General features: G+C 44.3%; 2 protein-coding genes and 3 non-coding genes across 5 annotated transcripts; all 5 read right to left on the bottom strand.

The window, feature by feature from the left end:
* Positions 1 to 355,764: 355,764 nt before the first annotated feature.
* Positions 355,765 to 362,093, bottom strand: LOC126109568 (ATP synthase subunit beta, mitochondrial). The gene is made up of 11 exons (XM_049914590.1): positions 361,936 to 362,093; positions 360,831 to 361,016; positions 360,459 to 360,593; positions 359,642 to 359,803; positions 359,237 to 359,421; positions 358,993 to 359,151; positions 358,070 to 358,192; positions 357,685 to 357,897; positions 356,944 to 357,123; positions 356,725 to 356,848; positions 355,765 to 356,091 (listed from the first exon to the last, which is right to left on the bottom strand). Exons 1-10 carry the CDS (start codon positions 362,048 to 362,050, stop codon positions 356,732 to 356,734), a joined length of 1,575 nt encoding a protein of 524 aa, XP_049770547.1. The 5' UTR covers positions 362,051 to 362,093; the 3' UTR covers positions 355,765 to 356,091; positions 356,725 to 356,731.
* A 47,816-nt stretch (positions 362,094 to 409,909) lies between these two features.
* Positions 409,910 to 915,170, bottom strand: LOC126109472 (protein timeless homolog). The gene is made up of 28 exons (XM_049914500.1): positions 914,925 to 915,170; positions 908,327 to 908,480; positions 903,375 to 903,555; positions 901,113 to 901,247; positions 897,553 to 897,648; positions 894,567 to 894,730; positions 889,418 to 889,535; positions 887,246 to 887,392; positions 887,039 to 887,151; positions 877,032 to 877,164; positions 872,075 to 872,229; positions 867,028 to 867,149; positions 862,925 to 863,087; positions 850,007 to 850,087; positions 848,830 to 848,927; positions 470,649 to 470,714; positions 457,802 to 457,892; positions 453,297 to 453,495; positions 448,490 to 448,635; positions 444,638 to 444,735; positions 442,733 to 442,833; positions 439,241 to 439,343; positions 436,042 to 436,188; positions 434,499 to 434,780; positions 425,317 to 425,621; positions 421,203 to 421,314; positions 414,888 to 415,113; positions 409,910 to 411,673 (listed from the first exon to the last, which is right to left on the bottom strand). Exons 1-28 carry the CDS (start codon positions 915,016 to 915,018, stop codon positions 411,034 to 411,036), a joined length of 4,470 nt encoding a protein of 1,489 aa, XP_049770457.1. The 5' UTR covers positions 915,019 to 915,170; the 3' UTR covers positions 409,910 to 411,033.
* Trnal-caa (transfer RNA leucine (anticodon CAA)) lies at positions 679,966 to 680,040 on the bottom strand. The gene has a single exon. It is a non-coding gene; the product is annotated as a tRNA-Leu (tRNA).
* Trnal-caa (transfer RNA leucine (anticodon CAA)) lies at positions 680,481 to 680,555 on the bottom strand. The gene has a single exon. It is a non-coding gene; the product is annotated as a tRNA-Leu (tRNA).
* A 56,721-nt stretch (positions 915,171 to 971,891) lies between the features above and the next one.
* Trnas-cga (transfer RNA serine (anticodon CGA)) lies at positions 971,892 to 971,966 on the bottom strand. Its single transcript has one exon. It is a non-coding gene; the product is annotated as a tRNA-Ser (tRNA).
* Between the last annotated feature and the right edge of the window lie 181,467 nt (positions 971,967 to 1,153,433).

The following is a 1,153,433-nucleotide window of genomic DNA, read 5'->3' as shown; positions in this document are numbered from 1 at the left end:
CCAAAAAAAAAGACTCTCCGAAACTTTACTCCCGTCAATACAAATCGGCATTGCTAATTTTGTATTGGAACAGAATGCAATCTCTGTGTTTCATCGTCAATGGGATGGTCGAAATGTAACAGTAAACCTGCTGTGGTGCATCGGAGTCTCACACTGAGCCCCCAGGAAGGAGCCAAAAAACAGACTCCCCGAAACGTTACTCTCGTCAATATTAATCGGCATTGCGAATTTTGTATTGAAACCGGATGCAATTTCTGTGTTTCATAGCCAATGTGATGGTCGAAGGGTAACGGTAAACGTGCTGCGGTGCATCGGAGTCTAACACTGGGCCCCCAGGGAAGAGCCAACTTACATACTCTCCGAAACGGTACTCCTGTGGACAGAAATCGGCAGTGCGAATTTTGTATTGAAACCGGACGCAATTTTTGTGTTTCTTCGTCAATGTGATGGTCGAAGGGTAACAGTGAACCTGGTGTGGTGCATCGGAGTCTCACACTGAGCCCCCAGGGAACAGCATAGAACAGACACCCCGAAACGTTACTCTCGTCAATATAAATTGGCATTGCGAATTTTGTATTGAAACCGGATGCAATTTCTGTGTTTCATCGTAAATGTGATGGCCGAAGGGTAATAGTAAACCTGCTGTGGTGCATCGGAATCTAACGCTGGGCCCCCAGGGGACAACCAAACTACATACTCCTCGAAACGGTACTCCTGTGGACAGAAATCGGCATTGCGAATATTGTATTGAAACCGGATGCAATTTCTGTGTTTCATCGTCAATGAGATGGTCGAAGGGTAACAGTAAACCTGCTGTGGTGGATCGGAGTCTCACACTGAGCCCCCAGGGAAGAGCAAAATACAGACTTCCCGAAACGTTACACTCGTCAATATAAATCGGCATTCCAAATTTTGTATTCAAACCGGACGCAATTTCTGTGTTTCATCGTCAATGTGATGGTCGAAGGGTAACAGTAAACCTGCTGTGGTGCATCGGAGTCTCACACTGAGCCCCCAGGGAAGAGCCAAAGAACAGGCTCCCCTGGACGTTACTCTCGTCAATATAAAACGGCATTGCGAATTTTGTATTGAAACCGGATGCAATTTCTGTGTTCCATCGTCAATGTGATGGTCAAAGGGTAACAGTAAACCTGCTGTGGTGCATCGGTGTCTCACACTGAGCCCCCAGGAAAGACCCAAAATAAGAGACTCCCCCGAAACGTTACTCTCGTCAATATAAATCGGCATTCCAAATTTTGTATTCAAACCGGACGCAATTTCTGTGTTTCATCGTCAATGTGATGGACGACGGGTAACAGTAAACCTGCTGTGGTGCATCGGAGTCTCACACTGAGCCCCCAGGGAAGAGCCAAAGAACAGGCTCCCCTGGACGTTACTCTCGTCAATATAAAACGGCATTGCGAATTTTGTATTGAAACCGGCTGCAATTTCTCTGTTCCATCGTCAATGTGATGGTCAAAGGGTAACAGTAAACCTGCTGTGGAGCATCGGAGTCTCACACTGAGCCCCCGGGGAAGAGCCAAAAAACAGACTCCCCGAATCTTTTCTCTCGTCGATATAAATCGGCATTGCGAATTTTGTATTGAAACCGGATGCAATTTCTCTGTTTCATCGTCAATGTGATGGTCGAAGGGCAACAGTAAACCTGCTTTGGTGCATCAGAGTCTAACACTGGGCCTCCAGGGAAGGGACAAACTAAATACTCTCCGAAACGGTACTCCTGTGGACAGAAATCGGCATTGCGAATATTGAATTGATACCGGATGCAATTTCGGTGTTTCATCGTCAATTTTATGGTCGAAGGGTAACAGTAAACCTGCTGTTGTGCCTCGGGGTCTCACACTGAGCCCCCAGGGAAGAGCTAACATACAGACTCCCCGAAACGTTACTCTCTTCAATATAAATCGGCATTGCGAATTTTGTATTGGAACAGAATGCAATCTCTGTGTTTCATCGTCTATGTGATGGTAGAAGGGTAACAATAAACCTGAGGTGGTGCATCGGAGTCTCACACTGAGCCCCCAGGGAACAGCCAAAAAAAAGACTCTCCGAAACTTTACTCCCGTCAATACAAATCGGCATTGCTAATTTTGTATTGGAACAGAATGCAATCTCTGTGTTTCATCGTCAATGGGATGGTCGAAATGTAACAGTAAACCTGCTGTGGTGCATCGGAGTCTCACACTGAGCCCCCAGGAAGGAGCCAAAAAACAGACTCCCCGAAACGTTACTCTCGTCAATATTAATTGGCATTGCGAATTTTGTATTGAATGCGGATGCAATTTCTGTGTTTCATAGCCAATGTGATGGTCGAAGGGTAACGGTAAACGTGCTGCGGTGCATCGGAGTCTAACACTGGGCCCCCAGGGAAGAGCCAAACTACATACTCTCCGAAACGGTACTCCTGTGGACAGAAATCGGCAGTGCGAATTTTGTATTGAAACCGGACGCAATTTTTGTGTTTCTTCGTCAATGTGATGGTAGAAGGGTAACAGTGAACCTGGTGTGGTGCATCGGAGTCTCACACTGAGCCCCCAGGGAACAGCATAGAACAGACACCCCGAAACGTTACTCTCGTCAATATAAATTGGCATTGCGGATTTTGTATTGAAACCGGATGCAATTTCTGTGTTCCATCGTCAATGTGATGGTCAAAGGGTAACAGTAAACCTGCTGTGGTGCATCGGTGTCTCACACTGAGCCCCCAGGGAAGACCCAAAATAAGAGACTCCCCCGAAACGTTCCTCTCGTCAATATAAATCGGCATTCCAAATTTTGTATTCAAACCGGACGCAATTTCTGTGTTTCATCGTCAATGTGATGGTCGACGGGTAACAGTAAACCTGCTGTGGTGCATCGGAGTCTCACACTGAGCCCCCAGGGAAGAGCCAAAGAACAGGCTCCCCTGGACGTTACTCTCGTCAATATAAAACGGCATTGCGAATTTTGTATTGAAACCGGCTGCAATTTCTGTGTTCCATCGTCAATGTGATGGTCAAAGGGTAACAGTAAACCTGCTGTGGAGCATCGGAGTCTCACACTGAGCCCCCGGGGAAGAGCCAAAATACAGACTCCCCGAATCTTTTCTCTCGTCGATATAAATCGGCATTGCGAATTTTGTATTGAAACCGAATGCAATTTTTGTGTTTCATCGTCAATGTGATGGTCGAAGGGTAACAGTAAACCTGCTGTGGTGCATCGGAGTCTCACACTGAGCCCCCAGGAAAGAGCCAAAAAACCGTCTCCCCGAAACGTTACTCTCGTCAATATAAATCTGCATTGCGAATTTTGTATTAAAAACGGATGCAATTTCTGTGTTTCATCGTCAATCAGATGATAGATGGGTAACAGAAAACCTGCTGTGGTGCATCGGAGTATAACACTGAGCCCCCAGGAAAGAGACAAACTACATACTCTCCAAAACGGTATTCCTGTGGACAGAAATCTGCATTGCGAATTTTGTATTGAAATCGGATGCAATTTCTGTGTTTCTTCGTCAATGTGATGGTCGAAGGGCAACAGTAAATCTGCTTAGGTGTATCGGAGTCTAACACTAGGCCCCCAGGGAAGAGACTAACTACATACTCTTCGAAACGGTACTCCTGTAGACAAAAATCGGCATTGCGAACTTTGTATTGAAACCGGACGCAATTTCTGTGTTTCATCGTCTATGTGATGGTCGAAGGGTAACAGTAAACCGGCTGTGGTGCATCGGAGTCTCACACTGAGCCCCCAGGGAAGAGCCAAAAAACAGACTCCCCGAAACGTTACTCTCGTCAATATAAATCGGCATTGCAAAATTTTTATTTAAACCGGATGCAATTTCTGTCTTTCATCGTCAATGTGATGGTCGAAGGCTACAGTAAACCTGCTGTGGTGCATCGGAGTCTCACACTGAGCCCCCAGGGAAGAGCCAAAAAACCGACTCCCCGAAACGTTACTCTCGTCAATATAAATCGGCATTGCGAACTTTGTATTGAAACCCGATGCAATTCTGTGTTTCATCGTCAATGAGATGATCGAAGGGTAACAGTAAACCTGCTGTGGTGCATCGGAGTCTCACAATGAGCCCACAGGGAAGAGCCAAACTACATACTCTTCGAATCGGTACTCCTGTGGACAGAAATCGGCATTGCGGATTTTGTATTGAAACCGGATGCAATTTCTGTGTTTCATCGTCAATGTGATATTCGAAGGGTAACAGTAAACCTGCTGTGGTGCATCGGAGTCTCACACTGATCCCCCAGGGAATAGCCAAAAAAAAGACTCTCCGAAACTTTACTCCCGTCAATATATTCGGCATTGCGAATTTTGTATTGGAACAGAATGCAATCTCTGTGTTTCATCGTCAATGGGATGGTCGAAATGTAACAGTAAACCTGCTGTGGTGCATCGGAGTCTCACACTGAGCCCCCAGGAAGGAGCCAAAAAACAGACTCCCCGAAACGTTACTCTCGTCAATATTAATCGGTATTGCGAATTTTGTATTGAGACCGGATGCAATTTCTGTGTTTCATAGCCAATGTGATGGTCGAAGGGTAACAGTAAACCTGCTGCGGTGCATCGGAGTCTAACACTGGGCCCCCAGGGAAGAGCCAAACTACATACACTCCGAAACGGTACTCCTGTGGAGAGAAATCGGCAGTGCGAATTTTGTATTGAAACCGGACGCAATTTTTGTGTTTCTTCGTCAATGTGATGGTCGGAGGGTAACAGTGAACCTGGTGTGGTGCATCGGAGTCTCACACTGAGCCCCCAGGGAACAGCATAGAACAGACACCCCGAAACGTTACTCTCGTCAATATAAATACGCATTGCGAATTTTGTATTGAAACCGGATGCAATTTCTGTGTTTCATCGTAAATGTGATGGCCGAAGGGTAATAGTAAACCTGCTGTGGTGCATCGGAATCTACCGCTGGGCCCCCAGGGGAGAACCATACTACATACTCTTCGAAACGGTACTCCTGTGGACAGAAATCGGTATTGCGAATATTGTATTGAAACCGGATGCAATTTCTGTGTTTCATCGTCATTGAGATGGTCGAAGGGTAACAGTAAACCTGCTGTGGTGGATCGGAGTCTCACACTGAGTCCCCAGGGAAGAGCAAAATACAGACTCCCCGAAACGTTACACTCGTCAATATAAATCGGCATTCCAAATTTTGTATTCAAACCGGACGCAATTTCTGTGTTTCATCGTCAATGTGATTGTCGAAGGGTAACAGTAAACCTGCTGTGGTGCATCGGAGTCTCACACTGAGCCCCCAGGGAAGAGCCAATAAACAGGCTCCCCTGGACGTTACTCTCGTCAATATGAAACGGCATTGCGAATTTTTTATTGAAACCGGATGCAATTTCTGTGTTCCATCGTCAATGTGATGGTCAAAGGGTAACAGTAAACCTGCTGTGGTGCATCGGTGTCTCACACTGAGCCCCCAGGGGAGACCCAAAATAAGAGACTCCCCCGAAACGTTACTCTCGTCAATATAAATCGGCATTCCAAATTTTGTATTCAAACCGGACGCAATTTCTGTGTTTCATCGTCAATGTGATGGTCGAAGGGTAACAGTAAACCTGCTGTGGTGCATCGGAGTCTCACACTGAGCCCCCAGGGAAGAGCCAAAGAACAGGCTCCCCTGGACGTTACTCACGTCAATATAAAACGGCATTGCGAATTTTGTATTGAAACCGGCTGCAATTTCTGTGTTCCATCGTCAATGTGATGGTCAAAGGGTAACAGTAAACCTGCTGTGGAGCATCGGAGTCTCACACTGAGCCCCCGGGGAAGAGCCAAAGAACAGACTCCCCGAATCTTTTCTCTCGTCGATATAAATCGGCATTGCGAATTTTGTATTGAAACCGGATGCAATTTCTCTGTTTCATCGTCAATGTGATGGTCGAAGGGCAACAGAAAACCTGCTTTGGTGCATCAGAGTCTAACACTGGGCCTCCAGGGAAGGGACAAACTAAACACTCTCCGAAACGGTACTCCTGTGGACAGAAATCGGCATTGCGAATATTGAATTGATACCGGATGCAATTTCGGTGTTTCATCGTCAATTTGATGGTCGAAGGGTAACAGTAAACCTGCTGTGGTGCCTCGGGGTCTCACACTGAGCCCCCAGGGAAGAGCTAAAATACAGACTCCCTGAAACGCTACTCTCCTCAATATAAATCGGCTTTGCGAATTTTGTATTGAAACCGGATGGAATTTCTGTGTTTCATCGTCAATATGATGGTCGGAGGGTAACAGTAAACCTGCTGTGGTGCATCGGAGCCTCACACTTCGCCCCCAGGGAAGAGCCAAAGAATAGACTCAGCGAGACGTTACTCTCGTCAATATAAATCGGCATTGCGAATTTTGTATTGGAACCGCATGCAATTTCTGTGTTTCATCGTCAATGTGATGGTCGAAGGGTAACAGTAAACCTGCTCTGGTGCATCGGGGTCTTACACTGACCCCCAGGGAAGAGCCAAAAAAAAGACTCCCCGAAACGTTACTTTCGTCAATATAAACCGGCATTGCGAATTTTGTATTGAAACCGGATGCAAGTTCTGTGTTTCATCGTCAATGTGATGGTCGAAGGGAAACAGTAAACCTGCTGTGGTGCATCGTAGTCTCACACTGAGCCCCCAGGGAAGAGCCAAAAAACCGACTCCCCGAAACGTTACTCTCGTCAATATAAATCGGCATTGCGAACTTTGTATTGAAACCCGATGCAATTCTGTGTTTCATCGTCAATGAGATGATCGAAGGGTAACAGTAAACCTGCTGTGGTGCATCGGAGTCTCACAATGAGCCCACAGGGAAGAGCCAAACTACATACTCTTCGAATCGGTACTCCTGTGGACAGAAATCGGCATTGCGGATTTTGTATTGAAACCGGATGCAATTTCTGTGTTTCATCGTCAATGTGATATTCGAAGGGTAACAGTAAACCTGCTGTGGTGCATCGGAGTCTCACACTGAGCCCCCAGGGAATAGCCAAAAAAAAAGACTCTCCGAAACTTTACTCCCGTCAATACAAATCGGCATTGCTAATTTTGTATTGGAACAGAATGCAATCTCTGTGTTTCATCGCCAATGGGATGGTCGAAATGTAACAGTAAACCTGCTGTGGTGCATCGGAGTCTCACACTGAGCCCCCAGGAAGGAGCCTAAAAACAGACTCCCCGAAACGTTACTCTCGTCAATATTAATCGGCATTGCGAATTTTGTATTGAAACCGGATGCAATTTCTGTGTTTCATAGCCAATGTGATGGTCGAAGGGTAACAGTGAACCTGGTGTGGTGCATCGGAGTCTCACACTGAGCACCCAGGGAACAGCATAGAACAGACACCCCGAAACGTTACTCTCGTCAATATAAAACGGCATAGCGAATTTTGTATTGAAACCGCATGCAATTTCTGTGTTTCATCGTAAATGTGATGGCCGAAGGGTAATAGTAAACCTGCTGTGGTGCATCGGAATCTAACGCTGGGCCCCCAGGGGAGAACCAAACTACATACTCTCCGAAACTGTACTCCTGTGGACAGAAATCGGCATTGCGAATATTGTATTGAAACCGGATGCAATTTCTGTGTTTCATCGTCAATGAGATGGTCGAAGGGTAACAGTAAACCTGCTGTGGTGGATCGGAGTCTCACACTGAGCCCCCAGGGAAGAGCAAAATACAGACTCCCCGAAACGTTACACTCGTCAATATAAATCGGCATTCCAAATTTTTTATTCAAACCGGACACAATTTCTGTGTTTCATCGTCAATGTGATGGTCGAAGGGTAACAGTAAACCTGCTGTGGTGCATCGGAGTCTCACACTGAGCCCCCAGGGAAGAGCCAAAGAACAGGCTCCCCTGGACGTTACTCTCGTCAATATAAAACGGCATTGCGAATTTTGTATTGAAACCGGATGCAATTTCTGTGTTCCATCGTCAATGTGATGGTCAAAGGGTAACAGTAAACCTGCTGTGGTGCATCGGTGTCTCACACTGAGCCCCCAGGGAAGACCCAAAATAAGAGACTCCCCCGGAACGTTACTCTCGTCAATATAAATCGGCATTCCAAATTTTGTATTCAAACCGGACGCAATTTCTGTGTTTCATCGTCAATGTGATGGTCGAAGGGTAACAGTGAACCTGGTGTGGTGCATCGGAGTCTCACACTGAGCACCCAGGGAACAGCATAGAACAGACACCCCGAAACGTTACTCTCGTCAATATAAATTGGCATTGCGAATTTTGTATTGAAACCGCATGCAATTTCTGTGTTTCATCGTAAATGTGATGGCCGAAGGGTAATAGTAAACCTGCTGTGGTGCATCGGAATCTAACGCTGGGCCCCCAGGGGAGAACCAAACTACATACTCTTCGAAACGGTACTCCTGTGGACAGAAATCGGCATTGCGAATATTTTATTGAAACCGCATGCAATTTCTGTGTTTCATCGTAAATGTGATGGCCGAAGGGTAATAGTAAACCTGCTGTGGTGCATCGGAATCTAACGCTGGGCCCCCAGGGGAGAACCAAACTACATACTCTTCGAAACGGTACTCCTGTGGACAGTAATCGGCATTGCGAATATTGTATTGAAACCGGATGCAATTCCTGTGTTTCATCGTCAGTGTGATGGTCGAAGGGTAACAGTAAAGCAGCTGTGGTGCATTGGAGTCTAAAACTGGGCCCCCAAGGAAGAGCCAAACTACATACTCTTCGAAACCGAACTCCTGTAGACAGAAATCGGCATTGCGAATTTTGTATTGACACCGGATGCTATTTCTGTGTTTCATCGTCAATGTGATGGTCGAAAGGTAACAGTAAACCTGCTGTGGTGCGTCAGAGTCTCACACTAAGCCCCCAGGGAAGACCCAAAAAACAGACTCCCTAAAACGTTACTCTCGTCAATATAAATCGGCATTGCGAATTTTGTATTGAAACCGGATGCAATTTCTGTGTTTCATTGTCAATGTGATGGTCGAAGGGTAACAGTAAACCTGCTGTGGTGCATCGGGGTCTCACACTGAGCCCCCAGTTAAGAGCCAAAAAATAGACTCAGCGAGACGTTACAATCGTCAAAATAAATCTGCATTGCTTATTTTGTATTGACACCGGATGCAATTTCTGTGTTTCTTCGTCAATGTGATGGTCTGAGGGTAACAGTAAACCTGCTGTGGTGCATCGGAGTCTCACACTGAGCCCCCAGGGAAGAGCCAAAGAACAGGCTCCCCTGGACGTTACTCTCGTCAATATAAAACGGCATTGCGAATTTTGTATTGAAACCGGCTGCAATTTCTGTGTTCCATCGTCAATGTGATGGTCAAAGGGTAACAGTAAACCTGCTGTGGAGCATCGGAGTGTCACACTGAGCCCCCGGGGAAGAGCCAAAAAACAGACTCCCCGAATCTTTTCTCTCGTCGATATAAATCGGCATTGCGAATTTTGTATTGAAACCGGATGCAATTTTTGTGTTTCATCGTCAATGTGATGGTCGAAGGGTAACAGTAAACCTGCTGTGGTGCATCGGAGTCTCACACTGAGCCCCCAGGGAAAAGACAAACTGCATACTCTCCGAAACGGTACTCCTGTGGACAGAAATCGGCATTGCGAATTTTGTATTGAAACCGGATGCAATTTCTCTGTTTCATCGTCAATGTGATTGCCGAAGGGCAACAGTAAACCTGCTTTGGCGCATCAGAGTCTAACACTGGGCCTCCAGGGAAGAGACAAACTACATACTCTCCGAAACGGTACTCCTGTGGACAGAAATCGGCATTGCGAATTTAAAATTGATACCGGATGCAATTTCGGTGTTTCATCGTCAATTTGATGGTCGAAGGGTAACAGTAAACCTTCTGTGGTGCCTCGGGGTCTCACACTGAGCCCCCAGGTAAGAGCCAAAATACAGACTCCCCGAAACGTTACTCTCGTCAATATAAATCGGCATAGCGTATTTTGTATTGGAACCGCATGCAATTTCTGTGTTTCATCGTCAATGTGATGGTCGAAGGGTAACAGTAATCCTGCTGTGGTGCATCGGAGTCTCACACTGAGCCCCCAGGGAAGAGCCAAAGATAAGATTCCCCGAAAAGAACTCTCGTCAATGTAAATCAGCATTGCGAATTTTGTAGTGAGACCGGATGCAATTTTTGTGTTTCTTCGTCAATGTGATGGTCGAAGGGTAACAGTAAACCTGGTGTGGTGCATCGGAGTCTCACACTGAGCCCCCAGGGAACAGCATTGAACAGACACCCCGAAACGTTACTCTCGTCAATATAAATCGGCATTGCGAATTTTGTATTGAAACCGGATGCAATTTCTGTGTTTCAACATCAATGCGATGGTCGAAGGGTAACAGTAAACCTGCTGTGGTGCATCGGAGTCTCACACTGAGCCCCCAGGAAAAAGCCTAAAATCCGACTCCCCGAAACGTTACTCTCGTCAATATAAATCTGCAGTTGCGAATTTTGTATTAAAAACGGATGTAATTTCTGTGTTTCATCGTCAATAAGATGATAAATGCAGTGGTGCATATGAGTATAACACTGATCCCCCAGGGAAGAGACAAACTACATATTCTCCGAAACGGTATTCCTGTGGACAGAAATCGGCATTGCGAATTTTGTATTGAAACCGGATGCAATTTCTGTGTTTCATCGTCAATGTGATGGTCGAAGGGCAACAGTAAATCTGCTTAGGTGTATCGGAGTCTAACACTAGGCCCCCAGGGAAGAGACAAACTACATACTCTTCGAAACGGACTCCTGTAGACAAAAATCGGCATTGCGAATTTTGTATTGAAACCGGATGCAATTTCTGTGTTTCATCGTCTATGTGATGGTCGAAGGGTAACAGTAAACCTGCTGTGGTGCATCGGAGTCTCACACTGAGCCCCCAGGGAAGAGCCAAAGAACAGACTCCCTGAAACGTTACTCTCGTCAATATAAATCGATATTGCGAATTTTGTATTGAAACCGGATGCAATTTCTGTGTTTCATCGTCAATGTGATGGTCGAAGGGTAACAGTAAACCTGCTGTGGTGCATCGGAGTCTCACACTGAGCCCCCAGGGAAGAGCCAAATAACAGACTCCCCGAAACGTTACTCTCGTCAATATAAATCGGCATTGCGAAGTTTGTATTGAAACCGGATGCAATTTCTGTGTTTCATAGCCAATGTGATGGTCGAAGGGTAACAGTAAACCAGCTGCAGTGCATCTGAGTCTAACACTGGGCCCCCAGGGAAGAGCGAAACTACATACTCTTCGAAACGGTACTCCTGTGGACAGAAATCGTCATTGCGAATTTTTTATTGACACCGGATGCTATTTCTGTGTTTCATCATCAATGTGGAGGTCGGAGGGTAAAAGTAAACCAGCTGTGGTGCATCGGAGTCTCACACTGAGCCCCCAGGGAATACCCAATAAACAGACTCCCTGAAACGCTACTCTCGTCAATATAAATCGGCATTGCGAATGTTGTATTAAAACCGGATGCAATTTCTCTGTTCATCGTCTATGTGATGGCCGAAGGGTAACAGTAAACCTGCTGTGGTGCATCGGAGTCTCACACTGAGCCTCCAGGGAAGAGCCAAAAAACAGACTCCCCGAAACGTTACTCTCGTCAATATAAATCGGCATTGCGAATTTTGTATTGTAACCGGATGCAATTTCTGTGTTTCATCGTCAATGTGATGGTCGAAGGGTAACAGTAAACCTGCTGTGGTGCATCGGAGTCTAAGACTAGACCCCCAGGAAAGAGCCAAACTACATACTCTTCGAAACGGTACTCCTATGGACAGAAATCGGCATTGCGAATTTTATATTGAAACCGGATGCAGTTTCCGTGTTTCATCGCCAATGTGATGGTCGAAGGGTAACAGTAAACCTGTTGTGGTGCCTCGGGGTCTCACACTGAGCCCCCAGGGAAGAGCCAAAATACAGACTCCCCGAAACGTTACTCTCGTCAATATAAATCGGCATTGCGAATTTTGTATTAAGAACCGGATGCAATTTCTGTCTTTCATCGTCAATGTCATGGTCGAAGGCTACAGTAAACCTGCTGTGGTGCATCGGAGTCTCACACTGAGCCCCCAGGGAAGAGCCAAAAAACAGACTCCTTCAAACGTTACTCTCGTCAATATAAATCGGCAATTCGAATTTTGTATTGAAACCGGATGCAATTTCTGTGTTTCATCGTCAATGTGATGGTCGAAGGGTAACAGTAAACCTGCTGTGGTTCATCGGAGTCTGACACTGAGCTCAGAAGGAAGAGCCAAACAACAGACTCCCCATAACATTACTCTCGTCAATATAAATCGGCATTGCGAATTTTGTATTGAAACCGGATTCAATTTCTGTGTTTCATCGTCAATGTGATGGTCGAAAAGTAACAGTAAACCTGCTGTGGTGCATCGGAGGCTCACACTGAGCCCCCAGGGAAGAGCCAAAAAACAGACTCCCCGAAACGTTACTCTCGTCAATATAAACGGCATTGCGAATTTTGTATTGAACCGGATGCAATTTCTGTGTTTCATCGTCAATGTGATGGTCTAAGGGTAACAGTAAACCTGCTGTGGTGCATCGGAGTCTCACACTGAGCCCCCAGGGAAGAGCAAAATACAGACTCCCCGAAACGTTACACTCGTCAATATAAATCGGCATTGCGAAATTTGTATTGAAACCGGATGCAATTCCTGTGTTTCATCGTCAATGTGATGGTCGAAGGGTAACAGTAAAGCAGCTGTGGTGCATTGGAGTCTAAAACTGGGCCCCCAAGGAAGAGCCAAACTACATACTCTTCGAAACCGAACTCCTGTGGACAGAAATCGGCATTGCGAATTTTCTATTGACACCGGATGCTATTTCTGTGTTTCATCGTCAATGTGATGGTCGAAAGGTAACAGTAAACCTGCTGTGGTGCGTCAGAGTCTCACACTAAGCCCCCAGGGAAGACCCAAAAAACAGACTCCATAAACGTTACTCTCGTCAATATAAATCGGCATTGCGAATTTTGTATTAAAACCGGATGCAATTTCTGTGTTCATCGTCAATGTGATGGCCAAAGTGTAACAGTAAACCTGCTGTGGTGCATCGGAGTCTAAGACTGGACCCCCAGGGAAGGGCCAAACTACATACTCTTCGAAACGGTACTCCTATGGACAGAAATCGGCATTGCGAATTTTATATTGAAACCGGTTGCAGTTTCCGTGTTTAATCGTCAATGTGATGGACGAAGGGTAACAGTAAACCTGCTGTGGTGCCTCGAGGTCTCACACTAAGCCCCCAGGGAATACCCAATAAACAGACTCCCCGAAACATTCCTCTCATCAATACAAATCGGCATTGCGAATTTTGTATTGGAACCGGATGCAATTTCTGAGTTTTATCGTCAATGTGATGGTCGAAGGGTAACAGTAAACCTGCTGTGGTGCATCGGAGTCTCACACTGAGCCCCCAGGGAAGAGCCAAAAGACAGATTCCCCGAAACGTTACTCTCGACAATATAAATCGGCTTTGCGAATTTTGTATTGAAACCGGATGCTATTTCTGTGTTTCATCGTTAATGTGTTGGTCGAAGGGTAACAGTAAACCTGCTGTGGTGCATCGGAGTCTCACACTGAGCCCCCAGGGAAGAGACAAACTGCATACTCTCCGAACGGTACTCCTGTGGACAGAAATCGGCATTGCGAATTTTGTATTGAAACCGGATGCAATTTCTCTGTTTCATCGTCAATGTGATTGCCGAAGGGCAACAGTAAACATGCTTTGGCGCATCAGAGTCTAACACTGGGCCTCCAGGGAAGAGACAAACTACATACTCTCCGAAACGGTACTCCTGTGGACAGAAATCGGCATTGCGAATTTAAAATTGATACCGGATGCAATTTCGGTGTTTCATCGTCAATTTGATGGTCGAAGGGTAACAGTAATCCTGCTGTGGTGCATCGGAGTCTCACACTGAGCCCCCAGGAAAAAGCCTAAAATCCGACTCCCCGAAACGTTACTCTCGTCAATATAAATCTGCAGTTGCGAATTTTGTATTAAAAACGGATGTAATTTCTGTGTTTCATCGTCAATAAGATGATAAATGCAGTGGTGCATATGAGTATAACACTGATCCCCCAGGGAAGAGACAAACTACATACTCTCCGAAACGGTATTCCTGTGGACAGAAATCGGCATTGCGAATTTTGTATTGAAACCGGATGCAATTTCTGTGTTTCATCGTCAATGTGATGGTCGAAGGGCAACAGTAAATCTGCTTAGGTGTATCGGAGTCTAACACTAGGCCCCCAGGGAAGAGACAAACTACATACTCTTCGAAACGGACTCCTGTAGACAAAAATCGGAATTGCGAATTTTGTATTGAAACCGGATGCAATTTCTGTGTTTCATCGTCTATGTGATGGTCGAAGGGTAACAGTAAACCTGCTGTGGTGCATCGGAGTCTCTCACTGAGCCCCCAGGGAAGAGCCAAAGAACAGACTCCCTGAAACGTTACTCTCGTCAATATAAATCGATATTGCGAATTTTGTATTGAAACCGGATGCAATTTCTGTGTTTCATCGTCAATGTGATGGTCGAAGGGTAACAGTAAACCTGCTGTGGTGCATCGGAGTCTCACACTGATCCCCCAAGGAAGAGCCAAAGAACAGACTCCCTGAAACGTTACTCTCGTCAATATAAATCGATATTGCGAATTTTGTATTGAAACCGGATGCAATTTCTGTGTTTCATCGTCAATGTGATGGTCGAAGGGTAACAGTAAACCTGCTGTGGTGCATCGGAGTCTCACACTGAGCCCCCAGGGAAGAGCCAAATAACAGACTCCCCGAAACGTTACTCTCGTCAATATAAATCGGCATTGCGAAGTTTGTATTGAAACCGGATGCAATTTCTGTGTTTCATAGCCAATGTGATGGTCGAAGGGTAACAGTAAACCAGCTGCAGTGCATCTGAGTCTAACACTGGGCCCCCAGGGAAGAGCGAAACTACATACTCTTCGAAACGATACTCCTGTGGACAGAAATCGTCATTGCGAATTTTGTATTGACACCGGATGCTATTTCTGTGTTTCATCATCAATGTGGAGGTCGAAGGGTAAAAGTAAACCAGCTGTGGTGCATCGGAGTCTCACACTGAGCCCCCAGGGAATACCCAATAAACAGACTCCCTGAAACGTTACTCTCGTCAATATAAATCGGCATTGCGAATTTTGTATTGAAACCGGATGCAATTTCTGTGTTTCATCGTCAATGTGATGGTCAAAGGGTAACAGTAAACCTGCTGTGGTGCATCGGGGTCTCACACTGAGCCCCCAGTTAAGAGCCAAAAAATAGACTCAGCGAGACGTTACAGTCGTCAAAATAAATCTGCTTTGCGAATTTTGTATTGAGACCGGATGCAATTTCTGTGTTTCTTCGTCAATGTGATGGTCTAAGGGTAACAGTAAACCTGCTGTGGTGCATCGGAATCTCACACTGATCCCCCAGGGAAGAGCCAAAGAACAGACTCCCCGAAACGTTACTCTCGTCAATATAAATCGGCATTGCGAATGTTGTATTAAAACCGGATGCAATTTCTCTGTTCATCGTCTATGTGATGGCCGAAGGGTAAGAGTAAACCTGCTGTGGTGCATCGGAGTCTCACACTGAGCCTCCAGGGAAGAGCCAAAAAACAGACTCCCCGAAACGTTACTCTCGTCAATATAAATCGGCATTGCGAATTTTGTATTGTAACCGGATGCAATTTCTGTGTTTCATCGTCAATGTGATGGTCGAAGGGTAACAGTAAACCTGCTGTGGTGCATCGGAGTCTAAGACTAGACCCCCAGGGAAGAGCCAAACTACATACTCTTCGAAACGGTACTCCTATGGACAGAAATCGGCATTGCGAATTTAATATTGAAACCGGATGCAGTTTCCGTGTTTCATCGCCAATGTGATGGTCGAAGGGTAACAGTAAACCTGCTGTGGTGCCTGGGGGTCTCACACTGAGCCCCCAGGGAAGAGCCAAAATACAGACTCCACGAAACGTTACTCTCGTCAATATAAATCGGCATTGCGAATTTTGTATTGAGACCGGATGCAATTTCTGTGTTTCTTCGTCAATGTGATGGTCTAAGGGTAACAGTAAACCTGCTGTGGTGCATCGGAATCTCACACTGAGCCCCCAGGGAAGAGCAAAAGGCAGACTCCCCGAAACGTTACACTCGTCAATATAAATCGGCATTTCGAATTTTGTATTGAAACCGGATGCAATTTCTCTGTTTCATCGTCAATGTGATGGTCGAAGGGCAACAGTAAACCTGCTTTGGTGCATCAGAGTCTAACACTGGGCCTCCAGGGAAAAGACAAACTACATACTCTCCGAAACGGTACTCCTGAGGACAGAAATCGGCATTGCGAATTTTGAATTGATACCGGATGATATTTCGGTGTTTCATCGTCAATTTGATAGTCGAAGGGTAACAGTAAACCTGCTGTGGTGCCTCGGGGTTTCACACTGAACCCCCAGGGAAGAGCCAAATAACAGACTCCCCGAAACGTTACTCTCGTCAATATAAATCGGCATTGCGAATTTTGTATTGTAACCGGATGCAATTTCTGTGTTTCATCGTCAATGTGATGGTCGAAGGGTAACAGTAAACCTGCTGTGGTGCATCGGAGTCTAAGACTAGACCCCCAGGGAAGAGCCAAACTACATACTCTTCGAAACGGTACTCCTATGGACAGAAATCGGCATTGCGAATTTTATATTGAAACCGGATGCAGTTTCCGTGTTTCATCGCCAATGTGATGGTCGAAGGGTAACAGTAAACCTGCTGTGGTGCCTGGGGGTCTCACACTGAGCCCCCAGGGAAGAGCCAAAATACAGACTCCACGAAACGTTACTCTCGTCAATATAAATCGGCATTGCGAATTTTGTATTGAGACCGGATGCAATTTCTGTGTTTCTTCGTCAATGTGATGGTCTAAGGGTAACAGTAAACCTGCTGTGGTGCATCGGAATCTCACACTGAGCCCCCAGGGAAGAGCAAAAGGCAGACTCCCCGAAACGTTACTCTCGTCAATATAAATCGGCATTGCGAATTTTGTATTGAAACCGGATGCCATTTCTCTGTTTCATCGTCAATGTGATGGTCGAAGGGCAACAGTAAACCTGCTGTGGTGCATCGGAGTCTCACACTGAGCGCCTATGGAAGAGCCAAAGAACAGACTCCACGAAACGTTACTCTCGTCAATATAAATCGGCATTGCGAATTTTGTATTGAGACCGGATGCAATTTCTGTGTTTCATCGTCAATGTGACGGTCGAAGGGTTACAGTAAACCTGCTGTGGTGCTCGGAATCTCACACTGGGCCCCCAGGGAGGAGACAAACTACATACTCTTCGAAACGGTACTCCTGTGGACAGAAATCGGCATTGCGAATTTTGTATTGAGACCGGATGCAATTTCTGTGTTTCATCGTCAATGTGACGGTCGAAGGGTTACAGTAAACCTGCTGTGGTGCTCGGAATCTCACACTGGGCCCCCAGGGAGGAGACAAACTACATACTCTTCGAAACGGTACTCCTGTGGACGGAAATCGGCTTTGCGAATTTTGTATTGAGACCGGATGCAATTTCTGTGTTTCATCGTCAATGTGATGGTAGAAGGGTAACAGTAAACCTGCTGTGGTGCATCGGTGTGTCACACTGAGCTCCCAGGGAAGAGCCAAAATAAGAGACTCCCCGAGACGTTACTCTCGTCAATATAAAACGGCATTGCGAATCTTGTATTGAAACCGGATGCAATTTCTGTGTTCCATCGTCAATGTGATGGTCGAAGGGTAACAGTAAACCTGCTGTGGTGCATCGGTGTGTCACACTGAGCCCCCAGGGAAGAGCCAAAATAAGAGACTCAACGAGACGTTACTCTCGTCAATATAAAACGGCATTGCGAATTTTGTATTGAAACCGGATGCAATTCCTGTGTTTCATCGTCAATGTGATGGTCGAAGGGTAACAGTAAAGCAGCTGTGGTGCATTGGAGTCTAACACTGGGCCCCCAGGGAAGAGCCAAACTACATACTCTTCAAAACCGAACTCCTGTGGACAGAATTCGGCATTGCGAATTTTGTATTGTCACCGGATGCTATTTCTGTGTTTCATCGTCAATGCGATGGTAGAAGGGTAACAGTAAACCTGCTGTGGTGCGTCAGAGTCTCACACTAAGCCCCCAGGGAAGACCCAAAAAACAGACTTCCTGAAACGTTACTCTCGTCAATATAAATCGGCATTGCGAATTTTGTATTGAAACCGGATGCAATTTCTGTGTTTCATCGTCAATGTGTTGATCGAAGGGTAACAGTTAACCTGCTGTGGTTCATCGGAGTCTCACACTGAGCCCCCAGTTAAGACCCTAAAAATAGACTCAGCGAGACGTTACACTCGTCAAAATAAATCTGCATTGCGAATTTTGTATTGAGACCGGATGCAATTTCTGTGTTCCTTCGTCAATGTGATTGTCGAAGGGTAACAGTAAACCTGCTGTGGTGCATCGGAATCTCACACTGATCCCCCAGGGAAGAGCCAAAGGACAGACTCCCCGAAACGTTACTCTCGTCAATATAAATCGGCATTGCGAATTTTGTATTAAAGCCGGATGCAATTGCTCTGTTCATCGTCAATGTGATGGCCGAAGTGTAACAGTAAACCTGCTGTGGTGCATCGGAGTCTCACACTGAGCCCCAGGGAAATGCCAAAAAACAGACTCCCCAAAACGTTACTCTCGTCAATATAAATCGGCATTGCGAATTTTGTATTGATACCGGATGCAATTTCTGTGTTTCATCGTCAATGTGATGGTCGAAGGGTAAGAGTAAACCTGCTGTGGTGCATCGGAGTCTTACACTGAGCCCCCAGGGAAGAGCCAAAAAAAAAAAATTCCCGAAGAGTTAGTCTCATCAATATAAATCGGCATTGCGAATTTTGTATTAAACCGGATGCAATTTCTGTGTTACATCGTCAATGTGATGGTCGAAGGGTAAGAGTAAACCTGCTGTGGTACATCGGAGTCTCACACTGAGCCCCCAGTGAAGAGCCAAAGAACAGACTCCCCCAAAACGTTACTCTCGTCAATATAAATCGGCATTGCGAATTTTGTATTGAAACCGGATGCAATTTCTGTGTTTCATCGTCAATGTGATGGTCGAAGGGTAACAGTAATCCTGCTGTGGTGCATCGGAGTCTCACACTGAGCTCCTAGGGAAGAGCCAGAAAACAGACTCCTGAAACGTTACTCTCGTCAATATAAGTCGGCATTGCGAATTTTGTATTGAAACCGGATGCAATTTCTGTCTTGCATCGTCAATGTGATGGTCTAAGGAAAACAGTAAACCTGCTGTGGTGCATCGGAGTCTCACACTGAGCCCCCAGGGAGGAGCAAAAGACAGAATCCCCGAAACGTTACATTCGTCAATATAAATCGGCATTGCGAATTTTGTATTGAAACCGGATGCAATTCCTGTGTTTCATCGTCTTTCTGATGGTCGAAGGGTAACAGTAAACCTGCTGTGGTGCATCGGAGTCTCACACTGAGCCCCCAGGGAAGACCCAATAAAGAGACTCCCTTAAACGTTACTCTCGTTAATATAAATCGGCATTGCGAATTTTGTATTAAAAACGGATGCAATTTCTGTGTTTCATCGTCAATGTGATTGTCGAAGGGTAACGGTAAACCGGCTGTGGTGCGTCAGAGTCTCACACTGAGCCCAAAGGAAGACCCAAAATACAGACTCCCTGAAACGCTACTCTCCTCAATATAAATCGGCTTTGCGAATTTTGTATTGAAACCGGATGGAATTTCTGTGTTTCATCGTCAATGTGATGGTCGGAGGGTGAAAGTAAACCTGCTGTGGTGCATCGCAGTCTCACACTTCGCCCCCAGGGAAGAGCCAAAGAATAGACTCAGCGAGACTTTACACTCGTCAAAATAAATCGGCATTGCGAATTTTGTATTGAGACCGGATGCAATTTCTGTGTTTCTTCGTCAATGTGATGGTCGAAGGGTAACAGTAAACTTGCTGTGGTGCATCGGAATCTCACACTGATCCCCCAGAGAAGAGCCAAAAAACAGACTCCCCGAAACGTTACTCTCGTCAATATAAATCGGCATTGCGATTTTGTATTGAAACCGGATGCAATGTCTCTGTTCATCGTCTATGTGATGGCCGAAGGGTAACAGTAAACCTGCTGTGGTGCATCGGAGTCTCACACTGAGCCCCCACGGAAGAGACAAATAACAGACTGCCCGATACGTTACTCTCGTCAGTATAAATCGGCATTGCGAATTTTGTATTGAAACCGGATGCAATTTCTGTGTTTCATCGTCAGTTTGATGGTCGAATGGTAACAGTAAACCTGCTGTGGTGCCTCGATGTCTCACACTGAGCCCCCAGGGAAGAGCCAAAAAACAAACTCCCTGTAACATTACTCTCATCAATATAAATCGGCATTGCGAATATTGTATTGGAACCGGATGCAATTTCTGTGTTTCATCGTCAATCTGATGGTCGAAGGGTAAGAGTAAACCTGCTGTGGTGCATCGGAGTTTCACACTGAGCCCCAAGGGAAGAGCCAAAAAACAGATTCCCCGAAACATTACTCTCGTCAATATATATCGGCATTGCGAATTTTGTATTGAAACCGGATGCAATTTCTGTGTTTCATCGTCAATGTAATGGTCGAAGGGTAACAGTTAACCTGCTGTGGTGCATCGGAGTCTCACACTGAGCTCCCAGGGAAGAGCCAGAAAACAGACTCCTGAAACGTTACTCTCGTCAATATAAATCGGCATTGCGAATTTTGTATTGAAACCGGATGCAATTCCTGTGTTTCAACGTCAATGTGATGGTAGAAGGGTAACAGTAAACCAGCTGTGGTGCATTGGAGTCTAACACTGGGCCCCCAGGGAAGAGCCAAACTACATACTCTTCGAAACGGAACTCCTGTGGACAGAAATCGGCATTGCGATTTTTTTATTGACACCGGATGCTATTTCTGTGTTTCATCGTCAATGTGATGGTAGAAGGGTAACAGTAAACCTGCTGTGCTGCATCGGAGTCTCACACTGAGCCCCCAGGAAAGAGCCAAAATTCCGACTCCCCGAAACGTTACTCTCGTCAATATAAATCTGCATTGCGAATTTCGTATTAAAAACGGATGCAATTTCTGTGTTTCATCGTCAGTGAGATGATGGAGGGGTAACAGTAAACCTGCTGTGGTGCATCGGAGTCTCACACTGAGCCCCCAGGGATGACCCTATAAACAGACTCCCTTAAACGTTACTCTCGTTAATATAAATCGGCATTGCGAATTTTTTATTAAAGACGGATGCAATTTCTGTGTTTCATCGTCAATGTGATGGTCGAAGGGTAACAGTAAACCGGCTATGGTGCGTCAGAGTCTCAGACTGAGCCCAAAGGAAGACCCAAAAAACAGACTCCCTGAAACGCTACTCTCCTCAATATAAATCGGCTTTGCGAATTTTGTATTGAAACCGGATGCAATTTCTGTGTTTCATCGTCAATGTGATGGTCGGAGGGTAACAGTAAACCTGCTGTGGTGCATCGGAGTCTCACACTTCGCCCCAGGGAAGAGCCAAAGAATAGACTCAGCGAGACGTTACACTCGTTAAAATAAATCGGCATTGCGTATTTTGTATTGAGACCGGATGCAATTTCTGTGTTTCTTCGTCAATGTGATGGTCGAAAGGTAACAGAAAACCTGCTGTAGTGGATCGGAATCTCACACTGATCCCCCAGGGAAGAGCCAAAAAACAGACTCCCCGAAACGTTACTCTCGTCAATATAAATCGGCATTGCGATTTTGTATTGAAACCGGATGCAATGTCTCTGTTCATCGTCAATGTGATGGCCGAAGGGTAACAGTAAACCTGCTGTGGTGCATCGGAGTCTTACACTGAGCCCCCACGGAAGTGACAAAAAACAGACTGCCCGATGCGTTACTCTCGTCAGTATAAATCGGCATTGCGAATTTTGTATTGAAACCGGATGAATTATCTGTGTTTCATCGTCAATGTGACGGTCGAAGGGTTACAGTAAACCTGCTGTGGTGCATCGGAGTCTAACAGTGTGACCCCAGGGATGAGCCAAAGTACATACTCTTCGAAACGGTACTCCTGTGGACAGAAATCGGCATTGTGAATTTTGTATTGAATCGGATGTAATATCTGTGTTTCATCGTCAATGTGATGGTCGAAGGGTTCCAGTAAACCTGCTGTGGTGCATCGGAGTCTGACACTGAGCCCCAAGGGAAGAGCCAAAGTACAGACTCCCCGAAACGTTACTCTCGTCAATATAAATCGGCATTGCGAATTTTGTATTGAATGCGGATCCAATATCTGTGTTTCATCGACAATGTGACGGTCGAAGGGTTACAGTAAACCTGCTGTAGTGCATCGGAGTCTAACACTTAACCCCCAGGGAAGAGCAACAAACGGACTCCACGAAACCTTCCTCTCGTCAATATAAATCGCATTGCGAATTTTGTATTGAATCCGGATGCAATTTTTGTGTTTCATCGTCATTATGATGAACGACGGGTATCAGTAAACCTCCTGTGGTGCATCGGATTCTAACACTGGGCCTCCTGGGAAGACCCAAAGTACATATCTTCGAAACGGTACTCCTGCGGTAAGAAATCGGCATTGTGAATTTTGTATTGATTCCCGATGCTATTTCTGTGTTTCATCGTCAATGTGATTTTCGAAGGGTTCCAGTAAACCTGCGGTGGTGCATCGGAGATTAACACTGAGCCCCCAGGGAAGAGCCAAAAAACAGACTCCCCGAAACGTTACTCTCGTCAAAATAAATCGGCATTTCGAATTTTGTATTAAATCCGGATGCAATTTCTGTCTTTCATCGTCAATGTGATGGTCGAAGGGTTACAGTAAACCTGCTGTGGTGCATCGGAGTCTAACACTGAGCCCCCAGGGAAGAGCCAAAAAACAGACTCCCCGAAACGTTACTCTCGTCAATATAAATCGCATTGCGAATTTTGTATTGAATCCGGATGCAATATCAGTGTTTCATCGTCAATGTGACGGTCGAAGGGTAACAGTAAACCTGCTGTGGTGCATCGGAGTCTAACATTGGGCCACCAGGGAAGAGCTAAAGTACATACTCTTCGAAACGGTACTCCTGTGGACAGAAATCGGCATTAGGAATTTTGTATTGATTCCCAATGCAATTTCATTGTTTCATCGACAATGTGATGTCTAGCAGTGAGACACCAGGGAAGAGCCAAAGTACATACTCTTCGAAACGGTACTCCTGTGGACAGAAATCGGCATTGTGAATTTTGTATTGAATCGGATGCAATATCTGTGTTTCATCGCCAATGTGATGGTCGAACGGTTCTAGTAACCCTGCTGTGGAGCATCGGAGTCTAACACTGAGCCCCCAGGGAAGAGCCAAAAAACAGACTCCCCGAAACGTTACTCTCGTCAATAAAAATCGGCATTGCGAATTTTGTATTAAATCCGGATGCAATTTCTGTGTTTCATCGTCAATGTGATGGTCGAACGAATACAGGAAGCCTGCTGTGGTGCATTGGAGTCTGAAACTGAGCCCCCAGTGAAGAGCCAAAAAACAGACTCCCCGAAACGTTACTCTCGTCAATATAAATCGGCATTGCGAATTTTGTATTGAATCCGGACGCAATTTCTGTGTTTCATCGTCAATGTGATGGTTTAAGGGTAACAGTAATCCTGCTGTGGTGCATCAGAGTCTAACATTGGGCCCCCAGGAAAGAGCCAAAGTACATACTCTTCGAAACGGTACTCCTGCGGACAGAAATCGGCATTGTGAATTTTGTATTGATGCCCAATGCAATTTCTGTGTTTCATGGTCAAAGGGTAACAGTAAACCTGCTGTGATGCATCGGAGTCTACCATTGGGCCCCCACGGAAGAGCCAAAGTACATACTCTTCGAAACGGTACTCCTGTGGACAGAAATCGGCATTGTGAATTTTGTATTGATTCCCAATGCAATTTCTGTGTTTCATCGTCAATGTGATTGTCGAAGGGTTACAGTAAACCTGCTGTGGTGCATCGGAGTCTAACAGTGAGCCCCGAGGGAAGAGCCAAAGAACATACTCTTCGAAGCGGTACTCCAGTGGACAGAAATCGGCATTGCGAATTTTGTATAGAATCCGGATGCAATTTCTGTGTTTCATCGACAATGTGATGGTCGAAGAGTAACAGTAAACCTGCTGTGGTGCATCAGATTCTAATCCTGGGCCCCCACGAAAGACCCAAAGTACATACTCTTCGAAACGGTACTCCTGTGCACAGAAATCTGGATTGCAAATTTTGTATTGATTCAAGATGCAATTTCTGTGTTTCGTCGTCAATGTGATGGTCGCAGGGTTCTAGTAAACCTGCTTTGGTGCATCAGAGTCTAACACTGAGCCCCAAGGGAAGAGCCAAAAAACAGACTCCACGAATTGATACTCCCGTCAATATAAATCGGCATTGCGATTTTTGTATTAAATCCGGATGCAATATCTGTGTTTCATCGTCAATGTGACGGTCGAGGGGTAACAGTAAACCTGCTATGGTGCATCGGAGTCAAACACTGGGCCCCCAGGGAAAAGCCAAAGTACATACTCTTCGAAACGGTATTCCTGTGGACAGAAATCGGCATTGTGAATTTTGTATTGATTCCCGATGCAATTTCTGCGTTTTCATCGTCAATGTGATGGTCGAAGTGTTGTAGTAAACCTGCTGTGGTGCATCAGAGTCTAACACTGAACCCCCGGGCGATGATCCAAGAAACAGACTCCTTGAAACGTTACTCTCGTCAATATAAATCGGTATTGCGAATTTCGTATTGAATTCGAATGCAATTTCTGTGTTTCATCGTCAATGTGACGGTCGAATGTTAACAGTAAACCTGCTGTGGTGCATCGGAGTCTAACATTGGGCCCCCAGGGAAGAGCTAAAGTACATACTCTTCGAAACGGTACTCCTGTGGACAGAAATGGGCATTGTGAATTTTGTATTGAATCGGATGCAATTTCTGTGTTTCATCGCCATGTGATTGTCGAAGGGTTCTAGTAAACGTGCTGTGTTGCATCGGAGTCTAACATTGAGCCCCCACGGAAGAGCCAAAAAACAGACTCCTCTCGTCAATACAAATCGGCATTGCGAGTTTTGTATTAAATCTGGATGCAATTTCTGTGTTTCATCGTCAATGTGATGGTCGAAGGGTTACAGTAAAACTGCTGTGGTGCATCGGATTCTAACCCTCGGCCCCCAGGGAAGAGCCAAAGTACATACTCTTCGAAACGGTACTCCTGTGGACAGATATCTGGATTGTGAATTTTGTATTGATTCAAAATGCAATTTCTGTGTTTCGTCTTCAATGTGATGGTCGAAGGGTTCTAGTAAACCTGCTGTGATGCATCGGAGTCTAACACTGAGCCCCCAGGGAAAAGCCACAAACAGACTCCACGAAACGTTACTCCCGTCAATATCAATCGGCATTGCGAATCTTGTATTGAATCCGGATGAAAATTCTGTGTTTCATCGTCAATATGATGATCGAAGATTATCAGTAAACCTGCTGTGGTGCATCAGATTCTAACACTGGGCCACCAGGGAAGAGCCAAATTACATACTCTTCGAAACGGTACTCCTGCGGACAGAAATCGGCATTGTGAATTTTGTATTGATTCCCGATGCAATTTCCGTGTTTCGTCGTCAATGTGATGGTCGAAGGGTTCCAGTAAACCTGCTGTGGTGCATCGGTTTCTAACTCTGGGCCCCCAGGGAAGAGCCAAAGAACAAATTCCCCGAAACGTTACTCTCGTCAACATAAATCGGCATTGCGAATTTCTATTAAATCCGGATGCAATTTCTGTGTTTCATCTTTAATGTGATGGTTTAGGGGTAACAGTAAACCTGCTGTTGTGCATCGGAGTCTAACATTGGGCCCCCAGGGAACAGCAAAAGTACATACTCTTCCAAACGGTACTCCTGTGGCCAGAAATCGGCATTGTGAATTTTGTCTTGATTCCCGATACAATTTCTGCGTTTTCATCGTCAATGTGATGGTCGAAGTGTTCTAGTAAACCTGCTGTGGTGCATCGGAGTCTAACACTGAACCCCTCGGGGAAGATCCAAAAAACAGACTCCCCGAAACGTTACTCTCGTCAATATAAAATGGGCATTGCGAATTCTGTATTGAATCCTGATGCAATTTCCGTGTTTTATCGTCAATGTGATGGTCGAAAGGTAACAGTAAACCTGCTGTGGTGCATCGGAGTCTAACACTGAGCCCCCCGGGGAAGATCCAAAAAACAGACTCCCCGAAACGTTACTCTCGTCAATATAAATCGGCATTGCGAATTTTGTATAGAATCAGATGTAATTTCTGTGTTTCTTCGGCAATGTGATGGTCGAAGGGTTCTAGGAAACCTGCCGTGGCGCATCGGATTCTAACACTGAGCCCCCAGGGAAGAGCCAAAGTACATACTCTTCGAAACGGTACTCCTGTGGACAGATATCGGCATTGTGAATTTTGGCTTGAATCGGATGCAATTTCTGTGTTTCATCGTCAATGTGATGGTCGAAGGGTTCTAGGAAACCTGCCGTGGCGCATCGGATTCTAACACTGAGCCCCCAGGGAAGGGCCACAAACAGACTCCCCGAAACGTTACTCTCGTCAATATAAATCGGCATTGCGAATATTGTATTGAATCCGGAAGCAATTTCTGTGTTTCATCGTCAATGTGATGGCCGAAGGGTAACAGGAAACCTGCTGTGGTGGATCGGAGTCTAACACTGGGCCCCCAGGGAAGAGCCAAAGTACATACTCTTCGAAACGGTACTCCTGTGGACAAATATCGGCATTGTGAATTTTGTATTGATCCCGGTGCAATTTCTGCGTTTTCATCGTCAATGTGATGGTCGAAGGGTATCAGTAAACCTGCTGTGGTGCATCGGATTCTATCCCTAGGCCCCCAGGGAAGAGCCAAAGTACATACTCTTTGAAACGGTACTCCTGTGGACAGAAATCGGCATTGTGAATTTTGTATTCATTCAAGATGCAATATCTGTTTTTCATCGTCAATGTGGTGGTCGAACAGTTCTAGTAAACCTGTTGTGGTGCATCAGAGTATAACACTGAGCCCCCAGGGAAGAGCCAAAAAACAGACTCCCCGAAACTTTACTCTCGTCAATATTAAACGGCATGCAAATTTTGTATTGAATCCGGATGCAATTTCTGTGTTTCATCGTCAATGTGATGGTCGAAGGGTAACAGTGAACCTGCTGTGGTGCATCGGATTCTAACCCTGGGCCCCCAGGGAAGAGCCAAAGTACATACTCTTCGAAACGGTACTCCTGTGGACAGAAATCGGTATTGTGAATTCTGTATTGATTCCCGATGCAATCTGTGTTTCATCGTCAATGTGATGGTCGAAGGTTTCCAGTAAACCTGCTGTGGTGCATCTACATCTACATCTACATTTATACCACGCAAGCCACCCAACGGTGTGTGGCGGAGGGCACTTTACGTGCCACTGTCATTATCTCTCTTTCCTGTTCCAGTCGCGTATGGTTCTCGGGAAGAACGTCTGTCTGAAAGCCTCTGTGCGCGCTCTAATCTCTCTAATTTTACATTCGTGATCTCCTCGGGAGGTATAAGTAGGGGGAAGCAATATATTCGATACATCATCCAGAAACGCACCCTCTCGAAACCTGGCGAGCAAGCTACACCGCGATGCAGAGCGCCTCTCTTGCAGAGTCTGCCACTTGAGTTTGTTAAACATCTCCGTAACGCTATCACGGTTACCAAATAATCCTGTGACGAAACGCGCCGCTCTTCTTTGGATCTTCTCTATCTCCTCCGTCAACCCGATCTGGTACAGATCCCACACTGACGAGCAATACTCAAGTATAGGTCGAACGAGTGTTTTGTAAGCCACCTCCTTTGTTGATGGATTACATTTTCTAAGGACTCTCCCAATGAATCTCAACCTGGTACCCGCCTTACCAACAATTAATTTTATATGATCATTCCACTTCAAATCGTTCCGCACGCATACTCCCAGATATTTTACAGAAGTACCTGCTACCAGTGTTTGTTCCGCTATCATATAATCATACAATAAATGATCCTTCTTTCTATGTATTCGCAATACATTACATTTGTCTATGTTAAGGGTCAGTTGCCACTCCCTGCACCAAGTGCCTATCCGCTGCAGATCTTCCTGCATTTCGCTACAATTTTCTAATGCTGCAACTTCTCTGTACACTACAGCATCATCCGCGAAAAGCCGCATGGAACATCCGACACTATCCACTAGGTCATTTATATATATTGTGAAAAGCAATGGTCCCATAACACTCCCCTGTGGCACGCCAGAGGTTACTTTAATGTCTGTAGACGTCTCTCCGTTGATAACAACATGCTGTGTTCTGTTTGCTAAAAACTCTTCAATCCAGCCACACAGCTAGTCTGATATTCCGTAGGCTCTTACTTTGTTTACCAGGCGACAGTGCGGAACTGTATCGATCGCCTTCCGGAAGTCAAGAAAAATACACTCCTGGAAACTGAAATAAGAACACCGTGAATTCATTGTCCCAGGAAAGGGAAACTTTATTAACACATTCCTGGGGTCAGATACATCACATGATCACACTGACAGAACCACAGGCACATAGACACAGGCAACAGTGCATGCACAATGTCGGCACTAGTACAGTGTATATCCACCTTTCGCAGCAATGCAGGCTGCTATTCTCCCATGGAGACGATCGTAGAGATGCTGGATGTAGTCCTGTGGAACGGCTTGCCATGCCATTTCCACCTGCCGCCTCAGTTGGACCAGCGTTCGTGCTGGACGTGCAGACCGCGTGAGACGACGCTTCATCCAGTCCCAAAAATGCTCAATTGGGGACAGATCCGGAGATCTTGCTGGCCAGGGTGGTTGACTTACACCTTCTAGAGCACGTTGGGTGGCACGGGATACATGCGGACGTGCATTGTCCTGTTGGAACAGCAAGTTCCCTTGCCGGTCTAGGAATGGTAGAACGATGGGTTCGATGACGGTTTGGATGTACCGTGCACTATTCAGTGTCCCCTCGACGATCACCAGTGGTGTACGGCCAGTGTAGGAGATCGCTCTCCACACCATGATGCCGGGTGTTGGCCCTGTGTGCCTCGGTCGTATGTAATCCTGATTGTGGCGCTCACCTGCACGGCGCCAAACACGCATACGACCATCATTGGCACCAAGGCAGAAGCGACTCTCATCGCTGAAGACAACACGTCTCCATTCGTCCCTCCATTCACGCCTGTCGCGACACCACTGGAGGCGGGCTGCACGATGTTGGGGCGTGAGCGGAAGACGGCCTAACGGTGTGCGGGACCGTAGCCCAGCTTCATGGAGACGGTTGCGAATGGTCCTCGCCGATACCCCAGGAGCAACAGTGTCCCTAATTTGCTGGGAAGTGGCGGTGCGGTCCCCTACGGCACTGCGTAGGATCCTACGGTCTTGGCGTGCATCCGTGCGTCGCTGCGGTCCGGTCCCAGGTCGACGGGCACGTGCACCTTCCGCCGACCACTGGCGACAACATCGATCTACTGTGGAGACCTCACGCCCCACGTGTTGAGCAATTCGGCGGTACGTCCACCCGGCCTCCCGCATGCCCACTATACGCCCTCGCTCAAAGTCCGTCAACTGCACATACGGTTCACTTCCACGCTGTCGCGGCATGCTACCAGTGTTAAAGACTGCGATGGAGCTCCGTATGCCACGGCAAACTGGCTGACACTGACGGCGGCGGTGCACAAATGCTGCGCAGCTAGCGCCATTCGACGGCCAACACCGCGGTTCCTGGTGTGTCCGCTGTGCCGTGCGTGTGATCATTGCTTGTACAGCCCTCTCGCAGTGTCCGGAGCAAGTATGGTGGGTCTGACACACCGGTGTCAATGTGTTCTTTTTTCCATTTCCAGGAGTGTAGAATCTACCTGGGAGCCTGTATCTAATATTTTCTGGGTCTCATGAACAAATAAAGCGAGTTGGGTTTCACACGATCGCTGTTTCCGGAATCCATGTTGATTCCTACATAGTAGATTCTGAGTTTCCAAAAACGACATGATACTCGAGCAAAACACATGTTCTAAAATTCTACAACAGATCGACGTCAGAGATATAGGTCTATAGCTTTGCGCATCTGCTCGACGACCCTTCTTGAAGACTGGGACTACCTGTGCTCTTTTCCAATCATTTGGAACCTTCTGTTCCTCTAGAGACATCGGAGTCTAACACTGAGCACCCAGGGTAGAGCCAAAAAACAGACTCCCAGAAACGTTACTCTCGTCAATATAAATCGGCATTGCGAATTTTGTATTGAATCCGGACGCAATTTCTGTGTTTCATCGTTAATGTGATGGTTTAAGGGTAACAGTAAACCTGCTGTGGTGCATCGGAGTCTAACACTGGGCACCCAAGGAAGTGCCAAAGTACATACTCTTCGAAAAGGTACTCCTGTGGACAGAAATCGGCATTGTGAATTTTGTATTGATTCCCAATGCAATTTCTGTGTTTTATCGTCAATGTGATGGTCGAAGGGTAACAGTAAACCTGCTGTGGTGCATCGGAGTCTAACACTGGGCCCCCAGGGAAGAGCCAAAGTACATACTCTTCGAAACGGTACTCCTGTGGACAGAAATCGGTATTGTGAATTTTGTATTGATTCCCGATGCAATCTGTGTTTCATCGTCAATGTGATGGTCGAATGTTTCCAGTAAACCTGCTGTGGTGCATCGGAGTCTAACACTGAGGTCTCAGGGTAGAGCCAAAAAACAGGCTCCCCGAAACGTTACTCTCGTCAATATAACTCGGCATTGCGAATTTTTAATTGAATCCGGATGCAATTTTTGTGTTTCATCGTCACTGAGATGGTCGAAGGGTAACATGAAATCTGCTCTGGTACATCGGAGTCTAACACTGAGTCCCCAGGGAAGAGCCAAGAAACAGACTCCCGAATCGTTACTCTCGTCAATATAAAGCGGCATTGCGAATTTTGTATTGAATCCGGATGCAATTTCTGTGTTTCATCGTCAATGTGATGCTCGAAGGGTTACAGTAAAACTGTTGTGGTGCATCGGAGTCTAAATCTGAGCCCCCAGGGAAGAGCCAAGAAACCGTCTCCCCGAAACGTTACTCTCGTCAATATAAATCGGCATTGCGAATTTTGTATTGAATCCGGATACAATTTCTGTGTTTCATCGTCAATGTGATGGTCGAAGGGTTCTAGTAAACCTGCTGTGTTGCATCGGAGTCTAACACTGAGCCCCCAGGGAAGAGCCAAAAAACAGACTCCCTGAAACGTTACTCTCGTCAATATAAATCGGCATTGCGAATTTTGTATTGAAACCGGATGCAATTTCTGTGTTTCATCGTCAATGTGATGGTCGAAGGGTAACAGTAAACCTGCTGTGGTGCATCGGATTCTATCCCTAGGCCCCCAGGGAAGAGCCAAAGTACATACTCTTTGAAACGGTACTCCTGTGGACAGAAATCGGCATTGTGAATTTTGTATTCATTCAAGATGCAATATCTGTTTTTCATCGTCAATGTGATGGTCGAAGAGTTCTAGTAAACCTGTTGTGGTGTATCAGAGTATAACACTGAGCCCCCAGGGAAGAGCCGAAAAACAGACTCCCCGAAACTTTACTCTCGTCAATATTAAACGGCACGCAAATTTTGTATTGAATCCGGATGCAATTTTTGTGTTCATCGTCAATGTAATGATCGAAGGGTAACAGTGAACCTGCTGTGGTGCATCGGATTCTAACCCTGGGCCCCCAGGGAAGAGCCAAAGTACATACTCTTCGAAACGGTACTCCTGTGGACAGAAATCGGTATTGTGAATTTTGTATTGATTCCCGATGCAATCTGTGTTTCATCGTCAATGTGATGGTCGAATGTTTCCAGTAAACCTGCTGTGGTGCATCGGAGTCTAACACTGAGGTCCCAGGGTAGAGCCAAAAAACAGGCTCCCCGAAACGTTACTCTCGTCAATATAAATCGGCATTGCGAATTTTGTATTGAATCCGGATACAATTTCTGTGTCTCATCGGCAATGTGATGGTCGAAGGGTTACAGTAAACCTGCTGTGGTGCATCGAAGTCTAACGCTGAGCCCCCAGGGAAGAGCCAAGAAACAGAATCCCCGAAACGTTACTCTCGTCAATATAAATCGGCATTGCGAATTTTGTAATGAATCCGGATGCAATATCTGTGCCCCCCTGCGGGTTCGGGGGTCACAATAGGCCCGCGGTATTCCTGCCTGTCGTAAGAGGCGACTAAAATGAGTCTCTAACGTTTCGGCCTTATGTGATGGTCCCCTGTCGGGTTTGACCTCCATATCTCAAAATTTTTCCGAAGAGCGAGCTGATTGGGGAAGGGCGCCTTACTTGGTGCATTGTGTCCATGTTGTGTTGAGAACTTTCGCCATCTTATTCGTCATTTCATTGCAGTCCTGCCCGCTCTCCATCGCTTGGGCATGGATACGCTCCTGCGTGCACTTTCTGCCAAGCACTGTGCAGGGCCATTTTCTGCACTGACGACGCCCATGGACCACATGTCACCTAACATCCAGCACGGTAGCCAGTCCGTTGTGGTGGGGCCGCCATGTACCCTCTTGGTTGTAGCCCCCTGACAACACAGGGATCGCTCTACTGATGCCTGCGCCGTTAACTCCCCACGTATGCCAAGGAGTAGGTGCCCATCTCCCTGGGGCATCGGGACTCCCGGCAATGGCCATCCTGCCAGGTGGCCTTTGCTGTGGCTGGGTAGCGCCCGTGGGGAGGGCCCTTGGTCGGAGTAGGTGGCATCAGGGTGGATGACCCGCAATGAAGCGTGGTACATCATCTCTCGCTGGCGGCCAGCCGTCAGCAGTCTCTAAGCGTTCCAAAGCTCACTTGAAGGCTAATGTGTATGACCCCAAATCGTTCCCCTCCCTCGCCACACCATGGGAGGAACGAAAGGCTGTGAATGAGAGCGAAAGATACTCGCCCCGGTATCTCGTCTGTACCAGAGCTGACGGGGACTCGTTTGTGTCTGTGAAGCCTCAGTTTGTCGAACATTTAGAGGACAAGTTCGGGGAGGTGGAGGGCTTGTCCAAGATGCGGTCTGGATCGGTGTTGATAAAAACGGCATCCTCTGCCCAGTCACGAGCCTTGCTGGCTTGTACGAAGTTGGGGGATGTCTGTTACTATCACCCCACATAACAGCTTAAATATGGTCCAGGGAATTATTTTTCACCGCGATCTCCTTTTACAGTCCGATGACGAGCTGCGCGCCAACCTGGAGCGCCGAGGTGTCCATTTCGTCCGGCGCGTCCATCAGGGTCCGAGGGATCGTCAAGTTGCCACCAGTGCCTTCATCTTGGCCTTCGAGGGTGACACGTTACCTGAGAGGGTCAAGGTGATGGTGTACCGTTGTGATGTCAAGCCGTATATCCCTCCCCCGATGCGGTGCTTCAAGTGTTGGAAGTTCGGCCACATGTCTTCACGCTGTGCTTCCGAGCTCGTCTGTCGCGATTGCGGTCGACCTTCCCATCCTGATCATCCCTGTGCGCCGCCTCCAATCTGTGTGAACTGTGGTGCGCACCATCCGCCTTGCTCGCCAGACTGTCCAATTCTGCAGAAGGAGCGGAAGATCATGGAAATGAAGACTCTCGACCGCCTGACGTACACTGAGGCGAAGTGGAAATATGATCGGCTTCATCCAGTGCGCATGACAGCTTCTTATGCCACAACTGTCACTCCTTCTACAATTCCATCCACTCCAGTCAGCTCTCAGAGTCGAAGTCCCACACCTGCCCCCTTGATGGCGGGGGGCACTAAACCTCCTGTTGCTCCTGCTCCATCTACTTCAGGAGCAACACCCCCCCAACCATCGGGGACATCAGTCCCCCCTTCCCAGCCGGAGAAGCGTAAGACTTCTTCGGCTACTCTCGTAAGGAAGGGGTCCCTTGGGGACCTCCCTTCACACGTTCCGACCGGTTCCAAAGCCGACAGCCACAAGTGGCTCAAACAACCGCCAGTCCCTGGTCGTCGGGACACACGGTCATCGTCTGTCCCTGAGACTGACCCAGTGACGCCCTCCCAGCCTGAACCACCCAAGGCGCAGTGCGAGAAGCAGAAGAAGAAGAAACTCCCCAAGGCTACCGACATTGCGGTGGCACCCATTCCACCGCTTCCTACAAGCTCTACGTCTGAGGATGAGGTGGAGATTCTGGCGTCCACTGAGGACATGGATCTCGCCAGTCCCTCGGATGCAATAGAGAGCTGTTGTCCAGGTGGTGACTCAGTAGCAGCAGGGGCCCCGGAGGCGTAATCTGCCTCCCCAGTCCCTTCACGCCTTTCCCATCCATGGCTAATACCATCCTCCAGTGGAACTGCAGCGGTTTCTTCCACCATCTAGCTGAGCTCCACCAACTTATCAGCCGTCATCCTTTCCTTTGCATTGCTCTGCAGGAAACTTGGTTTCCAGCAATGCGAACCCCCGCCCTCCGTGGGTATCGGGGTTATTTTAAGAACCGGTCAGCTTATGAAAGGGTGTCTGGTGGCGTCTGCATATATGTCCTTAACTCTCTTCACAGCGAGTTTGTACCTCTACAAACAGCTTTAGAGGCTGTCGCTGTTCGGGTGTGGACGCCACAGGCTATTACCGTCTGCAGTATTTACCTTCCACCTGATGGTGCTGTCGCACAGCATGTCCTGGCTGCTCTGATAGCCCAACTGCCGCCACCTTTTTTGCTGCTGGGCGATTTCAATGCCCACAACCCTCTATGGGGTGGGACTGTCTCCGATGACCGCGGTCGGGCCGTGGAGCATGTGTTGGCTCAGCTCGACCTTAGCCTCTTGAACACCGGTGCTCCCACGCATTTCAGTGTGGCCCATGGCTCGTTCTCGGCCATCGATCTCTCTATTTGCAGCCCTGGACTTGTCCCATCCCTCCACTGGAGAGTGCATCCTGACCTGTGTGGTAGTGACCATTTTCCCATCTATTTGTCACTGCCCCAGTGTCATTCTTCTGGGCGCCTGCCCCACTGGGCTCTCCACAGGGCTGACTGGCCGGCTTTTACTTCCGCTGCAACCATTGAGTCTCCCCCACAGGGTGACATTGACGAGGTGGTCCGTGTTTTAACCACGTCCATCATTTCAGCGGCCGAGGCTTCGATCCCCCGTTCTTCTGGCCTCCCTCGGAGGAAGGCTGTCCTCTGGTGGTCGCCGGAGGTTGCTGAGGCTATTCGCGACCGTCGGCGGGCTCTCCAGCGTCATAGGCGGCACCCGTCTCTTGAGACACTCATCACCTTTAAGAGGCTCCGTGCCTTCGCCCGTCGTCTTATTGCACGGCGTAAGCAGGAGTGCTGGGAGAGGTATGTCTCATCCTTGGGCTCCCATGTCTCCCCCTCGCTCGTGTGGTCCCGGATCCGGCGGATTTACGGATACCAGACCCCTATGGGTGTCCCTGGGCTCTCCCTGGACGGCGCTGTCTGCACGGACGCTGCCGCCATTGCTGAACGGCTTGCCGCGCACTTTGCTCAGAGCTCTGCGACTGCATCCTATCCCCCCGCCTTTCGCTCTCTAAAGGAGCGAGCTGAGCGGACGCCGTTCTCATTCCACACGCGTCGTTCTGAAACATACAATGCTCCTTTCAGCGAGAGGGAATTCCTCGCTGCCCTCGCCGATTGCCCTGATACAGCACCAGGCCCAGACTGCATCCATGCGCAGATGCTGAAGCATCTCTCCAGGGACTGCCAGAGACACATTCTCGCGATATTTAATCGCATTTGGAGCGAAGGCGTGTTCCCGTCGCAATGGCGAGAGGGTGTTATTGTCCCCATCTTGAAGCCCAGTGCGGACCCACTGGCGGTGGACAGCTATCGTCCCATTATCCTCACCAACGTTTTGTGCAAATTGCTCGAACGTATGGTGGGGCGGCGTTTGTGTTGGGTCCTTGAGTCGCGCGGTCTCCTCGCTCCATCCCAGGGTGGCTTCCGTCGGGGCCGGTCTGCCACGGACAATTTGGTGCGGCTGGAATCTGCAGTCCGTACGGCCTTTGCCCGACGTCGGCATCTCGTTGCTGTATTTTTCGATCTGCGGAAGGCGTATGACACCACATGGCGGCATCACATCCTCGCCACGTTGCATGAGTGGGGTCTTCGTGGTCGGCTCCCGGCTTTTCTTCAAACCTTTTTATTGCGCCGCTCTTTCCGGGTGCAAGTCGGTGCCACCTCTAGTTCATCTTATATACAGGAAAATGGGGTCCCCCAGGGCTCGGTGTTGAGCGTCTCCTTATTTCTAGTGGCCATTAATGGTCTGGCTGCAGCAGTGGGGTCCTCGGTGTCTCCTTCTTTGGATGCCGACGACTTCTGCATCTCATTTAGCTCCACGACTACGGTAGTCGCCGACCGCAGGCTGCAAGTCGCCGTTCGTAAGGCAGCATCATGGGCTCTGACTCATGGTTTTCAGTTCTCTGCAGCCAAGACTCGAGTTATGCACTTCTGCAGGCGTCGGATGGTCCACCCTCATCCTGAACTTTACCTCGGCGGCCACCTGCTTGAAGTGGTGGACACTTGCCGCTTCTTGGGACTCGTGTTTGATGCCCGGCTCACATGGGTTCCTCATGTTACTCAGCTGAAGCAAAAATGCTGGCGGCACCTCAACGCCCTCCGCTGCCTTAGCCATACGTCTTGGGGTGCAGATCGCTGCACGCTGCTGCGATTGTACAGAGCCCTTGTGCAGTCCCGGCTTGATTATGGGAGCCCGGCCTATGGGTCTGCATCACCCTCAGTGTTGAAGTTGTTAGACCCCATACACCACTGTGGGGTTCAGCTTGCAACTGGCGCTTTTCATACCAGCCCCGTGGATAGTCTACTGGTGGAGGCCGGGGTTCCCCCGCTGCGGATTCACCGCCATCGACTGCTCGCCGACTATGCTGTCCACGTGCATTGCTCGCCAGGCCATCCCAATCGTCGCCTGCTTTTCCCTGTCATGGTCCTCCATCTGCCCGAACGGCGACCTAGGTCTGGGCTTTCCGTAGCTGTCCGTGTCCAGTCCCTCCTGTCAGAACTGGGGTCGTTCCCTCTTCTGCCTCCCTTCCAGGTCCGTACACCTACGCCTCCCTGGTGTTTGTCCCGGCCGTCCGTCCGTCTGGATTTGGCACAGGGACCTAAGGACTCGGTTCCGCCTGTGGCCCTCCGTCGCCGTTTTCTTGGGCTCCTCGAACCATTTCCAGGCTGTAAGCCTGTCTACACTGATGGTTCCCTGGTTGATGGTCGCACTGCCTACGCTTTTGCTCACGCTGCCCATGTTGAGCAACCCTCCCTGCCGGCTGGCTGCAGTATTTTTACTGCAGAGCTGGTGGCCATCTTGCGCGCTCTTGAGCATATGCGTTTCTGCTCAGGTAGGTCCGTCGTCATCTGCAGTGACTCCCTGAGCAGCCTTCAGGCCATCGACCGCTGCTATCCCTCTTCTCCTCTGGTGTCCTCTATTCAGGAGTCTGTTTCCGCCATTGCCCGCTCTGGTCGTTCGGTGGTCTTGGTTTGGACGCGAGGTCATGTTGGCATCCCGGGGAACGAACGTGTTGACAGGCTGGCCAAAGGGGCGCTCGACGCCCCAGCTTTGGAGATCGGCCTCACGGCTCCCGATCAGCAGCTGGTGTTGCGCCGTAAGGTGCTTGGGATGTGGTCTGCTGAGTGGCGAGGCTTGACAATGCCTAATAAACTGTGGGCTGTCAAGGAGACGACCGATGTGTGGCGCTCCTCCCTGCGGTCTTCTCGCAGGGACTCTGTTATCCTGTGTTGGCTCCGCATCGGCCATACATACCTGACGCACGGCCATCTTTTGCGTCAGGAGGATCCCCCCCGTGTCGGTGTGGGTCCCGGCAGACGGTCGCCCACATTTTATTGGAGTGTCCCCGACTGCGCACCCTTCGGCAGTCTTTTAATCTTCCGGGCACCTTGCCTTTGATTTTATGCGACGATGCCTCCATGGCTGACAATGTTTTACATTTTATCCGTGCTAGTCCTTTTTATGGATCCATTTAGGGGGGTCCTGCACTTTTCCGTTTCTGTGTCTTTTGTCCTCGCGTCTCTCCATATTTGTTGCTGTTTTGGTGTCTCATCAGATGGTTGACTCTTTCCCTTTTTTGTTGTCGTGATCAGTCAACCAGTCTCCGGCCATCTTCTTTTCTTCTATTTCTTTCTGCCTGGTGTTCGTCTGTACTCTTCTTTTCTGTAGTGTTCGTTGCCTAATTTGTGTTCTTTAGCACCTGGAGGGGGGGCAGTCTCCTTCCCCTTGGGGTTTTATCTGCTCTGCGACTTTGTCTCGCTTGTTTTTGTAATGGGGGACTGATGACCTTAGCTGTTTAGTCCCCCTTAAACATCCCAACAACCACCACCACCACCAATATCTGTGTCTCATCGTCAATGTGATGGTCGAAGGGTTACAGTAATCCTGCTGTGGTGCATCGGAGTCTAACTCTGAGCCCCCAGGGAAGAGCCACGAAACAGACTACCCGAAATGTTACTCTCGTCAGTATAAATCGGCATTGCGAATATTGTATTGAATCCGGAAGCAATTTCTGTGTTTCATCGTCAATGTGATGGCCGAAGGGTAACAGGAAACCTACTGTGGTGGATCGGAGTCTAACACTGGGCCCCCAGGGAAGAGCCAAAGTACATACTCTTCGAAACGGTACTCCTGTTGACAAATATCGGCATTGTGAATTTTGTATTGATCTCGATGCAATTTCTGCGTTTTCATCGTCAATGTGATGGTCGAAGGGTTGTAGTAAACCTGCTGTGTTGCATCGGAGTCTAACACTGAGGTCCCAGGGTAGAGCCAAAAAACAGGCTCCCCGAAACGTTACTCACGTCAATATAACTTGGCATTGCGAATTTTTAATTGATTCCGGATGCAATTTTTGTGTTTCATCGTCATTGAGATGGTCGAAGGGTAACATGAAATCTGCTGTGGTGCATCGGAGTCTAACACTGAGCCCCCAGGGAAGAGCCAAAAAACAGACTCCCCGAAACGTTACTCTCGTCAATATAAATCGGCATTGCGAATTTTGTATTGAATCCGGATGCAATTTCTGTGTCTCATCGTCAATGTGATTGTCGAAGGGTTACAGTGAACCTGCTGTGGTGCATCGAAGTCTAACTCTGAGCCCCCAGGGAAGAGCCAAGTAACAGAATCACCGAAACGTTACTCTCGTCAATATAAATCGGCATTGCGAATTTTGTATTGAATCCGGATGCAATATCTGTGTCTCATCGTCAATGTGATGGTCGAAGGGTTACAGTAATCCTGCTGTGGTGCATCGGAGTCTAACTATGAGCCCCCAGGGGAGAGCAAGAAACAGACTCCCCGAAACGTTACACTCGTCAATATAAATCGGCATAGCGAATTTTGTATTGAATCCGGACGCACTTTCTGTGTTTCATCGTCAATGTGATGGTTTAAGGGTAACAGTAAACCTGCTGTGGTGCATCGGAGTCTAACATTGGGCCCCCAGGGAAGAGCCGAAGTACATACTCTTCGAAACGGTACTCCTGTGGACAGAAGTCTGCATTGTGAATTTTGTATTGATTTCCAATGCAATTTCTGTGTTTCATCGTCAATGTGATGGTCGAAGGTTTACAGTAAACCTGCTGTGGTGCATCGGAGTCTAACAGTGAGCCCCCAGGGAAGAGCCAAAGTACATACTCTTCGAAGCGGTACTCCGGTGGACAGAAATCGGCATTGTGAATTTTGTATTGAATCGGATGCAATTTCTGTGTTTCATCGTCAATGTGATGGTCGAAGGGTTCTAGGAAACCTGCCGTGGTGCATCGGAGTCTAACACTGAGCCCCCAGGGAAGAGCCACGAAATAGACTCCCCGAAACGTTACTCACGTCAATATAAATCGGCATTGCGAATTTTGTATTGAATCCGGATGCAATTTCTGTGTTTCATCGTCAATATTATGGTTCTAGGGTAACAGTAAACCTGCTTTGGTGCATCGACTCTAACACTGAGCCCCCAGTGAAGAGCCAGGGAACTGACTCCCCGAAACGTTACTCTCGTCAATATAAATCGGCATTGTGAATTTTGTATTGAATCCGGATGCATTTCCTGTGTTTCATCTTCAATGTGATGGTCGAAGGGTTACAGTAAACCTGCTGTGGTGCATCGGAGTCTAACTATGAGCCCCCAGGGAAGAGCCAGGGAACTGACTCCCCGAAACGTTACTCTCGTCAATATAAATCGGCATTGTGAATGTTGTATTGAATCCGGATGCAATTTATGTGTTTCATCGTCAATGTGATGGTCGAAAGGTTACAGTAAACCTGCTGTGGTGCGTCGGAGTATAACACTGAGCCCCCAGGGAAGAGCCAAAGAACAGACTCTTCGAAACGTTATTCTCGTCAATATAAATCGGCATTGCGTATTTTGTCTTGAATCCGGATGCAATTTCTGTGTTTCATCGTCAATGTGATGGTCGAAGGGTAACAGTAAACCTGCTGTGGTGCATCAGAGTCGAACACTGAGCCCCCAGGGAAAAGCCAAAAGACAGACTCCCCAAAACGTTACTCCCGTCAATGTAAATCGGCATTGCGAATTTTGTATTGAATCCGGATGCATTTCCTGTGTTTCATCTTCAATGTGATGGTCGAAGGGTTACAGTAAACCTGCTGTGGTGCGTCGGAGTATAACACTGAGCCCCCAGGGAAGAGCCAAAGAACAGACTCTTCGAAACGTTATTCTCGTCAATATAAATCGGAATTGCGAATTTTGTATTGAATCCGGATGCTACTTCTGTGTTTCATCGTCAATGTTATGGTCGAAGGGTAACAGTAAATTTGCTTTGGTGCATCGGAGCCCAACACTGAGCCCCCAGGGAAGAGCCAAAAAACAGACTCCCCGAAACGTTACTCTCGTCAATATAAATCGGCATTGTGAATGTTGTATTGAATCCGGATGCAATTTCTGTGTTTCGTCGTCAATGTGACGGTCGAAAGGTTACAGTAAACCTGCTGTGGTGCGTCGGAGTATAACACTGAGCCCTAGGGAAGATACAAAGAACAGATTCTTCGAAACGTTATTTTCGTCAATATAAATCGACATTGCGTATTTTGTATTGAATCCGGATGCAATTTCTGTGTTTCATCGTCAATATGATGGTCGAAGGGATACAGTAAACCTGCTGTGGTGCATCAAAGTAACACTGAGCCCCCAGGAAGGAGCTAAAAAACACACTCCCCGAAACGTTACTCTCGTCAATATAAATCGGCATTGCGAATTTTTTATTGAATCTGGATGCAATTTCTGTATTTCATCGTCAATGTGACGGTCGCAGGGTTACAGTAAACCTGCTAAGGTGCATCGGAGTCTAACACTGAGCCCCCCAGGGAAGAGCGAAATACCAGACTCCCCGAAACGTTACTCTAGTCAATATAAATCGGCATTGCGAATTTTGTATTGAATCCGGATGCAATTTCTGTGTTTCATCGTCAATGTGATGGTCGAAGGGTAACACTAATCCTGTTGTGGTACATCTGAGTCTAACACTGTGCCCCAAGGGAAGAGCCAAACTACATACTCTTCGAAACGGTACTCCTGTGGACAGAAATCGGCATTGTGAATTTTGTAATGATTCCCGATGCAATTTCTTTGTTTCATCGTAAATGTGATGGTTGACGGTTTCCAAAAAATCTGTTGTGGTGCATCGGAGTCTAACACTGGGCCCCCAGGCAAGAGCCAGACGACATACTCTTCGAAACGGTACTCCTGTTGACAGATATCTGCATTGCGAATTTTGTATTGAATCCGGATGCAATTTCTGTGTCTCATCGTCAATGTGATGGTCCAAGGGTTACAGTAAATCTGCTGTGGTGCATCGGAGTCTAACTATGAGCCCCCAGGGAAGAGCCAAGGAACTGACTCCCCGAAACTTTACTCTCGTCAATATAAATCGGTATTGCGAATTTTGTATTGAATCTGGATTCCACTTCTGTGTTTCATCGTCAATGTTACGGTCGAAAAGTTACAGTAAACATGCTGTAGTGCATCGGAATGTAACACTGGGTCCCCAGGGAAGAGCAAAAAAACAGACTCCCCGAAATGTTACTCTCGTCAATATAAATCGGCACTGTGATTGTTGTATTGAATCCGGATGCAATTCCTGTGTTTCATCGTCAATGTGATGGTCGAAAGGTTACAGTAAAGCTGCTGTGGTGCGTCGGAGTAAAACACTGAGCCCCCAGGGAAGCGCCAAAAAGCAGACTCTTCGAAACGTTACTCCTGTGGACAGAAATCCGCATTGTTAGTTTTGTATTGGAACCCGATGAAATTTCTATGTATCATCGTAAATGTGATGGTCGAAGAGTTGCAGTAACCCTGCTGTGGTGCATCGGAGTCTAACTCTGAGCCCCCAGGCAAGGACCACGAAACAGACTCCCCGAAACGTTACTCTCGTCAATATAAATCGGCATTGCGAATTTTGTATTGAATCTGGATGCAATTTCTGTATTTCATCGTCAATGTGACGGTCGCAGGGTTACAGTAAACCTGCTAAGGTGCATCGGAGTCTAACACTGGGGCCCTGGGAAGAGCCAAAGTACATACTCTTCGAAACTGTACCTCTGTGGACAGAAATCGGCATTGTGAATTTTGTTTTGATTCCCGATGCAATTTCTGTGTTTCATCATCAATGTGATGGTCGAAGGGATACACTAAACCTGCTGTAGTGCATAGAAGTCTAACACTCGTCCCCCAGGGAAGAGCCAAGTACATACTCTTCGAGACTGTAATTCTGTGGAAAGATATCGGCATTGTAAATTTTGTATTGATGCCCGATGAAATTTCTGTGTTTCATCGTCAATGTGATGGTCGAATGGTAACAGGTAACCTGCCGTGGTGCATCGGAGTCGAACACTGAGCCCCCAGGGAACAGCCAAAGTACAGACCCCCCAAAACGTTACCCACATCAATTTAAATACGGCATTGCGAATTTTGTATTGAATCGGGATACAATTTCTTTGTTTCATCGCCAATGTGATGGTCGAAGGGTAACAGAAAAAACCTGCCGAGGTGCAACGGAGTCTAAGACTGAGCCCACAGGGAAGAGCCAAAAAACAGTCTCCACGAAACGTTACTCTCGTCAATATAAATCGGCATTGCGATTTTGGTATTGAATCCGGATGCATTTTCTGTGTTTCTCGTCAATGTGATAGTCGAAGGGATACGTTAAACCTCTAGTGGTGCATCGGAGTCTAACACTGGGCCCCCAGGGAAGAGCCAAATAACAGACTCCCCGAAACGTTACTCTCGTCAATATAAATCGGCATTGCGAATTTTGTATTGATTCCGGATGCAATTTCTGTGTTTCATCGTCAATGTCATGCTCGAAGGGTAACAGTAAACCTGCTGAGGAGCATCGGAGACAGATACTGGGCCCCCAGGGAAGAGCCAAAGTACATACTCTTCGAAACGGGACTCCTGTGGACAGAAATCGGCATTGTGAATTTTGTAATGATTCCCGATGCAATTTCTGAGTTTCATAGTCAATGTGATGGTCGAAGGGTAAACGTGCTGTGGTGCATCAGAGCCTAACACTGAGCCCCCAGGGAAGAGCCAAAAAACAGACTCCCCGAAAGGTTAGTCTCGTCAATATCAATCAGCATTGCAAATTTTGTATTGAATCCGGATGCAATTTCTGTGTTTCATCGTAAATGTCAAGGACGAAGGGTAACAGTAAGCCCGCTGCGGTGCGTCGGAGTCTAACATTATGCCCCCAGTGAAGAGACAAAGTACATACTCTTCGAAACGGTACTCCTGTGTACAGAAAACGGCATGGTGATATTTGTATTGATTCCCGATGCAATTTCTGTGTTTTATCGTCAGTGTGATGGACGAAGGGTTACTGTAAACCTGCTGTGGTTCATTGGAGTCTAACACTGAACCCCCAAGGAAGAGCTAAAGTACATACTCTTCGAAACGGTACTCCTGTGGACAGAAATCTGCATTGTGTATTTTGTATTGAATCCGGATGCAATTTCTGTGTTTCATCGACAATGTGATGGTCGAAGGGTTACAGTAAACTTGCTGTGGTACATCAGTGTCTACCACTGAGCCCCCAGGGAAGAGCAAAGAAACAGACTCCCCGAAACCATACTCTCGTCAATATAATTCGGCATTGCGAATTTTGTATTGAATCCGGATGCAATTTCTGTGTTTCATCGTCAATGTAATGGTCGCAGGGTAACAGTAAACCTGCTGTGGTGCATCGGAGTCTAACACTGGGCCCCCAGGGAAGAGCCAAAGTACATACTCTTCGAAGCGGTACTACTGTGGACAGAATATGGCATTGTGAATTTTGTATTGATTCCCGATGCTATTTCTGTGTTTCATCGTCAATGTGATGGTCGAAGGGTTACAGTAAACTTGCTGTGGTACATCAGAGTCTAACACTGGGCCCCAGGGAAGAGGCAAAGTACATTCTTTTCGAAACGGTACTCCTGTGGACAGAAATCGGCATTGTGGAATTTGTATTGAATCCGGATGCAATTTCTGTCTTTCATCGTCAATGTGATGGTCGAAGGGTTACAGTAAACTTGCTGTGGTACATCAGAGTCTAACACTGAGGCCCCAGTGAAGATCAAAAACACAGACTCCCCGAAACGTTACTCTCGTCAATGTAAATCACCATTGCGAATTTTGTATTGATCCGGATGCAATTTCTGTGTTTCATCGTCAATGTCATGGTCGAAGGGTAACAGTAAAGCTGCTGAGGTGCATCGGAGACAGATACTGGGCCCCCAGGGAAGAGCCAATGTACATACTCTTCGAAACACGACTCCTGTGGACAGAAATCGGCATTGTGAATTTTGTATTGATTCCCGATGCAATTTCTGAGTTTCATACTCAATGTGATGGTCAAAGCGTTACAGTAAACGTGCTGTGGTGCATCGGAGTCTAACACTGAGGCCCCAGGGAGGAGCCAAATAACAGACTCCCCAAAACGTTACTCTCGTCAATATAATTCAGCATTGCGAAATTTGTATTGATCCGGATGCAATTACTGTGTTTCGTCGTCAATGTAATGGTCGAAGGGTAACAGTAAAACTGCTGTGGTGCATCGGAGTCTAACACTGACCCCCAGGGAAGAGCCAAAAAACAGACTCCCCGAAACGTTAGTCTCATCAAATCAATCAGCATTGCGAATTCTGTATTGAATCCGCATGCAATTTCTGTGTTTCATCGTCTATGTGATGGTCGAAGGGATACAGTAAACCTGCTGTGGTGCATCGGAGTCTACCACTGAGCCCCCAGGGAAGAGCCAAGAAACAGACTCCCCGAAACGTTACTCTCGTCAATATAAATCGGCATTGCGAATTATGCATTGAATCCGGGTACAATATCCCTGTCTCATCTTCAATGTGATGGTCGAAGGGTAACAGTAAACCTGCTGTGGTGCATCGGAGTCTAACACTGACCCCCAGGGAAGAACCAAAAAACAGACTCCCCGAAACGTTACTCTCGTCAGTATAAATCGGCATTGCGAATTTTGTATTGAATCCGGATGCAGTTTCTGTGTTTCATCGTCAATGTGATGGTCGAAGGGATACGTTAAAACTGCTGTGGTGCATCGGAGTCTAACACTTGGCCCCCAGGGAAGAGCCAAAAAACTGACTCCCCGAAACGTTACTCTCGTCAATATAAATCGGCATTGCGAATTTTGTATTGAATCCAGATGTAATTTCTGTGTTTCATCGTCAATGTGATGGTCGAAGGGTTACTGTAAACCTGCTGTGGTTCATCGGAGTCCAACACTGAACCCCCAGGGAAGAGCCAAAGTAAATACTCTTCGAAACGGGACTCCTGTGGACAGAAATCGGCATTGTGAATTTTGCATTGAATCCAGATGCAATTTCTGTGTTTCATCGAGAATGTGAAGGTCGAAGGTTAACAGTAAACCTGCTGTGGTGCATCGGAGTCTAACATTATGCCCCCAGGGAAGAGCCAAAGTACATACTCTTCAAAACGGTACTCCTGTTTACAGAAATCGGCATTGTAAATTTTGTATTGATTCCCGATGCAATTTCTGTGTTTCATCGTCAATGTGATGGTCGGAGGGTAACAGTAAACCTCCAGTCGTGCATCCGAGTCTAACACTAAAGCCCCAGGGAAGAGCCAAAAAACAGACTCCCCGAAACGTTAAACTCGTCAATAAATATCGGCATTGCGAATTTTGTATTTAACCCGGATGCAATTTCTGTGTTTCATCGTCAATGTGATGGTCGAAGGGTAACAGTAAAACTGCTGTGGTGCATCGGAGTCTAACACTGACCCCCAGGGAGGAGCCAAAAGACAGACTCCGCGAAACGTTAATCTCGTCAATATAAATCGGCATTCCGAATTTTGTATTGAATCCGGATACAATTTCTGTGTTTCATCGTCAATGTGATGATCGAAGGGATACAGTAAACCTGCTGTGGTGCATCGGAGTCTAATATTGGGCCCGCAGGAAAGAGACAAAATATATACTTTTCGAAGCGGTACTCCTGTGGACAGAAATCGGCATTGTGAATTTTGTATTGAATCCGGATGCAATTTCTGTGTTTCATCGTCAATGAGATGGTTGAAGTTTAACAGTAAACCTGCTGTGGTGCATCGGAGTCTAGCACTGAGCCCTCATGGAAGAGCCAAAAAACAGACTCCATGAAAAGTTACTCTCCTCGATATAAATCGGCATTGCGAATTTTGTATTCAATCCGGATGCAGTTTCTGTGTTTCATCGTCATTGTGTTGGTTGAAGGGTAACATTAAACCTGTTGTGGTGCATCGGAGTCTAGCACAGGCCCCGCAAGGGAAGAGCCACAATACAGACTCCCCGAAACGTTGCCCTCGTCAATATAAATCGGCATTGCGCGTTTTGTATTGAATCCGGATGCAATATCTGTGTTTCTTCGTCAATGTGATGGTCGAAGGGTAACTGTAAACCTGCAGTTGTGCATCGGAGACTTGCACTGAGCCCCCCAAGAAAGAGCCAAAAAAAGACTACCCGAAACTTTACTCTCGTCAATATAAATAGGCATTGCGAATTTTGTATTTAATCCGAATGCAATTTCTGTGTTTCATCGTCAATGTGATGGTTGAAGGGTAACAGTAAACCTCCTGTGGTGCATCCGAGTCTAGCACTGAGCCCCCAGGAAAGAGCCAAAAAACAGCCTCCCCGAAACGTTACCCTAGTCAATATAAACCAGCATTGCGAATTTTGTATTCAATCCGGATGCAATTTCCGTGTTTTGTCGTCAATGTGATGGTCGAAGCGTTACAGTAAACCTGCTGTGGTGCATCGGAGTCAACACTGACCCCCCAGGGAAGTGCCAAAAAACAGAATCCCCGAAACGTTACTCTCGTCAATATAAATCGGCATTGCGAATTTTGCATTCAATCCAGATGCAATTTCTGTGTTTCATCGTCAATGTGATGGTCGAAGGGTAACAGTACACCAGCTGTGGTGCATCGGGGTCTAACACTGGACCTCCAGGGAAGAGGTAAAGTTCATACTCTTCGAAACGGTACTCCTGTGGACAGAAGTCGGCATTGTGAATTTTGTATTGATTCCCAATCCAATTTCTGTGTTTCATCGTCAATTTGATGGTGGAAGGGTTACAGTAAATCTGCTGTGGTGCATCGGAGTCTAACACTAGGCCCCCAGGGAAGAGCCAAAGTACATACTCTTCGAAACGGTATTCCTGTGGACAGAAACCGGCATTGTGAATTTTGTATTGAATCCGGATTCTATATCTGTGTTTCATCGTGAATGTGATGGTCGAAGGGTAACAGTAAAACTGCTGTGGTGCATCGGAGTATAACACTGACCCCCAGGGAAGAGCCAAAAAGCAGACTCCCCGAAACGTTACTCTCGTCAATATAAATCGGCATTGCGAATTTTGCATTGAATCCGGATACAATATCTCTGTCTAATCGTCAATGTGATGTTCTAAGGGTAACAGTATACCTGCTGTGGTGCATCGGAGTCTAACACTGACCCCCAGGGAAGAGCCAAAAAACAGACTCCCCGAAACTTTACGATCGTCAATATAAATCGGCATTGCGAATTTTGTATTGAATTCGGATGCAATTTCTGTGTTTCATCGTCAATGTGATGGTCGAAGGGTAACAGTTAAACTGCTGTGGTGCATCGGAGTATAACACTGACCCCCAGGGAATAGCCAAAGTACATACTCTTCGAAACGGTATTCCTGTGGACAGAAACCGGCATTGTGAATTTTGTATTGAATCCGGATGCTATATCTGTGTTTCATCGCCAATGTGATGGTCGAAGGGTAACAGTAAAACTGCTGTGGTGCATCGGAGTCTAACACTGACCCCCTGGGAAGAGCCAAAAAACAGACTCCACGAAACGTTACGCTCGTCAATATAAATCGGCATTGCGAATTTTGTATTGAATTCGGATGCAATTTCTGTGTTTCATCGTCAATGTGATGGTCGAAGGGTAACAGTTAAACTGCTGTGGTGCATCGGAGTATAACACTGACCCCCAGGGAAGAGCCAAAGAACAGACTCCCCGAAACGTTACTGTCGGCAATATAAATCGGCATTGCGAATTTTGCATTGAATCCGGATACAATATCTCTGTCTAATCGTCAATGTGATGGTCGAAGGGTAACAGTAAACCTGCTGTGGTGCAACGGAGTCTAACACTGACCCCCAGGGAGGAGCCAAAAGACAGAATTTCCGAAACGTTAATCTCGTCAATATAAATCAGCATTGCGAATTTTGTATTGAATCCGGATGCAATTTCTGTGTTTCATCGTCAATGTGATTGTCGAAGGGATACAGTTAACCCACTGTGGTGCATCGGAGTCTAACATTGGGCCCCAAGGAAAGAGGCAAAATATATACCTTTCGAAGCGGTACTCCTGTGGACAGAAATCGGCATTGTGAATTTTGTATTGAATCCGGATGCAATTTCTGTGTTTCATCGTCAATGTGATGGTTGAAGGGTAACATTAAACCTGTTGTGGTGCATCGGAGTCTAGCACAGGCCCCGCAGGGAAGAGCCACAACACAGACTCCCCGAAACGTTGCCCTCGTCAATATACACTCCTGGAAATTGAAATAAGAACACCGTGAATTCATTGTCCCAGGAAGGGGAAACTTTATTGACACATTCCTGGGGTCAGATACATCACATGATCACACTGACAGAACCACAGGCACATAGACACAGGCAACAGAGCATGCACAATGTCGGCACTAGTACAGTGTATATCCACCTTTCGCAGCAATGCAGGCTGCTATTCTCCCATGGAGACGATCGTAGAGATGCTGGATGTAGTCCTGTGGAACGGCTTGCCATGCCATTTCCACCTGGCGCCTCAGTTGGACCAGCGTTCGTGCTGGACGTGCAGACCGCGTGAGACGACGCTTCATCCAGTCCCAAACATGCTCAATGGGGGACAGATCCGGAGATCTTGCTGGCCAGGGTAGTTGACTTACACCTTCTAGAGCACGTTGGGTGGCACGGGATACATGCGGACGTGCATTGTCCTGTTGGAACAGCAAGTTCCCTTGCCGGTCTAGGAATGGTAGAACGATGGGTTCGATGACGGTTTGTATGTACCGTGCACTATTCAGTGTCCCCTCGACGGTCACCAGTGGTGTACGGCCAGTGTAGGAGATCGCTCCCCACACCATGATGCCGGGTGTTGGCCCTGTGTGCCTCGGTCGTATGCAGTCCTGATTGTGGCGCTCATCTGCACGGCGCCAAACACGCATACGACCATCATTGGCACCAAGTCAGAAGCGACTCTCATCGCTGAAGGCGACACGTCTCCATTCGTCCCTCCATTCACGCCTGTCGCGACACCACTGGAGGCGGGCTGCACGATGTTGGGGCGTGAGCGGAAGACGGCCTAACGGTGTGCGGGACCGTAGCCCAGCTTCATGGAGACGGTTGCGAATGGTCCTCGCCGATACCCCAGGAGCAACAGTGTCCCTAATTTGCTGGGAAGTGGCGGTGCGGTCCCCTACGGCACTGCGTAGGATCCTACGGTCTTGGCGTGCATCCGTGCGTCGCTGCGGTCCGGTCCCAGGTCGACGGGCACGTGCACCTTCCGCCGACCACTGGCGACAACATCGATGTACTGTGGAGACCTCACGCCCCACGTGGTGAGCAATTCGGCGGTACGTCCACCCGGGCTCCCGCATGCCCACTATACGCCCTCGCTCAAAGTCCGTCAACTGCACATACAGTTCACGTCCACGCTGTCGCGGCATGCTACCAGTGTTAAAGACTGCGATGGAGCTCCGTATGCCACGGCAAACTAGCTGACACTGACGGCGGCGGTGCACAAATGCTGCGCAGCTAGCGCCATTCGACGGCCAACACCGCGGTTCCTGGTGTGTCCGCTGTGCCGTGCGTGTGATCATTGCTTGTACAGCCCTCTCGCAGTGTCCGGAGCAAGTATGGTGGGTCTGACACACCGGTGTCAATGTGTTCTTTTTTCCATTTCCAGGAGTGTAAATCGGCATTGCGCGTTTTGAATTGAATCCGGATGCAATATCTGTGTTTCATCGTCAATGTGATGGTCGAAGGGTAACTGTAAACCTGCAGTTGTGCATCGGATTCTAGCACTGAGCCCCCCAAGAAAGAGACAAAGAAAGACTCCCCGAAACTTTACCCTCGTCAATATAAACCGGCATTGCGAATTTTGTATTCAATCCGGATGCAATTTCCGTCTTTTTGTCGTCAATGTGATGGTCGAAGGGTAACAGTAAACCAGCTGTGGTGCATCGGGGTCTAACACTGGACCTCCAGGGAAGAGGTAAAGTACATACTCTTCGAAACGGTACTCCTGTGGACAGAAATCGGCATGTGAATTGTGTATTGAATCCGGATGCAATTTCTGTGTTTCATCGTCAATGTGATGGTCGATGGGTAACAGTAAACCTAGTCTGGTGCATCGGAGTCTAACACTGGGCCCCCAGGGAAGAGCCAAAGTACATACTCTTCGAAACGGTATTCCTGTGGACAGAAACCGGCATTGTGAATTTTGTATTGAATCCGGATGCTATATCTGTGTTTCATCGTCAATGTGATGGTTGAAGGGTAACAGTAAAACTGCTGTGGTGCATCGGAGTATAACACTGACCCCAGGGAAGAGCCAAAAAACAGACTCCCCGAAACGTGACTCTCGTCAATATAAATCGGCATTGCGAATTTTGCATTGAATCCGGATACAATATCTCTGTCTAATCGTCAATGTGATGGTCTAAGGGTAACAGTAAACCTGCTGTGGTGCATGGGAGTCTAACACTGACCCCCAGGGAAGAGCCAAAAAAAAGACTCCCCGAAACGTTACGCTCGTCAATATAAATCGGCATTGCGAATTTTGAATTGAATTCGGATGCAATTTCTGTGTTTCATCGTCAATGTGATGGTCGAAGGGTAACAGTTAAACTGCTGTGGTGCATCGGAGTATAACACTGACCCCCAGGGAAGAGCCAAAAAACAGACTCCCCGAAACGTTACTCTCGGCAATATAAATCGGCATTGCGAATTTTGCACTGAATCCGGATACAATATCTCTGTCTAATCGTCTATGTGATGGTCGAAGGGTAACAGTAAACCTGCTCTGGTGCATCGGAGTCTAACACTGGGCCCCCAGGGAAGAGGCAAAGTACATACTCTTCGAAACGGTACTCCTGTTTACAGAAATCGGCATTGTGAATTTTGTATTGATTCCCGATGCAATTTCTGTGTTTCGTCGTCAATGTGATGGTCGAAGGGTAACAGTAAACCTCCGGTCGTGCATCCGAGTCTAACACTAAAGCCCTAGGGAAGAGCCAAAAAACAGACTCCCCAAAACGTTACTATCGTCAATATAAATCGGCATTGCGAATTTTGTATTGTTCCGGATGCAATTCCTGTGTTTCATCGTCTACGTCATGGCCGAAGGGTAACAGTAAACCTGCGGTTGTGGATCGGAGTCTAACACTGAGCCCCCAGGGAAGAGCCAAAGACAGACTCCCCGAAACGTTAATCTCGTCAATATAAATCGGCATTCCGAATTTTGTATTGAATCCGGATACAATATATGTATTTCATAGTCAATTTGATGGTCGAAGGGTAACAGTAAACCTGCTGTGGTGCATCGGAGTCTAACACTAGACCTCCAGGGAAGAGCCAAAGTTCATACTCTTTCCTTTTGACAGAAGTCGGCATCGTGATATTTGTATTGATTCCCGGTCCAATTTCTGTGTTTCATTGTCATTGTGATGGTAGAAGGGTTACAGTTAACCTGCTGTGGTGCATCGGGGTCTAACACTGAGCCCCCAGGAAGGAGCCCGAAACGTTACTCTCGTCAATATAAATCTGCATTGCAAATTTTGTATTGAATCCGGACGCAATTTCTGTGTTTCATCGTCAATGTGATGGTCGAAGGGTAACAGTAAACCTGCAGTTGTGCATCGTAGTCTAGCACTGAGCCCCCCAGGAAAGAGCCAAAAAAAGACTCCCCGAAACTTTACTCTCGTCAATATAAATCGGCATTGCGAATTTTGTATTTAATCCGAATGCAACTTCTGTGTTTCATCGTCAATGTGATGGTTGAAGGGTAACAGTAAACCTCCTGTGGTGCATCGGAGTCTAGCACTGAGCGCCCAGGAAAGAGCCAAAAAACAGCCTCCCCGAAACGTTACTCTCGTCAATATAAACAGGCATTGCGAATTTTGCATTCAATCCGGATGCAATTTCTGTGTTTCATCGCCAATGTGATGTGTCGAAGGGTTACAGTGAACTTGCTGTGGAGCATCGGAGTCTAACACTGGGCCCCAGAGAAGAGCCAATGTTCATACTCTTCGAAACGGTACTCCTGTGGACAGATATCAGCATTGAGATTTTGTATTGAATCCGGATGCAATTTCTGTGTTTCATCGTCAATGTGATGGTCGAAGGGATACAGTAAACCTGCTGTGGTGTATCGGAGACAACAATGACCCCCCCAGGGAAGAGCCAAAAAACAGAATCCACGAAACGTTACTCTCGTCAATATAAATCGGCATTGCGAATTTTGTATTGAATCCGGATGCAATTTCTGTGTTTCATCGTAAATGTAATGGTCGAAGCTTTACAGTAACCCTGCTGTGGTGCATCGGAGTCTAACAATGAGCCTTCAGGGAAGAGCCAAAAAACAGTCTCCCCGAAACGTTACTCTCGTCTATATAAATCGGCATTACGAATTTCGTATTCTATCCGGATGCAATTTCTGTGTTTCATCGTCAATGTGATGGTCGAAGGGTAACAGTAAACCTGCTGTGGTGCATCGGGGTCTAACACTGGACCTCCAGGGAAGAGCCAAAGTTCATACTCTTCGAAACGGTACTCCTGTGGACATAAGTCGGCATTGTGAATTTTGTATTGAATCCGGATGCAATTTCTGTGTTTCATCGTCAATGTGATGGTCGAAGGGTAACAGTAAACCTGGTGTGGTGCATCGGAGTCTAACACTGGGCCCCCAGGGAAAAGCCAAAGTACATACTCTTCGAAACGGTACTCCTGTGGACAGAAATCGGCATTGTGAATTTTGTATTGAATCCGGATGCAATTTCTGTGTTTCATCGTCAATGTGATAGTCGAACGGATACAGTTAACCTGCTGAGGTGCATCGGAGTCTAACACTCAGCCCCCAGGAAAGAGACAAAAAACAGAATCCCCGAAACGTTACTCTCGTCAATATAAATCGGCATTGCGATTTTTGTATTGAATCCGGATGCAATTTCTGTGTTTGATCGTCAATGTAATGGTCGAAGCTTAACAGTAAACCTGCTGTGGTGCATCGGAGTCAACACTGAGCCCTCAGGGAAGAGCCAAAAGACAGACTCCCCGAAACGTTACTCTCGTCAATATAAACCGGCATTGCGAATTTGGTATTGAATCCGGATGCAATTTCTGTGTTTCATCGTCAATGTGATGGTCGAAGGGTTACAGTAAACCTGGTGTGGTGCATCGGAATCAACACTGAGCCCCCAGGGAAAAGCCAAAAAACAGACTCCCCAAAACGTTACTCTACTCTATATAAATCGGCATTGCGAATTTTGTTTTCAATCCGGATGCAATTTCTGTGTTTCATCCTCAATGTGATGGTAGAAGGGTAATAGTAAACCTGCTGTGGTGCATCGGAGTCTAACACTAGACCTCCAGCGAAGAGCCAAAGTTCATACTCTTCGAAACGGTACGCCTGTGGACATAAGTCGGCATTGTGAATTTTGTATTGAATCCGGATGCAATTTCTGTTATTCATCGTCAATGTGATGGTCGAAGGGTAACAGTAAACCTGGTGTGGTGCATCGGAGTCTAACACTGGGCCCCCAGGGAAAAGCCAAAGTACATACTCTTCGAAACGGTACTCCTGTGGACAGAAATCGGCATTGTGATTTTTGTATTGAATCCGGGTGCTATTTCTGTGTTTCATCGTCAATGTGATTGTCGAAGGGATGCAGTTAAACTGCTGTGGTTCATCGGAGTTAACACTGAGCCCCCAGGAAAGAGCCAAAAGAAAGTCTCCCCAAAACGTTACACTCGTCAATATAAACCGGCATTGTGAATTTTGTATTGAGTCCGATTGATATTTCTGTGTTTCATCCTAAATGTGATGGTCGAAGGATAACAGCGAAACCTGCTGTGGTGCATCGGACTCTAGCACTGAGCCCCCAGGAAAGAGCCAAAAAAATAAATTCCCCGAAACGTTACTCTCGTCAATATAAATTGGCATTGCGAATTTTGTATTGAATCCGAAAAGCAATTTCTGTGTTTCATCGTCAATGTGATGGTCGAAGGGTTACAGTAAACCAGCTGTGGTGCATCGGAGTAACCACTGAGCCTCCAGGGAAGAGCCAAAAATCAGACTCCCCGAAACATTACTCTCGTCAATATAAATCGGCATTGTGAATTTTGTATTCAATCTGGATGCAATTTATGTGTTTCATCGTCAATGTAATGGTCGAAGGGTAACAGTAAACCTGCTGTGGTGCATCGGAGTCTAACACTGGACCTCCAGGGAAGAGCCAAAGTACATACTCTACGAAACAGGACAACTGTGGTCAGAAATCGTCATTGTGAATTTTGTATTGAATCCGGATGCAATTCCTGTGTTTCATCGTCATTGTGATGGTCGAAGGGATACAGTAAACCTGCTGTTGTGCATCGGAGTCTGACACTGACCCCCTGGTAAGAGCCAAAAAACAGAGTCCCCGAAACGTTACTCTCGTCAATATAAACCGGCATTGCGAATTTTGTATTGAATCCGGATGCAATTTCTGTGTTTCATCGTCAATGTGATGGTCGAAGGGTTACAGTAAACCTGCTGTGATGCATCGGAATCAACACTAAGCCACCAGGAAAAAGCCAAAAGCAGACTCCCCGAAACGTTACTCTACTTTATATAAATCGGCATTGCGAAATTTGTATTCAATCCGGATGCAATTTCTGTGTTTCATCGTCAATGTGATGGTCGAAGGGTAATAGTAAACCTGCTGTGGTGCATCGGAGTCTAACACTGGACCTCCAGGGAAGAGCCAAAGTTCATTCTCTTCCAAACGGTACTCCTGTGGACATAAGTCGGCATTGTGAATTTTGTGTTGATTCCCGATGCAATTTCTGTGTTAAATCGTCAATGTGATGGTCGAAGGGTAACAGTAAACCTGCTGTGGTGCATCGGAGTCTAACACTGGGCCCCCAGGGAAGAGCCAAAGTACATACTCTTCGAAACGGTATTCCTGTGGACAGAAATCGGCTTGTGTATTTTGTATTGAATCCGGATGCAATTTCTGTGTTTCATCGTCAATGTGATTGTCGAAGGGATGCAGTTAACCTTCTGTGGTGCATCGGAGTTACCACTGAGCCCCCAGGAAAGAGCAAAAAAAAGACTCCCCGAAACGTTACTCTCGTCAATATAAAGCGGCATTGTGAATTTTGTATTGAATCCGGATGCTATTTCTGTGTTTCATCCTCAATGTGATGGTCGAAGGGTAACACCGAAACCTGCTGTGGTGCATCGGACTCTAGCACTTAGCCCCCAGGAAGGAGCCAAAAAAAAGACTCCCCGAAACGTTACTCTCGTCAATATAAATCGGCATTGCGAATTTTGTATTGAATCCGGATGCAATTTCTGTGTTTCATCGTCAATTTGATGGTCGAAGGGATACAGTAAACCTGCTGTGGTGCATCGCAGTCTTACACTGAGCCCCCAGGGATGAGCCAAATTTCAGACTCCCCGAAACGTTACTCTCGTCAATATAAACCGGTATTGCGAATTTTGTATTTAATCCGTATGCAAATTCTGTGTTTCATCGTCAATGTGATGGTCGAAGGGTAACAGTAATCCTGCTGTGGTGCGTCGGAGTCTAACACCGAGCCCCCAGGGAATAGCCAAAAAACAGGTTCCCCGAAACGTTACTCTCGTCAATATAAATTGACATTGCGAATTTTGTATTGAATCCGGACGAAATTTCTGTGTTTCATCGTCAATGAGATGATCGAAGTGTTACAGTAAACCAGCTGAGGTGCATCGGAGTAAACATTGAGCCCCCAGGGAAAAGCCAAAAAACAGACTCCCCGATACATTACTCTCGTCAATATAAATCGGCATTGTGAATTTTGTATTCAATCCGGATGCAATTTTTGTGTTTCATCGTCAATGTGATGGTCTGAGGGTAACAGTAAACCTGCTGTGGTGCATCGGAGTCTAACACTGGGCCCACAGGGAAGAACCAAAGTACATACTCTTCGAAACAGTACAACTGTGGACAGAAATCGACATTCTGAATTTTGTATTGAATCCGGATGCAATTTCTGTAATTCATCGTCAATGTGATGGTTGAAGGGATACAGTAAACCTGCGGTGGTGCATTGGAGTCTAGCAGTGAGCCCCCAGGGAAGAGCCAAAATACAGACTCCCCGAAATGTTACTCTCGTCAAAATAAACCGGCATTGCGAATTTTGTATTTAATCCGGATGCAATTTCTGTTTTTCACCGTCAATGTGATGGTCGAAGGGTAACAGTGAACTTGCTGTGGTGCATCGGAGTCTAACACTGGCCCCAGGGAAGAGCCAAAGTACATACTCTTCGAAACGATACTCCTGTGGACAGAAATCGGCATTGAGAATTTTGTATTGAATCCGGATGCAATATCTGTGTTTCATTGTCAATGTGATGGTCGAAGGGATACAGTAAACCTGCTGTGGTGCATCGGAGTCTAACACTGGGCCCCCAGGTAAGAGCAAAAAAACAGACTCCACGAAACGTTACTCTCGTCAATATAAATCGGCATTGCGAATTTTGTATTGAATCCGGATGCTATTTCTGTGTTTCATCCTCGATGTGATGGTCGAAGGGTAACACCGAAACCTGCTGTGGTGCAACGGACTCTAGCACTGAGCCCCCAGGAATGAGCCAAAAAAAAGACTCCCCGAAACATTACTCTCGTCAATATAAATCGGCATTGCGAATTTTGTATTGAATCCGGATGCAATTTCTGTGTTTCATCGTCAATGTGATGGTCGAAGGGATACAGTAAACCTGCTGTGGTGCATCGCAGTCTTACACTGAGCCCCCAGGGAAGAGCCAAATTTCAGACTCCCCGAAACGTTACTCTCGTCAATATAAACCGGTATTGCGAGTTTTGTATTTAATCCGGATGCAATTTCTGTGTTTCATCGTCAATGTGATGGTCGAAGGGTAACAGTAAACCTGCTGTGGTGCATCGGAGTCTAACACTGGGCCTCCAGGGAAGAGCCAAAGTTCATACTCTTCGAAACGGTACTCCTGTGTACAGAAGTCGGCATTGTGTATTTTGTATTGATTCCTGATGCAATTTCTGTGTTTCATCGTCAATGTGATGGTCGAAGGGTAACAGTAGTCCTGCTGTGGTGCGTCGGAGTCTAACACCGAGCCCCCAGGGAATAGCCAAAAAACAGATTCCCCGAAACGTTACTCTCGTCAATATAAATTGGCATTGCGAATTTTGTATTGAATCCGGACGCAATTTCAGTGTTTCATCGTCAGTGTGATGATCGAAGTGTTACAGTAAACCAGCTGTGGTGCACCGGAGTAAACACTGAGCCCCCAGGGAAGAGCCAAAAAACAGACTCCCCGAAACATTACACTCGTCAATATAAATCGGCATTGTGAATTTTGTATTCAATCCGGATGCAATTTCTGTGTTTCATCGTCAATGTGATGGTCGAAGGATGACAGTAAACCTGCTGTGGTGCATCGGAGCCTAACACTGGACCTCCAGGGTACAGCCAAAGTTCATACTCTTCGAAACGGTACTCCTGTGGACAGAAGTCGGCATTGTGAATTTTTTATTGAGTCCCGATGCTTTTTCTGTGTTTCATCGTCAATGTGATGGTCTGAGGGTAACAGTAAACCTGCTGTGGTGCATCGGAGTCTAACACTGGGCCCACAGGGAGGAGCCAAAGTACATACTCTTTGAAACGATACTCCAGTGGACAGAAATCGGCATTGAGAATTTTGTATTGAATCCAGATGCAATATCTGTATTTCATTGTCAATGTGATGGTCGAAGGGTAACAGTAATCCTGCTGTGGTGCGTCGGAGTCTAACACCGAGCCCCCAGGGAATAGCCAAAAAACAGGTTCCCCGAAACGTTACTCTCGTCAATATAAATTGACATTGCGAATTTTGTATTGAATCCGGACGAAATTTCTGTGTTTCATCGTCAATGTGATGATCGAAGTGTTACAGTAAACCAGCTGAGGTGCATCGGAGTAAACATTGAGCCCCCAGGGAAGAGCCAAAAAACAGACTCCCCGAAACATTACTCTCGTCAATATAAATCGGCATTGTGAATTTTGTATTCAATCCGGATGCAATTTCTGTGTTTCATCGTCAATGTGATGGTCGAAGGATGACAGTAAACCTGCTGTGGTGCATCGGAGCCTAACACTGGACCTCCAGGGTACAGCCAAAGTTCATACTCTTCGAAACGGTACTCCTGTGGACAGAAGTCGGCATTGTGAATTTTTTATTGAGTCCCGATGCTTTTTCTGTGTTTCATCGTCAATGTGATGGTCTGAGGGTAACAGTAAACCTGCTGTGGTGCATCGGAGTCTAACACTGGGCCCACAGGGAGGAGCCGAAGTACATACTCTTCGAAACAGTACACCTGTGGACAGAAATCTGCATTCAGAATTTTGTATTGAATCCGGATGCAATTTCTGTAATTCATCGTCAATGTGATGGTCGAAGGGATACAGTAAACCTGCTGTGGTGCATTGGAATCTAACACTGAGCCCCCAGGGAAGAGCCAAAATACAGACTCCCCGAAATGTTACTCTCGTCAATATAAACCGGCATTGCGAATTTTGTATTTAATCCGGATGCAATTTCTGTGTTTCACCGTCAATGTCATGGTCGAAGGGTAACAGTGATCTTGCTGTGGTGCATCGGAGTCTAACACTGGCCCCAGGGAAGAGCCAAAGTACATACTCTTTGAAACGATACTCCAGTGGACAGAAATCGGCATTGAGAATTTTGTATTGAATCCAGATGCAATATCTGTGTTTCATTGTCAATGTGATGGTCGAAGGGTAACAGTAAACCTGCTGTGGTGCATCGGAGTCTAACACTGGGCCCCCAGGGAAGAGTCATAGTGCATTCTCTTCGATACAGTACTCCTGTGGACAGAAATCGGCATTGTGAATTTTGTATTGAATCCCGATGCAATTTCTGTGTTTCATCGTCAATGTGATGGTCGAAGTGATACAGTTAACCTGCTGTGGTGCATCGGAGTCTAACACTGAGCCCCCAGGAAAAAGCCAAAGAACAGTCTCCCCGAAAAGTTACTCTCGTCAATATAAATCGGCATTGCGAATTTATACTGAATCTGGATGCAATTTTTGTGTTTCATCCTCAATGTGATGGTCGAAGCTTAACAGTAAACCTGCTGTGGTGCATCGGAGTCTAACACTGAGCCATCAGGGAAGAGCCAAAGAACAGTCTCCCCGAAACGTTACTCTCGTCAATATAAATCGGCATTGCGAATTTTGTATTGAATCCGGATGCAATATCTGTGTTTCATCGTCAATGTGATGGTCGAAGTGTTACAGTAAACCAGCTGTGGTGCATCGGAGTAAACACTGAGCCCCCAGGGAACAGCCAAAAAACAGACTCCCCGAAACATTACTCTCGTCAACATAAATCGGCATTGTGAATTTTGTATTCAATCCGGATGCAATTTCTGTGTTTCATCGTCAATGTGATGGTCGAAGGGTGACAGTAAACCTGCTGTGGTGCATCGGAGCCTAACACTGGACCTCCAGGGTAGAGCCAAAATTCATACTCTTCGAAACGGTACTCCTGTGGACAGAAGTCGGCATTGTGAATTTTTTATTGATTCCCGATGCTTTTTCTGTGTTTCATCGTCAATGTGATGGTCTGAGGGTAACAGTGAACCTGCTGTGGTGCATCGGAGTCTAACACTGGGCCCCCAGGTAAGAGCAAAAAAACAGTCTATAAAGGCACATTTGCATGCCGAGCGTGAGTTTCCGCGGAAACGCGAAATATTAATTAAATAAATAATCAGTGACAAATAAATAAAGCCTATGGCACACAACTGCAGCGCTGTGTCGCTGATAAAACAAAAGCACAATTACGTTACTCTTATGTTTAATTAAGAAAGGGGGAGAGCTCTGGTTGAAGTGGTGCGAGAAGCATGTATTTTATTTTATTGTCTGGCACACCGCCATATTTCATGTTAGAGAAGAATACTGCGAGTTGCAACCAGACTAGGCACTCGATTCTGTAAAGAATTTATATTTATAAAAGTAAGTAGGATTATGAACTGTAGGCTTATTCATTGAATATATCTGATTTAACTAACTGTGTAACTTTTTTATGTTTAGTAGACAGACACCTCTGTACGACGTATTGACATGGCTGGCAAATTATTCTAATATTGAGATTTAGATTTGAGTCCGCACCTACCGCAGCAGTCTTTGGAAACGATTTATTTACGAAGTCCGATTATTTCAGTTTTATTTCACGGTCAACTACGAGTAACATTGCCTTTACGAAAAAGCCATTGTCAAGCGTCTGATACCGAATAATTAAACGTCCACGTTCCAGATAAGCAAATATCAATTACAATTACAAACACCATCATACAGATAGAATAATTAATATATTATTATTTTTAATTTATTTTATATTGGCGACCGTGACAGGACTTGTTATTTTGTCATTTGTTACATTGTTCTCTTTGTTTCATGTAAAAAATCAACTTTCTGGACCTGGACGTCAATGTATGAGAGATAACAAAATTGGAAGATATTTTCAAATTCTGAAATTTTGCCGGAAGACGCAAAGAAGCTTCCAGCAAAATAAGGTAAGACGCAGCATCTTTGCATTAGCAGGCTTGACCAGACGTATAATTCAGTGTATTAGCTTTTCAGTAAATTCTGTAGTGTTTCTTTTCCGCATAACAGTTTCAGTGATAAATTTCGTTCTCAGTACTTTTCCCTAAACAATAACGTATGCAACAATACCAATACACGAGTGTACAATATGGCCGACTTCTGTACGATATCATGTAACATGGCCAGCAGCCATTACCAATAATCTCAAATTCAGTTTATATTTTTAAATTAACAGACAGCCATTGTTGCTACGAGCGATTCATGCTCAACTACATTTTATTTTAAAATCAGTGTCAAAAATTTTCTTGAAACATATATCACGTGTGGCATGGTAATAACTAGAAAACAATACGCAAAAATGGAACAGCAAGGACGTACTATTCAGACGCAATCCGACTCGGACGTGAGACAAGTGTTAGAAAATGACTTTACGACAGCAACCGGTAGTGACGATTCATCAAACATTGACGCAAGTGTTGACGAAAATTTTGACAATAGGCCGTCCACCACAAAAATTTCAAAGTCTCAATCAGAGCCCATGTTAATGCATGACGTCACGTCTAATGACGCGGCGGGGGCAGAGACCTTGCAAACGGTAAACATTGCCGACATGTTACAAATGCTAATGAAACAAAACGCAGAAAATATGGCAACCTTAAAGACACAAAATGAACAGTTAAAGACACAAAATGACGCAATTAAATCTGACCTCATAGCACTCAAGACAGGTAATGACACTTTATGTAAACGTGTGGAACTTATAGACGCCACACTGACCAAACAGATGACTGAACTCAGTACTAAATTTTCCCAGCTTAATACGAGACAAGAAAAGACTACAACTGACGTAGCACTTTTACAGACACAAGTAAAAAACCTTAATGTCACGTGTGATGTTCTTACTGAACAAATTCAAACATATCCTTCAGTACATGACAACCTTGAAAAACGAATTACTGACGTACAGAATAAATTTGACAATGTTGAACAACACCTGACTGACATCTTACAATCTGATGCCACAGCTCATTTTCAAAATATTAATAAGGAATTTAATGATTGGGTAGTGAACAAAGACAAACATTTTGATACATGCTTACGTGAAAATTTACCAACAATTGTGCACGACTCCGTAGCGCAATACATTACTAATAACAAACAGCTGATCAGTGACGCTGTACAATCCGTCACTGCACCCATGAGACAATTCACCGATCGACCACAGTCTGAATGTAACGAAAATATCAGTCAAAATGCACAGTTCAGGAACCAATATACATTCGAGTATGACACACACATACCGCACACGACAAACACACAAGAACATAACACACCACGACTACAACACATACCACGATGTGCAAACACAAACACAAGCTATTATCATGGTAAACCACAGCAACATTATCGTAATTACTCGCCAGCTGAACATACCAGTAATTACAGTGGAATAAATCCATATCACAATACGAAGGAAGAAGAAAGCTTAATGAAACACAGGCAATTTCAGATTTTTATCCCAGAAAAACGAACCATTCATCCGGTGATTTTTCTTAAATCCTTTAGTAACGCATTTCCACGCACTTGGAGTGACCGGAAAAAGATTTCATATATTGTCGGCTACATCCAAGGCGATGCAGCTGTCTGGGCATACAGTCAAGCTGACGTATGTACCACGTACAGTGAGTTTGAGCGTGCTTTTCTGAACAAATTCTGGTCGCAATCCGTCCAGGAGCGACTCAGAAGACAAATTTTAGAACCTGAAACTTTTAACAGTAAAAATGGTAACTTACGCAGATATTTTGAAAAATACTTGAACATGGGACACTTTTTAGACGAACCAGTCGCAACGCGTGATATACTCCGTGCGTTGAAGGCCAAATTGCCTTTCAACATTAAAGAAAAACTTCTACATATCCCGGATGACGATTCAGATTATTTTTTAACAGCTTTAGATTCGGTTGACATGTTACTTGAAGACCAGCGCTTCGCGCGGCAAAACAGCAGCCACAATGTTTACACTAGTGGTATGCAAAACATGCAGGCTTGCCAACACAATTCTGGCGCGTCCACAGTTGGATACGCGGTACAACAAAAACAGCAAACTCACATGCCGTCTCAGTACGGAAATCAAAATCAACACGCGTATTCCAATACAAACAATAGTTACAACAGTAATAACACTTCATGCGGCAATCCATACAAAAGGCACCGCGGTAATAACTACAACGGTAACAACGGATACAAAGGCAACAACAAAAACACAAACAGAAATAGAAATAATAACAACTACGAGCCAAGACAGCATCAAGGTTGGACTCGTAACGATCAGTACTTTCATTCAAACTCTGCTTTACCACAGCAGACACCAGGACAAAATTGGAGCATACCTTACGACCGACAGGTAAGTTATAATGCGCAACAGCAACAACAACCGCAAAAGTTTGGAGATCATAATAGGCAATATCCGAATGTGAATATAATAGAAATGACACCTGATGCACAACCTCAATCTGTGTCAGTACCTAGTACAAATGCTAATCCAACAAACTAGAAACAGTCACTACTATGCCCCAGGTCGTGGCTGAAGAATTGTTGGGGGGCGACTTCAATGTTAATCAGTTATTTGACACCACACTTGAACAACAGAATAATGATATGCCGAATAATTCTAAACAAAAATTACCTGTTTTATTTATAAGATACAACCACAATGAGAATATATCAGATGAACTTTTGCAAGACAGTACACAATGTTGTTCAAACACAAATGAAATTGTTTTAGCATCTACTACTGGAGTAGTAGGTGGGATTCCAACTACTATTATCCTAGATACAGGTGCAGCTGTGAGCGTTTTGTCTTTTAATTTCTATAAAAAGATGTGTGAATTGGAACCTGTGCCTGAGTTTCCTGCCCAAAACTGTAAAATAACTACTGCACTAGGTAATAAGTCATGTAGGGTTACGAAGCAAGTTTTTGTAAACGTTAAAATAGGTAATGGAACCGTACAATGGCCATTCCTGGTTGTACAAAACCTTGTGACAAATTGCATATTAGGAATAGATATTATGAGCGAGAAGGACTGCATTATAGACTTCTCCAAAGGTAAATGTATTTTAAATGATAAAAGCAGGGTAATTATTATTGATTTGGACAGGAGAACTCTAAAGCATGACAAACACTGTACAGGGTACAAGGTTCAGTTAGTACTTGACAAAGACATTCAAGACATGCAAACACACTCATCTGACACAGAGCTAATAGACTTGAAAACATTGCTTGATCATAAGATAAGTGAAGCTACAGCTCTCAGTGTACATGAACGTATAAAACTACAGGAAGTGTTATCCAAATATTTACAAGTTTTTACCAAACGATTGGGTGTTATCAACACATATGTGTACAAGATTGAAGTTAAGCCTCACAAGATCTTCTACCATAAGACATATAACGTACCGTTATCTCAACGACCTGCTGTGTGGCAAGAATTAAAACAAATGTTAGAATGGAAGGTCATTGAACCATCCACCTCACCTTATTGTAGTCCTCTACTTGTTGTCAAAAAATCGAATGGAAGCATTAGGTTAGTGTTAGACGCACGAGCAATTAATGAAATAATTTTACCGGTTCACACAAAACCCGAAAATTTAGAAGAGCAATTACAGAAATTTCTAGATGCAAAATATTTTTCCACAATAGATCTCGCTAATTCGTTTTGGCAGGTGGGTATCACTCCTGATTCACGGAAATATATTGCATTTATGTTCGGGGGGCGAACCTATCAGTTTTGTGTTCTACCCTTCGGACTGAATGTCAGCTCTGGGGTATTCATTACAGCCCTGGATACCGTGCTTGGCGACGATTTAGTTGAGACAGTCACACACTATGTAGATGATATACTGATAGCTACACAGTCTTGGAATGAACACGTTGACACACTTCAAAGAATTTTAGAAAAATTTGCACAAGCTGGAGTCACAGCCAACCTAAGAAAATCAAAATTTGGTTGCAGTGAGATGAAATATTTAGGACATATCATTAATTCACAGGGCATACGTCCTGATCCCAGTAAATTAGATGCTATCAGAAACTTTCTTAGCCCTCGAACTAAAAAGCAGTTAAAATCATTCCTTGGGCTATGTTCATTTTTTAGACGTTTTTTGCCACAACCACTTTTGAACAGTAAACATCTGCTAAATCTACTCAGAAAGAATCAAGTTTGGATCTGGTCGGAACGGTGCCAGAATGACTTTAATACAATTAAACATGCTTTAGTGGGTGCAAACTTATTGAGCCATCCAGATTTAAATTTAGATTTTTGTATGACTTGTGACGCTTCACGAACTGGCTTGGGATGTTGCTTATTTCAAGTTGTAAGGAATAAAGAAAAGGAACAGATAAGAATTATTGGGTTTGCAAGTCGTACTTTAACTGAATGTGAGCGTACATACTCCACTACTGAGTTAGAAACACTTTCCATAGTATGGGCATTCAAGAAATTCAATTATTATTTATTTGGAAAACATACAGTAATTTACACCGATCACCAGGCCCTGACATTTTTGTTAACTTGTAAACTTGTACATCCTAGACTATCACGATGGGCAGTTACACTTCAGAACTACTCGTTTGAAATTAAGTACATAAGAGGTAAGGACAACACCATTGCAGACACTTTGTCTAGACTTCCACAAGGTATGAATGATACCAACAGTGACTTAGAAAATATAAATGACTACAGGATTCTCTTAATGCAAGACAAGCAGTATCACCAATATTATATTGATATGTGCAGAAACATGGCTGAATTACAAAAATCTGATCCTCACTGGTATAAGATAATAACATTACTGGTAGAAAAACACAATCATCCTTTGACTAAGTATTACAAGTTACACAATGATGTGCTATTTTATCGACGACATCCTAATGCTACTAACTGGTGTGTATGCATTCCCAAAGAGTCTGAACGTAATTTAATTTGGCACACACACTTAGTTTGGGGTCATTATGGGACAAAAAAGTGTTTAGCAAAGCTCAGCACATACTGTTATTTTAGCAATATGAGAAGAAAAATTTACAGGGAACTGAAAACATGTGTCATATGTCAAAAATCAAAACCTCAGAATTTATCCACAAAAACAGATTTACATTCTATTTTACCCAGTAAACCCCTGGAAATTCTGTGTACTGACATCAGTGGACCGCATCCAGCAAGCTCTGGAGGCGTCAAATATATCTTAGCTTTTTACGATATATTTTCTAAACATGTAAAACTTTATGCTTTAAAATCAGCCACTGCAAGTGCTATAATACGAAGATTCTCAAGTGATTACCTGACGCACGTGGGAAAACCTAAAGCAATTCTGTCAGATAATGCAGCATACTACTCTGGGTACAAATGGAGAAATTTCTTGAAGGACAATAACATCAAAAGTATATTTATTTCGAGGTTTAGCCCACAATGTAACGCGACTGAGAGACTTTTCCGAGAATTAAATCGATTCATGAGGACCTATATTTCATCAAAACATACTAATTGGGTGTCCTACCTAAGTCTTTTCGAAGACGTACACAATAACTTAAATATTTACGATACAAATTACACACCTAACGAGATCATGTTCAATTGCAAACAGAACGATCAGTGAATAGAACCATTACCTAAGTTGTCAGACAAGGAAATCACACCTGAACAGAAAATAAAAGAAGTATTGACTACATTGACACATCACGCACAAATACGAAACAAACATCACAGAAACATAATAAAAAGAAAACAAAAATTCGAGGTAGGAATGCTTGTACTACTTCGTACTCATCATAAATCTGTAGCACTCAAACGACGCAACGCTAAGTGGCGCCTGCTATATGAAGGACCTTATATAATTGTTAACATACCGCATCCTGGTGCGTATCTGTTACAACATCCTAGAACTAACAAAATTATTGGGCTATACGCACACCGAGATCTTAGAGCATTTCATGCTGAATAATGTCAAGGTCATACTCATCAAAATATTGCTAAGCAACTCGAAAAACTCTGTTGTTACAGCACAGATAATAAGTAGTATAGAAATTTTCATTTCAGCGGTTCCAGTGACGCAGTTGAAGACAGAAGAACTCTTCTTTCAACGCACGGCACCACCTGAAGGACGGAATATTAAAGTAAAATTTATGATTACGTAGCAGTGGATGACATAGTAATTTTTCACTGAACATTTGTTACTGAAGGTACCACTGACTTGGTGTGACACCTGACGAACTGACAGACGTCACCTGTGAAGCGATCTTTTACTTTGAGAAATAGATTAGACGCACATCTCTCAACACGAAAAGCATCTATCAGTAGTCAAGGCCACACAGACACTCTACACACGCGCACAAAACGCGAGGAATCGAACATTTTCTCTCTCTTACTATTTTGAATATTATTGAGTAGTGAAAAGGCCTGGTCTTGTCTACTGATGTAATGAATGTTGTGTCTAACCAATCTTAATTTCAGATGACATCACAAAAAACATCGATAATATCCCAGAAAAACCGCTAAAGAGGATGTAAATATCGACAATTCATGTAATCAAACGTGACACAATGTAATAACCTATAGCTATGTAATGATGATGCAAACATGTTTATGTGCAACTGTATTATGTTTATGCTAAGAAAATATGTGACGTGTGTATGTATAATTACTTATTTTTTTAACTGATGTATCATGTAACTGTACTATGTAAAAAATTTGAACAAAACGAGTGCCAAAAAGACATTGCATAGTGAACCTCTGTTCACGGACATTAACGAACATTACTAACTCTGCAACTACGCAGAAACCTATGTGAAAGAAACGGTTAATGCCATTCATTATGCAGCGTATCTATGTAAACGCGATGAATGATTTCTTTGATTAATAACTACGAACATTTAGGTGAACTATATTCAGCGAAAAACTGAAAATGTGAAGTGCATAATTCATGCATCGTCTAGTGACATTACTACAGTACCTAATTTCAAGATGTTAACTGGATTAAATGGACACATAGTGCCTGTCCAGAAAACAACACGACGGGTGGAAGAATTTTGGTTGGAACTTCAGGGAATGAAATGTTCTCGAAATGTGACGGACACTCTTACCTGGACTGTCCAAGGATCGACGCCAGCTATGTGCCGTCTGAGGTTCTGCAACCAAGCTTCCACGGAATGTAAAAAAAAAAAAAAAAAAAAACGAACTGCACGTGGACCAATTACTCGACGGGTCACGTCTGATGTGTAATAAGCAATGCTTTTAGTCACAACGAACTGCATCACAACGACTATAATGGAGATGAGAAATGGACACGCTTATGTATTAATCACGTTGTTATACAACGATGTTTCTGTGATCAAAAAACTTTACCACGACGATACTAACCTGTAAAAAATTATTGTGCAGCGGATGAATATGAACTGTAATAACGACACGATGTGTATAGGTCAACGCACCTGAAACATACGGACATTTTTCTTTGGAGTATTTCAAAACAATACTATGTAACTAAGAACATTCAACAATCTAAGTTGTATTGTGTTATAACAAATATTGTAAATTTAAAACTAAGTTACCTGTCATAGAATGTAGTCTTCATATGTAATCCTGGTTGAATATTTTCTTTGTGCAACGACTGAGAAACGCGCGCACACGAACAATATGAACTCCAATACTGTGCCGCGTGATCTAACTGTACGACATAACGGCAGTCACACAGACGCTTCTGCGCATGCGCGCACTCTATCTGCCAACATAAGAACTTTTACGGCGCACCCGCGTCATTCAAATTTTGTATATAATGTGTATAATGTGTATAATGTAGGTCATGTAAATAGTTGTAGATAACTTAGATTTTCTTGTGCCTTTAGGTGAATTGCTCGCCTGCAGGTGTGTCCTTTCGCCTCGCAATTCAGGGGGCAATATAAAGGCACATTTGCATGCCGAGCGTGAGTTTCCACAGAAACGCGAAATATTAATTAAATAAATAATCAGTGACAAATAAATAAAGCCTATGGCACACAACTGCAGCGCTGTGTCGCTGATAAAACAAAAGCACAATTACGTTACTCTTATGTTTAATTAAGAAAGGGGGAGAGCTCTGGCTGAAGTGGTGCGAGAAGCACGTATTTTATTTTATTGTCTGGTACACTGCCATATTTCATGTTAGAGAAGAATACTGCGAGTTGCAACCAGACTAGGCACTCGATTCTGTAAAGAATTTATATTTATAAAAGTAAGTAGGATTATGAACTGTAGGCTTATTCATTGAATATATCTGATTTAACTAACTGTGTAACTTTTTTATGTTTAGTAGACAGACACCTCTGTACGACGTATTGACATGGCTGGCAAATTATTCTAATATTGAGATTTAGATTTGAGTCCGCACCTACCGCAGCAGTCTTTGGAAACGATTTATTTACGAAGGCCGATTATTTCAGTTTTATTTCACGGTCAACTACGAATAACATTGCCTTTACGAAAAAGCCATTGTCAAGCGTCTGATACCGAATAATTAAACGTCCACGTTCCAGATAAGCAAATATCAATTACAATTACAAACACCATCATACAGATAGAATAATTAATATATTATTATTTCTAATTAATTTTATAAGTCTCCCCGAAATGTTACTATCGTCAATATAAATCGGCATTGAGAATTTTGTATTGAATCCGGATGCAATTTCTGTGTTTCATCGTCAATGTGATGGTCGAAGTGTAACAGTAAACCTGCTGTGGTTCATCGGTGTCTAACACTGGGTCTCCAGAGAAGAGCCAAAGTCCACCCTTCGACACGGTACTCCTGTGGACAGAAATCGGCATTGTGAATTTTGTATTGAATCCGGAAGCAATATCTGTATTTCATCGCCAATGTCATGGTCGAAGGGCAACAGTAAACGAGCTGTGGTGCATCGGAGACTAACACTGGGCCCCCAGGGAAGAGCCAAAAAACAGACACCCCGAGACATTATTCTCGTCAATATAAATCGCCATTGCGAATTTTGTATTGCATCCGATAGCAATTTCTGTGTTTCATCGTCAATGTGATGGTCGAAGAGTAATAGTAAACCTGCTGTGGTGCATCGCAGTCTAACACTCGGCCCCCAGGGAAGAGCCAAAAAACAGACTCGCCGAAACGTTGCTCTCGTCAATATAAATTGGCATTGTGAATTTTGTATTGAATCCGGATGCAATTTCTGTGTCTCATCGTAAATTTGATGGTCGAAGGGTAACAGTAAACCTGCAGCGGTGCATCGGAGTCTAACACTGGGCCCCCTGGGAAGAGCCAAAGAACATACTCTTCGAACGGTACTCCTGTGGACAGAAATCGGCATTGTGAATTTTGTATTGATTCCCGATGCAATTTCTCTGTTTCATCGTCAATGTGATTGTCGAGGGGTTACAGTAACCTGCTGTGGTGCATCGGAGTCAACACTGAGCACCCAGGAAAGAGCCAAAAAGCAGACTCCCCGAAACCTTACTCTCGTCAATAAAAATCGGCATTGCGAATTTTGTATTGAATCCGGATGCAATTTCTGTGTTCCATCGTCAATCGTCATCGTCGAAGGGTAACAGTAAACCTGCTGTGGTGCATCGGAATCTATCACTGGGACCCCAGGGAAGAGCCACAGTACATACTCTTCGAAACGGTACTACTGTGGACAGAAATCGGCATTGTGAATTTTGTATTGAATCCGGATGCATTTTCTTTCTTTCATCGTCAATGTGATGGTCGAAGGGAGACAGTAAACCTGCTGTGGTGCATCGGAGTGTAACACTGGGCCTCCAGGGAAGATCCGAAGTTCGTACTCTTCGAAACGGTGTTCCTGTGGACAGAAGTCGGCATTGTGAATTTTGTATTGATTCAGGATGCAATTTCATTGTTTCATCGTCAATGTGATGGTCGAAGGGTAACAGAAAACCTGCTGTGGTTAATCGGAGACTAACACTGAGCCCCCAGGGAATAGCCAAAAAACAGACTCCCCGAAACTTTACTCTCGTCAATATAAATCTGCATTTCGAATTTTGTATTCTCTCCAGACGTAATTTCTGTGTTTCATCGTAAATGTAATGGTCGAAGTGTAACAGTAAAGCTGTTGTGGTGCATCGGAGTCTAACAATGGGCCCCCAGGAAAGAGTCAAAGTACATACTCTTCGAAACGGTACTCCTGTGGACAGAAATCGGAATTGTAAATTTTGTATTGAATCCAGATGCAATTTCTGTAATTCATCGTCAATGTGATGGTCGATGGGATACAGTAAACCTGCTATTGTGCATCGGAGTCTAACACTGAGCCACCAGTTAAGGGCCAAAAAACTGACTCCCCGAAATGATACTCTCGTCAATATAAATCGCCATAGCGAATTTTGTATTGAATCCGGATGTAATTTCTGTGTTTCATCGTCAATGTGATGGTCGAAGGGAAACAGTAAACATGCTGTGGTGCATCGGAGTCTAACACTGGGTCTCCAGGGAAGAGCCAAAGAACATACTCTTCGAAACGGTACTCCTATGGACAGAAATCGGCATTGTGAATTTTGTATTGAATCCGGATGCTATTACTGTGTTTCATCGTCAATGTCATGGTCAAAAGGTAACAGTAAACCTGCTGTGGTGCATCGGTGTCTAACACTGGGCCCCCAGGGTAGAGCCAAAGTACTTACTCTTCGAAACGGTACTCCTGTGGACAGATATCGTCATTGTGAATTTTGTATTGAATCCGGATGCAATTTCTGTGTTTCATCTTCAATGTGATGGTCGAAAGGGTAACAGTAAGTCTGCTGTGGTGAATCGGAGTCTAACTCTGGGCCACCAGGGAAGAGCAAAAACGGACTCCCCGAAACGTTACTCTCTTCAATATAAATCGCCATTGCGAATGTTGTATTGAATCCGGATGCAATTTCTGTGTTTCATCGTCAATGTGATGGTCGAAAGGTAACAGTAAACCTGCTGTGGTGCAATAAACACTGAGCCCTCTGGGAAAAGCCAGAAGCAGACTCCCAGAAACGCTACTCTCGTCAATATAAATCGGCATTGCGAATTTTGTATTCAATCCGGATGCAATTTCTGTTTTTCATCGTCAATGTGATGTTCGAAAGGTAACAGTAAACCTGTTGTGGTGCATCGGAGTCTAACACTGGTCCCCCAGGGAAGAGCCAATGTACACACTCTTCTAAACTGTACTCCTGTAAACAGAAATCGGCATAGTGAATTTTGTATTGAATCCGGATGAATTTCTGTGTTTCATCGTCAATATGATGGTCGAAGGGTTATAGTAAACCAGCTGTGATGCATCGAACACTCAGCCCCCAGGTAACATACAAAAAACAGGCTCCCTGAAACGTTACTCCGGTCAATAGAAATAGGTATTGCGAATTTTGTATTGAAACCGGATGCAAATTCTATGTTTCATCGTCAGTGTGATGGTCGAAGGGTAACAGTAAACCTGCTGTGGTACATTGGAGTGTAAAACTGGGCCCCCAGGGAAGAGCAATAGTACATACTCTTGGAAACGGTACTCCTGTGGACAGAAAATCTGCTGTGGTGCATTGGAGTCTAACAAAGGGCCCCCAAGGAAGAGCCAAAGTACACACTCTTCGAAACGGTACTCCTGTGGACAAAAATCGGCAAGGGGAATTTTTGTATTGATCCGGATGCAATTTCTGTGTTTCATCGTCAATGTGATGGTCGAAGGGTAACAGTAAACCTGCCGTAGTGCATCGGAGTCTAACACTGGGCCCCCAGGGAATAGCCAAATTAGATACTCTTCGAAACGGTACTCCTGTGGACAGATATCGGCATTGTGAATTTTATATTGATCCAGATACAAATCTGTGTTTCATCGTCAATGTAATGGTCGAAGGGTAACAGTAAACCTGCTGTGGTGCATCGGAGTCTCACACTGGGCCCCCAGGGAAGAGCCAAAGTACATACTCTTCGAAACGGTACTCCTGTGGACAGAAATTGGCATTGTGAATTTTGTATTGATCCGGATACAAATCTGTGTTTCATCGTCAATGTGATGGTCGAAGGGTAACAGCAAACCTGCTATGGAGCATCAGAGTCTCACACTGAGCCCCCAGGGAAGACCCAAAAAACAGACTCCCCGTAACGTTACTCTCGTCAATATAAATCGGCATTGCGAATTTTCTATTGAAACCGGATGCAATTTCTGTGTTTCATCGTCAATGTAATGGTCGAAGGGTAACGGTAAACCTGCTGTGGTGCATCGGAGTCTAACACTGGGCCCCCAGGGATGTGCCAAAGTAGATACTCTTCGAAAAGGTACTCCTGTGGACAGAAATCGGCATTGTGAATCTTGTATTGATCCGCATGCAATTTCTGTGTTTCATCGTCAATGTTATGGTCGAAGGGTAACAGTAAACCTGCTGTGGTGCATTGGAGTCTCAAGCTGAGCCCCCAGGGTAGAGCCAAAGAACAGACCCCCCGAAACGTTACTCTCGTCAATATAAATCGGCATTGCGAAATTTGTATTGAAACCGGATGCAATTTCTGTGTTTCATCGTCAATGTGTTGGTCGAAGGGTAACAGTAAACCTGCTGTGGTGCATCGGTGTCTCACACAGAGCCCCTAGGGAAGAGCCAAAAACAGACTCCCGAAACGTTACTCTCGTCAATATAAATCGGCATTGCGAATTTTGTATTGAAACCGGATGCAATTTCTATGTTTCATCGTCAATGTGATGGTCGAAGGGTAACAGTAAACCTGCTGTGGTGCATCGGAGTCTAACACTGGGCTCCCAGGGAAGAGCCAAAGTACATACTCTTCGAATCGGAACTCCTGTGGACAGAAATCGGCATTGTGAATCTTGTATTGATCCGCATGCAATTTCTGTGTTTCATTGGCAATGTGATGGTTGAAGGGTAACAGTAAACTTGCTGTGGTGCATCGGAGTCTAACACTGGGCCCCCAGGGAAGAGCGAAAGTACATACTCTTCGAAACGGTTCTCCTGTGGACAGAAATCGGCATTGTGAATTTTGTATTGAAACCGGATGCAATTTCTGTGTTTCATCGTCAAAGTGATGGTCGAAGGGTAACAGTAAACCTGCTGTGGTGCATCGGCGTCTAACACTGGGACCCCAGGGCAGAGGCAAAAAATAGACTCCTCGAAACGTTACTCTCGTCAATATAAATCGGCATTGCGAATTTTGTATTGGAACCGGATGCAATTTCTGTGTTTCATCGTCAATGTGATGGTCGAATGGTAACAGTAAACCTGCTGTGGTGCATCGGAGTCTAACACTGGGCTCCCAGGGAAAAGCCCAAGTACATACTCTTCGAAACGGTACTCCTGTGGACAGAAATCGGCATTGTGAATCTTGTATTGATCCGCATGCAATTTCTGTGTTTCATTGGCAATGTGATGGTTGAAGGGTAACAGTAGACTTGCTGTGGTGCATCGGAGTCTAACACTGGGCCCCTCAGGGAAGAGCCAAAGTACATACTCTTCGAAACGGTTCTCCTGTGGACAGAAATCGGCATTGCGAATTTTATATTGAAACCGGATGCAATTTCTGTGTTTCATCGTCAATGTGATGGTCAAAAGGTAACAGTAAACCTGCGGTGGTGCATCGGACTCTCACACAGAGCCCCCAGGGCAGAGGCAAAAAATAGACTCCTCGAAACGTTACTCTCGTCAATATAAATCGGCATTGCGAATTTTGTATTGGAACCGGATGCAATTTCTGTGTTTCATCGTCAATGTGATGGTCGAAGGGTAACAGTAAACCTGCTGTGGTGCATCGGAGTCTTACACTGAGCGCCCAGGGAAGAGCCCAAGTACATACTCTTCGAAACGGTACTCCTGTGGACAGAAATCGGCATTGTGAATCTTGTATTGATCCGCATGCAATTTCTGTGTTTCATTGGCAATGTGATGGTTGAAGGGTAACAGTAGACTTGCTGTGGTGCATCGGAGTCTCACACTGAGCCCCCAGGGAAGAGCCAAAATACAGACTCCCCGAAACGTTACTCTCGTCAATATAAAACGGCATTGCGTTTTGTATTGAAACCGGATGCAATTTCTGTATTTCATCGTCAATGTGATGGTCGAAGGGTAACAGTAAACCTGCCGTGTTGCAACTGAGTCTAACACTGAGCCCCCAGGGAAGATCCAAAAAACAGACTCCTCGAAACCTTATTCTCGTCAACATATATCGGCTTTGGGAATTTTGTATTGAAACCGGATGCAATTTCTGTGTTTCGTCGTCAATGTGATGGTCGAAGGGTAACAGTAAACCTGCTGTGGTGCATTGGAGTCTCACACTGAGCCCCCAGGGAAGAGCCAAATAAAAGACTCCCCGAAACGCTACTCACGTCAATATAAATATGCATTGGGAATTTTGTACTGAAACCGGGTGCAATTTCTGTGTTTCATCGTCGATGTGATGGTTGAAGGAGTACAGTAAACCTGCTGTCGTGCATCGGAGTCTCACACTGAGCCCCCAGGGAAGAGCCTAAAAACAGGTTCCCTGAAACGTGACTCTCGTCAATATAAATCGGCATTGCGAATTTTGTATTGAAACCAGATGCAATTTCTGTGTTTCATCGTCAATGTGATGGTCGAAAGGTAACAGTAAACCTGCAGTGGTGTATCGGAGTCTCACACAGAGCCCCCAGGTGACAGCCAAAAAACAGACTCCCCGAAACGTTACTCTCGTCAATATAAATCGGCATTGCGAATTTTGTATTGAAACCGGATCCAATTTCTGTGTTTCATCGTCAATGTGATGGTCGAAGTGTAACAGAAACATGCTGTGGTGCATCGGAGTCTAACACTGGGCCCCAGGGAAGAGCCAAAGTACATTCTCTTCGAAACGTTACTCCTGTGGACAGAAATCGGCATTGTGAATTCTGTATTCATCCGGATGCAATTCCTGTGTTTCATCGTCAATGTGATGGTCGAAGGGTAACAGTAAACCTGCTGTGGTGCATCGGAGTCTCACACTGAGCCCTCAGGAAAGAGCTCAAAAACAACCTCCCGAAACGTTACTCTCGTCAATATAAATCGCATTGCGAATTTTGTATTGAGACCGGATGCAATTTCTGTGTTTCATCGTCAATGTCATGATCGAGGGTAACAGTAAACCTGCTGTGGTGCATCGGAGTCTACCACTGAGGCCCCAGGGAAGAGCCAAAGCACAGACACACCGAAACGTTACTCTCGTCAATATAAATCGCATTGCGAATTTTGTATTGAAACCGGATGCAATTTCTGTGTTTCATCGTCAATGTGATGGTCGAGGGTAACAGTAAAGCTGCTGTGGTGCATCGGAGTCTAACACTGAGGCCCCAGGGAAGAGCCAAAGAACAGACTCCCCGAAACGTTACTCTCGTCAATATAAATCGGCATTGCGAATTTTGTATTGAAACCGGATGCAATTTCTGTGTTTCATCGTCAATGTGATGGTCGAAGTGTAACAGAAACACGCTGTGGTGCATCGGAGTCGAATACTGGGCCCCAGGGAAGAGCCAAAGTACATACTCTTCGAAATGGTACTCCGGTGGACAGAAATCGGCATTGTGAATTTTGTATTGATCCGGATTCAATTTCTGTGTTTTATCGTCAATGTGATGTTCGAAGGGTAACACTAAACCTGCCGTGGTGCATCGCAGTCTCACACTGAGCCCCCAGGTAAGAGCCAAAACCAGACTCCCCGAAACGTTACTCTCGTCAATATAAATCGGTATTGCGAATTTTGTATTGATGATGATGATGATGTTTGGTTTGTGGGGCGCTCAACGGCGTGCTTATCAGCGCCCGTACAATTACCCAATCTTTGCTCAGTCCAATTTCGCCACTTTCCTGAATGATGATGAAATGATGAGGACAACACAAACACCCATTTTGTATTGAAACCGGATGCAATTTCTGTGATTCATCGTCAATGTGATGGTCGAAGGGTAACAGTAAACCTGCTGTGGTGCATCGGAGTCTAACACTGGGCCCCCAGGGAAGAGCCAAAATACATTCTCTTCGAAACGGTACTCCTGTGGACAGAAATCGGCATCGTGAATTTTGAATTGATCCGGATACAAATCTGTGTTTCATCGTCAATGTGATGGTCGAAGGGTAACAGTAAGCCTGCCGTGGTGCATCGCAGTCTCACACTGAGCCCCCAGGGAAGAGCCAAAAAACAGACTCCCCGAAACGTTACTCTTATCAATATAAATCGGCATTGCGAATTTTTTATTGAAACCGGATGCAACTTCTGTGTTTCATCGTCAGTGTGATGGTCGAAGGGTAACAGTAAACCTGCTGTGGTGCATCGGAGTCTCACAATCAGCCCCCAGAGGAAAGCCAAAAAACAGACTGCCCGAAACGTTACTCTTCAGAATATAAATCGGCATTGCGAATTTTGTATCGAAACCGGATGCAATATCAGTGTTTCATCGTCAATGTGATGGTCGAAGGGTAACAGTAAACCCGCTGTGGTGCATCGGAGTCTAACACTGGGCCCCCAGGGAAGAGCCAAAATACATACTCTTCGAAACGGTACTCCTGTGGACAGAAATCGGCATCGTGAATTTTGGATTGATCCGGATACAAATCTGTGTTTCATCGTCAATGTGATGGTCGAAGGGTAACAGTAAACCTGCTGTGGTGCATCGCAGTCTCACACTGAGCCCCCAGGGAAGAGCCAAAAAAAAGACTCCCCGAAACGTTACTCTCGTCTTTATAAATCGGCATTCCGAATTTTGTATTGAAACCGGATGCAATTTCTGTGTTTCATCGTTAATGTGATGGTCGAAGGGTAACAGTAAACCTGCTGTGGTGCATCGGAGTCTCAAACTGAGCCCCCAGGGATGAGTCAAAGAAGACTCCCCGAAACGATACTCTCGTCGACATAAATCGGCATTGAGAATTTTGTATTGAAACCGGATGCAAATTTCTGTGTTTCATCGTCATTGTGATGGACGAAGAGTAACAGTAAACCTGCTGTGGTGCATCACAGTCTAACACTGGACCCCCAGATAAGGGCCAAAGTACATTCTCTTCGAAACTTTACTCCTGTGGACAGAAATCTGCATAACGAATTTTGTATTGATCCTGATGCAATTTCTGTGTTTCATCGTCAATGTGATGGTCGAAGGTATCAGTAAACCTGCTATGGAGCATCCGAGTCTCACACTGAGCCCTCAATGAAGAGCCAAAAATCAGACTCCTTGAAATGTAATTCTCGTCAATATAAATCGGCATTGCGAATTTTGTAATGAAACTGGATGCAATTTCTGTGTTTCATCGTCAATGTGATGGTCGATGAGTAATAGTAAACCTGCTGTGGTGCATCGGAGTCTAACAGCGGGCCCCCAGGCAGAAACCAAAGTACATACTCTTCGAAACGGTACTCCTGTGGACAGAATTAGGCATTGTGAATTTTGTAATGATACGGAAACAAATCTGTGTTTCTTCGGTATAGTGACGGTCGAAGGGTAACAGTAAATCTGCCGTGGTGCATCGGAGTCTAACACTGTGCCCCCAACGAAGAGCCAAAAGACAGACTCCCCGAAACGTTACTCTCGTCAATATAAATCTGCATTGCGAGTTTTGTATTGAAACCAGATGCAATTTCTGTGTTTCATCGTCAATGTGATGGTCGAAGGGTAACAGTAAACCTGCAGTGGTGGATCGGAGTCTAACACTGGGCCCCTTGGGAAGAGCCAAAGTACATCCTCTTCGAAACGGTACTCCCGTGAACAGAAATCGGCAATGTGAATTATGTATTGATACGGATACAAATCTGTGTTTCATTGTCAATGCGATGGTCGAAGGGTAAGAGTAAACCTGATGTGGTGCATCGGAGTCTCACACTGAGCCCCCAGGGAAGAGATAAAAAACAGACTCCCCAAAACGTTACTCTCGTCAATATAAATCGGCATTGTGAATTTTGTATTGAAGCCGGATGCAATATCTGTGTTTCATCGTCAATGTGATGGTCGAAGGGTAACAGTAAACCTAATGTGGTGCATCGGACTCTCACACTGAGCCCCCAGGGAAGAGCCAAAGAACAGACTCCCCAAAAAGTTACCTTCGTTAATATAATCGGCATTGCGAATTTTCTATTGAAACCGGATTTAGTTTCTGTGTTTCATCGTCTATGAGATGGTCGAAGGGTAACAGTTAACCTGCTGTGGTGCATCGGAGTCTCACAATCAGCCCCCAGAGAAGAGCCAAAAAACAGACTGCCCGAAACGTCACTCTTCTCAATATAAATCGGCATTGCGAAAGTTGTATTGAAACCGGATGCAATATCAGTGTTTCATCGTCAATGTGATGGTCGAAGGGTAACAGTAAACCCGCTGTGGTGCATCGGAGTCTAACACTGGGCCCCCAGGAAAGAGCCAAAAAAAAGACTCCCCGAAACGTTACTTTCGTCTCTATAAATCGGCATAGCGAATTTTGTATTGATCCTGATGCAATTTCTGTGTTTCATCGTCAATGTGATGGTCGAAGGTAACAGTAAACCTGCTATGGAGCATCCGAGTCTCACCCTGAGCCCTCAGGGAAGAGCCAAAAATCAGACTCCTTGAAATGTTATTCTCGTCAATATGAATCGGCATTGCGAATTTTGTAATGAAACTGGATGCAATTTCTGTGTTTCATCGTCAATGTGATGGTCGAAGAGTAACAGTAAACCTGCTGTGGTGCATCGGAGTCTAACAGCGGGCCCCCAGGCAAAAACCAAAGTACATACTCTTCGAAACGGTACTCCTGTGGACAGAATTCGGCATTGTGAATTTTGTAATGATCCGGAAACAAATCTGTGTTTCTTCGGTATAGTGACGGTCGAAGGGTAACAGTAAATCTGCCGTGGTGCATCGGAGTCTAACACTGTGCCCCCAGTGAAGAGCCAAAAAACAGACTCCCCGAAACGTTACTCTCGTCAATATAAATCTGCATTACGAATTTTGTATTGAAGCCGGATGCAATATCTGTGTTTCATCGTCAATGTGATGGTCGAAGGGTAACAGTAAACCTGCTGTGGTGCATCGGACTCTCACACTGAGCCCCCAGGGAAGAACCAAAGAACAGACTCCCCAAAAAGTTACCTTCGTTAATATAATCGGCATTGCGAATTTTCTATTGAAACCGGATTTAGTTTCTGTGTTTCATCGTCAATGAGATGGTCGAAGGGTAACAGTAAACCTGCTGTGGTGCATCGGAGTCTAACACTGGGCCCCCAGGGAAGAGCCAAAATACATTCTTTTCGAAACGTTACTAATGTGGACAGAAAACGGCATTGTGAATTTTGTATTGATCCGGATGCAATTTCTGTGTTTTATCGTCAGTGTGATGGTCGAAGGGTAGCAGTAAACCTGCTGTGGTGCATCACAGTCTAACACTGAACCCCCAGATAAGGGCCAAAGTACATTCTCTTCGAAACTTTACTCCTGTGGACAGAAATCTGCATAGCGAATTTTGTATTGATCCTGATGCAATTTCTGTGCTTCATCGTCAATGTGATGGTCGAAGGTAACAGTAAACCTGCTATGGAGCATCCGGTCTCACCCTGAGCCCTCTGGGAAGAGCCAAGAATCAGACCCCTTGAAATGTTATTCTCGTCAATATAAATCGGCATTGCGAATTTTGTAATGAAACTGGATGCAATTTCTGTGTTTCATCGTCAATGTGATGGTCGAAGAGTAACAGTAAACCTGCTGTGGTGCATCGGAGTCTAACAGCGGGCCCCCAGGCAAAAACCAAAGTACATACTCTTCGAAACGGTACTCCTGTGGACAGAATTCGGCATTGTGAATTTTGTAATGATCCGGAAACAAATCTGTGTTTCTTCGGTATAGTGACGGTCGAAGGGTAACAGTAAATCTGCCGTGGTGCATCGGAGTCTAACACTGGGCCCCTAGGGAAGAGCCAAAGTACATCCTCTTCGAAACGGTACTCCCGTGAACAGAAATCGGCAATGTGAATTATGTATTGATACGGATACAAATCTGTGTTTCATCGTCAATGTAATGGTCGAAGGGTAACAGTAAACCTGCTGTGGTGCATCGGACTCTCACACTGAGCCCCCAGGGAAAAGCCAAGGAACAGACTCCTCAAAAAGTTACCTTCGTTAATATAATCGGCATTGCGAATTTTCTATTGAAACCGGATTTAGTTTCTGTAATTCATCGTCAATGAGATGGTCGAAGGGTAACAGTAATCCTGCTGTGGTGCATCGGAGTCTAACACTGGGCCCACAGGGAAGGGCCAAATTACATACTCTTTGAAACGGTTCTCCGGTGGACAGGAATCGGCAGTGTGAATTTTGAATTGATCCGGATGCAATTTCTGTGTTTTATCGTAAATGTGATGGTCGAAGCGTAACAGTAATCCTGCTGTGGTGCATCGGAGTCTAACACTGAGCCCCCAGGGAAGAGCCAAAAAACAGACTCCCTGAAACGTTACTCTCGTCAATATCAATCGGCAAGGCGAATTTTGTGTTGAAACCGGATGCAATTTCTGTGTTTCATCGTCAATGTGATGGTCGAAGTGTTACAGTGAACCTGCTGTGGTGCATCGGAGTCTAACTCTGGGCCCCCGGGGAAGAGCCAAAATATATTCTTTTCGAAACGTTACTAATGTGGACAGAAAACGGCATTGTGAATTTTGTATTGATCCGGATGCAATTTCTCTGTTTCATCGTCAATGTGATGGTCGAAGGGTAACAGTAAACCGGCTGTGATGCATCGGAGTCTCACCCTGAGCCCTCAGGGAAGAGTCAAAAATCACATTCCCCGAAACGTTACTCTCGTCAATATAAATCGGCATTGCCAATTTTGTATTGAAACCGGATGCAATTTCTGTGTTTCATCTTCAATCAGATGGTCGAAGGTTAACAGTAAACCTGCCGTGGTGCATCAGATTGTCTAACACTGAGCCCTCAGGGAAGAGCCAAAGAAAACGACTCCCTGAAACGTTACTCTCGTCAATATAGATCGGCACTGGGAATTTTGTATTGAAACCGGATGCAATTTCTGTGTTTCATCGTCAATGTGATGGTCGAAGGGTAACAGTAAACCTGCTGTGGTGCATCGGAGTCTCACACAGAGCCCCCAGGGAAGAGCCAAAGAAAAAGACTCCCTGAAAAGTTACTCTCGTCAATAAAGATCGGCATTGGGAATTTTGTATTGAAACCGGATGCAATTTCTGTGTTTCATCTTCAATCAGATGGTCGAAGGTTAACAGTAAACCTGCCGTGGTGCATCGGAGTCTAACACTGAGCCCTCAGGGAAGAGCCAAAGAAAAAGACTCCCTGAAAAGTTACTCTCGTCAATAAAGATCGGCATTGGGAATTTTGTATTGAAACCGGATGCAATTTCTGTGTTTCATCGTCGATGTGATGGTCGAAGGGTAACAGTAAACCTGCCGTGGTGCATCGGAGTCTAACCCTGAGCCCCCAGGGAAGAGCCAAAAAACAGACTCCCCGAAACGTTAATCTCTTCAATATAAATCGGCATTGCGAATTTTTTATTGAAACCGGATGCAACTTCTGTGTTTCATCGTCAGTGTGATGGTCGAAAGGTAACAGTAAACCTGCTGTGGTGCATCGGAGTCTCACAATCAGCCCCCAGAGGAGAGCCAAAAAACAGACTGCCCGAAACGTTACTCTTCTCAATATAAATCGGCATTGCGAATTTTGTATTGATCCTGATGCAATTTATGTGTTTCATCGTCAATGTGATGGTCGAAGGTAACAGTAAACCTGCTATGGAGCATCCGAGTCTCACCCTGAGCCCTCAGGGAAGAGCCAAAAATCAGACTCCTTGAAACGTTATTCTCGTCAATATAAATCGGCATTGCGAATTTTGTAATGAAACTGGATGCAATTTCTGTGTTTCATCGTCAATGTGATGGTCGAAGAGTAACAGTAAACCTGCTGTGGTGCATCGGAGTCTAACAGCGGGCCCCCAGGCAAAAACCAAAGTACATACTCTTCGAAACGGTACTCCTGTGGACAGAATTCGGCATTGTGAATTTTGTAATGATCCGGAAACAAATCTGTGTTTCTTCGGTATAGTGACGGTCGAAGGGTAACAGTAAACCTGATGTGGGGCATCGGAGTCTCACACTGAGCCCCCAGGGAAGAGCCAAATAACAGACTCCCCGAAACGTTACTCTCGTCAATATAAATCGGTATTGCGAATTTTGTATTGGTACCGGCTGCAATTTCTGTGTTTAATCGTCAATGTGATGGTCGAAGGGTAACAGTAAACCTGCTGTGGTGCATCGGACTCTCACACTGAGCCCCCAGGGAAGAGCCAAAGAACAGACTGCCCGAAACGTTACTCTCGTCAATATAAATCGGCATTGCGAATTTTGTATTGAAACTGGATGTAATTTCTGTGTTTCATGGTCAATGTGATGGTCGAAGGGTAACTGTAAACCTGTTGTGGTGCATCGGAGTATAACACTGGGCCCCCTGGGAGAGCCAAAGTACATAGTCTTCGAAACGGTACTCTGGTGGCCAGAAATCGGCTTTTTGAATTTTGTATTGTTCCGGATGCAATTTATGTGTTTTATCGTCAATGTGATGGTCGAACGGTAACAGTAAACCTGCTGTGTTGCATCGGAGTTTAACACTGAGCCCCCAGGGAAGAGCCAAAAAACAGACACCCCGAAACGTTACTCTCGTCAATATAAATCGGCATTGCGAATTTTGTATTAAAACCGGATGAAATTTCTGTGTTTCATCGTCAATGCGATGGTCGAAGGGTAACAGTAAACCTGCTGTGGTGCATCGGAATCTAACACTGTGCCCCCAGTGAAGAGCCTAAAGACAGACACCCCGAAACGTTACTCTCGTCAATATAAATCGGCATTGCGAATTTTGTATTAAAACCGGATGTAATTTCTGTGTTTCATCGTCAATGTGATGGTCGAAGGGTAACAGTAAACCTGCAGTGGTGCATCGGAGTCTAACACTGGACCCCTAGGGAAGAGCCACAAAACAGACACCCCCCGAAACGTTACTCTCGTCAATATAAATCGGCATTGCGAATTTTGTATTGAAACCGGATGCAATCTGTGTTTCATCGTCAATGTGATGGTCGAAGGGTAACAGCAAACCTGCTGTGGTGCATCGGAGTCTAACACTGGGCCCCTAGGGAAGAGACTAAGTACATCCTCTTCGAAACGGTACTCCCGTGAACAGAAATCGGCAATGTGAATTATGTATTGATACGGATACAAATCTGTGTTTCATCGTCAATGTGATGGTCGATGGGTAACAGTAAACCTGATGTGGTGCATCGGAGTCTCACACTGAGCCCCCAGGGTAGAGATAAAAAACAGACTCCCCAAAACGTTACTCTCGTCAATATAAATCGGCATTGTGAATTTTGTATTGAAGCCGGATGCAATATCTGTGTTTCATCGTCAATGTGATGGTCGAAGTGTTACAGTGAACCTGCTGTGGTGCATCGAAGTCTAACTCTGGGCCCCCAGGGAAGAGACAAAATACATTCTTTTCGAAACGTTACTAATGTGGACAGAAAACGGCATTGTGAATTTTGTATTGATCCGGATGCAATTTCTCTGTTTCATCGTCAATGTGATGGTCGAAGGGTAACAGTTAACCTGCCGTGGTGCATCGGAGTCTAACCCTGAGCCCCCAGGGAAGAGCCAAAAAACAGACTCCCCGAAACGTTACTCTCATCAATATAAATCGGCATTGCGAATTTTGTATTGAAACCGGATGCAATTTCTGTGTTTCATCGTCAATGTGATGGTCGAAGGGTAACTATAAACCTGCTGTGGTGCATCGGAGTCTAACACTGGGCCGCCAGGGAGAGCCAAAGAACATACTCTTCGAAACGGTACTCCAGTGGACAGAAATCGGCAATGTGAATTATGTATTGATCCGTATACAAATCTGTGTTTCATCGTCAATGTGATGGTCGAAGGGTAACAGTAAACCTGCTGTGGTGCATCGGAGTCTCACACTGAGCCCCCAAGGACGAGCCTAAACCCAGACTCCCCGAAACTTTACTTTCGTCAATATAAATCGTCATTGCGAATTTTGTATTGAAACCAGATGTAATTTCGGTGTTTCATCGTCAATGTGATGATCGAAGGGTAACAATAAACCTGCTGTGGTGCATCGGAGTCTCACACAGACCCCCCAGGGAAGAGCCAAAAACAGACTCCCCGAAACGTTACTCTCGTCAATATAAATCGGCATTGCGAATTTTGTATTGAAACCGGATGCAAATTTCTGTGTTTCATTGTCAATGTGATGGTCGAAGAGTAACAGTAAACCTGCTGTGGTGCATCAAGAGTCTCACACAGAGCCCCCAGGGAAGAGCCAAGAAAAGACTCCACGAAACGTTACTATCGTCAATATAAATCGACATTGCGATTTTGTATTGAAACCGGATGCAAACTGTGTTTCATCGTCAATGTGATGGTCGAAGGGATAACAGTAAACCTGCTGTGGTACATCGGAGTCTAACACTGGGCCCCCAGTGAAGAACCAAAGTACATACCCTTCGAAACGGTTCTCCGGTGGACAGAAATCTGCATTGTGAATTTTGTATTGATCCTGATGCAATTTCTGTGTTTCATCGTCAATGTGATGGTCGAAGGGTAACAGTAAACCTGCTATGGAGCATCCAAGTCTCACACTGAGCCCTCAGGGAGGAGCCAAATATCAGACTCCCCGAAACGTTACTCTCGTCAATATAAATCGGCATTGCGAATTTTGTATTGACACCGGATGCAATTTCTGTGTTGCATCGTCCATGTGATGGTCGAAGGGTTACAGTAAACCTGCTGTGGTGCATCGGAGTCAAACACTGTGCCCCCAGGGAAGAGCCAAAGACAGACTCCCCGAAACGTTACTCTCGTCAATATAAATCGGCATTCCGAATTTTGTATTGACACCGGATGCAATTTCTGTGTTTCATCGTCAATGTGATGTTCGAAGGGTAAGAACCAAAAAACAGGCTCCCCGAAACGTTACTCTCGTCAATATAAATCGGCATTGCGAATTTTGTATTAAAACCGGATGCAATTTCTGTGTTTCGTCGTCAATGTGATGGTCGAATGGTAACAGTAAACCTGCTGTGGTGCATCGGAGTCTCACACTGAGCCCCATGCCAAGAGCCAAAAACGAAATCCCTGAAACGTTACTCTCGTCAATATAAATCGGCATTGCGAATTTTGTATTTCAAACCGGATGCAATTTCTGTGTTTCATCGTCAATGTGATGGTCGAAGGGTAACAGTAACAAAGCTGTAGTGCATCGGAGTCTGTCACTGGGCCCCCAGGGATTGGCGAAAATACATACTCTTCCAAACGGTACTCCTGTGGACAGAAATCGGCATTGCGAATTTTGTATTGAAACCGGATGCCATTTCTGTGTTTCATCGTCAATGTGATCGTCGAAGAATAACTGTAAACCTGCCGTGTTGCATCGGAGTCTAACACTGAGCCCCAGTGAAGAGCCAAAAAACAGACTCCCCGAAACGTTACTCTCGTTAATATAAATCGGCATTGCGAATATTGTGTTGAAACCGTATGCAATTTTTGTGTTTCATGGTAAATGTGATGGTCGAAGGGTAACGGTAAACATGCCGTGGTGCATCGGAGTCTAACACTGTGCCCCCAGGGAAGAGCCAAAGTACATACTCTTCGAAACGGTACTCATGGTGGTACGAAATCTTTATTGTGAATTTTGTATTGATCCGGATGCAATTTCTGTGTTTCATCGTAAATGTGATGGTCGAAGGGTATTTGTAAACCTGCTGTGGCGCATCGGAGTCACACACTGAGCCCCCAGGGAAGAGCCAAAAAACAGACTCCCCGAAACGTCACTCTCGTCAATATAACTCGGCATTGCGAATTTTGTATTGAAACCGCATGCAATTTCTGTGTGTCATCGTCAATGTGATGGTCGAAGGGTAACGGTAAACATGCCGTGGTGCATCGGAGTCTATTACTGTGCCCCCAGGGAAGAGCCAAAGAACATACTCCAAGAAACGTTACTCTCGTCAATATAAATCGGCATTGCGAAATTTGTATTGAAACCGGATGCAATTTCTATGTTTCATCGTCAATGTGATGGTCGAAGGGTAACAGTTAACATGCTGTGGTGCATCGGAGTCTCACACTGAGCCCCCAGGGAAGAGCCAAATACGGACTACCCGAAACGTTACTCTCGTCAATATAAATCGACATTGCGAATTTTGTATTGGAAGCTGATGCAATTTCTGTATTTCATCGTCAATGTGATGGCCGAGGGGTAACTGTAAACCTGCAGTGGTGCATCGGAGTCTCACACTGAGCCCCCAGGGCAGAGCCAAAGAACAGACTCCCCGAAACGTTACTCTCGTCAATATAAATGGGCATTGCGAATTTTGTATTGAAACCGGATGCAATTTCTGTGTTTCAACGTCAATGTGATGGTCGAAGGGTAACAGTTACAATGCTGTGCTGCACCGGAGTCTAACACTGGGCCCCCAGGGAAGGGCGAAGGTACATACTCCTCCAAACGGTACTCCTGTGGACAGAAATCGGCATTGCGAATTTTGTATTGAAACCGGATGCAATTTCTTTGTCTCATCCTCAATGTGATGGTCGAAGGGTAACAGTAAACCTGCTGCAGTGCATCGGAGTCTCACACTGAGCCCCCAGGTAGGAGCCAAAAACAGACTCCCCGAAACGTTACTCTCGTCAATATAAATCGGCATTGCGAATTTTGTATTGAAACCGGATGCAATTTCTTTGTCTCATCCTCAATGTGATGGTCGAAGGGTAACAGTAAACCTGCTGTGTTGCATCGCAGTCTCACACTGAGTCCTGAGGGAAGAGCCCAAATGCAGACTCCCCGAAACGTTACTCTCGTCAATATAAATCTGCATTGCGAATTTTGTATTGAAACCGGATGCAATTTCTGTGCTTCATCGTCAATCAGATGGTCGAAGGGTAACAGTAAACCTGCCGTGGTGCATCGGAGTCTAACATTCAGCCCCCAGGGATGAGCTAATGAACAGACTCCCTGAAACGTTACTCTCGTCAATATAGATCGGCACTGCGAATTTGTTTTGAAACCGGATGCAATTTCTGTGTTTCATCGTCATGTGTTGGTCGAAGGGTAACAGTAAACCTGCAGTGGTGCATCGGTGTCTCACACTGAGCCCCCAGGGAAGAGCCAAAGCAGACCCATCGGAACGTTTCTCTCGTCAATATAAATCGGCATTGCGAATTTTGTATTGAAACTGGATGCAATTTCTGTGTTTCATCGTCAATGTGATGGTCGAAGGGTAACAGTAAACCTGCTGTGGTACATCGGAGTCTCATACTGAGCCCTCAGGCAAGAGCCAAAAACAGACTCCCCGAAACGTTACTCTCGTCAATGTAAATCTGCATTGCGAATTTTGTATTGAAACCGGATGCAATTTCTGTGCTTCATCATCAATCAGATGATGGAAGGGTAACAGTAAACCTGCCGTGGTGCATCGGAGTCTACCTCTGAGCCCCCAGGGAAGAGCCAAAGAACAGACTCCCTGAAACGTTACTCTCGTCAATATAGATCGGCATTGCGAATTTTGTATTGAAACCGGATGCAATTTCTGTGTTTCATCGTCAATGTGATGGTCGAAGAATAACAGTAAACCTGCTGTCGTGCATCGGAGTCCAACACTGGGCCCCCAGGGAAGAGCCAAAGTACATACTCTTCGAAACGGTACTCCGGTGGACAGAAATCGGCATTGTGAATTTTGTATTGATCCGGATGTAATTTCTGTGTTTTATCGTCAGTGTGATGGTCGAAGGGTAACAGTAAACATGCTGTGGTGCATCGGAGCCTCACACTGAGACCCCAGGGAAGAGCCAAAAAACAGACTCCCTGAAACGTTACTCTCGTCAATATAAATCGACATTGCGAATTTTGTATTGGAACCGGATGCAATTTCTGTGTTTCATCGTCAATGTGATGGTCGAAGGGTAACAGTAAACATGCTGTGGTGCATCGGAGTCTCACACTGAGCCCCCAGGTAAGAGCCAAAGAACAGACTCCTCGAAACGTTACTCTCGTCAATATAAATCGACATTGCGAATTTTGTATTGGAACCGGATGCAATTTCTGTGTTTCATCGTCAATGTGATGGTCGAAGGGTAACAGTAGACTTGCTGTGGTGCATCGTAGTCTCACACTGAGCCCCCAGGTAAGAGCCAAAAAACAGACTCCTCGAAACGTTACTCTCTACAATATAAATCGGTATTGCGAAATTTGTATTCAAAACCGGAAGCAATTTCTGTGTTTCATCGTCAATGTGATGCTCGAAGGGTAACAGTAAACCTGCTGTGGTGCATCAGAGTCTAACACTGGGCCCCCAGGGAAGGGCGAAGGTACATACTCTTCCATACGGTACTCCTGTGGACAGAATTCGGCATTGCGAATTTTGTTCTGAAACCGGATGCTATTTCTATTTTTCATCCTCAATGTGATGGTCGAAGGGTAACAGTAAACCTGCTGCGGTGCATCGAAGTGTCACACTGAGTCTTCAGGGAAGAGCCCAAAAGCAGACTCCCCGAAACGTTACTCTCGTCAATACAAATCGGCATTGCGCATTTTGTATTGAAACCGGATGCAATTTCTGTGTTTCATCGTCATTGTGATGGTCGAAGGTCACAGTAAACCTGCTGTGGTGCATCGGAGTCTCACACTGAGCCCAAAGGGCAGAGCCAAAAAACAGACTCCGCGAAACGTTACTCTCGTTAATATAATCAGCATTGCGAATTTTGTATTGAAACCGGATGCAATTTCTGTGTTTCATCGTCAATGTGACAGTCGAAGGGTAACAGTAAACCTGCCGTGGTGCATCGGAGTCTCACACTGAGCCGCTAGTGAAGAGCCAAAAAACAAGCTCCCCGAAACGTAACTCTCGTCAATATAAATCGGCATTGCGAATTTTGTATTGAAACCGGAACCAATTTCTGTATTTCATCGTCAATGTGATGGTCGAAGGGTAACGGTAAACCTGCTGTTGTGCATCGGAGTCTCACACTGAGCCCCCAGGGAAGAGCCAAAAAACAGGATCCCCGAAACTTTACTCTCGTCAATATAAATCAGCATTGCGAATTTTGTATTCAAACCGGATGCAATTTCTGTTTCTGTAACAGTAAACCTGCCGTGGTGCATCGGAGTCTAACACTGGGCCCCCAGGGAAGAGCCAGAATACATACTCTTCGAAACGGTACTCCTGTGGACAGAAATCGGCATTGTGAATTTTGTATTGATCCGGATGTAATTTCTGTGTTTTATCGTCAATGTGATTGTCGAAGGGTAACAGTAAACCTGCTGTGGTGCATCGGAGTCTCACCCTGACACCCAGGGAAGAGCCAAAAAACAGACTTCTCGAAACGTTACCCTTGTCAATATAAATCGTCATTGCGAATTTTGTATTGAAACCGGATGCAATTTCTGTGTTTCAACGTCAATGTGAAGGTCGAAGGGTAACAGTTACAATGCTGTGGTGCATCGGAGTCTAACACTGGACCCCCAGGGAAGGGCGAAAGTACATACTCTTCGAAACGGTACTCCGGTGGACAGAAATCGTCATTGTGAATTTTGTATTGATCCGGATGTAATTTCTGTGTTTTATCGTCAATGTGATGGTCGAAGGGTAACAGTAAACATGCTGTGGTGCATCGGAGTCTCACACTGAGCCCCCAGGGAAGAGCCAAAAAACAGACTACCCGAAACGTTACTCTCGTCAATATTAATCGACATTGCGAATTTTATATTGGAACCGGATGCAATTTCTGTGTTTCATCGTCAATGTGATGGTCGAAGGGTAACAGTAGACTTGCTGTGGTGCATCGGAGTCTCACACTGAGCCCCCAGGTAAGAGCCAAAAGCAGACACCCCGAAACGTTACTCTCGTCAATTAAAATCGACATTGCGAATTTTTTATTCGAAGCGGATGCAATTTCTGTGTTTCATCGTCAATGTGATGGTCGAAAGGTAACAGTAAACTTGCTGTGGTGCATCGGAGTCTCACACTGAGCCCCCAGGGAAGAGCCAAAGAACAGACTCTCTGAAACGTTACTCTCGTCAATATAGATCGGCATTGCGAATTTTGTATTGGAAGCGGATGGAATTTCTGTGTTTCATCGTCAATGTGATGGTCGAAGGGTAGCAGTAAACATGCTGTGGTGCATCGGAGTCTCACACTGAGTCTTCAGGGAAGAGCCCCAAAGCAGACTCCCCGAAACGTTACTCTCGTCAATACAAATCGGCATTGCGAATTTTGTATTGAAACCAGATGCAATTTCTGTGTTTCATCGTCAATGTGTTGGTCGAAGGGTAACAGTAAACCTGCAGTGGTGCATCGGAGTCTCACACTGAGCCCCCAGGGAAGAGCCAAAAAACAGGCTCCTCGAAACGTTACTCTCGTCAATATATATCGGTATTGCGAAATTTGTATTCAAAACCGGAAGCAATTTCTGTGTTTCATCGTCAATGTGATGGTCGAAGGGTAACAGTAAACCTGCTGTGGTGCATCAGAGTCTAACACTGGGCTCCCAGGGAAGGGCGAAGGTACATACTCTTCCAAACAGTACTCCTGTGGACAGAATTCGGCATTGCGAATTTTCTTTTGAAACCGGATGCTATTTCTATTTTTCATCCTCAATGTGATGGTCGAAGGGTAACAGTAAACCTGCTGTGGTGCATCGGAGTCTCACACTGAGCCCCCAGGCAAGAGCCATAAACAGACTCCCCGAAACGTTACTCTCGTCAATATAAATCGGCATTGCGAATTTTGTATTGAAACCAGATGCAATATCTGTCTTTCATCGTCAATGTGATGGTCGAAGGGTAACATTAAACCTGCTGTGGTGCATCGGAGTCTAACACTGAGCCCCCAGGGAAGACCCAAAGAACAGACTCCCCGAAACGTTACTCTCGTCAATATAAATCGGCATTGCGAATTTTGTATTGAAACCGGATGCAATTTCTGTGTTTCATCGTCATGTGTTAGTCGAAGGGTAACAGTAACCTGCTGTGGTGCATCGGTGTCTCACACAAAGCCCCAGGGAAGAGCCAAAAAAAGACCCCTCGGAACGTTACTCTCGTCAATATAAATCGGCATTGCGAAATTTGTATTGAAACAAGATGCAATTTCTGTGTTTCATCGTCAATGTGATGGTCGAAGGGTAACAGTAAACCTGCTGTGGTACATCGGAGTCTCATACTGAGCCCTCAGGCAAGAGACAAAAACAGACTCCCCGAAACGTTACTCTCGTCAATATAAATCGGCATTGCGAACTTTGTATTGAAACCCGATGCAATTTCTGTGTTTTATCTTCAATGTGATGGTCGAAGGGTAACAGTAAACCTGCTGTGGTGCATCGCAGTCTCACCCTGACACCCAGGGAAGAGCCAAAAAACAGACATCCCGAAACGTTACTCTTGTCAATATAAATCGGCATTGCGAAATTTGTATTGAAACCGGATGCAATTTCTATGTTTCATCGTCAATGTGATGGTCAAAGGGTAACAGTTAACATCCTGTGGTGCATCGGAGTCTCACACTGAGCCCCCAGGGAAGAGCCAAAGACAGACTCCACGAAACGTTACTCTCGTCAATATAAATCGGCATGCGAATCTTGTATTGAAACAGAATGCAATTTCTGTGTTTCATCGTCAATCACATGGTCGAAGGGTAACAGTAAACCTGCCGTGGTGCATCGGAGTCTAACACTGGGCCCCGAGGCAAGAGCCAAAAAACAGACTCCCCGAAACGTTACTCTCTCAATATAGATCGGCATTGCGAATTTTGTATTTAAATCGGATGCAATTTCTGTGATTCATCGACAATGTTATGGTCGAAGGGAAACAGTAAATGTGCTGTGGTGCATCAGAGTCTAACTCTGGGCCCCCAGGCAAGAGCCAAAGTACATACTCTTCGAAACGGTACTCCTGTGGACAGAAATCGGCATTGTGAAATTTGTATTGATTCCCGATGCAATTTCTGTGTTTCATCGTCAATGTGATGGTCGAAGGGTAACATTAAACCTGCTGTGGTGCATCGGAGTCTAACACTGAGCCCCCAGGGAAGACCCAAGGAACAGACTCCCCGAAACGTTACTCTCGTCAATAAAAATTGGCATTGCGAATTTTGTATTGAAACCGGATGCAATTTCTGTGTGTCATCGTCAATGTGATGGTCGAAATGTAACAGTAAACTTGCTGTGGTGCATCGGAGACTCACACTGAGCCCCCAGGGAAGAGCCAAAGAACAGACTCCCTGAAACGTTACTCTCGTCAATATAGATCGGGATTGCGAATTTTGTATTGGAAGCGGATGCAATTTCTGTGTTTCATCGTCAATGTGATGGTCGAAGGGTTACAGTAGACCTGCTGTGGTGCATCGGAGTCTCACGCTGAGCCCCCAGGTAAGAGCCAAAAAACAGACTCCCCGAAACGTTACTCTCGTCAATGTAAATCTACATTGCGACTTTTGTATTGAAACCGGATGCAATTTCTGTGCTTTATCGTCAATCAGATGGTGGAAGTTAACAGTAAACCTGCCGTGGTGCATCGGAGTCTTACACTGAGCCCCCAGGGAAGAGCCAAAGAACAGACTCCCTGAAACGTTAACCTCGTCAATATAGATCGGCATTGCGAATTTTGTATTGAAACCGGATGCAATTTCTGTGTTTCATCGTCAATGTGATGGTCGAAGAGTAACAGTAAACCTGCTGTGGTGCATCGGAGTCTAACACTGGGCGCCCAGGGAAGAGCCAAAGTACATACTCTTCGAAACGGTACTCCGGTGGACAGAAATCGTCATTGTGAATTTTGTATTTATCCGGATGTAATTTCTGTGTTTTATCGTCAATGTGATGGTCGAAGGGTAACAGTAAACATGCTGTGGTGCATTGGAGTCTCACACTGAGCCCCCAGGGAAGAGCCAAAAAACAGACTCCCCGAAACGTTACTCTCGTCAATATAAATCGACATTGCGAATTTTATATTGGAACCGGATGCAATTTCTGTGTTTCATCGTCAATGTGATGGTCGAAGGGTAACAGTAGTCTTGCTGTGGTGCATCGGAGTCTCACACTGAGCCCCCAGGTAAGAGCCAAAAGCAGACTCCCCGAAACGTTACTCTCGTCAATATAAATCGGCATTGCGAATTTTGTATTGAAACCGGATGCAATTTCTGTGTTTCATCGTCAATGTGATGGTCGAAGGGTTACAGTAGACCTGCTGTGGTGCATCGGAGTCTCACGCTGAGCCTCCAGGTAAGAGCCAAAAAACAGACACCCCGAAACGTTACTCTCGTCAATATAAATCGGCAATGCGAATTTTGTATTGAAACCGGATGCATTTCCTGTGTTTCATCGTCAATGTGTTGGTCGAAGAGAAACAGTAAACCTGCAGTGGTGCATCGCAGTCTCACACTGAGCCCCCAGGGATGAGCCAAAAAACAGACTCCCCGAAACGTTACTCTCGTCAATATAAATCGACATTGCGAATTTTGTATTGGAACCGGATGCAACTTCTGTGTTTCATCGTCAATGTAATGGTCGTAGGGCAACAGTAGACTTGCTGTGGTGCATCGGAGTCTCACACTGAACCCCCACGTAAGAGCCAAAAAACAGACTCCCCGAAACGTTACTCTCGTCAATATAAATCGGCATTGCGAATTTTGTATTGAAACCGGATGGAATTTCTGTGTTTCATCGTCAATGTGATGGTCGAAGGGTAACAGTTAACCTGCTGTGGTATATCGGAGTCTCACACTGAGCCCTCAGGCAAGAGCCAAAAACAGACTCCCCGAAACATTACTCTCGTCAAAATAAATCGGCATTGCGAATTTTGTATTGAAACCGGATGCAATTTCTGTGTTTCATCGTCAATGTGATGGTCGAAGGGTAACAGTAAACCTGCTGTGGTTCATCGGAGTCTCACCCTGACACCCAGGGAAGAGCCAAAAAACAGACTTCCCGAAACGTTACCCTTGTCAATATAAATCGTCATTGCGAATTTTGTATTGAAACCGGATGCAATTTCTGTGTTTCATCGTCATTGTGATGGTCGAAGGTAACAGTAAACCTGCTGTGGTGCATCGGAGTCTCACACTGAGCCCAAAGGGAAGAGCCAAAAAACAGACTCCGCGAAACGTTACTCTCGTTAATATAATCAGCATTGCAAATTTTGTATTGAAACCGGATGCAATTTCTGTGTTTCATCGTCAATGTGATGGTCGAAGGGTAACAGTAAACCTGCCGTGGTGCATCGGAGTCTCACACTGAGCCCAAAGGGAAGAGCCAAAAAACAGGCTCCGCGAAACATTACTCTCGTTAATATAATCAGCATTGCGAATTTTGTATTGAAACCGGATGCAATTCTGTGTTTCATCGTCAATGTGATGGTCGAAGGGTAACAGTAAACCTGCTGTGGTGCATCTGAGTCTAACACTGGGCCCCCAGGGTAGAGCTAAAGTACATACTCTTCGAAACGGTACTCCGGTGGACAGAAATCGGCATTGTGAATTTTGTATTGATCCAGATGTAATTTCTGTGTTTTATCGTCAATGTGATGGTCGAAGGGTAACAGTAAACCTGCTGTGGTGCATCGGAGTCTCACACTCTGCCCCCAGGGAAGAGCCAAAAAACAGACTCCCCGAAACGTTACTCTCGTCAATATAAATCGACATTGCGAATTTTGTATTGGAACCGGATGCAACTTCTGTGTTTCATCGTCAATGTAATGGTCGAAGGGTAACAGTAGACTTGCTGTGGTGCATCGGAGTCTCACACTGAGCCCCCAGGTATGAGCCAAAAAACAGACTCCCCGAAATGTTACTCTCGTCAATATAAATCGGCATTGCGAATTTTGTATTGAAACCGGATGCAATTTCTGTGTTTCATCGTCAATGTGATGGTCGAAGGGTAACAGTTAACCTGCTGTGGTACATCGGAGTCTCACACTGAGCCCTCAGGCAAGAGCCAAAAACAGACTCCCCGAAACGTTACTCTCGTCAATATATATCGGCATTGCGAATTTTGTATTGAAACCGGATGCAATTTCTGTGTTTCATCGTCAATGTGATGGTCGAAGGGTAACAGTAAACCTGCTGTGGTTCATCGGAGTCTCACCCTGACACCCAGGGAAGAGCCAAAAAACAGACTTCCCGAAACGTTACCCTTGTCAATATAAATCGTCATTGCGAATTTTGTATTGAAACCGGATGCAATTTCTGTGTTTCATCGACATTGTGATGGTCGAAGGTAACAGTAAACCTGCTGTGGTGCATCGGAGTCTCACACTGAGACCAAAGGGAAGAGCCAAAAATCAGGCTCCGCGAAACGTTACTCTCGTTAATATAATCAGCATTGCGAATTTTGTATTGAAACCGGATGCAATTTCTGTGTTTCATCGTCAATTTGATGGTCGAAGGGTAACAGTAAACCTGCCATGGTGCATCGGAGTCTCACACTGAGCCCCCAGTGAAGAGCCAAAAAACAAGCTCCCCGAAACGTAACTCTCGTCACTATAAATCGGCATTGCGAATTTTGTATTGAAACCGGATGCAATTTCTGTGTTTCATCGTCAATGTGATGGTCGAAGGGTAACAGTAAACCTGCAGTGGTACATCGGAGTCTCACACTGAGCTCTCAGGCAAGAGCCAAAAACAGACTCCCCGAAACGTTACTCTCGTCAATATAAATCGGCATTGCGAATTTTGTATTGAAACCGGATGCAATTTCTGTGTTTCATCGTCAATGTGATGGTCGAAGGGTAACAGTAAACCTGCTGTGGTTCATCGGAGTCTCACCCTGACACCCAGGGAAGAGCCAAAAAACAGACTTCCCGAAACGTTACCCTTGTCAATATAAATCGTCATTGCGAATTTTGTATTGAAACCGGATGCAATTTCTGTGTTTCATCGACATTGTGATGGTCGAAGGTAACAGTAAACCTGCTGTGGTGCATCGGAGTCTCACACTGAGCCCAAAGGGAAGAGCCAAAAAACAGGCTCCGCGAAACATTACTCTCGTTAATATAATCAGCATTGCGAATTTTGTATTGAAACCGGATGCAATTTCTGTGTTTCATCGTCAATGTGATGGTCGAAGGGTAACAGTAAACCTGCCGTGGTGCATCGGAGTCTCACACTGAGCCCCCAGTGAAGAGCCAAAAAACAAGCTCCCCGAAACGTAACTCTCGTCACTATAAATCGGCATTGCGAATTTTGTATTGAAACCGGATGCAATTTCTGTGTTTCATCGTCAATGTGATGGTCGAAGGGTAACAGTAAACCTGCTGTGGTGCATCTGAGTCTAACACTGGGCCCCCAGGGTAGAGCTAAAGTACATACTCTTCGAAACGGTACTCCGGTGCACAGAAATCGGCATTGTGAATTTTGTATTGATCCGGATGTAATTTCTGTGTTTTATCGTCAATGTGATGGTCGAAGGGTAACAGTGAACCTGCTGTGGTGCATCGGAGTCTCACACTGAGCCCTCAGGGAAAAGCCAAAAAACAGACTCACCGAAACGTTACTCTCGTGAATATCAATCGACATTGCGAATTTTGTATTGGAGCCGGATGCAATTTCTGTGTTTCATTGTCAATGTGATGGTCGAAGAGTAACAGTAAACCTGCAGTGGTGCATCGGTGTCTCACACCGAGCCCCCAGGGGCGAGGCAAAAACTGACTCCCCGAAACGTTACTCACGTCAATATAAATCGGCATTGCGAAATTTGTATTGAAACCAGATGCAATTTCTGTGTTTCATCGTCAATGTGATGGTCGAAGGGTAACAGTAAACCTGCTGTGGTGCATTGGAGTCTCACACTTAGCACTCAGGCAAGAGCCAAAAACAGACTCCCCGAAACGTTACTCTCGCCAATATAAATCGGCATTGCGAATTTTGTATTGAAACCGGATGCCATTTCTGTGTTTCATCGTCAATGTGATGGTCGAAGGGTAACAGTAAACCTGCTGTGGTGCATCGGAGTCTCACACTGAGCCCCCAGGGAAGAGCCAATAAACAGACTCCCCGAAACGTTACTCTCGTCAATATGAATCGGCATTGCGAATTTTGTATTAAAACCGGATGCAATTTCTGTGTTTCGTCGTCAATGTGATGGTCGAAGTGTAACAGTAAACCTGCTGTGGTGCATCGGAGTCTAACACTGGGCCCCTAGGGACGTGCCAAAGTACATACTCTTCGAAACGGTACTCCTGTGGACAGAAATCGGCAATGTGTATTTTGTATTGTTCCGGATACAAATCTGTGTTTCATCGTCAATGTGATGGTCGAAGGGTAACAGTAAACCTGCTGTGGTGCAACGGAGTCTAACACTGAGCCCCCAGGGAAGAGCCACAAAGCAGACTCCCCGAAACGTTACTCTCGTCAATATAAATCGGCATTGCGAATTTTGTATTGAAACCGGATGCAATTTCTGTGTTTCATCGTAATGTGATGGTCGAAGGGTAACAGTAAACCTGCTGTGGTGCATCGGAGTCTCACACTGAGCCCAGAGGGAAGAGCAAAAAAACAGACTCCTCGAAACGTTACCCTCGTCAATATAAATCGGCATTGCGAAATTTGTATTTAAACCGGATGCAATTTTTGTGCTTCATCGTCAATGTGATGGTCGAAGGGTAACAGTAAACCTGCTGTGGTGCATCGGAGTCTCACACTGAGCCCCCAGGGAAGAGATAAAAAACAGACTCCCCGAAACGTTACTCTCGTCAATATAATTGTATTGAAACCAGATGCAATTTCTGTGTTTCATCGTCAATGTGATGGTCGAATAGTAACAGTAAACCTGCTGTGGTGCATCGGAGCCTAACACTGAGCCCCCAGGGAAGAGCCAAAAAAGAGTCTCCCCGAAACGTTACTCTCGTCAATATAAATCGGCATTGCGAATTTTGTATTGAAACCGGATGCAATTTCTGTGTTTCATCGTCAATCTGATGGTCGAAGGGTAACAGTAAACCTGCTGTGGTGCATCGGAGTCTAACCCTGGGCGATCAGGGAAGAGCCAAAGTACAGGTTCCGGCATAAAAAACTCCCCGATTACAAAGTAACGTGCAGCGGACAGTAGAAGGAGCAGAGTGGGGGGGGGCGCGTCGTTACGTAGCTGCCTACGTGCCGTTTTCGGTGTACGCCATGGCGTGGTCTGGTGAACATCGTGCCTTCGTAGTGGAAGATTTTATTCAAAATGGCGAATCGCCTATTAGTACTCAACGTGCTTTTCGCGTTCGCTTTGCGCTCGGACGACGGAACCCTGTTCCCGATAAGAAAACAATTTATTCTTGGGTTGCTAACTTTCGTGAGACAGGTTCCGCATTAAAAAGGAAACCACCCGGACGACGGACTGCATCAGGCCCCGGAAATGTTGATGCAGTTAGAGCTTCAGTTCAACAATCTCCTCGACGATCCGCTAAAAAGCATGCGGCAGCATTACGGATATCTGATCGAAGTGTGAGAAGAATTTTGCATCGAGATCTTAAAATGCATCCTTACAACCTTGTAACTACGCAGGAACTGAGTGAACGAGACTGTGGTGTCCGTGTAAGTTTGTGCCAAGACCTTCTTCGGAACATTTGTCCCAACGATATTGTGATTTTTTCTGATGAAGCACACTTTCACCTTGCCGGAACAGTGAACAGCCAAAATTGTAGGTACTGGTGTGAACACAATCCCCAAGAACTTCATCAACGACCACTTCATAGCCCTAAAGTAACAGTATGGTGTGCTGTTTACAATTCCGGAGTGATCGGTCCTTACTTTTTCGAAGAAAATGACAGGAATTTAACCGTCAACAGTGAACGCTATTGTGCCATGCTCCGCGACTTTCTCCAACCGCAACTAAGGGAGCTTTTTGGTGAAATAGAGAACGTGTGGTTCCAGCAAGATGGTGCTACAGCCCACACAGCGCGGCAGTCACTGGCATTGGTGAAGGAAATGTTTCCTGGACATGTGATCTTGTTGCGTGGAGACATTGGCTGGCCCCCACGATCGCCGGACTTAACGCCCTGTGATTTCTTTCTTTGGGGCTATTTAAAAGCATAAGTTTATGAACAACGTCCACAATCTTTACGAGCCCTGAAAGAAGCAATTACACAAGAGGTTGAAGCTATTCCACCTGAAATGACTCAAAGAGTAATGAATAACTTCAGGGAAAGACTCAATCAGTGTGTCGACAGTGCAGGAAGCCATTTAAGGGATGTTTTATTTAAAAAGTAAGACCATAAGAGTATTTTCTAAAATGGCATAATATGTACTTTTATTTAGTATAAATAAAATTGTTCTACCTTATTTGGTTCTGTTTTTAATAGCTTTCCATAAAGGGGAGGTTTTTCTGCCGGACCTTGTATATACTCTTCGAAACGATACTTCTGTGGACAGAAATCGGCATTGTGAATTTTACATTGATCCGGATACAAATCTGTGTTTCGTCGTCAATGTGATGGTCGAAGGGTAACAGTAAACCTGCTGTGGTGCAACGGAGTCTAACACTGAGCCCCCAGGGAGGAGCCACAAAGCAGACTCCCCGAAAACTTACTCTCGTCTATATAAATCGGCATTGCGAATTTTGTATTGAAACCGGATGCAATTTCTGTGTTTCATCGTCAATGTGATGGTCGAACGGCAACAGCAAACCTGCCAAGTGCATCGGAGTCTCACACTGAGCCCAGAGGGAAGAGCAAAAAAACAGACTCCTCGAAACGTTACTCTCGTCAATATAAATCGGCATTGCGAAATTTGTATTGAAACCGGATGCAATTTTTGTGTTTCATCGTCAATGTGATGGCCGAAGGGTAACAGTAAACCTGCTGTGGTGCATCGGAGTCTCACACTGAGCCCCCAGGGAAGAGCCAAAAACAGACTTCCCGAAAAGTTACTCTCGTCCAAATCAATCGGCATTGCGAATTTGGTATTGAAACCGGATGCAATTTCTGTGTTTCATCGTCAATGTGATGGTCGAAGGGTAACAGTAAACCTGCCAAGTGCATCGGAGTCTAACACTGAGCCCCCAGGGAAGAGTCAAAAGACAGACTCCCCAAAATGTTACTCTCGTCAATATAAATCGGCATTGCGAATTTTGTATTGAAACCGTATGCAATATCTGTGTTTCGTCGTCAATGTGATGGTCAAAGGGTAACAGTAAACCTGCTGTGGTGCATCGGAGTCTTACACTGGCCCCCAGGGAAGAGCCAATGTACTTTCTCTTCGAAACGGTACTCCTGTGGACAGAAATCGGCATTGTGAATTTTGTATTGATCCGGATGCAATTTCTGTGTTTCGTCGTCAATGTGATAGTCGAAGGGTAACAGTAAACCTGCCGTGGTGCATCGGAGTCTAACACTAAGCCCCCAGGGAAGAGCCAAAAAACAGACACCCCGAAACGTTACTCTCGTCAATATAAATCGGTATTGCGAGTTTTGTATTGAAACCGGATGCAATTTCTGTGTTTCATCGTCAACGTGATCGTCGAAGGGTAACAGTAAACCTGCTGTGGTGCATCAGAGTCTCACACTGAGCCCCCAGGGAAGAACCAAAAGACAGTCTCCCCGAAACGTTACTTCCGTCAATATACATCGCCATTGCGAATTTTGTATTGAAACCGGGTGCAATTTGAGTGTTTCAACGTCAATGTGATGGTCGAAGGGGAACAGTAAACCTGCTGTGGTGCATCGGAGTCTCACACTGAGCCCCCAGGGAAGAGCCAAAAAACAGACTCCCCGTTACGTTACTCTCGTCAATATAAATCGGCATTGCGAATTTTGTATTGAAACCGGATGCAATTTCTGTTTTTCATCGTCAATGTTATGTTAAGAGGGTAACAGTATACCTGCCGTGTTGCATCGGAGTCTAACATGGAGCCCCCACAAAAGAGCCAAAAACCAGATTCCCCGAAACGTTACTCTCGTCAATATAAATGGGCATTGCGAATTTTGTATTGAAACCGGAAGCAATTTCTGTGTATCATCGTCAATGTGATGGTCGAAGGGTAACAGTAAACCTGCTGTGGTGCATCAGAGTCTAACATTGGGCCCCCAGGGAAGAGCCAAAGTACAAACTCTTCGAAACGGTACTCCTGAGGACAGAAATCGGCATTGTGAATTATGTATTGATCCGGATGCAAATTCTGTGTTTCATCGTCAATGTGATGGTCGAAGGGTAACAGTAAACCTGCTGTGGTGCATCGGAGTCTTACACTGAGCCCCCAGGGAAGAGCCAAAAGACAGACTCCCCGAAACTTTACTCTCGTGCATAAAAATCGGCATTGCGAATTTTGTATTGAAACCGGATGCAATATCTGTGTTCCATCGTCAATGTGATGGTCTAAGGGTAACTGTAAACCTGCTGTGGTGCATCGGAGTCTCACTCTGAGCCCCCAAGGAAGAGCCAAAAGACAGGCTCCCCGAAACGTTACTCTCGTCAATATAAATCGCCATTGCGAATTTTGTATTGAAACCGGGTGCAGTTTGAGTGTTTCATCGTCAATGTGATGGTCGAAGGGAAACAGAAAACCTGCATTGGTGCATCGGGGTCTCACACTGAGCCCCCAGGGAAAAGCCGAAAAACAGACTCCCCGAAAAGTTCCTCTCGTCAACATAAACCGGCATTGCGAATTTTTTGAAAACGGATAAAACTTCTGTGTTTCATCGTCAATGTGATGGTCGAAGGGTAACAGTAAACCTGCTGTGGTGCAGCGGAGTCTAACACTGGGCCCCCAGGGAAGAGCCAAAGCACATAATCTTCGAAAATGTACTCCTGTGGAAAAAATCGGCATTGTGAATTTTGTATTGATCCGGATGCAATTTCTGTGTTTCATCGTCAATGTGATGGTCGAAGGGTAACAGTAAACCTGCCGTGTTGCATCGGAGTCTAACGCTGAGCCCCCAGGGAAGAGCCAAAGAACAGACTCCCCGAAACGTTACTCTCGTCAATGTAAATCGGCATTGCGAATTTTGTATTGAAACGGGATGCAATTTCTGTGTTTCATCGTCAATGTGATGGTCGAAGGGTAACAGTAAACCTGCTGTGGTGCATCGGAATCTCACACTGAGACCCCAGGGAAGAGCCAAAGAACAACTCCCCGAAACGTTACTCTCGTCAATATAAATCGGCTTCGCGAATTTTGTATTGAAACCGATTGCAATATCTGTGTTTAATCGTCAATGTGATGCTCGAAGGGTAACAGTAAACCTCATGTGGTGCATCGGAGTCTAACACTGGGCCCCCAGGGAAGCCCAAAATACATACTCTACGTATCGGTACGGCTGTGGACATAAATCGGCATTTTGAATTTGGTATTTATCCGGATGCAATATCTGTGTTTCATCGTCAATGTGATGGTCGTAGGGTAACAGTAAACCTGCCGTGGTGCATCGGAGTCTAACACTGAGCCCCCAGGGAAGAGCCAAAGAACAGACTCCTTGAAACGTTACTCTCGTCAATATAAATCGACATTGCGAATTTTGTATTGAAACCGGAAGCAATTTCTGTGTATCATCGTCAATGTGATGGTCGAAGGATAACAGTAAACCTGCTGTGGTGCATCGGAGTCTAACACTGGGCCCCCAGGGAAGAGCCAAAGAACAAACTCTTCGAAACGGTACTCCTGAGGACAGAAATCGGCATTGGGAATTATGTATTGATCCGGATGCAAATTCTGTGTTTCATCGTCAATGTGATGGTCGAAGGGTAACAGTAAACCTGCTGTGGTGCATCGGAGTCTCACTCTGAGCCCCCAAGGAAGAGCCAAAGGAAAGGGCTCCCCGAAACGTTACTCTCGTCAATATAAATCGCCCTTGCGAATTTTGTATTGAAACCGGGTGCAATTTCTGTGTTTCATCGTCAATGTGATGGTCGAAGGGGAACAGTAAACCTGCTGTGGTGCATCGGAGTCTAACACTGGGCCCCCAGGGAAAAGCCAAATCACATACTCCTCGAATCGGTACTCCTGTGGACAGAAATCGGCGTTGTGAATTTTGTATTGATCCGAATGCAATTTCTGTGTTTCATCGTCAATGTGATGGTCGAAGGGTAACAGTAAACCTGCCGTGGTGCATCGGAGTCTAACACTGAGCACCCAGGGAAGAGCCAAAAAACAGACTCCCCGAAACGTTACTCTCGTCAATATAAATCGGCATTGCGAATTTTGTATTGAAACCGATTGCAATATCTGTGTTTAATCGTCAATGTGATGGTCGAAGGTTAACAGTAAACCTCATGTGGTGCATCGGAGTCTAAAACTGGGCCCCCAGGGAAGAGCCAAAGCACATAATCATCGAAAATGTACTTTTGTGGACGAAAATAGGCACTGTGAATTTTGTATTGATCCGGATGCAATTTCTGTGTTTCATCGTCAATGTGATGGTCGAAGGGTAACAGTAAACCTGCCGTGTTGCATCGGAGTCTCACGCTGAGCCCCCAGGGAAGAGCCAAAGACAGACTCCACGAAAAGTTACTCTCGTCAACATAAATCGGCATAGCGAATTTTGTATTGAAAACGGATAAAATTTCTGTGTTTCATCGTCAATGTGATGGTCTAAGGGTAACTGTAAACCTGCTGTGGTGCATCCGAGTCTCACTCTGAGCCCCTAAGGAAGAGCCAAAACACAGGCTCCCCGAAACATTACTCTCGTCAATATAAATCGCCATTGCGAATTTTGTATTGAAACCGGGTGCAGTTTGAGTGTTTCATCGTCAATGTGATGGTCGAAGGGAAACAGAAAACCTGCTGTGGTGCATCGGGGTCTAACACTGAGCCCCCAGGGAAGAGCCGAAAAACAGACTCCCCGAAAAGTTACTCTCGTCAACATAAACCGGCATTGAGAATTTTTTGAAAACGGATAAAACTTCTGTGTTTCATCGTCAATGTGATGGTCGAAGGGTAACAGTAAACCTGCTGTGGTGCACCGGAGTCTAACACTGGGCCCCCAGGGAAGAGCCAAAGCACATAATCTTCGAAAATGTACTCCTGTGGAAAAAATCGGCATTGTTAATTTTGTATTGATCCGGATGCAATTTCTGTGTTTCATCGTCAATGTGATGGTCGAAGGGTAACAGTAAACCTGCCGTGTTGCATCGGAGTCTAACGCTGAGCCCCCAGGGAAAAGCCAAAGAACAGACTCCCCGAAACGTTACTCTCGTCAATGTAAATCGGCATTGCGAATTTTGTATTGAAACCGGGTGCAATTTCTGTGTTTCATCGTCAAAGTGATGGCCGAAGGGTAACAGTAAAGCTGCCGTGGTGCATCGGAGTCTAACACTGAGCCCCCAGGGAAGAGCCAAATTACATACCCTTCGAATCGGTACTCCTGAGGACAGATATCGGCATTGCGAATTTTGTATTGAAACCGGATGCAATTCCTGTGTTTCATCGTCAATGTAATGGTCGAAGGGTAACAGAAAATCTGCTGTGGTGGATCGGAGACTCACACTGAGACCCCAGGGAAGAGCCAAAGAACAGACTCCCCGAAACGTTACTCTCGACAATATAAAACGGCATTGCGAATTTTGTATTGAAACCGGATGCAATATCTCTGTTTCTTTGTCAATGTGATGGTCGAAGGGTAACAGTAAACCTCATGTGGTGCATCGGAGTCTAACACTGGGCCACCAGGGAAGTGCGAAAGCACATAATCTTCGAAACGGTACTCCTGTGGACAAAAATCGGCATTGTAAATTTTGTAGTGATCCGGATGCAATTTCTGTGTTTCATCGTCAATGTGATGGTCGAAGGGTAACAGTAAACCTGCCGTGTTGCATCGGAGTCTAACCCTGAGCCCCCGGGGAACAGCCAAAGAAAAGACTCCCCGAAACGTTACTCTCGTCAACATTAATCGGCATTGCGATATTTGTATTGAAACCGGATGCAATTTCTGTGTTTCATCGTCAATGTGATGGTCGAAGGGTAACTGAAAACCTGCTGTGGTGCATCGGAGTCTAACACTGGACCCCCAGGGAAGAGCCAAATTACATACCCTTCGAATCGGTACGCCTGTGGGCAGAAATCGGCATTGTGAATTTGGTATTGATCCGGATGCAATATCTGTGTTTCATGGTCAATGTGATGGTCGAAGGGTAACAGTAAACCTGCTGTGGTGCATCGGAGTCTCACACTGAGCCCCCACGGAAGATCCAAATACAGACACCCCGACACGTTACTCTCGTCAACATAAATTGGCATTGCGAATTTTGTACTGAAACCGGATGCAATTTCTGTGTCTCATCGTCAATGTGATGGTCGAAGAGTAACAGTAAACCTGCTGTGGTACATCGGAGTCTCACACTGAGCCCCCAGGGAAGAGCCAAAAAACAGTCTCCCCAGAACTTTACGCTAGTCCATATAAATCGGCATTGCGAATTTTGTATTGACACCGGATGCAATTTCATTTTTTCATCGTCAATGTAATGGTAGAAGGGTAACAGTGTACCTGCCGTGTTGCATCGGAGTCTATCACGGAGCCCCCAGGGAAGAGCCAAAAAACAGATTCTCCGAAACGTTACTCTCGTCAATATAAATGGGCATTGCGAATTTTGTATTGAAACCGGAAGCAATTTCTGTGTATCATCGTCAATGTGATGGTCGAAGGGTAACAGTAAACCTGCTGTGGTGCATCGGAGTCTAACACTGAGCCCCCAGGGAAGAGCCGAAAGACAGACTCCCCGAAACTTTACTCTCGTGCATATAAATCGGCATTGCGAATTTTATATTGAAACCGGATGCAATATCTGTGTTTCATCGTCAATGTGATGGTCTGAGGGTAACTGTAAACCTGCTGTGGTGCATCGGAGTCTCACTCTGAGCCCCCAAGGAAGAGCCAAAAGAAAGGGCTCCCCGAAACGTTACTCTCGTCAATATAAATCGCCCTTGCGAATTTTGTATTGAAACCGGGTGCAATTTCTGTGTTTCATCGTCAATGTGATGGTCGAAGGGGAACAGTAAACCTGCTGTGGTGCATCGGAGTCTAACACTGGGCCCCCAGGGAAAAGCCAAATCACATACTCCTCGAATCGGTACTCCTGTGGACAGAAATCGGCGTTGTGAATTTTGTATTGATCCGAATGCAATTTCTGTGTTTCATCGTCAATGTGATGGTCGAAGGGTAACAGTAAACCTGCCGTGGTGCATCGGAGTCTAACACTGAGCACCCAGGGAAGAGCCAAAAAACAGACTCCCCGAAACGTTACTCTCGTCAATATAAATCGGCATTGCGAATTTTGTATTGAAACCGATTGCAATATCTGTGTTTAATCGTCAATGTGATGGTCGAAGGTTAACAGTAAACCTCATGTGGTGCATCGGAGTCTAAAACTGGGCCCCCAGGGAAGAGCCAAAGCACATAATCATCGAAAATGTACTTTTGTGGACGAAAATCGGCACTGTGAATTTTGTATTGATCCGGATGCAATTTCTGTGTTTCATCGTCAATGTGATGGTCGAAGGGTAACAGTAAACCTGCCGTGTTGCATCGGAGTCTCACGCTGAGCCCCCAGGGAAGAGCCAAAGACAGACTCCACGAAAAGTTACTCTCGTCAACATAAATCGGCATAGCGAATTTTGTATTGAAAACGGATAAAATTTCTGTGTTTCATCGTCAATGTGATGGTCTAAGGGTAACTGTAAACCTGCTGTGGTGCATCCGAGTCTCACTCTGAGCCCCTAAGGAAGAGCCAAAACACAGGCTCCCCGAAACATTACTCTCGTCAATATAAATCGCCATTGCGAATTTTGTATTGAAACCGGGTGCAGTTTGAGTGTTTCATCGTCAATGTGATGGTCGAAGGGAAACAGAAAACCTGCTGTGGTGCATCGGGGTCTAACACTGAGCCCCCAGGGAAGAGCCGAAAAACAGACTCCCCGAAAAGTTACTCTCGTCAACATAAACCGGCATTGAGAATTTTTTGAAAACGGATAAAACTTCTGTGTTTCATCGTCAATGTGATGGTCGAAGGGTAACAGTAAACCTGCTGTGGTGCACCGGAGTCTAACACTGGGCCCCCAGGGAAGAGCCAAAGCACATAATCTTCGAAAATGTACTCCTGTGGAAAAAATCGGCATTGTTAATTTTGTATTGATCCGGATGCAATTTCTGTGTTTCATCGTCAATGTGATGGTCGAAGGGTAACAGTAAACCTGCCGTGTTGCATCGGAGTCTAACGCTGAGCCCCCAGGGAAAAGCCAAAGAACAGACTCCCCGAAACGTTACTCTCGTCAATGTAAATCGGCATTGCGAATTTTGTATTGAAACCGGGTGCAATTTCTGTGTTTCATCGTCAAAGTGATGGCCGAAGGGTAACAGTAAAGCTGCCGTGGTGCATCGGAGTCTAACACTGAGCCCCCAGGGAAGAGCCAAATTACATACCCTTCGAATCGGTACTCCTGAGGACAGATATCGGCATTGCGAATTTTGTATTGAAACCGGATGCAATTCCTGTGTTTCATCGTCAATGTAATGGTCGAAGGGTAACAGAAAATCTGCTGTGGTGGATCGGAGACTCACACTGAGACCCCAGGGAAGAGCCAAAGAACAGACTCCCCGAAACGTTACTCTCGACAATATAAAACGGCATTGCGAATTTTGTATTGAAACCGGATGCAATATCTCTGTTTCTTTGTCAATGTGATGGTCGAAGGGTAACAGTAAACCTCATGTGGTGCATCGGAGTCTAACCCTGAGCCCCCGGGGAACAGCCAAAGAAAAGACTCCCCGAAACGTTACTCTCGTCAACATTAATCGGCATTGCGATATTTGTATTGAAACCGGATGCAATTTCTGTGTTTCATCGTCAATGTGATGGTCGAAGTGTAACTGAAAACCTGCTGTGGTGCATCGGAGTCTAACACTGGATCCCCAGGGAAGAGCCAAATTACATACCCTTCGAATCGGTACGCCTGTGGGCAGAAATCGGCATTGTGAATTTGGTATTGATCCGGATGCAATATCTGTGTTTCATGGTCAATGTGATGGTCGAAGGGTAACAGTAAACCTGCTGTGGTGCATCGGAGTCTCACACTGAGCCCCCAGGGAAGAGCCAAAAAACAGTCTCCCCAGAACTTTACGCTAGTCCATATAAATCGGCATTGCGAATTTTGTATTGACACCGGATGCAATTTCATTTTTTCATCGTCAATGTAATGGTAGAAGGGTAACAGTGTACCTGCCGTGTTGCATCGGAGTCTATCACGGAGCCCCCAGGGAAGAGCCAAAAAACAGATTCTCCGAAACGTTACTCTCGTCAATATAAATGGGCATTGCGAATTTTGTATTGAAACCGGAAGCAATTTCTGTGTATCATCGTCAATGTGATGGTCGAAGGGTAACAGTAAACCTGCTGTGGTGCATCGGAGTCTCACACTGAGACCCCAGGGAAGAGCCAAATTACATACCCTTCGAATCGGTACGCCTGTGGGCAGAAATCGGCATTGTGAATTTGGTATTGATCCGGATGCAATATCTGTGTTTCATGGTCAATGTGATGGTCGAAGGGTAACAGTAAACCTGCTGTGGTGCATCGGAGTCTCACACTGAGCCCCCACGGAAGATCCAAATACAGAAACCCCGACACGTTACTCTCGTCAACATAAATTGGCATTGCGAATTTTGTACTGAAACCGGATGCAATTTCTGTGTCTCATCGTCAATGTGATGGTCGAAGAGTAACAGTAAACCTGCTGTGGTACATCGGAGTCTCACACTGAGCCCCCAGGGAAGAGCCAAAAAACAGTCTCCCCAGAACTTTACGCTAGTCCATATAAATCGGCATTGCGAATTTTGTATTGACACCGGATGCAATTTCATTTTTTCATCGTCAATGTAATGGTAGAAGGGTAACAGTGTACCTGCCGTGTTGCATCGGAGTCTATCACGGAGCCCCCAGGGAAGAGCCAAAAAACAGATTCTCCGAAACGTTACTCTCGTCAATATAAATGGGCATTGCGAATTTTGTATTGAAACCGGAAGCAATTTCTGTGTATCATCGTCAATGTGATGGTCGAAGGGTAACAGTAAACCTGCTGTGGTGCATCGGAGTCTAACACTGAGCCCCCAGGGAAGAGCCGAAAGACAGACTCCCCGAAACTTTACTCTCGTGCATATAAATCGGCATTGCGAATTTTATATTGAAACCGGATGCAATATCTGTGTTTCATCGTCAATGTGATGGTCTAAGGGTAACTGTAAACCTGCTGTGGTGCATCGGAGTCTCACTCTGAGCCCCCAAGGAAGAGCCAAAAGAAAGGGCTCCCCAAAACGTTACTCTCGTCAATATAAATCGCCCTTGCGAATTTTGTATTGAAACCGGGTGCAATTTCTGTGTTTCATCGTCAATGTGATGGTCGAAGGGGAACAGTAAACCTGCTGTGGTGCATCGGAGTCTAACACTGGGCCCCCAGGGAAAAGCCAAATCACATACTCCTCGAATCGGTACTCCTGTGGACAGAAATCGGCGTTGTGAATTTTGTATTGATCCGAATGCAATTTCTGTGTTTCATCGTCAATGTGATGGTCGAAGGGTAACAGTAAACCTGCCGTGGTGCATCGGAGTCTAACACTGAGCACCCAGGGAAGAGCCAAAAAACAGACTCCCCGAAACGTTACTCTCGTCAATATAAATCGGCATTGCGAATTTTGTATTGAAACCGATTGCAATATCTGTGTTTAATCGTCAATGTGATGGTCGAAGGTTAACAGTAAACCTCATGTGGTGCATCGGAGTCTAAAACTGGGCCCCCAGGGAAGAGCCAAAGCACATAATCATCGAAAATGTACTTTTGTGGACGAAAATCGGCACTGTGAATTTTGTATTGATCCGGATGCAATTTCTGTGTTTCATCGTCAATGTGATGGTCGAAGGGTAACAGTAAACCTGCCGTGTTGCATCGGAGTCTCACGCTGAGCCCCCAGGGAAGAGCCAAAGACAGACTCCACGAAAAGTTACTCTCGTCAACATAAACCGGCATTGAGAATTTTTTGAAAACGGATAAAACTTCTGTGTTTCATCGTCAATGTGATGGTCGAAGGGTAACAGTAAACCTGCTGTGGTGCACCGGAGTCTAACACTGGGCCCCCAGGGAAGAGCCAAAGCACATAATCTTCGAAAATGTACTCCTGTGGAAAAAATCGGCATTGTTAATTTTGTATTGATCCGGATGCAATTTCTGTGTTTCATGGTCAATGTGATGGTCGAAGGGTAACAGTAAACCTGCCGTGTTGCATCGGAGTCTAACGCTGAGCCCCCAGGGAAAAGCCAAAGAACAGACTCCCCGAAACGTTACTCTCGTCAATGTAAATCGGCATTGCGAATTTTGTATTGAAACCGGGTGCAATTTCTGTGTTTCATCGTCAAAGTGATGGCCGAAGGGTAACAGTAAAGCTGCCGTGGTGCATCGGAGTCTAACACTGAGCCCCCAGGGAAGAGCCAAATTACATACCCTTCGAATCGGTACTCCTGAGGACAGATATCGGCATTGCGAATTTTGTATTGAAACCGGATGCAATTCCTGTGTTTCATCGTCAATGTAATGGTCGAAGGGTAACAGAAAATCTGCTGTGGTGGATCGGAGACTCACACTGAGACCCCAGGGAAGAGCCAAAGAACAGACTCCCCGAAACGTTACTCTCGACAATATAAAACGGCATTGCGAATTTTGTATTGAAACCGGATGCAATATCTCTGTTTCTTTGTCAATGTGATGGTCGAAGGGTAACAGTAAACCTCATGTGGTGCATCGGAGTCTAACACTGGGCCACCAGGGAAGTGCGAAAGCACATAATCTTCGAAACGGTACTCCTGTGGACAAAAATCGGCATTGTAAATTTTGTAGTGATCCGGATGCAATTTCTGTGTTTCATCGTCAATGTGATGGTCGAAGGGTAACAGTAAACCTGCCGTGTTGCATCGGAGTCTAACCCTGAGCCCCCGGGGAACAGCCAAAGAAAAGACTCCCCGAAACGTTACTCTCGTCAACATTAATCGGCATTGCGATATTTGTATTGAAACCGGATGCAATTTCTGTGTTTCATCGTCAATGTGATGGTCGAAGGGTAACTGAAAACCTGCTGTGGTGCATCGGAGTCTAACACTGGACCCCCAGGGAAGAGCCAAATTACATACCCTTCGAATCGGTACGCCTGTGGGCAGAAATCGGCATTGTGAATTTGGTATTGATCCGGATGCAATATCTGTGTTTCATGGTCAATGTGATGGTCGAAGGGTAACAGTAAACCTGCTGTGGTGCATCGGAGTCTCACACTGAGCCCCCACGGAAGATCCAAATACAGACACCCCGACACGTTACTCTCGTCAACATAAATTGGCATTGCGAATTTTGTACTGAAACCGGATGCAATTTCTGTGTCTCATCGTCAATGTGATGGTCGAAGAGTAACAGTAAACCTGCTGTGGTACATCGGAGTCTCACACTGAGCCCCCAGGGAAGAGCCAAAAAACAGTCTCCCCAGAACTTTACGCTAGTCCATATAAATCGGCATTGCGAATTTTGTATTGACACCGGATGCAATTTCATTTTTTCATCGTCAATGTAATGGTAGAAGGGTAACAGTGTACCTGCCGTGTTGCATCGGAGTCTATCACGGAGCCCCCAGGGAAGAGCCAAAAAACAGATTCTCCGAAACGTTACTCTCGTCAATATAAATCGGCATTGCGAATTTTGTATTGAAACCGGAAGCAATTTCTGTGTATCATCGTCAATGTGATGGTCGAAGGGTAACAGTAAACCTGCTGTGGTGCATCGGAGTCTCACACTGAGACCCCAGGGAAGAGCCAAAAAACAGACTCCCCGAAACGTTACTCTCCTCAATATAAATCGGCATTGCGAATTTTGTATTGAAACCGGATGCAATTTCTGTGTTTCATCGTCAATGTGATGGTCGAAGGGTAACAGTAAACCGGCCGTGTTGCATCTGAGTCTAACACTGAGCCCCCAGGGAAGAGCCAAAAACAGACTCCCCGAAACGTTACTCTCGTCAATATAAATCGGCACTGCGAGATTTGTATTGAAACCGGATGCAATTTCAGTGTTTCATCGTCAATGTGATTGTCAAAGGGTAACAGTAAACGTGCTGTGGTGCATCGGAGTTTAACACTGGGCCCCCAGAGAAGAGCAAAAGTACATAACCTTCAAATCGGTACTCCTGTGGACAGAAATCGGCATTGTGAATTTTGTATTGATCCGGATGCAATTTCTGTTTTTCATCGTCAATGTGATGGTCGAATGGTAACAGTAAACCAGCTGTGGTACATCGGAGTCTAACACTGAGTACCCAGGGAAGAGCAATAAAAAAGACTCCCCGAAACGTTACTCTCGTCCATATAAATCGGCATTGCGAATTTTGAATTGAACCGGAAGCAATTTCTGTGTGTTATCGTCAATGTAATGGTCGAAGGGTAACAGTATACCTGCTGTGGTGCATCGGAGTCTAACACGGAGCCCCCAGGGAAAGTCCGAAAGAACAGACTCCCCGAAACGTTACTCTCGTCAATATAAATCGGCATTGCGAATTATATATTGAAACCGGATGCAATTTCTGTGTTTCATCCTCAATGTGATGGTCGAAGGGTAACAGTAAACCTGCCGTGTTGCATCGGAGGCTAACACTGAGCCCCCAGGATAGAGCCCAAGAACCGACTCGCCGAAACGTTACTCTCGTAGATATGAATCGGCATTGCGAATTTTGCTATTGAAACCGGATGCAATTTCTGTGTTTCATCGTCAATGTGATGGTCGAAGGGTAACAGTAAACCTGCTGTGGTGCATCGGAGTCTAACACTGGGCCCCCAGGGAAGAGCCAAAGTACACGCTCTTCGAAACAGTACTCCTGTGGACAGAAATCGGCATTGTGAATTTTGTATTGAACCGGATGCTATTTCTGTGTTTCATCGTCAATGTGATGGTCGAAGTGTAACAGTAAACCTGCTATGGTGCATCGGAGTCTAACACTGGGCCGCCAGTGATGAGCCAAAGTACATACTCTTTGAAACAGTACTCCTGTTTACAGAAATCGGCATTGTGAATTTTGTATTGATCCGGATGCAATTTCTGTGTTTCATCGTCAATGTGATGGTCGAAGGGTAACAGTAAACCAGCTGTGGTGCATCGGAGTCTCACACTGAGATCCCAGGGAAGAGCCAAAGAACAGACTCCCCGAATGGTTATTATCGTCAATATAAATCGGCATTGCGAACTTTGTATTGAAACCGGATGCAATTTCTGTGATTCATCGTCAATGTGATTGTCGAAGGGTGCAGTAAACCAGCTGTGGTGCATCGGAGTCTCACACTGAGCCCCCAGGGAAGAGCCAAAAAACAGACTCCCCAAAACGTTACTCTCGTCAATATAAATCGGCATTGGGAATTTTGCTATTGAAACCGGATGCAATTTCTGTGTTTCATCGTCAATGTGATGGTCGAAGCGTAACAGTAAACCTGCTGTGGTGCATCGGAGTCACACACTGAGCCCCTAGGGAAGAGCCAAAAAACAGACTCCCCGAAACGTTACTCTCGTCAATATAAATCGGCATTGCGAATTTTGTATTGAAACCGGAAGCAATTTCTGTGTTTCATCGTCAATGTGATGGTCGAAGAGTAACAGTAAACCTGCTGTGGTGCATCGGAGTCTCACACTGAGCCCCCAGGGAGGAGCCAAAGTACATACTCTTCGAAACGGTACTCCTGTGGACAGAAATCGGCATTGTGAATTTTGTATTGATCCGGATGCAATTTCTGTGTTTCATCGTCAATGTGATGGTCGAAGAGTAACAGGAAACCTGCTGTGGTGCAACGGAGTCTCACACTGAGCCCCCAGGGAAGAACCGAAGAAATGACTCCCCGAAAAGTTACTCGCGTCAATATAAATCGGCATTGCGAATTTTGTATTGAAACAGGATGCAATATCTGTGTTTCATCGTCATTGTGATGGTCGGAGGGTAACAGTAAACTGCTGTGGTGCATAGGAGTCTAACACTGGCCCCCAGGGAAGAGCCAAAGTACAAACTCTTCGAATCGGTACTCCTGTGGACAGAAATCGGTATTGTGAATTTTGTATTGATCCGGATGCAATTTCTGTGTTTCATCGTCAATGTGATGGTCTAAAGGTAAGTAAACCTGCTATGGTGCATCGGATTCTCACACTGAGCCCCCAAGGAAGAGCCAAATAACAGACTCCCCGAAACGTTACTCTCGTCAATATAAATCGGCATTGCGAATTTTGTACTGAAACCGGATTCAATTTCTGTGTTTCATCGTCAATGTGTTGGTCGAAGGGTAACAGTAAACCTGCTGTGGTGCATCGGAGTTTCACACTGAGCCACCAGGGAGGAGCTAAAAAATAGACACACCGAAACGTTACTCTCGTCAATATAAACCGGCATTGCGAAATTTGTATTGAAACCGGATGCAATTTCTGTGTTTCATCGTCAATCTGATTGTCGAAGGGTTACAGGAAACCTGCTGTGGTGCAACGGAGTCTCACACTGAGCCCCCAGGGAAGAGCCGAAGAAATGACTTCCCGAAAAGTTACTCTCGTCAATATAAATCGGCATTGCGAATTTTGTATTGAAACCGGACGCAATTTCTGTGTTTCCTTGTCAATGTGATGCTCTAAGGGTAACAGAAAACCTGCTGTGGTGCATTGGAGGCTCACACTGAGCCCCCAGGGAAGAGCCAAAAAACAGACTCCCCGAAACGTTACTCTCATCAATATAAATCGGCATTGCGTATTTTGTATTGAAACCGGATGCAATTTCTGTTTTTCATCGTCAATGTGATGGTCGAAGGGTAACACTAAACCTGCTGTGGTGCATCGGAGTCTAACACTGAGCCCCCAGGGAAGAGCTAATTAACAGACTTCCCGAAAAGTTACTCTCGTCAATATAAATCGGCATTGCGAATTTTGTATTGAAACCGGATGCTATTTCTGTGTTTCATCGTCAATGTGATGTTCTAAGGGTAACAGTAAACCTGCTGTGGTGCATCGGAGTCTCACACTGGGCACCCAGGAAAGAGCCAAAGTACATACTCTTCGAAACGGTAATCCTGTGGACAAAAATCGGCATTGTGAATTTTGTATTGATCCGGATGCAATTTCTGTGTTACATCGTCAATGTGATGGTCGAAAGGTAACAGTAAACTTGCCGTGTTGCATCGTAGTCTAACACTGAGCCCCCAGGGTAGACAGAAAAACAGACGCCCCGAAACGTTACTCTCGTCAATATAAACCGGCATTGCGAAACTTGTATTGAAACCGGATGCAGTTTCTTTATTTCATCGTCAATGTGATGGTCGAAGGGTAACAGTAAACCTGCTGTGGTGCATCGGAGTTTCACACTGAGCCACCAGGGAGGAGCTAAAAAAGACACCCCGAAACGTTACTCTCGTCAATATAAATCGGCATTGCGCATTTTGTATTGAAACCGGATGCAATTTCTGTATTTCATCGTCAATGTGATGGTCGAAGGGTAACAGTAAACCTGCCGTGATGCATCGGAGTCTATCACTGAGCCCCCAGGGAAGAGCCAAAAAACAGAATCCCCGAAACGTTATTCTCGTCAATATAAATCGGCATTGCGAATTTTGTAATGAAAGCTGATGCAATTTCTGTGTTTCATCGTCAATGTGATGGTCGAAGGGTAACAGTAAACCTGTTGTGGTGCATCGGAGTCTCACACTGAACCCCCAGGGAGGAGCCAAAGAATAGACTCCCCGAAAGGTTACTTCCGTCAATAAAAATCGGCATTGCGAAATTTGTATTGAAACCGGATGCAATTTCTGTGTTTCATCGTCAATGTGATGGTAGAAAGGTAACAGTAAACCTGCTATGCTGCATCGGAGCCTAACACTGGGCCCCCAGGGAAGAGCGAAAGTACATACTCTTCGAAACGGTACCCCTATGGACAGAAATAGGCTTTGTGAATTTTGTTCAAATGGCGCTGAGCACTATGGGACTTAACATCTATGGTCATCAGTCCCCTAGAACTTAGAACTACTTAAACCTAACTAACCTAAGTACAGCACAAAACACCCAGCCATCACGAGACAGAGAAAATCCCTGACCCCACCGGGAATCGAACACGGGTACCCGGGCGTGGGAAGCGAGAACGCTACGGCACGAGTGAATTTTGTATTGAACCGGATGCAATGTCTGTGTTTCATCGTCAATGTCATGGTCGGAGGGTAACAGTAAACCTGCTGTGGTGCATCGGTGTCTAACATTGGGCCCGCAGGGAAGAGCCAAAGTACATACTCTTCGAAACGGTACTCCTGTGGACAGAAATCGGCATTGTGAATTTTGTATTGATCCGGATGCAATTTCTGTGTTTCATCGTCAATGTGATGGTCGAAGGGTAACAGTAAACCTGCCGTGGTGCATCGGAGTCTAACACTAAGCCCCCAGGGAAGAGCCAAAAAACAGACACCCCGAAACGTTACTCTCGTCAATATAAATCGGCATTGCGAGTTTTGTATTGAAACCGGATGCAATTTCTGTGTTTCATCGTCAATGTGATGGTCGAAGGGTAACAGTAAACCTGCTGTGGTGCATCGGAGTCAAACACTGGGCCCCTAGGGATGTGCCAAAGTACATACTCTTCGAAACGGTACTGCTGCGGACAGAAATCGGCAATGTGAAATTTGTATTGATCCGGATACAAATCTGTGTTTCATCGTCAATTTGATGGTCGAAGGGTAACAGTAAACCTGCTGTGGGGCATCGGCGTCTCACACTGAGCCCCCAGGGAAGAGCCAAACAACAGACTCACCCAAACGTTATTCTCGTCAATATAAATCGGCATTGAGAATTTTGTATTGAAACCGGATGCAATTTCTTGTGTTTCATCGTCAATGTGATGGTCAAAGGGTAACAGTAAACCTGCTGTGGGGCATCGGCGTCTCACACTGAGCCCCCAGGGAAGAGCCAAACAACAGACTCCCCTAAACGTTATTCTCGTCAATATAAATCGGCATTGCGAATTTTGTAATGAAAGCTGATGCAATTTCTGTCTTTCATCGTCAATGTGATGGTCGAAGGGTAACAGTAAACCTGTTGTGGTGCATCGGAGTCTCACACTGAACCCCCAGGGAGGAGCCAAAGAATAGACTCCCCGAAACGTTACTTCCGTCAATAAAAATCGGCATTGCGAAATTAGTATTGTAACCGGATGCAATTTCTGTGTTTCATCGTCAATGTGATGGTAGAAGGGTAACAGTAAACCTGCTGTGGTGCATCGGAGGCTCACACTGAGCCCCCAGGGAAGAGCCGAAAAACTGACTAGCCGAAAACTTACTCTCGTCTATAAAAATCGGCATTGCGATTTTTGTATTGAAACCGGATGCAATTTCTGTATTTCATCGTCTATGTGATGGTCGAAGGGTAACAGTAAACCTGCTGTGGTGCATCGGAGTCTAACACTGGGCCCCCAGGGAAGAGCCAAAGTACATTCTCTTCGAAACGGTACTCCTGTGGACAGAAATCGGCATTGTGAATTTTGTAATGATCCGGATGCAATGTCTGTGTTTCATCGTCAATGTCATGGTCGGAGGGTAATAGTAAACCTGTTGTGGTGCATCGGAGTCTCACACTGAACCCCCAGGGAAGAGCCGAAAAACTGACTAGCCGAAAACTTACTCTCGTCAATATAAATCGGAATTGCGAAATTTGTATTGCAACCGGATGCAATTTCTGTGTTTCATCGTCATTGTGATGGTCGAAGGGTAACAGTAAACATGCTGTGGTGCATCGTAGTCTAACACTGGGCCCCCAGGGAAGAGCCAAAGTACTTACTTTCGAACCGGTAATCCTATGGACAGAAATCGGCATTGTGAATTTTGTATTGATCCGGTCGCAATTCGTGTGTTTCATCGTCAATGTGATGGTCGAACGGTAACAGTAAACCTGCTGTGGTGCATCGGCGTCTCACACTGAGCCCCCAGGGAAGAGCCAAACAACAGACTCCCCCAAACGTTACTCTCGTCAATATAATTCGGCATTACGAATTTTGTATTGAAACCGGACGCAATTTCTGTGTTTCATCGTCAATGTGATGGTCGAAGGGTAACAGTAAAACTGCTGTGGTGCATCGGACGCTCACACTGATCCCCAAGGGAAGAGCCAAAAAACAGACTCCCCGAAACGATAATCTCGTCAATGTAAATCGGCATTGCGAATTTTTATTGAAACCGGATCCAATATCTCTGTTTCATCGTCAATGTGATGGTCGAAGGGTAACAGTAAAGGTGCCGTGTTGCATTGGAGTCTAAAACTGAGCCCCCAGGGAAGAGCCAAACAACAGACTCCCCTAAACGTTATTCTCGTCAATATAAATCGGCATTGCGAATTTTGTAATGAAAGCTGATGCAATTTCTGTCTTTCATCGTCAATGTGATGGCCGAAGGGTAACAGTAAGCCTGCTGTGGTGCATCGGAGTCTAACACTGGGCCCCCAGGGAAGAGCCAAAAAACAGAATCCCCGAAACGTTATTCTCGTCAATATAAATCGGCATTGCGAATTTTGTATTGAAACCGGATGCAATTTTTGAGTTTCATCGTCAATGTGATTGTAGAAGGGTAACAGTAAACCTGCTGTGGGGCATCGGAGGCTCACACTGAGCCCCCAGGGAAGAGCCGAGAAACTGAATAGCCGAAACCTTACTCTCGTCAATATAAATCGGCATTGCGAATTTTGTATTGAAACCGGATGCAATTTTTGAGTTTCATCGTCAATGTGATGGTAGAAGGGTAACAGTAAACCTGCTGTGGGGCATCGGAGGCTCACACTGAGCCCCCAGGGAAGAGCCGAGAAACTGAATAGCCGAAACCTTACTCTCGTCAATATAAATCGGCATTGTGAATTTTGTATTGAAACCGGATGCAATTTCTGTATTTCATCGTCTATGTGATGGTCGAAGGGTAACAGTAAACCTGCTGTGGTGCATCGGAGTCTAACACTGGGCCCCCAGGGAAGAGCCAAAGTACATTCTCTTCGAAACGGTACTCCTGTGGACAGAAATCGGCATTGTGAATTTTGTAATGATCCGGATGCAATGTCTGTGTTTCATCGTCAATGTCATCGTCGGAGGGTAACAGTAAACCTGCTGTGGTGCATCGGATTCTCACATTGTGCCCCCAGGGAAGAGCCCAAGAACAGTCTCCCCGAAACGTTACTCTCGTCAATATAAATCGGAATTGCGAAATTTGTATTGCAACCGGATGCAATTTCTGTGTTTCATCGTCAATGTGATGGTCGAAGGGTAACAGTAAACCTACTGTGGTGCATCGTAGTCTAACACTGGGCCCCCAGGGAAGAGCCAAAGTACTTACTTTCGAACCGGTAATCCTATGGACAGAAATCGGCATTGTGAATTTTGTATTGATCCGGTCGCAATTCGTGTGTTTCATCGTCAATGTGATGGTCGAACGGTAACAGTAAACCTGCTGTGGTGCATCGGCGTCTCACACAGAGCCCCCAGGGAAGAGCCAAACAACAGACTCTGCCAAACGTTACTCTCGTCAATATAATTCGGCAATACGAATTTTGTATTGAAACCGGACGCAATTTCTGTGTTTAATCGTCAATGTGATGGTCGAAGGTTAACAGTAAACCTCATGTGGTGCATCGGAGTCTAAAACTGGGCCCCCAGGGAAGAGCCAAAGCACATAATCATCGAAAATGTACTTTTGTGGACGAAAATCGGCGCTGTGAATTTTGTATTGATCCGGATGCAATTTCTGTGTTTCATCGTCAATGTGATGGTCGAAGGGTAACAGTAAAACTGCTGTGGTGCATCGGAGTCTCACACTGATCCCCAAGGGAAGAGCCAAAAAACAGACTCCCCGAAACGATACTCTCGTCAATGTAAATCGGCATTGCGAATTTTTATTGAAACCGGATGCAATTTCTGTGTTTCATCGTCAATGTGATGGTCGAAGGGTAACAGTAAAGGTGCCGTGTTGCATTGGAGTCTAAAACTGAGCCCCCAGGGAAGAGCCAAAAAACAGACTCACCGAAACGTTTCCCTCGTCAATATAAATCGGCATTGCGAATTTTTTTATTGAAACCGGGTGCAATTTCTGTGTTTCATCGTCAATGTGATGGTAGAAGGGTAACAGTAAACCTGCTGTGGTGCATCGGAGTCTCACACTGAGCCCCCAGGGAAGAGCCGAAAAACAGCTCCCCGAAACGTTATTCTCGTCAATATAAATCGGCATTGCGAATTTTGTATTGAAACCGGATGCAATTTCTGTGTTTCATCGTCAATGTGATGGTCGAAGGGTAACATTAAACCTGCTGTGGTGCATCGGAGTCTAACACTGGGCCCCCAGAGAAGAGTTAAAGTACATACTTTCGAACCGGTAATCCTATAGACAGAAATCGGCATTGTGAATTTTGTATTGATCCGGACGCAATTCGTGTGTTTCATCGTCAATGTGATGGTCGAAGTGTTACAGTAAACCTGCTGTGGTGCATCGGCGTTTCACACTGAGCCCCCAGGGAAGAGCCAAACAACAGACTCCCCCAAACGTTACTCTCGTCAATATAATTCGGCATTACGACTTTTGTATTGAAACCGGATGCAATTTCTGTGTTTCATTGTCAATGTGATGGTCGAAGGGTAACAGTAAACCTGCTGTGGCGCATCGGAGTCTAACACTGGGCCCCCAGGGAAGAGCCAAAGTACATACTCTTCGAAACGGTACTCCTGTGGACAGAAATCGGCATTGTGAATTTTGTAATGATCCGGATGCAATGTCTGTGTTTCATCGTCAATGTCATCGTCGGAGGGTAACAGTAAACCTGCTGTGGTGCATCGGATTCTCACATTGTGCCCCCAGGGAAGAGCCCAAGAACAGTCTCCCCGAAACGTTACTCTCGTCAATATAAATCGGAATTGCGAAATTTGTATTGCAACCGGATGCAATTTCTGTGTTTCATCGTCAATGTGATGGTCGAAGGGTAACAGTAAACCTACTGTGGTGCATCGTAGTCTAACACTGGGCCCCCAGGGAAGAGCCAAAGTACTTACTTTCGAACCGGTAATCCTATGGACAAAAATCGGCATTGTGAATTTTGTATTGATCCGGTCGCAATTCGTGTGTTTCATCGTCAATGTGATGGTCGAACGGTAACAGTAAACCTGCTGTGGTGCATCGGCGTCTCACACAGAGCCCCCAGGGAAGAGCCAAACAACAGACTCTGCCAAACGTTACTCTCGTCAATATAATTCGGCAATACGAATTTTGTATTGAAACCGGACGCAATTTCTGTGTTTAATCGTCAATGTGATGGTCGAAGGTTAACCGTAAACCTCATGTGGTGTATCGGAGTCTAAAACTGGGCCCCCAGGGAAGAGCCAAAGCACATAATCATCGAAAATGTACTTTTGTGGACGAAAATCGGCACTGTGAATTTTGTATTGATCCGGATGCAATTTCTGTGTTTCATCGTCAATGTGATGGTCGAAGGGTTACAGGAAACCAGCTGTGGTGCAACGGAGTCTTACACTGAGTCCCCAGGGAAGAGCAAAAAAACAGACTCCCCGAAACGATACTCTCGTCAATATAAGTCGTCATTGCGAATTTTGTATTGAAACCGGATGCAATTTCTGTGTTTCATCGTCAATGTGATGGTCGAAGGGTAACAGTAAAGGTGCCGTGTTGCATTGGAGTCTAAAACTGAGCCCCCAGGGAAGAGCCAAAAAACAGACTCACCGAAACGTTTCCCTCGTCAATATAAATCGGCATTGCGAATTTTTTTATTGAAACCGGGTGCAATTTCTGTGTTTCATCGTCAATGTGATGGTAGAAGGGTAACAGTAAACCTGCTGTGGTGCATCGGAGTCTCACACTGAGCCCCCAGGGAAGAGCCGAGAAACAGCTCCCCGAAACGTTATTCTCGTCAATGTAAATCGGCATTGTGAATTTTGTATTGAAACCGGATGCAATTTCTGTGTTTCATCGTCAATGTGATGGTCAAAGGGTAACAGTAAACCTGCTGTGGGGCATCGGCGTCTCACACTGAGCCCCCAGGGAAGAGCCAAACAACAGACTCCCCTAAACGTTATTCTCGTCAATATAAATCGGCATTGTGAATTTTGTATTGATCCCGATGCAATTTCTGTGATTCATCGTCAACGTAATGGTCGAAAGGTAACAGTAAACCCGCCATGTTGCATCGTAGTCTCACACTGAGCCCCCAGGGAACAGCGAAAAAACAGACTCCCCGAAACGTTACTCTCGTCAATATAAACCAACATTGCGAAATTTGTATTTAAACCAGATGCAGTTTCTGTATTTCATCGTCAATGTGATGGTCGAAGGGTAACAGTAAACCTGCTATGGTGCATCGGAGTCTAACACTGGGCCCCCAGGGAAGAGCCAAATTACATACTCTTTGAAACTGTAACCCTATGGACAGAAATCGGCATTGTGAATTTAGTATTGATACGGATGCAATTTCTGTGTTTCATCGTCTAAGTGATGGTCGAAGGGTAACAGTAAACCTGCACGTGATGCATCGGAGTCTATCACTGAGCCCCCAGGGAAGAGCCAAAAAACAGAATCCCCGAAACGTTACTCTCGTCAATATAATTCGGCATTACGAATTTTGTATTGAAACCGGATGCAATTTCTGTGTTTCATCGTCAATGTGATGGTCGAATGGTAACAGTAAACCTGCTGTGGTGCATCGGAGTCTCACACTGAGCCCCCAGGGAAGAGCCGAAAAACAGCTCCCCGAAACGTTATTCTCGTCAATATAAATCGGCATTGTGAATTTTGTACTGAAACCGGATGCAATTTCTGTGTTTCATCGTCAATGTGATGGTCGAAGGGTAACAGTAAACCTGCCGTGTTGCATCGGAGTCTAACACTGGGCCCCCAGGGAAGAGCCAAAGTACATATTTTCGAACCGGTAATCCTATGGACAGAATTCGACATTGTGAATTTTGTAATGATCCGGATGCAATTTCTGTGTTTCATCGTCAATGTCATCGTCGGAGGGTAACAGTAAACCTGCTGTGGTGCATCGGATTCTCACATTGTGCCCCCAGGGAAGAGCCCAAGAACAGTCTCTCCGAAACGTTACTCTCGTCAATATAAATCGGAATTGCGAAATTTGTATTGCAACCGGATGCAATTTCTGTGTTTCATCGTCAATGTGATGGTCGAAGGGTAACAGTAAACCTACTGTGGTGCATCGTAGTCTAACACTGGGCCCCCAGGGAAGAGCCAAAGTACTTACTTTCGAACCGGTAATCCTATGGACAGAAATCGGCATTGTGAATTTTGTATTGATCCGGTCGCAATTCGTGTGTTTCATCGTCAATGTGATGGTCGAACGGTAACAGTAAACCTGCTGTGGTGCATCGGCGTCTCACACAGAGCCCCCAGGGAAGAGCCAAACAACAGACTCTGCCAAACGTTACTCTCGTCAATATAATTCGGCAATACGAATTTTGTATTGAAACCGGACGCAATTTCTGTGTTTAATCGTCAATGTGATGGTCGAAGGTTAACAGTAAACCTCGTGTGGTGCATCGGAGTCTAAAACTGGGCCCTCAGGGAAGAGCCAAAGCACATAATCATCGAAAATGTACTTTTGTGGACGAAAATCGGCGCTGTGAATTTTGTATTGATCCGGATGCAATTTCTGTGTTTCATCGTCAATGTGATGGTCGAAGGGTAACAGTAAAACTGCTGTGGTGCATCGGAGTCTCACACTGATCCCCAAGGGAAGAGCCAAAAAACAGACTCCCCGAAACGATACTCTCGTCAATGTAAATCGGCATTGCGAATTTTTATTGAAACCGGATGCAATTTCTGTGTTTCATCGTCAATGTGATGGTCGAAGGGTAACAGTAAAGGTGCCGTGTTGCATTGGAGTCTAAAACTGAGCCCCCAGGGAAGAGCCAAAAAACAGACTCCCCTAAACGTTATTCTCTTCAATATAAATCGGCATTGTGAATTTTGTATTGATCCCGATGCAATTTCTGTGATTCATCGTCAATGTAATGGTCGAAAGGTAACAGTAAACCCGCCATGTTGCATCGTAGTCTCACACTGAGCCCCCAGGGAACAGCGAAAAAACAGACTCCCCGAAACGTTACTCTCGTCAATATAAACCAACATTGCGAAATTTGTATTTAAACCAGATGCAGTTTCTGTATTTCATCGTCAATGTGATGGTCGAAGGGTAACAGTAAACCTGCTATGGTGCATCGGAGTCTAACACTGGGCCCCCAGGGAAGAGCCAAATTACATACTCTTTGAAACGGTAACCCTATGGACAGAAATCGGCATTGTGAATTTTGTATTGATACGGATGCAATTTCTGTGTTTCATCGTCTATGTGATGGTCGAAGGGTAACAGTAAACCTGCACGTGATGCATCGGAGTCTATCACTGAGCCCCCAGGGAAGAGCCAAAAAACAGAATCCCCGAAACGTTACTCTCGTCAATATAATTCGGCATTACGAATTTTGTATTGAAACCGGATGCAATTTCTGTGTTTCATCGTCAATGTGATGGTCGAATGGTAACAGTAAACCTGCTGTGGTGCATCGGAGTCTCACACTGAGCCCCCAGGGAAGAGCCGAAAAACAGCTCCCCGAAACGTTATTCTCGTCAATATAAATCGGCATTGTGAATTTTGTACTGAAACCGGATGCAATTTCTGTGTTTCATCGTCAATGTGATGGTCGAAGGGTAACAGTAAACCTGCTGTGGTGCATCGGAGTCTCACACTGAGCCCCCAGGGAAGAGCCGAAAAACAGGTCCCCGAAACGTTATTCTCGTCAATATAAATCGGCATTGTGAATTTTGTACTGAAACCGGATGCAATTTCTGTGTTTCATCGTCAATGTGATGGTCGAAGGGTAACAGTAAACCTGCTGTGGTGCATCGGAGTCTCACACTGAGCCCCCAGGGAAGAGCCGAAAAACAGGTCCCCGAAACGTTATTCTCGTCAATATAAATCGGCATTGTGAATTTTGTACTGAAACCGGATGCAATTTCTGTGTTTCATCGTCAATGTGATGGTCGAAGGGTAACAGTAAACCTGCCGTGTTGCATCGGAGTCTAAAACTGAGCCCCCAGGGAAGAGCCAAAAAACAGACTCCCCGAAACGTTTCTCTCGTCAATATAAATCGGCATTACGAATTTTTTGTATTGAAACCGGATTCAATTTCTGTGTTTCATCGTCAATGTGATGGTAGAAGGGTAACAGTAAACCTGCAGTGCTGCATCGGAGGCTCACACTGAGCCCCCAGGGAAGAGCCGACAAACTGACTAGCCGAAAGCTTACTCTCGTCTATATAAATCGGCATTGCGAATTTTGTATTGAAACCGGATGCAATTTCTGTGTTTCATCGTCAATGTGATGGTCGAAGGGTAACAGTAAACCTGCTGTGGTGCATCGGAGTCTCACACTGAGCCCCCAGGGAAGAGCCGAAAAACAGGTCCCCGAAACGTTATTCTCGTCAATATAAATCGGCATTGTGAATTTTGTACTGAAACCGGATGCAATTTCTGTGTTTCATCGTCAATGTGATGGTCGAAGGGTAACAGTAAACCTGCCGTGTTGCATCGGAGTCTAACACTGAGCCCCCAGGGAAGAGCCAAATAACAGGCTCCCCGAAACGTTACTCTGGTCGATATACACTCCTGGAAATTGAAATAAGAACACCGTGAATTCATTGTCCCAGGAAGGGGAAACTTTATTGACACATTCCTTTGGTCAGATACATCACATGATCACACTGACAGAACCACAGGCACATAGACACAGGCAACAGAGCATGCACAATGTCGGCACTAGGACAGTGTATATCCACCTTTCGCAGCAATGCAGGCTGCTATTCTCCCATGGAGACGATCGTAGAGATGCTGGATGTAGTCCTGTGGAACGGCTTGCCATGCCATTTCCACCTGGCGCCTCAGTTGGACCAGCGTTCGTGCTGGACTTGCAGACCGCGTGAGACGACGCTTCATCCAGTCCCAAACATGCTCAATGGGGGACAGATCCGGAGATCTTGCTGGCCAGGGTAGTTGACTTACACATTCTAGAGCACGTTGGGTGGCACGGGATACATGCCGACGTGCATTATCCTGTTGGAACAGCAAGTTCCCTTGCCGGTCTAGGAATGGTAGAACGATGGGTTCGATGACGGTTTGGATGTACCGTGCACTATTCAGTGTCCCCTCGACGATCACCAGTGGTGTATGGCCAGTGTTGGAGATCGCTCCCCACACCATGATGCCGGTTGTTGGCCCTGTGTGCCTCGGTCGTATGCAGTCCTGATTGTGGCGCTTACCTGCACGGCGCCAAACACGCATACGACCATCATTGGCACCAAGGCAGAAGCGACTCACATCGCTGAAGACGACACGTCTCCATTCGTCCCTCCATTCACGCCTGTCGCGACACCACTGGAGGCGGGCTGCACGATGTTGGGGCGTGAGCGGAAGACGGCCTAACGGTGTGCGGGACCGTAGCCCAGCTTCATGGAGACGGTTGCGAATGGTCCTCGCCGATACTCCAGGAGCAACAGTGTCCCTAATTTGCTGGGAAGTGTCGGTGCGGTCCCCTACGGCACTGCGTAAGATCCTACGGTCTTGGCGTGCATCCGTGCGTCGCTGCGGTCCGGTCCCAGGTCGACGGGAACGTGCACCTTCCGCCGACCACTGGCGACAACATCGATGTACTGTGGAGACCTCACGCCCCACGTGTTGAGCAATTCGGCGGTACGTCCACCCGGCCTCCCGCATGCCCACTTTACGCCCTCGCTCAAAGTCCGTCAACTGCACATACGGTTCACGTCAACGCTGTCGCGGCATGCTACCAGTGTTAAAGACTGCGATGGAGCTCCGTATGCCACGGCAAACTGGCTGACACTGACAGCGGCGGTGCACAAATGCTGCGCAGCTAGCGCCATATGACAGCCAACACCGCGGTTCCTGGTGTGTCCGCTGAGCCATGCGTGTGATCATTGCTTGTACAGCCCTCTCGCAGTGTCCGGAGCAAGTATGGTGGGTCTGACACATCTGTGTCAATGTGTTCTTTTTTCCATTTCCAGGAGGGTAAATCGGCATTGCGAATTTTGTATTGAAACCGGAACCAATTTCTGTATTTCATCGTCAATGTGATGGTCGAAGGGTAACAGTAAACCTGAAGTGTTGCATCGGAGTATAACACTGGGCCCCCAGGGAAGAGCCAAAGTACATACTCTTCGAAACGGTACTCCTGAGGACAGGAATCGGCATTCTGAAATTTTGTATTGATCCGGATGCAATTTCTGTTTTTCATCGTCAATGTCATGGTTGGAGGGTAACAGTAAACCTTCTGTGGTGCATCGGAGTCTCACACTGAGCCCCAAGGCAAGAGCCAAAAAACAAACTCCCCGAAAAGTTACTCTCGTCAATATAAATCGGGATTGCGAATTTTGTATTGAAACCGGATGCAATTTCTGTATTTCATCGTCAATGTGATGGTCGAAGGGTAACAGTAAACCTGCCGTGTTGCATCGGAGTCTAACACTGAGCCCCAAGGGAAGAGCCAAAAAACAGACTCCCCGAAAAGTTACTCTCGTCAATATAAACCGGCATTGGGAATTTTGTATTGAAACCGGATGCAATTTCTGTGTTTCATCGTCAATGTGATGGTCGAAGTGTAACAGGAAACCTGCTGTGGTGCATCGGGGGCTCACACTGAGCCCCCAGGGGAGAGGCGAAAAACAGACTAGCCGAAATGTTACTCTCATCAATATAAATCGGCATTGCGAATTTTGTATTGAAACCGGATACAATTTCCTTGTATCATCGTCAATGTGATGGTCGAAGGGTAACAGAAAACCTGCTGTGGTGCATCGGGGTCTCACACTGAGCCCCCAGGGAAGAGCCAAAGAACAGATTCCCCAAAACGTTACTCTCGTCAGTATAAATCGGCATTGCGAATTTTGTATTGAAACCGGATGCAATTTCTGTGTATCATCGTCAATGTGATGGTCGAAGTGTGACAGTAAACCTGCTGTGGTGCATCGGAGGCTCACACTGAGCCCCCAGGTAAAAGCCGAAAAACAGACTAGCCGAAAACTTACTCTCGTCTATATACATCGGCATTGCGAATTTTGTATTGAAACCGGATGCTATTACTGAGTTGCATCGTCAATGTGATGGTCGAAGGGTAACAGTAAACCTGCCGTGTTGCATCGGAGTCTAACACTGAGCCCCTCAGGGAAGAGCCAAAAAGCAGACTCCCCGAAACGTTACTCTCGTCAATATAAATCGGCATTGCGAATTTTGTATTGAAACCGGATGCAATTTCTGTGTTTCATCGTCAATGTGATGGTCGAAGGGTAACAGTAAACCTGCTGTGGTGCATCGGAGTCTCACACTGAGCACCCAGGGAAGATCAAAAGAAGAGACTCCCCGAGACGTTACTCTCGTCAATATAAATTGGCATTGCGAATTTTGTATTGAAACCGGATGCAATTACTGTGTTTCATCGTCAATGTGATGGTAAAAGGGTAACAGTAAACCTGCTGTGGTGCATAGGAACCTCACACTGAGCCTCCAGGGAAGAGCCGAAAAACAGACTTAGCGAAACGTTACTTTCGTCAATATAAATCGGCATTGCGAATTTTGTATTGAAACTGGATGCAATCTCTGTGCTTCATCGTCAATGTGATGGTCGAAGGGCAACAGCAAACCTGCTGTGGTGCATCGGAGTCTTACACTGAGCCCCCAGGGAAGAGCCGAGAAACACTCCCCGAAACGTTAATCTCGTCAATATAAATCGGCATTGCGAATTTTGTACTGAAACCGGATGCAATTTCTTTGTTTCATCGTCAATTGACGGTCGAAGGGTAACAGTAAACCTGCTGTGGTGCATCGGAGTCTCACACTGAGCCACCAGGGTAGAGCCAAATGACAGACTCCCCGAAACGTTACTCTCGTCAATATAAATTGGCATTGCGAATTTTGTATTGAAACTGGATGCAATTTCTGTGCTTCATCGTCAATGTGATGGTCGAAGGGTAACAGTAAACCTGCTGTGGTGCATCGGAATCTCACACAGAGCCCCCAGGGAAGAGACGAAAAACAGACTCCCCGAAACGTTACTCTAGTCAATATATATCGGCATTGCGAATTATGTATTAAAACCGGATGCAATTTCTGTGTTCCATCGTCAGTGTGATGGTCGAAGGGTAACAGTAAACCTGCTGTGGTGCATCGGAGTCTCACACTGAGCCCCCAGGGAAGAGCCAAAGAACAGCTCCCTGTAACGTTACTCTCGTCAATACAAATCAGCATTGTGAATTTTGTACTGAAACTGGATGAAATTTCTGTGTTTCATCGTCAATGTGATGGTCGAAGAGTAACAGTAAACCTGCTGTGGCGCATCGGAGTCTAACACTGGGCCCCCAGGTAAGAGCCAAAGTACATACTCTTCAAAACGGTACTCCTGTGGACAGAAATGGGCAATCTGAATTTTGTATTGATTCGGATGCAATTTCTGTGTTTCATCGTCAATGTCATGGTCGGAGGGTAAACGTAAACCTGCTGTGGTTCATCGGAGTCTCACACTCATCCCCCAGGGAAGAGCCAAAAAACAGACTCCCCGAAACGTTACTCTAGTCAATATAAATTGGCATTGCTAATTTTGTATTGAAACTGGATGCAATTTCTGTGTTTCATCGTCAATGTGATGGTCGAAGGGTAACAGTAAAAGTGCTAAGGTACATCGGATTCTCACACTTAGCCCTCTGGGAAGAGCCAAAAAACAGAGTCCCCGAAACGTTACTCTCGTCAATATAAATCGGCATTGCGAAATTTGCATTGAAACCGGATGCAATTTCTTTGTTTCATCGTCAATTGATGGTCGAAGGGTAACAGTAAACCTGCCGTGGTGCATCGCAGTCTATCACTGAGCCCCCAGGGAAGAGCCAAAGGACAGACTCCCCGAACCTTACTCTCGTTAATATAAATCGGCATTGCGGATTTTGTATTGAACCCGGATGCTATATCTGTATGTCATCGTCATATGTGATGGTCGAAGGGTAACAGTAAACTTGCTGAGGTGCATCAGAGTCTCACACTGAGCCCCCAGGGAAGAGTCGAATAACAGACTCCCCGAAACGTTACTCTCGTCAATATAAATCAGCATTGCGAATTTTGTATTGATACCGGATGCAAATTCTGTGTTTAATCGTCAATTTGATGGTCGAGAGTAACAGGAAACCCTCCGTGGTGCATCGGAGTCTAAGATTGAGCCCCCAGGGAAGCGCCAAAAACAGACTCTCCGAAATGTTACTCTCGTCAATATAAATCGGCATTGCGAATTTTGTATTGAAACCGGATACAATTTCTGTATTTCATCGTCAATGTGATGGTCGAAGGGTAACAGTAAACCCGCTGTGGCGCATCGGAGTCTAACACTGGGCCCCCAGTGAAGAGCCAAATATACATACTCTTAGAAACGGTACTCCTGTGGACAGGAATCGGCATTGTGAATTTTGTATTGATTCATATGCAATTTCTGTGTTTCATCGTCAATGTCATGGTCGGAGGGTAACAGTAAACCAGCTATGGTGCATTGTAGTCTCACACTGAGCCCCCAGGGAAGGGCCGAGAAACAGACTCCCCGAAACGTTACCCTCGTCAACATAAATCGGCATTGCGAATTTCGTATCGTAACCGGATGCAATTTCTGTGTTTCATCGCCAATGTGATTGTCGAAGGGTAACAGTAAACCTGCTGTGGTACATCGGAGTCCCACACTGGGCCCCCAGGGAAGAGCCAAAGTACATACTCTTCGAAACGGTACTCCTGTGGACAGAAATCGGCATTGCGAATTTTGTATTGAAACCGGATGCAATTTTTGTGTTTCATCGTCAATGTGATGGTCGAAGTGTAACAGTAAACCTGCTGTGGTCCATCGGAGTCTCACACTGATCACCCAGGGAAGAGCCAAAAAACAGACTCCCCGAAACGTTATTCTCGTCAATATAAATCGGCATTGCGAAATTTGTATTGAAACCGGATGCAATTTCTGTGTTTCATCGTCAATGTGATGGTCGAAGGGTAACAGTAAAACTGCTGTGGTGCATCGGAGGCTAACACTGGGCCCCCAGGGAAAAGCCAAACTACATACTTTTCGAAACGGTACTCCTGTGGACAGAAATCGGCATTGCGAATTTTGTATTGAAACCGGATGCAATTTTTGTGTTTCATCGTCAATGTGATGGTCGAAGGGTAACAGTAAACCTGCTGTGGTGCATCGGAGTCTCACACTGAGCCCCCAGGGAAGAGCCAAATGACAGACTCCTCGAAACGTTACCCTCGTCAATATAAATCGGTATTGCGAATTTTGTATTGAAACCGGATGCATTTTCTGTGTTTCATCGTCAATGTGATGGTCGAAGGGTAACAGTAAACCTGCTGTGGTGCATCGGAGTCTCACACTGAGCACTCAGGGAAGAGCCAAAGAACAGACTCCCAGATACGTTATTCTCGTCAATATAGATCGGCATTGCGAATTTTGTATTGAAACCGGAAGCAATTTCTGTGTTTCATCGTCAATGTGATGCTGGAAGGGTAACAGTAAACCTGCTGTGGTGCATCGGAGTCTAACACTGGGCCCCCAGGGATGGGCCAAACTACTTACTCTTCGAAACGGTACTCCTGTCGACAGAAATTGGCATTGTGAATTTTGTATTGAAACCGGATAAAATTTCTGTGTTGGGTCGTCATTGTGATGGTCGAAGGGTAACAGTCAACCTGCTGTGGTGCATCGGAGTCTCACACTGAGCACCCAGGGAAGAGCCAAAAAACAGACTCCAAGAAAAGTTATTCTCGTCAATATAAATCGGCATTGCGAATTTTGTATTGAAACCGGAAGCAATTTCTGTGTTTCATCGTCAATGTGATGCTCGAAGGGTAACAGTAAACCTGCTGTGGTGCATCGGAGTCTAACACTGGGCCCCCAGGGAAGGGCCAAACTACTTACTCTTCGAAACGGTACTCCTGTCGACAGAAATTGGCATTGTGAATTTTGTATTGATCCGGATGCAATTTCTGTGTTTCATTGTCAATGTCATGGTCGAAGGGTAACACTAGACCTGCTGTGGTGCATAGGAGTCTCACACTGAGCCCCCAGGGAATTGCCAAATAACAGACTAACTGAATCGTTACTATCATCAATATAAATCGGCATTGCGAATTTTGTATTGAAACCGGATGCAATTTCGGTGTTTCATCGTCAATGTGATGGTCGAAGGGTAACAGTAAACCTGCTGTGGTGCATCGGAGTCTCACACTGAGCCCCAGGGAAGAGCCAAAAAACAGACTCCCCGAAACGTTACTCTTGTCAATATAAATCGGCATTCCGTATTTTGTATTGAAACCGGATGCAATATCTGTGTTTCATCGTCAATGTGATGGTCGAAGGGTAACAGTAAACCTGCTGTGTTGCATCGGAGTCTCACACTGAGCCCCCAGGGAAGAGACAAAGAAAAGACTCCCCGAAATGTTACTCTCGTCAATATAAGTCGTCATTGCGAATTTTGTATTGAAACCGGGTGCAATTTCTGTGATTCATCGTCAATGTGATGGTCGAAGTGTAACAGTCAACCTGCTCTGGTGAATCGGAGTCTAACACTGGGCCCCCAGGGAACAGACAAACTACATACTCTTCGAAACGGTACGCCCGTGGACGGAAATAGGCATTGCGAATTTTGCATTGAAACCGGGTGCAATTTCTGTGTTTCATCGTCAATGTGATGGTCGAAGGGTAACAGTAAACCTGCTGTGGTGCATCGGAGTCTCACACTGAGCCCCCAGGGAAGAGCCAAAGAACAGATACAACGAAACGTTACTCTCGTCAATATAAATCGGCATTGCGAATTTTGTATTGAAACCGGATGCAATTTCTGTGTTTCATCGTCAATGTGATGGTCAAAGGGTAACAGTAAACCTGCTGTGGTGCATCGGAGTCTCACACTGAGATCCCAGGGAAGAGCCAAAAAAAAGACTCCCCGAAACGTTACTCTCGTCAATATAAATCGGCATTGAGAATATTGTGTTGAAACCGGATGCAATTTCTGTGTTTCATCGTCAATGTGATGGTCGAAGCGTAACAGTATACCTGCTGTGGTGCATCGGGGTCTAACACTGGGCCCCCAGGGAAGAGCCAAACTACATACTCTTCGAAACGCTAGTCCTGTGGACAGAAATCGGCATTGAGAATTTTGTATTGAAACCGGATGAAATTTCGGTGTTTCATCGTCAATGTGATGGTCGAAGGGTAACAGTAAACCTGCTGTGGTGCATCGGAGTCTAACACTGGGCCCCCAAGGAAGAGACGAACTACGTACTCTTCGAAATGGTACTCCTGTGGACGAAAATCGGCATTGCGAATTTTGTATTGAAACCGGATGCAATTTCTGTGTTCATCGTCAATGTGATGGTCGAAGGGTAACAGTAAACCTGCTGTATTGCATCGGAGACTCACACTGAGCCCCCAGGGTAGAGCCAATAAAAAGACTACCCGAAACGTTACTCTCGTCAATATAAATCGGCATTGCGAATATTGTGTTGAAACCGGAAGCAATTTCTGTGTTTCATCGTCAATGCGATGGTCGATGCTTAACAGTAAACCTGCTGTGGTGCATCGGAGTCTAACACTGGGCCCCCATGGAAGAGCCAAACTACATACTCTACGAAACGCTAGTCCTGTGGACAGAAATCGGGATTGAGAATTTTGTATTGAAACCGGATGCAATTTCTGTGTTTCATCGTCAATGCGATGGTCCAAGGGTAACAGTAAACCTGCTGTGGTGCATCGGAGTCTCTTATTGAGCCCCCAGGGTAGAGCCAAAGAACAGTCTCCCCGAAACGTTACTCTCGTCAATATAAATCGGCATTGCCAATTTTGTATTGAAACCGGATGCAATTTTTGTGTTTCATCGTCAATGTGATGGTCGAAGGGTAACAGTAAACCTGCTGTGGTGCATCGGAATCTCACATTGAGCCTCCAGGGAATTGCCAAGTGACAGACTCCCTGAATCGTTACTATCGTCAATATAAATCGGCATTGCAAATTTTGTATTGAAACCGGATGCAATTTCTGTGTTTCATCGTCAATGTGATGGTCGAAGGGTAACAGTAAACCTGCTGTGGTGCATCGGAGTCTCACACTGAGCACCCAGGGAAGAGCCAAAGAACAGACTCCCAGAAACGTTATTCTCGTCAATATAAATCGGCATTGCGAATTTTGTATTGAAACCGGAAGCAATTTCTGTGTTTCATCGTCAATGTGATGCTCGAAGGGTAACAGTAAACCTGCTGTGGTGCATCGGAGTCTAACACTGGGCCCCCAGGGAAAGGGCCAAACTACTTACTCTTCGAAACGGTACTCCTGTCGACAGAAATTGGCATTGTGAATTTTGTATTGATCCGGATGCAATTTCTGTGTTTCATCGTCAATGTGATGGTCGAAGGGTAACAGTAAACCTGCTGTGGTGCATCGGAGACTCACACTGAGCCCCCAGGGAAGAGCCAAATAACAGACTCCCCGAAACGTTACTCTCGTCAATATAAATCGGCATTGCGAATTTTGTATTGAAACCGGATGCAATTTCTGTGTTTCATCGTCAATGTGGTGGTCGAAGGGTAACAGTCAACCTGCTGTGGTGCATCGGAGTCTAACACTGGGCCCCCAAGGAAGAGACGAACTACGTACTCTTCGAAATGGTACTCCTGTGGACGAAAATCGGCATTGCGAATTTTGTATTGAAACCGGATGCAATTTCTGTGTTCATCGTCAATGTGATGGTCGAAGGGTAACAGTAAACCTGCTGTATTGCATCGGAGACTCACACTGAGCCCCCAGGGTAGAGCCAATAAAAAGACTACCCGAAACGTTACTCTCGTCAATATAAATCGGCATTGCGAATATTGTGTTGAAACCGGAAGCAATTTCTGTGTTTCATCGTCAATGCGATGGTCGATGCTTAACAGTAAACCTGCTGTGGTGCATCGGAGTCTAACACTGGGCCCCCATGGAAGAGCCAAACTACATACTCTACGAAACGCTAGTCCTGTGGACAGAAATCGGGATTGAGAATTTTGTATTGAAACCGGATGCAATTTCTGTGTTTCATCGTCAATGCGATGGTCCAAGGGTAACAGTAAACCTGCTGTGGTGCATCGGAGTCTCTTATTGAGCCCCCAGGGTAGAGCCAAAGAACAGTCTCCCCGAAACGTTACTCTCGTCAATATAAATCGGCATTGCCAATTTTGTATTGAAACCGGATGCAATTTTTGTGTTTCATCGTCAATGTGATGGTCGAAGGGTAACAGTAAACCTGCTGTGGTGCATCGGAATCTCACATTGAGCCTCCAGGGAATTGCCAAGTGACAGACTCCCTGAATCGTTACTATCGTCAATATAAATCGGCATTGCAAATTTTGTATTGAAACCGGATGCAATTTCTGTGTTTCATCGTCAATGTGATGGTCGAAGGGTAACAGTAAACCTGCTGTGGTGCATCGGAGTCTCACACTGAGCACCCAGGGAAGAGCCAAAGAACAGACTCCCAGAAACGTTATTCTCGTCAATATAAATCGGCATTGCGAATTTTGTATTGAAACCGGAAGCAATTTCTGTGTTTCATCGTCAATGTGATGCTCGAAGGGTAACAGTAAACCTGCTGTGGTGCATCGGAGTCTAACATTGGGCCCCCAGGGATGGGCCAAACTACTTACTCTTCGAAACGGTACTCCTGTCGACAGAAATTGGCATTGTGAATTTTGTATTGATCCGGATGCAATTTCTGTGTTTCATCGTCAATGTGTTGGTCGAAGGGTAACAGTAAACCTGCTGTGGTGCATCGGAGACTCACACTGAGCCCCCAGGGAAGAGCCAAATAACAGACTCCCCGAAACGTTACTCTCGTCAATATAAATCGGCATTGCGAATTTTGTATTGAAACCGGATGCAATTTCTGTGTTTCATCGTCAATGTGGTGGTCGAAGGGTAACAGTCAACCTGCTGTGGTGCATCGGAGTCTAACACTGGGCCCCCAAGGAAGAGACGAACTACGTACTCTTCGAAATGGTACTCCTGTGGACGTAAATCGGCATTGCGAATTTTGTATTGAAACCGGATGCAATTTCTGTGTTCATCGTCAATGTGATGGTCGAAGGGTAACAGTAAACCTGCTGTATTGCATCGGAGACTCACACTGAGCCCCCAGGGTAGAGCCAATAAAAAGACTACCCGAAACGTTACTCTCGTCAATATAAATCGGCATTGCGAATATTGTGTTGAAACCGGAAGCAATTTCTGTGTTTCATCGTCAATGCGATGGTCGATGCTTAACAGTAAACCTGCTGTGGTGCATCGGAGTCTAACACTGGGCCCCCATGGAAGAGCCAAACTACATACTCTACGAAACGCTAGTCCTGTGGACAGAAATCGGGATTGAGAATTTTGTATTGAAACCGGATGCAATTTCTGTGTTTCATCGTCAATGCGATGGTCCAAGGGTAACAGTAAACCTGCTGTGGTGCATCGGAGTCTCTTATTGAGCCCCCAGGGTAGAGCCAAAGAACAGTCTCCCCGAAACGTTACTCTCGTCAATATAAATCGGCATTGCCAATTTTGTATTGAAACCGGATGCAATTTTTGTGTTTCATCGTCAATGTGATGGTCGAAGGGTAACAGTAAACCTGCTGTGGTGCATCGGAATCTCACATTGAGCCTCCAAGGAATTGCCAAGTGACAGACTCCCTGAATCGTTACTATCGTCAATATAAATCGGCATTGCAAATTTTGTATTGAAACCGGATGCACTTTCTGTGTTTCATCGTCAATGTGATGGTCGAAGGGTAACAGTAAACCTGCTGTGGTGCATCGGAGTCTCACACTGAGCACCCAGGGAAGAGCCAAAGAACAGACTCCCAGAAACGTTATTCTCGTCAATATAAATCGGCATTGCGAATTTTGTATTGAAACCGGAAGCAATTTCTGTGTTTCATCGTCAATGTGATGCTCGAAGGGTAACAGTAAACCTGCTGTGGTGCATCGGAGTCTAACACTGGGCCCCCAGGGAAAGGCCAAACTACTTACTCTTCGAAACGGTACTCCTGTCGACAGAAATTGGCATTGTGAATTTTGTATTGATCCGGATGCAATTTCTGTGTTTCATCGTCAATGTGATGGTCGAAGGGTAACAGTAAACCTGCTGTGGTGCATCGGAGTCTCACACTGAGCCCCCAGGGAAGAGCCAATAAAAAGACTCCCCGAAACGTTACTCTCGTCAATATAAATCGGCATTGCGAATTTTGTATTGAAACCGGAAGCAATTTCTGTGTTTCATCGTCAATGTGATGCTCGAAGGGTAACAGTAAACCTGCTGTGGTGCATCGGAGTCTAACACTGGGCCCCCAGGGAAGGGCCAAACTACTTACTCTTCGAAACGGTACTCCTGTCGACAGAAATTGGCATTGTGAATTTTGTATTGATCCGGATGCAATTTCTGTGTTTCATCGTCAATGTGATGGTCGAAGGGTAACAGTAAACCTGCTGTGGTGCATCGGAGTCTCACACTGAGCCCCCAGGGAAGAGCCAATAAAAAGACTCCCCGAAACGTTCCTCTCGTCAATATAATTCGGCATTGCGAATTTTGTATTGAGACCGGATGCAGTTTCTGTGTTTCATCGTCAATGTCATGGTCGAAGGCTAACAGTAAACCTGCTGTGGTGCATCGGAGTCTAACGCTGGGCCCCCATGTAAGAGCCAAACTACATACTCTTCGAAACGGTACTCCTGTGGACAGAAATCGGCATTGCGAATTTTGTATTGAAACCGGATGCAATTTCTGTGTTTCATCGTCAATGTGATGGTCCAAGGGTAACAGTAAACCTGCTGTGGTGCATCGGAGTCTAACACTGGGCCCCCAAGGAAGAGACACACTACATACTCTTCGAAACGGTACTCCTGTGGACAGAAATCGACATTGCGAATTTTGTATTGAAACCGGATACAATTTCTGTGTTTCATCGTCAATGTGATGGTCGAAGCGTAACAGTAAACCTGCTGTGGTGCATCGGAGTCTCACACTGAGCCCCCAGGGAAGAGCCAAAGAACAGATACAACGAAACGTTACTCTCGTCAATTTAATCGGCATTGCGAATATTGTGTTAAAACCGGAAGCAATTTCTGTGTTTCATCGTCAATGCGATGGTCCAAGGGTAACAGTAAACCTGCTGTAGTGCATCGGAGTCTCACACTGAGCCCCCAGGTAATTGCCAAATAACAGACTCCCCGAAACGTTACTCTCGTCAATATAAATCGGCATTGCGAATATTGTGTTGAAACCGGAAGCAATTTCTGTGTTTCATCGTCAATGTGATGGTCGAAGCGTAACAGTAAACCTGCTGTGGTGCATCGGAGTCTAACACTGGGCCCCCAGGGAAGAGCCAAACTACATACTCTTCGAAACGCTAGTCCTGTGGACAGAAATCGGCATTGAGAATTTTGTATTGAAACCGGATGCAATTTCTGTGTTTCATCTTCAATGCGATGGTCCAAGGGTAACAGTAAACCTGCTGTGGTGCATCGGAGTCTCACATTGAGCCCCCAGGGTAGAGCCAAAGAACAGTCTCCCCGAAACGTTACTCTCGTCAATATAAATCGGCATTGCCAATTTTGTATTGAAACCGGATGCAATTTTTGTGTTTCATCGTCAATGTGATGGTCGAAGGGTAACAGTAAACCTGCTGTGGTGCATCGGAGTCTCACACTGAGCCCCCAGGGAAGAGCCAAATGACAGACTCCTCGAAACGCTACCCTCGTCAATATAAATCGGTATTGCGAATTTTGTATTGAAACCGGATGCATTTTCTGTGTTTCATCGTCAACGTGATGGTCGAAGGGTAACAGTAAACCTGCTGTGGTGCATCGGAGTCTCACACTGAGCACCCAGGAAAGAGCCAAAGGACAGACTCCCAGAAACGTTATTCTCGTCAATATAAATCGGCATTGCGAATTTTGTATTGAAACCGGAAGCAATTTCTGTGTTTCATCGTCAATGTGATGCTCGAAGGGTAACAGTAAACCTGCTGTGGTGCATCGGAGTCTCACACTGAGCCCCCAGGGAAGAGCCAATAAAAAGACTCCCCGAAACGTTACTCTCGCTTTATAAATCGGCATTGCGAATATTGTGTTGAAACCGGAAGCAATTTCTGTGTTTCATCGTCAATGCGATGGTCGAAGCGTAACAGTAAACCTGCTGTGGTGCATCTGAGTCTAACACTGGGCCCCCATGGAAGAGCCAAACCACATACTCTACGAAACGTTAGTCCTGTGGACAAAAATCGGGATTGAGAATTTTGTATTGAAACCGGATGCAATTTCTGTGTTTCATCGTCAATGCGATGGTCCAAGGGTAACAGTAAGCCTGCTGTGGTGCATCGGAGTCTCACATTGAGCCTCCAGGGAATTGCCAAGTAACAGACTCCCTGAATCGTTACTATCGTCAATATAAATCGGCATTGCGAATTTTGTATTGAAACCGGATGCAATTTCTGTAATTCATCGTCAATGTGATGGTCGAAGGGTAACAGTAAACCTGCTGTGGTGCATCGGAGTCTCACACTGCGCCCCAGGGAAGAGCCAAAAAACAGACTCCCCGAAACGTTACTCTTGTCAATATAAATCGGCATTGCGTATTTTGTATTGAAACCAGAAGCAATTTCTGTGTTTCATCTTCAATGTGATGCTCGAAGGGTAACAGTAAACCTGCTGTGTTGCATCGGAGTCCAACACTGGGCCCCCAGGGAAGGGCCAAACTACTTACTCTTCGAAACGGTACTCCTGTCGACAGAAATTGGCATTGTGAATTTTGTATTGATCCGGATGCAATTTGTGTGTTTCATCGTCAATGTCATGGTCGAAGGGTAACACTAAACCTGCTGTGGTGCATCGGAGTCTCACACTGAGCACCCAGGGAAGAGCGAAAAACAGACTCCCAGAAACGTTATTCTCGTCAATATAAATCGGCATTGCGAATTTTGTATTGAAACCGGAAGCAATTTCTGTGTTTTATCGTCAATGTGATGCTCGAAGGGTAACAGTAAACCTGCTGTGGTGCATCGGAGTCTAACACTGGGCCCCCAGGGAAGGGCCAAACTACTTACTCTTCGAAACGGTACTCCTGTCGACAGAAATTGGCATTGTGAATTTTGTATTGATCTGGATGCAATTTCTGTGTTTCATCGTCAATGTCATGGTCGAAGGGTAACACTAAACCTGCTGTGGTGCATCGGAGTCTCACACTGAGCCCCCAGGGAATTGCCAAATAACAGACTCCCCGAAACGTTCCTCTCGTCAATATAATTCGGCATTGCGAATTTTGTATTGAGACCGGATGCAGTTTCTGTGTTTCATCGTCAATGTGATGGTCGAAGCGTAACAGTAAACCTGCTGTGGTGCATCGGAGTCTAACACTGGGCCCCCAGGGAAGAGCCAAACTACATACTCTTCGAAACGCTAGTCCTGTGGACAGAAATCGGCATTGAGAATTTTGTATTGAAACCGGATGCAATTTCTGTGTTTCATCGTCAATGCGATGGTCCAAGGGTAACAGTAAACCTGCTGTGGTGCATCGGAGTCTCACATTGAGCCCCCAGGGTAGAGCCAAAGAACAGTCTCCCCGAAACGTTACTCTCGTCAATATAAATCGGCATTGCCAATTTTGTATTGAAACCGGATGCAATTTTTGTGTTTCATCGTCAATGTGATGGTCGAAGGGTAACAGTAAACCTGCTGTGGTGCATCGGAGTCTCACACTGAGCCCCCAGGGAAGAGCCAAATGACAGACTCCTCGAAACGCTACCCTCGTCAATATAAATCGGTATTGAGAATTTTGTATTGAAACCGGATGCATTTTCTGTGTTTCATCGTCAACGTGATGGTAGAAGGGTAACAGTAAACCTGCTGTGGTGCATCGGAGTCTCACACTGAGCACCCAGGAAAGAGCCAAAGGACAGACTCCCAGAAACGTTATTCTCGTCAATATAAATCGGCATTGCGAATTTTGTATTGAAACCGGAAGCAATTTCTGTGTTTCATCGTCAATGTGATGCTCGAAGGGTAACAGTAAACCTGCTGTGGTGCATCGGAGTCTCACACTGAGCCCCCAGGGAAGAGCCAATAAAAAGACTCCCCGAAACGTTACTCTCGCTTTATAAATCGGCATTGCGAATATTGTGTTGAAACCGGAAGCAATTTCTGTGTTTCATCGTCAATGCGATGGCCGAAGCGTAACAGTAAACCTGCTGTGGTGCATCTGAGTCTAACACTGGGCCCCCATGGAAGAGCCAAACCACATACTCTACGAAACGCTAGTCCTGTGGACAAAAATCGGGATTGAGAATTTTGTATTGAAACCGGATGCAATTTCTGTGTTTCATCGTCAATGCGATGGTCCAAGGGTAACAGTAAGCCTGCTGTGGTGCATCGGAGTCTCACATTGAGCCTCCAGGGAATTGCCAAGTAACAGACTCCCTGAATCGTTACTATCGTCAATATAAATCGGCATTGCGAATTTTGTATTGAAACCGGATGCAATTTCTGTAATTCATCGTCAATGTGATGGTCGAAGGGTAACAGTAAACCTGCTGTGGTGCATCGGAGTCTCACACTGCGCCCCAGGGAAGAGCCAAAAAACAGACTCCCCGAAACGTTACTCTTGTCAATATAAATCGGCATTGCGTATTTTGTATTGAAACCAGAAGCAATTTCTGTGTTTCATCTTCAATGTGATGCTCGAAGGGTAACAGTAAACCTGCTGTGTTGCATCGGAGTCCAACACTGGGCCCCCAGGGAAGGGCCAAACTACTTACTCTTCGAAACGGTACTCCTGTCGACAGAAATTGGCATTGTGAATTTTGTATTGATCCGGATGCAATTTGTGTGTTTCATCGTCAATGTCATGGTCGAAGGGTAACACTAAACCTGCTGTGGTGCATCGGAGTCTCACACTGAGCACCCAGGGAAGAGCGAAAGACAGACTCCCAGAAACGTTATTCTCGTCAATATAAATCGGCATTGCGAATTTTGTATTGAAACCGGAAGCAATTTCTGTGTTTTATCGTCAATGTGATGCTCGAAGGGTAACAGTAAACCTGCTGTGGTGCATCGGAGTCTAACACTGGGCCCCCAGGGAAGGGCCAAACTACTTACTCTTCGAAACGGTACTCCTGTCGACAGAAATTGGCATTGTGAATTTTGTATTGATCTGGATGCAATTTCTGTGTTTCATCGTCAATGTCATGGTCGAAGGGTAACACTAAACCTGCTGTGGTGCATCGGAGTCTCACACTGAGCCCCCAGGGAATTGCCAAATAACAGACTCCCCGAAACGTTCCTCTCGTCAATATAATTCGGCATTGCGAATTTTGTATTGAGACCGGATGCAGTTTCTGTGTTTCATCGTCAATGTCATGGTCGAAGGCTAACAGTAAACCTGCTGTGGTGCATCGGAGTCTAACGCTGGGCCCCCATGTAAGAGCCAAACTACATACTCTTCGAAACGGTACTCCTGTGGACAGAAATCGGCATTGCGAATTTTGTATTGAAACCGGATGCAATTTCTGTGTTTCATCGTCAATGTGATGGTCCAAGGGTAACAGTAAACCTGCTGTGGTGCATCGGAGTCTAACACTGGGCCCCCAAGGAAGAGACACACTACATACTCTTCGAAACGGTACTCCTGTGGACAGAAATCGACATTGCGAATTTTGTATTGAAACCGGATACAATTTCTGTGTTTCATCGTCAATGTGATGGTCGAAGGGTAACAGTAAACCTGCTGTGGTGCATCGGAGTCTCACACTGAGCCCCCAGGGAAGAACCAAAGAAAGACTCCCCGAAACGTTACTCTCGTCAATATAAATCGGCATTGCGAATATTGTGTTGAAACCGGAAGCAATTTCTGTGTTTCATCGTCAATGCGATGGTCGAAGCGTAACAGTAAACCTGCTGTGGTGCATCGGAGTCTCACACTGAGCCCCCCGGGAAGAGCCAAAGAACAGATACAACGAAACGTTACTCTCGTCAATTTAATCGGCATTGCGAATATTGTGTTGAAACCGGAAGCAATTTCTGTGTTTCATCGTCAATGCGATGGTCGAAGCGTAACAGTAAACCTGCTGTGGTGCATCGGAGTCTCACACTGAGCCCCCAGGGAAGAGCCAAAGAACAGATACAACGAAACGTTACTCTCGTCAATATAAATCGGCATTGCGAATTTTGTATTGAAACCGGAAGCAATTTCTGTGTTTCATCGTCAATGCGATGGTCCAAGGGTAACAGTAAACCTGCTGTAGTGCATCGGAGTCTCACACTGAGCCCCCAGGTAATTGCCAAATAACAGACTCCCCGAAACGTTACTCTCGTCAATATAAATCGGCATTGCGAATATTGTGTTGAAACCGGAAGCAATTTCTGTGTTTCATCGTCAATGTGATGGTCGAAGCGTAACAGTAAACCTGCTGTGGTGCATCGGAGTCTAACACTGGGCCCCCAGGGAAGAGCCAAACTACATACTCTTCGAAACGCTAGTCCTGTGGACAGAAATCGGCATTGAGAATTTTGTATTGAAACCGGATGCAATTTCTGTGTTTCATCGTCAATGCGATGGTCCAAGGGTAACAGTAAACCTGCTGTGGTGCATCGGAGTCTCACATTGAGCCCCCAGGGTAGAGCCAAAGAACAGTCTCCCCGAAACGTTACTCTCGTCAATATAAATCGGCATTGCCAATTTTGTATTGAAACCGGATGCAATTTTTGTGTTTCATCGTCAATGTGATGGTCGAAGGGTAACAGTAAACCTGCTGTGGTGCATCGGAGTCTCACACTGAGCCCCCAGGGAAGAGCCAAATGACAGACTCCTCGAAACGCTACCCTCGTCAATATAAATCGGTATAGCGAATTTTGTATTGAAACCGGATGCATTTTCTGTGTTTCATCGTCAACGTGATGGTCGAAGGGTAACAGTAAACCTGCTGTGGTGCATCGGAGTCTCACACTGAGCACCCAGGAAAGAGCCAAAGGACAGACTCCCAGAAACGTTATTCTCGTCAATATAAATCGGCATTGCGAATTTTGTATTGAAACCGGAAGCAATTTCTGTGTTTCATCGTCAATGTGATGCTCGAAGGGTAACAGTAAACCTGCTGTGGTGCATCGGAGTCTCACACTGAGCCCCCAGGGAAGAGCCAATAAAAAGACTCCCCGAAACGTTACTCTCGCTTTATAAATCGGCATTGCGAATATTGTGTTGAAACCGGAAGCAATTTCTGTGTTTCATCGTCAATGCGATGGCCGAAGCGTAACAGTAAACCTGCTGTGGTGCATCTGAGTCTAACACTGGGCCCCCATGGAAGAGCCAAACCACATACTCTACGAAACGCTAGTCCTGTGGACAAAAATCGGGATTGAGAATTTTGTATTGAAACCGGATGCAATTTCTGTGTTTCATCGTCAATGCGATGGTCCAAGGGTAACAGTAAGCCTGCTGTGGTGCATCGGAGTCTCACATTGAGCCTCCAGGGAATTGCCAAGTAACAGACTCCCTGAATCGTTACTATCGTCAATATAAATCGGCATTGCGAATTTTGTATTGAAACCGGATGCAATTTCTGTAATTCATCGTCAATGTGATGGTCGAAGGGTAACAGTAAACCTGCTGTGGTGCATCGGAGTCTCACACTGCGCCCCAGGGAAGAGCCAAAAAACAGACTCCCCGAAACGTTACTCTTGTCAATATAAATCGGCATTGCGTATTTTGTATTGAAACCAGAAGCAATTTCTGTGTTTCATCTTCAATGTGATGCTCGAAGGGTAACAGTAAACCTGCTGTGTTGCATCGGAGTCCAACACTGGGCCCCCAGGGAAGGGCCAAACTACTTACTCTTCGAAACGGTACTCCTGTCGACAGAAATTGGCATTGTGAATTTTGTATTGATCCGGATGCAATTTGTGTGTTTCATCGTCAATGTCATGGTCGAAGGGTAACACTAAACCTGCTGTGGTGCATCGGAGTCTCACACTGAGCACCCAGGGAAGAGCGAAAGACAGACTCCCAGAAACGTTATTCTCGTCAATATAAATCGGCATTGCGAATTTTGTATTGAAACCGGAAGCAATTTCTGTGTTTTATCGTCAATGTGATGCTCGAAGGGTAACAGTAAACCTGCTGTGGTGCATCGGAGTCTAACACTGGGCCCCCAGGGAAGGGCCAAACTACTTACTCTTCGAAACGGTACTCCTGTCGACAGAAATTGGCATTGTGAATTTTGTATTGATCTGGATGCAATTTCTGTGTTTCATCGTCAATGTCATGGTCGAAGGGTAACACTAAACCTGCTGTGGTGCATCGGAGTCTCACACTGAGCCCCCAGGGAATTGCCAAATAACAGACTCCCCGAAACGTTCCTCTCGTCAATATAATTCGGCATTGCGAATTTTGTATTGAGACCGGATGCAGTTTCTGTGTTTCATCGTCAATGTCATGGTCGAAGGCTAACAGTAAACCTGCTGTGGTGCATCGGAGTCTAACGCTGGGCCCCCTTGTAAGAGCCAAACTACATACTCTTCGAAACGGTACTCCTGTGGACAGAAATCGGCATTGCGAATTTTGTATTGAAACCGGATGCAATTTCTGTGTTTCATCGTCAATGTGATGGTCCAAGGGTAACAGTAAACCTGCTGTGGTGCATCGGAGTCTAACACTGGGCCCCCAAGGAAGAGACACACTACATACTCTTCGAAACGGTACTCCTGTGGACAGAAATCGACATTGCGAATTTTGTATTGAAACCGGATACAATTTCTGTGTTTCATCGTCAATGTGATGGTCGAAGGGTAACAGTAAACCTGCTGTGGTGCATCGGAGTCTCACACTGAGCCCCCAGGGAAGAACCAAAGAAAGACTCCCCGAAACGTTACTCTCGTCAATATAAATCGGCATTGCGAATATTGTGTTGAAACCGGAAGCAATTTCTGTGTTTCATCGTCAATGCGATGGTCGAAGCGTAACAGTAAACCTGCTGTGGTGCATCGGAGTCTCACACTGAGCCCCCCGGGAAGAGCCAAAGAACAGATACAACGAAACGTTACTCTCGTCAATTTAATCGGCATTGCGAATATTGTGTTGAAACCGGAAGCAATTTCTGTGTTTCATCGTCAATGCGATGGTCGAAGCGTAACAGTAAACCTGCTGTGGTGCATCGGAGTCTCACACTGAGCCCCCAGGGAAGAGCCAAAGAACAGATACAACGAAACGTTACTCTCGTCAATATAAATCGGCATTGCGAATTTTGTATTGAAACCGGAAGCAATTTCTGTGTTTCATCGTCAATGCGATGGTCCAAGGGTAACAGTAAACCTGCTGTAGTGCATCGGAGTCTCACACTGAGCCCCCAGGTAATTGCCAAATAACAGACTCCCCGAAACGTTACTCTCGTCAATATAAATCGGCATTGCGAATATTGTGTTGAAACCGGAAGCAATTTCTGTGTTTCATCGTCAATGTGATGGTCGAAGCGTAACAGTAAACCTGCTGTGGTGCATCGGAGTCTAACACTGGGCCCCCAGGGAAGAGCCAAACTACATACTCTTCGAAACGCTAGTCCTGTGGACAGAAATCGGCATTGAGAATTTTGTATTGAAACCGGATGCAATTTCTGTGTTTCATCGTCAATGCGATGGTCCAAGGGTAACAGTAAACCTGCTGTGGTGCATCGGAGTCTCACATTGAGCCCCCAGGGTAGAGCCAAAGAACAGTCTCCCCGAAACGTTACTCTCGTCAATATAAATCGGCATTGCCAATTTTGTATTGAAACCGGATGCAATTTTTGTGTTTCATCGTCAATGTGATGGTCGAAGGGTAACAGTAAACCTGCTGTGGTGCATCGGAGTCTCACACTGAGCCCCCAGGGAAGAGCCAAATGACAGACTCCTCGAAACGCTACCCTCGTCAATATAAATCGGTATAGCGAATTTTGTATTGAAACCGGATGCATTTTCTGTGTTTCATCGTCAACGTGATGGTCGAAGGGTAACAGTAAACCTGCTGTGGTGCATCGGAGTCTCACACTGAGCACCCAGGAAAGAGCCAAAGGACAGACTCCCAGAAACGTTATTCTCGTCAATATAAATCGGCATTGCGAATTTTGTATTGAAACCGGAAGCAATTTCTGTGTTTCATCGTCAATGTGATGCTCGAAGGGTAACAGTAAACCTGCTGTGGTGCATCGGAGTCTCACACTGAGCCCCCAGGGAAGAGCCAATAAAAAGACTCCCCGAAACGTTACTCTCGCTTTATAAATCGGCATTGCGAATATTGTGTTGAAACCGGAAGCAATTTCTGTGTTTCATCGTCAATGCGATGGTCGAAGCGTAACAGTAAACCTGCTGTGGTGCATCTGAGTCTAACACTGGGCCCCCATGGAAGAGCCAAACCACATACTCTACGAAACGCTAGTCCTGTGGACAAAAATCGGGATTGAGAATTTTGTATTGAAACCGGATGCAATTTCTGTGTTTCATCGTCAATGCGATGGTCCAAGGGTAACAGTAAGCCTGCTGTGGTGCATCGGAGTCTCACATTGAGCCTCCAGGGAATTGCCAAGTAACAGACTCCCTGAATCGTTACTATCGTCAATATAAATCGGCATTGCGAATTTTGTATTGAAACCGGATGCAATTTCTGTAATTCATCGTCAATGTGATGGTCGAAGGGTAACAGTAAACCTGCTGTGGTGCATCGGAGTCTCACACTGCGCCCCAGGGAAGAGCCAAAAAACAGACTCCCCGAAACGTTACTCTTGTCAATATAAATCGGCATTGCGTATTTTGTATTGAAACCAGAAGCAATTTCTGTGTTTCATCTTCAATGTGATGCTCGAAGGGTAACAGTAAACCTGCTGTGTTGCATCGGAGTCCAACACTGGGCCCCCAGGGAAGGGCCAAACTACTTACTCTTCGAAACGGTACTCCTGTCGACAGAAATTGGCATTGTGAATTTTGTATTGATCCGGATGCAATTTGTGTGTTTCATCGTCAATGTCATGGTCGAAGGGTAACACTAAACCTGCTGTGGTGCATCGGAGTCTCACACTGAGCCCCCAGGGAATTGCCAAATAACAGACTCCCCGATACGTTACTCTCGTCAATATAAATCGGCATTGCGAATATTATGTTGAAACCGGAAGCAATTTCTGTGTTTCATCGTCAATGTGATGGTCGAAGCGTAACAGTAAACCTGCTGTGGTGCATCGGAGTCTCACACTGAGCCCCCAGGAAAGAGCCAAATGACAGACTCCTCGAAACGTTACCCTCGTCAATATAAATCGGTATTGCGAATTTTGTATTGAAACCGGATGCATTTTCTGTGTTTCATCGTCAATGTGATGGTCGAAGGGTAACAGTAAACCTGCTGTGGTGCATCGGAGTCTCACACTGAGCCCCCAGGGAAGACCCAAAGAACAGATACAACGAAACGTTACTCTCGTCAATATAAATCGGCATTGCGAATTTTGTATTGAAACCAGATGCAATTTCTGTGTTTCATCGTCAATGTGATGGTCGAAGGGTAACAGTAAACCTGCTGTGGTGCATCGGAGTCTAACACTGGGCCCCCAGGTAAGAGCCAAACTACATACTCTTCGAAACGGTACTCCTGTTGACAGAAATCGGCATTGCGAATTTTGTATTGAAACCGGATGCAATTTCTGTGTTTCATCGTCAATGCGATGGTCGAAGGGTAACAGTAAACCTGCTGTGTTGCATCGGAGTCTCACACTGAGCCCCCAGAGAAAAGCCAAAAAACAGACTCCCCGAAACGTTACTCTCGTCAATATAAATCGGCATTGCGAATTTTGTGTTGAAACCGGATGCAATTTCTGTGTTTCATCGTCAATGTGGTGGTCGAAGCGTAACAGTCAACCTGCTGTGGTGCATCGGAGTCTAACACTGGGCCCCCAAGGAAGAGACAAACTACATACTCTACGATACGGTACTCCTGTGGACGGAAATCAGCATTGTGAATTTTGTATTGAAACCGGATGCAATTTTTGTGTTTCATCGTCAATGTGATGGTCGAAGGGTAACAGTAAACCTGCTGTCGTGCATCGGAGTCTCACACTGAGACCCAGGGAAGAGCCAAAGAACAGATACAACTAAATGTTACTCTCGTCAATATAAATCGGCATTGCAAATTTTGTATTGAAACCAGATGCAATTTCTGTGTTTCATCGTCAATGTGATGGTCGAAGGGTAACAGTAAACCTGCTGTGGTGAATCGGAGTCTAACACTGGTCCCCCAGGGAAGAGCCAAACTACATACTCTTCGAAACGGTACTCCTGTGGACAGAAATCGGCATTGCGAATTTTGTATTGCAACCGGATGCAATTTCTGTGTTTCATCGTCAATGCGATGGTCGAAGGGAAACGGTAAACCTGCTGTGGTGCATCGGAGTCTCACACTGAGCCCCCAGAGAAAAGCCAAAAAACAGACTCCCCGAAACGTTACTCTCGTCACTATAAATCGGCATTTCGAATTTTGTGTTGAAACCGGATGCAATTTCTGTGTTTCATCGTCAATGTGATGGTCGAAGGGTAACAGTAAACCTGCTGTGTTGAATCGGAGTCTCACACTGAGCCCCCAGGGAAGAGCCAAAAAAAGACTCCCTGAAAAGTTACTCTCGTCAATATAAGTCATCATTGCGAATTTTGTATTGAAACCGGATGCAATTTCTGTGTTTCATCGTCAATGTGGTGGTCGAAGGGTAGCAGCCAACCTGCTGTGGTGCATCGGAGTCTAACACTGGGTCCCCAAGGAAGAGACAAACTACATACTCTTCGATACGGTACTCCTGTGGACGGAAATCGGCATTGCGAATTTTGTATTGAAACCGGATGCAATTTCTGTGTTTCATCGTCAATGTGATGGTCGAAGGGTAACAGTAAACCTGCTGTGTTGCATCGGAGTCTCACACTGAGCCCCCAGGGAAGAGCCAAAGAACAGATACAACGAAACGTGACTCTCGTCAATATAAATCGGCATTGCGAGTTTTGTATTGAAACCAGATGCAATTTCTGTGTTTCATCGTCAATGTGATGGTTGAAGGGTAACAGTAAACCTGCTTTGGTGCATCGGAGTCTAACACTGGGCCCCCATGGAACAGCCAAACTACATACTCTTCGAAACGGTACTCCTGTGGGCAGAAATCGGCATTGCGAACTTTGTATTGACACCGGATGCAATTTCTGTGTTTCATCGTCAATGTGATGGTCCAAGGGTAACAGTAAACCTGCTGTGGTGCATCGGAGTCTCACACTGAGCCCCAGGGAAGAGCCAAAAGACAGACTCCCCGAAACGTTACTCTTGTCAATATAAATTTGCATTCCGTATTTTGTATTGAAACCGGATGCAATTTCTGTGTTTCATCGTCAATGTGATGGTCGAGGCGTAACAGTAAACCTGCTGTGGTGCATCGGAGTCTAACACTGGGCCCCCAGGGAAAAGCCAAACTACATACTCTTCGAAACGGTACTCCTGTGGACAGAAATCGGCTTTGCGAATTTTGTATTGAAACCGGATGCAATTTTTGTGTTTCATCGTCAATGTCATGGTCGAAGGGTAACAGTAAACCTGCTGCGGTGCATCGGAGTCTCACACTGAGCCCCCAGGGAAGAGCCAAATAACAGACTCCTCGAAACGTTACCCTCGTCAATATAAATCGGTATTGCGAATTTTGTATTGAAACCGGATGTATTTTCTGTGTTTCATCGTCAATGTGATGGTCGAAGTTTAACAGTAAACCTGCTGTGGTGCATCGGAGTCTCACACTGAGCCCCCAGGGAAAAGCCAAATAACAGGCTCCCTGAATCGTTACTCTCGTCAATATAAATCGGCATTGCGAATTTTGTATTGAAACCGGAAGCAATTTCTGTGTTTCATTGTCAATGTAATGGTCGAAGGGTAACAGTAAACCTGCTGTGGTGCATCGGAGTCTAACACTGGGCCCCCAGGGAAGGGCCAAACTACTTACTCTTCGAATTGGTACTCCTGTCAAAAGAAATTGGCATTGTGAATTTTGTATTGATCCGGATGCAATTTCTGTGTTTCATCGTCAATGTCATGGTCGAAGGGTAACACTAAACCTACTGTGGTGCATCGGAGTCTCACACTGAGCCTCCATGGAATTGCCAAATAACAGACTCCCTGAATCGTTACTATCGTCAATATAAATCGGCATTGCGAATTTTGTATTGAAACCGGATGCAATTTCTGTGTTTCATCGTCAATGTGATGGTCGAGGGGTAACAGTAAACCTGCTGTGGTGCATCGGATTCTATCACTGGGCCCCCAGGGAAGAGCCAAACTACATATTCTTCGAAACGGTATTCCTGTGGACAGAAATCGGCATTGCGAATTTTGTATTGAAACCGGATGCAATTTCTGTGTTTTTTCGTCAACGCGATGGTCGAAGGGTAACAGTAAACCTGCTGTGGTGCATCGGAGTCTCACACTGAGCCCCCAGAGAAAAGCCAAAAAACAGACTCCCCGAAACGTTACTCTCGTCAATATAAATCGGCATTGCGAATGTAGTGTTGAAACCGGTTGCAATTTCTGTGTTTCATCGTCAATGTGATGGTCGAAGCGTAACAGTAAACCTGCTGTGGTGCATCGGAGTCTAACACTGGGCCCCCAGGGAGGAGCCAAACTACATACTCTTCGAAACGTTACTCCTGTGGACAGAAATTGGCATTGCGAATTTTGTATTGAAACCGGATGCAATTTCAGTGTTTCATCGTCAATGTGATGGTCCAAGGGTAACAGTAAACCTGCTGTGGTGCATCGGAGTCTCACCTTGAGCCCCCAGGGTAGAGCCAAACAACAGACTCCCCGAAACGTTCCTCTCGTCAATATAATTCGGCATTGCGACTTTTGTATTGAAACCGGATGCAATTTCTGTGTTTCTTCGTCAATGTGATGGTCGAAGGCTAACAGTAAACCTGCTGTGGTGCATCGGAGTCTAACACTGGGCCCCCAGGGAAAAGCCAAACTACATACTCTTCGAAACGGTACTCCTGTGGACAGAAATCGGCATTGCGAATTTTGTATTGAAACCGGATGCAATTTCTGTGTTTCATCGTCAATGTGGTGGTCGAAGGGTAACAGTCACCCTGCTGTGGTGCATCGGAGTCTAACACTGGGAACCCAAGCAAGAGACAATCTACATACTCATCGAAACGGTACTCCTGTGGACGGAAATCGGCATTGCGAATTTTGTATTGAAACCGGATGCAATTTCTGTGTTTCATCGTCAATGCGATGGTCGAAGGGTAACAGTAAACCTGCTGTGGTGCATCGGAGTCTCACACTGAGACCCCAGAGAAAAGCCAAAAATCAGACTCCCCGAAACGTTACTCTCGTCAATATAAATCGGCATTGCGAATTTTGTGTTGAAACCGGATGGAATTTCAGTGTTTCATCGTCAATGTGATGGTCGAAGGGTAACAGTATACCTGCTGTGGTGCATCGGAGTCTCACACTGAGCCCCCAGGGAAGAACCAAAAAACAGACACCCCGAAACGTTACTCTCGTCAATATAAATCGGCATTGCGAATTTTATATTGAAACTGGATGCAATTCCTGTGTTTCATCATAATGTGATGGTCGAAGGGTAACAGTAAACCTGCTGTGGTGCATCGGAGTCTAACACTGGGCCCCCAAGGAAGAGACAAACTACATTCTCTTCGAAACGGTACTCCTGTGGACAGAAATCGGCATTGCGAATTTTGTATTGAAACCGAATGCAATTTCTCTGCTACATCGTCAATGTGATGGTCGAAGGGTAACAGTAAACCTGCTGTGGTGCATCGGAGTCTCACACTGAGCCCCCAGGGAAGAGCCAATAAAAAGACTCCCCGAAACGTTACTCTCGTCAATATAAATCGGCATTGCGAATATTGTGTTGAAACCGGAAGCAATTTCTGTGTTTCATCGTCAAAGCGATGGTCGAAGCGTAACAGTAAACCTGCTGTGGTGCATCGGAGTCTAACACTGGGCCCCCATGGAAGAGCCAAACTACATACTCTACGAAACGCTAGTCCTGTGGACAGAAATCAGGATTGAGAATTTTGTATTGAAACCGGATGCAATTTCTGTGTTTCATCGTCAATGCGATGGTCCAAGGGTAACAGTAAACCTGCTGTGGTGCAACGGAGTCTCACATTGAGCCCCCAGGGTAGAGCCAAAGAACAGTCTCCCCGAATCGTTACTCTCGTCAATATAAATCGGCATTGCGAATTTTGTATTGAAACCGGATGCAATTTTTGTGTTTCATCGTCAATGTGATGGTCGAAGGGTAACAGTAAACCTGCTGTGATGCATCGGAATCTCACATTGAGCCTCCAGGGAATTGCCAAGTAACAGACTCCCTGAATCGTTACTATCGTCAATATAAATCGGCATTGCGAATTTTGTATTGAAACCGGATGCAATTTCTGTGTTTCATCGTCAATGTGATGGTCGAAGGGTAACAGTAAACCTGCTGTGGTGCATCGGAGTCTCACACTGAGCACCCAGGGAAGAGCCAAAGAACAGACTCCCAGAAACGTTATTCTCGTCAATATAAATCGGCATTGCGAATTTTGTATAAAAACCGGAAGCAATCTCTGTGTTTCATCGTCAATGTGATGCTCGAAGGGTAACAGTAAACCTGCTGTGGTGCATCGGAGTCTAACACTGGGCCCCCAGGGAAAAGCCAAACTACATACTCTTCGAAACGGTACTCCTGTGGACAGAAATCGGCTTTGCGAATTTTGTATTGAAACCGGATGCAATTTTTGTGTTTCATCGTCAATGTCATGGTCGAAGGGTAACAGTAAACCTGCTGCGGTGCATCGGAGTCTCACACTGAGCCCCCAGGGAAGAGCCAAATAACAGACTCCTCGAAACGTTACCCTCGTCAATATAAATCGGTATTGCGAATTTTGTATTGAAACCGGATGTATTTTCTGTGTTTCATCGTCAATGTGATGGTCGAAGTTTAACAGTAAACCTGCTGTGGTGCATCGGAGTCTCACACTGAGCCCCCAGGGAAAAGCCAAATAACAGGCTCCCTGAATCGTTACTCTCGTCAATATAAATCGGCATTGTGAATTTTGTATTGAAACCGGAAGCAATTTCTGTGTTTCATTGTCAATGTGATGGTCGAAGGGTATCAGTAAACCTGCTGTGGTGCATCGGAGTCTAACACTGGGCCCCCAGGGAAGGGCCAAACTACTTACTCTTCGAAACGGTACTCCTGTCGACAGAAATTGGCATTGTGAATTTTGTATTGATCCGGATGCAATTTCTGTGTTTCATCGTCAATGTCATGGTCGAAGGGTAACACTAAACCTGCTGTGGTGCATCGGAATCTCACATTGAGCCTCCAGGGAATTGCCAAGTAACAGACTCCCTGAATCGTTACTATCGTCAATATAAATCGGCATTGCGAATTTTGTATTGAAACCGGATGCAATTTCTGTGTTTCATCGTCAATGTGATGGTCGAAGGGTAACAGTAATCCTGCAGTGGTGCATCGCAGTCTCACACTGAGCCCCAGGGAAGAGCCAAAAAACAGACTCCCCGAAACGTTACTCTTGTCAATATAAATCGGCATTGCGTATTTTGTATTGAAACCGGAAGCAATTTCTGTGTTTCATTGTCAATGTGATGGACGAAGGGTAATAGTAAACCTGCTGTGGTGCATCGGAGTCTCACATTGAGCCCCCAGGGTAGAGCCAAAGAACAGTCTCCCCGAAACGTTACTCTCGTCAATATAAATCGGCATTGCGAATTTTGTATTGAAACCGGATGCAATTTTTGTGTTTCATCGTCAATGTGATGGTCGAAGGGTAACAGTAAACCTGCTGTGTTGCATCGGAGTCTCACACTGAGCACCCAGGGAAGAGCCAAACAACAGACTCCCAGAAACGTTATTCTCGTCAATATAAATCGGCATTGCGAATTTTGTATTGAAACCGGAAGCAATTTCTGTGTTTCATCGTCAATGTGATGGTCGAAGGGTAACAGTAAACCTGCTGTGTTGCATCAGAGTCTCACATTGAGCCCCCAGGGAAGAGCCAAAGAAAAGACTCCCCGAAAAGTTACTCTCGTCAATATAAGTCGTCATTGCGAATTTTGTATTGAAACCGGATGCAATTTCTGTGTTTCATCGTCAATGTGATGGTCGAAGGGTAACAGTAAACCTGCTGTGGTGCATCGGAGTCTCACACTGAGCCCCCAGGGAAGAGCCAAAGAACAGATACAACGAAACGTTACTCTCGTCAATATAAATCGGCATTGCGAATTTTGTATTGAAACCAAATGCAATTTCTGTGTTTCATCGTCAATGTGATGGTCGAAGGGTAACAGTAAACCTGCTGTGGTGCATCGGAGTCTAACACTGGGCCCCCATGGAACAGCCAAACTACATACTCTTCGAAACGGTACTCCTGTGGACAGAAATCGGCATTGCGAATTTTGTATTGAAACCGGATGCAATTTCTGTGTTTCATCGTCAATGCGATGGTCGAAGGGTAACAGTAAACCTGCTGTGGTGCATCGGAGTCTCACACTGAGCCCCCAGAGAAAAGCAAAAAAACAGACTCCCCGAAACGTTACTCTCGTCAATATAAATCGGCATCGCGAATTTTGTGTTGAAACCGGATGCAATTTCTGTGTTTCATCGTCAATGTGATGGTCGAAGCGTAACAGTAAACTGCTGTGGTGCATCGGAGTCTAACACTGGGCCCCCATGGAACAGACATACTACATACTCTTCGAAACGGTACTCCTGTGGACATAAATCGGCATTGCGAATTTTGTATTGAAACCGGATGCAATTTCTGTGTTTCATCGTCAATGCGATGGCCGAAGGGTAACAGTAAACCTGCTGTGTTGCAACGGAGTCTCACACTGAGCCCCCAGAGAAAAGCCAAAAAACAGACTCCCCGAAACGTTACTCTCGTCAATATAAATCTGCATTGCGAATTTTGTGTTGAAACCGGATGCAATTTCTGTGTTTCATCGTCATGTGATGGTCGAAGCGTAACAGTAAACCTGCTGTGGTGCATCGGAGTCTAACACTGGGCCCCCATGGAACAGCCATACTACATTCTCTTCGAAACGGTACTCCTGTGGACAGAAATCGGCATTGCGAATTTTGTATTGAAACCGGATGCAATTTCTGTGTTTCATCGTCAATGTGATGGTCGAAGTTTAACAGTAAACTTGCTGTGGTGCATCGAAGTCTCACACTAAGCCCCCAGGGAAAAGCCAAATAACAGACTCCCTGAATCGTTACTATCGTCAATATAAATCGGCATTGCGAATTTTGTATTGAAACCGGATGCAATTTCTATGTTTCATCGTCAATGTGATGGTCGAAGGGTAACAGTAAACCTGCTGTGGTGCATCGGAGTCTCACACTGAGCACCCAGGGAAGAGCCAAAAAAAAGACACCCAGAAACCTTATTCTCGTCAATATAAATCGGCAATGCGAATTTTGTATTGAAACCGGAAGCAATTTCTGTGTTTCATCGTCAATGTGATGGTCGAAGGGTAACAGTAAACCTGCTGTGGTGCATCGGAGTCTCACACTGAGCCCCCAGGGAAGAGCCAAAGAACAGATACAACGAAACGTTACTCTCGTCAATATAAATCGGTATTGCGAATTTTGTATTGAAACCAGATGCAATTTCTGTGTTTCATCGTCAATGTGATGGTCGAAGGGTAACAGTAAACCAGATGTGGTGCATCGGAGTCTAACACTGGGCCCCCATGGAACAGCCAAACTACATACACTTAGAAACGGTACTCCTGTGGACAGAAATCGGCATTGCGAATTTTGTATTGAAACCGGATGCAATTTCTGTGTTTCATCGTCAATGCGATGGCCGAAGGGTAACAGTAAACCTGCTTTGGTGCATCGGAGTCTCACACTGAGACCTCAGAGAAAAGCCAAAAAATCAGACTCCCCGAAACGTTACTCTCGTCAATATAAATCAGCATTGCGAATTTTGTGTTGAAACCGGATACAATTTCTGTGTTTCATCGTCAATTTGTTGGTCGAAGCGTAACAGTAAACCTGCTGTGGTGCATCGGAGTCTCACACTGAGCCCCAGGGAAGAGCCAAAAGACAGACTCCCCGAAACGTTACTCCTGTCAATATAAATATGCATTGCGTATTTTGTATTGAAACCGGATGCAATTTCTGTGTTTCATCGTCAATGTGATGGTCGAAGGGTAACAGTAAACCTGCTGTGGTGCATCGGAGACTCACACTGAGCCCCCAGGGAAAAGCCAAAAGACAGACTCCCCGAAACGTTACTCTTGTCAATATAAATCGGCATTGCGTATTTTGTATTGAAACCAGAAGCAATTTCTGTGTTTCATCTTCAATGTGATGCTCGAAGGGTAACAGTAAACCTGCTGTGTTGCATCGGAGTCCAACACTGGGCCCCCAGGGAAGGGCCAAACTACTTACTCTTCGAAACGGTACTCCTGTCGACAGAAATTGGCATTGTGAATTTTGTATTGATCTGGATGCAATTTCTGTGTTTCATCGTCAATGTCATGGTCGAAGGGTAACACTAAACCTGCTGTGGTGCATCGGAGTCTCACACTGAGCCCCCAGGGAATTGCCAAATAACAGACTCCCCGAAACTTTCCTCTCGTCAATATAATTCGGCATTGCGAATTTTGTATTGAGACCGGATGCAGTTTCTGTGTTTCATCGTCAATGTGATGGTCGAAGCGTAACAGTAAACCTGCTGTGGTGCATCGGAGTCTAACACTGGGCCCCCAGGGAAGAGCCAAACTGCATACTCTTCGAAACGCTAGTCCTGTGGACAGAAATCGGCATTGAGAATTTTGTATTGAAACCGGATGCAATTTCTGTGTTTCATCGTCAATGCGATGGTCCAAGGGTAACAGTAAACCTGCTGTGGTGCATCGGAGTCTCACATTGAGCCCCCAGGGTAGAGCCAAAGAACAGTCTCCCCGAAACGTTACTCTCGTCAATATAAATCGGCATTGCCAATTTTGTATTGAAACCGGATGCAATTTTTGTGTTTCATCGTCAATGTGATGGTCGAAGGGTAACAGTAAACCTGCTGTGGTGCATCGGAGTCTCACACTGAGCCCCCAGGGAAGAGCCAAATGACAGACTCCTCGAAACGCTACCCTCGTCAATATAAATCGGTATTGCGAATTTTGTATTGAAACCGGATGCATTTTCTGTGTTTCATCGTCAACGTGATGGTCGAAGGGTAACAGTAAACCTGCTGTGGTGCATCGGAGTCTCACACTGAGCACCCAGGAAAGAGCCAAAGGACAGACTCCCAGAAACGTTATTCTCGTCAATATAAATCGGCATTGCGAATTTTGTATTGAAACCGGAAGCAATTTCTGTGTTTCATCGTCAATGTGATGCTCGAAGGGTAACAGTAAACCTGCTGTGGTGCATCGGAGTCTCACACTGAGCCCCCAGGGAAGAGCCAATAAAAAGACTCCCCGAAACGTTACTCTCGCTTTATAAATCGGCATTGCGAATATTGTGTTGAAACCGGAAGCAATTTCTGTGTTTCATCGTCAATGCGATGGTCGAAGCGTAACAGTAAACCTGCTGTGGTGCATCTGAGTCTAACACTGGGCCCCCATGGAAGAGCCAAACCACATACTCTACGAAACGCTAGTCCTGTGGACAAAAATCGGGATTGAGAATTTTGTATTGAAACCGGATGCAATTTCTGTGTTTCATCGTCAATGCGATGGTCCAAGGGTAACAGTAAGCCTGCTGTGGTGCATCGGAGTCTCACATTGAGCCTCCAGGGAATTGCCAAGTAACAGACTCCCTGAATCGTTACTATCGTCAATATAAATCGGCATTGCGAATTTTGTATTGAAACCGGATGCAATTTCTGTAATTCATCGTCAATGTGATGGTCGAAGGGTAACAGTAAACCTGCTGTGGTGCATCGGAGTCTCACACTGCGCCCCAGGGAAGAGCCAAAAAACAGACTCCCCGAAACGTTACTCTTGTCAATATAAATCGGCATTGCGTATTTTGTATTGAAACCAGAAGCAATTTCTGTGTTTCATCTTCAATGTGATGCTCGAAGGGTAACAGTAAACCTGCTGTGTTGCATCGGAGTCCAACACTGGGCCCCCAGGGAAGGGCCAAACTACTTACTCTTCGAAACGGTACTCCTGTCGACAGAAATTGGCATTGTGAATTTTGTATTGATCCGGATGCAATTTGTGTGTTTCATCGTCAATGTCATGGTCGAAGGGTAACACTAAACCTGCTGTGGTGCATCGGAGTCTCACACTGAGCACCCAGGGAAGAGCGAAAAACAGACGCCCAGAAACGTTATTCTCGTCAATATAAATCGGCATTGCGAATTTTGTATTGGAACCGGAAGCAATTTCTGTGTTTTATCGTCAATGTGATGCTCGAAGGGTAACAGTAAACCTGCTGTGGTGCATCGGAGTCTAACACTGGGCCCCCAGGGAAGGGCCAAACTACTTACTCTTCGAAACGGTACTCCTGTCGACAGAAATTGGCATTGTGAATTTTGTATTGATCTGGATGCAATTTCTGTGTTTCATCGTCAATGTCATGGTCGAAGGGTAACACTAAACCTGCTGTGGTGCATCGGAGTCTCACACTGAGCCCCCAGGGAATTGCCAAATAACAGACTCCCCGAAACGTTCCTCTCGTCAATATAATTCGGCATTGCGAATTTTGTATTGAGACCGGATGCAGTTTCTGTGTTTCATCGTCAATGTCATGGTCGAAGGCTAACAGTAAACCTGCTGTGGTGCATCGGAGTCTAACGCTGGGCCCCCATGTAAGAGCCAAACTACATACTCTTCGAAACGGTACTCCTGTGGACAGAAATCGGCATTGCGAATATTGTATTGAAACCGGATGCAATTTCTGTGTTTCATCGTCAATGTGATGGTCCAAGGGTAACAGTAAACCTGCTGTGGTGCATCGGAGTCTAACACTGGGCCCCCAAGGAAGAGACACACTACATACTCTTCGAAACGGTACTCCTGTGGACAGAAATCGACATTGCGAATTTTGTATTGAAACCGGATACAATTTCTGTGTTTCATCGTCAATGTGATGGTCGAAGGGTAACAGTAAACCTGCTGTGGTGCATCGGAGTCTCACACTGAGCCCCCAGGGAAGAACCAAAGAAAGACTCCCCGAAACGTTACTCTCGTCAATATAAATCGGCATTGCGAATATTGTGTTGAAACCGGAAGCAATTTCTGTGTTTCATCGTCAATGCGATGGTCGAAGCGTAACAGTAAACCTGCTGTGGTGCATCGGAGTCTCACACTGAGCCCCCCGGGAAGAGCCAAAGAACAGATACAACGAAACGTTACTCTCGTCAATTTATTCGGCATTGCGAATATTGTGTTGAAACCGGAAGCAATTTCTGTGTTTCATCGTCAATGCGATGGTCGAAGCGTAACAGTAAACCTGCTGTGGTGCATCGGAGTCTCACACTGAGCCCCCAGGGAAGAGCCAAAGAACAGATACAACGAAACGTTACTCTCGTCAATATAAATCGGCATTGCGAATTTTGTATTGAAACCGGAAGCAATTTCTGTGTTTCATCGTCAATGCGATGGTCCAAGGGTAACAGTAAACCTGCTGTAGTGCATCGGAGTCTCACACTGAGCCCCCAGGGTAGAGCCAAATAACAGACTCCCCGAAACGTTACTCTCGTCAATATAAATCGGCATTGCGAATATTGTGTTGAAACCGGAAGCAATTTCTGTGTTTCATCGTCAATGTGATGGTCGAAGCGTAACAGTAAACCTGCTGTGGTGCATCGGAGTCTAACACTGGGCCCCCAGGGAAGAGCCAAACTACATACTCTTCGAAACGCTAGTCCTGTGGACAGAAATCGGCATTGAGAATTTTGTATTGAAACCGGATGCAATTTCTGTGTTTCATCGTCAATGCGATGGTCCAAGGGTAACAGTAAACCTGCTGTGGTGCATCGGAGTCTCACATTGAGCCCCCAGGGTAGAGCCAAAGAACAGTCTCCCCGAAACGTTCCTCTCGTCAATATAAATCGGCATTGCCAATTTTGTATTGAAACCGGATGCAATTTTTGTGTTTCATCGTCAATGTGATGGTCGAAGGGTAACAGTAAACCTGCTGTGGTGCATCGGAGTCTCACACTGAGCCCCCAGGGAAGAGCCAAATGACAGACTCCTCGAAACGCTACCCTCGTCAATATAAATCGGTATTGCGAATTTTGTATTGAAACCGGATGCATTTTCTGTGTTTCATCGTCAACGTGATGGTCGAAGGGTAACAGTAAACCTGCTGTGGTGCATCGGAGTCTCACACTGAGCACCCAGGAAAGAGCCAAAGGACAGACTCCCAGAAACGTTATTCTCGTCAATATAAATCGGCATTGCGAATTTTGTATTGAAACCGGAAGCAATTTCTGTGTTTCATCGTCAATGTGATGCTCGAAGGGTAACAGTAAACCTGCTGTGGTGCATCGGAGTCTCACACTGAGCCCCCAGGGAAGAGCCAATAAAAAGACTCCCCGAAACGTTACTCTCGCTTTATAAATCGGCATTGCGAATATTGTGTTGAAACCGGAAGCAATTTCTGTGTTTCATCGTCAATGCGATGGTCGAAGCGTAACAGTAAACCTGCTGTGGTGCATCTGAGTCTAACACTGGGCCCCCATGGAAGAGCCAAACCACATACTCTACGAAACGCTAGTCCTGTGGACAAAAATCGGGATTGAGAATTTTGTATTGAAACCGGATGCAATTTCTGTGTTTCATCGTCAATGCGATGGTCCAAGGGTAACAGTAAGCCTGCTGTGGTGCATCGGAGTCTCACATTGAGCCTCCAGGGAATTGCCAAGTAACAGACTCCCTGAATCGTTACTATCGTCAATATAAATCGGCATTGCGAATTTTGTATTGAAACCGGATGCAATTTCTGTAATTCATCGTCAATGTGATGGTCGAAGGGTAACAGTAAACCTGCTGTGGTGCATCGGAGTCTCACACTGCGCCGCAGGGAAGAGCCAAAAAACAGACTCCCCGAAACGTTACTCTTGTCAATATAAATCGGCATTGCGTATTTTGTATTGAAACCAGAAGCAATTTCTGTGTTTCATCTTCAATGTGATGCTCGAAGGGTAACAGTAAACCTGCTGTGTTGCATCGGAGTCCAACACTGGGCCCCCAGGGAAGGGCCAAACTACTTACTCTTCGAAACGGTACTCCTGTCGACAGAAATTGGCATTGTGAATTTTGTATTGATCCGGATGCAATTTGTGTGTTTCATCGTCAATGTCATGGTCGAAGGGTAACACTAAACCTGCTGTGGTGCATCGGAGTCTCACACTGAGCCCCCAGGGAATTGCCAAATAACAGACTCCCCGATACGTTACTCTCGTCAATATAAATCGGCATTGCGAATATTATGTTGAAACCGGAAGCAATTTCTGTGTTTCATCGTCAATGTGATGGTCGAAGCGTAACAGTAAACCTGCTGTGGTGCATCGGAGTCTCACACTGAGCCCCCAGGAAAGAGCCAAATGACAGACTCCTCGAAACGTTACCCTCGTCAATATAAATCGGTATTGCGAATTTTGTATTGAAACCGGATGCATTTTCTGTGTTTCATCGTCAATGTGATGGTCGAAGGGTAACAGTAAACCTGCTGTGTTGCATCGGAGTCTCACACTGAGCACCCAGGGAAGAGCCAAATAACAGACTCCCAGAAACGTATTTCTCGTCAATATAAATCGGCATTGCGAATTTTGTATTGAAACCGGAAGCAATTTCTGTGTTTCATCGTCAATGTGATGGTCGAAGGGTAACAGTAAACCTGCTGTGTTGCATCGGAGTCTAACAATGGGCCCCCAGGGAAGGGCCAAACTACTTACTCTTCGAAACGGTACTCCTGTCGACAGAAATTGGCATTGTGAATTTTATATTGATCCGGATGCAATTTCTGTCTTTCATCGTCAATGTCATGGTCGAAGGGTAACACTAAACTTGCTGTGGTGCATCGGAGTCTCACACTGAGCCCCCAGGGAAGAGCCAAAAAACAGATACAACGAAACGTTACTCTCGTCAATATAAATCGGCATTGCGAATTTTGTTTTGAAACCGGATGCAATTTCTGTGTTTCATCGTCAATGTGATGGTCGAAGGGTAACAGTAAACCTGCTGTGGTGCATCGGAGTCTCACACTGAGCCCCCAGGGAAGACCCAAAGAACAGATACAACGAAACGTTACTCTCGTCAATATAAATCGGCATTGCGAATTTTGTATTGAAACCAGATGCAATTTCTGTGTTTCATCGTCAATGTGATGGTCGAAGGGTAACAGTAAACCTGCTGTGGTGCATCGGAGTCTAACACTGGGCCCCCAGGTAAGAGCCAAACTACATACTCTTCGAAACGGTACTCCTGTGGACAGAAATCGGCATTGCGAATTTTGTATTGAAACCGGATGCAATTTCTGTGTTTCATCGTCAATGCGATGGTCGAAGGGTAACAGTAAACCTGCTGTGGTGCATCGGAGTCTCACACTGAGCCCCAGGGAAGAGCCAAAAAACAGACTCCCCGAAACGTTACTCTTGTCAATATAAATTTGCATTCCGTATTTTGTATTGAAACCGGATGCGATTTCTGTGTTTCATCGTCAATGTGATGGTCGAAGGGTAACAGTAAACCTGCTGTGTTGAATCGGAGTCTCACACTGAGCCCCCAGGGAAGAGCCAAAAAAAGACTCCCTGAAAAGTTACTCTCGTCAATATAAGTCATCATTGCGAATTTTGTATTGAAACCGGATGCAATTTCTGTGTTTCATCGTCAATGTGGTGGTCGAAGGGTAACAGCCAACCTGCTGTGGTGCATCGGAGTCTAACACTGGGTCCCCAAGGAAGAGACAAACTACATACTCTTCGATACGGTACTCCTGTGGACGGAAATCGGCATTGCGAATTTTGTATTGAAACCGGATGCAATTTCTGTGTTTCATCGTCAATGTGATGGTCGAAGGGTAACAGTAAACCTGCTGTGTTGCATCGGAGTCTCACACTGAGCCCCCAGGGAAGAGCCAAAGAACAGATACAACGAAACGTGACTCTCGTCAATATAAATCGGCATTGCGAGTTTTGTATTGAAACCAGATGCAACTTCTGTGTTTCATCGTCAATGTGATGGTTGAAGGGTAACAGTAAACCTGCTTTGGTGCATCGGAGTCTAACACTGGGCCCCCATGGAACAGCCAAACTACATACTCTTCGAAACGGTACTCCTGTGGGCAGAAATCGGCATTGCGAACTTTGTATTGACACCGGATGCAATTTCTGTGTTTCATCGTCAATGTGATGGTCCAAGGGTAACAGTAAACCTGCTGTGGTGCATCGGAGTCTCACACTGAGCCCCAGGGAAGAGCCAAAAGACAGACTCCCCGAAACGTTACTCTTGTCAATATAAATTTGCATTCCGTATTTTGTATTGAAACCGGATGCAATTTCTGTGTTTCATCGTCAATGTGATGGTCGAGGCGTAACAGTAAACCTGCTGTGGTGCATCGGAGTCTCACACTGAGCCCCCAGGGAAGAGCCAAATAACAGACTCCTCGAAACGTTACCCTCGTCAATATAAATCGGTATTGCGAATTTTGTATTGAAACCGGATGTATTTTCTGTGTTTCATCGTCAATGTGATGGTCGAAGTTTAACAGTAAACCTGCTGTGGTGCATCGGAGTCTCACACTGAGCCCCCAGGGAAAAGCCAAATAACAGGCTCCCTGAATCGTTACTCTCGTCAATATAAATCGGCATTGCGAATTTTGTATTGAAACCGGAAGCAATTTCTGTGTTTCATTGTCAATGTAATGGTCGAAGGGTAACAGTAAACCTGCTGTGGTGCATCCGAGTCTAACACTGGGCCCCCAGGGAAGGGCCAAACTACTTACTCTTCGAATTGGTACTCCTGTCAAAAGAAATTGGCATTGTGAATTTTGTATTGATCCGGATGCAATTTCTGTGTTTCATCGTCAATGTCATGGTCGAAGGGTAACACTAAACCTACTGTGGTGCATCGGAGTCTCACACTGAGCCTCCATGGAATTGCCAAATAACAGACTCCCTGAATCGTTACTATCGTCAATATAAATCGGCATTGCGAATTTTGTATTGAAACCGGATGCAATTTCTGTGTTTCATCGTCAATGTGATGGTCGAGGGGTAACAGTAAACCTGCTGTGGTGCATCGGATTCTATCACTGGGCCCCCAGGGAAGAGCCAAACTACATATTCTTCGAAACGGTATTCCTGTGGACAGAAATCGGCATTGCGAATTTTGTATTGAAACCGGATGCAATTTCTGTGTTTTTTCGTCAACGCGATGGTCGAAGGGTAACAGTAAACCTGCTGTGGTGCATCGGAGTCTCACACTGAGCCCCCAGAGAAAAGCCAAAAAACAGACTCCCCGAAACGTTACTCTCGTCAATATAAATCGGCATTGCGAATGTAGTGTTGAAACCGGTTGCAATTTCTGTGTTTCATCGTCAATGTGATGGTCGAAGCGTAACAGTAAACCTGCTGTGGTGCATCGGAGTCTAACACTGGGCCCCCAGGGAGGAGCCAAACTACATACTCTTCGAAACGTTACTCCTGTGGACAGAAATTGGCATTGCGAATTTTGTATTGAAACCGGATGCAATTTCAGTGTTTCATCGTCAATGTGATGGTCCAAGGGTAACAGTAAACCTGCTGTGGTGCATCGGAGTCTCACCTTGAGCCCCCAGGGTAGAGCCAAACAACAGACTCCCCGAAACGTTCCTCTCGTCAATATAATTCGGCATTGCGACTTTTGTATTGAAACCGGATGCAATTTCTGTGTTTCTTCGTCAATGTGATGGTCGAAGGCTAACAGTAAACCTGCTGTGGTGCATCGGAGTCTAACACTGGGCCCCCAGGGAAAAGCCAAACTACATACTCTTCGAAACGGTACTCCTGTGGACAGAAATCGGCATTGCGAATTTTGTATTGAAACCGGATGCAATTTCTGTGTTTCATCGTCAATGTGGTGGTCGAAGGGTAACAGTCACCCTGCTGTGGTGCATCGGAGTCTAACACTGGGAACCCAAGCAAGAGACAATCTACATACTCATCGAAACGGTACTCCTGTGGACGGAAATCGGCATTGCGAATTTTGTATTGAAACCGGATGCAATTTCTGTGTTTCATCGTCAATGCGATGGTCGAAGGGTAACAGTAAACCTGCTGTGGTGCATCGGAGTCTCACACTGAGACCCCAGAGAAAAGCCAAAAATCAGACTCCCCGAAACGTTACTCTCGTCAATATAAATCGGCATTGCGAATTTTGTGTTGAAACCGGATGGAATTTCAGTGTTTCATCGTCAATGTGATGGTCGAAGGGTAACAGTATACCTGCTGTGGTGCATCGGAGTCTCACACTGAGCCCCCAGGGAAGAACCAAAAAACAGACACCCCGAAACGTTACTCTCGTCAATATAAATCGGCATTGCGAATTTTATATTGAAACTGGATGCAATTCCTGTGTTTCATCATAATGTGATGGTCGAAGGGTAACAGTAAACCTGCTGTGGTGCATCGGAGTCTAACACTGGGCCTCCAGGGAAGACACAAACTACATACTCTTCGAAATAGTACTCCTGTGGACGAAAATCGGCATTGCGAATTGTGTATTGAAACCGGATGCAATTTCTGTGTTCATCGTCAATGTGATGGTCGAAGGGTAACAGTAAACCTGCTGTATTGCATCGGAGACTCACACTGAGCCCCCAGGGAATAGCCAAAGAACAGACTCCCCGAAACGTTACTCTCGTCAATATAAATCGGCATTGCGAATTTTGTATTGCAGCCGGATGCAATTTCTGTGTTTCATCGTCAATGTGATGGTCGAAGGGTAACAGTAAACTTGCTGTGGTGCATCGGAGTCTCACACTGAGCCCCCAGGGAAGAGCCAATAAAAAGACTCCCCGAAACGTTACTCTCGTCAATATAAATCGGCATTGCGAATTTTGTATTGAAACCGGATGCAATTTCTGTGTTTCATCGTCAATGTGATGGTCGAAGGGTAACAGTAAACCTGCTGTGGTGCATCGGAGTCTAACACTGGGCCCCCAAGGAAGAAACAAACTACATTCTCTTCGAAACGGTACTCCTGTGGACAGAAATCGGCATTGCGAATTTTGTATTGAAACCGGATGCAATTTCTGTGCTTCATCGTCAATGTGATGGTCGAAGGGTAACAGTAAACCTGCTGTGGTGCATCGGAGTCTCACACTGAGCCCCCAGGGAAGAGCCAATAAAAAGACTCCCCGAAACGTTACTCTCGTCAATATAAATCGGCATTGCGAATATTGTGTTGAAACCGGAAGCAATTTCTGTGTTTCATCGTCAAAGCGATGGTCGAAGCGTAACAGTAAACCTGCTGTGGTGCATCGGAGTCTAACACTGGGCCCCCATGGAAGAGCCAAACTACATACTCTACGAAACGCTAGTCCTGTGGACAGAAATCAGGATTGAGAATTTTGTATTGAAACCGGATGCAATTTCTGTGTTTCATCGTCAATGCGATGGTCCAAGGGTAACAGTAAACCTGCTGTGGTGCAACGGAGTCTCACATTGAGCCCCCAGGGTAGAGCCAAAGAACAGTCTCCCCGAATCGTTACTCTCGTCAATATAAATCGGCATTGCGAATTTTGTATTGAAACCGGATGCAATTTTTGTGTTTCATCGTCAATGTGATGGTCGAAGGGTAACAGTAAACCTGCTGTGATGCATCGGAATCTCACATTGAGCCTCCAGGGAATTGCCAAGTAACAGACTCCCTGAATCGTTACTATCGTCAATATAAATCGGCATTGCGAATTTTGTATTGAAACCGGATGCAATTTCTGTGTTTCATCGTCAATGTGATGGTCGAAGGGTAACAGTAAACCTGCTGTGGTGCATCGGAGTCTCACACTGAGCACCCAGGGAAGAGCCAAAGAACAGACTCCCAGAAACGTTATTCTCGTCAATATAAATCGGCATTGCGAATTTTGTATAAAAACCGGAAGCAATCTCTGTGTTTCATCGTCAATGTGATGCTCGAAGGGTAACAGTAAACCTGCTGTGGTGCATCGGAGTCTAACACTGGGCCCCCAGGGAAAAGCCAAACTACATACTCTTCGAAACGGTACTCCTGTGGACAGAAATCGGCTTTGCGAATTTTGTATTGAAACCGGATGCAATTTTTGTGTTTCATCGTCAATGTCATGGTCGAAGGGTAACAGTAAACCTGCTGCGGTGCATCGGAGTCTCACACTGAGCCCCCAGGGAAGAGCCAAATAACAGACTCCTCGAAACGTTACCCTCGTCAATATAAATCGGTATTGCGAATTTTGTATTGAAACCGGATGTATTTTCTGTGTTTCATCGTCAATGTGATGGTCGAAGTTTAACAGTAAACCTGCTGTGGTGCATCGGAGTCTCACACTGAGCCCCCAGGGAAAAGCCAAATAACAGGCTCCCTGAATCGTTACTCTCGTCAATATAAATCGGCATTGTGAATTTTGTATTGAAACCGGAAGCAATTTCTGTGTCTCATTGTCAATGTGATGGTCGAAGGGTATCAGTAAACCTGCTGTGGTGCATCGGAGTCTAACACTGGGCCCCCAGGGAAGGGCCAAACTACTTACTCTTCGAAACGGTACTCCTGTCGACAGAAATTGGCATTGTGAATTTTGTATTGATCCGGATGCAATTTCTGTGTTTCATCGTCAATGTCATGGTCGAAGGGTAACACTAAACCTGCTGTGGTGCATCGGAATCTCACATTGAGCCTCCAGGGAATTGCCAAGTAACAGACTCCCTGAATCGTTACTATCGTCAATATAAATCGGCATTGCGAATTTTGTATTGAAACCGGATGCAATTTCTGTGTTTCATCGTCAATGTGATGGTCGAAGGGTAACAGTAATCCTGCAGTGGTGCATCGCAGTCTCACACTGAGCCCCAGGGAAGAGCCAAAAAACAGACTCCCCGAAACGTTACTCTTGTCAATATAAATCGGCATTGCGTATTTTGTATTGAAACCGGAAGCAATTTCTGTGTTTCATTGTCAATGTGATGGACGAAGGGTAATAGTAAACCTGCTGTGGTGCATCGGAGTCTAACACTGGGCCCCCAGGGAAGGGCCAAACTACTTACTCTTCGAAACGGTACTCCTGTCGACAGAAATTGGCATTGTGAATTTTGTATTCAAACCGGATGCAATTTCTGTGTTTCATCGTCAATGCGATGGTCCAAGGGTAAAAGTAAACCTGCTGTGGTGCATCGGAGTCTCACATTGAGCCCCCAGGGTAGAGCCAAAGAACAGTCTCCCCGAAACGTTACTCTCGTCAATGTAAATCGGCATTGCGAATTTTGTATTGAAACCGGATGCAATTTTTGTGTTTCATCGTCAATGTGATGGTCGAAGGGTAACAGTAAACCTGCTGTGTTGCATCGGAGTCTCACACTGAGCACCCAGGGAAGAGCCAAACAACAGACTCCCAGAAACGTTATTCTCGTCAATATAAATCGGCATTGCGAATTTTGTATTGAAACCGGAAGCAATTTCTGTGTTTCATCGTCAATGTGATGGTCGAAGGGTAACAGTAAACCTGCTGTGTTGCATCAGAGTCTCACATTGAGCCCCCAGGGAAGAGCCAAAGAAAAGACTCCCCGAAAAGTTACTCTCGTCAACATAAGTCGTCATTGCGAATTTTGTATTGAAACCGGATGCAATTTCTGTGTTTCATCGTCAATGTGATGGTCGAAGGGTAACAGTAAACCTGCTGTGGTGCATCGGAGTCTCACACTGAGCCCCCAGGGAAGAGCCAAAGAACAGATACAACGAAACGTTACTCTCGTCAATATAAATCGGCATTGCGAATTTTGTATTGAAACCAAATGCAATTTCTGTGTTTCATCGTCAATGTGATGGTCGAAGGGTAACAGTAAACCTGCTGTGGTGCATCGGAGTCTAACACTGGGCCCCCATGGAACAGCCAAACTACATACTCTTCGAAACGGTACTCCTGTGGACAGAAATCGGCATTGCGAATTTTGTATTGAAACCGGATGCAATTTCTGTGTTTCATCGTCAATGCGATGGTCGAAGGGTAACAGTAAACCTGCTGTGGTGCATCGGAGTCTCACACTGAGCCCCCAGAGAAAAGCAAAAAAACAGACTCCCCGAAACGTTACTCTCGTCAATATAAATCGGCATCGCGAATTTTGTGTTGAAACCGGATGCAATTTCTGTGTTTCATCGTCAATGTGATGGTCGAAGCGTAACAGTAAACCTGCTGTGGTGCATCGGAGTCTAACACTGGGCCCCCATGGAACAGCCATACTACATTCTCCTGTGGACAGAAATCGGCATTGCGAATTTTGTATTGAAACCGGATGCAATTTCTGTGTTTCATCGTCAATGTGATGGTCGAAGTTTAACAGTAAACTTGCTGTGGTGCATCGAAGTCTCACACTAAGCCCCCAGGGAAAAGCCAAATAACAGACTCCCTGAATCGTTACTATCGTCAATATAAATCGGCATTGCGAATTTTGTATTGAAACCGGATGCAATTTCTATGTTTCATCGTCAATGTGATGGTCGAAGGGTAACAGTAAACCTGCTGTGGTGCATCGGAGTCTCACACTGAGCACCCAGGGAAGAGCCAAAAAAAAGACACCCAGAAACCTTATTCTCGTCAATATAAATCGGCAATGCGAATTTTGTATTGAAACCGGAAGCAATTTCTGTGTTTCATCGTCAATGTGATGGTCGAAGGGTAACAGTAAACCTGCTGTGGTGCATCGGAGTCTCACACTGAGCCCCCAGGGAAGAGCCAAAGAACAGATACAACGAAACGTTACTCTCGTCAATATAAATCGGTATTGCGAATTTTGTATTGAAACCAGATGCAATTTCTGTGTTTCATCGTCAATGTGATGGTCGAAGGGTAACAGTAAACCAGATGTGGTGCATCGGAGTCTAACACTGGGCCCCCATGGAACAGCCAAACTACATACACTTAGAAACGGTACTCCTGTGGACAGAAATCGGCATTGCGAATTTTGTATTGAAACCGGATGCAATTTCTGTGTTTCATCGTCAATGCGATGGCCGAAGGGTAACAGTAAACCTGCTGTGGTGCATCGGAGTCTCACACTGAGACCTCAGAGAAAAGCCAAAAAATCAGACTCCCCGAAACGTTACTCTCGTCAATATAAATCGGCATTGCGAATTTTGTGTTGAAACCGGATACAATTTCTGTGTTTCATCGTCAATTTGTTGGTCGAAGCGTAACAGTAAACCTGCTGTGGTGCATCGGAGTCTCACACTGAGCCCCAGGGAAGAGCCAAAAGACAGACTCCCCGAAACGTTACTCCTGTCAATATAAATATGCATTGCGTATTTTGTATTGAAACCGGATGCAATTTCTGTGTTTCATCGTCAATGTGATGGTCGAAGGGTAACAGTAAACCTGCTGTGTTGCATCGGAGTCTCACACTGAGCCCCCAGGGAAGAGCCAAAGAAAAGACTCAACGAAAAGTTACTCTCCTCAATATAAGTCGTCATTGCGAATTTTGAATTGAAACCGGATGCAATTTCTGTGTTTCATCGTCAATGTGATGGTCCAAGGGTAACAGTAAACCTGCTGTGGTGCATCGGAGTCTCACACTGAGCCCCCAGGGAAGAGCCAAAGAACAGATACAACGAAACGTTACTCTCGTCAATATAAATCGGCATTGCGAATTTTGTATTGAAACCGGATGCAATTTCTGTGTTTCATCGTCAATGTGGTGGTCGAAGGGTAACAGTCAACCTGCTGTGGTGCATCGGAGTCTAACACTGGGAACCCAAGCAAGAGACAAACTACATACTCTTCGATACGGTACTCCTGTGGACGGAAATCGGCATTGCGAATTTTGTATTGAAACCGGATGCAATTTCTGGTTTCATCTTCAATGTGATGGTCGAAGGGTAACAGTAAACCTGCTGTGGTGCATCGGAGTCTCACACTGAGCCCCCAGGGAAGAGCCAAAGAACAGATACAACGAAACGTTACTCTCGTCAATATAAATCGGCATTGCGAATTTTGTATTGAAACCAGATGCAATTTCTGTGTTTCATCGTCAATGTGATGGTCGAAGGGTAACAGTAAACCAGATGTGGTGCATCGGAGTCTAACACTGGGCCCCCATGGAACAGCCAAACTACATACTCTTCGAAACGGTACTCCTGTGGACAGAAATCGGCATTGCGAATTTTGTATTCAAACCGGATGCAATTTCTGTGTTTCATCGTCAATGCGATGGCCGAAGGGTAACAGTAAACCTGCTGTGGTGCATCGGAGTCTCACACTGAGCCCCCAGGGAAGAGCCAAAGAACAGATACAACGAAACGTTACTCTCGTCAATATAAATCGGCATTGCGAATTTTGTATTGAAACCGGATGCAATTTCTGTGTTTCATCGTCAATGTGGTGGTCGAAGGGTAACAGTCAACCTGCTGTGGTGCATCGGAGTCTAACACTGGGAACCCAAGCAAGAGACAAACTACATACTCTCCGATACGGTACTCCTGTGGACGGAAATCGGCATTGCGAATTTTGTATTGAAACCGGATGCAATTTCTGGTTTCATCTTCAATGTGATGGTCGAAGGGTAACAGTAAACCTGCTGTGGTGCATCGGAGTCTCACACTGAGCCCCCAGGGAAGAGCCAAAGAACAGATACATCGAAACGTTACTCTCGTCAATATAAATCGGCATTGCGAATTTTGTATTGAAACCAGATGCAATTTCTGTGTTTCATCGTCAATGTGATGGTCGAAGGGTAACAGTAAACCAGATGTGGTGCATCGGAGTCTAACACTGGGCCCCCATGGAACAGCCAAACTACATACTCTTCGAAACGGTACTCCTGTGGACAGAAATCGGCATTGCGAATTTTGTATTGAAACCTGATGCAATTTCTGTGTTTCATCGTCAATGCGATGGCCGAAGTTTAACAGTAAACCTGCTGTGGTGCATCGGAGTCTCACACTGAGACCTCAGAGAAAAGCCAAAAAATCAGACTCCCCGAAACGTTACTCTCGTCAATATAAATCGGCATTGCGAATTTTGTGTTGAAACCGGATACAATTTCTGTGTTTCATCGTCAATTTGTTGGTCGAAGCGTAACAGTAAACCTGCTGTGGTGCATCGGAGTCTCACACTGAACCCCAGGGAAGAGCCAAAAAACAGACTCCCCGAAACGTTCCTCTTGTCAGTATAAATCGGCATTGCGTATTTTGTATTGAAACCGGATGCAATTTCTGTGTTTCATCGTCAATGTGATGGTCGAAGGGTAACAGTAAACCTGCTGTGGTGCATCGGAGTCTCACACTGAGCCCCCAGGGAAAAGCCAAATAACAGACTCCCTGAATCGTTACTCTCGTCAATATAAATCGGCATTGCGAATTTTGTATTGAAACCGGAAGCAATTTCTGTGTTTCATTGTCAATGTGATGGTCGAAGGGTAACAGTAAACCTGCTGTGGTGCATCGGAGTCTCACACTGAGCCCCTGGGAAGAGCCAAATAACAGACTCCTCGAAACGTTATCCCTCGTCAGTATAAATCGGTATTGCGAATTTTGTATTGAAACCGGATGCATTTTCTGTGTTTCATCGTCAATGTGATGGTCGAAGTTTAACAGTAAACCTGCTGTGTTGCATCGGAGTCTCACACTGGGCCCCCAGGGAAGGGCCAAACTACTTACTCTTCGAAACGGTACTCCTGTCGACAGAAATTGGCATTGTGAATTTTGTATTGATCCGGATGCAATTTCTGTGTTCCATCGTCAATGTCATGGTCGAAGGGTAGCACTAAACCTGCTGTGGTGCATCGGAGTCTCACACTGAGCCCCCAGGGAATTGCCAAATAACAGACTCCCTGAATCGTTACTATCGTCAATATAAATCGGCATTGCGAATTTTGTATTGACACCGGATGCAATTTCTGTGTTTCATCGTCAACGTGATGGTCGAAGGGTAACACTATACCTGCTTTGGTGCATCGGAGTCTCACACTGAGCCCCAGGGAAGAGCCAAAAACAGACTCCCCGAAACGTTACTCTAGTCAATATAAATCGGCATTGCGACTTTTGTATTGATACTGGATGCAATATCTGTGTTTCATCGTCAATGTGATGGTCGAAGGGTAACAGTAAACCTGCTGTGTTGCATCGGAGTCTCACACTGAGCCCCCAGGGAAGAGCCAAAGAAAAGACTCCCCGAAAAGTTACTCTCGTCAATATAAGTCGTCATTGCGAATTTTGTATTGAAACCGGGTGCAATTTCTGTAATTCATCGTCAATGTGATGGTCGAAGGGTAACAGTAAACCTGCTGTTGTGCATCGGAGTCTCACACTGAGCGCCCAGGGAAAAGCCAAAGAACAGATACAACGAAACGTTACTCTCGTCAATATAAATCGGCATTGCGAATTTTGTATTGAAACCAGATGCAATTGCTGTGTTTCATCGTTAATGTGATGGTCGAAAGGTAACAGTAAACCTGCTGTGGTGCATCGGAGTCTAACACTGGGCCCCCATGGAAGAGCCAAACTACATACTCTTCGAAACGGTACTCCTGTGGACAGAAATCGGCATTGCGAATTTTGCATTGAAACCGGTTGCAATTTCTGTGTTTCATCGTCAATGTGATGGTCGAAGGGTAACAGTAAACCTGCTGTGGTGCATCGGAGTCTCACACTGAGCACCCAGGGAAGAGCCATAAAACAGACTCCCCGAAACGTTACTCTCGTCAATATAAATCGGCTTTGCGAATATTGTATTGTAACCGGATGCAATTTCGGTGTTTCATCGTCATTGTCATGGTCGAAGGGTAACAGTAAACCTGCTGTGGTGCATCGGAGTCTCACTCTGAGCCCCCAGGGAACATCCAAATAACAAACTCCCCGAAACGTTACCCTCCTCAATATAAATCGGCATTGCGAATTTTGTATTGAAAAGGGATGCATTTTCTATGTTTCATCGTCAATGTGATGGTCGAAGATACACAGTAAACCTGCTGTGGTGCATCGGAATCTCACACTGAGCCCCCAGGGAAGAGCCAAATAACAGACTCCCTGAATCGTTAATCTCGTCAATATAAATCGGCTTTGCGAATTTTGTATTGTAACCGGATGCAATTTCGGTGTTTCATTGTCAATGTGATGGTTGAAGGGTAACAGTAAACCTGCGGTGTAGCATCGGAGTCCTACACTGGGCCCCAGGGAACAGCCAAACTACATACTCTTCGAAACGGTACTCCTGTGGACAAAAAACGGCATTGCGTATTTTGTATGGAAACCGGATGCAATTTCTGAGTTTCATCGTCAATGTGATGGTCGAAGGGTAACAGTAAAGCTGCTGTGGTGCATCGGAGTCTCACACTGAGCCCCCAGAGAAAAGCAAAAAAACAGACTCCCCGAAACGTTACTCTCGTCAATATAAATCGGCATTGCGAATTTTGTGTTGAAACCGGATGCAATTTCTGTGTTTCATCGTCAATGTGATGGTCGAAGCGTAACAGTAAACTGCTGTGGTGCATCGGAGTCTAACACTGGGCCCCCAGGTAAGAGCCAAACTACATACTCTTCGAAACGGTACTCCTGTGGACAGAAATCGGCATTGCGAATTTTGTATTGAAACCGGATGCAATTTCTGTGTTTCATCGTCAATGCGATGGCCGAAGGGTAACAGTAAACCTGCTGTGTTGCAACGGAGTCTCACACTGAGCCCCCAGAGAAAAGCCAAAAAACAGACTCCCCGAAACGTTACTCTCGTCAATATAAATCGGCATTGCGAATTTTGTGTTGAAACCGGATGCAATTTCTGTGTTTCATCGTCATGTGATGGTCGAAGCGTAACAGTAAACCTGCTGTGGTATATCTGAGTCTAACACTGGGCCCCCATGGAACAGCCAAACTACATTCTCTTCGAAACGGTACTCCTGTGGACAGAAACCGGCATTGCGAATTTTGTATTGAAACCGGATGCAATTTCTGGCTTCATCTTCAATGTGATGGTCGAAGGGTAACAGTAAACCTGCTGTGGTGCATCGGAGTCTCACACTGAGCCCCCAGGGAAGAGCCAAAGAACAGATACAACGAAACGTTACTCTCGTCAATATAAATCGGCATTGCGAATTTTGTATTGAAACCAGATGCAATTTCTGTGTTTCATCGTCAATGTGATGGTCGAAGGGTAACAGTAAACCAGATGTGGTGCATCGGAGTCTAACACTGGGCCCCCATGGAGCAGCCAAACTACATACTCTTCGAAACGGTACTCCTGTGGACAGAAATCCGCATTGCGAATTTTTTATTGAAACCGGATGCAATTTCTGTGTTTCATCGTCAATGCGATGGCCGAAGGGTAACAGTAAACCTGCTGTGGTGCATCGGAGTCTCACACTGAGACCTCAGAGAAAAGCCAAAAAATCAGACTCCCCGAAACGTTACTCTCGTCAATATAAATCGGCATTGCGAATTTTGTGTTGAAACCGGATACAATTTCTGTGTTTCATCGTCAATTTGTTGGTCGAAGCGTAACAGTAAACCTGCTGTGGTGCATCGGTGTCTAACACTGGGCCCCCAGGGAGGAGCCAAACTACATACTCTTCGAAACGGTACTCCTGTGGACAGAAATCGGCATTGCGAAATTTGTATTGAAACCGGATGCAATTTCTGTGTTTCATCGTCAATGTGATGGTCGAAGGGTAACAGTATACCTGCTGTGGTGCATCGGAGTCTCACACTGAGCCCCAGGGAAGAGCCAAAAAACAGACTCCCCGAAACGTTCCTCTTGTCAGTATAAATCGGCATTGCGTATTTTGTATTGAAACCGGATGCAATTTCTGTGTTTCATCGTCAATGTGATGGTCGAAGGGTAACAGTAAACCTGCTGTGGTGCATCGGAGTCTCACACTGAGCCCCCAGGGAAAAGCCAAATAACAGACTCCCTGAATCGTTACTCTCGTCAATATAAATCGGCATTGCGAATTTTGTATTGAAACCGGAAGCAATTTCTGTGTTTCATTGTCAATGTGATGGTCGAAGGGTAACAGTAAACCTGCTGTGGTGCATCGGAGTCTCACACTGAGCCCCCTGGGAAGAGCCAAATAACAGACTCCTCGAAACGTTATCCCTCGTCAGTATAAATCGGTATTGCGAATTTTGTATTGAAACCGGATGCATTTTCTGTGTTTCATCGTCAATGTGATGGTCGAAGTTTAACAGTAAACCTGCTGTGTAGCATCGGAGTCTCACACTGGGCCCCCAGGGAAGGGCCAAACTACTTACTCTTCGAAACGGTACTCCTGTCGACAGAAATTGGCATTGTGAATTTTGTATTGATCCGGATGCAATTTCTGTGTTCCATCGTCAATGTCATGGTCGAAGGGTAGCACTAAACCTGCTGTGGTGCATCGGAGTCTCACACTGAGCCCCCAGGGAATTGCCAAATAACAGACTCCCTGAATCTTTACTATCGTCAATATAAATCGGCATTGCGAATTTTGTATTGACACCGGATGCAGCTTCTGTGTTTCATCGTCAACGTGATGGTCGAAGGGTAACAGTATACCTGCTTTGGTGCATCGGAGTCTCACACTGAGCCCCAGGGAAGAGCCAAAAGCAGACTCAACGAAACGTTACTCTTGTCAATATAAATCGGCATTGCGTATTTTGTATTGAAACCGGATGCAATTTCTGTGTTTCATCGTCAACGTGATGGTCGAAGTGTAACAGTAAACCTGCTGTGGTGCATCGGAGTCTCACACTGAGCCCCCAAGGAAGAGCCAAAAAACAGACTCCCCGAAACGTTACTCTCGTCAATATAAATCGGCATTGCGAATTTTGTATTGAAACCGGATGCAATTTCTGTGTTTCATCGTCAATGCGATGGTCGAAGGGTAACAGTAAACCTGCTGTGGTGCATCGGAGTCTCACACTGAGACCCCAGAGAAAAGCCAAAAATCAGACTCCCCGAAACGTTACTCTCGTCAATATAAATCGGCATTGCGAATTTTGTGTTGAAACCGGATGCAATTTCAGTGTTTCATCGTCAATGTCATGGTCGAAGCGTAACAGTATACCTGCTGTGGTGCATCGGAGTCTCACACTGAGCCCCCAGTGAAGAGCCAAAAAAAAGACTCCCCGAAACGTTACTCTCGTCAATATAAATCGTCATTGCGAATATTGTGGTGAAACCGGATGCAATTTCTGTGTTTCATCGTCAATGTGATGGTCGAAGCGTAACAGTATACCTGCTGTGGTGCATCGGAATTTCACACTGAGCCCCCAAGGAAGAGCCAAAAAACAGACTCCCCGAAACATTATTCTCGTCAATATATATCGGCATTGCGAAATTTGTATTGAAATCGGATGCAATTTCTGTGTTTCATCGTCAATGTGATGGTCGAAGGGTAACAGTAAAACTGCTGTGGTGCATCGGAGTCTAACACTGGGCCCCCAGGGAAAAGCCAAACTACATACTTTTCGAAACGGTACTCCTGTGGAGAGAAATCGGCATTGCGAATTTTGTATTGAAACCGGATGCAATTTTTGTGTTTCATCGTCAATGTGATGGTCGAAGATACACAGTAAACCTGCTGTGGTGCATCGGAATCTCACACTGAGCCCCCAGGGAAGAGCCAAATAACAGACTCCCTGAATCGTTAATCTCGTCAATATAAATCGGCATTGCGAATTTTGTATTGTAACCGGATGCAATTTCGGTGTTTCATTGTCAATGTGATGGTCGAAGGGTAACAGTAAACCTGCTGTGGTGCATCGGAGTCCTACACTGGGCCCCAGGGAACAGCCAAACTACATACTTTTCGAAACGGTACTCCTGTGGACAGAAAACGGCATTGCGTATTTTGTATGGAAACCGGATGCAATTTCTGTGTTTCATCGCCAATGTGATGGTCGAAGGGTAACAGTAATCCTGCTGTGGTACATCGGAGTCTCACACTGAGGCCCCAGGGAAAAGCCAAAGAACAGACTCCCCGAAAAGTTACTCTCGTCAATATAAATCGTCTTTGCGAAGTTTGTATTGACACCGGATGCAAAATCTGTGATTCATCGTCAATGTGATGGTCGAAGGGTAACAGTTTACCTGCTGTGGTGCATCGGAGTCTAACACTGGGCCCCCAGGGAAGAGCCAAACTACATACTCTCCGAAACGTTACTCCTGTGGACAGAAATCGGCATTGCGAATTTTGTATTGAAACCGGATGCAATTTCTGTGTTTCATCGTCAATGTGATGGTCGAAGGGTAGCAGTAAACCTGCTGTGGTGCATCGGAGTCTCACACTGAGCCCCCAGGGAAGAGTCAAAAAAACAGACTCCCCAAAACGTTACTCTCATCAATATAAATCGGCATTGCGAATTTTGTATTGAAACCGGATGCAATTTCTGTGTTTCATCGTCAATGTGATAGTCGAAGGGTAACAGTAAACCTGCTGTGGTGCATCGGAATTTCACACTGAGCCCCCAAGGAAGAGCCAAAAAACAGACTCCCCGAAACGCTACTCTCGTCAATATAAATCGGCATTGCGAATTTTGTATTGAAACCGGATGCAATTTCTGTGTTTCATCGTCAATGTGATGGCCAAAGAGTAACAGTAAACCTGCTGTGGTGCATCGGAGTCTCACACTGAGCCCCCAAGGAAGAGCCAAAAATAGAGCTCCCAGAAACGTTACTCTCGTCAATATAAATCGGCATTGCGAATTTTGTATTGTAACCGGATGCAATTTCTGTGTTTCATCGTCAATGTGATGGTCGAAGGGTAACAGTAAACCTGCTGTGGTACATCGGGGTCTCACACTGAGCCCCCAGGGAAAAGTCAAAAAAAAAGGCTTCCCGAAAAGTTACTCTCGTCAATATATATCGGCATTGCGAATTTTGTATTGAAACCGGATGCAATTTCCGTGTTTCATCGTCTATGTGATGGTCGAAGGGTAACAGTAAACCTGCTGTGGTGCATCGGAGTCTCACACTGAGCCCCCAGGGAAGAGCCAGAAAACAGACTCCCCGAAATGTTACTCTCGTCAATATAAATCGGCATTGCGAATTTTGTATTGACCCCGGATGCAATTTCTGTATTTCACCGTCAATTTATTGGTCGAAAGGAAACAATAAACCTGCTGTGATGCATCGGAGCCTAACACTGGGCACCCAGGGAAGAGCCAAACTACTTACTCTTCGAAACGGTACTCCTGTGGACTGAAATCGGCATTGTGAATTTTGTACTGATCCGGATGCAATTTCTGTGTTTCATCGTCATTGTCATGGTCGAAGGGTAACAGTAAACCTGCTGTGGTGCATCGGTGTCTCACACTGAGCCCCCAGGGAACAGCCATATAACAAACTCACCGAAACGTTACCCTCGTCAATATAAATCAGCATTGCGATTTTGTATTGAAGAGGGATGCATTTTCTGTTTTTCATCGTCAATGTGATGGTCGAAGTTACACAGTAAACCTGCTGTGGTGCATCGGAATCTCACACTGAGCCCCCAGGGAAGAGCCAAATAACAGATTCCCTGAATCGTTAATCTCGTCAATATAAATCGGCATTGAGAATTTTGTATTGTAACCGGATGCAATTTCGGTGTTTCATCGTCAATGTGATGGTCGAAGGGTAACAGTAAACCTGCTGTGGTGCATAGGGGTCTCACACTGAGCCCCCAGGGAAGAGCCAAAAAACAGACTCCCCGAAAAGTTACTCTCGTCAATATAAATCGGCATTTCGAATTTTATATTGAACGCGGATGCAATTTCTGTGTTTCATCGTCAATGTGATGGCCGAAGGGTAACAGTAAACCTGCTGTGGTGCATCGGAGTCTCACACTGAGCCCCCAGGGAAGAGCCAGAAAACAGACTCCACGAAACTTTATTCTCGTCAATATAAATCGGCATTACGAATTTTGTAATGAAACCGGATGCAATTTCTGTGTTTCATCGTCAATGTCATGGTCGAAGGGTAACAGTAAGCCTGCTGTGGTGCATCGGAATCTCACACTGAGCCCCCAGGGAAGAGCCAAATAACAGACTCCCCGAAATGTTACTCTCGTCAATATAAATCGGCATTCCGAATTTTGTATTGACCCCGGATGCAATTTCTGTATTTCACCGTCAATTTATTGGTCGAAAGGAAACAATAAACCTGCTGTGATGCATCGGAGCCTAACACTGGGCACCCAGGGAAGAGCCAAACTACTTACTCTTCGAAACGGTACTCCTGTGGACTGAAATCGGCATTGTGAATTTTGTACTGATCCAGATGCAATTTCTGTGTTTCATCGTCATTGTCATGGTCGAAGGGTAACAGTAAACCTGCTGTGGTGCATCGGTGTCTCACACTGAGCCCCCAGGGAACAGCCATATAACAAACTCACCGAAACGTTACCCTCGTCAATATAAATCAGCATTGCGATTTTGTATTGAAGAGGGATGCATTTTCTGTTTTTCATCGTCAATGTGATGGTCGAAGTTACACAGTAAACCTGCTGTGGTGCATCGGAATCTCACACTGAGCCCCCAGGGAGGAGCCAAATAACAGATTCCCTGAATCGTTAATCTCGTCAATATAAATCGGCATTGAGAATTTTGTATTGTAACCGGATGCAATTTCGGTGTTTCATCGTCAATGTGATGGTCGAAGGGTAACAGTAAACCTGCTGTGGTGCATCGGAGTCTCACACTGAGCCCCCAAGGAAGAGCCAAAAATAGACTCCCCGAAACGTTACTCTCGTCAATATAAATCGGCATTGCGAAATTTGTATTGAAACCGGATGCAATTTTTGTGTTTCATCGTCAATGTGATGGTCGATGAGTAACAGTAAACCTGCTGTGGTATATCTGAGTCTAAGACTGGGCCCCCAGGGAAGAGCCAAACTACATACTCTTCGAAACGGTACTCCTGTGGACAGAAATTGGCATTGCGAATTTTGTATTGAAACCGGATGCAATTTCTGTGTTTCATCGTCAATGTGATGGTCGAAGGGTAACAGTAAACCTGCTGTGGTGCATCGGGGTCTCACACTGAGCCCCCAGGGAAAAGCCAAAAAACAGACTTCCCGAAAAGTTACGCTCGTCAATATAAATCGCCATTGCGAATTTTGTATTGAAACCGGATGCAATTTCCGTGTTTCATCGTCTATGTGATGGTCGAAGTGTAACAGTAAACCTGCTGTGGTGCTTCGGGGTCTCACACTGAGCCCCCAGGGAAGAGCCAAAGAACAGACTCTACGAAATGTTACTCTCGTCAATATAAATCGGCATTGCGAATTTTGTATTGAACCCAGATACAATTTCAGTGTTTCATCGTCAATGTGATGGTCGAAGGGTAACAGTAAACCTGCTGTGATGCATTGGGGTCTCACACTGAGCCCCCAGGCGAAAGCCAAAAAACAGACTTCCCGAAAAGTTACTCTCGTCAATATAAATAGGCATTGCGAATTTTGTATTGATACCGGATGCAATTTCTGTGTTTCATCGTCTATGTGATGGTCAAAGTGTAACAGTAAACCTGCTGTGGCGCATCGGGGTCTCACACTGAGCCCCCTGGGAAGAGCCAAAATACAGAGTCCCCGAAACGTTACTCTCGTCAATATAAATTGGCATTGCGAATTTTGTATTGAAACCGGATGCAATTTCTGTGTTTCATCGTCAATGTGATGGTCGAAGGGTAACAGTAAACCTGCTGTGGTGCATCGGAGTCTAACACTGGGCACCCAGGGATGAGCCAAACTACTTACTCTACGAAACGGTACTCCTGTGGACAGAAATCGGCATTGCGAAATCTGTATTGATCCGGATGTAATTTCTGTGTTTCATCGTCATTGTCATGGTCGAAGGGTAACAGTAAACCTGCGGTGCTGCATCGGGGTCTCACACTGAGCCCCAAGGGAACAGCCAAATAACAATCTCCCAGACACGTTACTCTCGTCAATATAAATCGGCATTGCGAATTTTGTATTGAAACGGTATGCATTTTCTGTGTTTCATCGTCAATGTGATGGTCGAAGGGTAACAGTAAACCTGCTGTGGTGCATCGGAGTCCTACACTGGGCCCCCAGGGAAGAGCCAAACTATATACTCTTCGAAACGGTACTCCTGTGGACTGAAAACGGCATTGCGAATTTTGTATGGAAACCGGATGCAATTTCTGTGTTTCATCGTCAATGTGATGGTCGGAGGGTAACAGTAAACCTGCGGTGGTGCATCTGAGTCTCACACTGAGCCCCAAGGGAACAGCCAAATAACAAACTCCCCGAAACGTTACGCTCGTCAATATAAATCGGCATTGCGAATTTTGTATTGAAACGGTATGCATTTTCTGTGTTTCATCGTCAATGTGATGGTCGAAGTTTAACAGTAAACCTGCTGTGGTGCATCGGAGTCAAACACTGGGCCCCCAGGCAAGAGCCAAATAACAGACTCCCCGAAACGTTACTCTCGTCAATATAAATCGGCATTGCGAATTTTGTATTGAAACCAGATGCAATTTCTGTGTTTCATCGCCAATGTGATGGTCGAAGTGTAACAGTAAACCTGTTGTGGTGCATTCGAGTCTAACACTGGGCCCCCAAGGAAGAGCCAAACTACATACTCATCGAAACGGTACTCCTATGGACAGAAATCGGCATTGCGAATTTTGTATTGAAACAGGATACAACTTCTGTGGCTCATCGTCAATGTGATGGTCGAAGGGTAACAGTAAACCTGCTGTGGTGCATCGGAGTCTAACACTGGGCCCTCAGCGAACAGCCAAACTACATACTCTTCGAAACGATACTCCTGTGGACAAAAATCGGCATTGCGAATTTTGTATTGAAACCGGATGCAATTTCTGTGTTTCATCGTCAATGTGACGATCGAAGGGTAACAGTAAACCTGCTGTGGTGCATCGGAGTCGAACACTGAGCCCAGAGAGGAGCCAAAAAACAGACTACCCGAAACGTTACTCTCGTCAATATAAATCGGCATTGCGAATTTTGTATTGAAACCGGATGCAATTTCTGTGTTTCATTGTCAATGTGATGGTCGAAGGGTAACAGTAAAAATGCTGTGGTGCATCGGAGTCTCACATTGAACCCCCAGGGAAGAGCCAAAAAACAGGATCCCCGAAAAGTTACTCTTGTCAATATAAGTCGTCATTGCGAAATTTGTATTGAAACCGGATGCAATTTCTGTGTTTCATCGTCAATGTGATGATCTAAAGGTAACAGTAAACCTGCTGTGGTGCATCGGAGTCTTACACTGAGCCCCCAGGGAAGAGCCGTAAGACAGACTCCCCGAAACGTTACTCTCGTCAATATAAATCGGCATTTCGAATTTTGTATTGAAACCGGATGCAATTCCTGTGTTTCATCGTCAATGTCATGGTCGAAGGGTAACAGTAAACCTGTTGTGGTGCATTGGAGTCTAATACTGGGCCCCCAGGGAAGAGCCAAACTACATACTCTTCGAAACGGTACTCCTGTGGACAGAAATCGGCATTGCGAATTTTGTATTGAAACTGGATGCAATTTCTGTGTTTCATGGTCAATGTGATGGTCGAAGGGTAACAGTAAACCTGCTGTGGTGCATCGGGCTCTCACACTTAGCCCCCAGGGAAGAGCCAAAAAAGAGACTCCACGAAACGTTACTCTCGTCAATATAAATCGCCATTGCGAATTATGTACTGAAATCGGATGCAATTTATGTGTTTCATCGTTAATGTGATGGTCGAAGGGTAATAGTAAAGTAGCTCTTGTGCATCGGAGTCTCACACTTAGCCCCCAGGGAAGAGCCAAAAAACAGACTCCCCGAAACGTTACTCTCGTCAATATAAATAGGCATTGCGAATTTTCTATTGAAACCGGATGCAATACCGGTGTTTCATCGTCAATGTGATGGTCGAAGGGTAACAGTAAACCTGCTGTGGTGCATCGGAGTCTAACACTGGGCCCCCAGGGAAGAGCCAATTTAAATGCTCTTCGAAACGGTACTCCTGTGGACAGAAATCGGCATTGCGAATTTTGTATTGGAACCGGATGCAATCTCTGTGTTTCATCGTCAATGTGATGATCGAGGGGTATTAGTAAACCTGCTGTGGTGCATCGGCGTCTAACACGGAGCCCCCAGGGAAGAGCCAAAGAACAGGCTCACCGAAACGTTACTCACGTCAATATAAATCGGCATTGCGAATTTTGTGTTGAAACCGGATGTAATATCTGTGTTTCATCGTCAATGTGATGGTCGAAGGGTAACAGTAAAGCTGCTGTGGTGCATCGGAGTCTCACACTGAGTCCCCAGTGAAGAGCCACGGACAGACTCCCAGAAACGTTAATCTCGTCAATATAAATCGGCGTTGCGAATTTTGTGTTGAAACCGGATGCAATTTCTGTGTTTCATCGTCAATGTGATGATCGAAGGGTAACAGTAAACCTGCTGTGGTGCATCGGATGCTAACACTGAGCCCCAGGGAAGAGCCAAAAATCAGACTCCCCGAAACGTTACTCTCGTCAATATAAATCGGCATTGCGAAATTTGTATTAAAACCGGATGCAATTTCTGTGTTTCATCGTCTATGTGATGGTCGAAGGGTAACAGTAAACCTGCTGTGGTGCATCGGAGTCTGACACTGAGCCCCCAGGCAAGAGCCAAAGAACAGACTCCTTGTAACGTTACTCTCGTCAATATAAATCGGCATTGCGAATTTTGTATTGAAACCGGATGCAATTTCTATGTTTCATCGTCAATGTGATGGTCAAAGAGTAACAGTAAACCTACTGTGGTGCCTCGGAGTCTCACACTGAGCCCCCAGGGAAGAGCCAAAAAACAGACTCCCCGAAACGTTACTCTCGTCAATATAAATCGGCATTGCGAATTCTGTATTGAAACCGGATGCAATTTCTGTGTTTCATCGTCAATGTGATGGTCTAAGGGTAACAGTAAACCTGCTGTGGTGCACCGGAATCTAACACTGGGCACCCAGGGAAGAGCCAAACTACTTACTCTTCGAAACGGAACTCCTGTGGACAGAAATCGGCATTGTGAATTCTGTATTGATCCGGATGCAATTTCTGTGTTTCATCGTCATTGTCATGGTCGAAGGGTAACAGTAAACCTGCTGTGGTGCATAGGAGTCTCACACAGAGCCCCCAGGGAACAGCCAAATAATAAACTCCCCGAAACGTAACACTCGTCAATATAAATCGGCATTGCGAATTTTGTATTGAAACGGTATGCATTTTCTGTGTTTCATCGTCAATGTGATGGTCGAAGTTTAACAGTAAACCTGCTGTGGTGCATCGGAATCTCACACTGAGCCCCCACGGAAGAGCCAAATAACAGACTCCCTGAATCGTTAATCTCGTCAATATAAATCGACATTGCGATTTTTGTATTGAAACCGGATGCAATTTCGGTGTTTCATCGTCAATGTGATGGTCGAAGGGTAACAGTATACCTGCTGTGGTGCATCGGAGTCCCACACTGGGCCCCCAGGGAAGAGCCAAACTACATACTCTTCGAAACGGTACTCCTGTAGACAGAAATCGGCATTGCGAATATTTGTATTGAAACCGGATGCAATTTCTGTGTTTCATCGTCAATGTGATGGTCGAAGGGTAACAGTAAACCTGCTGTGGTTCATCGGGGTCTCACACTGAGCCCCCAGGGAAAAGCCAAAAAACAGACTTCCCGAAAAGTTACTCTCGTCAATATAAATCGGCATTGCGAATTTTGTATTGAAACCGGATGCAATTTCCGTGTTTCATCGTCTTTGTGATGGTCGAAGTGTAACAGTAAACCTGCTGTGGTGCTTTGGGGTCTCACACTGAGCCCCCAGGGAAGAACCAAAATCAGACTCCCCGAAACGTAACTCTCGTCAATATAAATCGGCATTGCGAATTTTGTATTGAAACCGGATGCAATTTCTGTGTTTCATCGTCAATGTGATGGTCGAAGGGTAACGGTAAACCTGCTGTGGTGCATCGGAATCTCATACTGAGCCCCCAGGGAAGAGCCAAAGAACAGACTCACCGAAATGTTACTCTCGTCAATATAAATCGGCATTGCGAATTTTGTATTGAAACCGGATGCAATTTCAGTGTTTCATCGTCAATGTGATGGTCGACGGGTAATAGTAAACCTGCTGTGATGCATCGGAGTCTAACGCTGGGCCCCCAGGGAAGGCCCAAACTGCATACCCTTCGAAACGGTACTCCTATGGACAGGAATCGGCATTGCGAATTCTGTATTGAAACCGGATGCAACTTCTGTGTATCATCGTCAATGTGATGGTCGAAGGGTAACAGTAAACCTGATGTGGTGCATCGGAGTCCTACACTGGGCCCCCAGGGAAGAGCCAAACTACAGACTCCCCGAAACGTTACTCTCGTCAATATAAATCGGCATTGCGAATTTTGTATTGAAACCGGATGCAATTTCTGTGTTCCATCGTCCATGTGATGGCCGAAGGGTAACAGTGAACCTGCTGTGGTGCATCGGAGTCTCACACTGAGCACCCAGGGAGGAGCCAGAAAACAGACTCCTCGAATCTTTACTCTCGTCAATATAAATCGGCATTACGAATTTTGTAATGAAACCGGATGCAATTTCTGTGTCTCATCGTCAATGTGATGGTCGTCGGGTAATAGTAAACCTGCTGTGATGCATCGGAGTCTAACGCTGGGCCCCCAGGGAAGGCCCAAACTGCATACCCTTCGAAACGGTACTCCTATGGACAGGAATCGGCATTGCGAATTTTGTATTGAAACCGGATGCAACTTCTGTGTATCATCGTCAATGTGATGGTCGAAGGGTAACAGTAAACCTGATGTGGTGCATCGGAGTCCTACACTGGGCCCCCAGGGAAGAGCCAAACTACATTCTCTTCGAAAGGTACTCCTGTGGACAGAAAACGGCATTGCGAATTTTGTATGGAAACCGGATGCAATTTCTGTGTTTCATCGTCAATGTGATGGTCGGAGGGTAACAGTAAACCTGCGGTGGTGCATCGGAGTCTCACACTGAGCCCCAAGGGAACAGCCAAATAACAAACTCCCCGAAACGTTACCCTTGTCAATATAAATCGGCATTGCGAAATTTGTATTGAAACGGTATGCAATTTCTGGTTTCATCGTCAATGTGATGGTCGAAGTATAACAGTAAACCTGTTGTCGTGCATTCGAGTCTAACACTGGGCCCCCAGGGAAGAGCCAAACTACATACTCTTCGAAACGGTACTCCTATGGACAGAAATCGGCATTGCGAATTTTGTATTGAAACCGGATGCAATTTCTGTGTTTCATCGTCAATGTGATGGTCGAAGTGTAACAGTAAACCTGCTGTGGTGCTCGGAGTCTAACACTGGGCCCAGACGGAAGAGCCAAACTACATACTCTTCGAAACGGTACTCCTGTGGACAGAAATCGGCATTGCGAATTTTGTATTGAAACCGGATGCAATATCTGTGTTTCATCGTCAATGTGATGGCCGAAGGGTAACAGTAAACCTGCTGTGGTGCATCGGAGTCTCACACTGAGCCCCCAAGGATGAGTCAAAAAAGCAGACTCCTCGAAAGATTACTCTGGTCAATATAAATCGGATTTGCGAAATTTGAATTGAAACCGTATGCAATTTCTGTGTTTCATCGTCAATGTGATGGTCGAAGGGTAACAGTAGAGTAGCTGTTGTGCATCGGAGTCTCACACTGAGCCCCCAGGGAAGAGCCAAACAACAGACTCACCGAAAAGTTACCCACCTCAATATAATTCGGCATTGCGAATTTTTAATTGAAACCGGATGCAATTTCTGTGTTTTATCGTCAATGTGATGGTCGAAGGGTAACAGTAAACCTGTTGCGGTGCATTGGAGTCTAACACTGGGCCCCCAGGGGAGAGCCAAACTACATACTCTTCGAAACGGTACTCCTGTGGACAGAAATCGGCATTGCGAGTTTTGTATTGAAACCGGATGCAATATCTGTGTTTCATCGTCAATGTGATGGCCGAAGGGTAAAAGTAAACCTGCTGTGGTGCATTGGGCTCTCACACTGAGCCCCCAGGGAAGAGCCAAAAAACAGACTCCCCGAAACGTTACTCTCGTCAATATAAATCGGCATTGCGCATTTTGTATTGAAACCGGATGCACTTTCTGTGTTTCATCGTCAATGTGATGGTCGAAGGGTAACAGTAAACCTGCTGTGGTGCATCGGAGTCTCACACTGAGCCCCGAAGGATGAGTCAAAAAAGCAGACTCCTCGAAACGTTACTCTGGTCAATATAAATCGGATTTGCGAAATTTGAATTGAAACCGTATGCAATTTCTGTGTTTCATCGTCAATGTGATGGTCGAAGGGTAACAGTAAACCTGCTGTGGTGCATCGGAGTCTAGCACTGGGCCCTCAGGGAGCAGCCAAACTACATACTCTTCGAAACGGTACTCCTGTGGACAGAAATCGGCATTGCGAATTTTGTATTGAAACCGGATGCAATTTCTGTGTTTCATCGTCTATGTGATGTTCGAAGGGTAACAGTAAACCTGCTGTGGTGCATCGGAGTCTAGCACTGGGATCTCAGGGAGCAGCCAAACTACATACTCTTCGAAACGGTACTCCTGTGGACAGAAATCGGCATTGCGAATTTTGTTTTGAAACCGGATGCAATTTCTGTGTTTCATCGTCAATGTGACGATCGAAGTGTAACAGTAAACCTGATGTAGTGCATCAGAGTCTAACACTGAGCCTTAGGGGAAGAGCCAAAAAACAGACTCCCCGAAACGTTACACCCGTCAATATAAATCGGCATTGAGAATTTTGTATTGAAACCGGATGCAATTTCCGTGTTTCATCGTAAATGTGATGGTCGAAGGGTAACGGTAAACCTGCTGTGGTGCATCGGAATCTTATACTGAGCCCCCAGGGAAGAGCCAAAGAACAGACTCCCCGAAATGTTACTCTCGTCAATATAAATCGGCATTGCGAATTTTGTATTGAACCCGGATACAATTTCTGTGCTTCATCGTCAATGTGATGGCCGAAGGGTAACAGTAAACCTGCTGTGGTGCATCGGAGTCTAACACAGGGTCCCCAGGGAAGAGCCAAACTACATACTCTTCGAAACGGTACTCCTGTGAACAGAAATCAGCATTGCGAATTTTGTATTGAAACCGGATGCAATTTCAGTGTTTCATCGTCAATGTGATGGTCGAAGGGTAACAGTAAACCTGCTGTGGTGCATCGGGGTCTCACACTGAGCCCCCAGGGAAGAGCCAAAATACAGACTCCCCGAAACGTTACTCTCGTCAATATAAATCGGCATTGCGAATTTTGTATTGTCACCGGATGCAATTTCTGTGTTTCATCGTCTATGTGATGGTCGAAGTGTAACAGTAAACCTGCTGTGGTGCATCGGGGTCTCACACTGAGCCCCCAGGGAAGACCCAAAATACAGACTCCCCGAAACGTTACTCTCGTCAATATAAATCGGCATTGCGAATTTTGTATTGAAACCGGATGCAATTTCTGTGTTCCATCGTCCATGTGATGGCCGAAGGGTAACAGTAAACCTGCTGTGGTGCATCGGAGTCTCACATTGAGCCCCCAGGGCGGAGCCAGAAAACAGACTCCCCGAATCTTTACTCTCGTCAATATAAATCGGCATTACGAATTTTGTAATGAAACCGGATGCAATTTCTGTGTCTCATCGTCAATGTGATGGTCGACGGGTAATAGTAAACCTGCTGTGATGCATCGGAGTCTAACGCTGGGCCCCCAGGGAAGGCCCAAACTGCATACCCTTCGAAACGGTACTCCTATGGACAGGAATCGGCATTGCGAATTTTGTATTGAAACCGGATGCAACTTCTGTGTATCATCGTCAATGTGATGGTCGAAGGGTAACAGTAAACCTGATGTGGTGCATCGGAGTCCTACACTGGGCCCCCAGGGAAGAGCCAAACGACATTCTCTTCGAAAGGTACTCCTGTGGACAGAAAACGGCATTGCGAATTTTGTATGGAAACCGGATGCAATTTCTGTGTTTCATCGTCAATGTGATGGTCGGAGGGTAACAGTAAACCTGCGGTGGTGCATCGGAGTCTCACACTGAGCCCCAAGGGAACAGCCAAATAACAAACTCCCCGAAACGTTACCCTTGTCAATATAAATCGGCATTGCGAAATTTGTATTGAAACGGTATGCAATTTCTGGTTTCATCGTCAATGTGATGGTCGAAGTATAACAGTAAACCTGTTGTCGTGCATTCGAGTCTAACACTGGGCCCCCAGGGAAGAGCCAAACTACATACTCTTCGAAACGGTACTCCTATGGACAGAAATCGGCATTGCGAATTTTGTATTGAAACCGGATGCAATTTCTGTGTTTCATCGTCAATGTGATGGTCGGAGGGTAACAGTAAACCTGCGGTGGTGCATCGGAGTCCCACACTGAGCCCCAAGGGAACAGCCAAATAACAAACTCCCCGAAACGTTACCCTCGTCAATATAAATCGGCATTGCGAATTTTGTATTGAAACGGTATGCAATTTCTGTGTTTCATCGTCAATGTGATGGTCGAAGTATAACAGTAAACCTGTTGTCGTGCATTCGAGTCTAACACTGGGCCCCCAGGGAAGAGCCAAACTACATACTCTTCGAAACGGTACTCCTATGGACAGAAATCGGCATTGCGAATTTTGTATTGAAACCGGATGCAATTTCTGTGTTTCATCGTCAATGTGATGGTCGAAGTGTAATAGTAAACCTGCTGTGGTGCTCGGAGTCTAACACTGGGCCCCCACGGAAGCGCCAAACTACATACTCTTCGAAACGGTACTCCTGTGGACAGAAATCGGCATTGCGAATTTTGTATTGAAACCGGATGCAATATCTGTGTTTCATCGTCAATGTGATGGCCGATGGGTAACAGTAAACCTGCTGCGGTGCATCGGAGTCTCACACTGAGCCCCCAAGGATGAGTCAAAAAAGCAGACTCCTCGAAACGTTACTCTGGTCAATATAAATCGGATTTGCGAAATTTGAATTGAAACCTTATGCAATTTCTGTGTCTCATCGTCAATGTGATGGTCGAAGGGTAACAGTAGAGTAGCTGTTGTGCATCGGAGTCTCACACTGAGCCCCCAGGGAAGAGCCAAACAACAGACTCACCGAAAAGTTACCCACCTCAATATAATTCGGCATTGCGAATTTTTAATTGAAACCGGATGCAATTTCTGTGTTTTATCGTCAATGTGATGGTCGAAGGGTAACAGTAAACCTGTTGCGGTGCATTGGAGTCTAACACTGGGCCCCCAGGGGAGAGCCAAACTACATACTCTTCAAAACGGTACTCCTGTGGACAGAAATCGGCATTGCGAATTTTGTATTGAAACCGGATGCAATATCTGTGTTTCATCGTCAATGTGATGGCCGAAGGGTAAAAGTAAACTTGCTGTGGTGCATTGGGCTCTCACACTGAGCCCCCAGGGAAGAGTCAAAAGACAGACTTCCTGAAACGTTACTCTCGTCAATATAAATCGGTATTGAGAATTATGAATTGAAACCGGATGCAATTTCTGTGTTTCATCGTCAATGTGATGGTCGAAGGGTAACAGTGAACCTGTTGCGGTGCATTGGAGTCTAACACTGGGCCCCCAGGGGAGAGCCAAACTACATAATCTTCGAAACGGTACTCCTATGGACAGAAATCGGCATTGCGAATTTTGTATTGAAACCGGATGCAATTTCTGTGTTTCATCGTCTATGTGATGTTCGAAGGGTAACAGTAAACCTGCTGTGGTGCATCGGAGTCTAGCACTGGGCCCTCAGGGAGCAGCCAAACTACATATTCTTCGAAACGGTACTCCTGTGGACAGAAATCGGCATTGCGAATTTTGTATTGAAACCGTATGCAATTTCTGTGTTTCATCGTCAATGTGACGATCGAAGTGTAACAGTAAACCTGATGTAGTGCATCAGAGTCTAACACTGAGCCTTAGGGGAAGAGCCAAAAAACAGACTCCCCGAAACGTTACACCCGTCAATATAAATCGGCATTGCGAATTTTGTATTGAAACCGGATGCAACTTCCGTGTTTCATCGTAAATGTGATGGTCGAAGGGTAACGGTAAACCTGCTGTGGTGCATCGGAATCTTATACTGAGCCCCCAGGGAAGAGCCAAAGAACAGACTCCCCGAAATGTTACTCTCGTCAATATAAATCGGCATTGCGAATTTTGTATTGAACCCGGATACAATTTCTGTGCTTCATCGTCAATGTGATGGCCGAAGGGTAACAGTAAACCTGCTGTGGTGCATCGGAGTCTAACACAGGGTCCCCAGGTAAGAGCCAAACTACATACTCTTCGAAACGGTACTCCTGTGAACAGAAATCAGCATTGCGAATTTTGTATTGAACCCGGATACAATTTCTGTGTTCCATCGTCCATGTGATGGCCGAAGGGTAACAGTAAACCTGCTGTGGTGCATCGGAGTCTCACATTGAGCCCCCAGGGCGGAGCCAGAAAACAGACTCCCCGAATCTTTACTCTCGTCAATATAAATCGGCATTACGAATTTTGTAATGAAACCGGATGCAATTTCTGTGTCTCATCGTCAATGTGATGGTCGACGGGTAATAGTAAACCTGCTGTGATGCATCGGAGTCTAACGCTGGGCCTCCAGGGAAGGCCCAAACTGCATACCCTTCGAAACGGTACTCCTATGGACAGGAATCGGCATTGCGAATTTTGTATTGAAACCGGATGCAACTTCTGTGTTTCATCGTCAATGTGATGGTCGAAGGGTAACAGTAAACCTGATGTGGTGCATCGGAGTCCTACACTGGGCCCCCAGGGAAGAGCCAAACTACATACTCTTCGAAAGGTACTCCTGTGGACAGAAAACGGCATTGCGAATTTTGTATGGAAACCGGATGCAATTTCTGTGTTTCATCGTCAATGTGATGGTCGGAGGGTAACAGTAAACCTGCGGTGGTGCATCGGAGTCCCACACTGAGCCCCAAGGGAACAGCCAAATAACAAACTCCCCGAAACGTTACCCTCGTCAATATAAATCGGCATTGCGAATTTTGTATTGAAACGGTATGCAATTTCTGTGTTTCATCGTCAATGTGATGGTCGAAGTATAACAGTAAACCTGTTGTCGTGCATTCGAGTCTAACACTGGGCCCCCAGGGAAGAGCCAAACTACATACTCTTCGAAACGGTACTCCTATGGACAGAAATCGGCATTGCGAATTTTGTATTGAAACCGGATGCAATATCTGTGTTTCATCGTCAATGTGATGGCCGAAGGGTAACAGTAAACCTGCTGCGGTGCATCGGAGTCTCACACTGAGCCCCCAAGGATGAGTCAAAAAAGCAGACTCCTCGAAACGTTACTCTGGTCAATATAAATCGGATTTGCGAAATTTGAATTGAAACCGTATGCAATTTCTGTGTCTCATCGTCAATGTGATGGTCGAAGGGTAACAGTAGAGTAGCTGTTGTGCATCGGAGTCTCACACTGAGCCCCCAGGGAAGAGCCAAACAACAGACTCACCGAAAAGTTACCCACCTCAATATAATTCGGCATTGCGAATTTTTAATTGAAACCGGATGCAATTTCTGTGTTTTATCGTCAATGTGATGGTCGAAGGGTAACAGTAAACCTGTTGCGGTGCATTGGAGTCTAACACTGGGCCCCCAGGGGAGAGCCAAACTACATACTCTTCGAAACGGTACTCCTGTGGACAGAAATCGGCATTACGAATTTTGTATTGAAACCGGATGCAATTTCTGTGTTTCATCGTCAATGTGACGATCGAAGTGTAACAGTAAACCTGATGTGGTGCATCAGAGTCTAACACTGAGCCTTAGGGGAAGAGCCAAAAAACAGTCTACGCGAAACGTTACTCTCGTCAATACAAATCGGCATTGCGAATTTTGTATCGAAACCGGATGCAATTTCTGTGTTTCATCGTCAATGTGATGGTCGAAGGGTAACAGTAAACCTGCTGTGGTGCATCGGAGTCTCACACTGAGCCCCCAAGGATGAGTCAAAAAAGCAGACTCCTCGAAACGTTACTCTGGTCAATATAAATCGGATTTGCGAAATTTGAATTGAAACCGTATGCAATTTCTGTCTTTCATCGTCAATGTGATGGTCGAAGGGTAACAGTAGAGTAGCTGTTGTGCATCGGAGTCTCATACTGAGCCCCCAGGGAAGAGCCAAAGAACAGACTCACCGAAAAGTTACCCACCTCAATATAATTCGGCATTGCGAATTTTTAATTGAAACCGAATGCAATTTCTGTGTTTTATCGTCAATGTGATGGTCGAAGGGTAACAGTAAACCTGCTGTGGTGCATCGGAGTCTAGCACTGGGCCCTCACGGAGCAGCCAAACTACATACTCTTCGAAACGGTACTCCTGTGGACAGAAATCGGCATTACGAATTTTGTATTGAAACCGGATGCAATTTCTGTGTTTCATCGTCAATGTGACGATCGAAGTGTAACAGTAAACCTGATGTGGTGCATCAGAGTCTAACACTGAGCCTTAGGGGAAGAGCCAAAAAACAGTCTACGCGAAACGTTACTCTCGTCAATACAAATCGGCATTGCGAATTTTGTATCGAAACCGGATGCAATTTCTGTGTTTCATCGTCAATGTGATGGTCGAAGGGTAACAGTAAACCTGCTGTGGTGCATCGGAGCCCCCAGGGAAGAGCCAAAAAACAGACTCCCCGAAACGTTACTCTCGTCAATATAAATCGGCATTGCGAATTTTGTATTGATACCGGATGTAATTTCTGTGTTTCATCGTCAATGTGATGGTCGAAGGGTAACAGTAAAGTTGCTGTTGTCATCAGAGTCTTACACTGTGCCCCCAGGAAGAGCCAAACTACAAACTCTTCGAAACGGTACTCCTATGGACAGAAATCGGCAGTGCGAATTTTGTATTGAAACCGGATGCAATTTCTGTGTTTCATCGTCAATGTGATGGTCGAAGGGTAACAGTAAACCTGCTGTGGTGCATCGGAGTCTAGCACTGTGCCCCCAGGGAAGAGCCAAACTACAAACTCTTCGAAACGGTACTCCTATGGACAGAAATCGGCATTGCGAATTTTGTATTGAAACCGGATGCAATATCTGTGTTTCATCGTCAATGTGATGGCCGAAGGGTAACAGTAAACCTGCTGTGGTGCATTGGGCTCTCACACTGAGCCCCCAGGGAAGAGCCAAAAAACAGACTCCCCGAAACGTTACACTCGTCAATATAAATCGGCATTGCGAATTTTGTATTGAAACCGGATGCAATTTCTGTGTTTCATCGTCAATGTGATGGTCGAAGTATAACAGTAAACCTGTTGTCGTGCATTCGAGTCTAACACTGGGCCCCCAGGGAAGAGCCAAACTACATACTCTTCGAAACGGTACTCCTGTGGACAGAAATCGGCATTGCGAATTTTGTATTGAAACCGGATGCAATATCTGTGTTTCATCGTCAATGTGATGGCCGAAGGGTAACAGTAAACCTGCTGTGGTGCTTTGGGGTCTCACACTGAGCCCCCAGGGAAGAACCAAAATCAGACTCCCCGAAACGTAACTCTCGTCAATATAAATCGGCATTGCGAATTTTGAATTGAAACCGGATGCAATTTCCGTGTTTCATCGTCTTTGTGATGGTCGAAGTGTAACAGTAAACCTGCTGTGGTGCTTTGGGGTCTCACACTGAGCCCCCAGGGAAGAACCAAAATCAGACTCCCCGAAACGTAACTCTCGTCAATATAAATCGGCATTGCGAATTTTGTATTGAAACCGGATGCAATTTCTGTGTTTCATCGTCAATGTGATGGTCGAAGGGTAACGGTAAACCTGCTGTGGTACATCGGGGTCTCACACTGAGCCCCCAGGGAAAAGCCAAAAAACAGACTTCCCGAAAAGTTACTCTCGACAATATGAATCGGCATTGCGAATTTTGTATTGAAACCGGATGCAATTTCCGTGTTTCATCGTCTTTGTGATGGTCGAAGTGTAACAGTAAAGCTGCTGTGGTGCTTTGGGGTCTCACACTGAGCCCCCAGGGAAGAACCAAAATCAGACTCCCCGAAACGTAACTCTCGTCAATATAAATCGGCATTGCGAATTTTGTATTGAAACCGGATGCAATTTCTGTGTTTCATCGTCAATGTGATGGTCGAAGGGTAACGGTAAACCTGCTCTGGTGCATCGGAATCTCATACTGAGCCCCCAGGGAAGAGCCAAAGAACAGACTCCCCGAAATGTTACTCTCGTCAATATAAATCGGCATTGCGAATTTTGTATTGAACCCGGATACAATTTCTGTGTTTCATCGTCAATGTGATGGCCGAAGAGGTAACAGTAAACCTGCTGTGGTGCATCGGAGTCTAACACAGGGTTCCCAGGGAAGAGCTAAACTACATACTCTTCGAAACGGTACTCCTGTGAACAGAAATCGGCATTGCGAATTTTGTATTGAAACCGGATGCAATTTCAGTGTTTGATCGTCAATGTGATGGTCGACGGGTAATAGTAAACCTGCTGTGATGCATCGGAGTCTAACGCTGGGCCCCCAGGGAAGGCCCAAACTGCATACCCTTCGAAACGGTACTCCTATGGACAGGAATCGGCATTGCGAATTTTGTATTGAAACCGGATGCAACTTCTGTGTATCATCGTCAATGTGATGGTCGAAGGGTAACAGTAAACCTGATGTGGTGCATCGGAGTCCTACACTGGGCCCCCAGGGAAGAGCCAAACTACATACTCTTCGAAAGGTACTCCTGAGGACAGAAAACGGCATTGCGAATTTTGTATGGAAACCGGATGCAATTTCTGTGTTTCATCGTCAATGTGATGGTCGGAGGGTAACAGTAAACCTGCGGTGGTGCATCGGAGTCTCACACTGAGCCTCAAGGGAACAGCCAAATAACAAACTCCCCGAAACGTTACCCTTGTCAATATAAATCGGCATTGCGAAATTTGTATTGAAACGGTATGCAATTTCTGGTTTCATCGTCAATGTGATGGTCGAAGTATAACAGTAAACCTGTTGTCGTGCATTCGAGTCTAACACTGGGCCCCCAGGGAAGAGCCAAACTACATACTCTTCGAAACGGTACTCCTATGGACAGAAATCGGCATTGCGAATTTTGTATTGAAACCGGATGCAATTTCTGTGTTTCATCGTCAATGTGATGGTCGAAGTGTAACAGTAAACCTGCTGTGGTGCTCGGAGTCTAACACTGGGCCCAGACGGAAGAGCCAAACTACATACTCTTCGAAAGGTACTCCTGTGGACAGAAAACGGCATTGCGAATTTTGTATGGAAACCGGATGCAATTTCTGTGTTTCATCGTCAATGTGATGGTCGGAGGGTAACAGTAAACCTGCGGTGGTGCATCGGAGTCTCACACTGAGCCTCAAGGGAACAGCCAAATAACAAACTCCCCGAAACGTTACCCTTGTCAATATAAATCGGCATTGCGAAATTTGTATTGAAACGGTATGCAATTTCTGGTTTCATCGTCAATGTGATGGTCGAAGTATAACAGTAAACCTGTTGTCGTGCATTCGAGTCTAACACTGGGCCCCCAGGGAAGAGCCAAACTACATACTCTTCGAAACGGTACTCCTGTGGACAGAAATCGGCATTGCGAATTTTGTATTGAAACCGGATGCAATATCTGTGTTTCATCGTCAATGTGATGGCCGAAGGGTAACAGTAAACCTGCTGTGGTGCATCGGAGTTTCACACTGAGCCCCCAAGGATGAGTCAAAAAAGCAGACTCCTCGAAACGTTACTCTGGTCAATATAAATCGGATTTGCGAAATTTGAATTGAAACCGTATGCAATTTCTGTGTTTCATCGTCAATGTGATGGTCGAAGGGTAACAGTAGAGTAGCTGTTGTGCATCGGAGTCTCACACTGAGCCCCCAGGGAAGAGCCAAACAACAGTCTCACCGAAAAGTTACCCACCTCAATATAATTCGGCATTGCGAATTTTTAATTGAAACCGGATGCAATTTCTGTGTTTTATCGTCAATGTGATGGTCGAAGGGTAACAGTAAACCTGTTGCGGTGCATTGGAGTCTAACACTGGGCCCCCATGGGAGAGCCAAACTACATACTCTTCGAAACGGTACTCCTGTGGACAGAAATCGGCATTGCGAGTTTTGTATTGAAACCGGATGCAATATCTGTGTTTCATCGTCAATGTGATGGCCGAAGGGTAAAAGTAAACCTGCTGTGGTGCATTGGGCTCTCTCACTGAGCCCCCAGGGAAGAGCCAAAAAACAGACTCCCCGAAACGTTACTCTCGTCAATATAAATCGGCATTGCGAATTTTGTATTGAAACCGGATGCACTTTCTGTGTTTCATCGTCAATGTGATGGTCGAAGGGTAACAGTAAAGTTGCTGTTGTCATCGGAGTCTTACACTGAGCCCCCAGGGAAGAGTCAAAAGACAGACTTCCTGAAACGTTACTCTCGTCAATATAAATCGGTATTGAGAATTTTGAATTGAAACCGGATGCAATTTCTGTGTTTCATCGTCAATGAGATGGTCGAAGGGTAACAGTAAACCTGCTGTGGTGCATCGGAGTCTCACACTGAGCCCCCAAGGATGAGTCAAAAAAGCAGACTCCTCGAAACGTTACTCTGGTCAATATAAATCGGATTTGCGAAATTTGAATTGAAACCGTATGCAATTTCTGTGTTTCATCGTCAATGTGATGGTCGAAGGGTAACAGTAGAGTAGCTGTATGCATCGGAGTCTCACACTGAGCCCCCAGGGAAGAGCCAAAGAACAGACTCACCGAAAAGTTACCCACCTCAATATAATTCGGCATTGCGAATTTTTAATTGAAACCGGATGCAATTTCTGTGTTTCATCGTCAATGTGACGATCGAAGTGTAACAGTAAACCTGAGGTAGTGCATCAGAGTCTAACACTGAGCCTTAGGGGAAGAGCCAAAAAACAGACTCCCCGAAACGTTACACCCGTCAATATAAATCGGCATTGCGAATTTTGTATTGAAACCGGATGCAATTTCCGTGTTTCATCGTAAATGTGATGGTCGAAGGGTAACGGTAAACCTGCTGTGGTGCATCGGAATCTCATACTGAGCCCCCAGGGAAGAGCCAAAGAACAGACTCCCCGAAATGTTACTCTCGTCAATATAAATCGGCATTGCGAATTTTGTATTGAACCCGGATACAATTTCTGTGCTTCATCGTCAATGTGATGGCCGAAGGGTAACAGTAAACCTGCTGTGGTGCATCGGAGTCTAACACAGGGTCCCCAGGGAAGAGCCAAACTACATACTCTTCGAAACGGTACTCCTGTGAACAGAAATCGGCATTGCGAATTTTGTATTGAAATAGGATGCAATTTCAGTGTTTCATCGTCAATGTGATGGTCGAAGGGTAACAGTAAACCTGCTGTGGTGCATCGGGGTCTCACACTGAGCCCCCAGGGAAGAGCCAAAATACAGACTCCCCGAAACGTTACTCTCGTCAATATAAATCGGCATTGCGAATTTTGTATTGATACCGGATGCAATTTCTGTGTTTCATCGTCTATGTGATGGTCGAAGTGTAACAGTAAACCTGCTGTGGTGCATCGGGGTCTCACACTGAGCCCCCAGGGAAGAGCCAAAATACAGACTCCCCGAAACGTTACTCTCGTCAATATAAATCGGCACTGCGAATTTTGTAATGAAACCGGATGCAATTTCTGTGTTTCATCGTCAATGTGATGGTCGAAGTGTAACAGTAAACCTGCTGTGGTGCTCGGAGTCTAACACTGGGCCCCCACGGAAGAGCCAAACTACATACTCTTCGAAACGGTACTCCTGTGGACAGAAATCGGCATTGAGAATTTTGTATTGAAACCGGATGCAATATCTGTGTTTCATCGTCAATGTGATGGCCGAAGGGTAACAGTAAACCTGCTGCGGTGCATCGGAGTCTCACACTGAGCCCCCAAGGATGAGTCAAAAAAGCAGACTCCTCGAAACGTTACTCTGGTCAATATAAATCGGATTTGCGAAATTTGAATTGAAACCGTATGCAATTTCTGTGTCTCATCGTCAATGTGATGGTCGAAGGGTAACAGTAGAGTAGCTGTTGTGCATCGGAGTCTCACACTGAGCCCCCAGGGAAGAGCCAAACAACAGACTCACCGAAAAGTCACCCACCTCAATATAATTCGGCATTGCGAATTTTTAATTGAAACCGGATGCAATTTCTGTGTTTTATCGTCAATGTGATGGTCGAAGGGTAACAGTAAACCTGTTGCGGTGCATTGGAGTCTAACACTGGGCCCCCAGGGGAGAGCCAAACTACATACTCTTCGAAACGGTACTCCTGTGGACAGAAATCGGCATTGCGAATTTTGTATTGAAACCGGATGCAATATCTGTGTTTCATCGTCAATGTGATGGCCGAAGGGTAAAAGTAAACTTGCTGTGGTGCATTGGGCTCTCACACTGAGCCCCCAGGGAAGAGTCAAAAGACAGACTTCCTGAAACGTTACTCTCGTCAATATAAATCGGTATTGAGAATTATGAATTGAAACCGGATGCAATTTCTGTGTTTCATCGTCAATGTGATGGTCGAACGGTAACAGTAAACCTGCTGTGGTGCATCGGAGTCTCACACTGAGCCCCGAAGGATGAGTCAAAAAAGCAGACTCCTCGAAACGTTACTCTTGTCAATATAAATCGGATTTGCGAAATTTGAATTGAAACCGTATGCAATTTCTGTGTTTCATCGTCAATGTGATGGTCGAAGGGTAACAGTAGAGTAGCTGTTGTGCATCGGAGTCTCATACTGAGCCCCCAGGGAAGAGCCAAAGAACAGACTCACCGAAAAGTTACCCACCTCAATATAATTCGGCATTGCGAATTTTTAATTGAAACCGAATGCAATTTCTGTGTTTCATCGTCAATGTGATGGTCGAAGGGTAACAGTAAACCTGTTGCGGTGCATTGGAGTCTAACACTGGGCCCCCAGGGGAGAGCCAAACTACATAATCTTCGAAACGGTACTCCTGTGGACAGAAATCGGCATTACGAATTTTGTATTGAAACCGGATGCAATTTCTGTGTTTCATCGTCAATGTGACGATCGAAGTGTAACAGTAAACCTGATGTGGTGCATCAGAGTCTAACACTGAGCCTTAGGGGAAGAGCCAAAAAACAGTCTACCCGAAACGTTACTCTCGTCAATACAAATCGGCATTGCGAATTTTGTATCGAAACCGGATGCAATTTCTGTGTTTCATCGTCAATGTGATGGTCGAAGGGTAACAGTAAACCTGCTGTGGTGCATCGGAGCCCCCAGGGAAGAGCCAAAAAACAGACTCCCCGAAACGTTACTCTCGTCAATATAAATCGGCATTGCGAATTTTGTATTGATACCGGATGTAATTTCTTTGTTTCATCGTCAATGTGATGGTCGAAGGGTAACAGTAAAGTTGCTGTTGTCATCAGAGTCTTACACTGTGCCCCCAGGAAGAGCCAAACTACAAACTCTTCGAAACGGTACTCCTGTGGACAGAAATCGGCATTGCGAATTTTGTATTGAAACCGGATGCAATATCTGTGTTTCATCGTCAATGTGATGGCCGAAGGGTAACAGTAAACCTGCTGTGGTGCATTGGGCTCTCACACTGAGCCCCCAGGGAAGAGCCAAAAAACAGACTCTCCGAAACGTTACTCTCGTCAATATAAATCGGCATTGCGGATTTTGTATTGAAACCGGCTGTAATTTCTGTGTTTCATCGTCAATGTGATGGTCGAAGGGTAACAGTAAACCTGCTGTGGTGCTCGGAGTCTAACACTGGGCCCCCAGGGAAGAGCCAAACTACATACTCTTCGAAACGGTACTCCTATGGACAGAAATCGGCAGTGCGAATTTTGTATTGAAACCGGATGCAATTTCTGTGTTTCATCGTCAATGTGATGGTCGAAGGGTAACAGTAAACCTGCTGTGGTGCATCGGAGTCTAGCACTGTGCCCCCAGGGAAAAGCCAAACTACAAACTCTTCGAAACGGTACTCCTATGGACAGAAATCGGCATTGCGAATTTTGTATTGAAACCGGATGCAATATCTGTGTTTCATCGTCAATGTGATGGCCGAAGGGTAACAGTAAACCTGCTGTGGTGCATCGGAGTCTAAGACTGAGCCCCCAGGGAGGAGCCAATAAACAGACTCCCCGAAACGTTACTTTCGTCATTATAAATCGGCATTGCGAATTATGTATTGAAACCGCATGCAATTTCTGTGTTTCATCGTCAATGTGACGGTCGAAGGGTAACAGTAAACCTGTTGCGGTGCATTGGAGTCTAACACTGGGCCCCCAGGGGAGAGCCAAACTACATAATCTTCGAAACGGTACTCCTGTGGACAGAAATCGGCATTACGAATTTTGTATTGAAACCGGATGCAATTTCTGTGTTTCATCGTCAATGTGACGATCGAAGTGTAACAGTAAACCTGATGTGGTGCATCAGAGTCTAACACTGAGCCTTAGGGGAAGAGCCAAAAAACAGTCTACCCGAAACGTTACTCTCGTCAATACAAATCGGCATTGCGAATTTTGTATCGAAACCGGATGCAATTTCTGTGTTTCATCGTCAATGTGATGGTCGAAGGGTAACAGTAAACCTGCTGTGGTGCATCGGAGCCCCCAGGGAAGAGCCAAAAAACAGACTCCCCGAAACGTTACTCTCGTCAATATAAATCGGCATTGCGAATTTTCTATTGATACCGGATGTAATTTCTTTGTTTCATCGTCAATGTGATGGTCGAAGGGTAACAGTAAAGTTGCTGTTGTCATCAGAGTCTTACACTGTGCCCCCAGGAAGAGCCAAACTACAAACTCTTCGAAACGGTACTCCTGTGGACAGAAATCGGCATTGCGAATTTTGTATTGAAACCGGATGCAATATCTGTGTTTCATCGTCAATGTGATGGCCGAAGGGTAACAGTAAACCTGCTGTGGTGCATTGGGCTCTCACACTGAGCCCCCAGGGAAGAGCCAAAAAACAGACTCTCCGAAACGTTACTCTCGTCAATATAAATCGGCATTGCGGATTTTGTATTGAAACCGGCTGTAATTTCTGTGTTTCATCGTCAATGTGATGGTCGAAGGGTAACAGTAAACCTGCTGTGGTGCTCGGAGTCTAACACTGGGCCCCCAGGGAAGAGCCAAACTACATACTCTTCGAAACGGTACTCCTATGGACAGAAATCGGCAGTGCGAATTTTGTATTGAAACCGGATGCAATTTCTGTGTTTCATCGTCAATGTGATGGTCGAAGGGTAACAGTAAACCTGCTGTGGTGCATCGGAGTCTAGCACTGTGCCCCCAGGGAAAAGCCAAACTACAAACTCTTCGAAACGGTACTCCTATGGACAGAAATCGGCATTGCGAATTTTGTATTGAAACCGGATGCAATATCTGTGTTTCATCGTCAATGTGATGGCCGAAGGGTAACAGTAAACCTGCTGTGGTGCATCGGAGTCTAAGACTGAGCCCCCAGGGAGGAGCCAATAAACAGACTCCCCGAAACGTTACTTTCGTCATTATAAATCGGCATTGCGAATTATGTATTGAAACCGCATGCAATTTCTGTGTTTCATCGTCAATGTGATGGTCGAAGGGTAACAGTAAACGTGCTGTGGTGCATCGGAGTCTCACACTGAGCCCCCAAGTATGAGCCAAAAAAACAGACTCCTCGAAACGTTACTCTGGTCAATATAAATCGGATTTGCGAAATTTGAATTGAAACCGTATGCAATTTCTGTGTTTCATCGTCAATGTGATGGTCGAAGGGTAACAGTAGAGTAGCTGTTGTGCATCGGTGTCTCACACTGAGCCCCCAGGGAAGAGCCAAAGAACAGACTCACCGAAAAATTACCCACCTCAATATAATTCGGCATTGCGAATTTTTAATTGAAACCGGATGCAATTTCAGTGTTTTATCGTCAATGTGATGGTTGAAGGGTAACAGTAAACCTGTTACGGTGCATTGGAGTCTAACACTGGGCCCCCAGGGGAGAGCCAAACTACATACTCTTCGAAACGGTACTCCTATGGACAGAAAATGGCATTGCGAATTTTGTATTGAAACCGGATGCAATTTCTGTGTTTCATCGTCTATGTGATGTTCGAAGGGTAACAGTAAACCTGCTGTGGTGCATCGGAGTCTAGCACTGGGTCCTCAGATAACAGCCAAACTACATACTCTTCGAATCGGTACTCCTGTGGACAGAAATCGGCATTGCGAATTTTGTATTGAAACCGGATGCAATTTCTGTGTTTCATCGTCAATGTGATGGTCGAAGGGTAACGGTAAACCTGCTGTGGTGCATCGGAATCTCATACTGAGCCCCCAGGGAAGAGCCAAAGAACAGACTCCCCGAAATGTTACTCTCGTCAATATAAATCGGCATTGCGAATTTTGTATTGAACCCGGATACAATTTCTGTGCTTCATCGTCAATGTGATGGCCGAAGGGTAACAGTAAACCTGCTGTGGTGCATCGGAGTCTAACACAGGGTCCCCAGGGAAGAGCCAAACTACATACTCTTCGAAACGGTACTCCTGTGACAAGAAATCGGCATTGCGAATTTTGTATTGAAACCGGATGCAATTTCAGTGTTTCATCGTCAATGTGATGGTCGAAGGGTAACAGTAAACCTGCTGTGATGCATAGGGGTCTCACACTGAGCCCCCAGGTGAAAGCCAAAAAACAGACTTCCCGGAAAGTTACTCTCGTCAATATAAATCGGCATTGCGAATTTTGTATTGATACCGGATGCAATTTCCGTGTTTCATCGTCTATGTGATGGTCGAAGTGTAACAGTAAACCTGCTGTGGTGCATCGGGGTCTCACACTGAGCCCCCAGGGAAGAGCCAAAATACAGACTCCCCGAAACGTTACTCTCGTCAATATAAATCGGCATTGCGAATTTTGTATTGAAACCGGATGCAATTTCTGTGTTCCATCGTCCATGTGATGGCCGAAGGGTAACAGTAAACCTGCTGTGGTGCATCGGAGTCTCACACTGAGCCCCCAGGGAGGAGCCAGAAAACAGACTCCCCGAATCTTTACTCTCGTCAATATAAATCGGCATTACGAATTTTGTAATGAAACCGGATGCAATTTCTGTGTCTCATCGTCAATGTGATGGTCGACGGGTAATAGTAAACCTGCTGTGATGCATCGGAGTCTAACGCTGGGCCCCCAGGGAAGGCCCAAACTACATACCCTTCGAAACGGTACTCCTATGGACAGGAATCGGCATTGCGAATTTTGTATTGAAACCGGATGCAACTTCTGTGTTTCATCGTCAATGTGATGGTCGAAGGGTAACAGTAAACCTGATGTGGTGCATCGGAGTCCTACACTGGGCCCCCAGGGAAGAGCCAAACTACATACTCTTCGAAAGGTACTCCTGTGGACAGAAAACGGCATTGCGAATTTTGTATGGAAACCGGATGCAATTTCTGTGTTTCATCGTCAATGTGATGGTCGGAGGGTAACAGTAAACCTGTGGTGGTGCATCGGAGTCTCACACTGAGCCCCAAGGGATCAGCCAAATAACAAACTCCCCGAAACGTTACCCTCGTCAATATAAATCGGCATTGTGAATTTTGTATTGAAACGGTATGCAATTTCTGTGTTTCATCGTCAATGTGATGGTCGAAGTATAACAGTAAACCTGTTGTCGTGCATTCGAGTCTAACACTGGGCCCCCAGGGAAGAGCCAAACTACATACTCTTCGAAACGGTACTCCTATGGACAGAAATCGGCATTGCGAATTTTGTATTGAAACCGGATGCAATATCTGTGTTTCATCGTCAATGTGATGGCCGAAGGGTAACAGTAAACCTGCTGTGGTGCATTGGGCTCTCACACTGAGCCCCCAGGGAAGAGCCAAAAAACAGACTCCCCGAAACGTTACTCTCGTCAATATAAATCGGCATTGCGAATTTTGTATTGAAACCGGATGCAATTTCTGTGTTTCATCGTCAATGTGATGGTCGAAGTATAACAGTAAACCTGTTGTCGTACATTCGAGTCTAACACTGGGCCCCCAGGGAAGAGCCAAACTACATACTCTTCGAAACGGTACTCCTATGGACAGAAATCGGCATTGCGAATTTTGTATTGAAACCGGATGCAATTTCTGTGTTTCATCGTCAATGTGATGGTCGAAGTGTAACAGTGAACCTGCTGTGGTGCTCGGAGTCTAACACTGGGCCCCCAGGGAAGAGCCAAACTACATACTCTTCGAAACGGTACTCCTGTGGACAGAAATCGGCATTGCGAATTTTGTATTGAAACCGGATGCAATATCTGTGTTTCATCGTCAATGTGATGGCCGAAGGGTAACAGTAAACCTGCTGTGGTGCATCGGAGTCTCACACTGAGCCCCCAAGGCTGAGCCAAAAAAGCAGACTCCTCGAAACGTTACTCTGGTCAATATAAATCGGATTTGCGAAATTTGAATTGAAACCGTATGCAATTTCTGTGTTTCATCGTCAATTTGATGGTCGAAGGGTAACAGTAGAGTAGCTGTTGTGCATCGGAGTCTCACACTGAGCCCCCAAGGAAGAGCCAAAGAGCAGACTCACCGAAAAGTTACCCACCTCAATATAATTCGGCATTGCGAATTTTTAATTGAAACCGGATGCAATTTCTGTGTTTTATCGTCAATGTGATGATCGAAGTGTAACAGTAAACCTGATGTGGTGCATCGGAGTCTAACACTGAGCCTTCAGGGAAGAGCCAAAAAACAGACTCCCCGAAACGTTACACCCGTCAATATAAATCGGCATTGTGAATTTTGTATTGAAACCGGATGCAATTTCTGTGTTTCATCGTCTATGTGATGGTCGAAGGGTAACAGTAAACCTGCTGTGGTGCATCGGAGTCTAAGACTGAGCCCCCAGGGAGGAGCCAAACTACATTCTTTTTGAAACGGTACTCCTGTAGACAGAAATCGGCATTGCGAATTTTGTATTGAAACCGGATGCAATTTCTGTGTTTCATCGTCAATGTGATGATCCAAGGGTAACAGTAAACCTGCTGTGGTGCATCGGAGCCTAACACTGAGCCCCAGGCAAGAGCCAAAAAACAGACTCCCCGAAACGTTACTCTCGTCAATACAAATCGGCATTGCGAATTTTGTATCGAAACCGAATGCAATTTCTGTGTTTCATCGTCAATGTGATGGTCGAAGGATAACAGTAAACCTACTGTGGTGCATCGGAGCCCCCAGGGAAGAGCCAAAAAACAGACTCCCCGAAACGTTACTCTCGTCAATATAAATCGGCATTGCGAATTTTGTATTGAAACCGGATGCAATTTCTGTGTTTCATCGTCAATGTGATGGTCGAAGGGTAACAGTTAAGTTGCTGTTGTCATCAGAGTCTTACACTGTGCCCCCAGGAAGAGCCAAACTACAAACTCTTCGAAACGGTACTTCTGTGGACAGAATTCGGCATTGCGAATTTTGTATTAAAACCGGATGCAATATCTGTGTTTCATCGACAATGTGATGGCCGAAGGGTAACAGTAAACCTGCTGTGGTGCATTGGGCTCTCACACTGAGCCCCCAGGGAAGAGCCAAAAAACAGACTCCCCGAAACGTTACTCTCGTCAGTATAAATCGGCATTGCGAATTTTGTATTGAAACCGGATGCAATTTCTGTGTTTCTTCGTCAATGTGATGGTCGAAGTGTAACAGTAAACCTGTTGTGGTGCATTCGAGTCTAACACTGGGCCCCCAGGGAAGAGTCAAACTACATACTCTTCGAAACGGTACTCCTGTGGACAGAAATCGGCAGTGCGAATTTTGTATTGAATCCGGATGCAATTTCTGTATTTCATCGTCAATGTGATGGTCGAAGGGTAACAGTAAACCTGCTGTGGTGCATCGGAGTCTAACACTGTGCCCCCAGAAAAGAGCCAAACTACAAACTCTTCGAAACTGTACTCCTGTGGACAGAAATCGGCATTGCGAATTTTGTATTGTAACCGGACGCAATTTCTGTGTTTCATCGTCAATGTGATGGCCGAATGGTAACAGTAAACCTGCTGTGGTGCATCGGGGTCTCACACTGAGCCCCCAGGGAGGAGCCAAAAAACAGACTCCCCGAAACGTTACTCTCGTCAGTATAAATCGGCATTGCGAATTTTGTATTGAAACCGGATGCAACTTCTGTGTTTCATCGTCAATGTGATGGTCGAAGTGTAACAGTAAACCTGCTGTGGAGCATCGGAGTCTAACACTGTGCCCCCAGGTAAGAGCCCAACTACAAACTCTTCGAAACGGTACTCCTATGGACAGAAATCGGCATTGCGAATTTTGTATTGAAACCGGATGCAATATCTGTGTTTCATCGTCAATGTGATGGCCGAAGGGTAACAGTAAACCTGCTGTGGTGCATTGGGCTCTCACACTGAGCCCCCAGAGAAGAGCCAAAAAAAGACTCCCCGAAACGTTACTCTCGTCAATATAAATCGGCATTGCGAATTTTGTATTGAAACCGGATGCAATTTCTGTGTTTCATCGTCAATGTGATGGTCGAAGTATAACAGTAAACCTGTTGTCGTGCATTCGAGTCTAACACTGGGCCCCCAGGGAAGAGCCAAACTACATACACTTCGAAACGGTACTCCTATGGACAGAAATCGGCATTGCGAGTTTTGTATTGAAACCGGATGCAATATCTGTGTTTCATCGTCAATGTGATGGCCGAAGGGTAACAGTAAACCTGCTGTGGTGCATTGGGGTCTCACACTGAGCCCCCAGGGAGGAGCCAAAAAACCGACTCCCCGAAACGTTACTTTCGTCATTATAAATCGGCATTGCGAATTATGTATCGAACCCGGATGAAATTTCGGTGTTTCATCGTCAATGTGGAGGTCGAAGGGTAACAGTAAACCTGCTGTGGTGCATCGGAGCCCCCAGGGAAGAGCCAAAAAACAGACTCCCCGAAACGTTACTCTCGTCAATATAAATCGGCATTGCGAATTTTGTATTGAAACCGGATGCAATTTCTGTGTTTCATCGTCAATGTGATGATCCAAGGGTAACAGTAAACCTGCTGTGGTGCATCGGAGCCTAACACTGAGCCCCAGGCAAGAGCCAAAAAACAGACTCCCCGAAACGTTACTCTCGTCAATACAAATCGGCATTGCGAATTTTGTATCGAAACCGAATGCAATTTCTGTGTTTCATCGTCAATGTGATGGTCGAAGGATAACAGTAAACCTACTGTGGTGCATCGGAGCCCCCAGGGAAGAGCCAAAAAACAGACTCCCCGAAACGTTACTCTCGTCAATATAAATCGGCATTGCGAATTTTGTATTGAAACCGGATGCGATTTCTGTGTTTCATCGTCAATGTGATGGTCGAAGGGTAACAGTTAAGTTGCTGTTGTCATCAGAGTCTTACACTGTGCCCCCAGGAAGAGCCAAACTACAAACTCTTCGAAACGGTACTTCTGTGGACAGAATTCGGCATTGCGAATTTTGTATTAAAACCGGATGCAATATCTGTGTTTCATCGACAATGTGATGGCCGAAGGGTAACAGTAAACCTGCTGTGGTGCATTGGGCTCTCACACTGAGCCCCCAGGGAAGAGCCAAAAAACAGACTCCCCGAAACGTTACTCTCGTCAGTATAAATCGGCATTGCGAATTTTGTATTGAAACCGGATGCAATTTCTGTGTTTCATCGTCAATGTGATGGTCGAAGTGTAACAGTAAACCTGTTGTGGTGCATTCGAGTCTAACACTGGGCCCCCAGGGAAGAGTCAAACTACATACTCTTCGAAACGGTACTCCTGTGGACAGAAATCGGCAGTGCGAATTTTGTATTGAATCCGGATGCAATTTCTGTATTTCATCGTCAATGTGATGGTCGAAGGGTAACAGTAAACCTGCTGTGGTGCATCGGAGTCTAACACTGTGCCCCCAGAAAAGAGCCAAACTACAAACTCTTCGAAACTGTACTCCTGTGGACAGAAATCGGCATTGCGAATTTTGTATTGTAACCGGACGCAATTTCTGTGTTTCATCGTCAATGTGATGGCCGAATGGTAACAGTAAACCTGCTGTGGTGCATCGGGGTCTCACACTGAGCCCCCAGGGAGGAGCCAAAATACAGACTCCCCGAAACGTTACTCTCGTCAGTATAAATCGGCATTGCGAATTTTGTATTGAATCCGGATGCAACTTCTGTGTTTCATCGTCAATGTGATGGTCGAAGTGTAACAGTAAACCTGCTGTGGAGCATCGGAGTCTAACACTGTGCCCCCAGGTAAGAGCCCAACTACAAACTCTTCGAAACGGTACTCCTATGGACAGAAATCGGCATTGCGAATTTTGTATTGAAACCGGATGCAATATCTGTGTTTCATCGTCAATGTGATGGCCGAAGGGTAACAGTAAACCTGCTGTGGTGCATTGGGCTCTCACACTGAGCCCCCAGAGAAGAGCCAAAAAAAGACTCCCCGAAACGTTACTCTCGTCAATATAAATCGGCATTGCGAATTTTGTATTGAAACCGGATGCAATTTCTGTGTTTCATCGTCAATGTGATGGTCGAAGTATAACAGTAAACCTGTTGTCGTGCATTCGAGTCTAACACTGGGCCCCCAGGGAAGAGCCAAACTACATACACTTCGAAACGGTACTCCTATGGACAGAAATCGGCATTGCGAGTTTTGTATTGAAACCGGATGCAATATCTGTGTTTCATCGTCAATGTGATGGCCGAAGGGTAACAGTAAACCTGCTGTGGTGCATTGGGGTCTCACACTGAGCCCCCAGGGAGGAGCCAAAAAACCGACTCCCCGAAACGTTACTTTCGTCATTATAAATCGGCATTGCGAATTATGTATCGAACCCGGATGAAATTTCGGTGTTTCATCGTCAATGTGGAGGTCGAAGGGTAACAGTAAACCTGCTGTGGTGCATCGGAGCCCCCAGGGAAGAGCCAAAAAACAGACTCCCCGAAACGTTACTCTCGTCAATATAAATCGGCATTGCGAATTTTGTATTGAAACCGGATGCAATTTCTGTGTTTCATCGTCAATGTGATGGTCGGAGGGTAACAGTAAAGTTGCTGTTGTCATCGGAGTCTTACACTGAGCCCCCAGGGAAGAGTCAAAAGACAGACTTCCTGAAACGTTACTCTCGTGAATATAAATCGGTATTGAGAATTTTGAATTGAAACCGTATGCAATTTCTGTGTTTCATCGTCAATGTGATGGTCGAAGGGTAACAGTAGAGTAGCTGTTGTGCATCGGAGTCTCACACTGAGCCCCCAGGGAAGAGCCAAAGAACAGACTCACCGAAAAGTTACCCACCACAATATAATTCGGCATTGCGAATTTTTAATTGAAACCGGATGCAATTTCTGTGTTTCATCGTCAATGTGATGGTCGAAATGTAACAGTAAACCTGTTGTGGTGCATTCGAGTCTAACACTGGGCCCCCAGGGAAGAGTCAAACTACATACTCTTCGAAACGGTACTCCTGTGGACAGAAATCGGCAGTGCGAATTTTGTATTGAATCCGGATGCAATTTCTGTGTTTCATCGTCAATGTGATGGTCGAAGGGTAACAGTAAACCTGCTGTGGTGCATCGGAGTCTAACACTGTGCCCCCAGAAAAGAGCCAAACTACAAACTCTTCGAAACTGTACTCCTGTGGACAGAAATCGGCATTGCGAATTTTGTATTGTAACCGGACGCAATTTCTGTGTTTCATCGTCAATGTGATGGCCGAATGGTAACAGTAAACCTGCTGTGGTGCATCGGGGTCTCACACTGAGCCCCCAGGGAGGAGCCAAAAAACAGACTCCCCGAAACGTTACTCTCGTCAGTATAAATCGGCATTGCGAATTTTGTATTGAAACCGGATGCAACTTCTGTGTTTCATCGTCAATGTGATGGTCGAAGGGTAACAGTAAACCTGCTGTGGAGCATCGGAGTCTAACACTGTGCCCCCAGGTAAGAGCTCAACTACAAACTCTTCGAAATGGTACTCCTATGGACAGAAATCGGCATTGCGAATTTTGTATTGAAACCGGATGCAATATCTGTGTTTCATCGTCAATGTGATGGCCGAAGGGTAACAGTAAACCTGCTGTGGTGCATTGGGCTCTCACACTGAGCCCCCAGAGAAGAGCCAAAAAACAGACTCCCCGAAACGTTACTCTCGTCAATATAAATCGGCATTGCGAATTTTGTATTGAAACCGGATGCAATTTCTGTGTTTCATCGTCAATGTGATGGTCGAAGTATAACAGTAAACCTGTTGTCGTGCATTCGAGTCTAACACTGGGCCCCCAGGGAAGAGCCAAACTACATACTCTTCGAAACGGTACTCCTATGGACAGAAATCGGCATTGCGAGTTTTGTATTGAAACCGGATGCAATTTCTGTGTTTCATCGTCAATGTGATGGTCGAAGTGTAACAGTAAACCTGCTGTGGTGCTCGGAGTTTAACACTGGGCCCCCAGGGAAGAGCCAAACTACATATTCTTCGAAACGGTACTCCTGTGGACAGAAATCGGCATTGCGAATTTTGTATTGAAACCGGATGCAATATCTGTGTTTCATCGTCAATGCGATGGCCGAAGGGTAACAGTAAACCTGCTGTGGTGCATTGGGGTCTCACACTGAGCCCCCAGGGAGGAGCCAAAAAACAGACTCCCCGAAACGTTACTTTCGTCATTATAAATCGGCATTGCGAATTATGTATCGAACCCGGATGCAATTTCGGTGTTTCATCGTCAATGTGGAGGTCGAAGGGTAACAGTAAACCTGCTGTGGTGCATCGGAGCCCCCAGGGAAGAGCCAAAAAACAGACTCCCCGAAACGTTACTCTCGTCAATATAAATCGGCATTGCGAATTTTGTATTGAAACCGGATGCAATTTCTGTGTTTCATCGTCAATGTGATGGTCGGAGGGTAACAGTAAAGTTGCTGTTGTCATCGGAGTCTTACACTGAGCCCCCAGGGAAGAGTCAAAAGACAGACTTCCTGAAACGTTACTCTCGTGAATATAAATCGGTATTGAGAATTTTGAATTGAAACCGTATGCAATTTCTGTGTTTCATCGTCAATGTGATGGTCGAAGGGTAACAGTAGAGTAGCTGTTGTGCATCGGAGTCTCACACTGAGCTCCCAGGGAAGAGCCAAAGAACAGACTCACCGAAAAGTTACCCACCACAATATAATTCGGCATTGCGAATTTTTAATTGAAACCGGATGCAATTTCTGTGTTTTATCGTCAATGTTATGGTCGAAGGGTAACAGTAAACCTGTGGCGGTGCATTGGAGTCTAACACTGGGCCCCCAGGGGAGAGCCAAACTACATACTCTTCGAAACGGTACTCCTATGGACAGAAATCGGCATTGCGAATTTTGTATTGAAACCGGATGCAATTTCTGTGTTTCATCGTCTATGTGATGTTCGAAGGATAACAGTAAACCTGCTGTGGTGCATCGGAGTCTAGCACTGGGCCCTCAGGGAACAGCCAAACCACATACTCTTCGAAACGGTACTCCTGTGGACAGAAATCGGCATTGCGAATTTTGTATTGAAACCGGATGCAATTTCTGTGTTTCATCGTCAATGTGATGATCGAAGTGTAACAGTAAACCTGCTGGGGTGCATCGGAGTCTAACACTGAGCCTTCAGGGAAGAGCCAAAAGACAGACTCCCCGAAACGTTACACCCGTCAATATAAATCGGCATTGTGAATATTGTATTGAAACCGGATGCAGTTTCTGTGTTTCATCGTCTATGTGATGGTCGAAGGGTAACAGTAAACCTGCTATGGTGCATCGGGGCCCCCAGGGAAGAGCCAAAAAACAGACTCCCCGAAACGTTACTCTCGTCAATATAAATCAGCATTCCGAATTTTGTATTGAAACCGGATGCAATTTCTGTGTTTCATCGTCTATGTGATGGTCGAAGGGTAACAGTAAACCTGCTGTGGTGCATCGGAGTCTCACACTGAGCCCCCAAGGATGAGCCAAAAAAGCAGACTCCGCGAAACGTTACTCTGGTCAATATAAATCGGATTTGCGAAATTTGAATTGAAACCGTATGCAATTTCTGTGTTTCGTGGTCAATGTGATGGTCGAACGGTAACAGTAGAGTAGCTGTTGTGCATCGGAGTCTCACACTGAGCCCTCAGGGAAGAGCCAAAGAACAGACTCACCGAAAAGTTACCCAAATCAATATAACTCGGCATTGCGAATTTTTAATTGAAACCGGATGCAATTTCTGTGTTTTATCGTCAATGTGATGGTCGAAGAGCAACAGTAAACCTGTTGCGGTGCATTGGAGTCTAACACAGGGCCCCCAGGGGAGAGCCAAACTACATACTCTTCGAAACGTTACTCCTATGGACAGAAATCGGCATTGCGAATTTTGTATTGAAACCGGATGCAATTTCTGTGTTTCACCGTCTATGTGATGGTCGAAGGGTAACAGTAAACCTGCTGTGGTGCATCGGAGTCTAAGACTGAGCCCCCAGGGAGGAGCCAAACTACATTCTTTTTGAAACGGTACTCCTGTGGACAGAAATCGGCATTGCGAATTTTGTATTGAAACCGGATGCAATTTCTGTGTTTCATCGTCAATGTGATGATCGAAGGGTAACAGTAAACCTGCTGTGGTGCATCGGAGCCTAACACTGAGCCCCAAGGAAGAGCCAAAAAACAGACTCCCCGAAACGTTACTCTCGTCAATATAAATCGGCATTGCGAATTTTGTATTGAAACCGGATGCAATTTCTGTGTTTCATCGTCTATGTGATGGTCGAAGGGTAACAGTAAACCTGCTGTGGTGCATCGGAGTCTCACACTGAGCCCCCAGGCAAGGGCCAAAAAACAGACTTCCTGTAACGTTACTCTCGTCAATATAAATCGGCATTGCGAATTTTGTACTGAAACCGGATGCAATTTCTGTGTTTCATCGTCAATGTGATGGTCGAAGGGTAACAGTAAACTTGCTGTGGTGCATCGGAGTCTCACACTGAACCCCCAGGGAAGAGCCAAAGAACAGAATCCCTGAAAAGTTACTCTCTTCAATATAAGTCGTCATTGCGAATTTTGTATTTAAACCGGATGCAATTTCTGTGTTTCATCGTCAATGTGATGATCAAAAGGTAACAGAAAACCTGCTGTGGTGCATCGGAGTCTCACACTGAGCCCCTAGGGAAGAGCCACAAAACAGACTCCCCGAAACGTTACTCTCGTCAATATAAATCGGAATTGCGAATTTTGTATTGATACCGGATGCAATTCCTGTGTTTCATCGTCAATGTCATGGTTGAAGGGTTACAGTAATCCTGTTGTGATGCATTGTAGACTAACACTGGGCCCCCAGTGAAGAGCCAAACTACATACTCTTCGAAACGGTACTCCTATGGACAGAAATCGGCATTGCGAATTTTGTATTGAAACCGGATGCAATTTCTGTGTTTTATCGTCAATGTGATGGTCAAAGGGTAACAGTAAACCTGCTATGGTGCATCGGGGTCTAACACTGGGCCCCCAGGGAAGAGCCAAACTACATACTCTTCGAAACGGTACTCCTGCGGACAGAAATCGGCATTGCGAATTTTGTATTGAAACCGGATGCAATTTCTGTGTTTCATCGTCAATGTGATGATCGAAGGGTAACAGTACTCCTGCTGTGGTGCATCGGAGTCTAACACTGAGCCCCCAGGGAAGAGCCAAAAACAGACTCACCGTAACGTTACCCTCGTCAATATAAATCGGCATTGCGAATTTTGCCCTGAATCCGGATGCAATTTCTGTGTTTCATCGTCAATGTGATGGTCGAACGGTAACAGTAAACCTGCTGTGGTGCATCGGAGTCTCACACTGAGCCCCCAAGGATGAGCCAAAAAACAGACTCCTCGAAACGTTACTCTGGTCAATATAAATCGGATTTGCGAAATTTGAATTGAAACCGTATGCAATTCCTGTGTTACATCGTCAATTTGAAGGTAAAATGGTAACAGTAAACTTGCTGTGGTGCAACGGAGTCTCACACTGAGCCCCCAGGGAAGAGCCAAAATACAAACTCCACGAAACGTTACTCTCGTCAATATAAATCGGCATTGCGAATTTTGTATTGAAACCGGATGCAATTTCTGTGTTTCATCGTCTATGTGATGGTCGAAGGGTAACAGTAAACCTGCTGTGGTGCATCGGAGTCTCACACTGAGCCCCCAGGCAAGAGCCAAAAAAAGACTCCCCGTAACGTTACCCTCGTCAATATAAATCGGCATTGCCCATTTTGCCCTGAATCCGGATGCAATTTCTGTGTTTCATCGTCAATGTGATGGTCGAAGGGTAACAGTAAACCTGCTGTGGTGCATCGAAGTCTCACACTGAGTCCCCAGGGAAGAGCCAAAGAACAGACTCCCCGAAACCTTACTCTTGTCAATATAAATCGGCGGTGCGAATTTTGTATTGAAACCGGATGCAATTCCTGTGTTTCATCGTCAATGTGATGGTTGAAGGGTAACAGTAAACCTGTTGTGATGCATTGGAGTCAAACACTGGGCCCCCAGGGAAGAGCCAAACTACATACTCTTCGAAACGGTTCTCCTATGGACAGAAATCGGCATTGCGAATTTTGTATTGAAACCGGATGCAATTTCTGTGTTTCATCGTCAATGAGATGGTCGAAGGGTAACAGTAAACTTGCTGTGGTGCATCGGAGTCTCACACAGAGCCCACAGGGAAGAGCTAAAGAACAGACTCCCCAAAAGTGACTCTCGTCAATATAAATCGGCATTGTGAATTTTGTATTGAAACCGGATGCAATTCCTGTGTTTCATCGTCAATGTGATGATCGAAGGGTGACAGTACTCCTGCTGTGGTGCATCGGAGTCTAACACTGAGACCCGTGGGAAGAGCCAAAAAACAGACTCACCGTAACGTTACTCTCGTCAATATAAATAAGCATTGCGAATTATGTATTGAAACCGGATGCAATTTCTGTGTTTCATCGTCAATGTGATGGTCGAAGGGTAACAGTAAACCTGCTGTGGTGCATCGGAGTCTAACACTGTGCCCCCAGAAAAGAGCCAAACTACAAACTCTTCGAAACTGTACTCCTGTGGACAGAAATCGGCATTGCGAATTTTGTATTGTAACCGGACGCAATTTCTGTGTTTCATCGTCAATGTGATGGCCGAATGGTAACAGTAAACCTGCTGTGGTGCATCGGGGTCTCACACTGAGCCCCCAGGGAGGAGCCAAAAAACAGACTCCCCCAAACGTTACTCTCGTCAGTATAAATCGGCATTGCGAATTTTGTATTGAAACCGGATGCAACTTCTGTGTTTCATCGTCAATGTGATGGTCGAAGGGTAACAGTAAACCTGCTGTGGAGCATCGGAGTCTAACACTGTGCCCCCAGGTAAGAGCTCAACTACAAACTCTTCGAAATGGTACTCCTATGGACAGAAATCGGCATTGCGAATTTTGTATTGAAACCGGATGCAATATCTGTGTTTCATCGTCAATGTGATGGCCGAAGGGTAACAGTAAACCTGCTGTGGTGCATTGGGCTCTCACACTGAGCCCCCAGAGAAGAGCCAAAAAACAGACTCCCCGAAACGTTACTCTCGTCAATATAAATCGGCATTGCGAATTTTGTATTGAAACCGGATGCAATTTCTGTGTTTCATCGTCAATGTGATGGTCGAAGTATAACAGTAAACCTGTTGTCGTGCATTCGAGTCTAACACTGGGCCCCCAGGGAAGAGCCAAACTACATACTCTTCGAAACGGTACTCCTATGGACAGAAATCGGCATTGCGAGTTTTGTATTGAAACCGGATGCAATTACTGTGTTTCATCGTCAATGTGATGGTCGAAGTGTAACAGTAAACCTGCTGTGGTGCTCGGAGTTTAACACTGGGCCCCCAGGGAAGAGCCAAACTACATATTCTTCGAAACGGTACTCCTGTGGACAGAAATCGGCATTGCGAATTTTGTATTGAAACCGGATGCAATATCTGTGTTTCATCGTCAATGCGATGGCCGAAGGGTAACAGTAAACCTGCTGTGGTGCATTGGGGTCTCACACTGAGCCCCCAGGGAGGAGCCAAAAAACAGACTCCCCGAAACGTTACTTTCGTCATTATAAATCGGCATTGCGAATTATGTATCGAACCCGGATGCAATTTCGGTGTTTCATCGTCAATGTGGAGGTCGAAGGGTAACAGTAAACCTGCTGTGGTGCATCGGAGCCCCCAGGGAAGAGCCAAAAAACAGACTCCCCGAAACGTTACTCTCGTCAATATAAATCGGCATTGCGAATTTTGTATTGAAACCGGATGCAATTTCTGTGTTTCATCGTCAATGTGATGGTCGGAGGGTAACAGTAAAGTTGCTGTTGTCATCGGAGTCTTACACTGAGCCCCCAGGGAAGAGTCAAAAGACAGACTTCCTGAAACGTTACTCTCGTGAATATAAATCGGTATTGAGAATTTTGAATTGAAACCGTATGCAATTTCTGTGTTTCATCGTCAATGTTATGGTCGAAGGGTAACAGTAAACCTGCTATGGTGCATCGGGGTCTAACACTGGGCCCCCAGGGAAGAGCCAAACTACATACTCTTCGAAACGGTACTCCTGCGGACAGAAATCGGCATTGCGAATTTTGTATTGAAACCGGATGCAATTTCTGTGTTTCATCGTCAATGTGATGATCGAAGGGTAACAGTACTCCTGCTGTGGTGCATCGGAGTCTAACACTGAGCCCCCAGGGAAGAGCCAAAAACAGACTCACCGTAACGTTACCCTCGTCAATATAAATCGGCATTGCGAATTTTGCCCTGAATCCGGATGCAATTTCTGTGTTTCATCGTCAATGTGATGGTCGAAGGGTAACAGTAAACCTGCTGTGGTGCATCGGAGTCTCACACTGAGCCCCCAAGGATGAGCCAAAAAACAGACTCCTCGAAACGTTACTCTGGTCAATATAAATCGGATTTGCGAAATTTGAATTGAAACCGTATGCAATTCCTGTGTTACATCGTCAATTTGAAGGTAAAATGGTAACAGTAAACTTGCTGTGGTGCAACGGAGTCTCACACTGAGCCCCCAGGGAAGAGCCAAAATACAAACTCCACGAAACGTTACTCTCGTCAATATAAATCGGCATTGCGAATTTTGTATTGAAACCGGATGCAATTTCTGTGTTTCATCGTCTATGTGATGGTCGAAGGGTAACAGTAAACCTGCTGTGGTGCATCGGAGTCTCACACTGAGCCCCCAGGCAAGAGCCAAAAAAAGACTCCCCGTAACGTTACCCTCGTCAATATAAATCGGCATTGCCCATTTTGCCCTGAATCCGGATGCAATTTCTGTGTTTCATCGTCAATGTGATGGTTGAAGGGTAACAGTAAACCTGTTGTGATGCATTGGAGTCAAACACTGGGCCCCCAGGGAAGAGCCAAACTACATACTCTTCGAAACGGTTCTCCTATGGACAGAAATCGGCATTGCGAATTTTGTATTGAAACCGGATGCAATTTCTGTGTTTCATCGTCAATGAGATGGTCGAAGGGTAACAGTAAACTTGCTGTGGTGCATCGGAGTCTCACACAGAGCCCACAGGGAAGAGCTAAAGAACAGACTCCCCAAAAGTGACTCTCGTCAATATAAATCGGCATTGTGAATTTTGTATTGAAACCGGATGCAATTCCTGTGTTTCATCGTCAATGTGATGATCGAAGGGTGACAGTACTCCTGCTGTGGTGCATCGGAGTCTAACACTGAGACCCGTGGGAAGAGCCAAAAAACAGACTCACCGTAACGTTACTCTCGTCAATATAAATAAGCATTGCGAATTATGTATTGAAACCGGATGCAATTTCTGTGTTTCATCGTCAATGTGATGGTCGAAGGGTAACAGTAAACCTGCTGTGGTGCATCGGAGTCTAACACTGTGCCCCCAGAAAAGAGCCAAACTACAAACTCTTCGAAACTGTACTCCTGTGGACAGAAATCGGCATTGCGAATTTTGTATTGTAACCGGACGCAATTTCTGTGTTTCATCGTCAATGCGATGGCCGAATGGTAACAGTAAACCTGCTGTGGTGCATCGGGGTCTCACACTGAGCCCCCAGGGAGGAGCCAAAAAACAGACTCCCCCAAACGTTACTCTCGTCAGTATAAATCGGCATTGCGAATTTTGTATTGAAACCGGATGCAACTTCTGTGTTTCATCGTCAATGTGATGGTCGAAGTGTAACAGTAAACCTGCTGTGGTGCTCGGAGTTTAACACTGGGCCCCCAGGGAAGAGCCAAACTACATATTCTTCGAAACGGTACTCCTATGGACAAAAATCGGCATTGCGAATTTTGTATTGAAACCGGATGCAATTTCTGTGTTTCATCGTCTATGTGATGTTCGAAGGATAACAGTAAACCTGCTGTGGTGCATCGGAGTCTAGCACTGGGCCCTCAGGGAACAGCCAAACCACATACTCTTCGAAACGGTACTCCTGTGGACAGAAATCGGCATTGCGAATTTTGTATTGAAACCGGATGCAATTTCTGTGTTTCATCGTCAATGTGATGATCGAAGTGTAACAGTAAACCTGCTGGGGTGCATCGGAGTCTAACACTGAGCCTTCAGGGAAGAGCCAAAAGACAGACTCCCCGAAACGTTACACCCGTCAATATAAATCGGCATTGTGAATATTGTATTGAAACCGGATGCAGTTTCTGTGTTTCATCGTCTATGTGATGGTCGAAGGGTAACAGTAAACCTGCTATGGTGCATCGGAGCCCCCAGGGAAGAGCCAAAAAACAGACTCCCCGAAACGTTACTCTCGTCAATATAAATCAGCATTCCGAATTTTGTATTGAAACCGGATGCAATTTCTGTGTTTCATCGTCTATGTGATGGTCGAAGGGTAACAGTAAACCTGCTGTGGTGCATCGGAGTCTCACACTGAGCCCCCAAGGATGAGCCAAAAAAGCAGACTCCGCGAAACGTTACTCTGGTCAATATAAATCGGATTTGCGAAATTTGAATTGAAACCGTATGCAATTTCTGTGTTTCGTGGTCAATGTGATGGTCGAACGGTAACAGTAGAGTAGCTGTTGTGCATCGGAGTCTCACACTGAGCCCTCAGGGAAGAGCCAAAGAACAGACTCACCGAAAAGTTACCCAAATCAATATAACTCGGCATTGCGAATTTTTAATTGAAACCGGATGCAATTTCTGTGTTTTATCGTCAATGTGATGGTCGAAGAGCAACAGTAAACCTGTTGCGGTGCATTGGAGTCTAACACAGGGCCCCCAGGGGAGAGCCAAACTACATACTCTTCGAAACGGTACTCCTATGGACAGAAATCGGCATTGCGAATTTTGTATTGAAACCGGATGCAATTTCTGTGTTTCACCGTCTATGTGATGGTCGAAGGGTAACAGTAAACCTGCTGTGGTGCATCGGAGTCTAAGACTGAGCCCCCAGGGAGGAGCCAAACTACATTCTTTTTGAAACGGTACTCCTGTGGACAGAAATCGGCATTGCGAATTTTGTATTGAAACCGGATGCAATTTCTGTGTTTCATCGTCAATGTGATGATCGAAGGGTAACAGTAAACCTGCTGTGGTGCATCGGAGCCTAACACTGAGCCCCAAGGAAGAGCCAAAAAACAGACTCCCCGAAACGTTACTCTCGTCAATATAAATCGGCATTGCGAATTTTGTATTGAAACCGGATGCAATTTCTGTGTTTCATCGTCTATGTGATGGTCGAAGGGTAACAGTAAACCTGCTGTGGTGCATCGGAGTCTCACACTGAGCCCCCAGGCAAGGGCCAAAAAACAGACTTCCTGTAACGTTACTCTCGTCAATATAAATCGGCATTGCGAATTTTGTACTGAAACCGGATGCAATTTCTGTGTTTCATCGTCAATGTGATGGTCGAAGGGTAACAGTAAACTTGCTGTGGTGCATCGGAGTCTCACACTGAACCCCCAGGGAAGAGCCAAAGAACAGAATCCCTGAAAAGTTACTCTCTTCAATATAAGTCGTCATTGCGAATTTTGTATTTAAACCGGATGCAATTTCTGTGTTTCATCGTCAATGTAATGATCAAAAGGTAACAGAAAACCTGCTGTGGTGCATCGGAGTCTCACACTGAGCCCCTAGGGAAGAGCCACAAAACAGACTCCCCGAAACGTTACTCTCGTCAATATAAATCGGAATTGCGAATTTTGTATTGATACCGGATGCAATTCCTGTGTTTCATCGTCAATGTGATGGTTGAAGGGTTACAGTAAACCTGCTATGGTGCATCGGGGTCTAACACTGGGCCCCCAGGGAAGAGCCAAACTACATACTCTTCGAAACGGTACTCCTGCGGACAGAAATCGGCATTGCGAATTTTGTATTGAAACCGGATGCAATTTCTGTGTTTCATCGTCAATGTGATGATCGAAGGGTAACAGTACTCCTGCTGTGGTGCATCGGAGTCTAACACTGAGCCCCCAGGGAAGAGCCAAAAACAGACTCACCGTAACGTTACCCTCGTCAATATAAATCGGCATTGCGAATTTTGCCCTGAATCCGGATGCAATTTCTGTGTTTCATCGTCAATGTGATGGTCGAAGGGTAACAGTAAACCTGCTGTGGTGCATCGGAGTCTCACACTGAGCCCCCAAGGATGAGCCAAAAAACAGACTCCTCGAAACGTTACTCTGGTCAATATAAATCGGATTTGCGAAATTTGAATTGAACCGTATGCAATTCCTGTGTTACATCGTCAATTTGATGGTAAAATGGTAACAGTAAACTTGCTGTGGTGCAACGGAGTCTCACACTGAGCCCCCAGGCAAGAGCCAAAAAAAGACTCCCCGTAACGTTACCCTCGTCAATATAAATCGGCATTGCCCATTTTGCCCTGAATCCGGATGCAATTTCTGTGTTTCATCGTCAATGTGATGGTCGAAGGGTAACAGTAAACCTGCTGTGGTGCATCGAAGTCTCACACTGAGTCCCCAGGGAAGAGCCAAAGAACAGACTCCCCGAAACCTTACTCTTGTCAATATAAATCGGCGGTGCGAATTTTGTATTGAAACCGGATGCAATTCCTGTGTTTCATCGTCAATGTGATGGTTGAAGGGTAACAGTAAACCTGTTGTGATGCATTGGAGTCAAACACTGGGCCCCCAGGGAAGAGCCAAACTACATACTCTTCGAAACGGTTCTCCTATGGACAGAAATCGGCATTGCGAATTTTGTATTGAAACCGGATGCAATTTCTGTGTTTCATCGTCAATGAGATGGTCGAAGGGTAACAGTAAACTTGCTGTGGTGCATCGGAGTCTCACACAGAGCCCACAGGGAAGAGCTAAAGAACAGACTCCCCAAAAGTGACTCTCGTCAATATAAATCGGCATTGTGAATTTTGTATTGAAACCGGATGCAATTCCTGTGTTTCATCGTCAATGTGATGATCGAAGGGTGACAGTACTCCTGCTGTGGTGCATCGGAGTCTAACACTGAGACCCGTGGGAAGAGCCAAAAAACAGACTCACCGTAACGTTACTCTCGTCAATATAAATAAGCATTGCGAATTATGTATTGAAACCGGATGCAATTTCTGTGTTTCATCGTCTATGTGATGGTCGAAGTGTAACAGTAAACCTTCTGTGGTGAATCGGAGTCTCACTCTGAGCCCCCAGGGAAGAGCCAAAAAACAGTCTCCCCGAAACGTTACTCTCAACAATATAAATCGGCATTGCGAATTATGTATTGAAATCTAATGCAATTTCTGTGTTCCATCGTCAATGTGATGGTCGAAGGGTAACAGTAAACCTGCTGTGATGCATTGAAGTCTCACACTAAGCCCCCAGGGAAGAGCCAAAAAGCAGACTCCTCGAAACGTTACTCTCGTCAATATAAATCGGCATTGCGAATTTTGTGTTGAAACCGGATGCAATTTCTGTGTTTCATCGTCAATGTGATGGTCGAAGGATAACAGTAAACTTGCTGTGGTGCATCGGAGTCTCACGCTGAGCCCACAGGGAAGAGCCAAAAAACAGACTCCCCGAAACGTTACTTTCGTCAATATAAATCGGCATTGCGAATTTTGTATTGAAACCGGATGCAATTCCTATGTTTCATCGTCAATGCGATGGTCGAAGGGTAACAGTAAACCTGCTGTGGTGCATCTGAGTCTAACACTGGGTCCCCATGGAAGAGAAAAACTACATACCCTTCGAAACGGTACTCCTGTTTGCAGATATCGGCATTGCGAATTTTGTATTGAAACCGGATGCAATTTCTGTATTTCATCGTCAATATGATGATCGAAGGGTAACAGTAAACCTGCTGTGGTGCATCGGAGTCTCACACTGAGCCCCCAGGGAAGAGCCAAAGAACAGACTCCCTGAAACGTAACTCTCGTCAATATAAATCGGCATTGCGCATTTTGTGTTGAATCCGGATGCAATATCTGTGTTTCATCATCAATGTGATGCTCGAAGGGTAACAGTATACCTGCTGTGATGCATTGGAGTCTCACACTAAGCCCCCAGGGAAGAGCCAAAAAACAGACTCCTCGAAACGTTACTCTCGTCAATATAAATCGGCATTGCGAATTTTGATTTGAAACCGGATGCAATTTCTGTGTTTCATCGTCAATGTGATGGTCGAAGGGTAACAGTAAAGTAGCTGTTGTGCATCGGAGTCTCACACTGAGCCCCCAGGGAAGAGCCAAAAAACAGACTCCCCGAAACGTTACTCTCGTCAATATAAATCGGCATTGCGAATTTAGTATTGAAACCGGATGCAATTCCTGTGTTTCATCGTCAATGTGATGGTCGAAGGGTAACAGTAAACTTGCTGTGGTGCATCGGAGTCTAACTTTGGGCCCCCAGGGAAGAGATAAACTACATACTCTTCGAAACGGTACTCCTGTGGACAGATATCGGCATTGCGAATTTTGTATTGAAACCGGATGCAATTTCTGTGTTTCATCGTCTATGTGATGGTCGAAGGGTAACAGTAAACCTGCTGTGGTGCATCGGAGTTTCACATTGAACCCCCAGGGAAGAGCCAAAAAACAGAACCCCCGAAAAGTTACTCTCGTCAATATAAGTCGTCATTGCGAATTTTGTATTGAAACCGGATGCAATTCCTGTGTTTCATCGTCAATGTGATGGTCGAAGGGTAACAGTAAACCTGCTGTGGTGCATCGGAGTTTCACACTGAGCCCCGAGGGAAGAGCCAAAGACAGATTCCCCGAAACGTTACTCTCGTCAATATAAATCGGCATTGCGAATTATGTACTGAAATCGGATGCAATTTATGTGTTTCATCCTTGATGTGATGGTGAAGGGTACCAGTAAACCTGCTGTGGTGCATCGGAGTCCAACACTGAGCCCCCAGGGATGAGCCAAATGACAGACTACCCGAAACGTTATTCTCGTCAATATAAATCGGCATTGCGAATTTTGTATTGAAACCGGATGCAATTCCTGTGTTTCATCGTCAATGTGATGGTCGAAGGGTAACAGTAAACCTGCTGTGTTGCATCGGAGTCTAACACTGGGCCCCCAGATAAGAGCCAAACTACATACTCTTCGAAACGGTACTCCTGTGGCAGAAATTGGCATTGCGAATTTTGTATTGAAACCGGATGCAATTTCTGTGTTTCATCGTCAATGTGATGGTCGAAGGGTAACAGTAAAGCTGCTGTGGTGCATCGGGCTCTCACACTGAGCCCCCAGGGAAGAGACAAAGAACAGACTCCCCGAAACGTTACTCTCGTCAATATATATCGGAATTGCGAATTTCGTATCGAAACCGGATGCAACTTCTGTGTTTCGTCGTCAATGTGATGGTCGAAGGGTAACAGTAAACTTGCTGTGGTGCATCGGAGTCTCACAGTGAGCCCCCAGGGAAGAGCCAAAAAACAGACTCCCCGAAACGTTACTCTCGTCAATATAAATCGGCATTGCGAATTTAGTATTGAAACCGGATGCAATTCCTGTGTTTCATCGTCAATGTGATGGTCGAAGGGTAACAGTAAACTTGCTGTGGTGCATCGGAGTCTAACTTTGGGCCCCCAGGGAAGAGATAAACTACATACTCTTCGAAACGGTACTCCTGTGGACAGATATCGGCATTGCGAATTTTGTATTGAAACCGGATGCAATTTCTGGATTTCATCGTCAATGTGATGGTCGAAGGGTAACAGTAAAACTGCTGTGGTGCATGGGAGCCTAACAGTGGGCCCCCAGGGAAAGGCCAAACTACATACCCTTCGAAACGGTACTCCTATGGACAGAAATCGGCATTGCGAATTTTGTATTGAAACCGGATGCAATTTCTGTGTTTCATCGTCAATGTGATGGTCGAAAGGTAATAGTAAACCTGCTGTGGTGCATCGGAGTCTCACTTTAACCCCCAGGGAAGAGCCAAAAAACAGAACCCCCGAAACGTTACTCTCGTCTATATAAATCGGCACTGCTAATTTTGTATTGAAACCGGATGCAATTCCTGTGTTTCATGGTCAATTTAATGGTCGAAGGGTAACAGTAAACCTGCTGTGGTGCATCGGGGGCTCACACTGAGCCCCCAGGGAAGAGCCTAAAAACAGACTCCCTGAAACGTTAATCTCGTCAATATAAATCGGCATTGCGAATTATGTACTGAAATCGGATGCAATTTATGTGTTTCATCGTCAATGTGATGGTGAACGGTAACAGTAAACCTGCTGTGGTGCTTCGGTGTCTCACACTGAACCCCCATGGAAGAGCCAAAAAACAGACTCCCCGAAACGTTACTCTCGTCAATATAAATCGTCATTGCGAATTATGTATTGAAACCGGATGCAATTTCTGTGTTTCATCGTCAATGCGATGGTCGAAGGGTAACAGTAAACCTGCTGTGGTGCATCGGGGGCTCACACTGAGCCCCCAGGGAAGAGCCAAAGAAACAGACTCCCCGAAACGTCACTCTCGTCAATATAAATCGGCATTGCGAATTTTGTATTGAAACCGGATGCAATTTCTGTGTTTCATCGTCAGTGTGATGGTCGAAGGGTAACAGTAAACCTGCTGTGGTGCTTCGGTGTCTCACACTGAGCCCCCATGGAAGAGCCAAAGAACAGACTCCCTGAAACGTAACTCTCGTCAATATAAATCGGCATTGCGAATTTTGTGTTGAAACCGGATGCAATTTCTGTGTTTCATCGTCAATGTGATGGTCGAAGGGTAACAGTAAACCTGCTGTGGTGCATCAGAGTCTCACATTGAACCCCCAGGGAAGAGCCAAGAAACAGAACCCCCGAAAAGTTACTCTCGTCAATATAAGTCGTCATTGCGAATTTTGTATTGAAACCGGATGCAATTCCTGTGTTTCATCGTCAATGTGATGGTCGAAGGGTAACAGTAAACTTGCTGTGGTTCATTGGAGTCTCACACTGAGCCCCCAGGGAAGAGCCAAAAAACAGACTCCCCGAAACGTTACTCTCGTCAATATAAATCGGCATTGCGAATTTTGTATTGAAACCGGATGCAATTTCTGTGTTTCATCGTCTATGCGATGGTCGAAGGGTAACAGTAAACCTGCTGTGGTGCATCGGAGTCTCACACTGGGCCCCCAGGGAAGAGCCAAACTACATACTCCTCGAAACGGTATTCCTATGGACAGAAATCGACATTGCGAATTTTGTATTGAAACCGGATGCAATTTCTGTGTTTCATCGTCAATGTGATGATCGAAGGGTAAAAGTAAAGCTGCTGTGGTGCATCGGAGTCTCACACTGAGCCCCCAAGGACGAGCCAAAAAACAGACTCCCCGAAACGTTACTCTCGTCTATATAAATCGGCACTGCTAATTTTGTATTGAAACCGGATGCAATTCCTGTGTTTCATGGTCAATTTAATGGTCGAAAGGTAACAGTAAACCTGCTGTGGTGCATCGGAGTCCAACACTGAGCCCCGAGCGAAGAGCCAAAAAACAAACTCCCCGAAACGATACTCTCGTCAATATAAATCGGCATTGCGAATTTTGTATTGAAACCGGATGCAATTTCTGTGTTTCATCGTCTATGTGATGGTCGAAGGGTAACAGTGAACCTGCTGTGGTGCATCGGAGTCTCACACTGAGCCCCCAGGGAAGAGCCATAAAACAGGCTCCCGGAAACGTTACTCTCGTCAATGTAAATCGGAATTGCGAATTTTGTATTGAAACCGGATGCAATTTCTGTGTTTCATCGTCAATGTGATGGTCGAAGGGTAACAGTAAACTTGCTGTTGGGCATCAGAGTCTAACACTGGGCCCCAGGGAAGAGCCAAACTACATACTCTTCGAAACGGTACTCCTGTGGACAGAAATCGGCATTGCGAATTTAGTATTGAAACCGGATGCAATTTCTGTGTTTCATCGTCAATGTGATGATCGAAGGTTAACAGTAAACCTGCTGCGGTGCATCGGGCTCTCACACAGCCCCAGGGATGAGCCAAAAAACAGAATCTCCGAAAAGTTACTCTCGTCAATATAAGTCGTCATTGCGAATTTTGTATTGAAACCGGATGCAATTTCTGTGTTTCATCGTCAATGTGATGATCGAAGGGTAACAGTAATCCTGCTGTGGTGCATCGGAGTCTCACACTGAGCCCCCAGGTAAGAGCCATAAGACAGACTCCCCGAAACGTTACTCTCGTCAATATAAATCGGCATTGCGAATTTTGTATTGAAAGCGTATGCAATTCCTGTGTTTCATCGTCAATGTGATGGTCGAAGTGTAACAGTAAACCTGTTCTGGTGCATTGGAGTCTAACACTAGGCCCCCAGGGAAGAGCCAAAAAAGAGACTCCCTGAAACGTTATTTTCGTCAATATAAATCGGCATTGCGAATTTTGTATTGAAACCAGATGCAATTCCTGTGTTTCATCGTCAATGTGATGGTCGAAGGGTAACAGTAAACCTGCTGTGGTGCATCGGAGTCTAACACTGGGCCCCCAGGGAAGAGCCAAACTAATTGCTCTTCGAAACGGTACTCCTGTAGACAGAAATCGGCATTGCGAATTTTGTATTGAAACCGGATGCATTCTCTGTGTTTCATCGTCAATGTGATGATCGAAGGGTAACAATAAACCTGCTGTGGTGCATCGGAGTCCAACACTGAGCCCCCAGGGAAGAGCCAAAAAAGAGACTCACCGAAACGTTACTCTCGTCAATATAAATCGGCATTGCGAATTTTGTATTGAAACCGGATGCAATATCTGTGTTTCATCGTCAATGTGATGGTCGAAGGGTAACAGTAAAACTGCTGTGGTGCTCGGAGTCTAACTGTGGGCCCCCAGGGAAGAGCCAAACTACATAATCTTCGAAACGGTACTCCTATGGACAGAAATCGGCATTGCCAATTTTGTATTGAAACCGGATGCAATTTCTGTATTTCATCGTCTATGTGATGGTCGAAGGGTAACAGTAAACCTGCTGTGGTGCATCGGAGTCTCACTTTAACCCCCAGGGAAGAGCCAAAAAACAGACTCCCCGAAACGTTACTCTCGTCAATATAAATCGGCATTGCGAATTTCGTATCGAAACCGGATGCAACTTCTGTGTTTCATCGTCAATGTGATGGTCGAAGGGTAAGAGTAAACTTGCTGTGGTGCATCGGAGTCTCACACTGAGCCCCCAGGGAAGAGCCAAAAAACAGACTCCCCGAAACGTTACTCTCATCAATATAAATCGGCATTGCGAATTTAGTATTGAAACCGGATGCAATTCCTGTGTTTCATCGTGAATGTGATGGTCGAAGGGTAACAGTAAACCTGCTGTGTTGCATCGGAGTCTAACACTGGGCCCCCAGGGAAGAGATAAACTACATACTCTTCGAAACGGTACTCCTGTGGACAGATATCGGCATTGCGAATTTTGTATTGAAACCGGATGGAATTTCTGGATTTCATCGTCAATGTGATGGTCGAAGGGTAACAGTAAAACTGCTGTGGTGCATCGGAGCCTAACAGTGGGCCCCCAGGGAAGAGCCAAACTACATTCTCTTCGAAACGGTACTCCTGTGGACAGAAATCGGCATTGCGAATTTTGTATTGAAACCGGATGCAAATTCTGTGTTTCATCGTCAATGTGATGGTCGAAGGGTAACAGTAAAGCTGCTGTGTTGCATTGGAGTCCTACACTGGGCCCCCAGGGAAGAGATAAACTACATACTCTTCGATACGGTACTCCTATGGTCAGAAATCGGCATAGCGAATTTTGTATTGAAACCGGATGCAATTTCTGTGTTTCATCGTCAATGTGATGGTCGAAGGGTAACAGTAAACTTGCTGTTGTGCATCGGAGTCTAACACTGGGCCCCTGGGAAGAGCCAAACTACATACTCCTCGAAACGGTCCTCCTGTGGACAGAAATCGGCATTGCGAATTTTGTATTGAAACCGGATGCAATTTCTATGTTTCATCGTCAATGTGATGATCGATGGGTAACAGTAAACCTGCTGTGGTGCTTCGGAGTCTCACACTGAGCCCCCAGGGAAGAGCCAAAAAAGAGACTCCCTGAAACGTTACTCTCGTCAATATTAATCGGCATTGCGAATTATGTATTGAAACCGGATGCAATTTCTATGTTTCATCGTCAATGTGATGATCGATGGGTAACAGTAAACCTGCTGTGGTGCATCGGGCTCTCACACTGAGCCCCCAGGGAAGAGCCAAAAAAGAGACTCCCTGAAACGTTACTCTCGTCAATATTAATCGGCATTGCGAATTATGTATTGAAACCGGATGCAATTTCTATGTTTCATCGTCAATGTGATGATCGATGGGTAACAGTAAACTTGCTGTGGTGCATCGGGCTCTCACACTGAGCCCTCAGGGAAGAGCCAAAAAACAGACTACCCGAAACGTTACTCTCATCAATATAAATCGGCATTGCGAATTTAGTATTGAAACCGGATGCAATTCCTGTGTTTCATCGTCAATGTGATGGTCGAAGGGTAACAGTAAACCTGCTGTGTTGCATTGGAGTCCTACACTGGGCCCCCAGGGAAGAGATAAACTACATACTCTTCGATACGGTACTCCTATGGTCAGAAATCGGCATAGCGAATTTTGTATTGAAACCGGATGCAATTTCTGTGTTTCATCGTCAATGTGATGGTCGAAGGGTAACAGTAAACTTGCTGTTGTGCATCGGAGTCTAACACTGGGCCCCTGGGAAGAGCCAAACTACATACTCCTCGAAACGGTCCTCCTGTGGACAGAAATCGGCATTGCGAATTTTGTATTGAAACCGGATGCAATTTCTATGTTTCATCGTCAATGTGATGATCGATGGGTAACAGTAAACCTGCTGTGGTGCTTCGGAGTCTCACACTGAGCCCCCAGGGAAGAGCCAAAAAAGAGACTCCCTGAAACGTTACTCTCGTCAATATTAATCGGCATTGCGAATTATGTATTGAAACCGGATGCAATTTCTATGTTTCATCGTCAATGTGATGATCGATGGGTAACAGTAAACCTGCTGTGGTGCTTCGGAGTCTCACACTGAGCCCCCAGGGAAGAGCCAAAAAAGAGACTCCCTGAAACGTTACTCTCGTCAATATTAATCGGCATTGCGAATTATGTATTGAAACCGGATGCAATTTCTATGTTTCATCGTCAATGTGATGATCGATGGGTAACAGTAAACCTGCTGTGGTGCATCGGGCTCTCACACTGAGCCCCCAGGGAAGAGCCAAAAAACAGACTCCCTGAAACGTTACTCTCGTCAATATTAATCGGCATTGCGAATTATGTATTGAAACCGGATGCAATTTCTATGTTTCATCGCCAATGTGATGATCGATGGGTAACAGTAAACTTGCTGTGGTGCATCGGGCTCTCACACTGAGCCCCCAGGGAAGAGCCAAAAAACAGACTCCCTGAAACGTTACTCTCGTCAATATTAATCGGCATTGCGAATTATGTATTGAAACCGGATGCAATTTCTATGTTTCATCGTCAATGTGATGATCGATGGGTAACAGTAAACCTGCTGTGGTGCATCGGGCTCTCACACTGAGCCCCCAGGGAAGAGCCAAAAAAGAGACTCCCTGAAACGTTACTCTCGTCAATATTAATCGGCATTGCGAATTATGTATTGAAACCGGATGCAATTTCTATGTTTCATCGTCAATGTGATGATCGATGGGTAACAGTAAACTTGCTGTGGTGCATCGGGCTCTCACACTGAGCCCTCAGGGAAGAGCCAAAAAACAGACTACCCGAAACGTTACTCTCATCAATATAAATCGGCATTGCGAATTTAGTATTGAAACCGGATGCAATTCCTGTGTTTCATCGTCAATGTGATGGTCGAAGGGTAACAGTAAACCTGCTGTGTTGCATTGGAGTCCTACACTGGGCCCCCAGGGAAGAGATAAACTACATACTCTTCGATACGGTACTCCTATGGTCAGAAATCGGCATAGCGAATTTTGTATTGAAACCGGATGCAATTTCTGTGTTTCATCGTCAATGTGATGGTCGAAGGGTAACAGTAAACTTGCTGTTGTGCATCGGAGTCTAACACTGGGCCCCTGGGAAGAGCCAAACTACATACTCCTCGAAACGGTCCTCCTGTGGACAGAAATCGGCATTGCGAATTTTGTATTGAAACCGGATGCAATTTCTATGTTTCATCGTCTATGTGATGATCGATGGGTAACAGTAAACCTGCTGTGGTGCTTCGGAGTCTCACACTGAGCCCCCAGGGAAGAGCCAAAAAAGAGACTCCCTGAAACGTTACTCTCGTCAATATTAATCGGCATTGCGAATTATGTATTGAAACCGGATGCAATTTCTATGTTTCATCGTCAATGTGATGATCGATGGGTAACAGTAAACCTGCTGTGGTGCTTCGGAGTCTCACACTGAGCCCCCAGGGAAGAGCCAAAAAAGAGACTCCCTGAAACGTTACTCTCGTCAATATTAATCGGCATTGCGAATTATGTATTGAAACCGGATGCAATTTCTATGTTTCATCGTCAATGTGATGATCGATGGGTAACAGTAAACCTGCTGTGGTGCATCGGGCTCTCACACTGAGCCCCCAGGGAAGAGCCAAAAAACAGACTCCCTGAAACGTTACTCTCGTCAATATTAATCGGCATTGCGAATTATGTATTGAAACCGGATGCAATTTCTATGTTTCATCGCCAATGTGATGATCGATGGGTAACAGTAAACTTGCTGTGGTGCATCGGGCTCTCACACTGAGCCCCCAGGGAAGAGCCAAAAAACAGACTCCCTGAAACGTTACTCTCGTCAATATTAATCGGCATTGCGAATTATGTATTGAAACCGGATGCAATTTCTATGTTTCATCGTCAATGTGATGATCGATGGGTAACAGTAAACCTGCTGTGGTGCATCGGGCTCTCACACTGAGCCCCCAGGGAAGAGCCAAAAAACAGACTCCCTGAAACGTTACTCTCGTCAATATTAATCGGCATTGCGAATTATGTATTGAAACCGGATGCAATTTCTATGTTTCATCGTCAATGTGATGATCGATGGGTAACAGTAAACCTGCTGTGGTGCATCGGGCTCTCACACTGAGCCCCCAGGGAAGAGCCAAAAAACAGACTCCCTGAAACGTTACTCTCGTCAATATTAATCGGCATTGCGAATTATGTATTGAAACCGGATGCAATTTCTATGTTTCATCGTCAATGTGATGATCGATGGGTAACAGTAAACCTGCTGTGGTGCATCGGGCTCTCACACTGAGCCCTCAGGGAAGAGCCAAAAAACAGACTCCCCGAAACGTTACTCTCATCAATATAAATCGGCATTGCGAATTTAGTATTGAAACCGGATGCAATTCCTGTGTTTCATCGTCAATGTGACGGTCGAAGGGTAACAGTAAACCTGCTGTGTTGCATTGGAGTCCTACACTGGGCCTCCAGGGAAGAGATAAACTACATACTCTTCGATACGGTACTCCTATGGTCAGAAATCGGCATAGCGAATTTTGTATTGAAACCGGATGCAATTTCTGTGTTTCATCGTCAATGTGATGGTCGAAGGGTAACAGTAAACATGCTGTGGTGCTTCGGAGTCTCACACTGAGCCCCCAGGGAAGAGCCAAAAAAGAGATTCCCTGAAACGTTACTCTCGTCAATATTAATCGGCATTGCGAATTATGTATTGAAACCGGATGCAATTTCTATGTTTCATCGTCAATGTGATGATCGATGGGTAACAGTAAACCTGCTGTGGTGCATCGCGATCTCACACTGAGCCCCCAGGGAAGAGCCAAACTACTTACTCTTCGAAACGGTACTCCTATGGAGAGAAATCAGCATTGCGAATTTTGTACTGAAACCGGATGCAATTTCTGTGTTTCATCGTCAATGTGATGATCGAAGAGTAACAGTAAACCTGCTGTGGTGCATCGGGGTCTCACATTAAACCCCCAGGGAGGAGCCAAAAAACAGAATCCACGAAAAGTTACTCTCGTCAATATAAGTCGTCATTGCGATTTTGTATTGAAACCGTATGCAATTCCTGTGTCTCATCGTCAATGTGAAGGTCGAAGGGTAACAGTAAACCTGCTGTGGTGCATCAGAGTCTAAGACTGAGCCCCAAGAGAATAGCCAAACTACATACTCTTCGAAACGGTACTCCTGTGGACAGAAATCGGCATTGCAAATTTTATATTGAAACCGGATGCAATTTCTGTGTTTCATCGTCAATGTGATGGTCGAAGGGTAACAGTAACCCTGCTGTGGTGCATCAGACTCTAAGACTGAGCCCCAAGGGAATAGCCAAACTAAATACTCTTCGAAACGGTACTCCTGTGGACAGAAATCGGCATTGCGAATTTTGTTACGATACCGGATGCAATTTCTGTGCTTCATCGTCAATGTGATTGTCGAAGGCTAACAGTAACCCTTCTGAGGTGCATCGGGGTCTCACACTGAAACCCCATGGAAGAGCCAAAAAACAGGCTCCCCGAAACGTTACTCTCGTCAATATAAATCGGCATTGCGGATTTTGTGTTGACACCGGGTGCAATTTCTGTCCTTCATCGTCAATGTGATGGTCGAAGGGTAACAGTAAACCTGCTGTGGTGCATCGGAGTCTCACACTGAGCCCCCAGGGAAGAGCCAAAAAACAGACTCCCCGAAACGTTACTTTCGTCAATAAAAAGCGGCATTGCGAGTTTTGTATCGAAACCGGATGCAATTTCTGTGTTTCATCGTCAATGTGATGGTCGAAGGGTAACAGTAAACCTGCTGTGGTGCATCGGAGTCTCACACTGAGCCCCCAGGGAAGAGCCAAAAAACAGACTCCCCGAAACGTTACTCTCGTCAATATAAATCGGCATTGCGAATTTTGTATTGAAACCGGATGCAATTCCTGTGTTTCATCGTCAATGTGATGGTCGAAGGGTAACAGTAAACCTGCTGTGGTGCTCGGAGTCTAACTGTGGGCCCCCAGGGAAGAGCCAAACTACATACCTTCGAAACGGTACTACTATGGACAGAAATCGGCATTGCGAATTTTGTATTGAAACCGGATGCATTTTCTATGTTTCATCGTCAATGTGATGATCGAAGGGTAACAGTAAACCTGCTGTGGTGCATCGGAGTCTAACACTGGGCCCCCAGATAAGAGCCAAACTACATACTCTTCGAAACGGTACTCCTGTGTACAGAAATCGGCTTTGCGAATTTTGTATTGAAACCGGATGCAATTTCTGTGTTTCATCGTCAATGTGATGATCGAAGGGTAACAGTAAACCTGCTGTGGTGCATCGGAGTCTCACACTGAGCCCCCGGGGAAGAGCCATAAGACAGACTCCCCGAAACGTTACTCTCGTCAATATAAATCGGCATTGCGAATTTTGTATTGAAACCGGATGCAATTCCTGTGTTTCATCGTCAATGTGATGGTCGAAGGGTAACAGTAAAACTGTTGTGGTGGATCTTAGTCTAACACTGGGCCCCCAGGGAAGAGCCAAACTACATACTCTTCGAAACGGTACTCCTGTGGACAGAAATCGGCATTGCGAATTTTATAATGAAACCGAATGCAATTTCTGTGCTTCATCGTCAATTTGATGGTCGAAGGGTAACAGTAACCCTGCTGAGGTGCATCGGGGTCCCACACTGAACCCCCATGAAAGAGCCAAATAACAGACTCCCTGAAACGTTACTCTCGTCAATATAAATCGGCATTGCGGATTTTGTGTTGACACCGGATGCAATTTTTGTTTTTCATCGTCAATGTGATGGTCGAAGGGTAACACTAAACCTGCTGTGGTGCATCGGAGTCTCACACTGAGCCCCCAGGGAAGAGCCAAAAAACAGACTCCCCGAAACGTTACTCTCGTCAATATAAATCGGCATTGCGAACTTTGTATCGAAACCAGATGCAATTCCTGTGTTTCATCGTCAATGTGATGGTCGAAGGGTAATAGTAAAGCTGCTGTGGTGCATCGAAGTCTCACACTGGGCCCCCAGGGAAGAGATAAACTACATCCTCTTCGAAACGGTACTCCTGTGGACATATATCGGCATTGCGAATTTTGTATTGAAACCGGATGCAATTTCTGGGTTTCATCGTCAATGTGATGGTCGAAGGGTAACAGTAAAACTACTGTGGTGCATCGGAGTCTAACAGTGGGCCCCCAGGGAAGAGCCAAACTACATGCTCTTCGAAACGGTATTCCTGTGGAAAGAAATCAGCATTGCGAATTTTGTATTGAAACCGGAGGCAATTCCTGTGTTTCATCGTCAATGTGATGGTCGAAGGGTAACATTAAAGCTGCTGTGGTGCATCGGAGTCTCACACTGAGCCCCCAAGGAAGATCCAAAAGACAGACTCCCCGAAACGTTACTCCCGTCTATATAAATCGGCACTGCGAATTTTGTATTGAAACCGGATGCAATTTCTGTGTTTCAACGTCAATGTGATGGTCGAAGGGTAACAGTAAACCTGCTGTGGTGCTTCGGAGTCTCACACTGAGCCCCCAGGGAAGAGCCAAAAAAGAGACTCCCTGAAACGTTACTCTCGTCAATATAAATCGGCAATGCGGATTTTGTGTTCACACCGGATGCAATTTCTGTCTTCCATCGTCAATGTGATGGTCGAAGGGTAACAGTAAACCTGCTGTGGTGCATCGGAGTTTAATACTGGGCTCTTCTCTGGGGGCCCAGTGTTAGACTCCGAAGCACCACAGCACGTTTACTGTTACCCTTCGACCATCACATTAACGATGAAACACAGGAATTGCATCCGGATTCAATACAGCCACCAGGAATAGCCAAACTACATACTCTTCGAAACGGTACTCCTGTGGACAGAAATCGGCATTGCGAATTTTGTATTGAAACCGGATGCAAATTCTGTGTTTCATCGTCAATGTGATGGTCGAAGGGTAACAGTAAACCTGCTGTGGTGCATCGGGCTCACACACTGAGCCCCCAGGGAAGAGCCAAAAAACAGACTCCCCGAAACGTTACTCTCGTCAATATAAATCGGCATTGCGAATTTTGATTTGAAACCGGATGCAGTTTCTGTGTTTCATCGTCAATGTGATGGTCGAAGGGTTACAGTAAAATAGCTGTTGTGCATCGGAGTCTCACACTGAGCCCCCAGGGAAGAGCCAAAGGACACACTCACTGAAACGTTACTCTAAAATCGGCACTGCGTATTTTGTATTCAAACCGGATGCAATTCCTGTGTATCATCGTCAATGTGATGGTCGAAGGGTAACAGTAAACCTGCTGTGGTGCATCGGAGTCTAAGACTCGGCCCCCAGGTAAGAGAAAAGCTACATACCCTTCGAAACGGTACTCCTGTGGACAGAAATCGGCATTGCGAATTTTGTATTGAAACCGGATGCTATTTCTGTGTTTCGTCGTCAATGTGATGGTCGAAGGGTAACAGTTAACCTGCTGTGGTGCATCGGGCTATCACACTGAGCCCCCAGGGAAGAGCCAAAAAGCAGACTCCCCGAAACGTTACTCTCGTCAATATAAATCGGCATTGCGAGTTTTGTATTGAACCAGATGCAATTTCTGTGTTTCATCGTCAATGTGATGGTCGGAGGGTAACAGTAAACCTACAGTGGTGTATCGGAGTCTCACACTAAGCCCTCAGGGAAGAGCCAAAAAACAGGCTCCCCGAAACGTTACTCTCGTCAATATAAATCGTCATTCCGAATTTTATATTGAAACCAGATGCAATTTCTGTGTTTCATCGTCAATGTGATATTCGAAGTGTAACTGTAAACCTGCTGTGATGCATCGGAGTCTAACACTGGACCCCCGGTCAAGAGCCAAACTACTTACTCTTCGAAACGGTACTCCTATTGACAGAAATCGGCATTGCGAATTTTGTATTGAAACCGGATGCCATTTCTGAGTTTCATCGTCAATGTGATGGTCGAAGGGTAACAGTAAACCTGCTGTGGTGCATGGAGTCTAACACTGGGTCCCCAGGCCAGAGCCAAACTACATACTCTTAAAAACGGTACTCCTGTGGACAGAAATCGGCATTGCGAATTTTGTATTGAAACCGGATGCCATTTCTGAGTTTCATCGTCAATGTGATGGTCGAAGGGTAACAGTAAACCTGCTGTGGTGCATGGGAGTCTAACACTGGGTCCCCAGGCCAGAGCCAAACTACATACTCTTAAAAACGGTACTCCTGTGGACAGAAATCGGCATTGCGAATTTTGTATTGAAACCGGATGCCATTTCTGAGTTTCATCGTCAATGTGATGGTCGAAGGGTAACAGTAAACCTGCTGTGTTGCATTGGGAGTCTCACTCTGAGCCCCCAGGGAAGAGCCAAATAACAGACTCCCCGAAACGTTACTCTCGTCAATATAAATCGGCATTGCGAATTTTGTATTCAAACCGTATGCAATTTAGGTGTTTCATCGTCAATGTGATGGTCGAAGGGTAACAGTAAACTTGCTGTAGTGCATCGGAGTCTCACACTGTGCCCCCACGGAAGAGCCAAAAAACAGACTCCCCGAAACGTTACTCTCGTCAATTAAAATCGGCATTGCGAATTTTGCATTGAAACCGGATGCAATTTCTTTGTTTCATCGTCAATAAGATGATCGAAGGGTAACAGTAAACTTGCTGAGGTGCAACTGAGTCTCACACTGCGCCCCCAGGGAAGAGCCAAACTAAATACTCTTCGAAACGGTACTTCTGTGGAAAGAAATCAGCATTGCGAATTTTGTATTGAAACCGGAGGCAATTCCTGTGTTTCATCGTTAATGTGATGGTCGAAGGGTAACAGTAAACCTGCTGTGGTGCTCGGAGTCTCACACTGAGCCCCCAGCGAAGAGCCAAAGAACAGACTCCCTGAATCGTTACTATCGTCAATATAAATCGGCATTGCGAATTTTGTATTGAAACCGGCTGCAATTTCTGTGTTTGATCGTTAATGTGATGGTCGAAGGTTAACAGTAAACTTTCTGTGGTGCATCGGAGTCTAACTCTGGGCCCCCAAGGAAGAAAAAAACTACATACTCTTCGAAACGGTACTCCTGTGGCCAGATATCGGCATTTCGAATTTTGTATTGAAACCGGATGCAATTTCTGTGTTTCATCGTCAATGTGATGATCGAAGGGTAACAGTAAACCTGCTCTGGTGCATCGGAGTCTAACACTGAGCCCCAGGGAAGAGCCAAAAAACAGACTCATCGAAACGTTACTCTCGTCAATATAAATCGGCATTGCGAATTTTGTATTGAAACCGGATGCAATTTCTGTGTTTCATCGTCTATGTGATGGTCGAAGGGTAACAGTAAACCTGCTGTGGTTCATCCGAGTCTCACACTGAGCCCCCAGGGAAAAGCCAATAAACAGACTACCCGAAACGTTACTCTCGTCAATATAAATCGGCATTGCGAATTTTGTATTGAAACCGGATGCAATTCCTGTGTTTCATCATCAATGTGATGGTCGAAAGGTAACAGAAAACGTGCTGTGGTGCATCGGAGTCTCACACTGAGCCCCCAGATAAGAGCCATAAAACAGGCTCCCCAAATCGTTACTCTCGTCAATATAAATCGGAATTGCGAATTTTGTATTGAAACCGGATGCAATGCTTGTGTTTCATCGTCAATGTGATGGTCGAAGGGTAACAGTAAACTTGCTGTTGTGCATCGGAGTCTAACACTGGGCCCCAGGGAAAAGCCAAACTACATACTCTTCGAAACGGTACTCCTGTGGACAGAAATCGGCATTGTGAATTTTGTATTGAAACCGGATGTAATTTCTGTGTTTCATCGTCAATGTGATGATCGAAGGTTAACAGTAAACCTGTTGTGGTGCATCGGGCTCTCACACTGAACCCCCAGGGATGATCCAAAAATCAGAATCCCCGAAAAGTTACTCTCGTCAATATAAGTCCTCATTGCGAATTTTGTATTGAAACCGGATGCAATTTCTGTGTTTCATTGTCTATGTGATGTTCGAAGGGTAACAGTAAACCTGCTATGGTGCATCGGAGTCTCACACTGAGCCCCCAGGGAAGAGGCATAAAACAGGCTCCCCGAAACTTTACTCTCGTCAATATAAATCGGGATTCCGAATTTTGTATTGAAACCGGATGCAATTCTTGTGTTTCATCGTCAATGTGATGGTCGAAGGGTAACAGTAAACATGCTGTGGTGCTCGGAGTCTAACAGTAGGCCCCCAGGGAAGAGCCAAGCTACATACTCTTCGAAACGGTACTCCAATGGACAGAAATCAGCATTGCGAATTTTGTATTGAAACGGGATGCAATTCCTGTGTTTCATCGTCAATGTGATGGTCGAAGGGTAACAGTAAACTTGCTGTTGTGCATCGGAGTCTAACACTGGGCCCCAAGGAACAGCCAAACTACATACTCTTCGAAACGGTACTATTGTGGACAGAAATCGGCATTGCGAATTTTGTATTGAAACCGGATGCAATTTCTGTGTTTCATCGTCAATGTGATAATCGAAGGGTAACAGTAAACCTGCTTTGGTGCATCGGAGTCTCACACTGAGCCCCCAGGGAAGAGCCATAAGACAGACACCCCGAAACGTTACTCTCGTCAATATAAATCGGCATTGCGAATTTTGTATTGAAACCGGATGCAATTCCTGTGTTTCATCGTCAATGTGATGGTCGAAGGGTAACAGTAAACCTGCTGTAGTGCATCGGAGCCTAACACAGGGCCCCCAGGGAAGAGAAAAACTACATACTCTTCGAAATGGTACTCCTGTGGACAGATATCGGCATTGCGAATTTTGTATTGAAACCAGATACAATATCTGTGTTTCATCGTTAATGTGATGGTCGAAGGGTAACAGTAAACCTGCAGTGGTGTATCGGAGTCTCACACTAAGCCCTCAGGGAAGAGCCAAAAAACAGACTCCCCGAAACGTTACTCTCGTCAATATAAATCGTCATTGCGAATCTTATATTGAAACCGGATGCAATTACTGTGTTTCATCGTCAATGTGATGATCGAAGGGTAACAGTAAATCTGCTGTGGTGCATCGGAGTTTAATACTGGGCTCTTCCCTGGGTGCCCAGTGTTAGACTCCGAAGCACCACAGCACGTTTACTGTTACCCTTCGACCATCACATTGACGATGAAACACAGGAATTGAATCCGGATTCAATACAGCCACCAGGGAAGGGCCAAACTACATACTCTTCGAAACGGTACTCCTGTGGACAGAAATCGGCATTGCGAATTTTGTATTGAAACGGGATGCAATTTCTGTGTTTCATCGTCAATGTGATGGTCGAAGGGTAACAGTAAACCTGCTGTGGTGCATCGGGCTCACACACTGAGCCCCCAGGGAAGTGCCAAAAACAGCCTCCCCGAAACGTTACTCTCGCCAATATTAATCGGCATTGCGAATTATGTACTGAAATCGGATGCAATTTATGTGGTTCATCGTCGATGTGATGGTGAAGGGTAACAGTAAACCTGCTGTGGTGCATCGGAGTTTCACACTGACCCCCAGGGAAGCGCCAAAAAACAGACTCCCCGAAACGTTACTCTCGTCAATATAAATCGGCATTGCGAATTTTTTTTTGAAACCGGATGCAATTTCTGTGTTTCATCGTCAATGTGATGGTCGAAGGGTTACAGTAAAATAGCTGTTGTGCATCGGAGTCTCACACTGAGACCCCAAAGAAGAGCCAAAGAACAGACTCACTGAAATGTTACTCTAAAATCGGCATTGCGAATTTTGTGTTGAAACCGCATGCAATATCTGTGTTTCATCGTCAATGTGATGGTCGAAGGGTAACAGTAAAGCTGCTGTGGTGCATCGGAGTCTCACACTGAGCCCCCAGGGAAGAGACAAAAAACAGACTCCCCTAAACGTTACTCTCGTCAATATAAATCAGCATTGCGAATTTTGTATTGAAACCGGATGCAATTCCTGTGTATCATCGTCAATGTGATGGTCGAAGGGTAACAGTAAACCTGCTGTGGTGTATCGGAGCCTAACACTCGGCCCCCAGGGAAGAGAAAAGCTACATACTCTTCGAAACGGTACTCCTGTGGACAGATATCGGCATTGCGAGTTTTGTATTGAAACCGGTGCCAATTCCTGTGTTTCATCGTCAATGTGATGGTCGAAGGGTAACAGTAAACCTGCTGTGGTGCTCGGAGTCTAACACGGGGAACCCAGGGAAGAGCCAAACTACATACTCTTCGAAACGGTACTCCTATGGACAGAAATCGGCATTGCGAATTTTGTATTGAAACCGGATGCAATTTCTGTGTTTCGTCGTCAATGTGATAGTCGAAGGGTAACAGTAAACCTGCTGTGGTGCATCGGGGTCTAACACTGGGCCCCCAGGGAAGAACCAAATTACATACTCTTCGAAATGGTACTCCTGTGGGCAAAAATCGGCATTGCGAATTTTGTATTGAATCCGGATGCTATTTCTGTGTTTCGTCGACAATGTGATCGTCGAAGGGTAACAGTAAACCTGCTGTGGTGCATCGGGCTCTCACACTGAGCCCCCAGGGAAGAGCCAAAAAACAGACTCCCCGAAACGTTACTCTCTACAAAATAAATCGGCATTGCGAATTTTGTATTGAAACCGGATGCAATTTCTGTGTTTCATCGTCAATGTGATGGTCGGAGGGTAACAGTAAACCTGCTGTGGTGCATCGGAGTCTCACACTGAAGCCCCAGGAGGAGCCATGAAACAGACTCAGACTCCCCGAAACGTTACTCTCGTCAATATAAATCGGAATTGCGAATTTTGTATTGAATCCGGATGCAAATTCCTGTGTTTCATCGTCAATGTGATGGTCGAAGGGTAACAGTGAACCTGCTGTGGTGCATCGGAGTCTAACACTGGGCCCCCAGGGAAGAGCCAAACTACATACTCTTCGAACCGCTACTCCTGTGGACAAAATCGGCATTGCGAATTTTGTATTGAAACCGGATACAATATCTTTGTTTCATCGTTAATGTGATGGTCGAAGGGTAACAGTAAACCTGCAGTGGTGTATCGGAGTCTCACACTAAGCCCTCAGGGAAGAGCCAAAATTAGACTCCCCGAAACGTTACTCTCGTCAATATAAATCGTCATTGCGAATTTTATATTGAACCCGGATGCAATTTCTGTGTTTCATCGTCAATGTGATATTCGAAGGGTATCTGTAAACCTGCTGTGATGCATCGGAGTCTAACACTGGGTCCCCAGGCAAGAGCCAAACTACATACTCTTCCAAACGGTACTCCTGTGGACAGAAATCGACATTGCGAATTTTGTATTGAAACCGGAGGCAATTTCTGTGTTTCATCGTCAACGTGATGGTCGGTGGGTAACAGTAAACCTGCTGTGGTGCATCGGAGTCTCACACTGAGCCCCCTGGGAGGAGCCAAAAAACAGACTCCCCGAAACGTTACTCTCGTCAATATAAATCAGCATTGCGAATTTTGTATTGATACCGGATCCAATATCTGTGTTTCATCGTCAATGTAATGGTCGAAGGGTAACAGTGAACCTGCTGTGGTGCATTGGGAGTCTCACTCTGAGCCCCCAGGGAAGAGCCAAATAACAGACTCCCCGAAACGTTACTCTCGTCAATATAAATCGGCATTGCGAATTTTGTATTCAAACTGGATGGCAATTTCTGTGTTTCATCGTCAATGTGACGGTCGAAGGGTAACAGTAAACCTGCTGCGGTGATCGGAGTCTCACACTGGACCCCCAGGGAAGAGACAAACTACATACTCTTCGAAACATTACTGCTGTGGACGGAAATCGGCATTGCGAATTTTGTATTGAAACCGGATGCAATTTGTGTGTTTCATCGTCAATGTGATGGTCGAAGGGTAACAGTAAACCTGCTGTGGTGCATCGGAGTCTCACACTGAGCCCCCAGGGAAGAGCCTAAACAGGCTCCCCGAAACGTTACTCTCGTCAATATAAATCGGCATTGCGAATTTTGTATTCAAACCGTATGCAATTTAGGTGTTTCATCGTCAATGTGATGGTCGGTAGGTAACAGTAAACCTGCTGTGGTGCATCGGAGTGTAACACTGGGCCTCCAGGCAAGAGCCAAACTACATACTCTTCGAAACGGTACTCCTGTGGACAGAAATCGGCATTGCTAATTTTGTATTGAAACCGCATGCAATTTCTGTGTTTCATCGTCAATGTGATGGTCGAAGGGTAACAGTAAACCTGCTGTGGTGCATCGGGATCTCACACTGAGCCCCCAGGGAAGAGCCAAACTACATACTCTTCGAAACGCTACTCCTGTGGACAAAATCGGCATTGCGAATTTTGTATTGAAACCGGATACAATATCTGTGTTTCATCGTTAATGTGATGGTCGAAGGGTAACAGTAAACCTGCAGTGGTGTATCGGAGTCTCACACTAAGCCCTCAGGGAAGAGTCAAAAAACAGACTCCCCGAAACGTTACTCTCGTCAATATAAATCGTCATTGCGAATTTTATATTGAACCCGGATGCAATTTCTGTGTTTCATCGTCAATGTGATATTCGAAGGGTAACTGTAAACCTGCTGTGATGCATCGGAGTCTAACACTGGACCCCCGGTCAAGAGCCAAACTACTTACTCTTCGAAACGGGACTCCTGTGGACAGAAATCGGCATTGCGAATTTTGTATTGAAACCGGATGCAATTTCTGGGTTTCATCGTCAATGTGATGGTCGAAGGGTAACAGTAAACCTGTTGTGGTGCATCGGGCTCTCACACTGAGCATCCAGGGAAAAGCCAAAGAACAGACCCCCCGAAACGTTACTCTCGTCAATATAAACCGGCATTGCGAATTTTGTATTGAAACCGGATGCAAATACTGTGTTTCATCGTCAATGTGATGGTCGAAGGGTAACAGTAAACCTGCTGTGGTGCATCGGAGTTTAATACTGGGCTCTTCCCTGGGTGTTTCATCGTCAGTGTGATGGTCGAAGGGTAACAGTAAACCTGCTGTGGTGCATCGGAGTCTCACACTGAGCCCCCAGGGAAGAGCCTAAACAGGCTCCCCGAAACGTTACTCTCGTCAATATAAATCGGCATTGCGAATTTTGTATTCAAACCATATGCAATTTAGGTGTTTCATCGTCAATGTGATGGTCGGTAGGTAACAGTAAACCTGCTGTGGTGCATCGGAGTGTAACACTGGGCCTCCAGGCAAGAGCCAAACTACATACTCTTCGAAACGGGACTCCTGTGGACAGAAATCGGCATTGCGAATTTTGTATTGAAACGGGATGCAATTTCTGTGTTTCATCGTCAATGTGATGGTCGAAGGGTAACAGTAAACCTGCTGTGGTGCATCGGGCTCACACACTGAGCCCCCAGGGAAGAGCCAAAAAACAGACTCCCCGAAACGTTACTCTCGTCAATATAAATCGGCATTGCGAATTATGTACTGAAATCGGATGCAATTTATGTGTTTCATCGTCGATGTGATGGTGAAGGGTAACAGTAAACCTGCTGTGGTGCATCGGAGTTTCACACTGACCCCCAGGGAAGCGCCAAAAAGCAGACTACCCGAAACGTTACTCTCGTCAATATAAATCGGCATTGCGAATTTTGATTTGAAACCGGATGCAATTTCTGTGTTTCATCGTCAATGTGATGGTCGAAGGGTTACAGTAAAATAGCTGTTGTGCATCGGAGTCTCACACTGAGCCCCCAAAGAAGAGCCAAAGAACAGACTCACTGAAATGTTACTCTAAAATCGGCATTGCGAATATTGTGTTGAAACCGCATGCAATATCTGTGTTTCATCGTCAATGTGATGGTCGAAGGGTAACAGTAAACCTGCTGTGGTGCATCGGAGTCTCACACTGAGCCCCCAGGGAAGAGCCTAAACAGGCTCCCCGAAACGTTACTCTCGTCAATATAAATCGGCATTGCGAATTTTGTATTCAAACCGTATGCAATTTAGGTGTTTCATCGTCAATGTGATGGTCGGTAGGTAACAGTAAACCTAATGTGGTGCATCGGAGTGTAACACTGGGCCTCCAGGCAAGAGCCAAACTACATACTCTTCGAAACGGTACTCATGTGGACAGAAATCGGCATTGCGAATTTTGTATTGAAACCGCATGCAATTTCTGTGTTTCATCGTCAATGTGATGGTCGAAGGGTAACAGTAAACCTGCTGTGGTGCATCGGGATCTCACACTGAGCCCCCAGGGAAGAGCCAAAAAACAAACTCCCCGAAACATTACTCTCTACAATATAAAGCGGCATTGCGAATTTTGTATTGAAACCGGTTGCAATTTCTGTGTTTCATCGTCAATGTGATGGTCGGAGGGTAACAGTAAACCTGCTGTGGTGCATCGGAGTCTAACACTGGGCCCCCAGGGAAGAGCCAAACTACATTCTCTTCGAAACGCTACTCCTGTGGACAAAATCGGCATTGCGAATTTTGTATTGAAACCGGATACAATATCTGTGTTTCATCGTTAATGTGATGGTCGAAGGGTAACAGTAAACCTGCAGTGGTGTATCGGAGTCTCACACTAAGCCCTCAGGGAAGAGTCAAAAAACAGACTCCCCGAAACGTTACTCTCGTCAATATAAATCGTCATTGCGAATTTCATATTGAACCCGGATGCAATTTCTGTGTTTCATCGTCAATGTGATATTCGAAGGGTAACTGTAAACCTGCTGTGATGCATCGGAGTCTAACACTGGACCCCCGGTCAAGAGCCAAACTACTTACTCTTCGAAACGGGACTCCTGTGGACAGAAATCGGCATTGCGAATTTTGTATTGAAACCGGATGCAATTTCTGGGTTTCATCGTCAATGTGATGGTCGAAGGGTAACAGTAAACCTGTTGTGGTGCATCGGGCTCTCACACTGAGCATCCAGGGAAGAGCCAAAGAACAGACCCCCCGAAACGTTACTCTCGTCAATATAAACCGGCATTGCGAATTTTGTATTGAAACCGGATGCAAATACTGTGTTTCATCGTCAATGTGATGGTCGAAGGGTAACAGTAAACCTGCTGTGGTGCATCGGAGTTTAATACTGGGCTCTTCCCTGGGTGTTTCATCGTCAATGTGATGGTCGAAGGGTAACAGTAAACCTGCTGTGGTGCATCGGAGTCTCACACTGAGCCCCCAGGGAAGAGCCTAAACAGGCTCCCCGAAACGTTACTCTCGTCAATATAAATCGGCATTGCGAATTTTGTATTCAAACCGTATGCAATTTAGGTGTTTCATCGTCAATGTGATGGTCGGTAGGTAACAGTAAACCTGCTGTGGTGCATCGGAGTGTAACACTGGGCCTCCAGGCAAGAGCCAAACTACATACTCTTCGAAACGGGACTCCTGTGGACAGAAATCGGCATTGCGAATTTTGTATTGAAACGGGATGCAATTTCTGTGTTTCATCGTTAATGTGATGGTCGAAGGGTAACAGTAAACCTGCTGTGGTGCATCGGGCTCACACACTGAGCCCCCAGGGAAGAGCCAAAAAACAGACTCCCCGAAACGTTACTCTCGTCAATATAAATCGGCATTGCGAATTATGTACTGAAATCGGATGCAATTTATGTGTTTCATCGTCGATGTGATGGTGAAGGGTAACAGTAAACCTGCTGTGGTGCATCGGAGTTTCACACTGACCCCCAGGGAAGCGCCAAAAAGCAGACTCCCCGAAACGTTACTCTCGTCAATATAAATCGGCATTGCGAATTTTGATTTGAAACCGGATGCAATTTCTGTGTTTCATCGTCAATGTGATGGTCGAAGGGTTACAGTAAAATAGCTGTTGTGCATCGGAGTCTCACACTGAGCCCCCAGGGAAGAGCCAAAAAACAGACTCCCCTAAACGTTACTCACGTCAATATAAATCAGCATTGCGAATTTTGTATTGAAACCGGATGCAATTCCTGTGTATCATCGTCAATGTGATGGTCGAAGGGTAACAGTAAAGCTGCTGTGGTGCATCGGAGCCTAACACTCGGCCCCCAGGGAAGAGAAAAGCTACATACTCTTCGAAACGGTACTCCTGTGGACAGATATTGGCATTGCGAATTTTGTATTGAAACCGGGTGCAATTCCTGTGTTTCATCGTCAATGTGATGGTCGAAGGGTAACAGTAAATCTGCTGTGGTGCTCGGAGTCTAACACTGGGAACCCAGGGAAGAGCCAAACTACATACTCTTCGAAACGGTACTCCTATGGACAGAAATCGGCATTGCGAATTTTGTATTGAAACCGGATGCAATTTCTGTGTTTCGTCGTCAATGTGATGGTCGAAGGGTAACAGTAAACCTGCTGTGGTGCATCGGGGTCTAACACTGGGCCCCCAGGGAAGAACCAAATTACATACTCTTCGAAATGGTACTCCTGTGGGCAGAAATCGGCATTGCGAATTTTGTATTGAATCCGGATGCTATTTCTGTGTTTCGTCGTCAATGTGATCGTCGAAGGGTAACAGTAAACCTGCTGTGGTGCATCGGGCTCTCACACTGAGCCCCCAGGGAAGAGCCAAAAAACAGACTCCCCGAAACGTTACTCTCGTCAATATAAATCGGAATTGCGAATTTTGTATTGAATCCGGATGCAATTCCTGTGTTTCATCGTCAATGTGATGGTCGAAGGGTAACAGTACGCCTGCTGTGGTGCATCGGGATCTCACACTGTGCCCCCAGGGAAGAGCCAAAAAACAGACTTCCCGAAACGTTATTCTCTACAATATAAATCGGCATTGCGAATTTTGTATTGAAACCGGATGCAATTTCTGTGTTTCATCGTCAATGTGATGGTCGGTGGGTAACAGTAAACCTGCTGTGGTGCATCGGAGTCTCACACTGAGCCCCCTGGGAAGAGCCAAAAAACAGACTCCCCGAAACGTTACTCTCGTCAATATAAATCAGCATTGCGAATTTTGTATTGATACCGGATCCAATATCTGTGTTTCATCGTCAATGTAATGGTCGAAGGGTAACAGTGAACCTGCTGTGGTGCACTGGGAGTCTCACTCTGAGCCCCCAGGGAAGAGCCAAATAACAGACTCCCCGAAACGTTACTCTCGTCAATATAAATCGGCATTGCGAATTTTGTATTCAAACTGGATGGCAATTTCTGTGTTTCATCGTCAATGTGACGGTCGAAGGGTAACAGTAAACCTGCTGTGGTGCATCGGAGTCTCACACTGAGCCCCCAGGGAAGAGCCTAAACAGGCTCCCCGAAACGTTACTCTCGTCAATATAAATCAGCATTGCGAATTTTGTATTGATACCGGATCCAATATCTGTGTTTCATCGTCAATGTAATGGTCGAAGGGTAACAGTGAACCTGCTGTGGTGCATTGGGAGTCTCACTCTGAGCCCCCAGGGAAGAGCCAAATAACAGACTCCCCGAAACGTTACTCTCGTCAATATAAATCGGCATTGCGAATTTTGTATTCAAACTGGATGGCAATTTCTGTGTTTCATCGTCAATGTGACGGTCGAAGGGAACAGTAAACCTGCTGCGGTGATCGGAGTCTCACACTGGACCCCCAGGGAAGAGACAAACTACATACTCTTCGAAACATTACTGCTGTGGACGGAAATCGGCATTGCGAATTTTGTATTGAAACCGGATGCAATTTGTGTGTTTCATCGTCAATGTGATGGTCGAAGGGTAACAGTAAACCTGCTGTGGTGCATCGGAGTCTCACACTGAGCCCCCAGGGAAGAGCCTAAACAGGCTCCCCGAAACGTTACTCTCGTCAATATAAATCGGCATTGCGAATTTTGTATTCAAACCGTATGCAATTTAGGTGTTTCATCGTCAATGTGATGGTCGGTAGGTAACAGTAAACCTGCTGTGGTGCATCGGAGTGTAACACTGGGCCTCCAGGCAAGAGCCAAACTACATACTCTTCGAAACGGTACTCCTGTGGACAGAAATCGGCATTGCGAATTTTGTATTGAAACCGCATGCAATTTCTGTGTTTCATCGTCAATGTGATGGTCGAAGGGTAACAGTAAACCTGCTGTGGTGCATCGGGATCTCACACTGAGCCCCCAGGGAAGAGCCAAACTACATACTCTTCGAAACGCTACTCCTGTGGACAAAATCGGCATTGCGAATTTTGTATTGAAACCGGATACAATATCTGTGTTTCATCGTTAATGTGATGGTCGAAGGGTAACAGTAAACCTGCAGTGGTGTATCGGAGTCTCACACTAAGCCCTCAGGGAAGAGTCAAAAAACAGACTCCCCGAAACGTTACTCTCGTCAATATAAATCGTCATTGCGAATTTTATATTGAACCCGGATGCAATTTCTGTGTTTCATCGTCAATGTGATATTCGAAGGGTAACTGTAAACCTGCTGTGATGCATCGGAGTCTAACACTGGACCCCCGGTCAAGAGCCAAACTACTTACTCTTCGAAACGGGACTCCTGTGGACAGAAATCGGCATTGCGAATTTTGTATTGAAACCGGATGCAATTTCTGGGTTTCATCGTCAATGTGATGGTCGAAGGGTAACAGTAAACCTGTTGTGGTGCATCGGGCTCTCACACTGAGCATCCAGGGAAAAGCCAAAGAACAGACCCCCCGAAACGTTACTCTCGTCAATATAAACCGGCATTGCGAATTTTGTATTGAAACCGGATGCAAATACTGTGTTTCATCGTCAATGTGATGGTCGAAGGGTAACAGTAAACCTGCTGTGGTGCATCGGAGTTTAATACTGGGCTCTTCCCTGGGTGTTTCATCGTCAGTGTGATGGTCGAAGGGTAACAGTAAACCTGCTGTGGTGCATCGGAGTCTCACACTGAGCCCCCAGGGAAGAGCCTAAACAGGCTCCCCGAAACGTTACTCTCGTCAATATAAATCGGCATTGCGAATTTTGTATTCAAACCGTATGCAATTTAGGTGTTTCATTGTCAATGTGATGGTCGGTAGGTAACAGTAAACCTGCTGTGGTGCATCGGAGTGTAACACTGGGCCTCCAGGCAAGAGCCAAACTACATACTCTTCGAAACGGGACTCCTGTGGACAGAAATCGGCATTGCGAATTTTGTATTGAAACGGGATGCAATTTCTGTGTTTCATCGTCAATGTGATGGTCGAAGGGTAACAGTAAACCTGCTGTGGTGCATCGGGCTCACACACTGAGCCCCCAGGGAAGAGCCAAAAAACAGACTCCCCGAAACGTTACTCTCGTCAATATAAATCGGCATTGCGAATTATGTACTGAAATCGGATGCAATTTATGTGTTTCATCGTCGATGTGATGGTGAAGGGTAACAGTAAACCTGCTGTGGTGCATCGGAGTTTCACACTGACCCTCAGGGAAGCGCCAAAAAGCAGACTCCCCGAAACGTTACTCTCGTCAATATAAATCGGCATTGCGAATTTTGATTTGAAACCGGATGCAATTTCTGTGTTTCATCGTCAATGTGATGGTCGAAGGGTTACAGTAAAATAGCTGTTGTGCATCGGAGTCTCACACTGAGCCCCCAAAGAAGAGCCAAAGAACAGACTCACTGAAATGTTACTCTAAAATCGGCATTGCGAATATTGTGTTGAAACCGCATGCAATATCTGTGTTTCATCGTCAATGTGATGGTCGAAGGGTAACAGTAAACCTGCTGTGGTGCATCGGAGTCTCACACTGAGCCCCCAGGGAAGAGCCTAAACAGGCTCCCCGAAACGTTACTCTCGTCAATATAAATCGGCATTGCGAATTTTGTATTCAAACCGTATGCAATTTAGGTGTTTCATCGTCAATGTGATGGTCGGTAGGTAACAGTAAACCTGCTGTGGTGCATCGGAGTGTAACACTGGGCCTCCAGGCAAGAGCCAAACTACATACTCTTCGAAACGGTACTCATGTGGACAGAAATCGGCATTGCGAATTTTGTATTGAAACCGCATGCAATTTCTGTGTTTCATCGTCAATGTGATGGTCGAAGGGTAACAGTAAACCTGCTGTGGTGCATCGGGATCTCACACTGAGCCCCCAGGGAAGAGCCAAAAAACAAACTCCCCGAAACATTACTCTCTACAATATAAAGCGGCATTGCGAATTTTGTATTGAAACCGGTTGCAATTTCTGTGTTTCATCGTCAATGTGATGGTCGGAGGGTAACAGTAAACCTGCTGTGGTGCATCGGAGTCTAACACTGGGCCCCCAGGGAAGAGCCAAACTACATTCTCTTCGAATTGCTACTCCTGTGGACAAAATCGGCATTGCGAATTTTGTATTGAAACCGGATACAATATCTGTGTTTCATCGTTAATGTGATGGTCGAAGGGTAACAGTAAACCTGCAGTGGTGTATCGGAGTCTCACACTAAGCCCTCAGGGAAGAGTCAAAAAACAGACTCCCCGAAACGTTACTCTCGTCAATATAAATCGTCATTGCGAATTTCATATTGAACCCGGATGCAATTTCTGTGTTTCATCGTCAATGTGATATTCGAAGGGTAACTGTAAACCTGCTGTGATGCATCGGAGTCTAACACTGGACCCCCGGTCAAGAGCCAAACTACTTACTCTTCGAAACGGGACTCCTGTGGACAGAAATCGGCATTGCGAATTTTGTATTGAAACCGAATGCAATTTCTGGGTTTCATCGTCAATGTGATGGTCGAAGGGTAACAGTAAACCTGTTGTGGTGCATCGGGCTCTCACACTGAGCATCCAGGGAAGAGCCAAAGAACAGACCCCCCGAAACGTTACTCTCGTCAATATAAACCGGCATTGCGAATTTTGTATTGAAACCGGATGCAAATACTGTGTTTCATCGTCAATGTGATGGTCGAAGGGTAACAGTAAACCTGCTGTGGTGCATCGGAGTTTAATACTGGGCTCTTCCCTGGGTGTTTCATCGTCAATGTGATGGTCGAAGGGTAACAGTAAACCTGCTGTGGTGCATCGGAGTCTCACACTGAGCCCCCAGGGAAGAGCCTAAACAGGCTCCCCGAAACGTTACTCTCGTCAATATAAATCGGCATTGCGAATTTTGTATTCAAACCGTATGCAATTTAGGTGTTTCATCGTCAATGTGATGGTCGGTAGGTAACAGTAAACCTGCTGTGGTGCATCGGAGTGTAACACTGGGCCTCCAGGCAAGAGCCAAACTACATACTCTTCGAAACGGGACTCCTGTGGACAGAAATCGGCATTGCGAATTTTGTATTGAAACGGGATGCAATTTCTGTGTTTCATCGTTAATGTGATGGTCGAAGGGTAACAGTAAACCTGCTGTGGTGCATCGGGCTCACACACTGAGCCCCCAGGGAAGAGCCAAAAAACAGACTCCCCGAAACGTTACTCTCGTCAATATAAATCGGCATTGCGAATTATGTACTGAAATCGGATGCAATTTATGTGTTTCATCGTCGATGTGATGGTGAAGGGTAACAGTAAACCTGCTGTGGTGCATCGGAGTTTCACACTGACCCCCAGGGAAGCGCCAAAAAGCAGACTCCCCGAAACGTTACTCTCGTCAATATAAATCGGCATTGCGAATTTTGATTTGAAACCGGATGCAATTTCTGTGTTTCATCGTCAATGTGATGGTCGAAGGGTTACAGTAAAATAGCTGTTGTGCATCGGAGTCTCACACTGAGCCCCCAGGGAAGAGCCAAAAAACAGACTCCCCTAAACGTTACTCACGTCAATATAAATCAGCATTGCGAATTTTGTATTGAAACCGGATGCAATTCCTGTGTATCATCGTCAATGTGATGGTCGAAGGGTAACAGTAAAGCTGCTGTGGTGCATCGGAGCCTAACACTCGGCCCCCAGGGAAGAGAAAAGCTACATACTCTTCGAAACGGTACTCCTGTGGACAGATATTGGCATTGCGAATTTTGTATTGAAACCGGGTGCAATTCCTGTGTTTCATCGTCAATGTGATGGTCGAAGGGTAACAGTAAACCTGCTGTGGTGCATCGGGGTCTAACACGGGGCCCCCAGGGAAGAACCAAATTACATACTCTTCGAAATGGTACTCCTGTGGGCAGAAATCGGCATTGCGAATTTTGTATTGAATCCGGATGCTATTTCTGTGTTTCGTCGTCAATGTGATCGTCGAAGGGTAACAGTAAACCTGCTGTGGTGCATCGGGCTCTCACACTGAGCCCCCAGGGAAGAGCCAAAAAACAGACTCCCCGAAACGTTACTCTCTACAATATAAATCGGCATTGCGAATTTTGTATTGAAACCGGATGCAATTTCTGTGTTTCATCGTCAATGTGATGGTCGGAGGGTAACAGTAAACCTGCTGTGGTGCATCGGAGTCTCACACTGAACCCCGAGGAGGAGCCATAAAACAGACTCCCCGAAACGTTACTCTCGTCAATATAAATCGGAATTGCGAATTTTGTATTGAATCCGGATGCAATTCCTGTGTTTCATCGTCAATGTGATGGTCGAAGGGTAACAGTACGCCTGCTGTGGTGCATCGGGATCTCACACTGTGCCCCCAGGGAAGAGCCAAAAAACAGACTTCCCGAAACGTTATTCTCTACAATATAAATCGGCATTGCGAATTTTGTATTGAAACCGGATGCAATTTCTGTGTTTCATCGTCAATGTGATGGTCGGTGGGTAACAGTAAACCTGCTGTGGTGCATCGGAGTCTCACACTGAGCCCCCAGGGAAGAGCCTAAACAGGCTCCCCGAAACGTTACTCTCGTCAATATAAATCAGCATTGCGAATTTTGTATTGATACCGGATCCAATATCTGTGTTTCATCGTCAAGTAATGGTCGAAGGGTAACAGTGAACCTGCTGTGGTGCATTGGGAGTCTCACTCTGAACCCCCATGGAAGAGCCAAATAACAGACTCCCCGAAACGTTACTCTCGTCAGTATAAATCGGCATTGCGAATTTTGTATTCAAACTGGATGGCAATTTCTGTGTTTCATCGTAAATGTGACGGTCGAAGGGTAACAGTAAACCTGCTGCGGTGATCGGAGTCTCACACTGGGCCCCCAGGGAAGAGCCAAACTACATACTCTTCGAAACGGTACTCCTGTGGATAGAAATCGGCATTGCGAATTTTGTATTGAAACCGGATGCAATTTCTGTGTTTCAACGTCAATGTGATGGTCGAAGGGTAACAGTAAACCTGCTGTGGTGCATCGGGATCTCACACTGAGCCCCCAGGGAAGAGCCAAAAAACAAAGTCCCCGAAACGTTACTCTCTACAATATAAAGCGGCATTGCGAATTTTGTATTGAAACCGGACGCAATTTCTGTGTTTCATCGTCAATGTGATGGTCGGAGGGTAACAGTAAACCTGCTGTGGTGCATCGGAATCTCACACTGAGCCCCTAGGGAGGAGCCATAAAACAGACTCACCGAAACACTAATCTCGTCAATATAAATCGGAATTGCGAATTTTGTATTGAATCCGGATGCAATTCCTGTGTTTCATCGTCAATGTGATGGTCGAAGGGTAACAGTAAACCTGCTGTGGTGCATCGGAGTCTAACACTGGACCCCCGGTCAAGAGCCAAACTACTTACTCTTCGAAACGGTACTCCTATTGACAGAAATCGGCATTGCGAATTTTGTATTGAAACCTGATGCCATTTCTGAGTTTCATCGTCAATGTGATGGTCGAAGGGTAACAGTAAACCTGCTGTGGTGCATCGGAGTCTAACACTGGGTCCCCAGGCAAGAGCCAAACTACACTCCTGGAAATGGAAAAAAGAACACATTGACACCGGTGTGTCAGACCCACCATACTTGCTCCGGACACTGCGAGAGGGCTGTACAAGCAATGATCACACGCACAGCACAGCGGACACACCAGGAACCGCGGTGTTGGCCGTCGAATGGCGCTAGCTGCGCAGCATTTGTGCACCGCCGCCGTCAGTGTCAGCCAGTTTGCCGTGGCAAACGGAGCTCCATCGCAGTCTTTAACACTGGTAGCATGCCGCGACAGAGTGGACGTGAACCGCATGTGCAGTTGACGGACTTTGAGCGAGGGCGTATAGTGGGCATGCGGGAGGCCGGGTGGACGTACTGCCGAATTGCTCAACACGTGGGACGTGAGGTCTCCACAGTACATCGATGTTGTCGCCAGTGGTCGGCGGAAGGTGCACGTGCCCGTCGACCTGGGACCGGACCGCAGCGACGCACGGATGCACGCCAAGACTGTAGGATCCTACGCAGTGCCGTAGGGGACCGCACCGCCACTTCCAAGCAAATTAGGGACACTGTTGCTCCTGGGGTATCGGCGAGGACCATTCGCAACCGTCTCCATGAAGCTGGGCTACGGTCCCGCACACCATTAGGCCGTCTTCCGCTCACGCCCCAACATCGTGCAGCCCGCCTCCAGTGGTGTCGCGACAGGCGTGAATGGAGGGGACGAATGGAGACGTGTCGTCTTCAGCGATGAGAGTCGCTTCTGCCTTGGTGCCAATGATGGTCGTATGCGTGTTTGGCGCCGTGCAGGTGAGCGCCACAATCAGGACTGCATACGACCGAGGCACACAGGGCCAACACCCGGCATCATGGTGTGGGGAGCGATCTCCTACACTGGCCGTACACCACTGGTGATCGTCGAGGGGACACTGAATAGTGCACGGCACATCCAAACCGTCGTCGAACCCATCGTTCTACCATTCCTAGACTGGCAAGGGAACTTGCTGTTCCAACAGGACAATGCACGTCCGCATGTATCCCGTGCCACCCAACGTGCTCTAGAAGGTGTAAGTCAACTACCCTGGCCAGCAAGATCTCCGGATCTGTCCCCCATTGAGCATGTTTCGGACTGGATGAAGCGTCGTCTCACGCGGTCTGCACGTCCAGCAAGAACGCTGGTCCAACTGAGGCGCCAGGTGGAAATGGCATGGCAAGCCGTTCCACAGGACTACATCCAGCATCTCTACGATCGTCTCCATGGGAGAATAGCAGCCTGCATTGCTGCGAAAGGTGCATATACACTGTACTAGTGCCGACATTGTGCAACCTGTTGCCTGTGTCTGTGTGCCTGTGGTTCTGTCAGTGTGATCATGTGATGTATTTGACCCCAGGAATGTGTCAATAAAGTTTCCCCTTCCTGGGACAATGAATTCACGGTGTTCTTATTTCAATTTTCAGGAGTGTACATACTCTTCCAAACGGTACTCCTGTGGACAGAAATCGGCATTGCGAATTTTGTATTGAAACCGGATGCAATTTCTGTGTTTCATCGTCAATGTGATGGTCGAAGGGTAACAGTAAGCCTGCTGTGGTGCATCGGGATCTCACACTGTGCCCCCAGGGAAGAGCCAAAAAACAGACTTCCCGAAACGTTACTCTCTACAATATAAATCAGCATTGCGAATTTTGTTTTGAAACTGGATGCAATTTCTGTGTTTCATCGTCAATGTGATGGTCGGTGGGTAACAGTAAACCTGCTGTGGTGCATCGGAGTCTCACACTGAGCCCCCAGGGAAGAGCCAATAAACAGACTCCCCGAGACGTTACTCTCGTCAATATAAATCAGCATTGCGAATTTTGTATTGAAACCGGATCCAATATCTGTGTTTCATCGTCAATGTAATGGTCGAAGGGTAACAGTGAACCTGCTGTGATGCATTGGGAGTCTCACTCTGAGCCCCCAGGGAAGAGCCAAATAACAGACTCCCCGAAACGTTACTCTCGTCAATATAAATCGGCATTGCGAATTTTGTATTCAAACTGGATGGCAATTTCTGTGTTTCATCGTCAATGTGACGGTCGAAGGGTAACAGTAAACCTGCTGCGGTGATCGGAGTCTCACACTGGACCCCCAGGGAAGAGACAAACTACATACTCTTCGAAACATTACTGCTGTGGACGGAAATCGGCATTGCGAATTTTGTATTGAAACCGGATGCAATTTGTGTGTTTCATCGTCAATGTGATGGTCGAAGGGTAACAGTAAACCTGCTGTGGTGCATCGGAGTCTCACACTGAGCCCCCAGGGAAGAGCCTAAACAGGCTCCCCGAAACGTTACTCTCGTCAATATAAATCGGATTTACGAATTTTGTATTCAAACCGTATGCAATTTAGGTGTTTCATCGTCAATGTGATGGTCGAAGGGTAACAGTAAACTTGCTGTAGTGTATCGGAGTCTCACACTGTGCCCCCACGGAAGAGCCAAAAAACAGACTCCCCGAAACGTTAATCTCGTCAATTGAAATCGGAATTGAGAATTTTGTATTGAAACCGGATGCAATTTCTGTGTTTCATCGTCAATGTGATGATCGAAGGGTAACAGTAAACCTGCTGTGGTGCAACTGAGTCTCACACTGAGCCCCCAGGGAAGAGCCAAACTACATACTCTTCGAAACGGTACTCCTGTGGACAGAAATCGGCATTGCGAATTTTGTTTTGAAACCGGATGCAATTTCTGAGTTTCATCGTCAATGTGATGGTCGAAGGGTAACAGTAAACCTGCTGTGGTGCATCGGAGTGTAACACTGGGCCTCCAGGCAAGAGCCAAACTACATACTCTTCGAAACGGTACTCCTGTGGACAGAAATCGGCATTGCGAATTTTGTATTGAAACCGGATGCAATTTTTGTGTTTCATCGTCAATGTGATGGTCGAAGGGTGACAGTAAACCTGCTGTGGTGCATCGGAGTCTAACACTGGGCCCCAAGGGAAGAGCCAAACTACATACTCTTCGAAACGGTACTCCTGTGGACAGAAATCGGCATTGCGAATTTTTGTATTGAAACCGGATGCAATTTCTGTGTTTCATCGTCAATGTGATGGTCGAAGGGTAACAGTAAACCTGCTGTGGTGCATCGGGATCTCACACTGAGCCCCCAGGGAAGAGCCAAAAAACAAACTCCCCGAAACGTTACTCTCTACAATATAAAGCGGCATTGCGAATTTTGTATTGAAACCGGATGCAAATTCTGGGTTTCATCGTCAATGTGATGGTCGGAGGGTAACAGTAAACCTGCTGTGGTGCATCGGCGTCTCACACTGAGGCCCCAGAGAAGAGCCAAAAAACAGACTCCCTGAAACGTTACTCTCGTCAATATAGATCGGCATTGCGAATTTTGTGTTGAAACCGGAAGCAATTTCTGTGTTTCATCGTCAATGTGATGGTCAAAGGGTAACAGTAAACCTGCTGTGGTGCAACGAAGTCTAACACTGAGCCCCCAGGGAAGAGCAAAAAAACAGGCTCCCCAAAACGTTACTCTCGTCAATATAAATCGGCATTGCGAATTTTGTATTCAAACCGGATGCAATTTCTGTGTTTCATCGTCAATGTGATGGTCGAAGGGTAACAGTAAAGTTGCTGTTGTCATCGTAGTCTCAAACTGAGCCCCCAGGGAAGAGCCAAAAAACAGACTCCCTGAAACGTTACTCTCGTCAATATAAATCGGCATTGCGAATTTTGTGTTGAAACCGGAAGCAATTTCTGTGTTTCATCGTCAATGTGATGGTCAAAGGGTAACAGTAAACCTGCTGTGGTGCAACGAAGTCTAACACTGAGCCCCCAGGGAAGAGCAAAAAAACAGGCTCCCCAAAACGTTACTCTCGTCAATATAAATCGGCATTGCGAATTTTGTATTCAAACCGGATGCAATTTCTGTGTTTCATCCTCAATGTGATAGTCGAAGGGTAACAGTAAACCTGCTGTGGTGCATCGGAGTCTCACACTGAGCCCCCAGGGAAGAGCCAAAAAACAGACCCCCTGAAACATTACACTCGTCAATATAGAACCGTATTGCGGATTTTGTATTGAAACCGGATGCAATTTCTGCGTTTCATTGTCAAAGTGATGGTCGAAGGGTAACAGTAAATCTGCTGTGGTGCATCGGAGTCTAACACTGGTCCGCCAGGTAAGAGCCAAACTACATACTCTTCGAAACGGTACTCCTGTGGACAGAAATTAGCATTGCGAATTTTGTATTGAAACCGGATGCAATATCTGTGTTTCATCGTCAATGTGATGATCGAAGGGTAACAGTAAACGTGCTGTGGTGATCGGAGTCTCACACTGGACCCCCAGGGAAGAGACGAACTACATACTCTTCGAAACGGTACTGCTGTGGACGGAAATCGGCACTCCGAATTTTGTATTGATACCGGATGCAATTTGTGTGTTTCATCGTCAATGTGATGGTCGAAGGGTAACAGTAAACCTCCTGTGGTGCATCGGAGTCTCACACTGAGTCCCCAGGGAAGAGCCAAAAAACAGACTCCCCAAAACGTTACTCTCGTCAATATAAATCGGCATTGCGAATTTTGTATTCAAACCGGATGCAATTTCTGTGTTTCATCGTCAATGTGATGATCGAAGGGTAACAGTAAACTTGCAGTAGTGCATCGGAGTCTCACACTGAGCCCCCAGGGAAGAGCCAATAAACAGACTCCCCGAAACGTTACTCTCGTCAATATAAATCGGCATTGCGAATTTTGTATTGAAACCGGATGCAATTCCTGTGTTTCATCGTCAATTTGATGGTCGAAGGGTTACAGTTAACCGGCTGTGGTGCATCAGAGTCTCACACTGAGCCCCCAGGGAAGAGCCAAAAACAGACTCCTTGAAACGTAACACTCGTCAATATAAATCGGTATTGCGAATTTTGTATTGAAACCGGATGCAATTTCTGTGTTTCATCGTCAATGTGATGGTCGAAGGGTAACAGCAAACCTGCTGTGGTGCATCGGAGTCTAACACTGGGCGGCCAGGTAGAAGCCAAACTACATACTCTTCGAAACGGTACTCCTGTGGACAGAAATTGGCATTGCGAATTTTGTATTGAAACCGGATGCAATATCTGTGTTTCATCGTCAATGTGATGGTCGAAGGGTAACACTAAACCTGCTGTGGTGATCGGAGTCTCACACTGGACCCCCATGGAAGAGACAAACTACATACTCATCGAAACGGTACTGCAGTGGACGGATATCGGCATTGCGAATTTTGTATTGATACCGGATGATATTTCTGTGTTTCATCGTCAATGTGATGGTCGAAGTGTAACAGTAAACCAGCTGTGGTGCATCGGAGTCTCACACTGAGCCCCCAGGGAAGAGCCAAATAACAGACTCCCCGAAACGTTACTCTCGTCAATATAAATCGGCATTGCGAATTTTGTATTCAAACCAGATGCAATTTCTAAGTTTCATCGTCAATGTGATGGTCGAAGGGTAACATTAAACTTGCAATAGTGCATCGGAGTCTCACACTGAGCCCCCAGGGAAGAGCCAATTAACAGACTCATCGAAACGTTACTCTCGTCAATATAAATCGGCATTGCGAATTTTGTATTGAAACCGGATGAAATTCCTGTGTTTCATCGTCAATTTAATGGTCGAAGGGTAACAGTAAACCTGCTGTGGTGCATTGGAGTCTCACACTGAGCCCCCAGGGAAGAGCCAAAAACAGACTCCCTGAAACGATACACTCGTCAATATAAATCGGCATTGCGAATTTTGTATTGAAACCGGATGCAATTCGTGTGTTTCATCCTCAATGTGATAGTCAAAGGGTAACAGCAAACCTGCTGTGGTGCATCGGAGTCTAAAACTGGGCCGCCAGGTAGAAGCCAAACTACATACTCTTCGCAACGGTACTCCTGTGGACAGAAATTGGCATTGCGAATTTTGTATTGAAACCGGATGCAATTCCTGTGTTTCATCCACAATGTGATGGTCGAAGGGTACCAGTAAACCTGCTGTGGTGCACCGGAGTCTCACACTGAGCCCCCAGGGAAGAGCCAAAAAACAGACTCCATGAAACGTTACACACGTCAATAAAAATCGGCATTGCGAATTTTGTATTCAACGTTACTCTCGTCAATATAAATCGGCATTGCGAATTTTGTATTGAAACCGGATGCAATATCTGTGTTTCATCGTCAATGTGGTGGTCGAAGGGTAACAGTAACCCTGCTGTGGTGCATCGGGGTCTCACACTGAGCCCCTAGGGAAGAGCCAAAAAACAGTCTCCCCGAAACGTTACTCTCGTCAATATAAATCGGCATTGCGAATTTTCTATTGAAACCGGATGCATTTTCTGTGTTTCATCGTCAATGTGATGGTCAAAGGGTAACAGGAAACCTGCTGTGGTGCATCGGAGTCTCACATTGAACCACCAGGGAAGAGCCAAAAAACAGTCTCCCTGAAACGTTACTCTCGTCAATATAAATCGGCATTGCGAATTTTGTATTGAAACCGGATGCAATTTGTTTGTTTCATCGTCAATGTGATGGTCGTAGGGTAACAGTAAACCTGCTGTGGTGCATCGGAGTCTAACACTGGGCCCCCAGGGAATAGAAAAACTATATACTCTTCGAAACGGTACTCCTGTGGACAGATATCGGCATTGCGAATTTTGTATTGAAACCGGATGCAATTTCTGAGTTTCATCGTCAATGTGATGGTCGAAGGGTAACAGTAAACTTGCTGTGGTGCATCGGAGTCTCGCACTGAGGCCCCTGGGAAGAGCCAAAAACAGACTCCTTGAAACGCTACTCTCGTCAATATAAATCGGCATTGCGAATTTTGTACTGAAACCGGATGCAATATCTGTGCTTCATCGTCAATGTGATGGTCGAAGGGTAACAGTAAACTTGCTGTGGTGCATCGTAGTCTCACACTGAGCCCCGAGGGAATTGCCAAAGAACGACTCCCCGAAACGTTACTCTCGTCAATATAAATCGGCATTGCGAATTTTGTATTGAAACCGGATGCAATTTCTGTGTTTCATCGTCAATGTGATGGTCCAAGGGTAACAGTAAACCAATTGTGGTGCATCGGAGACTTACACTGAACCCCCAGGGAAGAGCCTAAAAACAGACTCCCCGAAAAGTTACTCTCGTCAATATAAGTAGTCATTGCGAATTTTGTATCGAAACCGGATGCAATTTCTGTGTTTCGTCGTCAATGTGATGATCGAAGGGTAACAGTAAACCTGCTGTGGTGCATCGGAGTCTCACACTGAGCCTCCAGGGAAGCGTCAAAAAACAGAAACCCCGAAACGTTACTCTAGTAAATATAAATCTGCACTGCGAATTTTGTATTGAAACCGGATGCAATATCTGTGTTTCATCGTCAATATGATGGTCGAAGGGTAACAGTAACCCTGCTGTGGTGCATCGGGGTCTCACACTGAGCCCCTAGGGAAGAGCCAAAAGACAGTCTCCCCGAAACGTTACTCTCGTCAATATAAATCGGCATTGCGAATTTTGTATAGAAACCGGATGCAATTCCTGTGTTTCATCGTCAATGTGATGGTCGACGGGTAACAGTAAACCTGCTGTGGTGCATCGGAATCTCACACTGAGCCCCCAGGGAAGAGCCAAAAAACAGTCTCCCCGAAACGTTACTCTCGTCAATATAAATCGGCATTGCGAATTTTGTATTGAAACCGGATGCAATTTCTGTGTTTCATCGTCAATGTGATGGTCCAAGGGTAACAGTTAACCTGTTGTGGTGCATCGGAGACTTACACTGAACCCCCAGGGAAGAGCCAAAAAACAGGCTCCCCGAAAAGTTACTCTCGTCAATATAAGTAGTCATTGCGAATTTTGTATTGAAACCGGATGCAATTTCTGTGTTTCATCGTCAATGTGATGATCGAAGGGTAACAGTAAACTTGCTGTGGTGCATCGGAGTTTCACACTGAGCCTCCAGGGAAGTGTCAAAGAACAGACACCCCGAAACGTTACTCTCGTCAATATAAATCGGAATTGCGAATTTTGTATTGAAACCGGTTGCAATTCCAGTGTTTCATCGTCAATGTGATGGTCGAAGGGTAACCTAATGTGGTGCATCAGAGTCTAACACTGGGCCGCCAGGTAAGAGCCAAACTACATACTCTTCGAAACGGTACTCCTGTGGACAGAAATTGGCATTGCGAATTTTGTATTGAAACTGGATGCAATTTCTGTGTTTCATCGTCAATGTGATGGTCGAAGGGTAACAGCATACCTGCTGTGGTGCATCGGGGTCTCACACTGAGCCCCCAGGGAAGAGCCAAAAAACAGACTCCCCGAAACGTTACTCTCGTCAATATAAATCAGCATTGCGAATTCTGTACTGAAACCGGATGCAATTTCTGTGCTTCATCGTCAATGTGATGGTCGAAGGGTAACAGCAAACTTGCTGTGGTGCATCGGAAACTCACACTGAGCCCCCAGGGAATTGCCAAAAAACGACTCCCCGAAACGTGTCTCACTTTCAATATATATATCGGCATTGCGAATTTTGTATTGAAACCGGATGCAATTTCTGTGTTTCATCGTCAATGTGATGGTCGAAGGGTAACAGTAAACCTGCTGTGCTGCATCGCAGTCTAACACTGAGCGCTCAGGGAAGAGCCAAAGTACATACTCTTCGAAACGCTACTCCTGTGGACAGAAGCCGGCATTGTGAATTCTGTATTGAATCCGGATGCAATTTCTGTGTATCATCGTCAATGTGATGGTTGACGGGATAGAGTAACCCTACTGTGGTGCATCGGAGTTTAACACTGGACCCCCAGGGAAAAGCCAAAGTACGTATTCTTCTAAACGGTACTCCTGTGGACAAAAATCGGCATTGTGAATTTTGTATTGAATCCGGATGCAATTTCTGTGTTTCATCGTCAATGTGATGGTGTAAGGGATACAGGAAACCTGCTGTGGCGCATTGGAGTCTAACATTGGGCCCCCAGGGAAGAGCCAAAGTACATACTCTTCTAAACGGTACTCCTGTGGACAGAAATCAGCATTGTGAATTTTGTATTGATTCCCGATGCAATTTCTGTGTTTCATCGTCAATGTGATGGTCGAAGGGTTCTAGTAAACCTGCTGTGGTTCATCGGAGTCTACCACTGGGCCCCCAGGGAAGAACCAAAGTACAGACCCTTCGAAACGTTACTCCTGTGAACATAAACCGCCATTTTGAATTTTGTATTGTTTCTCGAAGCAATTTCTGTGTTACATCGTCAATGTGATGGTCGAAGGGCAACAGTAAAACTGCTGTGGTTCATCGGAGTCTACCACTGAGCCCCCAGGGATGAGCCAAAAAACAGACTCCCCGAAACGTTAGTCTCGTCAATATAAATCGGTATTGCGAATTTTGTATTGAATCCGGATTTCAATATCTGTGTTTCGTCGTCAATGTGATAGTCGAAGGGTAACAGTAAACCTGCTATGGTGTATCGGCGACAAACACTGGGCCCCCAGGGAAGAGATAATGTAAAATCTCTTCGAAACGGGACTCCTGTGGTCAGAAATCGGCATTGTGAATTTTGTATTGATTCCCGATGCAATTTCTGTGTTTCATCGTCAATGTGATGGTCGAAGGGTTACAGTAAACTTGCTTTGGTGCATCGGGGTCTAACACTGAGCCCCGAAGGAAGAGCCACAAAACAGACTCCCCGAAACGATACTCTCGTCAATATAAATCGGCATTGCGAATTTTGTATTGAATCCGGATGCAATTTCTGTGTTTCATCGTCAGTGTGATGGTCGAAGGGTTCTAGTAAACCTGCTGTGTTGCATCGGAGTCTAACACTGAGCCCCCAGGGAAGAGCGAAAAGACAGACTCCCCGAAACGATACTCTCGTCAATATAAATCGGCATTGCGAATTTTATATTAAATCCGGATGCATTTTCTGTGTTTCATCGTCAATTTGATGGTGTAAAAATTGCAGTAAAACTGCTCTCGTGCATCGCAGTCTAACACTGGGCCCCCAGGGAAGAGCCAAAATACATACTCTTCGAAACGGTACTCCTGTGGATAGAAATCGGCATTGTGAATTTTGTATTGAATCCGGATGCAATTTGTGTATTTCAACCTCAATGTGATGGTCGAAGGGTTTCAGTAAACCTGCTGTGGTGTATCAGAGATTAACACTGAGCCACACATCCTCTAGTGGCCATTCCTCTGACCCCAAACCACCACCATTTGTGACTTCATTGATATCAGGCGAGAGCAGGGAGGGCAGTGTGGAAGCCTGTTGGGTTTTCCAATGACAGCCGGTTCTGCCTCAGTGCAGTGGTAACTGTGTTTTGGTTAAGAGGGGATCAGTTGAGGATCTCCAACCAACCTGTCTTTATGCTAGACACACTGGACCTACACCTTTAATTATACTCTGGGTGCAATTTCATATGACAGCTGGAGCACTCTCTTGGTTATCTCATGCACGCTGACTCCAAATTTGTACATCAATCTGGTGATTTGACCTGCTGTGCTGCCTTTCATGAACAGATTTCCAGGGGATGTTTTCCAACAGGATAATGCTTGCCCACATGCTCCTGTTGTAACCCAATATGCTCTACAGTGTGTCAACATGTTGCCTTGCCCTGCTCAATCACCGGATCTGTCTCCAATTGATCACATACAGGACACCATCGGACGACAACTCCAGCACCATCCACAAACAGCATTAACCGTTCCTGTACTGACCGACCAAGTGCAACAGACATGAAACTCCACCCCACTAATTGACCTCCAGTAACTGTACGACATAATGCATGCACATTTGGATGCTTGCATTCAACATTCTGGTGGTTACACTGGTTAATAATGTATGAGCGTTTCACATTTGCAATGGCTTAACTTGCTCTTACATTACCTTAATCTTGCAATGTTAATTACTTAAATTTGTTACCTAAATAAATGAAGACCTGAAATTTAATTACTTTACATTAATTATTTTTTGGTATTTTTAACTGTCAGTTTTATATATTTGTTACATTAACAGTGAATTTTTGACACCACTATTTCTTAATTATAAACTGTCAGCACAAATTACACAAACATATAAACTTCAGAGGTGCAATCCAACAACTGAAGTCTACTCACAAGCAGAATGTCTAAGAACTTAATGACTAATGAGACTACAAACAATTATATTAATGGGTTGTGCTGGTATGACCAATAATTTGTCAAGTCTGTTATCTCTGATTGGACTACTGAATAAGAAAATCAGCACTTTTAGCAACTGAGATGACTGTAACGACCAAGTACACAGCTCAGAAGGTGACAGAAAACTAAGGTGGCTGCCCTTTTTGGATCAGAGGGTGGACTTGCTCAGCGCTGAGAATGAGATGCTCTTTCTTTCTTTCTTTCTTTCTTTATTTCAGATGCCATGTTATTTTGAGTTAGTTATAATAATAAGCATGGAAAATGCAACCTAAAAAAATAAGACATGTCTCAAAGTACTACCTCAAAACACTCACAAACTCAGCAACATGTGCATATAATTACACACTAAGTGCAGAGAATGCAAATGTGGCCTTTCTCACACAGCAAGATCCATCTAAAATCTTACTGATGATGATGATGAATTTTACAACAATTTCTGTCCAGTAAATCAGCAGAACACAGAATTTAGTTCACAAATGGCATCTGATAACAAGGCATTATGAACAAAGTGGGCCTGATTGCAAGATGTCTATACATGTCCCCTAGTTATATAGCCAATGATTTCTTATAAAACATGGAAAAAATTATTGATTTTTGTATATAAATAAAGAATATAGGGATTATTTTAGCTGCTATTTTAAATAAAAAATCCTTACAGTACAGACTGAAGAGAAGGGGCAACTACTGTACAGATGATAGCTGTTTAGATAACTGTAGAGTTAACACGATAAATCTCTCTGATCACCTCTGCCACACAATGGAATATGGTACTAAATTTGTACGATTCATCTAGTATGTGTGAGATGAAGGAAATCAGATTAAATGAAAAATCATCAGTCTGAGTTTTGGAATTACATGTATGTTACAGAAAAATTAATAGACATGGAGAATAACTTCTGTAATACATTCTTTATGTACATTATTGTAAAAGAAATTAGTATACTCTTTTAAAGGTTTTCACTTCTCAAGATTTGTTGCTGCAACAATAAACAGGGTGATTCAAAAAGAATACCACAACTTTAAAAATGTGTATTTAATGAAAGAAACATAATATAACCTTCTGTTACACATCATTACAAAGAGTATTTAAAAAAGTTTTTTTTCACTCGAAAACAAGTTCAGAGATGTTCAATATGCCTCCCCCCCCCCCCCCCCCCCCCCCAGACACTCGAGCAATATCAACCCGATACTCCAACTCGTTCCACACTCTCTGTAGCATATCAGGCGTAACAGTTTGGATAGCTGCTGTTATTTCTCGTTTCAAATCATCAATGGTGGCTGGGAGAGGTGGCCGAAAATACCATATCCTTAACATACCGCCATAAGAAAAAATCGCAGTGGGTAAGATCAGGGCTTCTTGGAGGCCAGTGATGAAGTGCTCTGTCACGGGCTGCCTGGCGGCCGATCCATCGCCACGCGTAGTTGACGTTCAGGTAGTTACGGACAGATAAGTGCCAATGTGGTGGCACTCCATCCTGCTGAAATATGAACTGTTGTGCTTCTTGTTCGAGCTGAGGGAACAGCCAATTCTCTAACATCTCCAGATACTGTAGTCCAGTTACAGTAGCACCTTCGAAGAAAAAGGGACCAAAAACTTTATTGGCTGAAATGGCACAGAAAACGTTCACCTTAGGCGAGTCACGTTCATACTGAGTTGTTTCCCGCGGGTTCTCGTCGATTCACTTCTGCCGTACTCAATAACACAAAAAGCTTTCTGTTGAGCGGTCGCCATCTTAGCATCAACTGACGCTGACGCCTAGTCAACAGCACCTCAAGCGAACAAATGTACAACTAAATGAAACTTTATAGCTCCCTTAATTCGCCTACAGATAGTGCTTAGCTCTGCCTTTTGTCGTTGCAGAGTTTTAAATTCCTAAAGTTGTGGTATTCTTTTTGAATCACCCTGTATATTGAGTACATAAAATGATTACACTTATAGATCAATAGACAACCAGTTTTGAGATGCCAGACATTGACCTATGCTGAAATACCCATATTAGTAGGGCAGCAATGAAGATGCTGGTTCTGGCATCCAATCAATATACAGATGATGAATACTGTCCTGGGATACATTATGCCATACGTGCTTGGCCCTGTTCACATAACTCTGTAAGAACACGATTAATAAAATGTTATGGGCTATTATTCTGTGGTTGAATGGATTTCCCATGAAAACCCAACATTTCATCCCCATCTGTGGAGGACATTTTCAAGTGTGATCATAGCTTCTTTGAAAGTCTGATTTACACTCTGGCTCACTACTGACTGCAGCAAAATTCCACTCCCGTATGATTCTGTAGAGTGGTGTGACGTAACATGTTTTGAATATCCAAGTGCAATTGACCGTTGCTGACTGCCATCATTCACTGTTGCTGTCACCCCATGGTGGAAGATTGGTTCACATCTATTTCAGCACCAGAGTCCAGAGGTCATTCAATTTCACATCCTCCTCCTTCCTTTTGAAATTCCTGGGGTGTTTTACAATCTCTATGGCCTCTCTGTACAGAATTTCATGATACTCGAGTTCTATCAAAATGAATGTCATAGTCTCCTGGCGCCCGAGCATATTCGACAACTGATGTGTCAGTCTCCCTCTTCTCCAATGTCCTTACGCTCTTCTAGTCATTTTTTGACTGTTCTTTTTGTGGTACCCATGTATACCTTCCCACAACTACATAGAATCCTATAAATTCCTGCTTCTCCCAGCGGTTTTGAGAACCCTTGGTCAATTTAATGTGATTTTGTATCTTCCAGGTGAATTTCTAGACTACTGCAATGTTCCACTTTTTCAAGATTTTTCCTAAGCAGTCAGTAATGTCCTTATTGAAAGGCAGGAAAAATTTCAGTTTCATTTTACCTCACCAAACAAATAATCATTCTTGAGCAATGCTTTGGTGAGGGGTTTTAATTTCTTGTCAAGCAGCTCTGGTTCGCAGATGTTCCATTCTCTGTCTTCCAATGTTTTTATGATGCCTCGCTTTTGTTGTGGGTAGTGGTTCAAATCCTGATGTAGGTAGTGGACTGTGTTCTTGAGATGTAGCACATTAAGAAAACAATCTTCCTCCCGCCTCTTCCTCCATGGTAAACTGAATTTTTGGACTGATCCTGTTGAGAAGCTTGTGAAGATGACTCACTTCCTACCTGCAATGTTGCCAAAAAATGAGTTCTATAAGAGTTGTTGGTTGATGAGTCACTTCTCGTCCCATCGTATCCCACATGTGCTCAACTGGAGACAAATCTGGAGATCATGCCGGCCAGGGAAGTTGCTGCACATCTTGCAAAGCGTGTCGAGTTTCACAGGCAGTGTGCGGGTGAGCATTATCGTGTTGGCCTTCCTGTTGCAAGAACAGAGAAAGAACGGGTCTAACAACATTCTCCATGTACCAAGCACTGACTGGCACACAACTAGAATGGTGCAAGATGGCGGAGATGTTGTGTGTACAAGTGAGTAGTGTTCCTGCGAAAAACGAAAATAATATCGGTAAAAGTACAGTGTGTGTGAATTGTAAGGACGAAATTATTAAGTTAAATGAGTGTATTTCTAGCCTTCAGCAAATCGTCAGTGTATTGAGTAGTGAGATGTCAGAACTTCGAAAAGAAATAAGTGAGTTATTAGTCAAACAAACGGCCAGTTCTCTTCCGCAAAAAAACTCTAACGAGTGGACAAATATACCATATAAAAACAGAGGTGTGAATACGAAAGCATCACCAGGGAGTAAAAACACGAAGCAGTGGGCTGTTAAAAACAAATTTCAAGTTCTTTCCGTGAGTGAAGAGGCGGATTTAGGCCTAACATCGGTAAGGGAACATGAACTTTTGAACAAACTTTGTAATCAGAATGGTGATACAGGCTCTGAGTTCAGCATTAACGCAAACAATAAAGGTGCGATATTGAGCATGCCCTCTATTGTACATAATAATGGGGCATCTATTGCACGAAGTAATGAGAAAGACACTATCAATCAAAACGTACAACAGTGCAAAGACGAAAGTAATGTATTATTTTTAACGGACAGTCACGGCAGAAAAATGACGAGACTATTCAAAGAAAAGACGAAATACGACGCAACAGGTTTTGTGAAGCCAGGAGCAACAGCAAAAAACATTATTGGTGTTGATTTACAAGACAAAATGTCGGGAAAAAATGACTATGTCGTGTGTATAGCGGGTGCAAATGATGTTGCGAAAAACGAAGCAAATAACTGTCTCACTGAACTAAAGAAATTCCTGGAACGCAGTAAACAAAAAAATACGATAGTTGCAACATTACCACACAGATATGATCTAATGTATCACTCGTGTGTAAATAAAGAAATTCGTAAAACTAACATTAAAATAAAACAGATGTGTTCTTTGTTTGGAAAATGTAGCGTCCTTGATATAGGCAAATTGGACAGATGCCAGCATACCAAACACGGAATGCATCTAAATTATGAAGGAAAAAACGTTGTATGTAAAATGATAAAAGAAATCATTGCGAACAGAGAGAGAGCGAACAGAAAAATTCCATGTACCGGTATGGGACCAGTCTCAGCAAAAGAAGAAGAAGCATCCTCAAAAGCAGCAGAATCGTCAGTGGCAGAACCAACAGCTAAAACAACATATTCAGCGGTAACTATTGCCCGTCCTACACGCAACAGAAAACAAACTCAGCGTTTTTTATGGTGAGTAACACGAGAGATGAGAATTCAAAGTTGCGTGAAACATCTCACTCGTGTGTTCAATATGAGTTTTCCACACCCCAAGCAATACTATCAACTAATGTACTGAAAAAAGCCATTCCTAGCAAACATCACGCAGATGCAGAGGTGAGAAAAAATCAAACTTTGTCTTTATTCCACCAAAATATATGTAGCCTCAAGAATAAAATAGACCAGTTGCTAATAAATTTAAAAGACGAGTGTGAAAGTGAGCCTGATATACTGTGTTTCTCAGAACATCACGTTAAGAATGGGATCCACATGATACAGATTGAGAACTTTAGTTTAGCTACTCATTACTGTAGATCTGTTATGGAAAAAGGTGGTGTTGCAACATTTATAAAAAATAATATAGTGTATAAATCCCTAGATTTAAGCAAATACTGTTATGAACAACATTTTGAGGTGTGTGGCATTGAGTTAACAGCAGATAGTGCAACTGTTATTGTTCTGGCTGTTTACAGGGCACCTGCTGGAAATCTAAATGTATTTCTAAGACAAACTGAATCCCTTCTGGTCCACCTGTGTAGGAAAACTAAATCTATCATTGTTATGGGTGACTTCAATGTGGACCTTTTAACAGAAAATAGAAACAAGACAGATTTTGAACATTTAATGTACTGTTACAATTTAGTACCACTTGTGAACACTCCAACTAGAGTAACTGCCAGCTCTAGCACTTTAATAGATAATGTATTTGTAGATAAGGATATTTGCAATAATTTAACCATGAAAAATATTATAAATAGTCTCTCTGATCATGAAGGGCAATTCCTCACTCTAAACCAAATGAATGTACAAAGAAAAGAAAATTTCATTTGGAAAACATTTAGGATTATAAACAGACACACCACTGAAACCTTTAATCAGCAATTACGGCTTGTGGACTGGTCTCCTGTATGTGCTACAGTTGATGTTAATTCAAAATTTAATATATTTATCAATGAAGTTACAAGCCTTTTTGAAGAAGCATTTCCTAAAAAATCAGTGAGAGAAAACCTGTGCAAATCTGGAAACAAGCCTTGGATTACTAAAGGCATCAAAATCTCTTGTAAAACAAGAAGAGAACTATATGCTGCAGCCAGGAGTTCAAATGATAACAGTAGGATTACACACTATAAAATCTACAGTAAAGTTCTGAATAAAACAATTCAGGCAGCAAAGAACATGTGCTTGAAGGCAGAAATTGACAACTCGAGCAATAAAGTAAAAACTATCTGGAAAGTTGTAAAGAAGGAAACCGGGAAAAATGCAGTTTGTAGTGAAAATATCCAAATCAAAAGTGAGGGTAATCTTGTTAGCGATCCAAAAACAGTTGCAGACACATTCAACTACAATTTTTTAACAGTAACAGAAAAAATAGGTTTACAAGGGTCCATGAAGCAAGCCATCAATCTTTTGAAAGCTAGAGTACCTGCTTTAGTGCAACACATGAAGGTAAAAACAGTCACTGTTCAAGAAATTGAAAGACTTATTAAATCCCTAAAAAGTAAAAACTCTGCTGGAATTGACAACATTTCTAACAAATTATTAAAATACTGCTCCAGCCATGTAAGTAAAGTCCTTTGCCACATTTTTGATGCATCACTTAAGCAAGGAATAGTTCCTGAGAGGCTTAAGTATGCAGTTGTAAAACCGCTGTATAAGAAGGGGGATAAGACGGATACTGCTAACTATAGGCCAATATCACTACTGACAAGCTTTTCAAAAGTTTTAGAGAAACTAATGCATGCCAGGATAGTTAAGCATCTCAGTGAACACAATAGCTTCAGCAAAAGTCAATTTGGATTTCAGAAAGGTTTGTCAACAGAAGATGCAATATTTGCATTTACTGGCAAACTCTTGGAATCTATCAACAAAAAACTGAAAGTGATTGGCATATTTTGTGACCTAACAAAAGCATTTGACTGTGTAAATCACCAAATTCTTTTACAAAAAGCTGCACATCTCGGTATAAGTGGTGCAGCAGGGAAATGGCTCGACTCATATCTGTCAAACAGAAAACAAAAAGTTGTAGTAGATAGTCAAGATGGTGTCCCTATATCTTCAGAATGGGGTACCATCTCATGTGGAGTGCCGCAGGGCTCAGTTCTGGGCCCCCTACTTTTTATTATATTTATAAATGATCTTCCTCTCTCTACGGAATATTGTAGATTCACCATTTTCGCGGATGACACTACACTACTTATTGATAATTCGGAAGATAAGCTTGAGGTAACGGCAAATAAGATTTTAAATGAAACGGTGACTGGTTCAACATTAATGGTCTTATTTTAAATTACTGTAAAACAAACTACATTCAGTTCCACAAAACATCCAAAGATGAGGAAATATTTGTAAAGGTAGGTGAGCAGACAATAAACAGGGTAGATTCCTCAAAATACCTAGGCTTGCATATTGATAGCAAACTGAATTGGTCCAGCCACATCGTGGATCTGTGCAAAAGACTAAGTTCAGCAACATATGCATTGCGCATTGTTTCTTCTTATAGAAATATGGAAACCATGAAGTCAGCATATTATGGTTACTTTCATGCAATTATGGCATTTGGAATTATATTTTGGGGAAATCAGCCACTGGCTAAAAAAGTACTGTGTGCACAAAAAAGAGCCATAAGGATCATGTGTGGAGTCAATCCTAGAGCCACATGCAGGAATCTTTTTAAGAAGCTTGAAATACTTACATCCACTGCGCAATATATATTCTCATTGATGTGCTTCATAAGGAAAGAAAAATCCATCTTTAAGCTGAATAGTGCATATCACAGTCACAATACTAGAAGGAAACATGATATCCACTATGAACAGCCAAATCTAAGTATGGTGCAGAAAGGAGTCCATTTCAGTGGCTGTAAGATTTTTAATGCCCTCCCTTCAAGAATTAAGTGTTTGATAAATGATGATCTCCTGTTCAAAAAAACCTTAAGGCAGTTCCTATTGCAAGGATCATTTTATACATTAGAAGAGTTCCTCAACTACAGTGTTTAACATCTCTTGTATTGTAAAATGCAAATGTATGCCCAAATTTGTAATACCGAATATTTTTATTGTGAACATATATTTTGCAATATTTATTTCTTTGTAACACTTATTATTTTGTAATCTTTATCTCTGTCTAAAATGTATTTTTGTAGTGGGACCTAAGTTACTGTTCACTGTTTTTTGTTTTGTAATCTCTATCTACACTCCTGGAAATGGAAAAAAGAACACATTGACACCGGTGTGTCAGACCCACCATACTTGCTCCGGACATTGCGAGAGGGCTGTACAAGCAATGATCACACGCACGGCACAGCGGACACACCAGGAACCGCGGTGTTGGCCGTCGAATGGCGCTAGCTGTGCAGCATTTGTGCACCGCCGCCGTCAGTGTCAGCCAGTTTGCCGTGGCATACGGAGCTCCATCGCAGTCTTTAACACTGGTAGCATGACGCGACAGCGTGGACGTGAACCGTATGTGCAGTTGACAGACTTTGAGCGAGGGCGTATAGTGGGCATGCGGGAGGCCGGGTGGACGTACCGCCAAATTGCTCAACACGTGGGGCGTGAGGTCTCCACAGTACATCGATGTTGTCGCCAGTGGTCGGCGGAAGGTGCACGTGCCCGTCGACCTGGGACCGGACCGCAGCGACGCACGGATGCACGCCAAGACCGTAGGATCCTACGCAGTGCCGTAGGGGACCGCACCGCCACTTCCCAGCAAATTAGGGACACTGTTGCTCCTGGGGTATCGGCGAGGACCATTCGCAACCGTCTCCATGAAGCTGGGCTACGGTCCCGCACACCGTTAGGCCGTCTTCCGCTCACGCCCCAACATCGTGCAGCCCACCTCCAGTGGTGTCGCGACAGGCGTGAATGGAGGGACGAATGGAGACGTGTCGTCTTCAGCGATGAGAGTCGCTTCTGCCTTGGTGCCAATGATGGCTGTATGCGTGTTTGGTGCCGTGCAGGTGAGCGCCACAATCAGGACTGCATACGACCGAGGCACACAGGGCCAACACCCAGCATCATGGTGTGGGGAGCGATCTCCTACACTGGCCGTACACCACTGGTGATCGTCGAGGGGACACTGAATAGTGCACGGTACATCCAAACCGTCATCGAACCCATCGTTCTACCATTCCTAGACCGGCAAGGGAACTTGCTGTTCCAACAGGACAGTGCACGTCCGCATGTATCCCGTGCCACCCAACGTGCTCTAGAAGGTGTAAGTCAACTACCCTGACCAGCAAGATCTCTGGATCTGTCCCCCATTGAGCATGTTTGGGACTGGATGAAGCGTCGTCACGCGGTCTGCACGTGCAGCACGAACGCTGGTCCAACTGAGGCGCCAGGTGGAAATGGCATGGCAAGCCGTTCCACAGGACTACATCCAGCATCTCTACGATCGTCTCCATGGGAGAATAGCAGCTTGCATTGCTGCGAAAGGTGGATATACACTGTACTAGTGCCGACATTGTGCATGCTCTGTTGCCTGTGTCTATGTGCCTGTGGTTCTGTCAGTGTGATCATGTGATGTATCTGACCCCAGGAATGTGTCAATAAAGTTTCCCCTTCCTGGGACAATGAATTCACGGTGCTCTTATTTCAATTTCCAGGAGTGTATATCTAAAATGTATTTTTTTGTAGTGGGACCTAAGTTACTGTTTACTGTTTTTGTTTTGTTTTATGTATTACCATAAATTCTGGCCAAAAGCTTGTAAAATTGACACGTTCCATATCCTGTGATACTGTCACAACATGGATCACCGGAACAAGAGATAAATAAATAAAATAAAATAAATAATCAGCAAAGATGAACAAGAGTTGCAGCTTATTGCACCCAGATCATAACGCCAAGAGTGTGACCAGTGTCTCTTGGGTGGATGCACTTTGCAAGACAGCATACACCAGGTCTATGTTGTACATGCAAATGACCATCACTTACATGCAGGCAGAATCTGCTTTCACCACTGAAGACCTCAGCACACAAGTCCATCTCCCAGGTGATGCTCTGATGGCACCAGTTAAGCCATGCACATCAATGCTGTGGCATGAGTGGAAAACAGGCCAGATGTGTGCATGGCCTTAGTCCCACTGCTAGTAACTGGTTCGCAACAGTTTGTGTCAACACATCTGTGCTCACAAGCCCTCTTATCTGTCCTGTGGCAGCTGTACGATCTGTCACTACTGCCCTTACAATATGATGGTCCTGGTGGACGTCTGTGCTACACGGATGACCAGAACCTCATCCATAGGTGTGACAATGTTTACATGACCACTGATAACAGCATCATTGCACAACTGATGCAGCACATCCAACCCGTGTGGTAGATCTTTAAAAGAACCATCCCGGCACTCAGAAAGCCAAAATTTGACCCCTTTCAAACTCACACAGTTAGCTGCAGTGAGCACAAGTGCGTCTCTATAGCATGGTTGCCTGCTTGGTTCACACATTTGCACCACACTGAGCCTTCTGGCTATGAGTATTCCCTATTAAAGGGTGGACACATACGGAATGCTGGTAACTGTACCACTACATTCTCTGTTGGTGGATGACGATGAAACCGTTATCAATATATCTACTGTCCCCCAGGTGGCATATGCTGTCAGATCAAAATCGATGTCATCTTTCCAGGTGTACTAACTCTTTTCTAGAAATGTATTTCAGTGTAACACATCCAATTAATTAAAAAAATTCAAAACTTAAATAAAACAAATTATAGAGAATTACATCTTGTAAAACATTTATGGAGTTCTCAGATAATTAGCTAAACATAACTATCAAGCTCATTGAGCAGACCAAAGACATTTACAGCACCATAATTCAAAGAACATTATGAAAACACTATAGCACTGTGAAAATGAGCGGCTTAATAGAAAACCAAAGCCTTGCATGAGCAACGTCTTATTGAGAAGTTACCTTTTTTACCCTTGTATGGTAAGGAACCATTAATAACAATCTCATTAGCTAGCTTATGTATGAACTGTAGGAGTTTCATAATCATGAGAACTCATCAGGTCAGAAATTACATATATGCATGAAATAGATACAAATGGAATTGCGAAAATTATAAATAAAATGAAGAACAAAGTCTCAGCTGCATGTGATTAAATTCCTTCAGTTACTTTATAAAGGTGCAAACATTCCCTCATTCCTGATCTAGTTCACCAGTTTAAAGAAATTTTAAATAAAGTAGTATCCCCACCTTAATTAAAACTCATAATACTCAAGTCACTGCACAAAAATGATAGCAGTGACAAATCAGTTTCACTCTAATCTTAAGTAAAGTGTCAGAATAGAGTTATTGCACTGAGACTATAAACTTTCTGTTAAAGAAAAATGATTGCAATAAATGCAACATCGTGTTACAAAACATTACTCAATTTAATCTTCCACGTGATATAGAACATACAGTATTTATGAAACTGGACAATAAAGAGAAGATGACATGTACATTCCTAGATCTGCCACATGTATTTGATACAGGTTTGTTGCATACATGCATGATTAAGTTTACTTTCACAAACAACAGTCAAAATGAACTTATTATGCAACACTCATCATGCACGTGTTAAAATGCATTCCAAGCTCCCTGTTTATGTGTTTATACTTCACAATTAGTCTATCACATTCTGAAAAAATGAATCACTGAAAACATGATTCTTCAATAATTTATTTTAAGTGTTAAAATACATTTCGTTTGACTTTTATGTTCAAATTCCTGAATGCTGTACATGTGTGATACACATGGGATTTTAACATAATAGACTTGTGCCACAGCAGTGAATCATTCATATATTTATAACAGTGAAATTTTGGGAAAAAAACTGTATCGACTATATTAAAAGCATACACTAATGGGAAATGGAGTGCTGTATTTGTTGCAACAGACAAGAATCTCAAATCCACTGAGATAGAAATTGAAGCTGCATGTTAGATTGTTTGGGCAAGACTCAATATCATGGTTGGTTATAATTTTTTTGTTTTTGTTTTAGGACTGAAAAACAACTAGGGTCCTACATGCCAACATCAAAACTATAAAACACAAAGACAGAGAGGAGTTAAAAATAACTACAAGTCAATCACAATCGATGGACGATAAGATAGTTAAAAACAGGGATGTGGAGAAAGGTCTACAAAATCTGCCATAGAGAAATGGAGGTTCAGAAATAAAAATTAAGTGGCATTCGTCATATGGCTAAAGTAAAATGTGGTCAACAACCCATGTGTCATTTGCTAAAATGGTAGGTAACTCAGTTGGCAAACACAAACAGGAATGTAAGTGGTTAAAAAAAGGGCATTCCATCAGGAAATGGCAGACAGTTAAAAGCTGGGTGCAATGTGCACAGAGTGGTGAGAGAGCATCACTTAACAAATGACGATGGCTAAAAATGCAGTGCCCAATACATAACATAGTTAAAATGACGTCCTCAAGGCGAGAGAGCCAAGAGGAGGTCATCCAAGCCACTGGGAGACACTTAATAACCCAGAGCTTGTTCCCATGAAGGGAGGACCAGTGGCGATGCCAAAGCAACACCACCTGCTGACAGATGGCAACACAGAGATCATCAGAGGGAATGTAAGAAATAGCGGGCTGAGCTACGAGGATTGCAGCCTTGGCAGCAGTGTCAGCAGCCTTGTTTCCTGTCAGACCGATGTGACGAGAAACCCACATAAACATCCCAGTAGCTCCACCAGACGTGAGCAAGTGACAGCTTTCCTGGACTTGTTGCTCTAAGGGATGGACAGTGTACAGCACACAGAGGTTCTGAAGGGCGCTGACACAACTGGAAAGCATGTGTCGCCGGATGTACTGCATGACCTGATGCAGGGCAAAGAGCCCTGCTGTAAATACGGAGCAGTGTACCAGAAGCCGATACCGAAAAACATCGACGCCAATGATGAAGGCACACCCAACACCACGGTCAGTCCGAGAGCCATCACTGTACATAAAGGTACTATCACAAAGTTCCATGCAAAGGTTGTCAAACTGAAGGCGATAGAGTGAGGCTCAAGTGGTGTCATTAGGAAGTGAACAAAGGTCAAGGTGAACACAGACCGTCACGTGAAGCCAAGGTGGTGAAAGGTTCACATCCACCAAGAAAGTTGCGAGCAGCATGAAGTTAAGCTACTAGAGCAAGAGCCGAAAGCAAACTCCAGAAAGTAACAGAGAAGAGGGACGTGCCCCATACTAGCGATCAAAGGAGTCATCGAAGAAGGAGGCATAGGATGGGTGGCCATGCATGGCAGACAAACGGCATACATATCTGCTGAGGAGAAAGTCATGGCGGTAGGACAGTGGTAGTTTGGCAACCTCTGCATACAGACTCTCAACTGGGGTAGTGTAAAAGGCACCTGTGGTCAATAGGATGTAGATGGCATAAGAGGGATGGACATGAAGATGCACAAACAAAACACTTAGTCTAGTTTTGAATGCACAAGGGACCGGTACAAATGGAGGAGGGTGGTTTGATCTGCACCCCCAGGAAGTACCATTGAGGACACTTAGGACATTAAGAGACCACATACAGCAGGCTGCCAGGTAAGACACATAAGATGACCAAGGAAGTTTCCTATCAAGTATGAGCCCGAGGAATCTCGAAGTGTTAATGAATGGAAGAGCAACAGGCCCAAGATGTAAGGACAGTGGAAGAAACCAATTTTGCTGTCAGGAATTCATGCAAATGGTTTTCTCAGTGGAAAAACAAAAGCCACTGTCAATGCTCCATAAGTAAAGATGACTGAGACACCATTGAAGACGCCACTCAATGAGACAAGTCTATGGAGAACTGCAACATTGTCAATGAAAAGGGAGCCGGAGATGCCCAGTGGGAAACAGGCCATTATAGGGTTAACAGTGATAGCAAAGAGGACGACGCTCAGGACGGAACCCTGAAGTACACTGTTATCCTGAATAGAGGTGTCTGACAAGGCAGAATCCACATGTACCTGGAAAACTCGAAGAATTCCTGAAGGAAACCAGGAAGGTGGCTAATGGAAGCCCCACATATAGAGTGTATGGAGGATACCATCCTCTAACAGATGTCATAGGCTTTCTCCAAATTGAAAAACATGGCCACAGTCTCTTATTTCCACAAAAAACCATTCATGACATCGATGGACAAAGTGAAGAGATGGTGAACTGCAGAATGGTGCACTTGAAATCCACACTGTGCAGTGGTTAGTAAATTGTGAGACTGAGCCACCATAGCAGCTGGGCAAGAATCATTTGTTCCATTAGCTTGCAAACACAGGTGGTGAGAGAAATGGGGCGGTAGTTAGAAGGAAGTTATTTGTCCTTACTGGACTTAGGTATGGGTATGACAGTGGGTTCACACCAGAATCTTGGAAATGTGCCCTCTGCCCAGATGCTGTTGTACATATGAAGCAGAAAGTGCTTGCCCGCTACAGAAAAGTGCTGCAACATCTGAATGTGTACAGCATCTGCCCAGGGGCGGATGATCGGAATGAAGACAGATCATGATCTAGCTTCCTCATAGTAAAGGCAGCCTTGTAGTACTCATGATTCTCAGAAGAGAAAGGTATTGCCTGAGACACCTCCTCCCATTTCCGATGGAGGAAGGCAGGGTGATAGTGGGAGGAGCTTGAAATCGCTGCAGAATGGTGACCCAAGGTGTTGGAGATAGCAATAGTGTTCATTATGACATTGTCTGCTATTGTCAGACCAGAAATTGGGGAATGGATCTTGGTCCCAGAGGGCCATCGGAGGTTAGCCCACATGACAGGAGAGGCAGTAGAATTGTTAAAACAACTAGTGAATGAAATCCAGCTAGCTTCATTGCTATTCCAAAGAACACGACAACACTGTGCAAGCATCTGTTTATAGTGAATGCAGTTTGCCATTGTAGGATGATGGTTAAAAATGCAGAGAGCACATCTCCATGTGCAGAATGCATCACGGCTCACCTCAGTCCACCAAGGGACCAGGACACAGCTTGGTAAATAGGAAGTGCGAGGAATGGAATTTTCTGTGGAGGTAAGGATAATGTTTGTAAGATATTCCATCCAGTAATCACAATTGGGGAAACGTTGGTCGTCGAAGGTCACCAGACAGGAGTAAAGTCTCTGGTTGGCCTGAGTAAGCTGCCATTCGGGTGTGCATGTAGGTGAGGTAGGAGACACACAGAAAATGATCGCTCAAGTATGTGTCAGAGAGAATGGACCACTGGAGATGATGTGCAAGCTGGACAGTGCAGAAGGATATGTCCAAATGGGAATAGGTGTGATTGAAGTCTGAAAGGAATGTGGGTGCTCCTGTGTTAAGGATGAAAAGGTTAAGTTGATTGAGAAGGTCAGCCAAGAGGGCGTCTCTCAGACAGGTTCTGGGAGAACCCCAAAGGGGATGGTACACATTAAAATCACCAAGCAGCAGACAGGGGTGAGGTAGTTGCCGAATAAGCTGGAGGAAGTCTGCCCTGGTGACATCAAATGACGGAGGTATGTAAACAGTACTAAGGGAAAAGGCAAACTACAACAGCCTGAAGGTGGGTAACCAGGCAAATCAGTCGACTATGAACGTCATCCCATAAGAGCAGCACGAAGCCCCCATGAGACGGAATGCTGACCTTGGGAGGAAGATCAAAATGGAATGGGGAGAAATGCAAGAGCTCAACGCGGTCATCAGGATGCAACTTCATTTCTTGAAGGCAGAGAACAAGTGAACGCTGTGATTCTAAGAGCAGCCATAAATCCTCTTTGTTGGATTGCAGGCTGTGGACATTGCATTGGAGGAGTGTCATGACAAGGAAAAAATGAAGGGGTGTCACCACAGCGGCTGCCAAGTGCCAGCCTTCAAAGACTTGCAGCTACTGGGCACAGAGGCAGGAGGATCCTGCTCCATGAGGACTACAGGAGTGTCGGCATTCATCTGCTGTCTGCACGTGGAATCCACTGCAGAAAAACAGTTGGTGGTGCGCACCGGTGACATGGAGGTCGGCCGGGCGAGGGTATCATGTGGCGACACCTACAAACAGGATCTTCAAGTTGGCAAAGGACAAGATAGTTTGCCTTTGTTGGACTTCTTTGAGCCTTTCCGGTTAGATTAGGAAGACTCAGGTGCTGACTGGCTGGAGGGACTCCTTCTACCCTTTACGGCCAGCCACTTGTGTAGGTAGTGACTTCACCCGGTGAGGTGAAAGTTCAGTGGCATGTTGCACAGCTGGAGGAGATGGGGATGCTACCATGATGCTAGGCAATTTCAAAATCGGGGTGCTAAATTTGAGGTTACATGTCTGCATGGCCAAGTCCTTCATGTAGTGAGGGGTAGCAAGAACAGATGTAAGAACACAGGGTTTCCGACTAGCCAAGGTTCTACACTGAATTTGTGGCTGAGTTAGCCCGTCTGTTAACTATAATCTATCATAGATCCCTCAAACGAAAAACTGTGTCCATAAGTTGGAAGAAAGTCAGGTAACACCCATCAACAAGATGAGTAGTAGAAGTGATCCACAAAACTACTGTCCAATATCCTTGACATCGATTTGTTATACAATCTTAGAACATATTCTGAACTCAAGCATAATAAGACATCTCAAACAGAAAACATCAGTCATGCAAAACCTAAGTCAGACTTCTCTCAGATGACATATTGAAACCTTTGGATCAAGGCAGAAAGGTATATGCAGTACTTATTTATTTACAATAACCATTTGACTCAGTACCACACCTATGTCATAAGTATTATCATACAGAACACCAATCAAAATTTGTGACATGAATGAGGATCATTTGGTAGGGAGGACACAGCATGTTACCTTGGGTGGAGAGTCATCATCAAATGTATAGGTAAGTAACATCTAGTTTGTCCCAGAGATGTGTGTTGGGATCCTTGCTGTTCATGTTGCACTCATATTAATGACATTGTCGACAATATTAATAGTTACCTCAGACTTTTCACAGATGATGCAGTTATCTATAAGGCTGTAATAGCTGAAAGAAGTTGCATAAACATTTAGTCAGATCTTTATAAGGTTTCAAAGCAGTGTAAAGACTGACAACTTGCTTTAAATATTCAGAAATGTAAAACTGCACACATCACAAAACAAAAAAATGAAGTATCACGTGACTATAATATCCATGAGTCACATTTGGAGTCAACCAAACTGTACAAATACCTGGGTGTAGCAGTTTATAGGAATATGAAATGGAATGATCAAACAGGCTCACTCGTGAATAAATGGTTTATTGGTAGAATACTGGGGAAATACAATTAGTCTACAAGGCAAACTGCTACAGATCAATCATGTAATGATTCTAGAACATTGTTGAAGTGTGTGCATCTGTTATCAAACAGGACTAACAGAGGAAGCACAAATGGTCACAAGTTTGTTTGACCTGTGGGAGAGTATAACAGAGATGCTGAAGAAACTAAACTGGCAGATTCTTAAAGATAGTTTTTTTTCTATCCCAAGAAATCCCACTTACAAAATTTCCAGAACTGTCTTTAAATGGTGATTCTAGGAATATACTACAACCACCTACATAGAGCTCACACTGGGATCATGAGGAGACGATCAAATTACAGCATCCCCAGAGGCATTTAAACAATCATCCTTCCTGTGCACCATACGTGAATGGAATTGTAAGAAACTCTAATAATTGGTACAATGGAATGTACGCTCTGCCATGCTTTCACAGTGGTTTCCAGATCATAGATGTAGATGTAGATATCCGATGTGCTGATGCAACATTGCAAAGTCCCCATTTCAAGTTCGTTCTGTGACAAGTCATGACATGTGCAGTCAATGATAAGTTAGTTAGACAAATCTGATAACTTTTCCAAGACTCTTTTTCAGTAAAATAAATAAATGATAAATACAATTTGGTGTATTTTCCTATAAGACACTGACTGATGAAGATATGCAATATTTTGGGTGTCATCCTACTAAGATGTTCATATGAGGGAAAACAGTAATATTTAGATTCAAACTTTGTTGGACAGCCTCAGACAGAGGCTACTGACCTCTATGGTGGAGCTTCACAGTAGACTGATGAAAATGTTGGTTTACGTGAAAGTGTTATACCGAACTTATTGAAAGTTGTTTATGACCACAAAATTCATAACATATTTTTTGATAACATCTCATAAGCCATTACCTTCTTAGTATCTTCTCAGAAATGATATTCTTTGCAGCTAATACAGTGAGAGAGAATTAAGTGGCTTTCTGTCCACTTCTAACAAGAAAAGCCTTAGTGAAAGAGCCAAAAGGGAATGTTGATTATAGATATTATGGTAACAACAAAGCACTGACCTTCAGGTGGCATGCCAGTTCTGTTGTAACAGTTGGTATCAACTTTGATATCCTTGAACTGATAATGAATGTAGAGAGACAACAAGGAAGAAAAGGAGCACAAAGTAGTTCCTCCACCAGTACAAACAAGACTGGTGAGATGTGGAATTACATGACAGTGCCATTGCAAACTATACAGTGAAGTGACAAAAGTCATGCGATACCTTCTAATATTGTGTTGTATTTTCCTTTATCTGGTGTAGTGCAGTAACTTTATGTGACATGAACAAGTCATTGCAAGTCCCCTGCAGAAATATTGAGCCATGCTGCCTCTACAGCATCCACAATTGCGAAAGTGTTACCAGTGTACCATTTTGTGCATGAACTGACCTCTCAAGTATGTCCCACAAATGTCTGATGGGATACATGTCAGGAAATTTTGGTAGCCGAACAATTCACTCAAATTGTCAAGAATGCTCTTCAAACCAATCGTGAACAACTGTCGTCCGGTGACATGTGCATTGTCACCCATAACAACTACATTGTTGTTTGGGAACATGACATTCATGAATGATGGCAAATGGACTCCAGGTAGCTGAATGAGCAGAGGAACCAGTCCATTTCATGTAAAGACAGCCCACACTGTTATGGACACACCACCAGCTTTCACAGTGCCGTGTTGACAACTCGGGTCCATGGCTTCATAGGGTCTGTGTCACACTTGAGCCCTACCATCAGCTCTTCCAACTGATTGGGACTTATCTGACCAGGCCACAGTTTTCCAGACATTTAGGGTCCCACTGATATGGTCATGAGTGCAGGAGAGGGACTGCAGGCAATATCATGCTGTTAGCAAAGATACTCATGTTGGTCATCTGCTGGCTTAGCCAATAATGCCACATTTCACCACACTATCCTAACAGATGTGTTTGTCTGTATGTTCCACATTTGTTTCTATGGTTGTTTCACACAGTGTTGCTTATATCTGTTAACACTGACATCTCTATGCAAACATCGTTGTTCTCAGTCATTCAAGTGAAGGCTGTCAGCCACTGCATTCTCTGCGGCGAGAGGTAATTCCTGAAATGTTGGATGATCGGGATGCTCTTGACACTGTAGATGGCAGAATATTGAATTCCCTAATGATTTCTGAAATGGAATGTCCCACACATTTAGCTCCAACTACCATTCCATGTTCAAAGTCTGTTGATTCCTAACATGTGGCCATGATCAAATCAGAAACCTTTCCATATGAATCACCTGAGTACATATTACAGCTCTGCCAATGCACTGTCCTTTTATACCTTGTTTACATGATACTGTGCATTTCACTATCCAACAATTTATCACCCCAGTGTAAAATCAGAATTAGAGGCAATTTTTCTTCGGTGGCACTAACAGTGCTATTGTCAATGCTTCGAAAATGTATCAACTGGAAACAGAATTTACTATCAGTCAAATTTACTCCAGATTCCAGGTTGTATTATCTTTACTGAAAACTGAAGAATAACCTGAAGTGGAGGTAAACCACCAACTTCATGAAAAAAACATCAACATTGGCTGCCCCAGCAGAAACAGATTGCCGGAAGCAGTGAGCAAGGACAGAACTGATCATACTATACTCTGCGATGAATAAAATGCAAGGAGCAGATGCAAGATTTGTAAAATCCAGATGATCCGAATATGGAAGAAACATCAGGTTCATCTCCAGATAGAGGTTTTTTCCAAAATTTCATAAGTGATGCCATCAGCTATGGTCAATTTTTTCATATAATTAACAACGTTGTACATTCTGAGAAAATAAAAGCATGTGATTGAATTTTCTTTCTTAACTTTTTTTTGCCAGGAAGCACCTGACGTTGCACAAGTGCAACATTACGTGTCATGCAAATGACAACACATACTTGAATTATTTTAAAATGAAATTGATGACAAAATGCCATATTTTTTTCATATTTTAGTTTTGAGGAGAAAAGGGTTACGTCTCCTACAACTATACTAACAAGACATGTATCGGGGTACTCTAACTTAACACAGGGAGGAGACTAGCACTGTTAAGAAGTTCAGCTGCAATCCGGCTGTGGTAAAGTGCAGTGTACCCCAAGGGTCAGCTCTGGGACCCTTATTGTTAACACATGTTAAGATGCACCCACAGTGCACAATAAAAATGCACTTTAACTATGCAGACAAAACAGTTGTTAGCTGACACAGTGAGAATGATTTGGCACCAATTGTTCTAGTGCTTAAATGGCACAAGGAATCATTCCAAAAGTAAATGCTGAAGCGTAAACCACAGAAAAACAAGTATAAAGTTACTACAACTAAACCACCAACCTCATGGAATGCAACGGAATGTTGTGTCTGATGATATTAAAGAAATAATATTGGATGACAAAACAGCCTCCCTTGGTGTAACATCAGATAGCATCTGTCTTATGCACATCTTGCCTATATCTTATGCTGAAAATCAAGAAAACCCAATTTATGCAATTAAAACAATGTCTGAAGTTCTGAATTATGATCAAATGTGAACGGTGTATGTTATACTAGTGTATCCATCATACATCACATATGGCACTGAATTGTGGGGATTTGCTGGATGTGTGTGTATGCGAGTGTATACCTGTCCCTTTTTCCCCCCAAGGTAAGTCTTTCCGCTCCCGGAATTGGAATGACTCCTTACCCTCTCCCTTAAAACCCACATCCTTTCGTCTTTCCCTCTCCTTCCCTCTTTCCTGATGAAGCAACCATGGGTTGCGAAAGCTTGAGATTTGTGTGTGTTTGTGATTGTCTCTATCAATGTACCTACGCTTTCGTTTGGTAAGTTACAGAATCTTTGTTTATATATGTATATCCTACAAAAAGAAAAGGCAATTATGATTGTGTGCAATCTCTTATATAATGAGACATGCAAAGTGATGCTCAAGAGTAAGAAATCACTTACAATGTCATCAATAAACATTTCTAAAACTTAGAACTAATTTTAAGATACATGCAGTACAACAATTTGAACAAAAAATTTTGAGAATATTTCTTGTTGAGAACAACAGCAGTCTGGCTAAAATACTTTAAAAATGGAGTAAAAATAGCCTTCACCACAATAAAGTATTTATTTGCAATGGCTACTGGTTTTGGTCACAATGTGACCACCTTCGGACTACGTATACGAAGGTGGTAGGTGGTTGTGGTGAATGGAGCAGGTGTTGTGCCTCCAGGAATGTGAACTTCTCATGAGCTGTTGATGTTCATGCAGTCACAACACCTGCTCTGTTCACCGCCACTGCTTACCATCATGGCACAAATGGTCTGAAATTGATCACATTCAGAAAAAGAAACAGTAACCATTGCAAATAAACATTTTACTGTGGTTAAGACTGTGCATGTATGATTTCTCCACTTGGCACTGCATTTTCTAATGTCCACAGCTCCACTCACTACCTCCAAATGACAAAACGACAATTGTGAACTCAAGCAGCAACAGTGAACTTCAAATAAAAAATGAAAATCAAAAAACAAACTCATAGCAACCGCAATACCAACTTTCAAGACAAAAATGTTACCAACTTATGCACCAACCTAAAAGATTGCAATCATGACTAATTTTTTTTGTTACAACTGAATATGAGTTTCAAAATTTACACTAATGAGCCAAAACATTATGACCAACCACTTAATGGTATATTGGCCCACCTTTGTAATCCAATACAGCAGCAGTTCTGCATGGTGTGTATTTGAGAAGTCCCTGGTAGGTGTCCGGAGTTATGTGGCCCCGGACATCAACACATAAATCATGCAGTTCCTGAAAATCACAGGCCAGTGGCTTGGGTCCGGAGTGCTGGTACCAGAAGTGTATCTTTGGGTCCAAATCAGAGAAATTTGCTAGCCAAGACATCAATGTGAGTTCGTTATCATGCTTCTGAAATCACTGTAGAACAATTCTAGCCTTTTGACTCCCATAGTTATCCTAGTAGAAAATGCCATCTCTATCACGGAAGGTATCACATGTGAAGAGTTGCAGGCAGTCCACAACAATGTCTGTGTTCTCCACAGCTGTCACAGTGTCTTTTGTTACTATCAGGTGAATTCCAGGTGAGTCTCCCTATAGTGTAATACTGCTCCCATCAGCCTGCATCCATGCTGCGGTGCATGTTTAGAGCTCATATTCATCTGGATGACAGTATCCAGATGCCACCATCGATCTGGCGTAACAAGAAATGTGACTCGTACCACCAGGCAACGTGATTCCATTAACAGACAGTTCTTGTTTGTAATCTTCTGCCCATTGTAATAGTAACTGTCGGGTCAACATGGGAGCATGTCGGATGCGTGTGCTATGTAGTCCCACATTCAACTATGTGTGCAGAATGGGGCTCTCCAAAACACTTGCGCCTGCACCAGCACTGTACTCTGTCATCAGATCTGCTGCAGATTGGTACCTATCCTGCATCACAGTATGGGCAAGCATTCTATCTCCATGTTATAGTTGATTGGTTGGTTGGTTAAAGGATTAAAGGGACCAAACTGCAGAGGTCATCGGTCTCTTTTTCCAAAATACTAAAAATACCCACAGAGAATAAAAAAATGTTCAACAGAATAGGAGACAGACGACACAGAACAAAAGAAACATAGACAAGGACCAGACAAAATGAAATAAAATCACATGGAGTGTGACGGTGGTTGGCCGACCATAGGAACAAAAAAAGGAAAAACCAACCACCGAAAACACATTAAAAACTTAGTTTAAAACCGTGGGCCAAGGGCCAGAATCGACACAAAACAATAAAATAAAACAGAAACACTCAGATTAAAGAATAAAAAACCCCTGCCCTAATAAAATGTAAAACTAAGTCAGCCATAACAGGGTCATCAGATAAAAGGGCAGGGAGCGTATCAGGCAGCGCAAATGTCTGCCTGACCACAGCTAAAAGGGGGCAGGCCAACAAAATGTGGGCCACTCTCAAAGCCGCCCCACAGCGACATACAGGAGGGTCCTCCCGGCGCAGTAAATAACTGTGTGTCAGCCGGGAGTGGCCAATGGGGAGCCGACAAAGGACGACTGAGTCCCTGCGGTTGGCTCGCATGGATGACCGCCACACAGTTGTCGTCTCCTTAATGGCACGGAGTTTATTGGGCATGATCCGATCGCGCCATTCAGCGTCCCAAAGCGCAAAAACTTTTCGGTGGAGAACTGCCTGCAAATCAGTCTCTGGGAGGCCAACATCCAGAGACGGTTGTTTCGTGGCCTCTTTCGCCAGGCAGTCAACATGTTCATTGCCCGGGATACCGACATGACTGGGGGTCCACACAAAGACCACAGAGCGGCCGCAACGCGCAAGAGTATGCAGGGACTCATGGATAGCCATCACCAGACGAGAACGAGGAAAACACTGGTCGAGAGCTTGTAAACTGCTCAGGGAATCGCTACAGATAACGAAGGACTCACCTGAGCAGGAGCGGATATACTCTAGGGCTCGAAAGATGGCGACCAGCTCAGCAGTGTAAACGCTGCAGCCAGCCGCCAAGGACCATTGTTCGGAATGGTCCCCTAGCGTTTCCGCATACCCGACACGACCAGCAACCATCGAACTGTCGGTGTAAACAATTCCAGAGCCCTGATACGTGGCCAGGATGGAATAAAAGTGGCGGCAGAAGGCCTCCGGAAGGACTGAGTCCTTCGAGCCCTGTGCCAAGTCGAGCCGAAGGCAAGGGCAAGGAACACACCACGGGGGTGTACGCAGAGGTGCCCGGAAAGGAGGTGGAACAGGGAAAAACCCAAGCCCGCAGAGAAGCTCCTTGACGCGTACGGCGATTGGACAACCCGACCGGGGCCAACGGTCTGGCAGATGGACGATTGACTGCGGGAAAAGGACACGGTAATTTGGATGCCCGGGCAAGCTAAAAACATGGGCAGCATAAGCAGCCAGTAATTGTTGGCGTCGTAACCGCAGTGGAGGGACACCTGCCTCAACAAGGATGCTGTCCACAGAGCTGGTGCGGAAGGCACCAGTGGCAAGTTGGATCCCGCTGTGTAGTATTGGGTCCAGCACCCGCAACGCAGAGGGGGATGCTGAGCCATAAGCCAGGCTCCCATAATCCAGACAGGACTGGATTAACGCCTGGTAGAGCCGCAACAGGGTAGATCGGTCGGCGCCCCAGCGGGTGTGGCTCGAGCATCTCAGAGCGTTTAGATGCCACCAACATGCCTGTTTAAGCTGCCGGATATGAGGCAGCCAAGTCAACTGGGCATCGAAAACCACACCCAAAAGCCTGTGTAATTCCACTACTGAAAGAAGTTCGCTGGCAAGATCAAGCCGCGGCTCCGGGTGGACAGTGCGTCGCCGGCAGAAATGCATAACGCAGGTCTTGGCTGCCGAAAACTTTAACCCATGAGCTACAGCCCAAGACTACGCCTTGCGGATAGCCTCCTGTAGCTGACGTTCAACAGCTGCAATGCCAGTAGAGCTGTAAGAAAAGCAGAAGTCGTCAGCATACAGGGAAGCAGAGACAGAATTTCCCACGGCCGCAGCGAGCCCGTTAATGGCTATTAAAAACAGACAGACACTTAAAACAGAACCCTGTGGCACACCGTTCTCCTGGATGTGGTTGGAACTATATGAGGCTGCGACTTGCACGCGGAAGGTACGATACGACAGAAAATTGCGGATGAAGATCAGCAGAGGGCCCCGAAGACCCCATCCATGAAGCATAGAAAGGATGTGATGACACCATGTTGTATCGTACGCCTTCCGCATATCGAAAAAGACAGCGACCAGGTGCTGACGGCGGGCAAAGGCAGTACGGATAGCCGACTCCAGGCTCACCAGATTGTCGGCGGCGGAGCGGTCTTTCCGGAACCCACCCTGAGACGGAGCCAGAAGGCCCCAAGACTCCAGTACCCAATTCAAGCGCCGGCTCACCATCTGTTCCAGAAGCTTACAAAGAACGTTGGTGAGGCTAATGGGGCGGTAGCTGTCCACCTCCGAAGGGCTCTTGCCCGGTTTCAAAACGGGGATGACAATGCTTTCCCGCCATTGCGACGGAAACTCACCCTCGACCCAGAGACGGTTGTAAAGGTCGAGGAGGTGTCACTTGCAGTCCACTGAAAGGTGTTTCAGCATCTGACAGTGGATGGGATTGGGCCCGGGAGCAGTATCAGGGCAAGCGGCAAGGGCACTGTGAAATTCCCACTCACTGAATGGAGAATTGTAGGATTCAGAAGTGTGGGTGCGAAAAGAAAGACTCCGACGTTCCATCCACTCTTTAATGGAGCGGAAGGCCTGGGGGTAATTCGCAGAAGCGGAACTCATAGCAAAATGCTCTGCTAAGCGGTTTGCAATGACGTCGGAGTCAGTACAAACTGCTCCATTCAGTGAGAGCACAGGGACGTTGGCAGGGGTCCGATAGCCGTAGACGCATCGAATCTTGGCCCAGACCTGCGATGGAGTGACATGGAGGCCAATGGTGGACACATACCGCTCCCAGCACTCCTTCTTGCCTTGGCGGATAAGGAGGCGGGCCCGTGCACGCAGCCGTTTGAAGGTGATGAGGTGTTCAATGCAGGGATGTCGCTTGTGACGCTGTAGCGCCCGCCGGCGATCTTTAATCGCTGCAGCGATCTCAGGCGACCACCAAGGCACAGTCCGCCGCCGAGGGGACCCAGAGGAACGGGGAATGGCAGATTCGGCGGCAGTAACGATGCCCGTGGTGACCGATGTAACCACCACATCAATGTCATCATTTGAGAAAGGCTCAATAGCGGCAGTGGAGGAGAACAAGTCCCAGTCAGCCTTATTCATAGCCCATCTGCTAGGGCGCCCAGAAGAGTGATGCTGTGGTAGTGACAGAAAGATCGGAAAGTGATCACTACCACACAGGTCGTCATGCACACTCCACTGGACAGACGGTAAGAGGCTAGGGCTACAGATTGAAAGGTCAATGGCGGAGTATGTGCCATGCGCCACACTGAAGTGTGTGAAGGCACCATCATTCAAAATCGAGAGATCGAGCTGCGACAATCAATGCTCAACGGTGGCGCCTCGACCTGTTGCCACTGACCCACCCCACAGAGGGTTATGGGCGTTAAAGTCGCCCAGTAACAAGAAAGGTGGCGGCAATTGGGCTATCAGCGCAGCCAGGACATGCTGCGCAACATCACCCTCCAGTGGAAGGTAAAGACTGCAGACGGTAAGAGCCTGCGGCGTCCACACCCTAACAGCGACAGCCTCTAAAGCTGTTTGTAGAGGGACAGACTCGCTGTGAAGAGAGTTAAGGACATAGATGCAGACGCCACCAGACACCCTTTCATAAGCTGCTCGGTTCTTATAACAACCCCGATAGCAACGGAGGGCGGGGGTGCGCATTGCTGGAAACCAAGTTTCCTGCAGAGCAATGCAGAGGAAAGGGTGAAGGCTGATAAGTTGGTGGAGCTCAGCTAGATGGAGGAAGAAACCGCTGCAGTGCCACTGGAGGATGGTTTTGTCCATGGCTGAGAAAGGCGTGACGGGACTGGGAAGGCAGATTACACTGCTGGGTCACCTGCTGCCTCCGATTGAGCACCTGTGCTAGTGCTTTTCATGGCGTCTGAGGGACCGGCGAGATCGAGGTCCTCAGCGGACGCCAGAATCTCCGCCTCGTCCTCAGACGCAGAGCTGGAAGGTTGCGGTGGGGTGGCTGCCACCGCGAGTTCCTTGGGCTTAGAGCTCTTCTTCTTTGATTTCTCACGCTGCTCCTTGGGTTTAACTGGCTGGGAGGGCTTCACCGATTCAGTCTCCGGGACTGAGGAGGATCGTGAAGCCCTTCGACCAGCTGATTGTGGGCACCTACGCCACTGTCGGTCGTCAGCCTTCCCGCTGGTGAAAACCTGGGAAGGGAGGGACCCAAGGGACCCCTTGCGAGCGTGAGAAGCCGAAGAAGTTGGACGCTTCTCCGGCTTAGAAGCGGGGACCGACGTCCCCGATGAGGGGGATGGTGTTGCTCCTGAGGTAGGTGGCACAGGAGCAACCCGGTGGGTAGAGCCCCCCACTGGCAAGGGGGCAGGAGGAGTTGTACCACTCGTCGATCCGGCCGGAAGTCGCGAAACTGATGGGGCGAGCACAGGTGTTGTAGCAGCGGCGTAGGAAGATGTCATTCTCACTCGATGTAATCGGTCGTATTTCCTTTTGGCCTCAGTATAAGTCAGTCGGTCCAGGGTCTTATGTTCCATGATTTTGCGCTCTTCCTGGAATATTCTGCAGTCTGGCGAGCAAGGTGAATGGTGCTCCCCGCAGTTGATGCAGATGGGAGGCGGGGCACATGGAGTATCGGGATGAGATGGGCGTCCGCAACCTCGACATGTGAGGCTGGAAGTGCAGCGGGAAGACATATGGCCGAACTTCCAGCACTTGAAGCACCGCATCGGGGGAGGGATATAGTTCTTGACGTCACATCGGTAGACCAACACCTTGACCTTTTCCGGTAACGTATCACCCTCGAAGGCCAAGATGAAGGAACCGGTAGCAACCTGATTGTCCCTCGGACCTCGATGAACGCGCCGGACGAAATGAACACCTCTACGTTCTAAGTTGGCGCGCAGCTTGTCATCAGACTGCAAAAGGAGGTCCCTATGGAAAATAACACCCTGGAACATATTTAAACTCTTGTGTGGTGTAATAGTAACATTAACATCCCCCAACTTGTCACAAGCAAGTAACCTGCGTGACTGGGCAGAGGATGCCGTTTGTATCAGTACTGACCCAGAGCGCATTTTAGACAAGCCCTCCACCTCCCCAAACTTGTCCTCTAAATGCTCGGCGAAGAACTGAGGCTTTGTGGAGAGAAAGGACTCCCCATCAGCTCTCGTGCAAACTAAGAATCGGGGCGAATAACTGTTACCTCCATCCTGAGGCATACGCTCTTCCCACGGCGTGGCCAGGGAGGGGAACATTTTCGGATCATACTTCTGAGCATTAAATTGAGCCTGAGAACGCTTAGAGACTGCTGGCGGCTGGCCGCCAGCGAGAGATGATGTACCATGCTTCATTGCGAGGCATCCGCCCTGATGCCACCTACTCCGACCAAGGGCCCTCCCCACGGGCGCCAATCAGCTACAGCAAAGGCCACCTAGCAGGATGGCCTTTGCCGGGAGTCCCGATACCCCAGGAGGATAGGCATCTACTCCCTGGCATACGTGGGGAGTTAATGGTGCAGGCATCAGTAGAGCGATCCCTGTGTTGTCAGGGGGCTACAACCAACAGGGTACATGGCGGCCCCACCACAACGGACTGGCTACCGTGCTGGATGTTAGGTGCAAAAAATGTCCAAGGTCGTCGTCACAGTTAAAAGAAACACTGCAGAGTGCAGCGTGGTAATCGCACCCAGGGACGTATCCTCGCCCAAGAGATCGAAAACGAGCAGGACACCATTGCAATGATCAGAAAGCCGGCTAAAGGTCTAATTGCACGATGGATACAGTGCACCATGTAAGGCGCCCTTCCCCAATTGGCTCGCTCTTCAGAATAATTTAGAAAGATGGAGGTCAAACCCGAGAGGGGACCATCACATAAGGCCGAAACATGTGAGACTCCTTTTAGTCGCCTCTTACGACAGGCAGGAATACCGCGGGCCTATTCTAACCCCTGAACCCGCAGGGGGGTATCTCCATGTTATGTCACGAGGCACAAACGTCCAACTCCTTGTTGCCTACTCATCACTTCACCACCCATCAACCACTTTCCGCAGATGCTCACGAGAGTACACCACCTATACTCTATAGGCTTCATCGTTTCTGTGAAGTCTGTAAACAGGTGTCAGGTCATAACCAGTTGCCCATCAAAGTCACTTACGTCAGTGAATTCAGGGATAGAGTTGAAGGTGAGTGCTTTGGGCAGGACTGAAACTCCTGTAGGATTGAGGTTTGACAGATAGGTTGACAACAATGTTTTGGGTTTGTTTCAGTTCTACATTTTTTGGGATGTTGAGTGGGAAATTTGAAAGATGCGGTGGATTGGGTGGTACACGGGATTTACAAGGAAACTATCACTTGATAGCATATATCCTTAAGTATTAAGAAGCAGTCAGTTCAGTAACGAACGAAAATGTAGGGACTAAGAATTGTAGACGGGAGTCTAAGCATGCATATAGTGAGCAGGTTCAAACATATGTAGGTTGTGATAATTATGCAGATATAGAGACCACAGGACAAACTACTGAGGAAAGCTGTTTTAACCTGTCAAACTGAAGTTATGGGAGCAGCAGTAGCAGCAGCAGCAGCAGAAATTGTACAGACTATGACCATCTTAGACTACTAATTCATTCAAAATAGTAGTGCCTGAGTTATGTGACTATGGCTCAAATTATTTGAAGAAATGCTCAACCCAGGCACTTTTTATACAACTTTACTTACGCCAAAATTCTGTGTCACTACCATAAAGGTTAATAATAATAAAATAAACTGTCCCTACTGTTTATGGCTCAGCAATGTCTAGACAGTTTATTGAATTCACTCCTTTCAGTTCACTTAATAAATCAACTGAACCCAATTACCAGTAAGTCTACTAACAGATAAATAGTGAAGCAGCAAGTTGCTATAAATTACTGATAAAACTGAAAGTCTGTTTAAGCAATTTAACTGACATTAATAACAAAATTCTACAACAAGTGTGCTTAAAATAAATTATTTAAGTCTGAAAAGTGACTTGTGAATCATGTCCTGAGTGCTGATGCCTAAAATACTGTTCTGCAAACAAAGAAAAATACATATCCTGACTATTCATTGCTTCATAAAATTAAATATAAATCTAAACTATGACTGACTACCAAAAATTCAAATAGTCAATCAGCATTTGCAACTGGAAATGTTAAAAGTTGCACTAAAAAAATCAGCAAAGTCTGGAAAACAACTAAATAAAGTTAGCAAACTGTGACTCAACAGTTAAAATATTTCAAGTCGGACTGCACCCACACGAATAATTCTAAGTCGCAATGTAGGTCTCGCTTCTGGCCTGTTCAAAAACTGAGTCCCTTCTTCAGCATCTGGTTGGCCCTTTATACTCTTAGGATTGACATTTCAAAAGCTACCTGTCATTAGGCTAATTTTGGAACAGTGCGAAATTTTAAATTACACATCCTTATTGCTAGCTAAAATCTAATTAACCAGGATAATGCAAACTTTCATTCTCATTAATTCAACATTTTGCAGTAAGTTGTGCAGTTGATAGTATGCCCACAATTAATAAAAATATATTTCACAGGACTGCACAATTTTTGTGCCTAAAATTTCTTACTTGCAAACAAAGTGGTGCATCATTCATAAGGGAAATTAACCCACCCCCATTTCTGTTAGTGCAATTAGTTTCCTCCTAACTTTAATATAATTTACATTTTCGATAATTTTTATTACAAAAACATTAACTGTAATTGGATAGATAAGAAATCTACCCACCAAGTGGTGGCAGAACACACACATAAAAGAAGGTTGTAATTACGCAAGCTTTCAGAGACAGTGGCTTCTCCTTCCGGCAGAAGGATTGAAGGGGGAGGAAGAGTAGTGAAGGAAAAGGACTGGAGAGGTCTAGGAAGAGGGTAGATTTCAGAAAAGTCACCCAGGACCGCAGGTCAGGGGAGACTTACCAGATGTGATGAGAAGGAAAGATTGATTGTTGGGGACTGCACGGATAAGATTTGAAAACCTGAGATCTTGAAGGTGTAAGAGAGTATAATATGCAAGACAGATATTACTGCTAAAATATGGTGTACAAGTTAATAAGAGTGAGAAGCTAAGTGCATTGTACGTAACAAAGGTGGGGTGGGGACTGCGGAAAATAGACATGTGAGAAAATGAAAGATGTAGAAAACTAAAATGGAGTGAATAAAGCAGTAGTTACTGTGAAGAAATGCTGAGATGGAAGTAGTTAACGTAAATTAAGGCCAAGTGGGTGGTGAGGGTTGTGTTGGGTTGTTTGGGGGAAGAGACCAGACAGCGAGGTCATCGGTCTCATTGGATTAGGGAAGGATGGGGATGGAAGTCGGCTGTGCCCTTTCAAAGGAGCCATCCTGGCATTTGCCTGGAGTGATTGAGGGAAATCATGGAAAACCTAAATCAGGATGGCCGGACATGAGATTGAACTGTCATCCTCCTGAATGCGAATCCAGTGTGCTAGCCGCTGCACCACCTCGCTCAGTCAAGTGGGTGGTGAGAACCGGGAACATGTTGTAGAGTTAGTCCCCTCCTGCAGAGTTCTGATAAACTGGTTCTGGAAGAAGGGCCCAGGTGGCGTGTGTGGTGAAACAAGCACCAAGGTATGACTGTTATGTTGCAGAGCATGCTCTGCAATAGGATATTGTGTGTTGCCGGTATACTCCCTCTACTATATCCATTTATCCTAACTGATAATGGGCTTGTTCCATAAAAGCCGATAGTGCCATCATCATCCTCCCAGCAGACAAAAAGATCTACCACTGTGGTACTTGACCAAAAAGAGATGTAAGATCCACAAACCCAATCATCATGCTGGCTTCAAAGCATCAACTGAATGTATATATGCCTTAGTTGATCAGCAACTGCAATGCATAGTACAGAGACTTCCCTCCTATATCAAAGGTACCAACCATTTCCTTGATCATCTGAAATCTGGGCCCATCTAACTTCCACCACACACCTTGCTTGTCACCACTGATGCCACATCTCTCTATACCAACATCCCCCATGTACATGGTCTGTCTACTGCTGTACATTTACTTAGTGAGTGCCCACCTGATACCAAACCTATGGCATTCTTACTACTCACCTTAATCAACTTTATACTTACCAACAACTACTTCACCTTTGAGGGACAGACATACAAACAGATCAAGGGTATGGCCATGGGAACCAGGATGGCTCCTTCCCCTGCCAGCCTTTTCATGTGTCACATGGAGGGAGCTTTCCTGGGGTCCATATGTCTTCAGCCACTGGTGTGGTTTAGATACATTGATGACATCTTTACTGTATTGTCTCATGAGATGTATTAAAATTCCTGGCATCACTAAATACCTTCTCCCAGTTGTATTTCCCATGGTCCTATTCTGAATCTCGTGCCACTTTCCTTGATATTGATCTCGTACTCACCAAAGGCCAGCTACACACTTCTGTCCACATGAAATGTACTGACGAACAACAGTACTTATATTTTGACAGATGTCATCCTTTCCATGTTAAATATTCCCTCACATGCAGCCTTGGCATTTGAAGCAAATGTACTTGTTCAGATGCAGACTCTTTACAGTAATACACCACCATTCTCACCTCAGTCTTCACTGGACATATTTACCCCATCAGCCTAGTTCAAAAGCAGATTCCCTGGCCATCACATCCAACCCTGGTACTGCTGATCCATCCAAAAAAACAACTTTGGAGCACACCACTGGTCATTCAGTATTATCTTTGTCCGGAATGTATTAATCAGCTACTTTGAAAAGACTGTTACTTTCTAAAATCATTCCCTGGAACGAGATCCATTCTATCTGAGATTTTGTGCATCACACCTAGATTAGCTTTTCGTCACCCTCCCAATCTCCACAATATTCTTGTCAGACCCTATGCACCTTCTGCACCCATGTCCATAGGGTAACCTATGGCTCCTACTCCAGACTTGCCCTATGCACCTTCCTACCACCACCTATACCAGCCCAGTAAGTGGCAAAACATACTTTCAAAGGGAGAACCACCTGTGAAATGACATGTCATATAGCAGCTGTTATGTAAACACCATTCAGCCTTTTACATCTGCAAGACATATTGCTGTTATGTGTAGCTGTCTTGCTCAATTATTCAAATAGGCTTTCAATCAAATTCATGTAAAAATTTAATTTATCGGTGAAATGTGACAATGTCAATCAACAATAGTGGATACAACTGTAGATGTGTGACTGCAAGCCCTTTAATCTGACACCCTGGTAATTACTGTATCACCAGTGGTTAAGTAATTATTAATTTTACAAGATTTGTCTGTTACAACTTTTTTCACCATAATTAATTTCAATTAATTTACATGGTAGCATCTGTAAGAGAATGCACCATTCTCCCTCCTCCATATCCCTCATGATTGCCACAATACAAAAGGAAAAGTGAAATGCCATGAAACTGCAGCAGCCTTCTATTCTGTATCTTGTAGCTCTTTTTAAGGAATCATAGTCACAAGGTGCAGGATATAAACACATACAAACTTAAGAAAAATTGTCAGTTATAGGACAAAACCTGTAATTTATGATGAATTATTAATAACAGGGAAGTTTGCAACTGAACAGCTTGGACATAGCACCAACTACCTTACTCCCTGCTCTGACCATGTTCGAAGCATCAGATTCATCTCCTCCTGCAGGTATGATTCGACCCTTTCCTCACAATCATAGAGGAGTAGATCAGGTGTGATGACAGAAAAGGACGGAAGGGGTTACATGGGTCTCCTAGTCCTGCACAGACTAAGTTGAACAGAAATATTTTGATAATGACCCACAAATACATTAATTATGAAGCTCACATGAATAACAAGATAAAAAGGCAAAAGTTCCTGGATACATATTAGTTACATGTGGATCAGGAGACAACATTCAGTCAGACACTACAATAATAAGAGGATATGTGCAAAATGGAAAAATAAGAGACAGAATCTCTCTTGCTTACTCCCAATTATTTCTAACAATGGGACACAACACCAGAATGTAACAGATTACCTTAATAGCTGCATAGACGTGTCAGTCATCCAGGTATGCTCGTGATAGGAGCTACTATTGTAATTCCAGTTGATCTGATCACAGTAACTACAAAACATCAAAATAATTAACTGTTTCTGCAACTATCTGGCAAACTTTTATTGACCTTCTGTGGCCTGCAGCACTCAGTTAAATTGTCTCAACACGGCAATTGAATTGTTGAACAGTATAGTCTGGAGACTGGATCTACCAGCTGCATGAAAGCATCTGAATATCAGAGGAACTTGGGTCCCAATGAGGCAGAGCTTCTGTTCAGTGGGTTATTAAGCACCTTGGTGAAAACAACCAACTGCACAGATGGCTCTACTTTTAATTTTTGAGTCATCAGTCTTCTGATTGGTTTGAAGTAGCCCACCACAAATTCATCTCCTGTGACAATCTTTTTGTCTCGGAGCAGCATATGCAAACCATATCCTCAATTATTTGCTGGCTGTATTCACATCTCTGTCTTCCTCTACAGTTTTTACCCTCTACAGCTCCCTCCTAGTACCAAAGAAGTTATTCCCTTCTGTCTTAACAAATGTCCTAGCATCCTGTCCCTTCTTCTTGTCACTGCTTTCCTTAAATTCCTTTCCTCACCAATTCTGCAGAGAATCTCCTCATTCATTATCTTATCAATTCATCTAATTTTCAACATTCACCTTTAATACCACAACTCCTATTCTTCAATTCTTTTCTGTTCCAGTTTTCCCAACATCCATGTTTCACTACCATATAATGCTATGTTCTGTATTCCAAATATACATTCTTAGAAATTTCCTCCTCAAACAAAGGCCTATATTTGATAGTAGTGCACTCCTCTTGTCAGGAATACCGTTTTTGCCAGTGCAAGTCTGCTTTTTATGTACTCCTTGCTCCATCCATCATGGGTCATTTTGATGCCTAGGTAGCACAATTCCCTAACTTCAACTCCTCTGTGATACCCAATTCTTGTGGTAAGTTTCTTGCTGTTCTCATTTCTGCTACATCTCATTACTTTTTTCAATTTATTCTCAATTCATATTCTGTACTCATTACACTGTCCAGTCCATTGAATACACCCTGTAATTTTTCTTCACTTTCACTGAGGATAACACTGTCATCAGCAAATCTTATCATTGATACCATTTCATCTTGAATTTTAATCCCACTCTTAAACCTTTCTTTTGTTGTCAGAAGGAAGAGTTTGGGTGAATGACTTCATCCCTGTCTTACACCATTTTTAATCCTTCAGCCTTATTGATATTCATGTGTATATTGCATATTACCGATCTTCCCTTATGGCTTACCCCCATTTCTCTCAGAATTTTGAACATTTTCCACCATTTTACATTGTCTAACTTTTTTTCTAGGCCAACAAATACTATGAACACATTCTGGTTTTTCTTCAGTCTTTTTTCCACTATCAACCCCAAAGTCAGAACTGCTTCTCTGGTGCCCTTATTTTTCCTAAAGCAAAGTGATTGTCATCTAATAGATCTTCAATTTTGTTTTCCATTGTTCTGTATGTTATTCTTGTCAGCAACTTGGATGCATGAGCTGTTAAGCTGACATTGCGATAATTCTCACACTTGACAGCCATTATCATCTTCAGAATTGTGTGGATGATGTTTCTCCAAACGTCTGATAGTGTATCGCCAATCTCATATACATTCTACAAACCAAAGAATATTGGTTTTATTGCCATTTCCCACAACAATTTTAGAAATTCAGATGGAATTTTATCTATCCCTTCTGCCTTTTTGATCCTTAGTCATCCAAAGCTCCCTTAAATTCTGATTCAAATAGATTATAATACTGGATCCTCTATCTCTTTCTAGCTGACACCTATTTCTTCTTACATCGTGTCATCAGACAAGTCCTCCCCTCATAAAGACCTTCAGTGTACTCCTTCCACCTGCCACTCGATCTTCCACATTTAACAGTGGAATTTCCATTATATTCTCAAAGTTAACATCCTTGTTTTTAATTCTACTGAAAGTTTTGACTTTTCTATATGCTGAGTCAGTCCTTCTGACAATCCTTTCTTGTTTGTTTTCTTCACACTTTTTGTGCAGTCGTGTTGCCATAGCTTCCTTGCACTTCCTGTTCCTTTCATTCCCAAGTGATCTGTATTTCCATATTCCAGAGTTTCCCTGGAATTTTTTTCACTTCCTTTGTCTTCATCCTTTTTTCTGTTACCTAAAGTTTCTTTGCAGTTACCTTCCTTGTACCTATGTTTGTTTGTTTGTTTGTTTGTTTAGGGCACAAAAACAACTAAGGTCATTTTTGCCCACGTCAGAACTTTAGAACACATTGATGAGAAAGGAGTTACAGGAAACTATACATTAAGCCCAACTGACAGAAGGAAACACAGCTAAAAACACAGATTTTCTACTGAACAAAGGTCCATAAAATATTTGATGGAGACAACGGAGGTATTGAACTAAAGATTCAATGTTCCTCGTCATATTGCTGCGATGGATAAAAAGTAAAACTGGGCCGACAGCCAGTGTGTCATTCACTAAAATGACTGGTAACTCAGACAGCAAATATAAATTAGAATGTAAGTGGCTAAAAAAAGGGCATTCTGTCAGGAAATGGCAAACCATCAAAGGTGGGGGATCATCACTTAACAAATAGCAATGGCTAAAACGACAGTGCACAATTCGCAATCTAGCTAAAATGATCTCCTTGTGGTGAGATGGCTGGGAGGAGGTCGTCCAAGAGACTGGAAGAGGTTTAATTCCCTGGAGCTTGTTCCCATGAAGCGAAGACCAGTGGTGATGCCAAAGTGATACCACCCACTGACAGACGGCAATGCAGAAATCATCAGAGGGAATGGAAGAACTAGCGGGCTGTGGTACAAGGGCTACAGCTAGGCAGCAGCTTTTCCGTCAGACCGATCTGGCAAGGAACCAACAAACATCACAGTGGCTCCATCAAGAGTGAGCAAGTGAAAGCTTTCCTGGAACCATTGCATTAAGGTATGAAGGTGTACAGCACACAGAGGTTCTGAAGGGTACTGAGAGAGTCAGAGTAAATGACACACTTGAAAAGTTTGTGTTGCTGGATGTACTGCATGGCCTGATACAAGGTGAAGAGCTCCGCTGTAAATACTGAGCAGTGTTCCAGAAACCAATACCAAAAACTATCAGTGCCACTGACAAAGACACAGCCGACATCACGGTCAGTCTGAGAGCCATCAGTGCACACAAAGGTACTATCGTGAAGTTCTATGCAAAGGTCGAGAAACTTATAGTGATAGAGCGAGGTTGGAGTACTGTTGTTAGAAATCGAATGAAGTCCAATGTTAACAAGGGCCGCCACACAAAGCCGAGGTTGTGGTGGGTTTACACTCATCAGGAAAGTGGCAGGTAATGTGAAGTTAAACTGCCAGAGCAACAGCTAAAAGTGAACTCCAGGAGGTAACAGAGAAGAGGGACATTCGCCATACTGGCAGTCTAAGGAGTCATCAAAGAAGGAGACATATGATGCATGGCCAGTAATGGCAGACAAACAGCAGACGTATTCACTGAGGAGAACACCACATCGGAATGACAGCGGTAGTTCAGTAGCTTCTGCATCCAGACTCTCAACCAGGCTAGTGTAAAAGGCAGGAGGGCATGAAGGTGAATTGTATTGAGATAACGTAAGATGGATGGACATGGAGGTGCATAAACGAAACACCCATAGTGTAGTTTCGGACCGACAAGGGGTCGGCACAAAGAAGGGAGAGTGGTCCAATCCACTCACCAGGAAGTAACACTAGGTTATGTACCACATTGAGAGAACAGGTACAGTGGGCAACCAGGTAAGACAAGTGGGAAGTTTCCTATTGAGTATGAACCCCAGGAATTTTGTAGTTTCAATAAATGGAAGAGCAACAGGCCTATGATGTAAGGACGATGGAAGAAACCGAGTGCACCACCAGAAATTCATAAGAAGGTTTTGTTGGTGGAAAAGTGAAAGCCACTGTTGACACTCCACAAGTAACGACAATTAAGACAACACTGAAGACACAACCCAAGAAAACAAGTCCACAGAGAACTCCAATAGATGGCAAAATGATCAATGAAAAGGGCACCAGGGATTCCCAGTTGGAGACAGACTATAATATGATTAATGGTAATAGCAAAGAGGACAACACAAAGGACAGAGCCCTGAGGCACTCTCTTATCCTGGATAAAGGCGTCCAACATTGCAGAGAACTCACATATCTTGAAAATTCTGTCTTAAAAATTTCTGAAGGAAATGGACAGGTGGCCTAGGAATCCCCACATGTAGAGAGCATGGAAGATACCAGACCTCCAGCAGGTGTTGGTGGCTTTCTCCAAATCAGAAAACACAGCTACTGTCTGGTATTTCTGCAGAAAACCATTCACAGTATAGGTTGACAAAGTGACGAGATGGTCAATTGCAGAACGGCATGCTCGAAATTCACATTGTAAATTATGTGACTTGAGCCACCATACCAGCTGGGCATGAATCAAATGCTCCATCACCTTGCAAACACAGCTAGTGATAGAAATGGGATGGTAGCTAGCAGGGAGGTGTTTGTTCTTACCGGGCTTAGGCACGGGTATGACAGTGGCGTCATGCCAGCATCTGAAAAACATGCCCTCTGCCCAGATGCAATTGTATGTGTTAAGCAGAAAGCGCTTGCCCACAAGAGAAAGGTGCTGCAACACCTGAATGTTAACATCGTCTGGCACTGGGGTGAAGGACTGGGAAGAAGTGAGAGCATGATCTAGCTCCCTCATAGTAAACGTGGCATAGTAGGACTCACGTTTCTGAGAAGGGAAGAGTATCATCTGAGCCTCCATCACTAGTTTTATATGGAGGAAGGCATGGTGATAGTGGGTGGAGTTCAAAATCTCGGCAATATAGTGGCCCAGTGTGTTGGAGACAGCAATAGGGTCCACTATGGCATCATTTGCTACAGTCAAGCCAAAGATTGGGGAATGGACCTTGGTCCCCAAGGGCTGTCAGAGGTTGAGCCACATGACAGGAGAGAGAGTGGAACTGTTTAAAGAACTAGTAAATAAAATCCAGCTAGCTTTTTTGCTATTCCGAAGAATGCGATGACACTGCACATGTAACTGTTTATAATGAATACAGTTCAACATTGTAGGATAACAGTTAAAAATTCAGAGAGCATGTCTCCATGCATAAATTGCAATCATGGCACACCTCAGTCCACTAAGGGACTGGGACACAGTGTGGTAAAGATAAACTGCATGGAATGGAACATTCTGCTATAGTAAAGATAACATTTGTAAGGTATTCTGTGTGGTCATCACAACTGGGGAAAAGTTTTTCATCAAAGGCCACCAAGAAGGAGTAAAGCCTCCAGTAGGCCTTAGAAAGCTGCCAATTGGGTTTGCACATTGGTGGGGTAGGAGTCAGCAAACAAATAGCACAAGGGAAAAGGTCGCTCGAGTACATATCAGAGAGAACCGACCAATCGAGGCAAGCTTGGCAGTGCAGAACAAGAGGTCATATGTGAAAGAGGTGTGCACAGAGTCTGACAGGAATGTGGGTGCTCCAGTGCTAAAGTAGATGAGGTTGAGTTGAGTGAAGAGGTCAGCCAAGAGAGCACCTCTCAGACAGGTTCTGGAAGAGCCCCACCAAGGAGATGATGTGCATTAAGATCACCAGCAGCAAAAAGTGTGAAGGAGTTGACCAATAAGCTGGAAGGAGTCTGTCCTGGTGACACCGAAGAACAAAGGATGTGAAGGTACAAAGGGGAAAGAAGAAGCAAGGAATGAAAATGCAGATTGGTTGGTTTAAAAGAGGGGGGAGGGACCAAACTGCTAAATCATCAGCCCCTCATTCCGATTACAATAATTCCACAAGAGTGGGAGTAAAATGATCAAGACATACAAAACACAATTGGAAGATAGGGCAAACCACAAGGGTGACAGAAGGGGAACAAACACTAAAATGGACAAAATCAGACAAGAAAACCACAAAGAGATGCAAGAAACATGTAGAAAAGATCAACACAAGAGAGCAGATTACCATGGTTGGCTGATCATGAGAACAGAAAGGAGAAGCCAGCCACTCTGCAACTCATTAAAACCTCCACCCTAAAAGCACCAGGGTGGAGGACACAGAGGGATGAAGGTCATGCGCTAAAACTTAGATCAAATTATAGAACTCACCCTCACGAATAAAATGTAAAACTAAAGCTGCTGTTGAGGCATTGTCACCCAACACTGAAGGTAGGGTGCTGGGACAGTTAGAAGTCCACCACAGAGCAGCTAAAAGTGGGCAGTACAGCAAGAGGTGGACGACTGTCATTTGTGAGCCACAGCGACACCGAGATGGGTCCTCGCGATGGAGGAGGTACCCATGCATTAGCCATGTATGGCCAATGCAGAGCCAGCAGAGGACAACTGATTGCCTGCAAGAGGACTGTATGGAAGTCCTCCACACATTCGTAGTCTCTTTAATGACATGTAGTTTGTTGTGTGTATTGTAACACCATTCTGTCTACCAAATCCAAAAAACCATGCGGCATAAGACTGAATGCAGGTCAGTTTCCGAGATACCCATCTCCAGAAGCGGTTTTCGCATAGCCTGTTTGGCCAGCCTGTTGGCAAGTTCATTGCCTGGGATTCCGACGTGTCCTGGGGTCCACACAAACACCACTGAATGACGGGACTGTTGTAGGGCATAGTAGTAGTTGTTGTGGTCTTTAGTGCAGAGATTGGTTTGATGCAGCTCTCCATGCTACTCTATCCTGTGCAAGCTTCTTCATCTCCCAGTACCTACTGAAACCTACATCCTTCTTAATCTGTTTAGAGTATTCATCTCTTGGCCTCCCTCTATAATTTTTACCCTCCACGCTGCCCTCCAATAGTAAATTGGTGATCCCTTGATGCCTCAGAACATGTCCTACCAACCAATCCATTCTTCTAGTCAAGTTGTGCCACAAATTTCTCTTGTCTCCAATTCTATTCAGTACCTCCTCATTAGTTATGTGATCTACCCATCCAATATTCAACATATTTCTGTAGCACCACATTTCAAAAGCTTCTATTCTCTTCTTGTCCAAACTATTTATCGTCCATGTTTCACTTCCATACATAGCTACACTCCATACAAATACTTTCAGTAACGACTTCCTGACACTTAAATCTATAATCAATGTTAAGAAATTTCTCTTCTTCAAAAATGCTTTCCTTGCCATTGCCAGTCTGCATTTTATATCCTCTCTACTTTGACCATCATCAGTTATTTTGCTCCCCAAATAGCAATACTCGTTTATTACTTTAAGTGTCTCATTTCCTAATCTAATTCCCACAGCATCACTTGATTTAATTCGACAACATTCCATTATTCTCGTTTTGCTTTTGTTGATGTTCATCTTATATCCTCCTTTCAAGACACTGTCCATTCCGTTCAGCTGCTCTTCCAGGTCCTTTGCTGTCTGACAGAATTACAATGTCATCGGCGAACCTCAAAGTTTTTATTTATTCTCCATTGATTTTAATTCCTACTCCAAATTTTTCTTTTGTTTCCTTTACTGCTTGCTCAATATACAGATTGAATAACATCGGGGAGAGGCTACAACCCTGTATCACTCCCTTCCCAACCATTGCTTCCCTTTGATGTCCCTCAACTCTTATAACTGCCATCTGGTTTCTGTACAAACTGTAAATAGCTTTTCGCTCCCTGTATTTTACCCCTGCCACCTTCAGAATTTGAAAGAGAGTATTCCAGTCAACATTGTCAAAAGCTTTCTCTAAGTCTACAAATGCTAGAAATGTAGATTTGCCTTTCCTTAATCTAGCTTCTAAGATAAGTCGTAGGGTCAGTATTGCCTCACGTGTTCCGATATTTCTACAGAATCCAAACTGATCTTCCCCGAGGTCGGCTTCTACTAATTTTTCCATTCGTCTGTAAGGAATTTGCATTAGTATTTTGCAACCATGGCTTATTAAACTGATAGTTCGGTAATTTTTACATCTGTCAACACCTGCTTTCTTTGGGATTTGAATTATTATATTCTTCTTGAAGTCTGAGGGTATTTCACCTGTGTCATACATCTTGCTCACCAGATGGTAGAGTTTTGTCAGGACTGCCTCTCCCAAGGCTGTCAGTACTTCTAATGGAATGTTGTCTGCTCCCGGGGCCTTGTTTCGACTCAGGTCTTTCAGTGCTCTGTCAAACTCTTCACACAGTATCATAGCTCCCTTTTCATCTTCATCTACATTCTCTTCCATTTCTATAATATTGTCCTTAAGAACATCACCTTTGTATAGACCCTCTATATACTTCCACCTTTCTGCTTTCCCTTCTTTGCTTAGAACTGGGTTTCCATCTGAGCTCTTGATATTCATGCAAGTGGTTCTCTTTTCTCCAAACGTCTCTTTAATTTTCCTGTAGGCAGTATCTATCTTACCCCTAGTGAGATAAGCCTCTACAGCCTTACATTTGTCCTATAGCCATCCCTGCTTAGCCATTTTGACTTCCTGCCAATCTCATGTATGGCATAGATGGACTCCTAAGTGGACGCTACTAAAGGATGGCTAGGGGAGCACTGGTCAATAGATTGTAGGCTGTTAAGAAGTCAGTACACAGGAGAAATGACTCGCCAGGGCATGAGCGGGTGTGCTCAAGAGCACGACACGAGATATAGCCACCAGCTCTGCAGCCATCTGGTAAGGAGTGCCATTCAATATGTAATTCATGAACATACACAAAGCCTACATGACCATTAGCCATTGAGCTGTCAGTGTAAACCACTTCATGGCCCCGGTACATGTCGAGAATCGAGAGGATGTTATAGCGGGGAGCCACAGGGTTAATGCAGTCCTTAGGAACATGCGAAAGGCCCAGAAGAATCCGCGGAGGTGTACATGAATAGACCTCAAGCAGTGGTGGTAATGGGAAGGTCTGCAGTTCAGACAGAAGGGACAGGACGCAAACCACAATTGTAAGCGCTGACCTGTGCCGCTGATGCGGGAGATGAACCACCGCAGTTGGGAAAAGGAGACAGTAATTCAGATGTGCAAGAGAACTACGAACTTGTGCAATGTAACTGCTGAGCAGGCGTGCATGCCTAACATCAAATTGAAGGACTCCAGCCTCCTCCAGGACACTGGTCACTGGGCTCGTTCTAAAAGCTCCGTTACTAAGCAAATGCCACAGTGGTGCACTAGGTCAAGTAAACACAATTCTGAGGGTGCCACCGAACCATAAACCAGACTTCCATAGTCAAGGCAGCATTGAACAAGGGCTCTGTAGAGCTGCTGCAGCATAGAGCAATCTGCACCCCAGTTGGTGTTGCTCAGGCAGCAAAGGGCATTGAGGTACTGCCAGCACTTCCACTCAAGCTGACAAAGGTGAGGTAGCTAAGTCATTGGACATTGAAAACCAGTCCTAAGAATCGATATGTCTCCACTACAGTAAATTGATTGTCATTAAGGTAAAGTTCTGCTTCTGAATGAATGGTGCGACACCGACAGAAATGCATGCCACACAACTTTCTGGCTAAAAACTGAAAGCTGTGGGCTACAGCTCATGACTGCACCTTGTGAATGGCCATATATCCATATATTGACGGAAGAAATATTGACATAACTGCCTATAAAAATGACCAGCTGCACATTGTAAATACATTGCCACTTTTAGAGCTGTATATTTAAGTCTTGATTTATTATTAGGTATTATTATTAGTGGGAGTTGACAGGTGTGAAAATTACTGAACTATCAGTTTAATACATCATGGTTGCAAAATACTAACATGAATTCTTTACAGACGAATGGAAAAACTGGTAGAAGCTGACCTCAAGGGAGATCAGTTTGGACTCCTTAGAAATATCGGAACATGCAAGCCAACAGTGACCCTGTGTCTTATCTTAGAAGATAGGTTAAGGAAAAGCAAACCTATGTTTATAGCAGTAGTAGACTTAGAGAAAGCTTTTGACAATGATTACTGGAATACTCTCTTTGAAATTCTAAAGGTGGCAGGGGTACAGGGAGTGAAAGGCTATTTACAATTTCTACAGAAACCAGATGGCAGTTTTAAGAGTCAAGAGGTACAAAAGAGAATCAGTGGTTGAGTAGGAAGTGAGACAAGGTTGTAGCCTATCCCTGATGTTATTTGATCAGTATGTTGAGCAAGCAGTAAAGGAAACAAAAGAAAAATTTGTAGTAGGAATTAAAATACATGGAGAAGAAATAAAAACTTTGAGGTTTGCCGACATCATTGTAATTCTGTCAGAGAGAGCAAAGGGCCTGGAAGAGCAGCTGAATGGAAGGGACAGTGACTTGAAAGGAGGACATAAGATGAGCATCAACAAAAGCAAAGCTGGGATAATGGAATGTAGTTGAATTAAATCAGGTGATGCTGAGGAAATTAGATTAAGAAATGAGACACTTAAAGTAGTAAATGAGTTTTGCTATTTGGGCAGCAATATAACAAACGATGGTCAAAGTACAGAGAAACTTTGATTGGCTGGATTACATTTTGTAGCTCCACATTGATACCACTGAATAGCTTAAAATTTTTGTTTCTTCTCATACTGAGGATACACAATGATTGGTTTGTCATATGACAGAAATCAGCATTAAAGTGTTAATCTAGTCTACATAAATACTTTGCTAATCACTGTGAAGTACATGGCAGAGGGTACTCCCATTGTAAATGCCTCTGTATCAACTGTAATTAATCTAATCTTGTCCTCGCGGTCCCTATTGTAGTAATATATAGGGAGTTGTATATTTCTATATTCATCTCTACAAGCTGCTGCTTTAAACTTTGTACCTAGGTTTTCTTGGGATAGTTTGTGTCCCTTTATAAAAGGGTCTGCCAGTTAAGTTTCTTCAACATCTCTGTGACACACTTCTCTGGGTCAAACAAACATCTGACCATTCTTGCTGCTCTTCTCTGTATGCATTCAATACCCCTTCTTCACCTGCATCTATACTCTGAAAACCATCGTGAGATGTGTGGCAGAGGCTATCTCCCATTGTTCTTATGGTTTCTTCCTGTTCCGTTCACATATGAAGCACAGGAAGACTGGTTGTTTGAATGCCTCTGTGCATGCAGTAAATATTTTGATCTTATCCTCATGATCCCCATGTGAGTGATATGTAGGGGGTTGTGCTATATTCCTACAGTAATCATTTACAGCCAGTTCTTGAAACTTTATTAATAGACATTCTTGGGATGGTTTACATCTATCTTCAAGAGTCTTCCTGTTCAGTTGCTTCAGTATCTGTGTCACATTCTCCCACAGATTAAACAAACCTGTGACCATTTGTGTTGCCCTTCTCTGTACACATTCAATATTCCCTGTTAGTCCTATCTCATACAGGTCCCACACGCTTGAGCAATATTCTAGAACTTGTCACATAAGTGATTTATAAGCAATGTCCTTTGTAGACTGATTGCACTCTGCCAGTATACTACAAATAAACTGAAATCTACCACCTGCTTTACTCATAACTGAACCTATGTAATCATTCCATTTCATATCCCTACAAAGGGTTACACTCAGACGTTTGTACGAGTTGGCCGATTCCAACAGTGACTCATTGATGTTATAGGCATAGGACACTACATTGTTTTTCATTTTGTGAAATGCACAGTTCTACATTTCTGAATATTTCAAGCAAGTTGCCAGTCTTTGCACCAGTTTCAAATTTTATCAAGATCTGACTGAATATTCAGGCAAATTCTTTGAGATAGTACTCCATTATAGGAGAGAGGAGGAGGAGGAGGAGGATATTAGTGTTTAACGTCCCGTCGACAACGAGGTCATTAGAGACGGAGCGCAAGCTCGGGTGAGGAAAGGATGGGGAAGGAAATCGGCCGTGCCCTTTCAAAGGAGCCATCCCGGCATTTGCCTGAAGCGATTTAGGGAAATCACGGAAAACCTAAATCAGGATGGCCGGAGACGGGATTGAACAGTCGTCCTCCCGAATGCGTCCATTATAGGACGTGCATCATCTGCAAAAAGCCTGATTTACTGTTAACATTGTCTGCTAGGTCATTAATAAACAACATGAACAGTAAGGGTCCCAACACACTTCCCTAGGGCACACCCAAAGTTACTTCTACACCTGACTATGACTCTCCATCTGAGATAACAAGCTGAATCCTCCCTACCAAAAAACCCTCAATCCAGTCACAAATTTTCCTTGATGCCCCACATGATCACACTTTTGGTAACAAGTGTAGGTGTGGTTCCAAATCAAATGCTTTTCAGAATATGACTAATAATGAATCTACCTGTCTGCCTTGATCAGTTGCACAGTATGCAATGTGAGCAAAGTGCAAGCCGAGTTTCACACAATTGAGGTTTTTGGAACACAGGAGGTCATCTGTTCATGAAACATCAATGTACTTAAGCTCAGAATATGTTCTAAGATTCTACAACAAATGGATGTCACACCGATATGACAGGGTGTTTGTGTTGTCCTCATCATTTCATCATCATTCATGAAAGTGGTGAGATTGCACTGAGCAAAGGTTGGGAATTTGTACGGGTGCTGATGAACATGCAGTTGACTGCCCCACAAAACAAACATCATCATCATCATCTGGATGTCACACATATTGGACAGCACTTTTGTCAACTCCTTCAGCTGCCATTCCTGTAGATGTGTGTGACCTGCACTTTCTTCCAACTACTGAGGATGTTTTCTTGTTTTAGAGAGAGGTCTACTCAGCAGCAAATTCAAAATAGAATCTGATGGGGGTTCAATTGGGTCCTTGAGGTTTGCTCAATTTTAACAATTCAGCTGTTTCTCAACCTCACCAACACTAGTACCTATTTCACTAAACTTTTCAGGAGAACGAGAATCAAATTGTCGCAGTACTCCTTGGTTTCCCTTTGTAAAGAGAAATTTGAAGACCAAGTGAAACATTTCTGTTTTTGCTTTGCTACTCTCATTTATGGTTCCCGTCTTATTCATAAACTCTGGTGCCGTGCCACTTACATATGACCAGAAGTTTTTTGGGTTTTGTCAAATGTCTTCTGACAACATACTGCTATGGTAGTCATTGAAGATTTCATGCACCACTCTCTTGATACCCAAACATGTTTAATTCCTCATTTCCCTGTCTCTAACCCTTCACTTTGTTTTATACCTACTAAGCAGTACTCTATGTTTCTTTATAGTGATCATATACGACGGGAGGTCCCTGAGGTCATGAACTGTTCAACTAGACACATATCTATCAATGGCATGGTCAACTGTTCTTCTAAACCTGAGCCATAGTTCTCCTAGAAGCTCCTCCTGAGAGTTAAATGTTTCCACTTCCTTATCAAGATATGACACAATTACCTCTTTATCTACTTTGCTGCAAATAGAATTCCTCCTAATTGTTTTTATGCCTTTCGTAGTTTGGTAATCATTGCAGTCCTGATGCTGCAGCTGATAATGGAAGCAAGACTAAAGAAAAAGAAAAATATATTCATAGGATTTTCCAACTTTGAAAAAGAATTCAACAATGTAAACTGATGCAAGGTGTTCGAAATTCCAACAGGCAAATAGGAGTAAGCTTTATGGAGATGGGGGTAATGTACAACATGGACAAGAACAAATACGTAACAATAAGAGAGTAAAAGAAAGAACAAAAAGCTCAGATTAAGAAGAAAGGTATGTAGTTTTTCGCCCTTACTGTTCAATCTATAGATCAAAGGTACAATGGAAATAAAAGAAAGGTTCAAGAGTGAAATTAAAATTCAACTCGAAAGAATATCAGTGACAGGATTCGCTGATTACACTGCTATCTATACTTAGTGAAAGTGAAGAAGTATAACAGGAACTGCTGAATGAAATGAACAGTTTAATGGACTGAGTAAACTGGAGGAAGATGAAAGTAATGAAAAGTAGCAGATAAGAGAAAAGTGAGAAACTTAACATCAGGACTGATGGTCATGAAGTAGATGAAGTTAAGGAATTCTGCTATCTGGGCAGCAAAATAACCATTGATGGATGAACCGAGGACAGAAGTAGAACACTAGCATTGACAAAAAGGGCACTCCTGGCCAAGAGAAGTCAACCAGTATCAAACATACACCTTAATTTGAGGAAGAAATTTCTAAATTTCTCAGACTCGTTTGGAGCACATTATTGTATGGTAATGAAACATGGACTGTGGGAAAACTGGAACAGAACAGAGTTGAAGCATTTGAGATGTGGTGCTACAGATATGAATGTTGAAAATTAGGTGGGCTGATAAGGTATGCAATGAGGTGGTTCTCTGCACAGGTGATGAGGAAAGGAATACATGGAAAACACTGACAAGAAGAAGGGACAAGATAGTAGAATGTCCCTAAGATATCTTTGAATAACTTCCATGCTACTAGAAGGAGCTACACGGGGTAAAAACCGGAGAGGAAGATAGAGACTGGAGTACATCCAGGGAGTAATTGAGTACATAGGTTGCAAGTGCTACTCTGAGACGAAGAGGTAGCACAATAGAGGAATTTGTTGTGGGTTGCTTCAAACCAGTCAGGAGTCTGATGACTCAAAATAGAATCATCATCACAACTGGCTCATCGTCACAGACGCCAGTTTCTACGTGTACGTCCTCAAAGAGGTTGGATCTATTTGTTGCTATTAGATTGAATATATTTCTGCCATTTATAAACAATGTGTTCCAGGCCACTATCAAAAGACACATTCAGTAATCTAGTATGCAGTTACAATTTCTATCTTTGTGGATCTGAGTTTCTTGTCTACTGCATCAAATACACCAACTTCATTTACTACTAGTCTATTTTTTCACTTAACCGTAAATTATCCCAATTACTTCACTGCTGTCAATTTCAGACTTTAATCAGCTTGCTGTACCTAATATAATGTAAGTCTGCAGCTTTTTAGGAATGCTTAAAACTCAGACACTTTGTTATGAATGCTTTGGCAGTTAATCACTAGGAGTTGAAAACTATCATCTGTAAGGGAATTTCTTTGGATCTTATACGAACACTTCTGGGTCCCATATCGCTGTCATTTATTTGGTCTGGATGGGAGAGCTGAATAACCTAAAAGACCTTCGGTTGCAACCCACACACAACTACCTAGACCATTTACATGGACACTGCAGTTCTGAACCCTATGGTGTAAGCCCAGTAAATCACAGCCTAGCTTGTCACAGAACATTTATAGTCTTTGGCCAGTCCTTCCACTTGACAGACACTGGGGATGAAAATCAGTTCTGGGGACAATATTGCAAACTGTGAGCTTTGTTGACTTCTCTGGCAATGGCTGTAATGATCACAGCATGACCTCTGAACACAAACAACAGGCATTATTTGTTACATGTGCCACAATCTGCATTTGTTTGCAACCTGTTCTTTCCATGGTTGTTGGAACAGCCTCTCCACTACTGAATGAAGTCCCCAGGCATAGACACTGAGTGCACCTGGTGTCCCATCGCATCAGTCACTGGCAGTTAATTAAGGGGTACCATTGTTGACTGTACATTTGAACTGCCAACAATCAATAGACCCGCCCCCCTTTTGCGTTTGCCTCCTCTTGAACTGGACAAAATGTGTGCCTAGAACTTGTCAGTTACAGGGATCGGTATAACACCCTGAGATATTCCTGGTACCTATCATCCCTGTACAGGGTGTCTAACTCTACCAGTGACATGGCATTCACAGTGAAGTAGATGAGTAATGATAGATCCTGTACTTCCTGTAGAAGAGAGAGGATCCACTGAAAAGAATAGTACTTGAGATATCTTCTGATACACAAGATAATTGAGAGCTTTCCAGGGGGACCCATTCACAGTAACTTCCAATCAATTAACAGTAGTTAGAGCTCAAAAACTTACAGTAATTCAGCCAAGTGACATTTTTGACAACCGCCGGTATTTCGACAGGTGCCCACTTTGACAGTTTCGAGGCACAAATGCAACGAGAAAGCACAGCATGTCAGTGGTTGTCAAAGACATAACCCCACTACATGCCATTAGTTATTTGAACACTTTATGTGCCAGATGAAACTCAAGTTTCACAGTGATTAGGACAACTTCCAGCTGATTACAAATGTCAACCAACTCGTCAAGTATTTGACAACAGCACTCACAGTGGGGTTGCATTGAGGCTAATGCAATGTTTTACAGACCAGTAAACAAATAACTTTAAAATAAGCCTTATGATTCTATTTTAATGTTTGGATCTGTTAGGCTAAAAGTACTACTAATTCCCTTTAAGAATGGATGCAATTAGTATGCAAATGAGATTTCTATTAAGGCAATGAAAAAACTGGGATGAAAGTTAGTAACTTCTGGAAACTTTCTTGGGATTATAGTCCCCACCAAACTTGAAAATAGTGTTAATTTATGATAAATGCAGGCAATATACATTCCTGTTGAGAGAGAAAACTAAATATAACAAAATGCATTAGCTATTATGTCTGCTATTGTAACTAAGTCACAAACAGTGATTTACTCCAACCACTCAACATTTTTACCTTCCAAAAATTCTCATAAATGTACATCTATTCTTGTTAATCACATTTTGTCTGTCCTCATCCTTAATTAAATCTCCTATAGTCTAGAAATAAACTGCTAACAGAACTGAAGCAGTATCATTTTAAAATTGAAACAGAAGAATAAACTGCAGTATCAGCAACTTCTTTTTCTTTTTGTAAACTTTTTCTTTTAAGTTTTCTCAGGAAAATATAACTAATCCCACAGTAGAACATTAAACAAATAGCCGCAGACAGACACATCATCTCTTTTAAAAGACATAGGTTGCTTTAACAAAATATTTAATACAGTATCAGAATTCAACTGTTACACCACTTTGGTCTTCATTTAGATCATGAAATGTACCATTGATTCAGAATCAAAAAGTAACTTCAATGAAAACCAAATAAACTAAAAAATATTTATTGTTGCACAACAAAATAAATACCATTGTGTGTAATGTGCAATTTCAAATACAACTACTTTTTAACAGTTTAGAACACAAAAACAGGAGTCGCTGGCGTCCAGTACTTGTATTGTACATTAATAATTGAGTTGTGGGACAATCTGCCATCGCTCTGAAATAAAATGAAACAGTGCCTGCAAAACTTAATTACTTTCTAAATTATTTACATATATTTTGTAATATACAACACAAACTCAGTGAAAACCAAGCACTCCAGAACTCTTAAACATGACAGCACTCCCAGGAAGAAAAGAGAAACATCTACTCACAAGAGATTCTGCCCACAACACACATCTTCACCTACCACACTTTCCTAACTGTGCAACTTACAACTGAATTATGTTGTGGAGTACATATCACAGTTGTTGAAAAAATATATATCTCTCTCTCTAAGAAGTCATCAAAATTACAATAAACTGTCAATTGAAAGATTACAATATACCAATTCCTCCTGATACACTAAACACATATACATATATCAGAAACCAGCCTCTGTGTTGACGTGAGCAAGGCATAAGCACTACTGTCACCATTATCCAATAAAGCATCCAAGTGTTTTGAATGCAATACTGTAACTTGCTAGCATGTCGATAAAGCAATATAAACTCTGTAATTCCTGCATAAAAGATCACTATCGTTTTTCAAACAATAATGTCCTCAACAAAAGTAATAAAAAAATAGTAATAGAAGGAGTGTACCCAGAATGCCTAAAAATATTCATAATATCCATAATCAAGCCAGTCCATAATAAAGTGCAGCACATCATCACCTGACTATTACCGATACATTTCACTACTTCTAAAATAACAGTGTCCTATACACACCAAGCATATGAACCAGCATTTTGAATATAATAACCTCATCTGTCATAGTCTGTCTACTGTGGAAGCAGTCGATACGATCATAAGAAAAGTATATAACTGCTTTGAAAGTAACTCAGTAAGTAGTTTGATGATACCGGATTTAAGGAAAGCCTTTGATGTGCACTATCCCTATGAGAAAACTACAGTGCTGTGGAATACATGAGAAAGCCCTTCTCTCTCTGCAGTCATATCTAAGCAATAGAAAACAGTTATGTGTGTGAAAAAACAAACATCAGATCCTTCATCTATTAAAAAAAGGAGTGTTGCAGGGCTCTGTTCTTTGGCTCTTTCTGTTCATTACATATACAAACAATCTGCCTTCCATATTGGCCTGTGACACTCTACAAAATGTAGGCGACACCACATTAATTGCTCAGAATACCAACAACTGAATGTTGCAACAGCAATAGATAGGCTTACCTCCTGGTTTGAGGCTAATCCATTACGCATAAACAGTAGCAAAACGGAAAACATTGTATTTAATCTAAGTGCCCCAGGAGTGAAAATCAATTAGTGAAATATCTTGGATTCTATATTTATCAAAGTCTAGGCTGGTATACACATATGAGTAAGTTGTGTCCCAAGATCACGCATGTGACTTATCTGCTGTATAAGCTGAGAGTCTGTGTAATCTGACATGTGTAATTTTGCTAGGGGAAACTCATCTGAATTTAAAATTGTATTTAAATGAAAAAAAAACACACACACACACAAACTTCAGGTGCATTGTGGGACTCGCACACTATGAGAATCTTGTAGACACTATTTCAAGGAAATGAATATTATGACTGTACCTAGTTTATATATTTATAGTTGCCTACTATACACCAAAGAACACTTGAATAATTTTGACCTTTGGATGTCAATATACCATCATAGCACTAGATTCAGACCTGAACCTGACAAGCCACATGTCAGACTAGTAAAGGTCCACAACAGCTCTAAATATCTTGGTATCACATATTTTAACAAACTACCTAAAATGCCCACTCAGTGTCCCTGAGTATATTTGAAAGTGTACTAACTAAGTGGGTAAGAAGTAAAGCTTTGTATACAGTGAACAAAATTAGAAGAATCTACAATAGACAACGTACGAGTTTTGAGATTGGAGTACAAAAATTTATAAATTGTAATATTTTATGAAGCTACCAGTGTGTTACATTGATTTACTGTGCCATATTGTATAAGGCAATACCAAGATGAAATTTATGATTATTATAATTATTTGCAGATATGCTGATTCATTGTGGCATTCTGTCTTAATTGCAAAAAGTGATCAGTTTATGCAACAATTTACTTTCCTGAACTAGCTACTGATGTAAAAGCCTACTTGTAACATAATTAGCTAAGGATCAACGTAAAATCACTATAATGTTATAACTATAAGTGTATATAAATGTTATACAACTACACTGATCGCATCTAATCAGAGGCGAATACATTTTTTTTTTCCTATAGCCAGAGTCAAGTGGTTAGAACCATCCTTACAAGAGTAACTGTTGCTCTATGTTATGTAATTAACCAAAACAGCTCACAAGGAAAATGTCTGTATTTATCAGTGACATTTCTCTTATGCGTAGTGGGTAGTCGTGAGAAGCTGGTACTAGACTTTGGAAAAATATAGGCTTTTTTTCTTCAGAGTTCTTAACATGCTATAATTCTAGAGTTCTTTGTACCGAATTTTAATAGTTTTGCACAATTTTGCGAAAAACAATAATACTCGTGAAAATTTTGATCTTATAAAAAAACTTAAATGCCAAATTTGCTCCCCAAGGTTTCTACAGAAAACCCTAAAGGCATTTTTTTCTGCACGTAGTATTTTATGTGGTAACTGCAATAATGAGAGTTCCATTCTCACTAATTGTGAAGCTGGCTCCCGATTTTCGAGAAATACACATTTTCTTCAGAAGTCTTGGTTGATATGCTACAGCTCTAGAGTCCTGTGTACAAAATTCGAATAATTCTGCAGAATTACGCGAAAAAATTATGACCATAACTCTGAATAGCCGTTATTGGTGATGGGCAAACTCGTTGGTCTTTGGGAACTACTTCACTAATGATTGTTCCTTTTTGGGAACCTATCATTTTCACCCGTTCACCGCTCATTTCTTATGCAATTGTGTCCAATATAGACTTCAGATAAATTTCCAGAAATATTACATCTGTGTGATAAATCATTATTACCTACTGTTGACAGGTTGTTTACTTCCTTAGCTGTCTGTGCTCTCTAGGAAGCATCACATTAGCTGCATGAAGTGACAGGCTAGGGTCCACAAGCCCAGCAATGAGTCGCCAAGTCATGTTGGACGGAGGTGTGGATTACGGAACCTGTTTACGACCCAGCGTGGACAACCAGAGTGGCCATTCACTTTCGAGGGAAGCTCATAGTCGAATGTTTTAGTTTTCAATTCATTTACTGAAAATTATATACCGTACGTTTCAGTGGGCGTTACTAACATGAAATAACTGGAAGTACTCGAACATTAGTAGTTTCCTTTTACGGTTTGCGGTTGTGTAAATTTACTATGCATCAAAGTGTCGCACTTCGTGGGACGTGAAAATTTATGTGGAAAATTAACAACTTCTGCTACACGTGCAGCATACTAAAATTAGAACATTTGCATCAGCAACAGCGGCAAGTATATATCAATCAATATAAATATGCTAGATCGTCGAAACTGAGCAAGTGAAAAAAAACTTCATTTTTCAAAACTTTGGCGAATTAGCACACGTCATAGCTTCGTAGACGTTTACAATTGAAAAGGATAATCAGGTTTTGATCATTACGGAGCTGAAAAGGTACATGCATAGGAAGACTCATGAGTTATATGAGAAAGAGAACTTCTGAGTGAGAACAGGCAGATATTAACAGACAAGAGTGAAACGAATATGAAAATCGATAACTCAGTGACTTACCTATTAATGCACTTAAAAGGTGTTAGAAAATAAAAGAAATGAAAAATCCACTACAATTTTAAGCTTATTTTGCTCGTTGGTAATTTCCAAAAGTCCGCAGCTCGTGGTCTTGCGCTAGCATTCTCGCTTCCCGCGCACGGGGTCCCGTTTTCGATTCCCGGCGGTATGAGGGATTTTTACTGCCTCGAGATGAGTGGGTGGTGTTGTGTCGTCTTCATTATCATTCATCCCCATAATTGTCGGAGGAAGGACCTTGCCTAGTACAGCGGTATGGATCTCCCGCATCGTCCCCTACGCTCCTCGGAGTATGGGACATCATCATCATCATCATCATCATCATCAATTTTTAACAATTGCAAGAGATGTATATTGAACGCACGACTGTCGTGAAGCAAGATATCGATTTCGTTAACAGCGATCGTAACTGGTACTACAGATTACAGAAGACGAACGTCGTAGATTTCGGTTATAGCGTTGGCAACGACAGAGGCAATACATGAAGATAGTCCAATAACGACATTAAATATAATTTCGCTTACCTTACTCGGCATCGATGTATTGATCCTGGAAGAGTTCGAGTGATTTTTATCTGCCGGTAGGAAGCCTTTTTTTCCGTAGCCAGAGTGCACTCTAGCAATATCTCTTAAGAAAACTGACAAAAGACACGAACCAGAATTTTTATTATCCCATAACATACAAAGTCAAATCACAGAATTCGGCAGAAAAGTTTACAAACTCATGGTGAAATCCCTCTCCCTTCAAAATGGTGTACAGGGAAGTTTTGTACTAAGTAAGCGCAAATCGTGGAATTAGAAGTTCATCTTGATCTCCCGGTCGTCCTCTTTTGATGAATAATTTCAGGGATTTCCATAATCATTCGATGCTCTGTATGCCCACAGACGGATCAGACCACCAGAAGACACGAATCAGAACTTTTATTATCCCATAACATACAAAGTCAAATCACAGAATTCGGCAGAAAAGTTTACAAACTCATGGTGAAATCCCTCTCCCTTCAAAATGGTGTACGATGTTTCACAATTAAACCTTTTTTTTTTTTTTTTTCCTCCGACTACCCAGATCTATTCAGTTTCGTTCTTGACAAGTTGTTATTTTCTGTATTTTTGAATTGTTATGTACGATTCATCCGTTTTTGACCATTTTGATGATAACACCTATTGGACCACAGTTATTATTCACAACTACGTTACAAACTTCTTGACAGAAACCGTAGTCGTCACAAGCGGTATTAATCGACAATCCAATACCAGATGCTATGTTTTTCAGTATGTAATCTGTAATCTAGCAGAAAACCAGCTGATGCTCTGATGTATTTTCACTTTATAATTATCAAACCATGTGCTTTCCTTATACTATTTCCTTTCCAGGATGCTACAACACGACTCTAATAGGCATCACAGTCGCTACCTTTTTGAACCACGTTTGGCGCAGTTCGCTCCATAACAATCCACGCAGTTTCTAGTATCGGGATTCGGCTGCAAGTGGTACTCCCAACAGGAGTCTAAACAATTTTTAGCGGTACTCAACCTAGGAATCAAATCACTCGACATGAGAATAACTCTACTGGAAACTCTAGAGGCTTCGGTCATCTCTACGAGCCCACTGAAAATAAACGTTCTTTACCACTTACAGATTCTTCACAGTGGCTGCAAATGAAGCTGTCAGTTCTCTACTCCAAGTTACTAGCACATGTTAGACTGTGGTGGCCTAACATCTCTGACTCGGTAGAAGGAGTATCGCTGCGCCGTGAGGCAATGGGAGTCAGGATGATCTATACGCTCGTAAACACTACACGAGTTGTGTATATTGTGCGTACCAATAAATAGTGTGGAAATCGTATCTCTATGCTGTGTCGCTATTTTGCTGTCACACTGCCGGTACCTCATTTCCCACACTGGTAGCCCCGAACTTCCGTGCCGCGATTTTGCTATTAAGCCGAAAATTGCCACGTCGGTTACGCCATCGAGAATGCTGCCGTTACAAATGACACAACCTCACTGTTTCTTCGGTAATGTCGACAACATCTCTCAAGAAGGGAGATCGTGAATTCCACGAATGTTCCATGCGCAAAATCGCTAAATATCCGCCAAGACTTGGACAACACTACAGTGCCAAACAACACATCGACAATGCCTTCATTATTCGCCACATCTTTGGGCCAACCTTGCATTGGCACCAATGCCAAGTAGCAAACTGCCGAATTTACCAAGTGACTTAATGATAAACATTCCACATTTCACACCGAATGAATATATTTCTGGTACTCTGGACAAAAGTGCAGCAGAGAATCACAATAAAAAATGGCCACCTGCCTCCGTAACAAACGTTAATCTAAGTGCCTTCAACTTTCACACAGGACAAAACATCGCGTTTTCCTGTCGTAGTGATTATGAGTATTATGACACATTAACGACCCAAACCATACAGATGCCTTACACAGTGTTATTACGGTTGAACAACAATGGCCCGCACCATACCAGCCCATCGTTCTGTTTCGCCATCCTTCCACCAACGGACCGTGCACTCCGATTTTCCAAATCCATTTCCGACAATTGCAACTAAACGCAAGTTCCACAAGACAAACTATGACATCACTCATATCTCACCTGTGCTGGGCATCACAAATGACTTGATTCCAGTCCAGCACCGTGCTTTGCATTTGCATCCTGCACCAAATCAACCATGGACTCGAGAACACATTTTTCACTACCTCGCCACAGCAATGTCAGATACCACTTCTCCCAGTTACAAGTGACATCACGACTGCGCCACCCACGTCACCAACAGCTGCACGAAGTCTGTTCCACTGATAATAAATTGTATGTATGTTTTTGGATAGGGTCCACCTGAAGCAAAACACGGTTTTGTTTTTTAACCAAAACAAGTTTCACTGCAGTTGCAGTATCTTCAGTGGCTTTTATTTTTCATCTGTTAAAGATAAAAAACGTTCTTTACTGTTTGTGTACATGTAACTGTTAGTTTTTAAATCGTAATTACAGATATTTGGAAAAACACATAAATTATGAATTCATACCTTTTTACCACATGGTGTGGTTTTTCTGGTGTGTTGTGTTTCTACAGTGACTGTTTTGTCCCACAGTTTGTCATCTGCAACCACTTACACCTTAAAGTAGATAAATTGTCTAAGTCAAAAATACGATTTGAAAATTGCTATTTCTATGCCCGAAATTATTTAATTCTCTCTCTCTCTCTCTCTCTCTCTCTCTCTATATATATATATATATATATATATATATATATATATATATATATATATATATATATAAAACAAAGATGATGTGACTTACCAAATGAAAGTGCTGGCAGGTCGACAGACACACAAACGAACACAAATGTTTCCTTCTATTATAACTATATATATATATATATATATATATATATATATATATATATATAATAGAGGGAAACATTCCATGTGGGAAAAATATATCTAAAAAGAAAGATGATGAGACTTACCAAACAAAAGCGCTGGCAGGTCGATAGACACACAAACAAACACAAACATACACACAAAATTCTAGCTTTCGCAACCAACGGTTGCCTCGTCAGGAAAGAGGGAAGGAGAAGGAAAGACAAAAGGAGTGTGTGTGCGAGTGTATACCTGTCCTTTTTTCCCCCTAAGGTAAGTCTTTCCGCTCCCGGGATTGGAATGACTCCTTACCCTCTCCCTTAAAACCCATATCCTTTTGTCTTTCCTTCTCCTTCCCTCTTTCCTGACGAGGCAACCGTTGGTTGCGAAAGCTAGAATTTTGTGTGTATGTTTGTGTTTGTTTGTGTGTCTATCGACCTGCCAGCGCTTTTGTTTGGTAAGTCTCATCATCTTTCTATATATATATATATATATATATATATATATATATATATGTGTGTGTGTGTGTGTGTGTGTGTGTGTGTGTGTGTGTGTGTGTGTGTGTGTGTGTGTGTGTGTGTGTAATTACATATTGTTTCACATTTTCTTTTTCTTCATAATCACCACTGTCAAGCACTATATACTGAGTTGCCACTGTCACTGTTTGCCAGCTGTAAAAACAAACATGGTGGGCAGTGGAACAGTTGAGGGTGTAAAAACAAGATGGCTGACAGTGGAACAGTTGAAGGTGTTCCTGGTGGTGGTTCTGAATCTTTCAGAGGTGTCTGTGATATTTTCTTTTGTGTGTGTGTGTGTGTGTGTGTGTGTGTGTGAAAAGGGAGGGAGGGGGGGGGGGAGAGAGAGAGAGAGAGAGAGAGAGAGAGAGAGAGAGAGAGAGAGAGAGAGAGAGAGAGAGAAGTTTTAGAATTTTTATTTGTGTGTGTGAAAGCAAACACGGAAAGAAAGAGCTTCAACCCCAAGAGGAAATTAAATTGAGTATGTTTTCCTTCTTTACAGTGTCAGGACCTCATATGCACTTCCACATTCATTTTCCACCATCTCAGACTTATGACATTTGGATAGTCATATCTACTGCATCGGTCCCAGAACTTTGCTCGCACGCCAGGTCATTCTTTGAACAGCCACCTGAGTTCTATGCACATCGCTGCGTGACACCAACACCACCTGCACCATGACTTTACTCATCTCATCATATTCCTCCTTATGTCGAGCTGCATTTCCTGCTCGTCTCGTACACTGACACTCCCGCACCGTGTGACGCCCACCTCATGATGGTGCCTTGCAATCAAATCATTGACAGTCATCATACCATCCACCACTGTCCGAGACTACTGTTGTTCACACGGATTGGCCCACAATGTGGTTTGCTCTCAGCGAGTGTCTGATGTCAGCCAGTGGCATCACTGGGAATGAAGAGAACTTCGCCACCCTTCTTAACCACCACATAGATAGTTCAGATCTTACTAGTGACTTGCTTTAGGACATTCTGGCCTCTCACAAATACTAAACTGTCAAGACACTATTGCTACAATGACTAACATACAAACATACACATGTGAGCAACAGTTACATCTAATCAGCGAGAATGTTTTGGACAACACACGCCGTCTTCACTCTGGCGCCACCAGGAGTTCTAATTGACCTGTCATGCAGACACACAGTCGGAGGCACCTTACCATGGTTCGTGTGGCACCCCCCCCCCCCCCCCCCATCAGTTCGAGTCCTCCCTTGGGCATGCGAGAAGTTAATTTAAATTAGATTAAATAGTGTTTAAACCTTGGGACTGATGACCTCAGCAGTTTGGTCCCATAGGAACACAACCAGAAATTTGCAAAATTTCTAATCGACTCAACACTCCTGCCTGATTGTCCACTACAGACACTTTGGTTCCCAAAACTGCCAGAGAAAAGCGAGACAGCAATAGTGCATGAGGAGGCACCAATAGAATTTAAACTTCGACTTGCTGGTAGAATGCAGGCATTATCACAAAATCACATTCTAATCAACAGCCCTGTGCTGCATTCAGTGCCCAGTACATTTGCACTGAAATCGATTTCCCACAATCCCAGCTAAGCTGCCCCAACATTCCACACAGCTGCGAACCGCCAGACGACAGCCAGACCAACCTGAACTGGGCCATGCCCGCTGCATCTACCTCCCCAAGCACCATTCATGGCTGCAGCGGACAACAGTCGCCTACTGCAACAGCCAAGGTTGTCGGCCCCAGCTGGCCAATGTCCTGCCTCTGTGTATAAAAAAGAAAAGCCACTCCAACCAAGTGCCTCATCTGCTTCCATGCCCAACACACAGCAATGCTCCTGCTGGTTTCACACCAGATTTGGGTGGGACACACAGCGGGGCAGACCACCCTGCACCTACCCAAACTTGAACAGCAACCTGATGTAGGTGCACCAGACCACTCTTCACTAACAAGACACTTCTGTGACGCACAAAAAAACAGCATTTCAATGAGCAGACGGTTCCCAACAACTCATCCACGAAAGGTGCCTGCACCTATTTCCTCATTGATACCGGGGCCGATGTGAGCACTGCACCGCCTGCTGCACTGTTGCTGTCACTGCTTCAACTGTAACTGCACACATCAGACTTGACTGTGGCACAGATATGAAAATATCTTGGATGTTCCTAGTGGCAGAGACAGTTGAACCAGTCCTGGGAGCCAACTTCCTCTGGCACTACCAACTACTGCCTGATTAAACCGTGCCCCCCTATTATGACAAGATGGCCAGCAGCTGATCTGTGGTGTAGTCAGCGATACACAAACAGTCGGCACTGTAATGACCTCAGTCATGCTGCTGCTACTCGACACATCACTCAAACTGAAGCTACAAAGCATTCTTCAACCAGCTACAGTTAAAGGCAGATGAGTACTCATCATTACATCATGACAACAAGTTCATGAAACTCAACAACAAACAACTACGGAGACAAATCGTGGATGCCACAACATCAGTAGATGCAGCTCGACACCATATTTATGACCTTCATCATCTCGACACTGATCATCTTCCACCCCGCTACTATGGACACTTCTCAGGTTAGTGAAGCATCAGAACCCCCAAGCAACTGTGGTCCTGAGACAATGCTATGTGACGTTAACACCAACGGTGAATCACGTCACATCTCCTGGTCTCAATCCATGCTCCCCCATTAGACCACATACAATCTGTGCTGTGCGGGATGATACAGCCCACAACATTACAACCACACCAGGTCCCCTCTTCCCATCTCCGCCTCAGTCATCAAGCTCCCCACAAACTTAAAAGCGGTTAAAGCTGCAGTGGACGAACTTTTGTCAATTGATGTAGTCAAGGCATCAGGCAGTGGCCGGACCTCCCAAACTAACTAATTCCTAAAAAAGAATGGTACTTGGCACACATTTAGCAACTACCGCTACCTCAGTGTCTGTACAATCATTGACAGCTACCACATTCTGAACTCACACGATTTTCCCCAAGTCTAAGCTGGGGCAAAATTTTCAGTCATCAATTGCAAAACAGCATACCTACTAATTCCAATAGCAGCCCAAAACGTTTGGTCTCTTTGAGTTCCTCTGTATGCCATACAGACTAAAAAACTTGGCGCAGACATAACAAAGATTTATTGATAGCACACTGCTCAATTTGCTATTTTGTTACGTCTATCTAGATGACGTAATAATCCTTTCACAAAACGAGCAAGACCATGATGACCAACTGTGTATCCTCCTTGATAAGATGGCCTCTCACAGTGTCATGATGAATGATAATAAGTGCCAACTTCAGCAACCCCATGTGACCTTTGTCAGACACCTGGTCAAAGCATCTGGGGTGCGTCCCACTCTAAAACTAACCACATACGCCTCCTCTCACCTCCCAACAACTATCAAGAGCTGCATAAGTCTTTGGGGCTCATAAATTTCCACAGGAACCAATTGCCACACATTGCTGAGACTTTGCTACCACTCACCCAAACACTGCACAGCAATATTACATCTGGTAAACAATGCCTCAATTGTACACAGCAAATGTAGGTGGCCTTTGACAACAGAAAGGATTACTGTCATATGCCATGACACTCGCCCACCCATCACCCCGATGTACATCTAATTATCATGTCTGATGCTAGTGATCACTCAATCAGGGCTGTTTTACAGCAAAATTTGGTGGAATCTGTCAGCCGATCAAGTTTTTCTTGCGCAAACTTAGCAACACCCAGAAAAAATGGTCCACATCTGACCATGAACTACCATCCATATATGAACCAATTCATCACTTTCAAGATGATGATGAGGGGAGACCCCTTATCATATATACAGACCATCACCCACCTGCATTTGCATTCCGCAACCCATTGGTGGATTCTGCACCCAGGTACTCCCTGTTCTGCGCTCATACACAGCACACCGCGCCTGGTACACGCAGCACTCAGGGACCACAGCACAGCTTCGACACCTGAGGATGGGCTTATAACAGTCCGAAACCGGTCATGTGAAAATAAAGTAATTTACTACTGAAGCAGTATTTTCAACCTCTCCCATAATGCTCAGTTGCAGATGTTCTTCCAACAGGATTGTTTCCAGGAGATTCCACTAAGTTGATTTCAAAGCACAGTTCACTACCAATGTGTGATATGTTTAGGCGCCAGTAATATTATGGTGGACTATCTTTCCCATATTGCAGCAGCCTCTGTCCAATTTGACTTTAGTACCATCACAGATGCACAAGTGACAGATGCCGATCTCCACAGCTTGCTCAACAAACCAGACACCAACTTCAGTTGAAAAAATTGACACTTCCCAAAGTGACCAAATAAGATTGGTGTGTCATTTCAAATGGACATGTCTGAACATGGTAATATATAATATACCATTATATAATGGTAAGACAGAGATTTAGGAACCAGGTGTTAATCTGTAGGACATTTCCAGGGGCAGATGTGGACTCTGACCACAATCTATTGGTTATGAACTGTACATTAAAACTGAAGAAATTGCAAAAAGGTGGGAATTTAAGGAGATGGGACCTGGATAAACTGAATAAACCAGAGGTTGTACAGAGTTTCAGCGAGAGCACAAGGGAACAATTGACAGGAATGGGGGAAAGAAACACAGTAAAAGACAAATGGGTAGCTCTGAGGGATGAAGTAGTGAAGGCAGCAGAGGATCAAGTAGGTAAAAAGACGAGGGCTAGTAGAAATCCTTTGGTAACAGAAGAAATATTGAATTTAATTGTTGAAAGCAGAAAACATAAAAATGCAGTAAATGAAGCAGGCAAAAAGGAATACAAGCGTCTCAAAAATAATATCGACAGGAAGTGGAAAATGGCTAAGCAGGCATGGCTAGAGGACAAATGTAAGGACGTGGAGGCTTATCTCACTAGGGGTACAGCCTACAGGAAAATTAAAGAGACCTTTGGAGAAAAGAGAGCCACTTGTATGAATATCAAGAGCTCAGATGGAAACCCAGTTCTAAGCAAAGAGGGGAAAGCAGAAAGGTGGAAGGAGTATATAGAGGGTCTATAGAAGGGCAATGTACTTAAGGACAATATTATGGAAATGAAAGAGGATGTAGATGAAGATGAAATGGGAGATACGATACTGCGTGAAGAGTTTGACAGAGCACTGAAAGACCTGAGTCGAAACAAGGCCCCGGGAGTAGACAACATTCCATTAGAACTACTGACAGCCTTGGGAGAGCCAGTCCTGACAAAACTCTACCGTCTGGTGAGCAAGATGTACGAGACAGGTGAAATACCCTCAGACTTCAAGAAGAATATAACAATTCAAATTCCAAAGAAAGCAGGTATTGACAGATGTGAAAATTACCGAACTATCAGTTTAATAAGTCACAGCTGCAAAATACTAACGCGAATTATTTACAGACGAATGGAAAAACTGGTAGAAGCCGACCTCGGGGAAGATCAGTTTGGATTCCGTAGAAATGTTGGAACACGTGAGGCAATATTGACCTTACGAATTATCTTAGAATAAAGATTAAGGAAAGGCAAACCTACATTTCTAGCATTTGTAGACTTAGAGAAAGCTTTTGACAATGTTGACTGGAATACTCTCTTTCAAATTCTAAAGGTGGCAGGGGTAAAAAACAGGGAGCGAAAGGCTATTTACAATTTGTACAGCAACCAAATGGCAGTTATAGAGTTGAGGGACATGAAAGGGAAGCAGTGGTTGGGAAGGGAGTGAGACACGGTTGTAGCCTCTCCCCGATGTTATTCAATCTGTATATTGAGCAAGCAGTAAAGGAAACAAACGAAAAATTTGGAGTAGGTATTAAAATCCAGGGAGAAGAAATAAAAACTTTCAGGTTCGCCAATGACATTATAATTCTGTCAGACAGCAAAGGACCTGGAAGAACAGCTGAACGGAATGGACAGTGTCTTGAAAGGAGGATATAAGATGAACATCAACAAAAGCAAAACAAGGATAATGGAATGTAGTCGAATTAAGTCGGGTGATGCTGTGGGAATTAGATTAGGAAATGAGACACTTAAAGTAGTAAAGGAGTTTTGCTATTTGGGGAGCAAAATAACTGATGATGATCGAAGTAGAGAGGATATAAAATGTACACTGGCAATGGCAAGGAAAGCGTTTCTGAAGAAGAGAAATTTCTTAACAGCGAGTATAGATTTAAGTGTCAGGAAGTCGTTTCTGAAAGTATTTGTATGTAGTGTAGCCATGTATGGAAGTGAAACATGGACAATAAGTAGTTTGGACAAGAAGAGAATAGAAGCTTTTGAAATGTGGTGCTACAGAAGAATGTTGAAGATTAGGTGGGTAGATCACGTAACTAATGAGGAGGTATTGAATAGGATTGGGGAGAAGAGAAGTTTGTGGCACAACTTGAGTAGAAGAATGGATTGGTTGGTAGGACATGTCCTGAGGCATCAAGGGATCACAAATTTAGCATTGGAGGGCAGCGTGGAGGGTAAAAATCGTAGAGGGAGACCAAGAGATGAATACACTAAGCAGATTCAGAAGGATGTAGGTTGCAGTAGGTACTGGGAGATGAAGGAGCTTGCACAGGATAGATTAGCATGGAGAGCTGCATCAAACCAGTCTCAGGACTGAAGACCACAACAACAAACAACATGTCTGAACAGTCGCTCCAAAGCTGTATCACAGGACAATTTTGACCTTCTCCGCAATCTTTCACATCTGGGTGTGCACCGTACTGTGCCCCCCATCATGGTAAGGTTTGTCTGGCCTAACATTAAAAAAGAATTGTGCTACGTGGGCCAATGCTTGTATTCCGCACCAACAGGCAAAAACTGGCCGCACACACAGCTCCCGTTTAGTAAATTCCCAATTCTAGAGTGGCAGTTAGAGCATGTCCACATTGACTTCACAGAGCTACTCCTAAATCGCATAGTTACCATTATATTCTGTCAATGAGAGATCAAGTGACATGACAAATGGAGGCCGCACCCATTTCCGACATATCAACAGAGGCAATAGCAAAATTTTTCATCAACAACTGGACTGCCCAATTCTGCTCATCAGTGTTCTTAACATCGGATCGGACGACTGGACAGTTCAAATCCCAACTGCTCAATGACTTATGCCGCCTATGTGGGTACTACCAGTTCCACACAACCACCTACCACCCCAAATCCAATAGCTTCATGCAACAGTGGCTCTCATGTGCCACCTAGAATTGTGGGTGAAGGCCCTTCCATGGGTTCTCCTGGGAATTTGCATGGTACGTGAAGATGACCTTAACACATCACTCATCGAAATACTATATGGCGAGCCCCTCTCTCTAACCCGAGTTCGATGGGCATGAAATGGTCCCTACAGACCATGACTTACCAGACTTAGTCATGCATGTACGCACATATATAGAAAATATCTGAGAGCCACCCCCTTCCATCACATGACACAATGAATTTTTATTCATAAAGATCGGGCCACATGCTCTCATGTGATGCTACATACAGATGCAGTTAAACCTGCCCTACAACTACCATTTACAGGACCATACCAAGTGTTGAAATGTGATACAAACACTTTTGAAATAAAAATTGCTGGAACACATACAACAGCGTTGGTGGACTAGGTTAAAACAGTGTGGACTTTAGCAGACCTGCAACAATAGAGACTTCCCATTCCGCCATCTCCTTTGCACCCATTAGTCAATTTCCAAGAGCATGTGAATCTCCACAATTTTTTGCCTGATGACATATCTGTCGAGTTATGCAATACCAACCTTGTGATTACCGCTACCTACATGGACAGGCAGTCAGGTAAAGCACTGTCACACACAGTTTCGTGCACACCACTCCTGTCCCAACAGAAGTAGACATGCGGGACTCACCTCCTGTTTTTCAGCAGATGGTACACTCACCATCACTGCCCCAGCTTATACTGGCACAGGCCCCACTGCACCTCCTATAGCCACAACAATGCAATGCAATGCTGCCAGCATGCCTCCCTCTTCAAATACTCTCACCGAGCCAGCAACAATTGACGACACCACTGAGATATGTCCTTATCTGCAAATGCTGCCAGCAGCACACTTTGGGCATGCCCTGTGTCCCCCAGCACACCTTGCTGACTATGACATGTCTTCCATCACATCCACCATCATACAGCTGCCTACATCACTTCTGATAGACGATGCACCACCACAGCCTCTTCTCGTGTGCCACGTGCTCTGCACTAGGATGGGGAGAGTCACTCTATGGCAGCGTAACATCTCTGGCTCAGTAAAAAGAGGTTCTCTGAACCATGAGTTATGTATATTGCGCTTACCGATAATTAGTATGGAAATCCCATCTCTAGGCTGTATCATTATTCTGCTATCACACTGCCAGTGCCCCATTTCCCACAAAACTTTGTAAATTATCCGACACATGGGGTCAATTTCATGTAACACTACAATAAATAATTTACACAAGAAAATGAAGAACCTTCCAGTATCTCCAGGCCTCTTCCATGTATACAAACTTCTTTCATGATTCTTGAACCAAGTGTCAGCTATGATTAAGTTATGCTCTGTGCAAAATTCTACCAGGCAGCTTCCTCTTTCATTCCTTACCCCCATTCTATATTCACCTACTATGTTTCCTTCTCTTCCTTTTCCTACTATCGAATTCCAGTCACCCATGACTATTAAATTTTCGTCTCTGTTCACTATCTGAATAATTTCTTTTATCTCATCATACATTTCATCAATCCCTTTGTCATCTGCGGAGCTAGTTGGCATATAAACTTGTACTACTGTGGTAGGTGTGGGCTCCGTATTATCTTGGCCACAATAATGCGTTTCTTATGCTGGACAGATAGTGGGAATTAGTAAAGTTCAGTGGCAGGAGGAACAAGACTTCTGACCAAGTGAATATAGTGTTAGAAATACAAAATCAAATAGAGGTAATGCAGGAGTAGGTTTAATATCAATAACTATCAGATACATAGAACGCCAGTTTTCTTTCTCCTGATAACGACATCCTCCTGAGTAGTCCCCACCCAGAGATCCAAATGGGGGGACTACTTTATCTCCAGAATATTTTACCCAAGAGAACGTCAGCACAGCAAGGCCATTTTGGTTAATGTTACAAGGCCAGATCAGTCAATCATCCAGAATGTTGCCCCTGCAACTACTGAAAAGGCTGCTGCCCCTCTTCAGGAACCACATGTTTGTCTGGCCTCTAAACAGATACTCTTCTTACCAGCATTCCTACTTTTTCATTCATTATTAAACCTACTCCTGAAACGTGACGGCTAACGGGGCTCTGGTGAAGCTGCGATAGTAGTGGATAAATCAACTGCTTTTAAAAAGGGAACATGCCTCGGATCACGGAACGGATTTAAAGGAAACCGACCAAGCAATGGAAAAGGATTACGAGATGGTTTACGACTGGGCACCTTAAACGTAAGGACTCTAACTGGGAAGTTAGAAGAAATTGTAGAAATGATGGAAAGGAGGAAATTGGACATCTTGGGACTTGCTGAGACTAGGTGGAGAGGAGTTGGTGAAAAACCACTAAGTAAAGGATGCAAACTGTACTGGATAGGGAATGAGAGGGGAAGAAATGGAGTGGCAATAGTGGTCAGAGAGGGTCTGCAGGAGGAGGTGGAAGGTATCAATGATCGAATGATAAAAGCCAGAGTACGAGTGAAAGGAAAAAGCATTGAAATCATCCAAGCATATGCCCCACAGGTGGGGTGTACAAAAAAGGAGAAGGAGGAATTTGAAGATGACATGCAAAAGCAGCTAAATGGAGGTAATCAGATTATAATAGGGGACCTCAATGCACATGTTGGCACAGACAGGAAAGGATTCGAGGAGATAATGGGACCAGAGGGCTGGGGGAACCGAAATAGAGAAGGAAAATTGTTGCTGGAATTCTGCAAGAGGAATGGGCTGACGATCGCAAATTCCTGGTACAAGAAGAGAAGTAGTCACAAAATAACTTGGTACAGTGGGGACTGGTCACAAACTTCAGTAGTAGACTATGTACTAGTGGATAGGCAGATGATGAGCAGCCTCACAGATGTTAAGGTCGTTCCATCTGAGGCCTTAGACAGTGACCATCGGCTGTTGGTAGCCACCCTGAGAGAGAAAAAAGATAGGAGGGCAACAGATATACAGGAGAAAAGGTTGAAGACATGGATGCTGAAAGAGGATGAACGGAGGACCCAGTACCAGACACTGATCAGGAAGAAGCTGCCAAAGGAAGATCAGAGAACAGTGGAAGAAGAATGGGGAGATTTTAAGAGGGCCCTAGTTGAGGCAGCTGAGATTGTGTGCGGAAGAACTAGCACAAAGAGGAGAAGTAAGGAAACCCCATGGTGGAACAACATATGTAAAGAGGCAGTACTTCGAAAGAACAAAGCCTTCAGAGAATGGTTCCAGACCCGAACAGAGGAAGCTAGGGTAAAATATAAGGAAAGCAAGAAAGCGGCACAGACCATAGTAAGGGCGGAGAAGAAGAAGTGGATGGAAAAATGGACAAGAATGTTAGAAGAGGACAGTGAAGGGAACAAAAAAGTACTTTACACCATGGTAAGAAATAAGAGGAAGGACAGAAGCGAGTGCCTGAGGATCATGGATAATAATGGAAGAGTTGTGGAGGAAATGCATGAGCTCAAAAAGATTTGGAAGGAGTACTTTGAAGATCTGTTGAATGCCGCCAAGCGGGTAACTAACAGCGATGGAGAGCCTAAGGCAGCAGACGATGATAATAGTGGGGAAATTGATGATCTAACTTGGAATGAAGTGGAAGAAGCCATAAAGAGGATGAAAGGGGGCAAGGCACCAGGTTGGGACGAAGTAACAGTGGATATGATACGAGCAGCAGGAGAAGTAGGAACCCAGTGGCTATACAGAGTGCTGAGGGTGGTGTGGAAGGAGAACAGAATTCCTGAGGATTGGAAGAAAGGAATTATAGTCCCGATCTTCAAGAAAGGGGATAAAAGGAGATGTGAGAACTACAGAGGAATCACCCTGCTATGCCACTGTGGAAAAATCTATGAAAAGATCCTGGAGAAGAGAATAAGAAGCAGTATTGAAAGTAGACTGCAAGAGGAGCAGTATGGTTTCAGACCGGGAAGATCAACAATGGACCTCATATTTGCGGTAAGGCAACTGCAGGAAAGGCACTATGAGTACGGGAAGGACTTAATCATGGCCTTTTTAGATATTGAGAAGGCGTATGACAGTATCTGTAGGGACAAGCTCTGGGATGTGCTGAACGCAAAAGGGATAGATGAAGAGATAACACGAAAAGTCAGAAAAATGTATGAGGGAAGTGAGAGTTGTGTGAAAGTGGGGAGGGAATGTACTGCATGGTTCAAGCTGAAAAATGGGCTGCGACAGGGAAGTGCACTTTCGCCTTTATTGTTTATTACTGTTATGGATGAAATCCTACAGCAAGTGTCAGATGCAATTGGAGATCATAAAATGAAAGCAGTGCTTTTTGCCGATGACCTGATGTTATGGGGAAATTGCGAGGAGGTGGTGCAAGAGCAGTTAGATGCATGGGAGGCAACGGCAGCACAATATGGAATGCATTTCTCTGCAAAGAAAAGTGAAATAATTGTCACAACAAGGAAGACGAATAGGCCAAATGTGGATATAACTTGTGGAGGGGAAAAACTACAAGTGGTAGAGAACTTCAAGTACCTGGGAAGCGTGATTGAAAGTAAGGGGGGAAACGCAATGGAAATAAATGAAAGGTGCAGAAAAGCAGGGCAGTTCTACAAATGCATTAGGGGGCTTATTTGGAGCAAGGAGGTGCCACAGAAATCCAAGGGAATTATATACCGAACCTACTTTGTCCCCATATTGGCATACGGAAGTGAGACATAGGTAATGCACAAAAGCGACAAAAGTAGAATACAGGCTAGCGAAATGAAGTTCCAGAGGAGCAGGTTGGGTGTAACAAGACGAGACAGATTGCGAAATGTGTATGTGAGGGAAAGACTAAAGGAGGAACCAGTACAGGACAGGATAGAAAAATCAAGACTGCAGTGGTATGGACACATGAAGAGAATGGATAAGGGAAGAATTCCAAAGAGGATGTTTGATCTGCAACTGGAGGGGAAGAGGCCCAGAGGAAGACCAAGAGATAGATGGGTGAAGGGAGTGAAGGAATGTGTGACGAGAAGAGGAGAGAACTGGACGAAGGTGGAAGAGGGGGAATGGTGGAAAGACAGAACACGATGGAGAGGCTTGTGTTCCCGACAGACCCAGCCAGTGGCTGGAAACTGTCCAAGATGATGTATGTATTAAACCTACTCCTGCATTACCTCTATTTGATTTTGTATTTCTAACCCTATATTCACTTGGTCAGAAGTCTTGTTCCTCCTGCCACCGAACTTCACTAATTCCCACTATATCTAACTGTAACCTATCCATTTCCCTTTTTAAATTTTCTAACCTACCTGCCCGATTAAGGGAGCTGACATTCCACACTCCGATCCATAGAACGCCAGTTTTCTTTCTCCTGATAACGACATCCTCCTGAGTAGTCCCCACCCAGAGATCCAAATGGGGGACTACTTTATCTCCAGAATATTTTACCCAAGAGAACGTCATCATCATTTAACCATACAGTACAGCTGCATGCCATCGGGAAAAATTACGGCTCTAGTTTCCCCTTGCTTTCAGCCGTTCACAGTACCAGCACAGCAAGGCAATTTTGGTTAATGTCACAAGGCCAGATCAGTCAATCATCCAGAATGTTGCCCCTGCAACTACTGAAAAGGCTGCTGCCCCTCTTCAGGAACCACATGTTTGTCTGGCCTCTAAACAGATACTCCTCTGTTGTGATTGCACCTATGGTAAAGCTATCTGTATCACTGAGGCACACAAGCCTCCCCACCAATGGCAAGGTCCATGGTTCATTGCGGCTGGGGCGTTTCTTTCTGGCATTGATGATGTTCTCACCATCATAATACTTATTCCTGATGTCTTGACCAATACAGTGATCTGAGATCTTTCCAGTAAGCCCTATTAAAACATAATCGACTTGGACAGCTGCTCTTTTGTTTTCTTCTTTGCTCTCGTTTTGACCTTTAACATCTCTGTCACCAGAGCAATCTAAAGGCTCACACTTTTTGTCTTTCAGCATTCCACACATCAGATTCTTAGGAAAAAAGATTTCTTATTTTGCTTTTCATTTTCTTTTCCTGTTATCACCATCCACTGTCCTGAATGATCTTCAAACACCTTTTTAAATGAGCTAATCTGCTGTAATGCAACTCATTCTCCTCTTTCTATTTTTTTGGTTGCTCATCTTTTCATGAGCTTTAGGGAAGCCTCAAAAAATGTGAGGTCAACCAAATCTTGGCATGGTGAATCTTCCCCAGTTGGTGCATTATTACATAGAAGGGTCTTATTGTGAATCACTTTGAACCTCATCACTGCCAGCAGTTGCTAGAACAGTGGTTCCACTGTTCACATCACTGTAACAGTGGTACACTGTGCCCCACAGGGTGGCTCTACATAATTTTGTAAGTTTCAAAAAAAGTGCAAAACATTACAATTTTTTTTTCAGTACAGCAGATACACTAGTATATGACTATGGCCATAATACTCAAAATTACAGCAATTTTTAGTGAGCATAAATAACAGAAAGAATGTTATATTATGATAAAAATATACTCCACATACCTCAAAACACATTTTTTTCGCTAGACGCCAAAGATGAATTTCAATCACTTCCAAAATGAGTTTGCCAAAAACGGTAACAAATGATACTTACAAAAATGTTAAACATAAGGCTACCAACATGATAACTTGCACAAAAATAGAAATGATATATTGTGCCCCATTTTGCACTGTACCCCACCTTCACCTACCATCTGAGGTGTATCAGCTGGTGGTGGCTAATACTAAAGAGACAATATCAGAACAACAAGAATACACATGTAATTGGAATGTAATTACATTCATAACTTCTGTACAACACCATAAAATAACAAAGTCAAAGACATAGATAACACAACAGTCATGAAATGTACAAGGAGATTTTCACAATTATTCCTATTTACGCACCAATAAAATTGGAGAAATAAAAAACAAGAAATTAAAGGCAGACCAGCTGTAACTTTATGATTGAGTCATTAAACTGTTCAAACTGGAAACATCATTGGAAATGGCCACTTAAGGACTATGGATAAAAAGAGCAGTGATCATCAGCATTTTCACTATACACGCAAAACCTGTGTACCCAATATATTTATCCTGTTATGGCAATCAATGTCTGTTGCTAATCTGTTTCTTGTCTTTTGACAAGCAAAGCACAAAACTACAGTCAACAGCTATATAAAAATTTGTAATTTTGCTACATACACGATACATCCTTCTTACTTATCGTGTTCTTCACAGTCTGATTGGTATGTACATATAAATAAGCTTTAAAGCCATGTCATCCAAATTTTCATATTTTGTTTTAATAGAATTCTATGATATTCTATTGTTTAGCAAATATCTTGGAGCGGATGTGATATCATGATTGTTTTCGAAACCTGAAAATGAGTTTCCGCTGCCTCCAGTAAATAAAAGAACCACAAATTTTAGCACTGCATCAACAAAGTAAACTTACTTCAGATTCTAGAACTCTTTGCACTGCAAATTGAATGTACATTACCACAGTCATTAAAAATGGCCCAAAATCTACCTCTGTGTCAATTTTACTTTAAATTGCTGACAAACCAGACAGCAGCAAACTACATAATCTTGTGCAACTGGCTATCACTTGAAGGTTTGAACATGGTGTTACCTAAGAACAAAGTTTTCTGAGTTAGGCTTGGGTTTAACTGGCCATTTTTGATAGAACTCTTAATTTGTTTTTTTCATTTAGTGGAAATGTGTCCCTCGTTATTGCAATTATCTCACTGCACTAAAATGTCATTTGGATTTTCTGTGTCTTTTTCTAAAATTCTGCAGAACTATTCAAATTTTGTGCAAGCACATCTACCATGAACTCTGAAAAAAATACGTATATTTCTCGAAAGGTGCTTGCCAGCTTCACAAGTAGTGAAAATGGGCCCCTCATCATTGCAGTTATCTCACAGACTATTCTGTGCCTAAAAAATTTGATTATGGTTTTCTGCAGAACTCCTGGGGAGCTATACAGAATTGTGGTCATTATTTTTTTTCACAAATTTGGAATTTAATTTTTTTTACAAGATCAAGTTTCTCAAGTACTATTGTTCTTTTCACAAAATTCTACAGAACCCTTCAAATTTTGCACAGAGAACTCTACAACTGTAGCATATCTATCAAGAACTCTGAAAAATGTATATGTCTCAACAGTCGGGTGCCAACTTCATCAGATTGTAGTGCTTGGCGTACATTCTACAAGGTCCAGCAGAAACAGTTGCCATATTTGAAGAGACTATCATCAGATTCTGAAATGCGGCACCAAGCAAGGAGTAACAACTATTTTAATAACAAAAAATTATATTTGACACATTTTTCTTCAGCTATTATTTACGCAAACTTTAAGCCATTTACAGGAATTGGTCATGTCTTTTCAAGTCACCATACTACAAAGGCAATCTGACCAGTCCTCATTCCCTATAATTATTCGTTGTCTGTGATGACTTGCTCCATTTAACATTCAGTTAATCACTTTGGCCACTCAGCACAAACTACTCTATTCTGTCAAAAATAAGCCATAGGAAGCAATGCGCCAAAGATACTTTTGCAAATCATCACTCTGCAGTACACATATGAAAGTGAGGCAAATTGGTAACAGAATAAGAGGGTGATGGAAACAACTGGAAGCAGAGTGAGACAGCAAAGAGCAAAATTTTGCATGTCAGATAACTGAATGGACAATATTGGAAGATGGAATTACATTTTTACTATTGATCTTTACCTCCCACTACATCAAAGATTGACCACTGTTAGACCAGATTCTCAGTGACCAATATGCACCCAAACCCAACTACTTGTTCTCTTCTTGATCAAAAAACTAGGAATGCTCTGTTTCACGCATTTCCATGGGTTGTACTGGGAACTGTGCCTGTTGGAGGTAAGTAAGGTAAACAGAAAAAGAGAGAGAATTTTTCTTGTTGGGATCATTATGAAGAGAAAAGTGCATAACAAGTCAAGTGATTGTGGGCAACCCAGTGGTCGAATTCATCTTCTGGGGATTGAAACCAAGCCAAATCCAACACCACTGAACATATTTATATGTCCAAATCACATAGTGGTTATAAGAAAACAAAAAATTGACAAAATACATAAAGAGAGGTGGAAAATTTGATAGCCTAAGAGATTATGCAAATACAGGGTAAGGAGTGGTAGTTGCAGAGACAGAAGAATGTGGGGTGGGGAAGGAGTGAGAGCAGTGGCTATTAGAGTTCTGCTAAAAGTCTAAACTGGTTGTAGCAAGTACACTCCCAAAATCATAAAAGATATATTTGGAAGATACTAGGAGATACTAAATACAGATATCAGAACCCTCCAGGGTAGCCGAGAGCGTTAATGGGCTGCTTCCTGGACTCGGGTAGGTGGGCTGGCCCCGGATCGAATCCACCCAGCGGGTTAACGACAAGGGCCGGTATGCCGGCCAGCCTGGATGTGGTTTTTAGGCAGTTTTCCACATCCCACTAGGTGAATACTGGGCTGGTCCCCAAAGTTCCACCTCAGTTACACAACTCACAGACATTTGAAAACATTCGCACTATTTCATGACTTACACTAGACGCAGACAGCTGGGGTACACTACTTCCCTCCCGGGGGATTCAGGGTGGTGGCAGGAAGGGCATCCGGCCACCCTCTGCCATTAACACTGCCAAATCCATCATAACAAAGCTGACCCCGCATTGGAGCAGGACACAGGCCCGAGAAAGAAAGAAAGAAACTAAATACAGATATCAATCAAAGGCTGGACTGCAAAACATACCAAGATACAGACATCTTCAAACCATAACCAAAAAGTGATGAACAGGAAGTTGAAATTGAAGACAATAAATATAACATGAGTACACAATGAAATGAAATCCTCAAAATTTAAGACAGAGTGATAAAAAGTAGAAGTCTCTGAGACAGTGACCCATGATCCAAGTAATAAGCTCAAGATTAGTCAAGTAGAAAAGGAGTAGAAGACAATGAAGGAAATAATTAAGGCAAGATAAGACACAAGATATAGTGAAAGTATGGGCAAAGAAGTCAAATGAATAAATATTCAATCTTATATAGGAAAGAAGAAAATATATTATCCTTATTTAAAAGGTACAAATGTGGCAATACAGATTTTGACAAATGAATTTAAGATTGCAAGAATACATTGAAGGCTTGTACAATGGAGAAGAAATGTCCCAAAGTGTGATGGAAAATGGGATAGATGATATGGAAGAAACGGGTAATCCTCAACGGAGACTTTGACAGAGCACTGAATAACCTGAACTTAAATAAGTTAGCACAAACCTACAATGCAACTTTTATGTTACTGAAATCTGTGGGAGGCGTAAAAATTAGATTATTCGAGATGGTGTAAAAAACCATAGAATGAGTGTGTTATAGTTGATGAGATGTAGCATAAGCTATGACACCAGGACGAACAGTAGCCAAGCACTGGTTTTGTGTGGTGGGGGAGAGGAGGTAGCCCAGACCTGTAGGGACTAAATGTGTGTACACATAACTTGTTTGAGTACAGTCGAGTGAATTGTGTATACAAGTTTATGCTGTACAAGCCAAATGTAAACCACCCTATATAATTGAAATATTATCACATGCTGCCGCTGTTTTGTGTGTGTGTGTGGGGGGGGGGGGGGGGGGGGGGGGGGGTCACAGCTGAGGACAAAGAAAGGAGGCATTCAAAAAGATTAGCTGTAATATGTCAGAGTTGACAAGATAGCTTGATCACTTACAAAAACAAAACATTTGAATATGCCGTAACAGGAACTGATGATTCTAATACATGTTTCATTTGTTGGACAATACATTAATTCCACAATGTTTGGTGAGCACTATATTTTCAGGACAAAATTTCCATTTTTAATAAGTTTTGGTGAAGGCAGAGGTTCCACAAAATACTAATAATGAATAAGACAAAGTAAAACAGTAAAAAGCGGTAATTATTAATGAAAAAGACATTCAAGAGACCACCTGCCATATTTCTGAGCCACTGAAAAGTAAACTGATAATTCTGTTACATATGTGTTAATGGGACTTTTATGTGCTTGTTATACATTACTAGTCATTTTTGGCATCGTAGTAAGAACAAAGGCTTCTTGACTAGTTTCTGAGGGGACAGGCAATATTATTGTGAATGTTGGTGGTGAAAATTGCTTTATACCAAATGTATTAATACTAATGAAGTCCGGTATAGAATGTGATTATCGTAACATTGAAGTTAATCTGTCACCTGTCCAACATGGAATGTTGAAATAATTAAACAACTTTCATGAAACTATTTTTTTCTGCAAAGGAATGTAAAAAGCAAACCTGTACCTTCTTATTAAGATCAAAAAGGAAAAATTTGAAACATTTAAATTTGATGTTAACCATATCATAAATTAACAATAATAATTATAATTTAGGTTATGTAAACCTTATTTAAATGCAGTATATCTAATTCAGGTTGCAATGTAACAATATTTAAAAAAGTAAAATGCTACATTTACGTTTGATGATAACCTTTAAATTTATAGGAACAGTTTTATATTATAAGCTCAAGTACACCTCTCATTACAGTCATGTCCACAAATTTGGAGAGGAATAACATTTGACATGTTGAGAGAACTATTCATTTCAAAAAGGACTTTACAATTTTAAAAATTCATTTAAATTTATTGAAAGAATATATAGAGCTGGGTTTAGTGTTATTTTGTAGGAAATCACATCAAGTTTCTTTTTACCTTAAACTAAAGATGTTGTATGTGGCTTCTGTTGGTTAACTGGCACACATCCAATCAGAAGTGAATTTCTTCCCAAATTCACTGTAGTATTGTATGTGTAATTTGCTCAGTAGTGATGTAAATTCCTGCTCTAAGTTCAGGTAGAGAACCCGGTTCAGGAGATACAAACACAATATCCTTGATGAATCCCCATTAAATAAATAAATTTTGAGTGGTGTCAGGTCTGGAGAATGCAGGGGCCATGCAATTCGCCCATCATGGCCAGTCCATTGACCTGGAGACCTGTCACTGAGAAAACCCTGGATGTCAGCCGGGTAGTGGGGTAGTTACCATCCTGCATGAAGTAAACATTTCGTTCTCGGTCATCCTCATTGATCTGTGGTACAAAAATTGTTGTAACATATCCAGGTACACTATCCCGTTGACGGTTCTCACAGAGAAAAAAAGGGGCCGTACGCTTTGTTCTTGATCAATAAACAAAAAAACCTTTAGTTTAAGACTATCATGAACATGTTGCATCTTTGATTTGGATTTTCACTGCCCCAAATCCTACAGTTGAGTGTGTTAACCATTCCACTTAAGTGAAAAGTCAAGTTGTCAGAAAAGGTGATGTTGTCCTAAGACATGTTCATCGTCATGTAATCAATTTAACATATCTACACAGAAGTTCTTGCGAGCAATTTTATCAGTGTCTTTTTTTTGCTTGTACGATCTTCAATCTGTATGGTTTCAAATGCAAACGGTTTCTCAACACACGTCAAACAGTCGTATGTGGGATTTGCAGTTCAAGAGATGCACGCTGGGTCAATTTCGTAGGGCTGTTGACGGAATATCGTCTCCCTTACTCACCGATATAGTCAAACATGCTTGGATGACCTGACGATTTCCCATGTCTTACCAAGCACCCTGTTTCTACAAAATATTTATGCCACTCATAAATTGTAGGCCTACTAAGAGGATCTTTAATGTACTTCGTACAGAAATTACGCTGAACTGTTGCCACAGACTACAATTCTTCAAACCAAAATACACAGCTAGCATCCTCGTGTCCAGTGAAGGTAGCCATCTTTAATGCAATTGCCACTAGTGCTCCTTACTATGTGATTTGTCACTAGCGAACTATGCGAGACAAAACTTGATGTATTTCCCTACAATTAACATTACAATCACCTCTGTAGGTACTATGAATTAATTTATACAAATTTTCAAAGTTGTAAGGTCCTTTTTGAAACACCCTGTACAGGCCAACAGCACTACCAGCAGTGAGAGTAATAATGTAAACAGCCATCAACAGCAACATCATTGCACGAGTGGGCTCGGGATCGTGTTACATGCAGTACCATTTGACACACTAACAATATTCTGGAAAGGACGAATTACTACTCGTCATGTAGAGGACACGTTGAATCACTACAGGCACAACGAAAAAGACTACTCTACATTTAAGCTTTTGGCCAAAATGGCCTTCTTTTGAAACAGAAATTAACACTCTGTGCTTTTCATAATACCATTGTTTGATGCTTTGATATTTTTAAGATGGAAATAGTAGGGGCACATGTGTAATCACCCTCCTCCTTGTAGTAACCCATGTGCAGCAACTTTCTTCTCCTTACACGTATCTCAGAGCTCTCACTATACTCCATTAGCTACAACCTTAGCAGCAAGGCACGCATAGGTCTGGTCATACCTGTAACTATACATAAGGCTTTCTTCTTCCTTTGTTTCCTTCTTTTTAACTGATGATTTACAGGAGAAAGTTTGGTTTCAAGAAGTAAAAAGATACCAGAGAACCATTTTTACTTCTGTGTTATGTAATGGTGAGAGAGAGGGAGAGCCTTTGACAATGTAAAGTGAAATAAGACACACACACTCCTTAATCTTATTGAGGCCAAACTACAGGAACAGGCGAGTGATGATCTACAAATCCAAATGGAAAATCAATACGAGACATTTCTGTTAAGAATAAAGGAAGTGAAAAATTTTCTGAAAAGGAATAGAAGTTCAACAGTAAAATATTTTGTTAATGTTTCACAAACATTACAGTCCATCTGGTCATATGTACGCAGGAGCAAATCATGTTGAAAGCAATGAACAACATGCCTAACACAGAATGGCTTAAAAATAAACAGAACAAGACAAAGATCAGTTGTAGAAAGGAGAATTACTTATCAAGTAATGTCAAAACTGCAAACACCAGTATAATTTATGAAAGAATTACATCTACAAAGCATAAGGATGATCAAATCAAGGAAGATATAACTTTTTCTTTCACTTGCAACCTTCGTTCTCAAATTATTTGCTGGATGTATTCCAACTCTGCCTTCCTCTACAGTTTTTACTCTCTAGTACCATGGAAGCTGTTCCCTTCTGTCTTGACATATGTCTTTATCATCCTGTCCCTTACAATCAGGGCTTTTCATGTATTCCTGCCTTGCCAGTTCTTCAGAGAAATTCCTCATTCCTTACCTTATCAGTCCACCTAATTTTCAACATTCGCCTGTAGTACCACATCTCACATGCTTCAATTCTCTTCTGTTTTGGTTTTCCCACCATCCACATTTCACTACCATACCATGCTCTGCTCCAAATGTACATTCTCAGAAATTTCATCCACAAACTAAGGCCTATGTTTAATGCTAGTACACTTTTCTTGGCCAGCAATGTCCTTTTTACGTCGTCCTTGCTCCATCCATCATGGGTTATTTTGTTGCCTCGGTAGCAGAATTTCTGAACTCCACAATTCCAAATTCTGCTGTTAAGTTTCTTGCTGCTCTCAATTCTGCCACTTCTCATTACTCCCTTTGATTTCCTCTCAATTCATATTCTGTACTCATTAACACTGGAATTCTCACTGTACTCTTGCTTTTAATTTCACCCAAGATTATTTTGACTTTCCTATATGCTGAGTTAATCCTTCTGACAAGCATTTTTTTGATTTCTTCACATTTTTCATGCAGTCATTTCACCTTAGCTTACCTTTCATTTCCTATTTATTTCATTCCTGACTGACTTCTATTTTTGTATTCCTGAATTTTGCTGAACATTTTTGTATCTTTTCTCATTGATCAACTGAAGTATTTCCTGTTGCCCATGGCTTCTTCAGTTACCTTCTTTGTACATGTTTTTGTTTCCAGCTTCCGTGACTGCCCTTCTCAGAAATGTCCATTCTTCTTCAATTGAACTGTCTACTAAGCTATCCTTTATCGCAGTATCTATAGTCTTACAGAACTTCAATCACCTCCTTTCCTTAGCACTTCGGTATCCACTTCTTTGCATACCGATTCTTACTGACTAGTCTCAAACTCTTCATCACTACTGCTTTACGATCTGAGCCTATTTCTGTCCTACAATTGAATATTTGATTTTGGAATCTGTCTGACCATTATGTAATCTAGGTGAAATCTTCCCATATCTCACAACCTTTTTCAAGTATACCACCTCTTCTTCAGAGTCTTCCCCTTTTCAGATTTTCTAGCTTCACTACCTCGTTCAGACTTCTAGCATTCCACGCTGACTCTTAGAATGTCATCCTTCCTTTAGTTATTCAATCTTTATCTCATGGTAACCTCCCTCTTCGCTGTTCCCTCCCAGGGATCCAAATGGAGACTACTCTGGAATCTTTTGCCAAAGGACAGAGCATTATGACACTTTCAACTACAGGACACATGTCCTGTGGACACAACAGTATATGTCTTAATGTAGTTGTTTTCATTGTCTTTTGTATCCTCATGCTGTTTATGATTGCTGATTCTTTTGCCTTTAGGTGGAGTTCTCCACCCCAAAGGCAAGAGAATGCTTTGAACCTCTGTCCGCTCCTCCGCCCTCTATGACAAGCCGTTGGCAGAATGAGGTCTACTTCTTATGCCCGAAGTCTTCAGCCACCATTGGTAAAGGTGAAGAAAGCTTTCTTCTACAAAAAGACTTTACTGGTATCAGATACTGATATGGGTCTGAGGAAGTTTCTGAAAACTTACACCTCATTATGCCCCTTCCTGAAACCTGGATGCAGATACCCTTTTACCCATTACAGAATTCTCCAAAATCCCTAGCAGTCATTGCCTGCAACTCCACTAAACTACAATTTTAACCATCACTGTATGTCTGTTTTTCTTAGCTATCACAATGTTCACAGGAAACTATGCTGATTCCTTGGTGCAACTGCAGTTTCAACACTTCTCTGCAGTCAAGGTGTATGCAAACTTTCAAAGAACAGTGCTAAAATACCTTCAATCTTTTTCTGTTGCTTCTAAGTTCAGTCCTTACTGAGCTGCTGAAAGGACACTTAACATCCTAATGCACAGATTACCACTGATTCCCAACACATCAAAAGCAGGACAGCGGTGTATGTACCCATCATCCTCCAAATTACCGTAAGGGCGACCCCCTCCCCCCTTGATGCATTCAAGAAAATCCTTTATGGCTAGCCAGTTTTATATTAAACTGTACAAAACAGGTGTAATAAGACACTCAAGACCATAGCCATGCTACACTGGAACTGTGTACACCATTACTTAACTAAGAAATGGTCAGCTTTGTTCAGGCCTATGCTGCTCAAATTTTGTTGTCCTGTTTAATGTGAAGATGGTTCAGGGAGGTTTCTCCACATTCTTCATCTTTTATGTGGGTCCTGAACTAAACTTGACCTAACCACCCCACAACAATATAAGCTTCAATATACTTGTTTAATTACATATTGGTACTGAAAAGTTTGAATCTTAAGAGTAATGTAATAAATTCATTAATGTGAACAAATTTGTTTTATAATCTTAGTGTTATAGACATCAAATCAGCCTTTTTTTAAAAAAGTTTATTCAGTGTTTCTTCACCTTGAAGGGTGTTGTGGCATCTTCATTGATATTCGGCACCATTTTTCCACCTTTGACTCATTTCTTATTTCAGATTTTTAATTTTCAGTTTTTATATAACATTATGGAAGAATGAATACATTTTATAGCTTTAACATGGTAACTGCTGGCAGGCAGCAGAAGTTCATGCACAACACCACATGCCCTCCAGCAGCCACACTCTCCATCCTGTCCTGTGTATCTTTCAAAGGTGTGTAAAGTTGCAAGAAACAAAATTCACAAACCTGCACAAGATTGTACCTGATTATCTGTACACTGGCGTAAAGTCACAAATTACAACTTAATGCACAGTTATAGACTGTATACTGTACTACAAACAGTGGAAAGTGTGGCTGCTGATGGGCACATGGCATAACTGGTTCATCTGTTGCTCACAAAGCTGTCTGTGTTAAACTTCCTGGCAGATTAAAACTGTGTGCCCGACCGAGACTCGAACTCGGGACCTTTGCCTTTCGCGGGCAAGCGCTCTACCATGCTTGCCCGCGAAAGGCAAAGGTCCCAAGTTCGAGTCTCGGTCGGGCACACAGTTTTAATCTGCCAGGAAGTTTCATATCAGCGCACACTCCGCTGCAGAGTGAAAATCTCATTCTGGAAACCTCCCCCAGGCTGTGGCTAAGCCATGTCTCCGCAATATCCTTTCTTTCAGGAGTGCTAGTTCTGCAAGTTGAGCAGGACAGCTTCTGTAAAGTTTGGAAGGTAGGAGACGAGATACTGGCAGAAGTAAAGCTGTGAGTACCGGGCGCGAGTCGTGCTTCGGTAGCTCAGATGGTAGAGCGCTTGCCCGCGAAAGGCAAAGGTCCCAAGTTCGAGTCTCGGTCGGGCACACAGTTTTAATCTGCCAGGAAGTTTCATATCGGCACACACTCCGCTGCACAGTCAAAATCTCATTCTGTCTGTGTTGTAGAATGCCCTGGATTTAATATGAGGATGTAATTACAGATTACTGATTAAATGAGACCACTATATTTCTATAACATAAAAATATGTACTTCACAAATATAAATGAAACGTGGTTTCCATTTAGACGTCAAAGTAATCTACTTGAAAAAATACAAAGTGGGTAACTGTCAATCTTCAAACTTAGGGCACAACCCGTTTCAAAACTTATTGTATCATTTGTATAAAAAATGGCTGCTTTTCATCTTACCACCTGCTGGAAAAAAAAAAAAATTATGTGGATGGCCATGACTCAGGTACAGTTGATCTGTGACTAAGTAGCAGTGAAAGGGAAAAACAGGTAGAAAAAGAGTAAGCAAAACATTGTGGATGTTGGTTGTAAGTTACACCAGACTGCTACAAGTTAGGAAAACAAAGTGTATGGTATAAAACCAGTCAAGACCCATCAATTGCAGCAATGGCAACCTCTTTCACTGCTCAGTTATAAAGAATCTAACATCCACCTGTGTTAGGTAGCAGCCTATTCCCGTTGTCAAATTATTCCTAACATATGCCCTATTTTACACATGCTCATACCATTTTAACGAGTTAACTGCCACACAGTTATTGATGTTTCATCACCAGACCAGTCAGTGTGCTAAGAGTGTTCAGCAAATGTCACCACATACTTACCACTATTTGTCTTTTTCTTGTTGATATTTAGGAAGATATTTCCCTACAACACACCTTTGACCATGGGGAACTTTTTTGTACTTTGCTTCCTTGGTTTTGAGTCACTAACATTTACACACATACTCTAAGTGCAACACTGGATTACAAATATTTTTATATACAGAATACCCCCTTTCAAAAACATGTGGGCCAAGATTGCCAAAATTCGTAGCAACGCCTGAAGAAATGCTTCATCCTGTCCAAAAGTATACCATGGATCATTTTGTAGCTCCCTTCACTTTTCCTTCAGTGACAATTACCATGAGAGCCATACTGGGAACTGATTGTACTAACTTTATATGAAAAGTACATGCTACTTTAGCCTAAGATTGCTATATCTTGTTTTTGCTGAAGAGCACATGGAACAGATACAATATTACACAACCACAGCAACAAATTTAAGTGTTGCTGTCTGTCGCATTAACAAATCTGGAACCTGAGAACAGTTTCTGAACCTGTCTAGAAACTCTACAACTACTGAATGTCAAGAGACTACAAGGACATTCACATTACACTGCTGAAGAAAGGAAACTGATGCAGTCCACAAACCAGAATTCCATGTAATAGCAAATCAGAAGTCATGGAAACTGTTACTATCAGTCCTAGGAGTACAACAAGATAAATTTTAAGTGGGGGTGAGTTTATGGACAGATATTAGTTTTAGTTTTTTTCTGTTTGTGACAGCTCCTGCCCCATAATAAAATACGTTAACATCAAAATGGAAATACTGGACCTAAAGAATAGTTGTATGGAAGTCTATCAAAAAGTTTGAACTCTAGAATGAACATTTAAGGCATCATTTGCTTGAATTCTTACTAACCAGTATGCACCGACATTTCCCACATAATACTACAATTGTCTTTGAGCACAACTGCAGCTCACCAACTGTTTCACTCTCACAAATTGAGCACTTCATCTTTACTTCAGAAGATGAATTCAAAACCCTTTACGAAGTCCAGAAGTGTACAAATGTCAGATGAATTTCATTTAGTGCATTGGATAAAATTGTAAAACACCTTCAGAGTATATTGTAATTAAGTATCTGTAGATAAAGGCTATCAATTCTCGAAAGCCAGTGTCATTTTGTTAACATGCTCTATCTAAATGTTATACTAACTGGATGGACTTAATATACGAAGCTTGACCATTATGCTAGGCTGAGTCTGGAATGGTTGTAATGAGCAACATCTAAACTGCAAGAAAAATCATTTGCAGACAGATTTCACACAATCCACACATTCAGTTTCATTTTTTTTTGTTCTTTTTCCTTTTCTGCAACTCCTATTTCCCTCAATCTTAGTATTTCTTCCTTCCAGAACTTTGAAACTAACTGAACCGTGCATTACCTAGCATATTAAGTTTTAATACGCAGCAGTGTAATTTTTTTTTGTTAAAATAAGTCTAGATTACTATATTTTATTAATGACCAGTTTTGACTTCATGTCTAAGTCATCTTCAGAATGATCATTTGGCTGCTGCTGGAAGTTACTCTGATGCTCATGCAGCAATGCAGTCATAAGCTGCTGAAGCAGTTTACAACTGTGTTGACATATGAGCTTCAGAGGAGCCACCAACAGAAAAAAGTAGTGCTGATTCTGAAGCTTACTTCTACATGAAGTCAAAATCCATCATTAATAAAATTTCACTGCAACCTAGCCTGCTGTCTTAACCCACCTGTAACACTACTTTGGATCATGTTGTTCTACTTTAAATATTTATCACTCATCCAATTTCAAGAGAACAGATGCTACCAAAATCTAATTTTGTATGCATTAGTAATTCTACTATTTATAAGAATGGAGCAAACTGCTTAATTTTATAACATAGCCAAGTGCACTACAAACTAATCTTTCTGGCTGAACAATATTACAAACCAGATTTTAAGCAAGTTATTTATTAACTGATACAGTTATTCTATGAAAACAGCTGTAATGTTCAACAAGTACAAATACTGAACCATACCATTTTATAGTCTTTTTCATCAATGTTTACAACATAAATATATACATACACAGACTACAAAATGGGCAAACCGGAATTTTTCTTCTTCAGCTGACTAGCCAAAATGCACTGATAAATTACTTCTAACAGCAGCATGGAGTGATGCATCACAACAGGGTAATGGACACATTACATAAAAAAATCAGATAGTCACAAACTGGACAATCCACAGTTGTTCGATTCTTCTTACACATCACGAATCACCTGGCAACACAAATTACAGAGAATATGTAAGGCAATTTAGAAGTATCCTTAAATCCTAACAGACATAAATTTAACAGAACTGCAGGTCAAAGACTGCATTTTCATGGATTACATTTTTGTAACCAATCCTCCGGCATTTATAATTTTTATAGCTAAAAAAGTAGGTTTAGCATGCAGCCAACACTCGACAATACTCTTCTTTGTATCTGCCAAATGCAACTCAGGCAATGGTACTGAAAACTCTTGTCACTTGACTATGGAAAAATCAATCACCAAGTCATTTTAATCAACGTATCTAATCAATATTTGTTAATACCTCACTACCAATGCTTTGAAAACCATGTAAAAATATGTAACAAAAATGCACAGTGATTACTATCACCTAAATTTATGAAGAAACTTTCACTTAATATGAAAGCTTAAATTACCTGCCTTTCTGAAAACAATTAGATCTGGAAACACCAGTTAACACTGATGAAATATTAATAACATAAAACACTTCAACCATGTGAAAACAGGGAAGTTTGCAGGGTTGTGTGTTTTGGGCAGCTATTTCCATGAATCCAAATGGGAGCCATAAATGTTGAACCTTTATTGATAACGAAATGCATACAATAATTTAGTGACACGTACTATTTAACTACGACGATTCTGCAAGCTTCTCAGCCTTCTGAACAACCTCTTCGATGGGCCCCACCATATAGAATGCTACCTCAGGTAAGTGGTCATATTCACCATTCAAGATCTGCTTGAAACCCTGCAAACACATGAAATACAAAGAGTAAGTTTATGATAACTTCGAATTTTTATCACCAAATCTTCAGGTCACATGTTTCTAAAAGTCTGAATTACCTTGATGGTTTCCTCAAGAGGGACGAGTTTTCCTGCATGGCCAGTGAAGACCTCAGCCACCTGGAAAGGTTGCGACAGGAACCTCTGTATTTTCCTGGCTCGAGCCACAGTCAGTTTGTCCTCCTCAGACAACTCATCCATACCCAGGATAGCAATAATATCTTGCAGAGATTTGTAGTCCTAAGAAATTAAAACCATTCGTTACTTGCGCACTAAACAAGAAAAAAAGCTGGTTTTAGTCTACAAAATGGCAAATTATGCAGACTTACTACAAGCTCTGCAGATTTTCATCTGCGAGCTTCCACTAAAGTACTTTGCAGGCCAGCTAGGCAAAAATCAATGAACCTGTATATTTTGTTAACATTTCACAAATGTAAAAGAAGTATTACAAAACTGCTTTGTTTGACAACTTTTGTTGTTGTTCACAGCAATGAGGACCGCCACTTAAAACCTGTAAAAGTAACACTAGCCGATTTTATTGAAGTGTGTTATATGGATAATTTTACTACACATTCCAGAACTTTTAAGGGCCTATGGGACGATGTGTCTTAACAGACTCACAATACTGAATCAAAATTCCTCCAAATGATCAAGTATATTTTAAATTTCAAATGACATCACATTCTAACGACTCAAGATTTGAAATAAAACAGAAGGGTAATATAACAGAAGGGTAATATACATTAACTACTTTATACTGTTTGCACTAGTAAACTGGAATACTATTTCTAAAATATTTACCTGCAATATCTTTTGTACTCCTCGAGCAACATTGTAGTGTTCCTGACCAATGATGTTAGGGTCCATAATTCGGGAGGTGGAGTCCAAGGGATCCACAGCAGGATAGATGCCCAGCTCAGCAATAGCACGCGACAATACAGTCGTGGCGTCCAAGTGAGCAAATGTGGTGGCAGGAGCGGGGTCAGTCAAGTCATCAGCTGGCACATAGATGGCCTGAAAATCGAAGTGACAGATGAAATTTTTGAACAAGCCTTTATTTTGAAATTGAGCTATGGGTTATGTATCAACTCAAAGAATGTTTTCATCACTTCTATATTATGTTACAAATTATAACAAAGCAAATATCAAAAATATTTACGAAGAATGAGCCTTTAGGTAGGCATACCTGTACTGATGTAATTGACCCCTTCTTTGTGGTGGTGATTCTTTCCTGCATGGTACCCATGTCAGTGGCCAGTGTGGGCTGGTAACCTACAGCAGAGGGGATACGACCCAACAGGGCAGATACCTGGAGAGAGACACATTGTTTAAGATACAGTATATTATTACAAGTAGCTAATAATTCACATCAATTTCTAGGAGATCCAACTGAATCAGATGGGCACATCTTAGATGCTTCTATTTCAACAGCAGCAGCATCAAACTCAAACAGAATTAAACACTGAACTAGTTTGGAATACAAGTATCCCACAAACCAAGTTTACATGGTAGCTATCAACTAGAGGATGTGGTTTACAATGTCAAGAGTACACAAAATTTTCAAATTTCATTCCAGATAGCAATGAATTATTTGATACATACTCCAGATAATTTCTGCTTCCAAAGCATTCCGCACCTCATGTGTCCTAAATACAACGAGCTAATTTGGGTTTCATTAATGCACCCAAACAGCAATTTTAAGGAAATTATTCAAACAAATGGGATTATGTGGTCAGTGTGAAATGTCATCAATTTCTATCACTGAATGTTTCAAAGTGGCAGAAAATATTCCCTCACTACTCACTGCACATTAATGTTCAGCCTATATTGCTTTCCTACTATTTCTTTGACTACTGATAAGGGATGATTTAAGGTAAGTTACAGACACTGTTTTTCAAATTTCTGTCAGCACGCCTGCCTCAATGTAGTTAAGATTGATGAAGCAATATGTCTATACCTAATTTTTATCACCCCTATAATTTTTACTTCATGAATCAAAGTCTGGCATAACATAAGAAAATTCATGGTCTTTAGAACTATTATGGCACAAATACCGTTTATGTTTCTACAGAACATTTTACCACAGAAGGTGACATTTAAGATTCTTACCTCTGATCCAGCCTGGGTGAATCTGAAGATGTTGTCAATGAAAAGCAGCACATCCTGTCCCTCCTGGTCTCTGAAGTATTCTGCCACAGTCAGTCCAGTCAGCGCAACTCTAGCACGGGCACCAGGTGGTTCATTCATTTGCCCATACACCAGCGCTACCTGCCAGAGAAACAAAAATTGAATGACTTCCGCAGCATCCAAAAAAGGTGTTTCAGGTGGTTAGAACTGTACAGGTGTATTTTACCTTTGAGGTCTTGTCCTTCAGTGAGATGACACCAGACTCAATCATTTCATGATACAAGTCGTTACCCTCACGCGTTCGTTCACCAACACCGGCAAACACTGAGTAACCACCATGGGCCTTGGCAACATTATTGATCAGCTCCATAATCAACACAGTTTTGCCTACACCAGCACCACCAAAAAGACCTAAACACAGTATATGAACTCAATTAAGTCCATTTCATCCAGGAAAACCCTTCCAACTGCTACAATCAGTTTCTTTAGTCCAAGCTGTAAAATTATTTAACAACACTTTGCAAATGAAATAAGGATTGAAGTATAAACCACAATTCGTAACACTAACTGTTTGGTCCTACCTTTCTTGAACAAGACAGCAATATTATGGCTATTATTATGTCTTACTTACCAATCTTTCCACCCTTTGCATATGGAGCAAGTAGGTCCACCACTTTGATGCCAGTAACCAGAATCTCTTGCTCCACACTCATGTCCACAAATTCAGGAGCATCAGCATGGATGGCAGCATACTTGTCAGTGCTTATGGGCCCCCTTTCATCAATGGGTTCTCCTACAATTCCACAAGTATTTAGTAGAATTTCACATTTCTTACTTCTTAGGAATATCCTTGATCACTTTTTCTATTATCAATGTTAACACAAAATATAAGTAATTATCATTAAAAAATTAACTGTACTCAGAATTAAGTCATCATCAAACCTATTGTTTTCAATATTTAAGCATTGCCTCATACAGATTTTCAAACTCATACAGAATCAAAAATTAAAATTTAACTAATAACTTCATCTGTCACAAAAATTACAGATATTTAGCAGTAAATGTTTCCAAAGTTTCTTTAAAAAATACCATTGAAGGATATTTAAGTTTTTGCCATCTTCTGCACCACAAGTTATGATTACTAAGTCATCTTGACAGGGCATAACATGTATGTGCTTAAAACAAAATTACCACTTGCAGTCATACTAATAACTGCAGTAAGTTTGTTACATGCTACATGAACATCTTAGTTCACTGGGAAGTATTTTTAAAATGGCACAAATCACTGCCAAGGCATAATTGAACTTTGCACTATTCCCTTTACTCTCGTGCATATGCTACAATGGCATCAATTTTAGTCTTCTACAATGACATGCCAAGTATGACTTAGGAAGGGGTCAGGTGAATTTACCACATGAAATATCCATTTCAATATTTAGAAAACTTACCAATGACATTGATAATTCGGCCCAAGGTTTCTGCACCTACAGGAATACGAATGGGTGAACCTGAGTCCAGCACAGCCTGGCCTCTCACAAGACCCTCAGTACCATCCATGGCAATTGTTCGTACTGTGTTCTCACCTATTTCAGATGAAAACATTTGTAACATTACATTACAACAGCACATGTCAAAGCTACATCTACATAAAACATGCCTTACAATTCATTAAATAAAAGCTAGCACAAAGAAATAGCATATGTATCAACTGATACCTACAGACAAAGTTGACAGAAGTAAAGTAGTCAGCCTGTGGCATTACAATAACAAAACAAATTTTACTCTTGAAGTGATGTTAAACACTGTTTCTAATAACATACCAAGATGCTGGGCCACCTCCAACACCAGCCTTGGTGTTCTGTTCTGCACTTCCAGAGCATTGAGGATGGGTGGCAGACTGTCTTCAAACTGTACATCCACAACGGCTCCGATTACCGCCACTACCTTCCCTTGAGCACCTGCAGATTTTGCTTTGGGCTGAGTTGCTGCCCATCGGCGCTGCTGGCCTGTTGGAAAATTCCCTTATATTTATCAAGAAAGGCAGAATGGGAAAATAATGGCAAGGTACGATGAATTAAATTTACAGCATGTAATAAATTAAGAGTGATTATCTTTATGAACAGGTTTCTACATGTTTTCGTAAATACTGAACCCCCCCCTGAAATGGGGCATATACAACTTCTTGGGCCAGCTTAAATACAGGTCTAAACTAGTCAGTTTTATCCATAAAAAATTATAACAAAGGTTGGAAAATCAGTCAAAGATCTAGAGGTGATCCATAAACATGTTCAGAATGGCTGCGGTCCTTTAAACTGCCCTTTCAGTTCGAATACTTTCTCGTAAGATTATTACTCCAAAAAAAAAAAAAAAAAAAAAAAAAAAAAAAAAAAAAAAAAAAAAAAAAAATTGCCTTTAGCGTGTTTCAGCGCCGAAAGTACTGTCGTAAACCTGTTTTTCTTTCGTTAAAACTCAAACAAAAATCTTTTCCGTCGATGGAGACGAATTCCTTCCGCGGAAGGTGTGTACGAAATTGCTTATGAACGTGATAGAATCCGAGACAAAACAAAAAACGTCACTGCAGTTTAATTTTCAGCTCTCTTACGACCACTGTCTGTACAGGTCAACGAAGAAAAAAAAAACTGGCTTTCACGTACTAAAGCTACAAGAAGACCCGGTACATATTGACTCACTGCAAATATGATAAGTGATTTGCTACCAAAATTACAAATCGACATTAACGCAACGTAAAAAACCTACAAATACAGACTCTGAATCGTCAAAATAATATAAGGAAAGAACCACATATTTCGACACACACTTAGATCTGGCCGTTACCCGCAAGGTACTCCCATTACCGCACAGCCTATAATTATACTCATTCAGTAACAAACTTCAAGCACGATTAAAGACTAAAACTTTACTTACTATTCGTAGATAAAGCTGATAATGCATTAACGGAATCATTTTGAAGTTTATTTGCAATGAAAGAGGGTTTAAAACCCTTGAGTAAGCCAGCAGTCGCTCTCACTACGCTCGCCATCTTGAGACAGAGCCCATCCGAGAGGAAGGGACAAGTGGATTGATCGCGGAAGCAAGGGCGTAGGGTCAAACGTGATGGGCAACAGTCTTTCGTATTTGAGAACGGTTCAACCTGCTTCTTTTAAACAAAGATTTGTAAACTATAAACAAAAATATCATTTCATATCATCTATCGATTATGAATAAATACAGTTTATGATATTAACAAATATGCGCTTGAACCTCATTGTATTACGTAACGAATAAAGTATCGATTTTTCAGTACGATCAAATCTTTGTAATCCAAAATTGGAATTTCTGCGATGAAATGAGTATAGATTCACACGACTTATATTCTTTCAATATTTACATTCACTATGATGTGACATATACTCATATTAAAGAACTTTTGCAACCACCTTTTTGGGCCTTCGATATATTTCGATATATATAAAAGTAGTCAGCAAGACAGGAAGGGGTAGGTTAAAACCCAAACTAAGATCTATTTCAGCCTCAAATAACTTGAAAACAAAGAGTAATTATGTCTGCACAAGACAGTTTCCTTTTTATACATCGACAATAATGTAATTACTTAGTGCAGAGGTGATGATTACTAGGCTTTTTATCATTGAAACGATCGACAATGCAGAATATTTGCATCCCTTATGAGTAAAACACCTTGTACGTCCAACTCATCTATTGCTTGAAAAATAAGGAGCCATTGACCCAATTTCCTTCTTTAACTGAATTACAGTTTCCACTGACGAACTACTAGATCTTCCCCTTTTCCTCTGTACATCCTTATTATTTTCCTGAAGACAAGCAGCAACATTAGCTTTTAAGTCCCATTGGCTGAGCTGATATGACTTTCTCACCTTGCAACCTGTACAGTCCTTCTGTATAGCATCCAAACATTGATTACAGTGAGATCAAGTAAGTGAAATGCGAGTTCTAAATACCACTTCTTTGATCAGATCTTGATGCGATACAAAGCAATCAGCGAGTCCAATTGATCGCCCCCCCCCCCCCCCACAAGGTTCTGACTGTAATAGCGAACAATACTGGGGCATTCAACAATTATTTTTCTTTCTTTGTACGGTCACTTCTTTCTACTGCCCATGTTGAATGAGCATAAGCAAAAGTACTGAGAAAATGAACAGTTTTGTAATCGTGACTTTTTAATGCACTAAAACTACTGCCATCTATTTCAGATAATGTTCATCATAACTCCCTGGACCCTTCTTTTTCATCTCTTTGTCAGAAGTGAACGTACAACCTTTAAGTTGATGAAGTATCACTGTTCATAAAGACTTAATACCCGCTTTTCTAGTTCAACAACTAACCAAACTCCTGTGAACCAATTATCAAAATACAGTTTCTATGTACCACAGAAGCCAAGCAAAGAACATTTTCATTCACACCTATATCAGGTAAAGATGGGTTATGCTCTGCTTTCCCTGAATATATCTCTAAACTACATGCAATTCTATTTGAATCACAGGAGACAAATCCTTTGTAACCTCTTTTCAGGTTTATTCTTCACGTTATTCTTCAAGCTATGTTTTCCCTTGAAAGGCATCGTCTGTTCGTCCAGAGACAACGTTTCAGTCATAGGGATATTTTGAAAATTTTCAAACAGCGGCTTCAGAATGCGACTAATCTTATACAAATTGTCAACTGGATCTATATTATCACTGAAAAAAGACTCCTAATTTTAGCTGCTCCCACCTTCCATGGCTCATTATGTCATCAACAGCTTAAACCCGACTAGTGGTTCTCCAATATGTATTAGGCGATGAAAATCCATAAATGGGCATATACAGACATATTTATTAATATTTTTGGTTTCGAAACGTCTTTCCCTATTGCTTATAAGTTGGTCTGATACACAGCATTTTCCACAATTTTATTGTCTGTCAACTGCCTGAAATAGGTCATGAGTAGACAAGCTTATTCTGGTGCACAAAGGAAAGAAAGAACTCTCCCATGGCTGAATAGTACGAATAACACGATTGGTAGCACTTATCCAGTCGAAACTGACTTGAACTTCATTACTAAAGTTCTAATTATCTCTTTCATTATTCACAAATACACCATTATCAGCATCCTCTGTACTATCATCACCACTCTCCGCTATAATTATTTTTCTTTAGCGATTTTTTACTATTCCAGTATTGTACCCACGATTTGAAGCTAAGACAGAGTCTTCTGATTCATACTTGAGATAGGCCTAACTTCTTATTTTTAACCTTTCTTCCTACAGGGAAATGTAATGATAAAATCTGATGTGACTTTGGAGGCACAGTGAGAAGTAGAGGAAATATAAGAAGAATTTGTATACTTCATTTTTAATAGCTTCATCATAGGTGATAGACACAGATAAAGATTATATTGCACCACATGCATCTAACTTCGTTTGAAACTGTATTTAGCTAAAAATCAATAGGGTCACTCTTCGAGTAAAAAAGTTTCACTCTAAATTTGGTTATGGCGCCCATAGGCCACTTGACTTAATAAATCCTTTGAGATGTTCCTTTATGGCTTTAATTCGTTTGTTAGGAAATTTACATTCGATGGCCCAACTTCATCAAGCACTTTGTCCATTGTTTCTTTGATGCTAGCTATTTTTGGCAATACCATTGATACAAGTTCAGATGCAGCTGTAACGCTCATGCTATTTAAAGGCTTTGGCTGTAATGTTAATTTATCTTGTGCATTCTACTGGATTGCTAAAATGGCAACAAAGCAACAGGATTCATTTTTCTTTTTCTGATCTGTTGTTAGTCTTCATACAATCAAGCCCAATGCATTCTGTTTCACTACTTTAGCTTTATGTTGGAGATACAGAACAACAGCACAAGGGCCAGTTGTACAATCTCGGGATAAATACAGACCTGACTAACTGAGGAACAGGCTAACCACTGGTCAACTTTGAGTTCACGTTGTACATCGCCATTTCATTCCTCAGTTAGTTATTCCCTGATTGCATTCATGGCAATAGCTGAAGAGCACTCTGGATATTTTTGCGTGTGTCATTTCATATTTAGGTAGTCGCTGTCTGCAGAAATAGCATGTCAAACATGAGTGATAAACGTTCCAGATAGCAAAAGTTTTCGCTCGAGGATGCCTTGAGGCTGGTAGATTGGTTGGTTGGTTGGTTGGTTGGTTTGGGGAAGGAGACCAGACAGCGTGGTCATCGGTCTCATCGGATTAGGGAAGGATGGGGAAGGAAGTCGGCCGTGCCCTTTCATAGGAACCATCCCGGCATTTGCCTGGAGTGATTTAGGGAAATCACGGAAAACCTAAATCAGGATGGCCGGACGCGGGATTGAACCGTCGTCCTTCCGAATGCGAGTCCAGTGTCGTACCACTGCGCCACCTCGCTCGGTGAGGCTGGTAGATACTGTGAATGAGTTCAAGAGTATAGAAGAAAACGCGAAAACTGTTTTGGTCTCATTCGTTGAAAATATTAGTGCAAAACATTTAATTAAACTAGTAGGGTACATACTTGTATGTATAACTTCCTATCTTGAATTTAGTTAAATGACCAGGTACTTGCAATTTCACTAGTACGAAATCTTTCTAGATTTTTCGCATAAAGTGTACGAAAAATTATGCAATAGTTTCCATTCACGAACAACTTCACACACATTGACAAAGCAGCTACAACAGACATACGATGATTTATTATTATTCTAATTATTTAAAGAAAGAAACACGTAAATATTAGGCACAGAAAATGTAGCAGAGGCAGTAGATTGATGACGCCCCATATGTGGAAGGTAAGTTCCAAACTCTGTACAATAAAATACCAGTTTTGATAAAGATGTCAACAGAAGGACGCCACAATCATTTCGATTCAGATGCAACATTTTTACATGATAGTAATCCTTCGAACATAACTGTAGGGTAGATGGTGAATTGTAAGTAGGCACATAAATAGAAGCCACTGTGAAATGCGGTCTGCTTTGTAAATTAATTGGTCTTTACAGTCTCTCCAACGAACTGTGACAGCATAGACATCATGGAGATTGATTTGACTGAAAATTTTGAAAGGTTTTACTGGCTAGCTTGCTGTTGTATTTACGTCTTAGAATGATTCATTCATTACGGCAGCAATGGCTGTTATACAGAAAATACCCTTGCTAAATTATTGAACACTATTTGCGCAACCACTTTTGCAGTTCTTGGGCATATATAAATCATGTTTCTGTGATGTGACGATTATTAATTATATTGAGGGTATATACAAAGAATAAGATGCCAAAACTTACAGTAAGCATTCATTATCTTTTTTTTATAATCTTGGGGTGGAAATGTACCTATGGCACATACCAAACTGGAGGCTGCTGTTACTGATCTCACCATGAATGGTTGAGAAACTGTTTCATGCATAATTTTGAGTTGTGGATTCATCTCTAGTATCTGTAAGTAATCTGGGAGGCGAAGGGGTAGTAACCAGAGACCTGGCACCTTCACTGCATTCTTCCTTATTTTCTTGTCATCTCCGCTTAGAATGGTCAGTTTTGTTTTCAGAATAAAAACTACCTGTTCTTCAATGTGAAAGAATTAGCAGATTTGCAGATTGTGTAGCTTCAAAAGTCCCTGGACTATAACAAGAGAAGGGAAAAAGAACTCTATTGGTTGGAAATGGATCATGAAGCTCAAAATTAGGATCATAAAATAAAAATTGATACAAGTGATTTCAGAATTGAAATATATTAACCCACATACATTTGTGTATTTTATTTCTTTTAATTGCATCAGAGAAATGAAATAATAAAAAACTGCCTCTTGTGCATGTTGTCCAGTGTAATACACATCCTTTTAACAATCATGCTGGCTGTCCCTTTGCCAATAGCAATAAAGTGTCTTATGGACAGAAACAAATCACCAGAGGCAAAATACCTGAGTGTGTGTAGTAGCTGGTTTATTGGTAGAACAGAGTCAATTCTGAAACAAAGAAAAGAATGACATGAGACAATTCAAGAGAAATTTAAAGACATAATTTGCAGCCACTCCTTCCACTGTTATGATTACGTAGATCCATAACTAAAGATTGCTGTTAAGATTAGATTAGATTAGATTAGATTAGATTTACTTTCATTCCAATTGATCCGTAGTGAGGAGGTCCTCCAGGATGTGGAACATGTCAGAAAAACAACAATACATGACAAATATTTACAACTAAAACAAATAAGCTAATGTACCATTCCACAGGTCCCAAGTGGAATGATCATCATTTTTTAATGAACACTAAGAGTCATTTTACAAATACTAATGCACTGAATTTAAAATAAAAAAGTTTTTTATTTATTTATAAGGTAATAAACATGTAATACAACTACTGTAATACTTATTTACAATGAACACATTACTGCACTGAAATGGTGCAGAAGTTAGATTATACTTACACACACACACACACACACACACACACACACACACACACACACACACACACACACACACACATTTTCAATGAACACATTACTGCACTGAAATAGTGCAGAAGTTACGTTGTACTTATATACAAATCAGTTGGTTTTACTAAGAAATTCATCAATGGTGTAGAAGGAGTTGGCCACCAATAAATGCTTTAGGCTTCTCTTAAACTGAATTTCATTGGTTGTTAAGCTTTTTATGGTTGCTGGCAAGTTATTGAAAATGTGTGTTCCTGAATAATGCACACCATTTTGTACAAGACTAAGTGACTTTAAATCCTTGTGAAGATTATTCTTATTTCTAGTATTGATTCCATGAATTGAGCTGTTGGTTTGAAAAAGTGATATATTTTAATGACAAATTTCATTAAGGAATAAATATATCGGGAAGCAGTAGTTAGTATCCCTAGTTCCCTAAACAGGCTTCTGCAGGATGTATTTGAGTTCACACCACATATAATTCTTACTGCACGTTTTTGTGCCCGGAAAACTTTAGCTTGGCTTGATGAATTACCCCAAAAAATAATCCCATATGACATTATGGAATGAAAGTAAGCATAGTATGCCAACTTTTTCATTTTTATATCCCCTATGTCTGACAAAATTCGCATTGCAAACAGAGATTTGTTAAGACGCTTCAGCAGTTCGGTGGTGTGCTCCTCCCAGTTGAATTTATTATCAAGCTGTAATCCCAAGAATTTAACACTGTCCACTTCTTCTATCTTCTTGTCATCGTATGTTAGCCATTAACTGAATGAAAAGTACCCATGTTCTAAGGGCACAGAGATTACATATACAGGGTGAGTCACCTAACGTTACCGCTGGATATATTTCGTAAACCACTTCAAATACTGACGAACCGATTCCACAGACCGAACGTGAGGAGAGGTGCTAGTGTAATTGTTTAATACAAACCATATAGAAATGCACGTAAGTACGTTTTTTAACAAAAATCTACGTTTTTTAAATAGAACCACGTTAGTTTTGTTAGCACATCTGAACATATAAATAAATACGTAGTCATTGCCGTTTGTTGCATTGTAAAATGTTAATTACATCCGGAGATATTGTAACCTAAAGTTGACGCTTGAAACCTCCGATGTTCAGTTGCGTCTTGTAACAAACACGGGCCACGGTCGGTGAGCAGCATCTGCAGGGACATGTTTACGATGGTGACCGTGTTTACGAGTGTGGCTGTAGTGCACTGTTGTGGTTTGGTCTAGCTGCCGCAGTGTCCGCATGTAGCGCTTGCTGGTATTGTTACTCTGCATTCGTCTTCGCACGCAGACCAACTGTAGTACACGGTGTTACCAGACGTCTGTGATAGTGTAGTGTTGTAGGAACTGTGACCATGGCTGTAACGGACCGTGCAGCTACGTCTCGATCCCTGAGTTAACAGATGTGGACGTTTGCAAGACAACAACCATCTGCACGAACAGTTCGACGACGTTTGCAGCAGCATGGACTATCAGCTCGGAGACCATGGCTGCGGTTACCCTTGACGCTGCATCACAGACAGGAGCGCCTACGATGGTGTGCTCAACATGCAACTGGCTCGTCACAATACACCAGTCACTACTCTTGATGAACTGTGGTATCGTGTTGTAGCTGCATGGGCAGCTGTACCTGTACATGACATCCAAGCTCTGTTTCAGTTAATGCCCAGGAGTATCAAGGCCGTTATTACGGCCAGAGGTGGTTGTTCTGGGTACTGATTTCTAAGGATCTATGCACCCAAATTGCATGAAAATGTAATCACATGTCAGTTCTAGTATAATATATTTGTCCAATGAATACCCGTTTATCATCTGCATTTATTCTTGGTGATTTTAATGGGCAGTAGTGTATAAACCCCTCGTATGGCTATTACTGTCAAGCGAGTGTGTCGCCGAGGAGGCGGTGGCGCCATGTGACCGCGTGACCGCAGGCTGCCACAATACGTTGTTTCATATCCTCCGGGGTTGTAGGCACATCACGGTACACATTTTCCTTTAACGTACCCCACAGAAAGAAGTCCAGAGGTGTAAGATCAGGAGAACGGGCTGGCCAATTTATGCGTCCTCCACGTCCTATGAAACGCCCGTCGAACATCCTGTCAAGGGTCAGCCTAGTGTTAATTGCGGAATGTGCAGGTGCACCATCATGCTGATACCACGTACGTCGACGCGTTTCCAGTGGGACATTTTCGAACAACGTTGGCAGATCATTCTGTAGAAACGCGATGTATGTTGCAGCTGTTTGGGCCCCTGCAATGAAGTGAGGACCAATGAGGTGGTCGCCAATGATTCAGCACCATACGTTTACAGTTCACAGTCGCTGTCGCTCTACCTGTCTGAGCCAGCGAGGATTGCCCACGGACCAGTAATGCACGTTCTGTAGATTCACTGCCCCGTGGTTTGTGAAACCCGCTTTATCGGTAAACAGGTAGAACTGCAACGCATTCTCTGTTAATGCCCATTGACAGAATTGCACTCGATTATTAAAGTCATCACCATCTAATTGCTGATGTAGCGACACATGAAACGGGTGAAAGCGGTGACGATGCAGTATGCGCATGACACTACTTTGACTCAGTCCACCGGCTCTCGCAATGTCCCGTGTACTCATGTGTGGGTTCATGGCAACAGCAGCTAACACACCAACTGCACCCGCTTCTCCTGTAACGGGCCTGTTACGGACCCGTTTGCATGCTATGGCCATACCTATTGCATACAGTTTGCGGTAGATGTTTTGCAATGTGCGGCACGTTGGATGCTCTCTGTCCGGGTACCGTTCTGCATACACCCTGCAGGCTTCAGCTGCATTTCGTCGACACTCGCCATAGATGAGTATCATCTCCGCCTTTTCAGAATTCGAATACACCATGATCACAGTTCCTACAACACTACACTATCACAGACGTCTGGTAACACCGTGTACTACAGTTGGTCTGCGTGCGAAGACGAATGCAGAGTAACAATACCAGCAAGCGCTACATGCGGACACTGCGGCAGCTAGACCAAACCACAACAGTGCACTACAGCCACACTCGTAAACACGGTCACCATCGTAAACATGTCCCTGCAGATGCTGCTCACCGACCGTGGCCCGTGTTTGTTACAACACGCAACTGAACATCGGACGTTTCAAGCGTCAACTTCAGGTTACAATATCTCCGGATATAATTAACATTTTACAATGCAACAAACGGCACTGATTACGTATTTGTTTATATGTTCAGATGTGCTAACAAAACTAACGTGGTTCCATTTAAAAAAACGTAGGTTTGTGTTAAAAAACATACTTCCGTGCATTTTTGTATGGTTTGTATTAAACAATTACACTAGCCCCTCTCCTCACGTTCGGTCTGTGGAATCGGTTCGTCAGTATTTGAAGTGGTTTACGAAATACATCCAGCGGTAACGTTAGGTGACTCACCCTACATATATACATATGTGTTTGTGTGTGTGTGTGTGTGTGTGTGTGTGTGTGTGTGGTTATGTGGATAATACTAATAACTAAGAAATACAACAGCTATCTGCTAGAGCTTTCTTTTTTTTTTTAAGGAAAAATACTTTTCTATTAATTTTACCGTGTTAAACATCTTGAGTACACACAAACAATTTACATGTTCATGGGAATAATGCTAGGTTGTGAACTATTTTGTTGCTCTGAAGCATTCACTAAAAGATGGAATGTTAGTGTCCCAGTGGGATATAAGAGTGAACAGTATTTTCTGCTATACATTTGGTTGAGTGAAATAGGGACATTAGTGTGCTATCAAACTCTTTGTTACATTAAAAAATCACAAAAGCCATCAATTTCAGAAAAACGGTACTTCACACAAGTACAATATAAGATATTTCAGTTTAAGTTACCTTCAACTAACTACAGTTTGACATAAAGTACATTGACAATAACTTGATATTCAAGGAAATTTCAAGACATAGCATTTCAGTCACTCATTTCACATGCTATTATACACCTAAGCAGATAACTAGATTCCTGTTCTGTTCTCATAGCATATGGATACAGTTATTATTTTATGATAAATACTGGTGGGCTTATGTGGATAATACCAATAACAGAGAAACAACAGCTAAATTCTATAACTGGGGTTGCTTCACCTTTTTTAAAAAGAGAAGCTTACTTTTCTCTTAATTTTACAGTGTTAAACTTAGTCCGAGTAAGAACAAATAGTTTACTGGCTTCAGTGAATAATAGTAGGTGGAAGACAATCTTCTTGTTCTGAAGCATTAATGGACCTGTAATCCTACTATTTTCAATAAAAGGTGGAAAGTTGTTTCGGCACTGCTATGGTGTTTACACCAAGGGGCATTCCCAATAGAAAATAGAGTAAAACAATCTTTTGTGCTTTTCATGACATTGGGACACCACTGTTTTGTCAAAACGTTCTGTGTCATGAAAATCGATGTTTCGGCAAAAACAGAAAAAGCTGTTATGCAAATTGTACACATAAGTGGCGTGGTTTTTCGATTTGGTTAAGTCTATTATGGCACTGTCTGCTACATAAAACTAAATAGTCCTTTTCTCTACTGCAGCAATTTTAACAAACGTCAGATAAACAAGACTGTTTTTTGTACGAATCGTCATTTTAATGTGCCTGATTTACATAAATAACATGATTGAATTCACAAGGTACTGAAATTGAATGCATATTACTACAAATAAAGAGTTGTAGCATTACATGGGTAATCGTCCGTATAGCCTTCAAAAACTTTAAGAAATAATCGTGTGGGGATGTCGATTACAGTCGGATATACCTTGTGTCACGTGAGGCTAAGAGAGTCAAAACAGGTAGTGACCCATTACGTCATCTCTAGCGGAGATTTTTTTGTTGTGAAATCTTTGCTGAGTGATTGACACAGTATAATATAAATCATTTCTAATTTATTAGTTATTTATGGAGTAAAGAATTTAGTTAAGTACAATAGGTTTTAGGATCAATAGGTAATAAGTCTTTATGAGATGGATATAAATGTGTTGACATAGCAGATCGCAATGCTGCGTTATGCCTGATATTTTTTGTCTTTGAGAAGGATGATACCTTCTGAGTTGCTCGAGTGCATGGACAAGTCATAATCGAGTGTGGGTCCTCTGTAATTTTTATGAATGGACATAAAACTGATAATTCACAACCCGGAGTTGATTTAGAAAATATTATAGGGAACCACAGCCAAACTTTGTTACAAACAGATTGAGAGTGGACTTTGAAATACCAGCATGAAGTCTGAGATATGTGGTAGGCTATCGCATATTATAGTCGCATGAGGGATTAAGTGACACTGACCACGATTTATTAACATTAACTTAATAATAATTATCAAAGAATTATCAGAATGGGTAGTAAGTGTTCTTGATGCGTAAAGCAAGTGTGAGCTGATTTACTGTTTAAATACAACAGATATTAATCATGGAATAGTCAGCTAGTTGATACATTGCTTTGCAACACATAAACAGATTGTGATAGAATTACCAGGACGATCATTTCAATCATTAGAAAGCTAACTACTCTCATTGTGAATGACATCTGGAATGGATGAATTTTGTTTCAGTACCTTGGGATCAATAAACATCCAAAGTTGCAACTTTTCAAACTGTGTCATGTTCCTTCAGTTTGGTAGAATGATAGACATTATAGTCTACACTACTATTTACCTTTTTTTTCAAAAAGAGAGCACTTACTTATTTTTTTAGAGGAATGTTTCTGCTTCAGTCACCAATCTTCACAAAACGGAGATAAGGGTGACACTCACACATAGCACTTTGCCATCGTGATCAACGACACATATGTGACCCCTTTTTCCCTCCCTTTTTGTGTTGAAAACCCTGAGATATAGCCACGGCACGACAAAGGAAGAAGGGAGAGAGGAGAAGAGAGAGAAGAAAAGGAAGAGAGGGCCAAAAAGGGGAGGTCACAGAGTATAATTTAAGAAACCAGAGAAATAGTCTTAACTGCCCATCATATGCTCCAGTTTCTCACGTATAAGACTGATAAGACGAAGTACAGCTTCCTCTGATAAACAAAATCTGGATATAAATTCGGAATTGGCATCGTCACTCTTTCTTTTCCTTCCTCATTCTCATAAACGGTTCAGCCAAAATCTCGTCATTGCTGGCCGCATCTGTCACTATACTTGCCATCTTGAAAATGTATTCCCTGTTTAAGCTTGCTAATCTGCCAGAAATCAGCGGTTAAGTTATCTCGAGTTTATTCTACAGTTAGGCACTATACCAGGCTTGTACAACGCGATTTTCGCGCTATTCCGAGAATAGAGCTTAACCGGCTGCTAACCAGAGATTTTACAACTGGCCCTAAATCCTACAACCAGTAGCACAATGTAACCACGAAATTTGTAGCTGTTCTCAGGATTAAATGACAATATATTAGTTATTGCACTTTATTGTATTTTATTGATCCAAAGAATCAATACTTGTTGTAAAATTTGAAATTTTCCCGGCGAATCAACTGGTCAAAAAGATTTCGAGTTTGCAGCCGGTCGTCGTAAACTTCATTGCACGATATTTCGGCTGGACAACTGCCAGCCATCTTCAGGTGAGCCGATCAAGGACTGACGAAGACGCTCTCCGCTCCAGCTTATATAGTGCGCTGATAGTACTACTTTGCAATTGCGGAGACAGAAGGGCCACACCGACCAGCGGCAGCGCCCTCGCTGGTGGAACTGCAGTAATCAGCTGCCGTCGGTATTCTCGCTGGCCGCAGCTATCGAAGTCTTCTGGCGTCTTCGTCTCGAGCAAATTTCTGAGATGACGGAATTCCATGCGTTATTCAATTGGTAACCACTGTCACGGTTCATTAGATTTCCCGCAATGCGTATTTCAACGGATTCGTTGATAATGGAGTCCCAAAAATTTTTTGCAGTGGCCAAAATCGAAGTTTTGTCGTACTCCATTGAGTGTCCGTTAGAGATACAACGTTCCGCAACTGCAGACTTACTGGGTTGCAGTAGGCGAGTGCAACGTTGATGTTCTGTACAACGCTCTTCCACTGTACGCGTTGTCTGTCCTATATAGGCCATACCACACTGACACGGTATTTTGTAGATTCCCGCTTTCCGCAGTAACAAATCATCCTTTACCGATCCCAGCAAATCCGAAATCTTAGAAGGCGGACGAAAAACCACTTTCACATTAAAACGATTAAGAATCCTTGCTATCTTGAAGGAGATATTTCCGACAAAGGGAAGAAAAGCTAGGGACCTGGCTGGCGCGTCCTTCTCTTTATCCACTTCCTGGTGGATAAAAGACGACCACTGCACGGAAAATGATGGATAAGGCGAGCCACGCTATTGTGAAGGAGAGAATTTGTTATACGAGACGAAGGTTGGATGCCATCTCAGAAGAATTGTTCCATCTACACCTGAAAATTGCAGCACTTCTTTCTCCTATGTCATGGGAGTGGGTGGATCGTGTGACCGCAGCCAAATTCGACTGGGTATACAAGGCTGCTAGTTCCCGGCAGATGTCGAAATATGATCGCTTGGCGCCACAACAGCCGACGCCACAGGAAATAACTGCACGACGTTCCGTGGTTAATTTCACGGAGAAGATTTTAGACGATGCGACGCTGTCGGTTTTGGGCAAAGGTGTTAACTTTGCACCTACACCAAGTGCAGTACCTCTTGTAAGTTTCGTAAGTGGTGTTGAACAAGCTGTACGTCGCCTTCCTACGGACGCTGCTGAAGAAATAAGAAGGGAAACTGTTCGGGTCCTTCTGAAAGCTCCTCCTCAACGCAGTAATATAACCGCTGAAGAAAGGGCTGCACTACGGAACCTTCGAGAAGATCCGGAAATAGTGGTGCTGAAGGCTGATAAAGGTAACTCTACCGTTTTGTTACCTCGTGGGTTGTATTTGGAGAAGATGTATAGCCTACTTAGTGATACTATGTAACAGAGAATTGATCAAGATCCCACAGCACATGTGCAACGGAAGACGCGTGCACTTTTGAACTCTTCCTCGCTAGCTCCAGAGACTATCAAGCGATTAAGACCACATGGCAGCGTACCACCGAGAATGTATGGTCTTCCTAAAGTGCATAAAGAAGGTCTGCCTTTACGGCCTATAGTGAGTAATATTGACGCACCGACATATGATTTAGCCAAACATCTAGCTTCTTTGTTGAGACCATTTGTTGGCAAATGTTCACACCATATACGGAACTCTGATGATTTTATTAACAGATTGCGGGCTCTCCACTTAAGTAGTTCGGATCTTCTGGACAGTTTTGATGTAGTTTCCCTTTTCACAAAAGTACTTCTTCCGGATTCCTTGGTTCTAATTGGTCAACAGTTTGAATCGGACATTACTGCTTTGTTCCGACATACTTTTTCCTCAACTTATTTTATGTTTAACTAGGAATATTTTGAACAGTCTGGCGGTGTCGCCATGGGCAGCCCTCTGTCCCCTCTGGTGGCTAACCTCTTTATGGAGGATTTTGAGGAGAGAGCACTTGAATTAGCGGTCTGTAAACCAACTGTTTTCTGGAGATACGTCGATGACACTTTCATAGTGTGGCCCCACGGAGAAGAAAAGTTAATGGAGTTTTTTCATCATCTTAACTCCATCCATGAGAATATTCAATTTACTATGGAACTAGAGAAAGATGGCTCCCTTCCATTCCTGAATGTTTTGGGGCGCCACCAATGTCGCTTGCCAGGTGAGAGATTTGCTTCTAGGAACCTACAGAAACGCCTTCATTATTTCTATCAATTTCGAGACCAGTGGCTTTCCAGATCCCCTGACATAAATCCATATGACTTCTGGTTGTGGGGATATCTGAACTATTGTGTCTATCAACAATGTATTCAGACTCTTACTGATCTGAAATATAGCATACGAAGAAAAATTGCTCTGATTACATCAGATATGCTGCAACCAACCGTCGCCCATGCTGTGTTATGGATGCAGAATGTTGCTGAGTCAGGAGACCATACTGAACGAATATATATCCTAATAAACGTGCAGGAACCACCGTTATCATGTATTTGATCATTCCTCGCTTTTCCTGCGCCCATATCACATTCTGACTGCTTAAAGAGACATATTTTCACCTGGTTGCAGGAAACGGAGCTATTATTTTTTTCAGCATACTTCATGAGCATTGAGATGAATGAAAATACCAGTAATACTTCTGCATCCTGGGATCTACACAGGGTGCACTGCAGCCCTCAAAACACCAGCAGTTTAATTATAACCACCTGGTACAATGAGTTGCAAAAGATAATTCTTAGGGTACAGTAATACACATAACACCTAACTGAAACTACTTTTACAACACTTATTTGCACTAAGTACATTACTGCACTCAAGATGCACAGTAAGATTTTATGTAACAGTCATGCAATTCGTTATTATTAATCATGTACATATCAAAAGATAGTATAAAAATGTTATCTGTGGAGTAGAAGAAGATGGCCACTAGTAAATCCAATAGGTTCTTATTAAACTGAATTATATTAGTAGTTAAACTATTTGTGTTTGTTGGCAAGCTATTAAAAACTTGTGTTCCTGAGACCAAAGTAAGAGGTTATAAATCTTCATGTAGATTATTCTAATGTCAGATACTGATTCCATGAATTGAGCTGTTTGTTTGAGAAAGAAATGTATTATTTATGACAAAGTTTATTAAGGTACCTATAAAACAAACTTTGTCATACATTTACTACCTGATATTGTGGAAGAAAGGCCAATCTACACAGGCCATCACATCACACTACTATCACTGTCTCTCATGTCACATCACATCAGTTCAGTTACCCAGTACTGAATGGTGGATGTGAGATCATTAGTTACAGGAAGTCAGATTATAGTACTGGAATTGAAGAACTAACAACGATAAAGTTTATTAATGGCCAAAGCAAACTTAAGAACCTATGTCCTTGATCAATGTTGTGTGGGGAAGTGCTCAGTACTGAAATGGTATACCAAAACATTGGCATTTATTTGCTGGAGAAAACATATACATAAAAATAAACCAAACAGTATTTATAAGGGAACAGAGTCTGTTTATCTTACCTATTATGTTGTTGTATCTTTTGTAAACCATAACTTCGCAAATCACTGTATTTTCTCCTGTATTACAAATGTCTTTTTCGTTTAAGATGTTACTTAACGAAAATTACTTCATCAGCTAATGTTCTTATGAATAAACAGTCTGAGTGTCAAGCGAACATAAATAATTTTTCGCTTTCAGATATCCGACGTCGTTTCTTGAAGAACACTCAATGAAACAAAATAGACAAGTCGTCTAGGAACACTTGTTGTATGCGACGAAAACAAATCATAACAGTGAAATAAAGATAAAAAAAATCACAGAAGCACCAAATCCGCTAGTAGAACATGTGTGAAGGTGCCGAAAGTAGGTTAACTTCAAATGTTAACAGATGACGACACCATCAAAACTTCCTTCCTGAGAAATCTTAACGTGATGTGATGTGACCATCCACTGATGACCTCTGCGAATACCACCATTTGAAATACATTGTGGACTGGTTTGGGGTGACATGATCAAGTTACACATATATTACGCTTAAGTGCTCCCAGAAGCCTCTTGCCAAAACATCTGAAAAAAGTATACAACTACACTAAAAAAATCGGTATCATAATGTAGCAGCATTAATGTTGAAAGTAATACTTGTGCACATCATAAAAGTCGCCTTTTGTCTGCTGTGACTTAGTGCAAACCACTCCTCGATATACTCCCACATGCTGGCTATGTTTGAGATGGCCTGTTCTAGCTGCCTCTCGTGAATAACAGAAAATAACTGTGTACTCTGTGTGTCTTGAATCATTTCATATGTGGCTTAGGGTTAAAGGGAAAATTGCATTTGCTAATGGTGGTAAGGTCTCTTTCCAAACCTTTAAACAAATTGTATCTTAAGGTTTCTTTTGGTAATATTTCATAAACTGCTCTCCGTCTTTTACATCGTTCATAGGTACAGCATGAATTCACATACTTATATGTTTGAATCTGAGTGATCTTACCATGTATCACTCGAAATATCAGACGAATGAAACTCCTTGGCAGTGACATTAGTTAGCCCTTCCGCAGATGCATCTCCTCCTATGTGTGACTTGAGCCACTCTCAGGTCACTAAAGACAACTGCATTTTAGACGAATCTATTCGTAGTCCAATGCAGCGACTAGCTGGCTCAGCCATGTGAGAAGACTCTTGGTTTTCTGCCCATGCTGCAGACGGTCCATAGGATTCGTTTCACCATCGACCTCAGATTGAACATTCACACATATCCCATCAGAAATAAACTACCGTCCTTCCAACATGAACATCTGACAACATGTTTCATGATCTTTGAATGCATACTATACAGCTATGCAAAAGTCAAAGATACTTCCAAACTCATCGCTTACTAAGCAACATAGGGGATCATGCCCACATTATTAGTGTCGTCATACAAGTGCCTCCGACTGAAAGCAAATTTGAAAGTACGAAGGCAGCATTGCTCTGCAAAGCCTCCAGAACAACACCTATAACAAATAATTTATGAGGAAAGGCTGCGCTGTCATGCCAGACAGTATGCTCTAGACGCTCTGGTTAAATTACCATCTAAGGCACAGTTGGCGGTAATTTCGCATGAATACAATATACAGGAAAACAAATTATTGCTGGCTAACAGACTTATCGCAGTCCTACACCGAAGACAATACTCAGATACAATTACAACAATGAATACTGGCAACAAATTCGTGGCACAACACGCTGGCCACTGCCACAAGGAGACACTGTTATCTAGGTGATTAAGTACACTCACGAGACAAACATCACAAGAGAGTGACCTGGGAGCAGTGACTTTTGGCTGGTTGCAATACCACACCCATGTCTGACAATAACAAGCTAGTCAGCTAGGAGCAGATAGGGAGGGGGAGGGGGGGGCAGGGGCTGCTGCCGCAGCTGTGTTGGTTTCTCTCACGCCTTGGCGAGCAGGTACGCTACTACTGCATGCTGTGCAATTGCAAGAGTCAGTCTGCAACAGACACTCCAGATAGCAGCGTGCAACAAATCTGTCTATAGCTCAAGCATGTGGGTCTGACTAGTTTTGTCCCATCTACAAGTGACAATGGTAGACTGTATGACTTAGACAATGCGACAAATGAATACTTCCTTATAGACATTGGCTCTGGTCCACGTCCAGGCAACCACCAAAAATGGAATACATGATGTGTGTCAATCAACAAATGACACACATATCTGGCTATTTGATACTGTCACATGCACTGTGGACCTTGGTTTGCACAAGAAATTTACATGGTAGTTTGTGGTCACAGACGATCACGAAATCATATTGGGTGCAGATTTTCTGCTTTGATTTCGCCTCTCCTCTGAACTAAGGCCGCAGCAACTCGAGGATGCAGAGAACATCGTGATGGATTATCCATCTTGAGTCAATACACTGCTAGTTAACATCAGCTAAAAAGATCTCACCACAGCTCAACAACAGGATCTGGAAATCGGAAAACTTCTATATTTCTTGACCGGATTGAAACTGGAACAGTGCACCAACACAGTTCCTCCATGCAAGTCTGGTGAGATTTATCAGAACATTGGTTCCACCCACTAGTTCCGCTAACTATGATGAAGCCTGTCTTCGATAGCTTTCACTGACTGTTGCATCCAGAAGTACACCCTACCACCAAGTTTGTTACAGGCTGTTTTGTGTGGCCTGATGTGAAGCGAAACCACAAAGTATAGACTCAAATCTGCACGGTTCGTGAGCACTGGAAAACTAGTCGAGAAACACATCCTAACCATGGGCAATACGAAATACTGAAAGGCCAGTTACAACATGTCAACCTCGAGCTGGTCAGCCCATCACTGGATTCAAAAGGTTGCTTGTACTGTATATTCCTCCCACAAACGATCACTGGGTGGAAGTGACACGCCCACTGGACATAAAGGCGGAAACAATGGAGACGATAGTCCAATAATTGCCAAGCGTCCGTCACTACCGATCGGGACCGCCAATTCGAGTCTGAATTGTTCTGTGAGCTATACAACTTTTGCAGCAACTAGTGCAGACGCACCTCAGCCCATCATCAGCAGCAACAACAGGTCTATGCAATGCTGGCATCAAACACTCCAGGCAGCATGTTTTGCCATGCAGGCCAGTGGACAAATCCTACTGGGTGTTCATTCTGCATTCAAAGAAGGCATCCAAGTTTCATTAGCAGAGATTTTATATGGTGAGCCACTCAACATACGAGCAGATTTCATCACTCCAGTACAACCACTGGCCACTACAGAGTTCCCACGTCAAGTCAGAGGGTGAAACAACATGTTACCTGAATAAGAATAGCCCACGATTACCAGAAAAGCTCGATTAGACTGTGGGTATGTTATGTTACAAGACAATTCATCTACATCTACATACGGTACTCCTCAAGCCACGTGGCGAAAGGGACTTTATACCATTATTAGTCATTTCCGTTCCTGTTACACTCACAAATAGAGTGACGGCAAACGACGTTCTATATGCCTCGATAAGATCCCTAATTTCTCTTATCTACTTGTTCTTTAAGCGAAATGTACGTTGACGGCATTAGAATCGTTCTGCAGTCTGCTTCAAATGCCGATTATCTAAATTTCGGAATAGTGTTCCTCAGAAAGAACGTCCTTAGGCGAAATGTAAGTTTGTCGCAGAAGTATTGTTTTGTAGTCAGCTTCAAATGCCGCTTCTCTAAATTTTCTCAGATTTGTTTCTCGAAAAGAACGTCACCTTTCCTCCAGGGATTCCCATTTGAGTTCTCAAAGCATCTCCACAATACTTCTGTGTTGATCAAACCTACCTGTAACCTATCTAGCAGTCTGTCTCTGAATTCTTTCGACGTTATTCATTAATCACACTCGGTGAGGACCTCAGACACTCGAGCAGTATTCAAGAATGGATCATGCTAGTGTTCTACATACAGCCTCCTATATGCAGAACAAGACTTTCCTAAAATACTCTCAATAAACTGAAGTCGACCATTCTCCTTCACTACTACAATCCTTACTTGTTCCTTCCATTTCACATTGCATTGCATATTTAATCTACCTTACTGTGTCAAGCAGATCATTTAGTTTTTCCATGTTCGAGCATTACGAATTTGTTATTCCTACTAATCTGCATTAATTTACATTTTTCTACATTTAGAGCTGGCTGCCATTCATCACACCAGTAGAATTTTTTTACTAAATATTGTATCCTTCTACCATCATTCAACGATGACACCCTCCCATGCACTCAATCATCATCAGCAAACAGCCACAGATTGCTGCTCACCCTGGCTGTCAGGTCATTTATGTATATAGAGAATAGTGGCGGTCCTATCACAGTTCCCTGGAGCACTCCCGATGATATCCTTATTTCTGATGACGATCAGACTGGCACTGCAGCCACCACATTCTGGACTGCACCATGTATTGATCTGGGGAGACAATATATTGGACATACCACTGCATGTGAAGTCGACCATGTATCCATGGTTTTTGTGATGTATACCCAACACAGTCACAATAAGCATTGCTCAAACAGAAGATAACACACAAGAAGAGAGAGAGATGACAATATGCCACCTCATTAGTCACTGCCTCAAGCGACCCTTCTGCTGTTGCAACTCGAGAGCTTTAAGACTGACCACCAATCTCACTATAGCTGTACCATACAGCCTTTCCCGTACCTCAACCAGCATCACATGGACTAAAGGAGAGGGGGGCCCCATCACTGATCTTCTTCGACCACCCATTGCAGCCCTGGTCACATGTAGTTGCGGCTAGGACCTTCATAGGCCTCTTGCTGCAAGTGCTCCATACTGCAGGAGGGGACAGAGGTGGTTTCTGTAGGGATTTCACTATTGATGATGCAAAGTATCACACAAATAAGTTTTTGGCAGCATTATTAGCTAGTCCTAGCATTTGGAGGAATATCTTTGTGACTCAAGCCATCCATAGTTCACTGTGTATGACTGTATTGTATGCACACAATCTTTCCCTAAGATCCATTGTTAGTAATGATTTTATGTTAATCTCACTTTCTAGTATCCAGCTTCATTCTGCAAGCATTCTGCACTGGAATTTCTACAGATCTTCAGGGAAAATATATCCAGTCTCAGTCGCTAATTGCTAAATACACTTACAGATCCTACAGTGCACATTTCAGGTAACAATCAGCATACATGACATGTAAATGCAACTAGTCCAGCGCTGGTTTGAGGTCCACGCAAGACAAGCTGCCGCTGGAGGAGCCGAACTGAGAGGGGCTCCAGAAATGCCATCTTTGCAGATTTCTTACAGCACATATAACAATTAGTAGTTGCTTGGGGGCGCTAACCTGAGAGTGGCACCAGATTGCAATATTTATGTACAGTGCATATCAAATTAATAGCGAGAATTATCACAGATAAAAGTGTATAAGGGAAGAGCGAAAAATTGGCAAATGGGGGGGGAGGGGGCACTGGCTGCCATATGATAAGTAGCTTGTGTGGAAATATATTCTCTAATAGGCCCTGGTTAAGTTCAAGTACCTGATAGACTGAAGGACTGATTTACTTAAGACATAATAACTATAATAACAAGGTGTTCCTAGATCTTTTGGAATTCTGCAGTGGGCGCCAGTTTCAGCTGTACATGATCATCCTGGTTCACGAACTCAAGTAAGATACTCAAATGAATCTATACAGTCCCGGAGACCTTTTCAAGTACTGAACATCCATATAGGCACACACACACACACAGACTGAAGTGACAAATGAAAATTTGTACCATTGCTGGGATTTGAACCCAAGTCTCCTGCTCACTAGGCAGATGCGCTAACCACTATGCCACCCTGGCACAGTGGCTTTGCACCACTGCACTGACTACATTAACATGCCTCCTTCCTCAATCCATATTCCCATCTGTGCCTTAGCCTGCTTGGCATTCTCTCTAAACTAGAACTGAAACAGCAACTCAGCAACAAACGAAAAGTGATTAGTGCATGTGCCTAGTGGGCAAGAGACCTAGCTTCGAATCCCAGCGTTGGTATAAATGCATATATACATCAAGGAAAATAATTTGGTGCAGATATGCATTTAATCAGCAAAGGACTTGGAAGAGCAGTTGAACGGAATGGATGGTGTCTTGAAGAGAGGATATAAGATGAACATCAACAAAAGCAAAACGAGGATAATGGAATGTAGTCGAATTAAGTCGGGTGATGTTGAGGGTATTAGATTAGGAAATGAGACACTTAAAGTAGTAAAGGTGTTTTGCTATTTGGGGAGCAAAATAACTGATGATGGTTGAAGTAGAGAGGATATAAAATGTAGACTGGCAATGGCAAGGAAAGCGTTTCTGAAGAAGAGAAATTTGTTAACATCGAGTATAGATTTAAGTGTCAGGAAGTCTTTTCTGAAAGTATTCGTATGGAGTGTAGCCATGTGTGGAAGTGAAACATGGACGATAAATAGTTTGGACAAGAAGAGAACAGATGCTTTCGAAATGTGGTGCTACAGAAGAATGCTGAAGATTAGATGGGTAGATCACATAACTAATGAGGAAGTATTGAATAGGATTGGGGAGAAGAGAAGTTTGTGGCACAACTTGACTAGAAGAAGGGATCGCTTGGTAGGACATGTTCTGAGGCATCAAGGGATCACCAATTTAGTATTGGAGGGCAGCGTGGAGGGTAAAAATCGTATGGGGAGACCAAGAGATGAATACACTAAGCAGATTCAGAAGGATGTAGGTTGCAGTAGGTACTGGGAGATGAAGAAGCTTGCACAGGATAGAGTAGCATGGAGAGCTGCATCAAACCAGTCTCAGGACTGAAGACCACAACAACAACAACAACATGCATTTAATGAAAACGATATTGATAACATTGTAAAGTGACTACCAGTATACTGTAACAAGTGATGATAATCATTTTCACTTATCAGGTGCTACAAAGAAACAGTTACCTTTCCTGTTCGGCAAATATTACTGGTTCATAATGGATTTTTTACAGAAACCAAAGTAGATGATTTCTATAGCTTCCGACATGCTGAACATGAATATCACAATTAAAATTGTCTTCTAGCTCAGGGTTCACATATATTTCTCCTGTAATCAGTAGGTTATACACAGTAATTGAGCTTACCTAGTTTATTCACGCCGTTTTTTCTTTTCTTTTTTGCCTTCCTTTTGAGGGGGATGTCTGGAGCGTCTCTCTGTAGCATCCAGCAGAAATCATTCCACACAGCAATAGTCCTGGTGGAACTGCTCGCCTGGGTCATCACTGAAGGCACCACAGTTCCTAGGGAACACATACGGGTGGGATAACGGAAGTGCTCCTCCAGGGGCATGTTGCAGCCAGTGACCTCATAAGCATGAATAAGTTCGTTCACAAGGTTCCTGCAATATTCAGTTGTCTTGTGTGGCAAGAACAATGTTATCACATTACGAAAACAATGCCACACATGCAGTTGATCAGGGGTTATAGTGGACTCAATGTGTCTCTCAACAGCCGCTATGTCTATGGACTAATGAATATCCCCTTTGTGATCTTCTCTGTGGTGTGCCGCGGAAACTCCTTACACAAATTCTGAAATGATTTTTTTCCTGTGCATAGCCTTAACTAAACTCGTCATTAGTACTATCTTGATGTGTATTGGTTGGAGAACAATTTTGTTCGATTTCACTAGAGGTTCTTCTGCAATATTTTTGACCCAGACACCAGAGTCATTCACTGTATGCAGTGTTTTTCTCTTGCGCAAATTACGCACTCACACAGGTAGCAACAAAATACTTCATGCAATCTACCTTTAAATGCCAACAGCATTGCAAGAACTTTAAAACATCCACATATGACCACTTCATGCTTATTGTAATTAACACAGTTTACAAAGTATTTCAACATGGTATAACATTCTTCAACTGAGGCAACATATGCGACAGGGATGGATGGCCTTTCATTACTATTGTGTAACAGTACTGCCCTCAGGCTTCTTTTTCAGCTGTCTGTGAAGATACGCTACTCGCCTGGCTTGTATGTAATGCTCAGGTCTTCCAACAAACTGTCAATGTCATTGCAGAATTTAATGTCGTCTTCATTACCGAACTGACACTCAAGTTTTATCTGACACTCCCAAAACACGGACACACGTGATGTGTCAACAAGGAGATTCCACTGCTGCAGTCATGAGACTAAGATTTCAACTATTTACTTTGGAATATAAAAATTCCCAATCATATCACTGAATTCACACTGTGCAAACTTGTATGGTTCTCCAAATGACAATGTTGGTGTAGATGTAGGGTCAGTGTCACTGTTGGAAGATTGCACTCGCCAGTTCAGCATCATTGCTGTCACTGCTCAATAGTGGTACATGTGGGTAGGAGAAACCAATTGAACAATTGTTGTTAAATCTGAGCCACGAATGGCAAGAATCTTCAACACATTCACGTTTAAAGCAAAAGTAATTACATTTACAAAAATATTCGTGTATTAGAAAGTCAAGCGAAGTGCAAGAAAGGGCAAAACATAAGACTCTATTAAATAAAGTGTCATGGAAACTGCCTACGATATTGATAATAACGACAGAAATGTATGTTTCTCATGTATGTATTTACATTCTCGTGCTTTCTGGGGAGTAAGCTTCAAATACACATATTCGAAAGAATTTCTTCTAAAATAACTTGTAACTTATTTCATTGAATCAGAATGACTCCACTGTTTTCGCGTGTATTTAATGGTACTTCATGTGTCTTGACAGGTGGAAGGCAAAAATATAACGGTCATTTAGTTATTTGAGTAGGAAATAACTAAAAACAAACATTATCCTCACGACGCATGTGAATGTTGTCTTTCTCACCACTTGGACCGCTGGTCTCTCTCCAGTTGTCAAACGGTAACAACTTTTGCTACAGAGAGTGTCATGATTGTGTGAAGACACGATGCACCTTGAAATGAGTTCTCTGAAAAAGGCATAGATTCTTTTGGTTTATGGCAGGTATCGCCATCATGTCGAGACCAAAGCTGTCAAAGAGAAGTTCGAAATCTTCTCAGTTTAAGCATTAAATATGCTCACAACGCAGTCCATTGTTTGGTATAAAGTGAGGAGAGAGATGAAGATTAATGTTTAACGTCCCATTGACAATGAGGTCATTAGAGACAGAGCACAAGCTTGGATTAGGGAAGCAAGGGGAAGGGAATTGGCCGTGTCCTTTCAAAGGAACTTTCCCGGCATTTACTTGAACCAATTTAGGGAGATCACGGAATATCAAAATCTGGAGAGGCCAGATTCAGATTTAAACCATGGCTTTGTGCTCTTCTACAGTGTTAGTTCACTTGTCACTGGAACGAATGTCATGGCTATTGGCAGTGACTGTATGTGAGGTGAAGTGTTGAAATTGAGGAACTATGTTATTATGGGTGTGTACACCTTTTGGTGTGAACACACAAATCATGCATCATATTGCTATTTTTTTATGGCATCTCCCTTGAGGGGGTCAATACCAAGAGGAAGAGGAACATTCAAACCCTGACATCCTATCTGTCATTTGCCCTGTGACGATTTATTATTGCAACTCTGTGGTTTTCCCTTAAGCTACAGGTGTGGTGGCTTATTTGTTACATTAAGTAATGTAGCTATTACATTCACTGATATGGCTGGACGTATAGCGAATAAAACTGCACATAATCGGGTAGATATATGAGTATTTCTGCAACAGGGTACGTCTTCTAGATATTACTAGTACTTTCTTGTCATAAACGAAAACGACATTATTCAGTAAATATCTATACATTACAAGAGAATCGTAAATAAACTGCCCTGTAAAGTACCATTTCATAACTCCCAGTGTGCTCAGAAAATTAAATGAAGACAAATGTGGAGTCAGTTTTAGTTATTGTCAATTTTAACGCACTACGTACACCCCACATTGTAGAAAATATGTTTCAAATCGATATAAACGTTAGTATTCGCACTCACCAAATATCGTATTCAGAATTGTCGCTTGCTGACCGCTTGGGGCACTGCTATAGTTGTGGGTAACGAAAACGAGACGGTGTGTCGTGACTGTTATGTTAGACTGCAATGTCAGTGTGTAGTGACGTGAAATTCGTTCGAATAAAGATGTCATGACCGATTACAGCTGTCTCTACTGCATATGAGCATCATCACGATATGTCTGCGTTATTTGAATTCGTATTCTGTGCAGTTTGTTGTTTGATAGCCTGCAGCGCTACTTGAAACCGCAAAACTTCATTCAAGATCATTTTTGATTTCATCATTTCAAACCTAAAGTGCCACATTTGGTAGTTAATGTATTAAAGTTTGCATACTAAGAGAATACCACGCTTTGTGGCAGTGACAAGTCGAAACAAAAACGAATTTTCCCTAAATGTGTTCTTCTTTTTGATTCTACTAATCATTTGCCAAAAAGATATGCACATCTTCATGTGCACAATAGGTGTATTAACATATGACAGAAGTCATGAAAAATGGCAGTGACTTGGTATGATGATAAATTTGTATGAGCATGTACACGTAGCAAAAAAGATTTGACATAATCATATGAAAGACAAGAATTCCTTTTGTATCTTCAAATTCTCTCTCTCTCTCTCTCTCTCTCTCTCTCTCTCTCTCTCTCTCTCTCTCTCTCTCTCTCCCCTTCCTCACATAAACACAAGCAGCAAATAAAATATTGACATAGTTAGAGACTATACTTTAAAAAATTAGCCAGGCGCCACCTAGGAATGGAGAATCTTTACGATTTTTGCCAGTTATCAACATTGATTCTGGCAAGTTATCAGTCATGGGAATTTAAATTCAAAAAGGTTTTAAATTTAAGTTTGAGGTTGCACACCAAAAGAGAAAAACAAATATTTTTTGTATGAGATAATTACAAATTAACAATTTTCTGACTTCCTTCGTTTACTTGTACTATCTTTCTTCTTCCCAAATATCATGAGTCTAGGCCAACAGGGAATACACTTTAAGTTTTTATGTATGAGTTTGCGAATATAAAACTATGTGACATAAATGACTGTATCTTTTGACTGCATTGTCTTAAAAGCTTCCATTTTTTTACACCATCAAGGGTCTGTAGGCCATAGTGTGCAACACAAATTTGAATGTGATAAGTCTACCCATTCCTGAGAAAAATGGAACTTAACAGATGGAGAGACAGACAGCCAGACAACAAACTATCATATAATTTTTTCATGCTATAATTATAATGATCACTTTTAGGATTTTTTGCTTCTGAAGATACTGTTTATTACATCGCCAAGGGACTATAGACCTTAGTATATCACATAAATTTCAACCTGATACATCAACCCATCCTGAAAAAGAGCAGTCTTAACATACAGATTGACAGTTAGGGAGTTGGACAACAAGTGACACAACAGAACTTTTTCCTTGTGATATAATTGTAAATTAACATTTTCCCATTTTTTCCCTTTAATTCTACAGTGAAACCTTGCTTCTTGTCAAAGTCAATGATACTAGGGCAACGGGGAGTACTTTATAGATTTTGACATGTGAGTTTGCGAGTACCAAAGTATGTGAAGTAAGTGGCTGTATCTTTCGACTGGTCTGGGGTGCCATTTCTTTTCATAGCAGGACTCTTTCGGTTGTCATCTCCAGCACCCTTACAGCACAGCAGTACGTCAACAATATTCTATGGCCCATTTTGTCGCCCTTCATACCATTCCGCACTCGGCCTACATTTCAGCAACATAATGTCTGCCTCCACATGGCGAGAGTTTCTACTGCCTGTCTTCATGCTTGCCAAACCCCATGTTGGGCAGCAGGGTCTCCAGGTCTCCAGATCTTTCCCCAACAGAGAACGTTTGGAGCATTATGGGCAGGGCCCTCCAACCACCCTGGAATTGTGACGATCTAACACGTCCATCGGACATAATCTATCATGATATCCCTCAGGGGGAAATCCAACAGCTCTATCAATCAATGTCAAACCGAATAACTGCTTGCATGAGGGACAGAGATGAACCAATGCATTATTGACTTGCTCAGTTTTTGAAGCTGTTTCTCCTGAATAAATCATCCAATTTTTCTGAAACTGTGAGCATTTGATGGTATACACAATAAATCACATCTATCCATTTCCATTCTATTTGGATAATGCCTTCTTCTTCTTCTTAGAGAATGTATTATAACGAAGATGGGGGGGGGGGGGGGATGAAAATTATAATTGGAACTTTGGTTATGAATACAGAAAGGTTGAGAAACGCTGTGTTCATGCCATACAAATGAGGAAGAGATAAGTGGCATTAACGTGGAATGAAACATTTTGTCTCAAAATCAGGGGGAGAGAGTAGGCTATTTTAGTTGATCGGTGAACGCAGGCATGGGAGAAAATCAGACATGTAAAGCCATAATTTACTCAAAAATAACTTCAACGTCCTGGGAAACGATTTATGCTTGCTTTGCTAATCAAATCAGAGAATTAATATGTGTCACTATAAAAAATAATATTACTATAACGTGCAATGAATACGTTCAATTGCTGCATAAGTTGCTAGCGTTTTTCCACACATTTAATAAACACATCAGGTACACGTAACAGAGACTGTAGTAAATAATAATACATTCTCCTTCACTATTTACAACAATCTGCCAATTCTGGCGAAACGGTTCGATTCCACGACTGTATAACTCGAACAGAATAGTATGTCGGAAGTGTTCCAATTTCTCCACTTGGCAGTCTATTTTCTAGCATTCTCAGCACTCACTATCTGAAAATGACAATATGTGAACTCAAATAGCAACAGTGAACCACAAATAAAAAATGCCAATCGGAAAATAAACCCATAGCAACAGAAATACCAACATGCAAAACAAAAACGCTACGAATTTATGCACCAACGTAATATTTAAATTTGCTCTACAGCTTCCAGTCACACAAATTTGATTTGTTTACATTTGATGGAAGAGCTGGACATTGGACGTTTAGGAAATGTAAAAGTCCCTCCCCACGATGTTGAGTTACACACCCACGATTTGCAGGGTGCTGAAACTCTTCTGAACGTATGGAGGTTGGGCAATCAACGAAATTTACGGCAAAATGTATGCTGGAACAGAGCGAAGAACTAAAGGAGACAGTAGCAATTGCCGCTCAGCGACAACAAACGTTAGACAGAGATATGTCTGAAACTTATTCCGTAAATATTAAATAGTGCCATGTCCCCTTTCCCTCACGGAAAGTAAGTGCCGTCATCTACTGTTATTTCAGTTAGCAAAGAACATCTGCAACACACACAAACCGTACAGGGGAAATAAATGTGAATATAATCTACTCTGACCTGTCACATAAATGTGACCACCCGCCAAAAGCCAGAATAATCACCTTTTGGTGTGCAGGCTGCTTTCTGACATGCAGGAAGAGAGCCAGTGAGAGTCTGGAAGGTGCAGTTAGGGATGTGGAGTCTTGCCGACTCATCCTGGTGTTCTTCACACCACGTACAATGCAAGTTGTGCAACACTTAGCACCATGCTACTAATAGATGCCATCATGCTGACGAAAAACAAACCCTATATTGGGGTGGGCATGAGCATCAAGAATAAATGCACATTTGTGTTGATCCACTAAGCCTCCCAGAACAACGAGATCACTCAGGGAATACCATGAAAACATTCCCCCAGACTATAACGCTCCCTCCTCTGGCCTCGATCCTCCTGATGACTACTGCAGGTTGTTCACTTTCAGTCCAATACAATATAAACCGTGATTCATCTGAAAAGGCAGCCTAAAGCCATTCAGTGGACATCCAGGTGTACTATTGGCTGCATGAACCAGACACTTGCTGTGGAGGCCCATATGCAGAGTAGGAATGTTTCCTAACCTACCTATAAGTTGACTGTCAAATAGTAGAACAAGATGCACAAAGAACAATGTTCAAACATGGTCAGAGAACACATTTAATTACCAACTACAAACAATGAAATAGTCTCAAAATTCTTAAGTTCTGGTTGGCGCTGGAAAAAGGTGCAGCACAGTAGAAAAGGCGGACACTGAGCAAGGTGGCAGTCTCATCTCCAAGTTTCACCAGCACAACAATATTCCAACACGAGGTGCAGAATTAATAGTCCTCAGCAGAAGACACGGTACGAAACACCACTTACATTCTCAACTGCGTAGCAGGTTTAGAGACGGCATGTTGCGAGTGTCACACCACGTGGTGTGTCCATAGCACTGTGGGTGCAGAGCAGGAACTGATGTTGACGCTGCAAGGAGATGATGGAGACTGGTCAAGGCTAGGTTGGCGGAAGTCTTGTTAGAGGGTTGGGTTGTGTTGTTTCGGGAAAGAGACCAAACTGCGAGGTCATCGGCCGTGCCCTTTCAAAGGAACCATCCCGGCATTTGCCTGGAGCGATTTAAGGAAATCACGGGAAACCTAAATCAGGATGGACGGACGCGGGATCTTGCTCGGTAAGTCTTGCTAGAGACCAAGCCTTTGTTCTCTACTAGTAGACAGCAACTGTATTGTGCAGCTATCTGGTCACATTGCAGGATCGACAGCAGAAGTGACACACAAAGGAAAAAACCCACAGCTTTAGCAGATGGTTGTAAGCTACGGGTGTAGGAAATTGCTAAGACAACTGTGCAGCGAAAGGCATGGTTAGTTGCCCCTTGGTTCAGTTGCTCAAGTTTCATGTCTATTCTCCCATACACATATCTCCAGCTGTTGTTAAACCCTATAATCTATGCCCCTGCACTACAGTTGCATTGGTGCCAGTTTTGGATAGCGTCATTTTGCCCTATACAGTGTACTTTAACCGCAGTGGCGTGTGAACAGTTTATGAACTTAGCTGTTTCGGAAAAGCTTCCACACTATGCCTGAGCGCCAATGATCATTCCCCCTTGGACACCTGATAAATCAATTCGTTATTGCATTATGACAATAATTACACTTTTTTCCACATCCTCTAACACACTTTATGTACCCTCCATTGCTGATACTGACACCTGCCATCTGTGAGTGGTTATTGCACATTGACATCGATTGAATAGAACATAGGTGGTGCTCACACCAATGTGACTGGACTACATATGGTCAGAATAAAGCCAATAATTACCAGATTGATGCAGTTGGCCCTTTTTGTGTGTTTGTCAACGGATTTAATGGCAACTTTGGCAAATATCGTCCCATGGCTTGAGTGAAATTAATGGTCACCTCAGACTCCAGATATAAACATAAAACCACGAATCTCAAGGTTGTTGGAAAGAGTAGCATCCGAACTGATATTTTGATAAGAGATGATGGCAATAAAATTTTGCAAGACAATCCTCTAAGTCACAAACAGATGCTGAATATAGTCCAAACCACAGGACTCACCATGAAGGAGTTACAAGGGATGTGACGCTGATGTCAGAAGAAGAAATGAAGGAAGATATTCAGTCTACAATTCCTGTTACAAATGTATGCAGAATGATCAAACAAATAAATTACTCAGATTCAAAGAACAACATGGCATTTATTTGCAACTGCGAATATGGACAACCATCAACCGGGTAATGGAATGATGACAATGAAAATTTGTGCTGGACTGGAACTTAAACCCAGATTTACCTCTTATTGCAAGAGGCACCTTACCATTAGACTATCCAAGCATGACTCACGGCCACACTCATACCATTATACAGCTGACAATTGTCCATATGTGCAAATGCAAGTACATTTCGTGTATCTCATAATGGCTGCAGTCACTGCAGTGCCTGTTCCTTTGGAAACTCATGCATGTCCAAAGGAACTTTGCATTGTACTTCTGAATAACAAAGGCGCTGTGGTATTGTATCATAACATAAATATCGTCTACAAAGAGAAAGTCCCTCAACAAATGCATGTCGTCATCTTTTCACTACCATTCCTGCCAGATGATGTTGCAATATGTAGTAGGTGATGTTCAGTTGAGCTGTGCATTCCGCCAGTCCAGAAGTGGTTCCATTGTCTATGTTACGGTCACTTCAGTAGTCAGTGACAGACAGAGGTTTGTGGTAATATGTGGTACCTGAAATTGCAAAAATCCTCAACATCTCATTCAAGGAAACTGCAGAATATTTAAACTGCAGAATATATGCTGCAGTGGCAGGAAACCATAGTAAGGGTAAATTTGGCTGGGAGAAGGGATTTCCTCTTCCAAAAAACAAACATCACTGATTCACAACAGTCTTATGTTGTAATAGACGAAAATCTACAAAGCTTATGCTCTGTGTCAATATAAGTTTCTCATCACCTCATCACCTCCAGTTACAGAGAATCTTTACGCACCATGTTGTCGTGCTGCTGTTCCCCCACATTCTGGCACATTTGCTCAACTTCTTGGAGGAGCAGACAAGAACACAGCACTCACTGAAAAACTGGTGTCAGGAATATTATATTTAATAATAAGCTTAGCCCACTTCAAACAAAGAAAATATGGAACATGTGGACATCTACAGTATGGTAGCCACAATTTTATCTAAGAAATAAAAATGGATCAATAACTCAATATTGCACCAGAAAAGAGGGTTTCATTTATTCTACAAAACCACTTATTTTGTGGTGGGACTACGACTGCAGCAAATCTGTGGCTAAATGAAGGTTAGTATTAACTCAATACTGTAGGGAACAGACGTTGAAACAGTTCCTGGGAGACAGATGAATAGATGTGAACACTAGGAGATTTCTGAGCAAAAGAAGAGGCAGCATGGATCAATTACTGTAATAGCTCAAATAACGTCTCCAACATTTCAGAGGTCTGCAAGGCAGTTTCATTTCTAAAACAACCAACAGTAGTTGTTTCTCCAATAATGAATCCCATGTGGTTATAAGAATTCGTGACAAGAGTATCTTTCCCTGAAGCTCCTGTAGCACACAGACCAAATTTGGTCAGAAACGGGCAAAGTTGCTGGTGACACAAGCAGCTGTGTCATGAACCTCTGCCCGGCCAATGCTGAAGTCTGTCAGCACTGTGGGGTGACAGCACACAGGAGGTTGCTGGATACCTCAGCAACACTGCTGCTTCCTATCAAGCAATGTTGGGGAGCTGTAACAAAGCCATTCAGAATTCTGTGCTGTTTGATTGGTTCTTTGCGGCATCTCCCTGCATCCCAAACCCACTAGCTATTACACTCCCGCAGCTATTCCACGTGAAAACACATTACAATCGTCATCTGCTAGCTCTGTTCACCAGGCATGAGTTGGAAGTAATTATGACAAATTTTATGAATGCCTTTCCAGGAACTGACTATTTTCATTATACGGTATAATAAGAAACATTCCACTACATACTTTGGATCTACTTCATGGATACTCAATAAGAGATGGAGAAGAGGGGAAGTTATAGAGACAAGGATGTAGCCAAAGGTGGGATATAGGGAGGGGGAGGAGGGTTCGGACCCCACTGTCACCTAAATGAAATTACACATAACCTAGTTGTCGTATAGTAAAATTGAAAGAGATTTTGATTTTGAATCATACTACGTAGAAGGGATACGCGCTATTGATACTCAACAAGGCCACCAACAGATTTAAACTATCAATAGTGCTAGCAGCTATTGCCCATCCTTACTTTGGCAAAAATCAACTACTGTACATTGCTGGCCTTAATTCCGCTCATTTGTTGTTTTTGTGCTGTGTGCTGTTGTGATAATTTCTAATTATTGTTAAGTTTGTCACACAGGCAGTAATCAGTTATGAAAACCAGTTCCAATACGGAACAATGGGGAAGTGTTTATGGAGCAGAAGGGGTATGTGATGACAGCACATTCTGTAGTTCATTTTGAACAGATTTTTTCAGTGGGCTGTCCACAATCTATTTATGCTCTTGTAAAAACATAGTAACTGAAATTCTTGAGCACTTGAAGACATTGGAGAATGTCAATGACATGAAAGATATTTTAATATAATTTGAAACTGAACTGGGGAACTTGGGGTGCTTAGATGTGCTGAAGGACTTCTGACATAGATAAATTAATAAACTGCTACCTCAATACCAGTTGCCTTTATTAAAGGTCGAGGAATAATGGACAACATAAAAATTCTCTGTAGTGACATTCTCTCAGTGTTGCAGAGAAAGAAGTTCTCAGTATCATTATTCTTAGACATCATATCAGCTTATGATAAAGTCCAGGTCTCCATCATTCTCAAAAAGCTGAGGTCAACTGGACTTCAAACCAGTTGGATATAAGACATTAGTACTTGATTCGTGATGACAACAGTATATGCAAAATATCAGAACTAATTTATAATACTTGTGGTTACATCCAGATGCTTACAAGAGGGAGCAATTATTAGCTCCTTGTTAAACACATTTTACTCTATGGATTTCGAAGAAATTATTCCTCCAAATGTTTATATACTGCAGTACGCCGATGATATACTCTAACTGTAGACACAGCAACATCAGTATACACTTAATTTTAGCCGTTTTGTGCTTGCCAGTATCACTTTTGAAATAAAGTTTTGGCAGTTGCACGAGTGGCAGTGGAGCTAACACTCATCTGCATGAAATTGCTCCATAGGAAAAGAAATAAAAAGACGTGTTTGGAACTGTGTCTGGATAAAGAAAGAACTTTTGTTCAGTTGCTCAGCCACCTTGCTGGCAGAAATTATTGTGGAAGGCCAGAGAAATCAATTCAGTTATATGACATGCAACCAGAATACTCTCTCTTTCCATATTCGTTCCACAATCAACAATTGCCAAATCTGTTCCAATTGCTTGTTACACCACCTACATGGAACTCTAGTGATTACTTGAATGTAAATCATAACATAATTTAATTATTTATTTATTATTATTAAACAGCAGAAAATACAAATACAAGTAAATGCAATATGGAATACCATTACAACTTAACGGCATAATAGATGGTGATCACAGCAGATTGTGACAGTCCTTCCCTTCCCATTATTTCTTCAGCAGTGAAAAGATGTCACAAGTGGTAATGTTCGTTCTTTTGGCTTCCAGCCAAGAAACGCTTCTGCGTTGCGGTATTTAGTGACTGAATTTATTTCTCAAGTCCAGTGTTCTACTCGTCTTCCAGCTTTCGCACATTTGTGTTACAGTACTCTTGCCAAAGTTGGAAATTTCATCATGCTCCTCAGACTGTTGCATGGTTGCTCTTAGAGTGTCATGAATATTTTCAAGATGCTGAGAAGGACTTCGCTACTTTTTTTTCCCTTCGTACTCTGTTTCAACACTGACTGCAAGCTGCTGCTGCAAGAACTGAACACTTGTCACTGATTCAGCTCGGTGTGGGTGACTGTGGTTCACTTACTGCATCCCCTGCTACTCGTAGATTTTATTCTTCTCTGTGTGCTTCAACATCATCAACATGAAAGGGAGAGAAAGACACCATTGCGGCTTGAATTGAAGCATGCTTGGTCATACGTAACTTGGTATCATTCTAATGGATAAGCAATCCTGATTAACTTTTACGGGGACCTTAGACTGAAGATTAATGGAAGAGTATAATAAAGAACTTTGAGATTCATTGGATTTTTGCATGCTTTGGTCCAGTAGACTGAAAACATATTATGATAAAATGTCCATCAAAAACTGTTTCATAATTCCAAATTTCAAGGGCACATTTTGCATTTTTCCCTTCACAGCTGCACACAGTAATTACTGTTCACTTATGTTTGTACAGTTGAAGCGGGAAGGGCATCTGATGGTGATATTTTTGCAAGCAGTTTTCTAATATTGGTAACAGAGTCCAGAACTCTCAACCTGACTGAAGAGGCAGTGTCAGTTGGTGACAAATTTATGCTTAAACCATGAAGCCTTTGTGAAAGCGTTGTCCACTGAGTTTCAAAGAAAGAATTTTCAATTACAAACTGTCCAGAGCTCGCTACGTTGTGGAAAATGTGTTTAGAATTCTGGTTTCGAAATTTCTCTTGCATGAACATCCTGTAAATCAGTAATGCAGAATAAGGTAGGACTGACATACAACATGACAATACTTATTCGTATCATGTCATGTTGTATGTCACTTATTTATTTGCATAAACAGTCATAATTACATGGTGCTTCTGTACATTTTGGAACAACACAGTACACTAAAGCACACTCAGTCAACACCAAGACTGCCCATTGTGAGACACAATCAATAGTCAGCGGGGTTACCTAATGTGATGTTCCCATAGAGCACCCTGCACCTCCCACCGTATTGCAAACAACTAGGGAAATTATTACTGTGGTTCAATGGTGGTTTGAGCATTGATCAAAATTGTATCTGTGACAGATGAATTGGCCGTACATGGGGTTGACTCTCGTTGCACTGCATAGAGGAGGCAGTCTTGCAGGTCTAAGAGTGGGCACCGAGTTTGGACATACCGGGATTGGTCAGGAGTATCAGCTGTCGGAGGTGGCCCAGCAGGGTTGGAGTTTCAAAGTCCTCGGTTGCGATGGTGAGCAGGTGTGATGTTCTGGGGGCAGTGGTAGTAAGGTAACTGTTGAGACAGCCGGGATGTGATGGCAGCTGTGTCCATGTTGTTTGGTAGTTCATAGGAATATGTAAAACGCCGGCTGAAAAAGCCATTCTCAGTGTTCCATTCAGGGTGTCATCCCTCTGTTGTTGTTGTTGTCGTGGTCTTCAGTCCTGAGACTGGTTTGATGCAGCTCTCCATGCTACTCTATCCTCTGCAAGCTTCATCTCCCAGTACTTACTGCAACCTACATCCTTCTGAATCTGCTTAGTGTATTCATCTCTTGGTCTCCCTCTACGATTTTTACCCTCCATGCTGCCCTCCAATGCTAAATTAGTGATCCCTTGATACCTCAGAACATCTCCTACCAACCGGTCCCTTCTTCTTGTCAAGTTGTGCCACAAACTCCTCTTCTCCCCAATTCTATTCAATACCTCCTCATTAGTTATGTGATCTACCCATCTAATCTTCAGCATTCTCTTGTAGCACCACATTTCGAAAGCTTCTGTTCTCTTCTTGTCTAAACTATTTATTGTCTATGTTTCACTTCCAGACATGGCTACACTCCATACAAATACTTTCAGAAACGACTTCCTGACATTTAAATCTATACTCGATGTCAACAAATTTTTCTTCTTCAGAAACGCTTTCCTTGCCATTGCCAGTCTATGACAAGGAAATTATCAGGCAAGTTAACGATAAGGTTGTCGGATAGGAAGTCTTTGACACTGAGCTGTTAGCAGCCCCTATTTGTATGGTCAAGTCACCAGTGAGTTGGCAGTGGATGAGTCCATATAGGTTTTATTGTATTGTATTCAGTCTTCCATACAGTATGTAAAATGTATGTGTGCCTAGTTTTAGGATTCTGAATGGGCCCATGTAGGGCGCTGCAAAGCGGGCTGACTCGTATCATCATAGTGCATAATGTGGTCGCTGGCTACCAGTGCATTACGGACAAACACTTTTGGGATGCTGTGGAAGTGGGATCTTGAGCCATGCGATATGTTGTGTGATGAGGGTGGGGGTTTCGAGAGTTTCCACTGGTGGCGCTTGTAAAACAAAGTCTGCAGAGAAGTTGGTGGCTTACCATAGAGGACTTCTCTGAGGCCGTGCGATATGTTGTTTGACTTGTGTGATGAGGGCGGAGGTTTCAAGAGTTTCCGCCAGTGGCGCTTGTAACATGAAGTCTGCAGGGAAGTTGGTGGCTTATCATAGAGGACTTCTCTGAGGAAGGCATGGAGGTCGTCTTTGTGTGCTGTGCGTATGCCTAATAGCACCCGTGCTAAAGCTTCCAGCCTGTGACTACTGTGGCACAAGAGGGTGGCTTTTATTGTGTGATGCCATCATTCCAGGTGATAAGCAGTTCTCCGATATCAATGAGTGCCTCAGACGTTGCATAGTTCACTGAACAGGGCAGATTCAATTTGCCGACCTTGGTCGGTGGTTATGAACACTGGGCACCCGTACTGAGAAATCCAAGTGCCTATGAAAACCCTAGCTGTGGAATCTGCTGACATGTCTCAGAAGAGAACGGACTCTATGCGTCACCTTACACAGTTGATGGTTCAAACAATATATTGAAAGCCTCAGACTCAGGTAGAGGCCTCACCAGATCAAGATGCACATGTTGGAACTGTCCTCTGAGTATTGTGAACTTCCAAGAGGTGGTTGTGCATGGCACCCCACTATGCTTTGTTGGTACGGTATGCACATGCGTGTCCATTCTTTTGTAGTCTCTCTTGGCATTCAACTGTAATAAGCCATCTGTAATGAGGCGTGTCATTAGTGAGTGCTGGGATGCAGAAAACTAAGCAAGTGATCAAAGGTAATGTTCCAAAATGATTGGAGTACTGATACTGTGGAGGAAGTACTGAAGTTAGTGGTTTTCCAAATGCATTTCCACAAATTAATCATGGTCGATTTGTGTGGAGATGGCATTGATCTGTGAGAGGTAATCTCCAACGACATTCTTCGCACCTTTCAGGTGAAGTATGATAGCTGTAAACTGTCCGATGGAATCCAGGTGGCAGAATTGTCTGGGGCACGGGTCTTCCAATGGATTTCAGATGGAGTCCATTAGTGGTCAGTGATATCTATAAATGGCTAATGGTCAGCCCTCCACATCATCCTTGAACTGATGGATTGCTTTGTAGACTGCTAGAAGTTCATGTTCATAGGTGGATCATTTGCTTTGTGTAGGAGTCAGTGAAAAAAATCTACATGGTTTGCTGTACAGTTGCCACCTCCCTCGGATGGTTGCCACAACCACAAAATCAGTGCCAAACTCATTGCTTGAATGAAGCATTCTTTGAGATGGTCAAAAGCTTGCAGCATGTGTGTAGACTACATCAGCTTCTGTTCAGTGGTGGTGTTCTTTCCTTTGAGAACCTCTGTGAATAGGGCCTGAATAGTGGCTGCATGCATGAGCCGGCAATGGTATCAGCTGATCATCCCTAAAAATCAATGTGGCTCTTGGAAGTCCTCTGGCAGTGCCAGTTGACAAATGAATTCCATTCATTGTGGCATAGGACAAATGTCCACATCATTGACAACACAACCAAGAAAAATAACCTCAGGTTGTCGAAAACTTGTTTGACTATGAATTACGTGTCCTTAGCCTGGGAAAAGAGGAAGATAACGTCAAACTATTGCCATGTTTGGGCTGAGTTTTTGAGACGATACAACATGAAGAGGAACTCAAATGGGCTGAAAGGTGATGAACAGTCTTGTGCACATGTTCTGCACTCACTGGTATCTGCAGGTATGCTTGCCTGCAGTGCAGGATGTTGAAGATGGAAGTTCCTGCAAGGTACCAGGTGAATTCCTGGATACTTGGTATTGGATAACCGTCAGTAATGGTATGGACATTAAGAGCTCCGTAACCGCCATATACTCATAACTGTAATGTTCCATCTTTATTTGCTGCTGGCTTAATGGGTGAGGCCACAGGCTGTCTGAGGGTTTGACTGTTCCAGTTTTCAAGAGTTCATTGACCACTGCTTTGGACGCATGAAGCTTGTCTGGTGGAGACCGGCATGGTCAGTGTTAGACCAGAGGGCCCAATGTGGCGAGAATCTTATGTACTGTGCTGTTTGTCATAACGTACTTGTTAACAACATCAGAGGGAGGGGTAGGGTCAGGGTGGAAAAGTGTGTGGAGTGACAGCATGAAACACATGAGCATGGGGTATATTACTCGCCTTGTTCATCAGTGCAGGCTGTCCATGGCGGAAGCACTTCTTCGAGGCTGGTGCAGACACATTGTAATTGAATTTTGCTGGCATGATGAAGTTGTCTTGGATGGGTAAAGGTGGTTGAGAGTTTTGTGGTGGTAGTTTGCTATGGTGAGCTCGATGGACATATTTTGAGTTGCCAATTGTCTAGTTCCATTTTCCTGTTGTAGGCATAGAGACTCCAGTCAGATCTTGAAATAACGAAGCTGGTTTTGTTGGATTTTAATGACAGAGATGGTGCAGTCAAATAGATAACAATAACGATCATCTGTCGAAGTGCTTTGCTGTTTGTTGACAAAGGAAGATGTGTTGAAGGATGTGCTGTGTTGTCAGGAGGGCATGGCCAATGCCACTGTAGACTTCATATAATGTTGGAGCAGTGTGCTGGTGGGCAAGTCCAATAGATGCCAAAGTGCCAGAGGAAATTGGCACATAGTATTGGCTCCATACACAATGAGAAAGTTCCATGTGATTGTCACTGCAAAAACTAGGCCCAGTGTGTGAGGCCCTTAGCCAAAATCAGTGATTTCTGAGTCACTGAGTAATTCACAGCATAGTGGCGTTACCATATGCTGTAGTGGGCAGCATCAGAGATGCAGTACACACACTGGAGCCTGAATTGACTACTAGATCGAGGATGTAGTCCTTCTCAACATGAGACAACACGAGTTGAATAACGATCACAGTCCGGTGTGTCTATCGAGGGCCGCATGATTCTTTTGTGTACTCGCAAGGTGGGCAGCTGTTAAGTGTAATGGCACCAAACTGTGTGTGGAACCAGCAACTGTGCAGGGTGATGGTATGAGGGACATTGTTGCAAATTGTTGCTGTTGTTTACATGACTGTGTGAAGGTCACTGACCCGGACAGAGGCTGTGACATCACAGTCGGTGGAGGTCGGTCGCTATCAGTTGGGCTCGGCTGTCACACGGGGCAGAGCACGATAAGGCAGGTGCTGCGGTCCGTGTGTGGTGGAATTATTGCCAACTAAACTGATGTACTGTCAGTGTTGGAGTACAGTGAAGATTTTATCCACTAGTTTAAGTTACCCAATGTTCGTACCTGATGACAACTGCCCTTGTGGCAGCAGTTTGTCCATCCACAATGTATAAAGTGTGTGGCCTGGCATCAATTGGAAGTCAACTAGTGTTTGTAACTGATGCCACAACTGTGTTGGGTTCTGATTACCAGGTGTTCATTACAGATTACTTTTTGTAACTGTTCTTGTGGCATCTGGGAAAGGCCCTGGAGAAGAGCCAATGTTGCTGCACAGTACTTTCTGTCTGCTGGGGGTGCGAGGCTAATGTTACTTGTTATGCCTGCTTGTTCACTTAAATGACTGAGCAGTGTAACAAATTTCACACAATCACTAGTGATGTCATACGTGACGAGGATGCTTTCAGCTATTGCAAACCAAACGGATTGCTGGTGGGGGCCATGGTGGCAGTGGCAGTCTAGGATGTACACTAAATAGGATGGAGGTGATGTCTGTGTGTGGTTATGCCAGTTGCTACGGAAGTACTGGTAGTGGTAATGTAGACAAATGACCCGTTTCGCTACGCGGCGCTGTCGGTAGCTCATTAGCTCATCCAGCATGTCTGACTATGTAGCCATCTCTTCCAACACTGGATCAAAAGGTGTAACATGTGGCGTGCATGACATTATTTTATTATGTGCTCATAGGAGGAATAAAAAGCTGCCTTAGCAGGGCGGCCTTCTTGGAATCTAAACCGTGGTTGTTTTTAAGTATCTCATAACAACCCTTTAGCACATAACCTTCTCAAAAATTTTGGAAGATAAAGTAAGAGTTGAAATTGACTGGTAGTCACTAACAAATGTGAGGCCAATTGGTAGCAAGTTACACTTCTGTTGGTCTCCACATGAGATCAACTGATTATAAATGACACAGACTACACCCTTATAGCTACCTGAAATAACTGTATAAAATAAAGTCACCAGAATAAGGGGATTTTGTGGTCTGTAAAAAATTATTTTTTCATAAAAACTTTATTAACAAACAAAAGTACATACCTTAAACAGTTTGTAAATAATTTTTGGTCAGCAAATTGATGAGCCTATGCAGGACAAAAAGGCGACCAAAATAGTTCTCTGCAACTGTGCAACGAGAAGGTTCACACAATTGAGGCTGGAGTATAGGTCTGCAATCAAAATTAAACATATGTACATTATCAGAATTAAATTCTTTATGGCGTGAATCTTGAAAATCAAACTTCCTGAAGCGTATTTCAAAATGGCAGCCACTTGAAAGAACATGTAGGTACTGAAAATCCAGCTTTTTTGCCTTTCAATGTAAATAAAAAACATTGAAAAATTTATTGTTTTTTGAAATTCACAGCAAAACAACAAGTAACTTTTTTATTAACTCCAAAACAGCATACAATTTCTCCTGAGTAGCTCATTTCTTTTTAATCATACAAACCAATTTAACAAACACTGTATCCAGAAATAAGCACTTAAAGCTCTGTTTACATAATTTTAATTTTTTTCAACTTACTATTACTCTTCTATTCCTGGGCCATAAAGTAAACCTTCTTCTTCTTCTTCTTCTTCTTCTTCTTCGAAAATATCACTTTCTTCAGAACAAGCGTCTCTAACCACAATTCTTGACTGGATACTGCCTGGAATGAGTGCCAGTCTGAATGCTTGAGGCATATCTTGTCCCTTTTCGTGGCGAAGGAGCATAGCATGGTGCCGATAATGCCTCCCATGACTTTCATTTTATGCAGGACACCGTTAATTCTCCTGTTAAAAATGATGTCTTCTGGATTGTTAGCAATTTGGTTGACTCTTACACTGGAATTCTCATTTTGGAGCAATACGCCCACATTATTGAATTCAGTGCTCCACTGTTGTTCTGCATGCTGTCTGTAAGGCATCTCTCCATCAAAGTGTCCTAAGTCAGATGTTTGTACCCCCAAGGAATAGTTTCGTCTGCTGCTCGTGGTCTCGCTGTAGCGTTCTCGCTTCCCGAGCACGGGGTCCCGGGTTCGATTCCCGGCGGGATCAGGGATTTTTCCTGCCTCGAGATGACTGGGTGTTGTTGTGTCATCTTCATCATCATTCATCCCAATTACAGTCGGAGGAAGGCAATGGCAAACCACCTCCACTAGGACCTTGCCTAGTACGGCGGTGCGGGTCTCCCGCATCGTTCCCCTACGCTCCGTTTCGGAGTATGGGACTTCATCATCATCATCATCAGGAATAGTTTCAATAACTTCACATTTTAGTGGTGGCTTATGATAAGCATTGTAGGGATGGGGGACAGTAAAGTGCTGCTTGTGGGAGCATTGAGGGATGAGATGGGGAGAGGGTAAGGCAACAAGGTGCAGTCAGGAGGTTAGATGGAGGGTGGGGGAGGTCCACTATCCTTCCCACCCCTCCCAAAATGGTATTCCGCCATCCACCAAACCTACACAACATCTTCATCCATTCCTACTCAGTCCCCGCTTGCAACACCTTGCCTCATGCTCATATCCCTGCAATAGGCCTACATGCAAGACTCGTCCCATACATTCCACCACCACCTACTCCAATCCGGTCACAGGCATCTATTATCCCATCAAAGGCAGGGCTACCTGTGAAACCAGTCATGTGGTCGACAAGCTAAGCTGCAAACACAGTGCTGCACTGTACATGGGCATGACGACCAACAAGCTGACTGACCACCGACAAACTGTGGCCGAGAAACAGGTAGACCACCTAGCACTGGCACATACCGAACACAACTTTCTTCATTTCAATGACTGCTTCACAGCCTGTGCCATCTGATGCTTCCTACAAACACCAGCATTTCTGAACTGTGTAGGTGGGAATTCTCCCTGCAATATATCCTACCTTGCCATAATACCCTTGGCCTCAACCTTCATTAGTCACTGCCCTTCACCCATCAATCCCCTTCCCTGTCCACATCCCAGCACTACACTGCCTTCTGTTCCACCAACGGACCCACAGTCTTTTTATTTCTCTGCTTTTCCGCTCACCTCCCAACTGCAACCTACCTGCTCTACCCTCTCCCCAGCTCATCCTTGTATGCTGCCACAAACAGCACTTTACCGTCCCCCACCACTAACCTGCTCTCCCTCCTCCTCCATGTCCCAGACCCCTCCTTACCACCACTACCCAGATTGCTTCTACCATCATATACAAGTGGTTCCCAACAGCTGGTCCGCGGACCCCCAGGGGTCCGCGTGCTATGCCAGAGGGGTCCGCAAGATGCTATTAGAATATAAATATATTTTGTATGATAACAGATTTTTTGTTTTGGCCGCTTCCTGCGTGAGCAGAGCCAACTGACACTAGCACACTGTAGCGCAAAACTAGAATTAGATAGAGGCAAATAGTTCTCCTGTATGCTGTTAGACTGTGCACGCTGCCTCTTTGCAGCTGACAACTGACAATCACATTACACAGAAACGTGCATTTCAGGCGACAATCGGCCATTGTTAATTTATTGCCAGTGCTTTCACAGACCGTGCTGTTTACATATTCAGTATTCTGTATGAAAACAGTAGTGTTTGTAAAGCGTTGTTTTTTGCAGAAGCTACAGTTCGCGTAGTTAAAAATGGACCGTTGGTTAAAAAATGGTTTGTTAAAACGAGAAAACTCAGTATTAATTTTTTCCTGTCATTTTCAGTTCATAGTCAATTTTTATTTTTTAAAGGAGTTTGTTATACTAAACACCCAGATTTGAAGACAAAGATTTTGAGCAATAATCAAAAATTTAACAATAACAATGATGGCTAAATTGAAAAAGTTTTAAGCTCAATATTTTTTCAATAGTGAATATGTCAATGTTTTTTTGTAAGTACCAAAAATAGAAAACATAAAAAGACTCTTAAGTTGGCTTTTTTAGGTACTTGATACTGTGATATGACAAGGTACTGATCATGCTCGATGAGGGGTCCTCGAGAAAATTTTGTTGGGAACCCCTGTCATATACAGTTGCTCGGATTCTAATCTCAGCAGTCAGAGACAGTAGTCAGGTGTGGGTGAGTCGTGTTTGCATGAATGTGTGTGTGTGTGTGTGTGTGTGTGTTATTGTCATTATACCGTCATGAATTTTCCAGTGTTTGATTTTGTCAAAAGCATACACCTGAGAAATATGGTGGGCAAGTACATCATCTGCAACAATATTTTCTGTGCTCTAGAATGTTACAATAGCTTTACGGAGAAACATATTGATAAGAGTTGCAAATGGCCCAAGTGGCTAGAGTGAGTACATGTGCACTTCCACTAAAACATGATTATCAGGTATAAAGAACACTTTCGACAAAATCCTGATCACATATTCTTAAAACTGTAAGCACTCAAAACATGCAAAAACAATTTTTTTTGAAGGATCAAGGCAGGAAAACACCCTTAATGTTAGTCTACGATTCCTCTGAAAGTGTGAATACACCCACAATCGAAAGAGAAATATTCTGGATCAGAGGGTACCTGTTCGATCCCACTCACTGGGACAGATAGCAATATTTATGAGTATTATCTTTGCCGGGTATGCAACAGAATTTATAAATACAGGTATCCTGATAAAAATCACATGCATTCTTAATGAATTTCAAAGCCCAAGCTGTGATGATAAAAGTGAATACAAATTCAATGACTGTGGGGAAAAATAACAGGAACAGCTGTGCCCGGGGTTTTGCTGTGCACACAGAGTTTACCTGCATACTGCAACACGGTTTTGCGTGATGACGAGCTCAGTGCTGTCGGAAATAGAGGCCCAACCTTCACAGAGACAGCTACGTGGCATGTTTCACCTCCAACAGTGCCTGACTACCAGTGGTCTCTGGTACCATCCCAAAAATTGTTATCTTTCTTCCGCAGTTGGCTTCAGAGGAACTGCTGCAGTGGTTTGTCCCACGGGCTCAACAGAAGAATTTGTCTCTGTTATATTTCCTGGTACGATAGATTTGTTATGCGTCCTGAGAGTGACAATCTATCCAACTTCTTTCCTAAATTTGCGTTTAATGGCCTCAATCATTTCCTGCACTAAAAAGTGATCACTTTATATAATTCCTTCTCGTAAGTGACTGAGAGTCACGTTTTGCGAAATATGTGCCGTGCCATTCTTCTGCCATATAAAATTACATCTATAAATATCTAAGATTCTCTCAATATTACACGTCCAGATTTGTGGCCATGAATAGAGAGGCCTAAAAATGGCATATTTTAATGTTCTGGGAAAAAACACTGAACCTCTGATGAATCACACTTTTGACTGAGATGCAGCAGTGTATGTGAAGGTGCCAAAGTTGAGTGACTGTAGGAGGAAACAAGATGACGTAGACAAAGTTTCTAGTTGGTGTGATGAATGGCAGCTGGCTCTAAATGTTGGAATCTGTAAGTTACTGCAGATGAGTAAGAAAAACACTCTTATAATGTTCAGATAAAGCATTGTAGTGTCCTGCTTGACACAATCATGTCGTTTAAATATCTGGGCATAACACTATAAAGTGACATAAAAAGCACTTGAGGATTGTGGTAGGGAAAGGTGAATGGTCAATTCTGGATTATTGGGAGAATTTTGGGAAAGTGTAGTTCATCCGCAAAGGAGACCACAAATAGGATGCTAGTGAGATCAATTTGTTGAGTGCTGCTCGAGTGTTTGGCATCTGCACCATGATTGAATTACAGGAAGACATTGAAGGAATGCACAGGCTGGCTGCTAGATTTGTTACTGCTAGGTTCAAAACACACGCAAATATTACGGAGATGTTTCGAGAACTCAAATGGGAATCTCTGGAGGAATGAGACATGCTTTTGGAGGAACACTATTGAGAAAATTTATAGGCCCGACATTTGAAGGTGACTGCAGAACAATTCGACTGCTGCCAACATACACTGCACGTAAAGACCACGAAAATAAGATATGAGAAATTGGGGCTCATACAGAGGCATACAGACAGTCATTTCTCCCTCGCTCTATTTGCGAGTGGAAGATGAAAGGAAATTACTAGTAGTTGCACAGGGTATCCTCCACAACACACACTGTACAGTGGCTTGCAGAGTAAGGATCTGATGCAAATGTAGATATCATATTACAGCGCTGCAACTTTTAGTGTTGTGTAGGTGATTTCATCAAGTCTGTACAAACTTTGATTTTTGAGGGTCCTGGTGATCTTATTCCAGATGAAAATGTGCGACAAATTTTCATTTCAGTAAATCTCCTCTGTATATACATTAACAAGTCTCCCATAATATACTTGAATATTGAAAGACTGCCTTAAGCTAGGTTTGACAAAAATTCAAAAGTTTGTTGTAGGTGAACCTTCAATTTAACAATGAATCATGGCAAAATCTGACTTCTTTTTTCATGTACATTAGCAAAGCTAGATGTAAATGTCATATTAATAGCCAGACAGAATTCTGACACGATCAGTGGATAAAACCTTGGTGCTTTGAATTGTTAGCCTGACGCCCTTTGTGCAGCCATTGTGATGCTTTCACTTTGCACTAACATTACTGAGTTTAAGAGCAAATACATCAGGAAATTTATCTGACAGAATACTTACACTCGAAAGTCAAATCAAAAACACCTTCAGTTGCTACATTCACAATTTTATTTTTGCTCCATATTCAGGCCTGCTGACTGTTGTGTAGGAAGAATCCCACAAAACAGGGGCCAGTATACTGTCACTGGCACCTGTAAACTTCTTTTTAACAACACGATCAGTTCGTTTGTCAACTACAGACTGCATACTGTTTGGTTCAATAGCCTGCAGCTGATGAATGAAATTGATTGTGCTGTTAAAAAGAAGCCTACGGATGCCAGTGGTTGTATGCTGGCCCCTGTTTCGACAGTACAACAGCTGGGATTCTTCCTGCAAGTCAGTCAGGTGGTCTGAAGGTGGTGTGGTTTAACACCGAAACTGGTAGCGAAGATAAAATAAAATTCTAAATATTCAAGGCTGAAGGTGTTTCTGATTTCACATTTCATAATGAATAACAGAGGTCCCAGAATCATCCTTTATAAAGTTGGTGTTACAGAGATTTGGTTACATTTTATCTTCGACTCACTCTGCCACAAAAATTGTCTGTGAAATTGAGTGTCATACTTGAAAGTCCACACGTACTCCCAGATGCATATTACGAGCCTATACACAATGCATCCAGTGTGATCCCCTGCACAAGGTGGACATAGATTTCAGGAATAGAAAAGCTGATAATCAGCATAATTTGAAGCTTGTAGTGGTATAAATGCAAACAGAATAGCTAATGTCAATATAAATCCTACATTATCATTGCAACATACAGTGCAACAACTGGTAGCAATTAGGGAATTCGTTGTTCTGAGAAAAATAAGAAAAATGATTCTTCCAGTAATTTGAAAAGATTTTATTTCCTAACATGCATTTTAATACTCATCACAAAGTATACCTTTATTTGCAATTTAAAAACTCAGTATAACAAACGTGAATTAGAAGTACAGTATAAAACTAAAACACATTTAAAATTAATAACTTAACAGTACCAAGCAGTGGCCAGTAATTAAGACAGTATTAACATTTCCTGGCTTTGTGTCATACATGCAAAATCACTATATAACAGCATTGTCATCATCAATGCTTAAGATAATATAACTACATGTAAATCTAAAACATGTTTCCATTGTTTCATTCTGCCACAAAAACTCTGTCTTGCAGTCAAGTAACAGGGCAGAACCAGCACATATATGCAAGAAGTATTACATCAGCATTTCATATAACATATACTCAAATGAATTTTTTTTTTTTTTTTTTTAGTGTGTCTGTATCCAGAGGTACGAGGGTTAAAAAAAGCATACAGAAAATGTTTACATATAAAATTTTACAAATACACAAGGGAAAACATGATAGGAGCCTGAAATATTGAAAAGAATTTGTGTTACGACTGACATAAAAATCTAGAGAATATCTATTGTATGATGGTCGAAAGTAAAAACTGAGGTAAATAAACATGAAATGTAAGGATAGTTAACCAAAAACTAATATTTATATTGATTTTTAGCATTTGAAAAAGACACTTATTAATTATGGAGAAGATAGACTGCTAAACATGTGAGCTTTCTGGTAAAATGGCTGCTTCTAAAGTAGACAACACACACACATTGATGCCAAGTACACATGCACACCTGGTCACTGTCTCCGGTCACTGAGGCTAAACTCAGTGTGGTCGTGCAGGCTAGATGTAGATTTCCAGATCAGAGAAAGCTGATGATCAGCATAATTAGAAACTTGCAGTGGCATAAGTGCAAACTGAATAGCAAATATCAATATGAATCCTAAACTATCACTGCAATCTTACAACTTGTAGTGATCAAGTTGCCAGAGACAGTGGTTGCACCTGTGTGAGTTGTGCTTTGGCGATTGTATAAGTGTTCTACTTTAGAAGGTCTTTTGGCCAAAAGTTCACACATCTATCTGAAACTCATCATCTCCTTTATATGGTGTGTAGCAATCTGTCCTTTTCAAAATACCATCATTATTCGATCCTGGATTTACCACTGTTTAAATTACACAGCTATTTCACGTTTTTTTTTTTTTTTAAAAAAAGAGAAGCATAGACAACACATGGAAATTAAAAATTACAGGCAACAGTGAAGTGACATCTTACTGTACTTATAGTGAAGTGACATCTTACTGTAAGAGACAGATTTTGACAGAAAAATTTAAAACTATTAGAAGCGCATCTTGCTGAATAACTAAACACACAATATGTTACTATGACAAGGCAGGATGAGTATTGCTTTCCTTGGTTCATCAGAATATATAAATACTACTTGCAGCAAATGCTAGAAATTTTTAAATACAAGAAGAGCTACAATTAAATATCTGACAAGATTCACATTGGATGCAGTCAGATTTCTTGTTAAGTATCAGTCACAATGCACTGTTGAAATATCTGCAAGTTTGTTCAGTCATCATCGTCGTCATCAATTATGACAGCCCGTCGAACCTTCTTCACTTGCCTACCTTCTTCATCGGAGTCCGTATGTGCTGTCCTCTTAGCAGTTTCAGATGTAGTATTCTCACCTCCACCCTTAGGCAAATCACTGTCCGAATCAGAATCTAGAAACCCATTCTGCTTTATTCCACTTTCAAGAGAATTTGCTGCAGTAGATTCTTCACCAGGAACCATCAAAGCGGAAAGAGGTGTAGCTTCTTCTGTATCCGAATCTGAGGATACTCTGATCCTGCGTTTCCTGTGTCTCACATCCTGCTTTGACGATTGGCTGCCAGTTTCATACGCATCATGCCGTTCTGGCTCCCTGCTCGATCCCGATTCCACTGGAGGGACACTGGCAGTGGTGTCGGAACCTGAAGACAGTCGCGATCTTTTACCCTGGCGACGTTTGGTGCTTCCTGAGGCTTCCTGGTTGTCATCTCTGCCTCTTGCGATGTCTCCAGGCTCTTCTCTACCTGACAGTAATGCTGAAGCACTGTCAGAAAAATTACTTAACGGGACATCAGATTCAGAGTCTGAATCTGATGCTACGTGGATTCTAGTCTTCTTTCTACCAGCACGCGATGAAGGAATTTCTTTCCCACCTGGCCTGTAGAAAGAATACGGCTTTATAAAATCTGTATTATAGAATTATGTACTGGAGTCTGTTAAGGCTAACTTTTGTGTGTGTGTGTGTGTGTGTGTGTGTGTGTGTGTGTGTGTGTGTGTGTGTATGTGTGTGTGTGAGGGGGAGAAGCCGGAAAAGGCAGAAACACAATTTGGAGATAATTAACAATTTAAACTATTTAAAAATACACATTATAACATATTAACAATATTCAGAGCAGCATTATGAGTGAACCTACTTCTGAATAATGAACCTTTGTGATGAATCATTATTTACCAATGTTTACAATTGCCTCAAAGCTTCGAACAAGCACCTAGAAAATTTTTCCTTCAACAGGAGTTTTCTTTCTCTGGTGCAGTAACGTGTTAAGTTACAGATCAAATTAAAATTTTGCACACAAGAACCTATTTTAATGGTAACTACGCCAAAACTAGAAAACCTTTATGACCCATTTCATTTCTGCAGCCAGGGCTCGAGTTGTGTCACACGAATTGTCACTCCCCTGGTCAACCAGTTCAAAAGATTTTGCACCACATTTCATATTGGTATCTCTACGGGACTTAGAATGTGTACAAAATTAAGCCAATATAGGCTAAAATGCCCTTCATTTTTTGGTACACACTGAAATGGATGACGTGTGGCCGGGAATATTCGTGGGAAGGACGAGTCCCATTTTACTCTGCACGGTGCCATGACTGCACAAAACTGTTGCATGTGGAGTTCTATTCCACCACAAGTTATACAGGAATATCCACTGGACTCAGGTTATTTTATTGTATGGTGTGGTTTCAGAAGCTCCATCATTCTCAGTCCATTTTGCTTCAAGGAGATGACACCTTGCAGGCCTCTTGGGTGTACAGTGACAGCTTCACATTATAAGGCCGATTTTGTGCAACACGACTCCACCTGACAACAATGCAACCGTGTCCATCCTTATCTTCATGCAAGATGAGGCAACATCACGATCACTTGCCAGATTTGCTTGAAAGATTTGCTTTCAAAATCCTTTGGCACCAACTGCATCAGCTCTTGGCAATGTCAAAGATTCATGTCTTTCCAGAACCCCAATCTAAATCCACATAATTTCTGGGAACCCTTGCCTAAGCCATATCCTCCTGCCCCTACTTCCCATCCAAATCCTCCTGCCCCCCCCCCCAACTCCCTATCCATATCCTCCTGCCCCCATCTCCCTATCCATATCCTCCTGCCCCCATTTCGCTATCCATACCTTCCTGTCCCCCTCTATCCATATCCTCCTGACCCGTCTCCCTATCCACATCTTCCTGTCCCCCTCTCTCTATCCATATCCTCCTGCCCCCATCTTCCTATCCATGTCCTCCAGCCCCTATTCCCCTGCCCACTTCCTCCTGCCCCCAACTCTCTATTCACTTACTCCAGCATTTCAGCCCCTCCTGCCCCCTCACTCAGTCCATCGTAGGTGGAAGAACAAACTAAAATGAGCTCTAACATGGACATTAAACGTTTCCAGACACATGTCCACATAACATCTTTTCTTTATTTGTGTGTGAGGAATGTTTCCTGAAAGTTTGGCCGTATCTTTTTGTAACACCCTGTATAAACATTAATACTGCATTTACATAAAGATAACATTCAAAACTAGAAATGTTGCCATCAAAAAACATTAGTTGATTCAGAACACAGACCATTATTTTATTTACTTATGAGAGACTGCAATGATTTACTATGTGGATGGAAAATGAGAAATTTGGACACAAATATCGGGTAAAAACGTTACCGTCTTTTAATCAGCTTTAGAACATGACGGTGACATTCAGTTGAAACAATAAGGAAAATTAATCGAGAATGATATGTCTAACAAAGGAAATATATCATATTAAACTGACTGTAACTGTTATTGTGAGAATAAATTACAGCAGCAAGACCAGCCGTTGATACAGTACCAAGAGATGTCACAAGATCGCAGGACAAGCAAACGTTCAAGAATGGGACTGAATAGTAATTGCTATCTTTTGTTTATTGCATTAGTTGTTGTTGTTACATATAACCTGCACACTAGAAGATATTTCAGTCTGTTTTTCACAGTCACTCAAGGTCAGCGCAATGGAAAGGTTGGAAAGAAAATAGTGACACCAGCTTGGGTGACAGCTAGGATGACAGCGGAGTGCTGAGTAATGAGTGAGCAACAAATTTTGACATGTTTCCAACCATGGAAATCTATACCATGTAGTTTGGCTTTTTGTGAACATGTAACATGTTTAAACTGCCATTTGCCTTGATGCATTTGTAGTCAGAATTGAACTGACTTTAAAGTTGGACAAATACTCAACAACAGCATGCATTTCTGCGGAAGATAGCAAAAGTCTATGTAGGGGCCTGTAGTGTGCTTATGTGTTTCTTGCTGGCATGTTGTTAACACGTACCATGGTGTATCATGGGACTGTGTCGCTTGGTTCTACACAGCCAATGAGAGAGCTCCAGCAGACAATATGTTTGGAAGCAAGAAACATTGTAACGCTCTCATATCAGTGCAGAAATTAAGACCAATGTGTATTCAGGAAAAACAGTTGTGGTTTAAGGTCTCAGCATAATGACAACCTAAGAAATAGCAGCATATTTGGGAGAAACAGCCAAATATTTGTGACAATGAAGACATAAATTTCAGAGCTCTGCTATCTGGATGATGATGACTAAAAATAATAATATCACAGACTACGGGGTTAGAAAGCAAACAAGATAGAAAAGAAATGGTCCAAAAATTAATGTAAACCACTTATTTTTGTTTATTTTATTTTATCTTACTATTATCAAAATGTACACAGTCAATAAATGCCATAAGTTTGGAATAGGTATAATGCTTTTTGGCAGCTCTTTACCTCAATGAAACAGTTAATTTTGATTAGCCAGAAAATGTAAAAAATAATTTTTTCTCAAGGTGCCTCTTACAAAGGGGGTGGGGGGTGTCATTTTATACTAAGGTAAATACGGTACAAATCATGGCTTCACACAACATGTCCTCACAACAGCCTGACAGGTCTATACACCCCTCCCCAAGACATAAAATAACAAGGTTAAATAACATTTCTGTCAAGGGTGTAAACTAGCAGCCTTCATTCAATAAATCTGTGGCTGTGGTGCCCACTAATAAAAAGACATCATGTTCTTCAGATCTCCATGGTAAATGAGAAAGCACACAAGACAGGAACGACGGTCTTACCTAAGCCCCTTCTCTGCCAGTGCAGCCTCCCTTGCTGCTTTCCGCATGTTCTGGCTCCACGGAGTCATGTAGTCATTGACAAGCGGGGGTGCTACTTCCTCATCTGCAGACTCGTCGCCGGAGCCCTGCAGGACGTTCTGTGCCAGCCACGCCCCCACATCTTCCTGGCTGTCGTCCTCCACCCCATCCTCCCTGCTATTTCCTGTTACAGCACTTTCTTCATTTGCTAAAAGTGACAGAAAACAATATAATACAAATACTTTTTTAAGACAACAGAAAATATAAGCAACAGTCAAGCTAGAATAAGGCTATTATTTTTAAAAAAATAAGTAAGAAAAACAGTAAAACCTTAAAAATCTAATTTAATAATGTAATAAGCATACTGGAAAGAGGGCATTTCATTTCAACGGGTACAACAGAAAATATAGAAAAATAGGAATACAGATTTGGTAATTACTCGTCAAAGTGATGGCAATGCCATTTCAACATTGCAAGGACCTGTCGCTATCATTTCATTACCAATTTTCCTCCTCTTTCTTGCACGTCTTGCTGGACACAGGATTCTGGGTAACTCTGAAATAGCCTTTTTTAAGTTTATTCAAATGACCACTAGATGGCACTATAGACATGTAACATTACTATTTGTTATTGTTGAAACAATGGCCAAGTAGATTGTTTTTATTTGAGATTCAGACTGTTTATTAGCCACTGACCACATGTAGTGCAATGGGCTTCACATTTAGGGGACAGTACAATATCAATCACTATATTAACTATTGTTCACACTGAATGTACAAATAATTCATCCTATATTAACCAGAATTGTAACATAATCCTAAAACTCAATTTCTACACTCCTAGTATCCAAGAATTTTCTTAAACTGTAGACTGGATTGTTTTTTAAATAGTTATACAACTTGCTCTTAAAATCACTGAAAGGTATATTGACTGCAGAATGTGGCAACTTATAAAAAAATTCAAACTGCTCACTCTGTAGAGTTGCCTGTTTATGTCAGCTTATGTTTGGAAATGTCAACACACTTTTTGTTTTCCATATCATGACAATATATGTTCTCTCTGGTGTCAAACTCTGGTATATTGTTTTTAGCTCTGGTATATTGCTTTTAGCTCTGGTATATTGTTTTTAGAATATATCAATGTTGGATAGATATAAATATTTATCATTGTCGTTATTTTGGCATTAGTAAATGAAGGATGGCAATGTTCCCTTGGACCAACCTTAAACATTATTCATAGCATCTTTTTCTAAATCGGTAGTACATCACTGACATGACACAAGTGATGCCATAACAACAGCCTGTAAGATATGTAAGACTGAAAAATTTGAAGTAAACTGTCCTAAGATGTTTGTTTCTCACTAGATCACATAATTTCCATATGAGAAAGCATCCCCCTGATATCTCTCTGCAGACATGATTAATATGGGGTTACTAGCTTAGTTTGGGATCAATATGTATACCAAGCAGTTTTACAGATTTTGCTTCTGTGTTTTTAGTCAGTCTCAGGTACAGGTGTGGAGTTTTTTCTGGAGCATTTAAAGAAACTGTTGTGACAAATTAAAATTCAAAGTGAATGTTCTTTGTCGGATGCTTTATTTTTTAATAATTTTCATGAAGTCCTGACTCAAAGAAGTCTCAAATGCTCCCTTAAACTTTTGATAGTCACTGACCTTCAGTAAATACTGTTTACAGTTGGTTTACAGAAATTCGTCTTAGTAGTGTTTCCTTCAGTGTTGAAAGCACAATATGGTTGTCTGTAAAATTACTGATAGTGAGCACAATACTACTGACAAGGATTTGCATATGGTTGTGAAATGGGGGCATCCTTAGGCGTATTGAACATACCAGCACATCAGAGACATTTCCTGATACATTCTGCACTGTTTGACCAATGCCAAAAAACAGACTCATAGCAGCTACTGTAAGAAATTGCTCAAAAACTTTAATTGAAGATATCCAAATTCTGTATACACCATACTAACCGAAGACAAAAATCAGATTTATTCATATGAGCCAGAAATAAGCAGCAATCAACTGTTTGGGTATCCCAAGATGAACTTGAACCAACAAAAGTGTTTTACAAAAAAATTTGCAAAGCACTGGACATTTCCCATCCACTGAGGAACAGTTAATACTGAATGGCTATAAGTTATTGATAAATAAGGAAAAACAATAGGAAATGTTACATCATTCTTCTACATCTACATCTACGTCTACATACATACTCCGCAATCCACCATACGGTGCGTGGCGGAGGGCACCTCGTACCACAACTAGCATCATCTCTCCCTCTTCCACTCCAGAACAGGACGAGGGAAAAATGACTGCCTATATGCCTCTGTACGAGCCCTACTCTCTCATCTTATCTTTGTGGTCTTTCCGCGAAATGTAAGTTGGTGGCAGTAAAATTGTACTGCAGTCAGCCTCAAATGCTGGTTCTCTAAATTTCCTCAGTAGCAATTCACGAAAAGAACGCCTCCTCTTCTCTAGAGACTCCCACCCAAGTTCCTGAACCATTTCCGTAACACTTGCGTGATGATCAAACCTACCAGTAACAAATCTAGCAGCCCGCCTCTGAATTTCTTCTATGCCCTCCCTCAATCTGACCTGACAGGGATCCCAAACGCTCGAGCAGTACTCAAGAATAGGTCGCACCAGTGTTCTATAAGTGGTCTCCTTTACAGATGAACCACATCTTCCCAAAATTCTACCAATGAACCGAAGACAACCATCCGCCTTCCCCGCAACTGCCATTACATGCTTGTCCCACTTCATCTCGTTCTGCAATGTTATGCCCAAATATTTAATCGACGTGGCTGTCAAGCTCTACACTACTAATGGAGTATTCAAACATTACAGGATTCTTTTTCCTATTCATCTGCATTAATTTACATTTATCTATATTTAGAGTTAGCTGCCATTCTTTACACCAATCACAAATCCTGTCCAAGTCATCTTGTATCCTTCATCATGGTAACGCGAGCTGTCTCACTGCACATCAAAGAAATGATTGATTCATGGAGAAAAACATCAGATCAACATCACGCTGCCCATATTTTCCTGATTTATCACCTAATGTCGCCTTTTCCTACATATACTTCCGTACTTCACAAACTACCTTATGGTGTGTGGCGGAGGGTACTCTGTGTACCACTTCAGTCCTTCCTCTGCCTATTCCACCTGCCAGTTGTCTGCTACCCATCCATACAAGGAGCAAATGAGACTGAATGTGAAGTGCAAGTAATCTAAATCGCCAACTGGTTGCAGCCTGGCTGGCAATGAAGTTCCACACACTGTGCAACTCTGAAATGACAAACCACCATTAAAAGTGTGCGAGCACGGAGGAGAGGGAGTACTGCTTGTTGCACTTGAGCATTGTTTGTTTTTGGTGAAACAACACAAAATAATTCCTTCACTTTAATTTGTTGATGATTGCTTCTATTTTGAAAACCAAGACGTCATGAGATTTATACACAAGGGGAGAGGGGGGGGGGGGGAGGAGGCAAGGTGGTTTGTGCTCCTTAAATAAGTTGTATGAAAACCACTGTGTTTGTAAATAATGGACATCTGTGGTCCCCCTCGCCCCCTTCTCACCTATTTCACTGTTCTTTTGCACAAAACTATGTAATTGTTTGAACAACAAAAGTGCTGCGAGACACACAGAAGAAGAGTGCCAGTATGGTTTACATTTTTATGTAAGTTTGCTTGCAATGACGTGCCAGAAACTTTTCTCTCTTCGCACCATGCTCTCTCTGACAAATTCCTCCTGCAGTAGTCTGGAAGCTTTCAGCAGTATAAAACAGAATGTAATTCCACTTCCTGCACAAATTTAATGTTCACAGTCTGCCCATTCGTTTTCAAACTAAACCGATACTGACTTGTGTTCAAGGACCACATGCAACTCAGATCACTTGGCAATGCAGACGCCGAGTCGCTGGCAACTGGTTGGCAATGCATTGCAAATGACTTACTGATGAGTCACTATCCAGCTGCTCTATGTGTGGAGCCCTGTTCAGCTACACAGGAATTGATGTGCAATTGACCAGTTACCAAATCACATTGGGAACGGGTCACATTTGAGTCGCTTCATGTACAGAAGTCCTTAGAAAATCAATTGTTGGTAAGCTTCAGGGTGATATTGCATCTGTCTAATCTTGCATTTATGGTCTGTTCATGAGACATGCATATTGTTGACTTTCCTAGGAATGTACACTTCCAGAATTTTAATAGCAAACCATTTCATGATGCACAATGCCTCTCTTGTAGAGTCTATCACTGTAATGCTGTCTCTCTAATGCTTTTGTGCTTACTAAATGAACATTTGGGTGAAATGTGCTGCTCTTTTTAGAATATTATCCGTTTATCCAATTGATACTATCCAGCACACGTCCCAGACTGGTGAGCAATACTCAAGCATTGGTCAAATGAGCTGCCACCTTTGTGTATGGACTACACTTCCTGAGAGTACTTCCAATAAATCTGTTATGAAAAAAAAAATGTAAAAGAAAGCTCTCGTGCTTATACCCTTAATTTCCTACTCCTAAACCTTTTCCTGCCAAATAAAGGAATATCTGGCTTTATAACCTAGCAATCGTATTACCTATAGTTTGTGTCTGCAATGAAATACCACAGTACTCTAGACACTATGTACTGACAAGAGGTAGTGGCAATTGTTTTGATTTAAATACATAAATTATTAATAAATCTAAAAACAAAGATTTTGGGACTTACCAAACAAAAGCGCTGGCAGGTCGATAGACACACAAACAAACACAAACATACACACAAAATTCAAGCTTTGGCAACAAACAGTTGCTTCATCAGGAAAGAGGGAAGGAGAGGGGAAAGACGAAAGGATGTGGGTTTTAAGGGAGAGGGTAAGGAGTCATTCCAATCCTGGGAGCGGAAAGACTTACCTCAGGGGGAAAAAAGGACAGGTATACACTTGCACACACACACATATCCATCTGCACATACACAAGACACAAGCAGACATTTGTAAAGGCAAAGAGTTTGGGCAGAGATGTCAGTCAAGGCGGAAGTAAAGAGGCAAAGATGTTGTTGAAAGACAGGTGAGGTATGAGTGGCGGCAACTTGAAATTAGCGGAGGTTGAGGCCTGGCGGATAACGAGAAGAGAGGATATACTGAAGGGCAAGTTCCCATCTCCGGAGTTCTGACAGGTTGGTGTTAGTGGGAAGTATCCAGATAACCCGGACGGTGTAACACTGTGCCAAAATGTGCTGGCCGTGCACCAAGGCATGTTTAGCCACAGGGTGATCCTCATTACCAACAAACACTGTCTGCCTGTGTCCATTCATGCGAATGGACAGTTTGTTGCTGGTCATTCCCACATAGAAAGCTTCACAGTGTAGACAGGTCAGTTGGTAAATCACGTGGGCGCTTTCACACGTGGCTCTGCCTTTGATCGTGTACACCTTCCGGGTTACAGGACTGGAGTGGGTGGTGGTGGGAGGGTGCATGGGACAGGTTTTACACTGGGGGTGGTTGCAAGGGTAGGAGCCAGAGGGTAGGGAAGGTGGTTTGGTGATTTCATAGGGATGAACTAAGAGGTTACGAAGGTTAGGTGGACGGCGGAAAGACACTCTTGGTGGAGTGGGGAGGATTTCATGAAGGATGGATCTCACTTCAGGGCAGGATTTGAGGAAGTCGTATTCCTGCTGGAGAGCCACATTCAGAGTCTGATCCAGTCCCGGAAAGTATCCTGTCACAAGTGGGGCATTTTTGGGGTTCTTCTGTGGGAAGTTCTGGGTTTGAAGGGATGAGGAAATGGCTTTGGTTATTTGCTTCTGTACCAGGTCGGGAGGGTAGTTGCGGGATGCGAAAGCTGTTTTCAGGTTGTTGGTGTAATGGTTCAGGGATTCCGGACTGGAGCAGATTCGTTTGCCATTAATAAAATTAAAATAAAAAATATCACTGAAATCAAGTGAATATTGAACGGCGAAGCAACAGCTTACCATAACTTGTTCACACCCTTGAAGGTTATTCTTGATTAGATCTATGGAACATGAATGACTGCGTGAATCGAACCACCCTAACCCAGGCTAAATACAGATGAAACCATCCTAATCCAGGCTAAATATGAATTAAATTGCCCTAACCAGGCTATTGTCAGGAAGATGCCGGAAACCAGCTCTTTCGTAGTTTGAATCCAGTGTCTTGCAACTGCTCCACCGTGTGAGATTGTATGGTAGTCCCCACAATGAGGCTCATTGCAATGTTCGGCAGTATGTACACAGCTTACACACATTCTCTTATGTTAAAGGCATACCTTACCTTGGCTTTCACCCTCTGGAGGTAGTCGCCCCTCAACTGCCATGTTTATCACTGCTATTCTCGACCTCAACTCAGCGCTGCTAAGTTCTCCTGGAATGCGCCAGTAAACTTCCTGCGAGTTAAAAAAAAAAAAAAAAAAAAATGAGCATTAGCTCAAGGGAAGGTGAAGACAGTTACACTTAAAAGAGTTTTGTTTCTCATCAAAGTCACTAGATGCACAGTGACAGCTCGAATGGGGGAGGTCCATTGTACAAATGTTCTAAGCATTTGTCTTAAAACAATTAAAGAAGCCACAATAAACCTGACTTAAGAGGGGTATGAAGAGATTCAACCACACTCCTAAATATGAGTACACCTCCTTAACCACTACGTCACCTCAGAATAGTTTTATACGTATCATCTCCCAACTGGCACATACAAATAAGAACCTGAATGTTTGAAGCTTTGGATAACTTAAAGACAGCACAGTTTCAAGTAATATACAAGTATTACTTTCTATTCACCTCGTATGGGTTTATCGACAAAATTTTGGGTGTTGCTCAGGAATATTTTCTGAGTACTTTGGAGTAAGGGACCCACGGTCTATGGCGGTTTGTTACAGAGTAATAATGCAATTATGATTTATACGGTTTGTTACCCCAGTGACCTTTGTTTCTGTGAAAATACCTTCCCAACACTGAAAAAGCCTGTAATGTGCAATACCCAAAATACAGTTTCTGGTATGCATCTATGAAGAGATGTAAAAGTACTGTGAAGTTGCCATTGCTGCAGAACAGTTCAGTATAGGGGTGATGCTTATCACTAAACCAGCTGGTTTTTAGTTACACTGGGTCTTTTAATCTTCAGTTTAACGTGACTTAAAACCATTTAAAATAACCGGCTTCTGAAATAATCAATTTTTGTTCTTTTTTTTTAATTGCTATTATTTTCAGCTATAAATGAAGACTTTGTACAAAGACTGAAAAATTATGATGAACATGAAGGAGTAAGAGATCTCAATTGATTCGAGGTTGAAGCTGTGGCAGAAATTAAGTAGCATTGGTGCCACTGTGCAATACAACTAATGTCTGAGGACAACAATGAGAAACTACCATACAGGAAAAGCAGGTGCAAGTTTGTACACTGCATGTACATGTGTACCATCTAATAGGCCATTCCACACAGCAGCAGGTAATTACTGACTCCACAATGTTGTACTGATTCTGATGTTATGTGTTTGATGCTACTTTCTAACTTTACATGTTGTTATTAAAACAGTACCGACTGCTTTTGCCAATTCCTATAAAATTTTTATGAATAAACATTACTCATTTGGTAAGGGTGATATTTTTAGATGTCTGTTCAAGACTGTGATTAGACTTTTGACGAGAAATTCTGAGTGCTTGAGAGCGGAGTCTGGTTCACCAGATCAGACTCTGAATAACAGACTCTTCTATGACTGACATTTTAAGGTTTTTTAGGGTGTAACTACTACTTGACAAGGACAGTGCTTTTGTTCATGTCACTTTATGGTAAGTGCAAAAATTGTTCACCCACCTAAAAATTAAGGTGCAAGAAGGAAGCACTTCACGCATACAGAGGTTAAAGTGAAGACGAAAGGTACGCCGAGCGGCCACAGCAGACTCGCCATTTTGAATAAATTCCTCCACAGCAAAATGTGATGCTCGGTGCTCCAGTTACACATTGAAAATAAGCCTATCTGCTTGCTCCTGTGGGCAACAAGAGGAGGGCGTGATGAACTCGAGTGACCCCAGTGCTAAAAGCAGTATCTGTTACAAAAACGTCAATTTCCTCTTCAACATCCTGTACATTAATCTATACAGGCAGACCAACACTTATCCATTATCTTCCTCTTCCCCTGGTATACCTTCACCACTTGGCTCCATTTGGACTGTGTCACATGCTTGGGTAACGATTGACCATTGTTAATGGACTGACCATACACCACGGCCATAGCCAGAAATGCAATGGATTCAGGTCTGGTGAACTGGGAGGCCACGCTACCAGAGCTTCCGACCAATCCAGCACCCATGATATGTTGCTGTGAGATACTGTTGCATGAGCTGTAGAAAATAGACTGATGCATTGTTGTCCACAAACCACAGTTGTTATCTTTCTGCAAACATAAGGTTCTCCAACAGTGCTGGTAATTCGTCACACAGAAATTGGTGAAACTCAGCACCTGTTAATCTGTTTGATAAAGTGTATGGCCATATGAGTTAGTCACTGACAATCCCCGCCCATACACGGACACTGAAATGATCCTTATGCCTCACCTCCACGACTGCTAGAGGATTTGCATCAGCCCAGATGTGTATCTTGTGGTAATTTACTATGGCATCTCTTGTGAACCCTACTTCATATGCAAATAAAATGCCAGCTGTGAACAGCAGATATTCAACAATCTGTTATCACAAGTAAAATGGCCCATATCTCAGTAGGTATTTGTTTCCAGACATATAATTATAGGGAATTCTCTTCCAGTTTCTACCAATACTACCTCCTGTAGGAATATGTGCCTCCTTTTTAACATTATGTTGTATTTATTTTAATGTACACACACTTACTCTTTGTCTTTAAATATGTCTGCTTGTGTCTGTATATGTGTGTATGGATATGTGTGTGTGTGCAAGTGTATACCCGTCCTTTTTTCCCCCTAAGGTAAGTCTTTCCGCTCCCGGGACTGGAATGACTCCTTACCCTCTCCCTTAAAACCCACATCCTTTCGTCTTTCCCTCTCCTTCCCTCTTTCCTGATGAGGCAACAGTTTGTTGCGAAAGCTTGAATTTTGTGTGTATGTTTGTGTTCGTTTGTGTGTCTGTCGACCTGCCAGCACTTTCATTTGGTAAGTCACATCATCTTTGTTTTTAGGTACACTTACATATAAATGTTAACGAGATGATGAGATGCTTGGGAGGCAGAGAAAGGGGGGAGGAGGGGGACAGTGAATTTTATACACTGAAACAATTAGTAAGTTTCTCTTGTGCAAGACCTGTATGTCATTTATGTGCAGCACAATCATATAAACATCTCCCCAGGAATAGTTTGGCCAAATCTGATTCCGTGTGGCATTCCAAATAACGCATTATTTTGTTGCCTCTGTATGTGTTGTAATGTCTTCCGATTCAGTGCCTACTCTGTCAGCTTGTCCAACATCACTATAAACAAATTCTGCAGATGGAGAAACAGCAATAACTTCATCATCAGAAACTGGATTTTATTAGCATCAGTGTCATTACATAATTAACACCTGCATCTGGGCAATCTGGATTCTTTCCAAACACTTCAGTTCCAAATAGAGAAGCAGTGCCTTTTTAAAACTATTTTCATTTATTTGTCCAATGCAGTGCATCAAAGGTTTTCCCCATGTTCATTAACACCTTCTTCCTCTATGATGCCATTTTATTTTCCCAACAAATTTGGTCAATACAGTAATACCGTATATAGCTCAATGTGAACTTGATAACCGCATCTGGCCAGGATCTGTGTACCATGATTGGCTGAATTTAAACTTAATGCTTCTCATCATTAATTGTTACTGCTGTTACAGCCCCCCCCCCCCCCCCCCCAAAATCCCTCTGATTGGGAGATTTGGATTGATGAAGTTCTATTGATAAGTTTTCTGATGTACCTGTTCAGATGAGTTTGTATGCTCTTTGTAGCATCATATTGTTATGCGTAATTGCGTAGGCTTCTGCGGCCAGAGTCAGTCGACCTAAAAGTTTTCTGGGTATGGTACCACGTCATAATGTATGAAACTACTGCTGCTGGAGAAAAAACTAACATTTCAGCCACAGTTGCAACGGCCTTCTGGGTCTAAGAAGAAGGCCGCTGCAACTGTCGCCGAAACATTGGTTTTTCTCCAGCAACAGTAGTTTTATACATTATGACACAGTACCATACCCAGAAAACTTTTGTGTTGATATTGTAATGTATTCATCAATTTTTTCCCCACTGATTCCATATGTTCCAGCAAGTTAAATTGAATTTAAATTCAGTTTCTAATGTATTAGATGTAGTAGTTGGCCGGTATTAATACCAGCTAACTACTAAATAATTTGAAACTATAAATGTACAATTCTGTAATTTTAAGTGTGCCATGTACTGTACTGACCTGCCCTTCCACTGGAGGATTGAGGGCGAGAGCCGACAGCAGCTTTAGGAACGTGGGGTCATCGACAGCGACGATCTCTGCCTCGTTGATCGGCAGCAGGGGAACCGGCAGTGCATCGCCTGAAGCTGTCGACTCCCTGTCTACTGCTTCCTCTTCGAGGAACGTGGGGTCATCGACAGCGACGATCTCTGCCTCGTTGATCGGCAGCAGGGGAACCGGCAGTGCATCGCCTGAAGCTGTCGACTCCCTGTCTACTGCTTCCTCTTCGAGGCTTGATGATATCCACTTCAGAGCCTCTGACATACCTGTGAATGATGGGATTGTGAAAAACAAGTAATTGGAAATCTGTGGTACCTTGAAACTCGTACATAAACATGGTGCATCAACTTTCATTTACAACCAAAACACTCATATTCTGGGGTAACTCTTGTTCAGAGTATTTTAAGAATACAAAAAAGAGCTATCAGAATCCTGACTGGGAAGAGCAGCAGAAATTGATGCACGACTTTGTTTTAAAAATTTAACATAACAACACTGCTGTGTATGTACATCTTGGAAACATTACTGTTCCCTAAGAAACATTAAGTTAATAAGGAACATATATTTTAAAACTCAGATATTCACAATCACTGTACCAGACAGCACGATAATCTTCACGTTAGCTTACAGACACCAATAGATGTCAAAAAGAAACTATCATATGGGGATGGATGTGCCTGACAAACTTCTTAACACTATAAAAACTACCAAGTATGGACATACCCCAAGTTCCATTCCATTTATTCAGTAAAATAGATTTTTAATAACACATAATAGTAATATTTGTTTCATTAATGGTAGTCTTCCAGGTATCCAACTGGATTGTTTCCAGTTTATTCACAATGTTTTGATGACTGACTGTGCCACCTTCTTCCGGTACTGCGATTATTTCTGTTACATGTCCAATCAGATTGTGAGCTACAGTTGATCTCATGTGACTATTTATAGATGAGTTCAAGACCTGACACCCACTATGCCCTTTTGTTTTTCAGAGCCTGCACCGATAATTAATGAAGTACACATTCTTTCAGTTTTGCAGCTCCAGTACATGCAAAGGCCGGAGAAACATTAATAAATAAAAGCTGACCCGAGCCTTGTTTAACCTAAATCGCTCCTCCCCCCTCTTTTTATATAATTGGTTTGCCCTACTAAGGACCACATAAAATAACTTATGTATTCTTTCTTTTCTCCTTTTTTTTATTTCCAGTAATTTTTCATTCTCTCCCTATGTTTTTTTCTTCTTTCTTCTGTCCTTGCTGCACCTATCTTTTTCTTTGTTTTCTCCTGGAAGCCCTTGAAACCTTTTACTTTTGCTCTGCACCTTTCTCTTTCTCCCATTTCTTCCTCCGTGATTTCCATTTCCCTCATGTCCGCTTTAACATCTTTTCCACATCATTGATATTTTGGGGTTTCTGTCAAAAACGTTAAAAATTCTTTTCGTTAACCTGTTTTCACCTAGCCTTTTTAGGTGTCCATAGAATGCAACATTTCTCTTCTCCATCGTGTCCGATATTCGCTATGTTTTTTCATACACTTCTTTATTACTTCTTAAATTCCATTTCCCATTCTCATATTTTTATAGCACGATTTTACTGATTATTTTTCTTTCCTTCTTTTTTGTTTCACATGCTGTTTGGCTGTATTTAACAAAAGGCGTGTGACACATAAAGGCATTCTGGTTTAAAGACAGTACTGTAGTGCTGAAGTTCTGCAATAATGGAAATAGATTTCTTGTTTTATTGTTAGGAGAAAAGCAACCTCCACTTTCCTTGCCCTTGCTAGGTTAGCTTCTTTGTCTAAATTTTGTAGCCTTTTTTTCTACCATAATAAGTTTCCATATATTTCAGTGCCTCCTTCACATCTGACATGTACTCTGTTTTTTCAAAAGGTATACGAGGGCTGTTCAGAAAGTAAGGTGACTTTTCAAATTGCACGGCTAACGTACATTCAATTACCGATCTTTTTTTTATGTTGGTACACAAGTCCCGAACATAATAATAATAATAATAATATTTATTAAACATCGAATAATCAAATACAATCCCTAGAAATAATACAGTTTCAGGACATCATACAGATTATTCTTCTGAATACGTCAATTTATAAATTACAAACTAAAGATTTGTTTGTATTAATAAATTTTACATTTTGATGGATTTTACGTCTGGTAGTATACAATCACGATATTACAAATATTGTTTTTATCAACATTATATTAGTTGTAGGTTACTTAAAACTATGAGCTTGACATACATACGAAAAACTTTTCATACAGATATAATACTCGTCTAGGGATTAAAAAGGGTTTTCAATTAGAATTCTTTTTAGCTGATGTTTTAATTCGATAGCAGGAAGGGTTGTGAGACTTTTTGGTAGGGCATTGGCTAGCTTCAGCCCAGCATGAAGTGCATTTTTTTCATATAAAGCTGTTCTGTGGCTATTTACATGGTATCTGAACTTTTGCCTTGTATCATATTGGTGCAGGTCACAGTTGAAATTTGGATTAATTGTTTTCACAAGCAATATAACTTTCAATATGTACACACCTATAATGGTAAGCACACCTAATTTTGGGAACAGGTTCCGACATGATTCTTGAGGTTTGGCACCACAAATAATTCTGATAACTTTTTTCTGTAGTATTAATAATGTACTTAGGTTGGCTTGAGTTGTTGCACCCCATATTTCTACAGCATAGTTTAAGTTTGATGAGAATAGGGCATGATAAGCAGTTTTTAGTACACCCATGTCCTTACAATATTTGCTAATCATATTTATAGCAAACACATTCTTCGACAGCTTACATGCTAAGGAATCAATATGCATGTCCCATTTGAGGCTGTCCTGGATTGTAATTCCCAAGAACTTTGTCCATTTTTCCTTTTTTACAATGTCATTTCCTATGGATAATTTCATGTCAAATTCTGTTTGTTTCCTTGTGCTAAATTCCATCATTGCAGTCTTTGAAGCACTTACATTTAGATGGCTTTCATTAAAATACTTGACTATTTCATTGGTTACACTGTTGCACTGTACGTCCAGACTCTCATAGTCTTTGTGTTTACACACTATTGATGTGTCATCTGCATACAATATTTTTGTACAGTTAGGAGAACAATACTGTATATCATTGACATAAATCAAGAAAAGAAGGGGTCCCAAGACAGAACCTTGAGGCACTCCATATTTGATGTCTGTAATTTTAGATTTGTAAGACTCACTGTTTGTTTTAAGCAAGACAAATTGTTTTCTATTGCTCATATACGATTTTATTAGCTCATAGCCAGTTCCTCTGATACCCAGGTTCCACAGCTTGTCAAGTAATATGGTGATGTTTACACAATCAAAAGCTTTTTCTAGATCAAGGAACACTCCAGTTACATACTCCTTGTTCTCTATGGCCGTTATTATTTTGTCTATTAATTGTGCTGCTGCTACTGATGTTGACTTGTTTTTCATAAAGCCATTCTGATTTTCAAATATTAAATTGTGTTGACTCAGGAATGTCATTAGTCTAGTATAAATAACTTTCTCAACTACCTTAGAAAATGCAGGTAAGATTGAGATGGGGCGGTAGTTTTCAATTTTAGATTTATCACCTTTCTTGTGAATCGGGGTTACTGGTGCTGTCTTTAGGCTATCTGGGAAACAACCTGATGCAATTACATCATTTACTGCTGTGGCCATGGCATCAGATATGTTGTCTATGCATCTTTTCAGTGTACTGATAGACAATCCATCATAGCCTGCTGATTTTGTATTTTTTAATGACATTACTATGTTTCTGACTTCCTTGTTATTGGTTGGGGCCAAGTATATGCTTTGTTTGATTGGAATGCTCCTATATCTATGCTGAACATTCTTAAAATGGTCATTGACAGATTTTCCAACAGAAGAAAGGTACTCATTAAAAACATTTGCAATCTGACATTGACATTTCATGATATGCCCTTTATGGTTTATAGTAAAATCACTTGTTGATCTGTCCTTACAATCCCTGAAGCTATTTATTACTTTCCAAACAGCTAAACCTGTGTTAGTAGAGTTTCTTAACATTGTGGCTACATATTTAGTTTTAGTTTCTAGCAGAAGATCTTTATAGTAATCCTGATAGTTCTTAAATTCTACCTTTAGTCTATTATTATTGTTATTATTTATCATTGCATACTGGAAAAGTCTAAGTTTCTCTCTTGCTGTTTTTACTTAATGATTTATCCAGTTATTTTTTTTTGTATCTTTTTGCAGTCATTTACTGTAAAGGTCGTTTCTGGACATGAGACATTGCAGCAATAATAAAAATCTGATGAAAATTCACTGAAAGTAATGCTGTTTTTTTCACCCCATTGTAAGCTTTTTAGCGAACTGTTGAAATCTTTAACATTGTCATCATTGGTCATTCTTTTTGTCAGATATTGTTTCTCTTTTCTATTGACACGAAGATTTTCAGCTTCTATCAATACCTGTACTGCGTGGTGGTCAGAAATGGCAAGCTTCAGAACTGATGCACTGCATGTAAAGTGGGACATGTTAGTTATAATGTTGTCAATGCATGATTTTACACTATTGACCTCTCTAGTGGGCTCGTTTATCAGAAATGTTAAGTTAAATTGAGCTAGTATTAGCATTAGTTTTTTAGATGCAGAGTCATTGGACAGCAAGTCAATGTTTATATCTCCAGTTCGTATTATGTTAACCCAGCCATTTTTATTGCAGTGTTTACTGTCAATGTCAACAAGCAGGTCATTAAGAACATCAAAGAAACTATATAGGCTACCAGATGGAGGTCTGTATAGGCCTATAATAATTAAGTTCTCTTTCCTCCACTTATAATTAATTGCTGCTAGTTCTATTACACCCTCAATGCTGAAAGCAGTTACATCTATTACACTATAATTACTACCACTGGCTGCAAAGATAGCTACCCCACCACCACGTTTCTCTTTTCTACTGAAGGCAGAGCAAAAGTTCATGGAAAGTGGCTTACATACACTAATTAGCTCATCTGTTTACCAGTGTTCACTTATAACTTAAACATCAGGGTTATCAATTGCTGCAATGGTATCCAACTTGTTGTGCTTATTGCCAAGACTTTGAAAGTTCTGCTGAATTAATTTGAAAGTGAGTTTGGTTTGTTGAACGCTGCCAGAACCAATTATACATTTATCCCTAAAAAAGAAATATCAGTTGACAGAGTGGGTTTGGAATCTTTCACTATCCATTTATTCAAGCTGGTCTGTTTCCATGTACTGGGAGTCTGGGAAGAATCAGCTTTACCTGGTGTTTTCAGCAGACATTTGTCCAATGTCGTCTGTCTATACTCATTCCTGCAGTCTTCTTGTGTTGTGGAGCACTCATTCTCCGAATGTGTGTGTTTTGAGTATACGTTGTTCCTAGCATTTACGACGATTTCACAAATAATGGACGCTAAGTGACTTTTTCCGCGCCGATTGAGGTGAAGGCCGTGAGTGGTGTAAAGATCTTTACTAAAATGTTGCACGTTGACCATTTGTACATTTGCGTAACGGTTGCAAGTTTCTGCATATTGACTCTTTGTATATGCTACTGCCCTGCTTACACACGAGAATTGAGGCAAGTCATACCTGTGTGGAATATCGAGAACAATGACGTTTGAGTCATTTAGATGGTTTAGGGCAGATTTTAGGGCAATAGCAGCATGCAAACCATCGTTGTGTGCGACGTCACTTGCACCACCACATATTACAATGAACTCTTCCTTCATTGTCTTTCAAGAGATATTGTTTACAGTTGAAAGCACTTGGTCAACACGAGCCCCAGGTTTAATAAAACCTGAAGCATTTGCTTCACTCTTTACACTTTTTATTTCGTGTGCAAGGCCTCTAAGATGAATATCACCCATTAAACATATGTTTATTCTTCTTGCTGCATTTGTGGTGTTAGTTAAATTAACTGTCATCTTGAATGTTGAATTTACCTTGCTTCTGTTTATGAGTGACGGTTTTGGCTGGCGAGTTTCCACATTTTGCTTAATAACAGGCTTTTCTTTCAGATGGTTCACGATTTGATCTTTTGTAGGTAGGCCTACCGTTTTTTGGAGCACGGCAGGAGAATGTATTACTAAAGACGACGAAATGATTGTGCTATGGTTAGCGTTACCGGTACACCCAGAATGTGTTGGAAAACTTGAAATGGTGATGGAATCTTCGGTCACTGTGTACACTTTATTTCTGTCGAATTCACTTACGCCCTGCTCGGTGGTTTTTAGTTTTCTATGATCATTTTCAAGACATTTGAGTCTATCAGCTAACACTTTGTTTTCTGCCAAGGATCTGCGCACAATTTCTTGCAACGAATTAATAGTTTCAACTAGTTTTGCTTTGTCAGGATGGACATCACATGTTACACACTTACATTTTGATCTGGATGATTTTTCACTGCAAGTTTTTTGCGTGGCACTAGACTTGAAACTTTGCGGAGCACTTTTGTTGATCATCTTCTTGCTATTGATGTCGGATAACATTTGGAAATTCGAAATAGCTGGAGGCACAAATTCACTAAGTTCACAGTTTCAAATGTACAGCATACTTCATTTGTTTTTGACAGATAGAAAGGATAGACAGATTTTAGTGTACATGGTGATTTTTGATTATTATAAAAAAAATGGAGCAAAGAATTTCCATCAAATTTTGTGTGAAAAATGGAATCAAGTGCTCTAAAACACCTGAAATGTTGACAGAGGTATCCCGTAAGTCTGCTCTCAGTAAGAAAAATGTTTTACAATTGGTACAAGCTCTTCCAAGATGGCCGAGAAGATGCCATAATGAACCTCGCTCTGGACGTCCCAGCAAATCAACAACAGATGATAATGTCGAAGCTGTGAAGACAATTGTTTTGTAAAAAGTGTCGAATTACCGTAAGAGAAGCTGCTGGCGATGTTCGCATATGGATCGGCTCGTGTCATCCAATTGTTTTGGAAGTTTTGGGCATGAGACATGCGACATCGAAGTTTGTTCCAAAAATTCTCAATTTTGATCAGAAGAATCGTTGCATGAGCATTGCTCAGGAGCTCTTGAATGACATCAATGATGATCCTGATTTGCTCAAAAGGGTCATAACTGGTGACGAAACATGGGTGTACGGTTATGACGTTGAAACCAAAGCCCAAGCATACCGGAGAGCCAAGACCGAAAAAAGCACACCAATTTCGATCAGATGTCAAAGTTTTGCACACTGTTTTTTTCAATTACCATGGCATAGTGTATCATGAATTTTTGTCTCAAGGTCTTACAGTCAATGAGTATTATCTTGACATTACGCGCCATATGCGAGAAGCCCTACACAAAAAGCGTCTGGAATTGTGAAAAAACAGTTCATTGCTTTTGCATCACGACAATGCACCTGATCATTTGTTGTTGCTTGTGAGAGATTTTTTGGCCAAAAATAACATGACAGTCATGTCTCAGCCACCATATTCACCGGATTTGGCCCCCTGCGACTTTTTCCTGTTCCCGAAGCTGAAGAGACCTATGAAAGGAAGAAGGTTGTCAGTGATTGAGCAAATAAAAACTGCATCGCTGGAAGTGCTGAAGGCTGTTCCAAGAAATGCTTATGAGAAGTGTTTAGAGGGTTGGAAGAAGCATTGGCACAAGTGTTTTGTATCTGAGGGGGATTACTTTGAAGTGGACAACATAAATATTGATGAATAAATAAAAATTTTTTCATAAAAATATTAAGTCACCTTACTTTTTGAACACACATTGTATGTAAGGCTGCTTTTGAAGCTTTCTCTTGAAGGAGGTTTATCTGCACTGTTGCTTATATTACCCATTCAGCACAGATGGCAAGACCACTTGCAAAAGCCAGACAATCCAAACTGAGATTATCCCCTTTTCTCCCAGTAGTGATTCTTATAATTCCTTTTTCTTCTGTTCTTTTCCTCTATTCCCCGATGGCCTTTTCTAGCACACAATTGACCTCAAAAGCCTTGTAAGTTTTGCCTCCCCTTTTATGTGCTTTTCCAATATCGTTATTCAGCTATACTCTTTAATTACACTGTATAAGAGACTTGGTGTTTGTACCATGTCACTGGTATTGCTGTATATTGTTTTATGATTATATTCAAGGCATTGCTCAGAGACAGTTGACTTGCTTGGTTGTTTTAATTGGATGTGTTGCTGAGGTCCTTGCATCAGTTCAATATAATATAATCATGAAATGAAATAGGATGAGGTCAGTATCATTATAAAAATCCCAAGTTTCTGGGAAAGCATAATCTAGAAATCAGACAAAGTAAAGGTGTCGGAGAATCTGATAAACTGGGATGGAAGTTTCAATTTAAACAAGGCTCGAGGTGGAGCACTCATGTCCACCTGAGCTGGAAGATGCTGAAAGAACGAGCATTTCACAGAATATCAGAACAGCCATGCAGAATGAAAATGCATTAATGTGCATCGAGAGTTGGACTTGGTCATAAACAGTAGCAAGAGACCAACAGCAGTCCAGAGTCTAGTTGGAGTTGAGGCAGTGAGCACACGCGATAGGAAAATTCGCAGCACCTAAAGGATAGCTAATGGTTCACTTGTCAAAGCAGTAATAGATGTTTTCCTACTTCTAGACCCTTCCCACACTGTTACATACTCAACAACTGCACTGACCTCTCTTCTTTCCACAACTATGTCTCTATTTGAGTGACCCTTATTAATAAATCTTGGTCCTATGCCAACTAACTATCAATTATCTGTTTCAAAGTACTCATTATATGAGAAACAAGTTTTACATTATGGTGCACAAGTCTTTAAAAAAGTTACTGGTAGGAAACTAAAGTAAACAAGTACTTAATTAGGCACTACTGTGACAATGGTAATGGCGCTATTTCTTCTTAATAAACGGCATTATGAACAGAGGCAACAAGCTGCTTTTACATTATTGTAACAATTAACATGTATTTTGATACCGTCCACTCATCTGTTAATTTTCCATAGTTACGTGAATTAGAGTAGCTTACTAATGCAAACTTTAATCAGAGAATCGACAATCGATAATAAGACCCACAGTTACTTAATGCATGAAAATGTATCTATCACAGTATTATGAGGATATCTACTGTATTAAAAAACAAGTAAAGAGGGGAGTGGGCAATGCTGGCAAGGCGGATGCCATCTGACCTTTATCCATGAGATCCCGCAGTATGCTGGCAAGCTCTGCTGTGGAGATGGCAACCGGTTTCTTGGTACTCTTCCCTGCAGTGCCGCGCGGCTTCCTCGCCGCCCCCGTCGCCTGGCCCACCTGCCGCTTCTTCGCCGGCACCGTGGGACGCTGCTTGGCACATGGGGGTGGAGACGCGCTCCTACTCCTGCTGCCGTCAGACTCGGAGCCGGAGGAGTCGCCGGTGCGGTCACTGCCGCTCTCACCTTCGCTGTCGCTCGCGTTCCTCGATTTGTGACGACCTGGGACAATTGAGAAAATGTACAGGCTGCATTACACATGTCATATGACAAATTTCTAATCATAAATAACTGCATACTTTCCATGAAGATTAATAGACTGGTTGATAATGTTCTTTCATTGTTACAACACAATCAAATTAGTATTTCAAATCTGACAAAAATCTTATGGCACTGTGAAGTGCTCATGGGACAGTGTCATTAAAAATAAAATAATTTTTTTAATAGTACTACGTCACAACAAAAGTCAGCAACTGCACATCTTTATTATTACTTATTTTTCATTTTGTTAATCATGGCAAGATTAGGGCCATCAGGCATTCCAAATATTTTACAATATGTTCATTAACACACATTAATACAAAAAATAATGTGATACTTCAACATAGTCAAAGATTAAATCATTTAAGTGTCATCAGAATAAAATAACTGTACCATGTAATCAGTAAAACTCCCTTTAGTAATCTCTTTTACCTCCCTTTATACCTATTTCTTCAAATTCTCTGTTACAATTAATTTTCACAATCAATTATACTTTCTCCCAGAATGAATTTTCATTCTGCATCAGAGTGTCCACTGGTTTGAAACTCCCCAAAAGATTAAAACTGTGTGACGGACTGAGACTCGAACTTAGGACCTTTGCCTTTTGTGGGCAAGTGCTCTTGCTCTACCAACTGACCTACCAAAGGTTCTCAACCCGTCCTCACAACTCTACTTCTGGCAGTACGTCATCTCCAACCTCCTGACCTTCACAGAAGTTTGTCTGCATACCTTGCAGGACAGGTTCCACTGCAGCACATAGTTTTAATCTGCCAGGAAGTTTCAGATCAGTGCACACGCCACTGCACAGTGAAAATTCATTGTAAAAAATCCCCTAGGCTGTGGCTTAGCCATGTCTCTGCAGTGTCCAAGAGTACTAGCCCTGAAATGTATCCAGGAGAACTCCTGAGAAATTTGGCAGGTGGGAGACGAGGTACTGGTGGAAGTAAAGCTGTGAGGGCAGGTCGTGAGCTGTGCATGGATAGTTCAGTTGGTGCAGCACTTGCCTACGAAAGGCAAAGCTCCCAAGTTTGAGGCATGCTCCAACACACAATTTTAGTCTACCAGGAAGTTTAAACTGTACTTACTGACTCCATGCAAACTGGGACAAAAATATTTGCAAGGAATGGTGTTCCATTTTCTGAAACCTGACACACTTAAACATACACAAATTCTAACTGACAGCTAACATTGTGGACAGGTATTTGTTTTCAGTTCTACATACTTTTTCCAGGAGCACCGTCAGACTTGCGTGACCGTTTCTTGCGAAGCTCCTTTCTGTCTGTGACGAGACCCAGCTCGACTATTTTATCCTTTACTCGGTTCTTAGGTCTCTTCACATCCAATCGAGCCAATATGCAGTCCAAAGGATCTGTGGGGAAAAATGGCATTCAGACTTTAAAACAAAATTAGACAGTACACTTGCAACATGCAAAACACAGATTCTAACAACACTGTTCATGCCATTCTATTTGTTTGGATATTTAAACGAATGATAGAAGGTGGGATGTGCATAGTCATTAAATGAAGAATAAAGACTCATCTTCTGAAGTAATATAGCAAAGTGCAGCATTAGGTTGCTGAAAATACTCGAGGTATTCTACCTGAAACAACAGAACGGAATACTTTCACCTACTTTCATACTGCTCCTAACACACATTTTTTTTCATTTGCTACATAAACAAGTATAAGGAACTTCAAAATTGTTTTTCAAGCTGCATTTTTCAAAGTCTTATGGTTCAAAGTATAATTTGCACATGGTTGATGACGGCTGTGTAAGTATTTTTTTTGTGGAAACATTTTATTTAAGTACAAGTTCAAAAGCTTAAGATTCAGAAAAACAATGTGCATTTTAAATTTGGCCGAGCTAATAAGTTTTTGTTTGCAGATTGTCATGCCTACTACACGAAGAACCTCCTTTCAAAATTTTGTAATTCTGGAAATATCACTACTGAAAAATGCTTTTGCATAAGTATTTCAATTTAGGAACCAAAATCTTTTAAAAATGCAGTATTGCTATCTTGTAGCCTAAATTTTTTCTCTGTCTGAAAATGTATACGTTTACACTGAAAACATGTTAGATAATGAAATATCTCGATGGGCTTTATTAGAAAATGGGGAGATAAGTGAAATCCGTTCCAGGAAATCCTAATATTAATGTCATTTAATGAACATATGTCAACAGCTCATCAAAATAGCTTCATCACTGACTCTGTATAAGTAATACCTATTGTTCCTATCTTTTGCAAAAAAGACACTTCTCTTCAAATTTCACTTGAACATACTCCAACCTCTCATAGAGATGATAGAAACAAATGCACTGAAAAATACTAACATATTTTAACCATATTCATTTAAAGAATGAATGATAATTCCTATACCAATTTCCAGTCTGTCATAAAGATGATACCAACAAATGTACTGAAAAAAAAAAACTAACATATTTTAACCATATTCATTTAAAAAAGGGATGACAATTCCTATATCAATGTCCAAGTTTAGTGCATCAGAATCCTTCAACAATACATCATGCCTGGAGAGTTGGAACAGGAAAAATAGGGTGTGAAAGGTAATTGTGAAATATAAACAACGGTGTTGGGAAAGACATGCAGATAGCGTGTGCTGGAGCAGAAAGAAGTCAAGTATCAAACATGAACAACAGTCATCAACAGATTATTTATATGACAACTAAGTGCTCAATATTTCTTCTATGCAGTGAGCAGATGTCTTTCCCCATATCATAGCTCATGTTTTATCCACAATTTACTAAAACTCTAATAGTGAAAGACACACACATTATCCTACAAACAAGCCAAAAATTAAAATTAAGTGTACACAAAGATACTGTAAATGGAATTTGTCATTTCTTAGTACATTAAAGTGGTCTTTGGGAAAGCTATCCTCAATCCGAAGGTTGGTCTGAGCATTTTGTTGTATTAGGTAAATATCCTTGGTATTATCAAACAAGGCAGTTCTACAGGGGACCCACCCACAGATTAATGTGAAATCTGAAAAAAATGTGCAATGTGTCATTTGTGACACACGCAGGGCACTGGCAGAGGCAAAAGAAGCTATAAATGATGCAAATTTACTTGGAGAGATACTGAAACTTTGGTGAGTCTACATTTACATGTACATCTAAACTGGTACTCTGCAATTCACACTTAAGTGCCTGGCAGAAGGTTCATTGAACCAGCTTCACAATATTTCTCTATTATTCCAATCTCGAAAAGCACGCGGAAAAAACAAACGCCTGATTTCCCTTATTTTATTAAGGTGATCATTTCTCCCTGTATAGGTTGGCGTCAACAAAATATTTTCACATTTGGAGGAGGAAGTGGGTCGTCGAAATTTCATGAGAAGATTCCGCTGCAATGAAAATTGTTTTTGTTTTAATAATGTCCATCCCAAATCCTGTATCGTGTCAGTAACACTCTCTCCCCTACTTTGCGATAACACAAAACATGCTGCTTTTCTTTGAACTGTCAGACTATGATATGCTATTAAATGGGTCAATAAGATTATAGCACACAGAGGGCGAGAATCTGGATCTGTGTATAGTGTCACCAGTTTTAATCTACTACAGAGAAACAAAGAATTTAGTTTACATGATTTTTAGAGAGATGAAAGAAGTGGTACGCCAGTTATTCTGCCCCAAGTACTGGTTCAATCCAAATCTATATGAAAACAAATGGATGGAATTTTTATCTCTTCACATAATAGCTGTTTCTCTTCAGATGCTTCATACCAATTACCTGGCATAAATCACAGAAGTAACAAATAAATTTATTTTCTTTTTTTTATGGCATAACAGAATAATAGTTATTGTATTTAACAGTATAACTGGAAAAATCAGTCCAGAACTGTAATAATTATTTATTTTTTCCAGTAATTAATATCAGTCTAAATGATCATCTTCAGGCTATAAGCTCTGCCGTCATATTGGCTGGTTTATGGAGCTGTTGTGATTATCAACAGGCATGTCACCAACTGCAGTGACTGGCTCCACAAGTCATCAAGGGGCTTCTGGTCTAAAGATGGTCACTTAGACCCAAATTGTTCATCAGAGTAAATAAATAATTGGATCGATACTGTTTTTTCATTTATACTTTTATTTTATCTTATGTTGTGGCATGTTTTTATGATGTTAACTGTTTTAAAGCCAAAGCTTCACTGCTTAGTTATTAAACAGCTCCCTCACTGCCAGCAATTTGAAGGTGCTGCTATCAGGTGTTACTTCTCAGCATCTTTCCTTCTACCCGATTTACACTTTAACACCTCAAAAAGGAAACCTGAATTCAGGAAACTAAGTCTTCCACGTTCACTCCAATGCTTCAATTTTTGCATATAGCATGTACACATTCTGCATGACAAGTACGTCTTAGTTTTCAGATTGGAAACTGTATTACAGAGTTCTCACTAACCCATAGCATCTTTGAATTCTTCAAACAACTGTCTCAGCTGCGCTTCTTCAGCTTCAGACCACTCTTTCGGAGGTCGTGAACTGCCACCGACCTTGCGACTGCCCTGAAACAGACAAGTCAGTGTGCTTGCAATTAAAAAATACGTTGTGTAGAGTGCAAAGAGAGGTACATTAAGCAAATCTGAAATGGTCATAAACTGAAATGAAATAACTCCAGGTAATGAAAATTAGACCAGTCTGAAGTTTGCATTTGTCTACGGTGTCTCTGAATAAATTGCAACCAAGACATTATTGCAGTCGTATCAATGTGTTGGTAACCAGTCAACAATGCTTTGACCTATATCCATCAGTGAAGTTCCTATTTTGTGAAAAGCTACTCATAAACTTTTTTCTATGTACTATATGGTATTAAAACATTAAAAAGCTATAATACTTTCCTCAGTAACTTGAGCACAAAATTGTCCAAAAGAGTGATCGTAAACTGCAAGAAATAGTTGTTTAGCATCTGTATACTATGAAGCAGAGGTTGAGAAGTGGATTTCAGTCTGTTTCTAGTGAGTGAGCACTGACTACAAAAATTACAAATACAATTTAGAAGATTTTGGTTACGATACAAATCAAATGTCAACCAACATAGAAGGCTTCATAGCCACTTCAGTGTAGATAAAAATATACAGTGTCCCACCAAAATCTGGGCAAATTTAAAAGTTCCTTTAAACAAAATTTGACTACCAAAATCTTAAATATTAAGTACTTGGGGGACCAGCAGAGAGCACAACAACACACTGTATCCCACTTTGGCGTGAATAACAGGCTCAAAATTACAGTCTGATGTGTGCACACGCACAATGCACTGTAGACAAATTTTGCCTCAGTGATGGTCCTCAATTATGCCACATTGCTTTGCACATACAGTACAAGGATGACAGCTTGCCATTCCCAGTAGTCAGTAGTTTTAACTCTTTAAAAATAGTGGTGATGACAGCTGTTGAAAGCTTGTGAATTGTAGCTGAACTGATGCATCTTACACACCACGAAGATTTTATTCAGTCATGCTACCCCAAAAGTCTCCACAGACACTGCAGCTGAACAGTATATCAGTGATAGCTGTACAATTTTTAAAGGTAGCAACTCCAAGTTAAAACGCTTTATTATTATAAATGGAGGCAATCAGTTATTGTTACTTCTCTCTCTCTAACGAAGCAAGCTAGGATAATTTTACTTCCCATCTTGTTTTGCCATCTGTCTCCTTAGAATTAATTTTTTCACTTTTAACTAAGTATCATTAACAAACATGAGCACAATCTGCATTTTCATAAAAAGAGAATCGTTGGACCTCAGTTTTAAAGAATGTAACACCAGATCTAATTATGTGCTTAGTTTTATGTATGTAATTGATTTTCTAGTTTATTTGGACTATTCCTGGTTAGTATCTTTCATTATAGGAAGAAATCTGTAATTGTTTCGTAACTTAAATTCTATTGATTTGGCTCTATTCGAAAACATATTAGCAAAGCCAGTCCTTAATTAATTCCAAAGTAATTAACAGTTTTGTCAAAAGTATTGTTTACATAACTATATATGTTAATTTCATCATTTAAACAAATAATTCGGCCTAACCCTTGTACTAGAAGAAACTGTTAAAAGGAACAAATTTTTCTATGGATTCAGTTAATAGAATGAGTTAAGTTTTAATTGCAATTTCTGTAAATTAAACTTTGAACAATGCGTAGTTTCAGCACTTATCATTGTGAGGGTATATAAGGGCCCAATTCTTTGTCAGTCAGTCCACGGCTGAGTTTCAGGTGAGGAACCTGTGTTGGTTACAATGACAACAAAGCATCGACTTAACAGTGAAATAAGTGTTACACCGACAGACCGTGTGTTAAACCAATGACAGTATCTGCTCCATATGAACCTGATTATTCTGAAAGAACTGTGGACTATGTGGTTATGTTTTTATTTGCTTTTAAATGTTCAGCAGTAAACTATTGTAGCAGTATGTGGATGTTCGCCTGCAAACTATTAATGAGGTTTATGGAAAAAATAACAGTGCACTGGCCATATAACTGTGTAATATTGGGGGGTTGTGACCAGTGTAAGTAAAAGACTGTGAAATGGAACTGTGCATCTGTTGGCTACATCATTTACAGTAGACAGTAGTTGTACATCCAACCCCTATTTTTCCAGCCAGTACATCGAAAAGGAGGACAACAAATGAAGAAATAAAGCAGGCGAGCGTCGTCACATCTCATTCTCTCTTTCTTGGGGTCATCAGTCTTCTGTTTGGTCTGACACAGCCCACCACTACTTCCCCTCTTGTGCCAAACTCTTCATCTCAGAGTTGCACTTGCATTCAATGTCCTTATCTAATTTGGAAATATTCCATTCTCTGTCTTCCTGTGCAGTTTTTACTCTCTACAGCTCCCTCTAGGAACACCGATATTACTACTGGATTTCATAACACATGTCTTATTATCCTGTCACTTCTTCTTGAGAATGTTTACCATATGTTCCTTTCTTAATAAAATTGTGGAAAATCTCCTCATAACTTATCAATCAACATAATTTTCAACATCCTTCTACATCGTCACATCTCAAATCCTTCAACTTTCTTCTTTTCTGGCTTTCCCATAACCCGTGATTCACTGTCATACAATGCTGTGTTGCAGACGAATATCCTCAGAAATTTCTTCCCCATACTAGCAGACCCAAAAAGTGGGGAATGTCCTACTCGCCAGTACTACGCTGCTCCTTCTATCCTCTTCTCTTCATCCATCACACATTATTTTGCTTCCACAATAGCAGAAAACCTTCACAATGTCTGCTATGTGGACATCAGTACTGACGTTAAGTTTACTACTGCTTATCTTATTTTTGCGAATCACATTACTTTTGCCTTTCTTCAGTTTACTCTCTATCCATGATGTGTGCTCATTCAACAGTTCATTCTCATCAACAAGTCCTCACTTTCCAAGGATACCAATGTCATGAGGGAATCTCACCACTGATATTCTTCCACCCTGAACTTTAATCCCATTCATAAGACTTAAATTTTATTTCCATCATCAGTTATACAATGTAGCAAGGATGGAAAGATTGCATCCTTGCCTTTTTAATCTTTCCATTTCTGTAATTTTAGAGAGTTCTAGTCTGTCCATAAACCTTTGCTTGTCTCTCAGAATCTGTGGAACATGACATGTAACTGAGAAGGTGGAACAGAATCAATATGTCTCGTGCTGAAGTAGCACATGACAAAAGGATTTGTACTGACTAGATTGAATAGTGCAATGAAATGCAAATGCAGCATCACTGGCTGTTGTGAACCTTGATGGAATGAAGTTCGCAAGTACTGCCATTAGCTGTGGGTAGTAATCTGATTCTGCAGTGGGGGACTTTTACGAATCACAAAAGGAGCTACCGATAGCAACACACTTCTCAGTCCTTTGCAAAATACAATTTTCAAGGGTAATAGTTGAAACTGGATGCTTACAGCTTTGGGGAGAATGAATCCCATCTCTCTCATCTTCTTTGTAACTCCACGACGCGAACGATCTTGGCTTATCATGTTCTTCATAATGAAATCCAAAACATCTGGAACAAAATAAGAGAGAAAATAAGGTACTGGAACATGCTAATGATTTTATGCTATTGCATTAGTCAGTATAAAGAAAGGTATTGTAAACAGTGCACAGTTATAAAAAAGTTGTGCGAGACACTGATCTCCACCACCTGAATGACAACTGTTGTGGCTTGGCAAGAAAGCCAACCCGGTATGAGAGAAAGCCGAAAGGCACGCGTTTTAGCTCACGCAGGCTGGCGTGAGGTCTGGAACAGGTCAAGGAAATTAGACTAGCAAAAAACGTACATAGCTGCTGGAATACTTAACTTTAATCCATAATTGGTGAACATCGCTCTTGACGGTACATGTTTTACAGCATCAATATAAACTGGTAATGGCGCCTTGCTAGGTCGTAGCAAATGACGTAGCTGAAGGCTATGCTAACTATCGTCTCGGCAAATGAGAGCGTATTTTGTCAGTGAACCATCGCTAGCAAAGTCGGTTGTACAACTGGGGCGAGTGCTAGGAAGTCTCTCTAGACCTGCCCTGTGGCGGTGCTCGGTCTGCAATCACTGATAGTGGCGACACGCGGGTCCGGCGTATACTAACGGACCACGGCCGATTTAAAGGCTATCACCTAGCAAGTGTGGTGTCTGGCGGTGACACCACAACAACAAGTATGGCAGTTCATGAAATAATAATCGACATAAGTACACTGTTATAATTTAGATACATAATATTTATTAATACTGTATTATATTTCTTGTTTCTGATGTCATTGTATTTTCTCCATTTCACTTTTAGTGCACAGATGAGATCTGCAGGCACGTGGCAATTTACGCTAAATCAGCCACTGGTGGAGTTATGCACCAAAACCAGCGAGAAGATACTGTGACGATCTGCACAGATTATTATTAATAATAAAATGTTTGAACTGACTTCACTGTACAATGCCATCAATGCAATACTGATCACATTTGCAATCAGACGTTGTCCACCACTGATAAAGACTTGTTAACAGAAGTCACAGTTAAAAGAATATGTAAAAATGAGTGGCATAACTGTATTCAATATATGACAATTTAAACTGGAGCATGCCTTTATTTTCTGAAAAGAGAAAATAATGCTTATGTGTTTTTCAAAATGCATTGTTTATTGGAATTCACTTTAAGACAGAAATGAATCAAAATTATTTACAATTATTACAGTTTAAAGGCAAATAGCAATCAAGAGGCAAAAGAAAGTTGATCTCTAAGTGAATAAGCAAAATTGCCATAAGTTAAAAAATGAGGAGCAAATGAATTCCCTTAACTGAGTATTGAAGCAGAGCTCTGCACAATCACTTTTGAATAAATATGAATCTGCAGAGCTCATAAATCAAATTTGGACACTATTTAAAGAATTTATTACGAAATAACGAGGAGGAAAATATTGTGGGATATATTTTCATCTGTGTTACCGACAGGAATATTTATGAACTGATACAGAAGTAGTTACATTATGATAAAAGATATTAAAATTTATAGCAAAAATTATTTAAGAAAATATTGATATGATGAAGCAGACCACCTAAGGATAGAATAGAAATTGCAAAGCTGCTTCTGCTTCATAGACTGGAGATGGTAGCATTAAAAGTTAATAAATGAAAGTGAGAACTCATAACATTATCAATTCATAAACTGTGCTGAACAGGTGAGCGTATGTATGTGTCTGTGAATCAGGGAGTGTGTATGAACCACAAAATGAGTGACAGCACAAAAGTTATGCAAGTCATCCATGCTGTGACTGCCAGTCAGATACAGAAGAGTGCTTGCCTAAACTAGTATAATCATTTACCAAGGCCATTGGTGTCCGGTGTTTTCATGTACTCCTCGTACAAAACTTGCAGCTCATTCTCCTCCTCTTCCGACCACGCCTTCTTAGCTGCAGCTGACCTTACGAAAGAAAGCAGCAAAGAGGTTCATCAGAAATAACACATATATAAGCACAAAATTCAAAAATAATTTGATATGCTAAGCAAACGGAACTTTGTAAAACAGGAGCAGCATACCACTGGCAACCAGAAATATTATGCCTTATCATTTATTTCCTCTTTATTTCACTGGAAAATTTGGCTAATTTTACAGAAACTTTTCCTGTAAACTTCTTTAAGCACGTGTTATACCAGAGTGCGGTTTAATTTGGTATTTAAGTAGGCCACTTATCCTTGAATGATGTAAATTCATGTTGCCTTTAGCTCATCAAAAACTACCATTGCCAGACAGTTATTATGTGAAAACATAAAGAATCTCTCATTAAAATTAAAATTGTAGCAACCTAAAATGTTAATGGTGTTAATTAACCTAGTTTTAAATGAAAAAATGATAAATGTATCTATTTTGCTAATGAAGTTGCAGGAAAGACCATGATTTCATTAAACTTCACGTAGAATCATTGAGAGGAGAGTGAGAACATGGTTGCACCCCATCCCTCATATTATACGGTAGAACAGTCTGTAAATAGAATAACTAGTGGAAGGAACCAAAATAAAAATGTGGAATAAGTTTTGTTGTCGACATTGTAATTCTGTCAGATATGGCAAAGGGCTAGGAAGGGTACTTGACTGGAGTAGGTAGTGTCTCCAAGAGAGACATCAACAGATTAGAAAAAGGTACTGGAATGCAGTTCATTTAAGTTACAACATGTAGACAAGACTGGCAGTGGCAAGAGAAGCGTTTCTCAAGGAGAGAAATTTCTTAACATCAAATATAGATTTAAGTTTCAGTAAGTTTTTTCTGGAGGTATTTGTCTAGAGTGCAGACTTGTATAAAAGTGAAACATGGATGATTAACGGTTCAGGCAATAAGAGAATATAAGCTTTTGAAAGATACCGCTACATTTTCTCACTCAATTTTGGTTGAAAAAATGCTTAATTTTGTTGTAGGACATCATGGAATACTCCTACTTCAGCCCCTGTAGTTTCATGAAGTTACAATACCTGACAGCACTGTATGTAGTCTTTAAAATGGTATCTGTAACGGAGGTACGTTGCAAGCAGAGAACTATCATTGAGTTTCTTTTGGTGGAAAACCAGAGCATCGTACATATTCACAGACACTCGCAGAATGTCTGTGGAGATGTGGCAGTGAAGAACAGCACGATGAGTGGTTGGGTGAAGTGTCTGTCATCACTGCAACAATGCTGCCCTTACCTTTCCAATCTCCTGTGTGGTAGTCAGCTACACAAAGCTGTGGCTCCTACAATATTGGAAAGTGTAGACACTCTCATGCTAGGTGGTCAACAGATCACAATCAAATGCCTCACTGCTCAACTGGACATCTCTGTTGATAGTGGTGACACATTCATCCACCAATCGTTATACTCGAATGTGTGTGCTTGCTGGGTTCTTTCGCACCTAACAGAAGACCACAGAAAGCAACAAAACAACCCTTTGTGTGGAACTGTTTGTGTGTTACAAGACTGAGCGTGAGAACTTTTTGTCAACATCGTCGCAGGTGATGAAATATGGGTTGACCACTTTGAACTGGAAACAAAACCACAATCCATTGAGTGGCACCACACCACCTCCCCTCCGAAGACGTTCAAAGCCAAACCATTGGTCCGTGTTTATCGTCACAAAAATGAAAACAAACTTCTCTTTCTCCACAACAATGGAAGGCCTCACCCAAATCTGTGAAGCTGAGAGGAGCTCACACAGCTTCACCACCCTACTGCCCAGATCTCACATCTTCCAACTTGCATCTGTTTGGGCCAATCAAGGATGCACTCCAAGGGAAGAAGTACATTGATGAAGGGCAAGGTACTGATGCAGCAAAATGTCGGCTCTGACATCAACTAGTGAAGTAGTCAATGTTAAAAAATATATCAGCTCAACCACTTGTTTATAGTGTAAAACACTAAGATTGACGCGTTTCGGAAGTCAAGCTTCCATCATCAGAATAATAAAAAGTAAAAGAACCCGTTAAAATTTGCTAAAATGGAACATGCACCAGGCACAATAAAATTGATAATAAAATTAAAACGTCGTGGCTACTTCCCTTGTTGCAGTCGTGTCTTCCAAGGTGCATCTCCACATAGTCGTCAAAATATAAAAAACTCTAAAATGGTGTCGCCTATGGTGTTCAACATCTAACCACACGGCTTTCTCCTCTATCGTTGTAAACCGACCGTGCGTCTTCGTTGCTACCACACACCAAGTAGCCAAACATGACTGTGGAGATGCACCTTGGAAGACATGGCTGCAACAAGGGAAGTAGCCACGATGTTTTAATTTTATTATCAATTTTATTGTGCCTGGTGCATGTTCCATTTTAGTAAGTTTTAACAGGTTCTTTTACTTTTTATTATTCTGATGATGGAAGCTTGACTTCCGAAACACATCAATCTTAATTTTTTACACTATAAACAAGTGGTTGAGCCAATATTTTTTTAACATTGACATTCACAACCACGACCTCTCATCCAGTATGGATAAGATCATAGTGAAGTGGTACCATGCACATATACCGGCCCTCCCACTAATAAGGTGTAAGGCCATCACACTGAATGGACATTACGCCGAAAAACAAAGTTTTGTAGGCAAAAGAGTGAGAATAATACCGTGTACTGAATCCCAAATAATACCAACCCGCTTAAAAAAAAAAGGGGGAGGGGGGAGTGCTACATTATGTTTTGAATGACCCTCATAATTGTGATCATGAACAAATTAAATGCCCCAAGCAAAGTTCAAACTCACAAACTTGTGATTTTAAGGCTTAAACACAGCTTGATTTTCTGCTGCTGTTGTGGTCTTCAGTCCTAAGGCTGACCTGGTGCAGTTCTCTTGGCTAGTCCGTCCTGTGCAAGCCTCTGCTTAAGTACTGCAACCTACATCCACCCAAACCTGCTTATTAGAGTCAAGCCTTTGTCTTCCTCTACAACTTTTACCACACACACTTTCCTCTCTTACCAAACTCATAGCTTCTTGATGTCTCAAGATGCATTCTAACACTCAATCCCTTCTTTTAAGGTGTACATAAATTTCTTTTCCTCTCCATTCGATTCTGCACCTGTTCATTAGTTATTCAATCTACTCAACTAATATTCTGCATTCTCATGTAGCGGTATCTTTCAAAAGCTTATATTCTCTTATTGCCTGAACCGTTAATCATCCATGTTTCACTTTTATACAAGTCTGCACTCTAGACAAATACCTCCAGAAAAAACTTACTGAAACTTAAATCTATATTTGATGTTAAGAAATTTCTCTCCTTGAGAAACGCTTCTCTTGACACTGCCAGTCTAGTCTACATGTTATAACTTAAATGAACTGTATTCCATTACCTTTTTCTAATCTGTTGATGTCTCTCTTGGAGACACTACCTACTCCAGTCAAGTACCCTCCCTAGCCCTTTGCCATATATGAGAGAATTACAATGTTGACGACAAAACTTATTCCACATTTTTATTTTGGTTCCTTCCACTAGTTATTCTATTTACAGACTGTTCTACTGTATAATATGAGGGATGGGGTGCAACCATGTTCTCACTCTCCTCTCAATGATTCTAAGTGAAGTTTAATGAAATCATGGTCTTTCCTACAACTTCATTAGCAAAATAGATACATTTATCATTTTTTCATTTAAAACTAGGTTAACTAACACAATTAACAACAAACTAGTCAACATAATGAAACGAGTTTGTACATACTTGTCTTGGTAACTGCCATAGCCGTATTCAACTTCATATGCCTCTTTAGAAGTCTTCCAGAACAGCAATTCCATGTATACTTTTGGGTTATTCTTTGCAACTTCAGCAAACTTTCTTATTATGAAAATTGCAAACTTTGCCAATTCCTGTAAATCACATTTTAATCAAATAATGACAGAACTGATGCAGCATATATTAATTTGCAAACTTTGCCAATTCCTGTAAATCACATTTTAATCAAATAATGAAAGTAATGATGCAGCATATATTAATACATGCAAACTCATAGCAGGAGACTGTTGGCTGGAGTGTACATATTGAAATACAGGGATAGGGAACATGATGAAATAGGTAAAATCAGGGAGGTGAAGATGACTTAGGCTGGCATGAGTAACACTACGAGAGACGCAAGTAGAACAAGGTGAAAATTGTTTCAACATGAGCAAGGTGACCACTGACAACATACCGTATTTACACGAATCTAAGCCGCACTCTAATCTAAGCTGCACCTGAGAAATGAGACTTGAAATCAAGGGGAAAAAAAAATTCCCGAATCTAAGCCGCGCCACCAAATCGAAACAAAGTTGGTCCATTGTAATATGAGACACAATTTAGGTCAAATGGATGAAGATACAGCTACAGTAGCTTACGAGTCGTAAGCTTAACAGTTAAGCTTTACCAAGTAGTCATTGCTATGTGTCAGGCGCTCCGTCCGTATTTGTACGGGTACCCTTCCTTTTTCACGTGTTTCGTCTGGTTTGAATAGATTGCTTATTTTGCTTTGATCTGATAAATGCTGTTCTCTTTGTTATAGGTGCTTCAGTCACTCTAAGCTGAAACTGAATTATTGTACTGTGTCATGCATTGTTTGTCGCATTCTGATAATGCTTTTGTGCGCACTACCGAGGCTTACAATAAAAAGAAAAGACAGAGGAATTGTCACACAAGCGAAAAAATGGCAAGAGACTGCTATTTGTTGTTACTTACACTGCTGCTTTCTTTGATAATGACCAACAAAAACCAAATAATAGGCAGCGTATGATAGAAGATGTTTTGAATGAGAGTTTAGCGAAAATTTTTCTCAATTTGAAAATATTTGCAGACGTCTCTCTAGTACATTACATTCTGCACAGAAATTAGTCATCTTAGATTTAAAAATCTTGTCAGTTGGCGTGCTTAGTATCACTATTCAGCATAAGAATAATACGAATATAAACATGACTTGATATGTATATTCTTCTGCGTTTGCTGTCATCTCACTCTAGTTTCACAGTTTATTAGGCAGACAGGATTTATATGAGGTAGCAGCAAACACGAAAAAATACATGGCATAATGTTTACATTCTTCTACCTTTTCTTTTAATTTATTTATTGACGCAGAGGTTTTGGCGCCAGTATTTATCTTTGTGCCTGCAAAGCATGCCTGTGTAGTGCAACATATATTCGACGGCAAAAGTTAGTTGTGGCAGCACCTACCAACATTTTTCAGAACTTCCGCTTACTTTACATTCAATTCTAAGCCGCAGGCGGTTTTTTGGATTACAAAAACCAGAAAAAAAGTGCGGCTTCGATTCGAGTAAATACGGTATGCATCAGAAAGTCACTGACCTTTAAAAAAATTATTTCACAAACAGATAGTTGTTAAATTAAATGTAATTATCATTGTACAGAGAGCATTCATTGATTTACTGTTTGTGTTTTGTTGATCACGTTGTAAGGGAACAGTACAGCCTAATCATATTCATTTTTACCTTCATTTTTCTCATGCTAAAATTCTACAGTTCCACCTTACAAGATTAGGTTTTGACACATGTGTATTATCTTTTCTTTCATAACACTCTAATTTGTGCTGACCAAGCGATACAATGAGAGAGAGGCTGGTGGCACCCTGTACTGGAAAAGATGGTAACTGCAAGTGGAGGCTGAGAGGACAGAGAAGTCATTAACCAATAGATGGTAGCAGTTGACCAATGATACACAGAATAAATTTTTGGCCAATTATCTCTGAAAAAGATATTTATACTCTTAGGTGGTTATTGCAGAAGAACTATTATAATATAGAAAATTCTCTCTCTCTCTCTTGTGTAATGTATATAAGCATTATCACAGTCTGTGTCTTAAAGAAAAATATAACAACAGTTCTTTTAAAGCAAACATAATCCTGCTTTGTAATAGTGGTTATGTTTTCGGAATTTACAGCAGACGAAGCCAAATAGGAATATTATTCTGGAATTTATTTTCTTGTAATTCTCTGTAAGATGTTGTTTAAAGAAATGAACAGGTCATGGCTGTAAAGATAAAATTAAATCAGACAGCGATAAGAATTACACTATGGCAGTGTTCAATTTTTCCATCATGTAGAAGTGGCATTCATTGAATTTATTAACAAATAGATAAAAGAATGTAGCCCTCTTCCTGATCACACAAGTGGTAAAAGGAATATTAAACAGCAGTAGGATTATTTCACTGGTAATGTGTTTGTTTTCATGTTCTTAAATTTATGCAAGAAAATGTAAATAAAGCAAGGATTTTTTTTCTTTTTACTGTTACTGATTTGACTGTCTGGTCCGAAACTGAACAACAAATGGTGAAAATGTAGACTAGAATATCACAGTACACTTAAACAGTATTTATCCAATGAAAGATGAGATGTCAAGTTTTAGGGTACTGTATTGGCTTTGCTGTTTTTGATTATTCCAATTGGAAATTGCACCATCAAGAATGAGAGCACTTACAAATGTCGAATAAGTCCTAGGTATACATTAACAAATCACAAGGAAATTGTAGAAAACTAATCTATATACCATTATTAATAATAAATTATCACTATACTGATTAATGCTGTTCATAATTAGTCCACCTGAATTTAATTAAGTATGTTATAAAGAAACCTACTATGCCGTGGGTGGGGTAGAAGTGGGGGTGGGAGTTACAGTTCACTCAGTTGTGCTAAAAAGCTGCTGTTCATCTCCTACTGGAAGCTTAATATTTCCTTGATCACAATGGTACTTTTCAAAAGAAGATACAAGGTCCACTCACATTAACAAGACCAATGCCCTTTCAGTATGCAGTAACCACACACAAATGGTTGGGTGGGGGGGGCGGCAGCACTAGCACTGTAGGGTATATAAAGTGCATTTAGGGCATGTCAGAGACAGTGCAGTGCTTGTCGTCATGTGGAAACGGAGTGATTTATCTGATGTCCAAATGGGCGCTATCACTGGTGTTTGGGCCACATGTGAAAGCATTTCCGAGATAGATAGGTTTGTCAACTGTTTGCCTGCTGGACTGGCAAAATGCCGCTGTTCAGAAATGGCGCTGAGAAAACTGTAGTACATTACGGGCCACTGATGACAGGTGTGAACAATGGCTGCTGAGATGGGTGCAGGTGAATATACATGCAAATTCTGAGCAAGTGACTGCCCAGATGAACCGATGGGCTACCAATAGTGTGTCCTCAATGACTGTCACTGTGTACGGGCCTCTGTAGCAGGTGCCTGGTTCGTGCACCCATGCCGAATGCTATTCATTGGTGATGAACTGGACATCCAATGAGTGGCAACAGGTGGCCTTTTCAGATGAGTCCCATTTTATCCTCCACTGGTGTGAAATACGTGAAAGAACACCCTGCAACAATCATCAAAATGGACCTGGCTGGAGGAGGGAGTGTTATGATCTATGGAATGTTTTTATGGCATTCCCTGGGTGAACTCTTCAGACTGGAAAGCACAATGGATCAATACAACTGTGCATCTATCCTTGGGAACTATGTCCACCCCTATACGCAGTTTGTTTTTTCTTAACACAATGGCAGCTAGCTGCAGGTCAATGCAAATTGTCCCACAGCTCACAGTGTATGTGCATGGTTCGAAGAGCACCGAGGTGAATCTACCGAACTCCCCTGACACGTGTGGTGAATCAGGCAATGAGGCCAGAAGCGTTGTGCTGCAGAGCATGTTCTCTATGAGAGTATTGTGTGTTGCCAGTATACACCGGCTGCCTATGCCCATTCATATACACCGGCTGCCTATGCCCATTCATCCCAACTGATAAGTTGGTGACAGTCTTGCCAAGGTAAGGGTGAACTGTGTTTACTTAACAGTTGGTACACAACACATGTTATTTCACAAGTGGATCTCCCTTTAATAGTACATGTTTTGCCAGTTATAGGGCTGGTGTAGGTGGTGGCAGGAGGGTGCATAGGGCAAGTCTTACGGTGGGTATGGTCCAGGGCTAGGAGGCACTGAGTGGATGCACGGGTGCAGAAGGAGCAGGGTACTGCGGAGATTTGAGAGCAAGGGTGACGAAAGGCTACTGTAGGAGGGGTGGGATAGAATGGACCTCATTTCAGGGCACGACTTTAGGAAGTCATAGCATTGTGGAAGTAGTTGATTAATACATTCAAGACTGGGACAGTACTGAGTGACAAAAGGTGTACTCCAAAGTGGATTTTTGTGGGATCAGGATGTGATGGCCTGGGAAATCTGCCGGTGAAAATAAATATCCTATTGTATTTTCAATCATTGGTATGAAAATATGTACATTATTTCCAGTACATGTGGATAACCCTGCCTCATGTCCTGTAAAATAACAAAGTAACAAAATGACTAAGCAGTACTTACCTTCTGTAGGCAAAATTCTGGTCCTACCAAGAGACAAATTTAAAAGTGAAAAAATAATAATAAAATAAAAAAATAAAATAAATTATTCCTAGTTTTCAGAACTGGCATTTCCTTCCTCAAACTGAAAAGAGGATAGGGTGGGGAAAGTTACAAAGACCCCAGGACAGAGAGGCAGTGCCTCTTACCTTGTGTTCAGGCAGGCTGGAGTCCAGCACTCTCTGGAAGACGCGGAAGAGCGACACCTGAAAGAGGAGCACGTACATCTTGCAGTCCCAGGCTATGCGGTGCAGGATTTTGAGGGCACTGTGGTTCACTGTCGGAGTGTTCCGGTCAAACTCTGACAGCACTATTGTGCACGATTGCACCACATTTGGATGTGCAAACCTGCAAGACATTAACGGATAAGAGATGAAGAGAGCTGGCAATTTTAAACATCTCTGAAAAATAAAATGTTTGCAGGTAAAAACAGATTCAAAAGCAGTTGCAATTTTAGATTTTGTACCATACATTTCGATCTTTATTTTAAAAAGTTCCCTGCAACATACAACAATGAATGCTGAACATTCAAATGTGTATATGTGAAGAATTTTTGAACCTTGATATGAAAGCATTTAGCTGTATCAATACAATAGGAACTAATGAACTGACCACTACCAACATATTAAGAAGGATCCAATGACTAAGTTCGTGTGTAATACGGTTTTTGATTCCAGTCTCTGATCACAAATGAATTCTTTAGACGATTACCGGTTTCAGTCTGTAATGATCATCTTCAGATCTTTTTTACACCATGTCCTAAAAGTGACATGGTGTAAAAAAGATCTGAAGATGGTCATTACAGACTAAAACTGGTAATCGTCTAAAGAACTCATTTGTGATCAGAGACTGGAATAAAAAAAGCATTTTACAGTATTGGATCACTGTTTGTACATGCGATTATGCCGCAGTTGGTAAGTTCGTGTGTGATTTGAAAAATATATATAATTGGCAGTTTATCAGTTTATTAATTTAATTTTAAATGAGAAATATATAATTTTCCATTTTTGGACAAGGTTACTACTTCAGCAATGTATAACTCATTGCTCAGTCATGAAGTTCAGCATGTTTTATGCAAAAAGTCATCTGTTTAGGAAAACTAAATTGTTTAAGAATAAAAACTGCTAACACAGAAATGTGTTAGAGCTCATTATAGTAGGATGCAGATTAAAGAAACCCAGACTGTGACTAATGTAACAAGCACAGGTTTTTGATTGACCAATGTGAATTTAAAGAAGGGTATAACCAGCATTGATTTTAAACACGAAAGGTGAATAATTTGTTGTATGAATAACTTTGTAAAACACTATGATGTAATGAAGTTAATTTGACTGATATTACAACACTGCAATGTATTGTACTGATTCTTTGAACTGATTCTTGCATAACAACACACTATATAACACACTTTATAACACCATGTGGAAGAGGTCACTTCATCACTGTTTGTCACAGTTACTTACTGTGAAGATTAATGACTGCTTGCATATTTATCACATAAATAGATGTTTGAAATGTAAGTGTCAAGTAACTCAACTCCAAAAAATTGGACAAATGCATCCCGCAATTGAGGTACATACCAAATAAAATTGCAATTTGGTAATTTAACATTGCTGTCACCATTGCTGACTTGGTGCTGTCATAAGGATAACACTCCACAAAAAATGTACCAGCTTATCTTACTCCTGTCAAATTACTATTTTTGGATAAATTAGATGGGACACAAATGTTAAGACCACAAAAAATGTATTTTTCATATCACAGTTAGAAACTTTCATCAGCAATTATTTATAATAACTGATAATGAATACATCTTTCATTCTTCAAGATACGTTTACAGTATCACAGAAAACATGTGATCAGTAATGGGAGTAAAATTCAGGATAAGATTTGCTGATGACTCAACATTCTCAGTGGATGTGATGATGAATTACAGGGCCTGCTGAATCGAATGAACAGTTGAATGACTACAGAATATGGACTGTAAGTAAATCGAACAATGACAAAAATAAAGAAGAGTAGCAAAAATGAGATCAGTGAGAAACTTAATACTAAATTTGGTGACTAAGAAGGACATGGGGGCAAAATAACACACGGGAGATGAAGCAAAGAAGACATAAAAAGGGACTAACACAAGACGAACAGGGCATTCCTGGCCAAACAAATTCTACTAGTATCAAACATTGGTCTCAATTTGAGGAAGAAATTTCTCAGAATGAAAATTTGGAGCACAGCATTATACGGCAGTGAAACATGGCCTGTGGGAAAACCGGGAAGAAGGAAACTGAACTGTTTTGAGGTAAGTACCACTCTGTGATAAACAGGCTGGCATTAGAGAGGCATTTGTGGCAGGCCACACCGAACCTCTCAAATGGCAGATGACTAATAATAATAATAATAATAATAATAATAATAATAATTGGAAAAAGAAAACACTACATGGCAAGCACCCGTATCACCTAACACAGCCACACATCGATCAAGACGCATCCAACACATGGCTAAGAAAAGGCAATATATACAGTGAGACGGAAGGATTCATGATTGCAATACAGGATCAAACAATAAACACCAGATATTACAGCAAGCATATTATTAAAGATCCCAATACCACAACAGATAAATGCAGACTTTGCAAACAACAAATAGAAACAGTAGATCACATCACAAGCGGATGTACAATACTAGCAAATACAGAATACCCCAGAAGACATGACAATGTAGCAAAAATAATACACCAACAGCTTGCCTTACAACATAAACTTATAAAACAACACGTTCCCACATACAAGTATACACCACAAAATGTACTGGAGAATGATGAATACAAATTATACTGGAACAGAACCATTATAACCGATAAAACAACACCACATAACAAACCTGACATCATACTCACCAATAAAAAGAAGAAATCAACACAACTAATCGAAATATCCATACCCAATACAACAAATATACAAAAGAAAACAGGAGAAAAAATTGAAAAATACATCCAACTGGCTGAGGAAGTCAAGGACATGTGGCATCAGGATAAAGTTGACATTATACCAATTATACTATCAACAACAGGAGTCATACCACACAATATCCACCAGTACTTCAATGCAATACAGCTACATCCGAACTTATATATAAAACTACAGAAATCCATAATTATTGATACATGTTCAATCACCCGAAAGTTCCTAAATGCAATGTAACATATACCGTACAGTTAAAAGGAAGTCACGCTTGATGAAGGTCCGCGTCACTTTCCATTTTTAACCAGACCTAAGGTCTGAGAAAAATAGAAATAATAATAATAATGAAAGTGTGTGACCTGATAGTTATTTGACTGTGTGAAGATATTAGCAACAACATTTGAAGGAAAGAGAGAAGAAATAAAATTAAGAAAGCAATGACACACTTTCCAGCCAAGATAACATGCTGCTTCTTCCATACTGAGAAATTCTCAGCAGAGTCACATACTTTTCTTGTACTTCCAATAACAAACATAAGTGTGTTGCTAAGACTAACACTTTTCGAAATCTGAGAAATACTGCATCTACCCGACTGCTTTGATCCATGGCTTTCAATATGGTATGTGAGAAAAGCTCGAGTTGAGTTATCTATGCTGGTTGGCATGCAAGTCATTTTGCTCAAGATACCACATTATATTTGAGCTCAGTATATTTTCTAAGACTCTACAACAAATGGGTCAAGGCTATTGGACTGCTACCCTTTTTGAAACACGGTGTGACCTGCAGTTTTTATCCAACTAGTGGCGACTGTTTTCTAGTTTGAAGGAGCTACAGTATATCAGGGTTTTAAGAGGGGCTAACTCAGCTGCAAATATAGTATAGAATATAATAGGGCTTCCAACAGCTTTGTTCTATTATAGTGATTTCAGCTGTTTCTCAACACCAATGATACCATTGTCAATATCACTCCTTTTAGCATTGGCAAGAAAATTAAGGATGTGCAATACTACTGGGTTTTTCTTTGCAAAGGAACATTTGAAAATGGACTTCAGTGTTTCTGCTTTTGCATTGCTACCCTCAGTATCAGTTCCCGTCTCCCCCATGAATGTATGTGTACACTAATTTTGGCACCACTAACAGGCTTTACACATGACCAGAATTTCTTTGGGTTTGTTGTAAGATCTTTTGGCCGTATTCTGCTACAACAGTGACTGAAGGCTTCATGCATTGCTCTCTTGATGACTAAATGCATTTCATTCAGCATCTCTCTATCTATAGCCCAAAATTATGTTATGCCAATTGTGCAGTATTCTCTGTTTCATTTATAGTTTCTTTACAGTGACTGTACACCATGGAGGGCCCTTTCCATCATGAAACTGATTAATTGGACATGCATCTATTTAAGGTGGCCTACCATTCTTTTAAACCAGAGCCACAGCACTTCTACAGGATCCCCTCCAGAGCTACATGTTTTGAGTTACTTTTTGAGATTGTCACTACTGTCTCTTTTATCTCGTTTGCTGGACATATAAATCCTTGTTTTACTTGCTCTTCACACTTTGATAATCAATGCAGCCACAACTGGCTCATGGTCACTGATGCCAGTTTCAAGGGGGACATCCTCAAAGAGATCATGTCTTACCTGTCGCCCTAAAAGCAACTATTTCTTCCAGCACAAAAACTCTACTCACCTTTTCATGAAGTCCATGAACTGAAATGACTGCTCTGATATAGCTGTGCTGCCCTCGTCTTCTGCATCTTCTTCCTCGTCATCTTCTTCATCTTAAACCACAATAACAGTAGGAATACAGAAACTGCAGTACTACATAGAACCAAGACAAACTGTGAAAGGTTTGTCATTAACAAAAAATATACATACATAAACATATTTCCGTATGTTTGTGAAAATGGAATTTCGTTATTTGCAGTATCCATCTAACTACAGAAATGTCAGCTTTTCTATTGTTTTGGGTCATATGGAAAACAGAAGAATGTCTAGTACAGTCTAGATGAACCGTCGTTCCTGAACAGAATACCTCTGACTTCCATACTACAGCAATACTACATGGCAACAGAATGTTTGCAGCAGCTTTTTCATATGGTCAACTACAGTATGTTTATTGCGACATTCAATGGTATGGAGGAGCGGGTACATTACTTCAAACCGCACATAAGAAGACACTGAAAAGTTATCTAGAATGAAGTACTGCCTGAAAAAAGCTGCAGAAAATACACAGTCACGCCTTGATAAGATTTTAAAATGATGTAAGAATTGACAGCTAGCTTGAGGTGTTCACTAATTTAAAATTGTGAACTCTACAAAACGCAAAAATCTTTGGTATCCTATGACTATAATATGAATGAGTCAGAACTGGAATCATTCAACTTGTACAAATACCTGATGTAACAGTCTGGGTGTATGGCTCAGCCATAGGTAAAGAGGGCAACAGCCTTTGGTTCACTGGTAAAATTCAATCAGTCTACAAAGGACACAATCCTGAAACCCATCCTAAAATATTGCTTGGAAGCATGACTGACCTAGGAAGTCCATTCATTACGTGGCAGTCTCACTTCTTTTCCTAAATGTCCTGCTGTCCTGAAACTTTTCTTGGGAACACTTTTTTGTGGTTCCATTTGGCTAAAATATTTTGTGCTACCGGATGTTTCATTTGTAATTTACTGTGCAAGTATATGTGGTACTAAGTGCTAGTTGCTCAACAACCCTTATTTATTTACTGTTAATGATTTGCATTATTGGTAATATGAATTCATGATGTATTTTTGATTCGTTTTAATAGTAAGAATTTTCATTTCCATTGCACAGTCTGAAGACGTTATAGTGGATACGTGACAATTTTAAATCTATGCAATCACCAGTTTTTTTCAATCTAGGTTCTGGGTTAGTCATTGCCTAGTGTTACTGGCTAAGAAGTAATCATGCAAACTGGTACAAACACAAACAAAGCAACGAGTTAACAGTCATCAAATAAATTAACTGTTGGTAGCAAATATACAAAAATATACCTACATAATCATACACAAACACAAAAATGTAAACTCTACCCATGGATTAGATCTTAGGTCTGTTCCTAATGGCCGACTGTTGCCTACAGGGGAGTATGACGTGTGATCTATGATTATTATCAGCACATCACCAGTCCTTCCAGCTGTTGTTGCCAGCAGAGAATCCTGGTGATAACCCTGCTTCTTTATTCAAGCAGCTTCTCATTTTGCCTCACGAGGACTGAGTGTACCCCGTACCAGATCTTCGCACTTTCCGAAAAGATTGGAGGTGGTACGAGGAATCAACCTGGGTCCTTCCGCAACAAAGACAGTGACGCTAACCATTCAGCTACAGAGGCAGTCGATCATAAAATATTACAATGAAGTACTGGCAATTTAACAAAAATGGATGGGGTAGTCAGTTACAACTGGCAGTATCAAGTAGTGGAGAGTGAATGAAGTCTGTTTACTCAGTAACCACTGAGGAAGGTTCTTGTGCTGCTCCCTGATCTCCAGTATTTGAATCAGAGAGAGTTTATGTGCACTCTACCCAGAGTACAGTATTTCTACGTCTGCTACATCTATATCGACGTCTGCACTGCAGATGTTTATCAACCACAAAGTGTCCATTCCAACAGTAAATTTACTGTCAAGTTGGACAGGGATGGCAACCTTCTGTTCACAGATGTTTTAGTTGAGCGAAAGGCTGGAGGATGGCTCAGAGATTCAGTATACAGGAAACCTATGCCTGCAGACTGGTACTTGAACGTCAGCATTTTTCACCACCCTGTACACAAGAAAGTAGTCCTAAACATGTTAATACACAGTGCAAAGATTATACTTGAACCATGTGTTCTGAGAAAATGGTTACAGCAAGTGAGAAATTGCTGAAACTTACCATTCCGCCGATCAAAGATGCCTTGTGTATTAGTGTAAGAGGCCGAGCCAGTTGCACTCCTTCCATACTCTTCAGCAACTATTAGCAGGATAGGATGTGTCCTGAAGAGATATGGACTGAAACAGTGCTCTGGTTCATCTCCAAGATGTTGTTGTTGTTGTTGTTGTTGTGGTCTTCAGTCCTGAGACTGGTTTGATGCAGCTCTCCATGCTACTCTATCCTGTGCAAGCTTCTTCATCTCCCAGTACTTACTGCAACCTACATCCTACTGAATCTGCTTAATGTATTCATCTCTTGGCCTTCCTCTACGATTTTTACCCTCCACGCTGCCCTCCAATGCTAAATTTGTGATCGCCTGATGCCTCAGAACATGTCCTACCAACCAGTCCCTTCTTCTTGTCAAGTTGTGCCACAAACTCCTCTTCTCCCCAATCCTATTCAGTACCTCCTCATTAGTTATGTGATCTACCCATCTGATCTTCAGCATTCTTCTGTAGCACCACATTTCGAAAGCTTCTATTCTCTTCTTGTCCAAACTATTTATCGTCCACGTTTCACTTCCATACATGGCTACACTCCATGCAAATACTTTCAGAAACGACTTACTGGCACTTAAATCTATACTCGATGTTAACAAATTTCTCTTCTTCAGAAACGCTTTCCTTGCCATTGCTAGTCTACATTTTATATCCTCTCTACTTCGACCGTCATCAGTTATTTTGCTCCCCAAATAGCAAAACTCCTTTATACTTTAAGTGTCTCATTTCCTAATCTAATTCCCTCAGCATCACCCGACTTATTTTGACTACATTCCATTATCCTCATTTTTCTTTTGTTGATGTTCATCTTATATCCTCCTTTCAAGACACTGTCCATTCCATTCAACTGCTCTTCCAAGTCCTTTGCTGTCTCTGACAGAATTACAATGTCATCGGCAAACCTCGAAGTTTTTATTTCTTCTCCATGGATTTTAATACCTACACCAAATTTTTCTTTTGTTTCCTTTACTGCTTGCTCAATATACAGATTGAATAATGCCAGGGAGAGGCTACAACCCTGTACCACTCCCTTCCCAACCACTGCTTCCTTTTCATGTCCCTCGACTCTTATAACTGCCATCTGGTTTCTGTACAAATTGTAAATAGCCTTTCGCTCCCTGTATTTTACCCCTGCCACCTTTAGAATTTGAAAGAGAGTATTCCAGTCAACATTGTCAAAAGCTTTCTCTAAGTCTACAAATGCTAGAAATGTAGGTTTGTCTTTCCTTAATCTATTTTCTTATAGAAGTCGTAGGGTCAGTATTGCCTCACGTGTTCCAACATGTCTGCAGAATCCAAACTGATCTTCGCCGAGGTCGGCTTCTACCAGTTTTTCCATTCGTCTGTAAAGAATTTGTGTTAGTATTTTGCAGCTGTGATTTATTAAACTGATAGTTCGGTAATTTTCACATCTGTCAACACCTGCTTTCTTTGGGATTGGAATAATTATATTCTTCTTGAAGTTGAGGGTATTTCGCCTGTGTCATACATCTTGCTCACCAGATGGTAGAGTTTTGTCAGGACTGGCTCTCCCAAGGCCGTCAGTAGTTCTAATGGAATGTTGTCTACTCCCGGGGCCTTGTTTCAACTCAGGTCTTTCAGTGCTCTGTCAAACTCTTCACACAGTATCGTATCTCCCATTTCATCTTCATCTACATTCTCTTCCATTTCCATAATATTGTCCTCAAGTACATTGCCCTTGTATAGACCCTCTATATACTCCTTCCACCTTTCTGCTTTCCCCTCTTTGCTTAGAATTGGGTTTCCATCTGAGCTCTTGATATTCATACATGTGGTGCTCTTTTCTTCAAAGGTCTCTTTAATTTTCCTGTGGGCTGTATCTATCTCGCCCTAGTGAGATAAGCCTCCACATCCTTACATTTGTCCTCTAGCCATCCCTGCTTAGCCATTTTGCACTTCCTGTCAATCTCATTTTTGAGACGTTTGTATTCCTTTTTGCCTGCTTCATTTACTGCATTTTTATATTTTCTCCTTTCATCAATTAAATTCAATATTTCCTCTGTTACCCAAGGATTTCTACCAGCCCTCGCCTTTTTACCTACTTGATCCTCTGCTGCCTTCACTACTTCGCCCCTCAGTGCTACCCATTCATCTTCTACTGTATTTCTTTCCCCCCTTCCTGTCAATTGTTCCCTTATGCTCTCCCTGAAACTCTGCACAACCTCTGGATTAGTCAGTTTACCCAGGTCCCACCTCCTTAAATTCCCACCTTTTTGCAGTTTCTTCAGTTTTAATCTACAGTTCATAACCAATAGATTGTGGTCAGAGTCCACATCTGCCCCTGGAAATGTCTTACAATTTAAAACCTGGCTCCTAAATCTCTGTCTTACCATTATATAATCTATCTGATACCTTCTAGTATCTTCAGGATTCTTCCGTGTATTCAACCTTCTTTCATGATTCCTGAACCACGTGTTAGCTATGATTAAGTTATGCTCTGTGCAAAATTCTACCAGGCGGCTTCCTCTTTCATTTCTTAACCCCAATCCATATTCACCTACTATGTTTCCTCCTCTCCCTTTTCCTACTCTCGAATTCCAGTCACCCATGACTATTAAATTTTCGTCTCCCTTCACTACCTGAATAATTTCTTTTATCTCATCATACATTTCATCAATTTCTTCATCATCTGCAGAGCTAGTTGGCATATAAACTTGTACTACTGTAGTAGGCATGGGCTTCGTGTCTATCTTGGCCACAATAATGCGTTCACTATGCTGTTTGTAGTAGTTTACCCGCACTCCTATTTTTTTATTCATTATTAAACCTACTCCTACATTACCTCTATTTGATTTTGTATTTATAATCCCGTATTCACCTGACCATAAGTCTTGTTCCTCCTGCCCCCGAACTTCACTAATTCCCATTATATCTAACTTAAACCTATCCATTTCTCTTTTCACATTTTCTAACCTACCTGCCTGATTAAGGGATCTGGCATTCCACGCCCCGATCTGTAGAACGCCAGTTTTCTTTCTCATGATGATGACGTCCTACTGAGTAGTCTCCGCCCGGAGATCCAAATGGGGGACTATTTTACCTCCGGAATATTTTACCTAAGAGGACGCCATCATCATTTATCCGTACAGTAAAGCTGCATGCCCTCGGGAAAAATTACGGCCGTAGTTTCCCCTTGCTTTCAGCCGTTTGCAGTACCAGCACAGTGTAAGGTGTCAGGCAAATCCAACACCTTCCATTAAAACCCTGACATGATAAGCAAATCCAGTAGTATGTCACATAGCTCCGAATAAATCGTGACATTAAATTAACCAAAGTAATACGAGTAACGAGTGAGCAAATGGAATACCACAGACTAACACAAGAATGCCTAAATGCATGTCATACCTTCCCACCGTGAGACAGACGCAGTTCCGAGGGGACAAACGAGAACAGAAGCCGAGAGCAGAACTGTGTTAAGCGAGAAGGCCCTACGATAAGGGACGGACACCCACGTCACCAGCTAACCGCTATGACCACACCACACGCAAGTTTTTAGCGTGAGACTTTTTCGAGTCTTTGTTATGTTAGGACCACTCCCCCAGCCCATGTTAAAAGATAGAGCCCTCCAGAAGAACAGTATAGATCTTACGATAACGCTAAAAGGACCACACCAGCTGCAAGTTCTAGCGTGAGACTTTTTCGCTTCTCTGTTACGTTGCAAACTTTAAAAACATTGCCCCACCACAAAAAGTATAACGTTTCTCATTGGATAGACAGAATTTTTGTAGGCGGAGCTTAAGGTTAACATTGAGACCCTAATTGGTCAGATGAAAACACAGCCCAGATAATTTTTTTTAAACCAATTTCGGTAAATTGTAGTAAGGAGAAGGAGAGAGTTGCTTCCGAGAGGGCGAGCTGGACAGAGCTGCGCTGGCCGCCGCCCCCTGACGAACACCGACAAGGTAATGAACGCACGCGATGCCGCATTTTTGAGCGCATAAGGCTTCCCTCAGAACTGCAGAAGTCTCATCTGTTACAACCCCTTTTTGCGTAATACTAGTGTCGATCGTCAATTAAAGCTCACGGTGTTCACATATGCCACTTGAAGTAAAAATCTGAAACGCGATGATTTTTCTGTTATATAGTTATTGAGAAGCCACATCAGCCACTGTAATTTACGACAAGTTAGATAAGTAATTAAAGATAATAGGGGGTCACTGTACACCATTTTGATAGTTTTCTCTCTTGTGAAACTTAATTTAAACCTAGATTATAGATGTGATATGGCATAGGTCATCCTTCGATCCATTGTAGAACTTGGAAACCCATTCAGGGAATATTCGTTCACATTTTTGTTGAACGCAGTTGGTTTTTACCAGCCTGTATTAAAACATTTCCTTTTATCAATAGTGCAATTTATAAACGATGTTTTGTGAATAGAATAAAATTTCCAATGGTAAACTTAACTGCTTTTTTGACATTATTTTACCAGTTAACTAAAAATAGGAAAGCCTTGAACCCCTTCCACTAAATTTAGTTAGTATTAAGATTCTTTTACAGGGAGTTCAGTGGAGCTGACGGTGAAATCATTAAGTATTTGGTTATATCATCGCTAGTCTCACTGAACTCTTCTGAATTTTACATGTCATGTGTGGTCTGGCGTCTCCTTACCAGCACAGGTCCCAGGTTCAAACTAGTCAATTCCCTAAAAAACACGCTCAGAGCATCGTTGCGCGAAAGTGGTAGGGAGACACGATATAGAACAAACAGACACCACACAGAATGTTTAGAACAGCAAGGCCGTTTTGGTTAGTGTTACAAGGCCAGATCAGTCAATCATCCAGACTGTTGCCCCTGCAACTACTGAAAAGGCTGCTGCCCCTCTTCAGGAACCACACGTTTGTCTGGCCTCTCAACACATACCCCTCTGTTGTGGTTGCACCTACGGTACGGCTATCTGTCTCGCTGAGGCACACAAGTCTCCCCACCAACGGCTAGGGCCATGGTTCATGGGGGGAGGTCTCCAAGATAAGAGATACATTAAACTCTGTTAAACACAACGTAGGTTTTCCAGTTCCTGATGTGTATGACATCACCTGTGAATGCCATGGCATTTACATAGGTCAAACCATTCACACTACGGCCAGGAGTTGTGAAGAGTACTCACAACATATCTAACAAAGGGAATTTGAGAAGTCAACTGTGACAGAACACGGGCATAAAATACAAATTGGAAAGACGACAGTTTTGGCCCAAACACCATTGTACTGGGATTCTGTTATCAAAGAAGTAGCGGAAATTACAACCAACAGTAACAATGTTAACTGAGACAATGGGTACACACTTAGTAGGGCATGGTGGTGGGCTGTGAACATTGAGCGAAAGCAAAGACGTAAGCTAGATGCTTCTACAGACACGGGAGCGGCAGTTTCAAACTTGGCACTTCACGTGACATGACGTCGCTCTGTCGCACAGCGGGACGGCGTCGCTGAGCTGCCTAACTACCCTCCACGCATGCCCCACTCCATCCCTGTCTGAAAAGTTCCAGGCGACGCCATTACCTCTGTGTAAGCAGAATATTGTGCCAGTCCCGGCAGTCAGTGTTTTTAACTCCTGATGATGGTGGAGACAGCTACCAAAATCCCTAGTGTTTTATTCAAAATGATGCAACTTGTAAACCGAGAAGGTTTAATCAAAGTATACCACTGTGAACGACTCTGAGGACATCTACATATATGCTCCAGAAGCCAACATATGGTACATGGCGGAGGGTAACTTGTACTATTTTCCTCTCTTCCATCCTCGAAAATGGAGCAAGGGCGAAAACGACTGTCTATGCACCTCTGTATGACTCCTAATTCCTCTTACCTTGTCTTCACGGTCCTTACACCAGATGTACAGCGTGAGCACAAAGTCTTGCCCTGATTATAACAATTTATTACAGAATAACCGTTTGACATAATAATTTACATTTAATGTCATTACATAGATTAGTGTTACTAATTTCTTTTAAAGACCACTTACTTTAGTAAATCTCAATGTGTGCTCCCTTGGTAGCTCGGGGAATGTCGAGGCGGTATTCCAGTTCCCACCAGGTGTTTCGTAACTTGTGTTCTGTCACAGTACCCACATCAGCTTGTATCCTAGGCTTCAGTTTGTCGACGTCAGCAACTGGTGTGATGAAGACTCAGTCCTTTATATAGCCCCAGAAAAAACGTCAAGGGGCGTAATGTCTGGAGAAGGGAGTAATGTCCGGATCAGTGGATTGGAAGGAACAGTCCAACACCCTGGCCACTCCACTCTCCAGACATTACGCCCCTTGACTTTTTTTCTGGGGCTATATCAAGGACAGAGTCTTCGTCACACCAGTTGCTGATGTCGATGAACTGAAGGCTAGGATACAAGCTGATGTGGGTACTGTGACAGAACACATGTTACAAAACACCTGGCGGGAACTGGAATACCACCTCGACATCTCCAAGCTATCAAGGGACTAACGTATGTGGTCTTAAAAAAAAAAAAAAAAAAATTATTATGTCAAACAGTTATTCTGTTATCAATTTTTATAATCAGGGCAAGACTTTGTGCTCACTCTGTATGTGGGTGACAGTAGGATCATTTGGCAATCTGTTCCAAATGCTGGGTCTCTAAACTTTCTCAATAATGTTTTGTGGGAAGACTTTTCTTTTCTTCGCGGGATTCCAATTTGAGTTCATGGAGCATTTCTATAATACTTGCATGTTGATCAAACCTACCAGTAACAAATCTAGCAGCACGCCTCTGCATTGCTTCAGTGCCTTCTTTTAATCTGATCTGGTAGGTGTCCCAAACATTTAAGCAGTACTCAAAATGAGACAAAGTGTTCTGAGCCCAGCCTACTTTATAGATGAGCTACACTTTCCAATAATTCTCTCCATAAATTAAATTGTACCATTCACCTTTCCCAATTGATATCGTTCCGTTACATATTGTTTTGCAATGTTATACCTACATACTTAATCGACACAGCTGTTTCAAGTAGCACACCACTGATTTGAACATTATAAGATTCTAGAATGAAATTTTCACTCTACAGCGGAGTGTGCGCTAATATGAAACTTCCTGGCAGATTAACACTGTGTGCCGGACCGAGACTCGAACTCGGGACCTTTGCCTTTCGCGGGCAAGTGCTCTACCGACTGAGCTACCCAAGCATGACTCACGCCCTGTTCTCACAGCTTTACTTCTGCCAGTACCTCGTTTCCTACCTTCCAAACTTTACAGAAGCTCTCCTGCCTTCCAAACTTTACAGAAGCTCTCCTGCGAACCTTGCAGTTCTGCAAGGTTCGCAGGAGAGCTTCTGTAAAGTTTGGAAGGTAGGAGATGAGGTACTGGCACAAGTAAAGCTGTGAGGACGGGGCGTGAGTCGTGCTTGGGTAGCTCAGTCGGTAGAACACTTGCCCGCGAAAGCAAAGGTCCCCGAGTTTGAGTCTCGGTCCGGCACACAGTTTTAATCTGCCAGGAAGTTTCATTATAAGATTGTTTTACTCACTCATTTAATTAAGTTACATTTTACGACATTTAGAGCAAGCTGCTACTCATCACACCAAACAGAAATACTATCCTAATTATGTTGTATACTGAAACAGTCACACAAATATGAAACTTTTCTGTACACTACAGCACCTTCATCAGAAACAGTCACAGCTCATCATATTCATCAGATCACTTATGTCTACAGAGAACAAGAGTGATCTTATTACACATCTGTGGGGCACTTCTGACACCATCTCTGCCTTCAATGAACATTTGCCAAGTCTTAACAGAACTGTGTCTGAATTCCAGACTCACGGAACAGCTCAGGGGCAGGAAGCTGCAGTTGCTACGCAGCTGAGCATAGCATTGTCTGGACATCAGACACATTTATGTAGCAGATGTACAAATACTGCATTTTGGGTACAAAGGACAGAAATTGTGTCTGCCTGAAATACTACATATCAAGGAGCATCACAAGAACCATCCTGAACAGCTGCTGCATGGACAACCAGACTCCATTTACTCTGAACTCTTTGATAACGCCGAACTTGAGAAATTACTCATTCATCCGTGTTATGTTGTTCCCTACTATAAATGGATTTGAATGTATTATTTTCTAGCTTATCAGTTGATAAGTTTGAGCGCTGTAAATTCTTTCCTTTGTTTATGTTGGTCAGTAAAGCTAGATAACAGGCTAATAACTCAAAATCTAGGTTGCAAAAATAATAAATAATTACTGAAACAGTGGCAAAAGACATTTTCCTCCTCTCTGGTGGTCAGTTATTTTCATATTCCATGTATCAACAACATATTTCCCCACAGCGCAACTGTTTCACAAATAAAGTACATTTTTTTCCCCATAGCACAACTATTTCACAAATAAAATATATTTTTTCAGTGAATATATATATATCAATTTGCTGAGCATTTAAAATGAGTGGTTTGTACTTCTACTTTCACTGTGCTTAATCCAAGAACAATTGACACTTTAAATACACATAATACTTAAACACATCTACATACAAAGATTATTTTCTGTTTGTTTTTTATTATTGTTTTTGTCATGTATCACCTGCTTTAATTCACCACGGAAGAAACCAAATGTTTCTGTGGCTCTATAATTTGTCCCATTCTGTGCCGAAGTCATTTTATTTGTTAATAGTGGAGATCAGTCTTACTTCTAATGCTGTACTTATGAATGCTCTTGTTGCTTTCAAATTATGATTAGTTGTCACTGTGGAATATTCATAATGGGGTTAAATGTATTGTGGCGTTATTGTTAGTATGACAACTATTTTAAAACATGTACACACAAATGCTGAGTGGGTGCATCACTGGATGGTTCTATGCAAATAACATGTTAAATTCTAGCTACAGTATTGACTTGCAACATTACCCCATTTCATTATTAACACTTGTAAATACACAAAGCAAAGCAACTTTCTTCCATAATACACAGTGACAATTTCATTTGCTATTACTACTGCTGGTGTATGTCTACTGGACTTAATCATAATATCTGCATCACTAGCAATAAACGAGGGTCACTCCAAAAGAAATGCACACTATTTTTTAAAAATCCATCTTTTATTCTACATGTTTTTTACAGTGTGTAGATACATCCTTTAGGAACAATATTTTGCTTTCTCCACATAATCTGCATCCCTCTCAACTGCCTTACGCCATCTTGGAACCAGCGTCTGTATACCCGCATGGTAAAATTCTGGACCAACCTATTGGAGCCACTGTTTGGCAGCGTGCACAAGGGAGTCGTCATCTTCAAACCTTGTTCCACGAAGAGAGTCTTTCAGTTTCCCAAAGAGATGATAGTCACATGGAGCCAGGTCAGGACTGTAAGGCGGATGTTTCAGTGTTGTTCATCCGAGTTTTGTTATCGCTTCCACGGTTTTTTGACTCACATGTGGACGTGCATTGCCGTGCAACAGCAAAACATCCTGCTTTTGCCGATGTGGTCGAACACGACTCAGTCGAGCTTGAAGTTTCTTCAGTGTCGTCACATATGCATCAGAATTTATGGTGGCTCCACTTGGCACGATGTCCATAAGCAAGAGCCCTTTGGAATCGAAAAACACCGTAGCCATAACTTTTCCAGCAGAAGGTGTGGTTTTGAATTTTTTTTTCTCGGGTTTATTTGCATGATGCCACTCCATTGATTGCCTCTTCGTCTCTGGTGAAAAATGATGGAGCCATGTTTCATCACCTGTCACAATTCTTCCAAGAAATTCATCTCCACTGTTCTCGTACTGTTCCAAGAGTTCGCTGCATACCGTTTTTCTTGTTTCTTTGTGAGCCACTGTCATCATCCTGGGAACCCACCTGGCACAAACCTTTTTTAACGCCAACACTTTCAGTATTCTGCAAACACTTCCTTCCCCTATCCCAACGTAGCGCGACAATTGGTTCATTGTGATGCGTCTGTCAGCAGTCACCAATTCGTTAACACTCTGCACATTGTCTGGAGTGTGTGCAGTACGAGGCCTGCCGCTGCGAGAACAGTCCTCAATATTGCCGTGCCCGCTATCATCACGTAACCTGCTTGCCCACCGACTAACTGTACTGCGATCGACAGCAGCATCTCCGTACACCTTTTTCGACCTCTTGCGGCTGTTTCCCACTGTCTCGTTTTCACACCTCAGGAATTCTATGACAGCACGTTGTTTCTGACGAACGTCAAGTGTAGCAGCCATCCTGAAGACATGCTGTGACGGCGCCACTCACGGGAACAGGTTGAACTAAGTTTGAAAACAAGCGGGAGGGATGTGTCTACACACTGTAAAACATTCACGCATGCAGAATGAAAACTGTATTTTTACAAAAATAATGTGCATTTCTTTTGGAGTGACCCTCGTGAAACATTTTAAATTCACCAGTGAAGTGAGACGCAGTTGAAACAACTGTTTTGTATGAAAAATAGAACATTTATAAAGAGTAACCTAAATGTAGTCAACTAAATTTTAATTTGTGTTAAAATGTGCTAGCCAATGACAATTCATTTATAACGTAAAAGGGACCAAAAATGGCAGGCAAGTCAATGAGTAAACAATGTGTGGCGTATCAAATAATGGTCACGCAGAGTGACAGAAAAATTTCACACCGCCTTACCTTCTTCATCGTCAGCGTCTTCATTTTGCTCCGGCTGTTGCTCGCTAGCTGGCTCTTCGAGCGGCTCTGCAACACACAAATTGCAGCAGTTTGTAGATGTCTGTCTGTTTGATATATGCAGAAAATGTCGTACGTATGTTAATTCAGGAAGTTTTATAATGGCGAAGTAAGCAGATATTATAGTGTTACAGAGGCCCTATTACAATGACAAAGTAATTTCTGCAAGCAATTAAGTCGCGAGTTGAAAAACTTTTGTGCGGCCGCAAATGCCTAATGTGTGACTAATTAGCTTCACAGTGCTGGCACAGATGCAGAACCGCACATGGCACACAAAGTAATTAATGAACGTGTACATCTCTGCAATCTGGTGTAACTGCTGCTCTTCCGCTACCCAGTTGCTTTGGATAGTGGCAATTAATGTGATAAAAAGCAGATAAATTACATCCACATATCAAATATACGTATACGCTTCAAAAGACCTAAACAGAATGAGGTCATTAGAGCTTCATTACAGAGTGACAGCACATAAGAAGTGGTTCGTTACCGATAGAGCAGACATGTACAAATGATTGAAGCGATTTCATAAATTCACTGTAGCTCCATTCATTGACATATGGTCACGACACACTACAGATATGTAGAAAAACTCATAAAGTTTTGTTCGGCTGAAGCCGCACTTCAGGTTTCTGTCGTCAGAGCGCTCCAGAGCGCAGTGAGACAAAATGGCGACAGGAGCCGAGAAAGCGTATGTCGTGCTTGAAATGCACTCACATCAGTCAGTCATAACAGTGCAACGACACTTCAGGACGAAGTTCAACAAAGATCCACCAACTGCTAACTCCATTCGGCGATGGTATGCGCAGTTTAAAGCTTCTGGATGCCTCTGTAAGGGGAAATCAACGGGTCGGCCTGCAGTGAGCGAAGAAACGGTTGAACGCGTGCGGGCAAGTTTCACGCGTAGCCCGCGGAAAATTGGCTCATGCCACAACTGGAGACCGACAGCGGCGACTTCATCTTTCGACAGGATGGTGCTCCACCGCACTTCCATCATGATATTCGGCATTTCTTAAACAGGAGATTGGAAAACCGATGGATCGGTCGTGGTGGAGATCATGATCAGCAATTCATGTCATGGCCTCCACGCTCTCCCGACTTAACCCCATGCGATTTCTTTCTGTGGGGTTATCTGAAAGATTCAGTGTTTAAACCTACTCTACCAAGAATCGTGCCAGAACTGCGAGCTCGCATCAACGATGCTTTCGAACTCATTGATGGGGACATGCTGCGCCGAGTATGGGAGGAACTTGATTATCGGCTTGATGTCTGCCGAATCACTAAAGGCGCACATATCGAACATTTGTGAATGCCTAAAAAAACTTTTTGAGTTTTTGTATGTGTGTGCAAAGCATTTTGAAAATATCTCAAATAATAAAGTTATTGTAGAGCTGTGAAATCGCTTCAATCATTTGTAATAACCCTGTATATATGCAACATTCTGAATGACACTAAACTCTGCCAGACAGACACAATAAGCCGTAATTAGTTAGCTATTAATATAAGACATACAGGGCGACTCTTATTAACGTTTAAAAACCTCCGAAGAGACGTAGATGACGCTGAGACCAGTAATGTAGTACGAAACACATGGTGTCGCAAATGTTGGAAAATGTCCCAAAAGCGCATTCAGAGAACAGTTTCATATCATGCCTGCAGTTCGTGTTCCTGATCGAAACTAGATTGTCATCTCGGTGAATACGTTTACGGATACTGGTAGTGTGCGGAAAGCGAGACCACGACCGTCAAGAGCCACCGAAATACGTCGAGAAAGTTAAGGCTGCGGTCTGCACGCAAACATGCAGCTGCTCTTGCAGTTTCCTGATCTTACAGAGAGACGAATTTTTCACAAAGACTTGGAATTTTCTCCTCAACTGACGATGGTGCACACATTTAATCTACGGGATTTTGCTTCACAAAAGATTCGATGAAGCCTTGATCGAAAACCTGCCTCGTGACACTCTTGTGTTCTTTAGCGGCGAGGTACATTTTCATTTGAATAAAAATCTCTCGGTGTACATGCCGCGTCAAATCAGGATAAAACTCCAAGCTTTCGACCACTACCTGCATGGTCGTCACCAGGGCTAAAACTGACTGTCGTGAACTAGCGAGGTTCCCACTTTTATATGCAAAGGACGGCTTCTGATTGGCTGGAATACGTCACAGCAACAGCGATATGGCGCGTAGTGAAGTGGTGCCCAGAGAAAAACTTCCCGCACTTTACCTCCTGATTCAAGGGATGGCGCTGCAAGCAACGCGGGATAGAAACTACATCTATGGAAGTAGAGGGCACCACTTCACTACGCGCCATATCGCTGTTGCTATGACGTATTCCAGCCAATCAGAAGCCGTCCTTTGCATATAAAAGTGGGAACCTCGCTAGTTCACGACAGTCAGTTTTAGCCCTGATGACGACCATGCAGGTAGTGGTCGAAAGCTTGGAGTTTTATCCTGATTTGACGCGGCATGTACACCGAGAGATTTTTATTCAAGAAATACGTCGCGAAAGACTCCGTAGCCGTACATTTTCATTTGTCTGGGCGCGTGAATAATCAAACAGTGCGATACTAGAGCGGTACGAACCCCGAAGAACTTCACGAGCAAAACGTGCGATTGTTTGGTGTGTATTATCCAAAACTGGCCTTACTGGCCTGTGATTATTTGAAGAGGCAGCTGAGGGTTACTTTGTTATGCCCAGATGACGACTGTGTAGTTTTTCTTCCCGAACTTTGAGAAATGAATGTGGGGGGAAGTCTGGTTCCAACAAGACAGCGACGCGACTGACACGGCACGCACGGCAATGAAACTTCTGAAATTTTCCAAAAGGTGGGTGACAACAGCCGTAAAGTATCGCCGCGTGGTAGCCGCGCGGTCTGGGGCGACTTGAAACGGTCCGCGCGGCTCCCCGCGTCGAAGGTTCGAGTCTTCTCTGGGGCATGGGTGTGTGTGTTGTCCTCAGCGTAAGTTAGACTAAGTAGTGCGCAAGCTTAGGGACCAGTGAGTTCAGCAGTTTGGTCCCATAAGACCTTACTGCAAATTTCCTTTTTCCGTAAAGTATTTTATAAAAAAAATTTAACCACCGCCAACGGCCTTGCAGCAGTGCTAACACCGGTTCCCGTCAGGTCACCGAAGTTAAGCGCTGTCGGGCTGGGCTAGCACTTGGACGGGTGACCATCCGGTCTGCCGAGCGCTGTTGGCAAGCGGGGTGCACTCAGGCAAACTGAGGATCTCGGAAACTGACATACGGACGGGAGAGCGGTGTGCTCACCACATGCCCCTCCATATCCGCATCAAATGGCTCTCAGCACTACGGAACTTAACACTTGCAGTCCCCTAGAACTTAGAACAAACCTAACTAACCTAAGGACATCACACACATCCATGCCCGAGGCAGGATTCGAACCTGCGACCGTAGCGGTCACGCGGTTCCAGACTGTAGCGCCTAGAACCGCTCGGCCACAGCAGCCGGCCATATCCGCATTCAGTGATGCATATGGTCTGAGGATGACATGGCGGTCGGTCGGTGGGTTGGGCCTTCATGGCCTGTTCGGGAGGAGTTTAGTTTTTTTTATTGTAACCATCAGCTGTTTACTTGTTTCATTAGTCATCTACCAGTTTTGGTTGTTAACCATCATCCAAGATGTAGTCTACAACAGATTACTCAACTAATCTGCTTTTAACTTACCTGTTGTACCCTACATCCCAGATGATTAATGAGACACACAGCTGATGGTTAAAGTGCATTTATATATATATGAGTCAATGATGCTCTTGCGCGAACACTTCCTTTACCGTCTCATCTCTTTGAGGGGCGATCTTCAGTGACCAGCACGCTCGCCAGATTTAGCCCCCTGTGACTTTTTCTTGTGAGGCTACCTTTAATCCTCGGCGTATATCAATCGTCCACGAACTTGGGTGCCCTGCTATTGCCACTACAGACGGAGACATGCTGGACAAAGTAGATCGAAACTTTCCATTTTACACTCAAAATGCATTGAACAGAACGGAGGCCACCTACAAGATATCATTTTCAAAACCTAATGAAAACTTTTAATGTACTTCCATGCAGAGAAAAGAGAATTAAATTGATATCTCCAATACTTTCTCTTCTATGATTATTTTTAACACACGGAAATTCTCGCGCCGCACACTGTCAGCAAGTAACTGCCATATTCTTGCACCACAGGGGTAGAGAAAGTTCTCCATAATATGGCATATGTGACTCTGCAATGGCTCTATATTTATGTCACAAGAGGCAAACAAGGACGTAAAAAAACTCACTAAAAAGTTAGTCTGAGAGGGTTTCGAAAACAGCTGACTATGGCTGTCGTACAATAAAGAGAATAAAGAAAAATGGGGGAGGGGGGCAAAAATGTAGTAACAAAAACTTCCCGAGCCTTTATTACGCCGTCGATGAATAACAAAATTTTATATTTATGTACTACTGACGAAGAGGTTGTCCTTGGGAATGACACCTAATTTCCATGTCACTCATTTTTTATTTTACATTGCCAGTATCGCAGTAAATCATGTGGCACGCTACGAGTTGCTGTCACGCTTTCGTATGAAGCAGCTGCAAAACAACTGGAATTCACGATATCCTGTTTTATGGCGCTATACGATAAGTTCGTTGATTTGAAAAAAAAAAAAAAAAAAAGTGTATGGGGCCTGAAGATGGCAAAATGAATTGCCGAAACTGATTGCTTTCAGAATAAAATAATATATCTGAAAGTGTACGGCTATTGGTAAAGTTTATTCACATTGAAAACTACATACTGTGTGTTGTGTACATAGTTCCTCGTAGTCAGCGCGTACACAACTTTCCCACTAGAGCGCACCCCGCTAAGCACAACAGCGCAGGCGCAGCGCTCGTCCATCTCCGCACTACGAGATGGCGCTGCCATAGAGACGGACCAAATTCTGCTTCCGCCGATCCACGTATTAATATGTAACGCAGCCAACGAGATTGCTGCTAACGTAGAACTTTTTCTCCTCGCGGATCACACTCGCGCAGTGATACATGAATGCGCTAGGTATTATAACGAGTGTACAGACCTCCGATTAGTCAGTCTGCATTTGTCCACACCAATCTGTACCAGTCTGCATTTGTCTGCAACAGTCTGTACGAGTTCTACATTTGTCTGTATCAGTCTGCGGTCAAGTTTCAGTCTGCACCTAATAAGATTATCATATTCCTGTACATAGCCATTAAGATAAATGTATAGACACTTTTGTCAAGTATCAGATATATATGTGAGATTAAGATTAACGTACCAATACCAAAGGAACTTCAGATTGCCAATTGTAAATAGCATCCAGAACCAAGTTAAGTAATTTTTATAATAAATGTGTGTGAAAATTAATCAAGTTCTGTTTAAAGTTGGTCACCGTCAATCTGCTACTCTAAGCGTGCAAGTGGCATTTCTATCGTCTGACCTAATGGCAGAAGATAAACATGCCACGATAAGACCACGAGACATATTGCTGACACTCGCCTACTTCGTTAGAGCGACAAGTCAAATAATCTGATAGTGTGTGTACCAAAGGACTTACAGTACGCACACCACACTGTGGTTCATAGGATAAAGATGCTTTGTAACAAGAAGGAGAAGGAGAAGAAGAAGAAGAAGAAGAAGTGAGCTACTTACTAAGAAACATGTCTGACAAAACAGACACCACTTGCAATGAAGCAGTCGAACGGTTCTCTAGCATGGTAGCCTTAACCACCCCGGCCATCCGGGCACCCTTTCCGTCAGACTCAAATTCCCAGGTTCCCTCTCGCCGCACCTTAACGACCCCCGCCCCCTACTCGCAGATTTCTAATTTCCGAAGGACTTCGGACGTTAGTTGTGCATCCACACTGATGCTTTTTCATCAAACTCCCGCCGCACCCATAGAATTATAGATAAGAATGCTGTCCGTTCTGTCGGACATGTCTTCTGCTATCTTTCAATCAATAAAATGGCGTGAAAGCTAGGAGTCTCGAAAATGGCCACTCATTCTAGTCTGTAGGCCTGTGTTCGCAGTCGCAGTGTTAAATGAAACACTGATGATAATGAACACACACACAAATTGCGACCTCAAAGCTGTGAGAGTTTGTTGCTGTGATAATTCTCATGTCACTTGTTAAGTGTTGCATTAATTCATGCGCTAGTCAGGCGTCTGACGCTGTTTTATCCACGATAATTCGATTCTTTAAAGACTCTGATGCAGAAGGTTGCTGATATTTTATTGTATCGGGTTGGTGCGTAAGTTCGTAGCGTTTTTCCATAGGTTTAATTAACACAACAGATACACATAAGACATACCTTAGTCATCATAATGCATTCTCCTTGTATTTACAACAGTGTTTTAGACTTCGCAGTTGTAGAAATCACGTATGGTTTTGAAGGCGAAAAGCTCATGGCGCGATATACCCAGCACAATTTCAACCGGAAAGGAAGCTCCTTAGAGATTGTTCGACAGAGCGGAAAAGTTGAAACTGAGGGCGCCAGATCAGGTGAACTCAACTCCTGTATAGAGTCTTTTGTAAGTCTAACAGAATGCGGAAGGGCTTTATCGTGGAGTAGTATCTCTTCACGCAGCCTTTTTGTTTGTTGTTCTTGGACTGGGTCTGCAATACGCCTCAGTTGTTGACAATAAATGTCAGCAGTTCAAAAATGCTTCAAATGGCTCTGAGCACTATGGGACTTAACATCTGAGGTCATCAGTCCCCTAGAACTTAGAACTACTTAAACCTAACTAACCTAAGGACATCACACACGTCCATGCCCGAGGCAGGATTCGAACCTGCGACCGTAGCAACAGCGCGGTTCCGGACTGAAGCGCCTAGAACCGCTCGGTCACATCGGCCGGCTGTCAGCAGTGATGGTTAAATCTCGGGGAAGCAATTGGTAGCACACCATACACCGCCGCTATTTCCCCCAGATGCGTAACATTATCTTTTGTGGATGCGCGCAGGTCTTTGACGGGGAGTTGCTTCTATGTTATGGGATCAACAATTCCTTTCCAACGTTAGCATAACGACACCATTTATTGTTACCAATAACGATACAGGAGAGGAATCATCGACGCTGTTTAAACTCCAACTGATGACCAGCAAGCACGTCCACCCGCTGATTTTTGTGATTTTGACTTACAGCAACGGTAAGAATACATATCCGATTTTTGAACTTTCCCCATTTCATCTAAATGTCGCACAATGGTGGAACGACCACGATTCATCAGATTTGCCAGTTCTCGAGTACAATGACGTGGCTCATTGTGGGTCAATGTGTTTCAGCGTGCTTCACCCAACTCCTGAATGTGAAGAGTCACTAACGTCAAAACGATCCTCAAAACGACAAAACCAGTTTCTAGCCGTGCTCTCTCCAGTGGCACTATCCCCACACACGGCGCAAATGTGGCTGCAGTCGCCCCTCTACTGAACTAAAACAGAAGAATGTGTCGGTAGTGATCTGGTTTCTCCACTTGGCAATCCATTTTCTCGCGTTCACAGCCCCACTCACTATCTCCACATGACAATATGTGAACACAAACAGAAACAGTTAACTACAAATAAAACACGACAATGGATAAATAAACCCATAGCAAACGGAATACCAACACAGAAAACAAAAACGCCACGAACTTACGCACGAACAAAACATTTGTTATTGTTACATTACAGTTCCACATAATTTATGGTTTTTGTCGTGGAAAGGCGTCTGAGACAGGCTAAAAACGAGGGGTACAGAAAAACGGGAACATTTGCACATTCCAATAAAACTAGAAGTGATGAAGGAAAGAAATTGCATTCATGGTTCAAATGGTTCTGAACACCTGAGGTCATCAGTCCCCTAGACTTAGAACTACTTAAACCTAACTAACCTAAGCACATCACACACATCCATGCCCGAGGCAGGATTCGAACCTGCGACCGTAGCAGTCGCGCGGTTCCGGACTGAAGCGCCTAGAACCGCTCGGCCACAGAGGTCGGCCCATGCGACGAAACACCGCAGCAACTGCCTCTTTACTAGCGTGTACAGGGCGCTCATGAACGTCATTAGGATCTGTGTTTGCCCAGTGACGGTAGTTCTGTTTATTCACATTACCTGTGAGATGAAAATGTGCCTCATCGGCATCCACAACTTGTTTAGAAATTCGTCGTCATTGTTTATTTTCGTTACAATTTGTTGACAGAATCGTTGCACCATCTGTAATTGGTACGGACGAAATTTTAAATCAAGATGAAGAATTCTGCGAACACTCTCACGGGACATTCCAATCACTGCTGCTTGCTTACGAATAGATCGCCGTGGTATCCGTTAGACACACTCGCGTACAACATCAATGTTCGCTGGAGAACGCGCACTTCTTGGTCGTCCTGTTGGTTTTTTCTTGAGGGCAGATCCAGTCTTTTCAAAGTTATTAATCCAACATTTTATCGCGGGATTCGACGGAACGGCATCATGACGTCCTAAATTATAAAAACGTCGAAACCCTCTCTGTGCCGCTACGAAACTATTATTGGTTTTATAAAACATTTTTATGGCTAACGCACGCTGTTGTCCGTTAGACTGATGCATGAATACCGAAATGACGGACTGTTTACTCGCTGTCACGAACGCCCAGTGTTTCCCATGGCTGCCACTACTCATTTCAAACATTCCCGTTACTCTGTGTCACCTTGTATTTTGAGGGAATAGAAAGAATAGGCTGTGGCATCCCCCCCCCCCACCCCACCCAACTGATTACTGTATTCAATGAACTGTGGATGAAGCCCGACCAACAGGCATTACATGTATTGGTCAGAAATGATAGTGCCTTGAGGATGGCTAGTTTCTAGCTGAAATCTAGATCTGCCAATAAAATTTCAAAAGGACGACTGATAGCTGAAATCTATTATTTACAAGTAATTAGGATTTGTGTTCGTCTACAAACGGTAGGTCTGTTTATTCACATAACCTGCGAGACGAAAATGTGCCTCATCTGACATCCACAAATTGTTTAGAAATAAATCGTCATTGTTTATTTTTGTTACCATTTGTTGACAGATGAAATTTAAAATGAAGATGAAGAATTCTGCGAACACTCTCCGGGGACATTCCAATCACTGCTGCTTGCTTATGAATTGAACGCCGTGGGATCCGTTAGACAGACTCGCGTACAACATCAATGTTCGCTGGAGAACGCACACTTCTTGGTCATCCTGTTGGTTTTTTCTTGAGGGCAGATCCCGTCTCTTCAAAGTTATTAATCCAACATTTTATCGCGTGTTTCGACGGAACGGCATCATGACGTCCTAAATTATAAAAACGTCGAAACCCCCTCTCCGCCGCTAACAAACTATTATTGTGTTTATAAATCGCTCTGAGCTCTATGGGACTTAACATCTGAGGTCATCAGTTTTGTGTTGGCAGAACAGCCAACACCGTGTTACGAGTGGAGGCCGAAATGCACGCGTTTTAGCTCACGCAGGCTGGCGTGGTGAGGGAAGAACTATACTGACGTGAGGTCTGCAACATGACAAGGAACGAGAATTCAGAAAGCGGACGTGATTAGTTTGATACTTAACTTTAATCCATTAATGATGAACGTCGCACTTGACGGTACATGATTCACAATATTATCTGCCCAGAATACGTTCTTGAAGTAATTATACAAACTGAATATGGCGCCTTGCTAGGTCGTAGCAAATGGCGTAGTTGAAGGCTATACTAAACTCATTTCTGCAAATGAGAGCGTATGTAGACAGTGAACCATCGCTAGCAAAGTCGGCTTTGCAACTGGGGCGAGCGCTAGGAAGTCTCTCTAGACTAGACCTAGCGTGTGGCGGCGCTCGGTCTGCAATCACTGATAGTGGCGACACGCGGGTCCGACCTATACTAGCGGACCGCGGCCGATTTAAAGGCTACCACCTAGCAAGTGTGGTGTCTGGCGGTGACACCACAATCTGTCCCCTAGAAATTAGAACCAACCTAAGGACATCACACACATCCATGCCCGAGGCAGGATTCGAACCTGCGACCGTACCAGTCACGCGGTTCCGGACCGAGGCGCCTAGAACCGCTCGGCCACCGCGGCCGGCTATTGTTTTTATAAAACATTTTCATGGCTAACGCACGCTGCTGTCCGTTCCACTGATCCATGATTACTGAAATGACGGACTGTTTACTCGCTAACTGCCACGAACGCCCAGTGTTTCCCATGGCTGCCACTACTCATTTCGAATCCTGTCTTGGGCATAGCTGTGTGTGATGTCCTTAGGTTAGTTAGGTTTAAGTAGTTCTAAGTTCTAGGGGACTGATGACCATAGATGTTAAGTTCCATAGTGCTCAGAGGCCTTTGAACCATTTTTGAACTACTCATTTCAAACATTCCCGTTATTCTGTGTCACCCAGTATTTTGGGGGGATGGGCAGAATAGGCTGTGACCCCACCCCCCACCCCCGCTCCCAATTGATTACTATATTCAATGAACTGTGGATGAAGCCCGACCAACAGGCATTACATGCATTGATCAAAAATGGAAGTGCACTGAGAATGGCTAGTTTCTAGCTGAAATCTAGATCTGCCAATAAAATTCAAACGGACGACTGGTAGCTGAAATCTATTATTTACAAGTAATTAGGATTTGTGTTCGTCCAGTAACGGTAGTTCCGTTTATTCACCTAATCTGTGAGACGAAAATGTGCCTCATCTGACATCCACAACTTGTTTAGAAATTCATCGTCACTGTTTATTTTGGTTACCATTTGTTGTCAGAATCCTAATCGTAAACGGTAATCGTTGCACCATCTGTAGTTGGTACGGATGAAATTTTAACTCAAGATGATGAATTCTGCGAACACTCTTACGGGGCATTCCAAACACTGCTGCTTGCTTACGAACTGAACTGAACTGGGCTGCGTAAGACAGACTCGCGTAGAACATCAATGTTCGCTGGAAAAATCACTTCTTGGTCGTCCTGTTGGTTTTTTCTTGAGGGCAGATCCAGTCTCTTCAAAGTTACTAATCCAACATTTTATCGCGTGTTTCGACGCAACAGCATCATGACGTCCTAAATTATAAAAACGTCGAACCCCTCTGCGCCGCTACCAAACGGTCATTATTTTTATAAAACATTTTTATGGCTAACGCACGCTTTGTCCGTTCCACTGATCCATGATTACTGAAATGACGGACTGTTTACTCGCTAACTGTCACGAACGCCCAGTGTTGCCCATGGCTGCTACTACTCATATCAGACATTCCCGTTATTCTGTGTCACCCTGTCTTTTGGGGGAATGGGGAGAATAGACTGTGACAACCCCCCCCCCCTCCCCAATCCGCCGCGCCTGCGTTAAACTGTAATCTTACTTTCTTCCAATTAAAAGACAATTGGACTGGAAACTTTATAAGGCACACAACTCGTTTCAGAAACTGGCGGGGCGCTGTTCGCAGAGGCGAGTCGTGGGTCTTGGCAATACGGTCCCGCGACTCCCAGGGGAGAGGGCAGTAAAGGCAGGAACGCTGGGGAGATGCGGTGGCCTCCTACGGCAGAAAACCTTTTATTCAGCTGCAAGCGGCGCCTCGACGCCAGCGAGAATGGCGGTCCGTGCAGACAACGCGGCACTGCCAGTGGGGAGGCGGAATAAAACACACCGGCCACACGGCGCCACCGCCTCCTCGGCGACACACTCGCTTGACAGGAATAGCCATACGAGGGGTTTATACACTACTGGCCGTTAAAATTGTCACACCAAGAAGAAATCCAGATGTTAAACGGGTATTCATTGGACAAATATATTACACTAGAACTGAGATGTCATTACATTTTCACGAAATTTGGGTGCATAGATCCTGAGAAATCAGTACCCAGAACAACCACCTCTGGCCGTAATAACGGCCTTGATACGCCTGGGCATTGAGTGAAACGGAGCTTGGATGGCGTCTACAGGTACAGCTGCCCATGCAGCTTCAACACCATACCACAATTCATCAAGAGTAGTGACTGGCGTATTGTGACGAGCCAGTTGGTCGGCCACCATTCACCAGACGTTTTCAATTGGTGAGAGATCTGGATAATGTGCTGGCCAGGGCAGCAGTCCAACATTTCCTGTATCCAGAAAGGCCCGTACAGGACCTGCAACATGCGGTCGTGCATTATCCTGCTGAAATGTAGGGTTTCGCAGGGATCGAATGACGGGTAGACCCACGGGTCGTAATACATCTGAAATGTAACGTCCACTGTACAAAGTGCCGTCAATGCGAACATGAGGTGACCGAGATGTGTAACCAATGGCACCCCATACCATCACGCCGAAATCATGACGAATACACGCTTCCAATGTGCGTTCACTGCGATGTCGCCAAACACGGATGCGACCATCATGATGCTGTAAACAGAACCTGGATCCATCGGAAACAATGACGTTTTGCCATTCCTGCACCCACGTTCGTCGTTGAGTGCACCATCGCAGGCGCTCCTGTCTGCGATGCAGCGTCAAGGGTAACCGCAGCCATGGTCTCCCAGTTGATAGTCCGTGCTGCTGCAAACGTCGTCGAACTGTTCGTGCAGATGGTTGTTGTCTTGCAAACATCCCCATCTGTTGACTCAGGGATCGAGACGTGGTTGCACGATCCGTTACAGCCATGCGGATAAGATGCCTGTCATCTCGACTGATAGTGATACGAGGCCGTTGGGATCCAGCACGGCGTTCCGTATTACTCTCCTGAACCCACTGATTCCACATTCTGCTAACAGTCATTGGATCTCGGCCTACGCGAGCAGCAATGTCGCGATACGATAAACCGCAATCGCGATAGGCTACAATCCGACCTTTATCAAAGTCGGAAACATGATGGTATGGTTTTCTCCTCCTTACACGAGGCATCACAACGTTTCACCAGGCAACGCCGGGCAACTGCTGTTTGTGTATGAGAAATCGGTTGCAAACTTTCCTCGCGTCAGCACGCTGTAGGTGTCGCCACCGGCGCCATCCTTGTGTGAATGCTCTGTGTGGTGTCACCGCCAGACACCACACTTGCTAGGTGGTAACCTTTAAATCGGCCGCGGTCCGTTAGTATACGTCGGACCCGCGTGTCGCCACTGTCAGTGATTGCAGACCGAGCGCCGCCACACGGCAGGTCTAGAGACACTTCCTAGCACTCGCCCCAGTTGTACAGCCGACTTTGCTAGCGATGCTACACTGACAAATACGCTCTCATTTGCCGAGACGATAGTTAGCATAGCCTTCAGCTACGTCATTTGCTACGACCTAACAAGGCGCCATTACCGGTTTACATTGAGATTGTTGTTAATGTACCGTCATGAGCGATGTACAATAATTATGGATTAAAGTTAAGTATTCCCGCAGCAACGTACCTTATTGGCTATATTAATTACATTGTCCCGTTCCAGAACTCACGCCAGTCTGCGTGAGCTTAAACGCGTGCCTTTCGGCTTCCTCCAAACCCCGTGAATTGGCTCCTGCCAATTCACAACACTCTGGAAAGCTAATCATTTGGATATCGCAGCATCTTCTTCCTGTTGGTTAAATTTCGCATTTGTACCACGTCATCTTCGTGGTGTAGCAATTTTAATGGCCAGTAGTGTAGAATATAAGTCATGTGGTAAGAATACGCTACCGTCGCAAGTAAACATGGTGAACAGTGAGATCAGACGACATACCACACAGCCGTGACACGGAAATGAAAACAACAAATAAACGGTTGTGAGATGTGAACTACGTTACAACATAGGAATTCAAGGGTCAAGACTTCCAAGACGGAACGCAACTTCAAAAACGTTATAAAGGTATGTCGTCACACAGAACTGAGAAAGTGATTGTGAAACTGTTGCGTTCATTTGTAGCAGCTTATGTGAAAAACTACTATGTTTTCATCATGTACTTGGGAGTGATCACATTCATACAAACACGTACATCAGGCAAGGAGGCATATCTCTCTCACTATCCAGACGTAGAAATTAGGTGCTAGATAAGAGATTCCTGTCATATGACACACGTACTGTCGTGTTTTCCGGTGGAGGATTCGGTTGTCGCCTTGTCATCAAACGTTTGAGGTTCCCATTTGAAAGCCACTTCCTTTCGGCTGCTAGTAGAGTAGTTGCAGCCCAATCAATTTTCATTGCAGGTCCCTTTCTTACGCTTCGCTACAGCAAATGGACTTAACACCACGACACAGACACAAATTTGAACGCAGCGAACAGACTTCTCGATGACCGGACGGACAGTTAATAATTACGTGAAAAAAAAAGTGGCGCGAGGGAGATATGAACACGCATCTCCCGCTTTGCAGTCCCACATCGCGAGCAAAATAACTGATGGTGGTCGAAGTAGAGAGGATATAAAATGTAGACTGGCAATGGCAAGGAATGCGTTTCTGAATAAGAGAAATTTGTTAACATCGAGTATAGATTTAAGTGCCAGGAAGTCGTTTCTGAAATTATTTGTATGGAGTGTAGCCATGTATGGAAGTGAAACGTGGACGATAAATAGTTTGGACAAGAAGAGAATAGAAGCGTTCGAAATGTGGTGCTACAGAAGAATGCTGAAGGTTAGATGGGTAGATCACATAACTAATGAGGAGGTACTGAATAAAATTGGAGAGAAGAGAAATTTGTGGCACAACTTGACTAGAAGAAGGGATCGGTTGGTAGGGCATATTCTGAGGCATCAAGGGATCACCAATTTAGTGATGGAGGGCAGCATGGAGGGTAAAAATCATAGAGAGAGACCAAGAGATGAATACACTAAATAGATTCAGAAGGATGTAGGTTGCAGTAGGTACTGGGAGATGAAGAAGCTTGCACAGGATAGAGTAGCATGGAGAGCTGCATCAGACCAGTCTCTGGACTGAAGACCACAACAACAACAACAACAACAACAACAACGTCGTGCCCACTTAACCACGACGTCATGGCTCTCAATTCCCTCGATGCTGCACATTTTGATCTCGGACAGTTCACTGGTTTTATTTTTTTTTTTTTTTCACAGTTCAGTACACCTTCTTGTTTTCATGCTCGATCTTTGTTCAGTTTTTGACAGGCTATCTTACCACTAAATCTGAGGGGGTGCGATCGGGAGATTTCCTTGTGATAAATGAAAAGCACCAGTTTGCTTTTGTTCTACAATATTACTTTTATTGTTAACCGGTTATCGGCTTGCAAGGCCATCTTCAGACATTTACTGAGTATTATCACCGAAGAAGTTACAATGTTAGCAAACAACATTGGAAGAGAAGCAACGCATCTAGGCTGAAGTAGAAACATACAGTAAGTAACATCTTTGCAATGAAAAAGTAAAAACTGGACAGTACATAAATAACAATGGAGTAGACAAGATAACGTTTAGCACAAAATAGGAATAGCATGCCTACATAATAGTTTCTTTTAATAAACAAAACTAAAAAAATAAAATAAAATTAGTACTAGACAAAGCTGCATCAGGAGGTATGAACCATGGATAGTTATACACAACCAATTAAAAGAAGAGACAGTTATCAATGTAAATACAGAATACATAAGGATCTTAAGCAGTACTAATAAGATAAACAGAAATAGGTAAGTTCAGGAAAATGGAGGTTTTTGAGGGAACCTACAGTTTGAGAGTGTGGTGGTACTGCATTTGAAAATTAACATTATAATCAAAGCAGTGGCTGGGTAACAGTTTTCATTAAATAAATGAGCAAAGTAAAATATGAACAGTATTTGGTGAGACGACTACAAGGGGTGTTAACATGGACAGTAACACAAGTACCAGTTAAAAGAAAGCCTCAACTACTGAAACTAAAGTCTATGTGGAATACCATGACAACTTCATCAAAACAAAACAACTTAATGAATAGAGGAAAATGGGAATTGTAGGAAGAGAGAGTGTGGGAAGTAATGAACAACAAAGATGATTATATGAAGTTTAGGAGAGGCGAAGTGTTGAGCTGTGTCTTGTCATTCAGGATGAGATCTGGACTGTGAGCAAGATGTTTGTTAATTTCCAGGGCTTCCAGCAGGCTGAGTTTCTGGCCTTTGTTTGCTAAGTGAAGTTCAAAAAATGGTTCAAATGGCTCTGAGCACTATGGGACTTAACATCTATGGTCATCAGTCCCCTAGAACTTAGAACAACTTAAACCTAACTAACCTAAGGACAGCACACAACACCCAGCCATCACGAGGCAGAGAAAATCCCTGACCCCGCCGGGAATCGAACCCGGGAACCCGGGCGTGGGAAGCGAGAGAGCTACCGCACGACCACGAGATGCGGGCGCTAAGTGAAGTACATGGGACACTGGCTGGTAGTTGTGACCCTCACTCAGTACATACTCAGCAAATGCGGAGTCAGAATTCTGCAACCTCCGTCTGCGTTCATGTTCAGCCAGCCTAGCTGATATGTCTCTGCCTGACTGACCAACGTAAATTTTGTCACAATCAGAACAGGTGATTTTGTATACCCCACTGTTGGCGAATAACTGGATTGTGTCTTTGCTATTAAAAACACACTGGGCTGTCGTGTTCCTGACATAGTAGGAAAGACTATACTTGCAGGATTTCACTGCTTTGGCTACAATCTGTGATACCTGACCTAGAAATTGTAGTGTACACCATTTCTTTCAGACAGTGGATGGGGAAGCAGGTGGGGCATAGAGGAGGGGTATAATTTTCCGTTTTTGTTTCCTTGTTGCCACTACCTCCGACGCGCTCAAGATGTTCACGACTAATCTGGTAAAGGGATAATATCGTGTCTTTCTCTGGCTTATAGGAGTTACCTCCGCCGTTATTCACATTTTCTGAGAGACGCGCCGAGGTTTTGGGGCGGCGTTGTATACAGTGTCCCGGCGCCTCCCTGGGGCGTGTTGTCAAGTCGCCGACACCGTTCGCCTGGGGGCTCCCTTGCAGTTCGGCGCCGGCAAGTTGGTGAGCAAACTTTTCTCATTTGCAACTGATGGCATAAAATTCGTCTCCGAGGCTGTGTCTCGCCGCCCGCCATCTTTCTGGTGCTCACACGCCCGCCCACCTCCCCCCGTACATCGTTCAATCTCCGCTCTTATTGGAGTTTCCAGTACGGCTGTGGACTCTCGTCTCAGCCCTTCGTGCCCCGCGCCCAATCTGATGTGCGTGCGCATCGCACCGCGCTCCAGGAAATATGGTTTTTCTTTTCTCATTTCTGAAGTCAATCAAGTCTGTATGACTAAGCAACACGAAGCTGGTTCTGCACCACGGAAGACACGTGGCAGCACCAGCTACAACAAGAGTGGTATCGGAAGAGTATTTTAGGACTATGAGACGCACTATTTCCTTCAAAAACTTGCCTCCAAAATGAAGGCACGTCTTCTACTCGACATTATCATAAAAATGTCCAATGTTTGATTTAAAATTCCCGCCAGTCTTAAAAATTGCCATGTATTCGATGCCGCGCGAAAGCTACACTACTGGCCATTAAAACTGCTACACCACGAGGATTCCGTGCGACAGACGCGAAATTTAAGCGACAGGAAGAAGATGCTGTGATATGCAAATGATTAGCTTTTCATAGCATTCACACAAGGTTGGCGCCGGTGGCGACACCTACAACATGCTGACATGAGGAATGTTTCCAACCGATTTCTCACGCACAAACAGCAGTTGACCGGCGTTGCATGGTGAAACGTTGTTGTGGTGCCTCGTGTAAGGAAGAGAAATGCATACCATCACGTTTCCGACTTTGATAAAGGTCGGATTGTAGCCTATCGCGATTGCGGTTTATCGTATCGCGACATTGCTGCTCGCGTTGGTCGAGATCCAATGACTCTTAGGAGAATATGGAATAGGTGGGTTCAGGAGGGTAATACGGAACGCCGTGCTGGATCCCAACGGCCTCGTATCACTAGCAGTCGAGATGACAGGCTTCTTATCCGCATGGCTGTAACGGATCGTGCAGCCACGTCTCGATCGCCGAGTCAACAGATGGGTACGTTTGCAAGACAACAACCATCTGCACGAACAGTTCGACGACGTTTGCAGCAGCTTGGACTATCAGCTCGGAGACTGTGGCTGCGGTTAGCCTTGACGCTGCATCACAGACAGCAGCGCCTGCGATGGTGTACTCGCCGGCGAACCTGGGTGCACGAATGACAAAACGTCACTTTTTCGGATGAATCCAGGATCTGTTTACAGCATCATGATGGTCGCATCCGTGTTTGGCGACATCGCGGTGAATGCACATTGGAGACGTGTATTCGTCATCGCCATACAGGCGTATCACCCGGCGTCATGGTATGGGGTGCCATTGGTTACACGTCTCAGTCACCTCTTGTTCGCATTGACGGCACTTTGAACAGTGGACGTTACATTTCAGATGTGTTACGACCCGTGGCTCTACCCGTCATTCGATCCCTGCGAAACCCTACATTTCAGCAGGATAATGCACGACCGCATGGTGTAGGTCCTGTACGGGCCTTTCTGGATACAGAAAATGTTGGACTGCTGCCCTGGCCAGCACATTCTCCAGATCTCTCACCAAGTGAAAACGTCTGGTCAATGGTGGCCGAGCAACTGGCTCGTCACAATACGCCAGTCACTACTCTTGATGTGAACTGTGGTATCGTGTTGAAGCTGCATGGGCAGCTGTACCTGTACACGCCATCCAAGCTCTGTTTGATTATAAGCCCAGGTTTATCAAGGCCGTTATTACGGCCAGAGGTGGTTGTTCTGGGTACTGATTTCTCAGGATCTATGCATCCAAATTGCGTGCAAATGCAATCACATGTCAGTTCTAGTATAATATCTTTGTCCAATGAATCCCCGGTTATTATCTGCATTTCTTCCTGGTGTAGCAATTTTAATGGCCAGTAGTGTATTTCTATCTGGCAACATTGGATTCAACTGGCAGCAGCAATGCACCGATGCGACGAACATGAGTTGCTGTGAAGCATCGTTGCAATCTACGGTGGCAGTGAAATTAAATTGAAAGAGATTTGTGTTATCGGTAACAGTTCAATATTTTTGTTAGCAGCTAGCTTCTGAAACGTCCCCTTAGAAAAATTAGTGAATTACTGTGCTGGTAAACCCCTTACGTTATTTGATTTTCAAACAGCTGACCAAAACTGAACGTACTCAGACATTTCTCTCTTTACTTATTCCGATCATCACTAAACTGACACACAATATTTTTAGCGCATCGCAATCTGACTTTCAATAATCCTACAAAAGAAGGGCCCTGACTAAAAATAACCTACACCTTTCATGAATCACTTGCAAAAATCTTCGTTACTCGAACTACTGCAATACAGCGAAGGCCAATACTGCCAGCTAATTAAAAGATTCTTACTACTGAAGCACTAACTACTGATTGGCACAGTTAGCAAATGAAAGATATTGATACAGAACAAACAATGTATTTACCTTATTAGCGTTCAAAAGTCATAACATATAAACTTTCAGGAAACATTTCTCACACAGAAAGAAAGAAAATATGTTATGTAGACATGTGTCCGGAAACGCTTAATTTCCATGTTAGAGCTCATTTTATTACTTCTCTTCAAATCACATTAATCATGGAATGGAAACACACAGCAACAGAACATACCAGCGTGACTTCAAACACTTTGTTACAGGAAATGTTCAAAATGTCCTCCGTTAGCGAGGATACATGCATCCACCCTCCGTCACATGAAATCCCTGATGCGCTGATGCAGCCCTGGAGAATGGCGTATTGTATCACAGCCGTCCACAATACGAGCACGAAGAGTCTGTACATTTGGTACCGGGGTTGCGTAGACAAGAGCTTTCAAATGCCCCCATAAATGAAAGTCAAGAGGGTTGAGGTCAGGAGAGCGTGGAGGCCATGGAATTGGTCCGCCTCTACCAATCCATCGGTCACCGAATCTGTTGTTGAGCAGCGTACGAACACTTCGACTGAAATGTGCAGGAGCTTCATCGTGCATGAACCACATGTTGTGTCGTACTTGTAAAGGCACATGTTCTAGCAGCACAGGTAGAGTATCCCGTATGAAATCATGATAACGTGCTCCATTGAGCGTAGGTGGAAGAACATGCCAACAATGCCTGCCCAAACGTTCACAGAAAATCTGTGTTGATGACGTGATTGCACAATTGCGTGCGGATTCTCGTCAGCCCACACATGTTGATTGCGAAAATTTACAATTCGATCACGTTGGAACAAAGCCTCATCCGTAAAGAGAACATTTGCACTGAAATGAGGATTGACACATTGTTGGATGAACCATTCGCAGAAGTGTACCCGTGGAGGCCAATCAGCTGCTGATAGTGCCTGCACACGCTGTACATGGTACGGATACAACCGGTTCTCCCGTAGCACTCTCCATACAGTGATGTGGTCAACGTTACCTTGTACAGCAGCAACTTCTCTGACGCTGACATAAGGGTTATCGTCAACGGCACGAAGAATTGCCTCGTCCATTGCAGGTGTCCTCGTCGTTCTAGGTCTTCCCCAGTCGCAAGTCATAGGCTGGAATGTTCCGTGCTCCCTAAGACGCAGATCAATTGCTTCGACCGTCTTCCTGTCGGGACACCTTCGTTCTGGAAATCTGTCTCGATACAAATGTACCGCGCCACGGCTATTGCCCCGTGCTAATCCATACATCAAACGGGCATCTGCCAACTCCGCATTTGTAAACATTCCACTGACTGCAAAACCACGTTCGTGATGAACACTAACCTGTTGATGCTACGTACTGATGTGCTTGATGCTGGTACTGTAGAGCAATGAGTCGCAAGTCAACACAAGCACCGAAGTCAATATTACCTTCCTTCAATTGGGCCAACTGGCGGTGAATCGAGGAAGTACAGTACATACTGACGAAACTAAAATGAGCTCTAACATGGAAATTAAGCGTTTCCGGACACATGTCCACATAACATCTTTTCTTTATTTGTGTGTGAGGAATGTTTCCTGAAAGTTTGGCCGTACCTTTTTGTAACACCCTATAAATATATATAAAATTTTGTGACATCCAACTAAACAAATTTCCTTTTTCTGACGGACACACGTCCAGATCGTCCGCTCAAAACTCTGGCATCTCTCTCCCCACATCCACCACTGCTGGCGGCTCACCTCCATCTGCACAACGCTATTCAAATTCAGCTGCCCAACGCTACACTAGCGAATATTCCAATACCAACCAACCACAGACTGCACACAGCAGTCAGCGATTTTCATGCAGAGCGCTACGTGGCGTTAACAACATAAAAACCTAAACAGCCTACTTACACTTAGTAAAAAAAAAAAGTTTTCATATGATGCGGACTATGAATTGAAAATAATAGCATACGCAGAATAACATGGAAACAGAGCAGCCGAGCGGCATTTTTGCCCATCAACAGAAAAAGAATTCGCGATTGGCGGGCTAGCAAAGAAGGACTGGAAAAAAATGAGGAAAACTAAGTGTGCTAATAGAGGATTGAATGCAAAATGATAAAAACTAGAGGGTGACGTATTCAGATGGACAAATGGATTGCAGGACACCCTCAAAATGGCACTGGAATTAAAACAAAAATGATTCAAATACACGCTCGTAAGCTAGCGGTACAGTGGAACTCAACAGACTTTAAGGATGCAGTTGGTTTTTGCTGCAGGTTTATGAAGCGTCATGGACGCAGCATGCGAACCAAAACCAAAATATCTCAGAAAAAGCCACACGAGTATGACGAGAAAATTTACCTTTCTTTCTATCGCCTTTATTATTCTACATCGAAAGTAAACCATTGTGGAAGTAAGCCAAATAGCGAATATGGACGAGATTCCTCTGGCTTGTGATGTGCCGAGCAACAGAACGGTTGCCATGAAAGGTGCTAAAAACGTAACTATAAAATCATGTGGGAAAAAACGCACAACAATGTCGTTCTTTCTGTTGTGCTGACGGTACTAAACTTAATATAGTGCTTATTTTCAAGCGCAGAATAATACGAAAACCTGAAATACCGCCAGGTGTTGTTGTTCACGTACATGACAAGGGTTGGATGGACGAGGCTGGTCTGAAATTATGGATTAACAGAGTGTGGGAGAGAAGGAAAGGCGCTTTATTGAAGAAGAGTTCTCTCCTTGGACCAGTTTAGCAGTCATTTGAAAAATTCTGTGAAAGAGAAATTGCGACAGGGATATACAGGGCTTGCTGTTATTCCGGGAGATTTATTCACAATTTCAACCTCTCGATGTCACGATAAAAAAAGTTTAAAGTGTATAAAACAAAGGAATGGAACAAGTGGATGATGGATGAAACTCAACACGAATTCACGCCAAAGGGAGCTTTAAAACGACCTACAGTTAAACAAATGTGTGAGTGGGGAAAACACATTGTAGTGGGCGTAAGTAACGCTCTCGATGGAAAAACCATCTTATATATGAAGAAGACGACGAAGAGGAACAAAAAGAAGAAGAAGAAAGTTCAGCTAATAATTTTCAGGGCTTTTAAAGGTCAGTTCTATTTTAGAAACTAAGAAATCTTTTTGGCGTGGTTTTGCTATTTAATAATAGAAACATACAGGCCGAATGATTTAGTAGGCGTGCAAGTTGTAACTACAACAACACAAACATCTCCCTCTTACATTTCTGGAGCCGGCACTTCAGTCTGGAACCGCGTGACCGCTACGGTCGCAGGTTCGAATCCTGCCTCGGGCATGGACGTGTGTGATGTCCTTAGGTTAGTTAGGTTTTAAGTAGTTCTAAGTTCTAGGGGACTGATGACCATAGATGTTAAGTCCCATAGTGCTCAGAGCCATTTGAACCATTTTTACATTTCTGGAGAATACGTACGTGCACTGGGCAGTAAAAAAAAAAAGTTTCAATCCGGTATCCCCCCCCTCTCAAACACAGATTCTTTACGAAACGAAACTCCTACGTACAAATCAGCTTCAAATGTAAGCGGGAAAAAAGTTTTGAAAATGTTTGAAATCAATATCAAACACAGGATGAGTACACTCTGGGTAATTTGAGCGCCACACAGCAGTGCTTGACGACCTCACTAGCCTTCGCACTAAGCTTCATATGGATGGCGGGCAATGAAAAACTCGTAAATCCATTTTGTTAAATTTTGCAGGAGAAGCAAAAACTATTTCTTAAAAAATGGTTCAAATGGCTCTGAGCACTATGGGTCTTAACATCTGAGGTCATCAGTCCCCTAGAACTGAGAACTACTTAAACCTAACTAACCTAAGCACATCACATACACCCATGCCCGAGGCAGGATTCGAACCTGCGACCGTAGCAGTCACGCGGTTCCGGACTGACGTGCCTAGAACCGCACGGCCACCACGGCCGGCATTTCTTAAAAGATAATACAAAGTGATAAAGACACTTGCTACCTGTGTAACTTTATAGCAGAAGCCTAATTATTGACAGACTAGAGAAATCCATGCACTTTCAAATCTCTCTTTGATAATGCAATCACTGGTTTCCGAAATTACGAGGTTTTCACAGACAGGTGGGGTTACGAAGTTTGCATTGCCTACAGCGATATATGTATGAGCTGTTTTCAACACCACTGCTCTGTGGCTGGTTCCTGTACTTCTTACGATATTCTGATGATGATGTATGCGAACGCGTCGTCAGCAAATTAAACTGCAGCTAAGACTTTGCAGACTTTACTAACTGCCAATTCTGCATGGTCGAATACCTCATAGGCGGAAGGGTTTAACTATGAAGTGGTAGTTTTACACTCGGATACGAAAGGCGCATGCACCTTGAGTAGTCCATTTTGACCAGAAGGTCGCTCATGTGACACGCGTCTCACAGACGAACTGCATACGCGCCATTTTTGCAGGCGCCAAAAGCTCGCCCCTCTCCCTAGCCGCCGAGGCCTCTCCCGTACCGTATGTGAGCTTCTGATCAGCAGAGATTGGTAAGGGCAAGATTCTATACATCGGCATGTGTACCCTTATGTTATGTTAACCGGGGGCCTAGAAACGACGGAGAGGCTCCGTCCCCGCCGCAGCCACAGTGGTCTGCAACCCCACGACGACTAGCGCAGTCCACTTCAACCCACCGCCGCCCCACACCGAACCCAGGGTTATTGTGCGGTTCGGCTCCCGGTGGACCCCCCCCCCCCCCCAGGGAACGTCTCACACGTCTCACATCAGGCGAGTGTAACCCCTATGTCTGAGTGGTAGATTAATGGTGGTGTGTACGCGTACGTGGAGATTTTGTTTGCGCAGTAATCGCAGACACATTGTAGCTGAGGCGGAATAAGGGGAACCAGCCCGCATTCGCCGAGGCAGATGGAAAACCGCCTAAAAACCAACCACAGACTGGACCTCGACACAAGTCCGCCGGGCGGATTCGTGCCGGGGACCAGGCGCTCCTTCCCAGTCCGGAAAGCCGTGCGTTAGACCGCTCGGCTAACCGGGCGGGCATGTGTACCCTTACATTGCATAATGTACCAGTCTAGAATGGTTTTAGATGTATTCCGCTCTCTCTTTTCGCATGACGAGGGCGACTAAGGCCGGTGTTACATTACCATATTTCTTTGTCAAAGAAATTTGATAGTGTAATAGGGAACTCTGTCAAGTCTCGCCTTTCGTCAAAGAAATAAGATCAAATCTAGAGTCGTGCCGTTGCCTTGATCATAAAAATCGTTCGTCTTCTGTTCACTGCAATGTGAAACGTAACCGCTTGGAGCGCTGGCATCGCTACAGCTATTTGATGTCTCTGTTGCGTGTTTGTAATTGGCTTTAAAGTCGGTGTGTTCCTTGGACTCTTTTTAATAACAGGGCGTATACGCGGAAACGGAAAAAAAAATTCCGGATTTTCCCGTATTTCCTGGTTACAAATACACTTTCTCCCGGGAGAAAATACACTTTTTCCGTGTTAAGTGACTGTATACTTTCCCTCGGAACTGTAAAACGTATCAATCCTTTGAATTTTTATGGTTTTATACACCGGCGTAGAATTTTCCGGCACTTTAGAAGACGAAACTCAGGGGAAAAAAAGAACACGTTTTGGAAAGATCTTCGTTGTGCAGCAAGATGTCCTCTGCATATTTTCGTATTACGAAAGTATAAATTCGAATTCCGCCAAACACCGCATGTTACTTTCCGAAGCACTGAAATCAAGGTTGCGAAGCGCTTTTGTAAGCCAGTCATAGCTTAAGTCACGTGATCTCGCCAGCCGACGACAGCGGATATTCAGAGCATAGGACACGTGATGTAGTCAGCCAACATCAACATCACTATTAAGTAGCCTGAACACACAAACAGGAAAAGTTAATGGTTTAAATTAATATACATCGCGTTGCTACAAGAAAAGCAAAGCTTTCACATATAATACTGTTCTCGAAGATAAATAAGCTGCACGAGAGCCTAAGCTTTCACATGTAATGTTGATCTTTTTTGCGCGTGTTACTCTTTTAAGATATATCACACACATGTGCCAATAAAATTTTTAATAACGACATAAATGTCTGATCTTCTGTGCTCGAAATTCTTCTAACTGACTCGTCACCAAAGAGTTTATTTTTAAATGAGAGTCAAATTCTCTGTCATCGTACATTCTCGCAAATAGTTCATCTTACGTAAAAGGAAATTTACTTTGAATGTAACGCTTTTCAAAGCAGCATTCTCAATATTTTCCTGCGACCTGTTAGAAATAGGTTCGTTTCACCAGTTGCCAGAGAGCGCCAGATAATAGGCGCCACCGCGCTTGTGCAGCTACGATGGAATATCCTTTGTTATAGTATCGGTTCTTACCAGCCAAAATTACAAAAATTTAACAGAAAACTAAAACAATGAATAATTCCCGGAATTCTAAAATCATCCCGGGTTTTTCCCGGACCTCCCGGTTGGGTACTGAATAACGGTTGGTTGGTTGGTTGTTTGGGGAAGGAGACCAGACAGCGTGGTCATCGGTCTCATCGAATTAGGGAAGGATGGGGAAGGAAGTCGGCCGTGCCCTTTCAGAGGAACCATCCCGGCATTTACCTGGAGTGATTTAGGGAAATCACGGAAAACCTAAATCAGGATGGCCGGACGCGGGATTGAACCGTCGTCCTCCCGAATGCGAGTCCAGTGTCTAACCACTGCGCCACCTCGCTCGGTCACTGAATAACCTTTCTTCGAATGGGGTGGCGGGTGAACAAGTAGCAAAACGCATTAAATTAATTGTGTGGTGATGAGCAGGTAGAATATGCTGCAAGCGACTTCATATCCACAATCACAGCTACAGCCGTCCATTCCTACATATGCAAACATCCAGGCAGCTTTTCAGCAAGGCGGAATAGAGGTGGTGGTCACACACTAAAATAAATTTTTTCTTGGCTTTCGATTCTACTTTGCCTATTTTTTAACCCTGGGTGCCACAAGTTAAAAAGCGCTTTATCTGTTTCGTACTTTTTATTAATTTTGTAATTGTTGGAGCACTAGTCTATTACTTAAAATACTCAAAAACAAAAATAGTTGTTATTGCCAACATAGCGTACTCAATATTCACTTACCTTCACATTTCCCCCCTTCGGTGCTTTATGCATCGCTTCACACGTTTCTGGAATTACTTTGGTTAATGTGCAATGCGATATTCGAGTGCTGTGTTGCAAACTAGAGTAGCTCTCTCCTGTATCAAGAAATTGCAATTTCACAGTGAGCTTGTCTTCTGCACATATATCATTTCTCAAATGAGTATTCTGTTTTGTAATATAAGAAGCCACTTTACGGAGCAAATACGGAGACGCACTCTCATCCACTTGCAGCTCTCGTAATAAATTTTGATAAGTGCTTTTATTATCTCGACGTAATACCCATGCCATCACCCAAGTATGTTTTCTTTTTTTTCCACCGCTTTCCTTCGAAATGCACGAACAATACAACTGTGGTACAGTCAACTGCAGCGCATAACAAGTTGTTGCTGCCCGCCGTCTTCAAATTTGACGAAATATATGACGACGTGTAATACCCCTTTTAGTTCCACGTCACACATCTTTGTTAAAGAAATATTGTTGTTGTTGATGTCTTCAGTCCTGAGACTGGTTTGATGCAGCTCTCCGTGCTACTCTATCCTGTGCAAGCTTCTTCATCTCCCAGTACTTACTGCTACCTACGTTCTTCTGAATCTGCTTAGTGTATTCATCTCTTGGTCTCCCTCTACGATTTCTACCCTCCACGCTGCCCTCCAATACTAAATTGGTGATCCCTTGATGCCTCAGAACATGTCCTACCAACCGATCCCTTCTTCTAGACAAGTTGTGCCACAAACTCCTCTGCTCCCCAATTCTATTCAATACCTCCTCATTAGTTATGTGATCTACCCATCTAATCTTCAGAATTCTTCTGTAGCACCACATTTCGAAAGCTTCTATTCTCTTCTTGTCCAAACTATTTATCGTCCACGTTTCACTTCCATACACGGCTACATTCCATACAAACATTTTCAGAAACGACTTCCTGACACTTAAATCTATACTCGATGTTAACAAATTTCTCTTCTTCAGAAACACTTTACAGGGTTATTACAAATGATTGAAGCGATTTCACAGCTCTACAATAACTTTATTATTTGAGATATTTTCACAATGCTTTGCACGCACATACAAAAACTCAAAAAGTTTTTTTAGGCATTCACAAATGTTCGATATGTGCCCCTTTAGTGATTCGGCAGACATCAAGCCGATAATCAAGTTCCTCCCACACTCGGCGCAGCATGTCCCCATCAATGAGTTCGAAAGCATCGTTGATGCGAGCTCGCAGTTCTGGCACGTTTCTTGGTAGAGGAGGTTTAAACACTGAATCTTTCACATAACCGCACGGAAAGAAATCTCATGGGGTTAAGTCGGGAGAGCGTGGTGGCCATGACATGAATTGCTGATCATGATCTCCACCACGACCGATCCATCGGTTTTCCAATCTTCTGTTTAAGAAATGCCGAACATCATGATGGAAGTGCGGTGGAGCACCATCTTGTTGAAAGATGAAGTCGGCGCTGTCGGTCTCCAGTTGTGGCATGAGCCACGCGTGAAACTTGCCCGCACGCGTTCCAACCGTTTCTTCGCTCACTGCAGGCCGACCCGTTGATTTCCCCTTACAGCGGCATCCAGAAGCTTTAAACTGCGCATACCATCGCCGAATGGAGTTAGCAATTGGTGGATCTTTGTTGAACTTCGTCCTGAAGTGTCGTTGCACTGTTATGACTGACTGATGTGAGTGCATTTCAAGCACGACATACGCTTTCTCGGCTCCTGTCGCCATTTTGTCTCACTGCGCTCTGGAGCGCTCTGACGACAGAAACCTGAAGTGCGGCTTCAGCCGAACAAAACTTTATGAGTTTTTCTACGTATCTGTAGTGTGTCGTGACCATATGTCAATGAATGGAGCTACAGTGAATTTATGAAATCGCTTCAATCATTTGTAATGGCCCTGTACTTGTCATTGCCAGTCTATATTTTATATCCTCTCTACTTCGACCATCACCAGTTATTTTGTTCCCCAAATAGCAAAACTCCTTTACTACTTTAAGTGTCTCATTTCCTAATCTAATACCCTCAGCATCACCCGATTTAATTCGACTATATTCTATTACCGTCGTTTTGCTATTGTTGATGTTCATCTTATATCCTCTTTTCAAGGCACTGTCCATTCCGTTCAACTGCTCTTCCAAGTCCTTTGCTGTCTCTGACAGAATTACAGTGTCATCGGCACATGATAGTGTAACACCAGCCTAAGCGTCGCGTCGACTGTATTACAGGCTGTTAATCTCAGCAGAGCCGCGGCGAACCTGTGACTGCCGCAGAGACGACCAGAGCCAAGGCACGGTAGCCTCAGGTGTCCTCAGCGGGATGGATACCCTGAGAGTCGAGAGGACCGGACAAGGACGCTCTTAGCTGTGAAGCACTTATCGAACCACTCCGACACAATTCGGGAGCGTGGAGTAGCGCACAGGTCTCCCGTGTACGAGAACAAAAGGAGGAACACGAGGCAGGGCTGGGCCCTCCTGTACTCCGCTCGTCGGGGGCGGACTGCACGCGAACCAGGTGCGGCCGCTTGTTTCATTAAAACTCGAACCATACCAGAATACCACCGCTCGAGTCGGCTGCGACCGCTGGCAAGAGATGTAAGATCACCGGAGGAAGTACACCACTGGCCATTAAAATTGCTACACCACGAAGATTACGTGCTGCAGAAGCGAAATTTAACCGACAGGAAGAAGATGCTGTGATATGTAAATGATTAGCTTTTCACAGCATTCACACAAGGTTGGCGCCGGTGGCGACACCTACAAGGTGCTGACATGACGAAAGTTTGCAACCGATTTCTCATACACAAACAGCATTTGACGGCGTTGCCTGGTGAAACATTGGTGTGATGCCTCGTGTAAGGAGGAGAAATGCGTACGTTTCCGACTTTGATACAGCTTGGATTATAGCCTATCGCGATTGCGGTTTATCGTATCGCGACATCGCTGCTCGCGTCGGTCGACATCCAATGACTGTTGGCAGAATATGGAATCGGTGGGTTCAGGAGGGTTATCGGAACGCCGTGCTGGATCCCAACGGCCTCATATCACTAGCAGTCGAGGTGACAGGCATCTTATCCGCATGGCTGTAACGGATCGTGCAGCCACGTCTCGATCCCTGTCAACAGATGGGTACGTTTGCAAGACAACAACCATCTGCACGAACAGTTCGACGATGTTGGCAGCAGCTTGGACTATCAGCTCGGAGACCGTGGCTGAGGTTAGCCTTGACGCTGCATCACAGACAGGAGCGCCTGCGTTCGTGTACTCAACGACGGAACTGGATGCACGAATGGCAAAACGTCATTTTTGCGGTTGAATCCAGGTTCTGTTTACAGCATCATGATGGTCGCATCCATGTTTGGCGACATCGCGCTGAACGCACATTGGAAGCGTGTATTCGTCATCGCCATACTGGCGTATCACCCGGTGTGATGGTATGGGGTGCCATTGGTTACACGTCTCGGTCACCTCTTGTTCGCACTGACGTCACTTTGAACAGTGGACGTTACATTTCACATGTGTTACGACCCGTGGCTCTACCCTTCATTCGATCCCTGCGAAACCCTACATTTCAGCAGGATAATGCACGACCACATGTTGCAGGTCCTGTACGGGACTTTCTGGATACAGAAAATGTTCGATTGCTGCCCTGGCCAGCACATTCTCCAGATCTCTCAACAACTGAAAACGTCTGGTCCATGGTGGCCGAGAAACTGGCTCATCACAATACGCCAGTCACTACTCTTGATGAACTGTGGTATTGTGTTGAAGCTGCATGGGCAGCTGTACCTATACACAAAAGTGACTCAATGCCCATGCGTATCAAGGTCGTTATTACGGCCAGAGGTGGTTGTTCTGGTTACTAATTTCTCAGGATCTATGCACCCAAATCGCGTGAAAATGTAATCATATGTCAGTTCTAGTATAATATATTTGTCCAATGAATACCCGTTTATCATCTGGATTTCTTCCTGGTGTAGCAATTTTAAAGGCCAGTAGTGTATTAGTTACCACTGTTCGTTGACACCCACCTGCTCAGGAAGAAATAATCGTCGTTATAAAATAAGAGAAATCAGAGCTCGCACGGGAAGATTTAAGAGTTTATTTTTCTCGCGCGCTGTTCAACTACTTAAAGCTAACTAACCTAAGGTCATCACACACATCCATGCCCGAGGCAGGATTCGAACCTGCGACCGCAGCGGTTCCAGATTGTAGCGCCTACAACCGCTCGGCCACTTCAGCCGCCTGCCTATCAACAGTACTGTGGGGAAGTGGGAGGGGGTGCTGCGGGGGATGTATGTGTGTTTGTGTGTGTAGAGAGTAGAGAGACGGCTTTTATCCACACTACAAGTACTCCCCCCCCCCCCCAAACTTCTCAAATTTACTTAGACATACCCATGATCTACATACACCGCCAGCAAACGATATTGCAGCACGTCACAAATTGTATGATTTACTAGCTTACCGTCGGCTGCTTCGCTCGCGTAGACTGTATTGCCTGCAGGGATATTTTTTGTTCTTATTTAATCGAAACTTTAAGGTTGTTCACAAACTGCTACATCTTCTAAGCTTTTCACGCTACTTAAGGCCATATAAGAGTGGTCTTTTCCGAATGTGCTTCAGACTAAAAAGCGATTCCGGTAGCTGGAGTCCAAAGTTTTTGTTAATCATGCGTTTTGCTTTCTTGTGGAGGTATTTCCATAGCAACTTTCATTCCCTAACAAACATTTGTTTATATCTAACGGAGAAGCGAAATACCAATTTTCATAAAAATTGCAATAACTTTCTCTCAGGGGTTAATTTCCAGAAACACTGAAACACGTATCTTTTTTATTTTTAACCGAGAATTCAAATATCAATTATGAGGCGTTGTCATGATGCACCATCAACTTTTATGCAATGTCCGGCCTCACTCGGTTCACCCTTTTCCTGAGCCTTTCAAGGACATGTTTCCGAAAGACTTAATTGCCAGTTTGTCCCGGAGCAACAAATTCTTTATGCATGATACCCCTACTGTCGGAAAAGAATATCAGCATTGTTTTGATCTTTTATTTGCAAATTCGGTATTTCTTCGGTCGAGGAGATATCCTAGTGTGCCACTCCTCACTCTGCCGCTATGTCTCAGTACTGTACTCGAACATCGAGGATTCGTCACCCGCGATCACACGTTTGAACCAGTCGTGGTTACTCGCATTCCTCTCATGAAGATCAACGCACACGTTTCTTCAACTGTCCTTCTACTCAGATGCGAGGTTCTTCGGGACAATTTTGGCACAAACGTCTCGTATGTGCAAATCTTCGGTTGAAATTTGATGTACAGCGAAAATGTTGAACACGTCTCCAATCACAGTGAAAGTGTTGAACATGTCTCCATCATCCTTATTGTTAAATGCCGGTCTGACCTCACAAGACGACGCACGTGTTCGAGATTTTCGTCAGTTTTCGAAGTTGAAGGTGTCGCTGAGTGAAATTCATCTTGAACGTGTTCTCGGACTTCCAAAAGCGATTTGTGACGTCGAAAAGGTAGTGTTCTGAGAGCCCTGTTCCAACTTTTCAAAAATGACACTCGCGGATTCACCAAGGTTAACACTAAACTGGATGGTCTAACGTTGCTCTACTTTCCGCTGTTCTATTTTCGTAACATACGACAAAAACACAACTTCACTGAGGGCGCTCTCAAAAATCATGTGACGTCTGTACCGAGATGCAACTGCGGACAGAGCATTGGGAAGGGATGAACACACCGGTCTACACAAGTAGAACACCAAAGCGCTGCCAGATTGCTGACAGTCTCATTACGTTTCTAACGCAACTGGTAGTCGAGGGCGTAGAATGCAAGTGCAGATCTCTTATGATACGAGCGGGTACACACACACACACACACACACACACACACACACACACACACACACACACAAAAATCACGAGCATTATTTTTAAAAGCTACATACCTTCAAAAATGAGATCGACAGGAAATGCAAAATGGCTAAGCAGGGATGGCTAGAGGACAAATGTAAGGATGTAGAGGCTTATCTCACTAGGGGTAAGATAGATACTGCCTACAGGAAAATTAAAGAGACCTTTGGAGATAAGAGAACCACTTGTATGAACATCAAGAGCTCAGATGGAAACCCAGTTCTAAGCAAAGAAGGGAAAGCAGAAAGGTGGAAGGAGTATATAGAGGGTCTATACAAGGGCGATGTACTTGAGGACAATATTATGGAAATGGAAGAGGATGTAGATGAAGATGAAATGGGAGATACGATACTGCGTGAAGAGTTTGACAAAGCACTGAAAGACCTGAGTCGAAACAAGGCCCCAGGAGTAGACAACATCCCATTGGAACTACTGACGGCCTTGGGAGAGCCAGTCCTGACAAAACTCTACCATCTGGTGAGCAAGATGTATGAAACAGGCGAAATACCCTCAGACTTCAAGAAGAATATAATAAATCCAACCCCAAACAAAGCAGGTGTTGACAGATGTGAAAATTACCGAACAATCAGTTTAATAAGCCACAGCTGCAAAATACTAACACGAATTCTTTACAGACGCATGGAAAAACTAGTAGAAGCCGACCTCGGGGAAGATCAGTTTGGATTCCGTAGAAATACTGGAACACGTGAGGCAATACTGACCCTAAGACTTATCTTAGAAGCTAGATTAAGGAAAGGCAAACCTACTTTTCTAGCATTTGTACGCTTAGAGAAAGCTTTTGACAATGTTGACTGGAATACTCTCTTTCAAATTCTAAAGGTGGCAGGGGTAAAATACAGCGAACGAAAGGCTATTTACAATTTGTACAGAAACCAGATGGCAGTTATAAGAGTCGAGGGACATGAAAGGGAAGCAGTGGTTGGGAAGGGAGTAAGACAGGGTTGTAGCCTCTGCCCGATGTTATTCAATCTGTATATTGAGCAAGCAGTAAAGGAAACAAAAGAAAAATTCGGAGTAGGTATTAAAATCCATGGAGAAGAAATAAAAACTTTGAGGTTCGCCGATGACATTGTAATTCTGTCAGAGACAGCAAACAGGGTGTATACGTGGACAAGGAAAAAAAATTCCCGGATTTTTCCCGGATTTCCCGGTTAAAAATACACAGTATATTTTCCCTTATCAATCCTTTGAATGGTTGTGGTTTTATACACGGGCGTACAATTTCCCGGTAGTTTAGAAAACGAAACTCAGGTAAAAAGACACGTTTTGGAAATATCTTTGATGTGCAGCAACTTGTACGCTGCGTATTTTCGTATTACGAAAGCATACATTGGAATTCCACCAAACACCGCATGTTACTTTCCAGATCATTGAAATCGTGATTTCGAAGCGCTTTTGTAAGTCGTTCGTAGCTCATGTCACGTGATCTCGCCAGCCGATGACAGCGGATATTCGGAGCATAGGACACGTGATGTAGTGAGCCAACAGCAACATCACTGTTAAGTAGCACGAACTCAGAAACAGGGAAAGTTAATAGTTTAATATACATAGTGTTGCTACACGAAACGCAAAGCTTTCACATATAATATTGGTCTCAAGCTGCAAGAGAAGCTAGGCTTTCGCATATACTGTTGATCTTTTTTACGCGTGTTACACCTTAAGATATATCACACAAATGTGCCAGTAAAATTTTTAATAATGACATAAATGTCTGATCTTCAGGGTTCGAAAGTCTTCTAAATGGCTCGTCATCAAAGAATTGATTTTTAATTGCGAGTCAAACGCTCTGTGATTTAATAAATTCCTGGTACATTCTTGCACATAACTCAACTTACGTAAAAGGATAGTTACTTTGAAAGTAACGCTTTTCAAACCAATATTTGCAATATTTTCGCGCGACCTGTTAGAAATAGGTTCGTTTCAGCAGTTGCCAGAGAGCGCAGATCACAGGCGACACCGCGCGCTTCCGCAGCTACAATGACGTAGGAAGCCCGTATTTACGTACGTGTAAAACATTGAAAGATCATACATTATATCATAAAAGAAACAAGACATCAGAGGATGCTGCAAGAGCATCGGAATTTCGTGAACCATATTAAAATGTGCACATTTAAAGTGCATACTTAAAGGGCACATTCGTATGTCCAGATACCCAATGAAGTAGACCTCGACCTGATATTAAGCTTTTAAGTGTGGTTTTTGGGATGTAAATTTTCTTGGAGCACCAGTACTGTATTATATCATGTTTGGTTCTTTATTATAGCATAATGCCGTACGTGCTAGGAAATGAAAACGTGCCCTTGAAATACAGCGAACAGTTGAAACTAGCCCTGTGGATTTAAACGTTTCGTTCCAAATACATTGACTGCCTCTGCCGAAAAGGTTAACAAAAGCCAAATTTCTTTAGCCAAACAGACAAAAATAAATTCATTGTTCCGCAAGGCGATTAATGCTTGACTGTCAGAAAGGCGGAAATAAAATAAAATCTGAAAGTAATGACATATTTCAGCCTTCCGTAAATATGTTTGTGTGTTTTAATTCACTTGATAGCTCGCGGCCACAGATATCCGTTTTGTTTTCATTTGACGTGAGAGTAAACGAAGGGGAAACAGCAAGATCACTAAATGTAAACACGGCTCACGTGGAGACTGCCCATTATAGCTCAGACTGCTCTGCGCATCAGCCCCGGATCTACGACATTTGCGAACCGGGTCAATACAAAAAAAAAATCTAATTTTCAAAATATGTTTACCTTGTAGCGCGCATCTTTCTGAAAAGTCTGAAACATAAAACATATATATTCGAGGAAATGTAAGACATATTATTTGGTCTTAAGTATGCCAAAGTGCAGTGCCACGCCTCTTCCTAAAGCATTTTTCTACCCCACGTCCAAACTATATTCAGGAGAGTGGACACTGAAATGCCCTGTGGTGCCTCTCCTGTTCCCAGTCGGCCGGTTTGACAGCCTACCCCTCTTTAAAAAAAATCTCGCAATTAATAGCGGATGGGATTCGAATGGTTCAAATGACTCTAAGCACTATGGGACTTAACATCTGAGGTCATCAGTCCCCTAGAACTTAGAACTACTTAAACCTAACTAACCTAAGGACTTCACACACATCCACGCCCGAGGCAGGATTCGAACCTGCGACCGTAGCAGTCGCTCGGTTCCGGACTGCGCGGATGGGATTACCTGTAATCGAGAGAGCAAGAACTCTTCAGAAAACCTGAACTCTTTATTGCCTATTAGTTAATAACTTGCTGTTTTGTGTGACATAAAATTAAATATAGGATATATATATAACCAATACTGACAAGAGATAAGTAAGAAATTACATATTTCTTCAAACCTTAGCTCCTAGCATTTTTTCTCTCTAATCTTGCTACAGCTTTACATGGCGTGCTTTCCTTTCTGCGAAAGAATCTATTACATCATCAAAGTTCGTCAAACGTTTTGCTACATGAAAAATCGAAATGTCGTTATCTAATACTGAAAAATCTGTTAATACAAATAATATCCAAGACCGGTGTGGTTTCTCGAGCTGTCTATTTTGTCACTGTCTGCTAGATACAACAAAATAGGCCTTTCTAATATGGCAGCAACTTTGTAACACACCAAATAAACGAGACTGTTTTTGCACAAATGGTCATTTTCATAAAACGACAGATAATAATCCAATAATTACCAATATCAAATCCCTATTAGTCCTACTACAAGCAAAAAGCTTTATGTTAGGGAATAGTTTCACATTTCATTCATACGCACCAGGTTCTCAAGTATGAGATCGAAAAGTAGTATTACGAAATTTTTATATAAATTCTTCCATAATTTGTGTGATGTCCCCGTTTCTTCTCCTTCCTCGTTGTAACAAACAATCTTGTCATCACCAATTCTGTAGGTATTTCTGCCACTGTCAAAATTTGTTCACCGATTAACTTCACTAACCCTGCCAGAATCACAGGTTTAGTTATCCCACGATTGTTCTCCAGTTAGGCGTTGTTACATGTTCGTACAACACGTTACTTCCAGAACAGAACTTAGCGACTGCTAGCTGGGGACTGTACTACTGGTCCTTACTATTGTAGCGATCTGGCCAAAAACTTTCCGTCAAAATTTCATTTTCTTGGATACACTGAGAAGATAATACGTAATCTTTCTCACCTGTTATTCCTGTCAGTCGCTTATTTCCATTTTGGTAGTCTGAATCTATGGATGCTGATCTTTCGCAAATCCAATCAACCACATAATCAGACAGCGATTTGCATTCATACGTTCGGCTTTACTCTCTCAGTTCGTATTGCCCCGTCCCCTTTTTGGTCTGCGGAAAGTTTATTTCTAGATGCGACGAGAATTCTCTTGACAGAGGCATCACGTACATTATGCATGCATTCAAAAGTCAACTTATGAGTCTTTCAGAAATCAACTTAAAATGTGTTCAAAAATGTTCAAAAACCAACAGGGAAGCGTTTAAAAATCATATGAATAATCGATAGGCAAACTTGCGCTGGATGCTAGGTGCTTTGTGAAACAAGTTTTTTTCCTCAAGAATATGAATTTGACGCCCCCTTTTCCCGGTAGCATCTAGCTGCTTGCTGCGACTGCTTGCACAGCCAACAGCCACATTCCTGTTACCAGAAGCGAGAGAATCTACTACTCAAACGTGACTCAACTGCGCATGCACATGAGCCCGCGCGTAACTGCTACAACAAATAGAATGTAAAAAGTTGCGACTTCACGCTCATTGGAGGCAATTTGTTGTTATGAAGCACTGCATAGTACTCCTTAAGCCTTTGACACATTTTCAATTGGCAGACGCTTGCATGAGCAACGTGTGTCGTTGTTGTATATGGCGCATTTCCTTTGCAATTTAAGTTATTTTCGTTTTTTTCTCTCGTTTATGTTTTATTGTTGAAGTACTATTCTGCAGTAGCGGGATACAGTAATATCCTTTGTTAGAGTATCGGTTCTTACCAGTCAAAATTACAAAATTTAACTAAAAACTAAAACTGAAAATTTCCCGGAATTCTAAAAATATCCTGGGTTTTTCCCGGTTTTCTCCCGGATGAAAAAATTCCCGGGTTTTTTCCGGATCTCCCGGTTGTCCCGGGTCGTATACACCCTGAGCAAAGGACTTGGAAGAGCAGTTGAACGGAATGGATGGTGTCTTGAAGGGAGGATATAAGATGAACATCAACAAAAGCATAACAAGGATAATGGAATGTAGCCAAATTAAGTCGGGTGATGTTGAGGGTATTAGATTAGGAAATGAGACACTTAAAGTAGTAAAGGAGTTTTGCTATTTGGGGAGCAAAATAACTGATGATGGTCGAAGTAGAGAGGATATAAAATGTAGACTGGAAATGGCAAAGAAAGCGTTTCTGAAGAAGAGAAATTTGTTAACATCGAGTGTAGATTTAAATGTGAGGAAGTCATTTCTGAAAGTATTTGTATGGAGTGTAGCCATGTATGGAAGTGAAACATGGACAGTAAATAGTTTGGACAAGAAGAGAATAGAAGCTTTTGAAATGTGGTGCTACAGAAGAATGCTGAAGATTAGATGGGTAGATCACGTAAATAATGAGGAAGTATTGAATAGGATTGGGGAGAAGAGAAGTTTGTGGCACAACTTGACCAGAAGAAGGGATCGGTTGGTAGGACATGTTCTGAGGCATCAAGGGATCACCAATTTAGTATTGGAGGGCAGCGTGGAGGGTAAAAATCGTAGGGGGAGACCAAGAGATGAATACACTAAGCAGATTCAGAAGGATGTAGGTTGCAGTAGGTACTGGGAGATGAAGAAGCTTGCACAAGATAGAGTAGCATGGAGAGCTGCATCAAACCAGTCTCAGGACTGAAGACCACAACAACAACAACCTTCAAACTGTTTACAAAACAACCAATATTCTCCATTACAACTAATATATTTGTCCCACCGGTGCTCTCACTGTTCGAAACATCTTTCGCAGTCATCTTTAGAAATAGCTGACAGCTCCTCCCTCGTTTTTTTCTTGACTTCTTCAATGTTGTCAAATCGGTGTCATTTCATGCCCCTTTTCAAGCGTGGAAAAAGTTGCACAGAGCCAGATCATATGAGTACGGGGCGTGGGACAGCGAAACCGTGCCATTTTTAGCCAAAAGGAATACAGAGACGGGCGTGTGCGCTGGTGCGTTTTCGTGTTGGAAAAAGCAGTCTCTTGTCTGCCACAAATTGGGTGCTTTTTGGGTGTTGCGCAGTCTCCTTAAAACTTCCAAATGAAAGGTTTGATTGACGGTCTGACCTGGGGGGAACAAACTATGAGTCAACTACGCCCTTGGCATCAAAAAAGCAAATCAGCATTGTTTTGATGTTTGATTTGACTGGATGACATTTTTTGGACGGCGTCACGATCTCTTCCATTGACTTGACTATTGCTTCGTTACTGGATCGTAACCATGGCACATGGCTCTTCACCGGTAACGACCTTTGACAGAAAATGTGGATGAGTTTCACAGTAAAAAAATGTAAATGTCGTGTGACTGGGGCCTCCCGTGGCGTAGACCGTTCGCCGGGTGCAACTCTTTCTATTTGACGCCACTTCGGCGACTTGCGCGTAGATAGGGATGAAATGATCAGATTAGGACCACACGACACCCAGTCCCTGAGCCGAGAAAATCTCCGACCCAGCCAGGAATCGAACCCGGGCCCTTAGGATTGACATTCTGTCGTGCTGACCACTCACCTACCGGGGGCGGAGAGTTTCAAGACGAGGTTTTAAAGTATGACATGTTTCAACACGATGTTCCCTTTGATAACCAGTTATAACCCGAGGAAGAAGCTAGGCAGCAACCCTTCTCGTTCCCCAATATTCCGTTAAAATTCGCTGGACCGAGTTCCAAGATATCCCACTAATCTCAATGTCGACGGTCTTTGAGGAGAAACTCTCGAGTTTCTTGAATATTTTCGTCGATTAGGGGAGTCGACGGACGTGTAGAACATACCACTCGATATATCGCCATTTTTAAATCCAGCAAACCACTCATACACATGGGTTTTTCCCATAGTGTCATCTTGGTAAGCTGTTTTCAACATTAAAACAGTTTCAGCAACATTTTTACCGAGTAGAATATAAAAGTACACAGCTGCACGTTGTTCAATTAAACTTGCCATCATAGAAAAACGAAACAAGACCAAAACAGCGCTAGCAAAAACAATCACTGCCGGTAAATAGAACAGGTCAGGCCTGAACTGGCAATGAGTTAGCGCTATACACGCCGAGCGGCAGAAAAGCGTACTGCCGCCTCCTGTGGCCGAGCGGTTCTAGGCGCTTCAGTCCGGAACCGCGCTGCTGCTACGGTCGCTGTTTCGAATCCTGGATGTGTGTGATGTCCTTAGGTTGGTTAGGTTTAAGCAGTTCTAAGTCTAGGGAACTGATGACCTAAGATGTTAAGTCTCATAGTGCTCAGAGCCATTTGAACCACTTTTGAACCATTCTATTTGGGCTCATGGTCGATACAATTTGTTTAACATTGCATGTTGTACAAGCATTTCCGCGAATCGTTAAATACACAAAGAAGAAAAATTATTTATCCAGACAGTCTTCGTTAATAATCTTTTATAAGAGATCGGTAATTAAGATTTTATATTTTGTGTGCGGCTGGTATTTAGCAAATAAAAAGACGTGCATTTTTTCATAAAAATGTCAGTCCGATATGAAATTTCCCGGCATATTAAAACTCTGTGCCGGACCGATACTCGAACTCGGGACCTTCGCCTTTCGCGGGCAAGTGCTCTACCGAGATGAGGTTCTGGCGGAATAGGGTTGTCAGTCCGTTCCGCTTTCTTTTTTTAGTCCCCCTCGTATGAAGAGGTTGAGACGGGGAAGGAATTATATGGCGAACCGCATCGTACCAGACACGATTAAAAAATAATGGCTTCAGCTAGATACCACGTGAAGAAATTTATGGACCCTGTTCCTCGACGAATTGAGTGACTGTTTTGTGCCTGATAACCTTTCTAACTCGACAAGAAGTTTTATTCGGCAGAAGGCGGAGTCCTCAAAATACTGCAATGCAGAAATGCTCCCAGCTGGGGCGGAGAACTCTCGTGCGGTCTCGAGGACGTGCCGTCGCAGAGAGTACTTGTGTCCCGTCACGTCACCGTCTTTACTACTGCGGCGCGACAGACGAGGGGGTGGCGGTAAACAAGACGCGGCGCAGTTAAACAAGAAACCCGCCTCTGCCGCGGTGTCAGGTTCCCTGCGCGCTGCACGGGACCACCATCCGCCCGCAGAAGCACCCTCCTCCGACCACCTGCGGGGGCGGAGCGTGTTATCGCACGCGCTAATTAACGCAGCCGCGCCAATTAACACGGCCCCGAGACACCCCGGGAGCTGCGTGGGCCGCGATACCGGCAGAGGCTGGAGACAGATACACAGACACCCTCGCCGTCCCGCCGCCGCCAGCTCGCATTTTCCAACGGTGTGACGTCATCCTCCGCGCCGAACAAGCAGCTGGCGAGAGCCTACTCGGCGCTGGTGCGTGACGAGATCAAACGGCGCTTCTTAGTTTCCAGGGCCCCAGCGCGTGAGCAGTCTTAATGAGGTAATTTTCACCCGGGAGGGTCTCAGCGTGGGCGCCGTCGCGAAAGCGTTCTTGTGTCTGCCGAGCAGATCAGGAGAATTAAAGCCTACCCTCCCTTCTGGCAGCTACGAGGGGCGTTTGAAAAGTCCGAGCAAAATTAAAAACTACACTACTGGCCATTAAAATTGCTACACTACGAAGATGACGTGCTACAGACGCGAAATTTAACCGACAGGAAGAAGGTACTGTGATATGCAAATGATTAGCTTTTCAGAGCATTCACACACGGTTGGCGCCGGTGGCGACACCTACAACGTGCTGACATGACGAAAGTTTCCAACCGATTTCTCATACACAAACAGCGGTTGACCAGCGTTGCCTGGTGCAACGTTGTTGTGATGCCTCGTGTAAGGAGAAGAAATGCGTACCATCACGTACCACTGTGCCAACTTATAACTAAATCTGAGGGGTGTGCGATGGGGAGGTTCCCTTGTGAGTCTTCTGGCTGTGAGCATTCCCTATCACGGGGTAGACACAGATGGCGCTCTGGTACCTACGCTACTGCGCTATCTGCTGGCGGACGTCGTTGAAACCATTATCAGCACATTACTATCCCCCAAGGTGGTGTACGTGGTGCGGCAATAAAGTAATGTGACTTATTTTCTTTGGAAGATGTGGCAACCCTGCAGGCTGCCGTAGGCACAATATCTTTGCCCTTTGTCTATAAGCTGCTTCTAGTCCAAGCGGCACATCGATGCAACTGCTCAGTCGTGAGTTGCGCTGTAATAAGTTAACACGTGTTTGTGTCTCTCGTCACGGAAATGGAACTGCATAACATTGCGCAACGGTATGCCATTTCTTTTTGTGTTAAATTGGATGAAAACGCGACGACAACTTACGGTAAGCTTCAGAAGGCGTTTGGAGAGGAGGTTATGTCGAGACCTCAAGTTATTCGTTGGCATAAAATGTTTAGTGAAGGCAGAACGAATGTTGAAGATGAATACCGCAGTGGACAACCATCAACCTCACGGATGGATGTCAATTTGGCCAGGGTGCGTCAACTCGTACGATCTGATCGAAGTTTATCCGTGAAAATGATTGCAGTAGAACTGAACATCAATCGAGAAACGATTCGTCTAATAATAATATGAGAAAGAACATCAATCGAGAAACGATTCGTCTAATAATAATATGAGAAAGATTTGTCCAAAAATGATCCCCAAAAATCTCACACCACAACAGCGAGAAACACTGAAAAATGTGGCAGCCGATCTGTTGGAGCAAACGGAAATCAATCCAGAGTTGTTGAGCCGTGTTATCACTGGTGATGAAAGTTGGTTTTTTCAGTATGATTCAGAGACAAAACGCCAAAGTTTGCAATTATGCTCAAAGGGATCACCCACACCAAAAAAGGTTCGCATGTCAAAGTCAAAAGTGAAATGCATGCGTGTGTGGCTGCTTTGATTCCAAGGAAACTGTTCATAAAGAGTGGGTGCCTCCTGGACAAACAGTTAACCAATATTACTACACAGAAATTTTAGAAAGACTTCGTAAAAGAGTTCTTCTTGTCCATGCCAACATTTCAGATAATTGGATTCTGCATCATGATAATGCGCCATCCCATACTGCTCTGTCAGTACAGAAATTTTTAACCTCAAAAGAAATTTCAGTACTACCATAGCCACATTATTCACCAGAAATCGCTCCGTGCGACATTTTTCTATTTCCAAGAGTCAAAACGGCGGTCAAGGAACACCACTTTCAAACAACACAAGATGTCCAAAAAGCTGTGACGAGAATCTTGGAGGATATTACAGGAGACGAGTTCCAGAAATGTTACCAGAAATGGCAGAAGCGGTGGAAAAAGTTTGTGCAGTCAGAAGGGAATTACTTTGAAAGAGACAACACTAAACTTGACTAAAACGGTAAGCAACATGTTTTTTCCACATCAGTCTCATTACTTTATTGTCGCACCTCGTATGTCGTCATCGAGTGAAAATCGACGTCGTTTTTCCTGGTGTACTAATCTTTTCCAGCAGTGTAAGTTCAGTTACACGACAAATCAGTCAAATCTAAAAGCCGTAAATTAAACTAAATTAGAATTACGAACAGCTTAAATTGAAAGGAACACTTATAAAATGTTGTGGGGAAGGCTAACGAAAGTCTGCGTTTTATTTTTGCAAGTTGGATTGGTTGGGTTGTTTGGGGAAAAAGACCAGACAGCGCGGTCATCGGTCTCATCGCATTAGGGAAGGATGGGGAAGGAAATCGGCCGTGCCCTTTCAGAGGAACCATACCGGCATTTGCCTGGAGTGATTTAGAGAAATCACGGAAAACCTATATCAGGATGGCCGGACGCAGGATTGAACCGTCGTCCTCCCGAATGCGAGTCCAGTGTGCGTTTTATTGGCAGGACACTTAGAAAATGTAACAGACCTATTAAGGAGACTGCCTACGCTATGCTTGTCCGTCCTCTTTAAGAATACTGCTGCGCGTTGTGGGATCCTTACCAGATAGGACTGACCTAGTACATCGAAAAAGTTCAAAGAAAGGCAGCAGGTTTCGTATTATCGCGAAATATGGGAGAAAGTGTCACACAAAATACAGGATTCGGGCTGTAAATTATTAAAAGAAAGGCGTTTTTCGTTGCGACGGAATCTTTTCACGAAACTCCAACCACCAACTTTTTCCTCCGAATGCGAACATATTTTGTTGACACCGTCCTAAATAGGGAGGAAAGATCACCACGATAAAATATGGGAAATCAGAGCTCGTACGGAAAGATACAGGTGTTCACTCTTTCCGCGAACTACACGAAATTGGAATAGTAGAGAATTGTGAAGGTGGTTCGATGAACCCTCTGCCAGACACTTAAATGTGATTCGCAGAGTATCCATGTAAATGTACTACTGAATATAGGACCAGACGGCCTTCTTGGTCGATTTCTACCCACAAGCCCAATTTTGCATGGGGTAGACATACGAAGAAATTTGTGAATAGAACACACTTTGAGTGTGAGGAAAAGGTCAGGGCAACCTATGTTGCGAATCTTCCGAAACAATCCAAAGGGAAAACATAACTACTAGGAAAAAACATGGGCGCATTGCTTTTAGTATCCGAGACTACGTCGAAACTGTGTTTTCGGTAGAAAAGACGCATTTCACTGCAGTGCCAAGAGCTGATCACATAGTTGTCTCTCGGAGTGTTCTACTGGATTTCATGGTACTTGAAATGAATAGGGCAGAGAAAGCGAAAGAGAGACGACGGATGAAAACAACGTCGTCCTTTATGTACGTCTTTTTCTCTTGCATAGCACTGTTGTGAAATGAAGCCAGATGAAGCAGATGTGACGCCAGTTTCATGAAGCATTTCGCTCCTGGAATTACGCTTTTCCCCGCTAACACAGACTTTTAATTATATTTCAGGCGCACTGTTTTGAAAATTCCGAGAAAGACTTATCCCAGCCGCGGTTTTGTCGCTTACGCGGAAAGCAGTCCCAGTGGCAGCCATACAAAGACGCCGGTCCGCCAATTACCCAGTTCGCGGAAAGCTACCAGAAACTGTTTTAATATAATGGCGCCAGCCAACCCGCTGTATCGCTGCCGGGGACAGCGCGATAAATTCTGCGGAATAACGCTTTCCTGTCTCTATACGCGACGATACAGCGGCAGTCGAGAGGCGATTACCGAGCCGTCCGCATAAGCAGGCGCATCTAAAAGGAGCGAAATGACACAATACTGTCGCAGGGGGCGTCACTTTCTAGGGGAAACACAACTTCACGACAGGTTGTAACAATAACAACTGTACCTATAATAATTTTTTTCTTTATGAATTTAGATAAATTTTTCTTTCTGAATTTATGTAAAGTAATATAAGTAATGTTTTGAATTTCTTTTTCTTTTCGTGTCATGTTAAAGAAACTGTAAACAACTTTTGAAATGAATGTTATTATTTATGTTAGATTTCAAGCAATTTGATAACCAAAGGGGAATGTATGTAATGTTAAAACTATTGTAAGATGTGAAAATTGTAATTTATACACTTGGTCCATACGTAGGTAATGCATTAGAATATGTGTAGTAGAAAACCTGTGGTGAATACCCTACCTGTAGGGGAGCGGGAAAAGGTGGATGCAGGCGAGCGCGGGAAAACGCACACTGGCGCGGTTCGGCACAACGGGCTCGGTATTACAGTCGGAGTTGGGCATCGGTCAGAGGAACATGTACTGTACCGAGGAGGCTATCTGGGAAAAGTGGATTCCGTTGAGCCTCGGATGAGCCGATTCCGACGACTACTTGGCATGGCTATATCCTTAGGCACAAAATTGGAAAGATTACGACGCTAAGAAGAATGAAAGTGCCGTTACTGTGAGAGCCTTAGCCGTGCTTGTATGTGTGCTGTGCTGCCCGCTATCTCGCTGCCCGCCATCCGCCGCGCCGACTTGCACAGGTCAAACATTTATTTCATCTTTAGAAGTGTATCTGTGTGGACCAGTGTCGAAACTGTTTCTAACTGTTCAATAATAACGTGACTTTTACCAGAATTGCCTTAGCCGTTACTCATCCTTATCACTGACCTAGACAGGGTCCTTACCACATATTGTGCAACCCGAGTATCCCGACTTGAAAGTTTACAGTTAGTACTAAATTATCTGCAGACCAATCTATGCTATAAAGACGTTTAAATTTAGGTGTGTTAATGCAAATGTTCGTAAAGAACAATAGTGTGATTAAATTGAAAGATAAATTTTGAATTGAGCTAGCGATGTTATTTAATTAATGTGTGACAGAAATAATGACAATTAATTAATCCAGAAGCGAGTCAAAAGAGTAGTTATCCACAGATTGATAATTTTGAGTGTTAATTTACCTTCAGGACTTAATAGTTTCAGTATAACGACCATAACAGTTTCAGGCCCCCCCCCCTTCTCTTGCCCATTCTTTCACATCTTGAAGTGTACTGATCGGATTTGAACAGTAAAGTTAATTTCTATATTAAACCTAAGTGTATTAGTGTTTTTACCAATTTTAATAGTGACAGTGTATGTGTGTTTTCAAAATTGCTAATTCTAGGGTAATCTATGCCCGATTTCAGTCTGATCAGTATACAAAATGCAGTCCGTAGTAATCATTGCTGTGTGGTGTTGTGTAATTTTAGCTCGTACAAATTAGTACAAAAGAAGAAAACCTTAGTTCAGTAGATTCTGTCTGGTTCCTAACTTTGTCTTATAACGCCACATTACTACGTGTCAGTATGTTTGTACATGCACCCACTTGTACAGGGAAAAACTCACTCAATGCCTAATTAGGCTGGCGACCGTATTATTAATCGTTGGTAGTATCTACTGTGTGTACTTCTTGTCCATGCGAAAGCGTAATTATACTTTACATTTGCTTGACGTATCACTGTAGTTTTTAACTCAATATAGGTTCGATCTTGCTTCCATTAGGTACACGCGGTCAAATTATGTACTAAAATCCTTGTTTAAAAGGTGAAGCCCGTGAACTTATTACAGTACAGGCTTTATAGAGCTAACGCACGTCCGACAGGGCGGTAGTGTTACAAGGTCATATTACACGATGATGTGTTTGCCGCCACACAGCGGAACCTGTTTTTCTCCGGCAAAATAAAGGGTCCTTCAAGAAAGTTTCGAATCACGTAGCATACACTGATGGAAAAAAAATGGGAACACCAAAAAATAATTAATGTACAGTAATGAAATGTCCGACCCCGGTAGCTGAGTGGTCAGCACGACAGAATAACAATCCTAAGGGCCCGGGTTCCTTTGCCGGCTGGGTCGGAGCTTTCCCCCGCTCAGAGCTTGGGTGTCCTGTTGTCCTAATCATCCTCGTTTCATCCCCATCGACGCGCAAGTCGCCAAAGTGGCGTCAAATCGAACGACTTGCACCCGGCGAACGGTCGACCCTAGGCACACGATATTTACATTTAGTAATGAAATTTGGGGAACACATCTGTCTACGTAACATACACTACTGGCCATCACAATTGCTACACCACGAAGATGACGTGCTACAGACGCGAAATTTAACCGACAGGAAGCAGATGCTGTGATATGCAAATGATTAGCTTTTCAGAGCATTCACACAAGGTTGGCGCCGGTGGCAACACCTACAACGAGCTGACATGACGAAAGTTTGCAACCGATTTCTCATACACAAACTGCAGTTGACCGGCGTTGCCTGGTGAAACGCTGTTGTGATGTCTCGTGTAAGGAGGAGAAATGCGTACCATCACGTTTCCGACTTTGATAAAGGTCGGATTGTAGCCTACCGCGATTGCGGTTTATCGTATCGCGACATTGCCGCTCGCATTGGTCGAGATCCAATGATTGTTAGCAGAATAAGGAACGGTGATTTCAGGAGGGTAATACGGAACGCCGTGCTGGATCCCAACGGCTTCGTATCAGTAGCAGTCGAGATGACACGCATCTTATCCGCATGGCTGTAACGCATCGTGCAGCCACGTCTCGATCCCTGAGTCAATAGATGGGAACGTTTGCAGCAGCATGGACTATCAGCTCGGACACCATTGCTGCGGTTAACCTTGACGCTGCATCACAGGCACGAGCGCCTGCGATGATGTACTCAACGACCAACCTGGATGCACGAATGGCAAAACGTCGGTTTTTCGGATGAATCCAGGTTCTGTTTACAGCATCATGACGGTCGCATCCATGTTTGGCGACATCGCGGTGAACGCACATTGGAAGCGTGTATTCGTCATCGTCATACTGGCGTATCACCCGGCATGATGGTATGGGGTGCCATTGGTTACACGTGTCGGTCACTTGTTGTTCGCATTGACGGCACTTTGAACAGTGGACGTTACATTTCAGATGTGTTACGACCCGTGGCTCTACCCTTCATTCGATCCCTGCGAAACCCTACGTTTCAGCAGGATAATGCACGACCGCATGTTTCAGGTCCTGTATGGGCCTTTCTGGATACAGAAAATGTTCGACTGCTGCCCTGGCCAGCACATTCTCCAGATCTCTCACCAATTGAAAACGTCCGGTCAATGGTGGCCGGGCAACTGGCTCGTCACAATACGCCAGTGCTACTCTTGATGAACTGTGGTATCGTGTTGAAGTTACATGGCCACCTGTACCTGCACTCGCCATCCAAGCTCTGTTTGGCTCAATGCCCAGGCGTATCAAGGCCGTTATTACGGCCAGAGGTGGTTGTTCTGGGTACAGATTTCTCAGGATCTATGCACCCAAATTGCGTGAAAATGTAATCACATGTCAGTCCTAGTATAATATATTTGTCCAATGAATACCCGTTTATCATCTGCATTTCTTATTGGTGTAGCAATTTTAATGGCCAGTATTGTATTTGAGTGTTTAACATTGCAACACCACAGATTAATGTAAGCGCAAGATGTGAAATAATGCTACCATAATGACAGGTGTAACCGCCACAATGTCGAATGCAAGCATGCAAACGTGTATGCATTGAACTGTACAGGAGCCGGTAGTCAGTTCGTGGGATGCAGTTGCACGTCTGTTGCACTTGTTCAGTCAACAACACAGGGCCGCTTAATGCTGTTTTTGGACGCCCCTGGAGCTGTCATCCAATGATGTCCCATATGCGCTCGATCAGAGACAGACATAGTGGTCGAGTAGACCAAGGCAACATGTCCGTACTCTTTGGAACATGTTGCGTTACCACAAAAGTATGTGGGCGGACGTTATCCTGCTGGAAAACACACCACGCAGTGCTGTTTATAAATGGCAGCAAAACACGTTGAATCACCAGGCTGATGTACAAATTTGCAGCCTGGCTGCGTGGGATAACCAAGAGAGTGCACCCGCTGCCATGCGAAATCGCACCCCACAACAGGTGTAGTCACAGTGTGTGCAGCACGCAGATAGGTTCGTTGAGGTCCTCAGCTGGTCGCTTGCTAACCGAAACACTGGTACCGAGTCGGAACTAGCTCTCATCGGAAAACACAACCACGTCCTTACTGCCCTCTAACGAGCTCTCGCTTGACACAACTGAAGTCGCAGTGGCGGTGGTTCTGGGTCAGCGGAAAGCACGCTACAAGGCGCCTGCGGATCGGAGTTGTCCTCGATGTAACCGACTTGTAACATCTTAAATTAAATTTTCACTGAGACATTTAAAGTCTCTAATTTATCTACGATAACGGTGGAAGCTGAAGAACTGTTTTAAAATTTATGCTGCGGTCGGGACTCGAACCCGGATCTCCCTGCTCATTTTTTTTTTGTTAAACCTTTATTATAAAAAACAATGTTACACATTCCAAATACATACTAGTTATACATACATGAAGTTATTTAAACAAAACGGTTTGATCATTTCAATTGCGCTGACATTAAGGAAAGACAACAGAAGATTGTGTTACTGACTAAATCACCAGAAAGAATTTAATTAAACATAAACACTTGAGAATGGCGGAAAGGAGATATATAATAAAGTTGACTAGCCCTCCAACTACACTTTCTGGACATTAATTGAATCTAAGTATTTGAAGTGATCAGATCTATATAATCAGTCTTTCACTGCAATAATGAACAGGGCAATGTGCTAGCCATTGAATATTCCATTTATCAGATAGAATCTTATGGTTTTAACCAATCGAGAAGGAGATTTCTATAAAAACTGTCTATTTCCAAATTTCTAGTATAAGCCAATAATGCACCTTTCATGTTTTGTGTTTGGCACTATTAGACACACAATCTCAATGTCACATAAGTTCTGTACATTAGCTTATAAATTTCAAAAAACTACTCTCTGAAGTAGAAAAAGCACACATCACAAATATACTGTAAAATCTTAAATAGTATCCTTAAGGTAACCACAATACACCACTGTCAACAGTTTTCTTTTTTATATTAACCAATGCCCATTCTTTCAAATACAATTTTTAGCATATTACCGAACTTTTTCTTGTGATAAGAATAGCTTCTAATTTTGTGGAACTCACACAGCATGTGTACCTTGAACTCTATGATGCTATCGGATCCTAATTTGTTAAGGAAGTAGTTAACAAAATTTCCCAGCAACCAGTACACAGCGTTATTTTTTGCTTCTGGGAAATAGCGTGCTTCAGGCCTGTGTATCAATGACAGCGATATATACTCAGAGAATGTTCTTGTAATTAGAGCTATTTGCTCCCGGATCCACTTCCAACTATTCATGTGGCCACTGCAAGTACACTCCTGGAAATTGAAATAAGAACACCGTGAATTCATTGTCCCAGGAAGGGGAAACTTTATTGACACATTCCTGGGGTCAGATACATCACATGATCACACTGGCAGAACCACAGGCACATAGACACAGGCAACAGAGCATGCACAATGTCGGCACTAGTACAGTGTATATCCACCTTTCGCAGCAATGCAGGCTGCTATTCTCCCATGGAGACGATCGTAGAGATGCTGGATGTAGTCCTGTGGAACGGCTTGCCATGCCATTTCCACCTGGCGCCTCAGTTGGACCAGCGTTCGTGCTGGACGTGCAGACCGCGTGAGACGACGCTTCATCCAGTCCCAAACATGCTCAATGGGGGACAGATCCGGAGATCTTGCTGGCCAGGGTAGTTGACTTACACCTTCTAGAGCACGTTGGGTGGCACGGGATACATGCGGACGTGCATTGTCCTGTTGGAACAGCAAGTTCCCTTGCCGGTCTAGGAATGGTAGAACGATGGGTTCGATGACGGTTTGGATGTACCGTGCACTATTCAGTGTCCCCTCGACGATCACCAGTGGTGTACGGCCAGTGTAGGAGATCGCTCCCCACACCATGAAGCCGGGTGTTGGCCCTGTGTGCCTCGGTCGTATGCAGTCCTGATTGTGGCGCTCACCTGCAAGCGCCAAACACGCATACGACCATCATTGGCACCAAGGCAGAAGCGACTCTCATCGCTGAAGACGACACGTCTCCATTCGTCCCTCCATTCACGCCTGTCGCGACACCACTGGAGGCGGGCTGCACGATGTTGGGGCGTGAGCGGAAGACGGCCTAACGGTGTGCGGGACCGTAGCCCAGCTTCATGGAGACGGTTGCGAATGGTCCTCGCCGATACCCCAGGAGCAACAGTGTCCCTAATTTGCTGGGAAGTGGCGGTGCGGTCCCCTACGGCACAGCGTAGGATCCTACGGTCTTGGCGTGCATCCGTGCGTCGCTGCGGTCCGGTCCCAGGTCGACGGGCACGTGCACCTTCCGCCGACCACTGGCGACAACATCGATGTACTGTGGAGACCTCACGCCCCACGTGTTGAGCAATTCGGCGGTACGTCCACCCGGCCTCCCGCATGCCCACTATACGCCCTCGCTCAAAGTCCGTCAACTGCACATACGGTTCACGTCCACGCTGTCGCGGCATGCTACCAGTGTTAAAGACTGCGATGGAGCTCCGTATGCCACGGCAAACTGGCTGACACTGACGGCGGCGGTGCACAAATGCTGCGCAGCTAGCGCCATTCGACGGCCAACACCGCGGTTCCTGGTGTGTCCGCTGTGCCGTGCGTGTGATCATTGCTTGTACAGCCCTCTCGCAGTGTTCGGAGCAAGTATGGTGGGTCTGACACACCGGTGTCAATGTGTTCTTTTTTCCATTTCCAGGAGTGTATATCGATGAATTACTGTGTCAACTAGATGGCATTGTTGACATAAATTTGTTTCACAGAGTCCGATTGCGTGCAGTCTTTCATTGGTGCTAACTATGTTGTTAACTGCCTTGTACCATGACGTTTTTATATTAGACGTGAGCACATTAGAACTAATGTTTTTCCAAATCTCAGTCCACTCAATGTTTGGAAACTGTCGTTCTATTTTGTTTCTTCCTTCGCTTTTCTTTCGTTCCCGCATTATGGCTCTCGATGTTAAGTGTCGGGACTGCCTGAGTTCGACACTGACATAACTAAACTCAACATAGAAAATCCTCACGTGCTGTAATCGACTGTTGATATTCTGCACGTCAATCGGGGGAAGCAGGCTTGGAGGTTTAATGATCTCGAAAAGTTGGCTGCTTATGCTTTCTCGCGAGTCTCTTATTAAATTAACTTGCCTTTTGATAAAAAGAGCAGAGGCTTTACCCGTTATATCAGTTAATCGTAGTCCACCATTATTAGGATCTAAAGTGGCTACTTTAGCAGGTACTCTGAACACTTCACCTCTCCACAAAAACTTTGTGATTTTGGACATTATTCTCCTCGCTATCATTCTTGGTATTGGAAACAGCTGGGCAGTATAATAAGCCTTAGCAAGGATGCATGAGTTGATATACTGTGTTCTTTGAACTTGGTTCATATATCGAGTTAAATTCTCTACAATGGCTCCTTGCACTTTATCTGCTGCAACTTTCCAATTTAAAGCCGTCATTTTCATAGGGCATGCTGTCAGGGTGATCCCAAGTGTTTTATGTTGTCGGACTAATTTTGCCCACTCGACGTTGATATTATCAAAACCTCTGAGATTTAACATCTTACTTTTTTTTCCATTTGCATTGGCTCCAGATGCTCTACAGTACGAATCAATCACTGTTGGTAGCGTGGTTACCTCGTCATTATTCCTTATAATGACCCTTATATCGTCAGCATAGGCTCTTATAACTGTTTTGTTTCCTGATAATGTTAAGCCTTTTAATGTAGCATGGACATGTCGGAGGAAAGGTTCCAGCGAAATTGCGAAGAGCGACATGGACAGAGGACTTCCTTGAGGAACACCTCGTTGTATTTGCATCGGCCTGGATTGTTGACAATTCACAGCTATTTTAGCATTTATTCCAGTTGCTCAACTGTATAACCCTATCGTTGAAACCTATTTTCTTCAATGTCTGTAGAAGATATTCATGGTTTACTACATCGAACGCCTTATAAAAATCTAAAAACAATAAAGCACACTTTATGTTTGTTACAGAAGTTATTGCAATGATATCCCTGAATTCCGCTAGATTTTGAAAAATGGTTCTGCCTTGCGCACAGTTCTGATGTTGACTAATAATTTTATCTGTAAGGCATGAAATTCTCTTGTTTATTATTCTAGCTATTAATTTATAATCAGAATTCAGCAGTGAAATTGGACGAAAATTATTTAAATCTTTGTTTCCATTATTTTTTGGCACCAGAACAATTTTACTCTCCTTAAACTCAGCCGAAATCATTTTACCCTGAATAACCTCATTTACAATGTCCGTGATTTTCGCACCTACTATTGGCCAGTAACGGATGTAAAACTCTGCTGGCAGACCATCCGGTCCTGGTGATTTTTTTGGTGGTGAGGCGCACAGAGTCTCATACACGTCTTCTTCACTGACAACCTCGAGAAAATTTTCGTTGTCATCTTCTGTCAGCTGTGGGGCTAGGATGTCAAGGAATTCTTCCAAGGAAGCATCACTACTTTGATGTACAGAATATACACTCCTGGAAATGGAAAAAAGAACACATTGACACCGGTGTGTCAGACCCACCATACTTGCTCCGGACACTGCGAGAGGGCTGTACAAGCAATGATCACACGCACGGCACAGCGGACACACCAGGAACCGCGGTGTTGGCCGTCGAATGGCGCTAGCTGCGCAGCATTTGTGCACCGCCGCCGTCAGTGTCAGCCAGTTTGCCGTGGCATACGGAGCTCCATCGCAGTCTTTAACACTGGTAGCATGCCGCGACAGCGTGGACGTGAACCGTATGTGCAGTTGACGGACTTTGAGCGAGGGCGTATAGTGGGCATGCGGGAGGCCGGGTGGACGTACCGCCGAATTGCTCAACACGTGGGGCGTGAGGTCTCCACAGTACATCGATGTTGTCGCCAGTGGTCGGCGGAAGGTGCACGTGCCCGTCGACCTGGGACCGGACCGCAGCGACGCACGGATGCACGCCAAGACCGTAGGATCCTACGCAGTGCCATAGGGGACCGCACCGCCACTTCCCAGCAAATTAGGGACACTGTTGCTCCTGGGGTATCGGCGAGGACCATTCGCAACCGTCTCCATGAAGCTGGGCTACGGTCCCGCACACCGTTAGGCCGTCTTCCGCTCACGCCCCAACATCGTGCAGCCCGCCTCCAGTGGTGTCGCGACAGGCGTGAATGGAGGGACGAATGGAGACGTGTCGTCTTCAGCGATGAGAGTCGCTTCTGCCTTGGTGCCAATGATGGTCGTATGCGTGTTTGGCGCTTGCAGGTGAGCGCCACAATCAGGACTGCATACGACCGAGGCACACAGGGCCAACACCCGGCATCATGGTGTGGGGAGCGATCTCCTACACTGGCCGTACACCACTGGTGATCGTCGAGGGGACACTGAATAGTGCACGGTACATCCAAACCGTCATCGAACCCATCGTTCTACCATTCCTAGACCGGCAAGGGAACTTGCTGTTCCAACAGGACAATGCACGTCCGCATGTATCCCGTGCCACCCAACGTGCTCTAGAAGGTGTAAGTCAACTACCCTGGCCAGCAAGATCTCCGGATCTGTCCCCCATTGAGCATGTTTGGGACTGGATGAAGCGTCGTCTCACGCGGTCTGCACGTCCAGCACGAACGCTGGTCCAACTGAGGCGCCAGGTGGAAATGGCATGGCAAGCCGTTCCACAGGACTACATCCAGCATCTCTACGATCGTCTCCATGGGAGAATAGCAGCCTGCATTGCTGCGAAAGGTGGATATACACTGTACTAGTGCCGACATTGTGCATGCTCTGTTGCCTGTGTCTATGTGCCTGTGGTTCTGTCAGTGTGATCATGTGACGTATCTGACCCCAGGAATGTGTCAATAAAGTTTCCCCTTCCTGGGACAATGAATTCACGGTGTTCTTATTTCAATTTCCAGGAGTGTAGCTCGCAATAATAGGGATAAATCTCGTCCATGATATCCTGCTGGGTTCTGAGAATCGTACCGTGTTTTGTTCGAATTTCTTCAATAAAAGTCCTTCTCCCGTTTTTCGTATGCTTCACTAAATGATATAGGGAAGTAGTTTCATCTGCTGACACCGAATTTGCCTTCGATTGTATTTTCAACCCTTCCATTTGACTTCTCTTGATATTAAGTAACTTGGCTTTGACTTTTTTGATGTCTGCTATCCGAAGTGAGGAACCTGCTGAGACTTGATCATATAGATCTCTCAAAACGGAATAGTAATACTCTATAGTGCATTTCATTTCCCTTGCGCTCTGGGCACTGTATTGAATAAGAACTTTCTTCAACTTTAGCTTTGCCATTTTAACCCACCAGTCAATAGCAGTGGCATATCTACTACGGGCTCGCAGGCATATTGCCCATGTTTCTTTAATCAGATCTTCTAAATCATGATTTACTAACAAGGAAGTGTTCAAATTCCACTGATTCTTGAATCGGCGGACCGGCTGTCTTGTTAGATTTATGCAAGTTAAGACACTTGAATGGTCTGAAAAGTACATAGGAATGGTTTCTACTTTTGTCACGGAAGTTACAAGAGTTTTAGAAATATATAGTCTATCAATCCTGCTACGTGATGTTGCCGTGACATAAGTGAACTCAACAGTGGAGGGGTATTTGATTTCCCATATACCCTTTAATTCTAAACCAGTAACTAATTGTTTTAGTTCACTTGAGAAACTAAAATTAGGTAACTGATCTTTCCGATTTAAAACACAATTAAAATCACCTCCAAGTAATAACTGTCTTGGTGATTTCCTTAACAAGTATATCAAGTCATCTTTGAAGAAACGTGCCCTGTCAGCTCGATGAGAACTTCCTGAAGGGGCGTACAAGTTGATGATAGTCACATCATAGATATTTAGTCCTATTCCCCTTCCGGATTCCAGTCGTTCCACCTCGCTTACTGTAATCCCTTCCCTTACCAAAATAGCTGTTCCAACACTTGTTCCGGGAGACACGTTTATGTAACTGACAAAACCGGGAATTACCAAATCCGAAATTAGAACTTCCACCCGGATCTCCCTGCTCATTAGGCAGATATGCTGACCATTACACCACCACAGCATTATGGTCAACATGGCTTCACGAACTTCCCAAGTCAAATACCCTCCCCAACACAGACTCCAGTTCACATCTCCCCTTATGTTGTCACTATTACCAGGCTTCTCCGACACTGGAATAGCATTGGACGTAATGGGGAAGTGCTGTCATCTTACTAGACAGATACGGCGACCGTTACCAACACCGACTCAAAGGAAGGCCCCGGCGCTTGTTGGTGACGTCACGTCAGCTAGGCACGGCGAACGCCAGGTCTGTTGCATGCAGAAACGCCCGGGCGTGCTTATCACTACAAATCTCTTATTTTTGGACAAAACGTTTGGTATTGTTTTGGATTATGCAGTTCTATTTAGATGAAAGATTTTCTTACTATCGTAAAACTACAAATGAAGATAGTTCTGTATTACTGAATCCTGTCGAAACAAACGTAGATCAATATGAGAAGATGCTTTGCCCCATTGCAAGCTTCGGAAATTTTACATTCAAGTAACTATATTTACTTGATCCATTTTGTTATCGAAACTTACCCCAACACCCTTACAATGAACTCGTTTCTTTTATTTATTTATTTTCGTTTGACATCGTCACTGGAAATTTGAACTAATTTACATGTGTAAATGTCCAACTGTTGCCAGTCATTAGATTACAGTCGTTTCTGTTGTGGGTTGGCAGGAGAGCCAACACCGGGTATGAGAGGAAGCCGAAAGGCACGCGTTTTAGCTCACGCAGGCTGGCGTGAGGTCTGGAACAGGACAAGGAATTTAGACTTTAGAAAAACGGACGTAGCAGGTGGAATACTTAACTTTAATCCATTAATGATGAGCGTCGCTCTTGACGGTACATGATTACAGTATGAATAGTAACTGGTAATGGCGCCTTGCTAGGTCGTAGCAAATGAAGTAGCTGAAGGCCATGCTAACTATCGTCTCGGCAATTGAGAGCGTATTTTGTGAGTGAACCATCGCTAGTAAAGTCGGTTGTACAACTGGGGCGAGTGCTAGGAAGTCTCTCTAGACCTGCCGTGTGGCGGCGCTCGGTCTGCAATCACTGATAGTGGCGACACGCGGGTCCGACGTATACTAACGGACCGCGGCCGATTTAAAGGCTACCACCTAGCAAGTGTGGTGTCTGGCGGTGACACCACAATTTTCAACGAAAGGAATTCTAAACAGGAAACAAAATAGCTTCATACATCGAAAATACTGCTGTGCTTAAACTTTTTTAAACATGCACATTAGAAAAGATAAATATTCCCCACTTGCAACTGAAAGGAGAAACTTTGTAAGATAAAAAAATCTTATTTGATGAAACAAGTATCTCTCTTTTGCCTCTTCTTCTGTCCCCCACCCCTTCCCCCAACGTGTACAATCGCAACGTATTTCATTAACATTCAGTGCTCCTCACACCATAGTCAACCAAGATACCTAAAGAAGAGCACCAATATGTTCACAGTTTCTTGTAAAAGCAACCCACTACAAACGTAACTTCCTCAGATTTACAAATAAAGTAAAGAAGCACGAATTCTGTTGCTGATGGACCATGAAGTTGTTTTTGTATGTCAATCCTTAAAACAGGTGGAAATTTAAGTTATGTTATTTGCTAAGAAGTGTAATGAATTGCAGAAATCTCTCAGAACAATGTGTGTTGGTCAACTACCGGCAATAGTTCCACATTTTTCTGTGTCAGAGAGGGAGACACCACCATTATGAGTATGCCTGCAACAGACCTGGCGTTCGCCGTGCCTAGCTGACGTGACGTCACGAACAAGCAGCGAGGCCTTCCTCTGAGTCGGTGTTGACGTTACACCACCACATTATGGTCAACATAGCTGCACGAACTACCCAAGTCAAATACCCTCCCCAACACAAACTCCAAACCAGAATCAGTTTATGACCTGATTAGAACAGCTTGTTACCTACATAATATTCTGCGAGATGCTTATGTTGAAGATCAACCAATTCCCTTGTATCAATGAGAAACACCGATTCGGTCAACAAGTATGATACAAGTGGCGCATACCGGAGGTTTTACAAACAGTGTTGGATTTGAGGTGAGAGACAAGCTTAAACTTTTTTTTTATAGTACACAGGGCGGAGTACCGTGGGAAAATAATGCTGTAAATAATGGTAATTGATCTTCGTTGAACTTCCGTAGTTAATATGAATACTATTTACAATAAATATACAGGGTGGTCCATTGATTGTCTAGGGGGAAACCAGATGGTGCTATGGTTGGCCCGCTAGATGGCGCTGCCACAGGTCAAACGGATATCAACTGCGTTTTTTTAAATAGGAATCCCCATTTGTATTACATATTCGTGTAGTACGTAAAGAAATATGAATGTTTTAGTTGGACCACTTTTTTCGCTTTGTGATAGATGGCACTGTAATAGTCACAAACATATGGCTCACAACTTTAGACGAACAGTTGGTAACAGGTAGGTTTTTTAAATTAAAATACAGAACGTAGGTACGTTTGAACGTTTTATTTCGGATGTTCCAATGTGATACATGTACCTTTGTGAACTTATCATTTCTGAGAACGCATGCTGTTACAGCGTGATTATCTGTAAATACGACACTAATGCAATAAATGCTCAAAATGATGTCCGTCAACCTCAATGCATTTGGCAATACGTGTAACGACATTCCTCTCAACAGCGAGTAGTTCGCCTTCCGTAATGTTCGCGCATGCATTGACAATGCGCTGACGCATGTTGTCCGGCGTTGTCGGTGGATCACGATAGCAAATATCCTTCAACTTTCGCCACAGAAAGAAATCCGGGAACGTCAGATCCGGAGAACGTGCGGGCCACGGTATGGTGCTTCGACGACAAATCCACCTGTCATGAATTATGCTGTTCAATACCGCTTCAACCGCACGCGAGCTATGTGCCGGACATCCATCATGTTGGAAGTACATCGCCATTCTGTCATGCAGAGAAACATCTTGTAGTGATATCGGTAGAACATTACGTAGGAAGTCAGCGTACATTGCAACATTTAGATTGCCATCGATGAAATGGGGACCAATTATCCTTCCTCCCATAATGCCACACCATACATTAACCCGCCAAGGTCGCTGATGTTCCACTTGTAGCAGCCATCGTGGATTTTCCGTTGCCCAGTAGTGCATATTATGCCGGTTTACGTTACCGCTATTGGTGAATGACGCTTCGTCGCTAAATAGAACGCGTGCAAAAAATCTGTCATCGTCCCGTAATTTCTCTTGTGCCCAGTGGCAGAACTGTACACGACGTTAAAGTCGTCGCCATGCAATTCCTGGTGCATAGAAATATGGTACGGGTGCAATCGATGTTGATGGAACATTCTCAACACTGACGTTTTTGAAATTCCCGGATGAGCCGCGACAGTAGTTAAAACACCTACTTGGGCATCATCATTTGTTGCAGGTCGTGGTTGACGTTTCACATGTGACTGAACACTTCCTGTTTCCTTAAATAACGTAAGTATCCGGCGAACGGTCTGGACACTTGGATGATGTCGTCCAGGATACCGAGCAGCACACAAAGCACACACCCGTTGGGCATTTTGATCACAATAGCCATACATCAACACGATATCGACCTTTCCCGCAATTGGTAAACGGTCCATTTTAACACGGGTAATGTATCATGAAGCAAATACCGTCCGCACTGGCGGAATGTTACATGATACCACGTACTTACACGTTTGTGACTATTACAGCGCCATCTGTCGCAAAGCGAAAAAAATGGTCCAACTAAAACATTCATATTTCTTTACGTACTACACGGATATGTAATAAAAATGGGGGTTCCTATTTAAAAAAACGCAGTTGATATCCGTTTGACCATAGCGCCATTTGGTTTCCCCCTTCAAGCCAGATGAGTTTCGTTCTTTGAAGTTTTTTAGTGTGATGCTTAGTTCGTGAGGTATTTTGTCCGGTGACTATCAATGGACCACCCTGTACATAATGGTATGTATAAATTTTTTATTTACGAAATTAATTTCATTATATATATATATATATATATATATATATATATATATATATATATATATATATATATATATATCACGCTTGTATATACTTATATAAATGCGAGTACTTGGCAAATAAAATGGGTAGTTAAATAAATCATACTGACTGTTTTTATTGAGCTCGTTCCCTACATCTGTCCATATATTGTCCTTTGCAAGTGTATTTTTGTGTGCACCTTATTTGACGTCATATAGATGGAGGTTGATACAGACCAAATTGATCAGTTTTTCGTCTTCTTCGCGAGTAAAATCCATATTTACGCTCGGCGACACGCGATACAACTGGTTTAGGAGCAGCTGTGTCGCTCGTCGCGTGCGCGACAGGTACAGACAGGCGTGACCTGCAGCGCGACACTTGTCGCAGCCTGCGAACGAGCTCACATAAGAAATAATAGAAACCAGTAGTGTCGCTGTCGGCGGGCGACAGTTCTCTCTGTCGCCTGTCGCTGTCGCTGCACTCGGAATGTTACTCGCTGTCGCTGCGCTCGGAATGCTACCTTTAAGCGGCTGGCGCGGAATTTGTCGGTTGACTACATTTCTGTGTCTCATTTCGGTTCCACGAGTATTGCCCGCATCTCGTGGTCGTGCAGTAGCTTTCTCGCTTCCCACGCCCGGGTTCCCGGGTTCGATTCCCGGCGGGGTCAGGGATTTTCTCTGCCTCGTGATGGCTGGGTGTTGTGTGCTGTCCTTAGGTTAGTTAGGTTTAAGTAGTTCTAAGATCTAGGGGACTGATGACCATAGCTGTTAAGTCCCATAGTGCTTAGAGCCATTTGAACGATTTTTTTGTACTGGCAATTTCGAATAGAACAACTTTCAACTGTATATTGGAATGACGACACTAAAGCCGGCCGGAGTGGCCGAGCGGTTCTAGGCGTTACAATCTGGAACCGCGCGACCGCTACAGACGCAGGTTCGAATCCTGCTTCGGGCATGGATGTGTGTGATGTCTTAAGGTTAGCTAGGTTTAAGTAGTTCTAAGTTCTAGGGGACTGATGACCATAGATGTTAAGTCCCATAGTGCTCAGAGCCATTTGAACCATTTTTCCACGAGTATTCCAATACTTGCTTTAGTTTGAACACTCTTCACTGTGTATCTCTAACCACTGAGTAACTGACTATTGCGCAGCGTGTGCTAGTAGTGAAAACGTTCGATTACAATGGGCCAAGTTCTGCAGCAACTTTGAGACGTATTCACGCGATTTGACATCTACATATATACTCCTCTAGCCACCAAGCGGTGTGTGGTGCAAGGCACTATTCGCACCCAAGTCACATTCCCCCCCACCCTTTTCTACTCACGGATCGCGCAGGGGAAAAACGACAGTCTGAATGCCTCAGTACGAGCTCTAATTTCTCTTATCTTTGAAAGGTAACCTTTAGCGATATGAAAGTTGGTGGTAACAATATATGCTCTACATCTTAGGCGAAGGTCTGATTTTGGAATTTAGTGAGCAGCCCCTTCCGTTTAGCGCATCGTCTATCTGCAATTGTGTCCCACTTCAAAACTTTCTATGAGAGTTGTAACAATCTCGCGATGGCTAACTGTACCAGTCACGAATCTTGCCGCTCTTCTTTGCACCTTCTCAATCTCTTGCATCAGAGCCAACTGGTAAGGCTCCCATACAGACGAACAATACTGCAAGACTGGACGAACTTATGTATTTGCGTTCTCACTTCCCGCGCCCGGGTTCGATTCCCAGCGGGGTCAGGGATTTTCTCTGCTTCGTGATGACTGGGTGTTGTGTGATGTCCTTAGGTTAGTCAGGTTTAAGTAGTTCTAAGATCTAGGGGACTGATGACCATAGCTGTTAAGTCCCATAGTGCTTAGAGCCATTTGAACAATTTTTTTGTACTGGCAATTTCGAATAGAACAACTTTCAACTGTATATTGGAATGACGACACTAAAGCCGGCCGGAGTGGCCGAGCGGTTCTAGGCGTTACAATCTGGAACCGCGCGACCGCTACGGACGCAGGTTCGAATCCTGCTTCGGGCATGGATGTGTGTGATGTCTTAAGGTTAGCTAGGTTTAAGTAGTTCTAAGTTCTAGGGGACTGATGACCACAGCAGTTAAGTCCCATAGTGCTCAGAGCCATTTGAACCATTTGACGACACTGAAAATTTCTGTCGGACTGGGAGTCGAAGCGGGATTTGCCACGTGTCGTGTGTGGTTGCCTTAATAGCTTACGCTATCCAAACTCCGCGTGAGGCGCACTCGGATAGCCTAAGTTATTCACGGACAGCGCGCGACAGACGGGAAATCCAGGTTGGAGTCCTGGGCCGGCAGAAATTTTCGTCAATCCATTATACGCCAACGGCCTTGCAGCAGTGGTTAACACCGGCTCCCGTCAGATCGCCGAAGTTAAGCGCTGTAGGGTTTGGCTAGCACTTGGATAGGTCACTGTGCGCTATTGGCAAGCGGGGTGTACTCAGCTGTTGTGAAGCCAAATGGGAAGCTACCTCCAGAATGAGAGTTTCACTCTGCAGCGGAGTGTGCGCTGATATGAAACTTCCTGGCAGATTAAAACTGTGTGCCCGACCGACACTCGCACTCGGGACCTTTGCCTTTCGCGGGCAAGTGCTCTACCAGCTGAGCTACCCAAGCACGACTCACGCCTCCTCCTCACAGCTTTACTTCTGCCAGTACCTCGTCTCTGACCTTCCAAACTTTACAGAAGCTCTCCTGCGAACCTTGCAGAACTAGCACTCCTGAAAGAAAGGATACTGCGGAGAAATGGCTTAGCCACAGCCTGGGGGATGTTTGGAAGGTAGGAGATGAGATACTGGCAGAAGTAAAGCTGTGGGTACCGGGCGTGAGTCGTGCTTCGGTAGCTCAGTTGGTAGAGCACTTGCCCGCGAAAGGCAAAGGTCCCGAGTTCGAGTCTCGGTCGGGCACACAGTTTTAATCTGCCAGGAAATTTCATATCAGCGCACACTCCGCTCATTCTGGAAACATCCCCCAGGCTGTGGCTAAGCCATGTCTCCGCAGTATCCTTTCTTTTAGCAGTGCTAGTTCTGCAAGGTTCGCAGGAGAGCTTCTGTAAAGTTTGGAAGGTAGGAGATGAGATACTAGCAGAAGTAAAGCTGTGGGTACCGGGCGTGAGTCGTGCTTCGGTAGTTCAGTTGGTAGAGCACATGCCCGCGAAAGGCAAAGGTCCCGAGTCTCGGTCGGGCACACAGTTTTAATCTGGCAGGAAGTTTCGGGAAGCTACCTGATTTTGGAGTACCGGCTCCGGTAACGAAAACTGACAACGACCAGGAGACCAGTGTGCTGACCACACGACCTCCGTATCTGCATCCAGTGACGCCTACCGGATGAGGATGAAACAGCGGCCGGTCAGTACCGTTGGGCCTTTAGACGCTTTTCCCGACGTAGTTTTTTTCCATTCCATTAAACAGCTCAAGGTCGTTCACATTTGCAACTGCAGATACATTTCTTGTAAAGAGGGCTATTCAGAAAGTGAGGAACGATCGGTCGCGAAATGGAAACCACTGTGAAAATTCGACGAGGCTTTTCACAGACGTTCAAATGGCTCTAACCAATCAGGGACTTAACATCTGAGGTCACCAGTCCCCTAGAACTTAGTACTACTTAGGGCTAACTAACCTAAGGACATCACACACATCCATGCCCAAGGCAGGATTCGAACCTGCGACCACAGCAGCAGTGCGGCTCCGGACTGAAGCGCCTAGAACAGCTCGGTCACAGCGGCCGGCTCCGCAGATGCGTTGGATAGTGTCTCTAGTATGACTGTCGATCGCATCAAGATGCTCTTTTCAGTTGTGAGAGCGCTGTGAGCGAGTAAATGTGGCTAGATGAACGACGTCTCCCGCCAAGTAGGAGGACCTGCTGAGAGGCTTCGCCTTAATGAATGCAGCCCGCCTAACACAACTGCCACGCACTTCCTTCTTCATGGCAATTCTCAGCCGCAGTGAAGACGCTCCTGTTTGATGGGAAGTGTTCGATCACCCACAACACAGCCCTAATTGGCTCGTCCTGAGTATGATCTCTGTTCACATTGTAATACACCTAACATACAAAGACTTAATGTAAACTTCGATTCCCTGACATCATGTAGTACAATACCTCACTTTAAAATGATTGGTATTGTGGTGATATGTGAATTTCATAAAAATGACACTAAATTGGAGACTAATTAGCAGACACTATTACAAAATAAAACAAACAACGATTTATTTTAACAAACTGTGGCATTCATTGTAGTAATGGGAAAGACTTGAATTAGTGAAAATGGTAGGAATAAAATATATGGTACTAATCACCAACTGCAATTATTCAAATAATTGGACTTTTTACGAGTGTAGTTTACTCATTCAAGAAGTTATTCTGTCGCTTGCAAATGAAGACACATATTGTAAAACGTATTTTTTAGGATGAAAGCTGCAAAGAACATTCCGTCTTAATGACTTTATTAATTAAACTCGTATTGTTGTACCCAGATATACGCCCAATTATGAAATTCTAGGCATCTGTTACAAATTCTGTCAATCAAAACAAGTTTCGTTTTACCCTCTTAGCTTCAATTATTGTTAGGAATGTGAGTCGTTGTATAATTAGCGTGTGCCGGCCGGTGCGGTCGAGCGGTTCTAGGCGCTTCGGTCTGAAACTGCGCGACCACTACGGTCGCAGGTTCGAATCCTACCTCGGGCATGGATGTGTGTGATGTCCTTAGGTTAGTTAGGTTTAAGTAGTTCTAAGTTCTAAGGGACTGATGACCTCAGATGCTAAGTCCCATAGTGCTCAGAGCCAAACCAATTAGCGTGTATTAATTAATTTTGTGAAGTTCATTATTGTACTCATATTTAGAAGGAATTTTCACATTTAAAAACATTTTTACATTATAAAATTCACATATTATTCAATTCTGCAATTTTAGCCGTATTATTCTGTGTAATCAGAACATCTTAGCGTTGGAACTTTTAATTGTAAATACGATTAAAATATGTTGTCATTATTAAGTAATAATGGTCCAAGTGACCATCCATTACTTAGAATATATAAATAGGGAAGCAGCGAGGTTGTTGGGACGGGCAGTTTGAGCTGATATCTCGAAGTGTAACCTGTGTTAGTCACTTGAATATTATTTCACTAAGATTTAAAGTTGTGAAAAAGTATGTTTCTTGATTTGTGAACCAGTCGGTTGTTTTACGAAGACATACTGTACAACTCGGCCTCTTTGCAGTGTGTCATGATGGATGTGGTCAGCTGGTACGAACGGAAGAATAAATGTTTAAAAACTGGAACCGATAACTTTCACCGTAAACCACACACTTCATGAAGATCCAGGCAATCTACGAATATTTCAGTTTTGTGGAGAAAAATTTCGTTTTAACCTTCTACTTATGATTCTAGATAACATCAGATGACATGAACTTTTGATAAGTCAGTTCATCTGTCTTTGAAGGTTTGAGGATTACCTTACCGACGAGTAGATAATAATTAAGTAGAAGTAATAAGACTAAAAACAGCCGACCAGTTGCAATGGATAAAGAAATCTTTACCTAGGTTTCGGCAGATTTAAATCTGTCTTCTTCAGAAGGCGGCAATTTTTACATAAATTTTTACATAAATTAGTACATGGATGTAGCAGAGCTCACAAGCGAGTCGCTTGTGAGCTCTGCTACATCCATGTACTAATTTTATTTACATGACAAACCTTATTTTCAGGGCTATATTTTAATTTGGACTAATGGATCTATGCAGATATTTGTAAAAACGACGATGATATATCATTCCATATTTATGTAAAAATTGCCGCCTTCTGAAGAAGACAGATTTAAATCTGCCGAAACCTAGGTAAGGATTTCTTTATCCATTGCAACTGGTCGGCTGTTTTTAGTCTTATTACGTGGGACCGTTGCTGTTGCGCAGCTATGTTTAAAATACTTAAGTAGAAGTGTTAAAATATGAAACGCTGGATACGAATACAACACTTGGTCGCAGGCTACTAGCTGTAGACCAGCGTATAGAATTACCGGAAAGCACAGCCTTCTATGACGATGGTGTTGGAAATTTGGTATAACGCTCCGACAAATGTCTACGTCGGAGCGGCGACTATGTAGAGAAGTACCGGGAAGGTGTAGCTAAATGTGCAGAGAAAACAGTTTTGATTTTCATTGTGGCTTCTATTTCGCGACCGATCGTTCTTTACTTTCCGAACAACCCTCGTATACTAACAGACTACGTTGAACAAACAAGCTTACTCAGTCTCAAATTGGGGAGAACGTGGCAGTAGAGTTTCTAGAGCACCGCGCACACACGCACGCACACACACACACACACACACACACACACACACACACACACACACAGCGCCAGCTAACGAGACGCGAACCGCGTCCTGCATGCCGCCGGCGCGCCAGCCTCTGTACTGGAATTACGTGCTCCCTCCTCCCCTGTCCGCGCGCCGTCTACGTCCGGACCAGCAGCGCTCATTCCGAGATCCGCGCACGTCGCCGCAGACGCGGCGCAGGCGGTTCCGAGCGCAAGATAAACGGCCGAGCGGCGAGGAAAAACCCCCACATGGCGGTCGGATCGATTAACAATTCCGGTGTGCAGCCCGTGTGGCCCCGCAAAGGGAACGCAATTCCGCAAAGACAGGTGGAGGCGGCGCGGGACGGAAAAATACACGGAGCCCTCAAATTACGTCCCAGCCGCCGCTTCACACACGCCAACACACGAGCAGAGTACCAATCGCACCGTCACAGAAGCACGCCAGAAAATCTGTCACGCCCGAGGAGACAACAGGTTAATATCCTCCAGAATGAGATTTTCACTCTGCAGCGGAGTGTGCGCTGATATGAAACTTCCTGGCAGATTATAACTGTGTGCCCGACCGAGACTCGAACTCGGGATCTTTCCATTTCGCGGGCAAGTGCTCTACCACTGAGCTACCCAAGCACGACTCACGCCCCGTCCTCACAGTTTCATATCAGAGCACACTCTGATGCAGAGTGAAAATCTCATTCTGGAAACATCCCCCAGGCTGTGGCTAAGCCATGTCTCCGCAATATCCTTTCTTTCAGGAGTGCTAGTTCTGCAAGGTTCGCAGGAGAGCTTCTGTAAAGTTTGGAAGGTAGGAGACGAGATACTGGCAGTAGTATAGCTGTGAGACCGGGCGTGAGACGTGCTTCGGTAGCTCAGACGGTAGAGCACTTGCTCGCGATAGGCAAAGGTCCCGAGTTCGAGTCTCGGTCGGGCGCACAGTTTTAATCTGCCAGGAAGTTTCATATCAGCGCACATTCCGCTGCAGAGTGAAAATCTCATTCTGGAAACATCCCCCAGGCTGTGGCTAAGCCATGTCTCCGCAGTATCCTTTCTTTCAGGAGTGCTAGTTCTGCAAGGTTCGCAGGAGAGCTTGTGTAAAGTTTGGGAGGTAGGAGACGAGATACTGGCAGAAGTAAAGCTGTGAGACCGGGCGTGAGTCGTGCTTCGGTAGCTCAGATGGTAGAGCACTTGCCCGCGAAAGGCAAAGGTCCCGAGTTCGAGTCTCGGTCGGGCACACAGTTTTACTCTCCCAGGAAGTTTCAGGTTAATATCCTGTTACACGGCCTCTAGCTCTCCTTGTATCATTTATTCAGCGAGGAAAAACTTCTTTCACGTGTGCCACAACCGGCGGAAGGCACTGGGTGACGTATACATCATGTAGGCTAGGGGCGGCGGGGAATTCGTGAGCCGTACCCTGGCTCACTAGCCATAGCGCCAAGGCTGGCTGCACGCTTCCCCCACCACCGCGCCTCGGTCCCTGAACAGGTGAAGGGGGAAGAGGGAGGCAAACTGCAAACGTGAGGTGTTTTCATGGCAACGAAGTCATACTGAATACGACTCATTCCACATTTCTCTACAACACAGGTTACAAACAAAACAAATTTTCAGCAATTATTTCATTTTTTTGACACATTGATGATACACTACTGGCCATTAAAATTGCTACACCAAGAAGAAATGCAGTTGACAAACGAGTATTCATTGCACAAATATATTATACTAGAACTGACATGTGATTACATTTTCACGCAATTTGGGTGCATTGATTCTGAGAAATCAGTACCCAGAAAAACCAACTCTGGCCGTAAAAACGGCCTTGATACGCCTGGGCATTGAGTCAAACAGAGCTTGGATGGCGTGTACAGGTACAGCTGCCCATGCAGCTTCAACACGATACCACAGTTCGTCAACAGTAATGACTGGTCAATGGTGGCCGAGCAACTGGCTCGTCACAATACGCCAGACGTTTTCAATTGGCGAGAGATCTGGAGAATGTGCTGGCCAGGGCAGCAGTCGAACATTTTCTGTATCCAGAAAGGCCCGTACAGAACCTGCAACTTGCGGTCGTGCATTATCCTGCTGAAATTTCGCGGTGATGAAAGGAAGGGTAGAGTTACGGGTCGTAACACATCTGAAATGTAACGCACACTCTTCAAAGTACCGTCAATGTGAAGAAGAGGTGACCGAGACGTGAAACCAATGGCACCCCATACCATCACGCCGGGTGGTACGCCTGTATGGGGATGACGAATACACGCTTCCAGTGTCCGTTCACCGCGATGTCGCCAAACACGGATGCGACCATCATGTTGCTGTAAACAGAACCTGGATTCATCCGAAAAAATGACGTTTTGCCATTCGTGCTCCCAGGTTCGTCGTTGAGTACACCATCGCAGACGCTCCTGACTGTGATGCAGCGTCAAGGGTAACGCGCAGCCGTGGTCTCCGAGCTGATAGTCCATGGTGTTGCAAACGTCGGCGAACTGTTCCTGCAGATGGTTGTTGTCTTGCAAACGTCCCCATCTGTTGACTCACGGCTCGAGACGTGGCTGCACGATCCGTTACAGCCATGCGGATAAGATGCCTGTCATCTCGACTGCTAGTGATACGATGCCGCTGGGATTCAGCAGGGCGTTCCGTATTACCCTCCTGAACCCACCGACTCAATATTCTGCTAACAGTCATTGGATCTCGACCAACGCGAGCAGCAATTTCGCGATACGATAAACCGCATTCGCGATAGGCTACAATCCGACCTTTATCAGTTGGAAACGTGATGGTACGCATTTCTCCTCCTTACACGACGCATCACAACAACGTTTCATTAGGCAACGCCGGTCAACTGCTGTCTGTGTATGAGAAATCGGTTGGAAACTTTCCTCATGTCAGCACGTTGTAGGTGTCGCCACCGGCGCCAACCTTGTGTGAATGCTCTGAAAAGCTAAACATTTGTATATCACAGCATCTTCTTCCTGTCGGTTAAATTTCGCGTCTGTAGCATGTTATCTTCGTGGTGTAGCAATTTTAATGGCCAGTAGTGTACATCTTTCAATTCTTGTTGTGTCGTGGAGTTACGGCGTTCCATAGCAAATTTGCGGAACCCGTTCATTATAGAAGTGTGTGTATATTATGTGATACTGGGAATTCCTATCCTTCTCGTGTTCATTTCCGCTCATTTTAAAGGCTTGTGACAAAAGATCGCTAGCATGCCTTTTTTGTATAAAGCCACTGTATCTGTGATCTTCCTTTACACTAGAAACAATTAGCGAAGGCTAAACAGCGGTGACTACAAGAGCCCCGCAGATTGAAGAACGTCGCCCTGAACGAAACATGTCGCACCGCAGTTCTAGACGAGATGTCGCACCGTACCGAGTATTTCCGAGACTGGCCGAGTCTTGACCTGCACATTGTGCTCACGTGTAGCTTGATATGTCGTGGCTGACCCTGCAGTAGACTGCCTGTCGCAAACGCCGTCCAGCAACACACCGCCGTCGGGCTGGTTGCCAGTTCAGCGCCTGCGAATACACGACGTTGCGACTCCGTCTCTTGCAGCGCGACTTCCAGGGGGGCTTCGCGTACACCGGGCGCGTAAATTCAGCAAGAGAGGTAGCTGCTCACACCGACAACCTTTCGCTGCATCCGCCAATGTCACGGGCAGCCAATCAGGAAGAAGTGTACCTCCGCCGTGCGGGTATATAGGACCGCGTCCGCGACGATCACGGACCAGTGGTTGCTCAAGGTCAATCCCTCCAAAACCCAGGCGATCATTGTAGGCAAAACCACCCCTTCCTTCCACCTCCTTGATTTCTATCTCACCATCTATGGCCGTCCTATTGCCCTCACTCCCACCCACCCTTAAGTACCTTGGCGTCACCCTCGACCGTCGCCTCTCCTGGACTCCCCATCTCCGGACAATCCAAGCCGAGGCACGCTCCCGACTCCGTCTCCTCAAGCTCCTTTCCGTCCGTACGTGGGGTCTGGACCCCTCCACCATCTTCCACACCTATAAATCCCTCATGCGCCCCATCCTTTGTTACGCCCATCCGGCCTGGATCTCCGCCCCCCCCCCCCCCCCTACCTTTTATAAATCCCTCCAAATCCTTGAACGCCATGCTCTCCGCCTCGCCTATCGCATCCGTCTCCCCTCCCCCACGCGGATCCTGTACGATCTCATCCCCTTCCCCCACCTCCTCCTTTTCCTTGAAAGGATACGGATCCTGTACACCTCCCGCAAACTCGATCCTCCTCACCCGCTTGTCTCACCCATCCTCTTCCACCCCCGCCCGCTGCCGCGCCTGTTTTCCCACGTCCCACCCGGTCTCCATCTCTCCACCCTCCTTACCCTCTCCCAAGGTGGCTTCCGCCAGCTCCCTCTCCCTGCTGATGCCCTCCTCCCCTCCATCTACCCCTCCTACCAAATTTGATCATCCCTCCCTTTTCCTGTTTTTGCTCCTTTGGGCACCCTCCCACCCTTCTCTCCCTCTTCCCGCCCTCCTCCATTTCTCCCCACTCCTCCCCCGGGCTTCCCCTCCCCTGTCCCTCTCCTCCTCCCCCCATCTCCTCAGCCATTGGCATCTTCGTTCTCCCCTCTCCCCCACCTCTCCTGGCAGGTCCCCAGACTGGCACACGCTGAGTGGACATTCGCGCGCCGGAGATCATCGCCATCAGTGTCTCGCGTGTGCCGTCGTGTTTAGTGTTCAGAGTTCACCGTCACACTCCATCGTTCACCTGTGCCATTGCCATCTTCAGTGTTAGTGCGTCGTGACACCAGTTTGTAGTGTGGATTATCGTCGAGTGTGAACGGCTCCGTGTTTGTCTTTATGTGTCTACTGTTTTATTACCCACCGTTATGTAACTTACGTGTATTCTTTCTGTTGTTTTCTCATTGTCTATTCTATGGCTGAAGAGCAGCGTAGAATGCTGCTGACAGCCTGACTGTTGTACAGGTTTTAAAATAACAATAAAGAAGAAGAAAAAAAAACGATCACGGCAGTTTCGACGCAAGTCAGCCCGAGAGAGAGAGAGAGAAAGAGAGCGTAACTGACTGCTCCGGACCCAGCACCGCCGACCACGCAAGGCACCTCAGAACCGCCTCGCGGACCTGTTGGTATTCTGTCAAACTCACTTGACACGACTATAGAAATGTGACTGAAACTTAAGTTCTCCGTTGAAAGAGAGCCAAACAATGGAGGACGAACAATAGTGAAAGCCTCTCTTTTGTTGTTCCAAGTACCAGTTCAAAATTGGTCAAATGGCTCTAAGCACTATGGGAGTTAACATCTGATGTCATCAGTCCCCTAGACTTAGAACTACTTAAACCTAACTAAGGACAGCACACACAGTTTGCAATTTCAATTAAACTAGTTCAATAATGTGTAACAAGACTTCTGAACGCCATCTTTCTGTCCAATCTGTGCAAAACATTACGGTGGTTTGGGTCAGTGAAACTGTTAGTCCAGTGAAGTAGGTTCTTCCTGTACCCAAGAACTGGAGATGGGATAATCCTCAGTATTTCGAATTCTCCGGTGAGATCTTCGTTAGCAGTTTTACAGAATCGTTGCGTGGTTCAAGGGAGGCAAATGTAATCACAGAGTCGGTTTGGTGTGGCTTTTGGGTGGTCGGTACTATCGGCCCTTATCTTTTCTACGACGAGGCAGGCCACGTTGTGAGAGTTAATGGAAACCGATACTGTGCCACGATAAGAGATTTTTGAGGTTTCGTACCACAATAGGTACAAACGGAACCCTTCAAGGATCGCTTTGTTGTCCGTCTGTCTGTATGTCCGACTATTCAAAGACTTTTCTCCGAGGAACGGGTAGCCATATTAAGTTAAAATTAATGTCAGATAATAAGGTTTATGGTTTATTGACAGTGTAATAAACTTCAGCTTATAAGTCATTGCAAAAAAGGCCGTTTATGTCACATATTTTGCACTGGCAGTTTCGAATAAGGACCACTTTCAACTGTACATTGGTATGACGACACTGAAAGTTTGTGTCGGACTGGGAGTCGAAGCGGGATTTGCCACGTGTCGTGTGCGGTCGCCTTAATCGCTTACGTTATCCAAACCCTGTGTGAGGCGTGCTCGGACAGCCTAAGTTATTTAAGGACAGCACGCGACAAACGGGAAATCCAGGTTCGAGCCCTGGTCAGGCAGAAATTTTCGACCTCGTCATTCCATTATATGCCAACGGCCTAGCGCAGTTCCGGACTGAAGCGCCTAGAACCGCTCGGCCACAGCGGCCGGCCCCAAGTACCAGTACCTGCGTTTAGTTGCGAACTTATTTCCCTGGTAGGATACAGTTAGAATGTTACTTATTTGTTCTTTCGACGGTCAATGAAGTCCATTTTTATTGAATCCACTGTGTTCTTAAATATATAAGATGAACTACATGCCCGTTTGTCTCTTGTAGAAGTGTTCAAAGTCGGCATACTTCAGAAGACCTGCCAAATTTCGGCAATGTTACAGCTATGTTTCACCTCCTGTTCCAATATTATCTCCGACATTTCCAGACCTGAAGTACTGTGAACGACGGGCCATCCTGCACTGCAGAGCGTGGTTGTAGAAAATCTCACAAAATCAGCAGAAGGAATGTCTTGTTCTGAAGTGTTACCAGCAGTCCAACTAGGTGTTAACTGAGTGTAGGGAGTACAGTGGTTGAGCATTTCCGTAGCTGACGTAATGCGGCACTTGAAGTGCTATCAGGACGAAAACTATAGGACAGAGAATGACTGGGAACGAGTGATTTGGAATGATGAATCACGCTATACCTGCAGCAATCTTGTTGAAGGGTTTGGGTTTGGCCAATGCCTTGGCGACGTTACCTGCCGCGTTGTGTTCTGCCAGAATGTGTAATGGTAACGGGTATAATGGTTCGCGGGTGTTTTCCTGGCTGGGGTGTGTTCCCCTTACTGCGCTCAAGAAAACGACAAATGCGAAAGGTTATGAACACATTTTACAACATTCTGTTCCGTGTACAGTAAGAGGCACGCTACGAAGACAATGACCATATCAGCATCACAATGCATCCTGTAATAAAGCATATAATTTCTTTGAAGTCAGTACCGCCATTAGACTATTGTTTATTTACAGTGTTACATTTACACTTACACGATCATGATTTCGGCTTCAAAGTGCCATTATCAAGTGTTTTAAGTGTTATAAATGGCCTAAAATGGCATACGGTCGTACTAAAGTACACTATTCGACACACTGTCTAAGAGTCGATATTTCTGGCAGAGCCTACTGCTTTGTTTCATTACTGAGTACACCATCAACACCGCGGTTCGATCGCGTCCGCATGAGACAGACCAGCTGATATAAAATCATTGTCGTAGAAATAAAAATTAAAAAACAACTGCTCTCATGGTCATTCTATTCCATCAGATATATAAAACCGAAGTCATTTCTGCGACAGTGGTTTTATATCAGCTGGTCTGCCTCATGTATCGTTATATCCAAATGATTTATGCATGTGAAGCTACATTCAGGTACGTGCTACTGTACTAATAGTATTGCATATAGAGTAACTCATGTAAGCTCTCCCTGAAACCTGTCATGTTATATCTTCATAGATCCGATGGTAGCACCCTTAGTGTGTTGAAACCGGTCATCTAGTAAACAGTCTTGGCTTTTGTATTATTTATACAACAGAGTGATCGCCCCCCACAACACACTATGTCAACACACTATGTGTTTACTGCAAAACAGCGGAGTTTACAGTCACCTCACTAACATGTTTTGCAGATGCAAATGCGAGAGAATTCTGGAATAGTGGTTTACTAACAAGGGAACATCCCCATCGCACCCCCCTCAGATTTAGTTATAAGCTGGCACAGTGGATAGGCCTTGAAAAACTGAACACAGATCAATCGAGAAAACAGGAAGAAGTTGTGTGGAACTATGAAAAAATAAACAAAATATACAAACTGAGTAGTCCATGCGCAAGATAGGCAATATTAAGGACAGTGTGAGCTCAGGGGTGCCGTGGTCCCGTGGTTAGCGTGAGCAGGTGCGGAACGTGAGGTCTTTAGTTCAAATCTTCCCTCGACTGAAAATTTTACTTTCTTTATTTTCGCAAAGTTATGATCTGCCCGTTCGTTCATTGACGTCTCTGTTCACTGTAATAAGTTTAGTGTCTGTGTTTTGCGACCGCACCGCAAAACCGTGCGATTAGTTGACGAAAGGACGTGCCTCTCCAATGGGAACCGAAAACATTTGATCGCAAAGTCATAGGTCAACCGATTCCTCCACAGGAAAACACGTCTGATATATTCTATACGACACTGGTGACAGCACGTGCGTCACATGACAGTAATATGTTGTCGACCCACCAAACTAGTACACTTGACGAATGGGTAAAAAGATTCTTCTACCTTACACGATTTAGGTTTTCTTGTGGATGTGATAATCACTCCCAAAAAAGTGATGAAAACATAAGAGTTTGTCACATAAACTGAAAATAAAAAGTTAAACTTTTCACTCAAGGGAAGACTTGAACCGAGGACCTCTCGTTCTACGGCTGGTCACGCTAACCACGGGACCACGGCGCTCCTGAGCTCACATTGTCCTTAATATCGCCTATCTTGCGCATGGACTACTCAGTTTGTACATTTTGCTTATTTTTTCATAGTTCCACACAACTTCTTCCTGTTTTCTCGATCGATCTGTGTTCAGTTTTTCAAGGCCTATCCACTGTCCCAACTTATAACTAAATCTGATGGGGGTGCGATGGGGAGGTTCCCTTGTAAGTGACGAACAGAGGAAAAGTAAGGTCAGTATCTTATGAAAAAGCTCATCCTCCGTAAAAAAAAAAAGTGTAATGTATTCACTTATGTTGTTCCAAAGCCCACAGCATTTCTCATTTAACCAGTTATCGATTCTTAAAAATTACACTTTCAACGAAAAAGTCTAGTTGGTAGAATAACACAGTAGATAATGAAGTTTTGCATAATAACTACATGGCGAATACGTCCTCTTTGGGTGCTATCATTTGCCAAAATCTCATTTCAGTATCCGTTTATGAATTACGAGGAATGTTGTGGATATGTCACTCTGGATTTATCGCTGGTGGCGGCGCGATCGCAAATGAATGTGCTACGTCAGATCAATTTTCTCAAGATGCATGGCAGATAGAGAACTCCACAGAAGTCTAAAGAGAAATTCAATATACTAAATAAATGTGATACGCAGCAACATATTGCGTATTGTATGTTAACCGGGGACCTAGAAACGACGGAAAGCGCCGCCCCACACCGAACCACTTTTTCAGGGTTATTCTGCGGTCCGGCTCCTGGTCGACCCCCCCCCCCTCCCCCTCAGGGAACGTCTTACGCTCTCACACCAGACGAGTGTAGCCCCTATGTTTGCGTGGTAGAGTAATGGTGGTGTACGCGTACGTGGAGAACTTGTTTGCGCAGCAATCGGCGACATAGTATGACAGGCGGAATAAGGGGAACCAGCCCGCATTCGCCGAGGCAGATGGAAAACCGCCTAAAAACCGTCCACAGACTGGGCGGTTCACCGGAACTCTACACAAATCCGCCGGGCGGGCCAACATACTGTGTAATGCGCACCAAACGCAAAATCATAGCGACTCCTCTATTTTTCATTGCAAACTTTTTGGAATTTCGCCCAGTTTCTTACTTACATGTAAATATCACAATAACTATGACCATTGACGAAATGATGGGCACATCATCATGAACCTGACATATAAAGTTACACGTATAGCAAAAACGAAACTTTTTTTACCGAATAGCTCCTGTAAAATCGTTTGAGGAAGACTGCACGGCGTGCACCTCGATTCTGTCGTCGCCGACTGGCCAAAAGATCACACTGTCGACCACCCTTTCCGAAGAAAGGAGTGGGCCTGCCCAGAGCTTTGGACGAAAGTTGATCACCGCGCATCGACCACCTTATCCAGCGCGGACTCGGATACTCAGAAACAATGCTCACCTGTAAACTCTGCAGCAAATTTTCTGCCTGCAGAGTCAAAACAGAGGGCTCACGGACAGGCCTCATGAGTGCTATCTGATCGCAGATGAACGTGCCAAATGAATCATAAGACATCGCTCCTTACTGTGTAGCTGTTACACTGATACTAAAATGTAGACTTTCACGGCCGAAAACGTCATGTGCATTATAATTATCCGGGCTGTTATGCCGTGGTCGGTTGATGAATTCTGTGTCAATTCCCAACGTTTCGTCCCCGTCTGCGGAGGACATCTTCAAGGGGGTCTGTAGCTCGCTGGAAGGTCCAATACACCCACTGGCTGAGTCAGTAGAGAGCCAGTGGGTGTGTTGGACCTTCCATCAAGCTCGCTGGAAGGTCCAATGCACTCATTGGCTGAGTCAGTAGAGAGCCAGTGGGTGTGTTGGACCTTCCATCGAGCTCACTGGAAGGTCCAATGCACCCACTGGCTGAGTCAGTAGAGAGCCAGTGGGTGTGTTGGACCTTCCATCGAGCTACAGACCCCCTTGCAGATGTCCTCCGCAGACGGGGACGAAACGTTGGGAATTGACACAGAATTCATCAACCGACCACGGCATAACAGCCCGGATAATTATAATGGACAGACGTTACAGTATGGTGAAAATGAACCAGTCCTTGAGAGTGCTGCGGAGGAGATCTTCAAGGGGGTCTGTAGCTCGCTGGAAGGTCCAATACACCCACTGGCTGAGTCAGTAGAGAGCCAGTGGGTGTGTTGGACCTTCCATCAAGCTCACTGGAAGGTCCAATGCACTCATTGGCTGAGTCAGTAGAGAGCCAGTGGGTGTGTTGGACCTTCCATCGAGCTCACTGGAAGGTCCAATTCACCCGCTGGCTGAGTCAGTAGAGAGCCAGTGGGTGTGTTGGACCTTCCATCGAGCTACAGACCACCTTGAAGATGTCCTCCGCAGATGGGGACGAAACGTTGGGAATTGACACAGAATTCATCAACCGACCATGGCATAACAGCCCGGATAATTATAATGGACAGACGTTACAGTATGGTGAAAATGAACCAGTCCTTGAGAGTGCTGCGGAGGAGATCTTCAAAGGGGTCTGTAGCTCGCTGGAAAGTCCAATACACCCACTGGCTGAGTCAGTAGAGAGCCAGTGGGTGTGTTGGACCTTCCATCAAGCTCGCTGGAAGGTCCAATGCACTCATTGGCTGAGTCAGTAGAGAGCCAGTGGGTGTGTTGGACCTTCCATCAAGCTCGCTGGAAGGTCCAATGCACTCATTGGCTGAGTCAGTAGAGAGCCAGTGGGTGTGTTGGACCTTCCATCGAGCTCACTGGAAGGTCCAATGCACCCACTGGCTGAGTCAGTAGAGAGCCAGTGGGTGTGTTGGACCTTCCATCGAGCTACAGACCACCTTGAAGATGTCCTCCGCAGACGGGGACGAAACGTTGGGAATTGACACAGAATTCATCAACCGACCATGGCATAACAGCCCGGATAATTATAATGGACAGACGTTACAGTATGGTGAAAATGAACCAGTCCTTGAGAGTGCTGCGGAGGAGATCTTCAAAGGGGTCTGTAGCTCGCTGGAAAGTCCAATACACCCACTGGCTGAGTCAGTAGAGAGCCAGTGGGTGTGTTGGACCTTCCATCAAGCTCGCTGGAAGGTCCAATGCACTCATTGGCTGAGTCAGTAGAGAGCCAGTGGGTGTGTTGGACCTTCCATCAAGCTCGCTGGAAGGTCCAATGCACTCATTGGCTGAGTCAGTAGAGAGCCAGTGGGTGTGTTGGACCTTCCATCGAGCTCACTGGAAGGTCCAATGCACCCACTGGCTGAGTCAGTAGAGAGCCAGTGGGTGTGTTGGACCTTCCATCGAGCTACAGACCACCTTGAAGATGTCCTCCGCAGACGGGGACGAAACGTTGGGAATTGACACAGAATTCATCAACCGACCATGGCATAACAGCCCGGATAATTATAATGGACAGACGTTACAGTATGGTGAAAATGAACCAGTCCTTGAGAGTGCTGCGGAGGAGATCTTCAAAGGGGTCTGTAGCTCGCTGGAAAGTCCAATACACCCACTGGCTGAGTCAGTAGAGAGCCAGTGGGTGTGTTGGACCTTCCATCAAGCTCGCTGGAAGGTCCAATGCACTCATTGGCTGAGTCAGTAGAGAGCCAGTGGGTGTGTTGGACCTTCCATCAAGCTCGCTGGAAGGTCCAATGCACTCATTGGCTGAGTCAGTAGAGAGCCAGTGGGTGTGTTGGACCTTCCATCGAGCTCACTGGAAGGTCCAATGCACCCACTGGCTGAGTCAGTAGAGAGCCAGTGGGTGTGTTGGACCTTCCATCGAGCTACAGACCACTTTGAAGATGTCCTCCGCAGACGGGGACGAAACGTTGGGAATTGACACAGAATTCATCAACCGACCATGGCATAACAGCCCGGATAATTATAATGGACAGACGTTACAGTATGGTGAAAATGAACCAGTCCTTGAGAGTGCTGCTGAGGAGATCTTCAAAGGGGTCTGTAGCTCGCTGGAAAGTCCAATACACCCACTGGCTGAGTCAGTAGAGAGCCAGTGGGTGTGTTGGACCTTCCATCGAGCTACAGACCCCCTTGAAGATGTCCTCCGCAGACGGGGACGAAACGTTGGGAATTGACACAGAATTCATCAACCGACCACGGCATAACAGCCCGGATAATTATAATGGACAGACGTTACAGTATGGTGAAAATGAACCAGTCCTTGAGAGTGCTGCGGAGGAGATCTTCAAGGGGGTCTGTAGCTCGCTGGAAGGTCCAATACACCCACTGGCTGAGTCAGTAGAGAGCCAGTGGGTGTGTTGGACCTTCCATCGAGCTCACTGGAAGGTCCAATGCACCCACTGGCTGAGTCAGTAGAGAGCCAGTGGGTGTGTTGGACCTTCCATCGAGCTACAGACCACCTTGAAGATGTCCTCCGCAGACGGGGACGAAACGTTGGGAATTGACACAGAATTCATCAACTGACCATGGCATAACAGCCCGGATAATTATAATGGACAGACGTTACAGTATGGTGAAAATGAACCAGTCCTTGAGAGTGCTGCGGAGGAGATCTTCAAAGGGGTCTGTAGCTTGCTGGAAGGTCCAATACACCCACTGGCTGAGTCAGTAGAGAGCCAGTGGGTGTGTTGGACCTTCCATCGAGCTACAGACCCCCTTGAAGATGTCCTCCGCAGACGGGGACGAAACGTTGGGAATTGACACAGAATTCATCAACCGACCATGGCATAACAGCCCGGATAATTATAATGGACAGACGTTACAGTATGGTGAAAATGAACCAGTCCTTGAGAGTGCTGCGGAGGAGATCTTCAAGGGGGTCTGTAGCTCGCTGGAAGGTCCAATACACCCACTGGCTGAGTCAGTAGAGAGCCAGTGGGTGTGTTGGACCTTCCATCAAGCTCGCTGGAAGGTCCAATGCACTCATTGGCTGAGTCAGTAGAGAGCCAGTGGGTGTGTTGGACCTTCCATCGAGCTCACTGGAAGGTCCAATGCACCCACTGGCTGAGTCAGTAGAGAGCCAGTGGGTGTGTTGGACCTTCCATCGAGCTACAGACCCCCTTGAAGACGTCCTCCGCAGACGGGGACGAAACGTTGGGAATTTACACAGAATTCATCAACTGACCACGGCATAACAGCCCGGATAATTATAATGGACAGACGTTACAGTATGTTGAAAATGAACACAGTCCTTGAGAGTGCTGCGTCATCCCCCCCCCCTCCCCCCCCCCGCCCTTCGGCAGTGACTATGGCGTTACTCCTACGCTTGCCTGCTTTGTGCGGTTGCGCGTGCAGCACACTTCACGCCAGTTAGACGACGGCCGCAGGCCACCTTTGGCGCCAGCGGTGCACCTGAGGCGTACATATTTCGGTGAGTTAGCTCCCGCCGCGGCAGGGAAGTTGCGTGCCGTAACCTTAAACTGCGGTCCGGAGTTGGCGGGGCGCCTTAATCACAGTTCACAACTCGGCGAGTTTATGCTTATTATCGCCGCTGAGGTCGGCGCTGAACGAAGCGGCATCTCGTTTTAATTACGGCGCGCCAGCACCCGCGATTACCCGCCACACGCTTAGGCCGTGTTACGCAGACGCGGCAACAGCCGTAGGGGATCGCGCTCCGCCGCGGAAAACTTGTGGGACCGGGGCGTGCGCTCGGCTTGCGTCTCGGCGACGACGAACTGCCGAGGGATGGAAATTTTTGCTCTTGAACTGTGTCTGTGAGGAAACGCTGTGTGTCGGTCATCTGTCAGGCTCTTAAGATCTGTTGCGGAAATGGACACATTTTTTTCTAAATATACCCGGCTACATGAAAGAACTTCCCATGAACCATGGACCTTGCCGTTGGTGGGGAGCCTTGCGTGCCTCAGCGATACAGATAGCCGTACCGTAGGTGCAACCACAATGGAGGGTACCTGTTGAGAGGCCAGACAAACGTGTGGTTCCTGCAGAGGGGCAGCAGCCTTTTCAGTAGTTGCAGGGGCAACAGTGTGGATGACTGACTGATCTGGCCTAGTAACACTAACCAAAACGGCCTTGCTCTGCTGGTACTGCGAACGGCTGAAAGCAAGGGGAAACTACGGCCGTAATTTTTCCCGAGGCCATGCAGCTTTACTGTATGGTTAAATGATGATGGCGACCTCTTGGGTAAAATATTCCGGAGGTTAAATAGTCCACCTTTCGGATCTACGGGCGAGGACTACTCAGGAGGACGTCGTTATCAGGAGAAAGAAAACTGGAGTACTACGGATCGGAGCGTGCAATGTCAGATCCCTTAATCGGGCAGGTAGGTTATAAAATTTAAAACGGGAAATGGATAGGTTAAAGTTAGATACAGTGGGAATTAGTGAAGTTCGGTGGCAGGAGGAACAAGACTTTTGGTCAGGCGAATACAGGATCATGAATACAAAATCAAATAGGGGTAATGCAGGCGTAGCTTTAATAATGAATAGGAAAATAAGAGTGCGGGTAAGCTACTACAAACAGCATAGTAAACGCATTATTGTGGCCAAGATAGATACGAAGCCTACGCCTACTACAGTAGTAAAAGTTTATATGCCAACTAGCTCCGCAGATGACGAAGAGATTCATGAAATGTATGATGAGATAAAAGAAATTATTCAGACAGTCAAGGAAGACAAAAATTTAATTGTCATGGGTGACTGGAACTCAGTAGTAGGAAAAGTAAGAGAAGGAAACGTACTAGATGAATATGGAATGGGATTAAGGAATGAAAGACGAAGTCGCCTGGTAGAAATTTGCACAGAACATAACTTAATCATAGCTAACACTTGGTTCAAGAATCATAAAAGAAGGTTGTATACATGGAAAAAGCCTGGAGACACTGGAAGGTCTCAGATAGATTATATAATGGTAAGACAGAGATTCAGGAATCAGGTTTTAAATAGTAAGACATTTCCAGGAGCAGACGTGGACTCTGACCATAATCTATTGGTTATGAACTGTAGATTAAAACTGAAGAAACTGCAAAAAGGTGGGAATTTGAGGAGATGGGACCTGGATAAACTGAAAGAACCAGAGGTTGTAGACAGCTTTAGGGAAAGCATTAGGGAACGATTGACAAGAATGGGGGAAACAAATACAGTAGAAGAAGAATAGGTAGCTTTCAGAGATGAAGGAGTTAAGGTAGCAGATGATCAAGTATGTAAAAAGACGAGGGCTAATAGAAACCCTTGGGTAACAGAAAAGATATTGAATTTAATTGATGAAAGGAAAAAAATACAAAAATGCAGTAAATGAAGCAGGCAAAAACGAATACAAACGTCTAAAAAAATGAGATCGACAGAAAATGCAAGCCGGCCGCGGTGGTCTAGCGGTTCTAGGCGCGCAGTCCGGAACCGCGCGGCTGCTAAGGTCGCAGGTTCGAATCCTGCCTCGGGCATGGATGTGTGTGATGTCCTTAGGTTAGTTAGGTTTGTAGTTCTAAGTTCTAGGGGACTGATGACCTCAGATGTTAAGTCCCATAGTGCTCAGAACCATTTGAACCAGAAAATGCAAAATGGCTAAGCAGGGTTGGCTAGAGGACAAATGTAAGGATGTAGAGGCGCATATCACTAGGGAATTAGCGAACTATCAGTTTAATAATTCACAGCTGCAAAATACTAACGCGAATTCTTTACAGACGAATGGAAAAACTGATAGAAGCCGACCTCGGGGAAGATCAGTTTGGATTCCGTAGAAATGTTGAAACACGTCAGGCAATACGGACCCTACGACTTATCTTAGATAATAGATTATGGAAAGGCAAACCTACGTTTTTAGCATTTGTAGAGAAAGCTTTTGACAATGTTGACTGGAATACTCTCTTTCAAATTCTGACGGTGGCAGGGATAAAATACAGGAGAGAGAGGCTATTTACAATTTGTACAGAAACCAGATGGCAGTTATAAGAGTCGAGGGACATGAAAGGAAAGCAGTGGTTATGAAGAGAGTAAGACAAGGTTGTAGCCTCTCCCCGAGGCTATTCAATCTATATATTGAACAAGCAGTAAAGTAACCAACAGAAAAATTCGGAGTAGGAATTAAAATCCATGGAGAAGAAATAAAAACTTTGAGGTTCACCGCAGAGACAGCAAAGGGCCTGGAAGAGCAGTGCCTTGAAAGTAGGATATAAGATGAACATCACAAAAGCACAATGAAGATAATGGAATGTAGTTGAATTAAATCGGTTGATGCTAAGAGAACTTGATTAGCAAATGAGACACTTAAAGTAGTAAATGAGTTTTGCTATTTGGGGAGCAAAATAACTGATGATAGTCGAAGTAGATAGTATATAAAATGTAGACTGAAGGAAAGCGTTTCTGAAGAAGAGAAATTTGTTAACATCGAGTATAGATTTAAGTGTCAGGAAGTCGTTTCTGAAAGTATTTGTATGGAGTCTAGTATGGAAGTGAAACGTGGACGATAAATACACTCCTGGAAATTGAAATGAGAACACCGTGAATTCATTGTCCCAGGAAGGGGAAACTTTATTGACACATTCCTGGGGTCAGATACATCACATGATCACACTGACAGAACCACAGGCACATAGACACAGGCAACAGAGCATGCACAATGTCGGCACTTGTACAGTGTATATCCACCTTTCGCAGCAATGCAGGTTGCTATTCTCCCATGGACTGACAGAACCACAGGCACATAGACACAGGCAACAGAGCATGCGCAATGTCGGCACTAGTACAGTGTATATCCACCTTTCGCAGCAATGCAGGCTGCTATTCTCCCATGGAGACGATCGTAGAGATGCTGGATGTAGTCCTGTGGAACGGCTTGCCATGCCATTTCCACCTGGCGCCTCAGTTGGACCAGCGTTCGTGCTGGACGTGCAGACCGCGTGAGACGACGCTTCATCCAGTCCCAAACATGCTCAATGGGGGACAGATCCGGAGATCTTGCTGGCCAGGGTAGTTGACTTACACCTTCTAGAGCACGTTGGGTGGCACGGGATACATGCGGACTTGCATTGTCCTGTTGGAACAGCAAGTTCCCTTGCCGGTCTAGGAATGGTAGAACGATGGGTTCGAAGACGGTTTGGATGTACCGTGCACTATTCAGTGTCCCCTCGACGATCACCAGTGGTGTACGGCCAGTGTAGGAGATCGCTCCCCACACCATGATGCCGGGTGTTGGCCCTGTGTGCCTCGGTCGTATGCAGTCCTGATTGTGGCGCTCACCTGCACGGCGCCAAACACGCATACGACCATCATTGGCACCACGGCAGAAGCGACTCTGATCGCTGAAGACGACACGTCTCCATTCGTCCCTCCATTCACGCCTGTCGCGACACCACTGGAGGCGGGCTGCGCGATGTTGGGGCGTGAGCGGAAGACGGCCTAACGGTGTGCGGGACCGTAGCCCGGCTTCATGGAGACGGTTGCGAATGGTCCTCGCCGATACCCCAGGAGCAACAGTGTCCCTAATTTGCTGGGAAGTGGCGGTGCGGTCCCCTACGGCACTGCGTAGGATCCTACGGACTTGGCGTGCATCCGTGCGTCGCTGCGGTCCGGTCCCAGGTCGACGGGCACGTGCACCTTCCGCCGACCACTGGCGACAACATCGATGTACTGTGGAGACCTCACGCCCCACGTGTTGAGCAATTCGGCGGTACGTCCACCCGGCCTCCCGCATGCCCACTATACGCCCTCGCTCAAAGTACGTCAACCGCACATATGGTTCACGTCCACGCTGTCGCGGCATGCTACCAGTGTTAAAGACTGCGGATGGAGCTCCGTATGCCACGGCAAACTGGCTGACACTGACGGCGGCGGTGCACAAATGCTGCGCAGCTAGCGCCATTCGACGGCCAACACCGCGGTTCCTGGTGTGTCCGCTGTGCCGTGCGTGTGATCATTGCTTGTACAGCCCTCTCGCAGTGTCCGGAGCAAGTATGGTGGGTCTGACACACCGGTGTCAATGTGTTCTTTTTCCCATTTCCAGGAGTGTAGTTTAGACAAGAAGAGAATAGAAGCTTTCGAAATGTGGTGTTAAAGAAGAATGGTGAAGATTAGGTGGGTAGATTACATAACTAATGAGAGTGTATTGAATAGAATTGGAGAGAAAAGAAATCTGTGGCACAACTTGACTAGGAGAAGGGATCGGTTGGTGGGGCATATTCTGAGTCATCAAGGGATCACCAATTTAGTATTGGATGGCAGCGTGGAGGGTAAAATTGTAGAGGGAGACCAAGAGATGAATACACTAAACAGATTCAGAAGGATGTAGGCTGCAGTAGGTACTGGGAGATGAAGAAGCTTGCACAGGATAGAGTAGCATGGAGAGCTGCATCACACCAGTCTTAGGACTGAAAACCACAACAACAACATGAAAGATAAGGATGTTCTATTTAAAAAAATTTTAACTCATGTGTAATTCTCTGGAAAATAGATAAAATATGCTGATAACTCTGCAGGAATTTAATAATAACACCTTTCGCTTATTATTTTGTTAAGTTACAGGGAAAAACACCTAGTCTGATAGAGCGAATATCTGCTGCTTCGTCACTTAGCATCTTTGTACACGCAGCTGTTCGCAAGTGGGCAAGACGAGGGAGCACCTGTCATCCCTCACCAACAGGGATCCGGATTACAGAGTTTAATCAGTGCAGGACTCTCATACACTGCCACAGAAATGTTTTCCCGTGATTCAGCTAAATCTTACCTTTTGTCGAATGACACTTCTCGAAACTAATCAAATTATTCGTACGAAAAATTGCAAATGTACAGTCATGGCCACCTCCGACAGTCCACAAGCTGCTGTTCTGATTTTGTTTATTGAGGTTAGCGTAATTGTGCGTTCTCTTGACTTGTGAATGACCTATGCCGTTTCTTGCCTGTAGAGAGATCCTCCAATCAGGTCCCGGCTTCGCCACTTCATTCCGCAATAAATCCCGAAACCAGAGCTGAGCCCGGATTTCAATCTGCCCTCTCGCGGTACAGAACAGGTTGGGCGACCATTTTTTTCCCCCCTGCCCCTAGAGTTCTCTCCCTTTCTCTGCGGCTCCAGCGACCCTCTTAGGCTCACCACGGGAGAGCTGCATTAACAACGGAACACCACGCCGACCCCCACAAATTAACTCCGCTTCCCCCTTCCCCTTTCTCGTGGCAGCGACAAAGAAAGCGCCAACCCAGAGTAATGCAACTCATTCATTATTTCCTCTGGCGAAAAGTGCGCACAGCTGTTACGACCGCTAAGAGAGGGAGAGGGAAAAAAATGGCGGAAAAGCCGGCGCCACGAACACACCCTGCCCTATCGGCCGCAGCTCCGCACATCCATAAATCGCTGAAATTGAGATTCGGAATTATCTACAAGCCACATCGTGGCCACTACCACCGAACACCCTATACTGTCTGCAATTTTTGTAATTTCAAAATAATTTTTTCCCCTGTCAGTATACGGATATGGCAGTTGTGGGGAAGGCGGATAGCCGTCTTCGGTTCATTGGGAGAATTTTGGGAAGATGTGGTTCATCTGTAAAGGAGACCGCTTATAAAACACTAACACGACATATTCTTGAGTACTGCTCGAGCGTTTGGGATCCCTATCAGGTCGGATTGAGGGAGCACATAGAAGCAATTCGGAGGCGGGCTGCTAGATTTGTTACTGGTAGGTTTGATCATCACGCGAGTGTTACGGAAATGCTTCAGGAACTCGGGTGGGAGTCTCTAGAGGAAAGGAGGCTCTTTCTATGTATCAAAACATGTGGTGCGTGGTTGAAATGATCTCAGCGACAAATCTAAAGTGTACAGTGAGAACTATTACGCGTGCAACAACGAGGATGCTGTGGGAATGCATTTACATCGATTTGACGAACGTTATGAAAACAATCACTCGAAACCGACGTTTCACGACAATTAATCTATAAAAACACGCCAAATGTCAGAACGAAAGCGTGTAAACCGTCTGATGATGAATCGCAACGATTCGAAACCGGTAATGGTCTCCTTTGAATAAAGGAAAAGTAAATTTGTGGCTGGTTGCTGTCCTAACATCATCAACATTTGTCTTCAAAAACAGCCACGGTCTCCAACATGTCATCATATGACAAAATTGCAATAATAATAATAATAATAATAATAATAATAATAATAATAATAATAATAAAAATTATTATTATTGTTATCATTATCATTTTCAAGAATCTTCAAGATTTTTGCTAGCAAAGGTTCTGCAATTAACTTCACAAACATTCATAATATTCTTATTTTTTTTTATGCGCAGTCGCCCAGTACACTACACCTTCATTCAAGAGAGAATTAGTACATTATTGCAATTAACTTGGGGGAAGGATGTTACACTACTGGCCATTAAAATTGCTACATCACGAAGATGACGTGCTACAGACGCGAAATTCAACCGACAGGAAGAAGATGCTGTGATGTGCAAATGATTAGCTTTCCAGAGCATGCACACAATGTTGCCGCCGGTGGCGACACCTACAACGTGCTGACATTAGGAACGTCTCCAACAGATTTCTCATACACAAACAGCAGTTGACCGGTGTTGCCTGGTGAAACGTTGTTCTGATGCCTCGTGTAAGGAGGAGACATGCGTACCATCACGTTTGCGACGTTGGTAAACGACGGATTGTAGCCGATCGCGATTGCGGATTATCGTATCGCGACATTGCTACTCGCGTTGGTCGAGATCCAATGACTGTAACCAGAATATGGAATCGGTGGGTTCAGGAGGGTAATACGGAACGCCGTGCTGGATCCCTCGTATCACTAGCAGTCGCGATGACAGGCATATTATCCGCAAGGCTGTAACGGATCGTGCAGCCACGTCTCGATCCCTGAGTCAACAGATGGGGACGTTTGCAAGACAACAACCATCTGCACGAACAGTTCGACGACGTTTGCAGCAGCAATGGACTATCAGCTCGAAGACCATGGTTGCCGGTACCCTTGACGCTGCATCACAGACAGAAGCGCCTGCGATGGTGTACTCGACGCCGAACCTGGGTGCACGAATGGCAAAACGTCATTTTTTCGGATGAATCAAGGTTCTGTTTACAGCATCATTATGGTCGCATCCGTGTTTGGCGACATCGCGGTGAACGCAAACTGGAAGTGTGTATTCGTCATCGCCATACTGGCGTATCACTCGGCGTGACGGTATGGGATGCCATTGGTTACACGTCTCGGTCACCTCTTATTCGCATTGACGGCACTTTGAAGAGTGGACATTACGTTTCAGATATGTTACGATCCGTAGCTCTACCCTTCATTCGATCCCTGCGAAACCCTACATTTCAGCAGGATAATGCACGACCGCATGTTGTAGGTCCTGTACGGGCCTTGCTGGATACAGAAAATGTTCGACTGCTGCCCTGGCAGCACATTCTCCATCTCTCGCACCAACTGAAAACGTCTGGTCAATGGTGGCCGAGCAACTGGCTCGTCACAATACGCCACTCACTACTCTTGATGTGAACTGTGGTATCGTGTTGAAGCTGCATGGGCAGCTGTACCTGTACACGCCATCCAAGTTCTGCTTGACTCAATGCCCAGGCGGATCAAGACCGTTATTACGGCCAGAGGTGGTTGTTCTGGGCACTGATTTCTCAGCATCTATGAACCCAAATTGCGTGAAAATGTAATCACAAGTCAGTTCAAGTATAATATATTTGTCCAATGAATACCCGTTTATCATCTTCATTTCTTCTTGGTGTAGCAATTTTAATGGCCAGTAGTGTATAATGTCCGGATACTTTTCATCATCTGGCGTATGTGAGAAGTGTCTACAGCTGCTACAACGCATAACAACGAATAATTAAAATTAACTACAGGCCTATGTTTTGATTCTTCAGTTTCTCCCGGCGTATATGTTGATCGAACAACACACGGGCGTATTGCCGATTCATAGTGTCCAACGGGCACGATACTTCGGCGATCAAACATGTCGCCACTGTTAGGTGCGGCCCGCAGACGCAGCAGCTCGCGGCGAAGGGGTATTAATTGACCCCGCGCCCCCAGGAGCTCAGTTTGTCAATGCGACATGTTGGATCACCGGAATATTGTGCCCGTTGGACACTATCAACCGGTGTATTATTCAATCGACAATAGCTCTAGTCTATACAGTAACGGTTATGTCGTAAAATGTAAACTTTAAGGACCGGAGGAAATGTCACAGCCGGCCGTGCTGGCCGAGCGGTTCTAGGCACTTCAGTCCGGAACCGCACGACTGCTACGGTCGCAGGTTCGAATCCTGCCTCGGGCATGGATGTGTGTGATGTCCTTAGGTTAGTTAGGTTTAAGTAGGTCTAAGTTCTAGGGGACTGATGACCTCCGATATTAAGTCCCACAGTGCTCAGAGCCATTTTTGAAATGTCACAGGTAATAAAATGTTTGTGGTTTTTCCCTTGGTCGAATGGATTTCACATTATACCCATCGTTTCGTCATCTGCGGAGGGCATTTTTCAAGCGACATCGTAGCTTCTTCGAGTGTCCCATTGGCCAAGGATGCTCGCAAACCGCTGGAAAAAGCAGGAATTTTTAGGATTCCGTGTAGTTGTGCGGAGGTGTACGTGTGTACTACAAAGAGAAAGGTCATGTAACGACTAGAAGAGAACATAGGCAACTGCATAAGTAGGGAGACTGACAGACCAACTGTTGCTTAACATGATTTGCAGCCACGACATCACCACATTCATTTTCATAAGACCGGCAGCCACAAGTGGATGCCATGAAAGGCTGTGTAGAGAGGCCATAGGGATTGTTACACACCCCGGGAATTTCAATACGGAGGGCGTGAAACTGAGTAACATTTGGATTCCGGCGCTGGAGAAGATGTGTACCAGTCGTAATATATTCTAACTTACTAAAAAATGTATGTGTAAGCTTCATACAAAGTGCGAACATTATGAATTACCTCGAAGAAAACGGTCTATTGGCACACAGTCAACATGTGAGTAGAAAACATCGTTCCTGTGAAACACAACTATCTCTCTATTCAAATAAAGTGTTGAGTGCTATTGACTAGGGATTTCAGGTCGATTCCGTATTTCTGGATTTCCGGAAGGCTTTTGACACTGTACCATACAAGCAGCTTGTAGTGAAACTGCGTGCTTATGGAGTATCGTCTCAGTTATGTGACTGGATTTGCAATTTCCTGTCAGACACGTGACAGTTCGTAGTAACTGACAGAAAGTCATCGAGTAACAAAGAAGTGATTTCTGGCGTTCCCCAAGGTAGTGTTATAGGCCCTTTGCTGTTCCTTATCTATATAAACGATTTGGGAGACAATCTGACCAGCCGTCTTCGGTTGTTAGCAGATGACGCTGTCGTTTATCGACTACTAAAGTCATCAGAAGATCAAAACAAACTGCAAAACGAATTAGAAAAGACATCTGAACGGTGCGAAAAGTGGCAGTTGACCCTAAATAACGAAAAGTGTGAGGTCATCCACACGAGTGCTAACAGGAACACAAACTTCGGTTACACGATAAATCAGTCTAATCTAAAAGCCGTAAATTCAAGTAAATACCTAGGTATTACAATTACGAATAACTTCAATTGGAAGGAACACATAGAAAATGTTGTGGGGATGGCCAACCAAAGACTGCGTTTTATTGGCAGGACACTTAGAAAATGTAACAGATCTACTACGCTTGTCCGTCCTCTTTTAGAATACTGCTGCGCGTTGTGGGATCCTTACCAGATAGGACTGACCTAGTACATCGAAAAAGTTCAAAGGAAGGCAGCACGTTTTGTATTATCGCGAAATATGGGAGACAGTGTCACAGAAATGATGCAGGATTGGGGCCGGATATCATTAAAAGAAAGGCGTTTTGCGGTTCGACGGAATCTTCTCACGAAATTCCAATCACCATCTTTCTCCTGAGAATGCGAAAATATTTTTTTGACACCGACTCACATAGGGAGGAACGACCACCACGATATAATAAGGGGAATCAGAGATCGTACGGAAAGATATAGGTGTTCATTCTTTCCGCGCGCTATAGGAGATTGGAATAATAGAGAATTGTGAAGTTGGTTCTATGATCCCTCTGCCAGGATCTTGAATGTGATTTGCAGAGAGAGAGAGAGAGAGAGAGAGAGAGAGAGAGAGAGAGATTGAAACGCAATTATAGTTCTCTGCTGGGAATACACTTCTGTTACAGACTCCATTTCGGAGGCTGTGTGTAGCGCAAGCACCAGCTGAAACTTCATCAAACTATAGGGGCTGAAACATGAATATTGCACTCTAAATTCACCATTCTTTCAAGTGAAATTGGCTGAGAAGAAGAATGTGTTGCATTTCTTATTGAACGACCCTCGTACAGCAGTTTCGTTGAAAATTTGCAGACACACATGAATTCGATTTCAGGGTACTTAAATCCCATCCCCAGGCAACTTTCAGAAGTCGCCGTAATCAAACTTGGGAATATAGTGCCAATCAACAGCCACGCATGTTCCGCAGTGTCGTGTCAACTATCAACCCCAACTTCTTGGTGCCATCAGATACCACCTTATTCATCAACACTTTTTCTATGTATTAATCTTTTCTTTTAACCTCCTCTTCATATTTCATCATTACTGTAAGTTTTAAAAATCTGTTGGCTCGGGAACGCTATAGTAGCAGCTGACAGCCACAGTGTGAATCGAACACTCAGGTAAGCAACGATCCCCCTTAAAACGTCCTCCGCCGACAGGCACGAAACGTTGTGTTAAAATGCTAAATCCATACGACCACGGCATAACAACCCGCAACATTTTGTTAATTGTAATTCTTATGTGGTAAGCCCACTGACGTATCAGACTGCCTTACTGACAAATCCAACCGAGCATGGGTTGGCAAACCTACGTTTCTAGCATTTGTAGACTTAGAGAAAGTTTTTGACAATGTTGAATGGAATACTCTCCTCCAAATTTTGAAGGTGGCAGGAGTAAAATACACGGAGCGAAAGGCTATTTCCAATTTGTACAGACGCCAGATGGCAGTTATAAGAGTCGAGGGGCATGAAAGGGAAGCAGTGGTTGGGAAGGGAGTGACACACGGTTGTAGCCTCTCCCCGATGCTATTCAATCTGTATATTCAGCAAGCAGTAGAGGAAACAATAAAAATGCGGAGTAGGTATTAAAATCCAAGGAGAAGAAATAAAAACTTTGAGGTTCGCCGATGACATCGTAATTCTGTCAGAAACAGCAAAGGACTTGGAAGAGCAGTTGAACGGAATGGACAGTGTCTTGAAAGGAGTGTATAAGATGAACATCAACAAAAGCAAAACAAGGATAATGGAATGTAGTCGAATTAAGTCGGGTGATGCTGAGAGAATTAGATTAGGAAATGAGACACTTGAAGTAGTAAAGGAGTTTGCTATTTGGGGAGCAAAATAACTGATGACGGTCGAAGTAGAGAAGATATAAAATGTAGACTGGCAATGGCAAGGAAAGCGTTTCTGAAGAAGAGAAATTTGTTAAAATCGAGTATAGATTTACGTGTCAAGAAGTCGTTTCTGAAAGTATTTGTATGGAGTGTAGCCATGTATGGAATTGAAACGTGGACGATAAATAGTTTAGACAAGAAGGGAATAGAAGCTTTAGAAATGTGGTGCTACAGAAGAATGTTGAAGATTAGTCACGTAACTATTGAGGAGGTATTGAATAGAATTGGGGAGAAGAGAAATTTGTTGCACAACTAAACAGGACATGTCCTGAGGCATCAAGGGATCACTAATTTAGTACTGGACTGCAGCGTGGAGGGTAAAAATCGCAGAGGGAGACCAAGAGATGAATACACTAAAGAGATTCAGAAGGATGTAGGTTGCAGAAGGTACTGGGAGATGAAGCAGCTTGCACAGGATAGAGTAGCATGGAGAGCTGCATCAAACCAGTCCCTGGACCGAAGACCACAACAACATGGATTGCCGAACGTGAATTGAACTCCAATTATACATTTACTGAGAAGAATTGAGAAATTTCGATTTCCACTTCATTTGAACTCCTGATACACGTTTCCAAACGAACAACGAGGAGATGAAAACTATTTGAACAGTAGAATTAGATGAGAATATTTCCCAACAGTCCCGGTTTAAATGTCAGCAAACACTATAACGCAAGCATGACACAACTACGGAATATCTCTCGGCAAAAACGATGACGAGACAGGACATTCTCGTTAACCTTACCATATTGACACAGAAATGTAAACGTAATTCATTAACACGTTCAAAGCGCAAGCTTGTGTCGATTTGATGCTAGTCTGCAGGAATACATTACATTCTCTTCCTACAGTGAGTGGCAGCGCCAGTGGATAAACGTTTATTATTCCCCGTCTAGTCGACCACAACTGCAAATATGCACAAACTTTACATCTGGTTTTACGTGTACTGCCCTACTGGAACTCATTTTGCTTGCTGGCCAACACAGTTGGGGAGTTAAATAACGCATACTTTAGAAATTATCTATTCTCTGTATATTGTCTACAGGCTGCGAACTACGTGCATACTATTCACACCACAGTGAAGTAGATGGCAGAGAGTATTTAATATTGCAGCACATGTCAGCCGGCCGCTGTGGCCGAGCGGTCCTAGGCGCTTCAGTCCAGAACCACGCGACCACTACGGTCGCAGGTTCGAATGCTGCCTCGGGCATGGCTGTGAGTGATGTCCTTAGGTTTAAGTAGTTCTAAGTCTAGGAGATTGATGACATCGGATGTTAAGTCGCATAGTTCTTATAGCCATTTGAAGCAATTTTTGCAGCACATGTCAGGGATTCTACCCATTCAGATATGGAGCGCGGGAAGAAGTCCTGTGCACACTGCAATTAGGGCTTCGTGTTCCCTACGGGTGCTATAGGTTTGAGGTTCTAGTATATTTCTAGATTCTTCACGTAAAATTGGTTCTCGAAACTATGTCAGTGGGTTTATACGGGAGATTTGAAAACTGGAAATGGTACACGGTGTATGTGCCAAATATGATATGTCACGAGAATTAAACAATATCTGTACATAATTGATTTGTATCGAAAAAATTGAGAAGGTATTCTGATATCGTAGAATTATGTTCCTCACCGCACCACCGCAAAAATATAGTGTGACAAAGTAGGAAAATAATAGTTTATTAAGAACATTCGAAGTTCGAACTGATCGGTTTTAAGCGGCATCTAGAAAGATTTTGCAAGTTGATTTTTGCCAAGAAGGAAAAAGCAACCGCCCACTGTTAATAATGCTATTTATTTACACAAATAGCGCCGTTACCAGCTCATCAGGTTTATATTACGTTTGCTTTTGTTCAGATTAGCTGCTGGCTGTTTTCCCACAGCTAAAGTAAACATTGCATTTGTTGTTGTTGTTCTTGTTTACATTATTCGTAAGATGCGTTTTTCCAACGACTAAGGGTCCGCAGCTCGTGGTCTCACGGTAGCGTTCTCGCCTCCCGAGCACGAGGTTCCGGGTTCGATTGCCGGCGGGGTCAGGGAATTTCACCTGCCTCTAGATGACTGGGTGTTGTGTCGTCTTCATCATCCTCATTCATCCCCATTACGGTCAGAAGAAGACAATGGCAAACCACCTCCGCTAGGACCTTGCCTAATACAGCAGTACGGGTCTCCCGCATCGTCCCCTATGCTCTGTCAAGGAATATGGGACTTCATCACCATCATAAATGTATAAGGGGCATTCAAATGAAACGCGACCACTAGTGTAAAGTAACGGTAACGATTTTATTAACTCAAAAATGTAGCTATACACAGTGCACACACTCAAAAATAGTCGTCAAAACTGTTGGCACTTTTATCTCATTGCGGCACTACCCCGTCGATTCCATCCTTGAAGAAGCATACACTTCGTCGTCCGTTGCCAATCGACGTCCGCGAATAGCTTGTTTTAGATGTCCAGACATATGAAAGTCGCACGGTGAAAGGACGGGACTTTACGGTGGATGTTCCAGCGTTTCCCACCGAATCTGCTGCAAAGTCGTCTTCACCGCATTGGCCGTGTGTGGGCAGGAGGACAACGCCATTGGACAACATGTCACGGCGTTTCGACTTGATGGCACGTCTAAGGCTCTGTGAAGTGCCTTGATAACACTGGGCATTGATGGTAGTTCACCGTTCGGGGAACTCGACAAGCAGTGGGCCCTTGTGGTCAAAAAAGAAGGACATCATGACCTTACCAGAACTGGTGTGCACTGCCTTTGATTTGATGATGATGATGTTTGGTTTGTGGGGCGCTCAACTGTGCAGTCATCAGTGACATTAGAAAGTCCCAATGTTTATTCACAATCCAATTTTTTACCCATTCCAACCTAGCTACTTTCACGAATGATGAAATGATGAGAACACCACAAAGACCTAGTCCCCAGGCAGAGAAAATCCCCAACCCGACCGGAATTGAACCCGGGACCCCGTGATCCAGAGGCAGTAACGCTCGCCACTAGACCACGAGCCGCGAAGCCTTTGATTTCTTTGGAGGTGGAGAAGTCGCATGTTTCCACTGCTTACTCTGACGCTTGCTATCCGGTTCAAAATGGTAACACCATGTTTCGTCACCTGTGACAATACGCGACAGAAAGCTGTATTCCTTCTCACGATAACGTTCAAATGGTTCAAATGGCTCTGAGCACTGTGGGACTCAACTGCTGAGGTCATCAGTCCCCTAGAATTTAGAACTAGTCAAACCTAACTAACCTAAGGACATCACACACATCCATGCCCGAGGCAGGATTCGAACCTGAGACCGCAGCGGTAGCGCGGTTCCAGACTGTAGCGCCTAGAACCGCTCGGCCACTCCGGCCGGCCACGATAACGTTGCAGATGACTCAAAGACAGCGCCATTCAAGTATTCCCCTATTCACCGGTCAGTCGGTGGGGAAACCACAGCGCACAGATTTTTAGAAATTTCAAGTGTTGATGCATTATCTACATCTCCATCTACAGCCATACTCCGCAAGCCACCTGACGGTGTGTGGCGGAGGGTACTTTGTGTACTTTTATCGGTTCTCCCTTCTATTCCAGTCTCGTATTGTTCGTGGAAAGAAGGACTGTCGGTATGCCTCTGTGTGGGCTCCAAGCTCTCTGATTTTATCCTCATGATCTCTTCGCGAGATATACGTAGGAGGGAGCAACACACTGCTTGACTCCTCGGTGAAGGTATGTTCTCCAAACTTCAACAAAAGCCCCTACCGAGCTAATGAGCGTCCCTCCTGCAAAGTCTTCCACTGGAGTTTATCTATCATCTCCGTAACGCTTTCGAGATTATTAAATGATCCTGTAACGAAGCGCGCTGCTCTCCGTTGGATCTTCTCTATCTCTTCTATCAACCCTAGCTGGTACGGATCCCACACTGGTGAGCAGTATTCAAGCAGTGGGCGAACAAATGTACTGTAACCTTCTTCCTTTGTTTTCGGATTGCGTTTTCTTAGGATTCTTCCAATGAATCTCAGTCTGGCATCTGCTATACCGACGATCAACTTTATATGATCATCCCATTTTAAATCACTCCAAATGCCTATTCCCAGATAATTTATGGAATTAACTGCTTCCAGTTTCTGACCTGCTATATTGTAGCTAAATGATAAAGGATCTCTCTTTCTATGTATTCGCAGCATATTACACTTGTCTACATTGAGATTCAATTGCCATTCCCTGCACCATGCGTCAATTCGCTGCAGATCCTCCTGCATTTCAGTACAATTTTCCATTGTTACAACCTCTCGATACACCACAGCATCATCTGCAAAAAGCCTCAGTGAACTTCCGATGTCATCCACCAGGTCATTTATGTATATTGTGAATAGCAACGGTCCTATGACACTCCCCTGCGGCACACCTGAAATCACTCTTACTTTGGAGGACTTCTCTCCATTGAGAATAACATGCTGCGTCCTGTTATCTAGGAACTCCTCAATCCAATCACACAATTGGTCTGATAGTCCACATGCTCTTACTTTGTTCATTACACGACTGTGGGCGATGCCCCCGCTAATACCCAATAACCGATGGATCTCGTCCATGGTGATTCTGCGGTTGTCCAAGATTAAAGCATCCACTTCCACAACCGGTCCAATGAAGAGATGCATTCCGCGGAAAGCAGTAGGTGGATGATGGGAAGATTACTGGTACAGCAAGGAGTTGGATCCAACGTCGACCAATAGAGACGGACCATGTAGCCATACAGGCCCTTCCAGTAAGGTAGTGAAATGCCGTCCCAATGAAGGAGATTATGTTGAGAAATGGGTTTTTTTTAGCTAAAATATTGTTCAATTGTGTGTGACATCTTATGGGACTTAACTGCTGAGGTCATCAGTCCCTAAGCTTACACACTACATAACCTAAATTATCCTAAGGTCAAACACACAGAACCCATGCCCGAGGGAGGACTCGAACCTCCGCCGGGACCAGCCGCACAGTCCATGACTGCAGCGCCCTAGACCGCTCTGCTAAACCCGCGCGGCAGCTAAAATAATGAGGAATAATACGGTGTATTGGAATCCTGAATAAAAACAACCTGCTTTCAGATAGAAAATGTGTGGCATTACTCTTGTGAGACCTTAACTTTTCCCGGCGAATTGAATGTTCAAATAACTTACGGGTTTGCTGCCGGTCATCCCATGGAGTACAACAACACGGAGATTCTGGCTTGCACGTCCAGCTATTGGGGTAGTGTTATTAGGGAAGTTGTTGAAATCAGACTATCAAGCAACGTTATTAACAGAGATGGTGGATTTTGTTTAAATGCTGCTTGGAATCCGGCTCTGTCTCTCATCAAAAAACAGAGGGACAGATGTAGTGCTACCTCACCTGTTGATTAATAGCAACTATCGATATTTCTGATGTTGGTTATCTTTGTTTGTGTTGACACTTGTTCTGTGTGTGGTGTCTGTGGTGTCACCGCCAGACACCACACTTGCTAGGTGGTAGCTTAAATCGGCCGCGGTCCATTAGTACATGTCGGACCCGCGTGTCGCCACTGTCAGTACTTGCAGACCTAGCGCCACCACATGGCAGGTCTAGAGAGGCGGACTAGCACTCGCCCGAGTTGTACGACGACTTTGCTAGCGACTACACTGACGAAGCGTTCCTCTCATTTGCCGAGAGACAGTTAGAATAGCCTTCAGCTAACTCTCATTTGCCGAGAGACAGTTAGAATAGCCTTCAGCTAAGTCCATAGCTACGACCTAGCAAGGCGCAGTTAACCATATCTGGAGAGAGTCTTACTTGTATTCACCATAGAGATGTACCACACAAGAGAATAAAGTTAAGTATACGAGACGCTCCGTTCTTTTCTTTATAGCATTTATGAAGTATCCTGTTCCAGAATTCACGCCAGCCGGCGTGTGTGTACGCGTGCCTTTCGGCTACCTCAAAGTGGCGTGGCAGTTTTGCTACGCCACAACAGTGTCTTCCTTGTTTCTCCTCTGTGAACCGAGGTATTAAGTTTGCTAGCACATTTCTTCTTCCTTGCATTTGCGCCTCGAGAATGGCAGGGTGTGCTCCTGTCGAAATATCGGCGGTGGTCGACGACGTCACCCGGCAGCAAACAAGTAAGTTATTTGTGGCATTACTCTTGTTTATATGAGAGGCGTTCAAGAGAATTGAGTAAACAGAAAACAGTGATAATTAATGGTTATTGCTTCGGCCCAACTTCGTTGCCATTCTACAGGGTTAAGGGAATGAGGCCATCAACCTAGTTTATCTGCGCCGCGGCTAAATCATGCGTAATCATCCGCTCCCCCCCCCCCTCACCTCCTTTTAATTCCATTAAGAGTTGATTAGCTGATGAAAAATGGAGGTGGTAACGCGATCGCAGCAGGCCCAGTTCAGCAGGAGATGGGGAAGGGACTCCGACCGCGCGGTTAACAGCACGCGGGTAATTAACGGGCACAAGTTTATGCCGGTTTCAGCTTATTGGTCATTTGTAACCCGGGGTGGAGGCTTCCCTCGCGGGACGGCGGTCGTTTAGCGACGGTGCGCGAGTGATTGGCCGCGTCGGCTTTCCTCTGCTCTCCAGTAATGGATCAGCCTGGAGCGAAAGGGGAAAGCGCTTCCTAGCACGCCCACGGCCAGGACAGGCGGGCACGGCGTCCCAACTCACACGGGATGCAACTCTGCCAATGCAGCTAGAGCAAGGCCGAGCGCCGTAATTGACTTTTAGGAGTGAAGAGTATGGCAGGAGACAGGACAGCATGGAGAGTTACCATGTGAAAACCCGCCTTCGGGTGGAACACTAATGACAGGGTTTGAGCGAAATCGGTCGCACATTAAGGCTTACGGTGTGATACATCCTAAGACAGAAAAATAATACATCAACAACTTTCCATACAACATAAACTAATAAAACAACACGTTCCCACATACAGGTATGCACCACAGAATGTACTGGAGAATGATGAATACAAATTATACTGGAACAGATCCATTATAACAGATAAAACAATACCACATAACAAACCTGACATCATACTCACCAATAAAAAGAAGAAATTAAGACAACTAATCGAAACGCCGGCCAGTGTGGCCGTGCGTTTGTAGGCGCTTCAGTTTGGAACCGCGTGACCGTTACGGTCGCAGGTTCGAATCCTGCCTCGGGCATGGATGTGTGTGATGTCCTTAGGTTAGTTAGGTTTAAGTAGTTCTAAGTTATAGGGGACTGATGACCACAGATGTTAAGTACCATAGTGCTCAGAGCCATTTTTGAACTAATCGAAATATCCATACCCAATACAACAAATATACAGAAGAAAACAGGAGAAAAAATTGAAAAATACATCCAACTACCTGAGGAAGTCAAGGACATGTGGCATCAGGATAAAGTTGACATTATACCAATTATGGTATCAACTACAAGAGTCATACCACACAATATCCACCAGTACATCAATGCAATACAGCTACATCCAAATTTATATATACAACTACAGAAATCTGAAATTATTGATACATGTTCAATTACCCGAAAGTTCCTAAATTGCAATGTAACATATACCGTACAGTTAAAAGGAAGTCACGCTTGATCAAGGTCCGCGTCACTTTCCATTTTTAACCAGACATAACGTCTGAGAAAGGAATATAATAATAATAATAATTTTAGCTATCATAAATTTAATGTTACCTGTGAAGCCATATTTGTGGAGAGTTGTCATTTACGTTTCACTGTCTACTGTTCACTCCAATAAAGCCACTCTCTTAAAGAAAAAAAATTTTGTGCTACCACTTGTTTCCCCCTTGTTCCCCAAAAAAATGGTTCAAATGGCTCTGAGCACTATGGGACTTAACTACTGAGGTCATCAGTCCCCTAGAACTCAGAACTACTTAAACCTAACTAACCTAAGGACATCACACACATCGTGCCCGAGGCAGGATTCGAACCTGCGACCGTAGCAGACACGCGGTTCCAAACTGACGCGCTTAGAACCGCACAGCAACACCGGCCGGCCCTTGTTCCCCAACACGGCTCAACAAGATGCTGCAGATTCTACGAATCAGGAAGGGAAAGCTGCTCAGCAGACAAGCCTTCTTCATAAGGTGTCGGGATAAGGTAGTGATGCCGCACTTTGCGAACTTGTGGCAACCTGTCAACACGGCGAGAACAAAACGCAAATTACGACGGGCTGGTTCAGCCTTTGTACCGGAACACTTATTTTTTATTGTCAAAACCAGCGATGGCATCGGTGCAGGCGGGCGCTCTATGTTTGTAAGCACACTAATTGCGCACGCCGGCTGTTGTGGCCGAGCGGTTCTAGGCGCTTCAGTCTGGAAGTTTATACATCACCTGGGTCCGTCAACACCGACCATGGACTGCTGATGCCGGGAAATGTGTTGCCTGGGCGGACGAGTCACGCTTCAAATTGTATCGAGCGGGTGGATATGTACGGGAATGGAGACAGCCTCTTGTCCATGGACCCTGCATGTCAGAATGGGAGTGTTCAATCTGGTGGAGGATCTGTAATGGTGTGGGGAGTGTGCATTGGAGTGATATGGGACTCATCATACGTTTAAGTACGACTCTGGGAATGGAGACAACCTCTTGAGTCCATGGACCCTGCATGTCAGCATGGGAGTGTTCAATCTGGTGGAGGATCTGTAATGGTGTGGGTAGTGTGCATTGGAGTGATATGGGACTCATGATACGTTTAGATACGACTCTGGGAATGGAGACAACCTCTTGAGTCCATGGACTCTGCATGTCAGATGGGAGTGTTCAATCTGGTGGAGGATCTGTAATGGTGTGGGGAGTGTGCATTGGAGTGATATGGGACTCATGATACGTTTAGATACGACTCTGGGAATGGAGACAACCTCTTGAGTCCATGGACCCTGCATGTCAGCATGGGAGTGTTCAATCTGGTGGACGATCTGTAATGGTGTGGGGAGTGTGCATTGGAGTGATATGGGACTCATGATACGTTTAGATACGACTCTGGGAATGGAGACAACCTCTTGAGTCCATGGACTCTGCATGTCAGATGGGAGTGTTCAATCTGGTGGAGGATCTGTAATGGTGTGGGGAGTGTGCATTGGAGTGATATGAGACTCATGATACGTTTAGATACGACTCTGGGAATGGAGACAACCTCTTGAGTCCATGGACTCTGCATGTCAGATGGGAGTGTTCAATCTGGTGGAGGATCTGTAATGGTGTGGGGAGTGTGCATTGGAGTGATATGGGACTCATCATACGTTTAAGTACAACTCTGGGAATGGAGACAACCTCTTGAGTCCATGGACCCTGCATGTCAGCATGGGAGTGTTCAGTCTGGTGGAGGATCTGTAATGGTGAGGGGAGTGTGCATTGCAGTGATATGGGACTCATGATACGTTTAGATACGACTCTGGGAATGGAGACAACCTCTTGAGTCCATGGACCCTGCATGTCATCATGGGAGTGTTCAATCTGGTGGACGATCTGTAATGGTGTGGGGAGTGTGCATTGGAGTGATATGGGACTCATGATACGTTTAGATATGACTCTGGGAATGGAGACAACCTCTTGAGTCCATGAACCCTGCATATCAGAATGGGAGTGTTCAATCTGGTGGAGAATCTGTAATGGTGTGGGGAGCGTGCATTGGAGTGATATGGGACTCATGATACGTTTAGATACGACTCTGGGAATGGAGACAACCTCTTGTCCATGGACCCTGCATGTCAGCATGGGAGTGTTCAATCTGGTGGAGGATCTGTAATGGTGTGGGGAGTGTGCATTGGAGTGATATGGGACTCATGATACGTTTAAATACGACTCTGGGAATGGGGACAACCTCTTGAGTCCATGGACCCTGCATGTCAGCATGGGAGTGTTCAGTCTGGTGGAGGATCTGTAATGGTGAGGGGAGTGTGCATTGCAGTGATATGGGACTCATGATACGTTTAGATATGACTCTGGGAATGGAGACAACCTCTTGAGTCCATGAACCCTGCATATCAGAATGGGAGTGTTCAATCTGGTGGAGGATCTGTAATGGTGTGGGGAGTGTGCATTGGGGTGATATTGGACTCATGATACGACTCTGGGAATGGAGACAACCTCTTGAGTCCATGGACCCTGCATGTCAGCATGGGAGTGTTCAATCTGGTGGAGCATCTGTAATGGTGTGGGGCGTGTGCATTGGAGTGATATGGGACTCACGATACGTTTAGATACGACTCTGGGAATGGAAAGTCCATGGACCCTGCATGTCAGCATGGGATTGTTCAATCTGGTGGAGGATCTGTAATGGTGTAGGGAGTGTGCATTGGAGTGATTGGGACTCATGATACGACTCTGGGAATGGAGACAACCTCTTGAATCCATGGACCCTGCATGTCAGCATGGGATTGTTCTATCTGGTGGAGGATCTGTAATGGTGTGGGGAGTGTGCATTGCAGTGATATGGGACTCATGATACGTTTAGATACGACTCTGACAAGTGACACGTACGTAAGCGTCGTGTCTGATCACATACATGCAATCATGTCCGTTGTGCATTCCGACGGACTTGGGCGATTCCAGCAGGTCAATGCGACACCCCTCACGTCCAGAACTGCTACAGAGTGGCTCCAGGAACACTCTTCTGAGTTTAAACACTTCCGATGGCCACCAAACTCCACAGACTTGAACATGAGCTATCTGGGCTGCGTTGCAACGTGGTGTTCAGAGGAGATCTCCACCCTCTCGTACTCTTACGGATTTATGGACAGCCCTGCAGGATTGATGGTGTCAGTCCCCTCCAGCAGTATTTCAGACGTTTGTCGATTCCATGTCACGTACACAATATTAGGCACGTGTACCAGTTTCTTTGGCTCTTCAGTGTTTCAGTGGCAATCAAATGTAAATGGGCCAGATGCATAAAAGTAAGTAAACTGTTTATTATTTCAAAAGCAATTGCCACAACTGTTAATACATTTAGCCCGCTGTGAGACAAGACTTCCAGTGTCTTCGTGGAAAAATATTTGCTAATGGCCTGCAGAACCATGATTGTATCCTGACGCGCCCCTCTTCGTCCGAAGCAATTCGGGCCACGGATTTCTTCAAGACCCAAGAAATATGAAAATCGCATGGGGAGACATAAAGAGCAACTTAGTCGACAAAACCATGGTAACGTGTGGAGACACCCACAGAAGTTTCGCTGGGAAGTCCTTACACACCCTCCACACGGTCCCACTGTCTCACATCTACATCTACATCCATACTCCGCGAGCCACCTTACGGTGTGTGGCGGAGGGTACTTATTGTACCACTATCTGATCCCCCCTTCCCTGTTCCATTCACGAATTGTGCGTGGGAAGAACGACTGCTTGTAAGTCTCCGTATTTGCTCTAATTTCTCGGATCTTTTCGTTGTGATCATTACGCGAGATATATGTGGGCGGTAGTAATATGTTGCCCATCTCTTCCCGGAATGTGCTCTCTCGTAATTTCGATAATAAACCTCTCCGTATTGCGTAACGCCTTTCTTGAAGTGTCCGCCACTGGAGCTTGTTCAGCATCTCCGTAACGCTCTCGCGCTGACTAAATGTCCCCATGACGAATCGCGCTGCTTTTCGCTGGATCATGTCTATCTCTTCTATTAATCCAACCTGGTAAGGGTCCCATACTGATGAGCAATACTCAAGAATCGGACGAACAAGCGTTCTGTAAGCTACTTCTTTCGTCGATGAGTCACATTTTCTTAGAATTCTTCCTATGAATCTCAACCTGGCGCCTGCCTCCCAACGCGATTTCCATATTTTTGGAGCCCTGAAGGCCCTAGAACTTAGAACTACTTAAACCTAACTAACCTAAGGACATCACACACATCCATGTTCGAGGCTGGATTCGAACCTGCGACCGTAGCAGTCGCGCGGTTCCGGACTGAAGCGCCTAGAACCGCTCGGCCACCACGGCCGGCAACTGTATTAACAGTTATGGCGATTACATACTTTTTTTCTGTCCGCCTTATCTTCATTTGACTGCTCCTTACAGTTTTTACATTTTTTCTGATCATTGGTGGCCGCCGATTTGCTTCGGACAACGAGGTTCACGCCTGGATACAGTCATAGTTCCGTAGGCAACCGCAGACATTTTTCCATGAACGCATTCACTGTCTTGTCTCACAGTTGGGTAAATGTATAAAGAAAAATGGTTCAAATGGCTCTGAGCACTATGGGACTTCTGAGGTCACCAGTCCCCTAGAACTTAGAACTACTTAAACCTAACTAAGGACATCACACACATCCATGTCCGAGGCTAGATTCGAACCTGCGACCGGAGCAGTCGCGCGGTTCCGGACTGAAGCGCCTAGAACCGGTCGGCCACCAAGGCCGGCAAATGTATTAACAGTTATGGCGATTACATACTTTTTCTGTCCGCCTTATCTTCATTTGACTGCTCCTTACAGTTTTTACATTTTTTTCTGATCTCAACGGATTTTATCAATTGTTTCAGTATTGATTGTTTTTTTACTAGAATGTCGAAACATTCTTACTACCGGAAACTGTTCTGCATTAATGGCGTTTGTGCAACAGATCCTGAATAATGGTCTTCGGCGGAAAATCGTTCCCACATCAAAGCACAAATTAAACAACAACTTACTGTGTTATGTAATATCACATTTCCAAAGTTTAGCAAAGCCCTAGAACGCAATTAACAAAAGAATTATAATTGGGTTTGTTGAGGCAGCTCTTTTGAGGGTAGCCTCGGGCGACGTTTGTTCCCTCGCGTATACGACTTCGTGGTTTTCCTGACGCGTCGCTAACCCAAGTTAACGACCTCGTTTCTTGAAAGCTCGCCTCGATATCGGAAAGGCAGCTACCATTTCTATGTCACATTCATTGCGCTCTCTGACAGGAACTCGTCGATGACCCAGAACCTGAACCGTGGTTTTTCGGCAGTGCGAAGTGAATACCTCGTTAGCAACGCGCACAGACTTATACTTACGAGAATTATTGTTGACCCCCTGTCTGTGTCGTAAAAAGCAGAGTCAAAGTCACTCCAATCGGACTAATTTTTTTAAACGGTACATGACGTTCCCAACACAAATAATCAATACTCATAAACGGAACAATGCAACTGTAAAAAATCCTCGAGAAAATCTGCTCTGGAGTTTTCCAAATTTTTTTAACATTTAAAAACCAAGGATGCTTTTTCGATAGGACGAGTGGCTGTTGTATTCGGTTGGCGCTTAAGTTCGCAGCGTTTGTCTATATAAGTTTCATAAACATAAGTGACACAAAGCAGAGACTTTAGTTATCTATAACATATTCTCCTTTACCGTTTACAACAGTCTGCCAACGCCGGGACAACTTTTCGATTCTGCGACTGTAGAAAAATCACATGATTGTGGGGCGAAGAAGTCGTCGAAGCATGCTCAGAGTGGATTTTTATCCGGGAAGGAAGTTCCTTGAAGGGTGTCATATAGAGAGTGGAATCTGAGGCGGCCAGATCAGGTGAATAAGGTCGGTGTGGAATGACTTCCAAACACAAGTGTGTTTTTATTTATTTATTTTTTCAGGCTAAAAGAACGCGGGTGGGCATCACTTCACTTCCTGGTCGTTGTTCTTCTATTGCGTCTGTGATACATCTCAGTTGTTGGCAATAAAGGTTAGCAGTGATGGTTACACCTCAGGCAATCAACTTGTTGTTTTAGTTTTAGTTATGTCATGTTCCGCAGATAATTTTCCCGATTAGTTTATCGATATGATGTGGAACAAGTCAGATTACAAGAGACACACACACACACACACACACACACACACACACACACGCAGGCGGCCGAGGTGGCCGAGCGGTTCTAGGCGCTATAGTCTGGAACCGCGAGACTGCTACGGTCGCAGCTTCGAATCCTGCCTCGGGCATGGATGTGTGTGATGTCCTTAGGTTAGTTAGGTTTAAGTAGTTCTAAGTTCTAGGGGACTGATGACCTCAGAAGTTAAGTCCCACAGTGCTCAGAGCCATTTGAACCACACACACAACACACACACACACACACACACACACACACACACACACACACACACACACTGTACGTGTCCCTTTACGTTTCCACTTCACTATCACATGGGAAACAGTGGACCTAGGGATGTTTAGGAGTGTGGAAATCTCGGGTAGAGACGTATGACACAAGTGACTCCCAATCACCTGACCACGTTCGAAGTACGTGAGTTCTGCGGAGCACCCCATTCTGCTCTCTCACGATGTCTAATGACTACTGAGGTCGCTGAAATGGAGTACCTGGCAGTAGGTGGCAGCACAATGCATGTAATAGGAAAAATGGATGATTTTCGGGTGTCCGGATACTTTTGATCACACAGTGTGTGTGTGTGTGTGTGTGTGTGTGTGTGAAGTATGTTAAATAAGTGTGAAATACAGCCGGCCGCTGTGGTCGAGCGGTTCTAGGCGCTTCAGTTCGTAACCCCGCCACTGCTGCGGTCGCAGGTTCGAATCCTGCCTCGGGCATAGATGTGTGTGATGTCCTTAGGTTAGTTAGGTATAAGTACTTAATAAGTCTAGGGGACTGATCACCTTAGATGTTAAGTCCCATAGTGCTTAGAGCCATGTGAACCATTTTTTGTGAAATACATTTGACATGTGCGTACACAGGCAAAACCACTGGTGTAAAGCTCATACTAAATACCTGCAACGATTTCATCCAAAGTTATAATACATCTTAATCACAACCTGGAAAGAAATAGTGTGGGGCTAAGAACCACCAGCCTCCTATTGGGATGAGCTTAATAACGTGGGAGATAGATAGACAGCGAGGGGAAATGGGGAGATGGTCACAGACAAAGAGGGATGAGGTGGACGACAAGAGGGAGAGGAAAATATGGAATTTGATAGGGGAGGAGGAAATGGAAGGAGAAAAAATAGGAGGAGATGGTATGAGATTGGCGGATGGGGGAGTTGGACAGAGAAGGGGTGTGTGTGTGTGTGTGTGGAGGAGATGGACATGGGGGGGGGGGGAGGCAAAGAGAAAATAGACAGAGGTAAAGGAAGAGACAGACTAACAGAAGACTGGAATAAATAGGCCTACATATCCGGGAAATAACTGATCATCAATATTACACATTGCGAGAATAAACTACCGACAAACAGTAATGTCGTGTATTATTGTTTTCAACTGTGACGCACAGACTTGCACATTCCAATGGTCCGCCTCTCTTGAGATTGAGAAATCGGGAACATTTCGGCATCTGTATTGCGCCAGACACACTGCTAGATAATTCATGCGAAACAACCTGTAGTCTCCGCGTCTTTTAGGATTGTAAGAGAGCCCACATCACAGTGTTATTTTTTAATTTTAAGCTTCTGTGGTGTGGGCACCGAACCGTGGATTTATTTTTAAAGAATACTCTTAAGAATCTCTTAAGAATTTATTTTATTTACTAGCGAGTCATCAAGAACGTTAACACATTTAATCATACTACGTAAGCATGGAAGTAGTTGCCAGGTAGTTTTAACAAACGGAATTTTATTCGCTTTACTAGTGCACTAAAAGCATTTTTAAAAAGAAACATTTAAAATTATAATCAGAAAGCACCCTCTAAGTATCAAGTTACAATTTATTCAAAGACAGAAAGAAACAAGTTTTGACTGGATGAGCTTTCGGGCAGAGAACCTTGCCGCTCCATTTTGACACGGCCGTAGTTACGACCGCTCACAACAGCCTCTGAAAGAGTACACTGGTGCAACACACCAGATTATTTTAAACTAAGAGTTTTAACAATTTACACAAGCACAAAAACTATGCACCCCCGTAGGAGGGATGGAAATGGTACAAAACACTAAAAATTAAAATATTAACTTTGCCACCGGAGGTGCAACTTGATTTTAACTTCTAAGAAAGTCTTATGGTGAGAGGGTGGCAACTTTATATACTAAAATGATCATTTAAATAAAAGCCCATAAAATGCAATCTTATATAAAGTTCTACAGGATTTGCCAAAAAAGTTAGGATGCTGTACAGTACACATATACCGCCTCTCCAGATGCTAGGCAAGATTAAAACATGTTTCACGAATTAGGCCGTTACACCCCAAGCAATAAATCCGTTAACACACCAAATCCGACAAACATGACAGAGGCAGCTGCGAACGACAGAGAGACACTAACTGCCTAACAAATGCGGACGAGAGACAGGCTACCAAGCTGGAGACGAGAGACTGACCCAGACTGGCCCCCTGGCGAGCTCATAGCGCCCCTTAAATGCACGTAAACAGCCAACCTTTCCCCGTTCCCACCAGAGGGAGACACCAAAGCTGCGACCAGGGAGAGAGTGGGCATAGGTGAAGTTGCCCGTGATTGGTTGATCAGCTTTGGAATAAAAATGGCGCCAAACGCCTCTCGCGCTTCCTATGTTCGCCGTGCTTTTGAGTTGAATTGAAGTTCAGGAGACTTTTGGAAACGATTAAAAGGTATTTAAATTATTGAGAGACTTGTTATGCGTTGTGCATGCATGATCGATTTAGTTGTATATCGTTTTGAGTACGTAATTAGCGTTTGCGATCTTAAATACGAGTTGAAACAATGAAGCGTTTTGTGATGAAGACGGTAGGCCTATATGTTTGAAGTAAACACGTTAGTAATTGTACAGTATTGTTTTTGACATCTGTAATAGCTTCTGCAGATGTTCGTAAACGATGCCAGGTTGTGCTGCATTTGGTTGTTCCAATAGGAGGTGCATTCAGGTTCTAGGGACTCCGATTTTTTTTTCTCCGGACTGCAAAGAGATAGAAACATGCGCTTTGTTTTAAAGTGAGGGCGCGTTCATTGTCAATACGTCCCAGAGATGGCAGCACCGTACGGCAGATGGAATTTTACCGCCAGCGGCGAGAATGAGAACTGTTTTAAATACTTAAAATGGCGACGTTTTCCTTACTTGAACAGCGTGCAATCATTCGTTTTCTGAATTTGCGTGGTGTGAAACCAATTGAAATTCATCGACAGTTGAAGGAGACATGTGGTGATGGAGTTATGGATGTGTCGAAAGTGCGTTCGTGGGTGCGACAGTTTAATGAAGGCAGAATGTCGTGTGACAACAAACCGAAACAACCTCGGGCTCGCACAAGCCGGTCTGACGACATGATCGAGAAAGTGGAGAGAATTGTTTTGGGGGATCGCCGAATGACTGTAGCACAGATCGCCTCCAGAGTTGGCATTTCTGTGGGTTCTGTGCACACAATCCTGCATGATGACCTGAAAATGCGAAAAGTGTCATTCAGGTGAGTGCCACGAATGTTGACGGACGACCACACGGCTGCCCGTGTGGCATGTTGCCAAGCAATGTTGACGCGCAACGACAGCATGAATGGGACTTTCTTTTCGCCGGTTGTGACAATGGATGAGACGTAGATGCCATGTTTCAATCCAGAAACAAAGCCCCATTCAGCTCAATGGAAGCACACAGATTCACCGCTACCAAAAAAATTTCGGGTAACCGCCAGTGCTGAAAAAATGATGGTGTCCATGTTCTGGGACATCGAGGGCGTAATCCTAACCCACTGCGTTTCAAAGGGCACTACAGTAACAGGTGCATCCTACGAAAATGTTTTGAAGAACAAATTCCTTCCTGCACTGCAACAGAAACGTCCTGGAAGGGCTGTGCGTGTGCTGTTTCAGCGAGACAACGCACCCGCACATCGAGCTAACGTTACGCAACAGTTTCTTCGTCATAACAACTTTGAAGTGATTCCTCATGCTCCCTACTCACCTGACCTGGCTCCTAGTGACTTTTGGCTTTTTCCAACAATGAAAGACACTCTCCGTGGCCGCACATTCACCAGCCGTGCTGCTATTGCCTCAGCGATTTTCCAGTGGTCAAAACAGACTCCTAAAGAAGCCTTCGCCGCTGCCATGGAATCATGGCGTCAGCGTTGTGAAAAATGTGTACGTCTGCAGGGCGATTACGTCTAGAAGTGACGCCAGTTTCATCGATTTCGGGTGAGTAGTTAATTAGAAAAAAAAAAATCGGAGGCCTTAGAACTTGAATGCACCTCGTAGAGGCGACGGTGGATTTCGCATGTCAACATTTCCACGCAATGAAGAAAGACGTAAGTAGTGGGCGGTCGCAGTCAATGGGGCTAATATAAATCAAACAGGAGCCTTGTGGAAACCAACCAAGTACTCTTATCTATGCGGAGTAAGCCCTTTTGCTCTTTACTACAAATAAAACAACTTGCAATATGCACAGTTAAATTTGAAAACAGACCTGTAAATAGGCTGTGTGAAAATTATTACAACACATTATTCTTAAGGCGTTTAACGAATGATTTCGCCATACCGTCTTGTGCTTTTGATTCGGTGAGTGTGTACTCCACTACTGGCCATTGATAAGTCCCGCCCGCACTTTGGCAGAAAAATGGCCGCCGTATCGTCCGGTTGGCCACTCTCTCCCTATACAGGCTCTCTACTGCGACTGCCACAGGGGCGCCACCGCCAGAAACGGAGGGCGACTGCTTCACACAAAGCGCTGCGGCGCGCTCTTCAAAACAGCAATTTTTACCACAGCTCAGGCACATCGGCTACAGCCGACATAGCCTACTCATAAATGCAGCTCTGGCCCTGGCGAGGTGACAACTTACATAGAAAGTGACGGTGCAGAAAAGATCCAGGTAAGATCTAATAATTGTAATTAATCCAGAATGACATTTTCACTCTGCAGCGAAGTGTACGCTGATATGAAACTTCCTGGCTGATTAAAACTGCGTGCCCGACCGAGACTCGAACTCGGGACCTTTGCCTTTCGCGAGCAAGTGCTCTACCATCTGAGCTACCGAAGCACTACTCACGCCCGGTAGTCACAGCTTTACTTCTGCCAGTATCTCGTCTCCTACCTTCCAAAGTTTACAGAAGCTCTCCTGCGAACCTTGCACAACTAGCACTCCTGAAAGAAAGGATATTGCTGAGACATGGCTTAGCCACAGCCTGGGGGATGTTTCCAGAATGAGATTTTCACTCTGCAGCGGAGTGTGCGCAGATATGAAACTTCCTGGCAGATTAAAACTGTGTGCCCGACCGAGACTCGAACTCGGAACCTTTGCCAGGTTCGCAGGAGAGCTTCAGTAGAGTTTGGAAGGTAGGAGACGAGGTACTGGCAGAAGTAAAGCTGTGAGTACCGGGCGTGAGTCGTGCTTCGGTAGCTCAGATGGTAGAGCACTTGCTCGCGAAAGGCAAAGGTCGCTAGTTCGAGTCTCGGTCGGGCACACAGTTTTATTCTGCCAGGAAGTTTCATTGTAATTAATGTTTTTCTATTAGAAAATGGTGGTGCTGGTAGTGTGCAATAGTGCAGGTTGCTGTGGCCACAGTAGTGCTGCGTGAGAGACGGATGAGGGGGAAAAAAGTAGCAGTGCGCCGGGGTGAGGAGAGAGAGGCGGAGGTTGGCAGCACTGCCGAGCGGGAGTCCCCGGCGCGCCGAGTGGAGGCGGACTGCATTAGCATGGCGCTGCGAGGACAATTGCACCCCAGGCGCGCAATTAACACGGGGGGCAAGACAAAAGGGCGGCCGGCGTAATTTGCGTCATTTTCTTGCGCCCCAGTGCCGAGGGCGCGCTGCGGGGGCGGCGCAGTCTGTTCCCTGGACCCAGGCAACAGCACTCTCTCTCTTCTGCGCACTCACACACACACACACACACACAGACACAGCTATACACAGCTAGGCGCTGCGCCGGCCCGTGAATAGACGCACATTCTGGTCGCCACACTCATTATTCTCAGAGAGTCTGCGTCCACTTGATCTTACGGGACGCTGTACAATATCTGTTAAAAACGGACTTATTTTTTATTCTTGAAACCAACGATAGCATCGGTGCACGCTGGTGCTCTGTGTCTGTCAGCACACGAAGTGCGCATGCCTGACTTGTTGCACGACTGCGGAAACAACCAGTCGCTCGCTAGCCGTGGACAGGTAAAAGCATATACACCACGAAGATGACGTGGTACAGACGCGAAATTTAACCGGCAGGAAGATGATGCTGTGATATGCAAATGATTAGCTTTTCAGAGCATTCACACAAGGTTGGCGCCGGAGGCGACACCTACAACGTGCTGACACGAGGAAAGTTTCCAACCGATTTCTCATACACAAAGAGCAGTTGACCGGCGTTGCCTGGTGAAACGTTGTTGTGATGCCTCGTGTAAGGAGAAGAAATGCGTACCATCACGTTTCAGACTTTGATACAGGTCGGATTGTAGCCTATCGCGATTGCGGTTTATCGTATCGCGACATTGCTGCTCGTGTAGGTCGAGATCCAATGACTGTTAGCAGAATATGGAATCGGTGGGTTCAGGAGGGTAATACGGAGCGCCGTGCTGGATCCCAACGGCCTCGTATCACTAGCAGTCGAGGTGACAGGCATCTTATCCGCATGGCTGTAAAGGATCGTTCAGCCACGTCTCGATCCCTGAGTCAACAGATGGGGACGTTTGCAAGACAACAACCATCTGCACGAATAGTTCGACGACGTTTGGAACAGCATGGACTATCAGCTCGGAGACCATAGCTACGATTACCTTTGACGCTGCATCACAGACAGGAGCGCCTACGATGGTGTACTCAACGACGACACTGGGTGCACGAGTGGCAGAACGTCATTTTTTCGGATGAATCCAGGTTCTGTTTATAGCATCGTGATGGTCGCATCGTGTTTGGCGACATCGCGGTGAACGCACATTGGAAGGGTGTATTCGTCATCGTCATACTGGCATATCACCCGGCGTAATGGTATGGGGTGCCATTGGTTACACGTCTCGGTCACCTCTTGTTCGCATCGACGGCACTTTGAACAGTGGACGTTACAATCCAGATGTGTTACGACCCGTGGCTTTACCCTTTATTCGATCGCTGCGAAACCCTACATTTCTTCAGCAGGATAATGCACGACCGCATGGTGTAGGTCCTGTACGGGCCTTTCTGGATACAGAAAATGTTCGACTGCTGCCCTGGCCGGCATATTCTCCAGATCTCTCACCAACTGAAAACCTCTGTTCACAATGGTGGCCGAGCAACTGGCTTGTCACAATACGCCAGTCACTTCTCTTGATGAACTGTGAAATCGTGTTGAAGATGCATGGACAGCTGTACCTGTACACGCCATCCAAGGTCGGTCTGACTCAATACCTAGGTGTATCAAGACCGTTATTACGGCCAGAGGTGGTTGTTCTGGGTACTGATTTGTCAGGATCTATGCACCCAAACTGCGTGAAAATGTAATTAATATATTTGTCCAATGAATATCCGTATATCCTCTGAATTTCTTCTTGGTGTAGCAATTTTAATGTCCAGTAGTATAAGTGGTAGGCTTCGGATTTTGTGCTGTGGGTGAAAAACGTTGCTGTATCAAAGTTTGTTTTCAGCTTGGGTCCTCAGTATCGGCAAATGAGATTGTTATTGATCACGAATGGACCCTGGTGACGCAGGATAGACGAATCACGATCAGGTAACTCGCAGTTAGTACTGGATCCAATCACTCCATTTTAACGGAACATTTGGACCTCTGGACTACGTCAGCAAAATCTGTGCCGAAGTTGCTGACAAATGAGCAGAAGCAACTTCGTTCGGACATCGACAGGGCATGCTGGATACTGTGAACAGTAATCCCAACTTTCTTAACACAGCGATGGTCATGAGTTCTGGGTTTATGGGTACGACCCAGAAAGGAATTTCCAATCATCATCGCAATGGAAGCCTTTACCACCCTCGTGACCCAAAAAAAAAGCGGTGCATGTCCACAACAATGTGGAAGTCATTCTGACCGTCTTTTTAGACTCCAGTGGCGTGGTTCCTCGTGAGTACGCTCCAGAAGGTGCCAACGTCAATGAGGAGTACCACCAAGAGGTTCTGCGTCGCTTTCGTGAAGCAGTGAGGCCTGAACGGCCGGACTTGCGGGCAGCGGGCAGTCAGCAGCTTCAACACGATAACGCAATCCCTCATCGTTCTGAATTTCACAGTTTTTTGGCCAACACACAACATGGCTGTAGTTTCTCAGCCTCCCTTTTCACCTGATCTAGCACTGACTTCTGGCTTTTCCCTAAACTGAAAGGCCGGCCGAAGTGGCCGCGCGGTTCTGGCGCTGCAGTCTGGAACCGCGAGACCGCTACGGTCGCAGGTTCGAATCCTGCCTCGGGCATGGATGTGTGTTATGTCCTTAGGCTAGTTAGGTTTAACTAGTTCTAAGTTCTAGGGGACTAATGACCTCAGCAGTTGAGTCCCATTGTGCTCAGAGCCATTTGAACCATTTGAACCTAAACTGAAAGAGACTCTGAAAGGGATTAGATTATAGAACATAGAAGAAATTATGCAGAATTCGACGGACCAGCTGCGCACCATACCAAAAGAGGCTTTCCAGCAGTGGCAGCAGCGTTGGAAGAGATGTGGAAAAGCTGAAGGGAATACCTTCAAGATGACTAGTGTCAAACAATGGTACCTGAACGAAGACTTAATTTCTAAATCAAATACTGATACTTTTTCAATGGTCCTGCTATCTTTCCCTGCATGCAAAATCTTCGTTTCTGTTTATTTATTTGCTGCCATTGAATTTTAACTTGCTGCCCAGATACTATAGTAGGTCGTTTTACCCTTACTATTACAAATTTTTAACTGACTGCACAGATTTTCTGCTCTACAAAATATGAATGCTATCCAGCAACGTCATTTTTTTGCTGTTAAGTATATGCTTTACTAGTGAACGCGGCAATGCTACGCAGTTGCTAAATATGTATGGGAACTGTATACACGTTCTAAATCTCTTGACCCCCTCTCTCCGCCCATTTTCTCATCCCCCTCTCTCTCCGTACATCTCCTCCTTATCCCCTCTCTGACCATCTCCTCTTCACTACTCTCTATGTCCATTTCCGTTTGAATGTTGAGTAGAGTATCGTGTAAAAATTTGAAGTTAATCCATCAAAACCTTTTCTAAAGTTTTGGTAATAACGTTTCCCTTGTGTGTGTATCCGTAATATATTTAAACAAATATATAGCGGATGTCCGTCAGAATGTTCATTACAGTATCGTGCAAAAATTGGAAGTAAATCGGTCGAGAACTTATCGAGATTTGTGGTAAAAACGGTTCCTCCCTTTATATATTACATATATATTTGTATATGTTATATCTATTACAAAAGTGTATAGCTTACCTGCCTATGTCCGTCCGAATGACATAGTATCATGTGAAAATTTGAAGTAAATCGCTCAAGTGCTTTTCGAGATTTGTGGTAACTACGCTTCCCTTTAAATACTACGTATGTATGTATGTATACATTATATACATTAGAATTACAGGAATATATAGCTTGTCCGAATGTTAATTAGAGAGTCGTGCAAAAATCTGTAATAAACCGGTCAACAACTTCTCGGGATTTTCGGTAACATTTCCCCTTTATATATTACATATGTTTTATATATTATATGTACAGGGCTATTACAAATGATTGAAGCGATTTCATAAATTCACTGTAGCTCCATTCATTGACATATGGACACGACACACTACAGACACGTAGAAAAACTCATAAAGTTTTGTTCGGCAAGCCGCACTTCAGGTTTCTGCCGCCAGAGCGCTCGAGAGCGCAGTGAGATAAAGTGGCGACAGGAGCCGAGAAAGCGTATGTCGTGCTTGAAATGCACTCACAGTCAGTCAGTCATAACAGTGCAACGACACTTCAGGACGAAGTTCAACGAAGATCCACCAGCTGCTAACTCCATTCGGCGATGGTATGCGCAGTTTAAAGCTTCTGGATGCCTCTGTAAGGGAAAATCAACGGGTCGGCCTGCAGTGAGCGAAGAAACGGTTGAACGCGTGCGGGGAAGTTTCACGCGTAGCCCGCGGAAGTCGACGAATAAAGCAAGCAGGGAGCTAAACGTACCACAGCCGACGGTTTGGAAAATCTTACGGAAAAGGCTAAAGCAGAAGCCTTACCGATGACAAAAGTCAAACGCTTTGAATTTTCGGCGCGGTTGCAACAGCTCATGGAAGAGGATGCATTCAGTGCGAAACTTGTTTTCAGTGATGAAGCAACATTTTTTCTTAATGGTGAAGTGAACAGACACAATGTAGGTGGTAGAGAATCCTCACGCATTCGTGCAGCAAATTCGCAATTCACCAAAAGTTAACGTGTTTTGTGCAATCTCACGGTTCAAAGTTTACGGCCCTTTTTCTTCTGTGAAAAAAAAAAAAAAAAAAACGTAAAACGTTACAGGACACGTGTATCTGGACATGCTGGAAAATTGGCTCATGCCACAACTGGAGACCGACAGCGCCGACTTCATCTTTCAACAGGGTGGTTGGTGCTCCACCGCACTTCCATCATGATGTTCGCCATTTCTTAAACAGGAGATTGGAAAACCGATGGATCGGTGGTGGTGGAGATCATGATCAGCAATTCATGTCACGGCCTCCACGCTCTCCCGACTTAACCCCATGCGATTTCTTTCTGTGGGGTTATGTGAAAGATTCAGTGTTTAAACGTCCTCTACCAAGAAACGTGTCAGAACTGCGAGCTCGCATCAACGATGCTTTCGAACTCATTGATGGGGACATGCTGCGCCAAGTGTGGGAGGAACTTGATTATCGGCTTGATGTCTGCCGAATCACTAAAGGGGCACATATCGAACATTTGTGAATGCCTAAAAAAACTTTTTGAGTTTTTGTATATGTGTGCAAAGCATTGTGAAAATATCTCAAATAATAAAGTTATTGTAGAGCTGTGAAATCGCTTCAATCATTTGTAATAACCCTGTATATAACTGTCAAACTGATGTTTTTTGTTATGAAAACATTTGACGCAATTTTCTTTTTGATACGAACAATACCTTTACCATATATCCTTGGGTTGGTTAGGTTTAAGTAGTTCTAAGTTCTAGGGGACTAATGACCTCAGATGTTAAGTCCCATAGTGCATTTGAACCATTTTTGCCCAAAAAAATGGTTCAAATGGTTCTGAGCACTATGGGACTTAACATCTGAGGTCATCAGTCCCCTAGAACTTAGAACTACTTAAACCTAACTAACCTAAGGACATCACACACATCCATGCCCGAGGCAGGATTCGAACCTGCGACCGTAGCAGTCGCCCAGTTCCGGACTGAAGCGCCTAGAACCGCTCGGCCACCGCGGCCGGCGACCTGCAGTACAATTCCACAATGAGGCAGTTATCTACGAGACAATTAGCAGTCAAATAAGCGTTGGTAGAAATCTGATTCAATTGTGCTGCTTAAGGCTTTGCATCGGTCATTACTGTGGGGTAACATTTGTTAAGTGGCAACAGAGTGATACAAGAAAATCTTTATTTTATTATTGTTAAATTAAACAGTGATTTAGCTCATATAATGTAAGTTTATTTTATGGTTATTAAACTAAGATAAATTTGCGATTTTGCTCTATGTTTACCTGGGTAAAATAGAGAGCTACTCTTTAAACGCGTACAAGGTGCGTCTCGACCCTACTTACACATCCATACTTTTAAAATTATTTGGTTAATATAAACTGACAACTATCAATGAATTTCTGAAAAACGTTTCTTAGGGTGGGCATACAGTAACCCCCCACCCATGGTAAGGGAACTAATGTGGCCGGCATATCACCTACAGAAATAGGTGGTTAACTCAATCACCAAGAATATGCCCCGTTGAGGGTGCGTTTCATTGTTAAGAAAACTTAGCTAACCTACCTACCACCTCAGTCTTTGGATGGAGTGCTTTATAAGAAGAGCGCGCTAAGCAGTTCCGGCAAGTTATTTTCTTTTTTTACGAAAACTTTCAGTTTAATTACAAGAAAAAAGTACGGAGCGTTTATTCGACGCGAAATCCCGGAAGCGCTCTCTTCGGCGGGACAGCTGTTAGCGCGAACGGCCGCTACGCGGCGCTGCCGTCGGCCGCTAAGAGCCGTCTTTTGTCGCAAAATGGCGGCCGCGCAGATCCCAGCCGCTTGTAATTAAAACTGTTATTGCCCGTGCGGGTGAGTTTTCGCTGCGAGGGAGGGTCGGGGCAGCAATTGCGCGGAAAATTTCGGGAAAAGAGATAGGGAGAGAGCAGGCACGCGCTGCGCTGTAAGGTGGGAACGAGGTCCCCGCTGTTGAACGAGCGAGCAGCAAACTTTGCGACAGCTTCTGCCATTTGCGCCGTCGGAATAGGGCAATTACTGGTGCCATCTGCCGCCTATTACTGCGACTGCGAGATTCTGGAAGTGGTGTGTCGTCCTTTACGCCGTCATTACGGTTAAACAGCTGTCTCGTCGCGGGAAGGTTCTTACAAAAATGCGACTTAAAAAATTCTCGTCGCTCCTTCATTATAAAGTTCAAGTCACGTGAGAACTCCAGCAGAGCAATTATTTCCAGGTACAGCCTACTTAGTAATACGGTCAGACAACTCTTCATTATGCGGTCTTGATTATGGAGGAAATGAAGAAATATCGCTTAGCATCAAATATCTCTAGTATTTGGTGCAAGCCACCAGAACATAAAATACCGGGTGTTTCAAAATGAATATCGCGAATTTAAGGCTTTGTAGCATTTATTACATCATCATCATCATCAGCAGCAGCAGCAGCAGCAGCAGCATCATTTAAGATTTGATTATGCCTTTCAGCGTTCCGTCTGGAGCATAGTCCCCCTTATAAAATTCCTCCATGAACCCCTATTCAGTGCTAACATTGGTGCCTCTTCTGATGTTAAGCCTATTACTTCAAAATCATTCTTAACCGAATCCAGGTACCTTCTCCTTGGTCTGCCTCGACTCCTCCTACCCTCTACTGCTGAACCCATGAGTCTCTTGGGTAACCTTGCTTCTCCCATGCGTGTAACATGACCCCACCATCTAAGCCTGTTCGCCCTGACTGCTACATCTATAGAGTTCATTCCCAGTTTTTCTCATTGTGGACACCCTCCTGCCATTGTTCCCATCTACTAGTACCTCAATCATCCTAGCTACTTTCATATCCGTAACCTCAATCTTATTGACAAGGTAACCTGAATCCACCCAGCTTTCGCTCCCATACAACAAAGTTGGTCGAAAGATTGAACGGTGCACAGATAACTTAAGTCTTGGTACTGACTTCCTTCTTGCAGAAGAGAGTAGATCGTAGCTAAGCACTCACTGCATTAGCTTTGCTACACCTCGCTTCCAGTTCTTTCACTATGTTGCCATCCTGTGAGAATATGCATCCTAAGTACTTGAAACCGTCCACCTGTTCTAACTTTGTTCCTCCTATTTGGCACTCAATCCGTTTATATCTCTTTCCCACTGACATTACTTTCGTTTTGGAGATGCTAATCTTCATACCATAGTCCTTACATTTCTGATCTAGCTCTGAAATATTACTTTGCAAACATTCAATCGAGTCTCCCATCACAACTAAGTCATCCGCATATGCAAGACTGATTATTTTGTGTTCACGTATCTTAATCTCACCCATTATTTTGTGTTCACATATCTTAATCTCACCCAGCCAGTCTATTGTTTTCAACATATGATCCATAAATAATATGAACAACATTGGAGACAGGTTGCAGCCTTGTCTTGCCCCTGAAACCACTCTGAACCATGAACTCAATTTACCGTCAACTCTACCTGCTGCCTGACTATCCATGTAAAGACCTTTAATTGCTTGCAAAAGTTTGCCTCCTATTCCATAATCTTGTAGAACAGACAATAACTTCCTCCTAGGAACCCGGTCATATGCCTTTTCTAGATCTATAAAGCATAGATACAAGTCCCTGTTCCACTCATAACACTTCTCCATTATTTGCCGTAAGCTAACGATCTGGTCCTGACAACCTCTAAGGGGCCTAAACCCACACGGATTTTCATCCATTCGTCCTCAACTAATACTCGCACTTTCCTTTCAACAATACCTGAGAAGATTTTACCCACAACGCTGATTCAAGAGATACCTCTGTAGTTGTTACAATCTTTTCTGTTTTCATGTTTAAAGATTGGTGTGATTACTGCTTTTGTCCAGTCTGAAGGAACCTGTCCCGACTCCCAGGCCATTTCAATTATCTGTGTAGCCATTTAAGACCTGACATTCCACTGTATTTGATGAGTTCCGACTTAATTTCATCCACCCCAGCTGCTTTATTGCACTGCAATCTATTGACCATTTTCTCCACTTCCTCAAATGTGATCCTATTTCCATCATCATTCCTATCCCATTGTACATAGAAATCTGACACATTACTGATCGTATTTTCACCTACATTGAGCAACTCTTCAAAATATTCCCTCCATCTGCCCAAGGAATCTACAGGATTCACCAGCAGTTTTCCTTATCTGTCCAAAATACTTGTCATTTCCTTCTTACCTCCGTTTCGAAGACTGCTAATTACACTCCAGAACGGTTTTCCTGCATTTATTACATTCGACTTATAATTATAAATAATACATCGAATGAAAAAGCAATTTAGTACACCTGTGGGCGTCTGCATGTATTGTTTCCCTAGTCTTCGGTTAGAAAGTGCTAACAGCAAAGATGGTAAAGGAAGCTTTTAGTTTTACAGCTTGCTAGGATTGGACCTCCTGTTACAGTGCAACGTGCCTTCCATATTGAATTCCATTGTACAGGGTGCATAACGGACACGGAAAAAAAATTCCCGGATGAAAATACACTTTTTCCTGAGTGCAAATACTCATTTTCCTGGGTGAAAAATGCACTCTCTCTGTGGTAGGTGACAATATATTTTCCCACGGAACTGAAAAACGTATCAGATCTTTGAATGGTAAAGGTTTCATACGCTATTTCCCGCCACTTACCCAGCAAACAAATAATGCGTTTTGGAAAGATCTTTTCTGCGCACCAGAATGTACGCTTAATATTTTTTTTATTAAAGTATAAATACGAATTCCACTAAACAAGGCACTTTAGTTTTCTGAAGCACTGAAGTCCAGATTGCAATGCGCTTTTTGTCAGTCAATCATTGTTCTGTCACGTTATCTCGCCAGCAAATGGAAGCAGATATTTTTAACTTACGACAAATGATGTAGTCAGCCAATAGCAATACCATTGATAAGCAGAGCGAATGCACAAACAGGAAACGTTCATGTTTAAAATTAATATACACAGAGTACAGCTAATACATAGAGTATAGCTACAAGGAAAGCTAAACTTTCTATACATATCATTGGTCTTTTTGTGTGTGTTACCCTTTAAGATATATTAAACACAAACGTGCCAGTAAAATTTTAAATGATGTCATAAATATCTTGTTTCCAGGGCCCGAAATTTTTGTAAGTGGCGTCCTCAGAGTGTTAAGTTTTGAATACGAGTCAAACGCTCTGTAATTTAAGAAATTTATCTCACATTTTCACACGTAACCGCTTTTCAAACTACCATTTGCTATATTTTCATGCGACCTGTTAGATAAACAGTTATGACGCGCCACGCTCACCGAAAGCAGCTGTTATGAACTACTGCATAGTGTTTGTTCTAGCCTTTGACACTATTTTTTTATTTTTGGTCGGCGAACGCTTATGTGCGAATTGTGTTTTGTCGTTGTAAATGGCGGATTTTCTTTGCAACTAAAGTTTTAGAGAGGTGTTTTTCTTGTGTACCTTTTATTATTGCAGTATTATTCTACAGTAGCGTGCTAAAGTAGAATTATTTATTATAGTACCAGGTCTTATAAGTCAAAACTACAGAAATTTAACTCATCCAACCAACACAATGAAAAGTTCCCGGAATTCTAAAAAAATTTCCGGGTTTTTCCCGGTTTTCACCGGGATGAAAAATTTCCAGGTTTTCGGTTCAAATGGCTCCGAGCACTATGGAACTTAACTTCTGAGGTCATCTGTCCCTTAGAACTACTTAAACCTAACTAACCTAAGGACATCACACACATCCATGCCCGAAGCAGGATTCGAACCTGCGACTGTAGCGATCGCATGGTTCCAGACTGTAGCGCCTAGAAGCGCTCGGCCACCCAGGCCGACTCCAGGTTTTTCCTGGATTTCCCAGGAAGTATACATCCTGTTGTAACCCTCCAAATGATAACAACATCCGTAGGGCAGTATCATCAATTTGAAGTCTTCGCAAAGGGAATAATACGGGACGACAAGGAGGGATTGAAGACCGTGTTGAACGAGTGAGATAGTCTTTAACCTGTGGTGCATGAATTTCACTGCTGCGGACAACTTATAATGGTCAATTTTCTGGCGTTCCCAATCAGTCATTAGGCTGCAAATGTATGCAGGACGCAACACCAGTAGGAAGTGCCGACTGCAATGACCTGTGTGAATTTGCAACCTCAGGACTAATTGACAATGCCAAAGAAGCGACCACAGGGTTAACCTGTAGCCCCAGGAAATCGGTTCGGAAGACCAGTCGTGGATTAAAATTCCACTGACGCCAGTGTGGAGACTCTTAGAATTACGTCCTCTTCGTTTACAGTTGATAGATCTCCAAGGCTACAGACTACAGTTTATGTGCCAACGTCGCAAACGAAATGTTGCTGCTTGAGGATGAGTATTTTCTGGATCCTCTCGTCTTCAGTAATGAATCGACATTCACTTAAGTGGAAATGTGAACACAGTGTGCGCGTTTGGGGGTCAGCAGAACCCCCGCAATACGGTATAGTAGTAAGGACATTCGCCTGAACTGAATGCTATTTGTGCCTTATCACGGTATAAAGTTTATGGGGCTCTCTTTTTCGGTCGAGCAACTGTAACTGGTGTTTCTTACCTGGATGTGCTAGAACTATGGCTCTTTCCTCAAATGGAGCCGGCCGGAGTGGCCGTGCGGTTCTAGGCGCTACAGTCTGGAACCGAGCGACCGCTACGGTCGCAGGTTCGAATCCTGCCTCGGGCATGCATGTGTGTGATGTCCTTAGCTTACTTAGGTTTAATTAGTTCTAAGTTCTAGGCGACTGATGACCTCAGATGTTAAGTCCCATAGTGCTCAGAGCCATTTTTGAACACGTCAGGTGTATGGGGACGTCATTCTGTACCAGTATGTCCGCCTTTTCAGGGGTGCAGTGGGTCCCACCTTCCTCCTGATGGATGATAACGCACGGCCCCACCTAGCTACCATCGTGTAGGAGTACCTTGAAACTGAAGATATCAGGCGAATGGAGTGGCCTGCCTGTTCTCCAGACCTAAACCCCATCGAGCACGTCTGGGATGCTCTCGGTCGACGTATCGCTGCACGTCTTCAAACCTCTAGCACACGTCAGGAGCTCCGAAAGCACTGGTGCAAGAATGGGAGACTATGTCCCAATAGCCGCTCGACCAACTGATCCAGAGTATGCCAACCCGTTGTGCGGCCTGTGACATGTGCATGGTGATCACATCCCCTATTGATGTCGGGGTACATGCGGAGGAAACAGTGGCTTTTTGTAGCACATGTTTTTCGGGACGGTTTTCTCAACTTATCACCAATACTGTGGACTTACAGATCTATGTCGTGTTTGTTCACTATGTGCTTATGCTATTAGCGCCAGTTTTGTGTAGTGCCACGTTGTGTGGCACCCAATTCTGCAATTATTCTTAATTTATGAGCATGAGTGTAGTTGAGATTACCGTAGCAACAGCCAGTGGATCGTGCTGTTGGCGACTACACCTCCCCCCACACCCTGGCAGCTACAAGCTAACAACGGTGCTTCAGACTCCCCTCGGGCCAGCCTATGAGCATGCACCCCTGCCCTCATGCAACATACAAAGCGCTGACTCCACACGCCGTGTTGAGCCACCCCAAAAGCGCAGCCCCACTCCAGGCCTGACAATGAAAGACAAAAGCCCGGCACAGCCCTCGTCACACACTAGCCATCACGAGAAGGCGCTGCGAATTTCGACCACCAGCATTCGGCCACTAAACTCACCTCTACTGTTTCACTTTCCAAAAATACGTGTCAGTTTCTTTTCGAGGCTGTCCCTTCAATAAAACATTCTCAGTTTACCTGTCGCGTAACACCTGAGTGAAACGTCTACTACGATAATGATCGAAGCAGACGAAATGAATTAAAATTTGTGCTGCGGCCAGGACTCGAACCCGGGAAAATATGTAAGGGAAAAATGAACTGAAGTTTGTGTTGAGGAGGGCACTCAGCTTAGGTAGTTCGTGCTGTAATATTGACCGTGGTAAAATGGTGCAAATGGCTCTGAGCACTATGGGACTTAACATCTGTGGTCATCAGTCCCCTAGAACTTGGAACTACTTAAACCTAACTAACCTAAGGACATCACACACATCCATGCCCGAGGCAGGATTCGAACCTGCGACCTTAGCAGTCCCGCGGTTCCGGACTGAGTGCCTAGAACCGCTAGACGACTGCGGCCGGCTTGACCATTGTACTGCGGTGGTGTAATGGTTAGTACTTCTGCCTAGCAAGCAAGAAGACCCAGCATCACAAGTGCCTGACATACAGAAACATGAACTCAAAATCAATGTGTCGATGCTACATATAAATTATTATGCCTGTCCTGCAATGTTTTACCCAAAAAAAAAAAGATGAAAAATGGCCATGTGAAAGAGTTCAAGGAATAACAATAAGAGCAAAACGAAAAAGAAAAGAATATACAAACGAAAACCTATAAAAATGACAAAAATGTTAACCAACACTAGGAATATAAAAGGTTAATAGAATAAAATGTTTTTTTAATGTATCGTTGTTAATATATTTCAATAAATATATATGGTTAAAAAAAATAGGATCGAGTCCCGGCCGCAGCACAAATTTAATTCATTTCGTCTGCTTCGATCATTATCGTAGATAATAAAAAGAGACGTAAATGTCTCAGGGAAACATTTAATTATAAGATCGGAGTGAAACTTCGAGCTTTCAGCGAAATCCTCTCTCGTCGCCGTTGTGAACAACTGTCTGTCGTGGCTGCAATTGTACTGACTGTTTATAACACATCAGAAACTCCTCCCTCCCCCCCTTCCCACCACTATCACCACCGATTCTTTAGAGAATCGAATTCCCATACATAAAACAAATTCAAACGTGTGAATACTCTTCCAAATGAGTAAATGTGGTAAATCTTCGACGTTAAGAAATACAGGGTCGCCAAAATAAAAGGGGTACCATGTCCTATAAACAACACACAGACAATTCACTCACTCACTTATTGTTAAGTACAGAATAGTAAATTATTACTATAAAAAAACAAAAAACATACTGCACATTCAATGTATCAATAGTTCACAAGAGTTGCTGAAAATGATCACCATGTACTTACACTACTGGCCATTAAAATTGCTATACCAAGAAGAAATGCAGATGATAAACGGGTATTCATTGGAAAAATATATTATACTAGGACTGACATGTGATTCCATTTTCACGCAATTTGGGTGCATAGATCCTGAGAAATCAGTACACAGAACAACCACCTCTGGCCTTAATAACGGCCTTGATACGCCTGGTCATTGACTCAAACAGAGCTTGGATGGCGTGTACAGGTACAGCTGCCCATGCAGCTTCAACACGATACCACAGTTCATCAAGAGTACTGACTAGCGTATTGTGACGAGCCAGTTGCTCGGCCATCATTGACCAGACGTTTTCAATTGGTGAGAGATCTGGAGAATACGCTGGCCAGGGCAGCAGTTGAACATTTTCTGTATCCAGAAAGGCCCGTACAGGACCTGCAAAATGCGGTCGTGCATTATCCTGCTGAAATGTAGGGTTTCGCAGGGATCGAATGAAGGGTAGAGCCACATCTCGTAACACATCTGAAATGTAACGTCCACTGTTCAAAGTGCCGTCAATGCGGTCAAGAGGTGACCGAGACGTGTAACCAATGGCACCCCATATCATCACGCTGGGTGATACGCCAGTGTGGCGATGACGAATACACACTTCCAATGTGCGTTCATCGCGATGTCGCCAAACACGGATGCGACGATCATGATGCTGTAAACAGAACCTGGATTCATCCGAAAACAATGACGTTTTGCCATTCGTGCACCCAGGTTCGTCGTCGAGTACACCATCGTAGGCGCTCCTATCTGTGATGCAGCGTCAAGGGTAACCGCAGCTATGGTCTCCGAGCTGCTAGTCCATGCTGCTGCAAACGCCGTCGAACTGTTCGTGCAGATGGTTGTTGTCTTGCAAACGTCCCCATCTGTTGACTCATTGATCGAGACGTGGCTGCACGATCCGTTACATCCATGCGGATAAGATGCCTGTCATCTGGACTGCTAGTGATACGAGGCCGTTGGGATCCAGCACGGCGTTCCGTATTACCCTCCTGAACCCACCGATTCCATATTCTGCTAACAGTCATTGGATCTCGACCAACGCGAGCAGCAATTTCGCGATACGATAAACCGCATTCGCGATAGGCTACAATCCGACCTTTATCAGTTGGAAACGTGATGGTACGCATTTCTCCTCCTTACACGACGCATCACAACAACGTTTCACCAGGCAACGCCGGTCAACTGCTGTCTGTGTATGAGAAATCGGTTGGAAACTTTCCTCATGTCAGCACGCTGTAGGTGTCGCCACCGGCGCCAACCTTGTGTGAATGCTCTGAAAAGCTAATCATTTGCATATCACAGCATCTTCTTCCTGTCGGTTAAATTTCGCGACTGTTGCACGTCATCTTCGTGGTGTAGCAATTTTAATGGCCAGTAGTGTAGAGACACAACTCAGCACGTCTCAACACGTTTCTGGAAACCTTTGCAAAGTGATTTGGTGTATTTCCCCAATCGCATCGCACATGTTTGTTTTCAATTCATCAACTGTACGCGAGTTGTTACTGTAGACTTTATCCTTGAAATTACGCCACAAATAAAAATCACAGGTACACAGATCGGGCGATCTGAGAGAGAATAAACCTGCGGAAACTGAAGGTTCTTCTCCGAAAGCTTCATAGACGTTACGTCATCATCATCATCGTTTTCCAACTAGAGTTTCCCAGGTGTGGAATACAAGCGCTCGCCATCTACTTCTGCCTTCATACATCTTCTGTTCCGGGGCAACTTCCCATTTGTGTCCTTTCTCCTCCATATCTGATACTACAGGCTCCATCCAGCGTTTTCTTGATCTTCCCCGTGCTCTTCTTCCTATGAGGTTCTGGTTGAGGAATATCTTTTGGCAGATCTTTCATTGTCATTACATGCTCACACCACTGAAGCCTGAGTTTCTTTACGACCCTGGCAACAGGAACCTCAATACCAGCTACTTTTCCATTCACCGCATTCCTGATTTTGTCCTCTCTAGTTGTTTATTTCATAGTTCTAATGAATCTCATTTCTGTTGCATGAATTCTGCCGTGTTCTTTGTTTAGTAAGGCACATGTTTCTAAAACACATCTTAGGATTGGTTGTATTATTTCTGGCTTAGTCAGAGATCATATTAGGCTCCAAGAAGCTGTTCCCAGAGCAGTGGAGATGCAAGAAGTATACAGATGACGAAATGTGGTGTGAGGTACCTGTGACAGTCGGTACCATTCCCGTGAGAAAGACCGCCTGCATAATGCTACTGCTCTGTGATTGGCTGCTGTGTTCGGAGCAAAGGCGCCAAAACGTTAAAGTACAGTTATTATTATTAGTTAAACAACTCATTGGAATGACTTTACTTTTTAATATAAATATCTCCCAACAGTCATTTTAGAATTATTAAAAACAAATTAAATCAAAAACAAAAGACTGACGAAATTGCAGACGAAGCACTTCGGAAACGTTCGGGTCACGCCTTTACTGGTATGGCGCGCGAAGTGTTTCGGGCTGTTCGTCACACTGGATTAGGCAGTCGAGAAGGTATTGTCTGTCGTAGGATGTGTTTCCAATTTTTGTTTACGTTCCTGTTCGTCACTCTGGATTAGGCAGTCGAGATGGACAGTCATGTTGTCTGAGAAAGGATGTGTTTGCCAGTATTCAGTATTAAAAGATTCACTCCGGTAGTCATAAGGCACAGACACGTGTCACAAATAGTGTAAAGATACATTTTCGTAAACATCGTGTTTGATCATGTACTTTGCTGTATCAGAAGGTGTTGTATTAAGATCATGTAGTCTTCTCGAGTGGCTATGTTAAAATACGCGAGTGGTATCCCAAAGAAGTGATACATTATTTCAGAACAGAACTTCGCTAAAAGTCAGTTTCAGCCTCAAGGTACAGAACCTACGACCTGCGTGCTGTTTCCTGCGCTGGGGACATCAACTTGAAGACAGTAGGTTAGTAAAATATAACAGAACCTTCGTATTCCACACAGTGCAGTGGATCAACTAGGCGCCTCACGCGTACTGCGTGCACAGAACGAATGTGCTCAGTGACACGTCATCTGCAGTAATGCAGAGGAGGTAAAGGAGGATGACCGCTATTAACACCAACAATCAATTCATTCTTCATTTCTTGCCGTATGGTACAAAATAGGTCTCTTCCCAGAGAAGATTTGTGATTTGACTGCAAAAATTGGATGCTATCTGTTGTGACTTGGCAAGACAGCCAAGCCACTATGACCGGTAGCCGAAAGGCACGCGTTTAAGCTCACGCAGGCTGGCGTGAGGTCTGGAACAGTTAAAGGAGTTGAGTCTAGTAAAAATAATACGTAGCTGCTGGAATACTTAACTTTAATCCATAATTGGTGAACATCGGTCTGACGGTACATGCATCACAAGATAAATAGCAAATGATAATGGCGCCTTGCTAGGTCATAGCAAATGACGTACCTGAAGGCTATGCTAACTATCGTCTCGGCAAATGAGAGCGTAATTTGTCAGTAACCATCTCTAGCAAAGTCGGCTGTACAACTGGGGCGAGTGCTAGGACGTCTCTCTAGACCTGCCGTGTGGCGGCGCTCGGTCTGCTATCACTGATAGTGGCGACACGCGGGTCCGACGTATACTTGCGGACCGCGGCCGATTTAAAGGCTACCACCTAGCAAGTGTGGTGTCTGGCGGTGAAACCACACTATCTGTGTCCTGATGAGTATGTCCAGCTCTTCAGAGATCATTCTGCCTGGGTACTTGAAATGGGAAACAGATTCTACTTTCACACCTTCTAGAAATATGTTTGAGATTGTTCCTTGCCTGTTGATGGTCATTTCTACTGTCTTTGTTCTACTTATTTTTAGTCCGAAAGTTTTGAATGTTTTGTTCTAATCATTAAGTTTCTTCTGTGCTTCAGCTTCTGTCACTCCCCATAATATCAAATCACCAGAAAAAACCAGACCATTTGGTTCGCTATCTATTTTCTTGATAGATTTTATGATCTTGTCTATTATTATGACGAACAGGAGCGTTAATAGGGCGTTTCCTTGTTGGACACCTCTCTCTCATTGTCCGTTGTCTATCGGAACACAGCTGTAATACTTTTGGTACAGCATCTTGACTTTATCAAACAGGTACTCTGGCACCTTTAGGTCTCCCAGACATTCCTATCCCTTCTCACACACTTTTTCAATGCCCACAAACACAATTACAAGATTTCTTCCATATTCCCAGCACTTTTCTATCAGCATTCTTACTGCAAAAGTAAGATTTATAGTACCTCTGTCTTCCTCGAATCCATGTTGTTCTTCCTCAAGGAAAGGTTCTAATGCTTTTCTAAGTCTCATTTCTATGATCTTCTCTAACAGCTCCAGGGTGTGTGACAACAGCGTAGCGTCATCTTGCTGAAAAACGCACACTCTCGTTCTTCCTCCATGAAGCTGCGCTATGAATGGTTGCAAAAATTTCTTTACACAAACCTGAGAGTTCACGATGCTGTTAAAGAAAATGGGTCCTACAATCCGTTGGCCTGAAACAGCACACCAAACGCCTACTTTCAAATCACGCAGAGGCACCTCACAGCGTTCCCGGGTATTGTCTGTCGACAAACAGCGTGTGTTTTGAGAGTTTCCGAACGCGCTAAGGTGAAGCCATGCTTCGTTTGAGTTGAAGTAAAGATTTAGATACAGACAACCATCAGCGACACGCGTGAGTAACCCTTTCGCAATAGTGTTGTGCGTAATCCGTAGGTTTTAATGCTTGCATCACTCTTACTGTATATCCTCACATCTGCAATAGCGTTGCCGGCCGCTGTGGCCGAGAGGTTCTAGGCGCTTCAGGCCGGAACTGCGCTGCTACTACGGTCGCAGGTTCGAACCCTGCCTTTGGCATGGATGTGTGTGATGTCATTAGGTTAGGTTAGGTTAGGTTTAAGTAGTTCTATGTCTATAGTCGAATTCTTTTATGCTGGCGGCTCGCGCATGCCCGCCCAGACACGGGAGATGGCTGCGTTGCCAAGCGTGCAGTTTATGGAATAAAGCCACCACGGCCGCATTAACCCTTTCGCTGCTACAGAGACATGCTTCCCGCATTCCGCGCTGTGCGCGATTTTGTCATCACTGTACTGCTCGCCTGTGCTGACACACGGTGTTCCGACTGCTTTGACACACTTATCATTCGAGGCCCAAAAATTTGATTTTTACACATCTTCTTGACTGATACCTTCCCCTCATACATGACTTAATTTTGTATCGATGTTCAACGCAGTTATTGTGCAGCATTAAATGTAGTAAACCACTGCACGAAATTTCGAAGAGTTTGCAGAGGTAAAAGTCCATAGCGTAATCTTTCGTATGGTCGATTTTAGTTGCCACAATGTTGAGAATGAAATGTGGACAATATAACTAAATTTCATATAAAATTTACTGTATAACAATATCTCATTTAATTTAAGTACCAGATAGGTGTCGTATGTAATGTTGAGAAATATTCCGTCTTTCGCGACTGTATTAAAAGTTTTATTTACACCAGAGTCATTTCGCTTTTTTCTAAAAAGTTCTGATTAAAACAAAATTGGCGAAGTACACAAAACTGAATTGTGGACGTAATAAAACACAGAAACTAAAATATATTGTCAGTGAGGCGCAATGCGCAAAAAATTTTGTGTTTGTCACAACGGACAGCAAATACTTGCCAAAACATAGATCAGTTGACGAAAACATTGAATACGATGATGTTGCCAAAGCAGCGAAGTTTCTAAAACTGCAGTCAAGCTCTGGCAACGTCGTTCTCTGTTCATTGGCTGACTGTGTTTTGCGACGTCAGATGCGCAGAACGAAGCTAAACTCGGCCGCCGTCGTAAATGACGCGCACTTTACGGGACTCAGATGTTAGGTCCCATAGTGCTTAGAGCTTTTGAACCATTTTTGTATTAGAGTCAACTTGTTCTGGCATGACGTTCCTTTGATGTTTAGTTGGGAGGATAGACGCCTAGCTGGATTTCCGTGGATTTCTCAACATAGTTTCGTGAATACGTTCAATATTTTTCGGTGAACAAACTTTCTTTACACGGTTACGGTTGGCGTTAGTGACTGAACCTATTGCTCTAAATCTAGTGCTCAATTCCTGCACAACATTTTTGCAGGAGCATCTGTCTCTGGATATTTTATCGTGAACGTTTCATTTAACGTTTTATACATCCAAATTAAATTTTCAACAATAAACACTCTTTTTGCGATTAAATTGGGCATTCTGCACAGATGTATTGAGAACAGGCTTCAAAATAACTACTGACAACGCAGCAATGGTTGGTTGGTTGTTTTGGGGGAGGAGACCAGACAGCGAGGTCATCGGTCTCATCGGATTAGGGAAGGACGGGGAAGGAAATCGGCCGTGCCCTTTGAGAGGAACCATACCGGCATTTGCCTGGAGCGATTTAGGGAAATCACGGAAAACCTAAATCAGGATGGCCGGACGCGGGATTGAACCGTCGTCCTCCCGAATGCGAGTCCAGTGTCTAACCACTGCGCCACCTCGCTCGGTAACGCAACAATGGTCACTAAATCGCCGCTCGATACCACGAGCGGTGCCCGAGAGTTAAGATTGGCTGGTTGACAGACGCCTCGCCCAACGACTCAACGTGCTTTTGGTTGGTTGGTTGGTTGTTTTGGGGGAGGAGACCAGACAGCGAGGTCATCGGTCTCATCGGATTAGGGAAGGACGGGGAAGGAAATCGGCTGTGCCCTTTGAGAGGAACCATACCGGCATTTGCCTGGAGCGATTTAGGGAAATCACGGAAAACCTAAATCAGGATGGCCGGACGCGGGATTGAACCGTCGTCCTCCCGAATGCGAGTCCAGTGTCTAACCACTGCGCCACCTCGCTCGGTAACGCAACAATGATCACTAAATCGCCGCTCGATACCACGAGCGGTGCCCGAGAGTTAAGATTGGCTGGTTGACAGACGCCTCGCCCAACGACTCAACGTGCTTTTGGTTGGTTGGTTGGTTGTTTTGGGGGAGGAGACCAGACAGCGAGGTCATCGGTCTCATCGGATTAGGGAAGGACGGGGAAGGAAATCGGCTGTGCCCTTTGAGAGGAACCATACCGGCATTTGCCTGGAGCGATTTAGGGAAATCACGGAAAACCTAAATCAGGATGGCCGGACGCGGGATTGAACCGTCGTCCTCCCGAATGCGAGTCCAGTGTCTAACCACTGCGCCACCTCGCTCGGTAACGCAACAATGATCACTAAATCGCCGCTCGATACCACGAGCGGTGCCCGAGAGTTAAGATTGGCTGGTTGACAGACGCCTCGCCCAACGACTCAACGTGCTTTTGGTTGGTTGGTTGGTTGTTTTGGGGGAGGAGACCAGACAGCGAGGTCATCGGTCTCATCGGATTAGGGAAGGACGGGGAAGGAAATCGGCTGTGCCCTTTGAGAGGAACCATACCGGCATTTGCCTGGAGCGATTTAGGGAAATCATGGAAAACCTAAATCAGGATGGCCGGACGCGGGATTGAACCGTCGTCCTCCCGAATGCGAGTCCAGTGTCTAACCACTGCGCCACCTCGCTCGGTAACGCAACAATGATCACTAAATCGCCGCTCGATACCACGAGCGGGTCCCGAGAGTTAAGATTGGCTGGTTGACAGACGCCTCGCCCAACGACTCAACGTGCTTTTGGTTGGTTGGTTGGTTGTTTTGGGGGAGGAGACCAGACAGCGAGGTCATCGGTCTCATCGGATTAGGGAAGGACGGGGAAGGAAATCGGCTGTGCCCTTTGAGAGGAACCATACCGGCATTTGCCTGGAGCGATTTAGGGAAATCACGGAAAACCTAAATCAGGATGGCCGGACGCGGGATTGAACCGTCGTCCTCCCGAATGCGAGTCCAGTGTCTAACCACTGCGCCACCTCTCTCGGTAGAGTTGAGAAATATCGACACTCAGATACCTTCAAATATCACGTTCGGTATAACGCGGGTCATCTTTTATCTTGGTCAGCCCGTATAACCTTTAGTGGTAGAAGCCACTGGAATTTTCGTGCACTCACTGTTTATCTCCTGAACTATAGGTCGTACAATGATGCAATTTTGCAGGTACATTCAGTGTAATAAATGGATACTTTGTGAAAAACGTGTCTGGAGTAGATGCAGCAGTACAGAAATAATAAACTAATACTTCAGGCATGATGCTGAAGTTTCACTCCATGAACAACGCAAATGTGGAAAGTGATATACTTTTTTCCTCTCATTACTTTTTTGTGGCGGTGTTAGGTACAAAAAGTTTCATAAATATCTGAAATAATTTGTTAAGTTTCTTGGAAGTATCTAGGTGCTGTCCTCGAAAACTAGGTGAATATAGTCTGGGTATTTGCGCGCCTTCAGTTACGTTGCCTCAGGATATCCACATAGTTTCCATCTGTAATACAGGGCTATTACAAATGATTGAAGCGATTTCATAAATTCACTGTAGCTCCATTCATTGACATATGGTCACGACACACTACAGATACGTAGAAAAACTCATAAAGTTTTGTTCGGCTGAAGCAGCACTTCAGGTTTCTGCCGCCAGAGCGTTCGAGAGCGCAGTGAGACAAAATGCCGACAGGAGCCGAGAAAGCGTATGTCGTGCTTGACATGCACTCACATCAGTCAGTCATAACAGTGCAACGACACTTCAGGACGAAGTTCAACAAAGATCCACCAACTGCTAACTCCATTCGGCGATGGTATGCGCAGTTTAAAGCTTCTGGATGCCTCTGTAAGGGGAAATCACCGGGTCGGCCTGCAGTGAGCGAAGAAACGTTTGAACGCGTGCGGGCAAGTTTCACGCGTAGCCCGCGAAAGTCGACGAATAAAGCAAGCAGGGAGCTAAACGTACCACAGCCGACGGTTTGGAAAATCTTACGGAAAAGGCTAAAGCAGAAGCCTTACCGTTTACAATTGCTACAAGCCCTGACACCCGATGACAAAGTCAAACGCTTTGAATTTTCGGCGCGGTTGCAACAGCTCACGGAAGAGGATGCGTTCAGTACGAAACTTGTTTTCAGTGATGAAGCAACAATTTTTCTTAATGGTGAAGTGAACAGACGCAATGTGCGAATCTGGGCGGTAGAGAATCCTCACGCATTCGTGCAGCAAATTCGCAATTCACCAAAAGTTAACGTGTTTTGTGCAATCTCACGGTTTAAGGTTTACGGTCCCTTTTTCTTCTGCGAAAAAAACGTTACAGGACACGTGTATCTGGACATCCTGGAAAATTGGCTCGTGCCACAACTGGAGACCGACAGCGCCGACTTCATCTTTCAACAGGATGGTGCTCCACCGCACTTCCATCATGATTTTCGGCATTTCTTAAACAGGAGATTGGAAAACCGATGGATCGGTCGTGGTGGACATCACGATCAGCAATTCATGTAATGGCCTCCACGCTCTCACGACTTAACCCCATGCGATTTCTTTCTGTGGGGTTATGTGAAAGATTCAGTGTTTAAACCTCCTCTGCCAAGAAACGTGCCAGAACTGCGAGCTCGCACCAACGATGCTTTCGAACTCATTGATGGGGACATGCTGCGCTGAGTGCGGGAGGAACTTGATTATCGGCTTGATGTCTGCCGAATCACTAAAGGGGCACATATCGAACATTTGTGAATGCCTAAAAAAACTTTTTGAGTTTTTGTATGTATGTGCAAAGCATTGTGAAAATATCTCAAATAATAAAGTTATTGTAGAGCTGTGAAATAATTTTTGTTAACCGTCGATGTTGCAAGGTAGGCAACCTTCAACTCAGACAGGTGACCGCGTGACCGTTTTCGCCATTTAGTAATGCACGAGGATGAGTCAAATGAAAACCTTGAATTTGTAATAAAAAATCGAAATTTCGCGCCGTTATCCCGTAAGTTGGTAAGCATGCTACAAACAGCGTGCAGAATGGCCTGTAGGTGGCAGCATAGCGCAGATGCACGCATACCGTCGCAGTATCAGTATAAAGATGGCCGCCTCACTTGCAACTTGCACCAGGGAAGAAAAGTGTTCTGTTATTCAGTTTTTGCGTAGTGAAGGTGTGAAACCTATGGAAATTCATCGACGAATGAAGGTTCAGTACGGTGATGCATGTTTGTCACAGCAGCAAGTCTACGAATGGAGTAGGAAGTTCGCAAATGGTGTGACTTCAGTGGAAGATGCTCCTCGTCCAGGTCAGGCACAACGAGTTGTGACTCCACAGAACATTTCAGCAGTTGAAGCCACGGTGAAGGAAAACCGCCGAGTGACACTGGATGACATTGCAGCATGTTTACAGATTAGTCATGGGTCAGCACACCACATTATGCACGATGTGCTCCAGTTTCACAAAGTGTCTGCAAGATGGGTGCCACGGCAGCTGACTCCTGAAATGAGAGAACGAAGTGTTGATGCTTGAGAAGGTGATGGCTTCCTTGCAAGAATCGGCACTGGGGACGAAACCTGGGTTCACTTCCACCAACCGGAAAGGAAGAGAGTGAGCAAGAAATGGCGCCATTCCTCATCACCAAAGTAGTTTCGAACAGAACCGTCAGCAGGGAAAGTTAGGCTGACTCTCTTTTTTTTTGGATGAAAAAGGCGTCATTTTGGAGCATTACATGCCTAGAGGGACCACTGTCACAACCTCCTAAAAATTATTTGCAGCCTGCAATCAAATCAAAGCGACGCGGATTGCTGTCAGCAGGTGTCCTTTTGCAAACATGCCAATGCAAGGCCCCACACTGCCCGTACAACAGTTGCAACAATCACAGACCTGCATTTTTAATGTCTTCCTCATCCACCATACTCACCAGACCTTGCCCCAAGTGATGTCCATATGTTTGGACCACTCAAAGACGCAATGGCAGGAAAGAAGTTCCGTTCTGATGAAGAGGTACTCCACGCGGTGCATGAGTGGTTGCGCGGACAACCAAAAGAATTTTTTTCTAATGGAATTTATGCACTTTGTAAGCGCTGGAGGACTTGCATTGAGCGTGGGGAAGATTATGTTGAAAAGTGATACAGCTTTGTACCACTTCTGCACAATAAATAATATTTAAAAAAATATTTCAGGTTTTCATTTGACTCACCCTCGTAGATAGACTGGCTGCGAGTGGCTGGCGTACGCCATCATCACGCCACACTGCCGTAAGTTGCGTCCATGTTGACACTGGTGCTGTCAGCGTTTCCGAAGAAAGGTAAGCATATCACCGCATTTTTCTATGTCTTCTCAGTGAAGGGACACAGAGAAGGAAAGTTACCTGTTTCAGTCGTTTTGGCTGAACTAAAATCGGAATGGCAGCTTTGACAGACCGTACAGTACGGCATACCGACGCAATTTGATTTATACACTCAAGAAAAAAAAAAGTCTTCGGTCTGTAATGTCACTGACGTGTCGCGTCCCGGCACAGCCTCACTATACCAGAATGAAGTAAGTGCGAACTGCGTAGCGCAATCGGGACGTTAACGACCATGCGTTAGCTATAAATTGTCAACCTTAATGTTGGAGATGAGAGGGAGAGTATCTCCTTGTTTTGAAGCAAATAAGTTTCCTGAAAATAGGTTACAGAATTGCAATAGGCAGAAAAGATTGGTTAGTTTATATCAAGTTTATTGTTCCAAAATTTCAAACACCCACACAGAATAAAAACCAACAATGGAAAAGACGGCAGACGACACAGGACAAGAAAGACTTAGACAGAGACCAGACAAAAGGAATTAAAATCACAGAGAGTGTGAAAGTGGTTGGCCGACCATAGAGACAAAAAAGGAAAAGCCAACGACCGAGAAAGACACTAAAAACTCAGCCTAAAATCGTAGGCCAAAGGCCAGAATCAGTACCAAAAGGACAAACAGATTAAGTGATGAAAGCCCCCTGCCGGAATAAAATGCAAAACTAAGCCTGCCACAGCAGTGTCATCTTTTAAAAGGGCAGGGAGCGTATCAGGCAGCGCAAATGTCTGCCTGAGCACAGTTAAAAGGGGACAGGCCAACAAAATTTGGACCACTGCCAAAGCCGACCCGCAGCGACATAGAGGCGGGTCCTCACGGCGCAGTAAATGTCTGTGTGTCAAGCGGGTGTGGCCAATGCGGAGCCGACAAAGGACTACTGAATCCCTGCGAGTGGCTCGCATGGATGACCGCCACACATCCGTCGTCTCCTTGATAGGACGGAGTTTGTTTGGTGTGGTCAGGTTGCGCCATTCAGTGTCGCATAGGTCAAAAACTTGGCGGCGTAAGATCGCTCGCAAATCAGTCTCCGGGAGGCCAATGGCTCAAATGGCTCTGAGCACTATGGGACTTAACATCTACGGTCATCACTCCCCTAGAACTTAGAACTACTTAAACCTAACTAACCTAAGGACAGCACACAACAGCCAGCCATCACGAGGCAGAAAAAATCCCTGACCCCGCCGGGAATCGAACCCGGGAACCCGGGCGTGGGAAGCGAGAACGCTACCGCACGACCACGAGATGCGGGCAGGGAGGCCAATGTCCAGAGATGGTTTACTGGTGGCCTGTTTGGCCAGGCGGTCAACATGTTCATTGCCCGGTATCCCAACATGGCCTGGGGTCCACACAAAGACCACAGAGCGACTGCAACGGGCAAGAGTATGGAGGGAGTACTGGATAGCCATCACCAGACGAGAGCGAGGGATGACCAGTGAAGACGTGTTTGGAGAAGACCCTAAAAGCTTTGGGATAAAAAACAGACTCTAGTTCATACAGCGATGGTTGAAGCGGGCGCGGCAAGCGCGCAATGAAAACATTACAGTATGTGGTGCGAAACGACCGTCAGTGACGTCACTAAAGAGCGCGGCTATGTAAGGACGGCAGAAGCAATCAGGCGACAGGCGCCACTAGACAATGGCTGAGCCGAAAGCTAGTGGATTTTAAACCACTGGACACGGCTCGAAGCTCGACACAATTTTATCTGCTGTCTACGTTAAGACACTAAACGTCCAGCCGGCCGAAATGGCCGAGCCGTTGTAGGCGCTACAGTCTAGAATCGCGCGACCGCTACGGTCGCAGTTTCGTATCCTGCCTCGAGTATGGATGTGTGTGCTGTCCTTAGGTTAGTTACGTTTAAGTAGTTCTAAGTTCTTCACTATGATCGATAGACTAGCCAGTGAGGTATCCGCCAAGGTCCTGAGAGAATATCGTAGGGACTTTTTTTTTTTTTTTTTTTTTTTTTTTTTTTTTGTCATCAGTCTTCTGACTGGTTTGATACGGCCCGCCACGGATTCCATTCCTGAGCTAACCTCTTCATCTCAGAGTAGCACTTGCAACCTACGTCCTCAATTATTTTCTTGACGTATTCCAATCTCTGTCTTCCTCTACAGTTTTTGCCCTCTACAGCTCCATCTAGTACCATGGAAGTCATTCCCTCATGTCTTAGCAGATGTCCTATCATCCTGTCTCTTCTCCTTATCAGTGTTTTCCACATATTCCTTTCCCCTCCGATTCTGCGTAGAACCTCCTCATTCCTTACCTTATCAGCCCACCTAATTTTCAACATTCGTCTATAGCACCACATCTCAAATGCTTCGATTCTCTTCTGTTCCGGTTTTCCCACAGTCCATGTTTCACTACCATACAATGCTGTACTCCAGACGTACATCCTCAGAAATTTCTTCCTCAAATTAAGGCCGGTATTTGATATTAGTAGACTTCTCTTGGCCAGAAATGCCTTTTTTCCCCATAGCGAGTCTGCTTTTGATGTCCTCCTTGCTCCGTCGGTCATTGGTTATTTTACTGCCTAGGTAGCAGAATTCCTTAACTTCATTGACTTCGTGTCCATCAATCCTGATGTTAAGTTTCTCGCTGTTCTCATTTCTACTACCTCTCATTATCTTCCTCTTTCTCCGATTTACTCTCAAACTATACTGTGTATTCATTAGACTGTTCATTCCGCTCAGTAGATCATTTAACTCTTCTTTACTTTCACTCAGGATAGCAATGTCATCAGCGAATCGTATCATTGATATCCCTTCACCTTGTATTTTAATTCCACTCCTGAACCTTTCTTTTATTTTCATCATTGCTTCCTCGATGTAGAGATTGAAGAGTAGGGGCGAAAGGCTACATCCTTGTCTTACACCCTTCTTAATACGAGCACTTCGTTCTTGATCGTCCACTCTTATTATTCCCTCTTGGTTGTTGTACATATTGTATATGACCCGTCTCTCCCTATAGCTTACCCCTACTTTTTTCACAATCTCGAACAGCTTGCACCATTTTATATTGTCGAACGCTTTTTCCAGGTCGACAAATCCTATGAAAGTGTCTTGATTTTTCTTTAGCCTTGCTTCCATTATTAGCCGTAACGTCAGAATTGCCTCTCTCGTCCCTTTACTTTTCCTACAGCCAAACTGATCGTCACCTAGCACATTCTCAATTTTCTTTTCCATTCTTCTGTATATTATTCTTGTAAGCAGCTTCGATGCATGAGCTGTTAAGCTGATTCTGCGATAATTCTCGCACTTGTCAGCTCTTGCCATCTTCGGAATTGTGTGGATGATGCTTTTCGAAAGTCAGATGGTATATCGCCAGACTCATATATTCTACACACCAACGTGAATAGTCGTTTTGTTGCCACTTCCCCCAATAATTTTAGAAATTCTGATGGAATAACTAAAGAGTAACTAAAGAGCAAAAACGTGACACCTATCCCATTCCGCCAGGATGCGTACTGGCCGACCACCGTGACGATCGGGATCCGTCGCATCCAGGGCTAGGGAGAGGCTCAAAATGGCTCTGAGCACTATGGGACCTAACATCTGTGGTCATCAGTCCCCTAGAACTTAGAACTACTTAAACCTAGTTAACCTGAGGACATCACACACATCCATGCCCGAGGCAGGATTCGAACCTGCGACCGTAGCAGTCGCGCGGTTCCGGACAGAAGCGCCTAGAACCGCTCGGCCACGGCAGCCGGCCGACTAGGGAGAGGGTGCGAACTTACCGACTATAGACACAGTACACCGATTATAACTCAATAGTTAAAATTATTAGTAGGAAATAGATTGTAGGACACTCTTAAAAGACCTGCAGCGATTTTCACTGAAGCCAGCCCAATGCCAGGGGTACGGCCACTGGAATCAGCTCGGTGGGCACGGCCAAGAGACAATAGGTCTGTATTTTTGCTGGCACACATGTAACACTGCAGGATGTACGAGGTGCATTCAAGTTCTAAGGCCTCCTATTTTTTTCCTACTTAACTACCCACCCGAAATCGATGAAACTGGCGTTACTTCTCGACGTAATCGCCCTGCACAAGTACACATTTTTCACAACGCTGACGCCATGATTCCGTGGCAGCAGCGAAGGCTTCTTTAGGAGTCTGTTTTGACCACTGGAAAATCACTGAGGCAATAGCAGCACGGCTGGTGAATGTGCGGCCACGGAGAGTGTCTTTCATTGCTGGAAAAAGCCAAAAGTCACTAGGAGCCAGGTCAGGTGAGTAGGGAGCATGAGGAATCACTTCAAAGTTGTTATCACGAAGAAACTGTTGCGTAACGTTAGCTCGATGCGCGGGTGCGTTGTCTCGGTGAAACAGCACACGCGCAACCCTTCCCGGACGTTTTTGTTGCAGAGCAGGAAGGAATTTGTTCTTCAAAACATGCACCTGTTACCGTAGTGCCCTTTGGAACGCAATGGGTAAGGATTACACCCTCGCTGTCCCAGAACATGGACACCATCATTTTTTCAGCACTCGCAGTTACCCGAAATTTTTTTGGCGGCGGTGAATCTGTGTGCTTCCATTGAGCTGACTGGCGCTTTGTTTCTGGATTGAAAAATGACATCCACGTCTCATCCATCGTCACAACCGACGAAAAGAAAAACCCATTCATGCTGTCGTTGCGTGTCAACATTGCTTGGCAACATGCCACACGGGCAGCCTTGTGGTCGTCCTTCAGCATTCGTGGCACCCAACTGGATGACACTTTTCGCATTTTCAGGTCGTCATGCAGGATTGTGTGCACAGAACCCACAGAAATGCCAACTCTGGAGGCGATCTGTTCAACAGTCATTCGGCGATCCCCCAAAACAATTCTCTCCACTTTCTCGATCGTGTCGTCAGACTGGCTCGTGCGATCCCGAGGTTGTTTCGGTTTGTTGTCACACCTTCTGCCTTCATTAAACTGTCGCACCCACGAACGAACTTTCGACACATCCATAACTCCGTCACCACATGTCTCCTTCAACTGTCGATGAATTTCAATTGGTTTCACACCACGCAAATACAGAAAACGAATGATTGCACGCTGTTCAAGTAAGGAAAACGTCGCCATTTGAAGTATTTAAAACAGTTCTCATACTCGCCGCTGGCGGTAAAATTCCATCTGCCGTATGGTGCTGCCATCTCTGGGACGTATTGACAATGAACGCGGCCTCATTTTAAAACACTGCGCATGTTTCTATCTCTTTCCAGTCCAGAGAAAAAAAAATCGGAGGCCTTAGAACTTGAATGCACCTCGTAGTTTAACAGAGTAGGTAGCATAGTACGTTAACAGTAAGCCAAATAGTAGGAATACCCATACAGTAGCTAACCTTCCATCCTGTAGTTAATACTAACAATAAGGAGGTAAAGTCTTGGTAAATGCTGCTTGAAAATGAGGAATTCTGATGTGTAGCTTGAGGCTTCCCCGATGGACATATTGTATATATGGTTCTCGGGCGAGACGTCGGACGTCATAGTCAAAACTCCACAATATTTCATCAGCGCAACTGGTTGACATCTTCACGTGCGACGAACACACTGCTAAGGTCGGACCAGAACCCCCTATTTATGCCATTCTTAGGCAGGAAGTGCGCATGCGTGGAGGCGCCATATTCGGTGGCCAATAGCGACGATATCAACGGATAGCTGGAAGAACAGCAACGCCACCTGCAGGATGAAGAACCAAAGACTTCGGCGTTGCTGTCGGCCAGTTGCGCTGATGAAATATTGTGGAGCTTTCACTATGACACCCGACGTCCCGCCCGAGAACCATATACAGGGTGTTACAAAAAGGTACGGCCAAACTTTCAGGAAACATTCCTCACACACAAAGAAAGAAAAGATGTTATGTGGACATGTGTCCGGAAACGCTTACTTTCCATGTTAGAACTCATTTAATTACTTCTCTTCAAATCACATTAATCATGGAATGGAAACACACAGCAACAGAACGTACCAGCGTGACTTCAAACACTTTGTTACAAGATATGTCCAAAATGTCCTCCGTTAGCGAGGATACATGCATCCACGGTGCGTCGCATGGAATCCCTGATGCGCTGATGCAGCCCTGGAGAATGGCGTATTGTATCACAGCCGTCCACAATACGAGCACGAAGAGTCTGTACATTTGGTACCGGGGTTGCGTAGACAAGAGCTTTCAAATGCCCCCATAAATGAAAGTCAAGAGGGTTGAGGTCAGGAGAGCGTGGAGGCCATGGAATTGGTCCGCCTCTACCAATCCATCGGTCACCGAATCTGTTGTTGAGAAGCGTACGAACACTTCGACTGAAACGTGCAGGAGCTCCATCGTGCATGAACCACATGTTGTGTCGTACTTGTAAAGGCACATGTTCTAGCAGCACAGGTAGAGTATCCCGTATGAAATCATGATAACGTGCTCCACTGAGCGTAGGTGGAAGAACATGGGGCCCAATCAAGACATCACCAACAATGCCTGCCCAAACGTTCACAGAAAATGTGTGTTGATGACGTGATTGCACAATTGCGTGCGGATTCTCGTCAGCCCACACATGTTGATTGTGAAAATTTACAATTTGATCAAGTTGGAGTGAAGCCTTATCCGTAAAGAGAACATTTGCACTGAAATGAGGATTGACACATTGTTGGATGAACCATTCGCAGAAGTGTACCCGTGGAGGCCGATCAGCTACTGATAGTGCCTGCACACGCTGTACATGGTACGGGAACAACTGGTTCTCCCGTGGCACTCTCCATACAGTGACGTGGTCAACGTTACCTTGTACAGCAGCAACTTCTCTGACGCTGACATTAGGGTTATCGTCAACTGCATTAAGAATTGCCTCGTCCATTGCAGGTGTCCTAGTCGTTCTAGGTCTTCCCCAGTCGCGAGTCATAGGCAGGAATGTTCCGTGCTCCCTAAGACGCAGATCAATTGCTTCGAACGTCTTCCTGTCGGGACACCTTTGTTTTGGAAATCTGTCTCGATAAAAATACACTCCTGGAAATTGAAATAAGAACACCGTGAATTCATTGTCCCAGGAAGGGGAAACTTTATTGACACATTCCTGGGGTCAGATACATCACATGATCACACTGACAGAACCACAGGCACATAGACACAGGCAACAGAGCATGCACAATGTCGGCACTAGTACAGTGTATATCCACCTTTCGCAGCAATGCAGGCTGCTATTCTCCCATGGAGACGATCGTAGAAATGCTGGATGTAGTCCTGTGGAACGGCTTGCCATGCCATTTCCATCTGGCGCCTCAGTTGGACAGTGCTGGACGTGCAGACCGCGTGAGACGACGCTTCATCCAGTCCCAAACATGCTCAATGGGGGACAGATCCGGAAATCTTGCTGGCCAGGGTAGTTGACTTACACCTTCTAGAGCACGTTGGGTGGCACGGGATACATGCGGACGTGCATTGTCCTGTTGGAACAGCAAGTTCCCTTGCCGGTCTAGGAATGGTAGAACGATGGGTTCGATGACGGTTTGGATGTACCGTGCACTATTCAGTGTCCCCTCGACGATCACCAGTGGAGTACGGCCAGTGTAGGAGATCGCTCCCCACACCATGATGCCGGGTGTTGGCCCTGTGTGCCTCGTTCGTATGCAGTCCTGATTGTGGCGCTACCTGCACGGCGCCAAACACGCATACGACCATCATTGGCACCAAGGCAGAAGCGACTCTCATCGCTGAAGACGACACGTCTCCATTCGTCCCTCCATTCACGCCTGTCGCGACACCACTGGAGGCGGGCTGCACGATGTTGGGGCGTGAGCGGAAGACGACCTAGCGGTGTGCGGGACCGTAGCCCAGCTTCATGGAGACGGTTGCGAATGGTCCTCACCGATACCCCAGGAGCAACAGTGTCCCTAATTTGCTGGGAAGTGGCGGTGCGGTCCCCTACGGCACTGCGTAGGATCCTACGGTCTTGGCGTGCATCCGTGCGTCGCTGCGGTCCGGTCCCAGGTCGACGGGCACGTGCACCTTCCGCCGACCACTGGCGACAACATCGATGTACTGTGGAGACCTCACGCCCCACGTGTTGAGCAATTCGGCGGTACGTCCACCCGGCCTCCCGCATGCCCACTATACGCCCTCGCTCAAAGTCCGTCAACTGCACATACGGTTCACGTCCACGCTGTCGCGGCATGCTACCAGTGTTAAAGACTGCGATGGAGCTCCGTATGCCACGGCAAACTGGCTGACACTGACGGCGGCGGTGCACAAATGCTGCGCAGCTAGCGCCATTCGACGGCCAACACCGCGGTTCCTGGTGTGTCCGCTGTGCCGTGCGTGTGATCATTGCTTGTAGAGCCCTCTCGCAGTGTCCGGAGCAAGTATGGTGGGTCTGACACACCGGTGTCAATGTGTTCTTTTTCCATTTCCAGGAGTGTATACCGCGCCACGGCTATTGCCCCATGCTAATCCATACATCAAATGGGCATCTGCCAACTCCGCATTTGTAAACATTGCACTGACTGCAAAACCACGTTCGAGATGAACACTAACCTGTTGATGCTACGTACTGATGTGCTTGATGCTAGTACTGTAGAGCAATGAGTCGCATGTTAACACAAGCACCGAAGTCAACATTACCTTCCTTCAATGGGGCCAACTGGCGGTGAATCGAGGACGTACAGTACGTACTGACGAAACTAAAATGAGCTCTAACATGGGAATTAAGCGTTTCCTGACACATTTCCACATATCTTTTCTTTATTTGTGTGTGAGGAATGGTTCCTGAAAGTTTGGTCGTGCCTTTTTGTAACAAGCTGTATACATGATGAATTTTGGATGTTACTTCGACCCACTAATGTCTTAGGTGGGGGGTTACTTTGTATGATACTGGTTTTTGATTAATAAGTTCTAGGGGACTGATGACCTCAGAAGGTAAGTCGCATAGTGATCGGAGCCATTTGAACTAAACGGCCACTCTTCCTGTTCGTACTGACGCAGAGCGTGTTTCGGCCAGCAAGGCGTCGGTGGGTGCAGCGACGGCAGAGCGCGCGGTGGCTCAGCGCGCTACACGCGCCGTGTGGGGAGCGCGTTAGCCGCAGCCGGCGCCGGCGACACGGGCCTGCGGCGTGGTAACGTCGCGCGCTGCGTGCACGCGCACGCACGCACTGGCGCGGGCTCACGCACCGCCCCCGCGGCGCCATTGTCCGCCCCCGCGCTATCGCGCCGCTGCCGCCTCATTGTGCGTCGCATAACTCGCGAATATTAAATCGGCCGCCGCCCCCGGGGGCGCTAGGTGGCGACAATGGGCTGGTAGGGGGAGTGTAGGGTTAGGGGGAAGGGTGGCGCACCCCCGCATTGGATGCGCCGCCAAAGGGTGTCACCGCGGTGTTCCGCTCCACGGCGCAGTCACGCGCCCAAAGCGCTGTGCCCCCCTCCCCCCCCCCCCCCCCACACCGAAACACACACACCGCTCTCTGCAAAGCGGCCACATCAGGAACCACCGTGCTACGGAACAAGTCACGGGCCAGCGCAGTGCAGCTTTACACGGCGCTGTGGGTTCCCACACCGGTAGCGCGCCGCTATCTGTGAAAGCACGCTCTGAGCGCATTGCGGGGACAAGCGCAGCCTAAACGATAGCTGAATCGTAAGTGAATGGCAGAATTTTCCATCCTCTAAACTGTCGCAAATGCTCACAGTAGCTCGGAAATTAGTGCGAACCTCAATGCATCTACATGGATACTCTGCAAATCACATCTGAGTGCCTGGCAAGGGGTTCATCGAACCATCTTCATAATACACTACTGTCCATTAAAATTGCTACACAACGAAGATGACGTCGTGCTACAGACGCGAAATTCAACCGACAGGAAGAAGATGCTGTGATAAGGCATATGACCAACTTTACAGAGCATTCACACAAGGTTGGCCCCGGTGGCGAAACCTACAACGTGCTGACATGAGGAAAGTTACCAACCGACTTCTCATACACAAACAGCAGTTAACCGGCGTTGCCTCGTGTCAGGAGGAGAAATGCGTACCATCACGTTTCCGACTTTGGTAAAGGTCGGATTGTAGCCTATCGTGATTGCGGTTTATCGTATCGCGACATTGCTGCTCGCGTTGGTCGAGATCCAATGACTGTTAGCAGAATATGGAATCGGTGGGTTCAGGAGGGTAATACGGAACGCCGTGCTGGATCCCGACGGCCTCGTATCACTAGCAGTCGAGATGACAGGCATCTTATCCGCATGGCTGTAACGGATCGTGCAGCCACGTCTCGATCCCTGAGTCAACAAATGGGGACGTTTTCAAGACAACAACCATCTGCACGAACAGTTCGACGACGTTTGCAGCAGCATTGACTATCAGCTCGGGGGCCATGGCTGCGGTTATCCTTGACGCTGCATCACAGACAGGAGCGCTTCCGATGGTCTACTCGACGACGAATCTGGGTGCACGAATGGCAAAAAGTTACTTTTTCGGATGAATCCAGGATCCGTTTACGGCATCATGATGGTCGCAACCGTGTCTGGCGAAATCGAGGTGAACGCACATTGGAAGTGTGTATTCGTCATCGCCATATTGGCGTATCACCCGGCGTGATGGTATGGGGTGCCATTGGTTATACGTCTCGGTCACCTCTTGTTCGCACTGACGGCACTTTGAACAGTGGACGTTTCATTTCAGATGTGTTACGATCCGTGCCTCTACGATCCCTGCGAAACCCTACATTTCAGCAGGATAATACACGACCGTATATTGCAGGTCCTGTACGGGCCTTTCTGGATACTGAAATTGTTCGACTGCTGCCGTGGCCAGCACAAACTCCAGATCTCTCACCAGTTGAAAACGTCTGGTCACTTGGTGGCCGAGCTACTGGCTCGTCACAATACGACAGTCACTACTCTTGATTAACTGTGGTATCGTGTTGAAGCTGCAAGGGCAGCTGTACCTGTACACGCCATCCAAGCTCTGCTTGACTCAATGCCCAGGCGTATCAAGGCCGTTAGTACGTCCAGAGGTGATTGTTCTGGGTACTGATTTCTCAGGATCTATGCACCCAAATTGCGTGAAAATGTAATCACATGTCAGTTCTAGTATAATATATTTGTCCAATGAATACCTGTTTATCATCTGCCTTTCATCTTGGTGTAGCAATTTCAATGACCAGTAGTGTAATTCTCTATTACTCCAATCTCGTAAAGCGCGCGGAAGAAACGAACACTTGTATCATTCTGTGCGAGGTATTTTATTAAGGTGATCGCTTCTCCCTATGCAGGTGGCGTCAACAAAATATCTTCGCATACGTTTATATGGTTTTTCCTTCAGCTACAGCTGTGGTGGCTTATCTGCTACGTCAAATAATGTAGGTCCTGCATTCGATACACGTTTCGTATGTCCCACATTCACTGATTTGACTGGAGGTGTAGCGAAGGGAAACTTCACCTTTTTGAGCAGACATATGGGCCTCTCTTAAAAAGGTCAGGTCTGCCGCTGTTCACTAGCAACCTTTTTCTTCTTAAGGAGCATGTGTGGCCGATCCCGGCGGAGGTTCGAGTCCTTCTTCGGGCATGTGTGTGTGTGTGTGTTTGTCCTTAGGATAATTTAGGTTAAGTAGGAGGTAAGCTTAGGGACTGATGGCCTTAGCAATTAAGTCCCATAAGATCTCACACACATTTTTTTTCTTAAGGAGCACGACATTCTCCAGTAAGTAACTCTAGGTTATACACTGAAGCGCCAAACAAACAGGTATAGGCATGCGTATTCAAATCCAGAGATATGTAAACAGGCAGAACACGGCGCTGCGATCGGCAACGCCTACACAAGACAAGTGTCTGGCGCAATTGCTAGAGCGGTTACTGATGCTACAATGACAGGTTATGAAGATTTAAATATCAGGTAATCAGCATTTAATTAAATTTCAACATGGTGCTGTAGTCGGCGCACGAGCGATGGGACACAGCATCTCCGAGAGAGCGATGAAGTGGGGATTTCCCCGTACGACCATTTCACGAGTGTACCGTGAATATTTGGAATCCGGAAAAACATCAAACCTCCGACATCGCTGCGGCCGGCCTGCAAGAACGGGACCAACGACGACTGACGAGAATCTCTCAACGTGACCGAAGTGCAACCCTTCTGCAAATTGTTGCAAATTTCAATGCTGGGCCATCAAGTGTCAGCGTACAAAGCATTCAACGAAACATCATAGATATGACCTTTCGGAGCCGATGCCCCACTCGTGTACCGTCGATGACTGCACCACACAAAGTTTAGGCTTTGCCTGGACCCGTCGATACCGACATTGGACTGTTGATAACTGGAAACATGTTGCCTGGTCGGACGAGTGTCATTTCAAACTGTATCGACCGGATAGACGTGTCGGGCATGGAGACAACCTCATGAATCCATGGACCCTGCATGTCAGCAAGGGACTGTTGAAGCTGGTGGAGGCTGTATAATGATGTGGGTCGTGTGCAGTCGGAGTGATTGTGGCATCTGATACGTCAAGATACAACTCTGACAGGTGACACGTACATACGCATCGTGTCTGATCACCTGCATCCATTTATGTCCGTTCTGCATTCCAGCAGGACAATGCGACACTCGACACCCAGCAGGACAATGCGACACTCGACACGACCAGAATTGTTACAGAGTGGCACCAGGAACACTCTTCTGAGTTTAAATACTCCCGGTGGGCACCAAACTCCCCAGACATGAAAATTATGGAGCATATTTGGGGTCTCTTGCAACGTGCAGTTCAGGAAAGATCTCCACCCCCTCGTACTGTTACGGATTTATGGACAGCCCTACAGGATTCATGGTGTCAATTCTCTACTGCACTACTTTAGACATTAGTCGAGTCCATGCCATGAGGTGTTGCGGCACTTCTGCGTGCTCGCGAGGCCCCTACAAGATATTAGGCAAGCGTAGCAGTTTCTTATGTTCTTTAGTGTAGGAAAATTGTAAATAGCTCAAAAATGGTTCAAATGGCTCTGAGCACTATGGGACTCAACTGCTGTGGTCATAAGTCCCCTAGAACTAACTAACTAACCTAAGGACAGCACACAACACCCAGCCATCACGAGGCAGAGAAAATCCCTGACCTTCCGGGAATCGAACCCGGGAACCCGGGCGTGGGAAGCGAGAACGCTACCGCACGACCACGAGATGCGGCGTAAGTAGCTGTTCTGCAATGTAGCGGTTCACACCTCCTCGAGTCATTAGGAAAACTGAACTGACAAATGTCGTGTCGTCTTCTTGTAGCTGCAACTGATTGTGCAACATATGCTCCCTTTTGAAAAAAACCACTGTACAGATGAACACAAACAATTACAATTCGCTTTCGCAAGATCTCGCCGAACTCAACAGTATAACTTCCTGGCCGCTTGGTGCGCTGCAATCGCAGTGGGCAACAAGAATGGGACGCAGTGCCGCGAATGTTATGTTAAAACTGCGCGCACATCCTAGCCACGAGTTCTTCCACGTCTGGCGAGAGGCAGCATAGCTCACCGAACTCACTCAACCGCACATGTGCTCCTTCCCCCTCTCAGTCTTTGCTGTTCGTTATAGTAACTGCGGTCGGCCACCAATGACAGATCCCCGATTTATTATGTTATAAGTTGCTGTGGAAATGCTGTGCAAACGACAGTTGAAGAATTATTGCTTCCCTCTGCCTTCACGGTCACAAGATTGCGTCTGCGAAGTCAGCAAGTTTCTCATTTCTGGTGCCTTGTTCGTGAATTCTGTGCTGCTGGCTTCCACCCAAACAGTGTAATGAGAAAACGGTGAGCACCTGTATTTTCGATACATGTAACTGAAAAGAGCCCCAGTGCTGTTGTCATAGAGGTGATCCACCGTTCACTGAGCGAAATTCAGTTCGGGTTCTCACGTATAATGCTGCTCAGCTTTCATCAGTGGCATTTACATTCGTCTTAGACCTATATGTCGATCAGCACCCGTGTTAATAGTTGAAGCCCGAGTTATTTTACGCCTATTTCTTGGAGGCAAACAGAATTTTATATATTAATGTTGTTCGTTGGTGGAAGTCTCACATCTGTATTTATTCACTCACGAGACATTAATTTTTTAAATTATGTACATTCGGTTAACAGCTCATGCGATAAAACCCGCAATCGTTTTGCATTGTTTGTTTTCCTTTAAACTAATTAATTTTTTAAAAAAAATTCAAAATTACTGTGCCGAGGTATTAAAAATTGTGTTATTTAACTTTTAAAGAACGTGTACGACGTTGTGGCGTTCGAGCTGTGGTTATGTGGCTTTAATGTTTATTCTGCGTGTGTCGCAGTCCCTCATGTTCATACACAATGTCTTATCAAATTCGCTCTTCTGTGATTTATTGTTTTGAAACTTATGAAACTGTCAACACTGACTACCTTACTGCTTATCGTATCCGAATGACACGTCTACAAACTTTTAAGTTGTTTGTAAATGTTATCATTTTCATTGTTGGAGTAATTAATGATCTTAAAGTGGCTGTTAAGACGTTTGTGTTAACTTGTTTGCTCTGTCAATGATAATATACCGTTGAGACAAATAGAAATTATTAAATTTATTTTTGTTCAGCACCTGAAAGCTCTCACGTCCACGCTCTCTATCATTTTCCGTTTAGTTTCGCTGCAGATCTGGCTTTCGTAAAAATGAAACCATAAATACTTTATCAATTAAGGTAACTGATATCATGAAACGACAACACACTGGTCATTACTAGACTATAGCCAAAGTTTGGATACTGCCAATTTTGACATACTATTCGGAAAACTTCAACAGCTAAAATTTCAAGGCCGGCCGGAGTGGCCGAGCGGTTCTAGGCGCTACAGTCTGGAACCGCGCGACCGCTACGGTCGCAGGTTCGAATCCTGCCTCGGGCATGGATGTGTGTGATGTCCTTAGGTTAGTTAGGTTTAAGTAGTTCTAAGTTCTAGGGGACTGATGACCCCAGAAGTTAAGTCCCATAGTCCTCAGAGCCATTTTAATTTTTCAGGTAGTATGCTGGTTTGAAAGTTACTTAAAAAGTAAACAGTAATGTAAATGATAATTAATTGAAACCCTCAGCTGCCGACAGATGTTGTTGACATACCTCGATGGGGACAGCTGAAAATGTGTGTGCCGTCCGGGACTCGAACCCGGGATCTCCTGCTTACATGGCAGACACTCTATCCATCTGAGCCACCGAGGACACAGATGAATAGCGCGGCTGCAGGGACTTATCCTTTGCACGCTTCCCGTGAGACCCACATTCCCAACTGTCCACAATTTTACATACGTAATGTACCTAATAGCTATTTGTCCATCCACTCATTACTCGCGCACACTTTGGCGATTCCCGTAAGAGTTCGGGCAACCTGTGCGCTTTCGCACAGACGAAGGTCAAAGACTGGGTAGCCTTTAACTATATACATGAAGATAGTGACTGTTCTCGAAAGAACAGATAGCACTGATGACAGACATTACCATTTCATTCTAGAGAAGCTACACGGTCAATAGTGGTATCTGTTCTTTCGAAAACAGTTACTGTCTTCATATAAACAGTAATGTGTTGTCTTTGGGAATGAATAGTGGCTCTGGATGCATGTTCTATACGCAGTGCCACGGGGGCTCCCTCTTAGGTCCAATTTTGTTTTCCTCGTGTGTCAATCACATTTCGCCGGTTCTGCCCTTTTCTTCATATATTTCTATGCGTATGACCTACAGCTTCAATGAAGTGCCAGACCTGAACATATCAACACTGCGACAGTGCAAATGAATGATGATCTGTCTTCAGTGGTAAAATAGGCCAAATGCAAAAACTTTGAAGTAATCTTAGTATTCCGACAGATATCAGGTTAAGTTCAGAATTCCGCGAACAGTTGCGTCTTATTCCGATCGACAGTATTCCCATACCACTTCAGATAAAAAGCGAAGAACTTGGGTGTAATTTTGGCTGAGCACCTCACCTGGGCCCGCAGCTCGTGGTCGTGCGGTAGCGTTCTCGCTTCCCGCGCCCGGGTTCCCGGGTTCGATTCCCGGCGGGGTCACGGATTTTCTCTGCCTCGTGATGGCTGGGTGTTGTGTGATGTCCTTAGGTTAGTTAGGTTTAAGTAGTTCTAAGTTCTGGGGGACTGATGACCATAGATATTAAGTCCCATAGTGCTCAGAACCATTTGAACCTCACCTGGAGAGGGTGCAATGTACCCGAAGACTTGCGCTTGCCTCTATGCCCGAATATATTTCCGCAGAATGTGAAAGGCACATTAATGCAATCATTCGTTCTCCGAACTCTACTGTTTCGAAGTAATTCAAACGACACGGACAATGAAAACCCTACAGGGTGGCGGGGAAAATTAACCGATGATTTTTTATCGAAATTTTGTGTTAATGTAATACCAGTAAACGTCCCATGCTTTCAAAAGAACCCCATCTAATGCTTAAATATTTGGTGTTGAGAGTGAAAGACAGTTCGAGCAAGGTTTCAAACTACGCTTAGTTTGTTGGAAGTCTATGCGTTCTCATTATGAAACAGTGGATGAATATACTCCGGGCAATTTGCCCTCCATTTTAAACAAAAGCTATTTTTTTGGGGGGGGGGGCATTTCATCGTTTATGACGTCATATCTCCAGAATGTGTGTCGCACAATGATCCGATTTTGCAGCTATGTGCATTCAGCAATATACGTAGGTATTGTGTGCCAAATGCGTTGCAGTAGTAGAGAAGTAATAAACTAAAACGTACTGATTGATACGGAGGTTTTACTGCACGAACAGCGAAAATTTAGTCAGCCATAAAGCTTTTCACTTCCAATATCTTTTTTTGGGGGGGAAGGGGGGGGCGGGTTATTAGCGAGGAAATTGAAATAAGAACACCGTGAATTCATTGTCCCAGGAAGGGGAAACTTTATTGACACATTCCTGGGGTCAGATACATCACATGATCACACTGACAGAACCACAGGCACATAGACAGTAGACACAGGCAACAGAGCATGCACAATGTCGGCACTAGTACAGTGTATATCCACCTTTCGCAGCAATGCAGGCTGCTATTCTCCCATGGAGACGATCGTAGAGATGCTGGATGTAGTCCTGTGGAACGGCTTGCATGCCATTTCCACCTGGCGCCTCAGTTGGACCAGCGTTCGTGCTGGACGTGCAGACCGCATGAGACGACGCTTCATCCAGTCCCAAACATGCTCAATGGGGGACAGATCCGGAGATCTTGCTGGCCGGGTAGTTGACTTACACCTTCTAGAGCACGTTGGGTGGCACGGGATACATGCGGACGTGCATTGTCCTGTTGGAACAGCAAGTTCCCTTGCCGGTCTAGGAATGGTAGAACGATGGGTTCGATGACGGTTTGGATGTACCGTGCACTATTCAGTGTCCCCTCGACGATCACCAGTGGTGTACGGCCAGTGTAGGAGATCTCTCCCCACACCATGATGCTGGGTGTTGGCCCTGTGTGCCTCGGTCGTATGCAGTCCTGATTGTGGCGCTCACCTGCATGCGCCAAACACGCATACGACCATCATTGGCACCAAGGCAGAAGCGACTCTCATCGCTGAAGACGACACGTCTCGATGTTGGGGCGTGAGCGGAAGACGGCCTAACGGTGTGCGGGACCGTAGCCCAGCTTCATGGAGACGGTTGCGAATGGTCCTCGCCGATACCCCAGGAGCAACAGTGTCCCTAATTTGCTGGGAAGTGGCGGTGCGGTCCCCTACGGCACTGCGTACGATCCTACGGTCTTGGCGTGCATCCGTGCGTCGCTGCGGTCCGGTACCAGGTCGACGGGCACGTGCACCTTCCGCCGACCACTGGCGACAACATCGATGTACTGTGGAGACCTCACGCCCCACGCGTTGAGCAATTCGGCGGTACGTCCACCCGGCCTCCCGCATGCCCACTATACGCCCTCGCTCAAAGTCCGTCAACTGCACATACGGTTCACGTCCACGCTGTCGCGGCATGCTACCAGTGTTAAAGACTGCGATGGAGCTCCGTATGCCACGGCAAACTGGCTGACACTGACGGCGGCGGTGCACAAATGCTGCCATCATGATGGCCATTCGACGGCCAACACCGCGGTTCCTGGTGTGTCCGCTGTGCCGTGCGTGTGATCATTGCTTGTACAGCCCTCTCGCAGTGTCCGGAGCAAGTATGGTGGGTCTGACACACCGGTGTCAATGTGTTCTTTTTTCCATTTCCAGGAGTGTATTTGTGGAGGTAGATAAAGCTTTAGACAATGCTGACTGGAATACTCTCTTTCAAATACTGAAGGTGGCAGGGATCAAATACAGGGAGCGAAGGGCTATTTACAATTTGTACAGATACCAGGCGGCAGTTATAAGAGTCGAGGAACATAAAAGGGAAGCAGTGGTTGGGAAGGGAGTGAGACAGGATTGTAGCCTCTCCCAGATGTTATTCGATCTGTATACTGAGCAAGCAGTAAAGGAAACAAAAGAAAAATTTGGTGTAGGAATTACAATCCGTGAAGAATAAATAAAAACTTTGAGATGTGCCGATGACATTGTAATTCTGGTAGACACCAAAGGACCTGGAAGAGCAACTGAACGGAATGGACAGTGTCTTGAAAGGAGGATGTAACATGAACATCAACAAAAACAAAACGAGGATAATGGAATGTAGCCGAATTAAGTCGGTGGTGCTGCGAAAATTAGATTACGAAAAAAAATAGTTCAAATGGCTCTAAGCACTATGGGACTTAAATGCTGTGTCCCCTAGAACTTAGAACTACTTAAACCTAGCTAACCTAAGGACATCACAAACACCCGTGCCCGAGGCAGGATTCGAACCGCGACCTGCGACCCATAGTGCTTAGAGCCATTTGAACTATTTTTTTTCGTAATACAATTTTCGCAGCACCACCGACTTACTTCGGCTACATTCCATTATCCTCGTTTTGTTTTTGTTGATGTTCATGTTACATCCTCCTTTCAAGACACTGTCCATTCCGTTCAGTTGCTGTTCCAGGTCCTTTGGTGTCTACCAGAATTACAATGTCAGCGGCACTTTAAGTAGTAAATGAATTTTGCTATATGGGGAGCAAAGTAACTGATGATAGTCGAACTTGAGACGAAATAAAATGTAGATTGGCAATGGCATGGAAAGCGCGGGATTAGCCGAGCGGTCTCAGGCGCTGCAGTCATGGACTGTGCGGCTGGTCCCGGTGGAGGTCCGAGTCCTCCCTCGGGCATGAGTGTGTGTGTTTGTCCTTAGGATAATTTAGGTTAAGTAGTGTGTAAGCTTAGGGGCTGATGACCTTAGCAGTTAAGTCGCATAAGATTTCACACACATTTGAACAACGGCAAGGAAAGTGTTTCTGAAGAAGAGAAATCTGTCGACTTCGAGCGTAGATATGTCAGGAACTGGAGGGCAGCGTGGAGGGGGAAAATCGTAGAGGGAGACCAAGAGATGAATACACTAAGCAGATTCAGAAGGATGCACGTTGCAGCAGGTACTAGGAGATGAAGGAGCTTGCACAGGAAAGTGTAGCATGGAGAGCTACATCAAACCAGCCTCAGGACTGAAGACCACAACAACAACAACAACAACACATAGAGCTGCATCAAACCAGTCTCTGCACTGCAGGCCACCACAACAACAAGATATGAACACAGTTTCTAAGTGTAATACTTGTCATTTGGTGTTAAACTTTTAATGTAAGAGCAAACCTCTTAATCAGCAGATTATGACAACATTTTGAACGTTAAATTCAGTCAATAATCTTTAAATTCTGCCCCCGATAGCTGAGTGGTCACCGTGACAGAATGTCAATCTTAAGGGCCCGGGTTCGATTCCCGGCTGGGTCGGAGATTTTCTCCGCTGGGTGTTGTGTTGTCATCACTTCATCCCCGTCAACGCGCAGCTCGCCGAAGTGGCGTCAAATCGAAAAACTTGCACCTAGCGAACGGTCTACCCGACGGGAGGCCCTAGTCACACCACATTTCCATTTAATTTAATGATTAACATTTTGAAAGACAAATTTCTGTTGACCCCGGAAGCCATTACATAGGCAATCATGCAACTGGTACTGGTTTCCGGGATAGTTGCTTCGTAACATACAGGGTGATCCCAAAGTCCGTAACGTTTGGAAATCCTTCACAGAAAATCCAGGTAGAGTGTTAAAAATTGACGCACACTTTTGTTGAAACAAAGAAAGTGCACAAAATGACCAACAGACGGCGCTTCACATGATATAAAAGTAGTAATTAGCATAACAACTGCTTTTCAAAAAAGACTATGTTTTTTATAGCACCGGCGTATGTGTGCTGTCATTCATCAACAATACCTGCAATCGAGGGACAATGTTGTGAGTTGTGAGCAGGACAGTAGAGCATATCTGTAGGTGTGACGAGAAACCTCCTTCGGATGTTGCCTTTTAGCATCCCTAATGAGATCGGACGACTGCGGTAGAGTTGAGACCCGCAACCAATGATCATCCGGATCGAGGATGAGACGCCAAGCATGACGTAAGTGTCGACTCAGCACGCGATTATGGTCCAAATGGCTGTAGATGTACATTTCAATGTTCAAATGGCTCTGAGCACTATGGGACTTAACTTCTGAGGTCATCAGTCCCCTAGACGTAGAACTACTTAAAACTAAGGACATCACACACAGCCATGCCCGAGGCAGGATTCGAACCTGCGACCGTAGCAGCCGCGTGGTTCCGAAATGAAGCGCCTAGAACCGCTAGACCACAACGGCCGGCGATACTCGCCAAAGAGATCATCCACACGTGTAGCAGTATGGGGTGGAACTCCATCCTGCGTAAAGTCTTACCCTTACATCAGGTTTTTATCAGTCAGACTAGGGATCTGACCCTCTCTCATTACAGCTCGTTTGATACACGATTCTCATGCAACGTGACTGACGCGATCCTTTTTTGGGGCTATCTGTTAGCCACTTTTTGGCTTCAATAAAACCCCTTGTCATTTCAGGCGTTTGGGTCACTTCTTGCCTCTCCACCTACCTTTTTGCATAAAATGGTTCAAATGGCTCTAAGCACTATGGGACTCAACATCTGGGGTCATCAGACCCCTAGACTTAGAACTACTTAAACCTAACTAACCTAAGGACATCTCACACATCCATGCTCGAGGCAGGATTCGAACCAGCGACCGTTGCGGCAGCGCGGTTCCAGACTGAAGTACTGCATGAAGCAGTGCAGCTTTAAATGTTAAGGAGTTTAAGGTCACCCTATTGATTTGCAAAGATTTTAGTAATAATCTGTAACCCGTATTTATTCTTTTAAAAACATGTAAATATTCTTTCGCGCTATTCGCGAACTGCACACCTTTTTCACAATAATTAGCATTCAGAAATAACTGAACATCATTTGTTAATCAGACACCTTATGATGGATTTATAGCGAAGGTAGAAACGCAGAAATAGGTCACATAAGAAATTTTTTGTGCAGTGGGACAAAATAGAAACTTTTAGATAATTTGAAAGGATTTGTACCGACCAACTATTATGAATAGGATGTCAGATACGCTATGTATGTAATCTCATGAGAGTCAGTCGCGACGGGAATGAATACTACCGGCAGCATTTTGTTCTGAGGCGGCCAATCGTATGTGTGAGTGAGACAGACAGAGAGAGAGAGAGAGAGAGAGAGAGAGAGAGAGAGAGAGACCGGCACGGGGAGATAAGCGCCTCAGATTCTGATTTCTGTGGATGAGACCCGAACAAGGGGAATCTTAATTAAAAAATTTAGTGACCGGGTGAAAGTGCCTGCTGGACCGGAATCCGGCAATTACTCTGGACTTGGCTCCGTTCGGAAACCTGCTGACAGGCAGTTCAATGCCCTCGCGCCGGGATGAGATCGTTTCCCTGGCAACCGTGTGATCAGCCATCGCAGAGTTCAAAGCACGGAACTGGGAGAGGCAGATACAATAAAATAAAATAAAATAAAATAAATAAAATAAAAAGCAAGCGGCACGCATCGCTGAGCTGTTTCGCGCCGATGATGCGTTCAAATATCGCTTCCCATCAGGACGTCCCCTGGCGCCGGTCGCACGACCAAAAATCTGCCTCGAATTCTTTCACCTCCACGGTACAGTGAACCACAGAGGGCGCATCGCGCCAGTATTGTCCATTTTCTTTCCAATTCCGTTCACGTACTGGGCGGGGGAAACACGGCTTTCTATACGCCTCGGTACGCGCCTTAATTTCTTACACTACCTGTTCACAAGTATCCGGACATCTGTTAATGGAAATTACATGGGAGCAGGTAAATAAGCGAAAACAGCTTATCATTGAGTAAATGACAGTGGTTATACGAGGATAATCTCAAAAGTAAGGTCTCCTATTTTTTTTATAAGTACCGGGTGATCAAAAAGTCAGTATAAATTTGAAAACTGAATAAATCACGGAATAATGTAGATAGAGAGGTACAAATTGACACACATGCTTGGAATGACATGGGGTTTTATTAGAACGAAAAAAATACAAACGTTCAAAAAATGTGCGACAGATGGCGCTTCACCTGATCAGAATAGCAATAATTCGCATAACAAAGTAAGACAAAGCAAAGATGATGTTCTTGACAGAGGAATAATGTTGTGAACAGCACTGTAAAGCATGTCCGGAGTTATGGTGAGGCAATGGCGTCGGATGTTGTCTTTCAGCATCCCTAGAGATATCGGTCGATCACGGTAAACTTGCGACTTCAGGTAACCCCAAAGCCAATAATCGCACGGACTGAGGTCTGGGGACCTGGGAGGCCAAGCATGACGAAAGTGGCGGGTGCGCACACGATCACCACCAAACGACGTGCGCAAGAGATGGCTTCAAATGGCTCTGAGCACTATGCGACTTAAATGCTGAGGTCATCAGTCGCCTAGAACTTAGAACTAATTAAACCTAACTAACCTAAAGACATCACACACATCCATGCCCGAGGCAGGATTCGAACCTGCGACCGTAGCGGTCACGCGGTTCCAAACTGAAGCGCTAGAACCGCAAGGCCACACCGGCCGGCGCGCAAGAGATCTTTCACAAGTCTAGCAATATGGGGTGGAGCGCCATCGTGCATAAACATCGTACGTTCCAGCAGGTGTTTATCAGCCAGGCTGGGGATGATGCGATTCTGTAACATATCGGCGTACCTCTCACCCGTCACGGTAGCAGTTAAAAAACCAGAACCATGCATTTCCTCGAAGAAAAAACGCCCGATAACGGTAGATGTGGTAAATCCAACCCGTACCGTGACTTTCTCGTCATGCAATGGAGTTTCCACGACAATTGTAGGATTTTCGGTAGCCCAAATTCTACAGTTGTGGACGTTGACAGACCCACGGAGCGCGAAATGAGCTTCGTCGGTCCACGACACGCTACTCAACCAATCGTGATCTTCCGCCATCCTTTGAAACGCCCACACCGCAAATGACCTCTGCTTCATTAAATCGCCAGGTAATAGTTCATGATGCCGATAGATTTTGTACGGATAGCATCGCAGGGTACGCGTAAGTGCCAACCAAACAGTAGTGTATGGAATGCCGGTGCGACTGCACGAGCGCTGACTTTCCCGTGCATTGACGAATCCGCTAGTATTCATTTCTTCCTGAACTGTCTCAGCAGCATAACGCCTTGCACTCGGTCGGCCACTGCCGGTTCTATCGTCTAAACAACCCGTTGCTTCGAACTTCGAAATCATTCTCGTCACAGCTGCATTTGTCAACGGACCTTCACCCGTTCGAATCCCCTTCCTATGGCGATAGGATCGTAACGCTGAATTAGCACATTCCCCATTCTGATAATACAGCTTCACTAAAAGCGCCTTTTCAGGTAACTTCAACATGCTGCGACTTCTGGCGCGTCAGATTCTCTCTCTCATTACAGCCCATGTCATTCCAAGCATGTGTGTCAAATTTTACATCTCTATCTACATTATTCCGTGGTTTATTGAGTTTTCAAATTTATACTGAATTTTTGATAGCCCGGTACATAGACCTGTTAATTTCTACAATGGTTTACATCAGTTTACAGCTTGAGCATTTAGCTATTTTTCAACATAATCATCATTTCTGTAGATGCATTTCTGTAGACGATGCGGCAGTTTTTATATGCCCATGTCATACCAACTCGCCGCCATGCTGTTAAGAAAGTTATGAACCTCTTCTTTCACCTCGTCGTCGGAGCTGCATCGCTGGGACCACAATTAACGCTGACAGATACTGTGAGACTCTGAAAAAATTCAAGCGGGCAATTCAGAACCTGAGAAGAGGAATGTTGAGCATGGGCGTACACATTCTCCATGACAACGCTCACCCACACATCGCGCGGCAAACCGTTGCTCTCCTGCAACAGTTTCAGTGGAACATAATCACCCACCAATCCTATAGTCCTGACTTGGCGCCCAGTGACTATCACCTGTTCCCTACGTTAAAAAGACCATTTGGCCGAAAGGTTCATAACTTTCTGAACAGCATGGCGGCGAGCTGGTATGACATGGGCATACAAAAACTAACACAGCGTCTACAAAAATGCATCGACAGAAAAGGTGATTTTGTCGAAAAATAGCTAAATGTTCAAGCTGTAAACTGATGTAAAACCATTGTAGAAACAAAAAGTCTATGTACTTATACAAAAATAGGAGACCTTACATTTGGGATTACCTCGTACAACTATCAGGGCCGAAAATGGAATTACATTCAATAAGGAGAAAAAAAAGTAGATTTAAATACTCGCGAAGCGATGCCTTCACGTGCAGAGAGGGGCTCAGTTGATAGTGACAAGAAAGATTGTTTTATTTTCTGGCCAAATCAATGTTACTTTTTTTCAAATTTATTGTTAATTTATGTGCCAAATTCGGTGTTTTTGCCAATTTGATTTTTTTGCCAATATTAGTGTTATTTCTCTCCCCTTTAATTGTTTTTTTTTCTTTTTTTTAAATTGGTGTTATTTTACTGTAAAATTCTGTGTTGTTTCTCGGCAATTTCGGTGCTTTTCTCCGAATTGGCTTTATTTTAGCAGGAATCTGCGTTATTTTTTGTAGCATTTAGTGTTACATTTAAGTCAATTTCGGTGCTATTTGCGCTTTCCGTGTTTTTCCAATTTGGGTGTTATTTTTTGCTCAAATTTGGTGTTACTTTTTGTTTACTTCGGCGCTGTACTTTGCCAATTTCGGTGCTCTACTTTGCCAGGCTCAGTGCTATTCTTTGCAAAGCTCGGTGTCACATTTTTGCCACGTCTGGTACTACTTCTTTGTTCCATCGGTTTTTTTTGTGAAAATAGGTGTTTTCTGCCAAACTAAATGGTGTTTTTGCCAAATTCTGTAGGTTCTTGTCACATACAGTGTATTTTTGTCAATTTCACACATTTGTTTTGCAGATTTCGATGTTATTTTTTCCAATTTTGGTAATATATATTTTGAAATTTAGGTGCAAGCTCTTCTTCTCTAACAATAGGTGGTATGTTTATTTCACATTGTAATTCGTTACGCGGGAAATGAACTATAATTTAAAATTATATACGATTCTCTGCCTTGAGAAGAAAAGAAGTCAAAATCCAATTTCGACATTTAACAACTATCAGCTGTGAACATTGCGACAACTGACGTCCTCGCATTTACATCATTCTTTAATACGGGAATGCGATAAACTACGCGATATTCCGTAAAAATTGCTGACTTCGCGTTATTTCGCTGAAACTACCGATTTCGCGCGAAATTTTTAAACGTCTAGTAACTGTAGTGTTGCGCTAATTCAGTGGGCGAGATGGTCGCTGGGATGTGAACTCCAGGAGACGGTGGGGCCTGAGACTCTTCCTCTACTGGGGTGGAAGGCTGGCTACGGTCTGCCGGTGCCAGCTCCGCAAATCAGAATATGGAGGAGGCAGCATTGGCGACGCCGTCGTTGAATATTATTGGGGAGTTCCCGCGGAATCCCTCGGAATCGGAAAGCGGCCAGTTGAAGGTGGCGCTGTGAGATGGACCAGCCCACAGCCAATCGGTCGCTGGGATCCCGAGCTCATTCGGAATGGGAGAGCCAGGGAGCGAGGCATCCCGCCTCCACGAGAGCCGTGTCGCCGAGAGAGGCTGCTAGCGAATCTGCTCTCTATTACTGCGGACTGCGCGAACGCTTAAACCGCAATCCACAGGCACAGCATCCAACACTTGATCTGCTAAATTGTGGCATCAGTTGCCCCACGGCAAACTAATGTTATCAATATACACTACTGGCCATTAAAAATGCTACACCAAGAAGAAATGCAGATGATAAACGGGTATTCACTGGACAAAATATACAGGGCTATTACAAATGATTGAAGCGATTTCATAAATTCACTGTAGCTCCATTCATTGACATATGGTCACGACACACTACAGATACGTAGAAAAACTCATAAAGTTTTGTTCGGCTGAAGCCGCACTTCACGTTTCTGCCGTCTGAGCGCTAGAGAGCGCAGTGAGACAACATGGCGACAGGAGCCGAGAAAGCGTATGTCGTGCTTGAAATGCACTCACATCAGTCAGTCATAACAGTGCAACGACACTTCAGGACGAAGTTCAACAAAGATCCACCAACTGCTAACTCCATTCGGCGATGGTATGCGCAGTTTAAAGCTTCTGGATGCCTCTGTAAGGGGAAATCAACGGGTCGGCCTGCAGTGACCGAAGAAACGGTTGAACGCGTGCGGGCAAGTTTCACGCGTAACCCGCGGAAAATTGGCTCATGCCAGAACTGGAGACCGACAGCGCCGACTTCATCTTTCAACAGGGTGGTGCTCCACCGCACTTCCATCATGATGTTCGGCATTTCTTAAACAGGAGATTGGAAAACCGATGGATCGGTCGTGGTGGAGATCATGATCATCAATTCATGTCATGGCCTCCACGCTCTCCCGACTTAACCCCATGCGATTTCTTTCTGTGGGGTTATGTGAAAGATTCAGTGTTTAAACCTCCTCTACCAAGAAACGTGCCAGAACTGCGAGCTCGCATCAACGATGCTTTCGAACTCATTGACGGGGACATGCTGCGCCGAGTGTGGGAGGAACTTGATTATCGGCTTGATGTTTGCCGAATCACTAAAGGGGTACATATCGAACATTTGTGAATGCCTAAAAAAACTTTTTGAGTTTTTGTATGTGTGTGCAAAGCATTGTGAAAATATCTCAAATAATAAACTTATTGTAGAGCTGTGAAATCGCTTCAATCATTTGTAATAACCCAGTATTATACTAGAACTAACATGTGATTACATTCTCACGCTATTTGGGTGCATAGATCCCGAGAAATCGGTACCCAGAACAACCACCTCTGGCAGTAATAACGGCATTCATACGCCAGGGCACTGACTCAAACAGAGCTTGGATGGCGTGTACAGGTACAGCTGCCCATGCAGCTTCAACACGATACCACAGTTCATCAAGAGTAGTGACTGGCGTATTGTGACGAGCCAGTTGATCGGCCACCATTGACCAGACGTTTTCAATTGGTGAGAGATCTGGAGAATATGCTGGCCAGGGCAGCAGTCGAACATTTTCTGTATCCAGAAAGGCCCGTACAGGACCTGCAACATGCAGTCGTGCATTATCCTGCTGAAATGTAGGGTTTCGCATGGATCGAATGAAGGGTAGAGCCACGGGTCGTAACACATCTGAAATGTAACGTCCACTGTTCAAAGTGCCGTCAATGCGAACAAGAGGTGATCCAGACCTGTAACCAATGGCACCCCATACGATCACGCCGAGTGATACGCCAGTATGGCGATGACGAATACACGCTTCCAATGTGCGTTCACCACGATGTCACCAAACACGGATGCGACCATCATGATGCTGTAAACAGAACCTGGATTCGTCCTAAAAAAATTACGTTTTACCATTCGTGCATCCAAGTTCGTCGTCGAGTACACCATCGCAGATGCTACTGTCTGTGATGCAGCGCAGGGTAACCGCAGCCATGGTCTCCGAACTGATAGTCCATACTGCTGCAAATGTCGTAGAACTGTTCGTGCAGATGGTTGTTGTCTTACAAACGTCCCCATCTGTTGACTCAGGGATTGAGACGTGGCTGCACTATCTGTTACAACCATGCGGATAAGATGCCTGTCATCTCGACTGCTAGTGATACGAGGCCATCGGGATCCAGCACGGCGTTCCGTATTACCCTCCTGAACCCACCGATTCCATATTCTGCTAAGAGTCATTGGATCTCGACCAACGCGAGCAGCAATGTCGCGATACGATAAACCGCAATCACGATAGGCTACAATCCGACCTTTATCAAAGCCGCAAACGTGGTGGTACGTATTTCTCCTCCTTACACGATGCATCACAACAACGTTTCACCAGGCAACGCCGGTCAACTGCTGTTTGTGGCCGGCTTAGTGGCCGAGCGGTTTTAGGCGTTACAGTCGGGAACCGCGCGACCGCTACTGTCGCAGGATCGAATCATTCCTCGGGCATGGATGTGTGTAATGTCCTTAGGTTAGTTAGGTTTAAGTAGTTCTAAGTTCTAGGGGACTGATGACCACAGCAGTTGAGTCCCATAGTCCTCAAAGCGATCTGAACCTTTTTTGCTCTTTGTGTATGAGAGATCGGTTGGGAAATTTCCTCATGTCAGCACGTTGTAGGTGTCGTCGCCGGCTCCAACCTTGTGTGAATGCTCTGAAAAGCTAATCATTTGTGTATCACAGCATATTCTTCGTGTGGTTTAAATTTCGCGTCTGTAGCAATTTTAATGGCCAGTATTGTATTAAGCGATCTTGTAAAAAATTATCACAGTGCATATAAATGTAGTGCCGTACTTTTTTGTTAGGCTCTAAATAATGATAGCTGTTGGAAATGGGGGCTCCGAATTTCAAAGCACGTTCGGCGTGTTAAAAACATTGGGGGCATGATCTGTGTGTGCCGAGACGTTGGCATCCCTGTGAATAGGACGGTCTTATCGCACTCTGATGGACATATCCGGTTCCTCCTCTGAAGCAGAAGTTCTGCGCAGCCTCGGAGATAAACATCTGTGCCGCACCTGGGTGCTGCTTCCTCCGCTACGCCCGCCAGATACTGTGTGTGTGTGTGTGTGTGTGTACGGTTGTAGCTCCCTGGCTGTCGTCGCATCGCTTTGAATCTGCGGCAGCGTCACTGTGTATAATGTTATTAACGGCGCGAGCACCGCCGCTGTTTGTACCGCGGCTGCCCGACGGAAGTCAGGCGTAGAGTCCTAAAAGGGAAGGGGGGAGGGGAGAGGTGGGGAGGGCTTGAGAGAGGGGGCACGCTGTTTGCATAGTCGCCTCGTTAATTATAATCCGTCTCCTGGAATTCAAGGCAGCGTCCCGTGTAAAGGAGGATGGAGCGGTTTTGAGGACCTAGTAGGGGTTGGTGCTGTGATGTGGCGATAAGAGAGGAAAAGAAAGAGAGAGATGGAAAGGGGAGGGGGGTCCTCTGAAGTGGTATTGAGACATAATGCACAAGCTCCACCCACCCGTGATTTTTTAAACAGAAAAGAGAGATAGGCCGTGGAGTGGTGAGGGGTCAGAGCAAAAAAGAAGTTAGTCAATTTTCCAAAGGAGGGACTGCTACCCCTCTGCCCCCCGGATGGCCAAGAGAGATAGCCCACGCGAGTTCAGTTTGAAGGGCGCGCGCGTGTGAGTTGGCAGCACTGGATGCGTCTGCGCGCACAGTGCGGGGAGTCCCCTCCGGGGGATTAGATAAGGAGTCGCCGGGCGGGCGCCTCAGAAAGGGGGACGCCAATTACAAAGATAAACAAGGATTAAACAGCGTGGCGGACGAAGTGATGGTTACCGCGCAAGTGAGGGGGGTGGGTAGAGAAGAATCCCCTCCGGCCTCCCCCTCGCCCCTAAGGTTCTGGTGGGGGGCGTTTGTCGCCAGAATAAACAGAGCGAGGCTCGCGGAAAACCAAACCGCACGCCGTCTGCGGCGAGGTGCCTCTAAAGGCCCATTCAATTAAGCCCGCGAGGCACGGAGCAGATAGCGGCCGCCTTTTCCGAGCGGCTGGAGAGCGCCCAAAGTCGACGTAAATGAGGAGGGCAGGACGTGGTCGCTGAAAGGAGACTGCGCGACGAAAGAAAAGCGCCGGGCAGCATGAATATTAAAACGTGTTCCCGCCGTGCGGAAGTTATCAGAAGGTGGGAGGGGTACGGGGCCTTCTCATGAAGCGGTTGCACGGCTGCCGAGCAGAGGCAAGTCCACTGGACCTGACGGGATACCAATTCGATTCTACACATACGTGAAAGAACTTACACTCTTCTAACAGTCGTGTACCGCAAGTCCCTAGAGGGACGGAAGGTTCCAAATGATTGTAAAAGACCACAGGTAGTTCCAGTTTTCAAGAAGGGTCGCCGAGCAGATGCGCAAAACTATAGGCCTATATCTCAGACAGCGATCTGTTGTAGAATTTTAGAACATGTATTTTGCTCGCGTATCATGTCATTTCTGGAAACCCAGAATCAACATGGATTCCGGAAACAGCGATCGTGTGAGACCCAACTCGCTTTATTTGTTCATGAGACTCAGAAAATATTAGATACAGGCTCCCAGGTAGATGCTATTTTCCTTCCGGAAGGCGTTCGATACACTTCCGCACTGTCGCCTGATAAACAAAGTAAGAGCCTACGGAATATCAGACCAGCTGTGTGGCTGGATTGAAGAATTTTTAGCAAACAGAACACAGCATGTTGTTATCAATGGAGAGACGTATACAGACGTTAAAGTAACCTCTGGCGTGCCACAGGAGAGTGTTATGGGACCATTGCTTTTCACAATATATATATAAATGACCTAGTAGATAGAGTCGGAAGTTCCATGCGGCTTTTCGCGGATGATGCTGTAGTATACAGAAAGATCTGCACCGGATAGGCACTTGATGCAGGGAGTGGCAAGTGGCCCTTAACATAGACAAATGTAATGTATTGCGAATACATAGAAAGAAGGATCCTTTATTGTATGATTGTATGATAGCGATACAAACACTAGTTAGTTGGTTGTTTTGGGAAAGGAGACCAGACAGCGAGGTCATCGGTCACAAACACTAGCAGCAGTTACTTCTGTAAAATATCTGCGAGTATGCAAACCGAACGATTTGAAGTGGAATGATCATATAAAATTAATTGTTGGCAAGGCGGGTGCCAGGTTGAAATTCATTAGGAGAGTCCTTACGAAATGTAGTCCACCAACAAAGGAGGTGGCTTACAAACACTCGTTCGATCTATACTTGAGTATTACTCATCAGTGTGGGATCCGTACCAGGTCGGGCTGACGGAGGAGATAGAGAAGATCCAAAGAAGAGCGGCGCGTTTCGTCACAGGGTTGTTTGGTAAGCATGACAGCGTTACGGAGATGTTTAGCAAACTCAAGTGGCAGACTCTGCAAGGCGCTCTGCATCGCGGTGTATCTTGTTGTCCAGGGTGCTTTCTGGATGAGGTATCGAATATATTGCTTCACCTTTTATCTTGGAAGCCCTGTAACATCTTTGAATGGCGTTTCCGGGAGTGGGTTCCTGTTCTCAATTTGTTCCCAGGACACTCTACAGACTCACTATGTTTTTTTTTATTAAAAAAAACCTCGGCAAACAATGACGGGCTGTAGAGTGTCCTGGGAACAAATTGAGAACAGGAACCCACGCCCGGAAACGCCATTCAAAGATGTTACAGGGCTTCCAAAATAAAAGGGGTGAACTGTTGTCACTAGCGTACAGTGAGTTCTAATACTGACGTCTCACCCCTAACTACGCTTGAAGTCGTCCTCAGACGGGACGAACACTGGAACACTATTGTTCTGTTGGGTCAAATGGCTCTGAGCACTATGGGACTGAACTGCTGTGGTCATAAGTCCCCCAGAACTTAGAACTACTTAAACCGAACTAACCTAAGGACAGCACACAACACCCAGCCATCACGAGGCAGAGAAAATCCCTGACCCCGCCGGGAATCGAACCCGGGAACCCGGGCGTGGGAAGCGAGAACGCTACCGCACGACCACGAGATGCGGGCTGTTGTTCTGTGGGAAGTGAAATAATACTCTGTGAAAGACTATTCATAAAAAAAAGGCACTCCGTCTTCAGGCCACGAGTGGCCTACCGGGACCATCCGACCGCCATATCATCCTCCGAGGAAGATGCGGATATGAGGGGCGTGGGGTCAGCACACCGCTCCCCCGATCGTTATGATGGTATTCTCGACCGGGGCCGCTACTATTCGGTCGAGTAGCTCCTCAATTGGCATCACGAGGCTGAGTGCAGCCCGAAAAATGGCAACATCGCATGGCGGCTGAGTGGTCACCCACCCATCTGCCGGCCACGCCCAACAGCGCTTAACTTCGGTGATCTCACAGGAACCAGTGTATCCATTGCAGCAAGACGTTGTCGAAAGACTATTAATAACATGGCAATTTTTTTGCGCCGACACTTTCACGATAGTAATTTTAAAAAATTTTTTATTATGACTTCTGTGTATTAGTTACTATTTAAAACTGAAGCAATCAGCCGGCCGCTGTGGCCGAGCCGTTCTAGGCGCTTCAGTCCGGAACCGCGCTGCTGCTGTGTGTGCTGTCCTTATGTTAGTTAGGTTTAACTACTTCTAAGTTCTAGGGGACTGATGACCTCAAATGGTAAGTCCCATAGTGCTCAGAGCCATCTGAACCATTGTTTTGTATGCAAGGTCCTGTGGTTATAGCCAGTTGAACGAATAGTGGGCTCTGTTGACGTTCCACTTCGGCTGAATCCCCGCGGAGTCGGGTGCGAGGCGGCTGAGCCAGACCGACTGCGGGGGTGTGAAGCGCGGCGCGCGAGGCCCGGACTTCGACCCCCGGGAGCGCGGTCGGCGCCGCGCGGTCCGCAGATCGATCCCCGCCGGGGGCGGCGGTGCCCGGCTGGTGTGGTGCCGCTGCTGACGCGGCAGGAATCCGGCTGATCCCGCCTCGGCCGCAGCCGCGGCGCCGCTCTTCAGCCCAGATCGATGGCCGCCCTCGGCAGAGCCCTCCAGCGAGCGCCCCGATAGCCGGGGACACCCTCCAACTCCCCCTCTCCCTCCTGCTGAAGCTCATTCCCAAAAAGTGCCCAGTCATCGCTCTTCCCTCACACATTACGGCTCGCCCGATCGTCGGCGCCGACCTTCCCGACAGCGCAACTGCCCGAAAACTTGTACAGAAATGGAAATCTGATCTCAAAAGTTTGAATAAAACGTGGTGCGCCACAAGGCTTTATTTTGGGTCTTCTGTATTTTTCCTGATATACACCACTGGCCATTAAAATTGCGACATCACGAAGATGACGTGCTACAGACGCGAAATTTAACCGACACGAAGAAGATGCTGTGATATGCAAATGATTAGCTTTTCAGAGCATTCATACAGGATTGGCGCCGATGGCGACACCAACAACGTGCTGACATGAGGAAAGTTTCCAACAGATTTCTCATACACAAACAGCAGTTGACCGACGTTGTCTGGTGAAACGTTGTTGTGATGCCTCGTGTAAGGAGGAGAAATGCGTACCATCACGTTTCCGACTTTGATAAAGGTCGGATTGTAGCCCATCGCGATTGCGGTTTATCGTATAGCGACATTGCTGCTCGCGTTGGTTGAAATCCAGTGACTGTTAGCAGAATATGGAATCGGTGGGTTCAGGAGAGTAATACGGAACGCCGTGCTGGATACCAACGGCCTAGTATCACTAGCAGTCGAGATGACAGGCATCTTATCCGCATGGTTGTAACGGATCGTGCAGCCACGTCTCGATCCCTGAGTCAACAGATGCGGACGTCTACGAGACAACAACCATCTGTACGAACAGTTGGATGACGTTTGCAGCAGCATGGACTATCAGCTCGGAGACCATGGCTGCGGTTACCCTTGACGATGCATCACAGGAGCACCTGCGATGGTGTACTCAACGACGAATCTGGGTGCACGAATGGCAAAATGTCGTTATTTCGGGTGAATCCAGGTTCTGTTTACAGCATCATGATGGTCGCATTCGTGTTTGGCGACATCGCGGTGCACGCACATTGGAAACGCGTATTCGTCATCGCCATACTGGCGTATCACCCGGCGTGATGGTATGGGGTACTGTTGGTTACACGTCTCGATCACTTCTTGTTCGCATTGACGGCACTTTGAACGGTGGACGTTACATTTCAGAAGTGTTACGATCCATGGCTCTACGCTTCATTCGATCCCTGCGAAACCTTACATTTCAGCAGGATAATACACGGCCGCATGTTGCAGGTCCCGTACGGGCCTTTCTGGATACGGTAAATGTTCGACTGCTGCCCTGGCCAGCACATGCTCCAGATCTCTCACCAATTGAAAACGTGTGTCAATGGTGTCCGAGCAACTGGCTCGTCACAATACACCAGTCACTACTCTTGATGAACTGTGGTATCGTGATGAAGCTGCATCGGCAGCTGTACCTGTACACGCCATCCAAGCTGTGATTGACTCAATGCCCATGCGTACCAAGGCCATTATTACGGCCAGAGGTGGTTGCTCTGGGTACTGATTTCTCAGGATCTATGCACCCAAATAGCGTGAAAATGTAATCACATATCAGTTCTAGTATAATATATTTGTCCAATGAATACCCGTTTATCATCTGTATTTCTTCTTGGTGTAGCGATTTTAATGGCCAGTAGTGTACAATGGTTTACATCAGTTTACTCCCTTGAACATTCAGCTAGTTTTCGACATAATCACCATTTCGGTCGATGATTTTTTCTAGACGCTGTGGCAGTTTTTGGAAACCCATGTCATACCAGCTCGCCGCCATGCTGTTCAGAAAGTTATGAACCTCTTTTTTCACCTCGTTGTCGGAGCTGAATCCCTTTCCGGCCAAATGGTCTTTTTAACCTAGGGAACAGGTGATAGTCACTGGGCGCCAAGTCAGGACTATATGGTGGGTGGGTGATTATGTTCCACTGAAACTGTTGCAGAAGAGCAACGGTGTGCCGATCGATGTTCGGGCGAGCGTTGTCATGGAGAATGTGTACGCCCTTGCTCAACATTCCTCTTCTCCGGTTCTGAATTGCCCGTTTGAGTCTCACAGTACCTGTCAAGGTTAATTGTGGTCCCAGCGATTCAGCTCCAACGACGTGGTAAAAGAAGAGGTTCATAACTTTCTGAACAGCATGGCGGCGAGCTGATATGACATGGGCACACAAAAACTGCCACAAAGCCTACAAAAATGCATCGATAGAAATGGTGATTGTGTCGAGAAATAGCTAAATGTTCAAGCTGTAAACTGATGTAAACCATTGTAGAAATAAACAGGTCTATGTACTTATAAATAAAAAGGAGACTTTACTTTTGTGATTACCCTCGTAATATTTGTTTTGTTATAAATCCAGTCATGGATCACAAACATTTTATTAATCAGATAATTATTTTCGGTCAGTTACGACTTTCTTCAAACCTGAGTGCATCCATTACGTTACATAATTCCCGTCACTGCGTAGGGCCTATATTGATGGTACAGTCACATTAATCAACCATACAATCTTGTGAATAGATTTCATGACGAAGCTTGTATGGCTAATTAATGTGACACGAATTATGCAATGTACTGGATTCACTAAAGTCTGCAAGATCGTCGTAGCTCACCGATATTAATTACTTGATTAACAAAATTTTTGCGATCCATGACACGATTTATAGCAAAATAAATATTACCTGGATCGCTGTGAAGACTGACTGCGAATATGTTGCAAGTCACGGACATAATACATACACAGAATGTAAGTTAATCATACGTAATTCCCCAGAAGGTTCTATTTTGGGTCCTCTGTTGTTTCAGCCAAACTAGCATAGGTACAGATGATATTCCTCGCCAAAATAGTCGTAAACGATAAGAACATTAATTTGGAGAATACGCTTCTGCGAATGTATGTTTGGACTGCGGCATTGGATGACAGTGCATCAATGAGAATGGGAAAATCGGAAGGGGAGAGAATCGAAGTTTTGGAGATGTAGTGTTATAGAAGAATGCTGAAAATTTTGGAGACTGATATGTCAAAAATAAGATGGTTCACAGCTATATCGGTGTAAAAACGAATGTGCAAGAATAAAGAATAGGATGATACAACATGTGTTAATACAACAGGGGATACCTCACACAGTGCTGAAGCGAGCCGCAGAAAGCAGAAACAGTGCGCAAAGACAAGACCTTTGAATATATCTAACAAATAATCGTAGACGTTGGCTGTAAATGCTGCTCTGAGATGAAGTTGGCAGAGGAGAGAAAATCGTCGTTAACCGGAACAAATTAGTCACCGGAGCGATAATTAAATTTAAAAAAGATGGCAATGTGCGAGTAGAAATCGCTCTCTGGCGGTTCCGTACCAACTTAATTATGTGTAGACAGAGTTCACCCCTCTCGGGAGTCTAAAATCTCGACTATTTCTGCCTGTTATCGACATTGATACTGGCAAGATACACTCCTGGAAATGGAAAAAGAACACATTGACACCGGTGTGTCAGACCCACCATACTTGCTCCGGACACTGCGAGAGGGCTGTACAAGCAATGATCACACGCACGGCACAGCGGACACACCAAGAACCGCGGTGTTGGCCGTCGAATGGCGCTAGCTGCGCAGCATTTGTGCACCGCCGCCGTCAGTGTCAACCAGTTTGCCGTGGTATACGGAGCTCCATCGCAGTCTTTAACACTGGTAGCATGCCGCGACAGCGTGGACGTGAACCGTATGTGCAGTTGACGGACTTTGAGCGAGGGCGTATAGTGGGCATGCGGGAGGCCGGGTGGACGTACCGCCGAATTGCTCAACACGTGGGGCGTGAGGTCTCCACAGTACATCGATGTTGTCGCCAGTGGTCGGCGGAAGGTGCACGTGCCCGTCGACCTGGGACCGGACCGCAGCGACGCACGGATGCACGCCAAGACCGTAGGATCCTACGCAGTGCCGTAGGGGACCGCACCGCCACTTCCCAGCACATTAGGGACACTGTTGCTCCTGGGGTATCGGCGAAGACCATTCGCAACCGTCTCCATGAAGCTGGGCTACGGTCCCGCACACCGTTAGGCCGTCTTCCGCTCACGCCCCAACATCGTGCAGCCCGCCTCCAGTGGTGTCGCGACAGGCGTGAATGGAGGGACGAATGGAGACGTGTCTTCAGCGATGAGAGTCGCTTCTGCCTTGGTGCCAATGATGGTCGTATGCGTGTTTGGCGCCGTGCAGGTGAGCGCCACAATCAGGACTGCATACGACCGAGGCACACAGGGCCAACACCCGGCATCATGGTGTGGGGAGCGATCTCCTACACTGGCCGTACACCACTGGTGATCGTCGAGGGGACACTGAATAGTGCACGGTACATCCAAACCGTCATCGAACCCATCGTTCTACCATTCCTAGACCGGCAAGGGAACTTGCTGTTCCAACAGGACAATGCACGTCTGCATGTATCCCGTGCCACCCAACGTGCTCTAGAAGGTGTAAGTCAACTACCCTGGCCAGCAAGATCTCCGGATCTGTCCCCCATTGAGCATGTTTGGGACTGGATGAAGCGTCGTCTCACGCGGTCTGCACGTCCAGCACGAACGCTGGTCCAACTGAGGCGCCAGGTGGAAATGGCATGGCAAGCCGTTCCACAGGACTACATCCAGCATCTCTACGATGGTCTCCATGGGAGAATAGCAGCCTGCATTGCTGCGAAAGGTGGATATACACTGTACTAGTGCCGACATTGTGCATGCTCTGTTGCCTGTGTCTATGTGCCTGTCAGTGTGATCATGTGATGTATCTGACCCCAGGAATGTGTCAATAAAGATTCCCCTTCCTGGGACAATGAATTCACGGTGTTCTTATTTCAATTTCCAGGAGTGTATCTGTCCTGGGAATTCCAATACTTTCGACAATGTTATAATTTTAACTTTGAAGTCGGATAACAAATGGCAATTTTTTTTTCTTATGATGTAATAAGAAATTAACAATTTCGGAAATTTTCGTTTTCTTGTACTGTAAACCTTGCTTCTTGCCAAATTTAATGACTCCTGCACACCCGAAACTACCCTATAGATTTTGATGAGTGACGTTGTATGAAAATATGTGACATAAATGAACGCATCTTCTGAGTGCAAGACTTCGAAGCTTTAAGGTTTTAACACCAGCAAGGGACCACAACCATTAATTAGTATGTGACAAATTTCAGTTTTAAAAGCCTACCCTTTCCTGAGGTAAAAGGGTCTCATTATTAACAGACAGTCTGATACGGAATAAGAGAAAATTTTATGTGATACAATTAGAAACTAAGCAGATGTTGACAGATGTGAAAATTACCGAACTATCAGTTTAATAAGTCACGGCTGCAAAATACTAACGCGAATACTTTACAGACGAATGGAAAAACTGGTAGAAGCCGACCTCCCCCGAGGTGTTCCAATATTTCTATGGAATCCAAACTGATCTTCCCCGAGGCAATAGTGACCCTGCGTCTTATCTTAGAAAATAGATTAAGAAAAGGCAAACCTACGTTTCTAGCAAATGTAGACTTAAGAGAAAGCTTTTGACAATGTTGACTGGAATACTCTCTTTCGAATTCTGAAGGTGGCAGGGGTAAAATACAGGGAGCGAAAGGCTATTTACAAAAGATAAATGGCCCTGAGCACTATGGGACTCAACTTCTGAGGTCATCAGTCCCCTAGAACTTAGAACTACTTAAACCTAATTACCCCAAGGACCTCACACATATCGATGCCCGAGGCAGGTTCGAACCTGCGACCGTAGCGGTCGCGCGGTTCCAGACTGTAGCGCCTAGAACCGCTAGCCACACCGGCCGGCGGCTATTTACAATTTGTACAGAAACCAGATGGCAGTTATAAGAGTCGAGGGACATGAAAGGGAAGCAGTGGTTGGGAAGGGAGTGAGACAGGGTTGTACCCTATCCCCGACGTTTTTCAATCTGTACATTGAGCAAGCAGTAAAGGAAACAAAATAAAAATTCGGAGTAGGTATTAAAATCCAGGGAGAAGAAATAAAAACTTTGAGGTTCGCCGATGACATTGTAATTCCGTCAGAGACAGCAAAGGACTTGGAAGAGCGGTTGAATGGAATGGACAGTGTCTTGAAAGGAGGATATAAGATGAACATCAACAAAAGCAAAACAAGGATAATGGAATGTAGTCGAATTAAGTCGGGTGATGCTGAGAGAATTAGATTAGGAAATGAGACACTTAAGGTAGTAAAGGAGTTTTGCTATTTGGGGAGCAAAATAACTGATGATGGTCGAAGTAGAGAGGATATAAAATGTAAACTGGCAATGGCAAGGAAAGGAAAGCGTTTCTGAAGAAGAGAAATTTGTTAACATCGAGTACAGAGTTAAGTGTCAGGAAGCCGTTTCTGAAAGTATTTGTATGGAGTGTAGCCATGTATGTAAGTGAAACGTGGACGACAAACAATTTAGACAAGAAGAGAATAGAAGCTTTCGAAATGTGGTGCTACAGAAGAATGCTGAAGATTAGATGGATAGATAAAATAACTTATGAGGAGGTACTGAATAGAATTGGAGGGAAGAGAAATTTGTGGCACAACTTGACTAGAAGAAGGGATCGGATGGTAGGGCATATTCTGAGGCATGAAGGGATCACCAATTTAGAATTGGAGGGCAGCGTGGAGGGTAAAAATCGTAGAGAGAGACCAAGAGACGAATACACTACGCAGATTCAGAAGGATGTGGGTTGCAGTAGGTACTGGGAGACGAAGAAGCTTGCACAGGATAGAGTAGCATCGAGAGCTGCATCAAACCAGTCTCTGGACTGAAGACCACAACAACAACAACAATTAGAAACTAACAAATTTCAGATTTTTTACTTTAGTCCCACCGTGAACCCCCGCTTCTAGCCAAATTTTATGATTCTAGGTCAACGGGAAGCACCCTATATATTTTAATGAGTGAGTTTGCAAGTATCAAAATATGAGACACAAATAGCCGCAACTTTTTATTGCATCGACTCAGCTTCAATTTTTTACACCGCCTAGGGACCATGGGCTTTAGTATGTGAAAATTTCAACTTGATAAGTCTATAGTTTCCTGAGACAAGTGTTGTCAACAGTCAGACAGACAGACAAGGGTTCTGTTTTTATCGATTCAGGCACGGAACCCTAAAAGTGGCCTTATAAAGTTCCTTGGCGTTGATCCTTGATAGATGTCTCATGTGAATGTCATAACATGTAGGGGAAATAACTATAGCCCTTATCCACGATATATATGCCATGGCGTGTCTTCCTTGGATTATGTATTACTTTGTGTGTCCTTTGTTTACTATTTTCTCCTCTCCATGCTGCGAAATTCCAAAATTTGTGTAGCCTGTCTGCCTGAAACCTCCGAAAAAAAAAACTAAAAATGGTTCAAATGGCTCTGAGCACTATGGGACTTAACATCTATGGTCATCAGTCCCCTAGAACTTAGAACTACTTAAACCTAACTAACCTAACGACAGCACACAACACCCAGTCATCACGAGGCAGAGAAAATCCCTGACCCCGCCGGGAATCGAACCCGGGCGTGGGGAGCGAGAACGCTACCGCACAAGCACGAGCTGCGGACGAAAAAAAAAAAAAATAAATAAATAAATAAAATAAAAAATCTAATTACTACATATGCATGTTAATTACAAAAGTATAATAAGGACTGTCAAGAATGTGACAAGTGAAATGTTTTTTTAGGGACACAGCAGGTCCCGTAATGAGGCACAGCGAACCCTCAGCAGTGTTTTAAGTATTTAAATTACTAACAGTCATTCGTAATGATTCCATTTATATGATTACTACCGAGGTCGGATTTTGGTGGGCACCCACAGTGTATGCGGAATGATTTTCGGCTCGTTTTACAATCGCTTGGCGTCGAGTTTATTATGGATGTATTTCATTACGGCCGGTTATAACATATCGTATAATTTAGCGGCGTGCAGCAGCCAAAGCGCCGAATGACGCCCGTACGAGTGCGTGTAACTAATTACCAATTAATAACTGTTTATTAATAATCTCTGTTTCGCTCTTGCTTTTCTGTATTTTACCTCTGGTTTTCACCTATGAAAGTAATTTGATTTTCATCTGCTACATAACAGTCATGATTAGTCATCTAGTTATAATTCCTCGGGCGTGATACGGAAACGTTTCTTATGTCTCGCTGATATGTACAGGACGTCAACGGGGGAATGGTCAATATTCAACGAAAGAGAGGTGTTCCATGGTAGCGAGGATGAGCAAGCGCTCACAGCTCCCAAAGCATCCAGTTTCCTTTTTTACTAGGCTATTTTTTGTTGTTTTGGTCCACATTACTAACTCTCAAAATACGGAAAGCAAAGCGATTATAGAGGCGGACTTTTGATCTACAATACCAAAGGTGAAGAAGTACTCTTAAGTTATATAATTTAGAGCCAATGCCAACAAACTTTTTTGCTTCGAATAATCGTTCCTATTATATTATTGAATACTGACCATTTCTCCTGGGGCATCCTGCGAATTACTAAGCGGCTAAAAAGTTCATATGGTCGCAGTCGCAGGTTGCCTGCCTAACAGTCTCCAAAAATTTGATTTTCAGTATTTCATACACACTGAGGAGACAAAATTAATGGGATAGCGATATGCACATATAGAAATAGTGGAAGTATCGCATACACGAGGTAAATACGGGCAGTGCATTGGTGGGGCTGTCATTTGTACTCGGGGGATTCATGTCAAAAGGTTTGCGACGTCATTAGGGCTTCGAACGTGGAATGCAGTGGACATTCCACTTCGGAAATCGTTAGGGGACGCAATGTTCTGAGGTCCACAGTGTCAAGAACGCGCCGAAACTACCGAATTTCAGGCATTATCTTCCTCAACGGACAACGCAGTGGCCGACAGCCTTCACTTAACGACCGAGAGCAGCGACGTTTGCGCACAGTTGTCAGTGTTTTCAGACAAGCAACAGCCCGCGAAATAACTGCAGTAATCAATATGGGACGTACGACGAACGTATCGGTCAGAAAAGTGCGGGAAAATTTGGTCTCAATGGGCTATGGCAGCAGAAGACCGACACGAGTCTATTTGCTAACGGCACATCGCCTGCAACGCTTCTCCAGGGCTGGTGACCATATTGGTTAGACCCCTTGACCACTGTAAAACCGTGGCTTGGTCAGATGAGTCTCGATTTTAGATGGTAAGAGTGTGTGTGCAGACCCCACGAAGCCATAGAAACAAGCTGTCAACGACGGATTGCGCAAGCTGGTGGCGGTTCCATAATGGTGTGGGCTGTGTTAGGTAACAAAAACGATGCCAGTAAAAGTCTCCTAATGGAGGCAAACAAAAGTTCACTTCTAATTTTCCACAAAGGTTCGTACTAACACACTCACACACTAGTAACAATCCAATTCCGCGACGAAGACGTAATCTTCAATGGTCGCAGTACACGAGGTCGTCATACGGCGTGAACTGAACTTCGGGGCTGGTTCTAGCCTCTATATAGCTGTCTCCAGCCAACCAGGTTTTAGCGTAGTGATACCTCCTACAGGCCGGGGCTTGAGCTCCCTCTGCGAAAGTAGTGCTCGGAGTGTCTGTTTCGATTATCTTGTGATACCTCCTACAGGCCGGGGCTTGAGCTCCCTCTGCGAAAGTGGTGCTCGGAGTGTCTGTTTCGATTATCTTGTATATAAGCAGCTGGTGTGTACCATGGTGCATTTGGGTACACCTTGGGCATAGACAACCTCGTCCTCTGTGGTGTAATATGGGTTGCCGGCTCTCAGGGGCTACCTTGTTTCCAGTATAACACTAGTCATTGGATGTCACTACAGTACCCGCCAGGTTGGCTGATAGCGTTAATGTACCGCTTCGTGGACTCGGGTAGGCGCGCCGGCCCTGGATCGAATCCACCCGGCGGCTTAACGACGGAGGCCGGTGTGCCGGCCAGCCTGGATGTGGTTTTTAGGCGGTTTTCCACATCCCACTAGGTGAATACCGGGCTGGTCCCCACGTCCCACCTCAGTAACACGGCTTGCAGGCATCTGAACACATTCGCACTATTCCATGGATTACACTAGACGCAGACAGTTGGGCTACACTAATTCCATCCCAGGTGGTACAGGGTGGCGGCAGGAAGGGCATCCGGCCACCCCTTCAATTAACCTTGCTACATCCGATTAACCATGCCTACCCTGCGTCATTTGCGGGAAAAAGGCACAAGCGAAAGAAAGAAAGAAAGAAAGAATTGGATGTTACTGCAGTAACAGATCCATCAGGGACATTTTAACCCTTCTATAGCTGCGTAATTCTACTGCTGGTGAAGCGATTGTGAAGTGGAAACGCTCAGGAACAACCAAAGCTAATTCGAGACCAGGCAGATCGCATGTACTGACAGACACGGACCATCCAGCATTGCAGTGGGTGGTTGTAACGAATCGTATGAAACCAGCAGTATGAATCACTCGTGAGTTGGAAACTGCTACCAGCGATCCAGCCAGCACAATGACTGTGCGCACGAAATTAAAACTGATGGGTTACAATGCTCACATTTTTGAGTCGAGGCTAAGTGAGGCTTGAGGTGCTTTAAAGACAGACACCAATGGACAGTGGATAAATGGAAACAAGAGATCTGGAGCGATGACTCGCTATACCCTGTGCCAATCCGATGGAATTGGTTGGGTTTGGAGAATGCCATGATGATGATGTTCGATTTGTGGGGCAACCGTACAAAGTCCCAGAAACGATGAGGACAACACAAACACCCAGTCTCCGGGCAGAGAAAATCCCCAACCAGGCCGGGAGTCTAACCGTGATCCCGTGATCCAGGGCCAGTAACGCCAGCCACTAGACCACGCGCTGCGGACGAATGCCTGGACAACATTAACTGCAGTCAACTGTAGAACCAACAGTGAAGCACGGAACAGATGATGTTACGTTTTGGGGGTGTTGTGATGAAGAAAATGCTGACTGCGGAAGGATATGACGAAATTTTAAAACACTGTGGACTGTGTATGGTAGAAGGACAGTTCGGAGACGACGACTGTTTTAGAATTACAATGCACCCTGTCATAAAGTATCATCTGTGAGGTATTGTTTTGTGGACATTTACAGTCCTGAAATAGACTGATCACCACAGACTCTTGACCTTATCCCAATGGAACACCTTTGGGATGAGTCAGAACACTGACTTCGGTCCAGACTGTAGCGTCCAACATTGCTACCTGGTCTGCTTTCAGCTCTTCAGTAAGAATGCGCCACCATTACTCCAGACACTCAAACATCTGAAAATGTCCCTAGAAAAGTTCAAGCTGTGATAAGGCGAAGGATGAACACATTTCATTTTAATTTCCACTAACAAGTATCTGGATACTTTTGATGAGACCTACATCTACATGGATACTCTGCACATTGCACTTAAGTGCCTGGCGGAGGGTTCATCGAACCACCTTCACAATTCTCTATTATTCCAATCTCGAAGGGTGCATCAGCAACTCGTGGTCTAGTGGCGAGCGTTGCTGCCTCTGGACCACGGGGTCCCGGGTTCGATTCCTCGTCGGGATGGAGATTTTATTTGCCCCGGGACTGGTTGTTTGTGTTGTCCTCATCATTTCTTCTTCATCAACATCATCATTTGTGACCGTGGGTCTACCCACTGGAGAAAAAAATTAGATTGTGTAAAAAATGGGACTTTGTACAGGCGCTGATGATCTCGCAATTGGGCGCATCACAAACCAAACATCATCATCATTATCTTCTTCTTCTTCTTCTTCTCCTCCTCCTTCGAACAGCGCGCGGAAGAAAAAGAACACCCTTATCTTTCCGTGCGAGCTCTGGCTTCCCTTATTTAAGTATGAGGATCCTTCTCCCTATGTAACTCGGCGTCAACAAAATATTTTCGCATTCGCAATTTTAATCCTCTATCATGGCCGTGGCACTCTCTCCCCTAATTGTCAATAATACAAAATGAGCTGCCCTTCTTCCAAATTTCTTGATGTACTCCGTGAATCCTATCTGGTAAGGATCCCATACCGTGCAGCAGTACTCCAGAAGAGGATGGACAAGCGTAGAGTAGACGGTCTTTTCCGTAGATCTGTTGTATCTCGGAGTGTTCTGCCAATAAATCGTAGTTTTTTTTCCCAATTAACTGCTGTCTTTTGTTCGCCTTCCCCACAAAGTTTTCGAGGAGTTCTTTCCAATTTAAGTTGTCGTTAATTGTAATTCCTATGTATTTAGTTGAATTTACGGCCTTTTCATTTCACTGATTTATCGTGTAACGGATTGAATTTAGCACTTACGTGGGTGAACTCACACTCTTCACTATTTAAAGTCAGTTGCCAATTTTCGCACCATACAGACATCGTTTCTAAATCGTTTTGCAACTTGTTTCGATCTCATAATGACTTTACTAATCGATAAACGACAGCATCGCCTGCAAACAACGTAAGACAGCTGCCCACGTTGTTTCCAAAAGCGTTTATATAGAAAAGGAAGAGCAGAGGGGGGGGGGGGGGGCGTCAGAAATTTCTGTTTTACTACATGAGTTTCCGTCAATTACCACAACAGGAATTATGAATCCAGTCGCATACCTGAGACTATATGTCATAAGCAGGCAGTTTGATTACAAGCCGCTTGTGACGTACAGCGTCTAAAGCCTCTGGAACTCTAGAGATACGTAATCAATGTGAAATCCCTTGTCGATAGCACTCAACACATCGTGTGAGAAAAGAACAAGTTGCCTTTCACAAGAGCGATGTTTTCGAAACCCACGTTGACTGTGTGTCAACAGACCGTTCTCGTCGACGTAATTCATAATGCTCGGAAGGAAAACATGTCCCAAAATCTTGCTGCAAATCGACGGTAATGGTATGGGCCTGTAATTTTGTGTATTACTCCTTTTGCCCCTCTTCAATTCTGACAGGACCTGTGCAACTTTCCAATTTTTGGCTCCTGATCTTTCGTCGAGCGAGCTGTTGTGTATGACTGTTAGGCTTGGCGCTACTGCATTACCATACTCTGAAGGAACCTAATTGGTTTTCAGTCTGCCCCGGAAGACTTGCTTTTATTAAGTGGTTGCTTCACTACTCCGAGGATATCTACTTCTGTATGATGTTCGCAGCGGTTCTTGGTTCCAATTCTGGAATATTTACTTCGTCTTCATTGGTGAAGGAATTTCAGAAGGCTGTGTTTAGTGCCTCTGCTGTAGCACGTTTTATTTCCATTGCTGTTGCGCAGAAGATAGTTACTTCGCTAAAAGTGGAATATTAAATCTCGATGGAAGAAGACAGGAAATGGATTTCAGGTGCTTAAATCAGAGCCGCCATCGCCGTGATATGGTAGCTATGAGAAACTGGGATATCATGTTACGCTTTCAATCTCCTTAAGGTTCTGCCAGAGTTCGGCTACTGAGGTACGTCGGCCAACATGGCAGAAGAACAAAAAAATCTGTAACGGAAAGGGGGCCAATTCCAGCACTGGAAATATTGTGCTGAATACAGAATTGGAGACGTGCCTGTTAACCGTGGGCCTTGTAAATAAATAACGAATGAAACAACTCACGTTGGCCACACTTGATTGATATATCCGCCCGCGTTTGATTACGGGGAAAATTTATTGTGCCGTCGCCTGCCTATCACTGAGTCGAGCTTTGAATATACGCTCCGGAATGGGGATTTGGGGGAAATTTAATCTACCGCTGAAGTGAGCTGTGTGATTCCAATGTTGCGCGTAATACGAAAACTTTTGTCAGTCCGAAGCTGACTTTCCAAGGGGATCCATCTCATATGCCAACAAGTGGTACCCCACACACGCCACTGACCGAAAAGAAGGGGGGGGGGAAGGGGAGCTAGAGATGAAGGAGAGAGGGGAAGGGGTGGTACTGGTTCAAATGGCTCTAAGCACTATGGGATTTAACATCTGTGGTCATCAGTCCCCTAGACTTAGAACTACTTATACCTAACTAACCTAAGGACATCACACACATCCATGCCCCAGGCAGGATTCGAATTTGCGACCGTACCAGCAGCGCGGTTCCGGACTGAAGCACCTAGAACTGCTCGGCCACAGCGGCCGGCTAAGGTGGTACTTTGATATGGAAAATAATCATAAGCTGAGGGGACGTGGAAAGGCGACGGAATCCAAAAGATGATAAGGAATATACCGGGTGATCAAAAAGTCAGTATAAATTTGAAAACTTAATAAACACGGAATAATGTAGATAGAGAGGCAAAAATTTACACACATGCTTGGAATGACATGGGGTTTTATTAGAACAAAAAAAAAAGTTATCGGGCCTTTTTTCTTCGAGTAAATGCGTGATTCTGGTTTTGTAACTGCTACCGTGACGGGTGAGAGGTATGCCGATGTGTTACAGAATCGCATCATCCCCAGCCTGGCTGATAAACACCTGCTGGAACGGACGATGTTTATGCAGGATGGCGCTCCACCCCATATTGCTAGACGCGTGAAAGATCTCTTGCGCGCGTCGTTTGGTGATGATCGTGTGCTCAGCCGCCACTTTCGTCATGCTTGGCCTCCCAGGTTCCCAGACCTCAGTCCGTGCGATTATTGGCTTTGGGGTTACCTGAAGTCGCAAGTGTATCGTGATCGACCGATATCTCTAGGGATGCTGAAAGACAACATCCGACGCCAATACCAAACCGTAACTCCGGACATGCTTTACAGTGCTGTTCACAACATTATTCCACGACTACAGCTATTGTTGAGGGATGATGGTGGACATATCGAGCATTACCTGTAAATAACATCATCTTTGCTTTGTCTTATTTTGTTATGCTAATTTTTGCTGTTCTGATCAGATGAAGCGCCATCTGTCGGACATTTTTTGAACTTTTGTATTGTTTGGTTCTAATAAAAGCCCATGTCATTCCAAGCATGTGTGTCAATTTGTACCTCTCTATCTACATTATTCCGTGATTTATTCAGTTTTCAAATTTATACTGACTTCTTGATCACCCGGTAGAATGAAGGACTGGAAGGAAGTCTTCGAACAATCTAACGGTGGCGAAGCGTTTTTTTGCACAGAATTACTGTAACAGACGAGTGTTGCGTTTACGATTATGCCGTCGACACAAAAGAAGAGTGAAGAAACTGGGTTGGCAAGAGATCATAGTATGTAGGAATAGTTCAAATGTGTGTGAAATCTGCTAAGGTCATCAGTCCCTAAGCATACGCACTACTTAACCTAAATTATCCTAAGGACAAACACACACACCCATGCGCGAGGGAGGACTCGAACCTCCGCCGGGACCAGCCGCACAGTCCATGACTGCAGCGCCTTAGACCGCTCGGCTAATCCCGCGCGGCCCTGTAGGAATAGTATGTTCGTTGAATTGCACACTTCGACTTCTTGCCCAGCAGTCAGCAAGAATACTATGTCCGTGGAATTGTACCCTTTGAATTTTTGCCTCGCCGTCAGAAGGTTAACTGTCGTTACTATGTAAAGGTGCACTAGAAAATTACCAACAAACACGACGACTGCGAAGAGATAACGCAGCAGGAAGTAGATATCCCTTTCGGTCGAGGAAGAATGTAAGCATAAGTTTTCCCGCACTTTGGTGGACGGGTTTGGATTTTACGGGTGGCTGCGACCCCGTATGCTTCCACTGCAAATTCTTACGTTGACTGGGTTTCGAAGCGATGACATCGTATCTCGTCTCCAGCGATGATTACTGACAGGAACTCATTACCCTCCTTCACAGTGCGCTGCAGATATTCAACAGACAGTCCCATTCGACATACTACGTTTGCTGGTGGAAAACTGTTCAAATTAGCGTGAATTCCTAAGGGACCAACCAGCTGAGGTCCCCTAGACTACTTAAACTGTCTTATGCTAGGAACGATACACACACACCACACACACACACAAACACACACACACACACACACACACACACACACACGCACATGCCCGAGGGACGACTCGAACCTCCCGCGGGAGGGGCCCCGCAATCCGTGACATAGCGCCTCAAACCGGACGGCACCTCCGCGCGGCGGTTGAAAACTGTGAGGCTTCGATTGGGCGCACGCTTTGGTAAACTTCAGTGTGTCCTTTGTGATGGCGTGAACACTTTCGACACTGAAGTCGACCTCTGCGGCAATGGCTGCCACCGAAACTCGCTGGTCTTGAATAATTCAGCCACGGCCTTTGGCGACTAACAACAATTTTATTAATATAAATATACTGAATCACTGTTCCTACTAGTTTTTATTTATTCAAAATACAGAAATTACATTTCATGGTTTAGTCTTTACATAAAAAAGCTACCGTCATCGTATGTAAATTTGAAACAGTTTTTGTGATTTTCGTATTTATAGTGTGTTTACCAACTTGATACACTACTGGCTGGCTCTGAAGCACTATGCGACTTAACTTCTGAGGTCATCAGTCGCCTAGGACTTAGAACTAATTAAACCTAACTAACCTAAGGACATCACACACATCCAAGCCCGAGGCAGGATTCGAACCTGCGACCGTAGCGGTCGCTCGACTCCAGACTGCAGCGCTTAGAACCGCACGGCCACTCCGGCCGGCTGATACACTACTGTCCATTAAAATTGCTACACCAAGAAGAAATGCAGATGATAAACGGGTATTCATTGGTCAAATATATTATACTAGAACGACATGTAATTACATTTTCACGCTATTTTGGTGCATAGATTCGGAGAAATCAGTACCCAGAACAACCACCTCTGGCCGTAGTAACGGCTTTGATACGCCTGGGCATGGAGTCAAACAGAGCTGGGACGGCGCGCACAGGTACAGCTGCCCATGCAGCTTCAACACGATACCACAGTTAATCAAGAGTAGTGACTGGCGTATTGTGACGAGCCAGTTGCTCGGCCACCATTGACCAGACGTTTTCTACTGGTGAGAGATCTGGAGACTGTGCTGGCCAGGTTAGCAGTCGAACATTTTCTGTATCCAGGAAAGCACGTACAGGACCTGCAACATGCGGTCGTGCATTATCCTGCTAAAATGCAGAATCTCGCAGGGAACGAATGAAGGGTAGAGCCACGGGTCGTAACACATCTCAAATGTAACGTCCACTGTTCAAAGTGCCGTCAATGCGAACTACAGGTGACCGAGACGTGCAACCAATGGCACCTCATAGCATCACGCCGGGTGATACGCCAGTATGGCGATGACGAATACACGCTTCCAATGTGCGTTCACCGCGATGTCGCCAAACATGGATGCGACCATCATGATGCTGTAAACAGAGCCTGGATTCATCCGAAAAAATGACGTTTTGCCATTCTTTCACCCATGTTCTTCGTGAGTACACCATCGCAGGCGCTCCTGTCTGTGATGCAGCATCAAGGGCAATCGCAGCCATGGTGTCTGAGCTTATAGTCCCTGCTACTGGAAACGTCGTCCAACTGTTCGTGCAGTTGGTTGTTGTCTTGCAAACGTCCCCATCTGTTCACTCAGGTATCGAGACGTGGCTGCACGATCCGTTACAGTCATGCGGATAAGTTGCCTGTCATCTCGACTGCTAGTGATACGAGGGCGTTGGGATCCTGCACGGCGTTCCGTATTACCCTCCTGAACCCACTGATTCCATATTCTGGATCTCGACCAACGCGAGCTGCTATGTCGCGATACGATAAACCGCAATCGCGATAGGCTACGATCGCGCCCATATCAAAGTCGGAAACGTGATGGTACGCATTTCTCCTCCTTACACGAGGCATCACAACAACGTTTCACCAGGTAACGCCGGTCAACTGCTGTTTGTGTATGAGAAATCGGTTGGAAATTTTCCTCATGTCAGCACGTCGTAGGTGCCGCCACCGGCGCCAACCTTGTGTGAATGCTCTGAAAAGCTAATCATTTGCATATCACAACATCTTCTTCCTGTCGGTTACATTTCACGTCTGTAGCACGTCATATTCGTCATGTAGCAATTTTAATGGCCAGTGGTGTATATGTTTTGTATTTCACTTTTAAATCACCATAAAGCGTGTCTCAGCAATGTGTGTCCCCTTGTGTCCCCCACCTGTCAGTTATAACAGGCCCTACCATGCTGGCTGCGGGCAAGGAGTTGCAGCACTTAGCCCCCTACTGGCTTTGTTATTAACCAGCGATCCGAACCGACTTCGCACGAATAGCACTAAGTATTTACGGTGAAACTAACTGTCTGGTAGTAGTAAATTATAGACAGGTCTCCTTCGCGTATCAGTGAATCTATTAGTGAAAACTGCATTACTATCCCTGCAGTAGTTTTTGGAGTATGTCTTTATATACAGACGGAAAATTGGAGTGGGTGACTTCAGTTTATAATATCAATATGTGTAGGCAGTCATACTGTGGCTAGCTTTTTGATATTGATAAGTTACGCTTAGTAACAATCTTCTTGTGATAGACACTGTACTTTAAAAAAATGTTCAAATGTGTGTGAAATCTTATGGGACTTAACTGCTAAGGTCATTAGTCCCTAAGCTTACACACAACCTAAATTATCCTAAGGACAAACACACACACCCATGCCCGAGGGAGGACTCGAACCTCCACCGGGACCAGCCGCACAGTCCATGACTGCAGCGCCCCTGAACGCTCGGCTAATCCCGCGCGGCGACACTATACTTAGGTACAAATTATAGTGTACTACTTCTAATTATAATAATTACAATTTATATTATAATAATTATACTTTCTTGATGGATAGGATTTGTCAACCTGGAAAACGTCATCGAGAATGTAAAATTATGCAAGACGTTAGAAATTCTGGGGAAAATAGGAGTAAGCTGTAGCGAACGACAGATAATATACAATTTGAAGAAATATCAAGAGGGAACGATAAGAAATGAAGACCAATAAGGAAGTGCTTGGATTACAAAAGGGTGTAACACAGGGACTATCGTTAGTGAAAGTGAGGAGGAAATTACAGGATGTGTTGAATGGAATGAACAGCTTAACGAGTACAGAATACGGATTGAGAGTAAACCGAAGAGAAACGATAGTGAAGCTGCAGAAATGTAAAAAGCAAGAAGCTTAAATTCAAAACTGGTGGTGGCAGAGTAGTACACTTGTATGTGGCAGCCAAATATGATAATAATACTATAAACGATGTATGTTTCTGATAGGTTTTACAAAGCGAATCGCTGACTGTGCACGACCGCAGAGCCAAAGATATTGTTTCTGGTGTGAGATTGTACTGTTGGACTAAGAGAGCTCTTGGCGCAAAAGTAGCAGGTAGCTATCGTTAAGCGAAAGAGGATGGAGTATGCAGATTTTGTGGCGTGCTCTGTGAAGCCACCAAGTGTTAGATTAAGGTAGGAATTTCGAGAACATGTAAGCAGAAATCATCTCGAAAGCAAGGTAAGGACGTTAAATATTTATGACTCTCGTGTTGCCAATGCGTTATGTAGACGAGTTGGCCGATAATTTGTAATTGTTGAGTAACCCCAGAATGTATGTAAACTGATTTGAAGAAAAGGCTACTATATATATACAGGGCGTTACAAAAAGGTACGGCCAAACTTTCAGGAAACATTCCTCACACAATAATAAAGAAAAGATGTTATGTGGACATGTGTCCGGAAACGCTTAATTTCCACGTTAGAGCTCATTTTAGTTTCGTTCTTCCACCTACGCTCAATGAAGCACGTTATCATGATTTCATGCGGGATACTCTACCTGTGCTGCTAGAACATGTGCCTTTACAAGTACGACACAACATGTGGTTCATGCACGATGGAGCTCCTGCACATTTCAGTCCAAGTGTTCTTACGCTTCTCAACAACAGATTCGGTGACCGATGGATTGGTAGAGGTGGACCAATTCCGTGGCCTCCACGCTCTCCTGACCTCAACCCTCTTGACTTTCATTTAGGGGGGGGGGGGGCATTTGAAAGCTATTGTCTACGCAACCCCGGTACCAAATGTAGAGACTCTTCGTGCTCGTATTGTGGACGGCTGTGATACAATACGCCATTCTCCAGGGCTGCATCAGCGCATCAGGGATTCCATGCGACGGAGGGTGGATGCATGTATCCTCGCTAATGGAGGACATTTTGAACATTTCCTGTAACAAAGTGTTTGAAGTCAGGCTGGTACGTTCTGCTGCTGTGTGTTTCCATTCCATGATTAATGTGATTTGAAGAGAAGTAATAAAATGTAGTTTTCTGAGCCATGTAATTTAAATTGTCAGCTGTTTTTAAAAGCCAAATCTTCACTTTGAATATAATTTCACTAAAAAATCGGTGTTATTAATCACCACTATCAGTGCCGCCTCCCTGTCCAGGTCATACGTTTTTCAAAGACGATCGATTTTACTTAAATATTTCCATGCATCAGCCAAAAAAAAATTTCATGTACATTTCAAAGTTCAAATGGTTCAAACGGTTCTGAGCAGTATGACACATAACATCTGAGGTCATCAGTCCCCTAGAACTTAGAACTACGTAAACCTAACTAACCTAAGGACATCACACACATCCATGCCCGAGGCAGGATTCGAACCTGCGACCGTAGCGGTTGCGCAGTTCCAGACTGCAGCGCCTAGAATCGCTCGGTCACAAAGCCCGGCACATTTCAATGTATTACGGTCAGCAATGCACACCGCTAATCCTGTAACTAGCATATATTTTTTTATGACTGATCAGAATATACCGCATTCCACCGCTGCTGCTTTAGAGGTAAGACAATTTCGTTTATTTGTTATGTGCATAGGGACCAACGGCCGGGCACGGTGGCCGAGCGGTTCTAGGCGCGTCAGTCTGGAAACGCGCGACCGCTACGGTCGCAGGTTCGAATCCTGCCTCGGGCATGGATGTGTGTGATGTCCTTAGGTTAGTTAGGTTTAAGTTGTTCTAAGTTCTAGGGGACTCATGACCTCAGATGTTAAGTCCCGTAGTGCTCAGAGCCATTTACACCATTTGAACAAGAAGAGAATAGAAGCTTTCGAAAAGTGGTGCTACAGAAGAATGCTGAAGATTAGATAGGTAGATCAAATAAATAATGAGGAGGTACTGAATAGAAATGGAGAGCAGAGAAATTTGTGGCACAACTTGATTAGAAGAAGGGATCGGTTGGTAGGGCATATCCTGAGGCATCAAGGGATCACCAATTTAGTATCGGAGGGCAGCGTGGAGGGTAAAAATCGTCGAGGAAGAGCAAGGGATGAATACACTAAAGAGATTCAGAAGGATGTAGGTTGCAGTAGGTACTGGGAGGTGAAGCTTGCACAGGATAGAGTAGCATGGAGAGCTGCAGCAGACCAGTCTCTGGACTGAAGACCACAACAACAACAACATGGGGGGTTGCATTGCCCAATCCATTCGTATAAAGCTTTTTCTAACAAAAACACAGAGTAAGCATACGAGTTGCAGTTACGACACGCTACGCGATAATTCCAGTTTTCTATCCATTGCTCAGCTCAATCATACATTCACTTACGAATTAATTCAAAAATTTATTTAAAGAAGGTTATGTGCAAAGGATGTTCATGGATATTTTACATTATTAGAATGTGATGATGGGTACGACAGCGCCCACGGAAATCAAGCATCCGATGATTTGTGGACTCACCACAACCAAACCAGTGGAGAACAGAAAACCACGTTACCACACAAGTGGCTTATTCGCTAATATTCTAAATATCTCGTCATATTATTTCTACAGCACCATAACATTTGCAACAGTTTAGTAAGGGGTTTAACATGAATATGAGTCATCAGAACATGAAAGTTTACACTTACGTCGTAAATGAAGTGTAGAACCAAATGCGTCGGTTCTTAATTGCAAGAAGGCGTACCTGATATTTGTCGATCACAGCAACATCTACCACGAATGGGGAAACAACGGCTTGAGCAAATCGCACGTATTTTTTGGCTCAGCAAAATGGGGGTTTCCTATTTGAAAATAGAGTTGACCCCGCCCACGCAGGAGGGGTGTTTAGGAGGTGCCGAGTTGTAGCACAGTATTTTTCGTATGATGCGTCGTTCCCGACATAGATGTCTGAAGTTAAAACAAACGCCGAGTATATATGGTCAGTTGGATAGACTTGTCCAGCTGTCCGCCGTGCAGCGGTGGAACGTAGTACCAGCTTCCAGAGAGAGAGAGAGAGAGAGAGAGAGAGAGAGAGTGCGAGCACACGCCCCTGCTTGTCGCTGGCGCAGCCTGTAATAACTCGCGGCCTCTGCTGTGTTTGGGTACGCCCCACGTCTGCCGGCGCCGGTTTTGTCGCTTTTGCGGTGGAAAGCCGCGGCATTACACGGCCGCGGCGTGATATAGGAGGGAGGAAGGCTAAGCTAAGCTACCCCTGCCTCTGCTGCAGCCGACAAGGACCGCGACTCGACTACACTACTGGCCATTAAAATTGCTACACCAAGGAGACGTGCAGATGATAAACGGGTATTCATTGGACAAATATATTATACTAGAACTGACATGTGATTACATTTTCACGCAATTTGGGTGCATAGATCCTGAGAAATCAGTACCCAGAACAACCACCTCTGGCCGTAATAACGGTCTTGATACGCCTGGGCATTGAGTCAAACAGAGCTTGGATGGCGTGTACAGGTACAGCTGCTCACGCACCTTCAACACGATACCACAGTTCATCAAGAGTAGTGACTGGCGTATTGTGACTAGCCAGTTGCTCGGCCACTATTGACCGGACGTTTTCAGTTGGTGAGAGATCTGGAAAATGTGCTGGCCAGGGCAGCAGTCGAACATTTTCTGTATCCACAAAGGCCCGCACAGGACCTGCAACGTGCGGTCGTGCGTTATCCTGCTGAAATGCAGGGTTTTGCAGGGATCGAATGAAGGGTAGAGCCACGGGTCGTAACACATCTGAAATGTAACGTACACTGTTCAGAGTGCCGTCAATGCGAACAAGAGGTGACCGAGACGTGTAACAAGTGGCACCCCATACCATCACGCTGAGTGATACGCCAGTGTGGTGATGACGAATACACGCTTCCAATGTGCGTTCACGTGGTATCGTGTTGAAGCTGCATGGGCAGCTGTACCTGTACACGCCATCCAAGCTCTGTTTGACTCAATGCCCAAGCGTATCCAGGCCGTTATTACGGCCAGAGGTGGTTGATCTGGGTACTGATTTCTCAGGATCTCTGCACCCAAATTGCGTGAAAGTGTAGTCACACGTCAGTTCTACTATAATGTATTTGTCCAATGAATACCCGTTTATCATCTGCATTTCTTCTTGGTGTAGCAATTTTAATGGACAGTAGTGTACTTAAATCTAAGTAACGTAAGAACATCACACACATCCATGCCCGAGGCAGCCATCGAACCTGCGATCGTAGCAGCTACGCGGTTCCGGACTGAAGCACCTAGAACCGCTCGGCCAGAGGATAGCGCGACTGCAGGGATTATCTTGCGCACGCGTCCCGCGAGACTCACATTCTCACCTTGTACGCCCACACACTACATTCGTAGTGTCCTATCCCAACACACTCGTTACTCGTGGAAGACATTCTTCCAAGTCCTGTAAGAGTTCGGGGAATATGTGTGCATCCGCGCAGAAGGAGGACGTCACGGGCAGTATCGCCAGAACTATATACTTATATGGATATAGTGTCCATCTCTTGTCTTATTTTGTGCTATTGTTGGTCGCATACTGCTATTGAAGTAAGACTCGAACTCGTCGCAGTTGTTTGTGCTTTTTGTGACGGTTTCAATTGCTCTCGTCTGGGTGCCTTTAACAGGGCTGTGGTCTGCTGTTAAGCCATTGATCGTGGTTGGTTTTGGTTTATGGTTCAAATGGCTCTGAGCACTATGGGACACCTGAGGTCACCAGTTCCCTAGAACTTAGAACTATTTAAACCTAACTAACCTAAGGACATCACACACATCCATACCCGAGGCAGGATTCGAACCTGCGACCGTAGCTGTCGCGCGGTTCCAGACTGAAGCGAGTAGGTTTTTTTTAACATGGTTATGTCTAGGACATCTGGTCTATGATTTTGTGCCGTGGGAAAATGTGTCGACTCTTCTGGGCCGAGCGTAATGCAGTGAAGCTGTTCCACTAATTTGTGTGTTCTTGTTTCCCTCGGGTTTCTTCTTCTAGAATTATATTTATAATGTTTAGCGTTCAGGTCTCTCCCCCCCCCCCCTGGGACCGACCGAGGTGGCGCAGTGGTTCGACACTGGACTCGCATTCGGGAGGACGACGGTTCAATCCCGCGTCCGGCCATCCTGATTTAGGTTTTCCGTGATTTCCCTAAATCGCTCCAGGCAAATGCCGCGATGGTTCCTTTCAAACGGCACGGCCGACTTCCTTCCCTAATCCGATGAGACCGATGACCTCGCTGTCTGGTCTTCCCCAAAAACAACCATCCAACCAATCTCAATCTCCCCCCCCCCCCCTTTCCATCCACCATCCGTCTGTCTCTTGCAAAATTATATACATGAAAAATTCGAAGTAGGTACTCTTTAATTAGATGCAGATTGGAGCTGTCATATGCAGTAATGAATGTTATTCTTCCTGGCGCTATTACAATTGATACGTCAGTGGCTTCTAATTTTGTTAGTTGTGTCAATGTTTCTTAATGGTGAGTACTTGTGTTACGTAAAAACACAGCGGTTTCGTCTTCCCGGCTGTTTCCTCTGTATGTTCTGTAACCTGTCATGTTATAAAGTCTAAATCTCTGTGTAGTTCGTACATGAGTTTCCGTCACGAGTAATACGTCGATCTCGAAGTTCTGCCTTCTTACAGATTATTCCGCTAGCATTCCATATACAAAATGTGAGGTATTGGTGCCTGACATGTCTTCTGGCCATTTAGAGGGGCGAACATTTTTATTATTCCCTCTAGTATGACCATAATTTTAGATGTCATGTGTGGTGTCACCGCCAGACACCACACTTGCTAGGTGGTAGCCTTTAAATCGGCCGCGGTCCGTTAGTATACGTCGGACCCGCGTGTCGCCACTATCAGCGATTGCAGACCGAGCGCCGCCACACGGCAGGTCTAGAGACACTTCCTAGCCCTCACGCCAGTTGTACAGCCGACTTTGCTAGCGATGGTTCACTGACAAATTACGCTCTCATTTGTCGAGACGATAGTTAGCATAGCCTTCAGCTACGTCATTTGCTACGACCTAGCAAGGCGCCATTACCAGTTACTATTGATGCTGTAAAATATGTACCGTCAAGAGCGATGTTCACCAATAATGGATTAAAGTTAAGTATTCTACCAGTTACCTCCTTTTTTATGAAGTCTAAATTCCTTGTCCTGTTCCAGACCTCACGCCAGCCTGCGTGAGCTTAAACGCGTGCCTTTCGGCTTCCTCATAGTGGGTTGGCGGTCTTGCCAATCCACAACATCATGTCTGGCGCACTGATGAGCTTTGGGAATGTTTCCATTATGATTTGCTATACCGTATGTTCAAATGTTGATTTTGAGCCACAAAGTTCGAAACACCAGTGAAAGTGCTTTGAGTTTTCGCAAAGTCAAACGTTGATGATGGTGTTTGGTTCCGAGTTTGACTTTGCGGATTTCTTCTTGTCCACACGTTTTTGTGTTGATGGCCTGCGTTTTGTGGCTGCGGAGTTGCATTTGAATTTGTCAGTTCGGGAAATTCACGTGCGTTTTGTTTATTCCCTGGTCTCGAATTCGTAGCCGCTTGGGTGGATCTGTTTCTGGTCGTTTGCGCTTGTGTATTATAAATTCTTAGGCACTTTTGGAATGCACTACCGCCCTTGGAAGGGGCGGGGTGTTGTTCGTTACAGTATGCGAATATTGGAAGTTGATCGCTTGGCATCTGACAGTTTTTTGAAATATTGCGCCTGCACACTTGACGCAACGCGCCGATAAAGAACAGGAATTTGCTGTGTGGGAGATCTGTTTGCAGCGTTTGCGCTGCGGAGGGCCCTCTTTGTTACATTACGTTTGAACTGTATTTATCCATTACGTGCATTACTTCACAGATGGTTTCGCTACCTGGTCCTGTTAGTGGTGAGACGCAATAAACCGGTTGTGGTGTTAACTTATTGGTGTTTATGTCTCTGGATTTAAATTGAGAAACTGAAACGTTTTAGAACCCGAGTGCTTTGAGTTCATTTTCGATGTTTTTCTCTGGGATTTCAGCCGGTAAATACACGGTGTTTATAACTGAATATCAGGGTTTTAACGCTCTATAATACACTCCTGGAAATTGAAATAAGAACACCGTGAATTCATTGTCCCAGGAAGGGGAAACTTTATTGACACATTCCTGGGGTCAGATACATCACATGATCACACTGACAGAACCACAGGCACATAGACACAGGCAACAGAGCATGCACAATGTCGGCACTAGTACAGTGTATATCCACCTTTCGCAGCAATGCAGGCTGCTATTCTCCCATGGAGACGATCGTAGAGATGCTGGATGTAGTCCTGTGGAACGGCTTGCCATGCCATTTCCACCTGGCGCCTCAGTTAGACCAGCGTTCGTGCTGGACGTGCAGACCGCGTGAGACGACGCTTCATCCAGTCCCAAACATGCTCAATGGGGGACAGATCCGGAGATCTTGCTGGCCAGGGTAGTTGACTTACACCTTCTAGAGCACGTTGGGTGGCACGGGATACATGCGGACGTGCATTGTCCTGTTGGAACAGCAAGTTCCCTTGCCGGTCTAGGAATGGTAGAACGATGGGTTCGATGACGGTTTGGATGTACCGTGCACTATTCAGTGCCCCCTCGACGATCACCAGTGGTGTACGGCCAGTGTAGGAGATCGCTCCCCACACCATGATGCCGGGTGTTGGCCCTGTGTGCCTCGGTCGTATGCAGTCCTGATTGTGGCGCTCACCTGCACGGCGCCAAACACGCATACGACCATCATTGGCACCAAGGCAGTAGCGACTCTCATCGCTGAAGACGACAGGTCTCCATTCGTCCCTCCATTCACGCCTGTCGCGACACCACTGGAGGCGGGCTGCACGATGTTGGGGCGTGAGCGGAAGACGGCCTAACGGTGTGCGGGACCGTAGCCCAGCTTCATGGAGACGGTTGCGAATGGTCCTCGCCGATACCCCAGGAGCAACAGTGTCCCTAATTTGCTGGCAAGTGGCGGTGCGGTCCCCTACGGCACTGCGTAGGATCCTACGGTCTTGGCGTGCATCCGTGCGTCACTGCGGTCCGGTCCCAGGTCGACGGGCACGTGCACCTTCCGCCGACCACTGGCGACAACATCGATGTACTGTGGAGACCTCACGCCCCACGTGTTGAGCAATTCGGCGGTACGTCCACCCGGCCTCCCGCATGCCCACTATACGCCCTCGCTCAAAGTCCGTCAACTGCACATACGGTTCACGTCCACGCTGTCGCGGCATGCTACCAGTGTTAAAGACTGCGATGGAGCTCCGTATGCCACGGAAAACTGGCTGACACTGACGGCGGCGGTGCACAAATGCTGCGCAGCTGGCGCCATTCGACGTCCAACACCGCGGTTCCTGGTGTGTCCGCTGTGCCGTGCGTGTGATCATTGCTTGTACAGCCCTCTCGCAGTGTCCGGAGCAAGTATGGTGGATCTGACACACCGGCGTCAATGTGTTCTTTTTTCCATTTCCAGGAGTGTATTTATTACATTACACTTACAGTTATAAATTATATGTCAAATGAAAAAGCAACTGAAACAGTTGTGATACGCATCAGTGCGCATGCGCAGCGCGCAATGTTTCCGCCGCAATCCGCTAGACAGCGGTACTAGCGAAGATGGCGACTAGTGAACAGATAGCGTTTTGTGTTTTGCATTTTGCAAAGATCGAATCTGTAGTTACTGTGCAACTTGCGTTCCGGCTGAAGTTAGGTTGTGATCCTCTAAGTGATAATAACATTCCTAGATGGTATCATCAATTTGAAGATACCGGCTGCCCTTGTAAAGGAAAGAGCACAGGACGAGCAAGAGTTAGTGAAGAGACTGTTGAGGAAATGAGAGAGTCGTTTACTTGTAGCCCAAAGAAATCAGTCTGAAAAGCCCGGAGTAGACAACATTCCATTGGAACTACTGACGGCCTTGGGAGAGCCAGTCCTGACAAAACTCTACCATCTGGTGAGCAAGATGTATGAAACAGGTGAAATACCCTCAGACTTCAAGAGGAATATAATAATTCCAATCCCAAAGAAAGCAGGTGTTGACAGATGTGAAAATTACCGAACAATCAGTTTAATAAGCCACAGCTGCAAAATACTAACACGAATTCTTTACAGACGAATGGAAAAACTAGTAGAAGCCGACCTCGGGGAAGATCAGTTTGGATTCCGTAGAAATACTGGAACGCGTGAGGCAATACTGACCTTACGACTTATCTTAGAAGAAAGATCAAGGAAAGGCAAACCTCCGTTTCTAGCATTTGTAGACTTAGAGAAAGCTTTTGACAATGTTGACTGGAATACTCTCTTCCAAATTCTAAAGGTGGCAGGGGTAAAATACAGGGAGCGAAAGGCTATTTACAATTTGTACAGAAACCAAGATGGCAGTTATAAGAGTCTGATGATGATGATGATGTTTGGTTTGTGGGGCGCTCAACAGCGTGGTTATCAGCGCCCGTACAATTACCCAATCTTTGCTCAGTCCAATTGCGCCACTTTCCTGGATGATGATGAAATGATGAGGACAACACAAACACCCAGTCATCTCGAGGCAGGTGAAAATCCCTGACCCCGCCGGGAATCGAACCCGGGACCCCGTGCTCGGGAAGCGAGAACGCTACCGCGAGACCACGAGCGGCGGACAGTTAAAAGAGTCGAGGGACATGAAAGGGAAGCAGTGGTTAGGAAGGGAGTAAGACAGGGTTGTAGCCTCTCCCCGATGTTATTCAATCTGTATATTGAGCAAGCAGTAAAGGAAACAAAAGAAAAATTCGGAGTAGGTATTAAAATCCATGGAGAAGAAATAAAAACTTTGAGGTTCGCCGATGACATTGTAATTCTGTCAGAGACAGCAAAGGACTTGGAAGAGCAGTTGAACGGAATGGACAGTGTCTTGAAAGGAGGATATAAGATGAACATCAACAAAAGCAAAACGAGGATAATATAATGTAGTCGAATTAAGTCGGGTGATGCTGAGGAAATTAGATAAGGAAATGAGATACTTAAAGTAGTAAAGGAGTTTTGCTATTTGGGGAGCAAAATAACTGATGATGGTCGAAGTAGAGAGGATATAAAATGTAGACTGGCAATGGGAAGGAAAGCGTTTCTGAAGAAGAGAAATTTGTTAACATCGAGTATAGATTTAAGTGTCAGGAAGTCATTTCTGAAAGTATTTGTATGGAGTGTAGCCATGTATGGAAGTGAAACATGGACGATAAACAGTTTGGACAAGAAGAGAATAGGAGCTTTTGAAATGTGGTGCTACAGAAGAATGCTGAAGATTAGATGGGTAGATCACATAACTAATGAGGAGGTTTTGAATACAATTGGGGAGGAGTTTGTGGCACAACATGACCAGAAGAAGGATCGGTTGGTAGGACATATTCTGAGGCATCAAGGGATCACCGATTTAGTATTGGAGGGCAGCGCGGAGGGTAAAAATCGTAGAGGGTGACCAAGAGATGAATACACTAAGCAGATTCAGAAGGATGTAGGTTGCAGTAGGTACTGGGAGATGAAGAAGATTGCACAGGATAGAGTAGCATGGAGAGCTGCATCAAACCAGTCTCAGGACTGAAGACCACAACAACAAGAAAACGCATACAACTACGTCCTTACCGTTTACAGTTATTACAGGCTCTAAAGCCAGCAGACTATGGATTACGTGCCAACTTCGCAAATTAATGTTGTTTTATGACGATGGATCATGTTGTCTTTAATGCTGAATCGACCTTTCAACTTCGTGGACATGTGAACACTCATAAAATCCTCACGAGGTGATACAAATGCAATAAGAGTCCGCTAAAGTGACTGTTTTTTGTGCTGTATCCCGGCAGAAAGTTTGTGGTTCTTTCTTTCTTGGTTAACCTACTGTAACTGGCACTTCTTACCTACCTTACACTAGAGCAATGGCTTTTCCCTCAGTTGGAAGAAGATGAGCCAGAGAACTTCATTTTCTAGGAAGATGGCGCGCAACCTCACTGGTATAGCGAAGTACGTGATTGGATGAACTTCACTGTACCCAAGCACTGGATAGGCCGCAAGGGGCCCAATGATGGGGATGGCTTTGCATGGCCTCCACATCCATCCGACCTAACGCCATGCGATTTTGTCCTTTGGGGCTTCATCAAGGATCGTGTGTACGTGCCTCCGCTACCAGCAGACCTCCCAAATTAAGAAACCGGATTGAAGCAGCTGTTGCTACAATCACTGGAGACACACTTATCAACGTTTGGGAAGAACTCGGCTATAGACTTGATGTGTGCCGTGAGACAAATGGTGCTCACATTGAACATTTAAAAGGTTCTTGGTAAAACTGTTTGATTTGCTCTTTCATTTGACATATCATTAATAACTGTAGGTTTAATATAATAAATATTATAAAGCGTTAAAACCCCGATATTCATTTAGAAACACCTTGTACTTAAATCCCACCCTTTAGGGTCTGTCAGATGGAGGCTTTATTTGAAAAAACTGAAGTGTCGTTCTTTGACCTGCCATAGTTTCAAAATGGTGTTTTACATGATCACCTTTGAAAATCGCTTTATCCGCCCCCCAATGATGTACTTTTTAAGAGCGGTATTATTGGATACTCAATGTCCAGTGTATGCAACAGCTACTGGCGATATTTTTTTATTGGTTCTTTTGGTCTTTGATTTACCTTTACTACTTCTTGATGTACATTATCAGTTTCTATGGTTTTGTTTTCGCCTGTTGCATGTGACCTAGTTCAACTAACAGTGGTTCAAATTTGTTGGCGAGTGCGACTGCTGTTTTTTTTTTTTTTTTTTTTAGTAGAACATGTTGGGCTTGAGTACTTTTCCTCTTTGTTCCACTTGTTTTTGGTGTGACAAGCTGGATATCAGAGTCATGGTTTTGGAGTGTGCCTTGATTGATATTTGCAGCTCCGAGTAGTGACTTCATCGGAGTCAGAGTCTATATACTGTTTCTTTTCCTCCGAGTTACTGATTATTCCATCTCCAAATCTAATAACAGCGGCAGATAACGGTGAGCCCCGAGTTCGACTGCCAAGTCTGTCCCGATTCCTTCTGTCTTCATTCGTTATGGTCTTTGGTGAGGTGTCATGAATCTGGATTGTGGTTGTTACAGAATCTGGTGGTATATTAATTTGATCTGTTCACTTACTCGCTGACTGTAGGCTGTTCTGAGTCTCTGGCCTTAGCCTAGAGCAGTGGTCAAACTGTGGCCCGTGGTTCTCGGCCGTATTTTACGAGGTGCATTCAAGTTCTAAGGCCTCCGATTTTTCTTCTCCGGACTGGAAAGAGATAGAAACATGCGCATTGTTTTAAAATGAGGCTGCGTTCATTGTCAATACTTCCCAGAGATGGCAGCACCGTACGGCAGATGGAATTTTACCGCCAGCGGCGAGAATGAGAACTGTTTTAAATACTTAAAATGGCGACGTTTTCCTTACTTGAACAGCGTGCAATCATTCGTTTTCTTAATTTGCGTGGTGTGAAACCAATTCAAATTGATCGACAGTTGAAGGAGACATGTGGTGACGGAATTATGGACGTGTCGAAAGTGCGTTTGTGGGTGCGACAGTTTAATGAAGGCAGAACATCGTGTGACAACAGACCGAAACAACCTCGGGCTCGCACAAGCCGGTCTGACGACATAATCCAGAAAGTGGAGAGAATTGTTTTGGGGGATCGCCGAATGAGTGTTGAACAGGTCGCCTCCAGAGTTGGCATTTCTGTGGGTTCTGTGCACACAATCCTGCATGACGACCTGAAAATGCGAAAAGTGTCATCCAGGTGGGTGCCACGAATGCTGACGGACGACCACACGGCTGCCCGTGTGGCATGTTGCCAAGCAATGTTGACGCGCAATGACAACATGAATGGTGGTGGTGGTGGTTAGCGTTTAACATCCCGTCGACAACGTGGTCATTAGAGACGGAGCGCAAGCTCGGGTTAGGGAAGGAGTGGGAAGGAAATCGGCCGTGCCCTTTCAAAGCAACCATCCTGGCATTTGCTGAAATGATTTAGGGAAATCACGGAAAACCTAAATCAGGATGGCTGGAGATGGGATTGAACCGTCGTCCTCCCGAATGCGAGTCCAGAACATGAATGGGACTTTCTTTTCGTCGGTTGTGACAATGGATGAGACGTGGATGGCATTTTTCAATCCAGAAACAAAGCGCCAGTCAGCTCAATGGAAGCACACAGATTCACCGCCACCAAAAAGATTTCGGGTAACCACCAGTGCTGAAAAAATGATGGTGTCCATGTTCTGGGACAGCGAGGGCGTAATCATTACCCATTGCGTTCCAAAGGGCACTACGGTAACAGGTGCATCCTACGAAAATGTTTTTAAGAACAAATTCCTTCCTGCACTGCAACAAAAACGTCCGGGAAGGGCTGCGCGTGTGCTGTTTCACCGTGACAACGCACCCGCACATCGAGCTAACGTTACGCAACAGATTCTTCGTGATAACAACTTTGAAGTGATTCCTCATGCTCCCTACTCACCTGACCTGGCTCCTAGTGACTTTTGGCTTTTTCCAACAATAAAGAAGCCTTCGCCGCTGCCATGGAATCATGGCGTCAGCGTTGTGAAAAATGTGTACGTCTGCAGGGCGATTACGTCGAGAAGTAACGCCAATTTCATCAATTTCGGGTGAGTAGTTAATTAGAAAAAAAATTGGAGGCCTTAGAACTTGAATGCACCTTGTATAATGGTATGCTTCTAGGAACTACAGCCAAACCCGGAAACGTCAGCTTGCCTTAAGAGCTCCTTAAAAGTGTATTTTTCTTGGTCAGCAACAAACAAAGATACAAATGTCATGAAGTGCTTAACTTTAACTGATGGCGGAAAATTCAGCCGTGAAGTAATTGAAGTTTGCCGCTCACGTCAGGGGCAGAGTGGTACGAAGCGCTGCCACTGTGCGGTTAGCACAAGTGGGAGGGGGAATATTTTATTTATCTTCTAATGCTGACAACCCACGGGCGTTCGCGACTAGCATCGATCAGGAGCTGAGGTATAAATGTCGAACGTGAGCGCGCGTTATAGTGAGTCATCTTCCAGTGTGGTACGTGTTTGTTTCAAGTAGTATGATGTCAAATTACGTTCGTTGTAACACAATTGAATGAGTGACAGAAAAATGGCGTTCAAAATATTTACAAAACATTTGTCATTGCATATCATCTCGAATTACTGTTATATTAATTAATGTAAGATACGAATTTATGTCGGTTATCTATAAATAGTAAGATTGGAAGGGAAGGTGTGTGATAAAGTGGCCAGGACAAGAAAAGCGGCCATTGTATGAGGTGTAAAATGCTTTGCATTATTTCAATTTAACGTGAATGAACTATCAAAAATTTTCTGACCCATGAAGTTCTTTTCATACGAGTGGCGTGCCCTACTGTAGGGGGAAAAAGAAGGGAACCAGCGGAAAAATGCTCGTATCGGAGTACAGAAAATGCGAATATGCTCCTCTTTATTAAAATACTCTGACTGAAAAGTGGGGTACTGATTGGTCCGTTCTGCCTTCTTCAGCACCTTTAAAATCGTTCCCAAAGATTTTGGCACAGTAACATATTCGCGCTTTCTTAGGCTGAGTGACAGTGGCAATAGGAAAGAAACAGAAAAGTAACAAATAATGGAAGATAGGAGGCAGTAAAATGGTTCAAATGGCTCTAATCACTATGGGACAACATCTGAGGTCATTAGTCCCTTAGACTTAGAACTATTTAAACCTAACTAACCTAAGGACATCCCACACAACCATGCCCGAGGCAGGATTCGAAGCTGCGACTGTAGCGGTTCTTGACTGAAGATAGGAGGCTGTAGTTGTGGAATAAAAGGGACAGTGGAATGTGAGACAAAGAGGGAGACACAATGGCAGGGAAGATAGTTGACAGTGACAGAATAGCGCTTTGAAAAGAGCGAAGGAGGCAGCCAGTGGAAGAGGAGACAGAGAAGTGGAAATGGATGAGAGCCAATGCTAATGAGAGATAGAGTCAAGAGAATGACAAAGCACGCACGAGAGAGAGAGAGAGAGAGAGAGAGAGAGAGAGAGAGAGAGAGAGAGAGAGAGAGAAAGAGAGAGCAGGAAAAAAAATGGTTCAAATGGCTCTGAGCACTATGGGACTTAACATCTATGGTTATCAGTCCCCTAGAACTTAGAACTACTTAAACCTAACTAACCTAAGGACAGCACACAACACCCAGCCATCACGAGGCAGAGAAAATCCCTGACCCCGCCGGGAATCGAGCCCGGGAACCCGGGCGTGGGAAGCGAGAACGCTACCGCACGACCACGAGCTGCGGGCAGAGAGAGCAGCAATGAGAAGGAATTAGTGAGGTTGTAGCAGTAAGAGAGGGCAAGAGAGAGTCAGTGGTAGTAGACTGTAGCAGTAGAACAGAAAGAAGGATACTGTGGTTGGGAGACAGAAGAAAGTGACACAGAGGCACAAAGAGATAATGACAATAAGCTGGGGCCGGCCGCTGTGGCCGTGCGGTCTAGGCGCTTCAGTCTGGAGCCGCGTGACCGGTCGCAGGTTCGAATCCTGCCTCAGGCATGGATATGTGTGATGCCCTTAGGTTAGTTAGGTTTAAGTAGTTCTAAGTCTAGGGGACTTATGACCACAGATGTTAAGTCGCATAGTGCTCAGAGCAAATAAGCTGGGCTGAAGGAGTGAGTGAGATTGGGAAAGTGGGAATGCACGGGTATGAGCGACTTAACAGCGATGGACTAGTGGGTCTGAGTGAGTTACAGTTAGGGAAGATTGTCGGATTCATAGGTGAGCTGCACATAAAAAAAACCGCGAATATGTTCATAGCACAAAATTTTTGGAAAATTTTTTAAAAGTGCTGAGTAAGGTAGAATGAGGCAGCTGGTACACCACTATTCAGTCAGAGCCTTCTAAACAGGGGCAAATTCGCCTTTTTGTGCTCCGATAGAAGAATTTTTCCGCTGGTCTGTTTCATATTCTAAATGTAGTCATTACCGCAGTGACTAAAGCGTCAGCCTATGTGACGCCCGAGCTGTAGGCAATCTGCGAAGGAGCCCAGGTGTGCAATGTGGTTGCTAAGAATTTTCCCACCACTATCACTATTCCACGACGTTCCAGGAACTTGCAGTCAGATGACGTCGACGTCTTGCCAAGATACGCATGAACAAGATGAAACATATGAGGCTTCATGGTACATTAAAACTGTGTGCTGGACCGAGACACGAACTCGGGACCTTTGCCTTTCGCGGGCAAGTGTTCTACCAACTGAGCTACCCAAGCACGACTCACGCCCCGTCCTCACAGCTTTACTTCTGACAGTACCTCGTCTCCTACCTCAGAAGATCTGCGAAACTTGCAGGACTAGCACTACTACAGAGACATGGCTTAGCCACAGCCTGAGGGATGTTTTCAGAATGAAATTTTCACTCTGCAGCTGAGTTTCATATCAGCACACACTCCGCTGCATAGTGAAAATCTCATACTGGAAACATCCCCCAGGCTGTGGCTAATCTCTGCAATATCCTTTTTTTCAGTAGTGCTAGTCCTGCAAGTTTCGCAGGAGACCTTCTGTGAAGTTTGGAAGGTAGGAGACGAGGTACTGGCAGAAGTAAAGCTGTGAGGACGGGGCGTGAGTCGTGCTTGGGTAGTTTAGTTGGTAGAGCACTTGCCCGCGAAAGGCTGAGGTCCTGAGTTCCAGTCTAGATCCGGCACACAGTTTTAATCTGCCAGGAAGTTTCATATCAGAGCACACTCCGCTGCAGAGTGAAAAACAATTTTTCGTGATATCATATTTCTGTTTTTTCTTTTTGTCTATTTAATATTTTTCAGTCTTTGTTCGATTGAAGTTTGGATACATGGGAAGATGAGTGTGGTGTAAGTGATACGGCCCGTTAACTGCACATCATCCCTTACGTACGACAGCGACTGAGAATGAAAGATGTCGATCCCAGCTACCGTACGGTACATTTGTTAACCGGACACTGGCCTTATCCCACGCACTTAAACCTCGTGAGTCTGGGCCAGACACCTACAAGCATATGGGGCGAAGAAGGTTCCACAGAACATATAACACACTATTATTCGGCGAGCAGTAGACATACACTAAACGTAAGGCTACACAGAAGCTCAAGTGCGCGCGCACGCACAGCTATATGAGACGAAGAACATTAGCACAACTAAATGCAATGACGTATTTAAAACAAAACAAAAAAAAATGTTTCAAATGGCTCGAAGCACTATAGGACTCACCATCTGAGGTCATCAGTCCCCTAGAACTACTTAAATCTAACTAACCTAAGGACATCGCACACATCCATACCCGAGGCAGGATTCAAACCTGCGACCGTATCGGTCGCGCGGTTCCAGACTTAAGCGCCTAGAACCGCTCGGCCACACTTACCGGCCAACAGTATTTGAAAAACAACATATGAATAGTACATGCGGACACGACATAACAGACGTCTTTAAACGCAACGTAGCAACAATCTCCGGAGGAAGAACAGCGAAAGTCACAGTGACAGCGAAAATAGTGACACTGAAGAGGAACAGAGAAGGTAACGAGATACAACAGTAAATAAGCGCAAAGTGCTGTCGATCTAACCAAGAAAGCACCAATCCTTGTAAACGGGTGAGCACCTAATGTTAATGCATAGGATTAGCAATACTATTTCTCTACTACTAACCAAACTTTTTTGTTGTGACTGGCGGTCATAAGCTCGAAGAAACCGTTCTGAGGTATTCTCCGCCAGTCACAATCAGTGATGGCAGTAAGAAATCTCTCCTCTACCCTATCACCTTTTTATATTCTTGTTAAAACAATAAAATTTTATTTATATTTCAACCATAAATTATTCTCGTTAAGAAAAAGTATTATTCTTTGTAAAATATTGTAGATAAAAACAAAACAAAAAATTTCAAAAAAGATGACGAAAACTCTGAACTGAACTCCTTCCGAAAAGGCCATGAAGGCCCAACGGTACCGACCGGCCGCCGTGTCATCCTCAGCCTACAGGCGTCACTTGATGCGGATATGGAGGGGCACGCGGTCAGCTCACCGCTCTCCCGGCCGTAACAAGTCGCTCCTCACTTTGCGTCACAAGGGCTGAGTGCACCCCGCTTGCCAACAGCGCTCGGCAGACTGCATGGTCACCCATCCAAGTGCTAGCCCAGCCTAACAACGCTAAACTTCGGTGATCTTACGGGAACCGGTGTTACCACTGCGGCAAGGCCGTTGGCAATCGAAAACTTTACAGGTATCTAATTTTGCAATAAATAAATAATCTTTGTCGATTACTACTTTTATTATGGGACGTACACTAATGGTCTTTAAAATTACTACACCACGAAGATGACGGACTACAGACGCGGAATTTAACCGACAGGAAGAAGATGCTGTGATGTGCAAATGATTAGCTTTTCACAGCATTCACACAAGATTGGCGCCGGTGGCGACACCTACAACGTGCTGACATGAGCAAAGCTTCCAACCGATTTCTCATACACAAACAGCAGTTGACCGGCGTTGCCTGGTGAAACGTTGTTGTGATGCCTCGTGTAAGGAGAAATGCGTACCATCACGTTTCCGACTTTGGTAAAGATCGGATTGTAGCCTATCGCGATTGCGGTTTATCGTATCGCGACATTGCTGCTCGCGTTGGTCGAGATCCAATGACTGTTAGCAGGATATGGAATCGGTGGGTTCAGGAGGGTAATACGGAACGCCGTGCTGGATCCCAACGGCCTCGTATCACTAGCAGTCGAGATGACAGGCATCTCATCCGCATGGCTGTAACGGATTGTGCAGCCACGTCTCGATCCCTGAGTCAACAGATGGGGACGTTTGCAAGACAACAACCATCTGCACGAACAGTCCGACGACGTTTGCAGCAGCATGGGCTAGACCATGGCTGCGGTTACCCTTGACGCTGGATCAGACAGGAGCGCCTGCGATGGTGTACTCAACGACGAATGTGGGTGGACGAATGGCAAAACGTTATTTTTTCGGATGAATCTAGGTTCTGTTTACAGCGTCAGGACGGTCGCATCCTTGTCTGACGACATCGCGGTGAACGGACATTGTGAGCGTGTATTCGTCATCGCCATACTGGCGTATCACCCGGCGTGATGGTATGGGGTGCCATTGGTTACACGTCTCGGTCACCTCTTGTTCGCATTGACGGCACTTTGAACAGTGGGCGTTACATTTCAGACCCGTGGCTCTACCCTTCATTCGATCCCCGCGAAACGCTACATTTCAACAGGATAACGCACGACCGCATGTTGCAGGTCCTGAGACAACAACCTTCTACACGAACAGTTCGACGACGTTTGCAGCAGCATGGACTATCAGCTCGGAGACAATGGCTGTGGTTACCCTTGACGCTGCATCACAGACAGGAGCGCCTGCAATGGTGTAATAAACGACGAACCTGGGTGCACGAGCTAAGTTAGTCGTGGATGTAAGCGAAAACCGGTTATTTCGGCGGTAAGCCTAACGTGGTGGCTTCCGACACGACAGCGGACGGTCGCCGCTAATGGCACAGCGTGCCTGCACAGCCCCGGCGGCTCCGCAGTCAGGTAGCAGAGTAGCGCCGGTCCCAGAACGCGGCCCCGGGGAGAGCGCGTATAATTCGGCGGCGGCGGTGGCGCCGCCCCCTCCCCCGCCCCCGCCTCCCTGTCCCGTATTGATCACGCCGCCCCTCCGCCCCCGCCCCCGCCGCCAGAGCCGACCGGCCGCCGCTGGTGCGTTCCACCGCTCCTGGACCGAACCGACACAGCGCTGGCGCGTGGGCCCTGCGTACACAGAGGGCGCCGCGCCTGTGCGTGGGAGGACGCCGCCTGGATGCGCCGCCCACGCACACACAGGGGGACCGCCGCCGGCCGGGATTAAACTTCCTCCCACAGTAAGCTCGCGAAACGACACAGAGTAAAGCGGAAAGCTGAAATATTGAGCTCGCCATCCGGCTCGCGCAGTCCTTTTTACAGCTCTCCTGCGTAACTAGCGGAATATACCTTTGACTGCCCGATCGCCACCGAACTCGATAAAAAAAAAGACAGTTAATGAGTCACACGTAATGATTCTCAAACGGGACAGGGGAAGCCAACGACGCTACTGAAACGAAATTCCGGTGGCACAGAGGATTTGCGTCACTTATACCAGAGCGCTGGTCTCTAGTAAACATCCTCTTGAAAAATAAGCGCTGGAGTGGCACAGAGAAAATAGTTCAAATGGCTCTGGGCACTATGGGACTTAAATTCTGAGGTCATCAGTCCCCTAGAATTTAGATCTACTTAAACCTAAATAACCTAAGGACATCATACACATCCATACCCGAGGCAGGATTCCAACCTGCGACCGTAGCGGTCGTACGGTTCCAGACTGTAGCGCCTAGAACCGCTTGGCCACCCCTGCCGGCGGCACAGAGCAAGGCTGAACATTACTATAAATCCAAATGAGATTTACACTGTGCAGCGGAGTGTGCGCTGATATGAAACTTCCTGGCAGATTAAAACTGTGTGCCGGACCGAGACTCGAACTCGGCATCTTTGCGTTTCGCGGGCAAGTGCTCTACCAACTCAGCTACTCAAGCACGACTCACGCCCCGTCGTCACAGCTTTACTTCTGCCAGTATCTCGTCTCCTACCTTCCACACTTTACAGAAGCTCTCCTGCGAACCCTGCACAACTAGCACTCCTGAAAGAAAGGATATTGCGGAGACATGGCTTAGCCACAGCCTGGAGGATGTTTCCAGAATGAGATTTTCACTTTGCAGCGGAGTGTGCGCTGATATGAAACTTCCAGGCAGATTAAAACTGTGTGCCGGACCGAGACTCGAACTCGGGACCTTTGCCTTTTGCGGGCAAGTGCTCTACCAACTGAGCTACCCAAGCACGCCTCACGCCCCGTCGTCACAGCTTTACTTCTGCCAGTACCTACGCTCCTACCTTCCAAACTTCACAGAAGCTCTCCTGCGAACCTCGCAGAAAAAAAGTCGTTCAAATGGCTCTAAGCATTATGCGACTTAACTTCTGAGGTCATCAGTCGCCTCGAACTTAGAACTAATTAAACCTAACCAACCTAAGAACACCATACACATCCATGCCCGAGGCAGGATTCGAACCTGCGACCGTAGCGGTCGCTCGGTTCCAGACTGTAGCGCCCAGAACCGCACGGCCACTCCGGCCGGCGAACCTTGCAGAACTAGCACCCTGAAAGAAAGGATATTGCGGAGACATGACTTAGCCACAGCCTGGGGGATGTTTCCAAAATGAGATTTTCACTCTGCAGCGGAGTGTGCGCTGATATGAAACTTCCTTTCAGATTAAAACTGTGTGCCGGACCGAGACTCGAACTCGGGACCTTTGCCTTTTGCGGGCAAGTGCTCTACCAACTGAGCTACCCAAGCACGCCTCACACCCCGTCGTCACAGCTTTACTTCTGCCAGTATCTCGCCTCCTACCTTCCAACCTTTACAGAAGCTCTCCAATAACATAACTGTAAAACCATTATTTATTGCCTTCAAATCGCCATTTTATCTGTACGGAGGGCGTTCAATACGTGATGCAACACTTTTTTTTCTCGGCGATATCGGCTGTAAAATAAGAGTTTTGTCGTGGAACGTCGTCAAACATCTCCACTTCAGCCTCTATACTTTTATGAAGTTCCGATACGAGGCGGTTCTATACATAGACTTCAGAGTGGCGTCTGTAACGAAGGTGGATTCTAAGCACAGAGCTGTCGCTAGCCGTAGTGGCCGATCGGTTCTAGGCGCTTCAGTCTGGGTTGGGTTGGGTTGTTCTGTGGGAAGAGACCAAACTGCGAGGTCATCGGTCTCGTCGGATCAGGGAAGGACGGGGAAGGAAGTCGGCCGCGCCCTTTCAAAGGAACCATCCCCGGATTTAGGGAAATCACGGAAAACCTAAATCAGGATGGCCGGACGCGGGATTGAACCGTCGTCCTCCCGAATGCGAGTCCAGGCTTCAGTCTGGAACCGCGCGACCGCTACGGAATCTGTGGACTACGCCGGTAATGATTCACAAGTTGCTGGGATTTCAGCCGATGTATCGTCTCCAATTTGCGCGATATTTCATCAGCATCTGTGCTTCAGTAGAGCAAATCATCAAGTTACTAAACAAATTAAAAAAAAAAGACCGGATAAGTGCCGGTAGGACTCAGGCACCGAAGGTTTCGTACAAACTTAATCTTTTGTGTATACAGATAGTTCATCCATCGCGGGAATCGAGAAGTTCCTCGATTTGTGCCTCTTATCAAAATCCATACTAGCAAAATATCAAAATGTGTGACATAAATGGCCGTATATTGCATGCATTGAGTCGGAAGCTTTAGGTTTTTACACCGCCACGATCATAAAAATGTTCAAATGTGTGTGAAATCTTATAGGACTTATCTGCTAAGGTCATCAGTCCCTAAGCTTACACACTACTTAACCTAAATTATCCAAAGGACACACACCCATGCCGGAGGGAGGACTCGAACCTCCGCCGGGACCAGCCACACATTCCATGACTGCAGAGGCCACGATCATAGTAATGTGACATAAGATTTCGACTTGATACCTCCGCCCGTTCCTGAGAAAACGGGCCGCCCGCGGTGGCCGTGCGGTTCTAGGCGTTGCAGTCCGGAACCGCGCGACTGCTACGGTCGCAGGTTCGAATCCTGCCTCGGGCATGGATGTGCGTGATGTCCTTAGGTTAGTTAGTTTTAAGTAGTTCTAAGTTCTAGGGGACTGATGACCTCAGATGTTAAGTTCCATAGTGCTCAGAACCATTAGAACCATATGCCTTGCCTATATTCGGTCGGATGTGTAGATGGCGTACAGAATTTACACAAACACATGGTGTACGCTTTGAGTATGGTAAAATGGCGGCTTTTGAGAAACATGATGAAAAAGCGAAGAACTTTTCTACTCTGCAGCATTATGATATTACTGATGAATTTAAGTTTTTTGGTAATAAGTATGGTTCTGTAATTATTAATAAAATTGTAACATACGTTTATAGGGTTAATGTTAGGATTGAACGACTAATGTTGGACGATAAAGCTAACAAAAAATATTTGAGGATCAGGGTGTGTTGTGTCTAGACAAGACAGCCTAGACACAATGAGAGGAAGCCGAAAGGCACGCGCTTAAACTCACGCAGGCTGGCGTGAGGTCTGAAACAGGATACGTAATGAATGCTATAAAGAAAAGTACGTAGCTCCTGGAATACTTAACTTTAATCCACATTTGTAGAACATCGCGCTTGATGATACATTAATAGAATCTCAATATCAATTGAATACGGCGCCTTGCTAGGTCGTAGCAAATGTAGCTGAAGGCTATGCTAACTATCGTCTCGGCAAATGAGAGCGTAGTTGTCAGTGAACCGTTCCTTGCAAAGTCGGCTGTACAACTGGGGCGAGTGCTAGTACGTCTCTCTAGACCTGCCGTGTGGCGACGCTCGGTCTGCCATCACTGACAGTGGCGACACGCGGGTCCGTCGTATACTAGCGGACCGCGGCCGATTTAAAGGCTACCACCTAGCAAGTGTGGTGTCTGGCGGTGACACCACAAGGGTGCATTAGAGAAAGTTCGTATAGCTTGTAGTAATAAAATGGGTGCCTTTGATTTGAACCCCCAAAGGTCAACTGGTGTACCATGGCGTAAATATACTAGAAGGAATATATTTAAGTTTGTAACGTATTCGAAACCAGAACAAAGTGTTGATATATCTAGAGTTAAATCCTGCACAGATTTAGGGAAGGAATGTAAAATAAAGAATCGGCTTTTTCAAGGTACCAATCTATTTTACATTGGACTTCAAATTGCTGGTGATGAACCTGAGAAAAACGATTATGTTCAGAGTGAAGTGAAATATGTTACATTTGTTGTAAGGAATAGAGTCTATATGACGTTTTGTAATAGGAAAGGTAATGTTACTTTCTGAATAAAGCTATTTGTTTACAGCTAATATCTGCGTTGGAATTTTTTTATGCTAGATGGGACCATATCCGAAATTACCCGGACGATCTACGCCTCGCCTTCGTTGTTCCTAACAACCAGCAGAGGATTGATGAACTTGCTATAACATTTTATGGCAACAAGATTAATTATTCTGCAGCTGTTATTGTGTTAGAAGAATTGTGGTATTATAAGCCTAATTAGGATGATTTGATACGTCAATTTAGGGATGCATATAGAGAATATGGATTTGGGATTTCCTGTCAGAGAGGTCACAGTTTGTAGAAACTGACGGAAAGTCATCGAATAAAACAGAAGTGATTTCTTGTGTTACTCAAGGTAGTGTTAAAGGTCCTCTGCTGGTTATCTATATAAACTATTTGGGAGAAAATCTCAGCAGCCGTCTTAGGTTGTTTGCAGATGACGCCGTCATTTATCGACTAATAAAGTCATGAGAAGATCAAAACAAATTGCAAAACGATTTAGAAAAGATGTCAAAATGGTGCGCAAATTGGCAGTTGAACCTAAAGAACGAGAAGTGTGAGGTCATCCACATAAGTGCTAAAAGGACTTCGCTAAACTTCGGTTACACGATAAACCAGTCAAACCTAAAGGCCGTAAATTCAACTAAATACCTATGTATTACAATTCTGGACAACTTAAATAGGAGGGAACACACAGAAAATGTTGTAGGGAGGGCTAACTAAACACTGCGTTTTATTGGCATGACACTTAGAAAATGTAACAGATCTACTAAGGAGACCGCCTACACTACGCATGTTCACCCTCTTTTATACTACTGCTGTGCAGTGTGGGATCCTTACCACACAGGACTGACGGAGTACATCGAAAAAGTTAAAAGAAAGGCAGCACGTTTTGAATTATCGCGAAATATGGGAGAGAGTGTAACAGAAATGATACAGAATTTGGGCTGGACATCATTAAAAGAAAGACGTTTTTCGTTGCGACAGAATCTTCTCAGAAATTCCAACCACCAACTTTCTCCTCCGAAATTTTTACCGTGATGTGTTCGCGATTGGAATAATAGAGAATTATTGTGAAGGTGGTTCGATCTACCCCCTGTCAGGCACTTAAGTGTCATTTGCAGAGTATCGATGTAGATGCAAAAGGAAAGACGTGCTAGAAGGTGTTAAAACAATACAGCAGACGGCCTGCGCTGGCTGATCTCAAGAATAATAAACGATGAGCTAGCCGCTCTAGATCACACTATAATCTCCAGATTAAAAACACAAGGCAAGAGAAACACAGACGGTGAAACGACGAACACCGAGTCGAACAGATACCTGTAGCACCAGGGGGAGCGAGGAAGAATGAAAATGCAGGGAGAGTGAGGACCTGGGAGATAAGACTTAAAACTAGATCAGCCGTTGAATGATTGTCACCTAACACCATAGGTAGCGCGTCAGGATGGTTGGAAGACCGCCTCGGGGCGGCTACATTGGGACAGTCCAACATGATGTGGACTACTGTCAATCGAGAACCCCAGTGACGCTGGGGTGGGCTCTCGCGACGTAGGAGGTGACCCTGAGCCAGCCAACTATGGTCGTTGCGGAGCCGGCAAAAGAACAATGGATTCCAAAAATGGCTCTGAGCACTATGGGACTCAACATCTTAGGTCATAAGTCCCCTAGAACTTAGAACTACTTAAACCTAACTAACCTAAGGACATCACACACACCCATGCCCGAGGCAGGATTCGAACCTGCGACCGTAGCAGTCCCGCGGTTCCGGACTGCAGCGCCAGAACCGCTAGACCAACGCGGCCGGCAACAATGCATTCCCTGCCAGTGGCTCGTATGCATGACTTCCACACATTTGTTGTCCTCTTCAAAGGACACAATTTACTGGGCGTAGTTAGGGTGTGTAATTCGGTTTCAGGCACCCATTCCTCTTCTTCAGAAGATTAGTATCGAAGATCTCCCTCAAAGAAGGCCATATATCACACTTTTCGTGAATTGAGTTTTCACTGGAATAAAGTGGTACTAGACTTAGCAACAGATGTCTTTCTGTTTACACTCAGCTATTTGCAACTGTTAAGTTGGCCATCCTGGAAAAATGTATGTAAATGGAAATGGTAGACGTGGCCGATGTAGGTTTCAGTCCAAAGCATATTATATCAAGTAAAAGCATAGAAAGGAAAACAGATCCAATAAATTGTAACCAGAATGTTACGAAAAGTACGTGCAACAGCTGAAATTCTTATATTTCTTCAGCTGGTAAAGAAGTGCCTCAAAAAATTAGGTCGCGAGTGGTATGTTCAAGAATGATGTAAATCGGTATAACTTAAAACTTGCACAACAGAATATAGTGCTTAGTCTGGCCGTTGCTTTGGGCAAAACAACTGCATAATGACAGTTTTGTACAACTATGTTGTTGCGACTGGTATTTTACAACAACAGAGCGTAAGTTTACTGTTACAGGGCCGTACTTTTGAATTAATCGTGGAAAAAAGAATGGTAATGGATGTCATAATTACCTATGAATGGACGCACATTAGTACATGAAGCTTGTTAGGTACGCGTTTCATAACAAAGAAAATGAGGCAGAATGACTTTGTGGCTGTCAATGTTGTTGAAGGTATTATGATGTCTGACCCAGACTTGCTGTTTATTCCAATTCAGTATATCTACGCCTTAATCATGTCATTCAGCCTCGGGTATGTCTTCTCCGCTAAAAACAAAAGAGAAAATGAACCTCAAGTTAACATTGTTGAACCTGTCATTAGGTTTGCTTTGTTGCATAACGAGCTTACTTGCTCTTTCCGTAGACAAAATGAGGGACGTGTTAAACATGTGTAAATATCTTGTACGGTACACGGAACTTAACCTTCTGAGTAAACGGTTTCGAACATACCCCCACCCCCACCTCCAACCCCCACTTATTCTTCACCAGTCAGGATTTTTAGCATGTTATTTGTGGAACTCCGCCCTACCACTACACAAACTTTTTCCGACTACACGACCTATTCCCGATATTCGACCTTTTACTCTCCACTGACTGAGCTTTACGCCAGCAGCACAGTCGGCTAATTCGTTAACGTTATTAACGCACGTGAGGATAATGAAAGGACAACGACTTTTGTTAACGTTAGGCTAAAACTCATTACATTTTCAATTCAATCCAAACTTAGCCGCGCGGTCTCAGGCGTCTTGTCACGGTCCGCGCGGCTCCCCCCCCCCCCCCCTCCCGCCCACCCTTCCACATCGGAGGTTCGAGTCCTCTCTTGGGCATGGGTCTGTGATGTCCATAGCGTAAGTTAGTTTAAGCTGGATTAAGTAGTGTGTAAGCTTAGGGACCGATGACCTAAGTAGTTTGGTCCCATAAGATCTTACCACAAATTTACAAATCTTTTTACCTAACGACTACAACGATGTAATATTGTTTATTTTGTGCTGTTAAAATTCACAAAATTGATAAGTAAATGGTTCTGAGCACTATGGGACTTAACAGCTGAGGGCATCAGTCCCCTAGAACTTTGAACTAGTTAAACCTAAATAACCTAAGGACGTCACACACATCCATGCCCGAGGCAGGATTCGAACCTGCGACCGTAGCAGTCCCGCGGTTCCGGATTGAAGCGCCTAGAACCGCTCGGCCACCACGGCCGGCATGATAGGTAAAACATACACGAACGTCAATTATTACTATTTACAATTGCTCTACGAAGCCGGTGTTTTAGTAATAAGGACACTTCGATTCTTTAAACAACCAGGAGTGGTTTTACGGGGTGGGCGAAAAATGTAACGGAGAAATGTATCGCAGCTCCTCTGTTAAATGAATGCGTACATTGGGTGCGCGCTTTGGGGTGGACTGGTATCCCTGCAAAAACAACACTCGTGTTTTATGAACGAGCGCTGGAATTTTAATGGCGGCTGCTTCGCTGCACACATGTCATACAGCGGCACCAGGGGGTGTCCTCCCCTCTGTTCACACCACACGCCATGACTGCTGAAGGGCAGATCACACGTACTGCGTGTGACGCGTTATAGCCAAGAATTCGAAACAACGGCGCTTGAGCGCGAGGGCATCTGGAGAGTTAGTCCTTCCCACTAGTGACGCGTTCCACGAACAAAGCTACGCTTCAGGCGATCGGTTGCCTGTGATTGCCTTGTCGACTGCTAGAGATGGTCAGTGAAAACCTAATGCCTCGTGTATTTCTTTTTATTTGTCAAGATTTTCAAATGCTACAACACACGTGAGTCGAAACAAGGCCCCGGGAGTAGACAACATTCCATTAGAACTACTGACAGCCTTGGGAGAGCCACTCCTGACGAAACTCTACCATCTAGTGAGCAAGATGTATGAAATACCCTCAGACTTCAAGAAGAATATTCCAACCCCAAAGAAAGCAGGTGCTGACAGATGTGAAAATTACCGAACTATCAGTTAAATAGGTCACGGCTGCAAAATACTAACGCAAATTCTTTACAGACGAATGGAACAACTAGTAGAATTCGGCCTCGGGGAAGTTCAGTTTGGATTCCGACTTGTCTTAGAGAATAGTTTAAGGAGCCGGCCGAAGTGGCCGAGCGGTTCTAGGCGCTTCAGTCTGGAACTGCGCGACCGCTACGGTCGCAGGTTCGAGTCCTGCCTCGGGCATGCATGTGTGTGGTGTCCTTAGGTTAGTTAGGTTTAAGTAGTTCTACGCTCTAGGGGACTGATGACCTAAGATGTTAAGTCCTATAGTGCTCAGAGCCATTTGAACTATTTTTAATAGATTAAGGAAAGGCAAGCCTACGTTTCCACCATTTGTAGACTTAGAGAAAGCTTTTGACAATGTTGATTGGAATAGTCTCTTTCATATTCTTAATCTGGCAGGGGTAATTTTTTTTTTTTTTTTTTTTTTTGGTCATCAGTCTACTGACAGGTTTGATGCGGCCCGCCACGAATTCCTTTCCTGTGCTAACCTCTTCATCTCAGAGTAGCACTTGCAACCTACGTCCTCAATTATTTTCTTGACGTATTCCAATCTCTGTCTTCCTCTACAGTTTTTGCCCTCTACAGCTCCCTCTAGTACCATGGAAGTCATTCCCTCATGTCTTAGCAGATGTCCTATCATCCTGTCCCTTCTCCTTATCAGTGTTTTCCACATATTCCTTTCCTCTCCGATTCTGCGTAGAACCTCCTCATTCCTTACCTTATCAGTCCACCTAATTTCCAACATCCGCCTATAGCACCACATCTCAAGTGCTCCGATTCTCTTCTGTTCCGGTTTTCCCACAGCCCATGTTTCACTACCATACAATGCTGCACTCCAGACGTAGGAGGGTTGCCCAGTAAATAATGCCCCATATTTTTTTTCTCCAGAAGTATTTATTCCACAACAATCAAATTTACATATGTGAAAGACTGATGTTTTGTCTACTTGCTTTATTTTTCCACATAATCTCCTTCAAGTTCGACGGCCTTTTTCCAGCGAGACACAAGAGCGTGGATTCCCTGCCGGTAAAAATCTGTACTCTGCCTACGGAGCCAGGTTGTCACTTCGTGAATCACTTCTTCGTCATCGGCAAAACGTCTTCCACGAATGAAATTCGTCATTGGCCCAAACAAGTGAAAGTCTGAAGGAGCCAAATCGGGGCTGTAGGGTGGATGGGGTAACACTATCCAACCCAGTTTCGCGATGTGTTCACAAGTCCTCAAACTTGTGTGAGGACGAGCCTTATCATGCACACACTTTTGAGTATCCAAGCTGATTGATAATCACATCCACACTTCCTTTGCTTACTGACAACTCCAGTGCCAATTGTCGAGTCGTAATGCGTCGATCCCGTCGAATGAGAACATCAGCCCGCTGCAACATGTCAGGCGTGACAGCCGTGGGAGGCCTTCCCGACCGCGGCAAATCTCGGAGCTCCGCAGCACCGCCCTCTGATGCTTTCACCCTCTGTGCCCAGCGACCAACAGTACTCCTATCGACTGCAGATGTTCCGTAGACTTTGCACAAGCGTTTATGAGTATTGCCCACGGTTTCTTCCTCTGCTACGAGAAATTCAATCACTGCACGTTGTTTATGACGGATGTCACCTGCAGACGCCATTTTAGAACATTCCTACACCACCGCTCTCTGTCGGAGGAAATTGAAACTTTGCGTACACACGCGGGAAACTTCAAATAACTCGCACCTAAAGTGTCACATTTCTAATATTTTTTATTTCGGAGAAAAAAAATATGGGGCATTATTTACTGGGCAACCCTCGTACATCCTCAGAAATTTCTTCCACAAATTAAGGCTGGTATTTGATATTAGTAGATTTCTCTTGGCCAGAAATGCCTTTTTTCACAACCGATACAAAAGAGTTACATGTTTGCGCCTGTTACTGTCCTTCAAAGTAGTCACCAGCGTTGTGTATAACCCGTTGCCAGCGACGTGGAAGGCGTAGTATACCGTTAGGAGAGCCTGTGCTGTTGTTGGTAACATGCTCCCAATTGTCTTCAACAGATTGGGTATGGGTTAGGAACACGGTGTGGATTCCTCGTGGAGGGGGGATGGGTTGTGTCAGGTTCTCGATCCTAACCTCACCTGCAAGTCACACATGAAAAATAAATCGGTAGTACGGCAGATATAAGAATATGATGAAAAACATCTGGTGTCCGTTATAAAGGAAGATCTTGATCTCCCTAAGGATGCGTTTAGAAGGCTGTCCTCACAGCCGTGCGTGGGTAACTCAAGACGGTAAAGCACTTGTCCACGAAGGCAAAGGTCCCGAGTTCAAGCCTCCGGAAGTTTGGTATCAGTGCACAGTCCGCTGTAGAGTGAAACTATCAACCTGAAAATAAAATAAGCACTTTCGCATCTTGTTGTTGTTGTTGTTGTGGTCTTTAGTCCAGACACTGGTTTGATCCAGCTCTCCATGCTACTCTATCCTGTGCAAGCTTCTTCATCTCCCAGTGCCTACTGCACTAAATTGGTGATCCCTTGATGCCTCAGAACATGTCCTACCAACCGATCCCTTCTTCTAGTCATGTTGTGCCACAAACTTCTCTTCTCCCCAATCCTATTCAATACCTCCTCATGTGATCTACCCATCTAATCTTCAGCATTCTTCTGTAGCACCACATTTCGAAAGCTTCTATTCTCTTCTTGTCCAAACTATTTATCGTCCATGTTTCACTTCCATACATGGCTACACTCCATACAAATACTTTCAGAAACGATTTCCTGACACATCTATACTCGATGTTAACAAATTTGTCTTCTTCAGAATCGCTTTCCTTGCCATTGCCAGTCTACATTTCATATCCTCTCTACTTCGACCATCATCAGTTATTTTGCTCCCCAAATAGCAAAACTCCTTTACTACTTTAAGTGTCTCATTTCTTAATCTAATTCCCTCACCTGACTTAATTCAACTACATGCCATTAGCCTGGTTTGTTTTCGTTGATGTCCATCTTATATCCTCCTTTCAAGACATTGCCCATTCCGTTCAACTGCTCTTCCAGGTCCTTTGCTGTCTCTGACAGAATTACAATGTCATCGGCTAACCTCAAAGTTGTGCTCGTTATCGAACGCAATTAATGCGTTTGAGCAGAGCATTAAAAGACAAACTGCGGCAATACAGCAAGAGGCACGATAAAGAGATTTTGCAGCACGACAATGTTCGACCCACGTTGCAGAAGCGCTCAAAACGTACTTGGAAACGTTAAAATGGGACGTCCTACCCCACCCGCCGTATTCTCCAGACATCACTCCCTCTGACTAACACCTGTTTAGATCGATGGCGCATGGCCTGGCTGACCAACACCTCTGATTTCATGAAGATGTCACAAATTGGATCGATTTGTGAATCGCTTCAAATGATGAACAATTTTTTCGGCGCGGGATACGTACACTGCCCCAAAGATGGGAGAAAGTAGTGGCCTGCGATGGAAAATACTTCGAATGATACATGTGTAACCAATTTGTTTCATTAAAGCCTCAAATGTCTGGAGAGGTCGCACACCTTGTTATTTCTCCCCCTTTGCAATTCTGACCTTTCATCAACTACTTAGAGCGGACACTTGTCTAACAATAAAAAAATACGCAAACTTCCTAGCACCGAGACTCGAATTCGGCACCTCTGCTTTCCCCGGGAGGACTCTACCGACTGAGCCACCCAAGCACGACTCACGATCCGTTCTCACGGCCGTGCGTGGGTAACTCAAGACGGTAGAGCACGTGTCCACGAAGGCAAAGGTCCCGAGTTCGAGCCTCAGGATGTTTCGTATCAGTGCACACTCCGCTGTAGAGTGAAAATATCAACCTGAAAATAAAATAAGCACTTTCGCATCTTAGAAAATAATTTTCAGTCGGACCGGATGGACATCACCTTGTATAGGAGAACGGCCATACGGATTCGTTCCTGGCGTGGTGTGCTACGCAAAAAGTGTCATCCAAAACAACCAATCGCCGACACTGCCGCCGAGCAGCGGCCAATAGGCGCGAGCGCTGTGGATGATGTACGCTTTACGCAGGAGTACAGGACAGCGGAGTGGAGTAATGCAATGCAGGGTAGGGGTCCAGTGCGGCGAGATGCCACACTGCAGGTAATTGCGGACGATCGGAACATAGACTTAGCGCGTGGGAATGGCTTCGCTGCTGAATTATTCATAGCACGCTCCACAGATGCCTGTACGCGAACTGCGGATTACTTCGGGTGATATGTGGACCGGCGTAGCTGGTACGGATAGCGGTAAATACGGGCAGAGGGTTATCTCGCAGTAACCGTCTGCTCTGTTTGGCAATTACCTTCAGGGGCTTGATTTCCGGCGTGCAGTCAACTTTATAAAAAATGCTCTTTGTAGCGGTCTCCCAGTAATTGAATCCGCCAAAGCTTGCTAAATCGACGAAGGCAACACAAATGCATTTATGTGGGTCTCTCTCTCTCTCTGCCTGTGTGTGTGTGTGTGTGTGTGTGTGTGTGTGTGTGTGCGTGCAGATTCACAGCACGGGTTCCCAACCTTGCACATAACCTACTGGCCATTAAAATTGCTACACCACGAAGATGACGTACTACAGACGCGAAATTTAACCCACAGGAAGAAGATGCTGTGATATGCAAATGATTAGCTTTTCGTCCGCAGCTCGTAGTCGTGCGGTAGCGTTCTCGCTTCCCACGCCCGGGTTCCCGGGTTCGATCCCTGGCGGGGTCAGGGATTTTCTCTGCCTCGTGGTGACTGGGTGTTGTGCGATATCCTTAGGTTAGTTAGGTTTAAGTAGTTCTAAGTTCGTGGGGACTGATGACCATAGATGTTAAGTCCCATAGTGCTCAGAGCCATTTGAACCATTTGATTAGCTTTTCAGAGAATTCACACAAGTTTGGCGCCGGTGGCGACACCTACAACGTGCTGACATGAGGAAAGTTTCCAACCGATTTCTCATACACAAACAGCAGTTGACCGGCATTGCCTTGTGAAACGTTGTTGTGATGCCTCGTGTAAGGAGGGGAAATGCGTACCATCACGTTTCCGACTTTGATAAAGGTCGGATTGTAGACCATCGCGATTGCGATTTATCGTATCGCGACACTGCTGCTCGCGTTGGTCGAGATCCAATGACTGTTAGCAGAATATGGAATCGGTGGGTTCAGGAGGGTAATACGGAACGCCGTGCTGGATCCCAACGGCCTCGTATCACTAGCAGTCGGAGATGACAGGCATCTTATCCGCATGGCTGTAACGGGTCGTGCAGCCACGTCTCGATCCCTGAGTCAACAGATGGGGACGATGCAAGACAACAGCCATCTACAAGAACAGTTCGACGACGTTTGTAGCAGCGTGGACTGTAAGCTCGGAGACCGTGGCTGCGGTTCCCCTGACGCTGCATCACAGACAGGAGTGCCTGCGATGGTGTACTCAACGACGAACCTGGGTGCACGAATGGCAAAACGTCATTTTTCGGATGAATCCAGGTTTGGCGACATCGCGGTGAACGCACATTGGAAGCGTGTATTCGTCATCAGCATACTGGCGTATCACCCGCCGTGATGGTATGGGGTGCAATTGGTGACACGTCTCGGTCACCTCTTCTTCACATTGACGGCCCTTTGAACAGTGGACGTTACATTTCAGATGTGATACGACCCGTGGCTCTACCATTCATTCGCTCCCTGCGAAACCCTACATTTCAGCAGGATAATGCACGACCGGATGTTGCAGGTCCTGTACGGGCCTTTCTGGATACAGAAAATGTTCGACTGCTGCCCTGGCCAGCACATTCTCCAGATCTCTCTCACTAATTGAAAACGTCTGGTCAATGGTGGCCGAGCAACTGGCACGTCACAATACACCAGTCACTACTCTTTATGAACTGTGGTATCGTGTTGAAGCTGCATGGGCATGTTTGACTCAATGCCCAGGCGTATCAAGGCAGTTATTAGGGCCAGAGGTGGTTGTTCTTGGTACTGATTTCTCAGGATCTATGCACCCAAATTGCGTGTAAATGTAATCACATGTCAGTTCTAATATAATATATTTGTCCAACGAATACCCGTTTATCATCTGCATTTGTTCTTGGTGCAGCAATTTTAATGGCCAGTAGTGTATTATCTGTGAAACTCTCTCCCTCATGCAGTGATAATACAAATCTTATGGATGTCCTCCATCAAGCAGAACATTAGATGAGGACGGGCAATAGTAGTGAAGATTGTCTCTCTAGTAGGCATGATGCACCTTTTACATGTTGTGCCAATAAACCGAAGCCTCTGGTTCCCCATCCTACTACAGTGTCCATGTGATGGTTCCAACTTGAACTGTTCAACAATATGCTTATTCACATTAGAACTGAAACAAAAACAATAAGAAACCTCAATCACTATTAAATACTCGAGGATCACTCCAATATTCCGAACGTCGTAGGAGTGATAAAACATGAAGAACTGCATTACAACGGGGAATAACACATTTAAAAGTTAAACGCTACTGTCGGGGACAAATTCTAAGTCAACTTGGCGAATGATATCGCAAAAAAGGGTGAAAGAAGGGATGCCACATTCACAGCGAAGAAGAGGAGGGGGAGGAGAAGGAAGAAGAAGCGAGCTCCCTTTTTTCCCATCTAATTACTTGGTACATAAATTTTTATACGCGCCAATAAATCTTGCTTTCCCGTCCTCCAGCGAGGAATTGCTGCCGGTAAACGTGAGCGTCCACCGCTCCTGATTAAAAAAGGACATCGCCAGGGGTGCTCGGCCTTGTCGCAGAGGTAATATAGACCCTGTCTTATGAATATAAGATTACCTTTAATTAAAAAATAAAAAAGCTAGTTAACCGTAACTGCGTTTGTGTACAAATTCGTCGCACTGTAGTTAACTGATGCAAAAATAATTGGTCGAATAGTAGCACATCAGCTTCTTTTTATCATTTAATTCTTTCCTTCTCAGACAACGAAAAACGGCAGTAAAGGCTATCAGATTTGTGGAGAATATTACCAAAGCAACTAAAAATAGAGTAGTGCATTGTAATACATATGACGACCTTGCTCCAGTGGATACACCGGTTCCCGTTAGATCACCGAAGTTAAGCGCTGCCGGGTGTGGCCGACACGTGGATGGGTGACCATCCAGACCGCCATGCCCTGTTGCCATTTTCGGGGTGCACTCAGCCTCGTGATGCGAATTGAGTAGCTACTCGACCGAATAGTAGCGGCTCCGGTCAAAGAAAACTATCTTAACGACTGTGAGAGCGGTGTGCTGGCCACACGCCCCTCCTATCCGCATCCTCAACTGAGGATGACACGGCGGTCGGATGGTCCCGATGGGCCACTTGCGGGCTGAAAACGGAGTGCTTTTTATTGTAATGCATATTACAGTGTGTCCAGGTTAAACATATAAAATGCAATAATTTGAAACGTAATTCAGATACGTATTGAGAGTTTGCTTCTACAAGCATGGTAACTCAAAATGTTTTCGGTATTTGATCGCGGTAGTTGGTGCAGGGTACACAGTTGACGTAAAAGAGCGTCAGTGGCCACTGGATTCAACAGCAGAAGATCTGTGTGCTTTCTGTAGCTGACTAAAGCTTGTTACCCTGGTACTTCGTCGTTTTCGGCGTATGGACTGCGACCAACTCGCGATGTTCCCTCTTACCCAACAATCAAGAAATGGGACAAGCGGCTTCGGGAAACTGAAAGTTCGCGTTCGATGTCGGACCACCATGCCAAGCACGCAGTTCCAGAGGCTACTGGTGAATTAATCCGTACCTCCTTCCATCAGTCCCACAAACAAGTAGGCGGTTCCTGAACTTAAAATCTTCTGGGTTGTTAGGCCGCGTCATGTTTCTTTCTAAAATGTTCGACGTTTCGACCCCTCTGCTGGGATCTTCCTCAGGATCTTTTGGTGTCCACTACTGCTAGGACACTGTCAGAGACGAGTGTCGCGTCCATTTATAAAGGGGGAGTTTTCTCTCGTTCGTGCTGGAGAAGTGATAGTTAAAATTCATATGGCTACCATTGGTTGGCCATAGCCATAGGCGAATGCAGAAGAAGGGGCGTTGGTAACTCATCTCCTGTGGATACCACTGGCGGTCATCGTCATTGGATAGAAACGCACTATTCTACATTTATGCAGGCGTCTATCAAGTGTCATGTGGCTGCGGCAAAGTGTATATCGGCGAAACGGGAAGAACTGTTAAAGAACGCATTCAGGAACACGAACGGCTCATGCGGCTAAAACAAAGTGCAAAATCGGCAATAGCGGAACATCACGAGAACTGTGGCTCTGACATCGATTTTAATAACGAACGAGTACTGGGTAAAGAAACAAACATTTATAGAAGAAAGGTAAGAGAAGCGGTTGAAATTTCTAAGAATGCATCTAATTTCTATAGAGGGGACGGCTATAGGCTTCCGGCATCGTGGCTCCCCGCCATCAAGAAAGTGAATACGCGGTCGCGGTGTAAACAACGTGCTGCAAGTCACCTCGGCGGACAAAATAATATTTTGGGTAAACGTTCCCCCTCTCTTGCTCTGTAAAAAAAAAAAAAAAGGCTCTGAGCACTATGGGACTTAACTGCTGAGGTCACCAGTACCCTAGAACTTAGAACTACTTAAACCTAACTAACCTAAGGACATCACACACATCCATGCCCGAGGCAGGATTCGAGCCTGCTACCGTAGCGGTCGCGCGGTCCCAGACTATAGCGCCTAGAACCGCTCGGCCACACCTGCCGGCTTGCTCTGTCCGTTTCGAATCTACAAAATGATGACGACCAACCAATAGCGGTAGCAGGAATTTCAACCAATAACCCATCTCCAGCGTAAGTGTGGAATAGTGCCTTTCTATCTAATGACGATGACCGCCAACGCCCCTTCTTCCGCATTAGCCTACGACTATGGCCCACCAATGGTAGCCATATGAATTTTAACCAACACTATCACTTTTCCAGCACGAACGAGAGAAAACTCCCCCTTTATAAGTGGACGCGATACTCGTCTCTGACAGTGTTCTAGCAGTAGTGGACACCAAAAGATCCTGAGGAAGATCCCAGCAGAGGGGCCGAAACGTCGAACATTTTAGAAGAAACATGACACGGCCTAACAACCCAGAAGATTTTAACTTCAGTGACAACGGCCCAAAAACGTGCAGACTTACATAAGTAGGCAGTTAGTTACCTCACTCGACAGTATACGGTGTCGTTCATAAAAGATTGCGCCTACGAGTGTACTTAAAACTGCAGCTTCGCCACTAAATCAAGCACCTGAGCGCAGGCTGTCACGGAAGGCATTCGCGGAGACAATTCTGGCAATAACTGGATGAAAACGAGACACTCCTCGATTTTTGCTGTTTCTCCGACGATGATACATTTCCACACTTCTGACACAGTAAACACGCACAGCTGTCCGCACTGGGGAACCGAATCCCCTCACGTAGTGACAGAGTGCGAAAGTGATTCTCCGAAAGTTAATGTGTGGCGTGCGTCATTGAAGGACAGGACTGTAGACCCACTCTTCTTTGCGGAGCTTACGGTTAACGTAGCAACGTCTCGCGGCTGCATACTGTTCCACAACTTCCTCGTGACGTCATCTTTCTACAAGATGGCGCACCATGCCATGTTGCGGACACAGTGAGGGATTTCTTGGATCGTGAGTTCCCAGATCGCTGGTTTTGGAAAGTAGTCCATCGACTGCTTGGTCTCCTAGAAACTCAAGACATAACGCCACTTCTTTTGTGTGGGCTTTACAAAGAATCAAGTGTATACCAGATCTGCGCCATTCGTGCAGCTATCGTAAATGTTGATGCCTGTGGTGCTGCGAAACGCTTGGAGGGAAATGGAATACAAACCCCATGTCTGTCGCACCACTAATATCACGCATAACGAAGTGTATTAGCACGTAAAAAATGTTGCGGTACTTCTAGAACCATACCGTCAATAAATATGTCAATTACTTTTCAAGTTATTACATTTTGATTATCATATGTTTAACCTGAATACCCTGTATTTGTTTCAATATCTACATCCACATCTACATTAATACTCGGCAAGCCACCCAACGGTGTGTGGCGGAGGGCACTTTACGTGCCACTGTCATTACCTCCATTTCCTGTTCCAGTCGCGTGTGGTTCGCGGGAAGAACGACTGCCGGAAAACCTCCGTGCGCGCTCGAATCTCTCTAATTTTACATTCGTCATCTCCTCGGGAGGTATAAGTAGGGGGAAGCAATATATTCGATACCTCATCCAGAAACGCACCCTCTCGAAACCTGGACAGCAAGCTACATACACCACGATGCAGAGCGCCTCTCTTGCAGAGTCTGCCACTTGAGTTTGCTAAACATCTCCGTAATGCTATCATGCTTACGAAATAACACTGTGACGAAAGGCGCCACTCTTCTTTGGATCTTCTCTATCTCCTCTGTCAACCCGGCCTGGTACGGATCCCACAGTGATGAGCAATACTCAAGTATAGGTCGAACGAGTGTTTTGTAAGCCACCTCCTTTGTTGATGGACTACATTTTCTAAGGACTCCCCCCAATGAATCTCAACCTGGCACCCGCCTTACCAACAATTAATTTTATATGATAATTCCACTTCAAATCGTTCAGTACGCATACTCCCAGATATTTTACAGAAGTAACTGCTACCAGTGTTTGTTCCGCTATTATATAATCATACAATAAAGGATCCTTCTTTCTATGTATTTGCAATACATTACATTTGTCTATGTTAAGGGTCAGTTGCCACTCCCTGCACCAAGTGCCTATCCGCTGCAGATCTTCCTGCATTTCGCTGCAATTTCCTAATGCTGCAACTTCTCTGTATACTGCAGAATCATCCGCGAAAAGCCGCATGGAACATCCGTCACTATCTACGAGGGTTGGAACTTTAATAGTGGCAACTATTTATTTACAGCTCATACAAATAGATACTTGTTTCAAAGTTTTAATGACCTTCAGAGTAGTCACCAGCATTGTGTATAACCCGTTGCCAGCGATTTGGAAGTCGTAGGATACTCTTAGCAGTGCCAGGTTTGTTGACAGATCGAGCGGCGTGGTCTAGGTTGGTTGGTTGTTTGGGGAAGGAGACCAGACAGCGTGGTCATCGGTCTCATCGGATTAGGGAAGGATGGGGAAGGAAGTCGGCCGTGCCCTTTCAGAGGAACCATCCCGGCATTTGCCTGGAGTGATTTAGGGAAATCACGGAAAACCTAAATCAGGATGGCCGGACCCGGGATTGAACCGTCGTCCTCCCGAATGCGAGTCCAGTGTCTAACCACTGCGCCACCTCGCTCGGTGGCGCGGTCTATTGCCGGACGAATTCGTAGCAGTTCTGAAGCGAGTGCCGTGAAGTGTTTCCTTCAGTTTAGAAATCGAGTTGAACTCACGAGGCCCTAAGTCAGGGGAGTGCTTAGCAGCCCCATCAGCCAAACAAATCAGTAACTGCTTGCACTGTACGTGCTTGAGTAATGTCCTGCAAAATGATGGTGAGGTCCTGCAGAAAGTGCAATCACTTCTGTCTCTATGCTGCTCATTTTTGGAACACAACCTACGACCAGCTTAGAGACAGAAGTGATGACACTTTCTGCGGGATCTGACCATCATTTTGCAGGACAATGCTCAAGCATGTACAGTGCAAGCTGTTACTGATTTGTTTGACTCATGGGGCTACTAAGTGCTATCCACCTACTGCACTCCCCTGACTTAAGCCCTCGTGAGTACGACTCGATTTGTAAACTGAAGGAAACGCTGCACGGCATCATTCTCTTCAGAACTACTACAAATTCGTCGGGCAATAGACTGCGCCGCTCGAACTGTCAACACTACTGGCACTGCTAAGAGTGTCCTACGACTTCCACATCGCTGGCAACGGGTTATACACTATGCTGGTGACTGCTTTGAAGGTCAGCAAAACTTGGAAACACGTATCTATATTGTACGAGCTGTAAATAAATAATTGCCACTATTAAAGTTCCAACCCCCGTATGTCCATAACCAAGTTGAACGTCTGAGTCCTATTCCGATATATTCATTGCACACAATCGTGTTATGTACGTATTGCATTTTTAACATCTGTTGACTTTAAGTGAAGTAATGTAAACCATGATTTTAAACATGAAGATACTCACAATAATGTCCTTTCACGTCAGTAGGACCGGTACACACTGACAAAAAGAACTCAGAAGTATAGCAGTTCAATGCGCGCAAAAATCCTAAACTATCAGAGCCAAGAGGTACATAGAGGTGCATGAATTCAACTCCATGATGTTCTAAAAATCTAGAAAGTGGACAGGACTTTCAAGTCTCGTCAGACAGGAAAGGGTTAAGATATCTGACAGAAACTAGACGGCAGTTATAAGAATCGAGGGACATGAAATGAGAGCAATGTTTGAGAAGGGAGGCAGACAGGGTTGTAGCTTATCCCCGGTGTTATTCAACCTGTACATTGAACAAGTAGTAAAGGAAACCAATCAAAATTTGAAGTACAAATTAAAATCCTGTGAGAAGAAGTAAAAACCTTGAGATTTGCCGATGATATTGTAATTCTGACAGAGACAGCAAAGGACTTGCAAGAACAGTTGTGACAGTTTTGAAAGGATGCTATAAGATGAACGTCAACAAAAGGAAAACGACGATAATGGAATTTAGTCGGATTAAATCAAGTGATGCTTAGGGAATTAGATTACGAAATGGGACACTTAAAGTAGTAGATGAGTTTTGCTATTTGGGTAGCAAAATAACTGGTGATCGCCGAAGTAGAGAACATAAAATGTAGACTGCAATGGCAAGGAAAGGGCTTCTGAAGACGAGAAATTTGCTAACATCGAGAGTAGATTTGTCAGGAAGTCTTTTCCGAAAGTATCTGTATGGCGTATAGCAATGTACGGAATTGAAACATGGACGATAAGTAGCTTAGACAAAAAGAGAAGCTTCCGAAATATGGTGCTACATACGAATGCCGAAGATTCGATAGATAGATCACGTAACTAATGAGGTGGTAGTGAATAGAATTGGAGAGAAGAAAAATTTGAGGCACAACTTGACTAGAAGAAGGGATCGGCTGGTAGGACACGTTCTGAGGCATCAACGGATCACGAATACCGTAGTTTCGGAGGGAAGCGCGGAGGGCAAAAATAGTAGAGGGAGACCAAAGCATGAATACACTACACAGATTCAGAAGGATGTTGGTTGAAGTAGTTACTGGGATGAAGAAGCTTGCACAGGATAGTGTAGCATGGAGAGCTGCATCAAACTTGTCTTTGGGGGCGAAGACCACAACAACAAACAATATCTTTGGCCAAAAGTGGACTAACAACTTGATTGGTGGAGACAGGCGCACGACCCAGTATACGAATGTGTCTATCAGTGATCTTCTTTCGCTGACTCTACTATGGATGTTTTTATATGTAGGTTCAGTCGACACTCAAAGGGGAATCCCTACAAGAAAGACGACGTTGTTTTCTGGGGTTACTCACCATACTCACCACTTAGACAAAAAAAATGGCTCTGAGCACTATGGGACTTAACATCTGGGGTCATCAGTCCCCTAGAACTTAGAACCTAACTAACATAAGGACATCACACACATCCACCCCCGAGGCAGGATTCGAACCTGCGACCGTAGCGCCCGCTCGGTTCCAGACTGAAGCACCAAGAACCGCTTGCCCACACAGGCCGGCGCCACTTATACATAAAGTATTGATTGCACAAAAGAGAGCAGTGAGAATAATTAGTGGTGTTCACCCGAGAACGTCATGTAGGCACCTTTTCACAAGGGGTTAGGTATTTTAACTGCACCATCAGAGTACATATATTCGCTCATGAAATTCGTTACAAATAACCCATCTCAATTCGCGAAGAACAGTGATATTCATACGTACAACACTAGAAGGAAAAATGACCTTTCCTATCCGTTATTGAAGCTGTCAGTTGCTCAAAAAGTAGTACATTGTCCAGCAACAAAAATCTTTGATCATTTGCCCACAGCATAAAGTGTCTGGCAGGTAGCAGATCAAGTTTTAAATCTTTTGGACAACTCCTTCTACTCCATGGACAAGTTTCTGTCTCAGAAATGGTAAAAAAAAAGTACCTCTACTTTTTGTTGCATCTGAAGAACTAAAAATTTCAGTACTATTAATATTAGCACTATTCAGCGTGTATATATATCTTGTAATCTGACTTATTCCACATCATATCGATAAAATAATCGGGAAAATGATCAAGGGAACATAACTAAAACTAAAAAGGTTTTAGCGAAATACTAGAGACAAAGTTTAGAGAATCGGCATTTGCGAGAGACTGACAAAAGTTTCTACTGCCACAAGCTACATTTCGCGTTAGGACCGGGAAGACACGACAAATTAGGGCTCTTACGGAGCCATCCATCAATCGTTTTCCCCACGCTCTGTTTGAAATTGGAACAGGAAAGGGTTAACAATGGTACGAGATACCTCCGCCATGCAACGTACGGTAGCTTGCGGTGTCCGTACGTAGATGCAGATACACTACTGGTCATTAAAATAGCAACACCAAGATGATAAACTTGTATTCATTGGACAAATATATTACGCTAGAACTGACATGTGATTACATTTTCACGCAATTTGGGTGCATAGATCCTGAGAAATCAGAACCCAGAACAACCAACTCTGGACGTAATAATGGCCTTGATACGCCTGAGCATTGAGTCAAACAGAGCTTGGATGGCGTGTACAGATACAGCTGCCCATGCAGCTTCAACACGATACCACAGTTCATCAAGAGCAGTGACTGCCGAATTGTGACGAGCTAGTTGCTCGGCCACCATTGACCAGACGTTTTCAATTGGTGAGAGATCTGGAGAATGTGCTGGCCAGGGCAGCAGTAGAACATTTTCTGTATCCAGAAAGGCACGTACTGGACCTGCAACATGCGGTCGTGCATTATCCTGCAGAAATGTAGGGTTTCGCGGGGACCGAATGAAGGGTAGAGCCACGGGTCGTAACATATCTGAAATGTAACGTCCACTGTTCAAAGTGCCGTCAATGCGAACAAGAGGTGACCGAGACGTGTAACCAATGGCACCCCATACCATCACGCCGGGTGATACGCCAGTATGGCGATGACGAATACACGCTTCCAATGTGCGTTCACCGCGATGTCACCAAACACGGATGCAACCATCATGATGCTGTAAACAGAACCTGGATTCATACGAAAAAATGACGTTTTGCCATTCGGGCACCCAGGTACGTCGTTGAGTACACCATCGCAGGCGCTCCTGCCTGTGATGCAGCGTCAAGGGTAACTGCAGCCACGATCTCCGAGCTGATAGTCCATTCTGCTGCAAACGTCGTCGAACTGTTCGTGCAGATGGTTGCTGTCTTGCAAACGTCCCCACCTGTTGACTCAAGGATCGAGACGTGGCTGCACGATCCGTTACAGCCATGCGGATAAGATGCCTGTCATCTCGACTGCTAGTGATACGAGGCCGTTGGGATCCAGCACGGCGTTCCGTATTACCCTCCTGAACCCACCGATTCCATATTCTGCTAACAGTCATTGGATCTCGACCAAGACGAGCAGCAATGTCGCATTACCATAAACCGCAATCGCGATAGGCTACAATCCGACCTTTATCAAAGTCGGAAACGTGATGGTACGCTTTTCTCCTCCTTACACGAGGCATCACAACAACGTTTCACCAGGCAACGCCGATCAGCTGAGAAATCGGTTGGAAACTTTCTTCATGTCAGCACGTTGTAGGTGTCGCCACCGGCGCCAAACTTGTGTGAATTCTCTGAAAAGCTAATCATTTTCATATCAAAGCATCTTCTTCCTGTGTAATCTTCGTGGTGTAGCAATTTTAATGGCCGGTAGTGTAGTACGGTACAGTAATGAGAAGCAGACTAAGGACTTCGGAAAAGGAACTGTCGACAATGCCACACTGTTCGACTTTATGATGCTGAAGAAGTTCTTCAGGACCTTTGTTACATCTAACCACGCACGGACGGGTCGACGTCGTATTACGCACAGCTGGAAACGTGGCGCCAGAAGTGACCGATTACACAGCAAAGGCGGACGGACCGTGAAGTCGCACAGTCGTGTTGCGCGAGGCCGGCCTCGCACGCAGAGGAAATTTTCTCCAAGTCGCAGCAGTATCTGCTCTCGAATAGATTATACGGCTTCCTCGGCGGGAGCAAACTTTTTCCCTCACAACGGGCTCTTCCGGAGTGCAAATAAAACGAAATCGAATGGGGGGCGCGGACGCTGCTGCAGCGGGGAGAGATTCTAAAGATTGCCATCACCGCTGGGTCGCGAGTGGCCGCCGCCTGCTCCACCGCCAATGTCACAGCCCACGATCTCTGCTTCCTCAGCAACCGTGCAAGCGGCGCCAGCTTATTTCACTTGCCAAGGTGACGCTCTTCAGGACCTCTCACATCTAACCGCATATTTTTATGCGACTGCTAGACGGTCAATAACTTTGACAGTATCTACATCTACATCCATACTCCGCAAGCCACCTGACGGTGTGTGGCGCAGGGTACCTTGAGTACCTCTATCGGTTATCCCTTCTATTCTAGTCTCGTATTGTTCGTGGAAAGAAGGATTGTCGGTATGCTTCTGTGTGGGCTCTAAGCTCTCTGATTTAATCCTCATGGTCTCTTCGCGAGATATACGTGGGTGGGAGCAATACACTGCTTGACTCTTCGGTGAAGGTATGTTCTCGAAACTCCAACAAAGGCCCGTACCGAGCTACTGAGCGTCTCTCCTGCAGAGTCTTCCACTGGAGTTTATCTATCATCTCCGTAACGCTTTCGCGATTACTAAATGATCCTGTAACGAAGTGCGCTGCTTTCCGTTGGATCTTCTCTATCTCTTCTATCAACCCTATCTGGTACGGATCCTACGCTGCTGAGCAGTATTCAAGCAGTGCGCGAACAAACATACTGTAACCTACTTCCTTTGTTTCCGGATTGCATTTCCTTAGGACTCTTCCCATGAATCTCAGTCCGGCATCTCCTTTACCGATGATCAACTTTATATGATCATCCCATTTTAAAACACTCCTAATGCCTACTCCCAGATAATTTATGGAATTAACTGCTTCCAGTTGCTGACCTGCTATATTGTAGCTAAATGATAAAGGATCTTTTATTCTATGTATTCGCAGCACATTACACTTGTCTACATTGAGATTCAATTGCCATTCCCTGCACCATGCGTCAATTCGTTGCAGATCCTCATGCATTTCAGTACAATTTTACATTGTTACCACAGCATCATCCGCAAAAAGCCTCAGTGAACTTCCGATGTTATCCACAAGGTCATTTATGTATATTGTGAATAGCAACGGTTCTACGACACCCTCCTGCGGCACACCTGAAATCACTCTTACTTCGGAAGACTTCTCTCCATTGAGAATGACATGCTGCGTTCTGTTATCTAGAAACTCTTCAATCCAGTCACACAATTGGTATGATAGTCTATATGCTCTTACTTTGATCATTAAACGACTGGCGGAACTGTATCGAACGCCTTGCGGAAGTCAAGAAACACGGCATCTACCTGGAATCCCGTGTCTATGGCCCTCCGAGTCTCGTGAACGAAGATGAGTTTCATACGATACTCTTTTTCGAAACCCATGCTGATTCCTACAGACTAGATTTCTAGTCTCCCGAATAGACATTATACTGTAACATAATACGTGTTCCAAAATTCTACAACTGATCGACGTTAGAGATATAGGTCTATAGTTCTGCACATCTGTTCGACGTCCCATCTTGAAAACGGGGATGACCTGTGCCCTTTTCCAATCCTTTGGAACGCTACGCTCTTCTAGAGACCTACGGTACACCGCTCCCGGATGCGCAGTAATAATGGACGTGTAGGTGTGAGATTGAAAGGTTGCGCAATAATATTGAGAACATCGAAAACTTTCGAAGTACGAGGGTTGGAACTTAAATAGTGGCAACTATTTATTCACAACCGATACAAAAAAGCTGCGACATTGTCGCGTATGTGAACAGTGATCCAATACTGTCAAATGTTTTTTATTCCAGTCTTTGATCACAATATCAATTCTTTTGTCGATGACCAGTTTCTGTCAGTAACGACCATCCTCATACCTTTCCTACACCATGTCCTAAAGTGATGCGGCCGTAATGGCATCGTCAAAACACATAAACGTACTCAGCACAGCATCGTCACTTAGATCTAGTAGCCAGTTGCAAAAATGACTGTGTGGACGATGTGGCCTATTCTACACCTTATTTTAGACCTATGTGACGATGCTGTGCTGAATACATTTGCATGTTCTGTCGATGCCATTATGGCCTTCTCACTTTAGGACATGGTGTAGGAAAGATCTGATGATGGTCATTACTAACTAAAACCGGTCACTGTCAAAAGAATTGATACTGTGATCAAAGACTGGAATAAAAAACATCTGACAAAAGAGTTACATGTTTGCACCTGTTACTGTTCTTCAAAGTAGTCACCAGCGTTGTGGTAGAGCTCGTTGCCAGCGATGTGAAAGGCGTACTATACCGTTAGCAGAGCCTGTTCTGTTGATGGTGCGAATGGAGCAGTGTAAAGTTATGGTGATTCTCGTGCACAGCAGTGATGGTGTTATCCTAACGCATTACGTTCCTCCACGGCAGACCGTCAATGCACAGTGGTATTGTTCGTTTTTGGAGCTTCACCTGCGACTAGCTTTGCGAAAGAAGCGCCGACACTTTCTGAGCAACCCACCCATCATTTTGCACGACAATGCGAGGGCGCATACAGCGCAAGCTGTGGCTGCTCTGTTCGGTCGATTGGACTGGGAAGTACTGTACCATCCCCCGGACTTGAGTCCTTGTGACTCTGATTTGATTCCGAAGATGAAGGGACCAGTTCGTGGCGTTCGCTTCAGAACTGTTCCAGACATTAGACAGGCAGTAGACCGCTCCATTCGCACCTTCAACACAACAGGCTCTGCTGACGGTATACTACGCCTTCCATATCGCACGCAACGGGTTCTACACAACGCTGGTGACTACTTTGAAGGACAGTAACAGGTGCAAACATGTAACTCTTTTGTATCGGTTGTGAGTAAATAGTTGCCATCCTCGTATATTGCACTTTCCGCAAGTATTATGCCCTCTGTGGGCAGTACTGGCAATATCCTAGACAGTATCTCGCGTGCTGCACAGACCAAAGAGATGAGGTTGGGTTACGATGGGTTTGTTGTTGTTGTTGTGTGGCAAATGAGTCAAAACAAGACGAAAGGGCATTATTATTAGATCCGTCGAAATGTAGAGACCATTTCCGGCATTCTGGGATGTCAGACCAGATAAGTACAAAAACAGAGGTGTTAAGAATGGTGAATCTTTAGATTTGTTGCTCAGAAAATATAGAGAACATCCACGAATGAAGAGGTGTTTCAAAAATTTAAGTAATCCAAAGTTATAAATATATATTTATCTCTGTGTATACATTATTTACCCGAATATAATCCTTTAGTGCACGTATTATTGTATGACATGTTTCCATAACTACGTCTCATATACAGTAAGAGTAAGGCGAAACTGCAGTTTTTAATTTCAAGTCTTCGAAAGAATTGCCAGGAGGAAGGCATCGTGAGCGCTGACATAGTGCAACTGCGCTTCTCACGGTGGTATTCAATGATGGGAATACGCGCGTCCGAAGGAATTTATCTCCGTAGATTTTTTTGGGGGGGGGGGGGGGGTGCCTATGTATGGTAACGCCAATTTGAGGAGAGAATCATTTTAGTAATGTAACAAACGGACAAAAATTGATCATAATTTCTCTTTTTGTCATTCGACCTAATTTCTCTCAAAAATTTTCCGTGAATGATCATTGACGCTACCTGAATCAATTTTGATAACCCTTTTTTTCTGTCGGCAACGAAGTAGAGGAATTACCGCAGCAGCAGTGTCTTTATCGTCCAACATTAACAACGAGAATATTATAGAGCAGTCTACGGGGAACGTCGACAATACTGCACAATATTACTGACAGTCTAGGAACCGCTTCAATGGGTCGACATCGCAGTATGCATAGTGTATCACCAGTACATAATAGAATAACAATAATAATACTGCAATAGCAATCACTACTGTATGTACAGCACTAATCGTAACACAACAAAGACAGTAAAAATAACTCTTGCAGAACTTGTAAATTGACACATATCAGACGAGCCTTTGGCTTACAAGAGGAAGAAAAGGGGGGCGGGGGCGGGGGGGAAGAAAGGTACTCGTAGCGTTTCAGATGTGGTGCGATAAGAGGGTGTTGGAAATAAGATGGACTGATAAGGCGAGGAATGAGGAAGTTCTCCACAGAATCGGCGAGGAAGGAAATATGTGCAGAACAGTTGCCAGAAGAAATAGGATGATAGGACATGTGTTGATACACTGTTCAAAAGAATTGGGGGAACTCATGTGTCAACCTCCGGTATGTTAAATCTATTCTGATACAGGTGGTATCTACGGCCATACTGCATGACTTGAGACCTTCGCTTTCAATGTAGGCAACAACTGAAATCGTTTGCCACCCACTGGTTGTGTTAAGCATTACAGTGTGAGGTGACCCCTCAGAAGGAAGTGAGTACCGGTGTCTCAGTCCGTTTTAGCGAGGTCCAGAGATGGCAGTTGTCATTTGTAGACGTTGTACTCAACCAAGACCACGCAATGCCACATCTTAATGCACAGCAAGTTGCAAGGTCGGTCTGTTTGACCCAAAAAGGATGCCAGTGCCTCTCCTTATGACATCTATGGATTGTGGGCACGCTACAGGGAGGTAGGTGAGTACGCAAGACGAGCTGGAGAAGGCCGTCGACACATTACAGCCCCACGTGAAGACCGTGGCCATCTCTGGGCTTGCATGGAACGGATGACAGCCCATTCCAAGACGATCGTAGAAGAGCCGCTGTGTACGATCTGCCTGCAATGCACAGGTTAGGAGAAATGAGCGTGAGATCCAGACGTCCCGTTCGAGTACCCAACTGAAACGACATCGATTCGCAGCTGGCCTTCAGTTGTGCCATTACCATGTCAACTGGCAACTTCGTCGCTGGAGAAACGTGTTCTTCACAGACGAGCCCCGATATCCGCAAGGCGATGGCCGTGTTCGTATGCGGAGACTCCTGATGAGCGGTAATTGCCAACTGTTGTCCCGGAAACCGACAGATTCGGCCAAGGTTCTGTGATCTTTTGGGATGGCTTTAAGTGTTGCCAGCCATAGCGAACTTGTCGTTGTCCGAGGTCGTCAGCACATAGGACAGATTCTGTTCGACCATGTGGCGGCTGCTGCTCACGGCGGTCCCAAATTCCTTCTAGCGGCGGGGCCAACGTGGAGAGTGTCAGCAGGGAGTCTTACGAAGCCTGGATATTGAAGTAACTCAGTAGCTAATGGTAAGTCCCGAACAAATCCTGTCACGCATATGTAGGACACGCTTCACAGACGTCTTCGTGGTCGTTCTGTTCCACGACAGACTCTCCAAGAACCCTCATTGACGAATGGGAACGGACACAGCAGATGAACATACAGGGTGTTTCAAAAATGACCGGTATATTTGAAACGGCAATAAAAACTAAACGAGCAGCGATAGAAATACACCGTTTGTTGCAATATGCTTGGGACAACAGTACATTTTCAGGCAGACAAACTTTCGAAATTACAGTAGTTACAATTTTCAACAACAGATGGCGCTGCGGTCTGGGAAACTCTATAGTACGATATTTTCCACATATCCACCATGCGTAGCAATAATATGGCGTAGTCTCTGAATGAAATTACCAGAAACCTTTGACAACGTGTCTGGCGGAATGGCTTCACATGCAGATGAGATGTACTGCTTCAGCTGTTCAATTGTTTCTGGATTCTAGCGGTACACCTGGTCTTTCAAGTGTCCCCACAGAAAGAAGTCACAGGGGTTCATGTCTGGCGAATTGGGAGGCCAATCCACGCTGCCTCCTGTATGTTTCGGATAGCCCAAAGCAATCACACGATCATCGAAATATTCATTCAGGAAATTAAAGACGTCGGCCGTGCGATGTGGCCGGGCACCACCTTGCATAAACCACGAGGTGTTCGCAGTGTCGTCTAAGGCAGTTTGTACCGCCACAAATTCACGAAGAATGTCCAGATAGCGTGATGCAGTAATCGTTTCGGATCTGAAAAATGGGCCAATGATTCCTTTGGAAGAAATGGCGGCCCAGACCAGTACTTTCTGAGGATGCAGGGACGATGGGACTGCAACATGGGGCTTTTCGGTTCCCCATATGCGCCAGTTCTGTTTATTGACGAAGCCGTCCAGGTAAAAATAAGCTTCGTCAGTAAACCAAATGCTGCCCACATGCATATCGCCGTCGTCAATCCTGTGCACTATATCGTTAGCGAATGTCTCTCGTGCAGCAATGGTAGCGGCGCTGAGGGGTTGCCGCGTTTGAATTTTGTATGGATAGAGGTGTAAACTCTGGCGCATGAGACGATACGTGGACGTTGGCGTCATTTGGACCGCAGCTGCAACACGGCGAACGGAAACCCGAGGCCGCTGTGGGATCACCTGCTGCACTAGCTGCGCGTTGCCCTCTGTGGTTGCCGTACGCGGTCGCCCTACCTTTCCAGCACGTTCATCCGTCACGTTCCCAGTCCGTTGAAATTTTTCAAACAGATCCTTTATTGTATCGCTTTTCGGTCCTTTGGTTACATTAAACCTCCGTTGAAAACTTCGTCTTGTTGCAACAACACTGTGTTCTAGGCGGTGGAATTCCAACACCAGAAAAATATTCTGTTCTAAGGAATAAACCATGTTGTCTACAGCACACTTGCACGTTGTGAACAGGACACGCTTACAGCAGAAAGACGACGTACAGAATGGCGCACCCAGAGACTGCGTTGTCTTCTATATCTTTCACATCACTTGCAGCGCCATCTGTTGTTGAAAATTGTAACTACTGTAATTTCGAAAGTTTGTCCGCCTGAAAATGTACTGTTGTCCCAAGCATATTGCAACAAACGGTGTATTTCTATCGCTGCTCGTTTAGTTTTTATTGCCGTTTCAAATATACCGGTCATTTTTGAAACACCCTGTATATGTATACGGAGCATGGAGTTACTGTAAAGTCGAATGATGAAGGGATGAATGATTGTTTCCACTTAGTTTTCGACACCTGCCGGACATTCCAGGATCGAGGGTGTAAAGATGTTTCGTAGTGTAAACAAAAATGTTCAAATGTGTGTGAGATCTTATGGGACTTAATTGCTAAGGTCATCAGTCCCTAAGCTTACACACTACCTAACCTAAATTATCCTAAGAACAAACACACACCCATGCCCAAGGGAGGACTCAAACTTCCGCCGGGCCAGCCGCACAGTCCATGACTGCACCGCCATAGACCGCTCGGCTAATCCCACGCGGCAGTGTACTTAATGTTTGAAAGATAAAGGTATAATTTGCTTCCATGTCCAGTTACCAACCGTGCACAAGCAGGGTGACGACTCCAGCGAGCGACCAAATCGTGTGAATTGCCCTGAAGATGACCCCATCGCGGGTTGAAACCGGTTGGCGACAAAATAAATAATGCGATTGTGACTGTCATTTTGAATAATTGATTATAAGTAAACCAATCGCTGTTATCTCCACGCAACTATGTTGTCTAAAAAAAGGGGGGGGGGTGCTTTAAACCACGCAGAAGAGTGAGGACTTAAAAGAGAAAACATAATTGCATAGTACTGTTCGATATCTTTGAACGCTGTGGTATAGGGCGCCTCATTCGGACGAAGAGCACGCGGAAAAAATGCCACTGACAAGGGAACCTCCCCATCGCACCCCCCTCAGATTTAGTTATAAGTTGGCACAGTGGATAGGCCTTGAAAAACTGAACAGAGATCAATCGAGAAAACAGGAAGAAGTTGTGTGGAACTATGAAAAAAAAAAAGCAAAATATACAAACTGCGGAAGATAGGCAACATCAAGGACGATATGGGTTCAGGAGCGCCGTGGTCCCGTGGTTAGCGTGAGCAGTTGCGAAACGAGAGATCCTTGGATCAAGTCTTCCTTCAAGTGAAAATTTTATTTTTTATTTTCAGACAATTATTATCTGTCCGTCCGACCGTGCGATGCGAGGTAACTGCGCCGTAGTATGGGGACGCTACACCTAAACGAAAAACCCTGAAAACGTTGAAACATATGTTTTGACAGAGCACAGGGAAAACTGTGGAACTGTGAAACTGTTGCATTCATTTGGTGCAGTTTATCTGACAAACTCTATGTTTTTGTTGGGACTGACAAGACAGCAAGTCCACAGTGACGGGTAACCGAAAGGCACGCGTTTACACACGCCGGCTGGCGTTATGTCTGAAACAGGATACGTAATGAATGCTATAAAGAAAAGTACGTAGCTTCTGGAATACTTAACTATAATGCATCATTTGTATACAGCATTCTTGATGATACAAGTGAGACTCTCTCTAGAAATGGTTAATGGCGCCTTGCTAGGTCGTAGCCATGGACTTAGCTGAAGGCTATTCTATCTATCTCTCGGCAAATGAGAGAAAGGCTTCGTCAGTGTAGTCGCTAGCAAAGTCGTCGTACAACTGGGACGAGTCCTAGTACGTCTCTCTAGACCTGCCGTGTGGTGGCGCTCGGTCTGCAATTACTGACAGTGGCGACACGCGGGTCCGACATGTACTAATGGACCGCGGCCGATTTAAAGCTACCACCTAGCAAGTGTGGTGTCTGGCGGTGACACCACAGGTTTCATCACTTTTTTGGGAGTGATTATCACATCCACAAGAAAACCTAAATCGGGCAAGGTAGAAGAATCTTTTTACCCATTCCCCAAGTGTACAAGTTAGGTAGGTCGACAACATATTCCTGTCATGTGACGCACATGCCGTCACCAGTGTCGCATAGAATATATCAGACGTGTTTTCCTGTGGAGGAATCGGTTGACCTATGACATAGCGATCAAATGTTTTCGGTTGCCATTGGAGAGGCACGTCCTTTCGTCCACTAATCGCGCGGTTTAGCGGTGCGGTCGCAAAACACAGACACTAAACTTATTACAGTAAACAGAGACGTCAATGAACGAACGGACAGATTATAACTTTGCGAAAATAAAGAAGTTAAAGTTAACTCTTCACTCGAGGGAAGGCTTGAACCAACGACCTCTCGTTCCGCAGCCGCTCAAGCTAACCACGAGACCACGGCGCTCCAGTGTTCACGTCATCCTTGTTGTTGCCTATCTTGCACATGGACTAGTCAGTTTGTATCTTTTGCTTATTTTTTTCATAGTTCCACACAACTTCTGCCTGTTTTCTCGATTGATCTGTGTTCAGTTTTTCAAGGCCTATCCACTGTGCCAACTTATAAGATCTGAGGGGGGTGCGATGGGGTGGTTCTCTTGTGAGAGAAATTTCGCGGCTGCAGTGCTGCGGGGCGCTGTCCCCTGTCACCGAATCAGCAGGCGAGCCGCGTCTGCCGTGACGTGGGCTGACGTGGCGGTGGAAGCGCGGAGACGGGGGTGCAACAGTTCGCAGCCGAAATCGATGCGAGGCGAGCCGAGGCGTCGTATGCGCGGGGGACGGCAAAGGGCACGGGGGACGACACGGCCGGCCGCCCCTGTGCGCGACCCTGCAGTCGCCAAGGGCAGCCCAGGGGACAACGCTTCCTCCTCCCATTAACTGTAGCCACTGGCTACATACCCAAGGAACCTCAACTACTATTTGTAAAATTTACGAAATATTCCGTCGGTACTTGGAGGAATAGACACATTCATATACCACAATAATAGAAATTCTTCCAGTCCATATGTGGCATAACAGCAAACCAGTGCTTAATAGTCATCATCATCAGTTATCTGCTATATTAGCAGGTCCTTTGCCTCTCCATTTTCTGCGATCCACTGCTTCCTTCTTAAGGGGCTCCGGAAAGGCTCAAAATCATGAAAAGTTCAATTTTTACTTTTTTGCGTTTTCTGAATCTGCAGACTATTACCTTTTAATAGATATATAATTTATTCAATTCCGAAGACTACAACTATTTTTAAATTTTTTTTGAAATGTGTTCTACATGGGCGTGACCCACTGTGGCGCTGTTAAACTGCTGTCAAATGGTGTTATTATTAACGTCCGTGTTCATCAGGTACATTTTAGTGATGTGAGATAAAGTATGTGTTGTGGCTAACCTGTGATGGTTAAATATATATCGCTGGTGTGATTGTCGATTGTTTCATGTTTATTTACTCTGTCGTTATCTCGAAAATATTCGTAATTAACTGACAGTGTAATTGACAAAATACCGAACTATTACGGAATGGCTATTAGGCAAAATACACAAAGTGTCGACGAAATGAAGAAGGCTGTTTGGGCTCTTTTTTTTCATACTTCTTCAGCCGATGAAAATCCCCAACATAGCTTGTGTCCCAAAGAAGAAGACAGTTGGTGTAAATATAACAAAGGATTGCTAACTGGTGAAGTGTACACTCATAAGCATAGTCTGCCTCATGCAATAATGGAGGTGATAAAACCTATTTTCAGAGACTTAGCAGCACCTGAACTGTTGAAAAAGTGTATTCACGGAAAAACTCAAAACCCCAATGAAAGTGTAAATAGTGTTATATGGTCGAGAATCCCCAAGACTGTATTTGTTGGAATAGAAACACTTCACTTTGGTGTGTATGATGCTGTTGCGACTTTCAATGATGGCAACATTGTAAGGTGCAAGGTATTTAGAAATATGGGAATGAAGATAGGTTCTAACATGGTACGAGCGATGCTTGCTTTAGACAAGGAACGCCTTGGGCTGCAGACAGGGCTGTAAAGAGTCTAGAAATACAAGCAAGAGTAAACAGGAGGAGGAACAAGAGGAAGCTGGAGGAGGAGTTTGCAGAGGATGAAGATAATCCATCCTATGGACCTGGAATGCACTAAAAAGTTAATCCAATCTTTGTCGCTCGATTCCCAAAACTTTTATTTTCTCATACTAATTACATGTTTTCTAAGGATCTTCCAAACATATTTGTTTCAAACTTTCAGTAAATGTTACACAGTACCTTCTGCATAATTTAACACAGTCTTTTTCCAAAAAACTGTATATTTTTGAATATATAAATAAAAAATTGCAAAAAAAAGTTGTGAATTTTCATTACAACTGAAAAAAAAATCATCTTTAATAACTGAACTACAATTTTGTAAAATCCCTGTGTTAAGTTGTAGCACATATTCCAATAAATAATCTGTAAAAGTTCAACTTCCTACCTCAAATACTTTGTGAGGAAAGATGTAATTTACAAGCGTTATTTTAACATTGCAAGTATAGGGCGTTCCGGAGCCCCTTAAGGGGAACCGGAGGTTCCTATGCTGCCCATGTTAAAATCACTAAGTTTGAGGAACATTTATGAATAAACTACCAAATCGAAAAATTTGAATTTTTTTTTTTTTACATATAGAGTGGTTTAGTATTGCGGTTATGAGAGAGGGATTTTGGAGTATCTTTTCTAGTTTCCTTCCGATTATTTTTTTTATTAAAGACCCAAATTTTTTTACAAATAATTGCTTTATAATTAATCTGAAATGAAACTACTGAACATATTGCCAAATGGCTGTGTTACAATCTAAGTTTGACCACTAGGGGTGCTGTATAAAAAATTCATCTCTCTAGCTTGAGTGGATTTTGAGAAAATGTTCCTTATATTCGAAAAATTCTAATTTACGGGAAAAGGCTATCAAAGTTTCTCAATACATTCCTGCACTATAGGATGGATTATCAGGGTCTTCTTCTTCTTCATCCTCCAAAAGCTTCCTCTTCCGTCTTCTCTTCTGGCCTGTTGTTCCATCATACTTCATATGCCTTTCTCTTCTTTCTGCTCCTCTTACCCTTTCTCTGTCAATATTTCTTAGTGCTCGTACAGTGTTCACCCCAGCTGTAAATCCTAATGCCTTCAGAACTTCACACTATTCCCTTGGTTGTAGGTTGCTATTGCATCATAAATGCCAAAGTGCAGTGTTTTTATGCTTACAAACACCCTTTTAGGAATCACTTTCCAAATCAAATTGTTTACGCTCTCATTAGGATTCTGCGTCTTTACGTGTAGACATTTGTGTAACAATTCTGGCTGTGCTAAGTCATGAAAAATTGGTTTCATTGCATTTATCACAGCTGCTGGCAAACCATGTTTGTGATCATAGTCCTTTTTTGCATTATATTTGCACCAGGAATCTTTTGGGCACAGGCTGTGTTAAGGGTATTCATTGGAAGAGGCAGTATGAAGGAACAATGCCCACACTGCTTTTCGCATGTCACTAACATTACTAGTATTTTGCCTTATAGCATACCCATAGTATCTCTGTAGACGTTCAATCAACTCATCAGTAAGCCTGCCTCTCCCTCCTATTGTCTTTCCATCACTGAGCTTACTTGAAACCAAAGTTTGTTTGAGCCTTCGAAGCCGTGCACCCATACGCTTTTGCACATGCCCAATGCAGTCCAAGTTTTCAACTACAAATTCATTTCCATATGGTTTCAGTTTCTCTATAGTCTTGAAACCTTTGGAGTCACCATCCCCAAGGTAGTATTTGCTAGAAGATGTCACAGAGCTATGGCCGGCCATGTGTTGCTTAGCAGAAGAACGCACTGTTCAGTAATTGTAGTATCGCAACTTGGTATTAGTGTTAATTTTCTTTTCCGTAAGTTCTTCCTCTTCTTATATACACGGTTACTAAAACGTGGCATCGTAACCAGAACAACGCTTTACACAAGAAGTATAATACTACCAACAACAGGCGCAACACTGAACTAATTCGAAACGGTAAACAGCAAAGAGACGATGTTCAACCCTTGCACACTCGCTGTATGCGTAACATAAGGCGCTGTATGCGTAACAGGCCTAGAAAATCCCAACCAGTTCGCCAGGAAGACACGAGAGGGTGTTAGATGCATTCAGCGGCCGCCCATTTTCTCTGCAGGCGTGGGGGGAAAATGGTAATAACTCCACTTCTAGGGCGAGTAGAACAATAATTCAAAGTTTACATTAAAGAGGAATGTTCCAATTAATTTCCGGTAGCAAAAAAAAAAAACGTAATTTTTTGGATTTGACCACCTCTGGCTCCCCTTAAGGGTGCTGTATGTTGTACCATCCATCATGTCATCCAGTATCTGGAATCTCTTCCTTCCTCGCTTCCTTTTTCCTTCTACATTACCTTCTACAACTGTTTTGATCAGTCCGTCATTCTTTCTTAATATATGCCCAATCCAATTTCTTTTTCTTCTCTTTATTACATCTAGTAACTGTCTTTTCTCTCCTACTCTTCTCAATACCTCTTCATTTTTTACTCTGTCCATCCAACTTATTAGCAGAGCACAAAAGCCTCCAGCCTTTCTCTGTCTTTCTTCCTCATAGTCCATGTTTCAGCGCCATATAGAAGAACACTCCACACAAGACATTTTATCAGCCTCTTTCTGAGTTCTCTGTCCAGACCGATTCAAAAATTTCTCCTTTTCTTATAAAACGCCTCTTTTGCCATTGCTATCCTTGTTTTAATTTCTGTGGTGCACTTCCAGTCGCTGTCTATCCTGCTTCCAAGATGCTTAAAATTTTGCACCTGTTCTAGTATTTCTCCATTCAGCATAATTTTATTTCCTTATTTCCTCGTAGTGCCAATACTTTTGTTTTATTTGTGTTAATTTTCATTCCGTATTTTTTTCCTTTAGTTTCAATGGTGTCCACCAAATCCTGTAATTCTTTTTCCCCTGTGGCTAGAAGGACCATGTCATCAGCAAACCTCGAACACCCTACTCTTATTCCTCCAATTTCTACACCTTTGTCATCTAATGAGCATTGGTCAATCATATTTTCCAAGTAGAGGCTGAAAAGAGTAGGTGATAGACAGTATCCTTGTCTTACTCCTTTTCCTAGTCCGATCCAGTTTGTAGTTTCTCCTCTCACTTTAATTGAAACTTTTTGATTAAGATATAATGAGTTTACAAGTCTTCTGGTTTTCCAGTCCACTCTCTTTTCCCTCATTATAGTCGCCAGCTTGTCCCAAACCACATTGTCAAATGCCTTTTCTAGATCGATGAAGCACATATATAGGTCTCTTCCTTTTTCAATAAACCTTTCTCCCGAAATTCGTAGGAGCGCTATTGCATCTCTGGTGCCCGTATTCCGTCTAAAGCCAAACTGCTCCTCGCCAAGATTCTCCTCCACTACTTTTTCAAGTCTTTTATTAATTGTTCTTAACATCACTTTGGCTGCGTTTGAAATGAGGCTGACTGTCCTGTGCTCGCTGCATTTCTTGGTCCTTTGTTTTTTCGGTAATGGAATCATTACTGTTGTCAGAAAGTCCTCAGGCCATTCACCACTGTAATGTATTTTATTACATAATCTCAATATTTCTCTTATTCCATCTTGGTTCAAGCATTTTAATATTTCTCCCGGTATCGTATCTATATCTACCGCTTTGCCATTTTTCATTGCAGCTATTGCAGACTTTACTTCTTCCATTATGATGGTTGGTCCTTTCTCGTCATCACTTACACTTTTGTGTGATTCAAGTTCCAGAGTTTCTGGTTTGCTATTTGTGTCATATAGCTCTTTTAGATATACTTCCCATCTCTGGAGGACATCGTCACGATCTTTGTACACTACCTCTTCATCTTACACTACCTCTTCATCTTTACTCAAAATTTCCATAGTAGCTTAACAGTATTGGTTAAAAACAGTCTTGGTTGTAATTTAGTTTTTTTTATTTTTCAACGACGCGTTTCGCCTTATTTAGGCATCTTCAGGATATCTGTATAGAAAACAGAGAACAAATACATCTATCGTTGTGCAGACTTGGATAACCTACAAGCATGTTTATTTAATTGTTCGTTATGACCCTGTTCTCGTGTTTCTAGGCCATCCTGAGATAGCGTAATACCAAAGAGAGAGATCACGCATCACCAGCAAGCGTTCATAGATTGATTTTCAATGTTATGTGACATTTAGGGCTATAATTATGCGTGTGACGAGGGCCTCCCGTCGGGTAGACCGCTCGCCCGGTGCAAGTCTTTCGATTTGACGCCACTTCGGCGACTTGCGTGTCGATGGGGATGAAATGATGATGATTAGGACAACACAACACCCAGTCCCTGAGCGGAGAAAATCTCCTACCCAGCCGGGAATCGAACCCGGGCCCTTAGGATTGAGAGTCTGTCGCGCTGATCACTCAGCTACCGGGGGCGGATCTTTATGGCTACGTATCGCTACAAAAACAGAAGCATGATGAAATTTACAAAGGAGCAGTCAACAAATAAAACTTATATACTGACGTGACAGAAGTCACGTGGTAGCGATGATAAGGAAGCATACAGATGGCGGCAGTATCGCTCACTAAAGGTATACGAGGGTAATCCCAAAAGAAAGGTCACCTATTTTTTTAGATATACATAGAACTGTTTGTTTCTACAATGGTTTACATCAGTTTAAAGCTTGAACATTTAGCTATTTTTCGACATAATCACCATTTCTGTCTATGCATTTTTGTAGACGGTGTGCCGGCCGTTGTGGCCGAGCGGTTCTAGGCGCTTCAGTATGCAACCGTGCGACCACTACGGTCGCAGGTTCGAATCCTGTCTCGGGCATGGATGTGTCTGATCTCCTTAGGTTAGTTAGGTTTAAGTAGTTCTAAGTTCTAGGGGACTGATGACCTCAGATTTTAAGTCTCAGTGCTCAGAGCCATTTGAACCATTTTGTAGACGCTGTGGCTGTTCAGAAAGCTATGAACCTCTTCTTTCACCACGTCGTCGGAGCTGAATCGCTGAGAGCACAATTAACGCTGACAGGTACTGTGAGAGACTGAAAAAACTCAAACGGGCAATTCAAGGGCATACACATTCTCCATGACAACGCTCGCCCACACATCGCTCGGCAAACCGTTGCTCTCCTGCAACAGTTTCAGTGGATCATAATCAGCCACCCACCTTGTAGTCCTGACTTGGCGTCCAGTGACTATCACCTAAGTTAAAAGAAAATTTGGCCGGAAAGCGATTCAGCTCCGACGATGAGGCGAAAGAATAGGTTCATAACTCTCTGAACAGCTTGGCAGAGAGCTGGTGTGACATGGGCATACAAAAACTGCCACAGAGTCTACAAAAATGCATCGACAGAAATGCTGATTATGTCTAAAAATCGCTAAATGTTCAAGCTGTAAACTGATGTAAGCCATTGTAGAAATAAACAGGTTTATGTACTTATACAAAAATAGGAGACCTTACTTTTGGGATTAGCCTCGTAAAAGGGCAGTGCATTGGCGCAGCTGTCATCTGTACTCAGGTGATTCATGTTAAAAGGTTTCCGAGGAATTAACAGACATTAAACGCGAAATGGTAGTTGGAGCTAAAAACACGGGAGATTCTATTTCGAAAATCGATAGGCAGTTCAGTATTCCGAGATTCACAGGGGCAAGAGTGGGCCGAGAATACCAAATTTCAGGCTTTAGCTCTCACCCCAGACAACGCTGTGACACTTCCTGTATCATCAGTGACAGGGCACTACTTTGCTCGCACTGACAGTCTGAGGAATCAAGAAATGGTTTTTTGCATCCAATTGCGACGATTGATAAGGATTTCTATCACTAACAAGAGGTCCGTAACAACTTTCCTTCACCGATTTCCTCCATGTTGATATGGTGTGTATCCGGCCGCTGTAATCGAGCGGTTCTAGGCGCTTCAGACTGGAAGCGCACGACCGCTGCGGTCGCAGGTTCGAATCCTGCCTCGGGCATGGATGTGTGTGATGTCCTTAGGTTAGTTAGGTGTAAGTAGTTCTAAGTTCTAGGGGACTGATGACCTCAGACGTTGAGTCCCATAGTGCTTAGAGCCATTTGAATCGTTTTTGATATGGTGTGTAGAGCACCACTAGGACTTCAACATAATACATAAATTGGAAGACGCAAAGCTCAACCGTTTTCGCGAAAATGGACTTTGAAAATTTTAGGCGTGTTTATGTACTTCGTAAGGTCGCTAGTAACCAAGGATCGCGCAGCCGAGCAAATGAACGCTTAGTCTCATAAGGGCGTGTATCGAATCTCGCTGCCGGTACTTTCTTTTTCCCCCCGCGTAATTCTAACAATGGATATAAATGGAACGCTACGCAATTCTGTGATGACAGAGAGTCTTTTATGAAGGTAAACCAAGTTTCCTTTGCAATAGACACGTTAAAAAAACATGCACATGAAAAATTTTGCGTTTATAAAAACTGCTTTACATCGCATAATAATTGTTTTCCGTGTTTCTATGATCAGTGCCTCCAGCAGTGATTCATAGGTTACATATTATACTTCTCACAAATGTACATACAATAATGTAAAAGAAATTACTATACTGATTCGACTGAAACTTATTGTCTGTCCTTTTTTATTTCCAATCTACCTTACCAAAAATTTTCGCGTTCTTCAGGATAAAAATTATGAAAATAATAAGTGAATAAATACATACTGATAATTTGCACACTCATAACTGTTGTTAGAATTACGTGGAAATTAAAAAATATGTGTCAGCAAGGAGATTCGATCCATGCCCCTCACCCTTCTGAAATTAAGTTCTCGGACGCTCGGCTGCGGACTCCTTGAATATTGGCCACCGTACAAAGTATACTAACACAAGCAAAATTTTCAAACTCGATTTTGGCCAAAACGGTTGTCAGTTGCGTCTTCTTATTTATGTATGTTCAAGTTATAGTCGTCATCCTGTAAATATGAATCAAATCCGTGGGGGAAAGTTTTTACGGTCACCTTATACGGTTAATGGGCAACGCCTTTGCCGCAGTGGATTCACCGGTTCCCGTGAGTTCACCGAAGTTAAGCGCTGTCGGGCGTAGTCGGTACTTGGATGGGTGACCATCCTGCCGCCACGCGCTATTGCCATTTTTCGGGGTGCACTCAGCCTCGTGATGCCAACTGACGAGCTACTCGACCGAACAGTAGCGGCTTCGGTCAAGAATACCATCATAACGACCGGGAGAGCGGTGTGCTGACCCCACGCCCCTCCTATCCGCATCCTCCATGAGGATGACACGGCGGTCGGATGGTCCCGGTAGGCCACTCGTGGCCTGAAGACGGAGTGCTTATACGGTTAATGTTGCTGGTTCGCAAGCAACAATTCATGTGATCCACTCAGCGTGTCGTGACTGTTTGCTTGAAAGAAGAGCTCTTTTGGCAATACTCAGATGCACGTAAGTGTCTGGAGAGAAAGCCTCGACGTTGAATTAAACTGATCTAACACGTCTTGGGATACTTCCTAATATCCTGTCAGACAATTTCTTCCAGCTTAGTGTAGCAACTCGACGTGGCATGGATGCAACAAGTCGTTGGAAATCCTCTGCAGAAATATTCAGCCACGCTGCCTCTACAGCCGTCCATAATTTAGAAGATGCCGGCGCAGGATTTTGTGCGCAAACTGATTTCTGGATTATGTCCCATAAATGTTCGATAAGATTCATGTCGGGAGATCTGGAAGGCCAAATCATTCGCTCGACTTGTCCAGAATGTTATTCAAACCAACTGTAAACAACTGTGGCCCAGTGACATGACGCATTTGACCCGCAAAACCTCTTTCGTTGTTTGGGAACATGAAGTCCATGAATGGCTCCCAATGGTCTCCAGCTAACCGAACATAACCGCTTCCAGTCAACACCCAGGTCATTTGGACGAGAGGGCCCAGTCCATACCATGTGAACACAAACCATACCATTATAGAGCCACCACGAGCTTATACAATGCCTTGTTCACAACCTGGTTCCAAGGCTTCCGTGGGATTTGCGCCATACTCGAGGCCTAGCATCAGCCCTACCAACTAATATCGGGATTCATCTGACCAGGCCACGCTTTTCCCGTCGTCCAGGATCCAATCGATACGGTCACGAGCCCTGGAGGGGCGCTGCAGGCGAAGTCGTGCTGTTAGCAATGGCACTCGCTTTGGTCGTCTGCTGCCAAAGCCGATTAAAGCTAAAAAAAATGGCTCTCAGCACTATGGGACTTAACTTCTAAGGTCATGAGTCCCCTAGAACTTATAACTACTAAAACCTAACTAACCTAAGGACATCACACACATCCATGCCCGAGGCAGGATTCGAACCTGCGACCGTAGCGGTCGCGCGGTTCCAGACTGTAGCGCCTAGAACCGCTCGGCCAGTTCGGTCGGCGATTAAAGCTAAATTTCCCCGCACTGTCATAACGGATACATTCGTCGTACGTCCTACATCGATTTCTGCAGTTATTTCATACAGTGTCGCTTCCACTGATGCACTCCTGTATTCGTCGTGGCATACTATCCACTAGCTCATCAAGGCACTGTTGGTCCAGATTGTCGCACTCCTCAACGGCGATTCGGCGAAGATCCCGCAGAGTGGTTGGTGGGTCACGTCGTCCATAAACAGCCGTTTTCAATCCCAGGCATGTTCTATAGGGTTCATGTCTAGAGAACATGCTGGCCACTCTAGTCGAGCGATGTTGTCATCCTGAAGGAAGTCATTCACAAAATGTGCACGATCGGGGCGCAAATTGTCGTACATGGAGACGAATGCCTCGCCAATATGCTGCCGATATGGTTGCACTATCGATCGGAGGATGGCATTCACGTATCGTACAGCCGTTAGGCGCCTTCCATGACCACCAGCGGCGTACGTCGGCCCCACATAATGCCACCCCAAAACGGCAGGGACCTCCACGTTGCTGCACTCGCTGGACAGTGTGTCTAAGGCATTCAGCCTGACCGGGTTGCCTCCAAACACGTGTACGACGATTGTCTCGTTGAAGGCATATGCGAAACCGCTCCATTCAGCATGTTGTTGGGCCCATCTGTACCACGATGCACGGCGTCGTGGTTCCAAAGATGGACGTCGGGAGTGAAGTTGCGAATCATGCACCCTATTGCGCACAGTGTGAGTCGTAACACGACGTCCTGTGGCTGCACGAAAAGTATTATTCAACATGGTGACTTTGCTGACAGGATTCCTCCGAGCCATAATCCGTAGGTAGCGGTCATCCACTGCAGTAGTAGCCCTTGGGCGGCCTGAGCGAGGCATGTCACCGACAGTTCCTGTCTCTCTGTATCTCCTCCACCGAACAACACCGCTTTGCTACACTCCGAGACGCCGGGTTACTTGCCTTGTTGAGAGCCCTTCATGGCACAAAGTACCAATTCGGACGCGATCGAATCGCGGTATTGACCGTCTAGGCATGGCTGAACTATAGACAACACAAGCTGTGTATCTCCTTCCTGGTGGAATAACTGGAACTGATCGGCTGTCTGACCCCCTCCGTCTAATAGGCGCTGCTCATGCATGGTTGTTTACATCTCTTAGCGGGTTTAGTGACATCTCTAAACAGGCAAAGGAACTGTGTCTGTGATACAATATCCAAGTCAACGTCTATCTTCAGGAGCGGGGTGATGCAGAACTTTTTTTGATGTGTGGAGAGTCTCCCATGCATCTAGCTCCATATACCATACCGCGTTCAAAGTCTGTTAATTCCAGCGACGCGTCCATAATCACGTCGGAAACTTTTCACATGAATCATCTGACAAGGGAACCTCCCCATCGCACCCCCCTCACATTTAGTTATAAGTTGGCACAGTGGATAGGCCTTGAAAAACTGAACACAGATCAATCGGGAAAACAGGAAGGTGTGGAACTGTGGAAAAATAAGCAAAATATACAAACTGAGTAGTCCATGGGCAAGATAGGCAACATCATGGATAGTGTGAGCTCAGGAGCGCCGTGGTCTCGTGGTAGCGTGAGCAGCTGCAGAACGAGAAGTCCTTGGTTCAAGTCTTCCCTCTAGTGAAAAGTTTACTTTCTTTATTTTTGCATAGTTATGATCTGTCCGTTCGTTCATTGACGTCTCTGTTCACTGTAATAAGTTTAGTGTCTGTGTTTTGCAACCGCATCGCAAAACCGCGCGATTAGTAGACAAAAAGACGTGCCTCTCCAATGGGAACCGAAAACATTTGATCGCAAGGTCATAGGTCAATCGATTCCTCCACAGGAAAACACATCTGACATATTCTGTGCGACACTGGTGATGGCATGTGCGTCACATGACAGGAATATGTTGTCGACCCACCTAACTTGTACACTTGGCGAATGGGTAAAAAGATTCTTCTGCCGTACCCGATTTAGGTTTTCTTGTGGATGTGATAATCACTCCAAAAAAAGTGATGAAAGCAAAAGAGTTTGTCACATAAATTGAAAATAAAAAATTAAACTTTTCACTCGTTGGAAGATCTGAACCAAGGACCTCTCGTTCCGCAGCTGCTCACGTTACCACGGGACCACGGCGCTCCTGAGCTCATACTGTCCTAGATGTTGCCTATCTTGCTCATGGAGTACTCAGTTTGTATATTTTGCTTATTTTTTCACAGTTCCACACAACTTCTTCCTGTTTTCTCAGTTGATCTGTGTTTAGTTTTTCAAGGCCTATCCACTGTGCCAACTTATAACTAAATCTGAGGGGGTGCGATGGGGAGGTTCCCTTGTTAGTACAAATGATAGCTCCACACGTGTAGTGCCATTTTATAACTTGTGTAAGCGATACTACCGCCATCTGTATACGTGAATATCGTATCGCATGAGTTTTGTCACCTCAGTGTGCTTCCTGATGCTGAGAATTTTCTTTCCTTTCATACGTAAATGCAGCATCGTATAAGTTGACGAAGACCGCCTCATCCGTATCGTACGATTCGATTCCCCTGAAACGAAGGAGCTGCAGGGTGAGCAGTTACAAGCTGTTCTTTGTGCTTAGCCGTTTGTGGCGGCTATGGTAGCTGTTTCGCCTGGCAGGTAGGGACAAAGCTGGCGGTAGGTGGACGCGGCCAGCTACAAGGCACCCCTCACTTAACTCCCACCCCTGTTTCACTTCCCCAGCCACTGCCGGAGGGCATTTATCCCAATTACTCTGGCTGCGCCTACACTTTTTCGCTCCCCTCTGCTCTTCCCGCCAGGGCGGAAATCCGTGGCGCACCTTTACAACAGAGCCGTGCCACCACGCAGATATATGGAGATTCGCGGTGTGTAGCCTGAGAGCAACTTTGACTTGCATGCCGGCGAGCTGGGAAACAATAACACAAAACGGTTCCTGCCAGTGCCCCAGCCCCCTACACACACACACACACACACACACACACACACACACACACACACACACACCGAAAAAATAAAGTTAGGTAAATTAATCCATTTTCTTTCGTGTTGCAGGCTGCAGTACTCCTACACATGGGCGTCCCTGGCACACCGGCTCTCGTCGTTCATGCGCCAACAATATTCGAGTCGGAGCCAGCGCGACTCCCTGAAGCCTGGTAACAGCGTTCTAACACGCGCGGATATATGGATGGGTCACTGCATACATGTAGCGTAGTAAATCCGAGAGAGATGACGCACATTTTCAAAATCACGTATCTTAAGTCCCATCGTGCCCTTTTAGTAAAACGGTCCTTTTTTTCTTTCAATTTGACACACCATTGACCTCTGACATACATTCTTTTAATAATTTTTCATAATGCGGGGCCACAGTCATAATACGAGGGCAGTTCAATAAGTAATGCAACACATTTTTTTTCTCGGCCAATTTTGGTTGAAAAAACCGGAAATTTCTTGTGTAATATTTTCCAACATTCCCGCTTCGTCTCGCATAGTTTCATTGACTTCCGACAGGTGGCAGCGCTGTACGGAGCTGTTAAAATGGCGTCTGTAACGGATGTGCGTTGCAAACAACGGGCAGTGATCGAGTTTCTTTTGGCGGAAAACCAGGGCATCTCAGATATTCATAGGCGCTTGCAGAATGTCTACGGTGATCTGGCAGTGGACAAAAGCAAGGTTGAGTCGTTGGGCAAAGCGTGTGTCATCATCGCCGCAAGGTCAAGCAAGACTGTCTGATCTCCCGCGTGCGGGCCGGCCGTGCACAGCTGTGACTCCTGCAATGGCGGAGCGTGCGAACACACTCGTTCGAGATGATCGACGGATCACCATCAAACAACTCAGTGCTCAACTTGACATCTCTGTTGGTAGTGCTGTCACAATTGTTCACCAGTTGGGATATTCAAATGTTTGTTCCCGCTGGGTCCCTCGTTGTCTAACCGAACACCATAAAGAGCAAAGGAGAACCATCTGTGCGGAATTGCTTGCTCGTCATGTGGCTGAGGGTGACAATTTCTTGTCAAAGATTGTTACAGGCGATGAAACATGGGTTCATCACTTCGGACCTGAAACAAAACGGCAATCAATGGAGTGGCGCCACACCCACTCCGCTACCAAGAAAAAGTTTAAAACCATACCCTCAGCCGGTAAAGTCATGGTTACAGTCTTCTGGGACGGTGAAGGGGTTATTCTGTTCGATGTCCTTCCCCATGGTCAAACGATCAACTCTGAAGTGTATTGTGCTACTCTTCAGAAATTGAAGAAACGACTTCAGCGTGTTCGTAGGCACAAAAATCTGAACGAACTTCTCCTTCTTCATCACAACGCAAGATCTCACACAAGTCTTCGCACCCGAGAGGAGCTCACAAAACTTCAGTGGACTGTTCTTCCTCATGCACCCTACAGCCCCGATCTCGCATCGTCGGATTTCCATATGTTTGGCCCAATGAAGGACGCAATCCGTGGGAGGCACTACGCGGATGATGAAGAAGTTATTGATGCAGTACGACGTTGGCTCCGACATCGACCAGTGGAATGGTACCGTGCAGGCATACAGGCCCTCATTTCAAGGTGGCGTAAGGCCGTATTATTGAATGGAGATTACGCTGAAAAATAGTGTTGTGTAGCTAAAAGATTGGGGAATAACCTGGTGTATTTCAATGCTGAATAAAACAACCCCTGTTTCAGAAAAAAAATGTGTTGCATTACTTATTGAACTGCCCTCGTATATTTCGCGCCATTAGACGCAACGTTACATTTACACTTACACAATCGGCTTCAAAGTGCCAGTATCAGGTGTTTTAAGTGTTGTACAATATGCCATCTTAGGCACTGTATAAAACTTAAAACACTTGATAATGGGACTGTGAGGCCGAAATCATGATTGTGTAAGTATAAATGTAACACTGCAGCCGGCCGGGGTGGCCGAGCGGTTGTAGGCGCTACAATCTGAAACCGCGTGACCGCTACGTTCGCAGGTTCGAATCCTGCCTCGGGCATGGATTTGTGTGATGTCCTTAGTTTAGTTACGTTTAAGTAGTTCTAAGTTCTAGGGGACTGATGACCTCAGCAGTTAAGTCCAATAGTGCTCAGAACCATTTTGAACACTCCAAATAAACAACAGTACTGACTTTAAGGAAACATTTTTTTTATTCTGTCAGTGTTACATTTAAACATAATATTTGACCATGAACAGAACTTCAGACTGCGGCATCTACTCCTTACGCCCAGAATGATGAGCCGCATGATAATAAACAGCAAAATTCTCCTTTTTTAAAACTCAAAACATGTATATACAAAATTGCAAATCAATTGTAGGTTATAAACATGTTGTCTGGTGAAGAAAAACGATGAAGTGCTAGGAACAGTTTTTTAAATGACTTATTCATATGTCTAAATAGTTCACTGATTTAGATAACTAGTTTACTTATTAAGTTAAAAATATAATTTTATATACAAATTGGGTACACTTCTTTTGTCAACATCAGGCGAATAAATTTAAAGTAATCGGCCAATACTGAATAATAATGTACGTTGACCAGAGGTTGAAAATACCGCTACAGATGTAAGATGCCAGACTGAGATTCATTGGAAGAATCCTAAGGAAATGCAATCCGAAAACAAACGAAGTAGGTTTCAGTACGCTTGTTCGCCCACTGCTTGAATACTGCTCAGCAGTGTGGGATCCGTACGAGATAGGGTTGATAGAAGATATAGAGAAGATCCAACGGAGAGCAGCGAGCTTCGTTACAGGATCATTTAGTAATTGCCGAAAGCGTTACCGAGATGATAGATAAACTCCAGTGGAAGACTCTGCAGGAGAGACGCTCAGTAGCTCGGTACGGGCTTTTGTTAAAGTTTCGAGAACATACCTTCACCGAAGAGTCAAGCAGTATATTGCTCCCTCCAACGTATATCTCGCTAAGAGACCATGAGTATAAAATCAGAGAGATTAGAGCCCACACAGAGGCATACCGACAATCCTTCTTTCCACGAACAATACGAGACTGGAATAGAAGGGAAGACCGATAGAGGTACTCAAGGTACCCTCCGCCACACACCGTCAGGTGGCTTGCGGAGTATGGATGTAGATGTAGAAGGTTCTTTTTATTTAACAGACGACGTTTCGGGCTCTTTTAGGGCATCTTCAGGTGTCGTAACTTGGTGCTATGGCCCCGAGCGCCGCGGCAGACGTGTACAAGACTTGGTGAGCTACCAACGAGCGCAGAGCATGGACTGACGGCGCTCGGGGTCACAGCACCAAGTTACCACACCTGAAGACGGGCGTATAAGAGCTCGAAACCGATCCTGTGTTGAATAAAAAGAACCTCACAACTGTAGCGGCATTTTCAACCTGTAGTATAACGCTCAGTTGCGGATGTTCCTCCGACAGGATTGCTTGTAATGTACACTGAACTTCATCAGACGGTCAGAACACCCTGAATATACGAGGCGTGTTTTTTAAGTATACCGTATGAAATTTAAAAAAGACGTGCTAAGATATCTCAATAATTTTATTTTTACATGAAAGCCTGTACCTTAATCTACGCACTGACGCCATTACAGTCTGATTCTTCCTTGCTTACGTCGTGTACTGAGTGTTTAGAAATGCCTCCGATAATCGTGAGTCCCGCCGACTGTGAAGTACGGGCTGTTGTAAGATTTCTTACTGCTAAACGCCTAAAAGCGATCGATATTCATCGTGAGATCTGTGCAGTTTACGGAGAAAACATTATGAGTGATGGAATGGTAAGAAAGTTGGTGAGAGCATTTAAAGATGGCGGCACAAATGTGCATGATGAACAACGGAGTGCGCGTCCTTCGGTCGTTACTGAAAGTTTGGTGCAGGAAGTGGACAATACGTTGAGAGAAAACAGGCGTTTTACGATTTCCTCCTTGCGGGATGACTTTCCTAATGTTTCTCGTAGTGTTTTGTATGGCATTGTGACCGAACACTTGAATTATCGAAAACTGGGCGCAGGTTGGGTACCGAAAATGTTGACGGATATGCACAAAACCAAACGTTTAGACAGTGCATTGACTTTACTTGAGCGGTACCACAACGACGGTGATAATTTATTAAGCCACATTGTTACGGGCAATGAAACATGGGTTGCCCACGTCACACCAGAATCAAAGCAACAGTCCATGGAACTTGAGCAAGGGCATCGTTTTGCTGCGAGACAATGCCCCTCCGCATGCGGCGAATCAGACCAAAGATCTCATCACATCTTTTCGATGGGAAACTCTAGATCATCCTCCGTACAGCCCCGATCTTGCGCCCAGTGACTACCATTTGTTCCTGCACTTGAAGAAACACCTGGGCGGCCAGCGTCTTCAAGACGATGGCGAAGTCAAAACAGTGGTGGGATTGACACCGGTGTGTCAGACCCACCATACTTGCTCCGGACACTGCGAGAGGGCTGTACAAGCAATGATCACACGCACGGCACAGCGGACACACCAGGAACCGCGGTGTTGGCCGTCGAATGGCGCTAGCTGCGCAGCATTTGTACACCGCCGCCGTCAGTGTCAGCCAGTTTGCCGTGGCATACGGAGCTCCATCGCAGTCTTTAACACTGGTAGCATGCCGCGACAGCGTGGACGTGAACCGTATGTGCAGTTGACGGACTTTGAGCGAGGGCGTATAGTGGGCATGCGGGAGGCCGGGTGGACGTACCGCCGAATTGCTCAACACGTGGGGCGTGAGGTCTCCACAGTACATCGATGTTGTCGCCAGTGGTCGGCGGAAGGTGCACGTGCCCGTCGACCTGGGACCGGACCGCAGCGACGCACGGATGCACGCCAAGACCGTAGGATCCTACGCAGTGCCGTAGGGGACCGCACCGCCACTTCCCAGCAAATTAGGGACACTGTTGCTCCTGGGGTATCGGCGAGGACCATTCGCAACCGTCTCCATGAAGCTGGGCTACGGTCCCGCACACCGTTAGGCCGTCTTCCGCTCACGCCCCAACATCGTGCAGCCCGCCTCCAGTGGTGTCGCGACAGGCGTGAATGGAGGGACGAATGGAGACGTGTCGTCTTCAGCGATGAGAGTCGCTTCTGCCTTGGTGCCAATGATGGTCGTATGCGTGTTTGGCGCCGTGCAGGTGAGCGCCACAATCAGGACTGCATACGACCGAGGCACACAGGGCCAACACCCGGCATCATGGTGTGGGGAGCGATCTCCTACACTGGCCGTACACCACTGGTGATCGTCGAGGGGACACTGAATAGTGCACGGTACATCCAAACCGTCATCGAACCCATCGTTCTACCATTCCTAGACCGGCAAGGGAACTTGCTGTTCCAACAGGACAATGCACGTCCGCATGTATCCCGTGCCACCCAACGTGCTCTAGAAGGTGTAAGTCTACTACCCTGGCCAGCAAGATCTCCGGATCTGTCCCCCATTGAGCATGTTTGGGACTGGATGAAGCGTCGTCTCACGCGGTCTGCACGTCCAGCACGAACGCTGGTCCAACTGAGGCGCCAGGTGGAAATGGCATGGCAAGCCGTTCCACAGGACTACATCCAGCATCTCTACGATCGTCTCCATGGGAGAATAGCAGCCTGCATTGCTGCGAAAGGTGGATATACACTGTACTAGTGCCGACATCGTGCATGCTCTGTTGCCTGTGTCTATGTGCCTGTGGTTCTGTCAGTGTGATCATGTGATGTATCTGACCCCAGGAATGTGTCAATAAAGTTTCCCCTTCCTGGGACAATGAATTCACGGTGTTCTTATTTCAATTTCCAGGAGTGTATTAGGACGCCTTTTTTAAATTTCAAAACGGTACTTACTAAAAAAAAAAAACTCGCCTCGTATATTCATACGAGAAAGCATTATCGCTATTGCCCAACGATACGTTCGATTCCGCCTGGTAGCGAACTCTTCACAAAAACGTGGGGTTCGGAGGCTCGTCTGCTTTATAAAGGAGGACAGATGGCGATCTGTGACATCTCTGCCAAAGGAGCACAATGGTGGTAAACCCACAAATGTTTCGGAGCACACCGTTCGACGTACGTTGTTGAGCATGGAGCTCCGCAGCAGACCACCCGTACGCCTGATGAGCCAACGACATCGTCAATTACGGTCGCAGTGGGCACGGAACAGTCGCGATTCGACCATCGATCAATGTAAACGTGTCGGCTCTTCGGGCCGATCACATTTTTGCTGCACTAGGTCGATGGTCGTCTCCACAAACGCCGTTATCGAGGTGAACGGCGACTCCAAACGTGCAGCGCGTCATGGATACAGCCTGGCTGGATCAGTAGTATGCTACGGGAGACATTCTCCTGCGCTTTTATGGGAGCTGTGGTAGTCATCGAAGACCCGATGACAGCTGCGAGCCACCTGCATCCTTCCATGCTTGATGTTGTCTCCGACTCTGATGTCCTCTTCCAGCGGTGTAACTGTCCGTGTCTCGGAACCAGAACTGAGCTACAGTGGTTTAAGTCGATGTCTCGGCGGCGACATAAATCAGCGTCCCGTTGTTTACGCAAATTGTATGAGCTGTGCGAAGACATCTGACGTCACATACCTCCACAAACCGACCAACAAACTGTCGGATCCTTATAGGCAGAATCAGCGATGTATTTCGTTCCAAAGATGGACAAAAAAGCTATTAACCATGTGGTCATACTGTTTTGGCTGATCAGTGCAGTGATTTGATCGAAAATACGAGGATCGCTCCAAAAGGAATGCACACTATTTTAAAAAAAAAAACCATTTTTTATTCTACATGTTTGAAAGTTTTACATTGTGTAGATATATCCATTAGGAACAATATTTCCATTTCTCCACCTAATTTCCATCCCTCTCAACTGCCTTACGCCATCTTGGAACCAGCGCCTGTATACTCGCACGGTAAAATTCTGGACCAACATGTTGGGCAGCTTGCACAACGGAGTCATCATCTTCAAATCTTGTTCCACGAAGAGAGTCTTTCAGTTTCCCAAAGAGATTATAGTCGCATGGAGCCAGGTCAGGACTGTAAGGCGGGTTTTCCAGAATTGTCCATTCGAGTTTTGTGATCGCTTCCACGGTTTTTTTGACTGACATGTGGCCTTGCATTGCCGTGCAACAGCAAAACATCCTGCTTTTGCCGATGTGGTCGAACATGACTCAGCCGAGCTTGAAGTTTCTTCAGTGTCGTCACATATGCACCAGAATTTATGGTGGTTCCACTTGGCATGATGTCCACCAGCAAGAGTCCTTCGGAAACGATAAACACCGCACCCAAAACTTCTACAGAAGAAGGTGTGGTTTTGAATTTTTTTTTCCCTTGAATGATACTTCCTGGCAGATTAAAACTGTGTGCCGGACCGAGACTCGAACTCGGGACCTTTGCCTTTCGCGGACAAGTGCTCCACCAACTGAGCTACCCAAGCACGACTCTCGCCCCCTCCTCACAGCTTCTGCCAGTATCTCGTCTCCTACCTTCCAAACTTTACATAAGCTCTCCTGCATGATGCCACTCCATTGATTGCCTCTTCGTCTCTGGTGAAAAATGATGGAGTCATGTTTCATCACCTGTCACAATTCTTCCAAGAAATTCGTCTCCACCATTCCCGTACTGTTCCAAAAGTTCGCTGGATACCGTTTTTCTTGTTTCTTTGTGAGCCACTGTCATCATCCTGGGAACCCACCTGGCACAAACCTTTTTTAACGCAAACACTATCAGTATTCTGCAAACACTTCCCTCCCCTATCCCAACGCAGCGTGGCAATTCTTTCACTGTGATGCGTCTATCAGCAGACCCCAATTCGTTAACTCCCTGCACATTGTCCGGAGTGTGTGCAGTACGAGGCCTGCCGCTGCTAGGACAATCCTCAATATTGCCGTGCCCGCTTTCATCACGTAACCTGCTTGCCCACCGACTAACTGTACTGTGATCGACAGCAGCATCTCCATTCACCTTTTTCAACCTCTTTTGGATGTTTCCCACTGTCTCGTTTTCACAGCACAGGAATTCTATGACAGCACGTTGCTTCTGACGAACGTCAAGTGTAGCAGACATGCTATGACGGCGCCACTCACGGGAACAGATTGAACAAGTTTGAAACAAGCGGAAAGGATGTATCTACACACTGTAAAACATTCACACATGCAGAATGAAAACTGTATTTTTACAAAAATAATGTGCATTTCTTTTGGAGTGACCCATGTACATACAAAATGGAATTTCTTTCAGTTAAACTGTTACTTTATTTGTGCAGTAAGTACCACTAAAGAAAAAATGTGCGGCGTATGTAACAGATTTTATTGCGACACCTTTGCAGGTCTATAGGGGAGAGGCGTCGGACCTTATAAATTGGTGACCTTGATAGCCAAGACGGCTGCACTAGAATCAAAACACGCGGAATACAACTTAATGTTAATCAAGCAACACGAAGAACTTATCTTGATGTTTCGACAACATGGTTGTGGAATGACAGCGATTAGTATACATTTAGTATTAAGCGAACAGTCTTAATCGCGTTTTTGTTTATTTAGTGCCGAACGGTTTCAGCCCATCGCAGGGGCATCTTCAGGGCAGACATATGGCCGACTGCTGCTGGTGTCACGTCTACCAAGGTGTGGCAGGACAGTCTCCTGCTACTATTTGTTCCCCAATTTGAAGAAATGGCTGTCGGTACAAAGATTTTATTCAGAAGAGGAGGCGATTGCAGCAACTAATAGCTATTTTGCAAACTTGGACAATTCTTATTATTCGGAAGGGATCAACAAATTAGAACAGCGTTGGACGAAGTGTGTAAGTCTGAAAGGAGACTATGTCGAGAAATAAAAAGGGTTTACCCCAAACACGTAAGTAGTTTTTATTTTTGAACGAACTTTTCAAACGCCCCTCGTATATCCGGACGCTGCTTCCTCGGCAGACACTGTGGACTAGGCCCGTAGCACCAACACCGACTCAAAGGAAGGCCTCGGCGCTTTTTCGTGACGTCACGTCAGCTAGGCACGGCGAACGCCAGGTCTGTTGAGGCATACTCATAATGGTGGTGTCTCCCTCCCTGACACAGGAAAATGTGAAACTATTGGCGGTAGTTGACCAACACACATTGTTCTGAGAGATTTCTGCAATTCATTACACTTCTTAGAAAATAACTTAAATTTCCACCTGTTTTATGGATTGACATACAAAAACAACTTCATGGTCCAGCAGCAACAGAATTCGTGCTTCTTTACATTATTTGTAAATCTGAGGAAGTTACGTTTGTAGTGGGTTGCTTTTACAAGAAACTGTGAACATATTGGTGCTCTTCTTTAGGTATCTTGGTTGACTATGGGGTGAGGAGCACTGAATGTTAATGAAATACGTTGCGATTATACACGTTGGGGGAAGGGGTAGGGGACAGAAGAAGAGGCAGAAGAGAGATATTTGTTTTATCAAATAAAATTTTTTTATCTTATAAAGTTTCTCCTTTCAGTTGCAAGAGGGGAATATTTATCTTTTCTAATGTGCATGTTTAAAAAAGTTTAAGCTCAGCAGTAGTTTCGATGTATGAAGCTATTTTGTTTCCTGTTTCGAATTTCTTTCGTTGAAAACGACTGTAATCTAATGACTGGCGACAGCTGGACATTTACACATGTAAATTAGTTCACATTTCCAGTGACGATGTCAAACGTAAATAAATAAATAAATAAATAAAAGAAACGAGTTAATTGTAAGGGGGTTGGGGTAAGTTTCGATAACAAAATGGATCTAGTAAATATAGTTACTTGAATGTAAAATTTCCGAAGCTTGCAATGGGGCAAAGCATCTTCTCATATTGATCCACGTTTGTTTCGACAGGATTCAGTAATACAGAACAATGATCTTCATTTGTAGCTTTACGATAGTAAGAAAATCTTTCATCTAAATAAAACTGCAGAATCCAAAACAATACCAAGCATTTTGTCCAAAAATAAGAGATTTATAGTGAAAGGCACGCCCAGGTGTTCGCCGTGCCTAGCTGACGTTACGTCACCAACAAGCGCCGAGGCCTTCCTTTGAGTCGGTGTTGGTAGCACACGGGTAGAACTGGGTAGGCAGAGCAGACACTCCGCCGCTCCCCCCTCAATCTTCCATTTCGGCCCGCTACAGCTCTTGCTCTCTGTCTGCCCACCTGGAGCTTTGGTCCGGGTTGCGGGGCGTTTATCACAATTACTGGTCCCTTCTTTTTTTCTGTTTCTTTTTCTCTCCTCCTCCCCCTCCCTCCTCTGCACTTACTCACCCTTTCTCTCTGTTTTCTCCCCCACACTTTCACTGGTCTGCACCGTCCCGCCGGCCGGCGACCGCGGGGGTGGCCGGAAAATTAAGAAGTGTTTAGTGGCGGGTGTGGGTGGCGGGCGTGGGCGACGCATCCGCCGCCTCACCGGCCTGGGGGCGGACACTGGGGGGCGGGGGAGCCTTGTGGGGGTGGGATAAATTTTAATTAGCGCCCAGGCGGCGCCCCGGGCGCTGCGGAGGTCGGCTTAATAACCGACCGGGGGCGGCGGTGGGCGGCGTCGCCTCGTCTGCGACGCAGCTTACGCCGCCGTCGCTTCGCCGTGAGCCGGCGAGCCAGTCGCACTGAGCGGTCAGCATCAGCGCAGGGCACACAAATAACCACCTCCATCCCGATAGCTCTCGCACCTTCATCTATGACGGGCAGTCAAACCGAGCGCTCGCAACAACGGGACCACGGAAAGGTTTCATTCATAAAGCCGTCGGCACACGGACCGTGCATCCGAACGTTGAGCGTGCTGAGTTTCTGACGTCATAGCGTGGAATAGCACGTTCGGGAGTCTTTCCGAGCGTACAGACCAGTATCTGGCATGTCAGATATTCTGAGAGTTCGTCTGAGCGTTGACCAATGGAGATGGCACAACGACACCTACGTCACACGCACGCCGTCTCCCTTCAGTACAGAGTTGCGAGGTGCCATATTGGCATTCATTTCAAGCATATATATTATATATATATATATATATATGATGTTATGTCGACATGTGTTCGGAAACGCTTAATTTCCATGTTAGAGCTCATTTTAGTTTCATCACTATGTACTGTACTTCCTCGATTCACCGCCATGATTTCATACGGGATACTCTACCTGTGCTGCTAGAACATGTGCCTTTACAAGTACGACACAACATGTGGTTCATGTACGATGGAGCTCCTGCACATTTCAGTCGAAGTGTTCGTACGCTTCTCAACAACAGATTCGGTGACCGATGGATTGGTAGAGGCGGAACAATTCAAAAATGGCTCTGAGCACTATGGGACTTAACATCTGTGGTCATCAGTCCCCTAGAACTTAGAACTACTTAAACCTAACTAACCTAAAGACATCACACACATCCATGCCCGAGGCAGGATTCGAACCTGCGACCGTAGCAGTCGCGCGGCTCCGGACTGAGCGCCTAGAACAGCTAGACCACCGCGGCCGGCGCGGAACAATTCCATGGCCTCCACGCTCTCCTGACCTCAACCCTCTTAACCTTCATTTATGGGGGAATTTGAAAGCTCTTGTCTACGCAACCCCGGTACCAAATGTAGAGACTCTTCGTGCTCGTATTGTGGACGGCTGTGATACAATACGCCATTCTCCAGGGCTGCATCAGCGCATCAGGGATTCCATGCGACGGAGGGTGGATGCATGTATCCTCGCTAACAGAGGATATTTTGAACATTTCCTGTAACAAAGTGTTTGAAGGCAAGCTGGTACGTTCTGTTGCTGTGTGTTTCCATTCCGTGATTAATGTGATTTGAAGAGAAGTAATAAAATGAGCTCTAACATGGAAAGTAAGCGTTTCCGGACACATGTCCACATAACATCTTTTCTTTCTTTGTGTGTGAGGAATGTTTCCTGAAAGTTTGGCCGTACCTTTTTGTAACACCCTATATATATATATATATATATATATATATATATATATATATAATGCCGTTTCTGAGAACCAGCAAACTGAGAATCACTGGAAAACCCGTTGTTAACTGTGTCGTTCGTTCTAATAAAATCCCGAGAAACGTCATATTCGTGGCAAAAGAGTTATTGTAACTTGCGTATTGTGAGGGTAGGCTATTTGAAGGCAGCGACACACTGAAGATCCACCCAAAAAGCGTTGTTCTTGGTACAATTTGTTATAATTAAATTTCAATTAGTAACGTATCTACGATTAAGGTTTTCAGCAAGGGGTAACATACTATGATTAGGATCAAAGGATGTGTTGTTGGTTTGGCGTAATGAGTAGCGTCGCTGTCCTGAATTGAGCTGTTTGTTGGGGCGGTGGTTCGCGACTTGACACTTCAAAATTTTTTCCTAACATTCACGTTTTTATTAGGTTCTGATACTTTATTATTATTATTGTTGTTGTTGTGGTCTTCTGTCCTAAGACTGGTTTGATCCAGCTCTCCATGCTACTCTATCCTGTGCAAGCTTCATCTCCCAGTACTGCAACCTACATCCTTCTGAATCTGCTTAGTGTATTCATCTCTTGGTCTCCCTCTACTATTTTTACCTTCCACGCTGCCCTCCAATACTAAATTGGTGATCCTTTGATGCCTCAGAACATGTCCTACCAACCGATTCCTTCTTCTAGTCTAGTTGTACCACGAATTTCTCTTCTCCCCAATCCTATTCAATACTTCATTAGTTATGTGATCTACCCATCTAATCTTCAGCATTCTTCTGTAGCACCACATTTCGAAAGCTTCTATTCTCTTCTTGTCTAAGCTATTTATCGTCCACATTTCACTTCCATACATGGCCACACGCCATACAAATACTTTCAGAAACGACTTCCTGACACTTAAATCTATACTCGACGTTAACAAATTTCTCTTCTTCAGAAATTCTTTTCTTCCCATTGCCAGTCTACAGTTTATATCCTCTCTACTTCGACCATCATCAGTTATTTTGCTCCCCAAATAGCAAAACTCCTTCACTACTGTAAGTGTTTCATTTCCTAATCTAATTCCCTCAGCGTCAGCCGACTTAATTCGACCACATTCCATTATTCTCGTTTTGCTTTTGTTTATGTTCATCTTATACCCTCCTTTCAAGACACTGTCCATTCCGTTCAACTGCTCTTCCAAGTCCTTTGCTGTCTCTGACAGAATTACAATCTCATCGGCAAACCTCAAAGTTTTTATTTCTTCTGCATGGATTTTAATGCCTAGTCGAAATTTTTGTTTTGTTTCCTTCACTGCTAGCCCAATACACAAATTGAATAACATCGGGGAGAGGCTACAACCCTGTCTCACTCCCTTCCCAACCACTGCTTCCCTTTCATGCCCCTCGACTCTTATAACCGCCATCTGGTTTCTGTACAAATTGTAAATATCCTTTCGCTCCCTGTATTTTACCCCTGTCACCTTCAGAATTTGAAAGAGGTTTGATCAACAACGAATTACAGCCTTCGGAACGACCGTCACACGTCGCGCCTCGCTGCTAGCGCCAGCTACGGGCGGCCCACGCCGTACAACGCCTACGTGTTTACGGCTAGTCGCTGTACATCGGCGCCCGTGTCGCCCATTGTGACCTTAGTGGCTCCGTACACAAGCAGAGCACGCGCCGCACGTCTACGAGAACAACAGCCCGCCTAATCACGTTCCAAATCAGATAATTAGCCTATGACGCGCTCTGGTCTAATTACAATGCAGCGGCCAATGGCGTGCGAAATCAGCTTAGTGACCCGCATAATGGCGGCGCCTCAATTTGCGTCCTGTTTTCTGTACTCGCGGCCGCTCGCCGCCACACAAGATCCACCATTACGCTGCGATACTCTCTACAGCAATCGAAGACAAACCTAAGCGCAGGAAAATCACCCAGAGAAATATTTTTTTTCCGTAAATGATCAATTCTTACTTTTCTACAAACATGGAAATTGACTTCGACTTACTGTAAGACAGGAGACATTCACTGAAGCATCGAACACGGCGCTACATTCAATATTAGATCATTACTGAACTGTATGTTGAAGCGGGGGGGGGGGGGGGGAGAGGTGACAGTAATTATTTGATGAAAGTTCTCGACACTAACCTATATATGTGAATATGCGATGTACAGTATGTGATAGAATACAATTAGTTATTTCAAAAATGGTTCAAATGGCTCTGAGCACTATGGGACTTAACTTCTGAGGTCATCAGTCCCCTAGAACTTAGAACTACTTAAACCTAACTAACCTAAGAACATCACACACATCCATGCCCGAGGCAGGATTCGAACCTGCGACCGTAGCGGTCGCGCAGTTCCAGGCTGTAGCGCCTTGAACCGCTCGGCCACCCCAGCCGGCGTAGTTATTTCATTCAGCATGTGTAGCAACTAATAAAACCAGTTCTTTAGACCTATAGGCAAGCACAACAGGTATGTTTAACATAAAGTAATAAACTTCTTGTTGCAATGATTTACCTACAGCCGCATGTATTGTGGAAATTTATTTCATGAAGTTCTATGTGCTACCAGTTTCGGCATTACATTGATGCCATCTTCAGGCCCCACTCGTCACAGTCATATAACAGATAAGGTATCTGTCATAGTGAGACTCCAATCCTGCTAGAGGCTTTGCATTACCCCTTACTACAGCAATAGTCATCCATGAATTCCCTGGTACTACTTCATTTGTTGTACAAGAAAAATTAATCTTACAGCCGACAAAGGTTATTGGCCCACTCAGTATCTCCTGTTGAGACACTAGGTTTGGTGTCTCATCAAAACTGATAACAGTCTTGTACACTGGCATTCTGCTCCTCCTTGAATATCTTCTACGTCGGTACGGCATGGCTCTGTGCTCCGTGCGGCTGCTTCGAGTCGACTGAGCATGCAGCTGCCTCTACACAGAGAGCGCCAGCGCGCCTTATCAGGGAACTTCCGGTTGCGCAACTTTGATTTTCCAGCAACACGGTGCTAGTAATATTAGGCACCGTGTCGCGCGGGCCTCGCTCAGCGGCTAAGTCCCGCTCAAGGTCACACGCCTTACACAGCGGCATGCAGTCAATGCACACAGCCATATAACTGGATCCGTGAATCAAATCGCTATGCAACAGCTCTTGGTGGCCAGGCGACACAGACAGTTTTCAGAAAAAGTGTTCAAAAGTACTTCGCACGACTGTCTGTCTGTAAACGGCCCCTTTCTCCCTCGCACAATGAATCCGTAGACATCACAGTCTAAAGGGTATCTCATAAGTCACTCCATTTTTTACAATTTTTTTGCTACTTTTGTTAGAAACAGCACTCCCTGAGGTTGTTTAACTTTTTTTGTCTGTTTCTGTTGTAAAATGCCGTCTGTGTTGACTGTGGAAGAACGGGTCAAAATAGCAGCTCGTTATGAGATCTGGGGATCTCTGCTCTGAGCACTATGGGACTTAAACTTCTTTGGTCATCAGTCCCTTAGAACTACTTAAACCTAACTAACCTAAGGACATCACACACATCCATGCCCGAGGCAGCATTCGAACCTGCGACCGTAGCGGTCGCGCAGTTCCAGACTGTAGCGCCTGGGGATCTGTGGTGTGGGTACAAAGTTGGTGGAGGGCTGACCGAGCGATCCATGTAACACTGGATGCAAAAACTGTTAAACACTGCCATTCCAAATTACTAACAACAAGGAGTGTTGCCGATGCAAGATCAGGAAGACCATCGAGTTCTAGGACACCAGAGAATGTTGACAGTTCGGGAGATGTTCACAAGGAACCCTAAGAAATCACCGCATCAAGGATCCCGTGAAAGCAGTCTTTCACGTTACGCAGTTGCAACTATTCTTAAGAAAGGTCTCACTTCTACGTTGTGACACTGTGGAAGCCACATTATGTCCAGCAATTGTTTCCTAATGAATGCAAGAGAAGAATGAAGATAGGAAAATTTTTTTTTTTTTGGGTTGGGATGATGACTGGCCTGAACTTTTTGAGAACATTCTGTGGGCTGATGAGGCAGTTTTCCACACTTTGTAAACAGGCATAACTTCCACTATTGGGCAGCCGCAAACCCACACGAATGTGCTGAAAAAGTGCGGGGGCGTCCGAAGATCCTATCTTTCTGGAAAACACAATGAACGCCGAAAAGTACCCGGAAACGCTTTAAGATCGTGTATGGCCAGCATTTTCACGATGGAAGAACAAACAGCTTTACTTCAGGCAGGAAGGAGCAGCCGCACATTTTGCAAATGACGTCCGTTAATGGCTGCATGATCATTTCCCATGTCGGTGGATTGACAAACGTGGCGCACGTGAATGGCCTGCCCGCAACCCTGATTCAACGCCCTGCGATTTTTTTTCTCTACGAGTGGGCTAAGGAGGAGGTTTACAAAAGAAAAGCACGGATCTTGGACTAATGTGAAGCAGTAACACCTCACGTGTCAGCTAATGTTCCACTTTACATGTTTCACTCTGCAGTATCGCACGTACCGGTTCGTTAAAAGAAATAAAAAACAAAAAAATAAAAAAAATGAGCAGGAATGCTGGAGCTTACGCGGAGGTCGAAAATGATGTCAAATACAAGTTCATGGAGTGCTGTCTCTAAGAAAAGTAGTTCTAAGAAAATTGGTTCCTAAATAAAGAAATTATAACTATTTAAAAATAGGAAGTGACTTATCAAACATCCTGGATACTCAGTAGGTTAAAGTCGCCTCCAACTAGTACACCATGGTCTAGGTACTTAAGGGCTCCCGACCGTAGACTTTCTTCGAATGACTCTAGAACTGTCACAGCGGACTCCTCGGCTAACGCATAATTTTTTAGATGGTAGAGCACTTGCCCGCGAAAGGCAAAGGTCCCGAGTTCGAGTCTCGGTCAGACACACAGTTTTTATCAGCCAAGAACTTTCATATCAGCGCACACTCCGCTGCAGAGTGAAAAACTCATTGTGGAAACATCCCCCAGGCTGTGGCTAAGCCATGTCTCCGCAATATCCTTTCTTCCAGGTGTTAGTTCTGCAAAGTTGGCAGGAGAGCTTCTGTGAAGTTTGGAAGGTAGGAGACGACATACTGGTAGAAGTAAAGCTGTGAGGGCGGGGCGTGAGTCGAGCTTGGGTAGCTCAGATGGTAGAGCACATGCCCGCGAAAGGCAAAGTTATGTGACGTAGCATGTGAAAGTTGCTGGACTTGGACGGGTTACTCCTGTAACTGAAATATCAGATCTGAAGATGGTTCTGAATGAACCGAAACCGGTCATATGAATAATAAAAAATTTTTTTGCAATCAAGACGGATTTTAAGTAACATTATAAAATCACTGATTGCTATTATCCCATAAAACATTATGTCTGGTTTTGCAAAGTTCCCGAGTTCGAGTCTCGGTGCGGCACACAGTTTTAATCTGCCAGGCAGTTTCATAATTTTTTGATCATCTATACGTACCACTGATCTATACGTACCACTGAAGTTCGCCGCCGCATTTTTCTGTCTGTGCGCCAAGGCTAATATCAGCAGCTATTGTAGGGATTCTGATACGGTATTCACTGATACACAGACACATTCACGAGAAAGGTTTGAATATGTAGTTTACTACCGCTACGCCAGACAAGTGGTCTGGCCAGAGATATTGCTCTCCGTGCAAAACCGGAGCAGGGATCTAGGTAGGTAGGTAGGTAGAGAGAGAGAGAGAGAGAGAGAGAGAGAAGGGGAACGTTCTGTGAAACAAATTGCTTGTTTTGCACAAAAAGTCGTTCTTTCGTTATTTTTGTGAAGCTCCTGTTGAGACGGAGTTAGGGGACTTATTTGATCGTCATGCACACAGGGAGGGGCAGCACGATATTTGCTAGCCAGAAGGGATAGTGGCGTTTATAGTAATACGCCCCATACCATTACTCGGAAACGATATCAACAGGGGCTCCTCTGTCCCTACAGCGTACATCCGTCAGTTGACATCCGCGCCGGATGGTGTCTGTTTACATATGACGTTAACAGCACGTTTCTGAAAAATCTCTGCTTTCTTTATTTTAGTATCGCAGTATTTACACTTTGCTGTCACGGTGCCCTCCACGTAGTTATTTGCTGACTCTGCTGGAATTCCGAGTCCATCCCCCCCCCCCCTTCCTCCCCCACCCCCAACCAGAAGTCTGACAACGCTATTTGCCTCTGTACACGGCAATATTCAAACTTTACTGATATGTAGTTACTAACAACTTTGCTTTTCTCAACCTTATTCTACACAGTCAACCTCAAAGTTGCCCCAGTGCGGGTGCATGTACAGTTTTTAACGAAGCTGCGAATGTTGAAATGTCTTTTTGGAACACGTCATTCTTGTATTAAGCAACGTCAGCGTTTCTGCTTAGTTCTGTGGACACCAAACAAATTTATGACCCACAGAATGATTTCCAATCCTGCGACTAAGTCACAGTCGCACGGAAATACACACATTTTGTCCTTAGAGTCCTGTCATAAGTTTGTTAACAGCCAGTGTTCGTATAAACACTCCGTTCTTAGCTGTAGAATTCTTTTCTGGTGGACATATGCACAACATGCGAACACAGTTTTCAAACTGCAGATAAGGGCCGTAAGAGTAATAACCAAGAAAAGTAATCGAGTTCATTGTAATGATCTGTTCAAAACACTGGCGATTTTGACATCACACCACCGCACTTACGAATCAGTTGTACACATAAAAAATGACTTTCATAATTACTGCACAAACAGCTCTGCCCATGACCATGGAACAAGAGCTAGACTGAACTTACATTTATCAAGAAAGATTAACAATGAAACTCAAAACTGCTTTTCTACCAAGGAATAAAACTGTGCAACAAATTACCAAGAGAGATTAAAGAGATTATAGAAAGAAACTTATTTAAAATGGCAGTTAGAAAATACCCGTTAAGCAATACATCCTATACATTGAAGGATTACTCTGATAACATAGAGGTTTGATTTGAAAAAAATGTAACACTTGAAAACGATAACTAGCTTAGTGCCCGCTGCTTTGGCTCGCTTAGACTGTATGTTCTGTACACATTCTTTTCCTTTAATCGAATTTCTACGTTGTTCATAAATTGCAACACGTTCAAAAAATTTCACGCTAATTGAAGCCGAAGAAACATGGTCCTCTAAGAATGTACTTCTGATCAAAAAACGATTCTTGTAGTTGGAGTCCAAGGTGGTTCTTAATCATGCCATTTAGGTCCTTTCCACAGAAACTTGCGTCTCTTAAAACGTATTTCTTTATATCCACCAGAGAGGTGAAATAGCTATTTCCAAACATTTAGCTTTAAAAATCTTTTAGTATAACGAAATATTTTCTCAAAATTTTCCATCCCCTACTTCACTCCTTCAGGGGCTTGAATTTCCAAAATCAGTGAAACAGGTATTTTTTTTTTTATTCTTAACTGAGAAACCACACAATTTTTCGTTGTTCTAGCTTCAAATTGCCTTATAGCAACACATTTTCAAAAAGCCATTCATCCCCTATTTCACTGCCTTAGGAGTGCAATTTTGAACTGACCCTTTTTAAACGATGTCCTCAGCATCAGCTCAACATCCTCTCCAAATTTCAGGTTTCTATCCTTAGCGGGTTGAGCTGGGCGATGAGGAGTCAGCCATTCAGTCACTACAATGCCTTTTGTATATATAGACGACAACGACAATAAAGCATATATTATTTCAATTAGCACTGCTTTTCCTTCTTTTTCCCTTTCTGGCAAAACTTTCATTCATACCTGTGGAATGTATAATACTAACACCTCATCTTCTCTCTGAGCTCACAGTATCATTCGCTACAGCGGGATGCTGATTGAATTTTTCAAGCTGGAAAATGAGAAGTTGCGGTCGCGCAAGATAGAAACCACGCATCGTCGCTTTGGTGCTGACGTCAGCTGACAGTGTGTGTAATCTTATGTATCTAACAACGCCTGTAGTGTGTGCAATTCCTGGGAGTGAGAAGTGGGTGGGCAGTGTAGCATTAGTCTTTTACTTTAATAACTTCCTTGTAAAACAGTATTTCCTTAATAAACCGAATGAGATCGCACTGCTTCGCACAGAGTGGCCCTGCATTCGGCAGGGTGGACGCTCCAATCTTCACTCACCCATTCTTATTTAGGTTTTCCGTGGTTCCCCTAAGTGAATTCAGGCAAATACCAGTGTGTTTCCTAATATAAGGCCACGCTCGACTACCTGTCCCAAGCTTGTCAAACTAGACGTTTAACCCTTTCAGTCCGTACAATACAAAAAAAAAATTATTTTTAAAATTTTTCACAAAATTGATCTTTATCATCATAGTAAGCAGTGGTAGCAGGAGAAATTGGCAAAAACTTTAAAAATAATCATTTGTTGTAAGGAGATGGTTTAACTTTGGAACGACTCGCACATACAGTTTTCAACCACCCATCATTTCATGAGACATATCTGAAAAGCAAAGTCGTGTTTTTGCTAGACACAATCCCGTATCTCGAAACTTCTATTAACAATGCCTAAAACAAATTATAGTCCTAAATAACAAGCACAAATAGGTCTAATATTTGATAAACATACACACCTCGAAAAAAGGTTTGCATCACCTCGCTTCCGAGAGTTCAGGAACCTCTACAGAAAACTGGAATTGAGATCAACGTAAACATCATTTCCGCCCTTTTTATTGATCATGAAAATCACACATTGCATGTTGTACCACCATATAGGGAGACTTTCAGAAGTGGTGGTCCAGACTGCTGTGCACACCGGTACCTCTAATACCCAGTAGGTGGTGCTGGTTAGTTTTTAACGTCCCGTCGACAACGAGATCATTAGAGACGGAGCGCAAGCTCGGGTTAGGGAAGGATTGGGAAGGAAATCGGCCGTGCCCTTTCAAAGGAACCATCCCGGCATTTGCCTGAAACGATTTAGGGAAATCACGGAAAACCTAAATCAGGATGGCTGGAGACGGGATTGAACCGTCGTCCTCCCGAATGCGAGTCCAGTGTGCTAACCACTGCGCCACCTCGCTCGGTAAATACCCAGTAGCACGTCCTATTGCATTGATGCATGCCTGTATTCGCCGTGGCACACTATCCACTAGTCCAGCAAGGTACTGTTGGTCCAGCTTGTCCCACTCCTCAACGGCGATTAGGCGTAGATTCCACAGAGTGGTTGGTGGATCACATCGTCCATATACAACCCTTTTCGATCTATCCCAGGTATGTTCGATAGGGTTCATTCCGGAGAACATGCTGGATACTGTAGTCGCCATTCACAGGATGTGCACGATCGGGGCGGGAATTGTCGTCCATGAAGAAGAATTCCTCGCCGATATGGTTGCACTATCGATCGGAGGATGGCATTCACGTATAGTACAGCCGTTAGGCGCCTTCCATGACCACCAGCGGCGTACGTCGGCCCCACATAATGCCGTCCCAAAACATCAGGGAACCTCCACCTTGCTGCACTCGCTGGACAGTGTGTCACAGGCGTTCAGCCTAACCGGGTTGCCCCAAAACACTTCTCTGACGATTATCTGGTTGAAGGCTTACGCGACACTCATCGGTGAAGAGAACGTGATGCCAATCCTGAGTGGTCCATTCGGCATGTTGTTGGCCCCATGTGTACCGCGCTGCGTGTTGCCGTGGTTGCAAAGATGGACCTCGCCATGGACGTCGGGAGTGAAGTTGCGCATCATGCAGCCTATTGCGCACAGTTTGAGTCGTAACACGACGTCCTGTGGCTGCACGAAAAGCATTATTGAACATGGTGGCGTTGCTGTCAGGGTTCCTCCGGGCCATAATCAGTAGGTAGCGGTCATCCACTGCAGTAGCAGCCCTTGGGCAGCCTGAGCGAGGCATGTCATCGACAGTTCCGGTCTCTCTGTGTCTCCTCCATGTGCGAACAACATCGCTTTGGTTCACTGTGAGACGCCTGGACACTTGTTGAGAGCCCTTCCTGGCACAAAGTAACAATGCGAACGCGATCGAATCGCGGTATTGACCTAGGCATGGTTCAACTGAAGACAACAGGAGCCGTGTACCTCCTTCCTGGTGGAATGACTGGAACTGATCGGCTGTCGGACCTCCTTGGTATAATAGGCGCTGCTCATGCTTGGTTTCTTTACATCTTAGGGCGGGTTTAGTGACATCTCTCAACAGTCAAAGGGACCGTATCTGTGACACAATATCCACATTCAAAGGCTATCTTCAGGAGTTCTTTTTTATGTGTATAAATCAAAAGTACGTACTACTCCAGTGCTTTCATTTCGAATGAAACTGGAACTCAGTACAGCACTCGTGGCTGCCGCATCGCCGTCTAGAAGTGGGGCCGAGGCAGTTCCAGATAAGTTTTACAGTCCGAAGATAATTTATGGATTTGTAGTTTTAGCATGACTATGTCCACTATGGACAAACGATAGATATTGTTATTCTGAAGAAGGTTAGGTTATCCCGACTGAAACCTAGGTAAATTCTAGGTAAACGGTGCAACTGAGGCTGCTCATTATTAAAATCAAAATTAATATCTTCCCTCTTGCCGAATCCTACCTTTGGCAGCAAGGTTGCCGGATCTTTCCACAACTAAGAGCGTTTGGCGATTATAATACACAGTATACGGAAGGTGGAGGGTCATCTTCCAGACAGCGTTACTGGTGAATGCTGACAACTCGCACCGCAGAGTAGGCGTGACCCTGAGTAAATCTAACTCTCTGCAGCGGGGAGTGCGCTGGTTTGTAAAGTACTTGGCAGATTAATGCTGTGTGCCGGATCAGGACTCGACCGCAGAATACTGTCTTTCGCGGAAAAATGCTCTTACCGACTGAATCCACCAGGCAAGAGCTACAGACCACCGACACAGCTGTGGCCCTGCCTCTAAATACTCATATGTAACGAGGAACAACTGGCAGAAGCGGAGGCGTAATCGAACGCAACATCAATTACCTAGTCCGAGTGCTCAATAACACGGTTTTCGCGAACAGAAAATTACGAATATTTCACTTGATTATACGTGCAATTGACTTGAAAAATTTATCAGCCGATGTGAATCTGTAATGGAGAAAATATTTCTGCTGAAAGAACTGCGCGGACGTCATTCCGTCACGGAAAGAGATTCATTTAATTATGCACGAAACTTCATAACTGACGCCATATTAGCGCCAGGATTTGAGGGCGACGGCGAAGTAATTAATTTTCGCGCATATATTTACTCACAAATTAAATTCGAAACATTTTCTCCTATATTAAATTTCAGAAATGAGTCCTTTATTAAATTTCAATTACTTGCAAAATCTATCAGCCGGAAAGGTAATTGAAATCAGTGGAGACAAATGAGCTGCTAAAATTCGTGCCGTGTTCGCCGGTAGAGGGTTTATTTCGAAAAAAAAATCCGGGCGTCTGCTTGCTGTGCTGTAAGTGATTCCAGCGGCGTCAAGCAATGTTTGCTGTTGGTTTCTGATATCTTGCGTTACATATATGCCTCTGTTAAAATCGGGGCAATTCCATCTGATAACGGGTACAGGAGTTTTTCCACATTACATCACTGGCCATAAAAACGGTAAAAACATGAAAGCGCCAGGAAGAATCAGGAAACTGACATAAAGCGTACTTCATGCTTGGATATCCTGTTAAGTTATATGTCATCCATATAGCAGAAAGCAAGTAGGAGAAACACCGTCTACATTCTTTAAACAAAGAAAGATTGTGCAGAGGGTTTCTTACGCACAAAATCGCATTTGAATGTTGTTTACGAGATGATAGTATTGTGTGTCAATTTTTTTTTTACATTTGTGACTTATACTTCTCCAAAATTTTCAGAATTATTTTAAAATTAATGGATTTTTTGGATTAACATCACTTCCTTGTGATTCCACTTCAAAGAAATTTTTTTTTCATCTTAAACTGACGTTTTGACTTTTTTTAACAAAATATTAGTTAAAAGAACAGTTGGACATCGGGGCCGGCCGGAGTGGCCGTGCGGTTCTAGGCGCAACAGTCTGGAACCGCGAGGCCGCTACGGTCGCAGGTTCGAATCCTGCCTCGGGCATGGATGTGTGTGATGTCCTTAGGTTAGTTAGGTTTAAGTAGTTCTATGGGACTGATGACCTCAGAAGTTGAGTCCCATCGGGAAGTTGTTAAAAAACAAAATTGAAGCTCTCTCGGTGTGCGGCCGTACACATTCTTCCGCTGCTTTCGCGCGTCAAATGTTCAGGAAAAAGACGTTATAAAATTCCTTTTCGCTGTTAGATGATACGGTTTGCGATGCTCTTCTGTTTTCCTCTGTATATCTTTGGTTTTCGTGGGTTGTTTCTGTTACAAACTTTTCTATAGTTCGAATACTGCTATTTTATCGTTCTCGAAAGTTATTATGCCTCCAAAAAGTGATTTAGTACTGGAAATCGTAAGTTTTACGGCAATCCTTTATTTCCTCAGTACAGATTGTAGAAGTACATCTACAAACTGACTGGATGTTACGTAGACTCAGTGCCTGAAGACAAAAGCTCAAACACTCGTATTTGGTGAGACAGGGTGACACTTCCATGATCGCAGATCAGGACAATATGACTCGACAATTCCAGTGTCCTCATCAACACTTGATAACTGAGCAGTAGTTTCACGGAATATCTTCATAATATAATCAAGATTTCGGACATTTGATATGCGAATGCTTGCCCAAAACAGTGTTCGTTGGATGCAAAACTATAATATTAGGCGTACTAGATGCTGTAATGTGTTCTAATGATGGAGCAATCAGCAGTTGTGAAGTTTTAGAGTTGCTAGGAATATATTCTGGATTCAATATGAAACAATCAGTGGTAGCGCGTGATTCTCTGAGAGCAGCCGAAGCTGAAAAAAGCTTCATGCGACGTTTGAGGAGACTATTTGGGGGAAAGTAGACTAGAGACACAAACCGACTCTCAACAGGAAGGAAAATACCTACTGATTAATTATAAGAAAATAACTTTTGATTTTCGGATGTGACTGAAATAACAAGAATGTAGTCTACTTTTTAGAAAGGCATCCTGTTAATTTGTACATAAAGTTTGAAGCATCTAAGTAAGACAGTGAGTGCACACATTCGGAAGTATGGACTGGGCAAATAAAAATTGTAGTTTACCGATTTTCGCAAAAAAAATTCAATAAAGTCAGTATGAGAACTAATGTGATAAATAACAAAATGTTCAACACGGAACACTCCAACTGTCCTATCATTTTCATCTTGCTAAGAGTTCACGTTTTTCAGTAAGAGACATGCAAATTTTATAAAAATTATTAGTATTTTTTCAGGCGGTCACAGGCAAGTTCTGTCACGGAGCCGGCCGGGGTGGCCGTGCGGTTAAAGGCGCTTCACAGTCTGGAACCGCGTGACCGCTACGGTCGCAGGTTCGAATCCTGCCTCGGGCATGGATGTGTATGATGTCCTCAGGTTAGTTAGGTTTAATTAGTTCTAAGTTCTAGGCGACTGATGACCTCAGAAATTAAGTCGCATAGTGCTCACAGCCATTTGAACCATTTTTCTGTCACGGAGCGTTGTCATATTAGTTGTTAATGATTGATTAACTGGTGTATGAAATGTTCTTGCTGATTAGCGGTCACATTATGTCTGATTAGCGGTCACATTATGTACATAAGAAGGCAAATGTGACTTATATCGTACTGTCCTTCCATCACAATCACATTACGAACTATCTTGAACGTCTTTGTCGCCTTAAAGGGATTCTCGACTAACATCAGCTCACCATGTCCAATCTCAAATGTGGCGCTACTAGGGCAACTGGCGTGACTTTGAACAGACATCATCTTTCAGATGTAGGAGCACGTCCGGCAGCTTTCGTTAACGTCGCACAAGTCGCCCTTGGTGATACGACTTTTTCCGTAAGTGTATAAGGAAAACATCGAATATCTTCTTCGCTGCTGAACGTTTAATGAGTTGGAAAATATCGAGGCCTCGCCACCTAGATTTGGTCTAGTCAGCATACTTGCCAATATGCTGTGGAAACGTCGTCTCGGCCCTTCTGGCAGCGCCGTTTCAACGCGCTCTGCTGTGCCCACGACCTGTCCGTGCCACGTCCCCGCCACGCCATTTCTGCGTGCACTGCACATTCTTCCTAATTTTCCCCGGTCAGCTTGCATGAAGACTCACAGCTCCAAGGTGGTGATTCAAAAATATTTCTGTTTGCTGATGACACCAGCTTGATAGTGAAGGATCTTGTATGCAATATTGAAACAGTAACAAATAATGTAGTTCATGAAATAAGTTCGTGGCTAGTGGAAAATAATTTGATGCTAAATCACAGTAAGACTCAGTTTTTACAGTTTCTAACTCACAATTCAACAAGAACCGATATTTTGATCGGACAGAATGGGCATATTATAAGCGAGACGGAACAGTTCAAATTCCTAGGCGTTCGGATAGATAGTAAGCTGTTGTGGAAAGCCCACGTCCAGGATCTTGTTCAGAAACTAAACGCTGCTTTATTTACCATTAGAACAGTATCTGAAATAAGTGACAGTTCAACACGAAAAGGAGTCTACTTCGCATATTTTCATACGCTTATGTCATATGGTATCATTTTTTGTGGTAATTCTTCTGATTCAAAAAGGGTATTTTTGGCTCAAAAACGGGCTGTTCGAGCTATATGTGGTGTAAGTTCGAGAACCTCTTGTCGACCCCTATTCAAAAATCTGGGAATTCTGACATTGCCCTCACAGTATATATTTTCTATAATGTCGTTTGTTGTTAGCAATATTAGCCTATTCCCAAGAGTTAGCAGCTTTCACTCAGTTAATACTAGGCAGAAATCAAATCTGCATGTAGAATGCACTTCCTTGACTCTTGTGCAGAAAGGAGTGCAGTATTCTGCTGCATCCATTTTCAATAAGCTACCACAAGAACTCAAAAATCTTAGCAGTAGCCCAAACTCTTTTAAGTCTAAACTGAAGAATTTCCTCATGGCTCACTCCTTCTATTCTGTCGAGGAGCTCCTGGAAGAGCTAAAAAATTAAGCAAATTCTAGTGTTACATTGTTGATTGTCTTCATTTAAACTTACGACTTGTCACCTGAATATGTTTTTTTTTATATTTCATTTTATCTGTTTCTAATATCGTGTTATAATTTCATGTATTGACTCGTTCCATGACCATAGAGACTTCTCCTTAATTTGGTCCCACGGAACAATAAATAAACAAATAAATAAATAAATAAATAAATAAATAAATAGACGTCGGGGCAGTGTGTAGTACACTGAGATGGCAAACGGCATTGGAAACTACTGCGAAGCTTCCCTGCAAATTTAAACGCAGCCAAAACCACTCAGACAAACACAAGCTAAACGATGTCAAAGTTAGCGTAAGGAGGGTTATGCGTGAAGCGTTCAGTGAATTCGGTAGCAAAATACTACGTACCGACTTGACAGAAAATCCTAGGAAGTTCTGGTCCTACGTTAAAGCAGCAAGTGGCTTGAAACAGCATATCCAGACACTCTCGCATTGAAACAGAGATGACACGCGTAAAGCTGAAATACTGAACACCTTTTTCCAAAGCTGTTTCGCAGAGGAAGACCGCACTGCAGTTCCTTCTCTAAACCCTCGCACGAACGAAAAAATAATGGCTGACATCGAAATAAGTGACCAAGGAATAGAAAAGCAACTGAAATCACTCAACAGAGAAAACTCCACTGGACCTGACGGGATGTTGTTGTTGTGGTCATCAGTCCCGAGACTGCTTTGATGCAGCTCTCCATGCTACTCTATCCTGTGCAAGCTTCTTCATCTCGCAGTACCTACTGCAACCTACATCCTTCTGAATCTGCTTAGTGTATTCATCTCTTGGTCCCCCTCTACGATTTTTACCCTCCGCGCTGCCCTCCAATACTAAATTGGTGATCCCTCGATGTCTCAGAACATGTCCTACCAACCGATCCCTTCTTCTAGTCAAGTTGTGCCACAAGCTCTTCTTCTCCCCAGTTTTATTCAATACCTCCTCATTAGTTATTTGATCTACCCATCTAATCTTCAACATTCTTCTGTAGCACCACATTTCGAAAGCTTCTATTCTCTTCTTGTCCAAACTATTTATCGTCCGTGTTTCACTTCCATACATGGCTACACTCCATACAAATACTTTCAGAAATGACTTCCTGACACTTAAATCTATACTCGATGTTAACAAATTTCTCTTCTTCAGAAACGCTTTCCTTGCCATTGCCAGTCTACATTTTATATCCTCTCTACTTCGACCATCATCACTTATTTTGCTCCCCAAATAGCAAAACTACTTTACTACTTTAAGTGTCTCATTTCCTAATCTAATACCCTCAACATCACACGACTTAATTCGACTACGTTCCATTATCCTCGTTTTGTTTTTGTTGATGTTCATCTTATATCCTCCCTTCAAGACACCATCCATTCCGTTCAACTGCTCTTTCAAGTCCATTGCTGTCTCTGACAGAATTACAATGTCATCGGCGAACCTCGGAGTTTTTATTTTTTCTCCATGGATTTTAATACCTACTCCGAATTTTTCTTTTGTTTCCTTTACTGCTTGCTCAATATACAGATTGAATAACATCGGGGAGATGCTACAACCCTGTCTTACTCCCTTCCCAACCACTGGTTCCCTTTCATGTCCCTCGACTCTTATAACTGCCATCTGGTTTCTGTACAAATTGTAAATAGCCTTTCGCTCCCTGTATTTTACCCCTGCCACCTTTAGAATTTGAAAGAAAGTATTCCAGTCAACATTGTCAAAAGCTTTCTCTAAGTCTACAAATGCTAGAAACGTAGGTTTGTCTTTCCTTAATCTTTCTTCTAAGATAAGTCGTAAGGTCAGTATTGCCTCACGTGTTCCAGTATTTATACTGAATCCAAACTGATCTTCCCCGAAGTTGGCTTCTACTAGTTTTTCCATTCGTCTGTAAAGAAATTCGTGTTAGTATTTTGCAGCTGTGGCTTATTAAACTGATTGTTCGGTAATTTTCACATCTGTCAACACCTGCTTTCTTTGGGATTGGAATTATTATATTCTTCTTGAAGTCTGAGGGTATTTCGCCTGTTTCATACATCTTGCTCACCAGATGGTAGAGTTTTGTCAGGACTGGCTCTCCCAAGGCCGTCGGTAGTTCCAATGGAATGTTGTCTACTCCGGGGGCCTTGTTTCGACTCAGGTCTTTCAGTGCTCTGTCAAACTCTTCACGCAGTATCGTATCTCCCATTTCATCTTCATCTACATCCTCTTCCATTTCCATAATATGGTCCTCAAGTGCATCGCCCTTGTATAGACCCTCTATATACTCCTTCCACCTTTCTGCTTTCCCTTCTTCGTTTAGAACTGGGTTTCCATCTGAGCTCTTGATGTTCATACAAGTGGTTCTCTTATCTCCAAAGGTCTCTTTAATTTTCCTGTAGGCAGTATCTATCTTACCCCTCGTCAGATACGCCTCTACATCCTTACATTTGTCCTCTAGCCATGCTTGCTTAGCCATTTTGCACTTCCTGTTGATCTCATTTTTGAGACGTTTGTATTCCTTTTTGCCTGCTTCATTTACTGCATTTTTATATTTTCTCCTTTCATCAATTAAATTCAATGTTTCTTCTGTTACCCAAGGATTTCTATTAGCCCTCGTCTTTTTACCTACTTGATCCTCTGCTGCCTTCACTAATTCATCCCTCAAAGCTACCCATTCTTCTTCTACTGTATTTCTTTCCCCCATTCCTGTCAATTGTTCCCTTATGCTCTCCCTGAAACTCTGCACAACCTCTGGTTCTTTCAGTTTATCCAGGTCCCATCTCCTTAAATTCCCACCTTTTTGCAGTTTCTTCAGTTTTAATCCACAGGTCATAACCAATAGATTGTGGTCAGAATCCACATCTTCCCCTGGAAATGTCTTACAATTTAAAACCTGGTTCCTAAATCTCTGTCTTACCATTATATAATCTATCTGATACCTTTTAGTGTCTCCAGGGTTCTTCCATGTATACAACCTTCTATCATGATTCTTAAACCAAGTGTTAGCTATGATTAAGTTGTGCTCTGTGCAAAATTCTACCAGGCAGCTTCCTCTTTCATTTCTTAACCCCAATCCATATTCACCTACTACGTTTCCTTCTCTCCCTTTTCCTGACGGGATACCAATTCGATTCTACACAGAGTACGCGAAAGAACTTGCCCCCCTTCTAACAGCCGTGTACCGCAAGTCTCTAGAGGAACGGAAGGTTCCAAACGATTGGAAAAGAGCACAGGTAGTTCCAGTTTTCAACAAGGGTCGTCGAGCAGATGCGCAAAACTATAGGTTTATATCTCTGACAGCGATCTGTTGTAGAATTTTAGAACATGTATTTTGCTCGCGTATCATGTCATTTCTGGAAACCCAGAATCAACATGGATTCCGGAAACAGCGATCGTGTGAGACCCAACTCGCTTTATTTGTTCATGAGACTCAGAAAATATTAGATACAGGCTCCCACGTAGATACTATTTTCCTTCCGGAAGGCGTTCGATACAGTTCCGCACCGTCGCCTGATAAAGTAAGAGGCTGCGGAATATCAGACTAGCTGTGTGGCTGGATTGCAGAGTTTTTAGCAAACAGAACACAGCATGTTGTTATCAATGGAGAGACTCTACAGACGTTAATGTAAACTCTGGCCTGCCATAGGGGAGTGTTATGGGACCATTGCTTTTCACAATATATATATAAATGACCTAGTAGATAGTGTCGGAAGTTCCATGCGGCTTTTCGCGGAAGATGCTGTAGTATACAGGAAGATCTGCACCGGATAGGCACTTGATGCAGGGAGTGGCAAGTGACCCTTAACATAGACAAATGTAATGTATTGCGAATACATAGAAAGAAGGATCCTTTATTGTATGATTATATGATAGCGGAACAAACACTGGTAGCAGTTACTTCTGTAAAATATCTGGGAGTATGCGTGCGGAACGATTTGAAGTGGAATGATCATATAAAAGTAATTGTTGGTAAGGCGGGTACCAGGCTGAGATTCATTGGGAGAGTCCTTACAAAATGTAGTCCATCAACAAAGGAAGTGGCTTACAAACATTCGTTCGACCTATACTTGAGTATTGCTCATCAGTGTGGGATCCGTACCAGGTCGGGTTGACAGAGGAGATAGAGAAGATTCAAAGAAGAGCGGCGCGTTTCGTCTCAGGATTATTTGGTAAGCGTGATAGCGTTACGGAGATGTTTAGCAAACTCAAGTGGCAGACTCTGCAAGAGAGGCGCTCTGCAACGCGATGCAGCTTGCTGTCCAGGTTTCGAGAGGGTGCGTTTCTGGATGAGGTATCGAATATATTGCTTCCCCCTACTTATACCTCCCGAGGAGATCACGAATGAAAAATTAGAGAGATTCGAGCGCACACCGAGGCTTTCCGGCAGTCGTTCTTCCCGCGAACCATACGCGACTTGAAGAGGAAAGGGAGGTAATGACAGTGGCACGTAAAGTGCCCTCCGCCACACACCGTTGGGTGGCTTGCGGAGTACAAATGTAGATGTAGATGTAGACAGCATAAGCAGTAGTATCGCGTACATAAGGTATAAAAGCGCACTGCATAGGCGGAGCTGTTATCTGTACTGAGATAATTCATGTGAAAAGGTTTCCGACTTGATTATTGTCGCACAGTGGGAATTAACAGACTTTTAATGCGGAATGGTAGTTGGAGCTGGACGCATGGGACATTGCATTTCGGAAATCGTTGGGGAAATCAGTATTCCGAGATCCACAGATTCAAGAGTGTGACGAGAATAGCAAATTTTAGGCATTACCTCTCGCCAAGGATAACGCAGTGGCCGACGGCATCAACTTGATGACCGAGGGCAGCGGGGTTTGCGTAGAGTTGTCAGTGCTAACAGACCAGCAACAATGCGTGAAATAACCACAGAAATCGACGTGGGACGTAGGACGAGCGTATCCGTTAGGACAGTGGGGCGAAATTTGTCGTTAATGGGCTATGGCAGCAGACGACGGCCGCGAGTGCCTTTGCTGACAGTGCGACATTGTCTGGAGGGCCTCTCCTGGGATCGTGACCAGATCGGGTGGACCGTCGACGACAGGAAAACCGTGGCCTGGTCGGACGAGATCCGATTTCTGTTGGTAAGAGCTGACTGTAGGGTTGGAGAGTGGCGCAGACCCCAGCGAAGACTTGGCCTCAGGTTGTCCACAAGGCAGTGCTCAAGCTGGTGGTGGCTCCGAAATATTGTGGGTTGTATTTAGATTGGATTGGATTTTTAGGGGGAGGAGACCAGACAGCGAGGTCATCGGTCTCGTCGGATTTGGGAAGGACGGGGAAGGAAGTCGGCCGTGCCCTTTTAAAGGAACCATCCCGGCATTTGCCTGGATCGATTTAGGGAAATCACGGAAAACCTAAATCAGGATGGCCGGACGCGGGATTGAACAGTCGTCCTCCCGAATGCGAATCCAGTGTGATAGCCACTGAGCCACCTCACTCGGTGGGTTGTATTTACATGGAATGGACTGGCTCCTGGTTATGTTCGGCAACTTGGAGACCATTTGGAGCGATTCATGGATTTCACGTTCCCAAATACCAATGGAATTTTTTATGGATAACAATGCGCCATGTCGCCGGGCCACAATTGTTCGCGACTGGTTTGAAGATCATTCTGGACAATTGGAGCGAATGATGTGGTCACTTACATCGCCAGACATGAATTCCATCGAAGATTTATAAGACATAATCTAGAGGTCGGTTCGTGCACAAAATCCTGTAGGGGCAACACTTTCGCAATCATACACCGGCCAAGTGGGCATCACCCTATTCTGCGTTGTTATCAGACTTATGCAAGGTGGCGAATACAAGATGGTGGACATAGATGAGTGACGTCGCACTGAAGTCATGGCGGGAAATATAAATTTTGTCTGGAAAATAGGTCAATTGGGCTACCTCCACTAATCTAACTCCATCCGCCCCCACACCTGGAAATGGCGGTAAAATCAGATTTGTTCTACATATCTACATTTACAGGGCTATTACAAATGATTGAGGCGATTTCTTAAGTTCACTGTAGCTCCATTCATTGACATATGGTCACGACACACTACAGATACTCATAAAGTTTTGTTCGGCTGAAGCCGCATTTGAGGTTTCTGCCGCCAGAGCGCTCGAGAGCGCAGTGAGACAAAATGGCGACAGGAGCCGAGAAAGCGTATGTCGTGCTTGAAATGCACTCACATCACACAGTCATAACAGTGCAACGACACTTCAGGACGAAGTTCAACAAAGATCCACCAACTGCTAACTCCATTCGGCGATGGTATGCGCAGTTTAAAGCTTATGGATGCCTCTGTAAGGGCAAATCAACGGGTCGGCCTGCAGTGAGCGAAGAAACGGTTGGAACGCGTGCGGACAAGTTTCACGCGTAGCCCGCGGAAGTCGACGAATAAAGCAAGCAGGGAGCTAAATGTACCACAGCCGACGGTTTGGAAAATCTTACGGAAAAGGCTAAAGCAGAAGCCTTACCGTTTCGAACTCATTGATGGGGACATGCTGTGCCGAGTGTGGGAGGAACTTGATTATCGGTTTGATGTCTGCCGAATCACTAAAGGGGCACATATCGAACATTTGTGAATGCCTAAAAAAACTTTTTGAGTTTTTGTATGTGTGTGCAAAGCATTGTGAAAATATCTCAAATAATAAAGTTATTGTAGAGCTGTGAAATCGCTTCAATCATTTGTAATAACCCTGTACATATCTACTCCGCTAGCCACCAAGCGGTGTGTGGTGGAGGGCACAATTCGCGCCAAAGTCATATTTCCCCCCGTCTGTTCCACTCACGGATCGCGCGAGGGAAAAACGACTGTCTCGACGCCTCAGCACGAGCTCTAATAATGGTGATCATTGCGCGATTTGAAAGTTGCTGGTAATAATATATGCTCTACATCCTCAGCGAAGATCGGATTTAGTGAGCAGCCCCTTCCGTTTAGCGCGCCGTCTATCTGCAAGTGTGCCCCACTTCAAACTTTGTATGAGATTTGTAACGCACTCGCGATGGTTAAATGTGCCAGTCACGAATCTTGCCGCTCTTCTTTGGACCTTCTCACAATCTCTTCAATCAGACCCAGCTGGTAAGGGTCCCATACAGACTACCAATACTCTAAGACTGGACGAACTAACGTATTGTAAGCTATTTCCTTTGTTGAAGGACTGCATCGGTTCAGGATTCTACCATTAAACCGCAATGTAGAGTCGCCTTGCCCGTTACTTGTGTAATATGATAAGGTTACACTTACTAATACTGAGAGATAACTGCCAGACATTACACCACGCAATTATTTTCTGCAAATCCTCAGTGATTTGTTTACAACTTCCGTGTGAATCTACTTTCCTACAGACTACAGCATCATCGGCAAACAGTCTAATTCCGCTGTCAATACCACCAACCAAATCGTTTATGTAAATCGTAAAAAGCAGCGGACCTATAACGCTGCCCTGAGGCACACCTGAAGTTACGCTTCTGTTGAAGTCACTCCGTTCAGGACGACATACTGCTGTCTGTCTGTTAGAAAACTTTCTACCCAACCGCGTATGTCTTCGGATAGGCCGTAAGCGCGCGCTTTTTGGAGTAAGCGACAGTGCGGAACTGAGTCGAATGCCTTTCGAAAGTAGAGAAATGCGGCATCAACCTGGGAGCCGGTATCTACAGCCTGTTGTATATCATGCACAAAGAGGGCCAGCTGTGTCTCGTACGACCGCTGTTTCCTAAAACTGTGCTGGTTTCTGCAGATGAGCTTCTCAGAGTCTAGAAAGGTCATTATGTCAGTACACAAAATATGTTCCATAATTCTATAACAAATCAATGTCAGTGAAATTGGCCGGTAATTATGTGCATCCGATTTTCTACCCTTTTTATAGGTTGCTATGACCTGGGCTTTCTTCCAGTCCCGTGGAATTTCCGTCGTTCGAATGACCTGTGATAGATGATGGAAAAGAATGGTGCTATATTTGTAGAATTGTTGTGGTCTTCAGTCCTGAGACTGGTTTGATGCAGCTCTCCATGCATTACATACAGTAAAGCTGCATGCCCGCGGGAAAAATTACGGCTGTAGTTTCCCCTGGCTTTCAGCCGTTCGCAGTACCAGCACAGCAAGGCCGTTTTGGTTAGCGTTACAAGGCCAGATCAGTCAATTATCCAGTCTGTTGCCCCTGCAACTACTGAAAAGGCTGCTGCCCCTATTCAGGAACCACACGTTTGTCTGGCCTCTCAACAGATACCCCTCCGTTGTGGTTGCACCTACGGTACGGCCATCTGTATCGCTGAGGCGCGCAAGCCTCCCCACCAATGGCAAGGTCCATGGTTCATGGAGGGGATTTGTAGCATAGTCAACATATAATCTTACGGGGATACCGTCTGGGCCAGATGCCTTCCTGGCGTCTAAGGATCTTTTACAATCCCAGATACAATAACCACTATGTCAGCCATGCTTTGTACCAAATTTTGTGTGCTGACATTGAGGTTCGGAGACCAACTGGGGTAGTTCAGAACACTATGACCAAAGGGCGGTCCTCCTCCATTCCCCTCCCATCCCCTCCTCCATCTGGATGCTGGCCGGCTGCAGGAAAGGACGAAAGTAAGTCTTTACTGTTTTGTACACAGCGTAGTATATTGTTTATCATGGCACCAGGGGGCTTCAGTGCCACATCTTGTTGTCACACTACGCCGGAAAAAAAATGAAAAAATAAAAAAAAAGTTCAAATGGCTCTGAGCACTATGGGACTTATCTTCTGAAGCCATCAGTCCCCAATATAGCTAACCTAAGGACATTACTCACATCCATGACCGAGGCAGGATTCGAACCTGCGACCGTTGCGGTCGCGCGGTTCCAGACTGTAGCGCCTAGAACCGCTCGGCCACTCCGGCCGGCGCAGCGCTCTGGTATATGTGACACAAATCTTCTGTACCAGCGAAATTTCGTTTCAGTAACGTCGTTGGCTTCCCCTGGCCGGGCAAAAGGGGATCCTGCAGGACTTTAGGAGGTGTCCCACGACTTCTGTCACCACAGCGTGCACAGTGCGGCCAAGCACGGCAGCTGGCTATACTGCCAGTGGGCTGTACTACGGCAGCGGAACAAGTGTTACGGCCGGAGCCCGCGCGCGCGCGCGCGCGCCAGGAGATAAACACGCAGGTAAATGAGTTACACGGCTCGCTGCGGCGGCCGGGCTGTGCGAGACTAATCCCCGCGTGGACGCCGGGCGGCAGATAAAGGGAAACAGCGTTAGCCCCGGTCTGGCCTCCCCTGCTTAATTTCATCCCGGCCCCGCGTTTTGCCGCGTGCCCCGGGCATCGCCGGAGCGGGGCACTCCCTGCGTCTGCTTTGTGCTCGCGCTACTGTCTGACCCCCGCTGGACGCCCACTCCCTGCACCTCTGCTGCCGGCGCACTCTACAGGCTGTTTCACAATTCTTATCAGAGGCTTCTGCGGGTTGTAGCGGGGAGTTACAAGGAGAGGTCCCGACGTTGGAATCACTGCTTTACTTCAAACTTTGTACACCTCTAACAGGCCGCTAAAACAATACAATGTGCAAGTACGAGGGTTGGAACTTAAATACACTACTGCCCCATTAAAATTGCTACACCACGAAGATGACGTGCCACAGACGCGAAATTTAACCGACAGGATGAAGTTGCTCTGATATGCAAATGATTAGCTTTTCAGAGCATTCACACAAGGTTGGCGCCGGTGGCGACACCTACAACGTGCTGACATTGGGAAAGTTTCCAACCGATCTCTCATACACAAACAGCAGTTGGCCGGCGTTGCCTGGTAAAACGTTGTTGTGATGCCTCGTGTAAGGAGGAGAAATGCGTACCATCGGGTTTCCCACTTTGATAAAGGTCGGATTGTAGACCATCGCGATTGCGGTTTATCGTATCGCGTCTTTGCTGCTCCCGTTGGTCGAGATCCAATGACTGTTAACAGAATATGGACTCCGTCGGTTCAGGAGGGTAATACGGAACGCCGTGCTGGATCCCAACGGCCTCGTATCACTAGCAGTCGAGATGACAGGCATCTTATCCGCATGGCTGTAACGGATCGTGCAGCCACGTCTCGATCCCTGAGTCAACAGATGGGGGACGTTTCAAGACAACAAACATCTGCACGAACAGTTCGACGACGTTTGCAGCAGCATCGACTATCAGCTCGGAGACCACGGCTGGCTGCGGTTACCGTTGACGCTGCATCACAGACAGGAGCGCCTGCGATGGTGTACACAACGACGAACCTGTGTGCACGAATGGCAAAACGTCTTTTTTTTTTTCAAATGAATCTAGGTTCTCTTTACAGCATGATGATGGTCGCATCCGTGTTTGAACAGTGGACGTTACATTTCAGATGTGTTACGACCCGTGGCTCTACCCTTCATTCGATCCCTGCGAAACTCTACATTTCAGCAGGGTAACGCACAACCTCAAGTTGCAGGTGCTGTACGGGCCTTTGGATACATAAAATGTTCGAATGCTGCCCTGGCCAGCACATTTTCCAGATCTCTCAGCAACTGAAAACGTCTGGTCAATGGTGGCCGAGCAACTGGCTCGTCACAATACTCTTGACGAACTGTGGTATCGTGTTCTGCATGGGCAGCTGTACCTGTACACGCCATCCAAGCTCTGTTTGACGCAATGCCCAGGCGTATCAAGGCCGTTATTACGGCTAGAGATGGTTGTTCTGGGTACTGATTTCTCAGGATCTATGTACCCAAACTGCGTGAAAATGTAATGACATGTCAGTTCTAGTATAATAAATTTGTCCAATGAATACTCGTTTATCATCTGCATTTCTTCTTGGTGTAGCCATTTTAATGGCCTGTAGTGTATGACCACCATGAACTCTAATGTCTACCACCTACGCACAAGCCACATAATAGGCGCGTAAAACATCTCTTGCGATTTTCTTGGAATTGCCAGAGTAGTTCATCTTCCTACTTGCTCGTTATGTTCTTATAATGGCCTACTAAAGGCGTACAAAGTTTGAAGTATATCTGTGATCCCAACGTCGTGGCATCTCCTTGTTAATAGATACAGTTTTGATTAGGAGCCCATGTCCGGAAATGTATCGTTTGGATGTGAAATAATTTTGAAGATCGGATCACTTTTGTGTATGAGGACCGAAAGTGATGACAAGGTGGAGTTCCACGTTGGGAACTGCAAGTAATAAGAGGAATGAAAGGACGAGTTTACTGTTACCAGTCACTGGTTATTTGCATCTACAACGCGTTTAGATGGTTTAAACCTCCATCATCAGGAGGATTTACATGTGGTAGAATGACATATGTGAGTGTGTGTTTTGTGTTACGATTTTGAGGTCTATCCTAACATATCACATGTAAACTGTCATATTTTGAGACTATTTCTACAGAAGTGAATGTGCCGTGTGGTCATTGCAAGTTTTTCTGAGGTTGTACTCGAAAATTTGACTGCATGACTGTGCACATTAATTTTAAATGCGAACATTTTATGTTGGGTAATGACGACACAACATATTCAGTTAAATAGAAACTGCCTCAAAATATGACCGTTCACATGTCATGTGTTACGATAGACCCAAAATCGTAATACAACATATGGATGTGTCATATTGACACATGTAAATCCACCTGATGATCGAGCTCAAACCTTCGAAACGCGTTGTCGATATACACAAACAGTCACTGGCAGCTGTAAATTTGTTGTTTCATTCCATATCAATAGCAGTCACGTTAAAGGCTGATCTAAAATATTCGCATTTAAATAACGGGAAACTGGTCGAAGAAAAGAGAATGTAGTTGAGTGTACGGATGAGGCTCACGTAGGGAAAGAATGGTTCAAATGGCTCTGAGCACTATGGGACTTAACTTCTGAGGTCATCAGTCCCCTACAACTTAGAACTACTTAAACCTAACTAACCTAAGGGCATCACACACATCCATGCCCGAGGCAGGTTTCGAACCTACAACCGTTGCAGACTGTAGCGCCTAGAACCGATCGGCCACTCCGGCCGGCGTAGGGAAAGAACAGTCTTCGTCACACCAATTGCTGAAGTTGACGAACTGAAGGTTAGGACACAAGCTGTTGTGGGTACTGTGATAGAACACTTGTTACGAAACACCTGAGGGTAAGTGGAATACCGCCTCGACATTCTCCGAGCTACAAAGGGAGCACACGTTGGGTTTACTAACGTAAGTGGTCTTAAAAAAAATTGTAACACTAACGGATGTAACGGCATCAAATGTAAATTACTATGACAAACGGGTATTCCGTAATAGATTGTTATAATCAGGGCAAAACTTTGTGCTCACCCTGTATTTCTGCTGTACAACGTTTCTAAGGTGGAATGTCGTAACTTTGTCATCTCATTGTACCTGCACCCATGTTGTAAGCCCACCAACCAACGTGCAACAAGCATTCTTCCCGCCCGCGCGCTTTTGTGTGCGTGTGTGTGTGTGTGTGTGTGGGCGCGCGCACGCGAACGAAAAAGAAAGAAAAAGAGAGAGAGCGAGAGAGCTGCGAATCTCTCTAGAGATGCGTAACCAGGAATTTAGGCTGCGCTCTTAGTTCTTACATAAAATACGAAATACAGTAGGCTTTTCATCCTTGATGTTCACTCAGGTAATGTCACATCAAACTGTAAAGCTGCAAAGCTTCTCTCTCTTGGACCCGAACTGGGTTATAACAACGCTCATTGCTCATAAGGCCAAAGAATACTGCTAGGTGCAAGATAAACCGAGATAGTACCGTCGAAACAGGGAGACGTAAAAAATTTAATGAGATGACATGAAAATGTATGCCTTGGATAAGACATTCCAGGTGCAGGTACGGTAATTTATTATTTAAAAAAATAGTACTGCCTTTTCCATCCTTAGACACAAACCAAAACCCACCCATTAGTACAATTTTAATTATATCGCTACTGCCAGCCGAAGTGGCCGAGCGGTTCTAGGCGCTACAGTCTGGAACCGCGCGACCGCTACGGTCGCAGGTTCGAATCCTGCATGGATGTGTGTGATGTCCTTAGGTTAGTTAGGTTTAAGTAGTTCTAAGTTCTAGGGGACTGATGACCACAGCAGTTAAGTCCCACAGTGCTCAGAGCCATTTGAACCATATCGCTACTATAGTTCCAGATGTCAGTCTCGTAAGATTTCACACATACTCTTATGATGAAGACATTAAAAGAATGTATAACGTGATAAAAGAAATTATCCAAGCAGTTAAAAAAGTTGAAAATTTTATTGTGATGGGGTATTAGACAGTAGGAAAAGGAAGTAAAAAACAGAGGAACAAGATGGACAATGAGGAGAAAAACGAAAGGGAAGTAGCCTAGTAGAATATTGGTCAGAACATAGTCTTTGCTAACGTATTAAGAATCACGAAAGAAGGTTTTATATATCGAAGAGATCTGGAGACATCGGAAGATTTCACTGTCAGACTGACCTTGAAACCACATCATCACTGAACAAACTCCACACACTAGGAGTCAATAGCCGCACTGAGTTGTCGGTCAAATCCACGCCTTGTATGATCTAAAAAGCTTCAAGATTCCGTTTAGTCGGATCACACTACACGCCTCCACAGTCCAATTTCTGTGTTATTTGGCCCGAAATTGAGGGCAGTGAGATATTTGGGGAAAATCATACGAGGTACCAGGTGAAATTTGTTACTGGATTGGGGACTTTTTGGTTGGGGAGAAGCAACATGTTTTCTTGGGTGGAGAATCCTCGACAGACTTATCAAGTAACTTAAGAGTGTTATCTAAGGAACCGCATTGGGTCCCTTGCTCCTCATGTTGTATATTAATGTTAAAACTAACCTCAGATTTCTTGGAGGTGTTGCAGTTATCTATAACCACCAAAACCGATAATTCTTCGCAATGGCTAAATATGTACGGCAATTTTATGCACGTTCTAATCTCCTCCTCCCCCCCCCCCGCCCCATCTCTCTCTCTCTCTCTCTCTCTCTCTCTCTCTCTCTCTCTCTATCTCACACACACACTGAGCCTCGCTTATTGTTATTGCAAACAAAAGCTCGACTCGGAATCGAAGTCTCTTCAAATGAATCAGTAAATCGGCTAGAATCATTGGCATAGCGGTGTAATCCCACTATTTGTTATCATTATCACAGCTTCCGGATATCAGAGATACGTCCTATGACTTTTTTTCGCTGCGAGTTTCTTTTTAGGATAAATTCTGGTGTCTCGATACTGTCTTGCACCATATTAGTGAACGAATGGAATATATGGTGGTTTCTTATTATGTTATTTTAGACAAGTTGAATTACACTCTAGACGCGTTCATATTATTAGACTAAACGATTATTTTTGCTACTCTTAAGTTTTCTGGTGTAAAAACAGGAGAGAAATGTGTAATAATTGATTTGTTTTAATGGTTTGATTGATGCCACGAAATTTCCCTTCCAAGAAACTCACATTTCACTGAATTTTTCACAGTTGGTAACATTCGTCATTTTCCCTCCAAATCGTGTTGGTGCTAGTTGTCTATGTACATGCTTTGAAACTGTATTTACAGTAATGTTTTATGTTTCTGTGGTGTACTTCAGCTTGTTATTTATCCTATCAACTTCTTGCTACATTAACAAGACATTATATAGCTTGTGAACTTACATGTTTTTAGCTATAGGAATAAATCGTGGAGTTTCCGAAGAAAGTGATGGGGAAGACGAAAGATGTTTCACCTAGGAAAGTTTCGGCTGTGGTAGCACTTCTTGCTGAAAATTGTTATACAGGATGTTACAAAAAGGTACGGCCAAACTTTCAGGACACATTCCCCACGCACAAAGAAAGAAAATATGTTATGTGGACACGTGTCCGGAAACGCTTACTTTCCATGTTAGAGCTTATTTTATTACTTCTCTTCAAATCACATTAATCACGGAATGGAAACACACAGCAACAGAACATTTGCACTGAAATGAGGATTGGCACATTGTTGGATGAACCATTCGCAGAAGTGTACCCGTGGAGGCCAATCAGCTGCTGATAGTGCCTGCACACGCTGTACATGGTACGAAAACATCTGGTTCTCCCGTAGCACTCTCCATACAGTGACGTGGTCAACGTTACCTTGTACAGCAGCAACTTCTCTGACGCTGACATTAGGGTTATCGTCAACTGCACGAAGAATTGTCTCGTCCATTGCAGGTTTCCTCGTCGTTCTAGGTCTTCCCCAGTCGCGAGTCATAGGCTGGAATGTTCCGTGCTCCCTAAGACGCCGACCAATTGCTTCGAACGTCTTCCTGTCGGGACACCTTCGTTCTGGAAATCTGTCTCGATACAAACGTACCGCGCCACGCCTATTGCTCCATGCTAATCCATACATCAAATGGGCATCTGCCAACTCCGCATTTGTAAACATTGCACTGACTGCAAAACCACGTTCGTGATGGACACTAACCTGTTGATGCTACGTACTGATGTGCTTGATGCTAGTACTGTAGAGCAATGAGTCGCATGTCAACACAAGCACCGAAGTCAACATTACCTTCCTTCAATTGGGCCAACTGGCGGTGAATCGAGGAAGTACAGTACATACTGACGAAACTAAAATGAGCTCTAACATGGAAATTAAGCGTTTCCGGACACATGTCCACGTAACATCTTTTCTTTATTTGTGTGTGAGGAATGTTTCCTGAAAGTTCGGCCGTACCTTTTTGTAACACCCTGTATACAGCAAGAAATTGCTGACGGAGTGAGAATATCACAGAAAACTGTCAACAGAATCAAACTTTCAGTGCAGAAAGGTGATGAATACAAGCCAAACAAGAAAGGAAAACGTGGACAGTCCTAGAACAATGAGAAGACTTACAAACATGGCAACAATGAACCGTAAACTTACATTTACAGACATGAGCCATCAGCTGAAAGGTTTGGGTGTTGAAGTTTCACCTGTGACAGCGAGGAGGAGTTTGTCTGAATGTGGTATACAGGCATGCCGACCAACGAAAAAACAGAAAATAACACTTGTCATGAAAACCAAAAGATTGCAGTGGCCTAAACAACTTCTGGAATGGACAAATGAGGACTAGGCTACGGTATGTGCAACGATATGGTAAATTAAGTCGGTCTGGCTTCTAACGTTAAAAGTTTTGGTTTCAAATTGTGAAGTTTTATTGATACTGAAGAAATGCACATTTGAATTTTGTGACTGTTGAGGTCCCGTATGCTACTATTTCCAACTTAGAAAAGTTGGGAATAGTAGCATAGGAGACCTCAACAGTCAAGTGCTTCAGGTATGCATCAGTGATGAACCTGTATTCATTGTGATGGAAGATAGCAGCCAGTATGTTCGTCGCAGACGTGGAGAACAGTTCAAAGCTGAGTGTGTGCAGCATTGTGTGAAGCATCCAAGTTTCATTATGGTCTGGAGTGTGATGTCGTCCGTGAAAGGTCCTGTCAGATTAGACATTGCTGAAGGGACAATGAGGTAAGAATAATATAAAGGAATCCTTGAAAAAGAACTTTTTCCCCCAAATAAATGAGTGGTTCAGGCAAAAGCGTTTCCAAGTACTTGGAAGAAAAGCAACTGAAAGTGTTGTCCTGGCCAGGGAAATCCTGATATGGACCCAATTGAAAATTTATGGGCTATTGTGAAACAGAGAATACGGAAATTTACAATAACCACTCGACTTTCGCAAGGCGTTCGATACAGATCCCCACAGTCGTTTAATGAACAAAGTAAGAGCATAAGGACTATCAGACCAACTGTGTGATTGGATTGAAGAGTTCCTAGATAACAGAACGCAGCACGTCATTGTCAATGGAGAGAAGTCTCCCGAAGTAAGAGTGATTTCAGGTGAGCCGCAGGGGAGTGTCGTAGGACCGTTGCTATTCCGAAATACATAAATGACCTTGTGGATAACATCGGAAGATCACTGAGGCTTTTTGCGGATGGTGCTGTAGTATATCGAGAGGTTGTAACAATGGAAAATTGTACTGAAATGCAGGAGGATCTGCAATGAATTGACGCATGGCGCAGGGAATGGCAATTGAATCTCAATTTGGACAAGTGTAATGTGCTGCGAATACATAGAAAGAAAGATCCTTTATCATTTTGCTTCAATATAGCAGGTCAGCAACTGGAAGCAGTTAATTCCATAAATTATCTGGGAGTAGGCATTAGGAGTGTTTTAAAATGGAATGATCATATAAAGTTGATCGTCGGTAAAGCAGATGCCGGACTGAGATTCATTGGAAGAATCCTAAGGAAATGCAATCCGAAAACAAAGGAAGTAGGTTACAGTACACTTGTTCGCCCACTGCTTGAATACTGCTCAGCGGTGTGGGATCCGTACGAGATAGGGTTGACAGAAGAGATAGAGAAGATTCAACGGAGAGCAGCGCGCTTCGTTACAGGATCATTTAGTAATCGCGAAAGCGTTACGGAGATGATAGATAAACTCCAGTGGAAGACTCTACAGGAGAGACGCTCAGTAGCTCGATACGGGCTGTTGTTGAAACTCCGAGAACATACCTTCACCGAGGAGTCAAGCAGTATATTGCTCCGTCCTACGTATATCTCGCGAAGAGACCATGAGGATAAAATCAGAGAGATTAGAGCCCACACAGAGGCATACCGACAATCTTTATTTCCACGAACAATACGAGACTGCAACAGAAGGGAGAACAGATACAGTTCCCCACAGTCGTTTAATGAACAGAGTAAGAACAGATAGAGGTACTCAAAGTACCCTCTGCCACATGCCATCAGGTGGCTTGCGGAGTATGGATGTAGATGTAAAAACAATATCTCATGGAGAAACTAGAGGAAATCTGGTACCATGACAATGATATTAAAATGTCATATGAAAGTTAATAAAAACAATGCTAAACAGGATAAAAAGGTTGATTAAGAACAAAGGCATGTATACAAAGTATTGAAAGTACAAAAATAATCTGTACGTGGATGTAAATGTGTAATAATTGTAAAGTTTTGGAAAAAATTTCTTTAGTGTAATAAATTGAACACGTTGCGAATATTTACTTTATTCACTTGTATCATTTAATTTACTCCTTGTCCTCATCTGATAATTTTAATGTTGTTCAACTAATGTTCGTTGTCGGTCGTCCTAATACGATGATGCATCTGATTGACCGACAATGTCGCAGTCGTAAGTGTTCACAGTACGTTCCAAAAAACGAAAGTATCTTCAATCAGTTGCAAGATAACGAATTCTGATGTCGATTTATAAGCCTCATTTAATTGAAAAGTTAATTCTTACGCACAAAACTCATTAAACATCTTCACACGATAACGCATCATCGTGTTAAACATACGCCGACAACACAGGCTTTGCCGATTTTCCTCCTCCAGCGCACCACTGTGATCGCCCTTTCTTTCTATTGACTTTTATATTCACTACAACCAATGTTAAACATATTACCAAAGGGATAGGGCGATTATACGGAGTATGGGAGAGACGTCTCCATCTGCTAGATCTGTGCGGATAGCAGCTTGGAAGACATTACTTCGCACAGTTTTAATCTGCGAGCGGGCAGTGTTACAAAGTTAGTCATAAATACAACTTCTCTGTTTCCTGTTAAACTGACTGCGAGGATTAAAACAAAACAGTACACTGTTGCATACACAATTTTGGCGTAAAATTATATGTAAGGAGAAAATATACGAGTACATATAGGAGAAGCGATTTGTCTAAGGTTTCAATGCTCTGTCATCGTCGTTAAAACTGACAGCGAGAAAGAAAACGAAATCTTTCACTTTCATAGCACAAAGTAGCATTTTCTTTCTTACAGTCTGTTTTAACACAAAATCTGTACATAGCTGTTTTAAAAAAATATAGCTATGTCCGTCTGAATGTTTATTAGAGTATGGCGCAAAAATCTTAAATAAACAGATCAAGAACTTTTGGTGATTTTTGCTAACAACGTTTCCTGTTTATTATACAGCGTGGTCCATTGATCGTGACCGGGCCAAATATCTCACGAAATAAGCATCAAACGAAAACACTACAAAGAACGAAACTCGTCTAGCTTGAAGGGGGAAACCAGATGGCGCTATGTTTGGCCCGCTAGATGGCGCTGCCGTAGGTCGAACGGATATCAACTGCGTTTTCTTAAATGTTGTTGTTGTGGTCTTCAGTCCTGAGACTGGTTTGATGCAGCTCTCCATGCTACTCTATCCTGTGCAAGCTTCTTCATCTCCCAGTATCTACTGCAACCTACATCCTTCTGAATCTGCTTAGTGTATTCATCTCTTGGTCTCCCTCTACGATTTTTACCCTCCACGCTGCCTTCCAATACTAAATTTGTGATCCCTCGATGCCTCAAAACATGTCCTACCAACCGATCCCTTCTTCTAGTCAAGTTGGGCCACAAACTTCTCTTCTCCCCAATCCTATTCAATACCTCCTCATTAGTTACGTGATCTACCCACCTTATCTTCAGCATTCTTCTGTAGCACCACATTTCAAAAGCTTCTATTCTCTTCTTGTCCAAACTATTTATCGTCCATGTTTCACTTCCATACATGGCTACACTCCATACAAATACTTTCAGAAACGACTTCCTGACACTTAAATCTATACTCGATGTTAACAAATTACTCTTCTTGAGAAACGCTTTCCTTGCCATTGCCAGTCTACATTTTATATCGTCTCTACTTCGACCATCATCGGTTATTTTACTCCCTAAATAGCAAAACTCCTTTACTACTTTAAATGTCTCATTTCCTAATCTAATTCCCTCAGCATCACCCGACTTAATTTGACTACATTCCATTATCCTCGTTTTGCTTTTGTTGATGTTCATCTTATATCCTCCTTTCAAGACACTGTCCATTCCGTTCAACTGCTCTTCCAAGTCCTTTGCTGTCTCTGACAGAATTACAATGTCATCGGCGAACCTCAAAGTTTTTACTTCTTCTCCATGAATTTTAATACGTACTCCGAATTTTTCTTTTGTTTCCTTTACTGCTTGCTCAATATACAGATTGAATAACATCGGGGAGAGGCTACAACCCTGTCTTACTCCTTTCCCAACCACTGCTTCCCTTTCAAGCCCCTCGACTCTTATAATTGCCATCTGGTTTCTGTACAAACTGTAAATAGCCTTTCGCTCCCTGTATTTTACCCCTGCCACCTTTCTTAAATAGGAACCCCCATTTTTAATTACATACTCGTGTAGTACGTAAAGAAATATGAACGTTTTAGTTGGACCACTTTTTTCGCTTTGTGACAGATGGCGCCCTAATAGTCACAAACGTATGTAGTATCACGTAACATTCCGCCAGTGCGGACGGTATTTGCTTCATGATACATTACCCGTGTTAAAATGGGCCGTTTACCAATTGCGGAAAAGGTAGATATCGTGTTGATATATGGCTATTGTGAGCAAAATGCCCAGCGGGCGTGAGCTATGAATGCTGCTCGGTATCCTGGACGACATTATCAAAGTGTCCGGACCGTTCGCCGGAAGTTACGTTATGTAAGGAAACAGGAAGTGTTCAGCCACGTGTGAAACGTCAACCACGACCTGCAACAAATGATGATGCCCAAGTAGATGTTTTAGCTGCTGTCGCGGATAATCCGCACATCAGTAGCAGACAAATTGAGCGAGAATCGGGAATCTCAAAAACGTCGGTGCTGAGAATGCTACATCAACATCGATTGCACCCGTACCATATTTCTATGCACCAGGAATTGCATGGCGACTACTTTGAACGTCGTGTACAGATCTGCCACGGGGCACAAGAGAAATTACTGGACGATGACAGATTTTTTGCACGCGTTCTATTTAGCGACGAAGCGTCATTCACCCACAGCGGTAACGTAAACCGGTATAATATGCACTATTGGGCAACGGAAAATCCACGATGGTTGCGACAAGTGGAACATCAGCGACCTTGGCGGGTTAATGTATGGTGCGGCATTATGGGAGGAAGGATAATTGGCCCCCATTTTATCGATGGTAATCGAAATGGTGCAGTGTGTGCTCATTTCCTAGGTAATGTTCTGCCGATGTTACTACAAGATGTTTCACTGCATGACAGAATGTCGATGTACTTCCAACATGATGGATGTCCGGCACATAGTTCGCGTGCGGTTGAAGCAGTATTGAATAGCATATTTCATGACAGATGGATTGGTCGTCGAAGCACGTTCACCGGATCTGACGTCCCCGGATTTCTTTCTGTGGGGAAAGTTGAAGGATATTTGCTATCGCGATCCACCGACAACGCCTGACAACATGCGTCAGCGCATTGTCAATGCATGTGCGAACATTACGGAAGGCGAACTACTCGCTGTTGAGAGGTATGTCGTTACACGTATTGGCAAATGCATTGAGGTTGACGGACATCATTTTGAGCATTTATTGCATTAGTGTCGTATTTACAGATAATCACGCTGTAACAGCATGCGTTCTCAGAAATGATAAGTTCACAAAGGTACATGTATCACATTGGAACAACCGAAATAAAACGTTCAAACGTACCTACGTTCTGTATTTTAATTTAAAAAAACCTACCTGTTACCAACTGTGCGTCTAAAATTGTGAGCCATATATTTGTGACTATTACAGCGCCATCTACCATTAAATGAAAAAAGTGGTCCAACTAAAACATTTATATTTCTTTACGTACTACACGAATACGTAATAAAAAATGGGGGTTGCTGTTTAAAGAAACGTAGTTGATATCAGTTTGACCTATGGCAGCGCCATCTAGCGGGCCAACCATAGCGACATCTGGTATCCCCCTTCAAGCTAGACAAGTTTCGTTCTTTGTAGTTTTTTCGTTTGACGCTTATTTCGTGAGATATTTGGCCCGGTCACTATCAATTGACCACCATATATATATATATATATATATATATATATATATATATATATATATATATATATATATCGATATTAAAAACAGAGATTCCATGACTTACCCAACGGGAAAGCGCTGGTAGATAGGCACAATAAAAAACACACAAACACACACACAAAATTTCGAGCTTTCGCAACCCCCGGTTGCTTCGTCAGGAAAGAGGGAAGGAGAGGGAAAGATGAAAGGATGTGGGTTTTAAGGGAGAGGGTAAGGAGTCATTCCAATCCCGGGAGCGGAAAGGCTTACCTTAGGGGGAAAAAAGGACAGGTGTACACTCGCGCGCACACACACACACACACACACACACACACACACACACACACACATATCCATCCACACATATACAGACACAAGCAGACATATTTAAATATATTATTTGGTCTTTAAATATGTCTGCTTGTGTCTGTATATGTGTGGATGGATATGTGTATACCTGTCCTTTTTCGAAATTTTGTGTGTGTGTTTTTTATTATGCCTGTCTACCAGCGCTTTCCCGTTTGGTAAGTCGTGGAATCTCTGTTTTTAATATAGTTTTCCCATGTGGAATGTTTGTTTCTATTTTTTATATATACGAGAAGCGATCTCTGGTTTCAATGCTCTGTTATCGTAGTTAAAACTGACAGCGAGGAAGAAAACGAAATCTTTCATAGCACAAAACAGCATTTTCTTCCTTGCAGTCTGTTTTAACACAAAACTTGTACATAGCTGTTTTAAAAAATATAGCTTATGTCCGCCTGAATGTTTATTAGAGTATGGCGTAAAAATTTGAAATAAATAGGTAAAGAACTTTTGGAGATTCTTGTTAACCATGTTGCCTGTTTATTACATAAGCCATCTTGGGCTTACATTTCAGCAAGATAATCCCCGCCCACAAATGGCGAGAGTTTCTATTGCTTGCATTCGTGCTTGCCAAACCGTATCTTGGCCAGCAAGGTCGCCGGATCCCTCCGCACATGTAAACGTTTGAAGCAATCAGGTCGCGATTTTGGCGATCTAACGCATCAGTTGGACGAATTAGACACGGCAACCATCAGAAGCACATCCTACACCTCTATCAATCAATGCCAAGCTAAATGACTGCTTGTATAATGGCCAGATGTGGACGAGCGCGTTACTGACTTGCTCGATTTGTGAAGCTCTTTCTCTTGAAGAAATCATCAATTTTTTTCTGAAATTGTTTTCATCTGTCTGTCTGTACATGTACATCACATCTGCCGATTTCCGCCCCATTAGTATAACTGCGTGGACCGTCGTTGGTCTTAGGAGTGTATAGTGCCTGGTGAGCTTAATTACTATATGCGGAAAGAACGCAATGTTAGCGAAAACACTGCTGAAAGTAAACAGTTCCTGCACAGAATGTTCTGCTGGTACGGACTGAGATGAAAACTCAGTGATGTAACCAGCGCAGACACGGTGGGAGAGGGGGGGGGGGACGGAACCGGCGGGGAGGGTGCGGAGAATATGGGGGAGGCTTAATATGCGTCCCCTTCCCCTGCTGCAGCGAGTCCGGATGCTGCCGACAGATGTCACCGCTGTTAACGCAGCCAGACAGGCCGGCGAATATTTCTATTCCGCTTCCTCCACCTGCGCGCGCGCACGCACACACACACACACACACACACACACACACACACACACACACACACACACACACTGCTAGAAGTAAGAGATGGGCCGAGGAAGGCAGAGCTGAATTTAACAGCCCAAACTGTCCCCCTTTAATGCGGAACCCTCGAAATGATGAGAGGCGTAATTTAGACCAAACGGCCCAACTTCACAGGGAACGATTTTAATAAACGAACTTCTCGCAGTGCTCGACAGGGCTCCAACGAATTATCTCTCATTTCCGCATTTCGAAAGTAAAACGAACCAGATCCATCACGGAGCCAGTGGATATGATGGGTCAAATAGTAGCTCTAATGAAGCGAATACGACCATGAAGGAGATTTTCACTGAATCACTCAATCGTTAAAAAGTCACATGTGAAATGTCAATGGAAGGACACACAAGACGGAAAAGATTGTAGACATAGATACTCCGCAAGCCAGCGTACGGTACGTGGCGGAGGCTACCCTGTACCACTATGTCATTTCTTTTCCTGTTCCACTCGTAAACACAGCGACGGCAAAACGACTGTCTGTACGCCTCCGTTGTTTTGTGGTCTTCAGTCAAGAGACTGGTTTGATGCAGCTCTCCATGCCACTCTATCCTGTGCAAGTTTCTTCATCTCCCAGTACCTACTGCAACCTACATCCTTCTGAATCTGCTTAGTGTATTCATCTCTTGGTCTCCCTCTACGATTTATACCCTCCACGTTGCCCTCCAATACTAAATTGGTGATCCCTTGATGCCTCAGAACATGTCCTACCAACCGATCCCTTCTTCTAGTCAAGTTATGCCACAAACTTCTCTTCTCCCCAATTCTATTAAATTCCACCTCATGTAATCTTCAGCATTCTTCTGTAGCACCACAATTCGAAAGCTTCTATTCTCTTCTTGTCCAAACATTTTATCGTCCATGTTTCACTTGCATACATGGCTACACTCCATACAAATAATTTGAGAAACGACTTCCTGACACTTAAATCTATACTCGATGTTGACAAATTTCTCTTTTTCAGAAACGCTTTCCTTGCCATTGCCAGTCTACATTTTATATCCTCTCTACTTCGACGATCATCAGTTGTTTTGCTCCCCAAATAGCAAAACTCCTTTACTACTTTAAGTGTCTCATTTCCTAATCTAATTCCCTCAGCATCACCCGACTTAATTCGACTACATTCCATTATCCTCGTTTTGCTTTTGTTGATGTTCACCTTATACCCTCCTTTCAGGACATTATCCATTCCGTTCAACTGCTCTTCCAAGTCCTTTGTTGTCTCTGACAGAATTACAATGTCATCGGCGAACCTCAAAGTGTGACATGTGAAATGTCAATGGCAGGGCAGATAAGACAGAAAAGATTATATCTACATGGATACTCCGCAAGCCAGTGTACGGTGCGTGGCAGAGCGTACCCTGTACCACTATTATTTCCTTTCCTGTTCCACTCGTAAACAGAGCGAAGGAAAAACGAGTCTGTATGCCGTCCTTGTTGTTGTGGTCTTCAGTCCTGAGACTGGTTTGATGCAGCTCTCCATGCTACTCTATCCTGTGCAAGCTTCTTCATCTCACAGTACCTACTGCAATCTACATCCTTTTGAATCTGCTTAGTGTATTCGTCTCTTGGTCTCCCTCTACGATTTTTACCCTCCACGATGAAAGAAGATTGGAGGCACTAGAGATGTGGATACGGAGAATAATGGAAAAAGTGAAGTGGGAAGACCGATTAAGGAATGAAGAAGTTTTAAGAAGAGTTGGAGAAGAAAGAAACATGCTGAAAGTCGTCAGAAAGAGAAAATGGAACTGGATCGGACATTGTTTGAGGAGGGACTGTTTATTGAAGGAAGGAATAGAAGGAATGGTGGAGGGAAAAAGGGGAAGAGGAAAAAGAAGATATCAAATGCTGGACAATACGAAAAGAGGCAAATATTCAGAAATGAAAAGACTGGCTATGCACAGACAAAAGTGGAAGAGGCTTAACCCATGATAGAGCCTGCCAGAAGGCAGAATACCATACACACATACATACATACATTCAACGGCCACCGTAAGCAACTCAATAGTGGATACACCGGTTCCCGTGCGTTCACCGAAGTTAAGCGCTGTCGGACGTGGTCGGCACTTGGATGGGTGACCATTCAGGCCGCCATGCACTGTTGCCATTTTTCGGGGTGCACGCAGCCTCGTGATGCCAATTGAGGAGCTACTAGAGCGAATAGCAGCGGCTTCGGTCAAGAATACCATCATAACAACCGGGAGAGCGGTGTGCTGACCCCACGCCCCTCCTATCCGCATCCTCCCCTGAGGATGACACGGCGGTCGGATGGTCCCGGTAGGCTACTCGTGGCCTCAAGACGGAGTAAGCAACTCAGTGGGCTGTAAGCAGTCGCTCGTCCCTAATTTAGGGCCACTGACTCCAGGGAAGGGAAAGTGCCAGTGGTGTTAGACATATAACATCATCCACGTCCCACCGGGATAGAACTCACACTTTTCTCCCACGAATAAACAGAAGCCAATCGCTTCGACCACTGTGCCACCGGGGCGACTAATAAAAGTTGTAGAACTCTCAAGAGAAAATGCAATCAAGACGTCAATTATTTATTTAACCACAAGAAAGTGGATGCTCAAACAGATTAGATTTACTGCTCATTCTAAAAACGCTTGAATTAAAACAGAAACAAAATAACACCACAATTATCCAGATGACCTGGTCCAATACTTCGGCATGTCTGCCGTCAGTAAACCACAATTTCTAAACTCACGAAAAAAATTCCAAGCGTTTATTAGCCCATTTTCTTGCAATGAAATGAAATAAGTATTTGATGCCAAATTTGGTTACGCTGGTATGTTCAGTAGAGTTCTAGTTTAATATGTTCAGCACGTTCTTCTTATTTCCACTATTTTGGGGTATCTCAAATACTGAGGACAAAAAAATAAGAAATTGAGGACATTTGTTGTCATCTACCAGTTTTAAAGGATTTGAGGGCAAAGCACGAAAACAGAGGGCCGTATGTCAATTTCCGAGACCGGAGCTGCTACTTCTCAATCAAATAGCTCCCCAGTTTGTCTCACAAGGGCTGAGTGCACCCCACTTGCCAACAGCTCTCGGCAGAACGGATGGTCACCCATCCAAGTGCTAGTCCAGCCCGATAGCGCTTAACTTCGGTGATCTGAAGGGAACCGGTGTTACCATGCAGCAAGGTCGTCGGCGCAATGTGGAAAAACATAATAATAAACCTTCTTTAAACAGTGGGATGGGGCGAGTAATTATTCCTATGAAATGATATTGCAAGACAATGAAGTATGTATTCAGACAGACAGACTCAAACTTCGCTTGGTCTGAACACTACTATGATTAACAAAGTGAACAATGACTTAAAAAGGATACAACGTTAACAGAGAATTTCAATAAAAGTCAAACAGCTCAATCAGTTGGTATGTTAATGCATGATCAAGAGAGTGGTGCGGTCTTTCCCTCAGCTCTGAGCAAGTGAACCAACTTAACTAGCTGACAGTAATCATTCCGACAAACTAGCTGCGCAGTGCTACAGTCCTACTTCGAACTTCTCTCTTTCATATTCAAAATTTATATTCTCTTCGCTATTCATTCTTGCTGTCCTTTATAATCACAAGTCAACACAGCACTACTGAATACGTCCATTATCTACCACACTTTAGCTAAGAATGTTATCAGAAAGCGCAGAGGCAAAGACTGTGCAACAGCAAGACCAAAGATTTATGAATGGTGGGCTCCATGTGGTTCCCAAGTCGTGCAGCGATCGTGAACCATAAAATTACCAAATATGCAGCAACCAGTCGCAAAATCATGTTTCATTTCAACTGATTAACAGCCATCATGGGTCCTTTCAACCAATCAGTTGAAATCGATTTGCAAAAAATGGCTCAAATGGCTCTGAGCACTATGGGACTTAACATCTATGGTCATCAGTCCCCTAGAACTAACCTAAGGACATCACACAACACCAAATCGATTTGCAAAGGTGAATAAATAAAACATGATTTTGCGACTGGTTGCTGCATATTTGGTAATTTTTAGACCAAAGATTGTTTAGCAGTAACGTAACTTGCTCTCTCTCAGACATGCACATCGATAACTTACAAAAATTAGAATGACACTCCCACGTTATTCTGTTAAGACCTCTTTTTCTCAAGAGAAAGTAGACGTAAGAAGATGACATTTATGTCACTTACCACGGAAAGTCTGTCGCCCCTGGTACCGCAAAAAAAAAAAAAAAAAAAAAAAAATAAAAAATAAAAAAAATAAAGCTTCTAGGTCAATGCAGCAAAAGATAATAGGGCCATTTATGACACACAATTTTGATACTCGCAAACTGACTCGTCAAAACCGTAAGGATAACTTACCCCTTTGTTTTATAATAATAAAAATTGGAAAGAAGCAATGTTTCACAGTAGAAGTAAGCGCAAATTTCCGAAAATCAATTTATAACTAAATCACGAAAAAAATGTGTCATTAGTTGTCCATCTGTCTGTCCGTCCGTCCGTCTGTTAAAACCCTTTTTCTCACGACCGGCCGGAGGTATCAAGTCGAAATCTTGTTGTTGTTGGTGCGGTGTCACCGCCAGACACCACACGTGCTAGGTGGTAGCCTTTAAATCGGCCGCGGTCCGTTAGTATACGCCGGACCGGCGTGTCGCTACTATCAGTGATTGCAGCGCCGCCACACGGCAGGTCTAGAGAGACTTCCTAGCACTCAGCCCAGCTGTACAGCCGACTTTGCTAGCGATGGTTCACTGACAAATAACGCTATCATTTGCCGAGACGATAGTTTGCATAGCCTTCAGCTACGTCATTTGCTACGACCTAGCAAGGCGCCATTATCATTTGCTATTTATCTTGTGATGCATGTACCGTCAGACCGATGTTCACCAATTATGGATTAAAGTTAAGTATTCCAGAAGCTACGTACCTTTTTCTTGCTACTATAAAGTCCTACCTGTTCCAGACCTCACGCCAGCCTGCGTGAGCTAAAACGCGTGCCTTTCGGCTTCCTCTCCTAGTGGCTTGGCTGTCTTGCCAAGTCACAACAGTTGGTGTTGTTGTTGTAGTTGTGGTCTTCAGTCCTAAGACTGGTTTGATGCAGTTCTCCATGCTATTCCATCCTGTGCAAGCTTCATCATCTCCCAGTACCTACTGCAACCTACATTCTTCTGAATTTGCTTAGTGTATTCATCTCTTGGTCTCCCTCTACGACTTTTACACTCCACGCTGCCCTCCAATACTAAATTAATGATCCCTTGATGCCTCAGAACATGCCCTACCAACCGATCCCTTCTTCTAGTCAAGTTGTGCCACAAACTCTTCTCCCCAATCGTATTCAACACCTCCTAATTAGTTATGTGATCTAACCATTCAGCATTCTTGTCGAAATCTTATGTCACATATTAAGGTCTATGATCCTGGCGGTGTTAAAAGCTTAAGTTTCCGACTCAATGCATGCCATATGCCGCCATTTATGTCACACATTTTGATATTTTGCCAGTATGGGTTTTGATAAGAGGTAAAAAACGAGGAAATTCTCGATTCCCGCGATGGATGAACTATCTGTTTACAAAACTGATACATAAAAAAATGGAAATGAGCGTATGGCATTGTTGGCCGGTAGACCCCTTGCGGGGGAGTTCGGCCGTCGTATAGTTAAGTTTGTACGGAACCTTCGGTGCCTGAATCCTACCAGCACTTACCCGGATTTTTTTTTTTTTTTTTAAGTAACTTGATCATTTGACTCTTGAAATTTTCCCGGCGTAACAAACATTCCACAAGATTTCGGGATTGCAGCCGGATCTCATCGACTTCTTTCCACGATATTTCGGCTGACAACCTTACAGCCATCTTCAGGCGAGTGTTTGACAAACACTCGCCTGAAGATGGCTGTAAGGTTGTCAGCCGAAATATCGTGGAAAGAAGTCGATGAGATCCGGCTGCAATCCCGAAATCTTGTGGAAAACTTGATCATTTGCTCTACTGAACACAGACGCTGATGAAATATCGTGTAAAGAGGAGACGATACATCGGCTGAAATCCCAGCAACTCGTGAATTAATACCGGTGTAGTCCACAGATTTCATGATGTCGTCTCCAGCACATACGAGGAGCCGTAGAAAGCAAGTGAACTGCCAGCAAACAGCAAAGTGGAGGCGCGTGTGTTCCCGCGGTGCATCTCGCCACGTAAAGAGTACGGGAGTCAAAAGCATGCGGCAAAGTTTCGACCGAAGATTCCTCCGCTAAACGCGCACAAACGAGTGAGCAGAGGAACGCTTTCAAGCGGAGCAGGAGAAAATACGTAGTGAAATACCGGAGTAAACAAATCTCGTCCTCGACCGAACACGAAAGAAGAGATGGGGGAGCGGCCAGTGATGCGTTACCAGGCCCCAGCGGACGTGGATAGGAGCGCGCCAGCCGGAGCAGGGAATGTGGCGTCTTCTCCTCTCGCCCCACCACTGGCAGACGGGAGGAGTAACAAAGCGCGACGAGTGTCCAGAGTCAAAACTCTGGCGTCTCGAACTGTGTTGAACGTACGTAAGAGTGGTAGTCAAAGTTTCAATTTATTTCGTTCATTTCGGCCCTTTACGATCACGGATGCCTGTTCAATACGTCTCGTTCTTACGAGGTGCATTCAAGTTCTAAGGCCTCCGATTTTTTTTTTCTAATTAACTACTCACCCGAAATCGATGAAACTGGCGTTACTTCTCGACGTAATCGCCCTGCAGACGTACACATTTTTCACAACGCTGACGCCATGATTCCACGGCTGCGGCGAAGGCTTCTTTAGGAGTCTGTTTTGACCACTGGAAAATCGCTGAGGCAATAGCAGCACGGCTGGTGAATGTGCGGCCACGGAGAGTGTCTTTCATTGTTGGAAAAAGCCAAAAGTCACTAGGAGCCAGGTCAGGTGAGTAGGGAGCATGAGGAATCACTTCAAAGTTGTTATCACGAAGGAACTGTTGCGTAACGTTAGCTCGATGTGCGGGTGCGTTGTCTCGGTGAAACAGCACACGCGCAGCCCTTCCCGGACGTTTTTGTTGCAGTGCAGGAAGGAATTTGTTCTTCAAAACATTTTCGTAGGATGCACCTGTTACCGTAGTGCCCTTTGGAACGCAATGGGTAAGGATTACGCCCTCGCTGTCCTAGAACATGGACACCATCTTTTTTTCAGCACTGGCGGTTACCCGACATTTTTTTGGTGGTGGTGAATCTGTGTGCTTCCATTGAGGTGACTGGTGCTTTGTTTCTGGATTGAAGAATGCCATCCACGTCTCATCCATTGTCACAAGCGACGAAAAGAAAGTCCCATTCGTGCTGTCGTTGCGCGTCAACATTGCTCGGCAACATGCCACACGGGCAGCCGTGTGGTCGTCCGTCAACATTCGTGGCAGCCACCTGGATGACACTTTTCGCATTTTCAGGTCGTCATGCAGGATTGTGTGCACAGAAGCACAGAAATGCCAAATCTGGAGCCGATCTGTTCAACAGTCATCCCCCAAAACAATTCTCTCCACTTTCTCGATCATGTCGTCAGACCAGCTTGTGCGAGCCCGAGGTTGTTTCGGTTTGTTGTCACACGATGTTCTGCCTTCATTAAACTGTCGCACCCACGAACGCACATTCGACACATCCATAACTCCATCACCACATGTCTCCTTCAACTGTCGATGAATTTCAATTGGTTTCACACAACACAAATTCAGAAAACGAATGATTGCCCGCTGTTCAAGTAAGGCAATGAACGCGGCCTCATTTTAAAACAATGCGCATGTTTCTATCTCTATCCAGTCCGGAGAAAAAATATCGGAGGCCTTAGAACTTGAATGCACCTCGTATATAAATAGATAGTCTCGGCTCTAAAGTTATTTTTATTACACACATCAAAAAATTTTTTGCGCCACCTCGGTTCCGAGAGCTCTGGAACTTGTACAGAAAATTGGAAGGCAGCTCAACATAAACAGCATTTCCGCCTTTTTTATTGCTCATGAAAACCACACGTTGCATGTTGTACCACCATACAGCGAGACCTTCAGAGGTGGTGGTCCAGATTGCTGTACACACCGGTACATCTAATATTCAGCAGCATGTCGTCCCGCACTGATGCATGCCTGCATTCGTCGTGGCATACTATCCACAAGTTATTCAAGGCATTGCTGGTCCAGACTGGCCCACTCCTCAACGGCGATTCGGCGTAGATCCCTCCGAGAGGTTGGTGAGCCACGTCGTCCATAAACAGCGCCTTTCAATCTATCCCAAGCATTTTCGATAGGGTTCATATCTGGAGAACATGCTGGCCACTCTAGTCGAGCGATGTCGTTATCCTGAGGGTTCAAATGGCTCTAAGCACTATGGGACTTAACTTGTGGGGTCATCAGTCCCCTAGACTTAGATCTGCTTAAACCTAACTAACTTAAGGACACCACACACATCCATGCCCGAGGCAGGATTCGAACCTGCGGCCGTAGTAGCAGCGCGGTTCCAGACTGAAGGGCCTAGAACCGCACGGCTATCCTGAAGGAAGCCATTTACATGATGTGCACGATGGGGCGCGGATTGTTATCCATGGAGACGAATGCTTCAGCAATATGTTGCCGATATGGTTGCACTATCGGTCGGAGAATGGCATTCACGTATCGTACAGCCGTTACGGCGCCTTCCATGACCACCAGCACTCGGTGGACAGTGTGTCTAAAGCGATCAGCCGGACCGGGTTGCCTAAAAACACGTATCCGACGGTTGTCTGGTTGAAGACATATGCTACACTCATCGGCGAAGAGAACGTGATGCCAATCCTGAGCAGTCCTTTCGTTACGTTGTTGGGCCCATCTGTACCGGGCTGCATGGTGTCGTGGTTGCAAAGATGGTCCTCGTCATGGACCCCGGGAGTGAAGTTGCGCATCATGCAGCCTATTGCGCAGTTTGAGTCGTAACATGACGTCCTGCGACTGCACGAAAAGCATTATTCAACATTGTGGCGTTGCTGTCAGGGTTCCTCCGAGGCATAATCAGTAGATAGCAGTCATCCACTGCATTAGTAGCCCTTGGGCGGCCTGAGCGAGGCATGTCATCGACAGTTCCTGTCTCTCTGTATCTCCTCCATGTCTGAACAACATCGCTTTGGTTCACTCAGAGGCGCCTGGACACTTCCCTTATTGAGAGCCCTTCCTGGCACAAAGTAACAATGACGACGCGATCGAACCGCGGTAATGACGATCTACGCATGGTTGAACTACAGACAACACGAGCCGTGTACCTCCTTCCTGGTGGAATGACTGGAACTGATCGGGTGTCGGACCCCCTCCGTCTAATACGTGCTCCTCATGCATGGCTGTTTACATCTTTGGTCGGGTTTAGTGCACCTCTGAACAGACAAAGGAACTGTGTCTGTGGTACAATATCCACAGTCAACGTCTGTCTTCAGGAGTTCTGGGAAGCGGGATGATATAAAACTTTTTTGAATAGGGAGGATCTTGACGAAGCGAAATATTACCGTAATTTACAAGCCCACCAGGAAGATACAGGAATACCTTAAGCCTGCCAAGGACGCTCGCAAACCACTGGAAAAGCTGGAGTGTATAGGATCCCATGCAGCTGTGGTGATGTTTATCTGGGTACCACTAAAAGAACTGTTTCTAAACGTTTGGAAGAGCATAAGGGAAATTGCAGAAGAGGAGAAACGGAACGATCAGCTGTTGCGGAGCATGCTTTCCAGCCAGGGAACCACAATATTCGTTTCGGGGAGACGCAAGTACTAGCGGCCACAAGCGGATATTACGAAAGGCTCTACAGGGAGGCAATCGAAATCGCTAAACGCCCAAATAATTTGAACCGTAAGGAGGAGGGTGTCAAATTAAACGGCATATGGATGCCGGTGTTAAAGAAGATGTGTACCACCCGCCCACTACTGGGTGATGGCAACGGCGATCGACGGCGACGGACAGCGGCCAATTGCACTGACGTTTTCAAAACACGTGACGTCACGCCGCGGCGTGGGAGCGCGCGGACACGGAATTTAGCGGCAGTCAGTAGCGAGCCAGTGGATGTGTTGGACCTTCCATTGAGCTACGGACCCCCTTGAAGATGTCTCCCGCAGTCGGAGACAAAACGTTGGGAATCGACACAGAATTCATCAACCGACCACGGCATAACAGCCCGGATAATTATAATGGACATGATATTTCCGGCCGTGAAAGTCTACATTTTAGTACCTTAAAATAGTCGAAGTGGCCACTTGAAGCGCAGCGTACAGCCACAGGTACATGGAATGGCCTACTGTAGTACAAGGGAAAACTATGTTGCCCTCCTTAGTAGTACGCCTTACAATCCAATATCTGATTTCGGAATCTCAGTCTGACTACCATCAGCTGGAGGAGGAAGTGTTTAACGTCCCGTCGACAACGAGGTCATTAGAGACGGAGCACAAGCTCGGATTAGGGAAGGATGGATGAGGAAATCGGCCGTGCCCTTTCGAAGGAACCATGCCGGCATTTGGCTGAAGTGATCTAGGGAAATCACGGAAAACCTAAAGCAGGATGGCCGGACGCGGGATTGAACCGTCGTCCTCCCGAATGCGAGTCCAGTGTGCTAACCACTGCGCCACCTCGCTCGGTCCATCAGCTGGAACCTTTCCGTACATCCAGGCCTTTTACAAGTCCTCTTTTTGTGATTTTTGTTCATTTGAACAGTGTATTTGCTATTACTGACTGCAATTATTGGAGAACTCAATTGGTCTTTCTTCTCTCCCATTCTTACTACCAAGATTACATTCTCTCGTAACCCTTTCTTCTAAACCTTCGGCCACAACCGAGTTACAATCTCAATTATGTTAAAGTTTCATCTCAGTTTACGTACTGAATTACCAGTCCAATATCTCATATACTCTCTCTCTCTATCTCTTCATCTTTAGCTTGTGACAACGCCATGTGTGCCTGAACTCTTACTGTCTGCGATGGTTTGCTGACGCATCTGATTAGAATAACCTACCACAAAACTGTTCACATTAACTCATCTTCTGCCCTACTTTCCTACTCATAACGAAACCTACTCCTATTATACCACTTTCTGCTGCTGTTGATATGACATTATATTCGTCTCACCAGAAATGTGCATCTTATTTCCATTTCACTTCACTGATGCACACTACAGCTTCCCTACAATGTTCAAACTTCTGACATTCCACGTCCCGACACTCAGAGCGTTACCCTCTCGTTGGTTATTCAATCTATTTCTCATGGACACCTCCAACGTGGCAATCCCCTCTCTGAGATCCGAACTAGGGACTAGTCCGGGATTTTTGCCCAATGGAGAGATCATCATGGCACATTTTTCAACTACATGACACATTCCAGAATGAGATTTTCACTCTGCAGCGGAGTGTGCGCTGATATGAAACTTCCTGGCAGATTAAAACTGTGTGCCCGACCGATACTCGAACTCGGGACCTTTGCCTTTCGCGGGCAAGTGCTCTACCATCTGAGCTACCGAAGCACGACTTGCCCGCGAAAGGCAAAGGTCCCGAGTTCGAGTATCGGTCGGGCACACAGTTTTAATCTGCCAGGAAGTTTTCTACATGACACATGTCCTGCGGATACACATTATGTGCATTTTAAGCAGCCTTTTGCATGCTAATGCCACTGATCACCGCTAATTCATCTCCTTTTAAGAACAGTATCCATCCCCAAGGGCAATATACTGGCCTGACAAGCCGATTGGCAGAACCAGGGTGATTTCTCATGTTGGAAGTCTTCGGTCGCCATTTCTCATTATTTTTATTCGAAACTAACTGACAAACCCGAAATTTTCCCGGGTACTCATACTGCCAATTTTCTACTAGAAACGAAAGAAATTAGCGGTGTTTGTAGTGAAGTATCGAAAAAATTTATATCTAAACTATTGGCCATTAAAATTGCTACACCAAGAAGAAATGCAGATGATAAACGGGTATTCATTGCACAAATATATTATACTAGAACTGACACGTGATTACATTTACAGGCAATTTGGGTGCATAGATCCTGAGAAATCAGTATCCAGAACAACCACCTCTGGCCGTAATAACGGCCTTCATACACCTGGGCATTGAGTCAAAAAGAGCTTCGATGGCGTGTACAGGTACAGCTGCCCATGCAGCTTCAACACGATACCACAGTTCATCAAGAGTAGTGACATACCACAGTTCATCAAGAGTAGTGACTGGCGTATTGTGACGAGTCAGTGCTCGGCCACCATTGACCAGACGTTTTCAATTAGGGCAGCAGTCGAACATTTTCTGTACCCAGAAAGGCCCGTACACGACCTGCAAAATGCGGTCGTGCATTATCCTGCTGAAATGTAGCGTTTCGCAGGGATAGAAGGGTAGAGTCACGGGTCGTAACACATCTGAAATGTAACGTCCACTGTTCAAAGTGCCGTCAATGCTTTCAAGAGGTGACCGAGACGTGTAACCAATGGCACCCCATACCATCACGCCGAGTGATACGCCAGTACAGTATGATGAATACACGCTTCACTGCGACGTCGTCAAACACGGATGCGACCATTATGATGCTGTGAACAGAACCTGGATTCATCCGAAAAAATGACATTTTGCCATTCGTGCACCCGGATTCGTCGTTGAGTACACCATCGCAGGCGCTCCTGTCTGTGATGCAGCGTCAAGGGTAACCGCAGCCATGGTCTCCGAGCTGACAGTCCATGCTGCTGCAAACGTCGTCGAACTGTTCGTGCAGATGGTGGTTGTCTTGCAAACGTCCCCATCTGTTGACTCAGGGATCGAGACGTGGCTGCACTATCCGTTACAACCATGCGGATAAGATGTCTGTCATCTCGACTGCTAGTGATACGAGGCCGTCGGGATCCAGCACGACGTTCCTTATTACCCTCCTGAACCCACCGATTCATTGGTCTGCTAACAGTCATTGGATCTCGACCAACACGAGCAGCAATGTCACGATACGATAAATCGCAATCGCGATAGGCTACAATCCGACCTTTATCAAAGTCGGAAACGTGATGGTACGCATTTCTCCTCCTTACACGAGGCATCGCAACAACGTTTCACCAGGCAACGCCGGTCACCTGCTGTTTGTGTATGAGAAATCGGTTGGAAACTTTCCTCGTGTCAGCACTTTGTAGGTGCCGCCACCGGCGCCAACCTTGTGTGAATGCTCTGAAAAGCTAATCATTTGCGTATCACATCATCTTCTTGCTGTCGGTTAAATTTCGACTCTGTACCACGCCATCTTCGTGGTGTAGCAATTTTAATGGCCAGTAGTGTAGTTAAACTTCAGGAATGGTGGGGCACTGCATGTTTTGACGTGTCTCAGTGCTTATGACAACATATCACTTTAACTATGTATCGTACGACGATACATTCCTGGTGGAACATTGAGCGACATATGTGGATACTGCCTGCGTATTATGTTGCCAATAGATTTAGTAGCTGAGAAGTTACAAATTTAAAAGTCATACACAGTGCGGCATCTTTTCACGCATCTCTATGTTTATCTCATGAACTACACTATGTGATCAAAAGTATACGGACAACTTGCTGAAGACAACATACAAGTTCGTGGCGCCCTCCATCGTTAATGCTGGAATACAATACGGAGTTGGCCCATCCTTGATGACAGCCTCCACTGTCGCAGGCATACGTTCATTCAGGTGCTGGAAGGCTTTTTGGGGAATGGCAGCCCATTCTTCACGGGGTGCTGCACTGAGTAGAGGTATGGATGTAGGTCGGTGAGGCCTGGCACGAAGTCGGCGTTCCAAAACATCACAAAGGTGTTATATAGGATTCAGGTCAGGACTCTGTGCAGGCCACTCCATTACAGCGATGTTACTGTCGTGTAACCACTCCGCCACAGGCCGTGTATTATGAACAGGTGCTCGATCGTGTTGAAAGATGCAATCGCCATCCCCGAATTGCTCTTCAACAGTGGGAAGCAAAAAGGTGCTTAAAACATCAATGTAGGCCTGTGCCGTGATAGTGCCACGCAACACAACAAGGGTTGCAAGCCCCTCCATGAAAAACACGAACACGCCGTAACTCCACCGCCTCCGAATTTTACTGTTGGCACTGCACAAGCTGGCTGATGACGCGCACCGCGCATTCGCCATACCCACACCCTGCCATCGGATCGCCAAGTTCTGTACCTTGATTCGTTACTCCACACGTTTTACCATTGTTCAATCGTCTAATGTTTACGCCGCTTACACCAAGCGAGGCACCGTTTGACATTTACCGGCGTGATGTGTGGCTTATGAGCAGCCACTCGACCATGATATCCAAGTTTTATCATCTCCCGCCTGTCACAGTACTTGCAGTGGATCCTGATGCAGTTTGGAATTCCTGTGTGGTGGTCTGGATAGATGTCGGTCTATTACACATTACGATCCTCTTCAACTGTCGGCGGTCTCCGTCAGTCAACAGATGAGGTGTCCGCCCCGATAGCTGAGTGGTCAGCGTGACGGATTGCCGTCCTACGGGCCCGGGTTCGATTCCCGGCTGGGTCGGGGATTTTCTCCGCTCAGGGACTGGGTGCTGCGCTGTCTTCATCATCATTTCATCCCCATCCGGCGCGCAGGTCGCCCAATGTGGCGTCGAATGCCATAAGACCCTCAGCAAGGCGGCCGGACCTGCCCCGCAAGGGGCCTACCGGCCAAAGACGCCAAACGCTCATTTCATTTCAACAGGTCGGCCTGTACGCTTTTGAGCTGTACGTGTCCCTTCACGTTTCCACTATCACATCGGAAACAGTGGACCTAGGGTTGTTTAGGGGTGTGGAAATCTCGCGCGTACAGACGTATGACTCAAGTGACACCCAATTAGCCGGCCGGAGTGACCGTGCGGTTCTAGGCGCAGCAGTCTGGTACCGAGCGACCTCTACGGTCGCAGGTTCGAATCCTGCCTCGGGCATGGATGTGTGTGATGTCCTTAGGTTAGTTAGGTTTAATTAGTTCTAAGTTCTACGCGATTGATGAACTCAGAAGTTAAGTCGCATAGTGCTCAGAGCTATTTGAACCATTTGACACCCAATCACCTGACCACAGTCGACGTCCGTGAGTTCCGCGATGTCCTACTGAGGTTGCTGATATGGAGTATCTCGCAGTAGGTGGCAGCAAAATGCACTTAATACGAAAAACGTATGCTTTTGGGGGTGTCCGGATACTTTTGATGAGATAGTGTACGTCATATTTCGTGAACTATGAGAGGTAGGCGATTCTTACCCACATAACGACTGTTCTCTGGCAATAACATATATGTCCAGCAAGTTTGGTTGAAATCGGTCCAGTGGTTTACCAGCAAATGTGGTAAACACGCCAATTTTTACGTATACAGGGTGTTACAAAAAGGTACGGCCAAACTATCAGGAAACATTCCTCACACACAAAGAAAGAAAATATGTTATGTGGACATGTGTCCGGAAACGCTTACTTTCCACGTTAGAGCTCATTTTATTACTTCTCTTCAAATCACATTAATCATGGAATGGAAACACACAGCAACAGAACGTACCAGCGTGACTTCAATCACTTTGTTACAGGAAATGTTCAAAATGTCCTCCGTTAGCGAGGATACATGCATCCACCCTCCGTCGCATGGAATCCTTGATGCGCTGATGCAGCCCTGGAGATTGGCGTATTGTATCACAGCCGTCCACAATACGAGCACGAAGAGTCTCTACATTTGGTACCGGGGTTGCGTAGACAAGAGCTTTCAAATGCCCCATAAATGAAAGTCAAGAGGTTTGAGGTCAGGAGAGCGTGGAGGCCATGGAATTGGTCCGCCTCTACCAATCCATCGGTCACCGAATCTGTTGTTGAGAAGCGTACGAACACTTCGACTGAAGTGTGCAGGAGCTCCATCGCGCATGAACCACATGTTGTGTCGTACTTGTAAAGCACAGCACAGGTAGAGTATCCCGTATGAAACCATGGTAACGTGCTCCATTGAGCGTAGGTGGAAGAACATGGGGCCCAATCGAGACAACACCAACAATACCTGCCCAAACGTTCACAGAAAATCGGTGTTGATGACATGATTGCACAATTGCGTGCGGATTCTCGTCAGCCCACACGTGTTGATTGTGAAAATTTACAATTTGATCACGTTGGAATGACCAAACTAAAATGAGCTCTAACATGGAAATTAAGCGTTTCCGGACACATGTCCACATAACATCTTTTCTTTATTTGTGTGTGAGGAATGTTTCCTGGAAGTTTGGCCGTACCTTTCTGCAACACCCCGTATATGTATAGATTTAAGAAGTGGCTGGGTCCGAATCGGAAACCCAGGACGTTTTGATCGAAGACAATTGATCGGTAATTTTGGGAACCCATTTTCGAAGAAGACTGTGCGATCATCATGTTGGCTACATGAGAATATACGTAAATGCAATAGGAAATCAAAAGCGATAACATTTCTACTCTGCACCCTCAGCCGTGCACTGTACGGTGGCTTGCAGAGTATATATGTAGATGAACAGGAAGTGTCCGGTTTGTGCATGATTGCTGCACTGTTCACGTAATTTGCTTCATACGTTTAGGTCAGAACATATCCCCCACACGAACAAAATTACCATCGTAATGTCATAATGAGTAATTGATTGGTTCGCATTTAATATCAAAAGCCATCTGTCACTGTTCCAAAGACATTATAAGCCCATCAGACTAGCATCGAATTATTCCGTAACGAGCCATCGGAAATCGCTCAGCAAGGATCCTCCGACAACTTCTCCAAGTTTTTCGTATTTATAATTAATGTAGTTGATAGCAAAAAATCATAAGCCGAATATACTATTTAAACTAACAACTCTAAAAAGTTTGAAAATAAACTCATTAACAAGATAAGTTCCGGCAGTAAGTAAGTCAGAATCAATATTGCCACACTGATAGGACATGACATGTTATGTAAATATGCACTTTTATGCGGTGGCGCTGATTATTAACCAAAGCCGGAGTGATAATAAAGGACATATAGAAAGTCGCGTGTCGTACATTTCATAAAATTTAATAAGAAAGTCACGATTCTATTGCGCTAATTTTGGCACAGCTCTCTTATTTCACATGCCTGTAGACGCTCAAGACAGGTACCAGCAAACGGGTTGAAGTTAACCAATGGGCAGAGATCGATCGAAAAGTTAAAAAAAAAAACATTTTATATTAAATGTGATAAAATTCTTTTACTTTAGGCATTACGTTTTCTGCTCTAACGTCCTGTATTCGTCGCAGTCGCTAGGTGTGAAATATTCCGAACCACTATCTGAAGCCTAATCTTTTCAGGAGGACTGGTTTTTTAAAACTTTTTTGATGTGCTAATTTGCATTCGGGTGACTTGCATGTAACAACTTATATGCATAGGTATTATGTCTGCTGTCCATTGACCCTTCACAATGACAACTGGAGCAATAACAAAAGTTAATCTATTATTTATAGACACATAAATGAAACTTTGGAAATTCTCCGTACGCTCAGGAGTAAATGTGAAGTCTTTTCTCGAACGGTTCTTTTAAACATTCGTGATGTGGCACGAACGTGACGTAACGAAAGCAGCAACAACATAAGACAGTGGATGCAGCAACAATTGTCTATAACGGTCTAGTAGGATATTCGTTGTTGCATGTGTCATTACGTAAACTTATAAATTTGTCGCTTGGGTGACAGTGCTGTTTGTTGCATCAGACAGCTGAGATAGAAAGAGCTGTCAGCGTAAAAACATCGTGAGTGCAAACGTAAAATTGCGTAAACTAAAGAAATATAGCCTGGATATTTTAGAAGTGTCTCTCAAAGGAATTTTAAACGGAAAAATAAGTATTAACTAGGCTAACAGCGTACAAAATTCTCAAAGGAACCCTGATAAATATGCTTAATGGCCCCTGATCGTAAAACAGGAGATTCTCAGCTAAAGAAGGAAGAGTTACTTGAGCAGATCTGCTCTTAATCCTGACCACTGCTTTCTCGCAATGTAATTTTAAGTTCAAATGGTTCAAATGGCTCTAAGCACTACGGGACTTAACATCTGAGGTCATCAGTCGCCTAGAACTTAGAACTACTTAAAACTAACTAACCTAAGGACATCACACGCATCCACGCCCGAGGCAGGATTCGAACCTGCGACCGGAGCAGCAGCGCGGTTCCGGACTGAAGCGCCTAGAACCGCTCGGCCACAGTGGCCGGCTAATTATAAGTAAGTAAACTTTGTACATTAATTTTAAGTAAGTACCCTTTGTACATTCATTTTAAGTAAGTAGCCTTTGTACGTCATGACAAGTTTCATCTTTGTCATACTTAATTTTCTATGTATTATTTTATAAGGCTTCGAAAAATTTCATTCTGACAAAGACATTCTTAGAGGTGTCGAAACCTAAATCAGTGTGCCAAACAGTTATTTGCTACCGGCTAGCTGTGGGATTCCTATGTTAAGAAGAAACAGTGTTTGCTCTTTCGGAATTCCATGACGCAAATATTTGACCATAGTTTTCGTAATTTTTTCCCCCTTAGACTCTCTTTGAACGTTAGCCTAAAGTTGGTATACAAATTTAGTTAATAGGCCTGATTAATTTTTCTATTGCTGATTAGGTTTCAAAACAAATTCATCCTAGAGTTACAAACAATTCACAATTATCGCATAACAGTTCATCGGTCAACTTTATCCCCAGGGCCGGCCCGAGAGGATGACCGTTTCTAGGCGCTTCAGTCTGGAACCGCGCGACCGCTACGGTCGCAGGTTCGAATCCTGCCTCGGGCATGGATGTGTGTGATATCCTTAGGTTAGTTAGGTTTAAGTAGTTCTAAGTTCTAGGGGACTGATGACCTCAGATGTTACGTCCCATAGTACTGAGAGCCATTTGAACCATTTTTTTTTTTCATACCCAGGTGGCGTGAAGTTGACTAACGCACTCTTTTTACGACCTGTTAGAGGAAAAGGCAATTGAGACCACAGAAAAACCAACACATTGACTTTTGAAGTCCAAAATCGCTCATGTTCGCCCCATTTGACGGTACTTCTGTCGCAGACCTCGCGCCCCCATCCTCCGTCCGCCCAATTCTTGGTTCTGACAACAGGAAAAAGGTCGAATCGGCACCCCGGAGTCCTGCCAATAAATTCGGGCCACGACCGCTGCTTCAGTTTCGCGTGAGGTTGAGTGAGGCAGTATTTATACTGGGTCAGAGAATTATATAGAAACGCACCCCGGTTGCGCGAGCGCGTGGAGAAGGAAAACGGCGTCCTACGCTGCGGCAGAAGGCTACGAAACTGCTCAGAGCGAGCACCGCGTCCGACAGTAAATTCTGGAAGCGACCGCCGCAACAGCTGTGCTCTCCAATAGACCCCAACACTAACACTAACTGGCCGCCATTACTCCGACGGCAGCCGGGACCCGAAAGCGCCAGCGCAGTCGGGCCCATCTCTCTCTGTAAGACGCCGGCCGTTAACTGGGGCAACAAACACACACACACACACACACACACACACACACACACACACACACACAGAGCGCGGCTGGGTGGTGGGTGAGGCGCGCCGCTCGCCGCTGTTGTTGCAGTCCGACTTCTGCACAAAGTGTGAGAAGCGGCGCAGCGGTTGCTCGTTCCGTTCCCTCCGCGAGAAACTAAGCGAGCAGCTGTGTGTGTGTGTGTGTGTGTGTGTGTGTGTGTGTGTGTGTGTAAACGTCTGCCGTGCTTCAATCTGGACGTGGAGGCGCGCGAGGCGGTTGCTAACTCTGTTCCGAGGCGCGCAAATCAGGGCAGAGCTGTCTGCGAGAGTTCTGCACAGCGGTCGGAAAGCAGTGGGTGGGATGGGGGTGGGGGGGTCTCTTCCGCTCGGTTCCGCAGCAGCGCAGAGAGATTTACATCACATTAACCCATCACCGCACACACTGCCTCAAAAAGGCGGACAGAGAAGCGCTCTCGTTAAGAACGCCATTCGCGGCAAGGATGCACTCTTTCTTTCTACTGTTCATCAACCTGCATATCGAAGAACTAGTGGCCGAAATGAAATTAAAGGATTGGGAGTGGCATTAAAATTCAGGATAGAGGACATGAATGATCTGATTCGCTAGTAACACTGTTACTTACAGTAAAATGGAAGAGTTATTACAGCACCTGTCGGATGTAATGCACAGCCTATGAGCACACAATATGTACTAAGGGGAGGTTTACTACCTTTTGGTTCAAAAAATCTATCAATTAATTGCCTACATCATTCATCCAAATATATTCAATTGATTTATCTGTATATCTTTTAACTAAACATTCACCTATTTTTTGTTGTTCAGGAGAACTTATTTCTGAAGAATCATCTATAGTTGGTAATCTTAAGGTTGGAAAATAATCACCAACAATTGGTTTTATTAAATATTTATATTTATTATCTTTACTTAATCTTATTATATTTGGATTATTATCAGAATATAATGCTCCTGAATTTAATAATATAGTTGCATAATTTGATAAATCTTCACCATTGAACTTTTCATTTAAATCTTTTTTAAATTGCATTTCTGAATCCATAAAAGTGTTTAGAATCCACCCCTGAAACGTTTTTTTCCGAATACGGAACGGAAATGATCGTTATTCGCGGTTGAACAAAAAAAAAAAAAAATGCACCTGCCTGAAATCGGCCCTTTTCACGCACCAGTCTTTTTCTTTCGGGGGACGAGGTATTGTACCGGTGCTTGGGAGGAAACACACAAAATTCAAATGAAAGTTTGAGCGCTTGTGTTTGGAAGTCAGCCCCCAAGCATTTGCATTCTGGTGCGAAGACTGTGGAGATTGCGACTTTCCTGGCAGTGAGCAGCTTCAACGAAGGGTATTATGCAATTCTGAAGACCGTGACAACGATGGACGTCACCCTGGGACTCTATTCGGCGCAGTTCGCTAAGCATTCGGACGACCACCGGATTCGAGCGGCCGAAAACCGCTTGTCACCGGCCGTACGAGCGGCTCTGGAGCAGCGCAAGGTGGCCCAGATCGAGCAGAACGCCCTCTATGAGGAAGACGAAGAAATATTTTATGGAGCCGGAATAGCAGATTGAACGTAAGTTGCATAATATTGCATTTATATGTAGTCAAAACTTCAAACGTGTTTTTCTCGAAATGACTTTTTTTTATTGCGCGGTATGTTAACTTCAAATATACTGAACCTATTGGCATGATTCTTTGTTTCCGACGAAGCTAACTAAATTGTCTAGGAGTTGTACTACTTTTATTACTATCAGTGGAATAATCGATGAAAAAACCCTTTTTTTCAAATGGCCGCCATTTTGTTTTCTATGGTCCAAATAACTTAAGCGAGGTACAACTCCTAAAGGATCTTAAATACTTCGCTAACGTCAACTCAATTTTGAATTCAGACAAGTTGGCTGACCTGTGACATATCGCGCGTGGAGGTCTACATCGAATGTTGTTTCGTTCCGACGGCACTTCCGCCTTTGCTCTTCGACATTTCCGGTCGAAAAAATTCCAGTTTGAAGAGGAAATATCAATAAACATTTTGACCAAATTTGACATTGATATCTATAACACATCCCGAGAAAAAATTTTCAAAGAACATGCTTTTTTCGGGCCAAACATAATACACCTCCCCTTAAGAGTGAATTGAAGAAAGACGAAAGTGTAAAATGAAGAAAGACGAAAGTAATGAGGTGTATCAGATATGAGAATAGCGAGAAAGTACAAAAAAATGAAGCAATTCTGCTACCTTGGAAACAAAATTACACAAAAAGCGCGATTACGAGCGTGGAAAGAGGTGTAGTCGACCGAGCACTGGAGAGAAAGATGAAGCGCCGTTCAAAACTGAAGCCAGCACTTTTGTTTTTTGGTAAATATTAAGCAAGCCTTTCCACGCCCACACTTCCAAGGTGACCAGTCAGGAAGATCTAAAAAGAATTCAGTCGACAATGCAGCGATTTATTTCCATCTGGGTCGTTAACCATTTGTAACTTTCAGAGAAGTGTCGCGAGTGACGAATTTTGAGTAAAAGCTACACATTTCTCTAGTTGCCATATCAAAATTTGCTTCTTTTGCCAAACCACACGGAAGTTTACACAGTCTCACCTCACAAACATCTTGTGCAGACGCAATTACGAGAGAGTGGTCTACGAGGTGCATTCAAGTTCTAAGGCTTCCGATTTTTTTTTTTAATTAATTACTCACCCGAAATCGATGAAACTGGCGTTACTTCTCGACGTAGTCGCCCTGCAGACGTACACATTTTTCACAACGCTGACGCCATGATTCCATGGCAGCGGCGAAGGCTTCTTTAGGAGTCTGTTTTGACCACTGGAAAATCACTGAGGCAATGGCAGCACGGCTGGTGAATGTGCGGCCACGTAGAGTGTCTTTCATTGTTGGAAAAAGCCAAAAGTCACTAGGGGCCAGGTCAGGTGAGTAGGGAGCATGAGGAATCACTTCAAAGTTGTTATCACGAAGAAACTGTTGCGTAACGTTAGTTCGATGTGCGGGAGCGTTGTCTCGGTGAAACAGCACATGCGCAGCCCTTCCCGGACGTTTTTGTTGCAGTGCAGGAAGGAATTTGTTCTTCGAAACATTTTCGTAGGATGCACCTGTTACCGTAGTGCACTTTGGAACGCAATGGGTAAGGATTACGCCCTCGCTGTCCCAGAAAATGGACACCATCATTTTTTCAGCACTGGCGGTTACCCGAAATTTTTTTGGTGGCGGTGAATCTGTGTGCTTCCATTGAGCTGACTGGCGCTTTGTTTCTGGATTGAAAAATGGCATCCACGTCCCATCCATTGTCACAACCGACAAAAAGAAAGTCCCATTTGTGCTGTCGTTGCGCGTCAACATTGCTCGGCAACATGCCACATGCCACACGGGCAGCTGTGTGGTCGTCTGTCAGCATTCGTGGCACCCACCTGGATGACACTTTTCGCATTTTCAGGTCGTCATGCAGGATTGTGTGCACAGAACCCACAGAAATACCAACTCTGGAGGCGATCTGTTCAACAGTCATTCGGCGATCCCCCAAAACAATTCTCTCCACTTTCTCGATCGTGTCGTCAGATCGGCTTGTGTGAGCCCGAGGTTGTTTCAGTTTGTTGTCACACGATGTTCTGCCTTCATTAAACTGTCGCACCCACGAACGCACTTTCGACACATCCATAACTCCATCACCACATGTCTCCTTCAACTGTCGATGAATTTCAATTACCAAGCAAATTCAGGAAACGAATGATTGCACGCTGTTCAAGTAAGGAAAACGTCGCTATTTTAAATATTTAAAACAGTTATTCTCGCCGCTGGCGGTAAAATTCCATCTGCCGTACGGTGCTGCCATCTCTGGGACGTATTGACAATGAACGCGGTCTCAAACAATACGCATGTTTCTATCTCTTTCCAGTATGGAGAAAAAAAATCGGAGACCTTAGAGCTTGAATGCACCTCGTATTAAGCGAGGAACAGAGGAAAAGTAAGGTCAGTATCTTATGAAAAAGCAGATCCTCGGTACAAAATGGAAATGGGCGTTTGGCGTCATTAGCTGGGAGCCCCTTGCGAGGCAGATCCGGCCGCCTTGGTGCAGGTCTTATTACATTCGACGCCACAATGGGTGACCTGCGCGGCGGATGGGGGTGAAATGATGATGAAGACAGCACAAAACCCAGTCCCAGCCCGGAATCGAACCCGTGCCCGTAGGACGGCGATCCGCCACGCTGACCACTCAGCTATCGGGGCGGCCCTCGGTACCAAATAAGCGTATTATGTCTTCACTTACGTCATTCCACAAACCAAAACATTTATCATTTCACCGGCTACCAATGGCCCTTGAAAATTACATTCTTTTATCGAAGAACTCTGTAGTTAGTGGTATAACACAGTAGATAATGAAATTTTGCATAATAACCATACGAAAAAATACTCTCGTGTGCTATCATTTGGCCGGCCGAAGTGGCCGTGCGGTTAAAGGCGCTGCAGTCTGGAACCGCAAGACCGCTACGGTCGCAGGTTCGAATCCTGCCTCGGGCATGGATGTTTGTGATGTCCTTAGGTTAGTTAGGTTTAAGTAGTTCTAAGTTCTAGGGGACTGATGACCTCAGCATTTGAGTCCCATAGTGCTCAGAGCCATTTTGCTATCATTTGCCAAAATCTCATTCCGATATCTCAAACAGTTTATGAAATATGAGGAATGTTGTTGATATTTCACTCTGCCTGTATCGCTTGCGCAGAGCGATCGCAAATAAATGTGCTATGTCAGATCTATTTTCCCAGGATTGGTAACAGACAGACTTCCACCCAAGTCTAAATAAAAATTCAATATGTTAGCTAAATTTCATACGCTGCAACAGAGCTGCTTGGAAAAGAGCACAGGTAATTCCAGTTTTTAAGAAGTGTCGTCGAGTAGATGCGCAAAACTATAGGCCTATATCTCTGACATCGATCTGTTGTAGAATTTTAGAACACGTTTTTTGCTCGCGTATCACGTCATCTCTGGAAACCCAGAATCTACTCTGTAGGAATCAACATGGATTCCGGAAACAGCGATCGTGTGAGACCCAACTCGCTTTATTTGTTCATGAGACCCAGAAAATATTAGATACAGGCTCCCAGGTAGATGCCATTTTCCTTGACTTCCGGAAGGCGTTTGATACAGTTCCCCACTGTCGCCCGATAAACCAAATAAGAGCCTACGGAACATCAGACAAGCTGTGTGGCTGGATTGAAGAGTTTCTAGCAAACAGAACACAGCATGTTGTTCTCAATGGAGAGACGTCTACAGACAGTAAAGTAACCTCTGACGTGCCACAGGGGAGTGTTATGGGAAAATTGCTTTTCACAATATATATACATGACCTAGTAGATAGTGTCGGAAGTTCCAAGCGGCTTTTCGCGGATGATGCTGTAGTATACAGAGAAGGTGCCGCATTAGAAAATTGCAGCGAAATGCAGGAAGATCTGCAGCGGATAGGCATTTGGTGCAGGGAGTGGCTACTGACCCTTAACATAGACAAAAATGTAATGTATTGCGAATACATAGAGAGAAGGATCCTTTATTGTATGATTATATGATAGCGGAACAAACAATGGTAGCAGTTACTTCTGTAAAATATCTGGGAGTATGCGCACGGAACGATTTGAAGTGGAATGATCACGTAAAATTAATTGTTGGTATGGCGGGTGCCAGGTTGAGATTCATTGGGAGAGTCCTCAGAAAATGTAGTCCATCAACAAAGGAGGTGGCTTACAAAACACTCGTTCGACCTATACTTGAGTACTGTTCATCAGTGTGGGATCCGTATCAGGTCGGGTTGACAGAGTAGATAGAGAAGACCCAAAGAAGAGCGGCGCGTTTCGTCACAGGGTTATTTGCTAAGAGTGATAGCGTTACGGAGATCTTTAACAAACTCAAGTAGCACACTCTCCAAGAGAGGCGCTCTGCATCGCGGTGTAGATTGCTGTCCAGGTTTGGAGAGGATGCGTTTCTGGATGAGGTATCGAATATATTGCTTCCCCCTACTTATACCTCCCGAGGAGATCACGAATGTAAAATTAGAGAGATTCGAGCGCGCACGGAGGCTTTCAGACAGTCGTTCTTCCCGTGAACCATACGCGACTGGAACAGGAAAGGGAGGTAATAACAGTGGCACGTAAAGTGCCCTCCGCCACACACCGTTGGGTGGCTTGCGGAGTATAAACGTAAATGTAGATGAAAGAGCCAAATGATGGACGTGCCAGAAGTACCCTCCGCCACACACCACACACTGTAAGGTGGCTCGTACACATGTAGATGACGAATCTCGTGCCGTCCCGTTGAGGGCAACAGAAATGCGCGCAACACAGTCTCCGCGACGATAAAAAGAAGGCCCAAAATGAGTGTGGGTTGGCGAGATGGCCTCTCCAGCTTCATGGACCGGAGAACATTACGGGGTGAAGGATGCGTGGTCCGACCGGCGATGCCTCACCTTATAACGGCCGGCGCTGCAACTATCTACAAATAGCTATTGCCGTCTCCTTCCCGTGACCACGGTCGTATGTCTTCCGTCCTGGCCGTCTTAAGGGAGCTCCCAGTACCTCGAGATCGATAGTGTCCACTTCTGACGGCATTTGTCGTTCCCCGACCTCCGTTCCAGCCATTCCGGCCACTAGCGTCTTATTACCCGCCGTAATTTTTAGAAGAAGGACTTCTGCAGACTTATCTCAATCTCTCAATTGCCCCTTAATGTACAAGTTTGTGCCAGATTTGCTTCCGCAGAAGGAAAGCGAATGTTTCTTGTCCCATCGGAAGCAATGCTGACTCCACAAACATATGCGCACGAAAAAAAAAAATTGATGACAGTTGTGCGGAGATGGAATACGTCGACATTTCTGCGGAAGCCGAGACACTTCAGGTAGTTTTTTTTGCTCTTACATTCGTTGGCTTTGCTGACTCCCAACTAAACTGCCACGTTCCAATCTAACCTAGATCTCGCCTCCAGCTACAGATGAATCTGTCACTACAACAAGTAATTTTGAATTCACATTCGTTGGTCTCGCCAACTCAGAAACGGACTGTCACATTCCAGCCTCACCTATACTTCGGGCTAAGCTACAGATCAATCTGTCGCCCATACCAGTTTTCACATTCATTCGCTCAGCCAACTCACAACAAAACTGCCACCTTTCGACATAACCAGGGCCTCCTCTGAACTATAAGCAAACCAGCCTGAAACTGGAAAACACAACTTATCACAAAAAAGTGACTGGTGATAGTTTTATCAACATTTCAACGCACAGGGAACAGAAGAGCCACCACGAAGAAATTATCCGAACAGGACAGAAATCAGTAGATATAGGCTAATATTTATGTACAGACAAACAAATGGTGGTGGTTGTTGTTGTTGTGGTCTTCAGTCCTGAGTCTGGTTTGCAGCTCTCCATGCTACTCTATCATGTGCAAGCTTCTTCATCTCCCAGTACCTACGGCAACCTACATCCTTCTGAATCTGCTTAGTGTATTCATCTCTTGGTCTCCCTCTACGATTTTTACCCTCCACGCTGCCCTCCAATACTAAATTGGTGATCCCTTGATGCCTCAGAACATGTCCTACCAAACGATCCCTTCTTCTAGTCAAGTCAAGTAATCGATGTATGTAATTCCTGTATTCCCGCATTTTCTCATTTGTAGTATCGTCTAAAGGTGGCAGGGGTAAAATACAGGGAGCGAAAGGCTATTTACAATTTGTACAGAAACCAGATGGCAGACCGAGCGAGGTGGCGCAGTGGTTAGACACTGGACTCGCATTCGGGAGGACGACGGTTCAATCCCGCGTCCGGCCATCCTGATTTAGGTTTTCCGTGATTTCCCTAAATCGCTCCAGGCAAATGCCGGGATGGTTCCTTTCAAAGGGCACGGCCGACTTCCTTCCCCGTCCTTTCCTAATCCGATGAGACCGATGACCTCGCTGTTTGGTCTCCTTCCCCAAAACCAACCAACCAACCAGATGGCAGTTATAAGAGTCGAGGGGCATGAAAGGGAAGCAGCGGTTGGGAAGGGAGTGAGACAGGGTTGTAGCCTCTGCCCGATGTTATTCAATCTGTATATTGAGCAAGCAGTAAAGGAAACAAAAGAAAAATCTGGAGTAGGTATTAAAATCCATGGAGAAGAAATAAAAACTTTGAGGTTTGTCGATGACATTGTAATTCTGTCAGAGACAGCAAAGGACTTCGAAGAGCAGTTGAGTGGAATGGACAGTGTCTTGAAAGGAGGATATAAGATGAACATCAACAAAAGCAAAACGAGGATAATGGAATGTAGTCGAATTAAGTCAGGTGATGCTGAGGGAATTAGATTAGGAAATGAGACACTTAACGTAGTAAAGGAGTTTTGCTATTTGGGGAGCAAAATAACTGATGATGGTCGAAGTAGAGAGGATATAAAATGTAGATTGGCAATGGCAAGGAAAGCGTTTCTGAAGAAGAGAAATTTGTTAACATCGAGTATAGATTTAAGTGTCAGGAGGTCGTTTCTGAAAGTATTTGTATGGAGTGTAGCCATGTATGGAAGTGAAACATGGACGGTAAATAGTTTGGACAAGAAGAGAATAGAAGCTTTCGAAATGTGGTGCTACAGATTAATGCTGAAGATTAGATGGGTAGATCAGATAACTAATGAGGAAGTATTGAATAGGATTGGGGAGAAGAGAAGTTTGTGGCACAGCTTGACCAGAAGAAGGGATCGGTTGGTAGGACATGTTCTGAGGCATCAAGGGATCACCAATTTAGTACTGGAGGGCAGCGTGGAGGGTAAAAATCGTAGAGGGAGACCAAGAGATGAATACACTAAGCAGATTCAGAAGGATGTAGTTTGCAGTAGGTACTGGGAGATGAAGAAGCTTGCACAGGATAGAGTAACATGGAGAGCTGCATGAAACCAGTCTCAGGACTGAAGACCACAACAACAACAGTATCGTCTTTATGCTCCAGATCTGTTCCGTACATGATCGCCCTTTTCTGAATCAGGCCAAGTATTCACCAAGTGGTCTGCAGCTCGTGGTCTTGCAGTAGCGTTCTCGCTTGCCGAGCACGGGGACCCGGGTTCGATTCCCGGCGGGGTCAGGGTTTTCCCTGCCTCGTTATGACCGGGTGTTGTTGTGTCGTCTTCATCTTCATCATTCATCCCCATTACGGTCGGAGAAGGCAATGGCAAACCACCTCCGCTAGGACCTTGCCTAGTCAGCGCTGCGGGTCTCCCGCATCGTCCCCCTACGCTTCTCGAGTATGGCACCTCATCACCGTCATTCACCAAGTAGTGAATCGCCTGGGGTTCTATTCCGCTTAGAAGTGCTTTGGAGAGGATTTTGTACGCCACCGGGAGCAGGGAGATTCGTCTGTAGTTGTTGCTGTAGGTCTTGTCATCGTTTTTATGTAAGGGGTGTATCTGAGCGCATTCCCAGTCTTCTGGTATTTCCTGCGTCTCCCATACATCAGATTAGGTGACGAAGTTTCTATATCAGTGTAGGATGTTTAAGTTTCCAGAGTTCTGAGACAATCCCATCTTCTCCTGGTGCTTTGCTGTTCTTGAACTGCTTGATTATCGCCATAATTTATGTGAAATCTGGGGATTTGGAGTCCGGGTGTGTGACTACCGGGGGGGTGTGAAGTCAAGTTTTTTTTTTTTTTTTGTGGTGGCTCACAGTTAAGAAGGGAGCACAAATACAGGGTTATTACAAATGATTGAAGCGATTTCACAGTTCTACAATAACTTTATTATTTGAGATATTTTCACAATGCTTTGCACACACATACAAAAACTCAAAAAGTTTTTTTAGGCATTCACAAATGTTCGATATGTGCCCCTTTAGTGATTCAGGAGACATCAAGCCGATAATCAAGTTCCTCCCACACTCGGCGCAGCATGTCCCCATCAATGAGTTCGAAAGCATCGTTGATGCGAGCTCGCAGTTCTGGCACGTTTCTTGGTAGAGGAGGTTTAAACACTGAATCTTTCACATAACCCCACAGAAAGAAATCGCACGGGGTTAAGTCGGGAGAGCGTGGAGGCCATGACATGAATTGCTGATCATGATCTCCACCACGACCGATCCATCGGTTTTCCAATCTCCTGTTTAAGAAATGCCGAACATCATGATGGAAGTGCGGTGGAGCACCATCATGTTGAAAGATGAAGTCGGCGCTGTCGGTCTCCAGTTGTGGCATGAGCCAATTTTCCGCGGGCTACGCGTGAAACTTGCCCGCACGCGTTCAACCATTTCTTCGCTCACTGCCGGCCGACCCGTCGATTTCCCCTTACAGAGGCATCCAGAAGCTTTAAACTGCGCATACCATCGCCGAATGGAGTTAGCAGTTGGTGGATCTTTGTTGAACTTTGTCCTGAAGTGTCGTTGCACTGTTATGACTGACTGATGAGAGTGCATTTCAAGCACGACATACGCTTTCTCGGCTCCTTTCGCCATTTTGTTCACTGCGCTCTCGAACGCTCTGACGGCAGAAACCTGAAGTGCTGCTTCAGCCGAACAAAACTTTAGGAGTTTTTCTACGTATCTGTAGTGTGTCGTGACCATATGTCAATGAATGGAGCTACAGTGAATTTATGAAGTCGCTTCAATCATTTGTAATAGCCCTGTACTTTATTGAGTTGTTTCTAACGAGCCGTCGGATCTTTTGAAGCACAGACTGGGTGCTTGGTAACCCTGTAGGTTTTCTCTAAACGTAGTTCCCCCTTTAGTTCTGCTAGTGGTACCCGTGCGAAGCCACGGCAAGTCGTCTGTTATTATGTAAAGCATGTCACTTTTCAACACGGCCCGCTGCTGATGGCAAAGCCGAGCTAAAGCATTCGTTAAGCAACAAAACGATTACCTTTTTTTGCGTAACCATGCGGAACCGAATTCCGGTACACAAACGAGTCTTGTCCCCGAGTGGTGTACGCGTTGGGATCCAGTAATAGGCTGTCAACGTTTTGTCATTTCCAGCTTACAACTTCCAGTACATCTCCTTTCATTTTTCAGGTTTTTGCTTTCTATTAGCTCGAATAGAATGCTAACTTTTTTTCCATTTCGATAGTATAGTCAATTTGCTTACCGAAATAGGTTCGCGATGAAATGGACAGAACAACTGAATGATGTTATATTGCCGGCACATGTGCAGATGGAAGAAACGATCCGTATTCGATGTGCTGTGTTTGCAACGCGCCAGCTGTTACCATGTCTGCGGTCAGCGCCGCTCAATTAAAACTATCATTTCCGTGAAAGCGTACAGACAAAGCTTTAAAACAGATTGGGAGCGGCGCATCTGAACAAAAAAGGAGTAACGGACTCGTCCGCTGAACTCCAAAGGGCTGCGGTTGCACCGTAAATAATGGAGAGCAGTTACGAGTCTTGCGGAGCGCAAATTAAAAACTCCCCGAGTAATGCGATTTCTTACAGATGAGCCGGTCGGTAACTGCACGAGGGGAATATTAGCACCATTGTGCTACACCGTACATCAAAGTTATTTCCCAACGCCGGATACACTGTTTTTGATACACAGCAAAGCAACTCAACGCAGCGAGGAGTCACAATGGTATAGCAATGGATTTCAAATGGCGGTAAAGAACACCAAATTAAGCTTCTATATGTGCTTCGTCCATTTAACAGAACCTATTTGGAGTCACTATAGATATCCTGAATTAAATTGCATGTGTCTGGAATATCGTCTCGGCTGTGCGACTGCATTCGTGATTCACTGTCAGAAAGGTCACAGTTCGTAGTCACTGACAGAAAGTCATCTAGAGAAACTAATGTTATATCTGGAGTTCGTTGAGGAATTGTTATAGAACCTCTGCTGCTCCTGATCTATATAAACTATTTGGGTAAGATCTGAGCAGCCTACTTAGATGGTTAGATGTTACGGACATCAAGTTCAAAACGAATTGCAAAATGATTTAGACAAGATACACGTACAGTGCGAAACTTGACAAACGAAGCAAAATAACCGGCCGGTGTGGCCGAACGGTTCTTGGCGCTACAGGCTGGAACCGCGCGACCGCTACGGTCGCACGTTCGAATCCTGCCTCGGGTATGGATGTGTGTGATGTCCTTACGTTAGTTAGGTTTAGGTAGTTCTACGTTCTAGGGCACTAATGGTTGGTTGGTTGGTTTTGGGGAAGGAGACCAGACAGAGTGGTCATCGGTCTCATCGGATTAGGGAAGGATGCGGAAGGAAGTCGGCCGTGGCCTTTCAGAGGAACCATCCCGGTATTTGCCTGGAGCGATTTAGGGAAATCACGGAAAACCTAAATCAGGATGGCCGGACGCGGGATTGAACCGTCGTCCTCCCGAATGCGAGTCCAGTGTCTAACCACTGCGCCACCCCGCTCGGTAGGGCACTAATGACCTCAGCAGTTAAGTCCCATAGCGCTCAGAACTATTTGAACCATTTTTGAAGCAAAATAATAAGAAAGGTCTATAACATGAGTACTAAAAACACGATAAATTACACAAATTTAAAGATTGGCGATTACAATTACAAACAAATCTAACTGCAACTATTACACAGCAAATGTTGTGAGGAAGGCGAACCAAAGACTGCCTTTTTTTATTATCAGAATACTTATGCAAAAAATCTACTAATGAGACTACGCTTGTCCATTCTCTTTTGGAATACTGTCGCGCGATAAAGGATCCTAACCAGATAGGATTGAAGGAGGACGCCGAATTAGTTCTAAAAAGGGCAGATCGTTTTGTATTATCGCGAAATTAGGGACACAATGTCACGTATATGACAAGCGAGTTAGGGTGTCAATATTTAAAACAAAGCCGCTTTTGAAACTTCCTGGCAGATTAAAACTGTGTGCCGGACCGAGACTCGAACTCGGGACCTTTGCCTTTCGCGAGCAAGTGCCCTACCAACTGAGCTACCCAATCACGTCTCACGCCCCGTCCTCACAGCTTCACTTCAGCCAGTACCTCGCCTCCTACCTTCCAAACTTTACAGAAGCTTTCCTGCGAACCTTGCAGAACTAGCGCTCCTGAAAGAAAGGATATTGCGGAGGCATGACTTATCCACGGCCTGGGAGTGTGCGCTGATATGAAACTTCCTGGCAGATTAAAACTGTGTGCTGCAGAGCGAAAATCTCATTCTGGAAACATCCCCCAGGCTGTGGCTAAGCAATGTCTACGCAATATCCTTTCTTTCAGGAGTAGCTAGTTCTGCAAGGTTCGCAGGAGACTTTCTGTAAAGTTTGGAAGGTAGGAGACGAGGTACTGGCAGAAGTGAAGCTGTGAGGACGGGGCGTGAGTCGTGCTTGGGTAGCTCAGTTGGTAGGGCACTTGCCCGCGAAAGGCAAAGGTCCCGAGTTCCAGTCTCGGTCCGGCACACAGTTTTAATCTGCCAGGAAGTTTCATATCAGCTCACACTCCGTTGCAGAGTGAAAATCTCATTCTGAAAGCCGCTTTTCGTTGCGACAAGATCTTCCGAGAAACTTCAATTCCTAACTTTGCCCTCCGAATGCCGAAATGGTGTGGTCCCACCTACATAAGGAAGGAATGCCGCAAGAGGAACCAGAGCTCGCACGGAGAGATTTTGCAAGCTCATTTTTCCACTGCGTTGTTAAGAGAATTAAACGATCGAGAGATAACCTGAAAGTAGTTCTCTAAGTCTCCTGCCGAGCAACAGCATAGCAGGTAAGTATATACACAAATTTATTGAAATGAAATGGATCTATGGGCATGAAATCAATGACGTGACATGAAGCTGCGATATCACCAAACGTTGACACTGAAAAGTGTTCAAAAATGCTGAACGTGCAATGTAATGAGTATACCGTGGCAACTGAACATTTGTGACGACCCGGGACACAAACTTGCATTTCTTGCTTATCGTCCTGATCAGCAGAATTCCTTAGGACCTCTCCAGGTCACAATCCAATTTTCAATTTCACAAATGTTTCCATCATTCACTTCTGAACACTATTAGAAGACGTTCTATCGTAGGCTATTCACTTCTGAACACGATTAGAAGAGGTTCTGTCGTAGGCTATGTGCGAAATACATTGCTGAAAGGGAACGTATATAGTTTTTAGAAAACTGATCTTCATTAATTGCATCCCTATTTAGTCTTTCATTTCATTTTACTGAAGTTAATTAAGTTTATAAGAACACACGACAAAAAATTAGTCACCCACAGCAGACGGCAAGGGGGGGGGAGAGCTATGGGGGCTATAGACACCCCCCCCACCACCACCACCACCACCACCACCACCACCACCCATGGAGTATCAAATTACACTGGATACAATGACTTCAGAAATCAGTGAATATATTAATCCAACAGATTCAATCATATTTTAACAAAAGAATAAGAGCGGCAAACCTTAGTATCTAAACCAATATATATCATTTAACTTAAAATAGGCGTCTTATTATTTATTAATACACATTTTTTACCCTGAACTACAAAACAGTTACCAAAAACAACTTTAAGCAAAACCAAATTTTACCAATTTGTCGGTGGAGTACCCCAACTATCCTTTTGTTAAGCGATATTCAATTCCCCCCAAACCGCGCCCCCCGCCCTTGACCGACTTCTAGAACCGCCCCCTGGACATCCAAGCTAAAATCATTTACAACGTCTATTCAAAAAATTCCGGAACATCCGTAAATTCGCGCCAACAATGTGTGGAGCCAAATGCGGTTGGCATTCCTGTACACGCCTGTGTTTAATGTATAACTGCCGGAAGTTTCATAGTTGTATGTTACGTTATTGTTCAGTGCTGTATTGAGTAGAATAGAGATGGGCAAACAAACACGTAACTGTTTCGAAACAAATGAAACAGTACAATCTAATGTTTCGATACGCTGTTTCGAAACAGTTTGTGTTTTATAATTTAATAAACCTACACATTTTATCATCTTTAATGTCTACTGTATAAGTATGTCCATATAAACACAAATGAGGCGCGAGAGCGCTAATCATATCGCAGAAAGTATGAAACTATCACTTAGGCGTTTTGGCAGTTCCGTATTTCATGTAGCAAATGCGCTACTTTCGTGTCGTGTCACTTTCATACTTTGCAATTGGCTGGGGACAGCCATAGCTGAAGACAGAAGAACCACCACGAACGGAACTGGAGGTGGGAGCAAACTGCAGAAACACACATTCCGTTAGTATGGGTAATATACCCATCCTGCTAATTTCCATGCACACAAAGGGAATCATTGTGGATAATAGGCACAGTGAGTAGAGACTCACAAATAATGCCAAATAATTCGAATAAATAACAAAATATAACAGAAAAAAATTTTCTCTTTCAAGGTGTTTCGAACCACTACTATAAATGCACCATGCTTCCCATCCCTTCCTATCAGTGATATGTCAAACAGATTGCTTGCAATTATACCTACATCAAATTTGTATATATGTCTAATAACTGTCACTCTACGCCTTTTTTTGTTCAAAATGTTGTAGTCTTACTTGCGTTTCTTAATATGATTACTGTACATCAACAGAGAAGCGTATGTTATAAAAAAAGTGTAATTTAACTGAATGATTTTTCACACATTTATTATTTTGAATGTGAATAGTATGCGTTGTTTTATTGTTTGGTTAGTGTTTATAAAGCAGATGTTACGCCATTTCGGAATAGGACAGTCAGCTTGAAACGACGCTTTATTTTCGGATATCTTAAGCTTCATGCTATTGCTTGTCAAAAAGATTTCAACACTCTTGAAAGTGTTTCACGAAGTGTTATGTTGTGTTTCAGTACCTGTGCCGAGCCCGAATTTCGTCCGACACAGAGCGGAATGGAACATCACTGTTTCGATACAATTAGTCCGTTCCAAGCGCAGGTGGACTGAAACAGCCTTATTTTGAAACAACGATACAGTTTCTGTGTCTGGCTCGAGATCGAATCTGGTCCGGTTATCCGAGACAGGGGCAAAATGAAACACCACTGTTTCGAAACAGGTGAACCACAGCCGTTCCGAAACACTGAAACAGTTCCACGTATCGATACACTGTATCGAAACACAGAAACAGTGGCCAAGTCTAGAGTACAGCGTTGTGTCGCACAGTTCGCGAACTTCGCGGTGAAGGAGTTAGAGGAGTTGTGTGTCTGCATTAAATTTTGCGTGGAAATAAAAAAAAAATATCTTTATAGAGATACACCAGATAATGCAAGAAGCCTGCGGTGAGGAGTGCTTAAGCCCTACTAGGTGTTACGAATGGTTCACACGGCTTAAAAATGGCCGGACGGAAGATAAAAGAGGACACTAGCTCAGAAAGTTTACCGACGGCGTTCATGTCAGGAACGTTAACAAAATTATGTGCGGCAACTGAACGGTGACTGTCAGAGTTTGCAGGAGAATTTAACATTTCCATTGGATCGTGTTATGAAATTCTGACACATCATCTTGGAATCCAGCGTGTTGCTGTCAAGTTCGTACCCCGGATCATGAGTCAATACCCGGAAGACCTTGACCTCGCAAACTGTGAAGAGCTTTTGGATCGCGCAAATGAGAACGAGATGTTCCTTAATAGAATCATAACTACCATCTGGTGAACAAGATGTATGAGACAGGCGAAATACCCTCAGACTTCAAGAAGAAAATAATAATTCCAATCCCAAAGAAAGCAGGTGTTGACAGATGTGAAAATTACCGAACTATCAGTTTAATAAGTCACAGCTGCAAAATACTAACGCGAATTCTTTACAGACGAATGGAAAAACTGGTAGAAGCCGACCTCGGGGAAGATCAGTTTGGATTCCGTAGAAATGTTGGAACACGTGAGGCAATACTGAACCTAAGACTTATCTTAGAAGAAAGATTAAGGAAAGGCAAACTTACATTTCTAGCTTTTGTAGACTTAGAGAAAGCTTTTGACTTTGTTGACTGGAATACTCTCTTCGAAATTCTGAAGGTGCCAGGGGTAAAATAAAGGGAGCGAAAGGCTATTTACAATTTGTACAGAAACCAAATGGCAGTTATAAGAGTCGAGGGACACGAAACGGAAGCCGTGGTTGGGAAGGGAGTGACACACGGTTGTAGCCTCTCCCCGATGCTATTCAATCTGTATATTCAGCAAGCAGTAGAGGAAACAAAATAAAAATGCGGAGTAGGTATTAAAATCCAAGGAGAAGAAATAAAAACTTTGAGGTTCGCCGATGACATCGTAATTCTGTCAGAAACAGCAAAGGACTTGGAGGAGCAGTTGAACGGAATGGACAGTGTCTTGAAAGGAGTGTATAAGATGAACATCAACAAAACCAAAACAAGGATAATGGAATGTAGTCGAATTAAGTCGGGTGATGCTGAGGGAATTAGATTAGGAAATGAGACACTTTTAGGAGTTTGCTATTTGGGGAGCAAAATAACTGATGACGGTCGAAGTAGAGAAAATATAAAATGTAAGTCTGGCAATGGCAAGGAAAGCGTTTCTGAAGAAGAGAAATTTGTTAAAATGGAGTATAGATTTAAGTGTCAAGAAGTCGTATCTGAAAAGTATTTGTATGGAGTGTAGCCAGGTAAGGAAGTGAAACATGGACGATAAATAGTTTGGACAAGAACAGAATAGAAGCCTTTGAAATGTGGTGCCACAGAGGAATGCTGAATATTAGATGGGTAGATCGCATAACTAACGAGGAGGTACTGAATAGAATTGGGGAGGAGTTTGTGGCACAACTTGACTAGAAGAAGGGATCGGTTGGTAGGACATGTTCTGAGGCATCAAGGGATCACCAATTTAGTATTGGAGGGCAGCGTGGAGCGTAAAAATCGTAGAGGGAGACCAAGAGATGAATACACTAAGCAGATTCAGAAGGATGTAGGTTGCAGTAGGTACTGGGAGATGCAGAAGCTTGCACAGGATAGAGTAGCATGGAGAGCTGCATCAAACCAGTCTCAGGACTGAAGACCACAACAACAACTACTACTACTACAAGCGCAGGTGACGCTTATATATTATAAGAAGGGTAGAAGGACGGATCCTCAAAATTACAGACCAATATCCTTAATATCGGTTTGTTGCCGGATTCTCGAACATATTCTCAGTTCGAATATAATGAATTTCCTTGAGACAGAGAAGTTGCTGTCCATGCATCAGCACAGTTTTAGAAAGCATCGCTCCTGCGAAACGCAACTCGCCCTTTTTTCACATGATATCTTGCGAACCATGGATGAAGGCTATCAGACGGATGCCATATTCCTTGACTTCCGGAAAGCGTTTGACTCGGTGCCCCACTGCACACTCCTAACTAAGGTACGAACATGTGGGATTGTTCCCCAAGTATGTGAGTGGCTGGAAGACTTCTTAAGTAATAGAACCCAGTACGTTGCCCTCGAGGGTGAGTGTTCATCGGCGGTGAGGGTGTCATCTGGAGTGCCCCAGGGAAGTATGGTAGGTTCGCTGTTGTTTTCTATCTACATAAATGATAATTTGGATAGGGTGGATAGCAATGTGCGGCTGTTTGCTGATGATGCTGTGGTGTAAGGGGTCGTCGTTGAGTGACTGTAGGAGGATACAAGATGACTTGGACAGGATTTGTGATTAGTGTAAAGAGTGGCAGCTAACTATATAGATGGTTCAAATGGCTCTGAGCACTGGGACTTAACTTCTGTGGTCTTCAGTCCCCTAGAACTCAGAACTACTTAAACCTAACTAACCTAAGGGCATCACACACATCCATGCGCTAGGCAGCATTCGAACCTGCGACCGTAGCGGTCGCGCGGCTCCAGACTGTAGCGCCTAGAACCGCCCGGTCACTCCGGCATGTAAATTAATACAGATGAATAGGAAAAAGAATCCTGTAATGTTTGAATACTCCATTAGCAGTGTAGCGTTTGACACAGTCACGTTGATTAAATATTTGGGCGTAACACTGCAGAGCGAAGTGAAACAAGCATGTAATGGCAGTTGTGGGGAAGGCGGATAGTCGTCTTCGGTTGATTGGTAGAATTTTGGGAAGATGTGGTTCATCTGTAAATAAGACCGCTTATAAAACACTAATACGACCTATTCTTGAGTACTGCTCTAGCGTTTGGGATCCCTATCTGCCCGGATTGAGGGAGGAGATAGAAGCAACTGAGAGGCGGGCTGCTAGATTTGTTACTGGTAGGTTTGATCATCGCGCGAGTGTTACGGAAATGCTTCAGGAACTCGGGTGGGAGTTTCTAGTGGAAAGGAGGCGTTCTTTTCGTGAATCGCTACTGAGGAAATTTAGAGAACCAGCATTTGAGGCTGACTGCAGTACAATTTTACTGCCGCCAACTTACATTTCGCGGAAAGACCACAAAGATAAGATAAGAGAGATTAGGGCTCGTACAGAGGCATATAGGCAGTCATTTTTCCCTCGTTCTGTTTGGGAGTGGAACAGGTAGAGAAGATGCTAGTTGTGGTACGAGGTACCCTCCGCCACGCACCGTATGGTGGATTGCGGAGTATGTATGTAGATGTAGATGATGAGACGTGGATCTACAGTTATGACGTTGCGACCAAGTTTAAACCTTTACAGTGGGACTGCATCACATATATATGTCGTCCAAGCGTTTTGTATGAGGATAAACTACTCGATATTTGCCGGCCTAAGTGGCCGAGCGGTTCTAGGCGCTACAGTCTGCATGTATTCATGAGGAACCACTTCAATCTGTGAAAATAGGAATTTCGATTGCAATTTCTAGACGTCGCATTGTGGATTCCATATTTTTCAACGCATTGTGGATTCCATATTTTTCAACGAAACAATAAACGCAGAACGATACTGCAGTGATATTCTGTACCCATTCATAGGAGAACTTCTGTTATGTGAAATACTGAACGGTTATTTTGAACAAGATGGTGCAACTGCGCATACAGCTCGCGTTTGCAGCGAAAGCAACTCTCTATAAAAACCATCCAAAATCCATTGATGAATTGAAAACTGCAGTATCCACTTTCACTGTTGCAGAAGACAGCTTGTGTTTTTCCTTCGTTCTGTTTGGGAGTGGAACAGGGAGAGAAGATGCTAGTTGTGGTACGAGGTACCCTCCGCCACGCACCGTATGGTGGATTGCGGAGTATGTATGTAGATGCAGATGATGAGACGTGGGTCTACAGTTATGACGTTGCGACCAAGTTTGAATCTTTACAGTGGGACTGCATCACAATAACGCACCTGCACATCCATCCCTGTTGGTGCGTGACTATTGCACAGATAAAAAGAAATCACCGAGCTGCCTCATCCCTCATTTCCCCTATATGCCCGGCCCTTGCGGTTTTTTTTTTTTTTTTTTTTTGTAATTCTCAAAGTTGAAACCTCCGTTTCAAGGACGAAGACTTGCAACGATAGACTAGATAAAATTCGCGGATGGCGCGCCTGCTCCCGGAAGTGAAAACAGTGTTGGGAGCGGTTTTTCAATTGTCCATATTCTGCCCGCTCCCGACTACGGCATTCGCAGTCCAAAATACGATATGGCCGAGTCTTCTCTCCCCACTACCTGCAAGGACAAAGTCGGCGGCCGTTCACCTACAGGGGAATTAGCTGCTAGAGCAGCTGACACACCGCCCCTCCCCCCCCCCCCCCCTTCAATATCCGCTATTAGACCACCCGCGCGGCTGACGGATCGCTGCCCCACGCCGCTGCAGTCGGCCGCCTACGGTATGTGAGTCACGCCCGCGGCGCTGCCCGGCTTTGCTTCATTTCTCTTCCTGTCATTTTTCCAATATGCCAGCGCGTGTTGCTCTTGCCACTGTCACGGCGTTTCGTGACGAGCGTACAGAGACCCTCATTCTTCCCCTTCCTTCCTTCCTCCGCCGCTCTGATACAATATCCTGCGCCCGGCTTAGCAGTCCCCGAGCCGGCAGCGGCTACTTAAATAAGGGCCTCCGACCAGGGACGGTCAATATTCGCAGACATGACAGGAACGCTCATTTGACGCAATATATACGAGGTGCATTCAAGTTCTAAGGCCTCCGAGTTTTTTTCTGCGGACTGGAAAGAGATAGAAACATGCGCATTGTTTTTAAAATGAGGCCGCGTTCATTGTCAATACGTCCCAGAGATGGCAGCACCGTACGGCAGATGGAATTTTACCGCCAGCGGCGAGAATGAGAACTGTTTTGAATACTTAAAATGGCGACGTTTTCCTTACTTGAACAGCGGGCAATCATTCGATTCCTGAATTTGCGTGGTGTGAAACCAATTGAAATTCATCGACAGTTGAAGGAGACATGTGGTGATGGAGTTATGGATGTGTCGAAAGTGCGTTCGTGGGTGCGACAGTTTAATGAAGGCAGAACATCGTGTGACAACAAACCGAAACAGCCTCGGGCTCGCACAAGCCGGTCTGACGACACGATCGAGAAAGTGGAGAGAATTCTTTTGGGGGATCGCCAAATGACTGTTGAACAGATCGCCTCCAGAGTTGGCATTTCTGTGGGTTCTGTGCACACAATCCTGCATGACGACCTGAAAATGTGAAAAGTATAATCCAAGTGGGAGCCGCAAATGCTGACGGACGACCACGCGGCTGCCCGTGTGGCACGTTGCCAAGCAATGTTGACGCGCAACGACAGCATGAATGGGACTTTCTTTTCGTCGGTTGTGACAATGGATGAGACGTGGATGCCATTTTTCAATCCAGAAACAAAGCGCCAGTCAGCTCAATGGAAGCACACAGATTCACCGCCACCATAAAAATTTCGGGTAACTGCCAGTGCTGAACAAACGATGGTGTCCATGTTCTGGGACAGCGAGGGTGTAATCCTTACCCATTGCGTTCCAAAGGGCACTACGGTATCAGGTGCATCCTACGAAAATGTTTTGAAGAACAAATTCCTTCCTGCACTCAACAAAAATGTCCGGGAAGGGCTGCGCGTGTGCTGTTTCACCAAGACAACGCACCCGCACATCGAGCTAACGTTACGCAACAGTTTCTTTGTGATAACAACTTTGAAGTGATTCCTCATGCTCCCTACTCACCTGACCTGGCTCCTAGAGACTTTTGGCTTTTTCCAACAATGAAAGACACTCTCCGTGGCCGCACATTCACCAGCCGTGCTGCTATTGCCTCAGCGATTTTCCAGTGGTCAAAACAGACTCCTACAGAAGCCTTCGCCGCTGCCATGGAATCATGGCGTGCGTTGTGAAAAATGTGTACGTCTGCAGGGCGATTACGTCGAGAAGTAACGCCAGTTTCATCGATTTCGGGTGAGTATTTAATTAGAAAAAAATCGGAGGCCTTAGAACTTGAATGCACCTCGTATCTCGTATGGACGTATGCCATATTCCGAATGGTATCCGCGACAAAACACATTTCATGTGCAACTGTTCTTGGGCTAGTGGGGGGCACTTCGTCGTTAGTTATTTACAGTTTCATGTATCATTTTGCACGACAGATCATAATGACGTGGAACGAGTCATTTTTGATTCACACCGCAATTTATACATACTCTTACATTCCGAACATTTCTAAATATTTTCTTCAAAAAGAAGAAAATGGTAATACCTACCCACCATCTTTTACACATTACAGTAATAGAAATTCTTCTACAGAATAGGCGTTGTCAAGGAGAAACTTTCTCAGTTTGTTACGAAATTTTACTTTCCTGTCGGTCAGACTTCCTGTATCACTGTGTAAGTGATCAAAATTTGTTAGAGCACTGTGCACTTCTTCTTGGACTAAAGACAACCTTAATATCGGGTAATGAATGTCATTTTTCCTTCTGGTATTGTAATTATGTACATCATTGCTCCTTTTCGACTGTAGTTGATTATTTACAAACGCATGAACCTGTGTTCAGTGTATGCCGCCTTTAGAATCTGAAGATGGTCATCGTATGGCAAAAAAAAAATGTGTGTGGATTCCTAAGGGACTAAACTGCTGAGGTCATCGGTCCCTAGACTTACACACTACTTAAACTAACTTATGCTAAGAACAACACACACTCCCATGCTCGAGGGAGGACTCGAACCTCCGGCGGGAGGTATGGCAGAAACCGGTTACGACTGTGTCATAAGAACGTGATTGCGTCTATAAATAAACAAAAAAAATTTTACAAAATAATGACTCACTCCATTAACAAAATATCGTTTTTTCCAAAAACATATTATTCTTACAGCGAGTTTTTCAGAAAAGAAAATTTTCTTTTGTCTTGAAAGTGTCCCCCCTATTGTTGAATACACAATTCAATTTGTCTAGTCATGTTTGCAAACACAAGCTATCTTCTGGAACAGAAGCAGTGAAAGTGGATACTTCAGTTTTCAATTCATCAATGGATTTTGGACGGTTTTTATAGACAGTTGCTTTCGCTGCAAACGCGAGCTGTATGCGCAGTTGCACCATTTTGTTCAAAATAACCGTTCAGTATATCACATAACAGAAGTTCTCCTATGAATGGGTACAAAATATCACTGCAGTATCGTTGTGCGTTTATTGTTTCGTTGAAAAATATGGAATCCACAATGCGACGTCTAGAAATTGCAATCCAAATTCCTATTTTCGCAGATTGAAGTGGTTCCTGATGAATACACAATGGATTTGCGGTACTCCACATCCGAGAATTTTGCGACTTCATATACCCCCATAAATGAAACCACGCTTCATCAGTGAAAAACGTTTCATTAAGAATATCCCACCCATTTTGTGAACGAAATATTTGAAACATTGACAATAATGCGGTCTCATGCATGATCAGTATTTTTCAGTTCTTGCACGATTGTCACTTTATATGGGAAAAGTTCTAATTTTTTCCTTACAGCTGTGTGGGCCGTTCCGACAGGAACATGATTTCCTAGGCGAGTTTTCTTACTGATTTGTTCGGACTCACGGACATTTTATCGAAAATATCGAGTATGGCTGGCTCTGAGCACTATGGGAGTTAACTTCTGAGGTCATCAATCCCCTAGAACTACTTAAACCTTACTAACCTAAGGACATCAAACACATCCATGCCCGAGGCAGGATTCGAACCTGCGACCGTCGCGGTCGCGCGATTCCAGACTGCAGCGCCTAGAACCGCTCGGCCACTAAGGCCGGCAAATATCGAGTAGTTTATCCTCATACAAAACGCTTGGACGACCACTACTCGGTGCATCTGTCACTGAACCCGTAATTCGAAATTTGTTAATCAAATCTCACACAGTATCGCAATGTGGGTGTCTTGTCTCCGGGAAAACTGAATTAAATGTTTGACGAACTGAAACTGCGTATTTACCGCCAGTTTTGAACACTTGTTCGCCTGAAAACACGAAGAAGTCTGCACCACGAGGAAAGTGCAACTGTTGCAGTACATTCAAAGGTAAGATCACCGTCAATTATGAATACTTAAAAACTTATCTTCCATAACGATTTATATCAGCATATTCTGTCCTTGAAATTCGCTATTCGTAATGTATTCAAATCAATGCAACTCAAATTTTTTACGCAATTGATGGTCAATAATAACCTGAAATTACGTTAAGATTGTCAGTAGTTTTCTGCAGATACAATACATCACCTATTAAACACACATTTCTATATAAAAAAGGTTCAATTATCTCGTTAACTTGCGTAAGCGATTTCGCTCTTATTAATGAAAAATCACAAATCGAAGAGCCAAACGAATAGTTTTAAATCTAAAAATACTGGTGGACATATTCAGGAGATCACGCGAGCAGCTAATGCGACGGCAGTTCAAACACTTCAACAGTGACAAAAACAAAACAAATCAACAAAGGAACTAAACTTAAACGTTCACGTCAACACGTAACGACACACACCAACGATACTGCTAACGCTGGCTGAGATAAACGAAACAGAGGAATGCTGGGAGAGTCCACTTGAAGGGAAGTAACCCAGGCAGGCGAACAATCATACGGCACTGCGGGGAGACTTTTTTAACACCTCGAATTTCTTTCTCTTTGCGTTACTTTCTGTGGTCGACCTCTTCTTTCGCTATTAATGAGAGTATTTCTTTCTCTACGTCGCGATATTACGGACTTCACATTTACCCGACTTCTTCTATTCAAATCAGCTATTTCGGAAAATGATTTTCCTTTTTCATGTTGGGAGATAACTATTGGCGTTTCCTTTACAGTCATTTCCTTCCCTTTGCGGCCCATTTTGCTCACCGGGTATCAGAACCAACATATACGAGATACATCTTGCCACTGAAGGCTTTCCTTGCTGCAAGCGGTTCGCTAGTCGTTTCCATGTTTACATTTCTAGTAGTGTATGAATGCATTTTTCCCAACTGTGTGAAGCAGGCTGGTACAGAATTTTTATTTGCTTATTTTAGAAGGGTAATTTAGTTAATCCTTTTATATGTTCAGATTAGTGTTATTGTTAGTTTACCAAATAACTTCTCCGGTTTTGATCTTTAGTTCGAATAAGTAAAATTATTCCACATGAACAACGGTCTACAATTAGTTTTTTCCTTGACTTACCTAGCATGCGCCTGAGGCGGTTTGTCTCTTACGATGATAATTTGCTATCGTCACATCGTACAATGTTATCAACAGTGTTATTAATACACAATCTGTGGATATATTCAGAAGTTTTCATCGCCAAAAGTATGTGTGTTATTATTCGCTGAGAAAAAAAAGGTTAGAATGCGAGTTTCATTCATGTCAAAGAAGTTACAGCGAACGGCTGTTGAAAAAGATGAGCGGCGGTGTTCAATTATTATGAGTAAAAGATCGTGGAGCCATTGCTAATACTGCTCGTGGTTACGAATATATTAACAAAGACTGGTGCTCGAGTTACAACTTGTTTATAAAGTTGCCTGCATTAGAAGGAGTCTGTCGTTATTTGGGTGTTACGGGAGCAAAACAGACTTAAAATACTTCGTAATCGCGTAACACGAAGAAGTCTGCACCACGAGGAAAGTGAAACTGTTGCAGTACATTCAAAGGTAAGATCACCGTCAATTATGAATACTTAAAAACTTACCTTCCATAACGATTTATATCAGCATATTCTGTCCTTGAAATTCGCTATTCGTAATGTATTCAAATCAATGCAACTCAAAATTTTTTACGCAATTGGTCATCAATAACCTGAAAGTACGTTAAGATTGTCAGTAGTTTTCTGCAGATACAATACATCACCTATTAAATACATTTCTATATTAAAAAGGGTTCAATTATCTCGTTAACTTGCGTAAGCGATTTCACTCTTATTAATGAAAAATCACAAATCGAAGAGCCAAACGAATAGTTTTAAATCTAAAAATACTGGTGGACATATTCAGGAGATCACATAAAATATCTAAGGAAATTATGAACAGTTGTATTGTAATTTCAGAAAACTAATTAAGCTTTTGGAATTAAATAGCGAAATGCGTGTGGTCCAAATATTCAGGTAACATCAGTTACCCTACTGATTCTGAGATTCGAACCTAATGAATGAATTAACATTGCGACCGAAGAGCAACCAGACCAAGAAGAAAATTTTCCCAGACAAAGTTCTGTATGATATTTAAGGGGAATAATGCATTTTTTAAGAGTAGCAGAGTACTTTTTCTGTAAGTCAAGTCTTTTTCAAGGCAGTCAAGTAGATGCCGCATTTCCGAGAAGCATTTTATTCAGTACTACACTGACGCATACTAATCAAAAGTATGATCGCATGTGATATGAAGCGAAATTTGTGACTGGATTGAGGATTTCTTGATAGGTAGGACACGGGGATAAAGAGTCATCCAAAAATGTAGAAATAACACAGGGGAAGTGTGTAGGGACCCTTGCTGTTTACGTTCTGTATCTATTACCCAGCAGACAATACTAATACCCAGCTAGCACTCAAGCTTATTTCAAGGTGGATATTGAGTTTAGGTTCAGTTGAAAATTCAAGTTTGAAAAATCAACCTGTTACACAGCTTGTTTCAAGGTGGGTATTGAGTTTAGATTCAGTTGAAAATTCAAGATTGAAAAATCAACCTGTTACACAGTTTACATCAAGCTGTAAAAATTTAGCTTGAATTAAAATAATTTTCCCAAGCTTGAAATAAACTGTATTTTCCCTGGAAGGCTGTACAGCAGATGCGCGCGCAGCATAGTTTCCATAGACGTCCACGGGAAGCGCCACAAGCGTTTATAAGCCGTGACGTAAGGGTGTTGTGTGTGACGTCTTGACGGCGCGGAGTTTGGTTTGAGTGTGGCTGTCTCCAGTTCTGTTTTATCTTATTTTATTTACTTTTCTGAGCCTTGCTATGTTTACGGCCATTTTACCTTTGTGACGCGCGTTAATGGTTGTGGTTTGTTGACAAGTTTGTTTTATACTAGAAAACAGTTCGGTACGTTAATGTTACAAATGTTAAATATTACGTAACGTAAAGTTACGTTTACGGCCATTTTACCTTTGTGACGCGCGTTAATGGTTGTGGTTCGTTGACAAGTTTGTTTTATTCTAGAAAACAGTTTGGTACGTTAATGTTACAAATGTTAAATATTACGTAACGTAATTAATTAGGTTCAATAAATTCAGATTAATATTTATATAGCTTAAAACAAGCTGTAAATACCAGGCTGTATTCCACGTGTGTAGATACAGCTGGAGCCAAGCTTGATAAGTCAAGCTTGAAATATAGCTTGAACTCTGCCAACTTTGATGTTTATTTCAACCTAGAATCCAGCTAACAGGCTTGAATATTCCAGCTTTAATCAAGCTTATATACTTGAACTTTACAGCTGGAAACAAGTTTGAAACCGGCTTACTGTGCTATCTGGGTAGTAACCTTGGACTTTCATCTACATCTACATGACTACACTGCAATTTACAATTAAGTGTCTGGTGGAGGGATCATCGAATCACCTTCAAACTATTTCTCTACCGTTCCATTATCTAACAGGGCGAGCCCTGATTTCTCTTATTTTATCATGATGATCAGTCCTCCATATGTAGGTGGGCGTCAACAAAATATTTTCACCCTCTGAAGAGAAAGTTGGTGATTGAAATTTTATGAGAAGATCCTGCCGCCACGAAAAAAGCCTTTGTTTTAATTTGGTTTGCTTTACCCACAACATTATCTACGTGTTCGTTCCAACTTATGTCCTTCGTAACCATAATCCGTAAGTATTATATCTGTGATTATCGTGTGACCGAAATTTAGCGGATTCCTTTTGTCACTCACGCGGATGACTACACACATTTCATTATTTAGAGTGAACTGCCACTTTCCGCACAGTACAGATATCTTGTCTAAATTGTTTTGATCATCTTATGACTTTGTAAGTTGGTAAAGGACAGCACCATCCGCAAATAATCTAAGAGTACCACTCAGGTTGTCTCCTAAATTATTTATGTAGTTCAGGAATAGCAGAGCGCCTATTACAGTTACTAGGGTAACGGTTGGTAGGACATGTTCTGAGGCATCAAGGGATCACCAATTTAGTATTGGAGGGCAGCGTGGAGGGTAAAAATCGTAGAGGGAGACCAAAAGATGAATACACTAAGCAGCTTCAGAAGGATGTAGGTTGCAGTAGGTACTGGCAGATGAAGAAGCTTGCACAGGATAGAGTAGCATGGAGAGCTGCATCAAACCAGTCTCAGGACTGAATACCACAACAACAACAACAACAACAACAACAACAACAGGGTAACGCCACACATTACTTCTTTTTACTCGATAACTTTTCATCAGTTACTACGAACTGTGACCCTTCTGACAGGAAATCACGAATCCGGTTGCACAACCGAGACGATACTCCGTAGGCACGCAATTTGATCAGAAGTCGCTTGTGAGATATTGCGTCAAAAGCCTTCTAGAAACCTAGAAATATGGGTTCAATATGACATACGCTGTCAATAGCCGTCATTACGGTTTGAGAAAAGAGGGCTAGTTGTGTTTCACAAGCGCGAAGTTTTGTGAATTCGTGTTGGCTGTTTGCCAATAAATCGTTTTCTTCGAGATAACTGTATGTTCGAACACAGTATATGTTCCAATTCAGCGGATTACTGCTATTTCCCTTCTTGAGTATTGGTGTGACTTGTGAAACTTCCCAGTCTTTAGGTACGGATCTTTCGACGAGCGATCGACTATATATGATTGCTAAATATGGAGCCATTGTTTCAGTATACTCTGAGAGGAACCTGACTGGAATACAATCAGGACCGGAGACCTTGCCTTTATTAAGTGGTTTAAGCCGTTTTGCTAGATCGAGGATACCTTCTTCTAATTTCTCATGTTGGCAGTTATTCTTGGTTAAAATTCTGAAATATTTATTTCGTCTCCTTTGGTGAAATAATTTCGGAAAATCGTAGATGGCAACTCTGCAATAGCTTTTCGAGATGCTGCATCTGTCTATAACGAAGGGATATGGAACGTATTCCGAGAAGGTCCGCACGAATGGTCACAGGTGGGGATAGTTCACGGAGATGCTGAAGAAAATGAACTGGCAGACACTTGGAAGACGGGAGCAAACTATCCCGAGAAAGCCAAGATACAAAGTTCCAAGAACCAACTTTAAATGCTGAAGCCAGGAATACCCTACGACTCTTGCGAGTCGCTCCCGTAGGGAGAAATTATATTCATTACAGCACCCATATGTGACTGGAACAGGAAGAAGCCCTGCAACCTGGTACGAAAGTTAAGTACTCTCTGACATGCACTTCACATAAATTTGCAGAGAAATAATGAGTAATTTTACCGTTGTAGGGGTAGGCCTGTATTTTGATAATTATCAAATTGAGGTGGTTGTAGTTCTGAGATGGCGCTGTCGTTTACTTGTATATATTCCGCAACGCTAATCCAATCGTGTGCCGGCACGGTAGCTCAGCGTGTTCGGTCAGAGGGCTGCTCTCCCTCTGTAATAAAAAAACGGAGTCAAAGAATCAATGATCAACTTGAACGGATGTCTTGTGACGTCCGCCCAGACCAAAACGCAACGAACTAGATCGAACAAAATGGAAAAAAAAATCGTGTCGTTTTTAAAACACACGGCAGGCATGTTCTCCCATTGGCTGCCGTCGACGTTCTAATGCCACAACTGTCGGGCCATTGCTGCCTCCCGAAGAGCCCGCGAGAGGCGCTAGTGCAGCCCGAGCCCGCAGTTTCGATCGTGGTGAGCGCGCATGCGTGCGCGGCGTTTCCCAGCCTCCAGAATGGACTCACGCACACAGGCGCATATGCAACCCTATGGACCACAACGCAGCCAGCGACAGGGGTTAGTCACAGATCTGCCGTCGCGCCAGACGGAGCTGTGGTCACGTTTCCGACGAGTCGGCCGCGAGCCACGTTGACGCGAAGTGCCATACAGACACTATAGCCGCATTCGACCATCCGCATTTTCGTTATTTTTTTTTCGCAACGACACAGTTACTCGGGCGTGCGTGGAGTTACGATTTTGCGTTCGCGAAACAACTTCATCCGCGTCAGCCGAGTCGCGTGACAGGGACGTCGTGTGCCGAGTCGCATTCGAAATACAACCCGCTCGTTTTTTCCCAGCGTGTGGACTGTCTCGTTCGTAAGTTACCGGTTTCTTCCGCCCGCGTCGGTTAATACTGCCCCTCAACACTGCTGTTTTCGATGGTACAGTCGTTACTGAAACAGCAAAAATACCCTCTGTCTCAAGCAGATATATAATTTGATCATCACTAATACTGAACAATATATATTTCGTGTGCAATACTGTTGTCAAGTTCTTGCCCTGAACCACCTGGATACACGACAGTTGGATTAAAACAAGCACTGCTGCACACGTGTGTCACGTTCAGCAATGGCAATCAAAAAAACACCTTATTGTGCTAAGTTTCTCGAATAATAAGCTTGAGTGTTGTCAGGTCTGCTGAAAAAAAGAACAGTGTCTTTTTCCGTGAATAAGAGGACTACCATGTACCTAATACAAAAAAATTGTGCGAAAAAACAGAGACAATGGAAGGGTGCAAAGTTATTATCTGGATGAAAGTCGTGTTCTATTTTGACCTAACAGCAGAGGTCGAAAATAATTTCGGACAAAAACGCATTGTAGTATAAAAATTCGTTCAGTGCACGAATCGCCAATTTTAACACAAACACTGCCTTGAGTGCTCCAGGTACTTGTGGAATTCTTTTCTCAAAAATCTCAGCGACGAATGAAATCACTGCATTCTATATAAGAGTGTACGGCGATCCGGAAAGCTTGCTGGCTCAACGGACAGAAGACGTATAGACTGGCGCCACATCCATCGCTGTCAGCGTCATCCGGCGTGAGAAAGGAAAAGTGCGAAGGGAACTGAGTCATTTGCGAGTTTTTTGTTCGGCGGTGCGCGAGACGGGTAGAAGAGGGTGAGCTGCGAAGCGGCACTGCGAAAATCGCAGCAGTTGTCCCAGGGTCCGGAGTGGATTCTGTACGCTGCTCTGCCGGAGGGAGAAGAGAGAGGGGAGAGGAGAAGAGAGAGAGAGAGAGAGAGAGAGAGAGAGACGAGGGCAGTGCGACGTGCGGTGTGCTGCTAACTCACTCAAAGCGATCGTTAGTCCCACCCACGCGGGTTCCCTACCCCCCCTATCCTCACTCCAACAGACCTGCTTTGCTCTCGGTGGAGGCAAGCAGCCAACGCGCAAACTGCAAACAGTATTGAAAACCAAACAGCAGCTACCCTAGCGCGCGGAGAGTACATAATCTGGTTTCCGCAGACGGGAAACCGGCCACCGCAACAACGTGCGCGCACAGACCACCCCCGCGTTTGCCAGTCTAGCCTGGCGCGCACTAACACAAAAGTCGCTCCGGATAAACTGTTCCCGGCGGTTACTAACCTAATTTGGTGCTGGCCCCCGCGAAAGAACGACCTTTACGAAAATCTGGACTCACGGGCGGCAAATGAAGATAAACAACACTCCAATACGGCGGACGCGAGGAACAAAAAGCACTCGCAGAAATTGAGTAGAACGGCGCCCCAGGCAGTACATCTGTCTCCCACCGCTCTTCCTCTTGGAAAGCTCCAGAAGAAGATGCTGAAAAATTCAGAGAGCATCGCGAGCGAGGCAATACGTGCGAAGCGCGTCTGTTTCGACAGCTGAAGACGGCGCTGTACCGCTCACAAATCAAACTGAATCACTTCCCCCATCCCACTGCCGTACAACAAGACTTCTATCCGAAACGAATTTCTGATGTAAGGTGCGTACCAGAAGAAAACAGCTTCGCTGGGCTATATCAAATACATTTGGGACACAAAAGTAAAACAGTTTTTTTTTTACATTGAAGCGAGCACGAGCAGATAAACGCTGAAATTAATACTGTTCTGTAAAGGCAGGTGGCATTTTTAAAAAGAAGTGTGACCCTGGGAAGTCAGAGAATTAGGCATTATGAAAAAAAGGGAGAAATCGCTGTTGTGGTAGAAGTGCTGTATCAAACAAGTGAAGAGAAATTAAAATTTTAGCGTGACAATAGTCTGAACTCCAGCTTGGTTGTCAAGCTAGTCAACGGTGAACTGATTACTGCACTGTGTCAACGTGTACGTTAATTCTGCCTCATAGGAAAAGAATAAGTACGTGGTACTGAGGAGTAAACTGACTTGACAAATTTCCACAATTTACGCAAGAGGGAAAGAAGAAGCAACAACAAATGTTTTTCGCCTGTCACCTTTAATCAGTACGCGAGCAGCTAAAGCGACGGCAGTTCAAAAAAGTGACAGAGAGGAGAAAGCATCATGCGCCGTAATTTTGTTGCACTCGGCATCCTCTAAATAAACCAATTCCCGCTCACTGGGCTGCCTGTAATTCCGCATAGAATAATTATTATTAATTGTCCCCCCAGGGCCGAGAGGTACAATCACAGCTGCGCACGCACAGCGTAAGGGAGACCAGCGCAGCGATTTCGCATTCGATCCCCCCTCGCACCCTCTTCTCTCTCCTCCCCTAGTTGGCCGCATAGCGAATTTGTTCGCTTGGACCCCTCCGTGCACACGTGTGTGTGAGTGCACGTGCGCCCGTATTTGCGCAGTCAACTGGGGCCACCATTCAGGGCCATTTTGCGCTCTCGCGCCCTCCAAAGCGCAGCACCCGTGCCGCTAGAGTAAAAAAAATAAATAGACCTTGATTAAACAAATATATCGCTGAAATTTAATAACGGCGGTGTGTTCGTGTGTGTGGGAGAACTCCCCCCAACCCCCTCTAGCTCAATCAGTCAACAGAGGAAAGCAATCTGCCGAAATTATTGTATAAACACAGCAGGGGGCGGCAATCTGTTGAACAGCGCGCAAACTGCAGCCAATTCCGACGAAACAGTGGTGGACAAACAACTGAACTGCCAAAGCACCCCCTTCCCCTCGCCGCAGTATCGGTTGGGACATTAATGACTTCCTCGGGCAGGAAGCTGACACAACACTGCCAGTGATCGAAAAGCCAACGCAGGACTCTAAATAACAACCAGGAAGCAACGAAAACGGAAATCGAGAGATAGTGAAGTTGGAACCATGTTTCGCTGTGGTGTCCATCGCCGGACAAATACAAAATAAAGAGGCAAATCGTTTCGGAAGCCTGACAGATTTGCGTCATCAAGCAAGTGTTCATAAATACAGTGTACTGAAAACTGGGATCAGTAGCCGTTCATATGGCCGTGTGTGACGTTCGTGAAAGCAGCCGAAGCGCTGTAAAACAACACTAAAAACAGACATAAGCAAATTCTCCTACACATTGTTGAAACAAGTGCTATTTGCCAAACGGACAATACAAATAACTTCTGAGGAAGTTCCCAACTGTGAAAAAGCAGCTCGTCCCAACGAGAATTAAGTCTGCAAGTTTGCTAGTCGGCATTAACAAAGAATCAAAAGGCTGCTACTATCTAGTCATCTAACAGCTCATCCAGTTCTGGTGAATTAACTGGTGAACGAAAGCTCAAATCGAAATACGGCCCCGAAAGTTGTCAGCCTACTGGCGAATTTTCCAGAGTGCCGCGCAAGAAAACGAACCAGTTTCGCTGAAATAGCTGTTCCGGGGAAAAGCTGGAGCAAAAGCGCCGCTGAGCATTTTCACCACCTCGTAGCTCATCGCGTCAGGGGGGAAATTGGAGTGATATTGTTCCGTTGTTTGACGCGAAAGGGGAAACGTAACGGGCTGTCAGGCTGCGAAATAATGAACTCTGCCCCGCCGTGAAACTGAGCGATCAATCATCTCGCTCTCCGACGTGCGCTTCCGCCTCGAAACGGCTAGTGCGCTTTAATTTGATCGTCGGCCCTGTGCGCGGATACGAGAGCATCGCAGTGACGCCGTCAGCAGAAAAAAAAAGAGCTGAAAAATAAAAAACGGCGGGAGGGCCTCTCATATTTTAACACACATTACACGCCTGGAAAGCTCCAACTTTGTGCTCAAGGACGATCATAACGGTATTAAACGCGCTGCAAGCATGAATTTTCAGTTGCCACCGACAGACTTTTGAAGTGTTCTTCGAGGATGACTTCCAATCCTTTGCTAAACCGCGTTGCTGCATCGTTATTTCCTGGATCGTGTGACTGACAACTCAAGAATTTAGGTAACTGTGAGGACGAGTTCACTTGGATACTCCGGCGATGCAAAACGTGTGGTTATTTGCGTTTTTGTCCCTGTTGTGGATAAAGTTTGAAGCTGTGACATGACGTGTACAAAAATTCGCCAGAGACGTGTGTGTTATTTTTGTGTGTTCTGTGGCCAACGGCGAAATGAACTGGTGAATTAGACGACAGTAGTTTATCCGACGCGTGCTACCTTGCATTTATCGACTGTTACTATCCAAATTCGCTTAAGTACCAACAGAGTGGGTCCGACTCGAGAACTGCAGAGAAGAAAAAAAACTATCAAATACAACCTGGCATTTCCTGAAAGGGCATCTCAGATCATTGATAAAAAGGAATACTTTAATGGTCAGTATTCTAAAATTACTCGAACACAAGGAGGCATGAAGCACTTGACTTTGAAGTCATAAACAGTGGTCAAACAGTCTGGGCCAGAGTTTCGTCTGTCATAAAATGGAAACCGTGCTGGGACATGGGCACTCGGAAGTAGGCAAACCCCGGTGACCTCCAAAGGCAGACATGAGTCCTGGAACGGTAACTACGATTTGTACTCTCCTCTTGGTGGTAGTGCTCGGTGCTGGAGGCAGACCGGGGCACGGCAGACCGGAGATCAGTCCTGGAGTCTGGAATGACGCCAGCAATGGAACGTGGTGTACTTGTGCCCACGCAGCTGGTGTGTGCACAGACGTGATGGCTGCACTCTACGGAGGTGGCTCTTCGGTGATGACAGCGGATGCCGTTTCCAGCCCTTTGTCTAATATTGTGGCTCTCCACGTACGCCAGTGTCACCTACAGACCTTGCGGCGTGGCGCCTTCCGCAACTTCGTTCGCCTGGAAGAGATGGACGTGTCATACTGCTTGGTCCGCCGCATCGAGACTACCAGCCTTCCACCAACTCTCCAACGTCTGCGACTCCGAGGGAACCTGTTGGACACACTCCGCTCCGATTGGCTCTCGACGAGGCTGGCTGTCCTCAGAGTGCTAGACGTGTCCGGCAACGCTGTGGCAGCCATCGACGATGGAGCCCTGTCGTCTCTGCCACTGCTGGAGCACATTGACCTGTCGAAAAACAGGCTGACTACAGTCCGTATGACGTGGTACGGGAACGTCGGACTGCCAGCCCTTCTCACACTCGATTTGTCATCCAATAATATAAGCTTCCTAGAGGCGGGGGCCTTTCAATATCTGCCCGCTTTGGAGCTACTCAACCTGTCAGGAAATGCATTAGCTGAACTGCATGCAGAATCCTTCCGTGGTCTCTCAGGGCTTATCAGACTGGATCTTTCACACAATAATTTGACTGCAGGAAGCTTCTCGGGTCTGTCAGCACTGGAAGAGCTGCATCTTAGGGGGAATGGAATGCAGAAGCTCCACAAGGGGGCATTTACTGGACTGTCGGCACTTCTAGTGTTAGACCTGGCATTCAATGCCATCGTCGACATGGAACGTGGTGCATTCAATGGTGTAACATCACTGGAGCGGCTCGACTTGAGCGGCAATAAATTGGAGTGCCTGGAGGCTGGGTGGTTGGATGGTCTTGTTGTGTTACTACACCTCAACTTGTCAGCAAATAGACTCCGTGCACTTGCAGATGACTGCTTTGCCCCATTGGTCTCTTTACAAAAATTGGACTTGAGTGAAAATGCGCTGTCGGCACTCCCAGCACCGGCACTAGCGCTATCATCTCTTGCTGAACTGGATGTATCACGCAATGCACCACTTCGCAGACTGCTTTTGGCCGGTGGACGACTGCGGGCAGTGGATGCTACGGCAGCAGCCCTGACTCGTCTCCCAGAGGCACTGACGCAATCTGTGAGAACACTGCACCTCGCTGACAATGCCGTCACAACTGTACGCTGTGGAGACGCAGACAGTTACCCACTGCTGGCACTGCTGGACTTGCGCCACAATGGACTCTCTGAAGTGGAGGAAGATGCGCTGGGACGCCTCGAACTGCTTGCCACACTGCTACTAGCTGGTAATGCTTTAAATTTTGTGCCTCGCAGTCTACCAGCTGGTCTGAAGCTCCTGACACTGGATTACAATCCCATCACTGAGCTGACACCGGCCGATTTCCGAGGCCTGCCCAGATTGAGAGTTTTATCGCTTACATACTGCCATATCACAAACATTGTCCACGGAACTTTCTCAGCTCTGCCGTCACTTCAAGAACTGGACCTATCTGGGAATCCCCTAGTTTCCCCACTGCCACTGATATCTGGTCCTCTCGGTCTCACAAACCTACGCCTTTCGAACCTAACGTGGGACACCTCCACAGACTACACATCCACAGCCTTCCCAGTTGCTGCACCTGAGCGACTGGAGCTTCTTCAGTTGGACGGCAGTCCAGAGCTGGCTCGTGGTCTGCTTGAGGATTCTGCAACACTGGCTGCTTGTGGACAGCTCAGAGAACTCAACCTGGAAAATGTGGGCCTGACCCAGCTGCGGCCTGATTTGCCACTCCTCCTCCCTCGTCTCAGACTCTTACATCTGGCAGGCAACCCGTGGAGCTGCACAATGGAGGAGGTGCTGTGGTTGGCACAGTGGCTTCACCAGCTGTCAGAAGTGAATGATCGAGACAAACAACAGGACAACATTGGAGCCAAAGCATTTTGTGCTGAACCACCACCACTGCGGGGCATGCTAGTCAATCGGCTTACGGAAGAGAAACTAACTAGAAGCCTAAAAGGGTGGCAAAAGCCTCCCCCTGCACAAATGACCCTGTCTACACCTTACACAACACACACCGTACTATTCCATCCTCCTACCATCACAAGTCCACCAAAGAATCTTCAGCCTCAACAACTGACCACTACAGTCCCCAGCAGAGAATTTTCAACTGGCGAGCGACACACTACAATGGGCAGAGGTGCGTCAACTCGTCGAGACAAGAATGGTAACACCAGACTTGTCATTACTTTGTCACCGGCGACAGCTGCACCACATCAACCTGCTGCACCACATCAACCTGCTGCACCACATCAACCTGCTGCACCACATCAACCTGCTGCAACACATCAACCTGCTGCACCACATCAACCCATGACTGACACTCATTTTGCCAACGACTCTGACAGCCAGACGAAGGCCAGTATATCATTCAGCACTTCAGACAGCGATGAAAGTTCCAGTCAAAGGTATGGATCACCATCTGACAGTTCTGTATCACCAACCAGTGACACTGTGACTGCGTCTGAATGGTTGCCCCCAGCTACATTATCTGGAGTGACTATGTCTACAGACATACAGACAGTCTCAATAAGTTCACTCATCCATCTTACTTCCCCAAGTATGTCTCTTAATACTAATGCTAGTAATAGTGTTACTACTGTCGGTTCCCTGCCAGATACCAAAGCAACACTTGCAAGCACTGCCATAGAATGTTTAGGACAAGCACAAAACAATCCTCTACTTGGACAAGTAGAACAACCATGTGGGTTAGCTCCTGTGACAGTGCCACTGGACATGCAGACATCCACTGTCACAGAAGTTACTCACCTATCCCAGCCACAGCCTCAAAAAAATACTGCAGTGCACACACTAAACGAAACAGTGCAACAAACACATTCAAATGAGGGGAGTCTAGTTCGTCCAGGGGAAAGCAGAGTGATACTCAATATCACAGTTCTAACATCGCACAGTGAAAACACTACACGACCGCGGCCTGCTGACGTCACCACACTCCGTTCTGTCAAGGCAGCATCACATGTAATCAGGGTAATCAAACTGTTGAATGTAAGTTCATCTGTCAGCACAGCCACAAAAAAGAATATTTTAGCCAGTGGGTCGCAGAGAGTGTTACACAGTAAACCAGGACAACATCCATCCGGTACAACAGTTCCAACCAGAATGAACACTGATGAAAAGCAGACGACATGGTCTATACGTATCACAAAGGAAAGGCAAAATCATACTGCCTATACTCGTCCTACAATGAAACCTCAAGATGACCTACCTACTACCCATTCAAAGCAAAATGTGATGTCAAGAAAACATCAGAAAACACCGCAGGCATCAGTGAGACAGTGGAAAGCCCCAACTAGAAGTCAAGTTGGCCGGATTCCTTGGCCAAAAGAGCAGGATGAACAATACACGAGGAAGGCAACAACATTCAATGAAAAAAGAGAGAATATGGACCCTAATAACAGTGTTCAAAAGGCACAAAATGAACAAGGTACACATGACCATGTTGGAACTGTTAGCAGTCCATTCTATGCTGTCCATTACAAACATGAGCAGACGACAGCCACTTGGCCAGAAGTTACTGCCAATTTGTTAAGACAGGGAGAAATTCACAGAGCTCAACCACAAAGTATGGCCAAAACTACTGCTCGAAAGGAGCACCCTTATTTAAATGTATCACCAACGCAGAATCCTGTTTTGGATCTGATCCCCAAGTCAGAAAAAGCAGGAAAACATGCGAAAACACAACATTATGCTGATACTGATCTGGCTGGTGTTATAAATGGAACATATGACAATAAGATGGCAGTGGAATATGAAGTGGAAGGAAGTAGCAGTGAACTTCCAGGCACCAGCCAGCAGGTGGAGTATAGTAATATGCAAACCTTAGCAGCAACAACTGGTAAAACAAGCAACAATTCTCATCACACGTCTTCGACAGCAGAAACACTGCCCAATTTGGAAGACAATGAGAGGTGGCGAATTACTGAGACAAATAATTTTGCTATCACAGAGAAACAGCCAGTTGCTGAGGCTGGCAAAGCTGCTCGCGAGGTGCTTAGTACGAGCACTGCTTCAAACATTGGCACCCTTTCTTCTGAGGCAGAACCTAGTAGAAAAGGCACACCCATGACACAAAGTCCAGACACATTGCTTGTTGCCACTCGCAGATCAGATGAACTGTTACACAAGAGTGGAGTACAAAAGAGAATAAGAATTAACTCAAGACGTGGCACCCCACCAAATGCTAATAGTGGGCTGGTAATGTACAATCTCGTCAACGAAGATACTGACAACATAACAGCAAAGGATGATTCATTAGAACAAGAAGAGCCTCATTCAACTGAAGTAACACATTCGGTGGATGGGAGTCACAATAATGATGGTAACCATGGAAAGGATATTGTAGGGACCAGTGCAACTGTGAATGAATACAGGGAAACTATGGACCCAAACAGGCCTTACAGTCACCCTGAAGATCATAGTGACGATAACTTCGTGAGCACAGTATCTGGGCATCAAAGTCAGTCACTTAGCGATTCACTGCTTACTGTCTGGCAACGGCCAACATCTGTAGCTACTTTAGGAGAGGGAGGAAGAACAACTCAAGAAATTGGCAAGGATGCCTCTGAAGTGATACGGCAACGTATATCGAAAGTCCTCCGCGAATCGACTGAGAGTTCAGACGAAGACGGCGAGGGTGTAAGGACCCTTGAGAGCACGATGTTAAAAGCCGAAGGATACAGGACTACTGCTGAAGGGACATTTGCAGATGAGGAGCTGGCCCCTGCCGGATACGGGCGTATCAGAGAAGCATTTCTGGAGTTGGGACACAGAGGGGACAGACCTGGAAACGAAAGGGAAGCATTCTACAGTCGCCAAGTGGGTGACGAGGAGGCCGAGGACGAAGAGCTGCCCTCGACAGCGCACAGTGGTTCTCACCCCGGCATGTTTGTACTCCTCGCCGTCGGGGCTGCTCTCGTCGCTGCCCTCGGCGCCGCACTGCCGCACCTGGCTGCCAAGCGAGCGGCAGGTGGTAGTGGGAGCAACACCGTAGCTTTTGGCGGTTACAGCAGGCAGCGCGAGGAAGACGACTATGGATTTGGTGGCGGGGCAGACGAGGATATCGAAGTGCGTACCATGACAGAACTCTGGTGACGATCGCCACGAGGGCCCGATGCGGCAAACATTCCACTGCTTGCGAGAGATACCTGAGATTTCAAAAAGTTCTGTTGTATGACACTTTCATAGATGTGAGTGATTACCTCCAAACAAATGGGGGGGTGCAAAGAAACAAGAAAACCATATTTGTGGAATGTCAATGTCCGCTTCACAAACTCGGATTATCCAACTGCAAAGGTTCACTGTCATACGATCTGACATCCACAGTAAAATTTTTGTGAGACTTCAGCGTTACAGCAAGCAGATGTCAATTATTCTGACACTGGGTAATGTATTAATCAGAATATAAAAATTACAGCCAAATGTTTTGGGCAATATACCACCAAACAGCCTGACTGATAAATCAGATGCCTCGAAGTACCACAAACACATCACAACAGAAGTGTTGGCAGTGCAAGAAGTCAACCAATACACCAATAAGAATTCCAAGTCTTCATCAAAAAAGCGCAGTACACACAAACACGAACCAACGAAATCAGCTCTGCATAATATTGGAATTGCACTGCATCTTATGAAACATAAAAAGAGCTATAATGTAATCGGTGACTCTCCGTTTAAACCTGATGTCCAACAGGTTCGAAATGGAATATAAAGCATGGTCAACATTGACAATAAATTGAAATAATACCCATCAAATCATCTTTTCATGATTAATGGATATTTGGAAATTATTTTTACAATTTCCTCCAGAAGCTGTAAACCACACGTAAACTCATAGCAAGAGGCCTTGTGAGCTGCTATATCAGTATTAAGATTAGGAATATGGTAGTCAAGCAGATAACATATGAAAACTGATGTCTGTTATATGGCAACATTCATAATACTGGCACTGTCATCATCTCAAATAAGGCTACAATGCTAAAGTAACATTTAAAAGTGAATATTTTAGATGAAGGGGCAGTGAAAGCTCCAGAAGAAATCTAGAGAGTACACGGAACACAAATGTCTCTTGGCATTAGTTACGAAAGGTCTGACAAATCGTAATATAACAAACATGCAGTGTCAATGTGTTGATTTCATAGCGCTCTTCGAATCTATAACCTACAGAGAATAGGCGAGAGTATAATGCATGACAACTAGTTATTTGCACATACAGAGAAAAATATAAGACCCATTCAATGACTGTATTACCTATGGAACAGCAAACAGTGCTGATAGAATTTATACTGTTGTACTTGCTGGAAATGAATGTAGTAGAGCAGACAGGCCAAGAGAAAGAATTCCAAGGAAACAAAAACGCACAAAAGGAAATGTTTTTATATTTAACTGTTTCACAAAGAAGCAATTATTGGATGTATATCTGTCTATTAACCACACCATCTGTAGACATTGCATAACCATTGTCATCACATCACTCCATTACAAATCATATATATTTTACAATAAATCAGAATGGTAAATATATGGCTTTCCGCCTATCAACTCAATAATAACTGAACATGGAAACAGTATTAAAAATAAAATTCCATCAAACTGAAAGAGATATTCGAAGACTTTTGTAACAGACATCAAAAATAAAAATAATCTAGAGGGAAGTGTGAGTACAGTAAAACATCTACAGATCAATTCCTGTAAAACGATACACACTAACTTAGATCTGTGTCATATAAATGCATATGTGGAAATGTATCTGCCATCAAGAGTGAGAATTATGAGATACAATTTGCTGGTTAAATGTGCTACAGCTGTTCTAACTGCTGTCCACTGAAAAACCATTTACATGCCAACTGCATCATCATGGATAACAACAGCCTTCAGGATATCCACTTCATACAACAACATATTTTCAACAGTTTCACTCTTCAACATACACGTTGTGCTGCATTCCAGAAAACTTCAAAGTTTCTGTGTAAGTGTGACAATTTAATAGTCGTGTGTTAAGTCCTTATTTTGGTTTTCAATTCCTTTTGCTATGAGAGTGTTTTGGTAGATTAAATGGTGGTAGTACTAGTACATATTTTTCACATACTGCAGGACTATTTAATAACAGACTCACAGTAAGTATACACTACCAGAGAATGATCTCACTTTAAAAGACCTTCATGTTCCCCTTCTTCATGCACACTGATATTGACCAAACAGCTTGTCAGAAGAACGTGATTAATATACTAGTACGACTTTTGAGAAAACAAGAACATACGATCCGAAAATATCATGGCACTTCAAAGTTTATGGTGTGGCTGTGTTGAAAACATCCCCTTCAAGTAAATGATTTAAATGTTTTACTTTAAAGGGCAGATGAAGGACTTGTAACATTGTAGATTAAGTGATATGTTCTCTGCACAGGTTTTTAAGTAGTAGGGAGGTGTACTATGTTGCAACAAGATGTCAGGAAATTGTAATACATTTTAATGCAATAATACAACACATTAGCATTATCTTTCTCTCTTACAGTTATTATATGTGCTAGGTTTGTAATGTTACAAACTAGACAGATTTCCAGAGTAATTATATTGAACTTTCATCACCACATTAAAATTTTTATTTCAACTAAATGATCTGCACTTGAAAAGTGGTACCAAATTGTCATTTCACACATTCATCACAAATGTTTTATAAACAAATTGTGCCGATAACAGTGCATGGTGGACATACATGTTCTACTACCACAATTTTGGTAATTTTCCAAGTACGCACTACATCAGTTCATACATTTAAGGACTTCTTATATATAAAAAAAGAAAGAACAGTGTAAAGTACAGAAATGTTAAAATCATCCAGTCTATCTTGCATTCCCAGATGTCTACGTAATTGTATTGTAAGAAATTTTTCCCCTACAAAATATTGTGCCAAAAAAGCTGTATATTTTTTTACAAAAGCTTTTCTTCTACCAGACAACAATGTGTGTAAATGTGCTTCCCAGATTGTTTACTGTAAAGAGATTTGAAATATGCAAATTCTTCTGTAAGTGTAATTATTTTTAATAGAAAATATTTCACTGAACTGTTTTATATATTTTACATTTACAGTCTTAACAAGTGTGAAAACTAAATGTTATCCATGGACAAACCTTAGAATAAGTCAAACAAACAGAAAATGAGACAGCTCCGTGCAAAAGCAAAACCAATTGTGTTAAGGATGATGTGACGATCAACCACAGCAAACGTTGCCATACCTCAATGTGACTGTGACTATTTAAACATTTGAGACATTCAGTTCTTTACAGCTTAAGAGGTGAGATAATACAAATAGTCTGAAATAAGACAAACTGCTAAAAACAAAAATCTGCACTGAGAACATAGACTGAACATACAAAAAATGCATGATTGATTTCAATTACAATGCAGATATCAAATAATTTTTTGGTTGAAGGAAAATTATGTCAAAAATTACTGTATTTGTGAGAGATAGTCTTATCATCAGACCCAATAACTTTTTATCATACGTTCTGATGCAAGTCGGAGCCTATTTTAAGCTTGTAGAATTTGAATTTATTACCTTGAAATTACGAGGCTGTCATAAAGCAAAGACAAATGGCATATTTTTGCCCTGACTTTTTTAAAACTTCAGTGATGATAAACATTCACTGTTGGAAATGTGGTAGTAATGATGTTTGTACAAAGCTCCCTACTGAATGTATGTGGAGACGTTTGCATATTCTCGGGAGTAAAGATGAAAGGATTTTTGCTACTGTTTCATAGTATAAAATTACATTTCTTATGAATGATGGTGTATTGACTGCAGGCAAATATAGACACTTGAGAATAATTATTTCTGTGTTTCTGCTTCACTCTCAGAAAATAAGGAAACAACGCCAAGCCCCTTTATCCTCTTGCAGATCCCAAACACTATAAGGGACTAATACACTTATGTTCACTGTCCTACAGCAAAACAACACGAACATAATAAAGGAATTTCCATCATATTATCTTAATTAATAATAAGTCGGTGGCTTGAAAGTGTACTAGAATGTTAGATGTAATCAAATAATATTAATGAGACCCAGACACATTTGCAGTTACACATTTTTCAGTGAAAAATCAAGTGACTAGGCTCAGTTGTAAATCAGCTGATAGACTGATTGCATGATTATTAACTAATGAGGGTGGTTCTTAGAGGCAAATATCAGCATTTAACAGATTGCTAACACTGTTTGTCATACACTAATCAATGTACTCATTGGTTTATGATCCGATTACAGTGTGCTTTGGATAAATACCATACATTTTGTATTCAAGAAGAGTTACATCAGTTCTTTTGCTTTTCAACTAGGAATTATTTTCCTAACAAAATATACAAGAACTGCAGCTTTTTAAAACAGTCTATCTCAGTAGCATCAAATGATAGTATTAGTATTAGTAGTAGTAGTAGTAGTAGTAATAGTAATAATAATAATAATAATAATCAGTTATAACAATAGTAATATTATTATTATTATTATTATTATTATTATTATTATTATTATTATTATTATTATTATTATTACAGAAGACATGTGACAAGACAAATCCCAAGGGATGATTTGCAAAGATTGTCCAACAAATATTAGTCCCGTAAAATCTCTGTTTCAACCACAGCTCCTTACTGTATTGAAATACATGTGCTCCCTCATTAAAACTTATATTACTAAATGGCTAATGGTACAGCCACACAAGCACAAAGTCCCATTTTCAGATTGCCTATATCTAACACCTTCCAGGGGCAACTACAGTTGTATTTTAAGTATTTCATTTAACTGCTGACAAATTTAAAATATTGTCGTACTGTACGCAATAAAATGTTATAACCTCAAATTACATGTTCAACAAAATATGTCATATTAAAGATATTTCTCGAAGCTGCTTCTTGCTTACATGCTTAATATCAAATATTTAACATATTAACTCTTTTGTAAAATAATAAGACATATGAAGTTTTATACATGTTCAATTGTTTACAGAATTGGGGGTGAGGGGGGTTACTGCTCAGTTCTAAATTGAAAAATAAATAAATGAATAAAAATCAAGATAAGTTTGTGCAACTGAACAAGAAGAAGAAACATTATTATTATTATTATTATTATTATTTACAGTTGGAGTTATGAGTGTTTCATATCTAACATTAATAACTGATGACAGCCAGTACTTAGTGCCTGGAGGTGAAATGTGTGATACTGCCGACACACGAACATAAAAGTAAAAGTGACGGAGAGGAACAGGTTGGGGGAGGATAAAAGGAAGGGGAGGTCATCTCATATTCCAGTAAGAGGGAGGTGACAGTAGTGAGGACAAGGATAGGTAAATATCTTCTTGAGGGAGGAAGTAACAGTCCCAAAAACTAAGACAGTGCAGTCATTTTTACTTTAATGTGCATTGATTGGCAGTACTGCACATTTCGCCTAACGAAAACACGTGTTGCCCAGCAATTCTGTCATGATTTATCAGCTTTCTCAATTGAATTTTTCTTAGGTCTAACATTAACTATACCAATCAAAGGCTGGGAGATGGGGGAGTACTTTGTGTTCACCTTTTAAATACTGTAATCTAGTTGTGTACTTCATATTTTACAAGTTTGAAAAAAAAGTATTTATTATTCTTAACATAATGTAACCGGATAGATAAAATATCAATTCACCAAGTGGCAGCTGGAGAACAGACATGTTGTTGTTGTTGTGGTCTTCAGTCCTGAGACTGGTTTGATGCAGCTCTCCATGCTACTCTATCCTGTGCAAGCTTCATCATCTCCCAGTACTTACTGCAACCTACATCCCTCTGAATCTGCTTAGTGTATTCATCTCTTGGTCTCCCTCCACAATTTTTACCCTCCACGCTGCCCTCCAATGCTAAATTTGTGATCCCCTTATGCCTCAGAACATATCCTAACAACCGGTCCCTTCTTCTTGTCAAGTTGTGACACAAACTCCTCTCCAAATCTATTCAATACCTCCTGATTAGTTACCTGATCTACCCATCTAATCTTCAGCATTAATCTGTAGCACCACATTTTGAAAGCTTCTATTCTCTTCTTGTCCAAACTATTTATCGTCCATGTTTCACTTCCACACATGGCTACACTCCATACAAATACTTTCAGAAACGACTTCCTGACACTTAAATCTATACTTGATGTTAACAAATTTCTCTTCTTCAGAAATTCTTTCCTTGCCATTGCCAGTCTACATTTTATATCCTCTCTACTTCGACCATCATCAGTTATTTTGCTCCCCAAATAGCAAAACTCCTTTTGCTTTTGTTGATGTTCATCTTAAACCCTCCTTTCAAGACACTGTCCACTCCGTTCAACTGCTCATCCAAGTCCTTTGCTGTCTGTGAAAGAATTACAATGTCATCGATGAACCTCAAAGTTTTTATTTCTTCCCATTGGATTTTAATACCTATTCCGAATTTTTCTTTTGTTTCCTTTACTGCTTGCTCAATATACAGATTGAATAACATCGGGGATAGGCTACAACCCTCTCTCACACCCCTCCCAACCAATGGTCCCTTTTCATGCCCCTCGACTAACTGCCATCTGGTTTTTGTACTAACTGTAAATAGCCTTTCACTCCCTGTATTTTACCCCTGCCACCTTTAGAATTTGAAAGAGAGTATTCCAGTCAACATTGTCAAAAGCTTTCTCTAAGTCTACAAATCCTAGAAACGTGGGTCTGCGTTTCCTTAATCTTTCTTCTATGATAAGTCGTAAGGTCAGTATTGCCTCAGACATAAAAAGTATTTCATATGCAAGCTTTTGGAGCCAGTGGCTTCTTTGTCAGGTGGAAGGGTTGAAAGAGGAGGAAGAGGTGTAGAGAAAAAGGACTAGTGAGGTTTAGGAAAAGGGATACAGTTCAAAGGAGTCAACCAGAACCTCGGTTCAGGGGAGACTTACCGGATGGGATGAGAAGGAAAGACTGATTGTCCGGGACTACATCGTGCAAGATTTCAAAACCTGATAGTTTAAAGCTGGAAGATAGGGTAATATGCAAGACACACATGCATGAGTTAATAAGAGCGAAAAGCTAAGTGCATTGTATGTGAGAGAGGTGGGAGGTGGATGGTGAAAAATAGACAGGTCAGAAAATGAAAGATACAGAAAACTAAAACGGAGTGAAGAGGGGAGAATGTAGGACATGTTGTAGCACCAGTTTCCACCTACAGAGCTCTGAGAAACTGGTGTCTGGGGAAACAATCCAGATGGCACACGTTGTGAAACAGGCATTGAGGTCATGACTGTCATGTTGTAGTGCATGGTCTGCAACAAGATATTGTGTGTTGCCAATATCTGTCCTCTGCCTATGCCCATTCATCCTAACTGATGCCGATGTAAGAGGTCGAACAGTGTTTACATAACAGCTGGAATGTAGCATATGTCACTTCACAGGTGGCTCTCCCTATGTTAGTGGGTTTAATGTGAATGGAAGTGTGTACCTGGCCTTTGGTGAGGATTAAATCAACCTACTAACAAACAACAGTACTTAAATTTTGACATTTGCCATCCTTTCCATGTCAACCGTGTAATGTAATGTGTACGGAATGCAGCAACCAACACATACAACAATTTATTGTAGGGATGGTTATCTGGTCTGACAAGGTGCAATTCAAACTGAACAATTGCCACAATTGTGTGTACTGTGCTCCTGAAAATACTCAAGTTCACTTGGACAAACATGTTAATCTACTGGGTGTTCATGTGTGGTGTGGTCTGTCATCGCGCAGTTTGATTGGCCCATTCTTCTTTGAAGGTACCATAACTGGCGAGGTGTATCTCCATATGCTGCAAACATAAATTTTACCTGCCATCCAAACAAGAGGTCCGCAGGAGAGCTTCTGTAAAGTTTGGAAGGTAGGAGACGAGGTACTGGCAGAAGTAAAGCTGTGAGGACGGGGCGTGAGTCGTGCTTGGGTAGCTCAGTTGGTAGAGCACTTGCCCGCGAAAGGCAAAGGCCCCGAGTTCGAGTCTCAGTCTGGCACACAGTTTTAATCTGCCAGGAAGTTTCAAACAAGAGGTGTTTGGAAATGAAAGATTTTATCCATAACAAGATGGTGCTCCACCTCACCACAGCAGATCTGTCAGAGCCTACTTAGATGAAAATCTACTTGGTGATGCATAGGTTGAAGAGGGTTGTTGAGTACCTACCATGGTCTCCAGACCTTACACCTCTTGACTTATACCTATGGAGGATCTTGAAAACTGAAGTTTGTCAACAGAAGCCAGCTGTACTGAACAAGCTACTAGAAAGCATTAAGGTGTTCTGTGTGGCTATCTGGCTATCACACCACAGCACTGACAGCCGTAGTTTGGCAAGCGGCATTGTTTGCCTGCTAAGCGGAGTCGCTTTGAATCCACAAAGTAACATTCCCCCCATCCAAGAATTGTGATGGTATGACATTTTGTTACATCAATACAGACTATCAAAGAGTGTCTACATTTTTCTGGACCCATCTGTGCATGAGGAAGAAGTTCATACATTCACTTCACAAACTGTAACCTCCACTATATTGTGTAATGTGTTAATGCTACTATTTGAAACCTTATGTAATCACTATTCAATCTTATGAAATAGTAATAATCTTTCAAAAATAATTTAATTTTGTGACTGAAACACAATAGAACTTTTTGTTTTTACCCTCAGGAAATTACATTTTACTGCTCAGGGAGCTAATTACCCACCAGTTTAGAAACTATGGTTCTATTTGGAATAAGTCCCACATGACTGAGAAGTATTCTAAGATGGATTGCACCAGTGTTTTTTTAAGCAATATCCTCTGATTGTATTTTTGCAGTATCCTGTCAATGAATTGAAGTCTTCTTTACCTATGACTGAACATATGCGATCATTGCATTTCATATCCCCACCAATTATTACATCCAGAATTGTACAAGTTGGAAGATTCTGTATGTTAGCCACTGATAGTGCAGTCATAGGGAACTATATTTTTTTTTCATTTTATAAAACACACAGTTTCATGTTTCTGAATATTTAAAGCAAGTTTCCAGTCTTTTCACTGCTTTGAAATGTATAAAGATCTAACTGGACATTTTTGTGGGTTATTTCCCACATACTTAGGTAATATTTTACAATGGGTCATAACCACTTTTGTAGGCTGCCTGTATTTTTCTCATATTCTGTAAAAATTTATGGCAAGTTGCCTGTTATTGCACCACTTATCACAATCTGACTGGATACTTGTGCAGCAACCCCCCACCCCAATTCCTTGTTAGTACTTCACTGTAGATAACTCCATCACCTACAAGAAATGTGAGATAACAGATAACATGGTCTGTAAAGTAATTAATATTCAACATAAGCAGGGAGTGTCCCAATACACTTCCATTTCTTGGCCTGCTTCACTAGTAACACATCACTGCATTTTGTGCAATTCATTCATACTGATTCCACAGATCTCATATCAGTGAATGCAACTCAGCATTAAACATCTGGGGACCAATAAAGCCTCCCCCAAAACATCAGATGCATCGCACACAGTACATATGTAGTGTAGTGACCTCTCACGCACGTGTACACAGGGCACTCGAGGGAGCGTGCTGAGCTCAACTTGATAATTCAGTGGCTCCGGGACTGGGCCCTGTTCTCCCTCCCTCCTCCCACGTCCTCTGCCGGCCTTCGTTGCCCTGCCTCATGAATTCTACACGGTGGCAGCCTGCACGACTGATTCCAGTGGGGATGCACCAAGCTCGTGTTGCACGGAGTGCCCCTAAATGTTTTCTCAACACACACGAATGTGCGTGCCGATCGGATTGTTGCACACCCGAGTAACATCTCATAACTGAATATGATGATAATTTAAAACAGAGTCAACACTCACATAAACTAACCGAGAAGCTAGGTTCTGTGTGTTATGCCCTTGAACTTTAGTTCCAAATAAACAACCCCTAAGAAAATTACAGAATTGATCAACTCACTAAAAAGTTGCAATTCTGTTGACAGCAGTGAGCTTGCTGTATTGAGCTTTTTTTTTTTTTAGTGGCTTCATTTTCAGTTTTTGTGGTGTTAGTGCGCCAGATATTTATGTTCATTCTGCGAGTGGTCGTGTTCCATGACATTATAAAATTATATATATATATATACCTAAAAACAAAGATGATGTGACTTACCAAATGAAAGTGCTGGCAGGTCGACAGACACACAAACGAACACAAACATACACACTAAATTCAAGCTTTCGCAACAAACTGTTGCCTCATCAGGAAAGAGGGAAGGAGAGGGAAAGACGAAAGGATGTGTGTTTTAAGGGAGGGGGTAAGGAGTCATTCCAGTCCCGGGAGCGGAAAGACTTACCTTAGGGGGAAAAAAGGACAGGTATACACTCGCGCACACACACATATCCATCCACACACATATATATATATATATACTTAAAAACAAAGATGATGTGACTTACCAAATGAAAGTGCTGGCAGGTCGAAAGGATGTGGGTTTTAAGGGAGAGGGTAAGGAGTCATTCCAGTCCCGGGAGCGGAAAGACTTACCTTAGGGGGAAAAAAGGACGGGTATACACTCGCACACACACACATATCCATCCACACATATACAGACACAGGCAAACTCTTTGCCTTTACAAATGTCTGCTTGTGTCTGTGTATGTGTGGATGGATATGTGTGTGTGTGCGAGTGTAAACCTGTCCTTTTTTCCCCCTAAGGTAAGTCTTTCCGCTCCCGGGATTGGAATGACTCCTTACCCTCTCCCTTAAAACCCAATCCTTTTGTCTTTCCTTCTCCTTCCCTTCCTGACGAGGCAACCGTTGGTTGCGAAAGCTAGAGTTTTGTGTGTATGTTTGTGTTTATTTGTGTGTCTATCGACCTGCCAGCGCTTTTGTTGGGTAAGTCTCATCATCTTTCTTTTTATATATATATATATTTGTTGTTATGGTTACGGTGTAATTTTTTGCTGCAATAAAGAAAGGAGCAATAAGTTATTTTTACTCGAATTTACCGTATTTCGCTCTGTGATTTTCTGCCAAATATCTGTTTCTGTTCTGTGAATTGCTTTTGACTGGACCTTTATTCGCGTGAACCATGACACTCAAGTTCTGGAACCGTTGTATTTTGCTGGTCTACTGTGGAAAACCTTCGTTCTCATTTTGCACTGAGTATTATAAGTTTGACTTACATTCAGCCTGTACGAAGATGCATAAACTGAAAATGTACAGTATCCAGAAATTTGATGGTAAAAATTTCCAAATGTGGAAATATCAGTTGCAAATTACTTTTTGTGCTAAAAACATGCTTGATATCGTCGAGGGGAAACCGAGGCCAAATGAAGCTGGTGAGAGTCAAACCGCTTGGGATGACTTAAATGCAAAGGCGACGCTCATTCTATCTACTGCGATGGAATTTGAACAACTGCCATCTGTTATGACGTGCACAAATGCAGCGGAAATGTGGGCCAGACTAAAGACTATTCATGAACAGCGATCTGCAGTTAATAAAATGGCCTTGAAGAGGAAATTTCTTGATTACATAATGTCGCCAACAGACACGATCACACTACACATTAGTCAAGTAGAGCTCTTGGTACAAGCATTAATTCTGACCACACCGAAAGTCTTCACTAACACATGAATAGAGTTATTTTTTATTTTACGTCTAGGGTAAGTGCCTTATCAGTTCTATCTGTAGGGTTGTCAAATATGGGCCACAGGGCTAAGAAAACTACTTTGCAGATTTTGTAATTACCGAATTGTTTGGGAAAAGATAAATAATGTTGAGAAACACCTTAAATATAGGCATCAAAATGGTGCTATTTTTCAGAAGAACAACTGATTCATTGAAAGATTAAACAGAGTCAAAATAAAAAAAGAAAAACAAGCAAAGTCCTTTGCAGGGGCAGGGAATCACTTTTTGTTAACAGTCAATTTCTAAGCACTAAGCACTTGATTTCGATGGTATTTGTCAAAGAAACACAACTGTAAATCCTGAGTCTAGTTTACAGTACATTACTATTTGTCACATAGATTTGCAATGGAGACTGCTAATTGCTATTAGCTAACTCAACTTTTCATATAATTTGTGTAAAGACTGATAAATGAATAGGCTCTTTTTTTGGTAAAATTTGCAGTTTTTACTGCATGTGGCATGACAACCTTTTAATTTGTACATCTAAAAATTACAAAAAAATTTATCATTCTCTGTTGTTATTTCTATGTGACTTTGAAGTTTATAGTACTGGGGATGGCTGCACATTTTCCACAAATTAGGGAAAAAAATGAATTTGTACTCAAAGCTTGTTGCACACATCACATTTCAAAAAAAAAGAAAGTGAAGTTTACATTTTAAAAAATTATGAATTATCTGAAAGTTATGGCAAATAATAAACAAACTGACCTGTATAGTCTGTTGCATAAAATAGTGAGTCAAGAGTAAGATGGTCATAAGGGGAACAGGTAAAAAGCTGCTGTTCAATAAATTTTATACTCAGCATTCAAATTGTACCATAATGGAATGGCATAGGAAGTCTGCACTACCTAAATTATCCATCTGCGCATCTTCAAAAAAATGAGTCAATTTTTTTTTCACAATACTCTCAATAAATAACACAGTATTGACTCTCTCAATAAATAACACAGTATTGACTCATCAGGCAAGAATTCTATGGAGTGAGAGTAATGAGAAAAGAAAGTGAAGCACAAATGTGCTTCCAAATCAGTAGTATCCACAGACCCCACACAAATTTGTTTGCACTTTTCTGGGAGATATTTTTTCAATGGAGCATCATAAAATATTCCTTCCTCAATCATAACAAGTCACAACAGGTAAAATATGTCCTTACATTTCTTCACTTACCTTTACGAGCCTTTAAAGTGGGCTGTGTGCAGGAACAATCAGACCTGTATTCACATATTATTCTACCAGTTTCTTCCTAAGTTTTGTTTAATGTTAATTTGAATATCAATGTCATACCTTCCTCGAGAAACTGAACATCAAACATCACAACAAATTCAACAATATGCCCTCCCACAAACCCAAATAAAAGATGTTATGTAATGTGTTATTATTACTGTTATTATTACTGTTGTTGTTGTTGTTGCTGTTCTTCTTCTTCTTCCTGAAATGATTCTGCTTATGCAGGTTGTTCACAAAGCCTCTTCCAATCTTCTCCCACAGAAAAAAATTACACACTCTTTAAAAACAATCATGTACTCACGATTCAAGTCTGCGATATAAATGTCCCTGAAGATGTCGTACTCGTCAGTAAGTGAAGCATTAGCTGCACCAAAAACATCATTTTCTGGCCACACTTCCCTGAAAGACAAATATATTCACACATTACAGAGATTAAATTCCACTTGTGTGTTTGTATTTAGAGCAGGATTCTCATGCCTGTATACTATCTGGTGCAATAGCTCATATTGGCCAACTGATTAAGTAAAAACAAACAAGAAGCCATTCTAAGAAAACCTGATTATCTGATAACATAACTATGAATAAAAAAGACTATACCATAAGGCAATGGTTGGCTATTTTGTGTGGTGTCTGTATCTGGTTGATTGAGAATATCACATTCTGTATTTCATCCCTTCCAACTTGGGGCAGTGGAACGAATCCATGTTAGAGACACAGTACGTCAACATCAGCTGATTTTGGAAAGGATTATGCACAGTCTGAATTTCAGAATGCTGCACTTTTACTCTGCCACCCCCCTCCCCTCGTTCTTGCATGACTTCCTCTTTCACGCGAACCTCCTCATTTCAGAGTAATGTTTACATACGTAGTATCCACACACACACACACACACACACACACACACACACACACATACACACATCAGGTCCAAACAGCCTACTGACATTTGTGAATTGCTCCACTCTGTTGTCTCCTCACTCCCATCATCCACCATACTAGAAATTCAAACTTCATTTTCTTGTACGAATCCAATTTATGCTGTTGAGCACATAAACAACAAAAACACGGATCCAATTGCCATCATGTTTTTATAGTCCACCTGAATGGGAATGAATATTATCTGTATGTGTTTGGAAAGTCTTAAGGGCATAAATTGGAAATGTAATTAAGTATTTAACAAATTTATAGCAGCATTATACCTTTTATTCTACAAAATTTAACATAAAATTTGAGGCATGAGAGCATATAACATTTTCTTGATGTCTACTCCTCCTGAAATTCTGAAGGGTTGCATTCACTCATACGAAAATCAGAAACACTGACTTAAAAGCCATGACCTTGTGAAGAAGAAAATATTTCACAATATCAGTCCAAGATCCCATACTTTATGTTTTATCAGTCAGTACAGTATGAATTAGTGGATACAAGTGGAATCACAATGGGACATAAATTAAAAAGACAAGTCCTCCGATACATACCTTGCTGCCCTGAGCAGGGCTATGGCCATTTCAAATTCACTTTGCCTAAGAAGTCGCTGGATCTTCTTCACACAGTCAGACCTGTTAAAAGGAATGGAAATATAATGCAGAAGAAATTTCACCAGTTCATACCAAAATACTTATTTTAAAATTCTAAGAAATTGGCATTAGCATTTTACATCTGCCTTTAAAGTTAAAATTATATGAGCAGACTATTAGTTTTTCGTTATGAAAGCTGTTTTTTATGTCCATGTTTGCTTCAACAATAATTCTTTTTTGAAAGATTCTGCATTTTGCAAAAAACAATTTCTCGTTTTTCTTTACCCATACACCTTTCAGTGACGTTTCACCATCTTTCAGTACATTTCCATTTATTTTTCTGTCAAATCACCATAGTTTTGGAATTGTGGTCTCTACTCTCCAAAAGCTTTGCTAATTACAAAGATTAATAGCACATGACATTGTCTGTTTTCTACAAAACAGCTGCTACTGTGGTTTATTGGGAACAAAAAAGAAATAATCATAATAATAATAGGACTTTTGGTGTTTGGGTTATTTTGTGCTTTGTTAATGTTATTGATCTTACTGATTTGTTGATCTCTGCTATGAAGACCGCTATGTAGATTATGTGTAATGTTTGTTAGGTTATTGAAATTCTTTACAAAAAAAATGGGCCTGCTTGTCTGTCAAATGGGTCCTGTAAACTTTGCAACAGTGAGGGATGTATGTAATACGTCATAACATTTTGTAGTTTCCACATTGTCAAAATTAACCCTTCGTGATACTCTTTACAGTGGTCTGCTAAGAAGGGATGTAGAACACTGTATTTGCAGACGTGTTCTGTATCATTGCTTGCAATATATTCAACTGTTATGCAATCCATATAAAACAGGGGCGGGCAGGAATCTTGCACGTGTGCGGTGCACTTGCACGCGTGCAGTTAACAGGTGTTCTGCGTGCACACAGGGGCAAGCTGGCCACCCGCTTCTATCCACTCCCCACCATATCGTCTCTCCGCTTCTTCCTCTGTAATGCGTTTTGTTTCCTGGCCTGTTTTATTGAATGAAGGAATAAGGTTAGTAGGAGTGCTTGAAAGAAATCGTGGTTTGAAAGAGTACCTATTACCTATGATACGTTTTATTTATTTATCACAGGTGGAGTTTACAATACATTTAATGTCTGGAACAAAATTTCTACATACAGACAAACGCAAACAGTTATGTAAATTTTCATTACTGATGTTTGCTCTTAACCGAGACTTATTAATTTTCATAACAGAAAAAGTCTCTCACAAACGTATGTCGAGCCAAACATTGACATTATCTTTGTGGCTTCACAATGGAGACGAGAAAACTCTTGCTGTGGAAAGTCGTGATAAAAATCTATTACATGTCTTGCCAAAAGGAACTTGTCTCTCAGACGAGAATTATGCTGTAGAATCTACAGTGCAGATCTATTAATTCCATTTGCAAACTGGGATGAATATCATCGACAGAAACAGCAAATTGTCTCGAGAACTACTCAAAACCTTGGGATAAGTGTGATATATCCCCAAATCGCTTGAGAAATTCCTCTTTTATTGCACTAAGTACGCGAACATTGAAATTTATTATAATGGCGTTCAATATTAAACTTCCGCTGACCAGCGAGAATACTATCACATATTATACATTTCGAATTTTCACATTTTTGCACAAAGAAAAAATGATTCTCCCATTCCTTTTTAGAAGATAGCAAATCTCCACTTCACCGTTTCCTTGATTCACTCTGCATTTTCCGGTTCTTGAAATACAACGTTCACTACGTAGTGGTCGCTTCACTTCAACATCCGCAGCTTAGCCTGGTACTACACTGCCACAACCTGCCGGCTGTCGTCACTGTCCCGTTTGATGATTGCACGCGAGCAGCACACGTGCAGCGCTGTGTGCTCATGAGCCGCGTGCAACATTTGCCCACCCCTGATATAAAAGAAGATGCTAGATTTTCAAGTGTTCATTACACGCAGATAACGGTAACAAGTGAGAACATCATGCGGCTTATTAAACTGTATGGGTTACCAACTTTATGTCCTATGTTTACTTGTACTTGACAAAAATCTTTACACCTGGTCACAGAGCACTAGTCATAGCTCTGGGAAGGAATAGAATAATTGTTTGGGAACCACTGTTTCTAATGCCTAAGTTATAGATTTCAGTTCAACCACAACTGATTTCTACTTTTATTTAAAAAAAAAAAAAATATGTTTGTAGTTACATGTAGCAGGATGTCAGAGTATAAGTATACATTTTCTTGATAGTTCCGCAAATGACCTCTTGCAGAAATGGAGTGCTGTTACCTCCTCCATTAAAATAATGTCACCTGTCAATGACACTAGAATGTAAAAGCTTGTTGACTTTTTCCAATTTTTCCACTGTTATATAGTATGGGATAATTCTGTGTATTCACAAAGAACATTCTTAGCCCAAGGAATGATTATCTGTGCTCCCTGTGGTATGAATATGCGAATATTGGCGTGGATACTTTTACGTGTCTTAGGATTCTAACACTGCCATTTCAGTGAATACAATACCCTATACTACTGGCTTTTATGGACTGTTCAAATGCTATACAGAGTGTCCCATTTATCTTGACCACCATAAATAACTGTTTGTCCAGGTGCAAATTACAAAATGTTTCACTCAAATGTTCTTTACCCGTCAGGGGGACATCCATCAGCATGATTACCTTCACTGTAGCTTTGTTTTTTAGAAAGATATGAACAGTGGTATGACTTTTTAAAATGACACACTGTATTTTTTATTTGATAATTCATTTCCTTTCCTAAAGACCTATTCAAAAATGTATCACAGTGTACCGTTCACTGAAACACAACGTTATTAATTACAAAAGACAACATTGACTTTGTGCCCGGGATCACAAACTCGTCCACAAACTCGTAACTAGAAGTTTTTCTTTGAATTATAATTTCCATCATATCCTCAAATATTGACCATTTCTCTTGGAACGTCCTGGATATCCATGAAAAAGCAACTTGAAGATTTTGGAGTGTTGTCAAGCACAAAAATATCAGAGGAGTCCACAACAATTTTGAAACAAATTTTAATTTATTATGAATTCTTTCATTTCTATGCAATTAGTTGCTTTAAAAAATGGTATTTTTATTAGAAAATTGTGATCCAATATTTGTTAAAGAACATATAAATTTGATATTAAATATATAATTCAAATAAAAGTAGAGAAAAACTGCTAGAATCGACCAGACTCACACAGTTACAAGACAGGTACGCTATGCACACAGCTGCAGGCAGCTCTGTTAACAAGGTTCAAAAGTTTTTTGCACTTAATGCACTTAACAGTCCTTGGAAATCATCAAAGGCGATTTTTTTAGAGTTATTTTAAAAAAGTGCATTGTACTGCTTTATTGTGTCACTGAACTTAAAAGTGTGAAAAAATTTGAAGACAGCTTGTCCAGAAGGACCCTGTGTAACTCTAAACAGGATAACAGATTATGAAAGAAACCAAATTAAGAAACCACTGAGTAGTAGGTACGGAGATAATGATTAAACACTGTCTTGTGTCTAATATCACTCCAAATAATGCCACAGCAAAAATTAGAAATCAGTCTTTAATCAGAAATACCATTATTTCCTGAACTCAGATATGACAGTGTGTGTCTTGCAAAAACAATCATTGATGATTTTGTCTTGTTTTGTAATCTGATGTACTATTTAGACAGTTGCATTCTTTTTTATTATGTCTCTTTTGTATTGTTGGTCTGAAGATAACAATAGTTCGGTGATTTGTAAATGGACTCTAGAACTAGTTCACTACTCATGATGGACCAGATACTTGTTCCACACCAAATTTATGTCACACAAACAGTATCACGACTACTGCTTAAAATAACTCCGTATAATATCGGTGAGAGAAAATATTTCATGTAATACCACATTCTTCCCTGTAAACCAAAACAAGAGCCCACAAGCATCCTACATTTTCAAGGCCTCTCAAATGCTTTTGATGAAAGAATAAAGTTCCAGTTTACAAACACCACAATGTCAGTTTCATTAAAAATCTTCTGACTGTACTGCCACATCATATACAACATGGTTTAAACACTTTGGAGACCTAATCCGAGCATAGCTTGAGTCACAACTTTGTGTTAAGAAGACCACACCCAGGTATAGGCCGGGCCAAGATTTTCTTGAGATGTGAGCCACCTATCATTCGAAAACTGGACTCATTCTGTATGACAACAATGTACACACATCTCACTACTTGTCCCTTAACTGATGCTGTCTTCTTTTGTCAATTTCCAGAATTATTTCAAAAGAAACTTAGCGAACGTAACAGCTGTTGTCGCGAATAGCTGAGTCAATATGATCACAGTGACGTCATATTGTGCGATGACTCACTGGGTTTCGCAGAACGTCTGTTGCATGAGCAAGAAATTTTGGAAGCTCAAAAGGAAGAAATTGCTCAGTAATTCACCTCACACTTTCTTTTTGTCAGTGTAATTCTAATAAGTTTGAAGAGTTTTTGTTTTGTTTGTTGATATTCCGGTTGCTGTTGTTGTTGTGGTCTTCAGTCCAGAGACTGGTTTGATGCAGCTCTCCACGCTACTCTATCCTGTGCAAATTGCTTCATCTCCCAGTACGTACTGCAACCTACATCCTTCTGAATCTGCATAGTGTATTCATCTCTTGGTCTCCCTCTATGATTTTTACCCTCCACGCTGCCCTCCAATACTAAATTGGTTAGCTCTTCATGCCTCAGAACATATCCAACCAACCGATCCCTTCTTCTAGTCAAGTTGTGCCACAAATTTCTCTTCTCCGCAATTCTATTCAGTACCTCCTCATTAGTTATGTGATCTACCCACCTAATCTTCAGCATTCTTCTGTAGCACCACATTTCGAAAGCTTCTATTCTCTTCTTGTCTAAACTATTTATCGCCCATGTTTCACTTCCACACATGGCTACACTACCTACAAATACTTTCAGGAACGACTTCCTGATGCTTAAATCTATACTCAATGTTAACAAATTTCTCTTCTTCAGAAACGCATTCCTTGCCATTGCCAGTCTACATTTTATATCCTCTCTACTTCGACCATCATCAGTTATTTTGCTCACCAAATACCAAAACTCCTTTAATACTTTAAGCGTCTCGTTTCCTAATATATTTCCCTCAGCATCAACCGACTTAATTCGACTACATTAAATTATCCTCGTATTCCGGTTGCTATAGGTTTATTCCCCCCCCCATGAACCATGGACCTTGCCGTTGGTGGGGAGGCTTGCGTGCCTCAGCGATACAGATAGCCGTACCGTAGGTACAACCACAATGGAGGGGTATCTGTTGAGAGGCCAGACAAACGTGTGGTTCCTGAAGAGGGGCAGCAGCCTTTTCAGTAGTTGCAAGGGCAACAGTCTGGATGATTGACTGATCTGGCCTTGTAACAATAACCAAAATGGCCTTGCTGTGCTGGTACTGCGAACGGCTGAAAGCAAGGGGAAACTACGGCCGTAATTTTTCCCGAGGGCATGCAGCTTTACTGTATGATTAAATGATGATGGCGTCCTCTTGGGTAAAATATTCCGGAGGTAAACTAGTCCCCCATTCGGATCTCCGGGCGGGGACTACTCAAGAGGATGTCGTTATCAGCAGAAAGAAAACTGGCGTTCTACGGATCGGAGCGTGGAATGTCAGATCCCTTAATCGGGCAGGTAGGTTAGAAAATTTAAAAAGGGAAATGGATAGGTTAAAGTTAGATATAGTGGGAATTAGTGAAGTTCGGTGGCAGGAGGAACAAGACTTCTGGTCAGGTGACTACAGGGTTATAAACACAAAGTCAAATAGGGGTAATGCAGGAGTAGGTTTAATAATGAATAGGAAAATAGGAATGCGGGTAAGCTACTACAAACAGCATAGTGAACGCATTATTGTGGCCAAGATAGATACGAAGCCCACACCTACTACTGTAGTACAAGTTTATATGCCAATTAGCTCTGCAGATGACGAAGAAATTGAAGAAATGTATGATGAAATAAAAGAAATTATTCAGACAGTGAAGGGAGACGAAAATTTAATAGTCATTGGTGACTGGAATTCGAGTGTAGGAAAAGGGAGAGAAGGAAACGTAGTAGGTGAATATGGATTGGGGCTAAGAAATGAAAGAGGAAGCCGCCTGGTAGAATTTTGCACAGAGCACAACTTAATCATAGCTAACACTTGGTTTAAGAATGATGATAGAAGGTTGTATACATGGAAGAACCCTGGAGACACTAAAAGGTATCAGATAGATTATATAATGGTAAGACAGAGATTTAGGAACCAGGTTTTAAATTGTAAGACATTTCCAGGGGCAGATGTGGACTGACCACAATCTATTGGTTATGACCTGTAGATTAAAACTGAAGAAACTGCAAAAAGGTGGGAACTTAAGGAGATGGGACCTGGATAAACTGAAAGAACCAGAGGTTGTACAGTGTTTCAGGGAGAGCATAAGGAAAAAATTGACAGGAATGGGGGAAAGAAATACAGTAGAAGAAGAATGGTTAGCTTTGAGGGAGGAAGTAGTGAAGGCAGCAGAGGATCAAGTAGGTAAAAAGACGAGGGCTAGTAGAAATCCTTGGGTAACAGAAGAAATATTGAATTTAATTGATGAAAGGAGAAAATATAAAAATGCAGTAAATGAAGCAGGCAAAAAGGAATACAAATGTCTCAAAAATGAGATCGACAGGAAGTGCAAAATGGCTAAGCAGGGTTGGCTAGAGGACAAATGTAAGGAGGTAGAGGCGCATATCACTAGGGGTAAGATAGATACTGCCTACAGGAAAATTAAAGAGACTTTTGGAGATAAGAGAACCACTTGTATGAACATCAAGAGCTCAGATGGAAACCCAGTTCTAAGCAAAGAAGGGAAAGCAGAAAGGTGGAAGGAGTATATAGAAGGTCTATACAAGGGCAATGCACTTGAGGACAATATTATGGAAATGGAAGAGGATGTAGATGAAGATGAAATGGGAGATACGATACTGCGTGAAGAGTTTGACAGAGCACTGAAAGGCCTGAGTCGAAACAAGGCCCCCGGAGTAGACAACATTCCATTGGAACTACTGACGGCCTTGGGAGAACCAGTCCTGACAAAACTCTACCGTCTGATGAGCAAGATGTATGAAACAGGCAAAATACCCTCAGACTTCAAGAAGAATATAATAATTCCAATACCAAAGAAAGTAGGTGTTGACAGATGTGAAAATTACCGAACAATCAGTTTAATAAGCCACAGCTGCAAAATACTAACACGAATTCTTTACAGACGAATGGAAAAACTAGTAGAAGCCGAACTCGGGGAAAATCAGTTTGGATTCCGTAGAAATACTGGAACATGTGAGGCAATACTGACCTTACGACTTATCTTAGAAGAAAGATTAAGGAAAGGCAAACCTACGTTTCTAGCATTTGTAGACTTAGAGAAGGCTTTTGACAATGTTGACTGGAATACTCTCTTTCAAATTCTAAAGGTGGCAGGGGTAAAATACAGGGAGCGAAAGGCTATTCACAATTTGTACAGAAACCAGATGGCAGTTATAAGAGACGAGGGACATGAAAGGGAAGCGGTGGTTTGGAAGGGAGTAAGACAGGGTTGTAGCCTCTCCCCGATGTTATTCAATCTGTATATTGAGCAAGCAGTAAAGGAAACGAAAGAAAAATTCGGGGTAGGTATTAAAATCCATGGAGAAGAAATAAAAACTTTGAGGTTCGCCGATGACATTGTAATTCTGTCAGAGACAGCAAAGGGCTTGGAGGAGCAGTTGAACGGAATGGATGGTGTCTTGAAGGGAGGATATAAGATGAACATCAACAAAAACAAAATGAGAATAATGGAATGTAGTCGAATTAAGTCGGGTGATGTTGAGGGTATTAGATTAGGAAATGAGACACTTAAAGTAGTAAAGGAGTTTTGCTATTTGGGGAGCAAAATAACTGATGATGGTCGAAGTAGAGAGGATATAAAATGTAGACTGGCAATGGCAAGGAAAGCGTTTCTGAAGAAGAGAAATTTGTTAACATCGAGTATAGATTTAAGTGTCAGGAAGTCATTTCTGAAAGTATTTGTATGGAGTGAAACATGGACGGTAAATAGTTTGGACAAGAAGAGAATAGAAGCTTTCGAAATGTGGTGCTACAGAAGAATGCTGAAGATTAGATGGGTAGATCACATAACTAATGAGGAAGTATTGAATAGGATTGGGGAGAAGAGAAGTTTGTGGCACAACTTGACCACAAGAAGGGATCGGTTGGTAGGACATGTTCTGAGGCATCAAGGGATCACCAATTTAGTATTGGAGGGCAGCGTGAAGAGTAAAAATCGTAGGGGGAGACCAAGAGATGAATACACTAAGCAGATTCAGAAGGTTGTAGGTTGCAGTAGGTACTGGGAGATGAAGAAGCTTGCAGAGGATAGAGTAGCATGGAGAGCTGCATCAAACCAGTCTCAGGACTGAAGACCACAACAACAACAACATAGGTTTATTTATTGATAGTTGTATTTTGATTCGCTGTTGCTATCTGACTTGTCATTTTGTCATTTGGAGATAGTAAGTACATGCTATTTCCAAGTGGAGAAATTGGAACATTTCTAACATATTCTCCTGTTTTGAGTTCAATAGAAAGATGACACATGCAGAGGCAGCCAGAAACATTTGCGCGACATATGGGGATAATGCCATTGGATAGAGCATGGCAAGAAAATGGTTTTCTCCTTTTCAGGAGTTACTCTCCCACAGTCAAGAAGACTGCGGGGTTTGATAAATATCGTCTAAATGCATCAATCCACAGTGATCCATGTCACTGTACTCCAGAGCTGGCAAATGTGATGAACCATCATCATTCCACCACCATGTGACAGTTGTGTGCAATAGGGAAGGTTCAGAAACTGGGTGTATGGGTACCACATGCTCTAAGCCAAAATCGCAAAAATCAGCGCGCGGCCATATGTGCACTTCTGCTCGCTCATCATCAATTGGCTTGTGAACAACACTGACCATTCCTATCCTGTATCATTATTGGTGATAAGAAATGGTGTCTTTATGATTACATAGGGAAAGGAAAGGAATGACTTAACAGAAACGAAGCATAATATTCTTCTCGGGTGTGCAGCCGGATCAAAACGTCATCTTGACACAATATTTCAGCAGTCCATCTGGCCGCCATCTTCCGGTGAGAGTGGTGGTACACGATCTCACCAGCGAGATCAATTGTTACGCCGGGAAAGCCTTTGTACTCACAACAGAAACAAAGCAGCAACTGAACGTACAAAGACCTGAGCATATCCACAAAAGATGATGTTATGCATCTGGTGGAACAACGACAGTGTGCTGTACTATGAATTGTTGCCCCAAAGTGTAACCAACACTGCTCATATTTATTGCCAACAACTGAGATGTCTTGCAGTTACAATCCCAGAACAACGACCGGGAAGACTGCGTGAAGTGATGGTACTCTGCGATAATGTCCACTGGTGTTCTGCTAGACTGACAAAAAAACACTATGCAGGAGTTGGGTTGGGAAACCATTATACACCCACCGTATTAACCTGACCTTGCAGCCTCAGATTTTCACCTTTTCTACTTTACATCAAACAACTGTGAAGGAATTCCCTTCTGAATGAAAACATAGTCCCCTGAACATGCCTTGACGAGTTCTCCGCCTCCTAACTGTATAATTTTGCTATCGTGGAATTGAAAAGTTACCCCAGTATTGGCAGGCTGTTGTAAGTAGAGAAGGAGAATGTGTTATTGATGAATAAAGTCTCTGTTTCCTACACCCGACATTCTTCCAAGTGATCGATGCCCAACGTGTTAATGAAAGTTATACCAGTCTCTTTATATGAAAAACAACAGCTGTTTCATCGTTTTGATACATAAACAAGTTATGTATATTGACCATACAACTTAACGCTTGTTCTTTCTCTACTGTACCCTGCTGTAGGGCTAATTTCAATATCTTCTGCAGTCTCCAAAGTTTGCTTTAAAATAGTTTACCTTCCAGCATAATCACAAACAATTTCAAAAAACAATTACCCATTTTGATCATCACCAACAATCTCCAAGTCATATGATGCACACACCAACCACTGAGAAAATTACATTGTCGATCAATGTTTGGTATGAACTGCTGCATCTGTCTCATGACTTGAATGTGGCCAATGACAACCAAAACCAGTAATTTCTGCTTGAAAGTGTGTGAGATTGTTTCAGAAAATAATTTTCAAAAGAAAAACTTGAACAATCACTAATGCCTCTAGTATGAATGAAATGTCAGTATTTCCAGTTTCCAAAATATTTAAACATAACAGCTTTTTGTCTCATTGTATTTGTTGACATCTTTAGGCAGAGGTTTGCCAGATGGGAACATGTGTAGACAGCCATAGTAATACTTCACAAAGCAGCTTGAAGAACAGTGCTAATATTCAATTCTCATTTATTTACACTACATGTGATCAATGCACGTGATTACATGAACCGGCACAGCACATCAGCAGAGTATTTTCTGTTGAAATTAGGATACGGTCAGACTCACCATTCTTATTTCATCAAATGTAAATAATGAAGCACGTAAGCAGAAAATAAAAAATCAGGTACATGTACAAATCTAATTCTACATCTACACATAACAAGCCACGTTACGGTATGTGGCAGAGGGTACTCTGTGTTCCATTGTCACTCCCCCCTTTCCCTTTTCCAGTCGCATACGGTTTGCAGGGAGAATAATTGCCGGTAAGCTTCTGCATAGGCTCAATTTTCTGTAATTTTATCTTGATGGACTATTCGCAAGATATATGTAGGAGGAAGCAATGTAATGGTTGACTCTTCTATGAATATACAATTTCAGAACTTTAACACCAGATCACACCATGATACAGAACCAATCTCTCGCAGCATCTGCCACTGGGCATATCAGAGATGCTTTTGCACTTACTGAATGTACCTGTAACAAACAGTGCTGCTTTTCTATGGGTCTTCTCTAATTCGTCTATCCGTTCTATCTGGTACGGATCCCGTACTGACAGGCAGTATTCCAGTATTGGTCGAACGAGGGTTTTGTAGGCAACTTCCTCTGTTGATGGCCTACATTTCTTGTGGATTCTTTTAGTCAACAGTCTGGCAACTGTCTTACTTGCAATTCTTTTTATGTGGTCAGTCCACTTCAAACTGCTCCATACGCATACTCTTAGATATTTTACAGAAGTAACTCCTTCCACTGATTGTTATGCAATTCTGTAACCATACACTAAACAGACTTTCCACCTACATATTCGCGATATATCACATTTGTTAATGTCGAGGGTCAGTTTCCACTCCCTGCACCGAGCATCGATCCTCTGCAGGTCTTCCTGCAGTCAGATATGCCGACTTTCAAAAGTGAAGAATCAGGAGAATTTTAGCGGTGAACTATTGTGAACTACAACACATCCCTGACGATTAAAGTTGCTGTAATTCAATACCTCTAACAACTCAGTTACATTTGCTTTATTATTTACATGTAAATACTAAATAATGGACATACCTGAGCCTTTGGACTGTATAATTTATCATTCAACATGCTGAACAACATAAATGATTAGCTCTGCAGGCTTCTTTGGATTCACACACATTCAAGTGAAGCACTATCAAGAGAACTACAGTTCGAAATTACGATCCGAGAAAACAAATTAACGTCTATCAGGTTTCTGTTTTGACATTAACACACTTTTTGCATGAATAAATCACTGTTAAATGATGACACGCTTTCATTTCATAATGCAACCCATATTTGCATTGCATCTTACATCCGTAAGACATCTTTCCCAAATTTAAATCAATTTTAAGCACCTGTTAGGCTTAGCAAATAATCTGAATAGTTTACCAGTCTGAATTTGTCTGATTACGGTAGTTACTTATTCAGTACACCCGTAGCTGACTTAGCCTTCTTCAAAAACCTTGAACTAAATTTTGCTCAAAGCACTTGCCTTTTTGAACTGATTTTAAAATTAAAAATTTCTCCAAAGACGTTTCCAGAAGCATGGACCTGAACTGAGTTTTGCTCTTTGTAACTGTGTTAAAAATTCTCTCACATTCCACATTACTATGTGGAATTGACAAAATAGCCAGCATCACCTTTGCAAGTTTATCATATTAAAGAATCCCATCAGCTGATTTCATATGACCTACCAACGCCCACTGAATATCAATTCTCTCTGCTGCCAAGTTGGTTTCTTCCAGCTGAAAGTTACAGAACTGAGAGTGGAGAATATCAACTTCTGTATCTAAGCGTTCACTTTCACTAGTCAGAATATTAGTTAACATAGTCAAGTAGCAGCTATACCTTGTCATCCACCAATATATCGAAGGATTTTCAAACAGTAAGGAGAGTATTGAAACTGCTCTGAAAATCAGGAGATCGGTCTTCTCGGTCGGGAGATCGGGAGGAAGAAGGAAAAATCAGGAGTCTCCCGTTTAAATCGGGAGAGTTGGCACGTCTGTGCAGTTCACTACAATTTTCTAGCATCGCAAAATTTCTTCACATCAAAATCCTTAAATATACATCAACAACAAAAATATTATGTGTCATTATGGCATGAGACTGAAATGGGTTTAAGTTTGTTTCAACTGACATTCAGATTCACCAATGCATTAACTCAGAGCAAAGGTACAAATCCACATCTACATGCCTTAGCCAACAAAAATAGTTCAGTTGAGTTTCAAACACAGCATCAGAGCTCTTACATGCTACAACGGTTAAGATTCATACGGTAGACTCTGCTGCAGATATTGGCAGGTACATCTTACTTACCTACATTTCTCTCTATCTATGGATTATGTACACTACGACCATCATAAAATATCTACTAAAATACAGGTACTTACTTCTGATCATCAATTTCTTTTTCTGATGCTACATCAAAAGGCACTGCCACTGGAAGTTCTGTTGTATGCTGTAGAGCTACAGACATCTGAGGCCCCAGTTCTTCGTCCCAAACCTCTGCCGGTGGTCTGGGTTCGACAGGTGGAGCCGTGACTGTCGCTGGCTCTGCAAGACAAAGAAAGCTACTTTTTAGGCCTACTTCAAATGACCATTTGTATAAAGAGGGCACACAGTTTAGTATGTTACATTACCACATGCATCAGGTAGACCATCAGAAAGCTACGAGTATAAAATCCTAAAGGAAACTGCAGACAAGGTACACTGAAGCGCCAAAGAAACTGATACACCTGCCTAACATTGTGTAGGGCCCCAGCGAGCACACGGAAGTGCCAAAACACGACGTGGCATGGACTCGAGTAATGTTTCAAATAGTGTTGGAGGGAATTGACACCATGAATCATGCAGGGCTGTCCATAAATCTGTAAGAGTAAGAAGGGTGGAGATCCCTTCTGAACAGGATGTTGGTTCAAATGGTTCAAATGGCTCTGAGCACTATGGGACTTAACATCTGAGGTCATCAGTCCCCTAGAACTTAGAACTACTTAAACCTAACTAACCTAAGGACATCACACACATCCATGTCCGAGGCAGGATTCAAACCTGCGACCGTAGCGGTCGCGTGGTTCCAGACTGAAGCGCCTAGAACCACTCGGCCACACCGGCCGGCTGAACAGGATGTTGCAAGGCATCCCAGATATGCTCAGTAATGTTAATGTCTGGGCAGTTTGGTGGCCAGCAGAAGTGTCTAAGCTCAGAAGAGAGTTCTTGCAGCCACTCTAGCAATTCTGAACATGTAGGGTGTCGCATTGTCCTGATGGAATTGCCCAAGTCCGTCAGAATGTGCAATGGACATGAATGGATGCGGGGATCAGACAGGTTGCTTACATACCTGCTACATGTCAGAGTCGTACCTAGGATTCAAACCTGCGACCGTAGCGGTCGCGTGGTTCCAGACTGAAGCGCCTAGAACCACTCGGCCACACCGGCCGGCTGAACAGGATGTTGCAAGGCATCCCAGATATGCTCAGTAATGTTAATGTCTGGGCAGTTTGGTGGCCAGCAGAAGTGTCTAAGCTCAGAAGAGAGTTCTTGCAGCCACTCTAGCAATTCTGAACATGTAGGGTGTCGCATTGTCCTGATGGAATTGCCCAAGTCCGTCAGAATGTGCAATGGACATGAATGGATGCGGGGATCAGACAGGTTGCTTACATACCTGCTACATGTCAGAGTCGTACCTAGGATTCAAACCTGCGACCGTAGCGGTCGCGTGGTTCCAGACTGAAGCGCCTAGAACCACTCGGCCACACCGGCCGGCTGAACAGGATGTTGCAAGGCATCCCAGATATGCTCAGTAATGTTAATGTCTGGGCAGTTTGGTGGCCAGCAGAAGTGTCTAAGCTCAGAAGAGAGTTCTTGCAGCCACACTAGCAATTCTGAACATGTAGGGTGTCGCATTGTCCTGATGGAATTGCCCAAGTCCGTCAGAATGTGCAATGGACATGAATGGATGCGGGGATCAGACAGGATGCTTACATACCTGCCACATGTCAGAGTCGTACCTAGATGTATCAAGGGTCCCATTTCACTCCAACTGCACACACCCCACACCATTTCAGGGTCTCAACCAGCTTGAATAGTCCCCTGCTGACATGCAGGGGTCTATGGATTCATGAGGTTGTCTCCATGCCTTCATACAATTTGAAACAAGACTCGTGCAACCAGGAAACATGTTTTCAGTCATCAACAGTCCAATGTCAGTGCTGATGGGCCTAGGAAGGCTTAAAGCTTTGTGTCGCGCAGTTATCAAGGGTACACGAGTGGGCCTTCGACTCCGAAAGCCCATATCGATGATATTTTGTTGAACTGATTGAAATCGGCAGCAATTTGCGGAAGGGTTGCACTTCTGTCATGTTGAACGATTCTCTTCACTCATCATTGGTCCTGTTCTTGCACGAACTTTTTTTGGCTGCAAAGATGTTGAAAATTTGGCGTTTCACCAGATTCTTGATATTCACGGTACACTCGCGAAATCATCGTACAGGAAAATCCCCACTTCATCGCTACCTCGAACATGCTCAGGAAAATCCTCACTTCATCGCTGCCTCGAACATGCTGTGTCCAATCACCCATGCACTGACTATAACACCACGTTCAAATTCCCTTAAATCTTGATAACCTGCCATTGTAGCAGCAGTAACCGATTTAACAACTTGTTTTCTTATACAGGTGTTGCTGACCATTGCGCCGTATTCTGTCTGTTTACATATCTCTGTATTTGCCTATACCAGTTTCTTTGGCATTTCAGTTTATATGCTTTTAATACTAGATAGCACAGTTGTGAATTTTATATGAGAAACACGTAATGAATTTCCACTCTGCAGTAGAGTGCTGATCTTAAACTTCCTGGCAGATGAAAACTGTTTGCCAGTGGCATATGTAAATGATAAGGAGTTACAATTCTCTGTGAGATGCAGTAGAGTCACACAAATGTATCAGTGATCTTCACGTTTAGCGCTGTTGCCATGCCTGGTAAACTGTGTACAGGGCATAAACAGTGTCAGATGTTGAGCGATTTCTGTGAAGGGCACAAGATGCCTCGTACATGATTGAGACAGAGTTATCAGCATTTGATAGAGTGATGCCCAACTCCCTTACATTTGTATTCCATTGTGTGAGGTATGACTAATACTGTACTTGAAAAGATTATTGCTCTTGTATGAAAATATATTGCTACTTACAACACAAGATTTTCTGATGATGCACTTCAGGTAATTTTTTGCTGCAGCCACATTGAATTTTACACCCAATGTGAAACCCATAGTTTCTATGAACACTTGTCCAGGGGTAAATTGGTAGTAACATCTTTGTGTAGACTTTCTTATCTGTATTGTTAGAATGTTGCCTAGGAATTCACTTTCTCATTGCCCCTACAAATGTTATGAGCTATTGCTACTAGGCTGAGTTTTAGGGACATCGACATGCCAGTCTCATTTATAGTGTGTTGCAGTAGTAGTGAACCTGATTTCCAGAAGAAAAGTTCTCAGTTAATGTTTGAATTTTACACTGGTAACTAATATTCACTGCACCCATATATCCTGGAAGCATGATCCATTGTGCAGATGACTTTCCAGTTTTTGTCATTAGCATAGACATTTTGTTGTCATTCATCATCATTATAGCCCCAGCTAACTAGACTAAACCAAGAGCCTCAGAATAACTATCACTCGGCTTGGGCACAGTTTTGGCTTTTCAAGATTTCTTATCATGATGCGTGCATTCCTGAGTCAGCCCTTTCTTCATCTGAGCATACTTAATTTTTGAGCACCTTTCCTTTCTCCTGCCTCCTATTATAATAAAGCTTTGGTTTGCATTTATTTTTTTATGTTTAGCTAACACCTTTCAGCTATCAGCGCTCTACAATGTGGCTCTTAGTCATTAGCTGACACTTCTGGGACACCTCCTGTTTCTGTCCATCTTGATCCAAGGTTTGATGTGACTTTCCAGTCCCTTCAAGCACCTGTATGTGCTACGGCTTTCTCCACATGCCGTCCTCCCCCTTTTTTAAACCTCCTCATGAATTTTTTTTTAAGTTAAAAAAATGCGTTAAAGGTACAGAACTCCTAAAAAAAAAGTTCCTTTGTCTCACTGCTCCTGTTTCAGTGGGGAGCCAATCCAAATTCTAATTTCTTCAAAGAAATTTACCTAAAGGACCAATGATCTGTTACAAAAGTGGTCAGTCACATAGGTTTCCTACTGTTGGAAACCATGTGAGAACAAGCATTAAGATCCATAAAGAAATCAAAAGCACTGGCAGTTTTCACTAGAAAGTTACAAGTGACATCATTGGTTTTTAAATCAGCTGTTTACAATTCAGCAAACACTTAGCATTAATGAATAGTTCAAATTAACATAAACCACAATGGAAAATTCAGGATGAAATAATGACAATATTATGAAATGTATAGATTGCTACCCAAGTGAGTAGCAGTTTATCCTTCTCACACTATTAATATAAATCACTACAAAATAACAACAGAGTACTTACTCTTCTTGCGCTTTGGCTTCGATCTCACTGGTTTCTGTACCACAATTGTTCCCTTTGCGGAAAACTGCTCCAGCATCCTGAGGAAGATGTGTGCAGTCACTACCAGGTCTCGCAAGTAGGCCCTGCAAACAGACTGCTATAAATTGCTGGCCCTTTTCACACACTACAAAGAATGACATACTTTTATAAAGTATGGCTGAATATAGTGAGTTGCAGAAGTACAGACTACAAGAGAAGTTTGCAAAAAAACACTAATATCGGAAAGAATCTAAGGCACGGATTTTGTCTTTCGCCCCTAATGTCTTATCAGTGAAGCAATAATGGAAATGTAAGAAAGGTTCAGAGTGGGATAAAAATTCAGGGTGAAAGGAATTAATAACACAGATTGAGAGAAAACTGAAGGGAGACAAAAGTAATAAGCAGTAGCAGAATTGAGACTACTGATAAACTGAGCATCAAACTCCACCCAACAGTTTCCACCCCCTCTGTCCTATCACCTCCTCCCCATTCTCATCTTCAACCCTGTTTATTTTCTGCCCCCAGCCAATACATCTGCTAATCTTTCCCCGCTCCTTTCCTTTTTTGCTCCTTTTCCCCCAGCTCCCTGCCACACAACCCCCTGACGCTGAGCCTGTTGGCATTCTAGGCCCTGCACACTCCACCTGAAAGTGTTTGTTTCTCTCCCCACACATACATTACTACCCCCTTTCCCCTGCTTCTTCTCCACACTGCTGCTTGCCTCCCACATGATAGATCTATGAATTGTGCCTGTCTGCAACCTAACATGTCTTCTTTATGGTAAGCAGCCATCTGTCTTTTCCTACATTGTTGATATTCCTACCTAGAGTTTCCATTGTTTGAGTGGTGTTTAGTGTGGGTTTGGGTGGAGCAAGCTCATTCACTGTACTCTTAAGCTCACGTTCCAAATTTTTGCCTAAAAAATTGCGCACTTAATTCATATTGTGCTGTTCACAGACTCAAGGTATGCTACAGTTATTTGCAAAGGAAATATAACAGCCAAGGTTTTAAGCACAATACAGTTACAAAAATAAACTTGCTAATGACTTACTTTATCTCTTAAATACCGTCCGCAATCAACAAAATTCTTAGCAACTAAATAACAGGACATGTTTTGTGCTCATATCTCCTGTAATAAATCTAGAAACTCTCATTAGGCGGTACCATATATGTTACCACATTCTAGTGCGGTCTAGTGAGACATTTACAACCCTGACATGCTTTTCCTCTATCTGATACAATCGCCAATGCCAGAAAGTCCAGGAACTGTCTTCAACACTATCAAAACATTAATATTAAATGCCATTTAATGATAGACTGAAGCATAATACAGATCTACTGAGGCAGGGAATCGATAATGAAGGTTCAGTGTATCCCAGGTTCCAGTGTACGCAACAAAACATGTGCAGGCTTTAAAGAGTGCTGAGTGGAGATCTGAATCAAGAGGCTCAGATGGTTCCGTGACCGTGTAGGCTGCAGATTCCTCGACTTGCGCCACAGGGTGGTTGGGTTTCGGGTTCTGCTGAGGTGCTCGGGAGTCCACTACACAGGTAGCAGGGGCCGTGTGGCGTGGACTGAGTGGTTTTTTAGGTTAGAGGGTCTTGGGAAAACACTACAAGGGCTTCAGTCACAAAGGGTGCAGGCCAGGCACAGGAAGAATGTAGATAAAGAACCATTCGTATAACAGCTGTAAACTGTCATCGCTGTGTCGGGAAATTATCAGAGTTCCAAGCACCGATGCTCAAATTGTTATACGTCCTGAAAGCTGGCTAAAGCCAGAGATAAATTCAGCTGAAATTGTTGCAAAGAACCTAACGATGGTCCGGAAGGATAAATTAAGCACAGTTGATAGTGGCATTTTTGTTGCTGTTAGAAGTAGTTTTCTTGTTGCAAAATTGAGGTAGATAGTTCCTGTGAGTTAGTATAGGCAGAGGTCATTCTTGGCAACCAGAATAATATAATAATTGGATCCTTTCACCGACCTCCCAACTCAGATGAGACAATTGCTGAAAGGTTCAAAGGAAACTTGAGTTTGATTTCAAACACGTACTCAACTCATACAATTATAATTGGAGGTGACTTTAATTTACCCTTCAGATGTTCACGAAAATACACGTTTAATTCAGGAGGTATGCATCAAACATAATCCAAAATTGTTCTAAAAGCATTTTCTGAAAATTATTTAGAGCAGTTAGTTCATGAGCCCACGTGAATAGTAAACAGTTGTGAAAACGCACTTGACCTCTCATCAAAAAATAATACTGAGTTGATAACGAGCATCAAAATGGATACATGGATTAGTGAATACAGAATTGTCGTAGCGAGATTGAATTTTGTAACCCCCAAATCCTCCAAAAATAAACAAAAAATATACTTACTCAAAAACGCAGATAAAAATTCACTTGACATCTTCCTGAGAGACAGTCTCCAGTCCTTCCAAATTAACAATGCAAGTGTAGGCCAGATGTGTTTTGAATTCAAAGAAATAGTATTGGCAGCAATTGTGAGATTTATGCCAAATAAATAAACAAACAATGGAGCTGATCCTCCTTGGTACACAAAATGGTTCAGAACACTGTTGCAGAAACAACGGAAAAAACATACCGCATTTAAACAGGCACAAAATCTCAAACATTGGCAATCTTTTATGGAAGCTCGAAATTTAGCTTCAGTGCGAGATGCTTGTAACAGTTTCAACAACAAAACTTTGTCTCCAAACCTGGCAGAAAATCTAAAGAGATTCTGGTTGTATGTGAAGTACGCTAGCAGCAAGACAGAATCACTGCCTTCTCTGCACGATAGCAATGGAGATACTATCGAAGACAGTGCTGCTAAAGCAGAGTTACTAAACAGAGCCTTAGGAAATTCCTTCACCAAAGAATATGAAGTAGATATTCTAGAATTCGAATCAAAAACAGCTGCCAACATGAGTACTGTAGAAGTAAATATCCTCACAGTAGTGAAACAACTTAAATCACTTAATAAAAGCAAGTCTTCTGGTCCAGACTGTATACCAATTAGTTCCTTTCAGAGTATGCCAATGCAGTAGCTCCATACATAATAATCATATACAACCGTTCGCTCGACGAACGATCTGTACTCAACAACTGGAAAGTTGCACATATCACACCAATATTCAAGAAAGGTAGTAGCAGTAACCCACTAAATTACAGGCCCATATCATCATCAATATGCAGCAGGATTTTGGGACATATATTGCGTTCAAACATTATGGATTACCTCGGAGAAAACTGTCGATGACATACAGTCAACACAGATTTAGAAAAATGTCGTTCTTGTGAAACACAACTATCTCTTTACTCACCTGTAGTGTTGGATGCTATTGACAAGGGATTTCAAACTGATTCTGTATTTCTGGAGTTCCAGAAGGCTTTTCACACTGTACCACGCAAGCAGCTTGTAGTGAAATAGAGTGCTTATGGAATATTGTCTCAGCTATGTGACTGGATTCAAGATTTCCTGTCAGGGAGGTCACAGTTCGTAGTAATTGACGGAAAGTCATCGAGTGAAACAGAAGTGATTTCTGGTGTTCCCCAAGGTAGTGTTATAGGCCCTTTGCTGTTCCTTATCTATATAGACAATTTTGGAGACAATCTGAGAAGCTGTCTTAGGTTGTTTGCAGATGACACTGTCGTTTATCAACTAGTAAAGTCATCACAAGATCAAAACAAATTGCAAAATGATTTTAAAAAAAAAATCTGTATGGTGGGAAAATTGGCAATTGACCCTAAATAACAAAAAGTGTGAGCTCATCCACATGAGTGCTAAAAGGAATCCATTAAACTTCGGTTACATGATAAAGCAGTCAAACCTAAAGGCTGTAAATTCAACTAAACACCTAGGCATTACAATTACGAACTTAAATTGGAAGGAACACACAGAAAATGTTGTGGGGGAAGGCTAACCAAAGACAGCGTTTTATTAGTACGACCCTTACAAGGTATAACAGATCTGCTAATGACACTGCCTACAGTACACTTGTCGGTCCTCTTTTAGAATACTGCTGCATAGTGTGGGATCCTTACCACATAGGATTGATGGAGTACATCAAACAAATTCAAAGAAGGGCAGCACGTTTTGTATTATCGCGAAATGGGGGGAGAGTGTCACTGAAATGATTCAGGATTTGGGATGGACATCACTAAAACAAAGGCTTTTTTTTGTTACAGAGGAATCTTCTCACGAAATTCCAATCACCTACTTTGTCCTCTGAATGAGAAAATGTTTGGTTGATGCTGACCTACATAGGGAGAAACTATCACTATGATAAAATAAGGGAAATCAGAGCTCGCATGGGAAGATATAGGTGTTACTGAGCCTTCAAAATGCCCGAAGATGTACTGTGTACAAACCATGCCTTCAAGCTTTCAAGCTGCAGCCTTCAGAGTAGCTACTGCCGGTTCAAAAAACATCATTCGATATCAACAGTTGTAAAAATGTTGACTACCATTATTTAAATCCATGAGGGATGTATACGAAATGCATCCTGATAATTTCAATTCTGTAATCTATTCATTACTGAGAAGTGTATTTTAATATATCTTTTGCAGTGGCTCCATCTCAGAGCCTTTAACTATAAGCTTCGTCTGACTATTTTTCTATGTGTTTATTTCTTTTTGCACCACATAACAATCTGTTTTTTCACTGCCAGTATGATCTGATTACAAACCTATTGCTGGTAATTCAAGCTTGTTGCCTAGGTCAGAATCAACCAGTTTAAAAAAATAAGTACTAACATGAACACATCATTGGCTGCTATAAACCATTGCTACTTCACCATATTAATTTCCATGATCACTCACCAAAGATGTTACTGATATGTACATCAAGCTAAGTGCGTGGACATTCCTTCATACACATTTACAAATTTTGTATGATATAGCCAAGTTACAAGAAGTCATATTTTTATGTGGGTTTCCATTGCTTAATCCATGTGTGTATCTTGATCAGCGTTTTTAAATGCTAATAAAGCCGACTAAATAATACACAGCTTTAAAAGCAGACATACCTTGACATTTTTGTTTCTGAGAAATTAATCAGCAATGTGAAAATGAGCTCTCGGTATTCAATGACATAGAAGATATTGCTCTTTATGACTCTTGAGGAGTTCCTCACCACTGCATCGTCAGACTTGTCCATGGCTATTAAGGTCATCAGAAGTTCCTGAAACATGTAAAAATATGATTTTAAAATTACTGAACATTATACTACTAATGCTAGCAATAATACAGAAACTATACATATGACAACTGTTGAAATCTGTAATGTCACATTCAAAGCAAGTGAAGGTCAGTTCCCCACAACAATCGATAGAACTGGACATATCTTTTGAAGCTGCCAGTCCATTACCTGATGCCAACAGCTGCAGATGACGAAAAATAGAGCACACAGTAATTCAACAAACCACAGTATAAATTAACCTGCAGTCATTCTCTGTAGGCAGCTGCATGATGTATTGTAGAGAGTATCTTGTACTAGTATTACTGGCCCCTTTTCCAACCATTTCTCAAGTGTTTTTAGAGTAGAACAATTCATAACGGTTATGACAGTTTTCCACAGAATTGTTCTTTCACCTTCTCTTTCAAGAACCTCCTAATACGTTATCTTGTTGGTCCGCTCCATGTTTTTCATGTGTTCATAGCACAGAGAAACACTCCAAATATATTTTCCAAAGGCTTTTCCAAACTTTAGAGGCAATTATATTGTGACACTCCACATCCCCTCAATGCCTGACCAATGCACATTTCACTTGACCTGTTCTACTTTGTGCCTCTACTTTACTGTGATTATCTCTGGTAATATTCCTTTAGAGGTAAGTAAATCAACTGAGCTCCCCGACGACAATAGTACAATCATATGAGGCATCAAACAAAATTTGTGACCATACTGACGATTTCTTGGTAGGGATGATGTAGCACATTATTATGAATGGAGGATTTATCAGCAGAAGTGTAAGTAACTCCTGTTGTGAAATTTTTGTTTTTCTTACAGAGTCTTTATTTATTCATCAACATCAACTTTATTTCCTGCAAAGCAACCCCCCTCTGCTGTTTACAGAGCAGATCAGTTCCAAGAACACGTATGCCACATCTTATAACATTGCTTAAGGATGCAGAACTTATACCAAATGAGCCAAACAGCAGAAACTGAAAGTATATTTTTAAAAAAAAGGCATCAAGAATGATAACAGGTTTGTTTGGCTTCCAGGAGCTCAAATCAGCACGCATCCCACAACAGAACGAAAAATCCACTCTGGAAACAATCCCAAAGGCTGTGGTAAGCCATGTGTCCAAAATATCCTTATTTTTTGGAGTGCTAGTCCAGACAAGGGATTCAGGAGAACTTCCGTCAACTTTGAAAAGTACATGAAGAGATACTGGTGGACATAAAGCTGTAGGAAAATCATGAAAAACCTAAATCTGGATGGCAAGACAGGGATATAAACCATTTTCCTCCCGACTGCGAGTCCACCCAAATCCAGTGTGCTAACAACTGCACCACCTTGTCCAGTTCGTCATTTAAAAGTTGGTTCTAGGCTTTCACAGGATAGTTTGGGTTTTACTTCAAGTGTCTGCCAGTTCAGTTCTTTCAGGATTCCTGTGACACACTCCCATGGGTCAAACAAATCTGTGACCATTTATGCTGCCCTTGTATGTATACATCCAATATCACCTCTTAGTCCAATTTGGTATTGTCCCCACACACTAGGATTGGGTCGCATGACCATTTTGCATGCAATCTCCTTTGTAGACTGACTGCATTTCCCTGGCATTCTACCAATGAACTGCAGTCAACATCCTGCTTTACCTATAACTGAGCTTATGTGATCATTCCATTTAATATACCATGTATTTGTCCCTACAGATCTTAACATCCATATATTTGTATGAGTTGGTCAATTTCAACTCTGACTCATACATGTTGTAGTCATAGGATACTACATTTTCCCCCTCTTGTTGTTGTTGTTGTTGTGGTCTTCAGTCCTGACACTGGTTTGATGCAGCTCTCCATGCTACTCTATACCGTGCAAGCTTCTTCATCTCCCCCTCTTGTGATGTGCAAAATTTTACATTTCTGAACATTTACAGCAAGTTGCCAATCTTTGCACCACCTTGAATATGTGGTAGACTTCCCATTGGTTTTTAGAGTTCAGATATAGAGTTCATTTCCAATAATAAAACACATCTTTTTCTTTCTTTCTTTTTTTTGAGAAAGAGGGTCAACAACTTAAGTATGGCAATATAACTGTTAAAATGACACACTTACTGAGTCATACTTATTAAGCGATTCTTACAATGCATACCAGACCCTATTAAATTTTTGCTGCAGTAGAGTACACGAATTGAAACATGAGTTTTAACCATTCATCTCATTTTTGGATCACAATGAGAAAACTGTTCACCCGTAATTCACTAACACACAATATTTTTCTTCTTACTGTTAACATTTTTGTAATTTAAACAAACCAATGGTATTCGTGTCTTGTCACTGTAACAGGCAACCTGAAAGCTGTCTCAAAACTTAATTCATTATAGACACAAATACAGTAATGGAAGCAAGCAGTAGTTGAAAATAATTTAAGGGTAAAGGGAACAACTCAGCAATAGAAGAGGCAATTGGCTGTCATCAGACACCTCAACAAGACACGTATCTTTGCTTGTTTTTTGATGAATCTTTTTTTGAGCTATAGAGAGAGAGAAAGGCGGTAGGAGGGGTTTGTGTGTGTCCGAAAGCTAGTAAATTTTTCAGTCTTGTTAAGATGACCGTCAACAACTAACTGCTTCTGCTATTTGACGAGTTGTTACATGTACTTCTAAATTATGAGTCACACGCATGGCTCATTGTGATTAGGGTATTACTCACACATCTGCAACTTCTTCATTCAACAACATACTGTCACAACCATTCTGCACTACAGCCATGACTCATTAACAGCTCTGCCCATGGCTGGAGTTACTTGAGGTTGGAACTTAGTCATTGTTGGGTACCAGCTAATATGGGTGGACTGCTGAAGGCAGTTGTTTGACCGCACAAGCAGTGCCACCGCTCCAATGTAGAACCAGTAACATATTAAGCACTGTGAGTGTGCCTGTGTGTGTTCTTGACTGCAGGCCGGTATTAGCATATTATACAAACATACATGAAAATCAAGTATAACAATATTTTATTTAATTTGGTGTGCAGTTGCATGAGGTCATCAATAATGAATAAAAATCAAGTTATCCAGAGATACTTTTCTGTAAGAGACTAAAGTAATAAAATCACACAGTGCAATAGTTGTGAAACACTGTGTTACAAGACAACTGTGAATAACCTGAGAAAACGCCTGGTGTAAAAGTATCTAATATAATACAAGAAGTACAACTTTGCTACCGTCGTTTTTTCCCCAATATTGAGGGTTTAAAACTGGTTACACATGCATCATTAAAAGTATTTTCTATCATTGGCCATTACTTTCTCGCATCTTTCAGGCAGTGTACGATTCCCGGGTCGAAAAAATTGTTCATCTTTTGAAGCAATCCACGAATCGATTCAATTTGTGACTTCTTCATGAGATCGGAAGTGTTGGTCAGCCAGGCCATGCGCTACTGATTTAAACAGGTGATAGTCAGAGGGAGCAATGACCAGAGTATATGGCAGGTGGGGTACGACTTCCCATTTTAACGTTTCCAAGTACGTTTTGACCTCTTTTGCAACATGGGGTCGAGCGTTGTCGTGCCGCAAAATAACTTTACCGTGCCTCTCGCTGTATTGCGGCTGTTTGTCTTCTAATGCTCTGCTCAAACGCATTAATTGCGTTCGATAACGAGTACCTGTGATTGTTTCACTTGGTTTTAACACCTCATAGTACATGATGCCGAGCTGATCCCATTAAATGCAGAGCAATTATCTTGGAGCCATGAATATTCGGTATGGCCGTTGACGTGGAAGCATGACCAGGATATTCCCATGTTTTTTTGTGTTTAGGGTTATTGTAATGAACCCATTTTTTGTCCCCGGTTACAATGCAGTGCAGAAATCCCCGTAACACCTCTGGCAAATGACGAGAATTGGGCTCGTAAACTGGCATTTTCAATCAAGAACAACTATATGTTGCACACACAGCAATGTCTCCAATTCTGCATCTTTGACAACATTCTCTCTTCCACCACTATGCCGGTCTACGAAGTTAAAATCACCATTCTTGAAGCGTTGAAACCACTCACAACATGTTCCTTCACTAATAACGTCCTTACCATATGTACTTGAGAGCAAATGATAGGACTCGGCCACTGTTTTCTTTATATTGAAACAAACAGTAACACCTCCCACAAATGAAGAGAATTGGGCTCGTAAACTGACGTTTTCAATCAAGAACAACTTTACGTTGCACACACAAATCAACTAATGTTTGAATGAGGTTATTTTGACCGAGGTTTAAGCTAACTGCCTGACGTCTGCGATCTGTTTCTTTCGACCGCTACTTACCTTACTTGCCACCTATCGGCAAATGGCAGAAGCAAAGTTGTACACCTTGTAGAAATGTGATGTTAAATCTTCTATAAAATAAAATTCAATATGATTTCCATAACAACATAAAACACTCAGAAAAAAGTGCTAAAGTGATGTGAATATTTCGCTAGTTTCAGTGAACTTCATGGCCAATTTGTAGAGTGAAAATTATTTAATAGGAATGTATTACCTGGTTGGAAACGGATCTTTGTAATCTAGTTTTCATAACTAGTAGTTTATCCTATCCCCTCTACAAGCAGTCAGCAATGCAAATGAGAAAAGCAAGTATGCTATAAGGCCAAAGTATCCATTCACACTGTTGTAAACATTTTATTGATGGCTAATACAACATCCTTGTGTTGATGTACAGGACAGAATAATTCTCTAATGTGAAATCAACATTCCTCAGAGCTGCACATTTAGACAAGTTACATGGGAATAAATGAATTGCCAATGCAAACAGTTGTACTAACCTGGTAGGCCTTCAGCGCCACATGCATACGGCGAGACCAGAGTGAAATTTTCTTCTTGTCGCATACCATGTTGGCGTAGCAGCTTTCCATCTGGGTTTGCACAAAGTGGAATGTTTGAACTGACATTGTCTCACTGCACAAACAGAAAAAAATGTGGTTTAGTAATGGTTTCATATAAAATGTTTCAAAACTCTGTGAATCAGCAACTGAGTTGCTGATGTAAGAAAGCATGTAAATCACACATACTTTAATTTACTGCAAAGTGAAAATTCTTCCTGGAAACACTTCCAAGACTACATTTAAGCCATTTCTCTGTGATATCCTTTCTCTCAGGAGTGCTAGTCCCACAACTTCCGCAGGAGAACTTCTGTGAAGTCCGGAAGGTAGCAGATGAGGTACTGGTGGAAATAAAGATGTGGGAGTGGGCTGAGTCGTGCTCAGGTGGCTCAGCCAGTACAGCATTTTTGTACAAAAAGCAATGTCCCGGGTACAAGTCCCGATCCCGTATACAAATTAAATCTGCTAGGAAATTTGTAACCTATATTTAATGCAAAATTTAAACATCTACAGCATGTAATGTGCATTTCAGATATTCCGTTCCACAATGAGCATGGATCTGCAGTTCTACTGCTGGGTTTTCAGAAAACATCTCTAAGAGTTCAGATACTTGTGCAATTTGTAGCGTCCTGCTGAGCAAACTGAAAGTACACATGATACTAGAGTGTGAGACGTATAGCTAAAAACAACTGTATCCAAAAAATATATAAAAAATAAATAACTAAATAATGTTATATAAACACAACTCCTCTTTAACATATTCATAAATATTTTTTGTTTCTCCTACAAAATATAGCTTTTGTGACTTACACCCTTTTCTGTATCAACACCTGAATTGTCAATAAACAGCTTGAAACAAAGTTTCATTCTATTCCTTGTTGCAGGTTGTTCTATATTTCAGCACTTAGCCACAACTCCCCTTCTTCACATAAATAATATTATAAGCAAGATCATCACATATGGAAGTCCGCTATGTAGCTAATATAAAAATATATCTACAACAAATGATCAATTAATTGACAATATGCCTAACATGGAAAGAGAAATCTACTAGCCCAGTAGTAGCAGAAACACAGAACGATCTTGTGATGGGCTCATAAACATCATAAAAAGCTCTGTTTGGTCTCCTATTCCACTTACACATTTCTCTCATTATACTGATCTTCAGATAGGATTGGTAGCACACTTTCACTCAGTACTGTTCTATGACACAATCAGCTAAAATTTTTCAGAATATAGAATATACGGACTCAGGGATGTACCGGGTGGTTATAATAAAATTGACGGTGTTCCGAGTGCTGCAGTTTGGACTGTATACATCGCACAAAGCTGAAATGACATAGGTATGTTCGTTAATTGGTGCACTCGAAGAGTATGCTTAAATAATAATAATAATAATAGCCCTAGTTTCTGGCACCAGGTGAAAATATGGGTTGTAAGCAGTCAGAATGGGGTGTGGGTGCAGGAAAAGAGGAGGAATGATCAAGCAAGTGATCAGGGTGCCTCTGTGACATTTATAAGGATATGGTCACAAGTTATAACATGTGTTCAATATGGTCCTCCAACTCAGCAACATGCTGCATCCGTAACACGGTATGGGTGACAGTTGCTCGCAGCATACCAGGTTAATCGGAGTGATATGTCATCAAATGCTATCCTTCCTATCAAGAAGAGTCAGGCTCCATCCCTGATAAAGACACAATCCTTCAGATTTCAGATATCACCACAATCAGAAGTCACATGCATTTAGGATGGGGGATCTGGAGGGCCACATATCCTGAAATTGCTTAGAGATAATGTGGTCATTACAAAAGGTTTCTTGAAGTGAATTTTTCACCTGGCAAGTAATATGCAGTGTTGCCCCATCTTGCACACAATAGTGGTGTGGACTAGAGTGCTGCAACGCTCCGTGTTTGACCGGTCACGGCTCGCCTGTTGAAAGGGGGACCGAGCCGCTCGTGTCCGGCCCCATACGGCTCGGCTCGCTCACGTACTCGCCCCATGTCTGTTGTCCGGATTCCAGACACGCGGATAACTGAGCATGACCGGTCACCGCTGACGTCTCACCTCGCCTCGCCCTGGCTCGCTGCACTGTGCTGCCAACGCCTCCCTCTCTCTCTCTCTCTCTCTCTCTCTCTCTCTCTCTCTCTCTATTTCTGTCTCTCTCTCTCGCTTTCTTTTAATACAAAAGTAATGTTTCCAAGAACGGGTACGTTACACAGCTAAATTCATAGAGCACTTTCTTTTATAATATTTACTCCCGTCTTCCTAAGGTCCGGGAATTTTGTTGTAAATAAAACATTGATCAGAAGAGACCAATCTGTGTTAATGTAATGAGATGTAAGCGTAAAATAGTATACCTGATTATGCGAATCAGTCCACATATCAACTGTCGCAGCACATGTTTTATTAATAACTTCCGCAATAACAGAAGGCATTACACTGTTTCGTATTGCATCAGCTTGTTCTTTGACATGTGTGCTTATAGTAGAGGGATGTGGCATGACATCTGCCACGTTAACTTTTCCATAATGCGCACCTAGATGTATTAATTCTTGGCCTAGTTCTCTGAAACCTTCACCGCAAACAGCATTAAAAGGTCTCATATCTTTAGCACACATTACAACACACTTTGCTGTAATACTATTTTTTATTACTGCCGGTATTCCTGAAGGAGCTGTATCTTTGTGAGGTTTCTTGCAACTGTGTTTCTTTAAAAGAGTGGTTCCCGACTGGAAACACAATAATGTGGAGCAGTTTATGCACGATACGTATCCAGTAGACGCACTGTTTTCGTCTACAACCACCAAAAATATGCTCCGTACTTGGCTTTTTAGACCTTCCCGTCTCTTCAATGTGTAAACATTGATTTCAGTCTTACGTCTTACTGCACTGGTTTCCTCGCACTGCATGATTGCAGAGAGAGAGAGAGAGAGAGACACCACAAATGAGAAGCCCGTACTGGCTGCAGTCTCACACGGATAATGCCACGTGTAATGTGTTTGAAGTTGCGTGCTACGTATTCGGTCACGGCTTCTGTGCTCGGTCACTAGAACTAGTGCGGACAGCCTATCCAGTTAGGGTGTGCTCGCCCCATCTCGTATTTTATGCTCGCTTACTCGGTCATGCAGGACTCTAGTGTGGACACAGTTCTACTGTTGCAAAGCTGGAATTAGATATAGCACAAGGAGGTAACATGAAGATGTCACTGTACATTGAACAGACCCATAGAGTGCCATCTCCTCAAACAAAAGAGGATTGAGAATACAAGAGGTTGTGAAACCACACCACACCCCCACATAAGCTCCGTGCAGTAGATGTTCCTGTAAAAAATGTGGCAGAGTAGAATTCCATACACGACAGTGTAGAAGAAAATGTGCCTTTTATGTCCAGAAAATATTCCCTGACCGTGTCAATCATTTCCATATGTGCCAAAAAGGAAGGGCAAAGTCCAATGTTGTAGGCTATCTTGGGGCTTCATTTGGTGCACATTCTGAACCTTGTGGGATATCAGTGTAAAAGAGCCGGAAAATCTGAGCTGTTGACCAGGGATGAGAGCATTTCTGTGACACAGTTCAAGCATTGGCAGCAGTGAGTTGTGTGCTGCTCAGTTGGCTATAACAACAACTTCAACAACAATTGCCACGGGAATCGACCACCTTCCTCTCCCTGTTGTACCAACTAATTCACCTGTATCTTCAAAATTCTCCATCATATTCTTCAGCCCTTTTACTGAAGTGTGGCCACGTCGCAGTGTCCCTGCTGTCGACATTCCTGCAATGTAGCGCTGCTATTGCTGCCGTACTGCTTAAAGAAGTTTACCGGCAGTACACTGTCTGCCACCTCAATAGCCATTGCATTTTGTACGAAAGACTTTGACCTTCTTAACCCTTTACACCAGCAGACACTTCACAAGAGAAATGGACACGCGTCACCAAGCAACAAATGTATACTGACGTCAAAACAAGTAACATTTAACATTCTGACTGCTTACAGTACCATGTTTACACCTGGTGGCAGAAAGTGGATCTATATTCAACGAGCGCACAAATTAATAAACATACTAACTATGCTTCAGAGTCCTGTGATGCACACAGCTGACACTGCAGCACTCGGAACACTGTCCACTCAATTGTAAGTACCCGGTACATTCCACAAAACTCTAAATGTTTCTGTTAAATAGACCTAGATTTTCGTCCGCATATACAGGGTGTCCCAGCTATCTTGTCCACCCAAAATATCTCCGGAACAATAACAGCTATTGGAAAACGACTTTCACCGGTATCAATGTAGGGCTGGGGCCCATGAATGTACATATTTGGAAACATTCTAAAACGAAAGCGTATGTGTTTTTTAACACAAACTTATGTTTTTTTAAATGGACCTCCTATATTTTTTCTTCAGCAATGCATAGCATGACAAAGCACATACACAATGGCGTTGATTGCATCGCAATATTCCCATTACATCCCGAGATACTAAGACGCGAAGTTGACGCTTGAAACACCCGACATGCGCTGCTAGCGCACGTCCTGAGGCTCAGGCATGAACCCCATGCTGCCCGTAATCGCGATGTGACTGACATGCGTAATCACACTTCCATACTTATCAAGAGGTCCGAAACGAATAATACGGTCTGCTGCCATCAACTCTCATAAGCACATAATGGTTTCCCTCTTGCACGTTTTATGTATCTACGTACACAATATGAACCTTACACCGCTGGATTATTTTCTTTGGGGAGCAGTGAAGGATGCTGTTTACCAACATGAACCAACAACACCAGAGGTCATGAAGCAACACATTATTGATGCTTGTACCGCCATCAAAGAGGAAACAGTAGCACGAAGTAGGGCATCCTTCATCCGCAGAGTGACCCTATGTATGCAAGCCAATGGGCATCACTTTGAGCATGAGATGTGAATGCTATGTTTAGTATGTAGTGCTGGTATCACGGTGGAAATTTCTACAAAGGGCCATTTTACCCAGTGATGTTAAGAAACATTTGTTTGCAACAATTTGTCATACAATGCATTAGATAAACATAACATTGATAATTATGTGATAATAAAAGTAATTGGTTAAACATGTTTACATTCATCTTCTATGTCCTACCTGAACTTCCCAACTCAAAACATTTTTACCTAAACTACGGTAAAACTTTTAGTCCACTTGCTCGTTTCACTAAATCCATCAACATGAATTTTACTATTACGAGTGAATGATTAACTGTCACTTGCGCTAGATCTACAGTAAAGTAAAGTTTTAATGTTGAACGGCATTACCTTTGTAGTAACGGATTAACGATAAGCGAAGTTAACTTTGTGAATAACGTTGCGGTACACAGATGTATTACAGAACCGCATCACCCCTAGCCTATGGGATAAATACCTGCTGGAATGTACGACGTTAATGCAGGATGGCAGCAGACCGTATTATTCGTTTCGGACCTCTTGATAAGTATGGAAGTGTGATTACGCATGTCAATCACATTGCGATTACGGGCAGCATGGGGTTCACGCCTGAGCCTCAGGACGTGCGCTAGCAGCGCATGTCGGGTGTTTCAAGCAATAACTTCACGTCTCAATATCTCGGGATGTAATGGGAATACTGCGATGCAATCAACGCCATTGTGTATGTGCTTTGTCATGCTATGCATTGCTGAAGAAAAAATATAGGAGGTCCATTTAAAAAAACGTAAGTTTGTGTTAAAAAACACATATGATTTCGTTTTAGAATGTTTCCAAATATGTACATTCATGGGCCCCAGCCCTACATTGATACTGGTGAAAGTCGTTTTCCAATAGCTGTTATTGTTCCAGAGATATTTTGGGTGGACAAGATAGCTGGGACACCCTGTAGACAGCTGATAACATGCCGTATCAATTTTTGGAGGAATTGGTTGTACACAGAAGATGAGTAGTACAAGGATAGCAGCAGTGGCTTTTTATGGAGTTGCTATTTTGTTCTGATATATATAGAAGTAACTATCACAACAACTGTCTGTGTAAGTGGATAACACCACCAACACACAAAAAAACACATTGCTTGTCAAAAGTGAGGTACAGCTGTTTTACACTTGTTCTATGAATTTTACAGTACACAGGTGTACAAGATATATGACAAGTACAAGAAAAATTGTAAAAAAACTTCCGGGAGAATTTAAATAATTTAGGATTCAAAGCGATAACTCACTGAGTTGTCAACAGGCACAAAAAAAATAATGGAAACTCTGCCTTTAATGCTTTTTCTATTAGATGATTGTCTCCTTTACTCCACTTTTAACAGCTCGAATAGTTAAGCTTTGAAAATAACAGAAACTACAAACACAGTTGACCACTGTGTCATAATATTTTTAGAACATAGTTACTTAATTGCTCATGAGACTTAAAAGGCTGTATGGCCATGGTCGAAGAAACTTTTGGTTCCCAACGATTTGTCCAGAGTTGTGCTGGATGAAACATACATCCTGGAAAATTCATCAGCAACTATGACATCTGGTTGTGAATGCCTATATAGTATGATAGTTGTCTTAAGAGTTAAATTGCATGGCGGAGAGGATGAGCTCATATATTTAATACAAATTTGCCTCCAGGTACTCATCAACAGAATGAAAAAGTGTGTTTCATTACCATCTCCTTTAGGTTCTCCCAAGAACAATGGTTTTATTTCTAATCGAATGGGGTAGTTTTCTGATAAGTCCTTCATAATTTCTGCTCAACCTATGGTTCACAGATAAGTTTTTGCCTTAGCTTGTTTATCATGGTTCTGCATTTCTCCTTTTGTTCCCCCATACACAACATAAGGCTAATTCTGGAGTGTAAAGATGAAGTTAGTTTTGAAATGTCTTGTCAGGATGGTGGGCTTGTGGTATTTTCCTTTTGATCTTCAACAGGTGTACATTTTAAAAAGATGTCTATTTCATACAGCATTCAGGATCATTCTTTTGTAAGCCAGATTACAGGACAGCCGTCAATTTTTGGAAGTTACTTATACTGTTCTCACTACAACACCTGCTATACTATTGTAAACAATGAGCTTTTGATGCAGCTTTTACTTATGCAACTGGCTAGTTTTCTTTATTACCATCATCCTGCGAGCTTATGGGTGCAGGCTTGCTCATGGTGATGTTTTTAAACTATGTAATGCCACTGTCTTGGTATTACGTGTCATTGAATGATTAGAGCTAATGATGCTTTCCAGTGCATATTCACCACTTTTTTACATTCCAAATGATCTGAAGATGGTTCCACATAGCAACTGAAACTAGTTATCGTACTTTAATTGTAACAGGAAAATTGTGGTGTATGCATTATAAGATTTTTATTTACAAAAAAAAATTCATTTGATAAATTAATAGTAATACACACTCAAAATGGCAGAAATTTAGTTAAAAAATAAAAAGACAGAAAAGAAAAAACAATAAAAGCAATTGGGAGATTTATGTAAGATCATTAATAACAAGCAGTACAACAAGAGGACTGGAACTGACACTTGTGGAACTCCACAGCTTATCATGGCTACATCAGAGTTTGTTCAGATTCTGTGCTTGTGCTTTTAACATTTGCTTTCAGATGCTAAGAAAGACTGGGATTTGCTATACCACTGAGACCATGATTTGCTTCACCATTAAGACCATATGTTTCTAGCTTCTGAATCCACAGTGAGTGATTAATGAGATTCGAAGCCTTGTGTATGTCAGAGTAAGCTCCAAAGGAAAATTACTTTTGATTGAAGAAATTCAAACTGGCGCCTGGTGAATGATACAACTTCATCGAGAAATACTTTTATTCAATTGTTTATGACCTTCTCAATTATCTTAGAGGGGAGTATGCAAATACGATGATAATTTTTTATCCTTTCTTGGACACTTCCCTTCATTGTCCTAACCAATTGTCTTGGCTACAGTTATATTCACTTCACAATATTTTGTGTATTTAGTTCACCGTGTTTAGCTGACATGGCCAATTTAAATGTCAAGTGTCTGTAGAGCAATTCTTGTTTGCTTAAATGCATTAATTTACATGTTGTCGGTTTTTTTAAAAAAAATAGCTTCTCATTTGCACATTACTTCATTTTTTTCCGGCATAGAACAATACATGCAAATTGGTCGATCACTCAAACGAGACCACCGTTCACGATGTAAATGGCGCAAGCATCTGTGCTGTGGCAGGGGAATGTATTGCCTCCAGCAGACCGCGAAATGCCATTTATCATATGCTGGCGCACTTGTTCTGCCGGTTAGCTGCAATTTGTTTAGGCAATTCAAAAGGCTCAATTTAGCATTTAAATCTCTGCCATTACATCCATACAAATGAAAACAATCTCGTTTTCAAAACAATGTTGATGCCGAAGCTTAATTTTTGTTAACTGACAGTCTGCTTTAGCTGGCCAAAGAGAGCTATGGGGGCACACATGTCACTGTGAAATTAAAAAAAAAAAATGAAGTTTGCATCTAGGCTGGGAGAATGGTGTTCATTATACACATATTCTACAATGTATCGCCACAAAGCGTAGATTACAGTGATGAATGCATGATGACTTGTAATTTAGTGGAGGGCTTGGTTTTCAACTTCTGAAAAATACATTTCAGAAATTCCTAACTAATTATTTCCACAGTGTCTCTGTAATACTAACATAAGGACTAGTACTGCATGCTTTCAGATTTTTTAATGAAAAGGAAGGAATGAAGCTGTTTCTATGGACACTGCTAGAACATAAATAGTCAGCCTTATTGATGCGGAATTCCTGTACACAAACTATAAGACAGCTTTCAACTTCTAGTTTATTATTCTTAAGAAATTACTTGCTTCCAACCCAAACTACAAAATATCCTATCCATCTCTAGGCCATTCCAACTCCCAACCACTTCTTGTAGGGATCATCTCTCTGTGGAAGATCCAGGAGCAACATCTGCCCAATCCAGCCACCCAGCAGTTAATATTCCTGTCCTGTCACAGGCTCATCCTAACCTAAATGAGGTCAAGCTATCTGTGAAAGTAACCGTGTCATAAACCAACTCTGCTGCCATCACGGCACAGCTTTTTATGTTGGTATGAGAACCAGCCAGCTGACCACTGGAACTGTGAGCAAGAACATCATTGACCACCCCACGACTTGGGCCATTTGAATTCTTTCCTCCAGCAATGTGCGTGTGAGTTGCGTTTTGTGTGTGTATGTGTGTGTGTGTGTGTTATATCTAATTTTGACAAAGGCCTTGTTGGTTGAAAGATAATTGCGTAGCAGTCTTTTTGTTGTCCCTTTCTACAACTCGGCATCTCCACTATATGGTGAGGTGCAACTATCCTTTTCACTATACCATTACCTGAAAAGTAAATGTGTTCCGCAATTTGGGCAGCAAAATAACTGGCAATCATCAAAGTAGGGATTAAATAAAATGTAGACTGCCTATAGCATGAAAGGCATTTCCAAAACCTGAAATTTTTTAACATCTAATATAAATTAAAATGTTAGGAAGTGTCTTCTGAAGGCATTTGTCTGCAAAGTAACCTTGTAAAGAAGTGAAACATGGATAGCAGACAGGTTAGAGAAATGTGGTGGTGTAGAAGAAGCAGAAGGCTAGATGCATAAATCAGATAACTAATGAGCAGGCACTGAATCGAATTGGGGAAAAAAATGTGGCCAAACTTGGCCAAATGAAGAGTTTGATAAGACATATTCTGTAGATAAAACAGTAATCAATTTTATAATGAAAAGAACAGCGGGTGAGGAAGAAATTGTTGGGAGAGACCAATGATGGAATACAGTAAATAGGATCAAATAGGTTGCAGTAGGCACACACAGGTGAAATAGGATGGAGGGCTCCATCAAAACAGTCTCCATTTGTTACTCATATAACAATTAAATGTTTCTCATTTGATTTCTTGCCTCAGAGAATCATAAATACGCATTCCAGGAGTAAATCCAACAGAATCAGAGAGAGGACTCACCTGACAAGCTTCACTTGGAACTTGTAGTTCCTGTTAAACTCCATGAAAAATTTCATCGCCCACAGATAATAGGACTCGTCATTTGCTTGAGTTTTAGCTCGCACCAGGTTGCTCTGTATAAGCAAAATGATAAAATGGTGAATTAGCAAAGAAGAGAATATAGTTATGTGGCACCAGTCTTCTTCATACCAACTACTTTCTACTCACTTTGACATGATACATCAGAGTGTTGTATGCTCCGATCAGAAATTCAGAACAGAATTCTTTCAGGAAGAGGCGAACACTGTATGCAGATCTCCGTTCAACAACTTCACTCTTCAGTGGTTGGCGATTCTTTGGTGTCTTTACCTTGTGCTGCAAAATTTGAAGACACATTAATCAAACTCCATGTCTATCCCTCAATCCATAAATGTAACACAAATAATTTCTCGTATTTCCTCTCAGATTAATGAACTCTGTTTCCATTCTGTCATAAGTGTCCCACTAATGCACAGATTATTTAAGTGTGTTATATCACATTTTGTGTCTACAAAAAGAAGGACAGCAGAAATGGTCATAGGTTTGTTTGACACCACAGAAATGCTGAAGAACCTGAACTGGAAAATTCTTGAAGACAGATGTAAACTAACCTGTAAAAGCCTATTTACATACTTTTAATCACCAGTATTAAGTGACGAATCTAGTAATATACAAGTGTCGACATATTTGCTCCTGTAAGGGTTGCAAAGACAAGATTAGGTTATTTCAGCATGCATTCAAGCAGTCATTCTTCCCACACTACATACACGAATAGAAACTGAAGAATCCCCATTACGTAATGCAATGGGAAGTACCCTCTTCTATGCAGTTCCCAATGGTTTGTAACGTATACCTATAAATATGGAATAAATAAGCAATGAACCAATATGTTGTTTACCATAATCAGCAAAAAGAACAATGTTTTTCAGAGACTGCATAAATGTCATGATTACTCAAAAAAAAATGGGAAAACAGAAAGAAGACACACATTTTTTTAAAAATATATTGAAGAAAGAGAAACGAGGTTGCTCATATACCTAAGGTACTTTTCACACACACACACACACACACACACACACACACACACACACACACACACACACAAATATATTATTGTTAATTGTTCCACTTGTGGAATTTCCATTGTTGTCATTATGTCCGTAATGAAATGTATTTGCAAAGCGTGAATTCATTGTTACAACAGCTGTACGGTTTACTACAGACACATGGAAATTTATGCTGGACTAATCTCGAATCCAGATTTCCAATTTGTCATGTGAAGTCACCTTAAACATTCTGGCTATCTGCGCACGCGTTCTGGACCAATCCAAACTTCCATATGTCACAGTGTCTATGTCCCATAGTGCTTGCACACTGTTCATCTAAGTCCCACATATGGAGACACTTCTCTGACTGTATTTCATGGGAATCACACAAATGGTGTGCGAGCACTATTATATGTCAACACGTTGATGTATGGAAGTGTGGTTTGGGCTGGGAAGTGTGCATGGATAGCCAAAGTGGTTAAGGTGACCACTCGCGATAAGTGAGAAATCTACGTTTGAGCCCTGGTCCGGTACAAATCTTTATGTGTAGACGATAAACCATATAGCTGTTGTAATATTGTATTCACAATTTGTAAATACATTTCATAACTTAATATGGCTGCATATCATCAGCGGTGACTGTTGCAATGAGCTATACAGACACACTTGAATACAGGCACTACACTCACTGAATTATGTCTGTCATTGCATATTATATATACACAGCAGTCAAATGAAAAGGAGATAGATGGAAAACAAGTAAGCTGACTGTTCATTAATCACCATAACAGTTAATACATTTATCCCACTGGGAGACAAGACTATCAATGCCATGGGCAGGCCCTTATGTTGCCAAGGTTGTTTCAAACATGCTGCATAGGTTTCACTGGAAGCCCTTACTCATCCTCCATGCAGTCCTGATTTCTCCCCATGCAATTTACATGTTTTTGGAGCCCTGAAGAAAGACAATTTTGGCCATTTATTTGATTCAGACAAGGTGGTATATGTCTGGGTACAGTCACAGTTCTGTAGCCAACTGTAAACATGTTTCCACAAAGGTACTGACTATCTTGTCTCACAGTAGGATAAATGTATTAATAGTTATGGTGACTGCTTTTGACATAATGAACAGTTAACTTACTTGTCTTCCATAGCATCAATTTCATTTGACTGCTCCTTATATTTCCTCATAATTTTCTCAGGTTGTCAGTTTACTTTTTAAAACCAAAAAGTGCCTCTGACAATTGTTTTTGAATATGGCACAAAACAACAACAAACTGAGTAAGTACAGCTACATGAATTAATGAAATATTACCTTTTCATGGTCAAATGTTAAGTCATCAAGTTTGTTTAACGGCTTATGGTAGATCAAATTGCGGTCACTTATAGACTTAAAGTCCTTTAGTACAAATGTTCCACCAAATCTTGAATGCCTGTAGACAAAACAGACACTTTCTTAAAAAAATTAATGGAGTGGGAGTGTATGTATGCGTTAAGAAGAAATGAGAATAACAAATTGAACAAAGATTAAATTAAAATTTCCATAAGATTATAATGATTTTAATTTATACTACTAACGTTAGATACTTCTAAATGAATCGCATATATTACACTTCACTATGATACTTTACTATTTTAATTGTAAAAATTATTTGAAACTGTTATCCTCATCTCAGATTTTCATAATGAACTTCACAAGAAATTATCAGTATTTAAGAATATTAAGAACAATGCGCAATCATTAATTCCAAGCAGGCATATTTATTCTTAAAATATAACATCAGAAACATCTAAAATTCTAGAAAGAATGATTATTTGTAAAGCCATTACACCAGGAGGAAAAAAGTACATCATAGAACTGAAATGGGTCAGTCCAAAATCCAGCAGAGCAATGAATCAGTGTGCTCTGAAAGATGAGGGCCGTCTTGAGCATTTTGTCCCAGTATTTTGCCACTCTTAGTACACTGAATTTGGACATTTCTGTGCTTTATGTTTTACACACACACACACACACACACACACACACACACACACACACAGGCAGAGAGAGAGAGAGAGAGAGAGAGAGAGAGAGAGAGAGAGAGTGAACCACATGTGCGAGTCACTCACCCTGACAAGTCCACACACAGAATCCTGTGCAATACAGCATTAGTACGCAAAAAATAGTGTACAGCTCTAGAAAGTATCATTTGCTTTGAACATAGTATTAGAAACTACAGGGCTATTACAAATGATTGAAGCGAATCTTAAGTTCACTGTAGCTCCATTCATTGACACATGGTCACGACACACTACAGATACGTAGAAAAACTCATAAAGTTTTGCTCGGCTGAAGCCGCACTTCAGGTTTCTGCCGCCAGAGCGCTCGAGAGCGCAGTGAGACAAAATGGCGACAGGAGCCGAGAAAGCGTATGTCGTTCTTGAAATGCACTCACATCAGTCAGTCATAACAGTGCAACAACACTTCGGGACGAAGTTCAACAAAGATCCACCAACCGCTAACTCCATTCGGTGATGGTATGCGCAGTTTAAAGCTTCTGGATGCATCTGTAAGGGGAAATCAACAGGTCGGCCTGCAGTGAGCGAAGAAATGGTTGAACGCGTGCGGGCAAGTTTCACGCGTAGCCCGCGGAAGTCGACGAATAAAGCAAGCAGGGAGCTAAACGTACCACAGCCGACAGTTTGGAAAATCTTACGGAAAAGGCTAAAGCAGAAGCCTTGCCGTTTACAATTGCTACAAGCCCTGACACCCGATGACAAAGCCAAACGCTTTGAATTTTTGGCACGGTTTCAACAGCTCACGGAAGAGGATGCGTTTAGTGCGAAACTTCTTTTCAGTGATGAAGCAACATTTTTTCTTAATGGGGAAGTGAACAGACACAATGTGCGAATCTGGGCGGTAGAGAATCCTCACGCATTCGTGCAGCAAATTCGCAATTCACCAAAAGTTAACGTGTTTTGTGCAATCTCACGGTTTAAAGTTTACGGCCCCTTTTTCTTCTGCGAAAAAAACATTACAGGACACGTGTATCTGGACATGCTGGAAAATTGGCTCTTGCCACAACTGGAGACCGACAGCACCGACTTCGTCTTTCAACAGGATGGTGCTCCACCGCACTTCCATCACGATGTTCGGCATTTCTTGAACAGGAGATTAGAAAACCGACGGATAGTTCGTGGTGGAGATCACAATCAGCAATTCATGTCACGGCCTCTACGCTCTCCCGGCTTAACCCCATGTGATTTCTTTCTGTGGGGTTATGTGAAAGATTCAGTGTTTAAACCTCCTCTACCAAGAAACGTGCCAGAACTGCGAGCTCGCACCAACGATGCTTTCGAACTCATTGATGGGGAGATGCTGCACCGAGTGTGGGAGGAACTTGATTATTGGCTTGATGTCTGCCGAATCACTAAAGGGGCACATATCGAACATTTGTGAATCCCTAAAATAACTTTTTGAGTTTTTGTATGTGTGTGCAAAGCATTGTGAAAATATCTCAAATAATACAGTTATTGTAGAGCTGTGAAATCGCTTCAATCATTTGTAATAACCCTGTACAAAATATGTAAGACATGGAATTCTAGCTCAGCTTGTGAGGGTCAGGGACTGGAGTAGGTATACACTACTTGATTGGAAGTATCTGCCCCCCCCCCCCTGTGTAATGTAGAACTGATCACTAGATGTCACGAGACGTACATCTGCCAGGAGAGATGAGTGACTTCACAGGTGGACATGCCACTGGATGTCACCCACATAACAAATTCATCATCAGGGATATTTCAACCCCTCTAAAGCTGTCCAAATTGACTGGTGCTGAAAGGACTGTGAAGGGGAAGCATGAACAAACATTCCTAATCCCAGACCAGATAGACCTCACATACTGATGGACAAAGATCTTCGAGCACTGCAGTGGACAGTCGGGGGAGGGGAGGGGGGGGGGGGGGGGGTTAAGACAGCTTAGCTACTGTGCGTAGGTACAAAGGTTGAGCAGCTCCCTGGAGTCAATGCTATATGGTACTTGAAGTGAAGTAAAGAACAACGCCAATGGCTAGGGATGATTGGAAACAAGTGATGAATTATGTGGGAATGCTAAAGTAGTGTTTTGGTTTGGTGATTGTCTCAGGAACATTAACGGCCATCACGGGTAGTGACAATAACGAAGTATTAAGGTGGTGTTATGGTATAGGAATGTTTTACAAATTAAGGCACGGTCTCCTTACTGCACTTAAGAAAACTCTAAATCCGGAAGGATACGAACGCACTTTAACACGTTGTGTACTGTATAGAGTGTAGGAACAGTCTGAAGATGACGATTGTCGATACTACAGTGACAATGCACAGTCATACAACAGCACCTATGAGGCAATTGTTTGTGGAGAATAACATTCCTGAAATGAAATGACCTGCCCGGTGTCCCGTTCTGAACCCAATGGACCACCTACGGGACAAGTCAGAATATTGACTTCACACTAGGCCCCACCGCCCGAAATTGCTGTCGTGTCTGGTTATGGGTCTTGAGGAAGAAGGGCTACCACTCCTCCATATACTTCTGGGTACCTCATGGTCTTCCCAGCAGTAAGATGTCATACAGATGAAGCACATATTAATGTCCACTAATAGGTGTCAACATACTTTTGATCAGATAGTGCATGCTGAAGACTACAAATCTGAAAAACGCACATTTTCAGCTCTGATCATCTGTATAACATTTCTTCCTGTTTTAATTAACTCAATTCACTCATCAATAATTAGTGTATAAGAAAAAATCAAATTATATCATGATTCTTGGCAATCAAATTAAAGGTTCCTTACACCTCAATAATTGAAGGAGTGTCTCAGTTCACAGGTAAGACAGCATGGGAACACCAACTCCAATAGAATGCTGTGTTCAAACCAGTCTTCAAGTTGTTGATTACATTACTTTATTATGAATATAATGGATATAATGAGGGAAACATTCCACATAGAAAAAGTATATCTAAAAAGAAAGATGATGAGACTTACCAAACAAAAAGCGCTGGCAGGTCGATAGACACACAAACAAACACAAACATACACACAAAATTCAAGCTTTCGCAACAAACGGTTGCTTCGTCAGGAAAGAGGGAAGGAGAGGGAAAGACGAAAGGATGTGGGTTTTAAGGGAGAGGGTACAAATGTCTGCTTGTGTCTGTGTATATGCGGATGGATATGTGTGTGTGTGTGCGAGTGTATACCTGTCCTTTTTTCCCCCTAAGGTAAGTCTTTCCGCTCCCAGGATTGGAATGACTCCTTACCCTCTCCCTTAAAACCCATATCCTTTCGTCTTTCCCTCTCCTTCCCTCTTTCGTGACGAAGCAAGTCTCATCATCTTTCTTTTCAGATACATTACTTTATTAGTTTGATCTCAGTCGATAATTGAAAGAGTAAAGGTAGCGGCAATAGTTCATGTGTCAAATCGTCGACAGGCAGATAAGCAAGACAGAGTAAGCTGACACACATGTTTTCTGGGCATGTACCATGCTTTTGTGTCAACTGACTAGCCAAAGGAGTCTTCACAATTATATAAGACAAAGAAAGTTGCTGGCTTCTGGACAAGTCTTTCTTCACAGCATACAGCTATAGAACATACAGCTACACACATACGCACACTATGTGAGTCTCATACAAGGATTCGTCTGAAAATTAGTAATGGTCTTAGTCTTGTTTAGGTGCCTATCAAAACTCAACTATATGTTGAGCTTTTACCTCTACTCTTTCTACTATATTCCACCACGGACTTCCTTACCATATTTAGCTTAATTTAGGGAATCAGGTAGTACGCTGGAGAAATTTTACCAGCATTCACTGAAACTGACATAAAGAAAAACAGAGAGATTAGAAATAATTTTGCAGGTGTTCCTGGATTCAATCACAGCAAGAAATTTTTCACTTGCCGGAAATCTAGCCCTCACCAAAAGCACGAGCATGACTTTCTACAGCCATACTTTGCATTTTTCTACTGCAAAATATTGTTAAAATGAATAAATGTTTTATTGATGAACACTACTAGTCAAAACAGTGACTGATGACAGTTATTCCATAAGTTTTTAATAATTGTCACAACTAATCAAGAAAAATATTCTCATATTACCCTGAAAGAAAAAACATTTCAAATGCTTTGAATTATCAGTTCTCCTCGATCTCTATGTCTCTATACCCACTATGTGGAATGTTTACTGTTTCAAAGTAAGAAAAACGTGTTCAGTGTTGGGCCAATTTACTGAGTTGTGTGTCTGGACACAGCTGAAGCTACTGTGTGAAGATTTAACTGCCATTTCTCCTGGTTACAACTAGAGTGCTACCAAATATAATTTCTTCTGAAAATCAACTGCTAAATACTCATACATACAATGACTACCTTCAGGAGGAGAATTACAATCTTATTACACTGAACAGTGGTAAGTGTTACCAAAATAATATCTCAGTTCCACACAGGACGCACCTGGCTCCTCGGAAACGTCTTTCCAGCTCCTGCCGGCGGCGTATCTCCTCGTTACGCACTGCTAGAAGCCGCGCCTCGTCCCGTGTCTTCTCCTCGATGCTGCGTTCAGGTGCAGCGACTGCCAGCTCATCCGGCTTCTGTTCTCGCAGCATCAGGGAAACTATCTGTTTGCAGTGATCCAGATATTTATACATATCACTCTGTTACATACAGTTTATTTACACAGATTTTGACCCACAGACATGCAAGAATGGAAGTTCACACACAAAAAAAGCAATAAGATCATAAAACTTTGTTAAAAACATAAGTTTTAACTAGAGTCTTGCATGGTGCAAAAGTGTCTGTTGCCTAAAATAGGCCTAAGGTATAGAGAAAACGTATCATTTGCTTCAGTTACTGAATTTAATTTGTCACATTCTGCAGGACCATGTGAGCCAAAACTAGCTGGTCACAGAAGATCTACTACATAATTCAAAGAAAACTAATAAAAATTAAAAACTATTAAGATTTTAAAAATAAAAATATTTACAACACTAAACTTCTTTTTTCAGTTATTCAATCTACACCCATAATCTTCAGCATTCTGCTACACTGTCTGAACTGTTTAAGGTGAACAACAAATAGTTCAAACAGAAAGAGGATACAGATTTCACCATGTGTAATTTAACCAAAATAATCCCATTTGGTAGGAATACTTAAAAATGTGATGAAAACATCACACGAGACACTAAGCTGTTTTGTGTACAAATTGGTATGGAAAGAGGTTAGAGATGTCAAATGAGCCACTTTTTTATTTTCAATTTGGAGTGGACATTAGAAGCAATCTGTCGAAGTTCTGAAGAATTAACCACACCAGCGCTAACAGGAAGTATTTTATGTAAAATTATAAACTTTCTGTGGTCGAACCAGAGACTGCAATTTTTTTTAAAAAAATATTGAACCGATGTGTAGTAGCCTAACTGTGTCATTCAGCAGCGTATTTCATATGTTGTATTAACTTATTCTATTTATATTTACAACCAAATTAGCTGTTATTCTTACACTGATTATTAAAATTTTAAACAGTTTTTATAGAGACCTTTAACAGTAGCAGTCTTTTTAAAGATTGTTTACACTTTTTTTATACTGACAAAATGATGTTTCACATAAAAGAATGCAACCTATGGCTCATGAGTAGGGATGGTTTATTACGAAAACCCGTTAACATCCCTGCAACCCCACAGAATGAAGTAATTTAGTTAGCTAAGCAGAAAGTACTGGTGTACAAGTTAATGTTATCCCAGTGGGAGCACGTAAATGGAGTTAAGGGTCACCAACAGAAGCCAAGGAGAAAGTTCTGCATCCTACGGCTCCCCTATTCCAGCAGTAAACACGTGCCTCACAAAAGGGGGTTGCAGGGCTTCTGAATTGCTTTCTTCTGGCACGAGATGCACTGGGGGCTGTTACATTAAATCACTCGGTGACAACAATACTGCCAGATAGGGGGAGATACAATACAAAGACAGAGCTGAGGGGCAGCTGAGGAAAGGGGGAGATGCAGGAGATAGGCAACGCTCTGACTGCATTACATGGCTCCTCACCAGCTCATCCATACAGTAAAGCAAAATGTTCCTCTTCTTCATACTGATCACACTATGAAACACTTCAGACAGTCCTTTCCAAAACTGATAACAAAAATGCTGAAATTAAAAAGTTATCAACAAATTAAAATACCTGGAGGCTTTTTATTGCAATCAAAATATTTGTAGGAGGAAAAAATATGCCACCTATCATAAATAAGCTTGGTGCCCAGAAAGCAAAAAAAAAAAAAAAATTCTCGTGCATGGAATATTTTGAGAAATTCACTGGATCATCACTCATTTACACAATCTTAAGTGGCCTATCTATGTTTTTCTCTGCAAGAACCACAAACCTTGAGAGCAGTTGTTTACAGTTCACACCCTTTCATTATTTCTAAGCAATCCTTTAACCATTTTATTCTCTAATGTCATTTGTAACAAACACAACAAAACAAAAGTAGTTCTAATACAGCTAGTACTAACTTTGTAACAGGATGATGAAAGGACAATAACTGCTGAGACTGTTGCTGTAACATGTCTACCCAGCATCTCTACCTTCACCAAAATAATAGCACTCTAATTTATTTTATAAACTGATATAAATAAGTGGAAGATTCAGAATGTTTTCAAGCCCTCAAGAATTCACCATGTGTGTTTGTACATCTGCCCACACCAATGTTTAAATGCAAATTTTGTAGCTTCTATTATATCAAATCCCACATAAAAACTTAGTTTTCTAAGCTTTACAGGATGGTCTCTTACCAACTAATCATACTTCTCAGCACTTTAGAAGTAAGTTATTACTTCCAAGCATACTGATTCAATGATAAAATTAATGCCAATGAAACTGACTATACAGTTGATGACTACTGCTACTCAGAAATACAAATATACATGAGAGAATGCAATCACTCAAATTCCACCCATTGACAGATAGCTCATAAGCACATATAACAGATCAGAAAATCATACTATACTGAGATATTTTGCTCTTTTTATGGTGGAAGTAAACACACTCACAAAAGCACCTGAACATACCACCCACGCAATTTCACAATCTGTTAAGTGTATGTCAGAGCCATCTATCAACTATCTGTGGTCAGTGGCAGCTTTTCTTCATTCCCGAATGTTTTTCCGCTGAAGAATTTCCATCTCCAAAACAATAAAAAATAATCTATAATTAAACCAGTAAGAATTTAAAAAATATGAGGGAGAATTCAGTTGTCATCAAGCTCTCAGGTAGCTCGCCAATTAGAAAAAGGATAGCTAGTTCAGTTCATGTCATTCACGTATTTTACAGGAACACTCGAAAAGGGCAAGGAATCAAAAACATTATAGTTTCAATGTGCCAGTGGAATTTAGCAAACCTGTATTACACATATTTTAAACATAATTCGTAAGACTACAAAATACATGCAGCATCATACCTCAAGAATATGCATGTAGTATTGTTGTTCATTTTCAGAACTGGCCAGGTACAGGAAGATATCGACCATGCCGGAGACGTGCAGTGCCCAAAGTACCTGTCAAGCAGTGAAACAAATTTTGTGACTTTTCAGATTTCATACACATAATATTCTGCACGACATCAGACACTTCTGCAAATGTCCAGAGAAAATAAATGTTACAAATTTTGAAATGCAGCTCAAAATATTTTTTCTGAATACATTACTCTTCTTACAAAGTTTTTAAAGGAAAGGATTAATTTTAAAAAATGTTCATATTCTTTCATTCACGCATGAGCACTTTTGTTTATTTTTGTTGCAAAACAGTTTGAAACTCATTTTACTGAATACAGTCCAATGGGAAAGACATTAAACTCCTTAAATTGCTAAAGAAGTATTTGTTGTTTTATATTAGAGTGAGTAGCTTGTCAGACAGTAATAATAGCAGAGGTATTGCACAGGCTCATAGAAATTTTCATGCAGAAGTGCTTGGAGCAATGGAAGTGCTAATGTGCATGGATTCAAATGAACACATCTGGTAAGTACAAACATTAGCAACACTAATCTAATTGCCATTTTGCAGTACAATGATCTGGCACATATGGCGAAAGTTATGCCTGATTTGTTCAATCTGGGGGACTGGGAAGTGCTGCACCGCTCATCACTCCCCACACTTAAGCCCTTGTGACTTCAGCTCGATTCCTAAATTGAAGAAAACATTTTGTGGCATTCACTTCAGGACTGTTACATAGATTTGTCAGTCAACAGACCACTTCACTCAAACTATCAACACATTGGCACTGCTATGGGTATCCCACAACTACCACATCACTGGCAACGGGTTATACACAATGCTGGTGACTGCTCTTAAGGACAGGAAAACTTAGATACATGTCTCTATTTTGTAACAATACCAGAGAAGGAAAGTTGCTACTCACGATATAGCGGAGATGCTGAGTCGCGATAGGCACAACAAAAAGATTCACACAATTATAGCTTTCGGCCATTGAGGCCATTGTCAGCAGTAGACACACATACACACACGCCAGCTCTCTGAGACTGCACATGTGTGTGAAAGTTGTGTGCGTGCGTGCGTGTGCGTGTGTGTGCGTGTGTGTGTGTGTGTGTGTGTGTGTGTGTGTGTGTGTGTACTGCTGACAAAGGCCTCAATGGCCAAAAGCTATAACTGTGTGAATCTTTTTGTTGTGCCCATCGCAACTCAGCATCTCCGATATATGGTGAGTAGCAACTTTCCTTCTCTGGTATTGTTACATTCCATCCTGGATTTTCCATTGTTTGATTTGTCTCTATTTTGTAGAAGATGTAAATAAACAGTTGGCACTATTAATGTTGTAACCCTCATTTTATAGTATGAAGACAACAGTCACACATACAGGGCACACATACAGGGGCAGCTTTAAATTGCTCCACCTTTAGCACAAATAGTGACACAGTAGGGCTTCTTCCTGCTGATGAAAACACATTCTCTTATTTCTTAGGGTCTAAGAATGGCCAACAATGTTATAAAATCATTTCATTTCTTAAAAATTACAGACTGTCAAAGAGAAAAAGGTCAAGCATCCTGAAATGGAGGAAGAAATGGAATGGAATTTTGTGGGCTGAGAGGGTATGTGATTTTATTTAGTGATCCACAAATGAGTAACACATACAAAGTACATGACCATATGAGGCCACTTATCAGTATGACATTGAACCCACTCTGACCCAAATGCATGCACCAATTCGGTTCAGAAGGGCATCATAAAGCCGTTGCATCCTCTCCTGAGGCAATCTGCCAACAACTGGGCACTGGGACAGAGTTGAGGTCTAGAGCTGATCCCACAAGTGTTCTGTCAGGGACAGATCTGTGCACCTCGCTGGCCTCGCGACTACCTCAACGTCACATCACACAAACAGTTCATAGACACGTGTGCCGTGTGCAGACGAACATTATTGTCCTACTGAAAAATGAAACTGCAATACTGTTGCACAAGGGCTAATGCTTGAGGATGGAGACTGTTCGTGATGTAGCATTGTGCTGTCAGAATCCCCTCAAATCACTAGCAGCCGTGACCTGAAACCGTGCCCAATGGGTCTCCATATCAAGATTCCAGGAGTAACACCACCTCTCTGCAAAATATTGGAAGAATGCATGTGCTCCCCACATTATCACCACACTCACCAATGGTGGCGATCCACGGTGGGACAGAACTGTGACACATCATCGAACCCAGTGTGACGCCATACGTCAGTAGTCTACGCTAATGCAACCTATGCACCAGATGGTAATCCTCCAGACATGTTGCTAAAATGAAAATGCCATGTGGCTAGGACCCCCCGTCAGGTAGACCGCCCGGTGCAAGTCTTTCGAGTTGGCAACTCGTGTGTCGAAGTCATGTTGCTGCTAGTCTCTGACTGCAGCGTGACATCCAATGTTGCAGGGAGTCCACTGCTAACTCTCGGATGGAAGATGCAGATGGGAGGGGTTACAGTGTGTTTGGTGCACAATACAATGATTAATCCTCGTGATGGTCAGATGTGGTCAACTGGAACCTTGACGACAAGTATACCTGCCCTCGTGTACCTGAACAGTTCAACATCGGAACACTGTCGAGCCGTGTGTGTCTTGCGTCGGTGCCATCAGTAGGTCGGCATCGTGTAATAGGAATAGTGGCGTCTCGTATTCTTATCGTGTTTACTGGCACCACGACGTTGCTAGTGTTGTCTGTCTGCGAGTGGCAGCAGCATTTATAAATATCTAGTACCGTGGTACTATCTTTGGTAGGACGTCAAGTGTTTTCGAGGTCGGTTGTGTCGGTAGTTTGGTTAGGATGGAGCAACAGTGAGGAGGTCTGGCAGCGCAAGGATGTGCCGGGACCGCTGGCGGCATGCATGCACTGCCGGATAAAGGAGCTGTAGTTACGAGGGCCACAACCTCCTCGTCCACCGGATCCAGCATGTCGAGTTGAATAAACATTAATCCAGTAGTGAAACCTCCACTATTCTGTGATCACACTGTTTTTTTGTGCGTTGCTGCTCGAGGGTCACCGTGAAACGAGCAGCAGCAAGTGGAGCGTGTCGAGTTGGCGGATCTATTAGCCGTCTTCTACTGCCTGTTTTTAGTTTTTTAATTTTGTGTTATTATTTGGTGAAGTGCAATCAGTGGTATTTTACTGCCTAGTGGCCGCTAACGCCCCAGTTACCTACCCTGGAGGTTAACGTATTTTTGCGCAATGAAGTGTCACACTGGAGCAGACGTAGTAACACGAATCATCTCAGTACAACAGATCACTAGATAGCATCACGATCTGACGTAGAAATATAGTGCCAGTTTGACACTCGTACCCAATATGATACCTGGGATACCTCCTTAAATTGTAGAAGTTCAAAAGATGTATCACGCTATTGTACGTTGTTAACTGAGAGGCCCCTGACATTAACAACAGATGCAGGGCACACATTTTAGAGATAATTGTTGAGTGCCATATGCACAACATTCTGCCACAAAAATTAGACTTCACCGTGAGACGAAGCATGCTGACCTGGTCGTGGACACTGGGTTCACTATCAGAGAGCTTCTCTGCGGCGACGTCGGCCGGCACCTGCAGCACGTTCCGCGCTAGGATCAGCATCCGCTCAATCATCAGGCTCTTCTCCTCTCCGCGCTCCTCCCACTCCTGGAATGGAGAGCGTTATTAAAGTGACAGCCAAAACCTTCCGTGCTTTGGTAACCAGTAAGTATGAAACAGGTCGTGCTCGTTCAGATTATAGCCACACTATTTCTCTGAATATGTCGTCACTACTGAACATTTACAGTACTCTGAGACTCTGACCCAGATTTCTTGCTCTTTGTGGGCAGGTGCCTCAACTACTCAACTACTGCAGGAAGCCTCCCAGTCTGAATCAACCTTTCATGAGCATAAATTACATTAATTCAAATGAAAAGTACCTGCATGCTGCACACACAGCAACAAAACGACAACACAAACAACATATGAAAACAAAGAAAAAGATTTAAGATGGTAAACAATGACCTCTACGTTTTCAAAACACAAGGCATAAACATAGCATTCAAAACAGATAGTTCAATCCAAAGATAACAAAAGACACAGACATCTACCAGAAACCTGGAATGTATCAACTGCAATGCAACACATATGATGGAAGATATGTAGGACATATCACCAAAACATTTGACACCTAGTACAAACAACAAAACAGAGCATGGAAATAAGCCACTACACTTTTGCAGAACATTTATAAGGAAGTAATCAAAAACTTACTGCAACAGAGAAGGACATGAAAGTAGTTGGAATATATAATGAAAGAAATCTCCTAACCTTACAAGAAAATTACCATATATACATAACAAAGGCTGAAAAGAAGCTACTACTAATTTATGTAGTGAGTATGACTAACCACTCACTGTTTACACTGACTTATCATATAACAGACAGTAATCCCAACAGATGATCAGAAATCCCATTTCTCTCTGAAGTATATATACGAAAAATAAATAAAAAGAATGATAATAAACAGTAAAAATTAAAAATAAAATATAAATAAAATATAAGACATGCACCCATGTGCCCACACATTCCCCGCAAATGACACCCCCCCCCCCCTTCCCCCAAACACACACACACACACACACACACACACACACACACACACACACACACACACACACACACACACACAGAGAGAGAGAGAGAGAGAGAGAGAGAGAGAGAGAGAGAGAGAGAGCGCACTTACATCAGCCCACATATAGTCAAATAATAGACAGTTGAAAGCAAAACCTGAGAAAGTTGGCATTACAGTGCTATGTTTTGAAAACAATGACCACAAGAAAAATGGCACACTTTCAATCAGTTTGCCACATGAGAGAAAGTGTTTGACTTTAAACTAATGAATTAAGATGCTGATCAATAAGTACTTTTCCATTTTATTATACAAATTTCAATAGAATGTTTTAAAGCTAAGTGTGCAGGAGGAAAAAAAATTATATTTCACTGAGGATGCCTTTTAACTAAGGCAAAATGTGTGGGTACACAAGTTGAATAAAAATAACTTAATGTGCAGCATGCAAAAGTCACAGCTGCTGCAAAAATGACCACCACAAAAAACTTGTTTCATGAGCATAATTGTATTTAGTTTGGAATCACAGTCTTACAAATTTTTTAAAAAAATTTCATGTTTGCCACTGCCTATACTATTTACAATTTCCACAATTCAATACCGATCTTATGACATTATCAAGAAGGAATCTGCAACCAATATATACAAAAAGTTAAATGTCCTTCTTACAAAAAGCATGCATGTTTCACATCACATCCATGAAATACCTGGATTGACAATTAGCAAAAATTGCTCATATGCTGAGAAACAGCAGTTGTCAACGTTAGTAAATGAGCAAAACAGAATAAATGAAAGAATTTAGCTCTCTCTGCATTTATTACCATATACCATTTGTAACTGATTATTGGTACATGAATATCTTCTACTACAGTACTGGTCTTCCTAAATTGTGTGTTCATTGCCATCAACAGGTTAATGGGAATAACTGCAGGTACAGATCCAATGCTCATACAATATTTAATATACAGTATTGATCTGATTTTGTGTGATCAAAGGAAACATTCATCCATAATGAGTAAAGTAACCATTAGCACCAAATAAAAAAAGGCACTCATATTACATATGTCGTTGTCCCTTTAAGACAGTAACTATGAAGTTGATTTCTGATGTAAACAATAAACAATAATAACAAAAAATTTTAGGCAGCTAAGCCATAAACTGCCTACCGTCTCAAGGAGTTTACTGAGTTTCATCTTGATTACTTCCCACACATCTGAATTGGTGAAAGCCTTCTTGTAAGCTTGTAACTGTGATATGATTTGCAAGTAGTAATTTCTCGACACCTTGTCTACAGGAAGCTCTTCCCGGTACAGGAGCAGGGCTGGATTCGTCAGATTAACCAGCAGCCTGTGAAAGAAATAGGCATACTGTTCACCACAGTCATGAGCAAAAGGATAGGACTAATATTGATCACATTAATGGATTGTCCAGTCATTGCTTTGTGAAAATATTATAGATCCATAAATGGAAAACAAACTGCAAATGTTCTACAGAATTTATTGTTCTTCTTAACTAAGGTTATTTATCAATTACAATGTCATCAATATAGAACAAACTCTTGTCATCCACTTCACACTATTATGTCAAACTAGTCTCATTCTGAGGAAATGAGTGTTGGGGAGAGTGCAGCAATCCCACTTTTCTTCCTGGGCAATGTCCTACTGGAGATCTCTACTGTTGCCTTTCTCCCATTTCTTATAAAATTTTTGGGAAACCACAGTTGGCATACAGGTGCACTGTCACTTTATTAAACAACCAGTTTCGGTCATAAATTGTCCTTCCTCAGATATCTACATATCTTCAATATGAAAAACTTATACACAATCATTAATTACAAAAATAAACATAATACACTAATCGACATTAGTGACAAATTGTATACTTGCAATGTGTCATCATAATGAAATGCATGACAAATCATAACTATTAACAAGCATCATGTCATAAACCAAATTGCATCAGCAAAGAAGGTACAATTGTAACAAAAATTACATCTCAAGTAACAACTTAAATTGGGTTACTACTCTCACCATTGCCTGAATCACCAAACTGACACAACTAAGTAGAACAAGAAGACATTACTATACTAACACGGTGGCTGAACATAGCATTTTGTCAAATCATAGAAAATTTGCCTATAAATTATGGGCATATTACAGTATATCATTGTAGAAAATAAAATTTTCAGCCATCCTGTTCGTTTAAAACTGTCTTCACTTTTAAATTGGTGCCTTTAATTTCGTGACTGAGTTAATGACAGGAAGGTTATCACAGGTTAGTACCTGAGATATAATCTGAAAGAGTGTTCATTGGCCCTGCACAGTGTCTTTCTTATGATTCTACCACCTCTGCTGATGTTTTGTGACTGAAGATCACACGCCATTTCAGTATCGTCGTGTGCTTTGCCACAGTATCTGTTGTGCACTGTACGTGCTCCAATAGTATAGCTGCATTAGCATGTTACTTTATGGCATGATGCTTGTAAATAGGTATGATTTGTCATGTTCCAGTAGTATAGCTGAATTAACGTGTTAGTTTGCAGCATGATCCTTGTAAAAATCTGTCATGTCATGATCTGATTATGATGTCACATTGTAAGTATACAACAGGCCATGAATAGTAATTAGCTTATAACAATAGTTTCTGTTACTACACAATGTGCCTAATTTTGTGCCTTTTTCGTGGTATGTGGACATCTGAGGATGGTTCGTTTGTGACCAAAACTGGTAGTTTGATAAAGTGATAAAATAGCTGTACGCAAACCATGATTTTCTAAAAATTTCTAGATGCTGTAAGTCATTGCCTCCTCAAAATACTGTCATCAAGTGTCAGGTGCGTAACACGTATATATCTGTGTCCTAGGGATAACTGCTTGTACAGCGTGATGTCAAGTTTGGGTTGTGTGACGAAGAGAGAAGGGAGAAGGTAAAATCTGGTGCCTAGACACAACTCATTCCTCTCAATAGCAAAAAAGAGAGCAGCGAGCTTAATGTCTTCATCCAATGGACGGAACAATGTCAACAGTATTACACATCTTCACTCCAAGAGGCACTGCGTAGACTTTTATTTAAGTCAGGATGTTGGTGCAAAGTCTGGTGCTCAGAAACTGTGTGCTGCCACCCTCTCTCCAAACAGCAGCAATGAAAATTTCATCCGGCATCAGGATGTGAGTTCGCTACATTGGAATTGAGCACCATCACATACACACATTAACAACTGCAGTTATGGAGGCAGGTAGGTTCACTACATGCAGGTAAGAAATACTTTGTAAAACAATGTTACAATAAGAATATGTACAGCATTTGTCTAGTTTGTTCACAACGTCCTGAACAAATTCTCAGGGAGGTGCTGGTAATGGAAGAAGTAAGCTCTGTCTACTGATTTTCAGTTTGTGGGCAGCCACATGGGGAGAGGAACCACAGGCAAACGAGCCTAGCTTTCATCACTACACATGTACTCGTTGGTTTGGCATGGCACCGTGTGATAATCATTTTATAAAAGCTAGAGCAATGTGTGGTTACTGAATTGTAAGAACACTAATGTTGGCTTCAGCTGGACACTAAACACTTGTACCCCAAAGATGCAGACTTCTGTCAGCTTCCAGAACCAGGAAGTCCCCGTATAGGATGTTGTGAACAATTTGTATGTTGTATATATGGAGACTGAAGCGATGAATGGAAATTTCTATGAAAGACGGGATTCGAACCCAGGTCTCTTGTTCACTGGGCAGATGTGCTAATCACTACGCTGGCAAAGTGGGCTGGTAAAACCGCACGGACTACCCTAGCACACATTCCTCCTCAATCTAAATTCCCATTCACACCTCAACCCGCTTGGTACCCCCCAAACTCAAACAGCATTGCAGAGATTCTCCAACTAGTGCTATGATAGCCCATGCAGTTGTGCAAAGTCACTGCATCAGGCTTGCATAGTGGTTAGTACATCTACCTAGTGATCTGGATATACGGATTTGAATCCCAACCTCAGTACAAATTTTTGTTGTGCTAGGGTACTCCATACTGTTGTGCAAAGCCACTGTTCTAGGATGGAATAGTGGTTAGTACATCTGCCAAGTGAGCTGGAGACCTTGGTTCAAATCCCAGCATTGGTACAAATTTTCATTCATCGCTTCAGTCCAAAAGTTCAGTTGAAAAGGTAAAGTTCTAGTTTATATGCCTAGCCACTTCTCAACAATTACAGTATATGGTGCCTGGTAGTCATTATCCATTGTACTGCTTGTATTCTATTTAGGATTTTACATTACAGGAATAAATGTTATCTTTAGCACCTTAAGACATTGATTTTTTTTAAAATTATGTTTCAAAAAATATTTTTTAATGAATGAAAAACATCCTACAATGAATGACATTATATATAGACATACGAGGGTTGGAACTTTAATAGTGGCAACTATTTATTTACAGATCATACAAAACAGATATGTGTTTCAAAGTTTTACTGACCTTCAAAGTAGTCACGAGCATTGTGTATAACCTATTGCCAGTGATGTGGAAGTTGTAGGATTCTCTTAGCAGTGCTGTGTTGACAGTTTGAGCAGCGCAGTCTATTGCCCAACGAATTTGTAGCAGTTCTGAAGCGAATGCCTTTAAGTGTTTCCCTCAGTTTATAAATCGAGTTGAACTCACGAGGGCTTAAGTCAGGGGAGTGCAGTAGGTGGTATAGCACATAGCAGCCCCGTCAGTCAAACAAATCAGCAACAGCTTGCACTGTACATGTTTGATCATTGTCCTGCAAAATGATGGTCAGGTCCTGCAGAAAGTGCCATCACTTCTGTCTCTATGCTGGTCATAGGTTGTGATCCAAAAATGAACAGCATAGAGACAGAAGTGATGACACTTTCTACAGGACATGACCACCATTTTGCAGCAAAATGCTCAAGCATGGAGAGTGCAAGCTGTTACTGATTTGTCTGACTGATAGGGCTGCTAAGTACTATAACCACCTACTGCACTCCCCTGACTTAGCCCTCGTGATTTCAACTCGATTTCTAAACTGAAGGAAACACGTCACGGCATTCACTTCAGAACTGCTACAAATTCATCGCCGACAGACTGCGCCGCTCGAACTGTCAACACCACCAGCACTGCTAATAGAATCCTACAACTTCCAGATCACTGGCAATGGGTTATACACAATGCTGGTGACTACTTTGAAGATTAGTAAAACTTTGAAACGCGTATCTATTTTGTACGAGCTGTAAATAAATAGTTGCCACTATTAAAGCTCCAATCCTCGTATATAGCTTTCAAAGGTCAGAATAATTAGTTACAAAATTTTGAAGGTCACCAACAATAAAATTGAGAGTATACCCATGCACTGGACTTTAATGGATATACCTTGAAACTTTAAGTCTTTTTTTAGTTTGTGTGTAGCTCTGAAATATAACCATGTATTTCGCAAAAGTTTCATGAGAGCATAAGTGGAACAGAGTGGATGTATTTATCTGGTACCATACGCAAGCACTTGTCACTCAACTGATGAACTATTGTTACTTTCGGTCTCCAATGAAGTAACATCACATTCAACCTTGCTTTCTGAGCTGCTAAATTTAATGTCAAACACAGGATCACTACAGCTATACTTTTTTAAAAGCACTGCCCAAACACCAATACAGGAGAGAGGCTTAAAGCATGCATTTTGCTGTTGAGTATCCAAAGCAACACACAGTAAAGACGATATCTAGTGGCAATCACCTCAACCACGACATGACACCCAGGCTACAAACGTGGGACCAAATGCTCTCCAGCAGCCGAATTCTTAACTATAAGTGCTGAAATGGATAAAGGTGCGGTTTAATTTTTTTGAAGGACCGTCCTTAAGATGCCCAAGTATACTAAGAATTTTAAGTTTTTGTTAAAATAATAAAAATGGTTAACAGAGCAACTTGAACACTAACAGAAAATTTCAAATCTCATTTCATTTGGTAGATGGGCACCACACAAAGTTAAAAGACTGTAAATCACAGGGGCATATTAAAATATCACTTGCAAGCACCTGCAACTTACCAAAGAGCTACTCACACAAGATACAATCACTACACAATATTCTGCAGTGTTTAACAAAAGAATAAGAATAACAACTGCTTTCATCTGCTCACCTGATGACAACATCAAAAAGATCAGAATCCTTCCACTCCTGTTTGAGGATGGGCAAGAGGTCCGTCTGCAGCACCTGCGCCTCGCCCAAGTGTCGGCGGATTTCGTGGTTTTCATCGTCACGCCTCAGGTAGCGAATCAGATCTCTCACGGTCTCTGTAAGACAGCAACAATGTATGTACCCTCTCTCTGCTCTACCTCTTACAACAGGCCTGTGGCCAACCACCCGTTTTCTCCCCTCTAAACACACATGCCTATATTTGTGTGTCTATATACACTCCTGGAAATGGAAAAAAGAACACATTGACACCGGTGTGTCAGACCCACCATACTTGCTCCGGACACTGCGAGAGGGCTGTACAAGCAATGATCACACGCACGGCACAGCGGACACACCAGGAACCGCGGTGTTGGCCGTCGAATGGCGCTAGCTGCGCAGCATTTGTGCACCGCCGCCGTCAGTGTCAGCCAGTTTGCCGTGGCATACGGAGCTCCATCGCAGTCTTTAACACTGGTAGCATGCCGCGACAGCGTGGACGTGAACCGTATGTGCAGTTGACGGACTCTGAGCGAGGGCGTATAGTGGGCATGCAGGAGGCCGGGTGGACGTACCGCCGAATTGCTCAACACGTGGGGCGTGAGGTCTCCACAGTACATCGATGTTGTCGCCAGTGGTCGGCGGAAGGTGCACGTGCCCGTCGACCTGGGACCGGACCGCAGCGACGCACGGATGCACGCCAAGACCGTAGGATCCTACGCAGTGCCGTAGGGGACCGCATCGCCACTTCCCAGCAAATTAGGGACACTGTTGCTCCTGGGGTATCGGCGAGGACCATTCGCAACCGTCTCCATGAAGCTGGGCTACGGTCCCGCACACCGTTAGGCCGTCTTCCGCTCACGCCCCAACATCGTGCAGCCCGCCTCCAGTGGTGTCGCGACAGGCGTGAATGGAGGGACGAATGGAGACGTGTCGTCTTCAGCGATGAGAGTCGCTTCTGCCTTGGTGCCAATGATGGTCGTATGCGTGTTTGGCGCCGTGCAGGTGAGCGCCACAATCAGGACTGCATACGACCGAGGCACACAGGGCCAACACCCGGCATCATGGTGTAGGGAGCGATCTCCTACACTGGCCGTACACCACTGGTGATCGTCGAGGGGACACTGAATAGTGCACGGTACATCCAAACCCTCATCGAACCCATCGTTCTACCATTCCTAGACCGACAAGGTAACTTGCTGTTCCAACCGGACAATGCACGTCCGCATGTATCCCGTGCCACCCAACGTGCTCTAGAAGGTGTAAGTCAACTACCCTGGCCAGCAAGATCTCCGGATCTGTCCCCCATTGAGCATGTTTGGGACTGGATGAAGCGTCGTCTCACGCGGTCTGCACGTCCAGCATGAACGCTGGTCCAACTGAGGCGCCAGGTGGAAATGGCATGGCAAGCCGTTCCACAGGACTACATCCAGCATCTCTACGATCGTCTCCATGGAAGAATAGCAGCCTGCATTGCTGCCAAAGGTGGATATACACTGTACTAGTGCCGACATTGTGCATGCTCTGTTGCCTGTGTCTATGTGCCTGTGGTTCTGTCAGTGTGATCATGTGATGTATCTGACCCCAGGAATGTGTCAATAAAGTTTCCCCTTCCTGGGACAATGAATTCACGGTGTTCTTATTTCAATTTCCAGGAGTGCATATAACTTTTGTTATTCCTTGTATTACTGACAAACCCTTTTTTAAAAAAAAGCACTCTGTCTTCAGGCCACAAGTGGCCCATCATTGGGACCATCCGACTGCCGTGTCATCCTCAGCTGAGGATGTGGATAGGAGGGGCATATGGTCAGCAAACCGCTCTCACGGACGTTATGTGACCGGAGCCACTACTATTCGGTCAAGTAGCTCCTCAACTGGCATCACAGCTTTAATTAGTTACTGACTCAGTTTATTGGGTCCAGAAATGTGCTTTGATTATTAACATGGCTAAAGGCTAGCCAATGAAGGTTAATTAACTGCATATTGGTTTAAATTGTGAAAGCATGACCATATTAGTCTTTAATAATACACCAAAAACATAACTACTGATACACCTGAGTTTAATTTAAAGCTATATATGTTACCAGTTTGTAACTAAAATTTACCTGCCAAGTACAAGATGGTGACAGAGAAAATGATTTTCAGATAGATATAAAATTTGCTTTACTACATGTCAAAGATTGCATGTTGTTGGACAACTGCTAAGACTTTTGTGGCCACATATTGAACACTTTTCTGGGCCACTGAGATCACTAGTAATGAACAATAATGGTATACACTAGTGAATACACATATTAAAAAAGTCTTCCCTTGAGGGAGCCCCATTTGAGTTTAAATCTTTTTCTGTACCTATCTCATAATGACATCAGCGTAGGAGCCAAAGGAGTAGAAATTGCATGGAGAAGGAAAAGTCAAATATCATGTTTTGTCCACATGCTCTCTTTGGCAGCAAAAAGTTGTATCGAAAAAATTGGCAAGCTTAGTAGATTACTGCAGCAAAAAAGACTGTAAAGTGGCTTAAAGAAATTGTAGTAGCAAGTGAAGAGCCAAGGAATACATCAGACCTCAAGCAACTTCAAGAATTATCCACTACATATAACATGTGTGAGTAATCTCACATAAAAGTGATGGCAAACAGCATCCTACTATGATAGACTGTCCCATGCACCTTTTGTTGTCATTCAGCAATGCTTCTTGGAAGCTCTGGAGAACAAGCAAATTCCTGTTTCAGCATCCCCCATACGTGTTCAATTGGCGAAAGATCTGGTGGTCTTGCTGGCCAGGGCAATCATTGTAAACCACAAATAGCGCATTGCATCCCAATGGCTGCATGTGGACCTGCAGTGTTTGGGTGGAAAACCACATAATCTTCCTGCCAAAGAAATGACTGTAGCAGGGAACTACTTCACCCTGTAGAAACACTAAATGTGACCATGAGATGAGATGTGACCCCCCAACACACCATGAATTCTGGTGTAAAACATTTTACAAATATATAGAATGAAGACAGACATTATTGTGTTCTACTGACTTTACCATCAGCTGAAACAACCTACACTAATTGGCCTCAAAAATTAACATGAGAAAGCCACATGAAGGATGTCCGCATTAGGATTTCAAAGGTTGTGCATGATCTACACATCAGAATAGGCCAAAGTAGGAAATTATCAGGCAAAGTACAAGAGCCAATTAAACTCTGTGGAAATTGCCACAGATAGCACTTACTCTAATCTTGAGTATTCCAACTTCTATTCATGTGTCATTTTTAGTTCACATGCCAGTTTTCCATTAAGAATTACAAATCTTTATTTCTCAGTTATAAAACATAAAATTATAACTAGTTACATTCAGTAGTAAAACAGAACATAATTCAGTGATGCATTATGGAGCACAAACAGAATCTTGCAGTACTAAATGCTTCAGTTGATAAAGAGATTAGTGTTTAACGTCTGTCGACAATGAGGTCATGCTCGGGTTAGGGAAGGGTAGGAAAGAAAATCAGCTGTGATCTTTTAAGAGAACAATCCCTGCATTTTCATGAAGTGATTTAGGAAATACACAGAAAACCTACATCAGGATGGCCCAAAGCAGATTTGAACCATCATCCTGACAAATGTGAGTCCGGTATGCTAATCACTATACCACCTGACTCATTCGACCCACTTGATCCATAATATGTTGCATGAAGAGAATCCCAATTACCGTGAATGAAACAACAATATGGAGGATGCAAACTCTAGAAAAATAAGTGTAAATATTAGGTTAGAGCAGGCTTTATTCTATACCTCCTTATTCTCTTTTCATTTGGACCAATTTTGATTTTGAACTTTCAGTGCCTCTTTCAATAAACCTCTCCATGTTCAGAGTTCTACATATAAAGATGAGTAAACACACAACACAACTAGTTATAGCTGGAGGGTCGTGAAAAGAACCGTGAGAGTCCAGGTCTTGTGAAAAATTCAGTTTAACTAGTAGATTGTCAGCGAAAACTTTTTGTACGTCAGCACTCAGGCTGATAGACTCAGCAGTAGAGTACTGTATATCTGTCTGGCTTAATAGTCCATAAGTGGAAAAGAAAGATGTACAACTTAATGAATCTATGCACATTGCTAGCAGGTCAACATGACCTACTCCCACATACTGGTTATCTATCTCAAGTCAAATTTCAATTTATGATACCAGATGATAGAGTGCACTACTATGTGAATACCAGAAGACTGCTGATAACCCTGACATTCCAGTATCGACTGATGTATTCCGTGTGGAGTGAAAAAGTTGAGGATCAAGACATCCCACTCTCATCACTGCCAGTGTTCAATGCCATCAATGGATGGAAATGCTGCTTGCAACAAAACTTTCAACCACAATGCCTGAAACTGCCCTGGATCCAGGAAAACTTCCTGGATTTGACCACCCTCAGACTATTTGGACAACTCTGAAATGGAACTGAATGGCCCGTGGAAGATACGCATATACAGTCTCCGCAAGTGGGGCAAATCTTCATCATCATATTGTGGCAATAGTTTGAATGACAGATAGTTGCTCATGCCTTATCAACATATCCTGCACATACCTACGAGGGTCATCTGAAGACTTCCTGGCGGTGGCTAATGGTATGACGAATTATATAAAAGATGGTGATATTCACCTATATTATGCTGTAGAGTTGTCTTTAATGTTATTTAGTAACTTAGTAATCTCTGGATATGTATAGCCATTCTTATCATACGCCATATTACAAATGAATACCTACTAGTTACATGTCGAAATGCTATGTTAATATACAATGAAAAATAAAATGTGTAGGGGGAATGACAGGTTAAGGTAATGCATACAGAACACTGTCTAAAAATGTGACTAGGCCTACATGCAAGGTGGACCTACTGACAGTTAAGTTATTTACAAGTTCCCTAGACCAGAACTGCAACCTCTCACATGTCAGTACAACTTCTCTGTGGAAGAAATGGCAACATACAGACCATTTACGCAATTTTTATCTTTCAAGACTTTTCTAATGATGTCCGATATTGTTCACAAAAAAAAGGAGATGACAAATGTGTTATGTATGTACTATTTATCACGAATACTGTTGCACAGCCAGGGCCTATGATTTCAAAATATGGAAACTGCTAGTATCACAGACATGATGACTGGCATTTCCACATTGTTGCTAGCTGACGAGACAGGAACTTCAATGTTGCTATAACACAAAGCACAAATATTTATAAAATGTGCTAATAGTATGAAGAGAGAGTTAGTTAGTTAGTTACATGTTCCACTAATCAATCTCAAGGTAACTGTTATGATGTGGAATGTGCCAAGTGCATAAGAAATGCACACATGAATGATGAGTTTAAAAAAAAAAAAGGGGTGAAATTTTTGTTACCTGCTCCACGCCCTTAAATGGCACAAAATATATATATTATGCCTACTGATTTATTTATTCCTATTCAAAAATTCGTCTATGGTATAGAAGGAGTTGTCAAGGAGATACGATTTCAATCGCATTTAAAAATGCTGGTGGCCAAACAAGCATCAATTCACAATACAGTGCAAATTAGTAGTGTACTGTTATCCACACATAATAGAAACCAGCATGAGAATGTTGTGAGTAATATAGATAAACAATGATTTCTGCACAACTATACTGTCAGTTAATGTTACTATATACTATACCTGTAATGAAATGATATCAATTTAAAACAACATTGAACAATAGCGGCTAAAATAAGGCAGTGCTGTCATTAAGACAATGACCTCATATTTGGGAGGACAGATTTTTCTCTGTCCACACACCCTGATCTATGTTTTCCATGTTTTCCCTAAATCATTTCAAGGAAATTCCAGCATGGTTCCTTCAGCAGGGCCATGGCCGGCACCTGTCCTACCCTCATATCATAGTTCTACATTCTGTGCGTATGTAATTTTGGAGTACTGTATTTAATTTCACTGTATTATGATGGAAATGAGCATTTGGCAGATGACAAATCCGGTATCATTGTGAGATGACCCTTGAATGGATAAATAAATAAATCAAACAGTGATATCTATGACAAAACAACACCCGCCACATAGCTCAATCCCTTATGCACAATGGGCAGTTAGTTTCCCTGCATGGTTAACTTCTGAAATGGTGACAGCAGTTGTGGTTGTGACAATAGTAAAATTCCTTCATGTGAAACACTGATGTTAGTTAACTTTTAAAAGTAAACCATTCTCGGCGGAATCTAACGGGTTTCACGCATATTTATCAAAAATTATACAACTGACATTTGGCAAATTAATAAATAAAACTGTAATACACACCAAATAAAGCAGCCCCTTGTAAGTAACTTAATTTCAAAACACTCTGATCAAAAATACAATAAATGTGTCAACAAACAGATAAGTTTGACAGACATTTATCATAAAATTGCTCAGTGACACACTCCCTCGGCTAAAACAAATTGTTTCGAAAACTCATTGTTAGGTATTACACCACGAATATTTCGCGACAAAACAAAATCCTAATGAAGACGGCGGTAAGTTATTAACATTTTACATTAACTGTAAACCATACTAACCTTTACAGTGTGTATCCGGATAGTATTTACTACCATCAGAGAAGCCGAGGGCATTGCAAGTTGCCGCTAATTCAGCAAATAACAAAGAAGACATGGCAAATAAAATTTAGATTTTCTCGTTTGATACGTTTTGCACGGTTTATTTCATTCCACCACACACATATAGACTTCTATGTCAATGTTTGGAAGACACAAATCAGCAATTCACTTTCTGCACTACACTTCACGTCAACACTCCACACGCCACTACAGCTCCCAATCCGTTTATTTACTTCTGCTATTTCGCGCGCAAAATCACTTGGTTGAAACAACTGACTAACGCACTCTGGAGAGCGGTTAACTCAAATGTATTTCTTCTCTGTCGCCGCATCCTGAGTCTCATGGAGATGAACGGTTCTTATTGACTTTGTATAAGCGGATTTTAAGGAATATATGTGATCACGTACATCAACATCTTTTAATTATATTGTACACTACGAGACAATTTCGTTGTACAATACCACTCAATCCAATCATGTAACGTAATGTTTATTGAATCCTTACACAATACAGCTTTTATGTATAAAATCAAGTTCGTTTCAGTAATTTTGTATGAAGTATCAGGCTAAAATTCATTTACATATCTGTCCCGTTAATGTCATCCTGTGAAATAGGTCAAGTTATACATGTATAAGCACAAGCAGTGACTGCATCCCACTTATGCAAAATAAACTAACAACTAATTATACAGGCATAGGCATAAACAGCTACCACAGGCAACTTATGTAAAATAAACTAACAACAAATTATGACTAGTGCTTTCTACTCTTAGTGATGCCTGTGGGGATTACTTCTAAATTACTGTACTTTGTATATGTTTATGTACATTAGGAGTAAAACAGCTACAGTTACTATGAAAAATGCCAATGCTCTTCCTGTTTTACTGCTCACCTTCTGTTTTTAACTAATACTTCAAAAATAGAATTTTCCTACCCCGACTAAACACAGACCATGTCACCTGTCTCTATTTTAGCAAATTCAGGATCTGTTTGATATGAATGTTACAAGTTAAGCAGAATTCAATCCCTGTATCCAAATATTCTGTTCAGTTGTCTGAACTTCCACTTTGAAGCACAGTTCAACACTATTATTTGCAGCAAAAGTACAATTTTTGACCTTATTAACAGTGAGATAAATGGTAAATTAGCTGTAATTATCATCTCAGTTTATTGAACTGTGGCACATAAAGCATAAATATCTATAGTCCCAAACCAAAATAGCTCCAAAGGTCTGGCAGTCTGACTCTTTCCACACCACAACCACATCCCAAATGTTCCTCTCCAAGGGATCCATGGAAAACGATAAAAGTAGTGTAATGTCAGACGTGCCTTACTGGTTGATTGGTTGATTTAAATTCTCTATAATCAACCTGTTTGTCATCTAACAAATTTTCAGCTTCATGATTGAGGGGTGAAGAAGACCACTCATCCACTCACGAAATAATAGAAGCTTTTGTAAGAAATCCTTTGACAAGCTATAAATCAGTTATTTACATTCTGCCACAACCCTTACTATATTATCAACTTTCTGTTCCATTCTCCTCTATGTTATTCTTTTTAGTGACTTGTAGCCAAGAGATGTTAAGCTGATTATATGATAGTTCTCACACATATCTGGAATGTGTAAATTATATTTTTAATTTTGTTGGAGGCACTCCATCATGATTGATTAAACCAATCATATCTAAGATACATCATACTAGCAAATGCATAAAAATGACATATCAAACAAACTACAGCACTGTTAAATACATGTTACTAAAACAAACTTATTTAAAATGGGAGTTAGAAAGTCTCTGTTAAGCAATACATTCTAGTAATTAGATCCAGCAGAGAAGGAGTTTGCTAGGAGGATGTAGCACAAATAAATAATAATAATGATAATAATAATAATAGTAGTAGTAAAACATCTACCATTTCACACAACACTTTAATGCTAGCTTTTTTCCTTCATTTTTTTCCTTTTATTTCTCTTTCTTTTCTGTTCTGGAAACCCTTACTCCCAAAGCTATGCACTGTATAATACTAACACCTTATGCTATTTCTGAGTTCAACATCACATTCATTATAGAAGAATACTGACTCGATTCTTCAAGTTAACAAATGGAAAGTTGCAGAACACTTAATGCAAATCAAAATTTGTCACAATGGCCTTGATAATTCCTAATAGTGCATGCAGTGTTATGTTATGAAACAATGTGTGTGTACTGTGTGCAGTGACTGGAAGTGAGGGGCAAGGTAACAGAGTAGTACTAGCCTTTTGCATTAATAAATAACTTCTTTGTGAAACAGTATTGTACACTAGGGATCAACCAAATGAAGTAGTTGTATTCATGAGAATGAAAGCTTGAATCTTCATCCAGCCATCCTGATTTAGGTTCTGTGTGGTTTCGCTAAATTATATCAGGCAAATGGTGGGATGATTTCTGTTTTAAGGCCACAGCTGACTACTTGCCCCCTCCTTGTCGGACTGTGCCTGTAAGTATGTAAATGCCTTATTTATGAATTGTGATATTTTGTTATTCTTAAATTTTAATTCCATGACATGTCCAATATCCTTATAAAAGTAATTTACAGATAAATAAAACTACTACTATTACTACTGCTCCTACTGCTACTATTACTAGATGCACGCAAACAGCGGTTTCAGTCAGATGCCTTTAATACAACTGTAATTTGTTTAGGGCTAACTTCCATGTATTATTCTCATTTATTCACCTGTATAACCTCTTCTTAGATATGGGTACTTCACCACAGTATGATGCAATGCCTCAAAACAGACTATAAACCCATGAGAAAGAAAAGGAGAAAGACAGTTGAAAAAATTTAGCAGACTGCTACCAGATATTTTAGGAATTAGATACCATAAATCTGAGATGATGTTATTATGAATTCAGTAGAACAATCAAACTATATTTCCATTAATACAGAGATTGGCTTTTATGATTTTTGCAATAACAATATGCCAAACAAGATTCATGGGAGGCCAACCACAGTATCTCTATTTGATATGACAATTATCATAAGATATACTCCTTCTTCAGAGTTTCTAGTAAATGACAGCTGTGTGATGTAACATGTAAAAATGCCAAATGGTGAAAAAGAAAGGAAGTTTCTAGTAAATCTCTGTATAGAAAATCTCATGAAAGAAAACATACAATTAGAAACAGATATTTACATTATTTATTTGGGATTATTAAATCAAGCTCACTTTTACATGAAAATTAGTGTTTCAAACAATGAAAAATACAGGTTGGCATATGAACAGTATTATGAAAAGATAGACTGCTACTCACCCTAAAGATGACATACTGAGTTGCAGACAGGCATGATAAAAAGACTGTTGCATATAAGCTTTCAGCCAAAGCCTTCTTCAGAAAAGAGAAATGCACACCCATTCACACAAGCAACCACATCCTACACTCAGAAGATCGCCACCTCTGGGCACACCAGCCGGACTGAAACAGAAATCTGTTTAATAGGAGAAACAATCTGGAGCATGGTGGGGAAGGGGGAGGGATAGCAAGGTATAGAAGGGAGGGAGGAGAGAGGGAAGAGGAATTGCTACTGTCTAATGGAGAATACCGAGACTAAAGGTGACAGTACAGAGCTGACAGATGCCATATTGGATGGCTGTGTGGGAGGGGGAGGATGGAGAAAAACTTGGAGGGGAAAGAAGAGGAGGAACAAAGGGGAAAATACCTGTGGTTGTAACAGCAATGCACAAGAAGGGTGAGGGGAGGCGAATTGTGAGGAGATGACAGCACAGAGGGGCATGAACAGGTGGATGGAAGGTATGGTAAATTGAGGATAGGATGATTTTGGGAGTGGAGAATGTGTTGTAAAGATAACTTCCATCTGTGCAGTTCAGAGAAGCTGGAGGTGGAGGGCAGGATCCAGACTGCCTGGATTGTGAAACAGCCTCTGAAATCAAGTACGTTATGAACAGCTCCGTGTTGTGCCAGAGTGTAGTCCACTTTATTCTTAGCCACAGCTGGGCTGTGGTCATTCATCCTTTTGGACAGCTGATTGGTCATCATACCAATATAAAAAGCTGCACAGTGATTGCAGCAGAGCTGGTAAATAACATGGCTGCTTTTACAGGTGGCCTAGTCTCTAATGGTGCAGGATACTCCTGTGACAGGACTGGAATAGAAACTGCTGGCTGGATGGGTAGAATGGGCAGGTTTTGCCCCTGGGTCTTCCACAGGTATATGTGCCCTGTGTAACGGTTCAGGAATGGGAGCAGCATAGGGATTGACTTGGATGTTCTGGAGATGGCTGGGTGACAGAAAACCACTTTAGGGGGGGGAGGGTGGGGGGGGGGGGTGGGAAAGATCTTGGGTAGGATATTCTTAACTTCAGAGCATGATGATGGGTTAAAAAAAAACACTGGTAAAGGATGTGGTTCAGTTCCAGTTCGGGATGGTAGTGGGTGATGAAAGGAATGTTCCTTTGTAACTGGTTCTTGGGGATGGTGGGAGAATTGAAAGGGTGTGGGGATATGACATGGGAAAACTATTTGCAGGCTAGGTCAGGGCAGTAGTGTCTGTCTGTGAAGACCTTTGTGAGACTTTCAGCGTACTGGGCAAGGGAATTCTCATCACTGCATATATGCTGCCCCCAAGTGGCCAGGTTGTGTGCGAGGCACATCTTGGTATGGAAGAGATGACAGCTGTGGATATGCAGGTACTGTTGGTGGTTGTTGCTTTTAATGTGGACAAATGTGTGGTTGGAGCCATCAGAGAGGAAGAGGTCAACCTCCAGGAAGGTGGCAATCTGGACTGAGGAGGACCAAGTGAAGTGAATGGGAGGGAAGGTGTTGAGGCTGCGAAGGAATGAGGATAGGGTGTCCTGGCCCACAGTCCAGATCATGGAGATGTCATCAATGTACCTGAACCAGACCAGGGACTTGAGGCTTGGTAGGCTAGAAAGGTTTCCTCTAGAACAGGGCTTCCCAACCTTTTCAGGTGGCGGACCCCTTCTTCAGTCGACAATCCATGGCGGACCCCTAGTCAGTCAAGAGCACAATAACTTTAAATTTCAGAGCGAAAGCCATGGGAACTGAAAGCTTCTTAATGCAAGTGCCATGTTCGCAATGACCCCCCACCCCCCACCCCCTCCTGAAGTATCAATAGTCTTTGGTTTAGAGATGAATGAAAACAACTTGAAGGTCAAAAATCGACTCATGAAGTAGGTAGTGTACTGACAAAGCAAGTTAAACATTTAATGATGCCTGGGGCCGCATACGTGCCAGTGAGCACTGTTATTGGTCGACAGAGCTCGCTCCGCTCACGTGTATAAGGTTTCAGAGCATCTAGCACCATGAACCAGCTCACAAACGACCCACGTATTGTTGCGATACAGTCGATCAGAAAAGCCGCATTCTCTGGCACTAAACTGTGTATGCGTTCTCACTTAGGAAACGCAAAGGCTGCTTGGGAATACGACATGAAGTAAAAAAAGTACACATATTTTTCACAAGAAAAATGTGAAGAATTTTATTTTCACATTTTTATTCAATAATTTTACTCATTATTTTACATGATTTGGTGAAACGTGGCAGCGGACCCTCTAGAAAGAGCCGGCAGACCCCTAAGGGGTCCGCGAAAACACGTTGGGAAGCCCTGCTCTAGAAAGCCCATAAACAGATTGGCATGGGAGGTTGCCATGCATGTGTCCATGGGCATGCCATATATTTGTTTGTACAACTTCCCTTCGAAGGAAAAGTAGTTGTGTGTTAGCATATAGTTAGCAAAGTGTACGAGGAATGAGATAATGAGTTTGGAGTCTGTAGGACATTGGGAGAGGTACTGTTCAAATGTGGAGGAGGAGGAGGAGAATGAGGAGGTGGGGAGGAGAGGGGGGAGGAAGAGGGTGGAGGAGGAGGAGGAGATTAGTGTTCAATGTCCTGTTGACAATGAGGCCATTAGAGACAGAGCAGGATTAGGGAAGGGTGGGGAAGGATTCGACTGTGCTCTTTCAAAGGAATAATCCCAGCATTTGCTTGAAGTGATTTAGTGAAATCATGGAAAACCCAAATCAGGATGGCCGAACATGGGTTTGAACGATCATCCTCCTGCATGCGAGTCTAGTGTGCTAACCACTGTGGCAACTCACTCGGTGTGTGTTCAGTAGTGGCAAGGCCATTGGCATGACAGATGTTAGTGTACAGGGAAGTAGTGTCAAGAGTGACAAGTAGGGATCCAAGAGGTAAAACAGTTGTGGATAGTGGATGTGTTGCTGTAAGTGGTTGGTACCTTTGATATGGGAGACTAGATTTTGGCAATAAATTACAGGACCAAAATTCTTGCAGTGGGAGCACAATAACACACTACAATGTGTGTCCAGGATCGTTGGGTTTGTGGATTTTGGGGAGCATGTAGAAGGTGGGTGTGTGGGGTGTCAGGATTGAGGAGGAAAATGAATTAAGGGGAGACGTTCTGTGAAGGGCCTAAGGCTTTAAGCAGGGATTGGAGATTATGTTGGACTTCTGGGATGGGATCACTCCATTTGGTGGAGGTGTCAGACAGTTAGCAGAGGCATCCGACCAGGTGGTCACTTCAATTGATAATGCAGTGATGGAACCTTTGCCTGCAGGTAGGGTGATAAGGTCATGATCTGTTTTGAGGTTGTGTATGACTGTCCCTCCTTCTGCTGAAAGGTTGGTGGTCTTAGGAAGGGACATGGGGAAGGGAGAAGGATGGTGAGGCCAAGCTGGATGTAAGACATTCCTGGAAGGTGACCATAGGGTAGAGGGTTGGTAGGAGTGGAGGATCCAAGTCCAGCCAGCATTGTTAAATTTTGGATGTAGGGCTGAGGACATTGTGTGGGGCTGAGGATTTCCACAAAAAGGTTTATAACAGTTTTTACAGATTGTTTCTGCTCTGGATTTAGGTGCATCGCCTGCCCAATCCATCCTCCCAGCACTTCCTGTTCCAGTCCTGTCATGGGCTTATCCCACCCTACTAGAGTGCAGACCACCTGTAAAAGCAGCCATGTTATGTACCAGCTCTGCTGCAATCATTGTTCAGCTTTTTATATCAGTATGACTACCAACCAACTGTTTACGAGAATTGCTGGCCATACCAAACTGTGGCCAAGAGCGAAGTGGGCTACTCCTCTCCTTTCCACTCTCCGATTTTCCCCTTCCTCTCCCTCCCCCACAGCCTCCCAACACTGCGCCTGTCAGTCTGTCCTGCCATGTCTAGTCCCTGCATGCTCTGCTAAGCTGTGCCGATTCCTCTTACCCACCCGTACCCTGTTGTCTCTCGCTCTTCTTCAACATGCTCCAGATTGTTGCTCTCTTTAGTATGTTTCTCTTGCAGCCTGAACAGAGTGGTTGGAGGTAGTGGTCATGTGTTGTGAGGTGTTCTTGCTTGTGTGAAGGTGCATGCATTTCAGTTTCTGAAGAAGGCTTTGATCAAAAGCTTATATGTAACAGTCTTTCCATCACACCTGTGTGCCATCTTTATAGTAAGTAGCTATCTATCCTTTACATAATTTTGTGAAAATTAGTACTAGATCTACAACTTTGCTTCCACCGTTTTTTCTTGAAGTTCAGGGCTTCATTGTGGAAAATTAAAAAAAAAAGATTCATACTGCTGCCCATTGCTGGCCATTACATTCTCCCGTCTTTCAGATCGCATATGAATCCCGTGGCGGAAGAACTGGGCATCTTTTGTGGGGATCCATGAATTGATTCAATTTTACACTTGTTCATATGACTGGAAGTGCTGGTCAGCCAGACTGTACGCCACTGATAGAAAAAGGTGGTAGACAGAGAGAGCAACGTATGGAGAATATGGCAGGAGGGATAAGATTTCTCATTTCAACGTTTCCATGTATATTTTGGCGGGTTTTGCAACATGGTTTTGAGCACTGACCCACTGCAAAATTACCTTTACATGTCCATCGCTGTATTGTGGCCTTTGGTGTTTCAGTGCTGGGCTCGAACACATCAGTTGCTTTCAATAATGATGTCCTGTGACTGTCTTTGTCTGTATCAGTAGCTACGAAAACATCCCGTCTTTCCCTGCCACGCCGGTCTTCGACATCAAAATCACCATTCTTAAGGTGTTGAAAACATTCTCTGCATGTTTTTCCACTAATAGTTCCCTCACGATTGGTCTTACCCAGCATTTGAAGAGCCACAGCCGCAGATTTCTTCATGTTAAAGCAGAAAAATAAAACTTCTCGCAAATTGCGAGAAATGGGTACGTAAGTTGATGTACTTAATCAAGAATAACCTTATGATGCAATCACAAATCGACTAATATTTTTATGGCATTACGTTTACAGATACCTAAACTTATGTATTACACCTATGACCAACCACCTGAACCCCACTTGCCACTACTGCTATTGCAAAATGGTGAAACAAAGTTGTAGACCTAATATTTCAGTTATCTCCACACTTACAACATGATTCGTGCTGTAATATATAATGTTGAACAATAGTGCTAAAAATACAAGAAAAATCCATTCATTATAACTTATTATACTCCTGACAAACAATGCTCTTTTCAAGTATTAGCAGTTCCACATTCTGGAATGTCTGCAGATGGCTAGGAGAGTGGTGTGCCTACCACATGCCCCTCCATAGAGCATCAACATGACACTGCAAGACAGAGGATGACACAGCAACTGGTAGACACCATTTGGGCCTTCACAGCTTGGCAAGGAGCTATTTAGTGTCATTTACAAAGCTAGCAATTCATTAATGTAATAAACACATTATTATGCATCAGAAAGAGATTATCTGTGACACGTAAAACAAGTAATTTAATTATTATGTACAAGCAACATATTTGCCATACAGGATGGGAAATATTAAAGAAAGAAGGATACAGTGTTTGAAGGACACATATGAAGACTGTGCTAGAAATCCACAACTTGCCCCAGTTCTCAGTTAGGTAAGTATGCAGAAAGATGCATTTCAAGAAATATGTATTGTAATTTGATATGATCTGAACATTTTTTACATTTTGTACTAGCATCATGGGTTAGAACAATATTCTGAAACTTACCTCTTCTTCATACTTTAAAACTGTTAGACTGAAGCTAAACCTATTACAGCACGAATATACACAATATTAATGAAGTTGTCATTTCATATTCTGCTTGTACATCATGTCATATTTATCTATAGAAATTATAATAATAAAACAAAGATTACATGCATTGGAATCTCATTACTTCCAAATATTCTGAAAAGCATATTAATTACCTTGTACAGCCTTCCTGAAGGTCAAAACTGTTTTGCCATCTTCTGCTCTTTAATACATTCAAAATACATGTTTCCCTGTTTCACCATTCACTTGTGTAATAAAACTGAAATGTAAACAGAACTCTCCACCATATCTGCTGCATCTCTCTCTGCATACACTCTGTGTTAATGGTGAAGGAGTCAACAAACACATCCCACTTGATTATACACATTTCGTGCATACTGTTGTGCCACATACTATTTGTGAAATAGAAAAATACTTATTAAAATTTTTTTTTGTCAAGACAGAGGTGGAGAAATGGTTTCAACCTTCAAAATGCTAGAGAGACTTCAGGATTAATTGCTGTCAGTCAATAAATAGTAGTTTTCCCTAAGGATAATATACAAAGAGAAGACAGAAGTCATTAAATTTGTTTCCTGTGGTATTGGCATAATACAGGCAGAAAGTGGGAAAAAATTGCCATAGTTATGATTTTGATGTGGTTGTCTCTATTTCTTACTCCAGAAAATTTATTGCAGTCTATTACAGTCACTAATTTTAGTGTCTTATGATAGGATGCTGCTCTGCTTTTCATTGTACATAATGGTTGTAAAGATTCATACATGTCTGAGCACCTATTTTAAAAAGCAATATCTGCAACAAATAGCAAACTGTTTTTGTATAAAGTCCATCATGAGATGCTCTTTAAAGTTTTAATAGTTTAGAATTTGTATTATAAGTATGTTAATTTATATGTTATCGTATGGGACTAGGCGTTGAGAGATTTCATCACATCACAGGATTTATTCTTCATTTTCTCTGAGAACTGGAAATGCTGCTATGCAGATCTCTAAAACAAAATTCACCGATTAGACATCACTGATTTATGTTGACATGCTATGAAAATGTAGGTAATGCAAGGCTATATACAGGGTTATTACTAATGAGTGAAGTGATTTCACAGTTCTACAATAACTTTATTATTTGAGATATTTTCACAGTGCTTTGCACACACATACAAAAACTCAAAAAGTTTTATAGGCATTCACAGATGTTCGATATGTGCCCTTTAGTGATTCGGCAGACATCAAGCCGATAATCAAGTTCATCCCACACTCGGCACAGCATGTCCCCATCAATGAGTTCGAAAGCATCGTTGATGCGAGCTCGCAGTTCTGGCACGTTTCTTGGTAGGGGAGGTTTAAACACTGAATCTTTCACATAACCCCACAGAAAGAAATTGCATGGGGTTAAGTCAGGAGAGCGTGGAGGCCATGACATGAATTGCTGATCATGATCTCCACCACGACCGATCCATCGGTTTTCCAATCTCCTGTTTAAGAAACGCCGAACATCATGATGGAAGTGCGGTGGAGCACCATCCTGTTGAAAGATGAAGTCGGCGCTGTTGGTCTCCAGTTGTGGCATGAGCCAATTTTCCATCATGTCCAGATACACATGTCCTATAACATTTTTTTCGCAGAAGAAAAAGGGGCCGCAAACTTTAAACCGTGAGATTGCACAAAACACATTAACTTTTGGTGAATTGCGAATTTGCTGCACAAATGCGTGAGGATTTTCTACCGCCTAGATTCGCACATTGTGTCTGTTCGCTTCACCATTAAGAAAAAATGTTGCTTCATCACTGAAAACAAGTTTCGCACTGAACGCATCCTCTTCCATGAGCTGTTGCAACCGCGCCGAAAATTCAAAGAGTTTGACTTTGTCATCGGGTGTCAGGGCTTGTAGTAATTGTAAACGGTAAGGCTTCTGCTTTAGCCTTTCCGTAAGATTTTCCAAACCATCGGCTGTGGTACGTTTAACTCCCTGCTCGCTTTATTTGTCGACTTGACATCATGTCAATGAATGGAGCTACAATGAATTTATGAAATCGCTTCAATCATTTGTAATAGCCCTGTATATTGTAGTTAGTATAGCACATATTGCACAAAAGTAGTATTAAACCCTCCAATAAAATAATGATTTCTTAAATCTTGTTATGTATTAGACCCTGAAACTTAGTTTTTGTGTCATTTTTACTTACTCTAAGGACGACACATATACCCATGCCCGAGGGAGGACTCGAACCTCTGACGGGGGGAGCCGTACGGACCATGACAACAGGCCTCAGATCATGTGGCTACCCCATGCAGCTCTGAGGAAGACCTTGTCGGCCAAAAGCTAACTTCATGACAGTCTTTTTGTTGTGCCTATTTGTATTTATGTATTTTTTATGGTACTGTGCTACTATACAATTTTCCCAAAATAAAACTAAAAGATTAAAATAATGAATAATTCAATGAGCCAAAGATTTCTTGGATATAGCAAAGTACATTCTCAAATAGTGTTAAAATAGTGCAGATTAATTTCAGGTAGGTCAAGCAGTAATTTTTTCCTATGATGTAATGAGAAGAGCCCTCAACTCACATCGTACACAGTAATTCACTCTCTGAAATTCACTGCAGTAGTAACATTTACCACGTAGGACTAGGTGCAAATAAAGATGCTGTTTATTATGAATTCAAATGAATGATAATATTCTCTTTTTTTCATTTGAGCCAAGCAAGTAACATACTCAAAATATATTAAAACTATATGCAACTTGAGGATGAGACATAAATCAGTTATAATTATGAATGATCTTGTATCAAAAGGCAAACCAACATGTCTTACATGGCCAGTAATACTTTTTTATTTTTTTCCATTGTGATTTAATGCATAGCTCAGTAGAATAATTATATAAAATATGTGACAGAAACAGAGTGTTGCCTTGATATTCAACAAAGATGTAAACAAAAGCATTGGAATGAGTCCTTTTTAAAGCTATGCGTACTCTACAAGCCATATTTTTGTGTGTGGTGGAGGGTACATCTGACATCGCTATCATTTCTGCCCTTCCCTGATTCATTCACGAATAACCTGTGGGAAGATTGATTGTCACTCATCTCTATTTTTTTATTTCCTTTTTGTGCCTGTATCATGAGATGTATGTGGGAGGAAGTATTATGTTGTCAGAATCTTCTTGAAACTTGCCTGATCATTCCTGGCAACTTTGTGGACTGTTGATCTGCTTGGTCTGTTATTGGCTGTCATATTAATTCAGTGTCACCATTATTGGACAAATATACTCTGAATGTATGATTGTAATAGCTTACATAACTGAATGCTCATGTGACACATGTCCTTTCAATCTACTGCTTCTACTCTCAAATATTGAGTTCATATAAAAGGCTCTATGCTGATCTAAAGTCGGCTTAAATGAACACTCACATTATTCACATTCTCACTTTGCTAACCACTGCCTATTGATATTCTGTTCAGTCAGAGTAAAGAAGGAATACTGATTCTTACTTCACAATATTAACCATAAAATAAAAACTTTGTACCCCTATTTGCACTTATGGGGACTGAGCACTGACTTGTACTTCTTCAGTCTATGAACTGATATTTCAGACTAACTACTTATGCAAATTTCCTGTTGGTGCCAAAAGCTTACTCTACTTCCTAGATGATGGGACATCCTCCTGCAAGATGTAGTCTGGGATCCAGCAGAGATGACTAAGGATAAAATTCAGGACATCATAGCAATATTGATATATGAACCCTTAAAGCCCCCCCCCCCCCCCCCCCCACACACACACATACACACACAAAACTTTTCCCAGAATACTATCAAATGAAATTTTCAGAGAAATAAATAAAAAAAATCTCCCTGACAATCATCAAACCATCAAAAATTTGAAACTGAAATCAAAAAGACTCCACAAAGCCAAAAATCCAAGAAAATGGCAAAACAGCAATGGTGTCCTCTTATCTCAACAATGCTCTAAGTGTTAGCTGTGAACAACAAAAAGCATTAACACTCTCATTCATACAGACCTAAATTTAATGATTTTACAATATTTTTAAGACGTTTACACAATAATATTTGCAAAGGTCATGTTGATGTATGAGGGGGGTTTTCAAAGTTCTCGGAATCACCACGAGAGATCAGTACCAGTGCAACAAGTTTTTCAGGTGGTATTCATTGGACTGTTGCCTGTAAAAAAGTCCTTTTGCATCACGACAATGCACCAGCACACACCTCAGCAGTTGTGGTCGCAAAATTAATGGAAATAAGATTCCAACTAGTTTCACATCCCCCCTATTCTCCAGACATGGCTCCCTCGGACTAGTGTTTGTTCCCCAATTTGAAGAAATGTCTGGCGGGACAAAGATTTTATTCAAACGAGGAGGTGATTGCAGCAACTAATAGCTACACTCCTGGAAATTGAAATAAGAACACCGTGAATTCATTGTCGCAGGAAGGGGAAACTTTATTGACACATTCCTGGGGTCAGATACATCACATGATCACACTGACAGAACCACAGGCACATAGACACAGGCAACAGAGCATGCACAATGTCGGCACTAGTACAGTGTATATCCACCTTTCGCAGCAATGCAGGCTGCTATTCTCCCATGGAGACGATCGTAGAGATGCTGGATGTAGTCATGTGGAACGGCTTGCCATGCCATTTCCACCTGGCGCCTCAGTTGGACCAGCGTTCGTGCTGGACATGCAGACCGCGTGAGACGACGCTTCATCCAGTCCCAAACATGCTCAATGGGAGACAGATCCGGAGATCTTGCTGGCCGGGGTAGTTGACTTACACCTTCTAGAGCACGTTGGGTGGCACGGGATACATGCAGACGTGCATTGTCCTGTTGGAACAGCAAGTTCCCTTGCCGGTCTAGGAATGGTAGAACGATGGGTTCGATGACGGTTTGGATGTACCGTGCACTATTCAGTGTCCCCTCGACGATCACCAGTGGTGTACGGCCAGTGTAGGAGATCGCTCCCCACACCATGATGCCGGGTGTTGGCCCTGTGTGCCTCGGTCGTATGCAGTCCTGATTGTGGTGCTCACCTGCACGGCGCCAAACACGCATACGACCATAATTGGCACCAAGGCAGAAGCGACTCTCATCGCTGAAGACGACACATCTCCATTCGTCCCTCCATTCACGCCTGTCGCGACACCACTGGAGGCGGGCTGCATGATGTTGGGGCGTGAGCGGAAGACAGCCTAACGGTGTGCGGGACCGTAGCCCAGCTTCATGGAGACTGTTGCGAATGGTCCTCGCCGATACCCCAGGAGCAACGGTGTCCCTAATTTGCTGGGAAGTGGCGGTGCGGTCCCCTACGGCACTGCGTAGGATCCAACGGTCTTGGCGTGCATCCGTGCGTCGCTGCGGTCCGGTCCCAGGTCGACGGGCACGTGCACCTTCCGCCGACCACTGGCGACAACATCGATGTACTGTGGAGACCTCACGCCCCACGTGTTGAGCAATTCGGCGGTACGTCCACCCGGCCTCCCGCATGCCCACTATACGCCCTCGCTCAAGTCCGTCAACTGCACATACGGTTCACGTCCACGCTGTCGCGGCATGCTACCAGTGTTAAAGACTGCGATGGAGCTCCGTATGCCACGGCAAACTGGCTGACACTGACGGCGGCGGTGCACAAATGCTGCGCAGCTAGCGCCATTCGACGGCCAACACCGCGGTTCCTGGTGTGTCCGCTGTGCCGTGCGTGTGATCATTGCTTGTACAGCCCTCTCGCAGTGTCCGGAGCAAGTATGGTGGGTCTGACACACCGGTGTCAATGTGTTCTTTTTTCCATTTCCAGGAGTGTACTTTGCAGACTTGGACAATTCCTATTATTCGGAAGTGATCAACAAAGTTGGACAAAGTGTATAAATCTAAAAGGAGACTTTGTCGAAAAATAAAAAAGGTTTACCCCAAACACGTAAGTAGTATTTATTTTTGCACAGACTTTTCAAACACCCCTCGTGTCTATACCTCTCTTCATCGACACATCTCACACTGTCAATATACTCATCATGTTCCCCATGTTATACATCATCCTTTTAGCTGACTATGTCTTATCATTATGTTGTAAAATCTGCTATTTAATGTATAAGGACAAGAATTTGGCCAGAAGGACTTAAGCTACTCACAAGAAGAGTCCATGATAAAGCTTGTACAGTTGCATTACTTACATAATGCTTGGACAACTCTCACAAAAATCTTGCTACTTCACCTCTCTTCCCAGGCAGATTCGATCTGCATATTCTGCTCCATAGGCTCTGTGATCTCACTGATAAATTTGATTGGTCACAGGCGCTCTACCAACTTCAACTGGTGCTACCTATTCTTGATTGCTATTTCATAGCTAGCTGCTTGTACTGTATTTCAGCTCAAATCTGTGCTACCTTATTTCAGCTCCTATTATCACTTTCTCATCACATTTTTGCTGGACAGTCCCTAAGTTCTCTCATTATGATAAGCTTGATCCTTCACCCATGATCTACTACACGGGTTCCCATAGCTATATCAGGCAGACCCTTTCCTTTCACGGCGGCAGAGCTCCATGGGGGCAGGAGTGGTATAGAGACGGTGTCTCGGTCAGTCGTCCATCTCACATCTGTGTGGTATCTCGGCTTTATACTGTGCTATTTTAACTCAGACACTGCCCAATGAAAAGGCAAAAAAATCTTGCCAAAAGACGCCGTCAGGGCAGTACCTTTTGAGACGTGGTCCATTTTTTATTTCATTAGTGCTGTGTCACTGCTTTCACCTACCTACCTAGACAAAAGAGTCACAGATAGGTTTAAAGAGTGAGACATAGAAAGTGAAGGGAAGAGATGATGATGATGTTTGGTTTGTGGGGCACTGAACTGAGCGGTCATCAGAGCCCATACAAATTCCCAATTTGTTCACAGTCCAATTTTCTTCACAGTCTAATCTAACTACTGTCACGAATGATGAGGATGATGATGAAATGATGAGGACAACACAAACACCCAGTCCCCAGGCAGAGAAAATCCCCAACCCGGCCAGGAATCGAACCCGGGACCCAGTGATCCAGGGGTAGCAACGCTAGCCTCTAGACCACGAGCTGAGGACGAAGGGAAGAGAAAAGCTCTGCACATAATTCAGGCACTCTGTTGATGTCAGACCTCATATCCACTTGCATAGATCCTCCGAGGACTCGCAAGTTTATAACTTACTAGTGGACTTCCCAGGCTTCGCACAGGTAGCACTAAGTATTTACAGCTGGATGACTTGTCTGATGCAGTGGTAATTACAGCTGTTCCAATCAACATAATATGGGATATCTCTTGCATTGTGAGTCATTAAGTAAGACAGCACTAGCTCATTCCGGTCTCCCAGTAGTGGTAGGTAGTGACGGCATGTCGGCAGGAGTTCGTGCCAGCCTCCTGGTATCGGTAGCTTGTGTTTACCTGGCTGTGCAGTTGGGTAGCTTTATATGTACTGCTTCCCATGGAGTGCAACCTTCATTGGGCCAAACAGATGGAAGTCAGAAGGTGCAAGATACGGGCTGTAGGGCGGATGAGGAAGAACAGTCCAATTAAGTTTTGTGAGCTCCTCTCGGGTGTGCAAACTTGTATGAGGCCTTGGATTGTCATGGAGAAGTAGTAGTTTGTTTGCATTTTGGTGGTAACAAACATACGGAAGTTGTTTCTTCAATTTCCTGAGGGTAGCACACTACACTTCAGTGTTGATCGATGCTCCATGAGGGAGGATTGATGTGTCCCAAGAAATCCGAAGAGTTATGGATATGGTGTGGGCATGTCCCCACGTGAGGGCTGAGCAGCTCCTTGAGGTACTTGGCGAGAGGATACGTTGGGACTCTAATATTGCTGACAATAGGACGTAATGGGACGTGTTCCCTGTGGACTTTCGGTAAGCCGTGCAGCCTCGGAGGAACAGGGGCCCTGGGTGGTAACTTCTTTGTGACCTTTTCAGGGAAGTCGGAATCTTTGAGAAGCGGATAACAAACAGAATAACCGCTTCACACTCCGAGAAGACCATCACCATGATTTTACCAGCTGAGGCTGCGGCTTTGAACTTTTCCTTCGGAGGAGAATTAGTGTGGCACCACTCCATGGATTGCCGTTTATTTCTGGTTCGAAGCCATCAACCCATGTTTCATCGTCTGTGACGAGTTTCAACAAAAAATTATCACTATCAGCCTCGTAACGCGCAAGTAATTCTGCACAAATGGTCCTCCGTTGCTCTGTATGGTCTCTTGTTAGGAGGCGAGGCATCCAGTGGGTACATACAGGGTGTTTCAAAAATGACCGGTATATTTGAAACGGCAATAAAAACTAAACGAGCAGCGATAGAAATACACCGTTTGTTGCAATATGCTTGGGACAACAGTACATTTTCAGGCGGACAAACTTTCGAAATTACAGTAGTTTCAATTTCCAACAACAGATGGCGCTGCAAGTGATGTGAAAGATATAGAAGACAACGCAGTCTGTGTGTGCGCCATTCTGTACGTCGTCTTTCTGCTGTAAGCGTGTGCTGTTCACAACGTGCAAGTGTGCTGTAGACAACATGGTTTATTCCTTAGAACAGAGGATTTTTCTTGTGTTGGAATTCCACCGCCTAGAACACAGTGTTGTTGCAACAAGACGAAGTTTTCAACGGAGGTTTAATGTAACCAAAGGACCGAAAAGCGATACAATAAAGGATCTGTTTAAAAAATTTCAACGGACTGGGAACGTGACGGATGAACGTGCTGGAAAGGTAGGGCGACCGCGTACGGCAACCACAGAGGGTAACGCGCAGCTAGTGCAGCAGGTGATCCAACAGCGGCCTCGGGTTTCCGTTCGCCGTGTTGCAGCTGCGGTCCAAATGACGCCAACGTCCACGTATCGTCTCATGCGCCAGAGTTTACACCTCTATCCATACAAAATTCAAACGCGGCACCCCTCAGCGCCGCTACCATTGCTGCACGAGAGACATTCGCTAACGATATAGTGCACAGGATTGATGACGGCGATATGCATGTGGGCAGCATTTGGTTTACTGACGAAGCTTATTTTTACCTGGACGGCTTCGTCAATAAACAGAACTGGCGCATATGGGGAACCGAAAAGCCCCATGTTGCAGTCCCATCGTCCCTGCATCCTCAAAAAGTACTGGTCTGGGCCGCCATTTCTTCCAAAGGAATCATTGGCCCATTTTTCAGATCCGAAACGATTACTGCATCACGCTATCTGGACATTCTTCGTGAATTTGTGGCGGTACAAACTGCCTTAGACGACACTGCGAACACCTCGTGGTTTATGTAAGATGGTGCCCGGCCACATCGCACGGCCGACGTCTTTAATTTCCTGAATGAATATTTCGATGATCGTGTGATTGCTTTGGGCTATCCGAAACATACAGGAGGCGGCGTGGATTGGCCTCCCTATTCGCCAGACATGAACCCCTGTGACTTCTTTCTGTGGGGACACTTGAAAGACCGGGTGTACCGCCAGAATCCAGAAACAATTGAACAGCTGAAGCAGTACATCTCATCTGCATGTGAAGCCATTCCGCCAGACACGTTGTCAAAGGTTTCGGGTAATTTCATTCGGAGACTACGCCATATTATTGCTACGCATGGTGGATATGTGGAAAATATCGTACTGTAGAGTTTCCCAGACCGCAGCGCCATCTGTTGTTGAAAATTGTAACTACTGTAATTTCGAAAGTTTGTCTGCCTGAAAATGTACTGTTGTCCCAAGCATATTGCAACAAACGGTGTATTTCTATCGCTGCTCGTTTAGTTTGTATTGCCGTTTCAAATATACCGGTCATTTTTGAAACACCCTGTACCTTTGAGCACGCTGAGTGGTGCACGAGTGTGCCAGCACTACTAACGGAGGCGTCCAGTCGATCACCTCGAATGAGAGTGTCCGCACGTTTCAACATCGCAGGCGTCACAGCTGTGTGCAGCCGACCGGCACACAGGAGACTGGACAGGTTGGCGCGACTATGAGGACAGACGCCTTGCGCAACAATGGCACTGTCCTTTTGTTCACTATCTGCGATGCTCTGGCTTTCCGCCAAAAGAATGAGGCCTCTCTTATTGGAACGCACCTTCGTTACGGACATCATTTTGACAACTACGTACAGCGCCGCCATTGCTGTAGTGTAGTCGTGTGACTAGGGCCTCCCGTCGGGTAGACCGTTCGCCTGGTGCAAGTCTTTCGATTTGACGCCACTTCGGCTATTTGCGCGTCGATGGGGATGAACTGATGGCGTTTAGGACAACATAACACCTAGTCCCTGAGCGGAGAAAATCTCCGACCCAGCCGGGAATCGATCCCGGGCCCTTAGGATTGATATATTTATTTTAAATCTCATTTTGTTCGCTTAAGTTCGTTGCATCTGCTCGGGGCGGACGTCATAAGACATTCATTTAAGTTCGTTGTTGATCGATTAACCCTCTGACCGAACACGCTGAGCTACCGTGCCGGCTACCGCTCAGTTACCGGGGGCTGACACTATAGTTGCTAAAGCGGGAATGTTCAGTGATGTTCCGTAACAAATTCCGCATTTTTTTAACCGAAACTGGCCAAGATAAACAAGTTTTGTATCAGTTAATGAACCCCCCTCGTAAACGCTATACAAATGAGATGATTACCTGCGCTTTTTTCCAATTTAGAAAACAAATGAAAATAGACTAAGCGAAATGAGTCTTTCTCAGCTAGTTTGTATATGTCTTATTTTAATGATTTCAGGCCGAAGACTGGTTTGATGCAGCTCTCCACGCTACTCTATCCTGTACAAGCCTCTACATCTCTATATAACTACTGCAACCTAACTATTTAAACCTACTTACAGTATTCACCCCTTGGTCTCCCTCTACAATTTAACCCCACACAGTCTTTCCGTTACCAAATTGGTGATCCCTTGATGCCTCAGAATGTGTCCTGTCAACCGATCCAAATGGTTCAAATGGCTCTCAGCTCTATGGGACTTAACATCTGAGGTCATCAGTCCCCTACAACAGAACTACTTAAACCTAACTAACCGAAGGACATCACACACATCCATGTCCGAGGCAGGATTCGAACCTGCTACCGTAGCGGTTGCGCGGTTTCAGACTGAAGCGCCTAGAACCGCTCGGCCACAACGTCCGGCCTCAACCGATTCCTTTTTAGCCAAGTTGTGTTACAAATTTCTTTTCTCTCCGATACAATTCAGCGGTTACTAATTAACTATTCGATCTACCAATCTAATCTTCAGCGGTTGTTGCCAGTATTCATTTTATATCATATCCACCTCGGTCATCATCTGTTACTTCCTGCACAAATAGCAAAACTCATCTACACTCCTGGAAATTGAAATAAGAACACCGTGAATTCATTGTCCCAGGAAGGGGAAACTTTATTGACACATTCCTGGGGTCAGATACATCACATGATCACACTGACAGAACCACAGCCACATAGACACAGGCAACAGAGCATGCACAATGTCGGCACTAGTACAGTGTATATCCACCTTTCGCAGCAATGCAGGCTGCTATTCTCCCATGGAGACGATCGTAGAGATGCTGGATGTAGTCCTGTGGAACGGCTTGCCATGCCATTTCCACCTGGCGCCTCAGTTGGACCAGCGTTCGTGCTGGACGTGCAGACCGCGTGAGACGACGCTTCATACAGTCCCAAACATGCTCAATGGGGGACAGATTCGGAGATCTTGCTGGCCAGGGTAGTTGACTTACACCTTCTAGAGCACGTTGGGTGGCACGGGATACATGCGGACGTGCATTGTCCTGTTGGAACAGCAAGTTCCCTTGCCGGTCTAGGAATGGTAGAACGATGGGTTCGATGACGGTTTGGATGTACCGTGCACTATTCAGTGTCCCCTCGACGATCGCCAGTGGTGTACGGCCAGTGTAGGAGATCGCTCCCCACACCATGATGCCGGGTGTTGGCCCTGTGTGCCTCGGTCGTATGCAGTCCTGATTGTGGCGCTCACCTGCACGGCGCCAAACACGCATACGACCATCATTGGCACCAAGGCAGAAGCGACTCTCATCGCTGAAGACGACACGTCTCCATTCGTCCCTCCATTCACGCCTGTCGCGACACTACTGGAGGCGGGCTGCACGATGTTGGGGCGTGAGCGGAAGACGGCCTAACGGTGTGCGGGACCGTAGCCCAGCTTCATGGAGACGGTTGCGAATGGTCCTCGCCGATACCCCAGGAGCAACAGTGTCCCTAATTTGCTGGGAAGTGGCGGTGCGGTCCCCTACGGCACTGCGTAGGATCCTACGGTCTTGGCGTGCATCCGTGAGTCGCTGCGGTCCGGTCCCAGGTCGACGGGCACGTGCACCTTCCGCCGACCACTGGCGACAACATCGATGTACTGTGGAGACCTCACGCCCCACGTGTTGAGCAATTCGGCGGTACGTCCACCCGGCCTCCCGCATGCCCACTATACGCCCTCGCTCAAAGTCCGTCAACTGCACATACGGTTCACGTCCACGCTGTCGCGGCATGCTACCAGTGTTAAAGACTGCGATGGAGCTCCGTATGCCACGGAAAACTGGCTGACACTGGCGGCGGCGGTGCACAAATGCTGCGCAGCTAGCGCCATTCGACGGCCAACACCGCGGTTCCTGGTGTGTCCGCTGTGCCGTGCGTGTGATCATTGCTTGTACAGCCCTCTCGCAGTGTCCGGAGCAAGTATGGTGGGTCTGACACACCGGTGTCAATGTGTTCTTAGTTCCATTTCCAGGAGTGTATTATTTTTAGTGTCTCCTTTCATATTCTCATTCCCTCAGCAACGCCAGACTGAATTCGACTACATCCCATTAACCTTGTCTTACGTTTGCCGTTGTTCCTCTCACAACCTCTTTTCAAGACGTTATCCATTCCAATTCCTTTACCATGTCTGACAGAATTACAGTACGATCTTCAAACCTCAGAGGTTGTCTGTAAAGTTGTCTTAGCTGAGTGGTCGCCGACACGGAAGCTCAGCGTGTTCAGTCAGAGGGTTAGTTTCCCTCTGTAATAAAAAAACTGAGCGAACGGGTCGACGTTGCACTTGAACAGGTGTCATGGGACGTCCGCCCCGAACAAATGCAACGCAACGAATATTAACGAACAATAACTATTGACGGCCTTGGGAGAGCCAGTCCTGACAAAACTCTACCATCTGCTGAGCAAGATGTATGAGACAGGCGAAATTACCGAAGTATCAATTTAATAAGTCACAGCTGCAAAATATTAACGCGAATTCTTTACAGACGAATGGAAAAACTGGTAGACGCCGACCTCGGGGAAGATCAGTTTGGATTCCGTAGAAATGTTGGAACACGTGAGGCAATACTGACCTTACGACTTATCTTAGAAGAAAGATTAAGGAAAGGCAAACCTACGTTTCTAGCATTTGTAGACTTAGAGAAAGCTTTTGACAATGTTGACTGGAATACTCTCTTTCAAATTCTAAAGGTGGCAGGGGTAAAATACAGGGAACGAAAGGCTATTTACAATTTGTACAGAAACCAGATGGCAGTTATGAGTTGAGGGGCACGAAAGGGAAACAGTGGTTGGGAAGGGAGTGAGACAGGGTTGTAGCCTTTCCCCAATGTTATTCCATCTGTATATTGAGCAAGCAGTAATGGAAACAAAAGAATAATTCGGAGTAGGTATTAAAATCCATGGAGAAGAAGTAAAAACTTTGAGGTTCGCCGATGACATTGTAATTCTGTCAGAGACAGCAAAGGACTTGGAAGAGCAGTTGAACGGAATGGAAAGTGTCTTGAAAGGAGGATATAAGATGAACATCAAGAAAAGCAAAACGAGGATAATGGAATGTAGTCGAATTAAGTCGGGTGACGCTGAGGGAATTAGATTAGGAAATGAGACACTTAAAGTAGTAAAGGAGTTTTGCTATTTGGGGAGCAAAATAACTGATGATGGTCGAAGTAGAGCGGATATAAAATGTAGACTGGCAATGGCAAGGAAAGCATTTCTGAAGAAGAGAAATTTGTTCACATCGAGTATAGATTTAAGTGTCAGGAAGTCGTTTCTGAAAGTATCTGTATGGAGTGTAGCCATGTATGGAAGTGAAACATGGACGATAAATAGTTTGGACAAGAAGAGAATAGAAGCTTTCGAAATGTGGTGCTACAGAAGAATGCTGAAAATTAGATGGGTAGATCACGTAACTAATGAGGAGGCATTGAATAGAATCGGGGAGTAGAGGAGTTTGTGGCACAGCATGACAAGAAGAAGGGACCGGTTAGTAGGACATGTTCTGAGGCATCAAGGGATCACAAATTTAGCATTGGAGGGCAGCGTGGAGGGTAAAAATCGTAGAGGGAGACCAAGAGATGAATATACTAAGCAGATTCAGAAGGATGTAGGTTGCAGTAAGTACTGGGAGATGAAAAAGCTTGCACCGGATAGAGTAGCATGGAGAGCTGCATCAAACCAATCTCAGGACGGAAGACAACAACAACAGCATAAGGTCAGAAAAAAGGTGGGCAGAGCGTCTGACTGCTACGCAGCGGGCCTCGGTTCAATTCTCGGCCACGTCGGAGAGTTTGTCCGCTCGTGGACTGGGTCTTGCGATGTAGTTATCATCACTTGATCATCATCGACTCGCAAGTCGCCCATTGTGGCATCATCTGGAAAGATTTGCACCTCGGCGGCATATGGAGACCTACAACCACCAATGCTGTAGGATCATTTCATTTCATCTGTCTGTAGTCCGCCGGCACGATAGTTCAGCGTGTTCGGTCAGAGAGCTGGTTGGCCTCTGTAATAAAAAAAACTGAGTGGAACGATCAACAAATACGGCGCTGCCTCATGTGACGTCCACAACGACCAAACACAACGATTAAAAAAAAAAAGTGTGGTCAGCGTGAGAGAACGTCAATTCTAAGGGCCCGGGTTCGATTCCCGGCTGGGTCGGAGATTTTCTCCGCTCGAGGATTGGGTGTTGTGTTGTCCTAATCGTCATCATTTCATCCCCATCGACGCGCAAGTCGCCGAAGTGGCGTCATATCGAAAGACTTGCATACGGCGAACGGTCTACCCGACGGGAGGCCCTAGTCACAAGACATGTACATTTTGATCTGCCTGTAAAACATGTTTCAGCCTATACTGAAAATTTAGTAACGTTTGTCGGTGTGATGGCTGTTGTGTTGCTTATGCTTCGACTGGCATAAATCGAAATGACAACGAAAAGACGAAAAAAATCCGAACGCCACAGGTGCGTGAGTCCCACAGGCTGCAGTTGAGCAGAATGTAGGCTACGGTAGGTATTCGGTATGCACAGCCACGCAGTAACATAAAACCAGACAAACGATGTTACCGCCGTGTTATTGAATAATCGAGTAAAAATCGCGGAAATTCCATTACGCCGTATAATTATTTCAGCGGAATAGGAATTATAGAAGCGGACGCGGTAATTAGAGTAATTGGCGGCAGCGGCTGACGACAGACTCGCTTTGATGCGAGTGCGTGCCTCGGCCCAAGTCCGCGTTTAATTACACGCCTAATGCGGTTTCTGCACTCGCCAGATTAAATGGACAAACGTCGTTTATCTGCCCGGGAGTCGCCTCCAGCACTGCGGAAAGCTCGCTGCGGGCGTGCCGTTCCCGTGGCTGGATACGGCACTGTTGTGCAAAACTTACGGACGCATCGTGTGTCACTGCTCGGTGAAACTCGGGCCATACATAAAAAGAACTGCTACAATATCGTACACAGGGTAACCCGAAGAAATACACAATGAGACGGACAGGACTGATACTTTTACTCAAAGACAATAATTACGCTGAAGTCACCGAGATAATACAAAATTGTTGAGGCTTTCGTGGCCACTTGTTGTAGAAAATCTTGTCCCAGTCGTCTCGATGCATTCTGCTACTCAGTTGATAGAAAATGTCCAAAAGTTCCTGATCCGTTCTTGCCAAGTCTCTCCGTGTTGTAGCCGGCCGCGGTGGTCTAGCGGTTCTGGCGCTGCAGTCCGGAACCGCGGGACTGCTACGGTCGCAGGTTCGAATCCTGCCTCGGGCATGGGTGTGTGTGATGTCCTTAGGTTAGTTAGGTTTAAGTAGTTCTAAGTTCTAGGGGACTTATGACCTAAGATGTTGAGTCCCATAGTGCTCAGAGCCATTTGAACCATCTCCGTGTTGTATGAATTCGCTCACGAAGGAAAGCTCGTTCCATTCTGTCGTAGATACAATGTGTTTAGGCGGTGGTGAATAGACACATTTCAAGAACTTCGGCGTATCACCTTCATCTCGACACCGTGACAGAAAGGCGACAGAGGACATTAATCGCGCTTTCTTCTTCCGTCGTTGGGCAAGGCGTCGGTACAAGAAAGCGCGATTGATGTCCTCTCTCGCCTTTCTGTCACGGTGCCGAGATGAAGGTGCTACGCCGAAGTTCTTGAAATGTAAGCGCCTATTCACCACCTCCCAAGCACATCACCAAGATAAGTTATACACTGAAGCGCCAAAGAAACTGGTATAGGCATGCGTATTCAGAAACAGAGATATGTAAACAGGCAGAATACGGCGCTGCAGTCGGCAACGCCTACATAAGGCAAGTGTCTGGCGCAGTTGTTACATCGATTACTCTACATCTACATCTACATACATACTCCGCAATCCACCATACGGTGCGTGGCGGAGGATACCTCGTACTACAACTAGCATCTTCTCTCCCTGTTCCACTCCCAAACAGAACGAGGGAAAAATGACTACCTACATGCCTCTGTACGAGTCCTAATCTCTCTTATATTATCTTTGTGGTCTTTGCGCGAAATGTAAGTTGGCGGCAGTAAAATTGTACTGCAGTCAGCCTCAAATGCTGGTTTTCTAAATTTCCTCAGTAGCGATCCACGAAAAGAACGCCTCTTTCCTCCAGAGACTCCCACCCGAGTTCCTGAAGCATTTCAGTAACACTCGCGTGATGATCAAACCTACCAGTAACAAATCTAGCAGCCCGCCTCTGAATTGCTTCTATGTCCTTTCTAAATCCGACCTGATAGGGATCCCAAACGCTCGAGCAGTACTCAAGAATAGGTCATATTAGTGTTTTATAAGCGGTCTCCTTTACAGATGAACCACATCTTCCCAAAGTTCTACCAATGAACCGAAGACGACTATCCGCCTTCGCCACAACTGTCGCTACATGCTTGTCCCACTTCATATCGCTCTGCAATGTTACGCCCAAATATTTAATCGACGTTACTGTGTCAAGCGCTACACTACTAATGGAGTATTCAAACATTACGGGATTCTTTTTCCTATTCATGTGCATTAATTTACATTTATATATATTTGGAGTTAGCTGTCATTCTTTACACCAATCACAATTCCTGTCCAAGTCATCTTGTATCCTCCTACAGTCACTCAACGACGACACCTTCCCGTACACCACAGCATCATCAGCAAACAGCCGCACATTGCTATCTACTCTATTCAAAAGATCATTTATGTAGATAGAAAACAACAGCGGACCTACCACACTTCCCTGGGGCACTCCAGATGATACCCTCACCTCCGATGAACACTCACCATCGAGGACAACGTACTGGTTTCTATTACTGAAGAAGTCTTCGAGCCACTCACATACTTGGGATCCAATCCCATATGCTCGTACCTTAGTTAGGAGTCTGCAGTGGGGCACCGAGTCAAACGCTTTACGGAAGTCAAGGAATATGGCATCCGTCTGATACCCTTCATCCGTGGTTCGCAAGACATCATGTGAAAAAAGGGCGAGTTGCGTTTCTCAGGAGCGATGCTTTCTAAAGCCGTGCTGATGTATGGACAGCAACTTCTCTGTCTCAAGGAAATTCATTATATGCGAACTGAGAATATGTTCGAGAATCCTGCAACAAGGATGTTAAGGATATTGGTCTGTAATTTTGAGGATCCGTCCTTCTACCCTTCTTATATACAGGCGTCACCTGCGCTTTTTTCCAGTCGCTCGGGACTTTACGTTGGGCAAGAGATTCGCGATAAATGCAATCTAAGTAAGGTTCAAATGGCTCTGAGCACTATGGGACTTAACATCTGAGGTCATCAGTCCCCTAGAACTTAGAACTACGTAAACCTAACTAACCTAAGGACATCACACACAGCCATGCCCGAGGCAGGATTCGAACCTGCGACCGTAGTGGTGACGCGGCTCCAGACTGAAGCGCCTAGAACCGCTCGGCCACTCCGGCCGGCGCTAAGTAGGGAGCCAATGCAGCAGAGTACTTTCTGTAAAACCGAATTGGAATCACATCAGGACCTGGCGATTTATTTATTTTCAACCCATTCAGCTGCTTTACAACCCCAGGGATGTGTATCACTATGTCATCCATACGGGAATCTGTACGAGACTCAAACGGCGGTATGTTTGTACGATCCTCGTGCGTGAAAGATCTCTCAAATGCTAAATTTAAAATTTCAGCTTTCGTTTTGCTGTCTTCCAGACTGATCAGTGAGTGACTGATGGAAGCCTTCGACCCGCTTACCGATTTTACGTAAGGCCAGAATTTCCTTGGGTTTTCAGCAAGATCTTTTGCTAAGGTATGACGGTGGTAGTGGTTGTATGCCTCGTGCATCGCTCTTTTTACAGCAGCACGAATCTCTACAAACTTTTGCCTGTCTTCATTCTCCCGATCTTTCTTGTACCGCTTCCTGAGCATTCTCCGAATTGCGCTGTTAAACCACAGTGGGTATTTACGTCCGTAACCCACTTTTACGGCACACACTTCTCCGATGCGTGATTTACAATGTGTTTAAAATTTGCCCATAATTCTTCCACGTCCATCGTACCGGATGTAAATGGAGTCGATTCATTTACTAAGTGGGATGCTAACAACTGCTTATCTGCTCTTTCTAGTAAGAATACTCTCCTAGCCTTCTTGACCGACTTTTTAACTTTCGTAACCATAGTCGTAATGACAACATCATGATCACTAATCCCTGTCTCAACACTGACACCGTCGATGAGGTCTGGTTTGTTCGTGGCTACCAGATCTAAAATATTTCCATTACGCGTTGGCTGTCGATTTAGCAGCACACGACAGTTTTCGGATAATGTGTTCAAAAGTAATTCACACGAAGGCTTGTCTGTACCACCTGTTATGAATCCATAGACATCCCAGTGTATACGAGGTAGGTTGAAGTCGCCTCCGACTAATATAGCATGATCCGGGTACTTCTGCGGTACAAAATGTAGACTCCCTTTGAATGATTCTAGAACTGTCACGGTGGAAACTGATGGCAGGTAATAACACCCAACAATTACCTTTATTTCTCCTAGCCCTGTGTCCAGATAACTTCACAATCACACTCTACTTCGACCTCTGTAGACACAATATTTTTGTCAACTGCAGTGAAGACACCACCTCCTACGGTGTCTAATCTGTCTTTCCGATACACGTTCCAACCCTCACTACTGCTGCTATAATGGCAGGTTATCAAGATTTAAGTGAGTTTGAACGTGGTGTTATAGTCGGCGCACGGGCGATGGTACACTGCATCTCCGAGGTAGCGGTGAAGTGGGGATTTTTCCGTGCGACCATTTCGCGAGTGTACCGGGAATATTAGGAATCTGACAAATCAAATCTCCGACATCGCTGCGGCCGGAAAAAGATCCTGCAAGGACGGGACCAACGACGACTGAAGAGAATCGTTGAAAGTGACAGAAGTGCAATCCTTCCGCAAATTGCTGCAGACTCCAATGCTGGATCATCAACAAGTGTCAGTGTGCGAATCACTCAACGAAACATCAACGATATAGGCTTTAGGAGCCGAAACCAACGCGTGTACCCTTGATGGCTGATGTGTTGGCAAATGTGCCAACACCTTGTAGATAGAGGAGGCCGAAATGCACGCTATCTAACGCAGACGGGCGTGAAGTCTGGAACAGGATACTTTATGAATGCTATAAAGAAAAGTACGTAGCGGCGTTAATACTTAACTTTCATTCATCCTTGTGGTACATCGCTATTGTTAATACAAGTGAGACTCTCTCCAGATATGGTTAATGGCGCCTTGCTAGGTCGTAGTCATGGACTTAGCTGAAGGCTATTGTAACTGTCTCTCGGCAAATGAGAGAAAGGCTTCGTCAGTGTAGTCGCTAGCAAAGTCGTCGTACAACTGGGGCGAGTGCTAGTACGTCTTTCTAGACCTGCCATGTGGTGGCGCTAGGTCTGCAATTACTGACTGTGGCGACACGCGGGTCCGACATGTACTAATGGACCGCGGCCGATTTAAAGCTACCACCTAGCAAGTGTGGTGTCTGGCGGTGACACCACAATGGCTACTCGACACAGAGCTTTACGCCTCGCTTGGGCCCGTCAACACCGAGACTGGACTGTTGATGACTGGAAACATGTTGCCTGGTTGGACGACTCTCGTTTCAAATTATATAGAGCATATGTACGGGTATGGAGACACCCTAATGAATCCATGGACTCTGCATGTCAGCAGGGGACTGTTCAAGAGGATGGAGGGTCTGTAATGGTGTGGGGAGTTGGATTGATATGCAATCCCTGATACTCCTAGATACGACTCTGACAGGTGACACGTACGTAAGCATCCTGTCTGATCACCTGCATCCATACATGCCCACTGTGCATTCCGACGGACTTGGGAAATTCCAGCAGGACAATGCGACACCCCACACGTCCAGAATTGCTACAGAATGGCTCCAGGGACACTCTTCTGAGTTTAAACACTTCCGCTGGCCACCAAACTCCCCTGACATGAACCTTATTGAGCATATCTGGGATGCCTTGCGACGTGCTGTTCAGAAGAGACCTCCACCCCTAGTGTTATTGCGGATTTATGAACAGCCCTGCAGGATTCATGGTGTCAGTTCCCTCCAGCACTACATCAGGTATTAACCGAGTCCATGCCACGCCGTGATATGGCACTTCTGCGTGCTCGCGGGGGCCCTACGCAATGTTAGGTAGGTGTATCAGTTTCTTTGGCTCTTCAGTGTATGACAGTTGTAACACTTCGGTTCAGTTTACACTGATAAAAGCTATAGAAAGCATAATTTAAAATTAAGAGTAGAATTTTTACAGGGGAAAATAGTGTAGAATCAGAGTTCGGTATTTGCAGATCAAAATTATAGTATATCAGCAAGTAGTTTAACGTCTAAGTACAGCAAAGCCACGGAAGCTCCCGTCATGGAGAAGGCAGTGACGTTAAGCTCTTGTGATGAAAAACCTATAAAAAGGCCTGATCGTCATTATTGCCACCTTTTTTCCTTGATTGTTTCGTTAAAGGGCGGGGAACCCTTGTCGGTCAGTGATACAATAATTAGATTGGACTTTATCGTGTTACGCTTCACGATAAACTGTTAGAATATTCCGGAGATTAAAAGTGATATAGTGTACGATCTCTGACTGTTGGTAGCAACGGATTATTAAGGGGATTTTAGGACTTCAGTGCTAGATTGGCACTTTACGGACATATAGACGGCAGAAACTCAAATTATCTGCTGATACGAGTTAATTCAGAGCTACCGGTGTACAGATATTAACGTGTGGACTTTGAAAGTGTCGTGTGCCGTTACTTGCGAATCTGGACGTAGAGAGCGTGCATATCGGCATTTGCGGACGATTTAGATTCCTCCAGGCTAGGAACCTTTTAAATAGACCATCATCCATCACCATCTTAATCCTTGAATATAGAGTGAAAGTGAAATACGAGGTGCATTCAAGTTCTATGGCCTCCGATTTTTTTTTTTCTAATTAACTACTCACCCGAAATCGATGAAACTGGCGTTACTACTCGACGTAATCGCCCCGCAGACGTACACATTTTTCACAACGCTGACGCCATGATTCCATGGCAGCGGCGAAGGCTTCTTTAGGAGTCTGTTTTGACCACTGGAAAATCGCTGAGGCAATAGCAGCAAGGCTGATGAATGTGCGGCCGCGGAGAGTGTCTTTCATTGTTGGAAGAAGCTAAAAGTCACTAGGAGCCAGGTCAGGTGAGTAGGGAGCATGAGGAATCACTTCTAAGTTGTTATCACGAAGAAACTGTTGCGTAACGTTAGCTCGATGTGCGGGTGCGTTGTCTTGGTGAAACAGCACACGCGCAGCCCTTCCCGGACGTTTTTGTTGCAGTGCAGGAAGGAATTTGTTCTTAAAAACATTTTCGTAGGATGCACCTGTTACCGTAGTGCCCTTTGGAAAGCAATGGGTAAGGATTACGCCCTCGCTGTCCCAGAACATGGACACCATCACTTTTTCAGCACTGGCGGTTACCCGAAATTTTTTTGGTGGCGGTGAATCTGTGTGCTTCCATTGAGCTGACTGGCGCTTTGTTTCTGGATTGAAAAATGGCATCCACGTGTCATCCATTGTCACATCCGACGAAAAGAAAGTCCCATTCGTGCTGTCGTTGCGCGTCAACATTGCTCGGCAACATGTCACACGGGCAGCCGTGTGGTCGTCCGGCAGCATTCGTGGCACTCACCTGGATGACACTTTTCGCATTTTCAGGTCGTCATGCAGGATTGTGTGCACAGAACCCACAGAAATGCCAACTCTGGAGGCGATCTGTTCAACAGTCATTCGGCGATCCCCCAAAACAATTCTCTCCACTTTCTCGATCGTGTCGTCAGACCGGCCTGTGCGAGCCCGAGGTTGTTTCGGTGTGTTGTCACATGATGTTCTGCCTTCATTAAACTGTCACACCCACGAACGCACTTGCGACACATCCATACCTCCATCACCACATATCTCCTTCAACTGTCGATGAATTTCAATTGGTTTCACACCACGCAAATTCAGAGAACGAATGATTGCATGCTGTTCAAGTAAGGAAAACGTCGCCATTTTAAGTATTTAAAACAGTTCTCATTCTCGCCGCTGGCGGTAAAATTCCATCTGCCGTACAGTGCTGCCATCTCTGGGATGTATTGACAATGAACGTGGCCTCATTTTAAAACAATGCGTATGTTTCTATCTCTTTCTAGTCCGGAGAAAAAAAATCGGAGGCCTTAGAACTTGGATGCACCTCGTATAAGAGTGTTGTACTTATTTCATTTACCTAGTATAAATCAGTGAAGGTTTTACGGAACCAAAGCTATTCAGCAGTAAGTCAGCACCATGTACCGGAAAGCGTAGGCATTAACTAACACGCTAACTGAAGTGAACGTTTACATGTTTTACGGACTGCTTAATATGATCTTTTGTGACACTTTGACGTCCCCACTCCCTCCGAAAAGTGGCGCAGGCTGTCTTAATCATAAAAGGGGAGAGTTTTAGCCGGGCAGATTACTAAATAAAAGCGATATTTACAGGACTCGCAGTAATGGCAAAACACAAGGCCCGCACCTCATCGGAGAGTCGTCGCTGTCACGTCGGGAAGCAAAGCCGGAAAACCTACCGACGATACGTATCTACGAGCAGACGTCGACGTGGAGTACCTAAAAAGGGAACCACAAGAGAGTTGGTGATGCTTCACAGTGTATGATTACTCATTGTAATCTGTAATAATAAGGTCAGGGCCGAATGCAGCTCTGTAAAGACGCACATAGTGAAGGAATATAGTGCCGCAATAACGTCGAACGGTGAGTGCTCCGTGTTCAAAGATTTGGAGGTCAGCACGCTCATGCAACATTATGCCCCCTCACACCATAATATCTCGACCACAAAAACGATCACGTTTGACAATGTTCTTGGCTGCATCAAGTGTTTTTACCTCTCACCATATGAACAGTACATCCAGAATCATTATACTCAGACTGAAACTGCTGTCGTCCAGAATCAGTACTCAGACAGAATCTGCTGTTATCCGAAAAGATAGCGCGACTCCACTCCTCGCTGCTCCAGACCCTACCTCTCGGCACGATTGGAAACAGTGCCGTCGATGTGCCTTCGTGAACCGGTGCTGTTTTTTGTTCACCATGTAAATTGTTCGGAGGTAAGGCCGCGATTGATACTAATGGTATTGCAGATTGGAAAAATACTTCTAATATTTTATCTTATCATGAGAATTCACTCGAACACAAAAATTCTATCACTCTTAAGAAGAGTAATTAAACAAAACAACGCCTGTATAGCGGCTATCAACTAACAAAGCAACGCTAGACCCTCGTGGAGACTGTTACCTAACAAAACAAAACAACGCGTTTGTGGCGACTGCCGGGGCAATAAACAAAAGGCACATATGGACTTAGTTTATTCTCTGGGGAATAATAAATTATATAAAATACACACTATATATATATATATATATATATATATATATATATATACAGGGTGTTTCAAAAATGACCGGTATATTTGAAACGGCAATAAAAACTAAACGAGCAGCGATAGAAATATACCGTTTGTTGCAACATGCTTGGGACAACAGTACATTTTCAGGCAGACAAACTTTCGAAATTACAGTAGTTACAATTTTCAACAACAGATGGCGCTGCGGTCTGGGAAACTCTATAGTACGATATTTTCCACATATCCACCATGCGTAGCAATAATATGGCGTAGTCTCTGAATGAAATTACCCGAAACCTTTGACAACGTGTCTGGCGGAATGGCTTCACATGCAGATGACATGTACTGCTTCAGCTGTTCAATTGTTTCTGGATTCTGGCGGTACACCTGGTCTTTCAAGTGTCCCCACAGAAAGAAGTCACAGGGGTTCATGTCTGGCGAATAGGGAGGCCAATCCACGCCGCCTCCTGTATGTTTCGGATAGCCCAAAGCAATCACACGATCATCGAAATATTCATTCAGGAAATTAAAGACGTCAGCCGTGCGATGTGGCCGGGCACCATCTTGCATAAACCACGAGGTGTTCGCAGTGTCGTCTAAGGCAGTTTGTACCGCCACAAATTCACGAAGAATGTCCAGATAGCGTGATGCAATAATCGTTTCGGATCTGAAAAATGGGCCAATGATTCCTTTGGAAGACATGGCGGCCCAGACCAGTACGTTTTGAGGATGCAGGGACGATGGGACTGCAACGTGGGGCTTTTCGGTTCCCCATATGCGCCAGTGCTGTTTATTGACGAAGGCGTCCAGGTAAAAATAAGCTTCGTCAGTAAACCAAATGCTGCCCACATGCATATCGCCGTCATCAATCCTGTGCACTATATCGTTAGCGAATGTCTCTCGTGCAGCAATGGTAGCGGCGCTGAGGGGTTGCCGCGTTTGAATTTTGTATGGATAGAGGTGTAAACTCTGGCGCATGAGACGATACGTGGACATTGGCGTCATTTGGACCGCAGCTGCAACTCGGCGAACGGAAACCCGAGGCCGCTGTCGGATCACCTGCTGCACTAGCTGCGCGTTGCCCTCTGTGGTTGCCGTACGCAGTCGCCCTACCTTTCCAGCACGTTCATCCGTCACGTTCCCAGTCCGTTGAAATTTTTCAAACAGATCCTTTATTGTATCGCTTTTCGGTCCTTTGGTTACATTAAACCTCCGTTGAAAACTTCGTCTTGTTGCAACAACACTGTGTTCTAGGTGGTGGAATTCCAACACCAGAAAAATCCTCTGTTCTAAGGAATAAACCATGTTGTCTACAGCACACTTGCACGTTGTGAACAGCACACGCTTACAGCAGAAAGACGACGTACAGAATGGCGCACCCACAGACTGCGTTGTCTTCTATATCGTTCACATCACTTGCAGCGCCATCTGTTGTTGAAATTTGTAACTACTGTAATTTCGAAAGTTTGTCCGCCTGAAAATGTACTGTTGTCCCAAGCATATTGCAACAAACGGTGTATTTCTCTCGCTGCTCGTTTAGTTTTTATTGCCGTTTCAAATATACCGGTCATTTTTGAAACACCCTGTATATATATATATATATATATATATATTTGTAAATACGGAAAAGCATGTATTCCGCTATCTAGCGGCACTGTTTTCTTTTATCGTTCTACGGCCGCATACGAATCAATTTGCACTTATGCTTACGAGGAGAACACGGCAAGTGCCATAAACCGATTTCCGACAAACTTGGCTCAGTGGAAGAGGCGTTAAAATAGGCCAAAACGTGTCTTGGCTTATCCTTAGATACTCGACCGTTTCTGGAAAAACGACGGTGGAAGTTTTCGAGGTACTTTATGTGTTTTTTTTTTTTATTTTGAGTAAATAGTTTAACCAAAGCAGTGGTACAGTGGCTAGCCCCACGGCTTTACAATTTTATGCCGATTAATATTTTTATTTCCCCTTTTGCAGAGGACATTACAAGACGAATACAGACAGACACTGCCGCTTAACAGAATACTGCAACACACACGAAGCACATAAGACAGCAGTTCCAATTCGTGCACCAGCACAGACAGCAACACTGACATACACATTCATTCAAATAGCATTCACTAACACGTACCACAGGCAACTTTACACAGCATCTGAAATACACTACTGGCGATTAAAATTGCTACACCAAGAAGAAATGCAGATGATAAACGGGTATCGTTGGACAAATATATTATACTAAAACTGACTTGTGATTACATTTTCACGCAGTTTGGGTACATAGATCCTGAGAAATCAGTACCCAGAACAACCACCTCTGGCCGTAATAACGGCGTCGATACACCTGGGCATTGAGTCAAACAGAGCTTGGATGGCGTGTACAGGTACAGCTGCCCATGCAGCTTCAACACGGTATTACAGTTCATCAAGAGTAGTGACGGGCGTATTGTGACGAGCCAGTTGCTCGGCCACCATTGACCAGACGTTTACAATTGGTGAGAGATCTGGAGAATGTGCTGGCCAGGGCAGCAATCGAAAATTTCAGTATCCAGAAAGGCCCGTACAGGACCTGCAACATGCGGTCGTGCATTATCCTGCTGAAATGCCGGGTTTCTCAGGGATCGAATGAAGAGTAGAGCCACGGGTCGTAACACATCTGAAATACAACGTTCACCCTTCAAAGTGCCGTCAATGCGAACAAGAGGTGACGGAGACGAGTAACAAATGGCATCCCATACCGTCACGCCAGGTGATACGCCAGTATGGCGATGTCGAATACACGCTTCCAATGTGCGTTCACCGCGATGTCGCCAGATACGGATGCGACCATCATGATGCTGTACTCAGAACCTGGATTCATCTGAAAAAAATGACGTTTTGCCATTCGTGCACCTAGGTTCGTCGTTGAGTACACCATCGCAGGCGCTCCTGTCTGTGATGCAGCGTCAAGGGTAACCGCAGCCAGGGTATCTGAGCTGATAGTCCATGCTGCTGCAAACGTCGTCGAACTGTTCGTGCAGATGGTTGTTGTCTTGCAAACGTCCCCATCTGTTGACTCAGGGATCGAGAAGTGGCTGCACGATCCGTTACAGCCATGCGGATAAGATGCCTGTCATCTCGACTACTAGTGATACGAGGCCGTTGGGATCCAGCACGGCGTTCCGTATTACCCTCCTGAACCCACCGATTCCATATTCTGTTAACAGTCATTGGATCTCGACCAACGCGAGCAGCAATGTCGCAAAACGATAAACAGCAATCGCGAGAGGCTACAATCCGACCTTTATCAAAGTCGGAAACGTGATGGTACGCATTTCTCTTCCTTACACGAGGCATCACAACAACGTTTCACCAGGCAACGCCGGTCACCTGCTGTTTGTGTATGAGAAATCGGTTGGAAACTTTCCTCATGTCAGCACGTTGTAGGTGTCGCCATCGGCGTCAACCTTGTGTGAATGCTCTGAGAACCTGATCATTTGCATATCACAGCATCTTCTACCTGTCGGTTAAATTTCACGTCTGTAGCACGTCATCTTCGTGGTGTAGCAATTTTAACGGCCAGTAGTGTAATTAAACTGTATCAGAATAAACAATGTAATGCATTCGCCTCTGTAAACTTGTCCTAGTTTAAATATAAACTGCAAGCATATCCATTACGGGGTCATTATACCACTGTTTGAATGTAACATTTGTAACTGAACACTTAGTATGTAAGGTTCATGTATGTTTGGAGAGATCCAGGAGAATTAGCCATCATGCGTACGTCACAGACGACGTATGCATGATGGCTGATTCTCCTGAATCTCTCAAAACATACATGAACCTGCTGGTTTAGTCGTAAGCATCACTAAGAGACGAGTCCTTCAACAACCACTTTGGGGTTCCAATACAGACGACTGTAGTATTAAGTTGGATAACAAACATTTGGAAAACGTGTCACACTTTAAATCTGTAGGTAGCCAAATTAGAAGCGACAACAGCTTGACCACAGAAATTGCAGCTCATATAGCGAATGCAACCTCAGTTTTCGGCAAACTGAATCACAGAGTACGGAAATCACATGATCTCAGATTACAAACTAAAGTTTATATTAAAAATGAAGAAATTCCTCCAGCTGTATTTAAGGTGTCGATTTTATTCTTGCAACTAGTTTCAATGTTGTAACAACGTCATCTTCAGGCCTATACACTTCTTGACGTCAACATCAGTAAAAGAAAGGCGTTGTTCGTTGCGACGGAATCTTCTCACGAAATTCCAATCACCAACTTTCTCCTCAGAATGCGAAAATATTTTGTTGACACCGACCTACACAGGAAGAAACGATCACCACGATAAAATAAGGGAAATCAGAGATCGTACGGAAAGATATTGGTGTTCGTTCTTTCTGCGTGCTATACGATATTGGAATAATAGAGAATTGTGAAGGTGGTTCGATGAACCCTCTGACAGGCAATTAAATGTGATTTGCAGAGTATCCATGTAGATGTAGATTTTAAAATTACGTGAAGAATATTTATGAAACGACATCTTCTAAACATTTTGCGCTACACCTAAAATGTTTATTAGATAAACTGGTAATCCAGCATATAACCAACCCATCGTTAGTTTCTGCTATTGTTTACACAGTTGTCATCTTGGAGAAATTCATGTAAGCCCTACATACCGTTGTTTCTTCCTTTGTATCAGATGCCACTGGCGACGGGTTTCACACTGCAATACCGGTTTGTCTAGTAAACATTTTAAGTACAGCTGATTGCGTTTAGAACATGTCCTTCAACAAATGTACAAAAGCCTCTGAGGACCAGCATTCAAGACTTTTAAATGAAGGAATACATTAGAGGTTTCGATAAGCAGTGATGAGACATGATGATGTGTTTTGTGCAGCATTGGTTCAAAATGGTTCAAATGGCTCTGAGCACTATGGGACTTAGCATATGAGGTCATCAGTCCCCTAGAACTTAGAACTACTTAAACCTAACTAACCTAAGAACATCACACACATCCATGCCCGAGGCAGGATTCGAACCTGCGACCGTAGCGGTCGAACGGTTCCAGACTGAAGCGCCTAGAACCGCTTGGCCACACCGGCCGGCTGCAGCATTGGTAAGAATGTTAGGTTCTGCTCATTCAAAATTTGCATACTATATTACAGCTGTTTGGAAACTATTGTTAAATCTTCAGTTACAGAGTCTTATGATAAAATTCTGTATATTTTTGAAACTTGTTATACAGGGCGATTTTTTTCCACCGTGTACAACCTCCAGGGATTGATCGATGAGAGGGGAACAAAAAAGGTTTAATGTCCGGAAATGCATGGTTTGTATGCCAGAGACCATTTGTTCAATCACACTTTGCTACAGTATGTCCTGTACCATGCAGGCACAGTTACAGTATGCACGGCTTCCTCCTAGAGGTTGGTACTGTTCCTCATACTTCACATCGTAGTTCCTTACTCTGCCATAATAACTGGTAATGTTGTGTCCGATTCATTTCCCTTGCTGACTCACCTTGTAGTGAATGTGGTTCAAATGGCTCTGAGCACTACGGGACTTAGCATCTGAGGTCATCAGTCCCCTAGAACTTAGAACTACTTAAACCTAACTAACCTAAGGACATCACACACGTCCATGCCCGAGGCAGGAATCGAAACTGCGACCGCAGCATCAGCGCGGTTCCAGACTGAAGTGCCTAGAACCGCTCGGCCACAGCGGCCGGCCTTAGTGAATGCGATATAGCGTTGTACACAGTGGTTCCGTATTCGAATCGACAGCTTACCGACATGGTGTTTGCTTACGGAAAGGCAAATGGCAACGGCCGGCGGGCGGCATTGTTGTATCGGTGGACCTATCCTCGCCGACAACAACCACAGCACTCAATGTTTGCAACAGTATTTCGTCGTTTGAGACAAGGTCGTTTCAGGGAGCATGAAATCACGAAGGACGTACCCGAAATCTTCGGACAGCAGACTTGGAGGAAGATGTGATTAACACTGTGGAACGCTACCGCCCTGTCAGTTCCGGGCAGTTAGCTCGCCAGTACAGGGCAAGCCAGACGACCGTGTAGAACATTCTCCGTGACATAGAATGAAGGCTTTCACGACCGGGTAACATGGCTGTTGATATACTTTCCGGGATGTGAGGTCGTGGTCCAAGAACTTTTCTGCTCCTTACGTTTCGTCCAGAACTGCGCTGGACTTCCTCAGAGGCGCTGCTCCGCTGAGTCTTGCCGACTGACTGGTCGGGTGTCTGAGAGCGACTTATATATTGTGAGAAAGGGGGGCGTGGTTCAGGTGACACGTGATGAGCAGTGATAATCCATAGCAAAGATAAGGTTGACTATCGATTACCACCTTGTCAAAGGTAAAAATTGTTAGCAATTTTGTAGAGCCACTGTCCATATATCGCTAAGTTTCATAGCCCCCTCTTTCCTATTAAAATTATCGTGATGTTTATAAATTTCGATAGCTTCTCTATATAGCCGTGTATAGTATTTAACGTTGTAGATAAAACTTCGGTATCCGAAAACTTCACTTGGTGGTTGCCTGGTTGAAGAGCATGTTCCGCTACAGCTGACTTTTCTATTTTTCCAAGTCGACAAAGACTTTTATGCTCTTTCAGTCGCGTGTTTACGCTGCTTTTGGTAGTACCAATGTAAACTTTACCACAGGTACATGGAATTTTATACACACCACATGTCGACAGGGGAGGGCGTTTATCCTTCACAGATCGTAGTACTTGACTTATTTTCTTTGTTGGTTTAAAGATCGGTTTTATGTCAGTCAGTGAAAGGGTTAAAACGGAAGACGGTCTTCTACCACAGAAAGTGTGGTACTCGCAAACGTTTTATTTTTTTTTACGTCTTACGAATTTTGCAAGTCTTCAAAACGGAAATTTGTGTTAGTTTCCAGCCGGCCGTGTTGGCCGAGCGGTTCTAGGCTCTTCAGTCTGTAACCGCGCGCCCGCTACGGCCGCAGGTTTGAATCCTGCCTCGGGCATGGATGTGTGTGATGTCCTTAGGTTAGCTAGGTTTAACTAGTTGTAAGTTCCAGGGTACTGATGACCTCAGATGTTAAGTCCCATAGTGCTCAGAGCCATTTGAACCATTTCCAATGGCTTCTGTTTCAAAATGTGTAACTTGTAACGCGTTTCTAATAATACGTCTAGTGAACAAATAATGTAACAGACAGACAGTTAGACACTTTATTTACAAGATTTTCTCGACTGCAACATTTTTAAATTTCAATAAAATATTTATTCCTAAGTACGTGAATATGTTTTGCCTTGGAATATTTTTTCGCATTTGGAAAAGTCTTACTTTTCCAGAGCAAATTTGGTAGTTCCAGTAAAAAGACTGCAGCACACAATAAGTGAATGTTAACTTTTAAAAATGGAATAAGAGAATGTACAGCCCGACAAAAAATGGTTCAAATGGCTCTGAGCACTATGGGACTAAACATCTGTGGTCATCAGTACCCTATAACTTAGAACTACTTAAACCTAACTAACCTAAGGACATCACACACATCCATGCCCGAGGTAGGATTCGAACCTGCGACCGTAGCAGACAGCCCGACATCCATGTGGAGCACGTATTGGTCTCACCGCGGACTTCTAGTACTCAGCCACACACAATTTATTTCGTCAAAGAGTACGGGCCTGAAGATGGCGTTGATGCAACGTCGAAACTAGTAGCCAAATAAATATAAAATGCTGAGTACAGCTGGAGGAGTTTTATTTTTAATAAAAACGATAACCATCAGTGGATCGATGAATGAGTCTGTCGCACACTTCTTCGTCTATAAGTTTAACGTATACTAAGCTGGACACCAGACACCACACTTGCTAGGTGCTAGCCTTTAAATCGGCCGCGGTCCGTTAGTATACGTCGGACCCGCGTGTCGCCACTATCAGTGATTGCAGACCGAGCGCCGCCACACGGCAGGTCTAGAGACACTTCCTAGCACTCACCCCAGTTGTACAGCCGAGTTTGCTAGCGATGGTTCACTGACAAATTACGGTCTCATTTGCCGAGACGATAGTTAGCATAGCGTTCAGCTACGTCATTTGCTATGACCTAGCAAGGCGCCATTACCAGTTACTATTGATGCTGTAAAACATGTACCGTCAAGAGCGATGTTCACCAATTATTAATTAAAGTTAAGTATTCCAACAGGTACGTACTATTTTTGCTAGTCTCAATTCCTTGTCATGTTCCAGACCTGACGCCAGCCTGCGTGAGCTTAAACGCGTGCCTTTCGGCTTCCTGTCATAGTGGGTTGGCTGTCTTACCAATACACAACAGACACTATGAACTGGTGGATCCCTATCAGATCCCGTGGATCTAGCTTCATTACATCGAGCATGAAACGTTCAATTTCGCGCGCTTTCGGTCTTTTATACTGCACAGCGAACTTGAGATTAATTGTCGCCTTCCGGTGGGAAAGAGCCCCCTTGAACTGTAGTAAGCAATACACCACCATGTGAAGTCTCACGGATGTAAACAAGACTCGCGCTAACGGAGCGCGACCAAGGCGTTAGACACGCCCGAGCCGCTACAACACCGAAGCGGTCTGTTTACTAGGCAAATGCTTTGACCGCAAAGCCATCCGGACACAGTGGTCACTGCAATTGCACTGACTATTGTAGCACGCTTTTTTTTCCTTTATTGAGTTTCGATTCCCCCTAAAGGGGGCGGGTTGGCAGCAGCTTATTACGCCGCTCTTCAGCCTACAGAATTTGTTGTAAAAAGATGAAGATCATAAAAAAATAATAACAGTTGGCGATAAAATCGGTGACTTAAAGGTAAAATGGAAGAAAATTCTGGAGCTTAAAACATAAAACACAGGGTGGACGATGCTAATAAAATACACAGGAAGCAGAAAAATAATAGACAGACAATTAAAAAACACGGCGACAGTCTGGGTTCTGTTCGCAAGAGATATAAAAAGCACACCCAGCGACAGCATGATTTCTGTTCGCAACACTGTGGAAGGACGCACAACACCGAACATTTACTTACACACTGCACTAAAAAGTTGGCACAAATATGACATACCACACCCGAGAGCAGGTGGGGGGAAACTGGTCAGATGACGGGAAAAAGGGGGGGGGGGAAGGAGAGGAAAAGTGAAGGGGGAGGGGGAAGAGGAGCCAATGGAAGATGAGGATCCATAAGAGCGGTGGGGGTTGCTGAGCAGACGTGCCAGGGAGTGGGGAAGGCAGAGGAGGGGAGTACAAAAGGACTCGGGGGAGAAAGGAGATAGGGAGAGGATAGGCGGGGAGAAAACACAGGATGGATGGGTGGAGAAAGAGGGAGCCCAGGGAAAAGACGGAGGAAAGGAGGGGGAGTGAGGATCAGAGTTGATAGGAAGGATAAATGGAGGGAGAGAGGGCATCATCCGGGAGGGGGAGTTGATGGAAGCCACCTTGGGAAAGGAGATGTAGGGTGTAGAGATAGAGGGTAGGGGGATTGTAGCACGCCTCCTGTCAGACCCAAAATCTCAATTCATCCCCAAACTAGGAACGTAGTGCCCCTCCCCCTTATCCTCATTACTCGCGGCATTTCGCCGATTCCCGTAAGAGCCTGGTGTCCGCACTGAACCGATCACTGCCCATCATATACAGGCTGGTCCATTGATAGTGACCGGGCCAAATATCTCGCGAAATAAGCGTCAAACGAAAAAACTACAAAGAACGAAACTTGTCTAGCTTGAAGGGGGAAACCAGATGGCGCTATGGTTGGCCCGCTAGATGGCGCTGCCATAGGTCAAACGGATATCAACTGCGTCTTTTTAAATAGGAACCCCCATTTTTTATTACATGTTCGTGTAGTACGTAAAACATGAATGTTTTAGTTGGACCACTTTATTCGCTTTGTGATAAATGGCGCTGTAAGAGTCACACACATATGGCTCACAATTTCAGACGAACAGTTGGTAACAGATAGGTTTTTTAAATTAAAATACAGACGGTAGGTACGTTTGAACATTTTATTTCGGTTATTCCAAAGCGATACATGTACCTTTGTGAAATTATCATTTCTGAAAACGCGTGCTGTTACACCTTGATTACCTGTAAATACCACATTAATACAATAAATACTCAAAATGATGTCCGTCAACCTCAATGCATTTGGCAATACGTGTAACGACATTCCTCTGAACAGCGAGTAGTTCGCCTTCCGTAATGTTCGCACATGCATTGACAATACGCTGACGACTGTTATCAGCCGTTGTCGGTGGATCACGATAGCAAATATCCTTCAACTTTTCCCACAGAAAGAAATCCGGGGACTTCAGATCCGGTGAACGTGCGGTGCTTCGACGGCCAATCCACATGTCACGAAATATGCTATTCAATACAGCTTCAACTGCACGCGAGCTATGTGCCGGTCATCCATCATGTTGGAAGTACATCGCCATTCTGTCATGCAGTGAAACATCTTGTAGTAACATCGGTAGGACATTACGTAGGAAATCGGCATACATTGCACCATTTAGGGCCAATTACCCTTCCTCCCATAATGCCGCACCATACATAACCCGCCTAGGTCGCTGATGTTCCACTTGTCGCAGCCATCGTGGATTTTCCGTTACCCAATAGTGCATATGATGCCGGTTTACGTTACCGCTGTTGGTGAATGACACTTCGCTGCTAAATAGAACGCGCGCAAAAAATCTGTCATCGTCCTGTAATTTCTCTTGTGCCCGGTGGCAGAACTGTACACGACGTTCAAAGTCGTCGCCACGCAATTCCTGTTGCATAGAAATATGGTACGGGTGTAATCGATGTTGACGTAGCTTTCTCAACAGCGACGTTATTGAGATTCCCGTTTCCCGCGCAGTTTGTCTGCTCCTGACGTGCGGATTAGCCGCGACAGCAGCTAAAACACCTACTTGGGCATCATCATTTGTTGCAGGTCGTGGTTGACGTTTCACATGTGGCTGAACACTTCCTGCTTCCTTAAATAACGTAACTATCCAGCGAACGGTCCGGACACTTGGATGATGTCGTCCAGGATACCGAGCAGCATACATAGCACACGCCCGTTGGACATTTTGATCACAATAGCCATACATCAACACGATATCGACCTTTTCCGCAATTGGTAAACGGTCCATTTTAACACGGGTAATGTATCACGAAGGAAATACCGTCCGCACTGGCGGAATGTTACGTGATACCACGTACTTATACGTTTGTGACTGTTACAGCGTCATCACAAAGCGAAAAAATTGGTCCAACTAAAACATTCATATTTCTTTACGTACTACACGAATATGTAATAAAAAATGGGGGTTCCTATTTTTAAAAAATGCAGTTGATATCCGTTTGACCTATGGAAGCGCCATCTAGCGGACCAACCATAGCGCCATCTGGTTTCCCCTTTCAAGCTAGACGAGTTTCGTTCTTTGTAGTTTTTTTCGTTTGATGCATATTTCGTGAGATATTTGGCCCGGTCACTATCAATGGACCACCCTGTATATGACGTCCGTTTTTTCGGAATGTTCAAATATGGTTCAAATTGTTCTAAGCATGCCCGAGGAAGGATTCGAACCTGTGACCGTCGCAGCAGTGCGGTTCCCGACAGAAGCGTCTAGAACCGCTCGGCCTCAGCGGCCGGCTGGAATGTTCAAACGAAGAGGCACATGTTTATCCTGCAGTCACTATGAAGGTTGGCATATGATCAATGCAACTGCCTAGTAAGCAGGAGACTCGGCCTCGAACAATGGTGCGGCACAAATTTTCTACTTTTCCCATTGATTTCAGTCAGAGCCCGCTTGCAGCCCATGTCTATAATACCTTTATGTCTTAATTCATAATGGTTGCTGGATCAAAACTGTGTTTGTTCTTTCGAACATATCCGAAAGAACAGACACCACAAATATATCATAAGAGCTATCAGCACTGCCCCATCTTTGATGTCGTGAACCAAACCTCTTCTACTGCAAGTTCTATGCTTTCCACATTTTGAGAGGTGGCAGGATGGACCAAACCAAGAAAAATACTTCCACTAAACAGGGGCTTTGAAATGCATACTTTAAAAGCCATCGGCACTTGTTCATCTTCGCTGCTGTGAACCGAGCGAGGTGGCGCAGTGGTTAGTATACTGGACTCGCATTCGGGAGGAAGACGGTTCAAATCCGCATCAATCTATCCTGATTTAGGTTTTCCGTGATTTCCCAAACTCGCTTCAGCCAGATGTCGGGATAATTCTTTCGAAGGACCCGGCCGATTTTCCCCATCCTTATCTAATCCGAGCCGGTCGGAGTGGCCGAGCGGTTCTAGGCGCTACAGTCTGAAACCGCGCGACCGCTACGGTCGGAGATTCGAATCCTGTCTCGGGCATGGATGTGTGTGATGTCCTTAGGTTAGTTAGGTTTAAGTATTTCTAAGTTCTAGGGGACTGATGACCTCAGAAGTTAAGTCCCATAGTGCTCAGAGCCTTACCTAATCCGAGCTTGTGCTCCGTCTCTAATGATCCAGTTGTCGACGGGACATGCAACAGTAATCTCCTCCTCGTCCTCCTGATACTCTTCCTCCGCTGCTGTGAAGCACGTATCTTCTACTGAACAAGTGCTCACAGCTCTTGAGGTTACGCAATTTAGAAATGGTTCAAATGGCTCTAAGCACTATGGGACTTAACATCTGAGGTCATCAGTCCCCTAGACTTAGAACTACTTAAACCTAACTAACCTAAGGTCATCACACACATCCATGCCAGAGGTAGAATTCGAACCTGCGACCAACATCTACATCTACGTGATTACTCTGCTATTGACAAAAAAGTGCCCGGCAGAGAGTTCAATCAATCTCTCTACCGTTCCACTCTCCAACGGCACGCGGGAAAAACGAGCACTTAAATTTTTCTGTGCGAGCCCTGATTTCTCTTAATTTATCGCGATGATCATTTCCCCCCAATGTAGGTGGGTGCCAACAGAATGTTTTCGCAAGCGGAGGAGAAAACTGGTGAATGAAATTTTATGAGAAGATCCCGTCGCAACGAAAAAGTCTTTGTTTTAATGATTGCCACTCCAATTCACGTATCATGTCTGTGACACTATCTCCCCTATTTCGCGATGATACAAAACTAGCCGCCCTTCTTTATACTTTTTCGATGTCTTCCGTCAGTCCCACCTGATGCGGATCCCACACCGCGCAGCAATACTCCAGAATAGGGTGGACAAGCGTGGTGTAAGCAGTCTCTTTAGTAGACCTGTTGCACCTTCTAAATGTTCTGCCAATGAATCGCAGTCTTTGGTTTGCTCTACCCACAATATTATCTATGTGATCGTTCCAATTTAGGTTATTTGTAATTGTAATCCCTAGTATTTAGCTGAATTTACAGCCTGCAGATTTGTGTAACTTATCGAGTAATCGAAGTTTAGCTGATTTCTTTTAGTACTCGTGTGAATAACTACACACTTTTCGTTATTCAGGGTCAATTGCCACTTTTCGTGCCATACAGATAACTTATCTAAATCATTTTGCAAGTCATTTTGGTTATCTGATGACTTTACAAGACGGTAAATGACAGCATCATCTGCAAACAGTCTAAGACGGCTACTCAGATTGTCTACGTCGTTAATATACAGGGTGTCGGAAAAGTCTTTCCCTGATTACATAAATTGATAACTCAGGCTATAAGTAAGATACAAATATGAAACTGGTGTCTAATTGTTTGAAAACTATTAAAGTTTCGTGCATACAAAGTGCAAATCGTTCAGGCCTTGTTGCCCAATGACAGTACGCGTCGATATGACTTTGCGGTCGAAATGCTATCACGTATTGAGGACGATGATGGTTATCTCAGACGAATTGCCTTTTCCGACGAAGCGATCTTTTTTGTCAGTGGAGTAGTGAATCGCCATAATGTGCGCATTTGGGGTTCACAGCCCCCTGGCGAGGTCATGGAGTGCACCAGAGGCAGTCCAAAGGTAAATGTTTGGTGAGCGCTATTGCACGATCGAATTATCGGGCCATTCTTCTTCGCTGAGGCTACCGTCACATCTGCAGTGTATCTGGACATGTTGCAACTGTATGCTGTTCCTCAGCTGCTTCAGTATCACCCCGATGTCTTGTTTCAGAAAGACGGTGCACTGCCTCATTGTGGTTTGGACGTCCGTGCCTATCGCGGTATGACCTCCACGCTCTCCTGACATAACCCCATTACACTTTTATGGGGTTATGTCAAGGACGAGGTCTACCGAAAACGTGTACCAGATCTTGAAACCCTGCGGCAACGGATAACCACAGTCGTTGAGTCGGTCCCTCCAGTGACGTTGGCTAATGTGTGGACGGGAATTGAATATCGCCTAGATGTTCTACGTGCTACCAAGGGTGCTCATGTGGAAGTTTACTGATGTGTGAAAAAACTTTGATAGTTTGTTCAAATGGCTCTGAGCACTATGCGACTTAACTTCTGAGGTCATCAATCGCCTAGAACTAAGAACTACTTAAACCTAACTAACCTAAGGACATCACACACATCCATGCCCGAGGCAGGATTCGAACCGTAGCGGTCGCCCGGCCCCAGACTGTAGCGCCCAGAACCGCACGGCCACTCCGGCCGGCTGATAGTTTGTAAACAATTAGACACCAGTTTCATATTTGTATCTTACTTATAGCCTGAGTTATCAATTTATGTAATCAGGGAAAGACTTTTCGGACACCCTGTAGATCAGGAACAATACAGGGCCTATAACACTTCCTTGGGGAACGCCGGATATTACTTCTGTTTTACTATTACTACGAACCGCTTGGCCACAGCGGCCGGCCATGCAATTTAGAGCCCATGTTTATTGGACATTTTTTCCTTGTTTCGATCTGTACTGTCTTCTCCAAAAATATGGAAAGCATAGAGCTTGCAGTGGAAGAAGCGCACACAACTGGTAAGGTATACATTTTTGAGCCCATGTTTACTAGACTTCTGCTTCAAATGGTCATATCCCTGAATACTGACCGTTCCTCGTGGGACAATTCGCACTAAACTGCTATTACAACGCTGGGCACAGGCCAAGGAACACAAAGTGTTGCGACGTACAACACTCTTTTTATTTTAATTTCTTAGACTTTCCCGGCGATTTTGTGGCATCCCGTTGAATCGGGTGTACTGCCGGTGGTCTTCATTAGGTGCTTCCTGTGACTGAACAGTTCAGGCGCAGGAAGCATCTGATGAAGACGCCGAGGTACGATGTCGAAATATTGTGTTAGGAAAGTTAGTTAGTTAGTTACGTGTTCCATTGATCAATAGCACGGAAAACCGTTGTGATGTGGAACGTGTCAAATGCACAAGAAATGCGCACAGGAAACAAGTTTTTTTTCTTTTTTCTTTTTGTTTACATTCTAGTGTTGTGCCTAAATATTTCTATTATCTATCCCATTCCGTTAAATGTTAAAAAATGCATGTATTATATCTCCAGATTTATATACTCATATTCAAGAATTCACCTACCTCTTTCTGTGCCAAAGATAGGTTAAGTAAAGGATAGTGTAGGTCCTTCTTTTTTCTGGTATTGTAATCATGAATGTCGCTGTTGATTTTAAACTGGTCCATGTTGCTGAGGAAAAATTTCATTACTGAGTAAATGTACTGTGAAGCAGTAGTAAGAATTACTAACCTTTTAAACACATGCCTACAAGATGTGCGACTATGAACCCCACATATTATTCTAACTACTTTCTTTCGAGCAGTGAATACCTTTTGCCTATGCATTGAGTTGAGCCAGAATATTATACCATATGACATCAGAGAGCGGAAGTATGCAAAGTATGTTAGCTTACTAATTTCTACATCCTCAAAATTGGAAATTATTCTGATTGCAAAAATTGCTGAACCTAGTCACTTTACGAAATCCAAAATATGAATTTTCCAATTAAATTGTCATATATATGTACAGGGCTATTACAAATGATTGAAGCGATTTCATAAATTCACTGTAGCTCCATTCATTGACATATGGCCACGACACAATACAGATACGTAGAAAAACTCATGAAGTTTTGTTCGGCTGAAGCCGCACTTCAGGTTTCTGCCATCAGAGCGCTCGAGAGGGCAGTGAGACAAAATGGCGACAGGAGCCGAGAAAGCGTATGTCGTGCTTGAAATGCACTCACATCAGTCAGTCATAACAGTGCAACGACACTTCATGACGAAGTTCAACAAAGATCCACCAACTGCTAACTCCATTCGGCGATGGTATGCGCAGTTTAAAGCTTCTGGATGTCTATGTAATGGGAAATCAGCGGGTCGGCCTGCAGTGAGCAAAGAAACGGTTGAACGCGTGCGGGCAAGTTTCACGCGTAGCCCGTGGAAAATTGGCTCATGCCACAACTGGAGACCGACAGCGCCGACTTCATCTTTCAACAGGATGGTGCTCCACCGCACTTCCATCATGATGTTCGGCATTTCTTAAACAGGAGATTGGAAAACCGATGGATCGGTCGTGGTGGAGATCATGATCAGCAATTCCTGTCATGGCCTCCACGCTCTCCCGACTTAACCCCATGCGATTTCTTTCTGTGAGGTTATGTGAAATATTCAGTATTTAAACCTCCTCTACCAAGAAACGTGCCAGAACTGCGAGCTCGCATCAACGATGCTTTCAAACTCATCGATGGGGACATGCTGCGCCGAGTGTGGGAGGAACTTGATTATCGGCTTGATGTCTGCCGAATAACTAAAGGGGCACATATCGAACATTTGTGAATGCCTAAAAAAACTTTTTGAGTTTTTGTATGTGTGTGCAAAGCATTTTGAAAATATCTCAAATAATAAAGTTATTGTAGAGCTGTGAAATCGCTTCAGTCTTTTGTAATAACCCTGTACATCCAAAAACTTAGTATGTTGTACCCTAGCTACTGACTTCTTTTGATGTGTTATGTTTATTGAAGGAATTATACTTTTTGTAGCAGAAAATTGGATGTACTGTGTTTTTTCAAAGTTCAGAGCAAGCCTGTGGTGTGCGTACTGTAAGACCTTCGGTACACACACCGTCAGATTATTTGACTTGTCGCTCTAACGAAGTAGGCGAGTGTCAGCAACATGTCTCGTGGTCTTATTGTGGCGTGTTTATCTTCTGCCATTAGGTCAGACGATAGAAATGCCACTTGCACGCTTAGAATAGCAGACTGACGGTGACCAACTTTAAACAGAACTTGATTACTTTTCACACACATTTATTATAAAAATTACTTAACTTGGTTCTGGATGCTATTTACAATTGACAATCTGAAGTTCCTTTGGTCTTGGTACGTTAATCCTATCTTGGTACGTTAATCCTATTCTCACATATCTCTGATACTTGACAAAAGTGTCTATAATTTATCTTCATGGCTATGTACAGGAATGTGATAATCTTCTTAGGTGCAGACTGAAACTTGACTATACACTGGTACAGACTAATGTAGACTAGTGCAGACTGGTGCAGACAAATGCAGACTGAGTAATCGGAGGTCTGTACACTCGTTATAATACCTCGCGCATTCAGGTATCACTGCGCGAGTGTGATCCGCGAGGAGAAAAGGTTCTACGTTAGCAGCAATCTCATTGGCTGCATTACATATTAATACGTGGACCGGCGGAAGCAGAATTTGGTCCGTCTCTATGGCAGCGCCATCTCGTAGTGCGGAGACGGACGAGCGCTGCGCCTGTGCTGTTGTGCTTAGCGGGGCGCGCTCTAGTGGGAAAGTTGTGTACGTGCTGACTACGTGGAACTATGTACACAACAAAGCCCATTCGGAGAAAACCAGTTAATAATTTTTTCAAAGACCTTATTTGTATCATTTTCTATCCGACTTTCTTTTACTGAATTAATAGTTATGCTTGTATTATGAGCAAACACCGGCCGGAGTGGCCGTGCGGTTCTAGGCGCTACAGTCTGGAACCGAGCGACAGCTACGGTCGCAGGTTCGAATCCTGCCTCGGGCATGGATGTGTGTGATGTCCTTAGGTTAGTTAGGTTTAATTAGTTCTAAGTTATAGGCGACTGATGATCTCAGAAGTTAAGTCGCATAGTGCTCAGAGCCATTTTCATCAGCAAACAGTGTCAGTTCAGCATCTTGTTTCACGTAAGAAGGGAGGTAATTCACATATATCAAGAAGAGGAGGGGACCCATGACCAGACAGCAGTACTCTCGATTCAGCGAGATGTTTCTTTATTCTTTTCTGTCGCTAGTTTCCCTCGATTTATTGAACTTAGCGTCGACAACCATATAGGAACAGCGGTACTAACCCACAAAGCGCACTGGTAGCACGCTCTGGAAACCGTTCGTCTTGCACCCCCGAATCGCTCCCCTAGTATTTCCCCCTCCCTACGGCCGAAACTCGACCCTATCATCGGTAGCACAGGCGGGGGTGGCCACCCTCAAGAAACACTGTCCTCGTCGCCCACCACAGCGTCCCTCCCACCCCACCACCTCCACCCCCACCCCACTAGATCTCGGCCGCCCCTGTGGTGGGAGAGCAAATCTTCTTAAAACAACTTTTCAGTGGCGGCCAATAGCGGAAATTTAATTTCCTCGGGCGCGTACTTTTTTTTCCCTTTATTTTAAGCTTGCGGTGCGTCGCCTAATGATTTTAAATGTCGTTCCGCTTCTCTGGCCGCCCTCGCTCTCCGCCGGTCTCGCACCCCCGCCACTGGCGGAGGAGGCAGCGAGGAAACTTCAGGCAGACATTTCCCTCATTCTCTAAGTAGCCGCCCTGGAGACGAGATTTCCAACTTCTGACAAGGAGCGCCTGTCAAGGACCGCACGACTGACAATTCTTAACGACGGCGCCATGCCGTGGCAGAAACGTTCGACAGCACCTGGAGCTTGTAAAGACACTGGTTCATCTACATCTACATTTATACTCCGCAGGCCACCCAACGGTGTATGGCGGAGGGCACTTTACGTGCCACTGTCATTACATCCCTTTCCTGTTTCAGTCGCGTATGGTTCGCGGAAGTACGACTGTCTGAAAGCCTCCGTGCGCGCTCGAATCTCTCTAATTTTACATTCGTGATCTCCTCGCGAGGTATAAGTAGGGAGAAGCAATATATTCGATACCTCATCCAGAAACGCACCCTCTCCAAACCTGGACAGCAAGCTACACCGCGATGTAGAGCGCCTCTCTTGCAGAGTCTGCCACTTGAGTTTGCTAAACATCTCCGTAACGCTATCACGCTTACCAAATAACCCTGTGACGAAACGCGCCGCTCTTCTTTGGATCTTCTCTATCTCCTCCGTCAACCCGACCTGGTACGGATCCCACACTGATGAGCAATACTCAAGTATCGGTCGAACGAGTGTTTTGTAAGCCACCACCTTTGTTGATGGACTACATTTTCTAAGGACTCTCCCAATGAATCTCAACCTGGTTCCCGCCTTACCAACAATTAATTTTATATGACCATTCCACTTCAAACCGTTCCGCACGCATACTCCCAGATATTTTACAGAAGTAACTGCTACCTGTGTTTGTTCCGCTATCATATAATCATACAATAAAGGATCCTTCTTTCTATGTATTCGCAATACATTACATTTGTCTATGTTAAGGGTCACTTGCCACTCCCTGCACCAAGTGCCTATCCGCTGCAGATCTTCCTGCATTTCCCTGCAATTTTCTAATGCTGCAACTTCTCTGTATACTACAGCATCATCCGCGAAAAGCCGCATGGAACTTCCGACACTATCTACTAGGTCATTTATATATATTGTGAAAAGCAATGGTCCCATAACAGTCCCCTGTGGCACGCCAGAGGTTACTTTAACGTCTGTAGACGTATCTCCATTGAGAACAACATGTTGTGTTCTGTTTGCTAAAAACTCTTCAATCCAACCACACAGCTGCACTGATATTCGGTAGGCTCTTACTTTGTTTATCAGGCGACAGTGCGGAACTGTATCGAACGCCTTCCGGAAGTCAAGGAAAATAGCATCTACCTGGAAGCCTGTATCTAATATTTTCTGGGCCTCATGAACAAATAAAGCGAGTTGGGTCTCACACGATCGCTGTTTCCGGAATCCATGTTGATTCCTACAGAGTAGATTCTGGGTTTCCAAAAACGACATGATACGCGAGCAAAAAACATGTTCTAAAATTCTACAATAGACCGACGTCAGAGGTCTATAGGTTTGCGCATCTGCTCGACGACCCTTCTTGAAGACTGGGACTACCTGTGCTCTTTTCCAATCATTTGGAATCTTCCGTTCCTCTAGAGACTTGTGGTACACGGCTGTTAGAAGGGGGGCAAGTTGTTTCGCGTACTCTGTGTAGAATCGAATTGGTATCCCGTCAGGTCCGGTGGACTTTCCTCTGTTAAGTGATTCCAGTTGCTTTTTTATTCCTTGGACACTTATTTCGATGTCAGCCATACTTCTCAAAAAAAAACCTTTTAAATAAAAAAACATGATCTATACAAGGAATCTGACTACCCCTGTTAGTCATGGGCGAAAAAAGAATTGGACATAGTCTATAACACTTCCGTCTGCTACTGCTATACCATAACCTTGAAGTACGAGGCAGGTCGTGAAATACAACTATCTAGTTAAAACAATTATGGTATAAAGCAACAGAGTAGTGTTACCCTCTGATAGGAATTTTGTTGTGTTGACCGAGTTGTACCTAACGGGGGTGGCTTATCGGAAATGAAAGTCAGAATTACGTAAATATCTGAACAGCAACAAACAAACTTTTTGCCTATCTGCATTGTTTATCGGATAAAGAAAACGGTCGCCAACCTAATTAGGCAAGAGCATGATTAACATTCTTGTTCAAGAAGATAGTTATTAGTAACTTTAACGGATAAACACAACCTATACTTTGTCACACGCGAGTACAATGAACTCTGACACATACATATGTTTACGGTAAGATTGAAGCTAACAGCTAGAGCAGCACAAACTATTAGCAAAAACATAACAGATACCGAAATACACTATTACTTTCAGGGCTTGTTCAAACTGAATGGTCTTTATAACATTACTATTAACATTCACTGCAGGATCATAAATTGGACATAGGTTAAGTCTCTCTCAGTTAAATACTTTACTATTTAAAATTAAAGTTAATTTAAATCCACTAATAAGTTGCTTCTCACTATCTTTTGAATAAACAAGTTATGGTTTTCATAAATAGTGGTCTTCCCATTACTTGTTACCTAGCATTAGCACAATAGACAAACTGTCTAGTCTAATAGTATAACAGGTTATACTATTAATATGCGCTTCCAATACACAATAGAGACAAAGACTTAGCAACCATGAACATATAACTTTCCACAACTGCAGTTTCCCACTTTTACTATAGTGAGACACAAAATTAACATATTTGTAAGAAACAGACTCACCTTTTAAAATTTACTACAGGTAGCACTATGATCATTAACTAAGCAAAACTTTATAAGCCTCGATTTTAAGAACTTTAATTTATAAAAGAAACAGCAAATTGTCTTTATTACAAAGTCTTCTACTTTCAAGTAAATGATTAAATAGGTGGCTATGTAACTTCACAAAACTACATTTACTGCCTCCCACAATTTCGCTAAATCCACAGTAAATCTGAATATTCACTTCTCATCAAAGATCAAACAACATTATGTAATTAACTGTCTAACTTTGTGGCTTTCGTTTTTTCCACAAAATAGGACACTCGGTAATCATAGTTTAAATGGAGAGGAAACTGAGAGGTGTTGTGATAGGGAAAAAATCAAGGTAGGTACATAAACTCAGTTATAAGTTACCTTATATTTGTGCACACTAAATCACCCAATAAGCTGATCATTCACTGTACATTATTATAGTACTCCTTTACAGTGATTGCACAATGTGGTGGCAACTGCATGTTGGTAGGCGGATTTGCAGACAGAATTGCTGGACTCTGGTCCTTCATCGTGGCGATGATGAATACCAATTCCAGAATCGTTCCAGCTATTTATCCATCCATCCGAGGCGTTGGAAAGTAGCAGAAAAAGCCTCTCTCGGAACCAGCACAATATGCATCTTTTACATGGCAGTGCACAGCTTGGTAGCTCGTTCCCGACTGACTCTTGGTTCCACCTTTCCTACCTAGGCCAACCACAATTTGCGCGCGCTACACAGTTCCGTTCCCGAGGGGAACCACGCTACCTCTTATAAACAGAATAACTAAGAACCCTAAGCGAGGATCAGTCACTTGTGTTTATCACTATAGTAGTCCGTTAAACATCAGTTCAATTTACGTCGTCGTCTTTAAGACAGTTTGGATGATATATAAAATGTTTCTTGATCAAATCATAGCACTGTTCTTTAACATTTGGTTTATTCCACTTTCACGCAATTCTAACAGTTAGTGTCTCCACACGACAATGGTGTCTGGTTCACGGCTAATTGTCACAAGTTCACACAGTATGTAAAATCGTCCCCGCAAACACTCGATATACTTTTTAGGTTTTACTGTTCACTTAATAATGAACGATCTCCTATTAAAACAGCGGACGCACTGTAATTAATTGTTCCTCCGCGTATCACCGTCTTTCAGGCTGAACTTTGCAACGTTTCTGTGGTGTCACCGCCAGACACCACACTTGCTAAGTGGTAGCCTTTAAATCGGCCGCGGTCCGTTAGTATACGTCGGACCCGCGTGTCGCCACTATCAGTGATTGCAGACCGAGCGCCGCCACACGGCAGGTCTAGAGAGACTTCCTAACACTCGCCCCAGTGGTACAACCGACTTTGCTAGCGATGGTTCACTGTCTACATACACTCTCATTAGCAGAGACGACAGTTTCGCATAGCCTTCAGCTACGTCATTTGCTACGACCTAGCAAGGCGCCCTATTCAGTTACTATGTCTTCTGAAAAGATAATATTGTGAATCATGTGCCGTCAAGAGCGACGTTCATCATTAATATATTAAAGTTATCAACTAATTACGTCCGCTTTCTGAATTCTAAATCCTTGTCATGTTCCAGACCTCACGTCACTATAGTCCTTCCCTCCTCACGCCACCCTGCTGAGCCAAAACGCGTGCATTTCGGCATCCTCTAGTAACACGGTGTTGGCTCTTCAGCCAAAACAACAGTTTCTCCACCCGCGAATCGGCCAAGATACCACCAAAACTGCACGCTCTCTATCGATAGTCGTTCGCTCTCGCTCTGATACAGAACTTCTCCTTGCCTAACCAAAGATTTGCAAAGCATATAAAACCAGAACATTGGTTCAAATGGCTCTGAGCACTACGGGACTCAACATCTTAGGTCATAAGTCCCCTAGAACTTAGAACTACTTAAACCTAACTAACCTAAGAACATCACACACACCCAAGCCCGAGGCAGGATTCGAACCTGCGACCGTAGCAGTCCCGCGGTTCCGGACTGCAGCGCCAGAACCGCTAGACCACCGCGGCCGGCCCAGAACATTGATATTCGTAGAATATAAGATATAAAACAGTAGCAAAATGAGTGAAGGAACAATGTGACGTATTAACAAATAAAGAATAGTTGAAATAAATGATTCATACTTACTATGACAAGGTAGTGCACAAAACAAAACAAAAAATTATCGACTTTCGGGGAAAACAATGTCTTTACAAGCTACAGCTGAATCAAGAAATTACACCAACGAATCGAAACATTCAGAATGAGGTTTTCACTCTGCAGCGGAGTGTGCGTTGATATGAAACTTCCTGGCAGATTAAAACTGTGTGCCGGGCCGAGACTCGAACTCGGGACCTTTGCCTTTCGCGGGCAAGTGCTCTACCAACTGAGCTACCCAAGCACGACTCACGACCCGTCCTCACAGCTTTACTTCTGCCAGTATCTCGTCTCCTACCTTCCAAACTTTACAGAAGCTTTCCTGCGAACCTTGCAGAACTAGCTCTTCTGCAAGAAAGGATATTTCGAAGACATGGCTTAGCCACAGCCTGGGGGATGAAGTTTGGAAGGTAGGAGACGAGGTACTGACGGAATTAAAGCTGTGAGGACGGGGCGTGAGTCGTGCTTGGGTAGCTCAGTTGGTAGAGCACTTGCTTGCGAAAGGCAAAGGTCCCGAGTTCGAGTCTCGGTCCGGCACACATTTTTCATCTGCCAGGAAGTTTCGTATCAGCGCACACTCCGCTGTAGAGTGAAAATTTCATTCTAGAAACTTTCACCGTGTTGCCACAGGAAAACAGTCACATGTGTTTATCACTATAACAGTCCGTTAAACATCAGTTCAATTTACGTCGTCGTCTTTAAGACAGTTTGGATGATATAATAAATGTTTCTTGATCAAATCACAGCACTGCTCTTTTACTTAACATTTTGGTTTGTTCCACTTTCACGCAATTCTAACAGTTAGTGTCTCTACACGACAATGGTGTCTGGTTCACGGCTAATTGTCACAAGTTCAAACAGTATGTAAAATCGTCACCGCAAACACTCGATATATTTTTCAGGTTTTACTGTTCACTTAATAATGCACGATCTCCTATTAACACAGCGGACGCAATGTAAGTAATTGTTCCTCCGCGTATCACCGTCTTTCACGGCGAACTTTGCAACGTTTCTCCACCCGCGAACCGGCCACGATACCACCACAACTCCCACGCTCTCTATCGATAGTCGTTCGCTCTCTCTCTCTGATACAGTACTTCTCCTAGCCTAACCAAAGATTTACGAAGCATATAAAATCAGAACATTCATATTCGTACAAATTAAATATAAAACAGTAGCAAAATGGATGAAGAAACAATGTGACGTATTAACAAATAAAGAATAGTTGAAATAAATGATACATACGTACTATGACAAGGTAATGCACAAAAAAAAAATATTATCGTCTTTCGGGGAAAGCAATGTCTTTACAAGCTACAGCTGAATCAAGAAATTACACCAACGAATCGAAACATTCAGAATGAGATTTTCACTCTGCAGCGAAGTGTGCGCTGATATGAAACGTTCTGGCAGATTAAAACTGTGTGCCGAACCGAGACTCGAACTCGGGACCTTTGCCTTTCGCGGGAAAGTGCTCTAACACTTTTTCTTTTTTTCTTTTTTGCATTATGTTCATTGTTGATCGTTGTGTTCGGTCGTTGCGGACGTCGCAAGACATCCTGTTCAAGTTCGGTGGTTGATCCGTCCACTCAGTTTTTTTATTACAGAGGCCAACCGGCTCTCTGGCCGAACACGCTGAGCTACCGTGCCGGCTACCATCTCAGCTACCCAAGCACGACTCATACTCCGTCCTCACAGCTTTACTTCTGCCAGTATCTCGTCTCCTACCTTCCAAACTTCACAGAAGCTCTCCTGCAAACCTTGCAGAACTAGCACTCTTGGAAGAAAGGATATTGCGGAGACTTGGCTTAGCCACAGCCTGGGAGATGTTTCCAGAATGAGATTTTCACTCTGCAGCAGAGTGTGCGCTGATTTGAAAGTTCCTGGCAGATTAACACTGTGTGCCTTACCGAGACTCGAACACGGGACGTTTGCCTTTCGCGGGCAAGTGCTCTATCATCTGAGCTACCCAAGCACGACTCACGCCCCGTCCTCACTTCTGTCTGTATCTCGTCTCCTACTTTCAAAACTTCACAGAAGCTCTCCTGCGAACCTTGCAGAACTAGCAGTCCTGGAAGAAAGGATACTGCGGAGACACGGCTTAGCCACAGCCTGCGGGATGTTTCCAGAATGAGATATTCACTGTGCAGCGGAGTGTGCGCTGATATGAAACTTCCTGGCAGATTAAAACTGTGTGCCGGACCGAGACTCGAACTCGCCTTTCGCGGACAAGTGCTCTACCATCTGAGCTACCCAAGCACGACTCACGCCCCGTCCTCACAGTTTCACTTCTGCCTGTATCTCGTCTCCTACCTTCCAAACTTTACAGAATGTCTCCTGCGAACCTTGCAGAACTAGCAGTCCTGGAAGAAAAGATATTGCGGAGACTTGGCTTAGCCACAGCCTGGGGGATGTTTCTAGAATGAGATTTTCGCTCTGCAGCGGAGTGTGCACTCATATGAAACTTCCTGTATATTAAAACTGTGTACCGGTTCGAGACTCGGGGCCTTTGCCTTTCGCGGGCAAGTGCTCTACCATCTGAGCTATCCAAGCACGATTCACGCCCTGTCCGTGAGTCGTGCTTGGGTAGCTCGGATGGTAGAGCATTTGCCCGCGGAAGGCAAAGATCCCGTGTCTCGGTCCGGCACACATTTTTAATCTGCCAGGAAGTTTCGAATGGAAACATTATGATTAATACCGTGTTGGCTCACCTTTCGAACACAGTAGAGTAGCGATTCTGCGTGGTACGGATGCTTCCTTAGTAGGTTCTCAGAGATCCGCTGATAATACAAAATATTACGACCACTGCCCACCATGAAGCTAGCTGCCGCCTGCTGGCGTTGTGGGTACTTGACGCCATAATGAAAGTTTGTTAGAGGAGCAGACACGGACGGCGAATCACCATAGCGAAGATCTACATCTACATCTATATTCCACAAGCCACCCAACGGCGTGTGGCGGAGGGCACTTTACGTGCCACTGTCATTACCTCCTTTTTCTGTTCCACTCGCGTATGGTTCGCGGGAAGAACGACTGTCTGGAAGCCTCCGTGCGCGCTCGAATCTCTCTAATTTTACGTTGGTAATCTCCTCGGGAGGTATAAGTAGGTGGAAGCAATATATTCGATACCTCATCCAGAAACCCCCTCGAAACCTGGCGAGCAAGCTACACCGCGATGCAGAGCGCCTCTCTTGCAGAGTCTGCCACTTGAGTTTGCTAAACATCTCCGTAACGCTATCACGGTTACCAAATAACCCTGTGACGAAACGCGCCGCTCTTCTTTGGATCTTCTCTATCTCCTCCGTCAACCCGATCTGGTACGGATCACACTCTGATGAGCTGCAAATTGAGATAAGCTACTTTGACAAAGGAGGAAACGGCCTTGCCGCAGTGGATACGCAGGTTCCCGTGAGATCACCGAAGTTAAGCGCTGTCGGGCATGGCCGGCACTTGGATGGGTGACCATCCAGGCCGCCATGCGCTGTTGCCGTTTTTCGGGGTCCACTCAGCATCGTGATGCCAGTTGAGTAACTACTCGATCGAATAGTAGCCGCTTCGGTCAAGAATACCATCATAAAGGCCGAGAGAGCGGTGTGCTGACCCCGCGCCCCTCCTATCCTCATCCTCCGCTGAGGATGACACGGCGGTCGGATGGTCCCGGTAGGCCACTCGTGGCCTGGCGACGGAGTGACTTTGACAAAGAGCAGATTATTGTTACGCAGAGCCTGCGAACGAGTATCTCGAAAACGGCGAAGCTGGTCGAATGTTCACGTGCTACTGTCGTGAGCATCTACGGAAAGGACAACTACCACTAGGCGTTAAATGGTTGGACGTCTGCTACTGTTCACAGAACATCAGGTTCGGAGGCTTGTCTGCTCTGTGAAGTAGGATAGATGGTGATCTGTGGCATCTGTCAGGTAAGAGCTCAACGCTGGTGCACGCACAAGTGTTTCGGAACTCACCGTTCATCGTACATTGTTGAACATGGAGCTCCGCAGCAGACCAACTCTACATATTGTTCACCAGACGACATCGTCAATTACGATTGCAGTGGGCACGGCATCATCGTAGTCAGACCGTCGGTGAAACGTGTCAGCTCTTCGGATGAAGCACATTTCTTGCTGCACTAGGTCGATGGTCGTATCCAGAAACACCGCCATCGAGGTGGACGGCGGCTCGAAATGTGCAGTGCGGCACGCACGCCGGCTGGTGGGAGCTGCTACGGGAGACATTCTCCCGCGCTCGCATGGGACCTGCGGTGGTAATCGAAGGCACACGGACAGCTGCGAACCACCTGCTTCATGCTTCATGTCTGCCCCGACTGCGATGTCATCTTTCAGCAGTGCAGTTGTAGGTGTCTCGAAGCCAGAATCATACTGCAGTGGTTCGAGGAGCATTACAGCGACATCACGTTAATGTCTCGGCGACCAGATTCGCCTGATAAAAACCTACGGAACCCAGCTTGATCGCTATCGGCTGCCATCACTGCATGCGCAAACCAGCTGTCCGTTATGAACGCGAATTAAATGTCCTGTGCGTAGACACCTAATGCCACATACCTCCAAAAACCGGCCAACAAACCGTCGCAGCTCTGATACGCAGAATCAGTGATGTATTTCGTTCTAAAGACGGACAAACAAGCTGTTTATCAGTTTCAAAAGGCTCAAATGGCTCTAAGCACTATGGAATTAACATTTGAGGTCATAAGTCCCCTAGACTTACAAGGGAACCTCCCCATCCCACCCCCCTCAGATTTAGTTATAAGTTGGCACAGTGGATAGGCCTTGAAAGACTGAACACAGATCAATCGAGAAAACAGGAAGAAGTTGTGTGGAACTATGAAAAAAATAAGCAAAATATACAAACTGAGTAGTCCGTGGATAGGCCTTGAAAGACTGAACACAGATCAATCGAGAAAACAGGAAGAAGTCGTGTGGAACTATGAAAAAAATAAGCAAAATATACAAACTGAGTAGTCCATGTGCAACATATGCAACATCTAGCATAATGTGAAATCAGGAGCGCCGTGGTCCCGTGGTTAGCGTGAGCAGCTGCGGAACGAGAGGTCTTCGATTCAAGTCTTCCCTCGAATGAAAATTTTAATTTTTTATTTTCAGACAATTATCAAAGTTCAGGCACTCACACATAATCAACTTCGCTCTCCAAAATTCCAGGACATGTTCAGAGTTGCTTGGACATATGCAGGATTTAACGGTCTACACACGGAAAAATTTGAAAACTTTAAAAACATGTTTTGACAGAGCACAGGGAAAACTGTGCTATTGAGAAACTGTTGCATTCATTTGTTACAGTTTATGTGACAAACTCTTATGTTTTCATCACTTTTTTCGGAGTGATTATCACATCCACAAGAAACCCTTAGTCGGGCAAAGTAGAAGAATCTTTTTACCCATTCACCGTACATGTTAGGTGGGTAGACGACATATTCCTGTCATGTGACGCACATGCCGTCACCAGTGTCGTATAGAATATATCAGACGTGTTTTCCTGTGGAGGAATCGGTTGACCTATGACCTTGCGATCAAATGTTTTCGGTTCCCATCGGAGAGGCGCGTCCTTTCGTCTACTAATCGCATGGTCTTGCGGTGCGGTCGTAAAACACAGACACTAAACTTATTACAGTGAACAGAGACGTCAATGAACGAACGGACAGATCATAACTTTGCGAAAATAAAGAAAGTACACTTTTCACTCGAGGGAAGACTTGAACCGATGACCTTTCGTTCCGCAGCTGCTTACACTAACCACGAGACCACGGTGCTCTTTAGCTCACAATTTCCTTGATGTTGCTTATTTTGCAAATGGACTAAGTTTGTATATTTTGCTTATTTTTTTCGTAGTTCCACACAACTTCTTCCTGCTTTCTCGATTGATCTGTGTTCAGATTTTCAAGGCCTATCCACTGTGCCAACTTATAACTAAATCTGAGGGGGGTGCGATGGGGAGGTTCCCTTGTTAGAACTGCTTAACCCTAACTAATCTAAGGACAGTACACACATCCATGCCCGAGGCAGGATTCGATCCTGCGACTGTAGCATCAGCGTCCGCAGCTCGTGGTCGTGCGGTAGCGTACTCGCTTCCCGCGCCCGGGTTCCCGGGTTCGATTCCCGGAAGGGTCAGGGATTTTCTCTGCCTCGTGATGACTGGGTGTTGTGTGATGTCGTTAGGTTATTTAGGTTTAAGTAGTTCTAAGTTCTAGGGGACTGATGACCATAGATGTTAAATCCCATAGTGCTCAGAGCTATTTGAACAGTTTTTTTTTTTTTTAGCAGCAGCGCGGTTACGGACGGAAACGCCTAGAACCGCTCGGTCACAGCGGCCGGCATTTATCAGGTGGTCATTATGTTTTGCAGCAGTGTACGTAGCAACTCCCAAATCACGGACCTGTGGTTTGGTTCGGGTTTGATTGTGTAGATCGTATTACACTCTTAGAAAGATTAAGTATTGGAGAACTGATGGCTTCACGCACATCTGGTTTGTAACATACACAATAAACAGAATGCAGAAAGTTGTGCTCAGTAACTGAGACCATATTGGAAAGGTAGAAAAATTTATCGACAGGGGAGAAATCACGAAGGGAGACCCACAGGATTCAATTTCGGTCCACTGCTATTCCTTCTATATCTGAACAACTTTGCAATTAACATTCAACTAGCAGAATTAGTATTGTATTTGTAAAACTGCAATCTTTGTGTCTGCTTCACATGTGGCAAATACACTCCTGGAAATGGAAAAAAGAACACATTGACACCGGTGTGTCAGACCCACCATACTTGCTCCGGACACTGCGAGAGGGCTGTACAAGCAATGATCACACGCACGGCACAGCGGACACACCAGGAACCGCGGTGTTGGCCGTCGAATGGCGCTAGCTGCGCAGCATTTGTGCACCGCCGCCGTCAGTGTCAGCCAGTTTGCCGTGGCATACGGAGCTCCATCGCAATCTTTAACACTGGTAGCATGCCGCGACAGCGTGGACGTGAACCGTATGTGCAGTTGACGGACTTTGAGCGAGGGCGTATAGTGGGCATGCGGGAGGCCGGGTGGACGTACCGCCGAATTGCTCAACACGTGGGGCGTGAGGTCTCCACAGTACATCGATGTTGTCGCCAGTGGTCGGCGGAAGGTGCACGTGCCCGTCGACCTGGGACCGGACCGCAGCGACGCACGGATGCACGCCAAGACCGTAGGATCCTACGCAGTGCCGTAGGGGACCGCACCGTCACTTCCCAGCAAATTAGGGACACTGTTGCTCCTGGGGTATCGGCGAGGACCATTCGCAACCGTCTCCATGAAGCTGGGCTACGGTCCCGCACACCGTTAGGCCGTCTTCCGCTCACGCCCCAACATCGTGCAGCCCGCCTCCAGTAGTGTCGCGACAGGCGTGAATGGAGGGACGAATGGAGACGTGTCGTCTTCAGCGATGAGAGTCGCTTCTGCCTTGGTGCCAATGATGGTCGTATGCGTGTTTGGCGCCGTGCAGGTGAGCGCCACAATCAGGACTGCATACGACCGAGGCACACAGGGCCAACACCCGGCATCATGGTGTGGGGAGCGATCTCCTACACTGGCCGTACACCACTGGTGATAGTCGAGGGGACACTGAATAGTGCACGCTACATCCAAACCGTCATCGAACCCATCGTTCTACCATTCCTAGACCGGCAAGGGAACTTGCTGTTCCAACAGGACAATGCACGTCCGCATGTATCCCGTGCCACCCAACGCGCTCTAGAAGGTGTAAGCCAACTACCCTGGCCAGCAAGATCTCCGGATCTGTCCCCCATTGAGCATGTTTGGGACTGGATGAAGCGTCGTCTCACGCGGTCTGCACGTCCAGCACGAACGCTGGTCCAACTGAGGCGCCAGGTGGAAATGGCATGGCAAGCCGTTCCACAGGACTACATCCAGCATCTCTACGATCGTCTCCATGGGAGAATAGCAGCCTGCATTGCTGCGAAAGGTGGATATACACTGTACTAGTGCCGACATTGTGCATGCTCTGTTGCCTGTGTCTATGTGCCTGTGGTTCTGTCAGTGTGATCATGTGATGTATCTGACCCCAGGAATGTGTCAATAAAGTTTCCCCTTCCTGGGACAATGAATTCACGGTGTTCTTATTTCAATTTCCAGGAGTGTACTTTTTGGTGTGTGTGTTTGTGTGTGTGTGATGCTTTGCACAATATGGTGAAGTGCAAATCATATAAGTGCTGCATATATTTTGGAATATTTGAAAAATACATTCCTGCAACTTCGCAACAAAATCGGGCGTAATTTTCGATGCCACGAACGCACGAAGAATATTTCGCCCCAGTGAAAGAATAAACATCAAATCACTGACGATTATGTAAAGTGTTTCTTGCAAATCTCGTGAACAGTCGTCTGATATGAACCTGTCAGTTCGAAACCGGTTACGGCGCTATTTACGTAAATAAATAGCAGTATTAATAGTGGCTGGTTGCTGTCTTCTTCTTTGTAAGAATCAACCTACATTAATTGTACACAGTGCTGTCTTTTTGGGGGAACGCTGGGGGATGCGTACCCCTAAACTTTTTCGCCGACAAAGTAATTTTTTTACGATGTTGAGAACTTGGAAGAGTGCCAAAGATTTATTTCACGGACGTAAATTTTTTATTTCATTTTTTCGTGTCGGTAGTTGCAATACGAACGATACCAGTGCAGTTTTTGGTGGGAAAAGCGATGTCATTGACTGTTTCAAGCATTTCGAAGCTGCGGCAACCGTTCTCGACAACTGAATCGCTGGCAGCCAGTTCGACAAGCATGTAGTGACGTCGCCCGCTAATAATGGGCTAAAGGGATATGCGTACGCTCAAACGCCGAGCTACCGATAGATGTCTCTACGATCCCACTACCATGATCCTTCGCGATTCATTGCCATCTTCGTTTTGTTGTCCTTTATTCGTTTGTGTTTGCTGTTCCGTTCTTGTCGCTTCTGCGAAGTTTTACAGTGTGTTCTGTCTTTCGTTGCAACTGGTAAGTTAAGTTGGAAGTGAGAGACGAGCAGAAAACTAACAAACTATTTTACTCGTTCTCCTGCATCTAAAAAACAAAAAACCGTCAATAATTCGTGTGCGAGTGAAAAGCCAGGAAGCTCAACATCAGTGGATGACGAAAGTGAAACTGTAAACCTGAGCACTGAATCTACGTGTGAAAATGCAGTGAACGAACGTGTGCTTGATAGAAAATTAAATGATCGTCCAGAATGTTGGACTTTGGAACAAGAAATCACATTTTGTGAGAAAAATGACTGGTTGATCGTTTCAAACAACAAACTTGTCTGCATAAATTGCAAAGAAGTAGGAAGTTTAGGCGTAGACAGAAATAAACAAGGCATGAACATTGCACAGCCTTGGGCTACAGTATCTGTGTCATCTTCAGGTGGTTCCAGAAAAGAAGAAATGGTTTCTTTGCATAATGTCTACTGAAGAGTCCGATACCACTTTTTTTTTAGTTCGACGTGTTGATGGCGTCATGGCTAAAAGCAGATGGGTAGTATCCCATGCTTCAGTTATAAGTAATTTTCGCCGCATTATATCGAATGTCGGAGTACCCTCTAATCTTTTTTTTTTTTTTTTTTTTTTTTTTTTTTTTTTTTTTTTTTTTTTTAGAAAAAAAGCACTGATTGTACACAGCCACGGTCTCACCATGTCAGTTTCAGACAAAATTGCATTGTAATAGAGAGTATTTCGCAGGGGATAAGGTTGTTTTGAAAACAATTTGAAAATATATAGCTTTCGAAAAGTAATTCCGGTTTTTTGCGTACTCCTTCGTACAGCTCGGAAGCCCCCCCAGCGACTGTGACAACCCGCCGTGAAAGCCTCCACTGTGTGATCAAAATACGAGGGCTGCTTGAAGGGCCGGTCGGCCTTCCCTTCACAAATCGCTCGGCTCTCGCCCGTGACGTCATCCGCCCGCCCGCCCGCATCAAAAGGCGTCCGGTCGGCAGCCCGTGAGGCCCCGCCTCGCTCTCTCCCTCCCTCCGTTCATCCTCCTTTTGTGACCGCTCGCTCCTCCGGAATCGCCCGGCAGAAAGAAAAAAGCAGGAAAAGGGGAAAATTCCCTCTGGCCGTCCACTAAATCTTCTTAAAACAACTTTCAGTCAAAGCCGACATCGGGAATTTCATTTTCTTTCACGTGCGCTCTCTTTGCGGCCACGACGGCGGCGAAAGAGCTAATAATTTAAAATATAATTCCGCTGCCCGCAATCTGCCTGTCGTCTGCATACGAGAGCAGCAGGCGGCGCCGCGCAGGGAAACTAGCGGCAAACTCGCCCCTGCAGCCCGGCAACCCCAGGTCTCCGTCGTCGAGTGCCCCCGTCCCGGCGGAAAACATTTACAAGAGTTCGCTCAGGCCAAGGAACTCCTCCCTGCTCTATTAAGAAACTGCCTTTTGCATTCGTTCAATTTATTATCTGGTCGTAAAACGCGTATTTCACACACACACACACACACACACACACACACACAGAGGATTCATCATTACCCATTCCGGCTACCCTCTTTTGCTCTTCCCTTCTTACAAGCTAACGACCCTGTCCTAAAGTGGTGTTCCCCGCGGAGGGAGTTTGGCGGCCGATGCGACAAACTTCGGATTTGTAAAGACAGGAGAAAATCATTAAGCGCCGAACTGAGAGAGTTCCGATGGGGGCTGCAAAGTAATGCCTTAACTTTCCGTTAATGAGGTGTTAATTGAGCACGAAACGCGTGAATTAATCTTTTTATGTAATTATGTGGACGTTCAATAAGTAATGCAACACATTTTTCTTTTCTGGGTCCAATTTCGGTTGAAAAAATGGGTATTTTGCTGTAGGACATCATGGAAAATTCCCGCTTCGGCTGCTATCGTTTCATGAAGTTCTGGTGGCGGCGGCGCTATATAGCCTACAGAATGGCGTCTGCATCAGGTACGCGTTCCAAGTACAAAGCTGCCATTGAGATCCTTTTGGCGAAAAACCGCAGCATCACAGATATAATAGGCGCTGAGACATCCTGCTAAGTCCGCAGGACAGGATCGGTAGTTTAAATTGTGGAAAGGGGCCAAACTAAGGGGCTGCCAGTTACACTCCTGGAAATGGAAAAAAGAACACATTGACACCGGTGTGTCAGACCCACCATACTTGCTCCGGACACTGCGAGAGGGCTGTACAAGCAATAATCACACGCACGGCACAGCGGACACACCAGGAACCGCGGTGTTGGCCGTCGAATGGCGCTAGCTGCGCAGCATTTGTGCACCGCCGCCGTCAGTGTCAGCCAGTTTGCCGTGGCATACGGAGCTCCATCGCAGTCTTTAACACTGGTAGCATGCCGCGACAGCGTGGACGTGAACCGTATGTGCAGTTGACGGACTTTGAGCGAGGGCGTATAGTGGGCATGCGGGAGGCTGGGTGGACGTACCGCCGAATTGCTCAACACGTGGGGCGTGAGGTCTCCACAGTACATCGATGTTGTCGCCAGTGGTCGGCGGAAGGTGCACGTGCTCGTCGACCTGGGACCGGACCGCAGCGACGCACGGATGCACGCCAAGACCGTAGGATCCTACGCAGTGCCGTAGGGGACCGCACCGCCACTTCCCAGCAAATTAGGGACACTGTTGCTCCTGGGGTATCGGCGAGGACCATTCGCAACCGTCTCCATGAAGCTGGGCTACGGTCCCGCACACCGTTAGGCCGTCTTCCGCTCACGCCCCAACATCGTGCAGCCCGCCTCCAGTGGTGTCGCGACAGGCGTGAATGGAGGGACGAATGGAGACGTGTCGTCTTCAGCGATGAGAGTCGCTTCTGCCTTGCGGCCAATGATGGTCGTATGCGTGTTTGGCGCCGTGCAGGTGAGCGCCACAATCAGGACTGCATACGACCGAGGCACACAGGGCCAACACCCGGCATCATGGTGTGGGGAGCGATCTCCTACACTGGCCGTACACCACTGGTGATCGTCGAGGGGACACTGAATAGTGCACGGTACATCCAAACCGTCATCGAACCCATCGTTCTACCATTCCTAGACCGGCAAGGGAACTTGCTGTTCCAGCAGGACAATGCACGTCCGCATGTATCCCGTGCCACCCAACGTGCTCTAGAAGGTGTAAGTCAACTACCCTGGCCAGCAAGATCTCCGGATCTGTCCCCCATTGAGCATGTTTGGGACTGGATGAAGCGTCGTCTCACGCGGTCTGCACGTCCAGCACGAACGCTGGTCCAACTGAGGCGCCAGGTGGAAATGGCATGGCAAGCCGTTCCACAGGACTACATCCAGCATCTCTACGATCGTCTCCATGGGAGAATAGCAGCCTGCATTGCTGCGAAAGGTGGATATACACTGTACTAGTGCCGACATTGTGCATGCTCTGTTGCCTGTGTCTATGTGGGTGTGGTTCTGTCAGTGTGATCATGTGATGTATCTGACCCCAGGAATGTGTCAATAAAGTTTCCCCTTCCTGGGACAATGAATTCACGGTGTTCTTATTTCAATTTCCAGGAGTGTACATTCAAACATCCATATATGTATTACACTACTGGCCATTAAAATTGCTACACCACGAAGATGACGTGCTACAGACGCGAAATTTAACCGACAGGAAGAAGATGCTGTGATATGTTATGGCAATGTAAGCAAACTTTACTGAATGGTGCACCACACTACAAAATGACATACACTACTGGCCATTAAAATTGCTACACCACTAAGATGACGTGCTACACACGCGAAATTTAACCAATAGGAAGAAGATGCTGGGATATGCACATGATTAGCTTTTCAGAGCATTCACACAAGGTTGGCACCGGTGGCGACACCTACAACGTGCTGACATGAGGAAAGTTTCCAACCGATTTCTCATACACAAACAGCAGTTGACCGGCGTTGCCTGGAGAAACGTTGTTGTGATGCCTCGTGTAAGGAGGAGAAATACGTACCATCACGTTACCGACTTTGATAAAGGTCGGATTGTAGCCTATCGCGATAGCGGTTTATTGTATCACGACATTGCTGCTCGCGTTGGTCGAGATCCAATGACTGTTAACAGAATATGGAATTGGTGGGTTCAGGAGGCTAATACAGAACGCCGTGCTGGATCCCAACGGCCTCGTATCACTAGCAGTCGAGATGAGAAGCAACGTATCCGCATGGCTGTAAAGGATCGTGCAGCCACGTCTCGATCCCTGAGTCAACAGATGGGGACGTTTGCAAGACAACAACCATCTGCACGAACAGTTCGACGACGTTTGCAGCAGCATCGACTATCAGCTCGGAGACCGTTGCTGTGGTTACCCTTCACGGTGCATAACAGACACGAGCGCCTGCGATGGTGTACTCAACGACGAACCTGGGTGCACGAATGGCAAAACGTCATTTCTTCGGGTGAATCCAGGTTCTGTTTACAGCATCATGATGGTCGCATCCGTGTTTGCGAACATCGCGGTGAACGCACATTGGAAGCGTGTATTCGTCATCGCCATACTGGTGTATCACCTGGAGTGATGGTATGGGGTGCCATTGGTTACACGGTTACCTCTTGTTCGCAGTGACGGCACTTTGAACAGTGGACGTTACATTTCAGATGTGTTACGACCCGTGTCTTTACCCTTCATTCGATCCCTGCGAGACCCTACATTTCAGCAGGATAATGCACGACCGCATGTTGCAGGTCCTGTACGGGCCTTTCTAGATACAGAAAATGTTCGACTGGTGTCCTGGCAAGCACATTCTCCAGATCTCTCACCAAGAGAAACGTCTGGCGAATGGTGGCCGAGCAACTGGCTCGTCGCAATACGCCATTCACTACTCTTGATGAACTGTGGTATCGTGTTGAAGCTGTATGGGCAGCTGTACCTGCACACGCCATCCAAGCTCTGTTTGACTCAATGCCCAGGCGTATCAAGGCCGTTATTATGACCAGAGATGGTTGTTCTGGGTATTGATTTCTCAGGATCGATGCACCCAAATTGCGTGAAAATGTAATCACATGTCAGTTCTAGTATAATATATTTGCGGAATGAATAGCCGTTTATCATCTGCGTTTCTTCTTGGTGTAGCAATTTTAATGGCCAGTAGTGTATTTGACCAAACATTACAAGAGACAAGAAAATTTTTACAAAAACACAGCATTAAGTTTTGGAACTTAATTACCGGCTGAATGCGCCGTACAATCTCATGCCTTAAGGGCACTTTAATTTAAAATCGACTAAAAGACAATATCTTAAGAATCAAACCAAAACCAGAAATGTAAAAGGCAGAAGGTCTTGTTTTAAGTAAGATCTTTCAATTAGGCTGAAGGCCGAAACAACCTGACGCCTTAAGAGCAAAAAGAGTTTAATTTAAAAATCGGCTGAAGGGCGATCACTTAAGACTCCAACCAAAATATATTTTTTACCTTAAAACAGTTCTTTGAATTAGGCTGAAGGCCCAAACAATCTTGCACCTGAAGGGCAAAACAGCCTTAATTTAAAAATTGGCTAGAAGCCATACAAACAACAAGAACAAATAGGAAAAGGCAGTACACCCAACGGCGCTCAGAAGTTTCCGAAGTTCGGCCTCGAATTCAAACACTAACGCTCGCTTAGGTGAGACAGGCAGTCAGCCCAACCATTCTCGATTCGATGACAACCCAACCGACAGACAGTCAACGGATCCACCGACAAGGTGACTTCCGCTCCACCTGACCAGCACACAACAAGGAGTTCAATGGAACAACGTAGAAGGTATTGGCGCCCACAACCAATTATACACTCCTGGAAATTGAAATAAGAACACCGTGAATTCATTGTCCCAGGAAGGGGAAACTTTATTGACACATTCCTGGGGTCAGATACATCACATGATCACACTGACAGAACCACAGGCACATAGACACAGGCAACAGAGCATGCACAATGTCGGCACTAGTACAGTGTATATCCACCTTTCGCAGCAATGCAGGCTGCTATTCTCCCATGGAGACGATCGTAGAGATGCTGGATGTAGTCCTGTGGAACGGCTTGCCATGCCATTTCCACCTGGCGCCTCAGTTGGACCAGCGTTCGTGCTGGATGTGCAGACCGCGTGAGACGACGCTTCATCCAGTCCCAAACATGCTCTATGGGGGACAGATCCGGAGATCTTGCTGGCCAGGTTAGTTGACTTACACCTTCTAGAGCACGTTGGGTGGCACGGGATACATGCGGACGTGCATTGTCCTGTTGGAACAGCAAGTTCCCTTGCCGGTCTAGGAATGGTAGAACGATGGGTTCGATGACGGTTTGGATGTACCGTGCACTATTCAGTGTCCCCTCGACGATCACCAGTGGTGTACGGCCAGTGTAGGAGATCGCTCCCCACACCATGATGCCGAGTGTTGGCGCTGTGTGCCTCGGTCATATGCAGTCACCTGCACGGCGCCAAACACGCATACGGCCATCATTGGCACCAAGGCAGAAGCGACTCTCATCGCTGAAGACGACACGTCTCCATTCGTCCCTCCATTCACGCCTGTCGCGACACCACTGGAGGCGGGCTGCACGATGTTGGGGCATGAGCGGAAGACGGCCTAACGGTGTGCGGGACCGTAGCCCAGCTTCATGGAGACGGTTGCGAATGGTCCTCGCCGATACCCCAGGAGCAACAGTGTCCCTAATTTGCTGGGAAGTGGCGGTGCGGTCCCCTACGGCACTGCGTAGGATCCTATGGTCTTGGCGTGCATCCGTGCGTCGCTGCGGTCCAGTCCCAGGTCGGCGGGCACGTGCACCTTCCGCCGACCACTGGCGACAACATCGATGTACTGTGGAGACCTCACGCCCCACGTGTTGAGCAATTCGGCGGTACATCCACCCGGCCTCCCGCATGCCCACTATACGCCCTCGCTCAAAGTCCGTCAACTGCACATACGGTTCACGTCCACGCTGTCGCGGCATGCTACCAGTGTTAAAGACTGCGATGGAGCTCCGTATGCCACGGCAAACTGGCTGACACTGACGGCGGCGGTGCACAAATGCTGCGCAGCTAGCGCCATTCGACGGCCAACACCGCGGTTCCTGGTGCGTCCGCTGTGCCGTGCGTGTGATCATTGCTTGTACAGTCTTCTCGCAGTGTCCGGAGCAAGTATGGTGGGTCTGACACACCGGTGTCAATGTGTTCTTTTTTCCATTTCCAGGAGTGTACATTGAGCTATCAAACTACACACCGTGCTGGACAGCGACAACACGATGATGAAAATACACTGCCTGAATTTACGTCAACGGCCAGGGCAGGAAACCGGAACATTAACGGCAATAAGGCAGAAGATTCCGCTGGTTCACTTCATTTCAAAATAACTAAGTACAGTTAAACTCCTCCGGAGGGTGGCTAAAATTTGCCAGCTATAAACACACGCTGTTGCTTGCGGGAATGTCCCAACAGCTGACAACGAAATCCAAACGACACAATGTGAACAGTCGTGACTTGCTGGTAGATTGCGTCAAAACTCAACTTTCGTGTCCAGGATCGGTGAGCCACGGACCTTGTACCAGTGGAAAGAGCAGCACACACTCTGACCAGGCGTGGACACCGCCAGCAGGCTCGGCCAATCTACGCGCTGCGGAGATTTCCTCGCTGCTCCACGCCAACCGACCAACTGCTCGCACACAGCACAGTTGGGCAATATAAGCCCCAGGCCAAAGATAGCACAAGGTGCGAATATTGATACACACCGCTGCTGCCACTTGCAGAGAGAGAGAGGATAACAGCATAATCGCGATAGAACGCCAACCAAGGTTTAATCCAACGCATAATATGAGCCAGCCACGGCTCAGGTGCTTGCACACGGTATACTGAAAACTGACAGTGAACAAAAGCACGGTGAGTCGGTCGAGGCGTCTGTCATTATCGCAACACGGTCGTACACAGGTGTCCTATCTCCCACGTGCCGGCCGACCTCGCACAGCTGTGACAGCTGCAGTGTTGGAACGTGTGGACACTCTCATCGAAGGATCACGTTCACACACTTCGCTGCACAACTGGACGTCTCTGTTGGTAGCGCTGACACACTCGTTCACCAGTTGGAGTAATCAAAGGAGTGTGCTCGCTGGGTTCCTCGCCGCCTACAAGAAGACGGTGTCCGCCCTGACAGCTGAGTGGTCAATGTGACTGATTGCCATCCTACGGGCCTGGGTTCGATTCCGAGCTGAGTCAGGGATTTTATCTGCTCAGGGACTCGCTGATGTGCTGTCTTCATCATCATTTCATCCCCATCTGGCGCGCAGGTCGCCCGATGTGGTGCCGAATGTAGTAAGACCTGCACCAAGGTGGCTGGACCTGCCCCGCAAGGGGCCTCCCGGCCAATGACGCCAAACGCCCATTTCCATTTACCAGAAGACGGTAAAAAGAACGAAGGATCGTCTGTGCGGAATTGCTTGCACGTTGTGAGGCTAATCGCGACAGTGTTTGCCGAACTTCGTCACAGCTGACGAAACATGGGTTCATCATTTGGAAACGGAAACAAAACAGCAATCCATGAAGTGCCGCCACATCTCGTCGCCTCCGAAGAAAAAGTTCAAAGCCACATCCTCCAACCATGAAGTCACCGCGGCGGTCTTCTGGAAATCTGAAGCGGTTATTCTGCTCGATGTCTTCACTAACAATGCAACGATCGACTGGGAAATGCATCGTGCCTCAGGAAATTGAAAAAAAAACGACTTCAGCGTGTTTGTCGCCACAAAAATACAAACGAACTACTTCTCCTTGACAATGGGAGGTCTCGCACAATTCTGTGCACCCGAGAGGAGCTCACAAAACTTCATTTCCCCGGTTCTCCCCTGTCCACCCTACAGCCCGAATCTCGCACCTTCCAACTCCCATCTGTTTGGCCCAATGACGGATGCACGCCATGGACGATGGGGAGGTCATTGATGCAACAAGACGTTGGCTCCGACGTGGACCCGTAGAGCTGTACTATGCCGGCATACACAACCTGCCAGTAAGGATGCGTAACATCTTCGCACTAAATGGAGATTATGTTGAAAAAATAGTCCTTTGTGGACAAAAGAGATGAAAATAATATGGTGTATCGGATTTCTAAACAAAACAATCCTGTTTTCAGGAAAAAAGGTGATGCATCACTTATTGAACGTCTGTTGTAGAAACTTCGGACACCTGGTTTCTAATCTCCAGCCAGCCGGAGTGGCCGAGCGGTTCTAGGCACTTCAGTCTGGAACTGCGTGACCACTACAGTCCCAGGTTCGAATCCTGCTTCAGGTATGGATGTGTGTGATGTCCTTAGGTTAGTTAGGATGACGTCAGCTGTTAAGTCCCATAGTGATCAGAGGCATTTGAACCATTTTTTTTCTAATCTCCACAAAAATGAAAAATGAGTTCTTATTCCTCAGAACTATGAGAATTATTGTTACATTGAAATTGAATAAGGCCAGAATTTTTTTTTTTGTACAACAAATAATCGTCGCCATTTAATACGTTTACTGCGAACGTTCACTAAGTTTTAGATTCGTCAACTATAATTGACTTTTGCACTCCCGTATATCAACGATCCTACCTTCTCTGGTAACGCCTTACACTATATGCAGTTATCTGCATATCACTGTACTATTTATTGTTGATATACTATCGAACAGAGTTAAATGGCCCCTGTAATTCTAATAGACGGAAACTGCTGGCAGTTATTTTAATTTGTCTGCTGCACAAAAAAACTTTTCCAGAAAGTTTTTCAATTATCAGAAGTGAGAATTTCAGATGGGGGAGTGTGGACGAGAAGTTTTCGTCATAGAGTGGGAACTTTCATTAGGTGCCCAGACATGGAAATCTTATAATTTGTATCTCCGTATTTATTTCACAAGAACACTCTACATTACGGAAACATGCCGTCACAATAGTTTCCGAATAATTGGACTCTCGTCGCTTCTTTTTCGTAGCCGAAAGCAATAATTTTTCATTCCTTGCGTAACAGTTGTATTTTTAAGTCAGCACTTAGTCCCAAAGTAGAGAACACGGTACTTTGTACGTCCCTCAATCTCGTCTTCATCAAACAATTACTTCGCTCCATTCCAACTTTTCTACTGCTTCCAACTCCACTAAAAAGCGACAACATGAGACATCATTTAGCCGCTGTTTCCAGTATTTTTTTTTTAACACACCTGTCTCTCGCTTACCTCCCTAACTGCAACTTTCTCTCTCTCATTCTCGGTTAATCTCAGTTATTATATCTAACAATAGCAACACAGATGCGCACGTGCACATACACACTTGAATTTTTGCCTCGGACGATTGGGAACACTGTCCCAGAAATAAACTGAAATGCTCCGTGTCCCTTGGCCATCACCAATGGGATGAAAAGTACAAAAAAAGTAAAATAAGTAAAGGAATTCTGATACATCATTCAGTACTGACTTTACAACAGCGGCACGTCCCATGCAGTAGTAACTCTATTAATCTTTCTAATAAGGGGGTGCTTTATTTTAAAAATTTGGATGAGTCGTTCAGTGCAATGTTGTTAAGCGGTGGAACGCCCAAAACAAAATTAGGGTAAGGTGGGGTAAATCCGACCGGATGGGTAAACCCGACCGCCGTCTATTTGTGAGAAACGGCAAAGCTGAGCGATTTCGCATTAGTGTTACCATATAGAGGATTCGAAATAACGACAATGTCACCTTGACGGCTTTGCCGCATTTGACATTCAGACGCTCAAAAGACAACAAGTGTGTTTTCCATTGTTTCAATTTAATTTTTGTGCAAAGTGCACCACTAGATTTATCTTATTAAATAAAACGATCGTAAAACAAACGGTAAATGATTTTGTAGTGCCTTTAGTGACCTATTCAGTGTATGTATCGTTTTTGTTGGAAATTTCGTGTAAATTGTTTCTATGTGTGTTAAATGAAAAATGGCATGGTGGGGTAAATCCGACCGCATGTTTTTTATCGTTTATCTGTATGGAATGATTTATTTATGGAAACAAAAAGAATTTTTGTTTGCACGCATCTCGTGGTCGTGCGGTAGCGTTCTCGCTTCCCACGCCCGGGTTCCCGGGTTCGATTCCCGGCGGGGTCAGGGATTTTCTCTGCCTCGTGATGGCTGGGTGTCGTGTGCTGTCCTTAGGTTAGTTAGGTTTAAGTAGTTCTAAGTTCTAGGGGACTTATGACCACAGCAGTTGAGTCCCATAGTGCTCAGAGCCATTTTTGAATTTTTGTTTATTTTTAGAAAAATGGTACGAAATTACAAACGAAAAGCGACAAAACGCAATCAAAACGATATTTGCCGAGCAGTTGCTGCAATGCAAGTGGGAATGTCTTTACGAGCTGTCGCTCGTGATTTTAACATTTCGAGAACGACATTGCTGTTGCACCACCGTGCAATGAAAAATGACACAGGTACAAGACTATCTTTCCGCATAGTCGCCAAGTCTCTGTGAACAATAGTATGGACGTTTTACCAATCGCTGGATTTCTCGACAGTAGAAATCCACTTCTTGGTCAGGGAACCATTTGAGAGCCACTGTGCGAACGTCCTCAGCATTGGAAAATCTCTTCCTCCGGGATTTTCTTTCAGCTTGCCGAAAAGACTGACTGAATATTGTCATGTGCGGTTGGTATCGATAGCCTTTCTTCCCTATCGGCACCACAAAGCGGCCGCGGTGGCCGTGCTGTTCTAGGCGCTGCAGTCCGGAACCGCGGGACTGCTACGGTCGCAGGTTCGAATCCTGCCTCGGGCATGGATGTGTGTGATGTTCTTAGGTTGGTTATGTTTAAGTAGTTCTAAGTTCTAGGGCACTGATGACCTAAGATGTTAAGTCCCATAGTGCTCAGAGCCATTTTTGAACCATTTGTCGCGTCCAGCGAGCGGTCAAGACGGTCTGTGACACTGGCGCTTACGGTCTCCTCCCGTCCGCCGCTCGTGGTCTCGCGGTAGCGTTCTCGCTTCCCGAGCACGGGGTCCCGGGTTCGATTCCCGGCGGGGTCAGGGATTTTCACCTGCCTCGAGATGACTGGGTGTTTGTGTTGTCCTCATCATTTCATCATCATCTAGGAAAGTGGCGAAATTGGACTGAGCAAAGGTTGGGAGATTGTACGGGCGCTGATAACCACGCAGTTGAGCGCCCCACAAACCAAACATCATCATCATCAGCCTCCTCCCTGCATGTCTCGTATGACAGTGTACGGTCACCGCCAACACACTGCCGCGCCTCGCTACTATCCATGTAACACCTCCTGAGTTCGTGTAACATTTCCGGCCAACGCCCAAACCAACGCTCTTCCTCTGGTGTCTCCTTTGTACTCTGAGTACTTTCTAGAAAACGTATTCGTTCTGGCTGCTGTTCAGTTGCCTTTCAGGCGTTGCATTTTTTAAGTATGAGACACCTATCCCCCTTAGGTAAAAATTTCTAGGCACTGTCCTCAGCGCAGTGGCGGATATAGAAAAACCTCAAGGAGGGGGCACTAAAGATATCTTGAGCTACCTGTACATTTGCCGTAATAAAAAATAACCAAGTCACGTGCAAAGTTTAAGAAAGTTTTGTTTAAACTGATTATACTCATGTACAAGACAATGCCATCTTTTGATATAAAAAAGTTACTATTGTGGTTCTCTTCCTTTAGCCATGAATTCTATGCGACTATTTTTCCTGGCAAATTGGTTGATTACATCGTCAATAGGACAATGTCAGGGTGAGCGTTCAACAGAGGTAAGTCATTAAGTCAATCCTTCTCCACTGTCGACCTCAGCCATGTCTTTGTACGCTGCAGTGTTGAAAAACTTCCTTTCTACTGTAGCAGGAGATGCAGGTAGACTTCTATAGTAACAATGCGTTTTTAGGAATCTTCTCGAAAGTCGCTGTTACCGGAGATGGTTCAAATGGCTCTGAGCACCATGGGACTTAACTTCTAAGGTCATCAGTCCCCTAGAACTTAGAACTACTTAAACCTAACTAACCTAAGGACATCACACAATCCATGCCCGAGGCAGGATTCGAACCTGCGACCGTAGCGGTCGCGTAGTTCCAGACTGTAGCGCCTAGATCCGCTCGGCCATCCCGGCCGGGTATTACCGGAGATATACGCATCAATAATACGTAATACGAGTTAGGTTTTGGGAAACTATTGTAACATTATTAGGAGAAATATTGTTACAATACTTGTAACAATATTTATACTGAGAAATTACTAGGAATTACCATTATTAATACTTCACGACCAGCTGATCGCTCTCACTGTTGACCAATCTTCACACTTGCACTTGCTACAGCTAGGACTTTTTACTTATTCATTCTTCAGTCGTAATATTTCTGCTCTGAATGTAAACTAGCTTCCTATTCGGCGAATACTTCGTATTCATAATGGAGATGGGCACAGTCGTTCATCCTTGGGAACTAGTTCACTGGTGATGCTCTTTTTCATGAACCGTTCATTTTTACTGGTTCACAGCTCATTGTGCTTGGTATATGGTTCTTATGAAAAATTGAAAATTAGTAGCACAGGTGACTGAAGATGGAAGGCGCCAAGAGGGGGCACTTGCCTCCCCCCCTGGAGTACAGAGTTTTTATTCGTAACAGAATTCTCACACACTTGCAACTTTCGTGATTCTGCAAAACATCTCGTTTAGACAATTGCAGCGTTATGTGGCTGATCGCAGTGAAATAATACAAGGTGGCGCACGAAAAACCGACCCCGAGTACAGATTGCTCGCCAATTACGCACGATTTGTTGACCGATACGAGCATAATAGATAAACATGTAATAATGAGGCAGTGAAGAAATAACAAATAAGCTAATGCAAACAACTTCGAAACAATAGATGACTATTGGTAAGCGACAATCTGCAGTCTAGCACCCGGGACCGATTTTTCGTGTGCCACCCTTCACCACTGAAATAATATAGTAGGAGTTATCATATCCTCTTTACAAAATGTGACACCAGACACTGGATTACGAAGAAGGGGCTAATTCGGCTGTAAGTCGGTCTGCCTTCCATAACAATGAACACGCTCTTTTACCTTGGATCAAAAGAAAGACGGATAATGGTCACTCGTGTGTGGCGTACCGACGTTCCTTGCATGTGTAATAACAAAAGATCTTGCCTTTTTACACGCATTTCTTCCGTTGTTTATCGAAATGGTGAAGTAAGCTGATACGCCGTTTTGTTACCTGAAAAGATATATGTATTACATATCACGTAATTTTTATGTAATTTAGATATTTATACAATGCATTTTAATTACCGGGCATGGACGCTGAATAGAATACGAATAGAACCAGAAATTCAGAGTTCGAAAAAGGTTTGAAATAGATCTAGAATGGGCGTGGGAAGCGAACGAAACGAACAACGACTCTATACTGAAGTAACTATGAGCAGTCGGCAGTGGAACTGCGACGAGTGGCCACGCGAGGGACGAGTCCGGCCGAACGATACCGAGACAAACGGGAACGGGACCGAGGCTAGAACGAGACCGACCGACGTCCCGTTGCGGGAACGAGACCGACCGTTTCTCGTTCCCGGGCACTATAAGTAGAAAGCCGCGACCGAAGTGAACTATGAAAGACCGTTCCTTAGAATTCGTTCCTCGCTCCTTCCGTTCATCTTGGTGAACCGTTCCTTTGGACTCGTTAATTCGCGAACGACCCATCTCTGATTTATAATGCTACGTATCGAAGGTTCTCTGTACAAGAAAACAGTAGAATATTCGCGACTTTTCTCGAGCAAATGCCAGACTGAATAACGTATCGAGATCACTAGAATGACCGCGACTTTTCTCGGAGGTATGTGTTAGCTCTCCATTTGCCAGACTGGAACATATAAAATATGGTGAGGCGGAGGCGCGTGCTACATAGGAAAGTACAACTACTCGATAACACGATGCAGTCGAGTCGACTGGCGAAAGAAACGAACGAATAGCGTGCGGGCTGATTGGCTGGGGGTGGGGGGTGGCAATACTACCCCGCAGGGGGGGGGGGCAAGGGGAAGAGGGGTCGCCCCCCCCCCCATATGTTTCCGCCACTACCTCGGCGATTACAAATTTTTGTACAAGGCTTTTCACAGATCTTATTCCATTAACTGCGAAACGTACACATTTACTTTACAATAATGCTCAGAAGAGACATAACTGCTATGCAACTGTCCACGACAGAAATACTTATAAATCAATCTTTTCCTGGAAGAGAAACATTTACATTTTTACATTTTGCACTTAAAATGATTATTACATATTCTGGTACATAAAATAAAGATACATTTTATTTTACAATACGAGACATCTCGTGTTATCCTACCAATTTTCTTTCTGGTAGAACGGGTACATATACTATTTTACAATCAACTTTGCCATGAATTACACTTGATACATTGACGTACACTTCATAACATAATTAAAAATTTAGTCCTTGAAAGAGAAAACACTTAACGCTAGTTTTTAACACTTTTTACCAGAATTATCAGTCTTCAACATTTGTCCGTTTTTGTCGTATCACTTTGATAAACGCCACTTCTAACTTTACTTCTAACGTATCTAGCAGGCATTAGGTATCTCCCAAAAATTATCTCTTCACTGTCTCCAGATATATCCCTCTCTGGGCATTGATTTACGATATTTTTCTCCAATAATCGTCACCCTTTGTTTTGCACACAAATTTAAAACAGTGTCATCAACATTTACCATATCTCCAGAGACAACATACTATTACTATAATTACTACACCAGAGCCCATGAAATCCCAGAAGTTGCTGAAGCCACTTCTCTCCTGGTATTGTCTCACTTTGTACCTCATAGAACTTACGTCCTGCAACTGTCCGGTCATATAAATGTCTGTTTGTTGGTTGTATGGGCAATTCCAGCTTAAGTTCACTTATAATATTCTTCTCATTATTCACTCATTTTAAGTATGTGACACATTTCACTAGGCTGGAAAGAGCATTGCATTTGGTCCACACACCGTCAGAATTCCACGGTGAATCTGTGCGCAGTTTGGACATGCCGTTCAGAAGAATCGTTCTTCAGCTTTGCAGTATACTTCCGGTTGCCACGACATTTCACTCGCACACTATCACACACCTGTTATCCGCACCTCAGCAGAACCGTGTTTGCAGGGAACCCGAAATGTCTGCTCTCTTCTCAGAATGTACCACTCTTGTCGGGCAGTGGTTTTACCGTGGAACGACGTGTGTATGTGGGTTATGCCAAAAGTTTTTAGCAGAAATTCAGAAAAAATTGTTTGCAGTACTACTGACTGTTACAACTTTTCAGGATACTCTCCATGAGCACTCAGACATTATTCCATCCTTTTAAACCACTTCAGAAATGTCTCAATCCAAACTGCTTGCACCACTTTTCTATACTGCGACAGATCTTCATCATATGAAAAACGCTGCCCACGAATTTATTACTTCCTCTTTGGCGACAGGAATAAGTGGTTGCTCTAACTCTCGCACGTTTTTCTTCTCGAAGAAGTCCATTGTTTTGGCAATCGTATGTGCTGAGGCATTATCTTGATGCAGAAACGGGGTCCCGGGTTCGATTCCCGGCGGGGTCAGGGATTTTCACCTGCCTCGAGATGACTGGGTGTTTGTGTTGTCCTCATCATTTCATCATCATCCAGGAAAGTGGCGAAATTGGACTGAGCAAAGATTGGGTAATTGTACGGGCGCTGATGACCACGCAGTTGAGCGCCCCGCAAACCAAAGATCATCATCATCATCTTGATGCAGAAGAACGCGTGCATCTCCTTCGTTTGGGTGCTTTGGCCTCCTTGTGGTGCCGACTTCCGGCAGATATTCAGTCACGTACTACTCAGCACTGACTGTGCAACGCGCGTCCAGAGTCAAAGAGGCGAAGTGATCCATCGTGGTGAAGGCAATGGCTATCAACTTATTTCCAGTCCGCCTACTTTTCCAAACATTCCTGGGTGGTTCCTCGCCCTTAAAGCACCGTACTGAAGACTTATTTTTCGTTTCAGGGTCACAACAGGACACCCATGTTTCATCATCTGTGAAGATATTGTAAGTGGACCGCCCCTTGTCGAATACACTCCTGGAAATTGAAATAAGAACACCGTGAATTCATTGTCCCAGGAAGGGGAAACTTTATTGACACATTCCTGGGGTCAGATACATCACATGATCACACCGACAGAACCACAGGCACATAGACACAGGCAACAGAGCATGCACAATGTCGGCACTAGTACAGTGTATATCCACCTTTCGCAGCAATGCAGGCTGCTATTCTCCCATGGAGACGATCGTAGAGATGCTGGATGTAGTCCTGTGGAACGGCTTGCCATGCCATTTCCACCTGGCGCCTCAGTTGGACCAGCGTTCGTGCTGGACGTGCAGACCGCGTGAGACGACGCTTCATCCAGTCCCAAACATGCTCAATGGGGGACAGATCCGGAGATCTTGCTGGCCAGGGTAGTTGACTTACACCTTCTAGAGCACGTTGGGTGGCACGGGATACATGCGGACGTGCATTGTCCTGTTGGAACAGCAAGTTCCCTTGCCGGTCTAGGAATGGTAGAACGATGGGTTCGATGACGGTTTGGATGTACCGTGCACTATTCAGTGTCCCCTCGACGATCACCAGTGGTGTACGGCCAGTGTAGGAGATCGCTCCCCACACCATGATGCCGGGTGTTGGCCCTGTGTGCCTCGGTCGTATGCAGTCCTGATTGTGGCGCTCACCTGCACGGCGCCAAACACGCATACGACCATCATTGGCACCAAGGCAGAAGCGACTCTCATCGCTGAAGACGACACGTCTCCATTCGTCCCTCCATTCACGCCTGTCGCGACACCACTGGAGGCGGGCTGCACGATGTTGGGGCGTGAGCGGAAGACGGCCTAACGGTGTGCGGGACCGTAGCCCAGCTTCATGGAGACGGTTGCGAATGGTCCTCGCCGATACCCCAGGAGCAACAGTGTCCCTAATTTGCTGGGAAGTGGCGGTGCGGTCCCCTACGGCACTGCGTAGGATCCTACGGTCTTGGCGTGCATCCGTGCGTCGCTGCGGTCCGGTCCCAGGTCGACGGGGACGTGCACCTTCCGCCGACCACTGGCGACAACATCGATGTACTGTGGAGACCTCACGCCCCACGTGTTGAGCAATTCGGCGGTACGTCCACCCGGCCTCCCGCATGCCCACTATACGCCCTCGCTCAAAGTCCGTCAACTGCACATACGGTTCACGTCCACGCTGTCGCGGCATGCTACCAGTGTTAAAGACTGCGATGGAGCTCCGTATGGCCAACACCGCGGTTCCTGGTGTGTCCGCTGTGCCGTGCGTGTGATCATTGCTTGTACAGCCCTCTCGCAGTGTCCGGAGCAAGTATGGTGGGTCTGACACACCGGTGTCAATGTGTTCTTTTTTCCATTTCCAGGAGTGTATTTTAAGGAAAAAACGACGCCAATGAATACTCCGTATCTCCATCACTGTGCAAGACAGTTGAGGGACTTTGGCTGTTCAGCATAAAATGTAAAATTAAAAATTCCTTCAGCCCTCTTAATTTTGCATTTAATTTACTTATGCGACCAATTTTAGCGTTTCACTACGCCATCTTAGGGTCTCCTGACCAGCGTCTAGAATTTCAGCTGGGGAATGTGAGCAACACGTTCTGTTTACAGAGTGCACACGAGGTTGGATTCCTCCTACACGTTGGTCAGGGAGACAGAAGACGGCGTAGTGAAACGCCGGTCGCATAAATAAGTTGTATCCAAAATGCAGACGACTGGATAGGTTTTTAATTTTACATTCCAGCCAGTTCTTGGGTGTTTATGAGCTTCTGTCGGGGAATGAGTCAAACAAACGGAACATATCTCGGACAGACCTAAATATCGAGAATGACGGTCTGCAACGCAGTCGATCCATTACTTAGGGTTACTTCTGCGTCGCAGATAGTGAGATGAGAATAATTCTACATCATTGTCCTCACAGTATCAATGTTTTCTTGGGTCACTGCCGTTGCTGGGCAACCAGGACGAGTTTCAGTTTCAATAGACTCCTGATCGCTTGAAATTCGCCAAACCAACTTCCAACGGTGGCCCTAGAAGGGGCAGACTCAGCAAAAACACTTACTAGAGAAGAACGGCAGTCTTTTGCATTTAACTTCTGTCACTACTCGTAATCGGAGCGACGTTCAGTAAGTGATACATCCTTTTCTCGGTCAATTTCTGTTGAAAAAATCCGGAATTTTTGTGGAGCATCATGTAAAATGCCCTCTTCAGCCTTTATCGTTTCATGAAGTTCCGATACGTAGCGGCGCTATACGTAGTCTTCAAAATGGCCACCCAAGGACAGAGCTGTCCTCGAGTTCCTTTTGATGTAAAACCAGATAGGTGCTTGTGGACTGTCTACGGCGACCATACAGGGAAAAAAAGCACGGTGAGTCGTTGGGTAAGGCGTCTGTCATTATGTCAACAACCTCGCACTAACCTGTTCGATCTCCCACATGTCGGGCAGCCGCCCACAACTGTGACTTCTGCGCTGTTGTAACATAAGGACACTCGCACTCGAGGTGATCGATGGATCATAATCACCTCGCTGCACAATTGGATGTCTCGGTTTTGTAGTGCTGACACATTCGTCCACCAGAGGTGGCACCAGCAGTGTTGGAATGTACGGACACTCCCACTCGAAGTGATCGATGGATCATAATCACCTCGCTGCACATTTGGATGTCTCTATTTGTGGTGCTGACACATTCGTCCACCAGAGGTGACTTCTGGATTGTTGGAACGTAAGGACACTCACACACGAGGTGATCAATGGATAATAATCACCTTGCTGCACAAGTGGATGTCTCTGTTCGTTGTGCTGACACATTCGTCCACCATAGGTGAGTCCAGCAGTATTGGAACGTACGGACTCACCCACTCGAGGTGATCGATGGATTATAATCACCTCGCTGCACAATTGGATGTCTCTGATTGTAGAGCTGATATATTCGTCCACCAGAGTTCACTAGAGCAGCATTCGAACGTACGGACACTCTCGCTCGAGGTGATCGATCTATCAATCACTTCATTGCACAGTTGGACGTCTCGGTTTTTAGTGCTGACACATTCGTCCACCAGAGGTGACTCCTGCAGTGTTGGCAGGTACGGACACTCTCGCTCGAGGTGATCGATGGATCATAATCACCTCGCTGCACAATTGGACGTCTCTGTTTGTAGAGCTGACACATTCGTCCACCAAAGGAGACTCCTGCAGTGTTGGAACATACGGACACTCTCGCTCGAAGTATTTGGTGGATCATAATCGTTTCGCTGTTCCATTGGTCTCTTCTGGTAGAGCTGACACATTCGTTCCCCAGAGGTGACTCCTGCAGTGTTGGCAGGTGCGGATACTCTCACTCGAGGTGATCGATGGATCATAATCACCTTGCTGCACATTTGCATGTCTCTATTTGTGGTGCTGACACATTCGTCCACCACAGGTGACTCTTGCAGTGTTGAAACGTACAGACACTCTCACTCGAGGTGATTGATGGATCATAATCACCTTGCTGCACAATTGGATGCCTCGGTTTTGTAGTGCTGACACATTCGTCCCCCACGAATGACTCCTGCAGTGTAGGAACATACGGACACTCTCGCTCGAAGTGATTGATGGATCATAATCGCTTCGCTGTTTAATGGGAGGTCTCTTTTGGTAGAGCTGACACATTCGTTCCCCAGCGGTGACTCCTGCAGTGTTGGCAGGTACGGACACTCTCACTCGAGGTGATCGATGAATCATAACCATCTAGCTGCACATTTGGATGTCTGTATTTTTGGTGCTGACACATTCGTCCACCACAGGTGACTCCTGCAGTGTTGAAACGTACAGACACTCTCACTCGAGGTGATTGATGGATCACAACCACCTCGCTGCACAATTGGATGTCTCGCTTTTGTAGTGCTGACACATTCGTCCACCAGAGGTGACACCAGGAGTGTTGGAACGTATGGACACTCCCACTCGAAGTGATCGATGGATCATAATTACCTCGCTGCACAATTGCACGTCTCTGTTTGTAGAGGTAACACATTCGTTCACCAGAGGAGACTCCTGCAGTGTTGGAACATATCGACACTCTCGCTCGAAGTGTTTGGTGGATCATAATCGTTTCGCTGTTCAATTGATCTCTTCTGGTAGAGCTGACACATTCGTTCCCCAGAGGTGACTCCTGCAGTGTTGGCAGGTACGGACACTCTCACTCGAGGTGATCAATGGATCATAATCACTTTGCTGCACATTTGGATGTCTCTATTTGTAGTGATGACACATTCGTCCACCACAGGTGACTCTTGCAGTGTTGAAACGCACAGGCACTCTCACTCGAGTGATTGATGGATCATGATCACCTCGCTGCGCAATTGGATGTCTCGGTTTTGTAGTGCTGACACATTCATCCACCACGGATGACTCCTGCAGTGTTGGAACATACGGACACTCTCGCTCGAAGTGATTGGTGGATCATAATCGCTTTGCTGTTTAATTGGAGGTCTCTTTTGGTAGAGCTGACACATTCGTTTCCCAGCGGTGACTCCTGCAGTGTAGGTAGGTACGGACACTCTCACTCAAGGTGATCGATGGATCAGCATCACCTTGCTGCACATTTGGATGTCTCTATTGGTGGTGCTGACACATTCGTCCACCACAGGTGTCTCCTGCAGTGTCGAAACGCACAGGCACTCTCACTCTAGGTGATTGATGGATCATGATCACCTCTCTGCACAATTGTAGTGCTGACACATTCGTCCACAAGAAGTGACTCCTCCAGCGTTGGAACATACAACATACGGACACTCTGGCTCGAGGTGACTGGTGGATCATAATCGTTTCGCTGCATAATTGGAGGTCTCTTTTGGTAGAGCTGACACATTCGTTTCCCAGCGGTGACTCCTGCAGTGTTGGTAGGTACGGACACTCTCACTCAAGGTGATCGATGGATCAGAATCACCTTGCTGCACATTTGGATGTCTCTATTTGTGGTGCTGACACATTCGTCCACCACAGGTGACTCCTGCAGTGTTGAAACGTACAGACACTCTCACTCGAGGTGATTGATGGATCATAATCACCTCGCTGCACATTTGGATGTCTCTATTTGTGGTGCTGACACATTCGTCCACCAGAGGTGACTCCTGCAGCGTTGAAACGTACAGACACTCTCACTCGAGGTGATTGATGAATCATAATCACCTCGCTGCACAATTGGATGTCTCGGTTTTGTAGTGCTGACACATTCGTCCACCAGAGGTGACTCCTGCAATGTTGGAACAAACGGACACTCTCGCTCGGTGTGATTGGTGGATCATAATCTCTTCGCTGTTTAATCGGAGGTCTCTTTTGGTAGAGCTGAAACATTCGTTCCCCAGAGGAGACTCCTGCAATGTTGGCAGGTACGGACAGACTCACTCGAGGTGATCGATGGATCACAATCATCTCGTTGTACAATTTGATGTCTGTGTTTGTAGTGCTGTCACATTCTATCATCAGCTGTGACACTCAAAGGTTTGTGCTCGCTGGGTTCCTCGTGTTCCGACTTCCATGTGTTCGGTCGAATGAAGGGTCCAGGGACGCAGTCTGCAGGAAGCATTACATGGAAGGGTATTGGCGCAGCTAGTCACTTTTCCCGCCGTCGAAATGGTACCATTCGAGCATACAGCCGACCTCTCCCCATCTCCCCCCCCCCCCCCCCCTGCCAGTAAGGTGGCGTACTGTCGTCGGATGTGTTGAAAAATAGAGCTTTGTAGCGAAAAGAGTAGGAATCCTGAATAAAACCAACCTGTTTTTAGAAAAAGATGAATTAAATATCTTCAACATATCGCGCCCCTGTCAGCACCTGTATAGATATTAATTTCAATTTTAATAATGAACAGCCTCAGTTGCACCGTTTACCTAGAATGTACCTAGGTTTCAGTCGGGATAACCCAACGTTCTTCAGAATAACAGTATCTACCGTTTGTCCCTAGTGGACATCGTCAACCTACAGCACTCGTGGCTGTCGCATCGCGGTCGCGAAGTGGGGCCGAGGGAGTGCCAGATAAGTTTTACAGTTCGACGATAATTTATGGATTTGTAGTTTTAGCTTGACGATGTCCACTATGCACTGAGGCTGTCCATTATTAAAATTAAGATTAAAGAAACCCAACGTTGCAACACTGCAGGAGTCACCTCTGGTGGACGAATGTGTCAGTACTACAAACAGAGACAAAATTAAAATTGAAAGATCCTCCTGTATCACTGTGCGAAAATCGCAGCTCGATGGATCCAACATGCACATTGTTACTCAGTACCGCTTCTTGCACTTTGTCTGAGTACTGCTTGCGTCTTCAGTCAACGTTCGCAGCCAGGTACGAAATCCAGCGGTGGATGAACTGCCACGTGCATGCTCCAATGTCGAGAAAGGGCGTTCTTTCAAACTGAAATAAACCCATGAAAAAATGGAAATGTCGTGTGGTTAGGGCCTCCAGTCGGGTAGACCGTTCGCGTGGTGCAGGTCTTTCGATTTGACGCCACTTCGGCGATCTACGCGTCAATAGGGATGAAATGGTGATGATTAGGACAACACAACACCCAGTCCCTGAGCGGAGAAAATCTCCGACCCAGCCGGGAATCGAACCCGGGCCCTTACGATTGACAGTCTGTCACGCTGACCACTCAGCTACCGGGGCGGACAATAAACCCATTGTCATCACACTTCCAGTTTAGGAAATGTTAAAAAACTTTCGTCACAGTCCTAGTTGCTTACTTTCTGAAAACCCTACGTAATAGCATACTGAAAAACAAAATGCAAGAAGAAAAAAGCTGTCACAAACTTTGAAAGAATGTACCGTTTGCTCGGAGCGGAATTTCAGGGAAATTTTTGTAATATTCTAAATAGGGAGCCACCACCGTGTGGTAGAAAATAAAATACGTGTCATCTGAATTTCTTTTGGCATTCTTTATATATATTTTCAACGCGAGCGTTTCTAATTAATCGAACGCTGTGCTGGAGGCTTTTGATCTCGACCGGAAATTAACGCCACGCAGTAGAGGAAAATATTCTGTACGCGCCAGCCAGCCCGAAAGCGCTGTGTGTGTCCCCTGGAGCTTCTTTCGTAATTTACAAGTGACATCCCGTATTTATTCGGGGCGCATCTGTGCACGTCGCTCGTCTTTCTGGCGCGGGAGCAATATTCCGTTCACGGTTGACGCGTTACGGATATATGTTTTTTCCTCCCTTTCTCTGTGTGCGCCGACTCTGCGGCGCGGCGGTGTGCTTTCGCGGCCTCGTCCGTGTTTGCTGACTTCATTCGTTCCTCCAATAAAGAGGGATGGCTGTGACGTCACGCGTGTATTGCCAAACACACAAGTGTGCGTGTGCGCGCGCACAGAGGAGAGACGTTTACATAATTCATGGAGCGCGCGAGGGGTCTGGTTTGTCATTGGCGCGAGAGTAGAGGATGGTTTCGCGAAAATATACGGGCTGCCGCGACGGCTGCAGCAGCAGCGGCAGTCGTGGGCACGGGTCACTGGGCCTTATGCAACCCGCATAGCGCCCCCGGCTCGTTTTGTTTCGTTCGAGAGAATGTTTGCGCAGACTGTTGTACAATGTGGATGCAGACTCCAATCCAGTTCTGTGCGACTGCAGTGTCCCGTCGACACGGAGGTCAGTACAAAAGGACACTATTCCCGGCTGGTAGCAGTCACGCCCTTTAAATGTCGAGTCCGCTCACTGCGATATTACCTCATCTTCGTGGGACTTAATTCGCATTGAAAGGGGCTCTAAAACGGCCTTCTCACGCTCAATTTTTATTGACCGTCTGAGAGCTGTGTTGATTGTTTGCGCAATATATTGAAAGAAACTGTTGAGCTTCAAAACTATTGACGCTCGCTCAATATTGAGCGCAATATACAGACAATTGAACGTGGCCGGGCCAAATATCTCGCGCAATAAGCGTCAAACGAAAAACCTCGAAAGAACGAAACTTGACTAGCTTGAAGGGGGAAACCAGATGGCGCTATAGTTGGCCCGCTAGATGGCGCTGCCATAGGTCAAACGGATATCAACTGCGTTTTTTTAAACAGGAACCCCCATTTTTTATTACATATTCGAGTAGTACGTAAAGAAATATGAATGTTTTTGTTGGACCACTTTTTTCGCTTTGTGATAGATGGCGCTGTAATAGTCACAAACATATGGCTCCCAATTTTAGACGAACAGTTGGTAACAGGCACGCTTTTTAAATTAAAATACAGAACGTAGGTACGTTTGAACATTTTATTTCGGTTGTTCCAATGTGATACATGTACCTTTGCGAACTTATCATTTCTGAGAACGCATGCTGTTACAGCGTGATTACCTGTAAGTACCACATTAATGCAATAACTAGCCGGCCGCGGTGGTCTAGCGGTTCTGGCGCTGCAGTCCGGAACCGCGGGACTGCTACTGTCGCAGGTTCGAATCCTGCCTCGGGCATGGGTGTGTGTGATGTCCTTAGGTTAGTTAGGTTTAAGTAGTTCTAAGTTCTAGGGGACTTATGACCTAAGATGTTGAGTCCCATAGTGCTCAGAGCCATTCGAATTTGAAATGCAATAAATACTTAAAATGATGTCCAAAAATGGTGCTTCGACGACCAATCCACCTGTCATGAAATATGCTATTCAGTACCGCTTCAACGGTACGCGACATATGTGCCGGACATCCATCATGTTGGAAGTACATCGCCATTCTGTCTTGCAGTGAAACATCTTGTAGTAACATCGGTAGAACATTACGTAGGAAATTAGCATACACTGCACCATTTGGACTGCCATCGATAAAATGGGGGCCAATTATCCTTCCTCTCATAATGCCGCACCATACATGTTTCACTTGTCGCAGCCATCGTGGATTTTAGTTGCCTAGTAGCGCATATTATACCGGTTTACGTTACCGCTGTTGGTGAATGACGCTTCGTCGCTAAATAGAACGCGTGCAAAAAATGTGTCCCGTATTTTCTATTGTGCCCAGTGGCAGAACCGTACACGACGTTCAAAGTAGTCGCGGATTAGCCGCGACAGCAGCTAAAACACCTACTTGGGCATCATCATTTGTTGCAGCTCGTGGTCGACGTTTCACATGTGGCTGAACACTTCCTGTTTCCTTAAATAACGTAACTACCCGGCGAACGGTCCGGACACTTGGATGATGTCGTCCAGGATACCGAGCAACATACATAGCACACGCTCTTTGGGCATTTTGATCACAATAGCCATACATCAACACGATATCGACCTTTTCTGCAATTGGTAAACGGTCCATTTTAACACGGGTAATGTATCACGTTGCAAATACCGTCAGCACTGGCGGAATGTTACGTGATACCACGTACTTACACGTTTGTGACTATTACATCGCCATCTATGACAAAGCGAAAAAAGTGGTCCAACTAAAACATTAAAATTTCTTTACGTACTACACGAATATGTAATAAAAATGAGGGTTCCTATTTTTAAAAAATGCAGTTGATATTCGTTTGATCTATGGCAGCGCCATTCAGCGGGCCAACCATAGCGCCACCTGGTTTCCACCTAGATGAGCTAGATGAGTTTCGTTCTTTGTATTTTTTCGTTTGATGCTTATTTCGTGAGATATTTGGCCCGGTCACTATAAATGGACCACCTTGTAGTGTCCCGTGTAAGGGTGATGTCTAATACAAGGCAGTTCCTGTCGATATTTAGTGGTTTGCGGACATTTATTTGATACAGTAACATCATATGAATCTGAATACTCAGTAGATAAAACGATTCATCTGTTAAAGTGCGTTCAGGGGAGTAATTTGATTACAAGTTTAATGTTTATTCAGTAGTTAGCTGTTGAAGCACTGGCCTAAAATGTTTAAGCGCAAGGAAATAACACTGCAACTACTTGAAATTTCACTCTGCAGCGAAGTGTGCGCTGATATGAAACTTCCTGGCAGATTAAAACTGTGGATCGGATCTAGACTCGAACTCGAGACCTTTGCCTTTCGCGGGAAAGTGCTCTACCATCTGAGCTATCCAAGCATGACTCACGCCCCGTCCTCACAGCTTTATTTCTGCCAGTATTTCGCCTCCTACCTTCCAAAGTTCACAGAAGCTCTCCTGCGAACCATGCAGAACTAGCCGTCCTGGAAGAAAGGATATTGCGGAGACATGGCTTAGCCACAGCCTGAGGGATGTTTCCAGAATGAAATTTTCACCCTTCAGCTGAGTTTCATATCAGCACACACTCCGCTGCAGAGTGAAAATCTCATTCTCGAGACATCCCCCAGGATGTGGCTAAGCCATGTCTCCACAATATCCTTTCTTTCAGGAGTGCAAGGTTCGCAGAAGAGCTTCTGTAAAGTTTGGAAGGTAGGAGGCGAAATACTGGCAGAAATAAAGCTGTGAGGACGGGGCGTGAGTCATGCTTGGGTACCTCAGTTGGTACACCACTTGTCTGCGAAAGGCAAAGTCCCGAGAGGAAGAAGATGCTGTGATATGTAAATGATTAGCTTTTCAGAGGATTCACACAAGGTTGACGCCGGTGGCGACACCTACAACGTGCTGACATGTGGAAAATTTCCAACCGATTTCTCATACACAAACAGCAGTTGACCGGTGCTGCCCTGTGAAACGTTGTTGTGATGTCTAGCGTAAGGAGGAGAATTCGTACCATCACGTTTCCGACTTTGATGAAGGTCGGATTGTAGCCTGTCGCGATTGCGGTTTATCATATCGCGACATTGCTGCTCGCGTTGGTCGAGATCCAATGACTGTTAGCAGCATATGGAATCGGTGGTTCAGGAGGGTAATACGGAACGCCGTGCTGGATTCCAAAGGTCTCGTACCACTAGCAATCGAGATGAAAGGCATTTATCCGCATGGCTGTAACGGATCGTGCAGCCACATCTCGATCCCTGAGTCAACAGATGGGGACGTTTGCAAGACAACAACCATCTGCACGAACAGTTCGACGACGTTTGCAGCAGCATGAACTATCAGCTCGGTGACCATGGCTGCGGTTACCCTTGACGCTGCATCACAGACAGGAGCGCCTGCGATGGTGTACACAACGACGAACCTAGGTGCACGAATTACAAAACGTCATTTTTTCGGATGAATCCAGGTTCTGTTTACAGCATCACGATGATCGCATCCGTGTTTGGCGACATCGCGGTGAACGCACACTGGAAGCGTGTACTCGTCATCGCCATACTGGCGTATCACCCAGCGTGATGGTATGGGGTGCCATTGGTTACACGTCTCGGTCACCTCTTGTTCGCATTGACGTCACTTTGAACAGTGGACGTTAAATTTCAGATCTGTTACACCAAATGAAAACGTCTGGTAATGGCGGTCGAGCAACTGGCTCGTCACAATACGCCACTCACTACTCTTGATGAACAGTGGTATCGTGTTGAAGCTGCAAGGGCAGCTGTACCTGTACACGCCACCCAAGCTCTGTTTGACTCAATGCCCAGGCGTCCAAAGGCGTTATTACGGCTAGAGATGGTTGTTCTGAGTACTGATTTCTCAGGATCTATGCACCCAAATTGCTTGAAAATGTAATCACATGTCAGTTTTGTCCAATGAATACCCCTTTATCATCTGCATTTATTCTTGGTGTAGCAATTTTAATGGCCAGCTGCGTAGCACGTGTTTAGTACTCCACCGAAAGGCAGCAGCTAGCCGATGCCTTCACCGTCGGATACGCAGTTCGGCTTTGGCAGAGAGCAGCAACGGTATTCTCGCCACCGCCATAACTCGCGCCGCGTTCCGATAGCGGGGCCTCAGTCTGGCCTGGCATTCCCGAGGCGCCATCGAGCACAGCTCCCTCCTCCCACGCACCTCCACCCGCACCCCCGTCACCCGTCGTCGGCGCCTTTTGTTTGTTTCCTGGCGAGAGAGAGAAAGCCTGACCTCATTTCCGGGTCGGTCCAGATGTCTCGCGCAGCGACGCGGGAGATTGCCGAGACGTCCGGACGGAACGGGAGCGAGCAGCAGAAACAGGGGAAGGGGGAGGGGAGAACGGAATAAGGAAGACGCGAGTGCGGGGAAAGAAATCGGAGAAAGTAACGAGGGAGGGCGCGGCAACAGCGCCATCTGCCAGCCCTAACTCCCTGTTATACGACCGCCGCTACGACAACAATCGGAAATATTTCCGCCTAACAATAACGGATGGACTCTCCTCTCACGGCTAACAGAGGCGCACGATATACATTTGCAAGTTTTGGCTCTTCTTATTCTCTGCGTAGGCGCAGATATTCTGGACTCTATCCAGGGCCACATTCGAGGACCGCGCCACTAACATTTAAAATTTAGAAGTCTTTGTTTTATGAGGAGATTTCAAAAAGTAAGTTGCACATTATTGCGGCAGGCCACGAAATTTTTATTTAATGCTGTACTGCACTTCTTCAGTCTGGAACCGCGCGACAGCTACGGTAGCAGCTTCGAATCCTGCCTCAGGCATGGATGTGTGTGATGTCCTTAGGTTAGTTAGGTTTAAGTAGTTCTAAGTTCTAGGGGACTGATGACCTCAGATGTTAAGTCCCATAGTTCTCAGAGCCATTTTTTGTACTGCACTTCAAAGTAGGGTTGGGGGCTTTGGCTGAAACAACCGGTTTTCGGATATATCTTTTTTTTTTCAATAGGAGCTTAACCCGAGTGCTAAAACCGCTCAAAATAACTGGTTTCTGAAATTACCCATTTTCTTTTTTATTCCAATTAATTCCTGTAATAAATACAGATATCAAATGAAGACTGAAAAATTTCGATTCCTTGAGTTTCGATATGCATAGAATCGAATCGTAGCTAAATAAAAGAAAAAATTAGTCCATTCAGTGCACACTAAAATGTAAATGTCGTGTGACTAGGGCCTCCCGTGGGGTAGACCGTTCGTCAGATGCAAGTCTTCCGATTTGACACCACTTCGGCGACTTACGCGTCGATGGGGATGAAATGATGATGAACAACAAAATTGGTTCAGATGGCTCTGAGCACTATGGGACTCAACTTCTTGGGTCATCAGTCCCCTAGAAGTTAGAACTACTTAAACCTAACTAACCTAAGGACACCACACACATACATGCCCGAGGCAGGACTCGAACCTGCGACTGCAGCGGTCTCGCGGTTCCAGACTGTAGCGCCTAGAACCGCACGGCCACTCCGGCCGGCGATTAGGACAAACACAACACCCAGTCCCTGACCGGCGAAAATCTCCGACCCTGCCGTGAATCGAACCGGGGCCCTTGCGATTGACATTCTATCGCGCTGACCACATAGCTACCAGGGGAGAACACTGTACACAATTTTTCTTAAATAGCTGTACACAATTTTTCTTAAATAGCGTTAATTGGTTGATTACTGTTTCAGACCACCAGTATTCTGATACAGATTCTAATTATTTGAAAACCTGCTCAAAAATCGTGTTGTGATTAACAATCATACCACTATTGCTCAGTGATAAAGGGTGAAAACTGATGTTTAACCCTTAAACTCAGGAGGTGTGGTCTATCAGACCACGCGAAAATATTCGATCTCGCTCCCCAGGACCAATTACGGTGGAATGCTTCTAAACCCTCCCCCTACCCTCCTTAAATTGCCAAGCCTATGATGTTTTGCTGTCGGTTGCGTTATCGCCTTCTGTGTTTGTCTTCGTACATCCATATTTAAAGTGGATGAAGGTGGGACACAGCTGGTATAATTATTATTAAAAATGAAATTCCTCCAGCTGATTTTATGTTTACTTCGCTACTGGCAACGTCCTTGCCGCAGTGGATACACCGGTTTCCGTGAGATCACCGAAGTTAAGCGCTGTCGGGCGTGGTCGGCACTTGGATGGGTGACTATCCAGGCTGCCATGCGCTGTTGCCATTCTCCGCGGTGCACTCAGCCTCGTGATGCGAATTGAGGAGCTACTCGGCCGATAGTAGCGGCTATGGCCAGAGAAAAGCATCATAACGACCGGAAGAGCGTTGGGCTGACCTTACGCCCTTCCTATCCGCACCCTCCACTGAGGATGACCCGGCGGTCGGATGGTCCAGGTAGGCCACTCGTGGCCTACAGACGGAGTGCTTCGCTACTAGTCTCGACGTTGCGTCAGCGCCATTTTCAGGCCCCTACACTTTGATGAAATCAGTTGTGTGTGGCTCAGTCTAGCAGTCCGCGGTGAGACCAACACGTGCTCCACCCGCTCTGTGTTTGTTGACACGTGTTATTGATAGGTGTTGCAGTCTCCTAGACCGCGCCTCGTGAACTATGTACCTGTTTCCTTCAGCACGGTAACGTATAGCTGAAGATGTGTTGACACGTCTGTGTCGTTTTTCACTTTCCCGAGTTTGTTTAAATTGTTAGTCGGTCTATGGTGGAAGGTGTCAGTGATACAGATCAAGAAGTAAACGGAAAAGACGACGATTTTACATTAGCTAGTGATCACAGTACTGCTAACGAACAAGAGTATCATTCAGAGGAAGAACTTCAGGAAAGCTGTGATGGGGATCTACAGCTACATCTACATCGATACTCAGCAAGCCACCTGACGGTGTGTGGCGGAGGGTACTTTGAGTACTTCTATCGGTTCTCCCTTCAATTCCAGTCTCGTATTGTTCGTGGAAAGAAAGATTGTCGGTATGCCTCTGTGTGGGCTCTAATCTCTCTGATTTTATCCTCATGGTCTCTTCGCGAGATACACGTAGGACGGAGCAGTATACTGCTTGACACTTCGGTGAAGGTGTGTTCTCGAAACTACAACCAAAGCCCGTACAGAGCTACTGAGCGCCTCTCTTGCAGAGTCTTCCACTGGAATTCATCTATCATCTCCGTAACGCTTTCACGATTACTATCCATTGATCGTGACCGGGCCAAATATCTCACGAAATAAACATCAAACGAAAAAACTACAAAGAACGAAACACTTCTGGTTTGAAGGGGGAAACCAGATGGCTCAATGGTTGGCCCGCTAGGTGGCGCTGCCATATGTCAAAATGGTTCAAATGGCTCTGAGCACTATGCGACATAACTTCTGAGGTCGCCTAGAACTTAGAACTAATTAAACCTGCGACCGGAGCGGTCGTTCGGCTTCAGACTGTAGCGCCTAGAACCGCACGGCCACTCCGACCGGCTGCCATATGTCAAAAGGATATCAACTGCGTTATTTTTTAAATAGGAACCTCCATTTCTATTACATATTCGTGTAGTACGTAAAGAAATATGAATGTTTTAGTTGGACGACTTTTTTCGCTTTGTGATAGATGGCGCTGTAATAGTCACAAAGGTATCACGCAACATCCCGCCAGTGCGGACGGTATTTGCTTCGTGATACATTACCCGTGTTAAAATGGACAGTTTACCAATTGCGGAAAGAGTCGATATCGTGTTGATGTCAGGCTATTGTGATCAAAATGCCCTAGTGTGCTATGTATGTTGCTCGGTATCCTGGACGACAACATCCAAGTGTCTGGACCGTTCGCCGGATAGTTACGTTATTTAAGGAAACAGGAAGTGTTCAGCCACATGTGAAACGTCAAACACGACCTGCAACAAATGATGATGCCCAAGTAGATGTTTAAGCTGCTGTCGCAGCTAATCCGCACATCAGGAGCAGACAAACTGCACGAGAATCGGGAATTTCAAAAACGTCAGTGTTGAGAATGCTCCATCAACATCGATTGCACCCGTACCATATTTCTATGCACCACGAATTGCATGGCGACGACTTTGAACGTAGTATACAGTTCTGACACTGGGCACAAGAGAAATTACGGGACGATGACAAATTTTTTGCACGCGTTCTATTTAGCGACGAAGCGTCATTCACCAACAGCGGTAACGTAAACCGGCATAATATGTATTATTGGGCAACGGAAAATCCACGATGGCTGCGACAAGTGGAACATCAGCGAACTTGGCGGGTTAATGTATGGTGCGGCATTATGGGAGAAAAGATAATTGGCCCCCATTTTATCGATGGCAGTCTAAATGGTACAATGTATGCTAACTTCCTATGTAATGGTCTACCGATGTTACTACAAGATGTTTCACTGCATGACAGAATGGCGATGTACTTCCAACATGATGGATGTCCGGCACATAGCTCACGTGCGGTTGAAGCGGTATTGAATAGCATATTTCACGACAGGTGGATTGGTCGTTGAAGCACCATACCATGGCCCGCAAGTTCACCGGATCTGACGTCCCCGGATTTGTTTCTGTGGGGAAAGTTGAAGGATATGTGGCTATCTTGATCCACCGACCACGCCTGACAACATGCGTCAGCGCTTTGTCAATGCATGTGCGAACATTACGGAAGGCGAACTACTCGCTGTTGAGAGGAATGTCGTTACACGTATTGCCAAATGAATTGAGGTTGACGGACATAATTTAGAGCATTTATTGCATTAATGTGGTATTTACGGGTAATCACGCTGTAACAGCATGCGTTCTCAGAAATGATAAGTTCACAAAGGTACATGTATCACATTGAAACAAACGAATGTTCAAACGTACCTACGTTCTGTATTTTAATTTAAAAAACCAACCTGTTACCATCTGTTCGTCTAAAATTGTGAGCCATATGTTTGTGACTATTACAGCGCCATCGATCACAAAGCGAAAAAAATGGTCCAACTAAAACATTCATATTTCTTTACGTACTACACGACTATGTAATAAAAAATGGGGGTACCTATTTAAAAAAAACGCAGTTGATATCCGTTTGACCTATGACAGCGCCATCTAGCGGGCCAACCATAGCGCCATCTGGTTTCCCCCTCCAAGCTAGACGAGTTTCGTTCTGTGTAGTTTTTTCGTTTGACGTTTATTTCGTGAGATAATTGGCCCGGTCACGATCAATGGACCACCGTGTATATTGTGAATAGCAACGGTCCTACGACACTCACCTGCGGCACACCTGATATCACTTTTACTTCGGAAGATTTCTCTGATGATATCCACAAGGTCATTTACATATATTGTGAATAGCAACGGTCTGTTTCTTCTACCTCCTGTACACGGCGGATATGCCCCCCCCCTCCAGTACACCCCTTGCAATATGCTGATGACACCGCATTCCTCGCCCTCGCTCGCTCCTACCCTCCAACGGCCCCAACGCCTTCTCCAGAATCACCTTGACCTTTTTGCTGCATGGTGTAACCAGTGGCTCCTGAAACTCAATCCTTCCAAGACCCAGGCAATCATCGTAGGTCGTACCACTCGCTCCTTCCGGCTCCTGGATTACTCCCTTACTGTCTGCGCACGTCCTGTCCGCCTCACCCCCACCCTCACCTACCTTGGCCTCACCATTGACCGTCACCTCACGTGGATCCCTCATCTCCACTCCATCCAATCCAAAGCCCACAACCGCCTCCGACTCCTTAAACTCCTCTCTGACCGGACGTGGGGGTTGCACCCCTCTACCATCCTCCACACCTACAAATCCTTAATCCGTCCCGTCCTCTGTTATGCCAGTCCTGCCTGGATATCTGCCCCCCCCACCTCAAATTCTATAATTCCCTCCAGATCCTTGAGCGTCATGCACTCCGCCTCGCCTTCCGTATCTGCCTCCCGTCCCCCACGCGGATCCTCTATGATTTCATTCCTTCCCCCCATCTGCTCCTATTCCTCGAACATAACCACATCCTCTACACCTCCCGCCGTCTTGAACCCCCTCACCCCCTGGTTGCTCCTCTCCTGTCCCATCCCCGCCCCCTGCCACGTCTTCACCATTGTGTCCCCTCTACCCTCCATCTCTACACCCTACATCTCCTTTCCCAAGGTGGCTTCCATCAACTCCCCCTCCCGGACGATGCCCTCTCTCCCTCCATTTATCCTTCCTATCAACTCTGATCCTCACTCCCCCTCCTTTCCTTTCCCTGGGCTCCCTCTTCCCCCCCCCTTCCGTCCTGTTTTCTCCCCACTAAACCTCTCCCTACCTCCCTTCTCCCCCCCCCAAGTCCTTTTGTATTCCCCTCCTCTGCCTACCCCACTCCCTGTTGCGTCTGCCCCCCCACCCCTCTTATGGGTCCTCATCCTCCATCAGCTCCTTTCCCAGTTCCCCCCTTCGCTTTTACTCTCTTTTCCCCCCTTTTCTTGTTTTCCCATCTTCTGTCCAGTTTCCCCCCACCTGCTCTCGACTGTGGTATGTCACATTTGCCAACTTTCTAGTGCCATGTTCCAGTGACTATTCAGTGTTGTTCGTCTTTCTCGTGTTGCGAACAGAAACCATGCTGTCGCTAGGTGTGAATTTTACGTCTTTTGCGAACAGAATCCAGACTGTCGCCGTGTTTATAATTGTCTGTCTATTGTTTTACCTGTCTGCTTCGTATGTATTTTATTAGCATCATCATCCCTCTGTTCTTTGTTTTAAGTTCCACGAGTTCTTTTCGCCATGTTACTCTTTAAGTCTCCGATTTTATCGCCTGTTTTTATTACTTATTCTCTTCATCTTTCTCACAAAGTCTGTAGGCTGAAGAGCGGCATACTAAGCTGCTGCCAGCCCGCCCCCTTCGGGGGGAATTGAAATTCAATAAAGAAAAAAAAAGGTCTGTTTCTTCAGTGAAATACTTAAAGTGTCTGTTAAAGTCGGAAGTGTTCTGAGTGGTGATAAAAATGTAGTACTTATCGGGTAAAATTTTTATGCGCAAATTTACACCTTGGAATTTAGTTTTATTTGGAGATTTATTTGCTACAGAGATTGCATAATTTTTCAGAATGTAAAATTCAGTACTCTACAGTCTATTTATGTGCACTATTTGAAAGATCCACACAAAATTATGTGCTTTTGTGTGATAAATAGTAAAATTCTGCAGGCTTTGTTTAGTGCAGTAAAATAAACTAGAAGTGTTTAAACAACCTTAAATAATTGTAAAATTAAATATTATATAGCATAAAGTAAAAAGTTTCAAATGGTTCAAATGGCTCTGAGCATTATGGGACTTAACATCGATGGTCATCAGTCCCTTAGAACTTAGAACTACTTAAACCTAACTAACCTAAGGACAGCACACAACACCCAGTCGTCACGAGGCAGAGAAAATCCCTGACCCCGCCGGGAATCGAACCCGGGCGCGGGAAGCGAGAACGCTACCGCACGACCACGAGCTGCGGACTAAAAAGTTTCAAATGATTTTTGCCTTAAATCTCGGTTTAAATATAGGAGTCTCAGAGATCCCACCTAGTGGTATACGTTACAGAAAAGTCACCTCGCGAGTTAAGGGTTACGAACTCTTTAGTTTTCGTGTTAAATCTGTCCGTTTTCAAGGGCTACACGCAGATCAAGGGTTTTTTTTTGTGGACGCAAGCAACGGATCAGCTAATTTCTATTTTTATCCTAAAGTGTGAATCAATTGTTAAGTCTTAAGTTTATTCCTCAAATGGTGTCGCAAGTTCATTGTGGCTCATCCCGTTTTTAATCTTCTAAAGCAAAGGGAACATTGCACTTCACTGGTACTGTAATTCGTAACATATGTCCACACTAGGGATGGTGCTATTCTGTAATACAATTGATGTCAGACAACGACAGCGAGCAACTACCGTATAGACCAAATGGTACAAGTCTTGAATACTGCAACTACACAGGTACCTTGTAATACGCCACCGCAACATGGTTAATGGCACATTATTCTCTCAGCAACGCTGCACCAATAGAGGAAAGGTGCCTATTATGCGATAGTTCCTTAATATGAAACACCCAACTGTGCTCATGTTAGGGGTTGCACTCTGGTGGAGAGTTTCTGAAACATGTCTACTGCGTGCCAGACGACGACGAAGCGATTGGACGCCATAGTTGAGCCGGACACAGTACGTAGAGGTTGATATAAAATTTCTTTTGTTTGGAGTTTTTGCGACCTCAGTTTAAAGGTGAGTGGATATTACTGCACTCTTTTATTGTTGTTATTTGTGACGATATTACCTATAATTATTGACAATTAGGTTCATTTTCCAACGAACCTTATTAGCAAGTGGGTGATTCTTTGTTTAAGATGCCGAAATTCCTAATACGCGATAGTATGGGGATTCAAATACGCGACAGTGTTGCATATTACGATACCTATCGCATATTGGGGGAACTCGTTCTCTCACGATTTGTTATATGTAATTACGCAATACTATCATGCGATAACAATATTTATCATCTACTGTAGTAAAATTTTGGCAACTGCGTTTATTTTAATTCGAATAAATTATCATAAACAGGGATTACTTTGACTAGCCTTATGATCAGAAATAGGAATGTTTACTGGAACTTTGTTTCAAGGCAGTAATTTACTCAGAAGTACAAGGTGCATTAAAGTTCTAAGGCCTCCGATTTTTTTTCTCCGGACTGGAAAGAGACAGAAACATGCGCATTGTTTTAAAATGAGGCCGCGTTCATTGTCAATACGTCCCAGAGATGGCAACACCGTACGGCAGATGGAATTTTACCGCCAGCGGCGAGAATGAGAACTGTTTTAAATACTTAAAATGGCGACGTTTTCCTTACTTGAACAGCGTGCAATCATTCGTTTTCTGAATTTGCGTGGTGTGAAACCAATTGAGATTCATCGACAGTTGAAGGAGATATGTGGTGATGGAGTTACGGATGTGTCGAAAGTGCGTTCGTAGGTGCGACAGTTTAATGAAGGCAGAACATCGTGTGACAACAAACCGAAACAACCTCAGGCTCGCATAAGCCGGTCTGACGACACGATCGAGAAAGTGGAGAGAATTGTTTTGGGGGATCGCCGAATGACTGTTGAACAGATCGCCTCCAGAGTTGGCATTTCTGTGGGTTCTGTCCACACAATCCTGCATGACGACCTGAAAATGCGAAAAGTGTCATCCAGGTGGGTGCCACGAATGCTGATGGACGACCACACGGCTGCCCGTGTGGCATGTTGCCAAGCAATGTTGACGCACAACGACAGCATGGGACTTTCTTTTGGTCGGTTGTGACAATGGATGAGACATGGATGCAATTTTTCAATCCAGAAACAAAGCGCCAGTCAGCTCAATGGAAGGACACAGATTCACCGCCGCCAACAAAATTTCGGGTAACTGCCAGTGCTGAAAAAATGATGGTGTCCATGTTCTGGGACAGCGAGGGCGTAATCCTTACCCATTGCGTTCCAAAGGGCACTACGGTAACAGGTGCATCCTACGAAAATGTTTTGAAGAACAAATTCCTTCCTGCACTGCAACAAAAACGTCCGGGAAGGGCTGCGCGTGTGCTGTTTCACCAAGACAACGCACCCGCACAACTAGCTAACGTTACGCAACAATTCCTTCGTGATAACAACATTGAAGTGATTCCTCATGCTCCCTACTCACCTGACCTGGCTCCTAGTGACTTTTGGCTTTTTCCAACAATGAAAGACACACTCCGTGACTGCACATTCACCAGCAGTGCTGCTATTGCCTCAGCGATTTTCCAGTGGTCAAAACAGACTCCTAAAGAAGCCTTCGCCACTGCCATGGAATCATGGCGTCAGCGTTGTGAAAAATGTGTTCGTCTGCAGTGCGATTACGTCGAAAAGTAACGCCAGTTTCATCGATTTCGGGTAAGTAGTTAATTAGAAAAAAAATCGGAGGCCTTAGAACTTGAATGCACCTCGTAGATCAATATTACTGCAAATTCAAAGTACTCCGTTCACAGTACTTATAAAAAATAATCTTACAAATAAAATCATAGAAGTTGAAGTCCTGTAAGAATTATGCCTGATTATTGTGTTTATTCTTTGTAGATGGCATTGGTACCTAAAAGGAAAACGTGGGATAAAGACGCCATGGTCCGTGCCATTCCATGTGTGAGAAATGGCGAGATTGGGTACTTAAAAGCCTCAAAAGTTTTTGCTGTACCAAAACGTAGTTTGGAAAGGTATGTGAAGAATAAAACTCGTACACCTGAGAAGCTGATTGGTGTTAATCTTGGCAGAAGGCCTGGTCTCTCATCTCAACTGGAAGATAGATAGTGAAATACTGCCTTGCAATGGAAGAGCGATTTTATGCTCTTAAATGTAAGGACATACGAAGCATGGCCTTTCAGTTAGCTGTCGAGAATAGGCTGAAGATTCCCTTCAGTTCAGAAAAGGCTTCAGCAGGAAAGAAATGGCTCCGAGCTTTCCTTAAGAGACATCCCATTTTATCAATGAGAACTCCTCAGGATCTTGCAGTTGCAAGTGTGAAAGCTTTTACTCCAGAAAATGTGAGGAGATTATATGATATATACGAATCTGTGCTATCTAAAGTCAACCATAACCCGCATCGAGTCTTCGATGTTGACGAAACTGGGGTGACGTCTGTGCAGCACAAACACAACAAGGCTATTGCTATGAAAGGGAAGAGACAAGTTGCTGCATTGACTTCAGCAGAATGTGTATTAACGCAGCTGGCACTTGTGTTCCACCACTAATCGTCTTCCCAAGGAAGAATATGAAGCAGGAACTGATGGACGGTGTACCTGCAGGATCAATATCAGCTTGTCATCCAAGTGGCTCGATAAAAACTCACATTTTTACTCACAAGGGAACCTCCCCATCGCACCCCCCTCAGATTTAGTTATAAGTTGGCACAGTTGATAGGCCTTGAAAAATTGAACACAGATCAATCGAGAAAACAAGAAGAAGTTCTGTGGAACTATTAAAAAAATAAGCAAAATATACAAACTGAGTAGTCCATGCGCAAGATAGGCCACATTTAGGATAATGTGAGCTCAGGAGCGCCGTGGTCCCGTGGTTAGCGTGAGCAGCTGCGGAACTAGAGGTCCTTGGTTCAAGTCTTCCCTCGATTGAAAAGTTTAATTTTTTATTTTGAGACAATTATCAGAGTTCAGGCACTCACACATAATCAACTTCGCTCTCCAAAATTCCAGGACATGTTCAGATTTGCTTGGACATATGCAGGATTTGACGGTCTACACACGGAAAAATTTGAAAACGTTAAAAACATATGTTTTGACAGAGCACAGGGAAAACTGTGCGACTGTGAAACTGTTGTATTCATTTGTTGCAGTTTATGTGACACACTCTTATGTTTTCATCACTTCTTTGGAAGTGATTATCACATCCACAAGAAAACCTAAATCGGGCAAGGTAGAAGAATCTTTTTACCCATTCGCCAAGTGTGCAAGTTAGGTGGGTCGACAACATATTCCTGTCATGTGACGCACATGCCGTCACCAGTGTCATATAGAATATGTCAGACTTGTTTCCTGTGGAGGAATCGGTTGACCTATGACCTTGCGATCAAATGTTTTCGATTCCCATTGGAGAGGTACGTCCTTTCGTCCACTAATCGCACGGTTTCGCGATGCGGTCGATAAACACAGACACTAAACTTATTACAGTGAACAGAGACGTCAATGAACAAACGGACAGATCATAACTTTGCAAAAATAAAGTAAGTAAACTTTTCGCTCGAGGGAAGACTTGAACCAAGGACCTCTCGCTCCGCAGCAGCTCACGCTAACCACGGGACCATGGCGCTCCTGTGCTCATATTATCCTTGATGTTGCCTATGTTGCCAATGGACTACTCAGTTTGTATATTTTGCTTATTTTTTATAGTTCCACACAACTTCCTCCTGTTTTCTCGATGATCTGTGTTCAGTTTTTCAAGGCCTATCCACTGTGCCAAACTATAACTAAATCTAAGGGGGGGGGGGGGGCGATGGGGAGGTTCCCTTGTCAGTGGTTTGATCATTTTGTGAGTCATGTAAAGTCATCTTCAAATGACCCTGTCATTTCGATTCTTGATGGGCATTATTTCCACACAAAGAATCTCGATGTGTCAGATAAAGCACGTGAAAAAAATGTTCGTATTGTATGTTTGCCACCTCGCTCAACGCATAAAATGCAGCCACTTGACGTCGGATTTGCGGGGCCTTTGGAAACCTACCACGCCCAAGAGATAGAAACGTGGTTGGCAAGTAACCCAGGTCGTGTTATCACCCCATTATTAATAGCCATGTTATTTGGGGCAACTTATAACCGAGCAGCAGCAATGGAAGCATCTGTGAATGCCTTCAGAAAAACAGGTCTCATCTCATGCAACAGAAACATCTTTAGGGAACATGAACTTTCAATTCATCGCCATGCTGACGCTCTTCAAGAAAGAGATGCCAAAAACTAAAATAAAACTACTGACGGTGATGGTCAAGCTGTCAGCCCGGCAGACATCAGACTTCTCCCACACATCGCAAAACCACCTGGAGATAGTCAAAAGGTCAAACATCGCGTTCATGCTCTGCTGCGTTACTAACTTCATAACCTTATGCGAAGCAATTGCAAGAATCTAAACAGAAGAAATCAGAGGCTGAAGCTAAGAAAGGAACCATAAAGTTATTTGGGGAGAAGAGTACATCTAAAGCAGAAGAATGTTCTAGTGACTCGGCACCCGATATCCATCTTGATGACAGTGGGGATTCAGACAGCAGTGATGACGATGACGCAGAGTGTCTGTTCTGTACTGTGTGCTTTTCTGAAGACAAACACGGGGAGAAATGGGCACAGTGCACGAAATGTTACCGCTGGGCTCATGAAGATTTCGGTGTCACAGAAGACAATTTTGTTTGCCCCGGATGTCGAAAATATAAACCTAAGTAGTGTGAAATGAGTGAAGGATAACAGGAATGAATGAACATGTAAAAATTGTATATTCATATGTCATTATTCTGTAACAAAATAATTAAAGCAAAATATTATTACTGTCTCATACTAGGAAACCTTCATCTCATTTCTACGAAATGCCTTGTTTGTGAAGATTTAATAACCACTCTGAAAGATCGTTTATTATTGCAAATACGATAATTGTATGATAAAATTAAATAATGCAAGATATTATTACCATCATAAAAAATACAATTGCACTTAATTTTAGGTCTTTCAAATGGGTTTACAAAATTGTGTCTCATATTAGGCACCTTTCCTCTACTTACGCCATGTGTTTGTTGCTCGTTTTTATCGGCATTTTTATTAATATAGCACTGATCGCTTTTCGCCTCTTCTGTTACTATATAACGAAATATTTCAAAGCAATGGAAATTTTACGGGCAATAATTGCTCGATTAAAAAAAAACATTTATTTGAAAACTAAAAATTTTAAAAATTTAGTTCTGCTGCTATGGCTAATTGATATTTCAGTTCTTTCACTCGGTTATTAGTAAGGAAAAAAAAGCATGTGTTCCAAACGAAGCCAAACAAATACCGAAAAATACCGGTTATTCAGAACTAAAATACCGGTATCGGTTTCAACTGGTCGGTTTTTTTCCCATCCCTACTTCAAAGTGACACATACGCACCTTTAGAGAGTGTGTATTCAGAAACAAATATTACGTTAAATTCTATACTACGAAATGACCCAAGAGCCAAAAAACGGTAGTTGTATTTCGAAGTAATAGTTAGTTAAAATTTTACAAAGCGTGATATTTGAAATAGAGTAATGCAAAGTATTACAAAGGGAATCCAAGGAAGACATAACAGAGCTGCGTTTAGTTTTGAATATAATATATAAACCAATGTTAGCTCTCTCGAGTCTTTGTTTTCAGTGGTGCATTTTCGCAGTCTGCCGTGGTAGTCGAAAGTCTGGGATTATAAGGCGAATTAAATATCATTCTGATAACTGGATTAGACATTGGAGTGGTGGATAATAGATTATTTTGAGATATTGGGACAGAAAATAGTTGGACCTTATCATACTAATATCTTTGCCGATCGTTATCAAGGCGATTCTGCTAACAAACGAGACGTGAGATATAGTGCCCGTGAAAAGACTAAATTTATGCTGAACAGACATTGAAAGAACTAGAACTTATAATTAATATTGAATCGTGAGAATTAAGAAGTTTATATATTGTAAAGCCAGAGACATATTTATGATTTATCACATATGAATGGTAAAGGACAGTTTCATGGGAAATCATATCTTTGGTGGTGATAGGAACGTAAAAGAATGTGGTACGGACTGACTGTTATTATACCGAAACGATACACACTAGGGTCAGCTCCTTCTTCATTGATTCCCCAGTGCCATCTCTCATTAATTTAAGAAGTGAATTGTGTCATTAAAACAGAATATATACGACACTTTCTCCGTGTTTTATAAATCTCAAAAATCAGCTAGTAGACAATTATATCCGTGAATATTCAAGGGTTATTGAGAAAAGCTGATCAACCTGTTACAAACGGATAATAGGATTTAACGAAGGCATATTGACTACTAAGGTAACTAAATCAAATTATTTGGGAAACAAAAATTAGAAAAAATAGACTGGAACCCGATTGCTATGTTATTCCCGAGTAATAAATAAAATCACTGTCTTTGGATCCGTTGTGGCTGAAACTGTATGAAATATCTCAGGAAATTGAAAACGAGATCAATTTTCAACTGCTAGTTCACACAGATTCACAACGTGATTCAGAGACGTTTTATGCCACCCACACGGCAAGGAATGGTTCATAACTAGCCGGGACAATATATACACAAACTTTTGAGATCAGCTCCGCTGCCGGAGGGAAACGGCGAAGCAATATCTGTGCAGTGGCGACGACAGTGGGTGTGCGGGCATAAAAAAAAAAAAAAATCTATTCCAAACGAGGCCAAACAAATACCGATAAGTAGCTGTTATTCGGAACTATAATACCGGTATCGGTTTTAACTGGTCGGTTTTTTTTCCCGTTCCTACTTCAAAGTGACACATATGCATCACTAGCCTTACTATACGTGCAGTCCTGTTTCTTTAGTGCAGTCCGAAGGTAATATCCCGGGTTGTACAAATCTTCGCAGTTTGAGAATTTTACGACTGGCGAGGATTTTTATTATTATCTAGACCCACATGTACGACATCACGTTGTTAAACGTTCTCTTACGGCCGTGCCTCTCTCAGCCGATCTCTGAGCAAGCGCTGAGGTTGATGATTCCGTCACTGCTTCTGACCTGTCAGTCATTTGGCGACACGGCCTACGGGTTTACGTTGTTTTCGTGCGTGAAGCGACTCGTCTGCACGTCTTTCATCATTTTATCTCTATTCATTTCATGTCTCATTATTCAAATGGCTCTGAGCACTATGGGGCTTAACTTCTGAGATCATCAGTCCCCTAGAACTTAGAACTACTTAAACCTAACTAACCTAACACACACACATCCATGCCCGAGGCAGGATTCGAACCTGCGATCGTAGTGGTCGCGCGGTACCAGACTGTAGCGCCTAGAACCGCTCGGCCAATCGGGCCGGCTCTCATTGTTCATCACCGGGCGAAATAAAGTGTTTTTTTAATATTAACCTGCTCTAAGAAAACAAATTTTTCAAAATCTATTATGACAGTAACAGTGAACGTGTTTATTGTACACTATGTTCTGGAGAATTTTCTGTTGCACATAAAGGAAAGTGAGAGATGAAAGACCAGGTAGAAACAGCTATACATAGGAATGCTATTAATGCTACTGCTTCAGCAAACATAAGCATTTGTTTAAGCCAAAGATGGGAATAACTGTGGTCTGGAGTGTGCTGCTGTTAAATAGGCTATATTTTCATACCACACTGCTAGACACGGACGCCATTTCTAAAAAAGAAGTCGTGCGTAATGAAAACACAGTTTCAAAAATATGTCCCGGATTAGACAGAAAATGTAATACAGGGTGGTCCATTGTTGTGACCGGGCCAAATATCTCAGGAAATAAGCACCAAACGAAAAAACTACAAAGAACGAAACTCGTCTAGCTTGAAGGGGGAAACAGATGGCGCTATGGTTGGCCCGCTAGATGGCGCTGCCATAGGTCAAACGGATATCAACTGCGTTTTTTAAAAATAAGAACCCCCATTTTTTATCACATATTCGTGTAGTACGTAAAGAAATATGAATGTTTTAGTTGGACCACTTTTTCGCTTTGTGATAGATGGCGCTGTAATAGTCACAAACGTATAAGTACGTGGTATCACGTAACATTCCGCCAGTGCGGACGGTATTCGCTTGGTGATACATTACACGTGTTAAAATGGACCCTTTACCAGTTGCGGAAATTATCGGTATATTTCTCTAATTCTCTTTGTTTTCTAATTTGCTGAGACAATATTTGATTCTCAGTCTCAAAGAGTGAAGTATAAATAAATAAAATAAATCTCTCAATGCTCAACATACACACAGCTTTGTAGCACTTTACGCAGCAGAATGTATACCTCTAAACAGAAACTAGGTGATAGAACCGCTGTAAATCACAGAAAGAAAAATACCAAGGATAATTTTGGGACCAGTTACAGAGTATTAAACGCAATACGGAAGGTATCATTATAGTGAACTTCATACACAAACTGAAAAAAATTACAGACATGATTATTAAAAGAACAGCTTTTTACTGTCACATCCAAAGGATGAATCCCAACAGACTGACAGAAATGTTGTTCACTTATGTCGATAAATTAAAAATGAATAACACATGGCCCAAGCAAATTGGAAGGGACATCGACGATCTCCAGATTGCTGCACTATATACTGAGGAACGACTGCCACTGCGAAAGAAAATGCTAGATCCAAAGGTTTCCATGAGGAAACGAAGAAGTTGGAGCTACTTGGAGAATCCAGAAAATAAAATCGAGAAATCATGAGAGGAATGTGGAAGAAAAGACAGGAGAAACAGTTGAAATAAAAAAAATAAAATACAGCTAAGGCATCTGTCACTATAGTCGACATATTTATCTCGCAAAAATTCTGCAACTTTTTTATATTTAATTTTTTTATCGTTTATTTTTCTGGACATTTTAATTGCTTCGTAAAAGTTACCGATGACAGTCCTCCTAAAACGAAGTTAGTAAATGCGGTTATCAAAAATTGCTTCACCAAAGAAGAAATAAATATTTCACAATTCAAACTGAAAGGTCTCTGCTGGATTCCTTTCATGTTACCTTCTTAAATATGTTGTCATTTACGTCATAAATTCCTCTTCTAAATTTACTGTGGCGTTTCTGACTATCTGGGAGGAGACTGAGTAGTGGAACGTGTTGAAAGGGTCCTGTAGCCACCTTTCATTGCCAACTCTCGTAGTGGTCAAGTCGGCAAAGAGGTTTCCGCTACTTGGGAGAAATCCACCTGCGTTAGGTTGGTGGCGGAAATGGCATCCTGGGGTTTTCCGGTCCACGCGGAGCGTGGAAGAGGCTGGAGAAGCGGGAGGCAGTCTGCCGCTGGTACGGGAAGCGTACACAGCTGTGCTCCAGTTGAAGAAGGGTGAGTTGGACTGACCGCGTGGCGCGTTGTCACATAGAGAGGGGAGATTTTAGCTTTTGGTCACGAATTTTGTCTTATAAAGATTTACTTGCTGGGTTGCAGCAGGGAATGCAAGGCTTTTGTAGACTTTCAGTTTGATTCCCAATGCAGTCTTGACTTTGATCCGTGAGAGGAACGCAGCACAAGGGAGTTGCATATGTTGAAGTGCCCTCGGTTCAGTGTGAGTATTTATGTGCCTACAACTGTGTGTGTATGCTTCTAATCTTTTCCAGATCTTGGTAATTTTTGTGTATTTGTGAATCTTCTTTGTCTCATGTGATTAAGATTTGGCCACGGTCCATAGAAATTGTCTCCGCGGACCGAGTGGACACGCGAGTCTGTTATGAAACGTGTAGTATTTCACAAGCAATTGTACACAGTTAGCATGCAACAGCAGTCTATAGATGCACTACATCAATGTTTTAAGGAATAAATAATTTTGCCTTCAATCTTATCTTGTGTACCGATGTTACGTCGCCGTTACCTTCGCCATTTACCTCGTAGTTTTCCTTGTTAGCCCACCTATAGCGTTTCCATGTGCACAGGTGTAGTGATTAGTGTCCCTTTTTTTTATCTGAAACAAATGCTCTGGAATAGATCGTGTTTTCACGAATCTTGCTGCAGGCTGCACTTACGCATGGTGTTCACGCCCTTTTTACTTTACTCAATATTTGATTCACGGGAAGAATGCCTGGATCATATTAATAACTACATCCCATTCTTTATCAATGACTTTGCAATGAATGTTCTTTTGTGAGTTTTTCTTATTAATAAATCAAGTAATTTTCCGACTCAGTGCTACTTCTTCTTTGTCGTGTGGCTAGAGTTGGTGGCGACCCTATCTTTTATATTGATTTCAGTGTCAAGTAGCATTTTGTTATTCAAAGTGCGCGTGGCTCTTTTAGCTATCAGGATACATTCAAAGGGCGCTTCATGCTTCTTGCACATAGCGTCCTTATATTCACGCTACTTATATTCACGCTACTTACACATGGCTTACCCTGCTCACGGATTTCGGTAAACCAGGAATCTTCTGATGCGCAGTGAGAATTAGTTATTTTCGGTTGGATGTGCTAATTGGTATATTGTCTTTCTGCACCACAGAATTTGTTTGAATTTAGGATATAGGTGTGCATTTTCTTCCATGTTTTATTTTGTTTATGTATTACTGTATAGACATTGTGATTTAGTATTCCATTGTGCTACAAGTGTGGGTTGATTCTTGTCCTGTGTCGTGTATCGGTGTCATATAGTAAATTTTGGCTGCCTTGTGGGGACTGTGAGTCCATTAGGAGACTTTGGTACTATTCTTGTATTTTGGAGCACGGAGCAACTATCCTTATGATGGAGACGCGTAGCTGTTCAGGGAGCCGCGATCGGAAAAACCTGCCAGACAATAACCCTGAACAAGGACGAGGTCAAAACGTCGAGTCCGACCGGGAACGAAACGCGGAAAACGCAAGTACAAGTGTTGTCCATCCTGAGCCCGCCGTAGTGATTTCGAATCATTCGATAGATGCAAATTCATTACAGGCTATGCTACGGCAATTACTAGACAGTAATAAAAGGGATATCGAGGAAGCAAATAAAAGATTGAGTAGTGAAATAGTACAGGGTGTTGGGGAGAAACTGGCGATCATTGAACAACGCATCTCCGCCTTAGAAGAGGGGCAGCAAGTCATTAGCAAGCAGGTGATGGAGCAAGAAGAAAGGTTCGCTGGGAATATACGTATACTAGCAGAACAATGCCAGAGTGAACAAGCGCCTCTTGAGTCCCGAGTAGGACGAAATTCCGCCAGGGATCTCCGCGCGTTAGCAGAACAATGCCAGAGTGACCACGCGGCTCTTGTGTCCCGAATAGAGGACACTGCGGCTAAGTGTCCGGTCCACCTTAGCGCGCAGGTAGAAACCCTCAGCCAGGCGATAATAGCTCTCGAGCGAGAGCAAGGGCTTACGCAAACAAAACAAGACACGGCCCACCGAGAGATGCGAGAAGAAATAGCCAGGATCTCAGACGCAGTGGCGCGTAAGTCTGACAATAATAGGGAAACGATTACCTCGTCATCAGCGGATGCAGACGAAATACGGTCGATAACGAAATGTCCGCGTGGACAGTGTGAAATAAAAATACAACAAAGAGGGGTTACCGAGGGAATATGTGAGCGCATGGCCCGTTTAGAACTTCATCTAAAAGGGTTAAAGGCCCATGAAGTTGAAAGAAATGAACGAAAGGGCCATTATTCCGACGATGATTCCGGGAACGATGGCGAATTTGATCATCGTCATGATCACGGATCTCGTACCAGGTGGGAACGGCGCGGATCCCCTCAGGAACGTTCGCCAAGGGAAACTCACGAATTTGACTTTAAACATTTTCTGACCGTGAGGAAGTTTGAAGTCTTCCGTAACTCAGCTACGGGGATTCACCCGCGGGCCTGGTTACAGCAGTTCGAGTTCTCCCTCCCTCCTACGTGGCCCAGTGCGCACAAGATGGAGTATATGTGCGGCTACCTCGAAGGTGAGCCAGCGGCGCGGATGAGGTCAATTGCACGCAATTGCTACACTGTTGGGGAGTTTCGTCAACACTTCCTGTCGATATATTGGTCAGTGGCAGCGCAAAGTCGTGTAAAACACGGACTCATTATGCTACCAGAGTTAAACAGGTCAAAATTCTCCAGCCCTGTGCAGATGTTCGAGCACATGCTGCAGGCGAATGAACATCTTGACGATCCTTATGGACCTGCAGAAATTATTCGTATTTGCCTGGGAAAGTTTCCAATGCAGTTGCGGCACGTTATCCTTGCAGGACGATGTAAGGATGACGTAGAGGGGTTTCGCAATTTCCTTTTAGAGCTTGAGTGCGATGCGAATGGCACCACGCAGAATTACGGTCAGAGCGCCTACGAGCAGCGGCCGCGCGAGCGAAGCCGCAGCCGTAGAGACAGGTGGCACTCCAGACGTAACGGGTCGCCTCAGAGTTACAGAATGCGCGAGCGTTGGCAGCGTCGCGACTCCTCGTGGAACGCGGGCAGAACGAACTATGCCAATGGTCATCATTCGCCTAGAGGAAATCAAAGACACCCCTGGGAGTTTAGAAGATATAGTAATGAGCAGAGATTTAGGCGCAATTACAGCGGACCTAGGAACGGTAGTCGTGACCGACTCCAGAATAATTATCGAACAAGAAACAACAGGGGTGCCGTAAACAGTACGGGTGGTCCGCCAGTGGGTGTTGAAATTCGTCCCGCAAACCCGCGGCACAATCCGACAAATGCCTCTAATCAAAGGGATCAATGACTGTTGGCTGGCTCGGTTGGCGTCAAACTTAATGAGGACCGGTGCTATTGATGATATTGATGTGCATTTGAATAAAGGAAGACGATATTAGGGAAGATTTGTTGAGAGAGGGCCACGGTATTGGTGTGCCCGCGGTAAACCCAGTCGCCTCTGTTTCGTAAAATTACAGTGTATATTTTCCAATGTTTTGATTCACTCTGGTGTGATTGAAATTAAAGTTTATATTTTCTATGTATTGTAAAGGGTCCCCCAATATGTGTGTAGTTATTTCTTCTTGTCAGCAGAAAGGAGTAGTGTTGTGCAGTTTCAAAACATCTGAATGTGAATGATTATGAGGCTCATATGAAGCGTTTCCTATTACAGTAAGATGGCTTTCGTTCTTTGATGACTAAAAAGGTATCGGGTGTGTTGGCGTGGCCAGTCAATGGTCGTAAGGTAATTCTTGATGATAAATTACAGTTTTAGTGTTCTTATTCCCCTTAGGTGAGCAAGATTCAGTGAGACTTTTCAAATGTACTGCGATGTTGATGAAGCGACTTGGTGACTTGTAGGTGAAGGATTTGTGTATGAAAGGAGATTAATAGTGTTTGATTTTCAGAGTTGCCATCTTATAAGACATTTGGAAAGTGTAACTTGCCGCCACATACTACTAGGTACGGTTGAGGGCACCAGGATGTGAAACCCCAGAAGATGTATATGGAAACAGCTTATAAACTCAAGCAGCTTGATATTTAATAGAGAATCAATGCGACTACCTCCAAGCTAAAATAACATGACGGTAGGTGAGGACCCCTGGGGACATGTGGTGAGTAAGTGTGTAATCATTATGAGTATCTTATTATAGCAGTAAGTTGGGTACTCATGGCCCTGGACAATGGATTTCTTTTGACAGTATTTTTTATGTACTTATAGGACGAAGTGTTTATGTGTTTGCTAATAGGATAGGATGATTTTTATTTTCATTTTTATGCCCACTGACCTTTTGCATTAGTCTGATGAACAGATGTTGAAACATTTGCTATTCCAGATGTGACTTGAATGAACCTTCTGTGTCTCATTAATCATAACTTTTATTATACAATGTCCATAGAAAAGAAATCTCGGAAATTTTTCACAGATCAGCAAACATGTTCTGCAAACCTTGGAGGAGCAGTCAATGAACAACGATATGGGTATTGGTGTTGAAAGAAATATTTTGTTTATATGTGGGAATTGTAGTCGGGCTATATGGTGATGGTGACTAGTACGAGCTGTGTAGATTGTGTGTGAGAGAGTAGTTAGGAGCAGGTAGAGTTTTGTGTCTGTAGCTAGCAGCGGCGCCAAATCCTATCCAAATCCTGACCAAACCTTGTACAAGACCTACCCTGACTGATTGACAGCAGATGTAATGCTGGAACTATATTTTATAAAAAGGATTTTTTGTTTGTTTGAATATTGGTTATTTAATTTTCTTCATTGTTTTTTTTATTAGTAATGTTAAGAAGGCCCTTTTTGTCAAGTTAATTTTGTGCACTATTCCATGTATTGATCAGGAGTGAGAAACTCCGAAGATTTTGTGGTAATCTGTACACATGATATTTTGTAACGATCCCTGTGAGCGCAGTTCTTAAGTGGGTGCAAGGCCGCCTAGGGAGCCTCCGCATCAGAAAGCACAGGGCTTGGTCCACCGGCAGGCGTTGCCGAACCCTGGTATCAACGGCGAAGCAGTGATGCGGCGAGCGGTCATAGCTGTTTCCCCGTCAGAGGGGAGGGGATGCTGGTCTTCCCCTAGGCGCAGGCTCACACCGGAGCCCGCAGGCGTGTCACCACGGCAGCGCAAGCTGATGGCCGGCGTTCCACCCCATGCGCTAGTCATCTGACAAGCGAAAGGGAAAGTATGACGCACACCAGGCGAGGCCGCCGATCCCTGAGCGCCGCTAGTCCAGACTGCTGCTGCGGTGAGGTAACGCCCACTGCCCGGAGGGACGCGGGTCCCACCACTGACGCATCAGCTGAGACGGTGCAAAGAGGTGATAAGCGGGTCTCAAGCCCGACACCCGCACGAGTTTACGTCGACCTCGATGCGACGCAGAAGAGCGCGTGTCTCCCCATTGACACGACAGGAGACGGGGGCGTGTGTCGGTAAAACACATTCCTCCACAACACACGGACGACGACCGCCAAGCCGCCTTCTCGATGATGAGGCAGGGCCCACAAGTGGCGATGTCCTGCAAATCTGCAGCGCCGAACCATCCCACAGTATGGACGCAGAGGGTGGAAACGGGCACGAGGCAACGTCGCGGGGTGCTGTCTAGGATGAACGACCTGGGTTACAACGGACGTTACAATCAACGCCGCTGCGAACTCCCCAGTTCAGTGTTGTGGTCCCCTAGTAGCTTATCCTCCAAGTCGCCTTTAGAAGAGACGCCCACCCCAGCACCTAAAGAGAATACCCAGTGAAACAACCATGTGGCGAAACTGAAAAATGACAGCGTGTCAGCGAGTTGATTTCTGGATGTGTTTTTGTACTCATGTCTTATTTTCCATAGGTGATTATTTACCAGCTGTCATACCATTGGGTTCATTAATGATTTTGTATCACTGTATTTGTTGTGAATATTGTATTTTGCACTTTCACTTGCATGTTTTTATATATGTCAGCACCAGATGATACTGCTTTGGTTCGTGATAATGATTTTGCATCATTGTATTTGTTTATATATTTATATATATTATATACCTGTTCACCTATGTCTCTATGTTAACTTTTGATAGTTGGTTAAAGCAATTTTAAAATAATATCTCAAGGTTGTGGTCGTAATAGGTCAGATGACATGATGTTAGCGTAGTATATCACGCTTAATTTAATTTGTTCTGTTTGCTTTGCGGACCGCATGAGGTCACAATTATTGACTAAGGTCAGATAAAGCTCACTTGGATATAAGAGATTAATCAACTCCTTTGTGCTGCTGTTTACTGTTGCAATTGTTACTCGTTAGGGTATGTTTGTTTCGAAGACTGTTGGCGAATCTCCTAGCATGGCGAGAAAATTCGCGGCACAATCTTCTCCGGGACGTTTGGGGTGATGAAAGGGTCCTGTAGCCACCTTTCATTGCCAACTCTCGTAGTGGTCAAGTCGGCAAAGAGGTTTCCGCTACTTGGGAGAAATCCACCTGCGTTAGGTTGGTGGCGGAAATGGCATCCTGGGGTTTTCCGGTCCACGCGGAGCGTGGAAGAGGCTGGAGAAGCGGGAGGCAGTCTGCCGCTGGTACGGGAAGCGTACACAGCTGTGCTCCAGTTGAAGAAGGGTGAGTTGGACTGACCGCGTGGCGCGTTGTCACATAGAGAGGGGAGCTTTTAGCTTTTGGTCACGAATTTTGTCTTATAAAGATTTACTTGCTGGGTTGCAGCAGGGAATGCAAGGCTTTTGTAGACTTTCAGTTTGATTCCCAATGCAGTCTTGACTTTGATCCGTGAGAGGAACGCAGCACAAGGGAGTTGCATATGTTGAAGTGCCCTCGGTTCAGTGTGAATGTTTATGTGCCTACAACTGTGTGTGTATGCTTCTAATCTTTTCCAGATCTTGGTAATTTTTGTGTATTTGTGAATTTTCTTTGTCTCATGTGATTAAGATTTGGCCACGGTCCATAGAAATTGTCTCCGCGGACCGAGTGGACACGCGAGTCTGTTATGAAACGTGTAGTATTTCACAAGCAATTATACACAGTTAGCATGCAACAGCAGTCTATAGATGCACTGCATCAATGTTTTAAGGAATAAATAATTTTGCCTTCAATCTTATCTTGTGTACCGATGTTACGTCGCCGTTACCTTCGCCATTTACCTCGTAGTTTTCCTTGTTGGCCCACCTATAGCGTTTCCATGTGCACAGGTGTAGTGATTAGTGTCCCTTTTTTTTATCTGAAACAAATGCTCTGGAATAGATCGTGTTTTCACGAATCTTGCTGCAGGCTGCACTTACGCATGGTGTTCACGCCCTTTTACTTTACTCAATATTTGATTCACAGGAAGAATGCCTGGATCATATTAATAACTACATCCCATTCTTTATCAATGACTTTACAATGAATGTTCTTTTGTGAGTTTTTCTTATTAATAAATTAAGTAATTTTCCGACTCAGTGCTACTTCTTCTTTGTCAGCACCGCTTACACCTCAAATTAATGCGACAACGTTACAAAATGAAGGGCAACTGCCAAAATGACTGACGTAGAAGTAGATGTCCTCAGCGTAGCGAAGCAGCTTCAATCATTTAATAAAGGCAAGACTTCTTGTCCATATCGTATGCCAATTAGGTTCCTTTCACAGTATGCTGATACAATAGCCTCATACTTGGCAATCATGCGTAACTCTTCACCCGAAGAGAAAACCGTACCTAATGACTGGAAAGTTGCACGGGTCACACCAATACTGAAAAAAGGAAATGGGAGTAATCCGCTGAATTACGGATGCAACCACTGACGTCAATGTGCATTAGGATTTTGGAACATTTCGTTCGAAAATTATGAATTCCCTCGAAGAAAACGATTCATAGGCAAATAGCCAACGCGGTTTCAGGAAATATCGCTTTTTCGGAACATAACTAGCTCTTTATTCCTTTATTCGTTAATAATTCATAACGAATGATATCGACAGATGATCTCAAATTGCAACGCCGAAGTTGTGCGATTGGATCCGTGATTTCCTGTCAGAAAGGTCGTAGCAGTTGGCGGAAAGTCATCAAGTAAAACAGAAGTGATATCTAGTGTTCCCCAAGCAATTGTTTTAGGCTCTCTACATCTACGTGTACATATACACTCAACAAGCCACCGTACGGTGCGTGGCGGAGGGCACCATTTACCGCTACAAGTTATTTCCTTTCCTGTTTCATTCGCAAATAGAGCGAGGAAAAAACTACTGCAAAAATTGTAAATTTGTGGTAAGATCTTATGGGACCAAACTGCTTAGGTCATCGGTCCCTAAGATTACACACTACTTAATCTAACTTGAACTAACTTAGGCTATGGACAACACACACATCCAAACCGAGGGAGGAACCTTCGACAGGGGAAAAAAAATACTGTCTATATGCCTCCACATGAGCCCTAATTTCTCGTTCCTTATCTCCGTGGTCCTTACGTTATATGTGTTGGTGGCAGTACAATCGTTCTGCAGTCGGCTTCAATTGCCGGTTCTCTAAATTTTCCCAACATACTTTCTGGAGAAGAACCTCACCGTTCCTCCAGGAGCCGGCCGCTATGGCCGAGCGGTTCTATGCGCTTCAGTCCGGAACCGCGCTGCTGCTACGGTCGCATGTTCGAATCCTGCCTGGGGCATGGATGTGTGTGATGTCCTTAGGTTAGTTAGGTTTAAGTAGTTCTAAGTCTAGGGGACCAATGACCTCAGATGTTCAGTCCCATAGTGCTTAGAGCCATTTGAACCATTTTTTCCTCCAGGAATTTCCATCTCTGTAACATTTACGTGTTGTTCGAACCCACTGGTATGAAATCTAGCACCCCGCCTCTGGATTACTTCGACGTCTTCCTTCAATCCGATCTGGTACGGATGCCAAACACTCGCACAGTACTCAAGAACAGGTCGGATCAGCGTCCTGTATGCGGTCTCCTTTATAGGTGAACCACTCTTTCCTAAAATTCTCCCAGCAAAACGAAGTTGACCATTCGCCTTCCCTACCACGGTTCTAACATGCTTGTTCCATCTCATATCACGTTACGCCCAGATATTTAACAACTTGACTGTGTCAAGCAGAACACTAGCAACATTACAGGATTGTTCTTCCTACTCATCCGCATTAACTTACATTTTTCCAATTCGACAGAATTTCTAGTTGGTATGAGCTGCCATTCATCATTCCAACTAGAAATTTTGTCGAGGTCGTTCTGAATCTTCCTACAGTCACTCAATTTCGACACCTTACCTTACACCACAGCGTCATCATCAAAACTGCAGATTGCTGCCCACCTTCCCCACCAAATCATTTATGTGTACGAGGTGCGACAATAAAGTAATGAGACTGATTTTCTGTGTAAGATGTGGCAACCCTGCAGGTTTGCGTGGGCACAATATCATTGACCTTGGTCTATAAGCTGCTTCTAGTCCAATGCGGGACATAGATGCAACTGCTCAGTCGTGAGTAGTGCTGTAATAAGTTAACACGTGTTTGTGTCTCTCGTCACGGAAATGGAACCGCATAATATTGCGCAGCGGTATGCCATTTCGTTTTGCGTTAAAATGGGTGAAAACGCGATGATAACTTATGGTAAGCTTCAGAAGGCTTTTGGAGAGGAGGTTATGTCAAGAGCTCAAGTTTTTCGTTGGCATGAAATGTTTAGTGAAAGCAGAACGAATGTTGAAGACCGCAGTGGACGACCATCAACCTCACGGACGGATGCACAGCCTTCAAAATTCCGTCTGTATGTCTCGCGTAGGATATGATGGCCGAGGTGCAATGTGCTGGGCGAGTTCATTCGTTTGTTCTGAAGGGGAGGCCGGTAAGTGTTTCCCAGTTTCAGCCAGTCAGCGACGACAGAGTCGAGGCGCGCACACGTTATCTCCCTCAAACGATTTTCCATACACCATTCGGTAAAGAATTTCATTTTTGTTTTGCTTATAGCTTTATACGAGGTGCGACAATAAAGTAATGAGACCGATTTTCCTTGCATGATGTGGCAACCCTGCAGGCTTGCGTAGGCACGTGGCAACCCTGCAGGCTTGCGTAGGCACAATACCTTTGACCTTCGTCTGCAAACTGCTTCTAGTGCAAGCGGCACATCGATGCAACTGCTCGGTCGTGAGTTGTGCTGCAATAAGTTAACACGTGTTCGTGTCTCTCGTCACGGAAATGGAACCGCATAATATTGTGCAATGGTGTGCTGTTTCTTTTTGCGTTAAATTGGGTGAAAACGCGGAGACAACTTACGATTAGCTTCAGAAGGCTTTTGGAGAGGATGTTATGTCAAGAGCTCAAGTTTTTCGTTGGCATAAAATGCTTAGTGAAGGCAGAACGAACGTTGAAGACCGCAGTGGACGACCATCAACCGCACGGACGGATGCCAACTTGGCCAGGCTGCGTGAACTCGTACGATCTGATCGAAGATTATCCGTGAAAATGATTGCAGACGAACTGAACATCAGTCGAGAAACGGTTCGTCTAATAATAACTGAAGATCTTGGTATGAGAAAGATTTGTCCAAAAATGGTCCCCAAAAATCTCACACCGCAACAGCGAGAAACACGGAAAAATGTGGCAGCCGATCTGTTGGAGCAAACGGAAATCAATCCAGTGTTATCACTGGTGATGAAAGTTGGTTTTTTCAGTATGATTCAGAGACAAAACGCCAAAGTTTGCAATTATGCTCAGAGGGATCACCCAGACCAAAAAAAGTTCGCATGTCAAAGTCAAAAGTGAAATGCATACTTGTGTGCTTCTTTGACTCCAAGGGAACTGTTCATAAAGAGTGGGTGCCTCCTGGACAAACAGTTAACCAATATTACTACACAGAAATTTTAGAAAGACTTCGTAAAAGAGTTCTTCTTGTCCATGCCAACATTTCAGATAATTGGATTCTACATCATGATAATGCGCCATCCCATACTGCTCTGTCAGTACAGCAATTTTTAACCTCAAAACAAATTTCAGTACTACCACAGCCACCTTATTCACCAGATATCGCTCCGTACGACTTTTTTCTATTTCCAAGAGTCAAAACGGCGGTCAAGGTACGCCATTTTCAAACAATACAAGATGTCCAATAAGCTGTTACGAGGGTCTTGGAGGGTATTACAGAAGATGTGTTCCAGAAATGTTACCATCAATGGCAGAAGCGCTGGAAAAAGTGTGTGCAATCAGAAGGGAATTACTTTGAAGGAGGCAAATGGTTCAAATGGCTTTGAACACAATGGGACTTAACATCTGTGGTCATCAGGCCTCTACTAAACCTAACTAACCTAAGGACATCACACACATCCATGCCCGAGGCAGGATTAGAACCTGTGGCCGTAGCGGTCACGCGGTTCCAGACTGAAGCGCCTAGAACCGCATGGCCACACCGGCCGGCTGAAGGAGACAACACTAAACTTGTCTAAAACGGCAAGCAACATTTCTTTTTCACTTCAGTCTCATTAGTTTATTGTCGCACCTCGTATACAGTACAACAGCGGTCCAATCACACTTCTTGGGGCACTCCTTACGATACACTTGGCTCTGATGAACACTCACCGTCGAGCTCAACATACTTAGTTCTATCGTTTGAGAAGTCTTCAGGCCACTTCACATATCTGTGAACTTACTCCATATGCTCATGTTGTTATTGTGGTCTTCAGTCCTGAGAGTGGTTTGATGCAGCTCTCCATGCTACTCTGTTCTGTGCAAGCTTCTTCAAGTAACCACTGCAGCCTACATACTTCTGAATCTGCTTAGTGTGTTCATTTCTTGGGCTCCCTCTACGATTTTTACCCTCGATGCTGCCCTCCAATACTAAATTGGTTAGCCCTTGATGCCTCAGAACATGTCCTACCAACTGATCCCTTCTTCTAGTCAAGTTGTGCCACAAATTCCTCTTCTCCCTAATTCTATTCAATACCTCCTCATTAGTTATGTGATCTACCCATCTAATCTTCAGCATTCTTCTGTAGTACCACATTTCGAAAGCTTCTATTCTCTTCTTGTCCAAACTATTTATCGTCCACGTTTCACTTCCATAGATGGCTTCACTCCATACAAATACTTTCAGGAAGGACTTCCTGAGACTTCAGTTTATAATCGATGTGAACAAATTTCTCTTCTTCAGAAACGCTTTCCTTGCCATTACCAGTCTACATTTTGTGTCCTCTCTACTTCGACCGTCATCAGTTATTTTGTTCCCCAAACAGCAAAACTCATCTACTACTTTAAGTGTCTCATTTCCTAATCTAATTCCTTCAGCACCACCTGATTTAATTTGACTACATTCCATAATCCTAGTTTTGCTTGTTTTGATGTTCATCTTATATCCTCGTTTCAAGACACTGTCCATTCCGTTCAACGGCTCTTTCAGGTCCCTTGCTGTCTCCGACAGAATTACATCGGCAAACCTCAGTTTTTTTCCCCCCCATGGATTTTAATTCCTACTTCAATTTTTTTTTTTTGTTTCCTGTGCTGCTTGCTCAATATACAGATTGAATAACATCAGGGTTAGGCTACAACCCTGTCTCACTTCCTTCCCAACCACTGCTTCCCTTCCATGCCCTTCGACTCTTACAATTGCCATATGGCTTCTGTACCCTTCTTATATATTGTAGTCACCTGCATTTTTTTCCAGAAACTTGTGCCTTTGTGCTGGGCGGGCGATTCCCGAGTAATGCAAGCCAGGTAAGGAGCCAATGCCGTACAGTACTGTCTGTTGGTTGGTTGGTTAGTTTGGGGAAGGAGACCAGACAGCGTGGTCATCGGTCTCGTCGGATTAGGGAAGGATGGGGAAGGAAGTCGGCCGTGCCCTTTCAGAGGAACCATCCCAGCATTGGCCTGGAGTGATTTAGGGAAATCACTGAAAACCTAAATCAGGATGGCCGGACGCGGGATTGAACCGTCGTCCTCCCGAATGCGAGTCCAGTGTCTAACCACTGCGCCACCTCGCTCGGTGTACTGTCTGTTAAATGTCTTCTGGTCCTAATCTACATTAGCGATCGAGGAGACAAACCAAGCAGCTGTTTTGATTATTTTCCAGATGATGCTGTCATTTTCCGAGTAGTAAAGTCATGAGAAGATCAATACCAATTGCAGAATGATTTAGACAATATATCTGTAGGGTGCAGAAGGTGGCAACTGTGTCTGAATAGGGAGAAGTGTGAAGTTATTCCACACGAGTACAACAAGAAATTTATTAAATTTCCGGTATACGATAAATGAGACAAATCTACAGGCTGCCAGTTCAACTAAATAATTCGGGATTACAGTTACGAATAACTTAAATTGTAACCATCTAGTAGATAATGTTGTGGTGTGGGTGAAACAAAGATTGCGTTTTATTGGCAGAGCACTTAGGAGGTGCAACAGGTCTGGAAATTATCGTATGTCATTGTTGGCCAGGAGACCCCATTCGGGGTAGTTCGGCCGCTGTATTACAAGCCCTTTTTAGGTGACGCCACATCGGCGACTTGCGAATCAATGATGATGAAAATGATAATGAAGGACACGCAACACCAAATCCCCCTGCCGGGAATCGAACCCGGGCCCCCTGCGTGGTAGGCGTGCTAAAGAGACTGCCCGCACTACACTTGTTTGTCCTCTGCTAGAGTATTTGTGTGCTGTATGGAATCCTTGACGGTTGACGGAGGAAATCCAGCAAAGAAGGGCACCTCGTTTAGTATTATTGCGATACGGAGGGGGGGGGGGAGGGTGCCACGCATATGATGCGCGAGTTGGGGAGCCAATCATTAAATTTAGAGCGTTTTTCGTTGCGACGAGATGTTTTCACGAAATTTCAATCGCCCATTTTTTTCCTCAGATTGCAAAATTATCCCGTAGGCGCCCACTTGCGTAGGGAGAAGTTATCGCCGTAATAATTTGAGAGAAATCAGAGCTAGCACGGAAAGATTTAAGTGCCGTTGTTCCCCGAGCGCTGTTCGAGAGTGGAGTGGTAGAGAAATAGCTCGAGGGTGGTTCGATGACCCTCTGCAAGGTACTTAACTGTGAATTGAAGAGTAGATTTATGTGTAGATTTTTTTATGGTTTACTGTAAAATAATGTGCAACTGAGACGGAAAAAAGGGCAGGTGAGGCAGAAAAATTAACAAGGATTCAAAAAACATTTAGACTTCTACAGACTTGATAAATGTAACGAATCAGCAGTAGCAACTAACATTAAAGACACAGGCCACCCTTTAAAAATCAAAGACAACCTCGAAATTGTACACAAAATAGGAAAAAGTAAAAGAATGGATATCATAGAAGAAGTGGAAATTTTCATCCGTAGTACAAAACATGGAGATAACAATCTTAATGAGATTGCCGAATTCCAAAACTCAAAGTTCTTCAACAGTCTTAAGCCAGTTGTAACTCAATAGATTAAAGATGTGTCAATTTAAATAAACGACTACAGATCTGTTAGTAGCAAGAATATCGATACAAAATCTCGATAATTGATACTGACTCAAATGTTACAAGTCCGCCATCTTGTAGAAAGTGCATAATGTTTACATGTATGTCGAAACAATTACGTCGGAAAACAGCGACAAACTACAATAGTATAATGTTACACAACAGCCCTGTCATTTCACCAGTGATGCAAGTAAAGCTGCAAGGCGATAAAATCGTAAGTGATCATCTGTCATATAAGCCTTTCACACGATTTTCGCAACATACAACTGATGCAAAACTATCCGCATCTTATACGGGCTGTGATGTCATACATAACCAACAACAAGAAAAACCAGCAGAAGACATCACTGACATCGATTTCTGGTCACCCACGGCCCCCCTCCCCTCCCCCCCCCCCCCAAATGCCACAGTGGCCAGTACAGTAACGAACAATGGACAAAAAGCTCTTGGTTAATTTAGTTTAAGAAAATTTATTTTTAAGTAACATTTCTCTGTATGTATGCATCACTGCCTGATGATGAAGAGAACATGTTCGAAACGCGTTGTACAGTAAAACTTCGTTAACACGAATCCGAAGGGACCGAAAAATCAGGAGTTCGTGTCAAAAAAAATTCGAGATAAGTGAAAAACACATATTTTAATAAGTATACATGTACAGCAGTACACTAATGTGTAATACACCACACTATCACGTTATTGTAGACTTATAACACTATAAAGTGGTTGTAAAATCCAAGTACTCACAAATTATGTACGTTACTTTCTTGGAAAAAATTCGGTCATGGTTCACTGACGTTCATGGGAACGATAGTATTTTGTAATTTCACAACCAATTGTAATGATAGCGTCCGTAAACCCAGCAGTGACGACGGATGTTGAAGCGAACCTTCTAAACAGTCCAAGGCTGTAAACATCTCCTGACGGATAGGTGGAACTGGATCTGTAATCTCTTGCTCTTCACTTTCTTCTGATGCCCCTTCTTGCACTTCGTTCACAGCTTTTGGCACATCCGATTCCACAGAAGCACATACGGCACCATCGTCGTCTACACGAATGTGTTCATCGAAACTAATCCCAGGGTTCGCAACGTCCTGCAGAAGTCCATTCATCAGATGAAGTGGCATCTTCTGACTCGGGGACATCTTCAGTGTTGCTATGTCTCCAAGCTCTGTTAAAGCACTTCCCCAAATGATGTGGCGATACTGAGTTTCAGGCTGCTGCGATGGCTCTTATTACATCAAGCATATTCCAATTTGGGGTTGCACTATTGTTTTTAGCAGCACGAATTGCAGCTCTTACAAGTCGCTTACGATAAGCTCTCTTTATGAGAGAGATTACGCCTTGGTCCAAAGGCTAAAAGCGGCTTGTGGCTAGGGGGGAAAAAATAGGACCTTTATGTTGGATGGGTTCAGATCTTGAACGTTATGGGCAATACATCTGTCCAATGTAAGAAAAACATGTCTATTCTGAGCAACCATTCTACTGTTGAAACGAAGAAGCCACTTGCGAAATGATGTGCCATCGATCCAAGCTTTCTTGTGGTGAGGGTAGATGCAAGGTAAAGTATCCATATTTACGTTTTTAAAACAACGTGGTTTCTCGGATTTACCGATAACCCAGGGACGAAAGTTCTCACTGCAGTAAGCATTACAGCTCAATATAACAGTCACACTTTGTTTGCTTCGAGCTCCACCGTGACATTTATCACCTTTTATCCCCAGGATGTGATTTGGAAAAAGATTGTAGAAAAATTCAGTTTCATCCATGTAAAACACATCACACGAGGCATACTTTTCCCTCACTCGGTTGAATTCATGCAACCAGCTGTTCGCACTTTCTTCATCAACTTTCTTTACTTCACCACAAATTTGTACAGATGAAATTGCATGTCTCTTTTGGAACCGATAAAACCAACCAGCAGAATAACGGAAGTCTTCGATGCCCATATCTTTAGTAATATCATTTGCTTTTGACTGAATCACAGGGCTAGTTAAAGGTGTGTTAGATGCACGCATATGATTGAACCATTCTAGCAGTAACGTCTCGATATCTTCATACTTGGCGGTACAAAGTCGTTTAGATTTTTTTCCAGAACCTGATGCCGCAGCAATTCTTAATAATCGTAGATAAAGTAGATTAAGGTATTCCAAACTGCTCTGCTATTGCTGTTTTCTTGGTACCACGGACCACTTAATCTAGAATCTTAAGCTTTAAGTGTACATTTAGAGTCTTCTGTTTCCTCTTTGCCATTTTCGCGTGCTACGGTACCGGTTGTAACTGTAGTTTTCATTCAGTATTCCAACTCGATAGGGCTACGACTAACAAAACACCTGTCAAATCTGGCACTGAGTACATTCCTAAATGCTGCCGCACACATTATTGAATGTCTTTCAATGTACAGCATACACTGATTGTTGAGGCGATAATCGCGGCTACCGACCTACAATTAGGATGACCATATTTTCTTCGGACAAAAGTGGGACTTTCATACATTTTCGTGGCCAAAAAGTGGGACAATTTTTATTTCTCGTTAAATATCACTTTTAATGCTAACATTTCTTCTTCCTTTGCAAATATAGCCTTCACTGTGTGTGTGTGTGTGTGTGTGTGTGTGTGTGTGTGTGTGTGCACAAAACCAAACAAAGAATGGAAGACTGGAAAGAAGTACATTTCAAGTTTCCAGAAATTTACTTATTAAGAAATGTAATATTTATAACACAGAACGTAGAAAGACATACAGTAACAATCACTACAAAAGAAGCTCTTAGCGAACACAAGGAATTTATGGTTTTGTGGATTCCACACAGCAATCGTATTTCTTGGAAGATGGAATTTCATTCAGCAACTCAGGTTTGCCTAATAGGCATGAATAGAAGTCAGTGCAAATGTATTTACTGAAGTTTTAACAGGTCAGTAAAATACACTTAACGCTCCTCACTGTAAATCTATTCCTCTCATCTGTTCACTGTGACGATAGTAAGCTGAAAACTCTTTCAACATTTGCATTGTGGGCAGGGAGTGCGCTATATTAAGCGATTCTCTGAACTGTTCATTACATTGGCAAGATCTGAAAAACCTACACCATTTTTCGTGTCCAATCAACTCCATTGTTCACTGTCTGTTTCCACTTGTTGTTTTACAAATGACTGTATATGAACTATTTCATCAAATAAGAGGCTGTCATTTACTAGAATGCCCTTTTCATTTAGCCACGTTAAAGTATTTTCAACTACTGACCATTCTGGTGGTTCTGTGAGCATCATCCATGAGAATACAGAAAACTCAGCTATTCCCTGTAACCATGAGGATAAACAGTCTAGTTAAGAATCATAAAACGTTGATACTGCAATGTCAAATTTCGTAACAGACTGGTCATCACAATCATACAGCAGGTTTTTTTACACTTAGTGGTACAAAATTTTCATGTTTCCTTAAATTTAGACTTGTCAAAGCTTTATTTAAGACTGCTAATACTTCACATACGAAATTATTCTGTTTCTCAATGCTCAGACTGGATTGTTGGAAAATATTCATTTGTGAATGTACGAAAAGTAAATAACATTCATTTATAGGATCACTGAAATAACTATTTTAAGATTGCAGGGAACTTTGAGTTAGACTGTGACAAAAAGTAAGATTTCAAAGGTTCATACATTTTCAAGATCCTTTCTATGGCTGGCAACAATGAAAGCCACCTTGTTTTGGAAAAGGACAGGAAATTTTTGTAAGCGACACCAACAAATTCACAGAATTCAGTGAGTTCTGCAACAGGAATAGAAAAAATATGAAAACGGTTGTACGATTCCATGACAATGCAGTCAAAGTCAACAGGTAAAACATCACAAGCACTTTGAAGTGTGTTATGAACAACATGTGCTGGACAACCTATGCTACCAATGTTAGTTATTTAATTTTTCTTTCAGATGTGTGAAAGCATTATCACCCTCTTTCTTCATTAACCCTCCAAAATTACAGTTAGTATTGTCTGCACCAAATGCAACACACTTTGAGATGATACTGAATGACTGTTTAACATGAGAAAGATAATTGGAAATTGTTTGTCTGTAGCAGTGAAGCAAGGAAATTTCCTCTGAAGCCCTTCCGAAAGCTTTGATTTTACACTCCTGGAAACTGAAATAAGAACACCGTGAATTCATTGTCCCAGGAAGGGGAAACTTTATTGCCACATTCCTGAGGTCAGATACATCACATGATCACACTGACAGAACCACAGGCACATAGACACAGGCAACAGAGCATGCACAATGTCGGCACTAGTACAGTGTATATCCACCTTTCGCAGCAATGCAGGCTGCTATTCTCCCATGGAGACGATCGTAGAGATGCTGGATGTAGTCCTGTGGAACGGCTTGCCACGCCATTTCCACCTGGCGCCTCAGTTGGACCAGCGTTCGTGCTGGACGTGCAGACCGCGTGAGACGACGCTTCATCCAGTCCCAAACATGCTCAATGGGGGACAGATCCGGAGATCTTGCTGGCCAGGATAGTTGACTTACACCTTCTAGAGCACGTTGGGTGGCACGGGATACATGCGGACGTGCATTGTCCTGTTGGAACAGCAAGTTCCCTTGCCGGTCTAGGAATGGTAGAACGATGGGTTCGAGGACGGTTTGGATGTACCGTGCACTATTCAGTGTCCCCTCGACGATCACCAGTGGTGTACGACCAGTGTAGGAGATCGCTCCCCACACCATGATGCCGGGTGTTGGCCCTGTGTGCCTCGGTCGTATGCAGTCCTGATTGTGGCGCTCACCTGCACGGAGCCAAACACGCATACGACCATCATTGGCACCAAGGCAGAAGCGACTCTCATCGCTGAAGACGACACGTCTCCATTCGTCCCTCCATTCACGCCTGTCACGACACCACTAGAGGCGGGCTGCACGATGTTGGGGCGTGAGCGGAAGACGGCCTAACTGTGTGCGGGACCGTAGCCCAGCTTCATGGAGACGGTTGCGAATGGTCCTCGCCGATACCCCAGGAGCAACAGTGTCCCTAATTTGCTGGGAAGTGGCGGTGCGGTCCCCTACGGCACTGCGTAGGATCCTACGGTCTTGGCGTGCATCCGTGCGTTGCTGCGGTCCGGTCCCAGGTCGACGGGCACGTGCACCTTCCGCCGACCACTGGTGACAACATCGATGTACTGTGGAGACCTCACGCCCCACGTGTCGAGCAATTCGGCGGTACATCCACCCGGCCTCCCGCATGCCCACTATACGCCCTCGCTCAAAGTCCGTCAACTGCACATACGGTTCACGTCCACGCTGTCGCGGCATGCTACCAGTGTTAAAGACTGCGATGGAGCTCCGTATGCCACGGCAAACTGGCTGACACTGACGGCGGCGGTGCACAAATGCTGCGCAGCTAACGCCATTCGACGACCAACACCGCGGTTCCTGGTGTGTCCGCTGTGCCGTGCGTGTGATCATTGCTTGTACAGCCCTCTCGCAGTGTCCGGAGCAAGTATGGTGGGTCTGACACACCGGTGTCAATGTGTTCTTTTTTCCATTTCCAGGAGTGTAGTTTCGGCAACGCCACGACGTGCTAGCACTTCAAGAAACTGATACTGAGTAGACTTGGCCACTGTTTCTATGTTTCGATACAGTGTATCGATACCTGGAACTGTTTCAGTGTTTCGGAACGGCTATGGTTCACTGTTTCGAAACAGTGGTGTTTCATTCCGCCCTTGTCTCGGATCTCGAGCCAGACACAGAAACTGTATCGTTGTTTCGAAATAAGACTGTTTCAGTCCACCTGCGCCAGGAACGGACTAATTGTACCGAAACAGTGATGTTTCATTCCGCTCTGTGTCGGACGATATTCGGGCTCGGCACAGGTACTGAAACACAACATACCACTTCATGAAACAGTTTCAAGAGTGTCGAAATCTTTTGACAAGCAATAGCATGAAGCTCAAGGTATCCGAAAATAAAGCTTCGTATCTAGCTGACTGTCCTATTCCGAAATGGCGTAACATCTGCTTTATAAACACTAACCAAACAATAAAACAACGCATACTATTCGCATTCAAAATAATAAATATGTGAAAATCATTCAGTTAAATTACACTTTTTTTTTATAACATACGCTTCTCTGTTCATGTACAGTAATCATATTAAGAAACGCAAGTAAGACTACAACATTTTAAATAAAAAAAGGCGTAGAGTGACAGTTATTAGACATGTATATAAATTTGATGCAGGTATAATTGCAAGCAATCTGTTTGACATATCACTGATAGTGTAATGGTGAACGGGAAGCATCGTAAATTCATAGTAACGGTTCTAAACACCTTGAAACACAAATTTTTTTTCTGTTATATTTTGTTATTTATTCGAATTATTTGGCGTTATTTGTGAGTCTATAGTCACTGTGTCTATTATCCACAATGATACCCTTTGTGTGCATGGAAATCATCAGGATGGGTATATTAGCCATACTAATGGAATGTGGGAATCCCAGTAGCTTATCTGTTGTTTCTGCAGTTTGCTCCCACCTCCAGTTCCGTTCGTGGTGGTTCTTCTGTCTTCAGCTAAGGCTTTCCTCAGCCAATTGAAAAGTATGAAAGTCACATGACACAAAAGCAGCGCATTTGCTGCAGGAAATACGAAACTGCCAAGGCGCATAAGTGATAGTTTCATACTTTCTGCGATATGATTAGCGCTCTCGCACCTCATTTGTGTTTATATGGACATACTTATACAGTAGACATTAAAGATGATAAAATGTGTAGGTTTATTAGATTACAAAACAAACTGTTTCACTGTTTCGAAACACCGTATCGAAACATTACATTGTACTGTTTCATTTGTTTCGAAACATTTACGTGTTTCAGTTTGCCCATCTCTAATACTGAGTGCTGACAACAATGGCAAGCAAAAGCAAAGAAAATAAGAATACGCAACAATAATAGTGCTTAAGCTGTACATTATCAGGGGGTACCAACGTACGGAATGTCAGTTTCAGTTGATAGTTTATAAAATCAGATAGTTTATAAAATCGACACTCAGAAAATATTTTAACCACTCTGTAAATGTCTGAAAATAATACTTGAAAATCGGGACAAATTGCTTGTTTTTTTTTTAAAAAAAAAAGTCGGGACAAATTTTTGAGCCACAAAAAACGGGACAATCCCGATTAATCGGGACGTATGGTCACCCTACCTACAATACATTAAAAATGAGTCAACAATAAGTGTAATTAGCTTTGTAGCTACATTTCCTACATTCATTTCGGAAAAAAATTACGCTTTAGAATACTCTCAGGTCGGAAGTTTGTGTTACAGTGAAATTTAATTACCCTAAGAACTGAAACAGAGTTCGTAATTCGCCTTTACCGAAATTCGTGTTAACCGATAAAATATACCATAAGAACTAATGTATCCCTGGTGGGACCAATATTTTTTTCGCCTTAACCTCGAGTTCGTCTTATGCGAGTTCGCGCTAACGAGATTTTACTGTATTACGTTAGATTAAACATAGAACAAAAGTGACTGGTAATGGAAATTACAAATAAATAATTATCCCACACAACTGGGAAAAACTTCGTACGGATTACCTGTTCCAAAAATAATGCTTTACCAGCAAGGGACATGCAAATAAAATTCTTATCGGATGTGAAGAACATTATGAAGAAAGCTCCGACATAAGCGAATCTTGGACGGGAGGGAAATCTATCTCCTCGCGAGTAAGGCTGGCTCAACTACGGTGGCTTAGTTCGCCCGTAGCGATCACCATGGCAGCGCCTGCTTGTCGGAGGGTGGTGGGTTGGAAAGGGGAAGGGAGTGGAGGGGGGAATGTAATTAGACAGCGGGCGTGGCGCCTCTCGCGCACCTCCGCTTCCCCCCCTGGTGACAGCGGGCTGACAGCCGCCTGCTCTAGCTTCCATGGCATCCCCCACCCCCCGACACAGAAGCAGACGCAGACACCCGCAGCTGCCAGAAGTCTGCTCTGCTCGGCGCGGTGAGAGGCAGATTGCGAATCAGCAGGGGGAGCGCAGGTGGCGCACAATTATTCCCCTTCCTGAGGACGCCGCTTCCTGCCACACTGCGGCGAAACGCGTCTGGGCCATCAGAAGCACGCACTGCCTTCCGCACTCTAGCAGCCGCCAGAGCGCGCACTGTAAAAGGAAAAAGATCGTCAGTATGGTGAAAAGGACTGGAGTTTTTGTTTTATTTGGCTCGATCCCAACGATTTAATACATTATTGGCCATTAAAATTGCTACACCACGATGATGATGTGCTACAGACGCGACATTTAACCGACACGAAGAGGATGCTGTGATATGCAAATGATTAGCTTTTCAGAGCTTTCACACAAGGTTGACGCCGGTGGCGACACCTACAACGCGCTGACATGAGGAAAGTTTCCAACCGATTACTCATACACAAACAGCAGTTGACCGGCGTTGCCTGGTGAAACGTTGTTGTGATGCCTCGTGTAAGCAGGAGAAATGCGTACCATCATGTTTCCGACTTTGGTAAAGGTCAGACTGTAGCCTATTGCGATTGCCGTTTAACGTATCGCGCCATTGCTGCTCGCGTTGGTCGAGAACCAATGACTGTTAGCAGAATATGGAGTCGGTGGGTTCAGGAGAGTAATACGGAACGCCGTGCTGGATCCCAACGGCGTCGAATCTCTACCAGTCGAGATGACAGGCATCTTATCCGCATGGCTGTAACGGATCGTGCAGCCACGTCTCGATGCCTGAGTCAACAGATGGGGATGTTTGCAAGACAACAACCATCTGCACGAACAGTTCGACGTCGTTTGCAGCAGCATGGACTATCAGTTCGGAGACCGTAGCTGCGGTTACCCTTGACGCTGCATCGCCGGCCGATGTGGCCGAGCCTCTAGGCGCTACAGTCTGGAACCGCGCGACCGCTACGGTCGCAGGTTCGAATCCTGCCTCGGGCATGAATGTGTGTGATGTCCTTAGGTTAGTTAGGTTAAAGTAGTTCTAAGTTCTAGGGGACTGATGACCTCAGATGTTAAGTCCCATAGTGCTCAGAACCATTTGAACCTTTTTTTTGACGCTGCATCACAGACAGCAGCGTCTACGATGGTGTACTCAACGACGAACCTGTGTGCACGAATGGCAAAACGTCATTTTTTTCGGATGAATCCAGGTTCTGTTTACAGCATCATGATGGTCGCATCCGTGTTTGGCGACATCACGGTGAACGCACATTGGAAGCGTGTATTCTTCATCACCAAACTGGCGTATCACCCGGCTTGATGGTATGGGGTGCCATTGGTTACACGTCTCGGTCACCTCTTGTTCGCATTGACGGCACTTTGAACAGTAGACGTTACATTTCAGATGAGCTACGACCCGTGGCTCTACCCTTCATTCGATCCCTGCGAAACCCTACATTTCAGCAGGCTAATGCACGACCGCATGTTGCAGGTCCTGTACGGGCCTTTCTGGATGCAGAAAATGTTCGACTGCTGCCCTGGACAGCACATTCTTCAGATCTCTCACCAATTGAAAACGTCTGGTCAATTTTGGCCGAGCAACTGGCTCGTCACAATACGCCAGTCACTACTCGTAATGAACTGTGGTACCGTGTTGAAGCTGCATGGGTAGCTGTACCTGTACACGCCATCCAAGCTCTGTAAGACTCAATGCCCAGGCGTATCAAGGCCGTTATTACGGCCAGAGGTGGTTGTTCTGGGCGCTGATTTCTCAGGATCTATGCACCCAATTTGTGTGAAAATGTAATCGCATGACAGTTCTAGTATAATATATTTGTCCAATGAATACCCGTTTACCATCTCCATCTCTTCTTGGTGTAGCAATTTTAATGTCCAGTAGTGTACAAATACAAAATTCTACACGTATACCAGTACATTTAAATAAGGCCACGACGTTGTTTAGTATAGTTACCAAAACTCTCGAAAAGTTCTTCACCTATTTATTTCGAATTTTTACACTATGCTCTAATAAAAATTCGAAGAGGCAAAATACAGGGTTTCTTTCTCAAAAATCTTCAGTCGCATTTCCTCTGTTTTTTTTTCAGGAGATACTGGCAATTTTGTTTTCACACTGCGTAGCTCGAGTCAGATGTGGGACTCATCACATCTTTCATGCGACGCTCAGTGTCGACGGAAAGTGTCCCTCTTAGAGCAAGAACTGAAATGAGAACAATGCACGCTCACGCTTGGCGCTAACTGCTTTGCTTTCAATGGCAACTGCATGGAAGATGCACAGTAAAAGGTGTCCGCCGTGTCCGTCGTTCGGTTTCGTCACATATCGGGTTTGCCCACAACACTACATGCCGACTTCCCTTTTTTCCCCATTTCTACGAACGCCAGCCACTTAGCAGCTGTAGTGTCAAAATTGCGTGCTGAAGGTAAACACTGCAGTTTCTGTTGGTAGCGTCGATTACGTCCGCATATCCCCTTACACGTCCCCGTCCACCTCAAAAATAAATCTTGTCATTTAGGTTATGGTCCTCTTTTTCAGTAACTGTTTTTGAAGAATACCGATGTGAAGAAACAGCACACTATTTGCGCTAATGGCAAAGCGTCAGGCACAGATAACATCCCAGCAGAAATACGGAAGGAAATTGGAGAATCAACAAAAAGAGTACTTATATAAACTTATTAAAGAGTACTATGAAGATGGAAAAGAACCACCAACAGAATTGCTTAACAGCAAAACAGTAATAATCCCAAAAAAAAAAAAGGTTCAAATGGCTCTGAGCACTATTGGACTTAACATCTATGGTCATCAGTTCCCTAGAACTTAGAACTACTTAAACCTAACTAACCTAAGGACAGCACACAACACCCAGCCATCACGAGGCAGAGAAAATCCCTGACGCTGCCGGGAATCGAACCCGGGAACCCGGGCGTGGGAAGCGAGAACGCTACCGCACGACCACGAGATGCGGGCTAAATAATCCCAAAAAAAAAAAAAAAAAAAAAAAAAAAAGGAAATGCTGTGCAGTGTGAGAATTATAAAAGTACCTCCTTACTATCCCACACTTTCAAAATAATGTTAAACATAATAAAAAAATCGAATAAAAAAGAAAATTGAGGCAAACCTAGGAGAAGACCAATTTGGTTTCAGATCCGGAAAAGGAACTAGAGAGGCAATACCAGCTCTGATGATGGTATTAGAAACACGAACTGGAGTTAATAGGAAAACCTACTTCACCTTTATAGACTTACAAAAAGCATTTGACATGGTTAATTGGAAATTGTTATTCCGAACAATGAAGGAAATAAATCTTGATTGGAGGGACAGAAGATTAATCTGGAACCTGTATAAAACACAGGAAGCGGAGATAGAACTGAATGGTGTGAAGAAGAAAGCAAAAATAAGGAGGGGGGTAAGGCAAGAATGCTCGTATCACCATATTTGTTCAACTTATTTATTGAAAAAACCATTGAAAAATTGAAAAGAATAACGAAAGGAATTAAAATGGGAACGAATACACTGTATCCGTTTTGCAGATGATGTGGTAGTACTTGCTGACTCAGTACAGGAAATGGAGTTTGTGTTGCTAAAATTTGCCAAAATCCTAAGAGAATTTAATCTAATAATAAATAAGAAGACAACAAAAACTATGGTAGTAGGGAAGACAAAAGAAAATGGTAAAGTTAATATTAAACTATAAGATGTTGTTCTAGAGCAGGTTGAGAACTTCAGTTATTTGGGGAGCACAATCACTGACGACAATAAATGTATCACAGACATAAAGAGAAGAATAGCCTTGGCAAACCAGGCTTTCCAAAACAACAGAAATTTACTAACAGACAATCATATAAGCCTAGAAAGTAGGAAAAAGTTTGCCAAAACTTTTGTCTGGAGTGTCTTAAGATACGGATGTGAAGTGTGGACTCTGGGATAGGCAGAGAGTAAGAGAGTGGAAGCAATGGAAATGTGGATATGGAGAAGAATGACGAAAACAAGCTGTGTAGATATAAAAAGTAATGAACAGGTCTTAAGAGAAGTGAAATGAGAACAGAACGCTGCTACAGTATACAGGAAGAAGAAAATCAAAAATGCTAGGGCACATAATGAGACACAGCCAGTTCCTAAAGAATGTATTTGATGAATTGAAGAGGATGACAATGGAGTGAGGCACATGGCTAAATCGGCAAGGCATAGCCTTCAGTTTATGATGGTGATGAGTGGTTTATTAACGCAACTGGTGTGCTGTTTCTCCACATCGGAAATCTTGTTATTCCATTCACAGCGGCATCCATCCCATTTCCCCCCCCCCCCCCCTCCTCCCCCTAGTGCAATCGGAGTTCTTCTTTTCGCTTTGTGACACCTATACTTGCTCCACACAATCAAAGAGAAAAACTGGACTTCATAGTAGCTCAAAAAGTAGTAAGACTCCTTCACACAGTAAAAATAAAGTTGTGCTTTACTACAATTTCAAAACAACAAGTATTTACCGAAAATTGCGAAAAAATGTAATAAAAAATAAAAAATATCGGCACTGTATATTGCCATTTCGATATCAATATATCTAAATGTCGGTGAAGGGAGTGTGTGTGGAGTTTATCTGTCATCTCCGCGATTACGTAAAGATCCTGTAGCGAAGCGCGCTGCTCTCCGTTGGATCTTCTCTATCTCTTCTATCAACCCTGTCTGGTACGGATCCCACACTTCTGAGCACTATTCAAGCAGTTGGCGAACAAGCGTACTGTAACCTACTTCCTTTGTTTTCGGATTTCATTTCCTTAGGATTCTTCCAATGAATCTCAGTCTGGCATCTGCTTTACCGATGATCAACTTTATATGATCATTCCATTTTAAATCACTCCTAATGCCTACTCCCAGATAATTTATGGAACTAACTGCTTCGAGTTGCTGACCTGCTATTTTGTAGCTAAATGATAAGGGAACTATCTTTCTATGTACTCGCAGCACATTACACTTGTCTACATTGAGATTCAATTGCCATTCCCTTCACCTCTTCAAGCTAGACAAGTTTCGTTCTGTGTAGGTTTTTCGTTTGACGCTTATTTCGTGAGATATTTGGCCCGGTCACTATCAATGGACCACCCTGTATACTCTTATGCATCTCTTCAGCGTATCAGAGCACAATTTCATCACCATCATCATCAGTATTTCCTTCCAGCGAGCCGGGTAGGAACTTTGTGAACGATATGCCTCCATTGGTTTCTGTCCTGGTATAGCTTTTCTCCCTCCACTACATCCCATATTACTCTTCTCCTCTTGAGATCTTCCTTAACCTAGTCCGTCCATCTCTCTCTCTAGGCCGCCCGATTGGTCTTCTTCCAACACTGGCGTGGAGTTCGAGTCTAACGCAACATACTGACATAAAAATGGCAACCGTTCTTGAGTATAAATGATAGATTCGATAAGTCTGTGTAAGGTAGTGTTTGCGACTGAAAGTTTTCAGCGACCTAATTTGAATGTTTCTGGGAGACCGAGCCATTCTTTGGCGGCGTTTGGGGAGATGACTTTTATCACGTCTCGGCGCTGTGGGGGGAACGGCAGCGGCCGAGGAGCAGGAAGAGGGAGAGGCAGAGGCGAGCAGCGGAAGGGGCGGCCATCCTATTTGGCTGGCTCCGCTCGATATGAATGGAGGCGAGTGAGCGATTTCTCGGAAGCGCCGGGCTGGAGGTAAGAGGATTCGGGAATTATTTCTCAGGTGGCAGCGCCGGGCTACGTCTCAGGTGCTTTGCAGATCCCCGCAGCACAAACAGCAGCTGCGCACCTCTGTGTACGTACGGCTGCCTGTCAGTTTCTGCTGCCTCTGTCCACCATTCGCCACACACCGCAGGACGTGGAGTGACTAATGATCGCGTCTGCGGTCTGAGAGAAGCATATCGCCTCAGTAAAGCGAGGTTGACAAATTATGGACTGAAAAACAACTAGATTGCTCAATACATATATCACTTACATACTGATGCACCAAACATTATAATCAATGAAACTGCCTGGCAGAACTGTGAAAATGTCATTCTGGAAACATGGCTGTGGCTAAGCCATGTCTCCGCAATATCCTTTCTTTCAGGAGTGCTAGTTCTGCAAGGTTCGCAGGAGAGCTTCTATAAAGTTTGGAAGGTAGGAGACTAGATACCGACAGAAGTAAAGCTGTGAGGACAGGGCGTGAGTCGTGCTTGGGTAGCTCAGATGGTAGAGCACTTCACCCCAAAGGCAAAGGTCCCGAGTTCGAGTCTCGGTCCGGCACACAGTTTTAATCTGCCAGGACGTTTCGTATCGGCGCACTCTCCGCTGTAGAATGAAAATCTCATTCTGGGTTATAATCAGTGCTCACCCCAAGATCGAATGCCCATTATTACCCCTGAGAGTTAACGAGCATTTCGCTCTCTTTTAAATGTACTGCCAAAAGAATCAGCCTTCAAGATCTGCGAAACGAACCTTGTCCTTCAGGACCGTGCGCCAAAAAGAGTGCGCCGGCCGCTGTGGCCGAACGGTTGTAGGCGCTTCAGTCCGGAACCGCGCTGCTGCTACGGTCGCAGGTTCGAATCCTGCCTCGCGCATGGCTGTGTGTGATGTCGTTAGGTTAGTTAGGCTTAAGTAGTTCAGATGTTAAGTCCCATAGTGCTTAGAGCCATTTGAACCACAGAGTGTGCAGATTTGCCACGTCTACAGACTTAAAGTAACCTCTGGCGTGCCACAGGGGAGTGTTATGGGACCATTGCTTTTCACAATATGTATAAAAGACCTAGTAGATAGTGTCGGAAGTTCCATGAGGCTTTTCGCGGATGATGCTGTAGTATACAGAGAAGTTGCAGCATTAGAAAATTGCAGCGAAATGCAGGACGATCTGCAGCGGATAGGCACTTGGTGCAGGGAGTGGCAAATGACCCTTAACATAGACAAATGTAATGTATTGCGAATACATAGAAAGAAGGATCCTTTATTGTATGATTATATGATAGCGGAACAAATACTAGTAGCAGTTACTTCTGTAAAATATCTGCGAATATGCGAACCGAACGATTTGAAGTGGAATGATCATATAAAATTAGTTGTTGGTTAGGCGGGTGCCACGTTGAGATTCATTGGGAGAGTTCTTGGAAAATGTAGTCCATCAACAAAGGAGGTGGTTTCAAAACACTCGTCCGACCTATACTTGAGTATTGTTCATCAGTGTGGGATCCGTACCAGATCGGGTTGACGGAGGAGATAGAGAAGATCCAAAGAAGAGCGGCGCTTTTCGTGACAGGGTTATTTGGTAAGCGTGATGGCGTTACGGAGATGTTTAGCAAACTCAAGTGGCAGACTCTGCAAGAGAGGCGCTCTGCACCGTGGTGTAGCTTGCTGTCCAGGTTTGGAGAGGGTGCGTTTCTGGATGAGGTATCGAATATATTGCTTCCCGCTACTTATACCTCCCGAGGAGATCACGAATGTAAAATTAGAGAGATTCGAGCGCGCACGGAGGCTTTCCGGCAGTCGTTCTTCCTGCGAACCATACGCGACTGGAACAGGAAAGGGAGGTAATGACAGTGGCACGTAAAGTGCCCTCCGCCACACAGCGTTGGGAGGCTTGCGGAGTATAAATATAGATGTAGATGTAGATGGGGAAATTCACAGGCGTCTATTGTGCTGAACGAGGCCTAAACGCTGTAGTGTGCGAGTGAGACAGACGAGAAACTACATCATAGGGAAAACCTGTAGAAGCTGTTTGTGGTCACGGAGACGTAGCAGCGTTAAATACGGCGGACCTAAGATCGGCCATAAAGGGAAACATTTCTGAAAACTATTTAATTCTGTAGTAATTCAGGGAATGTAGCCACAGTAGTTTTAATCTATCATCCTCCATAAAATTTCGTGGTGATCTCAATAAACCCTGAATATTGATCATATCTAAAATAGTTTAGGATTTACTGTTAAAGTGAAATTAACAGGTTTTGTAACAAAGATCTGAATGCTAAGATCTGAACGCTTTGGTCGATCTTAACGATCGACATTTCATATAGAAGCGCATCATTAAAATGACAAACATTGTTAAATATAAACTCTGTAACTTTATTTGTTTAAAAGATATAGTAAATATAAATTATCAGTATTTTCAATTAAGTATCAGATCATCATTTCATTTCCTCCACACAAACACATTGAATGATGACAGCATGACACCTTATTGAATCATCAGGTAATAGAATATTTGTTGTGAAGTTTAGTGCATAATAGTTACTTTTTTCTTTATTTATTTAATCAGAAAGCACATTCGTGCAAGGCTACTGGCCGTGGCATTCTAAGACAAGAAGGAAATTCTATTGGTTTTATGTAAAAGAATTTGAAGTTTATCATGTTGATGATGAGGTCCCATACTCTGAGGAGCATAGGGGATGATGCAGGAGACCCACACCGCTGTACTAGGCAAGGTCCTAATGGCGATGAATAGTGATGGTGAAAACGACACAACAACACCCAGTCATCTCGAGGCAGTAGTAATACCCGACCTCGCCGGGACTCGAACCCGGGACACCGTGTGCGGGAGGCGAGAACCCTACCGCAAGACCACGAGCTGCGGACTTTCTCGTGTAATGGATATTATTGTTCAGAACGTGAAAGATGTCAAGCTTTGATTATTTAAATATGTTAAAATGTAGAATAATGCAGAATAAGCTATAGCCAATCAGATGGACGGCTTCAGGAAAGCGAACTGCCCTAGTCAGTTGAGCAAACATGTGCAGCGCGCGGGAAAACGCGACCGGGGACGGGCAGATTTGGGCAGTGCTAGTGGAGACGTGAAAGCGGACGGTCGGTCTTTAGGCAGTTAGAAAGTGAAACAACTTCGAAAATTTCGCGTTGTGTGGTATCGCGGGACTTAGTCTCTGAGCGGCGAGCAGCCGCGCGCCTGGTGTGAACTTTTCTCATGGTTAACGAGGTGGAGTATTGGACTTTTGATTCGCGATGAGATTGTGAATGATCGAACTATGTCAAATCGATAAGCGCTCGGATGCAATACTACTACTACTACTACTACTACTACTACCACCTGATCAGGCCCCGTGCACCGCACGCATCTACAAGTTTCCTCCTCCACTGTATTCTGTCCATTGCTGCTATCCGCCATCCATTCACGTCTATTGACACTTGATTTAAATCTTCACGGAGTCCATCCCTCTAACGCTTCTTGGGTCTCCCTGGCGGTCTCTTTCCTCACCACCATCACCATCATCACCATCATTTAAGACTGATTATGCCTTTCAGCGTTCAGTCTGGAGCATAGCCCCCCTTATACAGTTCCTCCATGATCCCCTATTCAGTGCTAACATTGGTGCCTCTTCTGATGTTAAACCTATTACTTCAAAATCATTCTTAACCGAATCCAGGTACCTTCTCCTCGGTCTGCCCCGACTCCTCCTACCCTCCACTGCTGAATCCATGAGTCTCTTGGGTAACCTTGCTTCTCCCATGTGTGTAACATGACCCCACCATCTAAGCCTGTTCGCCCTGACTGCTACATCTATAGAGTTCATTCCCAGTTTTTCTTTGATTTCCTCATTGTGGACACCCTCCTGCCATTGTTCCCATCTACTAGTACCTGCAATCATCCTAGCTACTTTCATATCCGTAACCTCAACGTTATTGATAAGGTAACCTGAATCCACCCAGCTTTCGCTCCCATACAACAAAGTTGGTCGAAAGATTGAATGGTGCACAGATAACTTAGTCTTGGTACTGACTTCCTTCTTGCAGAAGAGAGTAGATCGTAGCTGAGCGCTCACTGCATTAGCTTTGCTACACCTCGCTTCCAGTTCTTTCACTATGTTGCCATCCTGTGAGAATATGCATCCTAAGTACTTGAAACCGTCCACCTGTTCTAACTTTGTTCCTCCTTTTTGGCACTCAATCAGTTTATATTTCTTTCCCACTGACATTACTTTCGTTTTGGAGATGCTAATCTTCATACCGTAGTCCTTACATTTCTGATCTAGCTCTGAAATATTACATTGCAAACTTTCAATCGAATCTGCCATCACAACTAAGTCATCCGCATATGCAAGACTGCTTATTTTGTGTTCACATATCTTAATCTCACCCAGCCAGTCTATTGTTTTCAACATATGATCCATAAATAATATGAACAACAGTGGAGACAGGTTGCAGCCTTGTCTTACCCCTGAAACTACTCTGAACCATGAACTCAATTTACCGTCAACTCTAACTGCTGCCTGACTATCCATGTAAAGACCTTTAATTGCTTGCAAATGTTTGCGTCCTATTCCATAATCTCGTAGAACAGACAATAATTTCCTCCTAGGAACACGGTCATATGCCTTTTCTAGATCTATAAAGCACAGATACAATTCCCTGTTCCACTCATAACACTTCTCCATTATTTGCCGTAAGCTAAAGATCTGGTCCTGACAACCTCTAAGAGGCCTAAACCCACACTGATTTTCATCCATTTTCATCTCTTTCCTGTAGGTGTGAAATCCAGGGGCTTCCGAGGCCATCTGTGATCCTCCATCCGGGCCACATGGCCGGCCCACTGCATTCGTTTGGCTTTGACAGTTCCTGCTATGTTGGGCTGCTGGTATAGTTCCTCAAGCTCTCGGTTGTATGTGATCCTCCATTCCCATGTATCTGCATCCAGAACCGGACCGAAAATCTTCCGAAGCACTTTTCTCTCAAAAACAAGGAGCTTATGGAAGTCCTGTTTCCGGATACCCCATGTCTCACAGCCATATAGAACAACAGGCTGGATCAGGGTTTCGTTCAGTCGAATCTTGAACTGTCTGGGGAGATATGTGGACCGAAGCAGTTGTGCTAGGCTGTGGTAAGATCGGTTTCCTGCTTGTATTCTGGCATTGATCTCTGCTTCACATGACGAGTTCTCGGGTGTAATAGTAATTCTAAATACGAGCATTGTCGCTATTAGAGTCCTTTCTGAATAAACAATATTCTAACTGAATCGCAGCTGTGTGGCCTACATCCTTTATGGGTCGTTAATTTAGCTCCCGATTTTATTACTGTTGTTAGGAGGGGCGTTTGAAAAGCCCGTGCGAAGTCCGAGAGAGGGCAGCACCGACGCGTATTAAGGTGATGTACAGTTAGTAGCATCTTTGGAAAGAACGCATACCAAATTTGAGTCATATTGGTCAATTTCTTTGTGTTTTGCATTCGTGTGAATGAAGGAACTCGAGCGATTGTTAAAAAATAGAATTTCGTGTGGTGATTAAACTTTACTTTATGAAAGGCAAAACGCCTCAGGAGACTAAAGAGAATCTTGACAAATATTATGGTGACTCTGCACCTACGATTAGAACAGTTTATAAGTGGTTTCAAAATTTTCGGAGTGGCCATATGGTCACAAATGATGCTGAATGTTCTGGACACCCAGTGGAAGTTACGACTCCAGAAATCATTGATAAAATCCATGATATGGTGACGAATGACAGAAGAGTTAAGGTGCGTGAGATTGCTGGTGCTGTGGGCATCTCGAATGAACGGGTACATAATATTTTGCATAAACATTTGGACATGAGAAAGCTATCCGCTCGATGGGTTCCGCAATTGCTCACGCTTGAGCAAAATCGGAATCGTGTGAAGTGTTGCAAGATGATTTGCAGCTGTTCAGGAAGATTGCGCAGGACTTTAAGCGTCGTTTCGTCACTGTGGATGAAACATGGATACATTACTATACTCCCAAGGTCAAAAAACAATCTAAACAATGGGTTACCAAGCGAGAATCTGCACCAAAAAAGGCGAAGACCATTCCTTCGACCGGAAAGATTATGACGACTGTCTTTGGGGATTCGCAAGGGATAATCCTCATCGACTATCTGGAAAAGGGTAAAATTATTGCAAATGCATATTATTCATCGTTATTGGACCGTCTGAAAACCGAGCTGCAAGAAAAACGCCGGCGATTGGACCGCAAGAAAGTCCTTTTCCATCACGACAATGCAGCAGCACACACCTCAGCAGTTGTGGTCGCAAAATTAATGGAAACAGGATTCCAACTCGTTTCACATCCCCCCTTTTCTCCAGACTTGGGTCCCTCGGACTACTATTTGTTCCCCAATTTGAAGAAATGTCTGGCGGGACAAAGATTTTATTCAAACGAGAAGGTGATTGCAGCAACTAATAGCTATTTTGCAGACTTGGACAATTCCCATTATTCGGAACGGGAGGGGTCAACAAATTAGAACAGCGTTGGACGAAATGTATAAGTCTAAAAGGAGACTGTGTCGAAAAATAAAAAAGGTTTACCCGAAACACGTAAGTAGTTTTTATTTTGGCACAGACTTTTTGTTGTGGATTGGCAAGAGAGCCAACCCAATATGAGAGGAAGCCGAAAGGCACGCGTTTTAGGTCACGCAGGCTGGCGTGAGGTCTGGAACAGGTCAAGGAAATGAGACTAGCAAAAAAGGACGTAGCTGTGGAATACTTAACTTTAATCCATAAATGGTGAACATCGCTCTTGACGGTACATGTTTTACAGCATCAATAGTAACTGGTAATGGCGCCTTGCTAGGTCGTAGCAAATGACGTAGCTGAAGGCTATGCTAACTATCGTCTCGGCAAATGAGAGCGTAATTTGTCAGTGAACCATCGCTAGCAAAGTCGGCTGTACAACTGGGGCGAGTGCTAGGAAGTCTCTCTAGTCCTGCCGTGTGGCGGCGCTCGGTCTGCAATCACTGATAGTGGCGACACGCGGGTCCGACGTATACTAACGGACCGCGGCCGATTTAAAGGCTACCACCTAGCAAGTGTGGTGTCTGGCGGTGACACCACACGTTTCATACAGCCCTCGTATATGTTATATTAAAATTGTGTGATTCGTACAATTTCGCCAACTTGCAATAGGCCAGACAATGTAACCAAAAGTCACAGGTGTCTAATTTAGGGCGTGTAATGCGACACGTGTGGTTCAACACCTAGACGAGTTCGAGCCAAGACATTTCGACGAAGAGGAACCGCATGTGAGACCGAACATCTTTGGGATGTTAGCTCGCACCCCTTATTACACTGACGTGACAAAACTCATGAGGTAGCGATATGCAGATATACAGACGGCGGTAGCATCACGCACGCAAAGCATAAAAGAGCAGTGCATTGGCGGAGCCGTCATTTGTACACAGCTGATTCGTGTGAAAAGGTTTCAGACGTGATTATGGCCTCTCGACGGGCATTGAAAGATTGTGAACGCAGAATGGTAGTTGGAGCTAGAAGCATGAGACGTGCCAATTCAGAAATCGTCAGGGAATTCAATATTCCGAGAACCACAGTGTTAAGGAGTTTGCTGGCAATAACAAATTTCAGGCATTACCTCTCACCACAGACAACGCAGTGGCCGACGGCCTTCACTTAACAACCGAGAGCAGCCGCATAGAGTTGTCAGTGCTAACAGACACGCATCACTGCCTTGAATGGCCACAGAAATCAGTGTGGGACGTAAGAAGAACGTATCCATTAAGACAGCGTGGCGAAATTTGCCGGGAGACGGAAGGCAAGTCGGCTTCAAAAATTCGATTTTTAGATTTTAGCGTACTTCAAATGCCTGATCTCTCCTGCGTGAAACAGTTTTTGTTTTGACATCTTGGGTTGTCGGGTGTTCTGCCGGATATTAGCGTCGTACTTGCACGATATTTCGGTCACGTAGCTCGAGACCTTCATCAGGTGCGACCTGAGACTGCTCCTCGAGTGGACCTGGTCCAGTATTTATGCCTATGGCCTTCCCCCTCCACCAACGGCTGCAGGCGCTTCCTCTGTGGTCCGCGCCCATTCCCTGCGACCTGTTGGAGCATTGCTGCTCCGTTTTCCGTCCGCTGCGGTTCTAGGTGTTCCCTCTGCGGTCCGCGCCCACTAAACCCGCTCCTGGGGCTTTCATCTACGGTCTGGAGTACCAAGCGTTCCCCCTGCGGTCCGCGCCCGCTCACCACGACCTGTTGGAGCGTTGCCGCTCCGTTTTTCGTCCGCTGCGGCTCTGGATGTTCCCTCTGCGGTCCGCGCCCACCAGTCCCACTTCTGGGTGTTCCATCTTCGGTCTGGTGCGCCTGGCAGTCCGTCAGGGGCTCGTTTACCATCTCCATCTCTCTGGTTCTTCTGTTTGTGTAGTGTTGCAGCTGGCCCCGTTGCTCCTTTAACAATTCCAGAGCCGGATCCCAGGCTCTGCTTAGCTGGTACCCTGTGTCACGATTCATAAGATCGTCAGCCATTTTAATCTCTATCGATTCTCTTATAACACTGTCCCAGAATCTGGGTGTTTGTGCTAGAACCTTGGTATCCTCATACTTCATGGCATGATCTAGTTCTAGGCAGTGTTCAGCAATGGCTGACTTAGTCACCTGTCTTAATCTAGTGTGCCTCTGATGTTCTTTGCACTTCATCTCCACAGTTCTTGTCGTCTGGCCAATGTAGGACATGCCACATTGACAAGGTATATTGTAAATCCCTGGTTTTCGTAACCCCAGGTCGTCTTTGACACTCCCCAGCAGTCCCCCGATCTTGTTGGATGGACAGAAAACACACTTGATATTGTGTTTACGGAGGATCCTACTGATTCTGGCAGAAATAGAGCCAGCATAGGGCATATATGCCACCTTCTTTGCTTCATCTTGGTCTTCTTCAGGAACCTGTGGGATAGTGGCTGGTTGGAGTGCCCTCTCAATTTGTCTGTCCGTGTATCCATTCTTGGAGAAAACTGTTTTGAGACGTTCTATCTCTATGGGTAGATTCTCTTGGTCTGACAGGGCACGTGCACTGTGGACCAAAGTCTTCAGAACCCCATTCATCTGTGCAGGGTGGTGGCAACTGCTGGCCTGCAGATATAAATCAGTGTGTATTGGTTTTCGGTACACACTGTGGCCAATTGATCCATCTGCTTTCCTCTGGACTAGTACATCCAGAAATGGCAGCTGGCCATTCTTCTCCAGTTCCATGGTGAACTTGATATTAGGGTGGCATGAGTTAAGATGTTCAAGAAACTCATTGAGCCTGTCCATCCCATGTGGCCAGATCACGAAGGTGTCATCCACATAACTAAAGAAGCATGTGGGTTTAAATGTGGCTGTCAGCAATGCCCTCTCCTCAAAACTCTCCATAAACATGTTGGCAACCACAGGGGACAGTGGGCTGCCCATAGCTACACCTTCAGTTTGCTCGTAATATTGGTTTCTGTACAGGAAATACGTGGATGTCAGTGTATGACTGAACAGGTCCAACAGAGCACCGTCAAATTTCTCTGCAATCAGTTCTAGTGAGTCCTTCAGTGGAGAGTTTTGAGGAGAGGGCATTGGAGACAGCCACATTTAAACCCACATGCTTCTTTAGGTATGTGGATGACACCTTCGTGATCTGGCGACATGGGATGGATAGGCTCAATGAGTTTCTTGAACATCTTAACTCATGCCACCCTAATATCAAGTTCACCATGGAACTGGAGAAGAATGGCCAGTTGCCATTTCTGGATGTACTAGTCCAGAGGAAAGCAGATGGATCAATTGGCCACAGTGTGTACCGAAAACCAACACACACTGATTTATATCTGCAGGCCAGCAGTTGTCACCACCCTGCACAGAAGAATGGGGTTCTAAAGACTTTGGTCCACAGAGCACGTGCCCTGTCAGACCAAGAGAATCTACCCATAGAGATAGAACGTCTCAAAACAGTTTTCTCCAAGAATGGATACACGGACAGACAAATTGAGAGGGCACTCCGACCAGCCACTATACCACAGGTTCATGAAGAAGACCATGATGAAGCAAAGAAGGTGGCATATCTGCCCTATGCTGGCTCTATTTCTGCCAGAATCAGTAGGATCCTCCGTAAACACAATATTAAGTGTGTTTTCTGTCCATCCAACAAGATCGGGGGACTGCTGGGGAGTGTCAAAGACGACCTGGGGTTACGAAAACCAGGGATTTACAATATACCTTGTCAATGTGGCATGTCCTACATTGGCCAGACGACAAGAACTGTGGAGATCAGGTGCAAAGAACATCAGAGGCACACTAGATTAAGACAGGTGACTAAGTCAGCCATTGCTGAACACTGCCTAGAACTAGATCATGCCATGAAGTATGAGGATACCAAGATTCTAGCACAAACACCCAGATTCTGGGACAGTGTTATAAGAGAATCGATAGAGATTAAAATGGCTGACGATCTTATGAATCGTGACACAGGGTACCAGCTAAGCAGAGCCTGGGATCCGGCTCTGGAATTGTTAAAGGAGCAACGGAGCCAGCTGCAACACTACACAAACAGAAGAACCAGAGAGATGGAGATGGTAAACGAGCCCCTGACGGACTGCCAGGCGCACCAGACCGAAGATGGAACACCCAGAAGTGGGACTGGTGGGCGCGGACCGCAGAGGGAACATCCAGAGCCGCGGCGGACGAGAAACGGAGCGGCAACGCTCCAACAGGTCGTGGTGAGCGGGCGCGGACCGCAGGGGGAACGCTTGGTACTCCAGACCGTAGATAAAAGCCCCAGGAGCGGGTTTAGTGGGCGCGGACCGCAGAGGGAACACCTAGAACCGCAGCGGACGGAAAACGGAGCAGCAATGCTCCAACAGGTCGCAGGGAATGGGCGCGGACCACAGAGGAAGCGCCTGCAGCCGTTGGTGGAGGGGGAAGGCCATATGCATAAATACTGGACCAGGTCCACTCGAGGAGCAGTCTCAGGTCGCACCTGATGAAGGTCTCGAGCTACGTGACCGAAATATCGTGCAAGTACGACGCTGATATCCGGCAGAACACCCGACAACCCAAGATGTCATTAGATCGCCGGGAAAGCCTGAAGAGTTACAGTTTTTGTTTTATATAAATATGAAAATTTTTTCGTGATATATGATTGTTTTCCAGACGCCGTGTGCAATCTGGCATTTAAATGCCACGCCTTCCTTTTTGCGCCAAGCAGAGATAATGTACGGCATTCTTTTACTCCTTGTATATTATTTCATGCTTCTATTGTTTTATCGCTTCAGTGTTTCCTACCCTGTACCTACTATCGATATTCTTGTCTGTTGGCACTCACAACTTCACACGAACGTCGCTGCTCTCGATCGTTATGTGAAGGCCCTCGGCCACTGCGTTCTCCTGGTGAGAGGTAATGCCTCAAACTTCGTATCCTCGGCTTGGCCATAGAAGAAATGCAGGGAATTTAGAAAACATGAAAAAAGCTCTATGCGCTATCTTTTTCCATAAGCTTTCCCCAAATGAAAATCCAGTGTACGGTCTTTGCCCGAATGATCCTGACACTTGGTGCAAGAACAGGAGAAGTCCCAGGTATGACCACAAACATCAGTAACGAATGAAATTAAACCCATATTTAGAGACCTTTGTAAAGATACCTTTTGAAGAAATGTCTTCATGGAAAACCCAAAATTGAAATGAATGTGTGAATTCTGTCATTTGGAACCGGTTACCGAAAACTGTATCTGTTCAACTTACAACCCTGAAATTTGGTGTTTATGATGCTATTTTATGCTTCAATGATGGTGTAATTAGAAAAGTGGATGTTTTGGAATTATTGGGTATAAAATCTGGTGGAAATACTGCAATATCCTTGGTAAAAATAGATAAAAAGAGAATCCGCAAAGGAGGTATTGCTAATTTAAAATGTACAAAAGAAGCCAGACAGAAACGAAGAGGGGACAAGAGAAGAAAAGATCAGTATGATTCAGATGATGCTTAGTATGGTGCAGGAAAATATTAGCGGTAAGTAATTCTCATCAATAACTATAGTAGAACTGCTATATCAAACTTTAAATGGATTTTTCTCAAAACTACATCTTTTTTTACTTTCAGGTACCATTATTTGAAAAACTAATGTGGTTAGTAACATGAAATTTGGTCGATTTGTACTTCTTATTACAAGTAAATTGAGAATCTCCGAACAATCAGAAACTGTTTTACAATAATTAATGTACAAAAGAAGTTCAAGTTTACTAGTGAAAGAACAAAATTTTTTTGTCTTCAAAACCATAAGAGGTATTATGTTCATTTTGCTTGTAAATTGAGGCATATACACTCCTGGAAATGGAAAAAAGAACACATTGACACCGGTGTGTCAGACCCACCATACTTGCTCCAGACACTGCGAGAGGGCTGTACAAGCAATGATCACACGCACGGCACAGCGGACACACCAGGAACCGCGGTGTTGGCCGTCGAATGGCTCTAGCTGCGCAGCATTTGTGCACCGCCGCCGTCAGTGTCAGCCAGTTTGCCGTGGCATACGGAGCTCCATCGCAGTCTTTAACACTGGTAGCATGCCGCGACAGCGTGGACGTGAACCGTATGTGCAGTAGACGGACTTTGAGCGAGGGCATATAGTGGGCATACGGGAGGCCGGGTGGACGTACCGCCGAATTGCTCAACACGTGGGGCGTGAGGTCTCCACAGTACATCGATGTTGTCCCAGTGGTCGGCGGAAGGTGCACGTGCCCGTCGACCTGGGACCGGACCGCAGCGACGCACGGATGCACGCCAAGACCGTAGGATCCTACGCAGTGCCGTAGGGGACCGCACCGCCACTTCCCAGCAAATTAGGGACACTGTTGCTCCTGGGGTATCGGCGAGGACCATTCGCAACCGTCTCCATGAAGCTGGGCTACGGTCCCGCACACCGTTAGACCGTCTTCCGCTCACGCCCCAACATCGTGCAGCCCGCCTCCAGTGGTGTCGCGACAGGCGTGAATGGAGGGACGAATGGAGACGTGTCGTCTTCAGCGATGAGAGTCGCTTCTGCCTTGGTGCCAATGATGGTCGTATGCGTGTTTGGCGCCGTGCAGGTGAGCGCCACAATCAGGACTGCATACGACCGAGGCACACAGGGCCAACACCCGGCATCATGGTGTGGGGAGCGATCTCCTACACAGGCCGTACACCACTGGTGATCGTCGAGGGGACACTGAATAGTGCACGGTACATCCAAACCGTCATCGAACCCATCGTTCTACCATTCCTAGACCGGCAAGGGAACTTGCTGTTCCAACAGGACAATGCACGTCTGCATGTATCCCGTGCCACCTAACGTGCTCTAGAAGGTGTAAGTCAACTACCCTGGCCAGCAAGATCTCCGGATCTGTCCCCCATTGAGCATGTTTGGGACTGGATGAAGCGTCGTCTCACGCGGTCTGCACGTCCAGCACGAACGCTGGTCCAACTGAGGCGCGAGGTGGAAATGGCATGGCAAGCCGTTCCACAGGACTACATCCAGCATCTCTACGATCGTGTCCTTGGGAGAATAGCAGCCTGCATTGCTGCGAAAGGTGGATATACACTGTACTAGTGCCGACATTGTGCATGCTCTGTTGCCTGTGTCTATGTGCCTGTGGTTCTGTCAGTGTGATCATGTGATGTATCTGACCCCAGGAATGTGTCAATAAAGTTTCCCCTTCCTGGGACAATGAATTCACGGTGTTCTTATTTCAATTTCCAGGAGTGTATGTTATATATATTCAGAAAAAATTTCATTTTTTATGACTTTATAGAGGGTCTATACAAGGGTCTATACAAGGGCGATGTACTTGAGGACAATATTATGGAAATGGAAGAGGATGTAGATGAAGATGAAATGGGAGATACGATACTTCGTGAAGAGTTTGACAGAGCACTGAAAGACCTGAGTCGAAACAAGGCCCCCGGAGTAGACAACATTCCATTGGAACTACTGACGGCCTTGGGAGAGCCAGTCCTGACAAAACTCTACCATCTGGTGAGCAAGATGTGTGAAACAGGCGAAAAACCCTGAGACTTCAAGAAGAATATAATAATTCCAATCCCAAAGAAAGCAGGTGTTGACAGATGTGAAAATTATCGAATCAGTTTAATAAGCCACAGCTGCAAAATACTAACACGAATTCTTTACAGACGAATGGAAAAACTAGTAGAAGCCGACCTCGGGGAAGATCAGTTTGGATTCCGTAGAAATACTGGAACACGTGAGGCAATACTGACCCTACGACTTATCTTAGAAGAAAGATTAAGGAAAGGCAAACCTACGTTTCTAGCATTTGTAGTCTTCGAGAAAGCTTTTGACAATGTTGACTGGAATACTCTCTTTCAAATTCTAAAGGTGGCAGGGGTAAAATACAGGGAGCGAAAGGCTATTTACAATTTGTACAGAAACCAGATGGCAGTTATAAGAGTCGAGGGACATGAAAGGGAAGCAGTGGTTGGGAAGGGAGTAAGACAGGGTTGTAGCCTCTTCCCGATGTTATTCAATCGGTATATTGAGCAAGCAGTAAAGGAAACAAAAGAAAAATTCGGAGTAGGTATTAAAATCCATGGAGAAGAAATAAAAACCTTGAGGTTTGCCGATGACATTGTAATTCTGTCAGAGACAGCAAAGGACTTGGAAGAGCAGTTGAACGGAATGGATAGCGTCTTGAAAGGAGGATATAAGATGAACATCAACAAAAGCAAAACGAGGATAATGGAATGTAGTCGAATTAAGTCGGGTGATGTTGAGGGTATTACATTAGGAATTGAGACACTTAAAGTAGTAAAGGAGTTTTGCTATTTGGGGAGCAAAATAACTGATGATGGTCGAAGTGGATATAAAATGTAGACTGGCAATGGCAAGGAAAGCGTTTCTGAAGAAGAGAAATTTGTTAACATCGAGTATAGATTTAAGTGTCAGGAAGTCTTTTCTGAAAGTATTTCTATGGAGCGTAGCCATGTATGGAAGTGAAACATGGACGATAAATAGTTGGGACAAGAAGAGAATAGAAGCTTTCGAAATGTGGTGCTACAGAAGAATGCTGAAGATTAGATGGGTAGATCACATAACTAATGAGGAAGCATTGAATAGGATTGGAGAGAAGAGAAGTTTGTGGCACAACTTGACCAGAAGAAGGGATCGGTTGGTAGGACATGTTCTGAGGCATCAAGGGATCACCAATTTAGTATTGGAGGGCAGCTTGGGGGAAAAAATCATAGAGGGAGACCAAGAGATGAACACACTAAGCAGATTCAGAAGGATGTAGGTTGCAGTAGGTACTGGGAGATGAAGAAGCTTGCACGGGATAGAGTAGCGTGGACAGCTGCATCAAACCAGTCTCAGGACTGAAGACCACAACAACAACAACAACAACAACCACAACAACATGACTTTAATTCTTTTGAAAAGTGTACCCGTTCAAAGAGTAAATTAGCCTTGGCAGAATAGGGATAAAAATTGCCTTCTGTCTGCCCTTAATGACCTGTGGCAGCAGACGACCGATGTGGATGGCTTTGCTAACAGCGCGACACCACCTGGAGAGCCCCTCCTGGGCTAATGAGATGTCACTCGCCGACTAGACGACTGGGAAACCGTGTCCTGGTCAGGTGAGTCCCGCTTTGAGTTGATAAGATCTGACAGCAGCGTTCGCGTGTGGCTCAGACCCCACAATGCTATGGAGCCAAATTCTCAAACGGGCGCTGTAGAGACTGGTAGTGGTTCCATAATGGTGTGGGCTTTGTTTACTTGTATCGGACTGGTTTCTCTGGTCCAAATGAACCGATTACTGACTGAAAATGGTTATGTTCGGCTACCTGGAGATCATCTGCAGTCATTCATATTCCGAGGTAACGGTGGAATTTTTATGGATGACAGTGGGCTATGCCACACGGCCGCTGTTGTTCGTAGCTGGTTTGAAGAACTTTCTGGAAAAAATCGAGCGAATTATTTGGTTACCCAGATCGCCCGACATGAATCCCATCGGTCATTTATTGGAGATAATCCAGAGGTCAGTTCGTGCACAAAATCCTGTGACAGCAACACTTTCACAGTTACAGGCGGATACAGAGGCAGCATGGTTCAGTATTTTTGCAGGGGACATCCAACGACATGAGCCCATGCTATGTAGAATTGCCCCGCCTTGCTGAGCAAAGGGAGGTCCGACATGATAGGACAGGGCCGGCCAGAAATTCTGCACGCGTGCGGTGCTCTTGCACATGTGCAACTTCCGGGTGACAGCGTGCACGCTGCAGCCGTCAGCGTTCGTGTAGTGCATGTTTCTACGCACAGATGTCGCTCCTCTGTTACACAAAGTGCGTTATCGACACCTCGTATGTATATAACAACCTGGGCTGTGTCTGTAAGATCCCATCCCCGCCCCCTGACACTTCACCGTTGTGTCCCCCCTACCCTCCATCTCTACACCCTACATCTCCTTTCCCAAGGTGGCTTCCATCAGCTCCCCCTCCCGGATGATGCCCTCTCTCCCTTCCTGATCCTCAACCCCCCTCCTTTCCTCCGTCCTTTCCCTGGGCTCCCTCTTCCTCCCAACTTCCATCCTGTGTTTTGTCCCCACCTATCATCTCCTTTCTCTCTCCCTCCCCCCCGAGTCCTTTTGTACTCTCCTCCTCTGCCTTCCCCACTCCCTGGCCCGTCTGCTCAGCACCCCCACCCCTCTTATGGATCCTCCTCTTCTATTGGCTCATTTCCCCCCTCCCCCTTCACTTTTCCTCTCCTTCCCCCCCCCCTTTTTCCCGTCATCTGATCAGTTTCTCCCCACCTGCTCTCGGGTGTGGTATGTCGTATTTGTGCCAACTTTTAGCGCAGTGATTAAGTGAGTGTTCGGTGTTGTGCGTCCTTCCACAGTGTTGCGAACAGAAATCATGCTGTCGCTGGGTGTGCTTTTTATATCTCTTGCGAACAGAACCCAGACTGTCGCCGTGTTTTTTTAATTGTCTGTCTATTGTTTTTCTGCTTCCTGTGTGTCTTATTAGCTTCATCGACCCTGTGTTTTATGTTTTACGCTCCAGAATTTTCTGCCATTTTTACCTTTAAGTCACCGATTTTATCGCCAATTGTTATTATTTTTTATTATCTTCATCTTTTTAAAAAATTCTGTAGGCTGATGAGCGGCGTAATAAGCTGCTGCCAGCCCGCCCCCTTTAGGGGGAATCGAAAACCAATAAAGGAAAAAAAAATCTGTAAGGTCTGTTGCTTCATCGAGCGCAACAGAGAAAGCAACAAAGTATTTAGCCTTATTTATTAGCTGCCTGTGCAGATCGCCGGCCATAGCACTGATACGTCTGGTCACTGTTTGTTTGGATAGACTGATTTCTTGAAACCTGCTAACGTTCGTGGGACACACAAGTTCTGCAGCATCAGTCAGACACCCTTTCACAAACTCCCCTTCGGAAAAGGGTTTCCCAGATTGTGCAATTCTTAATGCGATTTTAAAACTTGCTCGCAGTGAAGATTTAGTGTGGTTGTCATTCCGGAAAATTTAAAACGGTAAATTGTACAGCGTACAGTAAAAGTAGACATAAATGTAACTCAATAAAATAAGAGTTCAAGAAGTATCAGTTACTTCGACGTACAGTAAAATCGAGTTGTGTCCCATCCATTTTCTTAAGGACATTTCATTTTGCTTGCCGTTCTTCACTCTTGAGTTCAGTACACTCGTCTTTGTGATATGTATTGTAGTGTCTTTCAATTGAAAACTTACGCTGGACGCCTGTTATTCGGCGGCATAGCAAACACTGTGAGTTTTCACCAACGGCTACAAAAGAGAATTGCAGTTCCCAGTCATTTTTAAATGACTGAGAACATAGATCTCCCGTCCCGTCCATTTCTCAGTACTTCTCTGTTAAGGGCACTGTCACAGGGGGTAAACGAGACTGGCTATGTTGCGCTCTTGCTTGTACCACATAGACAGGGAAGTGGAGCCGCCGCCGTTCATTTAGGACACACGTCTAACAACAGATGTAGCTGTCGCTGTGCAGTACTTCCTCACGTCTGCACACTGTGCAGCGTTTGGCCGGCCCTCTGATAGGAGGTATTCCTCACTTTTGTCGCCTCAGCGTCAAGCTGCCATTGCCACAGAATGAAGGTCAGCACGCAACAAAAGTGTCTGGTCATTTGCCCAATAACGTAAAATGGCTGACAGGCAGCAAAGCAAGTTTACCGGCCCTTCTATGCCAAGGACGAATTTCTACTTAAAGAGTGCTTGCCTGCTTAGTTCCTGTCGTTCCCTCTGGAGCATAGGGCCGTGACGAAATTCCTCCACCCGGTACGATTTCTAGCAAGTCTCTTCACTTCACTCCAAGTTTTCCCATCCTCTGCAGCCTCTCTCTCGATCGTCCTTTTCCACGTCTGTTTGGGACGACCACGTTTTCTGACTCGTCGAGGGTTCCAATCCGATGCCAGCCTTTCAATAGCTCCATCTGGTTTCCTCAATATGTGCCCAATTCAGTTCCATTTTCTTTCCTTGATTTCTATATTGATTGGTTGCTGATTTGTCTCCCTCCTAATATCTTCATTTGTCATTATATCTGGCCATCTCACATTTAAAATACGCCAGAGACAGCAGATGATAAAAACTTGGAGCTGGTTTTTGATGTGGTTAGTCCAGTGTGCGATTTGCAGGGGGGGATGGGGGGATTTCCCCCCCCCCCCCCCCCTCTGCATCAGACCATCCCCTCCTCTGGCTTTAGTTCATGCATCCCAACCTGGGATGTTTATTTCCCATACACTGGAGTAAAACTTTACATATAATTTAAATTTGTGGAGCCGAACACTGAAAGTTTTTAATACAGTCTTACTATTAATACTATTATTATGCTCGCTTATTAATTTTGAAAAAGTGTTATGTAGTAGGTAAGCATTTCAAAACATTTAGAACTAAATGACAAGACGACGCACGCCACATTTCCGTAGCATGCCACAATGTTGCAAGACGTCGCCCCAGCGTAAACGAGGCTTTAGAGCCAGGTCTGTATTGTATGGTGGACGTGACGTGTTGCGTACGAAACTAAAACCTGCAATCAGGTCCAAACGACGTGGAAAACTGTGAAGACGTGTCATCCTGCAGCAAGATAACGCTCGCCCACATTCTGCCAAACGGACAGCCGACGCAATAAAGGAGTTGAGATTCGAGGTGCTGGAACACCCAGACCTGGCTCCAAGCGATTTTCACATGTTTGGACCCTTAACGGAAGCACTACACGGAAGAAGATTTGAAAGTGATGAAGACGTCATTGCTGCGGTGCAAAATCGGTTACAGATGCAACCGATGAACGTATTTTCTGATGAAATAAAAAAAACTCGTGAAACGTCGGGAAAACTGCACTGAAGTCCAGTGAGGTTACGTAGAAAAATAACGCATGTTTCAGTTTTCTATCATCAGAATAAGTACAGCTTTTCACAAATGTGCCTTTACTTTTTGAATTCCCCTCGTATACCTGTATGTAGATGATTTTGTAAATGAGCTTCACCTATAATGTGCTTTTAAAGATATAACAAGGGATGGCTTTTCTGATAGTGCATACGCGTGAATAGTGAGTTTCGGCATTAACATCTATTTATAAATAACTGTTTAACCATGGGTAACGCCACGGTCAAAGCTAGCAACATACACTCCTGGAAATTGAAATAAGAACACCGTGAATTCATTGTCCCAGGAATGGGAAACTTTATTGACACATTCCTGGGGTCAGATACATCACATGATCACACTGACAGAACCACAGGCACATAGACACAGGCAACAGAGCATGCACAATGTCGGCACTAGTACAGTGTATATCCACCTTTCGCAGCAATGCAGGCTGCTATTCTCCCATGGACACGATCGTAGAGATGCTGGATGTAGTCCTGTGGAACGGCTTGCCATGCCATTTCCACCTGGCGCCTCAGTTGGACCAGCGTTCTTGCTGGACGTGCAGACCGCGTGAGACGACGCTTCATCCAGTCCCAAACATGCTCAATGGGGGACAGATCCGGAGATCTTGCTGGCCAGGGTAGTTGACTTACACCTTCTAGAGAACGTTGGGTGGCACGGGATACATGCGGACGTGCATTGTCCTGTTGGAACAGCAAGTTCCCTTGCCGGTCTAGGAATGGTAGAACGATGGGTTCTCTTCAACACACGGTCCGACACCAAAACAAATAGTGTTGGCGAAGGAAGACACCCTTGTTGTACTCCCGAATTAACTTGGAAAAGCTCTGTTAGTTATCCATTATGTAGTACTTGGCATTCATAGTCTTCATACACTTCCTTGATGATGTTAATAATCTTCGTAGGAATGCCATATTTTGCAAGTGTATCCAACACGAATCTTCGGTTGACAGAGTAAAAAAAATGGTTCAAATGGCTCTGAGCACTATGGGACTCAACATCTTAGGTCATAAGTCCCCTAGAACTTAGAACTACTTAAAACTAACTAACCTAAGGACATCATACACACCCATGCCCGAGGCAGGATTCGAACCTGCGACCGTAGCAGTCCCGCGGTTCCGGACTGCAGCGCCAGAACCGCACGGCCACCGCGGCCGGCGGTTGACAGAGTCGAAAACCTTTTCAAAGTCAATGAAGGTTAGGTAGAGGGTGTGTTGCCACTCCGCACTTTGTTCCAGAACAATTCTGAGAGTGCCGGCCATTGTGGCTGAGCGGTTCTAGGCGCCTCAGGCTGGAATCGCGCGACCGCTACGGTCCCAGGTTCGAATCCTGCCTCGGGCATTGATGTGTGTGATGTACTTAGGTTAGATAGGTTTAAGTAGTTCTAAGTTCTAGGGGACTCATGACCTCAGATGTTAAGTCCCATAGTGCTCAGAGCCTTTTGAACCATTTGAATTCTGAGAGTTTTGATGAGGTGTTTTCTAAAACCCACCTGCTCTCTCCTCAGTTGTGCTTCCACAGAATCCTAAATGCGGTTTTTAAAATGATCCTCGAAAGTACCTTACTCGGTACTGACAGTAGGATAGTACCCCCCCCCCCAATTGTTGCAGTTACAAACATCTCCTTTCTCGGGTATTTTCACGATAATAGCTCGTTTCCAATCTGTTGGCAGTTTCTCCTCTCTCCACTTCTTCTCTTAGAGGATGTACAATAACTCGACTGTGGTGTCCTAGTGGTGGCCAGTAAATAATAATAGTTATAATAGTAATAATAATAATACTAATAAATCTCTTCGTTTTAAGTGTGGTTGCACGAGTCAGACTAATGCTATAATGTGCTCATAATGTCAACAGTAATCACATCTACATATCCTGTAAACTCACTCGTACCACATCATTATTTGGCGTTCGCTGTGTTATTCAGTGGTTTGGTATTTAACTAATTTGTAAATGGAAATGATAATCTTATTTTATTACATTGAGTAATTACTAAATAATTTTTCTCCCGGCTAAAGATTTGATCAAGTTGCTAAAGAACTCCAAGTTAACGTCGTGTTAAGGTGTTGTCTGTAAGTTGTGTAAGTGTCACTAAATCACAGTTCATACAATAGATTCAACACAACTATGGATTATGATGGGAGCAGTTATCTTCAGCAAAATGATGATTAAAACCACCGAATATCAGCCGCGCACAACACTTCTTCCGCTAGTTTCCCCTTCCTGGGACAATGAATTCACGGTGTTCTTATTTCAATTTCCAGGAGTGTATTAGTACTATCAAGATCGAAGGTGAATTTCTTGGGAGCTACCGTACAGGAGCTTCATCTAGGAATCCATTCATAAAGAATGCATGTAGAATCATATTGATGTAGCGGGGTGATGAGAACTTATGGAACGTGATGGCATGCAAAATAGTCTATCGTGGAGCTTATCGTGAAACTGGCTATCCTTTAAGGCGTAGCTGCACATAGTGCGATTATATGTTTTATAAGCAAGGGGAAAAAATATCCACAGGCTGAATTTTTCCAGTGGTTCCAAGTGATAGGAATTCGCAATGTCAGACGCTTTTCAGGAGGAATAGTCTGCTCTAAATCAAATGATTTCTACACTCATGCTCATAAATTCAGGACAATGTTCATACATGGTGAAACAACGCTCTGGCGGGCGGTTTGTGTGTTTAAATCACCTCGGGGTTTGGCCGTGCGGTGCATTTGACCTGCGGTCGTCGCATGGTGGCGCTGGCAGCAGTCCACATACGCAGAGGTGTGTTGGTGCATGTCAGAGTACGGAGCAGCGAGTAAGTGTGCAGACGTTTTCAGACCTTCTAATGGTGACTGTGTGTTGAAAATTGCTCAAAGAAATATTGATGACGTTATGAGGGGTAGAATACTAGGGCGACTGGAGGCTGGTCAAACACAGCAGGTCGTAGCACGGGCCCTCCATGTGCCACAAAGTGTGATCTCAAGATTATGGCAACGATTCCAGCAGACAGGAAACGTGTCCAGGCGCTGCAGTACGGGACGTCCACAGTGTACAACACCACGAGAAGACCGATATCTCACCATCGTGCCCGCAGATGGCCACGGAGTACTGCAGGTAACCTTGCTCGGGACCGTATCGCAGCCACTGGAACAGTTGTTTCCAGACGCACAGTCTACAGACGACTGAACAGACATGGTGCATTCCACTGACCCCTGGTCACAGGAGAGCCCGTAAAGCCTCGTGTCAACAACACAGTACATGGTCATTGGAACAGTGGTCCCAGGTTATGTTCACGGACGAGTCCAGGTATAGTCTGAACAGTGATTTTCGCAGGGTTTAAATCGGGCATGAACCAGAAACCAACCCCTTAATGTCCTTGAAAGGGGCCTGTATGGAGGTCGTGGTTTGATGGTGTGGGATGAGATTATGATTTGTGCACGTACACCACTGCATGTCTTTGACAGAGGAACTGTAACAGGTCAGGTGTATCGGGACGTCATTTCGCACCAGTATGTCCGCCTTTTCAGGGGTGCAGTGGGTCCCACCTTCCTCCTGATGGATGATAACGCTCGGCCCCACCGAGCTGCCATCGTGGAGGAGTACCTTGAAACACAAGATATCAGGCGAATGGAGTGCCTGCCTGTTCTCCAGACCTAAACCCCTTCGAGCACGTCTGGAACGCTCTCGGTCGACGTATCGCTGCACGTCTTCAAACCCCTTAGACATTTCAGGGGCTCCGACAGGCACTGGTGCAAGAATGGGAGGCTATACCCCAGCAGCTGCTCGACCACCTGATCCAGAGTATGCCAACCCGTTGTGCGGCCTGTGTACGTGTGCATGGTGACCATATCCCATATTGATGTCGAAGTACATGCGCAGGAAGCAGTGGCGTTTTGTAGCACATGTGTTTCGGGACGGTTTTCTCAACTTACCATCAATAACCGTGGACTTACAGATCTGTGTCGTGTGTGTTCCCTATGTGCCTATGCTATTAGCGCCAGTTTTGTGTAGTGCCACGTTGTGTGGCACCACATTCTGCGATTATCCTTAATTTATGAGCACGAGTGTATATGCAGACTAGGAATCAAGCGAAAGAAAGTTATTTTGACCAGCTATTGGCAAGAAGCAGTGCTCATATCATAGTTGTAGGTCTCTTCTCCTATTTTGCCTCTCTTGTCTGCTGTGACGTAATTATTCCCTACTGCAAAGTCACGCGGACGAGACAGAATAGAAACAGGCAGAGCACCTCCAAGTTGTCGCAGCACAACGAATGATTTTTGAGTCAATTTACCATCCAGATGAACAATCGGCATAATTGAACACGAATGCTTTTAGGCACTGATGCCAGTTGATCTTGATGCAGCTCTGTTAGTTCTAATTACCAGGGTTCCTTACATATGCATTTCCTCTTCAAATCCCTGTTGGTCTGAACTGAAAAGAAATTTCTTGCTAAACGATGGGGTAAGTTTGTTTACGTTATCTACAAATTTTCGGGCCGATTCCGCAGTTCGCATTGCGTCATCAGTTTAAAACACTTTGAAATTTCGGTGTCTTACGTCTCCTAATTGTGTAGTACTGTTTGAAGTTACAGAACCATCCACTGCTTCTCTTGAAATCACTGTAATCCGTGTCGCGCGCAGTTTGATGTGCGTAACTCAATAGGTCGCTATTAGCATATCCTGTAAATTGTATCGAGTATCCTTGAAACGCGCAAACACCAGTCTTTGTAACAAGTGCGTCTTGTTCTCCCTTGAATATACATAGTTTTTCTTGTGCGCTACACGCTCATACTGCTGCAGACTTATTCGAAATTTATTCATAATTATTTTCTTACTAAGCTGCGGAAGATCTTGTACCTACGTAATTATGCTTAGTACCCGCTCCTTGGACAACGATTGTTCTTACCACGTTTCACTGGAGCTGTAGCTCCCTCTCCGACAAAGATGATGAACTACATGGCTAGACACCTGTTTCAGTACCACAGTCGCTTGTTTAGCACGTATCATCATTTAACTCCTCATGTACATTCTCCCCATAGTCTAGCCCACATTCCCCTGACTCATGTTGCAGGAACACTAATATTTTGAAACTTCCTGGCAGATTAAAACTGTGTGACCGTGCGAGGCTCGAACTCGGGACCTTTGCCTTTCGCGGGCAAGTGCTCTACCAACTGAGCTACCCAAGCACGACTCACGCCCCGTCCTAGCAGCATTAATTCCGCCAGTACCTCGTCTCCTACCTTCCAAACTTCATAGAAGCTCTCCTGCGAACCTTCCAGAACTAGCACTCCTGGAAGAAAGGATTCTTAACACTGATATTTTATCTGCCACTTCTTTCTCACTCTGCGAAATTCCTTGTGTTCCTTTCTTACGAAATGCCAACTTCGATGGCTGTTGTAGATGTAATATAGTGTTTGCTTTGTTTATCGCTACCATTGCACTGCTTTGTGTCAACACCATTAGCACTGTAGCACTGTTGTGATCTATTCGTCGACGAAGCAGTTCAACTATGCTCCGTAGCCTCATGCCGTGCTCACCATTGGATAACTCCAGTCCCGCCATCTGTTGCCCTTAGCAGCCGATATTGTGGTTGCGTGGAAGATTATACGAGTGTTGTCCAGAAAGTAAGTTCCGATCAGTCGCTAAATGGAAACCACAGTGAAAATCAGAAACATTTTATTTGCAAGAGTTAGCTACACTTTCCAGATACTTCTCTACATAGTCGCCGCTGTGACTTAGACATTTATTGGAGCGTTATGCCAAATTTCCAACGCCGTCGCCCTAGAAGGCAGCCAACAGTGCTTGCCGATAATTCTCTACGCTGGTGTACAGCGCATGGCCTGCAATCGGGTGATGTCTTCATATCCAGCGTTTCATGTGAGCAGAGATGATACACAGGACGAGCCAATTAGGGCTGTGTTGTGGGTGATCGAACACTTCCCGTCGGAAAGGTTCAAATGGTTCAAATGGCTCTGAGCACTATGGGACTTAACATCTGAGGTCTTCAGTCCCCTAGAACTTAGAACTACTTAAACCTAACTAAGCTAAGGACGTCACACACATCTGTGCCCGAGGCAGGATTCGAACCTGCGGCCGTAGCGGTCGCGCGGTTCCAGACTGACGCACCTAGAACCGCTCGGCCACAACGGCCGGCCGACGGAAAGGCTGCAGGAGCATCTTCACTGCCCCTGCAGAGTGCGGCTGAGAATTGCTACGAAGAAGGAAGTGCGTGGCAGTTGTGTTAGGCGGGCTGCATTCATTAAGGCGAAGTCTCTGAGCGAACCCTCCTACTTGGCGGGAGACGTCGTTGTACTGAGCACCTTTACTCGCTCACAGTGCGCTCACAACTGAAAAGAGCGTCTTGATGCGATCGACCAACTCATCTGTGCAAAGCTTCATCGGGTTTTCATTGTGGTGTCCATTTCGCGACGGATCGGAACTTACTTTCTGCACAGCCCTTTTATGTGGAGTGTCGAATGCCCAAAATGGCGTTTCCCTTTTGCTAACTCGCACACAAGGGCTTGCTTGTGAAAGGTCCCTGACCCCTCTGCACGTAGACACGACTTATTGTTCCTGAGGCGTTGCCTGTGTTGTGGGCAGCGACATACCCGCAGCGTCTGCGGTCCACAAATTAACTTCGGCCCGCGGCCGCCTTACCGGCAGCCGCCGGTGCGCCTATCCCCACGGCCACCCCACACAGCGCCCGCGGGAAATGAAATTCTTGGGGTGGCATTCCTGGGTGTCAGCCGCCGGCCGGAGCGGCATCTGTTGATCCTTCCGCGAAATAGGCTCGGGCCGGAGCGGCGTGTGGCACGAGATAGCGCGCGCAGAAGCGGGTAATAAATATAAGGGGGCGCAGAGGTCGGGAGAGGGGAAGACAACGGCGTCGCCTCTATGCTCCGCTGTGTCAGTGCCAGGAAAAACATACACTGCTGACTCAAAACTACGCTGACGGAAACACACTACTGGCCATTAAAACTGCTACACCAAGAAGAAATGCAGATTATAAACGGGTATAGACTGACATGTGATTACATTTTCACGCAGTTTGGGTGCATAGACCCTGAGAAATCAGTACCCAGAACAGCCACCTCGGCCGTAATAATGGCCTTGATACGCCTGGGCATTGAGTCAAACAGAGCTTGGATGGCGTGTACAGGTACAGCTGCCCATGCAGCTTCAACACGATACCACAGTTCATCAAGAGTAGTGACTGGCGTATTGTGACGAGCCAGTTGCTCGGCCACCATTGACCAGACGTTTGCAATTGGTCGGAGATCTGGAGAATGTGCTGGCCATGGCAGCAGTCGAACATTTTCTGTATCCAGAAAGGCCCGTACAGGACCTGCAACATGCGGTCGTGCATTATCCTGCTGAAATGCAGGGTTTCGTAGTGATAGAATGAAGAGTAGACTCACGCGTCGTAACACATCTGAAATGTAACGTCAACTGTTCAAAGTGCCGTCAATGCGAACAAGAGGTGACCGAGACGTGTAACCAATGGCACCCCATACCATCACGCCGGGTGATACGCCAGTATGGCGATGACGAATACACGCTTCCAATGTGCGTTCACAGAGATGTCGCCAAACACGGATACGACCATCATGGTTCTGTAAACAGAACCTGGATTCATCCGAAAAAATGACGTTTTGCCATTCGTGCACCCAGGTTCGTCGTTGAGTACACCATCGCCGGCTCTGCTGTCTGTGATGCAGCGTCAAGGGTAACCATAGCCATGGTCTCCGAGCTGATAGTCCATGCTGCTACAAACGTCGTCGAAGTATTCGTGCAGATGGTCGTTGTCTTGCAAACGTCCCCATGTGTTGACTCAGGGATCGAGACATGGCTGCACGATCTGTTACAGCCATGCGGATAAGATGCCTGTCATCTCGACTGCTGGTGATACGAAGCCGTTGGGATCCTGCACGGCGCTCCGTATTACCCTCCTGAAACCAACGATTCCATATTCTGCTAACAGTCATTCGAGCTCGACCAACGCGAGCAGCAATGTCGCGATACGATAAACCGCAATCGCGATAGGCTACGATCCGACCTTTATCAAAGTCGGAAACGTGATGGTACGCATTTCTCCTCCTTACACGAGGCATCACAACAACGTTTCACCAGGCAACGCCGGTCACCTGCTGTTTGTGTATGAGAAATCGGTTGGAAACTTTCCTCATATCAGCACATTGTAGGTGTCGCCACCGGCGCCAGCGTTGTGTGAACGCTCTGAAAAGATAATCATTTGCGTATCACAGCATCTTCTTCCTGTCGGTTAAATTTCGCGTCTGTAGCACGTCATCTTCGTGGTGTAACAATTTTAATGGCCAGTAGTGTAGCAATCTGACGCCATGACGCAGCAGCCTGATATGGACTAAGCTTTGTGGCAGTATTCATGATTAAATTATCATTCCATTCTGAATTGACTTCCGTCATCTATGTCAATAAGACATCTGGCCCCCTCCCTCCCCCATGGGCAACGACATGCATGCAAACAACATCCAAATGACGTCTTGAGAAACACCTTGGCATTCCTGAAACATATCAGTTAATGAAGGCTGAAGGCAGGTGTGAAACTACACTGTCCAGTCACATTGAAGTGACCACCTGTCATGAGCCTAAATAATCAGATTTCGCAGCGCTGTGAGACGTGTCAGGATTCCTTCCAAGCTAATTATGTAAGCATAGACCGGATATGGCTCATATTCAAAGACACAGTATCGACAGCAATAGATAGATTCATGCCGCATAAGTTAATAAGAGACGGGACTGATCCGCCATGGTACACAAACACGTCAGAACACTGTTGGAGAGGCAACGAAAAAAGCACGCCAAATTCAGATGAACGTAAAATCCCCAAGACTGGCTAAGTTGCACTGAAGCTCGAAATTTAGTGCGGACGTCAATGCGGGATGCTTTTAATAGTTTCCACAATGAAACATTGTCTCAAAATATTGTAGAAAACCCAGAGAGATTCTGGTCGTATGGTAAGTACACCAGTGGCAAAAACAGTCAATACCGTCACTGCGCGATAGCGATGCAAATGTTACCGATGATGTTGCCACTAAAGCGTAGTTACTGAATACAGTTTTCCGTAATTCCTTCACGAAAGAAGACGAAGTAAATATTCCAGAATTCGAAACCAGAACAGCTGGCATGAGTGACATAAAAGAAGATATCTTAGTTGTTACGAACAACTCAAATTACTTAAGAAACGCAAGTCTTCCGGTGCAGATGGTGTAACAATCAGGTTCCATTCAGAGTATGCAGACACAATAGCGCCTTTCTTAGCAGTCATATACAACCGCTCACTTGACGAAAGGTATGTTGCTAAAGACTGGAAAGTATCACAGGTCACACCAATATTCAAGAAAGGAAATAGGAGTAATCCATTGAATTACAGATCCATATCACTGACCTCAATTTGCAGTTGGATTTTGGAGCATATACTGTACTCGAACATTATGAATCACCTCGAAGAAAATGACTTATTGATACATAGCCACCACGGATTCAAAAAATATCGTAAAAATCGTTCTTGTGCAACACAGCTACCTCTTTATTCCCATGAAGCAATGAGTGCTGTCGACAAGGGATCCCAGATCGATTCCAAATTCCTAGATTTCCACAGGGCTTTTGATACTATTCCTCACAATCACTACTAATCAAATTGCGTGCATATGGAGTATCGTCTCAGTTGTGTGACTGTATTTGTGATTTCCTCTCACAGAGGTCACAGTTAATAGTGATAGACGGTAAATCATCGAGTAGAACAAAAGTGAAATCTGGCGTTCCGCAAGGTAGCGTCATAGGTCCTCTGCTGTTCCTGATTTACATAAATGATGTAGGTGATAATATGAACAGCCCCCTTAGATTGTTTGCAGATGACGCTGTAATTTACCGTCTAGTAAAATCATCAGACGATCAATTCCAATTACAAAATGATCTAGAGAGAATTTCTGTATGGTGCGAAAAGTGTCTATTGGCACAAAACAAAGAAAGGTGCGAGGTCATCCACATGGGTGCTAAAAGAAATCCGATAAATTTTGGGTATACGATAAATTGCACAAATCTAAGGGTTGTCAATTCGACTAAATACTTAGGAATTAGAATTACGAGCAACTTAAATTGGAAAGACCACATAGAGAATATTGTGGCGAAGACGAAACAAAGACTGTGCTTTGTTGGCAGAACACTTGGAAAATGCGACAAACCCACTAAGGTGACGGCCTACATTACACTTGTCCGTCCTCTGCTGGAATATTGCTGCGCGGTATGGGATCCTTACCAGGTAGGATTGACGAAGGACGTCGAAAAAGTGCAAAGAAGGGCAGCTCGTTTCGTGTTATCACGCAATAGGGGTGAGAGTGTCACTGATATGATACGCGATTTGGGGTGGCAGTCTCTGAAACAAAGGTGGTTTTCTTTTCGGCGAGATCTATTTACGAAATTTCAATCACCAACTTTCTCTTCCGAATGGGAAAATATTTTGTTGGCGCCCACCTAAGTAGGGAGAAATGATCATCATAATGAAGTAAGAGAAATCAGAGCTCGAACGGAAAGATTTAGGTGTTCTTTTTCCCCACGCGCTATTCGAGAGTGGAATGGTAGAGAAGTAGTATGAAAATGGTTCGATGAACCCTCTGCCAGGCACTTAAGTGTGAATTGCAGAGTAACCATGTGGATGTAGATCTAAGTCAATAAGAGTTCTGCCCCCCCCCCCCCCCCCCGCCCCATGGACAACGACATGCAAGCAAACAATCTCCAAATGACAGTTTGAGAAACATCCTTGGCATTCCTGAAACATACGTTGTATCAGTTAATGAAGGCTGAAGGCAGGTGTGAAACTACGAAGGCTATTCAGAAAGTAGGGAACGTTTTGGCATACATTTTATTATATACATCTGAAACAGCGACTGACCTACTACTTTTCCACATAGTCACCAAACATATTGAGGCAGGTATCATAGCGGTGGACAAGATTTGAAATACCTTCGTCGTAAAATTCTGCCGCCTGAGACTTAAGCCAGTGATTCACGCCCGCCTGGAGTTCCGCGTCGACATCCGAGCGCTGTCCGCCCCCGGTAGCTGAGTGGTCAGCGCGACAGAATGTCAATCCTCCGGCCCGGGTTCGATTCCCGGCTGGGTCGGAGATTTTCTCCACTCCAACTCGCGTATCATATCACTGACACTCTCACCCCTATTGCGTGATACTACGAAACGAGCTGCCCTTCTTTGCACTTTTTCGACGTCCTTCGTCAATCCTACCTGGTAAGGATCCCATACCGCGCAACAATATTCCAGCAGAGGACGGACAAGTGTAATGTAGGCCGTCACCTTAGTGGGTTTGTCGCATTTTCCAAGTGTTCTGCCAACAAAGCGCAGTCTTTGTTTCGCCTTCCACACAATATTATCTATGTGGTCTTTCCAATTTAAGTTGCTCGTAATTGTAATTCCTTAGATTTGTGCAATTTATCGTATACCCAAAATTTATCGGATTTCTTTGAGTACCCATGTTGATGACCTCGCACCTTTCTTTGTTTTGTGCCAATTGCCACTTTTCGCACCATACAGAAATTCTCTCTAGATCATTTTGTAATTGGAATTGATCGTCTGATGATTTTACTAGACGGTAAATTACAGCGTCATTTCATTCCCATCGACACGCAAGTCGCCGAAGTGGCGTCAAATCGAAAGACCTGCACCCCGCGAACGGTCTACCCGACGGGAGGCCCTAGTTGTGGTGTCACTGCCAGACACCACACTTGCTAGGTGGTAGCCTTTAAATCGGCCGCGGTCCGTTAGTATACGTCGGACCCGCGTGTCGCCACTATCAGTGATTGCAGACCGAGCGCCGCCACACGGCAGGTCTAGAGAGACTACCTAGCACTCGTCCCAGTTGTACAGCCGACTTTGCTAGCGATGGTTCACTGACAAATTACGCTCTCATTTGCCGAGACGATAGTTAGCATAGCCTTCAGCTACGTCATTTGCTACGACCTAGCAAGGCGCCATTATCATTTGCTATTTATCTTGTGATGCATGTACCGTCAGACCGATGTTCACCAATTATGGATTAAAGTTAAGTATTCCAGAAGCTACGTACCTTTTTTTGCTAGTATAATTACTTTACCTGTTCCAGACCTCACGCCAGCCTGCGTGAACTAAAACGCTTCCTCTCCTAGTGGCTTGGCTGTCTTGCCAAGTCACAACACTAGTCACACGACATTTATTTATCAAAGCGCTGCGTTGCAAGCCAGTTCTTCATATCGGGAAACAAGTGGAAGTCGCTTGGTGAAAGATCGGGGCTGTAGGGCGAATAAGGGAAAATTTCCCATTTTCTTTAGTGCAGTTTGCGGTGTGAGGTCTGACATTTTCGTGCAAAAAAAACAAAATTTTGGACGTCAGCTTTCCTCGGCATTTGTATTGAACTGCTTTTCTAAGGTTTGACAGTACCAGGCAGAATTTATGGTTGCTCCACGTTCGAGAAAATCGATAAGAAGCACACCTTGCCTATCCCAAAACACTGTCGCCATCAACTTCCTTGCTGACAACGTTTGCAAACATTTTCTTGGGGTTTGGGGGAACCTATGTGCCCCCACTCCATAGACTGTAATTTTGTCTTGCAATTGATGTGTTTCACTCAAGTCTCGTTACCGGTTACGATTCGATCCAGTAATGAAGCACCATGTTTGTGGTAGGCCTCCAGGAATGTGAACGTTGCCCCCATTCACTTTGGTGCTCTGTAAGCATTTTGGGCACCCTTCGTGCTCACAATTTGTGGTAGCCTAGCTTTTGAATGACAATTTCAAACAACAGTGAAACATGTGGGAAAGAAAGCGAAAGGTCCGTTACTGTGAAGCGACGGTTTTCACGAATCATTTCATCAACTTGAGCGACAAGATCGTTAGTCACAATGCTCGGGCGTCCACTCTTCTCTTCGTCATGACCGTTAGTTCGGCCATTTTTAAACCAAATGCACCATTTCCGGATGGAACATTCACTCATTACGTTGTTACCCTGCACTTCGCACAGTTCACGATAAATTTCTATAGGTTTTACGTTTTTTGCCAAGAAAATCCTTATCACAGAGCGCACCTCGCAACTGGTGGGATTTTCGATTGCAGCGCACATTTCAGATTCGAATATCGAAAAAAACCAGACGCGCAGAGACGTTCCCGCTGTCACGGAGGGATGCCGACTGAGCTGCCGAGCACGCAAATACCTAGCGGCGTCAGACAGAAACGTTGCCTACTTTCTTAATAGCCCTCGTACGCTGTCCAGTCACATTAATGCGACCACCTGTCAGGAACCTGAATAATTAGCTTCGATGTGGTCCCTCACATAGGGGCCGGCCGGTGTGGCCGTGCGTTTCTAGGCGCTTCAGTCTGGAACCGCGTGACCGCTACCGTCGCAGATTCGAATCCTGCCTCGGGTATGGATGTGTGTGATGTCCTTAGGTTGGTTAGGTTTAAGTAGTTCTAAGTTCTAGGGGACTGATGACCAAAGAAGTTAAGTCCCATAGTGCTCAGAGCCAGGACCCTCACATAGGGCCGGCCGCTGTGGTTCAAATGGTTCAAATGGCTCTGAGCACTATGGGACTCAACTGCCGTGGTCAGAAGTCCCCAAGAACGCAGATAGCTTTCTCATGTCCAAATGTTTTCGGAAAATATTATGTATCCGTTCATTCGAGATGCCCACAGCACTAGCAATCTCACGTACCTTAACTCTTCTGTCATCCACCACCATATCATGGATTTTATCAATGATTTCTGGAGTCGTAACCTCCACAGAGCGTCCAGAACGTTCAGCATCACTTGTGCCCATATGACCACACCGAAAATTTTGAAACCACTTATAAACTGTTCTAATCGAACGTGCAGAGTCACCGTAATGTTTATCAAGCTTCCCTTTAGCCGCCTGGGGCGTTTTGCCTTTCGTAAAGTAATGTTTAATCACCACACGAAATTATTTTTCGTTCATTTTTTGACAATCGATCGACTTCATTCATTCACACGAATGCCAAACACAAAGAAATTGACCAATATGGCTGAAACTCGGTGTGCGTTGTTTCCAAAGATGCTACTAACTAAACATGACCTCGATAAGCGCCTGTGGTGCGATCTCTCGGTCACTGCATGGACTTTACAAACGCCCCTCGTATATTTGGAACGTCGCGACAGATCAACACTTTACTGGCTTAGTGGTTTTTGAAATACTTCCACACTTTGCACTAAAGCCTATCAATCATTATGCACTTTTGGATGTCAGACAAATCGCTCCATTTACACATCATGACAACGTCTGAACTGTTTTCCGCGTCCCCCGACCCACTTTATATAGCCTCCACTGCTAGTTTTGGCACTTGCCGCCTGTGAGTGGTTATTGCACATTGATGTCGGACATGGGCGCAGTCAAATTAATGTTGAAGGACCATGTATTCTACATGGTCTGCATCATTTAGGGGACAGGGGGACAGGTGAAATACCCTTAGACTTCAAGAAAGCCGGTAACTGTGGCCGAACGGTTCTAGGCGCTTCAGTCCGGAACCGCGCTGCTGCGGTCGCAGGTTCGAATCCTGCCTCGGGCATGGATGTGTGTGATGTCCTTAGGGTAGTTAGGTTTAAGTAGTTCAAAGTCTAGGGCACTGATGATCTCAGATGTTAAGTCCTACAGTGCTTACAGCCATTTGAACCATTTGAACTTCAAGAAAAATGTACTAATTCCAATTCAAAACAAAGTAGGTGGGGGAGACAAGTGAATATTAGCGAACTATCAGTGTAAAATAGATGTAAATGTCGTGTGGCTAGGACCTCCCGTCAGACCGTTCGCCAGGTGCAAGTATTTCGATTGGACGCCATCTCGACGACTTTCGCGTCGATGGGGATGAAATGATGATCTTTAGGACAACGCAACACCCATTCCCTGGGTGGAGAAAATCTCCGAGCCTGCCGGGAATCGAACCCGGGCCCCTAGGATTGACATTCTGTCGCACTGACCACTCAGCTACTGGGGGGCGGACACTATCAGTTTAATAAGTCATGATTGCAATATACTGTAGTTCAATTCTTTTATCTTGGCGGCTCGCGCATGCCCGCCCAGACGCGGGAGATTGCTGCGTTGCCAGTTGCACGCGCCAAGAGAAGCAGCGCCGTAGTATAGTATAGTTCGCAAACTTACGTTTAGGGGGGAGCCCGCAGTTTATGAAGAAAAGCCACCACGGCCGCATTAACCCTTTCGCTGCTTCAGAGACGTGCTCCCCGCATTTTGTCATCACTGGACTGCTCGCCAGTGCAGACACACGGTGTTCCGACTGCTTTGACACACTTATCATTCGATTTCACAAAAACTATTTGGCCCAAAAATTTGATTTTTACACATCTTCTTGACTGATACCTTCCCCCCCCCCCCCCCCCCCCCCCCCCATAAATGACTTAATTTTGTTTCGTGTAGTAAACCATCGCACGAAATTTTGAAGAGTTTGCAGAGGTAATTGTCCACAGCGTATACTTTCCGTATGGGCACTAGAAATTTCAAAAAAATACATTCAAACGAGTAAAATTCATGAAGTAAGACACAAAGAAAATATTAGGCACCGAACAAGATTTCAGCTCTAAACCTTTTGCGTAGCAGCTAAACACAGTAACCATTACGCTAACGCAGCTTGTCATTCAACAGACATCCTGGAGTGCTTTAAAGAATCACGCAAAATACCAACAAACACTGTTGGTATGACTATGAATTACGTTTCGTCGAAGTACAATAGGAAATAAACAATTACTGCTGTTGTTTATTGCGAAAAAGCGGTTAGTGAGAATGAATTTCCTTGCTATCGCCTGAATTAGGAGGCTTATTTGGTTGTTTGGTTTAATTAATTAATAGAATATGAAGCAGTTGATATAAAGAATGCTATTTCCAAACTTTCTTTTATAGAAAGTGTGCTATCAAGACATTGCATTTGTTCAGTTACTTTATTTATGATGGAACGTTTCTACAACTGAAGACACTCGTCCATGCTCTGCAGTGCAGCCGGCCGGCGTGGCCGTGCGGTTCTAGGCGCTTCAGTTTGGAACCGCGTGACCGCTACGGTCGCAGGTTCGAATCCTGCCTCGGGCATGGATGTATGTGATGTCCTTAGGTTAGTTAGGTTTAAGTAGTTCTAAGTTCTAGGGGACTGATGGCCACAGATGTTAAGTCCCATAGTGATCAGAGCCATTTTTTTCTGCAGTGCAGTCGAGCTCTGGCAATGTCGTTCTCTGTTCATTGGCTAACTGTTTTGTGACGTCAGATGTGCAGAACGAACCTAAACTCGGCCGCCGTCGTAAATGATGTGCACTTTAGTACGAATTATGTAAGGAATAATGGAAAAACTGGTAGAAGACGATCTCGGGGAACATTAATTTGGATTCCAGAGAAAGAGACATACCCATTAGGCAATATTGACCCTATGACTGATCTTAGAAGATAGGTTAAGAAAAGACAAACCTGCATTTATAGCAGTTGTAGACTTAGAGAAAGCTTTTGACAATATTGACTGGAAAACACTCTTTAAAATTCTGAAGGTAGCAGGGGTGAAATATATGGAGCAAAGGCTATTTACAACCTGTACAGAAACCCTGTAAGAGTGGAGGGGCGTGAAAAGTTAGCTGTGGTTGAGAACGGAGTGAGACAGGGCTCTAGCAAGAAAAGCGGTTTTGAAAAAGACAAAATCTGTTAACATCGACAACTGTTTACAGTGTTAGGGAGTCTTTTTCTGGAAGCATTTGTCTGGAGTGTAGCCATGTAAACAGTTTAGACAAGAAGAGATTAGAAGCTTTTGAAATGAAGTGCTATGTAAAAATTCTATGGATAGATCACGTAACTAATGAGGAGATACTGAATAGAATTGAGGAGAAAATAAATTTGTGGCACAACCTGAACTAGAAGGAGGATCCATTTAGAGACATCAAGGGACCACCAGTTTAGCACTAGAGGGAAGAGTGTGTGTGTGTGTGTGTGTGTGTGTGTGTGTGTGTGAGGGCGGGGGGGGCGGGGGGGGGGGGGGCGGGGGGGGGGGGGTTACAAATCGGAGATCACGAGGTAAAGAATAAGCAGATTCGGAAGGATGTAAGTTGCAGTAGTTATTTGGAGATGAAGAGGCTTGCATAGGATAGAGCAGCACGGAGAGCTGCATCAAACCAAATCTGGGACTGGAGACATGTACAAAACAACAACTCACTTTAGAAAGATTCCCTTTGTGAAGCCAGAAGACACAACCTCTGTATCTCATAGTAACATCGTTGGCCTCGTCTTCAGTATAAATGAATACTGTCTGCATCATCACGACACTTCTCTGCGTACGCCTTTTTTTTTTTTTTGATCAGCCCTTCGACTGCATTACGTAATCTGCCACGAATTCCTCTCGTTGCCTACCTTTCTATCTCAGAGTAGCACTAGCACTTTACGATGTCAATTATTTGTTTGATGCGTTCCCAATGTCTGTCTTCCTCTACAGCTTTTACGTTCCACGGCTTTTAAACGTGATGATTAACTTTTAAGAAAGCCTTGCGATAAAGACTGATTAGTATTTCAGCTATCTATCAGGTCGCTGCTATTTTCCAGCAGTGTTTTCAGAACTTATTAAGTTACAATGGGGACTCGAAGTCAGTGGCGGCGTCCGCAGCTCGTGGTCGTGCGGTAGCGTTCTCGCTTCCCGCGCCCGGATTCCCGGGTTCGATTGCCGGCGGGGTCAGGGATTTTCTCTGCCTCGTGATGACTGGGTGTTGTGTGATGTCCTTAGGTTAGTTAAGTTTAAGGGGCTCCGGAACGCCCTATACTTGCAATGTTAAAATAACGCTTATAAATTACATCTTTCCTCACAAAGTATTTGAGGTAGGAAGTTGAACTTCTTACAGATTATTTATTGGAATATGGGCTACAACTTAACACAGGTATTTTACAAAATTTTAGTTCAGTTATTAAAGATGATTTTTTTCAATTGTAATGAAAATTCACAACATTTTTTTGCAATTTTTTATTTATATATTCAAAAATATACAGTTTTTTGGAAAAAGGATGTGTTAAATTATGCAGAAGGTACTGTGTAACATTTACTGAAAGTTTGAAACAAATATGTTTGGAAGATCCTTAGAAAACATGTAATTAGTATGAGAAAATAAAAGTTTTGGGAATCGAGCGACAAAGATTGGATTAACTTTTTAGTGCATTCCAGGTCCATAGGATGGATTATCTTCATCCTCTGCAAACTCCTCCTCCAGCTTCCTCTTGTTCCTCCTCCTGTTTACTCTTGCTTGTATTTCTAGACTCTTTACAGCCCTGTCTGCAGCCCGAAGGCGTTCCTTGTCTAAAGCAAGCATCGCTCGTACCATGTTAGAATGTGATTATTTACAGTAATAACACATACCTTTGGCTTTCCAACATTTCTCCTTTTCTTAAAAGCCTTCAGAGGATTTCTAATAACTTTACTTTTACTCATTATTATACTTCAACAAAACAGAGACTCAAGAAACAGAATTAATTACGAATATTTTCGAGATAACGACAGAGTAAATAAACATGAAACAATCGACAATCACACCAGCGATATATATTGAACCATCACAGGTTAGCCACGACACATACTTTATCTCACATCACTAAAATGTACCTGATGAACACGGACGTTAATAATAACACCATTTGACAGCAGTTTAACAGCGCCACAGTGGGTCACGCCCATGTAGAACACATTTCAAAAAAAATTTAAAAATAGTTGTAGTCTTCGGAATTGAATAAATTATATATCTACTAAAAGGTAATAGTCTGCAGATTCAGAAAACGCAAAAAAGTAAAAATTGAACTTTTCATGATTTTGAGCCTTTCCGGAGCCCCTTAAGTACACTCCTGGAAATGGAAAAAAGAACACATTGACACCGGTGTGTCAGACCCACCATACTTGCTCCGGACACTGCGAGAGGGCTGTACAAGCAATGATCACACGCACGGCACAGCGGACACACCAGGAACCGCGGTGTTGGCCGTCGAATGGCGCTAGCTGCGCAGCATTTGTGCACCGCCGCCGTCAGTGTCAGCCAGTTTGCCGTGGCATACGGAGCTCCATCGCAGTCTTTAACACTGGTAGCATGCCGCGACAGCGTGGACGTGAACCGTATGTGCAGTTGACGGACTTTGAGCGAGGGCGTATAGTGGGCATGCGGGAGGCCGGGTGGACGTACCGCCGAATTGCTCAACACGTGGGGCGTGAGGTCTCCACAGTACATCGATGTTGTCGCCAGTGGTCGGCGGAAGGTGCACGTGCCCGTCGACCTGGGACCGGACCGCAGCGACGCACGGATGCACGCCAAGACCGTAGGATCCTACGCAGTGCCGTAGGGGACCGCACCGCCACTTCCCAGCAAATTGGGGACACTGTTGCTCCTGGGGTATCGGCGAGGACCATTCGCAACCGTCTCCATGAAGCTGGGCTACGGTCCCGCACACCGTTAGGCCGTCTTCCGCTCACGTCCCAACATCGTGCAGCCCGCCTCCAGTGGTGTCGCGACAGGCGTGAATGGAGGGACGAATGGAGACGTGTCGTCTTCAGCGATGAGAGTCGCTTCTGCCTTGGTGCCAATGATGGTCGTATGCGTGTTTGGCGCCGTGCAGGTGAGCGCCACAATCAGGACTGCATACAACCGAGGCACACAGGGCCAACACCCGGCATCATGGTGTGGGGAGCGATCTCCTACACTGGCCGTACACCACTGGTGATCGCCGAGGGGACACTGAATAGTGCACGGTACATCCAAACCGTCATCGAACCCATCGTTCTACCATTCCTAGACCGGCAAGGGAACTTGCTGTTCCAACAGGACAATGCACGTCCGCATGTATCCCGTGCCACCCAACGTGCTCTAGAAGGTGTACGTCAACTACCCTGGCCAGCAAGATCTCCGGATCTGTCCCCCATTGAGCATGTTTGGATGAAGCGTCATCTCACGCGGTCTGCACGTCCAGCACGAACGCTGGTCCAACTGAGGCGCCAGGTGGAAATGGCACGGCAAGCCGTTCCACAGGACTACATCCAGCATCTCTACGATCGTCTCCATGGGAGAATAGCAGCCTGCATTGCTGCGAAAGGTGGATATACACTGTACTAGTGCCGACATTGTGCATGCTCTGTTGCCTGTGTCTATGTGCCTGTGGTTCTGTCAGTGTGATCATGTGATGTATCTGACCCCAGGAATGTGTCAATAAAGTTTCCCCTTCCTGGGACAATGAATTCACGGTGTTCTTATTTCAATTTCCAGGAGTGTAGTTCTAAGTTCTAGGGGACTGATGACCATAGATGTCAAGTCCCATAGTGCTCAGAGCCATTTGAACCAAGTCAGTGGCGGCCAGTCTGGACGGTGTCGAAGACCCAGTGATTCCTCGATGAGGATGCCGCCTATCCCCCCCCCCCTCACCCCGACGGTCACCACCTCTCGAGCTGACGGGCAGCGGGCGAGTCGCAGTGACGCAGCACGCCCCGGGGCGTCGTCGAGGGGGCGCGACGCCTGCCGTAATGGCGTCGCTGTCAGGGGCGGCGGGAGGGCGCCGTAAATAAGGGGGAGGCTGTATAAGGCGCCCCCGCCGCCCACCTGCCCCGTATAAGGCGCGGCCGGCCAACCGCAGGCCGGAGTCGATCGCGTGTGGGGGGCCGGGCCGGGCCAGGGCTCGTGACTTATGTATGGATCAGCGGGCGTCGCAGCTCGTAATCACCTGCCAGCCATTTGTTCTCGTCTGGGGGATGCGCCGGCCGTAAACTTTACTGCTCAATCGTGCACCTTCGTCGAGGCTCGTTTCTCTTCATGATGTGGAGAATGAAGCGTGAATAGAAATTAACAATTGCTGGGAGTGACTGACGAATGGATGCGAAAAACAAAATTTCGAGTAAGTGAAGATACATATTATAAAAATGTATGTAAGTACATTCCACATCTCCTCCAAAAGCCGGCCGCGGTGGTCTAGCGGTTCTAGGCGCTCAGTCCGGAACCGCACGACTGCTACGGTCGCAGGTTCGAATCCTGCCTCGGGCATGGATGTCTGTGATGTCCTTAGGTTAGTTAGGTTTAAGTAGTTCTAAGTTCTAGGGGACTAATGACCACAGATGTTAAGTCCCATAGTGCTCAGAGCCATTTGAACGATTTTTGAATCCTCCAAAAGCACGGGATCGATTTCAAGCAAACTTGGTGTACATATTGTAAGGTGGCTATAATTTCGCACCTTACAAGCCACTCATCCACATACTTCGCCCTGATCTACAAACACAATTAGGTACCATGTGATACATGGGTAGTCCTCTTAGTCCAGTGGTGGCCAACTTGTTCATGGAACGCCCGCACCTCGTGGTCGTGCGGTAGCGTTCTCGCTTCCCACGCCCGGGTTCCCGGGTTCGATTCCCGGCGGGGTCAGGGATTTTCTCTGCCTCGTGATGGCTGGGTGTTGTGTGCTGTCCTTAGGTTAGTTAGGTTTAAGTAGTTCTAGGGGACTGATGACCATAGACGTTAAGTCCCATAGTGCTCAAAGCCATTTGAACCATTTTCTTGTTCATGGAACATTTCGAAGCACAGGCACTGGACTCGGCGACTTGCAAACCTAAGGTGTCGTACAGGTACGTCGATGATACTTTCGTTGTGTGGAGCCATGGTGGAGAACAGGTCGGTGACTTCCTAAGGCAATTGAACAGCCTCCACACCAACATAAAATTTACAATGGAAGTAGAAAAGGACAGAAAACTATCATTTCTAGACGTGCTGGTCACAAGGGACGGCGAAAACCTGGGACACAGTGTATACCGAAAACCGACACACACGGTCCGATACCTGCACAAACTCCCCCTGCGGGTTCGGGGGTTAGAATAGGCCCGCGGTATTCCTGCCTGTCGTAAGAGGCGACTAAAAGGAGTCTCACATGTTTTGGCCTTATGTGATGGTCCCCTCTCGGGTTTGACCTCCATCTTTCTAAATTATTCCGAAGAGCGAGCCAATTGGGGAAGGGCGCCTTACGTGGTGCACTGTGTATCCGTCGTGCAATTAGACCTTTAGCCGGCTTTCACGTCGTTGCCATGGTGTCCCGCTCGTTTTCGATCTTTAGGGCGGGGATACGTCCCTGGGTGCGATTACCACGCTGCCCTCTGCAGTGTTTCTTTTAACTGCGGCGACGACCTTGGACAGTTTTGCACCTAAGATCCAGCACGGTAGCCAGTCCGTTGTGGTGGGGCCGCCATGTACCCTCTTGGTTGTAGCCCCCTGACAACACAGGGATCGCTCTACTGATGCCTGCGCCGTTAACTCCCCACGTATGCCAAGGAGTAGATGCCTATCCTCCTGGGGTATCAGGACTCCCGGCAACGGCCATCCTGCCAGGTGGCCTTTGCTGTGGCTGGGTGGCGCCCGTGGGGAGGGCCCTTGGTCGGAGTAGGTGGCATCAGGGCGGATGACCCGCAATGAAGCGTGGTACATCATCTCTCGCTGGCGGCCAGCCGCCAGCAGTCTCTAAGCGTTCTCGGGCTCAATTTAATGCTCAGAAGTACGATCCGAAAACGTTCCCCTCCCTGGCCACGCCGTGGGAAGAGCGTAAGTCCCAGGATGGAGGTAACAGTTATTCGCCCCGATTCTTAGTTTGCACGAGAGCTGATGGGGAGTCTTTTCTCTCCACAAAGCCTCAGTTCTTCGTCGAGCATTTAGAGGACAAGTTTGGGGAGGTGGAGGGCTTGTCTAAAATGCGCTCTGGCTCAGTACTGATACAAACGGCATCCTCCGCCCAGTCACGCAGGTTACTTGCTTGTGACAAGTTGGGGGATGTTAACGTTACTATTACTCCACATAAGAGTTTAAATATGGTCCAGGGTGTTATTTTCCATAGGGACCTCCTTTTGCAGTCTGATGACGAGCTGCGCGCCAACTTAGAACGTAGAGGTGTTCATTTCGTCCGGCGCGTTCATCGGGGTCCGAGGGACAATCAGGTTGCTACCGGTGCCTTCATCTTGGCCTTCGAGGGTGATACGTTACCGGAAAAGGTCAAGGTGATGGTCTACCGATGTGACGTCAAGCCCTATATCCCTCCCCCGATGCGGTGCTTCAAGTGCTGGAAGTTCGGCCATATGTCTTCCCGCTGCACTTCCAGCCTCACATGTCGAGATTGCGGACGCCCATCTCATCCCGATACTCCATGTGCCCCGCCTCCCATCTGCGTCAACTGCGGGGAGCACCATTCACCTTGCTCGCCAGACTGCAGAATATTCCAGAAAGAGCGCAAAATCATGGAATATAAGACCCTGGACCGACTGACTTATACTGAGGCCAAACGGAAATACGACCGATTACATCCAGTGAGAATGACAACTTCCTACGCCGCTGTTACAACACCTGTGCTAGCCCCATCAGTTTCGCGCCTTTCGGCCGGATCGACGAGTTGTACAACTCCTCCTGCCCCCTTGCCAGTGGGGGGCTCTACCCACCCGATTGCTCCTGTGCCACCTACCTCAGGAGCAACACCATCCCCCCCATCGGGGACGTCGGTCCCCGCTTCTACGCCGGAGAAGTGTCCAACTTCTTCGGCTTCTCACGCTCGCAAGGGGTCCCTTGGGTCCCTCCCTTCCCAGGTTTCCACCGGCGGGAAGGCTGACGATAGACAGTGGCGTAAGTGCCCACAATCTGCAGGTCGAAGGGCTTCCCGATCCTCCTCAGTCCCGGAGACTGAATCGGTGAAGCCCTCCCAGCCAGTTAAACCCAAGGAGCAGCGTGAGAAATCAAAGAAGAGCAGCTCTAAGCCCAAGGAACGCGCGGTGGTAGCCACCCCATCGCAACCTTCTAGCTCTGCGTCTGAGGACGCGGTGGAGATTCTGGCGTCCGCTGAGGACCTCGATCTCGCCGGTCCCTCAGACGCCGTGAATAGCAATAGCACTAGCACGGGTGCTCAATCGGAGGCAGCAGGTGACCCAGCGGCGTAATCTGCCGTCCCAGTCCCGGCACGCCTTTCTCAGCCATGGACAAAACCATCCTCCAGTGGAACTGCAGCGGTTTCTTCCACCATCTAGCTGAGCTCCGCCAACTTATCAGCCTTCACCCTTTCCTCTGCATTGCTCTGCAGGAAACTTGGTTTCCAGCAATGCGCACCCCCGCCCTCCGTGGCTATCGGGGTTATTATAAGAACCGAGCAGCTTATGAAAGGGTGTCTGGTGGCGTCTGCATCTATGTCCTTAACTCACTTCACAGCGAGTCTGTCCCTCTCCAAACAGCTTTAGAGGCTGTCGCTGTTAGGGTGTGGACGCCGCAGGCTCTTACCATCTGCAGTCTTTACCTTCCACCGGAGGGTGATGTCGCGCAGCATGTCCTGGCTGCGCTGATAGCCCAATTGCCGCCACCTTTTTTATTACTGGGCGACTTTAACGCCCATAACCCTCTGTGGGGTGGGTCAGTGGCAACAGGTCGAGGCGCCACCGTTGAGCATTTATTGTCGCAGCTCGATCTCTCGATTTTGAATGATGGTGCCTCCACACACTTCAGTGTGGCGCATGGCACCTACTCCGCCATTGACCTTTCAATCTGTAGCCCTAGCCTCTTACCATCTGTCCACTGGAGTGTGCATGACGACCTGTGTGGTAGTGACCACTTTCCGATTTTTCTGTCACTACCACAGCGTCACTCTTCTGGGCGCCCTAGCAGATGGGCTATGAATAAGGCTGACTGGGACTTGTTCTCCTCCACTGCCGCTATTGAGCCTCTCTCAACTGATGCCATTGATGTGGTGGTTACATCGGTCACCGCCGGCATCGTCACTGCCGCCGAGTCTGCCATTCCCCGTTCTTCTGGGTCCCCTCGGCGGAGGGCTGTGCCTTGGTGGTCGCCTGAGATCGCTGAAGCGATTAAGGATCGCTGGCGGGCACTCCAGCGTCACAAGCGACATCCCTCCATGGACCACCTTATCGCCTTTAAACGGCTGCGTGCGCGGGCCCGCCTCCTTATCCGCCAAGGCAAGAAGGAGTGCTGGGAGCGGTATGTGTCCACCATTGGACTCCATGTCACTCCATCGCAGGTCTGGGCCAAGATTCGACGGGTCTTCGGCTATCGGACCCCTGCCAGCGTCCCTGCGCTCTCACTGAATGGAGCAGTTTGTACTGACTCCGACGTCATTGCAAACCGCTTAGTAGAGCATTTTGCTATGAGTTCCGCTTCTGCGAATTACCCCCAGGCCTTCCGCTCCATTAAAGAGCGGATGGAACGTCGGAGCCTTTCTTTTCGCACCAACGCTTCTGAACCCTACAACGCTCCATTCAGTGAGTGGGAATTTCAGAGTGCCCTTGCCGCTTGCCCTGATACCGCTCCCGGGCCAGATCGCATCCACTGTCAGATGCTGAAACACCTTTCAGTGGACTGCAAGCGACGCCTCCTCGACCTTTACAACCGTCTCTGGGTCGAGGGTGAGTTTCCATCGCAATGGCGGGAAAGTATTGTCATCCCCATTTTGAAACCTGGAAAGAACCCTCTGGAGGTGGACAGCTACCGCCCCATTAGCCTCACCAACGTTCTCTGTAAGCTTCTCGAACGGATGGTGAGCCGGCGCTTAAATTGGGTACTGGAGTCTCGGGGCCTTCTGGCTCCGTCTCAGGGTGGGTTCCGGAAAGGCCGCTCCGCCGCCGACAATCTGGTGAGCCTGGAGTCGGCCATCCGTACTGCCTTTGCCCGCCGTCAGCACCTGGTCGCTGTCTTTTTCGACATGCGGAAGGCGTACGATACGACATGGCGTCATCACATCCTTTCTACGCTTCATGGATGGGGTCTTCGGGGCCCTCTGCCGATCTTTATCCGCAATTTCCTGTCGTATCGTACCTTCCGCGTGCAAGTCGCAGCCTCCTATAGTTCCACCCACGTCCAGGAGAACGGTGTGCCACAGGGTTCTGTTTTAAGTGTCTGTCTGTTTTTAATAGCCATTAACGGGCTCGCTGCGGCCGTGGGAAATTCTGTCTCTGCTTCCCTGTATGCTGACGACTTCTGCCTTTATTACAGCTCTACTGGCATTGCAGCTGTTGAACGTCAGCTACAGGGCGCTCTCCGTACGGCGCAGTCTTGGGCTGTAGCGCATGGGTTTCAGTTTTCGGCAGCCAAGACCCGCGTTATGCATTTCTGCCGGCGTCGAACAGTCCATCCTGAGCCGCGGCTTTATCTTGGCGACGAACTCCTTGCTGTGGTGGAAACCCACAGGTTTTTGGGGGTGGTTTTCGATGCCCGGTTGACTTGGCTGCCTCATATCCGGCAGCTTAAACAGACGTGTTGGCGGCATCTCAACGCTGTGAGATGCTTGAGCCACACCCGCTGGGGCGCCGACCGCTCTACCCTGTTGCGGCTCTACCAGGCGTTAATCCAGTCCCGTCTGGATTATGGGAGCCTGGCTTATGGCTCAGCATCCCCATCTGCGTTACGGGTGCTGGACCCAATTCTCCACAGCGGGATACGCCTTGCCACTGGTGCTTTCCGCACCAGCCCTGTGGACAGTGTGCTAGTGGAGGCAGGTGTACCCCCACTGCGGTTCCGGCGCCAACGTTTGCTGGCCGCTTATGCTGCCCATGTTCTAAGCTTGCCCGGGCATCCAAATTATCGTGTCCTGTTCCCGCAGTCAGTCGTCCATCTGCCAGACCGTCGGCCCCGGTCGGGTTGTCCGATCGCCGTACGCGTCAAGGAGCTTCTCTGTGGGCTTGGGTTTTTCCCTGTTCCACCTCCTTTCCGGGCGCCTCTGAGTACACCCCCGTGGTGTGTTCCTCGCCCTTGCCTTCGGCTCGACTTGGCACAGGGCTCGAAGGACTCGGTCCCTCCAGAGGCCTTCCGCCGCCGCTTTTATTCCATCCTGGCCACGTATCAGGGCTCTGGAATTGTTTACACCGACGGTTCGATGGTTGCTGGTCGTGTCGGGTATGCGCTAACTCTAGGGGACCATTCCGAACAACGGTCCTTGGCGGCTGGCTGCAGCGTTTACACTGCTGAGCTAGTCGCCATCTTTAGAGCCCTAGAGTATATCCGCTCCTGCTCAGGTGAGTCCTTCGTTATCTGTAGCGATTCCCTGAGCGGTTTACGAGCTCTCGACCAGTGTTTTCCTCGTTCTCGTCTGGTGATGGCTATCCATGAGTCCCTGCATACTCTTGCGCGTTGCGGCCGCTCTGTGGTCTTTGTGTGGACCCCCGGTCATGTCGGTATCCCGGGCAATGAACATGTTGACCGCCTGGCGAAAGAGGCCACGAATAAACCATCTCTGGATGTTGGCCTCCCAGAGGCTGATTTGCGGGCAGTCCTCCGCCGAAAAGTTTTTGCGCTTTGGGACGCTGAATGGCGCGATCGGATTACACCCAATAAACTCCGTGCCATTAAGGAGACGACGACTGTGTGGCGGTCCTCCATGCGAGCCAACCGCAGGGACTCAGTCGTCCTTTGTCGGCTCCGCATTGGCCACTCCCGGCTAACACACAGTTATTTACTGCGCCAGGAGGACCCTCCTGTATGTCGCTGCGGGGCGGCTTTGACGGTGGCCCACATTCTGTTGGCCTGCCCCCTTTTAGCTGTGGTCAGGCAGACATTTGCGCTGCCTGATACGCTCCCTGCCGTTTTATCCGATGACCCTGTTATGGCTGCCTTAGTTTTACGTTTTATTCGGGCAGGGAGTTTTTATTCTTTCCTCTGAGTGTTTCTGTTTTATTTTATTTTTTGTTTTGATTCTGGCCTTTGGCCTATGATTTTACACTGATCTTTTAATGTGTTTCTAAGTGGTTGGCTTTTCCTTTTTTTATTTCTATGGTCGGCCAACCACTGTCACACTCTGTGTGGTTTTAGTCCGTTTTGTCTTGTCCTTGTCTCCGTTTCTTTTGTTCTGTATCGTCTGTGTCTATTCTGTTCCTCGTTTTTATTCTCTGTGGATGTTCTTTGTCTTTGGAAAAAGGGACCGATGACCGTAGCAGTCTGGTCCCTTTCATCCCCCAAACCAACCAACCAACCAACCAACCTGCACAAACTATCAAGCCACCACCCCGAGCCAGAAAAAAGGCATGATTCATACGGTCGTGACGCGAGCAGAACGAGCATGTGACCCGCAGCAGCTCAAACGCGAAATGCAACATCTGGAAAGTGTTCTGAGGAGCAATGGGTACTCCACAAATTATATTAGAAGTGTAACAGAGACAAACACTCGGCGAGGTAAGAAATCAGGAAAAGAAATGTCGGGTACGACCTTTCTGGCATACATTCCCAGAGTGACGGACAGATCGGCAGTATATTGCACAAACACGGCGTAAAGACGATATTCAAACCGACAAGGAAGATAAAAGTATGTCTTAGATCGGCAAAGAATAAAAGGGACCCACTTGCAATGTCGGGAATATACCGCATACCATGCACATGCGGAAAACTGTAAGAGGTCCGAGCAGATGTAATTCCGATGTATTGCTCATGCGCTGCCTGCGATATGCAGGGTATAAGAGAATCGCTGACCAGAGAGCAGTGTTGACTGAGCTGTAGCTGTAGCAGTAAGTTGTGGCTAGTCTGCGCTAGTCTGCAGTCTGCTCTGGTCTGGTCTGGTGTATCGTGTTGGCTGGCCCGGTCGCGGTGCAGCGATGCCGGAGCCTGAGTATTATTTTACAAGGTAAAAAGCAGCCTCGCGCATATGTAGTAATGTTATCTCAAGTCGCATGTAAATGCTTTAAAAATGTCCTAATAATAATCTTTGTCATATAATTTTTTAACACGCATTCATTTCATTTCAATTTAAAGAATTTACTAATTTCTCCAATCCATGATCATTCCGATTGTTGCAAAAGAAAAATCAGTTGCTTCCTATCATAAATGACAAATCTATCGGCCAGCATTGCACAGAGCTGTGCCGAAAAATTTATTGTAAGAGCACATATATTCGGCAATTTTATTGAGGTAAGAATTTTTCCTTTTCTTATTCAGAATGATCTTACAGGGCCATGACGCAGCACTGCTGTCGTCCAAAATTTACCAGGTTAAATTCACAGTGAATTATTGAAAAATCATAAGTGAGCGACAATTTAATTGAGAGGTTAGTTACATTGTTTTTGTGGTGTCACCGCCAGACACCACACTTGCTAGGTGGTAGCCTTTAAATCGGCCGTGGTCCGCTAGTATACGTCGGACCCGCGTGTCGCCACTGTCAGTGATTGCAGACCGAGCGCCGCCACACGGCAGATCTAGAGAGACTTCCTAGCACTCGCCCCAGTTGTACAGCCGACTTTGCTAGAGGTGGTTCACTGACAAATTACGCTCTCATTTCCAGAGACGATAGTTAGCATAGCCTTCAGCTACGTCATTTGCTACGACCTAGCAAGGCGCCATTATCATTTGCTATTTATCTTGTGATGCATGTACCGTCAGACCGATGTTCTCCAATTATGGATTAAAGTTAAGTATTCCAGCAGCAACGTACCTTACTGGCTATATTAATTACATTGTCCTGTTCCAGACCTCACGCCAGTCTGCGTGAGCTTAAACGCGTGCCTTTCGGCTAGCGGTCATAGTGGCTTAGCTGTCTTGCCAAGTCACAACAGTTTTATTACCAGGTTACTGAATTTATTTTTTTTTTTTTTGTTGGGAAAGAAATTTTGTTCTGAGCTTACACTAAATGTGAATGAATTTTGTGCGGAGGTTAAATGGGAACGAATTTTGTTGGGAGGTTACACTAAAATTAGAATCAATATCCATATTAATTATTTTTTATTTTGTGGGGAGGTCACAAAACTTTATGTCGGATTGACTGGACGATCAATCAACACCAGGATCAAAGAACATAAGCGACATTGCAGGCTGGGGCAGGTGAAGAAATCGGCCGTGGCAGAGCACGCACTGAGACCGACCACGTAATAAAATTCTCCGACACGGAAGTTCTGGCTGCAGAGAAGCACTATCACACCCGCTTGTTTACAGAAGCTGAAGAAATAAACGCGGCGACAGCTTCAACAAGAAAGAGGAAAGCCTTAAGGTAAACGGATCCTGGCTTCCCGTACTGCAGCGAACGACCGTCGCAGGTAGCAAGAGGAGAACCGCACCGGAAATGACCGCGGAGTAGCCCTCGGACGTTGGCGCGCCAGGTACATATAGGCTGCGGCCGCGAGCTCGGCTCCAGTTCACCAACGGCAATGGGGGGGGGGGGGGGGGGGGGGGGGGGAAGCTTTGACAATGTCAGCCACTCGTGCCGGCGAAACGTCAGTAAAATCATTAGATGAACGTCGGCCGAAGAACCCGAGACAGAAGCAAATAGACAGTTTGTCAACAACTGGCCACGAAAGCCTTAACAATTTTGTATCATGTGACAGATTGTACATCGTACATATGAATACACAGGGTGAGTCACCTAACGTTACCGCTGGATATATTTCCTAAACCACATCAAATACTGACGAACCGATTCCACAGACCGAACGTGAGGAGAGGGGCTAATGTAATTGTTTGATGCAAACCATAAAAAAATGCGCGGAAGTATGATTTTTAACGCAAACCTACGTTTTTTTAAATGGAACCCCGTTAGTTTTGTTGGCACATCTGAACATATAAAGAAATATGTAATCAGAGCCGTTTGCTGCATTGTAAAATGTTAATTACATCCGGAGATATTGTAACCTAAAGTTGACGCTTGAGTACCACTCCTCCGCTGTTCGATCGTGTGTATCGGAGAGCACCGAATTACGTAGGGATCCAAAGGGAACGGCGATGGACCTTAGGTACAGAAGAGACTAGAAAAGCACATTACGTCCACATGCTAACACCTTTTTATTGGTCTTTTTCACTGACGCACATGTACATTACCATGAGGGGTGAGGTACACGTACACACGTGGTTTCCGTTTTCAATTACGGAGTGGAATAGAGTGTGTCCCGACATGTCAGGCCAATAGATGTTCAATGTGGTGACCATCATTTGATGCACACAGATGCAATCTCTGGCGTGATGAATGTCGTACACGCCGCAGTACATCTGGTGTAATGTCGCCGCAGGCTGCCACAATACGTTGTTTCATATCCTCTGGGGTTGTAGGCACATCACGGTACACATTCTCCTTTAACGTACCCCACAGAAAGAAGTCCAGAGGTGTAAGATCAGGAGAACGGGCTGGCCAATTTATACGTCCTCCACGTCCTATGAAACGCCCGTCGAACATCCTGTCAAGGGTCAGCCTAGTGTTAATTGCGGAATGTGCAGGACCACCATCATGCTAATACCACATACGTCGATGCGTTTCCAATGGGACATTTTCGAGCAACATTGGCAGATCGTTCTGTAGAAACGCGATGTATGTTGCAGTGCTCTCCGATACACACGATCGAACAGCGGAGGAGTGGTACTCAAGCGTCAACTTTAGATTACAATATCTCCGGATGTAATTAACATTTTACAATGCAACAGACGGCACTGATTACGTATTTTTTTATATGTTCAGATGTGCTAACAAAAATAACGTGGTTCCATTTAAAAAAAACGTAGGTTTGTGTTAAAAAAGATACTTCCGTGCATTTTTGTATGGTTTGTATTAACCAATTACATTAGCCCCTCTTCTCACGTCCGATCTGTGGAATCGGTTCGTCAGTATTTGATGTGGTTTACGAAATACAGGGCTATTACAAATGATTGAAGCGATTTCATAAATTCACTGTAGCTCCATTCATTGACATATGGTCACGACACAGTACAGATACGTAGAAAAACTCATAAAGTTTTGTTCGGCTGAAGCCGTACTTCAGGTTTCTGCCGCCAGAGCGCTCGAGAGCGCAGTGAGACAAAATGGCGACAGGAGCCGAGAAAGCGTATGTCGTGCTTGAAATGCACTCACATCAGTCAGTCATAACAGTGCAACGACGCTTCAGGACGAAGTTCAACAAAGATCCACCAACTGCTAAATCCATTCGGCGATGGTATGCGCAGTTTAAAGCTTCTGGATGCCTCTGTAAGGGGAAATCAACGGGTCGGCCTGCAGTGAGCGAAGAAACGGTTGAACACGTGCGGGGAAGTTTCACGCGTAGCCCGCGGAAGTAGACGAATAAATCAAGCATGGAGCTAAACGTACCACAGCCGACGGTTTGGAAAATCTTACGGAAAACGCTAAAGCAGAAGCCTTACCGTTTACAATTGCTACAGGCCCTGACACCCAATGGTAAAGTCAAACGCTTTGAATTTTCGGCGCGGTTGCAACAGCTCATGGAAGAGGATGCGTTCAGTGCGAAACTTGTTTTCAGTGATGAAGCAACATTTTTTCTTAATGGTGAAGTGAACAGACACAATGTGCGAATCTGGGCGGTAGAAAATCGTCACGCATTCGTGCAGCAAATTCGCAATTGACCAAAAGTTAACGTGTTTTGTGCAATCTCACGGTTTAAAGTTTAGGGCCCCTTTTTCTTCTGCGAAAAAAACGTTACAGGACACGTGTATCTGGACATGCTGGAAAATTGGCTCATGCCACAACTGGAGACCGACAGCGCCGACTTCATCTTTCAACAGGATGGTGCTCCACCGCACTTCCATCATGATGTTCAGCATTTCTTAAACAGGAGATTGGAAAACCGATGGATCGGTCGTGGTGGAGATCATGATCAGCAATTCATGTCATGGCCTCCACGCTCTCCCGACTTAACCCCATGCGATTTCTTTCTGTGGGGTTATGTGAAAGATTCAATGTTTAAACCTCCTCTACCAAGAAACGTGCCAGAACTGCGAGCTCGCATCAACGATGCTTTCGAACTCATTGATGACATGTTGCGCCGAGTGTGGGAGGAACTTGATTATCGGCTTGATGTCTGCCGAATCACTAAAGGGGCACATATCGAACATTTGTGAATGCCTAAAAAAACTTTTTGAGTTTTTGTATGTGTGTGCAAGGCATTGTGAAAATATCTCAAATAATAAAGTTATTGTAGAACTGTGAAATCGCTTCAATCATTTGTAATAACCCTGTATATCCAGCGGTAACGTTAGGTGACTCACCCTGTATAAAGGAGACTGACATTGTTATATATGCCTTGTAAATAATTGTTAACGCTTATTGCATGAAAGGTGACGGAGTGTATTGTCAGAACAACGTAATGAATGACTGCCTATACTAGTAGAGGTGGGAACGACAGTGGAAATGAAACGGCAGGCGGAAGTCAAGCCCTGGTTGGAAGGCCCACACAGGTGTGTTGGTCCTGCTTAAACGCAGGATCCTTCCTGGGACACCTGAGCGCTGGAGCACAGTAGAGTCGCGACTGGCCGGTATTGTAGCCGGACGGGAAGATTAACACGTCGGAAACTACGAAAATATTTGACGCAACTGAGAGGAACGAGGAAGCGTCACCCTGGAAGTCACGAATGCTGGGTTATTTCCGCGGATTTTTACTCAGAAGCGTACCATTGTATGAGTATAGGTATTTCCTCGCAAACTTTCTGCGCATGACGACAAAAGACTAAAATATGGTTACTCAAAATCCGTCTTGATTGCAATTTTTTTTTATTCATATGACCGGTTTCGGTTCATTCAGAACCATCTTCTGATCTGATACTTCAGTTACAGAGTTTTTTTTTTTTTTTTTTTGACGTAGCATGTGAAAGATTAAGGAAAGGCAAACCTACGTTTCTAGCATTTGTAGACTTAGAGAAAGCTTTTGACAATGTTGACTGGAATACGCTCTTTCAAATTCTAAAGGTGGCAGGGGTAAAATACATGGAATGAAAGGCTATTTACAATTTGTACAGAAAGCAGATGGCAGTTATAAGAGTCGAGGGACACGAAAGGGAAGCAGTGGTTGGGAAGGGAGTAAGACAGGGTTGTAGCCTCTCCCCGATGTTATTCAATCTGTATATTGAGTAAGCAGTAAAGAAAACAAAAGAAAAATTGGAGTAGGTATTAAAATCCATGGAGAAGAAATAAAAACTTTGAGGTTCGCCGATGACATCGTAATTCTGTCAGACACAGCAAAGGACTTGGAAGAGCAGTTGAACGGAATGGATGGTGTCTTGAAGGGAGGATATAAGATGAACATCAACAAAAGCAAAACGAGGATAATGGAATGTAGTCGAATTAAGTCGGGTGATGCTGAGGGAATTAGATTAGGAAATGAGACACTTAAAGTAGTAAAGGAGTTTTGCTATTTGGGGAGCAAAATAGCTGATGATGGTCGAAGTAGAGAGGATATAAAATGTAGACTGGCAATGGCAAGGAAAGCGTTTCTGAAGAAGAGAAATTTGTTAACATCGAGTATAGATTTAAGTGTCAGGAAGTCATTTCTGAAAGTATTTGTATGGAGTGTAGCCATGTATGGAAGTGAAACATGGACGGTAAATAGTTTGGACAAGAAGAGAATAGAAGCTTTCGAAATGTGGTGCTACAGAAGAATGCTGAAGATTAGATGGGTAGATCACATAACTAATGAGAAAGTATTGAACAGGATTGGGGACAGGAGAACTTTGTGGCACAACTTGACCAGAAGAAGGGATCGGTTGGTAGGACATGTTCTGAGGCATCAAGGGATCACCAATTTCGTATTGGAGGGCAGCGTGGAGGGTAAAAATCGTAGGGGGAGACCAAGAGATGAATACACTAAGCAGATTCAGAAGGATGTAGGTTGCGGTAGGTACTGGGAGATGAAGAGGCTTGCACAGGATAGAGTAGCATGGAGAGCTGCATCAAACCAGTCTCAGGACTGAAGACGACAACAACAACAACAACAACAACATGTGAAAGTTGCTGGATTTGGACGGGTTACTCCTGTAACTGAAGTATCACACCTGAAGATGGTTCTGAATGAACCGAAACCGGTCATATGAATAAAAAAAATTTCCAATCAAGACGGATTTTAAGTAACTTTATAAAATCACTGATTTCTGTTATCCCATAAGACATTATGTCTGTTTTTGCAGAGACTAAAATATGGTTGGTCGGCGTTCGGAAGAATTTCTAGACAGGGAGAATATTCCGTGGTTTCGGCAATATGATTCGTTTTCGGAATTACGAGGGTGGGGAGCCGACCCTTGCTGGGAAGCCAGCGCTAGAGAGACGAGGTCTTCGTTGTGAGCGCCCTTGTGTGACGGTCGCTCGATAACAGCTTTGCTGAGACAGACGGACTTTCTGTCTATGCTCTCACAAGGGAACCTCCCCATCGCATCCCCCTCAGATTTAGTTATAAGTTGGCACAGCGGACAGGCCTTGAAAAACTGAACACAGATCAATCGAGAAGACAGAAAGAAGTTGTGTGGAACTATGAAAAAAATAATCAAAATGTACAAACTGAGTAGTCCATGCCCAAGATAGGCAACATGAAGGATAACATGAGCTCAGGAGCGCCGTGGTCCGTTGTTAGCGTGAGCACCTGCGAAACTAGAGGACCTTGGTTCAAGTCTTCCCTCGAGTGAAAAGTTTAATTTTTTGTTTTCAGACAATTATTAAAGTTCAGGCACTCACACATAATCAACTTCGCTCTCCAAAATTCCAGGAAATGTTCAGATTTGCTTGGACATATGCAGGATTTGACGGTCTACACACGGAAAAATTTGAAAACGTTAAAAACATATGTTTTGACAGAGCACAGGGAGAATTGTGTGACTGTGAAACTGTTGCATTCATTTGTTGCAGTTTATGCGACAAATTCTTATGTTTTCATCACTTTTTGGGGAGCGATTATCACATCCGCAAGAAAACCTAAATCGGGCAAGGTAGAAGAATCTTTTTACCCATTCTCCAAGTGTACAAGTTAGGTGGGTCGACAACATATTCCTGTTATGTGAAGCACATGCCGTCACCAGTGTCGTATAGAATATATCAGACGTGTTTTCCTGTGGAGGAATCGGTTGACCTATGACCTTGCGATCAAATGTTTTCGGTTCCCATTGGAGAGGCACGTCCTTTCGCCTACTAATCGCACGGTTTTGCCGTGCGGTCGAAAAACACAGACACTAAACTTATTACAGTGAACAGAGACGTCAATGAACGAACGGACAGATCATAACTTTGCGAAAATAAAGAAATCAAAATTTTCACTCGAGGGAAGACTTGAACCCGGGAACTCTCGTTTCGCAGATGCTAACGCTAACCACCGGACCACAGCACTCCGGAGCTGAGATCAGCGTTGATATTGCCTATCTTACACATGCACTACTCAGTTTGTATATTTTACTTATTTTTTTCATAGTTCCACACAACTTCTTCCTGTTTTCTCGATTGATCTGTGTTCAGTTTTTCAAGGCCTATCCACTGTGCCAACTTATAACAAAATCTGAGGGAGGTGCGATGGGGAGGTTCCCTTGTCAGTAGAGTTCAGAATTAGAACAGTTAGCCACTGTACTGTTCCGAACCTATACGATACTGGACTTCACCTCCGCGTTGGAAGCCGTCGTGGAGTATGCAGCGTTCAGTAACTGAGAGCACTTCCTCTGCCTATACTTACGTTGAGACGTTATCTGAACTCCGTTTTTGTGGCTGGGAGTTCGCGTTTCTTGTCTGCAGAACACAGAGATGAGAAAACAGTATTAGACCATATTAGGCAGAGGAGCGCCTTTTGCCGTCCTGTTGTTTGGAAGAGCTTATTTGTGGCTGGAGTTCTTCCATCATCGCAGACAAGTATGAGAACCATCACTTCGACGCACCAGACGCAGTACATACGGTGATCTACATCTACATCTACATTTATAATCCGCAAGCCACCCAACGGTGTGTGGCGGAGGGCACTTTACGTGCCACTGTCATTACCTCCCTTTCCTGTTCCAGTCGCGTATGGTTCGCGGGAAGAACGACTGTCTGAAAGCCTCCGTGCGCGCTCTAATCTCTGTAATTTTACATTCGTGATCTCCTCGGGAGGTATAAGTAGGGGGAAGCAATATATTCGATACCTCATCCAGAAACGCACCCTCTCGAAACCTGGCGAGCAAGCTACACCGCGATGCAGAGCGCCTCTCTTGCAGAGTCTGCCACTCGAGTTTGTTAAACATCTCCGTAACGCTATCTCGGTTACCAAATAACCCTGTGACGAAACGCGCCGCTCTTCTTTGGATCTTCTCTATCTCCTCCGTCAACCAGACCTGGTACGGATCCCACACTGATGAGCAATACTCAAGTATAGGTCGAACGAGTGTTTTGTAAGCCACCTCCTTTGTTGATGGACTACTTTTTCTAAGGACTCTCCCAATGAATCTCAGCCTGGTACCCGCCTTATCAACAATTACTTTTATATGATCATTCCACTTCAAATCGCTCTTCACGCATACTCCCAGATATTTTACAGAAGTAACTGCTACCAGTGTTTGTTCCGCTATCATATAATCATACAATAAAGAATCCTTCTTTCTATGTATTCGCAGTACATTACATTTGTCTATGTTAAGGGTCAGTTGCCACTCCCTGCACCAAGTGCCTATCCGCTGCAGATCTTCCTGCATTTCGCTACAATTTTCTAATGCTGCAACTTCTCTGTATACTACAGCATCATCCGCGAAAAGCCGCATGGAACTTCCGACACTATCTACTAGGTCATTTACATATATTGTGAAAAGCAATGGTCCCATAACACTCCCCTGTGGCACGTCAGAGGTTACTTTAACGTCTGTAGACGTCTCTCCATTGATAACAACATGCTGTGTTCTGTTTGCTAAAAACTCTTCAATCCAGCCACACAGCTGCTCTGATATTCCGTAGGCTCTTACTTTGTTTATCAGGCGACAGTGCGGAACTGTATCGAACGCCTTCCGGAAGGCAAGAAAAATAGCATCTACCTGGGAGCCTGTATCTAATATTTTCTGGGTCTCATGAACAAATAAAGCGAGTTGGGTCTCACACGATCGCTGTTTCCGGAATCCATGTTGATTCCTACAGAGTAGATTCTGGATTTCCAAAAACGACATGATACGCGAGCAAAAAACATGTTCTAAAATTCTACAACAGATCGGGGTCAGAGATATAGGTCTATAGGTTTGCGCATCTGCTCGACGACCCTTCTTGAAGACTGGGACTACCTGTGCTCTTTTCCAATCATTTGGAACCTTCCGTTCCTCTAGAGACTTGCGGTACACGGCTGTTAGAAGGGGGGCAAGTTCTTTCGCGAACTCTGTGCAGAATCGAATTGGTATCCCGTCAGGTCCAGTGGACTTTCCTCTGTTGAGTGATTCCAGTTGCTTTTCTATTCCTTGGACACTTATTTCGATGTCAGCCATTTTTTCGTTTGTGCCAGGATTTAGAGAAGGAACTGCAGTGCGGTCTTCCTCTGTGAAGCAGCTTTGGAAAAAGGTGTTTAGTATTTCAGCTTTACGCGTGTCATCCTCTGTTTCAATGCCATCATCATCCAAGATTGTCTGGATATGCTGTTTCGAGCCACTTGCTGATTTAACGTAAGATCAGAACTTCCTAGGGTTTTCTGTCAAGTCGGTACATAGAATTTTACTTTCGAATTCACTGAACGCTTCACGCATAGCCCGCCTTACGCTAACTTTGACATCGTTTATCTTCTGTTTGTCTGAGAGGTTTTGGCTGCGTTTAAACTTGGAGTGATATCGCAAACTGCTTCGGCGTATTAGAGCTATAAAAGCTAAACAGCTGTGATCACGCTAGTTTATTCCACTGAGGTTCCACAACACCGTAGATCATCTTTGGAAGTAGTGTCGTCTAGTGTTTAGTAGGTAGATTATGTCAGTCATTTCGCGTTATTGATATTAGATCGTGCAGTCATAATAAGGGGCAGAGTTGGGCAACTGATTAATAATTTTAGTTAGGAAATATAGACAATTGTATTTAAAGGGTTGATTTTAATCTAAAATAAATATATATTGAACTACAACGTTTATCATTCAGTAGCATTAGTTGCCTTCATCATTCGTTTATGTTTAGTTTGTAATTGATAGAATTAAGAGATACTGAGATCTGCTTCAGGGGGTAGCCAGACAGGGCCAAATCATCATTTTAGCGTTTATTATTTTCCGTTGCGCACATTGTTTTTACATCCGCCTGGACTAGCATCTTGGAATATTAGTTACTGTTTCGAAAGAACTGCTTTAGGCGTAAGAACCACTTCTGAAAGAGGATGGGGGTGAAAAAGAAGAGCAGCTCACGAAGCGCAAATTGCTAGATTACATTCATCTGTTATCTGAGAAACAGAGAACTTAGTGACTTGCAACCAACTTAACACATAATTTCAGAACTTCATGAGACTTTTTCTCGCCCAATACCCCACAAAATGATGAAAGGACAAAAGTTTACCGCTTACTACATTTTCCTGTTCATGCCACTAAACTGCTCCAACTGACATGACGTTTTAATTTGTTACATCTTTACCAACAACTGTGTTCGCAACACATTTTGCATATTCACGTACCATTGAATGTACCTGCAAAAATATATTGTTGGACAACATATAGTTCAGGAGATACCACGTCACAGACATTGAGCTGCGTGAAAACGAAACTGCGGGGCGAAATCCGCTAGAGATACAGCTGAAATACACTCATGCTCATAAATTAATGATAATGCTGATACATAGTGAAACAACGCTCTGGTGGGAGGATTGCGGATTTAAATCACCTCGGGGTATGACCATGCGGTGCATTTGACCTGCGGTCGTCGCACGGTGGCGCTGGCAGCAGTCCACATACGCAGAGGTGTGTTGTTTCGTGTCAGAGAACGGTGCAGCGAGTAAGTATGCAGACGTTTTCAGACGTGCTAATGGTGAGTGTGCGTTGAAAACGGCTCAAAGAACACATTGATGACGTTACGAGGGATAGAATACTAGGGTGACTGGAAGCTGGTCAAACACAGTAGGTCGAAGCACGGGCCCCCGTGTGCCACAATGGGTGATCTCAAGATTATGGCAACGATTCCAGTAGACAGGAAACGTGTCCAGGCGTTACAGTTCGGGACGTCCACAGTGTACAACACCACAAGAAGACCGATATCTCACCATCAGTGCCCGCAGATAGCCACAGAGTACTGCAGGTAGCCTTGCTCGGGACCTTACCGCAGCCACTGGAACGGTTGTCTCCAGACACACAGTCTACAGACGACTGAACAGACATGGTTTATTCGCCCAGAGACCTGCAAGGTTCATCCCACTGACCCCTGGTCACAGGCCGTGAAGCCTGGTGTCAAGAACACAGTACATAGTCATTGGAACAGTGGTCACAGATTATGTTCACGGACGAGTCCAGGTATAGTCTGAACAGTGATTCTCGCCGGGTTTTCATCTGGCGTGAACCAAGAACCAGATACCAACCCCTTAATGTCCTTAAAAGGGACCTGTATGGAGATCGGGGTTTGATGGTGTGAGGTGGGATTATGACCGGTACACGTACACTAGTGCATGTCTTTCACAGATGAACTGTAACAGGTCAGGTGTATCGGGACGTCATTTTGCACCAGTATGTCCGCCTTTTCAGGGGTGTAGTGGGCCCCACCTTCCTCCTGATGGATGGTAATGCACGGCCCCACCGAGCCTCCACCATGGAGGAGTGCCTTGAAACAGAAGATATGAGGCAAATGGAGTGGCCTGCCTGTTCTCCAGACCTAAGCCCCATCGAGCATGCCTGGAATGCTCTCGGTCGACGTATCGCTGCACGTCTTGAAACCCCTAGGACACTTCAGGACCTCCGACAGGCACTGGTGCAAGAATGGGAGGCTATACTCCAGCAGCAGCTCGACCACCTGATCCAGAGTATGCCAACCCACTGTGCTGCCTGTGTACGTGTGCATGGTGATCATATACCATATTGATGTCGGAGTACATGCGCAGGAAACAGTGGCGATTTGTAGCACATGTGTTTCTGGACGGTTTTCTCAACTTATCACCAATACAGTGGAGTTTCAGATCTGTGTCGTGTGTGTTCCCCTATGTGCCTATGCTATTAGCGCAAGTTTTGTTTAGTGCCATGTTGTGTGGCGCCACATTTTGCAATTATCCTTAATTTATGAGCATGAGTGTGTATAGACAAATATGTGTAAAAAATGTTAAATGTATGTGACATGTGCATATGTGGGCAAAGTCACACAATGACAGCTTCTTGTAAGACGGTGGGTCGATTTCAACCGAACTTGACACATATACTACTTACTATCTGGAAACAAATACTGTGGGAATGAAAACCAGCAACCTGCTATTGGGAAATGGGTAATACCGTGGAGAGGGAAGGAGGTAAGAAAAGATGGACAGAGAGAGGTGCAAGATATGCGGGAGGAAGAAATTAAAAGAGACAGGCAGGAGGAGATGAAAGATATGCGAGAGAAAGAGATTGAGTGAGAGAGGGGGAAGCGAAAATGAACAGAAAAAGTGAAGAGGAGGAGATGGACAGCGGGAGGGAGGAACAGGAATGGACAGACAGAGGGAGTGGAGAAGATGATTGCAGTAAACTGCAGGAGAATCCAAGGGAAGGTCCCAGAATTGGTATCGCTTACTGAAAGTTATAATGCACGGATGGTATTGGGAACAGAAAGTTGGTTGAAACCAGACGTCAGTGACAATTAAATCCTGAGTCCAGATTGGAACGTTTTCCGTAAGAATAGGTTAGTCGCCAATGGTAGCGGCGTCTTTATTGCAGGAAAAAATTCGATAAGTCTAGCGAGGTTATCACGAATTCCGAATGTGAATTAACCTGGGTGAAGTTGAGTGTCAAAGAACGGTCAAAAATATTTATGGGTGCTTTTATAGACCTCCTGGGTCAGGATCTGTAGCTGTGGAGCGCTTCAGACATAACTTAAAGAATATCATTGGTAATTTTCCTGATCGTGCCGTTGTAATGGAGGCTTACTTCAGCTTGGCAGGTATAGATTGGGAGTGTTATTCCATCAAAACTGCCAGAGACAGGGAATCGTGTGGCATTGTGCTGGATGTCTTGTCCGAAAATTACCTTGAGCAGATAGAGAATCAACTCGTGAGGGTAACTTCTTAGACCTCCTGGCAACAAACAGACGTGAACTTATCGAATCAGTTAACGTAGAGGAAGCTATCAGTGATCATAAGGCTTTGACAGCATCTATGACGACGGGTCCTGCAAGGAATGTTAAGAAAGGTAGGAAGATATATTTGCTCAGCAAGGTTGACAGGATACAAATTTCAAAATATGTCAGCAGTTCGCATCAAATATGAGGACGAAGATGTGGAGAACAAATAGAAAAAATTCAAAGGCATCGTTCAATACGCCCTAGACACGTATGTCCCGAGTAACGTTTTAAGGGATGGTTTAATAGCCGTGTTAGAAAAGCGCTACCTAAAAAAGAGCACTTCATCTCAGATTCAAGAGAATTAAAAACCTAGCTGACAAACATAAGCTGAACGAAGCGAAAATGAGCGCAAGGAGAGCAATGCCAGAATCGTTCAATGATTTTGAAAGTAAAACGTTGTCAACCGACGCGAGAAGAAGCACTAAGAGATTTTCGTCGTATGCAAGTGGGTCAAAATCATCTATTCATTCTCACAGCGACCACACCGGCACCGAAGCAGAAGATAACAGAGAGTAGGCCGAAATACTAATTCGATCTGCCTAAACTGTTTCATCTCAGAAGTTCGCAATGCGGTCCCTTCTTTCAATAATCGTACGAAAGTCGAAATGTCAGATACCGAGATAACCGATCGCAGAACTGAAATACAGCTACAATCGCTTAGTAGTGGAAAGGCTTCAGGACAAGAAGAACTACCTATAAGATTCTATACAGATTATGCAGAAGAACTTGCTCCCCTTCTATCAGTAATTTATCGTAGATCGCTTGAGCGACGAAAGGTACCTAACGACTGGAAAAAAGCGCAGGTCATTCCCGTTTTTAAGAAAGGACGTAAGACAGATCAACTCAATTATAGATGTACATCGTTGACGTCAATCTGTTGTAGAACTATGGAACATATTTTGTGTTCAAGAATTACGTCGTTTTTGGAAAATGAACATCTCTTCTATAAAAATCAACATGGGTTCCGCAAACAGATATCCTGCGAAACTCAGTTCGCTCTGTTCCTCCCAGAGGTCCACAGCGCAGTGGACAACGGCGCTCAGGCTGATGCCGTGTTCCTTGATTTCAGTGAGGCGTTTGAACCGTCCCGCACTGCCGTTTAATGAAAAAAATACGAGCTTACGGAGTATCGGAGCAAACTTGCGACTTGAATCAAGACTTTCTTGCAGACAGAACTTCACACGTCGCTCTTAACGGAACTACACTCCTGGAAATGGAAAAAAGAACACATCGACACCGGTGTGTCAGACCCACCATACTTGCTCCGGACACTGCGACAGGGCTGTACAAGCAATGATCACACGCACGGCACAGCGGACACACCAGGAACCGCGGTGTTGGCCGTCGAATGGCGCTAGCTGCGCAGCATTTGTGCACCGCCGCCGTCAGTGTCAGCCAGTTTGCCGTGGCATACGGAGCTCCATCGCAGTCTTTAACACTGGTAGCATGCCGCGACAGCGTGGACGTGAACCGTATGTGCAGTTGACGGACTTTGAGCGATGGCGTATAGTGGGAATGCGGGAGGCCGGGTGACCGTACCGTCGAATTGCTCAACACGTGGAGCGTGAGGTTTCCACAGTACATCGATGTTGTCGCCAGTGGTCGGCGGAAGGTGCACGTGCCCGTCGACCTGGGACCGGACCGCAGCGACGCACGGATGCACGCCAAGACCGCAGGATCCTACGCAGTGCCGTAGGGGACCGCACCGCCACATCCCAGCAAATTAGGGACACTGTTGCTCCTGGGGTATCGGCGAGGACCATTCGCAACCGTCTCCATGAAGCTGGGCTACGGTCCCGCACACCGTTAGGCCGTCTTCCGCTCACGCCCCAACATCGTGCAGCCCGCCTCCAGTGGTGTCGCGACAGGCGTGAATGGAGGGACGAATGGAGACGTGTCGTCTTCAGCGATGAGAGTCGCTTCTGCCTTGGTGCCAATGATGGTCGTATGCGTGTTTGGCGCCGTGCAGGTGAGCGCCACAATCAGGACTGCATACGACCGAGGCACACAGGGCCAACACCCGGCATCATGGTGTGGGGAGCGATCTCCTACACTGGCCGTACACCACTGGTGATCGTCGAGGGGACACTGAATAGTGCACGGTACATCCAAACCGTCATCGAACCCATCGTTCTACCATTCCTAGACCGGCAAGGGAACTTGCTGTTCCAACAGGACAATGCACGTCCGCATGTATCCCGTGCCACCCAACGTGCTCTAGAAGGTGTAAGTCAACTACCCTGGCCAGCAAGATCTCCGGATCTGTCACCCACTGAGCATGTTTGGGACTGGATGAAGCGTCGTCTCACGCGGTCTGCACGTCCAGCACGAACGCTGGTCCAACTGAGGCGCCAGGTGGAAATGGCATGGCAAGAAGTTCCACAGGACTACATCCAGCATCTCTACGATCGTCTCCATGGGAGAATAGCAGCCTGCATTGCTGCGAAAGGTGGATATACACTATACTAGTGCCGACATTGTGCATGCTCTGTTGCCTGTGTCTATGTGCCTGTGGTTCTGTCAGTGTGATCATGTGATGTATCTGACCCCAGGAATGTGTCAATAAAGTTTCCCCTTCCTGGGACAATGAATTCACGGTGTTCTTATTTCAATTTCCAGGAGTGTATGTACATAAATGATCTAGTAGAAAGCGTCGGATACTCTTTAATACTATTCGTAGGTGATGCAGTTGTCTATGCCAAAGTAGCAACGCCAGAAGACAGTAAGAATTTGCACAACGACCTGCAGAGAATTGATGAATGGTGCAGGCTCTGGCAGTTGACCCTGGACGCAAATAAATGTAACATACTTCGCATACATAGGAAAAGAAATCCACCACTATACAGCTACACTATTGATGACAAACAGCTGGAAACAGTGTCTGCCGTAAAATATACGAGGTGGTTCATCGATTGTGACCGGACCAAATATATCACGAAATAAGTGTCAAACGAAAAAACTACAAAGAACTAAACTTGTCTAGCTTGAAGGGGGAAACCAGATGGCGCTATGGTTGGCCCGCTAGATGACGCTGCCATAGGTCAAACGGATATCAACTGCGTTTTTTAAAAAATAGGAACCCCCATTTTTCATTACTTATTCGTGTAGTACGTAAAGAAATATGAATGTTTTAGTTGGACCACTTTTTTCGCTTTGTGATAGATGGCGCTGTAATAGTCACATACGTATAAGTACGTGGTATCACGTAACATTCCGCCAGTGCGGACGGTATTTGTTTCGTGATACATTACCCGTGTTAAAATGAACCGTTTACCAATTGCGGAAAAAGTCGATATCGTGTTGATGTATAGCCATTGTGATCAAAATGCCCAACGGGCGTGTGCTATGTATGTAGCTCGGTATCCTGGACGGCATCATCCAAGTGTCTGGATCGTTCGCCAGATAGTTACGTTATTTAAGGAAACAGGAAGTGTTCAGCCACATCTGAAACGTCAACCACGACCTGCAACTAATGATGATGCCCAAATAGGTGTTTTAGCTGCTGTCGCGGCTAATCCGCACATCAGTGGCAGACAAATTGCGCGAGAATCGGGAATCTCAAAAACGTCGGCGTTGAGAATGCTACATCAACATCGATTGCACCCGTACCACATTTCTATGCACCAGGAACTGCATGGCGACGACTTTGAACGTCGTGTACAGGTCTGCCACTGGGCACAAGAGAAATTACGGGACGATGACAGATTTTTTGCACGCGTTCTATTTAGCGACGAAGCGTCGTTCACCAACAGCGGTAACGGAATCCGGCATATATGCACTGCTGGGCAACGGAAAATCCACGATGGCTGCGACAAGTTGAACATCAGAGACCTTCACGGGTTAATGTATGGTGCGGCATTATGGGAGGAAGGATAATTGCCACCCATTTTATCGATGGCAATCTAAATGTTGCAATGTATGCTAATTTCCTACGTAATGTTCTACCGATGTTACTACAGGATGTTTCACTGCATGACAGAATGGCGATGTACTTCCAACATGATGTATGTCCGCCACATAGCTCGCGTGTGGTTGAAGCGGTACTGAATAGCATATTTCATGACAGGTGGATTGGTCGTCGAAGCACCATACCGTTGCCCGCACGTTCACCGGATCTTACGTCCCCGGATTTCTTTCTGTGGGGAAAGTTGAACGATATTTGCTATCGTAATCTACCGACAACGCCTGACAACATGCGTCAGCGCATTGTCAATGCATGTGCGAACATTACGGAAGGCGAACTTCCTCGCTGTTGAGAGGAATGTCGTTACACGTATTGCCAAATGCATTGAGGTTGACGGACATCATTTTGAACATTTGTTGCAGTAATGTGGTTTTTACAGGTAATCACGCTGTAACATCATACGTTCTCAGAAATGAGTTCACTAAGGTACATGTATCACATTGGAACAACCGAAATAAAATGTTCAAACGTACCTATGTTCTGTAAATGTGTACCTATGTTCTGTATTTGTGTCCGGTTACCGGCCGTTCGTCTAAAATTGTGAGCCATGTGTTTGTGACTACTACAACGCCATCTATCTCAAAGCGAAAAAAGTGGTCCAACTTAGACCATCATATTTTTTTACGTATTACACGAATATGTAATAAAAATGGGATTCCTGTTTAAAAAACGCAGTGGATATCCGTTTGAACTATGCCAGCGCCATCTAGCGGGCCAACCATAGCGCCCTCTGGTTTGCCCCTTCAAGCTAGACGAGTTTCGTTCTTTGTAATTTTTTCGTTTGACGCTTATTTCGTGAGATATTTGACCTGGTCACGATCAATGGACCACCCTGTATAGACGTAGCTATCCAGATCGACAAGTGAAATGACAGTATAAAAGAGATAGTGGTAAAAGCGGACACCATACACAGATTCATCGGAAGAATCTTAAGGAAATGTAACTCATCCACGAAAGAAGTGGCTTATAAATCTCTTTTTCGCCTGTTTCTTGAGTGTTGTTTATCTATCTGGGGTCCCTATCAGGTAAGACTGATAGAGGAGATGTAGCAGATCCAACGAAGAGCGGCGCGTTTCGTCACGGGATCGTTTAGCTGGCGAGAGAGCGTTACGGAGATGCTAAACAAACAGCACTGACAGACGTTACAAGAGAGGCTTTGTGCATCACAGAGAGATTTAATATTGAAATTTCAGGACAGCACTTTTCAGGAGGAGTCGGACAACGTATTAATTCCTCCCAATGTATCTCGCGTATTGGCCACGAGGAGAAACTTCGTGAAATTATAGGCAATACAGACAATGCCAGCTACACACTTTACTTACGTTCCTAAACATGTAAAACTATCACATAGTTGCCTGTCTATCGGCTTCCAGGGTCAATAACAACTTGAGTTTTTGGTATTTAACATCTTCTGCGAATAGAATTAGTAGTAAGGAAGTAATAAATTAAAACATAATCCATGATGGTGAGGTTTAAGTGCAAGGAAGGCCAAAATGTAGTGAACGATGAAATTTTTTTCCCTTCATCATTTTGTGGTGGATGTCAGCGAGGGAAAGTTTCGAAATTTTGCATAAAATTTATTGGAACTCGCTGAGCGCTCTCATTCATAAATACTGGATAAATATAGTCCGGGTAATTTACGCGCCGTGAGTTATGCTGCCCGAAGACATATGCACACTTTCAACTTCAGTACCTGAATCATTGTTTAAATCTTAACAAATAGATGACAGCATCTTAAATTTTAAATTCTGTCGATAACTAAATTTATTTATTTAATCGTGTGGCTAGGGCCCCCTGTCGGGCAGGCCGTTCGCCAAGTGGCGGTCTTTCAGTGAAGTAAACTGATTAATTTTTTGTTGCCCCGGATGCGACCTTTTCAGCCATTTAGTAACATACAGGCTGTTCCAGGAGGATTGGTCAATATTCGGAGATATGAGAGAAACGAACATTGGAAGCAAAAACGTCTAACAAAATGGGCACTAAAATACATACCATAAGAAATACTAATACTTGTTCATTTTTGCAACTGTGAAAGACATCTCTTGTATTGCACATGTGCTCAAAGCTCCTAAGCTATGCACTTTAGAGCATGTTTACTGCGCACTTTTTTTTTACTTGTCCCATACACTCACCTCTCAAAACATGGAAAGCAGAGACCTTGCGGTAGAACAGGTTTGTCTTGCAGTACCGAAGATGAAAAAGTGCTCATGGCTCTTAATGTATTCATTTTGGAGCCCATCTTGACAAGATCCTTTTTGCTTCAAATGATGCTTGATGCTTCCTGTCATATACCTGAATACTGACAATTAGTCTAGGGATCAGCCTGTAGATACCGCGGGAGTGCTACGGTCGCAGGTTCGAATCCTGCCTCGGGCATGGGTGTGTGTGGTGTCCTTAGGTTAGTTACGTTTAAGTAGTTCTAAGTTCTAGGGGACTTATGACCTAAGATGTTGAGTCCCAGAGTGCTCAGAGCCATTTGAACCATTTTCAGCCTGTAGATAGGAAGCTCGCCATTGACCCAAGCTATTGAGGAGGGATATGCCAATCCAATGTCGGTCGCTGTTCTGCTCTGCCTATTCTTATCAGAAGGTGCTTTCCTGTTCTAAGCTCTGTACTAGAACATTGTTATCACCAATTAATTTTCAGTAATCGAACTGCTTAATCAGTATCAGAACTCACGCGCATTGACTGCATTTGCTTATAATAAGGACTGCCTGTCCTAACATATACGACTACGGCTGCCGACCGCTGTAGCCGAGTGGTTCTAGGCGCTTCAGTCCGGAACCGCGCTGCTACCACGGTCGCAGGTTCGAATCCTGCCTCGGGCATGGATGTGTGTGATGTCCGTAGGTTAGTTAGGTTTAAGTAGTTCTATGTCTAGTGGACTGATGATCTCAGATGTTAAGTCCCATAGTGCTTAGAGCCATTTGAACCACGGCTAAACTCACAAACTAACGGAAAACACTCCAGTTGCTTTGGAGAACTTTGTTGATTCCACTAAGGTTTTCAGCGTTTGTATTAGGCCATTTTCAAATGGTTCCAGAAAATTGTGCTGTACAGAAGCAGCATCAAATGAAAAAAAAATCAAGAACTTGTACCTCTTTAAAATAGTCACATATAAAGGCCGAAACCCATGCTGGGCTCTGTACAGTCAACAACAGCCAGAGGGATTTTCATTAACTGAACAAACTATTGCGGCATCTGCATACCATCCGACCACGCAGGAAGTAACCACTGTGGAATACTTGCTGTCATGACCTCTGTGCTCCAGAGTCGAGTTGCGTCTGAATCCCGCAGGAAGCGGGCCGCATTTCCTGGGCCGTATCTTGGAGAGCGGTCATTTCCTGTTGAGCCGCCTCGCGAGTCCGCCATATTGCGACTCTCCGGAAACAGGCACTGCGTCGCAGTGTTGTCGTCCTGCTTCTCTAACGCTCCGTCTGTACTCGGCTCCAACGTCTCGATCCTAGACACGGCGTCTAGTGTTCCCCAGGAGCACCCACTCGAAATTGCGAAGTACATAAACACATGTTAACTTTTTTATACTCACCATTCTTCCGAGTCCTTTGATGCTGTTGTGATATAATTCTATTAAACTCTCCGCTATTTTCATACAGGCCTAATCGACTGCAACCGATCTATTTTTAATCGGTTGCTTCAAAAGGAAGGACGTTTGTTCGTCAGAACCTAAATTTTACGTAATAAAAGTTGATTCTGTAGTTGTACAGTAATGGGTTTCTTTTCCTACATATGCGTTGTATGTTACATTTATCGACGTTATGGGTTCAACTGCCAGAGCCTGCACTGGTACGTGAGTTCCCTTATTTCGTACCACACGTACCCACCATATCGTAGATACTATAAAAGAGGAAGCGGGACAGAATCATGGTTGGCAGTCACAATTTATAATTAAGACAGTTTATTGACATTACGCCTTTTAAGGAAGCTGACAATTACAAGTTGTGGACGAGCCACTAGATAAAGCTTAGCAAATCCAATTAGAAATCCGACGTATCCAGCACACAAATAACCAGTCCCTTAAGAGAAAGTTATAAAAAATTGATGTGCCAGGCATTTATAGAAATCTTAAGCATAGCAATTATCCAGAATGAGATTTTCACTCTGCAGCGGAATGTGGGCTGATATGAAACTTCCTGGCAGATTAAAACTGTGTGCCGGACTGAGACTCGAACTCGGGACCTTTGCCTTTCGCGGGCAAGTGCTCTCCCATCTGAGCTACCCAAGTACGACTCACGCCCCATCCTCACAGCTTTACTTCCGCCAGTACCTCGCCTCCTACCTTCCAAACTTTACAGAAGCTCTACTGCGAACCTTTCAGAACTAGCACTCCTGGAAGAAAGGATATTGCGGAGACATGGCTTAGCCACAGCCTGGAGGATGTTTCCAGAATGAGATTTTCACTCTGCAGCGGAGTGTGCGCTGATGTGTGCTAAAGCTGTGAGGCTGGGGCGTTAGTCGTACTTGGGTAGCTCAGATGGGAGAGCACTTGCCCGCGAAAGGCAAAGGTCCTGAGTTCGAGTCTCAGTCCGGCACACAGTTGTAATCTGCCAGGAATTTTCATAGCAATTATCAATTACTTCACATAGTCACTTCATCAAACTCCCTAAAACCAGTTATTACATTAAGATGGCCAGTCTTAAAACATTCTTCACTAAAATACCCTATAAACTTACTATTTCAATCCGTTAAAAGGTGAATTACAAACTTAACGTTGCTGGGCAGTAATACCCCTCGCTTTATTCTCCCTTATTAAGAAAACAGAATTACTGACAAACTTCAGAAATTCAAACACCCATGTAGGATTTCCCTCAAAATATATGTAATGAAAATAGTTGCCAATAAAGGGTGACTTGATGACACTTCAACACTAGTGCAAGCAAAAATACAGTTACATAACATGATAGAACCACTTCAATAAAAAAAACTACAGCAGAAACACTGATCTTTACAAATGAATGTTCGTGTGCTCAGACGTGTTAATAAAAAGACTACTGGAAAGAGCTGCGCAAGGAACTCAGCAGATGCTACGCAATTTAAAGTTTAGCCAGTTGCCAGTCCCTAATATTTAAGGTTGGTTGGTTGGTTGTTTTGGGGGAGGAGACCAGACAGCGAGGTCATCGGTCTCATCGGATTAGGGAAGGAATGGGAAGGAAGTCGGCCGTGCCCTTTCAAACGAACCATCCCGGCATTTTCCTGGAGCGACTTAGGGAAATCACGGAAAACCTATATCAGGATGGCCGGACGCGGGATTGAACCGCCGTCCTCCCGAACGCGAGTCCAGTGTGCTAACCACTGCGCCACCTCGCTCGGTAATATTTAAGGAAACAGGTTCGTATAAGAACAAGTTAAATACAATATATATTTATATATCTACCAGCTTAACCCGCCTTGGCGGAGGGAAGATAAATACTAAACTCTGGTATGTGAACAACTCTCGCTAGTGGCCAGGTTCTTAAACACTGCCAGGCCCAGACCTCGGATGACATTCCACTCCCTGTCAAGGCGCTGGCACAATCAAAGGTTTCTGCCCGAATCACAAACACATTCCAATAACTACGTAACATAGAAACACTCGGCAGAACCTTTGAATCGACATTTGGGTAAGCGTGTAAAAGAACACGTTACACTACTGACAAATTCGCAACTTTGGCCTTAAGCATTTTACACGTGGAAAACTGTATTAATAGAGTGCAGCCTTTGAAAACGCCAGCATAAAATCATTTGATTACAAGAAACACAGGGCACTAGTAAAACTTCTGAGAAAGCTTTCAAATAACGGCCATCATTTAACTAGGCCAACTGACACTCTTCCACACCATCTTAAAGTTCAACTATGAAAGTCTCACCATGATAATAATATTTAAATGCCTCTGAGTGTGTCGGTCAACAAAACACAATTATGACCACTTACTTCATATTCCGTACACAATACGAAGGAGCGGGTTCCTCAGATTCACCGCTTCATTTCAAATTTTGTTCCCAGCGAGGTTACAGAATTTGTATCTCCAAGCTGCCCATGTCGCCAAAACGACCGACCAACTTCACACCACAACACATAACGGTCATCACGCTCGTTCGGAAACCGTTGACACTAGTCTCCCAGCCAATGTCACCACATCTCGAGGGTTACCCGTCGAAGGCTAGGAACCAACTCGCTTCGCCCGCCAACCCGGAAGATAAGACACTCGAAAGGCAAAGATAGCTTAGCTCAACCACAATCGATCTCAACGATACATGAACAAAATAACACCGCCAGCTCACCACGGATCATGCACTGTTTAACAGTCCTCTTCAGGTCATTCTACAAATCGATACTGTTTTCTGCTGTTGTTACTTTCCTATAGACAAGAGATCATCTGCGAACAGTCTTAAACAGCTTCCGAAACTTTCTACTACATCATTTACGAGGTGTCCAACGCCCCAGGTACGACCGTTTCTTTTTTTTTCGGCCGAAGGTCGGCTACTTTTTGAACAGACCTCGTATATACATTGTAGACAGCGACGACCCTTTCAGACTTCCGTGGGATACTCCGAAAATTACCTTTACCTCTGTCGATTATGTTCCGTTAACACCGACGTGTTCTATCTGCAAAGAAGTCTTGAATCCAGTCGCAAATGTGGTCCGATACTCGCTAACCTCGAATTTTTTTCTGTAAACGGAGGTATGGGATGGTGTAAATGCGTTGTAAGGTGTCAGGCAAATCCAACATCTTCCATGAAAAGCCTGACATGATAAGCAGATCCAGTAGTATGTCACATAGCTCCGAATAAATCGTGACATTAAATTAACCAAAGTAATACGAGTGACGAGTGAGCAAATAGAATACCACAGACTAACACAAGAATGCCTAAATGAATGTCATACCTTCCCACTGTGAGACAGACGCAGTTCCGAGGGGAGAAACGAGAACAGAAGCCGAGAGCAGAACCGTGTTAAGCTGGAAGGCCCTACGATAAGGGACGGACGGACACCCACGTCGCCAGCTAACCACTAGGACTACACCACCCGCAACTTTTAGCGTGAGACTTTTTCGCGTCTCTGTTACGTTGCAAACTTTAAAAACATTGTCGCACCACGAAAAGTATAACGTTTCTCATTGGATAGACAGAATTTTTTTAGGCGGAGCTTAAGGTTAACATTGAGACCCTGATTGGTCAGATGAAAACACAGCCAGATAGTTTTTTTTTAAACCAAATTCGGTAAATTGTAGTAAGGAGAAGTTAGGAGAGAGTTGCTTCCGAGACAACGAGGTGAGCGGAGCTGCGCTGCCCGTCGCCCCCTGACGAACACCAACAAGGTAATGAACGCACGCGATGCCGCATAACAGCGCATAAGGCTTCACTCAGAACTGCAGAAGTCTCATCTGTTACACCCCCTTTTTGGGTAATACTAGTGTCGATCGTCAATTAAAGCTCATGGTGTTCACATTTGCCACTTGAAGTAAAAATCAGAAACGCGATGATTTTTCTGTTATATAGAAGCCACATCAGCCACTGTAATTTACGACAAGTTAGATAAGCAATTAAAGATAATTGAGGGTCACTGTAGACCATTTTGATAGTTTTCTCTCTTGTGAAACTTAATTTAAAACTAGATTATAGATGTGATATGGCATAGGTCATCCTTCGATCCATTGTGGAACTTGGAAACCCATTCAGGGAATATCCTGTATTAAAATATTTCCATTTGTCAATAGTGCAATTTATAAACAATGTTTTGTGAGTAGAATAAAATTTCCAATGGCAAACTTAACTGCTTTTTCGACGTTATCTTATCAGCTAACTAAAAATAGGAAAGCCTTGAACCCCTTCAACTGAATTTAGTTAGTATTAAGATTCTTTTACAGGGAGTGCAGTGGAGCTGACGCTGAAATCATTAAGTATTTAGTTATATCATCGCTAGTCTCACTGAACTCTTCTGAATTCTACATGTCATGTGTGGTCTGGCGTCTCCTTACCAGCAACAGTCCCAGGTTCAAACTAGTCAATTCGCTAAAAAACACGCTCTGAGCCTCGTTGCGCGAAAGTGGTAGGGAGACACAACTTAGAACAAACACACACAACACAGAATGTTAGAAGGTTTTATCCTGAACTGACACAGCCACAAGCCTGAGAATGTCTTATATCAACATGACCGCCTGAAGATCGGAGTGCCGGCCACTGTGGTTCTAGGCGCTGCAGTCTGGAACCACGTGGCTGCGATGGTCGCAGGTTGGACTCCTACCTCGGGCATGGATGTGTGTGATGTCCTTAGTTAGGTTTAAGTACTTCCAAGTCTAGGGGACTGATGACCTCAAATGTTAAGTCCCGTAGTGCTCAGAGCCATTTGAACCATTTTGAACTTGTATTCCCAACACCAATGTAGTGTGTTGTCAGATCTGCCACTGATAGCCACAGATCCTACCTTGCAGAGTTGACAGGCTTCTGAGAAACACGTTCTTTGGTGAGGTGCAGAAGTCAACACTTTGTCACTGTTCGTGGTTTCAAGCTCCTTCAACCACTTTCCATAGCTGCTCACGACAGTGGCCGACCAGCTTCGCCGTTTCCGAGATGGACCTTCCCAGACAATGGGCCATAACAATTTGCCCTCTGTCAACGTCGCTTACGTCAGAGGACTTCCCCACATGCGACCTGTGTCTTCACTACAGTGATTCCCCCTTTCGCCTCTGCTCGTCCACACTTTCCTTACTACATGATGTGCCCGAAACGCCATCAGGGGGCATTCAGTCTGGCAGTGGGCAGTGGTCATGATGTTTTCGCTCATCAGTGTGTAATTTTTTTCCCTACTATTGCTCTTCATCTATGTCTTTGTATTGTATTGTACTGTATTGTATGTTAACTGGAGGCCTAGAAACGACGGAGAGGTTCCGTCCCCGCCGCAGCCGCAGTGGTCCAGAACCCCACGACGACTACCGAAGTCCACTTCACCCCTTCGCCGCCCCACACCGAGCCCAGGGTTATTGTGCGGTTCGGCCCCCGGTGGACCCCCCTGGGAACGTCTCACACCAGACGAGTATAACTCCTATGTTTGCGTGGTACAGTAGTGGTGTATACGTACCTGGAGAACGTGTATATGCAGCAATCGCCGACATAGTGCAGCTGAGGCGGAATAACGGGAACCAGACAGGATTCGCTGAGGCAGATGGAAAAACTGCCTAAAAACCATCCACAGGCTGGCTGGCTCTCCGGCCCTAGACACAAGTCCTCTGGGCGGATTCGTGCCGGGGACCAGGCGCTCCTTCCGAATCCCAGCTAACCGTGCGGGCTGTGTGTCTTTACTCTGCTTATCTTGAAGCCATAACATTCTGTCCTAAGTATCCTGTCCATTCCTATAAACAAATATTTTGAACTTGTCTTACATACGGGCAGAAGAGTTCGGTCGCTTGCAGGCCTTAACGCTGCTATCTGTTCGGCATACACTTTTATTAGTCTTCCTAATTTTTCTCTCACTTTCTATGTTGAGCCTTAGCTGTAAAAATTAAACAGTTGTAGCCTGTGTGAGATGTAGAAACCAGAACGTTATTTGAGGTAGTACCTCAAGTCTACAAAACTAAGAACTTAGCACCTGATTTTCAGGAAAGCAATATCACCATATCGTCGAATAAGGCGGGTGCGAGTAAACGTAAAAACCATCGGATGATTAGCTGACAGCTCAACCTTGTAAATGCTGCGAAGAACAATATACTGGGTGGGTATAAAGACGTTCCCTGATTACAAAAAATCTATTTCTAAGGAATTAAGCTAGGTACAGCTATCTGGTTTTGCTGCAAATGGCAGCTGGAATTCTTTTAAGGTTGCCCTTCGGTATATCTGTGCCTCCTTTTGGCCGTGGTAGCTCAATTCGTCAAGTATTTATGGAAACACCTCTACACTGAAGGGCAAAAACATAACACCCTCAAGGATACGGTCATGTTATTGAATAGCGAGATTGCAGGTAGTTAATCATTGCAGGGGTATATATAAATTCAGACCAAGTGGAACACACACCTCACAGTAAAGGGCGCCGAAAAAGTCGCATCAATACATGACGTACACCTCTCCGTATGCAAATGATCATAAAGGCGCCGAATGGCCGCTTTTGTTGTAATTTGACAATAGTTTTCGCATGCTCTGGGCAATGCGTGATTTGCACATCACCATGTCAAATTGGTTCAAATGGCTCTAAGCACTATGGGACTTAACATCTGAGGTCATCAGTGCCCTAGACTTAGAACTACTTCAACCTAACTACCCAAAGGACATCATACACATCCATGCCCGAGGCAGGATTCGAACCTGCGACCGTAGCAGCAGCGCGGTCCGGACTGAAGCGCCTAGAACCGCTCAGGCACAGTGGCTGGCTCGTCACCATGTCCCACAGCTGGCCAGAGATGTGGTGATCTGCTGGCCATGACATTTGTTGTACACCACAAAGAGTGGCTGCATTGCAGCAACCTTATTCGGACGTGCATTTTCCTGCTGAAAAAGCAAATCAGCCACCTGTTGGAGAAATGCCAACAGCATGGGGATAACAAACTGTGCAACGTAGCGTGGCACTAGTTACTTTACACCGGAGAGACACTAAATGTGACTGTGAGATGTAACTAACGGCCACCTACATTATGAGATCTGAATGGGTCCTGTATGTCGTGGGCGAATGCAGTCTGCAATAGGCAGCTCACTAGTTGTACGCCATACATGTACACTCCTGGAAATGGAAAAAAGAACACATTGACACCGGTGTGTCAGACCCACCATACTTGCTCCGGACACTGCGAGAGGGCTGTACAAGCAATGATCACACGCACGGCACAGCGGACACACCAGGAACCGCGGTGTTGGCCGTCGAATGGCGCTAGCTGCGCAGCATTTGTGCACCGCCGCCGTTAGTGTCAGCCAGTTTGCCGTGGCATACGGAGCTCCATCGCAGTCTTTAACACTGGTAGCATGCCGCGACAGCGTGGACGTGAACCGTAGGTGCAGTTGACGGACTTTGAGCGAGGGCGTATAGTGGGCATGCGGGAGGCCGGGTGGACGTACCGCCGAATTGCTCAACACGTGGGGCGTGAGGTCTCCACAGTACATCTTTGTTGTCGCCAGTGGTCGGCGGAAGGTGCACGTGCCCGTCGACCTGGGACCGGACCGCAGCGACGCACGGATGCACGCCAAGACCGTAGGATCCTACGCAGTGCCGTAGGGGACCGCACCGCCACTTCCCAGCAAATTAGGGACACTGTTGCTCCTGGGGTATCGGCGAGGACCATTCGCAACCGTCTCCATGAAGCTGGGCTACGGTCCCGCACACCGTTAGGCCGTCTTCCGCTCACGCCCCTACATCGTGCAGCCCGCCTCCAGTGGTGTCGCGACAGGCGTGAATGGAGGGACGAATGGAGACGTGTCGTCTTCAGCGATGAGAGTCGCTTCTGCCTTGGTGCCAATGATGGTCGTTTGCGTGTTTGGCGCCGTGCAGGTGAGCGCCACAATCAGGACTGCATACGACCGAGGCACACAGGGCCAACACCCGGCATCGTGGTGTGGGGAGCGATCTCCTACACTGGCCGTACACCACTGGTGATCGTCGAGGGGACACTGAATAGTGCACGGTACATCCAAACCGTCATCGAACCCATCGTTCTACCATTCCTAGACCGGCAAGGGAACTTGCTGTTCCAACAGGACAATGCACGTCCGCATGTATCCCGTGCCACCCAACGTGCTCTAGAAGGTGTAAGTGAACTACACTGGCCAGCAAGATCTCCGGATCTGTCCCCCATTGAGCATGTTTGGGACTGGATGAAGCGTCGTCTCACGCGGTCTGCACGTCCAGCACGAACGCTGGTCCAACTGAGGCGCCAGGTGGAAATGGCATGGCAAGCCGTTCCACAGGACTACATCCAGCATCTCTACGATCGTCTCCATGGGAGAATAGCAGCCTGCATTGCTGCGAAAGGTGGATATACACTGTACTAGTGCCGACATTGTGCATGCTCTGTTGCCTGTGTCTATGTGCCTGTGGTTCTGTCAGTGTGATCATGTGATGTATCTGACCCCAGGAATGTGTCAATAAAGTTTCCCCTTCCTGGGACAATGAATTCACGGTGTTCTTATTTCAATTTCCAGGAGTGTATATTATTCGCATACATACAGAACCTGCTCCCATCACTAAAAAATGTAAACGTCGTGTGGCTAGGACCTCCTGTTGGGTAGACCGTTCGCTGGGTGCAAGTCTTTCGATGTGACGCCACTTCGGCGACTTGCGTGTCGATGGGGATGAAATGATGATGATTAGGACAACACAACACCCAGTCTCTGAGCGGAGAAAATCTCCGACCCAGCCGGGAATCGAACCCGGGCCCTTAGGAATGACATGCTGTCGCGCTGGCCTCTCAGCTACCGGGGGCGGACACTCATCACTGAAAACAAACGAGCGCCATTCCACTCTCCAGTGAACTCTTTCACGACGCCAGAGTGGCTATCCTTGGCTGTGCCATGGAGTCAGCCTGGCCAGTGGAACACACGATCTCAATCCTGCTGCAAGAGGACGGTTCCCAATGGTCCCTTTACGGCACAGGAGGTAAAGCCGCTGGGACTTCGTTTCTGGATGATGTTCGATCGGCCGCCAGTGATCGATCTTGACGTACGTCTGTATTACACGGACGTTCAGAACTTGTGGGTGGGGGAATCTTCCATATACCACTGCTGAAAGCAACGACACACCACCGATACAGCGTACCCAGCAATACGTTCAATGGCTGATATGTTCAACAGGAATATGTATTCATCAGTCGAGTACAGTAGTGTTGGGTTGGGTTGTTTGGAGGAGGAGACTAAACAGAGAGATCATCTCATCGGCTTAGGGAAGGATGGGGAAGGAAGTCGGCCGTGCCCTTTCGAAGGAACCATCCTGGCATTTGCCTGGAGTAATTTAGGGAAATCACGGGAAACCTACATCAGGATGGCCGGATGCGGGATTGAACCGTCGTCCTCCCGAATGTGAGTCCAGTGTGGTAACCACTGCGCTATCTCGCAGGCTTTCCTACTTTGGGGAGCTTTTAGTGCCCATAACCCCTTCTGTGGTGGCACTGTGCTCACTGGCCGAGGTAGGGATGTCGAAATTTTCCTGTTTCAACTTGACCTTCACCTCTTAACTACTGGGATGGTTCCTGTGAAAGGTCACGGCCGATATTATTCCCTAATCCGATGGGTCAGATGACCTCGCTGTTTGGTCACTTCCTCCAAATCAACCAACCAACCATATTCTGAGCTATTTGGTTACGAATTGTTCTGAGGTATGCCTGTTTCTCTGCAAACACATCGCGTTGATTTCCGTGGACAGCGATGAAATGCTGTACACACGTGTCAAAAGCGTAGTCATTCACTCCATGTCTACCGCATCGCACCTCGTAAACAACACTGCCAGTCTAAACTTTTCATACCGTTCTCTGGTGCTCTTCACATCAGACGGATCTCGACCATAGGCACTTCATAACTATCGCTGAAATACTATAGGCAACCGTGTTTCAGGAAACCACAAAACACTTTCTGCTTTCTGCTGCATGGACGCCATTGTGACAGGACCTCTCCTCAGTGTAGGGTTTCGCTGGGATCGAATGAAGGGTAGAGCCACGGGTCGTAACACATCTGAAATGTAACGTCCACTGTTCAAAGTGCCGTCAATGCGAACGAGAGGTGACCCAGACGTGTAACCAATGGCACCCCATACCATCACGCCAGGTGATAGTCCAGTATGGCGATGACGAATACACGCTTCCAATGTGCGTTCACCGCGATGTCGCCAGACACGGATGCGACCATCATGATGCTGTAAACAGAACCTGGATTCATCCGAAAAAATGACGTTTTGCCATTCGTGCACCCAGGTTCGTCGTCTAGTACAGCATCGCAGGCGCTCCTGTCTGTGATGCAGCGTCAAGGGTAGCCGCAGCCACGGCCTCCGAGCTGACAGTCCACGCCGCTCCAAACGTCGTCGAAATGTTCGTGCAGATGGTTGTTGTCGTATCGGCCGCCGCACAGCAGCCGTCAACTCGGCGCGGCGTGCCACAACACGCCCGGCACAGAGCGAGCACCGCTGGCGCCGCACACGATGTCAACAACTGGCGCCAGTGAACGCGTCGTCGCGGGGTTAGCGGCAGCTTACACACCACTATCCATAAGGATTACCCTGGCGGCGCTGCCCTTGTCGCCAGAGTGAGCAACCGTATAAGGGCGCCATCTACCGACACTCTGATTGGCCGGACCTGCGGATTTAAGCGAGCTCCCTGAACCCGTTCATGTTCAATTGTCGCCGATGACTGTGTCACTACCCGGCTGCTGGATTCACGACGACCGAACCGTACGGTGGCCTCCCTGGCTGGAAACTTGCGACGCGTCGGTATCGACTGGTTTGCAGTGGTTTGGACTCGTATTCTCTACTAGCGACTCTCAATTCTCCTTGGCGCTACAGCCAGCGATGTGTTGTGTAGTCGAACCTAAGTTTTGTTTTGAGTGACAGAAGGTCAAATAAATTTGGTTATCAAGGAATATTTGTTGTGTTACATTGCGGACATAACAGTTGTGGTCTTGCAAACGTCCCCTCTGTTCACTCAAGGATCGAGACGCTGCTGCACGATCCGTTACAGCCATGCGGATAAGATGCCTGTCATCTCGACTGCTAGTGATAAGAGGCCGTTGGGATCCAGCACGGCGTTCCGTATTACCCTCCTGAACCCATCTACTCCGTATTCTGCTAACAGTCATTGGATCTCGACCAACGCGTGCGGCAATGTCGCGATACGATAAACCGCAATCGCGATAGGCTACAATCCGATCTCTATCAAAGTCAGAAACGTGATGGTACGCATTTCTCCTCCTTACACGAGGCATCGCAAAAACGTTTCACCAGGCAACGCCGGTCAACTGCTGTTTGTGTATGAGAAATCGGTTGGAAACTTTTCTCATGTCGGCACGTTATAGGTATCGCCACCGGCGCCAACCTTGTGTGAATGCTCTGAAAAGCTAATCATTTGCGTATCACAGCATCTTCTTCCTGTCGGTTAAATTTCACGTCTGTAGCACGTCATCTTCGTGGTGTAGCAATTTTAATGGCCAGCAGCGTAATAGAACGCTGAGAAATAGAGACGCCTTTCTAGCATTTGTGCACCATGAGAGAACTCTCGGCAATGCAAGGAGGCGCAAAGATGTTCACATTCCTTAGACGAGACATATGAAAAATATTCGAAGTCCACAGCGTCTCAGCAAGTTTATCATATAAGAGCTCAGTAACTTTGAACGTGGACTAATCATTGGATGCCATTTACCAAATCCAGCAGAGACATTTCACCACATAAAGCTACCAAAGTGATCAAATCATAAAGTGAAACCAAGCCCAGGCACATCTTACATACTGACGAAGGGGGACCGTCGAGCATTGCAGAGGGTGGTTGTAAAAAAATCACATGACGTCAGAGGAAGGAATCGCTCGTCAGTTCCGAAGTGCTGCCAGCGGTCCATCTTGCACAATGACTGTGTGCAGGGAGTCAAAATAGAATGATTGAGTAGCTTTCCATAAACTACACATTTCTCCAGTCATTGCTATGTTGGGGGTGGTGTAAAGAGCAATGGCACTGGACAGTGGAAAACTGGAAACCGTTTGGAGTCAGGGCAACTAAAAACAGTCAGGTAGGTCATTCCAGGAGGTCGCGCTGCTATTGGTTAACGCGTATGTCGTCATCAGGAATACTGTTCCACTGCGGGAGTTTAACACCAGCCTCATGAACCGTCTGTTGTTAACTGTTCATGCACATTATTAAGCATCGCTTGCATCTGAAATTATAATAAATTGACACTTTCTATGTTACAATAAATAACAACCTTCAAAGACTTAATGCTAAGAGCTAGAACACCTTCCTGTGTTCGTAAATACTCACTGCGGCTCAGGAAGATGACCCACACATCTGATCTGTGCACGTCTCGCGTTTATCCCTTTCATGGTTTGTCATCTTCTATTACGGTACTGCCGCCTCGTTTCCTTATTCCATTTACTGGCGTCACTAACTTCCTGCCTTACTTGCCGGTGAGCAGCAGCAGCAGCACGTATCAATAAGTGCACTGTTTATCATCTCTGGAGCGACCGATAGTATTTTCGGGTCGTGGTGTGTCTGGCAGTCAGTTTGGGACGCGAAAGAACTTGCCCCCCTTCTAACAGCCGTGTACCGCAAGTCTCTAGAGGAACGGAAGGTTCCAAATGATTGGAAAAGAGCACAGGTAGTCCCAGTCTTCAAGAAGGGTCGTCGAGCAGATGCGCAAAACTATAGACCTATATCTCTGACGTCGATCTGTTGTAGAATTTTAGAACATGTTTTTTGCACGAGTATCATGTCGTTTTTGGAAACTCAGAATCTACTATGTAGGAATCAACATGGATTCCGGAAACAGCGATCGTGTGAGACCCAAGTCGCTCTATTTGTTCATGAGACCCAGAAAATATTAGATACAGGCTCCCAGGTAGATGCTATTTTTCTTGACTTCCGGAAGGCGTTCGATACAGTTCCGCACTATCGCCTGATAAACAAAGTAAGAGCCTACGGAATATCAGACCAGCTGTGTGGCTGGATTGAAGAGTTTTTAGCAAACAGAACACAGCATGTTGTTATCAACGGAGAGACGTCTACAGACGTTAAAGTAACCTCTGGCGTGCCACAGGGGAGTGTTATGGGACCATTGCTTTTCACAATTTACACTCCTGGAAATGGAAAAAAGAACACATTGACACCGATGTGTCAGACCCACCATACTTGCTCCGGACACTGCGAGAGGGCTGTACAAGCAATGATCACGCGCACGGCACAGCGGACACACCAGGAACCGCGGTGTTGGCCGTCGAATGGCGCTAGCTGCGCAGCATTTGTGCACCGCCGCCGTCAGTGTCAGCCAGTTTGCCGTGGCATACGGAGCTCCATCGCAGTCTTTAACACTGGTAGCATGCCGCGACAGCGTGGACGTGAACCGTATGTGCAGTTGACGGACTTTGAGCGAGGGCGTATAGTGGGCATGCGGGAGGCCGGGTGGACGTACCGCCGAATTGCTCAACACGTGGGGCGTGAGGTCTCCACAGTACATCGATGTTGTCGCCAGTGGTCGGCGGCAGGTGCACGTACCCGTCGACCTGGGACCGGACCGCAGCGACGCACGGATGCACGCCAAGACCGTAGGATCCTACGCAGTGCCGTAGGGGACCGCACCGCCACTTCCCAGCAAATTAGGGACACTGTTGCTCCTGGGGTATCGGCGAGGACCATTCGCAACCGTCTCCATGAAGCTGGGCTACGGTCCCGCACACCGTTAGGCCGTCTTCCGCTCACGCCCCAACATCGTGCAGCCCGCCTCCAGTGGTGTCGCGACAGGCGTGAATGGAGGGACGAATGGAGACGTGTCGTCTTCAGCGATGAGAGTCGCTTCTGCCTTGGTGCCAATGATGGTCGTATGCGTGTTTGGCGCCGTGCTGGTGAGCGCCACAATCAGGACTGCATACGACCGAGGCACACAGGGCCAACACCCGGCATCATGGTGTGGGGAGCGATCTCCTACACTGGCCGTACACCACTGGTGATCGTCGAGGAGACACTGAATAGTGCACGGTACATCCAAACCGTCATCGAACCCATCGTTCTACCATTCCTAGACCGGCAAGGGAACTTGCTGTTCCAACAGGACAATGCACGTCCGCATGTATCCCGTGCCACCTAACGTGCTCTAGAAGGTGTAAGTCAACTACCCTGACCAGCAAGATCTCCGGATCTGTCCCCCATTGAGCATGTTTGGGACTGGATGAAGCGTTGTCTCACGCGGTCTGCACGTCCAGCACGAACGCTGGTCCAACTGAGGCGCCAGGTGGAAATGGCATGGCAAGCCGTTCCACAGGACTACATCCAGCATCTCTACGATCGTCTCCATGGGAGAATAGCAGCCTGCATCGCTGCGAAAGGTGGATATACACTGTACTAGTTCCGACATTGTGCATGCTCTGTTGCCTGTGTCTATGTGCCTGTGGTTCTGTCAGTGTGATCATGTGATGTATCTGACCCCAGGAATGTGTCAATAAAGTTTCCCCTTCCTGGGACAATGAATTCACGGTGTTCTTATTTCAATTTCCAGGAGTGTATATAAATGACCTAGTAGATTGTGTCGGAAGTTCCATGCGGCTTTTCGCGGATGATGCTGTAGTATACAGAGAAGTTGCAGCATTAGAAAATTGTAGCGAAATGCAGGAAGATCTGCAGCGGTTAGGCACTTGGTGCAGGGAATGGCAACTGACCCTTAAAATAGGCAAATGTAATGTATTGAGAATACATAGAAAGAAGGATCCTTTATTGTATGATTATATGATAGCGGAACAAACACTGGTAGCAGTTACTTCTGTAAAATATCTGGGAGTATGCGTGCGGAACGATTTGAAGTGGAATGATCATATAAAATTAATTGTTGGTAAGGCGGGTACCAGGTTGAGATTCATTGGGAGAGTGCTTAGAAAATGTAGTCCATCAACAAAGGAGGTGGCTTACAAAACACTCGTTCGACCTATACTTGAGTATTGCTGATCAGTGTGGAATCCGCACCAGATCGGGTTGACGGAGCAGATAGAGAATATCCAAAGAAGAGCGGCGCGTTTCGTCACAGGGTTATTTGGTAACCGTGATAGCGTTACGGAGATGTTTAACAAACTCAAGTGGCAGACTCTGCAAGAGAGACGCTCTGCATCTCGGTGTAGCTTGCTCGCCAGGTTTCGAGAGGGTGCGTTTCTGGATGAGGTATCGAATGTACTGCTTCCCCCTACTTATACCTCCCGAGGAGATTACGAATGTAAAATTAGAGAGATTAGAGCGCGCACGGAGGCTTTCAGACAGTCGTTCTTCCCGCGAACCATACGCGACTGGAACAGGAAAGGGAGGTAATGACAGTGGCACGTAAAGTGCCCTCTGCCACACACCGTTGGGTGGCTTGCGGAGTGTAAATGTAGATGTAGATGTAGATGAGAAGAAGTGCAGTCGGGACGCAGCAGCAGTGAAGTCGGGGACGGAGCGTCGGTGAGGCGCCGACAGCCAGTGATCGCCGACCGCTGGCGACCCACACGAACTGTCTGACAGAGGGAGACTGGAAGGGGACGATCGTTGGTTGGTCGTTCGGTTGGTCGTATCATCGGCCGACGTATACATAGTCCTTTCACCGTTTCCGGGCCTGGGCAGTTGTTCGGTTGGCGTGGAACAGTGAGGAAATCTCTGCTGTGTGGAGTTTGGCTGGGCCCACTGGCGGCCTCTATGCAGTATCGGAGTGTGTGGTGCTGCTCCGATTGCTACGAAGTTCGTGGCTCGCCGATCCTGGACATGAAAGTTGAGTTCTGACTTAATCTACCAGCAAGTCACTACTATTCACATTGTGTCGTATGTAGTTCGCTGTCGTCTGTTGGGATATTCCCGTGAGCAACAATTTGGTATATTTTAGCTCCCTGTTGTGTGCTGGTCGGGGGAATCGGAGGTTACCTTGTCGGTGGGTCAGTTGACTGCCTGTCGGTTGGGTTGTCGTCGGATCGACAATGGTTGCGCCGACTGCCTGTCTCGCCTAAGCGAGGGTTAGTGTTTGAATTCCAGGCCGACCCTCGGAACGTCTGAGCGCCCCTGGGTGTACTGCCTTTTCTTCTTTGTTCTTGTCGTTTGTACTCACATGGCTTCTAGCCAATTTTTAGTTTAAGGCTGTTTTGCCCACAAGATCTCAGATGGTTTGGGCCTTCAGCCTAATTTAAAAACTGTTTTATGTGAAGCCTTTGGCATTTTTAGAATTAATGTTTTTGGAATTAATGTTTTTGGGTATTAAGTGTTGGGCCTTCAGCTGATTTTAAATTAAAATTGTTTTGCTCTTAAAGTGTCAGATTCTTTCGGCCTTCATCCTAATTAAGTAACTGTTTTAAGATAAGGCTTTGCCTTTTAAATTTCTGATTTTGTTTGAGCTTTATTGGCTTTCAGCCGTTTTTAAATTAAAGTGGTCTCGCCCTTAAGGCATGAGATTGTATGGCGCGTTCAGCCACTAATTAAGTTCCAAAACTGAAGATGTGGTCCTCTTTTTAAATTTTTCTTGGCTCTCGTAATGTTTGATCAAATAAAAGATTGTATATTCGAGTGTAACTGACAGCCGCTTATTTTTGCCCCTTTCCACAACTTAAACTACCTGTCCTGTCCGCCGGGTTTAGCAGGGCGTTTCAACAGTGAACATTTTTCCTTACTGTAACCTTTTTATGTTATCTGTTTTAGTTTTTGTGACGTGTTCTAATGTAGACTCTTGTCCTCACGTCGAGAGAAACCACTTTGTGATGCACGAGTTAATTTCTACATCAACCTCAAAGTGTCCCGAAATGCATCACTCCGTGACAGTTCGATACTTGTCGCCCATGGAAAGTGCAAAATATCACTTCAGACTCCTTTACTTTTTTGAACCAGTCAGTTCAAGGAAATGTGAGCCCAACTCTTCAAATTACAGAGATCCAATTATGACCGGTGATGTAATCTGTTGTTGTTGTGGTCTTCAGTCCAGAGACTAGTTTGATGCAGCTCCCCATGCTACTCTATCCTGTACAAGGTTCTTCATATCCCAGTACCTACTGCAACCTACATCCTTCTGAATCTCTTTAGTGTATTCATCCCTTGCTCTTCCTCAACGATTTTTACCCTCCACGCTGCCCTCCAATGCTAAATTTGTGATCCCTTGATGCCTCAGAACATGTCCTACGAACCGGTCCCTTCTTTTTGTACTCTTCTCCCCAATTCTATTCAATACTTCATCATTAGTTATGTGGTCTACCCACCTAATCTTCAGCATTCTTCTGTAGCACCACATTTCAAAAGCTTCTATTCTCTTCTTGTCCAAACTATTTATCGTCCATGTTTCACTTCCATACATGGCTACACTCCATACAAATACTTTCAGAAACGACTTCCTAACACTTAAATCGATACTCGATGTTAACAAATTTCTCTTATTCAGAAACACCTTCCTTGCCATTGCCAGTCTATATTTTATATCTTCTCTAATTCGACCATCATCAGTTATTTTGCTCCCCAAATAGCAAAACTCATTTACTACTTTGTCTCATTTCCTAATCTGATTCTCGCAGCGTCACCCGACTTAATTCGACTACATTCCATTATCCTCGTTTTGCTTTTGTTGATGTTCATCTTATATCCTCCTTTCAATACACTGTCCATTCCGTTCAACTGCTCTTCCAAGTCCTTTGCTGTCTCTGACAGAATTACAATGTCATCGGCGAACCTCAAAGTTTTTATTTCTTTTCCATGGATTTTAATACCTACTCCGAATTTTTCTTTTGTTTCCTTTACTGCTTGCTCAATATACAAATTGAATAACATCTGGGGAGGCTACAACCCTGTCTCACTCCCTTCCCAACCACTGCTTCCCTTCCATGCTCCTCGACTATTATAACTGCCATCTGGTTTCTGTACAAATTGTAAATAGCCTTTCGCTCCCTGTATTTTACCCCTGCCGCCTTTAGAATTTGAAAGAGAGTACTCCAGTTAACATTGTCAAAAGCTTTCTCTAAGTCTACAAATGCTAGAAACGTAGGTTTGCCTTTCCTTGATCTTTCTTCTAAGAGAAGTCGTAAGGTCAGTATTGCCTCACGTGTTCCAATATTTCTAGGGAATCCAAACTGATCTTCCCCAAGGTCGGCTTCTACCAGTTTTTCCATTCGTCTGTAAAGAATTCGCGTTAGTATTTTGCAGCCGTGACTTATTAAACTGACAGTTCGGTAATTTTCACATCTGTCAATACCTACTTTCTTTGGGATTGGAATTATTATATTCTTCTTGAAGTCTGAGGGTATTTCGCCTGTCTCATACATCTTGCTCACCAGATGGTAGAGTTTTGTCAGGACTGGCTCTCCCAAGGCCGTCAGTAGTTCTAATGGAATGTTGTCTACTCCCGGGACCTTGTTTCGACTCAGGTCTTTCAGTGTTCTGTCAAACTCTTCACGCAGTATCGTATCTCCCATTTCATCTCCATCTACATGCTCTTCCATTTCCATAATATTGTCCTCAAGTACATCGCCCTTGTATAGACCCTCTATATACTCCTTCCACCATTCTGCTTTCCCTTCTTTGCTTAGAACTGCGTTTCCATCTGAGCTCTTGATATTCATACAAGTGGTTCTCTTTTCTCCAAAGGTCTCTTTAATTTTCCTGTAGGCAGTATCTATCTTACCCCTAGTGAGATAAGCCTCTACATCCTTACATTTGTCCTCTAGCCAGCGCTGCTTAGCCATTTTGCACTTCCTGTCGATCTTATTTCTGAGACGTTTGTATTCCTTTTTGCTTGTTTCATTTACTGCATTTTTATATTTTCTCCTTTCATCAATTAAATTCAATATTTCTTCTGTTACTCAAGGATTTCTACAAGCCCTCGTCTTTTTACCTAATGACCGGTGATGTAATCTCGATCTCAAGAAGTTTCTCTGAGTCTGAAGGCAATGAACTGTCAACGTGTTTGCATTTAAAACCTATGTAACCCGCAAAATATTTCTTTTTGTTGTAATGAATTGCGGTTTACCCGTGGCAGTTCGATGATATGGTTTGGCGAATACCTGGAGAATGTTACCAGATATAATGGATAGTGACAACAGTGAATTACAGAGGAGGTGTTATTTTCCGTGGCTTGGGCGTGGTCCCCTAACTGCGCCTCAGAAAATGCTGAATGCAAAAGAACATGAACGGATTTTAGAGCACTTTGTACTGCTTTCAGTAAAGGCACAGTTCGAAGGCTGTATCAGCATGATAACGCACTTTATCAATGGTTTCTGGACAATAATGTTCCTGAAATGGTAGGCCTGCACTGCGGCCCAACCTGAACCCAATGGAAGACCTTTGGGATGTGTTAGAAACGCTCCAGATCCTAGCTTCGAACATCCCTAACTTCTCTGGTTTTGGCTCTTGAGGAAGAATGGGCGGGTTGCAGTTCCATCACAAACTTCAGACACCTCGTTGAAAGTGTCCCAGCAGAGCTCAAGCCACCATAAAGGCGAAGGGTGGGCACATCCCATATTTAATGTCAACTACTAGATGTCCGATTCTTTAGATCAGATAGTGTATGCAATAACTAAACAATAGCTGCCCGAATAGTTCTCATGGATCACATATTCTCAACTTCTTGATACACACTGATGAGTTAAACCGTGATGATCGCTATCCTTCCCAAAACTGAACATAATCTGCTGCCACTACAACCATGTGACGCATAAAGGAAAATGTATAAATGGAGCTCAAAATCTTTCAGTTTGAAGGCCATACAGTCCAGATTCCGTACGCCAATCAGGCGATCATCCCACTAATGCATCAGATTGAAGATATCCGTTTGATGAAACACTGTTTTCTGCTGCGTTGAGAAGTCTGTAATTGCCTGCTGAGCATACACATCAGTCAGAAGTCATCGACCATTCAAGGACAGGACTGTGGGGCATCTGCTTGAATGGCTCCCACTCCAGTCTCCCAGTTGAGGCTGACCTCCGAGATCGATCGGCGCCTTGTGTCGAATCGCGATCAGGACAGAACTTGGCGCACAATTCCACAATGGCGGTTTCAGACAGACATGCTGTCCCATATACATTTGTAGCATTACAAGAGTATGTCCAATATAGTCGGATCTACTTTGCTTCACGTGAGTGTAGGGGAGTCGAAACAACTAGTGACCCATGACGTCATATCTACTTGTGATTTTTTTTATACATGTAATTCATTTCTAAATTTTATTGATTATTTGCAGAATAAATAATTAAGTTATGTACTAAATTTAATAGGTAATAAGTTTCAATGATATAGATATAAATACGTTTTGACATAGCAAATCACCTTCTTGCATTATGCATGATATGTTTTCTCTTTGTAAGAACAAAAACTGCCGTGTTGCTCGAGGGCGCGATCAAGTAGTCGTCGAGTGCGGATCTTCTGTAGCTTTCATGAATGGGCATAGAATTGTTAATGGACAACCCGGAGTTGATTTAAAAATTATTCTAGGGAACCACGGACCTACTTTGGTGCAAACAAATCGCACACGCATTCTCAAATATCGGCGCGTAGTTTAAGATACGCGGCTGGATATCGGGCGTTATCGTCGAGTGTGTGATTCAGTAACAATAACCGCAATTTACGAATATTAGCTTGATAATAACTATCAAAGACTTATAGTAATCGTCGTGATGCTTAAAGCAAGCGAGAAGCGATTAACTGTCGGGAAACGACAAATATTAATCATTGTATAGTCAGCTTGTTGATATGTTGCTTAGCAACTCAAACGGACAGTGATAGAATTATTGAAACGATCTTTTAAGTATCAATGACCACTACACACACATCAGAAACTAATTACTCTAACTGTGAATGACTTCTTTATTGGATGAGGGTTTTTTTTATTTCAACTAATTGGTATTGATAAACTTCTTTCGAGGTTGAAACATCATCAATGATGTCGCGCTCATTCAGTTTAGTTGAAAGATAGGTTTGTGATTGGATTCAGGATTTCCTAGAAGAAAGAACTCAACATGTCATTCTTAACGGTTCAAAATCTGCAGATGTAGAGGTAATTTCGGGAGTACCGCAAGGAAGCGTGATAGGACCTTTATTGTTTACAATATACATAAATGACTTAGTTGACAACATCGGTAGCTCCGTGAGGCTATTTGCAGATGACACGGTTGTCTACAAGAAAGTAGCAACATCAGAAGACTCGTACGTACTCCAGGAAGACCTGCAGAGGATTAATGCATGGTGCGACAGCTGGCAGCTTTCCCTAAACGTAGATAAATGTAATATAATGCGCATACATAGGGGCAGAAATCCATTCCAGTACGATTATGCCATAGGTGGTAAATCATTGGAAACGGTAACGACCGTAAAATACTTAGGAGTTACTATCCGGAGCGATCTGAAGTGGAATGATCACATAAAACAAATAGTGAGAAAAGCAGGCGCCAGGTTGAGATTCATAGGAAGAATTCTAAGAAAATGTGACTCATCGACGAAAGAAGTAGCTTACAAAACGCTTGTTCGTCCGATTCTTGAGTATTGCTCATCAGTATGGGACCCTTACCAGGTTGGATTAATAGAAGAGATAGACATGATCCAGCGAAAAGCAGCGCGATTCGTCATGGGGACATTTAGTCAGCGCGAGAGCGTTACGGAGATGCTGAACAAGCTCCAGTGGCGGACACTTCAAGAAAGGCGTTACGCAATACGGAGAGGTTTATTATCGAAATTACGAGAGAGCACATTCCGGGAAGAGATGGGCAACATATTACTACCGCCCACATATATCTCGCGTAATGATCACAACGAAAAGATCCGAGAAATTAGAGCAAATACGGAGACTTACAAGCAGTCGTTCTTCCCACGCACAATTCGTGAATGGAACAGGGAAGGGGGGATCAGATAGTGGTACAATAAGTACCCTCCGCCACACACCGTAAGGTGGCTCGCGGAGTATAGATGTAGATGTAGATGTAGATAGATAGTACTAGCTACGCTAGTATTTACAGTTTTCGAAGAAAAGAGAGCACGTACCTGTTTTTCTTTTGAGAAACGTTTGTACCTCAGTCATCAGTCTTCTCAAACCAGAGGCACGAGTGACGCTCCTTCACAGCACTACGATATCGTGAACCACCACACACATGTGCCATCTTCTCACTACATTTCTGCATTGAAAACCCTGAGATACCGGTATAGCCGCGGTACGAAGAAGGAAGAAAGGAGAGGAAAGATCACCGAAATAAACGGAACAAAGGGAGAAGGGGAGGTCACACATTCTTCATTGTCTGATGGTTATCTTCCGGCGTTTGACCTTCAGCAGCCAAGAATATAATAACAGTATTTGGTCCTGTTTGGACGCATCCAGTAATAACGTCGCCATACTTCACAATTCCGCATTAACTGCATGTACATTGTGAAGACACGAATGCAACACTAATTCCTTGGCTACATGTCGGTGCTTATACACCCGAATTGGTGTCGCGCTGTTTTGCATATACGCTGCAGCAATGCCGTCAAACAGTAAGTTTTCGGTCGTCAGTAATATACGAGGGTCACTCCAAAAGAAATGCACATTATTTTTGTAAAAATACAGTTTTCATTCTGCATGTGTCATAGTTTTACAGTGTGTAGATACATCCTTCCCGCTTGTTTCCAAACTTAGTTCAACCTGTTCCCGTGAGTGGCGCCGTCACAGCATGTCTTCAAGATGGCTGCTACACTTGACGTTTGTCAGAAGCAACGTGCTGCAATAGAATTCCTCTGCTGTGAAAATGAGACAGTGGGAAACATCCACGACAGTGGGAAACATCCACGACGCTTGAAGTCCTGCGGATTTTTCCTGAACAGCTGCAAACCATCCTTGCAAACGGTGTATGGAGATGCTGCTGTCGATCGCAGTACAGTTAGTCGGTGGGCAAGCAGGTTACGTGATGCAAGCGGGCACGGAAATATTGAGGATTGTCCTCGCATAGGCAGGCCTCGTACTGCACACAGTTGACAGTGGCTCACAAAGAAACAAGAAAAACGGTATGCAGCGAACTTTTGGAACATTACGAGAATGGTGGAGATGAATTTCTTGGAAGATTTGTGACAGGTGATGAAACATGGCTCCATCATTTGCCACCAGAGCCGAAGAGGCAATCAATGGAGTGGCATTATGCAAAATCACCCAAGAAAAACATTCAAAATCACACCTCCTGCTGGAAATGTTATGGCTACGGTGTTTTTCGATTCCGAAGGACTGTTGCTTGTGGACATCATGCCAGGTGGAACCACCATAAATTCTGATGCATATGTGACGACACTGAAGAAACTTCAAGCTCGATTGAGTCGTGTTCGACCACATTGGCAAAAGCAGGATGTCTTCCTGTTGCACGACAATGCGCGGCCACATGCCAGTCAATAAACCATGGAAGCCATCACAAAACTCTGATGGACAACAATGAAACACCCGCCTTACAGTCCTAACCTAGCTCCATGTGACTATCACCTCTTTGGGAAACTGAAGGACTCTCTTCGTGGAACAAGGTTCGAAGATGACACCCTTGTGCACGATGCCAAACAGTGGCTCCAACAGGTTGGTCCAGAATTTTACCGTGCGGGTATACAGGCACTGGTTCCAAGATGGCGTGAGGCAGTTAGAGGGATGGAAATTATGTGGAGAAATGAAAATATTGTTCCTAAAGGATGTATCTACACACTGTAAAACTTTCAAACATGTAGAATAAAAGATGGATTTAAAAAAAATAGTGTGCATTTCTTTTGGAGTGACGAATGGGTCATCATTTCATGAGTTCATCCTTTGTAGGTACCGGGCAATTATAATTGAAGTGCAGTTATTCACAGAGATCCAGTATGGGCTTAATTATTGTAGCTATGCCAGCAAAACTTGCTACCTACTCTAATGCATTAATGTGGATACAATTTATGCAGGCAGGAAAGAAAATAGTTCCAATTTTAGCCACCATGTACAAACCTGGTGCTGTGAATGAAGAATGATAGATAGAAATGGTTCCATATGTAATGAATTAGAAATCAGACATGGGCAGGATGGATCAAACAAGTGAGAAGGACATATTTCTTTTACTATTAACCGCCACTTATACAGTTTGATCAGTATGAGCACTGGAGTCATCAACGAGATGTTGTACAGCGCCAGATTTCCACCTGGTGGCCAAATTTGGAACTAATTTTTTTGCAGTGCAAATTATTTATGCATTAATGCATGGCATATCTACCGAGTTTAGGTGCCATATCATAATTTAAGCCCACACTTCGCTTCAGTGAGTAGCTGCACTTTAATTATAGACACCCTGTGCCACGTAATGAAAATACGAGGGTGAGTCAAATGAAAACTTTAAATTTTTTTTTTAAATATTATTTATTGCACAGAAGTGGTAAAAAGCTGTATCACATTTTAACATAATCTCCCCCACGCTTAATGCAAGTCCCCAGCGCTTACAAAGTGCATAAATTCCTTTAGAAAAAAATTCTTTTGGTGGTCTGTACAACCACTCATAGCTCTGAGCAATATGGGACTTAACTACTGTGGTCATCAGTCCCCTAGAACTTAGAACTACTTAAACCTAACTAACCTAAGGACATCACACACATCCATGCCCGAGGCAGGATTCGAACCTGCGACTGTAGATGTCATGCGGTTCCAGACTGAAGCACGTAGAACCGCACGGCCACACCGGCCGGCCAACCACCCATGCACCGCGTGGCTTACCTCTTCATCAGAATGGAATTTATTTCCTCCCATTGCGTCTTTCAGTGGTCCAAACATATGGAAATCACTTGGTGATGAGGAATGGCGCCATTCCCTTCTCGCTCTCTTTGTTGCTGGTTGGTGGAAGTGAATCCAGTTTTCGTCCCCAGTAACGATTCTTGCAAGGAAGCCATAACCTTCTCGTTCAAAGCGCCGATGAAGTTCTTCACAAGCATCAACAAGTCGTTCTCTCATTTTAGCAAACAGAACACAGCATGTTGTTATCAACGGAGAGATGTCTACAGACGTTAAAGTAACCTCTGGCGTGCCACAGGGGAGTGTTATGGGACCATTGCTTTTCACAATATATATAAATGACCTAGTAGATAGTGTCGGAAGTTCGATGCGGCTTTTCGCGGATGATGCTGTAGTATACAGAGAAGTTGCAGCATTAGGAAATTGTAGCGAAATGCAGGAAGTTCTGCAGCGGATAGGCACTTGGTGCAGGGAGTGGCAACTGACCCTTAACATAGACAAATGTAATGTATTGCGAATACATAGAAAGAAGGATCCTTTATTGTATGATTATATGATAGCGGAACAAACACTGGTAGCAGTTACTTCTGTAAAATATCTGGGAGTATGCGTGCGGAACGATTTGAAGTGGAATGATCATATAAAATTAATTGTTGGTAAGGCGGGTACCAGGTTGAGATTCATTGGGAGACTCCTTAGAAAATGTAGTCCATCAATAAAGGAGGTGGCTTACAAAACACTTGTTCGACCTATACTTGAGTATTGCTCATCAATGTGGGATCCGTACCAGATCGGGTTGACGGAGGAGATAGAGAAGATCCAAAGAAGAGCGGCGCGTTTCGTCACTGGGTTATTTGGTAACCGTGATAGCGTTATGAAGATGTTTAACAAACTCAAGTGGCAGACTCTGCAAGAGAGACGCTCTGCATCTCGGTGTAGCTTGCTCGCCAGGTTTCGAGAGGGTGCGTTTCTGGATGAGTTATCGAATGTATTGCTTCCCCCTACTTATACCTCCCGAGGAGATCACGAATGTAAAATTAGAGAGATTAGAGCGCGCACAGAGGCTTTCAGACAGTCGTTCTTCCCGCGAACCATACGCGACTGGAACAGGAAAGGGAGGTAATGACAGTGGCAGGTAAAGTGCCCTCCGCCACACACCGTTGGGTGGCTTGCGGAGTATAAATGTAGATGTAGATATAGATGTTCAGGAGTCAGCTGCCGTGGGACCCATCTTGCAGACACTTTGTGAAACTGGAGCACATCATGCACAATGTGGTGTGCTGACCCATGACAAGTCTGTAAAGATGCTGCAATGTCATTCAGTGTCACTCTGCGGTTTTCCTTCAGTATGGCTTCAACTGCTGCAATGCCACAACTCGTGCCTGACCTGGACGAGGAGCATCTTCCACTGAAGTCACACCATTTGCGAACTTCCTACTCCATTTGTAGAATTGCTGCTGTGATAAACATGCTTCACCGTACTGAGCCTCCGTTCGTCGATGAATTTCCATAGGTTTCACACCTTCACTACGCAAAAGCCGAATAACAGAACGCTGTTCTCCCCTGGTGCAAGTCGCAAGTGGGGCGGCCATCTTTATACTGATACTGGAGCGGTATGTGTGCATCTGCACTATGCTGCCACCTACAGGCCATTCTGCACACTGTTTGTAGCACGCTTACCAACTTACAGGATAACGGCGCGAAATTTCGATTTTTTATTACAAATTTAAGGTTTTCATTTGACTCGCCCTCGTACTATTAAGAAAAGCGTACTCCGCCATGGCTTCTCAAGTTCAGTCTCAGTCTCTCTATCCGCGTACCTCCACTCACAAGGGAACATCCCCATCGCACCCCCCTCAGATTTAGTTATAACTTGGCACAGTGGATAGGCCTTGAAAAACTGAACACAGATCGATCGAGAAAACAGGAAGAAGTTGTGTGGAACTATGAAAAAATAAGCAAAATATACAAACTGGGTCATCCATGCGTAAGATAAGCAATATTAAGGGCAATGTGAGGCGAGGAGTTCTGTGGTCCCGTGGTTAGCGTGAACAGCTGTGGAACGAGAGGTCCTTGGTTCAAATCTTCTCTCAACCGAAAATTTTAACTTTTTGTTTTCAGTTTTTGTGAAAAACTCTTATGTTTTCATCACTTTTTTTTTTGGAGTGATTATTACATCCACAAGAAAACCTAAATCGGGCAACGTAGAAGAAACTTTTTACCCATTCGCCAAGTGTACTAGTTAGGTGGGTCGACAACATATTCCTGTCATGTGACGCACATGCTGTCACCAGTGTCGTATACAAAATATCAGACGTGTTTTCCTGTGGAGGAATCGGTTGACCTATGACCTTGCGATCAAATGTTTTCGGTTCCCATTGGAGAGGCACGTCCTTTCGTCAACTAATCACACGGTTTTGCGGTGCGGTCGCAAAACACAGACACTAAACTTATTACAGTGAACAGACACGTCAATTAACGAACGGACAGATCATAACTTTGCGAAAATAAAGAAAGCAAAATTTTCAGTAGAGGGCAGATTTGAACCAAGGACCTCTCGTTCCGCAGCTGTTCACGCTAACCATGGGACCACGGCGCTCCTCGCCTCACTTTGCTCTTAATATTGCCTATCTTACACATGGACGACCCAGTTTGTATATTTTACTTATTTTTTCATAGTTCCACAGAACTTCTTCCTGTTTTCTCGATTGACCTGTGTTCAGTTTTTCAAGGCCTATCCATTGTGCCAACTTATAACTAAATCTGAGGGGGGTGCGATGGGGATGTTCCCTTGTCAGAACCACATCTGTGAAAGGTGAGTCCTAAACAGTTACCTGCCATTTCGACGCACCGCAAGCCGTTGGAGTATTCCACCACTTTTATTCTCATTTCTTCCTTTTTTCGCCTATTTTCCCCCTCCCTCCCAAGCCCCGTGATATCCGCGCCTGCTGCCTGATGACGTATCGTTTCATTAACCGAGCTCTGTGACAGACCGCGCCAGCTGACTGATGAGCTACTGGCGCAGCATTACCCAAAAAAGGAGAAAAAAACGGCGGACCGCAGCTGGCGCCATCGCCGGGGCGGCATCTGCTGCCAAAACAAAGGCCGGCCAAGCGGCCGCCGGCTCCAGCGAGGCGTGGGCGCGAAATGAGCGCGCTCCGCTGGAGCGGACGCTGGACCGCGCCGCGCTCCACACGGCATTATTTATGGACCGCGCTTTGTTTACACTTCACTTTCCGCCCTGCACAGCGGATGGAAGGCTTTAATGAGTTCAGGCCGCAGTTCGGCCGTCTCAATGTGAACACTGCCCAATGAGTGACATATTTATGATCAAAGGATTTCTGTAATGGCCCGTTTCCACTGCACTATCTGTCGAATCTTTCACGGTGGCACCTCAGTTTGCAGTCATAAATTTCAGATGTTACAGTTTCATTTTTCAGTGAGAGTCATGCTCTAAAATAAACCTATAATGCATATTAAAATTTTGTGTCAGTCCAAGACTCAGTCCAAATTTGCTTATGGTGATCAAGCCGCTTTCACCAAGTCGCTATCTGAGACTGTTGCCAGACATGATTCAGGATCTGTAATAGCCCATTTACATATATTTCTTGTATCCCTGGCAGAACATTAATTTTTTTTTCTTTATTGTATTTCAATTCCCCATCGGGGCGGGCTAGCAGCAGCATATGCGCTGCTCTTCAGCCAAAAGATATAGAACAAAGAATAGAAGACATTTAAAAATAACAAAGGAGAAAACATGGTGTACATATACAATGAAGGCTTTCACGACCGGATGGTACTGTTGTTGATAATTCTTCCGGGTTATATGGCCATGGTCCATGGAATTCTTCTATTCCTAACGTTTCGTCCAATACTATGTTGGACATCTTCAGAGGTATGGCTGGTCCTGCTGAGTCGGCAGGAAGAATTATCAACAACATGGTTTACATAGCTATAAAAAAGGAGGAACATCATGGAAGACAACAGACAAAAAAGGGGCGACTGCAAAATGGAGATAAAAACTGTAAAAATGTAGTGCACACAAAAAAACTACACACTGGGACAATTAAAAGAACACAAGGCGCAGTATGACCAGAGCATGAAAGTACCGACGGATGGTGTAGCACACAACAATCACTGACAGTAACACTAAGTACAAGGCCAGCACACAATTAAAATCGCACCTCTCGACGCACAGGACAACAGCACTAAACACAACACTGATGTGGCACACTGACGATGATCAAAACGGAGGATCTGCCAGGCGTAAGGAGATGAGGGAGAAGAGAAGAAGGCAGAGAGGGGAAGAGAGGGGGGAGATGGGCGAGGGGCGCGCTGAAGAGGCCCAGGTAGGGAGGTATGTGGGAGGGAAAGAGGAGAGGATGGGGTGCAGGGTCCCGAGGGAGAGGAAAATCCGCTCTGGGAGAAGGAGGGGAGAGAAAAAAGGGGGCCCTGGGGAGGGGGGAACAAGGCCAGTTGTAAGGAAGGTTATATGTCGAGTGATTATTGGGGAGGGGTAGGCGCTGAAAATTGCCCTGATGAAGGAGATGGTGGGTGTGGAGGGATACAGCGATTGAGGCGCGGCAATGGGTGGGGGGGGGGGGGTGGAGAGTAAGGAGGAAACCAGGGGGTGGGGTATCAAGTCTGTGGGCAGTGTAAATGATGTGGAGATATTGGAGGAACAGGAGGAGCCATGTGGGGGAAGGGGATGAGTTCATACAGGAACCGTGTGGGGGAAGGAAGGTGGATATGGAAGGCAAGGTGGGCAGAACATTAATTTTTTTTCCTTTATTGTTATTTTACCACCTTACATAAGGTGGGCTTGCAGCAGCATATTACGCTGCTTGTCAGCCTCAAGTTGTACAATGAAAAT

This window comes from Schistocerca cancellata, chromosome 12 (assembly GCF_023864275.1).
Source record: "Schistocerca cancellata isolate TAMUIC-IGC-003103 chromosome 12, iqSchCanc2.1, whole genome shotgun sequence".
In the NCBI taxonomy this organism is placed as follows: domain Eukaryota; kingdom Metazoa; phylum Arthropoda; class Insecta; order Orthoptera; family Acrididae; genus Schistocerca; species Schistocerca cancellata.
This window is presented reverse-complemented; position numbering and strand designations above follow the sequence as displayed.

What these genes read in the sequence shown, in the direction of transcription:
- LOC126109568 (XM_049914590.1), bottom strand. Translation starts at nt 362,050, where the DNA reads ATGGCGAGCGTAGTGAGAGCGACTGCTGGCTTACTCAAGGGTTTTAAA. An exon ending in TGCAAAGGGTGGAAAGATTG is followed by an intron (nt 359,422 to 359,641) that starts GTAAGTAAGACA and finishes TACTGTGTTTAG; the next exon opens with GTCTTTTTGGTGGTGCTGGT. An exon ending in TCACCCAGGCTGGATCAGAG is followed by an intron (nt 358,193 to 358,992) that starts GTAAGAATCTTA and finishes GTCTCTCTCCAG; the next exon opens with GTATCTGCCCTGTTGGGTCG.
- LOC126109472 (XM_049914500.1), bottom strand. Translation starts at nt 915,018, where the DNA reads ATGTCTTCTTTGTTATTTGCTGAATTAGCGGCAACTTGCAATGCCCTC. An exon ending in TATGGCAGTTACCAAGACAA is followed by an intron (nt 444,736 to 448,489) that starts GTATGTACAAAC and finishes TTCTTTCGTAAG; the next exon opens with GTCAGCTGCAGCTAAGAAGG. An exon ending in TCCAGAGGGTGAAAGCCAAG is followed by an intron (nt 415,114 to 421,202) that starts GTAAGGTATGCC and finishes TGTCACTTTTAG; the next exon opens with CAAATGAAGAAAGTGCTGTA.